The sequence below is a fragment of the Lepidochelys olivacea genome (assembly GCF_965140295.1).
Source record: "Lepidochelys olivacea isolate rLepOli2 genome assembly, chromosome: 1".
In the NCBI taxonomy this organism is placed as follows: domain Eukaryota; kingdom Metazoa; phylum Chordata; order Testudines; family Cheloniidae; genus Lepidochelys; species Lepidochelys olivacea.
Window position 1 is genome coordinate 103,114,357 of NC_140411.1, and position 974,159 is coordinate 104,088,515.

General features: G+C 41.8%; 2 protein-coding genes across 3 annotated transcripts; one reads left to right on the forward strand and one right to left on the reverse strand.

Moving 5' to 3' along the window:
- The first annotated feature begins 7,152 nt into the window (after positions 1 to 7,152).
- ITGBL1 (integrin subunit beta like 1) lies at positions 7,153 to 257,862 on the forward strand. Its single transcript, XM_084612105.1, has 11 exons — positions 7,153 to 7,368; positions 8,850 to 9,061; positions 124,009 to 124,155; positions 131,226 to 131,348; positions 136,818 to 136,958; positions 138,678 to 138,818; positions 143,661 to 143,807; positions 227,943 to 228,059; positions 246,182 to 246,328; positions 251,569 to 251,682; positions 253,184 to 257,862. The coding sequence occupies exons 1-11, from the start codon at positions 7,271 to 7,273 to the stop codon at positions 253,273 to 253,275; spliced, it is 1,479 nt and encodes a 492-aa protein (XP_084468231.1). The 5' UTR covers positions 7,153 to 7,270; the 3' UTR covers positions 253,276 to 257,862.
- FGF14 (fibroblast growth factor 14) lies at positions 257,498 to 870,297 on the reverse strand. 2 transcript variants are annotated; one of them, XM_084612114.1, is made up of 5 exons: positions 870,075 to 870,297; positions 395,462 to 395,572; positions 382,032 to 382,135; positions 263,992 to 264,190; positions 257,498 to 261,049 (listed from the first exon to the last, which is right to left on the reverse strand). In XM_084612114.1, exons 1-5 carry the CDS (start codon positions 870,280 to 870,282, stop codon positions 260,913 to 260,915), a joined length of 759 nt encoding a protein of 252 aa, XP_084468240.1. In that variant the 5' UTR covers positions 870,283 to 870,297; the 3' UTR covers positions 257,498 to 260,912. The 2 variants fall into 2 exon arrangements, with proteins under 2 accessions (XP_084468240.1, XP_084468241.1); XM_084612115.1 differs by lacking the exon at positions 870,075 to 870,297 and adding an exon at positions 445,319 to 445,961.
- Positions 870,298 to 974,159: the final 103,862 nt, after the last annotated feature.

Consider the following 974,159-nt stretch of genomic DNA (forward strand, 5'->3'; position numbering starts at 1 on the left):
TCTCCCACCATCTCCCACCACAGACCTCTAATCAGAGAACTAATAGACAATACTTTCAAGCTAAGGCTCATCCTCATGTTCAGCAGCATGCTTCTTTCTTGTCCCGTATCCTTATCCAAGACATTTCTTGTGTGGCTGACATTGATAGACCCGTTGACCTCCCTTTCAAATGGGTATCAGCTATAACAGTCTGTTCCACCTCCTCCCCTGTGACTGGCAACTGAGTTCTATTGCCTCTTTTTTTCTGTTCCCTCTGACAGCTCAGTCCAACTGCTCTGTTCACCCCTTCTCCTCAAATGGCTCAGTTATGAGTTCTCTGCTCCACTAAGTTCCTCTGATAATCTTCCCCTGAGATATAAACAAAAAATTAGGGACAACTTTAGCCATCTGTAATAAGCAATTTAAGGATTATCTACATGGGAACATCCAAGAAAGTTAATCCAAACTACCTAAAGGTGTGAATTTGAAGTGGATTAATTAAACCACATTAAACCCCTATGTGAACACACTAATTCAGAATCTAAGTAACATTTTTTTGGTTTATTTTAATACACTTCCAGAGTGAATTAAAATAAACTGAATTAAGGCCACTTTAATTCTAAATAACAGCATTCACACAGAGGTTTAATGTGGTTTAATTAAACCACCTCAAATTCACAAATTTAGTTAATTTGGATTAATTTTCCTGGCTGTTCCCATGTAGACAAGCCCTTAACCTCAGCAGTGACCACAAAAATTAAAATGCTTCACTCTTATTTATTCAGTAGCTGTAGCCATAAAGAATTTACAGAAAATACTGTGACAGGGTCAGGCCATATGGCTACAGGAGAGTAATAGAAGGCAGATATATTAGCTCCAGGCTAAGTAGGTGTTGGGAGGTGGCCATGGGGAAGTAGCCCAGGGAGTTGTAGCTGTCACACAGCTGTTCCAGGAGGCACTCTAGACAGCTGCATTCCACAAGGCCCTGGGCTGGAACCCGGAGTAGAGGGCGGGCCCGGGTTTCCCCCAAATCCTCCCAACTCCTGGTCAGACACAGGAGGAGTCGACCTGGACTGTGGGTTCAGAAAAATGGCCAAGCTGAGGGCTGCCGTGAAGCTCCAAGGTGAGCAAATCTGCCAATAAGCGCAAGACCCACCAAGGTAGAGGAGGAACTTTGTCACAATACATACTTTTGTTATTTAATCATGCAATTAAAAAAGTAATTGTGATTAATCACGCAATTATCACACTGTTAAACAATAATAGAATACCGTTTATTTAAATATTTTTGGATATTTTCTACATTTTCAAATGTATGGATTTCAATTACAACACAGAATACAAAACGTACAGTGCTCACTTTATTTATTTTTTTACAAATATTTGTACTGTAGTGCAATATCTTTATCATGAAAGTTGAACTTACAAATGTAGCATTATGTACAAAAAAAACTGCATTCAAAAATAAAACAATGTAAAATTTTAGAGCCTACAAGTCCACTCAGTCCTACTTCTGGTTCAGCCAATTGCTCAAACAAGTTTTTTTACATTTGCAGGAGATAATGCTGCCTGCTTCTTCTTTACAATGTCACCTGAAAGTAAGAACAGGCATTCACATAGCACTGTTGTAGCCAGCATCCCAAGATATTTACGTGCCACATGCATTAAAGATTCATATGTCTCTTTATGCTTCAGCCACCATTCCAGAGGGCATGTGTCCATGCTGATGATGGGTTCTGCTTGATAATAATCCAAAGCAGTGTGGACGGACGCACGTTCATTTTCATCATCTGTCAGATGCCACTAGCAGAAGGTTGATTTTCTTTTTTGGTAGTTTGGGTTCTGTAGTTTCCACATCGAAATGTTGCTCTTTTAACTCTTCTGAAAGTACCTTCCACACCTCCTCCCTCTCAGGTTTTGGAAGGCACTTCAGATTCTTAAACGTTGGGTCGAGTGCTGTAGCTATCTCTAGAAATCTCACATTGTTACCTTCTTTGTGTTTTGTCAAATCTGCAGTGAAAGTGTTGTTAAAACGTACATGTGCTGGCTCATCATCCAAGACTGCTAAAACATGGCAATATAGTAATGTGGGTAAAACAGCAGGAGATATGCAATTCTCCCCCAAGAAGTTCAGTCACAAATTTAATTAACACATTTTTTTTAATGAGCATCATCAGTACAGAAGCACATCCTCTGGAATGGTGGCCGAAGCATGAATGTTTAGCATATCTGGCATGTAAATACCTTGCAATGCCAGCAACAAAAGTGCAATGGAAGCCTGTTCTCACTTTCAAGTGACATTGTAAATAATAAATGAGCAGCATTATCTCCCATAAATGTAAACAGACTATTTTTTCTGAGTGATTGGCTGAACAAGAAGTAGGACTAAGTGGATTTGTAGGTTCTAAAGTTTTACATTGTTTTGTTTTTGAGTGCAGTTATGTAACAAAAAAAATCTGTTTGTAAATTGCACTTTCATGATAAAGGGATTACACTACAGTACTTGTGTGAGGTGATTTGAAACATACTATTTCTTTTGTTTATCATTTTTAGAGTGCAGATATTTATAATCAAAAATAATTATATAAAGTGAGCACTGTACACTTTGTAGTCTGTGTTGTAATTGAAATCAATATATTTTAAAATGTAGAAAAACATCCAAAACTATTTAATAAATTTCAGTTGGTATTCTATTGTTTAACAGTGTGAGTAAAATGGCAATTAATCACAATTAATGTTTTAATTCGCGATTAATGTTTTTGAGCTAATTGCATGAGTTAACTGTGATTAATCAACAGCCCTAGTTATTAGTATTATTTTTTACATTACCCAGAGGTTCCAACCAGTTTTGGGGCGGTATTGTGGTTGTGCTATTTTTGGGGTTGTATTGTGCTATACGGACAAATAATAACAGACACTCCTTGCCCCCAAAAAGTTTACAAGATTATGTCCTAATTCTCTTCTGCTTTGCAGCTGGCATAGTCACTTAGGCCCAGATCCTCCAAGGTATTTAGGCTCCTAACTTTCATTTATCTTTGAAGAGCTGGACCACAGAGCTAGATTCACACAGGGTCTTAAGTATCTAAGTACCTTTTAAAATATTTCTGGGAGCAGAGACTTCAACCTTATTTTCCCACAGCCCAGCTGAGTGCTATAAGCATTGGGCTATAGAATCAATCTCTCACTGCTTCTTGCTTGCTCGCTCGCTCTAGCATAATGACTACATTATTATTTATACTCAATGGAAGAGCTTCAACAGGGTCAGACAGAGATTTTCCCCAGTCCAGAATACCCAATAGCTTGGTGGTGAGATCATTCACCTCTGAGATAGGAGACCAGCATTAAAGTCTCCGCTCCAAATTAGATAGAGCAGGGATCTGAAAACAGGTCTCCCAGCTCCCAGGTGAATGCCCTGGTCCCTAAGTCTCTTTGTGTTTGTGACCTATAAGCCCTGTCCTTTCTTCTGCATTTCACTCCTGAGTAGCTTAAGCAGCTATTTGCTGGCTTATGAGGATCCCTTTCTTAGTCACCTCTGACTATGCAATACATGGGGTTCCTGGGAACCTAACTCAGGACTGAAAATTTCATAGGGAGGCAGGGCACGTAGGAGTTAGGTGTTAGTGAATCTAGTCCTTAGGCCCTGCTCCTGTGCTTAATTTTCCACACTGCAAGTAATACTGTTGACTTCAGTGGTATTACTCTCAGTGCATAAAATTAAGTATATGTGTAAGTATTCATAGGATTTGGGCCTAGGCCCTGAACCACAAAGGGACTTAATCCGTTAGAAAATCTCTGACTGGTTTTTGAATGTTATAGTTCTGGACGTCTGATTTGTGTCCATTTATTCTTTTACATAGAGAGTGTCCAGTTTGGCCAATGTACATGTCAGAGGGGCAAGAATTATAACATTCAAAAACCAGTCGGAGAACACTTCAATCTCTTTGGTCACTCGATTACAGACCTAAACGTGGCAATTCTTCAACAAAAAAACTTCAAAAACAGACTCCAACGAGAGACTGCTGAATTGGAATTAATTTGCAAACTGGATATAAGTAACTTAGGCTTGAATAAAGACTGGGAGTGGATGGGTCATTGCACAAAGTAAAACTATTTCCCCATGTTTATTCCTCCCCCCACCCCCCACTGTTCCTCAGACTTTCTTGTCAACTGCTGGAAATGGCCCACCTTGATTATCACTACAAAAGGTTCCCCCTCCCCACCCCGCTGTCCTGCTGGTAATAGCTCATCTTAAGTGATTACTCTCGTTACAGTGTGTATAGTAACACCCATTGTTTCATTTTCTCTATGTATATAAACCTCCCCCTGTATTTTCCACTGAATGCATCCGATGAAGTGAACTGTAGCTCACGAAAGCTTATGCTCAAATAAATTTGTTAGTCTCTAAGGTGCCACAAGTACTCCTTTTCTTTTTGCGAATACAGACTAACATGACTGCTACTCTGAAACCTGTCTTCCCCTTCTTTGTGAATCACTCTGGGTCTTAGGTGGGAGACTGGCATATGGACTCAGAGTGAGGCAGCAGTGGGCGTGCCCAGAGACAGAAACTTAGATACTGAGGGAGGTTTTACCTTGAAAACTTGAGTTCAGGTGCTTATAGCATTCAGCTTTGTAGCTCACAGTGGAGCCTAAAAATGGATCTGAGGCACCTAAACCCAGGACTTAGGAGTTGTCTGCACTTGTAATGCAGAGTAGGCTTTAAGGTAAATGAGAATCTGGCCCAGTTGTTCTACATTCTTTAAGACACCGTGTGCCATTTAACACAGATCTAGTGTATCTATGTCCACAAACCTCTCAGGCTCAGATCATAGCATTTATATGAAAAGAGCAAAGGCTAAAGAGCAGCAATGAAGCATCACATTTGGAATCAGAGATACGTACATATGAAAACAATTATAAAGCCAGTGCTCTAGGGTGTATGCACATTCTTGATACTCCACCCTCATGCTGTATAACTACAGTGTCTTCTCCAAATTTAAAATGTCCGGAGTCAAAGACTGCACACTAATTTATGTGAGGAGAATGGGGGAAGATTAAAAAAAAAGTGGGAGTGGTATGGTCACTGTATCAGGACAGTATTTTTTCCCAGATATAAGCCATAGATTACAGACTACATGAAGCTCTTGGACACACACATGCACGCACACACTTGGACGCACACACCCACCAAGCCAAAGGTTGCAGACTGCATGAAGCTATTGGACACACACACACACACAAACACACAAAATTTAGTGGGAGAGCTCAAGGTAAGTTAAGTGCCAAACGATGGAATGTCCATCATTTCAAATGTAATGTTTCCTATTCATTTTACCTGAACTCTGAATTTCCTGGGTTTCTAACAGTTGTATTTTGACAACTACAATGTTCTTGTAATTTTTTCCCCTTTCAAACTTGTTGCTTTTGTTTTTCTCCAAAACTACAAATTAACTTTTAAAAACTATTGAAGAAATATAGCACTTAGTTCTGCATTAAGGATGGGATTCAAAATAGAGGTCTCTGTCTATTTTTAAAGGCCCTGATCCTGCAATCAGTACTTAACTTTTTACCCATGAACAGGCTCATCAAGTGAGCAAGGTTAACACAAGTATAACTGCTTGCAGGATTTGGTCATAAAGATCATGTTCTCAGTCTTTCAGTGAGATCTGCACAAACCTGGGATCTCATTGCAGGATCAGGATCCATATTACCATCAGTAGACAGTCAATTTCAACATATAATGCTGTAAAATGAAGTAATAATGTGTTAAAACTTATTCCTTAACATAAGCTAAACATGTACAATTATGTAACGCATTTCTACAAGTGAGTGTCATATCTATATTGTTTCATGTCGATATGTGTCCTTTCGTTTCATAATTATTTTTAAAAAAGGTAACATAAATTACAATAGCAAACCTACAAAATAAGTTTAAGCAGTCAGTCTGGGGTTCCCTGGTAGAAAAATTATTTTGAGGAAGTAGGGGAAACAAGTATTGTTTCCAATAGGTACTGATTCTTTATAATTTTTATGGATATAAGGAGATCAGAGGGTGATTGTTGACTATTATGCAGGAGAGGTTTTCAACACATTGCATAGATTGGTAAAAGTATTCATCAGCATGAATGGCAAAAGTTTGGATTGTTTTTCTTTCATTTTTTAGGAATAATCACACTGTATATTGTCTGTACTGTACAGCTGCAGTTTTCTTTAAAAAAAAATCTTCAGTTAGAAAGAGTTGTTGAAAACCTTGGTCCACAAACTAGGAACTCGAATCAATAAAAGCTTTTAATGTCAATAGCATGATTTCTTGGTTCAAAAAATGGAATTGTATTATTGGGGGAAGAAAGAACATCTACTACAACACCCATATTCTACTAATGAATTTTCTTCTGTGGTGTAAGTTTTAAGTTTTTCTAATACCATTCAGGCTCAGGAATGTGTTGGGCAATTTGTGATTCTCCAGGACAATCAGAGGGATCAAAAACTGTTGAAACTTCTATGAAGTATAAAGAAATGTTATGGCCAGTCCTGCCAAGTCACACTCATTTGGAGGCAGACTCCCTCATTTTGGATTAATTTTATGGTATTTCCAAATATCTAACTCTTGGGGTGAAAGCCTGAGCTGAGTGTTTTAATGAGGCATTTTAAAAGCTAACTGATATTTTTGAAATTGCAGTCACTCAAACTGTCATAGCTTGACAGCCCTGAATGTCACACTGTAAAGTTTATAGCATGTAATGTTTGAGAACCAAGGGGAAAAATGTACCCACATAATTTTAGTTCATGCTAAAAGTGTAAAGCATTTACCTGACTGCTGGCAATACACTCAAATACAGTTGGAAAGTATTGTTAATGTCGTCTGCCAAAACTGACAAATGTACATTTCCCCAATCACATTACTAAGATTATCTCAAACATCTATTAATCAAAGTTAACTCAAATACACTTTCCTCAAATATTTATAGTGCTTGTATTTCAAGACTGAGACAGTTTGTTCAATCTGTGAACAGGACACTTTTTATGTCAAAATAAAACATCTGGCTGTACAACTGTTTCTAATTAATTTCCTGCCTAGACTGTGAGCATTGGGGTTTGGCACCAATCTTCCTCCCAGAGTGCTGCCCAAATCCAGCTTCCAGGCAGCTAATCAAAGGCACTTGCAGCACCGGGGGAAGCAGTGTTGAAGCCGGTTTTGGCCAGCTTGGGGTTTTGCAAGCCCAGTGGGTCTGTCTGTCCATGGGACTCTCGTAGAGAACATCAAACTTCCTCAGTCACTGCCTGCAATCTAAACATGTGTGCACAGGGGTTCCTCAAGTTGGTGCTGCTGCTGGCTGCTTCGCTTCTAACTCTGCTGCCTGCAAGTCTTCAAACTTTCTCCCTGGCCCTGCGGTAAGTTTGTCTTTTAGATTAATGGGTTTATTTAGCAGTTGCTTTATAGGCTGGACTTTAACTGGTAACAAGTTGCAACAAGCAACAAAAATCTAAAATCTTGTGTATACCATACAGGCAAGGATGGAGTATTTTCAACCTGTTGCTATTATCTGTTGAAAATTAGTCACATAATGTATAATACCCACACACATTGCGTATATATCTAATGCAAAGTTATGTGTGCACTATATTGTAGTTAGGATCACAAATGTGTATAGTATAAACTACATTGGATCACATAGTTTATGTAGAAAAGTATCTTTCATTATACATGCAAAACTTAAAACAGGTATCTATGGGGAAAAGCTAAAAGATAGCTTCTGCTGGATCCTGATGATTTTTGTACCCAACTCTCCAAATTCAACAGGCTAAATAGACAGTAAATCCAGCCACTCCTAGTGCACCAAACATCCTGGATCTGGTTACATCCTGGAGCAATGGCACAAATCCCCCCAAAACTGACCCACCAACAGCACACAACCTACCCACCAGATCTAGAACCTAGCTCCTGCTGGATTCAGCAAAATTTTGGCCTCAATGCACATAAATTCTAATGCCTGAGGACAAGTGCAGATGCTATTACTGCACCAATAAATCTGGACCTCCAAATCATCCTGGTCTAATGGTGCTGCCCATGCTTATATCTCACACCTGGGTCTGGATAGGCTTTTATCCCAACCCTCTACCCCAAAATCCTAATGCCACCACAGGCAACATGTTTAGATACCCCGATGCATCTTAAAAATCCAGACCCTGACGCACTCCAGTATGACAGAGCAGCAAAAATTCAGATTTGACATCTGGCTCCTGCTGGATCTTGCCAAATTTGAGCCATTAACCCATAAATTGTACCATTCAATTAAAGAACAACTTTTACTTCAGTTATTTAAATAAATAAATTAAACAAATCTGGACCCAACATATCCTGGTACAAGGAAGCGTCAAAAACCTTAATTTGGCATCTGTATCCTACTATTTTTTGGCTTCATGCCCTCCAGTTTTAATATCTCAAATCCACCAGAATAATCCAAATCCAAATGTAATCTATCATTTAACCGGGTATATCTACCAAATCTATCACAAATGTGTGATCCCAATGTAAGTTTGCAAAAGGGGTTCCCAGCCTTTTGCAAAATAATTAAAATTCAATGTAATATGTCCCAGTGGGTGACACACTGGATTAATAATAACCCAGCTGTTGATCCCCAGGCTCTCAAAGGGCAAAAATCATGGTGCTTTGAATTATTAGCCTCTGTGCTGCTATTATATGCTAAATAAATGGCTGTAAAACCGCAGGTAATACAAAAATAAAAGAGTTTTAAAGTAATGGGTAAATCCACTGCAACAGTAAGGATCTCTGTCCCAACTCTGATCTCATCCACTCTATGTAGGAGCACCTGACTTTGTCTGCAGCTCGTTGTCTTTGTTGTCCTCTGCAGGAGTGGCTCCCGCAGCGTCTCCTCATGTAGACTGTCCCGTGCTGAATCGGAACGCAGGTGTCATGTCCCAGGGGGAAAGTTGTGCAGTGGCAGAGGCCACTGTGACTGCGGTGTCTGCATCTGCCAAGTGACTGAGCCAGGCAAATACTACGGTCCACTGTGCGAATGCCACGAGTGGGTGTGTGAGACTTATGATGGCGAGACTTGTGCAGGTAAGGAAGCCACAGTATTCCGGGAGGCTTCCCCAGTGTGATGAGGCTGCTGCCCATTAGCTGGCATGCTCCTGGCATCTCTATGCACATCTTTGCCCGTAGGCAGGCTGATAGCTTCTCATACCAGTGGCAACTCTGTACACTACAACTACTGGTATGTTAGGGGACATAGCACAGTTCCATTTTTAGAGTGTAGACAGGACTGTAAATGTGTTTCTGGCCATGGCTTTTGTCTGTTCGCTGACACATCAAAGCTTTTAGTGGGGCTTGGGAACACAGTTAAGGGATCATGTCTCCCACAAATTATGTATGTTATAACTGGATCCCCTTGACTGGTTGTACCTGTAGCCTAGACAAGCCCATAGGAGGTTCCTCATGGTGGAGGCATTGCAAATCCATTTTGAGTCAGATAAATGAGCAGATCCTGCTTGTGTTACACATGTGAGTAGCTCTGTTACTTTCATTGGAACTACTTATGTGAGGAAGGAGAACACAATTTGAGCCCCCATGGAAACTTTCCCAGGGCCGCACAGAGGTTTTTGGCAGCGCGAGGCAAAATCTGAAACTGTGCCCTCCCTTCACTGTACCAAAAAACCAAGTGTACAGAAACAGGAAGGGGCAGGGTGGTTGGAGAGTGAGCATACCCTGCACTTACTCTACAGCAGCGGGTCCTGTCCTAATGGGCTGAGCCTGGCTCGCCACTCTGGGTGTTTCCACCTGGTGCATAGGATCACAGCACCACTTAGGTTTGCCCCGGCTGCCCCTCCTGACCAAGAGGCAGCCAGGCCACACCTGAGTGGCTCTGTGATCCTGTCACAACCACATTCGGTTTGGGGACCCTCTCAAACAGGGGCCCTGGGCAAACTGCCCCTTTTGTTGCCTCCCTGGGCAGCCCTGCCTTTACCTAGGGCTGTAAATTAGTTATGAGCACTGCTTCACTTGTTAGTTCTGCTTGCTTTCACCCTCCAGTGGATACAGAACAGCAACTTTGTAGTTGGGGAAAGACCACCATAAGAGTTACACCATGGCTGTGTACCCTAAAAATGCACCTGCTTTTATTATTAACCATCTGTATGTCTCTCTAAGTATACAAGTGACTTTACAAAATATGAACTAAGGCAGCATAGGCAAATTCTGCTTTTAGATACATGCACATTAATTCCATTGACTTCAATGGGAGACACATGCATATACATTTCTGACACATAATGTGGGCTCGTGATCATAGGAACATGCTCAAATGGTTTGCATCTAACTTTGTCACTTTTGCATCTTTCCAGCTGTCTTAGTTTAAGTTTCTGAACTGTTTTCATCAGATCGGGGAATTTTTTAGCAGCTGCAGAATAGGATGTGAGAAAAGAAGAGAAGGAATGAATGTTATCTCCTCATATTCCTAAGGGGATGCACCCTGATGATGCACCTTGATGAAAGAGGAGCCACAAGGGAAATACATTTCAAGTGTCCCTGCCTAAACATCTTAAGCAGCTTTGCATAAACGTGTCATCTTTTCAGGCCAAAATCCACAATTAGGTCAGTGGGAATGTTGCAGGAATTCTGTTAGTAACATGATAATACAAATGCATTCCAGCAGTGGGTTTGGCAAATTTTATAGGAAAAAAAAACTTATTTGAGCAACAGCGTAGTTAAGAATAAGAAGTCCAATAATAACATGAAAAGATCAAGAGTGGTGTTATAAGAAAAATATTTGTACTTGGCACCTGAGACACAAGTTTCATGGAGAATGTGCTTAATATGCACCCTGCTCAGCAGTGCAAGATTAGTTATGCAAGTAATTTAGGGGAGCACAGGTACATTTATTACGTGGTTTGTTCTCTCCAATCTAGATCTTCTGATGCATCTTTATGTTTAAAAAGCTGCAGCTTGGTATTGCAACATCACTAAATGTAGAAGTAGGGTGGTCATTTGGAATGAAAGTGAAAGTTACTCATATTTTAAGATTTCATTCCAAATCCAACTGCTCTAAAATTTTATTACTGTTGGCTTCCCCTTTGCCCCCCACCTTCTAATGCCACCATCAAGTAGCTGAGAGCTTCATTAGTGGTTTAGTTGGAAGGGGAGAACTGAGACTGAGATACTTCTAATAATAAAAATAATATTTAGCACTTACGTAGCACTTTACATGTTCAAACTTTAATTCATTAATCATCAGAAGACCTGACAGTGGCCTTTTCTAGTCTGAGCTGTGAGAACTGAGATATGAAACTATTTAATCGCAGTCCTCTGCCTTAATTGCAGTATAGATAGGACAAGAAAGGTGAAGGGCCTCATCTTCAGAGCTGCTGAATACCTACAGCTCCCGCTGACTTCATCTGGAGTTTAGGGTGCTCAGAACTTCTGAAAAGCATGCATGAAAGATTTGCTCAATGCCAAACAGCAAGTCAATGGCAGAGCCTTGATTATAATTCTGGATCTCTGGGTTTCCAGTAATGTTCTCAGTCCACTCGACTACACTGCATTTTTATCCAGTTAACTTTTTGTGTGGGTTTTAATAAAGATGTGATGCACACATGGTCTTTATTTCCAGTCCAAGTCACATGACATGGGGCAAGGTTGTATAAGTGTATAGCCCTGTCACTTGGCAGGTGTCAGTATATACTCACTCCAAAAGCTACTGTTACATCTTCTTTAAAAATAATCAAATGTAAATGAAACATAGTATGAATCAAAACCAATAACCAGAAACTAATGCATACTAATAGAGGTACTCTTTCCGGCTTAATTCAAATAGATCTATACCAACCTTGAACCAAAGATGATAAATACTCTCAAGTGTACTTCGTCTGTTCTGTCCTCTTCCTATAAAAGTTAAGGTCTCTCTGGATATGTCATAGTTTCTGCATTTGGGCCAAATGATGGAAACACAGTGTTGTGACTCTGACAGACACTCATTTGTTTCTCAGGATCTCATTCGGAGGATAATTTTGTTTTTAAAAATGATTGAAGATTGACTGCCACAGCTTTGAGGAAGCTCTCTTTGAGGAAGTGATGGATTTTTAAAAAGTACCATAATAGAAAGAGGAGGTGCACTGAACTCCTCGGTGCTTCAAAGGAATGGAATATGAATCTTGAAGTGATAGACCAGGGATCGGCAACCTTTGGCATGTGGCCCATCAGGGAAATCTGCTGGCAGGCCGGGATGGCTTGTTTACCTGCAGCGTCCGCAGGTTCGGCCGATCGTAGCTCCCACGGGCTGCAGATCACCATTCCAGGCCAATGGGGGCTGCGGGAAGTGGCAGCCACCACATCCCTTGGCCCTCGCTGCTTCCTGCAGCCTCCATTGGCCTGGAACGGCGAACCGCAGCCAGTGGGAGCTGCAGACTCTGCAGGTAAACAAATCGTCCCAGCCTGCCAGCGGATTTCCCTAACAGGCCGCATGCCAAAGGTTGCCAATCCCTGTGATAGACTAAGGTTTCAAATTAGACACTTGAATACTTTTGGGAAGTTTGTTTTTTCTCAGCTACTTTGAGAAATCTGGCTATATGAGGGTGAACTGACAACAGTCCTCTCCTGTCTGAGAGCAGATGATTGAATTACCACATGTGCCTCCAGGATGTGGTCCATAAAGGCCATAGACAGGCTGCCCTAAAGGAACTGCAGAATGGAAAAGGCGTAGATTGCCTTGTGGTTAGTGCTTCTGTTTGTGCCCAGCCTATGAAATGACTCCATGTAAATGAAATGTTTTGGATATGAGTTGTTTCCTAACTATGAGAAGACTGAAAAAAAGAGCCAGTTCTTCTCAACTGGCTTTGTTCAGCATTCATACTGTGAAGTTTAGGTGTTCAATTTCCTCCCTTGAGTGGACATTGTGTTAGCAGGTCCTTGAAGGGTAGTAGATGAAAGGACTGTCATGAATGATGTACAAGGAGGAGATGAAATTGGAATCAACTGTGTGCTTACTGCACCCCTGTTGGATTTTTTTCCCTTGAGTCCTCAGGAGGGCCGAATGTCCCTTTCAGAGGAATTCTCTGAGGTGAGATACAGAGGAAATAAACTATTGTAGTACCCCTTTTGCATGTCTGTTTCAGGGTTCCTTTGCTTCTTTCACAAAATTATTGCTGGAAGGAGCCTTAGGTGTGACCCTAACCAGATCCAAGCTGCTCTCCTAAGGGAAAGAGAGACTGAGGGGCAGAGGAGATTCCAATTTGCTTGCCTAGGACTCTCCACATCTGTATGATCACCTTGTCATTGTAAACAGAAAAGGGAATTGCCTGAGGAACTGAGCATGGGATGTAGTGCAGACGAGAAGCAGCAAGGGGCTCTGTTCCATTATTCTCTCTTTTATGGCCTTTTTGTGCTTCTTAGAGAGAGTATAGTGATGCCATAGTTGCTCTTGTTCCCTGTACTTCTTGCTGCCAGTGAGGCCTGCCTCTTTTATTGGTCTTGTATTTGACTGTGTGGCAGACCAGCTGCAGTTTCAGAGATGCTGCTCTGTTCTGGGCTACTTGGAAAGCCTGGCCTCTTCAGTTGGCTCCTCTCACACCAGCTACACCAAGGTGGGGCAGAAGAGGTAGGAGTTGTGTTGCAGCATTGAAGTTGCAACTGCGCTTGCAACATTAGTGATGTTCCTGTGTCTTCTGTCTTGTGCACCTGACCTGAGAGGCTCCTTGGCTGAGGGAGTGCGCTTTGCACTGTGGGAAGGGATGGGATAAGAGAATTAAATAGCAAAAGGCTGAATTAAAAAGCAAAGGGTTTGACTGCTAGAAAATAAGGATTTTTGGAGATGTGAGGTAGAGGCCTTCTTAGTTGCCTGCCTGTCTCCTCAGCAAAGGCAGAAACTTCTGTCATGGCAGTTGACAGCTACCAATGAGTGAGGGGACTTGACCTACAATATGTAGAAGAATTGTGCGTGTACCTTTCAAAGGAGAACCACTGTTCAGTGTAAAGGGAAGGGATTTCATGGAAGTAGGAATTTTACATTGGAAACATAGATACTGAAAGGAGTCTCTGCTTCCTAGCAAGAATTTTACAAGTTTAAGATTATTTCCATGTGGTGCTAAAACACTAACTGTGTTTATGACTGTTACCCTAAGATGTAGGTGCCAATTACATTACCTATCAAATTGTCTAATTTAACAAAAAAGGGTAATCAAGGTTGTGGTCCGCCCTAAAGGAATTTGCCAGAGTATCGCCAGGGTGCTTGTCTCTGACCTGCAGAGGGCTCCGCAAAGCAAGCTAGTCTTGCTAACTCCTGAAAGGACACGGATACAGCCTTCCGATCAAGGATAGACACACACGCAGAAATTCTTCAAAAACAGAAATAATATTTATTTAAAAGAGATAAAAAGTTACAGGAGATTTAGTAAAGGAAAAAAGAATGCATGAAACATAAGAAAATACAATAGAACTACATGCAGTAAAACAGCACCGCAAAATAAAAGGCACAGACTACATAGAATAACTTATCACATATAAAAAAATACAATAGTTTCAATGTAACATGCATATAGAGATCCCGCATATACAAAGGCTTTTAGTTCTAGTGATACAATTGATTACAATACGATTGTAATAAGTGAGGCTTCTATATACACATATGAGCACATTCACAATTTAAAACAATTGCTTAACATTAATACTTAACATTTAATATTTAATACGTTAATACCTAACATCAATTACCCACATTAATATTTACACTAACATCCTGTGAGGGCAGAGCTCGGGCAGTCACAAAATGGGCACGGGAGATCTCATTCAAACCACTAACATCTGGCTTTATTTACAACCAAAACCCATACATTCCTCAATAGTAAATCAAAGACTACACTTACTTCTACCATTCTTAAATCCCTCTGTATCGTTGGTATGGTCCTTCTGTTCTGTCAAGATTTACTGCTGCTTGTTTGGTGTTTGAGAGCAATGACTGCTACTAAGGAGAAAGCTGCCCTCTGGTGACAGAGATGGAAGCCCGTGCTGTCCAAAGGCTGCCGTCTTCTCCATTGCCTGGGTTGCTATGATAGCCATTACCAGGGCAACCTCAGGGTTCTGCTGCTGCTGCTTGGTAGATGCTTCTTAGGCAGCTGTTTAAAGATGTTTGATTCTTCTTCTCAGGTGTCTTGTAGCTCTGTTCTTCTTAGGAACCCCAAACCCACTACAAGTTCAGCCTAATGGGGGCTGCCCTTATATGCTGTGTGCACTCTCGAGGTTCGATCCTTTCAGCCAATCAGCTTTCAACTTTCTAGCTCCTCCTCGAGCCCTTCCCTTGTGAGGTTAGCTTTAAGCCCCTCCTAGTCACATGTACCTACATATGACCTATCATCCTTTTATGATATCATCTTTAAGCTCTGCCCCATGCCATCTTGGATGGTAGGGTTTTTTGCTGAGTCATTCCCCACAGGAAGTGGAAGTTCCTACTATCTCACAGGAAATTGAATTTCCTACTACTTCACACTGTGTCTCTCAGAAATGAAATCTTCCACTATCCTCTACCTATATCCACCATTTTGATTGGCCATGTTGGATTTTCTAAATTTAAACTATCATTAATTTCTACTTAATTAAAGCCTTTATCTTAAAACTAATTACTATTTTATGCAGCCCAAAGGGTCCTGATACTGTTACCACTCTAATTATTTCAATTTGGGGGAAGTGAATTTTATAGCATTTTTAACCCCCTTCCAAGATTTTTCTGCAAGGTGCTGCAAGGTATTTCAAAACAGCTAAAGCAAAATCTCTTCGTACATATCTTGCATCCTGTATTGCAGTTAAACACAAAAGGATTCATGGAACTAGGAAGACACATATACAGATCTAAAGTGGCACTGACCTTCTTATTGCCGCTTCAGAGCCTCATCTAGATTCTTCCTCTACTATCCACTTGTAGTTAACTGGTCACATCATAGTCACTCTCTCTTTGTGGTCAGTCTTTTTACTAGTCTATGTAATAGAATCCAACTTTTCTATACTGAAAGGAAGTTTCTGGTTAGCACAAGCCACTGTCACATGTACAGTACATGCTGTCAAGATATATTAGGCAAAACGTTTGTAGTTATGGTGATACATGCAAATAAATGGCAACAGTTTTGGCTTCATGTATCATATGAGCTCAGTGCTTTCTTACAAGAACACATTAAATCTGTGTTATGTGAAAAGACCAAATGGCATAGCCTTAATTTCTGCAGAGGATCGATTAGATTCCTATTTTTTCAGTAGTATTGTAGCACACAGAAATCTCAAATTGAATGAGATTTTGTTCATAATGAGTGAAGACATTTAGTTAATATGTATGTCTGTGATTAATGAAGATCACAAAGTTTAAATAAGCATGAATTCTTATGGCCAACTACAGTGGAAACACTGTAGATAATGCAATAAAATAGATCACAGAAGTTGTGTCCAGTGAATCATGAGGCAGCAAAATTTCTTATCACATGGAATATTACGCTACCATTACTTAAAATCTATTGTCTGAATTTACATCAGTATAAATAAGAACCAAATTTAGTCATGTGTAAACAGAAAAATGAATGTAATAACTTATTTTTTTCTATACTGGAGTGCTGTTCAGTAGGTGTAAATGAAATTATCATGAGTGCTGCAGGGGTGCCATTTAAGGAGGGCAGGGGGGCACCCGGCCCCCTGAGTTTCATACCACAGCAGAGCAGGGGTGCCATTTCAGATTTTGGTAGGTTTAACACACAACCCCCCACCCTCCTTAAATGACGCCCCTATGGGCTAGCTCCATGGCACAGCATGTCAGGCTCGTGCTGCCAGATCCTGTACCCATTCGCCAGGGAGTGGCACCAGCAGGGGCTGTGCTTTGCAGAGGGAGAGCTGATCACAGTGCTGCAGGTGTGGACGGCGGCTGGTGGGAAAGGCAGAAGGAAAATGGCTGCGTGGCTGGTTCCCAGTAAGCTATGTGCAGCTGCTGGAGGTTGGATACCGGCTGCTCTGAGTGCCTGTGGGGAGGGGGCACAAGGAGGAGGTGCAGGGGGCTAGGGCCATGAGGGAATGTAGGGCTTCGGGGAGAAGGGGCACAGGGCGGGTTGGGGGAGTGCAAGGGTGCAGGAGGGGCATGCAGCAGTTAGGGGAGAAGGGAAACATGAGCATCAGCACAGCTGCTAGGATGGTAAGGGATGCACAAGTTGGGCCAAATGTGCTAGGTGCTATATGGATCTGGCACTCATTGTGCTCAGCTCCATGGAACTGGGGAGTCCCAGGCTAGAATTCCAGCTGAGGGGTCTGGTGAAATAATGGCCCTGTCACTCTCAAATGGATTTCAGATTTCAGATTACAGTGGCCAGCTTTTATTTGACCCTGTTCTATTCTCTAACAACCCTTTCACGGCATTGAACAGCTCACTGGGCCCTGGGATGGTGCAGGAGTAACACAGGGAGGTACTACTCTGTTGTGACAGTCCCACAGCCTGTGGGAACCGCCATGTGTCACTGTGCTGCACACAACCACCTTGGAGAGCTTCACAGCTACGGTGGGTGCCTGTAGCCTGCACCAAAGCACAGGAACCTGATGCCTGAGCTAACAGAGAATCTCTGCTACCTGTTAGGGCCCATGACCGCCAGGGAAACCACAAGAGGTACATGGTGCAAATACACACCAGCCTGTTCATCACACACTTGCCTAGATAGACATAGCTTGCCCTCAGAACCAGCTGTTCAGATGTTACTTCTGACATCAGCGTAAAAAATCTCTGTGCACCAAATGCTTCCACCCCGTACCTTCCACAGTCTTTGCTTGGGCTTGTCTGATATGGGATCTGGGGACCTGTCGTTCCCAAATCCAGAATTCTCCCCCGAGAGTAACAGGCTTTTCAGTGACTGCAGCACCCCTGCCTCATATAGGATTTTATCTTGGCTATGGGGATTGAAATGGACTCCTTCCATTCCCAAAGCACAGGCTCCTCCCCTCCACCAACTGAGCTGAACAAGGGTATTAATAGTTTAATGGCAGGACACAGCCAAACAGTTCTGACTCCACCTCAAGGCTCAGGATTGGGAATATCTTGCTGTATTATCTCCTGGCTTTAATTGGTGTCTGTATATATAGTTTTCTTTCTTTATATAGGAATTAGATACAGTGCTCCTGTCAGCTAATTTCTAAGTTACTATCTGCAAAAAACCTAGAGTTTTCAGGTACCTAAATAGCCCACGGAATCACAGTGAAAGTTGCGCTCCCCTACCAAAATCTGAAATGGCACCTCTGAAGTGTTAAGCCAAATTAGCCACTGGCAAGAGCAGTTGCTGCTTCACTGAAAATCAATGGAGTTAAAATAGACAGGTGCAGATAACTTGCATTCAAGAGTTTAAAAAGATCTGGCTGAGGAGCTCACTCAACCATTAATGTTGCTTTTCAATAAGTCTTGGAGCACTGGGGAAGCTAATATTATGCTAATTTTTAAAAGGGTAAATGGGGATGCCCTGGGTAATTATAGCTCTGTCAGCCTGACATTGATCTGGGGTAAAATAATGGAACAGCTGATATGGGACTTGATTAATAAAGAATTAAAGGAAGGCAAGGTGTTTAAAGAAAATCAACCTGGGTTAATGCAAAATAGATCCTGTAAAATTAACTTGATTTTTTAATAAGATTATAAGTTTGGCTGATAAAGGTAATAGTGTTGATATGATATACTTAAACATCGCGAAGGAGTTTCACTAGGCACCACATGATATTTTTGTTAAAAAACTAGTATGATATAAAATTTAACACATTAAATGGATTAAAAACTGGCTAACTGATAGGTCTCAAAATGTAATTGTAAATGGGGAATCATCACTGAGAAGGTGTGTTTCGAACGGGATCCCACAGTGATTGGTTCTTGGCCCTGTTCTATTTAATGTTTTTATAAGCGACCTGGAAGAAAACATAAAATCATCACTGATAAAGTTTACACATGACACACAAAGTGGGGGAGTGGTAAGTAATGAAGAGGGCAGATCACTGATACAGAGTGATCTGGATTGCTTGCTAAACTGGGTTCAAGCAAACAATATGTGTTTTTTAATACTGCTAAATATAATTCATACATCTAGGAACAAAAAATGTAGGCCATACATACAGGACAAGGATTCTCTCCTGGGTAGCACTGAGTCTGAAAAAGATTTGGTGATTGTAGTGGATAACAACTGGATCGGTGCTTCCAGTGTAATGCTGTGGCCAAAAGAGCTAATCTGATCCTGGGGTGCATAAACGGGGGCATCTCTAGTAGGAGCAGAGAGATTATTTTACCTCTGTATTTGGCACTGTTGTAACTGCTGCTGGAATACTGTGTTCAGTTCTGGAGTCCACAATTCAAGAAGGATGTTGATAAATAGAGTGCATTCAGAGAAGAGGCACGAGAATGATTAAAGGATTAGAAAACATGTTTTAGAGTGATAGACTCAATGAGTTCAATCTATTTAGCTTAACAAAGAGGAAATTAAGGGGTGATTTGATTACAGTGTATAAGTACTTACATAGAGAACAAATATTTAATAATGGGCTCTTCAATCTAGCAGAGAAAGGTATAACATGATCAATGGCTGGAAGTTGAAGCTAGACAAATTCAGACTGGAAATAAGGTGTAAATGTTTAATGGTGAGAGATGGAGTCACCATCACTGACAATATTTAAATCACAATTGGATTTTTTTTAAAAATATAAGCTTTAGGAATAATTTTGGGGACATTCTATGGCTTGTGTGATGTGGAAGTTCAGACTAGATCATCACAATGATTCCTTCTGACCTTGGAATCTATGAATCTAGTAGTTGCATTGTGCCCATTTATGCCAGCAGTAGATTTGTCTCTTTCTCTATAGTTGTAGTCATTGTGACTAGAGTGAATAAATTCAATACCTTTTCTGAGGATGAATTAGCAAATTAAATTATGTTGCTTATAATAGACTTTAACATCTGCAAGTATTGGTATAGCCACATGCACGAATCAAAATTATAAAATTTATGAAATATGACATGAGAACTCCTCATTGTGAGCAGTTTACAAGAAGAACAAAAATCCATGTACTTATATTCAGAACTTAAGGATTTAGAGGAGCACTTAGAGGAGAGGAAAGTGATCAGGAACAGTCAGCATGGATTCACCAAGGGCAAGTCATGCCTGACTAATCTAATTGCCTTCTATGATGAGATTACTGGTTCTGTGGATGAAGGGAAAGCAGTGAATGTATTGTTTCTTGACTTTAGCAAAGCTTTTGACACGGTCTCCCACAGTATTCTTGCCAGCAAGTTAAAGAAGTATGGGCTGGATGAATGGACTGTAAGGTGGATAGAAAGCTGACTCGATCATCAGGCCCAATGGGTAGTGATCAAGGCTCCATGTCTAAGTGGCAGCCAGTATCAAGCGGAGTGCCCCAAGGGTTGGCCCTGGGGCTGGTTTTGTTCAATATCTTCATTAATGATCTGGAGGATGACGTGGATTGTACCCTCAGCAAGTTTGCAGAAGACACTAAACTGGGAGGAGAGGTATCATAGAATATCGGGGTTGGAAGGGACCTCAGGAGGTCATCTAGTCCAACCCCCTGCTCAAAGCAGGACCAATCCCCAATTTTTGCCCCGGATCCCTAAATGGCCTCACAACTCTGAGTTTAGCAGGCCAATGCTCAAACCACTGAGCTATCCCTCCCCCAGGTAGATACGCTGGAGCGTAGGGATAGGATACAGAGGGACCTAGACAAATTAGAGGATTGGGCCAAAAGAAATCTGATGAGGTTCAAGAAGGACAAGTGCAGAGTCCTGCACTTAGGATGGAAGAATCCAATGCACCACTACAGACTAGGGACCGAATGGCTAGGCAGCAGTTCTGCAGAGAAGGACCTAGGGGTTACAGCGAACGAAAAGCTGGATATGAGTCAACAGTGTGCCCTTGTTGCCAAGAAGGCCAATGGCATTTTGGGAAGTAGGGGCATTGCCAGCAGATCGAGGGACGTGATCGTTCCCCTCTATTCGACATTGGTGAGGCCTCATCTGGAGTATATGTCCAGTTTTGGGCCCCACGCTACAAGAAGGATATGAAAAAATTGGAAAGCATCCAGCGGAGGGCAACAAAAATTATTAGGGGACTGGAGCACATGACTTATAAGGAAAGGCTGAGGGAACTGGGATTGTTTAGTCTGCAGAAGAGAAGAATGAGGGGGGATTTGATAGGTGCTTTCAACTAGATGAAAGGGGGTTCCAAAGAGGATGGATCTAGACTGTTCTCAGTGGTAGTAGATGACAGAATGAGGAGTAATGGTCTCAAGTTACAGTGGGGGAGGTTTAGGTTGGATATTAGTAAAAACTTTTTCACTAGGAGGGTGGTGAAGCACTGGAATGGGTTACCCAGGGAGGTGGTGGAATCTCCTTCCTTTGAAGTTTTTACAGTCAGGCTTGACAAAGCCCTGGCTGGGATGATTTAGTTGGGGATTGGTCCTGGTTTGAGCAGGGGGTTGGACTAGATGAGCTCCTGAGGTCCCTTCCAACCCTGATATTCTAAGATTCTATGGTTTAGGAATAGTGGAAATTAAACTAAACAAACTAATGAATAATAAGAGATAGACAATGGACTTGATTATAAATATAAAAATAAATCTAGTTTAATTTGTTACGATATGTGTAGTTATGTATCTATACAAATATATATTAAATGGCAAAAAACCCTTTTAATGCAGAGTTAAGTTTGCTGGGTGGTATGTTGTCCCCTTGGAAGAACAGTGAGTTGAGCAAAACTCAAAACGTCTGAAAACCAGGAAATGCAGAGTTAAGGTTGTTGATGCATAATTCATAGGTAAGGCTGTGACTCTGTCACAGAAGTAATTGATTCTGTGGCTTTCCGGGACCTCCATGACTTCTGCAGCTGCAGTGGGCCCGGAGGGCCTCGGAGCAGCGGGCGGCAGTCAGTCCCTACCACAAGAGCAGGGGCCAGCGGTTGGCCCTAGGGGTCCCCCAGAGAAGTGGCGCCCCAGGAGCTGCTAAGTTTTAGTCAGGGGTATTTATAGTAAAAGTTATGGAGAAGTCATGATCCATGGATTTTTGTCCATGACTTTTACTAAAAATACCCATGACTAAATCTTAGCCTTATTCATAGGTGCATTAAAAGACAGTGTGATATTCATAAATGTACTCCAAGCACAACACAATTCCTAATAGCCCCCAAAACTTCAGGCCCAGGTACAGCACAATCCAACACACCATGTTACCATGGCTGATTATTAAAGTGGTCTTTCAAGACCTCCTTAAGCCACATAGCTCTGTCCTGAGCTCTTCTAAAGGCCCTTGTGTCTGGCTGCTTAAACTTGCTAGAGAGCTGCTCCACCTCTGCTCTCTGGCAGCAACTTCCCCCTCTTTGCCTCCTGATATTACGCAGAACACAACAGGCAGTTATAACCACTTGGATATTTTTCACACTGAGACCATCTTGTGAGTAAACATCCCTTCAGTCCAGCAGAAGCACAATCATCTATTATTCTGCACCTGCTGAACTGGTAGTTGAATTTTTCCTTGGGGCTGTCAAGGTGGCCGGTCTATAGCTTCATAAGCCAGGGGATCAAGGATTAGGTTGGGTCCCCAGAATCACTACTGGAATTTCAACATTGCCAATGGTAATCCGCTGGTCAGGAAAGAATGTCCCTGCTTGCAGCTTTGTGAACAATCTTGTGTTCTTAAAGATGTACACATCATCCATCTTCCTTGATCAACTCACACTGATAATGGTGAAGGGTCCCCAGTTATTCACCAACACTTGCATAAGCATAGAAAAATAGCCCTTTTTATTGATGTACTCTGTGGCAAAGTGGGATGGTGCCAAAATAAAGGTGTATATGCTGTCTATTGCCCCACCACAGTTCAGGAACTCCATTGCTGTACATCCATCAATGTCCTTCACATTGCTGAGAGTCACAGTCCTGTATAGATTAAATGATTAATGGCCCTAGACACTTGCATGACAATGTCCTCCACTGTGGATTTTCCAAGTGCAAAATGATTGCCCATTGACTAGTAGCAATCCAGCACTGCAAGTTTCCTCAGAGCAATTGCCACATGTTTCTCAATTGTTGGTGCAGCTTTCATTCTAGTACATATGCATGGGAAGGCTGAAGTGAGCTTGGCACAAAGAATCAGGAATGTGGCCTTTTGTGTCCAAAAGTTCTGCAGCCATTGCTTATTGCCCCAAACTGGCATTAAAATGTGATCCCACCGGTCAGTGCTCATTTCTTGGGCCCAGAAGCAGCACTCCATCATAGAATCATAGAATATCAGGGTTGGAAGGGACCTCAGGAGGTCATCTAGTCCAACCCCTTGCTCAAAAGCAGGACCCATCCCCAATTAAATCATCCCAGCCAAGGCTTTGTCAAGCCTGACCTTAAAAACTTCTAAGGAAGGAGATTCCGCCACCTCCCTAGGCAACGCATTCCAGTGTTTCACCACCCTCCTAGTGAAAAAGTTTTTCCTAATATCCAACCTAAACCTCCCCCACTGCAACTTGAGACCATTACTCCTTGTCCTGTCCTCTTCCACCACTGAGAATAGTCTAGAACTATCCTCTCTGGAACTACCTCTCAGGTAGTTGAAAGCAGCTATCAAATCCCCCCTCATTCATCTCTTCTGCAGACTAAACAATCCCAGTTCCCTCAGCCTCTCCTCATAAGTCATGTGTTCCAGACCCCTAATCATTTTTGTTGCCCTTCGCTGGACTCTTTCCAATTTATCCATATCCTTCTTGTAGTGTGGGGCCCAAAACTGGACACAGTACTCCAGATGAGGCCTCACCAATGTCGAATAGAGGGGGACGATCACATCCCTCGATCTGCTCGCTATGCCCCTACTTATACATCCCAAAATGCCATTGGCCTTCTTGGCAACAAGGGCACACTGCTGACTCATATCCAGCTTCTCGTCCACGTCACCCTTAGGTCCTTTTCCGCAGAACTGCTGCCTAGCCATTCGGTCCCTAGTCTGTAGCTGTGCATTTGGTTCTTCCGTGCTAAGTGCAGGACCCTGCACTTATCCTTATTGAACCTCATCAGATTTCTTTTGGCCCAATCCTCCAAGTTGTCTAGGTCCCTCTGTATCCTATCCCTGCCCTCCAGCGTATCTACCACTCCTCCCAGTTTAGTATCATCCGCAAATTTGCTGAGAGTGCAATCCACACCATCCTCCAGATCATTTATGAAGATATTGAACAAAACCGGCCCCAGGACCGACCCCTGGGGCACTCCACTTGACACCGGCTGCCAACTAGACATGGAGCCATTGATCACTACCCGTTGAGCCCGACAATCTAGCCAACTTTCTACCCACCTTATAGTGCATTCATCCAGCCCATACTTCTTTAACTTGCTGACAAGAATACTGTGGGAGACCGTGTCAAAAGCTTTGCTAAAGTCAAGATACAATACATCCACTGCTTTCCCTTCATCCACAGAACCAGTAATCTCATCATAGAAGGCGATCATCTGCAGCTGCATCTGCAGCTGCTCCATGAATGCCACCAACAACTCTTGAATTGTTTTTCTCTGTATCCCTCAGAAAATTGTCCTTCAAGAAATCCCCGTTCCCCATTGTTGCAGTATTTCCTGTGACTCTGCAAATGCCTGTGTTTGCAACGTTCATGACAATAGTGTAGAGCTCTGCAGGCTCCATACAAAAAAGGTGTGAAAATTATGGGATATGGATGGCATTATGGGATGGAGAAAGTTGCATGATGGGAAATTGAACCCTTGCTCCTTGTCACTCCTGAATGACATCTTTCCTCCCATCATGCACTGCAAATTTTCCCCAAAAGACAGTGTGCTGGCAGAGCCATCCCATCCATAGGATGCCCCGGGCCCCATGCTTTGAGGGGCCCCGCACTTCAGAACATGGGATCCAGGGCAGCCTGGTGGGTTAGCGGGGGGCCTGGTGCCAGTAGCAGCGAGCAACCCGGCCCTGGCTCACTCTGCCCTGCTGGCTCCCAGAATTGCTCGGGGGAGGGGGCGGAAGCCGGAAAGAGGCAGAGTGGGGACTTGGGGGAAGGGGTGGAATGGTGGCAGGGAGGGGTGGACTGGGCAGGAAGAGGGGGCGGGAAGAGGCGGGGTGGGGGCTTGGGGGAAAGGGTGGAGTGGGAGTGGGGTCTGGGCCAGAGGTGGGGGGTTGTCCCAGGCCCCACACCCCCCTAGGGATGGCCCTGTGTGCTGGGCAGTAGCAAACAGCACATTGAGATACCTACCCATGGTTCAACACACTGCATTGACATAAGCAATCCTGGTGAGTACACGTGGCACTGACAGAAGCAACCAAGCAATATATTAACTGTGGCAGCTTTACACCAATGTGACTTAGATTGGCCAAAGTTTGTTATATAGATATGGCCTAAGTGAGTGAGTGTAAACCAGCATCCAGAACCTCCTGAATTTTATAGTGCCAAGGGCCAGTGTGACTATGTCCATATTGAGGCACTGCTCCAAAATGAGCAACTTTTTCCCCCGCTCACATTTTTGTCCTTTAACAGTGTTTGATGGAATCCAGTTGGTGAGAGAGGATGAGTTGTAAAAGGAGGCAAAGACCTTGTACATTTCAAAAATGGTGGGGTGGCAGAATAGAAGTATGTGTATTATTGGGGTACACTGGGGCATTGCTGAAGAGGGTCAAGTTAAGAATGCATGGGGAACTTTAACTCTGCATTTCCTGGTTTTCAGAAGTTTGAGTTTTGCTTGACTCAGCATTCTGCAAGGGGACGATATAACACCAACAACCTTAACTCTGCATTAATGCAATTTTTTGCCATAGAATTTCCTAGTTTTTTAAAACAGCAAAATATATGTTGTTGATAGGAGTTAGTAGTCATTGAGGTAGTTGTCTATCATGTCCCACAGCCACAGTTAGCATACCAAGCCAATCACCCCTCTCCTCCCCCACATACAGGGTGGTTAGGGTGCACTGGCAGAACTGGGGGTGATATGGATCCCTCATCTGAGCCTCTAACCTCTCTCAGCTCCCCTACCATACATCCCTATAACCCCCCATTCCTCACTTCAGCCTCAACCCCCTCCCTATTCCCTGCACCTCCTAATACCTCTCCCCTCCCAAGAAGCATTCACATATCTTATTTTCACCCTTCAATAAAATTGCTGCGCATGATATGCAAATTGTAGCAACCTCCAGCCACTCAATTCTAAACTCCTTTTGCCTTAGGTGGGGCTTGAAATTAATTTATTCTTAGTTACATTAATGGAAGGGTGAGTTCACAGCAGCCAAGAGGTCTGTGATTCAGCCAGTCGTCTGTACCCCTCTCAGCTTATCAGTAGAAGGCAGCAGAAGGAAACCCTTTTTGGTGGGGCCTGCATCTCAAGAACCCCTTGGTTAAATGACCCCATCTTCTACAGCTACCCCACACCCGAATGAGGCACTCAAAGCAATCTGAGGCTTGATCTACACTAGTGACTAATGTCGGTATAACTATGTTGCTGAGATGGTGTGGAAAATCCATACCCCGGAGTGATGCAGTATGCTGACCTAACCCCCAGTGTAGACAGGAGGGCTTCTCCCTTCAATCGAGCTATGGCCTCTCATTGAAGTGGATTTCCTACGTTGATGGGAGAAGTCCTCTCATTGGCATAGGGAGCATCTCCAATGAAGAGCTACAGCAGTGCAGCTGCACTGATGGAGCATTTTAAGTGTAGACAAGCCTTAAGTACTTTCAGATTTTAAAGGACTTACAAAAGTGAAGTTTAAAGTATATAAAATGGCAGGAATGGAAACCTTCTAGCCATTTTCCTGTATCGGTGCAAGTTCATTATAAAAAATGTACATTTTCTTAAATACTGTTCTTGCTTTGGGTCCCCCAAAGATTTAGTGGGTGTCATGCACTACCTTGGATAAAACTTGACACCAATAGTTTGATTTCTAGCTCTGGACAAAAAAAGCCCCAAACACAGAATTATTTTAAAAATGGCAATTTTTAGGGGCTTATATCTCCAGAACCCCTGGCTCAAATGACTCCAACTATTAATGTTACCCTGCACCTTTCTGAGTTACCCCAAATTTCAAAGAAATCCAACTAAGCATGTCGATTTTAGAGGGCTTAGAATGGACAATCTTTAAACAGATGTTGTGATGCAACTTTAATTGGTGCTCCTGTGCCACTATATTTGTCCTCCCAAACTGGTAGTTGCCCATATGCTGACAACAAAGTCCACAATATCAACTTGTCTAGATAGCATTGTTATAATCCACATTATTCCTGAATGCACACAAATATCCTCAAATGGAAGCCATGCACATGTATTGAAAGGAGAATATACTGTAAGATTAAACTCAATAAATTTATGGAGGAGAGGGTATGATGGGATAACATGGTTTTGGTAATTAATTGATCTTTAAATATTCATGGTACATAGGCCCAATGGCCTGTGATGGGATGTTAGATGGGGTGGGATCTGAGTTATTACAGAGAATTCTTTCCTGGGTATCTGGCTGGTGAATCTTGCCCATATGCTCAGGGTTTAGCTGATTGCCATATTTGGGGTCGGGAAGGAATTTTCCTCCAGGGCAGATTGGAAGAGGCGGAGGTGATACAAGTACTAACTCTCACCAAGCAACACTTAGTAAGTGAAGGATATATTATACTATCTCATCTCCCCTTTTGTTCTATGTGTATGTGTATGCAATGCTGTGGGGAGGGTTATTATGAGTTGCAATGTCTTCAGCATGCCCACGACACCCAATTTATATTCCATATCTTTAATTGCTGTGTCAGTGAAATGACTTACTTGGCATATAATAGAGACTGTGGGGTGTATGGGAATAACTAGCTGAGATTCAGTACAAAATGGGCTAAGGTATGTTTGTAAGGTGGGGAGGAATAAGGTGGAGGAAGCAAATAGACACAGCCTTTGCCACAGTTATGTATGTCGTTGTCACCCTGACTTTGAATTGTTGCAGTGTCATTCTCCATGGGAACACATCTGGAAACTGCAGCTAGTGCCAAATACAACAGGCCGTATAGTGAGCACTGTTTCCGACAAGGAGCACACTGCACCGTTGCTCTGGGAACTTACTGGCTGTCAGTTGATTAGGGACAAAATTCAAGGAATTGGTTTTGACCTAAAAGATTTGGGTTAGGGATGTAAATATTGGTTGAAAAAGCTAACCAGTTAAACGATTAAAATTATATCGTTTAACCGATTAACCGTTAACCGAGGTCACTCTAGCCAGCCGGCGCGGGGCAGCCGGGGCTGGGGTCATGCTGACTCCTAGCATCATCAGCTCATGCACTATGTGGGAAAGAGAGGGGGGGCACTTTCTGACTGAGGGAGACCGGGAGTCTCTGCCTGGGTGGCTAGGATGAGCAGGAAGTGGAATGGGGTCCCTGCCAGGGTCCCTGCCATGCCAGTGGAATGGGGTCCCTGCCTGACTGGAATTGTGCCCCCCCCCTGAAATGTCTGAATTGGTGTAACTGCTGCAGACCTTTTAAAGCCAAGTGTTCAGAGCACTGTAATCGAGAAGGAGCACCTGCTTGGGCAGGAACAAAGCTTGCTGAGGGAAGCAGCTTATAAAAGCTCCCTGTTCTTAGTATGAGGGTGGAGCTGGTTGCCAGTGGACTCCCACGCATGAGAGGAACCAGGGGAAAGGTCATAGCATTGAGACCAGAACAGATGAGCGTTCCTATGCATCGGGCCTGCGCCTGGAGTCCAGTGCAGAAGCAGGGATTGGGTGCCACTGCACTACAGTTATTTTGCCTGATTGAACCTCTGCTGCATCCTGGGGGATATGGCAGGATTATCAAACCTAGGGGAGGGATAAAGAAATTGTTTGTTTCATTCAGGACTTCTGTTTGTGCCCATAAGGAGAAGACTTTTTTTGACTTTTACTAGAGGGTCCAAAGTACCAGAGCAATCTAATCACTTGCAATACATTGTTGTTGGAAGTTAAACTGAGGCACGGACAACTGGGGCACGGACACTACTGGACACCAGAGGCATATGGCTGCACCCTCACAGTCAGGTACTGACCTTTTGTATTATAGGAAGAAAGAATTGTATTTCTTATAAACAGTACTTCCTTCCAGAATGACTTTGTTCAGAAGCCTCATTTGCAGCAGGGTGTATGTACTAGGCTGCAGGTGGGAGGTGAATTGGCCACAGCACCTTCAGAATTTGAGTTCTCCCAAGAAGAACACAGCTTTAACAGACCTGCAGCTTAGCTGTATTTATTTCCCAGTGCCTCTCTCCCTTCTTGAATCACCACTAATGTCCAGAAAGCTCCTAAAACTGCTTATTTTCTATCTGCTGCTTGGCCATCTGAAGTAGCAGTGAGGCATATCAAAGGGCTTTGCTCCTGTCAGTGGCATCAGCAGAGGCAATCAGAACTTTCTGAGGTGTATCTGGGCCAGTGTATGAGAGAAATAAACAGCACTAGAAACTCTGATTACACTATTAGGGTATGTGGATTTGAAGGGAACTAAATAAATGACCGCAAACATTCTAAGGCTGGGCTAATGCTGCTGCCAAAGCAGCAACAGCAGACTCAGTACTGGGAATGCCACAGAGCTAACAGAGTAGCTGTGGTGGGAGGAAGAGAGCTGATCTGGGGTCCCTCCAGTCCCTGACCCTGCATGTGGCCCAGGGCTTATGGGATTACCACAATTCTGATGATGTAGTGTAGAGAGAAAGGGAAATGGGTCAGGTTCTGCACAACCCACCCTATGGACCTAGCACATGGCTCCAGCAGCTCACCTAGGATTGCCAAGTTTCTACTCACACCAAACCGAACACCCTTGCCCTGCCCCCACCCCACTTCTGATGCCCCACCCACCTCAGAGGCCCTGCCCCCTCTGAGGCCCCACCCCTCGCTCCCTCCATTGCCCCCACTCACTCGCTCATTTTCACCAGGCTGGCTCATGAGGTTGGGGTACAGGAGGGGGTGAAGGCTCCAGCTGGGGGTACAGGCTCCAGGGTGGGGCTAGGGATGACGCGTTTAGGGTGCAGGAGGGACTTTGGGCTGGGGAAGGGGGTTTGGGTGGGGGGGGTGAGGGCTCTGGCTGGGGGCGCAGGCTCTGGGGTGGGGCCAGGGATGAGGGCTGGGGCAGAGGGTTGGGGTGCAGGGGGTGAGGGCTCCGGCTTGGGTGTGGGCTAGAGGGTGGGGCCAGGGATTAGGGACTCAGGGCTGGAGCAGGGGGTTGGGTGCAGGAGATGTAGGGCTCCAGCTGGGGGTTTAAACTGCCGGCTTGTTTCATTTGCACAATGCAAACTGGATATTTGAGAAGACTAGGGTGGGCACTAATAGCTCTGTGGTGGCTGAAGGCACTAGCTTGTAGAAATGGATAGTGAGTGGCATTGGTCTGTTGCCAGAAGGGATATATGTCCACTAAGTTTTAAAGCATTCTGCCAGTGGTGATTATATGAACAAACAAAAAATGTACTTGGTTTTAACCTTTTCCAGTTGTGCACCTATCAGCTGCTTGACTCATCGTATAAGAGAATAGACATTGCTCTGTGATTTTTAAGTTAATACCAAAGCCCAAACCAAACAAAATACTCTACACGTATAAATAGTTTCTACCACACAAAATCTATTACTGTTTTACGCTCAGTCAAAAAGGGACCCCATTAAAAGTCCAGTTGCCTACCCACAGTAGGGCAGGCAAGCTCCCTACCCGGCTCTGTGTGGCTCCCGGGAAGCTGCCGGCATTTCCCTCTGACTCCTAGGCACAGGGGCGGCCCCTGCCCCAATCGCTGGCTCTGCAGTTCCCATTGGCCAGAAATCGCGGTCAGTAGGAGCTGCAGAGGCGGCACCTGCAGACGGGGCAGTGCGCGGAGGCACCTGGCCCCGCCTGAGCCTAGGAGCCAGAGGGAGATGCTGGCAGCTTCCTGGGAGCTGCCTGAGGTAAGCACCATCTGGAGCCCGCACTCCTCACCCCCTCCCGCACCCCAACCCCCTGCCCCAGCTTGGTGAAAATGAGTGAGTGAGCGAGGGTGGGAGAGAGCAAGTGACGGAGGGAGGGGGGATGGAGTGAGTTGGGGGCGGGGCCTCGGAGAAGGAATGGGGCAAGGGCGTGGCCTTGGGGAAGGGGTGGGCCAGGGAGCATGGCCTCAGGGAAGGAGTGGGCCGGGGGGCGGGGCAAGGTTGTTGGGTTTTCTGCAAATAGAAAGTTGACAAACCTAGCATAATGTGGGGCCAGGCCATGGCACTGTACAATAAGGCACAATAGCAATAAGTACATGTTAACAGTATAAGCTGTAAATTTTGCCCATTCTTTTTTTGTTATATTTGTTAACTTAAAAATGGCCGAAGCCCATTCTAATATAATTTTTTAAATGTTCCTTCAGGCTGGTAGCTTATGTGCCAAATTTCAGCCAGGAATGGAGTTTTTAGGACTGTTTTTAAACCTCAGAAAAAGAAGAAGTCTAGCTGGTGCTATTATAATATCTTGTAAACAGTGATCCAAAAAACACTCCTGCAAATGGTTATGCCACATAATTTAGCTCAGGATTAATGGGGAAAGCCTGCCCCCTCCTGCAGGAGTATGCAAGGCTTGAAAGGCAAGGGCATAACTGTGGTTGTGAGTGTGCTTAGGGAGGGGGCGGGGAAGAGGCATGGCTAGTCAGTCCATGAACTACTGGGATTTTCTGGTCAAGCACTCTGGGTTGGGGGTGTGTAACAGTGTTCATCCATTACAGCAGCCCAACACTTGAAAGAGCAGCTTGTGCCTTTCAACCCCTATGCACATCACCTGTACAAAGCCCACCTACCCTGGCTTTCATGGCTCCTGAGGCTTTCACCCTAAGAATCCATATAGAAGACGTCTGTGTTCAGGTAATTTTTAAAGTGCAGAAAAGACTGGCCATCATGCAAGAGTACAATTGGAGCCTTTTCTTCAGTCATAAGCTTGAAGCTCTTGTGCAAACACATTATAGAAGGAAATCCCTTATGACAATGTTTTATTAGTCAAATAAAGTCAGTTCTAATGCTGGTGCTGGTAAGGAGAATGAATAAAAACATAAAACTGAGTTGAGATGTGAGATTAGGATACTACATTGTGCATTTAAAAACTGGGACCTCTCGCACTTCCTCTTGAGAGAATTGTATTTCATCCTCATTTCAGTTTCAAGTCACAGATAAGCCACATCACAAACACAGCAAGCATAATGAAGCACTGTTTCTAGTTTGTGCTCAGGGAGAGGTTCAGGTGAGAGCTATCATTGAACCAAAATTGATTGTCACCTCCAGAGAGGGCAGTTTCTCTAGGTAGGAATTGAGGATATAGGAGCAATTCCATTTAAAGTTAACAATTCTCCAAATAGGCAGATTCATCCTGAAGTCAGCATTTGGAGAAATTCTCACATCATCCTAGTCAGTTGTTTTTCCATTGCTCATAACAACACAAAACCATCACATTTTCTGAGAAAGGTTGATGCTGCAAATACAATCTATAACTCAAGAGCATGACCTTTCAAACACAACCATCAATCACAGACTACATTGCTATTAATTACAAATGACATGTTGTCTTCTATGTTGTTGGAATCGTGAATTCAGATTCTGCCTGCAATAAAGTATATTAATCACAAAAGCATCCCTTTTTTCTGTTGTACATGTCTTCAGGGTATATGATATAAATAAGTGACTACAATTATTAGACAGACGTATATACATCTCAGTGAAGCTTTGCCTGTTTCCATAGGCTGCCAAGTTGCTATCGAGTCCAGTTTCCTTAAAAGGGATTTAAAAAACAAATTAATCCAATATCAAACTGGATAGACTGTCATACAACTTCTTAACAACTAGAAAAAGAAAAGTCATAATGTGTGACAAAACCAGGCTTTCCGTTACAATGAAAATAAAATACACTTGGCTATAACACATAACTCCTGCTTAAAGTGAAGTAGGTTAAGTAGGTGTTTTTATGTGTGGGAATTGCAATTTGCACAATGCAGTGCATATAAATCATCTCAGAATTTACATTCTATTTCATTGTGAAATTAAATGGAATATTGCCCTATCCAAGTTCTCTAGAAGCTCACTGGTAGTCTCTCACTAGCCTTCCTAAAAGATGCTGGCTACCAGCAGTCTGATGTTTAAAAAATGTTATTAGAATTTTATTTTACCAGTGACCCGCCAGTTTGCCCCTGAAGTTTTGCCCTTTGATATCGTCATTGAATGTATAGTCTTGATTTCATGCCTGCACTGGTGCTGAAACCACTACTGAGACAGAGGGAAAAGAAATGCATCTCTTATCTTGGGCTGATTTAGCCCCCAGAATGCGTCGTTAGGGAAACCCTCAGAGATTCCCTAACAATTATTGTGCCTTGGGTATGATAGACTTTATGGGCATTGTGATTGCAGGGGAATAGCCAAGGGCATAGGAATGTCCTAACCATGACTATTTCCTGCCCTGCCCAACCCACCCTGTAGGGTTCGGGGGGAACAAAACCACTTCTGCACATGCCAGAGAGCCTTTCCACTAGAGGTATTGTCAAGGGTAGGATGGCAGGCAGGAGGGCCTTGGGGCTGTTTTGTGCTGAATTTGTCAGTTCTACTAGTCAAAAGTGTCCATGGGGCTTCCCTGAATCCACCTCACAGCATTGCTAAATCCGTGACACTAACTTTAACCTGTTTTTCTTTCTTTTTTGGGGTGTGTGTGTCTGTCTCGTCCCTAACGTTCTCCTGCCCATCAAAGAATCACATCCCTTTTGTGCATTGGAGTGAGAGTCTACCCCCCTTCCCTGTTTATTTCTTGGGCATGGGGGAGGGTGCTATGTATGCCTGTCCTGGGGAAGGGAGGGCAAATGCTTCTCGGTATCAGGTACAGGGGAGGTAGACTACTTGCCTCCATCATTATGCAGGGGTTGTGGGGGAATGATCTTGTCTCCCCATTCCACCCCCCCCATCACTCTCAAACTTCCTATCTGCTGTAAAGGAACCTCAAGCTTCAATCTTTAGCTGCTGGGCGGCTGCCTCTTGCTGCTACTTTTGGTAGGGAACTCAGGGGAACTCCCTCTCATATGTCATAGTTGGGGTAGGACTTATTCTCTGAAACCCTAATTCTGTCCTTCTCTCAGAAATGCATTAAAAATTAAAACACATGTAGCATATCAGGCTAAAATGGACTTTAGTGAGGGTCAGGAAAAAGTGAGGGCAACAGTCTGTCTCTGAGGGATTGCCCCATTGATGTCATCAATGAACTTTTCAGTGAGCATGTTCTACTCCTGAAGGAATTCTGCATCACTGTGCGTGCACAGAATTCATGTCCCTTGCAGGTTTCTTTGCTTCCCTGCAGAACAATGTCTTCTGACGGAGAAGCAAAGGAAAAAGCACAAGAGCAGTCATGCGCTGATCCCTGGCTGCACAGGCAGGTTTGTTTGGGCACCCGGAGCAGCTGGTAGAGAAGTAAATCACCACCGGGAGAGAGTGGGCAGTCATGTGTGTGTGTATTTGTGTGTTTGTGTGTGAGAGAGAGAGATTGTCCCTCTCGCTCACTATTGCAGTACACTTTGCATGGAGGGGAAGGGCTTCGGGGTGTTTCTGAGGTGGTAAGCGTGTGGCAAGCTCTGTTCCCCTCAGAGCAGAATGTAGCAAGGCTTAGTGAATTGTTCCCATTGTCTTTGTGAATTCCCCAGGAGTATAAAACAGGTGTAAAAGTTTACACTTACATTGCCAGAGTGGCGTAAAGGACAGTATGGCCTTATAAATGCTTATGGTGCTTTAGTGATTAGAACTGGTCTAAATTTTTGGACTGAAAAAATTTCCTGTTAAAATGTGCTCCATGAACTGTTTGCTACTGACCTTTCTGGAGATGGTCAGTAGCCAATATAAATTGTGAGTTTGATTCCCCAGCCCTCACTTGCTCTTCAGTTGCCTGTGATGTAACACTGAGCACATGGCTGCATGTATCTGTTGACTAATAACTAGAAATAAAGGGTTAAACCTAGCTACATTACTATTAGACAAGAGAGTTTGGGGATTTCCTCTAATGCTCCCCACTCCTGTTCTCCATCGTACTGTAGTTTAAATAAATTACCCAAAAATTGAAACCAGAGTAATTATATTGCATTATTTTGACAAATAAAATATGCAGAATTTTAAAATATTTCACACATAATTTTTAATTTTTGGCGCAGAATTTCCCTAGGAGTAATGTTCAGATTTGTCACAGTCAGATGTCTGCTGAGAGGGAGGGATGTAGGCCCATGTATTCTGGCAGTCTGTGGAATTTGCTGCAGTGTTCAACTTGTGTTGCACAATTGTGTTCCAGAATCTAAGCTTTTGTTTATGACATCCTTGTTAATGTTAATTAAGGGCTTTCGTGATTGAAAAGAAAGCTTTTAAAATGTTAATGGTTGCAGTGTTGTCTTTCCGCTTCTAAATACCCCTCATGGCATGAACATCTCACTGGATTGTTGACTCTGAAACTTAAGGATGACAATTTAAATGCCAACATCCTTGGCTGTTTTACTGTTTTGAAGATATAAGCAGAAACAGTCAACTAATATACTTATCCTAAACCATCTCAGGTGCTCAAAGGCTCAAGCATCTCTACCCAGCCGCCAAAACCGGCAGTTTTCTTCCCGCTAACTCTTGTCAAGTTGTACAGTGCAGCTATGCATTGTCAATAGTAAATCTGTAAGATATCGAAAGCTGAAAGGGTGAAGACCAGTCAGAATTGAAATTTAAAATAAAAATATGTAACTCCTGGGGCTATTGTACTATGGATTGTATTATTCATGGGAAATAGTGTATTTTTGCATCTCTCCAACGGGGAGAAATCTGTTTCCCTGCTGTTCTACCATATATGAGGCACTGAGGCTTAGGAGTAGTTTCACTGCTGGCATAAACCATTCAATTTGTTAGCAGTGAATTTGTCTCTGTCTCTTTCCCATTCAGTGCCAAGTGCAGTTCTTATGTTCATACTCGCTGTATTTTTAAAACCTTTTGACTGTTCGTGAAAGATGTTTGTTTGACAGCCCCAGTGAAGAAATTCCCTAGCACAAACCAGATTGTAGCACAGGAGGTGACAAGGCAAAACTGGGTAGCCTCATGACAGCGTCTTACTTACACACCATGGAGTTTCTTCTTTATAAAAACCTAACATAATTTTCAGAGAAATTTCCGTTGCTGATTGATCTCTCATAGTACACTGGATATTGTGTGTGTGTGTGTGGGGGGGGTGTTACTAATTTTATTAGCATTTCTTTACTCTGGCAGTAGGTATAGCAAATGCAAAGATTGAAACATGCATTAGATGTAAAATATTACCCCTCAACCAAAAGAAATTAAACACTAAAATAGATGTGACTTGTATTGTACTCCAAAGATCCCTAATAATAGGAAGACATAATAGTCCATAGGGAATCATATTCATAAGGTCAAACTCTCAGGAGGAAAATGGTAGAACATGGTAGTGGCATGCTGAAACTACTATGTAAATGAGGGAGCAGGAGCAGAAACTACCATGGAGTACAGATGCTAACAAGAAAGGCGTATGCACAACCCCATGGAGCCTATGCATGCCCTTCTTTAGTTCTGTGCCACATTGGGTACATTTGACAGGTGAAATTCAGGAGGAGGAAAATGTGAAAGATACCAGAATCAGTTCAGAAAACACTTCAGTGTTGCACAAAATTATTCATGTTCTTTTCTGCTAAATACAGCACACATCAGAGACTAATAAATATTAAGGTAGAGTATTTGACCCTTTAGATGTCTGACAGTAATTGTAACTAAGCTTAAATATATACTTACTGGGCAAGGGCTGTCTTTATTTTTTATGTACTGTAATAGTATTGAGATCATTGTTGGTATTTGTGATAGGGGACACCCACCTCTCATGAACACCTCCTGTCAGTCAGGTACGAACCTGCACTCTCTCTCTCTCTCTTTCTGCTTGTGATGCCCCCTGTCAGCTGTTGCCCTTGTCAGGTAGCTCTTCAGTGGCTCAGCCATCTGGCTAAGTCACACAAAATCTAAAATGGATGACTATCACTCTGTCCTTGTTGGTGTCTGTGGCCCTGTCTCTGGGCTCGATTCTCAGCCTCTTCTAGGCTAGCTTCAAGTCCACCCTGCCCTGTTATATAGCAGTGTCCCCAGGGCTTCCTCCTGGGAGACTCTGTGTGCTCAGTGGTTCTCACTGACACAAGCTCTCCAATCGGGTCACTTCTCACATTCAGTCCCCTTCCAGGATGAGCAACAAAGTTCAACAAATGCTTGGCCTTCCCTACGGTCTTCAGCCCCATCCTTGAGCCCTTTAAATTCTAGCCCTTTTCTTAGGCTTCTTAACAACACTTGTCCTCTTCTCAGGGCTTTGGCCCCTCAGCCAGTTTCGGGGTAGGGGGGACCCGGGCCCACCTACTACTCCAGGTCCCAACCCAGGGACCCTACAAATAGCAGCCACATGCTGCTTCCTTTAATAATTATTATTGCTATTCCCTGGGCCACTTCTCACATAGCCTCTTCCGCTCAACCCTTACCTCAGGGCTGAAGTTCTTCCTCACGGAATGCCAATGTCACCAGAACCCAACTTCTGGTTCTCCCTTGAACTCCAGCAAGAAGCACCTTCCTTGCTCCTCTGGCCCTCACCAGCAATGGATCTGCTCAGCTCGGTTTAACGGGTACTGATGCGCTCTGATTGGTTACTTCCTTGCAGCCTCTCTGCGCAGGCCTGGAGGACCCACCTTCACTGCTCCTTTTCTGGGCAGGGTGTGATTGACTGCGAGGCCTCTAGGAGAGGCCTCAAAGAGCCTGGTACACCTCATCACAGCATTCAATAAGTAATAACATTAATCTGAGATGTTGTTGTATTAGTCATTCAAATATGGAAAATGCTTCAGGATTTGTGTAGTTCCTTAAAGTATTCTTAACTAACATTAAAAGGCTGAGCAACCAGACCCCTCACCCCCAGACTCTTGGTACCACCCAGGATCACTATAAACAAATTCAGAGGGACATAAGTGGGTTGGTGATACTAGTGGGTTGGTAAAACTTATTTGATTAAGCACTGAGAGATTGTAGCCAAAAAACTAGGCTATTAGTTTAGCCTCATTGTCTCCACCCACCCAATTATGAGTAGTACGGATGGCTGCCATGTTTCCCTGTCACTGGCTTTTTGTATATTGCCTGCATACCTGTAGGTTACACAGTGCTTAGGGTACGTTGCTGCTTCTCAAAACAGCAAAATCTCACAGTATGAAGCTTTTCTAAATGTCTATTATACTGTCATGAAAGAGGACCATGCTTGGTAGAATGGCCTCCTCCTCCCCCAGCAGCAGGCTACATTTAGGGTTGTCAGGTGTCCAGTTTTCAACTGGAATGCCCGGTTGAAAAGGGATCCCTGCAGCTGTGGTCAGCACAGCTGGCCAGACTGCTAAAAGTCCAGTTGGCTGCAGCAGGGCTAAGGCAGGCTCTGTCCCTGGCTCCATGTGGCTCCCAGGAGTGTCTGGCATGTCTCTCTGGCTCCTAGGCAGAGGGGCAGCCAGGGGGGCTTTCTGCGCTTCCCCCACCTGCAGGTGCTGATCTGAGTGCTGGCTCTGCAGCTCTCCAGTGGGAATTGCAGGGGCAGTGCCTGCGAGTGGGGGGCACCACATGGAGCCCCATGTCCGCCCCTCTGCCTGGGAGCCAGAGGGATATGCTGCCGCTTCTGGGGAGCTGTGCAGGCTTCCTCTGTCCCCAGGAAATGCCGGGGCTGCCTGAGGTCAGCACTGCCCAGAGCCCACACTCCGAATCCCCTCCAGTGCCCCAAGCGTCTGCCCCAGCTCAGAACCCCCTCCCACGCTCCAAACCCCTCGGCCCCAGCCTGGAGCCCCCTTCTGCACCCAAAATCCCTCATCCCTGGTCCCAACCCAGAGCCCACACCCCCAGCCCTCCCTCCCGTACCCCAAACCCCAGCCCGGAACCCACACCTCAAACCCGTCTCCCCCGCCCCACCCCAGAGCCCGCAGCCCCAGCCAGAGCCCTCACCCCCTTCCGCACCCCAAACTCCTGCCCCAGATTGGTGAAAATGAGGAATTGAGCGAGGGTGGGGGAGAGTGAGCGACAGAGGGAGTGGGATGGAGTGAGCAGATGGCAGGGCTTCAGAGAAGGGGTGGGGCAGGGATGAGGCGTCGGGGAAGAGGCGAGGCAAGTGTATTTGGTTTTCTGCAATTAGAAAGTTGGCAACCCTAGCTACGTTCCCTTTGCTGGTATGTTTTTATCTATGTCAGGGGTGGGGAACCTTTTTTCTGTCAGGGGCCATTGACCCACAGAAAAAATCAGTCACAGGCCACACACAGCCCCACGGGGTGGTAGCTTGGAGCTTCCCTTAGGCTCCGGGGTGGGGCCAGAAATGAGGGGTTCAGGGTGCAGGAGTGGGTGAGGGCTCTGGCTGGGGGTGTGGGCTCCGGGGTGTGGCTGGGGATGAAGGGTTTGGGGTGCAGGAGGGGGCTCTGGGCTGGGGCAGAGGGTTGGGGTGCAGGAGAAGGTTCGGAGTGCAGGAGTTTGGATGCGGGGGGGCGGGGGTCATGGGTGGGGCAAAGAGATGGGGTGTGGGCTTCGGCGGGACAGTGCTTACCTCAGGCTGCTCCCGGTCAGCAGTGCAATGGGGCTAAGGCAGGCTCCCTGCCTACCCTGGCTCTGTGCTGCTCCCTGAAGTGGCCGCCATGTCCGGCCCCTAGGCGGAAGAGCGATACAAGAACCGTATAGAATAGGATAGTATTAATAAGTCCAAGATGTTATAGACCTCAGTTTTTAGCTTGTCTCCTTTCAAATGCTATACATGATGCTCATGCACTCTCAGAGAGGCTGCTAGGATAGGGTAATCAACTCTTCTTGCCATATCTAGACCTTATAGGACCAAGATCCAAGGTCTCCTACATTGTTGTGCATTGAGTTAACATCCCTTGTTTTAAGTGGGCACAAATGTTCACTGGAAGCTTGACAATTTTAAACACTCTATTACTGTAATGTGTTGAAAGAACTCTTAGTAAAATGGAAATGTTTGGCTGTGTTTCTTTCCTAAACATAGGATTAAATTCTGTGCCATTTTAACTCCAATGAAGCCAGTGGAGTTATGCCAGCAAAGCATTGGGCCCACAATCTTTCCTTCCATTATTTGAATTAAATCTACACCTTTACACCTGTCAAAATTAAGACAGCAACATGCAGACCACATCGGTTGCTTGTAAATGATAATCAAAGTTTCACAGTTTAGAAATGCTTTTACTCTTGACTAAATTCTACTTGATTGACTATTCTTTTTTCATTCTACTTTAAACAGTTAAGAATTACTCAGCAGTAGTTTGACAGGACACTTACCAAAATAATTTTTCTTCAAACAGAGTTGAAGTGAAAAAAAAATTAGAGATTTGTGTGAAAGCATTCCAACAATTCAAAAATACAATTCTTTCAAAGCAAGTCATAGGTGCAGTGTTAAGCCAATAAGGGAATTGAATGTGCTGACAGGTAAATCCAAAGTTTTATTAAGTGACCTGTTCTATGGGAAGTCAGGATGATATTGAGAGATCAGAATTGGATGTGCAAGAGATTGTTCACAGCATTTTTCCCCTTCCACTTGAGTTATCTGGAGAACTTCTCATAAATCAGAACCATCCATCTTACATATCCATTAAAGAATTTTGTAACAGCCACATATCTGCTACACTCATACAAGTGCCGTAAGACATTTCATCTTCAGTAAATGCCCAGAGTACAGTGCAATCAGTCTACAGTTAATTCTTTGATACTTTGTCATATTACAGGATTTTTTTAATGGAGGTATTGCAGGGTGCAGTCCCAGATCATGCCTCCCCATGGTGTGATACTGCAGTCACTCCACCTCAGTTCCCCTCTTGGTTCTCTATCAACTTCCACATTGCCAAGAATTTTAAAGTGACATGCTTCCTCCTGGCATCTGATTTATTAAGCCCTTACAAAATAAACACTCAGTTCATTTGGCCCTTCCAGACTCAAACCCTTCCTTCTTCCCTCAGGGCTTTCCATTTCCCCTTGTTTAAGAGCTTCTGTCTCCAGGTCTCTCTTGACTCACTGCCCCCTCTGAGTAGGGGGAACTGTCAGTCCCACTCTGGACCCCTGGCCACTCTGGCCTTTTCCTAGCCATGGTCTTGGGGCTCAAACTCCTCCTGCCCTTTGGGTAGGGTCTCTACATCCCTCCTTCTTGGGACTATTCTGGAATCCTGGCAGGCTTCCTCAGCCCACCTTCATCCTGATTCTACTACAGAAGACAGGTTTCAGAGTAACAGCCATGTTAGTCTGTATTCGCAAAAAGAAAAGGAGTACTTGTGGCACCTTAGAGACTAACCAATTTATTTGAGCATAAGCTTTCGTGAGCTACAGCTCACTTCATCGGATGCATTCATCCGATGAAGTGTGCTGTAGCTCACGAAAGCTATGCTCAAATAAATTGGTTAGTCTCTAAGGTGCCACAAGTACTCCTTTTCTTTTTACTAAAGAAGAGTTTCCCTTGAGGTCTCTCTGAACTCTAGGCTCCAACTGTTGGAATTAAAAGCCCACTTACAACCCTCAGCAAGCATGACTTGTGTACCTGGACCCATTCCCAGCTTGGTCTGGTGAATCTTCCTGGAACTATTTGTTCTTAAAGACGCCTGTTTGTGTTAATTTTGGTGGAATAAATGGGCCCCTAAAGTCAAATGTGTTAACATGACTGTCACTGTACAATATTAACAGTTTTAAATGACGTTCAGGATTCCGAGTACAGACACTTGGTACTGCTCAGCCTGCTTAGTACCCTGGCAAACACATTAGGAAATTTATGCAAAAGGTTAGAAATTTATTGATTGAAACACACAAAAGGAGAAGAATCAAAACAAGGCAAAAAGCGTAGAAAGTGAAATTGAGTGATTATATACAACAAACTTAACCAAGTCCTATCAAAGTCTCTTTTTAAAGAGAGAGAATATTGGTTATAGTGTCTTATTCTGTCAAGCAGCCCTTGTTAGTGGGGAAGAAAGGAGTTAGTTCTATAGTTCAGTTTTGAGTCTGGATTGATAATCACTTTCCTGCTTTTTGACAAAACAGACAGCCACAGAAGGGAGAGAAGAGATAGGATAGTAAAATATGAGGGTAATACACCTTTTGTTGATGTTCTTAGGATATAGGCATAAGCTTTCGTGGGTAAAAAACTCACTTCTTCAGATGCACGCATGAAGAAGTGGGTTTTTTACCCACGAAAGCTTATGCCCAAGTAAATCTATTAGTCTTTAAGGTGCCACCGGACTCCTTGTTGTTTTTGTGGATACAGACTAACATGGCTACCCCCTGATACTTAGGATATAGGGTGGCTGGTCAGTCATGGACAGACACTTTGGGCTGGCAGGTCGGCCACAACTGCTGTTGCCCTGACGCCCAGCTTTCCACTCCAGTCAGGGCCATTATCTGGTTGGTCTGATCAGGACCCTCTCCTTCAGGACAAGCAGAGCTGGATGAGCCATCTCGTCTCACTGTGCTGGTGCCATGCCATGCAGTTAATTTCAAGATCAGATGAAAAGACAAGAAAGAGAGAGAGGACAGGAGAAAGATAATGGAGGATGGAGAGGGACACATGAGAGAGGGAAAAAGAGAACTAGATCTCACGTGTATAAGGCTGGGGGTCCTCACTGGTGTGGCAAAGGTGGTCAAGCATCCCCACTGGTGTGTCAATGTTTGGATGTCACAATAAAAATTCTTCTTCCATGGTAACAATAGTGGTGGTAACAGTTCATTTTCTTCTCCAAGTTCCTTTTGCAGGCCCCCCAAAGCAGGGCAATGGGCAGAATAGCCCAGCCTCTCATTATCGTGTTCACCAATTAAGTCTAATTTCTGAAGCACCAATTTTGGTCCATTGATTACTGGTCTTGTACTCCTCTTGTTTACCAGTCATAATCTTAACCCAGGCCTTGGGTGGTATCAGTAGATCCTCTCTGTTTAAATTAGTTCATGAATCTAGTGACAGTTCATGAATCTTTACCCATTTCCACCAGTTAGGCTCACAGTTAAAGCAGGCCTGCTAGGCCACAATTATTACAAGAGGCCTTAGAATAGGGTTGGATGGCCCCATGTCCCACTACCCTTAAAGGGGACAGACTGCCTTGTTACAAGATGCAAACACAATATATCTGTTGTGTGTCAATGACATTAATTATGGAGGTCTTGGTAGTGATTCCATGGTTAGGGTTGCAACCTAAAAAGCACTTGAAATGGGGCATAAATTCCTGTTTTTTCTCCCCAAAATTATGTGGCTAATCAGTGAAATTTCATACTGAGTTACTTTTATGCTCTTTGATTTTTCTGTGTAGCTCTTTTACTGTAGACTGGTATCCAGAGATGGACAGGAGTGGGAAATCCTGACAACTGTGCAACCAGCTCTCTGGACCGGTATTCTGGTTTAGTAAAGAAGATCCATTGTAATTCCATGGATTAGAGTGCTACTAGGATTGCCCACAGGCACTGCTTGAAAGTCACTGCTTTTACACTATTAAAATAATGTACATTCAACTCTTGCACTTATTTATGAAACCTGAGAAGCATAGTTAGCTACTCAAGAATTCATTTTTACCGTGTGGACCACATTTTCCAAAGGGCCTCAACCCAGTCTTTTAAGCAAAAGATGAAAAATAAGTGAGAGGCTCTCGGGACTTAGTTATCTATTTAAATAAAAATAAGTACATTTTCCTTATAGTTAGAAGAACACAGCTCATGCTCATAGATCTAGGTGATGGATTTACATGTGTAAAGAATTAAGAAACATTTTAAATTGCTCTGTGTGCAATGCTTTGCACTCCGTTTCCTACAGCTCCAACTGTTGGGGAGTATAGTTGATTGTGAACATATTTAGGCAACATTTTCACTATTATATTTTAAAATTTGCTTTGCACACTCAGTCAATCATTAACCTAACCGACACCTGTGGCTAAATGCATGAAACAGCAAAATACAAATCAAAAGTAAAAACTAATATAGGACAATGGAAATCATGACTAACGAACTCAAGAATGATAGAAAACCTTTATCCATGTTAGCTTCACTAGCACCTATTTATTCAAATAACAAATAACTTATTTCTGGAGTAAGACACGACTTTGTTCTGACTTTCTCCGTCCAAATGAATATAAAATGAATTGCCAAACCCTGATAATCTTGTGTTTCATCATATATTTGATAAAAGGGAAAAAGATACAGGGAGAAAGTGGTGTTACTTAGCTTGTAAAACATATAGACAGAGGACTGAAAGTGTAAGTGTTATAAACTGTAACTTAAGATCTGTAGGCCATAAAAACAGTTGAGAGGAAAAAATGTTTCTTATTTTATTAAACAACAATTTGGCCATGGCATCATTAAAATAAAAGTTTCAATTAGTGCGACAGTGGACTCCCTTTTTGATAAAGAACATATTTCTGGAGTGCACTAACAAGCACAAATTGGAGTTTTGTACAAGCAGTTGGGAGAGATGTGTGCTCATCTAGCTGCATAAGATTATGCCCACTGGGGTGGAATTATTCTCAGCTGCACTATGTGCTTCAGTGGCTCTTCTGAAAATAATTCTATTTCTTTGCATACGCAGTTTTGCAAAGCATTGCCTGTAAATGCACGTTTCTGAAGCGTACACTTTGAAAAAAATTACTATTTATTTATATTCGAGACTATCATTGCAACTTTATAGCATACCTTTTATGTATATTCTATGGAGGAATAGCTTCACCATCCCTGTATCCTAGAGTCACTCTGTATAGGATTGCTTTGGTGCACAGAAGACAAGCTACTTAAGAGCCAACAATTCACCTGTTACCTACTCAAAGCCTTTATAATCAAAAGTGGGAACCCTCCTTCTAAAAGTTCTAGGTTTCTTTCTGTAGGCACTATTTTTTCTGGCATTGCAATATATAAAAAATACTCTGTTTAAAGGATAAAACCCCCTAATCTTTTGTTAATGTTCTCAACTGTTTGAATTTTTAAGTCCTCTGTGTGACACATCAGAGCATTCATGGCCTCATGCCTCAGAACACACCCAAAGCATGCACTGATAGCCAAGAATTTCATATCCTGTTGTGGCTTATTGCTTCATTAGAAGCAGAATATAAATGTGTACAGGGAGCTTAATGTGGCTGTGGGAGTGAGATGAAGATGGGGGCCAGAGGGGCAGGAAACAAACCTGAGGAGTTAATACATGAAATTACAGGTGAAATGTATGAGAATGTATAGTGCTGCACAAAATGTTCTTGATCAAAGGAAAATGTACAAATGTTATTATAGCTGCATATGAAAAAAATAAAATAAAAGATAATCCATTTCATGACACTTCTTGCCTGATGATTTGTGCAGTATTTAAGCCAAGGAGGTAAGACCCTTTCCAGTTCTCAAGATCGGGGGTTCCCATACTGTGGAATACATACCACTGATGGTGTTTGAACTTGATGTTCCATTGATAAACTTCATGACAATTTATGAAGAAGGTGGAACATGAAACAATAAAGTTTGGGAACTGCTGCTCTGGACTACACACAAGGCAAGCAGTTGCTCTATGGAAAGGTGATAGGGAAATTTAAAAGACAAATGCCAAGGCTTGGTGGGGAAATACTAATGTCTTTCTAGCAATGCAATGAGGTGGGAAAGTTCTGCTCTGGACAACAGATGATCTAATAGTATTAGCATTTCTAGATAGGCTTTAACATTTTATTGTAATGAGCAGGAGCACGCACAGTAGTTCAACAGCTTTGCTGCTTGTCTGTCAACACCTTCTTCCAGTAGTGTTACAGCGGAATAGCACTTTGATTCACTTTGTGATGACATAGAATGAACTAGAAATGTAACTTTTAATGAAAAGCTTATATTCTGCAAAAAAGAGAAGCAGAAACTAGGACACACAAAATGAACAAAAGTATTCTAGCCTGGGGAGCACTTAATCATTTTCAAGCTGGGGAGGATCTGATCTGTCTCCCAGCTTTTACTTCTGAGGGAATCAGGTTCCTCTTAGTTTCCGGATACCTGGTTACTCAGAGGACCTTCAAAGGCAAAGGGGTGGCTTAGTGGCCTGAGCAGAATGTTTGAAGCAGCTAACCTCATAGGAATCAAGTTATTACAGGGATGACTCAGTCCTTCTGAGATAGGCAAATTGGGTTCTCTGTGTTTCTGAGGGGTTTGTATGATTATAACTTTTAAAAACAATAGTTTCTTTGGCTCTGTGTGGACTTTAAAAATCCCACAATCTTTTTAGGTAGGATAGGGGTTTGTCCTGGTGTCCTTTGAATACAATTTCCCCTCCTTCACGTCTTGTACAGTGTGCTGATTGCTAACTCCCACCCCAATAGTGTCTGCATTTTGCTAAGATCTACGAGAAATTTCTTTGGTGAAACAAGTACTAACAGAGTAAGTCCTGTTGATGATTTGTTTAAGTGTGGTTTATACAAGTGCATACAGCATGAGATTACTTTTTTTCTTTGCTGGAGACTATTGTAGTAAACAGAAACATTTTCACCGTGTTTTCTTATCCACCCTGCCTCTAACGAAATGGGGGTTTAAAATATTCTTTATTTGTTGATGACACATTACAATGTCTTGTACAGATATTTAACTCCATAGAATGATCTCAGATTTTCAGCAGGTAATTTCTATTAGTTTCCAAACACCTTACAGTAAAGCATGCTGCAGAGGGCGCTCTGTGTATTACAGTGTAAGACAGTGTATTACAACTAATACGTCAATATCAGTCCAAACCCTCAATTCCTTTTTTCTCTCTTAAATATATACCCTCATGTAATTACTGTGCTGGGAAATCTAATAGCTTGTGCTGTTTTGTCATTAATGGTAAATAATATACTTGTTTAAGTTAATAAATATTGGTTTATGAAATGTGATTCAGAGCTTTGCAGTGTACTGAATAAATTTTGGTGTTCTATCCATAAATCTGTTGTGAATTTCTAAGAACATTTGTAAGCATTTGAGTAGTGACATATAGTTCTCAGGGTTCCATAAACAGTGATATAACTTTAGATGAATCTATGAAGAATAATTACTTGACAGTAACATTGGTTTTGGAACAAAGCAGATGTCAGTAATGAAATACTGTTGCAGAAAAAAAAAGCAAATATCATTCTGGGATGTAATAGCAGTTGTGTTAGCTTCTACTCTGCAAGATGTAATTCTTCCATTCTACTCACCCCAGATGAGGGCTCAACTGGAGAAATGTGTCTGGTTCTGGGCGCCACACTTTGGGAAAGATGTGGAGAAATTAAAGAAAGTCCAGAGAAGAGCAACAAGAATGACTAAAGGTCTAGAAAACATGACCTATGAGGAATGATTGAAAACATTGGGTTTATGTAGTCTGGAGAAGAGAAGACTGAAGGGGACATGATAACAATCTTCATGTATGTAAAAGGTTATAAAGAGGAGGGTGATAAATTGTTCTCCTTATCCACTGAGGACAGGACAAGAAGCAATGGGCTTAAATTGCAGCAAAGGAAATTTAGGTTAGATATTAGTAAAAACTTCCTAAATGTAAGGGTAGTTAAGCAGTGGAACAAATTACCTAGGGAGGTTGTGGAATCTCCATTACTGGAGGTTTCTAAGAGCAGGTTAGACAAACACTTGTCAGTGATGGTCTAGATAATACTTAGTCCTGCCTCAGTGCAGGCGACTGGACAAGATGACCTGTGAAGGTCACTTCCAGTCCTCCATGTCTATGATTCTTTGAAATAGTACAAAGGTGTCTTAGGGCAGATTTTAGTATGAAGGGAAGGGGAGATGAGACAAGAAATATAGTAAATAGGCATAGATGAAGCTAGTAATAGCCATTGGAATCAACATTTGTATTGCATCATTACTTTGATTTCCTGCAAAACAATCTATTTAAAAAGCATATAAGTGGAGAAAATGCATTGACTGTAGTGAAATTAACATATATGAAAAGGGCTTAGGAATGTCCATTGGTTCTAGCAACAGAGGATACAAAGCCATTTCAGGCAGCAGAAGTGGCAGCATTTGGAACATTAATATCAGGAATATTAGCACAGGCTGTGGTGGGCAGCTCTTTCAAGCCCCTCATATGCTGATGGCAGCTGTCCATCTGTGGCATAATATCATGTACACTGCACATTAAGGCTTGCACTCTTCCCTTACATGGTCAAAAAAGGGAATCCCCATGCTCATCTTTGAAATCCCCATTCACATACATAATCTGCCAAAATCCAGCAGAGATCAGTTCTTTTACTTTGTGTTTTGCCAGAGTACCATATTGCTAGGGCACCTCTCCTCTTGAGCAGAAGATCCACCAGAGACCAAAAGAATGTGTACACATACATTTTAAAAAAGGCTGAATCAGAGCCTGTTTGCTATATACCTTTTGCTATACACACAGTAATCTATTTTTCTATATGGGTATGCTCCATAAAAATAAAAATTAGCATTCACAATATTGTGCCTAGGCAAGCAAGTTCAATGTGAAAATTGAGATACCCAACTGAGATACCCAACAATAATTTAATCAACATTGGATGACTTGTGAAAACAAATACAGAGCTGACAAGAACAGATTCCACCCCCTCAATGTATCACAGGCAGTAAGCCAAATGCCGCCTATGTGATGAGGTTGATAGTTTCAAAGGATACTCAAATACAGAAGTAGGCCACTAAAACAGCATTTAGTTCATCTGACTCACTGGAAAAAAGATAGAAAGCTTTAAAAATTGTATTGGACAAGATTGAAATCTTGGTATGGTGATAGGTTATAAAATCAAAAATTTCTTCAGCTGTTTTGCAAGTTGACGTTATTAAGAAGTATAGTAATTGTTATTACTTCACTATGTTAGTTCTTTTATAAAATGTGGTGTAGACACAAGAGCAGTAAAGAAAAATCTTATTTCAAGTTGTCTTTTAGGGAAGGGCTAGATATTAGGCTTCTTTTACCTAGTCTCCACCATGCAAAAGCAATAGCTTTTCCCCAGCCACCTTTCTTCCCTCCCTCTGTGTCTCTCACTCAGACTCTTAAGACTTCATGGCAGGTTCCAGCCCATCTCCCTCTTTCTTATTGGTATGTGCCAGCTAGTCAATTCAACTCTTCCTGTGTTTCCCCAATGAGATGTGGAATGAACTGTGAGGCACATCTGATGGAAAAACCCTAGACAGGTATGCAGTATGGAAAGATTGGTTGGCCCTAGGGCAGCAGGGAAATGGACTTTTGCTTAGTCCTGCAATAACATTTTGTTGAAAATAGAATAGCCTGAAGGACATAGTTTGTGAGTCGAAGCTTACAAAAGGGATACAGAGGAAGGAATGAACAAGAAAATTTCTCTCACTCAGACTTTAAAAGAGATTTCCATCTTGCTTTTTGGTTTGGGTTCATAGGTATATATTTTTTTACTACTATTGGGCCCAATCGTACAAAGTGCTGAAATAGGTAAAAAGGATACTTAGCACCTGACAGGATGTGATCAGCAAATGTAGGACTGTGCCAATAGTCCATAGTCCATGTTATATCTTTTCATTATATCAGGTTGGCTTATCATTAGGCATTGAAGGCCTGTTCTTCAGAGAGGCTCAAAAACCTTGGCTCCCATTGACTTCAGCTGGAGGTGAGTTTTCAGCACTTCTGAAAGTCAGGCTTTGGTCAAACTGTGTGCTGACTTACACCCTGTGCAATCCCAACTGCTTCACTGGAGATTCATGGTGTTTCCTAGTGGTTAGAACATGGGACTAGGAATTAGGAGATCTGGATTCTAGTCAACACTGCCACTGGCTCACTGTGTGACTTTGGACAAATCACTCGTCTTATCCTCTCTGTGCCTCAGCATCCTACCTGTAAAATGGAGATAATACTTATTAACCTTTTGTAAAGTTCTGTGAGATGTTTGATAGAAAAGAACTATAGAAGTGCTCAGTATCATAGGTACTTAATATTTCATTGCAGGATGTCAGAGTAAACTGAAAAGACAGACATCAATAATAATCTACTAGCAAGCAGTCAGAAAATCCCTCATAAATGACCTTTCACTCTGTTCATCTGGTACTGGGGGAGTAAACAGTTTGTCTGTGATTGCCTGTCTCACTTTTCTATTATAGTCTATTTGTTCTAGCTACCCTGTAATTACTACACTGGATCTGCTGAAATCATCCTCTGATTCACATTCTAACTATCTGCAAGAGTACAATTTAATTCTTCCTTGATATTTTATTGTATAGTTTATGTGAAGTGAGGCTCATGGCTCACTGTATAGTGTACTTTTCAATAGCACTGAGAGTTTTTTGTTTTAAAAAGTGTAAATCTGTGAGAGGTTTCACTCTGACAGCCTGGGAGACTGACTTCCTGGAGAGACAGGACCCTACTGGCATAGGCAGCATCAGTAGAAGCCTCCTCATACTGTCCCACCAATTTGCTCCACTCCTGGCCCAAAGGCATCATCTTCAGGGGGTGACAGGGTAATTTGATATCCTTATCCATTGTGACAGTTTAGGAATCCATGTGAACTTATGAATTCCAGCCTGACTTTTTGAACTCTCTATATAATTATACCCTTATGGTCTTTTACTGTATCCTTACATCATACCTCTTGGTTTAAGGAAGGGGAACTGACAGCTAGATGTCTACCCTTGAATGGGATTATACTAAGGACCATCAATAACTGAATAAACTTGCCTTAGCAGGACAATGGAAATTCCCTGGAACAAATATTGATTTGCTAATGAATTTTATTAGCGCCAACCCCCATCCCCCAATTCTGTGAGATAAAAGGGGTTGTGCATGTGAATGCAGCGTTCCTGAGGAATGAGGTACGATACTGGGACTCATGTCCAAACCCGTGCTTATCAGCAGGAGAACTTGTGCGTGGGTTATGCTCGAGCAGAGAGACCAAAATCAGAAAATAAGAGTAGGTAGAAGCAAGGGAGGTGAAGAAGAATCCTGGGCTCCCTGAAAGATATGAAACATAAAGGCCTCTCAGGAAGGGTGAGGAAACTGAGGCAGGGTATTGCATGCAGGTGTTTGTTGTTTTTCCATAGATCCGTATATCTCTTTTCTCTAAGAGCAAAGCGCATGTGTTCAGAAATTCCTTTTCAAAGTCTGTGTTACTTGCATGGGCACACAGCTCCCAAAGAGGGGAAAAGTAAACCACAGCTCAGTGGAACTCTGGGAGACATGGCAAGCCAGCACTATTTTCAGGGCCTAGGCACTTGGACCATAGGGTCCCCACTGCCAAAAGGGGTGTCAGACACTGCCTGCACCTGGATTGTGTGCCTAGAGGCCCAGAGACAGTGCCGCCTAAATTCTGCCCAGGCCAAAGGAGCCAAGAGTACATGGAGTCCAAAGATTGTGTCTGGTATAGCAGCCTCATAAGTGTTCACTAGTAGGAGCTTATGTAGTTTCTTTGTCTCTGTAAGGCACCTGACAAACAGTTGTGCTGTGGATATCTATCTGTACACCAAGAACTGGACTGAGTCCAGCAACTCCTGTTATCTAGGCCACTGAACAATAATTTGGGTCGCTATCTGCAACAGATTTAAACCAGTGATGTAAACATCAAAGGCTTTAGAGCCCATTTCCACTCTGAGCATTTCAATTCCTTTGGGAGCTGCTTATAGGTTTTTGCTGTATTTCCTCTTTTTTTTCCTCTCCCTAATATTTTGGTACAGAGTACTAACCTCACTTTAGCATTTTTGAAATTATGCTGTAATTTACTGCTAGGCTGAACTGACAGGCTGCTCTTTGGGATTTATGTGTACAGGAGTTTGGTCTAAAAATAACATACTAAAAGGTTAGCGGAAAAAATAGAGCAAAACCCTAACCAAAATCATTGCTTTTGCTTAGCTGTGGGGGGACGTAGAACTATCTTTTGTACCCACCGTATAATATTTTCCTAACTAGATAAGAATACTGTTTGAATACGACATTTTGAGTCAGTAGAGTGAGACAGACTGAATAATACATTTTCTGCACCATCCCTAGGGAAACGCACAATTCCCTAGTATTCCCAGAACCTGCTTCAGTCAAAATAAGAGAACATTTATTAGTGTATAAATAAAAATGAACCTCTTTATGTATTCCTGCATATCTGCTTTACAAATTCATTCTTTTGTAAATGTTGAATGAATGGTAGAGCTAATATAGGCTTTTTATAGTGTTTCTGGAAAATATGCATCATGGCTGGAAAGCATGAGTAAACAGCAATGAATTTTTACAGGGCTGAAACAGCATTTAGAGTTGCTAGGGAAACATTTCTCAGAGTAGCAGCCGTGTTAGTCTGTATTCGCAAAAAGAAAAGGAGGACTTGTGGCACCTTTTTGTTAGTCTCTAAGGTGCCACAAGTACTCCTGTTCTTTTAGGGAAAAATTGCTTTGCTTTCATTTTAATTATATATTTTTCTTGGCTTTCTCCCTTATAATAATAGGCATTGACATGATGTATACTCTCTTGTCCTCATCATTTTCAGTCTCTTCTCCTGAAGTACATATAAATTGAAATTCCCAGCACTGCTGACTTCTGCCTCGTTAGTTTCCTTTTGGAGACACTTTCTCCTTGCTTTCACAGAGCTGGGTGTCTTCATCAGACAACGGACTCCTCCATCGTGAATCTTGTCTGTGGTGCTAGGGTCCGGGCTACTGCAAGGAGTGGTACCTTATGCCTCTGTGCACGAACTTGTTCAAACAAAGACCATTTTATATATAAAAATGGAAAATGATGTACATTTTTTAGAAACCTGTTACTAAGTAACAAGTCTAATTCTTTTACAAGTTGATAATAAGAGATTAGAAACATTTAATATTTATTATAACCAGATAACTAGTATCCAACAGGATACAAGAAAGGAAATTTTATTAGTCATTTTATAATCTCACTTTAAGTGTAGTTGTGCTCTGAAAAGTAACTCTAAAGATGGCAGTGGGGGTTCTATGTTAATTACATTTCAATTATTTCTAGATCAACAGATAACAAATAGATAAAAGAAGCAACAGAGAGCAATCAATATAAATGATAAGTTATGGAACATAGAGCATTGATAAGTTCACAGAAAAAATCCACAGGTGGCAGGGCTGAGGACAATAAGAGGTTTTATAGTATATAAGAAACAAAAGAAATCCTAATAATACTATAGGCCCAGTATTAGATGGAGATGGTAAAATTGTTAATAACAATGCAGAAAAGGGAGAAGTTTCAATAAATATTTTTATTTAGTATTTGGAAAGAAGCAGGGTGTACTCATATCACATGAAGATGAGAAAGTACTTGCCACTCCATTGGTAACTAAGAAGGATGATAAATAGCATCTGCTAGGGATAAACATTTTTAAATCAACAGGCTCAGGTAACCTGTGTCCAAAAGTCCTGAAAGAGTTAGCTAATGGGGTCTCTGACCTGCTGATGTTAAATCTGAATAAATCTTAGTATAATGGAATAATCCCAGAAGATTAGAAAAAAAGTGTTAATGTCATGCAATATTCAAAAAGGAAATGTGGGATGACTTGGATAACTACAGGCCAGTTAGCCTGACATCAATCCTGGGCCAAATAATGGAAAAGCTCTTACAGGACTCAATCTATAAAGAATTAAAGGATGAGAAGACAATTAAGGCCAGTCAACATGGTGTTATGGAAAAAAGGCCTTGTCAAACAAACCTGATTTCATGTTTTGATAAAGTTTGAGTGATAAAGGTAACTACATATATGTAATCTGCATAGACTATTGTAATGTTGCTGTAGCCATGTTAGTCCCAGGATATTAGAGAGAGATAGTGAAAGAACTCTCTGTAACTTGAAAGTTTGTCTCTTTCACCAACAGAACATGGTCCAGTAAAAGATATTACCTCACCCACCTTATGTCTCTAGACTATTGTAAGATGTTTAACTTAGTACTGCATGACTTTCAGATTTTAAAATTTGCACAATACTATGTCAGTAAAGCACATGTTGAATGGATTAAGAATTGGAAAAGTGGCAGATCTCAAAGAATAGTTGTCAATGGGGAATCATTATTGAATGTGGGTATTTCTGGAAAGATTGGTACTAAGCCCCACTGCTCGTCAATGTTTTAATCAATGATATGGAAGTAAATATAAAATCTCTGCTGACTAAAATTTGCAAATGACACAAAGATTGGCAGACTGGAAAATAATGATGAGAACAGGGCAGTCAAGCAAAGCAGTCTGGATAGCTTGGCAAGCTAGGCCTTGTTTTTTTTTTTTAAAAAAATTAATATAGCCAAATGCAAAGTTATACATGTAGGAACAGGGAATGCAGGCTAGACCTACAGAATGGTGTACTGTATCCTGGAAAGCAGTGACTCTGAAGAGGACTTAGGGTTATAGAGGACAAGCAAGTCACCATGAACTTCCAATGTGATGTGAGGCGAAAAGGGATAATGCAATTCTTGGATGTATAAACAGGGGAGTAATTAGTAGTAGGGAAGTGATTTTACCTCTGTGTATGGCATTGGTCAGACAGATACTGAAATACTGTATCCAGTTCTGGTGCACACATTTTACAATGGATGTTGAAAAAAATGGTGAATGTGCAGAGAACAGCCACAAAAATGATTCAAGGGCTGGAGAAAATGCCCTATAATGAGAGACTGAAGGAGCTCATTTTGTTTAGCTGATCTGAAAGATGATCAAGAAGTGACTTGATTACAGTATATAAGTACCATCATGGGGAGAAATGCCAGATACTAAAGGGCTCTTTATTCTAGCAGAGAAAGAACATTACAATGAACATAGTGGATCAGCCAGTGGTCCGTCTAGCTCAGTATCCTGTCTCTGACAGTGGCCAGTGCCAGATGCTTAAGAGGGAATGAACAGAATAAAGCAATTTTGAGTGATCCAACCCCTGTCATCCAGTCCCTGTTTCTGGCAGTTGGACATTTAGGGACACTCGGAGCATGGGGTTGCATCCGTGACCATCCTGGTTAATAGCCACTGATGGACCTATCCTTCAAGAACTTATCTAATTCTTTTTTTGAACCCTGTTATATTTTTGGCCTTCAAAATGTTCTGTGGCAACCGGTTCCACAGATTGATTTTGCGTGTGTGAAGAAGTACTTCCTTGTGTTTGTTTTAAACTTGATGCCTATTAATTTAAATGGGTGATCCCTAGTTCTTGTTATGTGAAGGGCTAAATAGGACTTCACTAGTCACGTTCTCCACACCATTCATGATTTTAAAGACCTCTATCATATCCCACCTTAGTTGTCTGTTTTTTAAGATGAAGAGTCCCAGTCTTTTTAATCTCTCCTTATATGGAAGCTGTTCCATACCTCTAATCATTTTTGTTGCCTTTTTCTGTACCTTTTCCAATTCTAATATATCTTTTTTTGAAGTGGGACAATCAAAACTGCACACGGAATTCCAGGTGTGGGTGTATCATGGACTTATATAGCAGCATTGTGATATTTTCTGGCTTATTATCTATGCCTTTCCTAATGGCTCCTAATGCTCTGCTGGTATTTTTTTTTTTGACTGCCATTGCAATCTGAGTGGATGTTTTCAGAGAACTGTCCATGATGACTCCAAGAGCTCTTTCTTGAATCATAACAGCTAATTTGACTCCATTAAAGGCATAATTGTCAATTTCTGAAAGTTAAAAATAGACAAATTAGAAATAAGACACATTTTTTACAGCAAGGGTGATTAACCATTGGTGCAAAATATCAAAGGACGTAGTGGATTCTCCAACTCTTGATGTCTTTACATCAATTCTGGATGCCTTTCTGGAAGATATAGTTTAGTCAAACACATGTGATTGTACCCAATACAGGGGTAAATGGGTGAAATTCTATGGATTGTGTTATACAGGAGGTCAGATTAGATGGTCCCTTCTGCTCTTAATATCTGTGACTCTATTAAACATACTCAGTTTACAAGTAAAAAGTGTTTGTTTTTACTGTGCATCCTGCAAACTGAGCGTAAAACTGGGTTCTTTCATTTTCATGTGCCATCCTGGGAAATTTAAGTTATACTAGCCAAAATTAGGATCTCAGTGGCATTTGTACAACACCATTGTCTTCTAACTGTGACATCAGTGATATCTATAGAGCCCAATTGCCCTGATGGGTTTGCACAAGTGCATCTAATTTGAACCTTGTAAAGAATTCTGTTGATAGACAAGAGGAAATAGATTCAAGCTCAGTCTGAGCTGTGCTGTCTTTGAAGTATAAAAAGGAGTTAAAAAAAAAAAGAAACCCAGAAAAAAAAAGTACTTTTATTGCTAAGTTTTCATGTAGGTCCCCTCATCTGTACCCTAGAGTTCAGAGTGGGAAAGGAACCTTGACACATGGCCAATGTGTCAAACATCATAGGTAGGCCCTACCAAATTCACAGTCCATTTTGGTCAATTTCATGGCCGGAGGGTTTTTTAATTGGTCAATTTCATGATTTCAGATGTTTACATCTGAAATTTCATGGTGTGTAACCATGGGGGGGCCCAACCCAAAAGGGGATCATGGAGGGGTTGCAGGATTGTCACCCTCACTTCTATGCTGCCTTCAGAGCTGGCCACTGAACTTCTGCAGCGGGAGGAGTCTCCTGTAATTGGAGGTGAGTCTGATCTCCTCATGCTGCTGAGAGTGCCCCATCCATGGGTTCCTAGATGCTAGTCCTGGCTGGCAGGGGAGGGACAGGGCTTGCTCTTCCCCTGCATGGCCCCTCTGCGGGGGGAGATCAGATCCACCATCCAGTATCTCCGCCAACTGCAGGAAGCTCTGCAGCTGGAGGAGATTCCAGGAGGTGGAGGTGGTTCCGATCTTCCCTGTGCTGCTCCTAGCTGCTAGTCCTGGCCAGTGGTGATTAATGCAGGGGCCCACAGGGCCTGTGCCCAGTGGCCCCAGTGCCCCCTGGAAAATGGGTGCCCTGAGCAATTCCAGGGATGATGCAGCAGTGAGGGTGTACCACTGAGTGTGGCCGTGCAGGGAAAGGACAACTCCTCTTCCTCCCCATCCTGTCCCGGACTAGCAGCTAGGAGGTGCTCCCAGCAGCAGGGGGAGATCAGATTTCACAGGGAATGGCTTATTTCATGGTCCATGACTCGTTTTTCATGGTTGTGAAATTGATTGGGCCCCAACCATAGAAAGCAACATTTCCAGGGAGTGGCCTTCTGATATAGCAAAGTCTTAGGGACTATTGTGAGTACCTCAAAAAAGGAACTCTTAAAAAAAGTAACATTTGTAAATAATCAACATAGTAGCAAATGGGTTATTGTGCCTTATTGCTGTGCTTTCTCTGAATTCTTCAAAAATGTTATTGCCATTACAGGCTAAGAGGATGCAACTATATGGAATTTGCCTCTACTTTTAGCTGCAGATTGTCAATAGGTATTTGGTAAAATTTTTGTATTGGAAATCAGTTATGAAGATGCTGAACCACAGAATAGAAGAAAAAAAGTTGCGGGATTGAACATTTCTCTGAAACTGTAGAAAAGAAAAATTAGGCTTAGACTGAAAGCTTCAAAACAGAAAATAAATATGTGATAGAGTACCGTAAATACCATTACTTATTCATTTGCTTTTTAGTTATATATTTTAAGTAGTTTGATAAGGACAGTGAGTAAACTTTCTGATTTGGAGATGTGTTTAAATTAGTAATGAAGAACAATGCCATCTGACAGATTATGGAAGGATTTAGATAAATTAAATGGATGGGTTAATAGATGCTAAATTTCAGAGTAACAGCCGTGTTAGTCTGTATTCACAAAAAGAAAAGGAGTACTTGTGGCACCTTAGAGACTAACCAATTTATTTGAGCATAAGCTTTCGTGAGCTACAGCTCACTTCATCAGATGGTAAATGCTACTGACTCCAGATAAATGTGAAATATGCATAGGAGTAAAGAACAAAACCAAGGAATATCTGTTAACTGGAAGTGTGCTTCAGAATACTGACCAAGATAGAAATAAAGTGATGTATTACAGAAACAAAGCATTAAGCTATCTATTCAGCAACAGCAAAAACAGGAAACACAATCCTGAGATGCTTTTGCTCCTATAACTTAAAATAATCACTTTCTATGGCCCAGTTGCTCCCAAGTACAGGTCAGCCAGAGGGAGACAACTGCATTTTCAGCATTCTATACCAATGGCATCATCTCTTACCCAGGGTTTTCAGAACCCCCAACAGGGACAACTTAATTATTTCACTCCAGGTGGTGTAAAGAATAAATCAACAGGAACACAGCAATTCCATCTGATAAGATTCGTGCAAATAAGCATGCTCTATCTAAAACTGCAGTTTTATTAGATTTAAGCACACACAAACATAAGCAATAGGTTTAGAACATCCCAGATATTTACCTAACGTCTGGAACGGTATTGAGTAATTAACAGAAGGTTTGCAGTGGCCAGTCACTCACCCACCGGGGAGAAAAGGTGTCAGGAAAAACATCTCTCAAGATGGCTTCAGAGAACTAATACAAAATACACTCCGTTAGCTAATCTTTTATAACTAATTTCTACAAAACACATAGGTCAGACTGACCCCTACTCTATCATCACTTTTCTAACTTTCAATAAACTTTTAATATCAGAGGTATCTAGACTCAAGATTTTCCAACCGCCAAGGTTTTTAGTCTCAATTGTTTACATATTTGTCCCCTCCTCCCATTCTGATTCACAGAAACTGTACCTAGTTTTGACCTAGCTTCTGAAAATCTGTCTCCAAATTAACCCTTAACTATGTGGTGTTCTATTTAATTAATTCATGGTGACTGAATGCACATAATATGGTTGCAATTAGCTTGATCACATGCTGGGGTATACACACCTCTCAAATCCAGGGCAACACATCCACCCTTTCACTTTCTCATATTTAAGCTCTGCCTTAGTTGAGTTGTCATGGATATTTTCTTCAACAATGAGGACTACATATATTTAGATATATCTGTAGACATATCTATATATCTATATATCCGCAAAAAGAAAAGGAGTACTTGTGGCACCTTAGAGACTAAATATATATGTCAGTGATACTCAGACCTCAGTGGTCCAGGAGCCAAATTAGTGATTAACATTACCCAAAACAGCCAGAGTAGTGTGAGTTCATTGTTTCATTTACGATAGTACTATATAGTCATATTTAAACAGTATGATAGGGGAAATATTTAGTTTTCATATATGTATATGAAAACTAAATACTTAATATCAGTGATGAGCTGCCAAAATCTTAACAACGGGTTCCCTCCTCACCCCACGAGGGGGTCGTTGCCCACCCCAACCCCCCGGGACTCCTGCCCCATCCAACCCCCCCCATGTTCCTTGACACACACCCCCAGGACCCCTGCCCCATACCCCCCCCCCGCCCTGTCCCCTGACTGCCCCCAGAACCGGGCAGGAGGGTCTTGTGGGCCAGCATAGTGGGTGCCCACCCCAGCCCTAAGAGCCAGAGGCACCTGCCGGGGGGCGAGGTGGGGAGACCCGGTGGTGCTTACCTGGGGCAGCTCCCAGGAAGCATCCAGCAGGTCCCTCTGGCTCCTAGGGGCAGGGGAGCATAGCTGGGGGGGAGCAGGGGGAGCGGCTGCTTCCCCACTGATCACATCAAAAGTGGCGCCTTAGGTGCTGACTCTCTGGGTGCTCTGGGGCTGGAGCACGCACGGGGAAAATTTGGTGGGTGCAGAGCACCCACCGGCAGCTCCCTGCCCCGCGTCCGGCCCCAGCTCACCTCTGCCTCCTCCTCCTCCCCTGAACGCGCTGCCCCACTCTGCTTCTCTGCCCCCTCCCCTGGCTTCCCGAGAATCAGCTGTTCCGCGGGAAACAGGGGAGGACTGAGAAGCAGGCGGCGGCTTCACACTCAAGCCAAGGGTGGTGGAGATGAGCTGGGGCAGGGAGCGGTTCCCCTGCGCCCCCCCCTCCGGGTTACCTGCTGCGGTGCAGGCGGCCCTCCTCACTCTCCACCCCGCCCGAGCTCACCTCCGCTCTGCCTCCCTGGGCCTGAGTGGGAAGCTGCCGTTTGCTTCTCAGCCCGCCCCGGCTTCCCGCGTGAACAGCTGATTCGTGGGAAGCCTGGGGTGGGGGGTGGAGAAGCAGAGCGGGGCAGCGCGTTCAGGGGAGGAGGCGGAGGCGGAGCGGAGGTGAGCTGGGGCCGGGGTTGGGGCAGAGAGCTGCTGGTGTGTGCTCTGCACCCACCAAATTTTCCCCTTGGGTGCTCCAGGGCTGGAGCACCCATGGAGTCAGCGCCTAAGGCGCCACTTTTGGCCGGTTAAATTTAGAAGCCCTTTTAGAACCGGTTGTCCCTCGCGGAACAACCAGTTCTAAAAGGGCTTCTAAATTTAACAACCAGTTCTAGCGAACCGGTGCGAACCGGCTCCAGCTCACCACTGCTTAATTTACATAAAATAAACTATAATTGGTTAATAACATAGAAAAAGCATGTGAATTGGTTAATAACTTAGATTGGTTAATAATTAAATCACACTGTGTATTAACACCATGTGCTGCAAAGAGCTGCAGGAGACACATTAAAGAGCTCCTTGTGGCTCACGAGCCTCAGTCTGAGTGTCACTTGTAATATATGATCATTTAAAAAAAGAAGCATCCATAAGGAGCAAGTGCTCTGCTTCTAGTTCCGTTCTTCAGTCTAGCAGCAATTTTTGGTGTAATTGACACAAAATGGTCTATGAGCTTCCCATTTCAGGCCTTGCTTCTCAATCCATCCCTGACTTCCCCACAAAAACATACTAATCAAACTGAAATTTCACATGCAACATCTCATCCCAGGATAGAATCTTTCTGGTAAGGCAGTTGGCGGATGGGTGGGGATGCGAGGAGGGGAGAAATCATTCAACAAGGTTTAAAGATATGAGGCTAGAATCTTAGCTATGTTCAATGTGGACAAATCTTAGCTGGCCAGATCTGTTGGTTTTAATGCATTTGTCCCCTACGAGGAAGCTGTAGTGAGCCACTGAAGGGTTAATGGACCCAAAAGTTTGGTGTTATTTTTTAAAAAGTCTCTTCTCTAGAGTGCTATGATTTAGAAGCCTGTTTTAACACTAAACACTCCAAGTGCTATTTTGCAAAGTGTTATTACAACACTGATTTGCTTTGGAAAGCACTCCTCATAAGGCTTTCCGCAAGATGCCAACTGCTTGAATAAGATGTGTCAGGGCTCAGGACCTGCACAGTAGTGCCTTTCCCACAACACTGACTACAGAATAAAACTGGCTCATTATAATTTAGCTTGGCAGATTTGATATTTTCTTATAACATCAATGTATATTTATTTTTAAGCATTTTTTATCTTTTAAACTTTCATCATGATAGGAAATTATGGGGTGTGTGTCAGACAATGGGGTTGGGGAGGTTAGACAATAATTATTTATTAACAGTAAATATTGAGATGCAAAAAAACTGTTAAAACACAAATTGTCAACATCACACATCAAAATATACAAAGTAAATCTCCTTAAATAAAACTCTAATACATTCTCAAGCAGCATTTTTCTTACTTTGCCTATCTGTATATTGTCGTGATCATCCATGGAAATGCTTTTGTTCATCAGTTTGTGTATGTACAATGAAATCAATGTTTTCTGACCAATAAAAATCTAGTCCCTTGAAGCCTAATTATAACATTGAACAGAGTCCATTTCATTCTGCGGGTCAGCACTTGAGACCCCAAGCTACTACTGGTGTGATCCTTTTCATTTGCAAAGGCCTTAGTTCTAGGTTTTTTTAATTATTTAGATGTTGCTGTCGATGGGATTTAGGCTCCTAAGTGCCTAAATCACTTTTGAAAATGAATTTTAGTCTCCTAAATTAGTTAGGCATTGCAGTGCTGAGCATAGCAACACCTAAACACCTTTTAAAAATCTGGGCCTCAGAGATCATGATAAAAGGTGGTTGGTGGGGAGGGAAGGACAGAGATTGATTCAGATGAATAAGGAAGCAAGAGACAGAAAAGCGGAGAGAGATGTGACAGTTCAGGAGTTTGGTAACTGATCACAACCCTTTCATTTCGGAGTTACATACAGGTTGGTAGTGACCAACAATTCCTTGGCCAAGGGTGAAACAGGTATGACCTCTCCCCTCTCCTGCCTCATGGGCCCTTATGTCAAGCTGAGGTACAATAGCAGGACGGGGTGTAGATGTGTGTACTCTGTTTTTTATTGGGCTGTTTGGTGGATGAACAGAGGATTTCAGCCTCCAAGGTTGTTTGTACAGAATGTTTCATGGGAACTAAATTCACTTGATTGGTTTTAACAAAAAATATTCTATATAACTTTCATACCAAAGTTAGTAGTGGGCTACTCTCATTTAATAATTACAGTCGGCTACCAAACAGTAAGCTCTAGTAAAGGATTTTCTAAAGGGTTCAATCTGATCCTCAGGGACCTGTTTTCTTTTCTTCCAGTGGGAATATGTTAGGCCCTGATCCTGTATTAAGCTCAACGGGACTACTCACGTGTAAAGTTAAGCCTATATATAAGTGTTTGTCGTATCAAAGGCCTAAGTATTTGCATTAACAGAATATTAAGGAAAGATCCATCTCAATCACTTATTTGTTTCTCATATGTATTGATTAAAAATGAATACATATGTATTCTGAATAAATTCGAAAAATCACATTAGGTGGTTGGAATGTACTCTTGGGGGAGATTTTGAAGATTGCCTCAAAAGCCAAAGTGCTCCTAAATCCCAAAGGTGCTTTTGAATATCTTCCCTTTACATTTTCATTCTGTGAGTTTAAAAGTAAACTGCAAAGCTAAAATGAAAATTGTTACTCGTTATTTATACAGCTCTATCGGTGTGCATGGAAGTAGAGAGACAAATAAAAATGACAGGTTCCTGTCCCGAAGCTCTTAATTTATCTCAGCTTGTAACACAGCAAAGAATGAAAATAAAGTAAGTGTGGGAGGAGGGAGTGTAGAGGAATGAGCATTAGAACTGTGAAGGACTGAGGTGTTTGGTTTTACACACAGGTCTAGATAGTTCCTCTTTTAATCTGCATTTGTTAAAATTTGTAGACAGTGTTTAGACTGAGTGCTGCAGTTTTAGTCAGCAAAGGAAAGCTAAACCTCTGGAACTGAGTTTGAAGAAGGGAAATGAGGTTGAGTAGTGCATGGGATCTGGGAATACACGCCAGAGGCAGAGTGAGGAAAAAGTGCAGTCATTTGAAAATTAATTCCAGATTTATGTTCTTTATGCTCCTATTTACCAGGCTGGGTTATCTTCAGTGAACAAGGGAATGTAAGTGCTTTTCCAACAGTGGGAATAAGAATTTAAAATAACAAGAGTTAATACTTGTTGGTTTGCTGAATGCTTCCTACTGCTTGCCTAGTCAGGACATTCAGCACATAAATCTGGAACTCAGGGCCTGATCCCACAGATTATACTGACACAAATAGTCTTTTCATATGGATAGTGCCGGGGCTTCAATGCAACATTTTGCAGGCTTAGACCTTTAATTTAAATTTAATTTTGTTGTTTACCTTTTAATGCAGATCTTTCCTAAATTTTAAGAAATATATAGAAGCTAGTCATATAATTCCCTTGAACAGCAGTTGAAGTTGAGTGAATTCATCTTCCCACAGTGCTTTCAAAATGAAAGAGTTTATATTTCTTTTAAAATGTCGTCCATTCTGAGTAAATGTCTCCATCTTGGGTCTAATCCAAAGCCAACTGAATGGGCTATGTTCCATTGACTTTAATGGCTTTGGATCAGGAAATATGTAGCCAGCTGGTAGAATCTTGGTATAAGCAAGGAAATGGTCCTGCTATCATGGGGAATTTTCCTGGTTTCCGTATTACCCTGGTGGAATAGGATGGTGAAAGGTGGAAGGATCTGAGTCCCTGCCCGAGTTCCCTTTACTTGGATGCCTGCCTGATCTTGAGCACTCATCTTTCTCTCTCCCATGTGGTGGAGTCCTCATAACCTCAGTAAGGCTGGGTCCAAGATCATTGTGGAGCTTAACTCCCAGTCTTGTTGTGGATCACTCAGGATAGAGGTTAGGACATCCCCGCTCTCCTCAATGGCCATTTCCCTGACCCAGTGATCACTACATTGAGTACAAACCACATGCAATTTATTAAACAGCCACTGTAAACAAATAAGGGAAAAACTGAGAGGATTAAAGGATGAAGAAACCCCACACTATAGGCATGGGGAACACTGTAAACAATAATCTCGGTCACCGAAGGAATTTCACAGCCTATTCCTTACATGTCCTGGATGTTCTGCAATGATACCGCAGGTAAGACATCTGCTTTGGTGGTGGCTACACACCCTCAGGCTCCAGGTGGCAGGAGCCTTCTCCCCAGTATTGATCCTCCTGTCAGGTTCGTGCCTCCCTCCCCCAAGTCCAGTCTTTGTGATGTCTCTCTCCATTGGGCCCTCACTGCCCAGGATTCCCACCTCATTCTCTCTAGCTGCTCACCACGCTTGTCTCCAGTTTGCTTGTTGCATGGTGGCTCATCCGTTATCCTGGCTCTGGTCTTGTGCCTTCCCACTGTAGCTCAGTCCTGGCTTACCACTGGTGCAGTTGGTCTTCGCTGCGCCAGCTCCAGGCTGCTGCTCTGGCTTCTGCAATCTCCCTGGTTCTGCTCTGGGATCTAGTTCCCCAGCTCTGGGTGGCTGCTCGGGCTGCTGCACTCTCTCTGGCTCTGCCTTACTCTGCCCTGGTAGCCCCAGCTCAACTGGAGGACTGATCTTGGGCTCTCAACCCCCTTATTGGCCTGCTTATTGGCCGCTGTCAATCTAACTGACCTCTCCCTGTTGACTCTGGGGACTTGTCAGTCACAGGATCCTGACTCCTCTTTGGTATTGGGGAAGGGCTAATGAAAAAAACAAAAAACAAAAAAAGTTTCAATAAGAAGTCAACAGGCCTCTTACTTTTAAAAATGGATTTGTGTTGTAAGTGTTTGGTACTGAAACAGTACCAATGTATGCAACGAATAAGAAGTTTATGTATTTATTAAACATTAACTGTCAACTCTTTTTTTCCAGTATTTTTCTAAACTTAAAAAAACTTGTAGCATTTTACAAATATCCTTGCCAAAAATTGACAGTAATGTGGGCCCAAGATAACTTTTCCTAAATTAGATTTGAGCCATTAATTTTCTACTATAAATAGTATTGGCAGAAATTCACATGCCAAGCTCTGGGTGCATTCGTGTAGCAGGAGCAGCTGGCTCTTTGGCAGACTCTGCAGACAAATGTGTTGCCAACTTTGGAACGGCCTCTTGGTCTTTCACATAATTTGGTTTCTGCTGGCAGGCAGCTTTGTCTTCCTTAAAGCCATTTCTTGCAATTTTACTTTGACTTTAAAAAACTGACTTATTTTTGTCCATTTTAAATTGTGTTCTGAATAAAACTTTTACTGAGTTCTGTACAATGCCTTATTATAGTCAAAAGCAGGCTCTTTCTTCCACATCCACATTCAATTATTGGGTAATTCTAAGTGCTGATCTTAGAATCAGCCATTTGCTGATGTGTAATCTATGCGTACCGTACACGGGTGACAACATTTAATTTGTAAATTCAAGTAAACCATTAATTTTTGTGCAGGAAGCTGACTGTGAAATTGCGTTCAAAACAATATCCTTTATACTGCAGTTTCTTAAGCAAGAAACAGTGTCTGACTAGATCAACTATGGGCTCATTAAACTATTGTCTTATGCTTCGGCAATTACAAGAAGATTTAATTGCTCAGAGATAGTGTACTTAGTATTTCTAAAGAGGAGTTAGGGCAAATCAGCTGTCTTTGAGTATCATGTATTGTAACAAGTGTCCTCTATTTCACTTTAATTGTTCAGCCTGTTTTTGCCAGTATTATTCTGGATGGAATTTGTTTTGTACTTGCTTTTTAAACAGAGTGCATACTACATTTTGAAACCAGTGCCTGGAGATGTAAGCCCACCTCTTCCTATGATTAATAAATAATAGTTTCCACCTCTGTACAACCTGACTTCAACCTCAAGATGTCAAAACATTGTCATGAATAAATTACAATACCCCTGTCAGGTGGGTAAATATGAATTTAAGTACCTAACTTGAAGTATGAACATTTTGTTCTCAACCTTTCTATATCTCTGCTTCCCAGCCCATAACATTTGTATAATAATAATAATAATAATTAATAATAATAATTTATTCTTTGTACTACATCAGTGATTAGAGGCTCCAGTCAGGATTAAGGCCACGGTCTGCAAGTGCTGTACAAAAGCATAGTGTAGTCTTTCTCCTTCACAAAGGAATGGGAGAGGGAGAAGGGAAGAAGTGATAACCTCATGTGTTTACATAGACTAATTATGCATATAATTAGATGGTTTTGAGTCAGTTATTAAATATTTATATTCTGTTAGTGCCCAAAGGTCCCAATCAGGATTGGGTTTCCTTTGTGCTGGGTGCTGTACAAACAAGGATAATGAGACAGTCCCTCCCTGGAGGGTTTTACACAGTGGCAATGTTTGCACAGAATATAGCATGTACATTTTGAAATTGCAAGCACCAGGGTCCACCCAAAAAGGCTGCCAGATCTAAAAGTGCCCCTTCTAACAACATCTTTAAAGTACTGTTTGTCAGAACTAAAATGGCTTTGCAGGACAATAAATGACTGTGTGGGAAAGTCCTGAAAATGAAGTTGTGTATGAGGCTGTCCAGGAATAGGCACCCTGGGTAAAATCCTCGCCCCACTGAAGTCAATGGCAGAACTCAATGGACATCACCCTCCACATGTATTCTTAAATAATGAGAGAAAATTAATATACTGTTCATTTTTAGTATACTGTTTTCACTCGTGCGTTGCATATATCTTAACTTCTCTGTTGTTGACCTTATGACTGTGCTTTTATACATTATAGGTGTAGGTGAAGGTGGTAGCACTATGTATTATTAAGGTTTTTGCCATAGAGTGGCAGAAATTTTCCTTTTGGAAATAAAATATTTTAACTAAAAGGAAAGCAATTTACTGTAAATGAAATGTAAAAATTTGTTGTTGCCTGTATGATTGGCAAAACTGGCAAAAGGAAACATTAATATACACGCACACTTCTCAAAAAACTCGCACATCTTGGGAATTGATGATACTTTCCATTATCATCAATGGAAAAGTTATTTTGCCATTATCAAAAATGATTTTGCTTTTTATAGTAAGATGACTGCCATCGACCCGCAGCTCAGAAATGTCAGTTGTATCTGTATTCCTGGTGTGGAAATTCTTACCTTTTAAAACCTTTAATTTGCTGGGCTGCCTATGAGAAAATATATATAATTATCTTTTATAGAGCTAGAAAGTCTCTCTGCATTTAGGGTAATTTTTAACTTCTGTGCCTTCTCTGTCCACCCTGTGATTTCAATCTGGATGACTCACTACCCTGTATCTCTCTTCAAATAATGTCAGATTGTGCCCATTTGCATTGACTCTCATATAAATGCCATAACGCTCAAGTGCTGGAGACAGTGACAGACCGATGTCATTACAGGAATATCAGTCTTGTGGCCCACTGTGATATTTCTTCTGTCTGACATCATGTGTTCGGAGTATCATGTTTTGTCCGGGTTGTTTCTTTTTTTCTTTGCCTGGGGCCTTTTTCTCTGAGGTGTCTTACAACACAGAGCAGTGAATACATGTAAAATGTTATTGAGTGGGATTTTGAAAAGTGGATAAGGGAGGAAGGTGCCCAGTTTACTTTTAGTGAGCTAGGCACTTTTGAAAATGTCATCCGAACACTTACTGAAAGTCAGTGGGAGTTGGGTGCCCTTACTTGTTTTTGAAAATCACACCCCTTGAGTAATGTGATATACCCATGGCTTTATATTTGTACTTACAGTCACATTTTTCTTATATTATTGTGGTTTATATTTTTCCTTCATACAAAACAAAAATAATAAACACCTGAGTAACATAATCTAAAACCTTCCCATTGGGATCAACATTTAAATATCCTTCATATCCTCCATACATGCTATTAAAGAAGGTTATTTGGTCCAAATTAGCTTGCAAGGATAAAACTAGCCCAGCTGAGAGATATTAATCTTATTGGCAAGGCCTTTTGCTTGTGTCAAACTCATATGGCTAGGCTTGGTGTTAGTGGGATTCTATGGAGTTGGGATAGAAACTGCCCCACTTAGGGTTGCATTGGCTTCCGCTGCACTTGTTTCCCCTGCCTATCCCCAACTCTCTGCAATAGCCACTGCATTCATGCAATTATAGATCCAGTGCTGTTTCCACATTCCATCCCACCTGTGTCCTATCTCCACATGCACAGGGTACAGTGATCCTATGTGCGCCTGGGCTACATGGTGCACAGAATCCCAGACCCTTTATGTGAGGGCCCAAGATGATGATTTCACCATCATGAGGGCTGTGGAGGGTGGGATAGAATTTCCCTCTTCCCGCAGGTGGCAACGGTGGGATAACTCCTATACTTGTCCCGTGAATGAGCATGGTTCTTTAAATGAATCCCAATTTAGCTTTTTGAAGCCAATCAGCCTGTAAGACAAATCCAAATTAATCATTAAAAGATGACTTGTCTGATTATTTCTTAGTGTTGGCAACACTCCCATCTCTTTATGTGTATACATGAACTATACTGCTGTATTATTGAAATATCAATAGAAAGAAAGGCTATGTTAGAACCGGGACTGACATTTTCAGATCTGTGAAAGATCAAAGTAATCCTACATAGCTGCTTTTGAATGAAAGCCCATTTATTCCTAATACATTAGAGCAATTATTCAAGAACATTTTAACTATGCGAAAATACGTCCCCTGTGGTGCTGTCAAAATCACTGAGACCTTAGCTTAACTGCTTCAAAAAGTGCCTGCCAAACAACTGAGTGCAGCTTTAATTTACTTCTCTCACTTTTCAAAAATTGTAGACAAATACATTCATATTGCCTTAGGCTAATTTGTCTTCTTTTCCTAATGTGTCTGCCCCATTTTGGGCACAGGCACTTCAATATGAATGAATACTCCTGATGAATTAACACAGTTTATGCCAAAGTTGAGTACACTGAAAAGGACAGAACTGTGTAGCTCCAGTTTTTTGCTCAAATCAAATGGTAATTTGAGGCTAGCAGAAGTAGGTAAAAGCAGATTGTGTTCAGCATATCTCCTTCACATGAAGAGCTTGACACTTTAAGTGCAGTTCAGTTCTGGAAAATGACTATAAAATGTGATTTTGGGCTTCTGTATTTGTCTGCTAATGATTTTTTTACCACCGTCTGTGAGGAAATAGGGCAATCTCCTGCAATCTCCTGGATAACCTTTATTTAATTAAGTTAAATCTTATTGAATTAAGTTTAATACCTTTGGGGTCCATTGTATTAAAAATACAATTGTTTATTCATTATTGTGGAATTGTATGTAACCCCTCTAGGAGATGTGACTAATGTAAACCTTGAGAAATGTGAAGAACTTCAAAGGACTTTTTGAAACAACACGAACTTCTAAATTTAAGTGAGTTTCCCAGGAAACCTCTAGGAAGAGGGGAATATGCTAATGTAACTCCTTCAGTTAGGCAAGAAATTAGCCGTTTGAAGCTTCGCCCCACAGATGGTATCCATTGTCTGGGTGATTATCCAGTTTGGGGTCTTTGAAGAGACCATGAATAGGTAAAGCACTCACTTACAAATTATATGGGTTCTTGCTCTGAGAAAAGGCTGTTATGAACTTGAACCCACAAGAAAACCCTTGGATGGGGTATGAAAGACTGCTCACCTATCAGAACCCATGTTGGAGTTGGAGTGATGTCTGGTAAGCTTATTAGCATATGTGCAGGTTGTTTTATTGTTTTTAATGTATTTTCTCTGTAATGCTTTTACCCTAAGAATAATATGTGCTTGCTTAGAAAGAGCTGTATGGTCGATTAACTGTGATAATTACCCCGATAACCATTTCTGAAGAGAAGGCAAAAAAAGCCAGCTTAGGCAGCCTTTCTTTTGCTGGGAAAGCACAGTGTAGGCAGGGAGCTGTGCAGCTTGGAAATACCCTTGTCAGAAGGGAGAGAGATGCATATTTCTAGCCAGGAGAGGTAATGGCTGGGGACCCGGAAGCCTAAAGTGGGTGCCCTTGCTGGACCATAGAGGGGAATATAGATGCAGTTCCCCTAAACTGTGACACTATCTGCTCTTCATAGTTTGTATAGTTTGCATAGTCACCTCATTCTATAACTGATATATATACTTACAGGTCTTGAGCCTGATTTGCCTTTTTTAAAAAAACTTCATTTGCATGAGAGGGGTCTCTCCTGTGCCTAGTTATTGGATGGAGACCATTGAGATTTTCTGCTTTGAAAATAATGGCAGAACTCCTATTGCCCAAACTGTCCTCTTTCCCTACATGGTCATAATTTTTTTGAGAAATAAATTTTCAGCTTCTTGGGTCCTTTTGTCCTTCCAAGTAGAACTACATAATAAAGCTATTAGCCAGAGAGATGTGATAGCAAGACTATACAATACTATATTTTCTTCTATGACTGCCAAAGAGTCAACCAGAAATAACCTCCTCTGGTGTCAAGCAATTCTGGAACACATTACTCCATGCATCCCCTGACCTCAGTTCCATGAGGTCAATTTGCTATGTGTTGCAATTATTTGGGTGGAGTCTCAGGTCATGGCTATACTGGAAACTTCAAAGCGCTGTCGCGGGAGTGCTCCCACGGCAGCGCTTTGAAGTGTGAGTGTGGGAGAGAGCTCTCCCAGCGCTCCTGGTAATCCACCTTCACGAGGGGATTAGCTCCGAGTGCTGGGAGCCTGTTTACACTAGCGCTTTAAAGCGCTCTGATTTGCTGCACTCAGGAGGGTGATTTTTCACACCCCGGAGTCAGCAAGTTAGAGCGCTATAAAATGTAAGCGTAGCCAAGCCCTCAGACTACATAATCAGAAATGAAGCAGGTTTTGGTGGCTTTTTAAGAGGCATATGAGGGAATAAGAAATAGGGAGCAAGCACCACAACTGTGGAGCCCATGAAGCTTTCAGAACCAATAGAGGCATAGAACAGGGTGCTCAGAGGACTGGGTGGCCTAATGAAAGTGTGCCTGACTTCCTGCCCTTGCTTCCCTGGCAGAGGTGCTTCAGCTCTTAAGGAGGTAGGGGGACCTAGACCCTCCCTTTCCACTGGGTTGCAGCCCAGAGCCCTGGGTGAAGCAATGCTGCCAGGGTCCCACCAGCACAGAGTATAAATCCACTGCCCTGGGATTTACTTCCTACCTTTGTCTTGCATTTTGGGGCATGGCCCCTATAGACCAAACAGTCTGGTGTGGTTTGACTCAAGTAGCGCCCACTTGTGGACCTTTTGTAGTGTCCTGCCACGGCCTCAGGTCTCTCTGTGTTGGGTGGTGGCTGTAAGACTGGCAGGGCCTAAACCCACAATGTCTCTATAGTTAACTCACACAGTTCACTCAATGTGGCATGGTCCTTGGTCAGGGATGAAATAAATTTTCCCCAGTGGCTGTCTGGCTCCTAGTGATGCTCCACTCACGTAGGGAAGCAGCTGGCCCCTTTGCTAGACAGCCCAGAACTGAGCAATGTTCTCTCCTTTTCTTTTCCCTCCAGGCCTGGCATTGGCTGCAGGGATAGCGGGGCAGGGTTATCTGGGCCCATAGGCCTCTTTAAACCTTTTCATGCTTGTGTGAGGTTTCTCAGCTTCATCCCAAGACATTTTTTGGAGTTGAGAGAGTCCATTTAATGTATTTGTGTATAAGTAAGGGATCACTCTCTCAAGTCCAGTTTTTTTCTATGTGCTTCTGCAGTAAAATTATACTCATGTGCTTATTTATTTTGGGTACCTATCCTTCATCGTACACATCATATTCAAAATTATGTGTCACACCTAACCTTTTATGATGTGAGAAAACCACAGGTATTGGCTCCACAATGGGGAAAGGTCAGCCCCACAGTAGAACAGTCAGGAAAAGAAATTCAACTGAACTCTGGAAAGTTGCAAAGCTGATCAAGAGAATTCATGTAAATGAACTTTTCAGTGCTGCAACTAACAATTCTCCCCTTCAAATGTATGCAGAAGTGCTGCGATTGGTAAGAAAGTTAAAAATGTACCAAGAGCGGAATCTTGAGGAAATAACTTCTTCTTTGGTGATCTGGTCTCTTGCCAGTGCAGACTTAGGGAGAAACTCCTAGAGGATTTCTTTCCTCTCTTGATCACTGGCCATTGTTTAAGGCTTCTGTCCTATCAATAGTAATAATAATTATTAGCATTTAAAAAATTAGCAATACCATTGTTTACTAACATAGGACCTGCTCCTGCTTTCATTGACTTGAATGGGAGCAGGATTCAACCCATAGATAAAATACACCCTCAGCCACGAAGCTGTTTACAGTCTAAGTAAAACAAGGCAAACACAGGGCAAGATAGGTTTCAGAGTAGCAGCTGTGTTAGTCTGTATCTGCAAAAAGAAAAGGAGTACTTGTGGCATCTTAGAGACTAACCAATTTATTTGAGCATAAGCTTTGGTTAGTCTCTAAGGTGCCACAAGTACTCCTTTTCTTCTTACAGGGCAAGATACACATCCTTGTAAAAGTGTTACCTGTTTTCCACCTACTGAAAAGCCACAGAGGCGCAAACCATTAAAGCAAGGAGAGCACATACATACACACTCTCACTCAGTCTCTATTTCCCCACTAATATTTGTAAAATACAGTAGGTAGTACAGGATTTGAGACCATTTGGTAAAATAAAGCAGCATTGCTCTTCATAAATAATTCCTAGAGTCTATTTTAACTTCTCATTTTCCCCATTAGTCAAGACGCAATTAACATTTTTGTCTACGTGCTAATTTCTAGTTTAATAACAGTCTAATATCAGGTGATATTTCTCTGAGATGGGAACATACTGTGATATGATATTATTGTATTAGCATGATTATAAAGATAGTTGGGGGGAAATGCTTTACTATACGTTTCAATTCAGTATAATGATGAAGTAATACAATCTGGATTTCTAGTAGGCATGGAAATTTGTTTTCTATCAGGAATGTAACTGAGAACATAGAGGCATATATAAAACTGAATACTATATTTTATATCTTGGGAATCTATTTAGGAGAACTATTAAGTAGAGCTGGTTTAAAAATAAAAGTTCAAACATTCTACTGTTTTTGAAATTTCAAAAACTGATATTTTTTCAAAAATTAGAAAATGTTGCTTAGCTCTACTACGTGGGTTTGGAATGCTTTTCTGGATGCTTACCATCTGCCCCCTCCAGCCATCTCACCTCATTGTCTTCTAATTATCACCTAAGTGACACTCCAGTGCTGTCAGTGGTTTTGCATAGTAAACTGCACACTAGTAAAAACTTTTGATAATGCACAAGAAGGAACAGAAACCTTCCAGTTCACTCTTTATTTTTGTTCACTCAAGTCAGACAATAGAACTCTGAATGCACACAGGGAGTATGGAGCTGCTGGGTAAGAAGGCACTAATTTTACAGTCAATTTTCAGAGCAGAACCACACTTTTTAAGCCTCCTGTGTGGGAATGGCTTAATGTAAATTGTTCTCATGTCATAGGCTGAGTATTTATTACAAACATTTACAGGGGAACTTTTGTACAACAGCAAACTTTTAAATGAGAATACATGTAAAGTCAAAAAAGTACTTGGACATGATTTTTTGGCATTCACTTTGATATTGGGCTCTAGAGTGGCCATGTAAGGCGCCATAAGCTACCCCATCAGACAATTTCACTTATCCTATGACAGCATCTCACATCAGATCAACATAGTTCTTTGTCCACAGAGGGTTACTATTATTTATGATTGTGACAGTGGGCAACTGGCCAGTCTCTACAAGACCCTCCTGAAGAGACCCAAAGAGGCTGTGAAAATAAATGTAATTGTTCTCTGTTTTCCCTTTCTTTCTACACTGTCGCATCCTTTTTTACAGGAGCAAAATATTAGCTGTAGACCAGAAGCATGAGACAGATCTGGATTTTTTGACCCTTTATTAAATAGCATAGTTAGCAAGGTTATATTTCATTAACTACATGAACTAAAGCTCAAGATGGACAGAAGACTGGATGCTGTCAGCTGGGACTTGTATTCTGGACTACCACAACCATTTTTGTTACCATTTGACTAATGTTCAAATAATATGGAATTGCTCATAAAAAAGTGACAGTATGAGAAACTGCCAGATTTGATGTTTGCAGGTGAAAATATTGCCTGTGAGCATTAAGTTCCATTCCTTGCTCGTGAGGAGAGCTTGAAATAACGAGATGGCAAGTGTCTTCTTTTTTAGTATAACTGCCCAATTCTCCACCACCACCTACAATATTCTTTTTTAGAAGAAAAATTATTTGAGAATAAATGACAATCTCAATTGCAAATGCGTGAATTTGACTGCATTACATATTCAAAAAGATGCACCTGTGTTGCAATCTGCAGGCAATTGTCCACCTAAATGGTTTGTAATTGCATGTGCATACACTTTAATATTTCTAGCAGGTTGCTCGTAAGAGCACAGTAGCAGGTTGCGTGGACCCAGACGCTTACCATCTGTTTAAGCATGGAAATACATTTTCAACATAATTGGGCCACCCACGTTTAATCAAAGTACTTACACGTGTAAGTGATGATGGCTTATTTAAAAAGCACCATGTAGTGCTTTGTTTTTCATTTCTTACAAATGAAATTATTATAAAGTCTCCAAAGCAGGGGCTATGGGTGAAATCCTGGCCCCAGTGAAGCTAATGGGACTGTAGGCATTGACTCTAAAGGAATGAGGATTACATGCTAGTTTTTGGGGTGTTTGTACAGTGCCTGTTTCATGGGGGACCTCTTTCCTGACTTGGGCCTTTGGCTGCTACTGCAATAAAAATAATTATTATAAGAATAAAGGCAGGCTAGATCTGAAAAACATTTTCAAAATTTTGTTAATTTCTTTTGAATTAAAGCTTTGTGTTAAAAAGCACTGGACAAAGAACAGGTGAGAAACTGGGACAAAATGCAATACAACCAAATAGGAACAAGGGTTTTTTAAAAAATATAACACAGAATAATATAAAGCATTCAAAGATACTTTACTTCTCTACAGCAATTTCCAATCCATAAAATGTGGATCACAATATATACCTGCTGTTTTCCACAGGGATGTTGTGGGAGATAACTTAATTATCTTATTAAACACTTTGAAGATTAAACATTCTCTAGAATTGCAAAGTGTTGTTATGATGCAAGAAAATCACTTAGAGTGGCCTAGACTCATGCATGCAACTCCCATATCAAGGGAATGAAATGATTTATAGCTACAACAAACAGACCATATCCATGTCTAATCAGTTTAATAAATATTTATGTAAATAAATTTTTCTTAGAAAGAGAACCCCAAATTCAGCTTGTAGATCGAGCAAATGTAAACAGGCTTCTAACTTTTCCTAATGGTGTATAAATCCCAGCGACCTCATGTGTTTTCATTAGAGATAGAAATTCCCTGAAATTAGCAGGAGAAGAAGGCCACAGGGAGAGCAAGTATGCAGAGGACGCTACTCAATCGCTGGTAAAAGCTTCTCCACATTAATGCGAACTAGATGGGATGCTGCAATTATAGCATGCTACAGAGGTAGGGAGACACTACTGTACAGCATGCTCTCCTCTAACACTGGTGGATTTGTGGGTGGAAGTCCATGCCATTATTACTGCTGTTCAAATTGGCATTAATTTCCCATTGCTGCTTCTTTCAGTCCATCCACTTCAGAGAGAACAGAGTAAGTTTTGCAGACACAGGAAAGAAAGGTTTCAGAGTAACAGCCGTGTTAGTCTGTATTCGCAAAAAGAAAAGGAGGACTTGTGGCACCTTAGAGACTAACCAATTTATTAGAGCATAAGCTTTCGTGAGCTACAGCTCACTTCCTCAGATGCATATCGTGGAAACTGCAGCAGGCTTTATATATACACAGAGAATATGAAACAATACCTATTCCCACCCCACTGTCCTGCTGGTAATAGCTTATCTAAAGTGATTTCCAGCACAAATCCAGGTTTTCTCACCCTCCACCCCCCCACACAAATTCACTCTCCTGCTGGTGATAGCCCATCCAAAGTGACAACTCTTTACACAATGTGCATGACAATCAAGCTGGGCTATTTCCTGCACAAATCCAGGTTCTCACATCCCCCCCACCCCCATACACACACAAACTCACTCTCCTGCTGGTAATAGCTCATCCAAACTGACCACTCTTCAAGTTAAAATCCAAGTTAAACCAGAACATCTGGGGGGGGGCGGGTAGGAAAAAACAAGAGGAAACAGGCTACCTTGCATAATGACTTAGCCACTCCAAGTCTCTATTTAAGCCTAAATTAATAGTATCCAATTTGCAAATGAATTCCAATTCAGCAGTTTCTCGCTGGAGTCTGGATTTGAAGTTATTTTGTTTTAAGATAGCGACCTTCATGTCTGTGATCGCGTGACCAGAGAGATTGAAGTGTTCTCCGACTGGTTTATGAATGTTATAATTCTTGACATCTGATTTGTGTCCATTTATTCTTTTACGTAGAGACTGTCCAGTTTGACCAATGTACATGGCAGAGGGGCATTGCTGGCACATGATGGCATATATCACATTGGTGGATGTGCAGGTGAACGAGCCTCTGATAGTGTGGCTGATGTTATTAGGCCCTGTGATGGTGTCCCCTGAATAGATATGTGGGCACAGTTGGCAACGGGCTTTGTTGCAAGGATAAGTTCCTGGGTTAGTGGTTCTGTTGTGTGGTATGTGGTTGTTGGTGAGTATTTGCTTCAGGTTGCGGGGCTGTCTGTAGGCAAGGACAGGCCTGTCTCCCAAGATTTGTGAGAGTGTTGGGTCATCCTTTACCCTCTGATCCCACTGAGAGTTACCAAAAGCAACTACAGCATTTGCTCAAGAAACTTCCTGAAAAAGCACAAGATCAAATCCGCACAGACACACCCCTGGAACCCCGACCTGGGATATTCTATCTACTACCCAAGATCCATAAACCTGGAAATCCTGGGCACCCCATCATCTCAGGCATTGGCACCCTGACAGCAGGATTGTCTGGCTATGTAGACTCCCTCCTCAGGCCCTACGCTACCAGCACTCCCAGCTACCTTCGAGACACCACTGACTTCCTGAAGAAACTACAATCCATCGGTGATCTTCCTGATAACACCATCCTGGCCACTATGGATGTAGAAGCCCTCTACACCAACATTCCACACAAAGATGGACTACAAGCCGTCAAGAACACTATCCCCGATAATGTCACGGCTAACCTGGTGGCTGAACTTTGTGACTTTGTCCTTACCCATAACTACTTCACATTTGGGGACAATGTATACCTTCAGATCAGCGGCACTGCTATGGGTACCCGCATGGCCCCACAGTATGCCAACATTTTTATGGCTGATTTAGAACAACGCTTCCTCAGCTCTCGTCCCCTAAAGCCCCTACTCTACTTGCGCTATATTGATGACATCTTCATCATCTGGACCCATGGAAAAGAAGCCCTTGAGGAATTCCACCATGATTTCAACAATTTCCATCCCACCACCAACCTCAGCCTGGTCCAGTCCACACAAGAGATCCACTTCCTGGACACTACAGTGCTAATAAACAATGGTCACATAAACACCACCCTATACCGGAAACCTACTGACCGCTATTCCTACCTGCATGCCTCCAGCTTTCACCCTGACCACACCACACGATCCATCGTCTACAGCCAAGCTCTGCGATACAACCGCATTTGCTCCAACCCCTCAGACAGAGACAAACACCTACAAGATCTCTGTCAAGCTTTCTTACAACTACAATACCCACCTGCAGAAGTAAAGAAACAGATTGATAGAGCCAGAAGAGTTCCCAGAAGTTACCTACTACAGGACAGGCCTAACAAAGAAAATAACAGAACGCCACTAGCCGTCACCTTCAGCCCCCAACTAAAACCCCTCCAACGCATTATTAAGGATCTACAACCTATCCTAAAGGATGACCCAACACTCTCACAAATCTTGGGAGACAGGCCAGTCCTTGCCTACAGACAGCCCCGCAACCTGAAGCAAATACTCACCAACAACCACATACCACACAACAGAACCACTAACCCAGGAACTTATCCTTGCAACAAAGCCCGTTGCCAACTGTGCCCACATATCTATTCAGGGGACACCATCACAGGGCCTAATAACATCAGCCACACTATCAGAGGCTCGTTCACCTGCACATCCACCGATGTGATATATGCCATCATGTGCCAGCAATGCCCCTCTGCCATGTACATTGGTCAAACTGGACAGTCTCTACGTAAAAGAATAAATGGACACAAATCAGATGTCAAGAATTATAACATTCATAAACCAGTCGGAGAACACTTCAATCTCTCTGGTCACGCGATCACAGACATGAAGGTCGCTATCTTAAAACAAAATAACTTCAAATCCAGACTCCAGCGAGAAACTGCTGAATTGGAATTCATTTGCAAATTGGATACTATTAATTTAGGCTTAAATAGAGACTTGGAGTGGCTAAGTCATTATGCAAGGTAGCCTGTTTCCTCTTGTTTTTTCCTACCCCCCCCCCCCAGATGTTCTGGTTTAACTTGGATTTTAACTTGAAGAGTGGTCAGTTTGGATGAGCTATTACCAGCAGGAGAGTGAGTTTGTGTGTGTATGGGGGTGGGGGGGATGTGAGAACCTGGATTTGTGCAGGAAATAGCCCAGCTTGATTGTCATGCACATTGTGTAAAGAGTTGTCACTTTGGATGGGCTATCACCAGCAGGAGAGTGAATTTGTGTGGGGGGGTGGAGGGTGAGAAAACCTGGATTTGTGCTGGAAATCACTTTAGATAAGCTATTACCAGCAGGACAGTGGGGTGGGAATAGGTATTGTTTCATATTCTCTGTGTATATATAAAGCCTGCTGCAGTTTCCACGATATGCATCTGAGGAAGTGAGCTGTAGCTCACGAAAGCTTATGCTCTTATAAATTGGTTAGTCTCTAAGGTGCCACAAGTCCTCCTTTTCTTTTTACAGGAAAGAAAGTTAGTGACTCTTGACTGGAAGAGGATGGAGTCCAGAGAGCTGCAAGATGGATCAAGGCCCCCTCTTATGGATAAGCCAAGATCTATCTATAGGGCGAAATGCAATGATAGACACCAGAATATGACAGAATTGTATAAATATGCTGAAAATAGCCTCCCCCCAAAACTGGCAGAGTGCCCACCCCCCCCCCCCCCACAAACACACACACACCTCTTCAAAAGCATCCACCTGCAAAAACAAAATTCGGCGCCTATGCTCAGAGGTGCCACAATGAAGAAGGAAGGCTCTAGGGCCATATGACCAAATGATACTTCAGGAAAACAAACAAATGGTTAAATTCACATAAAAAAACCAAACCCAATAGATACAGTTTTATATTAATTGATCTTAATTTGTCAGCTGTACATTCTCTTTATGTATTACATATGAGACCCAAAACCATGAAAATGAAAAAAAAATATATTGAAATATATTTCTAAAGTTATTTGACTTATTTTAATTTCACTGTGTATCCTGTGATTATCATCAGATACTGCAACTGCACTGAAACATACTTTCATGGTAACTACAATTTTATTCTAGATTTTTAATGGCTAAGTATTTGTCAGTGTCTTTGGTTTGTTGTAACCTTGCAATGTTAAGTTCAAAGTAGAATTAAAGGGCAGTCTTGGGAGTTTTGCCATTGATTTAACTGGGATCAGGATTTCACCCAAGGCAAGCTACTCATGTAATATAAGTGGGTATGATGAAGATATATTATCAGTTGCATTGTACATTTTTCTAAATCTTTCTGGATTATAGGAGAAGATTGACATTGTGTATGAAACTGTAAAGGCAGTGACTCTTACGCTTCAGAGAAGGAAAACCTAGTTTTTTTAGGACTGCCTCAGTCAAGTCTTTTGATAACTTCAGTTTCTTGTTGTTTAGTGGCTAAATGCTGTACTTCAGTGATTATGTGGGAAGTCCATTATCTTCAGTTCACTTCAAGATCATGCAAACATTAACTTTGCCTGGATGTTTTGCCTCTAGAAAGGTTTCTGTGTGTAGTTCTTGTTCAGAGCTCCCTAAATGAGTTGTACACAGTGTAGCAGAAATGTCCTGTCCTGACCCTCTTTGCCAGAAGTAGTGAGAGGAAGATTGAAGATTCTGGCTAAGAAAATAGATTGGGAGAGGGGGTGAGGCAGCTATTATATTCCTACTCATAGTACAGTGAGAAAAACAGCTCCTACATAACTGTGAATAATGTTTCAACAGAAAGTCAGAGGCTACCGCAAAGACAGATGGTACAGTTCAAATGATCGGTTTCAGGAAGTGATTAATTATTGAAGGTTGAATTTGATTCAAAATGGGTTCCAACACAAAATGTGTATCCAGATTTGTACATCTAGCACTCCACAGTTTGGGGGCGTTCAACTGTAGAGGTTTGACTTGGCCCATTATCAAGATATAGACTATAAGATTTTCTTATTGGAGCTCTAGATTTGAGTTCTGATTTCAGATAGACCAAAACATTTGGATCCAGGCTTTGATGTGGCCACTATTTAAGAATTCTAGTGAAGAACAGTAGTGGCTTAAAGTTTTAAAAGTAATATTAGGGCTTTGAGTACAGAATTGATTTCTGTTAAATTGTGGGTCTGTATATGGAACTCACTATGAATCACTTTGAAAATAAGACCTTTTCTGCAATCATTAACAGTTAAAAATTACTAACTCTGTATGAGTGGTCTCCCACCTTTTTATGCCCAAGATCACTTTTTGAATTTAAGGGAAACCCAGGAGGTACCCTGTCCCTTCCCCAAGGTTCCGCCCCTTCCCCGAAGCCTGCCCCGCTGACTCCATCCCCTCTCTCTCCGTCACTCACTTTCCCCCACCCTCACTCACTTTCACTGGGCTGGGGCAGAGTGTTGGGGTTCAGGAGGGCGTGCGGGCTCTGGGCTGGGGCCGAGGGGTTTGTAGTGTGGGAGCGGGCTCCAGGCTGAGCCTGGAGCAGAGGGTTAGGGGTCAGGAGGGGGTGAAGGGTGCAAGCTGTGGGAGGGAGTTTGGGTGCAGGAGGGGGCTCTGGGCTGGGGCAAAGTATTGGGGTGCAAGAGGGGATGTGGGGTGCTGGCTCTGGGATGGGAGTCAGGGCTGGGGCTTTGGATGCAGGAGAGGGTTCGGGGCGCTGGCTCTGGGAGGGGGCTCAGGGCTGGGGAGTTGGGTGCAGACTCCTGCCAGGCGGCGCTTACAATGGGTGGCTCCCGGTCGGTGGTGCAGAGAGGCTAAGGCAGGCTTCCTGCCTGACCCAGCCCCACACTGCTCCCGGAAGGGGCCAATGTGCCCCTGTGGCCCGTGTGGGGAGGGCATGTGGCTCCATGCACTGTCCTTCTATGCCGGCACTGCCCCCTCAGCTCCCATTGGCCATAGTTCCCCATTCCTGGCTGTGGGGGTGGTGCAGTGTCCCGTCGCCCCTCCCCCCCTCACGGGGCCATGCTGTCTGCTTCTGGAGCAGGCAGGCAGCAAGCCTGTCTTAGTAGCAGCCCCGCTGCACCACTGGAGATCGCAATTGACTGGGAGAGTCTCCAGCATTGAGCAGTCGATTGTAATTGACTGGTTGGTGACCACTGCTCTATGTTTCCCTTACTTATTAACTTCCTTAATTTGCCTTATTACACAATTTAAAACGATTTATATTTCATTTTAAAAATTCAGCTTTCATTTTGATTTCAAATGCTCTTCAGATATATATAAAATATTAGAGAAGTTGATTATAAATTAATATAAGTAGTATATGTTCCCTTTCCCTCTTCTCCTTATACCTATTCCAACATGCATCTCACTTAAAGAATCCAGAGCTGCTGTGCTACAAAACTAAAATAGAGGCAGAGTAATTCCAAGTGGAGACAAAGTACATCCCAATCTAACAATCACTCAGGACTTGATTCAACTGGAAAAATCATGGAGCAGGTCCTCAAGGAATCAATTTTGAGGCATTTCAAGGAGAGGAAAGTGATCAGGAACAGTCAGCATGGATTCACCAAGGGCAAGTCATGCCTGACTAACCTAATTACCTTCTATGATGAAATAACTGGCTCTGTGGATGAGGGGAAAGAAGTGGACATGTTATTCCTTGACTTTAGCAAAGCTTTTGATACAGTCTCCCACAGTATTCTTGTCAGCAATTTAAAGAAGTATGGGCTGGATGAATGGACTATAAAGTGGATAGAAAGCTGGCTAGATCGTTGGGCCCAATGGGTAGTGATCAATGGCTCCATGTCTAGTTGGCAGCTGGTATCAAGCGGAGTGCCCCAAAGGTTGGTCCTGGGGCTGGTTTTGTTCAATATCTTCATTAATGATCTGGAGGATGGCGTGGATTGCACCCTCAGCAAGTTTGCAGATGACACTAAACTGGGAGGAGTGGTAAATACACTGGAGGATAGGGATAGGATACAGAGAGACCTAGATAAATTAGAGGATTGGGCCAAAAGAAATCTGATGAGGTTCAAGAAGGACAAGTGCAGAGTTATGCACTTAGGATGGAAGAATCCCATGTACTGCTACAGACTAGGGACCAAGTGGCTAGGCAGCAGAAAAGGACCTAAGAGTTACAGTGGACAAGAAGCTGGATATGAGTCAACAGTGTGCCCTTGTTGCCAAGAAGGCTAAAGGCATTTTGGGCTGTATAAGTAGGAGCATTGCCAGCAGATCGAGGGATGTGATCATTCTCCTCTATTCGGCCTTGGTGAGGCCTCATCTGAAGTACTGTGTCCAGTTTTGGGCCCCACACTACAAGAAGGATGGAAAAATTGGAAAGAGTCCAGCGGAAGGCAACAAAAATGATTAGGGGACTGGAGCACATGATTTATGAGGAAAGGCTGAGGGAATGGGATTATTTAATCTGCAGAAGAGAAGAGTGAGGGGGGATTTGATAGCCGCTTTCAACTACCTGAAAGGGGGTTCCAAAGAGGATGGAGCTAGACTGTTCTCCGTGGTAGCAGATGACAGAACAAGGAATAATAGTCTCAAGTTGCAGTGGGGTAGGTTTAGGTTGGATATTAGGAAAAACTTTTTCACTAGGTGGGTGACCTAGAATGGGTTACCTAGCACTGGAATGGGTTACCCGGGGAGGTGGTGGACTCTCCTTCCTTAGAGGTTTTTAAGGTCAGGCTTGACAAAGCCCTTGCTGGGATGATTCAGCTGGGGATTGGTCCTGCTTTGAGCAGGGGGTTGGACTAGATGACCTCCTGAGGTCCCTTCCAACCCTGACATTCTATATTCTAACTCCCAATGAAGTAGCTGGAAAGACATCTGGATTGAAATAATTGTGTCTCATTTGGGTATTTGGTAATCTTAATATAACTAAGGGCATTTTACACAAGGATGAAGTTCATAATGTATTTTATATTATGCTCATAAATATAGCACTGCAGACCTGTCAAAAGTACATGTGCTTTTGACAACTTTCCTGTCTTGGTTGTGCTGCTATTTTAACTCCAATAAGGGTATATTTTTCAGAATTTGCATCACATGTCATTACTTGGAATAGTATTGCATCATATAAATCTTTCAAAGTGTGTCAAAATTGTTCTAAAATTAGGTACACTTTGAGGATTTTTCCCAATAAAGGACTGTACCAGTAAAAAAAGATATTTCGAAGAACTGCTCCTAGACCATAACTATACCCAGGACTAGACACATTTTTATTTGTTGTTTTTTGCACTTCAGATATGGCTCATAAACTCGAATATCTGGTATCCTCTTCTGAAGCACCGATTAAAAGCATAGCCATTGGTGTTGCTGCTTCCATACCAGAATTATCCATTTGAAATTTCTAGGGAGGGAGAAAGGGAGCAGTGGTCCAAAGGAAGTCACAAAGAGAACTCAGAGAAGTTGCTGCACAAGACAGTGCAGTTTCACAATAGAAAATAGAGGTTGTAACTTTGTATAATATTGGAACCCTATATTTTATATTTTCCTGGAGACACCTGTATTTTCTAATGGAACTGTTGGGTAGCCTCCGATTTTTGAAGTTGAGAGCGATTAACACGTAGTTGTCGTTCAGTTTGTTAGCACCTGCACACCCGAGTGTGAAAGTGATTCATCTGATGAATGATGGGGGCATCCAAATTATGTTTGAGAGCCCGGATAGAACACCACAGGGGGAAGCTGCAAGAAATGAGAGGAAATTATGTGATTCATGAACAGCCATGGAAGACTGTGTGAAATGATTTGTTCAGTTTTGGTGTAAATCTGTTGTGTAATATTCCTGGGAATCTATATCTGGAGAATTTTTCTCCAGGGGCAAGAGCTTTATGATGAATGATTCTAAAAACTTCACAGCAAAGGGGAATGTTAGAGGGCTATCTGGGGATGATTCCACATATATTTGCTTGAACTGTTCTTTGGGGTGTGCTGAACATTTCTGATAGGATGAGAGTGTTTGTAACTCCAGTAAGACCAGCCAATATGCAGGTAACTTCTAGAAATCAGTACACCTAATTGCAAGACCTAGAGCAAGTGAGATCTTGGTTGATTCCTGCTTTGGAGAGAATGTCAGCAGCACGACAAGAGAAAGGAGAAAAGTGTCCAGCTTGCAGAACTCTTCTTCTATGCCTTGCTGTGCATGGACTTCACTGGCTAACAATCATGGGTCCAGGTGAAAGAGGTTAATAATAATAATGAGCACTTATATAGCACAAATTATAGAATACGTGTCCAGCATTATGAAATCATAACTTAATTCCTGATCCTACGTGGCTCTCACTGTAAGCACACCTCCCACTATTGAATTCAGATTCTGTGTGGATACAGGGGTCTGTCCATGAAGATCTCATTGCAAGATTGATGCCTTATTCAGGACTGATCAATGAACTGCTTCATATGCTGAGAAAATCATAGTTACTCTGCATGTAAGACCATGGATGGACAGTACTGTGTAGATATATGTTAAACTTTATATTTTATTATTTATGTGTACAATGGTTGCACTTTCAAAGTATCTTCTAGGTTACATGATAACCATTATATTTCTTAGCATATGCGCAATGTGCCTTAGGTGGCATGTGACCATGATTCATCACCGAATTTGGTCCGCTGGTTGGATCATTAGCTGCCCCAGCATGGCCCGGGTACTGACAGGGAGTGCTCCGTGAACACTGATCCATGTTTCCCACTTCTTCACATGGAGAATACTGATGGAACCAGTAATATTTCAATGTTGCTAACTCTTGCAATTTTTTGAGAGTCTCACAATATCTGATGTCTTTCTTAATGCCCCAGCTCCTGTAGTCATGTGATTATGTGAGAATAGCAGCTTTCATTTAAAAAAAAGGAAGTTTGTCAAGAAAAGCTGAAAAATGTGGACTCCACAGGCTCAAAAACCAGAAGGCAAATAAAAAGGACCCCAAATGTGGTAATGATTTTCCAGACAATCTCATTATGTTTTTCAGGCCTGACTCATGACTTTTGAATATAAGGGGTGGGGAATACCAATTTCCCCAAATGCAAGACTTTTTCAAGTGATGACAACTATATTCATCTGTTTCGTAAATTTATTATTCTATTGTATTATTGTTGCTGCTTTTTGCAATGCATCTATACTTAGGCAATGATTTTTTTGAAGTAACCTTCCCTTGAAAGTTGAAGCAATCAATAAAATCCCTTCTCCATACTCTAGCTTTAGTGATGGCCTTAAGTCTGCCCCTTCCGCAGCAACCTGCCCAACCTACATTTCTCGATATTCCTGCAAGTACACTTTGTGCTAAATTAAATATTTTAATTTAAAATGATATTTAAACAGTACAAAAGAGGAATTGTCTGAAACGAAGCATCTGAAAAACAAAAAGGAAAAACGTGCAGCTTTCTTGAGTTGTTCAGAGTGAGGTGTAACAGTCAGCTTCTTTTTTTATTAAGTAAATATTATACACTCTTTTCCATCAGACACCCATGGAGAGGATGAGAAGCAGATAACTGTATTAATTAAAGTTCAGTGTGGGAGATTTTACAACTGTGTTCATCATGCTTTTGTTTATTTTAATGTAAATGTCCAGCTGCAGAAGTTCTATAGAAACTTATGTTTTGGACTTCATTGATTAAAATAGAAATCTCATATAATAGATCTTACACATGATCCCCCAGCCCCCCAGCATTTAAATTAATGCAAACAGTGTTGGCAATTTCTAAATTTAGAAAATAAAGCACCTTTTCTGGCAAGATTGAATTCTAAATCCAATAGCTAACCTAGAAATCTCTGGGAGGTAAAATCTTGGCCCCACTGAAGTTAGTGGTATTTCACCTTAAGCATTTTACTGGATGTGTTAAATTTTAATACATTTATTTAAAATCTGTTGGGGTGTATTAATTTGTTAGAATAATGTTCATGAAGAAATTATATCTGGTTGTAAAGGGTAAAAATTTGACCATTCTTTACTCCAATTTGGTTCATAACCCTTTGTGCCTGCATCTTTGGACTAGTCTTCTGTTACGTTCTCTCCCCCAACCCCATTCCCTTAAAGGAGCCATTGACTATTTTCTTCCTTCTGGCAGGACAATGCCTCCCCACTCCTAGAACATTGTAAAGCTCCCTTTATTAAAGCCCTTTGGCTTGTGTTAACTCATTTTGCCTTTTCTGTTGGACTTATGTTTTATCTCTTAGTAGATTCTGAACATTAATGTTTGGTTGCCTCCATCCTTAATTTCCATGACTGGTTTTCTTCTTCAGATTATTAGCAGCATCTTGTGAAGCCACACTGGCCAATTCTTATTTTTCCATTCTTCGTTTCCAGAAGGATTGCACCTTAATTATGGTGTCTCTTAGAATTCCCCAGCTCTTTCCCACACTGATGAATTTTAATATTTTTCCCTTTGCTTTTTATTTATTGCATTTCTTCATTCCCCAAAATCATAGAACAATAGAATCATAGAGCTGGAAGGGACCTAGAGAGATCATCTAGTCCAGTCCCCTGCACTCATGGTAGGAATAAGCAGACAATCCCTGACTGTTTGTCTAACCTGCTCTTAAAAAATCTCCTATGATGGAGATTCCACAGCCTTTCTAGGCAATTTATTCAGTGTTTGACTACCCTGACAGTTAGGAAGTTTTTTCAGATGTCCAGCCTAAACCACCCTTGCTTCAATTTAAGTCCATTGCTTCTTATCTTATCCTCAGAGGTTAATGACAACAATTGTGACAACCTTTTATGTACTTGAAAACTGTTATCATGTCTCCTCTCAGTCTTCTTTTCTCCAGACGAAACAAACCCAGTTTTTAGAATCTTCCCTCAAAGGTCATGTTTTCCAGATCTTTAGTCCTTTCTTGTTGCTCTTTTCTGGACTTTTTCCAATTTGTTCACATCGTTCCTGAAATACAATGCCCAGAACTGGACACAATACTCCAGCGGAGGCCTCTAATCATCATGGAGTAGAGTGAAAGAATTACTTCTCATGTCTTCCTTACAACACTCCTGCTAATACCTCCAGAATGATGTTTGCTTTTTCTGCAACAGAGTTACACTGTTCACTCATATTTAGTTTGTGATCCACTATGACTCAGGCTCAGATTTTGTCATGGATATTTTTAGTAAAAGTCACGGACAGGTCACAGGCAATAAAGAAAAATTCACGGAAGCCTGTGACCTGTCCGTGACTTTTACTAAAAATATCCATGACAAAATGGAGAGCTCAGCTGCAGGGTCCCCACACCACCCCGAGAAGCTAAGCAGTCGTGGGGGCCGCTTGGAGCTCTGGGAATGGCGAACCGTGTCCACTGGGAGATTTGGGCTGCCGTGCAAATGTAAACAAAGTGTCTTGCGGCCCGCCAGCAGATTCCCCAGATGGACCGCGTGTGGCCCATGGGTCGCAGGTTGCCCACCACTGATCTAGACAGTATCTCACTAGTTTGTTTATGAGAAGGTCTTGTGAGACAGTATCAAAAGCCTAATAAAGTCAAGATATACCACATCTACTGCTTTCCCCTCTCCAGAAGGCTTGTTTCTCTGTCAGAGAAAGCTATTAGGTTGGTTTGCCACAATTTGTTCTTGACAAATCTGCTGATTGTTACTTATCTCCTTATTATCTTCTAGATGTTTGCAAATTGATTGCTTAATTATTTTCTCCATTATCTTTTTTGGGTGCTGAAGTTAAGTGGACTGGTCTGTAATTCCCAGGGGTGTCCTTATTTTCCTTTTTATAAATGTGCACTATATTTGCCCTTTCCCAGTCCTCTGGAGTCTCTCCTGTCTTCCATGACTTTTCAAAGATAATCTCTAATGGCTTAGATATCTCCTCAGTCAACTCCTTGAGTATTGTAGGATGTATTTCATCAGGCCCTGGTGACCTGAAGACATCTAACTTGTCTAAGTAATTTTTAACTTGTTCTTTCCCTATTTTAGCCTCCGATGCTACCTCATTTTCACTGGCATTTACTATGTTAGACATCCAATCACTACTAATCTTTTTGGTGAAAACTGAAATGAAAAAGTCATTTGGCACTTCTGCCATTTCCACATTTTTCTGTTATTGTTTTCTCCCTGACCCCCCATTGAATAAAAGGCCTATCCTGTCCTGGGTCTTCCTCTTGCTTCTAATGTATTTGTAGAATGTTTTCTTATTACCCTTTCTGTCTCTAGCTAGTTTAATCATGTTTTGTGCCTTGGCCTTTCTAATTTTGTCCCTACATACTTGTGTTATTTGTTTATATTCATCCATTGTAATTTACCTAGTTTCCACTTTTTGTAGGACTCTTTTTTGAGATTCAGATCATTGGAGATTTCCTGGTTAAGCCAAGGTTGTCTCCTGCCATGCTTCCTATCTTTCCTGTACAGTGGGATAGTTTGCTCTTGCTCCATTAATAATGTCTATTTGAAAAACTGCCAACTCTTTTGAACTGTTTTTTTCCCTGAGACTTGCTTTGCCTGGGATCTTATCTACTAACTCACTGAGTTTGCTAAAGTCTGCCTTCTTCCATTATCTTTATTGTGCTGTTTTTCCTCCTACCATTCCTTAGAATTGTGAACTCTATCATTTCGTTATCACCTTCACCCAAGCTGACTTCTACTTTCATATTATTAACCAGTTCCTCCCTATTTGTCAAAATCAAATCTAGAACAGCCTCTCCCCTAGTAGCTTTCTCCACCATCTGAAATAAAAAAAAAAAAATGTCTCCAATACCTTCCAAGGACTTGTTAGATAATCTGTGCCCTGCTGTGTTATTTTCCCAACAGATGTCTGGGTAGTTGAAGTCCCCTGTTACCACAAAGTCCTGTGCTTTGGATGATTTTGTTAGTTATTTTAAAAAGCCTCATCCACCTCTTCTTCCTGGTTACGTGGTCTGTTGTAGACCCCTACCATGTTTTTTACCCCTTTTATCCTTACCCAGAGATTTTCAACAAGTTTGTCTCATATTCCCATCTCAACCTCAGTCCCAGTGTATATGTTTTTAATATATAAGGCAACACCTCTTCTCTTTTTTCCCTGCCTGTCCTTCCTGAGCAAGCTGTACCCTTCTATACCAATGTTCCAGTTATGGGTATTATCACACCAAGTCTCTATGTTGCCAGCTGTGTCATAGTTGTGTTTAGTAATTAGCATTTCAAGTTTTTCCTGCTCACTAGGTTAGCCAGTCCGCATCCAAATATGCTCTTCCCCTTCCTTGATAGGTGAACCCCATCTCTGCTTAGCAATTCTTCTTCCAGGAACAGCATCCTGTGGTCAAGAAAGCCAAAGCCCTCCAACCAAAACTATCCTCACAGCCATAAATTCTAATATTCTAGAATCTAATTTCCTTGTACTTCTTAATTCTCCAATCCCATTCCGTATATTTCAAATTCAGATATCTTGTGGTTCCACATTTCCCTGTTGTCCTAAGATTCTCAGTAATTTTCTTTCCCTATCAGAAGTAGATCCAGGATGAACTCTCTGGTTCTGGATGAAAAATGAAGTTGTCTTCAACACAACTGAGGAACCTCATCTGATGAAACCTATGTTGATGTGTACATTTTAAACAAAAAGTACAAGGATAGATAAAAATCAAGCATGTGTACAAAACCTACAGCTTTGAATACAATGAGAGCTGGTGGAGGAATTTTTTACTCCCCTTCTCTTGGGCCAGATAACCTGTATGATAACTTACTGTTTTGCACTTCATTCCTCATACGCTCATCCAAAGAATTTCTCTGCCACTCTCTCAAATTTTTAGATTTGTATCATTGTGAACACTTTTGATAGGCAGTGCCACCCCTCCAACTTTTCTCCCCTTTCTGTCTTGCCTATCAGACTAATCTCTTCTATGTTGACATTCCATACCTGAGGGGAGTCCTACTTTGTTTCCCCACCTCATCATCTGAATATGTTGATAAGTATTTTATTTTTAACTTTTGAGGCTTAATTTTTCATATCAGAAATGGTCTTTTTCCTAAAATGTGGTGATTTGCTGATATTTAATCTACCTGCTTTTTTCTTTGAGTGATGCACTCCTCCCAAATCCACAACCGTTAAAAAAATTAAGGCATCATTCCATCTATACAGATACAGAAAACAATAGATATTATGTATAATGTACACCTAACATTACTTTCATTTAGATTTTTTATGTTCTTGGAAATCTTATTGCAAAACACATTCTGTGCAGCTCTTTCTACATGCTTGAAGGGATTTATGGATTGCTCCTGTGCAAAGTGTGCCAACCAACATAACACTTCAAGGTAATCTACAAATGTCTGGCAACCTAGCTAGTATTAATCCTAAAATGCTTTGAACACAGGTTGTCTCAAACATATTTCTATAATTAATGTAGGCTAATGCACTCCATCTACCACCTCCCCACCACCTTCTTTTAGAGGTCTGCAAAGCCCCAAACCCCACTGCTTCCATGTGACTGCCAGCTCCGTAGGGCATAGAAAATAAAGTATTAGGGCTTTATCCTGGGAGACACTGAGCGCCCTCAATGCCCCTTCATTTAAGTGGAAGTTGAAGAAGCTCACAGGCATTGCTGAACAATCCATGCAATCTGACATTTCTAAAATAAAACCTTTATTATAAATGTACAACACTGGGGATGAGGTACTTGGAAGTGGGACTTGGCTTTTCTCTAGAGAAAAGGTCCGGTGTTCACTTTTGTTCTACAGTATGTTGAGGCCTCAAAACTGAATGGGAGCTGGATCTAGATTTTGTGTGGACTGGAAAGAGTATTGGAAAAAATAATTTCCTTTAGAAATGCTCCTTAAAATGCTAGCCAACAGGTTAGCATTTAATAATGCTAATATAGTATTTTTTAAAAGAAAGATATTAAAAGTACTACTCACTATTATTTGATAGATTGAAATATGTGAATTGACATGTATCGTGGAGAAATAATATATTGTGGTGATGGGAAATCTACAGATAGTTAGAGGCATGCATTACAATGTATATTGTCTCTGCATGTTGGCTTTTAAGTCTTCTTAAGATATAGTATAAAATCAACTCTCTAATCTGGAATAAACCAGTGTCCCTATTAGCTCATTAAAATTAACATTTTTTTTTATTAAACACACCTCACACAGACAATTTGAATAGTACCTATAACAGACAGCACATTCGATTAATCATATTCAATTAAAGAATAACGGTTGCTGTATTTCACCACGGGCTAAATCAGTTTTCCCTCTTGGATTTTTATGTGGTAGTTATTTTCCAAAGATTCAAGATATGTACATTTTGTAGCTTTGATTGGCAACTGTAATATAAATTAGACCATGCTTGTTCACTAATTGCTCATGCAGGCAGGGAATATGTATTTGAAATAATGGCAAGAAAAGTAAACAGTTCTTCTCCTGAGTTGTTAATTCTAATCATCATAAAGCCCTTTTCCTGCGGGAAATTATATTCTTTCACACTGCATTTGGGAATCTCCTCTGCAGAGCCTACCTCAGCTCTTCCTGTGGCAGGACCTCCTCTCCATGACTGACAGATGCAACTCCTTTTGCCCCAGTGGATTTTCTCCATTTCTTTCAGTTTTCTTCCACAGATTTTTTTCTCATCTCTTTTCATGTTAGGGTGGAGACATTTTTTAATACTATTGACTCTCTTCTCTCTCTTGCTTTGCCCCTTTGTTTCTCCTTTCATTTATGTGCTCTGAATCTCTTCCTGTGGCCCTGTTTCTGCTCTCTTTGCTGTTCACCTTGTACCTTCAATCCATCCACTCCTACCTTTCTTCTCTTCCTACCTTCCCCAGTTTTATCTCTTGGTCTGTATCCTTCAACTTCCTTTCCCCCTTGCTTCTAGGTTTCTCACAAATGCTATATCCTCTCCCTTCTTTTGTCTGGTTCAGTTGGTGTTTCCACTTTGCCCAAAAAAGCTACCTTGAATTATTTGAGTTATTTCCTCTCCTATCCTGTTCCCTGGTCCCAGCCAGAACAAACTGATCACAGATTGTAAATCCTTAAGGAAAAATTATGTTACTTTATTTTTATTTTATGTTTTATCTCAAAGGAACATTTGTACAATAATTAACATCTTGTACAGTCATTTACTTTTATTTTCAGGTCTAAGTCTTCAAAGGCAGACTTATCCATATTTATAAGTTTCACAATGTTGACAGAGACTTGTTGACCTTTTCTAATATTTCTCTCAAATTGATCTGCTTCCTAGAACAAGTAACATATCCATAATAAGCAGCCATTATTAATTTCTTTGGTAATTGATTTTTCACAGAGTGGTAAAGCAGTGTTGTGTTGTAGATTCAAAAGCTTTGTGAAATAGGTCTTTGCCACCAGCAAACAGAATTTTGAATTGCTTCTTGCGTTTGACTCTAAATACAGTTTTAACAGTGAACAATTTTGTTCTTCTCATTCTTGACTAAATGTACAAAATTAACTTTTAGTTACATTTTTGTCTTTTCTTTAAAGCTTTATCAATAAACATTATTCTCTGACTTGCCATGGTCTCTTTAACTAGATGAGCTTGTTCTTATGGCATGCTTGAAAAGGTCTGAACAGCCAGTTGACCTGAAAAAATATGAGTTCAAAACAGATTGTGTCAAAATTCCTGTTAAGTGTCTCACAGAAAGTGAATAGTAATACTGCCTTGCTCTTATTCTTGCTTCCAGAACTTTCTCTATCATTGTCTAGCTAGGGCTTCAACCTAAAGGAATGTTTCAAATGTTTGACAATTAAGAGACAGCTCAGAGGGGAAACTGAAAAAAGGGCTTCTGTTTGTGCCAAGGCCAGGTAACATAGTCTGATTAAATCTCTGCCTTTTTATGTCATATTTCTTATTCATCCCTTCTCAACTATTTTGCATGGTGGGCTCTGAAATAGTCAACATCCTCAGCACAAATTCAAGTGAGCAGGAGCAACCCCAAGCAACCAAAGAAGCTCACATTTAAGTGGGACTCAGGGACACTACATAAATGATTAACCCTGGAGATGTCTCTTGCTCTTTCTTTCTCCTAACTGATTGTCTCTAATAGCTGAAGCTTTTGTGATACTGAGGTAGAGAATCTGTTCTCTTCTCTTCTCTTGGCAAACCTGAGAAAGCACCTCCCCACTCTAAAAGAAATATTGTTGGTAATGGCTCTTCATCCCCACAAATCTAGGCTAAAGCAGCCTTCCCTCTTATTTTTCTGGTTGAGGTTTGCCTTCTATTCTCATTGACTTCTCCATTTGAGGAGTAGTGGAGAGACTTCAATTTCATAGGCTTGGGAACTATCACATTTGGGGTGAAATCCTTCCTACTGAAGTCAACAGAAGTTTTGCCATTAACATCAATGGGGCTGGGATCTCAGCCCTAAATTCTGTTTTCACAGCTCTGCCACATGTTTATTGTATAATCTTGGACAAAACTTCGGTGCCTCAGTTTCCCTCACTGAAGAAAAGGAAATTAGTACTTAGGAATGAAATGCAGGATGCCCCATGTATCCACAATCACTTGAGTTTCTTCTTTACTGTGACTAGACTTGATCTAAAGCTAGTCAAGATGTACTCCTAATGATATTTTCACAATACTCAAAAAGCCTCTGGCTATCACGAACATTATATACTCTTCTAGACAATGAATGTCAGAGAGAGGTGGATAAGTGGATAAGTTCTTCCATACACTGGCTAGCAGAGAGATTGTAGCTGCCTCACAATGCATACAGGGCTGACGTCAGGTCCTTGACACTCTTGAAGTCCATCACTTCATGAAGCAAGCTGAGAGGAAGGCTTGTCCAGTGGTTAGAGCATTAGCTTCAGACATGGGAGAGCTGCGTTCAAGTCCTTGTTCCTCCATAGATTTCCTATCTGACTGTGGGCAAGCCATTTAGCTTCTCTGTCTCTCAGTTTTCCATCTGTAAAATGGAGATAATCTTATTAACCTACTTCATGGGTTTTATGGCTAAATATACTGTGAGGTGCTCAGATACTGTGGTAATGGGGGCCATATAAATAGCTAAAATAGAAAGACCTAGAGACACAAGCCAGTTCAAAACTTTGTGATGTACTTTGTACACTGCCAGTCATTAAAAATGTTGTTCAGTTGCTCAACCTTTTGAATTAAATTTTTCTATAATTCATTACTTATTAGCTCTGCACTTAAATGTACATCAAGGAGAATAACAACACAAAGGGACTGATTAGCTCAATTACACCGCCCACACCTAGATAGCGTCGTTTTAGACTGCAATTCTGAAACATGATGTTTTAGGAGACAATAAAACAATCTGTCCCCTTTCATCTATTATGGTCTCCTCGTTTAAGAGGCTTTTGTGCTTTTTTTTTTCAATCCAAGGAATAAAAATAGAGTTAATGTTGGTTTGCCATGCACTGCAACCTCTGATATCTTAAAACTGTATAATACATGTGCTGATTACTCTTTGTTTTAAAGCCTGGTAATCTTTGCATACCGTCACAGTTTGAGACTTGCTCCCACCTGCTAGCTATTTTCTCCCCATCTCTCTGGCGGAGTTGGGGTTTTTTTCCTGCTCTTCTCTAAGCTGTATTATTTATTTTGTGTCTCTGACATCAGTACATACTCTGTAAAGATGACAGATTTGTCTATCTGTTTCTATCTCTATGTCCTGTAATCTAATATTTTTATACCATGCTCCTCAGAGTGATGTGTGAATGCCTTCCATAAATTATCAATGTACAGTGTAAAGAATCTCCTGAGATCTAATGTGGTTTATTTCTTCTTTCCCAGTAAACATCTGGAGAGTTTTTTCGCCTTCTGTGTCCCCGCGTCTCCTTTTTTCATCTAGTTTCTTTTCCTTCCTTTGTTCATATTTTTTATTTTTATTGTGGGAAATAAGTACTTTACGTTTTTTCTGAAAGCAGTCAGATTTAGTGGTCATTCTCACCTCCTCTGTAAGAGTTACGTGGCTTTAGTTGAACTGCCAGTAAAACTTTGTTTGCCACTCTCATTAGTTTGACAGTTTCCTAGATCCTGGGAAAGTAGCTGTCCAGAGGAAAAAATGATGTTTTCTTAGTGTCTGGTCTAATGACATTGAAAGGACTTAAAGATGAGAACTGAGACCTTGAATTTGACTCTGGATTCTGTGAGGTGCCAAGGTAGCGAGCAGAATATTGGGATTCTGTGAATTGATGAGTATTCCTTATGGGACTATGGGTTACTGTGTTCTGACCTGTGTTCTGTGGCAGCCTTTTTAAGGATGGTGTACTCATTTTTAAATATAGTGAGTTGCAGTTGTCCAGCCTACAGGTCACAAAGACGTAGATTACACTGTAGGTAAACACATGCAATTAAATAGTCAGTATCAACAATTAAAATATGTCCCAATGTGCAAAGTGAATAATTTAATTAATGGAAAAATTGGACCTTCCTTAGAATAGGCTAAATTGGAGGTCTGTATCATGAAGTGGCAATGTTTGGATGTCTGTGAAACATGTTGTCATAAATATAAAGGGAAGGGTAACAACCTTCCTGTATACAGTACTATAAAATCCCTACTGGCCAGAGGCACAATATCCTTTTACATGTAAAGGGTTAAGAAGCTCAGGTAACCTAGCTGGCACCTGCCCAAAAAGACCAATAAGGGGACAATATACTTTCAAATCTGGGGGGGGGGGGGGAAAGGCTTTTGTTTGTCTGTTCTGTGTGCTTGCCAGAGAGAAATCAAGTAAGCAAGCAATCCAACTCCATTAGAATTAGTAAGTACTAGCAAGGAAATGCGTTAGTTTACTTTTGTTTTGGCTTGTGATGTTCTCTGTGGTGAGAGGAAGGTGTATTCCTGGTTTTGTTTTTGTAACTTTAAAGTTTTTGCCAAGAGGGATATCCTCTGTGTTTTAAATCTGATTGCCCTATGAGATTAGTTTCCCTTCCAATTTTACAGAGGTGCTTCTTTTACCTTTTTTCTTTCTAATAAAGTTCTGTTTCTTTTAAGAGCCTGGCTGATTTCTCTATTGTCCTAAGACCCAGGGGTTTGGGTCTGTGATCACTTTGTAACCAATTGGTTAGGATATTATTCTCAAGCCTCCCCAGAAAAGGGGGTGTAAGGGCTTTAGTGGATATTTTGGAGGAATAGGAACTCCAAGTGGTTCTTTCCCTGATTCTTTGTAAAATCACTTGGTAGTGGCAGCGTACCCTCCAAGGGCAAAAAGTTTGAGCCTTGAGGAAATTTTACCCTAATCTGGTAAAAATAAGTTTAGGGGGTCTTTCATGCGGGTCCCCACATCTGTACCCTAGAGTTCAGAGTGGGAAGGGAACCCATATTCTGAAAAAGAATATGCCCTATTTCATATTGTCTCCATAAACCTTTCAGTTGCACCATTTATTCTTTAAATAATACATCCTAAGTTATCCTGAGGTAGCGTCACACTGGTGATTTTCTACATATTCCAGGTACATCTCTTGCTTTTGAAATTAAAGAGAAGCTGATCCAAATCACTGGATTTTGAACATCCCCAGTCTTCAGTTATGTTCAAAATCTAGATCTGAATTTTGCAGCTTGAGACCATCTTTACTTGAAATAAATTTTCATTTTCTATATTTGACATTTGTGTCAAAAAATTAAATTGTATCCAAAAAATTAAAACAATAGACTTTTGGAGTTCACATCATTTTAGCCACATCTCAAAGGCACCACCCCATTCGAAAAAAACGGGCAGCCTCTTTTGAGAACATTTCCAGAATAAGAGGAGTGTTGCAGATGGCTTGGCAGTACTGTATGTATAAAGAAATGTACATCCTGTGCCATTCTTACACGCTATTTGCTTCTAGACAGAAATACCAGTCTTCTGTTGCTGAACTCTAAAATTCTCCAGAAGCTAAAACAAACTAACAAACAAATGTATGGTGTCATTTAAAAGAATCTTAGAGAAGTTTAAAAGTACACAAAGATTTATCGTTTCTGAAAACACAGAGAAAATATTAGACTGAAAGCAAACAGAAGGGTAAATTTAAATGTTCGAAGTGGCTTATAAGGACAGACTAAACATAATATCTAGCCACACAGTTGGGTAAAAAGAATAGCAAAAGTAAATGTTGGGAAACATATTTTTCTAAACTCTAGGCACTGCCAAACAGAGTGGGTAGTTTTGGACATGTTATTGCCTTACCCCTTTGGAATTATGTTTCTGGTTTAATCCAAGATCTCCCTTGGAATGTTTGGGTACACCACTATTGATGTGGCCTGGTCTGATTTTTCACACTAAGGCCTTATCTAACAACCTTTGTACCCATTTTTCAGCAGTAGGGCTATTGCTACTCTATACAGACCTCAAGTGTCTTTATACTGACCTAAAGTGTCACAAAAAACTACGGATACTAAAAACACCTGAGCACTTTGTAGGAAAGATAATGTATAAAACAAAACTTAATTGAGCAACTGCTTAGTTGATTACCCATACTACCTTTTTTGGGGTTCTTTTAATTTTGATTGCTTAACTAAAGACAAGGACTCAAGAGTTGAGCTTAGTTTTGTAAAGTTTTATTGACTACTGTATCTTTAACAACAGCACAAATAGTATAGGATATAAGAAGGCAAAAATGGTATTGGACTATGATTTGGCTAACACAAACTAGAAATGTGGCCGATATAACCATTCACATTTTCAAAATCAAATCACACAACCAGGGTGGGCAGGAATGGTGTCCCTAGCCTCTATTTGCCAGAAGCTGGGAAAGGGTAACAGAGGGATGGATCACTTTATGACTACCTGTTCTGTTCATTCCCTCTGGGGCACCTGGCATTGGCCACTGTCAGAAGACAGGATATTGGGCTAGATGGACCTTTGGTCTGACCCAGTAGGGCCATTATTATATTCTTGTATTCTAATAGGAAATAACACTTATACTCAATTACGATCTTGTGGAGGTGACTTTGTTTAGTTTTGATTGAGTCCCTCAGAATAGGGCCTCACTTGTGCCAATTGGTTATCAACTCTGCTGTTGCTAATGCAACAGAGGAAAAACAATCCCAAACTGGATCACAGTAATTACATGCCGATTCATCAAGGTCTCCTTCCCAATGGAGCTACAGTAGTCATCCCTTGTAACCTATTTCCCAGTGAATGATACTAGCCCCAGGACCTAACAGTCCGAACTACCTACAATAAACTCATACCTTTATGACAGACAGTATAGACTGAGTAAAGTTCAAAAAACTTGCACACTTGGTCTCATTATTATATCTGTATATACCTAGAACTTAAAAGGCAGTATGAAATCATTAATGACAGCAGACACTTGTACCATTTTCCACAGTCTTGTTTAACAAGCGTGACTTGTTCAGTCTTAAAGCTACGTTAGAACCTGTTACAAAACAAGCACACACACAGGAACTCTGTGACAATCTTTAGAACACATACCTCAGCATGTACGTTTCCTTTATAATTTGGTTCCAGTTTCAGGAAATGGTCAATTGACTGATTTGGGTTGTCATCCAAGAGGAAGTCTGTGGATTACTTATCACCAGATCTTTGCTCAGGTGTCAGCTTTCAGCTCAGTTGTCATTCACAGCAGGCTTGACACAGCACCACAGTTGGAGTAGTCTTTTCTAAGTGTGCTAGCGGGTAACCCGAATTGCTGGAAAATAGAAAGAGACAGTTAAAGGTACCTATCTGAGACAGGTACTTGGTGTCACCAGAAGGACTCCCAGGTGGCTGACCCAGGACCTCAGTCTTCTCCCTTCCAGGAGTCTTTGGGTTTCAGGAAGTGATGTGCTGAAGGGAACAGGGTGTTTTACCTATTTCTTCTGGGTGGTCCAACTTGGTTCCTCTTCTTGGAAGTGCTGGGGCAGACCAATCAGATGGTGACCCATACTTCTGCTGAAGATCCAAAATGTCCAACCAAAATGAGAGTTGTGCTTTCTCACAAGGCAATGAGCGAATGAGACATCAAATTTTGAGATATTGCAACTGGGACTGGAATTTTCCAGTATCTTTGTGCAGTACATCTTCCGTAAGACAAATTAGGTCATAAGTCTTGATCTTTGATCTTCCTGGCACAGCAACTGGTTTGCTGCGGTCAGTAACTTACCTCTGCAAGTCACTGTCCATGGGCCCCTTTGTAGTGCCTTCTTTCACCAACTTTGCAGTTATGCTTGCTCAAGCTGCAGTTTTCCAATCAAGGCTGTGATAGCTGCTGCAATGACCAGTTTAAAGTTCATATAATTTACACAAAGTATCTCCATATTCTTTGACACTCTTTAAACTTGCTTTAACAGTCTATTATACAGTGCAAAGTCACTGTACTTCTTCCTTTTATAACTTTAATATGAATACAACCCCTTTCTTTCCTAACAGGTTTGCCCACAAAGTAAACCCTGTCATTAAAGATTACAATATTTTGCCCAGAGCTGTATCTCTTATAATTGACTTCCCCTTTATACTCATTTTAATTATAATACTAGATTCCATGAAGGTCCCTATTTTACTACTGTATCTGACATATCCTATAATATCAATGCTTGATATACGTTGAATATGATTTTAATTTGTTTACTTATTCACAGATGGAGCGGGGAGGAGAAGTCTCTTTAGATGCACTGGGGATATACTCTTGCGCAACGCTACAGCAACTCTGAGTTTCCTCATGCTATTGAAGAAATCTAGTCATTTGGTCTTGGGTTTTTATTCTCTTAGTCCTCTGTTCTTTTTTTTCCAGAAGGCCTTCTTTCCTGGGCAATTCTTGAATAGTAATAACTAATAACTTTGGAGCTTTTGTTACCACAACCTGAGTATTACCTGCACTACACATATACCATTGGCTGCAAGAGTGCAGCAGTGCTCTTGCTGAAAATCGGGTACCAATTTTGTGTGGACACATCCTAGTGTGGAAAATTCAGAATTTCAACACAGCTAAGATATATGGACCATAAGTAATGTTCTAACTTTGCTGTGAACTAGGAGGTTGAAAAATATTATCACAATTTAAATTTGAGGAAACTTGTAGCATCTTTATGCTTTTTTGTTGAAAAGCTGCTGTGTGAGGCACCCACAGAGTTTATCTTAAATTATGTTCATTAACAAGCAGGAAGGACAATATGCAAGAACATCCTTTAACTTGCTATTTAGATAGTGGAACCATTAAATAAAACTGTTACTCATTCTAATACAATTATTTCCTCCTATAAAATAACTAACTTTACTTGGCACTAAGATTAATAAAGAAATAGTATATAATGCTATAACATTTCTTCACATACTGCATAGCAAATTTAATATTACATCGAATAGATGGTACATGTTGTAGTCTAAAATTATTTAACTAAAAGTAATCTCTACGATAGGTAGGTATGTATGCTCAATTGGATAGTATTTGTTTGAAAAAGTCCCTGGATGGTCTCTTCTTGACCCTTCAGATGTAATTCTTGACCCTGATGAACTGTGGAGTCTGTAGCCATTCTGGAATATCAGTAGTTCATTTTTTCTCCATCTCCCAATCCAAGGGAGAATTAGTATAAATCACTAGGTTTGTGTTGCATCCCAGTTGATGGTGGTGGTCTTGTAATAAAGGAGTCTGTGTGCAACAAGTTGGTTAGAATTAGGTATTGGCTCTGCCACATCTAGCTGATATAAATGTGTGTGCAAGATTTTGTCATCTTTGACCTTTGTTGCATGCAACTCTGGACAAAAGTGTGATATAAATGGTACCTAGGACTCAGTTTTGTTCTCCGTAGTACCGTCATCCCTAAATATATGCAGCAGGAATGTGGTCTACTAGCTTGTTTAACTTGCTTCTTATAAACAGATCCTAGAAGGTTTGGTTTTGGAATACAAGTAAAAAATGAAGGTTATATTGCTCCCTAAAAAATAAATTAAACAGATGCTGTGTGGAGCATTTCTGAATGAAAATAATAAGTAGGTCAATTTCTTTTCAAAGTGTCCTTTTCTGTTTTTTATAGATTGTAATCCTGTTTTTCACATTTGAACAAACTGTTCAGCCAAGTCATTGAAGATGGTTGTGGAAAACTGTGGTTACATGCATGATTCCATTTCACTTAATTAATTCCTGAAAATCTGATTCTGTAATATGTAGACTGTTACTGCTGATCTGCTCTGGGATACCAGTTCTTGCAAATATAATGCAGAGTAATTCAGGGTTATGTGCGGTTACTTGTATGACAGAAGACATACAAAATACCTCCTGCCATTTTGAATAGACATTGATTATAAGGTAATTTTGGACCTGGAAAGGGTCCATGAAATTCATTCTGTATTATGCACTGTCATGGTACATGTGGGCACTCCTATGGGTAGTATGGTACCTTGTCTGGTGTATTCTGCAAAACGTGATACACTACATTCTTTGGCTAACCTTCCAATTTGGCTATCAATGCTTGGCTTCCAAACTTGGATATTTTTTATTGACAAATCTTTCATTTTAGCCACCTATAGATGTCCTAAGTGCTGTCTTTCTGCACTGTTGGTTGTCGCATCCCAGTCATGACTATTTAAATGTGCCACAACCAGGCAACCATCATTAATAGCAAACGTATTGCTCTGACTATTCCCATTCTCTATACTTGTGCTCCCCTTCCATCCCATGTGCCTGTGCTACAAGAAAACTACTCCTAGTTGCCCTTTTCCACATCACACAGCTTACTGGTTACACCGGGAGTGGGAAAAAGTCCACTATATTTAGGCTGCCTACCACTTTCTCTGTTATAAAGGCCACTTGAGGAGCTTCTGTCTGAGAAGTTCTTACACCTTCATTGTTTGCAGCAGGTCTTTAATATTCAGCAAGAGAAATGCCCTAAAGCTAACAGAAATATTTTTTTCTTCATCCCATGAAATTCTGTCCAGCGTTGCTTAGATATAAACAGTTAAACTTGTCATTTCCTTTCTCTCATATATATTTCCCAGGACATTTTCTTGGCAGCCTACCAAAATAATAACTAAGAACATGAACATACAAAGTGCTGGGTTCATGCTGCTGCCGAAGCAGCAACAGGCACTGTACTGGGAACACCTGCTAACTACTAAACATGTGGAGGAGAGAGAGGGAGTCAAACTGCTCTCCCCTACTGAACCTTTCACATGGTCCCAGAGGTCTATTTACCCCCCACTCAGTGGGCACCACATGGATCAGGAGCTGCTCCTTCCATGGGGGAAGAAAAGACAGAGGGAGAATCAGATTGGGCTACCCCTATGCCAATCAATGCCATCACCTGACCCCAGTGATCCATCTCCCTTCCCCACCCCCCATGGGATAACATCCTGCTAATAGCTAATATTGCTAGCCCTGTACCTGCACGTGCTCAGGTGCTGAAGGTTCAGGGTTAAAACATTGCTGATGATGGATGAAGGGGGTGCTGTTATGGTTTTTCAACTTAAAAAAACTCTAGGAAATTACTTACGAAGACCTATGTTAAAACAAGGTCCTTTGGGTTGTAAAGGCAAAAACTCACAAGTTAGGAAATGACAGATGTATGGTTTCCTGTGCAACCTGAATTCAGCCACCTTGTACATACGCATTAGGATACAGCCTTAAACTGTATGATCACATAGTATTTTTCCAGGACCTTCCCTGCCTCATTCACTGCAAAGATTTGACACAGAGTGGAGCAGCATTTAGGTTGTATGGACCATTCTAAATCTGGCATTTGAAAACTTTTGAGTGCTTTGTTTTGCCATCTAAATAACATTTTTCTAACACAGGTTTTTTGTATGTAATATTAAATAAATCCACAAGTCTACACTGGAAGTTAATAGTCCATTATTTAGAGGTGCTCATAAAAGTCCATCTATATTTGAATGCCTTGCTGTTTTCAAATCAATTTTATATTAGTAAAATGACAGCTAGGGACACAAGGAGAAATTCATGGCCGGCTGAGTTAAAGACAATGAGAAGCGGTTTTTAAAGTATATTAGGACCAAAAAGAATCCTAACAATGGTACTGGTCAATTATTAGATGGAAATGGTGGAATTTTCAATGATAATGCAGAAAAGGCAGAAGTGTTAAATAAATATTTCTGTTCTGTATTTGGGAAACAACAGATGATGTAGTCATACCATATGATAACAATTTTCCACTTCCCCTAGTATCTCATGAGGCTGTTAAAGAACAGCTACTAAAGTTGGACATTTTAAAATCAGCAGGTCCAGATAACTTGCATCCAAGAGTTTTAAGAGCTGGCTGAATGGCTGATATGGGACTCGATTAATAAAGAATTAAAGGAGGGTAATATAATTAATTCCAATTAGCATGGGGTTTTGAAAAATAGATCCTTTCAAACTAACTGGATATTTTTTATGGGATTACTAGTTTGGTTGATAAAGTTGATAAACACTTGAAAGATATAAAATTTGGCACACTTTAAATAGATTAACAGCTGGCTAACTGATAAGACTTAAAAATTAATTGTAGATAGGGAATCATCATCAAACGAGTGTGTTTCTAGTGTGATCCTGCAGGGATTAGTTCTTGGCCCTACACTAATTAACATGTTTATCAATGATCTGGAAGAAAACATAAAACCACCACTAATAAAATTTGCAGATGACACAAAAATTGGGGGAGTGGTAAATAATAAAGAGAACAAGTCACTGATACAGAAGGATCTGGGTTGCTCGGTAAACTGAGTGCAAGCAAACAATATGCATTTTAATATGGCTAAATGTAAATGAACACAACTAGGAACAAATGATGTAGGCAATACTTATAGGATGGGGGACTCTATCCTGGGAAGCAGTGACTCTGAAAAAGATTTGGTCAGGTGGATATTCAGCTAAACATGAACTCTCTGAGCCAAAAAAATCAAATGCAATTCTTGGATGCATATACAGGGAATCTCGAGTAGGGGTAGAGAAGTTATTTTACCTCTGTTTTTGGAACTGGTTTAACCACTTCTGGAATAGTGTGTCCAGTTCTGGTGTCCACAATTCAAAAAAGATACTGATAAATTGGAGAGGGTTCAGAGAAGAGCCAGGAGAATGCTTAATGATTAGAAAACATGCCCTATAGTGATAGGCTGAAGGAGCTCAATCTGTTTAATTTAACAAAGAGAAGTTTAAGGAGTGACTTGCTTACAGTCTGTAAGTACCTACACGGGGAACAAATATTTAATAATGGGCTCTTCAATCTAGCAGAGAAAGGTATGACACAATCCAATGGCTGGAAGTTGAAGCTAGACAAATTCAGACTGGAAATAAGGTGTTCATTTTTAACAATGAGAATATTATTAATTTAATAATAAATAATAACAACTTACTAAAGGTTGTGCTGGATTCTCTGTCACTGACAATTTTAAAATCAAGAGTGGATGTTTTTCTAAAAGTTATGCTCTACGAATTATTTTGGGGAAGTTTTGTGGCCTGTGTTATACAGATTAGATGAGATGGTGACAATGGTCATTTCTGGCCTTGGAATCTATGATAATGAGCAGCGGGCAATTCAGGAATTTATTTTCTGGACAGCACATTGGGTGGTTTTTTTTCTCCCCCATGCACCTTACCCATCTGTTCTAAGGAATGGAGTGGGATAGGGGGCGAATAGAAGGCACACAGCAACTGCTTACTTCAGGATATCCACACTCAGGGTCTGAGTCGCCCATGAAGGGACACAAAGGGGATATTACACCTTTTAATCCCCTGAGTGAGTATATAATCCAAATCACTATGTATCCCCAAATATTCCCGTGGTATAAATGAATCTAAGGAATATCTTATGATTTGGGAGTATAAATTACTGTTATGTATTTTGGGAAAAACAGATAATTTTTAAAATTGATGCCTTTTTAATGCTTAGGGTCCTAATCTCCCCTTTAACCCAGGGTATCAAGAGAATCAAAGTGCAGTAAGAATACTGAAGGGGGTAAAAAAACCACAGAAGCAGGAAAGCAGAGCAGCCACAGAATTCTTCCCTAAGCCTTAAAAAGAAAAGGAGTACTTGTGGCACCTTAGAGACTCCTTTTCTTTTTGAGAATACAGACTAACACGGCTGTTACTCTGAAACCTTCCCTAAGCCTTGTAAGTCCTCAACAACACATCTTTATAAATAGGTACCTTAGAGCTCCAAGTGATACTGGAGTGTAGGGAATGTGTGTTGTGGCTGGCTAGATGGTGGGATGGAGTCAGGGAGTAGTTTAGGCAGGATGATCCAGTTACAGACATGCAGAATATTGAGCAACACCACCTGGAAATTAATGCCACGCTGAGTTGTATAAATTTTTGATCTGCAGCTTTTATCCTGCACTCATGAAGAAAGAGGTGATGCACAGCATCCAGACTGGAGAGCCAACCAGCTTCTTTCATTTGAGGCTCCACCCCTACACCCGCTGGAGCCCTGAGACACACCAGCCTTCACTGCGCAGCTGGAGAAGCCCCATCCCGCCTGCCTGAGACACCCTGGCCTCCCCGCAGCAGTGCTGGTCTGCCCACTCCAGCCATGCTGGCTGGTACTCACAGTGCTGGCCCCAGAACCAGGCCAAGTCACCAGCTGGCCCCAGCATCAGGCTGGCACCAGAGCTGCTCCAGGCCGCTACTGACCGTCGGTGGGCCCAGGCCAGAGTTGAGTGAGCCCCCACCAGCTTCAGGGTAGAGGGGGAGAAAGGGCTGGGCCTCGGGACAGAACATGGACGAGTCTGGGTTAGGGGAAGCCTAGCCCTCTGAGGCCATTCATCTCTTTGCCTCATAAGGCAGCAGTCTTAGGTTCTCTACACAGTGACAGATGTAAAGTTGTCCCCTTCCTTTCCCCCTTCTACAGGTTGCTTGATGAAAAGGGATTATTTGGGCCTAAGGGTGTAATTTATTTTTACTGTGTGGGAATATGTGTACACAATTGTCTGTGCAGCAAGAAAAGGTATACTAAAAAGTGATCTCCTCTGCCAAAAAAAAAAAAACATTTTAAAAGTAGCCTTGTCTGCTAAAAGAATTTCCTACTTCAAGCTGTTTAAAAATAACCTTTAAAAATTAGAAATCATTCATTAATAAGGTAAAAAAGATCTTTTACAGAACCATTGAATTGTTAACTCAAGCTTTGACTCTAAACTGTTTTGATGGATAAAGCTAATTTATCTCTGTCTTCCTGAGATATTTATGTCATCTGTCTAAACAGCATGAATCACATTTAAAATTGTATCAACTTGTGCCACCTCCAGTGTAAGAAACTGGAATTGAATCAATTTAGTGTAGCTTTCTGGATTCCTAGTCATTCAGAATATCCAATTGATTTTTATTACAGTTTAGTAACTTCACTTTAGAGAAGATTTGTATTCAAGTCCAGAGACAAAAAACAGAAATGTAACTTATTGACAGTATTTTCCAACTTGATTACATTTTATATCTTTTGAAATACAGGTACTGGAGGAAAAAAATAAGTGCTTTTGTATAAGTATAAAAAGCGTGTGTGTGTGTGTGAGAGAGAGAGAGAGAGAGAGAGAGATTTTTCCTTCTATTTCAGTTAGTTTTCAAATCCTATATTTGGTATTTCTTATTATGGGGATGCCAGAGTGGCTGCATAGTTATTGAGATTTGTAATTAAACCTCTTTGGGTTGTTTTAATGAAGAATTCAATGTATCTTCCCCAAATTTACAGAACATAGTAATTGGTGAGTAAAGATTTTCTGAGGATTTACAAATAAATCTGCTTAAATAGTTTGTGGGATAAAATCTAAAAGTACTTTAATAAGATTTTTGGGATTACTATTTCCTTTGTAGATTGTCTATCTGAACAACCACAGTTCCCAGAAAACCAAAAATTCTCATTCTCTCTGTTGAATAGGCTACATTTGAAGAAACTAAGATGTAACTAAGAAAAATTATTAGCAATATTGTCTCTAATTATTTTGATTATACTTAGGGCCAGGGTATTCTGAAGTAATGTTATTGTGACATCAGAAGTAATTCAACCAGTCATTGGCATTCTTCTCTAGTTCATTTGAATGTTGCAGTTGTATTGTTTATGCAGCTGCAGCAGGAGAAAGGGCAATACTGTGTGGAAATGGGCTCGAATTTCTAAAAGGCCAGTAGGCCTCAGATCATTTACAGTGCTATGTCTAATCCACATATATTTGTGTCTTCCATCTGTCATAACTAGAACTGGTCAAAATTTGGAATTTCTGTTCCATGGGAAATTCAGAAAATTTCAAAATTTGTTTTTATTCAGAATCTGAACAAAAAGGGGAAAAATTAAATTTCTTGTTAAATTAATTTTTGATTCAGTATTTTATTTCTGATCAATCAAAACATTTGTTTAGATTTTGAATGCATTTTAATTTCTTTATTTTAAATTATATTAAATTTGAATTTGTATCAGTTTTATTTGTTTTTCATTTTTATATCATATTTTATAAAATACAAAATAAAGTAAATTAGAAAACAAAACATTGTTTCAAAATCAAAATGTTACATTCCAGTAAGGATGAAACAGAATGTTTCAACCTTAATGACATGCTTCATCTTGATTTCTTTCAAAAAGAAATTTCAACGAAATCAGCACATTATCGTGAATATTTCAGTTCTGACAGATTAGAATTTTGTGATGGTGGACAAATGTTGTGTCAGAAAACATTCAACCAGCTCTAGTCATAACATAATTTTCTACATAACTTTTCCCCCCCAAAAAACCTGGGAAATCCATAAACTAAAACTCCCTTGTGAGACAAGTTTGCTATCCTATATGTTAACATTACTACCAAAAACACTTCAAACTCCCCCTCCCCAGGAAGTGAACGATTAGATCATCATTTAATCAATATCCAAGCAGAAATGTCAAATGTAATGCATGTTCACCCACAGAACAAATTCACTATACAACAAACAAAGCCCCAAAATCCAAACAAAAACAGAAAGTACAACCATATCTCTAACCACAGTGGTGATAGGTATAAGACTCCAGTGGGGAATGTGTGTGTCTTTCTGTTGTATGTATGTGTCATGAATATTGACTGGAGTCAAGGCTGCAGGTTCTTTATGTAGTTACATTGTTAGGACAATAGGAGATGAACTGAGAATCACTGGACATTCTTCCAATAAAAGGAACTGTCAGGTGTCATGTGTCAGAGTAACAGCCATGTTAGTCTGTATTCGCAAAAAGAAAAGGAGTACTTGTGGCACCTTAGAGACTAACCAATTTATTTGAGCATGAGCTTTCGTGAGCTACAGCTCACTTCATCGGATGCATGCCGTGGAAACTGTAGCAGACTTTATATATACACAGAGAATTTGTGTGGAATCTGTGACTGCATTCTAAGGAGAAGTTAGCTTTTGGCAGCAATGGGATTCAGCATTACAAGATTAGTTCCAATGTGGAAATATTGGGTAGCAAGAATACGTAGCAACCCCAAAGACTTCATAGCCTAGGAGGCCCATGGATCAGCTAACTGTGTACGCAAATCTGAGCTGCACTGAGCCCAGAACTTTGTTTGTCACATATGTGTAGTCACAACAGAGAAAATAAGGAAATTCTTGATACAATCACATTTGAAAAGTCAAAAAGGAACCATACCTTACCTATATCTAACATAATCCATTTTCCTTTTAACAAGAGACTTACTGCGGACAACTGCAACTTAAATACTTTCTTGAAACCTAGGGGACAAATTCTGCCTTTACAGACCCCCACTACTTTTTCTCTGTAGTAGTTTTTCAATTTGAGGTCTTCTATATTAGTAATATCTCTACTACATAGAGTTGACAACATTAGCAAAGCTTAATAAAATGTATTTCTGCTGTATACCCCAAAATAAAGAAACACAAGGCCATATTGTGTCCTGATGGGCACCTATTATGGTCAGTGGAGTTAAATAGGGGTCTAGTAGGACAGAATTTGTCCCATAGTTTTTAAGAAAGCATTTAAATTGCAGTGGTCTTCAATAAGTCTCTCGTTAAAAGGAAAATGGACAATGTCTGTTATAGGCAAGGTCTGGTGCCTTTTTGACTTTTCAGATGTGATTGTATCAAAAAATGGTGTAGTCTGTAACAATTTTATCTACATGTATTCCTTACTGAAGTCCAAAATGAATTATAACTATCAGTTTCCTCCCTTTGGATCATTCTCAATGTCCTCCTTCTAATTCAAATTCCACATGTTTTTTCTCACTCGAAAAATAGTCATGTATCAATACTCTCACACTTCAATCCTGGTTATTTATTTTTTCTAGATGTTTTTTAAAGTGGCTCTGTTGATCATGTCAATCCAGATTGACAGCCCTGGATAGTCAAGGTCTACTGAAAATGCTCGGCTTTGGCAGCCTCTGTGTATGCTTCAGCACTCTGTCCCACCAGAATATCTCAACCCCACTTTAAAATCTCCACTCCTAGGTGAGAGGGTAGTCCAGTCTCCATGCTCATCCAATCCTTGGTGCATCTGCTGTCGAAGTGCCAGCTGTGATGGGGGTTTTGAGTTGTGGACACCTGTCTGAAAAGGACTGGAATGCAACTACTAAATTTGGTATTTTGATATAGCCAAATGCAAGGTAATACACCTAGGAATAAGAATGCAGGTGATACCTACAGGATGGGAGACTGTGTCTTGGAAAGCAGTGACTCAGAGAAGGATTTGGGGATCTTCATTAGGACTGCATTTATGTCACGGAGGTCATGGAAGTCATGGAATCCGTGACTTCCAGAGACCTCCTTGACATTCTCTGCTTCAGCCCCAGGGGCTGCGGGACTCTGGAGCAGGCAGCCAGTGGGGCCCTGGCAGGGTTCCTGTGACAGGTGACAGACTCCTGAGGGAGCCCTCCTCAGGGTTCCAGCAACGGGTGACAGCCTCGCGCAAGGGGGGGAGGGAGATGCCTTGGGAAAGCAGCTGGGGGTGTCCCATTTTCTCTTTGGGAAATATGGTCACCCTGCAGCTCTCAGGCACTGTGGGCAGGCAGGGGTGGGTGGGGAGGAGAGAAGGGGGACTGCAGTTTCCAGGGGAAACTATGGAGCTGCAGCAGCAACAGTCACAGACAGGTCCTGGCTTCCATGAATTTTTGTTTATTGCCCGTGACTGTCCATTACTTTTACTAAAAATAACCATGACAAAACCTTAGCCTTAATCATCGTAGATAACTCAACATGAGTTCTCAGTGAATATTGTGGCAAAAAGGGCTAACTTGATCCTTGGATGTATAAAATGGAGATGTACAACATGGGGATGATCAAGTAGAAGTACGGATGTGATCTTATTTCTGTACACAACATTGGTAGGACTGCTACAAGAATACTGTGTCCAGTTCTGGCGTCCACACTTCAAGAAGGATGTGGAAATACTGGTGGAAATTTAAAGCTTATCAAAAAGGTGTGAGAGGTGAATTGATCACATCAGTCTTAGTTTTACTCAAGTTATTGGGCTCAGTGTAGGGGTAACTGGGTGAAATGTAATGGCCTTTGATATACAGGAGATCAAACTACATCACATTATATCACATTGATAACCGTGAGCATAATTAACCATTGGAACAATTTGCCAAATGTTGTGGTGGAGTCTCCATTACTTGCAGTTTTTTAATCAAGATAGGATGTTTTTCTAAAAGATGTGCTCTGGGAATTATTTTGGAAAAGTTCTATGGCCTGTGTTATACAGGAGATCAGACTAGATGATCACGATAGTCCCTCCTGGCCTTGGAATCTATGAATCTATGATCTACTGGTTGCTTCTGGCCTTAACCTCTATGAAACTATAAAATCCATCAGGAGGTGGTAGCAGATATCCATCAAGAGGTGGCAAGCATCAGTTGTCAAAACTGGTTACTGGGAGATGAAAGTTTCATTACCAATTTCCATTCTGGAGCCTATGTAAAGTTCTGTGCATAAAGTTCTGCATGCAAGGGTCTGCACATGCATACACACATTGAGTTTCTCATGTTTTACACTTATGGCAGTAGTAAGGAAAGTTGGCAAAGTATAGTGCTTGGTGTTTGGAAGCCAGATTTTGGATGCTCTTGCATGGTGTGCAGGTAAAAAGAGTGCGAAAGTGCAGGGAAACCTTTCTCTGCCTTTGGGCAACTGTATGGTGACAGCCAGAATCCTGGTGCTTGTGCTGCTTGAACCCCAGGTGCAGAGAGTTAGTGCACTCAGTGACATCACATGTCCCAGTAGGGCAAGACTGCATGGAGTGAAGGTGGTGCCATGGACCAATTCCTCTATTCACAGATTGAAATTCGTGGCTGGCACTTGGCAGTGCATCTTGTTCCTCCAAATAGGCAGTGGAAGAGCTGCTCCTGAGCATGCTCGGCCAAAGCACTGCAGGCAGAATATGTTCGGCCACTGCTGCCAGTGTGGTGCACTTCTGCAACCCTCTGTCAGGGAAGTGGCCATGTCAAGCCATAGCAGAACTCAAGCTGTGTATGCTTAAGCATATGAAAACTCTGTTCTGATATCTCAAGGTATGTCTATTCTGAAGGGAAAAAATGTGGCAGAGAGTCTCAGAGCTCAGGTCAAACAAGGAACTGATGAGAAAGTTGCTTCCCTTTCACTCCTGCCTCCAGCAAGCCATTGCTGTTGGTCCTGATTCCCCACCAGCCCCCAGCAGAGCTGGAGCAGTCTGGTTAGCAGGCTACCAATCCCATCTCCAGAGCCTTGGAGATGCCAAAGAGAGGAAGGAAGGTACTTCAGTCAAAGCCAAAAGAAATGTGGAATGCATCCGATGAAGTGAGCTGTAGCTCACAAAAGCTTATCCTCAAATAAATTTGTTAGTCTCTAAGGTGCCACAAGTCCTCCTTTTCTTTATGCTGGGAACAGGAACTCTGCTCTGTACTCTCGACTCGTTCTTTGCTGCAATCTGACTCCACACTTTGCTTAGAGAAGAAACATATATGAACCAGACCGGAAATGTGACAATTAGATGGCTCCTCACAGACACACACCCTTCTTATGCCTGAGGGCATGAATGTAAAATTGGACAGCCCTATTAACTCACTCCCCACTTACCAATATGTAGACCCTGGTGGCCCTCCCTTCCGAGAGCCACGTATCTGAGTCCCTTGTCTGCCAAGGTCTGAGAGGAGGGGTGAAGATCCTTGTGGCCCTGCCCAGCTTCCTTTCCCCAACAGGCCTGGGAAGGGTGGGGAAGTACCTGCTCCCCTTTCAGGTCTCAAGGAGAGGGGAAGTTTCTCATGGTCGTTCTCTCCACCACTCCTGCAAGCCTGAGGGGAGAGTGACGGACCCCAAAGCCCTCCCACACTTACAGGCCTGAGAAGGGCTATGAGGATCCCAGTTGCCCTGCCTGTGTTGAAGGGGGAGTGGGTATGCTCCCAGCAGCCCTGCCCCTGCAGCCTGGAGCAGAAGCTGAAGAGTAGCCCTGCAAAAAGGTCCCTGATTTTTGGGAAGAACTTCTTAGAGCAGGGGTAACATGAATTGATTTGGGAGGACATGTAGGTTGGTTGGAAATATGTTTCAATCTCATACTTCCCAATTTATTTTTATTGGTTTTATATTTATTGGTTTTAAAAATATTTTAAAAATACATTTATTTATCTATGTGTTTTAAAAAAATATATACATTTGCTGTAATTTAAAAAATACAGTCTGTGCAGTTGAAATAAAACCTTCAGTTCATGGTAACTATATTTTTAATACTCCCAAGCTAAATGTAAAATTATGCATTATTTGCTATTCTATCTCTACATACAGATGTAGCTGAGTCTTTTGGGATAAAAAGAGGATAATTAAAATCTCAATAGTGAAAACCATTCCTCCTTTATTTGCACTCATTTAAGGAAAATAAGTAAGACAATATATTATGCAAATTCTGATAGTTTTATCCTACAATGATGAAGTTTTGTTTCTACCAAATCTTGTACAATATTTTTAATGTCAGAAATATCCTCCAGAGGGCAACATTTTGACTTTTTTTTATCAGTAATTTGACTTTTTAGTGTGTTACTGTTTCTAAAGCTACTGATTTATAATATATTATGTGATCCAGATCTTCCCTCTGCTATTACTATAATAAAACAGCAAATACTGGATGTTTTCCCCTAAAACAAGCACTAAATGTTACCTACAATGTACAGCATTGATGTTAGCCTTAAGCAGTTTCTTAAAATAATATTATTTGGTAACAGCTAATATGGAACAAGGACTGCCTCTTCTAGAACAATGATCTTTTCAAGTGAAATAATTTTGTATAGCGGTATGTGATTAGGTGATTTTGAAATTGCTGCTATCAATCACACTGACCATAATTTATATAGAAACTAGCAAAGTATTTACTCCTTACAGCAATATGATGAATAAAAGGGATATCACTTGTAAGAAATACTAAATGATATAGTATATTGTGTGTATGCTTATATATGTGCATATGTATGTGCATATATGTGTGCGTATGAATGAATGTGTGTATAGAAATATATATAAAAACTATCATCATTTAACTTTTCTGTCATTTATCATAACAGTTTAAAATCTGATAACAAAATAACATTGGCAGTACTGATTTTTTAATTTGTTTTCTGAGGGCATATCTTAATATTTTTAGATTTGTTCTGACTGATTCTCCATTTGGAGCTTTATTGAATGGTATAGCACAGGGATGGGGAACCTTTTTTCTATCAGGGGCCACTGACCCACAGACAAAATCAGTCGCAGGCCACACACAGCCCCATGGGGGGACACGGAGGCTCGGGGCTTCCCCTAGGTTCCAGGGTGGGGCCAGAAATGAGGGGTTCAGGGTGCGGGAGGGGGCTCCACGGTGGGGCAGGAGCATGGGAGGAGATGAGGGCTCCGGCTGGGGGTGCGGGCTCTCAGGTGGGGCTGGGGATGAGGGGTTTGGGGTTCAGGAGGGGGCTCTGGCCTGGGGCCAAGGCATTTGGAGTACAGGGCAGGCGGTTGGGGTGCAGAAGGAGGTTTGGGGTGTGGGCTCCAGGAGGGAGTTTGGGTGTGGGAGGGGGTTCCAACCTGGGGCTGGGAGTTTGGGGCATCACTTAACTCAGGCGGCTCCCAGTCGGCAAAGCAGCAGGGCTCAGGCAGGCTCCCTGCCTGCCCTGCCTCCCTGCTGCTCCCAGAAGTGGCTGCCATGTTTGGCCCCGAAGTGGAGGGGCCAGGAACCTCTGAAAGGTGCGCATTGGCTGCACCTGCAGGCACCGCCCCTGCAACTCCTATTGGCCATGGTTCCCAGCCAATGGGAGCTGTGGAGCCGGTGCTTGGAGCGGGGGCAGCGCTTGGAACTTCCCTGATCACCCCTGCTCCTAGGGGCCGCAGGGACATGCCGGTCACTTCCAGGAGCAGCATGGAGCTGACTGGAGTTTTAATGACCTGGCAACCCCAGCTTCCCCCTGCAGTGGGGCGAGATGGTGCTCGCGGCTCCAGCCTTGGGGGCGGCGCCGAGGTCCAGGGTGACTTGCCATGGGCTGAATGAAATGAAACGGGTTGTAGGTTTCCCCACCCCTGGTATAGCGGAAAGAAGGTAATTCAGCTTCCATCCTGTTTAATCCTCAATGCCTCTGTTAATACTGCTAATAGAGTCAACAATTAATGCTATTTATAATGGTGGTTATTTATTGTTGTTGTTATTGCCCATCTGTTAGACACTGGGACTACTGTGTCGCTTGATATATACCACTGAGCTGTTTGAAGATATGAATTTCTAGTCCCTATCACTCCGTGCTGGCTTCAAGTGTCTGAATTCCCCTAATTTTAGGTGTCTTAAAATTAAAGGACTCCATATTTCAGGAACAAACCATCCTGGATTAATAATAATAATTAATAATATTAATTATTTATTGTAATAAAAAGACAGCCTTTTTTAACCAATCAATTTAATAATGTCACTTTCCTTTAGTGTTTTAGCCTGTTAAAATACATTTTGTATAGCTTTAGTGGAGAAAATTAAACTAAATAAATAAAATAAACTAAATAAATAAAACTAAAACATGGCTGAAAAGAAAAGGCAAAAGCTGCATTTCACCTGGCACAGCATAGGCCCACCCTGGAACAGCAAGAGATTGTGAGTCTTAGGCCTGGACTACACTACAGAGTAAGGTCGATGGAAGCCACCTTAAGTTGACCTGTTAATGTATTCGTCTACACTACTGGTCCTTTACGCTGACCCAAGTCACCTCTAATGTTGACTTCTGTATTCCATCTCCGCTAGAGGTGTAGCACTTAATTCGATTTTCATGGGTCGACAGCGAGGTAGTGCAGATGCAGCGTTGTGTAATTTGACTTAATTGGCCTCCCGTTGGTGTCCCACAATGTTCATCTGTGATCACTCTGGAGAATCGTTCTCAATTCTGCTGCACTGCAGCCAGGTATGTAGGAAACAGCACTTCCCCTGCTAAAGCCCCTGGAACTTTTGAATTCCCATTTCCTGTTTGATTAGCATTGGGAGCATGCCAGCACAGCTGATCATGGAGATTCCATGCCCCAAATGTGCTCCAGCCTGGTCTGCACAGGAGGTGGTGGATCTTATTGTTGTGTGGGAAGAAGATTCTATGCAGGCAGAGCTCTGATCCAGCAGAAGAAACGCTGACATCTATGCCAAGATTGCATTGGGTCATGGGGGAGAAGGGCTACAGGAGGGACACAGAGCAGTACCATGTGAAAATAGAAGAACTTTGCCAAGTGTACCAGAAGGCAAGGGAGGCAAACAGTCATTCTGGTTCTGACCCCCACAAGTGCCAGTTCTACAAAGAGCTCCATGTGATTCTCGGGGGTGACCCTACCAGTACTACCAAAAGCAACGTGGACACCTCTCAGATATGTGAGTCTAGGGACAACAAGGAGGACAATATGGTGGATGAGGAAAAGGAGGAGGAGAATGGGAGGCAGGCAAGCGGTGGATCCATTCTCCCTGAGAGCCAGGAAATATTTTTAACCTTGGAGCCCTGTGGGTCGCAGGATATCATGGTGGCTGACTGTGATGCCGGGGAAGACATGTCTGGTGAGTATAAAGTTCCAATCAAATTCCAGTTAAACTTTAGCGGGCACACACATTCAGTTTTATTGCAAGTTTACTATGAAGAAAAAGCGAGGTGCAGTAGGTCTCTACTTCCAAGAGGCCACTCCAGCTACTCAGAGGGTGGCCTGTGGAAAAGACTGTTTATGTAGACTGGGATAGCCCAGGAATCCTCCAGGGAGATCTCTAGAAAACTTTAATGGAGGTACTCTGCAATCCTTTGCAGAAGGTTTCTGGGGTGGAGAGCCTTATTTCTTCCACCATGGTAGGACACTTTCCCATGCAACTCCTGGATTCATTCTGCTGGCATCATTGCAGTACACAGCATAGCAGCATAAGAACCAAGTCTATACACAGACCTTGCAACATCTCATTCCTTTCCGCCTCTGTTATCCTCAGGAGACTGATATCATATAGGGCTGCCTAGAGGAAACAGTGGAAGTTTTCATTAAAAGTACTCGTACAACAAACAATAGAGCATGTAGACCCCCCCGCTCCCTCACCACCAAATTCTGGATTGCCAAACCACACTGCCACTAATGTGTCTTTAATGTGCTCAGCATGTAGTTCAGGTGGCTGATACAGGACTGAGGTGGGCTTCCTGTGTTTTTCTCCCACCCTTTTGGAGGCCCCCCATGTGAAATTCCAGAATTTGGGAGCGAAAAACGCTCCCCCCCCAATTCTTAAACAACAGCACAGCATTATTGCCTCATATTTGGCTGCTCAAAGAGAGCTACCTATCTATCTACCTCCATGCCTCACCCCAGCAGAAACTATTCTCCCTTTGCCTCACAGACATTATGGAGCTCACAGCAGGCAGCTATAACCATGGGGATGTTTTCTTCACTAAGGTCCAACCTTGTTAGTAAACTTCTCCAGTGCCCGTTTAAATGGCCAAAGGCACATTCAACCATCATTCTGCACTTTCTCAGTCTGTAGTTGAACCGTTCCTTACTGCTGTCCAGATGGCTGGAGTACAGCTTCATGAGCCATGGGAGCAAGGGGTAGGCTGGGTCCCACAGGATTACGATTGGCATCTCAACATCATCAGTGTTCATTTTGCAGTCTGGAAAGAAAGTTCCTGCTTGCAGCTTTCTGGAGTTCCTAAAGACTGGAGTTCCTAAAGATGCGTGGGTCATGCACCTTTTCCGACCATCCCATATTGATGTTGGTGAAAGGCCCCCTGTGACCTACCAGCGCTTGCAACACCATTGAAAAGTATCACTTTCAGTTTATGTACTCTTTGGCAGGGTGGTCTGGTGTCAAGATGGGGATATGCGTTCCCCAGTGCAGTAAGGGAACCCCATCGTGGTAAAACCATCCACTATGTCCTGCACATTTCCCAGACTCACTACCTTTCATAGCAGAAGTTGATTAATGGCCCTGCACACTTGGAGCACAGAAGCTCCCACTGTTGATCTACCTCAGTGATGGGCAACCTGCGGCCTGCAGGCTGCATGCGGCCCGTCAGGGTAATCCGCTGGCAGGCTGCAAGACACTGTTCTTCCAGTGGCCGCGGTTCGCTGTTCCAGGCCAATGGGTTCTCCCTGCGGCCCGCGCTGCTTCCCACAGCTCCCATTGCCTGGGAATGGCGGCCATGTCTGTGGACGGTCAATTTAAACACTGTCTCACAGCCTGCCAGCAGATTACCCTGACGGGATGAGTGTAGCCCGCGGGCTGCAGGTTGCCCACCACTGATTTACGTACTGCAAATTGATTCCCCACTGACCAGTAACTGTCATAATAATCAAAAAGTGACATCATAATCAAAAAGGCTGAGAAAGGAGGTGCTGTCGTCATCATGAATAGGTCGGAATATGAACAAGAGGCTGCTAGGCAGCTCTCCAACACCATTTTCTACAAGCCATTACCTTCTGATCCCACTGAGGGTTACCAAAAGAAACTACAGCATTTGCTCAAGAAACTCCCTGAAAAAGCACAAGAACAAATCCGCACAGACACACCACTAGAACCCCGACCAGGGGCATTCTATCTGCTACCCAAGATCCATAAACCTGGAAATCCTAGATGCCCCATCATCTCAGGCATTGGCACCCTGACAGCAGGATTGTCTGGCTATGTAGACTCCCTCCTCAGGCCCTACGCTACCAGCACTCCTAGCTACCTTCGAGACACCACTGACTTCCTGAAGAAACTACAGTCCATCGGTGATCTTCCTGAAAACACCATCCTGGCCACTAGGGATGTAGAAGCCCTCTACACCAACATTCCACACACAGACGGACTACAAGCCATCAGGAACAGTATCCCCGATAATGTCACAGCAAGCCTGGTGGCTGAACTTTGTGACTTTGTCCTCACCCATAACTATTTCGCATTTGGGGACAATGTATACCTTCAAATCAGCGGCACTGCTATGGGTACCCGCATGGCCCCACAGTATGCCAACATTTTTATGGCTGACTTAGAACAACGCTTCCTCAGCTCTTGTCCCTTAATGCCCCTACTCTACTTGTGCTATATTGATGACATCTTCATCATCTGGACCCATGGAAAAGAAGCCCTTGAGGAATTCCACCATGATTTCAACCATCCCACCATCAACCTCAGCCTGGACCAGTCCACACAAGAGATCCACTTCCTGGACACTACGGTGCTAATAAGCGATGGTCACATAAACACCACCCTATACCAGAAACCTACTGACTGCTATTCCTACCTACATGCCTCCAGCTTTCACCCAGACCACACCACACGATCCATCGTCTACAGCCAAGCTCTACGATACAACCGCATTTGCTCCAACCCCTCAGACAGAGACAAACACCTACAAGATCTCTATCAAGCATTCTTACAACTACAGTACCCACCTGCTGAAGTGAAGAAACAGATTGACAGAGCCAGAAGAGTACCCAGAAGTCACCTACTACAGGACAGGCCCAACAAAGAAAATAGCAGAATGCCACTAGCCATCACCTTCAGCCCCCAACTAAAACTTCTCCAACGCATCATCAAGGATCTACAACCTATCCTGAAGGACGACCCATCACTCTCACAAATCTTGGGAGACAGGCCAGTCCTTGCCTACAGACAGCCCCCCAACCTGAAGCAAATACTCACCAGCAACCACACACCACACAACAGAACCACTAACCCAGGAACCTATCCTTGCAATAAAGCCCGTTGCCAACTGTGTCCACATATCTATTCAGGGAACACTATCATAGGGCCTAATCACATCAGCCACACTATCAGAGGCTCATTCACCTGCACATCTATCAATGTGATATATTCCATCATGTGCCAGCAATGCCCCTATGCCATGTACATTGGTCAAACCGGACAGTCTCTACGTAAAAGAATAAATGGACACAAATCAGACGCCAAGAATTATAACATTCATAAACCAGTCGGAGAACACTTCAATCTCTCTGGTCACTCGATTACAGACCTAAAAGTCGCAATATTACAACAAAAAGACTTCAAAAACAGACTCCAACGAGAGACTGCTGAATTGGAATAATTTTCAAACTGGATACAATTAACTTAGGCTTGAATAGAGACTGGGAGTGGATGTGTCATTACACAAAGTAAAACTATTTCCCCATGTTTATTTCCCCCCCCCCACACACACTGTTTCTCAGACGTTCTTGTTAACTGCTGGAAATGGCCCACCTTGATTATCACTACAAAAGGTTTCCCCCCCACACTCTCCTGCTGGTAATAGCTCATCTTAAGTGATCACTCTCCTTACAGTGTGTATGATAACACCTATTTTTTCATGTTCTGTGTGTATATAAATGTCCTCACTGTATTTTCCACTGAATGCACCCGATGAAGTGAGCTGTGGCTCATGAAAGCTTATGCTCAAATAAATTGGTTAGTCTCTAAGGTGCCACAAGTACTCCTTTTCTTTTTGCGAATACAGATGAACACGGCTGCTACTCTGACACCTGTCTGGTGTTACAAGCTTCCATACAGCGATCGCCACTTGCTTCTCCACTGTCAGAGCAGCTCTCATTTTTGTGTTGCTGAACTGCAGGGCAGGGGAAAATTCTGCACAAAGTTCCTGGAAAGTGGCCTTAGGCATTCGAAAGTTGTGCAGCCACTGCTCGTCATCCCATACCTGCAAAATGATGCAGTCCCACCAGTCAGAGCTTGTTTCATGGGACCAGAAATGGCGCTCAACCATGTGCAGCTGCTCTGAGACTGCCAGCAGCGATTGTGAATTGTTTTTTTCAATGGTTTGCAGCAGGGCTGCTTGCAGGACATTGCGCAGCGGCCCCTATCTTGGCTCTGGAAATACTGCAGGAGAAGGTGCGAGGTGTTTGAGATGCTCCCAGCAAGAGTGCACAACTGAGCAGGCTCCATGCTTCTTCAGCTATGGCGTACACGTGGTGGTTTCAAAATAAGGCATGAAAACCACTGGGATGTTTGCCATTGATCTGAGGGAGGGAGGGCAGTGCATCATGGGAGGCCAATGCAATGTTCCCATTCTCCCCTGCGACAATGTTTTGGTCCCACGAAGCGTTGAACAAACTTCCCAAAACACACTGCGGCAAGTTGCACTTTGGGATAGCTACCCATGATGCACTGCTTTGTGCATCAGTGCCGGCACTGCTAGGGAGGACACACTCCACTGACACAACGAGCATGGTGTAGTCACGCACAATCGACTTAATTAATTCGGAGGCTTGAGGTCAAATTACATAAAGTCGACTTTATTTTGTAGTGTAGACATGCCCTCAGTCTCCCTCTCTGGCTGCTGCCAGGCGCATCACCAAATGTCTGACTCCTCTTACTCTGGTCTAGTTCACAGACTGGCGAACTGGCCCATAATAAACAGAAAAAGAGAGAGGCTAACTTAAGGACTTCACACTCAGATTTTTTTCACTTTTAAGAGCCATTATAAAAATATTTTCAAATGTTTGTTTTTCTAAAATTTCTGCATTCATTTCTGTTCTTTGGAAAGTTCCGGGTGAGCTATGTGGATAATGGATCTCCTGTTTGCTAACAATTCTGAAAAAGTAGGAAGAATAATTGCTTTTAGGTCAAACAAAATGGTTTGTTTAGATTTTGACCGTTTTAAAATGCTCATGATTGCTTTTTAATAAAATTTTAAGAAATTGGGAAAAGTCATTTTGAATTGAAAAATTTAAATGATTCATTTTGAACATGTGGCAGCAAAAAGGTTTGGTTTTTTTAATTGTCTTTGTTTTTTTAACTGCACCAATGTGGCAAAACCAACACAAATTAGTTACTGAATCTGAATTTTTTTGCTGGAAAAAAATTACAGACAATTTTGTTTTGCCCACCTCTTATCCTTATTGAACTCAATGGGAGTTTTGTCATTGACTTCATTGGGGCCAGTATTTCACACCTGGTATGTAACAGCAAAAATTTCAGAACATCTCTGTGCTATATTTGTGGCATCAACATTTAGAGCAGATTCTTCCCCTTGTTTTTAATTTGGTTTGGTGGGGGGTTAGATTTTTCTTTAGTCCAAAAATGGTTTGTTTTTTATCAGAAAGAACCAAAACTATTTTGTGAAAAATTGAGTCTTTTAAAATATCTTTTAAAAGATATTTATGGACATGGTCACTGAATTCTTTCATTTACTGAAAACCCAGTAAACTTTAAAATTTGATAATATTTTCAATACATTTTTGAAAAAGATATAGAAAAAATTAGAAATTTCAAAAAAGAACCACAAAAAATGGGTGAGTTTCAAAGACTGAGAAACTAAAACAACCTGTGAACTGGTGTGGATATTAGAACATCTCCTTTTGAAGTAACATGGAACAATGTTTTCTGAGGTACACTTGGGTCATTCTTGCATATTCTGATTTGCAAATGGATGAACCTGAGGACACTGCAGGTAAACAAACTGTCCCAGCCCGCCAGCAGATTTCCTTGATGGGCCACGTGCCAAAGGTTGCCGATCCCTGTTTTAGACTGTAAACTCTTGGGAATGAGGACTATATTTTTGTGTCCTGTTAGTGCTCAACAAATACAATAAATACAATAAATGAGACATGAATATACAAATACACTCTTCCAGTCTTACCCCTCTTACTCTGGTTTAGATCACAGACTGGCGAACTGGCCCACAATAAACAGAAAAAGAGAGAGGCTAACTTAAGGACTTCACACTCAGATTTTTTCACGTTTAAGTGTGATTATCAAAATATTTTCAATTGTTTGTTTTTCTAAAAGAGACATGCATATACATGTACAGTCACACTCTTAGGTTTTCTCCTTTGTGCACTAATGTATGTTGATTAGTGCCTATCTCTGATGACTGAGAGAGATCAGTGCTGCCAAACCAAGTAAGGGAGAGTATGCAGCAGTTGCCACTGAGTTGCTGTATTTTTTAGTTAAAGGAACAACAGCAAAAAAAAAGTATTTCTCCTTTTTATTGGAGCTTCTTTTCTTTACCAGCAGAGATTGAGCCAGTAAATCAGCAGGGAAGCTGGGATGGAAGAAGCCTTAGCTGCTGTCCAGAGTATTCTTTAAAATGGGGAAGAAAATGGCTTTTAGTTGTTTGTTTTATTTTGTTTTGGTTTAGCTGCACTAGGGCTTATCTTCCTTTACCAGTGCGGGTTATGCCATTAACCATCACTGAAGCAGGAAAATGTTATATAAATATTGCGTCCCCCACTCTCTTTCTTCTGGCATTCACATTTTTCATGTGCAAACAGAGATCATATGAACAAGTCATGAGACAAGTCTTTAGCAAAGTTTTTTTATTTATTTACTTGATTTATTTTTTTAGAAAGAACTGAATAATGATCTTCTTTAACATGTCCTTTAATTATTGAGCTGTGTCTCTGGACCACCGGAGACAGCAAATACAAAATGTATTTAATTAGCAAACAAACTGGTTTTACATCATGAAAGCAATTTATTTACAATAGCTTATTTAAATTCCACTATATCAGCAGAAGGTGTGTTGTACTTTAATGTTGTTTCTGACCGCAGACAAACTGGCATATTTAAAATCAACTGTGGTAAGATTTTATTGATGAGAAATTAAGTGACCCATTTAGAATGCTCACCTGCCAATTAGATAGATGCCCTTTGTGTACAACTGTTTGAAGCCATATGTTGTTCTTGATAGAATGGTTTACGAAAGATCATACATAGTCTAAAAGTGTAAAGAGGAAACTCGAAATTAACTGACTGTAATTTATGCTTAATGATTAATTTGGAATACAATGATTCAACTACATCATAAATGAACAGTGCAGTCAGTGATATAGTCAGAAATCTTTTAAGACATTTAAAGGATTTGTAAAAACCTATTGGACCTTGTGTAAAGAGAAAGTAGTCGAAATGACACACTTTGCTCATGGTTCATATGGATATTTTTGCCCTGAGAGACATTGCAAAAGACATGTAGTGTACAGATCTCCGCTGATATACACCATGCCATCTATTGATGGAAGAAGCAGTTGGATTGGTCCTTGAAGCTCTTGCAGTGCTAATCTACCAAGCAATGATATTCATGCTACTCATGAATATGCATCCCATTGTCTTTAAACATTATCACAAGCTCTCGCTATCATTTTATTGAGATAATAATGGTTAGCAATTAAAATACTAAAAAAAAAAGATTTTCAAGCTATAAATATTGTTTATGTACTAGTAGACTAATTCTGTAATCCCTTTTAAAAATAGCCATTCAGGACTATCAAAATAATGTACTCTGAAACTAAAGTTACATACATTTAAAATCTCTCTTCAAAATTAATTTAAACTTTTTCTAGCTTTTAGAAAAGAAGTCATGTTTATAATTGTGCAAAAGTGTCTTAAAGAGAATCTGTTAAGGATGTCAACTTTAAACTTTTTTGATGCAACTGTAGCTTTTTAAAAAAGGATATTAGAAAAGATGAGTTTGAATGATAACTGATTTTGACACTGTTTCCTTAAATTCCTAGGCCATGGAAAGTGTGACTGTGGGAAATGCAAATGTGATGAAGGCTGGTATGGTGATGCTTGTCAGTACCCAACTACTTGCAACCTTTCACGGAAGAAGAGCAATGAAATGTGTAAGAATTCTCAAGATATTATCTGTTCTAATGCAGGTAAGAGATTTTCCTTAATGGTTAAAATTCTTCCTGTGTTACCTTTTATATCACGATGACATGTGACATGGTTTAATTAAAACTTCACAGAATATGGTTTTAAAGATTGATTAGTATACTTAAAGAGACATGCTAAACTTCTGTGAAATTCTATTCGTCAGCATATGTGTGTGTAATGGGAGTCAGATAATACAATGAAAATAAGTCAGCAGGCTGAGTCTTTCCTTTGAAATTGACATGGACTCCAGCTGTTCTGAATGACTTCTTCATCCAGAAAAATCAATGGAAAAAATGTAACCTAAACTGTAGTATGCAGATTGCTAGACACGATATGCAACGCTCGTTTAAACTTTTTAGCAGGATTTATGTGAAAATATTTTTATGACTTTTAAATTACCTGTAAAGTGTACTCAAAATGCTTTCTTTAGAATTCTGGCTCATCCATAGCTATATTAAACTGATGAAGACTCCAGCTGTGCCAGATGTTTTACTCATCAAAAGGATGTGATAACAACATTAACACTGAGAGAGGGCTTAGATTTTTTTGTTTTGGTCGGATGCAAAGGAGGCATTTACAGACATCCTTTCTGGAAATTTATACAGAAGCTTTGACATTGATTATTAAATCTTACTATCCCAAAACATTTGCCAGCCAAAACCCTGGTACGAGCTGTTGTAACTCTTTTTATCCTTTGTTTAAGTTTTATGATTCGTGCTAACCTCAGTGGGAATTACCAAGTAAATAAACAGGGGAAGATACAACTGTCTTGAAGGTCCAGCTGCACAGCCTTAAAATTTTGGTGGACATTTGCAGGCAATCTGAACTGAAATCAGATTCTGCTGATTAACATTCACAAATCTCTATGTGAATCTGGCAGTGGGAGGAGTTACCAAGTTCACACTTTTGCCCAACATTGCCAGTATTTTAATTTACATTGAAGCCCATACACGTATGTAGCTTTATACTTACAGGATAGTTCTCTTACTCATTGTGTCATCTTGGCACTAAACTAATGACTAAGCACTGTCATTCCTTTGCTGGAGATAACGTAGACTGCAAAAAGAACAGGAGTACTTGTGGCATCTTAGAGACTAACAAATTTATTAGAGCATAAGCTTTCGTGGGCTACAGCCCACTTCATCGGATGCATAGAATGGAACATATATTAAGAAGATATATATATATTTATATATATACAGATAAATTGGAAGTTGCCATACAAACTGTGAGAGGCTAATTAGTTTAGATGAGCTATTATCAGCAGGAGAAAAAAACTTTTGTAGTGATAATCAAGATGGCCCATTTAGACAGTTGACAAGAAGGTGTGAGGATACTTAACTTAGGGAAATAGATTCAGTACCTGTAATGACCCAGCCACTCCCAGTCTCTATTCAAACCCAAGTTTATGGTATCTTGTTTGCATATTAATTCAAGCCCAGCAGTTTCTCATTGGAGTCTGTTTTTGAAGATTTTCTGTTGCAAAATTGCCACCCTTAAATCTTTTACTGAGTGGCCAGAGAGGTTGAAGTGTTCTCCAACCAGTTTTTGAATGTTATGATTCCTGATGTCAGATTTGTGTCCATTTATTCTTTTGCATCGAGACTGTCCGGTTTGGCCAATGTACATGGCAGAGGGGCATTGCTGACACATGATGGCATATATCACATTGGTAGATGTGCAGGTGAACGAGCCCCTGATGGCGTGGCTGATGTGATTAAGTCCTATGATGGTGTCACTTGAATAAATATGTGGACAGGCTTGGCAACGGGCTTTGTTGCAAGGATATGTTCCTGGATTAGTGTTTTTGTTGTGTGGTGTGTGGTTGCTGGAGACTGCAAAAAAAAAAAAAAATAGACCACAAAAGTACCAGGAATTATCTGAGTTGAATTTAATCCATTTTTGATATGATACTTGTTACTTGACTATAGGCAGGAGAGGAATTAAGGCAGGGCTGGTTGGTGAAGACTCAATCAGCTGCTTTAGGTTAAGACTGAGAGCTCAACTATAAAAAGGGAGGCAGTTTGTGTGGAGGCAAAGTTCTCATTAAAGACTAGGTTTTCTTGTAACCAGAGCTGGACTCTCTTTCCTTGTGCTTTTCTGTTTATACAAAAAACTTTAGTTTCCTCCACCTCCTTCAAGTGGTGCACCTTAAAACATGACAGTAAAACCCTGATTTGTGGAATTCTCTTTGGGAAAGATATCTGGTTACTGGACTTAGGTTTGTTCTATAGAGTCAGTTTATATTTTGTCATGTTTTGGTATTCTCTTCAATGCAGTAGTGAAACACTCTCTGACAGCTTGTCAGATATTGAGCTACTGATGGGCAAAGGGAAGTGTTGAACAATAGAGGGTCATTATCAAGTCTTACACCAGAAATGAGCCATGATCTAATGTGTCACAGAGAGAGAGAGAGAGAAAGAGAGAGAGAGAGAGAGAGAAACTACATAAAGTAACTGAGTTACCACTTTGGACAAGAGAAGGACCACATCTTGGCTATAAAGCTACATCCACACAGCTCCCTCTATGCTAAACATCATATAGACCCAGATTAGGGAACTGGAACACATGAGTTATGAGGAGAGGCTGAGGGAACTGGGGATGTTTAGTCTACGGAAGAGAAGAATGAGGGGGGGATTTGATAGCTGCTTTCAACTACCTGAAAGGGGGTTCCAAAGAGGATGGCTCTAGACTGTTCTCAGTGGTAGCAGATGACAGAACAAGGAGTAATAGTCTCAAGTTGCAGTGGGGGAGGTTTAGGTTGGATATTAGGAAAAAACTTTTTCACTAGGAGGGTGGTGAAACACTGGAATGGGTTACCTAGAGAGGTGGTGGAATCTCCTTCCTTAGATATTTTTAAGGTCAGGCTTGGCAAAGCCCTGGCTGGGATGATTTAATTGGGGATCGGTCCTGCTTTGAGCAGGGGGTTGGACTAGATGACCTCCTGAGGTCCCTTCCAACCCTGATATTCTATGATTCTATGATTCTATGATTACCAGAGGTGGCTCGAGCAATTGTGGAAACATAAAACATACACTCGTGTTTAAATTAGACACACAAATAACTCACGTATATGTGTAAATGTTAAGCAGAGCATTCTTCTGTGAGGTGTTCCAAGATCTGCACTGCCTACCTGTTTCTTTCTGGGTGGAGTTTAAAATACTGTTTTTGATAAAGATCTAAATGAGGGTCTGGCTCTCACCATAAGACTGTGATCAGCGGAAATGCATGAGCTGGAGCCCCTGCAGGGTAAAAGAGAGGATGCTGCTAGTAACATTTTCTCCATGAGGGCCTCTTTCCTTTTGAATTCACTCTCCCGCATCTCTTGGCTGGAGATGGCCTGAGTCTGTTCATTTCTGGGATTCACTGAAAAGCCCAACTAGTTGAGCAGCCATTTGAGGTGGCTGAGATTGGAATGGTTTGGAATAGGTTGTGGGATTTGAAGCAGGAATGTTTTTGTTTTGTAACGTCTTTTGTTTACCGGCGATGATTGGTGTTGTGTGGGTTTGGCCACTGGGCTGCTACTATCATTTTGTTTAGTTAAGGACTATGTTTTTAAATTATTGTCAGATTGCCTAGCACCTGGAACGGGTATCTGATATATGTGTGACACTGAAGTAACAAGTAAATCATCATGTATTTATTGCAAGTACTTGCCCAGTTAGGCACCAGGTCTTTCAAACAGGGAGTTGGCCTTCATTGCTTTATTCTTAGATTCTAGGGTTCAGATCTGAAGCAGAAAGAAATATATATATATATTTTCAAAAACACAAGCCTAGCATGATGATAGGAGCCCAACTGCCCAATGTATTTTCTATTAATGCATGCACACAATTGTACATAAAGCTGGTTGAATAACTTTTAATGAATTCATTTTCTGTCCTTTTCTGTTTGTGAATCATCTACTGAGAAATTGGAGTTTTCTTGAAGTTTTTCATTACCTAACAATGCTTGCTAAGTAACTTCAGCAAATAATTTTAGATCTGTAGTTTATTTGTAATCAAGTTCTTGTCATTGTTTTTAAATTTAAGTTGTTTAGCTTGGACATGTAGGTTGCATGGCAGGTTTCTATTCCCGATCTGAATGAGTGTGACAGTCAGTCTAGTTTCCATTGTAAATACAAATCTGAATTTAAAAATTGATATCTGCAATAGTATTAGGTATTATTAGCTTACATGTGCTGCTTTGGATACCAGGTTTTTATTCCAGTAATCTCATCTACTGAATTTTTGTGGAAAGCAACTACACAAGAGGCATGAACACAGCTGAAGCGAACTCCTAGATGACTTAGGAATGCAAATTGCTGATTTTCTTATGTTCATTCTGGTAGTGCCTAGGGCAGTGGTTCCCAAACTTGTTCCGCCGCTTGTGCAGGGAAAGCCCCTGGCGGGCCGGGCTGGTTTGTTTACCTACTGCGTCCGTAGGTTCGGCCGTTTGCGGCTCCCAGTGGCCGCGGTTTGCTGCTCCAGGCCAATGGGAGCTGCTGGAAGCGGCGCGGGCCAAGGGACGTACTGGCCGCCACTTTCAGCAGCTCCCATTGGCCTGAAGCAGCGAACCGCGGCCACTGGGAGCTGCGATCGGCCGAACCTGCGGACGCAGCCGGTAAACAAACCGGCCCAGCCCGCCAGGGGCTTTCCCTGCACAAGTGGCAGAACAAGTTTGGGAACCGCTGGCTTAGGGGCTAACCAAGAACAGGGTCCTACCGGGACAGGGAACGTACAAACATAGAATAAGATAAAGTCACTGTCCAAAAAAGCTTATAGTCTAAATACACGAATATGATTATTATTTTTATTATCATAGCACTTAGGAGCCTAGTCATAAACTAGGGTCCCATTATGCTAGGAATTGTACAAACACAGAACAAAAAGACAGTGTCTGCCCCAGCGAGCTTACAATTTAAGACAAGAGACAACAGATGGATGTATACAGACAGATAGGGGAGTACAAGGAGGCAATAAGACAGTATTGTCCAGCATGATGAGCTGTGGTCTCAATGCACCAGGAGGGAAAAGGCAAAGGATATAACATATGAGCAGAGTCCTCAGCATGATGATCAGCAGATGTTATGTTAGTTCCACAGGTTTTTGTTTTGTTTTGTTATTTAAGCCCTTTCAGACAATTTTTGCACTATTTGTCAAGCTGTATTGCTGTGTCAGCTTACAAATAACATGCATGTTAATAAATCTGTTCACTTTCAGTGGAACTATGTCCTACTTTATGAGATCCATCACAAACAGGGGAAATGTGTCTCTAGAAGTCTATGCTGTATGGAGGAAGACATAGTCTGGGTATATGAAGATATTATCATGGATGTAACCAGCAGTCCTTCAAATGCATTAACTAATCCAGAGTTTGAAGGTCCCCAGTCAATATCTGAAGGGGAAAAATGAGCCCTTTGTATACAGGTTGCAATGAAATAGTGAAAAATAGTGTTGGGCATTTGACCAGTTCAGAAATAATTGGCCAGCTGACCAGTCATATATAGGTCAAATGTTGTCAGAAAATGCAAAAAACAGTAAAATATTTTGAAGCACTAATTTATTAGAACAATAACATCAGTTAAAAAAAGACTTTATGGTCTCCACTATGCTTAGGCTTAGATACTTATGCCTAATTACAAAAACTAAGTTGCTTAAGTAAGTTATTTTAACTCAGAAAAATGCAAAACAATGAAATTAAGATCTAAAAAAATGAAAGAATGGCACCATGATGCCATCAAAAGATAGATTGCCATCTACATCAGGGTATTCTTGCTGCAATATTTTACAATATTTGACCATGACCAAATAATAGGCAATCAATTGACTGGTCATTTGACATTATTTGAACTGTCAATTGACCGGTTTGCCAAGCCTAGTGAAAACTACATTAATGGGTCAAGGAACCTTCCCTCGTAACCAAGGAATGTCTCAGAAAAGTTTAAGATCAGTGAGTGAGGGATCAATCCTTCAGTCTTATATCACATATCCCTGGAATGTACATCCTTGCAGAAAAAGCTCACAGTTCTATTAGACATTTCTAATTACATATTGGTAAAGTACTTACTGTTTGTTTCACATTTTCACTGCAATTAGCTAGTCAGTTGGCAAATTCAAGGTATTGCTGTGATAATTACTATCTAAAGTTGAGTCCTCTTCCCTGACATCTGAGCATGAGTTCTTACTGCAGGTGGTGCTCCCCCAAAATTAGTTCAGACTGATTTCTTGGGGTTTTCTCCATCTCACTACACTGGGACCACATTCTCTAAATTATGATTATGTAGGAGATTCATAGATACTAAGGTCAGAAGGGACCATTATGATCATCTAGTCCGACCTCCTGCACAACGCAGGCCACAGAATCTCACCCACCCACTTCTGCGAAAAACCTCTTACCTATGTCTGAGCTATTGAAGTCCTCAAATCATGGTTTAAAGACTTGAAGGAGCAGAGAATCCTCCAGCAAGCGACCCATGCCCCATGCTACAGAGGAAGGTGAAAAACCTCCAGGGCCTCTTCCAATCTGCCCTGGAGGAAAATTCCTTCCTGACCCCAAATATGGTGATCAGCTAAACTCTGAGCATATGGGCAATTAGGATGTTGTGGGACTCTCTAAATATACTGAGGGAATTCTTCCAATATTATTTCTAGGATCTCAATTATCATGTCATGCTTGTCTGTTGCCATATGGCCACTGAGCTGGACAAAGTCAGGTTCCATGAGAAACTGGCAGTATAGAATTCAGCGTTCTTCCTTCATGAGAGAAAGAGAATGTCTTCCACTGTTGCATTCATGTTGGTGGATTTCATGATATCTTTGGGGTAGCTGTTGACAGACAGCCCTGGAGGTGAATTTTACAGGGCTCTAGAGAAGTATGATACTTCTTGTTATGGTTCTTTATTCTTTGTAGAGTTAGACCAAAAAACATCTATTTACACTTCAGATGGACTCCCCTGACCCCCGGGTTATCTTAAGTTTTGAGTGAGCTCAGCAATAAGGTATATAAAACCACTGTTGGATTAATTAAAACAGCAACAAATACTCTTTCTATGAACTATAATCACGAGAGTGGTTTTTTTTAATGTTTACAGGCATATGTCAATGTGGCAGATGCAAGTGTGAGAATTCGGACGGGAATGGACTGATCTATGGTAAATTTTGTGAGTGTGATGACCGAGAATGCATAGATGATGAAACAGGAGAGATCTGTACAGGTAAGTGCATTATAAATAAGTACAATAAGAAGATCAGTCAAAGCTGGTTGAGACATGCAATAGAGTAATACAGTATTTCAGATTTTTACTTATTGGAATTATAAAATGACTTTATTGCATGCATGTATTGAGAGACAAAGAGATAAATAGCATGAATACCACTGTGAATGGTGAGTAAAAATTTCAAATGAGCAAGTGGCCTGAACAATAAGCTGTGGAACGTAGCAGCCCTGAGCCACTGTCTCCTTTTGTGAAGAGAAGCAGGAGCCATGGTGCATAGCACCACAAAGCTGCTAATTTTCTAACAAGTGAGGTACATGGAAGTGGATCTGTACGAGGGAAAGAGGGAGACACTGAGCTGATACACTAAAAATAGAGAAGTACAGTATTGAGACAAGTGGGATTAGAAATGAGTAACACACACCCACATACACAATCCCGATTCATCCCCATAATACTGCAATTTTATGTTGGTGAGTGTGTGTAAAATATGTATTACTATCTGTATTTAATCATGTGTGTATAAAGACCAAAATAATTTCTATTTGTTTAACTCTCCATGCTGCTCTTGGGAGAGAAAAGAACTTTAGCTGTACAGAATAAGTTGTTTTTTAAAATGATAGTAATATGACCCTCTAAAGAAACCATATCCTGGGAATGCTGGCCAAATTTATCAAATAATTGATCAAAGTAAAAGCTGGGGAGGGATATATGTCAGTGATTCAATATATATTTTATTTTACCAAGTGTGAAGAGAAAATGCCACACTTTATTACATTTGATAACATTTGACATTTTACAAAACCCCATTAAACTCTCCTGTTGCATTTTTCTGTGTATCCTTTCTCATCAGTGCAGTGTCTCATGATAAAGCTTTTTCCTATTCCCTACCCTTGTTTCATTCAGTGATGCCATAATCCAACTGGGGACTAGATTTATCTCTGTAAAACTCCAATTTTATGTTGATGTGCCTGTTGAATACTAGAAAAGATAGGATGCTACACTTAGTAGCGAGATATCCCTGTAGTTGTTGCAGTCACCCTTTTCACCTTTATTTTTATACAAAGTGGTGACGTTTGCATCACAAATCTCTTGTGGTACCTGACTCTCTTTCTAGCATTTAAGTAGCAGCTGATGACGATATAGTAATAGGCTGTCTTTCCTGCACTTGAGGATTTCCTCTGGGATGCCGTCTTTTCCAGGAGCCTTGTCACTGGATAGCAAATCAGTGGCCTTGCTTAGCTCTTCTACAGTGGGCTCCAGATCTAGCTCTGGCATGACCTGTAGAATTGGCATTTGGTCCAGTGATTCACTGGTGATGTTTCTTTTTTGTGTGTATAGCTCTGAACAGTGTTCAACCCAATGGGACAACTGCTTGCTTTTAGCTGTAATGATTTCACCACTGTGCGATTTGAGAGGGGCAACTTTGTTGACAGTGGTATCTAGAGCTTTCTTCAGGCCATCATACATGACTTTGAGATTTCCTGTGTCTGAGGCTGTCTGTGTATCTCTTCACAGAGCTTGATCCAGTAATGATTTGCACAGCATCTGCTTGCTCACTGCATCTTGGTTTTTGTATGTTGACGTCTCACTTTTTGGTGCTCTCTGTTGGCTTCTTCTTGTGTTCCAGATAGACTGTGTTCTTAATATTGATGTGAGGTAATAGTTCCACTTCATTTTCTTCAAACCAGTCCTTTTTTGATTGTCTCTTTCACCAAATGTAGCGAAAGCTGTTTCATGGATTGTTGTTCTTAAATCCTCCCAAAATTCCTCTGCCTTCTCTGGTAATGACTTCCCATGCATGCTAAGTTCAAAAGCCTGCACAAACTCCTGGCATTTCCTCTGTTTTTTTGGTATTAACAGCATTGATTTTGGGCTTGCTCCTAGGTTTTGCTCTATATAGTTTCTTGGCTGTAATCTTGACTTTGCTAATAATCAAGAAGTGTTCAGTGTCACAATCAGCGCTGTGAACGTGCAAGTGTTCTGTACTAAGTACTAGGTCTTTCCTCCTGACGATAACAAGGTCTAATTGGTGCCAGTGGCGTGATTGTGGATGTCGCCAGGACACTTTGTGGTGATCTTTTCCTGTAAAATATGAATTGGTAATGCACATTTGGTTTTGGGTGCAGAATTCAAGAAGTCATTGGCCGTTCTCATTCATCTTGCCAATGCCAAAATGTCCTAGGCAATCTGGCCATGAGTTGTTGTCTGCACCAACTCTTGCATTAAAGTCACCAAGAAAGAAAAGTTGCTCAGTTGATGGTATTCTTCTGATGACTTGATGCAAAGAGTTGTAAAATGTATCCTTCTCCTCAGGGCTAGATTTGAGTGTTGGTGCATAGGCACTAATGATGCTCACAGAGCTGATGGTTGTCTGAAGTCTAAGTGAAATGATACGCTCTGACTTATCAATTGGAGTTTCTAGGAGCTTTACTCACTTGTTTCTCAAAGCCAAACTGACACCGTGCAGAGGATTTTCTTTGCTGGTTTTACCTTGACAAAAGAAGGTGTAATTGGCCTCTTGGACAGAACCAGCATCTGCAAGTCTTGTTTCCTGGAGTGCTGCAATGTCAACATTGAGTTTGTTCAGCTCACAGTCTACCAAAGCTGACTTCCTTATGCTGCTTGTGAATTGTAGGTTGTCATTGTCTGTCAATTTTGGACACATGGTACTGACATTCCAGCTGCCAAGCCAGAAAGTTCTTGGTTTCTTATTTTTGTCAGGTGCAAGGTTTCTATCTGCCATTCAACTTTTGGTCTAGCCTCACACACCCCATGGGGAAGGCAGACTGTCGTGGGTCAGCATGTAACTGTCTGTGGGCAGCCCAGCTTTGTGGTGGGTGGTGGCTGACTAATGGAATGGAGTGATTGCTCCCACCATTGTCACTTCTGCTCCAAGATGCATGTTGTCCCAAAGATACAGCATCCTCTTCAGGACACAGCCCTCCGGCTATGTCACACTCTGTTCTCTCCCCTTTCCGGGGAAATGGCAGTCCACTGTTCAGCCACTTCCTCGATGGTGAGTGGCGGGGTGGGACCCAGGCCCACCCACTACTCTGGGTCCCGGCCCAGGAACCGTGTAGATGTCAGCCACATGCTGCATCCCCTACAACCCCACAGTCTACTTCCCTGGACCACTTCCCCGCAGCCCCAGCACCTTCTCCATCCTTGTCTCAGGGCCCTAGCATGTCAGCAATCAGCCAGGAGCTCACTCTCACTCCCCTGATCCTGCCCAGCACTGCTCTGTCCAAGATGCTAGCTGCCCTCTGCCTGCAAGTCCTCCTCCCTCCCTGAGCTCCAGGGAGTGACTGTCCTGCTCTGCCCTGCAGCTCTTCTTATATGGGCCTGCCTGGCCCTGATTGGCTGCTCCTCATAGCCCTCTCCAATTGGCTTTCTCCCTAGGGTCCTCTCCCATTGGCTGTCTGTTGTGCAGCCTCCCTAGGGTTCTATTAACCCTTTATGGACTAGTGTGGGGCAGAGGCCCCATCACAGGGGCATTAGCCATAGGGATTTCATATTCAGTTTCAACAAAGATACGGCCTGATTTTTAACATGGACCATATGATAGCTAACTAAATTCTGATCCTGCAATTTGTTGTTGTGTCCTCATAGAACAGCATTGTCTTCAGTCAGAAACCATAGATCCACTCCAAGATAATTGTAGATTAAATTATGTAGTTCATACTAGTTCTGGGTATCTATGAGTATGAGGGAGAAAAGAAGAGGTCAAAGGTGGTTGTTATCCTTCGTGGCCAAACATGATGCTGACAATGGTTTTACGTCTTGTGAGCATAGTTGTGGCTAAAAAGCCCACAACTATGAAAAAGAGTCTTTCCAAATAAAATGCTTAGGTAGTTTGATGCCAAGGAAGGGATTACAAATTATGCCTGCCAAGACTGCTGCTGTTTATGTCTCAGCCTCTGTGCCTCAACAGCCATAAGACAGTTAATAAAACTTTGCCCTGTCATCAGGACACACGCGTGACTTGTTTTCAATGGTGATGGTTTGTGTTGCGCCATCCACACTCGCTCGCCTATTCATCTGTGCTGTAGTGGCACACAGTCACAAGATGATTGGCAGGGGTGCAGTCTGTAGCCAATGATGTGGAATCGTTCCATGAGCCCTCTTTAGTCAAAGATAGAGATGGTCAAAAAATGTATAACAATTTAGTTCACAAATTTAGCTTCCTTTCTACCAGTGTGAAGAGTCTGCAAAAAATTGCCTAGTTCTCAAATGTATTTAGTTTTAGAAATTATTCACAGATTTGTTCGGAAATAATTCTTGATTGCTTTCATGAACAATTCATTGTGAATATTTGAAATGCAAAATTTGCTCTGGCTTGGTTAGTTACATAAGTCACACAGAACTGTTTCTTTTCCCTTATTGGTTGACAGCTGTGGAAATGTCATGTTTGACTGTAAAATTTACATTTCACAATTCAAAATGTGCACTGTTGATAGTAAATGAACATGAGATATTTGAGGACAGCAGCTGATCCAGTTCTTGCAGAGACTTCTGGGGCTGTTGAGTCTGACACTCAGGGTAAAGTGAGAAAGGACTTGATCCTGCAAGGTCCTGGCTCTGCTCACCAAAGCACTTAACTAAGTACTTAACTTTAAGTCCATGAAGAGTCCCACATGCTTAATGTTAACCACTTGGGTAGTCCCACTGAAGTCACTGCACTAGTCACCTGCTGAAAGTTAGGTGCTTTGGTGGATTAGGTCAGAGGGCTTAAGTAGAGTTAGTAGGATTAAGCCCCAAATGACCAAAGGCAGGACCTGTTCAGGATTTTGAAGGTGGGGGAGGGATATTAGGTGAATTTGTTAAAGGTTTGTTTTGATTCATGGAAGGGATTGATCTTCCAGCTAGCTCTTAATTTTTAAGAGCTGATTTGTCTCTGTCCATAATTTCCCTGTTTAAAACAGATGCAAACAAAAGCCATAGTCCTGCACGCTGCTCAGCACAGGTGGAGCCCTCCACTGGCACAGAACCCCATGGAGTGAATCTTGCAAGGGGCCGAGCTCCCTCAGCTCCTGTTGTTTAGAAGTTGCAAGCGCACAGTACCCTGCAGTTCATGACAGAGATTGAGCCACAGTAGTGTATTTAAAGTTGCTCTTAACTTTTTCTGTTACATTCACGATCTACTAAATTTACCCATCCATACTCAAGAAGTAAGTTTAATGACTGTTTAAAGAATAAGTTTAAATTTAATTTTATTATTATTGATTGATTTATGTATTGCAAATGAAGAACATTTGTAAAATAGGTTTATGGAGGTATATCAATATAACATAATTAATTGCTTTTGTAGAAATCTGATTTTATTCAGAAATAAAATCTGTCAGCTGCTTTGGTTGTGATCATAACACTGCAAGGATGAAGAGGAAAATTAGTAAAACTGGTTAGATTGTTAATGCTCTTTTAAAAACTTGTCTTTTTCTCACTGTATAAAATTTGCTTTGGGTTAAGGCCATGGAAAGTGTTACTGTGGAAACTGTTACTGTGAGGCTGGTTGGCATGGAGATAAATGTGAATTCCAGTGTGACATCACCCCATGGGAGATCAAGAAAAGATGCACATCTCCAGATGGCAAAATCTGCAGCAATAGAGGTGTGTCATTCACATATTTTATATGTGCATTTATTCTGCACTAGGACAAAGGTCATAATTTTTGGAAATAGTTTTTGGTTTTGCTCTCCTTTCACTTCTGGACATGAATCTTTAAAATTTGGCATCTGTGCATATATGTGTATACATAAACATACACTTATGTGTGCATGTATGAATATGTTTGTGTATATGCATACACATATTTCCTATTATATACATATATGTGTGAATATGTCTATGTAAAATATGTGTTTATAAGATGAAATTGACCCAAGAATGGGAAGCCCTTTTCACCTCTTGCTCCTACAATGAGGTTGCACTGGACGGGTAATGGGCAGATAACTCATCCTGAGTTCCCAAAACCCCTGAATATGGGCTATGAAAGAACAGTGGTCATTATTTCATCTCATAACCTGGAACAGCAGCCAAAGAGGGCCTGCTCATGGCCTTGGAAGATCAATTTTTTTAACTACATATAGTTCTTTGCACAAAGTCCAATCACGTGAATTTCATCCATAATTTCCATTTAATTTTGCCAATTTGGGAAGAAATAATGAAAAAAATGAGATTTGTATTCACCAGCTGCTATACTTGGCTTCAGTGAACAAATAGTTCAAAGTGAGAATGTTATTCCTTTGGCTGCAGTCCAGAACTATTACAGAAGAGCAAAAGTGCAAGTCTCAAAGATACCTTTCTTAAATATATCTCTACTGACAAAACCTGCTATAGTATGAGCACCTAATTAGCCTGAGAGCATTTAGAAAACTCTCTCATCTTAATTATGGGGAAATTGAAAGCTTGGCTCAAATACAGAAGTAATGTAGGCTCATTTAATGTTTGGGCTTTAACTATAAAAAAACTTGTGTAATACAGGAAACAATAAATGTAGAAACATTATGTGTCAAATTAGATGTTTTATTTGCACTGTAATAGTGATATCTTACCAAAGGGAATTTTAAGATGTCTTATCTAGCAAGCATTTCTTTATCCTTATACTGGAGCAGTGCAAATGAGTGTAACTGGTACCCTTAATAGCTGCAAACTTCTGCAGGATGCACAAGCAAACTACCTGCCCAATACTATTTCCAGAATTCGTTTTAACTTTCACGTATTTATGATTTTGTCCACATGAAACTTCAGGATACCTTGACTTTATAAAGCTATTTCCACTCATTTTATTAATGGGTTTTTGATCAATGTTCCCAATTTACATATTTTGATATATACTAAATATCTAGGGCAGCTGATGAAAAGTCACTCTAAAAATTTACTGTTTGGGGATTACACCATCATTAAATAATTTATCCACTCTAAGAGTTTAACATTCTCTTCACTGAATGAACAGTAAAAGTGTCCATAATATTGATTCATCCAGCCCAGTTCTCTTCAAATACATCATATTATTGTAGTGGAGAGTGCTGGTGGCTGCCAGCAAACTTGACTTTGAACTGTGGGCAATCACAGACCTCGCTGAAACTGATGGATGTACTAGATGACCTTCATTCAGACTAAATGGAAGAAGCAATTAAGCTCCTTTATGAAGTAAGATAGCTGGAGACAATGGAAGCCACTGCATACATTTTTAACTAATGAACATTGGAAATGGTGACCCTGTGCTCACAAAGCTTTTGTGAAGGCAAAATAGCAAGTTTCAGTTCCCACACTGATTCTTATTCATGCCCATTGGTAGGCCCATTTCTGCTCTGTTTTTTTTCTTAGGCACGTGTATATGTGGTGAATGCACATGCCATGACGTGGACCCAACTGGTGACTGGGGAGATATTCATGGAGATACCTGTGAGTGCGATGAAAGAAACTGCAAGGCAGTGTATGACAGATATTCTGATGACTTCTGTTCAGGTAAGGGGCATATGTAAATGTAAACAAGATGTCTGAATTTAATTTTGGAAGAAGGAATGTCCAGTTGGCTTGCTCTTACTCCTCATTCTGTTTCTTTAGTGTAATTTTTGCTCAGCTGACACTAGGGCTCAGACTCTAATTATTTTATCGGAAGTAGATAATTTTTTTCTAAATAAAAAACCATGCTATTTTGTGAAACATTTAAATGAAATGAAAAATCTTTCATCTTTATTTTTTCCACAAAACATACTTTTTGACCAGTTTTTCTAAATATGAACTAAGGAGCCCAACTGTAAGCACCCATTTGCGTTATGCTAAGTACATCGTGTTCAACATAGCACAAACTGAACAATTTGAAGAATGACTGAAGCTGTTAATTTTGGATATACTCTACCACACAGATTGAAACTTGCAAATGAAGACAGAGGGGGGAAAATAAAGGAAAAACTAAAAGAATCCACATTTGTTATAAATGCAAGGTGGCTGGTAGAACATAAAAAAGTGGTATGGTAGTGACTATAGCATCAGTACAGGAAATATGTGTTCTTATTAAATGCTGTTGATTCTACCCCTGAACTGTACCTTGCTGCCCCTCAGAATATTGGATCCAAGACACTCAAGATGCCATTCAAGAATGCAGGGTATAACAAGAAGGTCTTTTCTATTTGCTAAGATAAGAAAATAAAATGGGAAAAGATGAGAGCATTTCTGCAGAGCAGTCATCTAGAACTTTAGCTGTATGGGTGCTCAGCACATTATTTTAATTGTTGTTGAGAAAGATTAACATCTAACACAATCCTAGTTCATTTCTGGAGGTTCAAAAATTCTTCCTCAGCTACCAACATCCTCATGGTATGTTGAGTGAAAAAGAACTGATGCCCCAGCTTCCCAGTGACACTCGGTGGAACACTGGGGAAGATGATGTCTCTTCATTTTTATCCAACTACCATAAATACGATGAAATTAGCACTAAGCATGAGAAGGACTTTGACTAAAACATTGCATGCGTTTTGTGCACCAAGGCACTCTACAGAAGCACACATCTTGCAAAAGCAACTGAATGCATCTTCAAAGGGACTTGACAGATTAAAGTCTGACACTAATATTGCAGTGTTCTCTGGAAATCTGACTTGACCTAATTAAGAAAAAAAATTGGAACCACACAAGAACAAAATAATTTTTAAAAATAGCTTCTGAAAAGTTTATAGTCCCACTTCCCAGCATGATTGATCCCAAATCAAAAGATCATAGAAGGAGCCTAAAACAGTAAGAGGAGGCTGAAACTGAGATGATGAAATTAACCCTCAGGTCCTTTCTTCTCTACTAATGATAAATATGAAGATCCAGGTTTTTTAACCACAACTATGTTTGAAAAAGAATGTTGGGACTAGAACTGGTCAGGAAAGGAGAAAAAAAGATCTGTATTTCTGAAAATGTTTTATGACTTTTTTTCTTCCCACTTTTTTGGTTGAAATTTTGATCAGCTCTAAGTGTTTAACACATAAACAGAAAACAGGACAATTGAATTCAGGATATTGTCCATTTTTAAGACTTACCACTATCAGCATCAATTGAGTTTTACCACAGTGGGATTGATTTGATTGAACCTTTGTTATATTCCACTTGGAGAAAAAAGCAAATGATTTGTAAAAGTGTATCAGTAGCTAAGGTAAATACAAAAGAGGGTTATGCCTAACTAGATTACGGGTTTGCATTTGTGTTCTTATATTCAAGGCCTTGTTTACACAAATTGTGCAAACCCCTAGCTTAGACACAGTGCACCAATGTAAACTGACTTTCAGTAGTGTGACTTACCCCAGTTCAAACGAGGGTACTTTGCATCTGTGTAAGTCATTGCCAAAACCCATAATGTGGGAAAGCACTTAAAACATTCAAGCTGTAAATTCTGGACAATATATTTACTGTTTTATGTCTGCAGAAAAACAGCGCTTACAAAGTGAATCACAAAGCATATGTCCTATGTTTCATTTCAAAATGTTACTTTTTTAGGTTTTAACAAGTTTTTTTTCAGTGTTTTAGTACAAAATCTACGGGGGTTTATTTAGATTGGGGAAAATCCAGGCAAAATGTCAAACCTGATAGACAATAAAGGGAGCTGAGCTGGTTCAAAAGTTTCTCATGTTGTTCTGCTGCCTAATTGATAGAGGCAGGAAACCTTTCCTGTCCAGATTACTGGACTGGAATCATAGAAACACTGTTGCAGATAAGAATTTTACTCTGACTGAATGAAATGCCAACAGTCATTTCAAAGACTTTATACCATTGGAATTGGGAGCCCTGCTGCTAAGGCTTAACATCACAGAAGGGTAGCTCCCTTCAGAGATTTCACATTGCCTGGGGGTGATTGGCAATTTACAGTACTTCAAGTTGCCAACTGGATGTCCTCTTTTAAAGAGTTTAATGCTGTTTGGTATCTAACTGCATGATCTTCACTTAGAGGTATTCACATTGTCAAGGGACTGTCCTCCTTTAAAGATAATCATGTTAACATCCTGATATAGAAAGCAAAAACAAACAACAAAATGAGCCTTCCCATAGGAAAACATCCATATTCACGTATAGACTATGTGCTGCTGTCTTGTTCGCACATACACTGCTGTTTTATCAGGAGAGAGTCAATAAAGTGAATTAGCCTTTCAGAGATGCACATCTGGGTCACAGGGGCATATGGCCAATGCTCAGCCTGCCAGCAGGTGCACAAAAACAACAAGGGACCGAAGAGCGGCCTTTGGCATTTTTAAATGAAAAACAATTAACAAACATAAAGAAAAATCACCTCCTGTGCACCTGCAGAACAGCAGCTGGTCTGCTGGCCTTCCTGGAAGCTTAGGGAGCTCCGTGCCCCCCGCCTCCTCTAGTTTTCTGCATATGAACTAGTAAGTGCATAAATTTTAGACTTATAGTATTTGCAATTGTGAATATTTCAATGTAGTCAGACAGGATCTATAAAACATACGTGCTTATAGTTTGCAAGAAGAAAACCAGGATGGGACAGTGGACAAAAGAAGAGTGGGTTGGACTTAAAGCAGTGGGTGGTGACGGACTGAGGTTCTTGGGAGCAGAGCTGGCTAGGGAGCTGATCTAATGAAACAAGCATTTATGCCCTCTTTCAAACTTTACTCTGCTACTGAAGAAAGATTTTGCTGATTGTCACGGGGCTGCAGTGTGTAATGAGGGGCTTGCCCCCTTTTCAAATCATGACATCATATCAGACACAGGCCCACTGAGTCTCCTCTTCTTGCCAGAACATCAGGTCTCATGGCAAATAATCCTCTGTGCTGTACTACTTCTGGCTTCACTCCTGGGGGTGCGGGGGCAGCAGAACAGACAAACAGTCTGGAGCTCTTAGCCTCCTGGCTGGGGCTGACAATAAGAAGTCTGAGGCTTTGGTCCTTGGGGTGGGGCAGAGCAAACCAACAGTCTGTATCAATGATCCCCAGCGGTAACACCTAGTGGCAAGTGCAGGATGGGGGTAAGGGAACCTGGGCCTATCCTACTCCTCTGGGTTCTGACCCAGGGCCCTATGAAGCCAGTGATATCCTTATTGAGGATTCAAGTGTCAGCTCCCAGGTCACTTCCTACCTTTGAGTCTCCTGAGGGCTTGTCCTCCACGGGCAGCAGCTTGGTGTCTCTGTTGGCCTCCGTAGCTGGGGGCAGAGGTCCCCTGTACTACTATCATCTGCAGTCTGAGGAGCTGATGGTTCTTCAGCAGGAGACCGCTGCTCCCATCCATCCTCCTCTTCAGCCAGCCCCAACTGAACTGACCAGTTGCTATTTATCTGTTCCTTTTATCGGCAGCATGTGCAGCAGAGGCGAGAGGGCGTGACTCTGATGCTCAAGCTTTCTTCACCCAATGCTTAGAATATTTTGTTCTGTCAGGCATCTGCCCCTTTAAGTGATTGATGGAAGAACCTAGAGATCAAGTTAGAACTTTCTCTGCTGGATGTGCAGAGGAGATTTAATTGGATCTTCAGTCTTGGTCCCTTCCCTCCAGGCTTTCAGATAGCCCATGATGCTGACCAAAAATGAGTGGTTGATGTAGGCCAGGGCAAATTGTATTCAGCATTACATAATTTGCATGTCAGTTTTTTAAAGCAGAATATATCATAAAGTAGATCTACTTTTTGAAAATAATTATTTAAATATACTGTAGAAATGTGTGGTTTTGATAAGGGATGAAATGTTGAGTATGCCATGAACTTCATATTCTTTTTCTGTGTGACATGGTATATAATATTGCAATTGTCAGTAAATTGGAAGTTCAGAGTAAGGGTCTTGCACTGCAGTGTGATTTACAATGTGTTTGTATGTGCATTGTGGGTCATGATAGTGTTGAACTGAAAGTGAGTGCAGAACAGAAGGTGTGTGCTGGTAAGACAGAATTCTGACGGTAGTGAGATAAAGCATGGAGAGTGGTGTTGTGTTGAGTGTGAAAGTTGTCTTATGGTTGCCTTGTTGCTAAGGGTTTGTGTTGTTGTGAGAACATACATTTGAGTGTCTTTACCTCTTTGGTTAACAGTCTTGTGTATGAAGATTTATACTATAGATCAGATGCTACAGTATTTTCTAAGAAAGGAAAAATGATTCAATGGTCTAGAAACTATATAACACAAACAGCGTCGCATCCATTATTATTATCTACAGGAAATATTGATTTTTAGGTGCAATGACTTGATTACATTGAACCTCCTTCCATGGTAATTATTTAATAAAAATTGAGTTTTAGAAATTAGAGACTGTGCTTATTATCATTAGACTTTAATGTATCTATTGCCTTGATTGTGACTGACTTAGAAGACTTTAATTCTATTCACTGTAAAGGTCATGGACAGTGTAATTGTGGAAGATGTGATTGTAAAAAAGGATGGACTGGAAAGAAGTGTGAACATCCACGTTCTTGTCCATTGTCAGCTGTGGACAGCTCTAAGAAATGCCAAGGAAGCTCTAATTTACCTTGCTCCGGAAGAGGTAGGTGAAGTTTGTTAGGATCTTTGTCATGCCCTCATAATCTACTTTTGATTAAAATTTTTCTATTAATATATTTCTTGTTTTAAAGAGCTTGAACTTTCCTCGTTGTGCATGAGTCATGTCTGCATGATTTATATGGTAGGGTGAAGGGAGAATAGGAGAAAGAGTACCTGTTTTTTCTGGCATCTGCTGCATTATACTATATTTCATTTACTTCAGTGTGTTCAGTTTTTGTAGAGGAGATTTCAAGATCCCTGCTATTAGTTCTTTGGTGAGGATATATTTGGAGTATGGGCCTATTCTTGCACCCTCTGCTTGGAGAAAACTCCCACTGAATGAAAGTGCCATGTCCTCAGCTTGTGTAAATTGGTATAACTCTATTGACTTTGATAGACATACTCAGATATGCACCGGCAGAGGATCTGTCCCAGGGACTGCAGGATTGAGCCCTATATAACAGTTGTTCTTGATAGCCATTTTCTAATTGCCTGCTCACTTTTCAGTTGCCTTTTCAAAAGCTTTGACTAAAACCATTATTTATTAACAGACTTTTATAAAATTAAGTATGGAGTTTCAGGTATGCAGTTGGGACAATATAAACATAAATAACATGCAAGAGGGAAAAATCATCTGAAACAGAATGGATTCCATTCATTTTGACTTATCAGAATATGAAATACGATTCTGCTCTTGAGACTAGAATGGCAAATATGATATAGACTTTTTTTAGAATTGGTAATTGAAGTTGTTATGAAGTCTGCCCTCTATAGCATTTGCTGGAAAAGGACTAATGCTGTTTTTGAATTATTGCTCAAACCTTAAATGTCATTTAATTTATGATTGCTTCTTTCCCTAATACTGTCTGCAATAACCAGGGTCAAACAAAGGTCATAAACTATTCACCCAAGTTAGCAGTGCCACATTGACATTTGCCTATGTTTTTCTTTCACAAATGTATAGCTGTTAATAACAGTTCTTGTGCACAACTAGTTATCTTCTACAAGAACTAGGAATTATCAGCTGCTTTTTATCAGGCTAGGATGGCAGAATGTTGACCTTTTAGCAGAGAAATAGCTGTCACAAGAGGAAGTGCCTTTAGTCGTGCTGGAAAAAAATGTTTTCATTTGGCTGGGTGAGGAGCAGGGCCGGGTCCAGGCACCAGCATTCCAAGCAGGTGCTTGGGGTGGCAGTCAGAAAGGGGCGGCAGAGTTTCTGCGGCGGCGGCAATTCGGCGGCAGCTTCTCCATTCCACCGGCCGCTGTGGTAATTCGGCGGCAGCTTCTCTCTCCCCTGCCGTCTGTGGCGGCAATTTGGCGGTGACAGGTTTTTTCCACTGCTTGCGGTGGCAAAAACGGTAGAGCCGGCCCTGGTTAGGAGTTTTGAATATTACTAATATATTACACATGTGCAGTCAGTTAACAGAAGGAATGTCTATACTGCAATTAAAAACCCACAGCAGGCCCATGCCAGCTGACTTGAGGTCATAGGGCTGTTTAACTGTCGTGTAGACATTTGGGCTTGGGCTGAAGCTCAGGCTTTAGGACCCTATGTGATGGGAGGGTCCCAGAACTTGGGCCTATCATGACCTCAGTTTCCAGTCTGTAAACTGGGGATAATAATACTCCCCTATCTCACAGGGGTGTTGTGAGCATAAAAATCCATTAATGATTGATTGTGAGGTGCTCAGATACTGCACTGAAGAGGGGCATATAAGCATATAGATAGAATAGAATAGCAAGAAAGAACTAGATGCTAGAAGGTGCACGGGAATATGGAGCCTGTAAGGAGGTTTTATGGATGTAACCGTGGGATTGCCCATATCATGTGGTAAACTATTCCTGAAATTTAAACGTTATTTTGCTAGAGGACCTGCTCAAACATCTTTAATGTAGCAGAGCTGCTTTCCCAACCCCTTATTGGTATCAGTATGTGATTTAAAGGACACGGTTTTCTTGGAATGTGATACCTTACAAACAATTTAGTTTTTTGAGTAAATTTCTTCTTGAAACCGGGTTGAGTTTTAAGAATATTCAATTTTAATTTTTTGTTGATTTCTCAATCTGTCCCTTTTCAAACTGGATTTTTTTCTCTTGCTCCTGATATCATAGATATCCTGACTGGGATTTTCAATGGAATCAAAAAGAGTTAGGCACCCATTTCCCATTGAATTTCAATTGGACTGGGGCACCTAAATCCCTTAGGCACCTTTAAAAATCCTTGTCTTTGTTCATGGTGTCTGTACATTACTATTTTGGTCACTTCCTTGTAATGTTTCTCTCTTAGCTCGGATACAAGGAAAAAAGAATAAATGTGCACTGCAGTATGTAGGAAATTATGCATACAATATTATAATTTAATGAGAATTTTGTTTAGTAAAACAGTTTATCGCTGGGTTAGAAGAGGGGGCTGGGATTCAGGAGATGTAGCTGCTGTTTGTTACAGTGCCACTCACTGCGTGTCCTTGGAGAACCCACTCTCTGTGCCCCCTTTTCTCTGTTAGTCAGTGGGGATCATGATACTAAACCACTTGTTATAAAACACTTTCATATTTTTGGTAAGAGGTGCTAAATGAGGACAAAATATTATGGTTATTCTTAATACCACTTGTACTACATAGATAATTTACTCCTTAGCCATAACATGTAGAAAACAGGAAGCAGAAAATTGTAATTCATACCCCTTTCATCTTTTATATCAAATACTGATGTGTACTGAGAGTTTCAGGTGGAGAATGTTTAAACATGAGACATTTTGTCATGATGTTGGATTCCTAAGATTGTCCAACTACTTTCTAAGTGGTATTCTCATGATAAATATGAAATGTAAGTTAGAAATGTTTTATAATTCTTCACTTCAGTAATTGCCAAAGTAAACTCAGTTACTGGCTGAGGAGGCATTGAAGAAACATTCCATAAAAGCTTTGGCTGGCCACCTTGAGGTTTTAGCTTATTTTGCAAAACTTTCTGATTTGAAAATAAAAATCAGAAATCTTCCAGAAATTCAACTTTGAATTTTTAAAATCTTGTGTAAAGGACACACAAAGTATGGGCCAGCCCAAGAAAAAAAAGAAAGAAAGGGAAGGGAAGGAAATAAGCCTCTCATAACCCCATATAAAGAGAAAGTACATTGGCTTTACGTTACTTTGTCCGAGACTAATATTCTGCAGGTTTTTAAAAAAATATGTGTATTGTGTATCATCTGTATCATATCATTTTATTTATAGTAGCTGGAAAAAATGGGCAAAAATCATCCCTTCCACAAGAATTACCTATGTAAGGGAATATAAATGTTCCTTAGTGGGAGTGAGGCCACAGTCTCTTGTCATTGAGGGAAGATGCTTGTTTTCTCTTCTCGGTTTCCCTTCCTATAAAATTGGGATATTATATCTCACAGGGATTAAACCAATAACGTTTGTTGAAGTGTTTTGCAATCTTTGAATGAAAAGCAAATTCAAAGTCTTATGTCTTATTTATTATAGACAATTGTGATATGACTATGCCTATTACGACATGCTTTGGACCAGAGTTGTAGCCTAGGGGTGATTATCTGGGCTGCCATGTAGCTGCCCTGAATGTGATTCCTGTTGGTTGTCTCTCAGCTGTCAGTTTTTCAGTTAAGTGAGAAGGCTCCTCAGCTGGGGAAGGATGATTATCTGTTTGTCTTGGGAACAGCCCACACTGCTACAGCTTATATTGCAACACTCATTCATTTCAGGGAGATTTTTCCCTGGGAAATGGTAACTTGCAATGAGGGGTGGTGATCTTGGGCTCATGTGGATTTATTTGTAATCAATTAAACATAGACCATAAAACTCATCCAAGATTACTTTTATAACTCATTGCTAGTTGGATGATTCAGTGGGCCTATATATTTAGTATGTATATTAAAAAAACATGTTTACATACAGTGTAGGCGGCTTTATCAAAGGAGCTTTGATTTTGTTTTTTTAAATTCCAACAGGTCTACGTTTTGGGCTAAGCACGCACACACAAAAACACACACACACACACACAGACACCTTAGTTATAGCAAACTGCCATTTTTATTATTCAAACATAGTGCAAGTTATTTTCTTGAGTGAGCAGTAATAGAGAGGGCATCAACTGTACAAGATAAGAGAACTCAGCAGCGCTGAGGCATCTCATATGCCTGACACATTCATAATTTTCAGAATTTAAGCTTTTATTTAATTATAAGGATTCCTATCATCACAATAAGAGAATGAAAGAAAGAGAAAAAGAAGCACAATAAAAGAAAAACTTTTAAACATCTGGAGTAAATAAATCAGGATCTCCCTCTTTTTCCCTAAAGACACCAAGGAAGGAAAAAGGAGTTAAGAAGGAAAATTAATAAACCACAGTTTGATAATTAGACTCAGTAACACTGATGTACAATTAGATTGTAACATTTCAATCTGCCATGCTCTGTCCCAGGAGCAGACCAGGGAAAGAACTATGACTCTGAGTCACAGCTCCCTTCCAGGCTTCCCACTAACTCTAGGGGGAAGCAAACTGCTACTGGAGAACTGACTGGCATGTTGGGAGAGCAGACCAAAGACCACAATTATTCCTCACCCGTGTCAGTCCACTTCTTGCCTACTTCTGTAGATATGTGGGGGAGCAGCAACTCCATGATTCTCTCCCATCTGTGCTCTGACTTGTGATACAGATAACTTTTACTAAGGAGTAAAGGGACATTTCACACCCTCTACATCCTTGCATGCTACTGTAAGGGCAGGTCAAAATTTTGCCCTGGTAATTAGATATCCTCTCAGTTACATCAACCTGATTGTTTTCAACTCCAATAGTTCCTCTCAGATATAAAAGAAGAAAAAAAGCAAATGATAGTATTGGAATTTAGACTCACTAGCACTAACTTCTAAAACTCAGGTTTCAGAGTAGCAGCCGTGTTAGTCTGTATTCACAAAAAGGAAAGGAGTACTTGTGGCACCTTAGAGACTAACCAATTTATTTGAGCATAAGCTTTCGTGAGCTACAGCTCACTTCATCGGATGCATAATTAAAGTGGAAAATGCAGTGAGGATGTTTTTATACACACAGACCATGAAAAAAATGGGTGTTTATCACATCCTCACTGCATTTTCCACTTTAATTATGCAACCGATGAAGTGAGCTGTAGCTCACGAAAGCTTATGCTCAAATAAATTGGTTAGTCTCCAAGGTGCCACAAGTACTCCTTTTCTTTTTTCTAAAACTCAGTCTCTCAAATACCTCCCTTGCAGAGTTATGTCACAGAGGATTTAGTCTCTAGCTGGCCTTATTCACACAGACTCAGTAACACCTCTAATGTTTTATTCACAGTAGCATTTTTTTTATTTTTGGCAAAGTTTCTCAGTGCCAGGGTAATGCTTTTCATAATAAGAGGTTGCACTTTTAAAGAACATTATTGTACAAGGCAATCAGTGTCTGAGTTAAAGGAGAACACACTAAAAAATGAAACTCCACGTCGTAAGGAATGTCAGCACTAAAGGAGGCAGCTTATCCCTATCAGCTTTCTAGAACAAGACTAATGACTTTCATAACTTTATATTGGGGAGCACTCTGAGCTTCTCTCTAAGGTTAAAAACAAGTGTCAAAAATAATTTTAAAAACCTCACAGAAGAGAACTGAAAGCAATAAGGGAATTAGCTTATTTCTGAGGAAAGCAGAGGAGAGCTTCTTTATAATCTGTTTTCTCTAGTCAGTCATCGTGCATGAGGGCAACCATCCTGGTAGTCACCCAAAGACAAACACCTAAGCTTCCTCTTGATATTATCTTTTACTATTTTAATCCCTGTTCTGTAATTATGTTTATTTACTTTAAATGCGTGGTGAAAGAGGCTGTTTGTCTTTATAATTGCAAAAGTCTCCCTCTTGCCTTAATACTGAATTGGATGCCTGAAAAATTAGTTTTCTTATCCAGGAGTACAAAATAAAATAAAAAATAATTATACCAGTTACATTTTCAAAACCCATTTTCAAAAGTTGAAAATCAATGGAGATCAGGCACTCAGGTCACCTAGGAGCTCTTGGAAATTTTACCTGTGGATATTGTATAGAAAACAGTACAAATGCATTTTAATCTCTTATTTAAAAATTACCAGTTGACTGATTCAGTGGAAGAACAACAGTGCTCAGTGCAATATTAAAGATTACTCACAGTGAATTGAGGCAATGAATCAATCACAAGTGTAGCACTCAGCTTCCATAATGCATGGCATTAGCAGAATACAAACCCGCATATTCTGAAATCAAAGTTTAGGGTTAATGGTCAGTGAGTCATATAGTTTAAAGCTATGATGATATACTGTAGCAACTTTCCAGGGTAGGAACAACACCTACCACAATGAAGATCTGATCCTGATTGGGGCTTCTCAGTAGTAACATTGCATAAATATTAAATGCTAGTACCGCAAATAACAATAACAGTCTTTCACAACTCTGACACATGTATCACCAAAGGTTCAATTCATTTAAAATGTTCTGCAACTTCCAATGAGTTTTACAGGGCATATCATTTTCTGAATCATCTCCATACACAAAATGATATGAACAGATTTATACTACACTGGAAGCAGATGCAGTTATGGAATTGACTCTTTTGAGCTTTGAATAGGTGATCTGCATTGATGCTTGCAAGTATTGTTGCAAATGAGGCAAAGTGATTGCCACATGAAAATATAGGCTACATCCTCAGTTGGTGAAAGTCGAGAGTTGTAACACCATTGCAATCAGTGGAATTATGCTGATTTACACCAGTTGAGGATCTGGCTCAATGTATTTACAATTTTTTCCACAATTTGATCCATGCCGACAGTGATACAGAAATAGAAACTTATCACAGTATCACAGTAACGTAGTCAATTTAATATATTCAGCTTGATGGGATACAAATGTTTTTTATAACATCATAACATGTTTAACATTAAAAAACAAATTTATACATTTGGTGAAATTGTGGAGCTCTGCATAATATAGTTAATTTATGGGCATTTCTATGGCACTCATTCTTGTAGTGTCTGAACATGAATTAAATCTGACCATGCCTCTGTGAGGTAGGAAAGTACCATTATCCGGATTTTACAGACAGGAATAGAAAGAATAAATATCTTGCAAAAGTTCACAAAGAATAACTGTGGTAAGACCAGCGAGTTGAACCTCAATCACTTTGAACTCCCGTTCTGTGCCTGAACCATGGGATTTATTCTATTCTAAACCTACTTCTGCATTCAGATCCTTATTAAAGAATAAATAAAGGTAATGTTTGTACTTTTGCCCTCTTTGCTTGGGTATTACCAGATAAAACAAACAAAAATCCCAGACTAATAAAGTCTCAGGCTGTCAGTCCCGCAAGGTGGGGCTCAGGCTGTCAACCCCAGGCAGAAGGGCTTGGGCGAAAAGCAACACCAAGCAGCTTGGGCCAGCCCTGTGTGCGGCTGGCCCAAGATGACTGGTGTTGCTGATTACCCGGTGTCCCATTTTCAGTTTAGGTGAAATATGGTCACCCTAATATTACTGTGACATTCTATACCTTTGGGGAGCATCCTGGAACTCCCATATTCCTCATTTTTATATAATCATGATCTTGCATATAAAGCATGCCTTGTAAGATATTGGAGAAAGGTTCTGATCTGCTGAAAGTCATTTCTCTATCCATATATGTGTATCATTAACACATATGAAGTTATGAGAATTGTGTTGTATAGTGGTCACGAAAACATGTTGTAAGTTGGGGAATGAGACAGATATTAGCTCCCCAGAGGCAACAGCAAGGAAAGTAGCCAACAACCGGATGGGGTGTTAAACAACCCATCAACAGCCATTGTCCAGCAAGGGAGCAACAATTCAATGACTCACGGGCACGAGGTCACACCAGCGGAATTGCTCAACCTTGCCTGCCTGGAGACTCAGCAATTCCCCCAGACATGCCTGGACTTGTGCTCCCCAAGCACATGGGACTGAGGTTATAAAACAGTCACAGTGGCCACATGCAGGTGCCTTTCTCCTTCACCCACCTATGCTGCAAGAAACAAAGACACTGACAAGAAGACTGAAGACTCCAACAGACGATACTGGCCCAGATTTAAGGGACAAATCTGTATATTAAGGACTGCAATATCCAGTGGGGGTGAGAAAAACTGCTTACTCTAGATGCTGCCCAGTCTAATAGGGTTGAGAGTTTAGACTGCGTGTCTATATTTTATTTCTTTTGGTAACTAACTCTGACTTTTTGCCTATAACTTAATATCCCTTAAAATCTATTTTTATAGTCAATAAATTTGTTTAACTGTTTATCTTTACCAGTGAGTTTGCATGAAGTGTCTGGCAAATCTGCTCAGGTTTTGCAAAGGCTGGTGTATTTCCACTTTCCATTGATGACGTGGTGAACCAATTAATAAATGTGCACTACTCATCTTGAGCAGTGCAAGACGGTATATTCCTGAGGTACAGTGCTAGGAGTTGGGGGGATTTGGCTCTGATGCCTTTCTCTGTGTGATTCATGAGTGGCTCTGGGAGCATTCATTCAATCTTGCTGGCTGTGGGGCTCCACGCGCTGTTGTGCTGAGTGATAACAGCACCTGGAGGGGTTTGCTGCTGGGAAATAGCAAGGCATTGTGAAAGACAGCCCAGGCTGGAGAGAGTTAAGGGAGCACAGCGGACCCACAGTCCCAGGCTGCATCCCAGGGATCCCGTCACAATTACCTCACCTAACTTGTCCCTCTAATATCTTGGGACTGACATGCTTACAGCTACACTCTTCTTTCAACAGCTGGCTTCTGAACACAGTCTATTCTGTAATCTAGCCCTGATAAACTATTCTTAACTCATATCAGGCAGTTAAAATCAGTAGGAGACTCCACAATTGTTGTTTCCTAAATGTTGATTGTTCCATGATTACCAGTAGGTCTTGTGCCATGATTGGCTTTCTCATTTGCGCACACTGCTCAACAGTTAGCTGAACCATGGCGTCCTGTCAAAACCAGGCAGAGAGCTGCAGAGCACAATACAAAACATATGACAAAAACCAATATGTATTGTATTTGACACAGCTTTGATGTAAAAGAAAGTGTCAACACTTATTTGACATATGGCACAGATGTACAGTCTAAGTTTGGCATGGTACTGTGCACTTGTACACTATGGGTAACATTTTCAAAAGTGCCTAAACACAATTTGACTTAGGGGCTTTTGAAAAATCAGTACTGTATTAATACAGTATAATAGCCCACAGTCTTATGCTGGCATTATAGCCTCTGTAATCTGTGCTGTTTACATTTGAAAGAACATAGTTGGTACTCAAAAACTCAAGGCAAAGATTCGCATAAGTGGATGCTGCAAGTGCTATACTTGGAAGCAGACTTGCAATTTTGGAACATTTCCCTGTAGTGACTTGTTATAAATATCATAATTGCCATTACCTAATCAAAGAGTGGACTGACACTAATTTCTGTTAGACTGCCTTCTGAATCCTTGACTATTCTGTCTCTTCCATTTGATTTGATAGTGAGCTGAATATAGCTGTGGAATACTTCAACATCTTTGATGGATGGCGGGTGCTTGCAGTCTAGAAGAGGAGTATATTGTTGAGAATGCTTAATTAAAAACTGTATTTCATTGCAAGCCTCCCACAAGCTAAAAACATTGTTACACCAATGTTTTTAGCTCGTGGGAGGCTTGCAATGGAGTTTCTTTCCTTTTGCACAGAATGTGCTATAATGATTTAGGAGTACTTATGGCACCTTAGAGACTAACAAATGTATTTGAGCATAAGCTTTCAGCTTTCAGCATAGGCTGAAATTGTGGAAAAGCAGCACCACTTGCCCCATAACCTCAGCCATGCAGAACACAATGCCATCTACAGCCTCAGAAACAACTCTGACATCATAATCAAAAAGGCTGAGAAAGGAGGTGCTGTCGTCATCATGAATAGGTCAGAATATGAATGAGAGGCTGCTAGGCAGCTCTCTAACACCACATTCTACAGGCCATTACCCTCTGATCCCACTGAGGGTTACCAAAACAAACTACACCATCTGCTCAAGAAACTCCCTGAAAAAGCACAAGAACAAATCCGCACAGTCACACCCCTAGAATCCCGAGAAGGGGTATTCTATCTGCTACCCAAGATCCGTAAACCTGGAAGTCCTGGACGCCTCATCATCTCAGGCATTGGCACCCTGACAGCAGGATTGTTTGGCTATGTAGACTCCCTCCTCAGGCCCTACGCTACCAGCACTCACAGCTGTCTTCGAGACACCACTGACTTCCTGAGGAAACTACAATCAATCCGGTGATCTTCCAGAAAACACCATCCTAGCCACTATGGATGTAGAAGCCCTCTACACCAACACTGCACACACAGATGGACTACAAGCTGTCAGGAACAGTATCCCCTATAATGTCACGGCAAACCTGGTGACTGAACTTTGTGACTTTGTCCTCACCCACATTTTTGTCCTCTTTGTCCTCTTTGTCCTCTTTGTCCTCTTTGTCCTCACCCACTTTGTCCTCACCCCACACCCATATTTCACATTTGGGGACAATGTATACCTTCAAATCAGCGGCACTGCTATGGGTACCCGCATAGCCCCACAGTATGCCAACATTTTTATGGCGGACTTAGAACAACGTTTACTCAGCTCTTCTCCCCTAATGCCCCTACTCTAATTGCGCTACATTGATGACATCTTCATCATCTGGACCCATGGAAAAGAAGCTCTTGAGGAATTCCACCATGATTTCAACAATTTCCATTCCACCATCAACCTCAGCCTGGACCAGTCCACACAAGAGATCCACTTCCTGGACACTACAGTGCTAATAAGCGATGGTCACATAAACACCACCCTATATCAGAAACCTACTGACCGCTATACTTACCTACATGCCTCCAGCTTTCATCCAGACCATACCACACGATCCATTGTCTACAGCCAAGCTCTACAATACAACCCGTCAGACAGAGACAAACACCTACAAGAAGTCTATCAAGCATTCTTACAACTACAATATCCACCTGCTGAAGTGAAGAAACAGATTGACAGAGCCAGAAGAGTACCCAGAAGTCACCTACTACAGGACAGGCCCAACAAAGAAAGTAACAGAATGCCACTAGCCGTCACCTTCATCCCCAACTAAAACCTCTCCAGCGCATCATCAAGGATCTACAACCTGTCCTGAAGGACGATCCCTCACTCTCACAGATCTTGGGAGACAGGCCAGTCCTCGCTTACAGACAGCCCCCCAACCTGAAGCAAATACTCACCAGCAACCACACACCATACAACAAAAACACGAACCCAGGAACCTATCCTTGCAACAAAGCCTGTTGCCAATTCTGTCCACATATCTATTCAAGGGACGTCATCACAGGACCTAATCACATCAGCCACACTATCAGAGGCTCATTCACTTGCACATCTACCAATGTGATATATGCCATCATGTGCCAGCAATGCCCCTCTGTCATGTACATTGGCCAAACCAGACAGTCTCTATGCAAAAGAATAAATGGACACAAATCAGACATCAAGAATTATAACATTCAAAAACCAGTCAGAGAACACCTCAACCTCCCAGGACACTCAATTACAGACCTAAAAGTCGCAATTATTCAACAAAAAAAACTTCAAAAACAGACTCCAATGAGAAACTGCAGAACTGGAATTAATTTGCAAACTGGATACCATTAAATTAGGCTTGAATAAAGACTGGGAGTGGATGAGTCATTACACAAACTAAAAACTATTTCCCCATGCTAATTTCCCCCCTACTGTTACTCACATTTTCTTGTCAATTGTTTGAAATCGGCCATCCTGATTATCACTACAAACGTTTTTTTTCTCCTGCTGATAATAGGCCACCTTAATCGATTAGTCTCATTAGAGTTGGTATGGCAACCCTCATTTTTTCCATGTTCTCTGTATATATATATATATCTTCCTACTGTATTTTCCATTGCAGGCATCCGATGAAGTGGGCTTTAGCCCACAAAAGCTTATGCTCAAATAAATTTGTTAGGCTCTAAGGTGCCACAAGTCCTCCTCATACTTTTTGCTGATACAGACTTACACAGCTACCACTCTGAAAGCTATACTGATTTGTGAATGAGACTCTTACAAGTAGGACACTAACATGAGTGCTTCCTGTTGGAGAAGATCTCCCTAAGCTTAATTTAAAAAATAATAGTGCATTAAGTTTATATAAATGCTTGATCCTGCTTCGGCTCACTTAAGAAGCTCTACCTGGCTTGACGTCAGGATTTATAAACATAGAATCATAGAATCATAGAATATCAGGGTTGGAAGGGACCCCAGAAGGTCATCTAGTCCAACCCCCTGCTCGAAGCAGGACCAATTCCCAGTTAAATCATCCCAGCCAGGGCTTTGTCAAGCCTGACCTTAAAAACCTCTAAGGAAGGAGATTCTACCACCTCCCTAGGTAACGCATTCCAGTGTTTCACCACCCTCTTAGTGAAAAAGTTTTTCCTAATATCCAATCTAAACCTCCCCCACTGCAACTTGAGACCATTACTCCTCGTTCTGTCATCTGCTACCATTGAGAACAGTCTAGAGCCATCCTCTTTGGAACCCCCTTTCAGGTAGTTGAAAGCAGCTATCAAATCCCCCCTCATTCTTCTCTTCTGCAGGCTAAACAATCCCAGCTCCCTCAGCCTCTCCTCATAACTCATGTGTTCCAGTCCCCTAATAATTTTTGTTGCCCTTCGCTGGACTCTCTCCAATTTATCCACATCCTTCTTGAAGTGTGGGGCCCAAAACTGGACACAGTACTCCAGATGAGGCCTCACCAATGTCGAATAGAGGGGAACGATCACGTCCCTCGATCTGCTCGCTATGCCCCTACTTATACATCCCAAAATGCCATTGGTCTTCTTGGCAACAAGGGCACACTGCTGACTCATATCCAGCTTCTCGTCCACTGTCACCCCTAGGTCCTTTTCCGCAGAACTGCTGCCTAGCCATTCGGTCCCTAGTCTGTAGTTGTGCATTGGGTTCTTCCGTCCTAAGTGCAGGACCCTGCACTTATCCTTATTGAACCTCATCAGATTTCTTTTGGCCCAATCCTCCAATTTGTCTAGGTCCTTCTGTATCCTATCCCTCCCCTCCAGCGTATCTACCACTCCTCCCAGTTTAGTATCATCCGCAAATTTGCTGAGAGTGCAATCCACACCATCCTCCAGATCATTTATGAAGATATTGAACAAAACCGGCCCCAGGACCGACCCTTGGGGCACTCCACTTGATACCGGCTGCCAACTAGACATGGAGCCATTGATCACTACCCGTTGAGCCCGACAATCTAGCCAGCTTTCTACCCACCTTATAGTGCATTCATCCAGCCCATACTTCCTTAACTTGCTGACAAGAATACTGTGGGAGACCGTGTCAAAAGCTTTGCTAAAGTCAAGAAACAATACATCCTGAATAGTTTCAAAGATACAAGAGTGAAATAACCCTAAGACTGAAATATCCCTTAGGATAACAGGAAAAATTGCTCAAAGGTAGGTTTATGTGTAACCCTTGTGCCATTCCAGGTATTCAAATTAAAAGAGGCTTTACAGTAGTTTTAAGTGCTGTCCATCTGGTGGGTGGCTCACCTGATGAAGAAATGCCTGAGGTATTTTTGGTTGGCTCACATAGTACAAGGCATTCCAAAAGGAATGAAAAGCAAAAGGCAAAAAAACAAACAAAAAAAGAGCGAGTGAGTGTGTGCACAAACACATTGGCTAGATTCCAATTAATTACTGCAGCTTATGGAAAATAATAAATGTATTCAACATGATATAAAACTGTTTGGTTCTATTTTACATCTAAACAGGGGAAATAAAGGACCATTTTTTCAAAATTTGTTTCCACATGCACTTGTCTATTTTGTGGAATCAATTTGGTTAACAATTATATGAGGAAACTTGCATGTGCAAAAGCAAAGTTGGCAATTGGATGTGCACAGCTTAGTATTTTTAAGTGCAAGTATGATTTTGTACATGAAATTACCAGCACTGGAAAAATGAAGTCAGATCAGTCTGTTAAATCTACGTGCAAGGCAGTGCATATCTATGCAGTTGTCATCAAAAGGGGATGTAATGGATATACTACATATTATAACATTTTACCACATTATGAATAAAATGAATAGAGAATATTTGTGACCTGGAATGCCTGCTGGTGTTGTCCAAATATAAGTCCTTGTACTGAAGATCTTCTTACTTTATAGAACTAACCATCAGGTTTTCTAGAGCTTTATTGGCCATATCCTGCCCTGTAGTGTGTTGATGTGGCATTAAGAGAAGAAGTTATAGGAAGAACCTCTTCACTCCTTCCTCTTGTACAGCAGCAAGCAGGATACCTAACTTGCCCTGAAGGGGAGAGGTGTGGCCACACCAATCTCAGTGTCCCCTAGCCAGTTAGCACATATGCTGTGGCCTTTTCAGTGGAGCAGCCATGGGTGAATCACACCATGCATCCCTCCAGCATTCTAGGCCAGCAAGATTCTAGATGCAGCAGACACGCAGGGTAGTGACTCTTCTCCCATTCATAGCACTACCCAGAGCAGGATTTTACTCTATATCTTCATCTTCCTCCTGCTTAATCATTGCTTTGAAAAGGCATACTAATTTTCCTGCTTTCACTACCCCCAAACCATTTCTTATAATAACTTAATAGTTTCTTCTTAAGAGAGTCTGAGGTTTACCACTTCAACAAATTCTACGTCTAACTAACAAGCCAGAGAATTCCATCATGTAAATACAAAAAGAAAAGGAGTACTAGTGGCACCTTAGAGACTAACAAATTTATTTGAGCATAAGCTTTCATGAGCTACAGCTCCGGTGAAGCGCGCTGTAGCTCACGAAAGCTTATGCTCAAATAAATTTGTTAGTCTCTAAGGTGCCACTAGCTAGTACTCCTTTTCCTTTTGCGAATACAGACTAACATGGCTGCTACTCTGAAACCCATCATGTAAATGGTTCACCTTCCTTTATAACAATGGCAGCAAACATTCAGGAAAAGGTTCAGCTCCATCCCCGAATCTGATTTCGGTTAGCATGACTGAAGAACAATTAATAGATTCCTAAACTACAGCAATAACGGGAGCAGAGGTGTTAATCCTGAAGTCCTCACTAGAACAGGTGTGAAAATCAGGGCCGGATTAACCTTTCGTGAACTTGGTGCCAAACATATTTTTGGGGCCCCATTTAGTTGTTATGGGTTCCTTCTGAGTGTGAGGCTGGTGCGGTGATGCCATTGACACCATAGTATACCTGGTACTAAATCTCAGAGACATTTTTCATTTTGATCACACACCTCTGCAAGACTATCTGTATTGCCATACACAGCTTCCTCAGCCCCCAGGTTTTCTCAGTGAGCTGTACCCATGTGGGTTTACCAGTGTCCACAGTGAGCAGAACTTTCAAAGGGATCAGGGGAAATGCCCCACAGATTTATCTTCTTCCTCATTCGGACATTCTACAGCCATGTCTCCAGTATCACCCTATGTCCCCAGTCACTGTACGTGGTCCTGGCCTCAGCTCAATAAAGTTCCACAGCCAGCAGATATCTGATCAGTTCTGAGAAATCCCTCCCCAACCCCCATCCTGCCATTTGAGCAAACCACTTGCAAACACCATTTCCCAACCCTGGCTCAGTGAGCACTTAGTCCCCTGGGAGCCTGAAGTTACCAGCCTTTCTCCCTGTGCTCCCATCTACATGCTATTCCACTACCTGGTTACCAACACCTCTCCCCATGCTTGTTTCCCTTATACCTTGGACATGCTCCCCAGCCAACTGGTCCTATTCTCCCCCTGCAAGCCTGACCTGCTTCCTCTTTCTCAGCTCCCCTTGACATTCATTTCCTATTGATGACCTCTGTTCCTTGAGGTTAACTCCATAGAATCATAGAATATCAGGGTTGGAAGGGACCTCAGGAGGTCATCTAGTCCAAACCCCTGTTCAAAGCAGGACCGATCCCCAATTTTTGCCCCAGATCCCAAATGGCCCCCTCAAGGATTGAACTCACAACCCTGGGTTTAGCAGGCCAATGCTCAAACCACTGAGCTATCCCTCCCCCCTCCAGTTTCTTTATCTGTAACTTCTCTGGCTACAGCCATGGGGCCAATTGCCAGAGGCCAGCCTTAGACAGCTGCAGCTACAAGCTGCGGGAGGGGTGGCAATTCCAAGACTGAGCATGCTTGAACCTTGCAACAGCACTAGGAACTCTCATTCCTCAGCACTGGCCCTAGGAAGCTCTGCAGTTATGTGCTTCCCTATTCCAGAACATGGCTTTAAATACCTGAGATGCCCATCACCTGCAGCAAGGGCCCCCAATTCCCATGCACCTCTCATAGTCATGCAGAAGGTCCAGCCTGGATGATTTCAGAGTCTGGGGCACCAGGAGGTTCCCCATCCCTGAGCAGCAGCTCTGTAACAAGCTCACACCCCACCCCTCTGCTGTGGGACCAGGACCCTATGAAGACAGTGGAGTTACCCCGTGTATAACTAGTTCCACCCAAAGCCTGTTGAAGTCAGTGGGAGTCTTTTCATTGTCTTTAATGGGCTGTGTATAGAAGCAAAGGACCTCATTCTAGACTCTAGGAGCACAGTGCATCCTAAAACTATGCTGCACTGGTTTACTAGTGTAAACAGGAGGGTCTCACATTACCTAGTGAACAATTAACACCTCCTGCAGCACGTAACTGTTTCTGAGAGGCCTCTCACCCAATTACTAAATGTAAACCTGCTTAGCTTACAAGGTCTGAAAATAGCCAGTGGTATGGTTACAAAAGCAAGGCACGTCTGAATTCAGTAGGAATTTTGGATGTGCACAGAACACAGGACTGGTGCCTGAATGGTTATAGAACTGCAATAAAGTTCAGTTAGTGTGACTGGATGATATCTGGATCCAGATTGTAAGACTGTCTCCCATAATGAGGAAAAGTTGAGGTGTCTTTGCTGTTCTTTTGTTCCACTCTTCGTTTCTGTGAGGAACTTGCCAGTGCAATATTACTGTCATCTTCTTTTTAAACAAACAAACAAAACAAAATGGTAATGGTTGTTGAAAATAGCAATTCCAGTCCTACTTAGCACTGGGAAGATGCCAGCATTTGTTGCTCAATTTTATCCTACTTTTTCTACAGCAAATTACAGTGGATCAGTATTTGATCTGGGACAAATAAAGTAACAGATAGCAACCCAAATTGAACTTGAGCACTCATGAACTTTGAGGGTGTTCAAATCTGAAGGCAGGTGCTAGATTCCCTTTCTGAGTATTAGATAAATCTGGAAAGGAAAAGGCAATTTCTGCTTCCATGGCTCATAAGTGGAAATTGAGTCACATCCTCCCGTGTGCCTGATACTGTACCTAAAGCTGCCCAGGTCCTCTAGTACAGCCTTCCCTCCCTTCCTTATCATTTTAACTTCTCCTGGTGGGGTCCACATACCTCCCTTGCAAGGCTTCAGATAGAGGTGCATCATCCGTTCATTCCACCCAATTCCTTCTTTGGGAGCTGCCAGCCGAGGCCACCAGCATCCCTAATCCAGTCTGGGGTAGTCTTCTGAGTGTGATATCTGGGCCAAAGCCTTCTACTCCTTGTGCATACATGTTCCCCATTCACAGCACCACCCCCTTCTAGCAGCCAGTTCCCCATTCACAGCAAGCCTGGTGCATCAGGTCTCACCAGCCCTGGCAGCTTCCCCACTCCCTCGCCGTCCCATTCCTGTTGATAGCTGCCAGGGGAATGCTGGGAAATGTTGTTCCTTCCCTGCTCCAGGGCTGGATCTCCAGGCAGAGAGCGGACCAAGGAACTAAAGCTCCCGGGGTCCCTTGGGCTCTTGGCTCCTGGACTGGATTCCTGCAGGCAGAGGATGAGAGCTGGAGAGTCGTTGCCTTTGTCTAGGCACAGCGTGGGGGGTACAATGTATCAGGGCCCTGGTACAGTGTATTATACCCCAGGGAAGTGGGGTGACTGGCGATCTGCCCACCCTGGGGCTGGCTGGGCCTGCAGTGGGGGACGGGGGTAAGTGTTCTCTGGGGCTGGAAGCGGGGGACTGTGGTAACCAGGGTGCTGCTCCTCACTCTCAGGGCCTCTTGTAGCGCTGCAGGTGGGGAGGAAATGGGTGTTATCCCTTCTGAGTGTGGGCCCGGTGCCACAGAGCCATTGGCGCTGTGGTAAACCGAGGATTGCTGAAAATATTTGTTTAGGTTTTTTCCCTGTGAAAAATTTTGAGTTTTCATCAAACACCTAAAACTTGAAATTCAAAAAACATTAAGGATTCAGTCAGTATTTTTCAGGTTTTTTAGTGTTCTGACTACAAATCAGATTTTTTTTTCAAGGAAAGCAGACGCTTTCTTGAACATGTTAGTTTTAGTCAAAAGCCCAGTTTTCCATCAAAAAAAGGTTTTTTTGATCAGCCCTGGTTGTAGCAAATTTCAACCTGGTTAATTCTAATCTTTTCTAATTGCCTCAGAATTCCAGTTGGAGACGTTAATTACTTTCTCTCCTAAAAATTCTGCTATGTAGTGTTTCTGGTGCAAAATGACTTAGCCCATGTTCACTGCAAGTGTGGTTGCATTTCATTATAGAAAGCCCTAAATGCAAAGCACTTTGAGATCCTTTAGGATGAAAGGTGTTACCAAGTTAAGATAACTTTATTTTTAACTAATAGAAAAAATATTATTGGGTGTTAGTTTTAGTGATTTAGTTTAGTTTAATCCTAACATTGTAATTTGGTGTTACTTTTTACTAAGCGTGAAGGTAAAGAAATGTCAGAGATAGTGATTTAAAAAAGAAAAAATATGGAGAGGAGTGAGGAAAAGGAACAGACCAACATCAGAAAATAAATGGCAGCAAATCATCAAGACCAGTATTTATCTGAGAGCTCTGAAGAAATTAAAGTGTAAAGGAGTTGAGTTGCTTCCAAAAAATAAGTAATTTGTCTTTAAAAATATCCATTATGCAAGAGGATTGAAGTCTGACCAGAATTTTTCCACCTTTTAAAGGCTTGTCTTTCCCACTTTTATGCTGAGTAACATAATTTAACATCAATGTACAAACATTCCCCATTTACAAAGCTCCTGCAAGCACAAATTCTGGCATATGATTCTGACAGCAGAAAGTGACTTCAATCTCCTCTATTCCAGGGAGCCCAGAGGGAGTCATCACAGCCCAAAAATTAGGTGACACTGGCTAGGAAGATGATGTGGTCAGGATAGTTATGGGTTGTACTGACTCAGTACATCCTTCAATAACCTCTACTGGTGAGGCTCATAGAGCTGTAGCCACAAACTAAAATTGTCCCTCCCCTTTTCCTTCATGGAAAGCTAAAATAACATCACATTCAGGCTTCTGCTTTGGAGGATTAGGGTTTACACACCACAAAACTTACTGTAACAGAGAGCTTGCCCGTGGGCTGGAGAGCATAGAGCCAAGCCAGCCCTGATTACAGGATGAGCCACACCTGGGTTGAATCAGGTGATTCCTAAAAAGATCAGGAAATTGCAGTAAAAGGGGAAGTCCAGAAGACTGCAGTGAGCAGGGTCCAAAACCAGCAGGGTAAAAGCTAAAAAGCAGCACAGAGTGGGAGAAAGCTCTCCAGGCAGGGAGCTCTGGGAGAGACCCTGTTGAATCAGGGGACAGACTGTAAAGGCCAGCTAGGCCAAAGAAGGTATGAGTTTGTGCTTTGTATTATTTGGATTAATTGACAGAGATACTGAACGGGCTTTGGGCCTAGAGCACCTGTATGCACTGGTGGATTCAATAAATTGTTACCCTTGAGGGAACTGTTTGAATTATTGTGGAATTGAATCAGTTCTTAAAAGGGCCGTGAAGAGGAGAGTGGAAAATGAAGGCAGGATGCTGCCAGGGCATGCCGGATATGAGGAGGCAGCTGCCCATGCTGAATTCACTAACTTTAAAACAGTTGGGTTTTGGGTGGGGATTTTTTTAACTTGACTTTTGTTGGATACAGAATGGTTGTTTGTTTTATATATTTTTGTTTTGTGTTGTTGGTTTTTTTTTAATATATATAATGCGAAACTCAAATGATTGCTTTGGTTCCATATAGAGACCATTGTGGAAGTGCGTCTTCTATTATAAGTGCATACAAGTACTTTTTTTTTATGGTAAGAATGAACTAACTAACACTACTATATATATATATATATACACACGCACACATATATATAAGTTCGTATAGTAAGTTTGTATATACCTGCAATTCATGTTTAGGGAAACCTGAAGGATTCCCTTTATCTATCGTTCATACATGCCAATAACATCTTGTCCTGCTCTCTTGCAGCTTCTTTCTCATACTGCAGGCCTTGGTCTCACTCCTGATGATATTATTTTGCAGGTGGTCCAATAAAGTTACCCCTCTCACTGCCCTCAAAAATTTCATTTCAATGGCTTCAGGTCTTCTCAAGTGCTTCTCTTTGGTGACACATATCTCTGCTCCATAGAGATGAGCTGGTCTTATCATAGTTTTTTATAGTTGACCCTTAAGTAGTCTGGGCATCTGTTTTATTAGAAATCGCTCCACTTACCTTGTGCCAGACTTTTCCCGCTCTGAGCAGCCTTGTTTGCAGTTCTCTGTTGATTTCTCCATTTGCTGCTAACCAGCCCCCAATGTACTTAAACACAAAAAGCTGGTTTACGTGCTGGCCCTTAATGTTGATATTCATCTGCCTGGGTTCTGCACTAGTCACTCACATGACTTCAGTCTTTTCTTTACTCAGTTTCAGCCACAGTATGTTAGTTTTCTGTTCCAGTCATCAATTGCCTGAACCAAATCTTCCTCACTAACAGCCATCAGTACAATATCTTCTGCATAGATCAACTTTGCACCACCTTCCATTCAGATTTGCTTACTTAAAGAGTCCATCACAATATGAATAGTAATAGAAAAGGCACTGATCCCTGATGGAGCCCAACCTTCACCTCTAAAGCCTGTCTGCACTTTTGACATAGAACAATCATTCAAATCCATCGCCATCCGGACCAGGTCCTCCAGTTCCCAATAGTATCATAGCAGAGGCACCAACAATCACTAGGTACTTTGTTGAATGCTGTCTAATGATGAACAAACCATCTGTCGTCCCTTTTAGTTTTCTAAAACCAAACTTCTCCTTTCCTAAAGAGGCCTCCACTATTTGATGAATGTCATTATCTATTATTCACCAGGGATCACTCTGGTGAGAGGAATAGATATCTGTTATAATCCCCAACCAGTCCCTCATCGCCGACCCCACAATTTGCTTGCCTGGTTTTGACCTGCCCCGTTGCCAGTAGTCCCTGTGGAACAAATTCCAGACCGGGCAAGGTCTCTGTGCAGCCAACCAGTATTGCTGGGGCCTTCGTGACAGCCCTTTGTGCAGCTGCGGCACAACGCAGGTGATGATGAACAGTGTCGATGAATACCTGCTGACTAGGTTCAGCGGTGGCCTAGAAGAACTGCATCATGCCACTGAAGATGCCATCGCTTGGCTAGACAACTATGCACATGCTAAATAAATAAATGCATCTATTATTCTAACAGCTTTGTGCAGTGGGACAGCACTTAATTCCTTAGTACTTTGTATGTCACCTTTTTGTTTGTTTGTATATCAGTACTAGCATGGGCTTTCTCCATTCTTTTGGGATTTTATTCTCTTTACAAATTGAGCTCAGGACTTGCATGAGCCAAGTTTACACCAACCTCCCTCAAGGTTTTGATAACTTCCTCTATCACTTTGTTCAGGCCTGCTGTGTTTCCAGGTATCATTTTCAGCACTGAACCCTTCATTTCTGCCTCTGACAGATCATCGACATCTATAATTATTGGTTCACACAATGGTAGTGTAGCATCTAAAGAGTTCTCGTAGTTAAGTAGATCCTCATAGTATTCTCACCATTGGTTATGTACTGCATTTCTATAACAAACAGTTGGCCCCCTGCATCTTTATGATTGATTGTGTTCATTCCATCTTCCTTCCTTTTGTTTATCATCTGTACAAACATATCTTTTTGCCAAGCTGAGGGCAGTTGTTCAACTCCTTATACAGATCATCTAAAGCTAGGTTTCTCACCTTTCTGACTGCTTGCTTGGTGCCTCTGTAAGTGGCAACTGATTCTTCCAAAGGGTTATTTTCCATCACCTTTCTGGGTTCTCTCAGATTTCATACTGCTTTTTGCATTTCCTTGTTCCCACACTATTCTTCATGAGATAGTGGTCTACCCAGCTTAGTGCAGCCACAGCTTCTTGGATCAAGATGTTCTTAAACATACACAGATTGGAATAACGAAAGAGGAGTGTTGTATCTCTTGGTGCAAACCTTGTGACTGTCTACAGTCATGCTGTGCAGAGTCAATATCCTGATGCGGGTGTCACTGGTGAAAAGCTCATGCTCTGTCCATTTGCCAGTCGCGACCATTACCACCAAGAGCTTGTGTTGGGATGCAACCATTTCACTCATAGTAACCTTTCAATCCTTAACCATTTTCCTTTGGTTCATCCTGGTTAGCTACGAATCTATTTGTGTGCTTATGCCATCGCTTTGGTATGTGTAAAGATTACTTTCTCTTGTCTTAAATCAAGTGTTGTCAGTCACTCACTGATTGCCTCAACACATCAAGCAGTATGGCCTTCTCTGGATTCTGTGAGCTTAGTATCCACTCATAGCCTGATCAACTTGATCCTGTATCAGTGCTGAAATCTCCCCAGGTGAGCAGTAATTCCTCTGGTACAGCCATGTCTGCTAGTTTTTTCAGGTTCTGCTTAATCTCTTCATTCTCTTCCTCAGGTGTAGCCTATAGATATAGGTATTTGATAGGTGAGGCACAGGTATAAGTAATGTAGTGAGTCTACAAGCCTCAATGCCTATAATACAATAAGATCCAAACAAATGAAGGCAAAAGGCCCAAAAAGCCTTAGCATAAGTAGCAAACCAAGAGTAACTCTAGAAGATCACAAGATAAAATGCTATAATGATTGAACTGCCAGCAGGTAATCACAAGATGCTAGTTTACACCAGCTTGGGATATTTTTAGTTTAGGACTTCAGCAGATATCTGACCACAAGGATGCCATGGAACCTAATTGACCTAAGGATGCCATGGTAACCAGGGCCAATCAGAGGGGGAGCCAGGAGGGCCATTTGGCCTGGATCTCAAGCTCAAAGAGGGCCTAAAATTTAGACACTCGTGAAACTTATCAAATGCCAAAAAAAATAACAACTTGTTTTTATGCACATCCCTATCAGACCAAAATGTGCAACACACACTCTCAGCTTAGAGCTGCAAATTTTAAGCAAATAAGAGATGTGATTTGGTAAGACATAATTTTTTTGTTAACTGGTGTAGATTTTGTCATATTAAAGAGTTAAAAATATTCTCTGGACCTCTGAGAGGGCCTGATGGTAATTAATTGACTTAAGACTGAGGTAAAAAGATTAATAACTTATGGGAGAAGTAAGGTGAGGAACTACAAATAAGGAAAAAGGACGAAACCTGTACTGAATATCCATTACGCATAGTGGCATCAGTGTAACACATTATAGAAGTTGTATCCCAGCCTGTGTGATTTGAGAGGGAGAAAGGTAGCTCTTGAGAGATGCCAGGGTGAGAACCACTGGTGAGTGGGAAGATAACGCTTCAGATTGTTTTGCAAGGGATGGTGTAAATAGATGCAAAAAGAAAAGGAGTACTTGTGGCACCTTAGAGACTAACCAGTTTATTTGAGCATAAGCTGAAACCTGTAAATAGATGAGTGCTCAGCTCATTCTGTATTATCTCTACTTGCCTTGCTTGGTTAGAGAGTTTTGTGAATTTGCAAACTGTATTCATAAAATTAGTATAAATATTGTGTGATTTCCTAAGTGAGAATGTTACCGTACACACTGGGGCTCCCAACTAAACAGTAATTTTGATAATACAGGGCCTGATATTGGGACAAGACCATACCAAATTTCAGAGTGCTAATTGGGGAAACTAAATCAGTAATATCAATAGATCAGGCAACACAGGATCACCTTATTATGGGGTATATATTGATACCACTAATAATGCACCCTCCTTTGTTTGTATTTGGACAGTCATTCACCCTGCTGATTTCCTGAATAGTTTTACAAAGTTTGTTGCAAACAGCCATTATACACCATTTCTCCTTCCACTATTGCCTTCATGGTGTGTACACAGCCCAGATTCAGTTTTGTGGCTGAATTTCCTAACCATTTCCCTAAACATTTTAAAAGTATTTCTTTTAAAGAAACTGTCCTAATTTTTCTATCCTAATAGGGGTCTGAGTTCACCCATGCTGTGCTTGTTCTGTAAGTCTCCATTTGTCCAACACCTAGAATATTATCAGCCAGACTGTTTTTGCCATTCCTATTCAGAATTATTTTTGTGTGTGTTTAAGTTTAAGCTCTTCTTTATTGTCTGTCTGCAGCCTCTTCTGTCTGTCATCTAAATCAAACCATAGAGTACCAATAAAACAGGACATGATTAGCAAAGCTAATTACCTCTTATTAAATCATAAACTTTGTGAAATTTACCAGATTCCCACTTTTCTAGTTTTAATATTAAAAACTTAATGTGAAAAACCTCTCACAATCCAGAAGCAGTCTGAAAAAAGTAAATACTACATCAAAGAAGCTGCTGTATTAAAAATATTAAGAGGTGCTTAATCTAGCACAGGGATCAGCAACCTTTGGCATGCGGCCAATCAGGGAAATCTGCTGACTGGCCAGGACGGTTTGTTTACCTGCAGCATCCACAGGTTTGGCTGATCGCAGCTCCCACTGGCTGTGGTTCACCGTTCCAAGCCAATGGGAGCTACGGGAAGCAGTGAGGGCCGAGGGATGTGCTGACTGCCGCTTCCTGCAGTCCCCATTGGCCTGGAACGGCGAACTGTGGCCAGTGGGAGCTGCGGTTGGCCGAACCTGCGGAATCTGCAGGTAAACAAACCATCCTGGTCCACCAGCGGATTTCCCTGGCGGGCCACATGCCAGAGGTTGCTTATCCGTGGTCTAGCAGCTGAGATGCAAGGGGCAACAAGGACAAACAGACAGCAGCATTTATCCTCATTTGTCTTAAATATTATTATTGAATTTTTAAAGGTACAATATCAGACTATTTATTGCCCACATTAATAAAGACAGAAAACATCTAGCTTCAGATAAACTGCTTTGTATACAATCCTTCCCCTGTCATGTTGCATTAAGTTAAAGGAATTCCTTGTCACTTTAATCGCGCTTCATAAATCTGTCCCCGCTTGAGTTTCATAGATGGTTTCAGAATATCATTTTACACCAACTTTATACAGGAGAAAATGGCTATGCAAATAGCAAAGCAGTGGAGACTGAAGCCCTTAGATGTCAGCATCTACATTTAATTTGTTTTCTACATATACAGCTAATGTAATCTGTTTTCTTTCCTGGTCTACTCATACGTCCCACTGAACTGCATCTTTTGCCTCCTTTATGCACTCCAACTTTGTACCACCCGATCTGCATGGAACATCCTTTCAATTAATGTGTACTGCTGTTTGCTTGGCGCATATTACACAATTCAGAATGCTGTTAGGGTTATAATAATGCAAGAAGGACTGTATGAATATATATGGTCATGAGGTATATCCAGATACCAACCAGGTATGTTTTGCTGTAAGCAGACCTGGACCAAGTTGTCTGAGTTCACAAATAATTAACAAATAGAAAAACTGGAGAGGGGCCCAAAATAAATCCCTTGATATAAACAGCATTGACTTTGGGGAAGTCTCTGACACGGCTAGACTTCAAAAGCCATTTGCAGTGCATAAAGTGGTAACTTCACTGACCTACTCGCTTATGAACATTGCTACATATTCTTATGTGCCAGTAGATTTTTTTTTTTTTTTTTTTTTGCTTTTTATATTAACTAAATGTCTAAGAGGGCAGAAGTATTTCCATGGAAAATTCATATAATTTGATTTTTTTTAAGAAAAAATTTTGTTTCAGTTCATCATAAACACAATTATTTCAATTCCAAGCTAGTCAAATTGAAATGACAAATATATTTTGAGGGAAGGGGATTGACACCTTTTGCATGACATTTTCATAAGCAAACTAGGAAAATGCGATCTAAATGTAATTACCAAAAGGTGGATGCAAAACTGGTTGAAAGAAAATACTCAAGGAGTAATCAACGGTTTGCTGTCAGATTGGGGTGGGGGGTGGGGGAACATTTCTAGTGGGGTCCTACAGAGGTCTGTCCTGGGTCTGGTATTAATCAATATTTTCATTAATGACCTGGATAATGGAGTGGAGCATATGTTTGCAAAATTTGCGGATGACATTAAGCTGGGAGGGGTTGCAAGCACTTTGGAGGACAGGATTATAATTCAAAACAACCTTAACAAATTGGAGAATTGGTCTGAAATCAACAAGATGAAATTCAATAAAGACAAGTGTAAAATACGACACTTAAGATGGAAAAATCAAATGCACAACTACAAAATATGGAATAACTGGCAAGGCAGTCGTACTACTGATAAGGATGTGGGAGTTATGATGGAACACAAGTTGAATGAGTCAACCATGTGATCAAACTGCAAAAAAAGCTAGTTCCATTCTTGAGTGGATCAACAGGAGTGTTCAATGTAAGCCACTCTACTTGGCACTGATGAGACCTCAGCTGGAGTACACTGTCCAGTTCCGGGTGCTATACATTCAGAAATATGCAGAGAAATTGTGGAGAATCCAAAGAACAGCAACAAAAATGGTAAAAGCTTTAGAAAACCTGACCTGTGAGGAAAGATTGGGGGGAAAAAATGGAGAACTCTTAGTTCCAAGAAAAGAGACCTTATAAGTCTTCAAATATGGGTTTCAGAGTAACAGCCGTGTTAGTCTGTATTCGCAAAAAGAAAAGGAGTACTTGTGGCACCTTAGAGACTAACCAATTTATTTGAGCATGAGCTTTCGTGAGCTACAGCTCACTTCATCGGATGCATACTGTGGAAACTGCAGAAGACATTATATACACAGAGACTGTGAAACAATACCTCCTCCCACCCCACTCTCCTGCTGGTAATAGCTTATCTAAAGTGATCATCAAGTTGGGCCATTTCCAGCACAAATCCAGGTTTTATCACCCTCCACCCCCCCCCACACACACAAACTCACTCTCCTGCTGGTAATAGCTCATCCAAACTGACCACTCTCCTTACAATGTGCATGATAATCAAGGTAGGCCATTTCCAGCATAAATCCAAGTTTAACCAGAACGTCGGGGGGGGGGGGGGTGTAGGCTACCTTGTATAATGACTTAGTCACTCCCAGTCTCTATTTAAGCCTAAATTAATAGTATCCAATTTGCAAATGAATTCCAATACAGCAGTTTCTCGCTGGAGTCTGGATTTGAAGTTTTTTTGTTGTAAGATAGCAACCTTCATGTCTGTGATTACGTGACCAGAGAGATTGAAGTGGTCTCTGACTGGTTTATGAATGTTATAATTCTTGACATCTGATTTGTGTCCATTTATTCTTTTACGTAGAGATTGTCCAGTTTGACCAATGTACATGGCAGAGGGGCATTGCTGGCACATGATGGCATATATCACATTGGTGAATGTGCAGGTGAACGAGCCTCTGATAGTGTGGCTGATGTTATTAGGCCCTTTGATGCTGTCCCCTGAATAGATATGTGGGCACAGTTGGCAACGGGTTTTGTTGCAAGGATAGGTTCCTGGGTTAGTGGTTCTGTTGTGTAGTATGTGGTTGTTGGTGAGTATTTGCTTCAGGTTGGGGGGCTGTCTGTAGGCAAGGACTGGCCTGTCTCCCAAGATTTGTGAGAGTGTTGGGTCATCCTTCAGGATAGGTTGTAGATCCTTAATAATGCGTTGGAGGGGTTTTAGTTGGGGGCGGAAGGTGACGGCTAGTGGCATTCTGTTATTTTCTTTCTTAGGCCTGTCCTGTAGTAGGTGACTTCTGGGTACTCTTCTGGCTCTGTCAATCTGTTTCTTCACTTCCGCAGGTGGGTATTGTAGTTGTAAGAATGCTTGATAGAGATCTTGTAGATGTTTGTCTCTGAGGGGTTGGAGCAAATGCGGTTGTATCGTAGAGCTTGGCTGTAGACAATGGATCATGTGGTGTGGTCAGGGTGAAAGCTGGAGGCATGTAGGTAGGAATAGCGGTCAGTAGGTTTCCGGTATAGGGTGGTGTTTATGTGACCATTGTTTATTAGCACTGTAGTGTCCAGGAAGTGGATCTCTTGTGTGGACTGGACCAGGCTGAGGTTGATGGTGGGATATATTTTTATTCAATTCAACTTGTTTTTGGTCTGATACTTAAAACTTCTCACAGTAAACAGGAAATAACCTTTTTTTTTTTTCTTGCATCAATACGTGTGATCCAAGTGAGGCTGTTACTCTGAAGGCAACATTCACCTCAGTGGACAATACACTTTCGTTGGAAAATATTTACTAAATTTAGCATTAGCTTCATTTATTATTTCATATCTTTAGATGTGAAGATATTTGTCCATACCTTTCTGTGACCTCTGCTGCTGACTCACTAGCAACTTTAATATTAGGTGCCATTGATTTCAAACACTTGCATCATGATAATAAATATCAACTGTGGGTCATAATGTTCTCTCATATATGATCGATTGACTCCCATCATTGGCTTACACTCATCAGTGACATCTAACTAATTTTAGAGAGCTCACATTCTGGATCACAATATCACGGTATCTGCTTACCTCTTTGTGAAGATACAGATGAACAGTGATTGGATTATGAACCTCTAGTGACAGTTCTATAACATTTCAAGTGATCTGCTAAACCAAAACAGAAAAAAGGAGGAGATGATGAAGAGATAAATAATAAAAAGTGCAGATGAGGGGTTTTTTTTTGTATTGTAAATTTTAATAACTCATTGAAGAATGAGAGGTGGTGATGGCAACCAAACAAAAGAAAATAATGGAGCTGAAGAAAGACTACATTATATTTCACATATAAATGGATTCATTAAAATTAATTTTTCTAAGTTCTTAAAATAGATGCTTAACTATGAGCTGTTGCATCAAAGTAAATTTTCAAGAATTGGTGTCTTGTGGACCTACTTAGCATGGGGAAAGATTATTTAAATATTAATAATTCCTCACTTAGGTTAGCTCAGTGACTCCATGGGTAGCAAATACCAGGTTTGAGATCAAATTTGTGACTCTTGTTCTTTCAGGTAATGGTATTTGGGGCTGTCATGGAGATAATTTCCATTAGTCTTTGAGGTAGGGAGATTGTGTTGTACTAGCCTTCAGCCATACAACTATGAGTCGGGATACCATCAGATAAATGGGACAAGGCTTTTGTAAAGTCTGGGAGAGTTTAAATAGGCATGTGTTTGGGGGGGAAGGTGAGGGGGAATGCACCATGAGAGCCAATCTGCTAGCCTTGTCCCCCCAGCTAAAAGGAAAATGGGGAGGTACTAGCTGCTGTCATGCCAACCATGTGCTCTCATATCTTCTCTCCCCCTATCAGGCATTGTGTTACATCCCCTCCTGCCCTGTCAACATCCTCCTCCCCTGACCGGTCTGCAAGTGTGTGTGGGGCGGGGGAGATTCTTCAGCTCTTCTTTATTGCATATGTGTACAGCATCTGGTACAAGGGGTTCGGCTCTGGAATCAGAGGAGCATCTAGATGCTCGTGCAATACAAGTAATAATAACCAGTCAAACTAAAGCCCAAATTGTTCCAAATGAGATCTCACAATAAGTGACTTCATGAAAGCAGTGCTCGCTAGTATAGACCTGAATGGTGACTGCCATTTTCACTTGAATTCAAAACTGAATTTAGTTGGGTCTTGCTCTTGCTCTTTTGGAGTTCACTTTCTCTGAACCTCTGAGTGATTGAGTTTTACTTTCACAAAGACGGACAAAGTGAATTTTAAGCTTGCAAGCACAAGTATTTGCACCATAATTGGTGTATTTGGTATAAGCTAGGACATGGCTTGAGGTACTGTGCTGGAAGAGTTCCTCAAAATCCTCCCCAGAGTCCTAGCAATTAAATAAGCCAGACAAGGACCTGAATGCACCCTGTATATGAAATTATGCTGTCAATAACACATGCCACTAAATGCAATACACTTAATTTATTTAATAGGGACACTGCTTTGGGAATAGTGTTCCCAAAACCCAGAGGCAATTTAATGAGCCAGCCATGGATCTGAGCACACACTTCACAGCAAGGACCATGCATGCACAGTTGCTCTGTGTGACTGCCATAAGTGAAAATTAAACCTATTAATGTTAAAATTTATGAATACAACTTTTTAACTTTGCACCTGTCTAATAAATCCTACAGCACTCTAATTTTTCTAGAAATCGTGAACCAGAACAGATACGTTTTGTAAAGTGCCTTAGTCCTGCTCCTCTCTCTCTAAACTGCTTCCAATTTTTGGGAGATTAAAAATCCCCTGTAGTTTCCAATGAGCTATGCTCATCTAGTCAGGAAACAGAGAACACAATTTCTGACAGAACACAACTGGTCACAACTAAGCAACGGTGTTTTAATTACAAGTATCAGAGTATACCAAAGTGTTTGCACTCAGTCTATAGAGAAAAGAACTCTTCCGAAAAAGGGTCAGGTAAAATAACATAAATTGAAGGAAATCGTGATCTACTCATGAACTTTTGGTGAGCTGTAAACATGGCTAAATTCACTGAATAACCTATTTCTTGTGAAATATTTGCTCAACCCTGCTAGAAATGAAATTCTCCATAACCTATTACTAATTCCCAGAGATTCATTCTCTTTTACCTAGTCAGTGTCTGAGAGTTATCTGCAAATTTTCAAATATTTTTGGAAAATTTTCCCCCAAGATTAAATTATAATTGTTGGTATTCATGATCTAAACTAACATTTTTTCCTTCCCTATATCAGAATCTGAATTTTTTATTTTTAAAATGGTTTGGATTTTCTTGGGTTTACTCATTTTTGTCCAGTTCTATCCCACACAAACCCCAATGTAAGTGATTATTTTTTAAAAAAATATTATAAATTGTTTTCCTTCAAATCTCTTAATATTCACCTCTGCCACAATGCCTGAAAAACACTTTGATAGTGGCTAGACTGTGGGCATGCTGTGACTCTTGATTACAGTTCAAAACAGAAGTGTTTCATTATGACTTTGTCCTTCCCTTCTGTCTGTCTTTCTCCCTCGTTGTCTCTATCGTATGTTTTGATTATGAATTCTTTGAGGTAATGACTGTCTTCTTTAGTAAACTGCCTAGCACAGTGTCCATGCCCTGATCATGACCCCTAGATGCTAACACAAGATAAATAATTTTATAAACCTCAAATAATATGAAACCCAAGGTTTGACCCATCGTGAGGCTCAATCCAATAGACTTAAATTCAAAGCAGAAATTGAAAAGTATAGCCAATCAGCATATTATAACTATATATAACTAAAGATCTATCTATCTAAATTGTATAACCTTTTATTTCTTTGCTTTTGTGCATTTGAGTCTGTATGTAAATTTTCTATTTTTTTTATGCATAAGTATAGAAAAGGCATTGCGTAGAAGTGGGGGTAAATGCAGTTGCCAACGAAGAAGATTTTATATATCAGCAGCAGCTGAACATGAACCCTTGACTTAAATTTCAGGACAATATATTGCACATGAACCTTCATATGACAGGCTCTGTGCACAAGATTTATAGGCGACTCCCATTAACTTTCTCTGACAATCATTTTCTGATAAATTTTCTCCTATGATAAATAACTGCCAGATCCCACCTGAAATCCACTTTTTTTTTTTCACCAAAAAGATTTACTCAGTATACGCTTCTTTTCCAGATTTTATAGAGATCTTGATCAACAATGAATGGCTGGCTTGCCCAGAAAAAAATTCAGAAACAAATTATGAATTGAAGCCAAACCAAAACTGCAGAAAATATTCCAAGGCCCTTGTCAAGGCTGATTCCCCAACTCTGGCAGTTTGAGTGCAGAAGCTGGGGGCCCTGCAAGGATTCTAAAAATTAATACTGGCCACTCCAGTCTTATATTAAACTCCCCAGGTTACAGCTTTTCTCTGACCGTGGATGGGTAGATGCTGCCACCACCCAAGTGCAAAACCACTTTGAGAACCCAGGAAGGAGCACTTGGGAATTCCTTCCTGTGGGGTACCCTCAAGCCCCTTCACCCAGCTCCAGGGAAGAGCTGAGAAAGAGAAACAAAGGAAATCAGCTGTTGCCACCAGCTAATTAAACAACATATGCACAAACCTCTTAGGACACAAAAATCCAATTCCGTTCTAAATGGTAAGTTTTACTTAAAAAGCAAAAGGGAGAAAATACATCTGGGAACTTAAGCTATTGCTAGATTTTAAAAGAGCAAATACGAGGATTAAGCATCAAGAATAACTTTCTTGAGGTCCACCTTAAAGGTTACAAAGAAAACAAAAGCTTTTGGGATTAGCACAGGGGAGTCCACAAGCCATAAAGAAATAAAAGGAGATAAACCTGATCACGTCTTCCTAGACCTTCCCTGATCTTCTTACATTTCTGGGGTTTCAAATGAGTAGTTTCTAGGTATGATACTTAAGGTTTTTTTCATAGCAGGCCCCAAGCTTCTTAGAGCATAGTTGCAGCCCTGTCTGCCTTTCTCTGTAGAGCAACAACAGACAGATAAAAGGAGAGTCTTGTTTCAATTTTCAAAAGTTCTAGCCTTCCCATTGTCTCTTTTGGCCAGCTGCCCACTTACTTCCTTTTAGCTATGCATTGCAGTGAGACTTTTAACCCTTTACAGGTAAAGCAAGTAGAGAACAGCTACAAAGAGGGATTTTATGACTGGCTGGGTGCCCATAACAGGGAGCTACCTCCCCCACAACACCCTTCATTTATCACAGCCCTAGAAATGTTCTGAGAAATTTCACACCAAAAGACTTTCAGAGGAAAAACAGGGATTTTGTGCCCCATTTTTAAGCCCATTGTAGAATGCACCCCTAACTATGGAGGTACTATCTAGGCACTTGCATTATATTGTTTATCTATTCTAGTCTTTTATGTTTGTAAATTGCTATGTAACTGTTAAAAGAAAAGGAGGACTTGTGGCACCTTAGAGACAAACACATTTATTTGAGCATAAGCTTTCGTGAGCTACAGCTCACTTCATCGGATGCATTCAGTGGAAAATACAGTGAGGAGATTTATATACACACAACATGAAAAAATGGGTGTCATCATACACACTGTAAGGAGAGTGATCACTTAAGATGAGCTATTACCAGCAGGAGAGCGGGGGCGGGGAAAGAGAACCTTTTGTAGTGATAATCAAGGTGGGCCATTCCAGCAGTTAACAAGAACGTCTGGGGGACAGGGGGACGGGGAGGGGGAGGAGGGAATAAACATGGGGAAATAGTTTTACTTTGTATAATGACACATCCACTCCCAGTCTCTATTCAAGCCTAAGTTAATTGTATCCAGTTGGAAAATTAATTCCAATTCAGCAGTCTCTTGTTGGAGTCTGTTTTTGAAGTCTTTTTGTTGTAATATTGCGACTTTTAGGTCAGATCGAGTGTCCAGAGAGATTGAAGTGTTCTCCAACTGGTTTATGAATGTTATAATTCTTGACATCTGATTTGTGTCCATTTATTCTTTTATGTAGAGACTGTCCAGTTTGGCCAATGTACATGGCAGAGGGACATTGCTGGCACATGATGGCATATATCACATTGGTAGATGTGCAGGTGAACGAGCCTCTGATAGTGTGGCTGATGTGATTAGGCCCTATGATGGTGTCCCCTGAATAGATATGTGGACACAGTTGGCAACAGGCTTTGTTGCAAGGACAGGTTCCTGGGTTAGTGGTTCTGTTGTGTGGTGTGTGGTTGCTGGTGAGTATTTGCTTCAGGTTGGAGGGCTGTAACTGTTGATGTTGATGTACAACCCAGGAGAAGAATGACAGACCTTTTGAGTTGAGCTGTATTAGAAACCAATATTTGTCAAACTGAAAGGGCAACATTGTTAGGAATTTATAATATATTGCTCAAGACAGTATTGCAAGTGACAGTCAGACAATCGCAACTATGCCTAACTGCTTGTTAATGTCCCTATATATAAGGAACTGTGACTTGCCTCTCTTTAGTGGTGTTAAATCTAACCTTTGGTACTGTTTGAACACCACTACTTAAGATTTCTAATTTTTATGATGTTACCTATCACTTGAAGTCTTATGTCAAGACTGGATGTCAGTGTTAAATATATGCTTTGGTTCAACCAGGAGATTGGGCTTGATGCAGGAATTAATAGGTGAATTGTATGACCAATGTCATGCAGGAGGTTAGATTAAATTATCATAATAATGGTCCCTTCTGTCCTTAAAATGTATGAATCTGTACTCAGCTAGCAAGTAAATTTTCATTGTCCTCAATATCCAATATTAGTCTTGGCCTTTAAATTTCACCTCAGTTAGAATTATCCTCTTGGTGTTTTAGTTACTTATCTCAACAAATATCTATTGTATTAGTGTTCAGTATGTATTATACTTGGAAGGACACTGTTTTAGTTCTGAAATTTGACTAACCTTTATATAACTTTTTTCTGGGTCCTTCCCAAAAATCTCCCCAAAATAGTAGCCTTGAAAGGTTTTGTCATAGTTTCTATTTATTTCCCTGTTTCACAAATATATTACTGGGTTATAAAATCTCACTCTGGTCTTAAACTGAACTATTAAGCAATAAATAAATGCATTTACTTGTTTAGCTTATTTTCAAATAAATTCATTTCCTTTCTTAAAGTTGCTTTTTGTTTTTAGAAAATTTAAACACTTCCATTTTACAAACTAATTTGGCAAGTTGTTACCCATAACCATCAGATTAAGGGTTATTGGTATTTTTGAATATACTTTGAATATACTTTGAATGCACTGCCAGGGTGTTTCCTTTTGACTAGTTAATATTATTCTTGCAGAGTAAATATATTTTAATATATAGTCAATATATTCACTAGGCATGCTCTAAATGAGTATTTATTCAAAGATCTCGGATTACAATGGAGAAGTAGTGACTGGCTGTTCAGTTACCATACACTTTCCTGGCAGGCTTTGTCCACTTATCCATCTGCCTTTTTTCTTTTTCCTTCATTAGCTGTTGTTAAAATGAGTATATTTGCACTACCGAGACTATGCTGGCATATCCACACAGTATAGATGAAGTCAATACCTAAACAAGGGGTTTTTCTGTCACTGTAGGAACTCCACCTCCCCAAAAAAATTAGGGCTGGTCTACACTAGAAAGATAAGTAGACCCAGGTGTGTTACTCAGAGGGTGTGAAAAATTCACACCTCTGAGAGACATAGTTAAGCCGACCTAAGCCCCAGTCTAGACAACGCTAGGTTGATGAACGCTTCCATTGACTTAACTGCCACCTCTTGAGGAGGTGGATTTACAGCAGTGATGGAAGAACCCCTTCCGTCACCATAGTAAGTCTCTATACTGAAGTGCTGCAGCTGTGCCACTGTAACGGTTCCAGTGTAGACATATGCAGTGTCTACACCAACACTCACTCTGACTACATTGCCTTAAATGATACACCTCTTGTCAACATGGTTTTATGAGGTCTGTGTCGCAGGTGACTTAAGGCGGTGGAAGGAGCATTGCACTGTGTACACCTCCATATTTTGGTTGACGTAAGCTGCCTTATGTCGACTTCACTTTGTAGTGTAGACAAACGTATAGCCTTAGCTATGTTGAAAGAAGCCACCTTCTATCAGTATAGCTGTATTTACCCTGGGGTTTTTGTTTTCCTCCTGCTGCTGGGTCAAGGAAAACAAATGCATGGAAGAAAACCTTTGGGAGACAGGCAACTATATGACATGTATCTTCCTGTCTTGCTGCTGAAGTGCCACTTTCCCCTCTGTAGGAAGCTCACTTGCATAGAAGGAAAAATTGCCTGGCCAAGTAGGAGCCACAGAACAGCCTCTCTGAACAAAATGTTTTCTTTCACTGTGGATGAAAATCCATGCTAACGGGTTAGGTGAATGGATGGAACATTAAGTAGCCCTCCCTGGCCTATGACTACCATCAGAAGAGTCACACAGAACGTCCCATGACCATGTAGTCAGTAGTAGCATGGCCAGAATATTTAGTTGTGTGGTCATTGCTGTGTGTTTTGAGTGAGTCTGGTTATGGAAAGTGTGTGGGACCAGCAGAGCTGGGGACAGGGTTCCTTGTAGCGTTCCAGCCTCTGTTGACCCATTATTGGAGGTTTTTAAGAACAGGTTGGGCAAACACCTGTCAGGAATGGTCTAGGTATAACTGGTCCAGTCTCAGCGCACTGGGTTGAACTAGATGACCTCTCTAGGTCCTTCCAGCCCTACATGATTCTATGATTATTAAAATGTATAATGATAGTTATTAAATTTATTTTCTGTTGCTGAGTTTTATACTAAATGGGTCTTTATTTTCTTCGTAGTGATATCAGTCACTAAGGTTACTTCCACTGTATTGTTCTTAGTCTGTTCAGTAGCTTGCATAAATTTTCTGCTTAACTCTATAATGGCAGTCGTCTAATAACTGATATAAAATGTAAGGAGAACTTCTAGAGCGCACACTTACCAGTTAAAATCAATGTCTTAGTTTCCTTAAGTTACAATTCTGGTATCTGCTGGAATTTTGTGACTACTTCAAACTTATGTAGACTTGCACACTTACTTTGAACATTTTTCATAGACATTGCAAAGTGTCAGTGATGTATTCTTAGGGAGTCAAAGAAAAAAGCCAAACTCTACTGCAGCTACCATACCGTCTGTTTAAACTCTGTATCTAAAATGAAAGAGCAACAGTAATGATGATTTAGATGCATTTGATTCATCTCATTGAATAGACTGGTTTGTCCTGTGGAAGACTAAATTTCCTGTCTACCGAACACTTACCATTTATTCAAGACAAGTTTTACAGTATAAGCAAGGTATTTAGAAGGACAGGTCTTTTTTTATTTTACATACTTATATTTTCTTTAAGTGAATTATGTATTTTCCTTTCTGCCTTTAAAATTAATATTGATCTTTCTGAACAATAAATCCTATTGTTGACCTCAGCAAGTAATCTAACTGTAGCTTGAAGCATTCAAGTATAGGCTGCATACATGCTTTGCTTCCAGCATCATATTTAGTAAGAAACCTTTCCTGAAGTTACATACTGAGGCCGCTAAGAAAACAGAAATTTATTGCAAACTGCATATAATATTCACTCTGTTTTTAAATGAAACTGATGATCAGAAGTGCAAGATTAGCCCTGTGGAAATTGCCAGTTATGATTGAATAGGGATAATCCAGACATGAAGAAGGGGAGGGAAAAGATATCTAACCCTGCAAAAATGTCTTGGTTTTGAAAAGATGGAGATTGCATCTAAGCAGTAAAATCTTTCAACTCTTCCCAAATCTGTTACAGCCTGTACATGAGATCAGCACAAATTTGAGTTCAAGGTGCCCAGCACCCCACATGATAGAATCCAGTATAAGGAGCCAGTCCATTGTTTTATTATGAAGATCTATACAAAATATAGGGCCTGAGTCTTTTTTTTTTTTTTTTTTTTTTTTTACTTACACTGGGTTTAAACCAGTGTAACTCTCCACTGATTGCGGATTGACAGCAGCGTAAATGAGAAGAAAACAATATTTATAAATAATATCTAGTTCTTATAGCACTTTTCATCAGTGTTTCCCTTCTTCACCCACATTTGTAAGAACATGATAGGGGAAAAATTCTTCAGTGCCAACAATACACGTGCACATTCATAGGTTCCTGGAGTTTAAGGCCAGAAAGGCTATTAGAGCATCTAGTCTGAACTCCTGTGTATCACTGACCATCACACTTCACCCAGTTCCCCATACTGAACCAGTAACTTGTGTTTGATTAAAGCATATTTTGTTTTTTTGGCAAAAGCGTATCTTCTAGAAAGGCATCCAATCTTGACTTGAAGATATGAATAAATGGAGGATCCACCACTTCCCTTGGCAGTTTGTCCCAATAATGAATCACTCCCTCATTAACCAGTTACGAGGACCCATGGAAATTCTTTCCTCTACTTTCTTCTAGATTTTTTTTTAAAAATAAAGTATGCATACAGGTGCTATTGTCCTCAAATACTTAACTCCAAGAAGTATTGTGAGCATTAATGTGATCTATCGCACTGTTCATTATATGTGCTAATTATTTTTAATATTAAAGATAGTCTGGGCACCAGATGGATTAATGCTTCAGTTGTTGTGCAGCTTTGGCAGTCTGTATCAACTCAAATACTCTTATGTACTGTGAATTTTGTTTTCTTACTAGAAAAAGTGGGGGAAGTGTTTGTTTGCACAATTTCTCATGAGTGATAATTTATTTTACCAGAAGGGAAAATATTTGAATTCAGTGCTACATAGGAGAAAAAAAAGACAAATTCTGCTTGGATGGTGATAGTCTCTTTGTAGAGCATCACAGCTCTCAACATTGCATAACTCAGGTTAAACTAGAGTTTCATTCTATAGTTACTACAGATGTAAAGCTTTATATAATGGCTATCCAGGAAATAAGAGCCCCTCTCAAATATCAGACTTTCTTGAGCCCCAGCATTCGGAGAACCATTTCAGCATTATGACTGAATGCAGAAATACGTACCCAGGGAATCTAAACATTTAAACTTACCCAAGCCTGGTCTGTGCTACAAAGTTCGGTCAACATATATTGCCTTGCATCATCTTAGTTTTGCATATGTCAACACTCAAATTTGTCTGCTGCTGTGCTGCATCAGATATGAACAGAGGGCCTGGAGGGTGAACATTGTAGACTGTATGGTGAAGGAAAGAGAAGACAGGAGAAGCCCCAGGGCATAAATGGGGCTCATCTGGCAAAAAGATGCTGCAACCTCTTGTTGACTTACAGGCTCGCTTCTCTTTGCCGTCAATGGAGAACTCCATTTTAGCACCTCTCAACATTTCACATGGCATTGGAAGCTGCATACATACCACTCCAAACCAGGGGACAGTGAGGATAACCACAGCTTCACACACACTGACCGGTGAGAGCTTCAGTTCCTGTATGTGTAGGCAAAATGGACTGAAATGGACATGAATTTTCTTTCCCCTTAAGTTCTGTTCCACTAATTTATTTCAGAAGTTTTTATTGTATCTGTTTTTTAATTGCACATTTGTTTTTTGGCACCAGTTTTGGTACTCAATAAAATTCTATCTTTTTGGAAACTAATGCATCTGTATTACTTCACAGCATATGCTGCAGACTGCCAAGTGTTACTGAAAGCACCCATAACTTGTGATTGTACAGGGCAACGGAACTCATAGGAGCCATGGCAAATGGAACGTAATAATTATCAAGGTACAGCAAGAAATGCAAAATAGGTGCATTAACAGACAGGGTTATATTCATAAATGGACACCCAGTGGCACCCAGTTCCTCACAGCCTTCAAAACTTGAGGCATAGGGAGAGTGCAGTCCACTGCACCACATTACATTTCTGTGGCTGGCTGTTAAAGTGCTCTTCCAATGCCTCCCTCTGCCACATAACTCTGTTTGGAGCTCTTCAAATAGCCTGTACGCCTGGCTGTTTGAACTCAGCAGACAGCTGCTCCACTCCTCCTCATCCCAAATCTGCATTATGATACGATCCCACAAGTCAGGGCTCATTTCTCGGACCCAAAAGCGACTGTCCTGCAGCTGCTTCATGAACACGACCAAAAACCATCAATTGGTTTTTGCTATCTCCCACAGCCATCTTTCCTCCATTAAATAGTCATGTCCCCCTCTCCTGCAGTTGTTCTTGCAGCTCTGCAAATACCCGAGGATTGTTTTGTCCTCTGTTTGCAATGCTCATGACAGTACTGCAGGGCTGTATAGGCTCCATGCTTCAGAGATGGCAGACCATAAGAAATGCCAGGCAGTTGTGTGGGATCTTTTAAAAAGGTACAAATATTATGGGTTATGGATGGCTGTAACGATGCTGGTTCTGGTGGGACCCAACTGAGAGTGCCAATTCAGGACAAATTGCTTAAAGCAGGGCAGTTACAGCCCAAGGCTAGGGTTTTTCTACCTCTAAGGCAAACCAAACCAGCCAGACAGAGAGGACTTTGGTTTTACCCCACTGGCTAACCACAAGTCACACAAGCTATTCCCTTAGACACTCCAGTTTCCCAGTATCACCACCAATGCCACCCGTTATGGGGACAGATGGTTATGAAAACCAATACCCCAGTAAAAGAAAAAAGGTTCTCCTGATCCCCAAAGACCAAGCCCCAGACCCAGGTCAATATACAAATGAGATCTTACCCACAAATCACGCTGTTGTCAATCCTTTAGAATCTAAAACTAAAGGTTTGTTCATAAAAGGAAAAAGATATAGTTGAGAGCTAGAACTGGTTAAATTGAATCAGTTACATACAGTAATGGCAAAGTTCTTGGTTCAGGCTTGTAGCAGTGATGAAATAGACTGCAGGTTCAAATCGCGTCTCTGGAGTACATCCACAGCTGGGATGGGTCTTTCAGTCCTTGGTTCAAAGCTTCAGTGTAGCAAAGTCCCTCCAGAGGTATGAAGTAGGATTGAAGACAAGATGGAGGAGCTGCAGCAGCTTTTTATATTCTCTTGCCATGTGGTCTCTGCTTTCTTTGTTCCAAAGACAAGCTGTCCCATGACATGGCATGGAAAAACCTCAGAGTTCTGTCCATAGGCATGTCCCTGCATACCTTGCTGAGCCACAAGGCTTGTCTGCCTTCTCTCAGTGGGTCAGTTGTATAGCTGATGGTCCTTAATGGGCCATCAAGCAGGCTAGGTAGAGCTGACACCAACTTGTCTGGGGTGTCACCCAGAAGCATGGCATAAGTTTGAAATACAGACAGTATAGAGCCAATATTCATAACTTCAGCTATCACTATACACACATATAGACAGCATAATCATAACCAGCAAATCATAACCTTGTCTTAGACACCTCATTTGACCCCCTTTATATAAGATTTGCTGCCATTGCAGGACCTTGGTTGCAACAATGATCTATATGGTCCCAGATTATGTCAATAACATCACAATGGCATCATGTAATAAAGTTGAATGATGAGAACTTGACCTCTGGCGCCCAGTCACGCCACGTGACTCATTTCTGCCTCACCGTGCTTTGCCACAATTTCTGAAAAGTGCCAAGTGGTGTAATGGGAAGTTGCACACTGGTCTATCTACCCAGGGTTCACTCCCTGTGTATCGACACAGGCGCTCCTGGTGAGCACTTGCAGCACTGATGCAAAGAGCCAACTGTGCGCGCGCGCGCACACACACACACACACACACACACACACACACAAGTCATATACTAACTACAGGTTTCAGAGTAGCAGCCGTGTTAGTCTGTAAATAAATTTGTTAGTTTCTAAGGTGCCACAAGTCCTTCTCTTCTTTATACTAACTACAGTGGCTTCATGCAACCAGAGCTTACATTGACCAAAGTATGTACTATAGACTCTGTAAGCTTTGATTTTTTTTTTATTTTATTTTTTTTTTAAACCAATGCCTCTGTTCAAGCAAAGCTCAGATTTAAAGTAATTCTGAGGTGGCAGCTTTTTTTATACTCACCCCAGGTGTAAACGACTACATATGGTGCTTAGAGCTAATAAAATCTATAAAGATGTTACATTAAACTTACGTCTTGTCTTGACTAAAGGGAAAAGTCGATCTAAGCTACGCAATTTGAGTTACGTGAATAGCATAACTCAAATTGGCGTAGCTTAGATCTACTTACTGCGGGGTCCACACTATGCGATGACTCCCTTACTTTTCTCGATCCAGTGGAGTACAGGAGTCGATGGGAGAACTATCAGCAGTCGATTTAGCGGGTCTTCACTAGACCTGCTAAACCGACCACCGATGCATCGATCGCTGCAGCGTTAATCCTCCGGTAAGTGTAGACAAGCCCTAAGTATAAATGTGTTAACTTCTCTGGGCCTATATATTCTCTGAGGGAAGTAAATTGAATTTTATTTCCTTTTTCTCCTTTTCTATTTCATAGCCCAGGGATCAGCAACCTGTGGCAAACAGCCCACCTGAGTAAGCCACCTCACAGACCGGGCCAGTTTTGTTTACCTGCCATGTCCGCAAGTTCAGCCGATCACAGCTCCCACTGGCAATGGTTTGCCATTCCAGGCCAATGGGGTCTGCGGGAAGCGGCGGCCTGCACATCCCTCAACTTGCACAGCTTCCCACAGCCCCCATTGGCCTGGAGCAGTGAACTGCGGCCAGCAGGGGCTGCGATCAGCCAAACCTGCAGAATCAGCAGGTAAACAAACTGGCCTGGCCTGCCAGGGGGCTTACCCTGGTGCGCTGTGTGCCAAAAATTGCCGATCCCTCTCATAGCCCTTTAAAAATATTACTTTATTTTTAGAAAGCCTCCTGTGTTCCATGTCTTCTTCTATTCTGATAGATTTGCTCAGTGTTCCCTCAAACAATGTCTCCTGGTGTTGAGTCAGGCAGCATGAAAAAGAGATTGGAGGGGTCAGTTATACTGCTGTTGAACATATTGGGAAAACTCTCATGACACAAGTAATGGTCAATAGCAGAGGTATAATGGAACAACTGAAACTTATAAAAACTATTCTTACTCTTTTTGGCAGCAATATCTTTGTAACTAAAAACAAAATGGTGAGCAGATATTCAGACTGGTAGTGATTCAGGGAGTAGCACCTGTTCTCCTTTCCAAAAGGCTGAAGATTTTTGACTCGATATAAAACCAGGTATATCAGTCAAATGCTACATTTTGTTATTGGCAAGCAAGGCAGTGAATTTGGTGGAGAAATATATCACTGGATAATTTAGCAACTAATAGCTTTAAAATCATATTTACCTCCACTTACCTCAGTCTGTAATAAATGATTATGTTTAGAGTTTAATCAAATCATTCTAGTGCTTGTTTTCAGAGACATCAGATAGTAGGGGTAGGTTAGCTGAAAATTTATGACCATGGTATGGTGAACCATTTTAAATTCTCTTAATGTGTGAGAAGGGAGGCGTGGAGTGGGATGATAATGTTTGTAACAGTCTAAATGTGTAATATACTAGGAAATAAGGATGTTTTTATGTACTATATTTAACAACTGATTATGGTTTTTTTTCCAATTACTAATATTATGCTATTGCAGGGATGCCTACAGGCCCAAATCAAGGATCAGGACTGTGTTTTGCTAGCCACTGTGCACATATATAACAAAAGATGGTTCTTGCCCCTCCAAAAGACTTACATTCTAAGTAATGAGAGAGATGTCTATTGACAATGAATATTAGAAAAGGGGAGCAAATGTATTTCCTTGTTGCCCAGAATGTGTATTCTGCTGTTTTAATCAGTCTCATCTTCCATAATCTCTGTTGTTTTTTTACCCTCTACATGGGGTTTAACAAGCTGTACATTTTACAATTAAAGCCTGACATACCCCAGTCAGGGTAAATAATTAGGTAATAAGCATCTTCAAGGTGGGTGCTGGAAAAAAAAAAAGAATGTACTTGAGGAATTATTCAAAGCAGTCAGAGCCTAATCCAGGAGATGCTGAACACCATCTGCGTTAGGGAAGGGCTTACTCCTCTCTAAAGTGCTTAGCACCTCACTGGATCAAAGATGGGTGTTGACAAAATTATAAAATGTTTTAAAACCACAAAGGTGCACTAGATTGCTTTATATATTTTTATTTGTATATTTGAGTTTTTAAAGCTGCTAATATGAGCTATCAAGGGAGCTAGGACAAAAGTTGATAAAGTTCTGACTGTATTGACATTTCTATCAGGATGTCTTTTTGACCGCTTTTAAGACAACATCATTTAATCCTTAATTGGTGTCGTGGAAATATCCAAGAAGGTCAGAGCTGGGCAACCAAGCGCCTGTGTTGACTTAAGATTCCATCATGCTCATGTGGATGACTTTTATTCACAATTTGAAAGTTTCTGTTGGCTGCTTCAAGGAGGGGCATTGGGGATGGTGATGCAGGGTGAAAAAGAAGAGAATTCTCAAAAGATGTTATGTGTATTTCTTTAATCTAAAATATGTTTGTCAAATACTGATTATTTTAATCACAACTGAATTTCAGACCAGACCAGTTTTACTAGATCAAAATGGAGCACTGAGATTTAGTTAATAGATTTCAGTAAAGAAATTATACAGCATCGTTAATTCAAAACCTTTTAGAAGAGTGAACCTCTCATTCAAGTTCATAGCAATATCTGTCATTGTGGTTGCATGAGCATTTGCATTCTAGGGAGTCACTTAAAGCTGCTTACAACTTTTTTTTCAACGTACCTTAGGTCTGAAAATTGGAAAACTCATTTTCAACTCAAGCTTTTTTTTCTTTGTTACAGTAAAAATGTTTCAACCACTTTTGGGAATGAAATGGGTGGACAAGGAAATATACTTCTTCCATTATAGAAAGATATGGTGTCTTCCCCCCACATCTGTAACTCTTTGGTGGTAAAAATTTGAAATTTGCAGAGATTCCCTATATCACAGAGGTGAATTTCTGTGGTCTGGTGAAAAGTGGTTGTAACCTAAAGCGATAAACATTTTCTAAAAGGATTGTATGCATGGGTACTGAATTTTTAAATGTGGTCACTTACTTAAAATTCTGACATTTTACTGGGTTTGTGCATGTATGTATAACTTAGGAAAACTAGTAGGGAGCTCTGCCCTCCCATGAGTGAAGGTACATATGGAGGAGGGCCTGGTTTTGTAAGAAAGCTTTGGACACTTTCCTTTGAAGCATCTGGTGCTGACCACTATCAGAGATGAGATATTGGACTAGATGTACTACTACTTTGACCAATATGGCAATTCCTATATCATTCTGTTCTCTCTGTGTGTTGTGGAGAATGTAATGCTGTTTGTTAGAATCTGTGATGGATTTATTTGAACTAAAATCTGTAATATGAATATGACATGACAGATTGTACATCTTGATTTTTTGATTTCCAATTCATGTACAGTGTAGCAGCAAACTGTTTTCATTGTCATCTGTAGAAAAATGACACCTTGCACTGTTCTGTGTCATGAGAATGTACTCAAACTGTCTCATATGCTACTGTTCAAATAGCATCCAAATTCCTTCTCAGTATCTGTCTTCAATTTTTAAAATAACAAGATAAACAGGAAGCAAAAGATGCACATACATTCACCAGTCAGGCTGCTGGGCAAAGCAAATACACTCAGTCACAATAGAAAAGCTGAAGTTATGTCTACACTTCAGTTAGACACCTGCAGCTGGCCCATGCCAGCTGACTTAGGCTCACAGGACAAGGGCTGGAGCTTTTTAATTGTGGTGCAGGTGCTCGGTATCCAGCCCAAGCTCTGGGTCCCTCCAAACTTGCAGGATCCTAAAGCCTAAGCTCCAGCCTGAGCCCAAATGTCTACACCACAATTAAACAGTCTGTTATCCCAGGCTCCACAAGCCCAAATCAGCTGGCGCAGGCCAGCCATGGGTTTTTAATTGCAGTGTAGACATACCTTAGTGTTTACAAAAAAGCAAACTGTACTTTCCATGTGAAGTCCATGGTTACCCTCCCAGCTATTTCACATTCACCCTTCATATATTGTGACACTCGACACCTCGGGGGAGCACCCTGTAACCCCCATAGTCCTCATCTATATATAATTGTGATATTGCATATAAAGCATGCCATGTGCAGTATCAGGAGAAAGGTTATGGTCTGCTGAAACCTATTGTTCCATCTAAATATGTGTATCTTTAATGCATATAAAACTATAAGAATTGTGTTGTATGGCTTTCACTAAAATATGCTGGGGGTTTGGGAAGTGCCCAGGTACTAGATCTTCAGAGACAATGAAAAGGGAGGTAACCAACGCCTGGGTGGGTGCTGAACAGACATCACCAGCCATTGTCCTGCAAGAGAGCTACAATGCAATGACACATTTGCACAAGGCCACACCAGGGAAATTGCTCAACCTTGCCTGGTGACTCAGCAATGCCCACCAGACATGTCTGGATTTGTGTTCTCCAAGTACATGGACTAAGGTATAAAACAGAACACAGTGGCCCCAAGCTTGGCCTTTTCTCCTCCCCGCACCTACACTGCAACTAGCAACAAGGACACTCAAAAGACTGTAGACTCCAAGAGAGGAGACTGGCCCAAGTTTCAAGGGTGAAACCTATGTACTATGAACTGCAATATCCAGTGGGGTAAGAAAAACTGCTTAATCTAGATGCTGCCCAGTCTAATAGGGTTGAGAGTTTAGACTGCATGCTTATATTTTATTTTGGTAACTACTCTGACATTTTGCTTATTGTGATGGGTTGGGTCACAGAAACCCCTTTGGGACTGCCACCTGATGTGCTGAGACTATCTCTAAGCCCATTTTCCCTGGCAGCTTAGGACTTCAGTGCCCTGCCTGGTTGTGACAGACACACTAGCCTGCTACAAACAGACCTAGGTCTGAACCATGTCCCCCGAAAGCTGCAGGTTTAATTGAAAACAGCTTAAGAAGTGCTCCTGTCTCCAACATCCAGATACCCAGTTCCCAATGGGATCTAAACCCCAAATCAGTTTTACTCTCTATAAAGTTTCTACAGGGTGAACTCATAAATTGTTCGCCCTCTATAACACTGATAGGGAAATATGCACAGCTGTTTGCTCCCCTAGGTATTAATACTTGCTCTGGGTTAATTAATAAGTAAAAAGTGATTTTATTAAATATAAAAAGCAAGATTTAAGTGGTTCCAAGTAATAACAGACAGAACAAAGTAAATTACCAAGCAAAATAAAACAAAAACACACAAGTCTAAGCCTAATACAGTAAAAAACTAAATGCAGGTCAATCTCACCCTCAGAGATGTTCCAATAAGCTTCTTTTACAGATTGGACTTCCTCCTAGTCTGGGTCCAGCAATCACTCACACCCCTGTAGTTACTGTCCTTTGTTCCAGTTCCTTTCAGGCATTCTTTGGGGTGGAGGGGCTATCTCTTTAGCCAGTTGAAGACAAATTGGAGGGGTTTCCAGAGGCTTATATAGTCTTTCTCTTGTAGGTGGAAACCCCTCTCTCCACCTGTATAAAATCCCATCATAAGATGGAGGTTTGCGGTCACCTGGGCAAGTCACATGTCTATAAATGATTCAACTTTTTGCAGGCCGACACCATTCTTTTAAAATACAAGCATAGAGCCAACACTCATAACTTCAGATATAAAAATGATACATGCATACAAATAGGATGAATACATTCAGTAGAACATAACCTTTGCAAAGATGTTACATGTCATATCTATCATAAAACATATTTTAGTTATGTCATATTTACATTCATAAGCATATTTCTATAAAGCATTACGGGGTGCAATGTCACACCTATCACTTATAATCACTTAAAATCTATCTTTTGTAGTCAATAAACTTGTTTTACTGTTTATCTTTACCAGTGAGTTGGTCTGAAGTGTTTGGTAAATCTACTCAGGTTACAAAGGCTTGCTCCTCTTGAGCAGTGCAAGGCAATATATTCCTGAGGTACAAGGCTGGGAGCTGGGCAGGGCACGGTTGGCTGGTACCTTTTTCTGTGTGATTCATGAGTGGCTGTGGGAACATTCATGCAATCTAGCTGGGTGTGGGGCTCCACATGCAGTTGTGATAACAGCACCTGGAGGGGTTTGCTGCTTGTCAGTAGCAAAGTATTGTGAGAGACAGCCCAGGTTGGAGAGTTAAGGGGGCACAGCAGTCCCACAGTTCCAGGCAGCATCCCAGGGATCCCGTCACATATATATTAGTAATTAGGAGCCCAATGTCAATTTAATTCCCTTATTTCTCTCCAGTATTTTTTTTTGTTTGTGAAGTATTTTGTTTTTCATTTCTATAATACATTAGTGCAGTTTTATTTAGTTGTTAGATCATCCAGTTTTTGGAAAGTCAGTGTACACAACATGAAAAGAAATGAGTCATTCACCCATTTCCAGTCCTTTGTTTCTTTTGCTGATTGAAGGGTTCAATAAATTACTGTGGTTCGTAATGACTATAAAAGTTAAACACTATTTTTATCTATTCAGCTGTGTTTTAAATACAGCATTGGGATCTATCATTCTGTCATGGGCAGAGGCTTTGGAAACACTTGACAACTTATAATTTTTCCTCCTTCACATATTCATGAGAGGGAAAGATTATGCATGCATGCAAGCAATAACTTTACACATTAATTATTGAGTCAGATATCAGGAAGACTACAGCTCCATGAAAGACAGTTCATAGAAATACTTTGGAGAAGAAGAAAAGAGACGGAGAGCTCCAGGGCAAAAACCAGAGGGTTTAAGTAACAACAGATTATGTCATTGAGGGCTGTTTCCCCTTAATGCTAGATTAGGCATTGTGGAGTCTAGATTAGGCATTTTGCATAAACTCCTGACAACTGTCAGGGTTGGTGTATGGCTGCAGCTCCCCTGAGGGACCACAGAGGAAGTAAGTGTCAAAGGCATAATTTCTTGTTGGGCTATCAGTGTACATGGGTGGTGTATGCTTTATATCCATTAAGGTGGCACACCTCACTTCCCGCAGTGCATCAGCTTTGGCCCGGCCATTTCTCTACCCCTTCCTGGGCAGATGGGGCAAGGAGACAGCAGACTGCCATTTTGACTGGCTTTTGCACATGCCACACATGGTGGACAATGAGGTTCTTGCACTTTTTCCTCTCTCCTGTATGTCCGTCTTGCCTGCTTTACTTCTGCAATACTCTCATCCTTGTGCATGATAGGATGGGTTCAGGGCTGGCTAGGGGAACACATACTATATCAGTGGTTCTCAAACTTTTGTACTGGTGACCCTTTTCACATAGGAAGCTTCTGAGTGCGACCTCCCACACATAAATTAAAACCACTTTTTAATATATTTAACACCATTATAAATGCTGGAGGCAAAGCAGGGTTTGGGGTGGAGGCTGACAGCTCGCAACCTCCACTGTAATAACCTCACGACCCCTTGAGTGGTCCTGACCCGCAGTTTGAGAACCCCTGTACTATACAATGTATGCCCTCTGCTGGCTCATGCTGTTGACTGCAGCAAGTATGATGGCTATCTTTGGCCCCTGGCCATATTCCCTACTTGGAAAATCATACCCTCCTCCTCTCCCCTTACTTCAGATCATGGTGCTCTGGTGGCCCCTTCCAAGTGTTGTACAGAAATCATGCCCTCCTGCTGAGTGGATATGCTTGGAGAAGGAGGGGGAAGAAGCCTTCTAATAGCCCTTCATCTACATACTAGTGCGCCAAAGCAATACAATGCAGGATTTAGCCCATGATCTTGAGTTATCTATCTTAAACATAAGAGAGTCATCTTAAACACAAAACTCTATATTAATATAAACTTAGGGTAGATGCATCCCCATTAACCCTGTGGCTGAAAATTTTGACTGACTTTGAAGCGAGTCCAGAATGATGGTGGCCATAACCCTTAGTCCAGAATGATGGTGGCCATAATGGAGTCTTAAACATGGGGTGTCTCAAAATAAAAATGTAAAGGCTTAAACATAACCCCATGAAAGCATAAATATTCCATGCCGAGGCCTTTGAGATTTAACTCCTTTTACATTTGATGAATGAAAGTTATACTTCTTCATACACAGTATGATGATACTCATTCATACACACATACTGAAACACAATAGCAATGAAATATTTTTTCAATGGTGTGGAATGATGCCCAACAGTGTTGGGACCACAGTATGCCTTGGCACAAAGATGATTGGCTGGATAAAGGCCTATGCATAAGGGACTATATTGAGAGTGCTGTGGAAGCTTTAACTAAGAATTCTCTTGCTTTTGTAGATTTATTTCCCAATGGTATTATAATAAATATTTTGACAATTTTTAGGTAAATTTATTTTTTCTAGTAATAGACTTTTTTGTTTTTAGTTTGTCAGTGCAGCTTAGTCGCAATAGCCTTCCGATATTGCTTCATTTCTTTTTGACATCTACTATCTCTGCAGACTAGATATACATTGGCATCATTTTAACATTGTTTTGGTGTGATGACTCATCCCTGAAGAGTTGCATTGATGCTGGTTTGTTTCATCATAACATAATCTACAGACTTTAAATTACATCGCTGTATAACAAAGTTCTCAAGATGAAGTTCCTGTCAAGTAAGCACAGAAGAGTGTACTCTTTAAAAGATTTATAGCAGGTTCTTAACATTTAATAAACTCCAAAAATATTAGTTGACTTGCATAGCAATTGTATTCATCCATCTGTGCATCCATCCAGTCCATTCAATTTGCCCTGCCAGCTGTTGTGTACATGTAACACGTCTACTAGAGTTCCACCACTGGTTTCCTGTCTTTTAGCATTGATTTCTAGTTTTTAATCTGTGCTTTTCAAGCTCTCTGCTTTGTTGTGGTAGAGATCATAATCAGGCCACCTGTCGTCTTGTATTTTTTGTAGAGTATTTTAACGATGAGCCAAATCCTAAGTTACTTTCTCAGTCCAAAATTAAACAAACTCCACTGCATTCCTTAACACTATTGTGGTGTTTAGATGCTGCTTGTAATTATTAGAACTGGGAGCACTGGCTGTTGGGAGTCTGAAAGGACAGGAAGCGGGGGGGAGTTGAGGAGGTGGAGTGAGAGCTACTGAGGGTGCAGCAGCAGCTTGGTAAAGAGGGTTCCACTTTAAAAAAAACAAAGTTGAAGTTTGTTAGTACCTTGCCTGGTTGCTACAATATTTTGGCGATGAGGATGGATCTTCTGCCTCTGAACCCACCTGCACCCTTTCTGCAAAGCCCAGGTGAGCCTCCAGTTGCTTTTACTGCCTGGATCCATGTGTTTGAGACTTATCTGCTTGCAATCACTGCTACAGAGATTTCTGAAGTAAGAAAGCATGCTCTGCTAATCCACTGCCTTGGACCAGAAGGGCAGCATATATTTTACACTTTTCCTCTTGTAGATGATAATTATGAGACTATATTCACTACATTAAAGAACTATTTTGTGCAAAAAGTGAATGTAGTAGCTAATCGCTACAGATTTCGCCAGCGTGAGCAGAAAACAGGGGAGACTATAATGCACTATGTTGCTTCCCTGAGGCGTCTGATTGTCACTTGTGACTTTGGGAATATGGAAGATGAGATGATTAGAGACCAGCTCATTGAGAAAACAACCATGCTTCATGTAAGAGAACACTTACTTCTAGAACCACAACTTACATTAGAAAAAGCAATAACCATTGCTACTCAGATTGAGTCAGCTACAGCTGAAGCCAAAATAATGAGCATGGATACAGGAGGCACAGTCCAGGCTGTGACTCCTTTGCAGAAAAGTTCACTATCGCTGCAGACAAACAATTACAATAGGAAAACTAATGGAAAACCACCAAATCAGCAAATTCAAAATACAGTAAAAGCATGCTTTTGTTGTGGATCTCCACAACACCTTGCAAGCTACACAGGATGTCCGGCAAAAGTAGCTCAGTACAATCATTGCAAAACGATTAGGCATTTTGCTAAAGTATGTTGCAACAGCCAGTTCAATCAACAGGTGCATGCAGTTACAATACCAGATGTTACTGTGCTGAGCGTGGACAGAACAAATAAAGTGCACTGTAAACATTTCTGCTATACCCTCAGGCGAATCACACTCTATTCAGCTAATGTTGGACACTGGCTCAGCAGTATCTACACTACCTGATTCCATCTATTTGCATTACTTTAAAGATGTGCCTCTTACTGAACCCAAACTTCACTTGGTGTGCTATTTGAAAACCATATTCCAATACATGGCTGCCTGCCAGGAATAGTTACTTTTGGTGATTGCTGTGAAATTGCAGAGTTCTACATTGTCCACAAAGGCACTCCTGTCCTTGGCAGAGATTTATTGGCTGCTTTTAAATCTCAGGGTAGTTAATGGACGAATTGATCTTCCTCAGCAAAGCACTCTTGCGGTATACACACCAGTTTCAGCTGGGACCCAACCCCAGGTTGAGGAGAAACTTGGCTGTGCTTATGGGTTTCTGCATAAAGTTAAAATGCAGAATAATGTGATGCCTGTACGACAGAAGTTACGGTGCTTACCATTTTCAGTCAGGGAAGCTGTTTCAGAGGAACTTAGAAAACTTGTTCAAAAGGACATTACTGAAGAGATCGACACCTCGGAATGGGTTTCACCTATAGTAGTGATGCAGAAGAAGGGTGGTGGCATTTGCCTTGTGTGGACTTAAGGGAGCCAAATAAAGCGATTGTGATTGACAGCCATCCTCTTCCTCACATAGAAGAAGTATTTGCAGAACTCCGTGGAGCAAAGATGTTTTCTACTCTTGATTTGTAGGGCGCACATGTTATGCGCATGACCAGGTTATGTTATGACCAGGACATGTTATGCGCATGTCCAGGTTATGTTGCATGAAGATAGCAGAGACCTCATAGCATTTATTACACATGAGGGACTATTTCGTTTTAAACGTGTTCCATACGGTCTCGCATCTGCCCCAAGTGCCTTCCAAAAAATGGTGTAATTGATTCTGAAGAATCAACATGAAGTTCAGTGCTATCTGGATGATATTATCATGTTTGGAAATACTTCTGAGGAGTATGACAATAACCTGCAGTCTGTACTAAACTGCATCAACAAAGCAGGTCTCAAGCTCAGTAGGTCCAAATGCAAATTTAGACAAACTGAACTCTCCTTTCCGGGGCATACAATTTCACAGACTGGACTAAAACCTGATCCAGATCATATCCTGGCAATTTCAAATGCTCCTCCTCCAACAGATTTGGAAACCTTATGTTCCTTCTTGGGTCTTACCTCCTGGTATGCAAAATTCATTCCCAATTATGTTTCTGTCATTGAACCATTACGAGAATTACTATGGAGAAGTTCAACCTTAGTGTGGACAATGGATGCACAAGCTAGTTTCGAAAAGGTGAAAGACTTGATTGTACATAGTCCTGTACTTGCACTATTCACTCCTGCATTGCCCACAATTGTATCCACTGATACTTCTGATTATGGACTTGGGGCTGTTCTCACACAACTTCATGAGGACAACATAGAGAGGACTGTTGCATTTGCTTCAAGGTCACTAAGTAATGCTGAGAGGAAATATTCTACAGTCAAAAAAGAAGCAGTTGCTTGTGTCTGGGCTACTGAAAAATGGAGAATTTATCTGTGGGGCCTCACGTTCAAGTTGTGCACAGACCACAGCCCTTTGATGACGTTGCTCACCACGAAAGGACTGGGAAGAGCAGGATATCTTATTGCTAGATGGTCTGCAAGACTACTCTCTTTCAATTATGAGCAGGAATATAAGCCTGGAAACCAAAATGTGGTGGCTGATTGCCTTTCTCGCCTGCCTTTGCCTTTGCCTTTGCCCAGATGGATGAGGAAGTAGTAGTTGCACTTATTACAAGCACTCTTACTGCAATTACAAAAGAACAATTTCAAGCTGCTTGTTCAGCGTGTCTAATTCAACAAAAACTACGGGAATTTCTGACAAAGAGATGGCCCAGTAACCCTAAAAACCTTGACCCAGTTTTGCTGCCTTATTTTAGAGTTTGAGATGAACTTTCTTTGCTTGATGGCTGTGTGTTACAAGGTACACACCAGCTACTTGTGCCAGAAGAATTACAGTCAAAACTCATACACCCAGCACATGATACTCATCAAGGAATTGTCAGAACCAAAGAACGACTACAGGATCTATATTGGTGGCCAGGGATGGACTCTCAAACTGAACCTGTGTCACTTGCCAAATGCATGATAAGACAGCAGTGACATGTACCTCTCCATTACAGCCTGTTCCTCTTCCTGAATCTGCATGGGAAAAAGTGGTGATTGACATTGTAGGACCCTTTGATATTGCTCCAAGTGACTGCCATTATGCCATCACCTTAATAGACTATTTCAGTAAATGGCCTGAGGTAACGTTTACATCGCAAATCTCTTCTGCTACAGTAATTAAGTTCCTCTCTTCAGGTTTTTAGAAGGGAAGGTGTAACCCCAAAGAACTGGTTTCAGATAATGGAAGTCAATTTACTTCCCTGGAGTTTGAAACTTTTCTAGCAGAGAGGAACATTTTACACAGAAGGTCATCCCTATATTACCCTCGAGCCAATGGGGAAATCAAACGGTTTAACAGAAGTTTGAAAGAGTTTGCAAATGGCTAAACTGGAAGGGCGATTGTGGATAACCTTCACTACTGATTTCTTGCAAGCATACCGGACTACACGACATGCCACAACACAAAGATCACCCGCAGAGTTACTGCATGGGAAACAGATGAATACTAAACTGAACATTGCTGGATTGTTAAAGGCACGACCTGATGCCCCAACCGAGGATGATGTGAGAAAAACAGTTGAACAGAACCAAGCAAAGTCTAAAGCTTTCATAGACAAGTGGCGGGGTGCTAAGGAACCAAAGTTTCAGTGTGGTTCCTTCGTTAGAATACAAAAACCTGGAATTTTACACAAAGGGGACCATAAATTCACAGCTCCTCTTAAAATCATAGAGAAGAAGGGCCCTTACACCTATCGACTTTCTGATGGGTGGGTATGGAATGCTTCTTATCTTGCACCTGCCTATTCACCAAGAGGAGATTATGCCAACACCTAGTTTGCATTGGATGACTTCACCGTAGTATCAACACAACAAGACATTGCACTGGAACCGGGGCTTGAGAGACGGCCTGTCAGACCCAGATGACCACTTGTCTGGACTAGAGACTGTTATGTAGTATCTACAGTGTTTTCAGTGTAATATTTCTGCCAACAGTATAGTGTCTTTTTTCATATTTGTTCCTGTGGTTAGAACAACAATGTTTGTTTTTAACTGGGAGAGTTTCTTAAGAGAGGAGGGAATGTGGTGTTTAGATGCTGCTTGTAATTATTAGAACTGGGAGCACTGGCTGTTGGGAGTCTGAAAGGACAGGAAACAAGAAGGTGGGGGGGAAGTTGAGGAGGTGGAGTGAGAGCTACTGAGGGTGCAGCAGCAGCTTGGTAAAGAGGGTTCCACTTTAAAAATAAAGTTGAAGTTTGTTAGTACCTTGCCTGGTTGCTACAACAACTATAATCATTAGAAGCAACAGAAAACCACTAGCTAAGCCACATTTTGCATCCACAACAACCTCAACTTGCAAGCCTGACTTCTTGCTGATGCCTGACACTTGCTGATTCCTGAGCTCCACAGCAAATCCTCCTGCACTTTCAACATATAACAAGCCATAAAGCACACCTCCAATTCCTCACAAACTGACCTCTGACCTCAGATCAATGAAGCTAAATCACCACGACACATCTGTTTGTAGGTAAAGGCTATACACATAGTGGAAAAGTCCATCTTTTGGAGGTTAACTCTGAGCTCATACTTATTTTTAAGGTTAAGTGATTCTTAACCTTGTGGGTTTCAGTGTACTCACAGGGTGGGTACCCCAGCTCTTTTTTAATGTACATGCTCTTCTGTGTTTATATTAGAGAAGATGGATCAAAGAATGTGCCTTGCATGTGGAGACAAAGGTGGGAAGGTTTCTGATGGCCCATAGTTCCCGTGGAGGTTCATTCCACAGTCTTGGACTACTAAGAAAGCTCTCTCTCTCTCCTGCACAGATCAGCTTTGTCCTTGTGGTAGGAAGTTCCATAGTTCCTGAGCTGCAGAGCTCTAGGCTCTCTTAGGTATCCTGAGCCCAACCCTTGCGTGCTGTGAAGACAAAGACCTTGACTTTTATGTCATTGTTACTGTGAGCCTTTAGAGAAAGGAGCCAACAGAATTTGAGGCTCTCATGATTAAATAAACATTTTTTTAAAATGTTTTCTCTGAAAAGTTTAGTACATTTCTGAAGGAAAACTATTTTGAAAATTCAGTTGGTCTAGGAAGAGCTGTTATGTTAAATATGAATACTAATTTCAATTTAAGACTGAAAAAGAAGGAATTCAGTCCCATTTTAATGACTAAATCTCAATTCAAACTTAACTATAAAGTTTCTGACACCTTCACAAAAGAGCAACATTTAGTTAAAATTGTTAAGTATATTCTTTTAGATATTTGAAAGCCATTACTATGTTAATGGTGGTTGTCAAAATACACTTACCAGAATTAAACTTTAAAAAGTGCTACTCAGAATCAATAAAACAAAATATATTTTGTCATATTATTTTATATATTGGTAAACTTCATATTCTGTTAGCTAAAGTTCTATTGCATTTGCAGAATGGGCACATAGGATGCTCTCACTGCATATGTAAAAGAGTGCAGGAAGGAGAAGTTTTCAGTTCTATAAAACACTCAGTTTCCCAAAGCAACTTCTGCCATAATTTCTTCAAGGGTCAGAAAGTAGAAGATATAATTCCACATTATCATACATTTCTCGATCAGAAATTTTCTGAAAAATGACCCCCCACACACACATTTTTTCTGGTAGAGTAAGGACTAGGATGCTCTAATCAGTCTCTTTAATTTCCAAATTTTATGATTTTCTGGGTAATGAAAATACAGTGATTAGTAAATGCCATAATTTATCTGAAGGGAAAATGAGGAAAGTAATCTATTATTGTTAAGAGGGGAGGAAAAACACAAGCAGTGATTTTCTTACATAAGCACAACTTTAAATTATAGTTGCCACAAATATCAGCACTTCTATTGCTTTTATTCTGCCAGTGGCAGGTACTGGGTTCTCCACAGCAGGCTCCATGAACTGCTGCTCCCTGCCAACAAGGAGAAAAGCCCAGCTTGAAATGGTACTGCTGTGTTGCAACCCCACAGTAATACCCAATGCGTCTAGAACCCAGGCCTACAGAACTGCCAGGTAGTCACATGGCATTTTAGGAAGAGTAACAATGAGCCAAATCCTAAGTTACTTTCGTTTCTCAGTCCAAACTTAAACAAAACTCCACTACAGTCCTTAACACCATAATCACTAACCAGCTTGCGCTTCACTTCCCTTAACCCACTGTGGACACAACCCATGGGAAGTCTCTCCTCAAGGATTGGACAGGCAGCAGCTTCTTGGCTCCTGATTGGCTCCCCACCCTATATAAACCCAAGGGGCGGTACAGGAAATGTTCAGGCAACAGGCCTGATCTCCTGTAGCTGCCACTACTATTCCTATGTTTGAATTCCTGGCTTTGGCCTTGGCTTGATTTGGATTTTGCCTCCTGCCTTGGACTCTGACCCTTGGTATGGACCCTGGCCTGGAACCTGACTTTGAATTCCTCTGCTACTCCCAGACTTAGGTTCGCCCCTGCTCTGAGCCTTGGCCCAGACTGCCCTTATTGGGATCCTGACACCCGTGCACCAGGTCGCAACCCCACTCACTCAGTTGCCTAACTGCCCAACCGGCACACAGGGTCACAATGCAGGGGCACCATTTCAAGCCAGGCTGTTCTCATTGTTGGTTGGAAGCAGAGGCACATGGAGCCACCTGCAGAAAGGTCAGTCCCTGCCACCGACAGCAGCATCCAATGGTGGATGATGCTGAAATGAGCCCCCCCGCAGCCCAGCATGGCATGGAGCTGCAGTGCAAGGAAGGGGTGTAGAGAGGGGCAGCCTGTGACACTACTGGGGCAGGGGTGCCCAGTCTGTGTGCTCCAAGCTGTGATGGCAACTCCCTCCCAGGGTCAGGGGAGCAGGGCTGGATGTAGGGCAGAGGTGTGGTTTTCATGTGAGCATACCCAAACCACAACTTTTAATAAAGTGTGCCTGTACCTTTTGAACAAAAAATATTGCAGCTTTCTTCCAGCCTTAACTATAGCAGTGATTGCAAAACAATACCCTGCTTTCACACCTCCATCTAAATAAAACATTACAATGATGTATATTACATTGAGAAAATTGAATCATTTCCAGTGTTTGATAGTTTAAATGATTTTCTTTGATTGTGGGTGTTCATAATGAATAGTACAGTCTCAAATCCAAATGATGTCCCTGGGTACGAGGCTTAATATTTGATTTATCCGACTGATATTTAAAAGTCAAGCAGTCACTTAGCTTCCCATTGGCTAGGTCTACACAAGCTCATGTAGACAGGTAATTCCAATTGTCAATAGTAACATACTTACTAATTTGCCTACCTTTTAAAATGTGTACTACATGAATAACTTTTGTCTTGGTCTAAAACCACACATTTGGTTGGGGACAATCTGCCATAACGAATGGCTACAGATTCACACATTTTGAAGTATGGTTAGCAGGTCGCAGGTGCTCACTTGCTGCAGTGGTGAGCATACTAAAAAAAGCACCTCTAGATTAGAATAGAATATTTGTCTGTCAAACACAACACTTACTACTTTTTTTTCCCATCCATATTCATGGAGTATATGGATCTGAGGCCAGAATTTGGGAGGAGTTGCATGAGTTAGTGGTGAACAGCATCTTCACTAAGTGCGGAACCCCTACCTGCAACATGTCTACCTGCCAGTGCACCATTTACTGTTCCCGGGGAACTCAAGGCCAGTACTCTAGAGGTGATGATCTTCTACTCCCTTGAATTTGAACTATGTCTTTTCTCCTATCCTGCTGCTACCCCCAGTTCTTTGAAAAATTTGATTGGACAGAGCACTCAAATGGCCTGGACAGTTCTCCTTCTCAGATCTCCTATGTGTGTCAACCTGTGTGACCAGCATTCAGATTTCTTAACTGAAGAGAATGGCAGAGTCAGCTGTATGTTTGATGCGTCACCTGTCAATGAAGGTTGCCTTCCTCGTTGTCATCACCTCAGCCAGAAGGCTAGGTGAAGTTGGGGCCCTAATGGCAGAGCCACCATTCCCAGTAGTCTATAAAGACAAAGTCTTGCTACGACTACACCTGAAATTCATTGCTCAGGTAGTTTAATAGTTTCACGCAAATTAGATTATCCGCTTACCTGCATTCTTTCCAAAGCCCCATGCTCCCAGCCTAAAGAAGAGACTTCATTCCCTTGATGAAAGACAAACATTGACATTTTGCCTGCAGAGAACAAAACAGATCAAAAAGTCACCTAGACTGTTCTTTGCCATGGCTGAATGACTGACAGGACAAGCCATTTCCCCCCAAGGGAATCTCCAAATGGATCTCTGGTTGTATCCTACCTTATCAGTGGGCACAACTTCCTCCCCAACATGGGGTAAGGGCTCGCTCTATGAAAATCACAAGCAGCCTCAGTAGCATCACTTCAGGAGGTATCCCTGTTTGATTCTTGCAAGGCTTCAGCATGGAGTTCCAACATTAGTTCACAAGACATTATGCCTTGATCCAAGCCTCATATGCTGATTCTACCTTTGGGACAGCAGTTCTGCAAGCAGCCATATTGTCTGCATCCTCAGTCTCCTCCTTTCTGAGTGTTGCTTGTCAGTCACCCACAGTGGAATACACTCAAAGAAAGAGAAGTTACTTACCCCTTTGTAACTGGAGTTCTTTGAGTTGTGTGGTCCCTACCTGTATTCCACTGTCTATCCTCCTTCTCTGCTTTGAATCACACAGAGAAGGAACTGGAGAGGTGGTCAGTATGGACTGTTCCTTATGTCCTTGGCATGGAGCACGAGGAGAGCATGGGCTCAGGCATAGACTAACAGACACTACTTACAAGAACTCTCCAGTCTCAGGTACTTGGAGCACATGCATATCCACAATGGAATACAGAGAGAGAGACACATCTTGAAGAACTCCAGTTACAAAAGGGTAAGGAAATTCCCTTTTTGTGTGTGTGTGTGGAGAGAGGGTGCATGTGTATGCGTGCGTCTGACCTTAGGAAAAATACATGTTTCTTTTTGTTAATTGCAACTATAAAAAAGGCATTGAGAATAGCAGTTAGAAATTGGTGATGTGGTTATTGTTGGGATCTTGAGGCAGGACAGATGAATGAATCCTTTATTTCAGTACCAGAGCTGCTAATAAAGGTTTCACTGTGATCTGTCTGCCCTCAGACTTCTCATTCCTGAGGGGGAAGTCTCAATCTATCTCTTTTTGCTGTAAAGCGCTCTGCTCTGTCAGTCACCCGCAGCTGTTGCAGTTGCTGATCTCTTTCCTCTTCATAGCTTCTGAAATCCAAACTGTTCCTGTGCTAGGTGAATAGAACTGACCTCCCTGGCTTTCCCAGTGTGATGGATATACTGTAATTGCTAGAGCAGATGTGTCTTTTGCTGGGGAAGGAGCTATGGATTGATTTCTTTCTTAAATAAGTGTAAATACACTTTCTAATGTGTGCCCTTGTATGTATTTCGAGCCATGCATTTTCATGTTACTGATGAGATGATAAACATGTTTGCTGTTTATTTCGTAGGTAATGCTCCACTACTCCTTTCTCCTAACATCTGAATACAATATCCTGCCCTTTGCTGAGTTCTACAATTACCTCCCCCATCACTTATGCCCACCCCCCACCATTTTACATATTAAAAAAAGGAATTCTTGGTCATTAGTTTGTTGAATTATCTTCATCCTTCCTACTCCCTCAGTCACACAATCCTTATGTGCCAGCCCAAGCACTCCTATAGCTGCGGTTCACAGGGCACAATAAAGTAGTGTGTGACTTTACACAGATTAGAGTAGAAGTAAAGAAACTTTACTTTGCATAGCCATAATTCAAATCTTTTAAAATTATTTGTTGCATGAAGATTCTGCTCCTAGCAGTGCCCTGGCCATATTTTCTCCCACTTCATCTGCACAAAGTCATTTATGAACTACAGTGGCCTGTGACAGTGGTACTGAGAGATGGCACACTTGGGAGGCCACAGTATCAATAGCCAGGGAGAAAAGATCAACCTCTGGGAAAGCACAGCATAATAGCTAGGTGACTCAATTATGCCAGAGTATTCTCAGCGTGGACACAGGTATTCCCACCTGCTCATTTTCTATCGTCAGAAAGGACATCTTAGCAGGAGATGGAATTCATTTTGAAATGGAAAACCCAGGGTATGATAATGGGCAATTATTTATCCATCTCGAGTGCTCTCATGTGCTGGGCACCATAGGGTTCTGCTCTGTCCCTCTCCCCTTTGTTCAATGAGTATACGATGTTTCGAGGAGGGCTAATAGGGACAAAATGTGTGCAGTAGATGGATGATATTCAGATGCAGATGTCCATTACCACCAACCTGGCTGCTGAAGTGGAATGGATGACCTAGGGCCTGATTCTCATTTGCACTGATGCCATTTTACATCAATCTGGCAGTGTAATGTGACATTAGTGTCAATGGGAATCAGCACCTAGTGTCCAGAGATAATTCTGTTCTGGATGAGAGCTAGCTAGCTGAGGCTCAGTTTGAAAAAGACAGAGATTATGTAGTTTGCTTTGGGCAAGTAGCCAGTAAAATTGGTTAGAATAACAGCGCCACTAATTGGCGATGTGGAGGGATTATTTGTGAAGGGGGTCAGCAATTTAGGAGGTTTATAAGAGCCATGAGTGCTAGCTGATGCTTGAGTAGCAGTCATGTCAGAGAGCATGCTTATCCATCTGTGCTTAGTAAACTTGAGGTTTTGAGGCAGACTTCATTGTGCTTATCTAGCCCTTTGTCATCTTGAGATTAGACTACTTTAATGCAGTCTATTCTGAGCTACAATTCAGTAGCTCATATATTAGGCTGAGCTTTACATCAGGAGCACAAAATATATTGCTTCAATCGCTGCATTCCTTTTTGTCGGTGGCTTCTGGTTGGAAATTCAAGGTATTATTGACCTTTAAAGTGTTAAATGGTTTGAGCCTGGGTTATCAAAGAGGCTGCCTCTCTCCTTGTTCCACATTGCCACATTTGTGGTCAGTGGTGATACTTGTGCTGTAGAGATGCTTTTCTAGAGAAGAGGATGGAGCTGCCTTCAGGACACATTCCAGTAGGGCACCTGGAGCATGGACCATGCTTGGCTTTTCCTGGTTTACCAGAGTCTGGATTTGTTAAAATTCCAGACATATTTCAAAGCTAGTCTCTCTGTCAGCCATTTGAGGAGGGGAGGGATGGGACAAAGGAGTTGGTCAAGGTTATTTCTCTGTAAGGGATAGCTCTGGTTCTGATTGTGGGCACTGACAGGATTTAAGATGTTTAGTTTTATTCCTTGAGTCCCAGCTCCGCTGGTGAAGAGCAGATGGCTAGTTCTTCCTCATCAACAGATTAGACAAATTCACAGCAATGAGGGGGTTTCACTTTGGTGTGCTCCACCTGGCCAGTCTTTGTCCCCTTCCACAGCTCTCTGCAGTCTTTCTCTTACCTTACTGGTTAAACGTGTTGTACTGTAGCCTACTGTCTTTGGGGCAGTAAAGTTTGCCTTTTACTTGCAGGGATGATTTTTTTTTTTGTCCTGCAGTTCCATTTTTTCATAATAACATGTAACTCAATATATAATTAGGAGTTTGTTCTATAGATGGTACTGTTTGTACTGTCTTTGTCCTTCATTGAGATCACTGAGATGGTGGCTATCCTCCAATGTATTGGGCAAGGTAATAACTTCAGATGTACTTGCTTCCAAAATCAGAGGGGCAGAGATATTTTTCAAACTTTTTATAAAATTCTCCACTATACCCATCAGGTATTTTTAACAATTCAACAGTATCCTCTATTGTATATTTTGCTGATTTTTTCATAAATTGTATAGTATCTTTTACTTCTGAAATTTCTATAGAGGATTGAAACTTTTCTGTTTCTGCTTCATTTGACTTTGGAATGCTTCTGATTTATTCACAGATTTTGAAATTGTATTACTCTTACCTGACTCTTCCACTTCTTCTTTGAATAAGGTTTGGTAAAACATAGCCCTTGCTTCCAAAAATTTCTTTGTGACTGTGTATTTTAAAGTGTGCGTGTGTGTGTGTCCTTTAAACAGTGGTTCTCAACAGGGGTATGGGTATTGAATATTGTACACTGAAATGTAAATACAATATTTATATTACAATTGAATTATAATTATATGGTAAAAATGGGAAAGTAATGGTGTGCTGTGATATTTTTGTCTGATTTTGTAAGCAAGCAGTTTATAAGTGAGGTGAAACTTGGGGGTACACAAGACAAATAAGACTCCTGAAAGGGGTACAGTAGTCTGGAAAGGTTGAGAGCCACTGCCTTAAAACAACAGAACTGCAATTCAATTTGAATGGATTGGATTTATAATACATTTTATTTATACTTAATTTTGATCATTCCTTCTCAAAGACACAATGTCCCAGGTGGGTTTTCAAGTGGCTGAAGACTTTTCGGTGCCTGAATCCTCCATCTGCTGAAGGATTTTGTGCACATACGGGTGAATTTAAGGGTATGTTCCTGGAAAGATTGAAAGAGAAAAGACATTATATATCCCTAGATCTTTCTAGAATGCTTACACTGCACTTGCAGCATAGGAGGTTTTAGCAGGACCCAGATGAATGAGGAAAAAATGTAATTCAGCTTTGTCAATCCTTTGCTTCTGGTCATCATTTCTAGGCATCTCTTTCTCTCCCCACTCATAGATTTCCCTTTGGCCCTTTCCCCTTCTCATGCCCCTTGCGTGGGACTGACTTCCTTTTGACCTACAAAGGGTGTAGCTTCCCCAGCCATAGTTACTGACTCTCCTCTGTTTTTGAATGGGACTCTCTCCCAGGGAACAGTCAGGTGTGACTGCCAGAGGCATGGGGCCCAAACTGCATTTTAGATGGAGGCAGCTGGGTGGGGTACTTGTGTGCTGCTGCTGCTTTTTGTGGACCTATCCCTGGGACACAGATAGAGAAGCAAGTTCCCCAGGGGACTGATTTGCAAAATTCAGGGCAGTCCCAACCGAGGCAGGACTTTTGGAAGCGATGTATGATTTGTGTCTGGTGGAGTTCCTTCTCCCAGAGCAGTTGGGCCTCTGCAGGATGTCAGACTGCTGTTTTCAAAGCTGCTGTCAACTTTCATGCTGCCAGCAACCAGTTCAGAGCTAGTCTAAGGAGTTCAAGCTCCTTCTCATAACAATGGCTCTGCTTTTAAAAAAACAAAGCACAAAGCCCCACAGACACTGGTGTTCCAGATGATGTTTGTCATATCTGTAACAAAGATTTCCATTTCCTTCTGGGTTACTAGATACCTTGTTCAGGTGTTTTTTGAGGAGAAGCTTGACCCTATAGAATGATCAATAGAGTTCTTAGCAGGTTTTCTTTAACTCTCAACTGACAGTCTGATTAAAATTATTGCTCTCCAGTCCTCTTGTGTTCTGTACATCCAAGGAGACCTGCAACAAAGATTCGAGTAATGAGATTTGAAATCAAAAGAGGAAAAAACAAAACAAAGGAATGTAATTTTCAGATGATGTTTGCTTTCTAAAAGCAGGCTGATTGTGCCCTTTAATTCCTTCATTACACATTCCGTTCTCTTGAGAACACTACCTTTCAGAGTCAACCTTCTCAGCTACCAAAAAGAAGTGTTATCTCAAGAATGATTGTAGTTGGTGTAAAGCAATTGGGAGCTGTGGCTGGCAGTCCCCTTGTATTAGACAGGTTTCAGAGTAGCAGCCGTGGTCGTCTGTATCTGCAAAAAGAAAAGTACTTGTGGCACCTTAGAGACTAACACATTTATTTGAGCATAAGCTTCTGTGAGCTACAGCTCACTTCATTGGATTAATGCAGTGGAAAATACAGTGGGGAAATTTTATATACACAGAGAACATGAAACAATGTGTGTTACCATACACACTGTAACGAGAATGATCAGGTAAGGTGAGGTATTACCAGCAGGAGAGGGGAGAAACCCTCCCCCCACCCTTTTTTTGTAGTGATAATCAAGCTGGGCCATTTCCAGCAGTTGACAAGAACGTCTGAGGAACAGTGGGGGTGGGGGGAATAAACATGGGGAAATAGTTTTACTTTGTGTAATGATACATCCACTCCCAGTCTTTATTCAAGCCTAATGTAATGGTGTCCAGTTTGCAAATTAATTCCAATTCAGCAGTCTCTCGTTGGAGTCTGTTTTTGAAGTTTTTTTGTTGAAGTATTGCCACTTTTAGGTCTGTAATCGAGTGACCAGAGAGGTTGAAGTGTTCTCTGACTGGTTTTTGAATGTTATAATTCCTGACGTCTGATTTGTGTCCATTTATTCTTTTACATAGAGACTGTCCGGTTTGACCAATGTACATGGCAAAGGGGCATTGCTGGCACATGATGGCATATGTCACATTGGTAGATGTGCAGGTGAACGAGCCTCTGATGGTGTGGCTGATGTGATTAGGCCCTATGATGGTGTCCCCTGAATAGATATGTGGACACAGTTGGCAACGGGCTTTGTTGCAAGGATAGGTTCCTGGGTTAGTGTTTTTGTTGCGTGGTGTGTGGTTGCTGGTGAGTATTTGCTTCAGGTTGGGGGGCTGTCTGTAAGCAAGGACTGGCTGTCTCCCAAGATCTGTGAGAGCGATGGGTCGTCCTTCAGGATAAGTTGTAGATCCTTGATGATGCGCTGGAGAGGTTCTAGTTGGGGGCTGAAGGTGAAGGCTAGTGGCGGTGTGTTATTTTCTTTGTTGGGCCTGTCCTGTAGTAGGTGACTTCTAGGTACTCTTCTGGCTCTATCGATCTGTTTCTTCACTTCCGCAGGTGGGTATTGTAGTTGTAAGAATGCTTGATAGAGATCTTGTAGGTGTTTGTCTCTGTCTGAGGGGTTGGAGAAAATGCGGTTGTATCATAGAGCTTGGCTGTAGATGATGGATCATGTGGTGTGGTCTGGGTGTAGATGATGGATCTGTGGTGTGGTCTACATGGAGGCATGTAGGTAGGAATAGCGGTCAGTAGGTTTCCGGTATAGGGTGGTGTTTATGTGACCATCGCTTATTAGCACTGTAGTGTCCAGGAAGTGGATCTCTTGTGTGGACTGGACCAGGCTGAGGTTGATGGTGGGATGGAAATTGTTGAAATCATGGTGGAATTCCTCAAGGGCTTCTTTGCCATGGGTCCAGATGATGAAGATGTCATCCATGTAGCACAAGTAGAGTAGGGGCATTAGGGGACGAAAGCTGAGGAAGTGTTGTTCTAAGTCCTCCATAAAAATGTTGGCATACTGTGAGGCCATGAGGGTACCCATAGCAGTGCCGCTGATTTGAAGGTATACATTGTCCCCAAATGTGAAACAGTTATGGGTGAGGACAAAGTCACAAAGTTCAGCCACCAGGTTTGCCGTGACATTATCAGGGATACTGTTCCTGATGGCTTGTAGTCCATCTTTGTGTGGAATGTTGGTGTAGAGGGCTTCTACATCCATAGTGGCCAGGATGGTGTTATCAGGAAGATCACTGATCGATTGTAGTTTCCTCAGGAAGTCAGTGGTGTCCGAAGATAGCTGGTAGCTGGAGTGCTGGTAGCATAGGGCCTGAGGAGGGAGTCTACATTGCCAGACAATCCTGCTGTCAGGGTGCCAATGCCTGAGATGATGGGGCATCCAGGATTTCCAGGTTTATGGATCTTGGGTAGCAGATAGAATACCCCTTCTCGGGGTTCTAGGGGTATGTCTGTTCGGATTTGTTGTTGTGCTTTTTCAGGGAGTTTCTTGAGCAGATGGTGTAGTTTCTTTTGGTAACCCTCAGTGGGATCAGAGGGTAAAGGCTTGTAGAAAGTAGTGTTGGAGAGCTGCCTAGCAGCTTCTTGTTCATATTCTGAACTATTCATGATGACGACAGCACCTCCTTTGTCAGCCTTTTTGATTATGATGTCAGAGTTGTTTCTGAGGCTGTGGATGGCGTTGTGTTCTGCATGGCTGAGGTTATGGGGCAAGTGATGTGCTTTTCCACAATTTCAGCCTGTGCACGTCGGCGGAAGCACTCTATGTAGAAGTCCAGTCTGTTTCGACCTTCAGGAGGAGTCCACCCAGAATCTTTCTTTTTGTAGTGTTGGTAGGAAGGTCTCTGTGGGTTAGTATGCTGTTCTGAGGTGTGTTGGAAATATTCCTTGAGTCGGAGATGTCAAAAATAGGATTCTAGGTCACCACAGAACTGTATCATGTTCATGGGGAATGGAGGGGCAGAAGGAGAGGCCCCGAGACAGCCCGGCAGAAGAATCTGTCCTAAGAGTATAGCTGGATAGATTAACAATATTGCTGGGTGGGTTAAGGGAACCACTGTTGTGGCCCCTTGTGGCATGTAGTAGTTTAGATAGTTTAGTGTCCTTTTTCTTTTGTACAGAAGCAAAGTGTGTGTTGTAAATGACTTGTCTAGTTTTTGTAAAGTCCAGCCACAAGGAAGTTTGTGTGGAGGGTTGGTTTTTTATGAGAGTATCCAGTTTTGAGAGCTCATTCTTAATCTTTCCCTTTTGCTGTATAGAATGTTGATCAGGTGGTTCTGCAATTTCTTTGAGAGTGTGTGGCACAATCTGTCAGCATAGTCTGTGTGGTATGTAGATTTTAATGGATTTTTTACCTTCAGTCCTTTTGGTATGATGTCCATCTGTTTGCATTTGGAAAGGAAGATGATGTCTGTCTGTATCTGTAAGAGATTTTCATTAAATTGATGGATTTCCACTCCATACGGCTAAATTCAGTGCCTTGCATAATGACAGGTTTCAGAATAGTAGCTGTGTTAGTCTGTATCCGCAAAAAGAAAAGGAGTACTTGTGGCATCTTAGAGACTAACAAATTTATTTGAGGATAAGCTTTCGTGAGCTACGGCTCACTTCATTGGATGCATGCATACACACTGTAACGAGAGTGATCAGGTAAGCTGGTAATAGTTCACCTTTCCTGATCACTCTCATTACAGTGTGTATGGTAACACCCATTGTTTCATGTTCTTGGTGTATATAAAATTTCCCCACTGTATTTTCCATTCTATGCATCCAATGAAGTGAGCTGTAGCTCATGAAAGCTTATGCTCAAATAAATTTGTTAGTCTCTAAGGTGCCACAAGTCCTCCTTATATTAGACAGTGGTGTTACAGAAAGCCTGATAATGAGAGGTTAGTGCCTAATCTGGTGGGTTGGCTAAAAAAAAAAAATTGCTTAGAAATGGTGGTTAAAGGCATTTTAACTTGGAGCAAGTCAATAGAAATGATGTAGTTGCTAAGTAATGTCTTTCATTTCTGGAAAAAATCTTGTTGAGGTGAAAGTTAATCAATAAGGTAGATACACAGTGTGACATCATCTGTTGCCATGGTTTCTGAACTCAGCCATCTGTTATCAGCAACTAATATTGATGGTTGCTATGCAGTCAAATCATTGCATATTATTGTTTTGCCATTACACAGCTGTTTTAATCTTGGCTGTTACTTCAAAGATCAAACTGTCTAGTGGTTTAAACATTTTAATAGAAATCCTTGTATTACAACCCTAAAAAATCTTTAAAATCTACTGCCTAATGAACAACAAGCTTCAGCAGGAAATGAACAAGGTTAACATATTGGTGATTAAACTTCCACAAAGCAATTGACATTTTCTAGTAAATTAATCTGCAAATTAAATATCTCTGTGGAATTAGTGCTGTGACTCATTACATGGCACCGCGTGTAAGAAAAAGTGGGTAAGCAGTCAGTCCTCTGGGTGATAAAGGTAATCAAATGAATTAAACTTTAGGATGACTCGAGCAATCACAGTTTCTCCAACAATGTCCTGGTGTGTCATATATCTTCTTCTTGTTTTAAGCATCTAATAGCTTCCCCTGTGTTGTGCCGTTTTGTTATGTTTTCTCCTTTTCTTGAAAATATTTTTATGGAAGCTTATGTTAAATATCAGACATTTGGAATGACTGAAAAGGCAATGAGACGAATTTGTCTTGGTAGTTGTCAGCGTGAAGCAACAGTGTTTCAAATCATGTCCTTTAAATCAAATATAATGTTTATTTTTTCATATTTCTACTGAACAGACATTAATTTTAGTGGACGGCAGTGTGCTCTTTACTTGATTTATTGGCGTTACCTCATGGTGGCTTTTTCTTGTTACTTTCTGTTGTTGAAAGCATCTCAGAGGAAATGGTTATAGAAAGGAGACGCTCAGCAAGAGATGGTGGAGGTACTCTAGGGCACTGGTTTTCAAACTTTTTTCCCCTTGACCCAGCTGAAGAAAATTGTTGATGTCCGTGACCCAACATAATTATATCTTTTGACTAGTGTTTTCATAAAATCATAATATTGCAATACATTCCAGCTTAATCCACTTTACATAACTAACACTAGACACTAGCCTTAGTAAGCCTATGGTAAGGCGTGTGGGAGGTGGCCCAGTGTAGGGCAGAAGGTGGAGTGTGGGGGTGAGGGCTCTGTCTTGGGGTGAGGGCTCTAGGGTGGACCTGGGGGTGAGGGGTTCAGGGTGCAAGAGGGGGCTCAGGGCTGGGGCAGAGGGTTGGGATGCAGGGGTGAGGGCCGCGGGGTGGTGCTAGGGATGAGGGGTTCAGGATGCAGGAGGGGGCTCAGGGTTGGGGCAGAGGGTTGGGATGCAGGGGAGGGGGTGAGGGCTTTGGCTGGGGCTGCGGGCTCTCGGTGGGGTCAGAGATGAGGAGTTTGGGGTGCAGACAGGCTGCCGCAGGGATGGGGCCAGAGGACTCCCCCCAGGCCTTGCCCCGCTGGCAGCAGCTAGCTCCGGGGGAGGACCCCTCTCTCCCCACCAGCAGGCTGCACAGGAGCTCCGGAGCTGGGGGAGAAGCCCACAGCAGCCCTGCAAGCCCCAACTTGCTCCCTTCCCCAGTTCCCACCACCCCCTACCTCTCTCCTTTCCAGGTCCGCTGCCCTAGTGTGATGTCGGGGGGGAGGGAGCGGGGAAACAGAAAGTACCCATATGAGGAGGCATTCCTGGATAAGAAAAAGACTTCCCTGATAGAGAAGGCAGCTTGGTGTGGGGGAGAGAGAAAGAGAAGGAAGGCTTAATGGAAGAAATTCTCTATTACACCCTGGGGATTTGGCTCGATACCTGTCCTCCCTTTTTCTGCTTCTCAACCCACTCTCCTAATACCTCCCTTCTTCGCTGTCTCCACAGCTGTTTTCCCTATAACAGTGCCTTCTGTCTTTTTCTTCACAAATGTTTCCTTTGTGGGGTGGCTTCTACTAACACCTTCTCTCCTTGTTAGAGAAAAGTAATTGTCCCAGTGATGGTAACTGGCCGCAAATCTATAGTCATTGTGTTTGAAAGGGTATGTCCCAGAGCAGAAATTATAGAAGGGTTTAACTAGGAAAAGTAAAATGCATGACTAAAGGTCTGGTTTTTTTTAAGAACTATAGCTTGATTAATTCTTAAGTGTAGCTCAGTAGAAATTCGCTCTACTTGCTATATAACAACACAATTACAGCCTGTAAGAAGTCTTGCCTCAAAGCCCTGCTACTGAGAGCAGACAGATGGCGGAGGCGTGCAGTCTTGATGGTGATAGCAGATGTCAACAAGTTAACAATCTGAAAAGCAAAGTAACAGCACAGCAGTGGTTCTTCCACAAACTTTTTTTAAACATGGGAAAGATACAAATCAGCACCATTAATCAGCAAGAGCTGCAAAAGACTATCTGACGCTGAATCTGTTGAGTAGCAGTGAGTGGATTTGTGGCGAGAAGAAAAAGTTGTACTTCACTATTAGTCTGTCACAAAGGAAAAGAGTTTCTTTCCAGATGCTGTATGTCAACTGTGCAATTAAGCTTCCAGACACAGTCCCTGTATAAACTATTGCAGGGTGCTAGTCTCAAACCACTACTGTTAAGGTTGCATAACACTTTCTATCATAACTCCTAATTTTCACTAGCTTATAACTTTTTGAAAATCTCACCAGTTAGGCTCAAACATTCCTTTTGAGGTTCTTACCAACAGTAATTGTTTAGAATTCTGAGTAAAAGTGTAAGAGGTTTTTTGAGAGAGGCAGATTTAAAAAAAAATCCATTCTTCTTGTTATGAAATAAAGCAGATAAAAAAAAGGACACAAAAATTCCGTTCAGAAAAAAAGTCAGAGTCAAAGCCACCGAGGTTTAAACGTTTAAGTTTAGCATGGAAAATAGTTCTTGCTGAACTGAGCAGTGCACGGCTGCTGGGCCAGATTAGCTTTCCTGTGATCCCAGGGCTATTAGATTTTGTGGGGCCCCTGTATACAAGTCTTTTTCTTGGGAGGGAGTTTGGTGCAGGAGGGGGTTGGGGCAGGGGATTGGGGTGCAGGAGGGGGTGCGAAGAGGGGGATTCTGATCTGGGGCAGGGAGTTGGGGTGGAGGAGGGGTTGTGAGGTTCAGGCTCCAGCTGGGAGGCACATACCACATGTGGCTTCTGGCCGGTGGCACAGCAGGGCTCAGGCACGCTGCCTGCATGCCATGACCCCACGCCGCTCCAGGAAGCGGCCGGTTGCTGGCATGTCTCTGCGCCCCCCTGTGGGGGAGGGGGACAGTGTGTCTCTGTGCGCTGCCCGCAGCCACAAGGGCCACCCCCGCAGCTCCCTTTGGCCAGTTCCTGGCCAACGGCAGGAATGGTGCTGGCCAGCTGCAGGAATGGTGCTGGGTGAGGGGGTAGCGTGCGGAGCCACCTTCCCCACCTCCGCCAAGGTCTGCAGACACATGTTAACATCCAGCCGCTTCCGGAAGCAGCGTGGGGCCATGGCATCCGGGCAGCCCGCCTGAGCGCCCTGCTGCGACAAGGGACTTTTAGGAGCCCAGAGTTTGAGATCGCTACCTGTGATTTATTTTTGTGGAGGCCCCTGCTTGAGCCGGGGCCCTGGGCTGCAGCCCCTAAAGCCCCTGCCTTAATCCGGTCCTGTGAGCCTAAGTCATTTGACCCAGGGTCTGAGACTTAGTGCTGCAAGTTTTTCTTTGGAATGAAGACATACCTTAAGAGACACTCATATAAATGTGGCTACTTTCCTAAATATAGAAGCATCTACTCCACTGTTTATCATTGTCATGATGGCAGATCTCTGAGTACTTCCCAGATCAATCTCTGTCTAGATCTTTAAGGTGGTCAACTTAAGGGCTGTCCATCATTGACTATCTTTGGCACCCATGTGATCACCAGCTGCGTAGCAGCATTCCTTGGTACACATGCTGCAGAATTTGTTGGTGTTCCATTCTAATAATGTGTCTATACCAAGAAAGCTGCAAAAACTGAACCAGTGCTGGTGGGGGTGGTTGCTGGGTTTGACTTGGTACTATAGAAATAACATACTTTCTCTAGGCTTGTCATTGAATGTTCGGCTTGGATGACAACAGAAAGTGCTTCCATTAGAGTGGGTAACAAAAACATTTTGTACTCTTGAAATGCAAAGCAGGAAGAATGAGTGCTGTATTAAAAATCTGCGGCCAAAAAGTTACTCAGAATGTTGTGGAGTCTGGAAAGAATGCTTTAGATTTATTAAAGCAATTTTCATTTCATCTGAGGCTGTGTGATCCAAACAAGGTCTTATCAGGGGCATTTATATTCCTAGCTGGGCACTTCAGCTTTGGTATTCTTGAGGTAGTCATACTGCCAGTAACTTTTTATGAGTTGTTTTCAGGCATGTTTTCATTTTTCTGATTGATTTTAAAAAACAAGTGACTTCCTAATCAAAACTATAGTATGTAGTTATACCTCCTTCCCTACTACTCCAGGGGTCTTTGTTAGGGGATCTACATCCACTGAACTGTGCGAGAGGGTGTGTCTCTCTCTTCCATCCAAAAGGCGTCTTGTTGAAATGTACTGACTCGATTTACTCACTCATTGGAACTCTACATCATCTGCTGCTTTGATACGTCAGCCTTTGGGTAGTGCTTGGCTGAGGAGGGTTCTCAAATGACTTCCCTGGTTAGGGAGGTGAAGGAATTCCAAAAGTGTTGGAGGAGAATAGGGAAAACTCACAAAAGGAGAGGGTGCACAGAGGAGTGAGTTAAAGGACAGTAGAAAAGGGTAAATCCTTTACTTTTTTTAAGTCTTCTAAATATAATATTCATTTAACTAAGTAAAGAGCCACATTCCACAGTTGGACAAAAACTTAATAATTAGACTCCTGTCAGTGAATTTTTTATTCATAGTCCCCAGACTCTGACTCATAGGGTAATTTGGCCCTCCCCACAGAATAAGTTTGATACCCTGAGTCTATTTCTTACGTAGCCCTTCAGTATTTCTTTTTCCGAACATAATTTTCACTTTCTGTTTATGATGATAAAACGTCAATGCAGGATTTGACGCTCACATCTTTACTTTCTAATTTTGCACACTCATTTAAGAGGAGCTGGGTGTAGAGTTTGGTGTTTCCAAGTGTGCTACAGAAAAAAAAAATGTGCTCAGTGAATGAATTTTAAAAGGAGAGCAATCTTCTCTCCACCACCTCTTAAAAAATTAACCAACCTAATTTGCAATGCTGTGCACACGAGAGAATCCTTCTTGACCCTTGTAGCTATTGATCTGAGCCCTGAAACATCTTCTGTTTCCAGCTGAAAGGTGCTTGCTATAGGGGATAGGAAGGACCTTCTTCCCATGTGAAGCACTACATCGTTGATTAGGTGCATTATGGGGAGATTTCACTTTCCTTTGAGGCATGCTGTATGGGCCACTGCCAGAGTCAGGATACCAGGCCATTTATATGGTTTCATATAAGCATATGTGCCCATCATTGTAGCATCGAGCATAGCATAGATATCAGTGACAATCTGATATATTGTGATGAATATTATGTGCCTCATTCACACTGGAGGTGCAAGCAAGGACCTGCAAACCAGATTTGGAGATCTAATGTTCTTTACTGCAGGAGGGATTGTTCACACCCAAGAGCTGAATCACATTTTGCATGCAGCAGTTGAACTCCCCAGACTGAGCAGCTGGCACTGGTTGTGTGATCTGTTTTACCTTACCGACATAACGCAACTCACTGAATCTCAAACTACAGGGTGAAAATCCCTTAGTGTCACAAATCTTCAGGCACAGCAAAGCATTTGAAACAAACTGAACTCTGCTGAAGCATGTTCATGAAATATTTGCAAAATGGGAAAACTATGCCTTGTTCCAACATGCCAGGAGAGAGTACAGATGACATTGTTTACAAGATGCCGGCAGAAAGCTACCTCCCAGTTGTCCAGAATCTGCATAAAGAAATAAGTCCCAGTTTTTCATCTCTCAGATGAGATGAGCCAGACATTCAGCTGTTTAAAGAACCATTTTTGCTCAGTGTGGGGAAAATGTTGCTATGTTTTAAGCATCCTGAAGAGATAGAATTGAAAAGCAGGATTCAGTGAACACATTTAGCATGTTTTGCGCTTCTTTTTCCAGAAGTTCAGCAGCTGAACTTGTTATCTTTCACAAAGAAAAATAACAGTTCACGTCCATTTTGTGATTTATGCTGAATAAGTAAAAGCAGCAGGGCAAGATTTCTTCCTAGTATGTGGAAGAATGGTAGGAGGGAGCCATAATGTCTGCCTAGACCTAAGGGGTAGGAGGTTGTGACCTCCCAGGTAAAGGGACAATGACTTTAGTTTTTTTCCTTTGTTTGCAAGTGTAACCTACGCAGCGGAGAGGTAAGCTGTGTTACTTTACTTACCAGTTCTGCACTACAGAACTCTTCTATCTGACTTAAAAGTATTTGCACAGACCACTAATTCATATCCTTCTTGGGAGACTACAGCTGGATTTTCTATAGAAATCCTCCAAATACTAAAGTGAAAATTATAATAGGATTCACTTTCTTTTCTTCTTAGGAATCCAGTACTAGGCTTTACCATAAGCCAGTTACATGCACCCACAGTTACCAGTTTCCAGTTCCTCTTTACTGAATAACACTCCAAAGATAAACTGCTACAGCACAGCAGTTACAATGCTCCCTTGCTAGAGTAGCATCACTAACTAAAGATTTGTGTAATGCAGCCAATGAAGTGAGCTGTAGCTCACGAAAGCTTATGTTCAAATAAATTTGTTAGTCTCTAAGGTGCCACAAGTCCTCCTTTTCTTTTTAGAGATTTGTTGTCTTCCTTAAAATGAAATGAAGAATATAACATTATAGCAGCTCATCTTACTGGTTCATGGAAATAGCAAATTTTAATGCATTTTAGAAAATATTCATGTAAAGCAAATAATGAAGTTATAAATATGAGAGCTTGCAACCAGAAATTTGATTCTAAGCGTTATGGTCATCCAACCAGGAAACATGAACAGTAACATGCTCATATGAAAACTAACAATTAAAGCTTGAATATTGAATACTCATTATAATCTTTTTTGAACAATGTAGGGACCAAAACTTAATTTCTATGAATATCTATTAAATAATTGCAAAGAGTGAACAAACAGAGGCTTTTTTTTCATACATTCATTTGGGATGTACTATTAACTTGGCTTTAAATATTAATATATACTACTTTCTATACTTAGAGCTTTGGTATTTCAAAACAAACACACAATTTTTCTGTAAATAAGGAGAATGTAATCATGGTACTTTACAGCCCTCTGGGTTCTATTTATATTTGCAGCCAGATTCTGAGCAATTTACTGAGAACTCTAGAGTTTTCCTTGCCAATGGGAGGAGATAGACTTCTAGGAGGTGAGGCTTCATTTCAGTGCGACGTTCCAAATGTATACACTGCATTTTTTCTCTTTTCTGCGGGCCAAATTCTGAAGTAGTTCTTCAGCGTTCTACCCTTCTGCAAACTAAACTCCCATTCGCACAATAGAAGTACATCAGCAGTATTGACGACTCTAAATGTTCAAAAATCATGTCAGAATCAGGCCCCTCCAAGATCATGAGCATTAAAAAAGGTGCTTTTCTTCCTCCCCGTTACTTTGCTTTCAAGATTTCAGGGTGGACTCACATCACTTTAAAACTTTTCTCTAAGGGCCTGGCTACACTTGCAGGTGTAGAGCGCTTTGAGTTAAACCTGCCTTTGGAGAGCACAGTAGGGAAAGCGCCGCAGTCTGTCCACACAGACGGCTGCAAGTGCACTGGCACCTGCAGCGGCATTGAGAGAGGTACATTATGGGCAGCTATCCCACAGAGTACCTCTTCCCATTCTGTGGCGCTGTGGCTTCTGGGATGGGTGTGGGGCATTCTGGGCCCTGTCCCAATGCCCTGTGATGCATCGGTTCGCATCCCAGCAATCCTTGTGCTTCCATCCACATTTGGTGCCATCTTTCAACGTTTTTTGTATTGCGTGCTCGGTCTTCCCTTTCAGTCTGCGGGGATGGAGCCTGAACTGCTGAGGAGTATGCTGATGGGTTTCTCCAGCACATCACGTTTGGCAGTCGAGTTACTCCTCATGACTCCAAAGTGACAGTAAGGGCTCCGACAATGATATCGACTCTAGTAACGCATATGACATGAGTTTGCTTCTGGCATTCACAGACATGCTCACCACCGTGGAACGCCACTTTTGGGCTTGGGAAACAAGCACTGAGTGGTGGGATCACATTGTCATGGAAGTCTGGGATGATGAGCAGTGGCTGCAGAACTTTCGAATGAGGAAAGCCACTTTCATGGGACTGTGTGCTGAGCTTGCCCCCACCTTGCGGCGCAAGGACACGAGATTAATAGCTGCTCTGCCGGTGGAAAAGCGGGTGGCTATTGCAATCTGGAAGCTGGCAACTCCAGACAGCTACCAATTGGTCGCTAACCAGTTTGGTGTGTGAAAGTCGACTGTTGAAATCATGTTGATGCAAGTGTGTAGGGTCATTAATCGCATCCCGCTCAGAAGAACCATGACTCTGGGTAACGTGCATGACATTGTGGATAGCTTTGCACAAATGGGTTTCCCTAACTGCGGAGAGGTGATAGATGGCACACCGATTCCAATTCTGGCACCAGCCCACCTAGCCTCCGAGTACATTAATCCGAAGGGCTATTTCTCTATGGTTCTCCAGGCGATTGTGGATCACCGTGGGCATTTCATTGACATTAATGCAGGCTGGCCTGGAAAGGTGAATCTTTGAGAACACTGGCCTGTTCAGGAAGCTGCAAGCTTGGACTTTTCCCCAGACCAGAAGATCACTGTAGGGGAAGTTGAAATGCCCATTGTGATCCTTGGAGACCCCGCTTACCCTTTAATGCCGTGGCTCATGAAACCCTACACAGGGAGTGTCAAGGTTCCTTCCTGACTCTGAACTCTAGGGTACATATGTGGGGACCTGCATGAAAGACCCCCTAAGCTTATTCTTACCAGCTTAGGTTAAAAACTTCCCCAAGGTACAAGCTTTGCCTTGTCCTTGAACAGTATGTTGCCGCCACCACCAAGCATTTTAAACAAAGAACAGGGAAAGAGACTACTTGGAGATGTCTTCCCCCAAAATATCCCCCCTCAAGCCCTACACCCCCTTTCCTGGGGAAGGCTTGATAATAAGTCTCACCAATTGGTACAGGTGAACACAGACCCAGACCCTTGGATCTTAAGAACAATGAAAAATCAATAAGCTTCTTAAAAGAAGAATTTTAATTAAAGAAAAGATAAAAGGAGCACCTTTGTAAAATCAGGATGGTAAATACCTTACAGGGTAATCAGATTCAAAACACAGAGAATCCCTCTAGGCAAAACATTAAATTACAAAAAGACACAAAAACAGGAACATACATTCCCTCTAGCACAACTTATTTTACAAGCCACTAAACAAAAGAAAATATAACACATTTTCTAGCTAGATTACTTACTAACTTTCCAGGAGTTGTAAGGCTGCATTCCTGATCTGTTCCCAGCAAAAGCATCACACAGACAGCCCAAACCCTTTGTCCGTCCCATTCCCCCCCCCCTCCAGATCTGAAAGAATCTTGTCCCCTCATTGGCCATTTTGGGTCAGGTGTCAGCGGAGTTACCTTAGCTTCTTAACCATTTACAGGTGAAAGGATTTTGCCTCTGGCCAGGAGGGATTTTATAGCACTGTATACAGAAAGGGTGGTTACCCTTCCGTTTATTTTTATGACAGGGAGCCTTGAAAGCAGCAAGGAGCGGTTCAACAACAGGTTGAGCCGATGCAGAATAACTGTGGAGTGTACTTTTGGCCATTTAAAGGGCTGCTGGTGCTCTCTGTATAGGAAGCTGGACCTGGCTGATGGCAACATCCCCGCGGCTATATCTGCGTGCTGTACCCTCCATAACATTTGTGAAGGGAAGGGTGAACGATTCAATCAGGCATGGAACTCGGAGGTTCGACACCTGGAAAGATGTGCTGAGAGCACTCCACGCCTTGCTGAGAAAACAGGAAGGGGATTTTCGAAACTCCCAGAGATTTAAAGGGAGGATCTGATGGTTGGTCACCTGAGGGCAGGGCAGTAGAGTTCAAAATGATGACCAGAGTGGCTAGCACAGGCATTGTGGGACACTTCTAGAGGCCAATTGGAGCGTACTAACAGACCAGGGCGTCCATACTGGCGCCGCGGTGCTCCAGCGGGGGTGCACCAAAAGTTACTCCACTCGCCGAGGTGGAGTACCAAGAGCACTCTAGCTGTGGAGTCAGAGCACTCTATATGCCTTGCCAGTGTGGACAGGTAGGGTAGTGAGCTAGTGCGTCTGGGGTCCTTTAATGCGTTCTAATGCAGAAGTGTAGCCAAGCCCTAAAACCATAAAAGCTAGAAATTTACTTGTTATCTGGGAGTTAGGACCACCTGCTAGCACTGCAATGGCTTTAAAATCATGAAAGTGGATAAAACAGTGGAGTAAAAGCTGATAAGGAACCTCAGGACTTGTCTATGTGGAAGCAATCTTTAGCCCTGCTGAGAGCAAATGCTAGGGGCTAAATTGAGACAGGCTTTATCTTGCAGATCTGTTCAGGGAGGGAGTATGGAAGGAGCCTAGCCACTGGCAATACCTTCACAACGTCCTGTCATGATTGCTGTCCCAGCACTTGCAGGGTCTTCTCCTTTGGTAAACCCTGGGGTGAACAGTGCTCCAGTGATGGCAAGGAGCTGGGGCCGTGGTCCTACTCACACACTAGCCGGTAGAGTGAGCTGGCCGTACCAAGAGGTAGACTGCTGCTTTATCTTAAAGATATGACCCCTCTTCAAGGGACCATCTCCTATTTTACACCATCCTTAACGTACTATTCCTCCCCATAGCATGGTATGGTTCCACCGCAAGCGTGGCTTGGGCCAGAAGCTAATTCTGCCGTTTGGCTTCAAATGCTTTAGATAAAGCCAAATTAATCATTTCGTTTCTTGTTCTTTTATAAAATGCCTGAATTCACAATAAAATGCACAGAAAAAATGTGTGCTCCCTATGGAAAGGGAAAGGAGATATTTCTGAAGGAAGACAAATTTCTTTTATTTACTGTTCACTTTTACCTTGTTGCTCTATGTTCTGAACCTTTCTGGTGTTTTTGCAGGCAATAAAAGGACAGAAATCTGTTTTTCTACAAATTACGTAGTTCTAGCACACTGTTTTGAAATCAAAATTGCCTGTACGAAAAGAAGGTTCAATTACCTTCTGCAGGCAGCTAAAAATTGCTTCAAATTCATGATGCTAATGGTCACAGCGAATTGCGTGAGGGGGCAGATTTAATATCACACTGGGCACTACTCACTTTAGTTATTCTTTTTACAAGCACTGGCTGGACAATAGGAAATGAAAAAGTGTGTATAGTAAGTGGTGAGTAAAATTAAAAGGGCTAAATATTGGAAGTCCTTATTCAGTTTTCAGCTAGTACTTCCTCAGGTAAAACTCGTATTGATTACAGTGGGAGTTTTGTCTGAGTGAGGAAAGCAGGATTGTATAGAAATAACAAAAAGAATGACTGACTGTCAGTGCTTGGAAATATTAGGTTCCTAAGCTGGTAAATATGCCTGTGTAATTATCCTGGTATTCCTGGATCTCACATCATAATCAAAAACGCTGACAAAGGAGGTGCTGTTGTCATCATGAATAGGTCAGATTATGAACAAGAGGCTACTCGGCAGCTCTCCAACACCACTTTCTACAAGCCATTACCCTCTGATCCCACTGAGAGTTACCAAAAGAAACTACAGCATTTGCTCAAGAAACTCCCTGAAAAAGCACAAGATCAAATCCACACAGACACACCCCTGGAACCCCGACCTGGGATATTCTATCTACTACCCAAGATCCATAAACCTGGAAATCCTGGGCGCCCCATCATCTCAGGCATTGGCACCCTGACAGCAGGATTGCCTGGCTATGTAGACTCCCTCCTCAGGCCCTACGCTACCAGCACTTCCAGCTACCTTCGAGAAACCACTGACTTCCTGAGGAAACTACAATCCATCGGTGATCTTCCTGATAACACCATCCTAGCCACTATGGATGTAGAAGCCCTCTACACCAACATTCCACACAAAGATGGACTACAAGCCGTCAAGAACACTATCCCCGACAATGTCATGGCTAACCTGGTGGCTGGACTTTGTCCTCACCCATAACTATTTCACATTTGGGGACAATGTATACCTTCAAATCAGCGGCACTGCTATGGGTACCCTCATGGCCCCACACTATGCCAACATTTTTATGGCTGACTTAGAACAACGCTTCCTCAGCTCTTGTCCCCAACGCCCCTACTCTACTTGCGCTATATTGATGACATCTTCATCATCTGGACCCATGGAAAAGAAGCCCTTGAGGAATTCCACCATGATTTCAACAATTTCCATCCCACCATCAACCTCAGCCTGGTCCAGTCCACACAAGAGATCCACTTCCTGGACACTACAGTGCTAATAAGCGATGGTCACATAAACATCACCCTATACCGGAAACCTACTGACCGCTGTTCCTACCTACATGCCTCCAGCTTTCACCCTGACCACACCACACGATCCATTGTCTACAGCCAAGCTCTGCGGTACAACCGCATTTGCTCCAACCCCTCAGACAGAGACAAACACCTACAAGATCTCTATCAAGCATTCTTACAACTACAATACCCACCTGCGGAAGTGAAGAAACAGACTGATAGAGCCAGAAGAATTCCCAGAAGTCACCTACTACAGGACAGGCCTAACAAAGAAAATAACAGAACGCCACTAGCCGTCACCTTCAGCCCCCAACTAAAACCCCTCCAACGCATTATTAAGGATCAACAACCTATCCTGAAGGATGACCCAACACTCTCACAAATCTTGGGAGACAGGCCAGTCCTTGCCTACAGACAGCCCCACAACCTGAAGCGAATACTCACCAGCAACCACATACCACACAACAGAACCACTAACCCAGGAACCTATCCTTGCAACAAAGCCCGTTGCCAACTGTGCCCACATATCTATTCAGGGGACACCATCACAGGGCCTAATAACATCAGCCACACCATTAGAGGCTCGTTCACCTGCACATCCACCAATGTGATATATGCCATCATGTGCCAGCAATCCCCTCTGCCATGTACATTGGTCAAACTGGACAGTCTCTACTAAAAGAATAAATGGACACAAATCAGATGTCAAGAATTATAACATTCATAAACCACTCGGAGAACACTTCAACCTCTCTGGTCACGCGATTACAGACATGAAAGTTGCGATATTACAACAAAAAAACTTCAAATCCAGACTCCAGCGAGAGACTGTTGAATTGGAATTCATTTGCAAATTGGATACAATTAACTTAGGCTTGAATAGAGACTGGGAGTGGCTAAGTCATTATGCAAGGTAACCTATTTCCCCTTGTTTTTTCCTACCCGCCCCCCCAATCATTCTTGTTAAACCCTGGATTTGTGCTGGAAATGGCCCACCTTGATTATCATACACATTGTAAGGAGAGTGGTCACTTTAGATAAGCTATTACCAGCAGGAGATTGAGGTGGGGGGAGGTATTTTTTCATGCTTTGTGTGTATAAAAGGATCTTCTACACTTTCCACAGTATGCATCCGATGAAGTGAGCTGTAGCTCACGAAAGCTTATGCTGAAATAAATTGGTTAGTCTCTAAGGTGCCACAAGTACTCCTTTTCTTTGTACAGCTCAAAAAACATTGGCCACCCCTGTATAACAAAAGGCAAGGGAAGCCACTTGATATTAAACGTTTGGAGTCAAGTTGTTTCTCTTCAGCCTCACAAGGTGTAGTGCGTGCTTTCCTGGGTGAAAAGGTGCAGACTATTATAGTCCTCAAGTGTTTAATTGTTTCTATATGCCCTGGAATTTTAAAGAGAGTTTAGGATGTATTTGGTAGTAGCTTTTCCTCCATAATCAGGTTGCTATGGTAAACCTAGTATTCAAGTCAAAGAAAGAGTATGTAAGTAAAGTGCTGATCTCTTTTTGGTTTCATGTGAGCCTCTAATTACTCTCAAACGATTGAATTTGTACTGCATGTATGGTTATCACAATAAGAAGTAAGAGAATAAGGTCATAGAGAGTGTGCCTGCTGTTATTTCTGTGCAGGTGCGTTTGATAAATTAGTACTCTGGCTCGGATTATCTCACTCTGGGTTCTGAAAATGCTCTCTGCTGATTTTTCTGGGGAGGCATCTTTTATGTGGTGACCTGAAATTTAGTCCTCCTCAGCATGCTAGTCATCTGTCTTTCCTTTGGTCTGTCTATCTGAGGAATTGGCTGTCTTGAGGATTATTTATGTATTTGTTTGTTTATAAACGTGAAAATTGCTGGAGGTCACTTGAGTACACCCCGGTTGAGCAGAAAAAGAAAACATTCAAAACCTCAGGTCCAACGATCATTCCGGTTCTTTGAAATGTAAACTAAAAATTAAAATCAAGTCACTGCTCTAGCAACACAGCGCCATTTTTACTAATGTAGTCAAAAAGGTAGAAAGGAGTTACATTATATGACAAGATTCTGGAACTATTTGTAAAAGGAAAAAAAATGCATGAGTTAATTTGTGTAAGATTCTTATTTGTCACCACAATAAAAAGATTTTTTTTAAAATGTACCTTTTAAAACATTTCAAAATCACAGCCATACATATTTGAATCAACTCTTAACCTTGAAGAGTTCAAAATAGCTTTTGGTAAAATTTCCGTAAGGTACTTTTATTATGTCTACACAGCATTTTGGAGACAGCAGGTGTGACCCTCCCAGCCCAAGCTGAGAGAGTGAGCTAGCAGAGCTCATGCTCGTACTTTAAAAACAGCTCTATAGACAGTGCTTGGAAGTGGTGGCTCAGGCTCTGAAGCCTGGGGGTAGGGGAGTGGGAGGGTCTGTCTTCAACTTCAAGGTGCTGTCTATACAGCTATTTGTAGAGCACTAGTGTGAGCCCTGCTAGCTCAAGTCTGTCAACTTGAGCTGGGTTACTCACTCCTCCTGGCTCCATAATGCTATATAGACATAGCCTGAGTGATTTAGGAGACTGTGTCCCAAATTCAACAATGGTTTTTCAAGGAGACTTAGTCTAAGTGCCTAAGTCACTTTTGAAAATGGGATTAGCTTTGATTCAGGCTAGTGCTTTCTCTGGTTAAATTCTAAATGTCTTGCACATCCTAATAATTTTTGTCATTAGCACCCTTTTCCTGACATTTAATGTAACTTCTCAATCGCATTACATTATTCCTAGATATATACATTTGTAGCACCCTACAGTGTTATTGCATACAAAATACTACATTAGATGAACATTAAGGTTGCAAAGTCAAGCACTGAAAAATTAGGAAATGCCAGGATTAAGGTTGCCTTGCAATTATGTTTTATGAGTTTGTTTTTTTAAGAGCGGAAAAACTGGTCAAGTCGAGATTTCCAAATCAAATCCATTAGGAGATCCCATCCATTATGATAGTCTTTTCTTACATGGTCACATACTATATTTCCAGAGGCCCCTGCCTCAGTCAGTGCTCATGAGGTTATTGGGGAAGAGCATCTGTTGGAGCATGGCTGGCTCCATTATCCCTTCTAACTTTATGGAGTCCCAGTATAGCGAGGACTGGTGAGGCTGGAAGAATATTGCAGAGGTTGCATTTCACATTGCTGTGTCCTTCAAATCCAGATCCGCAGGTGCAGACTCACCTCCATTTAAGAAAGAGGATAGGTCATAGGAGCATTAATTCTTTACTTTCCTATTATTTGGAATTTGTACCAAAGTGTTCGAGTAATACTACTAGTATCCCATGCTAGAAAGCTTTCCTGGGCCACTCTGTAAATTACTTTTCTAGATGATTTCATTTTAATCGCATCCACATTTGGTGTTCATACCACACATACCAAATGTTTTGAATTAGTTTGGAGAGTTAATTACATAAGGAAACATATACCATAGTTCAGCTATGTAAAGGTAGGGGCTATCATGTGATAAAATTCCCATGAATACTGACCAGAATAAAATAATAAAGAAAATTAATGCCATTCCCACCAGCAACATGACATTATTTTGTTTTCAATAGTTTTCTTTCTTACAAGTGTTTACACTTCAGCTAACATAGACTGACTTGGGCTTTATGTTTTTGTAGGAGCAGAACATTCTGTTAAATCTGTTAAATCTTGATGATGCTGTGACCCTAACAACTGTGTTTTCTTACAGGGAATTGTGAATGTGGCCAGTGCACTTGTTTCCCTCCAGGAGATAACAGAGTTCATGGTAAAACCTGTGAATGTGATGATCGACAGTGTGAAGATATGGATGGCAATGTCTGTGGGGGTATGTATTCATTTCAATAAGCAATAATTCTGTATGAATTTGTGGCTTTCCCTGTTTCCCCGGATTTTGTTACAAAAGAGCATTAATGGAAACTATCCGCAGCAGTAGATTGTAGTACATCTATATCTTAAAAAGAAGAAACAACAACAATCCCACAAGCCTCTGAACTGAATATTTTAATTAAATATATCAAAATGTCTGTCTTTAACAGTGAGGCAGATCACATGTGCCCAATAATATTTTACACAGTGCTGAAGTTCTTACATAGATATCATCAAAATGTATCAGAAATCTGTGCAGATATTTAAAGGAAAACTATGGAGGAAATTATCTTATTTTCACTTTTTGACTTTGATTGAAGATTTACCAATGGTATCACATTTTTCTTTTTTGTATTTTTAAGTTAGCAATGCTCACCAATGTGTGAAATGGCTTTAACAGCTGATATTCAATGACCATTGTGTTTTAGTATCATCTGGTACACCTACAGCAATCCCACCATATTCAATGGCCCCACGAGCTCTCACAAAGTAACCAGCATTAGATTGGGCTGATATTTAGACCAGGGACCTGATTCAAGAAGCAGTGCTCTTCTCCCAATCAATATTGACCCAATGGCCCAGCACAGCATTAAGAGCCATTTTCCCAAAGAAGGCATCTTTTAAATTAGACATGAAAAATAGTGTCTCTACTGATCACTTTTGGTCATTTCATAAATAAATTAAAGATCCAATAGCATTCTTCATAAGAGTGGAAGTGTTAAATGCAGCTGATGGCCAGTACATTCTACCACCTGCCTACTTCACAATCCCTGCATAAGCTGAACTCGTCATGTGTACCCCTAAATAGTTTTGTAATGTGTAGTGTTGTTGTGCATCATTAACAGTTCACACACATGCCCACCAAAGTTCCTTCAGTGGTGTATAAAGTGATCATTGGTGTACCGGAAGGGACTTCGGGATTTTTGGGGATGAAAGGTACTATAGATCATTATCATTAATAGAAAAGGCTCAAATTATCAGCAACAGCAAGGAATCGGAATTTATTTCCTAAATCTTACAGAATCTAAGCACACTGCAGATTTCGTGCTATATCATAGCTACAAATAAATTATTTATTCTTATGTCATTGATAAGACAATGGAAACTCTGTCATTGATTTATTTTTCTGTCATGGAGAATAGTAGTATGCAGTACTTCAAATTCATTTGAGAGAGAGAGACAATATTTTAAAAGAAATTGTGATAATGTTGCTCTAAAGGTTGCTATTCTATTTGACTGATTTTTCTGAAATGACTCTGGTTTTAATAGTGATTAGTATGAACACAGACACATTTTAGGACATAGCTTTCTTATTTTCATGCATGAAAATTATATACAAAAATGTATGGAGGTTGGGGGTGATAGAAAATATTGGTGTGAAGGTGCTGATCTACAGAAAGTAGTTATTTGACAAAATTGTAGTGAAAATCTGGTTGTCAGTAAAAATAAATAAATAAATCAATTAAATAAAATAGCCTAAACAGGAGTTATTTAAATTAAGTAGCCACTCAATACAATATGCATCAAAAAGAAGTAATTTGAATGTCACCTGTTTGTGAAAGAAACGAGAAAGCAGCAGTTAAGAGAACGGAAAAGGTCAGTCTTATTGAATTCAATATATATATATATATCAAAAACAAAACTAAGCATCTTCTGATAATTAGAATACCCTGTCTATTCTTCATAATCAGCCAGTGTCTTGGTGATAATACTAAGTAAATTGAATGCCCTCAGAATTCATAGACAAACATTATCAATACTCCTCCTTACAGCTAACACAGCTACCATATTAACTTTTATCTTTGACTGGACAACTCTCTCATTAATTAATGGAGAACTCTCTCATTAATACTCATATGATGAAAGAAGAATAGTAATTGGACAGAGTCACCTGACCATTCTCGTGCAAGGGATTACATTAAATCTGTACTATTATCCAAACAAATCCTCATTTTCCCTTTTGGTCTAAATAGTTCTATGTAATGGGAGTGCCAAAGATTAATCCATTCATTAAATAATCCATGTTTTGACTTATTTTGACTGAAAGAAAAACAGGTAAGAATACAAAAGCTTATGAAAGTACAAACCCAATGTAAAGTTGAATCCAAATCTTAGCTCAACTTTTCTGGTTTTATTTGAACTGGTAACTTAATCATTAACATTTTGTCCCCAGATGAATAAGATTTACTGTTACGAGTCACTGGGAGTGTACTGAGAAATGATACAACTACATTCGCACCCTCCAATACATTGTTTTGTAATTACAGAAATTTCTCTTCTCCTGATATGGGTGGCCAGACCAAGATCTAAAGAATAACAAAATGTTATTTTCTGTCTAAAATAAGCTTTTTCTAGTTTCTGCTGCTCTTAATATAATTTTTATATCAGTGAAACAATCCAAGTGCCAAAAGCCTTCTCTGAATCTTTCTCTGAACTGCCCTTAGTTGGGATTCTGTAGCAGCATTCAGTGCGTAGAGGATTGTCCTATAAGTTTATCTGAAAGTACTTGGTTAGAACCTTACCAACAAAATCAAGTGTAATGCATTTGTACTCTCCTTGAGCCTGGTTTCCTAGTCTGCAATAGTTCTGTTTTCCTTGTTAGCCACTATGTGAGTTCAAGTTTCCTTTTTTAGACTTCACCAGCCACATTTAGCTCTTTCTGCTTATACTTCTTTATTTTTCTTTTATCTTATTCCTTCTCTGAGAATGAAAAGTCTCTTGGTCAACTTTGATCATTTCTGGAATGAGAGACCTGACATGTCCTAGCCCTGGTCTACACTAGGACTTTAGGTCGAATTTAGCAGCATTAAATCGATGTAAACCTGCACCCGTCCACACGATGAAGCCCTTTATTTCGACTTAAAGGGCTCTTAAAATCGATTTCCTTACTCCACCTCTGACAAGTGGATTAGCACTTAAATTGGCCTTGCTGGCTCGAATTTGGGGTACTGTGGACACAATTCGATGGTATTGGCCTCCGGGAGCTATCCCAGAGTGCTCCATTGTGACCGCTCTGGACAGCACTCTCAACTCAGATGCACTGGCCAGGTAGACAGGAAAAGAACCACGAACTTTTGAATCTCATTTCCTGTTTGGCCAGCGTGGCAAGCTGCAGGTGATCATGCAGGCTCATCAGCAGAGGTGACCATGATGGAGTCCCAGAATCGCAAAAGATCTCCAGCGCATGGACCAAACGGGAGGTACGGGATCTGATCGCTGTTTGGGGAGAGGAATCCGTGCTATCAGAACTCCGTTCCAGTTTTCGAAATGCCAAAACCTTTGTCAAAATCTCCCAGGGCATGAAGGACAGAGGCCATAACAGGGACCCGAAGCAGTGCTGCGTGAAACTGAAGGAGCTGAGGCAAGCCTACCAGAAAACCAGAGAGGCGAACGGCCGCTCCGGGTCAGAGCCCCAAACATGCCGCTTCTATGATGAGCTGCATGCCATTTTAGGGGGTTCAGCCACCACTACCCCAGCCGTGCTGTTTGACTCCTTCAATGGAGATGGAGGCAATACGGAAGCAGGTTTTGGGGACGAAGAAGATGATGATGATGAGGTTGTAGATAGCTCACAGCAAGCAAGCGGAGAAACCGGTTTTCCCGACAGCCAGGAACTGTTTCTCACCCTGGACCTGGAGCCAGTACCCCCCGAACCCACCCAAGGCTGCCTCCTGGACCCAGCAGGCGGAGAAGGGACCTCCGGTGAGTATACCTTTTAAAATACTATACATGTTTTAAAAGCAAGCATGTGAAAGGATTACTTTGCCCTGGCATTCGCGGTTCTCCTGGATGTACTCCCAAAGCCTTTGCAAAAGGTTTCTGGGGAGGGCAGCCTTATTGCGTCCTTCATGGTAGGACACTTTACCACTCCAGGCCAGTAACACGTACTGGGGAATCATTGTACAACAAAGCATTGCAGTGTATGTTTTCTGGCGTTCAAACAACATCCATTCTTTATCTGTCTGTGTTATCCTCAGGAGAGTGAGATATAATTCATGGTCACCTGGTTGAAATAGAGTGCTTTTCTTCAGGGGACACTCAGAGGAGCCTATTCCTGCTGGGCTGTTTGCCTGTGGCTAAACAGAAATGTTCCCCGCTGTTAGCCACAGGGAGGGGGGAAGGTTGAGGGGGTAGCCACGCGGTGGGGGGAGGCAAAATGTGACCTTGTAACAAAAGCACATGTGCTATGTATGTAATGTTAACAGCAAGGTTTACCCTGAAAGAGTGTAGCCACTGTTTTATAAAATGTGTCTTTTTAAATACCGCTGTCCCTTTTTTTTCTCCACCAGCTGCATGTGTTTCAATGATCACAGGATCTTCTCCTTCCCAGAAGCTAGTGAAGCTTAGAAAGAAAAAAAAAATGCACTCGCGATGAAATGTTCTCCGAGCTCATGCTGTCCTCCCACACTGACAGAGCACAGACGAATGCGTGGAGGCAAATAATGTCAGAGTGCACGAAAGCACAAAATGACCGGGAGGAGAGGTGACGGGCTGAAGAGAGTAAGTGGCGGGCTGAAGACAGGGCTGAAGCTCAAATGTGGTGGCAGCGTGATGAGAGGAGGCAGGATTCAATGCTGAGGCTGCTGGAGGACCAAACCAGTATGCTCCAGTGTATAGTTGAGCTGCAGCAAAGGCAGCTGGAGCACAGACTGCCACTACAGCCCCTGTGTAACCAACTGCCCTCCTCCCCAAGTTCCATAGCCTCCACACCCAGACACCCAAGAACGCGGTGGGGGGCCCTCCGGCCAACCAGCCACTCCACCACAGAGGATTGCCCAAAAAAAAGAAGGCTGGCATTCAATAAATTTTAAAGTTGTAAACTTTTAAAGTGCTGTGTGGCATTTTCCTTCCCTCCTCCACCACCCCTCCTGGGCTACCTTGGTAGTCATCCCCCTATTTGTGTGATGAATGAATAAAGAATGCATGAATGTGAAGCAACAATGACTTTATTGCCTCTGCAAGCGGTGATCGAAGGGAGGAGGGGAGGGTGGTTAGCTTACAGGGAAGTAGAGTGAACCAAGGGCGGGGGGTTTCATCAAGGAGAAACAAACAGAACTTTTACACCGTAGCCTGGCCAGTCATGAAACTGGTTTTCAAAGCTTCTCTGATGCGTACTGCGCCCTCCTGTGCTCTTCTAACAGCCCTGATATCTGGCTGCGCATAACCAGCAACCAGGCGATTTGCCTCAACCTCTCACCCTGCCATAAACGTCTCCCCCTTACTCTCACAGATATTGTGGAGCACACAGCAAGCAGTAATAACAATGGGAATATTGGTTTCGCTGAGGTCTAAGCGAGCCAGTAAACTGCGCCAGCGCGCCTTTAAACGTCCAAATGCACATTCTACCACCATTCTGCACTTGCTCAGCCTGTAGTTGAACAGCTCCTGACTACTGTCCAGGCTGCCTGTGTACGGCTTCATGAGCCATGGCATTAAGGGGTAGGCTGGGTCCCCAAGGATACATATAGGCATTTCAACATCCCCAACGGGTCTATTCCTGGTCTGGGAATAAAGTCCCTTCCTGCAGCTTTTGAAACAGACCAGAGTTCCTGAAGATGCGAGCGTGATGTACCTTTCCCGGCCATCCCACGTTGATGTTGGTGAAACGTCCCTTGTGATCCACCAGAGCTTGCAGCACTATCGAAAAGTACCCCTTGCGGTTTATGTACTCGGCGGCTTGGTGGTCCGGTGCCAAGATAGGGATATGGGTTCCGTCTATGGCCCCACCACAGTTAGGGAATCCCATTGCAGCAAAGCCATCCACTATGACCTGCACATTTCCCAGGGTCACTACCCTTGATATCAGCAGATCTTTGATTGTGTGGGCTACTTGCATCACAGCAGCCCCCACAGTAGATTTGCCCACTCCAAATTGATTCCCAACTGACCGGTAGCTGTCTGGCGTTGCAAGCTTCCACAGGGCTATCACCACTCGCTTCTCAACTGTGAGGGCTGTTCTCATCTTGGTATTCATGCGCCTCAGGGCAGGGGAAAGCAAGTCACAAAGTTCCATGAAAGTGCCCTTACGCATGAGAAAGTTTCGCAGCCACTGGGAATTGTCCCAGACCTGCAACACTATGCGGTCCCACCAGTCTGTGCTTGTTTCCCGAGCCCAGAATCGGCGTTCCACAGCATGAACCTGCCCCATTAGCACCATGATGCATGCATTGGCAGGGCCCATGCTTTCAGAGAAATCTGTGTCCATGTCCTGATCACTCACGTGACCACGCTGACGTCGCCTTCTCGCCCGGTATCGCTCTGCCAGGTTCTGGTGCTGCATATACTGCTGGATAATGCGTGTGGTGTTTAATGTGCTCCTAATTGCCAAAGTGAGCTGAGCGGCCTCCATGCTTGCCTTGGTATGGCGTCCGCACAGAAAAAAGGCACGGAACGATTGTCTGCCTTTGCTCTGACGGAGGGAGGGGCGATTGACGACACAGCTTACAGGGTTGGCTTCAGGGAGCTAAAATCAACAAAGGGGGTGGCTTTACATCAAGGAGTATTTCAGTCAGGACTTCACGGAGGGTTCCAATAAGAAATGGTGCACCTAAGTTATTGTTCTTATTGGAACAAGGAGGTTAGCCTGGCCTCTGATTGATACATGGCTAGATTTACCTCGCTGCACCTTCTCTGTGAGTGGCTGCAGTGTGACCTAGAGGAATGAGTCCCCTAGACAGGGGAGGAGGCAAATGAGTACAAAATAAATCTGGTCTATTTCTTGTTTTGATCCACTCCATCTATCTTTTACATCTTTGGCTGGCAGCAGACGGTGCAGAAGGACTGCATGCCATCCACATCTCATGGCTGCTCGGCAGAAGATGGTACAGTACGACAGCTAGCCATCCTCATCTCTTGCCTGCCTGGCAGAAGATGGTACAGTACGACTGCTAGCAATCCGTATTGCCTGCCTGCTCACCATAAGACGGTTCAATAGGACTGACTGCAGGACTAAAGAGAATGACCTGGTCAAGTCACTCCAAATTTAGTCCCTGCGCCCATGTCTGCCCAGGCGCTCCCAGCCGACGTGGCCAGGAGCACCTCGGACACGACGAGGACGGCTACCAGTCGTATTGTACTGTCTGCTGCCAGAAGGCAATGGGTTGCTGCTACTGTGTAGCAATGGCGTACCGCGTCTGCCAGCACCCAGGAGACATAGGGTGACGGTTACCTGAGCGGGCTCCATGCTTGCCGTGGTATGGCGTCTGCACAGGTAACTCAGGAATAAAGGCGCAAAACGATTGTCTGCCCTTGCTTTCACGGAGGGAGGGAGGGAACGGGTGCCTGACAATATGTACCCAGAACCACCCGCGACAATGTTTAACCCCATCAGAGTGCTCCATTGTGACTGCTCTGGACAGCACTCTCAGATGCATGATTGTTTGCCGTTGCTCTGATGCAGGGAGGGGCGACTGAGGACACGGCTTACAGGGTTGGCTTCAGGGAGCTAAAATCAACAAAGGGGATGGCTTTACATCAAGGAGTATTTCAGTCAGGACTTCACAGAGGGTTCCAATAAGAAATGGTGCACCTAAGTTATTGTTCTTATTGGAACAAGGAGGTTAGCTTGGCCTCTGATTGATACATGGCTAGATTTACCTCGCTGCACCTTCTCTGTGAGTGACTGCAGTGTGACCTAGAGGAATGAGTCCCCTAGACGGGGGAGGGGGGGAAGCAAATGAATACAAAACAAATCTGGTCTATTTCTTGTTTTGATCCACTCCATCTATCTTTTACATCTTTGGCTGGCAGCAGACGGTGCAGAAGGACTGCATGCCATCCACATCTCATGGCTGCTCGGCTACAGTACGACTGCTAGCCATCCTCATCTCTTGCCTGCCTGGCGGAAGATGGTACAGTACGACTGCTAGCAATCCGTATCGCCTGCCTGCTCACCATAAGACGGTTCAATAGGACTGACTGCAGGACTAAAGAGAATGACCTGGTCAAGTCACTCCAAATTTAGTCCCTGCGCCCATGTCTGCCCAGGCGCTCCCAGCCGACATGGCTAGGAGCACCTCAGACATGACGATGACGGCTACCAGTCGTATTGTACTGTCTGCTGCCACAAGGCAAGGGGTTGCTGCTACTGTGTAGCAATGGCGTACCATGTCTGTCAGCACCCAGGAGACATAGGGTGACAGTTACCTGAGCGGGCTCCATGCTTGCCGTGGTATGGCGTCTGCACAGGTAACTCAGGAATAAAGGTGCGAAACGATTATCTGCCCTTGCTTTCACGGAGGGAGGGAGGGAAGGAGGGCCTGACAATATGTACCCAGAACCACCCGCGACAATGTTTTAGCCCCATCAGGCATTGGGATCTCAACCCAGAATTCCAATGGGCAGCGGAGACTGCGGGAACTGTGGGATAGCTATCCACAGTGCAATGCTCCGGAAGTCGACTCTAGCCTCGGTACTGTGGAAGCACTCCGCCGAGTTAATGCACTTAATGCACTTAGAGCATTTTCTGTGGGGACACACACACTCGAATATATAAAACCGATTTCTAAAAAACCTACTTCTATAAATTTGACCTTATTCCGTAGTGTAGACATACCCCTAGAAGGGGCAGGATAGCACTTAATTTCAGCAGAGGGATCAGTGGGATTCTGGGAACCAGCAATACACCAGTGAAAGGCTGGAAGGAGATGGCAAAGTGGGGGTCTGCCACAGCTGTCTTATTGGCCATGACTTAATAGTAGGATTCAGAGTAACAGCCGTGTTAGTCTGTATCCGCAAAAAGAAAAGGAGGATTTGTGGCACCTTAGAGACTAACCAATTTATTAGAGCATAAGCTTTCATGTGGTAAGTTACTATTGAAATCAAGGCCGTCCCTACCCATATGCAAAGCACACAGCTCCGTAGGGCACCAGGAAATGTGGGGCACCACATTTCCCGGTGCCTTGTGCAGCTGCTCCAGCCCCTGCTTCGGCTCTTCCCCAGGCCCCTCGATCCTTCCCCGCCCCCACTCCCCTGAAGATTGCAGCCAGGCCCGACCCTGCACTCACCATGTGGTAAGTGGAGTGACCCGGCCCCAGCTTGCTCCACTCCCCTGGCTCCCAGCTGCGCAGCCGGCAAGTGCTGAGGGGCGCTTTCCCCCCAAGCCTGGGAGCCAGGGGAGCAGAGCAGCCTGGGGCTCCAGGCCCCGCCCCAGGCCACTGTGGGGGATGGGGGCTGGCCACTTTGTGCGGGAAGTGGAGTGACCCGGTCCCAGCCTGCTCCGCTCCCAGGCTTGGGGAGAGGGGGGAACCACGCCCCAGCACGCGGCTGGGAGCCAGGGGGGGTTAGCAGGTTGGGGCCGCATCACTCCACTTCCCACAGGAAGTGGCCATCCCCCCGCGGAGGCTTGGGGCCCCACACAGCCCCCCGCAGGAGGGCTGCGTAGGGCACCAAAATAGCTAGGGACGGCCTTGATTGAAATTCAACATTTCCCTTGGTTTTGTCCTTCCCTCTTGCAGTGTGCTGGCTAATGGTTTACATGCAGTTCCTTCTGCTGGTTGGATTGTCAGACATGCTCAAGTGTCTGCTATCAGGGGTTCAAATGGTTGGGGGCTGTATTTCTGGAGCAGATGGACACGAGCTCTGTCACTACTTCCTGCTTTAAGGGCTTGTCTAAACATAAAACACTTTAACTATACTGGAACAGTTAGAGCAGAACAACACCCCTAGGCCAGATGCAGTTACGCTGGTGTGAGTTTATGTCAGTATAGCTTAGTCCTGTGTGGGAAGAGATTAAACTGTCCTAGCATAAGGCACCAATATAACTACATCCACACTAGGGGGCTGTACAGCTGTAACTATTGTGATTAAATAACAAACAAAATACCCTGTCTGAAATAATTATACCGGCACAACAACTGTGTGTAGACCAGACCTAAGTTTGTATGGTGACAACTGAATTCCTGGGTAGCCCTGGATTCATTAATCTTTTCCTTGTTCCCCTTGTATTTTCTTTACAGGCCCTCAGCCTGAGTGTTAATGAACCAGTAAAATAGACCATATTATTTATATCCTAATTATAATCTAACTTTGACTGAAGAATTTATATTAATTTTTAAATAATATAAATTGGATATTAATGTATATTAATATTAGAATAATACATATTCATGGCATATTTTTAATAAGACATACAAATGTGTGTTTACCAGAATGGGCACTGTTTGAGTTCACCTACTCTGGTTTGATTTTATAGAAGAAATTCTCTGCAGAAACTCTATGCGCAGCCCCACGGCCCATTAGCTGATGAGCTCTGCTATTGCCCTCCCCCTTCAAAAGTTCAACCTTGTCTAGCATTTTTTTGGCCACATCATGACCTGGAGAGCCAAATATAAAGTAGTGCAGACACAGCTTGAGCTAGTGGAAAATGACCCTTTCCGGGAAACCAAATGCTTGCCAGGAGGAGGTGGCTTCTGGTGCTAATGAAGCCATAGGAGAACTTGTTTGGATAACTGTGAATGCGAGTGAACTCTTGGACAAGCTGGCTGTGAAAAATAAACAGTAGCCAAAATTAATTGATTTATTACTGTCTCCTTTATGAGATGTGGCAGAGAGGTGTCCATTACAGGTCCACCTATCTCTTTTTGTGAGCTGAGTTAATAGAATATTTAAAAGGGGGATTTAGAGGACCATGCTGTCTCTCTCCTCAGAGGCTGTAGTCACCCATTGCCTCAAAGGCAGAGATTCTTTAGCAATACAATAACTTATGCGGGGAATTCTCTTGTGTTGCAAATGGTTTCCTTTTGTGCAAGTCACTTGTACAGACACAGCAGCTGCAATCCAGGATTGTTTTTGGTTGACATCTAGATCAGGTGGCTGGAGTGGTGATTTTGAGTGACAACCATATGTCTTCACGGCAGAGTTAACTGGCATTATCTACACGTGAGTTACACCTCAACCACACGATGAAATAATAATATTCAAGCTGTTGTGTCCATACTAGCACTGTACTCACTTGTATATGGGTATGTCTTTCCTGCAGAGTTAGCCTGGATGAGTGGTACCCTGGTCTGAATACCCAGTGAGCCTAATGTGGGTGTGAACAGCCACACTGAAATGCACTATCCAAATTACTGCATCCTCACTGCTGCTGCACTCCCTCATTGGTGTCGCTATGGTGTCTGGGGGCATATCCCAGGGGGTTTTGTGCTGCAGTAAGCAGAGACACTCTGATTCCTTTCCAGTGAATTGTGGGAAAACTTGTCAGTCCTTCTTGGCATATGGGAGGAATTGTGGGAAGACACTGGAGGACTAGCAGTGTTGTAGAGTGGGCATGTTACCAGTGAACACATTTTAGCCAACTTGAGTTTAAAGCATCAAAATGCTCTAGTTGAGGGACTGGACTGGAATCGAGTCAGAGTCAACACTTAAATTATGACTCAAGTTAACTTTGCAGTGAAGACAAGCCCATAGTCATGGTAAATAATGCAGTGTGTTTGCAAAGGAGTTACAGATCAGCTGGGACAGTGTTTTGAGACAAAGCATTTGGCTAAGAATTTGAGTCTGGCTGTTCTACTGGAGTCCTGGAAATTCTGTACTGCAGCTGTTCTGCTCTTGACCTCTAATATCACTGTTCAGTAATTTACATCCTTGTAAATAAAAGAGTGGAACTTAGTCTATCTTGTGTCTGTGCCAACCCATATCTCTGCCAGTCAGAGTCTCACCCGTCCTGACCATCAGTCACGGCAATATTGGTGCATTCTGAAGGAGGTGTTTAGAGTTGTGTAGCCAATCTATGGAGAAGGCTACAGAGCTCTCTGAGGAAAATAGTTGGAGTCTCATACCAACTCCCAAACATAATTTCTAGGAGTGATAGTGTGCTGACACCCTGAATCCCAATGGTGTTGCTGGACAGGACAACCTCAACTTCATACCATAATTTATCAGTGGCAGGTGTATGCTAATATTGTTATATTATGTTTGTTCCTTAGGCAACACATGTTGCAGATGTTTGTCTTCATTTAAAGTCATGGGTTCACTCCCGCTCCCTCCTCTCCACTCACTTCCAACATTGGCTTCCTCCATTTCTGGTCCCGTGCCACTGATCACCTCTGAGGACTCCACAGATTTCTTTCACTACAAATGTTTCTTTACATTCACTGCTCCACTGCCTCCCATGTGAAGTACACTGAGACCAGGCTAACAAAGCAAATTGCTTATTTGTGATTTTAATTCCCTTCTTCAAACCTTTCCCCTTCCTGTGGTCTCCTCCCTCCCTTTTCAGGATCTCTCCAAATTCTTCAAGATCATCCCAGGCCACTGTGGCCTCCCTCTTCCCCGTTCTCAGCACCTTTTTCTTTATTCACCTGTCACTTAGAGAGAGAAAATGAGAACTCAGAGTAATCTCTCCATCTGTGCCTTTGTCCCCATCTCCTCCCACCTGCCAACCTTTTTGGTCCCTTCATCACTCACTCCCCCTCCTCTTTAATCTCCCCTATTCTAAGTACAAGAATGCTTTCATTTTCCTCATCCTCAAAAAGCCAACCCTTGACCCCAGCTGTCTCTCCACTAGGTCCCTCTTCCCCTTCCCCTTTAAACTCATATAATGAGCCATTTACAACTGATGCCCCTCCTCCTCCTTCATCCTCCAGACTGGCTTTCACCTCCTCCACTCCACTGAAACTGCTGCCCACAAAGTTTCAAGTAACTTCTTCCAGGTCACACCTCAGGGAACTTATTCCATTCATATCCTTCTTGCCCTCTCCACTGCCATTTATCACTTCACCCTCCTTGACATCATATCCTCCCTTGACACTTCGTTGGACTATTTTTTGGCTTGATTCTCTTACTATTTTTCTGATCTCTTTTGATGAATTCTATTCCCCAACAGTCCCACTCTAGGGGATCATATAGGGCCGTACCTTCAATCTCATTCTCTTCACCTGCATCATGTCCCTAAGTGCCCTTATGCACTCACAAAATGTCAACCATCATCTTTGTGCTGGCAACTCACAAGCCAGTCTCTTTTCTCTTCGTTTGTTCCTCCTCTGTTTAATCTTGCATCTCCGTCAGTTTCACTGACAGTTGTTGCTGGGATGTCTTGCTGAGCTCCTTATCCCCTGGCTTTTCTTCTTCTCTCCATTGCTCTGTTGACCTAGGCAATACCATAACCTAGGCAATCACTCTCAGGGGACATGTGATAATGTGGAAAGAATAATCATAGCGCTCCAGCTGCAGAGAATGGAAAGCTAAACCCTGTGACTGAACAGAATCTGTTAAAGTGAGAGCTGAGTGCTTCTGAGCATGAGGAAGGGAGACTCAGATTGTCATTCACATTTCTCATTTCAGCAAGCATCTAATCCTGAAATATCAAAGTGATTTGAATAAACATTGTCACTAGCGTTCTCTGACCAGCACAGATTGATTAATAGCTTGCTTTCCAGACCAGCTGCCCATGTGTCGGTAGGTAGACATAAGGGGAAGGATGTGATAAATGAGGGTATACATAACTGAGACCCTATTACCATGTTTCTGCATGATTAAAATGAGACACTTAAAATTCAGCAGTCCATCATCACAGTACCAGGAATAGAGCCATGATGCGTTCATTCAGACAGAAGTTGTAATAGGACCTGTCATGGATTCTGCAGCGCTCTTTTAATAGATACAGACTCCCATTCTAGGCTCTATGCCCTGGCACAAAGGCGCAACATGCTGGTCCCAGAAGAGGATGGCTAATGACAACTTTCCTGATATATGTAAGCTGCATTCTAGGAGCAGTTCTCTAATGTTCAGGTCCTGTCTGAGGATGGAGGTATCCTGGATCATGACTGGCTCTCCAGTTGCAGCAGAACACTAGTGCTCTTCTGCCCCTATTACTTATTATATTTTTTTTCAGCTCACGGATGCAGCATGATCAGCATTGGCTGGCCCACCTGGGTAGATTGATGATTATCCTGTACTTTATGCTGTCTTTCAGGGTTGGGGGCAAGCAGTGTTTATTAATAATAACAACAGTAAAGCAGTATATGATGAGACAGTAGTCCTAACTCCAGTATTGCCTCCTGTTCTTCATAAGGGACCAGGACTGGCTCCACTCGGAGCTTTGCTTACAGATGTCTCAGCAAATCAATTTCTGGAGGAAGCATCTAAAAGCCCTCCTGGCTTCTCTTTGTACTACCAATTGGTACAACTTGAGCTGTCTTGGACATCCTCACAAACTGGTCTAGGAAAAAACATGGTTGAGATCCCACTTCATCTGTGCCATTGGTGATGGCATGGGTCAGATGGAATAGACAAGTCAAAGCAGTGCCTCTACACCTGAGAATTGAGCTGGACGCAATATTTTGGCACTGTATTGCCAGCCCTCACCAAGGCTGTGTAGCCCCATAATGCTATTTGAGTGATGCTCAGCGGTCTGTACTTCAAACAGTGCATTGCCTATGGTAATGTGGTATTTAGCTTTGAGTCAAGTGAGACCACTGGCCTCCCATTTTGGAGTCAACCTTACCCTCAACTCCCAACCTCATTCTTTGGTTACCCCAGCACTGGTAGCATCAACAGCAATGGACCAACTCTTGGACTATCTAAAACAGCAGAATACATTGATAGGCCTGATCTTTTCAACCAACCAAATTGCTTTGATGGAGTCTCAGCTGTTTGCAGTGATCATGGCACATCAAAGTAGTGTTTTGACATGGAAGTTGGTAAGCACCAGCAGTGAAACAGATGCCGTGGGCAAGTCATATCCTTTACTCTTATCTCATACTTTAGTCGGTTTCTCTGATGCAGCTAGAATTGGTCTCAGGGCTTATGTTTTGGTGTAGCCTGCGCTGGAGGAGGCAGTGCAGCCAGTGTCAAGAGATGGTCCAGCAATGCAGACTGTGCCTTGAAACTCTAGGAGGCTCCTGGGCACAAGGTTGACCACTCTGCAGTGCTAGTAAATCACACCGGGAACTCCTTGTATTTCATGAATAAATATGAGTTTAAACTGTGGATCCTCTCCCCCAAATAGTAACAAGAGATTTAAAAAAACCCCAAAACTTAACAGTGGGTGTATGGAGACCTCCAGAACTCAAGTGTAACTATCCTGTGATGTCAAAGCTGCAGCATGAAGACAGCTCGCTCCTTCACTGATATTTGAAGGCTTGCATGGCTGCATGAATCTGAAGTTAATGTAGAAGTTTGAGGAGCTGCTGTATGCCAAAGGATACCTTTTGGGGAAAAAGACAGAGGCTAGTATCATGAAAGCCAATGTGATGAGTAGTACCCCTTGTGTTCTCACTGCTCCACCAAGATAGCATTGTCCTTTCTCCCACCGCTAATGATTAACATGTGGCAATCTGAAAGCAGCTATACATGGTGAAGTAAACTTCTTAAGAAAGAGAGCTTTCCACTTCAGGATTCTGTCGGGTATGTAGAAGGCAGAGAATGGCCCCATCAGCAAAATTATTGCACAAGTCCCATTAAAAAACAACAAAAAATCTTTCTAAACCAAACCAAAAGTTACGATACTTTTAACTGGATTTGTGCAGTAATTTTGCAGATGTGGTCATTCTCTGCTTTCTTTAAACCACAGAGAGGGCATTGAGATCAGTGTGAATCACACATTCACTCACTTGTGCTTGCAGGAGTACAAGTATTTGCACCTCTAAAAATAATTTTCCAGTATGCGAGTCCTATTCAATGTATTGAATAGTCAGTTCTTCAATATATGAAATATTTTAAAGATTTAATCCATATTTTACAAAAGAAAACAAAGTGAAAGAGGCAAAATACCCTTGGAGAAACTTGGCCATGATGAGAAAATATAGAAAATCATATGTTTTTACCCATATCCTTATGCAATCTAAACTATAGCAGTATATGGGAAAGTACAGATGGCTGCCATCCTTAGCCTTCTATGGTATGTAACACAAATCTCATTGTTACCCAACTTAAAATGGAAGCTAAAATGTTACAGGACTGCTTATTATTTATGGTTTACCAATATGTAGTGTTTTATATACATGTTAAATGTATAGAGACAACCGATATTTGTGAAGGCGAGTGCAGAGATAGACATGCATACCCACCATACCATGAAGCATGTAGGTATTGAGCATTTAATGTTTTACTCTTATTAGGATCCAAAATGAAGAAATAATCAATGAATGGTCTAGCAATTGTTACATCACTAGACTTCAAATATAGATCTGAATATCTCCATGTCTGTGAATAAGAACAGCTCAAAAACATCAATTAATACAGTAGTTGGATATCACTGAAGTGCTGAGGAATTCCATTTTACCTGGTTTGTATCTCCTTTGTGTCTGCCTCCCATGCTACTTCAAGATTTATTATGTTAAGCTGCATCGTTGCCTTGGGAGCTGTGCCCGAATTAGCAGCATAAATGTGTTGGTATGTCCCTCCTTTTCCCACAGCCCCACACTCTGCCAGAATGATCCTCATTCTAGTTCCCCTCTGCCCAGCCCACCAACACAATCAGCCCTAACCCCCTTCCTTTTCATTGCCTCTGCCCTTATAATAGTTATGTTATAATCCTTGCTTACAATGTACAGAGTCCATCTTCAAAACACTGAAAATGTATTCCCTGCTATGCAAAGGCAGGGAATCCAATGTATTCCCTGCTATGCAAAGGCAGGGAAGTCTCGAAATGTGAATATATTCAGTATAATGTACTAAGCTTTCAGCTTTGTGTCATTTCTTGCTTCTTTGCATATTTTCCATTTCTTTTGTCCTTTGTCATCATCTATCTGCTTTCAGGTTTTCCCATTTGTTGCTTCCTTTCCCTTTCTGGCTTGTGCTCTCAGTTTTCTATTCAACTGTCTGTCTCTCTCTGTTCCCCCTCCGCCCTGAACAAATCAAGCTTCCCAGTCTTGCGTCTCCCTTGTTTTCACACATATTCTGGTGTATTTCCCTCACTTGCCTGTCCTCTTTTATTGACCGGCCCTCATTTTCCATCCGTTCATTGTCCCCGTTTCCTCCCTATTTTGTTTCCCTGTTCCCTATTCTCCAGCCTTTTATCCTTTCTTCTGTCCCTCTCTTTTTCTTCCCCAGTATCCTTTGTACTGCTGTTTAATCAGCCACCTCCAATATATATATATATCCCGAGGGATCGCTAGTGGATTCCTGTTCTCCCTCGCACCCTCTTCTGCATGCCATCTGCCCTTAGGACGCCTTGCCTTAACTCCTGCAGTCAGGCCTAGCCACGCCTGTGAAAGGAATCCATTGTGACACCTCGCCATTTGCTCCTCATCTTTGTTATAAGAAGACAGCGTGAGGTGTCATGCAGTAGCACAAGCAGCAGCTGTCAGACTTCGCACTTGGATGCCTGTCACTGGTACTGATGGGGCTAGTGTGAGTTAACAGCTGGGGCTAGGACTGAGGACAAGACTATGCCCATTGCTCTCCTCAGGGGAGGGATTTTCAAAAGTTTGGAAAGAGACCAAAAATATTCCCAAGGCCTGTCCCCAAACTCCAGATTTCTGGCCTCCCTCACCTACCTCCTCTCCCTGACCAGCTACCATCCTACTCACTTGCTCCTAAGCAGGCAATCACGTAGTTATCTGCCTCACCACCTTCTCAGTTCCTACTCTTCCCTTTAAGAACTGTGGAACAGAGGTGCAGCTGCCTGTGATGGGCCCTGCACGTTCCCTGCCAGCCTTATCTGTTGATTCAGATGACTCTGCCAAATGTCCACCCCTTTCTGCCAGCCACTTATTTTGTTAATGCTGTACTGTGCTGTGGCATATGGATCATCCCATCCTAGAGAGAGAGAGAGAGAGCTCTGTGGTATGCCCAATGTGCTAGCTGGTATGGTGGGACAGGAGCCACAGGAAGCGGAGGAGGGCAAGGGCTCTTGCAAGGGAGAAGAGTTGGGGATAGGGAATTGAGAGGCCAGAGCCCAGCCATTCTTTACATTACCGGGTCACCTTGCTTAGCACAAGGCCAGGATAGCTGAAGACGATAATACTTCCTGTCTCGTAGGCCTGCTGTACCAGTACATTCTGACCCAGAATGAGCCCTGCCTCGGGGTTCAATTAGGCAATTCCATGCCGAGCTGCCTCAGTGTTTTCCTCAGCTAGAAATGTAGGTAATTTCTCCTGTCTGTGTAACATGCTTGCTCCCCTGCTGTCATTACAGGCCACGGCCTCTGTTCTTGCGGTCGATGCGTTTGCGAGGATGGATGGTTTGGACAGTTGTGTCAACACCCAAGAAAGTGCAACATGACAGAAGATGAGAGCAAAAGCTTTTGTGAATCAGCCAATGGCATATTGTGCTCGGGAAAGGGTAAGCAATGCATTGGTAGCTGAGCTACCTTACATCACTCTTCTGGAAGATTAAAATGTATGGACGTGGGTTACTGTTGTTTAATAACACTTTCTTCCAAAGTCACCCATTGTTAGAGGGCTGGTATAACTGGCTTTATAATGCATCTAACCTCGTTATCACACCCACTGTGTCAAACGCTCCCTACGTGCACATGCATTCAGCTGTTTTGCTCTCCAGTGCCATTTGCCAACAGCATGGGATTTCACAGAGCTGTTTTTGTCTGCATCTGTCTTGGGCAGTTGTATCCTATGAACTAAATTATGCTAGTTGATTGAGTGCTGCTGAGTGGCAGGGGCTGCCCGCGGCATGGCGGTGCTAATAAAGGAAAGCAGAGTGCCTCAAGTAGCACTGTGGGGTCCATGTTGAGCAGCAGCACTTGCTATGCCTGTCCAAAAGCCATGCGAGGGGAAAGCAAGGCCTTGGCAATACCCACAATCTCCCTAAGGCTTCTCCCCCCCCCCCCCTTTAAAAACATTTTAAAACATATTATCTGCACTGTTGTGTTTTTTCATATGAGTCCAGCTGTATAGATTTGGCCTAAAGAGAGAAATAATTATTAGATGCTTCTGAAATATAACTAAACTAAGCTCTTTCGGGGTATTCTCTCCCAGGCTTGGAACAATTTATTTCACTGGAAAGAGGATTTCTGGCTCGCTATGGTGTAAACCACCCACATAAAAATATCTCACACTCACACCTCCTCCCCGCCCCCCCAGCAGACCAATGTGGGAGACGAAACATGGGTCCAAGCCTACATCCTGCCTTCTTTGATGCTGGGGCTAGCAAAGGAGGGGGGGGCGGTAGGAGGCTGAACCAACCTCTGGCACAAGTTCCAGCAGCCACCACCAATTTATGCCAACTGGAATGGTCTCCTGGGGACGATGCTGCTGGCTCTGGAGTGCCGTACTTTCTGACCCCACGTGCTCCAGCCATGCCCCTGCTTCTTCCATAGCCTCCCCAGTGTGGACAAGGAGCAGCGGCAGCTGGTGTAAAGCTGGCTGCAGGGTTCCTCTGCATCAGGCAACTCCCTCGTTGCCTCTTTGTGGGAGTTTTAACTTGGTGCAAAAGGAATGTAACCAGGGCTAAAGAGCTGGCCCTCTCTCTTTAGGTAACGTAATGGGTCAGAATTCTGTTCTTGATTATTGTACCAGGCTCCCTTCACTGCTAGGGTGCCTCCTCCTGGCTGCTCTGAGGATTAGCTCCTCCCTTTTCTGTTGCTTGTTGGTGTACCCTGCTGCCCCATCTCTCTCTCTCTCTCTCTGCAACTCAGGGTGCACTCTCTTTGTGGCATGGCCCTCTGGCCAGCTCGCTGTGTGTTTTCCCCTTCCGGGAGTTATCAAAGTCTCTCCATCCAAAATAACAGTCTTCTCCCCCACTCTCCTGATGGTGCCACTTCCCCAGTGGCTGGTAGGGGAACCGGGGCCCACCTTCTACTCTGGGTTCCACCTCAGGGACTGTCCAATCATCAGCCAATGTCTGCAGCGTCTCAATTTGCTGCTCTTTCTTGGAGACCTTTCGTAGGCTTTCGCTCCACCACCTTCTGGGTAAACCCTGCCTTTAGGGCTAGATCCCTGGAGGTATCTACTCTCCCCTGGGTTTCCTTTCTTCCCACTCTACACCCAGAGAGTGGCTGCAGACTCCCTCACGGCAGTCCTGCTTTGTTACTGACTTCCTGGCTTTATACTAGCTGTGCCTGTTTCTTCTCAGAGGGGCTCCATCATCCCTCTGGGGTTACTTAGGCCACCTAATTCCCTTCAGTTGAGGCCTATTCATGTAATTGGCCCATTCCTAAGCTAGTGTGGGATAAACACCCCATCACAGTTATACTGTTTATTTTCCCATCAACAGGCCCAATACGACAGAAAATGAGGAAATTCCACCCACAGGCAAAATGTTGAAGAAGGAAATGACACAATTTCACCATTGTTTCGATCAAACAATGCTGTCTTTACCTTGAAACGTGTACAGGAGAGCAATGATCTTTGGGATTTACTCCATTTTAACCAAAGACTAAAATTCTTCTCTGCACAGATGTGGTCTCAGGGTAATTGTTATTATAAATAGTTAGAGGTGAACTGAAATGATTAAAACAAGCCAGCGAGCAATTTACGATCCTAAATAAGTATAAACAATTTTTTTGTAACTTTAAAGGCAAAATAATTGAACAGCTATTCATCATTGTAAAGATGGCAGAAAGCTGTCATTCCCAAGCCCCATCTCCTGCTCTGAGAACTCCTTAGCCAGACCCCACAATCTGACCCTGCAGCTTGAACTTTTTAGTTTGAGGCCAGATCTTCACATCTGGCCAAGCTGCATTTGGCACAGAACCAGGGGGTGGAAAGTCAAGATGGTATAAAGCCACCTTTGACCACCCTGATGCTGGGGCTGGTCAGGTATCTGTCTGGTCTCCCATGTAAGTTGGAGCAGCCTGAAGGTAAGTTATACGCAGTGGTCTATGACTAAAATTTTCAAATCCGATTGCCTAAACTAAGGCTACTAAATTGCTATTTAGGAAACAAGGGTGAAATATCTTTTCAAAAGCGTTTTTGATTTAAGAGCACAACTCCCACTGACAACTTGAAGTATGTCTACACATAAAATTTATACCACTTTAGCTATACTGGCATAGTTAAAACAGGACAATCCTGCTAATGTGGATGTAGTCATATCTGTATAAATATGCTTATACTGGTGCAGCTTATTCTTTTATGGGATGGGGAATAACTAAACTGGTATTGCCAGTAAAACTGTGTCCACATTAGGGCTTTTGCTGGTATAACTATATCAGTAAAAATACAATCAAAATAAAGTCACCCCCTCCCCCCATGGAAACAATTCTACTAGTAGGTAAGGCTTGTGAGTGTAGACCAGGCGGTAGGCACTTCTGAAAATCTCCCCCTGCATGCCTAAACATGAATTTGGGACCTTAACTTTAGGCATGCAGGTTTGTAAATATTGTCTGTAGCTAGAGTGAATGGCAGGGTCCAGAAGTCCTAATGTAAGGCCAAATGTTGAGCCAGTTCTCTGCATACCAGTGCTGCTGTTTGTGAAATAACTGGCTTGTCAATAGCCTATGCACTAGTGAGTACCTAGCTTCACAGCTACTAAATCTTCGCAGGAATTCTGGCCAACATTTTTCCAAAGTGACAACTGATTAGGGGAAGCCTCAGTGTTTGGATGTCAACTTGCGATACTAGTTTTCACAGGGTGACTGCTCAGTACTTTTTGAAAATGAGGCCCCTTTAACATACATCAAGCGTTACTAGTCACTTTTCAAAATCTTGGCTCGCCGCCTATAGTAAATATTCTTAACAGTGAAAACAGAAACACCCACCATGCTGCTGCTGCTTCAGAAATAGCTGGAGGGCAGCAGATGGTTGCTGTGACTATGCTGGACTCAGGTTAGTCAGTGAGACAAAAAGGATCTGGCCAGAATTACAGGAAAACTACCCTAACTAATTAGACTATTTTTAATTAAAGTGAGGAGGCTCCCAAGGCAGGAAAGAGATTTTGTAACATACTGATGCATTATGGAACCTGATTTATTTAAGGTTTCAGAGTAACAGCCGTGTTAGTCTGTATTCGCAGAAAGAAAAGGAGGACTAGTGGCACTTTAGAGACTAACCAATTTATTTGAGCATGAGCATCCGATGAAGTGAGCTGTAGCTCACGAAAGCTTATGCTCAAATAAATTGGTTAGTCTCTAAGGCGCCGCTAGTACTCCTTTTCTTTCTGATTTATTTAAGTTCCTTTTACATGTTACATGTATTGTATTGTCTACAAAATACCTTTAATGAGTCTTGGTTAGCTGTGAGTTACAATACTCTGCTTTCTTCTTAATGTTTCTTGCTAAAATTCACATCCTGTTTGGCTCTTCTTGGCATCAACAGGTGTAGCTGTTGGTGCTTTCTAGTTGATTTGGAAATAGAAACACCTGGCTTAAATCAATCTCAAATACATAATGAAATATAAGCTTGGCCAGTACAGTAATCTTTAAATTATCTTACTGTATGTGCTTTCCTCCATTGCCTCTTTGTGCACTGAAATATTTTACCCTCGGTTAAAAGTTAATGTTTCCCTATTTGCATAGTTTAATAGGCAGCATGTTAATAAACCATAGAGAAATTCATGCTAAAGTCTCTGTTCCCAAGTATAAGTCCTTTATTTGTATATTACAGTATGTTATAGTTTAAGACAACTTATCGCTACGCTAACGCAGTAAATTAACTCTGATCAACCTACAGTAATTCAGTGAATGTTACGTTTTTAAAGAGGGTCAGTACCTGTGCTACTTTGAAGTTTTTAATTAATAGGAATAGATTCAATTGATAAATAGTACAGGATTTGTTGTGGAGATTTTTCTGGGGAATGTTCAATTGATTTACGCAGCTCAAAATTTAAAGGAAAGTTTCCACTTCGAGTTTTGACTGTGGGCCTGAGCAAAAGCCCTCTGAACTTAATGGAAAGATGCAAATTTGACTGCAATGCGCTTTAGATCAGGCCCTGTATAGATTTCTGTGAATTAAATATCTTTGTCTAAGGTACATTGCACATTCTCTGGGGCTGGATCATCATGTGTTTCTCTGGTTTGTACAGCACTGAGCACGTTGATGGCTCCCTACTGTAATAAAGGAAAGCCTCTTGAAATGTGGGAAAGAGTGGGATTTTTAAAGTGTCCACATGACTTAGGAGCATATCCTATTGAAAGTGCCTCCTAAGGCACTTAGTCTTTTTGAAAATCCAACCCGTAGTGATCCAGAACAAATGGAAAGAAAAGGTCAGAGAGCAGCAAGGTGCTATTTGTGTGCCTTAAACAGTATGGGCCATTTTTCATCTCAATGCAATTTTATTGACTTCAATAAGGTTGGACCAGGCATGATTTTGATTCATCTAGCCACAAAGCAGAACAGCTCCTGGGAAGAGTAGCCTTGATTGTGATGCTCTGGAACAAAAGCAAAACTTCTAAATGTGAGTCCTGAATAAATAAAAGAAGCAAAATCAAGGCATTACATAGAACACCACTTCATACTCAGGCTGACCTGTAAAGGATCATTTTATTCAATAAGCTTTTAGCTTGATGATCTTCTTTTAGACAGTAGCTTGTCAGATGGCAATTTTGCATGGGTCTGAGATGTTATATCCCAGCCTGAAAAGTGCTGGTGCCCTATGATTGCAAGTAATAATCTTTGTGATTTCAGGTTCCTGTCACTGTGGAAAGTGCATCTGTTCATCCCAGGAATGGTACATTTCAGGGGAATTTTGTGAATGTGACGACAGAGACTGTGACAAACATGATGGTCTCATTTGCACAGGTGCAGTACTGTCTAATCCTTAATTGCTCTGAGAAGCAGACTGTGCATAAAGGCAAATTGAAGTTAGACAAAACCCAGCAAGTTCTCTTTGTTCATTGATGGAAAGGAGGAGCACTTTCCTATTAATAAAATCACTTTAGCTGTTAAGAGAGTGTTGCTTTGTGTTGTGATGAATAATCAATTTCACACTTTGCAAGGAAAATTGAAATCCAAAGCATGAATACCAATAATTAAATCACTTGTGAAATTCATCCAAAAAGTAAAATGCTTTTGTCTATCACCTGTTCCTGTACGGAAATGAACATGTATGAGAAGGTTGCGATTCAGTGGTTTCTGTTGCTATCACCATCTTTACTTCACTTTTTATGATGAATGTATGTAATGCATTTAGAAACCATTTAGTTTTAGAATCCTTGGTAATGCAGCAGGAGCAGGTGCTTATATTATGATGAGGGGAAGAGTCATGTTTTTTTCATAGACTTCCTTGGCATCAAGACAACTCTCACTGGGATGCTGAGATGCCTGACAGTCTTTTTTATGACATGTTGGATGCTGACTAAAGTCTTTTGCACCTATCTCAGGGTTTAGATGACAGATGCAAAGGGAAATGGGTAGACTGCCAACACTTGCTTTTAACAGAGAAGGGAGAAAAATCTAGTGACAAGCAGGAACGTGTGATCTGTTTGATTAACTTGCTATGTGTTCCATGATGACAATCGTAGAGGACAATCTCTGCATCTTTCCATCTAGAAAAATCTTTGCTTAGCAATGTTCTTCTATTAGCCGGTGGATACAGAGATGGCAAAAGACAGAACTATGTGTCTGCTTAAACAAAGAATAGGAGGAAGGGTATCAGAGCATGAAAGATGGAGTCGGGAGTTTCAGGTTCTATTCACAAATCTGCAACTAATTACTTGGCTGACTAAATTTCCAAAAGCATTCACTGTCTTTGAGTGGCCAACTTGAGATGCCTGGGGCCTGATTTTCCACCACTCCACTTGAGTTTGTCACCCACAAGTGATGGAGGGGTTTGAAAATATTGGTCTTAACCTCTCTGTGCCTCAGTTTTTCAATCTGAGACTATTTTTTGTCAAACACTCAGCTCCTCAGCTGAAAAAGGTGCTTTTCAATTTCAAAGGTTTATTCCTAATACTATTCTCTTTGCAACAGTTTAACTTCAGCTAAATAGTTCTAGTTTTTCCTTACATCTTGAAGTATAGTGGGAACACTAAGACAACATAGAAACAGCTTGGGTCCAAACCATGATGGCATAATTACAATAATTATTATTCTGCTGATGGAATTGCTGTAAAGATGCCATTAATTATTTGAAAATGTAGGGTTTTGGTGGCTGCTTAATCAAATGTAAAGTCCTCTCAACAAAAAAATATGTAAAGGGACAGTAAAAATGTTTTATTATGGCTCGTTTCTTCCTATAACAACACAGTTTAATGCAGTACATTTCAATTATGGTAATTATCTCCTGTTTGTTTTGTTCTAGGCAATGGTGTATGTAGCTGTGGAAACTGTGAATGCTGGGAAGGATGGAATGGGAATGCTTGTGAAATCTGGCTTGGCACAGAATACCCTTAATCATAACATGGAGCATCAAGGACTGAGGGGTTTGGTTTGGTTTTTTTAGGCTGCTAGAACAATTAAATGCAAGGCAAACCACATAGAACCACCACCAGAAATATTCAAATAGACCAATGTAAGTTTCTGTGTTTCATAACAACCAACTGCAGGTCTACTCCTGCTCCTATTAAATTAATTTGCCACACTCACATTGACTTCAGTGGGAGTGAGACTGGCCTTAGAAGTCTTAAGGTTGAATTCCTGGCTCCACTGAAGTGACACAAGAAAGCTTTATTGCATAGTTTAGCTTGTTGTCAAATCTCGACACCATTACATAACGAAATGGCATTCATATAAAAGAGTAGAGCTGGCTGGATATTTGTCAAAAAAGGTATCTGATGCCATTTCTGGTATCTGTCAAATACATTATTAGTTGGCTGGGTTTTTTTCCTTCCAATTCTGATTATTTCCCTGCTCCACTAACAAGAGAAGCTGTAAATTGCTCCTCAAAACTAATTATTTTAACTTTTGTCAGAGATCTGCAGTTGTATAACTGAGATCCAAATACCTAAACAACCCCAGAGAGTAGGCCAATGACCCAAATTATAAAACCAGACCCCATTGCTAGAACAGAACAATTAAAAAAAATAAATAAATCTTGATTTCTGTGGTTACAATATCATTAAGCTGGTTATCTAGTCTTCATACTACACTCTCAAATACATAACTTGTAGGATAAGATTTTTTAAAAAAAATCCAGATAAATGAGTTGCTATATTTAATAAATATCTTATAACTTGTATGTACTTTTACCATAGTGTTATGTATGTACACTTACCTAGTCGTCTTAAAAAGAAAAGCACATGAAAATGTATTAGGTAACTTTTAGGAGGCCAATTCTGTATGCTATTAGGACTCACTATTTCGGAACAGATTACACTGTCACACACGATATTCGCTGTATCTTATTACTTTTATAGAGGCTGGGAGTCCGACCGTCAACTGAATTAGAAAATCAGGGACATTGTACTGCACACTGCTGTCAATGAAAGATGTTCCAATGGTGGAAACAAAATAATTGAATTGCAGTTTTCAAACAGTAAATACAAACAGTGCAGGGGTATGAACAAAATTTTTATTTCTTATCAATGGTGAAATGCTGCTCAGTGGGAAATTCACATTGAATTATGAAAGATGCACAACTATCTTGGGACTTCCCTAAGTTATTTACATTTGAATCTTTTTTCCCTCCTACGTGTAGGTTTGGCAGCCCTTTAATTCTTCAGAGCGAAAAAAGACGTACATTTTCTTTTCAAAAGTGATTGACATTTTGATTAAATCACAAAACAAATCAAACTTTGATATTGTTATGTTGTGATGTAGGTGTCAAGTTTCAGGCTTTTAGTTTGATACAAGACTAAGAAATAAGGAACCTGTGTATCAACTGAAAAATGGGATTTCCATTATTACGCTAGAAATTTGTTTTCTTATAGAAAGGACATTGATTATTTAAATTGGAAAATACACCAGTACAGAACATGTAACAGTTATAGTGTGAAAACTTCAGGTGCGTGATGGAAAGGTTTTCAACAATCATTTCCCCCTCCCATTTAGCTTGCTCCTGCTCTGACCTCATTTTCTTTTTAAACATAAATGTGCAGCTTTTCAAAGCCCATGTTCTCAGGGAGGCGTAATCCAGTCACCTCTAAATGTCTGTGCATAACTTATTCATGGGAGTTCTGCACATTCACAGAGACAACTATACCCAAAAGCTGCTACTGCCTCTCCTTCGATAACCAAAATATCAGGCAGAGTTCTCAAATGTATTGATGTAGCATAAACAAACTTTGAAGTAAAACAAGTTTTGAAATCACATTTTATATTTTATGGTTGTAACCGTTAAACTGTACAGAGATTAGGTATTTCACTGTGTCACTTGAACATTTGCCAACACTGGTCTTTGACTGGTGAACATAAGCTTGTTTGTTTTATTTATATATAAATTAACACAGACCGGAAGTCTCTTATCGTAATAAATGTCTTACAGATGTGGGGTACTTCTGAGTCAAAGAAAGAGTAAAGGAAATCAAGCTTCATTATGTCTGCCATGTATGTACAGTACTTTGTACAGCTAACAAAGAAGAAAATCAATGTTGTTTAGATTGAATAGATACTTGGTATCATTTAAACAAACTAGCAAACAAAGATAAAAATACTGTATCTTAGCTATGATATTCAGGCAGCCATATTCCTAGACTGGAAAATGATTCTCTCTAAGGCCATAAATTGCTGGATATCTGTGTGTCATGTAATATTTGATGTATTTTATTTTACTGTGTGATTTTGACTGTTTTCCTTTTAAGTTTGTAAACTAAAAACATAGACGTGATTCTAATTTCTAGTAAGACAAACTTTTAAACACTTCCATAATAGGTTTGTTTTTTAATTTTCAGCTATTGGGGTGGATTAATATCGCCTTATTTAAAAAAAAATGTTTTAAAATTCTCTTTGACAAAGCTAGTGCCTGGAATTAAGTAAAATATAAAGTATCAAAGCAAAACTGTGCTATAAGCCATATAGTATTTACTAAGACTGCTCAAAATGTAATGGATATCTATTTTCTTTTCCATTTTTTGTTCTTTTTTTTGTGTGTGTGGCTTGAACAGCTTTTTTTCCCACACCGAGGAAACTGGTGATATGAGTCCCAGTATATCTTCTACGCAACTTATTCCCTTGCTTTAAAAATAAGACTTGAAGATAAATATTATTGTTCCATGTATGTGAAAATACTGTCTGCCTAAATTGTAAAAGTAAAAAGAGGTGCAAGGGAGTGAAAAATATTTCCCATCTAATTAACATACACTAATTATGTCACTGCTTCCAGGTCTTGGGCAAACAGTAATTACAGAAAGAGAAAGCTGGTTAGATAAGTGGGGAGTTTGATACTGAACACATATACAGTTCTCCATTCTTGTGATAAAAAGGGCACCATCTGAAAAGTGCTGAATACTACTTCTGAGCACTCTCAGCACTTTGCAGGATTGTGGCCACTCTATATAACTTCTTTTTGGGTTTCAGACATAAACTTGTTGTTCACTGTTTTGCTTGTATCCATGATTTAGCAAAGGGAAAGGATTACTGGGAGGGTAAATGGTCAAGCTCTCTTTCAGAGGCGTGTAGCTGAAGATTTGATCATGTACCCCCTGGCTTGGTGTTTTTGATGCACTGTCCTCCTTCTTCCTGGAATGGTGACTCACTTTACTTCTAAATTATATTTCGTACTGTAGTCCAGGGACAAATAAAACTAAGTTGAATATTTTTACGACTGGGCTCTAGAACAAAGATTTTATTACATTAAAAAAAATAAATCATAGGACTTGCATTAGACATCCTGAAAAAATCTTGAAATGTATTGCACAGATCACAAATTTATCCAAAGGAGCATTTAAACAAAACTATACTATGTCTAATTTTCCTACGTTTTCTAACCTGAATGGAGTTGAAAATTTCTACTTTGTACCACAGAACAGATGGATCAACAAGACACACCTTTAATACATGGGTCAATCTCTCTGTCTACTCGACTGATTGCTATAACATTACAGCAGCAGAGAATTTGTCCCTCTGTGTGTAAACAATTATGAGCTTTACAAGATTCTTTCAAGTAAATACACTGTGAAAGAAGGTTCTTTTGTGGGTTAATTTTGTTATACAAATCATATGGATGAAAAAATGACAATACATAAACATGTTGATTTGAGCGTTTCTTAAAGAATAGGAGAAGAAGCAAAAGAGGTGTTAAGTGAGCTACCAACCACTTGTGATATTTCTGGAGAAGCTACTGTAGTTTTTCATAAACATGACCAAGCTGGTAAGGGTTCATGTGAATCTATAAAACGCTTTTTAAGCCCAACTAAAATAGTGCTTTATTCAATTTGTACATAGCTACCAAGAACTGTGTGTGTATGCGTGACTGATATTTTGCCAAAATTGTTGCTGAAATAAAAATGAACTTTTTGTTTTGGAGGGAAAATGAAGAGATAGTGCCCATCTGCATTAACGTACCTGTGCATTAGTGAGATAGATAGTGAAGAGATTGGACCACTGTGCAAACCGCGCTCTCTGGGATTAAATAAAAAGAAAGGAAGGAGCACTACAAAACACAGCATGCAAATGTCTGGCATACTGTAGAGTCACATACATTGCTGTACATGGAAATACAAAACACAAAATCTGTAAATATAAATTAATTCATCAGGTTTACTATACAGTACTTTAGTAGTAACAGACAGTTGAAAATAGTTTTCACTTAACAGCAAAATTAATTGTAGAGGGAACAAAATGGCGAAGTCTTATCCTGGAGCAAGAGAGGTAATATATCAAGGAGCTAAAATTTTCTTTGGCATGGTAAAGGGGGAGAATTGAGTTTGCCAACCTAGCTACATGGTTTCACTATATTGTGGCCAGTGCAATGTTATTTTGCACATTCTGCTTGTTAGATAAAGTTGTTTTGTTTTCCAATATGCCTTCATATAAACATTTTATTCAATATGTTGCCTCTGTGTATACAACAAATGATAATAAACACAAACTGTACAATGCAAACCAACTCTTTGCATATATGTATGTAAATTTAGTAATACATACCAACAGTTCTTGATACGCATAGCCTACTACATGCAGTTCATCATTGTCATCCTCTTCCCATGCAACAGATGAGACAAGAGAAAAAATTAAAGGAGTGACCAAAGCACAAATAACAAAGACCTCTGTGCTCTATGTTTAAACAGACTTTAGAAGAAATTGTTTTAAGACATCCATTCACAGGATTAAACACCCTTACAGGCAACCCCTGTAAACAAAAATAAAACTGGTGATACATTTACAGTACATACTAGTCATGTACAAAAATAAATTCAGCCTTAATTGTAACTAGTCAACAGGTTGGCAGAGATAATAGCTGCCTGAGATGTCGGGTTTAAGGGTGACAATGGTGATGTATATGGCCTTGGGACACGGGTTCCAGAGAGCTGAAAGTCAAAGGCCCAGCTTGTGCTCTCTACATCCTCAGGGCACACCTCAGGCAGTTCTATGGCACTTTCTCACACTCTGGACCCTGCAGAGCCACCTCTGTGCAGTCCAGGGTCCAAACTGGGCAGGCTGGAGACTGAGTGGGACAGGGCAAGAATGCACATAGGCTCCCTCACGAGCCCTGTGAACATTAGACACAAAAGATAATGCAGCTTTTCCGCATAACCCCCTTCCCAATCCCAAGAGGCGCTACAGCAGAGGTGAGGGGGGCGGGGAGGTCATTGAGGCTCCAATGCCAGGACGCCATCAGAGAGCCGGGGCAGAGCTCTACTCTGGTAGTCCTGGTCTCCTACTGATCCACCAGGGGAGGCTTCATAGCCTTTTTTTTTGGCGGGGGGTGCACACAAGTCCCACCCCTCCTGGTGGGATGAGATGGGAGGTTCACCACAAGGGGTGTCTCATGGAAATTTTCTCCTTTAAAGCCACCAGAGGAGGGGATGAGCTGGGCCAAAAGTTACTTTATGCACATTTTGTCACAGCATTAACGTAGCTTTGTCTTTGTTTAAATACTTACAAAACAAACTTCACTTGATATGTTTCACTCGGCTCTTTAAAAAGACCCAAACTTTGTCTGTTTTACACGGTATCTAAACAAAGAACCTAAAACTGTCAAAAGACTCAGAGCAGCATTACAATAACCTATTTGAATAATATGTTGGGTTACTTATTAAAATGGAACCCCTCCCGTATGACAAAGCATGAAGAGTTAATGTAGACTGAATCAGTATGCAGCTAAACAGGCCAGCAATTTGAAACAACTGGTGGCCTGTCACAGAGCTCTGTGTAATACCATGAGAAAATTATTTTTTTCAGTAAATACAATTGCTCAAAAGGGAAGGATGAAGTTTGTCTCCCTTAAACATGATAACAGCAAGAGGCCAATAGAAGGTTGTCACACACAGTTTGCCAAAACTCAGGTACTTGTTGCCCTTTCTGAGAAGCAAATGCCTATTAAGCACACACAGAATAGCCTTATTTCAGTCTTTTGAAAGTATGCGACTAAATATTTGAAACTCATTACCTACAGTATTTAACACTACAATGGCATCTTTGTTGTACTGTCTAAAGCTTATTACCCATTTTATTTTTTTCTCAATTGGTTTCATGACAGTTAACTGACACCAGTGAAATGTCACCAATATTTTTCATGAAGCAATTGAACATGATCCAAGGACTCAATCTCATAATGGGTTTGATTTCCACTAGTTAGAATGTATAATATACAGAAAGCAAGGCAAGGCACCGTTTATCTAGCAACTCGGTGGGAACATCCTAAAAAGCTGGGTTAGAGGTATGGGTTACAGGGTGAAATACATAGGACTGGACTCTGCATGCTGAGCTAAACATTTTTTGTTAATGTTTTCTAATAGACCCAGTTTAAAAAAAATTAAAAGTATAATTTTAAATATATTTAAAGTATAATTTGTAACTACCCTTTGCATTGGTGCTGCTAAAAAGAACACAACATCATCCTTGCCCGTGCTTTGCTGAGGAAGAGTGGGAAACAGCCAAAATAATGATGGCATTAAATTCAGTTAATTAAAAACAGGAAAGGATTAGATCTGAACTGGATTTAGGTAGCGCAATTCTTGTTAGTCTTAATTATTGTTTTTCAAACAATGACGATTAGTAGGTGAAAAATGAGCCTTAATTCAGGCCTACAAGGCCTACAGAGTTCTTTGGACCCACTTTCCCAAAAATGAGTGGGTCTTGCTCGCTGGGCAAGGCAAATGTTACCATTACCAGTAAGCCTGTGATATGTATAAAACACACACACAAAAAGAAACTATAGGGAGATGTCAAACACTAGTCTCAAAAATTTTTCTACTGGTCGTGTTTGACACTTTTCCCACCACAATAATGCCAACCTCAGGAGCATGGTACCTGTTACTAAAGTGTATTCACATTTATCAATATTCTACGTCGGAGACAATGATCCTAGTCTTCATAGATATAATTCATAATAATAGGTTTTTGAAGGCTTCCTGATTCCCTGATTGCTTTCAGAACTAAGCCACCTGCAACATTTAAGTTTTAGAGAACCACAATCCCTGCAAAAGGTCACAGACAGTGGAGCAAGCAGCCTTGTAAAAAAAAGGGAAGAAGAGAAATCCATAACAGCACAGATTTACAGCGTCTAACTAGAAATTACTTGATATTATCTGTGTGCTACAAAATAGAACTTAAACACATGGATTTCGCTGAAACTGGACTCAAAAAGGGATTATGGGTAACTGTCAGCAGGCAAGGTATCAAGTGTACTTGTGAAGTATGTCATTCACATGAAGTGTCACAGTCACAGAAAAGATATTAAAAAGGCATTCCATATCTGGTAGGGCATTCCATGGTCTGAGTTTAGCTGGTTATCCAGGTGTCTTCTTGTTGTGGGAGGAGCTACATGTTGAGATTTATCCACTTGCAACAATTTAGTTCAGAAACAGCAAAGAGCAAGTATTCACTTGCCTCAAGCTGATCCACAGACACTGAAGTCGGAGAGTCCGGCAAGGATAAATTGCTCAACTGTACTCAGGGCTCAATAAGTCACAACACCTGTGAGGATCTGGCTATGTCGTCTTACTCTTGTTCACTGGTTTGCCTCCATTCATTATTGCAGATGCACTTGTGCTTTTACTTGGAGTTACCCCAGCCTTTGGCACTGTTTCTCCAACATCATGCAAGGACGGTTCTCGATACATGGCAACTAAAGGAAGAAGGGAAAAAAAAACTTCAGAAGGATTCATTTTCATAGATTCCAAGGCCAGAAGGGCCCTCTGTGACCTACTGTATAATACAGGCCATAGAACTTATAAAAATATGTTCTACAAATTATTTTGTGTATCATCCTTACGAGAACAAGTGTTTTAATCATCTCTCTGTTCCTTTTTGTGTGAAGGAGATTAGCTACTTTGAAAGGGACTATTTTAAGACACTAATATATTTTCCACACAATCCAAGTATCTCTATTCCTCCGTCACCCCTGATTTACATGCACAATAGGAAATTGTCCCTTTGTTTTTAAATGGATAATGTGACTTGTTTATAGAAGCTTCAGAAATGAAAAGCAATCGTTCTATCTCAATTTGTACAATATGGAAGAATGAGCTGTACAGCAAAACCCCTCGGGCTTTGTACAGTCTTATTACAAAATAGGTCAATAGTCAAAACTGAATTTTCCGATTACATTTTAAGGATTCTTGATATTTACTGGTGTTCCTCATTAAGTTATTTCTTTATCAAATGCCACGAGGATCTTATTTTCAGCGTCAAAAACTAGAACGACGATATTAGAATCAAGAACTTTTAACTTTCATGAAGGAAAATCATTTAGTCAATCATTATTTAAATTTTCAAATTCCTCTTACAGCCTGGTTAATAGGCGGCATTTATTTCCCCCCATAAATGGCTCACTGATGTATTCGCAAAAACTAAATCGTATAGAGCATTTATATAAAATTAAAACATGATGAGATTAGAGAAGACTTGGTGTTTATTCATCTATACTGGTGAAGTGTTTGGGATGGTTCCAGACAGCACACAGAACAGCCACTGTTCAGCTAGTATTCATTTCTTTCTTTTTTCCCTAAGATGTCTTGTAATACATGGCCAAGAAACATTCCATAGTCACTGATCTTTGCTGGAATTTTGAAATGCAGAAAACTCAAAACTAAATTATTAACTGAATTTATGGAAGAATTAAGAAGAGCACACTGGGATTCACTAGGGTCGTAACCATTTTAAATCACTTGAGGAAAATACACTTGTTCAGTTACAAAGTCCCTGCATTGAGCTGCCTTAATGATGAATACTGTTCGATAATTCAATTTCATTTTCCACATCGCTGAATCAGGTAATATTTTACTTACACATAACTTGGGGGTAGCATTTATTTATATCACACTGGTGTTAAAAAAGAGAAGTCAAGCAGTCAAAAGAATGAATCATCACACACAAAATCTTGAAAAAACCATGTGAGAGAACAATCCCTTCTTCCCTGGACTAATTAAAATAGGAGGCAGTAGCATCAAAGCACTGACCTTGATCTTCAATGTACAGAAGTTTCATAATAGATATGAAAGGCCCATAACATCATTAACTAATCAAGTCCTTAACTTGTTCTAACATTTGCAATGACATAATCTAAATCTTTTTATGGCTTTTGAAAGTTTGAAATTAAATTTCTTCTCGAGAGTACATAATGCTGGGGATGATCTATGTCTTTAGAGTGCACACCCATAATTGTTTTTAGGACACTTCTGTTTGCTGATTAATTAGGAACAGGATGAAATACCAATGTGACCTACAAAAATATGAAGGCAAGCACCATGAGATAGCAATATAAAATGAAAGAATTACATTGTATAGCTGTAGTCTTTGACGACGCTTCTGGGCAACATAAAATAAGCCTTACCTAAACCCTTTTGATAAAGAGTCTGACCGTACAAATATTAATTACTCTAATGGAAAAATCACATCTTCCCTAAGCTGTGTGTACTGCGACTGCTTTTTAAAAATATTCTGGCATTTTTCCCAATAAAAGTCTTAAAATACATAACTTTTAAGTTCATATATAGGGGTTAACACATATAGTGCAAGTCTTGTTGAAACACCGGGAAAGTTTTAAAGACCACTTGAACTGTGGAGCATAGGAAAAAAACAAATCAGTGTAAACTAAGATGTGATATTAAAGCCAGTCACCTAGGGCTGGTAAGACTCTCTTCCTTTATGTAATGAAAATCTAACACATTTAACACATGATTTAGATTTGAAATTCCTCAAAACCTTTCACACCTTGTAATTCTCGGATAACTGTAATGTTAAAAAACATGACACTGCTGACAAAATCATTACTCAGAAAGGTGTGGGGTTTCTTTTAAGACGTTAACTAATGAGACACTTTTCAGCATTACTCAGGTGATGAGCAACAATCTGGATCAAAGTGAATGAGATCTGGAGTGTAAATAGGACTGAACAACAAAAAAAGCCCGGGTGAAAAAGTCTTGTAGAATGAGTAGGACAAACAGACAATGGCACATTCAAGACAAAAAATTTAACACATTTTGCCAGATTATGCAGGATCATTTTAGTATATAAGGTTAGCATGACTTAAGGTATTATTTGTTGTTCCCCTTTCCTAACCTAGCAGAATAGCTGACATATACAAAGGTGCACCATACATCAGCTGACTCAATAGTGCAGTTTGATTTAGTCTATAATAAGGCCTTTGAGTTTTGTGTTGGAATGCTCTTAAATTGGAATGCTGACATTTCATCTCTTCCATTCAGAACTCCAATTTCCTTAAGTATACATTATTGTTCAGAGCCACTCATGCTGGTTCATGAAAGGAAGATTTTCTCACTGCACAGCACAATGCATTTTAACAATAGGTTTTCTTCTAATAAAATGACCTCTTAATCCCATGAAAGAGCATTTTACATATGCCCTTTCTAGGACACACTGTGGTGAAGCACAAAACACTCATGAATCCTAGCAATTTTCATATGGAATGGCCAGTGGGTGTGTGCCAAGTGCATTCTGAAATGATACCATAGGACCCATTCCCCCCTCCTTTTGTGGTATTACCATCTCAAAGAAAGAGATGTTTTAAAATTTCAGCATATCTGGCTGTGATGGTCCAAAGCTCACCTTCCAATGGCTTGGGTAGAAAATGAGCTGCTGGTTTTGTTTTCTTCACTCTGTTTCCTTTCATGACCTGCCCTTCCTTATTAAGCCCCAGGAACCAGGCCCTACCCGACTCTTGTTGTCTGTAGAGCATGGATGAGTAGATTACATAATAATTTTCATAAACCGACTCCTTAAACTTGCACTCCGGCGTAAAAAGTTCCTGTGGGAGAAAGCGTAAAAATTAGAGCATACCCTAAAGGAGCCATGGCTGGTGGTGAGAGTTTTTCCTTATTTTTCCCTCCAATAACGCACTGGGGTTAGTATGGGAGATGGTTGTGCAACTGAGCCCTTTAATTCTAATAGTTGTGGTGTCCATAGTCAATAAATAATGGTTTACAGGCTATGAAAAGTCTTATCTGTTAGGCATACAAGTAACATCCTTCTATCACTAACATTACTTTCCCAGCCATTTACAGAGTAGTACATTTGTACCAGCATGCAGAAACTATAAACGCATTTTCTATAAGAATCACAAACAAGATATAGGAAATCCCTTGGCTGCTGCTTCTCTTTTGCCACAGGACTCCAGGCTTCAATCAAGCCGTTCCAAGAATTTAAGAGGTAGCTGTCTGTGATGCCCTCCCTTCTTCTTTCAGCGATTCCAAGTCACAGACAAGGAGAAGCAAAGACAAAACAAAAGACAGGTTGAAGTGCTGGAGGAAATGACTATTAAACACTTGTGCCATTCAACATACTATTTGTATCATACTAGTCATTTTTCTAGGCTGCTGGAACAACAAAGGAAGATAATCAGGAAAGCCCAATGGAAGTTAGGAGCCAAAATACTGTACCTTTGAGGATCTGGGATGAAATGCCTACATAATACTGCCAATCACTTTCTTGAATATGCATGTCATTTCCTTTATTTAAATAAATAACACAACCCCACACACTGCCTCCCTCCCCAATATCCTGCTTCCCTATAAACCTAAACCACCAGAAAACACTACCATTTGTTTCTGTATTACAAACCAATACATTTAATCTTTGTCACCTGTTGCTCCCCTTCACCGAGGAAGAAAAAAGGATCTGAACCAGGCTTGGCTGAAAAATGCCGCTGAAGAGAACTTTGGGTGAGAGTTTTTTTTCTTTTTCTCCCCCCCCCCTCCTTTTTTTTGTTCTTTTGTTTTTAGGCATGAGGTTAACCTTTTAAGCTTAGGCTTTAGAAAGCATGTTATGATTTTGTTCTACACGTAACCTTTTGTTTCCAGTATTATTACTCACTATTACTTGAATAGCTATTCCTTGATAATAAATGTAGTCTTGTTTTCACTATCAATATATCTCAGTATGTTAGTGTTAAGCAAAGTCCTGGTCTCAAGTTGAATCTTGCACGCTGGTGTATACCCTTCCTTTGTGGATAGTAGCCTGGTACTTCTGTGAGTGGATAAGGGGCTGGACACTGCACTGTACTGGATACCTGTACAGACAGAGAGAGGCCTGTGGGGGGCTGGAAGGCAGTGCTTGTGCCAGATGTTGGTGGTTTCAGGCATGCTAAGGACTAGTAGTATTGAGGTGCCTCACAAATCTGGGCACCCCTAGAGAGTGTCACACATTCCTAACTAGGCTTTCAGGTATTCAGGTGATTGACAACTTTGTAACTAAATAGAAACTGCAAACTGCTTGGATTCCGGAGACCTGCATTCTATTCTCGACACTGACGCTCACTTGCTGTGTGGCCTTAGGCAAATCAGTGCCTTTTTAAAGCTCTTTGAGATCTTCAGAGGAATGCAAATGCAAAGTACAAATTGTTATTAATTTGTAGTATAGTGGCACATAGATGCCCTGGCCCCACGGTGCTAGGCACTGTACGCTCATGCATAACAAAGATACAGGCCCTGCCTTGAAGAGCTTGCCTGCACTCTACATGTAAGTCTATAGCCAACAGACAGTTTAAAGAAATGGTGGGGGTGGGGGAGGAGCACAAAGAAACAATCAGAAGATGCTGGTCAGCATGAAAAGTAGCAGTCATGGAAAAATCACCCGCCCAACCATTGCTGAGTTTTTTGTAGGCACCATGGTAGAAACGAGTTTTAGGAGGGATGTGAAGGAGGGCAATGGGCCAGTAGTGCAGCCCTTCCCAAGCATAGGTCTGGCACAGGAGAAAAGGTTAATGTCTTTATTGAATTTTTTTTTAAATGGGCAATCAAGTCAGACATCTTTTGTGGAATGAAGATGGGTTTCACATCTTGATACCATATGAGAGATTAAAAGGATAATGGGGAATAGACTGAGAAGGCCCTTAACAATGAAGACAAGTAGTTTGTATCTGATGCAGTCGAGTCAGTGGAGAGACACAAAGGAGCGTGTGACATGGTCAAAGTGGTGAGCCAGGAAAAGATCTTTCCACCAGCACATAAATGGACCAGGATAGGTTTTAGCAAGGCCAGAGAAGAGGATGTTGCAATAGTCTTTATTATAAAGGATTGGTCAACCTCCTGAACAACACCACCCTCACTAGCATCACCTACATCTGGTCTGGACAAAGCTTCAGTCTTTTTGCTCTCACCCAAGTTCAGACCTTGGTTATTCAGGGGGAAAGTAAAAACCACCTGGGCTGATATGAAAGAGAAATCTAGAGCTACATGCTAAGGGCATCATTGCTCAAATTGTCTCACTATCTCCCCTAGTGGCATCCTGCACATTAAACCAGAGGTGAGAGAATACACAGGACTCCACAGGAGAAAATGCTTGGTACAGTGAAGTAATGTGGTACATCTGTAGAAGAAAAGGGATGAATCATTCAGTAGCATTCTTATCTATCTTAGTGAGGTTCACTGACACCTCAACTGCTGGAAGGGTCATAGGACTAATTCAATAGTCCATCCCTAATCAGGAAAGCACTTAAGTACTTTGCTGAGCTGGTGCCTAAAAGAATCAGCATGGAGACACAACTTCTGAACAAGAAATCATGAACAAGTGAGAGAGGCAGAACTTCCATTCTGTGTCCAAAGCTGTCAGCCGGACTGTAAGATATTGAGGCAATAGGAAGATTCCCATAGATTCAGAACTGCCTTGGTGCTTCTCAATGACTTAATGACTTCACCCAAAAAGAGAGGGGTAGAGACAAAGCACTAACTGGTGAAACTGCCAACATTCAAAGCTTACGTCTTCAAGCAAGAGCCTAACTACCACTCCCTTGAGAGAAGCTGGCATCCTAGACTCCCATAGGGAATTGACCAGTCATCAGCAATGGACCCAGTACTTCCCTACTGGATTTTATTAGTCAGAGAACATTACAGATAATCCAACGTTTTTTTCTGCTGGTCAGGAGATCCTGGGTTAAACTACATAAGTAATCTGCCACATGGATATTGAAATTGCTTAGGATAACAAGCATTGGTGTCTATTTGGACAAATAATAATAAAACTTATTTCTTATATATTGTTTTTCATCAGTAGATTTCAAAAAGCTTCACAATCATTAACACATTTATCCTCACAACAGCCCTGTGAGGAAGGGAAGCATTATCCTCAGTGTACAGATGGGCGACTAAAGCACAGACTGGTTAAATGACCTGCCCAAAGTCACACACAGGAAGTCCATGGCAGAGCAGGGAATTGAAACCAGGCCTCTGATATCCTAGACCAGTGCCTTAACCACTGGACAATCCTCCCCTTTCCTGGGACAAAAGCCCAGGAAACTAAGACAGGAAATGCCAGGTCTAGAAGGGGTGTCAGGATACATTTAAACCACTGTCTTTTGTTAATTTTTACTCTTTTAAAAAGACCTGATGACATAAATACTTAAAGTACATAAAAGCTGCGACACTGGGTTAGCCCATAGTCCATGTTGCCCAGTCTCCAACAGTGGCCCATACCAGAGCTTCAGGAGAAGTGTACATAACAAGGCAATTATGGACTCATCCACCCGTCTTCCACTCCCAGCTTCTGGTAGTCAGAGATGTAGCATTGCCCCAAGCATGGGGTTGCATTTCTGATCATCCTTGCTAATAGCCATTGATGGACCTGTCCGCCATTAACTTCTCCAGTTCCTTTTTGACCCAGTTGTACATTGGTCAAGGCAATGAGTTCCACTGGTTAGTTCTGTGTTGTGTGGAAAAAGTACGTCTTCTTGTTTGTATTAAACCTGCTGCCTATTAATTTCATTGGGTGACCCTTGGGGTTTTTTATATTGTATCCCCTTTTTCCACACCATTCATGATTTTATAGAGCTCTGTGATAGCCCTCGCTTAGTCACCTCTTTTCTAAAATGCACAGTCCTAATATTTTAGTCTCTCCTCATATAGAAGCCCTTCCACACTCTTGGTAATCTTGGTTGCCCTTCTCTGAACCTTTCCCAGTGTCGCTATATCCTTTCTGACATTGGGAGAACAGAAGTGCATGTAGTATTCAAGGTGTGGGCACACCACGGATTTACATAGGGGCATTATGAAATTTTCTGTCTTATTTTCTATCCCTTTCCTAATAGTTCCTAACGTACTGTTAGCCTTTTTGACTGTTGCTACGCACTGACTGGATGTTTTCAGAGAACTATCCACAGTGACTCCAAGATCTCTTTCTTCAGCGGGAACAGCTAATTTGGAACCCATTATTGTATATGTATAGTTGGGATTATTTTTTCCAAGCCTTTTGCAAAGTGAGCTGCTTCCTGGTAACATGCAGGGCGAGCAGTAAAGTTTCCCACAGTGCTAGGGCTAGAGTGGGACTCTGGGATGTGGTTACTTTGACTCGGATCTCTGCACTGCAGTGTGGATGCCAGAGCCCTAGGTTTGAGCAAGAGTCAGAAAATTTTTAACATAGGGTTAGAATGCAGTGTAGAGGTTCAAGCCTAGGATTCCCTAACATGGGTCAGCTGACTCAAGTCCCAATAACCCTGGGCTTACATTGCAGTGCAGACATACCATAAGACAACAATAACAGGACTTATATGCATTATAGGCAATGTTTGCTTGTGCTACAGGGAAGAGATTTTTCACAGAAAACAGTAAGCAATCTGGACTGTCTCACTCAGCCACTTCTACTCAGGCAACCATGCTTCATCAGCTTGTAGATAACACCATGTTCTATGCTTGCAAAGGTCAGTACCAAGGAAAAATAGGTCAGCACTAAGTTCACAGGCCAAAAGGAAAGACAAAGGAAATATCTTCAGGAAAAAGCCACTAAGAGGAGGAGAAGGAAATCTCAATTAGGGTACATCTACCCTGCAAACCCAAAACAAAAAAAGACGCAGCAGGGAGTCCGAGTCCTGGTGTCAGACTCATAGACTTTAAGGCGAAATGGCTCACACTACAGGGCTAAAAATATCAGCGCAGACATTCAGGCCTGGGCTGGAGCCCAGGCGCCGAGATCACCCTACTCGCCAGATGTCAGAGTCCTGGTGGGAATGTCTACCCTACTAGTTTTTGCTCCGTAGCGTGAGCCTGGCAAGCCGAAGTCCATTGACACAGGCTCTGAGACTTGCTCCTGCAGGTTTTGTTTTTCTGTAGACTTACCATTACCCATCCGTTTAACAGTTCTAACTACAGTTAAGCCAAGTTGTACAAATTTAAATTAAACTCAGGGTTAGCCCTTCCAAGCGACAGCAGAATCTGTTACACAATCTTCTACAGCCATTTGCAGCCATTATTGTATACCTACTCTTCTGACAATGCCTTAAATAACATTAATTGCTGTGAAATGGGGCAAAGCATTACAAAAATGACTATACGAATTGTCAAACATTAAAGGGAGCCATTTCCCAGCTGTTCTGACTCTGCACCGTTAATGGGATTTCGGCGCGTGCTCATCTGTGTCACATTACAATTTCTGTGGGCTGAGGAAAATTGCACCTACATTTTGCAACTGAATTACCTTTACATTAATATTATTAGCCACTGCTGGGTGACATGACATAGTGTAGTGGATTACATGAAGGTATGCATATGGAGCCAAAGCAATGCAGGGACTATGGCACTGGGGGGTGAGGGGGAGTTGAAAAATATGACCAAGCTGGGGCAACCCCCAACCCCCAGCACACTCCTAGAGTGACTATATTCCCCAAAGGGAAAATGGGACAATGCGTGGAGCTGGTCCGAGCCGCTTGCCCAAGCCCTCCATCCTCCCCCGTGCGTGGGGCTGGCCCATTCCCTGCCCCCCTTTTCCACCCCTTGCACATAGGGCTGGCCCATGCCCTGCCTCCCTTCCAACCTGTAGGAGGAGAAGCAGCAGCCAAAGCAGGGACTTTTGCACATTCAGAGGATGCTCTACAGTTCTGACTGGACTTTCTCTTCCTTTTGCTGATTGGCTGTTTGCTCCAGCCAGGCCTGCTGATGGGGGGGAGGTGCAAAGGGGGTAACTACCCAGGGGCCCAGGTGATTTAAAAGGGCCTGGGAGCCCCCAGCCACCACAGTAGCGGTGGCAGGGAGCCCCAGGCCCTTTTAAATCTCCCAGGTGGGCCACAGGGCCCCTAGGCGCGTGAGACTGCTCCGGGGCCCACGCTTTGGGGGCTCCCGCGGGCCAGCATGATTGGCCAGCGCAGGCGGTGCTGGAAGTGATAGATTCGTCACTTCTGCCTCGGGCTCCGCCCCTTCAGGGACGGCCCTGGCCTGGAATTTCCTTTGGCGGGCCTGGCTCCAGCCCTCCCTCTTCCCCAAATTCCTCCACCTCAGCTTCAGTCTCCATCTTTCCCTACCCCACCTTCCTTCATGCTTAGCTGATTCCCTTCTAAGCAATACAATCCCTCCCTACACACACACACACTTTAAAAATATGGAACTAAGACTATGTCTATGCTACAAATTACTTCGAATTTGGAATAATCCACACCCCAGAGCGACGTAAATTACACTGACCTGCGCGCCGGTGTGAACAGCACTATGCCAGCGGGCAGCTTCTGCCGACCTAGCTACCTCCTCTTGCAGAGGTTGGAGTTATTAAGCTGACTGGAGGGCTCTCTCCAGTCGGCTTCGAGCACACCTGCGTCTGTGTGGCTGCAGCGTAGACATAGCCTGCCATGCCATTTGCTGCCATCACATTGCTCACTCTGTTTGTGTTATATCCCTTTCTCCATTGTGTGTCTGTCTTGTCTGTTTAGACTGTAAACTCTTTGGCAGCAGAAATCATCTATTTCTCTGTGTTTCTCCAGTGCCTGGCACGGTGGGGCCCCCATTCCTGGTTGGCCTGCAGACACAACCGCAATAAACATGATTAGCCTGCAAATAAATATTATTAGTTGCAGTAAGGAGTTTTGCTAATCTAGCAAGCCTTAACCATAAAGAGTAGCCCAACTTCAGGGGCATTTTGCAAGGTGGTATAAATTAGACACTCATAGCCCTACTTATACCCGCTAAGTGATGTGTGAATTTACGTAAGAGTCTAAGTTCATATAATTTACAAGGTGAGGGGCTAAAAGAAGGTGTAAGAATGTGCAAGTTCAAGTAAGGAGTGGCCTACTTTATCTTACATATTCTTACCTTTGTTAGTTGCTTTTCTTGCTACATCCCTCCTTCTGGTCCCTCAGTGCATAAATTACGCTAGTTTAAGAGTTAACACTCACTCAGTAGATATGAATCAAGATGTGTCTAAGTCACTGGCAAAAGAATCCTTCTGCCAATATAGCTTATGTCATTCGGGATCTGCTGGCAAAATAACTCCTTCTGTTGGTATAAGCTTCATCTCTACTAGAGGTTTGCTATCATACCTATACTGGCATAGCTATGCTGGCAAAGGATCTCTAGTGCAAGCCCAAAGATTGGTGTAATGTACCTATTTGGTTGGCTGGGAAAAGGTATACATTATATCAGTGTAGGATCCCTTGTGATTCATCTTAGTTTGACTACCTAATCAGACAAGCTGCTGATGGCCAATAGTCTTCAGTGGCGGGGGCCTTCACTCGCTCCGGGTCCTCGGCGGCATTTCGGCAGCGGGGGCCTTCAGTGCTGCCGAGGAACCGGAGCGCCCGGTGAGTACAAGGGGGTGGCACCTTTTTTTTATGTCCACTGTCCCTGTTCACTCCACCTAGCTATGCCACTGCCAGCAGTTAGTTACACATTTCAGAAGAAATCCAGGCATCCCTTGTGTCTGTTATTGTCTCTCTCTGCCTAACCTTTGGCTGCTGACCGTGAAGAGCTCTTATGGGTATTGGACACATCTCCCCCACTTCCTGTGACACACTGTCCATTTTCAGCTCCAGGGCATTCTTTGGGCTGGGGGCCAAGTCCCTACATTGTCCACCGTGCTTGGGGCCAGCTGAGCTCAGAAAAGCAAGCAATGCACCCTTTCCCCATGAGGCAGCTATATGCTGGATGACTGCTCCCTCCTCCTGAACTGGAGAAAACGTATACCCTTGAGAAGACCAGCTTCTACCCTTTAAAACCTTTAGTACCATGTGAGGTGACTCTTCCTTTGCCTGCTTCCTCACATGAGCACAGACCCCTGTCAGGTGACTTCATTGTCAAGATGTCCCCACTAAACCAGTTCTTCTGGGCAGGGACCAGTTCTGTCTAGAGTGACTAGATGTCCAACAACTGGGTACTTAAGAATCAATTGCCCTATATTGTTATTCTTTTGCCACCAGCTTTGGAATTCTCAATCCAGTATGGAGGTAAAAAGAGCATAGAGAAGGCAGAAGGTTACACATTCAAAATGGAGTTTTCAGCCTGACACAGACACATAGGGTTCATGATCTCACATAGAAATCAATAAATTGTACAGACATATTCCCCATTCATCAAAGATACTCATTAACTGTCCTAGATAGCAGCATATTGATCTTGGAGCAGTTTGATTCTATTTGCTAGCAACCTAAACCGAATGATAAGAGATGCACAATCAGACTTTAATTTTTTAAATTTACATCTGAGAAATGGTGGCTATATAAGAAAAGATGGTGGTTTCTGGGTTTTTTTTTTTTAATCTATAACACTTTAATACCAGGAGTCTAAATAAATCCTATTGCTTTTCAGCACAATTCAATATACAATACTGCATGCAAATACATTTTTGCAAACAGGCTTAGCTGTGGTGAGTGCATTTCACAGAAATCAATGAAGTTTTGTAGGAGATTAGTTCTAGTGTTGCCTGGCAATGAATTTACATCACCTATATTCCTGAGAAATTGACGAGAAAACAAGTTTAATGTATGTCAACCTGACATAAAACAAAACATTAACTGTGGACTTGAGTGGTTGATTTCAAAGATTAATTGAGCCAGAAAATATATCACTATGGAACTGTATGTGTAAAATTCTTGTAGGTATAGAATGAGGGTTAAAGAGAAACCACCGTTTCTAGTTCTGCACAGAGGGGTAAATCCAGACCCCTCTTCTTCAGTGGCAGAGGAAATACAAGCACAAATAGATATGTACTCCATATTCACATGTAGTCAAGGAAAGCTGTGCAAACACTTGGCTGCAAGGAGACAGTTTTTGCCTATGAAAAATTGCCTGATGTTATATAAAATATAAAAATGACGTGAAAATGGCAAATGTTTGGATTGCAAAATCCATTGAAAATACAAATCTTAACCAGATTAGCCAAAGTTGAGAACCATTTTGCACTGCCATGATAAATATATGCACCAAGCACGCTGCCCACAGACAAAGAAATGGAAGGAAGACTGGACGGTTCAGGAGGCAGGTAATAAGATTTAAAGTTTTTCACTCCTAGAACATTGGTATATATTTAACTCAAGTCAGTGACTGAAAGTTGGCACCTTCTGATATCTGCTTATGATCTGTGAAATTACTTTGATGGTCTCAGTCGCCTTTCCAAAGAACAGATACATCACAAAAGCCAGCCCCATAGTTGGGACTAAGTGACAATTCTTTTTTGCAGTGTCAGCCTAGAGACAAAGGACTGAATGGGTATTGAGTATGAAACACTGTGGAAAGCTTCTATTGCCTCTACCTGTAGAGTACTGGTTCTGTGAATAGCAGAATTCACTCCAAACTGGTCAAGACTGCATCTTTCACAAGGAGCAAATTCATGCATAACATTGTTTGCTTGTTTTAAATGACACTGTAATAATGTATAAGAAACTGCTCATGTATGACTGTAACATGTATCTACAGATTAATACATGAATCTTTCCTTCACAAAAGATAAATCAGACACCCTTGAGGTGTGCAGGGCTTTTCCCATAAATGATACTAACCATCTTTTACAAGAGGTATTAAAACCAATTGAATTAGTTTATCAATTTTCTTTATTTAAATAATTCATTACAAATAACTGTTTTTAAACAAAGCCTCAGTGAAAGGAAAATATTTCCCCAAAACAGTCAACAGAATAGGAGAGGGCACAGTCCTTGGTTATGCCTGATCAAAAATTTTCTTCCCAGAGATTTCAAGTTGTGTTTTTGCAGAAGTGATTGAACCCCCGTGGACATGAGGGGTTGTACAGGTCATACAGACCCAGATCATAGTTTTGTCAGGCCACTTATGCCCAGAACATTAGATACACCTGGGCTCCAGTCAGCAGACCTGACAGGGAGACAAATATGGCTTTTCATTGGGGCTCCCAGCCTTATTGGTGCTCAAATTTATGTCGATTTGTAATTACCCCAAACGGGATCGTGAGAGTTTAGCATACTCCAGCCATGCCCTCTCCCACACCGACACATCCCCTACACTAGAGGGTGAACATGTAAAACTGGCTATTCCCATTATATATGTAATTTATACCTGTTATAAGGTCCCTTTATACTACCAGAGAAGAACTCATACTACCATGAGTGTGCTTTGCAGCCATTGATTAATATGTTTCTAATAAAATACATTTAAAGAGCAATTATCAAACTTGTATGTACATCTGACTTAAGGATGCCAAGTGTGAAATCTGGACCATCAAATCTTTAAACAGACAGAAAGATTCCTCCAAAAATAAACAGGAATAATAAAGCTATAGTAGTGCACATATACAAGATGAATAAAACAACAGATTCATGCCATAAAGTTAAACTGACATGTAAACTTTCAGATTCAGTATTTTGCAAAGTATCAAGAGGACAGAGCAGATCATGATATTTGGGAGCTTTCACAGAGCTCTGGTAGACTGTCAATAACAAACTGTCATTCTAGGGGAATGTATGTAATAATCAACATGCTCAGAGATGGAGGAGAATCACAGGTTTTACATTTGCATGATGTTTTGTCAGCGTTCAGAAAATAAATTTTGCTCTTTGGGAAATCGATCAATAAATCAGTCAAAACTCTGTTCTGGGAGAATGTAGCAATTAAAATGATTCCACCAACAAGGATCAAAATCAGAGGCATCAGAGTGATGTTTTTGCTTCAGCCAGTCACAAATCTCAGGGAACAGATTTTTAGTCTCTTAGATATTGTGTGTGATTCACATCAACAGGGAAACTGATACTCAAAAAAAATCTTATTAACATTTTATATAGTGCTTTATGTCTTCAAAGCTCTGTACACAGATTAATTAATGACTCTCCCTGAAACCTCTCTGAAGAAATAAATTTTATCTCAAATTTAGAGATGGAAAGACCTGGGACAAAGAGGTTAAGGCCAACATTTTCAAAAGTGGCCCCTATCTTTTTTGTCACAATTTTATGAGATGACTGGGACCATATTGTTATGCTGAGGGTTACTGGTGACTTCATCAGACGAATGGAGTGAAAAATACAGTAAGCAGGTATAATATACAGCACATGAAAAGATGGGAGTTGCCTTACCAAGTGGGGAGTCAGTGCTAACGAGGCCAATTCAATCAGAGTGGATGTGGCCCATTCCCAACAGTTGACAAGAAGGTGTGAGTATGAACAGAGGGAAAATTACTTTTTGTAGTGACCCAGCTACTCACAGTCTTTATTCAGGCCCAATTCGATGGTATCAAGTTTGCAAATTAATTCCAGTTCTGCAGTTTCTCATTGAAGTCCGTTTTGGAAGTTTTTTTTGTTGAAGAATGGCCACTTTTAAGTCTGTTATTGAGTGTCCAGGGAGACTGAAGTGCTCGCCTACTGGTTTTTTAATGTTACAATTCCTGATGTCTGATTTATGTCCATTTATTCTTTTGCATAGAGAGGTCCGGTTTGGCCAACGTACATGGCTGGGGGCATTGCTGGCACATGATGGGATATATCACATTGGTGGATGTGCAGGTGAACGAGCCTCTGATGGTGTGGCTGATGTGGTTAGGTCCTATGATGGTGTCCCTTGAATAGCTATCGGACAGAGTTGGCAACAGGGTTTGTTGCAGGGATTGGTTCCTGAATTAGTGTTTTTGTTGTGCGGTAAGCATTTGCTTCAGGTTTGGGAGCTGTCTGTAAGGGAGAACTGGCCTGTCTCCCAAGGTCTGTGAGAGTGAGGGATCGTCCTCCAAGATAGGTTGTAGATCTTTGATGATGCGCTGGAGAGGTTTTAGTTGGGGGCCGAAGGTGATGGCTAGTGGCATTCTGTTACCTTCTTTGTTGAGCCTGTCCTGTAGTAGGTGATTTCTGAGTATGCTTCTGGCTCTGATTGCTGGGTGGGTGAAAAGAGCAGAGAGTCTGCAGGCACAGTAACGGATTCAGGAGTGGAAAGGGGAAGACAGAATGGTGGTCAGGGAAGAGGCTGAAGAAGCAGGAAGAAACAAGAGCAGAGAGGTAGATGGGGTGGAGCAACAGTTGCAGGACAAAGTTTCAGTGTGATGCACAGAGCCAAGAGAATTTAACGGCAAGGCAGTGAAAGGATACAAAAGGGAAAGGTAATGTGGTACCAGCAATGGGAAAGAAAGGCAATGGTCCAGATCATGTCCTGTGTGGAAATACCTGTGTAGAGGCCAGCAAACACTTGGATTCTCATTGCAGTTTCTTGTGAGTTTTTCTATCAGGGTGGGGTTTTCCCCCTTGAAGGGAACAGTGTGCTTGTGCCACAAATCCTGCAATCTCAGGGCTATACATGAGGAGGCCCTGCTCCTCTTCATCAGCTTTGATCGCTCCGTGGCTCTGCCCCATCTCCTGGGCAACATGGGTTTCTCTAGCTGCCGATTGGTCCTGCCCTTCCTTCCCCTTTAATATGATTCCCTGATGCAGAAGGGGACTCCACAGGGAAGTTAATACAGCCTCTGATTCCACTGGGTGGAAGAGATGTGGGGACAATGCAAGTCTTCTCATTTCCCAACTCTCCTCCCACCTTGCAGAACTCTGGGCCAAAGGACAATCCTGGGAAAAAAAGTAGTCTGTATGCTTAGCCAATGGTTAAGCTAGCACGGGAGTTTTGCAACTTGTGACTTCATCTTTCAGAGAGAATTCTGTATAAATTACTTTCCCTAATCTTTAAAGTGCATAGCACATTTATTATGATGATATTCAGTGAAACAGCATTCACTCCTACCCTTCATCTGATCAACTCATACTATGACAGCTATTTTAGAATTAGAAATAAGTTTTAAAAAGCATCCATGCTTACTGAGAGGCCGGGGGGTGAGTGGGGGGGAGACCCAGAAACTTATTTGATTTTTCCACCAATCACCGCCTCCTGGTATTGTAAGGATGAATATAGCACCAAGAATCCACTAGTAGGTATTTCATTTTCTGCTCTTATCAACAATAACAAAGAAGTGCAATATTTTAGAAAAAAATATCCTTCCTCTACCCACATAGTGTCTATCTCTTGCCTGACACTTAAAAGGCTCATGACTTTTACAACACCCACAGTCTGCATACCTCTTACTGAAGAGTTCTCTACTGTCTCCGTTTATATCTCTGAGAAACATAAGCTTGACTCAAATTTAATTTACACAGCATTACAAAAAAGGACAGAGATATAATTCTGAACTATTATTCCACTTAGAATATCAAAATAAAGACAAAAAACACTTAGGTTCCTAAATCCCTTACAGAGGGATTATAATTAACATTCTAATTACTCTGTCCTATATTTCAGTTTTACCAGAATTTTAAGGAAATGGATTAGACTGCAAATGTTGCATTGCAGACCTTAATTAGACTGCAAATGTTGCATTGATATGGACCAGTGCAATTCAGGTGAATAATTACTCAGGTATGTGGTTAAAATCTCACCATAAACCTATCAGTGAATACACAGTATGTTCCTCTTGGTATTCAAATCAGCGCAGTTACAAGGCACTAATTACCCAAAAGTGATTGCCTGGGTTTGGATCAAGTACTGCTTCATCAACTTTCAGCATCCTTTAGGGGGAATCGATAACACCAAAAGAGGGGGTAGAAAAGGGAAGCACTAAGGAGGAAACAGGTTTCTTAATTTTATCTGATGGAAGAAAGAGGATTAAAAAAAACAAGCAATGCCGCTACTTACACTTATTGGAAATATACATCCCTCCCAATTCATGTATATTTGTATCCATAAGAACATATGTCCATTGCATAGACTTCTGAGTGTCTGTGCCACAGATCAGTTAAAATAAATCAATTTAAAATCAATTACAAACTCCAACAACTGACCAAACATGCCCCCGAAAAGAACAAAGCTGCCATAATGCCACCACACTATAATAAGGACAACAACCCAACTGCCTAACTTAATTCTTCTCAGCCAGGCACTCCTTCACATCAGGGCTACCTCAGCCAAGAGTCTAAGTAAACAGATGGGCTTCAACCAAGCCCCGAAGAGCCACAAAGTCACTGGTGAAAAAACAAGGGAAGTAAGAGTCACAGACCTTCTACTAAGGGTCCATCTATAGTAGCGACTATACATGGTTACATGTGCGTTGTTGTCCCATAAACTGCCAATTGTTTGTACCTGAAAACCTGAAGCATGTTCCTAAAAGACGGAATAGTGCACAAAAGCTAGCATGCATGAGGGTGTGGATATGGACTCACCCCTGCTGTGGCATGGCCCCGTATCCATTCTACAATGCAGTGTGGACAGGGCTCAGGGCATATATCAGGGGAGGGATCTTAACAGTCCTCCAGAACCATTCCCAAAACGCATTAATCACTTTGCTGCCTGATCCTTACCCAAAGATATAAAGGTCCCTGACCCACACATTGCCAGCGATATTAGCCACTTCTGCTGAGCACTGCAGAACAGTTCTGTGCCAAAATCTGTTGTTCAGTACAGTACATGGTCCAAGAGCAGCCGTCTGGTCTCTGGAGCACTCACAGGTGCTGATCAGTGTGTGGTCAGAGTACACTGTCCTCCATGACTTTGCCCATGTCAGCGGGAACATTTGCCCAAAGAGCAGGAGCAGAACCACATCATCATCACACACTTGTTTCATGTCTCCACTACAATTGGGCAGAAGGGAGAAATGACCGGAAGCTGCATTGCCAAATGTGTGAAGGCGATGTGCAGTACCAGCATCACACAGCAAGGTGATTCCCAGAGTGTCTCCTGTGATGCACAGGCCTGTGGAATACTGCCCCTGAAATGGTAGTGCTAGGTCATGTACTGAGAGAAGGTAGTGTGGATGCGGGTATAAGCCTGTGTACAGCATATCCCCATACCTACTTCAACATATCTGGGCACTTGGCATGGGTACGGGATACATGTGCTAGCAATACATAGGCAAGTACCCAGGGAAGCATGCAAGGGTAGATGTAGCCTAAGAGTGCCTGCCTATTCAAATCCGTGAATATTCAAATCTATGGACATCTTCACTTCTGTGCAAACCTCCTGCTGATGTCAGTGGGAGATTCACAGTGCATTGTGGGGAGTCTGTAGTCCTGAATTTATACCACAGCCCATGGATCATAGTTAAACATGGACTTTTGTCCTCTTCTCCACACAATTTTGACAGCCCTGGCCTAAAAAGAGGAAGAGGTGACTATATATACTGATATCTAGGGCCTGATCCACAAAAGCACTTAGGCACTTAAACCCTAGATTTAGATGCCTAATTCCCAGGTTTAGGTTTTTACCAGAGTTGCCCATTACTTTGGGGTATGCTCATTTATTAGGGTTATTCTTCTGCGGGGGTAGTTCTGTAATTCTATCAATGTACTGCTTGTGTTTTCATACGGAGCTCTACTTCTCCCTTCTGCAAGTTCCCTCCCAATGGATCTATCCTGCAGGACCTAGGTTCCCCAGGGCTGGGTTCCTTCAGCCCCAGAATCAGATGAACACACACACATATTAACAGAGCGGGTCAATCAGGACTCCCAAGCTGACCCCTTATACATCCCTGGACTTAGCTGGCTGGTTCGAGCAGCACTTCCAAGCTGCCACCCTCCTATGCCACAGGTTCAGTATGTCCCTATGCCCACTTTCACGTTACAATTGTTCTGGTAGTAACCCATTTGATGAGTAAACCCCACAGGATTTTTGGGCACTACAGGGATCTTTAGCTTAGGTAAGAGGAGTGTTGCTGCAGAGTAAATGGGGAAGCGAAAAACACTAGGGGCAGGGGGAGCAACCAGCTTAACCATAAAAGTTATTTATTGTCAGGTAATAACCATACAAGAAGAGCCAAACAAACAAAACAGTTACAGTATTAAATCTAGCTTAAATTTTATTACAAAAGTCAGGTTTAGAAAACTATAACTGATCACACAAGTCAGGGTTAGAAAACTATACCTACAGTAGAGAAAAAAAATCAGAGAGAGAGAAGTGGGTTCTCACCACTCCATGAACCTTAAACTGGTCAGGGTTCCCAGGTGATGGTAGCTGAGGGTTTGGAGTGCTGGAGACAGGCAGAGCCCTGAGCACAATCAGTCAGGAGAAGAAGACCCAATGGAACTGATGCAGATTTTGGATCCAGGCATCAGAACACTTACTTGAGCATGGGTAGGGTTTTTGTAGAGAAACAACAATGGTTCAAGGGAGAACACTAGATTTGTTTATGGGTAAACTGATGGCTCAAGGGAGTATACCAAAGTTGCTTTGTTCCGGCTAGACAATAGGAACTGATCATTTCTGATTATGGGTGGTGTTCCTTCGAGGGAGTTCACAGTGCAATTATGGAGCTTCAGTATTTTGTATACCAATAAAGGATTTATTACTAGAAGTGGTCTGATAACTACTGAGCTGGGTGTGTGCAGGCATGGGTTCATTAACCTCTGGAGCATAGATCTCCCATCATGCAGTGCTCCCCTGCTTTTCTGATCCCAGAGTTCACTGCGGCTCTTGCCTTGGAATCTCTGTTCTCCATTCTGTATGCTAATGGGGATGCCCCCCTGTCCCATTTCCAATGCAAATGAGGTTAGAGGAGTTACCTTAATCCTGTCACCCTTGTCCGGAGGGGTTTAGGTGTGTCTTCCGCTGCCTTTTCATTGCTTTTTGTAAGTCTTTCTTCTGATCAGTTTTGGTTCAAGCAGAGGCTGGTGCGGTGGGTCCTTTGTGAGTCAGACAGGCTGGATACTGCACCCTGGTTCCCCAAGAACACAGCTGACAGGTAACAAGGTGCCACTGTGATCCACACAACTCCCATTGGAACCCTGCAGGTACTTAAACTCACTCAGTGCCTAAGTTTTCAGAGTAAAAGTTCCTGCCTCTGGACATGCACATTGCTGCCTCACACTAGGGATCCAGACGCCAATCTCCCACCTAAGCCCTAGAGTGATTCGCAAACTGGTGGAAGAGAGGCATTTCTCTGCCGAAATTGCATGTAGAGCCCAATCAGGTTGGTGTGCTCAGACGCCACCTTTGGGAGTGGGCCCCATTCAAAATCTGGCTGCTGCTGCCCACCTTATAACTTGTAGCCCTGTGGCTAGAGCATTCACCTGGGATATGGCAGAGCCAGGTTCAATTCCCCTTCTGCACGGGACAGGAGGAGAGGTAGGATTTGAACAGGGGTCTCCCATCTCTCAGAAGCATGCTCCGCCCACTGAGCTGTGGGATATTCTGATGGGGAGCTCCCTCAGTCGCTCCTGTTGATGCTGTTCCACTGTAGATAAATAATTAGAGAGTGATTGGAGGAGGGGACTGGACCCTGGTTCTGCACCTCCCAAGTGGGTGCCCTAACCACTGGATTATGTATATACTCAGGCAGCTAGCTTGTCTCATCGTTCGTGCCCCCATGGCCACATTGCTATTTTTAGCACACTAGCTCAATCAGAGCTAACACAGGTATATCTATCAGAGCTGAAAATTGCACTTCCAACTCCAGTGTAGACAAACCCTAAGATGTTGAGATTGGAATCAACAGAACTGTAGACTACCTCAACTCTGCCATGCATGCTTAGGTTGCATAACTTCTCTCTGCCTCAATTTCCCCATTTGTAAAATGCGGATCACCTCATAAACAGCACTGCAGTCCTTTGATGAAATTGCTAAAAATGGATAACTGCTCATATACATGTAGTCTTATTTCTTCAATAAATCTAAAATGTTAAATGAGAGCACAATGTTCAGTTGTAGTTAAATCCTTAGTTTAAACTTATTGTAGTACATTCTGACTTCCACATTGCCCTCCTTCAGATCCTCTCTTACAACTCGCTTATGCCTTGATGCCTACAAAAGTCTTGTTAGTGGTTAGTTAGTTGGTGTGCTGTGACCACTGCTTATCAGGGTCATCAGAATTGTCTCACTGTTACCAGGACCTGTCCATTTGTTGTGTCCATCTGTCATCTCTTGTCTTATACTTAGATCAATAGATTTTAGGGCCAGAACAGACCATAATAATAATCTATTCTGACCTCCTCCGTAACACAGACAATAGAGTTTCACCCAGTAATTCCTGCATCAAACCCACAACTTCTGGTTGAGCTAGACTAGAGCATATCTTTTAGTAAGACAGCCAGCATTGATTTAAAAACTTGAAATCAGAATCCACCACAAATGGTTAATTGCCCTTGCCATTCAAAATGTGTACCTTATTTCTAGGATTAATTTAACCAGCTTCCCCTGCCAGACATTGCTGGGGGTGAACAGAGGACAAAGAAACAGGGAAACAATATTCTATTTTACTTTTTAGTTCTAATAATTGTTTTTGTATGTGGTGCTAAAAGCTGAGCAAGTATAATGAAAGAATTATATGCTAGTATTTAGAATAAAGTCTTCTATATTATAATAGTATTAATATTTTCTTACCTGCTTAGAACCTCTACCATGAGTCTATTCTCAGTTCCTATGAGCAGGATGGCAAATTGATGGTGTATATTTCAAAGCTGACTAAAAGCACACTTGCATAATTTACAATCATGAATGTTTTATTTGTCTAAATAGAATATTTATTACTTTCATTTACAAAAGTACTTAATGAAACATAAAATGTTGTGAACAATTTATTTTATTAAAATGAAAGTCTAGAACATTCAATTACTGTTATGGATAGGCTAATTTGAATTCAATCACTGCTACTGGACATTATCTAATTCTTTCTGAAGCGAAGAAGCTACAAGTACTGAAATTACTTATAGAGCAGTATTGTTTTAGTGAAGATCAGAGAGCACCTACAGTATATTTTCTCATCTTACAATTTTATTTCTCTTTGAAACACAAGTTTTATAAGAAATGTCTGAAATCCAAATACCAAAAGGAGACCAAAATAGACTTGGGGTACAATTTTTTTCCTGCTTGTAAAAGGAATCTGTCAAATGCTCCTTCACACTTGAAATGCTACACACAATGATAACCTCATTTGTATAAGCCTTGCTCTGCATGAATAAGTTACCTATACACAAACCAACCTAATTTCCTTCTTTGAAAGGATTACTGGCTAGTAGATAGGGAAAACAGTAGACATGATATATCTTGATTTTAGTAAGGCTTTTGACACAGTCCCACATGACATGCTTATAAGCAAACTAGGGAAATGTGGTCTAGATGAAATTACTAGAAGGTGGTTGCACAACTGGTTTGAGACCGTATTCTAAGAGTACTAATCAGTGGTACCCTGTCAAACTGGGAGGATGTATCTAGTGCAGCCCTGCAGGGATCAGTCCTGGGTCCAATACTATTCAATATTTTAATTAATGGAGTGGAGAGTATATTTTTAAAATTTGCCGATAACACTAAGATAGGAGGAATTGCACGCACTTTGGATAACAGGATTAGAATTCAGGATGACCTCGACAATTTAGAGAATTGGTCTGAAATCAACAAGATGAAATTCGATAGGGAAAAAAAGCAAAGTACCACACTTAAGAAAAAAAAAATCAAATGCACAACTACAAAATGGGGAATAACTGGTGAGGTGGTATTGCTGCTGAAAACGACTTGGGGGTTATAGTGGATTGCAAATTAAATATGAGCCAAAATGTGATGCAGTTGTGGAAAAGACTAATATTATTCTGGGATATATTAATAGAAGTGTTCTACGTTAGACACCAGTCGTATCTGTCCCACTCTACTTAGCACTGGTGAGGTCTCAGCTGGAGTACCATGTTCAATTCTGGATGCCACACTTTAGGAAAGATTTGGATAAACTGGAAAGGGTCCAGAGGAGGACAACAAAAAGATATTTAAAAAAAAAAAGTCAGACCTATGAGGAAAGGTTACACAAACTGGGTATGTTTAGTCTTAGAAAAGAAGACAAAGGGAGAACCTCATAACAGTCTTCAAATATGTTAAGGGTGTTATAAAGACAACGGTGATCAATTGTTCTCCATATTCACTGCAGGTAGGACAAGCAGTAATTGGTTTATCTGAAGCAAGGAAAATTTGGTTAGATATTAGGAAAAACTTTTTTAACTATAAGGGTAGTTAAGCTCTGGCATAGACTTTGAAGGTCAGTTGTGGAATCCCCACCAAGGGAGGTTTTTAACAACGGGTTGGAGAAAACACCTGTCAGGGATGGTCTAGGTTTACTTAGTCCTGCCTCAACACAGAGGGATGCACTTGATCACTTCTTGAGGTCCGTTCCAGCCCTACATTTCTTTGATTCTATACATAATGTGTGCGACAGAGCATGGAACCAACTCAGCTGTTCCTTAATAAATCAGAGCTATTAAAGTGGTTGCTCCAAGACTAGAATCAGAAAGCACAGTAAAATCCTAAAGCCTCAGGTTTTAAATCTTAAAAGTCCCATTCTATAAGCCCATTCTTATAGTATTCATATTTTTGCTCTGTTCTGGCTTTCTTTATTTCATCAGGCAATGCAATTTTGTTCCTAAGTAAGAGATTTATCCCATTCCCACTGCAGTCAATGGCAAAAATTCAGCAGACTTCAATGGTTCCAGAACTGGGCATTAGCTCACCCAGCAAGTGCATGAATTTAAGCATGTGAATAGCCCCACTGAAATAAATGGGTCTACTTTCATGCATAACTCTATGGACATGCTTAAGTGCTTTGCTTGATCAGGGACTGTGCAGGTAGAGTTAGGGGAAAAGAGGACAAGCAAAAATAGAGATTCTTAAAACTTTCAAGGAATCCTGATACACTTCAGCAGTTTAGTTCCTTTAAATCTTAGAGATAAATTGTTCACATACATATTTAGATTTGAAGCCTTCTCTGATTGATTAGTAGGTATCATTAGACAAATGAATCACTGTGTCTAATCAGACGATACAAAATTAGTCATAAAATGAGTTTATAATTTGAACAAACTCTGAGTGCCATCATAAAAAGTTAATTAAGTTCTAGACTTCCTTCTTGATTTGGCAACAAGGGGCTTTTCCATTCCTTCATTTAGCCGAGAAAGAAAATCCCACAGGCTTCTAATACACATAATTTTATTGTATGTAGACACAATTAATACACCTTCAATTTTTTTCTTTTATTCGTGTCTGAATGCTACATTGCTGATATAAAAACCTTAAAGGGATACTATTAAATTAGCAAGAATATCAATACAGTTTCTTATCTGTATTACTAACACAACCTAAAATTATTGAAACTGATTGTTATTTTCACATGTTCTTAACCTGAATTTCTCTCTTTTAAGCCTATATTTATTTCTCACCACTTATACTGTTTATTTTTTGCACTTGGACAATGAAAATAGACTAGTAGTTTCCCTTTTGCTTATAATCTATTTCTGGCCAGTTCACTTTCAAGTTCTCATGCATAAACAAAATACTGTGATGTTTTGAGTTGCCAATCATGAAGGATAATGTCTTAGTCCAAGCAAACATCTGCTTACTTTGGGGGGTGGGGAGGAAGGAAAGGATGGGAGATTTAAAACAAAACTAGGCTTGTGGATCTAAATTACCTAAAAATTAGGTCAGTTTCTGCCCTCAGATATACATATACTCTTTCTGCTGACTTCACCCCAAGTGGTGTGGGCAGAATTTGGCCCAGCAGTCTTAAAAACATAAACATGGAAAGAAGTGAATTACTTTCCATTTTCTTTCTTTCTCTTTTAGAAAGAAAAAAAATGCAGACCTTATACTGTAAAACTGACTTCAAGATGTTCTAAACTTTCAGGTAAATAAGATATATTTACTGTAGAGATATGTTTGCAGAAGATTATAATTTAGAAGTGCTGCCTCAGAAGGGACAGTGTTGTGAGTGTGCAAATTTGGAGATGTGCCTTGGAGGTGGGGTTTGAGAACACCACATGGCTGTGGGCAGCAGTTTACCAGAGACACTCTCCAGTTTGTTTTATTCCTGTCTCATTCACTGGTTTGTTATTTAATGAACACCAAAGTTGTTACATTTACCTCATTGACCAAAACAGCTATGAGGTTTCTATAGATGCACACTACTCCACAGTATGTGCTTTTAAGAGTCATTTTGCTCTGTTAGGGTATATTTGGATATGTAAAAAATGTGCATAACTGTTATTCTTAGAGATGTGTTGCTCATGTCCATTCCAAGTAGGTGTATGGGCGCCATGTGCATAGTTGTTGGAAGGTTTTTTCCCCTAGCGGTACCAGTCAGGCTGGCTGTGGAGCCCCCTGGAGTCACGCCTTCATGGCGGTGTATATAGGTCCCTGCTGACCGGTGCCTCTTCAGTTCCTTCTTGCCAGATCCTCCGACAGAGGAGAGGCTGGTGGGTATTGGCATGGACATGAGCACCACGTCTTGAAGAACAACAGTTACGAGAGGTAGGTAACCGTTTTTCTTCTTCAAGTGCTTGCTCATGTTCATACCAAGTAGGTGACTCCCAAGCCTTACCTAAGAGGCAGGGTCTGAGTTCATGGAATCGCTGATTGTAGCAACGCTCTGCCAAATGCTGCATCATCTCTGGCCTGCTGTGTAATGGTGTAGTGTGACATAAAGGTGTGGATCGACAACCACGTTGCTGCCCTGCAAATGTCTTGAATAGGAACTTGTGCCAGGAATGCCTGTGCCCTTGTGAAGTGTGCTACCAGGGCAGGAATCTTTACCAAGTCATAACACGCCTGAATACAGGACATGATCCAAGAAGAGATCTTTTTGGGACGAGACTGGAAGCCCCTTTCTCTGCAATTGCAATGAAGAGTTGAGTTGAGTTTTGAAATGTCTTAATTCTTTTAAAGTAGAAGGCTAATGCTCGTTGCTCTTCTGACATCCAGTGAGTGAAGCATTCGTTCCCTGTTGCTAGTGTGCGGCTTATGAAAGAACACTGGGAGAAAAATGTCCTGGTTCGTGTGGAGAAAGGCAGGGTGCAATCATAACTGCACCTTGTCCTTATAGAAGACCGTGTATGGGGGCTCCGAAGTTAAGGCCTTAAGGTCAGACACCCTCCTGGCTGAAGTTATAGCCACCAAGAAAGTTAGTTACTTTCCACGAAAGGTAGAGGAGGGAGCATGTTGCTAAAAGCTGGAAAGGAGGTCCCATCACTCTAGAGAGCACCAGGTTGAGATCCCATGGGGGAATTGGCTGTCTTACTTGAGGGTACAGCCTCTCTAGGCCTTTGAGGAAGCGGCCCACCATTGGGTTCGCTTAAACAGAGTAACCAGCTGCACCAGGGTGGAAAACGGAGATAGCGGCCAGGTGCACCTTTACTGATGATATTGACAGACCTTGCTGTTTTGGACGCAGCCAATAGTCCAGGATAACGAGAATCGATGCCTGTAAGAATTGAGTGTCTTTTTGTAATGCCCAAATAGAGAATCTTTTCCACTTGACCAAATGGTGGATGGCTTTCTGCTACCAAGGAGGACCTCTCTAATAGGGTCTGAGCATATGAGCTCCAAAGGGTGTAGCCATGGAGTTTCCATGCCATGAGATGGAGAGACTGCAGAGTGGGATGCTGGAGTCGGCCGTGGTCCTGCGTGATCAAGTCTGGGACTAGGGGCAGGGTTATTGGCATGTCCAAGACATGTTTTTCAGAGAACATGAAAAAATGGGGGTTGCCATATCAACTCTAACTAGACTAATCGATTAAGGTGGGCTGTTATCAGCAGGAGAAAAAAAAAACTTTTGTAGTGATAATCAGGATGGCCCATTTCAAACAGTTGACAAGGTGTGAGTAACAGTAGGGGAAAATTTAGCATGGGGAAATAGTTTTTAGTTTGTGTAATGACTCATCCACTCCCAGTCTTTATTCAAGCCTAATATAATGGTGTCCAGTTTGCAAATTAATTCCAGTTCTGCAGTTTCTTGTTGGAGTCTGTTTTTGAAGTTTTTTTTGTTGAATAATTGCGACTTTTAGGTCTGTAATTGAGTGTCCAGGGAGGTTGAAGTGTTCTCCGACTGGTTTTTGAATGTTATAATTCTTGACGTCAATTTTGGGTGCATTTATTCTTTTGCGTAGAGACTGTCCGGTTTGGCCAGTGTACATGGTGGAAGGGCATTGCTGGCACATGATGGCATATATCGCATTGGTAGATGTGCAGGTGAACGAGCCTCTGATAGTGTGGCTGATGTGTTTAGATCCTATGGTGGTGTCTCTTGAATAGATATGTGGACAGACCCTTAGTAAGATGTTCCAATGGTTAATTGCCCTCACTGTTAAAAATTTGCATCTTATTTCTAGTCTGAATTTGTCTAGCTTCAGCTTTCAGCCATTGGATCTTGTTATATTTTTGCTGCTACACTGAGGAGCACATTATCAAATTCTCGGTACCTACGAAGATATCTGTCCACTAGGAACTAGAGACAAGCAGCTTGTTTTTGCATAAGCTGTATTGCCAACTCTAGGAATTTTCCTAGAAGTCTCATAATATTAGAAGTTGGTCTTCAAGCCCCAGCTCCTGGAGGCAAGTGGTTACTGGAAAATCTGAGTTTTAATTAAATAATAAGCTTCTGGCCTTCATGGTTATGGAGAAAAGCCTGAAAATGCAACCAAAACACTCAGAAACCACAAAACAAATAAAAAGGACCCAATATTTATTACTTTTGAAAAATCTTATGATTTTTGTGTAATAACTCATGATTTTTAAATGCTTGATCTTGACAATACTGTATACATCACCAAATGGCCACAACCTTCAGCCACCTCCAATTTAGGTTAGATTTGGATTAGTAATTTATAGCTGAAAGTCACTGGAGCCTATTACCAAACTCTCTAGAATGGAAACCCCTACTTAAATCTATGTGAAATTCTCAAGAAAATGATTAGTAAATTTCATCTTGAAGGGTATGCTTGTGTTCATTTTAAACAAAATGTGATTTAGAAGGTACGTATGCATAAAGAAGCGCGCTGTGGCTCACCACCCTAGGAACATTCTAGAAAAGGCCAAGGGAAGGGGGAGTGAGCTCAACATGTGGAGTGGAGAAGTATAAGCATGTGATGAACAAATCCAGGTATGGAAAGGTTAAATTTGATTGGCTAGAGGTTTGTGTTATGTAACTTGTTATGTAACTGCCATGTGGTATAAAATAGCAAAGGGAGGGGCTCCTTGCTGGAGCGATTCTGGCTGATTTTTGTACCGGGGGCGCTCCCTTTGTGCACAGTGAATAAAGTCTTGTTGAATTGAACTGAATAAAGTATCAAAGACCCTTGATTCTGCCCGGCATCTGACTCATTTGGTTATTATTGGGAACCACAAAATCCCAACAATCTCTGATTGATGGGCTAGTGATTCATCAAGAAACAATGCTGCAGCCAGCAAGAAATTTAAGCAAGATCTAACAATAACTGAAATTCAATCAAAAAAAATTCTAGTTGATACTAACTGAACTCATTAATGCAAATCATAACAAAAAAAATACAGAACGTTATAAGCATTTTTGTGGCAACACATATTATCAACATTTCTGCTAATGCTTCTTAGGAGAATCAGCATAAATCTAATTCTTCATCAACAAACAGCACATCACACCTTCTTTTTCATAAAACTTGTTGCCTGAATTCATTTTATAGCAAGAGAGTGAAATTTTTAGTATTTAAATAAGTAGTGACAATAGTAAATAAGTCATTTTCTGCACATCGCGCTTGGCTTTTTTTGGTTTGCATCAGATTCGTATTCAAGTTTTATAACTCCTACTTGCCATATTGTTACTTCCCTTTACAGTATCATCAGAAATACAATTAAGAGAAAATAATCTACTGTTCCATTTTCTAATCAGTTTCCAATTTTAAACAAACAACACATGGATAAAACAGGATAAACTCCAAGAATTATATCTGCTGAGCAAAATGTTACAACAATTTTGTTCTTTTTCTTTTAAATTCTGTATGGGTTACATAAACATTTATTACAATGTAGCACTCTGCTCCATTTCAATAATAAATAATACTTAGTACTAATGCTGTGTTTTTCATTCTTATATCACTAATTGGTAAGCATTACTATCCCCATTTTACTGCTGGGGGAGGGGGAACCCCATTGTGGGAGTTGAAGGGGATGTTTGACCCAAGTAGAGGATGACATGTTTCATCAGCTATTGACGTGCCCTGGGGCTGTAGACTTGGAAACCAGCCCTATCAACTCTATGGCAGAGATGCTTTCTAAAAACACTATTAAAGCTTTTAAGGATTTTATTTTGCACTGTTATCTGTCTGGTTTACTTTCTAGAATGTAATAATATTTACCAACAGAAAACCCACACCCTGAATTAAAAGCTTACACAGCTAATAATGAATATAGAAGAAAAATACCTCTCTTTTGTGTCAATCACTTCATTCCAGTCTCAGACATGGGGCTAGGTGGGAACAAACTGGAGGCCAATGGGTAGTGGAAAAGGCACCACATACAGGATTACTGAGCACAAAGAATTCTTCAGTCTCCCCAATCCTTCCCACAATCAAATAAGTCACTGCAGATCTCGCTGATTTGCAGATATGGGATGGGGAGCATGATCAGGATTTACCACTATCAGTAACATTTTCACTATACAAAGGAGTAACCTCAATATTTACTCACAGTAGGAGATCTGGTCCATTGTGGACCTTTACAATAATTTTCCAAAGTGGCAAAATGGTCTTGTTCCTAGGGAATTTACTCCACAGAGAGGCGAGCAAACCAGCTTAGCTTTCCTCAAGAGAAAAGGATGTGTGTGTGTGTGTGTGGGGGGGGTACTAAGAGAAGCAGTTTTCTGAAGGGTTGGGAGGGAGGCAGAGGCTGACATGAACTTCACTGATGTGGGCACATGGATGAAGAGTTCTGAGGTCAATAGTCTGGGTGAAGGGATGTATAGAGTGTATATTTGAATAAATAAAATAACTGTAGTTATTATGCAAATTCGACATTCTCAGCCAAACAGAGTACAGGGATTTGTCTAAAAGAGAAAACACACCATATGCAGTGCATCACTGAGCATTCTCATCCTTTTCCCGCAAAACCCTTACCCACGTACTTAACTTCAAGCACATGGGATCACACATGTGCTTAAGTGTTTTGCTGTATTGGGTCCAGATTGCTCAGCATCCTGTGGGATTGAGTTCCATAAGATTTACCACATGTATCAGTAACTGTAAAACCCTGTATTCTGGATACCATTCCTTTTCAGTGTAAAACATATTAATTCTACATGACTAACATAGTGTGTCATGTAAATTTGATTCCTCACTGGAATGCTTTGTTATTAGACAGCTACACTGTGTAAGTATAAAGATTCTACCTCTAGCTGATGCATTTAGAGATTGCTCAGATATCTAACTGTAGATAGACCAACTTAAAATGAGGATTAGTCAAAAAATGTTATCCAGTTTCTCAGACTTGCGATGAACCATTGCACTATTAGCAGGTTTCCACTGGTTGTAATAAAACTATTTCCCAAATTCAAAATGTGAAAATTAGCAGGATCAACACAGTGGTTAACACTGACTATAATAAGCTCTTCCTATTATGCAACTTTGGAAATGAAATTTACCAAACACATAATTGGTTAAAATCATCTATTTTGAAAGCCTTTTGATATTTCCCCTCCTATGCAGACAGTTTTAGTTAGGATGTAAAAATGATTACCTGATTGCTCAGTGACTCTCCGTACTGAACAATACATTCACGGAATTACTGGAGCAAAACATTTATATGCTGACACATTTTATGAGAAACTCGATACTCAAGTATGCTGAAAAAATAAAAACAAAATATGCCATTGTTGGACTTCTTTTCTTATGCTAATCTATGCCACTTAGATGACAAATGCAAAGCTGAAAGACTGACAGTTCTTATAAAAAAAATAAAATCTTGGGGTTCCCAGAAGTGTGGATTCACTCTTGCTGAGCTGCGGTCTGATGAATCATTCTCTAGCTGACTGAAGCTTTCAGCAGCAGAGGTGATAAGAACATGCCACAAATAAAATGTTTTGGCTGTGGGACCTTGCTCTAAATGATATTCTGCTAATCACAACACTTAGGGAATATGCATTAAATTTAATATTTTACTTATATGTTAATATCAGACACCTGTTGGGAGGCCCTGAACGTTGCCAGTTTCATTCAACAACATAATTGCAAATGTCACATTTCCTCAAACCAGATCTGCATCAGACAATTTTTCCTTCTTGTCATTTTTTCCTCACATGCCCCGAGGACTAGTTTCCTCCTAGTCAGTGACCTATATTATGGCAGACTTGCTGCCACAGCTGCAGAGAATACCTTTTGATGTAGTGTCAACCCTCCTCATACTGAGCTCTAGTCTCTGGCTGTTATTTCTCAAGCAACGTTTCTTGGAACTCTCCAGTCTCTCATGAAAGGATCCAAGTCTAAGATTCATATTGCCAGGGACAATTGCTCTTCTTCATTAAGAAAAGAAGTCAGTTGAATTTTATCAGTTTCGTCCGAAAGATGGCTCACTCACTTGTGTGTGTGCATGCACATGTGGAAAGAATTTTTCTTCCAATCCAGGGACTTACAGCAAAGAGGCAGGCATTCGACTGCCACCATTGTAATGTAGTGAGTAGGCCAGTGGATCAATGTAGGGGTCACTGGGAACCCTGCTTCTCCCGGAGAATGCCCACAGACACCCTACTTCATGTTGCCATGGAGACATGCACCTCTGAACTACATCCAGAGTGGCAGGGCATCTCCCTTTCTGACATCTCTGCAGCTTTTCTCCCCTGCAGCAGAAGAATGACTATTGCACTGTGCTCAGAACCTTCTACATATAAAGCATTTGGGCTGTGGGAAGGGCGGCCAGCACAACCCTCGGCCTGCGCCGCTTCTCGCAGCCCCCATTGGCCTGGAGCAGCGAACCGCGGCCAGTGGGAGCCGCGATCGGCTGAACCTGCGGACACGGCAGGTAAACAAACCGGCCCGGCTCGCCAGGAGCTTTCCCTGAACAAGCAGCAGACCGGCTTTGAGAACCACTGTGCTAGAATATTAAGATTAGGTCTCCACTCTCAAGATTATATTGGACCCATAAGTCCAAAAATAGAAAGGGCCGGATTCTCCACAATGTTACTCCAGTTTTACACTACTGTAAATCCACTGATTTCAGTGGATTCACACTGGTGTAAGATGGATTAATACAGCAGAGAATCAAGCCCAAAAAGTTTTACCATCCAGGCAAGGAATATTTCTGTATTTCTAAGGATACAGACCTTCACCTCATTATATATATATTAAAATGTTGCTGTCTGCTGTTTACAAAGTTTGACAATTTCTGTCTGAGAGAGTACTGCAAAATAAAGATTGTTAACACTGCTATATTGTAGATGAGGGTTCTCTGGACATCTTCTAAACTAATTAAAGATGCCAATCATTTTTTGAAAGGATATAAAAGCAGACTCCACAATGAACCACACAGTGATATTATCTTCAGTGTGTAAATTCTACAGTATATACACGTTTTCTGTACACAGTGTGACTGGATATAGGCCAGCAGTAATTGCTGTGACAACTTGCATTTGCCTGCTGAGATGTGACTGTGGTTTTCCCAATAAGACAGGATACAATGCCTATCATCCCTTTCTCCATATAGCCTTTGGAAAATTGGATTTCCAGGGTAAGAGCAGCGAGTGCACTGATATTTAACTGAAAATAAGGAACATGTAGGAGACAGTATTTTTAAACTATTTTTGTCTATAAAAATATGGTTTAAGAGGATCACTTTTTTGTGCTGTACATCCGAGTTTCTGCTTCAAATGGTATTACTATGAATGAAAAAGGACCTCAAGATTTGGCTCAATAACTATAAAGGTTCAAGCTGAACAAGTGATGAGTCTTAAGGTGGCAAGAACAAAGCCCTTTCAGAATGTATTTAAAACAGTAATTCACTTTTCTTAATTTATGTTTGGCACTCAAATATTACAGCAACGGGTATCCCACAAATACTTTACATAGATAGACAGGAAGGTATGACACAGCTGGTGTCAAAAGTCCTGTGAATTAGAAGCATTGCTGATGGTTAATATCCCTCCCCACCACATAAGAGTTGTAATGATAGTATAGAAAAGAATACTGTGTCTGCGTCCACTCATTTCTCACCTAGAAAGAAATTACCCATTCCTAGAATCCAAATCTGTCCTGACCTCTCAGAAGCTGTGACAAAACTAACAATCATGTTTCAGGTTAATCGTTCAAATGTTAGTTAACCTGAGAGGAAAGGTAGTGATGCAGTCTTCAGTCAAACAGGGTGAGTTAACTAAATAAAATGTGCAAGTTCCTGCTTGTTCCAGTTTACCAGTTCCAGATAATGTGTAAATAAATATATCAAACTATTATTCATTTGGCACAAGTCTAGATCGAAGACCTGTTTGGTATTGACTTGAGTTACCAAAACAGTGTCTCTGTGTGTGCGTAACCGGCGGGTTCTCTTATAAATTTAAAGAAACTGATTATCAAGAAGATATATTTTAATGAAACATCATTGACCCTAATTCTGCACTAGATCCTCATGGGCGGACCCCTTTGCTCAGGGGCACCCCATTAACTTCAGTAGGACTCTGCATGGATGCACGGGTCTGCCCATGCAGATCAAACTGCAGGATCAAGGCCAATATGCATTATAAAACCACAAAAAGAAAATAGTATCCTTTGGATTGTGACAGGTGAAATCCAAAAGAGGATTGGCTGATGTTTTAGAAGACAGATGTAACAGTCTTCAGTTAGCTCAGACACTCTGCTGCTATACTGTGCCCATCGCCATAGTAATGGGAGGTAGTTATTAGAGGCTAAGAGCAATTAGGTTTCAAGGAAACATAACATAACACTACTGTTTTTAACATTTTCCCCTAGGTAACCAACTTCATAGAAGAACATACCAGATCATCCCAAACATGGCATGTAATTATTAACATAACTGATTTTGTTTAACTCACTTGATATTAAAAGTTTTATTTAAGAAACCAAAAAGTGTCTGCAGTAGTTAATTTTTGGCAGGGGTGGGGAATATATTTGACATTTCAGAGAGAACAGAACTCATCAGACATTAGGCAGGTAAAAATGGAGTGAATGACAGTCTGGTTACTGGTTGTGGGTAAGGAGAGAGCCATATGGCATCTACTTCCAAGAGGCACCAGTAGAAACCTGATAGTACATTCAGTGAAATGACCTGAAGCTAACAGGTATCTTCTCAAAATCCCATTGTTCCTGATCCTGCCATGTTAGATGCAGCAAGTCAATAATTAAAATAGCACATTAGCAGAAAGAACAAAAAATTTATTTACAGAATTTCAGGATGTTAGGATCATATTTCTCTGCATTTTACTAATGTTTTTACCTGATTTCTAACACTACTGGAAACCAAAGAGAATCTCTCTGGTTGAGATATGAAATGTTAGTATTCTTATTCTTGAAACTGAACAACATTCTAACCTTTCATCAGCATTAGAAACAATAATAACTAACATGATCACTGTAGAAAGCCTCATTAAAGAAACAACAACCCCTATGAATAATTAAACACTACATTATACAATATTGCAGGAAATTCACATTGACAAATGTCTACTTTTTCAGAGATCCATAAAATTCTGTGACTTTATCATAACCTAAGTTCCTTAGGGGCACAGAATTTGTCTTCTTGTCTATAAAGCACCTAACAATTGATAATGGATACATTATAATTTAAAATACAGTAAATGGCTTCCAGGGATTGAGAACTGTTGACAGATTTGTATTCCTCACCAAAACATTAGGTAAATATTTATGTTTGTTTTTTCTCATCTGGTCTCTGTTCCTCTATTAACCCTTTCTATGCCACTCATTACATGTTCAAGGAATGCACGTTAGAAATGTGGATGCTTTCACCCCGATGTTAATCCAGGCTTATGGTAGTGTAACTCAGTGAACAATTATGTGTACAGAATCTTACATCTAGGCTTGTGTGCATAGTTACTGTGATTGAGCACCCAAATAAATATTTACACATACATTGTTTGCATATTTCTGAAAAACAATCCCACAATGCACAATATTCCACAGGTAGGGTAAAAGTGTCTATCTTCCTGCTTAATCAGAACTCCAAGGTATCTCCCCAGGCACTAAATGGCGTGGGCCTTTCCTTATCAATTAAGCTGTCTTCAATGTCCCACCACCATTGTTTCTCCTAAATTTCTTTTATGATGTTTAATCTAATGCCTGACCTTCTGTAAGGACTGTTATTTCACTTGACCTCGGTTATCATTTGTAATCTCTTTGCAAGCCTTTCATCACGGGGTACTTTTCTCTCCCTCCTACCTTCCAGTTATCACAGCCAGGAACTCAAGTTACCTCCACATTATTTCCCACTCCTTGCCTCCTATTACCACCACTCATAAACATCACACAGTTTTGCCACTGCTAATCCTTTACTTGGTCTTCATTTATCATTTCAATCTTTCCCAGCTTCAGTTACCACCATTAATTTGCTCATCTGTTGTTCTACTGTCTCTGGCCTCGTGTTACTGCCGTCAGTGTTTTGACGGTTTTACTATTATCACCATTAAATCTTCCTTTGTAAAACACTGTTATTTATAAATCTGAGAACGTTACAATAATAATACAGAACAAACGTAAGGGTAAAGCTCAGTTGTAGCCAAGAAGGCTCGTTCAGATATTCAGTAGTAATTTAATAGCCTAACAAAAAAATCATCTCAGTCAGTCCGCCCTTCAGGAGGGGTGAGGGGTCAGATGTTCTGGAACAAGAGCCTAAAGAAAGTAATTGACTTCTGGGCTAACTTCACATATTATAGTCCAAAACAGTTCAAATGCTATTTAACTGCTGTCTACCTACATTATTACTAGTTTAAAATAAATCCACCAACTAAATTCCACATGGTTAATTTTAACTGGACTTAGTTGAAAAGCAGAAAAAAAATATCCTCTAATCTGAAAGTAAGAGCAGTGGGGCCACAGTTCATCAATTCCCACTGATTAACATGGGAGCTAAGGGTGCTCACAATCTCACAGGATCAGGTTCAAGCTCTAGGAGAGTAATTAGATAGACACCATATAAATTACATATAACCTGGATATATATGCAGATATAGAATATTATGCATGCGTGCATGTATGTTTTCTCTTATATAATGTACTATATACACTATGTAGGATCAAACAGTGTCTGTGCTCAGCTGATATCAAATCGGTATATGCAGTGATTTAAAGCAGCTATGGATTTGGCACATAGCATCCCTATAATCAAAAACATTGTTGGTTTGCTTAAGAAGCACCTCTAACTAACGCAAACACAACACATAGACCACTCTGCCTTCTCACACTGTTTTAAGTCCAAATGTTAACTTGGAGCTCCGGAATAGGAGAATAGTTCAATGATAGACAGCTGCAGACTGAATAAACATATGAACAATTACGTGCAAAGAGAGGTAGCCGGAGATGGTATTGTCTGAGCGCATGTGGACATTTCTTTATATACTGTTGGTGAATAGCATGTATTTCTGGAGGCAGTCAGGTGAATTATGTTAATAAGATTGTTATTTGTGTGTATAAGAGCCAGTTCTAGGTCCCATTACTGGAGGAATAAGTGGGAATTTTGGGGCCCCCTCAAAGTCACTATTTTAAAAAAAAGAAAACAACTTTGCAGGAGTCCCAGGGTGTAGTAGGTCAGGCCCCCCTCTTGGTCCTCACCAGACCATGAATTGAGCTGCTTACTGAGTCCTTCCTCTGTTTGTGGCACACAAGGGATTATCTGAACAAAAAAACACCCAAACAAGTAGAGAGGGAGAATCAGAATCTGGTAGTTTTATCTCATAGTCCTACCTGCCTAGCAACTTCATATGGACCATGTTCCAAGGCCAGGAATTTTGACGTGGCTGAGGGAAGCAATAAAAGGACCCAGTCACCCAGGTAGAAATCCTGTAGTCTCGCCCCTACATAATAATTTTGTTTCTGTGCATGTTGGGCCTTTCTTAATGTGAAACATGATGAACACAGGTAGGTCCCTCCCGTCGTTCCCTTAATTGTAATACATACTGGGTTGCACTCAAGGCACTTAGATGCTCTTCCTTCCAGTCCTCTTGTAGCCAGTCCAGAATTCCCTGTTGGCAGCCACAAAGTAACTAGAAGGGAGAGAACCCCGTAGAGGCAGGCAGGTCCTCCCTTATGGCAAGCAGAAGCAGCAGGAGTAGTGCTTGGGGTCATCTCTAACAAAAGTGTCTCAGCATTCCCTTCAGAGTCTTATTTAATTCCACCACGAAGGTCATCTGTCTCCAGGTGGTACACCAAGGTTTTCAGGGACTTGACCTTCAGAAGGGAGTATAATTTGCACATCAGCTGGTCCCTTGATCCGTTTGGGATTTCCCCATGAAATACTCTCATGAGAACAGCTTCAGGAGCTCTGGGGCTATCGTCATAGCTTTTGCAGAGTGAAGGGGAACAGACTCCAGATACCTGGTCACATAATCAATGATCCCTGATATGTACTGGTGCCCAGATGCAGAGGAAATAGGGACCAAGGTGCCTTAGGAGTCCATTTGTTGCTGGACAGCTGGCACTTTGGGCAGAAGTAACAGTATTCTCTCATCTCCTGATGCATGAGTGGCCAGCAGAACTGGGTTAGTACCTCTGACATTGCCTTGTCTCTTCCCAAGTGTCCAGCACATTATTCCTGGCGTAATTCTGCACCTCTGTGCAATGCAGAATTTGCAGAAATTAATGTTGGATGATTTAATTGGGGATTGGTCCTGCTTTGAGCAGGGGGTTGGACTAGATGACCTCCTGAGGTCCCTTCCAACCCTGATATTCTATGATTCTATGAATGTGCACACAGAATTTCCTTCCCCCCCACCACAGAAATGGGCTGCAGTGCTTCTATCTGCCACTAGGGGCTCCTGGATCTGGCAGAGCCCAGCTTGCACATAGAAGACAACTGCGGGAGGGAGGGAGAGGGAGCTAGAGGGTTCCCGGCAGCCAGAGTTCCCAGCATGCTCTGAGGGAAGGAGAGGGCAGCATGCAGGACACTCTGTGCAAGCCTGGGACTGAGCATCAGGCTGTTTGTCCCTCTGGAGCCCTGGGCTCTGGAGGGGATGACGGGTGGGGTGTCTGGGCTGGGGGGCCAGAGAGGGTGTGCGGGTGTCTGGGCTTGGGAGGGGAACAGGTGTGGGTATCTGGGCAATGGGGGGCCCATGGCTGGGCTCTGGGAGGGAAGGGGTGTGGGTATCTTGCTGGAGGGGCCCCGCAGCTGGGCTCTGGGCAGGGGGAAGGGGGCAGAGAAACAGGAACTGGGTTGTCATAGGGGTTTCTTCAACTTTCTACTCCTGGCGGGAATTTTTGTTTGTGATTGTATTGTTGCAGACATATTGCTGACAGGCATTTTGAAATAAATTACCAAAATAATTGAAACTGGTATGATTATGTAGTGCTATTTTGACAAATAAAATTTGCAGAATTTTAAAATATTGTGTGCAGAATTTTTTAATTTTTTGGTGCAGAATGCCTCGAGGAGTAGCACAGGGATATCATGCATCAGCTGCAACGCTTCCCAACAGCACTTGTGTGGCACCAGCAGCTGATCCTGTTTTGTTGATCCCTTTCAATTCGATACAGGTGCTCTCTTTTAAGCACGAAGTGTGGATACGGCTGAACTCATTCTGTTACTTCCTCATTTACAGATGCAGTTGGTCATATGCATGGTTAAGTGTAGAGTCATTTCTCTGTTCCTACACAAAATGCCTGTCCCATAGGAGAGCTTCTAGGTCCAGACGGATTGCCTCTTCTTTCTCTGTGGGGGTCAGTGTCCATGTTGCTCAAGACTTTCCATCCGCAAGATCTTCAGGTTCCCCAAAGTTTACCAAGCTCTGTGGAACCTGCAGCAATGATCAACCTGGGTCCCTGTTTACTGGATGGACCTGTTTGTTAATGACTTGCCCAAAAAATTGCCAGTCCTGGCCTACGATTATTGTAGGCCAATTTTGTCCAGTGCTACTATCATCACCCCACTGTCAGTTATAAATGTTGGCTGGGGTACATTTGCACATCACCGCGTATACACTGCAGGTGGACTGAATTTTAGGGGTGTCATCATCTTCTATTAGGGAGGCCAGGACCACCATCCAAATACTGCCGGACTCAAGAGTCCTTGAACTCTTTCCTTGAACCATCACCAGCACCATCAACTTGGGGGAGTCCTTTCCTATGTGCGGGTTTCTGCAGTCCAGCCCTGGATATATTCACATTCCATAGAAGGGCGTTCTCTCTTTATGTGCCCCGTCTGCCCACAGGACAGCAAATTATCAGGTTGGCACTGCCTGTACCTCTCCTATGTGGGGGTGAACTTGGTCATGAAGCAGAGGCTAGACCTACGTCTACTTCAGTTGTTTGAGGTGCTTGGTGGTCCTACTGGCTGTGTTATGTCCCAGCCCGACCCTCTTTCTCCCCTAGACTACCCATGGTCTAAGGGGCAGTCTGACCATCTGGGAGGACATCTTTGGGGTTGGACCCCTCAGAGTGGATGTTACTCATTTGAGGTCACCCTCCTGGGTCTCTCTCCAGTCTGTCCCACGCACTGCCAAGACTTTGGTGGATTGCATCTCTAGTGACCCTTCGGCTTCTACATAGTCCTCCATTAACTGCACTGCATCTGACAATGTCCCAGGGCAGTGCTGTAATACCCATTCTTTGCCTTGTATTGGTAATATTTTTATAAATTGTTCTGTAACTATTGCCTCAGCCACTTAGACCCCTGACTATTCTTCCAGGTGGAGCCACTTTCAACAGCAGCATCCCCTCTCATGCTGCACCACTGTCCAGGCTCTGGCCCCTTTGAGGTAGATCTTGGATCTAAACCACTGGTGGTGGGTTTCCTCAGAAATGTCCAAATAGTCCAAAATGGCAAACTCTACTTGTTTATAGTCCTTAGCCTATAAGTCCATGTTATGGTAGGTTGCCTGCGCTGGACCTGTCAAATATGGGGCCAAAATCAAACCTCACTGTTCTGAGGGCCACTGAGATGCTAGTGCCACCCTCTCAAATGTCACAAAAAGGCCTCAGGATCATCATCATCAGGCTCCACCTTGGTTATCTTCACAGGCACTTTGGGCCAACCCTTCTGTGTAAATGTGACCCACTTAGACTTCCTGGGGACATAGGGACAGCACTATCTGTTGTATCATTTCCTTGTGAAACTGCTGCTGCTGTGTCATCAGTTCCCTCAGCAGCTGTTGCATGGTTTGAACTTGGTGTTGGGTAGTCCAATGCTGCACCAGCTGCTGCTGGAACTGCTATTGCTGTTCCATCTCTGCTAGCCATTTACACCACCCCTCCGGTTCCAGCTCAGAGCTGCTGAACTCTATCCCCTTCTGTGGTCTTAACAACAAAATAAAACAAAACAAAACAAAAAAACCCCTACACACCCTTGTATCAGGCATGGTTATGCCCACAGACTCCATTACTTGTTGTGGGTGCCTCCACCCCCAAGTCCCAACTAGACCACGATTTGAGAGTCATTCGCTATTTGTGGCACAGAAGGGATTCTCTAAACTAAACAAAGACACAAATGTCCTTTTCCCTCTCCTTCCTTTGAAATAGGGAAAATCCGAGTAAAAGAAAAAAGACAAGGCGGTCAGTCTCTTAGGCAGTCTTTTGGTCACCCCTTTGGAGTTTGGCTTGTCTGCTGATTATAGTGTCCCTGATCAGGGTTAGAGTCTGCCTGCAGCCCCTCCTTTTCATCATTCTGGCTTTATACCGGTGCTATGCAGTCTCAAGTGTGGCAAGGTCTGTGATCGTTGTCGTGGTTGTCTTCTTCTTTGCTGGTATGTCCCTGTAACCAGGAGTCTCGGAGGTACAGCAGTCTTTCCTTAGTCACCATCCCTTCCTGTAGCAGGCTTTCACTTCCTCCCTCCGCGCAGAGGAAGCCTTACAGGTGAGTTTGCTTAGAACTGGCTGAGCCCAGAAGAGCTTGTTACCCTCGTCTCTACTGGAGTGAGGGTGTGCCCCTCACAAGGGACTGGTTAGATCCGTGGAAAATCTTAGATTTTAAGAGTTCTAAAAAGTAAAATGTGGCTATTGTGTCAATCTTTAGCTATTAGTTATATTTCATGTAAAGGATGAAGACTCTGCAATCTGCTGCTGTTCCACTGCTTAACACTGGAGAACTTGGTACATATTTTGGCTTTTTGGACAATAAGTTGAAGTGCTTTGAAGATCATTGGCAGGGGGCAAATCTACATTCTAGATCTTGCCCCTCTGAACACATTAATGTATATTTTTGCATTCATATTGTACATATATAAACATACATATATTCATATTATACATATATAAACATATTATACATACGTATATATGTTATATACATAAAAGTATCATTTTTTTATATATGGCAAATATTTCTAAGGCCTTAGTAAGTATAATTTAGAAACAGATTTGTGAGCTAGAGCACGTTTCAAACATCTTTTCAACAAACTGATCTATAGCTCTAAGGTTGTAATTAAAAGCCATGTTTGACATCTGAATTTAACTGACACCCATATATATATGGCTTGATGCTAGTGTATACTGCCATTCTGGTTTGAATAAAGTTAATTGAAATGATTCCCTCAAAGGGAATTTTTTTGACAGAAGTGAGTAAACAGCTTGGATTCCAATCCCCTTCAGTCACTCTGATTATGTGCTATGGCAGATAGTGATTTTGAATCTAAACTGCCACTAAAGATCAAATCTCAAGGTTAAAAATAGGAGAGAAATGGATATTGGATGCTTCTCCCATGACAAAAAAAAGTGCATGCAGAATATTAATTTAGTTATATCTGAGCCAATCTGCAGAATGAGTAAGCAATGCTGGTGATAGTATTTATCCTCAAAGGTATAAAGGTGGCATGAAAACCTGACTGGTGACTAAACAGATTGCTTTCCTCAGGTGGCAAAACACAAAAAACCCACAAGACAACTAACCAAACATATCAAAAACCCAACACCACCAATGTTGATGGACTAAAGACCTGTGCTGAAGAGGGTTGGTTGAATCCTGATCATACTAGAGAAGGTTCAAACAAGAGTTCTTCATCCTGACATGGGCTGAACAGATTCCCTGCTCTTTCTGACAATGTCAGAACTGTATTGTTGCCCTGGAATCTTGACAGTCCTCATACCTACTAAGGGCTTCTCATTCACAAAAGGGCTTAACAGTGCATTAACACAGCTTTTTTCATTTAATTACCTTCATTTTTTATTAAACCAAAGGTGAAATATTGGTTGTAATGTTTGGGTGTATGAGCTGGGAGGAAGTCTTTACCTCAGCTCCAACTGAACTGGTTCAATATACAATGTTTTCTTTCCACTGTAGACAGGAACTTACCTGCACTGAGCTTGTCCTCCTTGTTCTGCACCAAAATTGAGTGCCTTCTACTCAGAAACTACGCATAAACCGCTATTGGCAGCAGGAACAATGAGTTCAGGGGCTTTGGGGTAATTTCCAAATAGAACTGTAGGACTGGAAGGGACCTCAAGAGATCATCTAGTCCAGTCCCCTGCCCTCATGCCATAGGAAGCACTGTATTTTGGGACAGAATTAGGAAGACATGCTGGATGCTTATGATTCCTATCTCTTATGTCTCAGGTGCCTCAATCATCCCAGAAAGGTGTGACAAAAATTAGAGATGCCCTGAAATAATTTATGAATATTGTATATCTATCTGGTCACTGGGATGTTTACTGTGTGAATATATTAATTTAATTTAATTTAATAGGCGGCTGTTTGAAAAAACAAGCAGGAAGAAAACAGAATAGCTCAAGATAAGCCACTTCCCCAGAAACATTTGAGGGGGTTAAGAGGAAAGACCAGAACTGTTAGCTTTGAAGTTTTTACCTCGTCCCTTGCCAATCTACAAAACCAGTTTTGTCCAGAAGGGCCAAAGGCCTGGAAGCCAGAAGATCAAAAAGACTGTAACAGTTTAAAAAAGGAACACTTTCTCAAGAGGGGGAAGTTGTTCGGGGGAGGACCAGACTAAGATGTCGGCACCTGTTGCGTGGTTAGTCTCTAAGGTGCCACAAGTACTCCTTTTCTTGAGACCTACCTAAGTTACCATCAAGGGATGGGAAGAGAGATGTGCATAGGATGTTTTTTTTAAAAAATCCTTTTTCTTTAAATGTTTTGTTCCTACTGTTAAAATAAACAATACTTTTTTTTGAGGAGGCTGCCTGGTCTCTGTATTCACCAATGGTCACAGACTCCTGAAGGGCAAAACCACAGACTACAAACCCAGTTGGACTTGCTGGGTAACTATAGTTGATTCACAGGGTAATGTAGCCAGAGGCTCAGTTCAGAATCAGGAGAAGCACATGATTCCACCCCAGGGAAGGTAAAATATGAGGCCTGGTGCACTCAGTGAAACCATAAAGGGGGGAGAGGTGCAGCTAGCCTGGTAATGATGACAGTCAGTTGGTACAACAGCAATAGATGATTCCAAAAGGTTTTGTCAAAAACAGCATATGCTGTACTCTTGCAAAGGCAAGCAACGCAATAAACTATTTCATGCAATCAGCACCCTTGTAATGGTTTTCTAAAGCCCTGATCTTGCAAGTTATCTTGCACAGATGCAGGAGTCTGCCTGCATTGAATAATCGGCCTGTGTTCACCTAGGCTACAGTCATACCACAAAAAGAAAAGGAGTACTTGTGGCACCTTGGAGACTAACACATTTATTTGAGCATAAGCTTTCGTGAGCTACAGCTCACTTCACGAAAGCTTATGCTCAAATAAATGTGTTAGTCTCTAAGGTGCCACAAGTACTCCTTTTCTTTTTGCGAATACTGACTAACACGACTACTACTCTGAAACCAGTCATATCACAGTGTCTTGGTTGTTCTAGCCTTTTTGGTTAACAGACATCTCTTAGGATAACCTTGGTTAAGCAGTTATTAAAATGGAACCATCAGAAATGAGAAGATATTAGACAAACTGTCAATTTTCACCCTTTACAAAAGATGTATTAAAATTAATTCAGAATTTGATTTTAAAGTTTGAACAAAGAAAAAAAAATCTATATTATCTCAATTATGATTGGTTCAAGAAACACAGTTATACTGGATTAATGCAGCTGATCTGAAGATCCAAGGAGACAACAAATTAAAAAAAATAAAATAGAATAATAAGGCAGGAATATATCAACTGTGTTTAGCAAGTAGCAGTTATTCACAACACTTCAGCAACTGCAAATCTTGCAGTGGATTTAGCAGTTCTCCCCAGCATACATATCTTAAACACCATATGCTGTGAAGTACTTTTTAAGAAACCTTCATGCAGACTTTATGTTAGAACACTTTTCATTAGACAGATGTCTCCATCTACAGCTGAAGTACTGGAGCAAGTTAGCCAACCTGTATTTTCTACTTTTGTTCTGACAATAAATCAGAAATAAGCTTTAAACTGGGCCTCCACAGAAGTGTATCTACATCACTGACCTTTAATTATCTGTGTCCTGCTTTTGGAATATAGCTATGCACAATGTACACTCTTGTTTTTACTCATCGAACGGAGAGCAGGAGGTAGCTCCAAAATCGCACAGGGTTAAACAACTAGGCATCTGGGGTTTAAAATAATATATTTTTCTCCAAACGCACACTTGCATAATCTCACAAAGGCTATTCTAAGCATGGGATTTGCCCCCAAACTATTTTGACATGTCATCTCAGACACTTTTGATGTTATGCAGTAAATGCTTCACTGCACGTGCAACTAAAACTGCTGTAACCACCATTTTCAGCCTGGGGGGGGGGAGCAGGGGGTTCAGAGTAAATCTTAGAATTCTTAGCCTTTTACTGAAGTATATTGTTCACATCAACCCTCAGTCAGGGTGGTCACACAGCATTAATTTCTGAAAGGTCAATGGGAGTTACATGTGCTAAAGCTTCTCTCTAGGTCTGACCCGTAATGGGTACCCTTCCCTAGCCTAATAGCACTTGGGATAGAATGAGGAATGGCAGCAAAAAAGTAGGCAGAAAGGTGAGGGAATAGGAACCTACTGTACTCTCACAGGGTAACTGTTAATGTTTCTTATTTCCTTAGTGGAAAAATAATTTGGCATTCCTTGAGTCCCATTTGAAATATCTGTGAACTGCTGGGAACCAATCCACATTTTGGTTCAAAATATGTTTGTTTCACATGGTATGTGATGAAGATGAAATCATCCTAACACATAAAACAACATTTCTTTAGAACTCTACTAGGTATGGTAATCCACCTAGTTTTAAATGTTTTGAATGGCATTTTTTAAAATAACTGGTCCCCTAACTCAACAGTTATGTACCAAATATACTACACATTTGAAACATTACACCCCTTCCCCAAATGCGTCTCCATTCAGTGACTGCATGATCCCCATGATGGAATCTGCAGGTCAAGAGATATATCATTCTTCATCCTCCATCAGGGAGTCAGCAGAGGCCCCATACTTCAGGCTTTTTCCTCTGGACTCCCACTGGCCAAAAAAAAGCATTGATATGGGACGAATATACAGTAGCTATTCTAGAGTCATTAGATAACTCTTGGAGCTGAAAGGAAGTATCATCTTTTACCTGGCAGAACCAGGGCTTTATAACAGAAAACGCTGCCTGGAATACATTTCCTGAAATGTTATTTGATATAGTAACCTCGACCACTGAAATAACCGACCACTGGATGTCACTGTTACTCCACACCAATAAAGCAAATACAACTCTGAGATCACCACTAGCCATGTGATGACTAACTGCCCAGTTCTAACTGCCTTGGCAAACAAGTAAATCTTTAAATATATAATGAATTTAGGCCAGGATCCACAAACAGATGTGATGCTGAGGATTGCAATGCTTAAATTTTAGGGGCTTGAAAAATCACAGAAACAACGACAGGTTTCAGAGTAGCAGCCGTGTTAGTCTACCTAGGTTCCCTGTACAATGAATGGGGAGAGATAGGATTCTTACCAAGCGACCTACAAAAGCCAGCATGCTAGGCAGGCAGTCATTTCTGCCTGCAATCTACAGCCAGGAACCCCTCTCATGGAGTCAGGAGGCTTAAGTGCCAAAGTCATTTCTTGCAAGAATGATTGATGCAAGCACCTAACTCCTCCTTTTGTGTTGAGGAGGTGGCACCCACTTTATAAAAGTTTTAGTTTGGTGGTTAGAGCACTTGCCAGGTTCATTCCTGATGATGGGGAGAAAGGATCTTAACAGGGGTCTCCTATATCTCAGGAGAGTGCTCCAATCACTGAACTATGAGATATTCTGATTTGTGGCTCCCCCAGTCTTTCCTGCTGAAGATGTTGCACTGTGGATAAATACTGAAAGAGTCATTGAGCCAGAAAGAGAGAATAACTTATGGTTAGGACACCCACCCAGGGGTTGGGAGACCCAGGATCCAGTCCCCCATTCCAATCACCCACCTCCTCCAGCCAGATTTTGAATGAGACCCAACCTGCTACACTGCTGTAGCATTTAAAATGTAGACAAACCCTAAGTAACAAACTTGGTCCTGCTCTGGGCAGGGGGTTGGATTAGATGACCTTCAGAGGTCTCTCCCAACTCTGATATTCTATGATTCTATGATTCTATGAAACTAAAGAGGACTGTAGGGCAGATTTAGATCCAATCCCCTTATTTTAAAAACACTATGTTAAAACTCAATGGCTTTTTTGGGGTGGGGCGGGGGGCTGGCAATTTCTCAAAAGTAGAAAAAAATACTTCACACTGCATCACATTAAAAAAACACAACAGTGTTTTTATTGATTTTTATTCAATGGATATCTAGTTCGGAAAAAATGCCATACAACTGGAAAAAAAGCCCAGGTAAAGTGTGAAGGTACACTAGACTGACAAGTTGTCAAAACACATTGAAAGCAGTGGACATAAACAATAACTAGCTATAGTAAAAAGTAGCCTTTTCACCAAACAAAGCCTTTTAACTAAATTTGCTACCGTCAGATGAGAGGAGTCAGAAAAAGAACAGACATTTACTGACTAGTGTTGTAGCCATGTTGGGCCCAGGATATGACAGAGCAAAGATGGGTGAGGTAATATCTTTAATTTATAGGACCAGCTTCTGTTGAAGGGAGATAGAGACAAGCTTTCCAGCTTCACAGAGCTCTTCTTTAGGTTTGGAAAAGGTAGTTAGAGTGTCCCAGCTAAATACTAGATGGGACAGATTGTTAAGCATGAAGGGGTGTTCTAAGAATCCATTCCTTTTCTGTTCCTGGCCAAAAAATAACACACAGATAGATAGAACCTTTGTTTCTCCCCCCCTCCGGCTTTGAAAGTATCTTGTCTCCTCATTGGTCATTTTGGTCAGGTGCCAGCGAGGTTATCCTAGCTTCTTAACCCTTTACAGGTGAAAGGGTTTTTCGTCTGGCCAGGAGGGATTTTAAAGATGTTTACCCTTCCCTTTATATTTATGACATGCCCCCCAAATCACAGCTAGGGTGAAACGCTGGCTGGGATTTCTTCCTGGAGCTCTAGGAGAAAACAGAGTTAATAAGACACATGCACCTCTAAATATACTACCAAGTATATAAAGACTAACAATATTTTCCACATCTCAAGGACAATTTTAACCAGTTGATGCTGGGAAACTTTCACAGGAGAGTGCATCAGCCACTTTGTTAGAAGCTCCTCAGATGTGCTGGATGTCGAAATCAAAATCTTGGAGAGCTACACTCCACCGAATAAGTTTTTTGTTATTTCCCATGGCGGTATGAAGCCACTGTAGCGCAGCATGGTCGGTTTGCAGGTGGAAACGCCATCCCCAAACATATGGGCGTAGCTTTTCCAGAGCGTAGACAATGGCGTAACATTCTTTTTCACTGACTGACCAGTTGCTTTCCCTCTCAGACAGCTTCTTGCTGAGAAACAATACAGGGTGGAATTCTTGATCCAGTCCTTCCTGCATTAAAACTGCTCCCACACCACGCTCGGACGCATCTGTAGTTACTAGGAACGGTTTCTCAAAGTCTGGGGCCCTTAGTACAGGGTCAGACATGAGTGTCGCTTTAAGCTGGTTAAAGGCCTTCTGACACTCTTCGGTCCACTGAACGGCATTTGGCTGTTTCTTTTTGGTTAGGTCTGTCAGTGGGGCAGCGATTTGGCTGTATTGTGGTACAAATCGCCTGTAATATCTGGCCAAGCCTAAGAAGGATTGGACCTGTTTCTTTGACTTTGGAACAGGCCACTTTTGGATAGCATCCACTTTGGCCTGTAGGGGGTTGATAGTTCCTTGACCCACCTGGTGTCCAAGGTAAGTCACTTGGTTTAAGCCTATTTGACACTTCTTAGCTTTAACAGTTAGTCCTGTCGCCCTTATGCGCTCAAAGACTTTTTGTAGATGTTCTGCCCAGGAATCTGAAAATATGGCCACATCGTCAAGGTAGGCGACTGCATATTGTCTTAATCCTGCTAGGAGACCATCTACAAGTCTTTGGAAGGTGGCGGGTGCATTCTGGAACCCGAAAGGGAGTACATTAAATTCATACAGCCCAACATGTGTGGTGAAGGCTGACCTTTCCTTGGCAGATTCATCTAGCGGTACCTGCCAGTACCCCTTGGTTAAGTCCAAGGTAGAGATGAACTGGGCCCATCCCAGTTTCTCTAATAGTTCATCTCTGCGTGGCATTGGATAGTTGTCTGGGCGAGCTACAGCATTTAGCTTACAGTAGTCCACGCAAAAACGTATCTCCCCATCTGGTTTGGGAACTAGAACCACTGGAGATGCCCATGCACTGCCAGAGGGGCGGATTACCCCCATCTGTAGCATATCCTGGATCTCCCTTTCTATAGCAGTTTTAGCTTGAGGAAACACCCGGTAAGGTTGGGCTTTAATTGGGTGAACATTACCTGTGTCAATGGAGTGGTATGCCTGTTCAGTCAGTCCTGGGGTGGCTGAGAACATCGGCGCATAGCTAGTGCACAGCTCCTTGATCCGCTGTCGCTGCATATGACCAAGGGTCATGGAGAGGTTCACCTCTTCCACACTACCAGCACTCAGTGTCATCTCCTCCCTGGGCTGTAAACTGACAAACCTTTAATTCTCTGGATCGATTAGAAGAGCTGAGAGGCGGTGGGTTGCTCCAGGCTGCTGTCCAAGCTCTCTGGAGGCTTTCATCTGCTTCCTGTTCGGTCTGGAACTGTTCTCTTGATGCTGGAGACATCAGTTCCTCATTGGATTGTGGACCCAGGCTTGGTCCCTCTGGAAGCGATGTAGGGGATGGGGCTGTTTCCGTTGACTGTGAACCACTCTCCGCTGGTGCACGATGTTGGGTTCAGGCTCCGGCTGAGCCTCTGGTGTAGGGTTATCGGCTGCTGCTGGTTCAGGTTTGGTGGGGCCCTCTGGTGTTGGGGTTGCAAGTACTGGATTCAGTGCTGGCAGTGGGTCTGGTGCTGGTTGTTCTGCTGGTTCCGGTTCTGGGACTGGCTCTGTCTGGGTCTCTGGGACTGGATCCACTACTGCTGTTGCAGACATTGGCCTGGGGTCTGGGTCCATCACCTCTGACCGGGTTCTGGTAGAAGTTTCTGGAACACAGCTAGGCATGACGGCTTGTTTAGCCTGGCTGCAGGTGACCATTCCCACCCTCTTGGCTAGCTTCACATGATTGGCCAAGTCTTCCCCCACAGCATGGGGATGGGATAATCATCATAGACTGCAAAAGTCCACGTTGCTGACCAGTGCTTGTACTGGACAGGCAACTTGGCTGTAGGCAAATTGAAAGAGTTGGACTTGAAGGGTTGAATTGTCACTTGGATCTCTAAGGTCCATTAAGGAAGCATGGATAGCTGACAATTGCGCTCCGGTGTCCCTCCACGCGGTGACCTTCTTCCCACCCACACTCACAGTTTCCCTCCGCTCCAAGGGTATCTGGGAGGTATCTGGGCCTGAGGACCTCTGGTGTGATTCCGGTGCAATGAACTGTAATCCGTTGGGGTTCTTGGGGCAGTTGGTTTTCACATGCCCCAGCTCGTTACATTTAAAACATCATCCAGCTGACAGATCACTGGGGTGAGGTGGGTTGCTGGAGAATGGTGTGGCAGGACAATAAGGTGTCTGGAGTATTCCTTGGTGTGTAGTTGGGGCCTTGGGCTAACCCCGGTAGTAGGGTGTGGTCTGAGGGTGTCCCTTCTGGTATCCACTCCAACTGCGACCAGGGTTGTTCCTCTCTCCTCCCTCCACCCATTTTGTTCCGGCTTGCTCCACCTCTCCAGCGGTCTGGGACTGCTCGTATTGATCAGCATAAGAAGCAAGACTTTCTGCTGAGTCCATTTCCTTATCCCATAAACACTGTTTTATTTCCTCCTTGGACATATTCAGGAATTGCTCCTGAGCTAACAAATCACACATTCCATTAAAGCTAGTGACACCCCTTCCTTGGACCCATTTATCTAACAGATCCTTCATCTGATTTAAATAAGCCACATTACTTAGTCCAGGCCCTCTCTTAAGGGTTTGAAATTTTACTCTGTATGTTTCAGATGTAATTTGAAATTGCTTTAAAACCAAATCCTTGAACTTATTATAGTCAGAAGCCTCATCAATAGGCATCTTACTGAATATGTCCAGAGCTCTTCCTGTCAATTTTGCGACCAATGTGGTCATCTTGTGAGCTTCAGGAATTTTGTGGAGAGTGCACAGTCTCTCAAAGGTGAGAAAATATTCAGCAATCTCACTGATTCATCACACTGTGGACATAGTCGCTCCCATTTGTGGATTGTTGGGGAAGGATTGTTAGGGTTATCTAGTAGATTCCGCTCAGCCCTTACCTTCTCCATCTCCAGTTCATGCTTCCTCTCTTTTTCCTTTTCATCCATTTCTTTTTCCTTTGCCTCCATAGCTCTCCTGTAAGCAGCCTCTTGGTTCTTTTCTACCTCCATAGCTGTCCTGTGGGCAGCCTCTCGGTTCTTTTCTGCCTCTATAGCTCTCTTGTGGGCAGCCTCTTCGTTTTTTTCTGCCTCTTTCACTGCCTCCATTTCTTTGTCCTTTGCCTCCATTTCTTTGTCCTTTGCCTCCATAGCTCTCCTGTGGGCAGCCTCTAGGGCTTTTTGTGCATCTTTTGCTGCCTCCAGTCTGGTTAACTCCAATTTGTGTTATGCCTTGGTTTCTGTTGTCTTAGCCTCTCTGTTTTTAACTAACTTTACACCCGAGAGTTAAAAAAAACAAAAAACTTGGCTTGTAAAATTTTGCTGTGCTGTAACCAGATACCTATGTTCTCTGATAGTGATTGTCAGCCTACAGAAAAATCCTTTAAAAAAAACTAACACCTTGGTCTCCAGGCAAATAGACAGAAAACCCCTCTAGTTGCTCTGAGGTAAAAAGCAACTTTAGGTCTGTGAAGACTTGTGAATTTCCCTACAGGAGGTTAACTACCCTGCCTTTAGGTAGAGAAAACTCCAGCTCACAAAAGATAATTCCCCTTTGTCTCTGCTCTGGCCCCCAAGCAGAGACCAAAAAAACCTCTAACTGCTTTCAGCTTAACACCTGCTTTTCAGCAGCCCAAAGGAAAACAAATATTTCCTTTTAAAAAATCTGTGCTTCTGGTTCAAAAAATCTCAAATTGATCTCAAAATGATTTCAAGTTAATCCCACCGCTAACACCATGTCAAGGTTCCTTCCCCACTCTGAACTCTGGGGTACAGATGTGGGAACCTGCATGAAAAACCCCCTAAGCTTATTTTTACCAGCTTAGGTTAAAACTTCCCCAAGGTACAAACTATTTTACCTTTTGCCCTTGGACTTTATTGCTGCCACCACCAAGCGTCTAAGAAATATATAACAGGGAAAGAGCCCACTTGGAAACGTCTTTCCCCCTAAAATCCTCCCCCAAACCCTACACCCCCTTTCCTGGGGAAGGCTTGATAAAATTCCTCACCAATTTGCATAGGTCAACACAGACCCAAACCCTTGGATCTTAAGAACAATGAAAAAACAATTACTTTCTTAAAAGAAGAATTTTAATTGAAGAAAAAGTAAAAGAATCACCTCTGTAAAATCAGGATGGTAAATACCTTACAGGGTAATCAGATTAAAAACATAGAGAATCCCTCTAGGCAAAACCTTAAGTTACAAAAAGACAGAAAAACAGGAATATAGATTCCATCCAGCACAACTTATCTTATCAGCCATTTAAACAAAACAGGATCTAATGCATATCTAACTAGATTACTTACTAAGTTCTAAGACTCCATTCCTTTTCTGTTCCTGGCCAAAAAAACAACAGACACATCGAGAGAACCTTTGTTTCTCCCCCTCTCCAGCTTTGAAAGTATCTTGTCTCCTCATTGGTCATTTTGGTTAGGTGCCAGCGAGGTTATCCTAGCTTCTTAACCCTTTACAGGTGAAAGGGTTTTTCATCTGGCCAGGAGGGATTTTAAAGATCTTTACCTTTCCCTTTATATTTATGAGAAGGGGTAACACATGTTAACTGCCCACTTCATTTTAAGTGGTTTCTTGCAACATGTGTGAACTCCCTTATGCTTAACAATCTGTCTCACTTTGTTTTTCGAAGAGACATTCTGGTTACTTTTTCCAGACCCGAAGAAGAGCTTTGTGAAGCTCAAAAGCTTGGATCTTTTCCACCAACAAAATCTGGTCCAATAAAAGATATTATCTCACCTACATTGTCTCTCTGATTTACTGAGTAGTCCATTGAACTTAACTTCTCTTTGAAGCCAGCAGACCCAGTACTTTGCAAAGCATTCACAGCGACTAACAATGGTATTCAGCATGGTCACAAACTACATAAGATTATAGCTGTGATTAATGATGTACTGCACTGCAGTTATTAATGAATTTGTTAAAACATTTGGCTCAATTCAACTCATGTAAGTGCAGTAATATATTTTAAAATATAGACAGTAACATGTGACACTATACAGGTTTGGAATTCGAAGCCGGACCTTGAATCTTTTATATTATGCCTCAATGGCAACAATAACATCTGTGAAGACAAGCTGTAGTTTTACTTGTTTGATTTTTTCACCCATCGTGTGAAATAGTAGTCAGCAATAGTGATGCTGCCATAAATGCCATTTTTAACTTTGACTGAAAGAAGCAGACCAAATATTGGAAGTTTCAAAAAACAGAAACCTCTGAAATGTCTTTCTATTGTCTTTAGACTGGTTTCAGAGTAGCAGCCGTGTTAGTCTGTATTCTCAAAAAGAAAAGGAGTACTTGTGGCACCTTAGAGACTAACAAATTTATTTGAGCATAAGCTTTCGTGAGCAACAGCTCACTTCATTGGATGCATTCAGTGGAAAATACAGTGGGGAGATTTATATTGTATGGTATTTATATTGTATTTATATTGTATATAAATCTCCCCACTGTATTTTCCACTGAATGCATCCGATGAAGTGAGCTGTAGCTCACGAAAGCTTATGCTCAAATAAATTTGTTAGTCTCTAAGGTGCCACAAGTACTCCTATTCTTTTTGTCTTTAGACGGTTATGACAATCCAGCTTATTCTTCAATGACAGAAACAGAAGAAAATAACTGGTTACTCTTAGACTTCATATTATAGATTACCAGGCAATGAAAGATATTGAAAGTCTATGGATGGCAGCTCAAGGCAATTCCCCATCCTTAGATAAGCCCTGGTCTGAAATTTCTTGCCTTTAATCTACTCTCTCTGGCTCTAAAGGATTCCTTCTTTGATGGATGGTTGTTAAGCAGCTCCTTGTACTGCCTGCCACACAGAAATTCTGACATTGAAATGGTATTTTCTCTGATGAACAGTAACAAAACAGGTTTCAGAGTAACAGCCGTGTTAGTCTGTATTTGCAAAAAGAAAAGGAGTACTTGTGGCACCTTAGAGACTAACCAATTTATTTGAGCATAAGCTTTCGTGAGCTACAGCTCACCTCATCGGATGCATACTGTGGTACAAGTTTTTTCACGCAGTTGATAGATTTCCACTCCATACGGCTAAATGCAGTGCCTTGCATAATGACAGGTTTCAGAGTAACAGCCGTGTTAGTCTGTATCTGCAAAAAGAAAAGGAGTACTTGTGGCACCTTAGAGACTAACAAGTCAGAGGCTTGTTCACCTGCTCATCTACCAATGTGATATATGCCATCATGTGCCAGCAATGCCCCTGTGCCGTGTACATTGGCCAAACCGGACAGTCTCTACGTAAAAGAATAAATGGACGCAAATCAGACGTCAGGAATTAAAACATTCAAAAACCAGTCGGAGAACACTTCAATCTCTCTGGTCACTCGATTACAGACCTAAAAGTGGCAATTCTTCAACAAAAAAACTTCAGAAACAGACTCCAAAGAGAGACTGCTGAATTGAAATTAATTTGCAAACTGGACACCATTACATTAGGCTTGAATAAAGACTGGAAGTGAATGTGTCATTACACAAAGTAAAACCATTTCCCCATGTTTATTCCCCGCCCCAAACTGTTCCTCACATGTTCTTGTCAACTGCTGGAAATGGCCCACCTTGATTATAACTACAAAAGGTTTTTTTTTCCCCCCTCTCCTGTGGGTAACACCTCACCTTACCTGATCAACTCATTACAGTGTGTATGGTAACACCCATTGTTTCATGTTCTCTGTGTATATAAAATCTCCCCACTGTATTTTCCACTGAATGCATCTGATGAAGTGAGCTGTAGCTCACAAAAGCTTATGCTCAAATAAATGTGTTAGTCTCTAAGGTGCCATAAGTCCTCCTTTTCTTTTTGTTTAGATGGTGTATTTGCAACTATATCACACACACACACACACACACACACACACAAATACACACAGAGGGAAACAGTTCCAATTATGAAAGTGGCAGGCTTACAAAACATTTAACTATTACATATAAGGCCTGATCCTGCAAACACTATTGAGCATAGTTGCTTATTACAATTAAGTTATTGGAACTACTCAAGTGAATAAAGATCTTCATGTCTAATTGTTTCTAAGATTGAGTTCCACAGGCTTGCACACGGAGACCATTACACCCACATGATGGAATAGGTGTTAGTGTCCACCCAGGAAGATCCTTTTGCTAGATCAAGGCCATTTTGTGTTACTCTACATTATTATTATTGTGATATTGACCATAGTACTGATTTGTTTGCTGTTTAAACAAATACAGCAAACCTGACAAAGAAATATAATACTAAAATAATAGAATAATAAAAAGAACTTCAGTGGATAAAGATTTAATACAATCCATTTTCAAAAAGATTTTTCTCTACAATAGAAATAACTTTTTATAGAATTATTATAAAAAACCACACATCTCCCGTTTATAGACCACATTTCATTATTTGTTTTAAATGATTGCAGAATGAATCTTTTGAAAAGGGTACTTCTGCCTTTTATTTGTCTGTGTATGGTTGCTCATTCAGAATTCTTGTTGTTCACTCTAATCTGTCTTTTAGACTCTCAGATTCCAGTTTACACAGAGCCTGAAAGACTAAAGGACAGAAAATTCATATCACTGTCTCCATGTTACAATGATGTGATGTTTCCGAAGCCTGCTTTCTCCCCCTGCAGGATTTCCATGAAGCTCATTCAGCAGAGAATGGGGTGCCTTGCAGGAGTTTTAGAGAAGGCAAGTACATGCAACATGAGAGGCATACTTGAGTGCTAGATCTGATCTCACTGTTTTTATAGTTAATATCTGCAGAAGGAATGCAGGGAGAGATGACGCCAGACAAAATTTGCGCTAATCTGCTCCTCAGATGTAAGAATTAGACCAGCGGTTCTCAAACTTCATTGCACCACGACCTCCTTTTGTCAACAAAATTACTACATGACCCCAGGTCGGGGGGAGGGGAGGGGGGGAGGGGAAGGGGAAGGGGAACTGGGGCTTCAGCTTCAGCCCTGGGTCCCAGCGAGTCTAATATTGGCCCTGTCGACCCCATTAAAATAGTGTTGCGACCCACAGTTTGAGAACTGCTGAACTGGACAATCAATTCCACAGTTAAAAGTAGCTCTGAAACCTGAATCATGTTATATTCCTCTAGTTAGTACCAACAGGCATATGTTGTGACCAATATTTTTGACTAAAACTACCCGGTGCACATTTATTTTGAAAAATTTCCATTTTGCCAATGACAGAATTTAAAGAACATTATTTTAAAATACTATTCCAGACTAGATCTGGCATATTCCTCATCATTTGACAAACTACTTATCATGCTCCTTTAATATTCTGATGCTAAGTCATAAACCAGTTTCACTTTGAGGCTAATCTTGAATTCGCTGTGCATTCAAATCTGCCCTAAAGTCAACAGACAATTTGGGTGTGTGAGGAATGCCAGACAAGTTCCTGTTTGGAACAAATGCGGGGATCTCACTTTGGTACAGTGTAAATGTAAAGCCCACCACAGACTCAACTTTCACAGAAGTCGAACCATACAAATAACTGCAATTTGTCACCAAATTAAACTCATAATAAATTCACAAAAAAATAAACCTGCTTTCAAATTCAAGACATATAAAATGTACAAACTCCTGTGGGGTCTTGTTGGCTGTTTGACAGCTAGGGAGACAATAAATGCTCAAGTGGGTCCCAGGCCCAAAGACACAGAAGCCAGATGACAGCTCTGAAACAAAGCTGCCAGGCAGGCATGACAGTAGTGCTCACTGAGCCAAAGACACCCCATTCTCAAGGGAATAAGGGTAGGCAATAGTGTAGGCTTCCTGAAATCATGCATAGTCACCCCCCACTTACATTGTGGGGGGGTTTCTGACTGAGCTCTCCAATTGATGGACCATTTATATCCGTCCGCAGGTTGCTCTGCAGGGGCTGCAGCAGCTCTATAGTCCCTGCTCAGGAGAGAGAGAGAGAGAAAAAACAGGATCCACCACCCATACATGGGTTCCTTCTCAACAAAAGTATCTTATAACTTGTAGATTTGACATGCAGTATACGTATGTGACTATGTGTGAACTGGTTGCCTGTATCTGATTTAGATTATAAAGTAATTAAGTCAGGAACATTGTCATCCATGCTTTGGACGGTTGTGCAGAGCTCAATATTACTGTTCAACAAGTCATAAATAAGGCTGCGGGTTTGTCATGGAGGTCACAGATTACGTGGCTTTCTGTGACCTCAGTGATTTCTGCGGCAGCCAGAGCGCCTGGCTCAGGCAGCCCCTGCACCAGTCACACTGGCCACTGTTGGGGCAGTCTCGGGCCACCAACTGCGGCCAATGGGAGCTGCAGGGGTGGTGCCTGCAGGCAGAGGCAGCGTGCAGAACTGCCTGGCCATGTCTCCGCCTAGCAGCTGAGCAAGGGGGATGTCGCTGCTTCCAGGGAGCCCCCAGGTAAGCGCTGCCCAGAGCCCGCCTCACCCCATCCCATGTCCCAACCACCTGCCCCCTCCCACATCCAAACTCTGCTGCTGGCGGGGAGGTGAGGAGCCAGGTAGGGAGCCTGCCAGGCCCGCCAACCCTCCCCCCCCCCCCGCCCACAGCACCAACAAGGTTCCCGGGCTGCCGCTGCCCTCCCCCACCTCCCCCGCACCAAGTTTTAGTCATGGGTATTTTTAGAAAAAGTCATGGACAAGTCATGGGCAGTAAACAAAAATTCACAGCCTATGACCTGTCCATAACTTTTACTAAAAATACCCGTGACTAAAACGAAGCCTTAGTCATAAATAATCATCACCATAATTTGGGGCCAAACTCGAGTTAACAGCCCACAAGTTTGTAGAACTGTTGAACATCATCCTCACACCAACATTCCAAATCCAATTTTAAACCTGATCTGGATCCAGATGGAAACAATGCCCCTCCTCTGATCCAATTACCCTTCATAAGCTTGTCATCCAGATATATGAGTGCCCGTTGAACTCTCTAGTTTGAAAATGAGAGGTATTCCAGCTAATTAAGTTCTGCAGCCAAAGATCTTCACTGTCATCAGTAAACCTAAGAGGGCTTTTTTTCCGCACTATTGAAAAATGTAATTTTTTCAAAGTGCTTGATCTCTTTGTATTGATGGGATTTGCAGTTTTAAATTTGATAGCTCCTATTATAGCTTAAACTGAACTGAAAAGCAGTTATGCTATATATTTGTTATTAACAGTGTCTTCTCTGGACACACTTGGGTCAGTCTCCTCTCATTCACGTGGGTGCAAATGCACTGAAGAATTGGAGGTTTTCTGGTGGAACCAGAGGTGAAAGTAAGCTGGTACGGTCACACAGCTGACTGTACCCGCAGGGCCGCTGATGGGAGGGGAGGGGGGCAAAAAGAGCAGCTTCCCCAGACCCAGAAATTTAAAAGGGCCTGAGGCCCCTGGGCCCTTTTAAATTGCTGGGCCCAGGGGCTCCCGGCCACTGCTACCAGTACCATGGATTTAAAGGGCCCGGGGCTCTCGGCCACTGCTACTGCTACTGCGCCAGTGGCTGGAGCCCCGGGCTCTTTAAATTGCCACCAGAGCCCCGGGACTCCCAGCTGCTGCTGCTACCCTAGGGCTCTGGAGGCCATTTAAAGGGCCCGGGGCTCCAGTTGCTGCCACGGTAGTGACAGCGACGGCTGGGAGCCCCAGGGCTCCGACAGCAATTTAAAGGGCCCAGGGCTCTCGGCTGCCGCTACTGCACCAGCAGCAATACTATCTCTCTATGATCTCTTGGGTGGCAGGCACATCTTCTTTCCTTCTCTTTCTTTTTTTCTTTTTTAACCCCTTTTTTCGCCCCAGCCCCATCCCTCCCACCTAAGGCCCCACCCCTTCCAGGGGCCCAGAGCCACCCCCTACACCTTGCTCAGGACCTCGGCCACCCTGCATACTGGTAAGTTCCTTAAGGTACTTTCACAAATTCAAATTTTGTTAATGTGGATAACATACCAGTTCAATGTCTAGTTAAGACAATTATATGATAAGGTATTTTCTTTACATTATGAAAGCTGTAGATATATATTCATCAATATACTATTTTGGTTTCAATTACTATCGTACCTGAGGTCTGGTCTACACTTTAAAAAGTCAGATTAACCTACTATGTTGCCCAAGGCTGTGAATAATTTCATGCCGAGCCCTGTAGTTAGATCGACCTAAGTCCCAGTGTAGATGCAGCTAGGTTGAGAAAAGGATTCTTCCATCAGTCTAGCTACTGCTTCTCAGAGGGGTGTTGAGGGAATGTAGGAAGCGTCTACACTGTGGCACTACGGTCGCACAGCTGTAGAGTCATAGCTGTGTGGCTGTTATGTAGACATACCCTAAGTGTCTCAGAAACTACTGAATTCATCCTCATCACACCTCCGAGAGATGGGGAGTATTATCATCCTCATTATAAAGATGGGAAACTGAGGCAAGGAGCGATTAAGTGATTTGCTCAACGTCACATATAATGCCTGTGGCAGAGCCAAGAATAGAGCTCAGCTCTTCTGACTCTTACTCCAGGGCCTTAATGACAAGACTATTTAGGAGTTTGTGATTAATTTATTCTAATCTTTTGATTAGCACATCTTAGAAATCTTATTATTCACTTTTCACAGAAGGAAGGTGTGTTACGACAATTTTTGTGTGTGTGTGTCATTGGCCAACTGATGGACACGCTTACCCTAAGAAACAGCTTTCAGGAACAATTAGGAAGATGTATTAGTACCTGTATTTTTTACCAATAATAATGCCATGCCTAATTTCTATTATTGTTCTATTGCAAAAATTATAAATAAGAAAAATAAATACTTTCCATTGTAGTGTTGCTGCACAGATACAATATTCTGAATGCTACCCTTTGACTCCTACCATGAGAGACTAAAGCTTTTTGACATGCAGAAATCTGTTTCTGGAAGCTATTTCACAAAGCACATCAACAAGACTTATCATCACACATTGTACCATGGAATCAGGAAACCTTTCAACAATTGACACCATACACACTGACAAATGCACTCTGAATAAAACTCCGTTCGAGCAGGCATGCACTATCTGGCTATCCCGGAAACCAGAGCAGCTCAAAGCTTTGCCAGCAACATACTGATGTGATAGTGGATTGATGTTTAAAAAAGAAAAATTCAGCCAAACATACTGTGGCAGATTATGTGAATTATTTTCACTAAGAAGAGAGGAGGTGCGACTACCTGAAACTTGTATTGTTTTTATCTTTTCCCGGTTCCCTGAGTTGATGAGTTTGCTCCCTATGCTTGGGTGGACCACAGAAGATGTTTAGTCGCAGAAGCTGCACTTAGTGCAATACGTTCCCCTCTGGCTCAACCAGGATAGAGGAGCCATTGGAACCTCTCCTGAGGGAAACAGTGCCACCCCACAGAACACTTCTTCCTTCCTGGAGAAGTTCCTCCAACAGAAATCAATGGATTTTGTGTTTTTTAAGGGGAGGAAGCTCTTGTGAGCAGCATACTCCTCTGCTGAGCTCACAGAGAGTTGGTCAGGTGTTAACACAAGTTTCAATCAGCATGAATACCTGTGGACGCTCACTTCCATGCCTGCTGCTGCATAGTGACTGGGGGTAGTAGCAGTGGAGGGAAGTCTATCAACCGGAGCGAAGCCAGCTGAGCAACAGCGGAAGCACTAATCATCTGTAGATTTCCTAAAATGTATTGAATGGAGAGCTCTTCAGCTTTTTTGAAGATCGGTTCATGAACTCTCACCTTAAATTGGGTCTATCAGCCCTTCAACTCCAGGAACTGGAGTCTCTTTCTGTCTCTTTGTTGCTTTCTCAGAGGCAGCCTGGTGCAGGGCAGTGGTTCCTCTGCTATCCCAGGCATTTCTGCCTCCCTCTCCCGTTTATAGCAGGGCTTTTTTTCCTCTATTGGTCACAGCTCTGGGTACCTGTCTCCATGATTGGCAGTTCGGGCAGTGGTGTGGGGGTGTGATCAAACTGATTGGCTATAGGCAAGGAAGACTCTCCTCTCCCTTCTGCCTATGCTCCCTTCTGCCTGGGCTCTGCAAACCCCATTACACAAGGGAATGGGGACAAACCAATGGGCTGAAAGGGGAAGGGGGACTGAAGGGAACTCAACTGCAATGGTGAAACAATAATACATATGGTTGCCAACTTTGGTTGGACATATTCCTCGAGGTTTCCTCAGATAACATAATCTTTAATTAAAGATTAGTCTTTAATTCCTGGAGACTCCAGGACAATCCTGGAGGGTTGGTAACAATCCCTTCCCTGCCTCCAGAGTTGCCCCAAACCTTTACCCTCCACCCAAGGTCTCTAATCCCAGCTTTGATGCACATAGAGCTGAGATGCTAGCCTGGTGGCATGCTGATTGGTGCTGCTCTGTCTGGGCCTCCAACCTGGTAGGGTTGCTGCTCCCCAGCTATTTGGCCTTCACTTGGGATACACACAAGCCTACGTCCAGAGTGCTTACCATCAGCCCCAGTCCAGCAGTGCACATCACAGTCCCACTCCCAGGCTCGCACACACATGCACCCCGGGCAACACAGTCCTTCCTCCTTCCACAGAGGCCCTCCCACACACACGCTATTCATGCCAAAATGGCACTCACCCTCCGCTTCTCCCAGTTGTCCTGGAATCCTCTGGCTTCTTGCCCCTCTAGGCCATTGATCCTCCAGGACTTGGCTGCTCACATTTAGGCTCCATTTGCTGGCTTATTCTAGTATTTAACAAGCAGCTATCCTTACCACTGTAACTTTGGGCTGTGCACAGCAAATGGAGATGCAATGTTTTGACCCTTAATACTAAAAGGTTCACTTCTTAGAGGCTAAAATCAGCAAAAAGGTTTTATTTATGTATTAGCTGCTGTGTTTGAGACCAGATTCTGACCTCCTTGCTCATATGGAATATTATTTCATGCATGATCTCACTGAATACCACAGTATCTATACAACTAGCAGGCTGGTGCTACTCCAGAGTATCTGGACTGGGAAGCAGTGGGAAGAAGCAGATGAAGCATTCCCGTGCTTCTCCCTCACAGGGTGTTTTGGATGCTGTGCAAGACACACTGGCCACACACTTGGCCACTTGCACCACCAGGCAAAGAGCTGCAGGCATAGGGTGCAGTCATAACCAAGAATGGTGGTGTTTTGAGCACCTTGTCCCTATAGCGTTTACACAGACTACTGCGTTGTCCTGGTTTCTTTAAGACTGGCCACCAAAAAGCTTCAGCAGAGCTGTTGGGAAAATGTCAATTTTGGGGTGGAAATTTATTATTAATTATTATTATTTCTGGTGATTTTTTTTCATTTTTTGAAAAAAAATTGAAAAGAGCACAATTTTTGAAAACTGTTCTCTCTCCCCCACTCCCTCCCCAAGAAAGGAAAATTTTGATCAACATGAATATTTTCATTTTGGTCAATATAACTTTGGTCAATAGAAATTATAATTTTCTATAAAAATATGTGAATGAAAAAAATTCAAGCAGCTCTCTCTACTAGCCAGCTGAACAGGTGAAAATGACAAGCTGGCTGCATGCATGTACACCTCAAGGATCACATCCACCAAGCAACCATACCAACATATCCACCACAACACATACCAACACATACCAACACTCTGCCCTCCCAGAGGGCTTCCCAGTGCCCCCCTTCCTTCCCATCTCCCGCTGTACATTTACTTGAGTCAATCTCCTGATGGCAAGGGGATGAGCTAAATGGGACAGAGTCAAATCCACAGAGTGGTGAAAGGGAGGGAATATGTGATTACTTGCTCGGAGAGAGTGAGGTCCTTTTCTCTCTAACTCTCCTGTGAACAGTGTTGTGATAATTGGACACATAAATTTACTTCAGTTGTGAGCTAAACTCTAAAAAGCACATGAAAATTCATAAAATGTCACAATAACCTCTATTTAAGGTCCTACTTAACTTGCAGTATTTTAGATTCCTCAATATTAGGCTTCTACCACAATTTTGACCACAGGAGCCCTGCCACGCACAGGGCTGACAGTGGGAGCCCTGGCTGCCGACACCAGGAGCCCCCGCTCTCAGACCTGGGTGGCCCACAGCAGGAGGCCCTGCTCTCAGCCCTGCGTTCCCGCTGTCAGCCCTGGACCCCTGCTCTCAGCCCCAGACTGGTGACAACAGGAGTCCCCACTCTCAGCCCCGGGAGGCTGATGGCAGAAAATCACAGAAAAGTAGTAATGGACTTTACCACCACAAATAATAAGATCCATTACTACTTTTTTGCAATTTTCCATGGCTTGTCCACAACTCAGTGGCCGTTTTTTGACAATCATCCCGCAATTCAAGTAGGGCCTTACCTATAATTACAAATGTTGATGGACAAAGGTATGAAAAGGAGATAGAAAGACTGAATTAGCCTAAACAAAAGGGCCTACTGATATGGCTCAAGGACTGTGCTGAAATCATGCCTGGGAAAACCAGGAGACGTGGAACCAGAAATTAATGAACCAAAATTGGCCTGTTGGATATTAGGCCTATTGGCAGACAAAATAATGAGGAGAACAGACAGAGCTACAGGTGTGAGCTTCACCATCATGGCTGCCCCTGCCGCCGTTTCCTGAGGCCCTGAGCCTTTGTCACGCTGATTATGAGAAATCCTGACCAGATTGGGCAAGAAAAGGATCCAGATGACGTGGCCACCCCTACCTGCTCCAGCTGAATCCTGAACACTCCTGAGATGAAAGGGGATTAGGCTTTAACAGCAGCAGCAGCAAATCCAGCCCATCTCAACCAAGGCTATGTCTACACTGCACTTTTGTTGTTAAAACTTTTCTAGTAAGGGGTGTGAAAAAAACACAGGTGTGGACAGCACTTTGTTGGCGGGAAATGCTCTCCCATTGACAAACCTATCGCCCCTCATTGGGGGTGGTTTTAATTTGTCGGCGGAAGAGCTCTCTTCTGCCAACAAAGAGCAGCTACACTCCGTGCCTTACAACACCAAGGCTTTAGCGGCACAGTGTAGACATAGCCTCTCTTATTCTCCTTTCCCCTAGAGGACAGTTATTACCATCTTTAATATCATCTAAGAGACTGTCAAACAAGGACGTTTTCCTTCTAGAACTCTCTCCAGCTAAAGGGAAAGGAAACAAGGGATATGGGTAAAATGAAAGCCTTACTTAATATTTTACATTTCAAATGCTTTAATTGGTTTTTCTTCTTCTCTGTATCCTTGATAAAAGGTTAAATGGATTTTAAATGGTGTGCTTGCCATGGTGCTAAGTAGGCTCTGTATCTGGTCTCTGTATACCAAGCCCCTGACCTTGTTTAGCATTCTTTAATGTTGGACAGTTAGTGGGTTATGGTAACACCTTTGACCCATATACTCCATCTAAATTTATACAACACCTTCCTGCTAGCTACCTAAATTTCCCCTGGAGGACTCCGACCTGCTGTGACAGATGTCAGTTTTAAAAACTTTGTAAACATCGCCATCATCTGCACAGAACAACTGCAGAGAGCAGGAAATCTGCATCAGGCCTCTATTGCTTTTATATCACTGGCTGCAGATATACAGCAAAGTCATTTGGGCCTTAAACGACCTAGTAGATTCACGGTTTTTTCCTATTTCCTATTCATTATTCCAGTTTCCATGTGGAATTAAATAAACTTTAATCTATGATTAGAAAATTACATAAAATATCAACCTTACAACACAACAAAGAAAGTGATTTTTACTTGCTGTAGCATGTGCGCGCACACATTTCAAAAGCCCTGGAGAAACTAGACACACCTGAAAGCTGAAAGAATGAATTCCCTGATTTTATCTGCAGGTTGGCATGGACAGAAACTAGATGGTAGCCATTTTTAGGTAATTCAACAAAAAAATGTTTTTAGACTATTGGCATATATGAGCAATAACACAACAGGTGTTTTCTCACCAGTCCATAAGCACAGACTTTGGTGTGCTGAGTCACAACAAATAGCTGAGGGCCTGAACATATCAGACTCTGAATACTGACTGACAAATGGACTCCCTGTTCTAGTCCTTTTCAGATTAAGCATATTTATTTATTAGGGAAAATCATTTATTAAGATGCAATTCATGGACCTCCCCAACATCTCAAATTCTGTCTCTCTCTCTTTCTCTAGCTTTCAAAAACTTCCTTAGCTGTATACCAAGGGACCAGTGAAAGATACTGCTTCCATCTGATACTGCTCTATTGGGGTGACAGGCCTACCAAAAAATGACAGGGAGAAAAGAGAGGACATTCTTTAATTCTTCAGGCTGCTCTCATCTGCTCTCTGCTGTTCTCTAGCACTTTCAGTGATGCATGAGCCGAGCCCAGTCCTCTAGAGTCTTCTCCTCTTCAAAGAACTCTTGTATTGCCAAGCTAAGTTGGATTAATTTAAAGACGTCCCTCCCTTCACAGCTCTGCTGCAAGATGCATCACAGTAGTAAGCAATGAAACAACAAAAGCATGACTTCTCAACTGTTTAAATTATGTAGATGCAAACAACATTTTAAACAAATGAAAGCTGTTTTTCAATGCTTATTACTGACTGTGCAGTAGAATCACATCAGTTTCAAAGGCTTCTGTTCCCCACACAGGACTAAACAGCCACCAGAATGCCCTTTGAAGAAGAACTACCACCAACGGAACAGGAAGATAGGCAGCTTGGGGGCCACGCTCAGACAATCCCAGAAGGACAATTGAGAAACAGAGGACATCTAAAAGGAGGAAAATCTAGGCTGACAACTACCTGACGAATTAAATTGTGAGCAGTTTCCCTCCCAGGAAGCTATCAGACTGAGTGACAGTGGTTGGAGTTCACATGGTATTGAGCTCAAACAGGGAACATCAGAGGAGAATTAAAGGAGAAGGCTTAGACTGACAGCAGCAGTAACATTTAGAAATTCTGTAAAAAAACCTTTTTAGCTCTGTGTTTGGCACTGGTGCAACCACTGCTAGAATACTGTGTACAGTTCTGACAATTCAAGACGATGATGAAAATTGCAGAGGGTTCAGAGAAGAGCCACGACAATGATAAAAGGTTTGGAAAATATGCCTGATAGTGATAGATTCAAAGAGCTCAATGTATTTAGCTTAACAAAGAGAAAGATAAGGGATGATCAAATGATCAAATCTGTAAGCACCTACATAGGGAACAAATATTTGATAATGGGCTCTTCAATCTAGCAGACAAAAGTATGAGATCAAATGGCTGGAAGTTGAAGCTGGACAAATTCAAACTGGAAATAAGGTGCAAATTATTTCATAGTGAGGGAAATTAATCGTTGGAATAATTTATCAACTTCTGTGGCAGATTTTTCATCACTGACAATTTTAAAAGTCAAGATTAGAAAAACAACCAAAGGAGATGCTCTAGTTCAAACAGGAATTATTTTGGGGAAGTTCTATGGCCTGTGTTATGCAGGAGGTCAGTGTGTTCCTTTCTGGCCTTAAAATTTATGAAGGCTTCCTTGTGTTACATAAAGTGGTTAAAAAAAAACAGCGCAACAAACAAACATGGCATGAGGTAGCACAAAAGAAAATAGTTAATTGTAAAATACAACACAGAACTCAGCATTTAGGCCCAATCCAACTCTCACTGACATCAAAGGCAAGACGCTATTGACTTCTATAGCTGGATTAAGCCTTTAGTACTCCATAGTAATTTTGATAAGTCATCTGCCATTTTAAATATATTAAGATACCATACAATACCTATACAGGGAAATGCTGAATTTGTAATAGTATCTCTTGTATATGTGTATTTACCCAGTGAAGAGGCTATATAGTCCCAATCTTTATGTTCACCGGGAGATAATTATCTGGATCATAGCTCTCATTCCAGTCATTTTATAATGTGCTATACCGAACTCCCAGATGCTGAAAGTTTTCTGGTAAAAACATGTACAAAATAAACAGCATCAGATTAAGCTACATTACAAATATTCAGCTCATCTCTGCATGATTCCTGGAGAGTTTAATAATGGGAAAATATGCAATTTTTATGTTTCATTAACCTTCTTATTCCCTCAGGCATAAGTGAACTTTACTCCATTGTATATTTAAGGGATAGAAAACTCACGGCTAAAGGGAAGTCTAATACAGATAGATACATTTTAAAAACATGAATACGTTTAGTATAGAGTGGTGTGGTACAAAGGGTTTAATATGCATGAGTTTGGGATGACTATGTTACTCACAACTGACCAACCCATGGATGAGTTATTTACATCACCTTAAAACAAATACTGCTAAAATGTTTGATATGTGGCACATGAGTTACAGAAAAACATTTTTAGAAATGTTTTAGAAAATTTAAAAATTTATTTTATTGGGACTATGTTTTGTATTTCTCTGCAAAGCCAGGTACCTTAGTTACCCTCTAACTGCACAGTATTCTCTAAATTTGATTTAAAATAGCTTATCCATATTTAAAAATGTCACAATATTAAAGTCCTTACAGGCTAACAGTGATTGTGGTGACTCGGTGATAATTTGGAACTCCCTTCTTTCCAGCAGTCAGTAGCCCTGCAGGGTTGCAACATAACAGGGTTTCAAAGGCATGGCATTTTAATATTCAGAAAAGTTACTGGTCCAGAAGTCACTCCTGGCTGTCCTAGAGCTGAGGCATGTTTTGAGGACAGCAACCATTTATTTGACACACCAAATCATATCTGTGAATGACTCTCCAAGCATATGTGAATGACTGGAGAAGAGGACCAGTGAAGCTCTAGTTTGCAAAGGGCCCTGCCCACAAAGCCCCTAGCTCGGGGAGACATCCAGCCCCACCCAATTGGCTGGGAAGCTCTGCTTACACTAGACAAAGGCGCAGGAAGTTGTCTGAGCAACTTTGGGAATCCTTGGTTGGCTGGTACTATGGACCTTGCCTACTTGCATGATCCCTGTCTTCCCACCTGTTCTTGCTCTCCTTATCCCAGACCCAATTGTTCTTGCTTTCTTGCCATGCTCCAGGTCCTTGCTTCTATCCCTGATGCCGACTCCAGCTACACCCTACCTCTTGGCTTGACTCCTTACTCTGTCTCCAGCTCTGACCTTTGGCTTGGCACCTGAATCTGACTCCAGCTCAGACCCTTGGCTTAACTCCTGAGATAGAATAGATAGAACTTAACCTGAGATAGAATACCCAAGTATTTTCCCAAAGAATCTCTTCTATGACTCTTTGGAGCATTGCTGTGTCATTATTGTAGGATGATTACTTTGTCTTCACTGACATTAGGTCTTCTCTAGAGCTGACCTTCACAGAAGGGCAATGAGGACTTTCTCAGTTTGGTACAGAGATACACTGCTCTGTGGTTTAAGGTCTTCTCTGATTTATTTGACTGACTCTTTTACAGGGCACATCTGGTTCTGGATAGTGATGTTTATGGTTTATTACAATTATAAATAAAGATACTGCTTGTACTTTAACCTTTCCACTCATTATTTTGCCATCTAAGATCCACTTAAGACCTTTGGCATACCTGCTTTTTCTATGCTGACAGTATGTGAAAGGATTTAAGATGAGAATTAATTGCACTGATATAAAGCTACTAAGAGACATGGCTGTGTGGGTTGCTCATTTGCCCCATGGGATAATATGCCAGAAAAACAGCAGCAGCACCAGCGTATCAATGAATCTAATGTTTCTGAAGCTTGACACATTATACCAGTAAAAGATATGGAACCCTGTAGTTCAGTCACAACACAGCATTGTTTTTAAATCAGATTTACAAGTAAAACAGAGTTGTATTTAGGGATAACTGATAGGGTTGCCAGTTTTTTTTCATCACATGACAATCGTTAATTAAAGATTAAGCTTTAATTCCTGGAGACTCCAGGACAGTCTTGGAAGGTTGGCAACCCTAATAACTGACAATGAAGAGACCACTATTGTAGTTTTGCTTTGAGGTCTGTTAAATAGTAGACAATTTAAAATCAATGCAGAAGAAAAAGAATATGCTTAAATGGCACTGAAAATTGTGACAACCTATGCAAAGCAAGTAAATTGGAGGTAAAGGTGAACGCTGATCTTTAAATTGTTCCTTGTGTCCAGATACTGACATTTCAAATCAATTGACATGAAGCTCCTTCAGTACCTACGGAATATGTGAAAAAGAAATTATTTTAATTTCAGTTTTGATACTTCAAGATTTTACCTGTTTGTCAGTCTTAATAGAGTCTTGGTTTTATGTTAATTTCTTTTGCTTTCTAATGGTAATTTATCAACTCCCTAACTCTCTCCATCCCAGATGTGTGGAAAATTGACTGGGGAGATCATTATAAATGTAAAGGAATTTTCAAACTGCAGATTATGCAACTATACACAGAAGGAGTCTAAGTAAGACAGATTGTTGCCCTGATAGACTGAAGTGGCTCCTTCCTAGTTCAAGGACTCCTGAACTGAGAAGCCATAATATTTTGAATCATTACAGCCAACTGTCAGTGTGGCTTCCCTGTATATGCACATTTACATCTTTAAAAATCCTTGTGAATTGTTGAACAAAACTTTGTTCAGTAGCTACTTTTTCTGAATCAAGTAACTATCATTTTACATTGTTTCTAAAATATTCACTAACCCACATAATTAACTAAAGGTCTACAAAATTGCTGTTTAAAATATCATGTAGAAGAAATGTATGAAAGCATGAAATTAGACTTTGTTTTTGTATTTTATAAGATCTTATATTGGGGGTTTTGTTTGTTTTCATAAGTGAGTTAAAACTACAGATGGGCTTGAACCAAAATCCCACATCCAAACATCAATGGTGTTTGAAGTGATGATGTGGTGGGCGAGGAATGTAATGTTTAACATATGAACCATGATCTCTATCACAGTAACAACTATGGGGGCTACTCAGCTCTTAAAGTGCATCCAGATTACACATGTCTAGGGAATCTAAACCTAGACAGTAAACAGTTCAAACTGCACCTTGAAGCCTTTAAACCATGATTTGAGGACTTTAGTAGCTCAGATCATTATAAATGTAAAGGAATTTTCAGACATAGGTCAGAGATTTATTGCAGGAGTGGGTGGGTGAGATTCGATGGCCTGCATTGTGCAGGAGGTCAGACTAGATGATCATAATGGTCCCTTCTGACCTTAATACCTATGAGTCTATAAGAGGGTGTCTCCAATGATGGTAAGATTTTTGTCTTGCACTGCAAGAGTGATGTCATCAGCATAAATGAACTTACACAAAGTTTTGTCAGGTAAATCACTAATGTACATATTGAATGGTAAAGGCACCAACACGAATCCTTGAGGTTGACTTGAATATGTGATTTGCTGACCTGCCTGCTCAATATTATGGACATGAGTTATGCTAGTTAAGAAATCTCAGAATGTAAGAATTCATTGTGGAGTACGGTGAATGAGCCTTTAAAAATGAACACAGCAGTTTTCCACCAATGTATTAGAAATGTCATAACAGAATAGTCTTTTATTTTCAGGTTGGAAGATTGCAACATTTGTACTTTTTGCATGGAATAATGAAAAAAGACAGTATTTACAATGTATATGTTGTATACTGTTACAGCTGAAAAATGTTGCCTTGTACACATTGAGGGATTTTGTAGCAAACCAAAGCTATCTTGAACACATTATGCTCTCATCTGTAGCTGAGGATCCCATGGGAAAATCTCCCTCCTATGGTTGGCACTATATAATATATAGACTAATAAGAGAGACTTCAAATTGCGTTTGACAGCTATACTTTACTCCTTGCTTCTCATAGGCAATTGTCTGTCCTTATCAAAATATCTGATTATTTAAACTGAATTTTGATCTGTCTTTTCTCTCCTGCTTTGTTGATTCAGTATTTGTACAGATTGGCTGGAACACAATGTTTCTGTCTGCTTTGACTTATTGCACTTTTGTTCCTTCAGATGTTTAGCTAGTAAAGTAACACATTATTCCAGTATATCATTAAAAATGTTGGATGAATGTACAGAAGGTCTGGGTGGGGGATGCCTCAAATTATTAAAATTTGTGAATATGTCAAGTCACATTATAGCAGAACACATGAAGAATCAGACTATGGCATCTCAAATAAAAAAAGGTAGCCTGCAGCCAGAGATATGAGCAAGTTATTATCTCTTATTCTTTTCGGCACAGCTGTAATGGGGACTGTGAAATTCTACAGTTATAAATTTTAACATAAATTACTGCATATACAAATGCTACAAGCTATAGCAAATATGCTTAATGAATATTCAAAACTGATGAACAGCCACCCATATAAGGGAAGAAATGGTTCAGTGTTCCATCAACCTGTACCAGTGGCAATTATCTCTCCGGTTTAGCTGAAACATGATTGTCTCTATTTCTTGTGATTAAAGAACAGTTTGCACACACAACCCAATATTATTTGTGCCTGTTATCTTCTATCTTTCTGATGGCAGAACTCACTAGTGGGTCAAACACTGGCAGGGTCAACTCTGTGGTACCTTAAGTGGGAGCAGAGAAATGACCAGGCCATAAACCCAGTATCCCACTCCAACCTTCTCATGATGCAACCCTGAAGGCACAAAGTGATATCGACTTTCCCAATTCATACCAAAGCAGATTATCTGAATATCTGTCAACATATTGATTTATAAACTATCTGAATGACAAGCTAATGAGAAAAAAGGAACTGGGACACAAACAGCTTTGAATGTTTATTTAAACAGAAAAATAAGTGCAAATTATCAAATGGAACCATTAAATATGGATACTAAAAGTAGAGATGGGCCCCAAATCTCAATATTTTACCCAGCCCTCTTCTCCTTGAACTTTGATGGTTTGTTTAAAATGGATCTAAAACCACACCCAGTTTCACTTTTGCCAGAACCAAAACCTGACTGACAACGTTCTGCAAAACCAAAACTAAACACATCAAAAGTTTGTCCCTTAGAAAAATGGAACAAAACCCAGTTTGTGATGTAGATAACATGAATCTGAACTATCCCAGCTTTTCCAAAATCAAAACCCAATAAATGAGGTTTTGCCAAACACAAATCCAAATACAGGCTCCAGGGCCAACCTCAAGTGGAAAACAAAAATTAGAAGAAATATGGACTTATGAAAGAGGATGTCTGCCTAAGTTCCATGTGAAAGCAGCATATTTTGGACCAAATATGTGGTGACATATGTACCTCGTGAAATATCTGAAAGCATTATTCTCAGATGTAGTATATTACAAAATAACTCACTCCACTGCTTTTAGACGTAGATTTACCTTCATTACTCACGTAGTTAGTGTTTTAATAACACTTTAATATATCATATTATATATTTAGATTTATTAGGAATGGGGGAAACTTTTGGGAAAGGGGGAGCGAATACAGGAAGGATGGGCTTCACCTAAATCAAAATGGAACCAGATTGCTGGCACTTAACATTAAAAAGGTCGTAGAGTAGTTTTTAAACTAAGGGCTGGGGGAAAGTCGACAGGTGCGGAGGAGCACCTGGTTCGGACAGATCCCTTAGGGAAGGATCTATTAATAGAGAATCTCTATATCCTAGTGAGGACAAGAGGATGGAAAATGATAAAATACAGGCAGGGTCTGATCAGAAACAGTCAAATAAAAAAGAGTCCCATTCAATTACATCATGTAATGCCAGACAGCTAAAAGGAGACAAGTTTTTAAAGTGCTTATATATCAATGGTAGAAGTCTAAATAATAAAATGGGTGAACTAGAGTGCCTTGTATTAAATGAGGATATTGATATAATAGGCATCACAGAAACTTGGTGAAGTGAGGCTAATCAATGGGATACAGTAATACCAGCGTACAAAATATATCAGAAGGAGAGAATATATCGTGCTGGTGGGGGAGTGGCATTATGTGTGAAAGAAAGCGTAGAATCAAATGAAGTAAAAATCATAAATGAATCAAACTGTACCATAGTATCTCTATGGATAGAAATTCCATGCTCTAATAATAGGAATATAGCGGTAGGGATATATTACCAACCACCTGACCAAGATGGTGATAGTGACTGTGGAATGCTCAGGGAGATTAGAGAGACTATTAAAATAAAAAAACTCAATAATAATAATGGGGGATTTCAATTATCCCCAGATTGACTGGGTACGTGTCACCACCTCAGGACGGGATGCAGAGATAAAGTTTCTTGACACCTTAAATGACTGCTTTTTGGAGCAGCTCGTCCTGGAATCTACCAGAGGAGTAGCAATTCTTGATCTAGTCCTAAGTGAAGCAAAGGATCTGGTCCAAGAGGTGAATATAGCTGGACCACTTGGTAATAGTGACCATAATATAATTAAATTTAATATCCCTGTGGCAATAAAAACATCACAGTGGCCCAACACTGTAGCATTTAATTTCAGAAAGGGGAACTACACAAAAATGAGGAGGTTCGTGAAACAGAAATTCAACGGTACAGTGCTAAAAGTGAAATCTCTGCAAGCTGCGTGGAAGCTTTTTAAAGACACCATAATAGAGGCTCAACTTAAATGTATACCCCAAATTAAAAAATATAGTAAGAGAACCAAAAAAGAGCGACCATGGCTAAATAACAAAGTAAAAGAAGCAGTGAGAGGCAAAAAGGCATCCTTTAAAAAGTGGAAAATAGAAAGGAGCATAAACACTGGCAAATTAAGTGTAAAAATACAATTAGGAAGGCCAAAAAAGAATTTGAGGAACAGTTAGCCAAAGACTAAGAAAGCAACAGCAAATTTTTTTTAAGTACATCAGAAGCAGGAAGCCTGCTAAACAACCAATGGCGCGACTGGATGATCGAGGTGCTAAAGGAGCAGTCAAGGACAATAAAGCCATTGCGGAGAAACTAAATGAATTCTTTGTATCGGTCTTCACGGCTGAGGATGTGAGGGAGATTCCCAAACCCGAGCCATTGTTTTTAGGTGACAGATCTGAGGAACTGTCCTAGATTGAGGTGTCATTAGAGGAGGTTTTGGAACAAATTGATAAATTAAACAGCAATAAGTCACCAGGACCAGATGGTATTCACCCAAGAGTACTACTAACTGTAGTCTATAACCAATCATTTAAATCAGCTTCTGTACCAGATGACTGGAGGATAGCTAATGTGATGCCAATTTTTAAAAAGGGCTCCAGAAGTGATCCCGGCAATTACAGGCCTGTAAGCCTGACTTCAGTACCGGTCAAACTGGTTGAAACTATAATAAAGAACAATATTGTCAGACATATAGATGAACATAATTTGTTGAGGAAGAGTCAATATGGTTTTAGTACAGGGAAATCATGCCTCACCAATCTACTAGAATTCTTTGAGGGGTTCAACAAGCATGCGGACCAAGGGGATCCAGTGGACATAGTGTACTTAGATTTTCAAAAAGCCTTTGACAAGGTCTCTCACCAAAGGCTCTTATGCAAAGTAAGCTGCCACGGGATAAGAGGGAAGGTGCTCTCATGGATTGATAACTGGTTAAAAGACAGGAAACAAAGGGTAGGTATAAATGGTCAGTTTTCAGAATGGAGAGAGGTAAATAGTGGGTGTCCCCCAGGGACCTGTTCTGGGACCAATCCTATTCAACATATTCATAAATGATCTGGAAAAAGGGGTAAACAGTGAGGTGGCAAAATCTGCTGATGATACAAGATTACTAAAGATAGTTAAGATCCAGGCAGACTGCAAAGAGCTACAAAAGGATCTCTCAAAACCGGGTGACTGGGCAACAAAATGGCAGATGAAATTTAATGCTGATAAATGCAAAGTAATGCACACTGGAAAGCATAACCCCAACTATACATATAAAATTATGGGGTCTAAACTAGCTGTTACCACTCAAGAAAGATCTTGGAGTCATTGTGGATAATTCCATGGTACGCCCACATCTTGAATACTGTGTGCAGATGTGGTCGTCCCATCTCAAAAAAGATATATTGGAATTGGAAAAGGTTCAGAAAAGGGCAACAAAAATTATTAGGGGTATGGAACGGCTTCCGTATAAGGAGAGATTAATAAGACTGGGTCTTTTCAGCTTGGAAAAGAGACGGTTGGAAAAGAGGGGAGATATGATTGAGGTCTATAAAATCATGACTGGTGTAGAGAAAGTAGATAAGGAAGTGTTATTCTCATAACACAGGAACTAGGGGTCACCAAATTAAATTAACAGGCAGGTTTAAAACAAATAAAAGGAAGTATTTCTTTACACAATGCACAGTCAACCTATGGAACTCCTTGCCAGAGGATGTTGTGAAGGCCAAGACCATAACAGGGTTAAAAAAGAACTAGATAAATTCATGGAGAATTGGTCCATCAGTGGCTATTAGCCAGGATGGGCAGGAATGATGTCCCTTGCCTCTGTTTGCCAGAAGCTCTGTGTACGACAGGGGATGGACCACTTGATAATTACCAGTTCTGTTCATTCCCTCTCGGGCACCTGGCACTGGCCAATGTTGGAAGACAGGATACTGGGATATATGGACCTTTGGTCTGACCCAGTAGGGCCATTCTTATGTTCTTATTAGACTAATACAAATCTGTCATGATTAAAATATTGAATCACTGAACCAAATATCTATGGGAGGGAAATGTCTTCATAATATAAATCCCAGACACATTTTTGCCAGGTGCCAAAGAGAAGAAGCAAACAGAAAATAACTGTTCTTATATGTTCATTTACACATCTCACTGCATCGTGAGATCAGTGAGATCAGCTTTACAAACACGTCAGTGCTTCAAGTCAAACACAACAAATCATTTTTATTACACTGATTTGCAAATTTTGCTCACTGAATTGCATGCTGGATTCAGCCTTTAGCCATTTGAAATGAATGTGATCACTACTAGTAATAATGGTTTCTTTCCACAACACAACACTCTCACTAACCCCTGAGCAACTCCAAGAGCCATTTCAGATACTTGAAGATAAATCTGTCTCCTTCACTGGAAAAACGAGGAGAAAAAGAGTTCAACACAATCAATGTTTGCAAAGACTGCTTAGTAAGTCAACGTTATCATGAAGATCCCAAATTGAGAATCAAAAGGACTTTTCTCTACCCAAAGGGCTCCCTGCAGTACATTGATTTCCATATGTACACAGAGCGAACATTGATTTTTAGATTAGTTTAAAAATAACTGTTCTACTTGTTCTGTAAGCTAGTGATTTTACTTTTGTGGATTAAGTCAATTCCTTACACATCCTATTTTTTATTTCAATTGTCAGCCAGTTTAAGATAAAACATTTCAGACTATATGGAGGGGGATACATTTTTAGGATAGTTTAACTTATTTTATTTTGATGCATTTGCTTCTGTGTGTGTAAAGAAAGAAATAGATGACAGATATGCTAATCAAAGTTCCATCTCAGTTCTTTTATTCCTTCCATTTTATGTTTTCAGCAGAAACTCTTTATTGTGTCAGAATGAGTGATATGAACTACTCACTGAAAACTAAATCAAGGTCATCAAAACTCATTTTATTTGTGGCTCTCATCCTTCAGGGTCAAAGACTTGACTAACAGTTTACTGCACTCAAATATCACACAATAAAAACACTAGTGATGTTACCAATTGGCAGTTTTTAGAAATATTAATACAGCATATGTTGAAACAGAGTCATAATTACTGAGCTGCAGTTGATATACATGCCTGTAAGGACACATGTCTATATATATAAACCGTTTGCACCACACACACACACACACACAGAGGTCACTCTTAAAAACTTGCCAACTACCTTAAATAACAAAGTAATGTTACATCAAAATTAAACGTATTTCCTATAGTAAATCAGTGAACAAAATCTATGTATCTAATATGCTTTATATATTTATTTAATGTAAAACAGTGACCACTGGCTGTGCATGTGTGGTTCCTCTGTGCTGAAGGAGGCATCATGAGCAAAAACACCTTTTCCATCCAGTTGTTATTGGTCCGAAAATTGTGTCTCATCTGTCTTGTCTACCTGCACTTCCAGGTGCAGATCTGGCCATCGAGACCCACACATTTGTGACTACTAGGTTTGACTTTGCAATTCATATCTAGGAATGAAGCAACATATCCTGAAAAATCCAGTACAAAATACAGCAGCCTGTCTACCTAGCATCACAGGGTTGCCATGAGTATATCACCATGCTGCTCTGTCTCTGTCCTGGCTCTCCTTTGATTAGAGAGTCCTGTTCAAGGTCTTTGTCTTGATAGTCAAAACCCTCCGGGATAGTGGCCTTAGCTACCTGAAAGACTACCTATTCCTTCACAACTGTGACTTCACACAACTGCTTCATTCCACCAGACTATTGACACTCTTGATCAAAAAGGAGCAATCTTTGAGTGTGGGAGGCACTGTACCTAAACTATGGTAGTCACTCTGCAAGAGAATTAGCCACTTTCAGAACTAAGTGCAAAGCACTCCAGCTTGGCTTGTCCCCAGTATCATCTTCACACAGACACTCACAATTTATAAATTAGTATAGCTCTAATTTCACTGTTGTAATATAAATAAACGATAGAAGCAATATTACAATCTGTGAGGGGAGATGGGGAGATTTCTATTTGTTAAATATGTGCGGGAGAGAAGTATGTTTTAAAAGTCATTTAATTAATTGCTCTGTACAGCAATCCACATCTATGGAACACTCAATGTTTCTGTAAAGATCAAGGGAAGCTTTTACGAGAATCGGTACAGTTTCAGATCCAGTCTATTAGATATGATTATAGATTTAGCACCATGTCTCCAGTGAAGTGCTGCTCCTGCTGAGCTTAAAGGGCACAGAAAATTCCTGGCCATAGCAGAAGGAAATAAACGAGCTCTCTAATGAAGAGCACAGATTAAGAGAATAGGTACAGGGACAGCTAAAGTTATGGCAGAATTGGGTAGCATCCACCATTAAACCAAACCCTCTTTCCATTATCTTTCCTCACTCTCCTCTCATATCATTATCACACTTGTCTCTCATCCAAACGTAGGCTCCAATCTCACAATACACAGCATAAATACAGAACCTCCTTGGAGCCCCACTGAATTTAGGGCTCTGCATGGGCTCACAGACTCCATCCTTGCAAAACAGATTGCAGAATCGGAGCCTTATTTTGTAAGCTCTGGGGGCCAGAACCAATGTCTCCCTATGTGTTTGTACAGCATGCACATATGGGTCCCTTAACCTGATTGCAGCTTTCGGGCATGACGACAATACAAAAAATAACTAACAATGACACCAATGTTGGGAAACAACAGGATCAGAGCGCAGGAGCATATTTTGTTTTTCAAATGGCACATCCTGAAAAGTACCATTCTTCTACTAAATTTTGATTCGACAGAGTGTAACTTGGTTCAAAATTAATCAAAATGAGTTTTTCCTACACATACAATTTAATCGTCGGAGAATCTAGATCTAAATGACCATGTGTAAAGCTGGGGATTAGAGGGGTAGGAGAAAGGTGCTCACCACAAATAAAATGAGAATCATAGGGCATGTAACCACACTGTGTTTTCTGAATGTCAGAAAGTTGCTTTCTCTTAGCACTTTTTGTGTGAGAGTCATGACCACCATTTTAACACAACATTAGCAAATACTATTGTAATATTTTTATTTACATTTACCTAATAGAGCCAAGTATTACTATGAAATTAAAACACTGCCAGTAAAGAAAAAAATTCTCTGTGAGAAAAATCATCTTCCTGTGACCTTGCAAACTTCCTCTGCTTACAGGTCTAGCCAGGACATTGTGGATATAGAAGAGGAAGTTACTCACCTTGTGCAGTAACGATAGTTCTTCATGATGCGTCTCCCTATTGGTGTTCCACTGCATTGCTGATGGGAGAACTTCGGTAGCAGCGTCCATTCGGCCTACACATACACTGTCCCCATCTCGTGCTCTGTCACAAGGCTAACCAGCACACACGCGCTAACGCCCCTCAGTTCTTTCTCTACCCCAGAGTCCTTGACAAGAACTCTGATGTAGAGGGGAGAGGGTCATGAAGCCCCCATTGGGACACACATCTCGAAGAGCCATCATTACTGCACAAGCTGAATAACTTTCTCTTCTTTGAATAGTATCCCTATGGGTGCTCCACTGTAGGTGACTCCCGAGTAGTACCCCCAAAGGGAGGCGGGGGCTTTGGTGTTGAGTCTGTTATGGATGACAATGCTGCAGAGCTAAAGATAGCATCACAAGCAAGGTCCCTAGTAATTGCATAGTATTCTGCCTGGATTCTATTGTTCTCCTATTCATCTTGCCGACATGATCACCACCAGGAAGGTTGTCTTCATAGACAGGTATGTGAGTGAACAAGTAGCCATGGGTTCAAAGGGTGGCCAAGTCAGGCTCATTAGTACAGTAATAGGTTTAGGTCTCATGTTGGGGTAGAATGTCTGGGTTGGGGGAAAAGGTTTACTATACCCCTGGAGAATCATTTTGTGGTTGGGTGTGAGAACACTGAGTATCCATTTACTTGTTCTTGGAAGGCTGCTATGGCTGCCTTGTGAGCTTTGAGTGAATTGAGAGATAGTTCTGATTTCTTGTCAGTCAGTATATAATCTAGGACCATTTGGAGAATAGCAGATGTCATGGAAATTTGTCTGGAATTACACAAGAGCAGAAACCTGGTTCACTTTTGCAGGTATGATGGGTAGCTGATTTTTTACTATGTAGTAACACTTCCTGTACCTCTTCAGAGCAGGATCTTTCTGAACCTTGGAACCATGAAGGAGATAGGCCTTGAGTCAGAGTATCCACAGATTGGGATGCAGAGTGCATCCTTCGTTCTATGACAGGAGGTATGGAATGGATTGGAAAGAGATTGACATCACATCGCCAGTTGTGACAGGTAAGGATACCAGATCTGTCTCTGCCAGGTAGGAGCAATCAGTATGACATTTGCTGTCTCTCTTTTTAGTTTTAACAGGACTTTCAGTAGGGGTGACAGGGGAAAGGCGTAGATAAGGTCCTTGTCCCACAGAAGAAGGAGAGCATCCCCCCAAGGAGTGTTGTCCTATTCCTGCCCTAGAGCAGTAGCGTGGACATTTCTTGTTCAGGTAAGTGGCAAACAGGTCTATAGTTGGTGTCCCACACCACCTGAATAGGCCATGTAGTACTGCTGAGTTTGTCTCCCATTCGTGGTCATGCGGGAACTTGAGACAGACTGTCCGCTATCAAGTTTTGTACTCCGGGAAGGTAGGCCGCTGACAGTGTGATGCGGTGGGAAATCTAGTGCTTCCGCAGAAAGAGAGGGTGATCTGGCACCTCCCTTCCAATTTATGTAGTACATACATGCTATGATGTCTGCCAAGACTCTTGTGTGTGTACCTTGATTAATGGAAGGAAGTGGGCGCAGGCACTCCTGACCGCTCTAAGTTTGAGGAGGTTGATGTGAAGAGACATCTCCGTGGATGACCACTCGCTCTGTGTCAAAAGATTGTTGAGAGGTACACCTCACCCTATGAGGGATGCATTGGTGGTGAGGAGTTTGGGGGAGTTTGTGAGAAAGGGATCCCTGTGCAGATATTTGCTGGATCTTTCCACCAGTCCAGGGAACATTTAACTTTGATGGGCAATGATAAAGGTTTGTCTAGTCTGTCTTTATTGGGCCCGTAGAGCGAGCTGAATCACATCTGGAGGCACCTCGCATGAAGTCTGGCACGGGATATCACAGATGTGCCTGCCAGTAAGTCCCAAATGTCTGGCTGATATTTGAGGGCTGATTTGTACCTGCCTCTCTGAGTGTGGCCAAAGTGTGGAACCTGTGCTGAGGCAGGAGAGTCCTCACCTGTAATGAGTCAAGATTGGCTCCTATGAACTCTGAGCACTGTACAGGGGTGAATGTTGATCTTTGGATGTTGATCTGTAGACCCAGTTCTGTGAACAGGGCTATAGTAGTTTGGTAACCTAGCAGACCTCACTGAAGGAGTGTGCTCTGAAGAGACAATCATCCAGATAGGGATAGATCATAATTCGCTGGGAGCTTAGGTGAGCTGCCACTACGAAGAGGACCTTGGAGAATACTCTCAGAGCTCATGAGAAGCCAAAGGGGAGTACTCTGTATTGGTAATGGTCCTGGCCCAGGGTAAATCTGAGAAATCAACTGTGGGAAGGTAAGATCGATATGTGGGAATATGCATCCTGCAGGTCAAGGGCCAAAAAACCAATCTCCCTGTTCCAATGCTGGAATAATCATTGCTAGAGTGACCATCTTGAATTTTTGAGCTTTAAAAAAACTTGCTGAGTGCTCTGAGGTCTAGTATGGGTCTCCAACCTCCCTTCCTCTCAGGTATTAGGAAATAACGAGAGTAAAAACCTTTGCCTCATAGATGTTGAGGTACAGGCTCTATGGTTCCTAGATGGAGAAGGGGATGTATTTCTTGTTGTAATAAACTCTCGTGAGAAGCGTCGCTGAAGAGGGACGGGGAAGAGCATTGGTGAGGGGAGGGAGGTGAAGAGGATGGAGTACCCATTGTTGATGATTTCCAGAACCCATCGGTCAAATGTTATTCATTCCCAGCTGTTGTGGAACAAAGTAAGGTGATACACAAATGGTTGTGATGGGTTGGTCAGCTGCAGTTGGTGTTGAGGGGAGTGGTCTGTCAGGACCCAGACCAAAATGTCAAAACTAATGTTTTGAAGTGGATGGTTGTGACAAGGAAGACTGGGGAACGATGGTTTATGTCTGGAAAATCCGTATTCTTTCCTTTGAGGCTCATAATAGCTTGGAGTTGGAAAACGTGGAGTGTGAGATTTATACTGAGATTGCAGATTAAATTTTCTTTTTTATTCAGGTGCATAAATTCCTAATGATTAGAGAGTGGCTACATCAGTCTTCTCGGCAAACAATTTGGTGCCTTCAATGGGAAGGTCCTCTACTGTAGTTTACACCTCCTTAGGAACCCAGATAGGTGCAACCAGAATGCTCACCATATAACCACTGCTGTAGAGGTGTACCGGGCCATTGTGTCGGCTGCATCATCCGCTGATCAGAGTGCTGTCTTGGCCACCAGTTGTCATTCATTAACAAAGGTCCAAAACTGTTCTTGGTGTGACTCTGGGAGCTGATCAATAAACGTGTTAAGCTTGGTGTAATTGACATAGTCATATTTTGCTCTCAGAGCTTGATAATTTGCAAATCTGAATTGCAGTGTGGCAGAGGAATAGGCCTTTCTCCCAAATAGGTTGAGGTGCTTTCAACCCCTATAATAGAGGCTGGACTTCATTTGATACTGGCAACCCCGGGAGTTTGCTGCGTCCACAGCAATGGAATTAGGGGGGTATGGGAAAAAGGAAATTCCATATCCTTAGCCATGACATAATATTTCTTATCAGCCCATTTGCAGGTAAACATGACCAATGCTGGGGTTTGCCATATAAGTTGGCTGGGTTCAGAAGGGCCTTGCTGCTGGGGAGATCTATTCTGGAGGAAGAGAAGGAATGCAAGATGTCTAAGAGTTTATGATGGGTGTCTTTCTGCCACCCTTTTAGCTAGATCTTGAAATAGCCTGAAGTTGGCTAGGAATGGCAGGAGAGGGCATCACTGCTTTGTCTGGGGAGGAAGAAGAAACGTTGATCTGTGGTGTAACTTCCTCCTCAACTCCATCCTCCTGTTCTTCTGTGATCTCCTCTGAATGTTTGGAGGATCTGGATGCCGGGCTGAGGGACAGTGCCTCAAGGGCTCACAGTGGGTCACACTGGATGCTCGGGAGGCATCGAGTCTGTATGCCGCTCAGGGATCCCAGTAGGGCCACTGGGGCAGTGGAAGAGGTCATAGTGGTGGTGCCCATGGTTGGCCGTTCCATGGTGTTTGAGGAACAGGCACAGGGTATGACTGAGGGGGCCCAGGTTGACAGTGGGCACTATAAAGAATGTGGGAGGAGTGGTCAGATGACCTCCTCCTGTTCGCTATCTGATTCACCACCGAAGAATGGAGGTGCATGAAACGGTGATGGTGAAGATTCCCATGTCTGAAGTAAACTTGGTACCAGAGCCCCAGTACCGAGCAAGGGAGACTCTTGAAGTAGCAGATGATATGGTAAGTTCTCTAGAGTGTCTGAATTCCTGTGGTGCCAACCTAATTGGTGCAGATGGGGCTTTCTCCAGGCAGCAGGTACAGTGGGAATGCTCATTTGCTACAGGGATTGCCTCCTTGGCTGAGAGGCACCTCTTAAAGCCCCGTGAACCAGGCATACCTGGGAAAGGGGAAAATAAAAAGTTTTTTAAGAAAGAGAAAATAAAGAAAGCTCTACAACTAAAAGAAAAAGGATTAACTATTGATGTGCTAAGGAAAAGATAATGGTCTGAAGAACGGACTGCTAATAGCTCCGTCTTTAGCGTGGGCAGTTGAGAAGAAACTGAGGGGGGTTCACCTGCGCACACTGGTTAACCTTGTGGCAGAGCATGAGGGAAGGACAGTGCATGTGCCGGCCAAATGGACACTGCTACCAAAGTTCTCCAATCAGCAGTGCTGGGATCAAGTGCACCTACAGTGGAGCACCCATAGGGATACTACTCGAAGACGAATGAGCCATTCCCTTAGAAGAGGTTGCAAGCAGCCTATTGTGTGCAGAAATAAAATTTAACTGTTGCTTCACATTGTGCAGCATCATGGTACAGTAAGTACATTGTATCCTCATAAGACAACTGTAGAAAATAATTCCATGTATGTACATTTAACTGGCATGTTGATAGCCAATATTAACTGGAAGCTGTATGTGTGCGTGCGCACATCTTTAAATAACTTCTCCCATCTTGTGCTCCATAAAAGGCATAAAAATACCCGGTGCATGTATTTCAGTTACTGCTGGGGTAAGCTTTCTCAACACATGAGTAGTTTTAACAGTACAGTACCTGTTCCTTGAAGATGCCTTGGATATTTATGGGGCATCATACTTCCATGGTAATTATCCAGCCTGAAAGATTCGTTTTGGATCAGCATTCTATTAACAATCTGATGAGCTAACTTATGTTTTGGACATGCAACTGTTGAGATACAAATGTTTTCAAATATAATTTGTCAAATATGAATGGAGAAAGGGATCAGTGTGCTGAACTGCTCGTAAACAGCTTAAATCTCTTTGTAATCTGACACTAATTACAATACAGACTTCTACCAAAAACCATCAAAACATTTGGCAGATTGTTGTGTTATGCTGCTTAATAGTAGGCTTATGTTAATCATTTAACATACTGAAGGTATGGCCATACACAGAGTGTATAACTATATCCTGCAAACAGAGCCCCATTCTGCTAAATGTACTGTGACAGGGCTGGGCCAGATGGCTACAGGAGAGTAATAGAAGGCAGATATATTAGCCCCAGGTTAAGTAGGTCCCTTTTCCCTGGGTAAGGTAACAGGGAAGGTTCCAGAACAATCAGGAACCTTCTGGAGACAATTAAGACAGACAGGCTGATTAGAACACCTGCAGCAAATCAAGAAGCTGCTAGAATCAATTAAGGCAGGCTAATCAGGGCACCTGGGTTTAAAAAGGAGCTCACTTCAGTTTGTGGTGTGTGTGTAAGGAGCTGTGAGCAAGAGGCGCTAGGAACTGAGAGTGAGAACGCATACTGTTGGAGGACTGAGGAATACAAGCACTATCAGACACCAGGAGGAAGGTCTTATGGTGAGGCTAAAGAAGGTGTTGGGAGGAGGCCATGGGGAAGTAGCCCAGGGAGTTGTAGCTGTCTCACAGCTGTTCCAGGAGGCACTCTAGACAGCTGCATTCCACAGGGCCCTGGGCTGGAACCCGGAGTAGAGGGCGGGCCCAGGTTCCCCCCAAACCTCCCAACTCCTGGTCAGATACAGAAGGAGTTGACCTGGACTGTGGATTCCTGAAAACGGCCAAACTGAGGGCTACTGTGAAGCTTCAAGGCGAGCAAATCTGCCAATAAGTGCAAGACCCACCAAGGTAGAGGAGGAACTTTGTCACAGTACTTTACAGTAACTCCTCGCTTAATGTTGTAGGTATGTTCCTGAAAAATGCGACTTTAAGCGAAACGATGTTAAGCGAATCCAATTTCCCCATAAGAATTAATGTAAATGGGAGGGGGGGGGGTTAGGTTCCAGGGAAATTTTTTTCACCAGACAAAAACTATATATATATATATATATACATACATATATATATACATATATATATATATATACACACACACACACAGTCTAAGTTTTAAACAAACAATGTAATACTGTACACAGCAATTATGATTGTGAAGGTTGGTTGAGGTGGTGAAGTTAGAGGGTGGAAGAGGGTGGGACATTTCCCAGGGAATGCCTTACTGCTAAATGATGAACTAGCATTCAGCTGAGCCCTCAAGGGTTAACACGTTGTTCGTGTAGCCTCAGACTCTATAAGACAGCACGAATGGAGGGAGGGGAGACAGCATGGCAGACAGACACAGAGAGACACACTCTGTGTGTGGGAGATAGAGAGAGATGCACACTGCCCCTTTAAGTACGCTGACACCACATTCAAAGTACATTGCCTTTAAAAAGATCAGGAAGTTGAGACAGCAGCTGCGGCCAGCTCTCTCCATCCTGAGCCCTGTTGTGTCTCCGCCCTGCTCTATATGGACAAGGGGTAAGCGGGGGGCAGGAGTAGGGGGGAGGGGACACCCTGACATTAGTCACCCTCTTCCCTCCCTCCCCTTCACAGCAAGCAGGAGGCTTCTGGGAGCAGCTCCAAGGCAGAGGGCAGGAGCAGCACATGGCAGTGTGGGGCGGGACAGCTGAACTGCCGGCAATTGGTAGCCTGCTGGGCAGCTGCCGCACAGGGAACTTAGGGGAGCGGGGAGCTGATAGGGGGCTGCCGGTCCACCCTGGTTCCAAGCCCTCACCAGCTAGCTGCAACAGGCTGCTCTTCCTGGACAAAGCAGGCGGCTGCCAAACGTTATAAAGGAGCATTGCGCAACTTTAAACGAGCATGTTCCCTAATTGATCAGCAACATAACAATGAAACAATGTTAACCAGGACGACTTTAAGTGAGGAGTTACTGTATTTAGTATGTTCTGACAAAACTTCTATGCATTTAGTAGAATCAATAACCTAAATAGCAGTAAACACTATCACAAAGGCATCTAGCACTGGAATGTTAAATTACGGCATATTTAGAACTATATGCAAGAAGACCAAATTCATACCCACAGTTGTTCAGTGGGAGCAACCATTACAGCTTGATTTTCAGGACTGTGGGCCTGATTCACCTCTTGCTAATGCCATTTATATACTTTAATGGAGTGACTACTGCTTCATACCTGTATAAGAGAAGAATTGGCTCCTGAATACTGCCCATTTTACACATCAGGCCAAGGTACAGTTTTTTGGGGGAGGAGAAGGATGTAAGAGGCTTTTGCGAGAAAAAAAAAATGAAACAGCTTTACATTGGCAGCACAGAATACTGGTCTGGTTAACTCTGGCCTTCCAGAAGGAATTTAAGATGTTGTATTGACCTTTAAAGCCCTAAATGGCTTGGATTCTAGTTACCTGAGAGATCCCTGCTCCCCCTGTGCCATACTAAAACTTCTGTGGTAAGCACAGGTGTTTGAAGTTGAATTCCCTCAGTACGGAACAGGGGGATATGCCAGCAAGGTATTCTCCATGTGGGCGTTTTGCCTCTGGAGTATGCTCCCTTGCTCTCTTTGGTTCACCAGAAACAGAGTTAGTAACTTTCACTTGGAAACTGCAAAGTTCATCTTTTTTTTCTTAAGCATATGGTGGGGGACATGACGAGTGGGCAGGGGTCCTTATTGGTATTAGTTAGCTATGGTGTGGGGACAGATCTAATTGTGTCTGAAGTAGCAGTTCAAGAGGGTTTAAGCAGTGCGAGGTGATCTTTTTCTAATTATTATTAATTTTAAGTCTTGTAAGGGCTGCCCAACACCTCTTATTATCTGTGGTTTTTAAAAGAAATAAATAAAAATGTACATATGAATAGGTAAATATGTGCAGTTATATACACATGCACACACAAATCTTTGTTAAATAACAGTCAAGACTGAAAGTGTTTCAGTGGAGTTCAGCTAACACCCCAAGCCCAATTCTCGTACAGATTATCTTGAAACTTCCTCATTTAGAGATATTCAAAAGAAACATTTAATGTATGGCACCATCAACAAATTAGTCACTAAGTCATCTACTTCAGCGATTTCATTTACTTATGAACTGCTCATGTCTTTGAGGTCGGACACTTGGAGAAAGAGACATAATGACCATGAAACTGAAGATGGGAATTTGTGTGGAAGAAAGGGTGGGAGGGGGATGAATTATGGAGGGATGGGACAGAATTATACTGTATTTAACATTTAAAAAAAAACCAAGCAAATAAATTCGTCATTAGTAAGACATGTGTTTATCACCATCCTGAGCACTTCAATGGGGCTGATTTATTGAGTAACACCTTACTCCAAAGAGTGAAAACAACACAACCTATCCCTTTGCTTGTGTATTACGTCCCCTTGCACCAATCTTCTTCTGTCTTTGTATGCTCATTGGGGTGATGACTGTGTCTTATCTGTGTTTAGAAAGCACACTGGATTACTAAATAAATAGAGCACACTGGTCAAAAATTAAGTTGCTAGGAAACTCCCACACTCATTTAAAAGATAAATGGTATACTCTAGATCAACCACAAATTACTGGGCTTAATCTGTGAAAGTCTGTGGCCTATATTTTGCAGAAAGTCAGGCTAGATTGTTCCCTTCTGTACTCAAAAATCTATTAATTTAAGGCAGATGAAAAGAGTGAGCAAGAAAGAGGGGAAAGAAATACTGCCTCCCTCTAAATAATCAGAACATGATGGGATGACAGGAAATGATCCTGAAGCAGGAGACCTACAGCTTCAGCTAAAAGTGATGGTCCAGATCTTGAGTTGGTATAAATTTGCATAGTTCCATTGACTTCAGTGAAATTACACCAGCTGAAGAGCTGCCTTACCATGTTGTATGAAGGACATGCATAAATACAAAATGGGGAATAACTGGCTAGGTGATAGTACTGTTGAAAAGTATCTGGGGTTTGTAGTGGATCACAAATTCAATCTGAGCCAACAATGTCATGCAGTTGCAAAAAAGACTAATATCATTCTGGGGTGTAGTAACAGGAGTGTCGTACGTTAAGACATGGGAGATAATTTTCCTGCTCTACTCAGAACTGGTAAAGCCTTAGCTGGAGTATTATGTCTAGCATGGCACCCAAAACTATACTTTGAAAAAGATGTGTACAAATAGAAAGAGTCCAGACGAGAGCAACAAAAATTATATGAGGTTTAGAAAACCTGACCTATGAAGAAATGTTATAAAAATTGGGCATGTTTAGTCTTAAGAAAAGAAGACTGAGGGGGGACCTGATAACAGTCTTCAGATATGTTAAGGGCTCCTATAAAGAGGATGGTGCTCAATTGGTCTCCGTTTCCATTGAAAGTAGGACAAGAAGTAATCATCTTAACATTCAGCAAGGGAGATTTTGGTTGACCTGCTTTGGGGACATCTATATCCCCCTGAGAAGTCCACTAAGAGTAGAAACAGTGCACCAATCAGCGTAACAGCTGGTCACTGCACCTTCTTTCCAGAGGAGAAAGGCCCCGGCTCAGCAGGGTAAGCTGCTTATGTACACATTACGTTACTCAAAGGCTAGAACATGCAAAACAAAAACATAACAGAAACCAATTTTGTGGCAACACTAACACGGTGTGTAATACGGTAGTGGATCTCAGTGTGCCAGCTGTTACAGTTCTTTGGCTCTTTAAAACGGAGCTGTAGTGGTGGGTCACATGCTTGCTTCTAGTCAGGTGGCCTAGGTGAAGTAGCCTATATGGTTTTGAGGGTCTTAGACAAAGGGGCAGACAGGAGAGACTCAGGGTTAGGGAGGATCTCGTAGGCTACTCCCCACACCTGTCAGGCAGAAAGCCTGAGTGGGAGACACCTGCAGGAGGCAAGGGGGGAAAACCACTGCTGGGGAGGCTGTGAAGCCCAGGAGACAAGGGCTAAGACATAATCCTGAGAGGTACTGAGAGTGCTTTGGGTTGTTGTTTTTGTATTGAATTTTGGGAATAAAAACAGTCCTCAGAAGAAAACTAGAGCTGTTCCATCATTCAGAACATGAAGTTCACCTTCTCTGCCCAGTGGATCGGCCCACCAAAGCACATATTGCCAATGAAAAAATGTGTACAGTGCTCAAAATCTGCAGCACTATGGCAATATCTGGAACAAGCCAGCAGCATGTAATTAGAGTGCTAGTGCCTTGCAAGTAGGGCACAAGTAAATTATTCTGACATGAGAGTCCAAGTTTTTCCTCATAAGTCAGAAGCACTGAATCCTGAATCCTCAGAAATTACCTCACTTCTTAAAGGCCCCTCCACTGTTAAACTTATTGGCATTCTCTGCACCTGATAGAATAAATGCAATATCCATGTGAAATCTTCAAAGAAGGAGGAAACAAGGCACCAGACACTGCACCATACTACTGACACTGTAGTCTTTTCTGTTTATAGAAGGGTATGCAAGCAATTTGAGTGAACAGAGAGAACCAAGTTCCTTGATCCTCTAAGTCTGACTTCAGTAAACCTCCTCATAGCCTTCAGGAAGTTATATAAACCAGGAAAGAAAGAAAGAATTAAAACACTTTGTACAGATGCTTATTCATTTATCTTTCTCAATAGGAAGTATTCAATAGATTCTAAATAGCAATTCAGAAATTATTGCCAGCTTCAAGACATTTATCGAGCTAATAAGATCATTCACATTCGTTGAATAAATCACCATGGGAAAGCACACCTAGCAGTGACTCAGAACCCTTTATCTATTCTAAGTGAGATCAAGCCCAACCATCAGAGTATTATTGTCCTTAATAGAAACCATGGCAACCGTTTACTAATTTTTCCAAACCAGTTCTGGTAAATGTATTTGAAAACACCACAGTTTTCAAATTTCTGATCAGCTGGCTATACAAGCAGGGACACACTGTCCAATCTCCTACTACCTTTTCTACTCCTCTGGGACTCACCTCATTTACTTTCTCTATAGTTCTCCATTGAGCCAGGAGGACTTACTCAGACAAGTACATTGTTTCTGACAGTCTAATGGATGCAAAAGTCACTGTTTCAGTCCTGATGGCTTGATTTTAAGTACAGCAGCCCGAATGTCAGTAAAAACCACCTATGATAATGAGATAAGGTGTTCCATTACTGTTAATCATTACTTATTGTTTGTATTGTCAAAAGAAAAGGAGTACTTGTGGCACTGTGAGCTACAGCTCACTTCATCCAATGTTAGTCTCTAAGGTGCCACAAGTCCTCCTTTTCTTTTTGCGAATACAGACTAACACAGCTGCTACTCTGAAGCCTGTTGGTATTGTGTTAGTGTCCAAAGGCCCTAATCCAAAACAGAACCTCGTTGTACAAATACATAGAAGATATCCCTGCCTGAAAAAGTTTACAACTCAGCAGCTAGATCCTGCAAATGGATCTCCTGGGTATATGCCTGCACCTACACAGAGCCGGATTCATGCCCACTTCCATGCAGAGCCCAATGGAAGTCAATGGGGCTCCGTGGGGACCCAGGGATGCAGCTGAGATGATCCATTTGCAGAACCTAGTCTTAAAATGACAGAAGACACAAGAGAGCATGACAAAGAAAGAGGGAAATGTGGAGGCAGGATGAAAGTAATAGTGACAGGAACATATGGTTATATGCATTAGCTATGTGATCAATTTGGGGGGCACATGGTATGTCCTGCCACATATATGATACAATGAGCAATGTATAAGAACAATTGTTGAGTTTACAAATATATATGAAAGATTGAAATGTGTGTTGCAAAGGAAACCTCCCCAGGCAATATTTACCTATAGTTTTAATCTAACAATATTCTTTCACAGAATTTTTAATTTGAATCTTGTATATTCAGTGAATTCATTTATCCAGAAACACACATTGTAATGAATGACTATATCTGTGGAAAAAATTGCTGTCAGATAACTGTCATTAAAAAAAATTAAACAAGGAAAATAAAATAACTGACCTTTCAATTTTTGTCTTGTTATAAAGCACAACACAAATGCTCAGATCTCTTAGTTATACTTATCCCTTTATTTATATCATAATAAAATGAAAATAATATAGCCAAAGAAACAAAAACAGAACATTAGTTGAAGAAATGTAATTTTCTCCAGTGACTTTTAAAACTAAAAATACTGTTGCATGTAGTTTTAATACTCTACAGCAGACTTTTAAATATAATAAATATACAAGAACATTTTCATTTTTCTAAGTTCTATCAAAGGAAATAATTTCTTCTGATTGATTCCACCTTTATATAAATAGATGCTCAAATTAGAAGAACCAAAAAGGAACAAAACATCATATTGAAAAAGAAAACATTCATACTGTCACTTTGAGTGACCAGTTCTCAAAAGTAATATCTCATTTTGTTCAAGCTGCAATCAGTATAGATGATGCATTTAATCAACTATTGAGTGGATTAAAAAAAAAATAAAGGGAAGTTAAAGGATGCATAGAATCTTATGGATATATTCTCTCAGTGACATATAGTATGCAGGATTTACACACTTATCTTCAATTAAGACTTGTGGGAATTAAGGTAAATGTAACATAAGCTCAGAGAAGAACAGAATCATGTGAGAGTCATGAAAATTGTAAAAAGAAAAGGAACCTTAGAGACTAACAAATTTATTTGAGCATAAGCTTTCGTGAGCTACAGCTCAAGTTTATGCTCAAATAAATTTGTTAGTCTCTAAGGTGCCACAAGTACTCCTTTTCTTTTTGTGGATACAGACTAACACGGCTGCTACTCTGAAACATGAAAATTGTAAACATTCTTGCAATGTTTTATTTAAATGTTAGAGAGAAAATAATAGGGATCAAGTCTCACATTTGCTGTTACACTCTCTGTATAAAGGACAAGAGATAGAGTCACCATAGGGACTACAAAAAGTACAAATGCACCATTTCAAAAACTCTGCTTCCTGAGAAGAAAAAGCTCTTTAATTTTCTAAACAATCAAAAAGGAAAATTTCTATAAGGTACTGAATTTGCAAATGAGATTTCCTATTGATATTGTAAAATTATATTCTATAGTTCAAATACCAAAATATCCTTACACTCTCTGCAGTGAGAGTACAATATAATTATTAATAGCTTTTGCGTAACATTTATCTCCAACAATGGATTTCATTCAGTATGCTTTACTCATGTACTTTGGGGCTGCTTCTAATTTCACAATAATCTTTCCAGCAATTTGAGTGTGTTGTTTATTTGGGGATGTGAATAGGGATGTTTGCTTTTAACCACTCAGAGAAAATTATCTGAGAGGCCATCAGTGAGGTGCATGCTAAACTCCTCCTTTGAAAACCAACTGGCAGATTTTATTATGCTCAAGGCTTAGGGTAACTCAGTGCATAGTCTCTTGGTCTTCTGCTGGCCAGCAGTAACAGATTGGAATTTGGTAACCTAGAATACAGGCTTTTCAAATAAAAGCTGAATGGATAAATTAACTTTCCCATTTTCTGAACTCCAGTTTATTCAGAGGTTTCGGATGGAAGGAGAGAAGCTATAAATATAGTCATTATGTGTGTGGCCTTGTACAGTGAGCAATAATTGGGAGTGTGAATGTTAGTAAAAATAAAATCAAAATCCAAAAGAAAAGTATTTCCTTCCAGAATAGATCATATCATTTGAAGTATAGGCAGTTTTTGGACCAGTTTCAGTTTGTCGTTCAATAGAACAATACTTATTGTATCGGATTCGTTTTGTTTTACCAGTGTATAACCTGTATAAGAGAAAAGTCAGGCCCAATAACTTTTTCTTCATTCCACTGATGTCTCTTAGACATAGTCTAAGAAACAGAATTTTCATGTTCTGGTTTTACTTCCAAAACAGCTTTGATTGCGAGGGATACAGTGGAAGGTGAGAACAAAAGATAAGAGCACAGGAGGTAGATGATGTGAAAATAAGTTCTTGTTGCAAGTTCTAGTAGTCATGTCCTAGCCTGGAACAAGCCATTACAGCAAGTAAGCACTGGAAATAAAAATATATTTGTATTTAATGTTGCTGTACAACTGCAGAGAGATGACATCAGTTCACCTGTAGGAATCCACACATCCACCCTCATGTATGAATGTCAACGTTCTCTCTGAACATGATCAGTTTAGTTAATATAATGTCATCAATATGAGCCACTTTCCCTACATGGACCTACAGCAGATGACTGTGCTTGCTCCATTCTAGCCAGAGTGCCTTAGTAAAAGTCCACTTTAAAGATGAATTATGATTTGGCTTGCACTGACTGATTGACATTAAGCATCATGACTAAAATAGAAGATATTGACTTCTGCCTGTGTGGAGACCCTGCTTGATACTATCACCACAGTAAAGTGTGTCCTATTTAAAAATAGATACTATAAAGATACATGATAATCCTTCAATGGTTCAACAGAAAGACAGTGTAGTCTAAATGAACTGAACTGAGAACCGAATGCTAGGACTTCTTAAATGTTAATCCCCATTCTGCAGCTCATTTATAGTATGGACTTGGGCAAATGGCTTATATCAAGATTTTCAAAACTGTTTACTGATTTTGATTGCCCAATGTACAACACTTTGATCCTGGTTCTTGGATGTGCTGAGCACCTGTAACTCCCAATGAAGTTACCCCAGGGATGGAATTGGTCCAACATGTTTTCAGCACAGTTAACAGTGCTGTAGTGAGGCATCAGTACAGCAGGATTGATGGCTGACTCAGTTATCTGATGCACTGAAGTGTGATTATATCTTCAGTTAATTCGATTTGTATAATTTATTAAGAAGGCCGGGGGGGGGGTAGGGGGAAGCCCATATTCCTGTTGGAAGAAATCATGACCCTTCTATAAATCCTCCGGAGATTAAGGTGTCCTGTAGGTGAAACCACAGGAGCAAAGTCTGTATAATTCTTATCAGAGTCAGGCTAAGTTTGCTGCTAGTCATCTTTCTTCTTATGTTAATGCCAGGGAATAATAAAATGGGTTTCATGAAAGCTCTAAGAGAAAGGTATTTTTACCTGTCAGATTGGAATTTCAGGATTTTCAAATGCAAAGCATTATGAAATCAGGGAAATTACGGAACCATGGTCTATAACTGTAAATAGAAAAAACACAAATTTCATTTAATTAATACAGTTGGTCTTTTTCCTTGGAAGGCCTACGCAGCATTCTGTTACAAAGATTATATGTTTTTTTCTACTTACAGACACAGAAGTCCTCTAAAACACTAATAGCTCTAACAGAAAAGTTCTCTGGGTTACTGAACTATAAAATCAATCAAAGCAAGTGTGAAATATTGCCACTGTAAGCGGCTCTAACCTCACATCATTTTGTCTGATGGACAATTTAAATGGGCCAAGGATACAAAGATTTTGGGACTACTTTTAAACATAAGATTCACAAATATGTTTAAAAGTAACATCTATGTTTTATGGAAGTCATCTTATATGCAGATTTTCAAACAGGAGAAAACGTGTAAGAATTATGTGGGGATGCTTCCAGATAATCAGAATGATTACTATGCTACAGTTTAATAACATTTCACTACTATTGATCACAATACTTTCAAAACAAATAAAAAGCACTATTTTCATGGTAATAAAACTCCCCCATGAATCAAACTTGCATCTTCCAGCAGTACAGACCCAGTGTGTATTAGCCAGCCAATGGCCTGACACAAGTGCCTCGTCTCACTGACAACAATATTCATCCACCAGTTTGGATGGGGATCAAACAATGTAGATCGTCACAAGTTCATTAGTATAACCCTATATTAAGATACAATAAGGACACCTGGAAGCAGGCCTATAATTCATATAGCTTCCTTACTGTACACGGAGCTTTAGAGGTTTAGGAAAACAAGGTCTCTATCCCAAGTAATTTAAATACAATGGACTGATCCTGATACATGGCAAGCACCCACAACTTCCATAGAAATCAGTGGAGACTATGGGTGCTCATTACCTTTCAGGTCCTGACCTTGAATTACACAAATTACACAATGAATAACAATACAAAGGAGAGAAAAGGCCAGTGAAGAGACAATAGTAAATAACACGAAGGAACTACAGCTTCTAGGGAATCACCACAATTATTTTCCAAAAGAAGCTTTGTTTTTTCTTGTCAATTTATTTTTTTTGGTTTAGTTTTGTGCAAACAGCGGACAGTAATCTAGACATTCATTTTTTTCAGGGAATGCTAAACTGAAAATGAATCATAGCAAGATCACTAAAACTATGGGAGACAGGTACTGTGATGATGAGCAGCTACTGGTAGCATTCCAGTTTTGGCCAAATATGTTTTGTTTCACATTAATTAATCAAATGGTTAAATAGAGGCAGCTGTTGTGTTATTTTGCTAAATGTTTGGGAGTTCCACCTGGAAAATCTCCAGTAACTATGCATTTGATAGAACCTATGGATAGCACACAGTTGGCTTGGCCATTACAGTCTCCTTTTTTCAAGAAATTGACTCTACAGGAGATATTAGTGCAAATAATTAGAATTAAATGTGCAATTTAAAAGAAAACACTGGAACAACATTCTGAATTTCAAGCAAAGGGTCAGCATTAACTTATATTGGCAATCTGTGTGGAGTTCACATTGAGACAAGGCTGTAGATAGTAGCAGTACCCTGGCAACATGCCTGATGCAGGCCCTCCTGACTCGCATGTGCAGTACTTACACAGCATATGTCATGACTAGAATGTTAGGTGTGTTGTTAGAAGGTGTTAGCTAACTTGTTCCAAACAATCACGGGGAGACTAAGTTTCAAAATAACCAGCTAGCATATGTTAAAGTCTACTCTGCTTTGCCAGACTAGCATTTTAGAATGTGATGATTAGAACAAGATAGCTAACATGTTCTAACACCACACTTTTATGCAAGTCAAGACAAACCCAACAGGACTTCTGCATGGTGCAGAGGAAAGGATTAGCATGCTGTAAATTTTTTCGCTACCTTCTCTGGTCACATCCACTGCCTTTCAATCCCATCTAGTTACAAAGTGAAAGGCTTCAGAGTAGCAGCCATGTTAGTCTGCATTCGCAAAAAGAAAAGGAGGACTTGTGGCACCTTAGAGACTAACAAATTTATTTGAGCACAAGCTTTCGTGAGCTACAGCATCCAATGAAGTGAGCTGTAGCTCACGAAAGCTTATGCTCAAATAAATTTGTTAGTCTCTAAGGTGCCACAAGTACTCCTTTTCTATTAAAGTGAAGGGCAGCACTTACCTGTGAGTCTCTCAATACTAGTATATTTTTTAAATTGCAGACTTTTATTTTAGGCCAAACATTCCTCCTGTCCTTTAAGCCAACCATGAGCAGAGCTCGTAAATGTGTTTGGCACAATAAATACATTCTTAACCAAAACTTTTTGGCATCATCGAAAGATCCACACTGACTTCCTCAAGGGCAGAAGCCCTGACAAGCTAAAGGATTAATCATGTAGACTACTGTGTTAAGAGCTGCTGATAGAGAAATATACAACTAAGTGCCTCAAATAAGGTAATTGATCTAAAAACCAATTAATATTTTTGTTTCACCCTTTAAGAAGAAATTATTTTAATATAAAAAGATACAGGTCATTAATACACTAACTTTAGATTCAGCCTACAATGTGACATTATTATCTCATGCCTTGGGCAACACTTAAAAGTAGGATGACCTTTATTGAATGGAAATAAGGGAAAACCACATGAAAAATAAGGGATAGTGCTTACATTTCCCTTAGCATATCATGTATTTTGCTCTCAAGTGCACATTTCTACACTCTTTGACTATACAATGAATTTATCATAAACTGCAATTCAATGTTTAAAATGGTCAAGAGATATCCCTTAAAATAAGAATTGGGTGGTCACCCTACATAAAAGGAAATGGGACTATTAATTCTTATTCATCAAAATGAAATTTTTTTGTCCAATTTTATTAATGCAATCCTTTCAACCATGAAAATTAATCTCTATGTGCCTTCAAAGACTGTTCTTCACTGTGATTGAGAAGATTGTGGCACAGATTTTTAAGTCTAAAGAAGGAAGAGGATTTAAAAAAAACCCACCTTGTCTTTATGTTGCTTAGTAAACACATGAGAAAATACAGGAAAACAGTGTTTAGTGAATTTGTAGCAACTTTTCAAACCATATATGATAACAATGAAGAGCTCAGGCCCAGATAATGGTGAAACCAATGGCATCATGACCAAAAGCCCTTAGTATCTTTTATTATTTCATTTTGTAGTTTCCCATAAAACCTTAGGTAATATGTTACAATGTTCAGGGACCCTTAAATCTTTATGGCCCCGGTTCAAGTACTCTTAATCTTGCCCATGAAATGATCATTATGATATCTGTAATCTGTTTTGTTACCCTTCTACTACTATTTCTTTACTGTAAAAGTGAAACCCAAACCAGCAATATTTTATATAGTCTCAATACTTTATAGTGTCTTTTTGAGAAATATTGGGAGATATTAGGCCCAATGGCAGCCTTACATGATAAATCAGCAATACAGATGACATCCTATTCTAGCAAAATTGGGGAACTTTTACTACCAGAACTGAGACAGAGAGAGAGAGTGGGTCATGAAAGTCAGATTTTACACATAGCTTCCCTACATCACTGCAAGCATAAAACTCCTCTAGGCCAAATCCTATCTCAGCCCAAGCATTCAGGGGAACGAATTAGTTAACTGAACCAGCTCAAGGTAAGAGAAATAGAAATAGACAGGGAAAAAAAGAGGGATAGAAATGGTCCTTCTTAATTGTGAACCTGAGGTTCTAGCACACAGCAAGCAGTTGTAAGGTGCACTTGTTTTCTCGTTATTCTGTTACTGTTTATATTCTGGGGAAGAAGGGGAAGGAGTTGGGGGGGTTCAGAGAAGTTACACTTGAGACGAAAACAGAGGGAAGATAAGTATCATCTAATGCAGTTTTATAACTAGGTTGATGATGGACGAGTGGCAAAAGTTGGCATGTTTAGCTCTCTAAGTAATACAGTGTACAAACAGATTTTTTACAAAAAGTTTCACAGATTAGTTCTGTACCATATTAATCACAAGGCCTGAGTCTACGATGTCACAATTTTAGAAGAACAGGTTTGCTGAGCAACAGAAGACAGAATTTTACTAATTGTAGTAAGAATTTTCGAAGAGGAAGGAAAGGGATTTACAATATTTTGAGGTGGGGGGAGTGAAGAGTGGGAATCAATGCTGTCTGTGTCACAAATTAGGGATTTTTTGTTTTGTTATTAAATAAATGAGAACCATAATTAGTAGGATCAGAAATGAGAAATTGAATTATTTTTTATTTTCAATCACATATAACTGATTATCCATGGCAGTTTCCACTTTGTGTTTTTAATTTTATCTGATAAAATGTGTGGCTAGGCAAAGCAGGACTTCAGTGGGCTACAATTTCACCTTTGGGATCTACTTCTGACTCTGCCATAGACTGTGTGTGAGAGCTGGGGTCACTTAACCTCTCCATTTAACAGGCTCCCCATCCGAAAAATGAAGGTGGCAATACTTGCTAACACCTTCAGGCACCTCACATGAGTTGTGAAGATAACTTAATTAGTTTTTGTAAAGCCCCTGGGGGTCCTCATATGGAAAGTGCTATGAAAGTGTAAATTAAGTCTGTGCCAGCATTTTAAATCAGAAGTTACTATTATGGCTCCTTAGTTGACATTACTTAGGCCCTGGTCCTCCAAACACCTATATGCATGAATACCCTCATTCATGTGAGTATTCCCAGTGGGACTACCCATGACAGTACGGTTATGCACATGGTTGTGAGCTTGGCACCTTTGTTAGTAGAACACAAGGTAAGCATTTTACCTAGCTTTCCCTAGAAATTCTGTTCCTCCTCAATACTTTAATGTTGATATTTAGAAATTACTTTTCAGAGAAAAATAAGTAAATAGATTCACTTATGTTTATCTAATCCTCCTTAAAATGAACAAGCCTTTATATTATATATTGATTTATTATTTATATTTTGACTTGGTATACCGATTTACATTATAAAAACAAGAAAATATGTCACCTTCATAGGGGCCTCTCCAGTGGATTCTGTTTTTCAGGTCATTCCAGTAACACAATGATATCAATTTGGCATTAACAGAAAGACAGTATTCACCATCTTTGGCATAAGATAGAGAAACCCCTGCTGTCTGCCAACGAAGGGAATTGAGTTAGAAACCTTTTTAAAAAACAAAAGCAAAACAACACAGCAGGCAATGAAATGCCAAATAAAATTCCTTTTCTACTGAGACAAAGGGAAAGAGTACTGGAGCACTTTAACAAATAGATTTTGACAAACAATAAAAAAAAACCCAGAGTGGGCATTTTTCAATAGCTTGTTGATCTGCTGAACGGAAGAAAGAAAAGATTATTTTATTTGAGTTTAAAAACCTATCAGAAACACCCCAAAAACAGTTTTAGCAAACATCTGAAGCCAATTCAAATGGAGAAAGTAGTATCCAGTTTGGTTGCATCAAATAACAGTAATATATAGTAGAAAATATAGGTTTCTAATGTTCTGTTTACACATTTGAGGAAGACATCATCATACAACTATTTTTACTCCTGAGGGAATTCTGCACCACTGCACTTGCGCAGAATTCATATGCCATGCAGAACCTTTTCCCCCCACAGAAAATACATTCTGCCGGAAAGGTGCTGCAGTTACTCCTTTTGCCCAGCAGGGGCCACTGTGGCACCAGAACAGAGAGAAGCCACTCCCAGGTGGGAGCAGTCCCAGCTGCAGATAAAGAAGAGAAAGAGGCTGCCTTCCTCACAGCACCCTGCCTGTGTGGCCAGATGAAGAGGCATAGGATATGGGGAGATGGGCAGCGTTGAGCACATGGGCCTTCTGGGGATCACAGACTGGGGTTCAGAAGGGCTAGTGGGGAGACAGACTTGGAGGGGCTGAATGGGAGTGGGGGCATAGGCCACATGCGGGAGGGGATGCTGGGATGGATGGGGCGGTGCAGGGACACATGGGGACAGGGGCAGATGTGCCTGACTGAATGAGAGAGGTTAGGGGTGAGCCAGGGTCTGCATGGTGGAAACTTCCTGACAATTCCTCCCCACCAAACCTCCCCCCTCCAAAAAAACCTGTTCCATATTTCTCCCACTCATACCGATAACCCTCCAAGTTTACACCCAGGCTCCTTCCCAGAAATTACTTCCTTCTCCCTCAGCTCTGCAGTTATCCCGGACTCCTCCAAACCTCTGCACTGCTTCTGAGGGGCGCGGGAAATACCTTGCTGTATTGCAGTTTCAATGAATTATTACTCAGAGTTCTGTATTTATACGCCTAGTAAGGAATCTAATTGTGAAAAAAACAGTTCCTAAATCTTTTTTGTTGTCTGTACTATTACAGACGTAGTTGCTGACAGGAATTTTGAAATAAATTACCAATATAATTGAAACTGGCGTGATTATATTGTGTTATTTTGACAAAAAATATGCACTATTTTAAAATATTGTGCGCAGAATTTTTAATTTTTTGGTGCCAAATTCCCCCAGAAGTATATTATGTAGCATGTTTGTATGCTCTTATGTTCAGAAACACCTCATCTTTGTCAAATAATACTATGGTAATTATTTTTAATGTAATCCAGATTTCTTTTCCAATTCAATTCTTACCGTAGTCTAAATAATTTGGATAGTTTGGGAAGTGTGGCAACATTAGTATCAGTTCATTCGCATAACAGGGAGGGTTTTAAATTTAAAATTGTGTTGTTTTTTTTAAAAAAGTATGGAATAACTTTGTACAAATGTATATTATTCTTGATATTTAAGGTAGTGATGCGTTTCTGTGATTTTTTTTTACTGCTGCTTTCTATAACTGCTACTAGAAAGCCAACATCCATTTTGGGTCGTGCCCCCCCCCCGCAAATTAACACAAATAAGGTAAAACAATGACTAGCTTTGGTAATTTTAGCACCATACCTTCCATTTGTAAGCAGAGCTCCCCACTGGTGTGACTGCGGAGCTCTGCTTAAAAGATGTCATTTTATGGACTTCAAACTACATTTTTCCCAGACAAGGCTAGAGTCCCTGGAATTTGCAACCCTCTGCTCAAATGCTTATGAAAAAAAGTGAGAGAAATTCACCCCAATATTTATTAGTTATTATTTATTAATTTAGATAATACCTTTCAGTTTACCTAGTACAGAGTCCAACTTGAAAGAAAGGGATTAAAAAGTATAGTTTTCTGCTAACAAATGAAGTTGCTGTTTCAAGCACAAAACCAACCAAACCAATCACTCGTTTCTTCTCCTATTAAGACTGATCAGAAACTAGAGTTGCTGTTGAGTAACTGTAATCTTGCACCATTTAGTCATCTTTTGCTTATTGGAAGAAGAAGAATTAAGGACTCTGAGTTGAACTTTTTGATTAAACTGCATACACATATATTTTCTTTCTTTAGGTCTCCTACAGGACAGGTACTTTGGCTACACAAAGTTCTGCCAAAGGGACATCTATTAATGTGGGCTCCTGTCCATGCAAAATACCTAATTTAAGTTAATGGGATTTATGAGGGTGCAGGGGTTTGTGCTAATGTATCTATTTACAGGATTAAGACTCCACACATTACTTTCTGGGTCATTTTTGGCATGTCAATAGAGTCAAATATTCCCCTTCATAGTCCCCCAAAACCTGTGATTTGCATGGAATGGCTTTAGGCAACTTTAACACTAACACTATCAATAATAAGTTGTGTTGGACTTCCTGCAAGATATCATATGACTCCACCCTGTCCCTCTCTCTAACTCCCCTGCCCTTCATCTATTCGTCATCTTCCTCATCCTCCTCCTCCTCTCTTTGATTACTAATCTTGTGAGTGAGGCACAATATCTCAGATGCAACTATTCTGAACTTCCTAGGTGGGAATCTGCCCTCCCCTCCCCCCCCATGTAGGTAACTGGGATGATTTGATCCATGGAAATTAGAAATAAATCAGATCTATTTTTTAGTCCACTCTTGATAATGCACAGGAGAGCGGATTTTGAATACCAGGATGGAAATACCATACATTTTTAAAAGACAAAATGAAAAATTGAGAATGTTTATAAGCAAGATCAGCTTTATATAGTATTCTGTTTCAAAGATGCTGCTACCCTCAGTGCACAGTACTCAGAGAAACTGCTTCGATTAATGCAAAAGGGGTGGCAGAAATGCCTCATTTGATGCTTTTGCAGCTGTCACTTTTGATGCCTGAAAGCCTGATGCTTTCATCTCCTGTGCGACTGGTGCCAATATACACCCGTGAAAGAAGAGACAAGGGCACACACTGGATCTTCAAATGTCAAGGAGAAAACAGTCAATCCCAGCCCCCGCCCAAGCAACCTAACTGTTGAAAAAGAGCATTAAAATACTTCCACTTGCTATGTCACTACAGCCTTGAAAAGAACTCACAAAAAAAGCAAAAGAAAAACAAACACAGTCTGTAAATTGGAACAAAATCTTACATGCTATTTATCTAGTAACAGGGAATATTGTAAGCCTGACATAGGAGAACTCTGGTGTGAAAGAGGTGAATGGATAGAGCAATTCTCCTCACAATGGTTTAAGAAAAAAAGGAATGGAAAGTGATGTTCACACTTGGTGATGAAAAAAAAGAATCCCCTTTGTGTCCAGTATATTACAGCCTAATCCAAATCCCAGTGGAAAGACTCCCACTGACTTCAGCAAAAGTTGCTTCATGCCCTTAGTGGGGAGAAGAGAATAATCCTTGTAAACATGTAGAATTACCCCTTGCAAGTGAGACTGGGGCCTTCTACAACAAATTCTGCAGTTTATACCTTCCTGAAGGTAACTATAATTTATGCTGACAATTCTTCAAAAATTTCTAAGACAAATTATATTTTACTTCTTTGGGCTGGCTTGTCTGTCCCCAATCTCCTTGAGTTATATATCCTCTCAGTCCCCTCCCCCGACACTTTCCCCTTGGGACTGTACCGGGTATTGTACATTCCCTGAAGTGCACAAAAGAGATCTAGGAGATAAATTACACAAGGCTGGTATTTTATTCTGATTGCCATAGAAAGCCCCTCTTTTTTTTTTTTTGTTCAAATTCCACAAAACTAGAACCATCCACAGCAGAAGTACAGCCATCATCAAACACTACTGTGCAATAGTAGTAGGGTAAACAGTTGCATAAATAGCAAATATTAAACTGATCACATTTTATGCTTCTACCATGTATTTAGCTTTTTTAAAAAATCCTTTAAGAATCAAGCCCTTCCCTTTTAGTACTCTCTTTCCTGGAGATCTGCAGTGTGCTCTGATTATAGCCTGTAGCCTGAATGGAGAAGTGACAGTGTCTAACTAGCTAGGGGATATCAGTCACAACACTGAAGTCAGATGCTGGCCAAAAGGACACAACAAACAGAATGAATCACGTGTTGGAAGTGTTGAGTATCTTTTTGTTTGGTACCAGTGGTATAAACCCCTTTCCCTATCTTTTTAAAATTCTGCAGCTGGTAGGCAACTCTGCAGTAAGTAAACAATTCCATGGCAAATTGGGCAATCACAGGGTTTTTTTGTAGAAACCCGAAGGCCTCGGATATTGTACAGCCAACAAAAATAAATAACAAAATCCTAATGTTTATTTTTATTTTGAAATCCTTTGTTTTCATTTTTGAGACTCAATTACACTAAAGATGTAGTGGCAAAGTAAGTAAAGTCAGTCCTAAAGACGCATTCACTACCATCCCATTAAGAAGCCAAGAATATCCACTATGTGGCATGCTAATTAGAAAAAAACATGTATAAGTGAGATCTCAATCCTCAGCTTTCTGTTATTTGCTGCAACTGCAGGGTTTTAGCACAGACCCTGCATATTGGTTCAATGGTCTGTGCTTTGCTATGTATTGATATCATGTCACTTTTCATTACAAAATTCATGGTGGTAAATGTATCACTAGGAAGGAATTTAGAATAGATTCTCCCATGCATTTACTACTGAATCCCAATATGACAGTGGAGTGAATCATCTTCTCCCCACTTCCTTACCCCCTTACATCAGATCGCTAGTATGACTACATGTGCTCTGCAGATTTCTGATCCCATTCAAAATGCCCTCAAGGAGAGTCATTATTTCCCCATGGCTGTATTTGTATTCAGCTGAAAAAATCAAGAACCCTTGTAAAGTCAAGGGAAATCAGTGAAGAGGGCTTCTGGTTCAACAGTGAATGGAATATACTGAATAAACGTTACTCTGTAAGCCTCAGTAGTTTAACCCTACAGAATGAGATTTTCCAGTGTGTTCTGTGTTAGTCCAACTCTGCTCCCATTGAAGTTACCACTCACTTCTATGGGAGCAGAAAATCCCCTCCTCAGAACACAATCTAATTTCCAGGGGCATAACACCTGAAAACCAAATCTTCTCTAAAGCAGTGGCTCTCAACCTTTCCAGACTACTGTACCCCTTTTAGGAGTCTGATTTGTATGATTTGTGTACCCCCAAGTTTCACCTCTCTTAAAAACTATTTGCTTACAAAATCAGACATAAAAATACAAGTGTGTCACAGCCACACTATTACTGAAAAATTGTGTACTTTCATTTTTACCATATAATTCTAAAATAAATCCATTGGAATAGAAATATTGTACTCACATTTCAGTGGCTAGTATATAGAGCAGTATAAACAAGTCATGGTCCGTAGGAAAGTTTAGTTTTGTACTGACTTCATTAGTGCTTTTTATGGAGCCCTTTGTAAAACTAGGCAAATAGCTAGATGAGCCGATGTATCCCTTAGAAGACTCTGCCTACTCCCAGTTGTACACATACCCTTGTTCTAAGGCACAGACATTGGGATTGGATGGGTTCTGCAGCTGAGGAAAAGATTCGGCCTAGGCACTTCTGAGAGGGACAATTCCTGACAAAGCCCTGGCTGGGATGATTTAACTGGGAATTGGTCCTGCTTCGAGCAGGGGGTTGGACTAGATGACCTTCAGGGGTCCCTTCCAACCCTGATATTCTATGATTCTATGATTCTATGAATTCACCAGCTGGTGGTGATGGTGGTTAGGATAACTACTGACAGCGGATGGCTACATCACAGTGTGGAGAATAAATATTTCTGACGTGGGAGGTTGCCAGCAGGGTGGTTGGGGGTTGAGGACGGAATGCTTTTGACATGAGGAACTGAGAGGGAGATGCTTGGTAGGGATTAGTACAGAAGAGCTTGGCTGCAAGCAAGGTCATGGTCAGGATGCTTGTTGTCAGAAGGGATTCTTAGACATCCAAAGTACTCCGGGGGGGAGGGAACTCTGCACAAAAATAATTAAAAATTCTGCAACTTTTATTTGTCAAAATAATGCCATATAATCACACCAGTTTCAATTGTTTTGGTAAGTTATTTAAACTACAACACAGAAAAAAGTCACAAGAACTATTCAGTGTAACATGAAAGTCAAGTTACAAAGACTTGGTAATTAATACCCTGCATTCCAGGGCTGCATTCCAAAGCAGGCCTGCGCTGTCGGGGAAGAGACGCTTGTACCCCCGCAGATTTCTTTTGAGTTTTTCTGCACAGGGAACACAGAAATATGCAGGCAATATGAATTCTGCGCCCCCCACATCGGCGCAGAATTCTGTCGGGAGTACATCCAAAACAACAACTACATAAAAAAAATTACAGATCAGTTCCAACATAACTTATTAAATTTTAAAAAACTACCAATATACATATTTTGCATCTTGCTGGCAAATTACACTGCTCAGGACCATTATTCCCCTTCACTCCCATCCCTACCATGCCCTGTTGTGCCTTATTTTACTGACATTGTATATTCCTTGGTGCAGGTCCCTTTGGTTTCTCTTTCAGAGAGAACACACTCCCATGGAGCTATCTACATACAACAATAATATTTGGAGATCTCATCTCTTAGGATGGACAGAGGCTGTGTTGTCAAAAGGCAGGGAGTTGGATTTTTCCCTCAGATTGTAGGTGTTACACACGGCTGGATAAAATGCTCTCTGTGGACCCTTTCTTTCTTTCTTTCTTTCTTTCTTTCTAATTAATGAAAGAGGTGCTAAAGTATTTCAGCAATGATGGATTTACAACTCTTACCCTTGTTTTTCTTTTTCCTCCTAGGGGTATGATTCTGCCACCTTACACACACACACACACACACACGCACACACACACACAAACACAGTATTCCTTTATAGTTTAATCCATGAGTTGTTGCATTGGTTTTATTGGAATTCTTTGCAGAGAAAGAGGGTAGCAACAGGCTCTCTATTAGTAAAAACTTTTAGTTGGGAAAATAAATGGGGCAGTGGCCTAAATTTTGATGGGATCAAGGTAAAAGGAAGGAAAAATCAAACTTCCAGCGTTTAGAATTTAAAAAATGAATAGAGAAGCTTTAACTTATCCACCTTACTTTTGATCATGTAAGTTATGCTCTGGAAGAGAGAGGGAGCAGTAAACTGCTTGTTAAATCACATTACTCATATTTTTCCTCTAGCCCTTTATTGGAAGATACACATACACAAAGTGTCAATGGATTTGAGCTGTGTATCTATTTTGAGATGATTTGACAATACGGGAGTGCAAAAAATCAAGTGAGACAATCACTTAATAGGCCCTCTCACCTAAATTAATGAGAACACTCATGTTCAGGAATATGTAGAGCACATCTGAAGACAGCAGCACAACCACTGAATTACATTATCCTTTCAATCAATTCTTTAATGCAACACTTCTGTATGCAATATATATATATATATATATATATATATATATATATTGATTTTTGCCTGACCATCAGGACCTATTCTGATGGTAGGAAAGGAAGTCAGGCAGCAGTGAAAATGCTGACTAAGAAATACTGGAATTGAACTAAATGGCTGTATAAGACTTACTTGGGATTTTTTTGCATGAGAAGTCGTAACAGGGAGCATTTTAGTTTTACTGCTGGGGAGGATGGTTAACTCAACTCCTCCTTGCCCCCCCTAAAACAAGCAATGGTCACATAGGGCACAATATAAGCAACTGCAGTGAAATTTAATTAAACAGACAGAACTGAATTAAATTTTTCAGCAGAAACTTTTGAGGGAGGGGCAAAAATGCAGATTCAGCAACACTGAAATGTTCTGCAAATTTGGGTGAGTTTCAAATTGTTCCTGTTGAAAAACCGCAAACAACAGTTTAAAAAGTCAAAATGTTCCGATTCTTCAGTACAAAACAAATTGTTGTTTCCAAATTTCCTTCAATTTATTAAAAATAAAGGAAAATGCTCAAAATCAAACCAAAACATTTTGTTTCAGGTCGAACAAAATGTTTCATTTGATTATTTTGTTTTTCAATAAGTTAAACAATATTTTTTTTCAAAACTGCCAGTGAACCAAAAATAATCAGTTATTCTTACAGCCTGTAATGGGCTGCACTCAGCTCTCACAGGCACCCCTTCTGATTGGGTGTGCCTGCAGTCTTTAAACAGTCCCAGCCCTGGGACTGGGCCGTACCCCCAGGGCTTCCTCCCTGGAGGTAATGGTTTCTCTCTCTTCATCTGTTCTGGCCCCACTCTCCAGCTGGGCCTCTTAACAGTTCAGTTCCCCTTCTGAGGATTTCTCTCTGTCCAATTGTAGGCCACTTCACCAGTGGCCTATTGTGGGGGATCCAGGCCCACCCACTACTCTGGGTCCCAGACCTGGGACCCTAAGAATAGCAGCCATATCCCTTTAACTAGACTGCTTTCAGTTCCCTGGGCCATTTCCCCATGGTCCCAGCCTTCACCGATGCTTCACACTTAGCTAACAGCTCTTCTGTGTTCAGGTCCAGCAGCCAGCCAGGAGTTCTTTCTTGCTGCCCTGTTCCTTCCAGCACTGAGCTGTCCATGGTGTTGAAGTTCCCTTTGGCCAGCCAGGAGCACCAGCTGTACTCTCTGGCTCCAGCAAGGAACTGCCTGTCTCTCTCTCTGCAGCTCCTTTTTATATGGCCTTCCTGGGCCCTAACTGGCTGCTCCCTGCAGCTTCTCTGATTTGGCTAGCCCTTTGCAGCCACTCTAGGCTGTTCAGAGGACTTAGCTCCTCTGCTCCTTTCCTGGGACAGGTGTGGGAGGCCTCCAGGAGGGGGCCTCCGGGCCTAGTCCATCCCATCACACTGCCCTAGAATATGCTGTTTTACAGCTGATCTGGGATGTTCTGTAGCCAGGAACCTGCACCAGGGTTTTCCACTGCACAGTTGTGATAAATCCAGGATGTATCTAGCCCTATAAGTATAGAGTAAATGACTTCTGCTTACTGAATGGATCTTCCCTACAGACTATCTAGCTCTGAGGAAATATGGCTCTCAGAACTGAAGGTTGAAGACATTATTTTTCTTCTAACCTCAAGATACAGTAGCCTTTTTGCCAAGAAGAGTTCTGAATGAGGCCAGTTACAAAGCTTTCCTCATTTCAGAAAGCTTGTGGATTACTTTTCAGTAATTACAGTTAAATTTGTTCATTAGAAAGATCATTTTTAGACATTTTATTTTAAAAACAGCATATATAACTAGTCCTTAAATTTATCATGATCATTTGTTGTGCAGTGTTTACAAATTAATGCACATCATGGGGAAGAGAGGCCGCAGTCTGGGCACCAAGAATCTTGTCCTGTTCCCATTTGTTTTAGTGGAGCTGAATTGTGCTATTGAAACATGGGCCCTGTGCTGTAAGGTACCCTCTAAAGTATATATTAATTAATTATTAGTTGCTGGTTTTTCCCTCAAAAGGCTGTGTGGTAGAGAAAGAGAATCACTGCTTACCTGAAGTGTGCTGAGTGATCTGTTGATAATTAATACTCAGTTTTTACCCAGCCAGTCCCAGTCTCCCACCCCAACTCCCAGTGCTAGTTCCCCTCTCCTGCCCCCCTCCTCCCAATCTCTAGACCAGAGATCAGCAACCTTTGGCATGCGGCCTACCGGGGTAAGCCCCCTGGCGGGCCGGGCCGGTTTGTTTACCTGCCACATCCGCAGGTTCGGCTGATCGCAGCTCCAGGCCAGGTCCACGCCGCTTCCTGCAGCCTCCATTGGCCTGGAGCGGCAAACCACGGCCAGCGGGAGCTGCGATCAGCAGAACCTGCGGACACGGTAGGTAAACAAACTGGCCTGGCCTGCCGGTTTACCGCTGGTGGGCCGAGGGCCAAAGGTTGCCAATCCCTTCTCTAGACACAGTTTCCCCTGCCCAAACTCCTTTTCCTTATCTACGCCCTTTGTCCCAGGACCAGCTCTTGTCCCCTCTCCATTTCTACTCTATGTTGCTTGGGCCCAGCAAGGGGAGCATAGACAGCACACAAACACACACAAACTCTCCATTTCCAGATCTTACTCCTGGATCCAGCCCCCGCCTGGCCCACAGCAGCCCGTAACTGCAATTGTAGGGAAAGTCCTGCTCCACCCCCCCAGCTCCAGCATGCTCTTTGTGGACAGAATCTCTGGAAATTTTATCTGTGATGCTCTAAGAAGTCTCTGCTGAGCATGTATGAACTATGATTTTTCAAAGGCTTATAACTTGGCCAAATTTTGGTGGATTTTCGCAGGGGCAGCAAAAGGCACATACCTGACATAAAGATCATACGCTGGGGCAAAGTATGGGGGCACTAGAGCTGCTCAAAGAAAATGCTGCCAGAATTTTTGACAAGGGAGGAAAAACAACAATTTTCCTATCCTCATTCTTGAAAATGGCTGAACCATTTTCACTGAAATTTTCCAAATATATATGTACAGCCTCAGGATGACAAATGGGATAGAAAATTGTATTCCAAATGGTTACTTTGGCAACCTTAATAATAAATGGCACTACCAGTCCTGACTATAACACATAATAATAATGGCTTTTCTGTGATGGCTCACACAATGCATTAAGGTAATGCCTTATTTAGGGCTAAAATTATTCCCTCCTATGCAACTGCAGAGAGCCCTCACCTACTTGAACCAGTTTAATTCTACACTGGGCAGGATTTTTGAATCCTAGATAGACTCCATCAGCAGTGTAGTTGAGGGTAAACAGAGCTTACCCATCTCTCATTTGGGGAATATGGGTTTTAGCTCAGGCTAGTTTACCAACTTATTTTTTTACTACTACAAACTGGTCCCCATGTCCACTGCACATCCCTCCCACTTCTAATTCAAATATTTGACCTTAAAAGAATAAAATTCTATATACCCGAAGATTTATCCACTTCCTTCCTAGGAAATATGATGCATTTCCCTATGCCTGAATATTACAATTATCCACAATTATCTAATAATAAATTAACAGGTAGCTACTTTTTTTTTGTAGCAAACTTTCAAAATGTATAAAATCTTTCATGAGATGCAATTATCATAGACTAAAGCCAAAATTTTCAAACTTCGGTGCTCAAAGTCAGACACATAGCCACATGGATTTAGCTCTGACAAATATGGTCACCTACACTCAAAATGTTTTGTGATGCTTCAAAAATTAATAGGAATTTTATTTTACTATTCATTTCTGCATGATAATGTTCAGTTTTTCTTAGGTAACAAAGAGATACCTTTCCCTAAAGCAGTTCTTCCATATGCCAGCACGGTTACTTCTACATGGAAGCATTTCCACAAAACAGAATTTAAAATTAAATCAAGATTCATTGTTTATTATTCATTGTTTAGTCTATCTCTACAGCTTTTGTAGATCTATGAAATAGATGTCTGAATAACTGAAACTACACTACATAAACAACTAATCCAGTTATGGGACGATGGTACAATTTCTTCTCTTTATTCTATTACCGTACCCCACCTTACACTTAACATTTGCCTCCTCTCCAGGAAAACTTGAGAGCATTCTTGGCCTTCCCTGCATTTTTAAAGATCAAATTTGTTACATAATAAAAAGAACATATTGTAAATCTATTTATCTATATACTGTAATGGCAGTTATCTTCAGTATATTCCTTGCTAATTCACCAGTGTGGAATTGGGACATTTACAGCTTTTCCCAAAAGTTCATCCAGGAAGCCGTATATTTTTGGTAACTATATTGTAGTATGTTAATATAGTATGTGAAAGCTTAAAGTCATACACTGAAAATTAGAAATTCTCTAATAAATGGAACCTAATAGGCTTGTAAATAGACAGTTTTTTGTATTTCTGTTATTGTTGACGTACAAAAACATGATAAGAAAGAGGCAGCAGAAGAGTACGTAATAAAAAGCAAGCTATCTAACATTTAGAAACATAAATAACCTAAACCCCCCAAAAGTAACCAGATGGAGAATAACTAAATGTCCAGAAAAGTGTAGGTGTTTTTATGTAATATGAGTAAAGGCCAAAGATACAGGAGGAGTAACATGAGAGAGAGAAGTGCATAAAATTTGACAGACCAGATTAAACCATTGGTCCATCAAGTAAGTGGCCAGCCTTCGGCATTGGCCATTACTCAATGCTTCAGAGGAAGGCAAAACCCCCACAAGGCACCCACTCAAATAAGAAATGCTATACACCGAGAAAATCATTCCTTCAACCCCTGTGGCAATCAGTTTACTCCCTGAAGCATGAGATTAGATTACCCTTATTTTAGCATGCATAACTACAAGTGTTATTTCTTGTCATAAAGTTATCCTGTCCTTTTAAAAATCCCAGTAGCTGACTCTATGACCTTGTGTGGCAGTGACTTCCATGCTGTGTGTGGAGGACGGGAGACCAAAAGGCATAGAAGAGGAGCAATTTTTCCCCTTGCTCTATCTGCGTAAATCCCAATAATCTTAAATAGAGGTATGTGCATGCAAGAAAAAGTCTGCAGAGATAGTGTGTATGAATGTAAGAGAGAGAGGTGGTGAATGAAGGAATGGAACCTAGTGTTTTCAAACAAACATGGTTAATAATTTATATACATCTGAAAGGGTATGTTAAGAATCTGGATTCAGTTAGGGATTCTGTGGACCTAAATAAATCAAACAAGGTGTGTGTACATGATATGAGTGTCCAGAAACACCTCACTGGAATTTCAGGGTCAAATTCTTCTCTCTTGTACACTGATCAAGTGGAACCCCATAAATGGCAGTGAGGTTGAACAGCTGCAAATGGGGGCAGAATCTGATCCACTGTAGTCATGCATGATGTGAAATATATTATCCTTTACACTATAATCTATCCCTCTGCTGTACACAAAGATTATTTCTTTGTGATTTCTTTTTTAAATGAACTTTAGTCCAAGGAGGAGCTACCATTGGCTGCCAGAGAAACTCAAGCTGGCAGGAGCCAGCACAAGCAGCATCCTCAGCAGAAACTCTGTAAGCTCTAAACTCCTTTCACTCCTCTCTCACCTCACTCCCGCTCTACTTGCCCTTCCCCTTCCCTCCTTCCTGCTTAGCCTCCACCCTAGTTCCCATCTGCATTTCCCTTCCTTCTTTGTTCGCTCTTCCTTCCTTTGTCTTTTCAGTTAGCCAATCCCATTCTAACAAAACTCCCAGAAAACGCAATAAGCATAACCCCCTGAAAAAGAACTGTCGTGCTAACATGTCATTTGCAAAACAGCACTCTGTTCACTGTGCATATGTTATATTCCTTTCCTCTACATTGTGTCTGCCATGGCTTTGCGGTAAGGACTGTCTCTTACTCTGTGTTTGCATAGCACCTAGTACAATGGGGCTTTGTTCATTAAATAATAGTGAAAGATGCTAAGACTGACAGCTTTGGATAATGAAATCCTTTATACTCACAGAATAGGTACAGAACAGAGAGAAGCAGTGTAATCTTCGCCCCATTCCCTACCAGCATGTTTCAACCATGAACTGGAGGGACCACCTCTGGCGTGAGCAGGTATTTTATCCTTCAAGCTGCTCAGTCCATAGACCCTACCATGGGATACCCAAGAAGAGTGCTAATTAGTATCCTGGGTAACATATTTTTGCTCTATTATATGTCCACTGAGAAATTACTGAGAAGACAACCACTGAGTAGGCATATAAAGCTCATAAGAGCAGAACCACCACCATAATGGGTCAGACTAATGGTCCATCTAGCCCTGTCTTCCAACAGTCGCCAGCACCTGACGATTCAGAGGGAATTAACAGAACAAGGCAATTATTGAGTGATCCATCCTTTGTCATCCATTCCCAGCTTCTGAGACTTAAGGACACTCAGAGCATGGAGTTGCATAATGTGTAACACGGCATATATGAGTAAACTTTCAGTGGGCACACAATAAAAGAAGACTGTGAAGAGGAGATCCACCAAAATAAAGGCCTTCAGCAGCTAACTCTTAAAAAAATTACTGGATGCAGAACATTGTTCAAAATGTACATATTTACACTCTTTCCAAAAATGTTACTACAAATTTAACTATTTTCCAGGAATTTGTAACAAGTGATTTTGTGTATTATGAATTTGCTAAACATGTTTTTACCTGATGACATCCATCTAGGACCTAGACAAATGAGAGGATTGGGCCAAAAGAAATCTGATTATGTTCAAGAAGGACAAGTGCAGAGTCCTGCACTTAGGTCGGAAGAATCCCATGTGCTGCTACAGACTAGGGACCGAATGGCTAGGCAGCAGTTCTGCGGAAAAGGACCTAGGGGTGACAGTGGATGAGAAGCTGGATATGAGTCAGCAGTGTGCCCTTGTTGCCAAGAAGGCCAATGGCATTTTGGGATGTATAAGTAGGGGCATAGCGAGCAGATCGAGGGACGTGATCGTTCCCCTCTATTCGACATTGGTGAGGCCTCATCTGGAGTACTGTGTCCAGTTTTGGGCCCCACACTACAAGAAGGATGTGGATAAATTGGAGAGAGTCCAGCGAAGGGCAACAAAAATTATTAGGGGTCTGGAACACATGACTTATGAGGAGAGGCTGAGGGAGCTGGGATTGTTTAGCCTGCAGAAGAGAAGAATGAGGGGAGATTTGATAGCTGCTTTCAACTACCTGAAAGGGGGTTCCAAAGAGGATGGCTCTAGACTGTTCTCAATGGTAGCAGATGACAGAACGAGGAGTAATGGTCTCAAGTTGCAGTGGGGGAGGTTTAGATTGGATATTAGGAAAAACTTTTTCACTAAGAGGGTGGTGAAACACTGGAATGTGTTACCTAGGGAGGTGGTAGAATCTCCTTCCTTAGAGGTTTTTAAGGTCAGGCTTGACAAAGCCCTGGCTGGGATGATTTAACTGGGAATTGGTCCTGCTTCGAGCAGGGGGTTGGACTAGATGACCTTCTGGGGTCCCTTCCAACCCTGATATTCTATGATTCTATGATTCTATGATCTAAAACACCTCCTAACTTTCATAAACAACAGTTTCTGAATGAAAATTGAATTTTTAAAGACGTAATTGTATACATCAAAGAAATGTATAAAGAAATGTATATCTATGCTGTCCATCACCCTAGTATCCAACTGTTTCCCATTATAAGTCCTTTTCAGGTTTGCAAAAGAGATGGAGGAAATCTGACACTGACTTAATGCATGTTTTATGTTTTACCTGGGTGCAGTTCCTGTATGTTACCAAGTACTGCCTTTTTAAAATGTAATATAAACTTTTATAGAATTTGAAAATAAAGACTCATATTGTTCCATAATTTGTGAAATGCCAATCATGAAGTTAATTAGATCAAGATTGGATTTGCTGTTTACCTACTTTCCCATTCTCTAAACTGTGCCAAACAAGCCCAAACATGTCAGTCTTATCTATATAGATTGTAAACTCACCAGGGCTGATTCTTTATACAATGACGAGCACAATGGGGCATGGATCTCAGTTGGGACCTTTGGGTAATACAATAATACAAATAATAACTGTGAAAAATATTATACTTGTAATATTTTGTCTCAGTGTCGTACTAATTTTTGAGGTTCTTCATCACTATTATTATTATTATTCCAAAGCACAAAGGATCTAAGGAACCAAAAGTATATTTTTTTTACTTTGATTTAGATACTATAGAAAATTATCTGTAGAATATTGATTACTCTCTGTCTCATTCTCTTCCACTGTGTGCTGTCTACAAACCTATGTCCTGGAGGCTGCAAATTGTTCTTTTCAGACATGTCAATTATGGGCACTTAAAGAAACAGTGGCAATTTCAGCACTGGAAAGCAGCTGAAATGTCAGAAGAAACCCTCCATGCCGAAGATTCTTCCTACTGAGAGTTGCTAGGCACTACTGATATGATAAAGTCACATGCTGATAACATGCACTGACATTTTCTCTAATTCCAGAAAGCTCCAGTATAGACTATTATCTTACAACCAGCAAAGTATTATACACATAGCTTTTGAGCAAATTAAAACTGTGTAATGTAACACAGATTAAATCAAATTCACACTTTACAAAAAGATCATTCTAGAGAGAAAAACATGGACCACCTTTGCTTTTGGAAATATGGTTGGTTTTATAAAAGCTTTTGTATTTCTAGTAATGTGTCTCTTTTATTCATTTTAATTTTCCTGCTAACATTCTCAGTTCCTGAAAAGGGGCTTGTCTATACAGGGCAGTTACTGTGCAGTAAGCCTGGGTGTGAATTTCAAGCGCACTAGCTACTTTGCACTAACTCCCTGCAGGAACACTTTTACTGTGCACTAAAGGTGCCCTCAGGCAGTTTAGCTTAGTACACCTCCAAACATAGTAAACCACTGTACACAAAGGCACTTTTAGTGTGCAGAAGAGTGTCCATATGGGGGTTAGTGCAAAGTGGCTAGTGCCTACAAGCAAGTGCAGACTAGCTACTAGGGGATTTTTTTCCCCATGTAGACAAGCCCTCAGTGTCTAGTCTAATCACTATCTTGGGCTGACCTGCAGCCTGAGATTAGAACCAATTCCATCTTTAGGCAATGGCCAGTCCTTGGCAGCTCACGGACACAGTGAAAGTCTAGTGTGCAGGTTACTGACCCCACTAAAAGTCCCTGGAATGAGTCATGATGACACTAACTATTGCCACTGATACTGTCCCTAAAGCATCCTTTCCCATTTTATTCATAGACCTACCTTCTTCCCCAATCACCTGCAATAGAGGAAATGGGGGAAAAGACTCAAGGGCTTGTGCCAGAAAACAAACAGATACAGACAAGCTCCAGATCTATGAATTCTTGTTTTCCTACACTCTGGCCATGGAAGAACCAAAGAAATCCCACCTTTCTCCCACTATAGCAGCCACTAAATAATGTCCTGCTGAACTATTCTAAACAGTGAATAACCTAAAATAACCACTTAACTCCGGAACCCAGTTCCCTGCAACAAACGTGCAGACTACTTCTTGGAGAATGTCACCTGAGGACATCCAAGATGGCTTGTCAGGACACCAAGAACCATAAAATGGACATAGGTTCAATAACACAATACAGTCCATTTCTGAATTGAGCCTATTCACATACCAGGAAATCCTAAAAGCACAACAGAAAAACTGAGCCACCCTCTTCAACTCTAACTTAACTTTTCTGAAAGAGAATTGAGCAACACAGATTTTCACTAATAGCAACATTTTTCACTTGTTCATTCACTACCCAAGGTAAAACTATTGTCCAAAATGCAACCCCAGATTTGAATGTGCAACATCCAATAAAGGCAGTGAGAATTGTGTGTGCATAACTATGAGCAAGATTTGGCCAAAATACAAAGGAAGTGTAATAAATGTCTCATTTATTACACACATTGCCATCTTCTTACTGCAGGCTTTGTGTATCCTTGCAGGTCTGGTGGGCTATCCAACAGCAGTATCCTTCTAACCAGTAATTTAGGGATCCGTTCTGCTCCTCTTGACTTTAATAATGTAAGATCTAGTCCCAGAACAAGTTTTAGATTTTTGAGTGTTTGAAGAAAGTGTACTCAGACTTAAAAGCAGCAATGTGAGCTGCTGGAAATTATAGTGCATTAGACTACAACCACCAGTCAGCAGAATGCTGCTGAATATCTCATTAGCCCATCACAGAGTCATGAGCCTTCAAAAAGAAAAGATAGAACAAAAAAGTATTTAGGGAACTTTAAACCACCGGGAAGTAGCAAGATTTTTGGGTTGGTAATACAGGATGTTCTTGTGTGGAAAAATCCTTTTTTTCCATGATAGAGAAGAATTCAGACTAAGATCACAACATTCTGTGAATCCATGAAACATCTCTCTCTCTCGCTCTCTCTCTGGTTTTGTTATGTATGTAAATATAATTTTTCAAGGTCAGTAACCTGTGTCTACAATCAGGAGATTGCCACTAAGTCCAGACACAGTACATTCTAACAGCACTAGACTTGTGCCACAAATCAAAAGAAACATAAGAAATGAAAAGTTCACTGGTTACTATGTTAAGGGATATATATAAGTTTCTAAATGCTTTTCCCAGTTTTTGAAGTAAGCCTCCTCCTGCTTTCCCCAAGCTGCAAACAATACTGTGTTCCAGTTGTTTATATCACACTCCTAGAGGGAATAAGGTGGTGGCGTCTCAAAGAAACATTTTCCCCTAAGGAATCCTCCAACGCTCTCTCAAAACTCTAAAGAATTTCCCCCCTTTTGACTTAGCAAATTTCAACTGGTGTGGAGTAGGAGTTTGATTTGTATAAGTATGCAAATGATAGACAGCAAATCTGAACTGCTGGAGAGGGTTCCGATTCCAGGTCTATCATTTAGTTAAATACTTACCTAAGCAGTAGTGAACCTCAAAAATACTGTTTTTTGTTTTGTTTTTTGTTTAAAAAGAAGGTCATTCTAAACCTATTTTAGCTTCCTCATCCTATGACCTCATGGCAGGTCAATAATTCTTCTAGTTGAGAAGGACTTGACATAAGTCCCTTCCAGTCAATGCTGCTGCTTACCTGATGAGAGGTGATGTGAAATAGTCTCACCACATTTCCCAAGTTAATCAAACCAAGCCTTCCCTCATGGCAACGTAGAGCACTATCACATAATCAGCAATTTGGCCCAGCTCATTTTTGCTTGTTTTCTATTTGTTTTATGCTATTTCAAATAATATATTTCCATCAAAGAAATATAGTTTCTAGTCCAACACTTTAATAACATATTTAGCCAGGATTTTTGTTAAGCTGAAACAAGAACTGCAGACACAACCATAACTTCACTTGCATGAGTACTGCTGCTATAATATAAAATATGACTTCTGTATATTGAGATCAGTAGGTGAAAAATATTGCCAAAAGAATGCAAAACTCACCAAGAAGATTGTAATACATATTGTTTGCTTCACAATTATGACAACAATATTCTTCCCCAGAGAGTGATATTTCACAGCTTCTGGGCACAGTATATCTTCATCTGGATCCGAGGGCAGATACACATATAAATCCCCTATCCACTGAAATCAGGACAAACTCTTTTTTCTAAAGCAGGTGCTCTCTTCCATGTTTTTATTTTTTATTTTCAAATTTATTAGTCTCTACTCTCAAAATATGTAATTCCTATTAATGAAAACACAATAATAATTCTTACCCCCAAAATATTAATATGAACTTTGGCATGGACATGAGTTTTTCCAATGATATATTTTTAAAATCACCATTCTTAAATCTTACTTTAGATTACCAAATATCACAAACTAACCGGTGGAACTCATTGCAATGGGATATTGTGATGGTAAAAGTATATCCGGATTCAGAAAAGAACTGGATAAATTCATGGAGGATAGGTCCATCAATGGCAATTAGCCTAGATGATCAGGGATGAAACCCCATGTTCAGGGAGGCCCTAAAGCTCTGATTACCAGAAGCCAGGAGTGAAGAAGGGGTGGATTGGTCCATAATTGCACTGAAGTATATACTCCCCCTAAAGTTCTAGAACAGAGCACTGTTGGAAACAGGATACTGGGCAAGATGGACCATGGTCTGACCCAGTATGGCAGCTCTTATGTTCTCATCTCTATGAAATAAAGAACAGTCATTTTCAGATAGTTTTTGGCATGTGTTAAACCTAAAGACTCTTCTACTGCATGCTGTATTATTTTCGTTTATCTTTGCAAATGATGTTTTCCATTTGATTTCATATTTACATGAAAAAAGAGTAAACAGTACTTTCCCAATACAATATGTATTGTTTCCCTTGCCTTACATAAGGAAGAGGGACAAACTGAGCCACTCTCCCTAAGGAATATCAATGGAATAGAAAATGGTAAAAAATAAAATAAATGCACACACAGTGGCATGCAAAAAGCAATTAATAAATGTTGTCAATAACAACAGAAATACCCATGTAAATCGTAAGTTCTGAAAATCCAATTAATATAGGGTATATAGTGGGCCAACCTACAAACCTTTACACATGCCCATGACTTTACTCATATGACTAGTGTTGTTTAAGTCAATGGGACTACTTATACAATGGGACGACTTATACACATACACAACTTTTATTAGCCAAGTGTTTTCAGGATTGGGTTCAAAGTTACTAAGATTTGGATTCTGCCATCTTTGCTCATGTTGATTAGTACCTTATGTAGCAATTAGTCACAGTGATTTCAGTGGGACTATTTTTGGAGTAATACATGAACAAAGGGTGACACAATCCGGCCACGTAGATTTCCCCATGCTCCATAATTACAGCCTAGCCATTAAACTGCTATATTTTCTGAAATGAACACATCGTCCGGAAACATTCTTTAGCGTTCACTAGGAAGGGGTGAGAGCACTGTGGCGTTACTGATGGGCAGAAGCATATTCATACTGCATTGTTACCACATGAAAAAAATAATCTCCATGACATGAATTCCATATACATGAAACCTTAAGGAAATGGGAGGCCAACAGTGCTCTAGTCTTCAATGCAGGGAGATATTACATGTTGTGTTATATTTTTCTGTGACACACTAAAGAAAATAAATCTTTCACATGACATTTGTTGGGGTATCCCAGAGACATACTATGATCAGACATTTTTCTTGGTGTTGACGTTCAACATTAGGAAACACTGTTTTCCTTCTAATTAACTTTTCAACGACAGTCACATATTTAAAAGAAATAGAATACTTTCCTTCAGGACATAGAAGCAAAATTTGCCTGATTTCCTCTCAAGGCACAGTGGAAACAAAGCATTATATTTTAACTCAGTGTGGACTGGAAAATCATCTGACATAAGAAATGTAAAGAGCATGAGATACAGTGTGAAAACAGCATCCACTACAGTGGGGAAAAAAATTCTTAAACACCTGGTTAATACTGTCATTAAGTTAATCCTATATAATACTGAGGCTCTTCACAGCTGTACCACCACCACATTTTGACTGATTAGAATTAACTTACTTGAAATATCTTAAGATATTTTATTTAGCAGCATTATTTTGCCTGAAGGAACTTTTTTAGCTTTGGCCATTTTGCAGGGCTGTATTATTTCATGCAATTCTTACCGAGCAATTTTTCAAAATCCTTCAAAATCATATGATAATATTTTTATTAATGAAAGTGATGTTTCAATTCTAATATTCCTAGCCATTAGGAAAAAAAAATAGTGATACACACAATGAAAATATATTGATATATAACAGGAATGTAAATTACATTACAGAAGTACCTTATTTTACTAAACATTAATCATTCAACTAACTTTGTAGCAAATTTTAGATCCTGAACAACATGCCAGTAATGAAGGCACTGCAGATTTACAGAAAAGTTCTAGAGTCTTTAACTGAAAATATAAACCCATCTGTAGTTTTACTAAACCATCCCACAGATTTCAGTAGCTAAATATATCCCTGTTATAGAATTCTACAGAATGTTTTTCAGAAAATTCTACAGCAAGGATATCATTTTCTGTTAAATTCTACAGGGTTTCAGAGCAATTTTTAGAGACTCTAAAAACATATTGATTTAATCTCTATTAATTTCTATAGGACTTATTGTAAGTGAGATATGTCTCATTATGGTACAGAGTTCTGTTCTGGATATGTGTGTCAAAAGAATTCAAAATATCCACAGCATGCTACTTACTGATGTGTAGAGGAAACCTTCTCCATTTAGGGCTATATACAACCCTGTCTTTACACCCTGGATAGCGACAACTCGTAGTCCCACTGGTATAAGGTTGAATAGTGCTGTAAATATAAACAGGATCTGTCACAGATGGGCACTGATAAATAGAGTATTTGAATAACCAAAATCAAGAACAAAGAACAACTGTTAATGCCTTCACAAAAAGCTCTGATTTCAATAAAATTTTAATTAAGAAAGCATTGCTACTGGTTAAGTTAGTATTTCAGCTTTATGTTGCAAACTTAATTGGCAATTATTCCTCTGTAGCATTTTAGTATTGGCACAATAGCTAGCAAATAAAAAGAATATCTCATAGGACTGCAAAGAGCACAATAGCATCACAATTTCAATGAATGGAAAATGCTGTAACCATATAGAGGGGGAGGGGATAGAAACAATCTCTAAGTATAACATTTTGGCATCTATTGGTTTCACGCAGAAAGTGAGAGTAACAATCAGATTATTTTGCAGAATGAAAATCTTTCCATTTTGCCCACAGTGATTTTTTTTTCCTTAAACACTTAAATGTTATTGTACTATGAAGCACCCCCAGTAAAACTGCTTTCAGCATCACTATGGCTCCAGAACTGAAAGTGCAATGGCTATTTTTGTTGAGAGCATCTTTGATATAAGCAATGGTACACAGACTCAGTATATGGGAAAGCACTTAGGCTTCTATGCAGAAAAGTAATCAAGCACAGATTTGAATGGAACTTAAGCACGCACATGTACATGAGCTGTCCTGAAAAAGTATGCTTTCCTAAACTGAGGCTTTAAAGAGAAACAGCTAACAACAGCTGTAGTAACAAAAGTACATAGATTTAACATAAAAAGACAGCAATAATGTTGATAAAAGGCTGAAAAGAAAACAATATAAAGGTGCAAGTAGGGGAAAAAAGAGTTCAAAAACCTCAAAACAAAATCCACAAAAACCAAGAGAAAAACAGTATGGCATTAATTTTATTGCCAACATTTAAGAGCCATCAGGATGGAGATGTTGTTTAATGATGACATAAATGAACAAGAAGGTTTAGAAACCTGTTGGCTGCAGTTCAAATTGCAAGTCCAAAATGGCAAGTTGCACTTGTGCTAAACTACATGGGAAAGATGGTAAATGCCATTTTATGACTCATGCCCAGCAAAACATGTGGCAGAGAAGATATCCTTGAAAAAGAGTTTAGTGTTCTGACTGACCATCCCTCTATTTAAAAATGAAATAAACAAGGTATATAGAATATTAGTTTTCAGGCAAGTGAGACATGGACCAACTTTTATTCCAAATTACACCAATAAGAATGCATACGTTTGCTGGCCTGGATTATGAGATAAGATGCAAACTGTGCATCACTCAGGGTCTGGGGAACAGCCCCTGAGCCAGAGCTCATGCTGGACAGCTTTTAAGCTCTGCATGATCTAGGAAGTGGGAGAGGTCCAGGCCCTTGGATGAAAAGCAAAGTACAACCTGTATGTATACTAAAGACACATAAGCCCATGGTACCAGCAAGTTAAGTCTCAGGAGGTAAAACTGTATTTCAAAACACCCACAAAAGGTGTGGTGGGTTATCCAGCATTTGAAAAGGAATGTCATATATATGACAAGAAAGTATGCTTCATGGTACAATCCCTAGCTAAGATCCCAGAATTCAAACCCACATCAGAAAAAGGGGATATGCATTCACAATCAACAAGGCAGACATGTAGCCTAGGTGCAAGAACTCCAGGTTGGTCAAGCAATGGCTACATAGATATAAAGGAGACAATATTGACTCAGAGGAAGCTAACCACATCTACATAAACGGAGTAGAGTATATCACCTGCTAGAATGATAATACCCTAAAATATTCTCTCAACATATATCAACAACATTATCAGGAATATGCTCCTGCAATAGAAGAATACATGAAATGTGATCCTGTTAAGAAGAAATATAGCGACAGTGAAAAAGTTGGAAGATGCTGTGATAAAGCAGCCTACTTCCTGCAGCTTCAGAATGAAAAGAAAGCGTATAAAAAAGAACTCCAGAAGGTACAGAAAACAAATTGATGGATTTATATAAAAGAGGTGCTACACAGAAAGTTATATCTAAGCCAAAAATTAGCATCAATATGTATTATTTGTATTGCTGTATCTCCCAAGGATCTCGGTCAGATGGGGGGAGGTCTTACTGGTCTCATTACCGTACAAACATACAGTAAATACATGTATCTAATCTAATCTGAAACAAGATACCATGAATGTGACAAAGACAAGGAAGGAAGGGAGATGGGGAGTGCAACAGGTAATGAAAAAAAAGGGATCATAGAAGTATCTAAGTTAGCTATTGCACAGTTTGATGGCTTCTGAAGGTTCCAAATCATCTGTAAGTTTTAAAATAATAAGTAATGTCAGTTATCCCCAACTGTCACACAGCAAAGACACCATTATTTGGATGGCTTTTTGTTAGGTGTCACAGCAAAATTGGGTCTTGGGTAGGGATCTGAAGAAGGAGAGACTTTGGAGGAGGATTAAGCCTTACAAAAGAATGTAAGGATATTATTCCATGGCTAAAGGGGTGCATGAAAAGAGCAAGGATGTATTCATGGAAGAAGCAAGCAAATGAGCATTCAAGACTGAGATCGGAAACTGTAGGAGGAAATCTGGATGTGCATTAACAGCATAATGTTGGTACAGTGCCTAACACAATGAGGGGGTCCTGGTCCATGACTAGGGCTCCTAGGTGCTACAGTAATACAAATAATAAATAACAACAATAACAGAGAGAAGAGGGCATACATATCCTGTCTTCTATTTCCGGTCATTAAGGGGCACCGGGTAAGAAATCAAACAACTTCATTAAAGAAAGATGCACAAAGACACAAAATATCCAGGAAAACTGTTAATAATAAATGACTCCACATCACAGAAGTCTCTTCAAAACTTTTGGAAAGCAAACTTCTGTTACAACATTTGAGAAAAAAGAAACAGGACCCGAGTCAGACAATGACAACCTATGAAGAAGGTTTGCAGCCTTGAAATAATTAGTGTTTTTATGCAAATGATGAGAAAACAAATTAGAGAGGTTTATGTTTATTAACCTCTAGTGGTTTAAAAAGCACTGAGAGAGAGATTTAATTATGTGTCTTTTTAAGGCCACCAAATTATAACCTTAGATCCTCAGCACTGAATGAATTAGACTAGTGCATGAGCTGTTAAAATGGAAAGGAGAATGCTGGAACTCTGCTAATAAAGAGCACTGAATCATAGAATCATAGAATATCAGGGTTAGGAGGGAGCTCAGGTCATCTAGTCCAACCCCCTGCTCAAAACAGGATCAATCCCCAACTAAATCACCCCAGACAGGGCTTTGTCAAGCCTGACCTTGAAAACTGCAAAGGAATGAAATTCCAGCCCCCTCCCAGGTAACCAATTCCAGTGCTTCACCACACTCCTAGTGAAAGTGTTTTTCCTAACATCCAACCTAACCCCCCCGCCACTGCAACTTGAGACCATTACTCCTTGTTCTGTCATCAGATATCACTGAGAACAGTCTAGATCCATCCTCTTTGGAACCCCCCTTCAGGTTCAGCAGCTATCAAATCCCCCCTCATTCTTCTCTTCTGCAGACTAAACAATCCCAGTTCCCTCAGCCTCTCCTCATAAGTCATGTGCTCCAGCTCCCGAATCATTTTTGTTGCCCTCCGCTAGACTCTTTCCATTTTTTCCACATCCTTCTTGTAGTGTGGGGCCCAAAACTGGACACAGTACTCCAGATGAGGCCTCACCAATGTTGAATAGAAGGGAACAATAACGTCCCTCGATCTGCTGGCAATGCCCTCCTTATATAGCCCAAAATGCTGTTAGCCTTCTTGGCAACAAGGGCACACTGTTGGCTCATATCCAGCTTCCTGTCCACTGTAATCCTTAGGTCCTTTTCTGCAGAACTGCTGCCTAGCGATTCGGTCCTTAGTCTGTAGCAGTGCATGGGATTCTTCCATCCTAAGTGCAGGACTCTGCACTTGTCCTTGTTGAACCTCATCAAATTTCTTTTGGCCCAATCCTCTAATTTTCTAGGTCCCTCTGCATCCTATCCCTACCCTCCAGTGTATCTACCACTCCTCCCAGTTTAGTGTCATCTGCAAACTTGCTGAGGGTGCAGTCCACGCCATCGTCCAGATCATTAATGAAGATACTGAACAAAACCGGCTCCAGGACCGACCCTTGGGGCATTCTGCTTGATACAGGCTGCCAACTAGACATGAAGCCATTGATCGCTACTCATTGAGCCTGACGATCTAGCCAGCCTTCTATCCACCTTATAGTCCATTCATCCAGCCCATACTTCTTTAACTTGCCGGCAAGAACACTGTGGGAGACTGTATCAAAAGCTTTGCTAAAGTCAAGGAAAAACACATCCACTGCTTTCCCCTCATCCCCAGGGCCAGTTATCTCATCATAGAAGGCAATTAGGTTAGTCAGGCATGACTTGCCCTTGGTGAATCCATGCTGACTGTTCCTAATCACTTTCCTCTCCTCTAAGTGCTTCAGAATTGATTCCTTGAGGACCTGCTCCATGATTTTTCCAGGGACTGAGGTGAGGCTGACTGGCCTGTAGTTCCCCGGATCCTCCTTCTTCCCTTTTTTAAAGATGGGCACTACATTAGCCTTTTTTCAGTCTTCCGGGACCTCCCCCAATCACCATGAGTTTTCAAAGATAATGGCCAATGGCTCTGCAATCACATCCGCCAACTCCTTAAGCACCATCGGATGCAGAGCATCCGGTCCCATGGACTTATGCACGTCCAGCTTTTCTAAATAGTCCCGAACCACTTCTTTCTTCACAGAGGGCTGGTCACCTCCTCCCCATACTGGTACACTGGTCCAGTACTTGAAAGTGTGCCTGGATTTCATCCCACAAGACAGTTCACACTCCATTGGGACAAAGAAGATTAGTCTGCATACAACTATTGATGAACATATAGCCAGCATAACTCTCTTTGGTGCACACTTCTCATTGATTTTAGCAAAACACTCTATAGCTCAGGCTCAGTATGTGATAGCCACATGCTCATAAGTTGGTCAAATAAAAATCAATTTCCTACAGAACCTGGTTCTGCAGTGCTCCTCAGTGCGGACTATTTCCATGCCAGCTTGCAACTTTCAATCTTCTAGCATTTCAGCTGTAACTCTATTAATCTCTCACTAAAGATTGAATTGAGCTCTATTTAGGCCCAGCTCATAGTAAGTAGGGTTGCCAACTTTCTAGTTGCACAAAACCCAACACCCCACCCCTTCCCCGGGGCCTTGCCCCTGCCCCAGGGCCTCGCCCCCTGCTCACTACATTCCCCCTCCCTCGGTGGCTTGCTCGCCCCCATCCTCACCTACTTTCACTGGGCTGGGGCAGGGGGTTGGGGTGTGGGAGGAGGTGAGGGCTCTAATTCGGGGTGCAAGCTTCAGGGTGAGGCCAGAAGCGAGGGATTCACGGTGTGGTAGGGGGCTCTGGGCTGGGGCAGGAAGTTTGGATGCGGGAGGGGGTGAGGGTTCCGGCTGGGGGTATGGGCTCTGGGATGGGGCTGGGGAGGAGAGGTTTGGGGTACAGAAGAGGCTCCAAGACGGGGGGTAGGGCAGAGGGATTTGAACTGCAGGAGAGGGCTGCAGGTTGAGACGGGGATTGGGGGGCAGGAAGGGTGAGGGTTCTGGGGTGGAACCAGGGATGAGGGGTTTAGGATGTGGGAGGGAGCTCTGGGCTGGGACAGAGGTGCAGGTGGGGGTGAGGGCTCTGGGCTGCAGGTGCAAGCTCTGGGCTGGGGCCGGGAATGAGGGGCTTAGGGTGCAGGAGGGTGCTATGGGTTTGGGAGGGTTTGGGGTGGGGGCTCGAGATTGGGGCTTACCTTGGGCGGCTCCCAGGCAGTGGCGCAGCCGGGGGGGAGGACTAAGGCAGGTTGTGGGCCTGTGCTGGCACCACACTGTGCACTCCCTGGAAGCAGCCAGCAGGTCCTGGCAGGGCGGGGGGGAGAGGAGGGGCAGGAGGCTCCAAGCAGGCACCCCCACCCCCCATTGGCTGGGAGTGCGGAGCCGGTGCTCAGGGCAAGGGCAGCACGTGGAGCCCCGTAGCCCCCCTGCCTAGGCGCTGGACCTGCTGGCCGCTTCCGGGGCGCAGCACGGTACCAGCCAGAACAGGTAGGGACTAGCCTGCCTTAGTGCCACAGCACTGCCGACTGGACTTTTAACGGTCCAGTCGGTGGTGCTGACCGGAGCCGCCAGGGTCTCTTTTCAACCGAGTGTTCCAGTCGAAAACCAGATACCTGATCACCCTAAGGGAGCTGTACAACCTGCCTTAGCGAAGCACAAAGCTTTCCAGTGTTTCTCAGCATAAACAGTTATCTGCATAGGGGGATGGAGGTGAAGCCACAGCTCTGCCTCCTCCCTACCCCTTCAAGACACAACGAGTCTGTCTGAGCAGTAGCTGCTAGCAAGGGAGCAGTTCTGTATTGCTCAGAGTTCAGAGGCTGCAATTCTGCATGGGTCTTACTGAGAACATTGGAGCACCCTCCTCCCATACTGCACACTTACATAAAGGCCAGAAAGAATTGTGGCTCTAAGTAAGACTTGAGAAGTGCAGACAATTAAACAGTCCAGTCACTTAAAGAGCCCTTCTGGCTCATAGACTGTGCATATGCCCCTTAACTAGGTACTCTTAATCCTTTTCATATTTTGTACGGCATCTTAACAGAGAGAACACCTCTTGGATTATCCCTGTCTCTTCCTACTTATGATTGCACAGTCTACCTTCCCTCACATTTGCAATCACATAACCGCACAGTGGCAACTCCAGCAATTGCTGACACATTTTTCTTAGAAAGTTTTGTAATATTCTCTAAGCTGTTTTAGAAACAGTGCATTGGCAACATTCAGATTTGGGTTTCGATGAGATCCAGGGTGATGTACACATAAACACACTCCACTATGTATGTGTGTGTGCATGAATATGTATATTATTTTACATTTATGTTTTATTTTATAAAATACACACACACACACACACCCCTGCATGGTTTGCTGCAGTAACTTGAAATTTGAAATCCCTGGAATTAGAGAGGTGCTTTCTGAAGTCTCCATGAAGGTCTGTTCGGATATGTCTGATTTATAAGATGCCCCATCAGTATTTTCCTCAGTACAGCTTGCTAAAGACAGGTTGCTAAAACTTGCGAACATCTGTCTGTTTTATACATGCACTGTCCCAGCACCATACATCATCATGCTACACAGTACAGAACCTCTGGTAGGACAGAGACAAAAGGACTCCACTTTTTCTTTGAGCTTATGGGACGAGACAAAAATGGCTCCTCCATCAAAATATATTTTGACTTTGGAAAAGGAACAGAGTAATGAGAAGGCAGGGAGAGTTTTTCAAAGCCACAAATGGCAGTCAGGAACCCAATTCCTGGCAATCAGAAATCCAATCCCCCCACTTATGGGTGTTAATAATTTTGTGCTCTTCACAACCCTTATTATTGAGCAAGCCCTTTCACCTGACCGAGATGTTACACAAGCTGGGATTAGAACCCAGCCCTCTAATGTGGCAGGCCTAAATCTCAGTCACTTAGCCCGGTCTCTCAGTCAAAGAATCTGCCACATCTACATATTCAGCCGTATCTAAGTTTATAGAACAGGCCTTTTAATGTGTATTAGAATTTGTTTTTTCTGTTAAAAAAAAACAACAACAAAAAAACCCTGGGAAATTATATATCATAAAACCTCCACCCATAACTAGGGCCCTATCAAATTCACAGTCCATTTTGGTCAATTTCATGGCCACAGGATTTTAAAAATAATAAATTTCATGGTTTCAGCTATTTAAATCTGAAATACCATGGTGTTGTAATTTTGGGGGTCGACCCAGAAAGGAGTTGAAGGAGGGGATAGCAAGGTTATTATAGAGGGGTTTGTGATACTACTACCCTTACTTCTGCACCACTGCTGGCGGCACACTGCCTTCAGAGCCGGGCGGCTGGAGAGTGGTGGCTGCTGGCCAGGAGCCCAGCTCTGAAGGCAGAGCCGCCACCAGCAGCAGTACAGAAGTAAGGATGGCCTGGTAGGGTACTGTCACCCTTACTCTGCGCTGCTGTCTGCAAAGCTGCGCCCTCAGTCAGCAACCGCCACTCTCTGGCCACCCAGCTGTAAAGGCAGCAGCTCAGAAGTAAGGGTGGCATGATATGGTATTGCCACCCTTACTTCTGTGCTGCTGCTGGCAGGGTGCTGCCTTCAGAGCTGGGCACCTGGCTAACAGCCGCTGCTCTCTGGCCACCCAGCTCTGAAGGCAGCGCAGAAGTAAGGGTGGCAATACCACAATTCCCCTAAAATAACCTTGTGACCCCCTGCAACTTGCTTTTGGGTTAGGACCCCCAGTTTGAGAAACTCTGGTCTCCCTAGTGAAATCTGTATATTATCAGGTAAAAACTCACAAAAGACCAGATTTCACAGTCCGTGACACGTTTTTCATGGCTGTGAATTTGGTAGGGCCCTACCCATAACCCTCTTAAAAGTGTATAACTCAAGTTGCAAAGCCAAGCACTCAAAAATTAGGAGCTGCCTGAATTAAGGCTGACTGTGCAATGTAATTCGTTCCCCTGCTCTTTAATGACATGATCACATACTATTTTTAACATGGGACCTGTGTCTCATTCAGTACACAGTACAGAGCTGCTCTGGGGATGAATCAGGGTTGTGTAGTGAAGGAGCCTGTTGTTTGTAAGATCCTTTCCTTAGCTGCAGAAGTTGGGAGGTGTATAGTAATGAGGCAGGGGTGCTGCAGGAAAAGAGAAAAAGGATGGTCTCATCTTGAAGGTGACTGAATGCCACCCTGGATAATTGTGTTCTATCCTTGCCTTTGTCACAGAATCCCGTTGATTCTGGGGAAGTCAGTGGTTTTTATTGTATTCTTGCATCATACTCTTTGTGGCAGAGACAGGGGGACTGGTACCTCAGTATCTGCCTCCAAGTGGGACAGTCAATGCGGATTATCAGCAACTGAATAAGTCTCATCCTAGCAGATCAATGGGATGGCTGCAACCTAGGTAAAATCAGGTTTTCAAGTCTGGATTCCAGGTGGGTAGTAATCAAGCTACAGACCACTTGTGGGGGGACCTTCACCACCTGAGGGGTGGAGTTTGAAGCTGACCAGGAGGGTTACGTGAGAGAGGGGACTAGAAATTATAAATGGACCAGGTTTGGAAAACATAACATTTTAAATGTCTCCAGGACCATAGTATAGAAATCTCCTCCATTACTTCTTCATGGTTTCTATATTAATCACATCATGTGTCAGATCCACTTTTCAAATTAACAGTGGTCTGCCCTGTGGAAAACAATTAAAAAACAAACTGTCCCAAAAGGAAGTTTACATCACACTAAATGATACTGGGAACATTTTTGGGGCCCACGTAGGTTAGAGGCTGGAGTTGGACAGCTAAACTAAATAGTACCACAGTGTTTGAATCTACAGTACTAGTCAGTGTTATTTCTGTACCAGCCTCAAGCCAGCTCAGAAACAGAGGGATACACCAACTGAGGAGAGAAGAAAAGGACAATATAATATAGGAGGAATATTAAAGAAACTAGCAGTATTGGAATAAAATCTATTTGGCATTCCCCGTGAAAGGTCAGCAAATAAAGGACTCAATGTACGAATGATGGTTTCAACAAATGGCCCCAATTTTATGATGAAAAATGGGAAAGCTCATTCTCCACCATTACCCAACAGATGGACTAGTCCATACCTCTTCAGCCAATGTTATTAACAGGTCCCAGGAGAGATGAGTACCCCAATGGAAAACAGCTCTGAACTGAAATCCACCAAATTCTGTTCAGTTCAGGCTCTTGGAGTATGCCCATCACCGCAGTACTGAGCACCTTCCAGAAGTGTATTAAGTGACATAGCTAGTATATATTACATGTGATCCCTTCTTTCTTACTTCCTCTCCCCAATCAGCCCTTCCTCGTGCAAAGAATTGGGTACAAAAAAGGGGTGCTTCTAATCTGTACTAAACGTAAAAAGGCCTCCTATGTAATTTACTGGTTACTGCATCGCCAGGCCCACTCATTCCTGATCCTATGCTCAGGTTTAAGATAAGCTGTGGCAGCAATATGTCCTATTATTGTTGAGGAATATTGCCCTTGTGAAACTGCAGGGTGGGATTTCAAAAGCACTCTGCATTAGTCTAACTCTGCTTCCATTGAAATCACTGGTAAAATTCCTATTGACTCCAATGGGAGAAGCATTAGACTAATATGAAGTATTTCTGAAAATCCCACCCATTATAAATAGCTAGAAGCTTTAATTTAAAAGACAACTTTTGGTGGGACTGTAATGGAAGCATTAGTTATGCACATACCCAAACTGAGTAACTACAAGATCTTCTTACAGTTACCCTTGTCCTACCTCACTACAGCACCCTGTATTGTTTGTTACTCCTATGCCTTGAGACATATCTAAAATTAGACTGTCAGCTTTTGCGGGGCAGAGATCATACTTTTTTATTTATTCTCTAGCTGCCTGGCACAAGTTTGGATGCTCTATAAATAATAAATAAGAAGCAGAAGATAAGGCTGTGTGACTCAACTTCTCACAATGCTTCTCTGTCAGGAACTCAAGGACGCCCCCTTTCATCCATCCCTCACTAGCCATTCCCCCGGATGCTCAACGGAAGCCAACTGCTGAGCCAAACCATGGGTTGGGGAAAATTATTTCCTGTCATTCAGGGCCAATCAGCTGTAGTGCACAGCATGCTGAAAAGCATGGCAGAGGCACTATAGTCCATGCCACCCTGCAACATTAACCCAACAGTGCTTTCATCAACCTCAATCCAAAACTATTCTCAAAAAGGACAGGAAGCTCCATTCTCCCTGTTGGTGACAAAAGTGCTTTCCCTCCCCACCTGACGATCAATGTATCCCTACGCCCCTCACGAGTTGGGGGCAGCTGTTAATCAAATAGGCAAGGTGTAAACTCAACAGTCAGAAGAATTCTCATCCCCACTCCAAATCAATCAGCAGCAAGATAAGGTAAGGATGAGGGTGAGGTTGAATGCTGAATACTTCTTCCACTTCTCACCCTTAGGGCCAGCCAAACCACATCCATCAGTAAGACTGGGGCTTGAATTCTCAAAATAAGGAGATTGTAAAATGAAGGGCAAATCAAAAGAGTAAAAGCTAGTTCATCCACGAGAAACATTCATGTTCTTTTTTTTTAAAAGGGGGAATAGCAAAAACAGAATTAGAGCATAGGAAAATGAAAGGAAACAAAACATACTCCAGACAAAGACTGGGGAAAAAAGACAAAGAACTAACATGAAGGACTGGCAACAGTGAGGAGACAGAGACTGATAGTTGTTTCTATATTCCTGAAAGTGCCCAAGTGGTGACACACATTATCTTTCTGATTTGCAAGATAGTGTTGGCATTGATATATTATTTATATGAAAAGTTTAAAGCGGCAATATATGCATTTGGCTGGTAACATTTTTAATACTATATTGCATTTGCCACTGATCCAGACATTGGGCCTGGTTCACACTGTGTTACTCATGTTTTACAATGGTGTAAATCCATTGATTTCAAAATGGCTACAGGATTAATGCAGTGCTGAATGGTGAATCATGCCCATTTTTTCCATAGCAAATAATGTTAAATTTGTGGGAAAACTCACAGCCTAATCTCTAACTCATGCAAATGTAAAATATAACAGGACCCACCATTATTTATCTTGAATATGAAATATCTTTATTTTGCACAGGCTGGTTTTGGACAAGAAAAATTATTCTGCATTTTGGAACTATGGGGGAGAATGAGAGAGCAGGCAGACAGATAGAGAAAGAGAAGAAAAAAACACTGAGGGAGAAAAGATGGGAGATTTTAAAAAGATGGCAACAGAGAAGAGAGGAAAGTAAGGGGTTGTGGCCTATATTTTCAAAGATTTCAAAGTCCACAATTAGGTTTCTAAGAAAGATTTATTTATTTAGATGTATTGTAACAATAAAAAGGACACCCCTGCACTACTGCCACTAGACGTCTCCCCAAATGAAGGCAGGGGAAGAGAAACAAAAAATCCCACACATCCTGCAGGCCTCATGCAAGCAAAATGCATTCCTATTGAAGGCAATGGGAATCTTGTTTCTGCACAGCTTGTGGTACTGGGCCAAAAGAGAAGGGGCATTAGAAATGGACGTACTTCAGTGGGAGAGAACAGAAAGACAGTTATGAAAAACACGGAGATGAGAAAGGAACACAGAGAAATAGGAGAGAGAACAGTGATATACACAGTAATTAGTTTGCTACAATCTGAAAAGTATAACAGTCAATAAAACAGTAACAATATCTGTGGATGAAATACATTAAGGACACATATTGTGTTAACAGCTGTAGTCTCAATAACAGAAGATCTAACAAAACAAAAACAGAGCCTGCATCTCCTGCAGCCTAATTTTAACCAGACATATATTAATGTATGAGTAATGAGTAAATAAATGTCTTATAAACAGAAAATAAAAATGAACCTCAGAAGTCTGCTGTGCTTTATGAAAATTATTAAAATTGAACCATTCGAGAGTGAGGGTAAGTTTGCTTACCCACCACTTGCAGCTCAAGTGGTAGAATATATATGCATTATCTGTATCAAAATGTTCAGCAATATTATACAGAAAGAAATAACACTGAAAAATGATCCATAAGAGATCTGAAAAGTGACACCAGTTTTGTTTCGATAGCTTTTCAAATTGTTTCCAGTTTTGCAGTCCCCGCACTTGCAGAAATCCTATTGAAGTCATTGGGAATCTTGTGGAATCAATCTCTTTAGCCCAATTCAGCCCAATTAGATACTTAAGCATATGCTTCAATGGGTCTAATAACATGCTTACAGTTATACATATGCTTAATTACACTGCCTTGGTTGTCAGAGTTCCAAAGATATTTTCTTTTATTCTTTTGTCTATATTTATTTTTCAAAGATAAAGGAAAATGTTGCTGATAAATGTTTTACGGTGGATTTTTGAAAGTGCTCAGTATTGGCCTAACTTTCCTCTCACTGATTTCAACTGGAATTTTATCATTGTCTTCAATGGGAGTCGAGTTAGACCAACGCTGATCACTTTTGAAAATCTGAAACTTAATGCCAGACACTAACAAAATGCATAATTGCTTCTTTCCTGGATACTTTTTCACACATGCAGTAGTGCTAAGGATTCTTTAAAAGGCATGCTAGTGTTTAATATATTTTAAGTTGACAGAATCTTTTTGCCAAAATACATCAAAATTCCTCAAAACCCATTAAAATAGTGTTTGCACGTATATATTTGAATGATTACATCTGCAATCTGTGTTTGAGATTAATACATTCTCCTAGAGCAGTCACTTACTAGAATTACTGCTGTCATCCTTGGTTCCATCGAGAGTTCCATCGGGGTGCATTTGCAAGTAGTAGCCTTGCCTGCAATATAACCTGGTCACTATACCCTTGAGCTGGGGATCTGAAAGACAAACATATTTTGTCACTAGCCTCAAAACTTTTTCCAAGAGTTATCCCTATTTCTCTCATTGTAGAAGGAAGACTGTCTCAGTAGTACTAAACAGGACAATATCTGTTGGAGATGAAGAAAGAAAATTTCTTCCATCAGAATTTTACTACACCAGTTTTAGGTCCTCTTTTCTCCTGTGAACATTCTTGATGGTAACTAACAGAGATAAAAAGAGCTGAACTAGTGTATGAGAAACTCTAGTTTAAACTACATTAGCCCCTACAAAGACATTTCAGATTGCAATTAAAAGTGATTTAAAGGAAAAAAATCATTTTTAAAAAACCTGTTCATATTTCATATAATTTAGATTTAAATTACTATACTTCACTGGTCACTCTTAGGGACACTCACATGAAAAAACTGCCTTTGTTGCTTAGAGTTCATCTGGTTTGTTTTTTTTCTTCATTTTATTCCCTACCTTAAGTGACACATTTTTTGTGTAATATTTAATAATAATTGAACGTGGAAGGTACCAAAGTGCTTTACAGACTAATAAACAAGTATCACTAAAAACCGCAGCTCTCAAAAACAGCCATGCCTACAGCAGGACATAAGAGTTCTTCACTAGCAACAGCATTTAGGAGGAGAACTGAAAAATATCTTACCCAGTTAAATGTGAAAGGGGAATTTTAAAAGGATAAGTGCATTCTCCCTAAATTGGAATTTGGCTAAGACACCAGAATTAACATCTCTGCTTTCATGAGAATTGCCACTGGACTGATTAAGGACCACAGAGCTTCAGCGCTATGCTTTGTCTCAAAGATGGTGCCTCATCATCACCCATAACACCTTGCTGGCAAATTAGTTCAATCCTCCGAGGGAAGAATGCCACCTTCCTGCAGAAGCTGAGTTTTACTTAAATGTCTATCATCAAAATACATACCAGGCCCAACTCTGCCTAACAAATTAGAAATGACTGGCAAGCAACCTGTGGGGATACAGCAATAATTTTGTGTTTATGACATCATGTTCATCTCCATAACGATTAACTAATATCAGAAAGATTTTATTAGAACTTCAGATGAGTAAGTAGTAGGATGAATAGATGAAATCTTAAGAAATACAGACCCTGTTTTCATGCAAATACTCTTATATTTGGGCCAGATTATGAACCCCTTACTCATACTGATGAACTGTTACTCTCATGAGTAATCCCATTGACGTCACTAGGATTACTTGTAATATGGATAAGGAGTTCAACAGCTTGGTCCTTAATGAACAAGGAGATTGAATATGGAAAATAGTGGCATATAAACAGAATTATTCCTAAATAGAATGTTTACAAAGTTTCCCAAAAGGTGTCAGCTAGTACTGATGATCTACATAAATGATTAACTTGTGAGGTTTTTTGCAATGTATTTGCTATTCATAAAATGTGTAACAAATCATTCTTTAAACAAACAGAACCATTTAAATTTACTTTTTCCATTTTACACTGTAAACTGTAAATATTTCAGAGGCTTTTATTATAAAGACTACAGTACAAAAATGTTCAAAGTATTATGAAATATAAGCAAATGTTCCTCATATTTGCCGTATTAGTCAGTCTTGCAAACCTGGCTTTTCATGAGTGACTCATAACTGTACTACTTGTATAAAGATTATTTATGTCAGCAAGGCTTGCAGAACCCTTACACAGGAATAGTTTGACAAGTCTTCTAAAAGTACTGGAGTATACGGTCTTCCTTGAACTACTATCTTAATCGACATAATCTGGATACTGAAAACCATTTTAATCACTCAAACAAACAAACAAACAAACAAACTCCCTGATCAGACTGGCACTACACATGTAACAATTTTATTTTTAGATGTGTTTCTAAATTGATAAGCTTAAAATTAATAAATCATTCTTAATAAATATCAAAACTGCCAAAATTGCAAGGATCAGTAAGGAAATATTTAAAGCTAACTTGTTTGACAAATTCATTAAGCATTTTAAGAGAAGGAAAAAAGGAGAAAATACAATGTTAGTAAAGATGTAGGTGGTTATGTCTATGCTCAAAGCTGAAATGAATGCAAATAAGCTTTCAGCTAAATGGAAAAGGTACCATTTTTAATTTAAAACAATCACTGTCTCCTAAGAAGGCTCAATTAAAGTCAATCATTATCAGAAAACGTTTACATCTAATGTGCTGATTGACAAAGTTGAAATTTAGAGTAGACCATCAAAATTACACTTTAATCATCTTTTTAAAAGCAATTTTCTTAGCTACTTAAAAAAATAAACTCAACTTGCTTTTTTTAAAAAAGAAAACAATTGTATTGTTGCTCTTTTATTTTAAACTACCTCTGGTTTATTAGCTATACAAAATTACACATGAGTGAAAATAGTCTTGTGAGTGAACACAAGTTAAGCCAGAATTTTGGGGTGGGGGCTTGTGTGCTACGTGGCAGTTCTTTTCCATTTAGCATTTTCTTGCCAAGACTCAAATACTGCAAAGTAATGGCAATAAGGCAGGCCACATTTTGTATTAGTAGTCTAGACATTGCATGTAGTGTGCATTAGTAGTCTAGAAATGCGTGAGTTGCATGAGTTGTGAATGCTTTCAGCTATCAAAGATGTATTCTAACCTGGCCAATTGTTACGTGAGCATGACTCCTTCATTTGAAGTTTCATTTTTAAAATTTTTGGAATTGATTTACATAAAACATATGCTTCCATTATGAAAAGTAGCTCTTATAAGACAGAGAAAATAATGGAAGAAAAAGGATATAAAACCTTCCTGTTACAATTGTCTGTAATATCAAAAAAATCCTTATTTTTCATTTTCCTTTTATCTATAGATTCTTAGGACCTCCTTCTCCCACTCCCTTCATGCTCCACAAGCTGAGGTGTCCTACAGAAAGTTTAATTTCAATTTTCCTGTTGGAAAATTAAGCCAAAAAGCTCTTTTCCCCTAGGAAACTTCAATTTCAGCAAACCTCTTTTCCAATAAGAAAATGTTTAGTTCAGAATATTTTTGATCAGCCCTAAATAGTAATACTCAGTACTTGTTTATTGTAACACTCTAGACCTTCAAAGCACTGTAGAAATATGAATTAAGTAGTTAAAGGAGTGCTCAAATGACTAAATTGCTCAATGAATTGGTAATGAGAAACAAAGCCTTTCATCTTTGTGTTATCAGCTCAGATAGTGACCAAGGTTATTGATATTTGAGGGTGTGTGAAATGATTTGTTAATATAGGTGGCCTTCCAGAACACAACTGAGACACACTGACACAGAAACCTACTACTGCCTGTATTATAGCTGTTCCGTGGCTAAACAGCAGACTTCATTCTCTAGGAGTTTCAATCTGGTACCTTCCACAAGCACTACAGACATTTAAAAGTATTAAAGAAAGTACAAGTCTGTTCAGCTTCAGAAAGTTTCAGAACCAGTCCCAAAGGGCCTTACAGCATATACAATTCATTGTTTTATGTTCTTTAAGAAGAAATAGTTGCCTAATAAGAATGGGATAAAGAGTACTGCTAAAGGACTGATGTTTATTACCTGTGCACACTCACATGAGATGTGTCAGGGTTAAAAAGGTTATACTATATCCCAGTAATATGATAGGCATCAGAATTCATGGACTAGTGGCTACAATTCATCATACTTCCTGTCCCCTCACTCCTCTGCCCTTTGCTCCCGCCTAAACTAAACACACACACAAAAAATATCCACCAAGACCAACCACAAAGAAATGTAGTCAATGAAACACACAAACAAAGAGGGTGAGGGCAGATGACCTTACCTCAGTACCTCAACTTCTGTAATTTTATCATGTCCTGTTTTATTTCTTTTTCTTAAAGCCCTCCGCCCTAGCGTCAGATGAGTACGTGAGAATTTCAGCTTACATTTAAATAAAAAAGTTTCTAGTCTTCATGACTGTGCAGAAAAACTTGAAAAGATTAATCCCAACAGCTATAAAAAAAAAAGTCCCAGAGGACACATTTAAAATATCTATTTTTAAAAATATGATTTTGGTGTCCTGTCTTATGATTTTTCAACACTTGCGACTGGTAATATTGTGACTCCCCCAACAAATGAGGGAATTATTCTGACTCTTCTTGGACATCTGTCAGTACTATCTTTGAAACTCAATGGCTTTTTAATTACTCAGCCACTTCATCTCAAAACTGTTACTTCTACCATGGCCCGTGTGACACCATAGGTGATTCTGCCACTTGGAGACTGGGTTTGATATTCTTCATTGTTAGTGATACTGATAGCAACACTCTTGGGGTCCTCACGAAAGAAAAGGCGAGTGTCCTCTTTGTTTTGGTTTGTTTTTTCACATCTTCTCTTCTTACAAGAGGGCTGACCGTCAGGTGCCACAAGTGTCAAACCCAGGCCACCAAGACTGTCAAGTGGGAGCGTTATTCTCTGTGCCACTGAGCTGCAAGGGCTAAAGAGAGAACTGCTGGTGAGAAGCTATACTTGCTGACTCAGCAGGGTCAGATGACTAACAGCAGACTGCTGATTGGACACTACCACGTAGAAGGCTTCTTATTCCTGTCCCATTCCTTGTCTGAGCAACTAGTTGCTAGGCCTGTTGCTGCTCAGACTTCTGAGACCAAGTCCCTGCTTCCTCACCTAGTTCTTGCTGCCACGCCTCATCCCTGCTCCTGCTTCCTCGCCCTGACCCACAGTTGCTGATTCTGGCTTGACCTTTGGTGTGACTTCTGCCTCTACCTCTGGTTTGACCCCTTAGCATAACTTCTGACTCCAACTCAGACTTAACTGTTGGCATGACTTCTGACTCTGACCCCAGATTGACTCCTGGAATGACCACAACCCTGACTCTACTCCTGGATCCAACAACTAGGTCAGACAGCCCATGGTATGAGCCCTGACAGCTTGCTCAGACCACCCTGGTCTCCTCATATTTGAACCCCTGGACTGAATATGGACTCTGCCAGGGCTCTTGCCCCACCATTGTTCCAGGGCCCTGAGAGAGCTCAGGAGCAGATCACTGCCCTTGAGACAGAAAACCAACAACTGAGGGACCCAAGTACAACAGCTTCAGACAGGAAATCATTCCTTGCAGGAGCAAACTACGGAACTCGTAGCAGTTGTGGGTAACCATTCTGCTTCTCTTAAGACACATGCTCGGTTGACCTGCCCCAGAGTTCCTTTGCTGGAGAGATATGATGATACCCTCAGTAAGTTTTGTGGGTTCATCATCAAGTGCAGGCTCCTGTTTATGCTCCAGCCTCAGAACTATGTCACAGATCAAGTTCAGGCGGGGCTGGCACTGAGCTTCCTTAACGGGAAGGCCTTGGTATGGGCCTTTCCCTTTTTAGAACAGAATCACTTGGTACTGACCAACTGGAACTCATTTATGCAATCCACACAGCAGAGACTGCCATATGAAAGCTCCAGCAAACCCTGTGGTCAACCCCTTCCTATGTCAGTCATGTTACCCGTCATCTCTGTGTTCTTGGGGAACCAAGATGCAGTATCCAGCCTGACTCACAAAAGACCTTCCCCTCCCCAGCCTCTGCTTGAACCAAAACCAATCAGAAGAAAGACTTACAAAAAGCAATGAAAAGGCAGTGGAAGACACACCTAAACCCCTTTGGACTAGGGTGACAGAATTAAGAAAACTCTCCTGGCCTCATTTTCATTGAAGATGGGACAGGAATGCATCCCCATTAGCATACAGAATGGAAAACAGAGCTTCTAAGGCAAGAACCACACGGAACTCTGGGACCAGAAAAGCAGGAAAGCACTGCATGATGGGGGATCCATGCTTCAGATGTTAATGAACCCATGCCTGCACACACCCAGCTCAGTAGTTATCAGACCACTTCTAGTAATAAATCCTTTATTGGTATACAAAATACTGAAGCTCCATAATTGCACTGTGAACTCCCTCGAAGGAACACCACCCATAATCAGAAATGATCAGTTCCTATTGTCTAGCCGGAACAAAACAACTTTGGTATACTCCCTTGAGCCATCAGTTTACCCATAAACAAATCTAGTGTTCTCCCTTGAACCATTGTTGTTTCCCTACAAAAACCCCTACCCATGCTCAAGTAAGTGTTCTGATACCTGGATCCAAAATCTGAATCCGTTCTATTGGGACTTCATCTTCTCCTGACTGATCATGCTGGGGGCTCTGCCTGTCTCCAGCACTCCAGACCCTCAGCTATCACCACCACCTGGGAACCTTGATTGATTCAAGTTTCACGGTGTGGTGAGAATGCAGCTCACTCTCTCTCTCTCTGTAGGTACAGCCTTCTAACCCTGACTTGTACGATCAGTTATAATTTTCCAAACCTGACTTTGATAATCAAATTTAAGTAAGATTTAATATTGTAACTGTTTTGTTTGTTTGGCTCCCTTGTATGGTTATTACCTGGCAATAAATAATTTTCATGCTTAAGCTGGTTGCTTCTCTCTCTCTCTTTCCCCCTTATGGGTGTTTTTTGGCTTCCCCATTTGCTCTGCAGCAATGCTTCTCATACCTAAGCTAAAGATCCCTGCAGCACCCCAAAATCCTGTGGGGTTTGCTCATTAAGTGGGTTACTACCAGAACAGTTGCAACGTGAATGTGGGTATATGGACGTGCTAACCTGGAGCATATGAGGGTGGCAGCTTGGAAGTGCTGCACGACCCAGCCTGCTGAATCCAGGGACATATAAGGGGTCAGCTTGGGAGTGCTGATTAACCTGGTCCTCTCAGATGCGCTCTGTTAATGTGTGTGTGTTTTCGTCTGATTCTGGGGCTGCAGGAACCCAGCCCTGGGGAACCTAGGTCCTGCAGGATAGCTCCATTGGGAGGGAACTTGCAGAAGTGAGAAGTAGAGCTCTGTATGAGAACACAAGTGACACAAGAAGTACATTGATAGAATTACAGACACCCCCCCAACCCCAGAAGAGTAACCCTAATAAATAAGTATACCCCAAAGTAACAGGCAAATCTGGTAACAGTCAGTTCAGACATTTGACTATAGATATTGCCTGGAATGATGCTCCACTCCTCCACTCATCAGTTTCACATTGGCCTTGGAGAAGAACTAAAAGATGAGCTGGCATGGGTGGATCCCACCACCAGTTTAGAAGCCTTCATGGACCTGTGCATCTGGATAGACACCAGGTTGCACAAACTGGAATGTAGGAGGAGCCTACCAATCTCCCTCACTTTACCTAAAGCTCCATCCTCAGGCCCAAGCAAGCTCGACCTCGATCGAGTCGATACCAGCTGACACTGGATGGCCCCACCTATCTCCTGAAGAACAAGAGAGCAGAGGACAGGAGAACTCCTGCTTCTATTATACAGGAATAGGGCATGCAGTATCGAGGTGTCCTCTCAAAACCCCTGCTTACCTGATGACAGGGAAGAGACTAACCCCACACCCAGTCAGGGACCCGAGCCTGGGTACCACCAGGGATAAACCTCAGGACTATGTTAACCCAGGAGTTCCCCATCCATCTCCACTTCTACAGATTCCTTTGCAATTGTGGATCCCGCAGGTAGAGTGATCCTTTCCCATACAGTAGGCCTTGACTGATTCAGGAGTAGGGGAAAATTTTATGGATTTTTCCATGGTCTGGGTCCTCAGTCTCCCAATACCGAATCCAAGGTTACCGAAGACCTGGTAGAAACAGTAGATCAGTCTCCACTGGCATCGAATCCAGATACATAGGAGACCACATGGAAGTGGTGATTGGGGAGTACCAGGAAGTCCTACAATTCAACCTTATTTCCTCCTTGCATTTTGCCCTGATTTTAGGGGAACCCTGGCTCATTTGTCATGAACCCCATATCCTATGGTCCCAACGTGCCATTACCTTTCCATTGAGCGTCTGTAGGGAGAATTGCCTTCTCATTCAAGAACTCAATATCCGAGAAGCCAAGCCAGAGGATTCCGCTCCAGTAACCCAGATGTTCCCCCACATAGTGGCAACCATGTCAGACCTACAAATGCATCCCTACATGATGGCCCACATCTTCCTGTGAAATACCAAGACTCCCACAAAATCTTCGAAAAAAGAGAAAGCAGACTCACTACCCCCGCATTGTGCTTACGATTGCCCCATTGACCGTCAGCCCAGAGCCAATGTTCCTTTCGGGCATATATATTCTATGTCTGAACTAGAGCTAGCAGCATTAAAGGAGTACCTCCAGGAAAACCAAAGGTTTTATCCACAGCTTTGCAGGAAACATGGCACTTTTTCTGAAGAAGAAAGATGGCTCTCAGACTCTGAGTAGACTACAGGGCACTGAACCAAATAATTATACATCAGTGATACTCAGACTGAGGCTTGTGAGCCGCAAGTGGCTCTTCAATGTGTCTCCTGTGGCTCTTTGCAGCACATGATATTAAAACATTGTGTGATCTAATTATTAACCAGTCTAAGTTAGTAACCAATTCACATGCTTTTACTATGTTGTTAACGAATTGTAGTTGATAAAATAATAATATTTGGTAAGTAATTTTGCAGAAGACACATTAAAGAGCCACTTTTTGGGGGGAGGGCGGGTTTCCATCCTGTAAGCAGACAGTTTATTCATGGACCCTCAGAAATATCTGCAACTCAGGATTAAGCTGAACCCTAGAGCATGAAAGACATCCAAGGGTTCATGGGATTTGCCAACTATTACAGGAGATTTACTCCAAACTTTTCAAAGGTCACAGCTCCTATAACTGCCATCCTCTAAAAACCATCAAGGTTTCATGGCCCCTGGAGTCCCACCAGGCCTTTGGACACCTGAAGCTAGCTTTCTCTTCTGTCCAGTCCTGGTCCACCCTAATCTTGACTAACCCTTTTTCCTTCAGGCTGACACCTCTAATGTTGCCATCAGGGCAATACTATCCCAAGAAACAGGGCACCAGCAAAAGATGCATCCATGTGCATATTTTTCACAAAAGCTCACCCCAGTCAAATGCAATTATGAAATAGAAAAAGGAGTTACTGGATTGTGGACTTGGCATCACTACCTTGAGGTGGCCAAACACCTCATCCTACTCTTAACTGACTATAATAATCTAGAATACCAATAATCTGCCTAGGTGCTGAAACAGGGGCAGTTGCATTGGGCCTTATTCTTCTTGAGATTCAATTTCACAATCATGTATTGTCCAGACAAGAAAAATGATAAAGCTGGGGTCTTCATACAAAAAGGAGAATACTATACAAAACTCACTCATGCCAAAGAGCCACCACCAAGCAAATTAAAACTATACCATGTCATTTGTGGGTCCGTAGTCACAGACTTCCTTACCATGCTTCCAGTTGCTTTCTCTAACGATCCATTCCTTAAACTCATAACTTCATCCAAGGAAGGTCTCCCCAGTACAACGATATGCCACTATTCTTAAGTCAATAATCTCCTTTACGTCAATGGCCATCTGTAAATCCTCAACAGTTCCACAAGGCTGGAAGTGCTGCCCATACACCATGATACCCCCGGGGAAGTCACTTTGGGCAATCCAAGACTGTGCATATTGTAGCCACCATCATTCTGGTGGCCACAAATGTGGGATGACATTTGGTCCTATGTCAAGCGCTGCGACACCTATGCTCGAACAAAACCTGCCTAGAGCAGGCCTTTCAGTCTCCTCATGTCATCAGAGACCCCTTCCCAGTCCTGGTCACACATAACCTTTGATTTTATAGCAGAACTACCCAAATCTGAAGGCTACAATACCACACAAACTGTTGTGGACCAGCTTATCAAAATGACCCATTTTGTACCATCCTTATGTCTCCCTACTGCAGAAACTATTGCACACCTTCTGGTTACATAGATCTTCTGCCTCCATGGCCTCCCTGACCACCTTACCATGACCATGGCTCCCAGTTGAGGTGTTTCATGTCTTAGATGTGTGACCCCCATGCATCCACCGCACAGCACGCTCAGATGGACGGCCAATCAGAATAGGTCAGCCAGGCACATGGCAAATACCTGTGCTGCTTCCTGAACAGCTGCCAAAACAATTGGGTTGAATTACTCCCACTTGCTGAATTTGCAACATGGAACACACCTCTATCTGATCCAGTCCCTTCTACTCCAACTATGGTTTTCATCCTCATTTCCACCCTTCTGTCCCTTTATCACAATGGTTCCTGCTACCTCTGATCTGGTACAGACCATTCAGGAAATGCAAGCCAACCTAAAGGAGCACCTGGAAGTAGCTAAGGTGGGTATACAAATATTCAAACCCCTTGGCTGGGACAAAATACTTTTTCGTGGCCTTCTTGGAGGAGGGAGGAGTGGAAGGAGGAGTTTGCCAAAGGGTTTTTGCTATTTTTAGGACCCCATAGTGTACTGGTAGCGCAACATGGGTGGGGGTCGAGGCCAAGAGCACACTGAACAGGGTTTCCACCTGTTCGGCCATCTCCTCCACTTCCAAGCAGGGCCTGATGTTCTTTGAAATTGCCCAGTGGGCTGGGGCTGGAGGGGCCTGCCACTGCCTCATCCGGGGACGAGGACAATGACTGGGTCACCGGGAGAGGCCCCGAGGGATCATCCCCTGTGGGGGAAGAGGGTTTTGAGGTGGGCCCTTGCTCCTCTACCCTGGCCTCCAAGTGCACCACATGTACTAAGCTTGGTGCCACCGATGCCATTGGTTGCTGCTATGAGGCAATGGCTGAGGAATGGATTGACTGGGACATTGACATCACAGACATGCTCCACGCACTCCAGTAGGGCCATTGCACCGGCCACTGGCCTTGCTGCCACGATGCCATCACGGAGGTCGACGCAGCCTCAGGTGCCCACCCACACCGGTGCTGTCGCGGCGAAGGGCTAAATTCCCTTTCCAAACTGGAGGAAGCACCTTCTGGTGACCATGGAGGGGCCGTCAAAGCTTGCATCTCATGGCTAACTGTCGCCACAGGAGACTGGTGCCTCAAGTAGGAGGATCGGTGCCAGAGGCAGGGAGATCGTTACCGTGACGCAGACTGTTCCCATTGTGGGGATCGGCGCTGAGGAGACAGCCAGCAGAGGATGATCGGTGCCGGTGATACGGTAACTGGTGCCTTCCTCTAGGCAACCCGCATCGAGAGAGCAGAGACCATGAGCATGGTGCCAGCTACGTAGGACGTTCCACAGAAGACAGAAACCTGGGGTGTGGAAACTGACAGCTCTGTCTCATCTCCAGAGATCGGCATCATTCGCCCACCCTCTGAGGGGTCTTTACAGCTGGCTTTCCCTCACCTGGAGCCTTGCCGTGACCAGCAACACATGGGGTGCCAGGGGCGCTGGAAGAGGCCTCTGCTCTCTGGGCACCAGGAAAGCCTGGGAAGGCATCGGCAATGCCACCAGTCTGGGTCCTCTACCGCTCCTTGGAGTTGGTGGCAGATCCCTCAGGAAGTTAGGGGATCCTACTGGGGGGCATCCCCATGTGGCTCTGGTGTGGGCTGTCAGCCCAAACTGGGTCCTTTGCCCTTCTTGTTTAGTGCCGGGGAGTCACTCTTCTTCAACCTCTTCTTAGGCACTAGTGCCCGGGAGTGGTGCAGGGTGGAGTCTGGTGCCACGGGTGTGCTGCACACCGAGGCTAAGGCACTCAGGGCAGAGTCCAGCCAGGAAGGCTCGGAAGCAGGAGGAGGGCAGCCTCCATGAGGAGGACCCTCAGACGGATGTCTCGCTCTTTCTGAGTTCTGGGATGAAAGTTCTTACAGATGCGACACTTCTCCTTCACATGTAATTCCCCCAAGCATTTGAGGCAGCTGCTATGGGGGTTACAGTCAAAGCAGGGCTTAAAACTGGGAGACCAGGGCATGCCCTGCCTGGGGTGAAGTCCCCACTGGGACTCTATCACTAACTATTCTCCTTAACAACTACTTATTAACTAACTACTGTAAACAAATTATTTACAAAGCCTTAAGGCTCAAAGAGTGAAATAGAAGAACTGCTAGCCTAACCACATGGGCGGTAAGAAGGAACTGAGTGGGCGTAGGACCGCTGGCGCCTAATGGGCATGGTACTCAAGAGGGTGCTACAGCCGACCATATGGGTACTGCTAAGGCAAAAATCTCTGACAGCTGCGCACGTGGGTGCACGCATATCTAGAATGGAATCAACATGAGCAAGCACTTGAAGAACTGCTGTTAACATCCCACCACCAGAAGCTACACGTGCTGACTCATCAGGGACAGATGACTAACAATAGATTGCTGATTGGCTTCCTGTTCCTGGCCCATTTCTCATCTGAGCAACTAGTCACTAGGCGTGTTGCTGCCCAGATTTCTAAGATCAGGTCCCTGCTTCCTTGCCTGGTTCCTGCTCCTCGTTCCTGATAACATGCCTCATCCTTGTTCTTTTTACCATGCCCTGTTCCTTGTTCCTGCTGCCTGCTTTCTCACCCTGACCCAGTTGCTGATTCTGGCTTTGACCCTTGGCGTGACTTCTGACTCTTGCCCTGGCTTTGAACCCTGCTGTCACCATGACCCCAACTCTACTCCTGACACCAAACACTAGTTCAGATAGCCCACATTACAGGCCCTGACACTGTTAGAGTGCTTATGATATATCACATTGATGGAGAGGATGTAGCTGTTACTTTAGCATGTGCTAGTCACTTTCTGTTTGAAAGTAACATTCTCTTCAATTTACAATAGGAAATGACTTCAGCATTCTTTTAATCTATTCTAGTTTCCTGGCCTGTAGTTCTTAAGCAACTTTAGGATCTACTGCTATAGGGTTAGGAAGCACGCTAAATGTTGGCACCAAAATTTTTGTCTTTCTTTCTTGCCGTACGTATCTGAATTGGTGAGCCCAATAAAGTAATGTAAAGTGTGCGTGATATTCTAACAATGCTAAACATGGATCCCTTTACTCCACTAGTTGTTTTTCTAATTGAGAACTTTGACATCTGTACTGATTTATCCACTAACCCATTAAACTATACATAGAAAGGGCATGTCTGAGTGCTTGAACTACTGAAGTGAGCTGCTGGTGAATTGCTCATCTTCTCATGATGTGATATTACGCTGTGTTATTACATTGCTTTACAAAGTGTTGTGCAACAACTCAAATTAAAGACTGAGTAGCAACTTACAAATTAGAGGTAACCTTTCCCATAAAATTCAAATTGATCTGCACCAAACTTGGGCTAAGGATCTCATAGGTTTCAAGGTTCTTTTGCATTCTGTTGCTAGCATTTCTTGCAGGTTTTGCTCTTGGATACCTTATTTTTGATGGCAGCATTCATGCCTGTCCAGAATAGAACATCTCAGGCTCTGTTCTTACACTTCTTAATACTCAGATGGACACTGTGGTAACATTTCTTATCTCATGCTCTGAAATATCATGACATAAGATTCTTTGTACAGAAACATATGCAACAATCATACCTCAAAAGTCCCCCCCCTTTTTTTTCAAATGTTCAGATGTGCCTGCATTTTTTTTCCTTCACCATCTATCTTGAATTATTCTTTCAAGCTGGGTCAGAAAGGGGCAGTACTTGACCTTTATTTCAAATGGTTCTTCCTGCATCTTATTGCTTTCACTCTTTATAGGCACTTTTGAAAGCATGTATAACATAAGAAGCTTTTTATTGGGCCTCTCTCACACACTTAGCACTTCTGCAATTTCATAATCATTTTCGGACATCTAGGCGGTACTATGCAACATGATTTCTGTAATATGGCTTCTAACTGTTTATGGTCTGCTTCTGCCTTGACTGATTTCTGCACACACACATAATCAAACCATTCACAGTTAAACACTCTTGACAGTATTTGTTTTTTCCAATCTGAACATTGTTCTATTGTGTGTTAGTCAATGTTTTGGAAGCATTTACCACTGGGTGATTGTTAGGATATAGATATTCAGGCCTGTCTGTAAAGGCCTGTACTTTAAGAATTTAGGCGTATTTTTATCACTTGGCTAGTTAGAGGTATAAAAAAAAGAATCAAAATCACTGTCTGCTGGTGTAAGGGCCTTCTCTTACTGTGACAGTCTGAGGCCCTGTTCTTAGGCTAAGGCCTTTGGCTAAACAGCAGAGGCAGCCATAGGCTGGGAAGCAAACAGTCACATCCTCACATTCCAAACTTGTCACACTGAAATAAGGTGCTATTCGGCTGTTGGGAATGCAGTCCTGTCCTGATAGTTCCTATCAGCTCCAGAGAAAGGGAAGTGCCTAGAAAATGTAAAAGAAAACTTAGTTTGATAGCATCCTGTCTGGCAAGAACTCACTTATCAATACTGGGATGTGAAATCCTTACTTCTGTATTGTCTTGCCATTATAGTTCCCACTTTGCTATTGTTTGTATAATCTCTGTCTGGTTCTGTGATTGTTCCTGTCTGCTGTATAATTAATTTTGCTGGGTGTAAACTAATTAAGGTGGTGGAATATAATTGGTTACATAATCATGTTACAATATGTTAGGATTGGTTAGTTAAATTTTAGTAGAATGATTGGTTAAGGTATAGCTAAGAATATTACTATATAAATTAGGGGCAAACAGGAAGTAAGTTGGGATTCGGAAATAAGGAAAAGGAACTTGTATTTAAGCTTGCTGGAAGTTCACCCCAATAAACATCGAATTGTTTGCACCTTCGGACTTCGGGTATTGTTGCTCTCTGTTCATGTGAGAAGGACCAGGGAAGTGGGAGAATCATAGAATCATAGAATCATAGAATATCAGGGTTGGAAGGGACCCCTGAAGGTCATCTAGTCCAACCCCCTGCTCGAAGCAGGACCATTGACTTCAATGGGGCAAAGATTTCACCCTGTGTTCTTTACTATGGCCCTGGTCCGAGAGTGAAGGAATAAGCTCTCTAACAGTGATCCTTTTGCAGACGGACATTTTGAAACCCATGTCAGCTTGCATTGACAAATTCTAGGATCTTTGCTAGTCTTTAAATATTTCAGTAGAAATGTTTCTGTGACAACTCTTTTTTTTAATTCCCAAAAGCTTTTATCTTGTCGAGTATGCTAGTGCTGTTCTGTGCTGTAGTGAATGGCACACTAACATTATGCTGTCTGTCATTATGAAGTTGGTCTTTTTTGGCCCAAATCAGCAGATTATCGGCAATTATTCTCATACCATCCGAACACTCAAAAATCCAGGATTTCATGCTTCAGTATGCATCAAGTGCTGAGACAATCCCAAACAAAATATGTATCTATGCAAAGGGAAGTTCAAGATGCCGAGTTTTGCACTTTTTGTAGACTTAGTGTGCATCCGTGACACAGAGACCCATCTGTAGTTTTCTACTCGTCGTCAGCATCTCTTGTCAGGCCAGACATACTCACTTCACCTCACATATTGATGTCATAATATTTATTTTAAAAGTGGCATGTAACACATTGTTTCAAGTCTAATAACACACTGGTCATTAATGTCACTGTGAAATGTTTGTAACACCTCTGTTGGTGAAATTATGGATACTCTCCGATATTATGCTCTGGAGACTATAAACAGACAAAGTTGACAAAATAGTTTTCTCTTACATAAAGAGGAAAGAAAATATGGTGGCAGACGCCTTGCCCAGGAAAGTGGGCACTGACCTGCTACCTCTGGGCAGCCAGTTGCTAGCCATCCTTCAGCTTTGTAAGACGGGAGCAGTGTGACCCTAACAGCATCCCAATGCAAAAGGGCTCACTAGTATAAGGAAATGAGTTACAGCTGGCCTGACCATTTCAGTGTACCCCAACTCCTTATAGTTATAATCTGTATCTAAAAGGTGTCATGCAATATGACACTGAAAAACTAATAACTCACTGATCATTACAAGGAGTATATCAAGCGTTACAGATATATATTGGGATGATGACTAAATTGTGTTTAAACCAGGCATATTGGGGGAGGTGGGTTGTGGTAAACGGATCTGCCCTAAACAAAGGAATATGTATTTGTTTCTCTGATCAGCCTGGTCGTCAGGCAAACAGTGAAGGTCCATTTACATGTTAGGTAAACAAAGTTATCAAGATAAAAAGCAGGGGAGGACACAGCTTTTAAAAGAGAAGAAAAACTTTATTTGGACTGTGAAGACAGAGGTTTGAACCTCAAGTGACAGGCAACTGAATCAAGTGATTGTATACAATATTACTGTATTATAAAAGTTTGTTGAGTGAGGTTTTTGATAAAAGCCTATGACACATTGGTGATTAATATAATCATAAAATGTAAGTTTTTAACACTAAATAAGGAATTGTGGGTATTCACTGATATTCGGTTTTACAGGCTGTGACCAAACAAAGGGAGAAAATAGGTCTCTCCCAGACAGGAGGGAACATCACAGCTATCTACCTGTCTCCAATGAAATTAAGCAAGTTATGACTAGAAACAATGGAAACTCCATTTACACAAAAATTAGCAGGGGGATGGGAGGCCCACAGGAAGGGAAGAACAGCATAAGGTTACCTTTCCGCTTTAAACAAGGTCACTGAACTTTGGAAGATATAAGTAAAGACAGAAGCCATCTTTGGCATCCATCACTAGATAGACAATGGGAACAGAGCTCTTGCAAGCTGAGAAAGGTGGGTCCTTCAGCCAAGGGGGAGGGGTTTGAAGTCTGTGGAAACTGAATATAGGCAAGAAACCTGCTTAAGCAAAGATCTTTCATTTAGGAAGACAAGGGAAACCAGTCCCTTGTGCTTCTGTGGAAAGTCCTAACTGAGAAAAACTCAGCCATGAATGGAAAAAAGATAGACTGGTAAGAAATCTACCTTGAACAAAGACAGTAGTTTGTTAAGTTAAGACTTAGCCACTAGAAAGCATAATTTGTTTTGTTTTACTTGTAACTTTCTATCTTCATTCCTTATTCTTGAACTCACTTAATCCTATGCATATTATGTTAATAAATTTGTTTTTATTTTTACTATAAACCAACTCAGTGCTATGTTTGAAGGGAAGGGTGTATTTATCCCAGAAAAATTAATAAGCTGTAATGTGCTTTTGTCTCTTGAAAGGAGTAAATAAACCTTATTATTTCTCTAAAATGGTCCAGAAGGCCACTAGAGATAGAATTACCCAAGCAAAGGGAAGCTACATCAAGGGAAACCAGAAGTTGCTGATGCAGCAGGGACACCATCAGCAACTATTAGAACAGCTCATGTGAAGAGCTGCCGAGATACCTGTTACTAGGTGTCTAGAGTCCTTGATGGCTTGAAAAAATACAGTTATTGGACTCAGGATATGAAAAACATCTGTTCCATGGAGAACACCCAATACTGAAAAGAGAAGAAAATTTGTACTGCAGGAGTTAAATTGGTGACTATTGATCATCAGCTATTGCAGACAACAGCAGTTTTCAATAGACAGTCTGTCCATTACAGATAGCCCTGACCTGGAGGACGTGAACTGTGCACCCTCCGATAATCCAGATCCAACTATGAGTGATGTCTCCATGACTGAAGATAGGACTTGAGTGGGCAGACTCATACAGAAATCTGTGTTCATGGCAGATTTCCTAGAAGTTACTGTTCAAATTTGTATTCAGCTAGAAGGGATCGGTGCTGTATATTTATCTTAGTTTTAAATTGTCTTGTATGTTGCTATGTTGTTGTATCTGATCTGGGGGGTTTAGCAGGAAGTCTTGTTCTGCCTTCGTGTCCTGGGGTTAGTACTTGGAATGGTCCAATAAATCCTTTGATTTCTATAACACAACTATTGCATTTTGAAGTCTAGACATGATCTCGCCGACTGTTCTGATGGGGTAATACTCGGATTTGATGGCCTTAGTCAATTTTTTCAGTCTATACACATCTTTAACTTATTATTTTAACCATACTGTTAACCCAGTCAGCTGGTGTCTGAATTTGCTCAAGAACATCTAATTTTACCATCTGGTCATGTTCAGTTTTTACTTTATGTGTCTCAGTGTTAACAGGACTTTATATAGTGTATGTGTTTTTAGTGGGACACTGGTTTCTATACCAACATGATATATTATCTAATTAATACACCCCAGGCCATTAAATAACTAATCAAATTGTCTATGAACATTTTTGTATCGTATTGAGAAGACAAGTTATACACCCTTTTGATTATTTGCATTTGCAAACTGTTCCTTCAACCCAAGCTCACAAAAGATTTCCCATTCCACTGTTTTATATTCTTATGAGTAGTATCTACCTTTATACAGACATGACAGTATTGCTGTGGTACATGGGTTCTTTTTGTACCTATTATATGAGACAGTCACTTACTTGTATTTGATTATGTTGCACTCGGCTCCAGTATTTATTGTGAAATCCACTTTTTGTTCATTTATTTCCAATGTCACTGGCTAATCTCTTGTACACCCTTACTCTGTAAACATTAAGAGACCCAACAAAGAATTGTGTTTCTGCACCATCATTACCATCAGCGCTTCAAGCTCTGTATTGATGAGATTAATTTTGCTTTTGTATTCTTTTGCAATTTGTACTGAAAATGCCACACTTTTGCAAAATGGCTGGTTTTGTTGCATGCATGACATCAAACCCCTTGTACTAGCATCTTTGCATTTATGTGATGATTGCTTCCATATTTATTGCAAACAAATCTGGTCTCTGCCATTTATTTTGTATTGTGTCTTTGTGTCTTTTTATGCATTTCTAATTAGGTGCACTCCACTTCTTGTAAAACACTCATTTTGGCAAGCACAATTTTCATTAGCTAACTATTGTTTGAAAATCAAGGTTGTCCCCCTCCACCCACAAGGTCCTTGCTTTCACCTGTCTCTCAATTATACCACAAATAGTTTTGCTTCTAATTAAATCTGTCTGTTAACAGTTCAAATTCACATGATTTTACTTTATTAGACAGGTCTGTAAGCTAATGATCAGTGGTGTAATTTCACAGCTAGTTTTTTTATTTAAAGAAATGTGCCATTCTCAAATTAATTCTTGCATGGATCAGTGTTCTTTAATTTCTGTTATTTAATTTGTCTACCAGATTGCATCCCTCTTCCTGTTCCTATTGGTCTGTATTTTAGTTCTTCAGTGCTCTGAGCCTGTCACATGTAGCACTGTGGCAGATTGCATACTCACTGATTTCTCTTCGATAGTACTAGCTTCCAGGATAATTTGCAACCTCTAGCAATCTATAGCTACCTCCTCCAGTTCTGTGTCATGTTCCCTTTCAGACTATGGTATTCAAGTACCTTTCTTTGTTCAATCTTCACTTGTTCAGTACCTAACTTATTATGACCCCATGTAATAAGAGTATGAGGCACAGGGATCCTGGGAAGAGTCTGGTCTTTATTTCCTGGCTACGGTCAGCTGACACTGATCAAGGTTATATAAAAGATACAACTATTATTTGGCAGAGGTCAGCATCCACTGACGCCAACAGCCTGCTACAAGTTGCATTCACTTTGTTGTTTCTCAAAATGTATGCACATGCACTGGTTTAACTTTTCCTTCTACAGTATTATCGTATAAATTGTACCAGCTTTACCATTCAGTTTTTAATTTGTGTTTGTTTTCTCTCTTATACACAGATAGAAAAAGTGTCCTGTTTATGATAACAAGATTCAGTCTACACGTTCCAATATGTTGGTTTGAAGTTCAGGATGAATACATTGCATCTATTTTTATGACTTTCTGTCCACTGAAACAACTGTTGTATTTTCATTCATCTAAATGACTGTTAATATAAAGCGATATAAAAATTCTAATAATACTCATAAAATATTTTGTGTTTCTCTTTAAGACATAGTGCAGTAGCATTTCTTGGGTCTTGGGTACATCTTCATTGTTTTGCAGTACTTCCCACCCAGCTTGCTTTCGGTGAAAGAGTAGCCTCAAATTTATTTCACTCACATCCAAAAAGTACTGAGACATCACAAGGTGAAAGACTATTACCATCTACCTATATGTATCAAATTTGACTAATGTGTGATCTTTTGAATCAGTAAATAGCTTTTAAGAATAAGATTTTCTCTGGAGCTGTCACTGAAAATGGAAAGTACAATAGGATGGAAATAAATGACCTTTTCAAATTTTAACTGCATACATTTCACATAATAGCTAACCGACTAAAGAATGAATTGAGTTGATTCTCTCTTCTCTGGAAAACTTCATTTTGAGAATAAAATGGTGAAACCTTTTGTATGTACAACCTAGATTATTTGTCTCCTTGCATATTGCACCACAAAGTAGAGCTATATTTGAATTCAGTCCATATTTCTTTCACAATTTCCCTTAGAATTTTAATTTGGAAAGCACCTGAAAAAAGCCGTAGATAATAAAGCATTCCAGATTATCAAAGCATGGCTCAGTGGAAAAAGAACAGCAGCTTAATTTGCAATGCTAAGTATTAAGTTTTGAACCACAGTCAATTTTCTATTGTTGTATACAGGAAGCTTCTTCTATAATGCAGAGTGCCAGGGGTCCTTAACTTGTTATTAAGTTAATTTACTCCTTGCCAGAATACATAAAAGCATATGAAATGAAGTATATTCTTTCTGTTTAGATATGCAGCAGCATCACTCTGAAATGCTGCTGCAACATTCATAGAATGTAGTCCATTATATTTACTCCTATTTCTTGTTAATGTCAATTGCACAAAATATTGAAAGAAACCATTTTCATTACTTTTGAGAAATTTTACATTTACTTCTATCGACTAGCAAAAACAGGGCAGACAAACAGAAAAATTGCACTGTCAATGAACTGACACAAAGGAAATTTTATCTGTTTCCAAAGTGATTAACTAGGAACTGCAATATATGTCACACCCAGACATCATGCAGCAAACAGGCTCAAAATACATTTTTATTTGGTGACGGGTCAAAAGGCTTTACTGATCTCCCATGCAGCAAGTTCCAGAAATCCAACAATAATCTTCATTTCCTTTTGCCACCACCATATAAAAAGCAGTCACTCAAGAAGTGTATTAGAATTTACAAAATACTCAAAAAAATATTATACCCCAAAGCTGTCATTTACACATTAGTTGGGGTGAGTGAATTGATTAATGCAGTTTAAAAACATAAAAAATCAAAAACATATTTGCCCACAGAATTACTGATCATATTGTCAGTCTATGGATTTGTTTAATGAAATAGCATTTTTACCATTTGTTCAATTTCACCTGAAGTCACAATTCACACAAAAATAAACTGATGGGTGTATACTTCTTTACACTTTTATTCTCTTGTAATAAAAAGTGTTTGATAATTTGAAAAGAAAAACAGAACTCAAAGGAAACATTTGCAAGGAACAAGAAAATTTATAAAACAGATTTGTGAATGCTTTTCATTTACTATAAAACATTGCCCTCTGTAACATGTTACAATATATATATTCATATGCTACAGTAGCATGTGGTGTCTAAAAAGCTTTTCTTTATATCTGATAGAGAATGTATACTATGTAAAACATGGGTTGGAATATTAACTTCAGAACTTAATAAATGTCATGTGTGTGTGTGTACACACACCCTCTCATCTGAGTATATAGTCATTTAGGTGACAACATTTAACCATTATGTTTCTGCATAAATCCTGACTGCCTTCACATACACAAATATATGGACACCCTCCAGATGGATAGATAGATCTGTTTACAAAGACATACAATGATGGGAACTCCACACACCAGTAAACACAAAGTGCATTTCAGCCCAAATCACGATGGAGTAGTATACCTGGAGATCATGAAGTGGGTTCCAGAATACACTCTAGGGACACCAGGTTAATGTGTAGTGATAATTCATTACCCCAAGGATTGTAAACACAGCCATTCTTTACATTTTTATTATTATTATTATTATTATTATTATTGTTATTTATTAAGAACCAGTAATCTCCTTGGTGTGGAATAAATCATGAAGACATGGTCTGGGCCCAAAGGACTTAGCTAAGCATTGTTAATATAAATTTAATTATGTTAAAATATAAAATAAAAAATGAATTTAACATTTTTATTTAACAAACTATTTGAGTAGAAATAAAGGAGTACATTGGCATGAATTCATATGTAGGGAATGGCAATATTTGGGTTAGAAATAATTATATAGCATAGTCCTATAAGTAAGTGTATATATGTTAACATTTGTAATTCTTTCATACTTTTTACTGCATTCCTTTGCTCTTTCTGAAAGGATTATAATTTTCATTTGGATTTCCTGTAAGGAGTGAAAGAAAAAAAGAGATGGTATCAGGGCTACAAGACTGGCAACGGGCCTCTTGAAGTCCTCCATTAACTTTTTTGGGGAATTAGAAAGCTAAATTATGGCAGATCCTGAAGTCCTAAGAAATAGGTTACTTACTAATAATGGAACTAGGAGATCAAATCAGACTGACTATATTTTAGTACCTCTAGTTCTTTGACATTTGCAAATGGGATGGCGGAGTTATTCTGGGGGGACTAACAAGGATCTAACTGGAGCGGTAACAGACTTTGATTTGTAATATGCTTTCTTACTGGTGATTGGTACTGTGCGTGTCCATTTGTGTAGCTGTACAACTTTGGGGGGTGGGGGTGGGGCGGATGGAGGAACGTGATCAGAAGAATGTGTTGCTGTTTTGCTTTTGTAAGGCAAAGTCCCCCTTGAGATCTCACTGTGAGAAAGAAACAGAGCCCATCCACACTCACTAAGGACTACAAATGCCTCATAAACCATGGTATCAAAGACAGCTGACTGACCCAATTGCCATTGACCAAGGAGGCTGGAACATCCAGATACTTTGAGAGTTGCCAATAGTTTTTCCACAACCTTAATCAAAAATGGAAGATTAGATACTAGTAAACACATGGATTTTGAGTGTCAGTGTCAGGAAATGTATTTTGAACAATGGCTGAGCTCTTACCACTTTCAAATCAAATGACACCCTATCTTCCTTAAAGGAGGCATCCTCTTGTCTACCATATGATAGCAGATGTTGGGGCCTTGCAGGACAGCTTCCAGTTAGACGAGAAATCAGTGATGCAGAGTCTGGGTTTATTCTTAGTGCAACTTGTTCATTCTGAACTCAGTATTGTCAACCCCAACCGTTCAAAAACCTTGAGTCTCATTCTCTGCACAACAAACTTTTTTTTATATAATAAAAGTTGGGTTCTTTTCCTTTGCTTTCTAGTTTCTGAGGTTTCTTAGGGATCACTTGGGACATATTTTCAAGTTGTTCTTTGCAACCACAATAGCTAGAAACTTACTCTGTATATAAGAGCAGAGATTTGCATGTGATCGCTTGACTCCAGGAGTTGAGGCTTTAAGAAAGCCATAAAATATTGAAAGAGACTCATGATAAAATTCTGAACACTGGCAACACTGGCACACCTGTCGTTCAACAGGGATGGCCACAAATCGCACACAGGTAGCCCCCTCTTTCAGGGATCTTAGTCTAAACATCAATGCAACTCTGTCTCAAGAACTGGCTCTAGTAAGGGAAATCAATGCAGAGAACTAAATCTCTTCCTACTATCTACTACTTCCCACACAAAAATTTAACAAAATAATAAACCAAAACAAAACACAACACCAACACATTTATCGAAAAGACTAAAAACTTGTTCTTATGCTAAGAAAAAGATAATGTGTAACAGCACCATCTGGTAACCAGAATTTTCTTCATGACTGGAAGGACTCACATCAGGAACAAGTGGAAACAGTCTGGGCTGATTAGGCTGTAAACCACATGCAACAAAATTCTCTCATTTGAATTTTATAGTGGAGGCACAGCCACATAAGGGGGGAAAAAATCTCAAAATCTTTATAATGCAAATGAGCAGCCTCAGACCCTGGCTCCCATTATAAGGGCAATAACTGCCTTCCTTATTGAATGTTATCTGTAAACTATGGTGACTTGTGAAGATGAAGCTAGGAGATACAGTACGTGGGGGCCACTTTACACACTCCGTGAAATAGAAAAGATTATATAAGCTTATCAAACCATCAACAGAGCGAGCTGTCAGAAATAACATAGTCTACCTCAGAGACCTCTGGAAGCATTTAGGTTCTGTTAGTCTCTGAGAACAGACCACAACAGGTCTCATTGCCATGACAGGAAAGATGGACATCAACTTCAAGAGGCAATGATTGGTCCAGAACAGAGGAATAACGTCTAACCCTCCAATCTCTAGGTATAGTCACCAAGCCCGATCAGCACAGTGCCTCCAATGACACAGCAGTGAGGAACTTTATCAGCTCATTCACGAATTTCGCAGAGCAGTGGGTTGATCTGTACATCAGTACCAGTTCCCACTTTACTTTGTCCCAGGATTCACATAACAAATTGACACATAATATCAGGTCTAGTTTTTGGCCAGATCTCTTAGACCAGTGGTTTTCAAAGCCGGTCCGCCACTTGTTCAGGGAAAGTCCCTGGCGCGCCGGACCGGTTTGTTTATCTGCCGCGTCCACAGGTTCAGCTGATCGTGGCTCCCACTGGCCACGGTTCGCCGCTCCAGACCAACGGGGGCTGCAGGAAGGGCAGCCAGCATATCCCTCGGCCCACGCCGCTTCCCGCAGCCCCCACCCTGAGCCTTTCAGATCCTTGGGTCCTACACCAGCCACCTAACCCAGAGACACTCACTCTCAAGTAGACACAGAGCTACCAAGGTCAGGGGGAAAGTAAGAGTCTACAAAATGCCACAGCCACTTGTGGGTCTACCATATCTGTGCCTATCCTCCATCCCTGTACAAATTAACCATTTGGGTATTTAAGTTAGGCACCCAAACCTATATTTAAGCAATCTGTTCTCAGAGGTTCAAAGTGTCCAGAGGCTCAACACCTGTGAAAGGCAGGTCAGCTATTTAGATGCCTAACTGTGGATTTAGGCACCCACATTGGAACATTTTTTCACATATATTTAATATTTGTACTGTATTGCACTACCAACCTCATCGATTTGCACTGTAGTAGTACCTAGAGGCCAGAGTCAGAAATCGGGGCTCCACTGTGGCAGACACCGTACTCGACATTCTGAATGAATGTGTTTCCAAAGAATAACTCATATCCTCCCATGAATACTGATATTAACACACATTAATTCCCACATTTTTCCTGCATATTTTTAAACAGACAAAGTATCTATTATGCAAACCTAGAACATTAAAGATAGTTTCATACTTCCCAATTATCCCCTGGACTTTCACTAGCAATTGCTGTCAGCGCCCAGTGACATCCCAATGACAGTACTGGAATTAGTGGGTGTTAGTGAGCAGCTGTAGGAACTGCTGCAAATTTAACACACTACTGGCTTCTTAATGACCAGTCTCAGACTGAATTTTCCCATCAGCTTTCTATAGCCTATCAACCTTCCCCTTCAACTTTCAAATGTAAAGTGAGGAGCAATATTACTCCTTTGGAGTTCAGTTCAGGATATACAGCTGCAAGCCCAAAGTACAGTGCTGAACTCAGACTGACACCCTTTTGACTGCCTTCTGATCAGCACAGTAGCACACTGGCATACTTAAAACACTGTGCTGACTCAACATAGTGTAAAAATCATTGTCTGGCCTATTTTCATTTTCATGGTTCATATTGTTCCTATTTGGATTGTTTCATGCACAATGCAAGAGTTATTCTACAAAACCAAAACTACAGATGTCGCTAATGCTCCAGCTATAATAGCGGAGATAAACCAACTATATAGTTTAACATTATATGTTTACTGAACCACACATATGTTTACCTCATAAGTAATGCAATTCAATGTTTATAAGAATAATGCATTGTATGAGACAGTAAAAGTGCTAACCCTGAAACAAAATTTCTCAGGCTTAAAACTGGTCGAAAAATAAGGTTTTCTTAACCTACAAACTCAACCAAAACAAAAATATCCTGGGCAGTAAATCCTGTGTTGCATATAAAGCCCATGTTTCTGTTTCAGAGGTTTTTGATAGAACATTGAAGATAGAGTTTCCAAGCACTTCATGTGCATTATAATAAGATTAGTTAATCTTGCTGAACAATCTTGGCATACTATCAGCCAAATTCTAGCTCGTGCTGGGAAAGAAGCATTAACCAACACACACACACACACTCCCCCTAGCCCCCTACAGAAACAAAAGGGAGCACATATGATCTGCAAAGCAACAAAAGCATGGGCCTGTAATTTGACTGTGAACAACATGAAGAAAGCTCTCCTATACAATGCGTTCTCTCCCTGAACAGAAATAAATTGTAGGAGGGTTGTGCATAGAGGCCATGGCTAGGCTGGAGTGACTATGCAAACATGCATGTAGACAAAGGCCCTTCTCCGTGCCATTTTTGCTCCTCTTTGAATTTTTTTATCAAAGGCCCTGCAGGGTAGGCTGTTCTTTATTTTCCTAAGAGAATATTGTTGCCCTGCAAAGCTGTGTGTGCGTGCACACAAGCCAGAATCTGGCTCTTTATATTCAGGGATCACTCCACCCATCACTAAATTACAGACATTTTCTAGAGCATCCACAACCTTGACACAGTATTTCAGCAAAGGAAGTGCTCTTCCTGGCTTTTTCTGTAATTTTTAAACCTAAGAGCAACAAAATCTTTCCTGATAAGGTAGGTTTTAGGGTTTTCCCCTGCAAGACTTTGCCTCGCCCCTCTGACTCAGATGGGCACAAAAAGCCTTTTATACTACTGGGTTCACACTAATGGGACCTGCTTGATTTGGCTGCCAGTCTGGGCAGTAGAATAGACCTGGATCTGTGTGTGCAGAATCCTAGAACCTGACAACAAACACTCTGCCTAATCTGAAATATAATTAAATGTTTAGGTGACCATAATGTTATCACCAACACCAAAATACCAGATGCCAGAGTTTATACCCCTACTTTCATTGAAGAGTTATGGACTCAGGGGAAAGACTGCCATCTACTGAGTTTCCAAACACAATTTCCTGCAACACCTAGGAGGGTCCAAATTCAAGAATAAACTAACTCTGATTAGCCTTTGAGATCTGACAAAATCACAGCACAAGGTAGTATTGGTATTTCTGGTTTGCACCTGTTTGCGTTTAGAATATAATCAGTTGGAGAAATAGTCTATCATTTTACCAACTAATACTTAATACCTTAATTATATGATCTTTTACTGCATTTTATGATTCAGATTTGAGTTGGGTCTGAGAGTTAACAGCAAGCAGCACCATCTACAAGTATGGCAAAGACCAACCTTTTTAAAAAAAATTTGTGAGGAGGAGATGTTACTCAGAAGTGCTAAAGCAAGTGGAAGGATTTTATTTTGTCTTCAGTGCTTAAAAAAAAGGGTGTGTTTTAACCACAGGATAAGTAATGTGCATTATCTAATGTAAAAACCCAGTGGAGACAAAGCACTGTAGTTTTACCACAAGGTAAACTAGGTGAGGTCAACCATGGGCAGGGGTATAGTTTTGACCTAGCCAACCACATCACAGTAAAAACTACTGGTGCCTTGTCTCCACTAGGATTTTACAGCAAATGACCATTGCAAGTTAATTATCTTACTGTAAAAACCCCACCTCTTGGCAATCAAGCTGTAACCACTGAAAGAACATAAATTCAGGGCTGTCACTGGACAAGTACCTAGTATTCAATGTGCACAACACAACTTCAGTGACATGTAATCTGCGTTTGAATTTGGCTCTTAATTGTGCAAAAGTTGCAGTCATTTACAACTCAAAAGCTTTGAGTATTTAATCAGGGAGGAAAAAAAGGGAAGGCGAGAAAGCCTGCTATTGTTAATATGGTAAATGGATGACAGCAAAAACCAGGCACTGCTTTTACAACAAAGAACAACCTTCTATCTGTGTAACTAACTGACATCTTATAAAATTAAAAACATTCACTGAAACCTATAGTACTTAGAGTAAGACCAACTTTACCTTATAATATTTAATTACAAACCATCTATGAGCAATTAAAAACCAAATAATTACCTATCCTAAGATGATATATTGGATAATACATGACAGGTAATGGATTTATATACACTATGTAAAATGCTATGTGCAATTACAAGGATATAATTCCATTGAAAAAATTTATTCATCTTATATATTTTGATGCTATCATTTGTTATTTTATACCATAAAAAGATCCAAGACCTTATTCATGAAATTACTTCAGTTTTATGGTAGTGTAATTTTATTGAAGTTAATCAAGCTACAGCAACATGAAACTGGAGTAACACAGTGATGAATCAGAACTGTAATGTGAAAAACCTGTTTAAATACCTAAACACCTAAAACAACTGAAACATGTATTGATGAAGCTAACAGTTTCAACTATGTTAGAAAAGATTATAATGATTAACATACTGTAAGACTAAAAATGAACACATTTAAGTCACTCTCAGCCTCCATTTTATGGTCAATTCTTAAAACTATACACTGATAATGGCATTTCCGATTATTCTACAAACAGAAAAATCATAACCCATAGGACTGATACCAGAATTATGAGTAAGTTGTACTACATGGTGACAGCTACATATTTTATACAGCAATTATTCTGTTAAAGGTTTCTGATGATCCAATACATGATCACAAGGAAGCTTGAGTATTTTCCTGAGCAAGTTCATTGAGAAGTCAGCCATAAGCAGTCTTCAAACTCCTGTATCCCCAGAAAATATCCTAGATCCCTTACAATCTACTGTTAGGCTAGGATATGGACAAAACAAAGCACTGGTGGCCCTGATAGATCTTTTGCTATCAACAGATAATGAGCAGACATATATTCTCAAGAATCCTGAATCTCTCCACACCTTTCAATATGATCATCTGTGAGAGATGGCTGAGGTTCAAAGAATGCATGAAAATAGTTTGTCTTTCCTCAAAGACCCCTGGAACACATCTTGAAGACTAGTGATAGGAAACTGCACCTCTACCAATGGATCCTTCACCTGTGGAGTTCCACAAGGCTAATTTTCTCCCAGATTGTATTTCATATTTATAGGCAGACATTAAGAGAAACTATGAGAGGTCATGAGCTCTGTGACAGATACAGCAGTTTCCTGAGATACCCATGAAAAGCCTTACTGAATTAAGCTGAAGTATCTTTGGAGTCCATTGTATTAAATGAAAAGGCTATGTAGTATTGTGGGCAAGGATTGTATGTAACCTATGGTTGCCAACTTCTAACTGCACAAAACTGAACACCTTTGCCCCACTCCCTGCCCTGAGGCTCCGCCCCTGCCCTGCCCCTTCTTCGAGGCCCCACCCCACTCATTCCATTGCATCTCCATTTCTGAAGAGAAAGCAAAGGGCAGACACTGGCAGTCTGGGTTGCTGGGAATATCACAGTGTAGGTGGGGAACTGTGCAGCCTGGAAAAACTTCAATCAAGAGGGAGAGCGAAGTGGGTCTTCACTCGAGAGGTGATAACTGAGGAGCCAGGAGCCTAGAGGGGGAGCCATTGACAAAGCACAGAGGGGAAATACAGATGCAATTACCCTGAACTGTGACTGACTCCACTACCAACAATAAACTGACTCTATCCTTCTGAATCTACATCACCACCACCGCCACAGGACTTCTAAATAGGCCAGTTTATGGCCAAAATTTCTAAGAGCTCGAAGCCACAGTGCAGTCCTGAGTAGTTGATACATGTTGCCAAAACAATCCATGAAACAGATATTTTTCTGGATTCCTTGCTGATATCGAGCTTCCACATCAGCAAGTTATAATGTTCTACCATCTCCAACTGGCTAAGAGACAGCATCCCAACCTCATGGATGATATCCAGGCCTCAGCAATCCATACCTTAGTCACCTGGTGTCTGGATTACAGCGGTGTAGTTTAGCTGCACTTCATAACATCTGCTTTGAGAAAACTGTAATTGGTACAGAACACAACAACTTGCTTCTTCAGCAACATGGGTTGCCATAAGCACACGATCATCCTTGTATTCTGCTCAATCTACTGACTCCCAATATAATATCTAACCGAGAACTGTCCTCACTTTCCAGGTGCCAAATGTTACCTCCATTTTTAACACAGTGCAAATACACCTATAACTTCAGATATTACAACCATAAAGAACAATTTACAACAAATTGCCACTGCATAACCGTTTTCTCTCTAAGGGCTATCTCACTCATTAGGATAGCACCAGATTGGTGCTACAGTACCAGCAACAGAAAATAAAATCTGAAAAGGAAGGGCATGCTCATCTCCACACACAGTGATTATTCCATCACAAATGTACGAAAAATAGTTACCCTAGTACAGGCCTTCATGGTATTCACTCACAATACAGGTCCCTAAATAATCCCAGATTAGGGTGAAACAGTCCAAGTAATCCTAGTGTACATTTCCTTCTCACACTTTGCAACCATCCCTTAAAATATTAATCTATGCTTCCATACAAAATCATAACTGGATTTTCCAGTTCATCAGAATTATTGTCCAACTTAATAAATTACTGTGCCTCAGCACCAAAAGCTTAGTGTATGGGGTGAAGACATTTGAAAGTGTAGCCTTGCCAGCAAAACAGCCCAAGCCTGGATGCTATCATACTATGACTCAGTTCCACAGAACATCCAATGGATCTTCCACAGGGGAACGATTTAAATTATATTTCAATCAAGCCTTGTGCCTCATGAGAAGAAGAGACATATAATTAGATCATTAATAGAAAACAACAATGCTTTCAATCAGTTCCAGCATTTTTCTGCAGCATGCTTTAACAATTTAATGAATTAGCATATCCTCTCCCCCAGAAAACTCAAAGCCAATGTTAATTTAAAAAGAGTCACCTCTTCTTTTCAAAGTCTACTAGTCCACTTAATCAATACTTCTTAAAAAGCAGACAGACCAGACAGGTCCTTGTTCAGCAATGGATTAAAATAAAAAAAATTGCTCTTCAAAGTGCTATTTTTAATATGGTGATTGACTATGCTTCATCATGGATTATGCCTATCAGTGTCGGCATATATAATATAAACCGGTATGCTAATATATACGGTGGTATCCATGAAATAAAGCATTTGTCATGCCTCAGTTACACTTCTGATCACTTCTTATTCTCTGCCAGGTCTATGGCTAATGTTTTAAACCTCTGTGCAACTTTCAAACAAACAAGGGGCTTTTGTATTTATTTTCTTAAATACCTGTCTGGTATGTTTTTCCCCATATGTAGAAGTTTCCACAAAGCTTACACAAGTCTAACATGCAGGATGGACAATATTCAGTTCTGGACCAACGACAGATTGAAAGTCCAATATCTTGTGATTTTCAGGTCTAGAAACAGGTGCTCTATCCCTTTCGAGAGAATTATCCTCCGCATTTCATAGTGCAATGTTTTTGTTTTATCCTCAGCAGATTGCAAGATATGACATTAAATTTGTAACATCATAAAGAAAAATTGTTTTAGCTAATTTCTAATTTTTTTAAAAATATATTAGGTATACATTTTCCTATCAGTCTATACTGTTGGATATATGATACTGAAGGGAGCCTGGTTTTACAGGTAGAAAAATATAAAAATTACTACTGATACTTCCCCTCCCCCCATTCTCTAAAATCAACTTTCCTTTAACAATTTTGACATACGCAGAATACATAGTGGTGTAGAGGACAGAATATATCTTAAAATGGAAAGAGATACAACCTCTCCATTCCATCAACAATATTTATGGGGGGAGGGGGTAGAGAGGTGTGGGCGGGGGAAGGTGGTGGAAGGGGTCTGTAAAAGCCTGAGAATCAAACGATGTTGTGAAAAAATGAAGGGCATCCATTACAAGTGTTTAGGGGCTTGCCAGTGTTCCCAACTCTTACCTCATATAGGATTCCACTAAACCCTATTGACAATACATGGGAGATGCTAAAATCTTAGGATACATGATTAACTTCATAGCTGTAACTCCCGAGGGTGCAGTTCCACCAGTGGTAGCAACAATGGAAGCTATAAAGTAGGCAAGGTTCAGGTATAGGTGTAGGTGTAGAGGACATGGTAGTAAAAAATTCCTGAGCCTTGACTACGCTAAAGTTTCCACTAGTGAAGCTACACAAGTGGTGTATTATAGTTATGAAGAGAGCTCGTGTAGCCAGGGCCAAAGAGACAGACTTCATCAATATTTAATGCATAGGAATATGTTGATTTCATAGTGTGAAGCGGAAAATCTGTCTCATCACAGTCAATTCAAACTTATGCTCCTGACAGTGCCACTTCTAATGTCCCAAAACTTGTTGGTTTTATAACCTCTGCTGTTCTTGCCACTGATGCACTCAGAAGAACAAGGGGCACCTTCTGAAACTTCATATACCAAGATGAGACTATATCTCACTTCTGAAAGAAATAACTGCTGGTACGCAAAAGAAATGGGCTCTTGCTGCTGTCAAGGTTCCTTCCCCACTCTGAACTCTAGGGTACAGATGTGGGGACCTGCATGAAAACCTCCTAAGCTTAGGTTAAAACTTCCCCAAGGTACAAACTATTTTACCTTTTGCCCTTGGACTTTATCACTGCCACCACCAAACGTCTAATACTGGTTACTGGGAAAGAGTCCATTTGGAAACATCTTTCCCCACAAAATCCTCCCAAATCTTACACCCCTTTTCCTGGGGAAGATTTGATAAAAATCCTCACCAATTTGCATAGGTGAACACAGACCCAAACCCTTGGATCTTAAGAACAATGAAAAACCATTCAGTTTCTTAAAAGAAGAATTTTAATAGAAGAAAAAGTAAAAAGAATCACCTCTGTAAAATCAGGATGGTAAATACTTTACAGGGTAATCAGATTCAAAACATAGAGAATCCCTCTAGGCAAAACTTTAAGTTACAAAAAGACACAAAAACAGGAATATCCATTCCATTCAGCACAGCTTATTTTCTCAGCCATTTAAAGGAATCAGAATCTAACGCATATCTAGCTAGATTACTTACTAAGTTTTAAGACTCCATTCCTGTTCTGTCCCCGGCAAAAACATCACACAGACAAAGAGAGAGAGGCTTTGTTTCTCCCTCCCCCCAGCTTTTGAAAGTATCTTGTCTCCTCATTGGTCATTTTGGTCAGGTGCCAGCAAGGTTATCCTAGCTTCTTAACCCTTTACAGGTGAAAGGGTTTTTCCTCTGGCCAGGAGGGATTTTAAAGGTGTTTACCCTTCCCTTTATATTTATGACAGCTGTAAAGTACAGGTCCATATTGGAACATTCCCAAAGTTTTTACAACTAATTTGCACAGAGCCACACAGAAATCTATGCACAAGCTAGCACTGGTAATCAGGGGTCCCTGCCTTCTAACCCCAAACTGTCTCTGTAGGAGAGTGAAATTAGTTCAAATTATGTTTCTGTTCTGAAGCTGTACAGTGGGATGCCATAACGCACATTGAGAAAAATAAACAAACAAAATAAACTTACTCATACTAGGGAGAAAGTGAAAGTTCAGAGTTGTTTTAGTTCGTTTTCAATAGACCTTTATTTTGTTTCTAATGAAATTTCAGTCTGCTTACAGTGAAGTATGACTGCTGTAAATTAGGTTCCACTGAGATAATCACCTAACTGATGTTAGGTACTGTATCATAAGGGAACTATCACTCCCCACAAACCTTCCTACTCAAGCTATAGGGGAAAATGTAAATAGCTGACTCCTGGTCTTACTAGTTTTTCTTTTCTGGGAGTAATCCACACGCTACAAGTATCACAGCTGCTAGACTTCCCTGAAATTCCATGGGGAAGAGGAGGAGATCTTTTGCAAAATAGTACCTCCTCCCATTAATGAAATTAGTCTTCAAAAATGATATTATGAAAACCAGTTCACTGATGTGTGTGCTTCATTGTGCTCTATGTCTGAGCATGTGTCTCAGTTAAGGAATATGATTAAAGTCACAGCCACGCTACAAGTTTCAATAATTTTTATAAAGTAAACAGGGCCATGCTGAGCTCCACTGTATTTGAAGAAAGTAAACTGTTTCCTGCACTGGATTGAATAAATGTCTGCATAAGAAAAATGTGATATATCAAGATGACATGCATGTCTATGTTCAAAGGAATTTTGTGCATAGGAGCAAGACGTCATTAGCCTTTCACATTTGAAGACATACTTTGAAATTCTGTTCAGAACACAACAATATGAAGTGGGGTGGCCTCAACTTAGTTCCTAATTAACATCTATCCATTCTAGTACACAATTTTAAAAATAGCTACATGTCAGTCTCTTCTCAAAAAATGACTATGTCTGAAAGTGCACAGGATAGTTTAGGACTACATCAAATGGACAAAGATGTGGTAAGTTGCTTGCCTACACTATACTGGACTCTGTTTAGTGTTGGTTTCCCATGTTCATGATCACCAGATTCTCCTCAAAATGTTTTAACCCTGATTTCCAACCAGAAATGGTATTGGCAGCCACTGAAAATCCCACAGCACTCTTATGTGCTTCTGACAAGAATTTCTCTTTAATAAGCAGGCCACAATATTCTGCACCAATTGCGGTTTCTGAGTGCTTTCAAGGTATAGCTCTATATAACATGCCTTCCAGCAAGCTACTCTTGAGATGGCATGGACATAGATAATTGTGGCCTGGTCCACATTACAGAGAGAACAGTGGCCTGGTCTACACTCTTCTTGCCAGATGCCAATGAAAGACTGCATTCTTGGCCACAGCAGTTACCTGGATATCCAGAAACATCCTTAGAATCTAATGTCACACCTACATTGCACATGTGTATTACAAATTGATCACACCCACTCAGTGGGGAGCGGGGTGCCAATATAAGATTCTTTCAATCCTTCTGGTTTTCTCCCTCAGCACTATCTGTCTTATCCGATTTAAGTTGAAGCCAAGTAGTCATCCAAGCCCAAACATCAGAGAGACATAGATTATTTATTTCACTGCTCTGGCTGGGGCAAATTGGATGAAGACTTATATTGGCTGATATCAACATACTGAATACATGGTAGTCCACGTCTTCTCATTAGCCTTCCCTTCAGCCTCATATATATTGAGAAGGAAGGAAAGGCAACAATATAAATCCCTGTGGTACCTACAGGAGAGTGTCCTTATGGTATAGGAACAAAAGCCCACAATTACATTTTGGGTTTTCTGAGAAAGTTAAGACTGGATTCATTCAAGGACAACTCTTTCCATCTCTGCTAGAGCTCCTAAGCAAGTCAACTAAATCTCATGATCAAAAAGTATCAAAAGGGGCTTTCAGATCTGAAAGAATCAACATGGACACATTTCTTTATCCACTGGTAGGAAGAAACCACCTAATGCAAACAGCACAGTTTCTATTTCATACCACGCCCACAACCTGAATGACCCCAGTCAAGAAAACCTTAGATCTCAACCTGAGAGTTCCCTACCATCACAATCTCTCAATAGCCTTCCCCAAAACTGGGAGATAAGGTGCCAATCAATAGTCACATTGTCAGTATCAGGAATTGGTTTATTGAGAAGTGGCCTCGCAACTGTTCAAGAACCACTGGTACACTGCCCCCTGTAGGGAAACAATGAAAAACATAAAAAGCAATGGACCCAGTACTTCTCTGCTTTCTTTCATCAGCTAGAAAGGACAAGGGTCCAATTCACAAGTAGCATGAAGCTACTCCAGCACCTCTCAAAGCTCAGTATGTGAAACAGGATAAAATTCAAACAACAAAGATTTAGAGTTTCTCCCCTAAAGCCACAGTTCTTTGTTTCCATGCCAGTAGACAGTGCAGTCCAAATCTGAGCAATTTTGTCTGAAAAGATAACATGAAAATTCTTCACAGGGAGAAAAACCTCAAGTCGATACCAAATGGACACATCCAGGATTCCCTGAGCTGTCAACGTATCAGACCCATTGTGCAAGACTTCGTAGATATTATGGTGGAAGTGAAAAAAAAGATTTCTTCACTTCTCACACAGTCCTGCCATATAATATTTTTTAAAAAAGCCTGAATGTCACAATGAATTGGACTCAGCATAAGACTTCCACCACCAGCACTTTAACTGTCCCCATTCTCGCTTCATCAGTTGCAGGCCATTTGTGAACTATTTGAGTATATAGACAAAGCACAAATACCTGTGCACAACTGCATACATTTAAGTGGAAATCATATCAACTTAACTGCCAAAGGTGGATGTGTATAAATTACTCAAGATTCAGAAATCAGCAGCACTGTATGTGCTTAGACATACAATACAATCCAAAAGAAATAGAAAACAGTTAAAAACTATTTTTTTGTCAAAACCTGTGTCGAATTCAAGGCTAGATGCACCTTTAACTCTTCTTGGTCTTGGAAGGCAGCCCCCACAGATGTTAGGGGCTGATGCTTTCACCTGTCGTGGGGTGGAATCCTGTGATTCTCTCCCTCTTAGACTGGGTCCCCTACGTACCATGATTACTCAGGAGGTTCGACTGGGTTCCATCAGGTGTTTTATTGCAGTGTAGATATACACAGAGTCACAGCTAAATACAAGGCGGAACAGATTGTTACGCATAGGAAGTTAACACATGTTGCACTAAACCAATTTAAGTGTAGTAGGCAATTAACACCTCTGCAGTCCTATGACAAAGGAAGGTTAGTGGATTACAAACTGTTGTAATGAGCCACAAATCCAGTGTCTTTACCGAGTCTATGATTTTTAGTGCCTAACGAAGTTGTGGACTTAAACTCCCAGGCTCATCTTTTGAATCTGCTGTGCAGGTTTCCTTCGAGGACAAGGACTGAGAGGTCAGACATGGAGTGATCTTTTGTGAAAAGCATCAGCCCCTGGGTGACATGGTGTTTGTCTTTTATCCCTTTTCTGGGTGAGTTCATTTGGGAGCATAGCGATTGTATCGTTTCACCCACATAGTTGCTATTGGGACATTCTGTGCACTAGACGAGGTACATCACATGTCGTAATAGGCATGTGTAGCACCCATGGATCTTGAAAGTGTGTTGTGTGGGGTGGGGTATTCAGGGGCGGCTCTACCAATGTTGCCGCCCCAAACAGTCGCCGCCAAATTTCCGCTGAATTGCCACCATGCCTGGAAAAGCAGTGGAGCTGCTGCCCAAAAGCCACCGTGGTGGGAAGAGCAGCGGAGGTGCCGCTGAATTGCCGCAGCGGGACACGGACGGCTGCCCCATTCTGAATGCCATCCCAAGCACCTGCTTGGAAAGCTAGTGCCTGGAGCCGGCCCTGGCGGTATTGATCATGGCAGCAGTGGGGATATGTCTGCAGATTTTGCATCTGTTGTTATGGCAGGGTCTGGTGCCACTTTGAGTTGATAGGTCCTGGTCTGTGGGAAGCTTGCTTCTGATAATGAGTTTGGCAAGGTTTGGGGGTTGTTTGAAGGGCAGAAGAGGGGGTTCAGGAAAGATTTCTTTCAGGATGTGGTCCCCATTGCACATGAGTTGTAATTGTTTAATGATACTACATACGGGTTTCAGTGTGAGGTGGTAGGTGACAACTAGGGGTGTGCAGTCAGTGGGTTTTCCCCCAATATTGAATCAGTTTCTGTCGGGGTATTTGGATGGCCCATACCACGATGTGATCATCTTCTCTGATAGAGTGTCCTTGTTCAGTGAATGTGGTTTTAAGTGTGCTAAGGTGTGTATCCCTCACTTTCTCTTCAAAGCATATTCTGTGGTATCTGAGTGGCAGTTGATAACAATTTTTTTGGTGTGTTTGGGGTGGTTACCGGACCTATGAAGGTAGGTGTGGTGATCCCTGAGTTTCTTGTATACAATTGTCTGTAGGGTTCCATTGTTGAAGCTGATCATCCAGTGTCTTGGATGTTGATTCTGGTGCAGGCATGTTCTAGAGAAAGTTTGATGAATGGCTGGTGGCTGCTGAAGTTGTGGTGGAAGTATATTTATTGTTAGTTCTGATGAATTAAAAGAGGAAAAGTAAAAAAAGAAAATAGAGCAATAAAATAACTTTTGCATTATATATTATATTTCCTAGTAATTGACATGTATTTACAATTGTAAACATGGAGACTTTTCTGAACTTCTACAAACAATAAAGAGATAATCCACTAGATAGGCTGAAGAGTTCATATAGATGTTCATATAGTAACTCACAGACATTAGTCAATAAGAACATAAGAATGGCCATATTGGGTTAGACCAAAGATCCATCTAGCCCAGTATCCTGTTTTCTGACAGTGGTCAATGCCAGGTGTTTCAGAAGGAATGAACAGAACAGGCAATCATCGAGTGATCCATCCCGTCGCCCATTCCCACTTCTGGCAAACAGAGGCTAGCAAAACTATCCCTTCCCATCCTCGTTAATAGCCATTGATGGACCTATCCTCCATGAATTTATCTAGTTCTTTTTTGAACCCTGTTATAGTCTTGGCCTTCACAATATGCTCTGGCAAGGAGTTCCACAGGTTGACTGTGTGTTGTGTGACCAAATACTTCCTTATGTTTGTTTTAAAACCTGCTGCCTATTAATTTCATTTGGTGACCCCTAGTTTGTGTGTTATGAGAAGGAGTAAATAACACTTCTTTCTTTACTTTCTCCACACTAGTCATGACGTTATAGAGCGCTATCATATCCCCCCTTAGTCACCTCTTTTCCAAGCTGAAAAGTCCCAGTCTTATTAATCTCTCCTCATATGGAAGCTGTTCCATACCCCAATCATTTCTGTTGCTCTTTTCTGTACCTTTACAATTCCACTATCTTGGAAAATGAGATAAATATCTGAACGGGTGTGTTTACAATTAGAGGTGGTCAAAATAGTTTATTTGCTGAAAAATACAGTTTGGGGTTGACTGAAATTATTCAGAGATTTGACCCATTCACAGAATGGTTTTGACCAAAAACAATTTTTTGGGGGGTGGGGAGAGGTTAAATTCCCATGGGGACCTAAACATCATTCAGAAAACCACCAGAAAGGCAGGTGGTAGCATCCCCATTATCCCCTATAGGCCCATGGCTATGACACTCACATGGAATGTGTAAGACTTGGGTTCAAAACCATAGTCTAATTATAGTCAGGATTTAAACACACATCTGCCACCTCCTAGAACAGTGTCCTAACCCCCAGGGTATGTGGTATTCTGGGGTGGGTCTCTCAGTCTCTCCTATTGAAATTGTTCCAATTCGCATAAATACTTAAATAGTCTTTGGGCTAGAGAGCAAGAATGACTAGATAACCTGATGGTTGGGGGGACAACAGTTGGGTTCCAGTCCCTGCTTCAGTTAATGATTATTTATATAAATTGGAACAGCAAGATCAGACACCAAATATCTCTGATGCATTGCTGTACTATAGGGAAAGCTTGTAACAACCCCTAAATTTAGGTTGCCTAACAACTTCCATTGTAAAAAAATCTGGTGACATTTTCTTGAGAAGCTCTTATATGTCTACTGTTTGCAGCAGGCATTTGGAATTCAGGAGTGGAAAAGCCCAACCAGGCTTGAGAAGTCCCTTTTCTCAGCTATGTTAAATGCTATTCAGGTTTAGCTGAGTTATAAACTGCTAAAAATCACCACTTTCCTTCTCCTGCTTGCATTCCTCAGGAAAATTATAGCACCATGTCTAAGTAATAATGGAACATGAATATTTTAAAGAGGTAGCCCCATGTCACTCCCAAAGCACCAACAACCACCTCTGCCACACTCACAGCGATACACTTTACACTGGCAATCTCTGGCAACTGATAAAACAACTGTAGCAGTGGTAGACTTTGCACCCTAATTAATTTTCTTTAAACTTAGGCTTTTGGTATGTGGCTATATATTATATACACAGTGAGAGAGACTGTATGTGTTTCAAAATACTACATTACACTATTATTTCACAAAGGAAAACATTTTACATTTTAAATAAATGTCGGGCTCTACCATTTATCTAATCTAATTATTGCAATTAAAGGGCCCAATCCTGATTTTTATGTACACCAGTGTAATTCCAATGATTTCAAAGGACCTACTCTTGACATACACCTGTAAATAGAGCCCTTGGAGGCCGAATGGGTAGCACATCCAATAGCACCTTTTAAGCTTCCTCTCCAGTTGGAGCACGCTCTGCAGGTCTGGAGGGGCAAGGATACCTGGACCCAGTACTGTCCTTTATTTCCTGTGAGCCCAGTGTGGGGTTTGTACACCCCATCACAACATTCAAGTGAGAGATTAAAATCACAGAGACTAAGGAAATTGTTAAAATACATCTGTTATAGAAAGGAGGGGGAAGTGTTCCCCACACACTAGCTGATTTGTTCCAATTGTGTTGGAGTGATTATGGAAAACCTATTAAAAAGCTGAAACAATACATATCAGGGTTATGTGGCTGCATGGTCACCATTTTACAAAACTAACCAAAACTTGATCCTGTACGCAGAAAGCCTTGTTGGTTGGGTTTTTGTGTTTTTCCTTTTTATATACCACATCCATTAAAATCTCATATCATGCTTGCTGCATCTACTTATTTCAGCCTTATTTTTGTTAGCTTTTGCTTTAAATACTTAACCACATGCTGAATTGCATGTTATTTGGGGCATCTTGATTTTCTGTAAAAATGGATGAATATGAAAACTTGCATTATAATTCAAGCAAATGCCAGAATTTTATTCAAGCCATGAAGAAGAGCATGGTCTAGTAGTTAGATCAGTGGATTGGAAGTCAAGACTAATGGGCTCTATTCTTCTCTGCTACTGATTTGCTGAGTAGCTTTGGCCAAGCTTCTTATGGCTAACTATCAAGTGACTAAGCACAGCTATGCTAATTCACGCCAGATGAGCATCTGGCCTAGGGGAGGATCTCCAGCTCCATGGAAAAAACTGTGGGAGGGAGGACATTCCAATAGAAAATCTAAGTTTTGACTCATTAGGTTTTCCTCTCATTTACCAAATAGGTAGGAAATCTAAACTCGCACATTCTGAAGGGAGAGTGGCTTGGAAACTTTACAGAGCCCTCAGGCGTTGCAGGAAAATCAGGTTACTGATTCACAGATTTTGGACTTACACTGCAGGGATCCAGACCCTTCTTGACTTTCCCATCTGCTTCCTCCATCGGAGCATGGAACGTTATATAGATTTGTATTGAGAAATCCACCTGGTTAACAAGAGCACAACTTGGGAAGAGCAAATGCTCAATTCCACCTCACTCACTTTTGACATGCAGACACGTTCCACTTCTCTCCACCCATATCAGTTCCACCTTCTGTTAAGCCTGCAGAGAAGCTCAGAAGGGCTTGTGGTAGGGGGAGGAAGTAGGTTATGGAGGTGCTGTTCTCTACCATGTGCCCTCTATTTCTGCTGGCTTTTGCTCCCCTCCACCTGTGCACGTGTAATGGAGGATCAAACAATAAATGCCTGTTTACTCACATGAAAAAATGGATGCTATACATCACAGGGGTAGTGTGTGTCTTAATGAATGTACAACCATTTTTGAAATGATATTTCGATATTTAAGTTCATGTACTGGTGTAATAGTTGCACACCCTGTCATCTATGGTAAGCTCAACTTCAGACAGAACTAAAAATCAGTAAGACGGGTACCCAGAAGTCACCTACTACAGAACAGGCCCAACATGGAAAATAACAGAGTATTACTGGCCATCACATACAGCTCCCAGCTAAAACCTCTCGACAGCATCATCAACGATCTACAACCTATCTTGGAAAACGATCGCCCACTCTCATAGGCCTTGGGAGGCAGGCCGGTCCTCACTTACAGACAGCCCCCCAACCTGAAGGAAATACTCACCAGCAACTACACACCACAGAAATACTAACCCAGGAACCAATCCTTGTAACAAATCCCGTTGCCTTCTCTGTCCCCATATCTACCGTAGCGACACCATCATAGGACCCAACCACACCAGCCACACCATCAGATGCTCATTCACCTGCACATCTACTAATGTGATATATGCCATCTTGTGCCAGCAATGCCCCTCTGCCATGTACATTGGCCAAACCAGACAGTCTCTACGTAAAAGGATAAATGGACACAAATCAGACATCAGGAATGGTAACATACAAAAGCCAGTGGGAGAACGCTTCGGTCTCCCTGGACACTCAATAACAGATTTTAAAGTAGCCATTCTTCAACAAAAAAAACTTCAAAAACAGACTTCAAACTGCTGAGCTACAATTCATTTGCAAACTTAACACCATCAATTTGGGCTTGAATAGGAACTGGGCATGGTTGAATCACTACAAAAGGGAGGAAGGATAGCTCAGTGGTTTGAGCATTGGCCTGCTAAACCCAGAGTTCTGAGTTCAATCTGTAAGGGGGCCACTTAGGGATCTAGGGCAAAAATTGCGGATTGGTCCTGCTTTGAGCAGGGGGTTGGACTAGATGACCTCCTGAGGTTCCTTCCAACCCTGAGATTCTATGAAAAGCAATTTTTCCTCTCTGTATTGACACCTCCTCAACAATTATTGGGAGTGGACCACATCCACACTGACCTAATTGGCCTTTAACATTGGTTCTCCACTTGAAAGGTAACTCCCTTCTCGTCATGTGCCAATATATATTTATGCCTGTTTCTGTAATTTTTACCCCATGCATCTGAAGAAGTGGGTTTTTTACCCACAAAAGTTTATGCCCAAATAAATCTGTTAGTCTTTAAGGTGCCACCGGACTCCTCATTATTTTTGTCAATACAGACTAACACAGCTACCCCTCTGATACTTCAGACAGAACTGGCATTACTCGGGAATCTAAGGCTATATCTACACCGGTGGTTTTCAACCTTTTTTCATTTCAGACCCCTAACAATGTTGAATGATGGTGCAGACCTCTTTGAAATCTTAGCTATAGTCTGCGGACCACCAGGGATCCATGGACCACAGGTTGAAAACCATTGGTCTACACTATGAAGCCCATGTCGGCATAGCCCCTCAGTGTAGATGCAGTCTGTACCAACAGAAGGAGTTTTTCTGTTGCTGTAGGAACACTGCCTCCCTGACTGGCATTAGCTACGTCAACAGAAGCCCCCTTCCATCAACATCATTGTATCCACACTGAAGGTCTTGTTGGCATAGATATGTCGGTCAGGGATGTGGGGGGTTTCATACCCGGGACCAACATAGCTATGCAGACATAGGCGTGGTCTACATTTAAAAGATCAGAAAAAAAGAGCAATAGCTCTTCTAGATTGTTCAGAAAGTCTTTTAGCTGATTTAGTGTGCCACCAAAGTAGACAATGTAAAACGTTTTATGTCAGTTACCCACCGCACAAAAGTTAAATGAAAAAATGCCAACCCTTTTTTTGTCTTTTGGATTACTTAATTTTTGAATATTATCTGGTGAGAGAGAACCAATTAACTACAAATTCCAAACATTCTGCAGTCCATCGTTTTTAAAATATAAGGCCTGAAAAATCATGACTCAAAAATGTGAACTTTCTTTGAGGCCCCATTTTTAATTCATAATAACTCAAATTGCTTAGCAGGTTTACTTCAAAATATTCAGAAAATTCAATCTCTACTCATAGGTTATGCGCTGTAAGTTTGGGAAGATATAATTTATTCTTCATGCAAAACAAAGAGGTTGAATCCTTTGTTTAAATGCAAAACAGAACCCAAAATTAGCTGTCATTGCTACAGCTCTTCCAATAATAAGTCAATAACAGTGTATAGTAAAATTTCCCTTAGCATCTCTATTAGCCAGATTCTTTTAAATTCTATAATAAACTTTAATAATTACCAGGCCTGGCATATTTTTAAAAAATTCCTTGAAATTTAGAGTCCTTAAAATGACTATTCATTTCATATTTCAGTATTTAGGCCAGTGAAGGAAGGCATAAGTTCACAATAAGAGAAGTAGATGTATGAAGGATTTTGTTTCCCAGGCAAGTGGACATTGCACAGACTTGAAGTGTCATCCAAGTCATGATCAAGCATAATGGTCACATGAAGTGTCTTTTTAACTAATGGGAAGCCTGAACTGGTACTCAACTGGATCCAGATTCTCTAAACTTCAGGAGAACTCAGAGAGAGTCAATCACCCACAATGTTGTATTTGTTACAAATGAAAAGTTAAATCAGCAGTTGTAGGGAGGAAGGAAGTGAAAGAGAATAAGAGTGTAAGGAAGAGGAAGGTATTTCAGAATGAGGTAATTCTGAAATCTCCTTTACTCCAACTGGACACTCAAGATTGCTGGTATAAATAGACATGTTCCAGCATACACGAAGTCAGAAGGAAGGAAAAGACAAGAAATATTACCACATACTGGCAATTTGCAGACAAAGGGAAAAAGGGATGCCAGCCAAATATAGATTTTTAAAACCTGAAGTAACCTTTGGGAAGGTCCAATGAAGTCTAAAATTTACTAATATTTATCAAACACACAATGCTAAAATGCTTCTATCTTATTTCTACTTTAACATAATATTTTAAGACTATATGATAATTATATTTGTCTTTTTGTTCCTGAGTTATATTACTAATATGAGATGTTTTGTAATCATATAAGATACTTGATCACTTGCACGTTAAATGGGCACAAAGAACACTGCCATCGTAAGTCAGGATTTAAAGCCCATTTTGATGTGAAACACTGCTGTAAATCCTTTATCATCTAATATTACATTACAGTTTTAAAGGAGGAATTAACTTTTTTCATTTCCTTCTCCTTTTAAAATTACATCCTTGACTCAGCACCATTGTTAGATCCACCAGAAACAGTTCAATACAAGGGACGTTATAATCCCTCCATACTCTCAACCAAGTTGTTTGCATTAATTCACATTCAACATAATCAGCTTTAATATAGTTTTGATACATACCAAAACCCCTTTTCAATACCACCCTTCTATTTAAAGAAGAGCTTCCCACTCTGTGGGAAATGTTTTGCCTCGGAAAGGCCCTGATACTCAATCTAAAACTAATTGTAGCAAAAATACATTTTAAAAAAGGAAAATGAACATACCTACATTGGAGCAACATATTTGTATGTTTTGTGTTTGCAATAATATTATAGATTTTCAATGGAATATTTAGCAGCATTTTAAAAGAAAAAAATGAAATTGATTTTATACATATTTTATTACAAAAACAGGCTTACAGTGCCTGTCACCTTGACAACTAGGCACTGCATTTAAAGAGATTTAAACACAGTTAAAAAAAAAATCAGTCAAACACTTGGCAAAATAAATGGGCCTTACAATGTATATGAAAGATTGCTAAATGTGCGTCTTAATGGGCGGACAAGAAGAATGAATTCCTAAGGTGAGACCCTCAGTTAGGAAAGCCAAGCCAGTTTGTACTAATTTAGGAACAGCAATAGCTTCCAAACTGATCTTCATTTCTTAGGAATTCTAGATACAAATGGAGTGTTCTGATTTGCAGGGAATGAAATAAATTAATTTTCATGTGTACACATGAATGGGTCTTGCTTTCAGCTCTACAAAAGCAAAAAAGACACTTCAGGTATTCCATTTCCTGAGAATTATTTTCCTTCTTAGGTTGTGAAGTCACTCCCCATCCGCTTCATCAACCCCATCTGATGTACACATTAATTGTCCCAAAAGGCACTCTTTCAAGTGATATACTGCTGTAGAACATTCACAAAAAATAAACCTAGAAGTCTAATAGTCATGTCTTAATAACTGAAATAAATATATTCTCTGAACATAGTGAGACAGAGACAATCTCACTGGTATTAGCATAAAAAATTAGAAGCCAAATCATTCCAAAATTGAGTAATATAAGTTGGTATTAATATACATATACACAGTATACATAACACACTTATTTTTTATACATTTGAAATGATGAATACTACACAATGGAACAATCTGAAGAGAACCTATTAACCAGACTACAACTTTGGGGACCAATAAAGGATATAGATTTATAGGTTAAAATATAGGTTAACTAGAAGCTAACAATGCAACAGGGACAAGTGGATGGTTTGAAATCACACACTTCATATGTAATGTAATTGCATAAACTAAGGCATAGGAATTTATTTTCTGCTTTTCATTGCATAGTCTCTGGTTATAGTCAGGTTTCACGCCCCATGAAGCCTTCAAAATTCATATCTGTCAGTCCTCTGTGTAATTGTTGTATTGCATTAACTGAATCTGGAGAATAAACAGAATTAAACTATCTTGTTCTCTAATCCAAAATGAAAAAGTTAGTATTGATACGTGTTTGGCATCAAAGCCAGGGCACAGATATTGGCTTCAAGAGTATGAGGAAATTAATGCCAGTGATTTCTTCAACACGTGGCAGTTAGAATAAATTAAAGCTATTATAATATTAAAACTAAACATCAAAGTTGTCTGATACATTATTGTGGTTTGTCCACACAATAGCTTATTAGGTAATTCTCCCATAGAAATCAATATCAACTACAGAACAAAGACACATTAATCAAAACAGTTGGGAAAAAATATCTGAAACAAAACCACAGTCACATCTGTCATTATGGCTTTTATACCAGTAAATGTAAATAAGAATGTTCACCTTTTCTCCCTCTGTATCTTTATAATATATACTACTACAGTATGTCCATAAAGGGATAACCCTGGGCAGAAAATGAAACACAACTATAGAGAAGCACCAATACAGTAGAGGATATCTAGCTTTTAATATATTATGTCTTCAAAATCACATAATTTGTTCACAGATCAGCACCAGCCACCCAAGAAGCAGTATCAACAGGCATTTTAGGAAAAAAGCAGTATCCCTCTCAGCTGATTTTTATTACTGTTTGCTGTCTATTAACTTCAAAGATATATGGACTTTTGTTTTCCATATATAGTATAACCTCTTTGCAAGAGTCGGAGTTACATTTTGTTTGGAGTAAGTGATGTACTCTAGATTTCACTATCAATAAATAACGAACAATTGTTGCATACTTCTACTCTGATATTATCATACATGATCAATCCAAGGAGCCCACTTGTCACATCTCTGGCTCATTTTTCACTCTTTGTTCTCATCACACTTTGTACATCATTTAGATAAGATTTATTTGTAAAATTCCCATTGCACACATCTGACAACAGATGTTTGGAAATTCATCACATTTTGCTCTTATCTCATGGTCTCAACAATAAGTTTCAATGAACAATATGATGACCGATAGCCATATATTCTGACGAATCAGACAAACAGGAATGGAACTTTCTTGATTTTCTGCTTCGTATAATGATCATTTAATCAATTAACAGAATGAACTGCCTATTTGTTTCACAATTACATATTCTAATTTTTTTCTATGCCACAAGATATGTAAGTGATTAAATTTACCCTCCACTTTCCACCCTTTATCTCTCCCCACTTTATCTACTTCTTGTATGTAACTTTGAATCCACAGGTACACCAGGCAACTTATGCATCATCACCACCACGGCACTCACATACAGAAAACTGATTATTTTTAGTATAACGTTTTACGGATGAATAATGAATTTGTGCTGTTAACATGAGGGACTGGATAAATATGCCTTTAAAAAGCTCTTAACGTTGACATAAACAAAGGGCCTGATCCTGCAACCTTCACTAACAAATATTCCCATTGAAACCAATAGTGCTAACATGAGTTAGAGTTTAGGTTATACTCCAATTTAGTTTAATTATGATCGGTTTCAGGAGCATTACTAAATACACTATGAAAAATCCATGATGTTGAATACAGAACTTTGCTGGAGGCATCTCTTAACTGTGGAAATGCTTGGCATCTAATGCTGTGAAGGGGTTATCATCCTCAAGTCTCACTGAATTCAATAAGAGTTTTGCCAGAATATGAAACTCAGAGCTGGCCAAAAATGATCTTTCAGTAAGTGAATGTATTAAAGGAAGCCCTAGTAAACTTGTTTCCATCAACCAACTATAAAAGATAAATTCCATAATCAATTATTATAAAACAGACAATCTATCTGGTAAAAGTCAATTATAGATCTATATTTAAGAAATTACTCAATCTAAAAATTAGTCTTACAAAGATGTTGTTATTAATACACACACACACACACACACACACACTACATGCTCAAAAAAGAAGTGTACAATAATTTTATGCAGCCTCCATGTTAACTTTTAAAGTATATTTCAGAAATCAGTTTTCAGAAATAAGAAGACAAGTTGTATACCACTTTGCAAATAATGGCAACATTTAGGTTGTATTCTACAATAATACAAGAAATCTGAGGTTATTGTATCTTTATTGCTTCTTTTCACTGGATTTGAGACAACTGAAGAATAAGAAATAATTCTGCTACAAATAATAAAGCCATACAAAATAAAATGTTTTAGATCCTATCAAAAGATGCTATTTTAAATATAATGTATGGAAAGAAAAGGAAAGATGGAACAGAACAGGTAAATTCTTATGTCTTAGTTTTTCATCAACTATAAAAATAGTTTACCAACAATTCTAACTCTCTAGACCAAATTAAAATGGAAGTATACTTCTTTCCACACACTATATAGACTAAATTACAGCACAGGATGGAAGAATCATTCTCTAATCTATTCAGAAAGAATTTGTTTTTTACTACAGTAAGTAATAGATACTGTAATATCTTTACTGATATTCTCCTTGCTTTTGAAGATGTTTATTTAAAATCTTCATCCTTTAAAAAATATCCCTGTGTTTTAAAGCTATTTGCCTTCTGGGCATAAGTATGTGATAAAGTAAAAACCAGTTCTAAATTCTGGAAGTATTACTCTTTAATTGGGCGATAAAATTAAGAAAAATTATAAATGTTCTTGTCTTTTTATATAGTTTTATCCTTTTGTTTACACTCTTTAAATACAAAGCATTGAAAAAATGCAATCATGCTACTAATGTAAATTTGGAGACCTCTATTTATTGAGTATGCTGTAATCTATGGGAAGAAATTATAATAATCCACAGATTGTATCCTTTATATTAGGGACCCTAACTTAATAAGCAGTTAAAATATATATGTATATAATTGCAGTATACACAGTATGTGATAGTATCCCTCATGGTCCTTAAACATGCTAGTATGATACACTTCCTACTCTCAGAATACTGGAAATGAAATGATTCTCGCCTACTTAACTATTAAGAATGGGAGTCTAGAATAGAGTGCCTATACGGTGTGTAAAATGAAGCACATAGCATAATGAAACGAACCATTAACGATAGTTTGCTGAGGTTGCTTTGTCAGACACCGATCATTTAGAAGCTGTACAAATCGTTGTACTATTTGTCCTTTTAAAAAAAGGTTAATAGGCTGTGGCTATGAGAGCCCTTATTATGTAGCCAGTAGTTATCAGCACCACGTAATGCACTTAACTCTATCACCACCTCAATTAAAAGATTGTTTTCACCCTTTATTGCCTTGTGAAAACTAAATCACGAAGTCGCTGTAGGCGTTGCTTTATTCTTCTGACTAGACTAGCGTTTGAGGAAACCTTTCTATACACATTACATCCTGAATAGTACAGGGCATTAACATACATCTGAACTACTGCTCGTCTGTTTCAATGCTGCCTATAAGGCGCTTTGTGAATGGGAGCGAAATACAAAAGACTTTGCATTACCCAGGAAGGCAACTAGTACAGGGGAAGTAAAGAGGAAACCACAGCTAAAGCCTCTTTGAGGGATACTACTAGACTCTATTTACTACAGCTAACACCTCGGGAAAGTGTTATTATGTGCCATAGTGCATTATATTACCAAGGAGGCGTATTCCTTGAGTAAGAAACTTCCCGGGCCAACAGCTGGATAGATCACACTGTGCCACCCGTTCTAGGAACTGTTGACTCTGCGATCTCCTCTCGCTAATGTGTACATGTCTGTGTGTATTTTCCACCCAAGGCACTAGATCACGCAGCTAGCGAGGGAACAGAAACGCCCGGAGATCAGGACGGGGGCAGGCACTAGCTGGGAGATTGCATGAGCCGCCAGCCCAGCAGAGAGTTTTCCGCGTGTACCGCGCCCAGCTGCTGGCCCGGCAGGGGCCCCGCTACAGGTTGTCCCCACTCCCGGACGGACAGACAGACAGACAGACAGAGACGGGGGCAGGCAGACACACACACACACACACACACCTTGGCGCCGCAACCTTCTCTTCTTCAGCCCGAAGATACGGACCTTGGAGAAAATATCCACCAGGTTGCCATTGCAGAGCCCCCGGTTCTTACTGGGGCTGCTCCGCCTCCTGCTGGCCGAGGGCCGGTCCCAGTGCTGCTCCCTCGCTTGCCGCTTCTGGCGGATCAAGCCGCTGGCGATGGCCGCGGCCATGGCTGCTCCCGGCAGGCGGCTCCCGGCTCACTGGCCGGCCGGAGCGGAGAGAGGGGCTGGGCGGGCGCTGGGGCTCAGCCGCGGCGGGGACCCATCCCCGGGCGCCACGGACAAGCGAGACCCTCCTCCGGCTCTTCCAGCCGCAACTGCACCCTGGGGGCACCCGCGGCTCGGCGCGGTCACCGCATGGGCCCCCCCCCCCGGTGCCACCTGCCCGGGCTCCGGCGCCGGGCGCTCCGCTCGGCCGGGCGCCCCTCAGCAGCCGGCTCCCATTGCTGCCGCCGCGGCTACAGCCGCCGCCTCCAGGCTCCTGCCAAGTGCTTCCGAAACCAGCATCTGGGGAGAGAGAGCGCGGCAACCGCAGCCGTGCCACCCCACCGCGAGTCCCTCCGCCCTTCCCCCAGCAGAGCCGGGGGCTGGTGCAATGGGGGGTTGTTTGTTTTTTGGGTGGTGGTGGGCGGGGGGGAGGGGGAATTGCTAGTTTCTAACGGATCCCCCAGCAGCCGCCGCCGCCGCCGCCTCTGCTCCCAGCTGGGGTTCCCCGATTGCAATGCGCGGCTCGCTCGCCGCTCTCCACAAACTCGCCGCTCTGCTTGGCGGGGCGAGGCGCTGCCCAGCCGGCCCAATCCCCGGCGCAACCAAAGCCCCGTGTGTGTGTGGGGGGGGGGGGGGGGGCTGGATCTGTGTCTCTCTCGCGCGCGCGCCAGCCCCTTCCCCCCACGCCCAGTCCCAAGCCGGCTGGCGCGGGGAGCGGCGGCTCCTCCGCTTCGTCCAGCCAGCTCAAAGTTGCGGGGATCTCTCTTCCCTTCCGGAGGCAGGCGCGTCATTTTTCAACGGTGACACGAGGAGGGAGGGGGAGCCCGCGAAAGGGGAGGCGAAAGAACGTGGTATAAAAAGACCCCTTCGCCTCTCTGCCGGCTGCAGCACAGACACAGTGTGAACGCGATAATCCGGAGGGAAGCTAGCGAGCAGGGTGACAGCAAATAACGGCCACACACACACACAGTACCAAACCCAACGTCCCCTCGTGCCTCCAGCAGCCTGGGCCAAAGCCGGGAAAGTTGGGCGTGTAGGAGGAAAGGGAAGGAAGGAGAAGTCAGCGAGCGTCCAATGTAAACGCTCACCCTCGCCCTCCTCTATACTGGACGCAGGGCTGCTTTAGGTGAACCGTGAATCCCCAGCCCCGTAGGGAGCGGTGGAAAGAGAGAGGAGCTTTCTGCTCCGGTGGGTGCACACAGATCGAGGGCTCCCAAGCCACACCCGAGTGGGGACCCATCATGATTTCCTTTTTCTCTCGCTAGTTGGAGTTCGGAAGTGAAAGCCCAAATATTCCAGACTGCCCATCAGGCACGGCCTGGAAGAGGTTGCTAGGCAAGCCGATTCCCGTCGTAAAAAAACCACTCGGCGGGTGAATGATTTAGAGCTGGGTGGACGGAAACATGCCTACGTATCTTAGGGAACCTTCCAACTAAAACCAACACACGCTCTTTGTCTCAGGGAGAAATAATACAACCAACATACTTTTAACCGAGAAGATAAACCAGCTGGTCTACAGGGCTTTATAACCACTGAGTGCTTCTTGTGCTGCGCCTACAAACACTTGTACGTGGGCGGCCGGTGGATGCATTGATCGCCCTCCTAATGGGCAATTATTCTTATTTGTATAAACTGATGTGTTCTCTGTTGGGCACTGACAATATGTACCAGGTACAGAAGATCCAAGAAGTTTTCCCCAAGGAGTTTACAATCTGAAGTAACTGAACAAATAAGACGACACAATGGGTTTCACAGTCATTATTATCCTCTTTTCTGTAAGCATGGATTTTGGACATCCCTGTCGGGTCTATTAACTTGTTGGTGGTCCATCTAACTCCTGTAGTGGTCAAACCTCAGAGGTACTGTACCGTGTACATAGTTAAATATATTTTATGCTCGGGTCTCCTTGTGTGTATCTCCACTGTATATACTTAAAAACTTGTTATTTTGCTAGTCCTCCTTTCAAATCGCTCTATTTCCCCTTCAGTTGCTATTCAACTCAAAAGACAGCTCTTTCCAATACCACGTTTTGAAGCTGAAACACTCCCTTGCAAGATATACCACTTCGCAATATAAAGCCTAACATGCTTAGTTATTTGAGCAGATAGTTCAGTTGCTCCAGTTTCGACCATTATTTCCCTAAATCCTTTAATCTACAAAGGACTATTTTCACATCGAGGGCAAAAGCTTATGGAAGCATCTCCCTTACACACATTTTATGTTAAAGCTAGAGCAAGGCGGAGTACACGCTCAATTAGATCTGGATAATACGTTTTAATTCTATTTTATTTCACAGTGGCTCTAAACAGATTCAGCTAAAGCATTCAGATTGGATTCTCTGTCTGGCGGTTTCAACAGTGCAACAATTTCCATACAATAGCTACAATTACCCTAACTAATGCAGTCAGAGGAGTTTTTAATTTGATTTTATTGTGGTAATTTTGCCTTCAACTTTCTGTTTTCACGCTATATAACCGACGTTACAAGACTACGTCCTTTCCTCAGATTCTTTGACGTCTGGGGGTGGGGGGTTAGTCCACATTGTCTTCTTAGAATGGAACCACGCCATCCTGCGACAGGACAATGAAACCAGACTAAGTGCTAAACTTCAACATTTGAAAAGTGGGGCGTTTCCCTTGCTGTTGGAAGTGCCAGGACCAAAAAAACAAAACAAAACAAAAAAGCCTCCCTCAAGAAAAGGATCGTGGTTGTTTATGTAAGTAGGGAAAACAGATGCTCTAGACGACGGAAAAAAGCAAGGACCCCCGACCCCCCACTACCATCTACCTTTAATTGCCACCGCGTTGCCTCGTGATTTAGCCAGACCTATTGCCTTAACAACTGCAATTCTGAGTGTATAGGATCCATATTCCCTTCACTGGAAGGACCTTTCTAAAACACTACATAATCGACAATCACAGCTCATTTTATCGACTCTCTTTCTCTTCACCAAAACTTGTTAAGATAAATTAAATTTGTCACTCTAAATCTGGGATATTTTGCTGTGGGGTGGGAAAAGGGAAAGTGTGTTTCCTACTCCAGAGATCAGACATAAAAAGCTCTCTGCTTGCATCTCAGAAATGCAGGGTAGTTGTTTACAGCTTTAGGTACACCAAAGAAAACTCAAGGGAGCCCTCTGCTGTCTTAACCTGTGATAAAATGTGTGCAATTCTAGTCAAGAGTGAAGGTTTTGCTAACAGATGGATTTTGGAAGTATAGACACATTGGTCGTCTTAAGGTCTACTAATTACATTGTGTTTAGGAGAAAACTTTAATTTTTGCTGTATTAAAAAAAACCCCTATTTTCTTTCTGATTAAGAAAAGTCTGGTTATCTAAACACACCAAGAAGGTGGGCAGTGCTAGATTTTCAATATTTCCTGTTTTCCCATCTATTCATTTCTAACTCCCAACCTACTGGTTTTCTAGGAACAGTTCTCAAATGTAAAAAAAAAAAAAATCAAAATCTGTAAATTATGTGTTTTGTTATGAGTGTTGTAAATTCCCACTCATTGTTTAAAATCTAGGTAAAAGGCTTCCTATATAATAGACTTAAAGTGCCTATAAATAGTGTCTCAAAACAAATTCATTTTGGGCTAGATGCATCTGGCTATGTAATAAAACAATGTCATACAGTTAACCATGTGAATTATTTCGAAGATTAACCTAATTCTAAAGTGTCCCCTTTAAGTGAGGAAACTGCTATTGGGTAAAGTAACAAACATATGCTAATTAATATTTTTTCTCTCCACATATTAACAAAACACTTTTATATCATGGGTTTCTTGTTTGATGATGTAGATTCCATATTGCCTTTGTACTCTAGCTTGAGGTTACCTAAAGCCTAAAGCCATTTTTTTTTAATTACAATGTACAAGCTTTAACAGCTACAATCTTTTCACCAGATGTTGGTATCCTTTCATATTGACATTACACTAGAAGGGATTACAGGCACCAGTTCAGGTCTTTGTAAAAGCTCACAGAGAATACACAGTTATTACTTTTATAGATCAATTTAATAAAGGCATCTGAGGAAAAGTTAGCTGTACAAAAGAGTGCTAGTAACCAGTGTTTCCAAAGGGAGAAACACCAAATTACAGATTGATAATAGCAGATGGTTTGGTTTCATGAGATCTAGTCATTTTTTTATTCAGTTTGCTTGCCAACAAAATGTACACTGAATGGTTTCTTGTCTTATTAAATAAACTGGAATCTGAAGTTGTAAACTATTTATAAATACACAATAATAATTATTTCAGGATTCGGAATCTAGATATGAATAGAAATTCTCCTAGACTATTAGGAGTTGAAGGTCATTTTATATATCATTGCAAAGACAATTTCTTCTAGATTTGCAATATGGTCCTCAGATTTAGCTTATGCCTCACTCACAATGTAAACAAATACATTATGCAATTAATATTGCTTTTTAAAAAATAAATTAACATTTTAACTTTTATAGCCAGATTCTACCAAGGTTACTTGCATTGAGTAATTCCATACCCCTCAAGTAGAAAGGAACTACTCCTGGAGTAAGGTGTTATTACTCAGTGTGAGTAAATGTGTCAGAATCTGGTCCATAGTAAGAAGTTATTGCACATCTCGGAGAAGATACCTTTGTAATGACATATGATCTCCCTGTCATCTCCTAATTCTGATGGATATGACCAAACTCAGTGGATCGGATTTAACTCAGGGTTCCATTGTCATGTGCCAGTCTCACCCCAGAGGCAGACAATTTGCCCTCAAACAGTGTCTCTGCTATGGGCTTCAACCACCTCTTCCAATGGGTTTCTATATAGCTGCCCACTGCAATTATATCAGCCCTTTCCTGATAAAAACCCTGGGGGGTGGGGGTGGGGGAGTAAGCAGTAGTAATCCAACTGAATTTGGATCCCTAGGGCCTGTCCCCTTTAGGAATCAAGCTGGAGCAGGGAGATATAATTTACACATGTCCAAAACATGCTTAAGAGAATCTGGCCCAATGCTTGTACTCTGCAGGGTTTTATGCATACCCCCCAAAAGGTTTATCAACATTAAAAAAGTAATATTTCATATGAATATACCTGTACGAACATATGAAGCTGAAGATTAGAAATCCCTTTGCAGACAGCTTATGTGCACCCTGTGGTGAGAATAAAAATAAAAATCTGGTTGTGCAATAAGGTTTAAATACATTTGAAATTACTTGTGTTGCAGGCATTCATGACTGCTCACCTGGAAATCAGTCTCCTTATGAGTTACTGTTATTTATCAGAAGATGATGATTTATGCTGCTGAGCATTTTAATTCTATATTTTGTTTGTGTACTATGACAGAAGAATGAAAGTATCAGAGATAAGAAACAAATTATTTTCTTCATTCAGACATTTCCAGTGTAACACAGAAAGTGAAAATGACAATTTAAAAACCTAAATTCACCAACACAAAGATCAGTGGATTAGAATCAAATTTAATAAGTGCAGACACTTCAGCATGTATAACTACACATTATTCACATTCCATCTATGTTGAAGACACCCACAATACAATCAAGGAGCCAAATTCATACTTGTTGAACTCCACTGACTTTAATGGAATTACCTCATGGATGAGTTTGGTCCAAGATGTTCGGATGTGCAGTATGAACACCAAACCCTGCTACACATTACTGTTTACACCGTAAAGGAAATGTTAAAAGAAATGTCTGACATTTTAATTAGTTTTATATATTTATATTTTTTCAAAATTAATATAATTCATAATTGCTATCAATGAGAGAAGGGGAGGAAGCGCATGAAAACAATACACATTAGTCAAGAGGGCCTGATCCAAAGGCCATCCAAGTCACAACAGTCTTCAGTGGGCTTTGTATCAGGCCCTGTTGAGTCACAGGTAATGTTGATTTCACACTCTCTTTCTCCCTCCCCCTCTCTTCTCTCATTGATAGTTTGTAAATTCAGTTTACACATTAAAAAAACACCTAGCTTAAAATAAAGTCCAAAAAAGAATTTTACAAAATTTAAAAGAAGAGCATGTCTACACCACACATTAAGCCTGGGCTCTGACTCAGGTGTAAGACCAAGCTCCCCCCCCTCCCCGCCCTTCCATCCATACACAAATCAGTCTGACTCGGGTCAGAAAGCACTTGGGGCCCAGGTTCTAGGACTTTTGTAGGGGGTTGAGTCAGAACCTAAGTCCCACTGTGATGCAGATCCAAGCCCAGCCATTTTGCAGTGTGGATGCAGCTCAAGCTGAAAACCTAAGTCACAAAGTCTACGTTGTGCAGTATGTACGCATTAGCACAGCTCTGAGACCTGGGTCCAGCAACTGTAAATCGAGGTTTACAATTCACTGTGGATGCTCAAGGGAAGCCCACAAGCCCAGGTTCCACGGACCCAGGTTTACAACGCAGCATGAACATGCCCAAAGAAACAAACAATTCTACAACAGGTTCATCCATCACACATTAGTGTACAAGATTCATAAACTTCATTAAAGATAAAATTCTCAAGGATGAAAAACATGTACTCTAAAAGGTCTTTAGGGTGGGCTGAAATTCTATAAGAGTTGGGTGCCCAGATTCTTTATCACTCCTTTACTATTACTATAGCAAAGAACATGTAAAATAGCACAAACATTTTATTTTACATAGACCACTTACAGAATGTTGAGTGTGGCTTTTTTCATTTCCTCACAGCTTTATTTACATTTTCTATATTTGTTACTGTAATAGGGCCTGATCCAGAGTCCACTGACGTTAACAGACATTGACTGCAATGGGCTTTGAATGCAGCCAATGTACATCCCAGATATATTTCTGAAATTTAACGCAGACCTAAAGCCAGGGATATTGGAGTGGGTAGTTGTAGAGTACATTACTGAAAATAAAGTCAAGAAGTAGTTCATTTGTTCCTTATTTTGTAAAATGTTCTTCACTGTGAGACTGACCCTGCAGTCCTCATTCAGGAACTGAAGTTAGGTAATAGTTTTACCTAAGTGAAGTCAATGGGAATGGGTCTATTGTAAGCAATTACTTGAGAGTTTAGATATACACATTTAAATTGACAAGTGAGTCTGTGAAATAAGACATAGAAGCTTTTGAACACATGTTGAGGTGGCAAAGGTCTGCAACTAATCTGGTTATGCTATTTCTCCAACCTGTTTTCTAAAGCCTACACAGTTTTGTCAACAAAAGTCAGGTTTGGTTGACAAAACAGTGGATGTGTCCACACAACAATACTCCTCCAGCCAATTTAACTCTCATGCTATGCTAACATCATAAAACAACCTTGATGAACGGCATAGAGCTTTTTGCAACAAAGCTAGAGACACGCAGTTTCAGCATAGACACTGCACTTGCTTGTGGCACCCTAACTGGCCTCCAGGAGGTGTCCCACAGTGCCCATCATGACCGCTCTGTTAAGCAGTTTCTACTCCATTGCCTCGCAGCCAGGTACACAGGCATGCACCTCTCCCCCTTTAAAGCCCCGGGGATTTTTGAAATTCCACTTCCTGTTTGCTCAGCATGGACAGCTCACATCGCATCTTCCCAGCTGACCATGCTGACTTTCCACAACAAACGCTCTCCTGCCTAGAGTACACCAGAGTTGCTGGATCTGCTGGGTTTGTGGGGAGAGGAGGCTGTGCAGTCACAACTCTGATCCAGCCATAGGAACTTTGACACCTATGAGCAAATTGCTCGTGGCATGAATGAGAAGGGGCATGAAAGGGACACGCAGCAGTGCTGGGCTAAGATCGAGGAGCTGAGGCGGGCGTACCAGAAGGCAAGGGCGGCCAACCATTGCTCTGATGCGGTGCCAAAAACACGCCGCTTCTACAAGGAGCTGCATGCCATCCTCAGCGGTGACCCCACCTCCACTGCCAAGAGTCCTGTGGATACTTTGGAGGGACAGGAGGCAGCAGCCAGCAGAGTCAACTCTGAGGATGAAGTGGTGGACAAGGAGGTCAAATTGAAGGAGGATGTGGGACAGGCAACAGGCTCGTCAGTGGTGTGGCAAGCCAGGACCTCTTTTTGGCTCCAGAGGGGTCTAGCAAATCCCAGCAGTCCAGCTCTGGCATGCCTGAAGCAGGAGAGGGGAGCTCTGGTTAGCACTCATTTTGCTTTGATAGTGCAGTTACATGAGGTTGAGGTGTCCTTTATTTTGTTACATGGTGCACATGGGAGAAGGGATTGAAATTAACAACACTAGGTACTGTTTGCATCTGCTTCACATTCCCCTGTGTAGCTATGCGGTGGAGGCCCTGCGGAAAAATTTGTTAATCACACTGAGATTTCCCAGGAATCCTCCAAAGAGATCTCTAGGAAATTTTCCTGCAGAAACTTTGCAATCCTCTGCTTAAAATTTCTTGGCAGAGCTGCTTTGTTTCTTCCCCCATTGTAGAAAACTTTGCCATGCCAATCAGCAATTACTTCTGAAGGAACCAAAGCAGCACACAGAGAGCAGCATACAGACCTGGTCGAAAGCCGCATGCATGCAGGAGATGCACCCTTGCATCTTCGGTTACCCTCAGTAGTGTGATTTCAGCTTTGATCACCTTCGCCTGTGAAAATGGTGCCAGTGTTCAGAATAGTGTTCAAAGGCACCTTTACGGATACCCCTCAGAAACCACGCAGACCCTTTGTCCCGTCTTGCATCCTCAGGCTGAAAACTCCATGTTGAGTGTTCTCACTGTGCTTGCCAAGGGAAAGTGGGAAAGAGGTGTATGTAACTTTTATGATTCAAGGCTGTGAGTGCACACAAAATACTAACTCTGTGTATTGTTTCTTTTGTTTATGCAGATGTGCCCTTGAGGGTCAGCTCCTACACACCAGCACAACACCGCCGTTAGATAAGGAGGCGAACGAGGAGGAGTAAGGACAACATGTTTTGCGAAGTACTGCAATCATCAGATGAGAGTGATAGCAAGCACAGAGTGTGGAGAGAGACAATAAACAAAAAACTAGAAATGGATAGCCAGGAGAAGAGACAGGGTCAGGAGTGGATAATAAAGCTCATGGAGGACCAAAGAGAGATGCTGAGGTCCCTGATTGCACTTCAGGCAGAATACAAGCATGCTTGACTCCCCCACCAGGCCATACAGAACTGTCTTCCTTGCCCTCTCCAAGCTCCTCCCACACATTCCTCTCACGTTCCTGGCCCATTGCAGTACCCCTTGCACTCCACGCCTTGGGACATTTTCCATAACAACAGCTAGACTTACACACATCTGTGAGATCCTCACTTCAGAGAGTGCTGCTCAGTGTCATGCCCCTTGTAAGAAATGTTAATGTCTGTACTGCTGTTTAATAGAAATTTTGGCTTGCAAAGACCGTGATTCTTTATTTGGGACCTACAAAGGATGGTTGCAACAGAAATTTATACATGGTGGCAGTCGGCACATTTGCAGACTACAATTAATGCTCAGGCAGAAATCATTACAAGGGTCATTCAGTGTGGTAAGTAAACAATGTCTGACTCATTTCATTACAGACACATTACTGAGGCTCATTGTTGAAATGCTGCTTCAAAGTCTCCCTGATTCAAATAGCCCCCAATGAGCTCATCTAATAGTGCTGGTGTCTGGCTGCTCAAAATCAGCTGCCAGGTAACCCACTTCAATGCTCCACCCCTGAGGAAATGTTTCCCCCTTGGCTTCACAAATGTTATGCAGAGCACAGCAGGCTGTTATGACCATGGGAATATTTTCCTCATTGAGGTCGAACCTCTGAAAAAGGCAGGACCAGTGACCCTTTAATCTGCCAAACACATTCTATGGTCATACTGCACCTGTTGAAGCGCTCTTTGCTGCTGTCAAGGTTTCTAGTGTATGGCTTCATGAGCCATGGGAGTAAGCGGGAGGCTGGGTCTCCCATCATCACCATGTGCATTTCCACATCTCCTATTGGAATCTTCTGGTCTCGAAAGAAAGTCCCTGCATGCAGCTTTCTATACAGGCCAGCGTTCCTAAACATGTGTGGTTTCAGAGTAGCAGCCATGAGTCATGCACCTTCCCTGACCTCCCCACGCTGATGTAAATGAAATGACCCCAGTGATCCACTAGTGCCATAGAGAAGTAGCCCTTTCTATTGATGTACTCCATCATAAGATGGTCTGGGGCCAAAATTGGAATATGCGTGCCATCTATTGCCCCACTGCTGTTAGGGAATCCCATTGCTGCAAAGCCATCCACTATGTCCTGCACATTGCCCACAGTCACAGTCCTTCGTAGTAGTAGGTGATTAATGGCCCTGCACACTTGCATCACCACAACCCCCATGGTGGACTTTCCAACTCCAAACTGATTCGCAACTGACCAGTAGCAATCTGGAGTTGCCAGCTTCCACACAGCGATCACCACACATCCACTGTTACGGCAGCTCTCATTTTGGTGTCATTGCGCTACAGGCTGGGGGCAAGCTCCACACAGAGCTCAAGAAACGTGGCTTTGCACATATGAAAGTTCTGCAGCCACTGCTCATCATCCCAGACCTACATCACAATCAGATCCCACCACTCAGTGTTTGTTTCCCAAGCCTAGTAGCGACGGTCCACCATGTGTAGCTGCTCTGTGAATGCCAATATCAATCTTGAATTGTTTCTTTCCATGCCACACAGCAGGACAGGCAGCACGGATTCCTGTTAAGGTTTACAGCTCATGAAATACTGCAGGATCAGCCGTGTTGTGTTCCTAACACTTATCACAGGACTAGTGAGCAGTGCAGGATCCATGCTTTCAGGCAGAGATGGGGGGCACAAAGTTTACAGGAGCATTTGAAAAATGGCATGAAATGTAGTCGGAAGCCCTTGGAATTATGGGACAGAGAAAACTGCATTATGTGGGGGTGATCCCTCCCCCATGATGCACTACGATCCACTCCCAGAACTCCTAGCAGAGGAAGGTGATGATCTGCACAATGGTGCACTGCTCTATCTGTGAGTGCCAGAGCACCAACTGTGTACGCACTCTGCCAACACAAGGAACGTGCACAAGTGATGTAATTACAGTGGCTTATGATCATCAACATAACTTAAATCAACTTGACTCTGGAGACATGGCCTAATACACTTTTAAATGATTGCACGTACTTTAGCCCATTCCCGCATAGGCATACAGGCATGTTTAATATTACTTACTGTGAACAGTCCCACTGAAGTCAGTAGAACTAATCAAAGGGCATATGTATTTGCAGGAGCCTGGCCTTTGCAGTTATATGTTAGTTCACCTTTAGAAGCAAGTCCTTCCCTTTGGTGTCTGTCCTTGAAACTATGGAAATCACAAGCTAAGATACAAAAACACAGAAACCTAAGAATTATCATACCAGAGGTCCAACTAGTCCAGTATCCTGTCTTCTGAAGTGGCCAGTACTATCTGCTTCAGGAGAAGGTGAAAGAAAGTCTACGAAACACAACCATCAGATAACCTGTACACAAGGAAAGTTTCTTCCAAACCTCTTTTAATTAGAGGTTGGCTTATGCCCTGGAGCATGAGAGTTTATATCACTTCTGAAACTCTTTGGTTACTTTTCATTTCTTACTATAATTTTGAATAATCATGTTACCCTTTTTAACATCTAACCCTTTTTAAAATGCCGCTAAACGATTTGCCTTAATTATATATTGTGGCAATTAGTTCCACAGACTAACTGTGTTTTGTCTGGAAAAGCATTTCCTTTTATTGGTTTTAAATTGCACTCTCAATTTCATTGAATGTCCCCTTGTTCTTATATTATGATAAAGGATTAAGAAGCTCCCAGAATAGATTCTCTATGCCATTCATTAATTCTGCATATCTTTATCATGTTACCTTTTATTCACCTATCTCTGAAATAAACAGCTCCAACCTTTTCAATCTTTCTTCATATAGGAGTCTTCCCAGGCTTCTAATCACCCTCAACTTTTGTCACTTTACCCTCTCTATTTCTGCTATAACTTATTGAGATGATGTGACCAGATTGGAACATTGGTACACTATTACCTAAAATAATGATTTCCATGAAGGCTTTCTGACCCCAACCTTAATTCCCAATTCACAGAGAGATAATTGAACAAAATGAAAAACCAGCACCAAACCACCTTAACTCTGCCCCCTAACAAAACACTCATAATAACTAAAGTATAACTGACATTTCTTTCACATAGTTTTTCCCTCACAATTATACTTAAAACTTTAATCACAAATTAGCACTTTTAAAAAATTTGCTGAAGTGGTTTTTGTTTTTTCAGGACATGATACACTTTACATTCACAAATTGGCACATGTGTTGTTTGATCTGCTTGTTCAAACACAGGGAAGAAAACAGTGAGGGTTTTTTAAAAAAACAACAACAGAAAACAATAATAAAATCATAGGTTTTAAATAGATCCCTTTTGTGGGAGCCTTTATGCAAAGATACACACTCAAGTTAGCATTTTTGTAAGCTGTCTTGTGTAAAGTTACTCAGTGGTCCCTCAAACTCCCCAGAACTACTCCACCTATTTCCATTCCCTTTCCCCCCCCCCCCCCCCCCACAGTTCAAATTCTCCCTGACTCCTTTCATTCATTGCTCAGTACTCCCTTCTCCCTTCCATGGCCATCTATCCACAATATCTCACCTCTCCCCACCATAGTCTCTAGAAGCTCCTTGCTGGGATCTACTCCCTCAGGAAGCCTAATGGTCTAGTTACTCCTCAAAGAGCCTAAATAGTCTTGCCAGGGACTAATAAGCCAACTAAGACTCATGGGGCTGTAGGAGAGGTCTCCAGAAAATGCCAGCTATCCAAGTTCCATCCCACCCACCTCCCACAATATTTCCCCAACCAAATGCCTTTTAACACCCCCGGGCTCTCTCCACATCCCCTGCAATATTCTTTCAACACCACTCTCATGCAACACTCAACCAATTTCTTGCCACCAACCAAAATGTTCCACCCACAATCACTCCATCAAATGACTCTGATCCCCACTTGCCCATTCTGCAAAACCACAGCCACCCCTACCTCTGCTTTGTTACCTATTCACCCCACCAAGGTCTATGGGAGACTTCAAGGGAGGCTCCACTCTGAAAAGGTTAAATAGGCTGGCAATTGCACTTTCTGGCTTTCATGGGGGCAGAGGTGTAGACCCCTTGCAGGTCCTCTGCTCCTGGACTCCAGCTATCAACAGTGACTTGCTGAAGTGTTAAGGACTTTTCTGAAACTACCAGGATTCTGGAGGGGATTGACAGAACTGGGTGAGTTGTGGGGCACTGAACCCAGGGAATCTGGAGGAGATAATGGAGGGGTAGGGAAAGGGAGAGAAAAGGGGAGTCATTGAGCTCAGGTATACATGCACTTTCAGCAAATGTATATCTGCTATGGTTGGATGGAGCAGGGCTCCCCCCATGGCAGACCTCACTTGAGGAAGTCCAGTGGACTGGAGAAACACAAAGACAGCCAGGGAGTAGGGTTGGCTGCAGAGTGGAGATGGGCGGTGCTAGAAAACATGGCTTGGCTGGAAAATGGAGACGGGCAGTGAAGAACATCTGAAGAACCCAGAGCTAGAGACTGCCTGAAACTCTGGGGAGCTGGCCTGGGCAGGAAGTGGGTTAAACAAACCAGCAGAAGTGGTCCAGGAAAAAATCTTTGCATGTCTGTTAAAGACAAATCTAACCCACTAGTTTTCATCCTGTTCCATACTTTTTACAACAGAAAAAAGTTTCAAGCCCCCCCTCCCATGTAGCCATAAAGAAAAGGAGAGTGGTCACGAATCCCCTGAATCTCCTTTCTGAGGAGATTATGCCTTCCAGGATAAGAATGCAGACCTTACCCAACACTCAGGCTTACACCAAACTATACACAGAGCTTTTCTTCCATGAGGCACAGTAGAAACCTGGTATTTTAATAAAAACAAAGAATAATAAAATAATTTAACAGAACATTTGTTCAATTACGGTAAAGGCTGCTAATTCGAGAGAAGATTAAACAGACAGCACAGAACAAATTAGAGCTGGCTAATAAATGGAAAAAATATGTAAAGTTTTTGGTTGTTTTTCATTAAGATTTCAAAAAGGTTGGTCGGCTTTAAAACAAATTCCTTAAAAATAATTAAAAAGCTGTGAAAATGCCAGGTCAGTCCCAGATTCTGCAAAGACTTACACACAGGTTTAACTTTACACACTTTGAGTAGTCCTACTGGAGACAGGGCTGGACAATGGTGAGGCAGAGACAATACAGACCTTCTTCTGCTCCCAGAAAAGTTAGTGGGAAAACTTCCTTTTGATTTTAATGGCACAGGATCAGAGCCTTCATGCCAGTGCTTTGGTCCATGCTCCTGAAGTCCCATGATGAAATCAGAATCTAAACTTTCATTTTAAAAATGTGCCATTTCTAGTCCACACACATCCACAGGCACCGACTTTCCAAAGTGCCGGAGGACGCTCAACCCCCAGCTCTGATCCAGGCCCCGCCCCCACTCCACCCTCATCCCACCTCTTCCCACCCTCATCCCCCCCCGCCCTGCCTCGTCCTACCTTCACCCACTCCTGCCCTGCCTCTTCCCACCCCTGCTCCACCCCCGCTCCGCTTCTTCCTGCCCAGTTCCGCCCCCCTCTCCCAAGCACACTGCAGCCTTGCTCCTTCCCCCTCGCTCCCAGCCTCCTGCACACTGCGAAACAGCTGTTTGCAGTGGGCGGGAGGCACAGGGAGAGAGGAGGAGGCACTGATCCGCGAGGCCTGCCGGAGGGTGGGAGGCACTGGGGGAGCTGATAGAGGGGCTGCCAGTGGGTGCTCAGCACCCACCATTTTTTCCCCATGGGTGGTCCAGCTCCGGAGCACCTACGGAGTCGGCGCCTATGCACACACATCATGCAAAGAAAATCTTAAAGATTAGGCACCTGTAAAAGAAAGTGAACAGATTTTCAAAAGTGCTGCAAATTCAAAACTACAATTAAGTCAGTCTTTGTTTCCCCCCTACCTAATCTAGCCAGGGCAGGATTTAGTCCACAATATTTACCTTCTTGGATTTCGCCTCAATTTTACAAACTGTGACAGAATTTTTGTTATTTTTCCAAGTAATTGAAAATCACTCTAAAATGGATTATTGCTCAAGTGTCAAATTTATTTTTATAAGCAACAATAAGGATACCTTGCCTCAGAGCAGAAATCTGGTCTTAATCCTACAATGAGCTTCCTCTAGAGTCAGAACAATTGGCAGAGCATGAAAATATGTAAACTCTTGTACATAGATTGACTAGTATTCTCAAGGGAAGGTTTTTCTAGTCACTATGAAATAGACAAAAAGATAAGAGAAATTGTAATGAATGTATTTGCATTCTCTAGCTCAGATTCATCACAAATCTGAGAGAAGAGCTAATAAAAGGAAGTTTCTTATGGAGTGATACATGTTGCTTCATAATTGCTAGTAAAACAGCACTGTACTGAACACTGGAATGGTGACAGGAAGATTCCCAAAACAATAACTGATCTGAGAGAAAAGAGATAGTCTCCTCTCAGCAGTGGCAGCAAGCCTTGCTGAAGTATATATTTCTAAACTACATGAAGAGATACCCACAAAATGTCAACCTCTCATATAAAGGAGTTAAGGGAAATATTTGCCAGTATATCTGTAAGGAATTGTTCTTTTTGGGACAATAGGAGAGAATACTTACTATGTCCTCAAAGTGTCCATTTTACATTCATAGGCATATTATTTTATCATATGTTTAGATACCCTTCATCCTTCATACCATTTAAAACAATGTGTAAATACATGAAATGTATGTGAGTTGCTAAGAAATGATAAAATCCAGGGAGATTCTAGGGAAGTGGATATTTTTTTAATTGAAATCCAGACTATACCACTGAATAAAAACAAGTAGTCTGTCTGCATGTCATAATATTCATACATTTCCAACTGGAGTTTTACATTTATATTTTCTGTAATAAGAAAAGGAGTACTTGTGGCACCTGAGAGACTAACCAATTTATTTGAGCATAAGCTTTCGTGAGCTTATGCTTATACCAGTATAGCAGCATAATTATACTGGTATATTAATGCCAGGAAGTTTCTCAGGGTATGTCTTCACTACCCGCCGCATCGGCGGGCAGCAATCGATCCAGTGGGGATCGATTTATCACGTCAAATTTAGTCGCGATAAATTGGTTAGTCTCTCAGGTGCCACAAGTACTCCTTTTCTTTTTGCGAATACAGACTAACACAGCTGTTACTCTGAAACCTGATTTTCTGTAATGTTAGTTTAATTCACTGAGAAAGGAAGATCAGCCTACTTTAGATGCTTAAGGAATCCAGGTCACACAAAGCCAGAGGTGTTTCCTCTTCTACATTCCAACATATGCTAATTAATTGTGTCTGGGAGAGTCATAGCCACCCATTTTAGCTCAAAAGAAAATGGGAAAAATCCAATTTCCTAGCTAGGGTGAGAAAACAAGTCACTGAGGCTATGTCTACATTACAGCCTATGTCGGCATAACTTATATCACTCAGGGGAGTGAATAAACCACCCTCCGAGCGACATAAGTTACACCGACCTAAGTGCTCATGTGCATAGTGCTATGTCAGTGTGAGAGCTTCTCTCACCGATATAGTTTCTGCCATTCACGGAGATGGCTTTTTTATGCCAACCAGAGAGCTCTCTCCTTTCAGCATAGAGCATCTTAACCAGATTTGCTGCAGCAGCACAGCTGCATCAGTACAGCTGGGCAGCAGCAGTGCTGTATGTATAGACATGGCCTTAGAATGTACACTTAATACACAGCTGACAAGATCAAAAGCCAGTGTTTGAAAAGGACATTTTTAAAGGAGTTTTCCACGGAGGCTGCATTAAAGCAAATGTGTGTGTGTGTATATATATATATAATGCCAAGGAAATTGCACTCTTTGTAACTGTGTCAGCTGCAAACAAAAGATAAGATACCTTTACTAAATGTACCCAGTAATCTTAACCTCAGGTCTTGTCTACACACAAAGTTGCACCAGTTTAACTAAAAGCATATTTAAAAAACTGATTTAGAGCTTATCTACATGTGGAATTAATCAGGGCATTAATAAATTAAACACATTTTAATCAATACATCACAGCACTGTGTGGAGACTTGGGGTTTGTCTACACTGAGCCCTGGTCTACACGGGGTGGTGGTGGGGGATCGATCTAAGTTACGCAACTTCACCTAGTGAATAACGTCGTTGAAGTCAACGTACTTATATCGACTTACCGTGGTGTCTTCACCGCGGTGAGTCGACTGCTGCCACTCCCCTGTCGACTATGCCTGCGCCTCTCACGGCGCTGGAGTACAGGAGTTGACGGGAGAGCGCTCGAGGATCGATTTATCGCGACTAAATTTGACGTGATAAATCGATCCCCACTGGATTGATTGCTGCCCACCGATGCGGCGGGTAGTGAAGACATACCCTGAGAAACTTCCTGGCATTAATATACCAGTATAATTATGCTGCTATACTGGTATAACTCCCCATGTGGACCCTCTCATTCCTAATAACTAACAGCAGGGAACATTTCTGTTTAGCCACAGGCAAACAGCCCAGCAGGAATGGGCTCCTCTGGGTGTCCCCTGAAGAAAAGCACTCTATTTCAACCAGGTGACCATGAATTATATCTCACTCTCCTGAGGATAACACAGACAGATAAAGAACGGATGTTGTTGGAATGCCAGCAAACATACACTGCAATGCTTTGTTGTACAATGATTCCCCAGTACGTGTTACTGGCCTGGAGTGGTAAAGTGTCCTACCATGAAGGACGCAATAAGGCTGCCCTCCCCAGAAACCTTTTGCAAAGGCTTTGGGAGTATATCCAGGAGAGCCGCGAATACCAGAGCAAAGTAATCCTTTCACATGCTTGCTTTTAAACCATGTATAGTATTTTAAAAGGTACACTCACCGGAGGTCCCTTCTCTGCCTGCTGGGTCCAGGAGGCAGCCTTGGGTGGGTTCGGGGGGTACTGGCTCCAGGTCCAGGGTGAGAAACAGTTCCTGGCTGTCGGGAAAACCGGTTTCTCCGCTTGCTTGCTGTGAGCTATCTACAACCTCCTCCTCATCATCATCATCTTCTTTGTCCCCAAAACCTGCTTCCGTATTGCCTCCATCTCCATTGAAGGAGTCAAACAACACGGCTGGGGTAGTGGTGGCTGAACCCCCTAAAATGGCATGCAGCTCATCATAGAAGCGGCATGTTTGGGGCTCTGACCCGGAGTGGCCGTTCGCCTCTCTGGTTTTCTGGTAGGCTTGCCTCAGCTCCTTCAGTTTCACGCGACACTACTTCGGGTCCCTGTTATGGCCTCTGTCCTTCATGCCCTGGGAGATTTTGACAAAGGTTTTGGCATTTCGAAAACTGGAACGGAGTTCTGATAGCACAGATTTCTCTCCCCATACAGCGATCAGATCCCGTACCTCCCGTTCGGTCCATGCTGGAGCTCTTTTGCGATTCTGGGACTCCATCATGGTCACCTCTGCTGATGAGCTCTGCATGGTCACCTGCAGCTTGCCACGCTGGCCAAACAGGAAATGAGATTCAAAAGTTCGCGGTTCTTTTCCTGTCTATCTGGTCAGTGCATCTGAGTTGAGAGTGCTGTCCAGAGCAGTCAAAATGGAGCACTCTGGGATAGCTCCCGGAGGCCAATACCGTCGAATTGTGTCCACAGTACCCCAAATTCGAGCTGGCAAGGCCGATTTAAGCGCTAATCCACTTGTCAGGGGTGGAGTAAGGAAATCGATTTTAAGAGCCCTTTAAGTCGAAATAAAGGGCTTCATTGTGTAGACGGGTGCAGGTTTACATTGATTTAATGCTGCTAAATTCGACCTAAAGTCTTAGTGTAGACCAGGGCTGAGGGTCTCTGTAAGTATGTTAATTGATTCTCACCTGAACATCACAAGGTGAGCAGGAAGGATAATTTATTTAAAGGCATAGACACAGAAAAAACACTGTCTGGCAGGATACAAGGGCAGGATGCTGTGCAGCTGACAAAAGGGTCAGAACACTGTTTTTTTCTGTGAATCATGCAATAAAATAATAGAAGAGAAAGCAATTGGGTAAGACTGCATTCTAACTTTGGAAAAGTGAATCTAGATATTTTTATTTAGACAATCATTTATATGTGTTTAAAATCCATCTCTTTCTATTTTCAAATAAACGTTGATTTACAAGTTATGTGGGTCTATGTTTCAAACATCCACAATATCCTTCCTTCTCTGAAGGAGAAAAGCACCTACACTCCTTGCTTGGAGGGACCAGCAAGGTGAATAGTTCTGGAACCTAGGCCATCTGCTCTTGTCTTGGTTCAAGGGCAAGGAATGAGGGACCCTCTCCCAGCAGTGTTGCAAATGTCAATGGCAGGGTGACATTGAGAGATATGGGGGAAATGCTGAGAGATGACGGAGGAACAACAAAGAGATGTGGCCCTGCAGATTGGCACAGTTCAAGGCAACTGTACCTGTCTTTCCCCTACATGGTCCACCAATGCTACCTACTCTAGGCTTCTGGCTTCTCAGCCATCACCTCTCTTGGATCCAGTGTTTCTCTTTCTCTCCTGACTGGGATTTTTCCAGGCTGCATAGTTCCCTGCCTACATTGTGATATTCTCAGTAATCCAGACTGACTAAATGGACGAGTGTCTGTGCTTTGCTTTTCTCTCTCCAGGAACAGACAAGTTAACACACAGCTCTTTATAAGCCAGTACATTTATTCTAAAGTGAAGGCATTACAGAGAAAACATAAAAACTATAAAGGTTCACATAGGCATGCTAAAAAGCTTACCAGAGGTCACCCAGCAGTCTTGTGGGCCCTCAGCAGGCCAAAGGCCTTCCAAACCTTCCCAGAAAAGATCGGGCCCCCCTTGGACAGAAGGTCCTGTCTGGTTGCTGTATCAGAAAGCAAGCCCTGAGTCAGTTTAAACTTGGGCTATTTATCTCAAAGCCCTTTCTTTATCTGTTGGACTCTGAACCAGATCCTCTGCAGGTGGTGCTACCTCTCTGAAGGTGTTATAACCTGAGTTAATTTGCCTAATCACCCCCATCCTCTTAATTTCTGGAAGAGCCATGGTTACCCTTCGCCATGAAATTACATACAATCCCTGGCCCACATGATACATAAACATAACAGTGTAAGATCTCCCAAAGATATTGCAGGAAAATGCCATCTCTGTCACATAGATGGTAACACAGCATATTTACCTACTTCACAGCTGTGCTTCCAGTAAGGCAATGTCTAAATTCTTGAATGCCGTAATGCAGGATCCAGCCTTTAATTAACAATAGTAAAGCACTTTCCACTAGCCCCATGTATAGTGTAGTGTATAGCTGCATCGTCCGAGGAACAGGTCAGAGGGCAGATTGTGTTTGGGGGTCAGATTTTTAAAGCTATGTAGGTGGCTAAATATGCAACTAGGCAATGAGCGGGGTTTACTAAAACACCTAGGTGCCCAAATACTTTTGAAAATCCCACTAAGTGCCTATTATCTGCATCTTTAGGAACCCAAATACCTTTACAAATCTGGCTCAGTTACACAGTCATCCTCCCCTGCCCTCGCCCACTACAGGGACACAGCTCAGTACCTGGGGCAATGTATGTGCCTTTTGCACACCAAGATCAGAAGAAGAGCTCTGTGTAAGCTCAAAAGCTTGTCTCTCTCACCAACAGAAGTTGATCCAATAAAAGATATTACCTCACCCACCCTGTCTTTCTAATTCCTTGGGACCAATTCAGCTACAACACTGCAAACAGTCTTGCACACCAGCACAGTTACACTGACATGCATTGGTGAAAGGGGGTGAAGCCAAGTCTCAACTCACTTGGATGGGAGGGGAAATAGCTGTTCTGCAAAGCTTGTTTCCTCCCCTCATGCTTCAATCCATAATGCAACAGGGCAGGGGAGTAAAGGGGTGCCTTATGGCCCCTTATAGTCCTTCATGGGTACACAGAATGGGCCCCAATCTGACCCTTCAAAATCTTTTCATACAGCAGTGCAACTAATGTTTAAATACTGTGGTGACTGTATATTTGGTTAAGTTTTCAAATATTCTGTCTTGTTCACTGATGGAACACTAGAGCTGGTCTTTAGTGATGGACTGATCCTGCAAGATTCTGAACGATTGGAGAAGGAGTTGGAAATATTTGTGCTCACTTCAAGGTGATGAAGTAAAATTGTGGTTACAATCTGAGCACTGTGTAAGAGGAAAGATCAGAAAGCCAGAGAGTCCATCACAACATGTAATGGGCAGTTGTTTGATGGATGCAACAGACACATTTCATTTGCTGGTTTCAGAGTAGCAGCCGTGTTAGTCTGTATTTGCAAAAAGAAAAGGAGTACTTGTGGCACTTTAGAGACTAACAAATTTATTTGAGCATAAGCTACAGCTCGCTTCATCGGGTGCATGCAGTGGAAAATACAGTGGGGAGATCTTATATACACAGATAACATGAAACAATGGGTGTTACCATACACACTGTAACAAGAGTGATCAGGTAAGGTAAGCTATTACCAGCAGCAGACTGGGGGGATTACCAGCAGCAGACTGGGGGGGAAGGGTGTGAAGCGGGGGAACCTTATGTAGTGATAATCAAGGTGGGCCAGTTCCAGCAGTTGACAAGAACGTGTGAGGAACAGTGGGGTGGGGAATAAACATGGGGAAATAGTTTTACTTTGTGTAATGACACATCCACTTCCAGTCTTTATTCAAGCCTAAGTTAATTGTATCCAGTTTGCAAATTAATTTCAATTCAGCAGTCTCTCGTTGGAGTCTGTTTTTGAAGTTTTTTTGTTGAAGAATTGCCACTTTTAGGTCTGTAATCGAGTGACCAAAGAGATTGAAGTGTTCTCCAACTGGTTTTTGAATGTTATAATTCTTGACGTCTTATTTGTGTCCATTTATTCTTTTACATAGAGACTGTCCAGTCTGGCCAATGTACATAGCAGAGGGGCATTGCTGGCACATGATGGCATATATCACATTGGTAGATGTGCAGGTGAACGAGCTTCTGATAGTGTGGCTGATGTGATTAGGTCCTATGATGGTGTCCCCTGAATAGATATGTGGACTGCTGGAAATGGCCCACCTTGATTATCACTACATAAGGTTCCTCCCCGCCCCCCTCCGGCTCTCCTGCTGGTAATAGCTCAACTTACCTGATCACTCTTGTTACAGTGTGTATGGTAACACCCATTGTTTCACGTTCTTTGTGTATATAAAATCTCCCCACTGTATTTTCCACTGCATGCATCCAATGAAGTGAGCTGTAGCTCACGAAAGCTTATGCTCAAATAAATTTGTTAGTCTCTAAGGTGACACAAGTACTCCTCTTCTTATTTCATTTGCTGACACTTTCAAAGCTTTGTTTATTTTTAAAACTTTTAGGAGCATTGGGGCAGATTCTAATCTATATATCTCCAAATTAGTAGATTTACACTGGTGGAACAGATTAGAATCTGTCCCATGGTCATTAATTGATGTGATATTGTGGGTTACACTGGCATTAATTAGAAGTGTGCATCCAAAGTGACAACACACTTGATTTGTAGCCCTTCTTCTGGCACCTTTGCAATACTCTGGCAGTGCAAAAAGGCCAGGAAACTGAAACCGGTCTTAACAGGGTAAGTAGGGATTCCTCTAGAACCTAGAGCTACACCGTCTACTCCTAGCTCCATTCCTTCCCCACAGCATTGAGCTCATGGCTGGAAATTCTTGCACTCTGGTGATGGCCCCAGGTTGCATGATGAGGCAATTGCCACACAACACAGGTTATAGCAATCCCAATGCTGCTCAAATTTACAAGAGCTGATCTTGTCTCCAGCTGCCTTCAGGATTGGGGGAGTTGAAAAGCAGTTTTTCATCACCTTTCTTCCCACCCTTGAGAACCAAAGTTAACTGATATATTTCCTAGGATCTGCATTTTGTGCTTTTCTTTGCTTTAAAGCTGACTACTTACTCCTACTGGGTGGTATAAAATGATGAGACAGATCAATATTTTAAGTCCCTTTCTTGCTTTAGAAATAACAAAGCTCCTTCCTTCGCTAAATCAGTAGATATTCAAAGGCATGATAAGACAAATACTTTTATGTATAGGAGCCTGTGAACAATTACATATTATTCCTTCAAAGTTTTTTCTTCACCTGCCCCCAATACTTTATTTGAATTTATATTATTTTCTGTGACGGAAAGCTCACATCTCTTTAGGTTTTCATTGCATCACCATGCTAATATATTGTGTTTGCCTGTTATTGCTTAGTGAAATCTATTACAAAGTCCATAAGAAATACAATTATTAAAATCAGTTCTTTGATCCTCTGCTTAGCTTCCCTTCCTCTGTAATCCCTTTACCAAGTCCTGAGCTGCATCAAAGCTAGCTGTAAATTTTAGCACCCCATTGCATTTTCCCATTTATATTTTTTGTCTGAATTGTAACACCAATTTCAATTATATTTCACATAGACTTTAGACTTTTTGGTAGAAATAACATTCACCACAAATAGCGTAGCTCATGCTGGAAGCTTTTGGAATTTTAACAATTAATACTATGTAGTGAACTTCTTGGTTGATATGTGAGATCTCCTGCTTGCTTTACTCACTACTCCTGTAAATAAGGAAAGCAAGATGTAGTCCACAGTATCTGTCCTGTGTTCTCTCTCAGTCTTGAAGATGTATCAGTATAAAAGTCCTGACCAATACAAGCATATTTAAAGTGTTAAAAATCAGCCCTGTGTTTTCTAAAAGTAAAGAGTACTCAGAGCAGGGGCTGTGTTTTACACTGACATATTGGTTACTAACCTTTATAATATTTACTATTACCAATGATAATAGCATGAATAAGCTTAGCTCAGTGACCTGATTTCTTACCATCATCCTACAAATCTAAATTAGAAAGTATTTGGTCATAAAGATCAATTGTTACTCATCACAATTGTTTGTGATGAGTAACACAGCTCCATAACTTATAGTGCAATTATCTGATTTGCCAGCAGTGGACACTGTTTCACTAGTTATCAACTAAGACATTGCAAGAAAGTCTGCCAGGCAAGTTGGCAAACTTCTGCTTTTACTTCTAAAATGGTGCAGGAGCCTGGATTACCTGTGCTGATCAAAACCTTGGAGAGATTCTGATTTTTTTTGAATTTGTACGTTATCAGACAATGTGAATTTGTTTTTTTATTATATACTGTCTTGTTCAGTATTTCTTCAGTATTTTCATTTTAAATCATAACACATAATGAGTTCAATACTGGCTGTGTGGCACAAAGTGAAAGGCCCCCTCAAAGAAGCATGGGTAGCTAGAGAAGCTGTAATTCTTACAAGTGTCTACTTTGTATTGCTTTTATAAAAATATTTATTACATTTGATGACGTGAACTAATGGGCTCTATCCTGCACATGTACACTAGCAGTCAGGACCAACACTGATCAGCCAATATGTTTCTTTCTTTCATAATGCCATTACTCAAAAGACAAACGGCACACTGTTCCCAGGTCACCCATCCTTTCAGGCCAGGCACCAGCAGGAAGAAGACAATCAGCTAGAAGAACATGTCTGTGAGGCATCTGGAGAGATCTGAGACAGGCAGGGAGCTGATGACAGAGGCCCGGATTCAGGAAAGCATCCCTATTCAAGCAAGCACTTCAGCATGTTTTGGTGCTTCCCTAAATCCGCCTAAGTGTACAAGTGGGTAAAGAGAGGAAGTGAATCAGCTATGACAAAGAGGGTGATTTTGGGGCACTCTACAATGTTTTGGAAGGATTAGCTAAGGATCAGCAATTGGTAGAGGGCTTTAATGCCTGCTGGGGGAAAAATGTGAACTGAAGAAGAGCACTGTAAGGGTTTCATCGCAGATTATATGAATTATCTTCTTAGGAAGTATTACAACATTTAAGGAAATCATCTTCTAATCTCAACATTCAAATAACACTTTAAGCTCCCCACATACATTTCCATTCCTCTATCGAGACTATTATATACATACAATGATCATTACATAGCATGTAATATTTTACTAGTATAATAGTCTGGCAAAAGTGACTGAAGAGTTCTCTCTGTATATCTTAAAGGTCTGACAAAAATGTGTGCAAAGGAGATATCCAAAAAGTCTGCTGTAATAATGCTTTCTCTATTCCAATAGATTTTTTAAATATCTATTTCACACATACTGTACCCTCGAAGTCTGACAAAGAGGTACTTTTTCAGTCATTTTGAACATTTTAAATTCCATTTCAACATTACATTGCATCATATTTTTGTTATCCTCTTCCATTTCACCCCATTTACACGCTTCAGTGTCTCCCTTTTCTCTTTGCATTCTTCCAACCTCCCCTCTGGTTTCTCTTCAGTCATGTTTATTTTTTTTTTAATTTAAAAACCCACCACTCTGTCTTCCTCTCACAAGTCCTCATCACTGTATTTTGAAACCAGCCTCTCCTTTATCTCCTTCTCTCAGCATTAAGGTGAGATCTACACTACAAAGCTATGTCAGTGAGAGGTGTGAAAAAAAAACGTATCCTGTAGCCAAAGTAGCTATGCTGGCAAACCCCACAGTGTAGATGCGACTATGCCAACAGAACAGTACTTCTGTTAACAAAGCTAATGTTCAGGAAGGTGGTGTTACCATGCCAGCAGAACTACTTCTGTCATCATTCACTGCATCTACACTAGGGGGCTCTCCTGTTATTCTTTTACCAGTTCAGCTCTACTGGAAAGGCATCTGTAGCATAATAGACAAGCTCTCCAAACTACCTGTGTACACTTGTGTGTATATATATATATGCACACACACACACTGATCTAAGTGGGTCTTAGATCTTTCACTATTTGAAAATCTGGCAGATACTTTAATAAAGCATTTGCCTGTCATCAATGAAGAACCACAGAGAAACACAAGAAGGAGCTGAGCAACCTGAAATAATAATGTTACTTTGTGAAATTCAAGCCACTTTAGTGCTTTAAAGTCAGCTGGGTACGGGCCGGTACTGGCGGCCACTTTTTACCAGTGCGCCATCCTGGCCCGTACCGGCTCACTTTCACCCCTGAGTATAACACTGTTGCAAAAAAAGCAAACATCACTCTGGTGTATATTAGCAGCTGTGTTGTAAGCAAGATACAAGAACTAATTCTTCCATTCTACTCCACGATGGTCAGGCCTCAGCTGGAGTATTGTGTCCAGTTCTGGGTGTCACATTTTAGGAAAGATGTGGACAAATTGGAGAAAGTCCAGAGGAGAGCAACAAAAATGATCAAAGGTCTAGAAAACATGATCTGTGAGGGAAGATTGAAAAAACTGGGTTTGGTTAGTCTGGAGAAGAGAAGGCTGCGAGGGGACATGATAACAGTTTTCAAGTACATAAAAGGTTGTTATAAGGAGCAGGGTGAAAAATTGATCTCGTTAACCTCTGAGGATAGGAAAAGAAGCAATGGGCTTAAATTGCAGCAAGGGAGGTTTAGGAAGGACATTAGGAAAACTTCCTGTCAGAGTATTTAAGCACTGGAACAAATTGCCTAGGGAGGTTGTGGAATCTCCATCATTGGAGGTTTTTAAGGAGAGGTTAGACAAACACCTCTTAGGAATGGTGTAAGTATTATGTAGTCCTGCCTTGAGTGCAGAGGACTGGATTAGATGACCTACTGAGGTCCCTTCCAGTCCTACACTTCTATGATTCCCCAGATTTAGTAATTTCTCCAGCTCCTGTTTTTGTTTCCTTAAAGAATACTGGATGCAATTCCCATGTGAAGTTGCTTTCAATCCATATTTTAAAACATGTGGGTTAGATTGTGGCATTTAACTACAGCTATGAAAATTCGACAGCCCTGAGAAGGGGAGGGTGTGTAGCTGCTCTACCCCAAGAAGCACTCCACAGGGATTGTGTGCAATGTCTCCTAAAGCTTCCTGGCATGAAGAGGGAGTTTGCATACTGAACTATCCTTTGGGATGGTGCCACCTGTCCTCTTGTGACTGACCAGCTCAGTGGGTCAGTTTGGGTGGGGGAGAAAAATGATCCCACCTCTTCCCTGCTACCCTTAGGGCTGCACATTTGGGTTGCAAAAAGGGAACAGTGCAGGATTGTCAAATCCCTGGCCATTTAGTTGGGAGGGTACAATGGGGCGGGAGGGGTGAAGGCTGCTTGTACACCCATGCTAGCGACCAGAGCAATCTGGTCCTGAAAGTTCAGAATACTCTATATAGCATACATCTGAGAGATATGTTGTCAACATAAATACATGTGCAGGAAAGGCTACAAGATTAAAACAGGGTTCCCATTCAGAAGATGGGCAGGGTAATCCAATAGCTCCATTCCACATCTACTGTCTATGATTGTCTGCCTGTATTTGTAGTTTCTTCTTCCCTCTTTGGCTGTTTTTCTTTTTCTTTTTTGTTTTTTGAAGGAGGGCCTGAAGGAAGTAGTGATCCTCAGGTCTAAGTAACTGCATATATGAAAGTCAGTGAGGAAATTCTTTTCAAGCGTTGTCAGTGCCTCTCAAACTATTCAAAAGAAAGAGCTATTACTAGCTTTCAACAATTATTATAGCAGTGCTTGAGTATTTTAAAACCAAGCAAGGAAATCCAAGATATTGCAGGTGATATAAAAATAGAAAAGCCTAGTTTACATTTCTTGGAGATTATTACGCTGTTTGAATTTTGTCACATACCTTGCAGTAACTAACAAGAGCACTAATTAAAAGATTATGTAGAGTAGTTTTAATATGCAGGTCTTAAAATGTTATGAATTATCAAGCATTACTGACTTTGACATATGGCTTAGGTGTCAGTATATATAAAATGTAACTTCACATGTTGCAACTAGCAATTTTTCCTGAGCATTTGGTGATGTTATGGCCTTCAGAATATCTCTTTATATGGATTTCATCTTTCTTCCTGTTGCACTTAGTTCAGGATTCTGATATACTAGAAACTCAAGGTTCTGAGCAGGTACAGTATATACCATATATTTGTTAAACAAACAACAGGTAAAAGCTAAGAGCAAACACTAGACAGTAAGAAGCCCATATGAACCAATAAAAATCTACATTTAAGTGACAATGACAAAACTTACCGAATCACAGGGTAAAAGAGTTTGCTGTGTAATTCATCAGTCATGTCTCTATAATAGATAATTTAGGTCTAAGGTTAACTTAAATAGACAATACTCATCAAATATTCACTTATCTCATCTTAGCCACTAATACGGTATAAATGGAATTTACTATTTCACAGATAAAAAGGACAAATTAGGGACAGTGGGGAACAGTTCAGCCATATTTAAAAAGCAAGTGTGATATCCTCAAATACAGGCATGTCTGAATTGGTTAAAGGACCCCATCCTTCAGTCCTAATTCAGGCAAAAGTCTTGTTGAAGATGGAAATTTTGCCTGTAGGATCGAGCTCTATAAACCCTGGGATACATGTCTAGAAATCCTAGTGTCAAACATGTGTAACTGCAGCATCACTGTAGATGCAGGTACGTGGGGTATGGAGTGTGTGCAGCTCTGCAGCATAGACTCTCAGAGGCTGGCTTGGCTAACATGTGCCCCTGGGCATGCAAAGTAAGACATGAGTGCACGTTGCTCTATAGATGTCATCTAAGTAGTCAAGAGAACTAAAATGTTATTAGGCTGTTTCGACACTACACTACTTTTTCTTCCAATTTAGTGTAACCTAATCCTCTTCAGAAGAAGTCTAGATGAAAGAGTGGTTAAAATGGCCTCCACAGATCTGCTAATACTCCCACCATTGCTACCATTGGTGCAGCTGCACTAGTGAGAATTTTTTTTAAAACAAGGCCCGCTGTCCACAGGTTTATGAACCCACACATGGAAACTCTGAATTAAGGAATGGGGAAACATATTTAATATGGTCACTCAAATGACTAATATCTTTTCATATAGTTAAGCTACGTTTTTTCCCTACGTTTCTTCTCCCAACCCTCATTCCCACCCCTAAACATATGCAATATTTTGGAGCAGATTTCTAAAGAAATAAGAGACACAAGAACTGATAGAAAAAAGTGATCAGAAATTATGAGAGAAGCAGAGTATTAACAGTTTTTCAACTCACTATCTTTGAAATAAGAAATAAAGGCTTTGTCTGCTATATTATATAGTTTTTGATTAACAGTAATGAAAAGTATTGTTTTGGCAACCACACATTCTTTACATACATAAAAGGCTAGGATCCTTTTTTCATAGAACTCCCACAGATCAATGTCAGGATATGGCTCTAATTTTTTTGTAATGTTTATATAGAGATCTGAGATGTTACAGAGTGAAAAGTACTGTTTAAGTGTAAGACATTTTCTATTAATGCAACAGAGACAGGCTGTGAATATAAGGCATATAGATTTTCAAAGTGTGTTCCCTAGTTCATACCAAGATCTATATTAAAATGCTATATAATTAAAATGCACTTGTCCTTTTTTGCAAGTACAGTGCTTCAGTCCTTTGTACGTAGCTGCGATAACTGTGTTAATCATAAAAGTATTTAATTATTAATTACAAAAAATATCCAGTAGAACTCAGAAATCTTCAGCAATAAAATGTGTTACACACAAAAGAGCACCAAACATTAGAACACAGAGTTAGGGATGTTACCTTCTTCTTCCTCCCCCATCCAACAGGCAAGCAATTTCATTTGCCAGTATGGCTTTGAATACTGTCTTCATGTCCGTGGCTCACAAAGTTACCTCTCTGCTCAACCACATCCAGACTAAAATCTTGACCTGTCTTTCTGACATGTTTTTGTGGATGTCTAGCCTCAAAATGAAACTTTATGTGGCCAAAACACAGCTGCTGATCTTTTCCCTGGAACTCTCTATTTTCCTCTGTTGCGGTGGACAATACCACTGTTCTCCCTGTCACTCGGATCCATAGTCCTAGCTTCAACTTTGAACTGACCCTCTCTTTCCCTCCTCTCCCACATCCAGTGAGTATAAATCTCGCCACTTCTTCCTGTATATCTCCACAATCAATGTTTCCTTTCTATCCACACTGCCAAAACTCTTGTCTAATCCCTCAGCATCTCGCACCTTTACTACTCTGAGCTCCTCTTCTCTAGCCTTGACGCCTGCAACCTCACTGCCCTTAAGCCCATTCAAAATGACTGCTAAAGTCTTCTTCCTGACTCAGTCTGTCATTCCTCTTTTACGTCCCTCCACTAGTTTCCCCCTCTTGGAGCTCAGATTTCTTGTCCTTACTTTCCACACCCTTCACAGTTTAGCTCGGCCTGGCCTATCTGACCTTTTATCTTAGCGCAAGGTAAACTGCCACCTTCACTCTGTTAATGATGCCAGCCTCGAGTACCCTGATTCTCTACTTCTCAACAACCATTTTCACACTCTATCTCATCCTGGTCCCTACAAGTGCGAAAAGCTCCCAATACAAATCCATAAGGCCCCCATCTTATCCTTCTTCGGGTCCTTTCTGAAAACTCACCCTTTTCTCCAATGCATGTAGTAAACTGCAACTTGACAATAAGTCAAGTGTCAAGTTGTGTTACTGCTCCTCAAAGGCCAAGAGTTGTGCACATCCTTTTTTATTCTTCACCTCACCTCAACCCATTTCTAATGTCTTGTCTTTTATATTTTAGCTCTTTAGAGCAAGGTCTGTCATTTTCAATATGTTTGTACAGCACAATGGGTCCCCGATCTCATTGGCCTCCAGGTACTTCCACAATACAAACGTTAATTAACAATTCTTTATAATTATAAGGTGGGGATAGGGAGAGACAGATCAGGAAAACAAAAAATAAATTTAAAGCTGTCTGAGAAGCACATTTTGAGTCTTTTGATTCTCCCTTAGTATTTGCTGCAATCATTGGGACATTCTTCTGTATGTTAAATGAAAGAAATAGTAATATTTCCTCCAGGTATGTATGTGAGAGTTAGAAAAGACAGAATAACCTGTTGCTACATTTCAAAATAATCTCTCTTCCGAGTACGCTAATGTAAATAAAAGGAAAGTAATGGTACATAGATTAAATAGAACCAAAATTAAGGGCCAACTTACTCAGAAATTTAGGAGTAAGGCATGTGAAATGTCAGCCTCCACCCCTCCACACACACTAACCACCTGGCCACAGAAACAACAGTGGCAGTCTTTACACTCCAAAAAATGGCATTAGTCTCTGGCACAGTTCTCTCAATAATTATATTAAAAATGTGTCCCTTCTCTTCTCTACAGCACGGATTCAATCCAAGACCCAAGACTGTTAACATTCCCCATGCTTTCAAAAGCCAGAGGTGCAAATAATCAAATATTTATTTCCCCTTGGATGAATGGAATGTATATTCCTGTTTTTGTGTCTTTTTGTAACTTAAGGTTTTGCCTAGAGGGATTCTCTATGTGTTGAATCTGATTACCCTGTAAGGTATTTACCATCATGATTTTACAGAGGTGATTCTTTTACTTTTTCTTCAATTAAAATTCTTCTTTTAAGAACCTGATTGCTTTTTCATTGTTCTTAAGATCCAAGGGTTTGGGTCTGTGTTCACCTATGCAAACTGGTGAGGATTTTTCTCAAGCCTTCCCCAGGAAAGGGGGTGTAGGGTTTGGGAGGATTTTGGGGGGAAAGACGTTTCCAAGCGGGCTCTTTCCCGGTTATATATTTGTTAGATGCTTGGTGGTGGCAGCAGTAAAGTCCAAGGGCAAAAGGTAAAATAGTTTGTACCTTGGGGAAGTTTTAAGCTGGTGAGAATAAGCTTCGGGGTTCTTTCATGCAGGTCCCCACATCTGTACCCTAGAGTTCAAAGTGGGGAAGGAACCTTGACATAGTGTGGGGCCCAAAACTGGACACAGTACTCCAGATGAGGCCTCACCAGTGTCGAATAGAGGGGAACGATCACGTCCCTCGATCTGCTGGCAATGCCCCTACTTATACATCCCAAAATGCCATTGGCCTTCTTGGCAACAAGGGCACACTGTTGACTCATATCCAGCTTCTTGTCCACTGTAACCCCTAGGTCCTTTTCTGCAGAACTGCTGCCTAGCCATTCGGTCCCTAGTCTGTAGCAGCGCATGGGATTCTTCCGACCTAAGTGCAGGACTCTGCACTTGTCCTTGTTGAACATCATCAGATTTCTTTTGGCCCAATCCTCTCATTTGTCTAGGTCCCTCTGTATCCTAACCCTACCCTCCAGCGTATCTACCTCTCCTCCCAGTTTAGTGTCACCTGCAAACTTGCTGAGGGTGCAATCCACACCATCCTCCAGATCATTTATGAAGATATTGAACAAAACCAGCCAGAGGACCGACCCCTGGGGCACTCCACTTGATACCGGATGCCAACTAGACATGGAGCTATTGATCACTACCCGTTGAGCCCGACAATCTAGCCAGCTTTCTATCCAGCTTTAATCCATTCATCCTTCCGTGGCCTTGCACCCCAGGCCTCCCCTGGGGCAATATCACACCAGGCCATTCCTACTTCTGCGCTGCTGCTGGCAGTGGTGCTGCCTTCAGAGCTGGGCACCCAGCCAGCAGCCACTGCTGTCCGGCCACCCAGCCAGTGCTTAATTTGTGCCAGGGCTGAGCTCCAGCATGTCTTTTATTACACATTAAGCACTAGGGCACCCCCTGACCACGGTGCCCTGGGCAGTCGCCCATGTTGCCCTCCTCTAAAGATGGACCTGAGGGTAGTGAAATAATATATTTTCACAATTGAAAGTGGTCAGTCCATCAGTTTCACTTTTCAGTGGAATACCAAAATTGAAAACAAACAGAATTAAATGTATGGAAATCTTTAACAGCAAACATGTCATTGGTAAAAATAAGGTGCTGGTAAGGAAATGTTTAATTAACGTATGATTTTATCCTGACAATATACTTTTAGCTTTCTTTGCCTCTGTGCTTCATAAAATGAAATATAGTTAGGCTTTTATGCATATCAGGGAATGGTACCAAAGTAGTGGTGTTTTGAAGCAAGATATTTAAAGTTTGGGAAATCATGTCATCTGTAAAGTCCCCAAATGTGATCCTGAGTATTGACAATCTTTCCTGGGAATTAGAATTTTTATTTACTTAGGACAAAATCAGACAAACAGTACATTTAAAACAGAAGGGAACATACAGTTCAGTATATTAAGTAAATTACAAACTCTGGGTTCAATTTGTGGTTCTCCCATGCCAGCTTTGGTGTTTTAAAGGAATGCTGAAGTCACCTTAACTAGCCACAAGGAAATGCCTCCAGTATAGGGGGTGTCATGACATGGCTGTACCTAGCTCTACATCAACCGCCCACAACTGTCCTTGACAGAGAGGGCATTCCTGGGGAAATGAGCTCTGGGTGGACTGCTCTCTGGCTGTTCACAGATGCCAGACAGTTCCTTGGCAGCTAGGGGCCAGAAAGGGCAGCTGTGACTGTTCTACACCAGGCCCAGAACAGGGGAGGGAAAGAGGTGGGATAAAGCCACCTTTGCCCCTCCCTAACCCTGGTTCTCCTACCAAGCTCTGGTCAGTTGAAACAATGACTTGTGCTCTCCATTCCCAAAGAAAACAGAGGGAATGTGGCTTTCATTAACATAATACATTTTATATTTTTAAAAGGTCATAAATCTGTAACCATCCTCCGCTGTGACTGTTGATTAAATTTGAGAAGCCTCCTTAAAGAGGGATTAATAAAAGCACTTAAATTTCACTCGTCACATCTATTTTAGCTAAATAATTCTTTGTTGAAACTGTTACCTTTCAGTCTTTCAGGATGATTCAGTCTTTAGAATATTCAGAAATGTGAGATTTAATACAGGATAATAATCTCTTGAAGGGCAATGAATAATGATTTTACTGAGTATCCTGAGCAACTGGAATGATGTATAATTGATTGAAGATTAAAAGTTCCCTTGTTTGATTAGGAAGTACTTTACCAATCTACTCAGTGAGCAATCTTGGTTTGTCAATGAACTGAAGAAGGTTATTCCTAATAGAGATGATGAAATCTACTCCCTTTCTCACTCTTCTTTGTATTCAATTCCTCTCTCTCTCTCTCTCTCTCTCTCTCATCCCCACACTACTTTCTCCTTACCTTTCCCTCCCCTTTACAGCTACATTTATATGATCCCCAATCCTCCCTCTCTCCTTCCTTCTTCGGAGTATAATCAGCTCTCTGGCTGGAGCTAGTGTATTCCATTGTTCATCCTGCCCCTATGCTCCCTACAATATTTCCCCATTCTTCTCACTGAACTTCCTCATATGATATTCCAAAATGCACTGGGTACCTCTGACCCTGCAACATATAATTTTAAGACACAGGGACTGACCCAACAGATATTGCTGACCAGTTGTGACCACAATGGAGCTTGAAAGTTAAAACAGAGCTTGAATCAAATATGTATGCTACGGAGAAGGGAGATGAAGTTAATTAACTAAACCAGTGGTTCTCAACCATGGGTCCGGCGCCCCCTTGGGGGGCCGCGATCATGTTCCAGGAGGTCCACCAAACATGGCCAGTGTTGGATTCACTGGGGCCCACGCAGAGATGAAAGTAAGCTGGTACTGTCTGGTACGGCGTACCAGCAAGAGCCAGTATGCCATGCCGGACCAGCTTCCCCAGCGATGATTTAAAGGGCATGGGGCTCCAGCGGCTGCAGGGAGCCCCAGGCCCTTTAAATCACTGCCGGAGCCTGGACGCTGCTACCCCAGGATAGCAGAGGCAGGGGTCCTGCAGAGATTTAAAGGGCCCAGAGCTCTACGGCGGCCGGAGCTCCAGGCCCTTCAATTCGCTCCTGAGCCCTGGGGCTCTCAGCCGCCTCTGCAGCTGGTAGCTCCGGGGTGATTTAAAGGCCCTGGGGCTCCCAGCCACAGCCGGAGCCCCGCCTCTTCCGGTCGAGGCCACACCTCTTCAGGTTGAGGCCACGCCCCCTCAGGACTCCGGCATACTGGTAAATCCTTTAAATTACTTTCACGCCTGGGCCCACAGCAGAAAGCCAAGCCCCACTGCATGGGGCTGAAGCCTGGGGCCCTGAGCCCTGCCACCCCGGGCTGAAGCCAAAGCCTGAGCAACTTAGCTTCGCAGGAGCCCTTGTGGCATGGGGCCCCAGGCAGCTGCCTTGCTTGCTACCCCATAATGCTGGCCCTGTCTTTTATATACAGTTGTTGTGGCATAGGTGGTGTCAAGGTTCCTTCCCCATTCTGATTCTAGGGCACAGATGGGGGGGGACCTGCATGAAAGACCCCCTAAGCTTATTCTTACCAGCTTAGGTTAAAACTTCCTCAAGGTACAAACTTTGCCTTGTCCTTGAACCCTTCTGCCACCACCAAGCATGTTAAACAAAGAACAGGGAAAGAGCCCACTTGGAGATGTGTTTCCACCAAAATATCCCCCCAAATCCTACACCCCCTTTCCTGGGGAAGGCTTGAGAAAAATCCTTACCAATTTGCATCGGTGAACACAGACCCAAACCCTTGGATCTTAAGAACAATGAAAAATCAATCAGGTTCTTAAAAGAAGAATTTTAATTAAAGAAAAAGTAAAAGAATCACCTCTGTAAAATCAGGATGGTAAATACCTTACAGGGTAATCAGATTCATAACATAGAGAATCCCTCTATAAGTTACAAAAAGACACAAAAACAGGAATATACATTCCATCCAGCACAACCTATTTTACCAGCCATTTAACAAAAGGAAATCTAATGCATTTCTAGCTAGATTACTTACTAATTTAACAGAAGTTCTGAGGAGTTCTGAACAGCATTTCTGATCTGTTCCCAGCAAAAGCATCACACAGACAGACAGACCCTTTGTCCCTCCCCCTGCCCAGCTTTGAAAGTATCTTGTCTCCTCATTGGTCATTTTGGTCAGGTGCCAGCGAGGTTATCTTAGCTTCTTAACACTTTATAGGTGAAGGGGTTTTGCCTCTGGCCAGGAGGGATTTTGTAGCACTGTATACAGAAAGGTGGTTACACTTCCCTTTATATTTATGACAGGTGGGCTGTGGAGTTTTTACAGCGTGTTCGCAGGGGGCCTCAGAAAGAAAAAGGTTGAGAACCCCTGAACTAAACCAAACCTTCTAAAACATTTAGTTCAGTGTTTGGGTTGAGGGGTTCAGTCTGGTTCTTATTTCGTAATCGCTAGTTTGCTCACCCCCTGTAGAGTTCCTGAGAACTGCATAGACAAGATCATCAAAGCCACACAGAGAATGAAAAATGGACATGACTTCCCAGCAAATTAGTCATATATATATATATATAATAAATCAATTGGAATATAAATATTGTACTTACATTTCAGTGTACAATATAGAATATAAAGGAGTATAAACAAGTCATTGTCTGTATGAAATTTTAGTTTATACTGATTTTGCTAGTGCTTTTTATGGAGCCTGTTGTAAAACGAGGCAAATAGCAAGATGAGTCGATGTATCCCCTGGAAGACCTCTGCGAACCCCCAGCAGTGAGTGTATTTGAGTAAATATTCATTATCCTGGGAGGTAATGTGTCCAATCCTTTGGGATTGGTAGAATATTCTTATATGATGAATAAGATTTTCAGTAACCCTCATCATATTTGACTTGGGTGTCTGGGTGGAGGCCTAAGGCTGGATTGCTTTAAAGGAACTGTGTTGTTGGTGCTGGGTAACTAGTAAGGTATTATAGAAGCTGTTTTGTGCTGGTTTGGTAAATCTAAGTATCAGAATATCCACCATCTTTGGGGATTGTCTGCCCCTTCTTTGCAGTTTACCCTAATTGAGTAACCTCAGTGTGGCTCCCCTGGGACTCTGGTCACACATACCAACAGTGACACGTGAGATTTAAACCATATTTAACACTACCAATGAATTACAACAGCATTACAAATGACACCTTCCAGGCACATATACCCTCTACAGTGCCTAACTCACACAACTGTAACCACTTAAATATGGCCTGCTATACTAATCTTAATGGTGATTTAATAGTGGTATAAATTACACATCAGGTGCAAATGGGAAAGTAGTGTAGTGAGGTAATTGGCTCCAATTTGTCATGAAAAACAACCTCTTTCAAAGGAGCTCTAGTGAGTCCACACCTGGAATACTTCATGCTGTGGTGGACACCTCAACACGAAAAATATACAGGCAAACATTTTCAGAAATAGGAGTCTAAAGTCCATATTTAGGCACCTGACGGTGGGATTTTCAAAAAGCATCTAGGGGCTTGTCTTGATAGTTAGTGCACTGTAAATCTACAGCACGCTACACACTAGCTATCCATGTGGACCCTGACACACACTGAAAGTTCTCTAGTGCACTTCACTTTACTCCACTTTAAATGGTAGGGAACTTTTAATATGTGCTAGCTTGGGTCCACATGGATAGTTACTGCACAACACATTAGTGTGCTGTAAATATATCCTCCAGCGTGCCGCACTCTGTTTGTCTACACGAGACCTAAGTAACTTAGGACTGGAGCTCAGTTTCCATTGGATCAACAGCTGTGCAATGTTGCTGTATTTTGTTACAGCACGTGCAATGTTTTGGCAGAGGTGATTGGGCAGCATTCATGTTGAAGCAATTCTTGTGTGTCTAAAGTTTACAAACAATTTTGGGATCCTTTACTATGAAAGAAATTACTGGTACAGAGGTATATGATGCTAGTATTCTATTACAAAGTATACACAAGTATTTAGAAATTTAAAAACCTAATTTAATGAATGAAAGATTTCCTTTTACCAAATATAAAGGGAAATATCTGTCACCGTGGCATATGCAGGATCTCTTTAAAAAGAGGCTTTGAAATATTCATTAAGGATGAATGAGTGCTTCACTGAACCTGTCCTCTTGGTCCATAGGAAGAGATTCACATTTTCTTAACAAGTAAGAATGTTTGCACATAAACATGGGTTTGATTTGTTCACTGAACAGTTTGCTCAATTATTTTGAATATTGGAATTGGATAATCAAATTGTCTGGGAAACTATGGACGTGGAATATTCATGAGTAAGAACAGCTTCCTAAATTTTGTGTTATTGTTTTTGAATGCTCTTTCATGATAGCTTATTATATAGCAATTATCATGACAGCACTTGCAGTTTATATATGCTGTAGTTTAAAAAGGGCCCAAATCTTGTCCTCATGGATATTAATGGCAAAACTTCCACTGATTTTGATGCAACCAGGATCAGGCCCAAAGTAACTAACCAGCCCAGTACTTTGAATTTATTACAGCTGCTTTTTAAAAAATACCTCTTTTGACCCGTGATACAGCATTTTCTTTACATAGCTTGTTTTGCTAGTCATTTCAGCATATTAGGAGCTCACCAATTTATCATGCCAACAAAGCATTTGAAGCAAATCTAGTGAAGTACACTGTGTTCCACAGTTTGTTTTTGTGATTTTCAATAAAGCATGTTCTGTAACTGAGTCCATAAAAATGGTGAGAAAACTGCATCCAAAGCTTTATATACTCTTCTAAGCATCTGTGCGACATACAAGATGGATTCAACAATAAGAAGATTCCCTAAACAAAATATCTTTGTTTCAAAAACTAGCTAGAGCTATTAATGACAATAATGTACTTAACTATTGGACGTCATGGATAGAAACCCAGGAAAGAAAGAAAGGAAACATATAGCTAAGGACATCATACTACACAACTAAATACAGTAAGTGCAGTTCTTAGATATGGGAAAGGAACACACAACACTCCCCAGGAGGTGGTGTGCAAAGGTGACTGTAAGCTACCTTTGCCCCACTGGAGCCTCACAAATTGAAGGATTGGAACAAAATTTGATTGGTTCTGTGGACTAAATTGCAGTTTGGCCACAAGTCCAAGATATGGGGCAGCGCATTACTGTGCTGCTCCAGGAGCAAACCATGAAACAGATTCTGAACCAGAGAGTCTCCATCTGTATCTCAACTCCCCACCTTCTCTGGAAAGAAGGGGAAAGGAGTGGGAGGTGTTCCCAGGCCTATACCTGGCACAGTGTATATTCCTTAGCACAGTTATGCTGCTCAGTGCATTGGGGCTTTGAGCCAAGGCTCTACCAGTCCCCATGCATACCTGCTTGCCCACGTGAGAAGAGGTATAGAGGCTTTGCAGAATCTTCTCCCTCCCTACTCACTGCTATCCATGATGTGGCTGGCTGGTGCAGGAGCATAAGGAGCACCTCACTCCTTTTACTTAGTGCTGCCAACTCTCCCAGTAACATTGCGAGTCCCACAATATTTGATGTTTTTCTTAAAGTGCCAACTCTTGGAGTCACATGGTTACATAAGATTCTCAACTTTTATTTAAAAAAAAAGTTTCTAGCCCCTATGGATGCAGGCAAAAGCCTGAAAACTCAAACCCTAAAGGCTCAAACATCTAAAAGCAAATAAACAGAACCCAATGCTTTTAAACCAATCTCATGATTTTTGAACACTTGGGGATAGCAACACTGGTTGGAAGTGCCAAGACTTTTGTCATTATGGGTACTACTTTATAAATATGGAGGGATAATGCCAGCTTTCTCTCCCTGGGGAGGGGGGGTTTGGAAATCCATGCAATATTTTATAAAGAGATAAATGTGCAATGAATTTCATTTAATTAGGCAAAATTGCAAAACGGCAAGATTGCTATTTCTGATTACTGTACTGGGATAAGTCATCTAAACAAACAACAAAAAAACTACCACTCTAGTTACTATTCCACTTAACTTTATTCACCTGTTTAATCTGTCATTACTTGGCATTTGGACACGCAGCCAAAATTTAAACATTTAAAAAGATGACAATGACCAGACCTCAGGATTTCATAGTCAAAACTGGAAAATATAGGAGTCATTCAAGAGAAGAGCCAGAAGCCAAATCCCTGATGTAAACAGCTCTGAAATTTGGGGAGGGGTGAAGGTATGGAACCCAAATAATTTCTTATGCTCTTTATGCTAAGCAAGCTGTTCCCCCTCCTATTTAGCTCTGACACTGAGTACCTTTCCCAGACCTGAAGAAGAGCTCTGTGTAGCTTAAAAGCTTGTCTCTCTCACTAGCAGAAGTTGGTCCAATAAAAGATATTACCTCCCCCACCTTGTCTCTCTAATATCCTGGAACTAACTTGCTGAAACAACACTGCAAACAAGGATTAATAGTAACAATTTTGTATACTGCTGTTCTGTTTTGGCATATTTGAAGCTTATTAGAAACTTGGTAATTGATATTAAAATGGCGCTACATAGTGACTGAGTACAGGGACAGCTGCAGTTTTGCCAAAAGTTAGCTTTTAAGTTTAGGAAGCTTCTGGTTGCAGCAGTTTTCATTTTCCACCTGGCATCAGTTGAACCTCCACCTTATTACATGAAGCTGAGCTATTATAAATTACCAAATACTGTCTTCTAAAGCTGCTGAATTAGCAAGTTCTGTTACAAGTGCAAAGCATGAGGAGTTTGGGTCTCGCTGTATATTTTTAATGTTATGCCCAGTGATGAGCTGCCAAAATCTGAAGAACCGGTTCCTTCACTGGCTCTGGGTCTTCGGCGGCACAGAGCGACCCGCCACCGAAGTGCCGCCAAAGACCCGGAGGGAGTGAAGGACCTGCCGCCGAAGTGCCGCTGAAGACCCGGAGAGAGTGACAGAGCTGCCGCTGAAGTGCCGACGAAGACCCGGAGCACCGCCGAGTGAGTAAAAAGGGATTCTCAAGGGAAGCCTCCCCAGCCGGGAGCTCACGCAGGCCAGACAGGACGGTCCTGTGGGCCAGATGTGGCCCACGGGCCAGAGTTTGCCCAACCCTTTAACAACCAGTTCTAAACCGGCTTCTAAATTTAACAGCCGGTTCGCATGAACCGGTGCGAACCGGTTCCAGCTCACCACTGGTCATGCCTATCATAAGCACAGCTTTCAGACAGAAGTATTTTCAACTATTTCTCAAAAATTCTCACTGAAGCAAATTTTCTTTCCCCAGTATAAATCACTACGAAGGACAACATTGCCATATTAGTAATATGTCATTTGTGATTAATGCTGCTGTTTCTGTGAAAGAAGGCATGTAAAAGGTATTTACTGACCTAACTCTAAAAAAGAGGAAAGATTTGTTTGCATTTTGTTTATGGCAATAATTAGAGTATAGGCCTGTGACGGGTGTACCAACCCTGCACCAGGCCGCTGGGGGCAGACCGATCATTGTGGGCCCAGGTGACTGCGTCCCCTTACCCCTGCTACGCATGCTCCAGGTGGAGAAGCCAGATAAAAGGAGGCAGCCCAGCTCAGTTGGGGCGGGTGATGGAAGAGGAAGGATGTACACTGCTGGTTCCTGAAGGGGTGCCTGCGATGCCCCTGGCGGTAGAGCCTCAAGACCTGGACTACGCTCCAGGTCACTCGCTGACTGCGGAGACTGCCAGGGAAACCAAGCTGCCGCCTGCTGAGGAGGCTGCTGCCTGCTCTATGCCCCAGCCCAGAGGGAAGTTAGGCCTGGGGGGAGGGATAGCTCAGTGGTTTGAGCATTGGCCTGCTAAACCCAGGGTTGTGAGTTCAATCCTTGAGGGGGCCATTTGGGATCAGGGCAAAAATTGGGGATTGGTCCTGCTCTGAGCAGGGGGTTGGACTAGATGACCTCCTGAGGTCCCTTCCAACCCTGGTATTCTATAGACTGTTTGTTTGGCCCCACCCAGGGGCTGCAGCCTGCTTGCTGCTTTGCCCTGCCCAGGGTGGCAATTCCCCAAGTGCCACTGCTGCCCTAGCCAGGAGGCTGCTGGGCTCTAGACTGTTTGCTTGCTTTGCCCTGCTCAGGGGTTGCAGCCTGATTGCTGCTTTGCCCTGCCTTGGGGGCTAATTCCCCAAGTGCTACTGCCTGCCGTAGACTGTTTGTTTGGCTTCCCAGGGGCTGCAGCCTGATTGCCGCTAAATACTATTGTCTGCCTCAGCCAGGAGGCTGCAGGGCTCCAAATTGGTTGTTTGTTTTGCTCCAGCCAGACTGTTTGTTTGTTTTGCCAGCTCAGAGACCACAGACTTATTATGTCGAGGGGGAGAGCTCTCTCCTGTCAGCTTGCAGCAACTACACGAGTACTCTTACAGTGGCACAGCTGTATCGATACAGCTGTGTTGCTGTAAGCTTGCTAGTGTAGACATGGCTTAAGAAATTAGATATAGGAATGGGTGCATAAGTGAGAGAGAGAGAGTAAAATGTTTTTTCTCCCAAATCAAAAATAGAATGGATGCTGAAATCCATCTGGATGTTACAAAAAACTGAAATGAGAAAAGGCAAACCACTCTCTGAGGTGATTTACCATTCTCACCAAAGAACTGCTTGCTAAATAACTCCAGTGATTTCACCACAGTGACTTGTTTGGAACATCAGACAGAGCTATGAAGAATAATGTGTTAATATATCACTTCTGATATGTGTTTCATGTTGGAATCCTTTTCTAGTCCTTTAAATTTGTGAACCAAATTTTTTCAAGCATGAAAAAGGGGCTTGTACTCCCTGAGGAATAAGTCCACGGCAAGTATGAAGCTCTAAAACTAACTCATCTTGAACCAGCAGAGTGTAAAAAAAGTGTTCTATTTTTTAAGGGGCACATATATATTTTAAATCATGCTCCCGTAACACAAAACAAGCTCCACCGATTTTCTTGAAACTTTCCAAATAAATTCAGCTTTGGGTTGAGGCCAAGCATAAGAAATGTCATACCCCAAAGATACGTTTTAAAGACAGTTATCATTACAACCAGCCTAATGTTTCTCAGAGTACCCAAGCCATTATCGCTACTCAGATACCTCCATAGCTGGAGGAGCTAATTGAATAAATGTCATGAAAACTACAGTGATAATTACAGTAGAAAATAATGGCTATGCATTTCTATTGTCTGGACTTTAAAAAAAAGATGACTTCTTCAAAGATGACGAGTTCAACTTTAGGAACTTTCCCACGAAAAAGTCCTTTACATGCTAATAAATTATTATCCTTGCTGTAGAATAGTATAGGATATTTTTAAAAAGAATCTACAGAAAGGAAATCATTCTCTATTACATTTTATAGATTTTAAAAGAAATTTCCAACAATACTCTTTCTCACTGCAGTCTTATGGCAAGAGGCAGTGGCTTACCCACCTAGTTATAAAGGTATTTATATGGCTCACAGCATCCAAGTGCCTCACAATCATGAATGGATTTATCCTTACAAAGCCCTACTCGGCGGGAAGGATGATCATAATTTACAGATGAGAAACAAAGTAGACAAAGAGACTTTTTCAAGGCCACATAGGAATTATGCGGCAGTGTCAGGAATTGTACCCAGGATTCCCAAGTCCCAGTCCAGTACCACTACAGCATATTTCTACCCTATTGATACAGGAACCACTTATCTCTCAGAGACTGTCACATTGACTCCCTATGAGGCTCTGAGAAGAGACAGGCTTCTATCACACTGGTTCAAGTTATCTTTCCAAATCAGGATAGGATAGTTCCATCAATGGCTATTAGCCAAGATGGTCCAGGATGAAACATCACGTTCTGGATGTCCCTAAGCCTCTGACTTCCAGATGCTGGGAGTAGACAGCAGGGGATGGATCTCTTGATAATTGTCCTGTTCTGTTCATTCCATTTAAAACACCTGGCACTGGCCACTGTTAGAAGACAGGATACTGGGCTAGATGGACATTCTTATCACTCAACTTGGTGCCGGTTTAACATTGCCTTCCATAGCATTAATAGAGACATGTTTATTTTTGCTTTATATTATAGGATCTTCTACTAATGTACAATTTCAAATAAAATATTTTATTACAACCTGAATGGAATATGTGAACTGTTTTATGGGGGCATTTATTGTCTTGATCAAGGATAGGCAACCTTTGGTACGCGGCCCATCAGGGTAAGCCCCATGGCAGGCTGGGCTGGTTTGTTTACCTGCCGTGTCCTCAGGTTCAGCCAATCGCAGCTTCCACTGGCTGCGATTCGCCGCTCCAGGCCAATGGGAGCTGTGGGAAGCGGCGCAGGCTGAAGGATGTGCTGGCCGCCACTTCCCACAGGCCCCATTGGCCCGGAATGGTGAACCGCGGCCAGTGGGAGCTACGATTGGCTGAACCTGTGGATGTGGCAGGTAAACAAACCAGCCCAGCCCACCAGGGGGCTTACCTTGGCAGGCCACGTGCCAAAGGTTGCCGATCCCTGGTCTTGATGCTCTCTGTGAAGGAGCAAAGTATGCTGAACTCTCACAAAATAGACAATAGACTAGGCCTGGTTCAAATTGTGATCTCTTTCCCCATAAGATTGAATTAATAGATAGATTGAAGACATAATAGATTGAATTGGTTTAAACCACATAAAAAAGCCCAGAGGAAGATCTTCAGAACACTGTCATTTCTTCTTTTCTTGCAGCCACAATGGGTATTTACATATAAAGCAGACTAATATCCCTAATGAAGCTGCTACTGTATAGACTATTATGGATGAAGAGACAAGCACAAACATTTCTACATAATGTGTTTGATAAGGGTTAAGTAATGCAGATGCATTTTTCACCTTATACAGACAAATACTCCACCCACCCCCCAAGAGATATAGTACATGACAGGAGTTGTTTTGGGAGTAAACATCAGTCATGCAATGTGAAGTTAAAAATTCAGTCTGCCTACAAGATAGCATTTGTGCTGTTGCCTAGGGCTATTCAAATTACCATTCACTCTCTCTGTCACATAATATTTAAGTCCTGGCTGAAACTGTGACCTCAGCAGAAGCAAACAGCACAGAGAATTTGAATATATGGCTTTAGACATTGGTCATCAGCCTCATCACCAAGAACAGGTAATCCATAAATAGACAGCATGAAGAATGGAACTTAAGACCTCCTGCTCCAAACCCCCCAAAAGACTAGATTCTTTAGCTAACAGAGCTTTGCAAGCTAATTAACCTTCAAATACTTTGTGAGCCAGCTACATTTTATTACCCTAGTTTTACAAACAGGGAACACCAGGTAGAGATTGACAGTGCTTTCAAAAGAGGTGGATTCTTTGGTTAGTGGGTGCTCAACTTGACATACCTAGGGATCTCAAACTGGGCAACCAAAATTAGTCAACACTTCTAAAAATGACAGCCTAAGTGATTTGCCTAAGACTATCACGGTAATAAGTGCTATAGCTGGGATAAAGATTCAGAAATTCCTGGTAACCAGTCCCTACTTTCCGTGCTACCTCCCTCTGCTTTTCATGAAACACAACTATCTACCAGCTGGCCATCAGCTGAGACAAAATGCATAAAATAAACTTGTTTACTGAAATGGGAAAGTTCAGCATATCACTTCGATCCTGCAGCAAATTTAGGGGGGAAAACACCCCACGCTTGACCTTTACAAAAAAAAACCTGCAAGTTTAAATTTGGCCTAAAATTAAGATTTTGCAAAAATATGGTTTTAGAAAACTTCAGATCAATAGAAACATTTTAATTAAATAAATATCCACTGGTAATAGTTTTCTTTGTAAGAAATAGTCCTGTGCTGTATTTGCAACACAAACATTGCATTATTATGCTAGTGCTTGAGATGTGAAAAATTAAATCGACTACAAACTGAATGAAAACAGAAGTCAAACTGGCCACCTTAATTTCATTGTGGAAGAAAACAGAAGTGCTGAAAAGTAATATAGTTTATTATAACCCTTAATCTTAATACTCCTGGGTGTTATTTGTAACACACAGTAGGTAAAAAAAGAGATGTAGAGACCGGTTTTAAATATTAGCACATGCAAAATTGCACATACTCCCCCCCACTCCTACCTTAGGGGTTTACCCCACTGAAATGCATATACAAATCTGATGTTTATATGCAAACATGGCTAGACGCCTAAATGGCCATGTGCATGAGCTATAACAACTCTATCAGTTTCAGAGTAGCAGCTGTGTTAGTCTGTATTCGCAAAAAGAAAAGGAGGACTTGTGGCACCTTAGAGACTAACCAATTTATTTGAGCATAAGCTTTCGTGAGCTACAGCTCACTTCATCGGATGCATTCAGTGGAAAATACAGTGGGGAGATTTTATATACACAGAGAACATGAAACAATGGGTGTTACCATACACACTGTAATGAGAGTGATCAGGGAAAGGTGAGCTATTACCAGCAGCAGAGTGGGGAGTGTGGGGGGAATGTGAAGGGGGGGAACCTTATGTAGTGATAATCAAGGTGGGCCAGTTCCAGCAGTTGCCAAGAACGTGTGAGGAACAGTAGCGGGGGGGAGGGGGGAATAAACATGGGGAAATAGTTTTGCTTTGTGTAATGACACATCCGCTCCCACTCTTTATTCAAGCCTAAGTTAATTGTATCCAGTTTGCAAATTAATTCCAATTCAGCAGTCTCTCGTTGGAGTCGTTCACCTGCACATCTACCAATGTGATATATACCATCATGTGCCAGCAATGCCCCTCTGCCATGTACATTGGCAAAACTGGACAGTCTCTACGTAAAAGAATAAATGGACACAAATCAGACGTCAAGAATTATAACATTCAAAAACCAGTCGGAGAACACTTCAATCTCTTTGGTCACTCGATTACAGGCCTAAAAGTGGAAATTCTTCAACAAAAAAACTTCAAAAACAGACTCCAACGAGAGACTGCTGAATTGAAATTAATTTGCAAACTGGATACAATTAACTTAGGCTTGAATAGAGACTGGGAGTGAATGTGTCATTACACAAAGTAAAACTATTTCCCCATGTTTATTCTCCCCCCCCCCCCGAACACACTGTTCCTCAGACGTTCTTGTCAACTGCTGGAAATGGCCCACCTTGATTATCACTACATAAGGTCCCCCTGTCCCACCCCCCTCGCCCCCCTGCTGGTAATAGCTCACCTTACCTGATCACTCTCATTACAGTGTGTATGGTAACACCCATTGTTTCATGTTCTCTGTGTATATAAAATCTCCCCACTGTATTTTCCACTGCATGTATCCGATGAAGTGAGCTGTAGGTCACGAAAGCTTATGCTCAGATAAATTTGTTAGTCTCTAAGGTGCCACAAGTACTCCAACTCTATCAGTGTTTCCTAAATGGTGGGTTGCATTCAGGAAGATTGTAGATGGGTCATGGGCCTGGTGCAGAAGGGAGACCTTGGGGGGTTGGAGAGGGAGCCCACCCCACACGCACCCCACAGTGGCAGTTCCCGTTCCACAGGGCTAGGCCAGGCTCCCTGCTCTAGGCATTGTAACCTACTCAAGTTTGGTCCAGCCATCTCTCTGTCATGAAGGAGGGGCAGCCAGGCCAAACCTGAGTAGTGCTGCGATCCCCTACATTGCCTGAATCAGAGAGTCAGGCGCAGACCCATGGGACAGGAGAGCTGTTGGGCTCACTCTCCAAACCACTGGGGTTTCCCCTATGCATTGGGACACGATTAGGGTTGTGGTGCTGGGGCGGAGGGTGGTGCAGTTGCAGGTGGTCGGTGCCCCCTCAGTGGGGCAAGGAGGCTGCAACAGCAAAGAAGAAGGTTGGGGGCCTATGATTTGGGCACCCCACCATGAATTTAGACCTTGGGTAGGTCACAAAAGAAATAAAATGGCATTTGTGGCTTGCCTTTGTAAACAAAAATTTGGGAACCGCTGCTCTATGTCATCCCTCCTCTGGTCAACAGCTCAGGCAGGCTCCCTTCTCAGGGTATGTCTGCATTGCAGGCAGGGGTGTGATTTGTAGACATAACGAAGCTTGCTTTAATCTAGCTATCTCACTGAAAATAGTGGCAAGGACCCAACAGGCACAGGTTTCAGCACAGGCTGTGCCAGCCCATCTCACCCTCTGGGTATGGCTGCTGCTTCCCACAGCTCCCATTGGCCGGGAACAGCGAACCGCAGCCACTGGGAGCTGCGGGCAGCCGTGCAAATGTAGACAAGCTGTTTGGTGGGCCGCCAACGGATTAGCCTGACAGGCCACGTGCGGCCCGTGAGCCACAGGTTGCCCACCACTGGCCTAGAGGCGGTTCTACTTTAATTCTGTAGCTATGGATTTAAAACATCTTGCTGAATGTTGTGAGTAGACTTAAGCTGAAAGACTGCACAGTATCTTAAACTAACACTTCTAGAACACATAATGAACTCTAGGCCTTTATAAATTTATCTCTCTTGCATCCTTACTAAAGGAAGAATGGGTGGCTATTACCAGATGTGAACAGCTGCATGGACTTGCAGGTTCTGTCAACATCTATGAGAGTTTCTGCTTGGATGGATGCCTATGCCTAAAGGAAAAAATGAGGGATGGAGAAAAAGAAGTGGACTGTCAACCAGCACCAGAGTTAATCTAATTCTTTCTTTTCTTTCACTCATTTGCTTTTATTTTGATCTGTCTGTTTCATTTCATAATTAATAGGTGTGATTTTGATAAATGGCTTGGATTAAGGAAGGTTATTCTAATTGAAGTGTGAGTAGATGACATCATTTGTGTTTTCAAACTCCATTACAGAATGAAAAACAAAATTGAGGTTCAACATCAAAATAAACGGTGTTTGGAGTACACTAAAAGCTGATATATCAGCCAACTATCATTTGGCAAACTAGCACAGCATGTCAGCTGGAGCACATTAGCTGTTCCCAGCGATCAGAACAGTACATAGAGAGAGTTGATTTCTTAGGCAGCTAAGATCCAAATACAGAACCAACATAGGTGCCAGTTATACTGCTAGAGTTCTGCAATTGTCCCTGAACAACAGATGAGGGCACTGTAAGCAAAAATAAATCCTTGAAATACAGTCAATGCAAATGCATTTAGAATAAGAGATTTTTTTTTAAAGGCATAATAAAAATATGCAAACTGGTATTTATGATTACCGAGAAGACAGTTGCTTCCAGTGGTGAGCTGGAGCCGGCTCTCACCATTTGAACTGGTTGTTAAATTTTGAAGCCGGTTTACAACCGGTTGTTAAAGGAGTGGGCAAACTCTGGCCTGCACCGGTTGTTAAAGGGGTGTGCAAACTCCAGCCCACATCTGGCCTCCGGGACCGCCTGAGCTCTCGGGTCTTCGGCGGCACTTCAGCAGTACGTCCTTCACTCGCTCTGGGTCTTCGGTGGCACATTGGCGGCAGGTCCTTCAGTGCCGCCGAAGACCCGGAGCGAGTTAGGAACGTGCTGCCGAAGTGCCACCGAAGACCCAGAGCAACTGACGGACCCGCCGCCAAAGTGCCGCCAAAGACCCAGAGCGACTGAAGGAACCGGTTCTTCAGTTTTTGGCAGCTCATCACTGGTTGCTCCCCTATTGAAAAACTGACTAAGCCAACAATAAGCAGCTAAGACATTTTCTTCAAACATTCTATCCCACTTCACTATTTCAATCTACAAGTCGATATATTTCACCCTAATAGATTTATATGCTATACAGACACACTTTATATAAAGACTACAGAAAGAGAAAGTCAAGTTTGTACAATTAAGTACTCATACATCGGGAACTGCCACAGCCAAGCTTGCTCGCACAACCTTAAATCTGCCCATATGTGCATATGCATCATAATATAGTTGTAAAGTATATGATCAGATACTATTTTTCAATCATCATGCACTTTTTTCCACAACATTTTCCCCCACACATTAATTCTTAAACTAATTTAACTTCCCAGTATCTATATTATTACTGGAGGATCTCAAACCGTTTTGCAGAGGAGAACAGTGTTGTCTAGAGAGTGTATATTTATGGTTTCTTCTTTAAATAGGCCTGTGATGTAGATGTACAACTATTTTGTGTTTTCATACCACCTGTCCTCAAAATGTCTCAAAGTCCAAATACTGGTTTCTTTCTTTCTTTCAAAATTGTCAAATCTATTTAAAATCTATTTAACTGTTTAGTGAGTGAGATTCTGGTACAGAATTTACAGTATTACTTTACTGATTTGAAATACAATTCTAATTGGGCAACTACATTGATTTTTCTATAAGTTAAAACTGTATGTTTCCAGGTTGAAAGTGTTATTACTAGATTCAATTAAATAATGGCCATATTAAGGCACTTCAATAAATGACGTGATTTCCAAAGGTGCTTAGCACCCAACTGCTCCCATTCAAGCCAATGTAAAGTGGCTGGGTACTTGAAAATCAAGTCACAGAGTACATGATTGAAAGCCTCCCATTAAGTGGGCTTTATATAGGGCCTTTATTTATGGGTTTAAATGTGGAGTTAAGCTAACTTTAGGCACCAGTTTTTGAAAATCTTGGCCACTATAATTTTCAGATAAATGACATTCATAGATCTTGACTGGTATATACACAGTAGAACACAATACTACAAGATGCTATGCACATATATAACATTTGAGAAAAATGGTTTATTATATTGTATTTGAGATAATTAAAGAATGTATCATAAAGCACACGCACAAATAGTAGGATTGCACATACAACCTCATGTTTAGCGTTTTCTCACCTCTGGGTCATTAACAGAGAAGCCACAAAGAAGCCCTAAGAATGTTAAGAAAACCAATAAATCAATGATGTTATGGAAAAGAGCATACAGCTCACACCATGCAAATTCCATAAATTGAAACAGTTTGGCTTATGCTCCGTGGGCAAACTGCCATCCTTGACCAGAGCACTAGAATGCTAGGCTACAGTCAGACCTCAGAATTTCAAGTGTTTAACACCGGATAACTCCCTATTAAAGTACTTGGCACTAGCTTAGTTTATGCTCATCTTGGCAGGTAAGAAGGAGACTTAGGGCTTGTCTACACTGGCACTTTACAGCGCTGAAACTTTCTCACTCATGGGGTGTGAAAAAACACCCCCCCGAGCGCAGCACGTTTTAGGGCTGTAAAGCACCAGTGTAGACAGCGCCCCAGCGCCGGGAGGTGGTTCGCTCTGCCGCAGCTGCACAAGTGCAGCGGCAGCGCTTTAACGTTGCCTGTGTAGACTAGCCCTAAGTTAGTTTCCTGTGTACACTGTGTTCCAATGAATGAGGACATACTGTAATATTGTAGCTGTATAAGCCTATTTACATCGAAGCTGAGAGGGTGAAATCCAGGCCCCATTCAAGTCAATGGCAAAACACGCATTGACTTCAGTGGGGCCCAGATTTCACGTCCGATGCATGCCTAAGTCAGTGATTTTGTGCTCATGCACGCACACCTGTTTGAGCACACACAACCCTGCCTTGTGTGCTCATCAGGGCTTATGTACCTACAACAGTAAAAATACGGAAAGGTACATGTGAACTTAAGAAAAATATGAGGGCCTTTAGATGCAGAGAACCTTGTAACACTGAATATGAGCAGCTTCTGAGAAGAAATGCACCAGTAGGCTGCTTCCCAAGGCACTGTACAACAGGTATAGGAGACATATTTTGCACAATGGTAATGGGATAAACTTTTACTCCTGGGAAACACACCATGGATTGTAATGCCCACACACAGCCAACAGAGCTTCAGTTAAGGCCTAGTTTTTAAAGAACTTACAGCAAACTGCACGGAACTCACTGGAGGATGAAGATCTGAGTCAAACTTGCTGGGGAAACTAAATGTAAGCGGGGGAATAGTCCCGCTATTGTGGGGAACTTTCCTGGCTTCTGCACTAGCCCGGTGAAGTGGGCTAGAGAAAGGATCTGAGTCCTCGCTCCTACTTCCTTTACCCAGTGGCCTCCCTGTCCTCGAGGACTCCCCTTCCACTCTCCTGTCTGGCAGAGTCCTCATAACCCCAAGGCTGGGCCCAGGATTCCTGGGGGGCTTGACCCCCAACCCTGCTGTGCTCACCTAGGACAGGGGCTAGGGTGTCCCCACTCTGGGGTACTCTCTCTGCACTAGGCACTTCTCTGACCCACTGACCATTACATACAATTTAAAGCAAATGCAAGTTATTTAATCAACAATTAATTTTAAAAAGAATAAGGAGAAATGGGAAAGGTTAAAGGAAACACCTCACCCCGCTCTGTGGCAGGGAACATCACAAACAGCATCTCTGGAATGTCAGGGCAGTTCACAGTTTGTTCCTTGGAAGTCCCAGGCCTCCTTCTCAGACCCTGGCTGTGCTGCAGGGATGCTGTGGGATGGACACTTGCTCTGGTGGTGGCCACATGCTCTCAGTCTCTAAGTGGTAGGACCCTTCTTCCCAGTGTCACCCCCGCCCTGTCGGGGTTACGATCCAAGCCTGGCCTGCAGAGCCTCTTGGCTGAGGCGTCTCCCTGTGCTGGGCCCGCTGCCCAGGGTCCCCCTTGCTATCCCCAGCTGCTCACTGCACCCAGCTCCAGACTGCTCCAGCCCCAGCTCCTCCACTCTGTCTCTGCTACTCTGCCTCCAGCTCCCTGGGCTGCTTCTTTGGCTCCTCCGCCTCTGGTTGCTACAGCTCTGCTCCCAGGACAGGTCTGCTCTGCAGGCTGCTTCTATGACTCTGCTCCCAGCACTGACCTGCTTCCTGGGCTGCTTTTCTGGACCCTCTGGCTCTGGTTGCTGCAGCTTTCTTCCCAGGGCAAGTCTGCTCTCTCTGAGCTGTGCCTCTGGCTTTGGGGCTGCAGCGCTGCTCCCAGGACAGGGTCTGCTCTCTCTGGGCTGCTTTTCTGGTCCCTCTGGATCTGGCACAGCTCCGCTCCGCAGCTTAGCTTGGGCCCCCGCTTTCTCCTTAGCTCGGCCCCACTCTGTCTGACCCAGGCAAATCCAGTTCATACAGAGGATGGGACCTCCCTGGCATCCTGACTCCCTGATTAGCCTGCCTACCCTGTCATTCAGGCTGACCTGGAGCATTGGCCTCTCCCCATTGTTCCTGGAGACTGTGTTTCCTGGTTTCCCATAGACCCTTCCCCTTTTAGTACTGGGAGCTAGCAACTAAAACACCCCCACTGAATGTTAGTAAGGGGGCAACAGTCCCCTGACATAAACATTTCAGAGTTGACGTTTAGATCCACTGAGCCATCCCCAACAGCAGAGCCTTAAAGCATTGCTTCTTCAGGTACCTTTTCTGTCTACAGAAAATTGTGTAAAACATTTCACCTCCCAGTGTGTGCAATCCCTTCTCTAGTTGTAAATCCTGAGAACTGAACTTTCTAACCCAGTCATTTTGTGCAGAGACAAGGTCAAAGAATTTGTTTCCCCATATAATGGGGAAAGGGAGTTTTAATCACTCTCTTCATTGTCGATAATGGCTAAACAGTTTTTGCCCAAACTTTAAGAAACCCCAAAATAAATAATAAATTCACATTTGGGCAGAGACAAAGGCTGGGAGATTCTAGTATGAAAGGTTAATGTTTCAGAAAATTAGGAGAAAGTGATAAGAGGGTCTTGTAACAAAAGCTATTATGTAATCTTAACTACAATGGGTCAGAGCTGAAGCTCCACCTTTTTATTATGGATGAAATCCTGGCCCCACTGAAGCCAATTGGAGTTTTTTTCCTTTACCTCAGTGTGACCAGGATTTCACCCCATATGTATTACTTACATACACAAATATATATATATATACACATATCCATCTACTTTCTAACTGCAATTCTTTAAAATAAATACCATACTCAACTATTAAATAAGGACAATTTAAAGAACACTTTGATGAGCAACATACACAACTTCAGTCATAGCAAAATTATCCAAGACTTCGAAGATGAAGTCATTTCATTTTATCTTAGTAAAGCTTGCATTTTAAACTAGAAAATTTTATAAAGCTTCATACAGGGAGTCTATATTTTCTTCCATCTCCACTCAGAAACAGAAATATTAGCAAGATGACTGGAAACATTTAATTCAGAAATATATTCCTAGCAAAAAATCAGTTCTAGAAAACGAAAAAAGACTCTGAATCGTACATTAGATTAAGTTAAACAAGTTGCTATGCACAGAACACGAGACGAGAGAGAACAGAAATGATGCATTAAATCAAGAGAAGAATTAGAAGAGCACTGGAAATCACCTAGTAAAGTAATATCTATTTCCAAAGGATTAACGTGGTAGCACCCAGTTTGTTGCTATAACTGATGTGTATATATTTGTATAAAAAAACTTACCCAGCAAAAGGTTGATTCTGAGTGAGTAAAACAAGCCCAAGCAGTGTACTGCAGAACATGTGACACCTACGATTAAATTCTTCAGGGGCCCCAGTCGATATCCATGCACAATGGGGGTTCTAGTCCATGATGACAATGCAAATAAATAATTAACAAAATCTAAGACTGATGGACAAACTTTTAGTTTAAACTCAACAAACACAAAGACATTCAGACTTTTAGTGGTAATTTTATAGAGCCCTATTTTAGTGTTACACTAGCAACATTATTTTGTCAAGGATGCAATTACACTTTCATCCTAAACCATTTTCATACTGATATTTAATATGAAACAAGTCTCTTACTGTCAAAATAAGTTTTAAAGATTCATAAAGAAACTCCTCCTTATGAGTAAATGGCAAAATAAGAAATCTCATATACTTGATATTGCTCTTGGTGACATATAATTTATTTCATGAAGGGCGCAAAACTCACAGCAGAAGGGAAGTCGGCTCTCCAGTTAGAGTTCAAAAGCTAGAGCTGATTAAAATACTATCCAATTTTTGTTAAAGGATTATAGCAATCATGAAAAGGAATGACAGAATATTTCATTTTATAATGCTTTTAATTTATTCTTCGAACCGGCAGAAACTGGTCAGATTTACACATGTCACTGTGCCTAAACAGTGTCATGGATGAAGCTCCTAGAAATGAATGGGTACTTCCGCTTCATCACAGAAGCCAAAGATTTGTGGATATTGTCTGAGACTGGCAGACCAGGTGTCTGCTCATGTCAAGGTCCCTATGTCTCAACTGAACACTGACAAATACGTAGCTAGAATCAGTCTGGCTCAGCTGTGTGTTAGTAACCTTACAATTGGTATAAGAATTATAATAATGTGTTTAATGTTTACACTTTATGAAATATTTGTGAGTTGCTGCATGCATTAATCGCACTTATAACATCTGTATCCCATATTGTAAGGTAATATTTGAACGGTTGTATTGTGAACATCTGTGGCTGTGTAAAGCACCAGACAGGAGAAAGACATTAATTAGCGTGAAGGGCTGATCTGCAACAGAAGGTGTTGTTCCCTTCCCAAAAGGAAAGGTCCATCAATACCAGATGGGCTATTGTGGGACATTGCAACTGGAATTTCCATCAACAAGAAGATAAAAGACTTGTCCTGCTCTCCTCCCCATGAAGATGCGTCATGCAAGTAGACTTTTCCCATCAGCTGAGTTTGCAGGTCAGAGCACGTGGCAGGAAGGGGATAAAAACCCCAAACAAAAGGAATTTGGTATCTTGATGCTGCTTGGACTCTGGGGGCCAAACTGTTTCTAGGCATAAAGCGAGAGATCCCCAGCTGCTTAGCCTGGCTTGGTCCTGAAGGACCTATAGAGCTTGCTGATAATAGAAGCTTTTGAAATTTAAGATTATAACTCATTTGAGTATCTATGTTTATCTGCTTTAACCTTGTACATACCTCTGATTTCAATTTCCTATTTAATAAATCTGTATATAATTTATTATAGGGTTGGCGAGAAGCATTTCTTTTGTGTGAGACCTAAGGTACAATTGATCTGGGATAAGTGACTGGTCCTTTGAGACTGGGAGTAACCTGAACACTGCTGTGATTCTTGGTGTAAGGGAACATCTATCAAAAAGGCATGCTCACCTGGGGGGCAAGATAGATTGGAGTCCGTGACTCCATGTTAGGCTATTATAGTGACTGAGGAGTTTACACTTGATAGTTGGTTGGTGAAATCTACATATAGAACTCACAACCAATTTGGGGTTTTTGCTCTGGTTCCTAAAAGTCAGCCCTGAGGTTGGTGCTCTTGCTTTTGAGTCACTTCAGACAGAGTTACCTTGTTAACAATGTGCCAATTAATGCCAAATGAGGTGGCATTGTTTGTCATATGGACACTTGATCACTGGGGTGTAGTCTAAGGCAACCATCTCATTTCACGCACGCATCATGCAGCCATCAAGTGGGCCACTTTTATTAAGTATTGGATTAGATTCATTCCTCTGACTTAGAAGGAAAAATCTTCAGAATCCAATTCCAATTTCCTGATCACTGAAGCCCCATCTAATATACTATTTGATTCAGCCAGACATGCATTTTGTTCATTTTGCTTGTGTTTGCAGGCCTGCATGACAGATAGCACAGTATTGTATTGACAGTGCTGTATTATACAGTATGAATATATGTATTGTTCCATTGCAAGAAGCAGTGGCAATCCTTGTACAACAATACATTTTACAAATTAAAATGAATGTAAGAAAAATGTGTTATTTTAATATGAGGCTACATTTTCAAAAATGTGTATATTATAATTAAGTGTGCATGCAAATGATTGTCCTCAAAAGTCACAAAATTTAAGACTAATGCAAATCTATGAGGAACAGCAAGGTGGGTAAGTTAATATCTTTTATTAGACCAACCTCTGTTGGTGAGACAGACAAGCTTTTGAGCCACACAGAGCTCTTCTTCAGGTCTGAGAAAGGCCCTCCAAGTATCACAGCAAAATGCAAGGTGGAACAGATTATTTAGCATAGGTGGTTAATACATATTGTAAGGGACCATTCAAGATAGAGTGACCCATTAACACCGCTGCGGTCATAGGACAAAAAAGGTGCAGGGGGGTGGTTAGTGGGTTACAGATAGAGAACCTGCATAGGTGAATTTTCAAAGTGGCCTTTGAAGGGATACGATAGATGGAAAGAGCTCAACAAAATCTTGTAGGAAAGTAGACCATATGTATTTTTCAATTTTGTTCCAATGGAAAGGGAGCCATTACATGTCTCATTAAAAGACCTTAAGCAATGGAAGCTGTTTACAACTTGAAAAGGAACCTATAACTGAGGGTACCCTGTGAAAGACACACTTCAAGTTCACAGAGGATCTGTGTAGCAGATACACTGCTGTCCATCTAGGGAGAGATGCACAAACTTAGACAACAACCTCCAGTGTGAAATCCTGGCCCACTGAAGTCAATGGGAGTTTTGCTATTGACTTCAATGAGGCCAGGATCTCACCCCCAGAATGAAAGTTTTTATTCCCCAATTTATCCCTACTGAAACACTAAGTCTTTGGCATACTTAGGTGAGATAGTGTGTAGTCTTAGCTACAAATATGTTTGGTACTTCTTATTTTTAATTTTATAGAAAATTAAGAGAAAAATAAAACTTGTTATTTAAGACGCTCCTGGTCTTGAACTGTACTTGGGATCTTTACTCTGTTCCGGTCGCAAAGTCACAGAAAAGAGACTACTCACTATTGGGAGAGATAGAAGAGGTAAAACATACCCAACCTGGAGCACTTGCTCAAAAAAATCTAACTAATTAAATTTTAGTATTATTAAATGCAGCAACCAAAACGTGACAGAAATAGAGAACAGAAGATTACAGAGCTACATTTGCTTTTCATTAGCAAGTGGAATATGTATTTAAATATGTTGTGTGTGTGTATACACACAAACATATATATTTAAAGGTTAAGAGCAAAACATTTTGATCCAGGAGAAAAAGGCAGCAAAGTTGCTAGCTTCTCAGTTTCAATCACAAAGAGGACGATATAGGTTGTTCCTTTGAGGACCTTTATGCAGTATAATTACATAAAGCTAAAGTTCTCATATAACATTTATAAAACCACAAATACCCACACCCTCTCAATATTGTAAGCTGATGTTATACAGATGGATAAGTGACGTAGATGCTGCAATAAAATACTGGTTTTTATAGGTGGCTGAGGTAGCTTCATAATAACACCTAATATACAGTGAATTAGAAAAACAATTTCAGATTTGATTCCTCATCGAAGGAATTTATTAAAGGAAGAGCAGAGATACATCTGAGAAGTATTTGAAAAGTCTCACATATAACACTGAATAGAAGAGGAACAGATACCCTGGGTTCTTTCAAACTTTCTTTATTTCACTACTTCTCTTTGGTGCTTTTATTCTGAAACTTGAGCTTCCTTTTAATTTGAGCTTGCCTAGTATTGAGCCTAAGCACCGAATTTATGTAATCTTTAATATTGCTGAAATGCAGAACTAATCTTCAGTGGTAAAACACTTTATGATTGGCGCATAAGTAGTCTGCATGGTTTCCTTAGGAGATTTTGCAAAACACCAAAATCTAATTAAATATGCTATGCTATGTATATTCATGAGAGATATACATGTCTGAGTATTGCAGTTCTTTGAACTGTATATATTTGTTTGGTTCATGTAGCAATGTCTGTAAGATATTTTAATTTTCAATGAAAAATATAAGAAATTAGAACTACAACTTCTGTTTTGTAGGAAAACTCTTTCTCTTTCTCTCTTCTTCTAGAGCAGTGATGGGCAACCTGTGGCCTGCGGGCCGCACGCGGCCCGTCAGGGTAATCCACTGGTGGGCTGCGAGACAGTGTTTACATTGACTGTCTGCAGGCATGGCTGCCCGCAGCTCCCAGTGGCTGCGGTTCACTGTTCCCGGCCAATGGCAACTGCAGGAAGTGGTGGCCAACATGTCCCTGGAGCCCACGCCGCTTCCTGCAGCCCCCATTGGCCGGAAATGGCAAACTGCAGCCACTGGGAGCTGCGAGCAGCCATGCAAATGTAAACAAACTGGTGACCTGACAGCGGATTACCCTGATGGGTCATGTGTGACCCGCGGGCTGTAGGTTGCCCACCACTGCACCACATGGTCAGGCTGGTGAGGAATGAAGGGAAGAAGATTTGGTCCCAATGGTAGGGGAAGGGATGCTACATTGCAACAATACCTTTGTAAATTGGTGGCCAACCTCCCTAGACCAGGAAAGAGCCAGTGCCCATGCCTAAGTCAGTTTCAGGCCTTTGCCCCGATGCACAAATTATAGTACAAAGTGCAAACACAAAACAAAACAATTGTCCTGACCAACAGAGGCTGCAGTCCCCACAGGCTTTTCCCTTGCCTCTCTCAGCCCCCAGAAAGGGGACACTGCCTTACCTTATGGTCATTGCTAGGTCACATGACAGGTAACTTTAACCCTTTCCTGGCTGTTTTATCATGTCATAGCCTTCCTTTACAACAAGAGGTAATGGATGACTGCTTCTGAGAGAAATCTTGTTCCCACCCTCCAGCCCAGGGTACCCTTCTGGAAAATTTCTGTAGAATTCATTAGGGGTGAAACAAATCGGGTTCTGTAAGAAGTACTTATAAAAACCTATACCATTTAAGAAGGGATGACATCCCTGTCCAGGCAGATAATGCACAGTGTCCAATGCTTACCAAACCAAAATATAGTCGCTTAACCATTACCCCATACTCCACCTCGCCCCTCTTCCAGTTTATTTCTTTTGTCAACCTGTTATGTCTCTTGTAACGATAAAGATATTCAGGGCAAAGTCTGTCTTTTTTCTTTTGTGTTTGTGTGGTATCTAGCACAATGGGATGCTGGATCCCTGACTAGGATCCTTAGAAACTACCATAATACAAACATCAATTATTATTAATCATAATTAATCCCTGTTATAGGATGTTTCAAAAATATTATAGAAAAAATGTCATGCTCTATTCAATTTTATAGGGAAAAAGGGCCAGGACAGGGTGAAAGAGAAAGGAAGAACAAGAGTGGGCAGAGAGCACATAGAAATAAGTATAGACAGACAGCCACTGTGCTCAGATTCCTGGGCAGCCAGCAAAAGGAAGTTGTGACAGGGTTCTGTCTATATACTACTTAACCATAGCGCATTCATTTTGAGAAGAAAAATCTATCCAAAAATTACTATTTTTCATAGAGCTGTTCCTTTAATAATGTAGCATAAATTAATGATACGACATATTTTAAATGTATTTCATTTTGAAAAGCTTCACATCCTGTTACTATAGTAACACTACTCACATCCTGAATGCATCTTCGTTAGCATCTCTTAATGTAGTAAAGCATCCATCACCATCTGGCATTGGCAGCTTTGTTGCTTGAGTGAAAATGCTACTGAATAATAAACACAAATGGCCTGCTTTTCAAAGAGGCTAAGCCTCCCCAGCTCCCATTGATTTCAGTTTCAGGTGCACACACTGAGTTGGAATCTCTGCAAGTCAAGTCACAGGACTCCAATGACTTAACCATTTTTAGGTGGACATCCTTCTTGCACAAAACCAATCCTATTCTCTGAGTTTCCAATTTGTCAATTCCCCAGCTGCCTTTAAGTATTCAGGGATTCTTTTTCAAACCCCTTAAAAGGGTGAAATTTGCCCCCCACCGCCTTTATTTGCATCAGACTTTGCATACACTAATTCAGCCGTAGCAAACAAATGGCAAAAGGTTATATTGTTAAAAAGACAGAAAAGTTTTATTGCCAAAGATATCACATGTGGGGATTGGGAAACTTTTGGCTTTCATTTTAGTTTGGGAGACAATTGCCCTAATGATGCACGAGATCACAGCCTCAATACACCAGATGGAAATAATGAAATCATAATTACTGCTCTACTTTCAATAAGATAAGGGCACTCAGCAGAAGGAGACAGACTGAGTGTTGCCCAATTCAGACCTCATCCCTGACAGTCTCAGTCTGGAGACAAGGATGAACTGGGCATCCTCAGTGGCAGGTGGGAGAAGATTTGAAAAAGTGTGTATCGATCATACCATGATATGATATAATGAATACAATGAAGATGAGCCAGACTGGACTTATGTGAAAATGAAAGAGTTACTCCGATCATCTGGATCCGTTCTACGTAGGCACCGAGTGATTGTTTTACTATCCCACAATCAATGGGTCAGATTATATAGCTGATGTATTTAGTTTACATAAAAAGTGCCCCCCATTTAAGAAGCCATTAACTTGGCGAAGTGTGTTTTGTCCTTCCAGCAGTTTTACTTTAGTTCATTCTGAAGATTCTGAAATGAAAATTTTTCTGAATGTTAATTTTACAGGAAAATTTCAACTTTTGTTCTGATTCAGGATAAGGAGATATTTTGAACTGACTCAGAATTTCCCCCAGAACAGCACTCTCAGTTTCAACCAGCGCTACTTTGACTGTCTGATCTTGAATTGAGAAGGTGTTCTGACATCACCACTAGAGAAAAGAAGTGGCTAATAAGTTACTGACATCACAGATTCATCTTGTCATATTTCCCTATCTGCCACTAAGACTTCTGCCTCTACACATAACACCACAACCATCACAATCAACAGAGTTTCACTCAAGGGTAAATTAAATCTAGGATCTAATAATTAAAAACAGTAAATTTACTAGTAATTTTTGTAAAGCAATAGACTTGCAAATTTGTTCAAGTGTCTCTGAGTCTATGTCGGTGTTTACCAAACTATCCATTCATGCCTTCCCTTAAATTCTGGGACAATTTCAAGAACGTGAATTCTGGTGTACCTATCCTACCTGCCTGAGCTTCACTCATGATATGATTGATACACACTTTTTCAAATCCTCTCCCACCCACCACTGAGGATGCCCAGTTCATCCTTGGCTCCAGACTGAGATTGTCAGGGATGAGGACTGAATTGGGCAACACTCAGTACATAGATAGAGAATATACCTAACAGTACAGAGCTCTCTAATCTAGCAGACAAAGGCATAACAAGAGCCAATGGCTGAAAGTTCAAACAAATACAAACTAGAAATAAGACACTTTTTTTAAAAAACTGTGAGGATAATTAACCATTGGAAAGTTGCCAAGGAAGGTGGTGGATTCCCTATCTTCTGAAGTCTTCAAAACAAGACTGGATGTCTATTGTCTAGGGATAAAATTTTCAAACGTGACTATGTGATTTAGGAGCCTAAGTCCCATTTTTAAAAGGCACTTGGGAGTTCAAGTTTCATTGAAAGTCAATGGGACTTAGGAGCTGTTGAAAACTGTACCCTTGTTGAACAAGGTGTTGGGCTTGATGTAGAATCACTGAGTGAAATTCTATGGTCTGTGTTATGCAGGAGGTCAGATTAGATTATCTTTAAGGCCCCTTCTGGCCTTATAAATATATGAATAATTCTAGATTGCGTCATTGTGTCTGAGAACGTTGATAACTCCCAGCTTGAAGGGCAGCTTGAAGAGTAGGGTTGCCATTTTTGGTTGGTTCTGTATTTCTGGAGGTTTCATCATGTGAAAAAATCTTTAATTAAAGATTCATCTTTAATTCCTGGAGACTCAAGGAGAATCCTGGAGGATTGGCAACGCAACTGAAGTCTCCTTTTATGGACTTGCAGGATTGAGCCAAATCTGGGAACTTCATTTTACAATGCCTGATCCCATGCCGCCAACCATAGTCATTCTGGCCAGTGCAACGGTCCTCAGTATACTATGCACATTTCACTGAAGTCTTCTTCCTGCTGTCAGCATGGTACAAAGAGGATTTAGCATGGGCCAAATCTGGCCCTGTATTAGGCGCACTTTATAAACAGACATCTATTATTATTTTTGTATTTGCTAAGTGAAAAAAGGCAATGTCTGATGGAGGTTTTGGTTGTAATGTGTCTTTATAACCATTCAGGCCTGACACACTGTTTAGTGGTACATTAAGAGTAGTTTTTATAAACAAAACTCACATTGCAGTTCTGGCTTTAGACAATTGTCCTGTCTGGCTGCCATACAAGCTGGTGCAAGACTCCTCCTCAGTGTCAGGCAACACACAGCTGCAGCTCCTTGCCTATGAGGGCTAGACAAGCCACAGCTTCCAACCAGCTGAGTCATCTGTCACTGCCAACTCAACTGTCTTCATGCAGACTGCTCACTCCCGCCCACCAGTTGCTATTGATTTCCCCATCACCCTTGAATAGTCAGAAAGCTGAGCTGAGATTTAAACGGTGGTTGCACTCTAAAAACTGACTATGTAAAATGGGCCCCTTTTAATCTAAAAGTCACACCTCCTGGCCTTTGGTGGTTAGTGAATCCATTTTAATAATGTCAGACTACATGAGCCAACAGTTCTCTGGGAGCGTGAACTGGATTCTTTTCTGACTCCAATTACCAAGAGAACTGTTAAAGTTTCAATTGTAGGACTACCCAACTGTCTTCACATTACACGCACAGACTGAAGTTGCACAGGTAACTATGGCCATCATATGAGAACAATAACGGCAGCATTTGGTGTGCAGAATCTTTACTGATAGTGATAATAGTGAGCCAGAAAATACCCAGCTTGACTCAGATCCCAGACTGAGTTCGCAGGGTTGACAGCCACTAAAAACATCTTTTAAACTAAGCACATTTAATATGGAAATCACTGAGACAATAAGGGCCTGATCCTGCAGGATTCCAAAATCCTTCAGTTCCTTCAAATTAGATTCCTTAAGGCTCATTGTCACCGGTAATAAAGATTTTATAGGTCCAATGCTGCCCTATGATTGATTTCAGTGAGAACCAAGAGTGCTCAGAATCTCTGAGGTCACCTTAAACAAGGACCCCCATAGTGTGATAATTGACTTACTTCTCAAAGTATAATTGTGCTTTAAATTGCAAGTGCTTTTTCCTATAATGCACCTTCATTTTTAAGATCATATGGATTAGATTCATAGCTCTTTTTAGTGGACACATTGTGGTCTCTTCTATTTAAAACACTTCCTTCCACCCTCCCTCTCCCCCTTGACATATTTTATAAAGAAAAAGAAAATTAAACAGGAAAAGTCAGAATTCAGAAAAAAAACAACGTTAAAATAACATGGACAAGACAGTCAATACACTAAAATCTACACATTTATTTGGATAAAAGATGTGAATAAAATAAATTAATGATGAGTTAAAAACAAGCTAAAACCTCAAACAAACAACCCCCCCCCACCATCTCTTATTCCCAAACCTCACACTTTGACCATATTTCCAGCTGTGAAAGGTTAAACAGAAGACCCTTCTGAGACCATCAACTCTGCTTATTATCTGGTATAGGTGTTGAGTGATGCAAGAGGCTCCCTACAAGGAATGATATTTACATACATTCCATATACAGTTTGGTCATGTTGGGTACTATTTTCACCTTGCTAATTATAAAACATTTAATCATCGCCCTAAAGCTACAACTAAGGTTATGGTACTTTCTGTCTGTCTTATTCCATCCTACACAGCAGTTTGAGGTACAAAGGATAACAAATTGTCTTCCGTATAAACAAGGAAACACAAAAATCAAATGCTGAGTGCCAGATAGGTCAGGCCACTGTAAGCATGCTGTTTCTGAGACATGGGTTGAGCCCATCACCTACGCACTGTTTCATTTCTATTGAAGAGAAATCTATGACACAGTTAAGATGCTATTTTCCTTCAAGACAGTCAAGAATAACTCAATTGAAATCAATGAAGTTCTACCTGTTTTTAAAATAATGGTCAGAGACAAGAATCAGGCTCTGTTAGTTTGGGATGCACTTCTCTGAGTATCTAGCATGGCTTTCTTCCTGCAGACACCCAAAGAGGTCCTAATATGTTGATGGTTTACCCTTTCTTGGACAGAAAGTTGTGAAGGTAATGCACTGCTCCCAAATTAACCTCTCTGCCATTTGACTATCAAGCCTAGAGCTAAGAGTTCTCTGTCTCTACAATTGCACAGTAGTGTTTTTAAAGGGCAGTGTGAAGGAATAAGGGATAGTATTATTTTGGGGTTAGGAGCCTGCAGCTTGCTGGCTAATTAGCTTCCCCCCTCCCTCTGCACCTGGGAAAAAGAAGGGCAACTTAATTGGCTGATCCTCATAAAAGGAGGAGCAGGAAATGGAAGAGGAGGCAGCAATACTGGCCAGAGGTTGGAGCAACTGCTGGGAAGAGCTGCTCCAAGACACAGAGGAACAGAAGGGAGATGGGGAAAGTCCTTTTTAGCACAAAGGGCTCTGAGGTAAGAGTCAGGAACATTGGGATGGTGAATTTGTGGGGTGAGAGACAGACTTGGGGGAAAGGACTAACTTGTACAGACTTTGTGGAAAAAGGCTGTGAAGCTTTGATCTTGTTTTCATTAAGAGGACTTGAAACAAAATCCACAGCAATTAATCAGATTGGAGACTACCCTGCCTAGATGGTGTGAGAGGGCCCTAGACAGTATTTCTCCAGGGAGGGAGCTGGATCTACAAGCACCAGGCTGGGTCCAACCCCTAAAGGGCACTACAAGGTAGGCCCAATCCTTCACAGACAGCCACCAGAGGAATCTTCCTCTCTCCCCGTTTATTAATTAGAATTATAAACCGCACAGAAAAGGAGAGGGGAAATGGAACTAATAAATCTATTAAGGCTAAAAGAAGAAACAGTTAGAAGTGGTTGAAAGCCACTATGCACTATATTCCCAGTAAAACAAAGATGACACTTATACAGGATAATTAAAATTATCAGTAGATAAAATTAGCTATAAGTACACCTCTGACAACCAAAAGTTGCATAAACACTATCTCTCATCCTGTCTTGTAACACTCAGCCTTCAGGTTTCTTTTCTAGATAATTTGGACTATTTCCCTCCTCTTGCTTATATGTTGAGAGGAGAATTTAGCAGTCAGGAGAGTCTAGTCCAAAAATTCTGGATACCTTAAATTTCAAAACTTAAATATCCACCCTCAAACCCCACTCTTTCAAGTAGTGACTTTCACTAGGTGGAATAGAAAAGTTTATAAAAATAGCACATGGTGATTTGTGCAATAACATATCTACATTTCCTCTTCTAATTCCCTGTTCATGTCCTGAGGAATTTTTTTTTAAACAGTAGTTTTAGTCTCAGCAGACCATCACATCACCCCCTCTCCTGACGAAAATTCAAATACATCACAATTTAGCATGCTGTGTCAATTGCTCTCTAAAGAAGATTCAGAGACACAGCTAGTATACCACAAGTATTTTGCAACATCCTTCTGACACAATACTCTCATGTTCCAATTGGACTAAGACCCCTTTATAGTGAAGCCACCCACACTTAAAATACCATTTATCTATATTGCTTATATACAGAAATGAACTGTAGCACTAAATGTTAGAGATGGTCACCATTTCCCTATAAGGTAAGGATTACTTTTGACACGTTAATGCTGGGAAATTGAGAGGGACAGATCTCTGTACCATTTGTGGAAAAGAACACTGCCAAACCTTCATGTCCTGATTTTTAGTTAAATGTCCAACCTTCACATCAAAGAGTAATAAATATAAGGATATAACACTTGCAGATTTACTCCAGAGTGAACATGTTTCCCCTAGGGACTGAGAAAATGTGATTTTTCTTGACTGCTTTGCAAACCCATGTGGTTTCCTTTTTAGCAGACAATTCTGTTGAACATTACAGTGTTATGTCTGTGCAGAAAAATTATTACAAAAAATAATGATACTGTTAAGAGCAGTGGAATAAAAGTAATTAACTTTTCTCTAAATGCCAGCAGGAAGAGTCATGGATATAAAACGGCTCGATCTTAATTAGCTCTCTATTATATTATTTCATATTTTTCTACAACACCGAGTCATTATCTAATTAAAATAGTTTTAGGGACTGATTTTCTAGTATGATGCGACAGCTTTGCTCCACACTGCAGTGTGTACTTGGCCTTAAGCCACCACAGCTGGCCCAGAAAGGTCATTCCATTGAAAGGATGATCTTCCGATGGTATAAGCTGGTGCAGGAGCACTTCCCTCTCCATGTTGATATGGCGGCAAGGAAAAAAGTGAGATTTGTGTCCTGGACACATCTATGTTATGTCAATCCATAAATTAGAGCAAACCTCAGGCTGGTCTATCCTACTACAATGGGTCCAGCCTTGAACAGCAGCAGCACCAGAATTGGATGAGTGAAAGGATGAGCTTTAAGCCAGATTTGCGCACACATGCTCCATATGGATCAGTTGGATGTCAGGATCTGGCCCTTAATAGTCAGTTTTCAATAGGAGTACAAGCTGGTTACTGACTGACTTTTTTTTTTTTAATTGTACTAGAGAAAGATTCTGTGTGTCATGGAAGAAGTAATACGCTTTTAGTTGGAAGTGTAATGTCAAACTTTGACATTACACTTTTGTAACTAAAATCTTATTACATTTGTTCCATAATTCATCAATGCAATATTGAATTTGAAAACATTATGACTTTCTGTAACTTATTCATGCAGCTGTACCACCTTGAGCCGTGATCTCATAAGCCAAGCCAGGTCAAGTCTCATCAATATTTTGATGGGAGGTCACCACGGAATACCTACTGAGTGACAGAAAGGGGTGATGATTCACTGGATGGCAAGCTTACTTCTAAGTTAGTAGTGAATCAATAACCCAGAACAGTACTGGAGGGGAAAACTGCTTCAGAAGACAGCATATTTCAGATCCAAGGTCTTGACCACATGTGGTCCCCATGGCACACTTTGCTAAGTGCCCAGGCTAAATTCCAATTTTTAATTATATTTTTGCTTACTTCATTTCACGTTGAAGTTTAAACCTGATAAGGTATTTTCCACTTTCTCTCCCCAACTATGATGCTGCCAATTTGTACCATTTTAATTAGGCGGTGACAGAGTAGTGAGCCTCATGGATCTAAATATAGATTAGAACATCTGCTGTGCGATGTGGGAAACTTTGGATGAACTGTCAGTTCAAACACTACACAGCAGTGTGCTGCACAATGCTGTTCTATTCTGAAAATAAACCACTGAAAAAATTGCATTGTGAGGTTCTGTGTTTATTGTATCTCAGTGGCTCCTGTATCACAATTTTCTCAGTTTATCAGTTAAAAAAGGGGAGGAGTTCCCCTGAACTTCCAGCCTGCAAGCAAACTGTAGTTTGTAAAGCTGGACTCCTTCTAGCCTATACATCATCACCACTAGTCAAGGGTTTGCAACCAGAGTTTAGGTCACAATTCTTCTTACATTACTTGAGCGGGAATAGAATCCAACTTGTTCTTTCATCGTTGTCTCAGCTATGCAGTGCCACCTGGTCATAAAAGTAACACTCTGATTGCATCCAGTAGTTTTGTTGAATAAAAAAGGTGATGATTTCCCCCCAGTTATTCTCTATCAAATGCAACTTTTTTACATTGTATAAAAGCTAAAAGGGAGGACTGAATGGCTCTGATCACTGGTAATGGGATTCAGACCTCTCTCATTTAGTTCACCCTTCAAATTCAGCTCAGCTAAGCAGTGACCAAGAGTCACTACCATCCGACATAACTTTGTTTGGTACATCATCTTTCATTCAAACTCTTCCCCAAAATACTTTACCAAATTAGACAATATGAGACCAGAAGGTAATGTTAGTATAAGTTACAGCAAACAGAAAGGTAAGACATTATATTATACCATCAATTATAAGGCTAATAAATAGGGAAAATTACATACCACTGTTTGTGGTTGTTGTAGTCCTTCCTCTTCTTCCTTCCTACAAAACAAGATTCCATACAGCAAGCGTTATAGCTCTACCTACTGGGAAGCAGGAGGCAAAAAGACTCTCAGCACAGAATGTATTTTTATATGGTAATATTCCACTCATTCCACCCTTAGTCATTGAAAAAGTAAGACACAAACTTTGCAGAATTAGGATGCATATCATTATGTATAAAGCCAGGATTATGTAAGAGGGGAAGCAGGGAAGAAGGTAAAATGGGAGAAGAGAGACTAAGACAAACACAATTACTAGTATGTAATTTTGCATTTTTGTATGCCCCCTCTTCTCCCATCCTACAAAACAAGAGTCCATACAGCAAGCAGATGTGGCAAAGAATGAAAATAAGGAGGTGCCTTCCTTTAAGTGGTACTCTTCAACCAAAATCATCTGTGTAAGAATGAAGCAGGCACCATATACCAGTCCTGCATATATCAGACGTTGCTGTCTAAATTCTGTTTGCCCAGGAGACTGAAGTGTCTCTAGTACACTGTCCAGAACAGAGACTGGTTACATTTTGGTAGGGATTATTGAGATAGTCTTCACTGCACCACGCAACGCTTGTTATAAAAAGCTGCTAAAATCTTATTTTTTTCATAGCAGCAAACAAAATTTTCTTAGAATTTCAAAGAGGCTTTGTCTGGGATAAAGAAAATTTGATAGCCCTCTTAAATCTAAATAACAATCCATGTCCAGTCTGGGTCTTGGGAAAAGGGATTTACATGAGAGTCTTACAACTTACGGGATGAAGTCCAGATGTAACTCAAACAACTTTGTCTGGAAATATCTGCAAATAAGTCACTTCAATAAACAGTGAACTCCATCTATGTATCTGCTAGCAGAGAAAGTGGCAACTAAATAAAAGCCACTTAAGTAGAAAGCAAATGAAAGCGCTCAAAATGAGGCCTGGAAGATACTTTCAAAAGAAGGCAGATGTGTGAAATAAAGAATATGGGATACTGGAGAGTGGAAATGGAAGTGCTGAGTTCAAGAGCCTTCTTGAATCCGGAGACCTTTTCTCAGGGAGAGAGGGAGGAGGAAAAAAAAAAAAAGAAGAAGAAATCAGGAGCTTATTGAAAAGAGTAATTAACAAGCAAGATCTTCTTCAGAGACTACCTGTTAACACAACTGCTCTAAACAAAGAAGCACAAAAACCAAAAATAGGCAAACTATAATGCCTGGCAATGGAAGATGACATGGCATTGGAGAAATATGATAGAATTACTATAAACCAACCAGTAAGGACAGATTAGGTTTTAGAGGTGTCCAAGTAGCACTATACCTAAAAGATTCCTCAAAATCTAATGAAACACATATTTGAATGGAGAGGACCACATACTTACCTCTGTTTAGAAACCAATTCCAAATCATAAGAACACTGACGTACAAGCACAGTTCTTCTACTAGTTTCCTTCTCAGAAAAAGACCGAAGAGGTAAGTAAGCCTAATAAAACCGTTAAAAGGGGAACCTTCAACTCCTCACTTATAACCGGGTCAAATGTCACAACAAGCCAAGGTCTAGAGAAGCAATTTCTTGACATTTAAAAAACTTGCCCCTTGGAACAGCTGGTTCTAGATCATATAACAGGAGAGGCTACTCTTAATAAAAATCCTAAATTACTCCCGGAAATAGCTGTTTACCATTATTATAGCGTGTGTGTGTGTAATATATAAAAATATTAACTATAATAAATAGGAACTATTTAGTAACTATGCCACTAACGAATAGTAATTAAGTTCAACAGCTTTGGGAGAGAGATTGTAGCAAGAGTTAGCAGTGAGACACTAAACTTTACAAAGGGGAATTAACAACCAAAAAAAGGCGAGGAAGGGGGGGCACAGAATGAAAATAACGACCCAACAGTCTAATGCAAGGAGTTAGACTCCTTGTGAAAGCTACTTAAGAATACTACAGCTAAGTCATACCTGTAAACAAAAAAACAAGCAGGAGGGCTAGGGAGAAAAGCAATACGGTTAAAAGGCAAGGTTCAAGACATTGTTTGAGGAAAAACAGATATCCCTTAGAAAATGGAAATTCAAGACCAGTAAAGATAATAGGAAGGAGAAAGCAAAACGTAATGGAAATGTGGCATGTTAAGAGGCAAGCTGAAGAGTACATAGCCCAATATATAGAGAAAAATCTAAGAAATGTATCAGAAGCAGGAAGGTAGCTGCAAGAGAATCAGTGTATCCTCTGGAGAAAGAGTATTTAAGTACATTGCAAACAAGCAAAATGATTTCTTTGCCTCAGTGTTCACTACAGGACATGCTGTGGAACAACTCTTTTCAGATAATATAGAGCAGTGAGGGGCAACCTGTGGCCCGTGGGCCACATACAGCCCATCAGGGTAATCTGATTGCGGGCCGCAAGACATTTTCCTGGCATTGACCATCCTCAGGCATGGCCCCCCGCAGCTCCCAGTGGCCACAGTTCGCTGTTCCCAGCCAATGGTAGCTGTGGGAAGCGGTAGCCAGCATGTCCCTGCGGCCTGCAGCTCCCATTGGCTGGGAATGACGAACCACAGCCACTGGGAGCTGCGGGGGGGCTGTGCCTAAGGATGGTCAATGCCAGGAAAATGTCTTGCGGCCCGCAATCAGATTACCCTGATGGGCCACAGGCTGTCCAGCACCGATATACAGGAATTACTTCCAAGGATTGAGATGTCGAGAGAGACTTGTTGAAATAAAATAATAAACTATGAAGTGACCAGTCACTAATTTAACTGAAGCCATTAGGGAAAAAGACCTGGACATCATTGTGACTAACTCAATGAAAATATTTGTGCAATGTTCAGGAGTGGTCAGAAAAGCAAACAAAATGTAGGGTTCCTAAACAAGAGGACAGAAAATATTGAAATTATTATACTATCATATACATCAGTGATACGCCCTTCCCTGGAATACTGTGTTTCATTCTAGTCATGCTCTCTCAAAAGGAATATAACATAAAGAAAGGAGGTTCAAAGGTGTAGGATGAAAATTATCAAGGCATGGGAAGACTTCTGTAAGAGAAGAGACTGAAAATTTCAAAACTGGTTTAGTTTTTACAGAAAGGAAATGATTAAGATATACTTTATAATAAATAGTACAGAGAAGGTAAATTTACCTTTTCTCATAATCCTAACACAAGGGGACATTCAATGAAAAGGAAAGGCAACAGATGTAAAACTGATCATGATTTTTAACAGAATCCATAATTAACCTGGGAAACTCATTGCTGCAAGTTACCCTGGAGGCCATGAGCTTAATAGGCTTTTTGTTTAAAATAGACATTTATCTGAATCATCAGAACACCCACAGTTACATTAGGATACTTAATATTAGCATATAATCCCCCAGGGGATAAACCAACAGCTAAGTGATGGAAATCAGAAAGAAACTCTCCTATGAGCAGGTTATTCCATAATTGTGCCCAGAAGGAGGTGCAAGAAACCCCACAGAAGCCCCTGGGACTGAGCACAGGCAAAGAGAATACTTGACCAGATGAAACACTGGGTTAGCAATCCCAGTGCTCCAAGTGACCAATGTGTAACACTTCTTGCTCATGTCCAGATATTGTTACTGAAGGTAGAAAATCTTTGCTCAGAAACTAGCCTGTAGCACCCTCGAAGCCAAAACAAAATAGATGGGGCTGTTGAAGGGAATGGACTGTGGAGCAGCAGATCCAGATGAAATGTGATTCTCCATGGAGAGGCATAACTTCTCTGCTTCTGGGTGAAGATGGCTGTTCATTGTACCCTCTTGACTGATAGCATAAGCTACAGCATCACAACTATCACATCCAACTGTATGACTACTATGTTCACTTGAAGATGAAATGCAGTACCTGTACAGGGTTCAATTTTTGTTCAAAATGCAAAATAGCATAATAGATGCAGGACACTGGAACAGGGTAGCCAGAGACAACTTGGGAAAGGGAATAACAGTTATCAACCTGGGCAGATGAAGGTCCCTGTTCACCTAATGCCCAGTCCTGCTCCCACTGAAGTCATTGCCAAAATTCCAGTTGTCTTCAACAAAGAGGATTGAGACAAAGAAGAGAGAAGGAAAATCTACCTCCCCTAAGAGGAAAGATCTCAAAGAAACTACAATGTAGCAGAGAATCTATATGTAAGAGACATCTCAAGTGCACTAAATGTGGAGAAAGCTTAATTTCGAGCTTAACTCTTATTAAATATCAAATACTTAAGACAGAAACCGTAGCATCCTGACTGCATCCAGGATCACACAGAGACAGAACAACCATTGAGAAGGGATTAAACACAAATTCTCCTTGTGACAGAAAAGAATTGATAGGTAAAATGAGAGGAAAAATACGCAAAGTCACAGGCAGACTAAGTCCTGATAAAAAAAGGAGTCCAAGTAAAGTAGAAAAATAAAATTGGTGGTGTGTGTATGTGTGTATAAATATATAAATAAAATCCTCTTCTGGCAAAGGAGGGTTGTCAGTCTTGCTAGGACTTAGTAAAGACTTTGGAGGCTGATGGCTGGCCAAAAAGAAGGGTCAGAATTTGCATTTTTGTAAGAACTTGAAAGAGAAAGTTTGATACTTCAGTACTAAATGTGTCTGTGATAGGGTGAGGGAAGTTATCCCCTACCAGCATGGATGCTGGAGTCACTGCGCACACAGAGGGGAGTGGAGAAACAACAGGGACAGGTCCATGCCATATGGGGACAGGTTCTTGAAAACCAGCAGAGACTGTGGGAAATCCAAATGTATATACAGGTCTATTTGCTTTGGGTGTAGGGACAAGGGTCATATCAAGAGGCACATGGAAAAGGAGGAGAGCCAGGAAAAAAGGCAAGGGACTGAGGCAAGGGAGAAAAGGAGAGCCAGAGGCCCATAAGGACCCCATAAGAAAGGTAGAGAAAGCCACGAGGCAGGTGAGACTGGGGGTGGGGAGGGGAGAGGAGAGAGTCCCTGTATTTCTCACCTTCTTCCCTGGAGTTCTAACAGTGAGATGAACCACAAAACAGGAGTGAGGGTGCTAGGGGATTCAGGGGAACAAGTGAACCAGCTGGCAGAAAAGACATTAGCTGCAGAGCATAAGAACAGCCATGCTGGGTCAGACCAAAGGTCCATCTAGCCTAGTATACTGTCTTTCAACAGTGGCCAATGCCAGGTGCTTCAGAGGGAATGAACAGAACAGGTAATCATCAAGTGATCGATGTCCTGTCACCCATTCCCAGCTTCTGGCAAACAGAGGCTAGGCCTTGCAAGGGGTCATGAGGGACCTAGAATCCCAGAGAGAAAAGTTTAGAAGTGGTACGGAGGAATGGGACAGGCTGAAGCTTATGGTCAGGGGCCTAAGACAAGAAAGGGATGACCTGAGAGTCCAGCTGCAGCACATGTGGGGTAGGTGATTTAGAGTAGAATACCTGCCCACCCCTGGGTTACAGTCTTGAGGGGAAGGGTGTGTGATGGGGTGGCCACGAACAGGGGTGTCGGCCTAATGTCACGGCTAACCTGGTGGCTGAACTTTGTGACTTTGTCCTTACCCATAACTACTTCACATTTGGGGACAATGTATACCTTCAGATCAGCGGCACTGCTATGGGTACCCGCATGGCCCCACAGTATGCCAACATTTTTATGGCTGATTTAGAACAACGCTTCCTCAGCTCTCGTCCCCTAAAGCCCCTACTCTACTTGCGCTATATTGATGACATCTTCATCATCTGGACCCATGGAAAAGAAGCCCTTGAGGAATTCCACCATGATTTCAACAATTTCCATCCCACCACCAACCTCAGCCTGGTCCAGTCCACACAAGAGATCCACTTCCTGGACACTACATTGCTAATAAACAATGGTCACATAAACACCACCCTATACCGGAAACCTACTGACCGCTATTCCTACCTGCATGCCTCCAGCTTTCACCCTGACCACACCACACGATCCATCGTCTACAGCCAAGCTCTGCGATACAACCGCATTTGCTCCAACCCCTCAGACAGAGACAAACACCTACAAGATCTCTGTCAAGCTTTCTTACAACTACAATACCCACCTGCAGAAGTAAAGAAACAGATTGATAGAGCCAGAAGAGTTCCCAGAAGTTACCTACTACAGGACAGGCCTAACAAAGAAAATAACAGAACGCCACTAGCCGTCACCTTCAGCCCCCAACTAAAACCCCTCCAACGCATTATTAAGGATCTACAACCTATCCTAAAGGATGACCCAACACTCTCACAAATCTTGGGAGACAGGCCAGTCCTTGCCTACAGACAGCCCCGCAACCTGAAGCAAATACTCACCAACAACCACATACCACACAACAGAACCACTAACCCAGGAACTTATCCTTGCAACAAAGCCCGTTGCCAACTGTGCCCACATATCTATTCAGGGGACACCATCACAGGGCCTAATAACATCAGCCACACTATCAGAGGCTCGTTCACCTGCACATCCACCAATGTGATATATGCCATCATGTGCCAGCAATGCCCCTCTGCCATGTACATTGGTCAAACTGGACAGTCTCTACGTAAAAGAATAAATGGACACAAATCAGATGTCAAGAATTGTAACATTCATAAACCAGTCGGAGAACACTTCAATCTCTCTGGTCACGCGATCACAGACATGAAGGTCGCTATCTTAAAACAAAAAAACTTCAAATCCAGACTCCAGCGAGAAACTGCTGAATTGGAATTCATTTGCAAATTGGATACTATTAATTTAGGCTTAAATAGAGACTTGGAGTGGCTAAGTCATTATGCAAGGTAGCCTGTTTCCTCTTGTTTTTTCCTACCCCCCCCCCCCAGATGTTCTGGTTTAACTTGGATTTTAACTTGAAGAGTGGTCAGTTTGGATGAGCTATTACCAGCAGGAGAGTGAGTTTGTGTGTGTATGGGGGTGGGGGGGATGTGAGAACCTGGATTTATGCAGGAAATAGCCCAGCTTGATTGTCATGCACATTGTGTAAAGAGTTGTCACTTTGGATGGGCTATCACCAGCAGGAGAGTGAATTTGTGTGGGGGGGTGGAGGGTGAGAAAACCTGGATTTGTGCTGGAAATCACTTTAGATAAGCTATTACCAGCAGGACAGTGGGGTGGGAATAGGTATTGTTTCATATTCTCTGTGTATATATAAAGCCTGCTGCAGTTTCCACGATATGCATCTGAGGAAGTGAGCTGTAGCTCACGAAAGCTTATGCTCTAATAAATTGGTTAGTCTCTAAGGTGCCACAAGTCCTCCTTTTCTTTTTGCGAATCCCCAGAGTGACCAGGAGAAGGCACCAGCACAACAGTGAGTGGAGCAGCCTGTGACAGTGGCCTAGACAGTCACATATTCTCACTCCCCTGAGGAGAATGGACTGCAAACTTGCTGAAATTATAGACAGACCCATCTAGTAAAGCAAAGAAAGAGCTGAACAGGTTATTTAATTACTATGAGGCAGGCAGAATTGATGAAATGTAGTCAGACAGAGGCACTATTTCCGCACAACTAACCTTTATGGGAGCAGATGATTCATTAGCATGCACTTCCTTCTGTTGGAAACCCAAACTAGAGCTGACATTTGGGGGTGGGGGGGAGAAGGAAGGAAGCTCTTAGATAAAAGTACACCTGAGGATTGCAGCATGGGACTGTATTTCTTGTTTCCAGGGCAATGGTAATGTTGACTCTGATGTCCCTGACCTGCTTGTGAAGTCTTTCCTGAAGAGATTACAGCCATTGACAGCAGCTTCTGATTTCTCACTCAAATTCCCTTTATTTCTACATATCTGATTTACCTTGGATATCCCAGTAGACCTAGCAGTCAGGCTACATCACAGATGATAGCAGCTTTCTGTCAAATACTTGATACCTGCCCAGATTAATCATAGTCAGGGCTGAATGCTACAAATACACAATCTGAAAAGAAGGCCAGGTTTATCTGCATAATTCTGCTAACATGACTACCAATTCTAAGGGCCACAAAAAAAATGTCACATTGCATCCACCTTACCTCCAACTGGACCCAATTCCTAAGGCATCCTGAGAAGACTTGCTGAAGGTGAGCGCCATATTGCTAAATTCAGGGGCTCCCATCTCAGATTTAGGCAATGGAAGCTCTATTTTTGGAGTTGCCAACATTCTGGATGTTCAAAATCACTAGAATTTTCACTAGGAAGTTCCTTCAGAACAAAGCTCCCTCACACAGAAATTACCTCCAGACCTATGTGAAATTGTCATCCAGGAGATCAGATCCTCAGGATCACTATTCCCCCTAACATGGGTCCCACAGGAATGAACAAGGAAGGTAGTTAGGAGCTCTGAACCAAAAGCAAGAGGGCAGGAACAGGAAGTCTCAGAGGAAAAGCGATGGATGGGCAGGGATGGTGTCCCTAGCCTCCGTTTGCCAGAAGCTGGGAATGGGTGACAGGGAATGGATCACTTGATGGTTACCTGTTCTGTTCATTCCCTCTGGGTCACCTGGCAGTGGCCACTGTCGGAAGACAGGATACTGGGCTAGATGGACGTTTGGTCTGACCCAGTATGTCCGTTCTTTTGTTCTTATGAACAGGAATTATTTGTCTGAAAGGGAACCAGAATTTCAGTCACTAGAAAGCCTGTTCTAAGGCTGGGGCATCATCCAGTTAGCAGGGAATGAAAGGGCACTGGGAGGTGCTACAATATAGGAGACCAAACAGTCGTAAAAGCTAAAAGGAGAGAGAGCCCAGTAGGCACATGCAGGAACATCTTTTTGCTATGGAGAGCATGGCATAAGTCAGAACATTAAAAAAATAGTCATGATCTTGTGGTGATGACAATGTGACAGATGAACCTCACACGGTGGCCTAAGTAAAAAAACCAGAAATTCCTTGTATAGAAACAGTGTGTGGGCTTCCTGAGCCTGGTATTTATAGTTGAATGGAGGGAAGAGGACAACCCAAGTTCCATGCCCTCAACTGAAGAGAAATGTACAAGGTAATAAAGGAAACTTGATTTCCCCAAGACCTATACTGTGAGGAAGGGAAAGAAAAGTGTGAGTGCAGACCTGCAGCTCCTGGAGGAGTTGGAGACAGCTACCAGATTTAGCTCTATGCACTAATTTACTGGGCTGTATCAGGGATTAAGCAACACGCACATTTTAACTACCCTAAAGAGAAGAGACCTTCAAGGGGCTGGAATGGCAGGAGGTTCCCAAAGATACAGGTCAACCTGTGACATGGGAGCCAGTATCAGCAGGGGATGTTTCAAAATTAATGTTTCCACCCCTCTAATTTAAGGGATTCTTTGCACTTTCTCACTCACCGACCCCGCAGCATGTATGTCCTCCTTTACGTCTTCCTTCTTTTGAGAAACAAACAGGCAAAATAGGATTAGTCACAAAACTGCAGAGAACTGAGAGACAAAAGGCAAGAACAGACTGAAGTAACATGGAGTCTGACTATTTATAGGTTTCAGAGTAGCAGCCGTGTTAGTCTGTATTCGCAAAAAGAAAAGGAGTACTTGTGGCACCTTAGAGACTAACCAATTTATCTGAGCATAAGCTTTCGTGAGTTACAGCTCACTTCATTGGATGCATTCCACCTCCTTGAATGACATTTTTTTGTTACTGCTACAATGCTTGCTGTATGAAATAATATTTTGTAGGAGAGGAGAGGAAGACGGATACAAAGGTAAAGTTTTAAAATGAGATTGACAAACAGAGAAAATGAAGTGAATGGGAAGGCTGTTTGGTTCCCTATCTATCCACCAAAGATACCTCATGGGCAGTGATACTGCAAACTTCCCCAATATCATCCAGATATATTTTCACTAGCTGGCGGGACTCCATCTAAGACAGAAAATGCAGTTTTGCTCTTCAGTCATTGACCTCTGTGCTGATGCTACCAACAAAAATTCAATTGACTGTCTATTGTGGTGGTAGCTTTTGTGATGTGAAATAAAATTGAAACTAACACATTTCATAGAGCACCCCTAAACAGCCTTCATGTGATCAGACCTATTTGTTCCCATTATCATGAGCCCAATTTTAACTAGTAACCAAGAGGTGAAGAAGACTCGGTATCCCATTATCAATCTCTTTTGCATCCTGACCTCTAGAGCCTATTGCTTTTACATGCAGATCTCCAGAAATGATTTTGCATTATCAAATCAGTGTTCTGCTACGAATCCAGGATTATATCAACATGTGCAAATGAACATTTTCTATAATGTTCAAAATGAGTATATCAAATATTGTAGACATAATAACAAGGGACCAAATTCATTGACGTTAGTGGAGTTACAGCCTGGATGAATTGGGCTCAAGGACTAAATTTACAGTGGCAAGGGTTACAATATGTGTATTTTACCATATCATGGAATGTATGTACTATATAGACATTTCACAGTTGCAATAAAAAGTGTACCGAATTATTTTGGACCCAACAATTTTAGTAGCTATCCAATTACTAAAATACACTTTGACATAAACAATAGTAAAGTTACTAGGTATATGCATATATGGCGGCATAATTAATAAGTATTTCTTAGAGCAATTGAAATAATCATCCATTGTTCTGCAAACTGGCATGGCCCAACTAACTATATTGTCTGTAAAAGGAAGTAATTTAATCAATGTCATTTATTTTCTTTTTGCTATTCTGTACTATTATAAAGCCAGTAAAGAATGGGGGCTAATTGCATCATAAACAGTCACATGTGGAAAAGATCACATTTCTTATTATCATGCTATCTGTGTGCTTGGTGCTTTAAAGAGAGGGAGCAAAACTCACCACGCCCATTCTAAAGAGTATATCTAGGTTAACTATGACATGACACTGATATTGGGTGGTGAGATGTGTGGAGTTTTACAAAAATAAGATTGTGCATATTCATAAAGCAGGCTTAACCAGGAAACGTCAAAATAAAGCTCTCTCAATAGATTTGTTTTATATGGCTACTTAATGAAAGAAACATGCTACAATGACCAATGGGAAAGAGATTAACTTTACTTGTCCGATTTTATGAGCATAATGATTGCCTTTTGTTGTAAGTCTGTACAGTGCCTAGCACTATGGGGTCCTTGTCTATGACTGGGGCTCCTAAGTGCTACCCCAACACACACAATTAATAAGAACTCACAGATTTCATTTTACAGTTTCTGCTATTGTGGACCTCCCTCTCATTTCTATGAAAAAGCACAAGTTGTTCTAAATTCTGCCTTAATGTAAAGGATTGTTATTTTCTTTTGTTAATATGCCATAGCACCCTTAAGTTAAGTTAATGTTTTTGTTTGAAAATACACAAAGTGTGAAATTCTTCCTAGAGCAAAGGCCCAACACAAAGCCCTCTGTACTGCTTGAGCCCCACGTAGGATAATGGCCAGTGAGAGAGACGAAAAAGGGAAAGCAGAACCAAGGCCTTTGTGGGAGGCCTTTTCTGTAAGGAGATATTTTAGTATATTTTAGTAATGTGCCACTTTTTCATTCTTCCTTCTCATTTGGATTTTTCTCTCCTTTCACTCCACTTCTGTTTCTTAAACTGTCCCGTGACATTATATAACACCCCCACACCCTAATATATACTGACAATCTTTGTAAATGTCAGTTTTTCTTCATGTGGCTCTCTGATTTCCACTGCGCCTACCTTTTTGTTAGGGCAGGCTATGCCAATTAGGAGATATAGCTAGTTTGGCTGGTGTGGTGTTTTGATGTTGCTTGTAATTATTAGAATTGGGAGCACTGGCTGTTGGGAGTCTGAAAGGACAGGAAACAGGAAGGAGGGGGGAGGAGTTGAAGAGGCTGAGGGAGAGCTACTGAGGGTACAGCAGCAGCTTGGAAAAGAGGTTTCCACTTTAAAAAATTAAGTCGTGTTGAAGTTTGTTAGTACCTTGTTAGTACCTTGCTACTACAACAGCTGGTTCTGGTGGTAAACAGTCTCAGTTCTACAGGGAAGTAGAGCTGTAGGCTGCTTATTTTGGGGGGTTGATTCAAGTTTCCTTTAATCATTCACTTGCACTCAAACTATTTTTTTACTCCAAAAACTCTCAAACACATGATGTTGTACCACAACGGTCTGGATTCAGGATTGTTATTTTCTACCCTCCCACTCTCTCTGCACACCAGACAATGTGTAACAGGCCTCTTTAACTTAAATATTTGTGGGTACATCCAGTTTACAAGCAGAAGTCTACACAATTACATTATTCCCAATCTTCTAAATAGTTGCTGCTCTTACCTAGACGTCTCCAGAAGGGAACTATAGACAAAAAAGAAACTTTTAGGCAGTTTTCAATGGAAGTTGGGGACCTACCAGCCATTTCTGCCTTTTAAAATATCCCCTTACTGTTTTTAAACAATTAAACAAAAACTACAACACTTGTAACAGCATGACTCACTTTTATAAGAGATCAGAGGGGTAGCCATGTTAGTCTGGATCTGTAAAAGCAGCAAAGAGTCCTGTGGCACCGTATAGACTAACAGACGTATTGGAGCATAAGCTTTCGTGGGTGAATACATGCATCTGACGAAGTGGGTATTCGCCCACGAAAGCTTATGCTCCAATACGTCTGTTAGTCTATACGGTGCCACAGGATTCTTTGCCGCTTTTGTAAGATACTATTTAATACTCAATCTACTATAAAATTGTAGTGGCTTTGGGCCAGATTTTGAAATCCTTGTTCACACCATTCTATTAGAGTGGAAGGAAAATGGATTCTAATATAGGCTGTTTCTGATTTCTTTGAAATAATAGTCACATTCCTACAGAGCAGTGAGCAGGGATACTAAAACACATATTCTGGATTTTAGATGCTGGACCAGATTGTGCTCACCAAGATAAATTCAGAATATACCATTAAAGAGTTACTAAAAGCAGAATGTGACCCACGGTAATTACCGAGTGTGCAAACAGAACAAAGTTCTTCCTTTGTGCAGCAAGAGATTAACCCAGATCATCTCTAATCCATTCAGGAAAATCCTTTCACCTGCTTGTCATTACTGGTTATATTACTTAGGCTCAGTCTCATTGTTTTGAGGAGTAGTCTCATTTCAAACCCATTACCTCATTTTCACAGCCCTTGATAGTAAATGGATTATGTAAAAAAGCCTTTCATATTAAATGATCCCCAGATGGAAAGGCTTAAAAAGCACAAAGTGGCTATAGGATTTCAGACCCCCCAATCCTGCCAATGCTGCAGATTCAAGTTGCCAGGCACACCAACGTGATAACCAGACAGAGTCTAAACTAACTGCTGCAGAGTCTAAACTAACTGCTGCAAAGTTGTTGGGAGAAGGAGAACTCAGACAAATGAATGCTTCATTTACATGATTCCTGATTCTCAGGAATATCACTCACACTCTTAGGACTATACATCTTGTGGAATTTCTACATTGTTAGAGAACCAGAAACAACTGTGGACACACGGTTGAAGGAAAAGGTCCAGGCAATATTTAAAAAAATATATAGACATATGTTTACTCCGGAGTGTTAAAAAGGAGGGAATAATATCACACCCACCTCACCCAGTCCCTAGTTTCTAAAGTGGTAGGACACTTGCCAGTCTGCTTCAGGGTCTGCACCCTCCCCTTCATAAACTTTCTGAGGGGGGAGAAGAGGAGAGACGTATTTTTCCATCTCCATTGCTAACCTGTCAACTAGAAAAAGCCCAATCACTTCAGCCCAGAGCCTCATTCAAATTCTTCCAAGTGGCGAATGTTCAGTCAGGCAGGGAGAATCCATTACTGAGTTCAGATGTCAAGGCCTCTGATACCATCCCGAGAACATGACTCGAATAGTCTGACCTTGAGAAGAACCCAGCTCTGGATTTAACACAGCATTCTATAGTCACTAGAGGGGAAAATCAACCCCTCTGAAAGTGAAACAGTCTCTTGCTGCCAAGCTACCATGAACCAGTAGCCATGGAGTGTAATTTTGCTTGGAAAAGAATGCAAGTTACACTTACATGTTTCTAAAATCATTGAGCCAAATCCTCAGCAATTGAGAAGAAATGCTCAGTGTCTTGAAGATTCAGGCTATGGAGATAAAACCAAGGCAAAGCACCACCAGTTCTAGTCAGAGTCTCAAAGGGCATAAAACTTTCCAAAGTAATTCAGCACATTGCCCAAAAGCAGAAACCCCACCCTAAAATCATTGCATTCTCAACTGTAAAAACAACGAGGAGTCCTTGTGGCACCTTAGAGACTAACACATTTATTTGGGCATAAGCTTTCATGGGCTAAAACTCACTTCATCAGATGCATGGAGTGAAAAATACACTCCATGCATCTGATGAAGTGGGTTTTAGCCCACAAAAGCTTATGCCCAAAAATATTTGTTAGTCTCTAAGGTGCCAAAAGAACTCTCGTTGTTTTTGCTGATACAGACTAACACGGCTACCACTCTGAAACTTCTCAACTGGGTGAGCCATGAAGATGCAGCAAGGCGGAAGAATGTTTAAAAACCAAAGGTTTGCCAGTTTATAAGTAAAGCGATGAAATAAAGAAAAACATGAGTAAAAAAATAAAACATTTATCAAACAATTGCAAGGAAACAAGAACCCAGACTGTAAGCCCTTCTTTCTATAAATAATCATTATACAAATAATCTCACTGATAACAGATGGATTACTCACAGGAGTTAGGATTTGCAGGATTAGAGACCTAGTTTATTATTTTCATAACACGCATATGCCACCCTGCCATTTTCTCCTCTCTTTTAATTCAGAAAATCGAGGCACACGATTGAAGCATGTTTAGAACTAAAGTTCTTTTATTACATACTACATCAGATGTAGTTTCTACCTCAAACACAGTATGTGTTTGGGTTTTTTACACTTGCGCAAAGATTTCATCAGGACGTTCATCAGAGGCACACTCATTCCAAATCATCATGAGTAACACTGAACTTGTAAGGACAATGAAAGCAAGTAGACTACAGACTGAAAGGTAGCACTAATTAATACTAAATTGTAAGCAGTTCTTTAGAAATGCCATTACATATTGAACTATTTTTTTAATTGAGTTGACAGTGATATTCTGCTGAATAACAAAAGAAAAAGTAATAATTTGTCAACACCATCTATTGTCAACCGATATACAGTTTAATGAATAGCAACGGACATCAGGCCACAATTCTAGCACACACTGTCTTGATTCAACCCTGTTGACAATGCAGTATATAATTTAGTTAAATTATTCATTCAAAATTTACCATCTTTCCCTCTAGAAAATATGAGACTTCCAAATTCCACCTTGTTAGCCATTTTTCACAATGTTCTTGATGAGATGAGATAAAACACTCCCAGTTTTTATGGTAGCACAGATTTAAATCCATTCATATTTGCTTACATTGCTTAGTAAATTCCTTGCTTACTAATACTCATTCTTGAACTTGTGTCTCTGAAATGGCTACAATTCCAGTTAAGAGACAGTATTTGAGACTGTGGCATGATGAACATGTGCAAAGTTCTCAGTCCAAAGGCAAAACGATTAGCTTATACATAGCCATCTGCAATCCAAGCAAGTATATGTGTTTGCCTACCTCTGCTTTGGCTTGCTTTACAATTTCTTCCTAGGCAACTATCTATGGATGGTGCATGATAGAAAAGTTGGCCATCTCAGCTGTTGTCAGATGGTGTAGCAGGACACCCTCCCACCTCAGGTGGCACCAAGGCACCTGCCAACTAATGGCAGCCTTCCCTTCTTAGGAGGGATGCTATTGATCAGTCCTTATGCTTTTAAGTGGGGTCAGGCAGGCAGGCGATAACCCATAGAAGGTGGTAACAGGCTGAAGCAGGCCTCTTCCTTCTCAACCTCAATCCTGTCACTAGCAGAAGCGTGTTGTACCCTTGGCAAGTCTCTCCTCACACTGTCATGCACATGGTCTTACTTTAAGTCCCCTCTTGTGCAAGGATGCTCATGCTTTGATGGCAAGGTTTGTACTTCTGTGTATGTAACCTGCAAAGTGAAGGCCCTGGCTAGAACTTGGAATTATGTAGGCCAGTAAGGTCCTTTAGTGAAAATAAGCTTATTAGGCTTTGGACATTTAGGCTGCTCTGGAATTGAGCATGGGCAGGGGGAGGGGAGAGGAGGCTGGTGATAGGTCGTCATAGAGGTTCACCTCCCTCCTTCATAGGTTCCCAGCTGCCAGAACGAGCCGTCCGTCAGGGGTACCTATTTTGTTGTCTTAAGTCATAAAGTTGCAGTCATTTGGCCAAATCTCATGGCCTTTGTTGTCTTCGTTGGCCTTTGCTGTTCACAATAAATAGTACAGGTAAAACTATTTATTGTTAATAATTAGTCAGAGAAGTGCTGATACTGCTACATTAAATATGAAATTTACTCATCCCAAAATTAATATTCAGGTGCACATGTATTGCAATTAGATTTGTTTCCAAAGCTCTAGTACTTAGATACATTTTGATAAATTGCAATTAAAAGTAGAACAAATGTAAATTGGCAAGTCTCTATTTGGGTACCAGGAATTTGCCAAAGAACATTAAAAGTAATACAGTATGCTACCTCTCAAGGAGAATCATCTATAAGGAAGAGATGAATAAATCGAACAAAAATTCAAACTCAGTTTTTGTCATTATTTTTAACTGTGGTGCCTCTCCTCTTTTCAGAGAAGATGGAGCTCTTATAGCAGCAAGAAGCATGACGATCAGATGCAGTTCTGGATCGAGATGAAAAGGGATCTATCATTAACTAAGAGGCACTTGACCCAACTCCCCTAGAACTTGTATATCTAAGGCTATGTCTACACAAGAAGCAGTACAGCAGCACAACTGTTCAATGTGGTGATTCACTACAGCTAAGGGGTGAGAACAACTGCTGTAGTTAATCCACCTCCCTGAGGGGCAGTAGCTAGGTCAACAGAAGAATTCTGTCTACACAGGAGTTAAGTCAGTGTAGCTGTGTCACTCAGGCATATGGATTTTTTACATACCTGAGTGGCATAGCTGAGTCAAATTAACAGTGGCCTAACCTACTGTAAACCTTTCGTACACAGTATAACTCCATGGAACTAACACAGCCCAAAAATAAAATTACAACACAGTAAATCAGCTGAAATAGTCCATGAAAGTAATTCACCATCCCTCCCTAAAACATGGTTAAGGGAACCAGTATGACTAAAACCTCTTTGGAAGATCTGAGCAGAATTTCCAAAGCTGATAGATGATTACAGCAGTTGGTCAGGTAACACAATATTTGTATTAATTACAAGAATATTGCAGATTTTAAATGGAAACCTGACTACTGGCCATGCATTGCTGAAGAAATCATTGAGTATTCACAAAAACTTGCTTTTCCCTAGATATGATTTAATAACAATTGTATGATCTGTAATGAATGCCTCTTTCTCAATTGGTGGGATGGAACCTATAGGTGTAAGATGTTCTGCATCGGCCAATCTACCTTAGTGTGAAAAGAAAAACAATGCATCTGTTTTTTTAGACTAGAGACTGGATTGCTCTCCTCTGTAGGATTATTCTAGGAATTAATCATTGAATTGATTTACCATGAACCACCATCTCTTGCCTTATTTATTAAGTGGAATCTGAAGAAACTGAAATCATCATAGAACACTTCACTACAGCTTCCTGTTTTCATACATATGAAGCTATTTTAACTACATGGACAAACGTATTATAGTTTAATGCAAAATCCAAATGTAGATGTTTGAGTGCAGTTTAACTCAAAATACTCAAGCCATGATGTGCCTATATTTACCATTATTGAAATAAAGATACAGGTATTATTCATGCACTGGGACTGGTCATAAAACAGGTTGCAAATGAAGACATGTCTTCAGTGGAGTATCAGGATGTGGCTGCCCACCAGAAAAATGGTGGAATAAAGGAGAAGAGAAATGGAAGGATTTTTCTCGTTCTAATGCAAAGAGTTTATTACAACACAAAGACATTAAAATAATTAATACACACACAAGCCCTACAAAATTCAAAGCAACATGTCACAAGAGTATCCTCAGCGTGGTAGTTGTTAGACACTAAATAGACAGAGAGATGAATTGCTCCTGTTTATCTGCCTGCTAGTGCTTTGGTTTGGCTTCCAGGAGCTTATTTTAGCTAACCATCTTCTAGTTTTGTGTCATTGTCTCTTCAGCTACCCTTACCGGGAGAAGAGGCTTCATTTAAGTGCCCCAGATTCTTTTGTTTCATAAGCATTCCCCTTCCCTTCTCTGATGCCAGAGTGATTAAAAAGCCTATGTTGACTTACTCTTCTCCCTGCAGAGCTAGCCTGCTCTGCACCATGCCCCAAGTCCTCCATTTAGGTTAGAGCAGTGAATTTCTCAAGACAAGCTTCCTGGTCTGCCTCCACCAACACTAGATAATCCCAATCTTTCAGTAATAGGGTAAAGAGGAGCTTTGAAACGCACACATTAGAATCTAGTCTTGGGCCCCTAACACCTGGTTACTGCCTGGAGTATTCTTTGACTGACTGGTAGCAAGGAATCATTTGTGTATGATTGGTTGGCATGTACAGCATAAGTCAAATAAACATGAAAGGACTCATAACTATTTTCCTACTTCTCCTGCTGCTGTTTCTCTTTTTACCTTCTTCACCAGTTTTTAATTTCTCCTCCCCACACTTGCTCTTCCCTGCCTCTTCTGCTCGCTGCTGTGGCTTTTCTATATAGCTCTGTAAGTTCTCTCTGCTGATCTCCCCTTCTTGCTTCTGCTGCTTCTTCATCTCCTCTTTTCGCTTCTCCAAAGCTCTTCTGCTGCAGTGACTCTTCGCAAAGTAAAGATTCCTGTCAATCTTATTAGTGGAACTAGTAATATTGAAATTATGTTTTTGTTGGGAAAGAATAGTGAAAGCTGGCAGATAAGATTCTCCTTTGAATACAGAGGTTTATGGCATTCCTGCAATGGTAGTTTAGGCCTGCTTGTGCTGTGCACTCTTGCAATCTATCAGTTTTGTAAGTATTTGCATCACTTCTTGTGACTATTATTTATACAAGAATCTTCTTGTATAATTCTGTATTTAAAAAAAAATGCCCACAGAAGTCGACAGGTACCCACTTTCTATATATCTTTTCAATTATTAAGTGTTCAAAAGCAAAGTAGTTTTGAAAAAAAGAATGCACCTTTGACCCCACTTGCTTGTCCAACTACCACCCTATTTCCAGTCTCCCCTTAATTTCTAAGCTTACTGAACACTCTGCCTACAGTCACCGCCTGGAATTCCTCTCCTCCAATTCCATGCTAAACCTCTCCAGTCTGGCTTCCACCTCTAGTACTCTGCTGACACTGCTCTTGCCAAAGTCTCTATTGATTTCCTTCCCACAAATCTCAGAACCAGTGCTCCATACTAATCCTCCTTGATTTATCAATCACCTTCGACATGGTCAACCATGTTCTTCATTACATCTTCTCCTCCTTTGGTTTCCATGACTGTCCTCTCCTGGTTCTGGTTTTCCAATTGCTCCTTTTCCCTTTACACCTTATCTCTGGGTCCTGGTCCATGATTGGGGCTCCTACACTCTGTTGTAAAAATGTAAATATTAATTATGGAAGATCCTCATTCTTCCTCATTCCTGCCTTTCTGTGTTGGTTCCACAGGGCTCTGTCCTTAGTCCTCTTCTCTTCTCCCTCTGCACCTTGTCTGTGGGTAATCTCATCTGCAAACACAAATTCAACTAAGCTGAAGACTCACATCTCTACCTCTTTACTCAATACATACCTCCTTCCATCCAAACTACAATCTCAACTTGTCTCTCTGACAATCCCTGGGGGACACTAACCATCAGTTCAAAATCAAAGAGGCTAAAACTGAGTTCTTAATTTTCCTCTCTGAGGCCCCCTCACCTCCTTTCTTGATCACTGTGGACACCACCACCATCCTGCCCATCACTCAGGCCAACAACATGGGTGTCGTCTGCTCCTTGAAATTCTTTAGCTTCTTACATCCAATCCCAGGGCGGATGTAGCCAATCGATTCAAAGGATGTGCTGTGAGGTCATTGCCCAGCCTTGGGCAGCTGGTGAGCAGATGAGGGGTGTTGGAGAGGGTCCAGGCCTGTGGGGTCACTGCCCTCTCTTTGAGGATGGGGGATGAGAAGGGGGCCAGAGAGGGCCCACATCTATGGCAGGCTCTGCCCTGTGCATGGCCAAGGGGCTGCTCCCAGTCTTGCCTCTGCCTGAGTTCCAGCCCTGCTGCTGTTGAGGGTGGTATTCCCAATTCCTGAACCCACTCCTACTTCTGGGCTCTCAGCCCAATGAGTTGCCTCAGGCCTGGCACAATGATGCCAGCGGTGACAAGATCTGGGTCCCATTGGTGTGGGCAAGTAACTTCCTGCATTATTGATGGTGGGTGTCAAACCTGAGTGGCACTGCAATCCTGAGATCAATGCCACTCACTCAAATTTGGCCTGGCCACCCCTTTGTCATGACAGAGGGGTAGTGAGGCCAAACCTGAGATGGGAGCCTGTGCAAGTGCACCAAGTGCATGCTGGTTGATCCAGGCCTGATTCTGTGACTGCAATTATACCCATGGAGTCCAGCTAGACAAGAGCCACCCTTGTCCGAGCCACGTCTAAATCTTGCCGATTCTTTCTGCACAACATGTCTAACACATGGGCTTTCCTATCCATCCACACAACTAAATATCTTGTCCAGGATCTCATCATCTCATGTCTCAATTGCTGCAACCATCCTTCTCTCTGCCCTTGATAAACATAATTTTGCATCTTCCCAACTTGTCACTTTAACCATGTCACCCCACTCTTTGTATCCCTCCACTGTCTCCCCTTTTTCTATTGAATCAAACATAAGCTGCTTGTCTTCACTTTCAAGGCCCTTCACAGCCTATTCCCACCCTTTCTACCGTGTCTCATTCACTTTCAATATACCAACAACCATCTCTAATTGGCCCATGATGCCAGCCTCCAATTGCCTTCTTGTTCAAACAAGCACTTTGTGCTGTCTCCCACACTTTCCTGATGCTTGGGAGGAGCTCCCCATACACATCCACAAATCTAACTCATGGTCTGCCTTCAAAACCCTACACTAAAACTCTCCATTGCTGTGATGCCTGTAAAAAACTTGAGAGCAGTTAGGCTGTTGGTGCACTGATACCACTGCCTATTACGATGACTGATATTGTCTCATTGTTTCCTTGTTATCCATGCCCTGCCCCCCCACTATCACTCTGTCTGCAACTACCTACTGTCTCTTGTGTTAGACTTAGATTATAAGCTCTTTGAGACAGGAGACTCTCTTTTTGTTCTGTATTTGTACAGGGCCCTAGCACAATGGGTTCCTGGTTCATGACTGGGCCTGCTAGGTACTATGGTAATACAAATTAATAATATAGTTTTGTGTGCAAGATAAACAGTGACAGGACCCCACATCTGAAGGTAGAATCTAGATGAAGGTGAGGCTCTATCCACATGGAACTCCTTGAAAAACTGGAATTTAAGATTGTAGATGCTCCAGTCTTGTGTTTTTGGACTGCTAACATACCACACTGATGACCCAGATAGTTTTCTTAAGTTAAACAGGGTTAGGCTTGATATGAGGTCCCAAAGGAACATTGAAGAACTTCAGGAAATGGTGCTGGTAGGTAGGTAGCATTCCTGTTGAGTCTGGAGAAATACCCTGGGCATGATATAGGGGACTATGCCCCTTAAAAATACAAATCACTCTTACAAATCCAAATGTTAAAAAGAAGATCCAGACCACCTGTAGTCATTAAGGTCCTACTGGCATTTTCACCACCGCCCAATTTGCAATGGAAACTGATGTCTTGACCAAATTTAAATTTGAATAGTTATTCTGTCCACTGAGATTCTCCTTTCAATTGGATACAGTATTCACTTCTTACCATATGTTGCTGTGTGTTGATAAACACTCACTGCGTTTCACTCCAGAAGTGGTGCCCTGTAATGGTGGTCTCTTTGATGAATGAAGGAATCCCTGTGTATATTATTCTGGTAAAAAACTGTGTAACACTTTCATTCTGAAGAATAAGAGGCTGTAAATAAATAAGTCATTATACTGTGTCCACACACTATAACACAATTGCACCGATCTGTGAAATTTTTACTGTACATGGAATCTAATCCATAGCATTTGATTTGTGTTAATGGAAAAATGTGTGAAATGGAAGGGGAGATAGAATTCTAAACAAATAACAGAAAAAAAACCCCATGAAGCTAATTATAACTGAGCAGTTTGTTCCAATTACTTAATGGAGCAGAGATCTGGAAAGAGTAGACAGAAGGCTATTATACTGTTATGGTTTGAGTTAAATCTTGGTATGGGTCAGATGTGATCACCCCCTTATATTCACCACTGTAATTAGGTAGCTAAAACAATAGCAGCACCACCCCAAAACGCAGCAACATGGAAGAGAGATTTCAAATGGAGGAACTAAGGCTTTGACTGGAGCAGCGGTTCTTAAATTGTGGGTCAGGAACCCAAAGTGGGTCATGACCCAGTTTCAATGGGGTCGTCAGGGCTGTCATTAGACTTGCTGGCACCCAGGACTGAAGTCAAAGGCCAAGCTCCACCACCCAGGGCCGAAGATCGTGGGCTTCGGCCCTGAGTGGTGGGGCTCAGGTTATAGGCCCACCGCCTGGGGCTGAAGACCTTTGGCCTTGGCGCTTCTGCCCAGGGTGGTGGAGCTCAGTCTTTGGTCCCCGCTCTTGGGGTTGTGTAGTAATTTTTGTTGTCAGAAGGGCGTCAAAATACAATGAAGTTTGAGAACCCCTGGACTGGAGGAACAGTTTTTGGCCTCTGTGTGTGTGCCTCTCAGGGTTCCTTCTCCACTCTGAACTCTAGGGTACAGATGTGGGGACCTGCATGAAAAACCCCCTAAGCTTATTTTTACCAGCTTAGGTTAAAACTTCCCCAAGGTACAAACTATTTTACCTTTTGCCCTTGGACTTTATTGCTGCCACCACCAAGCATCTAACAAATATATAACAGGGAAAGAGCCCGTTTGGAGAAATCTTTCCCCCCAAAATCCTCCCAAACCCTACACCCACTTTCCTGAGGAAGGCTTGAGAAAAATCCTCACCAATTTGCATAGGTCAACACAGACCCAAACCCTTGGATCTTCAGAAAAATGAAAAAGCAATCAGGTTCTTAAAAGAAGAATTTTAATTGAAGAAAAAGTAAAAGAATCACCTCTGTAAAATCGGGATGGTAAATACCTTACAGGGTAATCAGATTTGAAACATAGAGAATCCCTCTAGGCAAAACCTTAAGTTACAAAAAGACACACAGACAGGAATATTCATTCTATTCAGCACAACTTATTTTATCAGCCATTTAAACAAAACAGAATCTAATGCATATCTAGCTAGATTACTTACTAAGTTCAAAGACTCCATTCCTTTTCTGTTCCTGGCAAAAGCATCACACAGATAGAGAGAACTTTTGTTTCTCCCCCACTCCAGCTTTGAAAGTATCTTATCTCCTCATTGGTCATTTTGGTCAGATGCCAGCAAGGTTATCCTAGCTTCTTAACCCTTTACAGGTGAAAGGGTTTTTCCTCTGGCCAGGAGGGATTTTAAAGGTGTTTATCCTTCCCTTTATATTTATGACACGGAGGTGATTCTTTTACTTTTTCTTCAATTAAAATTCTTCTTTTAAGAACCTGATTGCTTTTTCATTGTTCTGAAGATCCAAGTGTTTGGGTCTGTGTTCATCTATGCAAATTGGTGAGGATTTTTCTCAAGCCTTCCTCAGGAAAGGGGGTGTAGTGCTTGGGAGGATTTTGGGGGGAAAGATGTTTCCAAGTGGGCTCTTTCCCTGTTATATATTTGTTAGACGCTTGGTGGTGGCAGCAATAAAGTCCAAGGGCAAAAGATATAATAGTTTGTACCTTGGGGAAGTTTTAACCTAAGCTGGTAAAAATAAGCTTAGGGGGTTTTTCATGCAGGTCCCCACATCTGTACCCTAGAGTTCAGAGTGGGGAAGGAACCTTGACAGTGCCAAAGAGAAACACAGGACAAGCTGAAGCACCAGAGAACAAGGAGAAGTGAGACAAAGAGAAGCAAAAGGAAAGGCAGACACTTAGCCTGAATGAGTTTGGTACTCTGAGCAAGGGAGTTGTCTCCCGTTTTAAGTTTTCCAGTGTTAGAAGAAGCAGGAGTTTGTTCATTTCTTGTAAATAAACAAGAGTCCATCAAAAAAAAACCTCCCACTCTATTGTTAATTTCTCCTCCCAACTGAAATAACCCAACCCATAGGGCCACAAACTCTGGCTAGGAGCTCAGCTCGAGAGGGGTAAGAACACCCTTTGAAAGATACCTTACAGAATGGAGAATTGGTAAACTTGAGAGCTCACTGGAATTATTTAAAAAAACAACAAGGAGTCCGGTGGTACATTAAAGACTATCAGATTTATTTGGATACAGACTAACACAGCTACTCCCTGATCCTTGAAATTATTTAGAAACTATTATTTAGTGAAAACAACTGCCCCAAAATATACCATGGATGTAATGCATTTTAAAAGTATTTCGTATTGTAGATTTTAAGTCAAATGTATATGTCATAATAATATGTTAATATTAAATCAAATGTATTTAAGAGAATAATCAATAATTCTTCTGACTAGCTGGTTCACATGCTTAGTATTACTGTAGGAGTTCCTGCAGCTGCTGTCCTCTTTATGACATGTGCTGATGTTATTCTTCATTTTACTATTATTTCAAATGCCAAATGTATTACAGTATTATAGTATTTCAGCAAACCAGTGAGATACACAGCTACTGCCATGAAAGCATTTCCACCACACACGAGTAGATAACAGTTTGTTTCTAAAAGAAGCAATTGAACCATGCACTGGGATCTTTTAATCTCACTTAGAAAAGTAATATTGAGGTACAGGTGAGATTACAGCTCCAAAGCTGCCAATATTACATTTACATTTTTGTTTAACTGCTGTGCTTGTCTCAGAGAGATGCAGTTATGAATACAGATATTAGATGAACAGGAAGCTGCTGAAATTATTTCATTGTTGTATAAGTCATTTTTTCTAGTTAACAATACTATTCAATTATGTTAAAATCCTGCAACTACTAGCAATGGACCTGCAACAATTCATAGCTACATTTTAACCTTGTAAAATGTGGTGGTTTCCAATTATTTTGTCCAGCGCATGGAAGAACCAGCTATGAAATTTTGGTCTGGTTTCAGATTATGAACAACCTTCTCTGACCAAAGTTTAGACATGTTCAGTTTTGGTTTGGAAACATATTAGATATGCAAGGCCAAATTTTTGAAGGCTCTCCCAAACTGATTACATATTTATTGTATGTATTTTGGTGGGATGACATAATACATTTTTGTACATTTGTTTATCAAAAATATGTTACAAAAATAAGATATTTCATCCTTGGATGTAAAATACATCATTTTGTCTTCCAGATTTTCATATTCTCTCTCTTTATAAAGAGGCATTATTTCCATGGGCCAGGCATTTTTACAACATGTTCTGACACACTTTACATCTAGGATATGATTATTTATATAGCACAATCTGCTACTCATTAATTCTATTCCAGGAAGATGAAGCATCTTCTATGGCCTACAGATCAGAAGTAAATTGCGATTCTCTTACCAAAGGACAGAAATAAAACCTACATGCAATCGAACTGTGAGATGCACAAAAGTCATGCATTTACATTACTGAAATTCATTGTCATGTCAAGCTTGTGCCAGAAGCAAACTTAAAATGCTGAAAATACCCTGACCAGCACAAAATTCCATTTATGGACACGGTCCAGCGAACATGCTTTTCCTGTTTTCATTCATTAGATGAATTAAAATCAACTGGATTTCCTGCTCATTAGTTATGCAGTCAATCCGATGTTGAGGAATAAGAAATCAAAACCTTTCTCTAGATATAAAACATTCTTTTCATGCATTTCCGAACCAGGAGGGAAAATCCAATAGTTTGAAACACAGTTTAGTTTATATCAATGGAAAAAGTCTGAGGCTTTATTTTACAGTGGATGGTTATCAGCATGCCATTACTCAGATGACATGTCTGTTCATTACATTGAAATGAAAGTGTTTTAAAACAATAATGGCCTCTGCGAGCGATCTACTAGGCGACAATCTGTAATACAGTTTGTCATTTAACTTTATTAAAAAAGCCATATAGTTAAAATGAAACGAAACAGTTTTATAAACTGGATTAAAATATCACCACTGTGCATGCTTTGTGTATATGATGCTACCCCTATTACTTGATCTTCCAAGTGAGACCCCAATTTGGAAGTTAAAGATCTGAGGTAGTATCTTCTAACGTGCCTGTGTAACTTAGGCACCCAACCTAACTCACTTTCAAAAAGGACACTCAGCCATGGAATCATAGAATCGTAGGACTGGAAAGGACCTTGACAAGTCATCTAGTCCAGTGCCCTGCACTCAAGGCAGGAGTAAGTATTATCTCCTCTCAGTCTTCTCGTCTCCAGACTAAACAAACTCAGTTTTTCCCTCTTCCCTAATAGGTCATATTTTCTAGACATTTAATCATTTTTGTTGCTCTTCTCTGGACTTTCTCCAATTTGTCCATATCTTCCCTGAAATATGGAACCTAGAACTGGATACAATAGTTTAGCTGAGGCCTAATCAGTGCTGAGCCCAGCAAAGCATAAAAATCTGGATATTGATTTGTAACATGTCAAACAATTAGGAAAAAAAACCTAAGTAGTAAGTGCGTCAGTGTTGGAGTTGAGAAAATAAGAGTAATGAGTTAGCATAAGCACAAAGGTTTTCTGTTCACTCTCTATTCTCTTCTTTGATCAATGCAGTTAACATTCCACTATTCTTTTATCCATTTCCTCTGGTACAGGATATCTTGGCTGGCTGGATCTGGACCAGTTTAGTACACATTCCTGCACCTCAAGAAGTTTTTTTGTATTGTCTTCCAGCTTTTCAAGCACAATTCACTGAGAGCAGATAGGCACTCTTCTGTTGTCGTCGTAAGGAAACACCAGGGTATGGAAGTGTGTCTGACTGGCAACTGGAAATCACTCTTCTGCCTCGTGCTTGGCCAACTTTGAGGATTGGGAAAAAATGAATGGAAGAGGTAGAGGCAGCAGGAATAGTAAGAGTTGCAAATGGTGCTGATGGAAGCAATTATGCCATGCCAATAAAAAGATGTCTGCATGGCATAACTACACTAGCCCAAAAAACTAGCCCTGATGTTGGTTAGACTGTACTCAGGCTTTTGCTAGTTTCTTGGAGACTGAGCTATTCTGATAGATACATGCAGTCACCATCAACCTATACCTAGCAAGTTCAGTCAGCCATCCTTGGAAGCAAGCACGGAATTCAACACTTGCTTATCTACCAATCTAGCAATGTTCTGAATCTTAGATTTTTGCCTTTGTGCAGAATGCATGGAATCAGATGGAAAAGTATTGCTCTATTTATTTTACAATAGGGCAAAAATTAATAGGCATATGTTGACAGCAGGATTTCACAAGATATTGTTTGGTGGAGATGTGTGTGTACGTCTGAGAGAAGCAGAAGAAACCATAAAGGAGTTGAGAGAGAAGCAACAGAAAGTCAAGGACACAGCCAGAATCAACACTGGGAATGTGGTTCTGAAAACAGCCTTCAGAGAGTGCTTTCGGGCTAAATGTTGGCTAGGAAAGTGCTTGGAACTGAGCAAAGAAATTGTTTCCTGTTGTTTGATTCCTGCTGTGATCAGAGAAACAGGATTTGATTTACATGTTCTTTAAATGAACAGGATTGCATCAAAAAACACCTGATTCCATCAACAATTTTTCCTCCTAACAAAAGAACATGGGAGACACTGCATTTTGGCTAACCACTCAGGTTAAAAAGAAGTAATGTTATGTTTAAGGTATACAAGTTAAATACACTATATTTTATCTGCATAAGCCTTTCAGAAGGGAGAAAACTTTTACAGGAGTTTAAATTAGTGTTGACATACAAATCATTCTGTACAACTGTGTGTAACAAAATAAGACAAAGAACATAATCTACAGGAGATGATTCACATCTTTACAGTGTATTCCTGTCAGACTCACACAGAGCAAACAGCTACCATATACCAAAGAAATACCAATCTTATTTAATCTTTTTATTACTGACCTCGGCACAAAAAGTGGGAGTGTGCTAATAAAGTTTGCGGATGACACAAAGCTGGGAGGTATTGCCAATTTATAGAAGGACCGGGAAATCATACAGGAAGATCTGGATGACCTTGTAAACTGGAGTAATAGTAATAGGATGAAATTTAATAGTGAGAAGTGCAAGGTTATGCATTTAGGGATTAATAACAAGAAATTTAGTCATAAGCTGGGGACCCATCAATTAGAAGTAACGGAGGAGGAGAAAGACCTTGGAGTATTGGTTGATCACAGGATGACTATGAGCCGCCAATGTGATATGGCCGTGAAAAAAGCTAATGCGGTCTTGGGATCCATTAGGCGAGGTATTTCCAGTAGAGATAAGGAGGTATTAGTACCATTATACAAGGCACTGGTGAGACGTCATCTGGAATATTGTGTGCAGTTCTGGTCTCCCATGTTTAAGAAGGATGAATTCAAACTGGAACAGGTACGGAGAAGGGCTACTAGGATGATCCGAGGAATGGAAAACTTGTCTTATGAAAGGAGACTCAAAGGAGCTTGGCTTGTTTATCCTAACCAAAAGAAGGCTGAGGGGAGATATGATTGCTCTCTATAAATATATCAGAGGGATAAATACCGGAGAGGGAGAGGAATTATTTAAGCTCAGTACCAATGCGGACACAAGAACAAATGGATATAAACTGGTCATTGGGAAGTTTAGACTTGAAATTAGACGAAGGTTTCTAACCATCAGAGGAGTGAAGTTTTGGAATAGTCTTCCAGGGGAAGCAGTAGGGGCAAAAGACCTATCTGGCTTTAAGATTAAACTCAATAAGTTTATGGAGGAGATGGTATGATGGGATAACATGATTTTGGCAAATTAATTGATCTTTAAATATTCATGGTAAATAGGCCCAATGGCCTGTGATGGGATGTTAGATGGGGTAGGATCTGAGTTACTACAGAAAATTATTTCCTGGGTATCTGGCTGGTGAATCTTGCCCATATGCTCAGGGTTTAGCTGATCGCCATATTTAGGGTCAGGAAGGAATTTTCCTACAGGGCAGATTGGAAGAGGCCCTGGGGGTTTTTCACCTTCCTCTGTAGCATGGGGCACAGGTCACTTGCTGGAGGATTCTCTGCTCCTTGAAGTCTTTAAACCACGATTTGAGGCCTTCAATAGCTCAGACATAGGTGAGAGGTTTTTCGCAGGAGTGGGTGGGTGAGGTTCTGTGGCCTGCGCTGTGCAGGAGGTCGGACTAGATGATCATAATGGTCCCTTCTGACCTTAATATCTATGAATTTATGAATCTATGAAATCACAATATTACCCATAAAAATCTATGGAGGAAGACAGATTACTTTGTAGGAAAAAAGGAATAAAACCAGAATATGATAGGAAACTATTGCATGCTACATCTTTTTCTAATGAAATGTCTCTATCATTGATTCAACATGTATAAGGTGAACTGAGAAAAAAAAAAAGAACTGTGGTAAAAAATATTTAATGGCAAAAATCTGAGTGCACCAAGTTAAACAAGTGCCAGCATGCCCTAAATTGTTTAATATTGGTACAATCAACAAAATAATGATGCCATAGTTAAGGTTACAACTACAGTTCCACCATAAACCCTGTTTCTAAACCCTTTCTCTCCACATCTGCTCTGTAACTTGGGCTAGAATGTTGTTTTGGCCAGGTGACTGCCAGATTTTCCCTGAAGGCAAAGATGTTTTTTCTACATAGCTTGAAGAGTTTTTGTTCAAATTGTTCTAAGTTAGAGTTCACCAAAAATACCAAATTAAAATTTTCTGATCAATGTCTAACATTACTTAGAGCTCCTCTCCTCAAAACTAGCTTGTTGTTACTCCTTCAAATGTTTCATGTACTACCTAGAAAAGTAGAGCACATGCTATATTTGAAGTTGTAAATACATACCGCTGTTAGCAATTGTTGTATCTTATTGTCATTGCGCATGCATGCACACATGCTGCCCTCTACCAGCTTGTTGTAGGTGAGAGCAGAGCTGAGCAGGAAATGGTTTTCCCATCCTGTGAAAGTTTGAGATTTTTAAAAAATTTTCTAATCCCAAATTAAGACAAACAGTCAAATCTTTAAAATTTTCACAAACTGATAATCTGATAACATTTTCAGATAGAAATTATCAAAATGTAACCTTATGACAGATCGAAAGTGTTTGTTTCAATTTTGACCTTTTACATTTTTTAAAATATAAATTAAGTAAAATTTCAAAAAGTCATTTAAGATCAAAAAAGGAAACTTTTCATTTAGCAAAATACCAAAACAAGATATTTCAATAATTTTGGGGTTTTTTTCAATTTTCTTTGAACTGGGAGATTTGTTGAAACTGACCTTTTCCTGTGAACAGTTTCGGTTTCAAGAAATTTCAGGGGGAAAATGTTTTGTTGGAAAACTCTTGACCAGCTCCAGTTTAGAGAGCATCATGATTCTTTTACTGCTTATGGCTAAAAATCGCCTCCTACTGCTCGAGCTAAAGAAGCCTATCCTTCTTGGTTGGAAGAATTCTATTGTGAGATTGGGTGTAGTTTCTGTACTGAATGTGTTGGCTCATCATCGCAGGGCAGTTCCCAGTAGTTTTTCTGCAAAGTATAGGGAAAAGTTGTCAAACTCCTTTTCACTGATAGTTCATCTCAAATCAAGGTTATTTTAAAGTGACATTTCACTGGGTTGCTTCGGCTCAGTATATGCCTTATAGCAGTGACACTCAGACTGAGGTTCGTGAGCTGCAAGGAGTCCTTTAATGTGTCTCCTGCTGCTCTTTGCAGCACATGTGGAAACAGTCTAAGTTATTAACCAGTGCTTTTACTGTTGTTAACCAATTGTCATTGATAAAATAATAATACTTGGTCAGGTTTCAGAGTGGCAGCCGTGTTAGTCTGTATTAGAAAAGAAGGACTTGTGGCACCTTACAGACTAACAAATTTATTAGAACATAAGCTTTCGTGAGCTACAGCTCACTTCATCGGATGCATGCAGTGGAAAATACAGTGGGGAGGTTTATATACATAGAGAACATGAAACAATGGGTGTTACCATACACACTGTAACCAGAGTGATCACTTAAGGTGAGCTATTACCAGCAGGAGAGCGGGGGGGAAGGGGGACCTTTTGTAGTGATAATCAAGGTGGGCCATTTCCAGCAGTTGAAAAGAACATCTGAGGAACAGTGGGGGTGTGGAGGGGGGGAATAAACATGGGGAAATAGTTTACTTTGTGTAATGACCCATCCACTCCCAGTCTCTATTCAAGCCTAAGTTAATTGTATCCAGACTGCAAATCCATGTTTATTCCCCCCCTCCACTCCCCACTGTTCCTCAGACGTTCTTGTCAACTGCTGGAAATGGTCCACCTTGATTATCACTACAAAAGGTTCCCCCCCCCCACGGCCCCCGCTCTCCTGCTGGTAATAGCTCACTTTAAGTGATCACTCTAGTTACAGTGTGTATGGTAACACCCATTGTTTCATGTTCTCTATGTATATAAATCTCTCCACTGTATTTTCCACTGAATGCATCCGATGAAGTGAACTGTAGCTCACGAAAGCTTATGCTCAAATAAATTTGTTAGTCTCTAAGGTGCCTTAAGTACTCCTTTTCTTTTTGTGAATACTTGGTCAGTCGTTCTGCTGTGAGAATAGTGTGTGTGTGTGTAAACTAAATATTTCCCATCATACTATTTGTATAGTACTATTGTAAATGAAACAATTAATTCACACTACTGTGGCTCTTTTGGGTAATGCTGATCACTAATTTGTCTCCTGAATCACTGAGGTCTGAATATCACTGCTTTACAGCATCCCCACCAGGAAAGAGACTGTGGAAAAGAGGGATCCTTGCTGAGTCACAAAGCTCTACGGGCAAATTCAAGAGAGATAGAGCCAAGACCAGAGAATTTGTAGCTCTCCAAAGCTCCACAGGGCACATCTTAATTTGTGTTGCTGGACCCACAATTCTAAAACTAATGACCGGTACAAGGTCTAACATCTCACATGACTTCAAAGCTACCACTCATAAGAGAGTTCTTCCAGGTCTCCAAAGCGATACACATCATTTTTCTCGCTGGCATTTAAGATATAAGACCTTATTCCATTACAAATGTTTACAGCCCTCTTCCAAACATTGCCTTCTCACAGATCCATTCATTACCTTAAAGATTTTTAAAAAGAGCTTCAATTGTTTCACCCTGTTACTTTCCATACGTTAGATAAATGATTTGAGCATTCTCTCACAGGGATGAATTCCTAGTCCCCTATAATCTCAGAGTCATTATTTTTAGAGATTTCAAAACGAAATAATAAAATGTGATTGCAGTAGCTTGACAGCTAAACAGGCTATTCTCATTTGCTACACTGGCTTGCAAATTGAGGAGACACATAAAGCTCTATATTCCTGACTTTGAAATGCCCAGGCACTTTTATGCAGCCTCATCAAATAATTCTCATAATGTTAAAATGCTGGTGTTAGTTCTGTAATCTCTTATATACTGGCTTTCTAAATCTATTACTGATGATAGCACAAAAGGAGGAATAACCCATTTCGGCTTTCACATCTCATGGAAAGTTTGCATGGCTAGAAGCTAGAAAACCCATCTTTTTACTGGTAAATGGACCGAGTTTAATATGGAGTCACAGAGATAAAATATGGATCCCCAACCTGCAGACACACAAGTAAAATTGATATACTTCACTGTCTGCGTACTTGAACAGAGGGCAGGGTATTTAAATAATACATAGAAAAGCATTGCTGAATCACATGAAAATATAAATCATGACTACCTGGCAAAATAGCCCAAGTAAACATAATAAAGACACTTAGAAAAAATACAATCACTAAAAGAAAGAACAGGAATAATTAATCTTGAACATACTTATGGTTAAATGGGATTTATTGTAATAAACAAAAAAGCAAGACATTTATTTACTTCGTGCAACGTTGTGACTCCTTCATTCTGTATGTACATACAGTTTAATCAATCAATAAAAAGTTGTTCTACCTAAACAGACCTGAAAAATCCAATTTCTTATTAACTTCCAAAGCTTTGGTCAAGGGGGTAAGATGGGCATTTGAGCTGGAGATTTGTAGTGAGCCATATTTCTAGAAAAAACATTCCCTTTATTTTGTTCTAAATTCTTTCTCAGTACAAGTTACAGAATTAAACAACTAGAAGTAATGCACAAAACCAAACTATCTATATGCAAAGGCAATGAGACCATCAGGCCTAACACACCTGAAACAGGTTTCAGAGGTTCAGCTGTATTAGTCTGTATCAGCAAAAACGAGGAGTACTTGTGGCACATTAGAGACTAACAAATTTATTTGGGCATAAGCATTTGTGGGCTAAAACCCACTTCATCAGATGCATGGAATGGAAAATACCGTACTTTTAAGTCTGTTATTGAGTGTCCCTGGACCCTCAACAACAGACTTAAAAGTGGCAAATCTTCAACAAAAAACTTCCAAAACAGACTCCGTTGAGAAACTGCAGAACTGGAATTAATTTGCAAACTGGACACCATCAAATTAAGCTTGAATAAAGACTGGGAGTGGATGGGTCACTACAAAAACTAATTTCCCCATGCTGTTACTCACACTTTCTTGTCCACTGTTTGAAATGGGCCACCCTGATTACGTTGACCTCATTACCACTACAAAAGTGATTTTTTCCTCCTGTTGATAATAGCCCACTTCCACTTTAATTGAATTGTCTCATTAGCACTGACCCACAACTTGGTAAGGCTCCCATGTTTTCATGTACTGTGTATATATATCTGCCTACTGTATTTTCCACTCCATGCATCTGATGAAGTCGGTATTAGCCCATGAAAGCTTATGTTAGTCTCCAAGGTGCAAAAAGTACTCCTTGTTACATCTAAAACAAGAATTATTGGTTTAGATGGGAAGATCAACATATTCATCAGAAGAGCTTCTCCTGGAAGTAAGGCAAATCCAGATCATCAGAGCAACAATCTATACATTATCTGAGAAATATTATTTTTGGGCAAAAGAAACATGAAAGAGCACATGGATGATACTGAAAAGAACATACATACAATATTGAAGAAGCCAGAAATCCAAAGAGTTGTATTCTTTGTTTAATGGGGTGGAAAAGGTAACAATGCATTGCTACACTAATTCAAGTCAAATGTATAGTACATACAGAAGACTTTTAGTCCTCTCATAGGAATTGATTTGATTGGCTTTCTGGAAAAGCAAGATCTGGTGCTTGACATAGAAGATCCATTTGAAGCCAAGCATTTTCAGTTCCCAAAGAAGGGCAAAAGAATAACCATGGTACTAAAAAAGTGTTCATTTTTGGGGTTTAAAAATAGAAAATATCATAGTTGCCAAATATAGAGATGGAAATGCTTTCCCCAGAAATAGAATGTGGGATGGTGCGACAAAATGGAAATTTTTTGTAATATTTTTATGAGGCCAAAGTGTGCACCAGTTTCCTCCTATCCTTTGCATAGCTACGCAGTTGTGTGGGGAGCGGGAGAGAGAAAGGATTAAGTTTGCTCTCAGGGCAGACTAAGACATAGGTGTGTGTGCTTGGATGGAATGAATAGAATCATTAAGGAACTGGCATAAATCGACCCAGATCAGCAAGAGGTCCACTGAGACAATGCAAGCTCCAGTGACTCATGGATCGACACTCTCAGCAGGGAAGCTGAGCAGAAACCCCAGTACAAAAACTAAGGACTGAGAGGTGTGAGGAAGGGGTATAAGTATGGGCTCTGGAAGAGGCTGGGAGCTCTCACTTGGGACAAAGGAAATCAGAAACCAAACCTGAAAATGGAATTCACTATAATTTAGCTGGTGAACTGTGAAAAAGAGAATGGCTATATTAGGTCAGACCAATGGTGCACCTAGCCCAGAATCTTGACTTCCGATAGTGGCCAGTGCCAGATGCTTCAAAAGGAATGAACAGAACAAGGCAATTATCAAGTGATCCATCCCCTGTCGTCCAGTCCCACCTTCTGGCAGTCAGAGATTTAGGGACACCCAGAACGTGGGGTTGCAACCCTGACCATCTTGGCTAATAGCCATGATGGACCTATCCTTGATGTAGTTATCTAATTCCTTTTTGAACTCAGTTATTATTTTGACCTTCATAACATCCTCTAGCAACGAGTTCCACGAGTTGACTGTGTGTTGTGTGAAGAACTACTTCCTTATGTTTGTTTTAAACGCGCTGCCTATTAATTTCATTGGGTGACCTGTGATATGGGCAAACACTTCCCTGTTCACGATATTATAGACCTCTACCATATTCCCCCTTAGTTGTCTTTTCTCAGCTGAACAGCCCAAGTCCTTTTAATCTCTCCTCATTTGGAAGCTGCCCCATACTCCAGTCATTTTTGTTGCCCTTCTCTGTACCTTTTCCAATTGAAATAGATTTTTTTGAGATGGGGGTGACCAGAATTCCATACCATAGTCAAGCTGTGGGCATACTATCGATTTATAATCAGTGGCATTATAATATTTTCTGTCTTATTATCTATCCCTTTCCTAATGGTTCCTAATATTTTATTAACTTTTTTGACTGCCACTGCACACTGAGCAGATGATTTCTATCCACAATGAATTCAAGTTCTCTATCTTGAGTTGTAACAGCTGTTATTTTGTAAGTATCATTGGAATTATATTTTCCAAAGTGCATTACTTTGCGCTTATCGACACTGAATGTAATCTGACATTTTGTTGCCCATTCACCCAGTTTTGGGAGATCCCGTTGTAACTTTTTGCTGTCAGCTTTGGACTTAACTATCATGAATAATTTTGTATTGTCTGCAAATTTTGCCACCTCACTGTTTACCCCCTTTCCCAGATTGTTTATGAATATATTGAACAGCACAGGATCCAATACAGATCCTTGGGGGACCTGCTATTTACTTCTTTCCATTGTGATAACTAACCATTTTTTCCTACCCTTTGTTTCCTACTTTTTAACTCCATGAGAGTTCCCTTTTATCCCATCACTGGTTACCTTGCTTAAGACCCTTTCCTGAGGGACCTTGTCAAAGGCTTTCTGAAAGTCCAAGTACACTGTATCAGCTCAGTCATCCTTGTCCACATGCTTGCTGACACCCTCAAAGAATTCTAATAGAGAGATGAGGCATGATTTCCCTTTACAAAACCTGTGTTGACTCTTCTCCAACATATTGTGTTTACCTATGTGTCTGATAATTCTGTTATTTACTAGTTTCAACCATTTTGCCTGATACTGAAGTTAGCCTTAGCAGCCTGTAGTTGCCAAGATTGCCTTTGGAGCCTTTTTTTAAAAAAAATCAGTGTTACACTACCTATCCACCAGTCACCTGGTACAGAGCGTGATTTAAGTCATAGGTTGCATAGTGACTTATTGCTGTTTAATTTATCAGTTTGTTTCAGAACCTCCTCTACTGACACCTCAATCTGGGACTGTTCCTCAGATTTGTAACCTAAAAAGAATGGTTTAGATGTGGGAATCTCTCTCACATCTTCTGCAGTGAAGACTGATGCAAAGAATTCATTTAATTTAGCTTCACTTCAACAGCCCTGTCTTCCCTGAATGCTCCTTCAGCACCTTTATCATCTAGGGCAGGTATCGGCAATCTTTGGCCCGCGGCCTGCCAAGATAAGCCCCCTGGCGGGCCAGGCCAGTTTGTTTACCTGCCGCGTCCACAGGTTTGGCTGACTGCAGCTCCCACTGGCCGCGGTTCACCGCTCCAGGCCAATGGGGGCTGTGGGAAGCGGCGCGGGCCAAGGGATGTGCTGGCCACCGGTTCCCACAGCTCCCATTGGCCTGGGATGGTGAACCGCGGCCAGTGGGAGCCGGGATCGGCCGAACCTGCGAATGTGACAGGTAAACAAACCAGCCCGACCCGATGGGGCTTACCCTGGCAGGCTGCGTGCCAAAGGTTGCCGATCCCTGTTCTAGTGCTCCCACTGATTGCGTAGCAGGCTTCCTGCTTCTGATGTAGTTAAAAAAATTGCTGTTTGTTTTTGTCTTTGCTCTGGAAATTCTTTTTTGGCCTGCCTAATTATACATGGAGTTTGACCAAGGACTTTAACCTTTATTTCTCTGTGCTAACCTAAGGATTTAGAATGCTGTGTTCCAGTTGACTAATAAGTCGTATTCCATTTTGAAAACACTTCTTGTGTAGTCACTGCAAATACTTGCTGGTGTGTATTTGTCTCTGAAGAATGTACAGCTCTCTACCAGGAGTCTATCTCAGTTGGACTCACTAAGTAGAGATCATGGCATGAAGCATGAGTGTTGGAAGCCAGAGGCTCAGACTAGGAGGTGGTGAGGCCATGTGTCCTACCTTTAAAGAAGAGTGGGGCTCCTTTGGCATCTGGAAAGACTAAAGGGGTTCCTCCAAGAAACTGTTTAAAAGCTGGGGTATAGCACTGATCCTGTAACAGATGGAAATGGCCAGGCTCCGTTTCCATCTGAAGGAGTTTTCCTCGAAGAAAAAGAGGGTCATCATCCTGTTAAGTACAGGGTGAGACAACACATGAGACCTAAATACATTTTCTGAGTGCTGGATTCAACTCATCAACTGGACAAAATTAAATCACAGGTCTTCTGGAATTCAGGCTATGAATCAGATTAAGTCTCTTGAAAATGTAATAGCAGAAATCTTTCTCTCTCCTCACGTATTTTGTCATCTCTTAATACCGTAGTCCTTCCGTCTGTATGCATTTTGTAAATGTTATGACAATTTTAATATTCATGGTTGGATAACACTTTAAATTATATTTGCTTGCTGATTTTACCTTCAATAGCTCTGTAATTTCAAGAGCAATGGAACTCTTAAGAGTCGGTAGGTGTTCCTCCTTAAAAGCTATTACAATTGCACAATGATCAAGGATTTTCCTATCTTTAATAATCTAATGTTATGTTTTCTTATCCCAACGTTTATGCATAGCAGAATTTGAGAGTAAATACTGACATTATGTCAAATCTCAATACAGAACTGTGCTTGGGGCTTTCTGGTTCTTCTAATCTCATGTGTGCACAAACATGATGTATGTACTTTTGCTACACAGATCAGAGCTAGCCTTTATTTTTTTTGTTTGTTTGTTGGTTTCCCCTATTACTAATATTACTATCATCCTTTTCTCTCCTGTCCACAACAGAAATGGACCTTAGACTTCGGTAGTTAGCTAAGTGACATGTCTAGGCTCATGTAGGTCCAGATTTTTAAAAAGAGCTGAGCATCCATAGCTGGGACCTGATTTTCAAGAATGCTTAGCTTCCATTGAAGCATCTAAATAAAGCAACCAGGTTTTCAGAAGTGCTCAGCATCCAGAAATTTCCACTGAGAACACTCATTTTGTACACCTTCTGAATGCCAAAAAAGTGAAATGTTTATTATTTACACTGTTTTCTCTAACCAACTTACCCCAGCATTTAAGTCACTATTATTAATGCCCACCGTGCAGTGTTTCAAAAAGCACCACTCCAAAATGAATCTGAATTTCTGTACACCATTTTGATTATCTACCTGTCCTATATACCGTTGGATTCTGAACATTTTCAGACAGTTAGTAAAAAATGCTTTGGTCAGTAGATTTTAAATATATATGAAAAAGAACAGTTTAATAAGCTTAAGTTTGTTTTCAGTTCTGTATTTTTATGTTTCAAAAGTTAACAAAAATGAAATTTTTATTTTAATCAAAAATAGTCTTTGAAATTTTGAGTTTTTATTCAAAAACTGAGCATTTTCAATTTGGGTATCTGATGAAAACCTGAAAGTTTGACAAACCTGACTTATTTGTAAAAATTGGTTTAACCAAAAAACAAACAATTTCCCATCAAATAAACATTTTGATAGAAAAATATTTGATCAGCTCGACTCTGAAAGTTATAGTTCCAAAATATTGTGAGCTGATTTCTCAGCATTTCATTCTAAACAAGAAAGATCTAACAATCATCTGCTTTCTTAAGATTTCTGCAATTTTGGCTGAAAATTTTGATCCCAGTCAAAACGGAAGAGAGACTCCCTTCCAATTTTATATTGGATCAAAACATGAATCTGTTGGTAAACCATACGTCCTCTGGATTCAAATCTGAAACTCCCCCCCCATTTCAAAATAGCCTAGATTTGGGGTTCAGTCTTTATTATTTACAATAGATTTAATTGGAAAATCTTACTCTGCTATGACAACCCTTTATTTCTTATTGCTGTTTCTACTTAACATACTTGTATTGCTGCTCCAGCAGAGAGAATTTGCATTTGGGAGTATTTCCTACTGGTTGCCCGGAAATATATTCAAATGGGTACAAAATGTGTCATTATTTTTGCTTTGAAATCACAGCATATAAGGTAATTTTAAAACACTTACAATTGTATTATCTGATCTTGGTACTGTTTCTTTTCAACCCTAAAAAAGTAGTCCGACTTGGTGCCCCGGGGATGTTCCAGTGGGGAGCAGAAATGGGTCATTTCTTTTGATGCAATATTGCTTGCTTACAAAGAATGTACAAAGTCCTGTGTTTTTGAATGCAGAAGGAATCAAACAACAGGAAACAGTTTCTTTTGCTCCAATGCGAAGAGCACTCTTCCACCTGCATCCCTGACCCAAAAATCTCTTCCCAGGTTTCTACCAGTCAGACACCATGTATGCTTTCAGCTGCTCCTTCTGGTTTTTTCTGTTGTTTTAAGTCATTCCCAGTTGTCTGTGTTCTGCCTTCCTCCTCCCCTCCCCACCCAAAAAAGAAAAGATACTTAGCAAAAAGCCCCTCCGCCCACACAATCCAAACTTCCTGGGCAGGCTCTATCAAGCCTTGTTTTAGGTGTGGCTCCTTAAGTGCCTCACATCATCAGTTTCAGTGAGGTTTTACCTCAACCATACCAAGGTTTAAGCCAGCTCATTACAGTAATATGCCATTAGTTTATAAAAGGCAGCTATGAAACTTTCATTGTAATGGTTCTCTTAACACGGGAAAAATGCATTAAAAGTGGTAGAGTTAAACCCTATTGTTAAATGCTAAAAAGAAAAAAAATAGAATGCACTTTATTGTGATGCAGTGGTGCACAGTCATTATGTTTTTGGTGAAAATGCATCATTGTTTTGATATACCGTGAACTATATCTACAATTCAACTAACCAGAATAAGACAATGTTCAATTTGTCCTCATTTGCTGGATTGTTTCAGTGTTATAAAATGCAGAGAATTATAATGTTTGTGTACATTTTATGGTACTTTTGCTTAGAAATTAACAGGGATATTTAGAAATCAAAATAAATAAAAAGTGATGACAAAGAAGAGTCAAGTCAGTGACATTGTCAATATTTCTATCCTGAAGTAATGTATGCACCAGTACAGTGTTAAAATTGAACACAATTGAGAGTAAACCATAACTTTGAGAGTTCAATAAATCTTTAGTTAGATAAGATTAATTCATTTTAATTATTTTAGCCATAAAAAACTGTGTCAAAAGCAGGTTCAGGGCATACTGAAAGTTTGCCAATGATGAATTTTAAATGGAGGGGTATGAAATCAGAATTATCTTGTCACATTAGTAACTGTTAGCTCACACACTGAATGCTTATTACTGTGTCTATATAAAAAGATACATACATTTAACTGTCACTTAATGGTGTACTAAGTAAGTCTGAAAATGTGCTATTGTTGATTTTATAGCACTACTCAATGCAAATATATATTGTAATGTGTTGTTATACTAATTTAAAATCTTATTGGATAGTGATCTTCTGTTTATTGCAGTATTAATGCCAAAAACACTGCAGCATAACCCTCCCATAGGAAGGCTGCGTTTTGTACTTATAATACTGTATGGAGCATGATGTTAATTTTAAAATGTGAGATGTAAATATAATTTGTAACTGAGCATACAATGAAAGCGGTACTTAAGAGCCTGTATTCAGCCACTTAGCAAAAGGCAAAATTTATTTAAATACATTACACAAGAGTTTTCTGTAGCAGTTGCTGAAAAACAGCCATTACTCCAAAAAAAGGAAAATTGATCCTTTCTTGCTCTGTAATGCTGAAGCTAAAAATCTAGGCCACATGCAAATAATGGGGAAAAAAGTGAAAAGGAGGACTACTTTAATCGTATTTTAATAATATATAATTTAGACCAGATAATGTGGCTTCTCATTTCAATTAGACATACCAAGAACAAATACACTCAGATTCAGTAAACAGCTTATATTTCAAAAAGAGCTACCATTTATTGCCTCTATCACCACAATCCAAGTACTACTGTTGATTAATGTTAATAAAGAATTCTCTAAAAAAAAACCTGGAAGACTGTCCAATAAATTTATATTCAGTTTCTCTTAAAGTATAAAGGATAATACTCATAGTTAAGGCTGCAAGTCTTTCACAGAGATCACAGAAGTCGTGGTTTTTGTGACTTCCTGGGACTTCTGCGTCTTCCGCAGCTGCAGCGGCTGATCCCAGGGCTGCTCACTTGTGTGAAATGCCTACAGTTGTTTCAAACAACATCTGAAACTATTGAAAGCGAAATGTTACTTTGTTCATTTGTCAGCATTTTAGGACTGATCCGAAGCCTGCAGATGTCAAAGAAAAGACTCAAGTGAACTTCAATGGGCTTTGGATCAGGATCTTTTTTCGTAGTAAACTTAACTGTTTTGCCAGAGTAGTCAGTTTCATCACACACACACACACACACACACACACACACACACACACACACACACACACACACACACACACACACAGCAATAGGAAAAAGAAAAAAAAAACCTCTTTATAAAATGGAAAATAAGACTTCAAAATCACTAAAGTTGGCAGGAGACCTTAGAAGCAGGTGTAGTGTCTGAAGCGACTTACTTTCATTTATTGGATTTTGAGGTGGTGTCCCTTTAAATTAATTTCTATATATTCACAGTCATCTGTTTGGGTAGTAAAGCAGTTTGACTAATTTTATGTATGTAATACCCAAGACATTGAGTCTGTGTCACAACATTTTTAGCTTAAAATTCTGTACTTGGCAGAAAAGATGCACAATTTCAAGAATTTAAGAGTACAACATGTGAGGAGCTCATCCTACAATTCAGAAATACAGGGAAAACATTTAAACCAATAAAAGAAACACACTCTAGAGACAGTTCCATTTTCAGTCCATTACATCTGTGTTTAAGTTGTTGATCATTCAGCAGGGAGGTGCGCCAGTCTTGTACAAATCCTCTACATGTCTTGGCTCAACTTCATTATGCATCCAGTTAAAAATGTCATGCATCCCCAGAATGCACTCATTAAGCAATGCGTTAATGCTAAATTATCTTTGTCTTGAAATATACCCTGCCTTTAGGCAGGGGGTTATTACTGCATTATAAATATGTACTAATTAGCATTACCACCACCGGAAAGCCTAAAATGATAAAAAGGCTAACTCACAAAAAGAGTATTTCTTCTCTCCTATCCAACTGTCAGTGTCTAATAGAGGCCATACAATAGAAGCCTGGGTATTTATCATAATTATTTATGCATATTCTCTCTCAAAGCTTTTCAGAGGCCATAGCTACTCAGTATAATTTCTACTGAGCTCTTACATGTTATTGGGAAAATAGGCACACTCGAAACTAGGAAAACATGGAAACTGTCTTCCCAGTCTCATAAGACTTTTGGGTACTTGATATCAGCACTTCTTGAATTTAAAATTAGAGGTGTTTATGCAACCTACTTCACATGGGAATACTAGCCCCTCATAACACATTCATGATTATCGCAACACAATAAGATTCCGTAAGACAGCTTATTGGTTTGGATTCATGACTCATTCTCTAGTCACATACAAATACCTGTGGACAATGATGTTGCATATCCATTACTGTGATACCATTAAGACCTATGACTTAGAACCACACATGGAGGGGACCCACCTCATGCAACGTCCTAGACCTGCAGAGAAGTTGAGGTAGCTGCCTCCATGGCATCATCTCCCCAGATAGATAAGATTTCACAGGCACAGTGAGGTTTCAGAGCTAGCTGAACCTCTGACACTTTCTCCGGTTTCCCAGAGTGTTCCCCCTCACATTTTCACTTCCTTTAGTGTTCAATACTGCAATTCGCTCACTTTCAGATCAGGCCCTGGGCTACAGGACTGCATGTATCAATCATTGCTTACCCAGCAGGTCTGACTGGATTCAGGTATCTGTGGTTCTTTCCTTTGGGAGTTTGTGAGCAGCAGCGAATACAAAGTATTGTTTAATCTTAACAGTAAGCACAAAATATAAGAAAAAGGATTTTTAAAACACAATCTCTACACACAGCTGTCTTACCTAGAGCCCTTACCCAATACCACTAATCTCGGGGGGATCTAGGTCTCAGTTTGATTACCTCCCCACTACCTCTAGTCTTGAGAGCCTGTTTTTAAATCCTGCCAAAAGTTCTTTGTTCTCTCAGCACAGATACTTCAACTTGCTGCTCAAAACCAGCCTAGTGAGGTCCATAGGGGATCAGAACCAGAACATTGAAGTGAATACTCTCGGATTGTCTCTCAAGTATATACCTGGGTGAAATTCCTCACCACCTTGCTGTTGAATTAACTCAATAGATGCAAACAGCAGACATCACAATAACACAATCAAGATACTGTAAAACCCTGTTACTACTATGAGACAAACAAACAGAATATGTAGTACTCAAATTATTTCAGGCAGCTTCAAATAAGTTCACAGGGTCCAGGGTCTGTTTGGGGGGACAAAGAAGACACAAGGGCCCTACATGAATGATGTTTGCCTCCTCCTGTAGATCCCTAGGGTTCTACAAGAGTTGTTCATCTCCTTGATGGAAATATCAGGGGAAGAAGTCAGCAAGAGGATTATGTGGACATTATCTCCCCACAGAGCCTTGTCCTACAGATTTTACTATTGGAGGAGATTATCTCAGTTTGTGTCAAATTCATATTATTAAAAATTCAGTAGGCTACTATCAATGCCATATGGAAAGCATCTATTAAACTGGCATCACTATCAATACCCATTTGTGACAACAACAGCACAATTGTCCCTTAGTAAATATAAAAATAGCTTTTCTGGGAAAAATATGTTACCAGTAATGAAATTACTTGGTGTGATTTAAATGAGAACATGAGTCTTCCTAAATACAATCATTATTTTTATATATATATAAAAGTATAAAAGTTCCCTTATTCACATCTGGGAGAAATAAGACTTCAATCTTCTATTTGACTGCTTCAACATTGGAGTCAAAATAGATAATAGCTACAATTTCAGCAACATCAGTCAGCCTCATTTGTTCTAAACCTTGTGTAAACAATAACGAAGAGAAGCAAAAAAATCGAAAGTTAGAAATAATCTCCTGTTCTTTGAAATCCTTTACGGGGGAAGCAGGAAGGACAGAGAAAGAGCACATCAAAAAGGATACATGAATACTGTGTTCATGTATGTGTAGGTTCTATCTGAAAACTAATTTTTTTAAATATAGATTGCTGATGAGCAATGGTAAAGACCCCCCTTTCCCATGCAAGATGATATTATCTGAACAGCAGCCTGCTATAATTATATTCAGAATGGTATTCAGATTTTGAGTTTACATACTGTCTCAGACACACCTTGTCTTTTGGCCATTCTCACTGCCCATGATGTAGCACTTCAAAGAGCAAATATAACTAATAACTTTCTTTTAGCTTCCAATATTTTAGGTCACTTGAATAAAAAAAATTTCTTTCCAAGGTTGTGCCATTTTGGATACTCTTCAATTGGCAAATAGGCTGACACATTTCTGAACTTTTTACCTAGTGCTACCCACTCAACCATTTAATGCAACTGGCAGCAACGACCAAAGAGTATGCTTGGTTTTCGAAACATGCACTGTGTATAGATTATTTATAGTTTTCCTTGTGTATGTTGTATGACACAGTCTGTCAACTAACACCAAAATATAGAAGCAACAGAATTAGCTCTGCCTGTAATTTGGAATCTATAGTATAAGGTTTCTGGTATGTGTTTTTAAAATGCATAGCCACAGAATAAAGAGGTGCAATAGCATCCTTCTCTCCAAACAGTTGTTTTCACCATAAAAATATGTATTTTTTCTGGTCTGTGTAAACATAGAACCCACATCTGGCTTCAATACTCAGCTGAGTTTTTCATGGTTGCTTCAGATGGATAGTCAATTAGGCACTTTTCCCTACTCCTATCCCTTAGCAGATTGCAGGGCAAGAGATGGGGGGTGGGGACAGGAAGCTGGGCTGCAGTGCAGGCAGTTCCACAGTAACTGCCAGTCAGTGGCAACCCTCCTTAGAGAACGTGTGATTTTTTGATTTGCAACATTTTTGTAAAGTGTTGGCTGGTGAGGGCCAAGAGCAGTCCATAAAGGGGACACTGGGTGGAAGCAGGCCTCTTCCTGAGCTACCCACTATATCACTGGACTTTGAAGTGACCGCATGGTAAAATTAATTTGTCTTTGATGCCTAGAATCACAACTTTAGGTGGTTTGTCCTGGCAGAACACATTAGGGGGAACAAAGTTAGTGGGCAGTGGTGACTGGTGCTCCTAATGCTGCCCATTTGGTACCAACTGGAAGAGAGCAAAAAGAGTGCATTGGGGTTTACAGGGATCCCCTGGGTCTGATAGCTATATAACAGTTTCCCAAATGCTGACAGGCAAGGACTCTACCGAGAGCCAGTAGCCTGCTGGTCATCATAATCACTGCAAAAATGTATGTACAGATAATATTTTAAAAGGTATGCATCCATACTGAAAATTATGTTTTTAAGTTAAGGCAGGTCAACAGGAGATGACACGCCAGGTTCCACCAGGCAGGAAGTAATAGACATTTTTCTTTGGTCATGTGTGTGTATAGACTGCTTCAAAATGGGGGCCTATTTACACTACTGAGCCTGATGCTAATGAAAAGATTGCAAAATCACTTGAGAGAAAGCGTGTAGAAAAAAACAAAACCAGCAGGGGTATCCTGTTAACAAGCAAAGACAACTGATGTGGGAGGGGAGATACACCCTGCATCCCTCACTGAGGAGATGAATGGTCAGCATCTTCTGGCTTCTGAAAGGAGTGTCACAGCCAACCTGACCGGAAAACACTGTAAGGACTTTGGGTGGGCTAAATTTTATTGGACAGGAAAAGTATATTGGTAATTAAGTCTAGGCCCTAGAATACATGTTATTATTTTATTTTGCATGTAACCGTGTTTCCAATACTTTTACTTGCTACTTCTCAAATTGCTATTCTTTATTGTATAAACTTACACTAGTTTTCCCTATAAACACATCTATGTGCTATGTGTTAAGTAGAGCAGAGACCTAAGGTGGATCTGGTAAGCTGAAGGACATTGTTCCTTTGGGAGCAACAAATCTGTAAATTTTGTGTGTCCAGTGGAACAGTGGCTGAAAACTCCAGAGGGAAAGTTGGAGGAACCGGGGGTTGGAGCGTGCTTATTGCTAACCTGCAGAGGGACAGCAGAACCTGCATAGGCTAAAAAGGGAGTGCTTGTGTTGTCTGTGACTGGTGAAGTCAGGGAGATGACACACAGCAGGCACAGATAAGACTTCCTCACACTAAGGGCAGGTGGTGGGAAGGTGCCTCAAAACCCTAGGTACTCTGAGGAAGCGTCACAACTCCAAATCCCAAAATAAACACCATCTTCAACAACAACCCCAAGTTAACAAAAGGTCTTTTGCCACTCTTGGGTTCAGTTTGCAGTTCTTCTCACTCTTATCAGAACACTGATTCCCCAAGCTATTCCCTGCTAGAAGTCCAAGTACAACATAAACTACAATGGTGTTGCCCCATCTGCTCTTCCCTTCAGTTCCCTGTTCTTCTTGCAGAACACTGGCCCCAGGACTGCCTCCCTGGAGCCGGGCTTCTTGTTCCAGAGTTTGGTTGTGGCTCAGCTCTCCAGCCACAGCCTAGCTCAATTAGTGTCCTTCACAGCCAGACCTTCCTCTGCTCCTTAGAAGGCCCACGTGTCTAACAGAACACCACCTAGCTCTGCCCCCTCTGGTTGGGAGACAGTCAGTCAATCCCCTACAAGTGGAGCATGTCTCTAATTCAGGTTTTTTTCCCCTTCTCTAGCAGATGATGCGGGAAGACCTTGTCACAAAGGCCTTGGAGACACCTGTTACACAGACAGGCCCAGGCACGTGTGTGTCCAACTATCTTCTCAATATTTCACGAAAGGAGGTTATGTGTGGTCTCTGTCATAAGCTAAGAACTAGCTGATGGTCATGGTTATTGTGAGATATGTATATAGGACACAATGTTAGAGTTATGTAAAATGTAGGGTATTATGTTCCAAACCTGTCACCTGACAAAGGGGCCACTGAGAACTAACCCAATCAATATGAGAACAACAGATATCCACAGAGAAAGCCTATGTTTACAGTCTGAATTAGATGTAGGCTGGAGATTTACAAAGACAAAGGAACACCAGCAGAGTTCGTGGAAAAGCACCCCACCCTGAGCTAAGAGACAATAGCTTCTGACTGTACAAAAGCAGTTGAAATGGCCCAAATGGTTATCCATTACAGAGGAAGGACTTCCATATGAGGAGAGATGAATAAGTCTGGGACTTTTCAGCTTGGAAGAGAGACGACTAAGGGGGGATATGATAGAAGTCTATAAAATCATGACTGGTGTGGAGAAAGGAAAATAAGGAATTGTTATTTATTCCTTCTCATAACACAAGAACTAGGGGTCACCAAATGAAATTAATAGATAGCAGGCTTAAAACAAACAAAAGGAAATATTTCTTCACACGATGCACAGTCAACCTGTGGAACTTCTTGCCAGAGGATGTTGTGAAGGCCAAGACCATAACAGGGTTCAAAAAAGAACTAGATAAGTTCATGGAGAATAGGTCTATCGATGGCTATTTGCCAGGATGGGCAGGGATGGTGTCCCTATCCTCTGTTTGCCAGAAGCTGGGAATGAGCAACATGGGAGGGATCACTTGATGATTACCTGTTCTCTTCATTCACTCTGGGGCACCTGGCATTGGCCACTGTTGGGAGATAGGATGTTGGGCTAGATGGACCTTTGGTCTACTCCAGTATGGCCGTTCTTATGCCAGTGGGAGTTCTCTCATGAAAGGTGGATCCCAGGTCTCTGAAATGGACAAGTGTTGCAAGAACTAACCCATAGGTGAGAACTACCTCATTAGACAGGAAAGGAACTTGGTATAGATCGTGTTTTACTTTTAACTGTAACCTTATGCTCCCAAATCCTTGAACTTGACTTTATTTTAAATATCTATCTTAAACTCTGTTAAATAAACTTAAATTTGGTTTTACTATAAACCTGTGTAGGTGCCTAGTGCTAAGGAGAGTGTTGAATTGAGGTGAAAGCAGTGAATTGGGGTGCACTATTTCCATAGAGGCAGCAGATTGGTGTCCAGGATAGGTGTCAAGAAGATAGGGGATTGGGCACTTGAGTGGAACAAAGGCAGATGTGTAAATTGCTTGCCTGCAGAGGGAAAGAGTGGGGCTCACAGGACCCAGAGTGGAGTACCTGTGTTGCTGGTGGCTGGGGAGAGTTTTGCTCGTGGGGCACAGACAGGGCTCCCTGTAAGGAGGTGGTATTGATACACCCGGACATGTTGGATAAACTGAAAATGATGTCACGGCATAGAGTAAATCTATGTATGCATCTTAGTCTTAGACTGGTCAGCTGAAAGGAAGGTGCACTTTGAGGGCATGATGATCAGTGAGCTGCCCACTGCAAGGCGAACTGGGCTGACATTGGCAATAATTGTACAATGAACTCTATGTGCTGCAATGTAAACCATGCCAACGAAGCTGTCCATGCCCCAAGTAAACTGTCTTCTGGAGTAAAAACCACCCCACTATCTTCACATAATTTACATATCTTATACCCCAATAGTTCATGCCCTAAGTGACAGCCGACATCCGGAGAAGGATTCTGGTTCATCTCCCCCAGTATGGGGTGATTTCAAATCAGTGGTTTCTGTACCTGGCTGCTCTAGAAATATCTAAGAACTTGACCAGATAATCAAAAGGTCCACTTTACAAGCAGCTTTCCCTACCAGACTGAAAAAGAAACCCTTAAGTATGGGCAGAGAGTGGCAAAGAAAACGAATTATGAGCAAAACTGCTGAGCCTCGTGTCAAACAAATATTTAGTACTAGATTTAAAAATAGGAAGGTAATTATCTTGGCTGAAAAACATGATTTAATATCCTTTAAATCACCTGTAAGTGTTTGGTAAATTCATACATTATTAGCTATTCATTGAAGTAGAAAGAGGAGAGAGGTTAAAAAAAAAATCACACACATCTGGGTCACATTCAGGGAAAGACAGGAGGGAGCAAGACCAGAGCATATGCTAAATAGCATGACCTGGATTTTTAAAATAGTATTAGGTGCTCATGTACCATGGTAAATGAGCAGTGTAAATACTTAGACACAGCCAGACTTTGATCCATTTCACCTGTTATACAGCACGATGTACAAATATAGCACTACAGAAATGATTAGCTACAGAGTAGTTTTCCAAACATATTGATAAAGGTAATTTTCTATGGTTAATGTGCACCAATGGAACCTAGAAGGCATCATGTCCAGCTGAGCCTGTATCATTGCAGTGGGTTGGCTCTTGCATATGGCCCTGAGGCACATTCTAAGATGCAGTCTGGGGAAATGACCTTCTAATTTTTGAGATCAAAACCTATTACTGGAAAAGAGACAAATTTCTCTTCTCAATTACTGTGAGGGTCTGTGGCAGCTGAGCCAGGAATGGCTGTGGTACTTCTAAAACTACTTGGAATTTTTATTATAGGATCTTCAAAGACTGTAAATTTTAATCAGAATTATAGTGTGAGATAGTAAGATGATAGTTTTCCAATCAATTATAAACTACATTAGCCGGAATACTTCTGGTATCAGTGGAAGGCTCTTTCTGAAGAGCTTCCTGATAATAAATTAATTGGCAATTTAATGAAGATTATATATTTAATTCCTTTATCATTCTCTTATCAATAACTTCTTTCAGTGCTTTTATAAATCCTCATAAAAGATGTTCCTATATAGAAAGTTACTTTGAAACTAACAATTATTGTGATCTTATTTGCCCCATTGAGCTGTCCTATGCTGGAAATACTTTTTTTAATATAGAAAATAAGCCAGTTTTTAGCATGCAAGACTTATTGTTTGGAAATAATTATAATTCTTTTTTCCCCAGACTTTCCCCTCAGTATTTTAAACTTTTGTACTAGTTCTATTTCTGAAACAAACTGAACACTCTAATAATCAAAATGGTTATGCCCATAGAATTCTGCCTCTAAAGTTGGGCATGAAAAAAAGTATAGAAAGATTGAAGATTTCCTATAGTGAGTGCAGGGATGGATCATCCTTAGCCATAGCTGTGGTCCCTGGACTGGGATGGAGGCCACAGAACCCACAGAATTGGATTGTATTTAAGAATCTGTGAGGCATCATCCATCAGAGAGTGCTGGGGTCTGCCACAGATGCGGGGGAGCAGGAGAGAGCAGTGAAGGGAGCACCAAGTACGACAAGCATGTTTGCAGAGGTGGGGCCTTCTTTGATTTTCATGTCATTTATTTTTCTGGGGGCTCTATTGCTGGATTTAGGGCCCTGTGACAAGACCCACAGCGGCCCCTCGCAGCGAGACCTGGCGTTATGGCTCTTCCCCCTCAGTTTTTCTACAACCAGTGTCAGCCGGCTCCAGCCCTAGAGGTGACTTGGCCTTCCAGCCACGCCACTTTAAAGCATTCAACACCTACCAGGGTCACCAAGTCCAAGTCCAACAAAAACACAAAGGAATCTTCAGCAGAGCTAGGCTCAACATCCAGCCCCCAGCTGCAATGGCCTGTCTCAATGCTGACTCACAGGCAGCGAGGCTCTGATCAACCCACTAATCTAGTCCAGGCCCAGCCTCTTACAAAAGGGGCTGTCCAACTGCAGTCCTCAGACAATCCTAGCTCTCAACCAGGCCTCTTGCCCTCAGCTCAGAGCTGTATGTCTGCTCTCCTTCCCAGCCAGCCCTGAAAAGTGACCCTCCTCAGCCTGGTGAAAATGAGCAAGTGAGTGAGGGTGGGGGAGAGCAAGTGACAGAGGGAGGGGGGTTGGAATGATCAGGGCAGAGCTTCAGAGAAGGGGCGGGGCAAGAGTTTTTGGTTTTCTTCAGTCAGAAAGTTGGCAACCCTTTCTGCTACACCTTAAAGGTGTAGCAGAACTGGGCTAAGTGAATGGAACAGACTGGCCCCAGGCCTCCTGGCTCTTAACGGGGTAGGCCAGCTTTTTACAGGCCCATTTTACTCTTAAACTATCCATGGTTGGAATGCCATGCAAGTTTCTTCTGGTTACATAGTTTTTACTGGTTCTGATATTGGCTACAGGTTCTGTTATTGCTATCATTATTTGACCCCCATTGGGCTAGGTTTTGTACAAACAGGGGGCAGTGAAGGGTGGGGAGATGGTCCCTCCCAAAGAGTTTAGCAATATTTCCCAATATATGTATAGGGAAATCTCTCTCGGACTGGTATGACTTTAAGCGTACCCACCACATAGCAATGCTTCTTAAAATAAGAGTACAAACATTGCATTTTCCTCCCTATTAACAGGAACATCTTCTGCAGTAGGGGAAAAATAACCTATTGAGTAGGTACACATTAATCTAATGCAGCCTGCCAAAGAATAGTTGACCTTTTAATCACAACAGCCACTACCAGATTATAAATCACACAAGTGATAATATCTCAGATGTTGGAGGCCACTCTCAGGTCTGCGGGTAGATTTACAAACGTTAGGGAGAGTTTAGGTACATAGAGACTCATGCATTACGGTGAGAACAAAGAACCTGAGTTCAGGTACATAGAGACTCATGCATTACGGGAGAACAAAGAACCTAATGAATGTGTCGTCAGCTTTGTGAGCAATAGTTAAGTCTATTAATGTTTACATTAGATAGTGTAAGTGCACACTTTACAAGAAATCTGAGCAGACAGTGTTCCTGACCCCCAAAAGTCTAAATTATTTAATCCTACACATAGACCCAAATTCATGGGAAAAGGAATGTCAGCCTTCTGCTTAAAAACTGTGCACAATGGCTGCAGAGACCATAAAGAATTAACATATGTGCTTTTGCAAAACCCCAGAAGCCAAACAGGGTTTTTATCAATAAATGAGGCTATTTGGGTAAATTTTTAGCAAGACAGAGGTGTTTAGGGCTTGATTTTACTGAAATGTATGCATGCACTGAACTTTACACTCAAGCAAATAGAACTCCCTGTGAAAACTTGTGTCAGAAATGAGGCTGGAGCCCAGACACTGAGGTGATGGATGCATTAGAAATGAGAGGGAAGTTGGCAGAGGAAATGGGAGAGAGTTGACTAACACACACACTTTTAAAAATGAGAATAGCAGCCCTGCTCCTAGAGGCATTCACCAGAATCTCTGAAAATTAGTCCATTACCATGGTAACCTAGCTAGTGCTGGCTTCTATACTGAAGACATTAAATCCCTTACAACATACATGGAAGGGAATAATTCACAACCGTGGAGCAGATGAGATACCCCCCTCCTGATTTTTCAGAAGTGGGAGAAGGAGGAGACTATCATGAACGTTACTTAAAGCTGTAGTAAATCCCAGACAAGTATGGGGAGAAAAAAAAAGAGGAAAAAAAACCAACAACAGAAGAGAGAGTTGCAGGAACCGTAATAGACCGTCTAAAAGAAGGCAAAGAGGAGACTGAAAGCTAGATCTTCATATTGCTGAAGTTTAATATTTGACAGAATATGAGAGTTACACCTGTCCAACCCCACTGCTTTCAATGGGCTTTCAGAAGTGCAACTGAAAACTCCTAAAACATTCTTTTGATGATGCTCAATAGAATTCAGTTCAATATATTTCAACAGTAAGGATAACAGGGAGTGTAAAAAGAAAAGGAGGACGTGTGGCACTTTAGGGACTAACCAATTTATTTGAGCTACAGCTCACGTATCTTATTTTTGCTAAAGTGAGCTTGGGACTCAATATAAACAGGCAAGCAGATCTGTTGAGAAAGAAGGTATCCTTTTAACAGTCACTCCTCAGAGAAGAAACCCAGACTTTTTAAAGGCTAGGGGCCTGGTAGACATCTGCATTTGTAAAGTATTCAGAAGCCACAGAGATGAGCAAAATGTAAATACCTACACAGACAGAAATATGGGTACAAACACCTATTTTTTCCAGTGTAAATAGTCTGTGCCTAATCTAAGTTCTGCTAATAAGATTCTCTAGTCCTTCTTAAGCAGGAGCCCTCAGCTCTCCTCTCTGGAGCTGAGTTGTGGATTAGCCAACTTCTCCCTCAGCTGAGGCCTTTTCCTTAACTAGTCTTCAATAGGCCAGCCTTTCCTTGCTGATGCATCCAGATGTATGTTCAACAATGAGGGAGGACATAGCATTTATGCTGGTCCCCTTCTGCCAACTTATGCCAATTGGTTGAGCGAGAGAGGAGCCTTGCCCTGCCTGCTCTGCAAGGCTTCTGGCCCCAGGACCTTATAGCAATGGGATTTCCTCCCTATTTCCCAGTATCTCCCAGGTCATTGTGTATATATATGTATATATATAATTAGCCCTTTCAAACTCTTAGAGCACCATACCACATGATGGATTGGGCTAACCATTAGGACCCGCTACTCTTAAAGGCAAACTACTGTCACAAGTATATTTCTAAATAAGTATCAACTAGGTTTTTCCATCATATTTTAATTGTAATTATACTATAGAGCTCTCCTCTGAGTACTTATGTTATACCTGTGTAAAGGAACTTCAGTACTCCTACCAGGCCACCTCTCCATTTCTGAAGGGATAAGTTTGAGGAGACATCCATCCTAAAATGATCACACACTCTTGGTTGGAAGAGTAGAGGGGAATTAAAAAGTCAAAAGACTAAAAAAATATGGTCTGATGACGTTTTTAAAATCTCATATTTTAGGCGCTCATTCATGATTTTCGATCGCTAGAAGTTGGTGATACTGATGTTCTTCTCCTGTTACAGAATTCCTTCTCTACCATAGTGTATATCAGAGAAAATTGAAACCATATTGGATTTAAAGTTCTTTTATTTTTTTCCTGTGTTTAAATTTGTTTCTGATTATTTCCATACAAACTAGATTGCCTGTGTGTCCACAATAATCAGGAATTTGTCTGTTTTTATAAAATTATGCAAATGTTGGCCACCACAAGGAAGTCACCGGATAGCTGAGCTGAGAAAACTGACATCAGGCTGGCAAGATGCATTTATGTCTCCAGGACCACACCCTATAAGTCATGTCACCTAGCTTCCCTCCTTTCTGCATGAGAATTTGAATCTGTTATCACTTCTATGTAGTTTCGCGCAAGTGGAGTTAATGATTTCCAGATTCTAAGCAGTGCTGTAAGAGGTGAACCACAGGCAGTTCAGCTACACTGCCATGATCTGCAGATGACTATTAATCTAAGGGACACAAGGTACATAGTAGATTTTAGCAGGTAATAGCTGGTCTAAAAGGGTGGGCTGAGAGATGAAAAACTGAAAGCAAATAATTCTGAAGAGAAAATTGAGCATAACAAAGAAACAGAGGTGGTGCATCAGAGGGCAAGAGCTAGGGAAAGAAGAGGAAAGAGGTTGTAGATTGTAGGATGAGGAAGAGGAAGAAAAAGAAAGACACAAGCATTGAAAATATAAAACCAGAAAATCTTGGGGAGGTGTACGTGAACAGACCAAAGGAGAACATTGTAGGGCTCACAGCAATCAAGTGTTTATTTTAAAAAAATAAACATGAGAGTCAGTGGTGCTTTTCCCACATTGGTATAATTTCAAGATCAGGGCCATACTTTGCACTTGTTTGGGGCCTTCCAGCCAAGGATCTCTGATCTTTACCAAAATATTTACATTAAATCCTACCACTGACAGAAAGAGCCAGACCAATTTTGAGCCAACCCAGAGCCCAAATTCCCAAACAATAGTTCACAATTTAAATTGGAGATGTAAATTCCAAGCATGTATGGTGGATATTTCTCAGTGTCCTACACAGTGGTAAAATTCTCAAAAAGTTAAATTTGTTTTCCACCACTGATGTGATACACTTTTAAAATCCTTAATTCCAGAATGATGGCTAACATTGTTATTCAGCTGTAGTAATACAATGTCTGTTTTTAACTTTGAACAGTGCTGTATTTAACACACACACACAAAGCTATAGAATGAAGTTACAAGTTGTTTCCCTTTTACATATTAGTCTCATTAATCACTCACTGTCACACATCTGAAGATGAGCGGCTGAAGTATTTCTTTGGTGAATAATTCACAGGAGAGAATGTTTTCCTCTTGAATAATGTAAATAAGAATTAGAAAGTGCAATGATCTGTAAACCAGGATGAGCAAACTTCAAATATAAGAGTCCTGAACCTGTAATTGCTCTTAGTTTGGGGAGTTCTTCAAACAAAGTGGGAGTTTCTCTACCCAGAGACAAAGCCCACTCGAGCTAATGGAGAAACTCATTCAACTGCAATGGGCTTTGATCAGGGCCACAGACTACTTACAGGTTTGAACCCAGAGCTTGCACACCCTAAGACCTCTGACTTAGTGCACTGTTAGCTTTCCCAAAATCAACTTACTAATGTTTTGAAGTATTTCCCAATAACATACACAATGGTATTGTAACTTTTTAATGTTGATGGGAGCTGCTGTCATGCACTGGAGGGAATTAGACGTGCTCTCTCTCTCACATACACTCAGGACACAATTAAAACCTTAACATTTACAATAATTAAAGTTAACATGGTATTTGCTGAATTCCCTATGTAAGTGTAGGCAACACCTCATGTACCATAGTAAAGGCAAAAACTATGGCATGGTAAAAAAAAAAAATCAAGCTTATAATGGTAGTCCACTATGTGTGTGCAGGTTGTGACCCAAGGCCCCTTGGTGCCAATGGGAATAGGGCACAAGAAGAGGGCACAGCATTTTACAGATATCTCCTGGGTCAGATTTATGCATAATAGCTCATCAAAGTGTGGCATGTGAGATCTCTACCGAGAGCCAGTAGCCCAGTGATCATCATTATCATGGCAAAATATATGTACAGATAATATTTAAGGAGTTATGTATCTATACTGAAAAGTATGCTCTTAAGGCCTTGAAGTCACCAGTAGGTGACATACCTCAGAAACATTCCTTAAAAGAAGGAGGTAATGGACATCTAGCTCTCTGTTTGGCAATTTGTATATTGTATGTCTCACCTGATGCCTATATGCTAAATAAGGCAGTTGTGAAATTAGAGATCCTGAAATCTACAAGATGAAACAAACAGCTGAAAGTGTCCTGTTTATGAATAAAGGGTGGGGCTGGGATATCTTAAAGGGGCAAAGAAACACACGGAATCCTTCACCGAGAGCAGAAACTGACAGTGTGTCTGTCTCCTGGAAGGATGGTCAAAGCCAACCTGGCTTAAGGCACTGCAAGGATTTTGGGTGAGCATTATTCTACAAGACATGAGAGTATCTAGTTAATTAAATCTAGGCTCTAGAATGTGTTACGACTTTATTTTATATATAGCCATATGTTTCCAACTCTTCTATTTACTATTACTTCAGTCTCTACACCTAGTTAACTAAACTTATACTTGATTTCACTATAAACATACCCAAGTTATATGAGTTAAGTGGAGCAGTGACCTAAGTGAAACTGGCAGCTAGGAAATGGTGTCTTTGGAAAGAGCGAATCTGTCAAAACTGAGCGTCCAGTGGACCAGGGGCTGGACACTCCAGGGAGATGCTCAGAGGGCTCAAGGGTTGGAGTGTGCCTATTGCTAACTTACAGAAAGACAGAGCGGGGCCTGTGAGGTGTAGAGGGGAGTGGTTTTATTGCCCATAGTCAGTGGAATTGGAGAGCTGACCCACCGTAGGTGGTAGTGAGGTGTCTCACAACCTGGGTATCCCCAGGAAGCATTGCACAGGTCTAAATAAGCATATCCAGACTAATATATCTAGACCACCCATGGATACACATAAGTATTTTAATGTTCTCCAGAGTCCTCACTAGCCAAATAAATGCCAGAGGAGGAATAGGATTTTGTCTCCAAAGGCAAAAACCACCTACAACTGCAGCCTGTATCTTCTGAAATAACAGTCTCCTTTAATTTAATCAACAGAGCCAACAAACCCTGGAGCAGGTCTAACACAAACACCCAGTTGAGGGTAGTGGTGTACACACACACACACACACACACACACACACACACAAGCATGCTACAAAGTAATGCACATTGGAAAACATAATCCCAACTACACATATAAAATGATGGGGTCTAAATTAGCTGTTACCACTCAAGAAAGAGATCTTGGCATCGTTGTGAATAGTTCTCTGAAAACATCCACTCAATGTGCAGTAGCAGTCAAAAAAGCGAACAGAATATTGGGTATTGTTAAGAAAGGGATTGATAATAAGATATAGCCTCATTATAAATTCATGGTACGCCCACATCTTGAATACTGTGTGCAGATGTAGTCGCCCCATCCCAAAAAAGATATATTGGAATTGGAAAAGGTTCAGAAAAGGGCAACAAAAATTATTAGGAGTATTGAACGGCTCCCAATAAGACTGGGACTTTTCAGCTTAGAAAAGAGATGACTAACGGAGAATATGATAGAGGTCTATAAAGTCATGACTAGTGCAGAGAAAGTAAATAAGGAATTTATTTAATCCTTCTCATAACACAAGAACCAGGGGTCACCAAACGAAATTAATAGGCAGCAGGTTTAAAACAAACCAAAGGAAGTATTTCTTCACACAACGCACAGTCAACCTGTGGAACTCTTTGCCAGAGGATGTTGTGAAGGCCAAGACTATAACAGAGTTCAAAAAAGAACGAGATAAATTCATGGAGGGTAGGTCCATTAATGGCTATTAGCCAGGATGGGCAGGGATGGTGTCCCTAGCCTCTGTTTGCCAGAAGCTGGGAATGGGCAACAGGGCATGGATCACTTGATGATTACCTGTTCTGTTCACTCCCTCTTGGGCATCTGGCATTGGCCACTGTCAGAAGACAGGATGCTGGGCTAGATGGACCTTTGGTCTGACCCAGTATAGTCATTCTTAAAGTCTTATGCAAAGACATCAGACCATATGTAGTATTAGGTAGAGATTACGGTCACTAATATTAAAGTGCTCTGTAAATAAAGTTAAAATTTAGCATGTTTGCTTCGAGGAATTACATGTAATTAGTTGTCAGTTGCTAAACGAATTGGGCCCTCTGTGACTTAAAAAAAAAGTATTAAGCCTCAATCCTGCAACTGGCCTTGCATATACATCTCTCTGTATTCACTGACTGGTTTTAATGAGGCTCTGTGAAGTACAGCTATGCATCTATACACCATAATTGGCAGGATTGGTGCCTAGTGAGAGCATTAAAACAACAATAATTGCACTCCTTAGGGATGAAATTCAGTCTTTCACCTCCTATTTGAGGCTGCCAATATTGATGTTAACTAGCACCAAATGTGACAGTGGTACGTAATATGGACACCACTTGAGGCTGGACTGATCAACTCATTTAACGTAAGTCACTGTACAGCCATCAGACAGATTCTGGGTGGATTTGAAACAGTTCTCTATACGTAAATTTGAGTTTATGTGCATATTATACAACTTAAATAAGGAAGATAATGACACTTATTGGACAGAAGTATACATATTGTGACAGGGTTGGGCCAGATGGCTATAGGAGAGTAATAGAAGGCAGATATATTAGCCCCAGGCTAAGTAGGTCCCTTTTCCCTGGGTAAGGTAACAGGGAAGGTTCCTTCTGGAGACAATTAAGACAGGCTGATTAGAACACCTGCAGCCAATCAAGAAGCTGCTAGAATCAATTAAGGCAGGCTAATCAGGGCACCTGGGTTTTAAAAAGGAGCTCACTTCAGTTTGTGGAGTGCGTGTGAGGAGCTGGGAGCAAGAGGCACTAGGAGCTAAGAGTGAGAATGCGGACTGTTGGAGGACTGAGGTGTACAAGCATTATCAGACACCAGGAGGAAGGTCCTATGGTGAGGATAAAGAAGGTGTTGGGAGGAGGCCATGGGGAAGTAGCCCAGGGAGTTGTAGCTGTCGCACAGCTGTTCCAGGAGGCACTCTAGACAGCTGCATTCCACAGGGCTGCATTCCAGGTTCCCCCCAAATCCTCCCAACTCCTGGTCAGACACAGGAGGAGTCGACCTGGACTGTGAATTCAGAAAAACGGCCAAGCTGAGGGCTGCCGTGAAGCTCCAAGGAGAGCAAATCCGCCAATAAGCGCAAGACCCACCAAGGCAGAGCAGGAACTTTGTCACAATATTTTAATATACAGGCTTTCAGACAAATAAATTCTCTCTTTAGAAGCAGGATATCTAATATCTGAATTAATTATCCTGCTACCATTCTGCTGACATACAACAGGAAGAGTTACATGAAATAACAGAATAAGTCTATATAAAATATTTCATTTTTCCTCTTTTTGTTAAGTTTGGAATTTGTAGCTATAAATCACACACCAGCTGAAGGTCATCAACTAACTTCCTCTAAGTTTTCTACAGAAAACAAAAATTAGAATGGCTGCTGTCAGCCCATAATTTAAGGGAGACGATTAAGGTGGAGCAAAATAAGAAGTTTTGATCTTCAAACCAGACAAATGCCAAGACATAGTTAATATGACCTGGGCACCTTAAATTCACATTGTGACAGTCCAGCAGCTAGTACCTTGCCAATTCCTAACTAAACCAGTTCTGTTCACCTTGTGGATTTTTCCCCCCCTTCTAAAATGCAGCTGTCAAAAGAATTCTCCATGGAGTGGCAGAAACCCACGAAGTATGACAGAAACAGAAATAATCAGAGTAACCCATGACACAGGTGGAAGCTCTGCTGTTGGGTGGGACCTGTGGCAGTGCATGACATCTGATTCAAAATGTTGTGCAGAAAGCATGAGAAAGAAGCCTCTGCATACTGCGAACCTCGCCTGCCACGTGTGCAGTCAAGCAAGAGATTCTCCTGGGAGGCATCAGCCCAAGGCTGGTCAATTATCCATTTACGGGGATGCAGTACAGGTTTTGGCACAGCATCTGTTTCATGTTCAGAAGCATTTTTCCCCCCAGAGAGCAATGAGTCCCATCTGTAGCAAAATGCATCATTACATACAGTTCTGCTTTCTTCCCTAAGAGGTACAGTACATGGCTGTTGCAATTCACATCAGCATACACAAGAGAAAACTGTTTTTCAAGTTGCAAGCTCGGAGTTATACGCTGCAGATTGGCATACTGTCATCAACAGGATAATTTCCTTTTCACCTCCCAGCTAAGACGCTTTCACGCGTAAAACAGGAGTGGACAATGAATCATATCATTTGCATTTTATACCCATTTTCAGGAAATCGGGGTCCCTTGACATTTCAGTTCAGGGCAATAACTAGTTTCTACATGTGCTAAACCAAGATGGTCTCCTGTACTTTGTTTCCACTAACATCTTATATGAGGCATATGCAAAACTATAATTTATTTGAGATGTTTACAACATTAAACATGGATTTCATCAGGCAGCACACAGTACTGAATAGTACAGCCATCCGAGAATGAGATGATTTCCAAAGAAAGCTACATTAAGCTTACTTTTGCAGAATAAATAATTCAATCTTCACGGTTTATATTTAAATATTTATACAAATAGACTAATTGTGACAAGCAGTGTGATTAAATTGTTAGGAAAAGGCACTGTGCATGAAATAAGACTTCATCCAGGAAGAGGGGCTATTTATATAGTTCAGCTAATTAGGCAAAATTACTGAAGCAATAGAGGTCAAGAAACGGAGCTCTATCAAAAATCTTACCCCTGTTCATCCAGAGCAGGTTTATTCTTCAATGCTTTTGCGTTCAGCAGCCAGTAGACCTAAATCTCTCTATTTGCCTCACATTCCTGCTTCCCCATGATGAAATATTTAAAATATTCACAGACTGATTATGCCCTGTAGCTTAATATTGTTTTCTCCATTTACGATTTTCTTTCACAACATGCTCACTAGACAAGCCCCCATTACAGAAAGTGAAATATTAAGGCCAGGTTTTTCCTTTATTCCAGGGACACTTTTCAAGAGATGACAAATCACAAGACTGCTTAGGAAACCCTGATCCTCACATTCTGTTCATAGGATAGACTCAGACTTTAAGGCCAGAAGGGACCATCATGATGATTTAGTCTAGGGATTGGCAACCTTTGGCATGCGGCCTGATAGGGGCTTACCCACGAAAAACCCACGTCTCTGCTAATCTGCCCTGGGGGGAAATACCTTCTCAACACCATATATGGTGTGATCAGTTAGAGCATGAGCATGTGGGTAAGACCCACCACCAGACACCTGGGAAAGAAACCTCTGGAGTAACTCACAGCCCTCTCCATCTAGTGTTCCATCTCTGGCCATTGCTAATAGCTGTCATGGATGGGTCATATACCACTGTAGGCAATTTCATCACAACATCCCTTCCATAATCTTATTAAGCTCAGACTTAAAACGAGCTAGGTTTTTTGCTTCCACTGCTCCTTTTACCTTGGAAGGCTGTGTAACGATGCTGGTTCTGGTGGGACCCAAATGAGAGTGCCAATTCAGGACAAATTGCTTAAAGCAGGGCAGTTACAGCCCAAGGCTGGGGTTTTTCCACCTCTAAGGCAAACCAAACCAGCCAGTCAGAGTGGACTTTGGTTTTACCCCACTGGCTAACCACAAGTCACACAAGCAATTCCCTTAGACACTCCAGTTTCCCAGTATCACCACCAATGCCACTCGTTATGGGGACAGATGGTTATGAAAACCAATACCCGAGTAAAAGAAAAAAGGTTCTCTCGATCCCAAAGGACCAAGCCCCAGATCCCAGTCAATATACAAATCAGATCTTACCCACAAATCACGCTGTTCCCAATCCTTTAGAATCTAAAATCTAAAGGTTTACTCATAAAAGGAAAAAGATAAAAATGAGAGCTAGAATTGGTTAAATGGCATTAATTACATACAGTAATGGCAAAGTTCTTGGTTCAGGCTTGTTGCAGTGATGGAATAAACTGCAGGTCCAAATCAAGTCTCTGGAGTACATCCACAGCTGGGATGGGTCACTCAGTCCTTGGTTCAAAGGTTCAGTGTAGCAAAGTTCCTCCAGAGGTAAAAAGCAGGATTGAAGACCAGATAGAGATGGGGCATCAGCCTTTTATGGTCTTTTCCAGGTATAAGAACACCTCTTTGTTCTTACTGTGGAAAATTACAGCAAAATGGAGTTTGGAGTCACATGGGCTCCCTGCATACTCTGCTGAGTCACAAGGCATATGGCCTTCTCTCAATGGGTCAGTTGTACAGTTGATGGTCCTCAATGGGCCATCAAGCAGGCTAGGCAGAGCTGACACCAACTTGTCTGGAGTGTTACCCAGAAGCATAGCGCAAGTTTGAAATACAGACAGTATAGAGCCAATATACATAACTGTAACTACAAAAATGATACATACATATAGACAGCATAATCATAACCAGCAAACCTCTCCACAGACCCCTTACCCGACAACCTTTATACAATATTTGCTGCAAATATATAACAGTGGTCGCAACAGTGATCTATACAGTTACAGATTATGTCAACATCACAGGCTGTTCCAGAACTTCACTCCTCTGATGGCTAGAAATCTTTGTCTAATTTCAAGCCTAAACTTATTGATGGCCAGTTTATATCCATTTGTTCCTGTGCCAAAATTGTCCCTTAAATAATTCCTCTCCTTCTCTGGTGCTTATCTCTCTGATGTATTTATAGATAGCAATCATATCTCCCCTCAGCCTTTGTTTAGTTAGGCTCAACAAGCCAAACTCCTTTAAGTCTCCTCTCATAAGGTAGGTTTTTCATTCTTCTGATCATCCTAGTAGCTTTTCTCTGTACCTGTTCCAGTTTGAATTCATCTTTCTTAAACATGATTTTCACATAGTATTCCAGATGAGATCCCACCAAAACCTTGTATAGTGGTAATAACATTTTCTTCTCTCTACTGGAAACACTCTGCCTAGGACTAGGACTGCATTAGCTTTTTTCATGGCCACATCCCATCGGCAAACATCTTGTGATTGACCAGTACACCCAGGTCTTTCTCCTTCTCTGTCATTTCCAACAGATACATCCCCAGCTTCTAGCAAAAACTGTTGTTGTTACGCACGCCCTTTCACTTTGCACTATTAAATGTCATCCCATTTCTATTACTCCAGTTTCCAAGATGGTCCAGATCTTCTTGTAAGATATTCTGGTCCTCTTCTGTGCTGGCAATACTTCCCAGCTTTGCATTGTCCACAAATTTTATGTGCACAGTCCCACTTCTGATGCCAAAGTAATTAACAAAAATGATCACAAGACTGATCCTTGAGGGACTCCACTAGTAATCTCTCTCCAGCCTGATCGTTCACCTGTTGTAGTCTCTCATGACCTGTTGTAGTCTCCCCTTTAACCAGCTCCTTACACATTTTCAGGGTTTTTTTAAAATCTAATTTAACTTATAGTTTCCCAAATGGACCTGTATGTCACAAGCCAGAAAGGTCAGTAGGATGAAACTCTGCTCACTCTGCAAGGGAAAAGCTAGTTCTAGCAAATGCTTATTTTTATAGATTATAACACTGCTTACCTTTAATTCTACATACTGCATTTTGTTGCTTTAATTGGAATTTGTTTATGTTCCACTTGTACAAATGATAATGGATTTTTAGGATAGCCATACTCATGAAAGGGCATACCAATTGTGAAAGATATACCCTGGAGTAGGTTGGTCACACTGAATTTACAGGCAGTGGATTCTGGTCTGGGAATGGAATTCAAGGTCAACAAGGACAGGGTACCGGGCATTGTCCTAGAGATCAGGAGCTCTATTCCTGGGAGCAGGGACTCTCTCCAAGGGTCTTGTTTTGCACTGAGTTCCCCACCTGGAGATTCTGAACCCTGCATACGGCAATTCTCTGGGAGCTGTGTCAGCAGTGGTGCAGAAATGACTTCAGAGAAAGGCTCAACCTCACCACCAGCAGCAGAGCCGAAGCCGATAGCTGCACATTAGAATGGGACCTGGTGGTGTAGACTTCTGTAGACTGGAACAGAGGGAGAAGAGCCACCCTCTGATGCTCTCCTGACTATCAGTGAGTCTTAGTAGAGCCAGCAGTGGCATTTCAGATGGGTGGGAATTGTTCTCTGCCTAAATTCTCACTTGTTGAGGTCCAGACAATAAATACTTGCAGCTGCCGTACTGACTATACTCCTGACACGCTGACTGGGTTTTGCTCATTTCTTTGTATGTAAATATATATGGTTATGTTTCTTTTGTTCCCCTTTCCACCAGATAGAAGGTATTTATGGTTCCATGTTTCCAAGGGCAGCTGAGTGCTTGCAAGTGGGGAAAAACCTCCTAGAAAAAGGTGACCAACGATGTTGTATTTTAAAGTAGCCAGATGGAGGAGTGTGGCTCTAGGTGGGGGCTCAAGCCACAGTTTTATTTATTTTAGATAAGGGCAACTACACAGAATGAATCTGACCCTTGTCGCTGCAATTGACAAAGAAGGTTAGATGTAATTGCATTCACATCAGATGAGTTACACTAGTGATGGATCTGGCTCAATCTGCACAAGTTATTCTTAAGTAAAAATGGTACACAGGTAAACTGACTGGCAGGCATGATAGTTTCTCTAAAGTCTGACAAGGAAGAAGAGTAAGATGAACAGTCAGGGGCAGCAAACTCCAGCTTTCCCCTGCAGATAATGTGCTTGCAAAGATCATGAAGATCCTGGCTTTGGATTGTGCCACAGCAGGTGTTGAAGTAGCCCCTTACAAATCCTACGGCGCTGCAGGTGGTAAGAGAAGGGCAAGCAGGTAAACCCATACACATAAACTCCCTGCTGATGCCCCGAACAGCCCCATGTGGACCTTAGGGGGGACAGTAGGAGCTGCTGCAGCTGTTGCTACTGCAAGGAGGTGAGGAGAGGATGGCAGCATCATGGACTCCACACCCAGGGAGGATGGAAGCGTTAGTGCGCGTATGGAATGTTCAGCCATTTGCATTTTTCAGGGGTTGGGGTGGGAGATGGCTGCTACGGACCCTCGCTTTCTCCCCTGTTACTTCGCTACCACCACCTTTAGCTCTCACAGTGCAGAAAGTGGCATAAACCACTACTCCGTCAGAGCGGGATGCTGCGGACAGCAACGGTACTATGTTTAGTTCCGGCTAGAGAGGCTGGCTCCCATCATTCAGCTGAAATGATGTCAAGGTTCCCCCCCCACTCTGAACTCTAGGGTACAGATGTGGGGACCTGCATGAAAAACCTCCTAAGCTTATCTTTACCAGCTTAGGTCAAAACTTCCCCAAGGTACAAAATATTCCACCCTTTGTCCTTGGATTGGCCGCTACCACCACCAGACTAATACTGGTTACTGGGGAAGAGCTGTTTGGACGCGTCTTTCCCCCCAAAATACTTCCCAAAACCTTGCACCCCACTTCCTGGACAAGGTTTGGTAAAAAGCCTCACCAATTTGCCTAGGTGACTACAGACCCAGACCCTTGGATCTTAAGAACAATGAACAATCCTCCCAACACTTGGAGGAGTACTTGTGGCACCTTAGAGACTAACCAATTTATTAGAGCATAAGCTTCCGTGAGCTACAGCTCACTTCATCAGATGCATATCGTGGAAACTGCAGCAGACTTTATATATACACAGAGAATATGAACCAATACCTCCTCCCACCCCACTGTCCTGCTGGTAATAGCTTATCTAAAGTGATCATTTTTCAAGTTTAAATCCAAGTTAAACTAGAACATCTGGCGGGGGGTAGGAAAAAACAAGAGGAAACAGGCTACCTTGCATAATGACTTAGCCACTCCAAGTCTCTCAGGAAATAGCCCAACTTGATTGTCATGCACATTGTGTAAAGAGTTGTCACTTTGGATGGGCTATCACCAGCAGGAGAGTGAATTTGTGTGGGGGGGTGGAGGGTGAGAAAACCTGGATTTGTGCTGGAAATGGCCCACCTGATGATCACTTTAGATAAGCTATTACCAGCAGGACAGTGGGGTGGGAGGAGGTATTGGTTCATATTCTCTGTGTATATATAAACTCTGCTGCAGTTTCCACGATATGCATCTGATGAAGTGAGCTGTAGCTCACGAAAGCTTATGCTCTAATAAATTGGTTAGTCTCTAAGGTGCCACAAGTACTCCTTTTCTTTAAGTCCATGAAGTGATTTCAGAAACAATTGTTTGTGATAAAGCAGTCTAGTATATAAAGCCGGCAGAAGTCATAATATGTCATGACTGAGCCTTGAACATATTACACAGCATATCTAATGCACCCCAGAGAGCATACAAATTTACCAAGGGACACAAAGTCCTCTTGCACCCTTAGGATCTCTTTCTCATCAAAACAACATGTGTTCTTAAAACTTGGAAAGTGATCTCACACTTGGGTTTATCGAGTTCATGGTATAGTAATGTTTTGTATGGATTACAGGTATCTATTTTACAGAGAGGATTTGTGCAGTCATTTTTCTTTTGAGAAGTTCCTACTAAGTCCTTGCTGAGGAAACCAGGAAAATGTATGCTCTTGTCATTTCAAGGAGAACTCAGCACTTTGATAATCATGTGCTAAAGCTGATGGTTGGGAGATATGAATTTTGTTTTGCATTCTGGATAGTTTTTTCCATCCCTTCTTCCGGAAAAAAACTCCAATTTTTTCCCACTGCAATGAAAGCAATATTGCTCAATGATACAGTCAATTAGGCCTAGATGACTAATAGGGCCAATTAAATGATCAAGGAAAAATGCCTAATGTGATCTCTATTGGATTCAATTAAATTCTCAGGTGGAAATAATGACCTATTTCATGTTCCTGTTTCCTAGTATTTTAAAGGTATTGAAAGGGGGAAGAGGGTGGAGGGCAATGTTTTAGATATTTCATTTGTTACAAAATTGCTTAGGTGCATATTAATATTAGCATCTATGTGACTGGTTTGTGACCACTGACACCTGTTAGTATTAAGAAAAGCATGAGCTAATTTCTGATATTGTCAGTGCTGTAGCTGAGACATAATATGTATAATTATTGTGATAATAATTTTCTCAGAAATCCACTGAGAAGCTGGGGCATGACTAAGCATGCAAATTCTTTCATTTTCAGCAGTGGTTCGTGTCAGTGACACTCACACAATATACTGTGAAATGATACATCATGGCTAATGGTATGAGACATGGTGCTGTAACTAAAAAAATGCTTATAATAGAAATCCCCATGGATTCCACAGATTCCATTTTGTTGAGCTCAGTTTATTCTAATGATACTGAACCTCCATCATAAAAGGTCTGGTCAAACAAGCATATGACTTGTCAGCCTCTGGACAGTCTCTGGCTGAACATTTTCACTATAGCAGAGGTTACGCAATGGTTGAGTGGTTCCTCTCCTGCAGCACTCTGATATTGATCAACAGGAAAAAGAATGTGTTAATAAATACCTAACTATTAGAGAAAATACTGTCCCCTCTGCTGGAGTCACTCTCACCTACTTCAGTAGATGGTCCATAAAAACCTTTTTCCAACACAATCAACTTCATTTGTGATGAAATGGTAATTTCAAAGGGACTATTTTCTTATTTCCCCCACATGCTAAATGTTTTCCTTATTTATTGGGAATGCTAGTGAGAGAGGAGATATTCTGACATGATATCACATTGCACAATGTGGCAGGCACCAGATCATACAAGGCAAAATTATCATGTTCAACTGAGACCATTATGAATATAAAATTTAATATCTTTTCTACTGTTTATTACTAAATAACTTGTATTTAATATTCAAATACTTTAAATTTAGGTAATTTTATTAACTTCAGTGGAGTAATAAGCAAAAGCATGAGGGTCCTGATTCTAATCACATGCAAGTTTTACAATGTATATTGGCCTTAATGGAGTTACGCCTGACTTACATCAGCATCTGACCAGAATCAGGCCTAGCTAGTACAGCACTTTATAGAGGCACAAACTCTTCATATAGAGCTGTTAATGGTAAATTCCAGCCGTGTATTTTCAAACTTTCAGGAGATTTTTGAATGCGCTTAAGGGATTTAGGAGGACAAGTCTTATTGAAAGTCAAAGTGATCTAGAAACTCAAGTCCCGTTACAGGCTTTTGAAAATCTCCACCATTAATGTTATAGAAGAAAGTAACATCTCAGTGTGTGGTGTTCATTTCTAAAATGATTGCCCTATCTGGGAAGTTGTGTTAGGGAATTTCAGACCTAACTGAAGAAAAAAGGTGACTAGAAAACAGGGCATCTATTTCTCCAACCGGCAAATCCAGCATGTAGTGTTTTACAACATGAATGGTATCAATTTAGGTCTTTGGATCCTCCTCATCATCATTATCAGGAGTACCACAGCTTGGTCCATCTATGCCATACATTCACAGTTTTGGCTGATGGCTAGTAGCAAAACTGCACACAGCAGAACCGCAGTTCTGCCTTAGCATTCCAGAAAGTAGCTACTGATGAGAGAAATGTTTTTAAGTTATACCTGAAAAGTTATTTTTATAAAAAAGAGTCTGAAGCAAGATGCTTTACTGCAGCCTGAGGGTATCTTCTATGACAGCAGATTGTTTGCTGTGGAAAGTAAACATAACATCTACAATGAAGATTGTTACTAAACACTTGATGGTGCAGCTTTGGGATTTGAGAAAGGACTGCTTGAAGTGACCAGTTACCATCTCCTGCTAGCAGTAATAGTCCATGCTGCTTTGTCCAACAATTACAGAATCATGGATCATTTTTTCAGAGTTGACACTTTATTTGCTTCAAGTAAGTAGCTGGCTACAGATTTGTATAAATAAAAAAACCTAATCTAAAACTAAACGGTTTATTCCTAGAGCAATGAAAATATTTGAGTAGCTGTTATACTGTTTATTTTTTTTAAAAGCAGTCTGTCCCACTTTTGATCATCACAGCATCCTAAGAGTTTAGATAGGAAGAAGCAACAGTCCCTTACTTCCATGCTCAGAGACTTTAAAAATAAAAGATGAAAATATACTTTAAAGACATAGCAATATAAAACCTAATACATTGGCAGACAGCAGATTATATATTTCACTGCAAGTGCTAAAAAAAATAAGCAATTATCATTCCAAATAAATACGAGACAACAAAGTGGGTTGTCACAATCATATCTGATAATTCTTGTCATTCATGTGAAATAAAACTTTATCAAGAATTTTACAGTTGGCGAAGATCAGTCTAAGATACTGAGATTTCTCAGGTCTATTTGATTTCAGTAGCATTCAATTTTGGGCTTTTAAGCAAGCTCAGAGATGAAGTGACAACAGGAATTACTATCTGTAAATTGTATTTCTCTGGATTGTTTCACATTAGTCCACACCTGATTGGATTTTGTCCACACCACAAATGGACAGGCAACATAGGCAATGAATTGGAGAGAATCGAAATGTATCAGAAACATTCTGCAGAAATCGCACACACTAGTCCAGTAAATTTCACTGTGCAGCTAACAGCTTCCTTAGCTGTTCTCAACTGTTTATGCAATGTGCATATATAAACTGATTGCTGGTGACAAGACAAAACCATTCCCAGAATATACCCTCAATGGATGTTTTTGGCTAGCTATTTTGGGAGAGATTTAATAAGGGCACAGTTCTCATTTTTTATTCCAATCCTAAACAATAAGTATGTGAGCATCTTCACACATTATTAGTTCCATTGATGTCAGTGGGACTAATGCCATGAATACCTGTTTGCCTACCTTGGTGCATATTTGGTTTGTATTCTTTTATGAATGTACATTCTGCACATTCATTTATCTATCTAGCTATATGTGCCTATCTGCAGTTCTGGGCACTCAAACCAAAGTTACCAAAATGCAAACACAGGATATAAATCATGCTCTATTAATACAGTCCAAAATCCTCCACTGAGGGCTTACTTTACTCATTTTTAAAATCAGCAGCATTACTTGATCTACAACAAATTGCATAAACTACTGCTCTGCCCATGCTCCTTGACCATCAGTGTCATTGTGAATGTTTAGTCCTCATCTTATGTATTGATTAGACCTTTCAGTTTTGTATCATTGGGCAATTTCATCCCCCAACTTCTCACTTCTCTTTCCTGGTCACTGATAAAGGTGCTGAACCAGAACCAGGTCAGACCTTATATTGATTCCTGTGTCACTCTGCTCGTCAAGTTATTTCATCCAGAATTGCTAACACTTACAAATATTTTCTATCCTCCACCGAAGCCAATGACTTTACCCCGTAGTTTGCTCCTTAAAATAAGCTGCCAACCATTTGTGATTAACCTTTTGGACAGTATTGTATTGGAAGCTTTCCTCATATCACAGTAAATTGTGTGGCTCTTTTTGTTTCTGCCAATTTAATCAGATGGGGAAATAGTGATTTGTCAGGATTATAATAAGAGAACTGTGGATTAGGCAGGAGAATGAATTTGTAGACCTGGGTTCTAATCCCAATTCTGTCCCTGGTGTGCTGAATGACCTTGGGCAAGTTATTTACCTCAATTTCCCTATAGTTATCTATTGCAAAGTGCCCTTCATGAATGGCCTTTAGCATATTTTTTCTGAGTTCAAATGGAATCACAACATGCTTACTGATTAGAAGGACACCATCAGCTAGGGACTGCTTATGTCCGAAGGGAACATACTGTTTAGGCATGAATTGCTTTTCCATCCAGAGTACAGAGTGTGACTCGTGGACTGCAGCATCTCATCCTTCACTGTAGGACTTTTTTGAGCTGTGGCCACATGTGAGGTGAAATGGGTCCTGAATATTTTACCATGTTGATGTGAATATCAATGTCAGATTCAGTTTCTGGATCCTTGGCTCTCTGAATTTCACCCTGGAGAGAGCATCTGCCATGATTAAACAATTTCCTAGAGTGAATTCGATGGTATAGTCATTTTAGAAGCTTCATTAGAAGTCTTTGAATTCTAGGCTGTGCCTTCCACAGGTCTCTCAGTAGATACGATGGGTGCAATGATGCAAAGCTGCAGATCGCTAATCAAATAATTTCTTAGGGTATGGCTACACTGCAATTAGATATCTGCGGCTGGCTCATGCCAGATGACTCGGGCTCATGGGGCTGCGGGACTGTTTAATTGCAGTGCAGACATTCAGGCTTGGCTTGCAGCCCAAGTTTGGGACCCTCCCACCTCGCAGGGTCCTAGAGCACAGACTCCAGCTCAAGCCCAAACATCTACAACACATTTAAACAGCCCCTTCTCCTGAGCCCCGTGAGCCCAGGGCAGCCAGAATGGGTCAGCCAGGGTTTTTTAATTGCAGTGTAGACATACCACTGGGGCCCAAAGTTTCCAGATTGGCTTTCATGCTTCAAGTCTGTGGTGTAATCCTCAATGCCTTCATGTTCCTTTTGTACTCTTGTATGTGAAAGGAATCTTTCCTAAGTTTCATTCTTTCTAGCAGTGCAGTAAGTCTCAGATTGTGCCAAGACCTTATCAGAAAATTCACTGTCCTTGGGGCAGAGCTGGAAGCTGTTATAAAGAGTTAGAACTTCCCAACTAGCTATGGTTAGTAGTAAGGCTACATTCCAGGATCCACTCAAGGAGCCTTCAGCTATTGCCATGATGTATAGCAAAAAACACTGTTTAAACCGCTTCTAGGATTCCCCATGTTCCTCACTGACCTGAGTTCTGGTGGTTGCTCTATGCTATTCTTTTCCTTTTTCTTTTCTTTTTTTTTGTCTGCATTGCAGAGGAGGTGGGTTTCTGAAGCAAGGAGGGGAGCTTCTCTGATCTGCTCTCTGGTATAATGGCTGATTGAAACGGTCCCTCTCTCCTTTACAGGCTGCCTTTAAATGTTTTCCAAACCGTGCTCTCCCCTCTGGCACCATGTGTTGCTTTGCTCCTTTATGAAGCACACGCTGTTTTCCACAGAAGATTTTTATTTAACACTTGAAATATAGCAGCTGAGAACTCCACTGTGTCCTGGCTCTGTGTTGCTTTCTGTTTCTGCAAGATGTCTGACTGCCAGTTCCTGGGTTTGAGACTCTTCTATGCATATGCATTAATTCATTGGCACACTCAGCACGGCTACTGTACTCTTTGTGTGAAATAGTCTTATTCGTTGTACGTAAGGAGACAAAACTTATCTTTTTTTAAAAACAACACAGAGGTAAGCAATAAAATATGAAATGGTAAGTACGCAGGGACATGACTGGTTTGGGCTTAACGAAGGAACGGGACAGGAATGAATGGTGATGCTGTACTGCTCCCCGTGTCTGCAAAGGTGCTCTGGGATGACACTATGAAGTTTAAGATCATGTGTTGCATTCTGTAACAAAAAGGCATAAATGTACATTACAACGACAATGTCCTCAGTATCATTACAGGATCCTCAATATCATTACAGGGTCCACCAAAAAGTACTTATAGTTCTAAATTTTATTGAGAAAACTGTAGAGGGGAACCCAAGGCTTAAAAAGAAAGAGCAAAAACTGATCCACCACCTCAGCTAGCTCCATTGTTAGCAGTGTCTGCAGAGCCCGACAACTTAATGGCCACAAAGATTGAGCTACCTTTTCAATCTTACAGATGGTTCCATCCAGAAAAACAAATGAGTGCAGAGAAGCTTACACAATGATTACCTATGCTCTTATGAGATTTCAGTCTCTGGCGTATTCATTCTGGCACGAACACTAAAAATTAAATCTCTTTCTAAAAAGAATTGAGTTAAAAATTTAAGAGCACATATTTTATACCAGGGATCGGCAACCTTTGGCACATGGCTCGTCAGGGAAATCCGCTGGCGGGCCGGGACAGTTTGTTTACCAGCAGGTTCTGCAGGTTCGGCCGATGGTAGCTCCCACTGGCTGCTGTTCGCTGTTACAGGCCAATTGGGGCTGTGGGAAGCGGCGGCCAGCACATCCGTCAGCCTGTGCCACAAAAACAAGCGGATTTCCCTGATGGGCTGTGTGCCAAAGTTGCCAATCCCTGTTTTGTACAAAGACATACTATATTCTGTAAAGGACAAAACATGCAGAGTCAGGAAATATAGTTTAAGTTGCACAGTACTTGAAAAACCTTTTTACATGTTGCTGATGACCAGTTGACTAAGACACTCAGCCCACAGAGCTGCATTTCCAGTACTTTCTATCTGCAGAAGTTGCAGATGGTAGAAGAGTAAGATGAATAAGAGTCAAAAGAAAGAGAGCTCATCACTAAGGCTAAGATTTTGTCATGGATATTTTTAGTAAAAGTCACAGACTGGTCACAGGCAATAAGCAGAAATTCACATAAGCCTGTGATCTGTCCCTGACTTTCACTAAACATATCCCTGACAAAATGGGGAGGGAGGAGAGTCCAGCACCAGCTACTGGGGCTCTTGAGTCCCTGCTGCTGTCTGCGAGGTCGCCTCCCTACTGGTGGCTCGGAGCTCCGAGGTACACCCCACTACACATAGCAGCTTGGCACCTGCTGTGGGTCCCCCCGCGGCGGCTGGGTGGCTGCGGAGTTTCTGGGGGTCCCCTGCCATCCCCAGCACCTGGGAAGCTGACAGCTCCAGCCCAGCTGCCCCAGGACTGAAGTGCAAAATGTCACGGAGGTCTCTGGAAGTCACGGATTCCGTGACTTCCGTGACATAATCATAGTCTTACTCATTACACAGCTATTTCGTTTCAAATGGTTTCAAACCTATGTCCTGATGTGATTAATCTTATAAAAAAAGTTTTAATATGAAATGTGTTTTCAGATTCCTCTTTCTCCTCTGGAACTTTTGCTAACTATTTGTAATAGGGTAAGCTGGTGAAAGTAGACAATTTGAATTTGCAATATACACTATGTAGCTAGCTTGAATCTGAGAAATACGTTCAGTTTCTTTTTAGTAAACTATATCCTATACAGCATATCAGCATTAGCAATTTGCCTGACTCCTATTTATATTGTTACTCCAAAGGGTTTAAAATCTTCTCCTCAGCTAACATGTTAAAATCTCCTATCATAAATTTTATCTCAGAACTAAGTGGAAGTAGTAAAGGTGTTTTGATGTCCACTTATAGTCTGGAGAATATTAACTTTTCAAGTCCTGAGAAAGTTAGTGCCAAATTAGAGATACAGTATTTGTTTTCACTGTGTGACGTGTAAAAGTGTCATGTTAATATTGTAACAAACATGTCTTTCTGGTAGCCACCTTTTTCCCCATTCACCAAACCACTCCTTAGTTAATTAAAACTGATAGTGAATCATACAAGATGCCCTTAAGATTTTTTGACCAAATGAATGAATTTGATCCTTTTATAGGGTTGGCAACTGATGCTGATTCTTCAACAGCTACATAAAAATAATTAATGTGTACTGGTTCAACATCACTTAATCTTTCCGTGACTTAATACATCTCTCCTCCAAAGCAAGATTATTCAGAATATTATAATGGTGACAGCTGCAGGAAACTGGGCTAGTCACGAGAAGTATCCAACAGATACTTTAATATTTCATTAACAAATACACAGAAAAAAAAAAGAACAAGAAGCAAGATGGTGCCACTAATAATACCACTCAGCACTAAACGCCTAGTCAGCCGAGGTTTGCAATGTACTAAATAAGCTGTTACTTAGCTAACCTTTATTTAAAAAATATGTAATAGTGCAAGTACAATTTGCTTTAGATTGAATTTTCAAGACTTAAAATTTCTATTTTTTCATCTCATCATCCAGAAGGAATTAAAGACCTTAATGGAATCACAGAACTAGAAGGGACCTTGAGAGGTCATCTAGTCCAGTGGTTCTCAAACTGGGGCCGCCGCTTGTTCAGGGAAAGCCCCTGGCGGGCCGGGCCAGTTTGTTTACCTGCCGCGTCCGCAGGTTTGGCCGATTGCGGCTCCCACTGGCTGCAGTTCACCACTCTAGGCCAATGGGGGCTGCAGGAAGGGCGGCCAGCACATCCCTCGGCCCGCATCACTTCCCGCAGCCCCCACTGGCCTAGAGCGGCAAACCACAGCCAGTGGGAGCCGCGATCGGCCGAACCTGCGGACGCGGCAGGTAAACAAACTGGCCCGGCCCACTAGGGGCTTTCCCTGAACAAGCGGCAGCCCTAGTTTGAGAACCACTGATCTAGTCCAGTCCCCTGCCCTTGTGGCAGGACTAATTATCTAGACCATTCTTGACAGGTGTTTGTCTAATCTGCTCTTAAAAATCTCCAATGATGGAGATTCCACAACCTCCTCAGGCAATTTATTCCAGTGCTTAACCACCCTGACAGTTAGGAAGTTTTTCCTAATGTCCAACCTAAATGTCCCTTGCTGCAATTTAAGCCCATTGCGTCTTGACCTATCCTCAGAGTTTAAGGAAAAAAAATCTTCCTCCTCCTTGTTACAACCTTTTACATACTTGGAAACTGTTAGTGTGTCCCCCCTCAGTCTTCTCTTTTCCAGACTAAACAAACCCAATTTTTTTTCAATCTTCCTGCATAGGTCTTGTTTTCTAGACCTTTAACAATTTTTCTTGCTCTTCTCTGGACTCTCTCCAATTTGTCCACATCCTTCCTGAAATGTGGCGCCCATAACTGGTCACAATACTCCAGTTGAGGCCTAATCAGAACGGAGTAGAGCAGAAGAATTACTTCTCATGTCTTGCTTACAACACTCCTGCTTATACATCCCAGAATGATGTTCGCTTTTTTTTGGCAACAGCATTAGACTGTTAACTCATATTTAGCTTGTGGTCCACTATGATCCCCAGAGCTCTTTCCACAGTATTTCTTCCTAGGCAGTCATTTCCCATTTTGTATGTGTGCAACTGAATGTTCCTTCCTAAATGGAGTACTTTGCATTTGTCCTTATTGAATTTCATCCTATTTACTTCAGACCATTTCTCCAGTTTGTCCAGATCATTTTGAATTTTAATCCTATCCTCCAAAGCACTTGCAACCCCTCCCAGCTTGGTATTGTCTGCAAACTTTATAAATATACTCTGTATGCCATTATCTAAATCACTGATGAAGATTATTGAAGAGAACTGGACCCAGAACTGATCCCTGCGGGACCCCAGTCTTTATGACCTTACAGCATGACTCTGAACCATTAATAACTACTCTCTGGGAATGGTTTTCCAATCAGTTTTGCACCCACCTTATAGTAGCTCCATCTAGTTTGCATTTCCCTAGTTTATTTATGAAAAGGTCATGCGGGACAGTATCAAAAGTTTTACTAAAATCAAGACACACCACCGCTTCCTCCTATCCACAAGGCTTGTTACCCTGTCAAAGAAACCTATCAGGTTGGTTTGACACGATTAGTTTTTGACAAATCCATGCTGACCATTACTTATCACCTTATCATCTTCTAGATGTTTGCAAAATTGATTGCTTAATTATTTGCTCCATTATCTTTCTGGATACAAAAGTTAAGCTGACTGGTCTAATTCCCTGGGTTGTCCTTATTTCCCTTTTTATAGATGGGCACTACATTTGCCCTTTTCCAGTCTTTTGTAATCTCTCCCGTCTTCCATGACTTCTCAAAGATAACCGCTAATGGCTCAGGTATCTCCTCAGTCAGCTCCTTGAGTATTCTAGGATGCATTTCATCAGGCCCTGGTGACTTGAAGACATCTAATATGTCCAAGTAATTTTTAATTTGTTCTTTCCCTAATTTAGCCTCTTCTGACTTTCACTGGCATTCACTACATTAGACGTCAAATCACAATCAGCCTTCTTGGTGAAAACCGAAACAAAGAAGTCATTAAGCGCTTCTGCCATTTCCACATTTTCTGTTATTATTTCCCTCTTCCCCCCTCTCCCATTAAGTAACGGACCTACCCTGTCCTTGGTCTTCCTCTTGCTTCTAATATATTTGTAGAATATTTTCTTGTTACCCTTTATGTCTCTAGCTAGTTTGATCTTGTTTTGTGCCTTGGCCTTTCTAATTTTGTCCCTACATACTTGTGTTATTTGTTTATATTCATCCTTTGTAATCTGACCGAGTTTCTACTTTTTGTAGGACTCTTTTTGTAATTTTTAGATCATTGAAGATTTCCTGGTTAAGCCTGGGTGGTCTCTTGCCATACTCCCTATCTTTCCTACACAGTGGGATAGTTTGCTCTTGTACCCTTAATAATGTCTCTTTGAAAAACTGCCAACTGCCAACTGTCTTCTATTGTTTTTCCCCTTAGGGATCTTACCTACCAACTCCCTGAGTTTGCTAAACTCTGCCTTCTTGAAATCCATTGTCTTTATTTTGCTGTTTTCCCTCCTACCATTCTTTAGAATCATGAACTCTATCATTTCATGATCACTTTCACCCAAGCTGCCTTCCACTTTCAAATTCTCAACCAGTTCTTTCCTATTTGTCAAAATCAAATCTAGAACAGCCTCTCCCCTGCTAGTTGTCTCCACCTGCATATTCACTGCTGCGGTCATACTGCCATGAGATTTAATTTTTCCTGTGTTTCTCATCCATCACATTTCAAGATTCTTGAAAGAAAATAATGCTTTTTTACTCTGATCTGTCTCATTGTTTCCTTTTGCTTACAATCCCTGACTGTTTGTTGTATCCAGCTGTTGTCTAATTCTTAGACAGAAATATCCTAAATGCAGGAACTCTCTTTTTGTTATGAGTTTGTAGAGTGCTTAGCCGGTGGAGACCTGGTCTCTCACTGAGGTCCCTAGACATTATTGTAATTCCAATAATTAATGCAAATAATTAAAACCAAACATCTCTATAAGAACAAAAAACTAACTAAATTTGGGATAATAGTGCAATAGTTATGCTGAAAAGAATCTATCATAGTAAATATTAAACATAATCTTCATAACCTTGAGCTTACTCCTGTACTCCTATGGATATTTTTATTTCATCCCTATACTCAGATAATTAGTGGAAACCCAAGGAATGATTATGTTAAGAATACCAAAATAATGACAAAGTTCACTTAAAAATCAACTGTTTAATTGCAAAACAAGGGGAGCTACTTTTTTCCAGCTACATATTACCACAACCATTTCCTCCTAATCTAGGGAGAATTCAGAGCTGACCTGACAGACAAGCGTTCAGAATACACACATCAATACTTGGAGGAGGGTAGGTAAATTCTCAAATGGAAAAAAGTTTCCCCAACAACACAGGGGGCCTTAAGGCATCTGTTTCTGCAGAACTGTAGCTTTCAGTTTTAAGAGTTTCTTGCCCTTAACATATGGGAGCTTCCCAACAGTAATTGATGTACTGGGGTTTAACCAAGTCTAGACAAACAGCTTTAGCCGCACTACTCATGATTTTCCCAAGAAGCAGCAGAGTAAAACTTATTTAGCTCTGCTCTCTTTCACTGATAGAATTTAGAATTATGACAGCAAGAATCATGTCACTTCACTCTGCTACTGCGTTGGAAGTCCAAGGAGCAGGGAGATAGGACTCTCCCACCTCTACACGCACCAGAAAAAAAGGGAGACTGGTGGAAGGATAGAGTGCTCAGTAAATAGGGTACTAGCTGAGGACCTGGCTTCAATTCAATGCTCTGACACAGACTTCTCATGTGACCTTAATATCATTTAGACTCTCTGTGCCTCAGTTCCCCAATCAGTAAAAGCGGAATAACAGTCCTTCCCAATCTTACAAAGGTGTTGTAAGCAAAAAAGATTATGAGGCACTTCATAATGGGAACAATATAAGTACCTAAGAAAGGAGAATCCCACCAGCAAGGTCTAAAGCGAATTGTTCATATTGATTTCTGGCTAGTCGAGTTTAGCTTTTATCTGACTAGTAGATGTAAAGTTTAAGTCCTATCCCAAGAGCTTCACTTTTTGTATTACTTCATAAAGCGCACAAGCTGTTCACAGACTATATATTATTACTGAATCTCTATTTTCCCCTACTCCATCCTATTCAACATTAGCTGCTGCAGTTGCCTTCTTTTAGGGAGTACCTCACTGCCTGTTGCTTTTCATATGGTTATTTTCTCCCCACAAGCTTAGCAACCATGAAAAACAAATTCCACAGCAAAGTAGTAACCAATATCCATCACAAATGACCTCCAATGGACATGATTCCATCACCTTTAACCATGAAAAATACTGTTTGGATTTCCAAGGCAAGGTAACACATCCGACAGCGTACACATGAAAGAAAACAGCACCAAGTATGGCTTTTCATGGTAGGTGCCGTTTTAAATGATTATACACAAATGTTTTTTCGCATTTACATTTCAGGAGTAGCTCTCAGGGCCATACTCAGCAGATACTGTTCTCACTGACAAGAACATATTAATGTTTTCAAACCCTAGTAAATTAGTGTTGTGCAGAATACGGCAGGGGGTGGCTAACTCATTCTGCAGAGAGGTCTGCATTGTTGTTAAATACACTGTGTGGGATGGGCTACAATGGTAAGGCCATATATTACCTTTGGATCTCCCACTGATGACAATGATCTGAGCTGTGTGCCCAACTGCATGCCTACATTATTTCAAAGTATGGAACTCAGCACCTATACAGGTGCTGTGAAACTATATTAGTGTGGGACACGTATCAAAATACTACATCTTAAATAGCACATTAAGTTTTTTTAAAAATGAATTTTAAGGAGACCTTGTGGGAAGATTTTCTGGGCTTCTGCTTTCATCAAGTAGGTGAATCTGCACATTGGCTGCTCCAAGCTTTTGTCAAAGATCACAAACACAGCTTTGAAAATGAAGCCTTTGAAAGCAAAAAGGAAATCTTTGTAACTGATCCTGTTTTGTGACAATATGTGAATGCTTTAAAAATATATAGCTACAAAATACCTGCTCAGAATTGTACCAACTGTAGATTGCCTTAACACACTGGTAGCTTTGTTTCATGCTGCATCAATCTGCTCCTCCACCTCATCACACCTCGTCACCACACTTTTCTGAATGCTGTAACTTCTGAGCAGGTGGTGACATTCATCCACAGTCTTCAGTAGGGGGAGGTGCAGAACTACACTTCCTCAGGGCACCTGGGGGATGTTTGTGCCTCAGGTGAAGTGTGCAAGTTGCCTACTTGTTGCAGTGCAGCCTGCTTTTCCTTCAGCCTCGCTCAGCTCTTCTGAGGAGGACAAGGACACGGCAAGCCTTTTCTTTTCCCCCTTTGGAACAAATAGCACCTCAGAGTGTCGGGGGGAAAAAGAGTCCCATTGTCTCTGCCAAGCATAGGGGCTGCTTATTAGCCCCAGGACTTTGTGTAGGGTCCACGGAGTGGGGAGGGATGCAAGGCTCAACCCTCCATTTTGAGCACCTCACTGCTGGCCCTGAGCCATGACAGCTCTACTACCTGGTGTACTTAGGTAAAGCATCTTTTTTAAAGGGAAAGGACATTGAAGGGGGGCAGTAATAATCAGTATTAATCTAGAAAATTAATAAACCAAACGCTGGAATAAAACACAACAATGTTTATAAGTTCTATTTATAGGGTACTCACAAACTGTAAGTAAAAAGTATATGTTAAAAGCTCTACTACGCTTTTAAGTACCAGTCTGTTTAATCAAAAATAAAATTGTCCAATCTGCTCAAAGCAGTTCTGTGTCAAGGTGATTAGACCGATTGAAAGTAAAACCTGTGAGGTACCAGAAACCCAAAAAAGGTGTACTGAACTCAGCTCCATCTTTATTGCCGTGCAACCAAATCCTGCTGCTCAGGCAAAATGACTAACCAGTTAAAGACCTTTTGGACAATGGCTCCACTGAAACAAAAAACTCCTGTGTATTATGCATGTTGTAGTCTAGAGGGCACTATAACAGCTTCAATACATTAAAAAACCAACCTTCAAGAAAGCATTTTTTGTGCACTGACTTTGACTTAATTAATGCTATTTTATGAAAAATGTTTCTAAAGCAGCGTGACGTTGTGTGGATAGCTGAGTCAATCCAGTTGCAGAAGATTACTGATACATCTATTAGTTAAGACAGTAACAATTCTAGAGCTATTAGCAGCTGGATCATTAAATGAATAATCCCTCCCCCCCGCATAACTCATTACACAATGAAATAACCTCAGCATCAGAAGAATGACACATCATAACCCTTTCCCAAGGTTCTTAAATAGAAAATCAATCCAGTAACATGAAAATTCAGATTTTGTATTAAATGCTGCATACATTCAATATATCCAGAAAGTGGTGGTTTCTAGTGAGCTATTTTTATTGGCTATCTTATAAACCTTAGATCAATCCTAAGTGCTGTCTCTACCTTTCTATATCGAAAATACAAAAACATTTTTTCCAAATTCAATTCTATATTACAAGTTTAAAGAGGCAGATCTTTTCCCTCCTCCCCTCCCACTCACAGAAGTTTTAGTAAAACTTGGTCTCTAGTATGCAAAATTCCTACGATTTCAATGAGTTAGATGCCCACAAACACTGATTGATTTAGACCTTCTAGATAAGTTAGAATGCTTTTGATCACAATTTGTGGGATGCATATGACAGAGAGGTACAATGGTCATTTAAAATTATGACAGGTTTCAGAGTAGCAGCCATGTTAGTCTGTATCCGCAAAAAGAAAAGGAGTACTTGTGGCACCTTAGAAACTAAGAAATTTATTTGAGCATAAGCTTTCGATGAAGCGAGGTGTAGCTCACGACAGCTTATGCTCAAATAAATTTGTTACTCTCTAAGGTGATACAAGTCCTCTTTTTCCTTAAGATTATGGCTCCCCAGCCTACTCATCATCCTACATCATTTAAATCTTGGTTAGAAATTATCATTTGGGCAGTGGGAAGTGTTCAGTTAGAGGTTAAAGAACAGGGTAAAATGCACTTGAGATGATGAAATAAACTCAAGAGACACTGCTTAAACAATTTACCTTTCCAATGCCATTACCTAGGTCTTTTAGAAGTTGGCTTTACACCCTGATAGCGATGTATACTTTGACATTAAGAATCTCAAGTAAAGAAGAATTCATCTTCATAATATGATAAAATACCAGTTATTTCTGGCAGCAGCTATTTCTGGCATAGATACTGGCTCACTCGCTGACAAAAGTCAAGGTGTTTTCTTTAAGCAAATCGTTTCTTTACAAGTGTGAAAATAAAAGGATGAGAGAGGCACCTTCTTTCTCCATTCCCAGAGCAAAATAGATTTAGACAACAAGCCACTCTTCTTCTGCAGCCTATTCTCATCAGAGATGTATTTTAGCTAGGTACAAAAAGAATCATCCACTTAAGAACATCAAACATGTACACAGTGGCCTTGGATCCTTTGGCACGAACACTTACAAACTATGGCCCATTGACGTAAATGAGAATCTTTCTACCAACAACAGTGGGTTGGGGATCAGGACCTACCGGCCTTATTCTGTCCTCAACACCATTTATTTCCCATGCATCTGAAGGGCATTACTACTTCCCACTCATATACTGACAGGCATCACTTTGTTACTAAAATGCAGCCAGATTTGGGGTAGCTGGGGAAGTGGGGGTTGGAGGAGTTATGCTTAGAATACTGAACAATGAAAGGAGGAGAAATTTTGGCCAAGACCAGTGAGATTTTTAGCAACTATGCAGCGAATGTAGATCCAAAGTCACCTAATTGAACGTCTTTTTGTGCAGTCAGCCTGTAACTAAGCATATCACTGGAGTGACCCACTGGACACACAAATCTTTTTTTTAAAGCATCTGCAGAGAGCTTAGATTTTAAATGCTAACAGAATAAAGTGGGAGATGACTGAAAACATTCTAACATCTGCATAAAAAATGGATATGTTGTTATGTAATCATTTCTTTTCTTTTTTATGTGAACACTCCAAAGATCTCACTCCAGAATGAAAGTTGATTGTAATTTATTTTTCCAAAACAGCAGAATTTAGACATTTATCTAGATATGTAATGATGGGGACCTCAACTTAATACAAAAGACAGAGTTGGAGATGTGTATGTCCTTAGATAATTATGACTACAAACGACAGCCTGTCACACTCACATTTGTTTTAACAGTACAAGCCATACTCTGTTTGTATTGTAGCTATCATCTAAATATACATAAGATAAACATTAATAAAATGGATAGTATTGTTTTATAGAGAGATCTCAAGAGTTTAAGGGAAACAGTCTTCCCTGAAATATGCAGCTCACTTGGGCCTTGATCCAAAGCTCATTAAATCAGTCTTTCCACTGACTTCAGTGAACTTTGGATCAGACCCTCCACATGAAATTATGTATAAATATTTACCAGAGATTATTTCACTTTAGCATTTTAGGGCCCAACTCTCCAAGAAATTACACTGGTGAAATTCCAGTGAATCATATCAATATAATTTAGAAAAGAATCAGGCATGCTGTTATCTAGTCAACGTGTCTCTATATGGAGAAAATGACATTAATAATAATGGGCTAACCCCTTGTGTGCGCCTAAAGTGTCGAAGAGCCTTCCTTCTCCCCAAGCTAGTAATGTCAGGAAAACTGTACTCCAAAAAGGCCTCTGGTTTCAAATTGCTTATTTATTATTATTGGAAATGGAGTCTGGTTTTTTAGGTTCCTTGTTTTCGTTGTGATAGTCATCTTATGTAGGGGAAAGGACAATATGACTTTGAAATACAATAGTCAAACAAACAAATAGTGAAAGCAATCCGACTGTAAACTGACTCGTCTGTTTCACTTGTGGTTCTAATGCAATCGCACAAAGGGAATAATGGTAGCGGTTTACTTAAATCCAAGAATAGATTTTCACTGATATTTTTAAGAGAGTCTATTTAAAAATCCCTCTGACAGGAGAGCCAAAATTAGGAGTCTAAAACTAACAGCATCCCTTTAAAATAGAAAGTTATGTTTGGAAAAAATATCCTCTAGCAGTATGGACGCTGTATGCCTACCACATTCCCTCCAGAGAAAAACAGAGTTTCAAGTAAAGAACAATGAAATCTTAATAGGAGGTAGATTACACTTCATCGGGTATTGTAACTATAAGGTTTTGCTGCATCTGAAGATCTGGCACAATTTTCCTTTTATTTTTAGATTACCTTCAGGCATGTTTATTGTCTATTGCAGGATATGCAAACACTGTGATATGAATAATGTTTATTCAAGATGATATTTCAGTTTGCTGATTTTAAAATATATGACTAGACAAAAACTCATATGCACCTCTCACCAGCTACAATGCTCCTATAAGGAAAGTATAGGTGCAGTCTTAATAAACAAAACTGGGATTAAACAATGTCTTATTTTACAGGTTTTTCATTTTCATAAAATCCATCATATTCTAATTAAACCAACCCTTTCAATCACATACTCTACAACTGTGATATCTTAAGTAATCTGTAATATAGTGACATAAGAAATGTTCATTTCAAATTCACCTAGGCATATATACATTGTTTCTGTATATCCATTTCATCTCAGATTTTTCCTTTTCTTTTTGAATAAAAAGCACCTTGGGTATCTGTATTAGACTGAGATACTTTACAAAATAAATTCTAGCTCAGCACAGAGGATAATTTATAATGTAGAGCCCACATTGTAGTCCTTATGTGCACCCGACAGAGACAGTAGGAGATGGGTGCCAAGACACTGTGGTTCAGAACTCTAATCAGAGGCGCTATTGCCTTAGCATAGTATGATTTTTTTTAATGTGAAAAATACTTGGAAGTGATGTAAAAAAACAAAATCTCGCAAGCAGAGTAAATTATGCATTGAGATATCCACAAAACATGCGTATGGAAATACAGTATTGTTCAGCCTCTTTATATTGTTTTAATCAAGAGATTTAGCTGATTATAGACATGGATTTATTGCATAGATTTTATTTTCTTATATAGAAATTCACTGAGCTGTAACACATCATAGAGGAGAGGCCCTAGAAACTAGTTTGCTGGTGGTAGTCTTGTAGGATTAGTGAACTCCATTGAGAAGTTCGCTGAGAGATCAGGGTAGTGCCTCTGGTCGGAGTTCTTACAGTAGGTGCCAACTCACACAAACAACACAGATTTAACGTGTCAAGTTATTTATTTGAAACTAGGCCTATTAGTTTCTGCACCCGGGAGAAATGAAAAGGGTGATACTCTACTAAAGCTGCTGGAAGTTGCAAGTATCAGTCAATACAAAATTCTCATTCTTTCAAAACTTACATTAAGAGTCTTACAGAAATGTTAGGGAGCTGTGGGGTTTTTTTTAATTTGTTGCCTTGTACCAAAATGGGACAAGGAAAACAACTGGCTCAAATGAGATTTTACAACTATTTTTTAAAGTCAGCAGGAGCAATGTATATATAAAGCACTTCCAGATTGAGCATTAATTCAGCCCAGAATATAAATTACATAAAAATGGTTACTAAAAATAGGGTTGTTTAATAGTATTTCATTTATATTCTAATAGTGCACTCAGAGCTCTCAGTGCTGCAAGGACACATGAGGAAAATATTGCCTTGCCTTAAATAGTTTACATGAAGGGGCATGACCTCTTAAAAAAGAAATATATTGCAATGATAAGTAGTATTCCTTTGATGCATGTCCTCAATTTCAGAAATCAGTCCTCTATTCCAACTCAAGAGATTGCCCCAACTTGATCTACAAAGTGGACTGGGATTGCAAATCGCATGCTAATATACATTGTCTACAATCGTGACATGTTGGCACAGCGCACTACTGGCAGCAATGGGTCCTAGTAGGTAAATAATTAAAATATAGAACCCCCCCAGCAACCTACTAGGCAGGAAGCCCAGTAACTGCAGCAGATAAAAACACATAGCTAATTATCAATTGAACGGAATTCTATCAAGGAAGAGAGCTGATGGGCCTAACATTTCTAAATGCTTCAGCATCAATGTGAGCACCAATGTCACCAGCTTTGCTGCAAACGTACTCGTAACCAGGTGATGTGGGACGAAACTTTATCAAGAATACTTTTGTTTAAGGTAGATTCAATGTCTACTGAAAAGCTTTCCAGTCACCAATCTGAAATTGGTCTAGAATGATAGAGTTTCCCACTGACGCCTCAAGAACAGTTGTGAAAATAATTTAAAAAATAGTTAACTAGTTTGCACACAAGTTTTATCTGATAATAGTTATCAGGTTCTAAGTGATTGGAGTGGTGTTCCCACACGCCCTATGTTTCTAGTAATAAGCCATTAAAGGGACACATACTATAAGAGTTAAATATTACTTCAAGAGATTACATAGTCATAATGCTCTGTCCCATAACATGACACCTCACTCTAATCCCAAAAGAAATTGGAAGTAGGCGATACAATTATCTCTGTCACTCTAGAAAGACCTCTTTGGTTGTCCTACAAATGATAGTGGGCTCAGAAGGATACTTAGCCGGCCTCCATTTTATATAACAAATGGCTTTGAGAGAGAGAGAGTGTATACAAAAACACACACACTATTATTTTATTAAAAAAAAAACAGAAGGAGGAAAAAACAGAATCTGCATTAGAAGAAGAGGGAGTCTCTGTGCTTAATGTTCCAGTCTCTCTTTTTTAGCTTACCCAAGTAGCACCAGCGCCTCTGTAGAGAAGCTTAAGGGAAAACACGTCTTGGTTGAAAAAAGTTGACATCCTGGAACCCACAAAATTTCCAAAGAGCTGTAATAGCTTTATAAAACTCGCCAGCCTCGCAAATAAGACTTGAATGAAAAACAACTGAAACCATTCCAGATGAGGTCTATCTGGAAAAAAGCAGATAACAACTGCAATCATTACCAAAGCTAACTGGCCGAGCATTAGAGATTTAAAATAAGAAAGTTGATTGTAGCTAAAAATACCTAAACTTTATTTCCAGACCTAATAAACCACAGCTGCATACCTGCCCCTCTGTGGCAAAAATATGATCTCACTGCCATCTTCATTATGCTTGTTTTGACAGATTATTGCAGAACTCTGATTCTTCAGTACCAGATCTATTCACAAGTATTTATAGGTTTCCTCCAACCCCTTATCCCCTCTTTTTCTCTAGCAGGGCAGGATCTCCAAAAGATGATTAACTAGTATAGAGAACATAGGCATACTTACAATGAATTACAGCCTTTTGTAGGTTGCTAACCTTATGGGTTCGTAGAGAGTTTCTCTGGTACGAACAAAAAAAAAAAGGAGTACGCGTGGCACCTTAGAGACTTACCAATTTATTTGAGCATAAGCTTTCGTGAGCTACAGCTCACTTCAAAGTAGCTCACGAAAGCTTATGCTCAAATAAATTGGTTAGTCTCTAAGGTGCCACACGTACTCCTTTTCTTTTTTTTTTGCGAATACAGACTAACACAGCTGTTACTCTGAAATCTGGTACTAACAGTTTTGCAAAGGAGCCATTGATCTTGTTGGGGGACGGGGCTAGTGAAGAACAAGTGATATTGAAATACTTGGGAAAGCATCTTCATTGAGTGATTAGTGAGGCACTTTTTGCAGCCATACAAGCTGAAAACACAAAAGAGGTGCTAAGAGGGTTTTGGTGAGTTTGTAATTAGCAGATCCCACTCCCAGATTCAGCTGCTGCATACTAAACAAGGCGCCACGATCAGAATCCAAATGCAAAGTAAAAAAGCTCCTAATAGCTGGAGTTTCAAAATAGTAGGAGAAAAACAATAGGAATGTAGCTTCCCACTATCAGATAATTTTCTACAAAGAAGACAGCATGCTCTATTTGCAGTCTTTTAGTCCAGAAGTTGACCTCACCTGGGCAGAGTTTCTAAACCAAAACTAAGGCTTTCCTGTCTCCATTGTCTGTCTTCCAGTAGCCAAAGTCATCTGCTGAAATGCAGTACAGTGACCAGTACATAAACCAGCACATAAACCAGTGTACAGATACAGTACATAAACCAGTCAGAGAACACTTCAATCTCTCTGGTCACACGATTACAGACATGAAAGTTGTGATATTACAACAAAAAAACTTCAAATCCAGACTCCAGCGAGAAACTGTTGAATTGGAATTCATTTGCAAATCTGATACAATTAACTTAGACTTGAATAGAGACTGGGAGTGGCTAAGTCATAATGCAAGGTAACCTATTTCCCTTGTTTTTTCCTCCCTTTCCCCCCCCCCCGACATTCTTGTTAAACCCTGGATTTGTGCTGGAAATGGCCCACCTTGATTATCATACACATTATAAGGAGAGTGATCACTTTAGATTAGCTATTAGCAGCAGGAGAGTGGGGTGGGAGGAGGTATTTTTTCATGCTTTGTGTATATATAAAAAGATCTTCTACACTTTCCACAGTATGCATCCGATGAAGTGAGCTGTAGCTCACGAAAGCTTATGCTCAAATAAATTGGTTAGTCTCTAAGGTGCCACAAGTACTCCTTTTCTTTTTGCGAATACAGACTAACACGGCTGTTACTCTGAAACCAGTACAGTGAGTAGCTGCCTTCAACACAACCCAACTCCTTATCTTATGTAGAGTCCAATCCCTATGTTTGGTCCATTTGATAGCAGAGAGACTGATGAAAAAAACCTTCTTTTCCTCCTTTCTGTTGGGTAATCGTTGCCAGCTACCCATATCTCCACTCACTCACAGCTAGCTCCCAATCAGGATGCCTGTGGATCCCTCCTTGCTTGGAAGAGAGGTGGTTTTTGCCCTCCCCATGCCAAACACTGCATGATATCAATACATCTAATAATAGATGCAAATAAACATGAGCATTTTTGTATTTCCTCTGTTGCATTCAAATTTCCCCAGTGATTTTTGTTAACCATAAATCAGGCAAATTGGCAAGATCATAAAATATAACACACACGATCCCATCATTAAAGTTGGCGGGCCCAATCTTTCTCCCCCCCCCCTTCTCTCACCTAAAGAGATGGCAACTTTCAAAGGGAGAGGCAAACCTAAATAAACTTCCTGCCCTTTTCTCAAGATCCTGGACACTTGCACACAAGCATTTAAAATACAACCATAAAAAGAAAATTTCTTGGTTTTAAGCAAAATGCAAGAAAATTAAAGTATAGCACGTGGGTGCCAAAACTTTCCAAACCAACTGATGTTATAAACAACAACAACTGATATAAATAGTGACTGAAATGTTCAATTTAAATGTAACAAAGAGAAAAGCAGTTCTACTCACCCAGAGCCACGGTGCATTCATGACAATATTGTCTGTGCAAATGGTTGTAACTTCATCGGTTGTGGGAAGAGCATATGGCCAACGTATGCAGAGGAGGCTGGCGGTTCAATCCCACAAAAACACATACTTTGGGTGATCTGCCAATGGCCAGGCTGCTCCAAAGAGAGGCTCCTTGCCTCCACTCTGCCACCCAAGGGTGTGCCTCCTTTGCCTTCCATGGACAGCACAACAATTGCAAAACACACACTGCTAAGGGCTCCTCCAGTAACAGGTGATCTACAGCATGGAGAGGAAGCACAGGAAATCATTTCAACTGTCTGCAGTAATTTAAGATGCTTCTCTCTCCATCCTGTGGCGCCTTCGCTGGCTTCCCAGTGGTTTGTATGAAGTGTGTAGAGAGGATCCCGTGTTGATATGGCAGTCTTGCCCTGGCCCATCCAAATCAGTGGAGTGAAGGTTGTGGGGCTTCCCTGAGGCTGGAGAAGGAATAACACTTCCAATACTGTAGAGGAAGCATTAACCATTTCTAGGCCCCCCAAAACCGGATTCAGTGAAAGCAGTTTTCTCTTAGTACCCATATGTGGAAGGAGCTTGGATGGACTCGTCTTGTCAAATACTAAATCCAATCATCAATATGTTGGAACAAAATTTGTTTTTCCTTTCAGAAACATTCAAACCCTGTATCTAATGTTCCACAATTATATAGCTCTACCTGGCATAAGTGATCAAAAGATGAGCAGCTTAGAAGCTAATGGTGCACAGCTCAGAAATTAGAACTCAAAATAGTCAGATTGACATCTGCTCAATCAGGCCACATATTATCAGACAGGGAGAACTGTGTATGTAGTGATCTGATCTGCACTGCATCCGGCCCTGTTGTGGTTTTAAACTCCTGGATGCAATATTTATAAGGATTTAATGGCATTGCCTGTCTTTTCACAGCAATCAGCGTATCTTAATTGACATAGCTTCGCTGCATAAAGTTCGTGACCCCTGTGATGCCCATGAGAAAACTGAATCCACTGCCAAGTATGGTAGTTCTCAAATTAGGGCTGCCGCTTGTCCAGGGAAAGCCCCTGGAGAGCCGGGCCAGTTTGTTTACCTGATGCGTCTGCAGGTTCGGCCGATTGGGGGCTGCGGGAAGGGCGGCCAGCACATCCCTCAGTCCGTGTCGCTTCCCGCAGCCCCCATTGGCCTGGAGTGGCGAACCGCGGCTAGTGGGAGCCGCAATCGGCCGAACCTGTGGACGTGGCAGGTAAACAAACCGGCCCGGCCTGCCAGGGGCTTTCCCTGAACAAGTGGCAGCCCTAGTTTGAGAACCACTGGCCTAGCACCAATATCTCTGAACATCAGTTAGCCGTGAAAGAGCTCGCCACTTTAAAACAAAACAAAAAAAAATAAAGACAAGACAATCACTTAAGAGTTGAGATTCAAGGACTATCCCATCTGACTAGAGAAGAATACCAGGCAAAATAACACCGTTCGTAAGAACTGAATAGATCTGACTGATGGAAAACAAGCAAATCATCAGCAAATCATCAGCAGCTTTGAGGCGGAATTTTTAAGTTTGCCAAAACTGTGCTCTTATCCAATGTTTAAAACTGAGTTGTGCTGTTATCCAATGTTATCCAATGTCTAAAACCAAAGAATATTTTACTGTTATGCTGCACGTGTTTACGAGTGTGCTAAATAGTAACAGAAGTGGCACGGTATGGTCATTAACACAACCTTCTTGTTGGTTTTTATGGCACGGAGTTTAAGGTGAAATACCTCTAACTCACAAAGAAATGAATGCACAGCCAGCAACACATCTCCAGGAGCCTTTTAATGTTTTTTTTTTTAATTATAGTAAAACCTCAAAAGGTGAAAAGTAATTTTAACTGAATGTATATATATGGGGAAACAGTTCATCAAAAACAGTTGAAAGTAATGAATGTAATAAATCTCATTGTCATAATAAAATTTCAAAGAAATGTAGCTGTGTTGCACACCTAAAATTTCCAGCTGTGTACATAATGGGACATTTTAGCAGTCACTACAAGTAGCACTTAACAGCTATAAAACTACTGCAAGTCTAAACAGTCAAAATCATAATACTTTTCACTTCTAGAGTGCATATTGTCCAAGAGACCCAGAGCACTTTTCCAACATAAATTTAGCCTCACGACAATCCTGTAAGAGCCCCAAACCACTGCTACCGAAACAGAAATAAAATTGAACTGCAAATGGGAGCACAAATAAAGGGAAGGGTTCCCATCTGTTTAAGCACAGAAAACACACATTCAATATACTTCACTGCTTAATTAAGCACCTAAGCTTGAAGTGATATATTTGGATGTGCAAGCAATTATGATTTACTTAAAAGCATTCCATGCTTTGTCCTCCATTTCCTAAAGATTGAATTACTGAAGGATCTGTTTGATACACCATTTGGAAATTTTTCTCATGTCCTTTTTTTTAGAAAAGTGACAGAATATGTCAAAATAAAAACAAACCCCCCAAATTAAGCATCATAGAATGAAAAAGCAGTAACATAATATCACATAGAACATTAAACATTACATCCCTAACAAACCATCCTTTATCTTACTTCGATCCACTAATAACAAGGGAACAATCAATCACTGCTAAGGCCCTTACTGATGACTAAGGGAGGATATGATACAGGTCTATAAAATCATGAATGGTGTGGAAAAAGTGAATGAAGAAGTGTAATTTACCATTTCACACAATACAAAAACTAGGGGTCACCTGATGCAATTAACAGGCAGCAGGTTTAATACAAACAAGAGGAAGTACTTTTTCACAAAATGCACAATTAATCTGTGGAACTAATTGCCATGAGATATTGCAATGGGCAAAAGTATAACTAGGTTAAAAAAAGAACTGGGTAAATTCCTGGAGGACAGGTCCATGAATGGCTATTAGCCAAGAGGGTCAGGGATGTAACCCCATGTTTGGGGCAACCTGCAGTCTCTGACTGCCATACGCCAGGAGGAAAAGACAAGGCTGGATCACTCCAACTGCCCTGTTTTGTACATGCCTCCTGAAGCTCTGGTACTGGTCACTGTCGGAAGTGAGAATAGTGGGCTAGATGGACAACTGGTGTGACCCAGTATGGCAGTTATGTTTTAATTAGAGGAGACATGAATATTTATGAGCAATCGGATTGAGCAGAAGTGGAGAGGAAAGACAGGCCTCGCTCACCCCCGTGGTGGACATCTGGAACCGATGGCAGGGATGTGCTTCTGGAGGAGCTGGGCCTTTTTATATTGTACCTCAGACACATACTTCAATAAGTCATGCTGGGCTGTATTAAAGGCCGGGGGTGGGGCTAATGAAGGCCTACTTTGGCTTCAAAGTGTACAGTACCACTACTCTCAGCACATTCGCTGAATGAAATGTTTTAAGTACTTTTACCTTTTCCCTCACATGTACTACTTCCCTTCTTCTGGAACTCCTGCAATACCATCAACCACTTATTTATGCACTCCACCTCTCATCCTCACTGACAACTGAACATCTTCCCCGGACTCCATGACTGTGACTACCTTCTCTATTCACACCATCTTCTCCTAAACTTAAAGTCTTTGGTATTGGCACTGGACTCTTCTACTCCCCCTCTGATTGATCACGGCTGTTCTTCCTTCTCCTCTTTTCTCATTGAAAAGCCACATACAAGATCAGAATATTCTTCCCCAACTCCCTCTGCGTGGCAGTCAACTATCATCCTGAAGAACCTGCCTCCAACATTTTCTCTGGCTTGGCTCTTCCCCCCCATCTTCTCCTTTGTAGGACTGGTAATCTTGTGGGGATGACTAAATTAGCTTTTTTCTTATACAGAACACAAATCCTGAAAGGAATACCTCCATGTTATAAACCTGGATATTGCACATTGAGAAATCCAGACCTTAAAAAAATTAATTAATTTCCACAGAGGCCATTAATCTAGTTTAACTCATCTCTGGAATAAAAAAAAATCCCTTTCAGCCGATACCCACATCCGAAGAGATACAAAGAGCTTCTGATCTATCTCTCTACAAATGAGTCCACCCACAGTTCCTTAGCAGGATCCATTAGACCATATTCTAAATGTAGCTCCTTGGCAAGTGTCCATTTGCAGGTGCTAAAGAAATTGCCATTGTATAATTCAAATAGAAGGAAATCTGAGCCTCATCCAACATGAGCCATCTGGCTAATCATGCTGTTTTTCTAATGTTGTATCACTCCCTCTGCATGGAGCATGTATGTGTTATATTCATAGTCCTCGGCCCATTTCTTGCACCTGCTGCTTAACTGTGATGACATTGGGAGTGGTCAATTTCATAGAAGCAGAAAAACAACCTATTTACCTTTCACTAGGAAGAATCTAAGGCCAGGTCTCCACTAACAAGTTTGGTCAACCCAGTGACATTGCTCAGGGGTGTGAAAAATCCACACCCTTGGGCAACAGAGTTAAGCCAACCTAGCTGCCGGTGTAGGCAACTCTAGCTACCACCTCTTGGGGAGGTAGACTAAGTACAATGACAGAAGAAACCATCCCACCACTTTAGTGAGTGTCTACCCTGAAGAACTACAGTGGTGCTGCTGTAGTGGTTTAAGGGTAGACAGACTTCCGTGCTTTTGCAAATTTAATCCGATCTATCGTTTATATACATGGATGACTCAGCCACCAAGGCAATGCAGCATTCTCTCGAGTGGAACACAGACTTTATAACCGCACAAACCAGCGCACTCACAGTTTAGGACAGGAAGCAAATATCCTAATCATTGGAACCATAGGGAGAATTTAAATAGCTAGGCAGAACATAATTACGCACCTTAGAATTTAGTCGGGATACTGGGGTTAATGCTCCTTGTGAGAAGTCCTATAGGATCTTTAATGTCCAAAATGGACAGAAATTAGGCTTTAAATATGAGGGGGAAAACAAACCCAGGACCCTAAGCACCATGATGAACCATTGATTTAATGCCCCACCTCCCAGCACAAGCAGGTAAAAGTAGATAGACACATATTTGCTCTGCTCAAGCTAGCATGCTAAAACTAGCCGGGGTAGCCAGGGTAGCAAGGGAGGAGGCTCAGGCTAGCTACATAATTAGGGAGTCTGCGTGGGTTTGTGCTTAGGTGGCAAGACCAAGCCGCCACCCATGCTACCCCCAGCCACACTGCTCGTTTTAGTGTACTAGCTCCACCAGAGCTAGGGCGACTGTCTACTCGTACAGGGCAGCACGCTCCCAGCTGCAGTTCGGATGTACTCTTGTCACCAACCCTGCTGCCTCACAACACTCTGCAATGTTCTTGAAAGTTGCCCATGTAAATATTGACTAACTCCAATCTTGCTTAGCTTGTGAAAACTGATGATCCCACAGACTGAGGTGGCAAGGCTGCAGGATGAATCAAGCTATGCCAAAGTATCAGATCAGTTGACTAGGAAGCTGGCCTTCCTCCTCAATATTTTATTTCAAATATGGAATCTATTATCCAGTTCATCTGTTCAGCAAAGTGAGAACCCACACCAGACTTTGGGTTGTGCCTCTTAAGAAATGGAGCACAGAAGCCACAAACCTTAACTGAGAGAGGGAATGCCTTTTTCGTATCTCCAGGATTCAGAACAGAGGCTGCTCTAACCTATGGTGGTTGCCCACAGCCTACAACTACAGCCAGAGTGCAAAGTGCTCCAACCACTCCCCTTCTAATCCCCACTTACCCCTCCATTAGGCTCAGGGGATGCATGGGGGCGATGGGGCACTGGAGGATTAGCAGTGCCATCCTGTCACTACCACTGTCCTGAGACCATTTCTCAGGGGCCAACAAAGCCAGTTTTGCAGCCTTTTCCACATACTGAATCTGCATAAAACTGCTTCTCTGAACCTGCATAAAACGATGATAGCTGAACCTTGAATCAACCCCTGCTCATCTCTAACATTCACCACTCCACCCCTTCCTGAAACAATAGGGCTATGGGATGGTTACACGTAATGCAGTACCACTGCATCAGATATCACTGTCATGATATTATGACTGTGATTCCTCCCCTCAGAGGGTAGCAGGTTTAGCTGTAATTCCAGTTTAATCCTGACACAGCCACTTCTGAAAGAAAAATTACTCTAGAAATAAGGAGCAGCATCTGCAACAGGCAGTTGTTGAGGCAGATTTGGACTGGCTGAAACTCTACAGCTGCTGGCAAGAATATAAACGGTGAGAACAGTACCTTGATGGGAACTGAAACTTTGGTAATGTTCAGGAATTTCAATAGAAAGATCTGTGAGTAAACTGGAAAGCTTTCTTTAACTTTTGATTACTAATCCATTTCAGGCTTATCACCTGTGATGTAAAAGTAAAGAACTAGGTGCTCAATTAGTGAAGCGCCTCTATTGACATATAAAAAGCAAGTGATGAATTATATGTGAAATGTTGGCACTCTTGAAATCGATGGGAGTTTGTCATTGACTCCAATAGGGCCAGGCTTTCACCCTGTGTGTTTATAAGTTCCTCCATTTGCCCTCACAAGTATCGACATTGCACATCCACAAACAGATCATAGTTTAAAATTCTCTATTATTATTTATTATTTGTATTACTACATGTTGGATCTGAAATACCTCAAATCCACTATACCTGTAGGTAGTGGGAACATACCTTCTACGTACTGTGCCTAGCAGTGGAAGAATCCACCATGGTAGTGGTTGTATGAACTGTAGAGATGTGTACTTTTTAAATCACTTATGCATGTTTGAAAATCCCACCCTAGATAAGCTTCTGTTTAAAATTTAATTAATTAAATAAAAAACGTGGCTAAATTTCAGCCAACGCCACAACATAAGCCTGGATCCTATAGTCTTTTCTCATAGAAATTGCCTGTTGACTTCAACAGTGTATGTAGGTGTTGGAAGATGAACGGACGCAATGGCTGCTCCTCTCCCATAACCATCTAACTTTTTACAAGACGCTTTTGTTTCTGTAAGTCAGACAGAAGCATAGAAATTATTTTTTTCTTCTCATCTGACAAATGCAGTTTTCCCCATAACTGTCAGGAAAGCTAATAAAACATGACTGACATTGCCACACAACATACTGTCAGCAGGATCCAACAGCCTGGGGCTTTATAAACATGGATTTCTTAAAAAAAAAAGAAAGAAAGAAAAAGAACAAGAAAAAAGGTAAATAGACCCTTCTGGGAGTATGCTCTGTAAGCTTGTTGTGGTTTATAACCAGGTCAGGTGTAAAAAAGTCAAGCCAAAATTTCCCATAAAATAATATACATAAAACACACCGTTTAGATTTTATTGGCCTATACGTATTTGAACTCAGCTACAACAGTTACTATACATGCCTAAATGAAACTAAAAAACTATTAGCTGAATGCTTTTGCAATGTCCTGGAAAAGCCCCATCAGAGGGCCAAATTCTGATAATGTAAATGGACACAGCTCCATTGCATTCAATGAGTTTCACCCTTTCGCATCAGCAGAGAATATGTTCCAAATTCTTGCCATGATTTTGGAACAGTCAAAGCAGAGAAAAACCGCAAATAATGAATTCCAAGTTTTACAGGTTTTATTCGAGACTTGGGATAAAATACATGGGAGTGGGCGTTAATTAATTTGAATTACAGTATATATCAGTCTAAGGTTGGATATATTCAATAAAATTGTTACCTCTTTACATGTATAGTGAGTTTGTGATTCTGATCCTTTAGGACCTAATTTTTTAGTGCTGTGCTCACTATAAACATGAAGCAGTGGGGAGGAAGAGACAGGGGCCAAGTGGAGTAGCAGCTGCTGGTCTGTCTATTAACCAATTCAGAACCCCCTGATTCCATTGATTTCTGACCTCAATATTTCACAATTAGTGAATTTTCAGCTCCTCAGGCCACTCCCACTGAAGCAATTTGTCTTTTAGTTCCCCCACCTATCAAAGTGGTTTATCTGGTTTTCTCACCTAGCACCACCATTTCACATCCTCCCACATCTCAGGATTTCATCCTCAACCCCCTTGTCTCATCCCAGTATTTAATTACCTGCTTTCCTCACACGTTTAGTTCTCTACCCTTGTATTTAACTAGCAATCCTCCTCCCACACTTGAAGGATTTAATTATCTATCCTGCCTATGCATTTCCTCCTGATTGGTGGGCCTTGCCCATGTAGCAAGGGAATGTGAAAGAGCCAATCAGGGCGGATCTCCTTAGAGATGAGGGGTTTCCCCCAGACCCATAGAACAGTCTGAAAACCCAGTCTATGCAGAGAAACCATAAAATTGACAAGGCTGTAGCTAGTCCTGACAGAAAGAACTTGAAGGCCATTCTGTTTGTTGCTTTGAATAACATGCAGATGCTGTTAGAGAATTAGTAGCACTATGTAACTGTGTCCTTGTTAATAAGTGTTAAGAATGGAAAATTCCTGTTATTGAAGAATTGCTTCAAAAGCCTTTCAAGTAGCAAGTCTTTCTCTGTGAAAGCAGAGATTTTTAAAAAATGAGATACCTTGACCTGCCTTGTTTGGATTAAAATGCAAACGAAGAAAAGAGAGAATCTTTAGACATTTTAATGTAGCTTAGTATGAAAATATCATGTGGCTATCAGAAAATGAAAAGCTTGGCAAACTCTAATGTTGGCCTGGTTTGCTGTTTGGCAATGAATGCTGGACCTGGACAGCTGACGATCCACAGTATGTCCTTTACCACACAACACCACATGCCCCTTGCTGCCACCCTCCTGAATTTGTCTTACCGAGACAAACGTTGACATTATTGTGACGTTTGTGTTCTCACTTCTCCATGCATCACCACCACAAAGCCCAAAATAAATTTGAGATGTTAATTGTCGTATCTGGGACGTGCAGAACGCAGCAACAACTATCAGGACTGCCAGACTGTCGTTCCAGTTTCAGGATGCGTGGCACTGCTTTTAAATTCAGAGGAAAAGCTAAATCTGAGAATGACTGAGGGTACAGATCCCGTCTAAGGATTGGCATGTAAATGGCTAAAAATCTCTCATGAGTACACTAACGAACAAAGAGGTCTCAGTTTATTGCCAGGGCATGCACTGAGCCCAACCATGAAGGAAATGAGGGTAAGGTCAGACAGTGAAATTACCCCATCATGGGGCACTGAAAGCAGTGCCCAAGGATGCTCATGACTGAGCTCTTAACATCCAGCAAATCACAGGAGTGCTCTGGACCTCACAGGACTAGCTCTAAGAGAGATGGAGTCAGCAAGGAACCAGACACCCCTTCCCCAAAAAGAAGGGCAGAACCCTGGCTTCAAAGATCCCTTTATAAACTATTCTTACAGGCATACGTTGGCAGAGGGTCCACGGACCATGCCTTTCAAGGGAGCTTTGGACACCGATGTTTGCAAAGGAGTCACTTATACTAAATCATGGTTCAGGGATCCAGGGGGAGGAGCTGCTGCCACACACAGCGGAAAAAAAGCTGATGGCCACAGACTTCCCAGGAATAGGGTCCCAGTTTCAGGTGGCGAATCAGCGATCCCCATCCAGGTGATTTCAGAGGGATGGAGTGAAATGGGGTGTGCTGACGAACTGGATATAGCCAATCCTGAAAGGCTGAGGGAGGGTCAACTCCTCAGCAGTTCTGTCCCTCGGTCACAGTACCGAGACTCATGGGACCCAGATTCAGGGGAGGAGTTCGAGGACAGTGACAATCAAGGGGTATCCAGATATGAATCACCCTCCAGCAGTATGTGCAGAGGACTGGAACCCTTGAAATACAGGGGAACCCAAAGGGAGTGCCCAGAAAGGCAGTTCATATAATCATGCCAGATATAGCTCCAGCTATGTGCAGGCAAAGGGCACGGGACACAGACCCCCAGCACGGGTTGGCAGACTAGCTGACTCTCTAGGTCCTCTCATGGTCAGAATGCTAGGGACCACATCTGGAGCAGGTAATCCCACATCAGAGGAAACAGCAGTTTTAACACGTATGGGGCTGGGACAAGCTACCACAGCAGGCCCCCTAGAACACAGGGGCATGGGATAGGCCAGCTTCCAATGACACCACCAGCCCCAAGTAGCAGTGCCTGATCATGTATGGGACCCGACAAACCACCAGAAGCACACTTACCGAAAGCAGTTAAAGCAAAGCAAAGATTTTGAGAGGGAAATACACTAAAATCTTCACCCTGCTTTTAGAGATGATGAGGATGCGGATGACAAAAAGAATATGGAAAGAACAAAAAACGAAAGGTGGCTAAGATCATAGATAATTGGACCTTGGCTTTTTACATATTGACAAGTATGATGTGAGAATGAAGCCCAGAGCAATGTATTCCCCATCTCAAATCTATAGGTCTTCTAGTGCGTGGTCATGTCACATACGGCACCAAGGCATCGTTGAGATGTGACAGTAATTTAGAAAGAGAGCTGGATGATGAGATTGTGCTATGGGGAAGGAAGGACTAGGATTTAGCCTGAATGCATGATCCTATACTTTTTTTTAAACAGATGGTAGGTTACCAGCACTGAAAACTTGGGTAAGAAGAGGAGATGGCAAATCGAATGCATGTTTCGATCTGAGTGAAGGAAAGAAGTGTTTTTGCTCCTTTTCTAGATGTGAGCATGCATGTGGGACGTGGGGGGGGGGAAGCCAGGAGTGCAAGTAGGGCAGTACCCTCTGGTACCCCGTACCTGCAAGAGATTTTTAGCCTGTATGGGGTACCAGAAAGATGTGGGACTAACCCGTCCCCACCACCAGAGCACACGGCTCAGGGAGCAGGGCTGCACTCTGGTCCTTAAAGGAGCAGAATGAGGCTAGGAAGGGCATTCGTTCTTTATGGTTTTAGCAGCACAATACATATGCTAACAAAATTAAACAAAGGCTTAGTTTAAATTTGTTAGCATACGTATTGTGCTGTTTTACATTGGTCAGGAGTCCTCGAGGGGAAGGGGTGGGAGGGACAGAAGGTGTTTAAATAAAATAGTGTTTTTTATTCTGTTTTTCCCCATCGGTCTGAATTATCTATGACATTCATACTGCATTACATCAAGTCCAAATCATTAGAGGAATGCTTTTGCTTGCACTGACCAGAGGATGTTTGGATTCTGATGTCAGCCCAGTTCTACAGCCTGACAGGAATCAGTGGTGTCTGTTCCCAGTGTAAACATAGAATTCTTCTTTGCAGCCAAACTAGTCTAACATGCATTTTGTTACTGGAACTGGAGCAGCAAAACAAAGAAAACAAAAGCCTCATTTTCCAGCTTTGTGGGTGAGAGAACTATAAGTGGAGATTATAATGCTGGACACTGATGGCCTTAAACCAGCTGCCTCAGGAATCTGCCAAGAACTTTGCTGAAAATATGTTTCTCATCTTAGCAACGGAGCTAATACATCTTATCACACATCTGCCCACCTTTATTCGAATGAAGCTCCTTCTGATCTGACAGCTCAGGCATTGTCAGTTTCCTCCAGAACAATTTACAAACTTGGAACCTAATCTGGTAAATGCTTAATCATTTGTGGACTGGTAAGACTTTCAGGATTCTGTTCCTATAAAGGAAGTTGAGTCCCCCATTGAAATACAATGTTTGGGTATAATACCATAAAGCAGTTTGGGTTACAGTTCTACTTAAAATTTGTCTTTTAATAAGTCATACATATGCTGAAATGGCTCCTCACCCAACTCCCATAGTCCATATAAACAGACTGACTACTACATACTTAGGGAGAAAGTGAGTAGTAGTCAAGCATGTTGATGTTTTTATATACAAAGGGGAGTGTCAGAGGGGACGTGGAAACAGCTTAGCAAGTGCTCCTATCTCCAACACCCAGATACCCAGTTCCCAATGGGGTCCAAACCCCAAATAAATGTGTTTTACTCTGTATAAAGTGTATACAGGGTAAACTCAAATTGTCCACCCTCTATAACACTGATAGAGAGGTATGCACAGCTGTTTGCTCCCCCAGATATTAATTACTTACTCTGGGTTAATGAATAACAATGATTTTATTAAGTATAACAAGTAGGATTTAAGTGGTTCCAAGTAATAACAGACACAACAAAGTAAGTTACCAAGCATAATAAAACAAAACACGCAAGTCTCAGCCTAATACATTAAGAAACAGATTACAGATGAATCTCACCCTTAGAGATGTTCCAATAAGCTTATTTCACAGACTAGACTCCTTCCTAGTCTGGGCCCAATACTTTTCCCTGATACAGTTCTTGTTAGCTCCAGCTCAGGTGGTAATTAGGGGCTTTCTCATGACTGGAACCTCCTTTGTTCTGTTCCACCCCCTTATATAGCTTTGGCACAAGGTGGGAATCTTTTGTCTCTCTGGGTCCCCACCCCTCCTTCAAACTGGAAAAGCACCAGCTTTAAGCACCATAGCCAGATTTAAGATGGATTCATGTCACCTGGTACTGGGTCACATATCCTATGAGACCCCAACCTTCATTCTGCCTGGTCTGACTCACAGGAAGGCTTGCAAGTAAACGGAGCCATTTACAACCAGTTGTCCTAGTTGATGGGAGCCATCAAGATTCCAAACCACCATTAATGGCCCACACTTTGCATAATTACAATAGGACCTCCGAGTTATAGTTCATATTTCTAGTTTCAGATACAAGAATGATACACTTATACAAATAGGATGACCACACTCAGTAGATTATAAGCTTTGTAATGGTACCTTACAGAGATCTTCTGCATGAAGCATATTCCAGTTACATTATATTCACACTCATTAGCATATTTTCATAAAATCATATGGAGTGCAATATCACAGCCCTGTAACCTGCACTGGAACCAATTAAATGCCTAGTACCTGAGAGCTGGTGAGGGCAACGTAGTGTGCCTCCCCCAAGGTATAATTTATAAAGTTTCAGCCTGTTGTTTAAACCCATCCCATATGTCTGTCAGTCATTCACCTGCTTGTCCTGGGCAATGACTTAGGAGGATTTTGGGTCAGACCCTAATACAGGAAGGATCTCCTTACTTAACTGTATTTTAACTTTGGGCAACTAGGTAACTGCAACAACTCAGGTGTCCTTAGATCCCATTTCGTCTTAAACCCATTTGAATGTAGCAGTTATTTGAACAGCAGAAGCAGTCTATTCTTTTATGTAGTAAATTCTTTAAAACTTCTCTTGCTAAGATGGATACAGAACTAAAACAAATCCATTCACCACATTTCTTTCAGTATAATAGATAATTATTTTTATCTGCCTTATACTACTTTTTTTCACCCAGTGTTGAAAACAATAGATATCTTGAAATACTGGATTAGTGAAAATTTAACAGCTTCCTGGAAAGCAATCTCAGAGACACAGTAACTTTCATGAATACAAATTTCTGCCTGATGCAGCTACCAACTTTTATGGTCATTTGCTTTCCTGGAACTGTATTCTGTAAAGCAATACGGTACTTTACTTAAATTTCATACTTTATGCAAACTCAGATTTTAAATGAAAGGTTTTGGGTGTAACATGAATTTAAAGTATGAAAATGTGCAGTTTATAAAATTAACAATGTCCATAAGTATATTGATAAGCATTTTAAATACCAAAAGAGAAAAATAGAATAAATAGAAATAAATTAGTGATAGTTTATTTAGTGCGGGGCGGGGGGAGCGCAACATCATAGTTCAGGTTGACACTAGCATACTGTTTAACAGATGATATTTCTGGGTCCTCTAAAATCCAAAAGCTTACTTGGACTGTCTTGAAAATTGTCATGCTTTGTGAAGGTCTAGGGTAAGGTTAGTGCTTCAATTTAGTGGTAGTTTGAGCAAGGTGATCTTGGCGGAATCACTGCAGAGAGGAGTCCAGAGCCGTAACTAGGGGATTTTAACGCCTGGGGTGAGCAAGCATATTTGCAATCCCTACCATTTTTTTCCTTTATTTCTCTGTCCCATTTTTGCCCCCTCAGCTTTGCACCCTGGACAGCTGCCCCACTCATCCCTACCCTCTGGAGGAGCCAGCCAAGGACTACAGTGGTTGGAACAGAAGCAGCCAAAGCAGGGACCTTTGCACATTCAGAGCACTTCGTACAGCTTTGACTGATCTTTCTCTGATCTCTGCTGATTGCTCCAACACTCCCTCATACCTTAGTTTCACTCCACACCTGCCCCTCTTCTCCCATTCACTGCCCTTCCTATGTAGCTTACTCCCTCTTAATTAAACCCACGAACCCTCTCCCCTCACCTCCCAAAAAATCATGGAACTATCATGCCATTTGCTGCCATCACATTGTTCACTCTGTTTGTGTGTTATACCCCTTCCTCCAGGCTGTGTCTTGAATATTTAGATTATAAGCTCTTTGGGGCAGGGACCATCTATTTCTCTGTGTATGTACTTTGCCTAGCACAATAGGCCCTCATTCTTGGTTGGCTCTTTGGCACTACCATAATAAACATAACTAATAATCCAAGACACAAGCCTCCTGAAAAAATCATGTCACAGCAACATGTAGCAATCCTTATAACTTTTTTTTTTTGCACATAAATGAGGCTCAAACTATAGCTCCAATTCTCTCCAATCACCCACTTTGGATAGATCTCAGCTAGCATCTGCATAAAATGATAGATAGATAGGTAAATAGATAGACAAAATAAGAAAAAATGACATCATATTACATGTACTATTTGAGCAAGTGGTCATATGATTAAAGACTATAATGCAGCACTTCTCAAATGCGGCCACAGACTCCTGGACTATGATTGAGGGGGTAAAGTAGCAGCCCCTCCCCTCCCTGTTGCTCCTGGATGTACCGCCTTGGTGTTGGTTGCTGGGGCCACCAGCAGGGGTTGGGCCCTGCCCCCCTCTGGAGACACCTGGGGCACAACACTGGAGGAGCAGGCAGCCCGTGATTTCCCCATCTTCCCAGGGGTGGTGGGGCTCAGGCTTTAGCCCTGGGGTGGCAAGCTCTAGCCAGGGGGCTTCGGGCTCCATCCCCAGGCTCCGGCTGCACAGTGGCAGGTCCCAGGCTCCAGCCACATGGCTCCAGGCTCCATCCCCAGGCCTGGTCCCCTGGCCATGGGTCTTCAGGCTCTGGCTGTGGGGCTTCAGGCTCCAGCCCCCTGCTGCTTCCTTGCCCCCCCACAACCCCACTGGCCCCTGCTGCCTCCCACAACCCTCCATCCGGGGCTTAATTTGTCCCTAGGCTTGCCAGGACTGAGTAAGTCTGCTGTGAAAAGTGATACATATATGTTTGTTAATATCACTTTTCACAAAAAAGACTTACTAGTTAGCAATAAATAAATTACAATGATTTGGACGTGTGTATGTGGATATTTATTTGTTTTTCCTAAAGCTAATTAAGTATTTTAGGGAAAAAGTGTGAGAGCAGCCAACAGCAAGAGTTGGTGGCCTCACTTTGAGGGCACCAAAAAAATATGTCCTGGGAATCCCTGCAAATTGCATGCATGAATGGGGCCCAGTTAAGGTTTCCTGGCTTTTGAGAGCTTCGTATTCAACCTTTAAAAAACTATGTTAAAGTTATTTTAAGAAATTTACTAGTTTATTATTTGTTATTCTGTGATGTCCAGAGAGACTCCTCCTCAAAGTTTTTTCCTGTTATGGCAAGTGCCCAGAAAATTGTCATTACTTGTCTCTGTCCATTTCTTCAAACCATGCTCCATCTTTTGTCTATTTTGTCAAAGCTGTTCTGCTACACTGTGCATGTGAACAGAACAATCTGTTATGGCTGATGCAAATTTAATACAATAATACGATCAGAACACCAAAACAACTGGATGCCCTCACCCACCTCCTTAAAACTAGACACAGACAACATCCTTTATAAGTAATTAATGATGGGAGACGAATTTGTCTCTGGCTTTGGCTTCTGCCTTTAGAATGAAGCCTTGTGAGCCTATGCTGTTCAATGCCTTACCTAGGGAGGTGGTAGAATCTCCTTCCTTAGAAGTTTTTAAGGTCAGGCTTGACAAAGCCCTGGATGGGATGATTTAATTGGGGATTGGTCCTGCTTTGAGCAGGGGGTTGGACTAGATGACCTCCTGAGGTCCCTTCCAACCCTGATATTCTATGATTCTATGATTCATGGACAGCACAAATGGCAGGATTTTCTTTTGGAACAAGTTCTCTGTTTCCAGGCCCCCAAGTCAAATAGGAGTACTTCAGGACAAATATTCTGTATCCTGAACTCCATCAGCAGCTCAGAGGACAAGTCCTGACCCCGCCGCGCAGTCCGAGTAACTGGACTACATGCTGAGGAGGTCTGCATGGGTTAAGAGGAAGATAAGGAAACCTTTTGACCCACTCCAGATCATGAATATCCGTATGGGCAAGGAAGGGCTGCAGGAGCAGTGGATCACTGGCTATGCCATGCTCCCACCTTATTTCACACACAGCAGTGGATTCTAGCAAGGGAGGAACATCGGAGTGGCAGAAGGATCTGTGGAGTGGTTCTTTTAACTCTTCATGGGCTGGGGTAGGTGGATAGGATTACACCGATCCATTGGACCTGCAGTTCTTCCATGTCCCTAAGGCAGCAATTCTCAAACTGTTTTAATGGGGTCACTGGGGCTGGCTTAGACTTGTTGGGGCCTGGGGCCAAAGTCCAAGCCTCATTACTGAGGGCCAAAGCTGAAGCCTGAGCCTTGCTGCCCGGGGCCAAAGCCAAAGCCCAAAGGCTTCAGGGTTCAGGTTACAGGTACTCTGCCTGAAGCTGAAGCCCTTGGACTTCCGCTTTGCCCCTCCCTCCCCCTCCGCCTGGGGTGGTGGGGGACTCGGACGAGCTCAGTCCCCCATTCCTGGGGTCATGTAGCAATTTTTGTTCTCAGAAGGGGGTCGCAGTGCAATGACGTTTTAGAACCCCTGTCCTAAGCATATGCCTACACTGCAACTGGAGCTGTGACTGCACCTTGGGTAAGCATTCCCGTGCTCGCTTTAATATAGCTAATGCAGCTACAAGTAAGTGAGGGTGCAGTGACACGGACTTCAGCATAGGCTGTCCAAGCACACCAGGACCCTGGGTACATATTTGCATTGCTAGCCTGCACTGAAGCCCATGTTACCAGGCCTTCACTATCATTTGTATCCATGCTAGTATAGGTAAAGCTAGTGTGGGTATGGCAGCCTGTGCTACCAGCACACCTCTGATTGCAGTGTAGACATCTCCTGAAAGGCTACTCACTGGCGTAAGAGGCCCTTGTGCAGCTGTGGTCCATAAGACTGCCCTGTGTCTTCATTCACTGGAACCACACTAGTTCCACTATTTTCAGGACCCTGCTAACCCACGGAGTGGGAGAGCGTATCCTTAAGGGTGGGAGATTTTCAAAAGTCCAAGTCACTCTGAAAGTCAGTAGGACTTATCCTCTTCAGTTTTTGGGGCTAGTCTACATTACCGTGCTACATCGGCGCAGCTGCACCACTGTAGTGCGTCTTGTCTGTAGTGCGTCTTCACTATGCCAATGGAAGAGTGCTCTCCTCTCAGCATAATTATTTGACCTCAATGAGAGGCAGAAGCTATGTCAGTGGGAGAGCATCTCCTGACGACATAGCATGGTGTAGACATCACTCTAAGTTGAAGTCACTTACGTCGCTCAGAGGGGTGGCTTTTTCGCATCCCTGAGCAAGGTAACTTACAACAATTTAAGCAGTAGTGTAGGCAAACCTTTAGGTGCTTTTGAATATCTCACCCTAAAGGCTTGATTGTCAGTTACACTAAGGCTCCTTGCACTGCTCTGTCTTCATAAAGCAGCCTTAAAATGAGCATCAAGGTAATTCATGACCACTTCATAGTGCCAGTGTGGTGCAGAGTGGCCCCAGCATAAACAAGACTCTGTCACTCGATATTTAGAGGTAATAACAGCAAATTCTACAGGAGAAAATTTGTGCTAATAATGGTATCGCCATTACTCTGCACAGAAGGTAACTCCAATAACCCCCATCTGCTTATCAAAGTCTTAACAATTCCCAATTTCACCTAGCATTTTGTTCTTCTTTTCACCTAGGCTGTTCCACATAACAATGAAGTGAAAAAAGCTGCTCTAGCCTATTGATTATAGCTATGTCACAGGGTATTCACTTGCTGTGGGTGCATCTCCTTCTAGCTGCTCTGGAGAATAGCTCTCCAGTTTCCCAGGGTCCTACTCTTTCTCTGGGTTCACTCCTTCGCTCTCTACTGCACAGAGAGTGGCTGTAGACTTCCTCACTGCCGCCATTTCTGTTATCGGCTTCCTGGCTTTATACTAGCCCAGTCCCCACCTACTCAGCTGAGCTCTATCTTCCAATCAGGGGTTTCTTCTCCAGCCTAAACCCCTCAAGTGTGACCTATCTCATTAATTGGTCCTTTCTCAGCTTCCTTAACCATTTCAGGTGTGAGGTAAACACCCCATCACATGCCACACAGATCAAACACAGGACCTTTCACACTAGAAGCACAGGCAAACTGAATGGGTCCCAGTACTGTGGGCATCCAAGCCATTGCAACCACTAGAGATGCGGACTACAACAAGGCGGTCAAAAAATTACAAGGGCAATGCAAATGAGAAGTCACAGGCCCAGTGATTTCCAAAACACACAAGGGAAAATATGTTACCATTGTGGATCTACCCAACACACTATGGACAAGACAGGCTATCCTGCAAAGAGAGCTTGGTGCAACCGCTGCAAAAAGATCAGACCTTTTGCTAAGATATGCTGAAGTGACCACCATAATCAACAACTACATGCAGTTGCTATTATGGTTTTGAGTGTGGGATGGAAGCAGCTCCACATGCATCGCAGATAAATAATGTGCACTGTTCATGTTTCTGCTACAGCAGGAGGGAAGCCCCAGGTGGTAGAACTAATGTCGGACACTGGCTCAGCAGTTTCTAGTTTACCTGAATTGATTTACCTGCAATAAGCTTCGTTCAATAAGTGGCACATGTCCAGTGTGCTACTTGATGAACCACATTCATGAGCTTGGTTGCTTAACCTGTAGCTGTGACTTTTGAGACATACATAGAATATGGAATCCTATATTCTGCATAAGGGTACTTCTATCCTAGGCAGAGATTTGTTTGCTGCACTAAACATGCAGGTAGTCAATGGACACATTGCTTCTAGCTCACCCTGCACTTCTACAGCTCAAACTCTACTCTCTGCTCTTAATGAGGAAAGTACAGAGGAGGCCTCTGGCTGTGCATCTGGACTTGTTCACAAAGTTGAACTTCAACTTAATGTGACACCCATACAACAGAAGTTGTGCCATCTTCCGTTCTCAGTCAGAATGCTATTTAACAAGAGTTAAAAAAATTAATACAGAATGGCATTATTGAAGAGATTGCATCATTTGAATGGGTCTCACTGATAGCGGCGACAAAGAATAGCACTGGAGGTATTCGTCTTTGAGTATACTTAAGGGATCCTAATAAAGCCATCGTAATTGACAGCCATCCATTCCCACACATAGAAGAAATATTTGAGGAACTTTGTGGCACAAAGATGTTTTCTACTCTTGATGTACAGAGTGCAGATCATCAAGTTATGCTACAAGAGGACAGCAGAGATCTCACAGCATTTATTATGCACGATGGACTATTCCATTTTAAATGTGTGACATACGGATTTGAATCAGCACCTAGCACTTTTCAAAGAGTGATGTCAGTGATTCTAAAGAACAAGCCCAGAGTTCAATATTATTTGGATGATACTATATTTGGGAAGGCTCCCAAGGAACATAAAAAACATCTTCACACAGTACTACACCACGTCCAAACACTAGGATTGAAACTGAAGTTGGACAAATGCCATTTCAGACAGAGTTATTTTTGGGACATATACTTTTGCAAACTTGACTGAATCTTGACCTGGACCATGTCATGGCAGTTACAAAAGTGGCACCTGTGAGATATTTACAAACCTTTACGTGCTTTCTTAGGTCTTACATCATGGTATGGCCAGGTTTATTACAAACTGTGCTTTCAGTCATGGAACTGTTATGAGCACTATTTGGGGGAAACTCGAGCTTGGCCTGGACGACTGTTGCACAAGTTAGTTAAAAAAAAATGAAAAATTTTATTGTAAACAGGTCAGCATTTACATTGTCTAACCCTGCGTTACCCACAATTGTGACTATGGATGCCTCCAACTGTGGACTGGGAGCAAGACTTACTCAAATCCATGATGACAACATGGAGAAGGCTGTTGCATTGGCTTCAATAACATTTACAGAAGCCGAGAGGAAGTATTCAACTGTTGAAAAGGAGACACTTGCATTTGGGCTTCAGAAAAATGGAGAACTTACCTTTGGGGCTGTATTTCCAAACTGTGTACAGATCACAACCCTTTGAGAACACTGTTAACATCTAAAGGACTTGGACGAGTCGGAAGCCAAATTGCTAGGTGGTCAGCAAGACTACTGTCTTTCACGTATGGCAGAATACAGGCTGGGAATTAAAAATGTGATGGCCTATTGATTGTCCTACCTGCCCTCGTCTTACATACAGACAGATGATGAAGTAGTATTTGCACTTATAACAGGCACTCTCGCAGACATTATACAAGAACAAAGCTGCTTGCTTTGCATACCTGATTCAACAAAAATTGCAGGAGCTGACAATGATGAAATGCCACACAACCCCAAATGCCTTGACCCAACTTTGCTACCTTTTCATAGATTCATAGATACTAAGGTCAGAAGGGACCATTATGATCATCTAGTCCGACCTCCTGCACAACGCAGGCCACAGAATCTCACCCACCACTCCTGCAAAAAACCTCTCACCTATGTCTGAGCTATTGAAGTCCTCAAATCGTGGTTTAAAGACTTCAAGGAGCAGAGAATCCTCCAGCAAGTGACCCGTGCCCCATGCTACAGAGGAAGGCGAAAAACCTCCAGGGCCTCTTCCAATCTGCCCTGGAGGAAAATTCCTTCCCGAACCCAAATATGGTGATCAGCTAAACCCTGAGCCACATACCCAGGAAAGAATTTTCTGTAGTAACTCAGATCCCACCCATGTAACATCCCATCACAGGCCATTGGGCCTATTTACCATGAATATTTAAAGATCAATTAATTACCAAAATCACCAAAGCAGAGATGTTTCAGACCATCCAACTGGTTCTGATGATTTTGCATTGCTACTGACAGTTCAGAATAACCGACAGGATATTGGGCCTGACAGACGTGCTATCAGAGTCTAATGGCTACCTGTATGGATTAGAGACTATGTTATGCAATTGTTTAAGAAAACAGGGATTAGTCCTCAGTTATAACTAGAATTTTAATTATAGTTACACAAGCATTTCCTCTTAGTTAGTTTTTAGTTGCTAATTACTTAATTACTGTTCATTAATATAGTAGAAAATTATTGCACTGTAACTGTTGTAAGATTGAGTTTGTTCTTAAGACAGGGAGAAATATGATGTTGCTACATCCAATATTGCATGCTGGGAATTGTAATCTTTGAATTTAGAAAAATAACAGGAAGTGTCAGTGCATCTGTGTGTGTCATGCTGGGACCAGGGATGACTGCTGCTGCATCTGCTTCTGGAGCTATAGGATTGTTGTGTTAATAAACATTGGAGGATTTCACCCTTTTTGGTCTCGGTCTCCGCTACTCAATACCGACATACACAGCCTGAGCTGCCACGGCCCCACTGCTATTTTAGTGCACTAGCTCAAGCAGAGCTGGCGTATGTCTGTTTACCCAGTGCTGGGAAGCACCATTCCAGCTGCTGTGTAGACATACCCTTAAGGTGTGTCTTCACAGCACAGTCAGCTCAAGTTAGCCCACTTGAGTTAACTGCGCTCGAGCTAGCCGAGCTCAAGTGAGAGCAACCACATTTCAAAATGCTGGAGTCACAGAGTGCTTTTATTAACAGCACCAAGTGAATGGATTAGCTGCTCAGGAGTTGCTGTAACTCAAGCTGTTGAATCCCCACAGCATTACTAGCTTGAGCATCAGCATCACTGAAGCTTCAACCCACCCTCTGACAGGCCAGCTAGTGGTGAAGATATACCCTTAGCTGCAGAGCCACAGCCCCTGCGTTCACTCAGCTCAGTCTAGCCTTAACTCCAAATTCATCTTCAGTGCTGGGGCTTAGTGGTGTGCATGTCATGCAGACCATCCTCTCTTTGCTCACTGCCGTGGAACCGCACCGGTTGCGATGCAGGGAGGACTCTCTGCACCCCCTGAGGGATGATCCTGGAACTCGGGACCTGATCCAGGGCCCATTTAAGTCAATGAAAAGACTCCCATTGGCTTCAGTGGGCTTTGGAAGAGGGCTGTAGTTCCAGAGCTGAACTAGGGTACTTCAGGCTTGGGAAGACTTCCAGGGAGTCCAACACAAAGAGAGCAACCATCCAGCATGGGAGCAGCATCCTCCACAGCACCACAGAGGCACAGTGGGCTCTCCTGAATGCCCTAGGCACCGTCGGTCTTGGCAAGTGAGCCACTCCACACCTGAATCTGTTAAATTGGCTCCAGAGCTGGAGTGGGAGCCCAAAGCCACGCAGCAGTTCATCCAGCCAAGTAATGATTGACAGTTCCTGGGTAATGGCAGCATCTCTCTCCCATTCCGTCTACCACAGTGTGCTGATGATGTTATCAGCTGAATGGAAAGTGTGCAGCACTATCCAGATAGGATTTCTACTACGTAGTCGGTGGCCGGCTACATCCCATATATCCCTGAACAGCGGCAAGTGTGGCATTTGCTGCGGCTTGGTGATCAGTTTATTGGCTGCATTCAGATGCCAGATGTTAGGTGACAGAATATCGGTTAGGCCTGGTAATCATATAAGTTTTGTTGGCTTCAATGTGCTTGTGATAAGTCTCATAGTATGATTAAGCTGTGTGTCTATTAGTCAAGTGTGGGCAGAGTTTGACCAAACTGAGGTACAGCTGAACAGGAGAGAGCAAGCCCCGAACTATTTTTTATTTGCACATTAGCTCCCCAGGTGGACCCTGATAGTTTGTTCAGGAGCCAGTTTCTTGATTTCTTGAGCTACTTTAGTGAGATGGTATTTATAGGTGAGTGTGAATCGCGTGCCAACTGCTGACCATTCAGAAATATGTTAAACTCAAGTTAGCTCTGGGCATGGCGGTAGTGGAAACCTATTGACACGGTCTTTGGTGTACTTGGTTTCAGTTTCCATTTCTTGCACTAATCACCTACAGCAGACACATTACTGATTGGGTTCTCTTAAACCTTCAGGCCAAGCAAATATAATGGGTGTATATGAACCACCTGGAGGTGTTCAGTAGGTCATTGGTGAATACATTAAATAAAGTTGGTGCCAGCACCAAGCCTCACAGAAGTCCATTCTTTTGGAATCTCCTGGGTGCTGATTTTGTGACTCAGAGTCACCTGAAAATGTCTACATTGGAGCATCAGCTCAGTTGCCATGGCAAACCAGATAGGAAAAACTCTTGACATCTTGTACAGCAGATCAGTGTGGCAGATGGTGTCATAGGCTGCTGGAAGGTCAAAAAAGACAGCTCTAATTTGCTTCTTAGAGATTTGGAACTGGCAAAACTAGCAATCCTGTCTTGACAAACCCTCAGATCTTATGTCAACAATGTAAATATGAAGTCCCAAATTTAGTGTACAAGTCTGTAATTTAACCTTAGGATTTCATATGCGGTGCTGCTTGAACTCTTGCAGTTTATGAAGTAATAACAGTCCCTTCAGTAAAATCACAGGCTTGCAGAGTTCTGCAATACATACAACATTCTCGTCTATAATACAGAATATAAAAGGCAATATACAGCAACTCTATATTTTTAAGCCAGCCACTACAGATACCTAGAGTACATAAGTGTTTACGCTTCATAATAGCTAAAGCTCAGATGAATCATGAAGTAGAAGTGTCACAGGGAGTAGAATTCCTCCCTTGAGGTGTGAACATCTCACTCCCAAAACAAATTCGGAGTCCCTCTCCCTTTTTGCGGGGTTCAAGCAGCCATGTACTATTGCCTCCTTAACTCGAGCCTGGTCCCCTCCCTACCAGTGCTTCCACTGTCCTTTTGTTCCTAGCAGACTAGTGAACCCAGTTGCACATGTTTTATAATCCTTTCCTTCCCTGTCTGTCTGTACATTCCTGCAGAGCTGACAGAGAAAAGGAAGGTTGAGCTGGGGCTGTCTCAGGAGGAGCTGAGGCCCATTTGCCTATGGGCCTCACAGACCCATTCAGTGGTGTCTCCATTTTCTTTTCTTATAGCTGCTTTTCTTTGTCACTGAGGTAACAAAGTCTGTTTCCTTTAGTCTTAGCTATATTCTCCATGCTACTAGCCACAAGCCACCTTTATATCAGCAACGAGCTGAAGCAATTTAAAAATGAAGAAGCAAGTGACTCATGTTCTCACTCATCCTCTGGGCAAACCCTTTATATTCCCTTAACTTAAAAGATCGTCATTTTGTCTTAGGAAATAAAGCCCTTGGAAATTAGCATTCCCTGTCTTCTGAGTTGCAGCATGAAGAACCAGGATTCTTGATAAAGTCTTAAAATACTTTGCCTTTGTGAATATGAATCTAGAAAACTGTAAAAAACTGTGAATGAACATTTACAACAAACTGTCAGCATCCTGCTGCGACACTCACACACAAACAGGAGGCAAGAGAGATAAAGAAAGGAGATGAATTTTTTTCATAGCAAACAGCTGTCTCTAACAGAAGAAACTAAAAAGAAAACAGTGTATGAAGAGGCCCAAAGCTGCATTCATTACCGTATTTTTAGATGCTTCCAGCACAATTTTGATAAACACTCTAAACTGTGTAAAAATGAGAGTGTCAGTGCAATTAAGTCTTTTTCTTGGTGCATCATCATCAATACACGTGCCTGCTGAGACTGTATTTTGGTCTGTTCAGTGCAGTTACCCTTTGATTAATGATTCAAGGCAATCAGTAGGGACCACGAACACCTGGGGATGCCACAGCAAGCAATACAGTGTCATCATTTAATTTCTTCTCTTGACCTACATTAGAGACTGAAGATGCATTAAATATTAAGGGCCAAATTCTAGCCTTGGTTAAGCACAAGCAATTTGCTTTGAAGTTGGTGTTATATATTAATAGCTCGGGACAAAATCTGGCGCTGAAATGCTACCTGGATGTTATCTTAAAATAGCACAAACAGGAACATCATATTGAGGCTTAAGCTTTCCTTTTAATGGGCGTAGCCCTCCGAGAGTTGCTACATCAGGTTATTCTATCCGTCTGGCTTTGGAGCATTAGATCTAGCAGTGTTGCTACTGGTTTAGCTAGTGAATGGCTAATATTAATGAGAGGCTCCATCACCCGCAGGGACTGATATGCTGTCCGCACTTTGCTCTCACACAAGGAAATGTAGAGGGGAAATCTAATGACTATCTTAGATGTCTATATACTAATACAAGAAGTATGGAGAATAAGCAGGAAGAATTAGAAATACTAGTGAATAATCACAAGTATGACATAATTGGCGTCACAGAGACTTGGTGGGATAATGGTTTAAGTGCTAGTGCAGACAGAGCTAAACAGTTTAAGAGCAGGTTAGATAAACACCCGTCAGGGGTGGTCTAGATAATACTTAGTTCTGCCTCAGTGCGGGGACTGGACTAGATCACCTATTGAGGTCCCTTCCAGTCCTACATTTCTATGATTCTTCTGACTGCAAGCAAGGGACTGAGTTCTGAACCAAACATGACAATGTCATACTGCTAGTCCATTGGGCCAGACATTAACTTTCATCATGAACTTTTCTTACTGAGTAGAACAAACGCTCACAATTGGTCAATTCAGTCCATAGTTTTGGAGTGCTCCTGGATACCTCAGTGACACTAAGCTCTCCAATACAATCATCCTTGATGAGTAATGCTTTCTACCACATACAATTGACTCGGATGCTCCATCCCATCCTGGCCTGGCCTTATTTATTCACACCTGGTCTCAGTTATTCACACTTCACCTCTTGGTTGGATGACAGCAATGCAATATACCTGGGCATGAAGACCTTAGCTCTTAGAAAAGTCCAACTAGGCCAGAAGGTTGCAGCATGTCTCCTCAGCAACAACAGGTTATGATGAGCATACCAGATCTGTCCTCTGCTCTCTACACTGGCTTTCCATAGAATGTCTAATCAAGTTCAAGGTCTTGGTCCTTATCTTGGCATCCAATATCCCGAACCAAGGGATATCTACAAGAGCCTAAATCTCCAGCATAAAGACTCTGGTCAACAATGGTACTCCTCAGATACAACAGAATTCTCTACAATAAGAGGAAAGCTTATCTGTGCAGGGGCTGGCCAAGACTGGAATGAACTTCCCCAGAAATAAGGGCCATTGCAAACCTCACTGCCTTCCACTCTTAGAGCTTGTACACACTAGCACTTACTTCAAGATAACTTATGTCATTCAGGAGTAGAGAAAAGCCACTCCCCTTAGTGATGTAAATTACACTGACCTAAGCACCAGAGTGGACAGCGCTAAGTTGGTGGAGAATGTCTCCCACTGACATAGCTACCGCTACTTGGGAAGGTGGACTAATTATGCCGATGGGAGAGAGCTCTCCCATTGGCATAGAGCATCTGCACATAGCTGTGCCGTTCTAGCATTGCTAATTGATTCTAGTGTAGGTTAGCCCTCAGTGTAAGGTTCATTCTTTGATCTGCCTTCTGTAACAAATATATAGCAACATGTGTGTGTAATTATTAAAAAAAAAAGTCCAAAACAAAACCCTTCACTGCACATACTTCTCCCTCTGGGGAGAATAAGAGAACATGTAGTTAGTCACAATGTTAGTCACCTTGCTTTATGTACTAAAGGAAAGTGCTCAGAAGCTATGGTGAGGAGTGTGTGGTATAAGAACCGACATAGAACGGAATAAGAATGCACAGATAGATTTGATCATCAATAGGACATGGTTTGAGTTTGTAACACTAGTTATCAGCTTAAGAAGTCTAAGCTAATGCCCTGGGCCGAACACTGTCAGGAAAGGAATATATGTACATACTATTGAAGTTAATGAGTGCCACTCCTGTGGCATTATACCTTATTTAGCAAAAGATACTCTTCAAAGTGTAAAAAAATTCCAGTACTTTACAAAGTGCTTTTGGAAAGCAGGGGTGAGCACTTAACTATGTCTCCATATGTAAACTACAGGTTTAACATGTTTGCTAAATTACTTTACTCTAAAATTGCTTGGGTTAGGTTTGGCTTGCCTGCACTAGCATATGATATACCCACTGTCAGCAGCACCACTGGGTGACAATGGTTTAAATCAGGGGTTCTCAATCTTTTTCTTTCTGAGGCTCCCTCCTCCGACGTTCCGTTAAAAAAGCCCACGGCCCACCTGTGCCACAACAACTGTTCTTCTGCGCAGATTAAAAGCCAGGCCTGGAGTGAGGGTGTAGCAAGCAGGACAATTGTCTAGGACCCCATGCCACAGGGGGCCGGTGAAGCTAAGTTGCTCGGGCTTCTGCCAAGGAGACATCTGACTGATATTACGAATAGGAATGCTGGGAACTGCAGCTTAGTTTCCTGTGGCTGAGTAACTAGGACATTGTTTCTATGCTGCCCACCAAAAGACCTTGTGGGATAACATTATTTAGCAGCACTCTCTAAAACCATCCCATTAAACAATAGAGAGAGAGGATAAAACACTCACCATTCAGCAACATGAGCCCCATTAGAAAACCTCTTTAGGGATCTGATTCTAAGTTCTGTGAAGTCAGTCGGAGTCTTTCCATTGACTTCACTGGGCTTTGGATCAGGCCCTAGTAGCTAAGATTGTTTAAGGATGCTGCCATAGCTACAAAAGATTAATTAAGCCACATTAAGCCACTCAATCCCCAGCTGAGAAGACAGAACACATACAAAAGACAAACCTAAACCTCAGCCAGACCATGCTTACTAAAAACAGGTAAGCCCCATAAGTGTTAATTTACCACACTTCTTTCCCTTCTCCCACACAGGGTTGCTGGTTTCTGAATAGTAACTTTCAGCTTTTTGCTTTTCCCCTGCCTATGGTACTAAAGACCCCAAACTTCAGATAAACTGTTTAAGCATCTGAACTTTGGGTTGCTTAACTGAATGGATTCCTTGCCAGGATCTTACAGCAACATTAACTTGTTTCATATGGCAGATAGAAATAGAAAAAAAAAATGCATGCTGTTTCTTGTTAGGAGTCAGACCTTCAGTGAAACGCAATTCAGGCTGATTACGTCACTGGAGCTATGCCAGTTGACAATCTGGCCCATAATCTTTTCTTTCATTTTTTAAAAAAAGTTGATGCTTTCTCTTATGAAAAAGTTTTCTACAGCATCCAAAGAGAAAAATTCATTCTACGCTCTGTGTGGCCATTTTTTGGATAATTTCCCTCCCTCAGCCAAACCTACAGAAATACTGAATATTGTACAGGCATGGCCTTGGACATGAGCATCAGACACCAACAAAACAAGGGAACACACAACAAACTAGAAACTAGACTTTCTCTCTAATCTGTTGGCATGGAGCCTCTCCTCTCTGGCTGATTTACATGCCTAGCTCCCTTTGAAGGCAGTTAATCATGCTCTATCTCACTAAAGCCTTGATTGGAGACAACATCCCTGTTAAGGAAAGCATTTAACTTTAAACATATACTTAATGGGACCTCCACCCCTACTGAAAATGGAACACATGCTTAAGTTCTGAATTGGTATCTTAGTGTGGGGTATGTGCACCCAAATACAGGTACAATGTGAAAAACCGGGGTCATCCTAGCATCCATTTAATCTCCAGACTGTTTTAGAAGAGTTCTACAATTCTATGTGGGAAAATGGTGACATGTAAATGTATTACACGTGGTGCTGAATAAATCTCCTCTTTAAATTTCCTTTATTCATCTTATTAAATCAATATAAAACATGAATTACTACAAACCTGTGACACACTGTCCCTCAAAGTAGCACCCTGGAACCCCCATATTCACCATGGTGATATGATTATGACATGTTTTTTACAAAATATACCTTGTGAGGTATCATTTTAAAAGCCTTGATCTGTTGAACAATAATAACCTGTTGGATTGTATGTGCTAGCATTGTATGTGAAGTTATGAAGTATTACTGTGTGTGTTACTGAAATATGTTGTATGGTTGGGAACACCCACAACCCGCCTTTCAGTTGTAACAAAGGAGTAGCCATCAATAACCAGACGGTATGAATGGCTCATCAACACACAATCCACTATCCTAGAGACTTTTCGGAAGAGGCATATACGCCTTGGGGGCGGACTAACCCATGTCACAGCAAAGATCTTTCCAGCAAGCTGGAAGAAAGTATAAAAGAGATGCAGGGACATCATTGCTTGGCCTCTCCTTTCCAAACTCAACACCTGGAAGAATATCTGGAGGACAAAGACTTTGAGCTGAGGGAGTTTGTTACCCGGCTGAAAGGGTGTCCAGTCTGTGTACTGAGGAACTGTAACCTGCTTGTAACATTTGAGAGGTGAGTAAAGCTCTTTGAGTCAACACTTGCTTAAATTAAAAGTTTAGGATTTAGAATGCGTGTTTACTTTTTATTTTCTTAAGGTAACTATCTGACCATTATGCCTACCACTTATAATCACTTAAAATCTATCTTTCTGTAGTTAATAGATCTGTTTTATATTTTACTTAAAACAGTGTGTTTTGGTTGAAGTGCTTGGGAAATCTCAGCTCAGTTTACAAAGGCTAGTGTGTGTCCGCTCCGAATTGAAGGGGTGTTGAACTATTTAATCAACCTGCACTGCCCAAGGGAGCCTTGAGCAGTGCAAGACTATACTGTCCTGGGGTGCAAGACTGGGGAGCTGAGGGGAATTGGTGGGAGCCTCTCTACTGTTGGTTCATGAGTGGCTGAGAGATCATTCATGTTACTCATTTGGGTTTGACCTTGTATGTGGATGTCTATATAATTGCAGTGCCTGTCAGAGGTTTGTAGCTTGACATCAGCATCACAGTGTGAGACGGTTGTTGCGTTTGGAAGGTTCAGCAGTCCCACTGTCCAGGTTGCACCCCAGAGACCCCATCACAAAGCGATAAACATTTTACCTTGTTTATTTCTGTAATTTTATTTGTCAAATTTAAAATTAGAAATGGATGAACCAGTCCAGATAAAATAGGACCAGATTTGAATGTTTCACTTGTATCATGGATAGTTTACTGCAAAGGAAAGATTAATTTGTGATGAGTAACAAATGAAGGGAAATTAGATTTATGCATTTGAAATAGAAATCAGAAAAATTAACATCCCATCTGGGTAATAGATGAGAAGAGAGACTGTCATCCAGTGAGCTAATCCAAACATTATCGTGTACTGACCTTTGCCATACCAGTTTTTCAGACCCCAAATAAGAGAGAGAAAGAACTAATTGTCTAGAGAATAGGGTGTTTTGTTGAAGAAGTGTTGTTATACAAAGCTGACAAGCTCAACCAAAGGTCAGGTCCCTGGGACAATCTTTCCAGTAACTTTTGGTATCCCTCTTCCACCCCTTGCAATAGACATTTTAGAGCCAGCCTTCAGATGCTTAAACAAAACAAATGTTAAGTAATTTATTGTAGGTTCTCTCTAATCTGTAATGCCTGTCAATGCTTCCATTGGTTTAAATTAAGCTGATTTGTCTCTCCATATATTTATGTATGCAGTGGTTACCACCGTGGTGTGATCTGAAATATTAATCTTTGATGCATTTAGAAAGAACTGAATTCTGATCCCAAAAGGAGGCAAAAAGATTAAAGTGACCATCAATGTACTGAATCAAAGGCATGGAGAAGGTTGCAGTATTGTCATCTTGGGCAGTGCCACACAATGGCAAAGGATTTCTGTGGTATAAGGTGACCATTACATAATCTAGTCCAAAGAATTATTCGCTGCTACATTCATCCAGAAGTCACAAAGCACATAAAAAAAAACCTATGTATGACCAGTGCTAAAAAATACAGGAGTAATTTCAGTTATTCAGACTTCCTTAGCAATAGGAAGGCATAGAACCTCTTTATCATTATTAACGGGACAACAGTCGTAGGGTGAATTCTCATGCAAGCTATTGAAAGTTTACTCTGTTGTGTTATTCTAGTGAAAAAACAACTTCGATTATATAGACTGTATTTGATCTAGAACCCATTCGTTTTGTTTATCGTGAACTGGACTGGAGTTACACAACTTTCCTTCAAGCACCATCTCTTCACTGTGGATGCTCACAGTTCCTTCTCTTGACAGGGTCAAATGCTGGCCATGCCATTCTGAACTGTGTTTTTTGCTGGAACTCCCCTGTTAACAATGCTTTCAGTTTTGGAAGAGCTGCTTTCTAGTGCTTTTAGCCAGAGGGACAAAGATCTATAATGAAGTCAGAATGATCACTAGGGGCAAAAGAAAACAAAAACAAAGCAACCCACTGTCCCCTCTCCCTCCCCCACTTTCAGCCAGCATCTCTTTCTCCTCTCTGCCCTGATCTTTTTCAACAAGATAAAGATTACTTTAAATGAGGCATATATAATGACAAGTGCCAGCTAGTTGTCCTAGAGACTTTCCCCAAAGGAAAGTAACTATTTGAAAAAAATGAGCCACTATTTTCTATGCTTTCCAAATGATTAAGTGTCTTGAAGACACACAGTTCACCAATACACAGTATTTTGCCTTTATACTATAAAGCAGTGAAAGGAGGATAGCAACACTAACTTCGGTTTTGGCTATTCATGTTAGATTTTACTGCTATATGAGACCCCTTTATTTCTGAAAACAGTGATCAGTTTGAAAGAAGGACAAAATTTCCAAAAGTAGGTGGATTTATTATAAGAAAGCTGGTACATACTTCTGAAATTAGAGATTTTCCCACGACTTTTAGTTCTGGGTTCAGTATTAGATTTCTATATGGATCTGGATCCTCTATTAGATTTCTATACCCTCCCCCACCCCTAAAAATTAGATCAGGAGAGATGAGGTTTGGCAATACATTCAACCCACGGTAGCAATATATACTGTAATGGCCCACTGGATAGGGTACTGGGCCAGCAATCAAATGAGCAGGATTTTATTTCCCACTTTTCCACTGATTCACTCATTATTTGGGGCTGGACAGAGTCAGGTTGGGCTCAGTTTTTACCTAAAAGTCGAATTTTGTGAAGTTACATAAACTAGGTTATAATGAAAGGATAAGAGAGCAGCAGGGAGGGCATCAGACCAGAACATTTAGAAATGTGGCACTTCAGAGTTATTTTATGCAGGAATAAAGATATTTCTTGTAAGAAATATGGTGCCTATAACCTTTTGTGATAATTATAATTTGAATCCATTCTTTGAAAACTAAAGCAATTCAAAATTTCATAACCATATGCTACTAATAATGAACATATATTCTTTCTTTCAATCAAACACTGAACTCTGAATAATACTTACAGAAATTAAGTGCATATATCCCAAGGAATACTATCACCCCCCACCAGAAAAGTAGATGAAGGCAATGTTGATAATATATGAAAATAACTTAGCAGTGTAATTAGAAAACACACACAGAAACAGGCAGGAATTTCAGAATTAATATTAAACTTACAAGAAATCCTACAATTTGAAAGTATGGAAATTTGGAAAGTCATAGCTGAGGTATCTAACCTATCTTAACTCCCAGCTGCCAACTCCACTTCTTTTGCCTTATATAGCTAGTTATGATATTTTTTTGGCTAAGACGTTTTTGTAAGAACTGTAAGAAGTCCACAACCTACCACTTACATTTTGAACAGCTACTGTACTTGGTTGATAACTGTATTTATATCTTCATTGTAGGCACTTGCTCTATATCCAATCTGGATCCATTACTAAAATGATATATTGAATCATACGGGAATACTCCTTCATAGCACATTGCAGGATGGGGCCCTGTAACAAGGTGGCTTGACCCATGGGCTGGAGAGCCAGGGGCTAAGCCAACCCTGATTACAGGATGAGCCCCACCTGACAGGAATCAGGTGATTCCAATATAAAAGGAGCAGGAAGCTGCAGTGAAGGAGAGAAAGCCCAGGAATGTGTGGCAGAGTCTGCAGAAAAGGAGGAAAGCTCTCTAGGCAGGGAGGATGAAGAGAAACCTTAGCTTCAGTGGAATTACGAATGGACTTCGTTTGGGTGGTTTGAGTTTTACAATTCATTTTATTTTAATGAACACAGTCCCCAAGGATGTGTATTTTTTGACCAAGAAAGAAGCCTGAAGTGAAGTTTATTTGAACAGTCCAAGATGAGAAACGAAAGCAGACTGCCTGTAGCATGACCCTAGGTCATGAGAGGTTGCGTGGGCAGCAACTGGCCCCATTACTGAACCTTACTGGGGGGGGGGGGGAATGTCTTCACTATACTATCTGTCTAATCAACAATTTATAAAGTGAGTTTTTCTGTCCCTCCCAGGCTGCTCCTCAGGCAGTGCAATAAATGCAATGCTCCTTGCTCAAGGTTCATGGCAGGCAAAGCCATGACTGAGCTGTAAAATAAGGGAAAACAAGCTTTAGCCTAGACTTTCTCCATGATGGGCTCTTCCTAGGGCTTCCCTCCAGAACTGTTGTCACAGAACTTAATTTCTTTTCCCCTGAGAAGTGTGCTCCAAATTCTTCACTGTCCTGAATGGAGCTAATTTAAAATCAGCCTTCTATCATGATTCAGCAATGATTCCTCTGCGCTTTCATTCAAGACCTTAGAACAAGATGTCTCAACAGAGGAGCCCTGCATCCCAGTTTAGGGGTATGGAGTCTGCCACAATATACATAGAGATTTTTTAAATAAGGATTACTGAACTCAGACAAGAGCTATGAAGCACATTTTTCTTAGTTTGCAAATCATTGGCTTCACTGATCATCAAGGATTTGCTTTCACTGTAGATGCACTGAAAGCAAGTCTGAGTACAATAAGGGACTTCCCAATGATTAACTGACTTATTTTTAATATTTTCCTCCAAAGCAGTCAGAGAAGGACACAGGCTCACATTATTGACTGAAATCTTGCAAAGTGTTAATTTTAAAAAAATAAAAAGAAAAGCAATGCAAAAAAACTTTGGACATAATTTATTTTGCTGGGGTTTTCGTATACCCATTATTAAAGAATATAGGCAAAACATTTTTATAAGAAAATTTGTGTGAAAATGTTGCAAATCTTTTAAATGATAATTTGCTAAATTTCATTAGAGATTAAAACCTGCTCCTGCTCCCACGAGGTCAATGGCAAAGCTCCTACTCACTTCAGTGGTGCAGAATCAGGCCCTGCAGTTTTACGACTGAGTCATAAACCCCTGGAAAATAAAGTGTAGTGAAAATGCTTATCTAATTTTAACAATGGTCTTGAGAATATACCACTAGAGCACTGTTATTTTTAAGACAAGAGAAGCAATAGTTACCAGCATGTCATTTGGGCAGTTGGCGAACTGCGTTATTTGCCAGTTTGCAAAAACACTGACCCTTGTTTGCTTTGCTTGGATTCATTGTGTGTTTGTTTCAACAAGGATGGAAAAATAAGTTATAGTAAATATCACATGGCTCTAGAGCACTGGTGGGCAACCTGTGACCCATGGGCCGTATGCGGCCCATCAGGGTAATCTGATTGAGGGCCACCAGACATTTTGCTGATGTTGGCTGTCTGCAGGCACGACCCCCTGCAGCTCCCAGTGGCCCTGGTTCGCCGTTCCTGGCCAATGGGAGCTGCGGGAAGCGACGCAGGCTGCAGGGACTTGCTGGCCGCCTCTTCCCGCAGCTCCCATTGGCTGGGAACGACAAACTGCAGCAACTGGGAGCTGTGCAGGGCCCTGCCTGCAGATGGTCAATGTCAGCAAAATGTCTCGCAGCCTGCAATCAGATTACCCTGATGGGCCACTTGCGGCACGTGGGCCACAGGTTGCCCACCACTGCTTTAGAGTCAACAAGAGGAGATTTTTATAACTAAAAAAACAGTTAATGCAGAGGATAACTTCAGTGATCAGTTGTGCCAGTTTGGGGTAATTTGTTGGCAAAATACACTAAAATAGGAATTGGAAAGACTTCACCTTACCCAACATCTTTACATAGCATATAACTCAATATAGCATATCGTTCAGATCCCTCATTCTGCACACTAATAGGATCTTTATTGGTGTCTACTTATCTAAGATTTAACCTTTGGTAACTGAGCAGGCTTTGGCAAGAGTGGTTTTGTGTTGGCTCCATGAGCAATGTTTCCCTGAAACAGTTTTTTCTCTCTTATTGCTAAAGGTTTCGAAAGTTTGAATCAAACATACCTCTTTAAATCAAAGGTTATAAATACTCAGTGCATAGTGCAACTGAACTAAACTAAAAAGAAAAGGAGGACTTGTGGCACCTTAGAGACTAACAAATTTATTTGAGCATCAAATGTCTCTAAGGTGCCACAAGTCCTCCTTTTCTTTTTGCGGATACAGACTAACACGGCTGCTACTCTCAAACCTGAACTAAATTAAGCAAATTCAAACTAAATGAACAATAGTTATGGGAAGTCTAGCTACATTAGCAAAGGTGGTATGCAAACTTTGAGCTTGTATGTCAGGTCCAGTGCACAAAAACAACAATATATCTGACAACAGCTATGAAGCTAGAAAGAATTTTGACAATAGCCAGTACAAGGAATATTTAGACCAATTTGATCTTTAAAAATCCAGTTCTGCAAGGCAGCAAGCCTCAACTCCCATTGAGTTAATTAGGAGCTAAGGGCTCTCACAGGAGTTGGGTGTCATTTTGAGATGAGACTCGCTACATGATTATAGCCTGAAAAAAATTAGGTATCACTTTTTGGTGAAAGTCCAAAGTACTGAAGTCAAGGATATGGGCAAAGGTCCCAGGTCTGTGAAGCGCTCAGCACTTCCTGAGCGTTACTGAGAACCGTCGCTGCCCACAGAACTACCATTATGACATGGGACTTACCTGGGTAATATTCCTGCATAAGAAAGTAAAGATGTCATTTTCTTCTTTCACATCTACTGTACCCACAAATGGGTTGGACATAAACAAATGCACAATCCCGTATGCTCGTATACTGGCTTCTCATTACCCCTTTATGATATAAGCCTTCAACCACCACTGCTTTAGGAGTGCCCAGAGTAAAGCTGCTGTGACAAATGTTTGCCTAGAGATGAATAATCAGTAGAATCATTTCTCTTTGATGATAAATTTTAAAGCGGAGAGTTTAATGTAAGTGGCATGTCTCATAGAAAAGATATCTATGGACACAGGTTAAGAATAGGTTGCCTATTCACAACACTTTATGTCAAGTCTGTTTAGAGTACTAATTTATATGCTAACATTAAATAAAGCCACTCTGAATGACAAATCAATTCTCCTTGCTGAAATAAAGAAAAGCATGCTGCTATAACAGTGGCCACTGGAGGCAGCAGGTACTCATTGCTGCAGCATCATGTGATGGGGGCATTAACCTTATGTAAGCCAGACCCACTGAGCCCAAGAAATAAAGTTCAGTCTCTTACCAGCATCCTTGTGAGTCACTTCTGTTACAGGTAAAGCTGAGAGGCCAATGATCTAGCTATGCTGTAATTAAAGCCGCAATATCCCTGTCTATTTGAGACATCTCTTCATTCCTTGTGTGCCACTTTGGTATGAGCAAAATTATTATTTATGTGGAATAATACCCAAAATGTTCTAGGTACATCACAAACCTATAGGACAGCACAGTCCCTGCTCCAAACAGTTAACCATCCAACAGATCATTGACTGAAATGAAGCTGCAGAGATGCAGTGGCCTTTGAGTGTGGAACATGATGAAAGATCATGGCCAAAAAAAAAAAAAAACCAATAGACAAGGGTTGGGGGATTGGGACAAAGGGATAAAACATTCAAGGGTTTAGCTTTGTTTTTTTTTGTGTGTGTAAGTACTAACAAGGATCCCGTACTCCCCATCTTTGCGCCCTTCTACCAGTCATCATTGGTTGGCTAATTTCAGCAGACACTCAAGGCAACACTTCCTTGGGTATATTCTCAGGGTAGCAAGGTTTTTTTCAGTGAGGGACCCTGAGCTCTGGAATTTGCTTCCCCAACTAGACTACCCCATCCAGAGTCTGTGGCCTTCAGGGCAATATGCAACACCCTTCTCTTTTCCCCAAGTCCTAAGAAGATTAATTATAGAGTGTTATTTAGTTTTAACAGCAGACCCTTCCAATGCAGACATTATTTAACAAGTTCTATGTCCTATTTTGAAATATTGTATAACACCCACAGACAGTCTGATGGGCACTTTTACAAATTAAAATGGTTATTGTGAATGTGTGGCTCTAATGATGTTTGGGTAAATTGAATACATCTTGATAACTAATCTCCAAAGTAAAAACAGATGTTTACCAAATTAAAGTCTTCACCTTTATTACAATATTTGTGGTATTCCCTATGCTTATAAAGGGAATTACCTCAAATACCACTGCAAATGTATCATTGTGGGAATAGAGGCCAGTTTTCAATGCCACCCACTGTACCTTGCTCCTTGTCTGAACTCCCCTGTTTGCTGCTCTCCTCCTGTCCACTGATCAGAGGGTTCACTGAGTCACAGCTTTTATGCCTGCCGGAGCTTCTGGACAACCACACATTATCAGCAATGAATCACAATACTCTGGATGCTCTCTCAGCCCCCAGACAGAGCTCCCAAAACAAACAAAGACAGCCCACAAGACAGCTCTTCTTTTCAGCCACTCATCCTTCCAGGTACAGTATTAGTAGTTGCATCTCCTTATCTCAGGTGAATCTGCCTGTTTGCTGTTTATTTTTTTTTTACTGGATTCATCAGTTCTCATCATGCATTCTATTTTTCTACTTTAGGATTATTTTGGGGGTCTGTAGAAGTTTTTATTCTCTTCAGGAAGCTGGTGCTCAGCTCTGCAGCAATTATTTCTTTCAAATAAAGGTTAAAGAACAATAGAAACCAAACTTTGAGAATTCACTGCAGAAGACAGAGTATGAGGGCAAAGAAATAACTGCCAATAGGAAACACACCTTTAACTTGAGGGGGGAACCACAACAGTTTTTATAAGAAGTCCTCACCCTTTCCCCTCACTTATTGCCAAATATCCTTCACCAAAAGGAGGGTATGACCTACACATTTAGTATTAGAACTAAACCAGAATTGAGCATGGAACCTGTATCAAATAACATAAAAAAAATGATCTGTCACAGAATTATTCTCAAGTTACACATACAGTCACACTAATCCAAAAATACATTGAGCGGAGAAAATATATATATATGTGATAAAGGTCAAAGAGAGTTATACCTGAAAGTATAATGTAAACCTCAAATACAAACATAGAAAAATATTATTCTTTGGCATTATAGGACCTGCAAGATAGATTTGACACTGATCCCAGGAAATATAAACAACCTTTCCCCTACTTTATGGTACCTCACCAGGCAGTCCAGAATAGAAATCTACTGAAAATGTCTAAGTAAAAATTGGCTGTTTGAATTCAACAATATTTGAGAGCTGTGAATTCACCATATAAGACTCTAGTGAGCAGTGTGGTCACAAACTTTATGACGAGATGATGTTTCAGCATTCGAATAGGAGATCCGGGAGGCACAACATCCCCAGAAACTGGTCAGCATATGGAGCCACTGTGCCAAACCTATCAGCACTACTTAATGTTTGAAAGCTATCCTAGCATTATCCATGGCAATTACATTAATTGCAATTCCTACCTAACCATGGTATTTATTCACTAACACGTTCAACATGACTGTGTTTGCTACAGAACGTAAAAAGAGATGTTCTTTGACTATAATTTTCCTTTACATTTCTACAGAAAAGTGGTGCCTGATCCCGAATGGTAATATCAGCGACTTCCTCCCTTATCACTGCAAATAACTTGACTGAGAGACCAAGTTCTGAGAACTCTCTGGAGACAGATATCTAATATTTTTGGCAGTCTCACAAACCATTCACTTTAACTCACTTTTTAAAGGGAGTTAGATCTTCCACTCAGAGTTCAAAAAACTGATTCAGATTAGTGTGCTGATGAGCATGACCTTGAATTCCCAGACCTTGTCAGTCAAATCTCACTATAGATCATTTTTAAAAATAAATTTTAAAAAATCATTGTTGCATAGCTTCTCTACTTTTATGGATATTTTTACTGAATGTAAGCATAAAAGAATCTACATTTTCCTCATTTTTACTGTTTACCTTTCTGTTTTAAAAATGTAATGTAAAATCCAGCTTTTTTTACAAAAGCCTGAATACAATGGCAAGGAGGAGTATGAAGAGGAGGAGGAGGAGGAGGAGAAAAAAAGAATAAAAACTCAAATCTAAGAAATAAAATCCTAGGATGGCATGTGCAGTGTCCAATTTAATGCTTACGGCCTAAATCCTGCCAACACTTAAGCACATGCTTAACTTTACCTTAAAATTAAGCATGTGAGTAGTCTCAATGAGACTTCTCACATGCTTAAAGTTAAATATATGTGTAAGCATTTGCAGGATTAAGTCCTAAAACCGAATCCCATGCCTAGGTACCACGGCAATTTATGTTCTATAAATAGGAAAATAGATAGCTTGCCATGTAACTTCTATTTTTCCCTGTAAATACCTCGTCAAATTAATTACAGAAAAGGTAAAATTGGAAAGATTTCAGTATTGACCACTGAAATAAAATGAAAATAGTTTTTCCCCATGTTGAAAAAAAAACAAAACAAAAACAAAAAAAACAGATTTGCCACATATAATGAGACTTGGCAGATTTCAATTTTTTTAAAAATAATTTTGATGGATAATATCAATGTTTATTGTAAGCATTCTTCTCTATTTTAATCAATTTAAATTTCCACAGTTGTGGGAAACTTTGGGGAGTCAAGTGATGGAGTGGTCCTTTTTGGTCTTTAACTATGAGTATAACAATAATTTAACAGTAGACACTGAAATTCAAAAATTTAAAACTAGAACTCTGTTAAAACACAGACAGTCTATATCACATGTAAAAATGTAAAAATTAAATACCCTTAAATAAAATGCTAATAAGTTCTCAAGCAGCATTTTTCTTGCTTTGCTTAAGGGTAATTTTTGATTATTATCAAAGGAAATATATGTGTTAGTTTGTGTGTGTATGGTGAAATCAATGTTTTCCAACATATTCCATTAAAAATCTAATGTTTCAAGCATACATGTAACACTTTCCTTTACAGAATTAATTCAGGGGCACACTCCTCCACAATTAAACCTTTCAAAGATCCTTGAGTAAAATACCCTTTCCTCTGGGTTACAAAATCTCACTTCAGCTTCCAAATTAACCTGTCATCCTTGAGTTTCTCCTATTCATGAATTCAACATCTACTTTCAGATTTGTTGGCTAACTGTCTCTTGCTTAAATTCCGGGACTGAACTGCAAACTACATTTTGTTTGCACTTACAGTTCCTATAATTGGTACATAAGAAAGGCCATACTGGGTCAAACCAACGGTCCATCTAGCCCAGTATCTTGTCTTCTGACAGTGGCCAATGCCAGGTGCTTCAGAGGGAATGAACAAAGTAGGCAATCACTGAGTGATACATCCCCTGTCGTCCGTCTAGCAATCAGAGGCTATGGACAGCCACAGCAAAGGGTTTCATCCCTGACCGTGTTGGCTAATAGTCATTGATGGACCTATCCTCCATGAAATTATATAGTTCTTTTTTAACCCTGCTATAGTTTTGGCCTTGACAACATTCCCTGGTAATGAGTTCCACAAATTGACTGCGCCACCGTGTGAAGAAGTACTTCCTTATGTTTGTTTTAAACCTGCTACCTATTAATCTCATTGGGTGATGCTTGGTTCTTGTGTTATGTGAAGGGATAAATAACATTTCCTTATTCACTTTCTCCACACCAGTCATGATTTTATAGACCTCTATCATATCCCCTCCTAATCGTCTCTTGTCCAAGCTGAAAAGTCCAAGTCTTTTTAATCTCTCCTAATATGGAAGCTGTTCCATACCCCTAATCATTTTTGTTGCCCATGGGTGGTGCATCACATAGGCTGGGGAAGGCTGTGCCTGGGGAAGGCTGTGCCTCCCCAAACTGCCCGGCATGGCCCTGCCCATGCTCTTCCCTGAAGCCCGGCTTGCCCTTCCCCCTTGGCCCCAGCCCAGGCATGCTGCTTCTCTTCAGGGAAGCAGCATGCTGGCACTGGGGCTAGGGCAGCTGGGACTTGGGGTGGCTAGGGCCTCCCAATGCTGGTGGGCCCCGTGCATGGGGGCTATGACACCCGGCACTTGGAGCAGGCTGGAGCTGCCTGCCCTGTGCTCAGGAGCTGGGGGGGTGGCACACACTGCGTGCCCAGCGCTCTGGGTTAGGGGGAGACTTGGCAGCCATGAGGAGGGGGGGCTCCAGCAAGGGAATGAGGACCGGTCCTCAGGTAGGGAGGCGGGGCCAGCAGGGGGCTAGCCTTCCCCAATCAGTGGGTCACCAGCCATCAATCTTGTTGCCCTTCTCTGTACCTTTTCCAGATCTAACATATCTTTTTTGAGATTGGGTGCCCGGAACTGCACACAATAAATAAATCCATTTTAAGAAATGAAGCCATTTAGACAGACAGCAAATGCCATGTTGAATGGCGGAAGATTGAAGTGAGATTCTTAAAAGAGGTCCTCAACCAATTGGCACTCAGGTCTGGCCTACACTTAAAATTTAGGTTAACATAGCTAGAGTGCTCAGAGGTCTGAAAAAAATCCACACCCCTGAGTGCTGTAGCGATGCCAACCAACTCCCCAGTGTAGACATAGCTACATCAATGGAAGAATGCTTCTGGAGGCGGTGCTCCTGCAGTAATGGAGAAACCCCTTCTGTTGTGGTAAACTGTTTCTACGCTGGAGTTATGCCAGCATAGCTACGGCACCGTATACTCCTTGTAGTGTAGATGTGGCCTTACTGAAAAGGAAAAGCTCAGCAAGGGCCAGCTATTGTAACCTTAATACTCTTTTAAACATGATACTCTACACATACTGTAGCCATATGCTACCAAATTGACTAACATTCAAAAGAGAAGGTAAAGGGAAAAGAAATGTTCTTGCCTGTTAATTCAGATGGAACAGACGTTCTGCTATAACTGTCCAAAAGAGTGGCACATTGGGATAAAAACAATATTGGAAACTAATCATTACATGGATGGAATGCATGGAAATCTGAGATCAGCACAAAAGATGTCTTAAGAGATTGCAAATGTTGGTGAGGAATTGTTCTTGCAGAGCCAGATCAGCTCATCTCCTAGTCATTAATCTGTTGCTCATGGGCAGTGGGTGAACCACGGGCTCCAGGAGGCTAGCCCCCTTCCCCTGCTGAAACCCAGAGCCCCTCCCGCCCCCTGCAACATGGCCAGCAGCCTCCCGCCCCCAGCCCTAGGCTGCCCGAGCACCTCCAATCCCGGATCGCCAGCTGTGGTGGCCCCAGCACCCCCAGTCCTGGAGCACAGGGCAGGTAGCCCAGTGCCTGCAGCCCTGGAGCACCAGGTGGTACAGCCCCAGCACCTGGGGCCCCCCAGTGCTGGGTGGCCACAGCCATCCCAAGTCCCGGCCACAGGCCAGCCCCCTTAGCCACAGCCCCAGCATGCTTCCTGGAAGAAGAGCAGCCTACCTGGGTGGGGCCATGGTGGGAAGAGGCAAGCAGGTGGAGGCCTCGGAGTGGAGCATGGATGGGGCTACGCAGGGCTGTTTGGGGAGGCATAGCCTCCCCCAGTCTACAATATGCACTGCCCATGCTGTTGTTGCTTATTGTGAGCTTTTAAAAACAACAACAACAAAATAGCTGTTCTACATGAAGAACTGGTATGTGTCTTCTCTTTGTATGCATTAATTCTGCCATGCATACATTTATAACCAACTTTTCCCCATCCATTTTACAGAGGATCATGTTAATTTTGATTGGCCAAAACTGCTGATAAATACAATTACATTGCAAAAAGTGACATTAAAAGGTCATTACGGTTGCAAAGTCAAGTATTCAAAAGTTGAGGAATGCCAGAATTCAGCCTCCTTGAGCATATGCACTATGATACCATCTTTAATGACACGATCAGAGAACCCTTGCCTCATTCAATGCCAGACACCCCAATGGCCCCTAGCTGCCCAGACAACCAACTGGATGGACAGTCATGTTCAGCCACTGTAGCCCTTAAATGCAACATGTTCAGAACAGATGGAATCTTCAGCAAGAGTGTTTGTCAAACTAACAAGTGTCTACTAAGAATGTCCTCTCCATGGATCACCACCTTGTAGTGGTGGAGAGGCTTGCGAGTCTCAGTGACCCCGAGAGCGATGCTGCCTGGAGTCATGTACTCCCTTAGGGCTAGCCATGGCAGAACGGTCAAGGGTGAGGTTCCAGAAAAAGTGTGATCCAAGAAGTCCCTAACAGCAGAACAGACAGAGGATACCTGCACAACGGAAGTGAAACTGTTGTGTAATGTTATGACTGTGGAGGTGGATGAAGGCTGCAGCAAACAGAGAATCTCCAATCGTCATGGTGCCCATGCCATCAAGTTCTCTATCTGTCAAGGATAGTGTGGTGACTGTTGTGCACCAGTCTCCCCACTTTAAAAGAAGTCCCACACAGGCATCCTTCCAGTTTTTTGGAAAAATAATATTGCACAAATCAAAAGTCCGGTGGCAATCGGCGAGTGGCGACGGGAACAGGACAGTGAAATCCGGAAGTTCCTAATTACAGACCGACACACAGGCAGTGGGTGTGTGATACAGTCGTCTTGCTCGAGGATTGAGGTGGGTTGAGCATCTCGGCAGCTGCACCCACGACTGAGCAGTCCTTTTTAGGATCCACTCTGCTCACTCCACATGGGGAGGGGGTTAGAAAAGGTACCCTAAAAATAGTCTTGCCTCTGTTTTTCCTGGCTGGATAGCCGCATCCAGCAGGATCACCACCTCAGCGATCAAAAATGTAAGAAACTCTTCAACTTTGAAACTTGAAACGTACGTATCCTGATGGACAACTCAAACAGTGACCAACCAGAGTGACGTAAAGCCTTTATTGCTCGTGAATTGAGTCGGTTTAACATCGATATTGCTGCTTTGTCCGAAACTAGAAGAGCTGATGAAGGACAGGTGAGGGAGGAGAAAGGAGCATACACCTATTTCTGGAAGGGAAAAATCTATAGATGAACCCCGATTGCATGGAGTGGACTTTGCTATAAAGAACAAGCTCGTAAGGTGCCTCTCTGAGGTACCAGTCGGCATCAATGAGCAGTTTATGACACTCTGATTGAGGCTCACCAAAAATCAACAGGCAACTATTATGAGCGCCTATGCACCAACACTGGATGCCGATGAGAATGTAAAGGAAGAGTTTTATTCTCAGTTGGAAACCATCTTATTGGAGACCCCTACAGAAGACAAAATCATCCTTTTGGGGGATTTCAATGCATGTGTGGGATGAGACTCAGACCTGTGGAAGGGAACAACCAGGAAAGAAGGAGTTGGCAAAAGCAATTCAAATGGAATTCTGCTCCTGACCAAGTGCACTGAACATGAACTTATTATTACGAACATTCTCTTCTGACAAAAGGAAAAGTTCAAAACATCTTGGAGACATCCACGGTCAAAACACTGGCATCTCCTCAACTATGTTATAGTTCGTGCTCGAGATCGTAGCAACATACTTCTCACAAGAGCAATGACAAGTGCTGATGACTGTTGGACTGATCATCGCCTTATTCAATCCACAATGAAAATTAAGATTGCTCCCAAATGGAGGCTGCAAAAGAAGCAGGTCAGGCGCAAGTTGAGGATTCAAGATTTAAAGGACCCTATTAAGCATGACCACTTCCAAGCAGTCTTAGAAGAAAAGCTCCCATCAGAGTTTCCGGAAGAAAATGAGGAACACTAGAGCCAGCTGAAAGCAGTAATCATCAATGCCTGTGAGGAAACCATAGGCTACCAAACCAGAAAACATAAGGACTGGTTTGTTGAGAATGATGCTGAAATTGAGCAACTCATTAATGAGAAGAGAATGGCATTTCGTGCTTGGCAGAATGACATAAATTGGAATATAAAGAGAGAAGCCCATGCCAAGGTGAGGGCAGAAGTCCAACATAAAACCAGAGAACTCAAGAACAAATGGTGGACTGACAAAATACAAGAACTCTAACATTTCGTGGATATCCACAATATATGTGGTTTCTTTAGTGCCACCAAGGCTTTTTTATGGTCCAATTTGCCATGGTATGAATCCTCTCTAAGGATGGAACCACACTCCTGAAACAACAAAGCCATCAATTCTTGCTGGAAAGAACATTTTGAAGATCTCCTTAACCGTAATTCTATGGTTGCAGATGAAGTCCTTGAGCAAATCCCTCAACGACCATTTAGGGATGAGCTTGGAGACCCTCCTAATTTGTCTGAGGTACACAATGCCACCAAGCAGATTAAGAACAACAAGGCAGCAGGTCTAGATGAAATAAACTCAGTGAAGAATCATATGGACTCTACATGAAGTCAAAGACCTGGAATAGTCTAGCTCTAATGCAGAATATTTTGATTGTGATATATACAAAGTCTGAATCAAAACCTTAAAAAGTTATTTAAAATGTATACAATATCATTTATTCAGAAAACAAAATTTCATCCCTTTTTCTATCTCACCTCATCAGCACTACTGTTTATCAGTACAGCCATTCAAGCTTTGGACTCACTGGTTTTATATGAGCAGGCTGGAAGATCTTACAACAATTTCAAAATCTCAGACAAGCTTGAATTTCAAAGCATATTCCTCCACATACACACACACGTCCCTGCCCCCCAAAATCTTGCAGGAGTAGATGAGGAGGCAGGGCCAGTCCAGGGGACTTCTGGAGGTTTGGGGGGTGAAGTGCCCATTTGAGAATACACTACAGATATGTGTAATAATAAAATACAATTTTCTGTTTTCCTTATCATCTAATCTACCAGCCTAACAATTTTCCACTTCAAAATTTCTAAACTCTTCAAGTCAGTTCTTTTAAGTCTATCTTTTGCTTTGCTTTTCATTTCAATGTCACTGTTCCCCACCATCACCTACTTGTTCTATGTATGGCTATCTATTATGCATAATGTATAAGGTGTTGGTTATTAGGAGATTACTATAGCCTCATGTTGAATCTATACAGCCATTTATGAAAGCAAGCAGTTGATCAATATGAATGTAATAATTATTGTATTATCTCAAATTGTTGTTTTTATGCATTTTTAATTACGTGTGGGTTTGCTGCTGTACTAAAGCCTTCCCAAACTTATCTATCCTTATGGCCTTCATTTGTCACATTTCCTTGCCTTGTGGTTTATCCTACAACCCAAGATGTAACAGTGTAACCTATATGAATTCTGCTGATCGTTTTGAAGAGTCTGGTCTGCCCAGAGTTAACTGAACCAGTCCAAATCATTATGGCTTAGAATGATTGTCTCTTTAGAACAGAGTTGACAGTGAGGGGTTCTGCATACCTACTCCAGAGAAAGAATTGCAGCTCAGGGTTCCATAGTTAACACCATAATGTGTTAAATAATATTTTCTGTGCAATTTATAAATAGGGTAGTAGAATAGCTTCACTTGCTTTCTGGATATGACACCAACACATTTTTATTTTGGGAGGAGGATGCTAGGCTGGGGGGCTTTATTTTGAAGCTGCTACCTCATTGCTTCGGTGTTGTAGCAGTGTTCTGAGCAATTCCAGGTGTCAGCATGTTTATGGTTTAATATTTTATTCAATATAGTTGTTTTTAATCCCTGGGTAGTCCTAGAGTGTTGAAGATACGATTGGGGTGGGGGGGGGGAATCAATATAAATAAAAAATGTTCTGGTTCTAGTTAAAACATTTCTTTCCCTACATGCTTTAATGAAAACACTTCCTTTTAGCTAATCTAATTTGAATCTGACTGCTCTGTTTGAGGAAATACTGCCTGTTACTATTTTTGAAGAGTATTACAAACCTGTCTTCAGATCAAAACGGGGGAGGTGAGGGGATTTCAGTGCGGACGTGGAGAGCATCCACATAACAGAAATTGTCTGGCACGGCCTGGGGGTAGACTGGGGAAGAGGCCCAGAGCAGCAGAGCAAGAACAGCTAATCCTTGACATCTGTGTTTCAACTTTCAAACAACAGAGTGCACAGATTAAGAGTGAGGGTTCATTCCTCACGCTGACAGGCTTCAATTGTAGGTTAATTTATTTACCATTTTCCCCACTACTGCTCACATGAGCAAGAGATTTTAGTTAGAAATAAGTAAAATGCTAAGTTCCTTACTAAAAATAGCTAAAACAAATCTTAACAGCCCAGGCTCCGATTCACTATTGCACTAGTGCCACGCTGCAGCTGCTAGACACAAAAAAGAGTCACAGGACAGGCATACTTCCCACCACCGGGGATACCTCCAGTGCTGAACGGTCTCCATTTGCTCTGAACTACCTCCACAGCAGCCCTGGGTGCAGGTGGCATTCTTGTGGGCACAGTAGAAGCATGTCTGGGTCGGGAGAGAGGAGGTGTTCTCAGGATGGTCCTGCACCCCAGCAATTCTGCATTCTTGGAATGACCTATACGTGGCATTGAAGCGGGGGTGTAATTTAGGGCAGCCTCCTGGTCGCCTTAGCCTTCAAAGGATGCCACACCAGCCCCCAGAGTTCCTGGATATGGAAGGTGCTCTTACATATTCTCTCTACTCCTTACCTGAAGCAATGCCAGCGTTACCTTTGATTTTACACAAAGCACTATGGGAATTGTTTAAAGAAACCAAAAGACATATTGAATATAATTTCTTTTCAGAAGGTGTTTTAGTGCCTTGACATAACTTGACAGCCTCTAAAAACGTGATTGCTTCATATATTTCAAAAGTCTAAACAACAAATTAACTAGAACCCTGAGTTGGATGTGGCACAGAGTGTGTAATTCTATGCAGCACTAGCTCCATTTGAAAGCTGAAGTCATTGTTCACTTAACATTTTTACACATATGAGTAAATAAGCCAATTCAAGATATTCTGCACCTTTTGTCTCACAGCTGTGCAGGTAACTCTCACTAATGTTAGTGGAAGCTATAGACATTCACTAATGGAAGATTGGACCTCAAAACCTCTTCCTAGTACCTTCAAGCACACACACTGTGCTTGACTATTCACCAAAGTAACACTATGTATACAGTACTAAACCTCTGGTATATCTACACATTTGTCGCTACTGGCTACATTAATCAATCTTTCCTATATTTATTCAAGTGCTAGGTAACTCAGAATGGAATCACCAACCCCTTATCTGAATCTTTTTGTTTCATGGGCCAGACTTGCTTCAGTAACTGGCCAGGAAATCGCAGTCACAATATTTTTTCCTTCTGAGTTGCAGGCAATAACCCTGTCATTGGAATAAAAGTTATATAACCATTGCTACTTTCCAGGTCTGAGACTCCAGAGGAAAGGTTTATATGAAATAAACAGTTCTGATTAAATATTCTAGATTCTTATCCATCAGCAGGAATATGAACAGCTTTCCAATAATTGAGAGATTTGGTTACTGCATGTTAACAAATAATTTGAGTGTATTTTAAAGAATCTTTACGATTAACAAAAACAGATCTTGAGAAAAATCTCGTTCACATTTCAGCAGAGGTGACAAAGATAAGCAAGGACAGTTACATGCCCCCCAATTCCCTCCTGTTTAATATTTACTACAAAGGTAATTAAAGTAGCCCACATCATAGACAAACTCATTGTTTTTAACAAGAAAAAGACATGCATATTTCAGAACACAATACTTTCTCAGCTGTTTGGAGTAACTTTGTAATGATGTTGCCATGCCAATAAAACTTTTATGCTACAACATATTAAATATATTTCATATTGGTCTATATCAGTGGTTCCCAAACTTGTTCCACCGCTTGTGCAGGAAAAGCCCCTGGCGGGCCAGGCCGGTTTGTTTACCTGCTGCGTCTGCAGGTTCGGCCAATCGTGGCTCCCAGTGGCCGCGGTTTGCTGCTCCAGGCCAATGGGAGCTGCTGGAAGCGGCGCGGGCCAAGGGACCTACTGGCCGCCACTTCCAGCAGCTCCCATTGGCCTGGAGCAGTGAACCGCGGCCAGTGGGAGCCACGTTCTCCGAACCTGTGGACACAGCAGGTAAACAAACCAGTGCGGCCCACCAAGGGCTTTCCTTGCACAAGCAGTGGAACAAGTTTGGGAACCACTGGTCTATACACAGTTGTTACAATTTTTCCTATATACTTCTGTCTTGTTTACAAGCAAGCTGTGCTTTGGACTTCTGTTAGTCCTTCTCATGTACAGCCCTTATGTGACAGTCACAGGCCTAGCTTCTTTCACCTCTCTCACTGGTGGCTCAGCCACTCAGACTGGACCTTAGCATGGCAGCCCTGTTTCTCAATCTCTTTAACATGACAGGCCCAATTGACTTTGGCACCTGAAACCCATTTTCCTCTGTGAGCCTGTGACAGCAGCTGATTCAAGTGACTCAAAAGCAGTTTCTTCAAAACAAAGGATTATTTATTCACCCAAAGGTACATAGCATGCAGAACAAAGAGATAAAACAAAAAAGGCCTATAGGCATATTTCCCCTTACATACAGCTTAAATTTTTCCTTGAAAGCTTTTTAGTAAATTCCATTCAACCCACTCACCTCCATCTCTGGGCTGCTTACTCAGTGTGTCTGTCAGCTTTTCCCCATTGGGCAGCTGCTGACAACCTACTCAACTCTCCTTCTTCTGTAGGCTCAGCATCTTTAAGGTTTGAGAATCCCCTTTGATCCTAGGCTCAGGTTTGGAAGAATAAATCTTAGCAGCAGAGCTATAGCCTGGTAGTGGGTGTTTCCCAATCAATAGCTTTCCCTTTGTTCCCTCAAGGACTCTTGATATTCTTTGAACTGTACCTTATTTTTGCCATTGTTTCATTTCCTGTTTGTTGCTTCCCTAACAGCCTCCTCTCATTTAACTCCTGTCAGCCAGGCAGGATAATATCAAACAGATAAACTGAGATGCATCTAATCTTCCTAAAAAAAAACAAAAAACTCAACACCCTCTTATTCTCCACAGTTTCCCATTAGTGTTACATTATTTAGTTATCTTAGTCAAAGACAAGTTTTTAAGCTGACCACATAGTCATGCTTAAAAACTTGTCTTTGACTAAGATAACTAAATAATGTTATATTTTAAAATATGTGAGCAGGTGCCTTTCCCAGCTTCTCTAAGAATCACATTGTTCAGAGTCCAAAATTAGTTTCTTTGTTGGGGTTTGGCTTTATTAATAAAGAAATTAACAATAACACACATCAATTCAAGGCTCTTCTCAAGATTCTAGAATTCCAACCTCAAGAGTGCTCAGCCCACACCGTAGAAATCTGAGAGAAAACTCCCTTATATCTAGAAGCCTTAGTGAGTCAGAAGAATACTTAAGTCTTTTCAGGGGAAACATTATCTGCTACAGAGTAAATTTTCCAGGCAAAAACTGCCAGTATGTTACAATGTGGCAGTAATGATCATGTGGTATATCACAGAATCATGTAGAAAACCCACATTTATGATGTACACCTGCACTCTGCATACTAATCCATCTCCACCAAGTGTATTTCAAAAATTCTCAACTTCTGACCTTCAAAAGCCACCCTTTCTTTTTACATCAAACTGCCGGATAGATGTTTCTTTCTCCCTCCAAATATGACCTTTTCCTTTCAAAATCTCTCTGGCCCAATGCTCAGCACAGGCAATACCAGTCTTGAAAAAGGGTCAAGTTTAGGGTCCAATATCTCACAACCCTGCAAGGTGAAAAGGGAGAACAATGGCATTTGAATGATCACGACATATTGGGCTTTAGATTTGTTCGTTTTCTGAAGTATAGAAAATCCGTTTAGGTCATGTTTAGAAGTTTTTATGATTTCCTCTGTTGGATTCAAGGTAACTAAGGCAGTTCATTTTACAGGTAAGGCTTACATCACTCCTGAAAGGCTGAACAAACAGGGTCATTTTTTTCCCCCCAATCTTTGGTGGCCATCTTTGGCCTCTCTTTCCTCTACTTTCTATAGAACTTGGCTTCCAGATTTAAAAGTATGTTTTCTCCAGTCTTTTAAAGAGACTCTTTTTGCCCAGATAAATTCTCTCAAGCAGATTACTCCCAGTTAATTTTCTCTATGTGGTAGGTCCAGAAAATGCTATCCAAATACCCTGTTTGGTTCAGCAGTCTGAAATCAGGGGAGACATTTAAAGAGACAGGATCCTGTGCTGTTGACTAAAACCTCCAGGATCTGTAGAGATGCCATACTTCTTATACACCTTTTATGCAGTCATTAATGTCCTATGACATACTGCCTGTTGGAGATAGAAATAAAGAAGTCCAGGACTGGGCAGTCACAGGCTGCAGCTACACAGTACCATTGGAAGTGTGTTACCTCATTTCTGTACATAGTTCTGGTCATAACAATGGGTTTATATTAACACCAGCCTGCTTCTCAGTAAGATATTGCATGGTACCCGGAAGTGCAATACATGTCCAGGCACACTGAATGTATTCATTATGTAGTTTAACCCTGTGCTGGTTTTAGTAAGGTTACGCACACACAGCCCATACTGTACTCCTCTACACTGTTGACTAGGGTGGAAACTAATTTAGGTTAAGTTTTCAGAGGATAGTTTGGTAATTCATTCTTTTTCTATAAACTGCTCAGTGAATCACTGTACAATGTACATGATCAAAAAGGTTAAACACGTGCAATACACCATTGGCACTGAGGATAAAACAGAACTGAAGTTATATATGAAAATATCCAGGAGAAAAATCTATTAACTTTGTATCCTAATAATTTATGACAGAAAGCATGTAAAAATTAACTAGGGGCACAAATATCAACTTAGTAGTCAATAAAGAAAAATGATGCTGGGGAGAAAAGAAAAAACTGTTAATGAAACAAGTGGAATGTACTCACAATTCTGTTTAACACAGTAAATTAGATACACAGTAAGTTAAACATCAGCTTGCAGCAGTACTGCAGAGAAGGGATATTCTGAGGTGCGATGGTTCTATCAAACTCTATGCCTCATCCTACCCAAAGAATATTGAATTGTATTTCTCCACAACTAGCAAACACCCATGGTGCTTGCAAGAAAACAAGGACAATATTTTCAGGTTATTGCTGCCAGCTATCAGCTTTCCTAACATATTGTGGCAACTGCCACTTTTTAAATTATTAAACACCTTGGAAGAAATAGTGACAAAGTTTGAGATGTTATAAGAAAGAGCACTAAAGCAATCCTACTATGCAAGCAATTCATTACTACAGTCTGCATTCACCTACCCTGTGCTGTAATTTAAAGATCAGTATACACTTAATGAAGTTAACTACCAGGGAAATGATATTACCCTTTACAAATAGCATAAATATTTAATGGGTCGAAAGTAAAATCCTTGTTAAGAGCAGTAGCTGCCAATAACTCCAATTAGGATAATGTTCACCTTTTAGATTTTTTTTGACAAATCCTTATTTTTGTAATCAACAATAATATTTCTCGGTATTTATATTGTGGTGTGGAGAAAGTGAATAAGGAAGTTTCAGAGTAGCAGCCGTGTTTGTCTGTATTTGCAAAAAGAAAAGGTGCCACTTGTACTCCTTAGAGACTAACCAATTTATTTGAGCATAAGCTTTCGTGAGCTACAGCTCACTTCATCGGATGTGTTATTTGTCCCTTCACATAACACAAGAACCAGGGGTCACCCAATGAAATTAATATGCAACAGGTTTAAAACAAACACACAGTCAATCCATGGAACTCGTTATCAGGGGCTGTTGTGAAGGCAAAAAGTATAACTGGGTTCAAAAGAGAATTAGATAAATTGATGGAGGAGGGGTCCATCAATGGCTATTATCCAAGATGGTCATGGATGCAACCCTACACTCTAGGTGTCACTAATCCTCTGTCAGAAGCTGGGACTGGACAACAGGGACTGGATCTCTCAAAAAATTGCCCTGTTCTGTTCATTTCCTCTGAAACATCTCACACTGGCCACTGTCAGAAGACAGGGTATTGGGCTAGAATGGATCACTGGCCTGATCCAGTGTGGCCATTCTTATGTTATCTTATACTTTTGTTCCCCTACCTCTCAGCATGTGGCAATGATAAATTAATTAATGTTTGTGAGGCACTCATGCTATTGTGATGAGTGCTCTAGCAAAGCCTACACAGAAATAACCCTGTAAGTTACCATTGCTGCTACTGGGGAAGCCATATTTATTTTAAAAATGTGTGACTCATGAGCAGTCAAGGGAAGTCACTCTATCCCTGATAAGCTTTCTTTTCTGATCTTAAGTGTCTTTCCCCACCAATCATCAATTTGCACTGTGAAACTTCGAGAGGAATACTCGTCTCAGACCTTTTGTCCCTAATTTTCCCACTACTCTTGCCATTGCTTCAGCTCTATTGGTAGCAAAAAGAGTGTGAATGCTAGTGTAGACAAGGGGCTGGCAACCACCAGTATTTTTATTACCACATCATTTAGACCTACCTGAGCAGGGGTAGGCAACACTATGCTACAACCACTGGTGACCACGTGATGCTTGTCTATACTAGCATTCATATCACTGGAATGAACCAGTCCTGACAATAGCGGGTAATTTTCAGCAAAAAAAAAAAATCTTGTGCAGATATTATTTTAGGATTTACCTCGATTAGCATTTAGAGTTATGTTAGCTAACATGTTTAAAAGTCTAGAGTAGACATTTCTAACACATGCAATGCCAGTCACATTAAATCTGGGGGAGAAGGGGCTCAATAAATCTGGGGGAGCTCAGGCAAACTCAACAGGTTTAGCATGTGTTAAAGATTACACTGCTTTGTCTGCACTAGGCTACTAACACATTCTAACAACAGCCTTTTAAATCCTAGTCTACACAAGGCATTAGTCACCATAGTAAAAATGATTTAGTATGGTGAAAGGTAGCAGATCTCTCCAGTGATAAGAAAGAAATGAGGAAGAAAGAGGCATTCCTTATAGCATTTGAGTAGGAGCATCCAGAACAGAATGGAGACATCCATCTCATCACTCCCACGGTACTGAACAGACAGTCTGAGCTTGATGGATCTTTTACGTCTTGAGCAACAAAGAATGGAGGCAGAAAAACAAATCTTTGATATGTTAACAGGCAACTCTTTTTTTCAGTGACTTACTCAGGGACAGGACTGACTGATGTTCTTGTCCATGATGTTCAGAGACTTACTTCAGCCGAAAGAATGACTACACCAAGCTCATCATGTTAGCAATCTTACAGCCCATTATTCCTCCCAAATAAGATGAGAAATGTGGCATGTTGTATTATGCATGCATATGTACTTAGGGCACAAGAGAGATATAGCAGCCTTATTTCTATGATGACAAACTTAGGAAGACTAGCCACCTTGTTTCATCACAAGCCCCATTACCAAGATGTAAGAGTAGGAGGGTGGAGCTTTGAAGATAGGTTGACCATCATAGATTCATAGATTCCAAGTCCTGAAGGGACCATTGTGATCAGCCAGTCTAACCTCATGTATAATAACAGGCCATAGAACTTCCCCAAAATAATTCATAGAGCAGATCTTTTTAGAAAAACATCCAATCTTGACTTTAAAACTGCTAGTAATGGAGAATCCACCATGACCCTTGGTAAATTGTACCAACGGTTAATTACTCTTACTGGTAAAAATTTACGCCTTATTTCCAGTTTGAATTTGACTAGTTTCAACTTCCAGCCATTGGATTATGTTATACCTTTCTCTACTAATTTGAAGAGCTTATTCTTAAACCTTTGTTTCCCATGTAGATACATACAGCCTGTAATCAAGTCACCCCTTAAACTTCTCTTTGATAAGGTAAACAGATTGAGCTCCTTGAGTCTATACTATAAGGTAGGTTTCTAATTCATTAATCATTCTTGTGGCTCTTCTCTGAACACTCTCCAATTTTTCAAACACCCTTTTTGAATTTTGGACACCAGAACTGGCCAATCTGCCCATCATATATTTTTTTCTTAATGAACAAATCCAGGTTTTCTCCCCATGGGTTTGTGTGGGGGGGGCGGGGAAGAGAACCTGGATTTGTGCTGGAAATGGCCCAACTTGATTATCATACGCATTGTAAGGAGAGTGATCACTTTAGATAAGCTATTACCAGCAGGAGAGTGGGGTCGGGGGAGAGAAAACCTTTTGCAGTGGTAAACACCCATTTTTTCATGGTTTGTGTGTATAAAAAGATCTTCTGTACTTTCCACAGTATGCATCCGATGAAGTGAGCTGTAGCTCATGAAAGCTTATGCTCAAATAAATTGGTTAGTCTCTAAGGTGCCACAAGTCCTCCTTTTCTTTTTGCGAATACCGACTAACATGGCTGTTACTCTGAAACCTGTCATTCAAATATTGTATAATATAACTTATTAGACAGGTTTTTGAATCTTTTGAAAAAGAGCAAAGTTTTTTTTTTAAATGGGTACCTAAAATTGGGCTGCTAAATCTTTATTTTAGCACCTAGATAAGTAGTCTTGCTTTCAAAAGTGACCTAATGCCTCTGACTGATTTAAATGGGAGCACTTTTGAGAGATATGTATGTCATAGATCAGAAGACCATTATGATCATCCAGTCTAACCTCCTGCATGACAGTCCACAGAATTTCTCCCAGTGATTCCTGCATTTACTTCAGCTACTTGTGGTTGAACTAAAGCATAGATAGATGTATCTAAAATCTGGTCTTTTATCTGCATGCCTAGGAGCCTAGCTTTAGGAACCCTGTTTTGAAAATATTGCTAAAGATCTACTGAATGCAACACTGTTCATTCTTCATAAAAATATAAAGTGAACTATAATAACAGAGAAAAGGTATTTTAAAAGATTTTACAGATTAAATCCTTAATATTATTCACTTAGGAGAATGACCATATTGCAATGTATTAATATGAATGTATGTAGAAGTGTAATACAGAAGGATTACTTATCACAAGGAAAAGTATGACAAAGTAAATATAGGGGAGTAAAACTTCCATGTATGTTCCATGAGAAATATATTATTCTATAAACACTAACATATGTTTAGTTGCTGAATCTTTGGCAACATAAATTTTCACCTTCCATTGAGAATGTCAAACATGCCTCATGCTAATCACTGGAATGAAAAATGAGGGGTTTTAACACTGTAGTGATTGTTTTGAATGACTGTTATGTTGGTGATTTTCCTCCTCCACCTCCCCACTTCTTTCTGTTTATGTAGGCTTAAGTGTTCATGAATTTGAGGGATTAATAGCACAAGCTAGAGGAAAGCAATGTGAAAACAGGTGCTGTACAAGCTCTTCAAAAACACCTCTCTCCAGATGTATATAATCACCGTATTCCAATCCTGGGCTTCTCTTGAGAAGAGATCATTAACAGTGGGTTGGTTTTGTCCAGATGAGACCAAGGTAACAACATTTTATCCCTCAAGAAGTGAGAGAAAGTGAACCTGGTGTGCTACAAATATCGCAGATGTCTGCAGGGCTGGGGGGAAATAATTGACTTTCCTCTCCTTCAAAAATGATGAGTGATGGCCTCAAGAGGCAGCTGGTGAAAGCTCCTGGGCTGGAGCAAGCCCTAGTATTGTTGGGCAGGCTGAGGTGAGCCTACTTCTCTTTCCCTTCCTGTATATTCCCTGGTTGGAAGACTTGGCTTGTTCAGACAAGCTGTTAATGGGGCAGGAGATTTTGGGTTACATTAGTTACTTGCAATAATTAGCTGTTTCCTGAAGAGCATAGTCCAGTTTCTTCATTCGCCCCCCACCCCCCAATCATTGTATGGCTGGCATTCTTCACCATCAAGCTCATTTTCACAACTAGGATTTACACCTCAGTTTCGAGGCGGAAGGCTAGTGGATTATCCCACTTGTGTCATTTAGACCAATGTTCCTCAATGACCAGTCCATGGACTGGCGCCAGTCCCTGAGATCTCTCTGACACCGTTTAGGGAGGTAGCAAGTTGGTTTCTGGTGTCAAAAAGGTTGAAAAACACTGATCTAGACATCATTAACAGACTCAGTTGAAATTGGAGATGGCCTGATCCAGAGTGCCAGATGCAAACACCCTTGGATTTTTCAGGAATTTCAAATCCGGATCTTGGGCCAGTGCGCTAGTTAAAACGTAAATATTTAGTTACTTGTATCTATATGTTTTCAGAAGCACCTACCCTAAACTCTAGGCATTTTTGCTAAGAATTAAAAACACAATAGCATAACAAAGCCAAAAACCAAAAACCTTCAAACAGAAAGGGGAAGTGCTACCCAGACGAACTATAATTTATATACAGCCATTTATAAAATCTGCCCTTTTCCCATCCCCTTGCCTCGATGCATGCCCCTTCACTTCCTGAACACAGCTCCAGATGCCTAAAATTATAGGAATAGCACAAGACCAACTGCATATACTGTAAAAAGAAAAGGAGTACTTGTGGCACCTTAGAGACTAACCAATTTATTTGAGCATAAACTTTCATGAGCTACAGCTCACTTCATCGGATGCATTCAGTGGAAATTGCAGAAGACATTATATACGCAGAGACCATGAAACAATACCTCCTCCCACCCCACTCTCCTGCTGGTAATAGCTTATCTAAAGTGATCACTCTCCTTACAATGTGTATGATAATCAAGTTGGGCCATTTCTCCCCCCCCCCCCCCCCACACACACACAAACTCACTCTCCTGCTGGTAATAGCCATCCAAAGTGACCACTCTCTTTACAATGTGTATGATAATCAAGGTGGGCCATTTCCAGCACAAGTAGTACTTTTAAAGAGAGCATTACCACACTCCCATTTACCTGCTCCAAAAGGTCAAGATGTGCAGATTGCAAAGCAACATGAAAAGCCAGTCAATGTTAACCTCAAATCCACCTCAAAATTAGCATTAGCCTCCCACCCCATACCTTCTATTTTGTGTGACAGCATCGTGAAATAAAGGTGAAATGGCCTCTGAAATTAGCTCTTTCAGGAGTACTTACCTCTAATGGAACTCTGTTCTTCTGAAAGCAAGTTAATGACCCTCTTGATGCCTATATTGAATACTCCTTTTCTCTTCTGAAATAGACAAATGTGCTTTTGCATACTAATGATAGCTCTCTTTTGACCTCAGCGGTTGTTTTTGTTACCATATTACCCTGTCTTCTGTTTTATAGCCTAGTATGGTTATTTAATGCTGGCTAGAGAAAAGCTTCCATCATGTGCAACTCTGGTTAAGGCGTGTTAACTATATTTTGTTTCAGGAAAATACATTCTAAAAAGTAGTTCTATCGAAAAGGGTATCAATTCAAGGAAAATTAACAAGCTTGAGATTTCCAGGTTGGCATTTGGGTGAGGAAGTTAATTACAAATAAGGCAAGATATGTAAAGTGTGTCATACATTGGTTCTAGGGTGACGAGACAGCAAATGTGAAAAATCGGGACAGGTGGTAGGGGGTAATAGGAGCTTATATAAGAAAAAGACCCAAAAATCGGGACTACCCCTATAAAATTGGGACATCTGATCCCCCCTAATTGGTTCCTATCATTACAGAATGCTACTCAGTGCACAAACACCATTTAACAATTAAGACAAACATAGCTTGGCATAACCTCATGTCTATATATTCTGCAAATATGACAACTAATAAAGATGAAAGTCATCCGTCATTACTAAATTTTCCCCCGTAAGTTCATGCATCACTTTGTCAGGTTATGAACAGATCTGGAGAGGGAAAAGAAAATGTGCTTAAAATTTCACACACACACACACCAAAACAGACTATTGTTACATCATTATTTCTTTTAACGTTTATTAAATCAGGGGCAATTCCTGTTTTTTGTGGTGGACCCTCCACCCAGGTGGCAAAAAAAAAAAAAAAAAGTATTACAAGTACCAAAATTATTAAAAATAGCTGACACTTCCATATACTCCTGGCTACCATCCTCCAGTAAGAGTTATGTCTAGGAAAGATAACTACTGGAAAGACTTTTCTTTACACAGGCCTTTTCTCCTGAAAACTAAAGTGAAAATTTAGTCCTGAAATTAGTTTAATGAGGAAAGTCTTCCCTCCATATGCCAAGTTCTCAGACTGCACATAATTCTAGTTAATTCTAACAAAAGGTGAAATTTTCACTGAAAAAATTCCTATTGTTTCCAATTTAAAAAAAAAATTCTGCCAGCTGTACAGTAGGTTGAAAAATTGGGTGTTGGAGCAGGGAGATTGATAAAAATGAATGTGTGACTGCTTTTAAAAATGTATTAAACATTAAGGCCTTGATCCTGCAAATGTCTATAATGGGACTACTCATATGCATAGGTGATGGGAGGATAAGGACCTAACATGCCCCATAAGGGCCAGACACATGGGTTATTACTCGTTTCCAATACCCTCCCTCCCTCTCCCACCCATGTGCTAAATGATAAACAAACACAAAGAGAAGAATGGTTCCTGCCCTGAAGAGTTTACACTCTTAAACAAAAAGTTAAAATATTTCCTGTTGAGCAAAGTAGCTGTTTGAGAATCCGCATGATTGTGCCACAGTAGCTAATGGATGCTAGATTTGTTCTCCTGACACAGCTCTGATTTAATATAAAGGAATGCCAGCTGTAGACAAACCTCACCATCCAGATCCTCTAAAATACCTGTGATCAGCAAGGAGTTAACTCTACCCATCTGTCAGGGTTCCATCCCCACTCTGAACGCTAGGGTACAGATGTGGGGACCCGCATGAAAAACCCCCTACGCTTATTTTTACCCTTAGGTTAAAAACTTTTCCAAGGCACAAATTTCGCCTTGTCCTTCAACAGTATGCTGCCACCACCAAGTGATTTAGACAAAGAACAGGGAAAGGACCACTTGGAGTTCCTATTTCTCCAAAATATCCCCCCAAGCCCTTCCACCCCCTTTCCTGGGGAGGCATGAGAATAAACAAGATGAGCACAAATCAGCCTTGGATTTTTAAGACACAAAAAACCCAATCAGATTCTTAAAAAACAGAACTTTATTAGAAGAACAAAAAAAAGATAAGAGAACAACTCTGTAAGATTAGAATGGGAGACAATCTTACAGGCAGTCAGATTCAAAACACAGAGAATCCCTCAAGGGAAAACCTTAAGTTACAAAAAGACACAAAACCAGAAACACACATTTCCTCCAGCACAGCAAATTTCACAAGCCAAAACAAAGCAAACCTAACGCATTTTCTAGCTAGATTACTTACTAACTTTACAGGAGTTGGAGGGCTTGCATCCTTGATCTGTCCCCGGCAAAGGTATCACACAGACAGAAGCCTTTTCCCCCCCACCAGATTTGAAAGTATCTTGTCCCCGCATTGGTCATTTTGGGTCAGGTGCCAGCCAGGTTACCTGAGCTTCTTAACCCTTTACAGGTAAAAGGACTTTGCCTCTGGCCTGGAGGGATTTTATAGCACTGCATACAGAAAGGTGGTTACCCTTCCCTTCATATTTATGACACCATCCTATGGTTAAACCCAGCATGTTAGTATCCATTCTGTCAACTTAGTACTAACCGAATTTTTAAAATAAGCAGGTGTTTTAAATGTTTTGCAAGTGACTCACAGACATGAAATTACATATCTTTGTTCCACAAAGATTAAATATTTTTTCATTAAAAAAACATTTCTGGCACACTGATCTGCTTTTAGTTCATTGGCTTTTGCTAAGATTAATGTCATTTAAAATAAAAACCATACAAGTTTGTTCTTGTCACAAGGTGGCTGGCCCCTTACGGAGAGATGACAAGCTTAACTCTGAGAAGCTTAACTCGCTGGTGAGAATGAAGATCATATGATGCGGGGGGTCAGGTGACCCAATCAGGCCTCCAGGAAGGCAGAGGCCTGGGGGAGAGGCTCATGTGGGAGTTGTGAACATTCCCTTTAGGGAGAGCAAGCTGAGGGTGCCAGAAGCCTGGAGAGAGATAGCTGGGTTGTGGAAGCAGCTGCAGGGGAGTCCTCCTGGGAGCAAGACCAGCTCTTGTAGGGAACAAAAGGACAGTTTGAACGGAACCCACCTTTGGGAGGGAGGGATGAGGACTCCTGATTCCAGGAGAGAGAGAGAGAAAAATTGAACTAAACTAAATCCAGCTCCAGGATGGACAGCTGGGGGCTCCGGATTCCGGGAAAGGAGAGAAACTGAGTAGACCCTGGGAAGAGCTGAAAAAACTGTAATCAGTTCAGAAAATCAGGAAGGCGGGGCACTGCCCAGTGTGAGACTAGGATTGAAGAGACTTACTTTGAGTTAGACAGGTAGTGTGGCAATTCAGTCTTGTGTGGAACAAGCAAATTTTATTAATATAATTGCTCTATCTGTTCAAAGTTAAAATACTATTGCAATTTTTCCATGCAGTTTTATTTCATGGACTAAGTTTTCACTATACTTAATGGACATATTTCAGTTTACTTCCAAGAGTTTACTTGTTAAGAAGATTTTAGACTTACCTAATATGCAGATGAGAAAACAGACCTCATGGATGGGCCCAAACCAAAATCTATTTAATTATAGGTTTCAGAGTAGCAGCTGTGTTAGTCTGTATTCACAAAAAGAAAAGGAGTACTTGTGGCACCTTAGAGACTAACCAATTTATTTGAGCATAAGCTTTCGTGAGTGTTAGCCTGGATCAACATATAAATAAATTGGTTAGTCTCTAAGGTGCCACTAGTACTCCTTTTCTTTTTACTTAATTATAATGACTATAACTATCTTTGGAAGAAAATAAATCACACAGCTTGCCTTTGAACTTTTCCTCCTGTTTAGTCTGGATTCCAGCACAAGTTCTTTTTATTTTAGTTTCAGTGTACAAGTAAACAAAAATGGAAATGACAGATAGAAGAATCCTTTAGATTGGTGATGTCATGGATGGAGCAGTGCTTTTTAACCAACACACACAACAGCAGGATGGATCTTAGACTTACCACCTGTCTGTTTTTTGGCAGGAAATCCGTTTTTTCATCTGCATTCCAGTGCTCATTTTACCACCAGTTTTCTGTTTCATCCAGTCAGCATGAGGTTTCCTCTCTCTTCTCTGCTTGAATCTTGTTGCCTGCTGCTTGGTCATTCTGGGCTAAATTCTTTGTGTAGCCTCACTGAATGTAATCTGATTGCATGGCTGTAAATCATGGCAGAACTTAACCCACTCAGAACGACATCTGCAGTTTCCTCCTGGTCTGTTCCTGCTGGACGGTGAGACTTGGGATTATGTTAGCCTGGATCAACATGCAATGTCACGTGACATAATTAGATGGGGAGAAAACTGATATGGGCAGATGGAAAAGATAAAATTGCTCCTTTTAGTCCAAATAAAAAACAGCGTCAGTTGGAGATACATCCAAACCAGAATCCACACCCTGTTGGTTTTGGGACGTGGTCAACTGCTAGAATTGAAGCCAGCATTGAATTTTGTGGCTCAGTCCTATTTACAATGCCAGACCAGTCTTTTGGTTAAAGTTGCACACAGATTAATATGATTTGTTGGGGAAGATGGATTTTATAAAGGGAAATCATGCATCACCAATTTACTAGAATTCTTTCAGGGGGATCAACAAGCATGTAGACAAGGGTGATCCAGTGGATATATCTTAAAATCCACTTAGATAAAATCCACTTAGATTTTCAGAAAGCCTTTGACCAAGTCCCTCACCAAAGGCTCTTAAGCAAAGTAAGGAGTCATGGGATAAGAGGGAAAGTTGTCTCATCGATCAATAACTAGTTAAAAGATAGGAAACAAAGGGTAGGAATAAATGGTCAGTTTTCAGAATGGAGAGAGGTAAATAGGGGGTCCCCCAGGGGTCTGTACTGCGACCAGTACTGTCCAACATATTCATAAATGATCTGGAAAAAGGGGGTAAACAGTGAGGTGGCAACATTTGCAGATAATACAAAACTACTCGAGATAGTTAAGTCCAAAGTTGACTGGAAAGAGTTACAAAGGGATCTTTCAAAAGTAGGTGACTGGGCCACAGAATGGCAGATGAAATTCAGTGTTTATAAATGTAATGCAATGAACACTGGAAAACATAATCCCAACTATACATATAAAATGATGGGGTAAATTAGCTGTTACCACTCAAGAAAGAGATCTTGTAGTCATTGTCTATAGTTCTCTGAAAATATCCACTCAATGTGCAGCGGCAGTCAAAAAAGCAACCAGAATGTTGGGCGTCATTAAGAAAAGGATAGCTAATACGAAAGAAAATATCACATTGCCTCCATATAAATCCGTGGTACGCCCACATCCTGAATATTGCATGCAGATGTGGTCGCCCCATTTCAAAAAAGATATATTTGGATTGTAAAGGTACAGAAAAGGGCAACAAAAGTGATTAGGGGTATGGAACAGCTTCCATATGAGGAGAGATTAATAAGACTGGGACTTTGCAGCTTGAAAAAGAGACGACTAAGGGGGGATATGATAGACATCTATAAAATCATGACTGGTGTGGAGAAACTAAATAAGCAAGTGTAATTTACTCCTTCTCATAACACCAGAACTAGGGGTCACCAAATGAAATTAATAGGCAGCAGGCTTAAAACAAACAAAAGGAAGTATTTCTTCACAAAACACCCATTCAACCTGTGGAACTCTTTGCCATAGGATGCTATGAAGGCCAAAACTATAGCAGTGTTCAAAAAATACCTAGATAAATTCATGAAGGATAGGTCCATCAATGGCTATTAGCCAGGATGGGCGGGGACGGGGTCCCGAGCCTCTGTTTACCAGAAGCTGGGAATGGGCGACAAGGGATGGATCACTGATAATGACCTGTTCTGTTCATTCCCTCTCAAGCACCCAGCATCGGCCATTGTGGAAGATAGAATACTGGGCTAGATGGATCTTTGGTCTGACCCAGTATGGCCATTCTTTTGTTCTTAAGCACTATTAATATGAACAAGGGCTTTTGACATTTTTCCCTGTTCAGCCATAATTATTCAAAATGCACCCATCTAAATAAACTAAAGTTAGATTTATGTTTAAAATCACATGTGGAAACAGCTTATGTTAGATTTCCAAACCTATCAGGGAGCCAGGGCCGGTGTTAGACTCATGGAGGCCCAGGGCAGAAACTAAGGAGTGCGTCCCCACCCCACCTTCCTTATCTGTTCACACATTGGATTTCTGTAACTTTTCTGAATCCAAAGCCTCAGCCACACCATGTGGGGCCCTGTGTGGCCTGTGGCCCCGGGCAATAGCCCTGCTTCCTACCCCGTAATGCCAACCCTGCACGGAGCTGTCTTAATGCCAACTAAAAGATAATGTCAAGCCTACTTGATGCCAAAAAAAAATGTAAATGAGTTTTCAGTTTTCAAGTTCATGTAATTACAGAATAATGGAAAATACAAAAGGGCCACCAATCCATCAGTGCCAACATGAACAAGTGATAGAAATCAGCATAATTGCTCCTCCTCAGTGAAATCAAACTGCTGCTGTAGGCCTACTGATTTTCTTATTACGTTTTCCTTTAAATTTAGTTATTTAGAGGGAGATTTCCAAAGGGCTAAAGGAGACTTTCAGAATGCCCAGTTCTGACTGACTTTATTCCTTTTAAAATCTCCTCCTTGTGATAGTAGTATTTTCATCCCATTCTAAATTTGGCAGATTGGTTATTAAGTCTTTTCAAAGCATGAAGCTCTCTGACTGTACTTACGTCTGCAGTAAAGTACCAGCACTCTATGTTTAAGTGACAATGAATCTACTCAGAAATCAGTTATGACTAGATTTCTTCAGGCAAACACCCAGATGGTCGTTGACGGATTTAACCTTACTGCTTTGCTTATCCTTGAGATAAGAATTGTCACTCTAAAAAAGTGTCACTTATGGGAAGAGTTTATAGCTAGTTATGGCAGGGAGCCTATGCACTCCCCAGAATATAAATCATTAGGAGTACACTGGACATTTTTTTAAAATTCCAAATAGCACTATGCCTGTTTTCTTCCTAAAGAGATTCTACTACCTTCTTGATGCTGCTTCTCCTGTTACTGATAAGGACTACTCAGCCACAGCATTATTTAGAATTCCTTAAACTCTGTATCAAAGGTTAGAACTATTCCTCATTGGTCAAAATGCATAAGATGAGCTATTGCCATTGTTTTAAAAGTTTCGGTGGTCCAATTAGGGAGCAGAAACAACACCATGTGACTTTGGTTAGCAATTGCACACTATGAATGGTGACTAGTGAAAGGGTGTAGTTCATGAACAACCCAGAGATTGAAATGCGTTCAAACACTGTTTAGGTAAAGTCTGTTTTCATGTAGAAAACAAAAACTAAACTTGTCATATAACTTACTCACAATGAGTAAGCTGATGTGTTACTGTTCAGAGTCCTACTTCTAATATCCTTGATTCTGTGTTCAAAATATGGCTTTTTTTTTTTAACGGTTTTGAGTGAGTTGCATTATTGACCAAGATATCAGACTGTCTGACAATAGCCATAGATCAAAATGGATGAAAAGGAAATACAGCAATTGCTAAATGAAGTGCACACTGCAATCAACAGCCTATATGCAGACAGTTCTCACAGTTAACTTCAGCTTTGTGTGCAACACACTTGCTTTGCCTTTATCCATTTTATAAAAAAAACAAGCTACATTCTAGGCAGAGTGTCAGGTAGAGGTCTAGGCAGCCTTTATAAACTATTTTATGTATGGTTTGATATCAGTTTTCTTGAATTCTCTCTCTCTTCTCTTATGAATTTTTAAAAAATCTTATCAGTGTTATCCAGTGTTAGGTTTCCAGTATAGGGTGGTGTTTATGTGACAAGAGCTGAGGAAGCGTTGTTCTAAGTCAGCCATAAAAATGTTGGCATACTGCGGGGCCATGCAGGTACCCATAGCAGTGCCGCTGATTTGAAGGTATACATTGTCCCCAAATGTGAAATAGTTATGGGTGAGGACAAAGTCACAAAGTTCAGACACCAGGTTTGCCGTGACATTATCGGGGATACTGTTTCTGAGGCTGTGGATGGCTCTTAGAAAACGCTTCCTCAGCTCTCGTCCCCTAATGCCCCTACTCTACTTGCGCTACATTGATGATATCTTCATCATGAAAAAGAAGCCCTTGAGGAATTCCACCATGATTTCAACAATTTCCATCCCACCATCAATCTCAGCCTCGACCAGTCCACACAAGAGATCCACTTCCTGGACACTATGGTGCTAATAAGCGATGGTCACATAAACACCACCCTATACCAGAAACGTGCTAACCGCTATTCCTACCTACATGCCTCCAGCTTTCATCCAGACCACACCACACGATCCATTGTCTACAGCCAAGCTCTACGATACAACCGCATTTGCTCCAACACCTCAGACAGAGACAAACACCTTCAAGATCTCTATCAAACATTCTTACAACTACAATACCCACCTGCTGAAGAGAAGAAACAAATTGACACAGCCAGAAGTCACCTACTACAGGACAGGCCCAACAAAGAAAAGAGCAGAACACCACTAGCCATCACCTTCAGCCCCCAACTAAAAACTCTCCAACGCATTATCAAGGATCTACAACCTATCCAGAAGGACGACCCATCACTCTCACAGATCTTGGGAGACAGGCCAGTCCTTGCTTACAGACAGCCCCCCAACCTGAAGCGAATACTCACCAGCAACCACATACCACGCAACAGAACCACTAACCCAGGAACCTATCCTTGCAACAAAGCCCGTTGCCAACTGTGTCCACATATCTATTCAGGGGACACCATCATAGGGCCTAATCACATCAGCCACACTATCAGAGGCTCGTTCACCTGTACATCTACCAATGTGATATATGCCATCATGTGCCAGCAATGCCCCTCTGCCATGTACATTGGTCAAACCGGACAGTCTCTATGTAAAAGAATAAATGGACACAAATCAGATGTCAAGAATTATAACATTCAAAAACCAGTCGGAGAACACTTCAATCTCTCTGGTCACTCGATTACAGACCTAAAAGTGGCAATACTTCAACAAAAAAACTTCAAAAACAGACTCCAACGAGAGACTGCTGAATTGGAATTAATTTGCAAACTGGATACAATTAACTTAGGCTTGAATAGAGACTGGGAGTGGATGGGTCATTACACAAAGTAAAACTATTTCCCCGTGTTTATCCCCCTGCAACCCCCACTGTTCCTCAGACGTTCTTGTCAACTGCTGGAAATGGTCCACCTTGATTATCACTACAAAAGGTTTTTTTTCCCCCCTGCTCTCCTGCTGGTAATAGTTCACCTTAAGTGATCACTCTGGTTACAGTGTGTATGGTAACACCCATTGTTTCATGTTCTCTATGTATATAAATCTCCCCACTGTATTTTCCACTGAATGCATCCGATAAAGTGAGCTGTCGCTCACGAAAGCTTATGCTCAAATAAATTTGTTCGTCTCTAAGTGCCACAAGTCCTCCTTCTCTTTATATGTGATGTAACTTCTCAGTAATTTTATCACTATATTTCATAATTTAAACTAATGCAATGATATTACTTAAATGTTATTTACATTTAAAATTTTAGTGTTAAAATATACTGAAGTAACTTAGGAATCTACACAATCTCATATGCATGGCTGAGTCTATAAATAGGGGCTACTGTTTTGGATCAACCTGAAACTTTTGTCTACTCACTCTTAAATTGACACATGCTGTTGCTGGGATAAGAGGCTGCAGCTTTCTCATTAGCTATAAAAATAGATAGGAAGCAGTGTGTGTGTGTGTGTTTGTGTGTGTGTGTGTGTGTGTTTGTGACAGAGACAGAGACAGAGAGGGGAAAATTGATTTGTGTCACTCTACTATTATCTTATTTCCATCATGTGGTTACTTAAATAAAGGTAAGCAAGACATTAGTCTTTCTTTAAAAGATCTATAATTAAAGCAGATTTTCTTTTGGATTTCTCTAATACACTAACATTTTATTCTATGATCTAAGTTATCTTTCTTGATTTAGCTGATCGAAACACTGGAATGCGTTACCTAGGGAGGTGGTAGAATCTCCTTCCTTAGAAGTTTTTAAGGTCAGGCTTGACAAAGCCCTGGCTGGGATGATTTAATTGGGGATTGGTCCTGCTTTGAGCAGGGGGTTGGACTAGAGGACCCCTGAGGTCCCTTCCAACCCTGATATTCTATGATTCTATGAATAGTAGATCCAAAAGTAGGCTAATCTCTATGGCCCTATCCTGCAAACACATAGTATGTGCTTAGTTTTACTAACGCAAGTATTTTTCTTGACTTCAATAGCACTGCATGTGTGATTAAGTATATGAATGTTAGGTTGGGGAAGCTACATTGTCATGTCTTACAACATAAGTCTTTTATGCTACATTGCTTTTTAAAAGTAAACATTTGTGGTTTAGTACTTGAATAGCCTGAGAGTAAGGGCAATTGCTTACCATTTTTAAAAATGTTGTTGAAGAGTGAAAGTCAAAGGCTAATAATAAAAAACAAAAATAGATTAAAGTAGATTTTTTCACATCAGAATATGAAAATGTACAAAAATATGAATTTATGCAGATTTTTTCTGAATTCTGTTAATAACATAGTGAACTATCTTCATTCACCACTAACACTGGTGACACTTCCAAAAATTCCCTAATATCTACATACTGTAAATTTAAAAAACGAATATAGAATGGTATCCTGACCTAAATTCATTCACTTTCTCCAGCCAACTCCCTTGTACGGATATTTCGCCAAGCTCCTACAGTAGAAGAAGGATATATGCCAAATTTGGCTTCAGCTGAACTTAGAGAAATTGCAACAATTCCAAACTTGTTTTCAGGACTCTGAAAAGACATACAAGTTGTTTACACTTAAGTCTTAGAAACAGAATGATAAAGTCACATTCATGTTTGTACAGATGATGTATACACAAGGAGTAGTTAAGATTATAGTGGATGGGAACCTGGGAGGCAGTGTCCATGAGATGGCCAAGTTCAGGATACTGACACAGGGAAGAAAAGAGAGCAGCAGAACACAGACCCTGGACTTCAGAAAAGCAGACTTTGACTCCCTCAGGGAACTGATGGGCAGGATCCCTGGGAGAATAATATGAGGGGGAAAGGAGTCCCAGAGAGCTGGTTTCTATTTTAAAGAATCCTTATTGAGGTTGCAGGAACAAACCATCCCAATGTGTAAAAAGCATAGAAAATATGGCAGGCAACCAGCTTGGCTTAACAGTGAAATCCTTGTTGATCTTAAACACAAAAAAGAAGCTTACAAGAAGTGGAAGATTGGACAAATGACCAGGGAGGAGTATAAAAATATTGCTCAGGCATGCAGGAGTGAAATCAGGAAGGCCAAATCACACTTGGAGTTGCAGCTAGCAAGAGATGTTAAGAGTAACAAGAAGGGTTTCTTCAGGTATGTTAGCAACAAGAAGAAGCCAAGGAAAGTGTGGGCCCCTTACTGAATGAGGGAGGCAACCTAGTGACAGAGAATGTGGAAAATGCTAATGTACTCAATGCTTTTTTTGCCTCTGTCTTCACGAACAAGGTCAGCTCCCAGACTGCTGCACTGGGCAGCACAGCATGGGGAGGAGGTGACCAGCCCTCTGTGGAGAAAGAAGTGGTTCAGGACTGTTTAGAAAAGCTGGATGAGCACAAGTCCATGGGACTGGATGCACTGCATCCAAGGGTGCTAAAGGAGTTGTCGGATGTGATTGCAGAGCCATTGGCCATTATCTTTGAAAATTCATGGTGATCGGGGGAGGTCCCAGATGACTGGAAAAACGCTAATGTGCCCTTCTTTAAAAAAGGGAAGAAGGAGGATCCTGGGAACTACAGGCCAGACAGCCTCACCTCAGTCCCTGGAAAAATCATGGAGCAAGTCCTCAAGGAATCAATTCTGAAGCACTTAGAGGAGAGGAAAGTGATCAGGAACAGTCAGCATGGATTCACCAAGGGCAAGTCATGCCTGAATAACCTAATTGCCTTCTATGACGAAATAATTGGCCCTGTGGATGAGGGGAAAGCAGTGGATGTGTTATTCCTTGACTTTAGCAAAGCTTTTGATACAGTCTTCCACAGTATACCTGTCAGCAAGTTAAAGAAGTATGGATTGGATGAATGGTCTATGAGATGGATAGAAGGCTGGCTAGATTGTTGGGCTCAACAGGAAGTGGTCAATGGCTTCATGTCTAGCTGGCAGCTGGTATCAAGCGGAATGTCCCAAGGGTTGGTCCTGGGGCTGGTTTTGTTCAATATCTTCATTAATGATCTGGAGGATGGCGTGGACTGCACCCTCAGCAAATTTGCAGATGACACTAAACTGGGAGGAGTGGTAGATATACTGGAGGGTAGAGATAGGATACAGAGGGACCTAGACAAATTAGAGGATTGGGCCAAAAGAAATCTGATGAGGTTCAACAAGGTTCAAGTGCTTATATACAAATGCACAAAGCCTTGGAAACAAGCAGGGAGAACTGGAGGTCCTGGTGATGTCAAGGAACTATGACGTGATCGGAATAACAGAGACTTGGTGGGATAACTCGCATGACTGGAGTACTGTCATGGATGGTTATAAACTGTTCAGGAAGGACAGGCAGGGCAGAAAAGGTGGGGGAGTAGCACTGTATGTAAGGGAGCAGTATGACTGCTCAGAGCTCCGGTACGAAACTGCAGAAAAACCTGAGTGTCTCTGGATTAAGTTTAGAAGTGTGTGCAACAAGAGTGATGTAGTGGTAGGAGTCTGCTATAGACCACCGGACCAGGGGGATGAGGTAGATGAGGCTTTCTTCCGGCAGCTCGCGGAAGCTACTAGATCGCATGCCCTGATTCTCATGGGTGACTTTAATTTTCCTGATATCTGCTGGGAGAGCAATACAGCGGTGCATAGACAATCCAGGAAGTTTTTGGAAAGCGTGGAGGACAATTTCCTGGCGCAAGTGCTAGAGGAGCCAACTGGGGGGGGGGGCGCTTTTCTTGACCTACTGCTCACAAACCGGGTAGAATTAGTGGGGGAAGCAAAAGTGGATGGGAATCTGGGAGGCAGTGACCATGAGTTGGTTGAGTTCAGGATCCTGACGCAGGGAAGAAAGGTAAGCAGCAGGATACGGACCCTGGACTTCAGGAAAGCAGACTTCGACTCCCTCAGGGAACGGATGGCCAGGATCCCCTGGGGGACTAACTTGAAGGGGAAAGGAGTCCAGGAGAGCTGGCTGTATTTCAAGGAATCCCTGTTGAGGTTACAGGAACAAACCATCCCGATGAGTCGAAAGAATAGTAAATATGGCAGGCGACCAGCTTGGCTTAATGGTGAAATCCTAGCGGATCTTAAACATAAAAAAGAAGCTTACAAGAAGTGGAAGGTTGGACATATGACCAGGGAAGAGTATAAAAATATTGCTCGGGCATGTAGGAATGATATCAGGAGGGCCAAATCGCACCTGGAGCTGCAGCTAGCCAGAGATGTCAAGAGTAACAAGAAGGGTTTCTTCAGGTATGTTGGCAACAAGAAGAAAGCCAAGGAATGTGTGGGCCCCTTACTGAATGAGGGAGGCAACCTAGTGACAGAGGATGTGAAAAAAGCTAATGTACTCAATGCTTTTTTTGCCTCTGTTTTCACTAACAAGGTCAGCTCCCAGACTGCTGCGCTGGGCATCACAAAATGGGGAAGAGATGGCCAGCCCTCTGTGGAGATAGAGGTGGTTAGGGACTATTTAGAAAAGCTGGACGTGCACAAGTCCATGGGGCCGGACGAGTTGCATCCGAGAGTGCTGAAGGAATTGGCGGCTGTGATTGCAGAGCCATTGGCCATTATCTTTGAAAACTTGTGGCGAACCGGGGAAGTCCCGGATGACTGGAAAAAGGCTAATGTAGTGCCAATCTTTAAAAAAGGGAAGAAGGAGGATCCTGGGAACTACAGGCCAGTCAGCCTCACCTCAGTCCCTGGAAAAATCATGGAGCAGGTCCTCAAAGAATCAATCCTGAAGCACTTGCATGAGAGGAAAGTGATCAGGAACAGCCAGCATTCACCAAGGGAAGGTCATGCCTGACTAATCTAATCGCCTTTTATGATGAGATTACTGGTTCTGTGGATGAAGGGAAAGCAGTGGATGTATTGTTTCTTGACTTTAGCAAAGCTTTTGACACGGTCTCCCATAGTATTCTTGTCAGCAAGTTAAGGAAGTATGGGCTGGATGAATGCACTATAAGGTGGGTAGAAAGCTGGCTAGATTGTCGGGCTCAACGGGTAGTGATCAATGGCTCCATGTCTAGTTGGCAGCCAGTATCAAGTGGAGTGCCCCAAGGGTCGGTCCTGGGGCCGGTTTTGTTCAATATCTTCATAAATGATCTGGAGGATGGTGTGGATTGCACTCTCAGCAAATTTGCGGATGATACTAAACTGGGAGGAGTGGTAGATATGCTGGAGGGGAGGGATAGGACACAGAAGGACCTAGACAAATTGGAGGATTGGGCCAAAAGGAATCTGATGAGGTTCAATAAGGATAAGTGCAGGGTCCTGCACTTAGGACGGAAGAACCCAATGCACAGCTACAGACTAGGGACCGAATGGCTAGGCAGCAGTTCTGCGGAAAAGTACCTAGGGGTGACAGTGGACGAGAAGCTGGATATGAGTCAGCAGTGTGCCCTTGTTGCCAAGAAGACCAATGGCATTTTGGGATGTATAAGTAGGGGCATAGCGAGCAGATCGAGGGACGTGATCGTTCCCCTCTATTCGACATTGGTGAGGCCTCATCTGGAGTACTGTGTCCAGTTTTGGGCCCCGCACTTCAAGAAGGATGTGGATAAATTGGAGAGAGTCCAGCAAAGGGCAACAAAAATGATTAGGGGACTGGAACACATGAGTTATGAGGAGAGGCTGAGGGAGCTGGGATTGTTTAGCCTGCAGAAGAGAAGAATGAGGGGGGATTTGATAGCTGCTTTCAACTACCTGAAAGGGGGTTCCAAAGAGGATGGCTCTAGACTGTTCTCAATGGTAGCAGATGACAGAACGAGGAATAATGGTCTCAAGTTGCAGTGGGGGAGGTTTAGATTGGATATTAGGAAAAACTTTTTCACTAAGAGGGTAGTGAAACACTGGAATGCGTTACCTAGGGAGGTGGTAGAATCTCCTTCCTTAGAGGTTTTTAAGGTCAGGCTTGACAAAGCCCTGGCTGGGATGATTTAACTGGGAATTGGTCCTGCTTTGAGCAGGGGGTTGGACTAGATGACCTTCTGGGGTCCCTTCCAACCCTGATATTCTATGATTCTAAGGACAAGTGCAGAGTCCTGCACTTAGGACGGAAGAATCCCATGTACTGCTACAGACTAGGGTCCGAATGACTAGGCAACAGTTCTGCACAAAAAGACCTAGGGGTTACAGTGGACGAGAAGCTGGATATGAGTCAACAGTGTGCCGTTGTTGCCAAGAAAGCTAACGGCATTTTGGGCTGTATAAGTAGGGGCATTGCCAGCAAATCGAGGGACAAGATCATTCCCCTCTATTCGGCATTGGTGAGGCCTCATCTGGAGTACTGTGTCTGGTTTTGGGCCCCACACTACAAGAAGGATGTGAAAAAATTGGAAAGAGTACAGTGGAGGATTAGGGGGCTGGAGCACATGACTTCTGAGGAGAGGCTGAGGGACCTGGGATTGTTTAGTCTGCAGAAGAGAAGAATGAGGGGGGATTTGATAGCCGCTTTCAACTACCTGAAGGGGGGGTTCCAAAGAGGATGGATCTAGACTGTTCTCAGTGGTACCAGATGATAGAACAAGGAGTAATGGTCTCAAGTTGCAGTGGGGGAGGTTTAGGTTGGATGTTAGGAAAAACTTTTTCACAAGGAGAGTGGTGAATCACTGGAATGGGTTACCTAAGGAGGTGGTCGAATCTCCTTCCTTTGCGGTTTTCAAGGTCAGGCTTGACAAAGCCCTGTCTGGGATGATTTAGTTGGGGATTGGTCCTGCTTTGAGCAGGGCATTGGACTAGATGACCTCCTGAGGTCCCTTCCAACCCTGATATTCTATGATTCTATGAATCTTAAACATTGAATTCTAATAATATTAAGATAATACATACGAACTATGTTAAAAGAACATTTTTAAGATTACAGAATCAAGTACTCCAGTGTTAAGAGATGCATTGATGTAATAAATAAATAAATTCAGATTTTTAAAATTTTAATATAGGTTTATTTTTAAAAAATAAAGCTATGTAAAATTAAATTTGAGCTTGACAACATATGTTAAAGCCTAAGATTACTATAATTTGTTAATCATTTACATTTAATACAAAAATAAGCATTACATGTTTGCTGACAAGTCTGAAAGAAAGACAAACCACTAAACTGGAAGAAGTCACTGGCTAAACACCTGGAACTAAAGTTTGCTGAAGTGCTAAACTAGCTTTTGACAGCAGTAGTCGCTTCTGCTGATGAAGAAAGAATATTTTCTTTATTTCAGTTTATTTAACTAGTTCAGTTCAATGATTAGTTCATTCAAAGTTAAGAAACCAACTGGGAGTTGAAAGAGGAGGAAAACTTGTTTTCCTCTCCCAATTTATGAATAATAACTACGTGTTAGAGGATGAGACCTACTAGTTCTAAACTCTGGAAGGACATGGTAACCAGAAGCAATTGGTTCAGTTCACTAACTGCAGACAATAGCACATTTGTTTAATAAACTAGTTAGTTTTAAATGGAAAACATGTTTTGATACAATTTTCTTATGTATCCAGCATATTTAAGGTAGATTTATTTACTTACAAAAATGCAGTTTTTGTGCATTTTTAATTGATTTTGAATTCCCATCTGTCAAGGTTCCTTCCCCACTCTGAACTCTAGGGTACAGATGTGGGGACATGCATAAAAACCTTCTAAGCTTACTTTTACCAGCTTAGGTTAAAACTTCCCCAAGGTACAAACTAATTTTACCCTTTGCCCTTGGACTTCCACCACCAAACTTTATCTGGGTTCCTGAAAAAACATAGTTTGGACACATCTTTCCCCCCCAAAATCCTACCAACCCTTACACCCCACTTCCTGGGGAAGGTTTGGTAAAAATCCTCACCAATTTGCATAGGTGACCACAGACCCAAACCCTTGGATCTTAGAACAATGAAAAAGCATTCAGTTTTCTTACAAGGAGACTTTTAATAGAAGTAAAAAAGAATCACTTCTGTAAAATCAGGATGGTGAATACCTTACAGGGTAATTACATTCAAAACATAGAGAATCCCTCTAGGTAAAACCTTAAGTTACAAAAAAGACACACAGACAGGAATATTCATTCTATTCAGCACAGCTATTTTCTCAGCCATTTAAAGAAATCATAATCTAACACATACCTAGCTAGATTACTTACTGAATTATAAGACTTCATTCCTGTTCTGTCTCCAGCAAAAGCATCACACAGATAGACACAGACCCTTTGTTTTTCTCCCTCCTCCCAGCTTTTGAAAGTATCTTGTCTCCTCATTGGTCATTTTGGTCAGGTGCCAGCGAGTTTACCTTTAGTTTCTTAACCCTTTACAGGTGAGAGGATTTTTCCTCTGGCCAGGAGGGATTTTAAAGGGGTTTACCCTTCCCTTTATATTTATGACACCATCCAAACAGAGCTTGACACAAACCCCAAGGGAAAAAAATCATTATCTACTAAATAGAAAATGGGGAATGATGCATTTCTTAACATAAATAAAAATGTAAAAATTACAAATCTGAATAAATGCAAGCTAAAATGTGTGTATATTGTGCACTCCTGGTGAGCACAAAAAGCAGCACCAAATTTAGTATGAAGGCTATATTTAGTTACAAATCAACCTGTTTTAATGGTTACCAACCAAAGAGACTCAGCCTTTCTTAGGAAAATAACTGAAGTACAAATGCAAAACAGGATTTAAATCAATGTTTCCTGTTTGCTGATTTCAATCATGATTAAATCAATTCAACACCAAACTCTCACAAGTCTCTACTGAGCATGTTTGAACTTTGATTTCCAGAGGCTCATAATTTAGCCAAAACTGGGCATATTTTCATGCAGTTGACAAAAGAGTGACACCCAAGGAAGGCATTGCCCACTCACCCCCTAAATTTCAAGCTCCAAAGGATGGAGATGCTAGAGGTTAACGCAATGCTTTTAAGAATTTTTTTAAGTGGGCAAAACAACATTTTTTCTAACTTCATTCTTAGAAGCAGCTGAACAGTTTTTGCTGAAACTTGCCAAAATAGTCATTTTGAGGAAGACAAATTGCCATGAAAAATTTCAGCACAAATGGTTAAAGTTTGGCTAAGTTATAAACAAGTTCTTGCAGTGGAAAGGGTAGGGCAACTTTAAAGGAATCACTACTTGTGTCTCTACAATTAGTACATACAAAAAATTAATTTGGTTGGACAGTTAAGGTTGCATCAAGACATACCTGAGCCACCCAAATATTGAAAGTATGAAAATAAGAAGAGAAAATAGGGGAAAAGGCCCAAGCACTGCTTGCCATTTTCATACCTTCAGCATAGTCAATAACATTCCATAAGGCATTTGCTTTCATCTCTAACAGATACTGAAAAGCAATGACAGGTTTCAGAGTAGCAGCAGTGTTAGTCTGTATTTGCAAAAAGAAAAGGAGTACTTGTGGCACCTTAGAGACTAACAAATTTATCTGAGCATAAGCTTTCGTGAGCTACAGCTCACTTCATCGAATGCATCCGATGAAGTGAGCTGTAGCTCACGAAAGCTTATGCTCAAATAAATTTGTTAGTTGCTGCGGGAAGTGGCGGCCAGTATGTCCCTTGGCCCGTGCCACTTCCCGCAGCCCCCATTGACTGGGCACAGTGAACCGTGGCTAGTGAGAGCTGCGATCGCCAAACCTGCGGACACGGCAGGTAAACAAACTAGCTGGACCCGCCAGGGGCTTTCCCTGCACAAGCAGCGTCCCAAGTTTGGGAAACACTGGCCTAATGCATTACCAAAGGGCATTTCAAAGGCTGGAACCCGAGCAAATCTTATATCTAACAACTTTTCTTTTTAAACTTAAATTATTTAGTTCTGTATTACAGATACCAAATGACAAGTAAAGCCCTAAGAGCATACACAATGTTAGTCAATACAAAAAATTAATCTATAATTATCAGTCTAAGGGAGCAGAAAGACGGTTTTAATTCTAACATCTCATCACCCCTAGAATCAGAAATTTATTTTATTTCTCTTTCTTGAAGATGGAGGCAGGGGAAAGCCAGATATATGATAGTGTTGAGACAATTCTAATGGAGCAAAATGATTCGGGGGAATTGCATGGAGAATTGCTTTTAGAATATATGTCTTCCACAGCAGCGATCACCACAGTGAGTGGCTGCTGTCATTAATATTTTATGATTAATAGCCTTTATGTAAAAACAAACAAATCCATATCTATGACTTACACACTGTGGTTCTGATTTTTAAAGCTACACTGTGGGAGGGAGAGAGGGAAACCACATTCCTGCATGAAGTGCCATCGAATTCAGGTCTGCCCATGTGGAGTAGCTTGCAGAATCAAAGCCTGGAAGCTTTTATGGTTATTATCAGAGTTTATATATCCGTAAGTCTTATGAAAAAAAGAAATTCCCAAATTCCCATTCTAAGCTTTATGGTACCAAAAGATGTATCTGTAAGGATGGTAAACTAGTAGATCATATATATTTTTAAAATTAGATGTGGTCATGATTTCCAGCTTCTAATAGATTTGTTTCAAATTTTAATGGTTCGCTTTTTCCTGAGATCAGGTGACAAAGTGTTTCAACTATATATACATATATAAATCTCACTGACAAAACTGCTGAACTCTTGTAAATGGGCCATAGATTTAAAGGGAGGCCATAACCTTGACAATTGCATTTACACTGGAATTCTTTGTATCTTCTATTATAAAAGGGAACAAATATTATAATTGGAAAAAAAGAGAGAAAAACTTTTCTAAAAGAATATTTTTAAAAAATGTATAGATGTTCTTTAAGGGTTTCTCTGTCAGAATCGTGATTTTGTCACCTTACATTTTTAAAATAATAATAAAAAAAATAAGTTGGCAGTCCCCAGCAGTCATATTCCTTCTCTTCCCATTCTCTATGCTTTACTATGGTTCAAATCCCAGAGGACCAGTTTTCTACTAACTCATCAAGTAATTGATGTCAGAATTCAAGACAGGATAGAGCCATATTCAAGACTTTGAGTTTGGCCTACATAAACCAGTTCTATTTTATCTGTTCAGAAATGAGTCATGTACATGAAACAGAGCCCTTAGATTGAATTACATAATGTCGTTTGCTTTATTTGCCAAGACAGAGGGTTAGTAATGCTAACATCTCTGGGGTATACTACTTTCCCCCATATAGACATAGAGAAAGCTGTTACATATCAGTACTTTAAGAAATCCCTCAACTGTATATCAGCCATCTAAAACTTCTTTTAATTTAGTTAGTTTGTATGCCAGTGTATTTGAAGTACAAGTAATACTTGAAGAGACAAACATTTATCAGTATATTTTTCATTTTCATCATATTTTGGCCCTGATCCTGCAACATGATCCATAGGGGTGAATCCTTATCGCCATACAATATTCTCAGTGACTTCACTGGGACTCTGCGTTGGCATAAGGATCCCCCTGGTTAGATTCCTTTGCAGGATCTCGATTTAATTTCATCTGAGTTTTAGTTCCAAACTTATATTTGGGGAAAACTCCAACAAAATATGTTATATAAAAAAATCTGCCTATTACAGAGAAACGAACAGCATGTTACCTTAATACATGAGACTGTAACCTAATACATTCCTATCAGAAGTGGAAAGGTACAAATATATAGTCATTTGAAGAAGAAAACAAGGACACATCCTTTAATTTACTATCTGGACTCAAGAACATGTGGTGGGAAACAGTAGAAAATGGCAGATATACTTCTCAAATGTAAGGACAGTGTCTCTTCAATAGTGACAGCTGGTACCTAGAAGTAGTAAAAGATTCCATTTTAAGATCATACAATCCAGATACTGAATTCCACATGGAAGCTAATTTATTTTAGATTATTCAGGTAATTTCATTTAAATGCCTTCCAGTGAGTGACCACATTCAAGAAACACCTATCATAAACATTTGCATTCTACCATTGAAATCTGCATAAAATACAGTTATTGCTGTCCGGCGGTGATGTAATTTAAATACAATGTATTCCCCAAGATTCTTAAACATTTCAAGTAACAATGCATGTAGTCAGTTAAGCTAGTTCTTAAACTTTTTCTATGTTATACCCTGTCCTGGCTTTGGACATACTCTATGCACCCTCTCTTTCCGTCAGCTCTCCATCCTTTTCTTTCACTTTATTGAGTAACATCCCATATTGCACTGAGAGATTTCCAACTTAATGTATTTTAAATAGGAGATGCAGTGTGCTGTTTTTATCATTTGTTACACATACATCTAACATACGTGAAACGTAACATGATTTGATGTAGACTCACTAAGCCCAGATGTTTACACTTTTAAAATTTCAAAAGTAGCAAATGACAACTGATATGAAAGGAATTTATTCTGTTTAACTCAATTAATCTGAACCTCTTCTACATTTTAGGAAAACCTTCCAACTGGTGATCTATTGTGAATTGTTTCTCCACCGCACATCAATAGACCCTAACCACTTGTAACTAATGGCAAAATAGCATGACCTCTGAATCATGGTCACTATCTCTACTTCTTTGTAACATCAGCTTTCCTTTCAGACAGAGACAATGAGGGAAGATGAGAGACAGGTTGCTGAAGGGAGTTTCTAAGAGGCAATTGCTCACTTCTGCCTGATGTTCAGGTTACAAAGAGAATCCACTTTTCTACATAAGTGCGCACCCAAAACAAAGAAGCTGGTTTCATTTCTTGAAGAGTATTAATTTGAGAAGACAGCTTTAGAAAAAGTGACCATTTGCTATGATTATTGGCATCTGTGCACCATACTCCACTTTCCTGTTGATGTTTCAGGCAACCACCATCATAAATACATCAGGTTTCAATTGATCAGGCTAATGTATTCTCAGGAAATTAAACTAATAGTGTCTCAATATCAAAATACTGTCTAGTAAGTCTTTTAGCAATGAGATACTGTTAAGTACCCTCCAATGGCCATATGCTAACACCGTGTTCCAACCACTAAGTATGTATCTATTAATGTTATCTATCCAAAGGGAATATCAGTAATGCTATTACGAGTTTGTTTTGAGTGTCCTTTCAAGTGCTGTGTTGACACCACTAATATCCGGCCAAGAAATATAAAGAAATTTTCTTCAGCCTTTTTATCTTGTACTGTTGATTAACACTCCTTGCTTGTAGGATGGGAATAAAAGTATAGAATAGATAGGCACATTATCGTGTCTTTCCTTCTACTTCAAAATTCTTCATCACATCCATATATGTGTGTGTGTGCAAGGCTTAATCTGATCCAATTACATATACAAATATAATTTAGTAATTTAAAATGTAACTATTTACAACTGCAAATACAGTATCCTGCTTAAATATCTCCAGGCTTTCTCCCACAGATTCTGAGAGGCTGTGTTGAAGCCATGCAACATCCAGTATCCCAATCATTTGATAAAGACACAGCCACGAACAGGACAGCAATGTAAACCTTGAACAAATGAGCTGTTTTCAATTCTATAAATGAATTGTGAATGGGTTTTTTCAACTATTTGCTATTCAAACCAACATCCACTTTTGCTCCTGCACCATGTGGCTGAACATCTGTGAAGAAAGTCACATGAGCATGCAGACTTCCTCCACTACTGATCTGTTCCTTCCCCTTCATTTCTGCCATCCTTTGGACCACGTATTACTTCTGCTCCATCATTAACTGTCACATGCACAATTTCAGACACCTATTCACCATCTTTGACTCCCTGCTATGGCCTTCCTCCAACAACAGCATCTTCCACTTCCAAGTAGGATCTTGATACTTTTTTTTTAAAAAAAGAAAGGATTGACAAGATGCACCATACCCTGCTCAGTATTTGTGACACTTTGTACCTCAAAGTAGCACCCTGGACCACCATAATCACTGCTGTGATATGGTTATGTTATGTTTTGCACAAAGCATGCCTTATGAGGTATCATTTAAAAAGTCTTGATCTGTTGAACATTAATATCCTGTTGAATTGTATGTGCTATCATCATATGTGAAGTTACAAAGCATTGTTATGTGTTTTTTACTGAAATATGTGGTATGTGGGAAATGCCTACAGCTGGCCTTTCAGTGGCAACAAAGAAGCAACTAACAAGATGGATTTACACCAGGACCAACCAGACATGTGTTGATGGCCCGTTAAGGGGAATCCACTCTCCTAGTGGTCATCCCAGAGACTCCTTGGAGGACACGTACACAATGCAGGCAGCCTATCTCACGTTACAGCAAGGATCTTTGTAGCACCTGGACAGAAAGTATACAGGAGAGTAGATGACATCACCATTTGGCCTCTCTCCTCCCCCAACTCAACACCTGAAAGGTCATTTGGAAGACAGACTTTGAACTAGGGAGATTGGGCCCAGGCGGAAAAGAGAATTCAGCCTGTGTATTAACAACTCTAAACTGCCTGGAACATCCAGTGGGGTGAGCAAAGCTGTTTGATTCAAACTTTGCTTAGTCTGTTAAAAGCTAGAGTTTACATTGCAATTTTAATTTTATTTGTGCACCAGCTTTGATCTCTATGCCTACCACTTAATATCGAGCTTTCTGTAGTTAAAAAATCTGTTTTATATTTTACTTAAAACAGTGTGGCTTTGGTTAAGGTGCTTAGAGAATCTCAGCTCAGGTTAACAAGGGCTGTTGCATGTCCACTACCCTTTGTTGGAGTGGCAAACTAATTAATGAGCTAGCACTGTCCAAGGGAGTCTTGAGCAAGGTAACAGGGTATATTTCGGGGCTACGAGGCTGGGAGCTGGGGAGATTTGCTGGTGTCTCTCTCTATATACAGTTCATGCTTAGAGAGCATTCATGCAACTCAGCTGGGTGTGTGTCTCCACATGTTGTTGGCTGAGTAATTGCCGCGGTAGAGGGTTTATTGCTTGTCACTGGCAAGGCACAGGGAGAGACAGCCCAGGCTGGAGAGGTAAGGGGGCACAGCAGTCCCACAGTTCCAGGTTGTACCCCCAGGATCCCATTATAGTATTGCCAGCCCCAAAAGTTCAAAAAGTATCATGCAAGTCCCCCAAATCATGAGATTGGCTTAACAATCATAAGACTTTTTTTTAAATATACACTTTGGGTTCTTTGTATTTGCCTGTTGGTTAGGGTGTATTTCAGGTCACATTTCTCAGCATTTCTCCACAACCATGAAGGCTTAGAAACATATTTTAAAAAAGAAAAAAATTAATGCTGAGATTCTGACATTCATGTGATGCCAGCAGCTGCATATTTAAGAAAAATAGCAATAGCAGGAGACTTGTGATAAAATTGCACCATTGTCACAACCTGATTTGGCTGGTCATAACCATAGGGATAGCCTAAATTCCTCCTTACCTGTAAGGGGTTAAGGAGCTCAAGTAACCTGGTTGGCACCTGATCAAAGGAACCAATGGGGACAAAAGTCAAATAGGGGCAGGCGTGGAAGGAAGAGAGGTTTTGTTTGGGGTTCTTTGTTTTTATGTGACGTTTGCTCTTGGGACTAAGAGGGACTGGACATCAAACCACGTTCTCCAAATCTTTCCGAATAAGTCTCTCATATTTCAAACTCGTAAGTAAAAGCCAGGCAAGGCGTATTCGTTTATCTTTGCTTTCCCAACTTGTGAATTTTCCCTTTGCTAGAGGGAGATTTATCCCTGTTTTGTTGTAACTTTGAAACTAAGGCTAGAGGGGGTTCCTCTGTGCTCTTTGAATTTTCTGATAACTCTGTAAGGCTAACTACCAGCCTAAGTTTACAGAGGTGATTCTTTTACCTTTTTCTCTTTAAATAAAATCCTTCTTTTTAAGAACCTGACTGATTTTTCCATTGTTCTAAGACCCAGGGGTTTGGGTCCCTTTGTAACCAACTGGTGAGGATATATGCTCAAGCCTTCCCCAGGAAAGGGGGTGTAGGCTTGGGGGAATATTTTTCAGGGAATAGGACTCCAAGTGGTCCTTTCCCTGATTGTTAAATCACTTGGTGGTAGCAGCGATCCCAAGGCAAGAAAGAAATCTGTGCCTTGGGGAAGTTTTATCCTAAGCTGGTAAGAATAAACTTAGGGGGTCTTTCATGTGGGTCCCCACATGTGTACCCCAGAGTTCAGAGTGGGGAAGGAATCCTGACAGCTCCCCTTTGTGGACTGACACCAGTCTGTTGTGTTTGGATCCAATTGCTGGATCCTACATGTTTCTAAGCCCACATGGGTCAGGGCAGTGACCGATCATTGTTCCTTGCCTTGAGTCTCTTGCTTTACCTAGATTGTGCCTTTGGTAATGGGTCTCTGCAGTCTGGCTGCTCAGACTCTGGAACCAGTGCCTCAGTTCCCTTTACACCTGCCCCAGTAGCTAATGCTGTGGAATCTCTTCTGTTTAATCTCTTCAGGGATACACCGCAGTGAAGCAAGAAACACATAAGATTTGTGCAGGAGTTCTAAAACTAACTTTTAGCCTCAAAGTATGCATCTGTTACTGATATTTAGATAAAAAATAAAAACCTATACCCTCTGCCCTTTGGGGCTGGGTTCACCTCGGATCCTGTGTTTGAGGTGGGCAGGCCCCTTCTGTAGTCCTTCTGATTCTTGGCAACGTTCAACCAGTGGGACAACAGAGGAGAGCAGCTCTTGCTCTTAAATAGAGTTTTTGTCCCCTCTATTATGTGACCTACTGACTAGTTTCAAATCCCTAGTCAGGTGGCTAAAGTCCTAGCACCTTAGAGACAAACTGGGAAAACTAGTTCCCCTGGGCTGCAGCCAGTGGCATCAATTCAGAGGTGCGGAGCATGTCCCCCTCCCCAAGGTTTTTGCACTTTCTCAAAGTTCCATAGGCCACGGAGCGGGTAGGGGGAGACGGGGACAGCCTGACCACTTTTAAGCAGTGGTCCCATACTAAACCAGTATGGCTGTTGCTGGAGCACTCCAGAGTGTCACTTCAGCTGTGTGGTTGCATCGCCACTGTAATTTGACCTGGCTAGCTCGCCCTACAGACAGACCAAATTTCAGAGAGTGTTGCTGCAACCTAGAGCACAGTGTCCCAGCACTACAAAAATTTGGCCCAGCCGCCCCTCTGTCCAGATGGAGGAGTGGCTGGACCAAATGTTGTTGAAACCTGGCACATGGGGAGTCTGTTCCTGTGGTGGTGCACAGGGGAGTTCATCAAGAACTCAACTCCTGGCAGCACCGGCTCATGCACTGTGTGGGTAAGAGTGAGGGGAGACTCCGTGGCTGAGGGAGATGCGGGTTCCCAATGGGTAGGGTGGCAGAGTTTGTGGAGCAAGGACTGGAATTCCTCCCCCCACCAGAAATATTTGAATTGGTGCCACTAGCTTCAGTCAGCCTATTCTAGGCGAACACATTTGAATGGAGGATCACAAGGTTGATGACTTTCCAATTGTTAGCCTGTCTACTCTGTGTAAGAGTTTTTTCCAAAACCTCCCGGATGTCTCAGCCCAAGATGGAGGCTACGGCGCAAAAGTGAAGGGTCCAGTACAGATTACAATCAAAATGGCATTCAAATGCTGCCATCCCACATGATTTTTTCCCCATGAATCACTAGATTCCTGAGAGGGCTGTAGCCACCCTCACCATGAGAGGAGAAACTCCAGCTCGGTCATGAATTTCATCCCTGCCTGGGGGAAATCCCCCTCTGATTGGCTGCCTTCCCCATTTGCCCACCTCCTAGGAAAGAACAGCCAATCGGAGATGCTGCAGGAAGCAAGCATCTTTCCTCTCTCCCCTCTGGAGCTGACACCATTCTTACAGGAGGAGAGCAGAAAGAGCACAGCAGCTCTTGGCAACCCTCCTCCCCTCCTGCTGCAGCCCTTTCAGGCCCAAGAAAAAGAGGCATGAAGAATCCCCTCTAGCTGCAAAAGGAATTGAGATGAGGCTGGGGTGCAGAATAGATGTGAGGGCAGAATTGATGGGGGCCTAAGGGAGTGGCAGATGTGGCAGCAGAACAGATGAGGGAGCTGGAGAATAGGTAGAACTCATATGAGGGCTCGGGAACAAAACTGATTTGGGTGTTTAGGAACAGGCAGATTCGGGTTGAGAGCTCCTTACTCATAAGAATATAAGAATAGCCATATAAAGTCAGAACAATGATTCATTTAGCCCAATATCTTGTATTTCAATAGTGCCTGGTGCCAGATGCTTCAGAGGGAGTGAACAGAACAGGACAATTTATTGAGTGATCCATCCCCTATTGACCAGTTCCAACTATTGGCAGTGAGAGATTTAAGGACATCCAGAGCATGGGGTTGTATCCCTCACCATCTTGGATAATAGCCATTGATGGACCTATCCTCAATAAACTTATCTAATTCTTTTTTGATCCCAGTTATACTTTTGGCCTTCACAACATCCCCTGATGACAAGTTCCACAAGTTGGTTGTGCATTGTGTGAAGAAGTACTTCTCTTTGTTTGTTTTAAATCTGTTGCCCATTGATTTAATTGGGTGACCCCTGGTTGGTGAGTTATGAAAAGGGATAAATAACACTTTCTTATTCACTTTCTCCACACCATTCATGATTTTATAGATCTCTATCATATTCCCCCCCCCCATTAGTCATCTCTTTTCCAAGCCGAACAGTCATAGTCTTTTAAATTTCTTCTCATATGGAAGCTGTTCCATACCCCTAATCGTTTTTGTTGACCTTCTCCGTACTTGTTCCAATTCCAACGTATCATTTTTGAGATGGTGCGACCAGAACCGCACACAGTATTCAAAGTCTGGATATACTATGGATTTACAGAGTTGCATTAAAATATATTCTCTCTTATTATTTATCCCTTTCCTAATAGTTTCTAACATTGTTAGCTTTTTGGACTGCTGCTGCACTTTGAGTGGATGTTTTCAGAGAACTAGCCACAATGACTCCAAGATCTCTTTCTTGAGTGGTAGCAGCTAATTTAGAGCCCAACATTTTATATGCATAATCAGGATTATGTTTTCCACTGTGCATTACATTACATTTATCAAAATTAAATTTCACCTTCATGTACCACAACCACCGGTTCCTCTCCAGGACTGCACATAAGCCTCTCTTGATGTCTCGGGAGGTCCACAACCTTTGTTACTTGCAGGCAATAAACCATGCCATTCTCCCGGTCATCACAAACCCAACTATATCAGGGGTCAGCCCGCTGCCAGTCTAGGGTTCCGTCTGCCAGCTCCTGCCAGCCAGGGTCCCAGCTTCCGGCCCCACTCAGCCTGTTGCCAGTCTGGGATCCCAGCCCTGCCCACATAGAGTGGGTACCTACTTTCTCCCTGGTTCTAGCCCATTCTCTTCCTCTCTCTCTGGACTGAGCTCAGGGTGGGAGTGCACTGAGCACAGGGCTGGGGGTGAAGGAGCAGGCTGGGGGTTGGGGTGTAGGGTCTGACCAGGAGCTACAGGAGGGGGCTCAGAGTTGGGGCAGGAGGTTTGGGTGTGGAGTACTTACCTGGGCAGCTCCCATGTGGTGCGAGGGGTGCAGGTAGGAATGGGGGAGGGGTGCAGGAGCTCCCGTTTGGTGCTCACAGTGGGGGTGAGAATGTGGGGGGTGCAAGAGTCAGAGCACGGGGTGTGGGGGGGCTGGGTATGTGAGGGGGTGCAGGAGTCAGGACAGGGGGCTAGGAGTGTTTGAGGAGGGTGCAGAAGTCAGGGCATGGGGGGGCTGGGTATGTGGGGCGCTGCTGGAATCAAGGCTGGGTCGTGGGGGGTGCAGGGGTCAGGGCAGAGGGCGTATGAGGGGCTGCAGGAGTCAGGGCATGGCGTGTGGGGGGCTGGGTATGTGTGGGGGGTGCTGGAGTCAGGGCTGGGGTCTGGGTGTGTGTGGGGAGGTGCAGGGGTCAGGGCTGGGGTTGTGGGGGGGTGCAGGGATCAGGGCAGGGGACTGGATGTGTGTGAGGGGGGTGCAGGGGTCAGGGCAGAGGGCTGGGGGTGTGGGCTTGGGGCATGGGGGTGCTCCCAGCCCCCTGCCCAGAGCAGCTCACAGCAGGGAGCTGGATGGGATATGCCCTGATTCCACCCCCATCCCCACAGCCCCGTCCCCACCTTTTCTCCGCTTCCTCCCTGGAGCAGCAAGCACGCTGCGGCTTCGCTTCTCCCCCTCCCTCGCAAGGGCCATCAGCTGATCGGCAGCAGGGAGGGAGAGGAGGGGCAGGAACCCAGCATGCTGGGGGAAGAGGCAGGGGAGGGGGGAGCTTGCCTGCCCTGCAGCAGCAGCTGGGAGGACCAAGCTTCTTCACCCTGCCCCCGCGTGGCGGGGGAGCGGAGAAGAGCGAGCCGGGGCGGGCAGGATTTTTAATGGCACGCTGCTGCCTGCCGGGGTCCCGGCCTGGGTTTGTCAGCGGGCTGAGCGGGGCTGGCGGCTGGGACCTGGCAGGCAGCAGCGTGCCATTAAAAATTGGCTCGCGTGCCGCCTTTGGTACGCGTGCCATAGGTTGCCGACTCCTGGTCTATATTTTTAATAATTGAATCCCCCATTACTGGTACCTGTCTCTTCCTAATAACTGGGTTCCCTCAGTGTGAGAGGTCACCATGACATCATCTGGAAGGAGGGTCCCAACTATGGGATCATTTCCCTCCACTCCAGCTTGATGGTCTCCTTCCTTGAGACTTTCATCCTCCTAAACAGCACGAGATTATCAGACTGGGTGTGGGCCACTCTGCTGTGTCCTGGAAAGTGTCATCTAGGTACTTCTGTCTCCCTTAGCTCCTCCAATTTAACCTCACTGGTCTCAAGAGCCCATATTCGGTCTCTGTGGGCCATGAATTGCTTGCAACCAATGCACATATCTGCCACCTGCCCACAAGGCAGGTAACCATACATGCTGCATTCTGTGCAATAAACTGAATAGCCCCCACTCTGCTGCTGGATTTCTGCCTGTATTATTTTTATTCATGCAGGATATTTTGGTTTTGGTCTCTATGGGTTTTTTTTCCCTTGGGGGTGTGGGATATTGGCCAAAGTTTAGAGAATGTTTATTAGGGTTAACTGGCTCTCATGCTCCCTCTCTAAACTCCCTTGCAAAAATCCCATTCGCTAGCTTCTCTGGTTGTTCACGAGCTAACTTTTTATACCCCTGTTCTCCCTGAGTTAGCCCCACCCCCTTGTCAAGGGATCCCAAAGGGATTAGGGATCAAAGGCTGGCAAACTAGAGCCTCATTAGGAAGCTCTCAGTCTTACCAAGCAGGGGGCTAGTCTCAGAATACAACCCGCCCCCCACCATCCAAACAGACCACACTATAAACTTCAATTAAGCAGGCATAGGGCAAGCAAGCACACAGCAACAAAGAAACTGACAGACAACAAGCTCACCCAAGGGACATATAGGTGCTCCCTCCTTCACCTGGAGAACTCCGTCACGAAACTCTCCCGTTTGCTGCTCCTGTTTGCTCGCTCCTCTATAAATTTGGGAGCACGGGCACCACTAATTGTCTCACAAACATTAGGGGTAGACGAAAGGAGTCCAAAAGCCAGGCCCCAAAATACACAATTGATATACATATACACACACATACATACATTCTCTCTCTCACACACACGCATATATGTACACATACAAACAGATATTGTGTGTGTGTGTGCATGTGTGCCTGTGTGTGTGAGAGAGATTTGGGGAGGGGCTGACTCATGATTTTTGAACCTTTGGGGCGGGTAATACTATGTTCACAAAAAAGAATGGAGTTTGCAGATTGATACAGATATATACTATTCCATCATAACTGTCTCCTTCCATTCTTCTGTATCAGCAGGAGTGTTGTAAGCAAGACACGAGAAGTAATTCTTCCACTCTACTCCGTGCTGATTAGGCCTCCGCTGGAGTATTGTGTCCAGTTCTGGGTGCCACATTTCAGGAAGGATGTGAACAAATTGGAGAGAGTCCAGAGAAGAGCAACAAAAATGATTAAAGGTTTAGAAAACATGACCTATGAGGGAAGATTGAAAAAGTTGGGTTTGTTTAGTCTGGAAAAGCGACGACTGAGAGGGGACAGAGTTTTCAATTATGTAAAAGGTTGTTACAAGGAGGAGGGAGAAAAATTGTTTTTCTTAATCTCTGAGGATAGGACAAGAAGCAATGGGCTTAAATTGCAGCAAGGGAGGTTTAGGTTGGATTTAGGAAAAACTTCCTATCTTTCAGGGTGGTTAAGCACTGGAATAAATTGCCTAGGAAGGTTGTGGAGTCTCCATCATTGGAGATTTTTAAGAGCAGGTTAGACAAACACCTGTCAGGGATCATCTACATAACACTTAGTCCGGCCACAAGTGCAGGGGCTGGACTAGATGACCTCTTGAGGTCCCTTCCAGTTCTATGATTTTCCCATAAACACCCTTTCCTCATCCCACTACTACTCCAAGCAGTGCTTCTGCATTCCAGCCCTTTCCTATAGCCACTATTTAAAAATAATTATTAAAAATCTGAAAGGTGTTCAAACTCATCTTTACAAAAAAAGTCCTTTAAGGTGTGTGCAGCACCAGCCAAGGCTCAATGGGTTTTGTTCTTTGACAGTAACTATTTACATAGATAAATCCAATTTTTCATCTAAGCTAAAGGACCTCTATCCCGGCAGTCAATACACATCAGAAGAATGGAGGCGTTGGCCAGCAGAGGCCTGAACAGATTTTTGAAATGTCTTAAACAATCCTGGCCATTTACTGCGAATGTGTGTGACAGAATGTGTGTATGTGCAAGAATGTTTTATGTATTTTTCCCCCAGCCACAGCTATTCCTAAAATAATGGATCAGTTTCAGAAAAGTGTTTATATTGTGTGTTTCTTGCTGGATATAAGCCAGAAAGCATTTCAAGGCTAAGCTGAAAGTCCTCCTTAAAATTACCTTTCCAGTTTTCCATAAAGCAATATTATCCATTATACTGCGATTTTACAAAGGGTAAGCCTCAAACAACAGCTTTGCATTCCAAGATTCAGACACACACACATTCCAAGATTCAGACACACACACACACACACACACACACACACACAGAGTTCCAATTGCTCTGTGGCTGAGGGATTTAATTCCTCCCCAGAGACATTGAATTATTTGCTAAGACTGCTTATTATCCTCTTAGGACTTTTGTCCCCAGCTGCGTGAGTCGAGTATAAATCAAAAACCACAGAAGAACCAATGCCTGTGGGTTTGGCCTGGAACTGGGCAGGTTTCTCAGCAGCTCTGCAACATAACAGGATTTCTACAGGAGGGTAATGATGCTCTCTCCTAAATACAAAGTCTCACATGTCCAACAGCTGCCTGTCAAATATAAAGTAATCTATTATCCTAACCAATTAGCTAGACTTGATATTTAAGTGTATATGCAATGGTTGTTAACTCCTTTTGAAGTTCCAAATTCAGATATTTCAATTGCTATTAGTTTAATATTTTACCACTTTTGGGATACTAATGTACTACATTGGCTATATACAAACTCAAAGAAGAATTAGAAGTAGCACTACATGGAGATACTGATCCCACGGATTTAACAAACTTGGTTGGAGGAATCTCATACCTAACATGTCACTGAAGTTGGGTAAAAAGCAGTAGATGACAGATGGAAAGGGAAGAAGAGGGGTTTGGGTGGTGTTTTATGTTAAAAAAGGAGATAATTTTGATGCTCTTTGAAGGGATTAAGGGATTTTACAAATATAAAAAATAAAAAGTACTAAAAAGAAAGCAGGCATAATTAATAAACGAGATGAGGGATTAATTTAACAATGTCTTAGTAACGGCTGAAATACCAAGCTCCTATTTTAAATCTTTCTTCATAAAGCTAAATAAAAGCTGTGTGGATAATTAGGAAGTAATGAACATCTTCTAAAATGAGCTACTGAGAAAGTAAAAGAATGCTTGGAATATTTGAGCACATATAAATTAGCTAGTTTAAATGAAATGCATCCCAGAATACAGTAATAATGGAGCCAATAGCTAATCAATTCACTGAACCAATGACCGTTGTTTTGGAAAAGGCATGGGCAACTAAATAGTGTTGGAAGATCAGAGAAAACTTCCTACCAATTCACAAAGAGAAAAAGAGGCAAAATTCATCAAATCCATTATTCATTCAGAACCACTCATGCAGCTCTATTATTTATGAATTTGACAATTAAAATAAGAAACACAGAAAAATTACACGAATGGAAAGACACCACACACAAAAGGCAACACTGGTACTGTCTCTCCAGGATAATTTGTGCGTGGGTGGAAGGATGCAGGTAATGTCCCATAAAGATCTTATTAAAATTTTTAAAGTGTCAAAGCAGAAGAGACCTTGCAACTGAGCGCTTCCACTACACATATTTCTGAGAAAATACTGAGAACAGTGATTATGCTCTGCGAGTTTTTCTTTTGTAAAAACAAAATCACTCTAGTTTTTAGGCAAATGTTTATTTGTATTTATTCGTTGTTCGGTGTCTGAGATATCTGAAGACATCCAAAGAAAAAGAAAATGACAACTGAAAATTACTGTTCCTGGTCACTTACAAAAAGCCCTCTCTCCTCCCTGAGGCAAAACCCGTTAGAAAAATGCACAGCAAGGGCAAGTCAGCCCATCCAGACAGTATTTGAGTACTATGTCTGCACATAGTGTTCAAAAAATCCAAAAAGTCTTGTTTCATTTAACTATAATATGATAGTAACTTTAATGCCAGACAAAGGCTGGTAAGATCAGGGTGAAATGAGTTGAAAATAAAAAGGGAAAAATGAACATTTAGTTTTTCATCACTGCCCTGAGTACTATAAATATTTTTAAAGAAAGCTGAGATTCTGATATTATCACATGGCTTCAGAAGCCAGGGATATAGGCATGTATCTATTGTGTACATGTCTTAACCCAGCCCTGGTGCATACACAGAGTATGATATTCTGCTGCTTCTGTAGCTAACAGTAAAAAACTCCTATCAGCATCAATTGGAATAGGATTGGGCCTCGAACTATCCATATTGTACATAACTTTTTTTCAGTACAACTTATTTTCTTCCAATATAGTCATCACATGTGATTTCGTGGACATTTAACTTGGGACGTTTGGAGGAGCACCAAAAGGGGATAATCTATAACTCAAAAGCCATTTGTTTCAAAATCTGGGGAAACATTCTACTTTGCTTCTGAAGTAAATCCAGCAATATTTATGCCAAGCCAATTTTCCAATCCAAAACTGTAGGCAGGCAAACCTAGGACTTGATCATAAAAGTTGATTCCAACTTTAGGCCTCTTCCTACATAACTTTGTGCCCGGGAGTAGTGCCATTGATTTTAAGGGTATGTCTACGTGGGGACAAAAACCCAGGGCTGGCCTGGCTCAGTTGACTCAGGCGCCTGGAGTTCAAGCTCCGGGGCTGAAAAATTGCTCTGCAGATGTTTGGGCTCAGGCTGGAGGCTAAGCACTGGGACCCTAGGTGAGAGGATAGTCCCAGAGCTCAGGCTCTAGCCCGAGCCCAACCGTCTACACAGCAATGTTTAGCCCCACAGCCAGAGCCCTGCGAGTCTGAGTCAGATAACCAAGGTCAGCTGTGGCCATGCCACAGAGCTTTTATCCCCGTGTGGTCATAGCCCTGTGTAGGTAATAAACCCTGTGCCACGCCAGTGAAGGACCTGGACTAGTTTCTCATTTACACTGGGGCCACATTACACAATTCTAAACAGTGCAAAGCAGGTGCAAATATAGTGTACTCCCACTTTAAGGCCCTTTTATACTGCCAGAGTGGTGTAAAGGGGCCTCAGGTTAAATGGAAACTGGCCAATTATTATATAAATGCCCTTTTTATTTTAATATGTGATGTTATGAGTCAGATCTTTCTTGTGAAAATCAGCCCACATATATAGGTGCCTAAATCCAGACCTACGAGCCTATCTCTAAACATCCAGTTTTAAAAAACTTGGCCAGGATGAATTACACAAAGTAAAAACTGAACATAAGGGCTACTGTGATCAAACAAAGGCTGTTCCCTGTTTTGTATGCAGATCTACGTGCTTGCAGACTTTAATGCAAATAAGACTTCATCTACTATATTTTGCTTCTTCATTAAAAATGAAAGTAAAAAAATTATCTACATTTTAGCACACATTTTCCCATAAATAGGGCACCTGCTAGAGTGATATTTTTGGAACTCGATGGTAATTATGTCTGTGCCAACACAAAAAAAAGAATAAAGCTCCAGTGCTCACTAGGAGAGGAAAATGATTTTTTGTGATAGTATTTTGGATGGAGTGGAGTGGATTGAGGGGGCGGAGGGGAGATATAGGGAGGGCAAAGAGGAGGAGGAGGAGGAAGCAGGTGTGAAAGTGAAAGATGACCAAAGTACAGACAGTAGTTTTTAATTGTAGAGATTGAGTGGAAGCGAGAGATTTTAGAGATATGAGAGAGTAACTTTTTTGGCAGGTGGGGGTTGGGGAAGTGGAGGGGTGAATTAATATTGTTTACCTTTTCCTTTGTCTTCTTTTAAGCTTGTTGTAAGTCCCTACCATGGACTCTCAAAGAAAATGTGATGTTTAAAAAGTGAAGCCAACATTTTCAAACATGGATTTTTAAACTTACATATCAACATATGGCAGCTGTCAGTCTCGAAAAAGATGGCATATGTGCCAAAGCAATTCAGTTACTGTGTCACGCTGCAGCATCGCGGGTAGCCAAGTCCAATTCTCAAGTGACAGTCTGTGCCACAGACAGTCCAGGCATATGGTGCAGGGCCAGAGGATAACCCTCCTCATTTGCCAGCTCTGGAGGCCTGCTGGGCTTTCTTCTTTGCTCTCCTCTTTCTCAACCACCTCTCTTCAGCCTCTAATGCCCCAGTGCAGCACAGTCCTCCATAGTAGTCTGTTGCTAGCTGCATCCTCCCACCTTGCTGGGTCAATATTGAAAGTTTTTGAGTCCCTCTTCAAAATGTTCTTGAACCTGAGCATAGATTAGCCCAGTAGCCTTGGAGCATCCACAAGTTTTTCATACAGGAGATCCTTTGGAATGCTCCCATCATCCGTCCAGTGCAGATGACCAAGCCAACAGAGACATCTGTGTTTGAAAACAGTGATTAGATTTGACAATTTTGCTTTCTCACTGGAACTTGGGTGTTTAGAACATGGTAGAAACAGCGGGAGTGGAAGGTGTTTAGCCTTCTTTTGTGCCTGCCATAGATAGTCCAGGTCTCACCTCCACATAGCCGTGTGCTCTGAATGCATGTCTGGTAGAACCACATCTTGGTGTTCAATGTTAGTTTCCTTTTATATCACAGGCTTTTGTCAATTGGTCTCTGTCATCACCATAGTCTTAAAGTTAGGCCCTTGAATAAAAGTGGCCTGTGTGGAAGTATAACATTGTATAAGTATAGCGTTGTATAAGGGGACATGCTGGATACATTGTACATGAGAGGGCATGCCAAAACATGTTACAAAGTATCTGAGGGAGCACATGTAGGGACAGTTAGCTTTTGAATGGAGAAGCAATTAAGATAGAGCCAACAAGTCTAAGAAGCAGGCATCAGAATGGAAGGTGTGAAGGGCAATTAGTTAAGTTAACTGGAAGCTGTTAAAAGAGATTGTTAAGGGTGGCAGGTAATTGAAGATACGTGACTGGTCTCAGGGATCTTGAAGGGTGGTGACTAAAATCTTTTTTCCTCTTTTGTCTGTAACTTTTCTGTAACTTGTTCTCCAAAAACTGTATAAATTAAGAGACAAAAGCCCCAAGCGGGGGGCTCACTTCTAAATGTATTAGCAGAGCAGCTTTGCTAATAAAACAGAGTGGTCTGATAAATTGTGAGTCTGAGTCAAACTTTGACACCTGATTTTCAGGTCCTCAGGCCCCACAACAACTCTAAAAGGCACTTGCTGCTCAGCACATATAGAAAGTCAGGCCCCTTATTTAGGTCCCTAAATTTAAGAATCCATGTTTGATCATTTTGGCCTTCTTTTCACATTTACCTGTAAAAGTAAAAAGTTTTGCTACTCCTTTTGTTTCCTACATATAGGTTTATTGCAGACGTTTAACTATTGCTTACTACTTTAATGCCTGTGTATGCTACTTTTACCTCTTTTAGCTTTTTTATGCAGAGGTCACTTTAGTCATTTCCACATTTGGTGATACAATGAAGTACAGAATTGTGTGAAGGCCACCGAATCCACAGTCAAGGAGTGATTAGTGCTTGTTTTGCATTTCATTAATCCAAAGGGCTACTCCCCCTAATCTAAAATGTTTCTGCAGATGAAAATTAACTAGAACTTATTTCTTACATAGACTATTTGAAATCTCGCTCCCCACTGTCTGTCTCTGATAAAATTCATTTATTTAATTCTCTGAACCCTAAGAAGGAAAATTAATCAAAATACATATTTGCAGTGTTGTTGTAGCCATGGTGGTCCCAGGATAGGAGACAAGGTAGGTGAGGTAATATCTTTTATTGGATCAACTTAAGATGGTTTTAGATACTTTTGACATGTTATGGGGAATTTAATATAACCAACTTAAATGGGTCCAGTAAAAGATATTACCTAACCTACCTTGTATCTCTTAATATACTTAGACAGAAACCCTTTCAATCCTATGATTTACTGACATGTTTATAAAGTGAAGTGTGTTTTAGAGTATTAAATACCCCATAACAAAAATAAGTTCTACAACTTCAAATAAACAGAATTTCTTTCAAGAAGAAAGGAAGAAAAGTCAGTTTTGTAAAAGACAGTAGATTTTAAAGAACCAAGTACAAACATAAACCATTGTATATTCACATTTTTAATCGTGAAAAGAAGAAAAAATATTTTGACTGTGCTTATTTCTTCCTGGAAATTATCAGTTTAAACAAGGCCCTATAAAAACTACTACATGCAATGACTGATGCATTTCATTCTTCAGATGACAGTCAGAAGATTTCAGCAAATGATGCAAAAAATGCCAGCTTGCAAGGCCTTAAGTTTGCTATTAATAACAGAGACAGCAAGTAAACGAATTTTGGAATATAATATAATTAATTGACAACCCTTAAAATATATATATACTTTATAAACATGTCAGTAAATCATAGGATTGAAAGGGTTTCTGTCTAAGTATTTTAAGAGATACAAGGTAGGTTAGGTAATATCTTTTACTGGACCCATTTAAGTTGGTTATATTAAATTCCCCATAACATGTCAAAAGTATCTAAAACCATCTTAAGTTGATCCAATAAAAGATATTACCTCACCTACCTTGTCTCCTATCCTGGGACCACCATGGCTACAACAACACTGCAAATAAGTATTTTGATTAATTTTCCTTCTTAGGGTTCAGAGAATTAAATAAATGAATTTTATCAGAGACAGACAGTGGGGAGTGAGATTTCAAATAGTCTATGTAAGAAATAAGTTCTAGTTAATTTTCATCTGCAAAAACATTTTAGATTAGGGGGAGTAGCCCTTTGGATTAATGAAATGCAAAGCAAGCACTAATCACTCCTTAACTGTGGATTCGGTGGCCTTCACACAATTCTGTACTTCATTGTATCACCAAATGTGGAAATGACTAAAGTGACCTCTGCATAAAATATATATATATATTTTAAGGGTTGTCAATCACAGTTAAGTCACGCAATTAACTAAAAAAATTAATAGCGATTAAAAAAATTAAGCGTGATTAATTGCACGATTAATCATGCTGTTAAACAGTAGATACCAATTGAAATCCATTAAATATTTTTCGATGTTTTTCTATATTTTCAAATATATCTATTTCAATTACAGTACAGAATACAAAGTGTATAGTGCTCACTTTATATTATTTTTATTACAAATATTTGCACTGTAAAAATGATAAAAGAAATCGTATTTTTTCAAGTCACCTCATACAAATACTGTAGTGTGATCTCTTTATCATGAAAGTGCAACTTACAAATGTAGATTTTTTTTTGTTACATAACTGAACTCGAAAACAAAGAATATAAAATTTTAGAGCCTACAAGTTCACTCAGTCCTACTTCTTGTTCCACCAATCACTAAGAGAAACAAGTTTGGTTACATTTACAGGGGATAATGCTGGCCGTTTCTTATTTACAGTGTCACCCGAAAGTGAGAACAAGCATTCGCATGGTACTTTTGTACCTGGCATTGGAAGGTATTTACATGCCAGATATGCTAAACATTTGCATGCCCCTTCGTGCTTTGGCCACCATTCCAGAGGACTTGCTTCCATGCTGATGATGCTTGTTAAAAAAATAATGCATTAATTACTTTGTGACTGAACTCCTTGGGGGAGAATTGTATGTCTCCTGCTCTGGTTCACCCATATTCTGCCATATATTTGATGTTATAGCCGTCTCAGATGATGACCCAGCACATGTTATTCGTTTTAAGAACACTTTTGCTGCAGATTTGACAAAACACAAAGAAGGTACCAATGTGAGATTTCTAAAGATAGCTACAGCACTCAACCCAAGGTTTAAGAATCTGAAGTGCCTTCCAAAATCTGAGATGGACGAGGTGTGGAGCATGTTTTCAAAAGTCTTAAAAGAGCAACACTCTGATGCGGAAACTACAGAACTCGAACCAGAAAATCAACCTTCTGCTCGTGGCATCTGACTCAGATGATGAAAATGAACATGCGTCAGTCTTCACTGCTTTGGATTGTTATCAAGCAGAACCTGCCATCAGCATGGACGCATGTCCTCTGGAATGGTGATTGAAGCATGAAGGGACATATGAATCTTTAGCGCATCTGACACATAAAAATCTTGCAATGCCAGCTACAACAGTGCCATGTGAATACTTGTTCTCACTTTCAGGTGACATTGTAAACAAGAAACGGGCAGCATTATCTCCTGCAAATGTAATCAATCTTGTTTCTCTTAGTTATTGGCTGAACAAAAAGTAGGACTGAGTGGACTCGTAGGCTCTAAAGTTTTCCATTGTTTTATTTTTGAATGCAGTTATTTTTGTATATAATTCTACATTTGTAAGTTCAACTTTCATTATAAAGAGATTGCACTACAGTACTTACATTAGGTGAATTGAAAAATGCTATTTATTTTGTTTTATACAGTGCAAATATTTGTAATAAAAATAAATATAAAGTGAGCACTGTACACTTTGTATTCTGTGTTGTAACTGAAATCAATATATTTGAAAATGTAGAAAACATCCAAATATTTAAAGAAATGGTATTTTATTATTGTTTAACAGTGCAATTAATCGTGCAATTAATCGTGATTAATTTTTTTAATCATGCAATTAATCGCTTGACAGCCCTTTATGTATATACTGTATATACACATGCACACACACACACAATCATAGATGCTTTATATATGATGGTCAAAATTGTTCGTCTGTAGTTAGGCACCTAGGCCAAGATTTTTGAGTTAACAAAAGCCTTACTTAGGTGCTTAAATGGGTGGCCTGGTTTTCAAAAGGAATGAGCACACAGCAGCTCCCCTTGAAGCCAATGCCTAAATTTGAATTAATTGCAGTGGTGCTGGAACAGTTTGTACCATGGGGGTGCTAAAGGCGGAAACAATGTATTTGGGTTGTTATAACTACTTCAAGCCAGCACCCTCAGCACCCTAGAATCATAGAATATCATGTTTGGAAGGGACCTCAGGAGGTCATCTAGTCCAACCCTCTGCTCAAAGCAGGACCGATCCCCAATTAAATCATCCCAGCCAGGGCTTTGTCAAGCCTGACCTTAAAAACTTCTAAGGAAGGAGATTCCACCACCTCCCTAGGTAACACATTCCAGTGCTTCACCACCCTCCTAGTGAAAAAGTTTTTCCTAATATCCAACCTAAATCTCCTCCACTGCAACTTGAGACCATTACTCCTTGTTTGGTCATCAGCTATCACTGAGAACAGTCTAGAGCCATCCTCTTTGGAACCCCCTTTCAGGTAGTTGAAAGCAGCTATCAAATCCCCCCTTATTCTTCTCTTCCCTAGACTAAACATCCCCAGTTCCCTCAGCCTCTCCTCATAAGTCATGTGTTCCAGTCCCCTAATCATTTTTGTGCCCTCCACTGGACTCTTTCCAATTTTTCCACATCCTTCTTGTAGTGTGGGGCCCAAAACTGGACACAGTCCTCCAGATGAGGCCTCACCTAGTTCCAGCACCTATAATTAATTGGCTAACTTTAAGAAAGCAAGTTTGAAAAGTTCTGGCCCACAGATATTACACATCAAAACTATCTATTCGATCATCGTGACTACATGAGGAAGGACCTTACTCTTACTATACTGCAAGCAACTTTAAGTGTGGTTCCTAGCTTGCACACCTATACTTGCGCTATGAGAGCTACAGCGAGAATAAACAATCATTAAGCTGCTGGTAGCATGGGCAACGGCGGCACCACTTAGTAGTGCCAATTACAATCCTGCCTGAACCCTGTGGTTACATATTCAAGACGGCGCAGCTTCTGCTCTTGCCACCGGTGGCTATACTACTATATATATCTCACTAGCCTTCATGAAACTAGTGTGAGTATGTGTATGCAAGCTGTGAATCACACTCCTAGCTGGTAGCAGAGATGTAGCCGTAGGTTACTGCAGAGTTGTGAGCAAACCCTCTGTCTGCAACTACTGATTTTGCTGGTGATAAAGGCCCAGAGCCCACAAAGACTCAGCACTTGCAAAAAAAGATTAGCAGGGTCAGAGCCTGAAACACTGGTTTTAGTAAGTGCTATTATATAGTACAGCCCAATATCCTCCAAAATGGATGAAACAAAATATTGCAAAGCCCATTATTATGATATATTCATCACCCTATACTAGGATGTAACCATGTCTTTCATATAATAATCTGTAATAAAGAAAATGGTACATGCTTGGATTTTTTTTCCTTTAAAAATCAATTAGAACACACTGACCTCCTAAAGTTTATACCATTTCTGCAAATCCTGCCCTCAGCTGCCACCAGTATGTTCACCAGCTAGTTTGCAAGCAAATAATTTGCAAGCAAAATAAAAATAAAGTGAAAGTGGGAAGAAATTAAATTCAACAATCCACAGAAAGCTTAGCACCATCTGCTCTGGGGTGCAGTCATGAAAAGCAGTAGAGGCCAGCCAAGAATTAATCATGAAACGTAAAACTCAGAACCCAATATATCCTATATCTGGTGTGAACAGGAGGGGGAGAAAGGGTGCTAATTCACAACCAGGTGAAAGGAAGATACTGCATAATGACAAAACAAGTCAGTATACATGGCTTGATGTAGCATGGTATTTATGCATACTCTTCATCTAGACCTATCACTACCGTAGCTATTACGTTATTACATATGCTTGTTGATCTTATATTTAATTTCAGAAACTATAACACTGAGCTGGTGAGAGTCAAGCAGCTAGTTTTGAAAAGAAGAAATCCAGTGCTCTATTTCCACTTGTACATGACAATAGACAAACAAATTGCAAGATTAATACACAAGTTGAACATATCTTGCCAATATGCATTATTGATCTGATTTGTGTAAGACTATGTGATGCTAGAAACATCAGTAAAATGCTACCTTAGAGGGAGGAAAAAGTCCAGACATCTGATGTTTCCACACAGAGGCCCTTAGTCTATAAGTATCTATTGTATGATTTGGAAGAAATGTGTAAGTGGAGGGCTGCTACTAAATGATTATGACAGAGGCTTCATTGAGAGTCATTTGACACCTTGACCAACTATAATTTCTTTAGGGGATGAAGAGAAGTTAATACAGTAAGATAATAAGTGGGGAATGAAAGGACCTAAGAAGACAAACAAAATGAAAAGCATACTTGAAGCACTGCTCAAACACACTTATTGAAAAGTATTTTATAGTATTAAGAAACGGTTGATTCAAACAGAAAAAGTTTGCTTAGTGGCCCCTACTGTCTCTGAAAGAATTCTGCCTCTAGTTAGATTTATGTATTTTGCTTTTGAATAAAGTCACCTTGTATCATCATGGCTTTCAATGATAAAGTGGATTAATAAATAAATAAAATAATAAAGTATAGTAGATTTAATGTAATAAGGAAGTGTCTGCAGCCTGAGAAATGATCCTTGGGATGTTGTTTGCAGTGTGTTGTAGCCATGTTGGTCCCAGGATCTGAGAAAGACAAGGTAGGTGAGGCAATATCTTTTACTGGACTAACTTCCTTCGGTGAAAGGGACAAGCTTTCAAGCTACATGGAGTTCCTCTTCAGGTCTGAGGGAATAAGCAGAGTGTCTGAGCTAAATACAAGTTGGGCCAGATTGTTATGCAGAATCAAAAAGAGTTGGTGTAAACCCATGGCATTCTGCAGAAACATGTTCTATTGTACTTCAGGAGAGACTGCATCTCTGCACACAACTGGGTCTCATGAGAAAGATCCCTGAAGAGGTATAGGGAGGTGTGTTGGGAGGCAGCATGGAGAGAAACTGAATCACATAACCCAGTTAAATGAATTAGGAGCCTAAACTGCATTTTCAAAAGTGGTTTAGGCACATTTCATTTATGGGAGTATGTGATGGGGAGGCAGCCCCTCACTGGCAGAAAAGGGGTTAATAGAGCCCTAGGGAGGCTGCACAGGAGGCAACCAATCAGGGAAGGGCTGAAGGGAGCAGCTAATCAGGGCCAAGCAGGCCTATATAAAAAGGGAGCTGCAGGGCAGAGAAAGGCTGTTCTCTGCTGGGAGCCCAGGGAGGAAGGATTGTGGTTCTGGAAGGCTGAGAGAACTGCCAGTACCCTGGACAAAGCAGTGCTGCTAGCAGGGACTGAGGGAGTGAGAGACAGCTTCTGGCTGGCTGCTGGGGTTTGTGGGCTGAGGCCCTGAGGCAAGGGCAAAGAGGATGCTGGGGCCATGATGAAGTGGCCAGACAAGTCCCTGCAATTGCCACTAAGGGAAGTGGCTGAACAGTGGACTGCAGGTCCTCCTGAAGGGGGGAGCACAGTGTGTGGCATGGCCAGAGGGCTGTGTCGCTGAAGAGGTCCTTGGAGAGACGTGGGTCCGAGAGCAGAAGTGATTGTGGTGAGGCACCACCTGAAGAGGGTGCACTAACACACAGAGCTAATTCCCAAGACAGCCAGAAGGAGGCACCAGAGTGGTGAGCAAACCCCATTACACACTGTGGAAAATGTGGGCACACGGTCACCCCTGAGATAAGGGGAGGAGAGAGGACTGTGGGAATGATTGCCCAGGTACAAGGGGGTTTGAGAGACTAAAGGAGAGATATTGAAGGTGGGGATTATGGATCCGGAGTATGCAGAGGTCTTCTTTGTAGAGGGTTCTTGCGCCATCCCAGGCTGGACCCCGCGGTCAGTACCCCAGCAGAAAGGGACTGACAGAGAGCAGGGAAAGCTTGAGACCCTGCTGCAGGAAATCCTGGTGAACCAAGAGAAGCAATGTGTGGTACAGTGGTACCTCCAGACTTATTTGGGACAGCAGGTTAAGCAAAGCAGACCCTGGACTATAAGGTGGACAGAAAGCTGGCTAGACTGTCAGGCTCAGCGTGTAGCAATCAACAGTTCGATGTCTAGTTGGCAGCCAGTATCAAGCAGAGTGCCCCAGGGATATGTCCTGGGCCAGTTTTGTTCAACAACTTTATTAATGATGTGGATGATGGGATGAATTGCACCCTCAGCAAGTTTGCAGATGACACTAAGATGGGGGGCGAGGTAGATATGCAGGAGGGTAGGGATAGGGTCCAGAGTGACCTAAACAAATTGGAGGATTGGGCCAAAAGAAATCTGATGAGGTTCAACAAGGACAAGTGCAGAGCCCTGCACTTAGGAAGGAAGAATCCTATGTACTGCTACAGGCTGAGGACCGACTGGCTAAGCAGCAGTTCTGCAGAAAAGGACTACAGTGGATGAGAAACTGGATATCGGTCACCAGTGTGCCCTTGTTGCCAAGAAGGCCAAGGGCATACTGGGGTGCATTAGTAGGAGCATTGCCAGCAGATCAAGGGAAGTGATTATTCCCCTCTATTCGGCACTGGTGAGGCCACACCTGGAGTATTGTTTCCAGTTTTGGTCCCCCCACTACAGAAGGGATGTGGACAAATTTTGAGAGAGTCCAGCGGAGGACAATGAAAATGATTAGGGGGCTGGGGCACATGACTTATGAGGAGAGGCTGAGGGAACTGGGGTTATTTAGTCTGCAGAAGAGAAGAGTGAGGGGGGATTTGATAGCAGCCTTCAACTACCTGAAGAGGGATTTCAAAGAGGATGGCGCTAGGCTGTTCTCAGTGGTGGCAGATGACAGAACAAGAAGCAATGGTCTCAAGTTGCAGTGGGTGAGGTCTAGGTTGGATATTAGGAAACACTATTTCACTAGGAAGGTGGTGAAGCACTGGAATGGGTTACCTAGGGGCGTGGTGGAATCTCCATCCTTAGAGGTTTTTAAGACCTGGCTTGATTTAGTTGATGTTGGTCCTGCTTTGAGCAGGGGATTGGACTAGATGACCCCCTGAGGTCTCTTCCGACCCTAATCTTCTATGATTCCATGGTAAAGCTCCTGTGGAGAGAGTTTAATAGAAGCTGGAGAGAGCATGAGGAGAAGCCAGGCTCCAGAGCCAGGATACCGGTGGCTGGGCTGACTGATTTTTATGCCTGTGAACAGCAAGGACTGGAAAAGAGATTGCCCCTACTGGGATTGGGGACTGAAGCCTCAACCAATGAGCGGGTATGCTGGGCCTGTGGGAAACAGGGGCACCTACAATGGGAATGCCCTTACATGAGTTGCAGAGTCAAGGCTAGCCCGGGAGAGGGGCTGAACCAGGGAAGGACAATGGGAGTCCCATGGCCAAGGAGGGGGAAAGGGTTTGCTTCCAGTGTCATATCAAAAGGCACTGCCCCCTTAGGAGAAGGTAGAAAAGGGTAGAAACCAGGAACCAGGGTAGGCTAGAGACTGTTAAGGTAGATGTGGCAGTGAGGACTAGAGACTGGGCAGAAAGCCATCTCCTATGCCCAGCAGGGGACATTAAGGAGTTGGTGGGTAAGATGGGGATGGGGAGAGGACCCAGGCAGACAAGGGAACCCACACCAAAGTAGAACAGGCTGCAGTAGGGACTCAGACCCTGGAGGAGAGGATGCTGGGGGATCCAGTGGGCCAGGTAAATGAGCTGCAGGAGAAGCTGGCAGCTGCTGAGGAGGCCCCACAAGTAGCTGAGGGGAACTTAAGAGTTTCAGAGGAACCAGGCCCAGAAAGAAAAAGAGGAGAAGAGAAATGTGTGTTTCCTGCTGGAAGGGGCAAAACAAGACAGAGATGACCTGCGAGTGCAGCTTAGACAGGTACAGGGAAGGAGGCATCCCTACCCCAAAGAGCTGCACTCTAAAGGAGGAGGATGTGTGATAGGGCAGCTGCCCCGCACTGGCAGAAAAGAGGTTAACAGAACCCTGAAGACGCTCACTAACATGCAGAGCTAATTCCAAAGAAAGCCAACAGCAGGCACTTCAGTGGTGCGCGAACCCCATTACAGAGTATCACAGATTATAAACATAAAGTCTTCAGCGTAACAAAACTGACAAACCCGCACTCCTATCTTGTTCTATATAATAAACAGACTTGACAAAAACTTCTTTCTATGGTATAAGGAGATGTCAGCACTGAACAGAACAGTTAGTTGTCCATGGATTTTTTTCAAATTCGTCTGAAATGGAAAGAACCTCTTTTTTCATACTCCCATTGATTATGTACTAATTCCTTTACAATATGGCCTGGCATCAAATGGGGGGAGAAGGGAAGAGGTGGTACCTTACCGAAGCTCTAGACATCACTACAGAGCAATGGTTCTGATAAAGCTATCAACGATGAAATAGTTAATGTAGCCTGGCATTACTGAGCACAAAACAACTTGCAGCAGTGACTCCAGCCCCTAAATTATCATCCATCTCTTATTAATCCTCTGCAAGATCAAGAAAATGGGACTGTATGCAGATGTATTAGGTTCCAGGGGCAGTGAAAGGTATACTTCCCTCTAATCTACCATCTGCAAAGCTACTTTACGGCCTCTGTTACAGCCTTTAGATTTAATAACCAATGAGACAGGAGCCACTGAGAATCTCAGTCACTGAGAGCGGGTGCTACTTAGGACCATTGAAAATGAGGCTGTCACTTTCTTTACAGTTCTAAAAATCTGTCTGTAAATGGAACAGTCAAAACATGCAGAAAAGAAAATCAGCTGTGGGAGATTTAGATGGGAAAAGTGAATTGAAAGAGTGAATATTGTTGCAAAGCAGACCGTTTTCCGCGGAAAGTGTTCCCTTATATTTAGAATTCATTGGCAGGACAATAAATGTTTTTAAAAATTCCCAGCACTCTAATCCTCCAGAGCCCTTCACTCAAGCAATACTCCCACTGAAATCAATGGAAGTTTTGCCTAAGCAGTTCAGGATTGGGCCCTATTAAATGGCACAAATATTGCTAGCCATAGCAAATGATGTAAAAGAGAACGAACTTTATTGTGAAAATTCATCTAATAATGAAAAACACCATGACACAGTTCCTTTGAGACTTTATTCCGTATTGTATTTTGTGAATGATTCCCCTCCACTGACTTCTAACAACATAGCACTGCATTTACCGGTTAAAAGAAATCTCATCAGCGTATTTGAGAGTCAGCACAATGACTGACTTTACTGAAGCATTTCAAAACAATAGCCAAGCATCACAGGGCAACACTAAAAGGCATCAACAGGTCATCAAAAAGATTAAGATTTTTGCTTTTAGTCATCTTGATATATTTTTTTCTTGAATCCAGCTGACCCTAGAAATAACCCCTACTGCATTTAAACATTTTCAAACAAATCTTAGTATAGCTGTACAATGTACGTTTATTTGAATATCGTGTTATGATTGCCCTAGTCTTTACTGAGTTTATACATGCCATTCATACAAGCCAATGTGATCCATCCCAGCACCACACCTCAGCCAAAGGAGACAGAGGAAAGTAAAACATGGTTCTCTTTAAGTCTCTGTGAGAAGATCCTGTTTGCATCCCAAGTGTTTACTGGAACATTGGACTTGTACATCAGGAGATTGTCTCAGATTTATGTTGTAGTCTTATGAAAGGTGTCAGCATGACATGTAGCCACAGAAAAGGCGATTCCTCACACTGCCCCCTAATGGGTCTCAAACTGGACCCCTTCTAGGCACGAGGGGATGGTTCATTCTCCACTATCCATTCAGACTTTGGCCTCTGTGAATACGCAGACAAATTTGTCAGTGTTGGATGTAGACACTTTTCCACTGAAAACTGGACTGAGAACACCACATTTCACATAAGACAATGAACAGCTATCAGATGGTATCAACTTTTGGTCACTACTAAGTTGTCTGAATCTGAACTGGTAAGCTACAGGGGAAAAGCTCTATAACCTGCTATCACTCCTCCTCAGCCAGCCAGCCTCCTCTTCTCCCCCCCCCCCCCCCAATAAAAAACCCTTACAATTTAAAACCTTTGACTGAAGACTAATGTGTTTTTCATGAAGTGGTGTTAATGCAACGCTGACAGATCCCGGAAGTCATCGGGTGGGAATGAACCTTGGACCTCTGGAGCTAAATGCATGAGCCTCTACTGCATGAGCTAAAAGCCACGTGCCTATTAGTGAAGGCTGTAGCAGACTCATCAGTTTCTAGGTGCCACTCAGGAGGGACAGAACACCACGCTCAGCAGGCATGGGTTACATTATGACAGTTTATGCCCTGTGATACTACTATCTCTACAAAATATTCAGAACCCCAGCAGGGCCACCTGATTCTTCTCTATCTCAATGGTTTTCCTCTATTAACCTAAATGTAGAGGGGCATTTCAGCAAACAGCCAGGTGTCCTTGCCACTACCAATTATTGGGATGGACTATCAATTTTATTTCTTGTTGCATTTAGCCATTTAGTAGGCCTTTACAGGAACTTAGCATAACTCAGGCAAACTGAGGAGGGAGGGGAAGGGGATAGCTATCCCATGAAGTGAGCTTGACGCTACACACCCTCTCTGACATGCTGGGGCAAATGTCTGTGAAAAACAGGAAGTCTGGATATATTTTAGGATTGTAGTTATGGGGAAATATAACTGCCAGACTAACAGCTCAAAACTGCTTGCTTAATTTTTTTTTTTTTTTAGTGACATGTTTTTGTAACTCCTGCTTTTGCCTAATGGTTAATGTTGTTTGGTCAGCTATATAACAGTTTTGATTGACATGTCTTTGTAACTTTTTGGGTATAAGAGGAGAATTGTGGTTTGGGTCAAGCGGATCGCTTCGTGGACACATCGAGAAGATCTCCAGGCACAGACAGAAGGCTGGCCACCGGAAATCTGTGGCTGAATCACCTGCATACTGCTCCAAACTCCTGAGGGGTAATTATTCATTTGGGGTGCTTTATAACCTATTGGATTTGTGTGTTCTTGAGACCAAACAAAGCAGTGACTGCGTAAAGGCATTCTAGTGGGAGGGTTGGAGACTAATAAAGTACTGGCTTTAAGTACTTTTGATTTGTTTGTGTCAGCCACATAGCAGACACAAGTGCTGCATCTCCCTGGGTCTGTCCTGATACCACCTCATGGACAGTGAGGTTACCGAGAGCTTTGGTTTCGGGGGAACCCTGGGTAACACTAAACACTGATATCTGGGAGATATGGGCATTTGGGAAGTGCCTACATAAAGAAGCAAATAAGCGACATTTCTATTCCCCTAATAAATAAATATATACATGTATAATTACAAATATCTCCATCAAAACAATAACTTAGCATGCTCTTCTTACTTTCCATAACTCAAGTGATGGTGCACTGTATATATTATGCAACAGAAGAAGCAAAACTATACGCCCTGTGACCATTAGTAAACCCGCAATACTTGCTGGGGGTGGAGGGGAGGGGAAACAGCTTAGTGTTAACTGATAACATCTCTCAAAGTTTTCCCAAGAAACTTTATTTATACACATACACAGCTGCGAAATGGCTTGGGTAAATGAATACATCTTTCTACAGGCCCAGTCCAGTTTTAAACAGAGTGCCTGCAAACATTCTCCAGTCTTCAGGGGGAAAATACAAGCAGAGGGAAACAATGCAGCATCTGCAGGTTGCATCACAGCAGCAAACCATTTGGAATGATTTAATAAACATTCAAACACATATCTGCATGTGTGAAAGTGGATATCTATTTCATTGTCTTCAGCTCCATGTCTCCACATTTACAGAATAAAAGACCTCTGCACCGTTAGCAGGCATTTTTTTAACCAGAGAGACATTACAGCAGAGGCAATCTTGCAGAGCAACTACGCTGCACCATCCTGTTACTATTATTTGTTCTCTCAGTATACTTCCTAAGACAGCCTACTGCACAGTGAACAAACAAAATCACGCCATTATCTTCAAAGCATGAAAATGATACTAAAGAGAAATACAATTCAAAGGATGACCTTTAGGTGCTATTATCTGCAATGCAGTAATTAACTTTATCTGCCATACACAAATGAGATGAATAGCAGCGTTTTGAAAAAAAATACCAGAAATCATTTTACAATACAGCCTCTTTTGTTTCCTTTATGGATCTGTACAACAAAAGAACGACAGCTAGCAACCCCTTGTCTGCGCAGTAAAGTGCTCGCTTGCATGTTGTGAAGTGTTAGAATGAATATTTTTGGCATTCGCTGCTGATAGAAGCTCGATACCAGCAGTGCTTCATTTAACATGCTATACGATATAATGAAACCAAACTTGAGGGGGAAAAAGACAGCTGTCACAGCAGTTTACATTTTTAGATACAAATAAAACAGATTAGAAACTTCAGATACCAAAAAATAAAATGTGAAACAAATTCTGCAAGCTTTTGGCCCAGTTCTGTTACTCTGAGCAGCACTTTACTTCAGGAATAGCCACACTGATTTCGGGAGGGAACTACTCACGGAGTAGGGATTAGTGGATGTTAGGGTGACAAGATTTGAGCTCTTAATCAATACACTGGGGCGGGCACCAGGCTTACCGGCAGCTGTCCCTGGTCAGGCTCTTGTGTTCAAGTGGCACGCATGCCCCTAGACAGCTGCGTGGAAGGGATGCGGGCAAGGCTGGGGGCAGTACAGCCATGCCGGAGGAGCTGCCAGTGGGCGGCACTGGCTCCTGGGAGCGGCAGCCCCTCATTCTGCTCCTCTCCCCACTGCGGTTCTTGGGAGAGCCCTGCGATTCCGCAGATACCGATTTATATCTGCAGATATCCGCATCTGCGGATATAAATTTTTACCCCTGCAGAGCTCTACTTGTCAGTTTTACTGATTAATCTCTTAACCTGTATAGTAGGTTGGTAACAAACACCCCTTAAAACTATACACAGAGGTTAATTTGTTACATTACACATTTTAATTTGCCAGTATCACATGGCATTAGACAAATTTCAGCTACTCCAGCACACTCCCATGGTAACAGGTGAATCAAATAGTGCACTGCACATTCCCAAGTAAATCAGCTGTTCTCTGCACTTTCACAATGTCATGATGTTAGATTTGCAATAACATAGCAATGATAAACCAGGTCAGTTCTCAGTTCTCTCTCATGACCCCTTTTGAAGGGAAGTTGTGGCTAGCTCTTTGAGATGCTCTGGGTAAATTAAGGCTTTTTACACATATTTGTAAAGCAGTGGAATTATTTTTAATTGAATGCCCCCAATCCTGTAGTGTGCTCTGTGCTGGCAGACTCCTAAATTCCCATGGAGCTCATTGCACGACTGGGATCGAAGTGATTATCTGTACATTAGGTCAATGATCCTTGTCAACACTTAATGGGCACTGATCACTCCAATATGTGTATCAGTATATTAACTAAGCCAATCACTGAAACATATTATAGCAAGATTCAAGGTTCACAAACCTGTAAAAAGATTACTGAGGTGTCAAACAAGAACAAAAAATGGAAGAAATATATTTGCTCCACCTTAAATAGACGATGCACGTTTCAAAGTGAACAGGTACCCACAGGACAGGAGCTAAAATTTTATCAACTTTACAGTTTTGGTTTTTTAATGCCCAGAATTGGATTTTTCATTCATGACTACATTTCTACAGCTGGGAAATCATCCAGAAACAAGAACACTCAAAACTTTCTAACACCGTGATTAAAAGTTGTGACCCCCAGAGTTAAAAGTAAAGTAGCAAAGTCCAGAATTTAGTGTTGCCAGCTCTTGACATTTTGTTGCGAGTTTCATGATATTTGGTCTTTCTCAAAGCCCTAGACTCAAGAGTCACGTGAATACACCAAAACCTCTGTGTCAAGCTATCTGGACTGGCTTACGAGTGTGAGTACCAGAGTATGAAGAAGCAGGGCACAAACCTCAAACTGGTTGCAAGTTTACACTTAGTTCTCACCAAACAAGTATCGAGTGTGAACTCCTCAGTCACTATACAGTCTTAACATGGAGTTGCAGACAGTCCTCTTGGGTATTCTGACCTATCTTGCTACCCAGGCAAGCTTGCCTTTGTGACAGATGGTGCCTTACAACAAAAATCACAACCATGTTCAGGGCACTGCCAATCCCAAAGAAGTAATCACATACCTCAGGTCAATTGCACCTCAGATCTCAAACCAAAGAAAACACTTGTAGCCAATCCGACAATAAACTAACTAAAGATTTATTAACTAAGAAAATGAAATGAGTTAAAGTATAAAGCAGGTAAACATGCACACACAAATAAGTTAGAGCATTAGGTTCCAAAAGGTCATAGAAGCTGCTGTAATATGCAAACTCTCTAAGTCCTCTAGGGCTAACCAGGCTAAACAGCTGGGGATCCCTTGATTATGCTTCACCTCTCTGAGTTCAAGAAATAGAGAGAGATCAATTTTCTTCTGCTCAGGGATTTTTATTCCCTTCCCCCTGAGTTCAAGCTCTCAGGATGAGTCCTCATGCACGTCTCCTCTTTATGGGAGTGGGGGGCAGCGATCAACAAATGATTTGTTCTTTGATGTTTCAGAATGGCTCTTTTGGTTTCAATGGATTTTCTTGTGTGCAGGACCGAGCATCTTCTGTACGAAGCCAGCATTTTACACTACTGAATCCTTCTTTCCTGCTTGATGAGTTACACAGCTACAGGGGCTTACAGTGCAAACACTCAATATAGCCTTATAACACGGGGTACAGATGTTACATGAGATTAATACATGCAGCATCCTACAAGCATTTCATAAAATCCAAACACATTTTTATAAATCTAATACCTATTTTAATAATACTAACAAACAGGTATGCATTCATCGGTGTTCAGTTTGGGCCCAGTGGCCTTGGAATGAGCAAGCACCGTATCTGCCAGCATCACACACAGCTTTAATTTTGTTTAAAGTAAATTTCTAGCCCCATGGTTATGGCAAAAAGTTTGAAAACATGAGCCATAAAGACTGAAAAGAAGGCAAATAAAAATAATTGCAAACATTTTTAAAGCCCAGAACTCTTAAACTAATCTCATGATTTTGCAGGGAGCTGACTCAGGATTTCAGAAAGCTTTGGGTTGCCAATACTGGTGCATACACACAAACAAACAATAAATAAAAATAAAAATAGTGAGCACTTTTATATCACTTAGCATCTACAGATCTTTAAGGACTTTACAAGGCAGGGTAATTAATCATTACTGCCCCCATTTTACAGATGGGGAGGCTCAGGCATAGACTGGATAAGGATCACAGTTTCAAAAATGCTCATTCATTGTGAGTACTCAATTTGAGATACCCAAGACTGGATTTTCAGAGGTTTTGGACACCCGCAACTCCCATTGAACTCCCTGGAGCCTCTTTAGTACAAGAGACAGGAAGCTGCCAGCAAGACATGCTTCACTGTAGGCTTTTAACATTGGGTATGTCTACACTGCAATCATGAGATGGGATTGCAGTACACAGACATCAAGCTAGATCAAAGCTAGTTTAAGTAACAATAGCAGTGAAACAGAGGCAGTAGAGGTGGTTGCTATTCGAGTATGTACCCAGGATCCTAGAGAGTTGGGGCTGGCCACTGCAGCTGCCCGTGTTGCAGCAGCTTCACGGTTTTTGTTACTTGAGCCAGCTTTGATGTAGTTCAGCTACATCAAACCTACTTCAGGTACATCTATATGTGTTGGTATCATACTTCCCGACTGCAGTGTAGACACACTTTTTGGAATTTCCTCCCCATATTGATCCAAAATACTCTAATTTGTTGGCCTTTCAGTACATGCTTCAAGCCGCATCTTTTCCCACAGACGCTTGGCTATTGAGGGATGCATACAATAAGTGCTTATGTTTGTGTTTTACAGGGTATTGGTCGATTAGTTATCACTGGCTGGTTATTTATTCTGGGGGAAGCTGTTGGTTTTATGTTGCTGCATCTTTAAAATTAAGTTATGTGCATGTACAGCCCTAGATAGTGCTTCTATTTTTCTTTGTGTTATAAAGCTAAGGACCAGATTTTGCCATCCTCGTGCCATTGAGTAGTACCTTTCTCCGCAAGTAGTGCCATTGGTTTGAAAGGGAATTTTCATGGAGTAAGATATTACTCTAGTAAGGAAGACAGAATATGGCCCTAAATAAACCAAATAAATACAGGGCATTCAAGGATTTAACGGGTATTAGTATGACAATCTGGTAGGGTGACCAGATGTCCCGATTTTATAGGGACAGTGACGATTTTTAGGTCTTTTTCTTACATAGGCTCCTATTACCCCCCACCCCCGTCCCGATTTTTCACACTTGCTCTCTGGTCACCCTAGGATCTTGGTAAATGATGCACTTTCTGAGAAACACATTTGATGCTGTACATTAGAAACAGTCGGGTTTTTCCTAGTTAATAGGGATGTGCTAATTACAATATATTTCCCCTGTCACTGCTGTGTCCTTATTAATGGGCCTCAGCTGTATTTTCTTTACTTCCCATTTAATTTGTTAGTTCAAGTTTATATTTTGCACTGTTTTAAATGAATCCATTGTGTAATTCTGTCACTTTCCCCCACCCCCCCCATCAGCATGTAGACACAAGGGTGATTGCCTAATTAAACAGCACTGCTACAGGAAGCAAATTAGCACCAAACCTCTTTAGATGAAAATTGCATAAAGAAATAATTAATCTGTTAACAAAGTAATAGAAGAAGTCAAAGGAAACAGCCTACAAACAAAGATGCATTACTGTGTGAATATGTCATCTTGTAGGGATATTGCTTTTAAAGGAAGTCTCATTTGAGACAAAACATTTTCTGCTTTCATAAGATAAACTTTACTCTGTTTTCAAATTGCTGTGAAGCAAGTCATGAGGAATTACCATTAAAAGCAAAGAGATTCTCTCTCTTTCTTGCTATTACCAAGACATGTATTATATACCAGTTGGATATTATTAATTTAGAGTATAGTTTTAGTTGCCTCTATAAAGCCTGATATTACTTTGGTAGTTTTTGTCAGCGGAAGTCTCCTACACCTAATCAGAATTGAAAGGGATAGTCATGTTGGCCCTTGGACTTTTCTGAGCTCAACCAATTATGACTACTATGTATTTTGTTATTATGGTACCACCCAAAAGTCCCAATCAGGATTGCAGGCACACTGTGATAAGCATTACTGTATACTATCACAAAGGTAGACTATGCCCCAAAGTGCTAAAACCTTACTTTTAACGCGATGCAATTAGTAAGTATGACAAAGAATAGGAGAGACGAGGAGGATGATAATAAAGATAGTGAAATTATCTAGTTTAGCAATTAAACATCTTGATGTCTTAAGTTATCAGAAAGCTTTTCTTATGAAATAAATAAAACCAGTTTTCTCTGACTGTCACACAACCTACCCATCATTGGCTGGATGGTTTCTTGTAGGCATCACAGATTAATTTAGAGGAAGCAACCCATGCTTAAGGGACAATGTCATTAAAAGCATTCCAAAGGTATAGACAGAAGACAAATACAGATGTATAGCTAGAAGAAAGATGTAGACAGAATGAGGACAGAAGGAAACATAGCTGATATCTACAGTACAGAGGCTTGGTTAAAGTTCATTTTTAATATAAATAACATACAGTTTTGTCAAAGGCAGATAGACACCTATTAACTAAAAATAGTTATAGGAGAGAAAAATAGGAAAGAATCCCATACATCCATTGAGAAAATAATACAGCAGGGCATAGATCATCCAAGACATTCTTAGAATGCATTGGAAAACAACTTTTTATTACAGAAGGTGGAGAAAGCGACTAGGGGATATGCTGTTCTCAATTTGATTCTGCCAAATAGGGAGGAACTGGTTGAGAATTTGAAGGTGGAAGGCAGCAGGGGTGAAAGTGATCATGAATTGATAGAATTCATGAATCTAAGGAATTGTAGGAGGGAAAACAGCAGAATAAATACAATGGGCATCAAGAAGGCAGATTTTAACAAACAAAGAATTTGTGTGTAAGATCCCATGGGAAGCAAGTCTAAACGAAAAAAGAGGTTGGCAAATTGTTAAGGGCACAAGAGCAAACTAACCCAATGCATAGGAAAGATAGGAAATATGGTAAGAGGCCAGCCTGGCTTAACTAGGAGATCTTCAATGACCTGAAACTCAAAAAAGAGTCATACACAAAATAGAAACTAGATCAAATTAACAAGGATGAAGATAAAAAAAAGAAACACCACAAACTTGTAAGGAAACATTAGAGAGGCCAAGACACAAAACGATATTAAACTAGCTAGGGATATAAAGAACAAGAAAACATTTTACAAATACATTAGAAACAAAAGGAAAACCAAGGACACAGTAGGCCCATTATTCAATGAGGAAGGAAAAAAAATAACAGAAAATGCAGAGTATTTTGTCCAGTTTCATGCACCACAATTCAGAAAAGATGTGGACAAACTGGAGAAAGTCCAGAGAAGAGCAATAAAAATAATTAGAGGTCTAGAAAACATAACCTGTGAGGAAATTTTGAGTTTGTTTAGTCTGGAGAAGAGAAGACTGAGGGGGGACATAACAGTCTTCATGTGAGTGAAAAGATTGCTATGAAGAGGAGGGTGATAAATTGTTCTCTTTATCCACTAAGGACAGGCCAAGAAACAATGGGCTTAAACTGCAGCATGGGAGGTTTAGGTTAGACATTAGGAAAAACTTCCTAACTGTAAAGTAGTTAAGCACTGGGGCAAAATTATCTGAGGAGGTTGTGGAATCTTTGGCACTGGAGATTTATAAGAACAGCTTTGACAAAAACCTGTCATGGATGGTCTAGACAATACTTAGTCCTGCTTTGGTTCAGGGGACTAGACTAGATACATTCCAATCCTAAGTGCCCATGATTCTAGATGGATAATGAAATATACTTTGATCTTGTTTTTTTTAATTTTTAATACCAATAAATGTCACAGGACCATAGCTAAAATTTTCAAAAGTGCTTAAGTTACTTAGGAGCCGAAGTCTATTTTCAAAAGTCACTTAGGCACATGAGGCCAGATTTTAAAAGGTATTTAGGTACCTAAGGATGCAAATAGGCACTTAGAGAGATTTTCACAAGCACTAGGCACCTAACTCCCATAGGGATTTAAAACCTGACACTTAAGCCTCATTGAAAGGCAATGGGACTCAGGAAGTTTTCAACATTTTCCCCCAGGGCTGGAAATGGCAACTTTTGGTGAAGATAGTCTGCAAAAACTTTCTAGGCACATTATTTCTGATAAACCTAGAAGTTTACAAAGACATGCAAACTGACAAAATCAAATGTATCTAAATGTTACATCATCATCAGGTCTGATCCTTGATGCTGACAAATCTTAGTGGAGATCTAAAATCAGTAACTAAGTTCAGCCTCTATATTAAAGCAAGTGCAGAAAGAAATATTTTGTGCTCATTAGTATGATATCAAGCCAGTTAAGGAGTATTGCTGTTGGGTTACTAATGAGCACACAAGAGAGTTCATCATTTGTTCTTCAGCAGGAAGTCCCATGCAATTTTCCTCTTAAGATGGTGGTGAGCCCTGAGGTTTACGATTAAAAAAAATTATACTTGTATAGTATTATCAAATTTTGGTGCACTTTTAAACACCCTCGTAAGGCAGGTAGGTGTTGTTATACCCGTTGTAAGAAAGTGTAAGCTAAAGCACAGAGAGATTACGTAACTACTCCAAGGTCACATAATAAGTCAGTGACAGAGCTTGGAATAAAATGGAAGAGTGCTGAATCCCAGCCACTGACTCTAACCACTAAACTATACTATATTATACATACATGAATTGTTTGGGCTCTCACAGGAATAGAGAGGACATCAGTACCCTTTCTAGGAAAAAGAGTTACATTTTACTCAGGACAGTTATATTCATGGAGAGGAAGAAATGGCAATGCAATTCAAGCAATGTCTTGCAGGATAGTGGCTCCTATGACTTATACAGTTGTCTCACTGAGCCATCCAATAACATATCATACTTCTCTTACTTTATCTTGGAGCTCCTGTTTCCGGTGCTTTGCACAGAACAGCACTCAAAACACACAAGGCTAATAATAATATCAGTGTAAGCAGAGTCAGGATGAGCTCCACCCTGACATCTGGTGGTGAGGTATGGCAAGTTGTGGAAAAGAACTTTAGGGGCTGATCTCATTTGCATAGGCACACCCACCCCGCCTAGCATGAGCCCATAGCTGCCCAAATGGTCACTTTGGCTGCTGTGGGATCCTCAGTGTCTCTGTTATTGGGGCAGGAAGAATAAATTGTTATTATCCTGATTATGTGAATCAAGGACAGTGGAACTGTACTTGGCATTTTGTTATGATGGAGGGACTCGCCATCAACTAAGTAGCACTCGCTAGGCAAGGGATATCGGTTCCAAAACTCTGTGAATTGGGAGAGGTTAGGGATAGGTATTAATACTTGGTGGTATGAGTCCCCTGGTGAGGGTCTTACATGCTAATTGTGCTTCCTCCTCTCTCCACTGTAGAATATCAGAGCTAATTTTGATTCCATTAGGAGTCTAATTACAGGCTGCTGAGCTGAATTCACTTTGGGCTAATGGTTTACCAGTACTGAGGCTCCCCTACTACAAGCTGAATTCGCCAAAGAGCTGAACTTATTAAGAGCTGAAATCACTGAGTGTTGTGTTAAGTAGTGGGGGAGCCTGAAGATGTATGGTGGAGCAGTTTGCGGGACGGTGAGCAGAGTGGCTTGCGGGACGGCTGGCAGAGCAGAGCATTGCAGTTTGCGGGATGGCGAGCAGAGCAGCTGGTGGAGCAGAGCAGTTTGTTGGCTGCCTAGAGCAGCTCATGGGGTGGTTGGCAGAGCAGAGCCCCATGGAGAGGTGGGGCCAGCAGCTTTGGATCATGTAAGGTGCCCCTTAAATCCTCTCCCCCATCTCCACCCAGGTTGGGAGATAAAACTCTGCAGATTAACTTTTGAACTCTGGGGCTGCCCTGACCAGGGACAGAGACTTTTGGGTCGTTGGACTTTTGGGACTTTGGGTGATTTGGGGTTGCTGGACTCAAGACCCAAAGGGAAAGGACATGCCCCAATTTGCTTGGGGTGGGTTTTTTGCTCATGGGTTGTGTTATGAATCCTGTTGGTGGTGTTTCCCCAACGTAATGCCACATTGTTTCTCTTTTATTAAAAGGCTTTTTGCTACACTCAGACTCTGTGCTTGCGAGAGGGGAAGTATTGCCTCTTGGAGGCGCCCAGCAGGGGTGGTATATATTTGTCCAGGTCACTGGGTGGGGGCTCGAGACGGTTTTGCATTGTGTTATTGGAATGGAACCCCTAGATACTGAACCCAGCACTTATTGCTGCCAACTCTGACAGGCAGAAGGGTTACACTAGTACTCAAATGTGGAGAAACAAAGAGCACAAATGCAGGAGATTAAATTAAATTGCAGGAGATTTGATAGTATCTTTTCACCATACACAGCTCTCCTGGGGACTGAATGCCAGACACTAATCTAATGAAATCCAAGATTCCCAGAAAAGCAAGTGTTCTGAGCAACTTCTATTAGTCATTTTCAGGTAGAAATTTCATCCATTTCCTAAATTACTATTATTATAAACGTAATCCTAGTGCTTAAATATGGTTCTAAAATATTCTACACTTGTTATTGCAAATACCTGTAAAAGGAGAGGAAATGTGAAATTAATTGCCAAAAGCTGTTCCGATGGCAACTGAAAAAGAAGATAGTAGATAGCCAGAAAGCAAAAACCTAGTGATCCATTTCTCAGTGAACTGAGTTGTTTTCCAAAATAGAAATGTTATCTGGTAATTATTTTTCTCCATATCTTTATACAAATAAAGAACAGTGGAGCTACAGCCTTTTGTATCACATAAAGGCAGCAGCAACCTATTACCTGTAATGAGTGTAGGTGCTCCCTAATGTTCTGTTCTTCTAGGAGGCTATTGTATCCTGTGGTCAACTGATGCTTCCAGAGCCGCATGTTAACTCTTACCTACATAGATTCCCAACCTGAATAACTTCAACAAGTTTTAAGCTTAACTAGTGAATGCTTATCAATGCCTTGGAAATGAAAAGGCACTATACAAGCGCCGAGGGTTATTAGCTTTAAGGAATATGTACTTGAGCATAAGATAGGAAAGTTTCAGTACAAACTGTAGTCCAGATTAAAACGTTTCCCACCAATTCTAGGGTGGTTTGTTCCAAATGGATGTGATTAAATGCATAAAAACAATTGCCATGGTATAAAAAATACAATATTTCTGCACCCTCACTTCAATCCAAAAACGAGTAAGCAATGACATGGTGTGATGGGGTGTTCACCCCACACGGGACTGGAAGGGGTTAAGGTGGCCAGGCAGCCAATTAACTCCACAGGCTGCACCTGGAGGAGGTGCTCGGCAGTAGGGACTGATTAATCAGACATGAGGCTCAGATGGATAGGAACTGGAGGGGCCTGTATAAAGCCAGGTAGCTGGCAACAGGAGAAGGCTGCAGGGAAGTAGGCTTCAGTCACTTCCTGGGAGGAAGGTGTATTCAGGGCTATCAATGGCAGTCCACGGTTACTTCCTGAGAGGAGGGAGTTGGAAGGCTGGTCATAGAGGCAGGAAGGTAGGATAAGAGCAGCAAGGAATGGGAGTGCAGACCTTGGCTGCTGATAAGAGGGCCCTGAGCTGGAACCCAGGGTAGAGGTTGGGCCTAGGTTCCCCTACCAGCCACTGGAGACGTAGCACAGACCAGGCAGATGTCAGTGGGCTGCCTGGGACAATTTGTTCTGGAAAGACCTCTCCCTGGAAGGGAAACCATGTAGTAACCTGGCCAGACGGCTGACTCACAAAGAAGAGAGTGCGGTTCTTGGAGCGAGAGGGGTCCGCAGGATGAGAGGACGATGAGGAGACACTGCCAGAGGAGGGTGCAATACCTGGCCAGAGCTAATCCCCAGGATGGCCAGGAGGAGGCGACACTAGCAGTGAGTGAACCCCATGGCACATGGAAATATCTAAGAGAAATCAAGGAAAGGAGTGAGCCCTATATGGGCATGACTTCCCTAAGAATCCAGTGATCAGGGACTATACCTGCAGAAACAAGAAGTGTGTCAAACTTATAACGCTGGGAGAAAGAACATAAAGGAGGACTTCAAAGCAAATTTACATAACTCCTCAGCTGATATATCATCTGTTCAACCCAAGAGGTTACAGCATGATAACTATGCAACGTGACAATTTTCCATATGTACGGGATTCCTGTCTACAGATCTGTATATAAAAATCTAGCTATCATGTTCTTCTCTCTGTTAACATGACTGACCACCCTTCCACAACAGAAAAATGTCATTCAGAGTAGCAGAAATCCTTACTGAGAACAATGTGATCCAATAGGTCCCTAGCATACGTAAATTCAATTATTCTGTCTATGCAGGGTCAGAATGGGGGACGGGGGGAAATTACTTGTACTTTTCAAAGTTCTGCCTACAAAATATGTTCCACCCATGTGAGTTGCCAGAATGAGATGCTGCTCACAATACATTATACAGATATTCAAAATATGGTTGTGTGTACTCTGATCTCCACTGGGCTTCTTGAGTTTACTTCCTTTTTGATTGGAGAAAATAAAGTGGTGGTTTCTCTCACGTCACCCACTTGTGGCAAAAAAGTTATATGTCACTCATAGTAAATTTTACAGATCTGTGATCCTCCCTCTACTTTATTATGAGGATGAAATACACTTAAATCATCATCAGTCATCTGAGTTAACACCTTACTGAGATGAAGGGGGAAGTTTGCTATTATTCCAGGCTCTCTGCAGATTCTTTTCTGCTTCAGAGACACTTGGCTCACATTTTTGAGGTTTTCTTTACAACTAAAGCACTTGAGACACTTCCTTTAAAAAATATGAAAACATATTCTGGAGAACGAGATAATAGCTTCAGAGGTACTGGTGCAGTGTATGGATATGCACCAGCTGTTTCCAAGCCCAGTATCTATGGTCAATAGTATTTCAGACCTCTGAGATCATCAGGCAGATACCACTTCCTTTCTAAGGTCTTGTCTTCACTAGGAAGAGAGATGTTGTCTTACCTCAGGTAAGCCAACAGGTAGTAACCAACACAAAGTAAAATTCTAATAAAGATATGGCAGTTTTAGTTTAAATATGTGTTAAGAAGTTGAGGTAAACCCTAAGACCCCCACAATTCTTTACCTTGACCCGATACCGTGTGAATGCTACAAACTGCCTTGTCTTCACTAGCATTTCATTTCATGTTAGTTACTACATGTTCGCTAACATGAGATGAGAACACACTTTTTTTCTCAGTGTGGACACACCCTTGGTAAGAATTTGGGAAAGGTTAGACAACTGACCTGGTTAGTAAGGATATGAAGATCACTGGGACAAAGGCAGGGATCATTACTTTCACCTTAATTTAGTGATGGAAAAGATTAGGAGAATAAGGCTACATAGTATCTGACCTTTCAGACTGCAGACATGACTATCCAAAAAGAACTTCCAGGATACAAAACAACAAAGAAACAATGAAGAGGGGGTTGAAAGGAGGTTCACAGAATTAAATTTAGACTCCAGTCGGTGCTGTATTTTGATACTGCTCAGAGGATTTCTAGCCAACCACTCCTAGAGTACAGCAGGACTGGGTAGGGAAACCAGAGCTTCCCTTTACGGCATGTCTGCACTACAAAGTGAAGGGGAGATGATAGCATGGTTAGGTATACCCACACTAACTTTAATCTCTAGTGCAGGTAACAATACTGAAGATGTGGTGGCACTTCAGCATGGGTTAACACAGCCAGGAATACACATCCAGGACCTCAGCAGGCTTGTACTCGGATTGCTAGCCCGCTCTTAAGTCTGTGCCACCACATCTTCACAATTATTGTTACCTGTGCTAGCTAGATTAAAGCTGGTGCAAATATGCCTACCCACAGTATAAGCACACCTTCATTTGCTGTATAGACATACCCTTAGAGTCACACTGCATGAGACCTGACAGACCTGAACTAGTTTAAGGTTCCCAATTCCATTTCTTAGAAATTTATTGGGGAGGGGAAAGGCTGGGAAGGGATGGAGATAAGGTGAGTGTAGGGTAGAGAGAGAGATGGCTTAAAGGGGGAAAAAGATAGTTTTAAGCTGCACACTCTGTTCCTGCTCGGCCCAAATGCCTTTTCATCAGCAGTTATTGGTCTAACAACTATTGTCAAGTCTGAGTTTCTACTGAAAAGCTAAATTAGGCACCCAAATTTAATTCCCAGTCAAAACAGTGTTCAGAGTTGTTGCTGGAGCACAAACTGCTGCTGAATGGGGCATTCAGGCTCATGGGAAACATGGGGTGGGATATTTGAGATTTCTAAGTCCAGAGAACCTAAAAGTGCATAGGGAATTAAATTAGTGTGACAACATATTCAAAATATTCAAGAGAATCTTGTTTAGAACTTGTCCTCACTTTTCTCTTATCCTTTTACTACTAGGAATGACTAATGGAAGGATGTATTGCATACAGTCCACAAAATTGCTTTTTTGAAAGACTGAAAAATGTAAATGAATGATCCAGACTCTAGGAAAAATATAGCACTCCAAGGTGTGTATTAGTGCACTGCTGGTGCATTTCTCAGTTGGTGGAACACACCCAAAGTGTGTCCCAATAGTTTAGCAACACACACCCTGGATGGCACATTGCAATAATAATACATAGCACTGAGTATTTTTGTACATTCAAAGCACTTTAAAGACATCCTCTAATTAATGATCACAACACACCAAAATGGGTAGGTAAGAGATAGGTAAATGTTCATTTCAGTTTAGGGGCCTTACTTCTGAAATCAGTCTAATAAAAAAGTATGTAGTATTCTGTCCTGATACCCAAGTGAAGTTATTCATTATTTTTACCCCTAACTTCTGAAATAAATGCCTTTCTTCCAAAAATGAGGTTCAAAATTGGCAGATAAAAGAAATCTTCAGGAAGAAGCAGACTTGTAAATTCAATTGCTTCTATGACCGTAAACAGAAAGGATTATGAGACTCCAGTTCTACTAGAATTGAGGAGCTGTTTTTGAAATCCGAGTGCATTGAAGGGAACGAGGGTGAGAAAGCAGGAGGTAGGATAGTGACAGGAGAAGTGATCGGAGAATTTCTTGCATGTGTTTTCTGCATACTTCCAAAGATGAGGTGGGGGGGATTCCATTGTTATACTACAAACTCTGGTGGTCTGAATAAAATTTAACGCAGACCAGACCCAGCCCTAGTATTGGTTTGCAAGACCAATATCAAATTGATGAAGATTTGCAGATCCAAAACCAATCTCTAATAGAGGATCTACCATGAGGAAATTACTTAATCCTAAACCTATACGTCAGGACTTGTCAGGGTCAGCAGAACGTTTCCTCAATATTCTGTAAGTACCTAGATAAAAATGGAGCACCAGAAAAAGTAGGGTTGCGAGCAATAATGATGTACCTGAAACTCAGTAGTTGATTCAATGTAAAAAAAAAAGGGGGGGGGAGGGGACGGGGGGCAAAATACTGGATGCTTTCCACCTCTCCAAGCGGTGCTAAGATCCAAACCTAACATCAAGACAGTGCTAATATTATACAAGCTTGCTGCACTGCACCAAACTCACAGAACATACTGCACTACTTAAAACACGACCACACTCCCTTCACAAGCAGACTGACACAAAAGGGACTCCTAAGTGATTTCTAACATTAAGCTACTCATCCATTGGAGAAATGCACTTGTTTAATCAGCTTAAAAAGGTAGAACATATTGCTGGGTTAGCCAATAATTGATATGTGCAGTGTAATACAATGGCATGTAAAACAAACAACCAAAATCACTGGGGGCAGGGGTTTCACCCATAGAAGCTGCTATGGCTGTTTTATGAGAAGAAACGTTTCCTTCCCTGCCTCATTCACTCTGGGCCCACAAATACTTTCTATTGTATAAGTAGGCTCATGGAGTTAAACACACGATCAGTGGGGGCAATAAATAGGATAAATGCCATGTTAACTTCAGGAACAGAATAAGCACTGAAATATTTATTGTACATCTATCAACTGCTGTACAATAATGAGAATTTAAATCTGCTTAATCCTAGATTAGAGCATTAGTTCTAGAACTAAGGGCAAAAACTTTTCCCAGCATAATCATAAGTTTTTTGCTTCTCCCATAAAACTAACAGTTATCAGTCAGTCCTATAGTGGGTCTAACTTTCAAGTCTTACTCAAGTATCTCATGCCCAGTGGGCCTACATATTGGCTGAGAATACAGAAAAATCAAACAAGTGTAAACATGTGTCGCACATATACCTTTCACAGTTTTCCAGCTACAGTGTCTTTGGATTATTCCCATCTAGCTCTTGAGGTGCCAATTTACCTGTATATTTGGACTTCATTAGCATCATCCTTAACCTGAGGGCAGTACAACTTCAGCCCAATGTTTGAATCTGATAGTGGCCTACAGCCCAAGATGCAGATTTAGCTAACTTACTTTGAGCATGTCTGCTCTGACTATCCAATATAAGGAAGGTCACTCACAAACCTTTAATACAATTTTTTTTTAAATGCCAGTTCCCTGTTTTCCTTAATAATTACTGTAGATCTGTCCGGAACCTGCAGATTGTCTCAGGAAGGGCACTGCGGAACATGCAGATCTGCTGGAAGCAATGCTACTTCCACAGACTACCATGTCCTTCATTTTAAGATTTAAAACCAATGCCAGATGCCAGGCCAGATCGTTCCCCCTTAGGTGCACTGAGGTAAGTGCCAGGGTCAGATAATTTTGTGCTATAAATTGGATAAGGGGCATGACCTAATTATAGCACATGTACATTTCCTGTGCCAGAAGTATCTCCAGTCATATTCCTCGCTGTGTCCCATATGGCCGACTTCTGTTCTCATTGCAACATGAAAACATTGCTTGGAATCCATACATCATCTCCAGAGAATTGTCCGATAGTTTAAGCTGTTCTGTGACTTCCACCAAATTGTCATCTTCTCAATCATCTGCATGAAAGCTGACATGTTTATATCTGAATGGGACATAAAATGAAGTTACCTAAATAGGTGATTTTTTTTTAAAGCCATAAATAATGTTTGTCAATGATTTCCCATGGCCATAAAAATAATGAGCACAATAAAACATGGGTTTCTTTTCTAATTTTAATGTCACACAACCATTTTCCTTCAGCTTATAAATACCTTCGGATATAGTAAATAATACTGGCAGTACTCCATAGACTCTTCCATAGCAATGAACTTGCACTGCCAAAAGCCCTTTCAGCTATTAGGGAATGGGAAGAATGTTTTTGTAGAGCTGAACACTGAGGACAACAATAGAATAGAACAGCGCAGATGACAAGACTAAATGAAAAGGGAGGGTATTGAGCTGAAAGGGAAGATAAAAGCAGGAGAAGGGGAGAAGAGAGGTGAGATAGAATGAGAAAGAGGGCCATGATTGTGTCACACTACAGCTGTAGCATGGAATTTGTAGGCCATAAATTTGTAGGAGGGCAGAAAAATCAAAAATCCATTATGTATCCTAAAACAGGGTATTTTTGGATTGAAAAGCGCATGGCTTACACAAGTTCCAGTCACATCATTCAGTTAGATAATTATAACCCCTTCCAAAGACCCGGTTTTACTAGAAAATGCTCGCTTGAGATGAGCTTTTGGCCTGAAATAGCTGTGGGCTTAAGTGGCTACACTGATACAGCCAGAATCCTGCTGTGCTCCAGAGATCCCTGACTGCATAACAGCCCCTTTGGGGAATGCTATAGCTCAGGAGTGGGCAAACCTTTTGGCCTAAGGGCCACATCTGGATATGAAAATTGTATGGCGGGCCACAAATGCTCGGTGAGGGAGCGGGACTCTGCGGGGTGTAGCATGGGGGGGCTCTATAAGGGATGTTACTGAGGTGGGGGGAGGAGGGATTCATGGGGTGTGGCACAGGGGGGCCTCTACAGGGGCGGTACCAGGCACCATCACGGGCGGAGGCACCCTAGCTGGGACGCGTGCAGCCCCTGGGCGGTTTCGAGACTCTCGAGGGTGGGGCCTTAGGAGACTGGGAGGGGACTGGGCATGCTGGCATGTAGTTGGGTGCTGCCGCATAGAGGCAGGGTTCCGATCCAGGAAACAACACTGTGAAGTCATGCCTGCACAGTGTGGCTCTGTGTGCCGGAAATGGTGCTCATCAAGGGAGTTGAGAGTCGGCGCCTGGGGAACACCGGGTGGGCGGAGCAGGGCAAGCCCCTGACCCCGCTACCCAGTGGGAGTTTGAGGACCAAATAAAAAGTCTGACAGGCCAGAAGCAGCCCGCAGGCTGTAGTTTGCCCACCCCTGCTATAGCGGAACAATATGCAGCAGCCTTAAAGCTACTCTACATTAGTCCCTGAGTCTAAACCAGTCCCCTGCAACCTGAGGATCAAGAAATCACAGCCACCTTTAGGGTCCCATGAGCAGCACCAGGCACTAAACAGCTGCTGCCAACCTCTCTCATATGTGGTAACAGAAATAAAACAAATTATACTTTTTTAAAATACAAAAAATTGCAAGAAAGGGAGAAGTACTTCCCCATCCACTATCGTCACCACTATTTTTTATCATTTGGCTCCCAGTCTCCTTCCACTGCCAGTTTATAGCCTTGGTCCAAATCGTCAAAGTAATAAATGGCTCAGGTCCCAGCTACTTAAGAATGCATCTCCATCTATTAACCCCTAGACAGTTGCACACCTCTGCAGACCACAAAGACAAGAACGAAGCACAGCAGAGACAGAGGCAATGCATTCTGAGTTGTGGGGATCTGGCTGTAGAATAAATTTCCAGTGGAAATTCACTGAATCCAGACTCTAACCACCTTTAGGAAACACTGCAAAACCTTTCTGTTTGATAGATTTTCCACATAACAAGAACAACATTTACACCATCCACTTCTTTCCTGCTCGCCCCAAAAAACCAAAACACTCCTATAGAGCTTTATATAACTTGAAAAGGCAAAAGTGACAGATATTCTGATGTCCTCTAGGCAATCTAGTGTATATGGAAGGCACTCATTCTACAGTGAAGGGCAGCAGTATTACATACTAGATAGCATATAGTAGCACCCAGGTATCCCAATCAGGGATAAAGGCCCTACAATGCGAGATGCTGTACAAACATGTAGTAAAAAAGACAACCCCTACCCTAAAGGGCTTTCATTCTAGGTTAACGACAAGATACAACCAGTAGATAAAATAAATGCACCAGAAATTTCCAGGGTTTCCATTATTAGTTATGGGTAAAACTTAAAAGAAAATAGCAGAAACATACTAGCCTTGAACACTGGGTCAATGGTTAGGGAACCAAAAGAGTATTGCCTAAAAGGTGCTGTGACAAAGCTGGCTACCGTCAGTGCGAGTATGGTTTGAGTCTAAATACGGAAGGTGTCTGAAGCCTAGTTACCAGGAAAAGGAAACCGTGAACGTGCTAGGTGCTGAGCAGTTTCCAGCATCAGTGAAGCCTTCAATTTCTTCTACTGTATATATGCAGTCAAGGGACTTACTGTCCCAGTCAGGCTCATGTAATGTCCTTGACATTATCACCAAAAATCTCTGTTTGCTATGGGACCAGAAATTGATGTGATACCACAAAGCATCCAAATGACTGGCCACTTTTAACACTGTTACGGCCTCATCGCTTCAATACAGATGCCAAAACAAGCCTGGCTTTTTAGTTTTCTATAGCCTGGACAGACAGCCTGTGGGCGCTGCATATAAAGGTACAATAACACAAAGCACATCTAGAAAAAAAGATGGCTGGTTATCCAAGAAGAGAGATATGAAACTGGAAAAGAAAAGACTTTTTGTAGTTTTCCATCATTTTTTAAATGAAGATAAAAATCTTTTAAACTGTGGTAAACTTTTTTGCATTTTTAAAAACAACGCTGAGTCACCAAAATGATATTGTAACCTCTTCTACAACCCTCCCCCCCCCCCCAGAAGAGTAACTAGAATGCGGACTACACGAAAGAGTTACTCCCTCTGCTGTTACCGTTATTACTAAGTTAACAAGAAACACTCACTAGTTATTACACTCAATTACTGTATTCAATAGTCAAATATTAAAGGGAAAATAACTTCAAAACATCCAAATGGTCTCTCAAAGTTCTTTTAATGGTAAATTGCTTTAAAAACAAAACAAAACATTGCTTATGGCCCTCACTCCCCCCTGTTTTTCTCCCTACCCCTTTCTCCTACCCTTCCTTTTTATAGCCTTCATCATCCTGCCCTCTTGCTTCTCCTACAGGTCAGAAAAGCTCTTGAGCATAAAATAGCTACAACAGATTTTGGTGTACACTGGACTGAATCCACAGCTGTGGCAGGCTCACATGCAGCTGAGGAGAGAGAAATGTGTATCTAAGCTTCTGAGAATCATTTCAGCTTCAAGCAACCTAAGGTTCATAGGAACCGCGGGGCTGGCTGATGGTCAGATGGAGTGCCATGTACACTGGCCCTGCCTCGCCCCTCCCTACCCTGACATGCTCTCTCTGCAGAGGAGATAGGGGAGAAAACAGTGGACATGGCAGCTTTATCCCTCCCCCACCCCCACCCCGAGGAATCTCCTGCATTCTGGGAATCTTTGGTACTCTTTAGGGATTCTCTCGGCATAACCAATATAGCTATACATTCCTGAGTGTTTCAGGAGACAAGAGTGTTGCTGGACTGTAGAATGGGTATGGGAAGGAGAGAGGAAGGAGGGAAATGAATTAAATATTACAATTATTTTGTGTTAAAGAAAGCTCTTCCAGAAGTTCCACAGTTCTGGTGCCCTCAGTCCTTCTCTTATGTATATTTTGGAGATTTTTTTTTCTTCATCTAAAGGGAAGGAGAAACCAAGGCAGCACCTCTGCTGGAAAACAGCTTGAAAATTCTGGGCACAGGAGCCAATCAGAGCAGAGTGATTTATAGAGCCAGAACAGAGAGATTTGCATGTTCCCCCATTATGATTAATGAAAATTAATGACACAAATCCTTATAATTCACTAGACTAATCATGGCTTTTAGCGAATCAGAGTTCAAGGATTTGCATTCTGTACTGTTACTGAAAAATAACTAGAGCTGGTTGAATAATAAAAATGTTAAGGAATCACTTTTTGTATGAATGAAAGTGGGAGGTTTGTGCCAATATTACTGGCTCTAGAATAACTGGATGGCTGCCAGATATTCCAGATGATGTGTCACGAAGCCGCAAAATGTCCTGCATTTTAGTATTAAAATGATTTAACACAAAATCTGTATTGAGTGTGTTGGTTATTATTATTATTATCATTCTCCTTTTTAAAAGAGTTTCAGTCATCCTATCAAGGAACATAAAAAACAACAAGATTTAGTTGTCCAGTCACACATTACAACCTCCATTCAACATGGCTCTGCAGGGGCAGCAGGTTCCCCCTGCCAGGCGCACTCTGCAAGATTAGAACCTAAAAAAACCACGTTTGCATAAACTCTTTGGCAAATACACAGACAGTGAAGATACTTACAAAAATCAGGATCTGCATGTAAACAATTAGCAAACAGGAAAAAAGAGAGATTTGCATTCAGTATTATTCATGATTAATTCAATCAACTCTATAATAACCATACAGTAACTATGTAAATCAGCAACACAAACCAATCAGAGTGCAGGAAATTACACAACTGGGAAAAAATTTTATAGCTATACAATCAATAATGGTACAGCATTGCTACACTCTAATTGACTGTGTCTATTCCATTTCAGGTTTCAGAGTAGCAGCCGTGTTAGTCTGTATCCGCAAAAAGAAAAGGAGGACTTGTGGCACCTTAGAGACTAACAGATTTATTTGAGCATAAGCTTTCATGAGCTACAGCTCATGCTCAAATAAATCTGTTAGTCTCTAAGGTGCCACAAGTCCTCCTTTTCTTTATTCCATTTCAGTAGAATATGCTATAATTTATACCAGAGACAGTTAAAAGATGCTTTAAAATATTTACCTCCCACTATGTAGCAAGCAGGTAAAGGCAACAGGGAAACTAACAATAGAGACAATACATACTGAATTTATTTCCTATTTTTCTGCATTTCATTTGTTCTCTTTTCTCTCTTCTTATGGGAGAAACAGAATAATCATAATTTTTCCCAATTCAGCTTGGGGTTTTTTTTAAATATCCCTTGAAATGGAACCTTTAGATAAATTGCAACAAGTCCAAACTGCAAATGTTTATCTTTCCCTCTGCACCGGAACACTGGAGCTCAGAGTGCAATCACTATGCCCTCTTCAAACACAACAGAATGAAAAACAGACAACCTTAGTGTGTGCAGCGTGCACAGAAGGTGAGAGGGTTTGTTTCATCTGTTTCAGCTATTATTCTGAGGCCTTGTCTGCAGCACTGAAGATTTGTTCCAATGACAGCCAAAGAGCGATCAGCAACGAGGTTAGCTACAGCAGTGCAACCCTTAGTGCAGACAAGCAAAACCACCATTTAAGCTGGTGGAGCTTAATCCCGTTTCAAACAAAGTAAATCCTACTGGAGCATATACTGGCTTTGCCTGTGTATGCTAGGGATTGTATTGCTGTAGCTGAAGGCTAATCAACAGTGGCTATAATTGGAGCAAAACTGCAGTGTACACATGGCCTAAGGATTATTATTACTACATCAGAAACAAGACCAATATAAGAAAGAGGTAAAATTTTCAAAGGTGTCTAAGTGAGTTAGGCTCCTCAGTCTCATTTTCAGTTGTTACTTATATGGTCAGGGACATATTTTAAAGGTATGTAAGTGTCTATTGATGCAGATAGGTGCTTTTGAAAATCCCAAAGGTGCACCAAGGTGTCTAACTCCCATGGATTTCAAAGGAATCATTGACAAGGCCCAGTATCTACACTAACCACTCATTCTATGGCAACTGCCCAAGAGGAACATGCCTACATTGAGAACAGATGATTCGCCACACTATTTTGCTGGAGTTTTTTGTACATTTCTGACAGGAGTGGAAAGATCTGCATCCCACAGTCTCTCTCCCCTCACCATGACCTGAATTTCTGTGCTGATAAATTCTTAGGTTCCCTTCTTTGATAAGCGGCAGGTGGTAATGTACTTTATCTCAACAACACTTGAAACTTAAGATATGTTTACATTTTGGTATGGATTTCATACAAGAAAAACCAAGCATATCAGCAAAATATCCAGTCAGAGATCTATCTCCCTTCTGGTAGCTGAATTAACTAGGGCTGTGTTATGATAGGATGGAAATTTGACCTTTATCTTGTTGCATTATTTATGGTCACACATTTGAAGTACATCAAAAGAGTTCTTTGGTTGTTACTAGTTCTTCATTTATAGATGCAATTTAATGCACAGTGGAAACTAGGAAGCATGGAAACTGTCATTTGTGTCTTCTCTTGAAATGAACTATATTTTATTATTCAAAAAATCTGTTAGTTTCCTCCGCTCTATTAGTTCTAGGAACTCCTACCATAAGTTCCTATTGTAAATCAGGATAAGATAAATCCTGATTTTTCTAAACAGTTTATAGTACATATTTTACATGTGTGTCCATGCATCATATGTTGTTTTTGTGTTCAAATCCTGCAACAGGGAACCAAACTGCAGTAGAGAAAAAGGGAACCTCTTGCCTTCCTCTGAGTCTTTGAAATGATAGAAAAGCTTAGCATTTCCAAGAATGATGCAAAAGCAGATTGCTATTATAGGGAATAATTTATGTATTGTTACATGAATTCTAAAGTATATTCTAATTCCACTCATTGCGCAAGTTGGACAAGATTCCTCAAGCTTCATTTTTCCCCCCCTCTAGTTTGCCTTATGGGTGAGAGTTTGCACAATTGTCATTATGTACCATAAGCAAGTCTGCTCCACTAGGTTTATACTGGCGGGGGGGCGGGGGGGAGGGCGGATCTCAAAGGACAGTGAAACTGTCTGCAATGCAGGGGCAGATTTACCATTGAACACACCGTGTGGTGGCATGGGGCCCCCAACAACAGGGGGGGCCCAAAATGCAGCAGCGTAGCAGAGCTAAGGCAGGCAAGCTGCCTGCATGCCGTGGCCAGTGGCCCAGTGCCAGCCCCGGAAGCACCCTGCTGCTGACACATCCCCACCCCGGACAGTACACGGAGACCCACTGCCCCTCTCCCCCCAAGGGGCACACAGAGACATGCCAGCAGCAGGGCTAAGACGGCTCCCTGCCCGTTCTACCTCTCTCCCTCCGGTCCTCTGCTGGGAGTGGCCAGTGTGTCCCTGCGGCCCCTGGGGGATGGGGGTGAGGATGCCTCCGTGTGTTGCCCCTGCCCTGAGTGCCAACTCCGCAGCTCCAAATTGGTTGGGAACTGCAGCCAATGAGAGCTGTGGAGGCGGCACCTGTGGGCAGTGGCACACGGAGACCCCCTGCCCCTCCCCCCCACCTAGCAGCTGCTGCTGGAGGGATGTATGTGCCGGTCGCTTCGGGAACTGCGCCGCCTGAGGAAAGCACCACCTCCCTGCCCCTCTCCTGTACCCCAACCCCCCGCCCCACCCAGAGACTGCACCTAAACTTCCTCCCAGAGCCCACACCCCCACCCCCTCCCACACCCCAACCACCTGCCCCAGCCCAGAGCCCACACCCCTCACCCCTCCCACACCCCAACCACCTGCCCCAGCCCAGAGCCTGCACTCTGTACCCAAACTTCCTCCCAGAGCCTTCATCCCTCACAACCTCTTGCACCCTAATCCCCTGCCCCAATCAAGGTACCTCACTTTATTTTCATTCACTTCCTATTACTTATAGTATAGGAGGAGGATGAAGAAAAAAAGAATGAAAAACGGGGGGAAATAAGAGAGAATGTTCTTTTTTCTTGGCCGGGTCCCGGGGCCGGGGTTGGGGGGGCGGGGCAGGCGAAAATGAAGCTGTCCACAGGGCCCCACTAACTCTAAATCCGCCACTGCTACAATGGCCTCTTTGACACACTGTTTTCCCTTCTTTCTAGTTGATAATGAAGCATTTCCCAACACTTCTTAAACTGGTAACAATCTCAGTAGAGCAGCAAAACTGTATGCCTGAAGACTTTCCATTTTATAATATACATTTTATTAGCATTGAAAAATGTGGTCTCTTTTCCTTTGCCAAAGTGATCTCTCTCAGACAAAATGAGAAGATGTTCCAGTGTCATTTTAAAAATTATTGCTGATATTACATCAGCACTCAACACATTCTCAAGGGACAAAGAAATACTGTGGAAAGTTGTCATATGTCAGCTGGAGACTTTTTACAATGCATTAGTCACTAGTCCCAAGACTACCTGAAATTCTGAGCCTTCATTGGAACACATCCCCAGCAATCCATTCCATGTCACCAGAAGCCACAGAGTGGATGACAAACTTGGACATCAATCTTTAATGTTGCCTTTTAAGGAACCGTAAGAGGGAAGAAGATAACATTGACATAACTGTAGGGACCTATTACCATGCCCTTCACTCCCAGTTGGGTACCATGATTTGTTTGGAAGGCTTGTAACCACAGTTTTAAAAAAAGTTTTATATAACATTTTAAAAGGTACATTGTTCAATACACAGTTAAATGAAGGGTCACATTTCACATAAGAGTGAATAACAATATCATTAGGGGAGGAGGAAAAGAAAAGCATTTAAAACCACGAAAAACCTCAAGAAAACCTTACCTTAGGACAATAAAAGACAAGATATAGAAATATTTTCTTTAAATATATGGCTAACTGGATATATAATTCCAAAATTTACCATTGATAACACTTCAAAAATTAAGAGGTTGTCTAACAGTATCTAATTTTGAGATCTTTAAAAGTTTATTCAAACTCACATTGCTAATTTCTAGCCAGAAGTGGTGTTTGTTACAAATATTCATAGATTCCATGGCCAGAAGGGACCATTGTGGTCATCTAGTCTGAATAACACAGGCCATAGAACTTCCCCTGTTTACACATCCATATTTGCCGAGTCCTGCCTTTTGATGCATTTGCTTGGACCCCTGTGCCTTCATGGGGCTCCATGTGTGCACAGAGGTCCCTCTGCATGGAGACCCCATTGCACAACTGGGGTCACTGTTAGTATTTTCAATAGTTTCATACTAGGTAAAATTGAAGTACTGGTGAGCTGAACAACAGCTTCTGTACCTGACTCACTATTTTCTTCAAAAGTCAGTTTACTAGACAGAAAAGACTTAGCTTTGTCAAAATTTAAGAAAAAAATTGTTCTTCTCATCTTTACTATGGTGAGGTTTGGAAGAGAACAAAAAGTGAGGACTTAAAACCTAAATCAGCAAATAAACTAACCTTTTTGTTTACCAAAATATTTTAAAAGGTTTTTTTTTACTTTTGCAACAAATAGATTGCCCACACAAAAAGAGAATTCATGCATGTGCTGGGCCTTGCTGAATGCAGTTGCAATACGCTCATTAGGATTATAAAACAGGTTAGCTATTTGAAGGGTGGATTTGAGTCCCAGAAGGAGTACAATCGTCTTAGTGAGTCATGGATGGAAGTGCAGCTGCAAGCGTAGATGGTTCATGGATCCACTGATGGCAGTAGCCCTTTAAGGACAGAAGGGGAAGTCTTTGAGGCCAGGTTACCTCATTCCAGGGATTCTGGGGCTCCTGGGATTCTCTGACAGAAACCCAGGGAATGACAAAGGCAGAAAGAAAGTAGTCCCAGGGTAACAGATGGTGTCTGAAAACCACAAGCTATTGTTCCTTTTAGAATACAAGAGCATTGTAATTTAGGACAAAGCAGGGCTCTCCTCTCTCAACCAACCAGGAAAAATTCTGGAGAGGAGGAAGGCAGCATCTAATCTGCCTCTTGCTTCTTAACACCAGGAGATACTGGTAAGAAGAGGAGTGCTGGTTATCATCTCCCAAGCTAGGGAGAATGAGACTGAATTGTTTTGACTCTGTTGCCAAACTGCAGAGGATGAGCATTGGGAAAATTGCACCGAAATAGAGATGCTTGGGGAGACAGTGATGTTCTGTTGTGAAGGGTTTTGTTTCAAGCTTTGTTTATTTGAGATGCTTTGCAGTCAGTCTGGACAGAGCTGGGTGGAAGCAACTTCAAGGGCCAGCTGCCTTAGGGTCTCAGCATGATTCAATGGCTTTGATGATGAGAATTGATGTCTTCTGTAAATCTCTCAGGAGCTGATGGCTGTTCTCCACTGAGGACAGTGAGAGTACTATAGCCTCTCATGCTCCCTTGGACCGGAACAGGGGTCCGCTGAAGCTGGTGTATGGTGGCCATCGGGCTATAAATCCTACACAGACACTCCCTGACGTCTCTCTTCTTTTTTATATATAAAATGGGTTATATTTATAGTATATAATTTTCAAAATATTCAGCTAATTAAAATGAAGTAGCTTTCACTAGGGAGAGACTACTGATCTGGCTTCTGTGATGATAAAATTACCCTTCCTCCAAATGAATGAAATCAAATTAAATACAGACCAGAACAGATTAGTTGATGGAGCTCTGTTTCTTAAAGTACTTTACTTCTTTTTTGCAATGTAAACAATGTAGTCAGTGAAAGTAGCTGGCTCCATCAAATGCTACCTTGATAGCTGTGATCCACACAGCTTATTGTATTTACAGCCATAGGCTTCAAATGTAGAACTGTGTTTCCAATCTAAGATTAACTCACTACAACAACACTTTCTGTAATCCTCACTTCTGAACTATGCAGAGCTGGGAGGGGGGTAGGAGTGGGGACGAAGGGTGCCAGTAATCTGTCAAATGGAAATGGATATTTAAGTGCTATAAATGAAATAAGTCTTGACCTATTTGGTTATTATAATTGCAATTATCTGACTTGCAATAGGCAAAAGGCAACATGCAGCAGCTCATCTAGAACTCTCTTATGGTAGAGAAACTTGTTCTATTCTTAAATGCTAGGGTAGCCAATACGGGGTTACCATATGTCCAGGTTTTCCCAGACATTGCCTCTTTTTTGATCCTCTGCTCTCTATTTGGGCCATTTTTTCAAACACGAGACAAGGTTTTTGCGGAACAGACATGCAACTCAGAAACAGCCCTGAAAGGTCCGCTTCCCGATTGGTCCCTCCCCGCATTTGATTGATCCGTTGCAGCTGCCAGATCCCACCCACCCAGGCTCCAGCCCTGCCGAGGGGGAGAGCCCCACAGGGAGGCGCTGAATGATGGGCTGTCACTGCGTCCCAGGTCTCCGCCAGCCACCCTATCACCATGACAGGGAGAGACACTGCTCCCCACACCTCAAGAGTGAGGCTCCAGATTACCTCCCCAATACCTCCCCCCAGGGAAAGAACCATATGCCACTGGAAAGAACAAGAGCAATTTTTAAAGCAAAGAGAAGGAGATCTGCTCTGTCTTATTTTTTTCTTTTTCCCCTGGGACCTTCTATAAAATAAATCAAATAAATCAAATAAATCACCTACCAGGTCACTGTAACATTACCTCTTTATTACCACTTTTCTACCCTCTTTCTAGGTTTCCTGTGCTCCTCCATTTTTCCAGTCTCATTTATATCTACTAACATTGCTAATTAAACATTTCAGACACCCAGTTAAGTAACCCACCAAAGAGCAATCATGAACATAAAGTCAATAATGTGACAATTAACCTATTGTGTTAATGTTGGTTACCTACATGACATTTCTATCCTTCTGGTATGCTAAGAATTCTTGTTTGTAGTCATTGTTATGGCACCTGAATTCATTCATTTCTTAAAACAAAGTATATTAGAAATGTTTTAGAGATGAGTTTTTAAAAATGTTAGGCATTATGTTTAGTACCCCTCTCTCTGTAAAGTCAGTGCCTATTTATTCTGAGTTCAACTGTACACGGCTAAGAGGCAGCCACAAAAGCTTTTTAAAGTGGCCTAAAATAGCTAATCTGTACATTAAAATATCACAGTATTAAAGTTCGATGTCTTGGGACTTTTCAGAGATACATGCAAGTGCTGCATGTCCCACTGGAATGCTTCCATTTCTATCCCTGGAGAGATTTAATCTCGGACCTTAACTCTGTCACTGATCTTGTTTTGAATATTGTTTGTAAACACAGCAGGTCAAGTTATTTCAAGAGGGGGTGTGCAGAGGGAAAATTCCACATTTTGACAAAGGGTAAATAATTTCTGGCAGGCTGACAGTTAAGTGCCAACTAAGTGAATCTGCTCAAAGGTTTAGTGAGTCAGTACTTCTAGCAGACATGGATTAGTGGGCAGATGAGATGGTCAAAAGTGCATAAATACAATTCATCACATGCTTCTGACAACTATCACATGGTTAACACATCCACACATGTGGTACATCTACAGATGTTTACTTACGCACTCTCACACAATTACATATAACTCTATCATCAGGGCTGCTATTCAGTGGGTTACTTAAATGAGCATCTGATGGTTAGTTACAAGTGGTGGTAGAAAGAAATGAGACAGAGAGAAAATGGAGGAACACAGGAAGAAATTCAGCACATGAAAGATAGAAAGAAAAAGGGTAGAAATGAGATAAGTATACTGAAGAGGAGAAAGATATTGGCATACTGGTTAATCACTCAGGATGACTCTGAGCCACCGATGTAATGCAGCTGTGAAAAAGGCTAATGCAGTCCTAGGATATATCAGGCTAGGTATTTCCAGTAGAAATAGGGAAGTTTCATTACCATTATATGAGGCTTGGTGAGACCTCATTTGGAATACCGTGTGCAGTTCTGGTCTCCCGTGCTTAAGAAAGAAGAACTGAAACCGGATCAGGTGTAGAGATGGGCTACTAGAATGATCTGAGGAATGGAAAATCTATTTTAACCCAAGAGGGGACTTAAGGAGCTTGGTTTGTTGAGCATAACCAAAGGCTGAGGGGAGATATGACTGCCCTCTATAAATACACCAGAGGGATAAACAACAGGGAGGGAGAGGAGTTATTTAAGTTAAGGGCCAATGTTATCACAAGAACAAATGGATATAAGCTACCCATCAACAAATTTAAACTTGAAATTACACAAAGGTTTGTAACTGTTAGAGGAGGGAAGGTCTGGAACAGCCTTCCAAAGGCAGCAGTGGAGGCAAAAAAAACCTAACTGGTTTCAAGACTGAGCTTGATAAGTTTATAGAGGGGATCATATGATGAGACCACCTACAATGGCATGTAGCCAATATGTAACTGCTAGCAGCAAATATCACCAATGGCCAGAGATAGGGACACTAGCTGGGGAAGCCTCTGACTTATTACACAGAATTTCTCAGGTGTCTGGCTGGTGAGTCTCACCCACATGCTCAGGGTCTAATTGATCACCGTATTTGGGGTTGAAATGGAATTTTCCCCCAGGTCAAATTGGCAGAGACCCTGAGGGTTTTTTGCCTTCTTTTGCAGCATGGGGCCAGGTCACTTGCAAGTTTAAAGGGGAGTAAATGGTGGATTCTTTGTAACTTGAAGTCTTTAAAAGAGAGCTGGGCAACCTCTGGGCCATCAGGGTAATCCAGTGGCAGGCTGCGAGATAGTTTGTTTACATTGACAGTCTGCAGGCACAGCTGCTCCCAGCTCCCAGTGGCTGTGGTTTGCCATTCCCGGCCAGTGGGACCTGCCGCCGCATGTGCAGGAGGTCTGAGCAGATGATCATGATGGTCCCTTCTGGCCTTAGGAGTCTATTTATGTAGTATATATTGCATTCAGAAAAGCGACCAGACCTCTGATGCAAGAATAGAATTGAACTATGCTGTCTCAAAGACTGTTCCATTTCTCAGTAATACTGTCATGAGTTGGATGAAACCTTATTATTGATGGAGTTAAAACCTCGTTTCAACTAATATGTGAATGCACAATTACAACTATCTTAAGTGAAGAAACACTTATGGGGCCACACCTAAAACACGGCCTACAAGAGTTTGCTCAAAAACTAGTAGCACAAAGACAGAGGGACTTTTTTTCCTGAGTATTGTCAAAGGTGAAGTGTGGAGAGAGAGAGAGAGAGAGAGAGAGAACAAAACACACAGAAACTGATAACAGACAAGAACAGAGAGAAAGGCAGAGGAAAAAAGCAAGAAACCCAAGTGGAATCTGGTGAGCACAGTCTGAACCTGGAAAAAACTAGAGAGAGAACTTTTGGGTGTAATGTTGACTAAAGAGACTTGGGGCTGCAAGCTAAGAAACTGCTCATTTGTTTTGGTTTCTCCTGTGTTTGGAGAAGCAGGACTTTGAATATTCTTTGTAAACAAACAAGATTGCATCAAAAGAGAATACCAGACTACCACCAATTTCTCCTAACTGGAACATTCCCATGACCCCGAACTTTGACTAGTCACTCGGGTCAAAAAGGTGCAACAATATACTACACCTTAATGCGCTGAACTAACAGGAAACCTCATTCAGGCCCTGCTCAAACCCAGAGGAAGCTAGACAACCACAAGGATAAGGACAGTGGGGTTAAAAAAGAAAAGAGAAGGGGATTATAACTACTTGAATTGCCATTTTGTTAGTTTGGGTTTTTAAAATGCTTAACAACAATTAATACAGTAGTACCTCAGAGTTACAAACACCAGAGTAACAAACTGACCAATCAACCACACACCTCATTTGGAACCAGAAGTACACAATAAGGCAGTGGGAAAGACCAAAAAAACTCAATTATAGTACAGTACTGTGTTAAATGTAAACTACTAAAAAACTAAAGGGAAAATTTTAAAATAAGATTTGTCAAGGTAAGGAAACTGTTTCTGTGCTTTTTTCATTTAAATTAAGATGGTTAAAAGCAGCATTTTTCTTCTGCATAGTAAAGTTTCAAAGTTGTAAAGTCAATGTTTGGTTGTAAACTTTTGAAACAACCAACTTAATGTTTTGTTCATAGTTACAAATGACCTCCATTCCCGAGGTGTTCATAACTCTGAGGTTCTACTGTAATAATAATAAATAAATAATAATAACATTAGGCTTATGAAGTGATATACTACTAATTGACAACACAGATAGGCTAGACCAAATCTGCAGCTTACGCCCATCTCCAAATAATTATACAATGCTTATTTGAATTTCTAATAATGGAAACAGAAATCTGTGTAATTATACACAGAATCTCACACACTAGAAAAACAAAACAAAACAATTCAATTTATCTAACAATTAAATCATTCAAAATGCAACCTCTCCCAGTGAGAAATGAAGTCACAATAAGTAATACTGACCTTTATGATGATATGGAATAGCCTTGTCAACTATGAAGGCTAAAGAAATACCATGTGATTTTGACCACAGTAACAATCCACTCTCACCCAGTGCAAACCTTGAAATGCATTACATAAAGCAGCATGAGCATTTTTGCAGACAAACTGGGCACAGCTTGGACAATATTTTTCACTGACACAAAAATTTCAAACAAATAACTATGTTCACCAAAACAGCTCACTCTTTAAAGTTTTTTCTTTTAAAGAAAATACTGCACACAGCACTCGATGCAATCCTATTTTGGCTCAAGCCCCGGGGGTTGAGGACAACTGTGCTAAATTATGTCATGTCCTGAGGCATTACATCAGATAATAGTTTTGTGTAACAGAGCTATGCAATAACAAATTGAGAAGCCCTTTAAAAAAAAAGCAGCAGATCCAATGAGTAGGAAGCAGAATTATTCTTCCTGACTCCTAGGTACATAAAAGATGGTCCCTGTCTCATTTACTGGGCTAACTGCACCTTTAACTTCTCTAAGTCTCTTTGAGTGCAGGCTTCAGATCATCTCCTTTGTCAGGGCAGGATCATGTAACCCTCTCACTCCTACATCAGACCTTGGGCAGAAGTCCCCTGCAATCAACCGCGACTCCCTCAGCAGGTTTGACTTAGCTTCAGTACCTACACTTTTCTTCCTTCCAGGAGCAATAGTCACCAGGGCCGACTCTAGACCAAATGGCCCACTGCGCGAGAAGCATCTTCGGCGCCCCTCCCCTCCATTTGTTAAATCTTAGAATACCTCATTTTTTATTGCATTTGTAGCCCATTTCATGACTTTGATGCATGATTTGCATGCATGATTTATCTAGGGTTGCCAGGCGTCTGGTTTTCAACCGGAACACCCAGTCGAAAAGGGACCCTGGCGAGTCCTATCAGCACCACTGACCGGGCCGTTAAAAGTTTGATCGGCGGAGCAGCAGGGCTAACACAGGCTCCCTACCTGCCCTGGCTCTGCGCAGCTCCCCGGAAGCAGCCAGCATGTCTGGTCCCTAGGCACAGGGGCAATCAGGGAAGCTCCACGTTCTGCCCCTGCCTTCAATGCTGGCTCTGCAGCTCCACTGGCCCTGGTTCCTGGCCAATGGGAGCTGTGGGGGTGGCACCTGCGGGCACAGGCAGCGTGCACCATGCAGAGCCACCTGGCCATCCCTCCGCCTAGGGCCCAAACATGAGGTAAGCACCACCCAGCCAAAATCCACACCCCAAAGCCCCTGCTCCAGGTTGGAACCCCCTCCCACACCTTAACTCCCTCCCAAACCCAGCACCCTGAACCTCCTGCCCCAGGTTGGAACCCCATCCTACACCCAAACTCCCTCCCAGATCCCGCACCTCCTCCTGCACCCCACCCCCATACCGCAGCCCTGAGCCCCCTCCCGGTGCCCACACCCCCTCTTACTCCCCAACCTCCTATCCCAGCCCTGAGCCCCCTCCCACACTCCAAACCCCTCATCTCCGGCCCCACCACAGAGCCCACACACCCAGCTGGAGCCTGCACCCTCTCCCACACCTCAACCCCCTGCCCAAGCCCTGAGCCCACTCCCACACCCCAAACCCTGCACCCCCAGCCCCACCCCAGAGCCCGCACCCCCCGTCGGAGCCCTCACCCGCTCCTGCACCCCAACTCCCTGCCCCAGCGCAGTGAAAGCGAGTGAGGGTGGGGGAGAGTGATGGAGGGAGGGGGCTGGAGTAAGTGAGGTGGGACCACAGAGAAGAGGCAGGGGTGGGCCCTCAGAAAAGGGGTGGGGTGAGGGTGTTCGGTTTTGTGCAATTAGAAAGTTGGCAACCTTAGATTTATCCCGGTCATATAAGATGATAAATTTGCATGCTAGGATCTGTACATTTGTATTTATTCATGCCCTATATAAGCAAATAATTTCATTTCCTCTCAGTTTATAGAAACTTTTTATTTTTAAGAATAACTGAAATGTACTAACATCAAGAAATTGAACCGTGCACCAACCTTGGGTGGACCAATATTAAACATTGTTACAGTAGGTTACAGCCTTAGAATGTTAACCTTAATCCTTTAATTCAAAAGGTCGCTTTTCACGCCTTTGCCCTCATGAAGTGAAACACAATGCCAGGGAGATCCAAAGACTGGCCAATGGCATTTGCAAGCAAAATAAAATAGCAAGTGATGTCAGTCTTTCATCAGCCATCATAGATATGTTTTAATGAGCCTGAGCTTCAAAAAGATGCATTCACCACTTGCGACTGGCAGAATCCTCAAAGCTATCCATACATTAGGAAAAGTGTCCTTCAGATCTGCATTATGAATGAATTGGCGAACTTGGAGTGGAGAGTGCTTCTCGTGTTGCAAGATGCGGCCGTTATTGTCCAATTTGACATAGAGGTCTTTATCACTGACATTCAAACATTCCCTATGTGTCAGCATCTGGCAAAGGTCTGTATAATTGTTCAAGAATGTTTTCCTGTCTGCTATCAGTTTACTAACATACAAAAAACCCAGGTCTTTTCGTGGTGCTTCATTTGTCCAAATCTTTCTTCAATGGACACTTCAGCAGTGTCAATGAGCAACCAAAAAAACTCCCTCTTGAATTTTTCTTCCAAGCTTCCCATCTCTGCTCTCGTAACAAAACTGTCTCTTCTTCTGATGATTACTAGTTTCCTAAGTTCTCCACCATGTCTTTGACAGCAGAGATGGCATCTTCAAATCCATTGTGTCTGTAAGCCACCACAAAAGTAATGCAGTTTCTCAAAGTAGCAGTGGTCGTGATGTCCATCAACTGAGTTTGTAATGTCTTGTTTATAACATTTACTTGGAACAGGATATTGTGCCAAATCAGAGTTGAGACCAGAAATTTGAAGTCGGTTTGCCAGGTTTTGTGTGTCGTGGCAGATTCTGGCCTTGGCTTTACTTGACTCCTCCCATTCCATCGGGGCACTGTGACACTCTGTACTTGAAAGCAGTACCCTGGAACCCCCATATTCATGCCGTCATATAATTATGATATATTTCATACAAAGCATTCCATGTAAGATATCATATAAAAGGTCATGATCTGCTGAAACCTGTTGTTCTGCCCAAATATATATCTATAAAATTACTGTGCATGAAGTTATGAGATTTTTCTGTATGGTTATTACTGCAATATGTTGTAAGTTTGCTAGTGACATACAAAGAAGACAAACCACTCCCAGGAGGGTACTCAGCAATCATTAAGCACCACACAATGGGGACTGCTCAACTCTGTGATGCAGCAAAGCACACCAGGACATGTTTAGGCAAGTGTCATCTTGGCACATGGACATAAAATAGAGAAAAGTAGCAGCATGCCTTTGCCTTTGTCCTCCCCCACCTACGCTGAAAGCAACAAGAATGCTGAGAAGATGAAAACTTCAACTGAGGAGACTGGTCCAGATTTAAGAGGAAAACCTGTGTACTATGAATTGTAACATCTAGTAGGGTGAGAAAATTGCTGATCTAAATACTGCCTAGTGTAATAAGGTTTAAGATTTAGATTGTTCATTTATCTTTTATTTTCTTTGGTAACTGTCTCGGACCTTTTATGCCTACCACTTATAATCACTTAAAATCTATCTTTCTGTAATTAATAAATTTGTTTTATACTTTACCTAAAACAGTGTGGTTTGGCTGAAGTGCTTGCGAAATCTCAGCTCAGGTTGCAAATGCTGGTGCATGATCTCTCCACACTGAAAGAGAGGTGAACTGGGAAATAATCTTACACTGGTCAGGCTTCTGATCAGGGCAAAATGGTACAGCTCTGGGGTGCAAGGCTGGGGAGATGCAGGGAACTGGCTGGTGCTTTTCTCTGTGTGATTCGGGGGGGAGGGATAGCTCAGTGGTTTGAGCATTGGCCTGCTAAACCCAGGGTTGTGAGTTCAATCTTTGAAGGGGCCATTTAGGGATCAGGGGCAATAACTGGGGATTGGTCCTGCTTTGAGCAGGGGGTTGGACTAGATGACCTCCTGAGGTCCCGTCCAACCCTGATATTCTATGATTCTATGATTCATGAGTGGCTTTGGAAGCATTCATACAATCTACCTGGGTCTAGGGCTCCACATGCTGTTGTGCTGAGTGGTAACAGCGCCTAGAGGGTTTTGCTAAATGTCACTAGCAAAGCACTGTGAGAGAGCCCAGGCTGAAGAGTTAACGGGGCACAGCAATACCCTATTTCCAGACTGCACCTTGGGGATCCCATCAGTCACTTAGTCCCTCACTGGCCTTACGCTGTCAATGTGGCTCTCCCAATGTCACTTAGAAGCTTCACAGTCAGATTTGTAACATTGTCCATGAGGATCTGGAGGATGGTGTGGATTGTACTCTTAGCAAATTTGCGGATGATACTAAACTGGGAGGAGTGGTTGATACACTGGAGGGCAGGGATAGGATACAGAGGGACCTAGACAAATTGGAGGATTGGGCCAAAAGAAATCTGATGAGGTTCAATAAGGATAAGTGCAGAGTCCTGCACTTAGAATGGAAGAACCCAATGCACAGCTACAGACTAGGGACCGAATGGCTAGGCAGCAGTTCTGCGGAAAAGGACCTAGGGGTGACAGTGGACGAGAAGCTGGATATGAGTCAGCAGTGTGCCCTTGTTGCCAAGAAGGCCAATGGCATTTTGGGGTGTATAAGTAGGGGCACAGCGAGCAGATCGAGGGACATGATCGTTCCCCTCTATTCGACATTGGTGAGGCCTCATCTGGAGTAGTGTGTCCAGTTTTGGGCCCCACACTACAAGAAGGATGTGGATAAATTGGAGAGAGTCCAGCGAAGGGCAACAAAAATGATTAGGGGTCTGGAACACATGACTTATGAGGAGAGGCTGAGGGAACTGGGATTGTTTAGTCTGCAGAAGAGAAGAATGAGAGGGGATTTGATAGCTGCTTTCAACTACCTTGAGAGGTGGTTCCAGAGAGGATGGTTCTAGACTATTCTCAGTGGTAGAAGAGGACAGGACAAGGAGTAATGGTTTCAAGTTGCAGTGGGGGAGGTTTAGGTTGGATATTAGGAAAAACTTCTTCACTAGGAGGGTGGTGAAACACTGGAATGCGTTACCTGGGGAGGTGGTAGAATCTCCTTCCTTAGAAGTTTTTAAGGTCAGGCTTGACAAAGCCCTGGCTGGGATTTAATTGGGGATTGGTCCTGTTTTGAGCAGGGGGTTGGACTAGATGACCTCCTGAGGTCCCTTCCAACCCTGATATTCTATTCTATGATTCTATGATCTTCCACCTGATAGTTGATGTTGAAAACAGGAGGTATATCCTTTGCAGTACTCCAAAGAGAGATACTGAATCTAAAGTAGATGACGCTGCATCAGACACACCCAGGCTGAGGGAATGGCAGCCACCAGGCACAAAGAAAGCACTTGGATTTTCAGCACAAAGATCCTTGTCTGGACGCCACTGTTTCTCCCCTATGTTTGCACTGTTGTTGTAGCCTTGGCTGTGGCAGTCCTGAAGCTTTATTATATTCTCATTCAAAACATTCATAAACAGTTCTGCTAGGCCTCTTCCAGTAGAGTATCCACAGATTGGAACCAGATAAAGTGTTCCTTTACTTGGATACAGTCATCATCAACAAAACTTACTGTAAATGACATCTTTTCACTGTGACTAATATCAGGAGTGCAGTTGATTATTATGGCACAGTACTTCATTTTGCTGAGCTGCATCAATATGTTATCAAGCACCTTACTTACCATAAGGTCAATCAATTTGTTTTGAATTGTTTTGCTGCAACAATGGTCCATAGTTTCTTTATGAACTACTTGACATAGGTGCTTAGGCATGACATCATTGTATTTCCTAAGGAGCTCTAACAGACCGAGGAAATTACCATTATGTTCAGTGAACAATTTATCCAAAGAGCCCCGGAAAGCAAAATTATTCTTTGCAAGAAAGAGGGTAATTGAGATCAGACACTCAGGCATGTTACTTGAATGCTGGGTTTCTACATTAATAATGCGCTGGTTTTCTGCATCTATGCATTTATTCAGCTTTAGCCTAGACTCTACCTCCATCCATTTGGAGTAGGCCACAAAATGGCCATGTGACTTTTCATGTTGCTTCAGAGCATCAGCTAAGACATTCCAGTAATTGTACCCGGAAAGTACAAGCAATGATTTGGCATTCTTGTCAAATATTTTGCAACAAAACCAGAACGCTTTGTCAGCTGATTTTGAGTAAACTAGCCAACGCTGATTCAGTTTCTCACAATTCTCGAGCACTCTTTCACAGTTTGACTTTGAGAAGTGTCACTTCTGCTCATTTACTGGAAACATCATATCCTCAATTTTGCCTTGCCCATTCAAAATTGTACTATATATATAGTCCTTTTAACTATTTAGTCTCCCTTTCATCTCTAGGCATATATATATATATATATATATAAAGCAGAGTTTAGGATTGCCAGCCATCAAGCAGAATCTGATGTATCGATTTGTGGTTGCAATTTTTCTCACTGCTGTTTCTGTCATCATGCGAGGCTGATTCTTCTTTATTGTTTCTCTCCTTTTCATGTGAGCCACATTCTTCTTTATCATCACTCTCCTTCATACTACCAGAAAAACTGGACAATTCTTCATCACTTTTCTCACATTTCCATTCCTTATCTTCAGGTAAATCTGCTAATTCCTTAGTAATTTCTTCTGAACTGGGACGATCACTACTGCCTAAAGTCTGGTCTGTGTTGTTCTGTTTCAGATATTTTCCCATCAGATTTGCTCCTTGCTGCAAACTAGATTGTAATTGAGCTTTTCACTTCCTATACTGAGCTCCTGAAGACTTACTCGGGAGCATCTTTTATTTTCTCCAAGGGAAAACAGACAATATTAGGGAGAGCAAAAGTCTATATTCCGCAGTCTTAGAAAGTCATCAAACATTACGTGTTATGCATGGCAAAAGAAGTAACAGTATTTCTTTTATATTGTTGCATAGATAGAGGTTCAATAGATATCGCTGGCATCCTGTTAAATATGTCCTTATTAGTCACTACTTACACTCTTCAAGTCTTAAAACACAAGAACACCTTCAGAATTACACAATAAAGTTCACAATATCACAGCTGGGCTCTCATTTCGTTCTTATCTTTCACTGACTGACTGGCAACACCCGCCCATTAAATACCTGCGAGGGAATGGCTGACAACACCCTAGGAGGTTCAAAGAAAGTCTGGAAGGTTCCACAAGATTCTACAAACATCCAGAACATTCTAAGAGGCTAGTGGAAAATGAATCCACATACAGAATACCTGAAACATTTTATTTCAAACACTGTATTTTCCCTTTTGTCATTAACAACAAAAACAGCAACCTGAACCTGGCACACACATACACCAAGCCTAGAACCCCAGGCAATCACCTGACCCTAAATCCAGTCCTGATGGTCAATGTATTAACCACAGGTCAAACAGCCTTCTTAAAGCAGAGCATCATTTTATTTACAACCAATGCATTTCAGAGAAAACAGATATGAGGACAACAGACCTATACGCTTGCCTGACTTTCCCTGAGTTTTACCATTCCCTGGAAGCTGGGAAAGCCCCAGCTGCCTTCAGGACACTCCCACAAGACCCTGTGCCTCTCTTCCATCTCAGTCTGTTCTCACCAGGAACACTCACAACTCACTTCTTCTTTCCCTCCAGAGAGTCCTTTTAACTATTTCGTCTCCCTTTCATCTCTAGGCATCCAGCCTTGGCAAGACAGCTATAACCTGTTTGGAGTACAGAAGTAGGCCATAGGCTTGGAATTGCCCCCCAGCTGTTTGTTGGGAAGCTGCTAATCTACAGCTATTGTGTTGCTTGCCTGCTTGTTTTTCCAACAGCCTCCTAATAAGCTACATCAATTCATTCATTCAGAACAGTCTGATAACCTTCCATAGTGATACATTAACTTCACTTCACTGATGAGGTCACATACAGTATTTACAGAATTATTACATAGAAATATTCTTATATTATTACATAGCAGCTCCACATCCACCACAGTCCCCCTCTTCAGCATGATTCATGCAGGAAAGTGACTTTAGGCCTTAGGTTTGTAGGAACTCTCATGAACTGCAGAGCCACAGCAAGCTGGATAAAGGGGACTGGACTTGGTACAGGGAGTTATGCTGCACAGGAGGTAAACAGTTCATTTAGCTAAACTCTCATTTCCTTGAGCTGCTCCACAATTCCCTGTAGAGCTGTTCCTTTCTCCTCTGGGTCTTGCAAAGCTGGTCAGTCTTTTCCTGGTACAGGGTCTATCTTCTGCATAGCCAGCATCGCTAGACTGCAGAGATTTGGGCACCCTGGAAAGTCATGGGTACACTGGCACAAAAAGAGGTTTCACAACTGAACTGAGTCCATGGAGTAGACCAGGGAAGCTCTACCCCAAGTTATTGCTTGGTTTATGGTAAAAGCCCTGTAACCCACACTCTAAGCAATTAAAAGTCTGGTACATGAGAGCTGGTGAGGACAATGTAGTGCCCCTCCCCAAGGTATAATTAATAAAGTTGCAGTCTGCTGTCTAAACCCATCCCACGTGTCTTTCAATCATTTGCCTGCTTGTCTTGGTCAATGCACAACAGAAAATTACATTCTGGGTGCCCTCCAAGAGCACACAGCTTGGATTTGTCCTTCATCCACCTGCAGTACATGCTTCTTCCAGTAAGCAAACGCTGCATATCATCTTCAAAAATGAAGTCTATGATATTAATTTGTAGTAACCGGAACAATTTGGTGACCCATTACTTGAACAAATGTTTTGATGGTGGTGTTATTTACCAACTCTTATGATACTACACAAACCAGATTCTTTTCATTCAAGTTCACCATGATGGATCAGATTCTGTGCTGAGATACAGCACAGAAGCCAAGGCCCAGGGAGCACAAGGGCAGTGCTGGCTTTAATTACCTTTGCACCCTCTAGACTTTGAGTGCCTGAAAGGGGCTGACATGGCCCTCAGCATAACTGAGGCTGGTTTAAAGTTATGGCAGCCTCCATGGTGCTGCCTATGGCTTCTACCATAAGCCACAATGGCTTTAGTGGCATATGCCATAGCTTTGCATCTCCACTCCTCAGATCTTCCTCTGGAATACCCTTATGTTGGGGACCAGTGGGGGCAGTGTAAGGCTATAGAGGCCCAATGCACTGCACTGGTGTAATTTTCCCACAGCCCCTTATGGACTATTTATGGCTGTTAATACCACTGCCCCAAAGGGCAGAATCTGATCAATGTGGAGATGTACATTTCACTCACTTACCATACAAGGAACAAAAACTTTTAACTATACACATCCATACATAATATCAGAAAACAGTAAATCCTATAAACCTGTATTAGGTTTCATGGCCATTTTTAGACCAATAAAATTAAAATACTCATATGATCCTAATGCAAGAGAGCTAGTCAATTGATGAGAAAAACAAGAAAGTTGCATTGGCTTCAAAGGAGAAAGATGAGAGAGAAAATAAAAATAAAGTAACTCATTTGGATATGTGCAATATTTTGTCTTCAGCATGGTTTCCTTTGTAGAAATGATATATAATAAAATAAAATAAAATCCCAGAATCCACACACACAAAAATGGACATTTGCACTTTCTTGTACTGGAGTTTGTATAGAGGGAAGTGAGGTGCTAACAATCTAGCACATGCACTTTCAAAAATGTTCCCTCATGTTTTGACTCATTAACAATGGCCCCATTAACAATCTGGAATATCAAATTTAGTTAGAAGCATCACATGACCAAAGAGATAATGACAAACGGGAGAGAATACAGAGAACAGCAAAAATGGTCATACTGTTAGATAGATTGATTCAGGAATAAAGATTAAATAGACTTAAATATGTATAGCCAGATTATACAATGTGAAAGGGAATATGACAACAGTCTACAGGTATTTGATCAGGTGGATACAAATTGATAACTTTAAAAATAAATAAAATACATTAAAAATTAGATTTTTAAATTTAAATTAATATAGGTTTATTTTTTAAAAATATACATATTTAAAATTAAATTTGAAATTCTTAATTTATGTTAAGGCCTGAATTTATTATAATCTACTACAATCATTTAAATTAAACACAAAAATAATATTAAGTAGTAATTGTGCCAATTTTTTCTTCAATCTTTTAAAACACTGTACAGTACTCAGTAGCATATGTTGTAGAGAACAATCTTTCATTGTCATGGAAATGTGCTGATAATCCAATGGGTCTTTCCATCCTTACATTCTATATTTCTGTGATAGTTGTGTGTGATGGGACTGCCTTCTTTTGATAGATGGCTGTTCACAATTTGGGAAAGACAGAATTGCTGATCTTGTTCAGTAGCACATTTGCTCTTACTTTTACTGTTTCCCAATGACCCTTTGATATCAGAAATTACATTGTTTACCGCATATACTGACAAACAAACATATAGCTTTCTTTTAACAAGCGGGCTTAGGCCAAAGAACTGTATATGCTGTTCTATATCTAACAAATCCCCAGATGAGTTTTCTGTTAATTCATGCTGACTGAGTCAATACAAAACCATTGCCTAACTGAACAACTACCAATTTAATCACTGAGGGAAAATGAGCTTCATTATGTATGCTACTGAGGGCCAAATCCTGTGCCACTAAGCTGAGCAAGGATATGCAGAAATAATGTTTGGTATGTTCTTATCACAGGGCAGCCTCAACTGGAGCACCCCCTTGAAACAGGCTAAGTCATGATAGGCATGCCTGACTCCGTTTCCCCTTTCAGAGTCCTCAGAAACTTCAGGCAAGCCTATCCTCTAGTCCAGGTTTGCTACCACAACATAGTTCAAATAGTCCCCCACAAAAGTCCCAGATATAGTCCATTTCCCACCCCCGGAAATCATTAAAACTCAAGAAATCTCATCCCTTGATGCTCCAATTACCACACACTGGTGCCTTTGGCCAGAACCAGATTCTCTATCAGTCCTCTTCTGTCCCTCTACCAGGACAACAACTCCAGCCCTTCCAAATGGAGTGCAACCCCATCCTTCACAGCAGGAACTCCCACAGCCTCTCTGCTGGGAGATCATCTCTACTAGGGGAGCATTCCTCACTCTCCCTGTCCTCTGACTGTTCCTTCAGGTCCAGCTCTCCAGCCCTGGAGATGTCAGTAGGAAGTTCCTCCACTGCTCCCCTCCTTCAGCTCTCTGGCTTAAAGCCAGCAGGCAATTCCATCTGCGGCTTCCTGGCGTTTAACCAACCCTGGCTCTCTGACTTGGGGATGCAACCTAGCAAACCCCTCTCTTGCTGCTCACCTTCCTTCAGCCATCCCCAGGGAACTATGCAGTGTCCAGGCTCCAGCAACTCTCATTTCCTGACCTTCTCCTGACTGACCAGCCAGCTTTGACTCACAGAGTCTCTCCTTGACCTTTGATAGCCCTCACGTGCTACCCCATCCCTTTTATTAGCCAAAGAGGTAGCACCTATTCTGGCACAGGGGAGCCAGACCTGCATTTGCAGGGGCCAACCACCTGTGCCAGTCCTCTGCTGCAGAAATCTTACATGCCGGTAACCAGTTCCCCTGATTCGCCATGGTGACACATGCTGCTTTTCTGACAGAAGCACGTATTTCCATGACTACTGCTTGTCACTGGGATACTGAATATACTCCCAAAATGTCACCCCTTATGGGAAAAAAAGGGCATGGGCTGGCAAGGATGCATGAGCCATCCTTCTCTCCAATACCATGTGGAGAGATCCTGACATACTGCTTTTGTGTAGAAAGACAGAAAAGGTTCTTGTCACAGGATGCGCCGCTCACTGCCAGTCTGGCACCTCTTCCGGGTCACTCTGGGGATTAGCTCTCAAGTCCAATGCCCCCGTCCACAGTTTGCACACCATCACTCCGATCTCTCCCTCTCTGGTCTGCAGCTCCTCTTGCTCCAGGACTCTCAAATGTCTCCTTCATGACTTAGGCTAGGTCATTCATCATTCCCGTTTCCGGGATAGAGTCCATCAGCAGTCCTAGGCAGTCTTACCATCATTGCCTCAATTCTAGGCCAGTGACCGTCAGCTCAGCTGTTCTGGGCTTCGTCTCTCAGCCCTCACTGCTCCTTCCCTGGACGGCTTCCTACCACTCTGGTTCCCTTTCTCTCTCTGGGTGTACCAGCTCCAAGAGCCCTCCTCCTAAGGAGTAACTGTAAACCATCTCCGTGCAGCCCCCAAACACTCCTTCCTCTTCCCAGGGAGTGACTGCCCTTTCTCAGCAGCAGCCCAGTCTGTAGCCCTACCTAGCTTTATAAGTCCCGTCTGTTCCTGCACAGGTGAGGCTCTGTCTAAATAGCTGCCTCCATCCTAAAGCTCCCCAGTCTGCAGCCTCATTAGCTGATTGAGTTAGTGTGGGGAGCTCACCCATCACAGTTCTCTATGTCCTTTTCCCAGCTTCCATACCAACACGGCACTGAACAAAGCAGGATATAGCAATCATGGCGGATTAACTTACCTATATTAGCAGCTCAAAGCACACCATTTTTTAAAATCATTTTACTGAACTGCTTAAGTAACTAGTCCTGAACAGATGGCCTAGATACAGACTCCTGTAACTGTATTGACTGCCTCACATATCAATGAGTGATCAGGCCTGTACCTCATCTTTTGATCTCCTGTCAGCCAGAGCAAAGAAGCAAAAATTAATCAGCAATTCTCTTCTAAATGCTGCGTGTATGCCCCAGTTATTTCATAAAATACAAAATAACATGGTGACTGTTTGGTAATCCACCAGATAAAAAAGGTCCCTTCACACAATTGATGTTAATATAAGAAAGAGTAAGTTAATGTTTCTGAAAGGCCATTTTGTCAGTGATTATAATCTTGGTGTTGTTGTAATGCCAAAGCAGTAGCAAAGTCCAACAGAACAGTATTTACTTGCTTCTGGACACGTTATGTCTTTTTTGTGAACGTATCACAATACTCGTTGGAATGATGACAAGTACTATTTACTTATTCAGTGATTACAGTACAGAAAATCAGTGATCATGCTAGATACTTTTGCAGCAAATATGTTGATTTACTACCTTCTGGTAGCTAAAGAGGATTATATTTGTTGTCTCATGCTTCTTACTTTTTGAAGACATGCACAATATTAGAAAAGCGTGTACACTCACCACCTTACAAAACTGAAGTGAAAGCCCAGCTATTCCATTCATTATGTATGGCAAATGTCAGCCAATATGTAGAGTGATAATACAAACCTAGCGTTGTCAGCAATCCAGCAGGATTTCATTTGTGTTCAGGGCCCAACTCCAAGAAGAAATGTATTAAATACATGGATGTCCAGGCATAGGACTGCTGGTGCTGTTAACGGAAACAACTGACTTTCCTGATCCTGATCCTGACATGCGGTCACTCATATGTTCAACATTCAGTTGGGATTATAACCTGCAGTACCATATTTTTTCCAAGCCTTTCTCTAGGAGAATCTGTAACCTTCTGCTGTGACACAATTACTTTTTTGCTCACCATCAGCGTCGATTAGCAGTAGCTTTTTAAAAAGAAATCAGTTTCATTTGAATTTGAGTTTTCCCTTAACGGGACTAAATGTGGTAGAAGTTTTAGAGCAATCACATTATTAATATAGAGGAAGATGTTTCTCCAGTATCACCTAATGGATAGCCACTTCCAAACTAAGCTTCCAAACCTGCTGCTACAGCTCTAGCGTTGCTCAAATTACTGATTTTTACCTCCAATATCCTGTAAGCGGAAAAGTAACTAACTTGGGTGGTTTGGAATTGGTTAGAACTCAGCCTCAGATTAAGGGTGGCTTTTCTTGCCTGCATATGAATGTTTTCTCCAAAGCCTTCATGAGTATTGATTTTAAATTCCTTTACCCAGACCTATCCTCCTGAACCCATACACATCCAGCCACATCGTCAGCTGTTGAAAATCAGCATAATTCTATTGACAGCAATGGAGCTATGCTAATTTATGGACACTTGTACTTAAGATTTGATTTCTTTGATGTAAAACTTGGACATAAAAGATTTTATGCACAGTTGTTCTTGTACAGACGTAAGGTTGTTGAGGTATTATGGCACATATAAAGGGTCCTTGAGGGATGAGTCGTTGGTGCAGAAAGAAAAAGAAAATTCAATTTGGAAAGGTGTAAGAATATTCTGCATGTCTGGTGGAAGATAATCTAACAGAACCATTTAATAATAATACTTTGCCTTTCATCAGAGGGTCTACTATGCTTTACAGAGACGGGAAAGTAGATCTGTTTTACAGATGAGGAAACAGATACAAAAGTATTTAATGATTTGCTTAAAGTCACACAATGAACCAAAGAAGAAAAATGAAGGTAGCACAGGGTGGATAAAAATTAATGATTTAAAAAATTGTTTTAATTTAAATTAAAGTGTATTCTCCTTTTTAAAAATTAACTGATCTAAAAGTAAATTTAAAATTGTGATACCCTGTATTAAGGTCTAAACTTAATATAATCTATTCAAATAATTTACATTAAAAATGATGATATTCAAGCAGTCTGTGTTTCCTGACAAGGTTTTAAAGAAAGTCAAACAAATGAGGTGGTGAAAGTCATTGGCTAAGCATCTGGAACCAGAGTTTGTTAAAGTACTAAACCAGCTTTTGACAGCAGTAGCCTCTTCTGCAGGTGCCGAGAGAATATTTTCTTCATTTCAACTTACTCATCTACTTCACTTCAGTGCCTAGCTCCTTCAAAGTTGAGAAATTGATTGGGAGTTAAAAAAGCAGGAAAGCTTGTTTTCTTCTTCCAGGCTATTAATGAAAAATGAAGTATGAGGATGAGATCTTCTAGTTCTAAAATCTTGAACGACATGGTGACCAGAACCAATCACTTCAATTCTCTAACTACAGATAATGCATCTGTTAAATAAATCAGTTTTAAATGCAAAACAGTTTTAATAAACTTATTTTCCCCTCTCCTAAACACATTTAAGGTAGTTTTAAACTCATACAAATAAAATGTTTTTGTGCATTTAATTGAATTTTGATTTCCATCTAAGTATACCTTGACACAAATCACAAGTAAAAAATTAATCATCTAGTAAATAAGAAATGAGTCACTCACCATTTTCTAATAGAAATAACATTGTAAAAAATAAGAATCTGAATAAATGTGTTTTAACCTATACAATTGCCTCAATAAATTCACATAGATATAGTGTTTCCTCCTGGTTAGCAAAAAGCAGTAGCAAATTTAGCATAAAGACTATATTTAGTTGCAAATCAACCTGTTTTAATGGTTACCAAGCACTGAGAATCAACCTTTCTCTAGGAAAAGAACTAAAAAGTACAAATGCAAACCAAGATTAAAAGCAATTATTTAAATCAAGGTTTTCTGCTTGATGATTTAAATCATGATTAAAACTAATGATTTAAATCACGTTGATTTAAATCAATCCACCCTGAGATAGAATGAGAAATAGAGCCCGTTGAATAGTGGTGCAGGCAGGAGCATTGCCTGGAGGTTAGGGTAGACTAGGTGAACCTCCAAGCCTGCTGAGAGGATTATTTGACATCCTATTAAGCTAGCTGTTAACCTTCTGTCCTTCCTTCTTCCCTTTGGGCTAGTCTGTGACTCAGACTATGTCCCCATACAAGAGAGTGTGAGTATGTCTACTGCAATCACAGAGTACGATTGTAGCTCTGTAGACATAACTGAGTTTGCTTTAATCTAGTTTGCCAACGTACCGGAGCAGTGAACCCCCAGCAAATTGGGCTCTACAAGCCTGCTCAGAACCCTAGGTAATTTCTTGGGTGGCTAGCCCAGGATGAAGCCCATGCTGCTGTGCTTTCACTGCTCACTGCTAACTAGATTGTAGCACAAACTGCAATTACACCTGGTGATTGCAGTCTAGACATACCCTTGTTGAAAGGAGGAATCCCCCTGACATCCCAATGAGGGCCCTACATCTACATGAATCTGGGCATACAGGAGTAAGCAGGTGATGTGTGCCCATGTAGTCTCTTCCTCAATAAAGTGAGAAGGGAGGGGTGAGGAAAAGACATCTGCCAGGGTAAAATGTGGACCACACGGCAGCTGTGCCCCCTTAATTCTCCAGTCTGGTGTGCAGTGTGCCGTGCTTTGTTGTCTGAGCTGCCACTCTGTCCATTCACCCCAGCCTCTAGCATGCAAGCCACCCTCGGACATATACCTTAGTGCTATGCCCAGCCACTCTTAAATTATATATAGGGTGACACCCGCACAACTCTAGTCCCAGTTTTGAACTCCAAAAATGTGCCGTCTTGTTCCATTCAGTTACTTACTGAGAGGTACAAGTTAATAAAGTCTGTCATTTTAACAAAGAGAATGATCACACACCAGCCATTGTAACCTGAGTAGATTCCCCAAACCGTTCAGTCAAAAACACACTGGTTTAGCTAAAACATTAACTACAGAAAAAAAAATTTAAATGATTATAAGTGGTATCGGTATAGAAGATCAGAATTGGTTACAAAAACAAATAAAAGATAAAAGCAGCAAGCTGTTTCCTAAACTTTACTAAGGCTAATAATTCTAAGAACAAAACAAGTTGTCTCACCAGAAGAAGCAATACATTTCACAAAGTGACTTCTTACAGCCTGGGACCTTCCCTTCCCCCATACTCCACAGTTCAAAGATGTCTCCTTTTGTCTTCCAGAGTATCTTATTTCCTTGTGTAGAGATGGGGAAGGAGAGGAGGTCCAGTGATAATGTCACTGTCTCTTATTTATACTCTCCTCATTGCTTTCAGGAATTCTCCCCCACTGGGATGCAGACAATGAGTGTGTGGTATACCTCAGATTCCCAGTATGTCTCAGGTGAACTGCAAATTTCTTGTTCACATCCTTTGTATATGTAAGGCTTGACATGTAAGGTTTGTTTACTGTCCTTTTGTTACTCTGAGGGGCTGGGCTGTGGGCATCCCCCAGACTCACAACACATGTCAGTAACAAACATACTGCAAAATCTCATAACTACATATATGACGATACACACATCTTAATAGGTTATGACTTTTCAAATGATACTTCACAAGGAATATTTTGTACAAAACATAACATAATCATATAAAAGTGGTGAATGTGAGGGTGTTATTTTGAGGTGCAGTATGTCACGCTTGGCTCCACCCCCTATTTGACAAGCCAGCACTGTTGTAATTTGCTGTTAATTGAATGTAATCTAGGCTAAAGAAGGAAGCAAGGCTGGAACTGTGAATCAGAGGGATGTCCGAGCCATAATACTTCCTGTGGCAACTCCTGCTCACGGCTGTGCCTAAAGTCAAAATATTACCCTTCACACCTTCAACTTGAGGTTTGTTGTTCTTCTTTAAGGTTTTCCACTTTTCTTTTCCCTTATCTTTCTCGTTGATTTTGGACTGGCCCCTTTTCTTTTTCTCTTCATTTACACAAAGGCTCCTAACCAGCACTCTGGCAGTGTATAAGGGCCTTAAAGTGGGTATAAATATAATTCATGTAAGTACTTCAATAGGATTAATCGTGTGGTTAAAGTTAAGCATGTGCTTTAGAGTATTTTGCTGCATCAAGGCCAGAATGCTCAGCATCTTGCAGAATCAAGACAAGAAAGAGCAACTGGGAAACCCTCTAGATTCATGTTTAATGAGGCCAGCATTTTTAAATATTAGTGGTAAGCATTAATTCTGTGCACGTTGAGAAAATGCACCCATGTGGTATTTTTTCCCAGCTGTTCATAAATTCCCAATTAGTTTGATCTAACGTGGCCCCTGAGCTCCTTTCCTCCTGCCTCCTAAATGGAGATATCTGAGCCTGAAAATATCATATTTGGTTTGGTTTAGAGGAACATCATTGCTAAAGAGATTCAATGCTGATTTAAAGAATATTCCTAGAGTTACTGTTGTGATAATTCATGCCTAATCTTTCTTTGGCTGTGACATTCATCATAAAATAGTTAAGTGTTTTAAAAAAACATTCTCTGCCTTGTATTTTTTCTAAGCTGTCAGAAACAGAATATGGAGAGCTTTTAAACCGATTATATAACTTGCAGAAAGATCCATTCCATTCTTAGTCATCAGTAAAATTATTAAGATAGCAGTTGCAATCTACACACCCTTTTTTACTTTTAGCATAAAAGCGGGAATGAAATTTATCAGTGATCAAATACAATGTCTTCTCTGTATGAATAAATTATCCCATGGTTATAACTTACAAAATGTTCCCATCTCTATTAATTCCAAAAGCATCAAGTCATTTGGATGACAGTCTGCTACAAAATGATCGGAACTGTCAGGACACTTCAATGACTTATTGAACAAAGATTCTTCCAATCTTTCAGTAGCTCGGAATAGCAGCACATGAGGGGGAGAAAAAACTCTCAGCACCCTGGTCAAATATATTTCAGCATTAATTGTCACTGTGTAATAAATTAGTGTTTGTTCTTAGTAGGAAAACAACGTTAATATGGAGTGAGCTCAACAATGACAATTGAAGGGACAATTATGATCATTTGACATCTTTTTTCAAAAACTGTCCAAACACTGGACAAAATAATTTCTTAATTTCCAATTAACTATCAGTAGTTTTTTCTTAGTAGAGCTGAATTTAGGTAATGTGTTAATTAACAAAGCTCTCCTAGTCTTTCTTCCTGTGTTTATATATCAAAGAATGTGGACTTAGGGTATATTTACCATCAACCCAGACTAAATATGGATTGCTCACATTTCACCTGATCCTTAAATATTTTTCTGTTTGTATCCCAATCTTCTCCTCCCCACCCCCACCTCACTGAATGTCTCCCACTCCAGCTGGTGGGAGCCCTACACACTGTAAAGATTTACAGAAGTTTATACAAAGGATTGACAAGGGAAGGAGTAACCTAACTGCTTCTCAGCCTCCTATACAGTTGGATTGTGATTAATAGGTATATAAATAATTCTAAAAGATTTTTTCCATCTAGTTTTATGTAGAATGGTTTTTAGTTCTATTTTAGTGATTATAAAGGCTGTTTAAAGCTTTTAAATTGTCGCTTAAAAGGGGCTGCACTACTTTTTTCAGAAAGATTATTTATTAAAGTAAAATTACATTTTCTTAAACAATGAGGAAAGTTAAAAATGTTAAAAAAATAAATACTGGCTTTTCCAGAACAACAACTTCTTCCTCAACTTCAGGCAATAGTAACTTCAAGCAATTTTGCTTTAAGCTGAGTTAACACAGCTCCAGCTGAAGCATCTGGCCCCTAGAAAGATATGAAACTTTAGAGTTTGTAGCATTCCCAGTCCTGTTTCAGGAACATCCTGCTGGCATTATGGTTATTGCATTGCACTAACCCAGGTTCCATTTCCAACTTATATAGCTACATGGCAACGCAGGACACTGAAGTCAACAGAACGATGCTGATTTTTACCAGTTAAGGACATAGGATGATGACTCGTTTGTTTTTTTAAAACCTTTCTCTAACTATATCATTAACCATATAAATGTCCAACCCTTTTTTGAATCCTACTAAGTTCTAGGCTTCAATGATATTCTGGTGGTAATGCATTCTATAGGCTAATTTTACACTGTCCGAAGAAGTATTTTAATGTTTTAAATGATCTAATCTTCAATTTAATTGAACATCCATTAGTTCGTGTTTTATGAGAAAGGGTAGATAAAAGTGCCCAATCTACCTTCTCAATACATTCATTTTGTGTCACTTTGTGTTATCCTGTTCATCTGCTCTCCAAAGTGAACAGTCACAATCTTTTTAATCTTTCTTCATACGGAAGATTTTCCATGCCTCTAATATTCTTGTCACTCAGTCTGTTTTCTAGTTTTTAAAATGCACATATTATTAACCTCCAGGCATGTGGAACAAAAGAACAAAACGCCTCAAGCAACTAGTATTAGATCCGACAAAGCATGGAACACCACCAATTGGACCAACACCCCAATTCCAGAGCTAAGAGCTCTCAGCTGATGATTCATTGCCCCTTTCCCCCAGATAAACAAGTCTGGGAATCATCTTGACCATCCTGGCTGACATCAATGGATGGGGTAACACACAGAGAGAGTGTTGGCCTCCAATACACAAGATGCAAACTATAAAAGATCCTTGACTGCTCTCCACTGATCTCTGTAGGCAATGTACAAGCACTGGTGAGGCACTGAAGAGGGAATCTCATCCAGCCTCTCTCTTCTGGAAGTAAGACTGATGCAATGGATAGCTGGAGGAAATATTTTGTACGGGATTGGGGAGCAAATCACACACACACTCTGCACAGACACAGTTCCCTTCATTTTAACATTAAATGTTAACAAATTGAACAATAAGAAACAAAGCAGAAGATGGGTTAAGGCACAGTCAAATTAACTCTATTGTCTTTGACCTTATGCTCCACAACACACCTGACCACATGTGCTTATCAAATTATAACCTGCACGAACTCTGACAAGTGTTCCCTGTGCAATTCTTGGAAGCAGATGACATGAACTTTTCGATCCAGCACCACACAGGTGCAGGTATCTGCCCACATGGATCTGATTGCAGCCATGAATAGTATTTTGACTTGTTTTCTACCATTAGTAATCACAACCAGTATATTTTTGTCAGTTTCTTCGTTATAACATAGTAGGAAAAAATGAGCATGTATATAGTCTTGTTTCTGTTAAAGGGTTCCTTACCAAAGCCAGGTTTTCCTTGTCTCAGTAAGTTGACTGGTAGAGCTGCAATAATGTCTTCGTTTACTCATCAGCATGAAAAGATGACTGAAATTAGTGTTAGAAGTTATCTGAGACTATTTGACAATTGCACAAGTTATTATATTTAATTTTCCAAGCTTCCACCTTTGTGCTCTAAATTCTTCCCATTTTTTCTTCTGCTTTGTCATTTTCCTTAAGTGGTGCTCTAGCTCTGAACCATCACATAATTAACTCTCAGCCACTTTTCTCTGAATCAACCCCAACTTTTTCTCCTCCTAATCAAACATTGTCCAAACAAAACACAAAAAGAGGAGCTGCCCATCTCAATACTCACTACATGTGCAAAATCCTACTTTTAGAACTAAGAGACATGAACATAGGGGCAGAGAGTCCCAGCCTCACAGATGGTCCAGGAGAAATTCTGTGCATGGTATGGGGACTCAAAGTAGGCTATACGGCGGCACACTCTGGAGCTCCACCCACCCTCCAGCATGCACAAGATTCCCATTGCAGAAGCCAGCAGGCCAAAACCTCTTGGTGTATGGTGTACCCATGCACATGTTGGCTAAGCTCACTTCTAACAGTGAATTAGGAGAATACCCTACCCTGCTTCTGCATTCATATGCTAGGAGAAGGGGGACAGATTGTTTCCTAGATTCCCCATACAACAAAGGATTCGCTTATAGGTTTCTTGAAAAGAAAAAAGAAAAGATTCAAGCAAGCACAGAAGTAAGTCCTTATATCTGAAGAGTGACCTGCTGATAATTATCGGTGAATCCATTTTTGAAAAATAATCTTTTGGCAAGAGAATTAAGACAGGGAATTTGGTGTGATATTTAACTAATTTGATGGACCAAGGCCTGCACGAATGCTGGCCATTTATTTTTATAAAGGATATTATGTAAGTTCACAAAATCATCCTGTGACGAAAAGCACACAAAACAAATGACGACAACTGTACTGTGCTCACTGTTAACAGCAAACCTGATAAAGTAGAGACAGCGATGTATTTGGATTTCATTTTTGTGACTATTCCAGGGATAATATATCAGAAGAAATCATAATTCCTCAAAAATCTCTTTATATTAAGCTATTGGGAGCATTAACTGAATTCTGGTAGCTCCCACAAATACTAGGCACTGTCCACACATGCAGGGAAAACAAATTCAATAAAATACAAACTCTCTGAATATTATTTAAAAATAACTGATTCTTTTTTTTCTAATTTAGTAATAGATGAAAAGTACGATTTTCACAAATTCCCCAGTGTTGTACTAAGTCTGTTCCCATTGGAGTCAATAGGAGATTTACTTTTGAAATTTCTACCCTAAAGATTCATTCCCAAAATATCCCAGCTCAGCCAAGACTAATCCGCATTGTTAAACTCCAGTCTAAAAAAAGCCTCCTTTATGCATGTGTCTGTCCCCAGTTTAAAAATCAAATTTGCGTCTCAAAGCAAAAAGGACGCTTGTGACTGAACCCTACAAACTTTATGTACATGCTTAAGTGTCTGCAGGATCGAAGCCTGGCAATAGAATACTCCTTGTGCTGTTCTGTAGATGGACTGGATGACCTATTAGGGGTCTTTCGTATCCTTAGCTTTTTTGATTCTCTGAGTTAGGCTGTTTCCATATAATACAAGAGTACAAAATCTCTCGTTTCTGACATAAATACTAAGTCTAATCAGTTGTCTCTACAGCAAACATCCTAGGACCAAGTTAGTACAAAAAAAGTCAGTCGCAGATTCCATTTTTGCTTCCGACCGACACTTCCTTCACAAATCATAGTCAAGGTGCTAGAAAGCCATACGAGTGGAATGGTATGCATTATTCCCATTCTTCAGAGAAGTTCTCATTTTCCCACATTATTGGACCTTGCTGACCTATGCCACAAATTACTACAGGTAGATTCATCCAAAAAGGGTGAGAGAAGAGACAAAGAACTAATGGTCTGGTATTTCAAAGTATGGAGCACACAAATTTAGTACTGAAGTCAATGGAATTCATGGGTTCTCAGTTTTGGATGTCAACTAGAGTGTACAACAAGATAGGGTTCCCCAGCAGTCAGGTTCTGTGTAGAAGACATATTTTCAGGCTCTCTATGATTAATGTAGGCCACAGCTTTGTTTATTGTTTGAATTGTGGCAATAGTATGTAACCCACACACCTCCTCCACACACCTCCTGGGTGTGGGGTTCTGTCCCATCTAGTGGCACTGAGACCACTTAGAGAGAGAGTTAAAAGGGGTCTGCTCTACAGCCTTAGCTAACAGCTAGTTGGCTTTTAGCTCATGCGATAGCGGTTCATATACTAAACACCAGAGGCCCCAGGTTCAATCCTGCCCACCAACGACCGGGGTCTGTCAGTGTTACAAGTACAAAAGACCAGTTAGGATCAGGACCATGTTGTGCTAAGTGGCCTAGGAAGGCTTAAAATATAATTTAAGACAAAACATGACAAATTACTGTGGTAAATTATGGGGGGAGAGATAAAAGGAGGATGATTAAACCAATAATAAGCTCATGCAGTTGCATGTATAACTTGATGAAGTGGTTATTGGAAATGAAATTCTAAGCATTGACATCACCTACAAAACCAAGAGCCAGGATGAGCAAATGACCAGTCCTGGTTTTCCATCAAAGATATACGTGTTAAAATGTTAAAATTCCTTCCAAAACACAACTAGCTTTCAGCAGCAAGAGGTAAAGTGTAATTATGATGCTCATGAGCAAACTGTGAATAGGTTATCCTTAAAGGAGAAATGCAGGGTGTGTGAAGGTGAAAAACAAAGGAATAGCATCCCATCAGTTAAAATTAGGGCTGTCAAGCAATTAAAACAATTAATTGTGATTTATCATGCAATTAAAAAAATTAATCATGATTAATCACGCTGTTAAACAATAATAGAATAACCATTTATTTAAATATTTTTCAATGTTTTCTACATTTTTAAATATATTGATTTCAATTACAACACAGAATGCAAAGTGTACAGTGCTCACTTTATATTTATTTTTATTACAAATATTTGAACTGTAAAAAATGAGAGTATTTTTCAATTTACCTAATACAAGTACTGTAATGCAATCTCTTTCTCATGAAAGTTACAATTACAAATGTAGAATTATGTAAAAAATAATCTGCATTCAAAAATAAAACCATGTAAAACTTAAGAGCCTACAAGTTCATTCAGTCCTACTTCTTGTTCAGCCAATAATGAAGAGAAACAAGTTGTTTACATTTGCGGAAGATAATGCTGCCCATTTCTTAATTACAATGTCACCTGAAAGTGAGAACAGGCATTACATGGCACTGTTGTAGCCAGCGTCACAAGATAATTACATGCCAGATGTGCTAAAGATTCATATGTCTCTTGATGCTTCAACCACCATTCCAGAGGACATGCGTCCATGTTGATGATGGGTTCTGCTTGATAATGATCCAAAGCAGTGCAGACCGATGCATATTCATTTTCATTATCTGAGTCAGCCACCAGCAGAAGGTTGATTTTCTTTTTTGGTGGTTTGGGTTCTGTAGTTTCTGCATCAGTGTTGCTCTTTAAGATTTCTGCAAGCATGCTCCACACCTCGTCCCTCTCAGATTTTGGAAGGCACTTCAGATTCTTAAATCTTTGGTTGAGTGCTATAGCTGTCTTTAGAAATCTCACATTGGTATCTTCTTTGCATTTTGTCAAATTTGCAGTGAAAGTGTTCTTAAAACAAACAATATGTGCTGGGTCATCATCCGAGACTGGTATAACATGAAATATATGGCAAAATGCAGGTAAAACAGAGCAGGAGACAGACAATTCTCCCCCAAGAAGTTCAGTCACAAATTTAATTAATGCTTTATTTTTTAATGAGCATTGTCAGCATGGAAGCATTTCCTCTGGAATGATGGCCAAAGCATGAAGAAGCATATGAATCTTTAGCACAACTGGCACTTAAATATCTTGTGACGCCAGCAATAACAGTGCCATGCGAATGCCTATTCTCACGTTCAGGTGACATTGTAATTAAGAAGTGAGCAGCATTATCTCCTGTAAATGTAGACTAACTTGTTTCTCTTAGCAGTTGGTGGAACAAGAAGTAGGACTGAGTGAACTTATAGGCTTCTAAGTTTTACATTGTTTTGTTTTTGTGTGCAGTGATGTAACCAAAAAAAACCCCTACATTTGTAAGTTGCACTTTCATGACAAAGATATAGCACTACAGTACTTGTATGAGGTGAACTGAGAAATACTATTTCTTTTATTTATCATTTTTACAGTGCAAATATTTGTAATAAAAAATAATATAAAGTGAGCAGTGTACACTTTGTATTCTGTACTGTAATTGAAATAGATATATTTGAAAATGTAGAAAAACATCCAAAAATATTTAATAAATTTCAATTGGTATTCTATTGTTTAACAGTGCAATTAATTGCGATTAATTTTTTTCGAGTTTATCACATGAGTTAACTGTGATTAATCAACAGCCCTAGTTAAAATTGCAAGACGCATACACTTAGAAAAGGGGCGGGAATATAAACCCAGAAAGTATCTATTTGTTGTGAAAGGTCCTAATAACAATCTTAATCACATCATTTTGAATGTATTAACAAAGACGTACAGACTCTTATGTCCCCTTCAAACCTCCTTCATAAAAGTAAATAGAAATCAACATCTGCTCTCCTGTCAATGCTAACGGAAAAGATGGGCTCAAACCCAAATCCCAAATACATGTACCCTCAAATTTTAATGGGGGCTTTGAAATCCAGATATGAATTTTGCTGCTTGGACCAACCTCTGGATCGAAGTTGGCAAAACATCAAATAAACTCAGCAAAATGATGTGACAACACGTCTCTTGAAAACTACATTTTGTTTTCAGATGTTGCCTTTGCCAATGTTCAGGCAAGTTTCTAATTAACACCTTTTTCCTGGCTATCCAAAACCAGCTTATTTTGTATTTCCCAGTGGAAAATTCTAAATAACTGGCCATCTTTCGTCTTACAGCAGCTTAATATTGTATGAATTCATAAGGGCCTCTTGTTAAACTAGGACATGTACTGAGAATTTTGAGGAGAAAAGGAGTTGCAAGCAATGCATCTTTGAAGGAATGAAAGGAAAATATTACTTGAAAGAAGGAAAAACATACTGTACTTTCGCAAATCAGCAGGCAGAGGAAACTGCTGCGGGGTTGGGGTTTTTTTAAGTGAGATCTATACAAGGCCAGCAAAACCATACTGAATTGGGAACCTCATATTCAATGACAAACTTGAGAAAAGAAGTGGCAATTCAAATATGGGATAAAGGGACCTAATAAACGTGATTGGATTTTAATGCAGCTATACCTGTCTAAACATTCATTAGTGATGAAGCAATATAATACTTACAAAAGCTGCTGCTGCATGCATCTGTGTGTCTAAAAACCATGCAAGTAATTCAACTTGGCAGCAATCACTTTTCATGCGAGTGGTGAGGCTATTCAGAAAGGCTGTTAAAATACTACTGGGAACATCTACGAAAATCAGTATCAGCATAGGGCTAAAACAACGAAGTTTCTAGCAAAGCAAATATAATTCACCAAATCCATCCATAGTGATAACTGCTTTGCTTCTCTATGTTGTCAGTCAGGTTGAAAATACAAGTTTATCATTAATGGAGAGAATTTTCAGAAGTCATGGAGCATTACTGTAGTAAATCACTGAGTTGTTTCTTTCCACCAAAAATGCAAGGGCTTAGCAGACCCTTCTGCATGTAGGAAAAACATAGAGCAGCCTGCTAAGGTATTTATTTCCTTGTATCAGTATGTTTGGGGACAAAAAAAGGGGGGGGGGAGGAAGTTACATAAGAGATATGTGGTCACCCAAAGAAAGATTCAACAAGCATACATATTTCAATATTAAAGAGAATCAGACCATTAAAAAAATCCACAACCACCTCCAGTTATTAAAGTTTGATTTTAAGTCAAAATGTGATGGGATAGTCAAAACTATTGGTTCTCAAACTTTTGTGCTGGTGACCCCTTTCATACAGCAAGCCTCTGAGTGCAACCCCCCTTATAAATTAAAAACACCTTTTTATATATTTAACACCATTATAAATACTGGCGGCAACATGGGGTTTGGGGTGGAGGCTGACAGCTCGTGACGCCCATGTAATAACCTTGCGACCCCCTGAGGGGTCCTGACCCCCCGTTTGAGAACCCCTGGTCAAAACTGATCTGCAGTTAAGAATTCAGTTACTGGGCAGCTGTGCTATTGACCACAAGCATTCCTATCCCCATGCAATAAGAAAAAAATATAGGATAAAAGGACCCAGATCCATCTCCTCCAATGTCTGGACTTGAGTTCATGTCTTCATCACTCTTCTTTCTGCATCCTACGGAGGGCCAGGGGTTACATAGTGCCTTATAACAGCAATTCAGGAAACAAAGCTCTTGCTTAACAATTGAGAGGAGAAACTTCCTGACTATGAGAGACTTGGGATAATATTTTCAAAAGTGACTAGCCATTTTAAATGCTCAGTTTCAGAAAAAACTTAAAGGAGTCTGGATTTCAGGCTGTGGGTCCTCAGTCACCTAAAATTTGGGCCACTTAAGATGCCTAGTCACTTCGGAAAATCGTGGCCTTGTTTCTTTTGTGTTTTCAGTGGAAGTCTAAATATCTAAATACTTTCTGCTTACATCAGCGTAACATAGCATGAACCCATAAGGACCTCTTGTTAAACTGGGACATGTTCTGAGTATTCTGAGAGAGGGAAAGAATTGCAATGAATGTTAAAAGAAATGAAAGGAAAAATTTCCTTGAAAGAAGGAAAAAAGCACCATGTGTTCACAAATCAGCAGGCAGAGGAAGCTGATAAATATGTTTAGTTTGGTTTTAGTGAGTTCTGTTCAGGGCCAGCAAAAACTATTCTGAATTCTGGACTGCATTTTCAATTACAAAACCTGAGAAAAGACATCACCCAGGAATGCTGGAAATACAAAGGTTCACAGATGTATCGAGTTTAAGGCCAGAAGAGACCATTAGATCATATAGTCTGACCTCATGTATAACACGGGCCATTACATTTCATTCGGTTACCTCTGTACTGAGACGTACAATTTGTGTTTAGCTAAAGCATCTCTTCCAGAAAGGCATCTAGTCTTGACTTGGAGACATCAGGAGATGGAGTATCCATCACTTCCTTGGGAGTTTTTGTTCCAGTAGTTAATCATCCTCTCCGCGACAAACTTATGCTTTATTTCCAATTTGTATTTATCTGGATTCAGCTTTCAGACACTGCTTCTTATGCATTTCTCCACCAGAGTAAAGAGCCTTTTAGTACCCAGTATTTTTCCCTCATGAAGGTACTTAGACACTGGAGGCAAGTCACCTCGCAATTTTTTTATAACCTGAACAGATTGAGCTCCTTAAGTCTCTTCACTGTAGGGCATTTTCTCCAACCTTAAAATCCTTTTTGTGGCTCTTTTCTGTACCCTTTAATTGGTCAACATCTTTCTGAAAATGCGGACATCAGAACTGTCCACAGCATTGGTCTCCCCAATGCCAGCTGCAGACATAAAATCTCCTCCCTTTTTGCTCCTTCCCTCGATATTTACTTCCAGATGATTGACGAAAATGTTGAATCGCATCAGCACTAGCACCTAATGTGCGGAACCCCACGGGAAACACCCCAATGCAATTTTGGTTTCCCCACTGACAACTACTTTTTTAGACAGTTCTTGATCCACTTAATGTGTGATTTAATTATATTGCATAATGGTATTTTGGAGTCAGAATGCAGTGCTAAGTCAAATGCCTTACAAAAGCTTAAGTACATTAGAGTTACGGTAGTTATCTTTATCAACCAAACTTGTAATCACCTCTAAGAATGAAATCAGGTTTGTTTGACAAGTTCTGTTTGCTATAAACCCATGTTGACTGGTATTAATTATGTTCCCACCCATGAATTCTTTATCAACTGAATCCCATATTAACTTTTTCATTATTTCACCTGGGACTGATGCCAGGTTATCTAGGCTATTGTTACCCAGGTCATCTCACTTGTTCTTTCTGAATATTAGCACAACATTAGCATTCTTCCAATCTTCTGGAATTTCCTAAGTATTTCAAGATCTTCTCAGCCAGCTGTTTTATGGATCTTGGATTTAAGTTATTCAGGCCTCTTGATTTAAAATGGTTTATGCCTAGCAGATGTTGATTATCATCCTCCTTGGTTACTAATTGACTAGAAAGTACTTCATCATCTCCATGTTATATGTTTACACTATCCTGCTTCTATCCAAATACAGGTCAGACATATTCATTGAACACGTCTGTCTATTCTGCATCATTAAAAAAATTACCATCTCACTGCTAGGATTTCTTTTGTTACTAACAGGTTTTATTCTTATTGTCCTTAGCACTGCCAACCGTAATGTCTTTAGCTTCCCCTACTTTCTACACTTAATAATTTCTAATTTATATTGATTTCTATCTATTTCCCCTTTTTTCATTTGTTATACATTGCTTTTTTTTTTTCTAATTTTTGCCTTTACTTCACCAATGAACCAGGATGTGCTTTTAGCCAAAGTTGTTCTCTTTCTTGATTGTGGAATCATGGTTATTGACCATTAATTAACTTTTCTTTAAGAACTCCCAACTTTCATTCATATTTTTCCACGTAGTCAACTTCTGCTCATAATTTTCCATAGCTTTAGGAAATTAGCTCTTTTGAAGCACTAAATTATATATGTTACTGTTTGGCACTGTCCTCTGTTTGCCCATATTGAATTTAATCAGGTCATGATCATTAGTCCCTAGGCAACCATTACGTTCCAGTCCACTGAAAAAGGAGCTACCTTATGTTGGGTGCAATGCTGTATGTGTTTCAAGATTCTCATCTATAATTTCTAGAAACTCCAGTGATGTTTTATTGCTGGCTGCATGAGACCTCCAGCAAGTCTCCCAAATTGAAGTTCCCCATATACACCACAATTTTTCCTTCCACATGTTACAGGTATATTTGTATCCAGTAAAGGGTAGGATGGAAGTTATAACATGAACTGAAGGAGGACCAGGTTGAGATCAAAGATAAATTCTGGAAAGCTACAGGGTGCCAGACAGGGTGCTTATTTAAATTAAAATAGGCACATGGTCAACAATAAAAATTGTAGATGTCTATGTGCCAGTGTAAGAAGTTTAAAAGCATATATAGCTGAACTAGAGTGCCTGGCTATGCAAGGACCTTGACATAATAGATATTACCAAAACATGGTAGGATGACAAAAAAAACACAATGGGATACTGTAATACCTAGCTATAAACTATACAGATTAGATCACTGAGGTGGGCGAGTAGCACTGTACCTTAAAAAATGCAATAGAAACCAATGAGGTAATAACATTTTTGAGTGAAGCGGCCCATAGAGTAAGATCTGTACATACACAATTCCCAAGTCATAAATAAACAAATGCCCTAGTAGGGTTATTCCAGAAGCCAACTGACCAAGAAAAGGAGACTGAGTGAACAGTGTTGAGGAGATCAAAGAAGCAGCAATTTCTCAAACAATTTCTCAACACCTTAAATGATGGCGTCTTGGAACTAGCTGTAAAACATGCAACCAGAGAAGCTGTTCTCAGCTTCAACCTTTGGAGTTGGTAGAAGTAGTGACTACAGTTGAGCCACTAATTAAACAGTGAACACAAACACAATTATATTCAGCATCCTCCTGGAAGTAATCATACCAAAAAGTAACACTATGACAATAATCTGTACAAATGGGGATTTCAACTAAAGCGAGGAAGCTAATCAAAAAGATACAAATGTCTAAAAAGGTGAGAAAAATTAAAATTCTGAGATTCAGGATGGAGTCTATTTAAGTATACCAGTATAGAGTCACAGAAGATATGTACGCCACACTGCTGCCAACTCTCTCAACTTTATCATCACTCTCACAATATTTGGTTTTTGTTTTGTTTTTTTAAGACCTGCTTCTGGAAGCATGTGATCATCAGAGAATTTCAGTTTGCATTAAAAAAGAAAAAAAAAGATTAAGTTTCTAGCCCTCGTGGTTACTGAAGGAAGCCTGAAAACATGACCCAAGTAAAGGTTTAAAAAGCAGAAAGCAAATAACAAAACCACCCACTTTTTAAATAAAAATCTCATGATTTTTAAGTTAATCATGTGGGTGGGGGTTGTTGTTTGAGTTAGGTCTGGGTCTTTTGTTGGGGGGAGGGAGATAGGGCCTGACTCATGATTTTTGATCACTTGGTGTTGGTAATACTGAGAACCTTAAATAAAAAGGTATGCAGGAAGGAAAAAAACCATAAAAAAACATAGTATGTATAAAGGGCAATGGCTGACCTGCCATTCAAGCAAAAGATGTTCTTCAGAAAATGGGAACTCCATCTTAGTTAAACCAATGGAAAGGAACTATGGCAGATAAAATGTGTGATGGAAAAAGACCTAGACATCCTTGTGAACAGTTCAATGAAAACTTCTGCACAGTAAACAGTGAGTCCAAAAAAAAAAAAAAAAGCTAACGAAATGTTGCAGTGTATAAGACACTGATTCGGAAATATAGGGAGTGTTATGCCATTATAGAACTCAATGGTACATACACCCTTATCTGGAATATTATTTTTAATTCTCAGAAAGGATGTAGTATAGAGACAATATAGAGATAAAAGATTAAAAAACAGAGGTATAGAAAGATTATCACATGAACTAAGTGAAAACATTAAAACTGTTTAATTTAGAGAGGAGACTAACAAAGGCAGACACAATGGAAGTATATAAAATTATAAATGGTACAAAGCTGGTAAAGCTCACACTCCTAGTCAGTCTTTCATACTTACAGGAACAAAGGAATATTCCATCAAACTGAGTGGTCACAAATTTAAAAGTAATAAAAGAAAATAGTTTTGACACAATATATAATTAACCCAGAGAACTCACTGTTACTGGATACATGGCGGCCAAACGCTTGGTATTATTCAAAATAGGGAGTGTTCACTTGTACAGCTAATGATAATATCCATAGTTATATTAGACAGAATTAAAAAAATTAAATGGAATATAAACTGTCATACAATCAGGGCATAAGCCAAACACAAACTAACATTGTAAGAAGAAACGTTCCCTATGGGCAAGTTCTTTGATAACTGTCTACGATGGAATATGTCTTCTATTGTCTTCTGAAGCTTCTCAGACTGGCCACTCTCAGAGACAGGGCTATTAATATTATTTATTATTTGTATTATTGTAACAACTTAGCAACCCTAGTCATGGACCGAGCCTCTTGTCTTAGGTGCTGTACAAAAATGTAATACAAAAAGACATACCCTGCCCCCCAAAAGTTTACAGTCTAAATATAACACAAGAGACAGATGGATACAGAAAGACAGGAGAGTACAAAGAAACAATGAGACAATGTTGGTCATATGATAGGCTATGGTCTCAGCACACTAGCAGCCTTGCAGTTCTCACATTTATTTTTAGGCATCACAGCAAAGGAGCATTTTGAGGAGGTTTTTAAGGGAGGACAATGAGTTCATTTTGTGGATGTTTATGGGAAGCTCCTCCCAAGTATGGGGGCGGCCTGGGAGAAAGCTGGAAGGTGCTTGTTTGAAAATGTAATAAAGTGGGTGATAGAGGCTGGAACCATGGCCTGACTGGAGGCAGGAGTTAAACAGAGGGGTGACATGGTCAAAGCAACAGATTCAGAAAAGGATATTTAAAGCAGCATTCTGAATGGCTTTGAGCAGAGCAAGATTGCATTTGTCAAGGCCAGAGAAAATGATGTTGTAGCAATCAAGATGTGAGATGACAAGAGCGTGGACAGGAGTTTTAGCTATGTGGATGGATAAGAAATGCCGTATCTTAGAGATGTTATGCAGAAAAAAAAAATCTGTAAGATGTAGACATACCCTGAATGTAAGGACTTAGAGGGAGGTCTGAGTCAAAGACAACATCCAAGTTATGGGCCTGAGTGACAGTTAGAATGGTGATCAAGAAAGGAAGTAGTGGGGAGGACTTGAAGGGGGTGAGGGGAGATTAGGAACTCTGTTTCATGTTGAGTTTGAGCTGATGGCTAGACAGCCTTGTGGAGATGTCAGAGAAGTAGGGTGAGATTTTTGTTTGGACAGGAAGAGACAGGTCTGGAGCAGAGAGGTAGATCTATGAATTGCCAGCAGAAAGATAGCAGTTGAATTTGTGCTTTCGGATTAGATTATTCAGATGGACCACAGCTCTGATCTGGTATGGCAATTTCTATGTTCTCATAGAGAAGCAGAAAACATCTTAGATCTGAGGTTTCCAGTTTACATGAATGTTGTGGTGGACCATAACTAAACAGAACATCTGGAGCGTTTATCCAAACTTATACTGCATGGGAAAAAAGTTATTCAGATATGGAAACTGGAAAATAGCCAAAAAAATACCAAAAAGGGGTCTGGAAACCAGAATTTGCCCCTCAAATTACAAAGCCAGTGATATCAAACACAGTAACTGCATTCACACCAGATGCAAAAAGCTCACTATTTAACTGAAAATACCCATTTAGATGGTAATAAAGTGTCCACAGAGACTCTTTTCCAGAAAATATGACCCTTAAGTGTATAGTAGCATTTCAGTGATTCATATTCTAAGGGCCTTTCCAAATTGTAGCCCATGATTCTTTTTGTTCCACATGTTGTGAAAACAAGGGTCCAACTTCTTTGTCATAGCCATTTTCTCTTGTTTAATTAAACAGCACTTAATATAGATCACTTATTTATTTTCATTTATTTAAAATGCTCCCCTCCAACATTCTGGGCTCCTGTACAAAATGATGGTAATAATAATAATTTTAAAAACGCCAACACCCTAGTTGGACTAATATCCAAATCTAAAAATCTTCCCAAACCACAGCAAACTCATATCTGCCCATAATGAAATCCACTCAAATTCCTGAAATCATAATTCATACACAGGGGCATGAGGCTAGAATAGCAACATGATACGTGCTAGAACGTCACGTCCCAAAAATTGAGAGTTTATATACAAGAAGACCTCTGTAGTCTTGCTCAGCAGGGCAATATCATTTAAAATTTCACCTGGGATCTACTGAACACTTGCTGGTCTCAAAGCTGAAAATTTAATTACTGCTCCAAGAAACCAACCCATGGCACTACATATATTGCACTGGTGCAATAGTCTTTAGGAAATAGCAAAATTTGAGAATATGACATTTTCAAGATCTGCTAAGCTTTTCTGATATAACTCAGTGTGGCAGCCTTTCACAGCACTGCACATTGACCAAAATAGTTCAAAAAGTTAGTACCATTTGTCCTCAATTCCTTGAAAAGTCTCTCTCGAGAAACAGTCACTTTAGATAATGAGGTCTGATGAAATGGCCTACTTAATAATTATAGACCATCTTGCTCTGAAGGCCCTCTTAGAGACTGCATGGAAGAACATATGATCCAGATCCAAACCTCTTGGCTCCAGCCCATAGCTAATCCATATTTTTCCTAAGGAAATATGTACTGTATTTATGTACTGTATATATGTTCTTTTCTTTTAGGATTGTCTAATAATATACTATGAGATTTCATGAACACCTACATATAGATTTTGATTTTTTTTCTTGTCATATTTTAGGTCACAAATGTATATTTTAGCCCATTCTACAATGTTGTGGGTGACATTTTAATACATCTGCACTACTTCATTCCACATTCTAGTGCAGCATTTCTCAAACTGGGGTCCATGGATCCCTAGGAGTCTGCAAGGTACTCCAGGGGGTCTGCGGGCCCTGCTGATCAACTCAGCTTCTCCCCCTCCCTCCCAGCACCTCCTCCATGTTGGGCAACAGCTGGGAGGGAAGGGGAGGACTGGGGACATGGCACGCTCAGGGAGGAAAGAGGAGGGGCAAGGGTGGAGCAGTGGTGGGAAGAGGTGGTGTGGGACCTGGGGGGGAAGGGGTGGAGTGGGGGCGGGGCCTTGGCCTGAGCAGGGAGCTTGGGGGTCCATGATTTTAAATCAAAATGAGGGTCCTCGGGTTGCTAAAGTTTGAGAACTGCTGTTCTAGTGGTATGCATCCCACAATGAGTCAGCAAGCTGAGCCCAAAGCGTATTGGGTGTTGTAACTGAAGGCTCCACCAGGTGGTGTTTCTAGGAAATAAAGCTTATAGTGTTGCCTTGAAATTTTGAGCCTCAGTGCAGTAAAGTCAGTATTTCATTTTTAAGACTCACCTGAAACCAATTTACAAGGCGACAAAAAGGTAATGCAGCCCTGAAACTTCAGTTCCACCTCAGAGAACAACCTGTGCTGTTGACTTATCACCTCGTTTCACACAGATACACAGGAGTACAGTTCAGTTAGCACAATGTCCCTTCACTTAGGCAATACGAATTACATTTCCACTTACACAGCAGTTACTCGGGATTATTTTTAGAACTTTCGGCAAAATGATTTTACTACCAGCCATTAAGTCAGAACAGAAAGAGAGAAAGAAATTGGAGTGATGATGAACTCTCTGACAAAGGGTGGAAGGAGAACAGGTTGCATCTCCATGAGCACGATCCAAAATGTTTTGCTGACAAGGCTCAAATGTAATTTGATTTAGGAAGAGCAGCTTTTCTCACATTTTACAGACCTACCTTACTCACATTTTACAGAACTAGCAAGGAATTTTAAATGTACTGAGAGGCAAATCCTGCCTCCTTGTCCACATTTGCAGAGGTACCCCGCCCCCCGTAGGCAGAACCAATGCTGGGACAGGGTTTGGGCAGGCTATGCAGTTGGTACTCAACTCTGCAATGGTTCCCTGTGAACCAGTCTACAGGGGCCAAAGGATGGAGGAGCAGAGATCCTATTGTAGATCCTCCCATCTTCCCCTTACCACCCAGCCATGCCACAGCTTGGATGGAGGATTCTTTTCCACATGCATACCTCCCCTACCCCTGCCGCTCGGAACTACCTATCTTCCAGTCCAGCTGTTGTGGCTGGGTGCTGGTGTGAGGATGGGGGCCTGGATGTGTTGCTGAAATGCCACAGCAACTTCCATGAGGTAATCTCAACTACTTTCAGTTATTCTGTTTAAAGCGGGATTTCTTCCAACAGCCCTGGGTCCCAGACTCAACCTTTCCTTATGGAAAAGTTGTAGAAAATTTAAGAAGGGATATGGACATTTTTTTCCAGAACAAGCCTCTGACTTCTACTGAAGTTATGGGGACTGAGCACTTTTGAAAATCAGGCCCTAAACCTATGGGATTATGTACATATTAAATAGCAATAATAATGAATAGATACCTTTTCTTCCGAAACAGGTGGTGAGGTAATATTTTTATTGTACCAACTTCTGTTGGCGAGAGAGATACGGCTACGACTACATTGCATACAACATCCTTTCTACAAGCTTTTTGAACTACAGAGAGAATTCTAGCAGAGTCCTTAGTTTTATATTAAATTCCAGGGAAATGTCAAAAAACCTGTAGAAACATTATCATTTTCTCAGAAGTTACATAGGACTTTGCCATAAGGGTTATCTAAGTCTTTAAAAAGGGTTATCTAAGCCTTTACTTTCCCTTCCTGTAATTACAAAATTTCCTAGCCAAATTCCTCTAAACAGAAATATCCATAACCCTGCTCCACTTGCTAAAAGCAACTGCCTCCAGCCTGATCCACTTTCTCCCTCCCTCCCGATAGCTCTCACTTAAATTGTAAAATGGGGATAACAATCTTAACCTCCTATGTAAAGCACCTGGAGATCAACAGATGAAAAAGCCCTATATAAGGGCTAGGTATTATTATATCATTGGCTTTGATCCCTTTCTTTAATATGACTAATGATATTTATAGTTTATAAAACATGCAAAGTGTGCTCGGTACTTTAGACCGCAAATGAGAAAAATACCCTGCCCTTAGGATCTTACCATTTAATTATAAATGTGGCACACAATGAGTAAGTGTAACAAACATGGGGAATCTAGGAGGAGGGGAGGAAACGGGAGAAACAAGAGGACAAAGATAACGAGAAGATTATATTGTTAGATTCGTGTGCATTTCTTGATGGCTCTACTCTGTCAATTATTTTAATGCGAATTTCCTTCTTCCTCTTCACTCTCACAGAGTATCGTGGGCCTTTAGGAGTGAGCTGAATGAGGAGAGGCAGAGTTTGATGGACTGCAGAGAGTCTTCCATGGATAAGAAGCAGCATGGAAGTAGGTGTAAACATGGAAGTGGGAGGGGGGACACAAAGGGGACATTAAGACTGACATCGCTGGCAGCGCAAAGGGGGCCATGCTCAGAAATTAGATTGAGATGTAGGCTGGGATGGCGCTGGGACTGGAATCTGCTAATAGAAAGACTGAAGAGAGCACTGATATTGTTAGAATGATGGGTAAGGAAGATGACTTGAGCAAATGTATTTTCAATAAACTACAGGGGAGTGATATGGGTGTCAAGGAGGCCAGAGAGGAAGAGGTTGCACTAGGTGCAGGGACTGTCGTTATAATGCATAGTACAATAGAGTCCTGACCTGGTTGAGGCCTTAGGGGTATAACTTACTATTATTAGTCAAGAGGGAGATGACCAGGGCAGAAATCAGGGATTGAGAGGAAGGATTAGATTTCCAAAGATTTATACAGGAAGTACTAGATTCCGCAGAAATCTCTCCTTTCTTGCTGCACCCCTCCAGAGAATTTCCCCCCACATTTAATAATTGTTCCTAGTCATACTCAAGTGGTCACACATATATGCTTATTATTTTGCCTCTTTGTTTGAAAGACAGGAAGTTTGGATTCCTACCCACCACTTTGTCACATCACATAATTATTTTACCTCTTGGCCAAAATATCACTGTTCAGACTTCCTAGAGCCAAGCTGCAGGCTGTCCTCACATTCTAATTTTAACTCTTCAATACGCTTTCGTACAGACTCTCTGACTGGAGGGAGAATTTTTAAAATAGGCTATTCAGAGAGAGTGTGCAATAGATTGGCTTGGCAGTGTTTGCCTCAAATACCCCACCACATTTGCAGCTGTTAATTCCGTATGGTGATTGATAAATGGGTTCTGCTAACTCAGGAGTTCTGCTAACTCTAACCTAAAGGGGGTAGGAGTAGTTCTCTGGAGAAAGATGATCATGTGCTGAGTAATCCTGAGGAAGAATCCTAGAAGCGCCAAGCCTGGGGAGATGGTCTGAGCTGAACTTTTTTGTATTATTATTATTTTCTGTGTTAATAAAACTAGATCCTAAGACTTATGTATGAATGGCACCTCCTCATGCAGACTTTTATATATTTAATCAAAGCTTAAAAACCTCTCTTTCCCCCTCTTTCAGGTAACTGTATAGAGATTTCACTAAGAGTGTGGTAGGTAATTTTCTTTCCCCTGTAAATTAAATTTAGCCTTCAGTTATGAGCCAGCCTTACTGATAGATACTTTGTATCACTTTCAGGTCCAGACTGCTCACCACGTTTACCTTCCAACTGATTCCAGTAAATGTTATAAGAGCTATCGAATAAACAGACCTGAAAAAACACAAAACATTAGCTTGCTAGAATGCATCTTATCCATCTGTATCCATTTCCTCTATGCAAGAAAACACACAACTGAAACTTAAGTTTATTTCTATGTCTTCAGGACTGAATAATAAAACTAATAATAATAATAATAATAGTTAAATAATAAGAGGAGCAGGAAAAGACTATATCATTCAAACGAAAGTCCAATAATTTGCTATTATTTAGCTATGAAGATGTGTAGCCAAATTCTGCTTTCAGATGTACCTATTTAAACCAACTGAAGACAAAAGCATAGGATGAGAATTCATGACCCCAAGAAGAAACAGAAATGTTACTATTAGATCAAATAGGATGGGTCTGTCCTGGGGATAATGTGAGTCTTACGTCACTGTACAAATAACTAATAATAATTTCCTGAGATTGATTATACTGGAAATATGAGCAAGACTTTGCATAAATAGGCTGAAATAAACTTTTAGTACTTTTGAGGAAAATGCTGCAACTGTCTGATATGTTTATATAAACTGAGAAATGAATTCTCATTGTGCTGCATCAGTTCCTTTACTGATCATGAAGTCTCTGGCAAGGACAGATTGAAAGTTATTTTGCAAAACCAATAATGTTTATAGGTTAAAGTGAGTTTATTTTTTTGTCCTGTGCAAGCTTTTCTCTTCATACGTGCAATGTGCTCGCTGAAGCAAGATAGAACTTCACTGTCCATCTTGGGAAACCTCTTGACTAATAAGCAATATCCTGGGTCTTCAGGCTCAAAGATGCTATTCTTCAGGCAGCTCCTTTATCTCTCTGTTGTCATCTTTTCCATCTCTCAATTCACTCTGGCTATCCACCCCAAAAATATCCCCTTCCCAAAGACAGTTGAATCCATTCCCTACATTTTTACCATGATTTATTTCCCTTCAAACCTGTAAAATACATAATTTCTTCAATGATATGCACAAGAAAAGATAATCTATTGAAAAACTGCTTGACTACCTATTTGGAACTTAACCAATCTGTGCTTGCAAGAGACTAGAAGACATATGCCTTCTCCACACCACAGGAAGAGTAATTCCCAATGACTTGAGGATAGGGCTTTAGTTTATTGTCAGTTTGTCTATCAAGTGTGATAATTAAGGAGGACTATTACACACTCTCTCTCTCTCTCTCTCTCTCTCTCTCACACACACACACACACACAAAGTGTTGTCATACATTGTAAAATGTTCTCAGAGAATGCTTCCCCTTTAAACATTACGGACAGGTGGTAGCGACTCCAGGTTAAAGCTTAGAGACCAGTTTCCATATCAAAGCCTTATTTTGGTGCCCTACCTCCCACCTAACTTTGGCTTGAAAAAATTCATTTGACCTGAAAATTACCAGACCTAATTTAAAGACTAAAGGAGAATGTTTCTTGCAAGTCTGAAGAAAGTTAAATTTGTTTTGTAATTCTAAAAGGTTACCCAGATTTAAAAGTTAGACTTATATGTGATGTTTATCTCTTGTAATTCCAAAATGGCTGACTGTTATGCCTTCAAACTTTCCAGAGTTTATTCTGAGAACTCATGTATTGACTGTAATTAAGACAAGTTAACAATATTTATTGTGGGTAGTTTGGGGTCCAGTCCTGCAGTCATTGATTTCAATGAGTTCTTATCCCAGTTGTCCACTGATGTCTATGGGAGATGTTTAGACAAGGGGTTTTCAACCTTTTTCCATGTGTGGACTCTTAAAATTTTGAATGGAGGTGCAGACCCCTTTGGAAATCTCAGACATAGTCTGTGGACCCTCAGGGCTATATGGACCACATTAACATCAGTAGGAGTTGGACTGGGCACTATATTTTTAATGTGATTGTGTTGACTAGTTGCATTTTATTAAAAGCTTGAGAGTCTTTCTACATGTAACAGCTAATGGAATTATTCTAAAAGTTAGCGAATACCCAATGTATTTAATTATTAATTTACCAATAAGAAATAAAAATGAAAGGTAATAAAAAAAACCTTGGGAAAGGCCATAAAACATTGTTCCAGAAATCAGACAATGTTGCTAAGTATAACAACGTACCATTATTTACATAACCCAACCACTTAAAAGTACAGAAGTGAATAGTTAAGGGCATCATATATCTTACACTGTCACATAATAAAACTAATATATGTATTGCTTTATATTATAGCAGTAATGTACCACCACAACTCAACCACCCTTTGCCTCAAAATAAATACCATTCTCATATCAATAACCTCAGAATATGAACACAAAACAAAGCCCTAATGAAAAAGAACAGTAAACATGTATATGCATCAGTGGTTTGTGTTGATCAGCTCCAAGTGCAAGTTTATCCACAAACATAATTTTAAATAGTTAACATTCTCAAGAAACAACACTTGTTAATACTTTGCCAAAAGATTCTACTTCCAATTAATAAGTATATTAACTGATCCTACTTCACAGTATCCCTCAAAAGAAAATATTGAAATAAATACATAAAACAATCCATGGCACAAAATAAAGGTTATTACGTAGTGATGCAATATGCACACATGTGTACTGGTATATGGCCATGCTAACCATCATATAAACTGTGACACTGATTCATACAACATTCCTCCCTACCCTACATGCCAGCAAAATATGAAAAGGGCAACATCATCATACCTTCCTCCTAAGCCCAAGTTCATGGTAGAAATAGCTTCCTGACTTTTTGGTTACAGACTTGCTCAGCAGAGTAGGCTATGTTCACACTACTGTGTTTTCTAAGGCACTTTTTGTTTCTTGAACCAAAGAAGAACATAAAAGCGTTTTCAGAGATCAGAAGGAAAATATTTTAAAATATATAAATGACAGGTCCATCAGTTTTGACAGTATTCTTTCAAACTATATGGAATTAAATTGCCATCTGGATTGAACAAGAAAGAAAGAAAGAAAGAAAGAAAGAAAGAAAGACTTTTGGAAACAGGAAGAAAATCAAAACTAAATACAGAATCCACATTCTGAGTTCTACCAGAAGAGTCTACTTTCTTTCTAACATATCATGGTTATCATCAAGATAATAAGAACACAGCGCAGAGCAGCACAAAACATCTTTTAAATAAGGATAAAATACTTTATTATAATAAAAAAATCTGGGCTTCATTGTTTCCTCTGCCAGCTGCCAAGAGATCTGCACTTGTCCTTTTGCCATTTTGAATTATCTGACTGATCTTCTCTCCATACCATCCCCACATATTTATTGCCAAGTGTTTTTCCTTGGCTATTTAATGTTAAACATCAAGCTATTTCCATGCATCAGGGGATGGTAGCCAGTGCCATGCAGCATCATGTAGACCACATTTCATGCGAGCATTTAAATCATTGCTGAGGCAGCCACTCAATTATTTGAATGCATGCCCCCCATTTCCCAAACACACACAGCTTTCACACTTCAAACTGAGGAAGAGGCACGGCTGACTTGAGGTGATCATGTAAATGCTCCTATCAAAGAAAAACACTGGTGCTCGGCATGATGGAAATTAGATGAATTATGGCCAGCTGATGTTATCACTACATTTTTATTCATTCCCAGGAAGGATGACTTAAGGGCCACTGACTTGCACTGTGAGCTTTTCAAATTGACTGTCAACAATATTTCCATTAACATTACTAACAAACAATACATATTATAGAAAAACAGCAACAACGATGCTAACCAACCTTCCTCACAGCAAGGAGGGGTTCAAAACTTGATCAGAAAAGCCAGGTGGAGCTTACACAGAGGGAAACATGGCACCACAGACTGAGTGCACCCCTTCCTAATCACTATACTCCCTCCTCCAGTATACAGTCTAGTCTACTTAAACATGGAGTGACAGGGGCTTGGGTGGCCTAGTGGTTAGATTGCTGGGCTCAGCCCCTCCTGGGCTGAGTAGTCTCAGTCTTTAAGGCCAGGGTCCTGTCTATACCAACCCGTGAACAGAGGGGTTGGTGTCCTTCCCGGTGGGGAGTCGGAACCTGCTGCCCTGGGTTACTTCCTAGGAATCTGTTCAGTTTGGGGCATGGCCCCTCTAGTCCAATCTATCGGTGGATTGCTGCCCAGAGGGTTCCTTCTTGAGTATGGAGTAATGCTTTGCTACAGTCCCAGGTCCTTTGGGGTGAGGCAGATGCAAGCTTGGTCCCACAATGTCTCTGGGGCCGCTCAGTCAGTTACCTCTGGTACTGGGGTTTGTAGGCAGTCTCCCCTTGTCTGAGGAGCCAGTGCTTGCTTCCAGGTGGCTGCCCTAGTTGGCAGGCTGCTGCCCTGTCTGTTCAGGCAGGAACACAGGGAGTTGCTGCTTCTTCGCCAGTCAGCTCTGTGGCTGAGACAGCTCCTTTCTTTTCTCCCCCATCCAAGCCTGGCATTAGCCACAGGTATAGGAGGGCAGCGCTAACTGAACCCAAAAGTTTTCTTTAACTCTTGCTGTGCCAGCTGGCAGTTTCTCTGCTTCATCACACACAGGTATCATTTCATTCTCATTGGTTTAATAATCAAAGTATTATCAAGCCCTTTGTGCTCTGGGGCATGCCAACCGCAACTCCACTTCCTGAGCAGTTTACAGACAGCTGTTGTTAGCTGGAAGCTGATGGCAGCCTGGACACTAATCTGGCCATACTGCTTACTTTGTGCCCTTATGCACATGTTTTACCTTGAAGAGGACCACTGAACCCAATATTACTAGCGCCATCAAGAACAAAGGCCTGTATCTATTTGTCACATGTAGGAAAGTCACAGCAGCTGACAAGTTCCTTCAGGAGATCTGGAGCTCCACAGCTACTCCTGTACCAGAGGCAAAGCACAAGTCCTAGAGCCACAATTCACACTCTGTACCATGAATACAGGTCCTGATGAATAAGCCTTCCCAACAATGCCAGCACCGATATCTATCCTGCTGCATGTTCCATTGGTAGGTCCACTGCGAGCCAGTTGCCAGTAGCTCCCCACTAGCATTTAAAGCATTTAAAGAAGGATTTGTTGCTGGTCCAAGCAGCAGTAATTTACCATGCACCAGAAATTGCCATGTTAGGAAAGGAAAAATGCTCTGAAGAATAGCTATTTCATTCCACCTACCTCAGGACAGAGACACGTGCTGGTTGGGTGCAGCTCAGCTCATATATTGCAGCCGCAAAGGGGCTGGAGGCAGCTACCTAACGGAAAGGATACTAATGTGAAACTGCCCTTCCTGCTCTGTGCAGTCCCCAGGCCCCTTTCCTCTGTTTTCTTATTATTTCATTTCCTTGCACACCTCCAGAGGGTGCACATAGCCCAAGGGGTGGAACTGATTAGTAACTGTTGTGTTGTTTTGCTGACTGTTTAATTACATTTGTGTTGGCAATGTCAGGGGTGCTTGAGTCAGGCAGAGTTGCCCCTTTTTACTTTTGTACAAACCTAAAGAAAATAAATGAATAAGTAATAGCTTTTTCTGTTTGCTTTCTTTAATTATTTCCTAAAATCACTTTACCTAATGAGCTTCTAGTTGTTACTTCTTTGAGAAGGTAAGTGTGAGAAATCAAGGGCTTCAAAGTTACAGATTTACTTTTACAATCTATGCCTTATATCCTGACCTCTCTTCTAAGAGCAGACACATAACCAGCCAAGATGCTGGACAGGCAACATTCAGCAATCAGAAAAGAAAGCAAATGGAAACATTTTACACATTACTTCTTTTTTTCTTATTCTGATCTGACTTGTCTTCAACACTTAGACACTGCCCTAGGGTTTCAAAAGTTCTTTATCCAACACTTTCCCGCATACACTTAAAGGGTATCTTTTTGCTGAATTCAGAACCAATACCTTATACTCCCAACAGATAGTGGGAATGAGAGTTTTACTTTCTGTCCTTAGCTGGAAAAGGCTTTGGGGCAACACTTTTAATAATGGCCAAAGCAATGCAGATTAATGGGCTATTAAGTGAACAAGTAAATCGTCGCATTCTTCTGTGAACCCAGCTCAATATTTTCATATCATTTAAAATTTCTCTCTCTCTTCTACATTTTTTGGTTTCTGAAGCACACTGTTCACCTTCCAGTCTATGTCCACATGTTGAGGTTTGCCACTTTAAAAAAAAGTGTGCCAGCACACTGACAATGTTGTGACAGTGGAGACTAACTTTTAAGTCTCGACATGTCCTAGAATGACATCAGAAAGCGTAGTGCTGAGAATGAGGGTGCAGCCAGTTCAAACGTATCACCAAGAACTCCATGGTACAACATTAGCCATAGACTTAGAGCTAAGAGAGCAGGTTACTATAGCTGCATGACAGTGTCCCCTTTTTACAAAAGCTCTTCAGTAAATAGCATTATACAGTGAGGCTGAATTTTTTTAAAAAATTGGTGCCTAAACTCAGGTTCCTAAGTCAACAGGAAAAAGCCTTGTAAAGGCACACATTCACCAGCAGTATCGCCTAGGGATCAGGCTGGGGTGTGGCAGGTTGTCTTCCTCCTGGGCATTTATTTTTCTTACTGTACATTCTCCACATGGGGGTCCGTTCTTTTAGAAGCTCAGCCCTCCAGCTGGGTCACATATTCAAGGCCACCCTTTTGGGGAATACATAATGAGTCCAATGACATGGAAATCTTCAGAAGTCAGCAAGACGCTTCAGGGCTTCTCCCCCTTGGGTTGGGTTCTGAGGATCTTCCCGTCCTTTGCAGGCATGGTCAGGTCAGTACCTCCAAGCCTCAGGCAGGAAGAGCTCCTGGGTACTCCTTCCCAAAAGCTCGGAGCACAAGTCTGCTCCCTTCTACTGTCTACATACCTGTGAGCTTCTTTCTTCCCGTTTTAAGCTCCACTTCTGGCATTTGCAAGCTTTGCAGGTGTAGTAGGGCAAGGCCACCTAAGCCCAAAGCTGCTCCTTAACCCCTTCTTCTCCAGTGTGAGATTTGTATACCTTATCACAGGACTCAATAAGTGGGCTGATTTTTAAGAGTGCTGAGCACCCATGGCTCCTACTGACTTCAAAGTTTTCTATGTTCATTGTTGACAACTCTTGGGTCATCAACACTTAGGTCTTGTCTATACTGGCAAGTTTCTGCGCAGTAAAGCAGCTTTCTGCGCTGTAACTCCCGAGGTGTACACGCTGCCAAGCCACTTAGTGCACAGAAACGGCGCAGTTGCAGCACTCTGAAAAAACCACCCCGACAAGAGGCGTAGAGCTTTCTGCGCCGGAGCTGCAGCGCTGCGGTGCCAATGTAGACACCCTGGCGATTACAGCGCTGCAAATGGCCTCCAGAAAGTGTCCCACAATGCTTGTTCTCACCTCTCTGGTCATCGGTTTGAACTGCACTGTCCTGCCCTCAGGTGACCAACCGTCATCCCCACCCCGTACATTCCTTTGCAAATTTGCAAGTCCCATTCCTGTTTGCAATGGTCTCAGTGCATCCTTCCAAGTGGCCAGGCCTGCTCCATGCACCAGGCAATCCCCCGCTTGGAGCAATGTCGAGCTGCTGGACCTCATCAGTGTTTGAGGAGAGGAGGCTATGCAGTCCCAACTGTGCTCCAGCCATAGGAATTATGATACCTAAGGACAGATTTCACGATGCATGATAGAAAGGGGCCATGACCGGGACACATTGCAGTACAGGGTCAAAGTGAAGGAGCTGCGGAACACCTACCAAGGCGTGGGAGGCAAACTGCCGCTCCGGTGCTGCACCCACGAGCTGCCGGTTCTACAAAGAGCTGGACACAATACTCGGTGGTGACCAATGTTCCCTCTCATTTTTGACAGGCCGTGTGCACGAAAAATTTCTTCTGTGCAAATTGTTGTGCTTCTGTGCAAATTTCTGTGCGTGCGGTATTTCACCGTGTGTGTGTGGGGTTTAGGACCTGTATGCGCACGCACATGCGCACAGCTTAGAGGGAACAGTGGTGGTGACCCCCACCTCCACTGCAAAAGTCCCTTGGATACTTCGTTGGCTCGTGTGCCAGTCAAGAGTGGACTGAGCCAGGAGGAGGAAATCTTGGACAAAGAGCAGGAGGGGGACCCAGAGACAGAGGATGACTCGGAGGCCAGAGATGCATGCAGCCAGGAGCTCTTCTCTACCCCAGAGGAGCCTAGCCAGTCACAGCAGTCGGGTCTTGGCCAAGTGCAAACAGGAGAGGAGGCCCCTGGTAAGTGGATCTGATTCTGGGAATTGCTGAAGCTAGTTGTTGGGAGCAGGAGGGTTGCAGAAAGCAGGCTTGTCTCCCACCGCATGCCTAGTCTGAACAGTGGAACAGGCTGTTGATAGACTCCCTCACTACACGGGAATCTCCCTCAGAGATTTCCAGGAAACTCTAATGGAGATACTGGGCAATCTGCTGCCACAGGTTCCTCGGCAGAGCTGCTTTGTTTCTTGCCCCATTAATGGTAACTTTCCCACGCCACTGTGCCATCACGGCAGGGGAGAGGGAGGGGGAGGGAACGGGAACTGGACCATTGCTACACACAGGCAAGCTGCATAGGGGCCAGGGTGGAAGCCACAGGCTTGGAGAAGACCCTCCCTTGATTCCCTGGTCACCCTCAGTAGTGAGATATCTTCCATAATGATCACATCCTGTGGAAAGAGTGGAGACAGGAATGATTATCAGGCCCCTCCTACAGCCCTGGCTCTCCCCAAGAGCCACGTGCCCCGTGTACAGCAGGGTCCGGGAAGAGTGATTTACCCTGCCCCTGCGGCTACTCACCATTTTGGGGGTCTTGTGGCTCATGTGCGCTTGCCTGGGGTCAGCCAGTTAGTGACAAGCGTGTGAGTACTGGCTGTGTTTTAAAGCACTGAATCAATGTTGTGTGTGTTGAAAATAATACTGTTTCTGTCAAATGTTGCATTTAAACTTCACAGAGATGACCTTGAGAGCCCAGCCTCCCTTTTTGTTATTGGTGACAGAACAGCAGTACAGAATTAGAAAGCAACCATGAAGAACAAAGGAGGACTTTCTCCATGAGGTTATGATGCACTCTGCCACCGAGAAACAGGAATTGAAGGAGTGGTGGGACAGCGAGAAGGGGGACCGAAAGGAGAACATGGCACATCAGAAAGAAACCACAGAGCATCTCTTAAACGTTATGGAGCACCAAGTGGACATGCTCCACGCGATACTATCTGTTCAAACTGAGCAGCTCTGCGGCTGCCCTCCCCTGCAGCCGCTGTCGCAGAACTCTTTCCCATGCACGCCCCACACACCGCCAACATACTGTTATCAACCTCCTGGCTCCAGTCGATACCCGCAGCATTCCACTCCTCCCTCCTCACAGTCCAGCACTGAGGACTACCACTACCCACTGCACTCAACACCCATCCCTCCGTAGTTGGGTCCTTCTGAAGTACAGCACCTACTGCATTGTACTCCAAAGGAGAAGGTTGGGTATGATCCCTGGACATACACAAATCTGTAGCTGTTGCAGGACAAAGAGGATGGATCTAGACTGTTCTCAGTGGTAGCAGATGACAGAACAAGGAGTAATGGTCTCAAGTTGCAGTGGGAGAGGTTTAGGTTGGATATTAGGAAAAACTTTTTCACTAGGAGGGTGGTGAAACTGGAATGCATTACCTAGGGAGGTGGTGGAATCTCCTTCCTTAGAAGTTTTTACGGTCAAGCTTGAGAAACACCTGGCTGGGATGATTTAGTTCGGGATTGGTTCTGCTTTGAGCAGGGGGTTGGACTAGATGACCTCCTGAGGTCCCTTCCAACCCTGATATTCTATGATTCTATGACTCCTCCCTCTCTTGAGACCTTCCCTTCCCCCATCCCTCATCCTCCTCCCTGCTGATGAAATTTTTCGTTTGACTCTTTCCTCCGGTTGTTGTCATTTAATAAAAGAATTATGTTGGTTTGAAAGCAATCTTTATTCTGTTAAGTGAAAGCAAAAAGAGCACTTCAAAGCAACATACAATTATGTTAAGCCCCCTTCTTGCATCATGTTCACCAATCACCTCCTAGCATTACAAGCACTGCAATCCCAAGTATAGCAACAAATATTAGTGCCTTTCAGCTTCAAATTGCTGCCTCAAGGCATCCCTGATCCTTATGGTTCCACGCTATGCCTCTCTAATAGCCCTGGTCTCTGGCTGTTCAAACTCAGCCTCCAGGCGCTGAGCCTCTGCAGTCCAGCCCTGAGTGAAGCTTTCACCCTTCCCTTCACAAATATTATAGAGTGTACAGCACTAGGAATATTGTCATCGGCCATATACAGCTTCCCACACAGGCATTGCCAGTGGGTTTTAAAGAGCCAAATGCACACTCAACAGTCATTCTGCACTTGCTTAGCCTGTTGTTGAACCACTCCTTGCTGCTGTCAAGTTGCCCCGCGTATGGTTTCAAAAGCCACTGCATTGAGGGGTAGGCGGGGTCTCCTAGAATCACAGTGGGCATTTCAACTTCCCCTACGGTGATCTTCTGGTCCGGGAAGAAAGCCCCGGCTTCTTGAACAGGCCAGTGTTCCGAAAGATGCGTGCATCATCCAACTTTCCAAACCAGCCTGCGTTAATGTCTGTGAAATGCCCACAGTGATCCACAAGCGCCTGGAGAACCATTGAGAAATACCCCTTGTGATTAATGTACTCAGTGGCTAGGTGGTCTGGTGCCAGAACTGGAATATTTGTGCCTATTGCCCCTCGGCAGTTAGGGAAGCCCATTTGTGCAAAGCCATCCACAATGTCATGCACGTTGCCCAGAGTCACGGTCTTTTGGAGCAGGATGCAATTAATACCCCTGCACACTTCCATTAACACGACTCCAACGGTCGACTTTCCCACTCTGAACTGGTTAGCGACCGATCGGTAGCGCTCTGCAGTAGCCAGCTTCCACAATGAAATTGCCACGTTCTTCTCCAACAACAAGGCAGCCCTTGTTCTTGTGTCCTTGCGCCGCAGGGCTGGGTCGAGCTCAGCACACAGTCCCATGAGAGTGGCTTTCCTCATGCGAAAGTTCTGCAGCCACCGCTCGTCATCCCAGACGTGCATCACGATGGGATCCCCCTACTCAGTGCTTGTTTCCCTGAGCCCAAAAGCGGTGTTCCACGGTGGCCAGCACCTCTAGGAATGCTACATGCACTCTCGTGACGTAGCTACTGCACGTGGCGAGATCAATGTTGAATTCTCTTGCCTTTGTAGTTTAAGGAATAACTCCACTGCCACTCGTGACAGTGTTGGTCAGAGTGAGCAGCATACTGGTCAACAGTGCGTGATCCATTCTTGCAGACCAAAAGAGGCAGGGCACGCAGTACACAAACTGTTGAAAGATGGCGCCAAATGCGGACAGAAGCACAGGGATTGCTGGGATGCGAAGCAATTTATCATGGGGCATTGGGACTGGACCCAGGATGCCCAGTGACCCCCTCCGCCTTCCCACAAGTCTTAGTGGCAAAAGAGAAAGAGGTGCTCTATGAATAGCGCTGCAAGTGCCGAAAGTGTGAACACGCAATTGAGCAGGCAGCTGTCAGTGTGAACACACCCCAGCTGTTTTCCTTCTGCGCTCTCTGAGCGGCGCTGTAACTGCCGGCGCTGTAACTTTGCCAGTGTAGATGTACCGTAAAAAATCAGACCACTGATTTAGGTGTCTAAATATGAACTCAACTTGCATGCCAAATTTCATGTCAATGGAAATTATTGCCCACCCCTTAGGCATACACAGCATACACGGCTATGTAGGGCACCTGAAAATTTGGGGCACCCCTTGGTCTCAGTGTCCTCCCTCCCACCTCTTCCTCTCCCTGTTCTGACCCTTCCTGTAGGCTCCCACCACAATTGGCTGCTGCAGCCTGGTGAGTCTTCCTCTGGAGGGAGGAAGTACTAGTACTTAAAAGTGAAAAAAGCCTTACAGCCTGCCAGACCTATTAGCACAACACTGAAACAGTTAAAGAGCCATTCAAGTGGTAATGAAACCATTTAACAGGCATTTGCCAACCCCCAGGTATATACCATCAGTTTCTGAATTTACTGACAAAAACAGTTGTGCATTACTGTAATATTTACTCTGAACATGCTAGTCTACAGGATCTTAGTTTAAAATTTGCTTTAAAAATATTTCATTAGTGTGTTGCTGAAGATTATAAAAATCACATCTCTAAAAAATCCTTGCACAGATTTTTAGATGCACAATCTGAGTATTCATCTTTTTAGGGAAAATTTTAACATGAAGCAGTTATGCCAACCGAACCAAGGTTAGACCAATGAAGGTTGCTGCAAAGTTTCTGAACAAGAGAGGTAGGATGAAAGAATGTTTGTTTATGGTGCAGGGCGTGAATTAAGGGGGAGACCTGCAATCCTGCATTATTGGACCAGATGTTCTGAGAAAGAGAAGGAGACACACTGTCTCCACTCCCTGTTTCTGTTTCATGTATGTTCTTAACTCCTCGTCTTCTGTGTGACAACTGGATTGATAAGAAAGTTGGGGAGGCATAACGACTTGCTAGAAGCTATATACAATAGGGGATAGGTATGCATGCATGATAAAGGACCTTTAACTAACAAAGGGAAAGGGGTTTGGGCTATTTCATTAATACTCTGTGACGCGACGGACCTGTCTATAAAAACCTATTAGTTTTGCCTAAGAGGTAGCTGGTTCTCTTTGGAGACGGGCTGCTCTCTATTGTTGTGTGCACTCTTCAACAAAGAGCTCCGTTGTCTCTAATACTCAGAGATTGGAAGGGAATCTCTGGAACCACTGGTTTAACTAAATCCAAAATGAAAAATCTGTGTCAGGTTCAATGGCCAGCCTTCACCACTCATTTGTCCCCGACTAAAGATTGGCCAGCCTGCGGAACGTTTTCCACAGACAGGATGGATTCCTTAAGAGATATTTTGGTCGATCTTAGACCGGGACAAATGGATTATCTGTTTGTATGGTATAATTATAAGCCAAAAGAAGGATGTGTGGCCTTTGAAGCTGTTTGTATGGAAGAATCTAAATCTCCCCGGCCCTACGCCCCAGAAACTCGGACAGAAGAAGATGAGCATATCCCGACGGGAGTACCACAGAGGCAGAGCCAATGAACAAAGGGGGAGGATGGGAAGACAGGGGAGAAGAGGGGCTATGTCCAAAGAGGGGGCCCTTCTGATTCATTGGGAGAAATCATTGGAACTTTCAGGGGACCCTTTGGTTCTGGGTCCCCTGCAACTGCAAAACTCCTCCAAGCTCCTTTGCGGGCTTACCCTGTTCCACAAGTTAGCGGGCAGACTCAAATGGTGCTTACCCACGCTCCATTTACAACTGCAGATTTATTAAATTGGCAGCGTTCTATGCTGCACCTTCGGGATAACCCCGAATAGGTAGAGAGAATGTTCCGAACTATTTTCTCTATCCACCTACCAACATGGGCAGATGTAAATCAACTGATGGACACCCTTCTAACCGAGGATGAACGTCAGAAAGTCAAAGAAAAAGCTGCAGCATTTCACCAAACTCAGCAAGCTTGGGGAGCTATGTCCATCGCTGAGCCTAATTGGGATCCAAACACAGCTGGGGGAAGAGAAGGATTGAGTCAATACCGACAAGCTATACTGCATGGGCTAAGGGCAGCGGGGCAGGCTACCCCAAATTGGAGTAAGGTTACGGCATGCGTACAACTCCCTAATGAACACCCCTCCAATTTTTGTACCCGATTAACCAACGAAGTGAGGAAACATAGCAACCTAGACTTAGAATCAGACTCTGGAAAGGAAATGATCAAGATGGCACAGTGTGCAGAGGACATTCCAAAGAGGTTTAGGAATATCCGGATGGAATGCAAGGAAAAAGCCTACCTGAAGTAGTTAGTATCGCAACCCGAGTCTATAATGGGAGGGAAGAAAAGAGGGAAAAGGAGAAAAGGAAGGAAAAACTAAAAGATATGAAGGATCAAGTGTCGCTGTTGGCAGTGGCCATGTCGGGAGGCAGAGGAAGGGGTCGCGGGTGGAATCATGGTTCCCGGGGAGGACTCCCTGGAAGGGGAAGGGGCGGATTCGTTAGAGGACGAGGGGGGCACGGAAGTGGAGGTGGCATGGATGCGGGATGCAATGGGTGCCATTACTGTGGTGAGGAAGGACACTGGAAGCGAGAATGTCTCCATAGGCAAAAGTCTGACTATAGGCCTGAGATAGTAGGTTAATTCTCGGTAGACCATGAATGAAGGGAGGTGCCGCTCCCCTGGGGCCCTGAGGTTTATGAGGCCGGAATGATACAATTTAAATGTGATGCTCGATTTCCAGTGGTCCCCTAAAAATAGGACAAGAAACTTATGAATTATTAGTGGACACGGGGGCCACACATTCAGCTATACCTAAGGGGGCGGCACCAAAGAGTGAAGTGGAAAAATATGTAATGGGAGTCACTGGAAAACCTGAACGACATTATATGTCTAACAATTGTATGGCCACTCTCGGTCCTCTTTCTTTCTGTTCAGCACTCCTTCTTATTAATGAATGGTCCGGTGAACCTACTGGGAAGGGACTTGTTATGTAAATTGCATGCCCAAATATCCTGTACTCCTGAAAGCATTTCCCTTCGCTTCCCAATGGAAAAAGTTTATCTACTAACACAATTGGCCGGCAGCTATGATGAAATACTTCCCCTCCGAGTCCAGAATGAAGTTAATCCTATTGTGTGGGGAGGAAAACATGATGTGGAGCTGGTGAAATCTGCCTTGCCTCTAAATCCAGTGATAAAGAGCAACAGGTCTCCACCTGCCCAGAGACAATATCCTCTTAAAATTGAGGCCATACAGGGACTTGAGCCCATTGTGCAGGATGTTAAGAACAAAGCAATTTTAGTGCCATGTGTCTCTCCTTGTAATACTCCCATTCTGGCTGTAAAAAAACCACAGCTCGGCTCTGACGGAAAACCTGTATATATAATGGTGCAGGATTTAAGACTCATCAATCAGTATGTAATCCCAGAACATCCTGTGGTGCCAAACCCGAGTACTATTTTGTTAATGGTGCCGCCTGGAGCGGAATGGTTTACATGTATGGACTTAACAAATGCTTTTTTCTCGGTACCAGTGGCCCCAGAAGAACAATACCTTTTTGCATTTACTTGGGGGGTCCCGGATACAGCGGAAAAAAGAAATAAAGGGATTGGATCCCTGGGACAACTCACTTGGACTAGAATGCCTCAGGGTTATGTGGAAGCATCGGGGATGTTTGCCAGGGTTTTAGCCGAAGATTTAAAGGATGTCCAGTTGCCAGCTTGTTCTACTTTGGTGACTTATGTTGATGACATTCTGATAGCTTCAAGGACTCGAGAGGATAATGAGCTGGACTCTGTTTATTTGCTCTATCAATTGTCACTCAAAGGACATAAGGTCAGTCCCACTAAGCTGCAGTGGGCTCGACAGGAGGTAAAATACCTTGGGTATACGCTGGGTCCTGGAATATGTAGTTTGGATTCCAAATGGATAGAAACCATCGTAAATATTCCATTTCCCACTACTAAGCGGGGTATGCAGGGCTTTATAGGTATGATTGGGTTTTGTCACCCTTGGATTATGTCAGCCGGGCAATGGCTGAAACCCTTGCATGACCTGACTAAAGAGGAGGCTGAGGAGCCCCTGCGTCCTAACCCTGAGCAGAGAGAACCCTTTAAAGTATTGAAAGAATCCCTTGTTCGAGCTCCTGCATTGGGACTGCCGAACTATAGTAAGCCGTTTGACTTGTATGTACATGAGGTAAAAGGAGTAGCCTCTGGAGTACTAACGCAGTCATTTGGAAGTGCCCCTAGACCTGTGGCATATCTTTCAGGACAATTGGATCCAGTAGCTAAAGGTCACCCAGGCTGCCTCAGAAATGTGGCAGCGGCTGCATTATTGGTAGAAAAGGCTCAAGAAATTGTTTTGGGACACCCTTTAACAGTGCACACCCCTCACGCTGTTGCAAGTTTGTTAAATTCTCGGCAGCACAAACTTAACGAATCAAAGACTGTCCAGATATGAGGTGACTCTGTTAATGACCCATGGAATTACCTTGAAGAGATGTGCAAATTTAAATCCTGCTTCTTTGTTACCCCATATTGATGGTCAGGAGACCGTGCATGACTGCTTGCAAGTCCTGGATCAGGTATCCACTCCACGACCTGATCTTACTGACGTTCCCCTATCAAACCGGGAATTAGAGTTGTTTGTAGATGGATCTGCCTTTGTACGAAATGCAGTCCGACATTCTGGGTATGCAGTCACTGATGGACATACGGTATTAATAGGGAAACCACTGTCACTGGGAACAAGCGCTCAGTTGGCTGAGTTACAAGCTTTAACAGCTGCCTGTTGGTATGCTAGAGGGAAAAGAGTCAATATTTATTCGGACTCTAAGTACGCTTTCGGTGTGTGTCATGCCACTGGAGCCATCTGGAGGGAAAGAGGTTTCATTACGTCTTCAGGGGCACAAATTGCTCATGGTAAAGAGATAGCTGAACTATTGCAAGCTATTCAAGCCCCTAAAGAAATTGCAGCTATTCACTGCAGGGCTCATACCAAAAACACTGATCCTGTATCAGTAGGTAACAGCTTGGCTGATGAGGCTGCTAGAACTGCTGCCTTACAAAGTACCCAACTAGATTTACGATCACCCCTTTTAACCTGGCAACAGCAAGCCCCAGATGATGAGAAAAAGATCTGGGAGAAATAGGGAGCTAAGCCCAATTCGACAGGAATTTGGGAATGTGATGGTCGATTTGTTTTACCTAAAAGTCAACAGGGGGAAGTGATGGAACAGATCCATAAAAACACGCACTTGGGAGCAAATAAAATGGCCCAGATTATTTTAAGGCAGTTTGTTTCCCCAGGACTTCATGAAGTAGCCAGAAGGATAGTAGAAAAGTATGCTCTGTGCCAGCAATGTAATCCAAGAGGTGTAAGTAAGCAAGCACCACCTGGGGGGCGCAGGTGGGCTCATAGACCTATGCAACATGTACAGATTGATTTTACTGATTTACCTCCCTCTGAAGGAAAACGACATTTATTAGTCATAATAGACCAGCTCACAGGATGGGTGGAAGCCTATCCCACCGCTCGAGCGACTGCAACTACTGTATGTAAGATATTATTTAACGAAATAATACCAAGGTTTGGCCCCCCTGAAGTAATTGACTCAGACCAAGGTACTCACTTTACCGCAAAGATTTGTAGCGAACTTACCAAGGCGGTAGGAACAAAATGGGCCTTTCACACTCCTTGTATCCCCAGAGTTCAGGCCAGGTGGAGCGGATGAACGGAACTCTAAAAAATCTTTTGACAAAATTATGCCGGGAACTCAATATGAGATGGACCAAAGTCCTTCCTCTAGCTCTTTATACCATTCGAACAACTCCGAGTGCCAGAATTAAACTGGCACCTTATGAAATCCTGTTTGGACATGTACCCCCGACCTCCGCTCTTTTGATATCAGTTCCCACTGATACTGATATGACCAGAGCGACAGAGACTTATGTGAAAGAATTGCAGAGACATCTAGAGACATTGCAGCAATACTCTGCACACTCCCAGTCTTTACCTTTGTGGGAAGCTGTTCATTCTTTTTTTACCAGGTGATCCTGTGTGAGTAAAAGCATATAAGAAGACTCCGCTTCAACCGCAGTGGCTAGGACCCTTTGAAACTCTTCTGGTGAGCCCTACTGCTATCCGAGTGAAGGAGCTATCCACTTGGATCCATCATACCAGAATCAAGAGGAGCACCGCTAGGGAATCTGACCTGGAAAAAGGTTCCCCAGAAGCAGACGGCGTCGGACTTGGAGGGAACTGAGCACGTTCACCCCGCCGTGAACCGGGTGAATCAGAAGCAGACGACATTTGTGTTCAAGACCAATGGAGAGCCACCCCTTTGGGCGATCTGAAGCTCTGACTGCAGCTGAACAAACTTGAGTGGTGTCCTATCTGGCAGGGATGGCCCCGGGTTTTAGCATGGGTTCTTGTGTTTGTAATCTGCTTGTTATTTGTTATTTTTCTTTTTTGGTGGTACGAGGAGTAGAAACTATAGAATCACATAGTTCTAACAAATTTATATGCCTTGCCCATGAAATGAAAGCTCATATGCCAGCCCTACAAAATACTTCATGCTGGGTGTGCTCATTAATGCCAGCCGATAGCCAAAAGGGTCTTCCGATGATCCCTATTCCCCTTAGTGCAATGAATATGACCTGGACCCCATCCTGGAAGGATTCTTCAGGCAATTTAAATATTACCTGGGCTGATACCGGCATCTTTTAAAGCAGGTATCTAATATTTTGGAAACGAGTTGGTCAATGGTGCCTTTTAAAAGAAGGGAAAATAGCTTTAGGTAATAGTGAATGCAAAGCTTACTTTAACGGCAGTCATTTTGGGAGTAAGAGAGGTCCTAATATCACTCTCCTGGATAGGGCAACTTCTTAGAGGTTGCGTGGCACAGTTTCACAGGTAACAAGTGCAGCTTACATGGGGAAGAACGTTTCCTGTATCAAGCTCAGAAATTGGTGGAACATTACGTTATAAATTGCACACTTGAGTATAACTTGACAACTCATACTATGTGCTTATGTTCCTCTAATGCCTCTACGACTAAATTCTCCCTCCTCCCATCTTGGACCGGATGGTACAGACGTATTAATAATACCTGGTCCAAAGTCACTCCTACCTTCTTTGGAGTATACTGGCTGTGTGGTAATAAGGCATACCTAGCCCTCCCTCCTTCATAGAGTGGCTCCTGCTATTTGGCTTGGTTAGAACCACCTGTAGTATATCGCGCACAACTTCCTAAAGGGAAAATCAGAAATGTAAGAGGGGCTGAGGAAGACATTAAGGACTCTCGTCCCCTTACTTGGCGTGCCCTAAACGATTGGACAGGTGCTTGTGCGGGATTCGTCTTCGCCTGTGGAGCCACTTGGCGCATTGGAGAAGGAGTCATGAGACTTCAAGGAGTGTTGGAGGTAATGGCAAATACTACTGCCGAGGCCTTGATAAATTTAGCAACTGAGCAAAAGAAACTAAGGCAGATGGTTCTCCAGAACCGCTTGGTGCTAGATATTTTGCTGGCCTCTCAGGGAGGAACATGTGTGTTAATCGGGCAGGATTGCTGTGTATATGTTCCAGATGTTTATAACGCCACCTGGGAAACCACCTTATACAAGTTGCAAAAGACCATGGAGGAGAGCAGGTTGACTCATGGTGGAGAAATTTGTTCAATTGGATTCCAGATATAGGTGGCTGGCTACATAACCTGCTTAGCAGTGCTGTTGTAATTATTTGTGGTTTAATAGTTTTATATGTTATGTTAAGATGTGGCTGTTGGATGGGTACTAAGTTGTGTCCTACCAACTAGTGGATATTTCCAACTCACCACTTACAGTGGCCAGTGTGTCCCAAGAGTTCCCCACGGCACTCTGGGGACAAAGGGGGGACTGTTAAGGAAAATTTTAACATGAAGCAGTTATGCCAACCGAACCAAAGTTAGACCAATGAAGGTTGCTGGGAAAGTTCCTGCACGAGATAGGTAGGAAGAAAGAATGCTTGTTTATGGTGCAGGGAGTGAATTAAGGGGGAGACCTGCATTCCTGCATTATCGGACCAGATGTTCTGAGAAAGAGAAGGAGACACACTGTCTCCACTCCCTGTTTCTGTTTCATGTATGTTCTTAACTCCTCATCTCCTGTGTGACAACTGGATTGATAAGAAAGTTAGGGAGGCATAACGACTTGCTAGAAGCTATATACAATAGGGGATAGGTATGCATGCATGATAAAGGACCTTTAACTGACAAAGGGGTGGGGGTTTGGGCTATATCATGAATAATCTGTGACGCGAGGGACCTGTCTATAAAAACCTATTAGTTTTGCCTAAGAGGTAGCTGGTTCTCTTTGGAGACGGGCTGCTCTCTATTGTTGTGTGCACTCTTCAATAAAGAGCTTATGCTTGGACTTTGCTGGTGTCGCCTGTCTCTCTGCAGTCAGACAACGAACCGTGCCATCTGGGGTTCGAGTCCCCGACAATCTTTAGCCTTAAATGCTTGGATCTTCAGACATACAGTTTTTTAAATAAATCCTTCAAAAGACCCCCTCTCCCTATTATCTAAAATACACTGAGAGCCCAGGCTGCTGTCAGGCATAGGGGCACCAGTTTAATAATACTGCATAGAGCCCTATAAAGCCCAAGGACAGCCCTCTTGCCCACCAAAATATTAAAAAGCTTTACAATAAAAATGCTGAAAAATTCCTAACAATTAAAAAAAAAAGCATGTTGCTAGATCACATTGTATTCTCATACTCAGTTAATTTCAGTACATTCCAAAATGATTCATTGGTTTCTGTTTGCACATATACAAGAAGATGTTAGGAGACAACAGAATATCAAACAGGAGTTGTTTTTGAAAATGCTAATACAGTTTCTGTGCAAATTATTTCCTACAGGCAAAACTACGTCCTCTCCTCCATGGCCACAGAAAGCCCCAGAGGCTGATAACAATGTGGCCCTGCTGTAGCTGGGAATAAGGGTCAGAATTTCTGGAGCTTGTACAAACCATTCATAGCCGCTGCACATGACCATTCAATGGGATTTAAGAGGCAAGTGAAGGGTGGGACTGAGGACTCCCACACAGACACTAAGTTCCTTGTTAGCAGATCCAGTTACAGGATCAGGGACTAGGTTTTGGATGCCCCAATCAAAGACACACTGAGTTTGGTCAGTCTTGATCAAGGGTTGCCTACATTCCAGAAGTCTTAGTTAAGGATTACCTGGGTTTACAACCATCTTGAATAACAGATAAACTGGTTTGGGTCAGTTAGGTTAAGGAAGGCTGCATTTAGCAGGCATCTGGTCAAGGAATTTACAAGCTCCACTGGCAATTGTTATTCTTCTTTTTCTTTAGGAAACAAAAAGACACAATGAAAAAATTAGCATTAATTCAACAATAAGGTGTGAAATCTAATACTCAAAGTCAGAAAATGCAGTGAAGGTTGAACACACATTTTAAACTATAAGCACAAGAAGGATGATTTCAAAATGCTCTCTCAACTTTCACTGTACCTTTCCGAACTTCTGAGCACTTGATTTCTTATCCTTAATGATACATTAATTCTGGCTGTTTCGACTGAATGTAGCCACAGGATTTTTAATGACAGGTTTCAGAGTAGCAGCCATGTTAGTCTGTATACGCAAAAAGAAAAGGAGTACTTGTGGCACCTTAGAGACTAACAAATTTATTTGAGCATAAGCTTTCGTGAGCTACAGCTCACTTCATCGGATGCATTCAGTGGAAAATACAGTGGGGAGATTTATATACATAGAGAACATGAAACAATGGGTGTTACCATACACAGTGTAATGAGAGTGATCACTTAAGGTGAGATATTACTAGCAGGAGAGTGGCGGGGGAGGGGGTTCTTTTGTAGTGATAATCAAGGTGGGCCATTTCCAGCAGTTGACAAGAACATCTGAGGAACAGTGGGGGGTGCAGGGTGGAAGAAACATGGGGAAATAGTTTTACTTTGTGTAATGACGCATCCACTCCCAGACTCTATTCAAGCCTAAGTCAATTGTATCCAGTTTGCAAATTAATTACAATTCAGCAGTCTCTCATTGGAGTCTGTTTTTGAAGTTTTTTGTTGAAGAATTGCTCCAAGCCCTCAGACAGAGACAAACACCTACAAGATCTCTATCAAGCATTCTTACAACTACTATACCCACCTGCTGAAGTGAAGAAACAGATTGACAGAGCCAGAAGAGTACCCAGAAGTCACCTACTACAGGACAGGCCTAACAAAGAAAAGAACAGAATGCCACTAGCCACCTTCAGCCCCCAACTAAAACCTCTCCAACGCATCATCAAGGATCTACAACCTATCCTGAAGGATGACCCATCACTCTCACAGATCTTGGGAGACAGGCCAGTCCTTGCTTACAGACAGCCCCCCAACCTGAAGCAAATACTCACCAGCAACCACACACCACACCACAGAACCACTAACCCAAGAACCTATCCTTGCAACAAAGCCCGTTGACAACTGTGTCCACATATCTACTCAGGGGACACCATTATAGGGCCTAATCACATCAGCCACACTATCAGAGGCTCGTTCACCTGCACATCCACCAATGTGATATATGCCATCATGTGCCAGCAATGCCCCTCTGCCATGTACATTGGTCAAACCGGACAGTCTCTACGTAAAAGAATAAATGGACACAAATCAGATGTCAAGAATTATAACATTCATAAACCAGTCAGAGAACACTTCTATCTCTCTGGTCACTCGATTACAGACTTAAAAGTGGCAATTCTTCAACACAAAAGCTTCAAAAACAGACTCCAATGAGAGACTGCTGAATTGGAATTAATTTGCTAACTGGATACAATTAACTTAGGCTTGAATAAAGACTGGGAGTGGATGTGTCATTACACAAAGTACAACTATTTCCCCTTGTTTATTTCCCCTCCTACTGTTCTTGTAAAGTGCTGGAAATGGCCCACCTTGGTTATCACTACAAAAGGTTCCCCCCCCCCCACACTCTCCTGCTGGGAATATCTCACCTTAAGTGATCACTCTCGTTACAGTGTGTATGGTAACACCCATTGTTTCATGTTCTCTATGTATATAAATCTTCCCACTCTATTTTCCACTGAATGCATCCGATGAAGTGAGCTGTAGCTCATGAAAGCTTATGCTCAAATAAATTTGTTAGTCTCTAAGGTGCCACAAGTACTCCTTTTCTTTTAGGATTTTTAATAAAGTTTGTATTTTAATAAAGCAACTGGATTGTAAAGTTGTCCAGTGTAAAAAAGTTCCAAAGCAAACAACATAAGATTTCTATTTCAAATACTAGTTTCCCATGCCACTTGCCACAGTTTAAAAATTACTTGTTTTTTTCTCATGAATGAAGTGTTCCAGAGTTTCAGTGACTCAGGTGACTTATTACAGCCATGTACTCACTTGGCCAATGACACAGATGTAGTGACAGTGAAGTTATATGGCATGTAATTTTTTCTCAGAAATTATGACATTAAAATTGTAGTAGTTGCAGTGATTTACTGGAGAAGAACAGGGACCTCAAGGCCAGAGGAAGGATCTGCCATAGGACAGTCCAAATTCAGAATTCTTAATTCCATCCATTTTGCCATTCTAGCAAATCAATTTCATATTTTCTCAGTAGTTTTTATTCTATGGCTTCTTCCATTCTTTTTGTGCTGTTCCAGTGGCACACAGTAGGAGAACCTGGTTACAAAGCATGGGGAGTTCTCAGATGACATAGCCAGTTTCTACAGTAGTCTCTCCTGCAGCCCAGACTATAGAGGGTGTAACATAAATCTGTCACCTCAGGGAGGTGGCCTGAACAGAGTGTAATACATTTCAGCTCCCACCAGCTGGTTGATAGCCATTGCTAGCTGATGGAGCTTAAAGTAGCTCCTAAGAACTGGGGTGGTCAAAACACAGGCCTGAGAATCAAGGAACTGCAACCAGCTCCCTAAGGGACTGTCCTCCCTCAATGAACTCACCAGAGACTGGATGCAACAGAGAATCTGGGCCCTGAAGTCCACAAAGTCTCTAACAATTCTTCCCTGTTTTGCAAATTGTTACTCTATTTGGGAAAAAAAAAAGTTACTGTTCTAGTGTAGTTGTAGGTAAAGTAATGCCAGAGCTGGCCTTCCTCCCTCTTGCCCTCATAGATCTCAATGGTAAGAGTCAGAAGTGGCAAACACAGGCAGATGTAGACAGTCTCCAGAACATGAAATTTTTGCATGTCTGCATCCTAATGGTTGAAGAAGCAAAGTTATCTCAGCCAGGGCCAGTTTCAGCGTTTTTGCCGTCCCAAGCGGCAAAACAAAACAAAACAAAAAACCTTGCCGCCGAACACAGACGCAGAGTGATGGTGCGGCCGCCAAACTGCCACCGGTGACCAAAGAAGAGTCGTGTCCCCGCTGCCGAATTGCCACCGAGAGTGAAACACGCTGTGACAGAGCGGCCGCCGAATTCCCGCCACTGCCAAGGGCGGATTGCCGTCCAGAGCCGGACCTCCTGCTGCCCCTTTACATTTGCCGCCCCAGGCACCTGCTTGGTTCACTGGTGCCTATAGCTGGCCCTGATCTCAGCTCTCTTCTTGCATCGGAGCTACTAAAACCAGACCCCACTAAACTACTCTGGACCACGAATCAGCTTCTGCTCAACCCCAAAACCAAGCATCTCCCACTGTGCACACCTATCAGTCTACTTCTCAGAGACAATCATGCCAAGATGGCCTCTCAGGAAATCAAGAACCATGTAATGAACTAGAACCCATGACACAACATGACTCCTTTCACTTCTCCACACAGCAGGCAGTCCAAGAAACAAACACAATACAGAAAACCAAGCCACCATCTGTGACTCGGACTCAAGCCCTTCCTAACTTAAAAGGGTCAAGAGCATCTGCAATGCTTATTAGCTGAGGGCAAATCTCTTTTGAAGAGGGAAATTTAATGCCCCACCCCACCCCCATGCACACAAACATACAGAACATGGCATAACCCAACCAGATTTTAAATAACTACTTGTCACACCTTGTCACAACTAACATCTCTAACTGCTGGAATATCCTATTCCTAATCCTCCAGCACTATCTCTTCCCCATCCTCCACAGCATTAGTGAAAGAGAGGCAAAATGCCAGCAAAATGCAGATGACACCCAGTTCTGCCTTCACATTAGACACAACAGCATAATCTCCCATCTTGGCTCAGATCAACTGGACGAAGAGCAGTTGACGGAAGTTGAATCCTGGTGACAAAGGATGACGCTGATAGGGGAAGGAAGCACTTTGACTCCTCTATACCCTCCAGAGAGGGTATTTGCCCTGAGATCATCAAAACAGTTTGCAGCCCTGACGTTCACCTGTACTCTTCACTGCTTCCGGACATCCAAACAAACAGTCACGGCTATATAAAAAGCATCTCTTCATCATAGGCCTGTTAGAAGACTGGATCCACTGGTGTCAGATTCAGATTTAGCCAGGGCTGGATTAAGGCATGCGGAGTCTAGGCACATGACTAGGGCCCGTTTTTACATGGGACCCAACATGAGCTCAGGCTTGTCTGGCTCAGGTACAGGTGCAGGACCCAGCCCCACATCAGCGGTGAGGAGCAGCAGCACTGGATGCCCTAGTGCCCACTCAGGTTTGGCCTCACCTGCCCTCTGTCATGATGGGGGCAGGGGGGCTAGGGTTTCCAGGTCTCCAGTTTTCGACTGGAACGCCCCGGTGAAAAGACACCCTGGCGGCTCCAGTCAGCACCCCCAACAAGGCCGTTAAAAGTCTGGCTGGCAGTAATGCAAGGCAGGCTAGTCCCTATCTGTCCTGGCACCATGCCGCGCTGCAGGAGTGGCCTGGGGGGCGACGGGACTCCGCACACTGCCCCCGCCCCGAGCATCAGCTCCGCACTTCCACTGGCTGGGAACCACGGCCAATGGGAGTTGGGGGGCGGTGCTTCTGGGAGAGAAAAGCGCACGGAGCCTGCTGGCCCCTCCACCTGCCACTTCCGGGGCGCGGTGTGGTGCCAGGACAAGTAGGGACTAGCCTGCCTTAGCCCCGCAGTGCCGTTGACCAGGAGCTGCCCAAGGTAAGCTCCCAACCCAACCCCCTGTCCTCCCCCAACCTGGAGTCCCCTCCTGCACCCCAAACCCCTCAGCCCTAGCCCCACCCCAGAGCCTATACCCCCAGCCCAGAGCCCATACCCCCTTCTGCACTCCATCTCCCTGCCCTAGCCCAGAGCCCTCTCCCACACCCTGGCTCCACACATTTCTGGCTCCACCTGGAGCCCACAGCCCCAGTTAGAGCCTCACCTCCTCCCAAACCCCAACCCCCTGCCCCAGCCCACTGAAAATGAGTGAGGGTGGGGAGAGCTAGACACCAAGGGAGGGAGAATGTAGCTTCGCCACCGTCATCCCAGTGTTGGATGCAGAGCTGCAGGGAACCACCTGGGAAAGTGGCAGGAGCGTTTGCCTACGACCCAGTGATGGGTTAATCTGGCCCTGGACTCAGTTATAGTGAGGCACATATTTATGACAAGTTTAATTTTCTGTACCTACATGTGACACCATCAACCCTAAAAAAGCTTCAGTTCCTTCAGAAGCTGAGAGTTCCTGATGCAATACTCTGCTCTCTTTGCTGGATCCCTAAATCAAACTCAAGGTATCAGTCCTCATCTTCAAAGTCCTCTATGAGTCTGGTCATTCTTCATCATCATGTGACCTACCAAAACAGCTGTAGCAATGGAACAGTCTGTGAAATTTCAGTGTCAGTGAAATTCATGCGGGCAGGAGACAGAGCTTTCCTAGAAGAGACTAAATGACAACACATCTCGCAGCCTTCACAGCAAAATGCAAAACCCTTTTCTTTGGCTTGCCTTCTCTCAGTAACTGAACATTTAAAGAAAAAAACCCACCAAGTCTACTTCCTGCTGAATGGAAATAAGAAGAGTGTGGGGGGAAAATATCTTCGAGGCATATATTTGATGAGATGAGAATCATGCCGGACACAAGATAGATGGAATGTGTAAATGTACAGCAGAGCAAGGGCAGAGCCGAGCCAAACCAAGAGAGTGGTTTGGCTCCACAAACTGAACCACGAAGGTGAGTCATTTAAGCTGATTACATACAAATTCAAAAGAAATACGCAATGTGATAAACAGATTTTTAAGACTGGCAGAAAATAATGCCAGAAAAAAATTATTTTTGGCTTTGCTGATCTTCATTCATGGACACAGCAAAGTCAAGGCCAGGCACTCAGCTCAAGCCAGCCTAGCCTTCTTTGGCTTGCTTTCCCTAGGTTCCAGTAAATGTACACATCACACTTATCACATCTAGAGTCAGAACTTCAAGCAGGAAAGCAAATTATATTCTTATAGGTGTTCTACTTTTTCATAAAGTATAGTATTAGGAATGAAGCTACAGCCACAAAAATAACATTTTCTCAAAATCAAAGGCTGTTGATTAGCTTCATTTTAAACTAAAGCAATCACCACAAGCAGGCCAGCATTCCAAGTACAATCTTCAGACTGTCCTTCTCAGTTATGTCAAAGAAAAGAAAAAAAACTGCTGCTGTACAGAAAACATCTAGTTTTGTCTTGTGATCACCAAAGCTCAGTGTATGGATGGAAAATCCCTTCATTCTTCGAAAGCCGATGACAGATTAAAGATTACACACACATATACAAAACTACATTCCTGGTTTACTTGACACATTATCTCATTTCTATGTAAAATATGAAGGAGGAAAAATACATTTTAAACAACACATGTAGGTGGTTTAGAGGCTCTTATATAAATTGTCTATTTTGCTATCATATTTGTCCAAACAGTGGTTGGCATTACCACTTTGGCATTCTACCAAACTAGCCAGCCAGCCAACGGTGGGTTTTATAGTAAAAATGTCACAAGTTGGCCTTTCAGCACACCCTGAGTATTCAGATACTTGGAGGGATTCCCATAGATAAGAAGTATTTAGAATGCAGCCCAAATCTATTTGTTAAGAACACTTAGGACCAAATTCTGTTCTCAGTTACATCCTGGGCAACCTCACAGGAAATTAATGCTTCTGCACCTGGCTAATTGCTGGTCATTTTCTTAACAGCAAGCATTGACTCATCAACAATTTGGTGGCTGATCTTTCTTTCCAATCACTGGGGAAGAGGAAGACACATGAAGTACACCAGTCTTTAGCTTCTTTCAGAAGTAAAGGAATAAATGATAGACACAAAAGCTTGCAAGTGGGTAAAGGAAAGGGGGTTGGAATTTGCATGAATAATAAATATTGATGAGAAATGCTATTTATAGTATACAGGTGTGAATAGAAATCAAAGTTGCCAGTGGCAAAGCTCAGATTTAAACAGATGGTAACAATTTCTGAAAAGCAGCAGCAGCTGCAAAGAGAAGCCCAATAAAGGGAAGAGATGGGGTCCACCTGACCAAGAAGGAGAAGAGCATCTTTGCACACCTACTGACCAAGCTAGTGAGGAGGGCTTTAAACCTGGTTCAAAGGGGGCAGATGACATAAGCCAATAGGTATGCCAAAAAGGCTACCTTAACAGAGGACTAGATATTTGGGGGACAGGGGAGGAGGGACATGGGAAATTACAATAGGGTCACAGGAGCAACAACTGGGGGGAAATCTACTCAACATCTCGGATGTCTAGATACAAATGCAAGGAGTGTGGGGAATAAACATGAATAACTGGAAGTATTAGTTCTTAAGATAAATTATGACTTAATTGGCATCACCTAGATTTGTTTGGATAAATCTCATTAGTGGAATACTGGTATAGAGGAGTATAGCTTGTTCAGGATGGATAGGCAGGGTAAAATGGAGGAGGTATTGCCTTATGCATCAAAAATATATACATTTGCTCTGAGGTCCAGAAGGAGGTGAGAGGAAGATCATTTGAAAGTCCCTTGGTAAAGTGAGAAAGGGTAAACGTAGGGGTGATGTCATGGTAGAGGTCTACTACAAGAAAATATGCTATTCCTATGATACAGTGGTTCTTGTTTGTACTTTATTGACCTGTGGCAATTTCACTACTGTAAATGGCATAGTGAAGAGTATTTAAAAGCAGAGGAGTGATATGCACACAACAAAATTAATCTGTGACTTTTGCAGCATTGCATGACCTTAAAGCAATGCAGTCAAAGTAACTGCAATGCACCCTATAGCTGCTGTACGTGTCAATGAGCTATTAGAATGCCTCGACTTTGAAAAGAGAGATATCAAGAGTGTAAGCTGTGTCTCCGCCAAAGACAACAGGATAGACATGGGACACTTAATATCCGTGCAAATTTACACATCAGTTTTCAATTCTGCCTTCTGATTCTTGTTAAGACTGCTTACATCTTGCAAATGTTAGCATTTGTGTGTCCTAAATTAGACATGATAGACAAAACTTTAATCAATTACAATATATATGACAGGTTTCAGAGTAGCAGCTATGTTAGTCTGTATTCGCAAAAAGAAAAGGAGTACTTGTGGCACCTTAGAGACTAACAAATTTATTTGAGCATAAGCTTTCGTGAGCTACAGCTCACTTCATCGGATGCATTCAGTGGAAAATACAGTGGGGAGATTTATACACATAGAGAACATGAAACAATGGGTGTTACCATACACACTGTAACGAGAGTGATCACTTAAGGTGAGCTATTACCAGCAGGAGAGCGGGGGCGGGGGGGGAGGGGAACCTTTTGTAGTGATAATCAAGGTGGGCCATTTCCAGCAGTTGACAAGAAGTCTGAGGAACAGGGGGGGTGGGAGAAATAAACATGGGGAAATAGTTTTACTTTGTGTAATGACCCATCCACTCCCAGTCTCTATTCAAGCCTAAGGTAATTGTATCCAGTTTGCAAATTAATTCCAATTCAGCAGTCTCTCGTTGGAGTCTGTTTCTGAAGTTTTTTTGTTGAAGAATTGCCACTTTTAGGTTTGTAATCGAGTGACCAAAGAGATTGAAGTGTTCTCCAACTGGGTTTTGAATGTTATAATTCTTGACGTCTGATTTGTGTCCATTTATTCTTATATAATGCTCTAGCTATGAGTTTACCTTGTATAAACAAAGCATATACAAAGCAATTTCATTCTTTCAGAGATCATGACATTTATAAATTACTCTAATAAAAAATGAGATGAGGGTAGCTAAAAGGCCTACATGGGCACATTTGATTCCAAAACGAGATCCATAACTCATAATCCGGTATTGGGCATGTGGATACCAACATAATACAATTATTTCTTAAACGACTATGGCTTTCTAATATCAACACTGACTTCTGTCATGCTTCCTCTTGTATCTTTAGTCATAGAAATTTCTCATATCAGTATCTGTAGAAGCTTTTTCCACTGAATGCATCCGAAGAAGTGAGCTGTAGCTCACGAAAGCTCATGCTCAAATAAATTGGTTAGTCTCTAAGGTGCCACAAGTCCTCCTTTTCTTTTTGTAGAAGCCGAGTTCACCAACAAAAAAAATGATGACCCTAAGGTATTGTTCCTCCTGCTCAACCAATGAACATGGCTTTGAGCCACAACTTATTTCACAGCTGTTGTAAAATTTTATGTTTACTGTAGTGTAGCGTGAAGTCAGGAAGCTAAAGTCTTCAGAACAAAGAGAAAAATTGTCTCCTCAAACAGTCGTATTAATAAATTATGATTGTTTATTTATATTAGAGTAGCACTCAGAGACCCAAATCAAGATCAGAGTCTCATGGCTAGAGGCATTGTACAAACATGTATGAAGACATAGTCTCTGCCCCAAGCTTACAGTTTAATTTAAGTCAAAAAACAACAAACAGAGGTGAAGAGGAGAGAGGATGAGGGTACAGCAATGGGAATATGTGGTTACATAGACTGAGTGCACATTTAAGATAAATCAACTTTTTGAACTCTATTACAATCAATCAATAATCCCTACTGGCCTATCCGTGGTCACATAGTTATTTACAATATGCATCATAGCAAAAGTGGGTGTTAAGGAAGGACTTGAAAGAGGACAGGGTAGTGTCCCATGTAGAAAGGCAGAAAGAGTGAGTGGGAGGGCAGACAAATAAGGGATTGAGGCTGACACAACTGGCAGTTCAGAGGAGACAGAGGATGAGGCAACAAGATACAAGAAAGGATAAAGCTAGAACATAAAGCTAGGCACCTTCAATGCCTTTTTACAGAAGCACGTATTAATGCCTCTAATTGTCTCTCTCCTCCTAGACTTTGTATTTACAGTACAAAGAACCTTGCTTTTAAGGATCTCAAAGCATTTGCCAAATTTGTTACATCTCATGATATCACTGTGGAATAGGTATTATTATCCCCATTTTACAGGAAGGTTAAGAGCCCAGTCCTACAAGATGCTGAGCACCTCCTGTGAGCAAGCAGCAGCTGAGTGACTCAACACCGTGCAAGATACCCAAGATCAGGCAATGAGTGAGTGACAAAGCTGGAAAGAACTCAGGCATCCTCATACCCAATCCCCTGCTCTAACCACTAGACAAACTCCATCCCTACAAAGGGCCACACTATGACTGACCTTTAGGGGGTTCATGGAAGGAGGGTGCAAAAAGCCCCCCATTTTGCCTAACCCCACTTAGTGTGGGAACTGCTCCCTCTGTGCACCTCTGTCCCTGGGACACACTTCACCTCAAAGGAGGAAAAGAGGAGGCTGGGCTACGACCCTATCCCTTCCCATGCAACAAGGAAGCAACTTGTACACCAGGAAGATTGGGAAAGATCCCCCTCTGTGTTCCCTTTGGAATAACACAGTTCCAGTGGGCCTTAGCAGCTTGATTCTGAATGCCACACAAATGCTTCTGAACTAAGAGACTACATCGCCTCATTCACTGGCAGGCCCAGTTTCAGGGCAGAGGCGGGGTCACTGGCCGAACTAACAGAAGCTCCTGAGGCCACACCTTTGCCCTTCCACTTTAGCCAGCAACATGTTTTCAGCTGTTGCTTTGTCAAAAATCCTTGTCTACAATGAAATGCCAGTGGCTCCTCCTGCTGAGGAGAATAAAACACATGGAGCCTGGGGGCAGAGAAGGGAGACTGCTAATCTCTCCAGCCTAAGGGCACAGGGAACTGTGACAGCAGAAACCTTGGGACGGCAGAGCAAGGAAGCCAGCACCCTTTCCTCCTCCCCTGTCTTTCAAAATATTCCTGTTTCAACAAAGAAAACCCCTATCTCCAGTAAACCTGAGGACACATGACAGACCCAGGGGCCACTAGACTTAGCTAAATCTAAACTGGTTTATTTCCATCATATATAGCCCAAAAAAACCTTGGAGGATTTTATTCTGATTCATACAACACACTTAGCATGTTAGTAGCACCTCTTAAACATCCTTTTCAGCTACTGACACAAAAGGGAATATAAAAAAACGTTAATTTAATATAATAAAATTAAGGTTTTGATTGTAACCCACCAAAGCGGGTAAATTTAATATCAAAATTCTACCTACCTATTCCTTGTATGTACTCCCATAGTATCCGAGTGCCTCACAAATATACATTTATGCTTATAACACCCCTGTGAGGATGGGAAGTACTATTATCCTCATGTTACAGATGGGGAATAGAGAAACTAAGTGTCTTTCCGAAAGTCACACAGGAAGTCTGTGGAGAAGCAGGGAATTACAGTCAGGTCTCCAGAGTCGCCCTGACTACTGGACCATCCCGCCTCTCAACAATGCAAGTTTTAAAGATGAAAATTGAAAACAAGTTGTATCATTTTCCACATTTGACGTTAATAGCACATCAGGTTGGTGGCATTAATTCACTTGTTTCACCTGCATGTTCCAGGGGCCTCCTAACAGTTGGATTTACTGCAATACTTAGGCCTTGCCTACACTAAAGGGGAAAATCAATCTAAGCTATTGTAATTTGAGGTACGTGAATCGTGTAACTCAAATCTACGTAGCTTAGATCTACTTACCGTGGGGTCCACACCATGCAACATCGACGGGACACACTCTCCTGTCAGCTCCCCTTACTCTTCTCAACAGGGCCGTCCTTAGGCATACGCAGCATACGCGGCTGTGTAGGGCACCTGAAAATTTGGGGCACCCCTGTGTTTTAGTGTCCACCCTCCCGCCTCTTCCTATCCCTGTTCTGACCCTTCCTGAAGGCTCCCACAACTAGCTGCTGCAGCCTGGTGACTCTTACTCTGGAGGGGACCTAGTAACTTAAAAGTGAAAAAGCCTTCCAGCCTGCCAGACACTATACTGCACAATACTGAAACTGTTAAAGAGCAATTCAAGTGGTAATGAAACCATTTAACAGACACTTGCCGACCCCCAGGTATATACTGTCAGTTTCTGAATTTACTGACAAAAACAGTTGTGCATTACTGTAATATTTACTCAGAACATGTTAGTCTATAGGACCTTAGTTTAAAATTTTTCATTAGTGTGTTGCTGAAGATGATAAAAATCACATCTCTAAAAAATCCTTCAAGAGAGCCTTTAAAGGGACAACACCCCTTTCCTGCCAGATAGCTGGACAAACGACCCTTTCTTTACTTTTGACTATTTGATTAACTAGTTTTAAGAGAACCATCTAGCAAAATCAGTCCCTTAGTAAGATATCAAATCCTTTGTTATGCCCAAAATCGTTGGAAACATATTTTTTAAAGTTGGTGAAATTTCATAAACGTGTTTATTGTTATGGAGATCACACAAAGTAAATTAGTGTCCCCTTTTTCCAAAAGCAATGAACATTGTTATGAACACACTAACCTCTGTGACTAATTAACTTAAAATAATGTCTTTGTTTCAGTGAGTTAAATATGTAATAATCTGGAATGATTACTTTATGAAGGCTTAAGAGTACATTTAAAATATAAAATCAGCTTAGAAATATGGATTAAGAAAATGTAAAACAGAGAAGAGCTGCATCATGTATTCCATAATATTTAATGTTGTAGTCAGCACAACAGCTGACTTTCCCTTACTACAAAGTTTTTGCAAATAAATCTCTGACAAACTTGAGGGTATATCAAAAAACCCATGACTGACATTTTTCATTCCCAAATTTAGTGCTTTTAATTAGGTACCTTCTGCATGTCCAGTCTTCACCTTCTGGCATCCAATGGAAAATATATTCCATTGTCTTTTGAAAATACCACTCTTCTGTAATTTTTTTCTAATGTCATTTGCTTCCTTCGGGTTCAGGGAATAGGCTGGAAGGGGGTGAGCAGGGAGGGGGAGGGAAGAGAGGATGGAGACAGTGGGGAGAGGGTGGGGCCTGGGCAGAGTGGGGGCGGGTCCTGGGGCAGAGTAGGGGTAGAGTATGGGCGGGGCCACAGGTGGGCTCGGGAGCTAGTGCCCCCCCAACCCCCGCAAGCAGCAGCTTCACCCACCACCCATGACAGAAGATAAGAGTGGGTCAGCTCCTGCACACCCAGCGCGTGCTGCAGTCTCCTTAGGCAGGGCATGTATTCACAGAGCCGAATACGTCAGCGCCAGGCATTTTGCGTGAGGGAGAGGGTACAGGGCTCTCTATGGGGAATTGTGATTCTCTGCCGCTGTGAGGTGGGCTGGGCGGCGGTGATTTTTGTGGTTTATATTTAGGACACTTGGATTAAAGAAACACAATGATATAATCAGGCTCCCTGAAAGCAGAACTGTTCTCAAATGTTAAGCACCAAAGCGTTAGAGTCAGATCAGAGGTACAGAAGATAATTGTTTTGGTGTTTGACTTGGGAGAAAGATACAGCAGCTGCTATATTTCAGAAATAGCTATATATAAAAATAAGCCCTGAGATACTCAAAATTTCCTCCCTTTAGTATATGAAACAAATTCCAAGGTTTAGAAATGCCAAGGAAACTTTTTGCTATTAGATCATACTTAAATTGGCAATAGCAGTAAGCTTCAAGAACTTAGTGAACAGGCATCACGAAAGGACACTCTAAATACTGTCAACATGTCAGGTATCAATTGTAGCGTGTAATATGTCACATTGCAATTACACCTAATTATATATTTAAACATCCTCTACATTTCCTAGTGCCAAATCTGACTTCCTCTTCTTAGTTATCTTCTGTGAATGAATCAATCATTCTACAACACTCAGTCTGAAGGGTTGACTCTATAAAGGAAACCAACAGACTTTATTTAACCAACTATAATGCAGAAAACATCAAGTTAAGTTCTCAAGCTGTTTTACTAACAAGACTGATAGATAACCAACCCCTTCTAGCAGTATGCCAATAATGAGGATTTTCTGATTTGACTTACAGTATATTAGATGGTTTTATTATTAAAACTATGAACAGCTAATCTTCAAACCAAGCGGTGGTGATCAAACTGATTGCATTAGACTTTGTACTCCATCTCCCTTTTCCAAACACAAGAAATACTAGTGGCACACTTTTTTTTTAAATCCCCTTCAATTTATCTTGCCATTCCTCATTCCCAAGACACAAAGCACACTATTGCAAGGTTCCGAGTGCTGGGAGTTGCTGAGCACCCTGGTTTCACTGAAGTCAGTGGAAGTTCAGGGCATTCAGCCCCTTGCAAGATGAGGCCCACGTTCCCTGCCCTCCATGAACGAATCATTCAGGCAAAAAGTCCTGATACCTTGAGTTCATTTCCACAGGGAATTCACACAATCTCCTCATCGTAGCTAGTGCACTGAAAATATTTGTGTCAATAACAAAGTGATAGCAATTTGGGAAATATTATGAATCTACAACTCATTATGGAAATCATTTGTGCTAACCTTTTCCTTGTGTAAGCGGGGGAATAGTCCCGCTATTGTGAGGAACTTTCCTGGCTTCTGCATTACCCCGGTGAAGTGGGCTAGAGAAAGGATCTGAGTCCTCGCTCCCACTTCCTTTACCCAGTGGCCTCCCTGCCCTTGAGGACTCACCTTCCACTCTCCTGTCTGGCAGAGTCCTCATAACCCTAACAAGGCTGGGCCCAGGATTCCTGGGGGGCTTGACCCCCAACCCTGCTGTGCTCACCTAGGACAGGGGCTAGGGTGTCCCCACTCTGGGGTACTCTCTCTGCACTGGGCACTTCTCTGATCCACTGACCATTACATACAAGTTACAAGTTATTTAATCAACAATTCATTTTAAAAAGAATAAGGAAAAATGGGAAAGGTTAAAGGAAACATATCAACCCGCTCTGTGGCAGGGAACATCACGAACAGTGTCTCTGGAATGTCAGGGCAGTTCACAGTCTGTTCCTTGTAAGTCCCAGGTCTTCTTCTCAGGCCCTGGTCGTGCTGCAGGGATGCTGTGGGTTGGACACTTGCTCTGGTGGTGGCCACACGCTCTCAGGCTCTAAGTGGTAGGACCCTTCTTCCCAATGTCGCTCCCGCCCTGTTGGGGTTACGATCCAAGCCTGGCCTGCAGAGCCTCTTGGCTGAGGCGTCTCCCTGTGCTGGGCCCAGTGCCCAGGGTCCCCCTCGGTCTCCCCAGCTGCTCACCGCACCCAGCTCCGGACTGCTCCAGCCCCAGCTCCACCACTCTGTCTCTGCTGCTCTGCCTCCAGCTCCCTGGGCTGCTTCTCTGGCCCCTCTGCCTCTGGTTGCTGCAGCTCTGCTCCCAGGACAGGTCTGCTCTGCAGGCTGCTTCTGTCACTCTGCTCCCAGCAGTGACTTGCTTCGTGGGCTGCTTTTCTGGACCCTCTGGCTCTGGTTTCTGCAGCTTTCTTCCCAGGGCAAGTCTGCTCTCTCTGGGCTGTGCCTCTGGCTTTGAGGCTGCAGCTCTGCTCCCAGGACAGGGTCTGCTCTCTCTGGATCTGGCACAGCTCTGCTCCCCAGCTCAGCTTGGGCCCCTGCTTTCTCCTTAGCTGGGCCCCACTCTGTCTGACCCAGGCAATTCCAGCTCACTGGGAGGACGGGACCTCCCTGGCCTCCTGACTCCCTAATTAGCCTGCCTGCCCTGTCAATCAGGCTGACCTGCAGCATTGGCCTCTTCCCATTGTTCCTAGAGACTGTCAGTCTCAGGGTCCTGATTCCCCATCGACCCTTCCCCCTTTTTGTACTGGGAGCTAGCAACTAAAACACCCCCACTGAATGTTAGTAAGGAGGCAAAAGTCCCCTTACACTTGCAACCACTGAGTCTGATTCAAAGCACACTAAAATCTCTGAGAATTTCTCCATTAGCATACTGGGCTATGACTCAGACCCTCTCTATACTTAACTCTATTCAAATCACTGTTTGGATATATTACTTACCAGATGTTATATTGATTGAGATTAACTTTAACCTTTATGCTCTCTTCTATCATTTCTATTTGCCAGAGAGTAAGTAATAAATGCACCACTAATAGCCTTTCTAGATCTATCTATCTATCCCAGGACTGTAATCATATTTTGTTTTCTTGTTAAACTTATAAAGTAATCATGACTACTGAGCATCATTTATATTAGAGCCAGAGAGGCTGCTGAAATTTGCAGCACTGTTCTGGTAAATTTGAAGGGGTCTTGCTATCAGGAGTCCCTCCTCACAGGCAGCCTAGATTTTGAAACGATTCAATCTGTGTATCATCATATTTAATTGGAGCCTCACGTGAGCACATCATCATGTACTCACAAGTACTAAGCTATAGCTCTATCTGCGTCAGTTAGCATCAATATTATCCGAACATAGGCCTGGCAGGTGCCAATTGCGAGACAAAGTGTAGAGATACATTCACCAAACTGTCAGCTATATATGAAACCTTGCAAAAGTTAAGGCTAGGAAATATGCTGAATCTTGCTGAATGCTAACTGTGCTGAATCTTATATGTGAGTAAGAAAAATAAAACAAGATGTACACATATTTAAGCTGACACTTACGTTTATCGTGTGCCACTATGTGACAAGAGAAAAGCACTAATACAAAATATTTGACATTCTGGTAAATGCATAAGACAATCCACTGAAAGATATGGCTGAGTCATATAATGAAGACTGAGATGTTTCATATAATTTGGCATATTTATGGTACATTTAGGGGAACTGAACCAGAGTGTGTACTTCTACACTCTAACTGAGCATACAAGCACATCTGTGAAGAACAGGCAACCAGGGAAATTACCCTGAGCTACATAAAAAATAACCAAATAAAAATCCAGCTGATAATTAAATGCAGCACACAAAAAAAGTTCCTGAGTTTAGAAGTGTCATATTAATTTCAAGAAAAGTTATTCTGTTTTCTCTTCTTTGTCCCTAATAAACAAGTGTATTGTCAGCTTTGGTTCTTATTTACTCATTCAATGCTTTATACAGTACCTATGATATCGCACAACCAGGGCACGAAACATGGAGTGCTTGAGAGTATGACCATATACATATGCACAACAGAACTCTGAAAGCAGAGTGAGGACCTGCCTCCTTATCTTTATTTGAAACAAATGTGCAGGTTGAAATCTGTTCAATGAGTAAATAATCCCCAAAAAGGCCCAATAACTATTAGATAAGAAAAAGTTTCTCATAAAAATATGGTCTTAAAGCCTTAATGTAAGCAGCCAGATCCAGTGGCACAAAGGGACTGGAAAGCTGCCCTAATATAGCAACTGAGGATTCCTCCAGAATAGGGGAATCCTTTGCTGGCATATAGAGCTGATGTAACCAATTCAACTCCACCCCATTGCACCCTCAAAGTGTAGAGGGTGTGCTGGGAACAGGGGAGTACACAGCCAGAGAGTGCTGCTGCACTCCTGAAATACCTGTCTGGCAAAATGGCCCCTCACAGTTCGTTGCCAGCCGGCAGAATTTAGAGCAGACCTGAGGTTGGTCTAAATGAGCGGTTCTCAAACTGTGGTTCGGGACCCCAAAGTGGGTCGTGACTCCGTTTTAATGGGGTTGCCAGGGCTGGCGTTAGACTTGCTGGGGTCTGGGGCCAGAGCCCGAGCCGCACCACAAAGGGCCGAATTCCAAGCCACATTGCCTGGGGTGAAAGCCGAAGACTGAGGGCTCCATCCCTGCGTGGCAAGGCTTAGGTGACGGGCACTCCTACCCGCTTGGGACTGAAGCCCTTGGGCTTCGACTTTGCCTGTCCCCTTCCCCCCCCACACACACACACACAAAATGGAGGGACTCAGGCTTGGGATTTGCCCCCCTGGGGCGGCAGGGCTCCAGCAGGCTCAGGCTTCAGTCCCTCCTTCGGGGGCTGTGTAGTCATTTTTGTTCCCAGAAGGGGGCCATGGTGTAATGAAGTTTGAGAACCCCTGGGTCTAAGTCATGCTGGGGGCCAAACCAGCCTCTCACCGCATGATAGCTATACGGTGTCTCTAATATGAATTACACTTATTGTCCTCACTCCCTCAGCTGTGGCAACTGAAGTTTTGGTGCAGCTGAGGATCTGCCCAAATCTGAAGTACCGAGCTGACTGTAATGTAAGGAGAAGGGGAATGCTTTAACTCACCAAAGTTACATGTTTATTTCATAAAATTCTGCTGCAAAGTTTATAGATTCAGGTTAGTAAAATCAATATTAGTCGTGTCTTTGAACCTGGTCCTCTCGGCATCACTTCACAACAACAACTGCCCCTCCTCACATAATAATGTCTGCAGGATTGGTCCCTTAATTATCATTTTTAAGGCCCAATTCTTCCCTCAGTTACATGGTAAACAAAGTCAACGGAAGGTAAACCTCAGTTACTGAGGGTAGAATATGTCTCTTACTTACCAAATAAAAATATAATACCCTACAATAGACAAAACAGAAAATGTTCAACTAACGTAAGAACAAGTAATACTTTTATATAAACTGTATGATCTAAGAATCTATAGTAAACTTAATCTAGCTATGTAACATTAATTATGTCCAATAAATTAGGCAAAAGGAGTCTAGAGTAGTACTTTAGGTCAATTCACATCCCAGCTAAAATGCAAGTGACGATAGGAAGTATGCTGCTAACAGTTTTTATAAGGGGACTGCAGAGCCCACAAGCTAAGGCATTATCAGTTAACCTGCTTCTTCAGTGCCAGAAAAACCAAGAGCTTGATTCTTATTTCATTTATGTCAGTTTTCCACTATTGTAACTCCATTGACTTACCTCTGATTTTCCTGGCATGCAACATGACAATAGCCCGGGACTTTGAGAGGAACAGATGCTTTCCAAACCCCCATGGGGGCACATCTGTTTTGATGATTGCTTATTTTCATGTTATTATTATTTGTGTAATATGGTAGTGCCCCAGTGAGGGATTGAGGCTCCATTGTGCTAGGCACTGTATGCCTATAAAACAAAAAAACAGTCACTGCCCCAAAGAGCTTACAGTCAAAGTTACCTTTAACAAAAACACAACACTGTTGCACAGGGCATGTGCAACAATAATTCAAGTAAAAACAGGGATTTCAGTCTCTACTTAAGGGAGCTTTTACTTAAGAAAGCCTTATGCAACGGTAACCCCTCTCGTCAGTGTTCAGCTCTAACTGCGTGAACAAGAAAATGTTATAGAAAGAGCACTTGAATTATAACTGCATTCATTTCTATCCAAACAGCAGGTGCACATAATGTAAATTCAATAAAGCTCACACTTCTTTTTCAATTCTTACCAGATATGAATAGCTAATCTGTAAACTCACCTTTTAATTGCACCACTTGACACGTCAAACAGAATAAAGTATAGTGTGCAAAGGCACCGGTACGTAATCACACTGTATATAATTATAAAGAATTTTCTGTCAGCATACATATTCATGTACATGTGTAAAACGCATCTTCTGTTATCCCCCAAGAGGATTTTCTTGTTGTGATCAGGAAAAGTGATATATTTTGGCAGCACAAAAACACCAGATGACATTTATTTGTTTAGGGAAGAAAAAATGCTCTGGTGATACTATAGAGACAGGGGCATGGTAAAAAAACGTGAGCAGAATAGAATTAAGCTGGGTGATTCACTCATATCAATCACAAACAGTGGTCACTTCAGCATGTATTTCTTGCTGCCCAGTCGGCTACTGCATCTCCCTTCCCTGACACTGTATTTGGTTGCAACTCTGTGAAATGTTTGACTTCGTTTTCCTTCTCTGTTTTTTACATGGAGTACTCTATTTCATTGTCACTGCTAATTCTATAGAATGGTGATCAATGGTGGTCATCAAGCATATAAAAGTATGACTGGATTGTCCACACCACCAAATTCACTTTGTGTAAGCAGTGCAAAGTGAAATTAAGCCAGCCAGTGAAACCCCCCTGGAGAATTTCCTGTGTGTTAAGGGAATCTCCAGCCAGTATAGCAGCTATATCACTCCCTGCACCTGCTCTGCCAACCACCTCTGCTGGCGCTGCGCGGCATACGGAGGTGCTAGGGGTTTGTCCAGGGTGGGATGGAGAGGCAGGGGGTACGGCAGAGCAAGTCTATGCTGCGCCTGATTCTCTGTTGGTGGAAGTTCTGCCAACAGCATAACCTAGAGCTGTTCAATCCACAGCTTACGGGGACTACTGGATTCCTTTCTGATGGTAAATTCTTACACAGAACCATCCAAGAGTAACACTTTCTGTCATCTCCAGTTGGCTAGGGGACGCCGGCCCATCCTTGTGAACGATACCTTTTTATTCACACCTTCATCACCTCTTGGGTGGACTATGGCAATACACTATACAGAGACACGAAGCTTCAGTACTTCAAAAATTCCAACTAGTATAGAACGCTACAGCGTGTCTCCTCAGCCACACAGGCTACCACAAATTAAATATGAGTCAACAGTGTAACACTGTTGCAAAAAAAGCAAATATCATTCTGGGCTGTATTAGCAGGAGTATTGTAAGCAAGACACGAGAAGTAATTCTGCTCTACTCCACGCTGATTAGGCCTCAAGTGGAGAATTGTGTCCAGTTCTGGGTGCCACATTTCAGGAAAGATGTGGACAAATTGGAGAAAGTCCAGAGAAGAGCAATAAAAATGATTAAAGGTCTAGAAAACCTTCTGTCATAAATATAAAGGGAAGGGTAAACCCCTTTGAAATCCCTCCTGGCCAGGGGAAAGCTCCTCTCACCTGTAAAGGGTTAAGAAGCTAACGGTAACCTCGCTGGCACCTGACCAAAATGACCAATGAGGAGACAAGATACTTTCAAAAGCTGGGAGGAGGGAGAGAAACAAAGGGTCTGTGTCTGTCTGTAGTCGTCTTGGCCGGGGACAGAACAGGAATGGAGTCTTAGAACTTTTAGTAAGTAATCTAGCTAGGTATGTGTTAGATTATGATTTCTTTAAATGGCTGAGAAAAGAATTGTGCTGAATAGAATAACTATTTCTGTCTGTGTATCTTTTTTGTAACTTAAGGTTTTGCCTAGAGGAGTTCTCTATGTTTTTGAATCTAATTATCCTGTAAGATATCTACCATCCTGATTTTACAGGGGGGATTTCTTTATTTCTATTTACTTCTATTTTTTATTAAAAGTCTTCTTGTAAAACACTGAATGCTTTTTCATTATTTTCAGATCCAAGGGTTTGGGTCTGTGGTCACCTATGCAAATTGGTGAGGCTTTTTATCCAACATTTCCCAGGAAAGGGGGAGTGCAAGTGTTGGGAGGATTGTTCATTGTTCTTAAGATCCAAGGGTCTGGGTCTGTAGTCACCTAGGCAAATTGGTGAGGCTTTTTACCAAACCTTGTCCAGGAAGTGGGGTGCAAGGTTTTGGGAAGTATTTTGGGGGGAAGGACGCGTCCAAACAGCTCTTCCCCAGTAACCAGTATTAGTTTGGTGGTGGTAGCGGCCAGTCCAAGGATAACGGGGGTAATATTTTGTACCGTGGGGAAGTTTTGACCTAAGCTGGTAAAGATAAGCTTAGGAGGTTTTTCATGCAGGTCCCCACATCTGTACCCTAGAGTTCAGAGTGGGGGAGGAACCGTGACATGGTGGCACAGTGGTGGGATTAACCTGAAATCATTTTGAGATCCAGTTGAGATTTTTTGAACTAGAAATACAGATTTTAAAAAGAAATTTTTAGGAAGTCCAGAAAGCAGCTTTGAAACTGAAAGCAGCTTGGTTTCTCTCTGCTTTGTGGCCAAGCAGAGACAAAAGGGGATTATCTTGTGAATTGCAGGTTTTCTTTGCCTGGAGGCAGGGTACTTAACTCCTGCAGGGAAATTCACAGTCTTCCAACACAGAGGTTTTTTTTTTCTTTTCTTCCTAAAAGTAAATAGGGGGTGTGTGCTCTACCCATTTGCCTGGAGACAAAAGTGGCAGGGTTTTTTTTAGGATTTTGATTTTTTTTTTGTTTTACAAGGAGCACAGGTTTGAAAAGAAATTTTTTTTTCTTTGGGCTGGGTAAGCAGGTTTCCAAGTAGTTGGAGGTTTTTTGCTTTAATTTGGGCCCAGAGCAGAGACAAGGGAATTGTCTTTTTCTGTAGGCTGACAATCACTATCAGAGAATAGGTATTCTATTCCAGCACAGCAAAATTTTACAGCCAAGTTTTGTTTGTTTATTTCTAAACCTCGGGTGTAAAGTTAGTTAAAAACAGAGAGGTTAGAATGGCCAAATCCTCGGCTCGACTACAGCTGGAATTAGCCAAATTTCAGGCTGAGGAAAAACAAAGGGAACATGAAAGACAGATAGAACTCATGCGGCTGGAGAAGGAGGTACAGGAGGCTGCCCACAAGAGGGAAATGGAGGCAAGGAAGCATGTGGAGGAGATGGAGAGGATAAAGGCCCAGCAGAATATACCAACAAACCCTAGCAATCCTTCTCCAGGTACCACTTCCCATCCCAGAAAGTTCCCCACCTACAAGGCAGGTGATGATACTGAAAACTTCTTAGAAAACTTCGAAAGGGCCTGCCTTGGGTACAACATCTCTACTGACCAATACATGGTAGAGCTGAGGCCGCAGCTCAGTGGACCCTTAGCTGAGGTGGCAGCTGAAATGCCTAAAGAACATATGAACAAGTATGAACTGTTTAAATCCAAGGCGAGAGTCAGAATGGGGATAACACCCGAGCAGTCTCGTCGGAGGTTCCGAGCCCTAAGGTGGAAACCAGACATGTCATTTACCCGACATGCCTACCACATTGTGAAACATTGGGATGCCTGGATATCAGGAGCAAGTGTTGAATCTCCAGTAAATTTGCCCTTCCTAATGCAAATGGAACAATTCTTAGAGGGTGTTCCTGAGGAAATAGAAAGATACATCCTAGATGGGAAACCCAAAACTGTAATCGAGGCAGGAGAGATTGGAGCCAGATGGGTGGAGGTGGCAGAGAAGAAGAAAACTGGTCGCAGTTGGAGCGGAGACCAGAAGGGACCACCCCAGACCACACCCTATTACCGGGGGCCGCCCAAAGCCCCACCTACCTCCCAAAGAACCCTCCAGACCCCTTATCGTCCCACCACCCCGTTCTCCAGCAACCCACCTCGCCCCGGTGACCCGTCAGCTGGACGATGTTTTAAATGTAACGAGCTGGGGCATGTAAAGGCCAACTGCCCCAAGAACCCCAACAGATTACAGTTCATTGCACCGGAATCACACCAGAGGTCCACAGGCCCAGATACCTCCCAGATACCCTTGGAGCGGAGGGAAACTGTGAGTGTGGGCGGGAAGAAGGTCACCGCGTGGAGGGACACCGGAGCACAAGTGTCAGCTATCCATGCTTCCTTAGTGGACCCCAATTTAATCAACCCAGAGATCCAAGTGACGATTCAACCCTTCAAGTCCAACTCTTTCAATTTGCCTACAGCCAAGTTGCCTGTCCAGTACAAGGGCTGGTCAGGAATGTGGACTTTTGCAGTCTATGATGATTATCCCATCCCCATGCTGTTGGGGGAAGACTTGGCCAATCACGTGAAGCAGGCCAAGAGGGTGGGAACGGTCACCCGCAGCCAGGCTAAACAAGCCGTGGGGCCTAGCTCTGTTCCGGAAACTTCTATCAGGGCCCGGTCAGAGGTGATGGACCCGGACCCCAGGCCAATGTCTGCAACAGCAGTAGTGGATCCAGTCCCAGAGACCCAGACGGAACCAGTCCCAGAACCGGAACCAGCCAAACAACCAACACCAGACCCCGTGCCAGCACTGAATCCAGTACTTGCAACCTCAACACCAGAGGGCCCCACCGAACCTGAACTGGCAGCAGCCGATAACCCTACACAAGAGGCTCAGCCGGAGCCTGAATCCCAACATAGTGCACCAGCGGAGAGCGGTTCACAGTCAACAGAAACAGCTCCATCCCCTATATCGCTTCCAGAGGGACCAAGCCTATGTCCCCAACCCAATGAGGAACTGATGTCTCCAGCATCAAGGGAACAGTTCCAGACCGAACAGGAAGCAGATGAAAGCCTCCAGAGAGCGTGGACGGCGGCACGGAGCAACCCACCGCCTCTCAGCTCTTCTAATCGATCCAGGTTTGTTGTAGAAAGAGGACTTTTATACAAGGAAACTCTTTCTGGGGGACACCAGGAAGACTGGCATCCTCAGAGACAGTTGGTAGTTCCAACTAAATACCGGGCCAAGCTCTTGAGCTTAGCCCATGATCACCCTAGTGGCCATGCTGGGGTGAACAGGACCAAAGACCGTTTGGGGGGGTCATTCCACTGGGAGGGAATGGGCAAGGATGTTTCTACCTATGTCCAGTCTTGTGAGGTGTGCCAAAGAGTGGGAAAACCCCAAGACCAGGTCAAAGCTCCTCTCCAGCCACTCCCCATCATTGAAGTTCCATTTCAGCGAGTAGCTGTGGATATTCTGGGTCCTTTTCCGAAAAAGACACCCAGAGGAAAGCAGTACATACTGACTTTCATGGATTTTGCCACCCGATGGCCGGAAGCAGTAGCTCTAAGCAACACCAGGGCTAAAAGTGTGTGCCAGGCACTAGCAGACATTTTTGCCAGGGTAGGTTGGCCCTCCGACATCCTCACAGATGCAGGGACTAATTTCCTGGCAGGAACTATGAAAAACCTTTGGGAAGCTCATGGGGTAAATCACTTGGTTGCCACTCCTTACCATCATCAAACAAATGGCATGGTGGAGAAGTTTAATGGAACTTTGGGGGCCATGATACGTAAATTCGTAAATGAGCACTCCAATGATTGGGACCTAGTATTGCAGCAGTTGCTCTTTGCCTACAGAGCTGTACCACATCCCAGTTTAGGGTTTTCCCCATTTGAACTTGTATATGGCCGTGAGGTTAAGGGGCCATTGCAGTTGGTGAAGCAGCAATGGGAGGGATTTACACCTTCTCCAGGAACTAACATTCTGGACTTTGTAACCAACCTACAAAACACCCTCCGAACCTCTTTAGCCCTTGCTAGAGAAAACTTACAGGATGCTCAAAAAGAGCAAAAAGCCTGGTATGATAAACATGCCAGAGAGCGTTCCTTCAAAGTAGGAGACCAGGTCATGGTCTTAAAGGCGCTCCAGGCCCATAAAATGGAAGCATCGTGGGAAGGGCCATTCGTGGTCCAGGAGCGCCTGGGAGCTGTTAATTATCTCATAGCATTCCCCACCTCCAACCGAAAGCCTAAGGTGTATCATATTAATTCTCTAAAGCCCTTTTATTCCAGAGAATTAAAGGTTTGTCAGTTTACAGCCCAGGGAGGAGACGACGCTGAGTGGCCTGAAGATGTCTATTACGAAGGGAAATGTGCTGGTGGTGTGGAAGAGGTGAACCTCTCCATGACCCTTGGGCGTATGCAGCGACAGCAGATCCAGGAGCTGTGCACTAGCTACGCGCCAACGTTCTCAGCCACCCCAGGACTGACTGAACGGGCATACCACTCCATTGACACAGGTAATGCTCACCCAATCAGGGTCCACCCTTACCGGGTGTCTCCTCAAGCTAAAACTGCTATAGAACGGGAGATCCAGGATATGTTACAGATGGGTGTAATCTGCCCCTCTGAAAGTGCATGGGCATCTCCAGTGGTTCTAGTTCCCAAACCAGATGGGGAAATACGTTTTTGCGTGGACTACCGTAAGCTAAATGCTGTAACTCGCCCAGACAACTATCCAATGCCACGCACTGATGAACTATTAGAGAAACTGAGACGGGCCCAGTTCATCTCTACCTTGGACTTAACCAATGGGTACTGGCAGGTACCGCTAGATGAATCTGCCAAGGAAAGGTCAGCCTTCATCACACATCTCGGGCTGTATGAATTTAATGTACTCCCTTTCGGGCTGCGAAATGCACCCGCCAGTTTCCAAAGACTTGTAGATGGTCTCCTAGCGGGATTAGGAGAATATGCAGTCGCCTACCTTGACGATGTGGCCATATTTTCGGATTCCTGGGCAGACCACCTGGAACATCTACAAAAAGTCCTTGAGCGCATAAGGGAGGCAGGACTAACTGTTAAGGCTAAGAAGTGTCAAATAGGCCTAAACAGAGTGACTTACCTTGGACACCAGGTGGGTCAAGGAACTATCAGCCCCCTACAGGCCAAAGTGGATGCTATCCAAAAGTGGCCTGTCCCAAAGTCAAAGAAACAGGTTCAATCCTTCTTAGGCTTGGCCGGTTATTACAGACGATTTGTACCGCACTACAGCCAAATCGCTGCCCCACTGACAGACCTAACCAAAAAGAAACAGCCAAATGCTGTTCAGTGGACCGGAAAGTGTCAGAAGGCCTTTAACAAGCTTAAAGCGACACTCATGTCTGACCCTGTACTAAGGGCCCCAGACTTTGACAAACCGTTCCTAGTAACCACAGATGCATCCGAGCGTGGTGTGGGAGCAGTTTTAATGCAGAAAGGACCTGATCAAGAATTCCACCCTGTAGTGTTTCTCAGCAAAAAACTGTCTGAGAGGGAAAGCAACTGGTCAGTCACTGAAAAAGAATGTTATGCCATTGTCTACGCTCTGGAAAAGCTATGCCCATATGTTTGGGGACGGCGTTTCCACCTGCAAACCGACCATGCTGCACTAAAGTGGCTTCACACCGTCAAAGAAACTAACAAAAAACTTCTTCGGTGGAGTTTAGCTCTCCAAGATTTTGATTTCGACATCCAACACATCTCAGGAGCTTCTAACAAAGTGGCTGATGCACTCTCCCGTGAAAGTTTCCCAGAATCAACTGGTTAAAATCGTCTTTGAGATGTGGAAAATATTGTTAGTCTTTATGTACTTGGTAGTATATTTAGAGATGCATGTGTCTTATTAACTCTGTTTTCCTAGAGCTCCAGGAAGAAATCCCAGCCAGTGTTTCACCCTAGCTGAGATTTGGGGGGCGTGTCATAAATATAAAGGGAAGGGTAAACCCCTTTGAAATCCCTCCTGGCCAGGGGAAAGCTCCTCTCACCTGTAAAGGGTTAAGAAGCTAACGGTAACCTCGCTGGCACCTGACCAAAATGACCAATGAGGAGACAAGATACTTTCAAAAGCTGGGAGGAGGGAGAGAAACAAAGGGTCTGTGTCTGTCTGTAGTCGTCTTGGCCGGGGACAGAACAGGAATGGAGTCTTAGAACTTTTAGTAAGTAATCTAGCTAGGTATGTGTTAGATTATGATTTCTTTAAATGGCTGAGAAAAGAATTGTGCTGAATAGAATAACTATTTCTGTCTGTGTATCTTTTTTGTAACTTAAGGTTTTGCCTAGAGGAGTTCTCTATGTTTTTGAATCTAATTACCCTGTAAGATATCTACCATCCTGATTTTACAGGGGGGATTTCTTTATTTCTATTTACTTCTATTTTTTATTAAAAGTCTTCTTGTAAAACACTGAATGCTTTTTCATTATTTTCAGATCCAAGGGTTTGGGTCTGTGGTCACCTATGCAAATTGGTGAGGCTTTTTATCCAACATTTCCCAGGAAAGGGGGAGTGCAAGTGTTGGGAGGATTGTTCATTGTTCTTAAGATCCAAGGGTCTGGGTCTGTAGTCACCTAGGCAAATTGGTGAGGCTTTTTACCAAACCTTGTCCAGGAAGTGTGGTGCAAGGTTTTGGGAAGTATTTTGGGGGGAAGGACGCGTCCAAACAGCTCTTCCCCAGTAACCAGTATTAGTTTGGTGGTGGTAGCGGCCAGTCCAAGGATAACGGGGGTAATATTTTGTACCTTGGGGAAGTTTTGACCTAAGCTGGTAAAGATAAGCTTAGGAGGTTTTTCATGCAGGTCCCCACATCTGTACCCTAGAGTTCAGAGTGGGGGAGGAACCGTGACACCTTCTATGAGAGAAGATTGAAAAAATTGGGTTTGTTTAGTCTGGAGAAGAGAAGACTGAGAGGGGACATGAGAACAGTTTTCAAGTACATAAAAGATTGTTACAAGGAGGAGGGAGAAAAATTGTTCTTCTTAACTGCTGAGAATAGGACAAGCAGCAATGGGCTTAAATTACAGCAAGGGAGGCTTAGGTTGGACATTTGGAAAAACTTCCTGTCCGGGTCGTTAAGCACTGGAATAAATTGCCAAGGGAGGTTGTGGAATCTCCATCATTGGAGATTTTTAAGAGCAGGTTAGACAAACACCTGTCAAAGGTGGTCTAGATCAGGGATCAGCAACCTTTGGCACGCAGCCCACCAAGGTAAGCCCCCTGGCGGGCCAAGCCTGTTTGTTTACCTGCTGTGTCCACAGGTTCAGTTGATCGCAGCTCCCACTGGCCGCAGTTTGCCACTCCAGGCCAATTGCGACAGCGGGAAGCAGAGCAGGATGTGATGGCTGCCGCTTCCCGCAGCCCCCATTGGCCTGAAGCGGCGAACTGCAGCCAGTGGGAGCCGCAATCGGCCAAACCTGTGGATGCGGCAGGTAAACAAACTGGTCCGGCCCGCTAGCGGGCTTACCCTGGTGGGCCGCGTGCCAAAAGGTTGTGATCCTTGGTCTAGATAATAGTTTGACCTGTCATGAGTGCAGGGGACGGGACTAGATAACCTCTCGAAGTCCCTTCCAGTCCTATGATTCTATGAAATATATCACACTTGTCATCAGCCTGTCCTCCACTCTCTATACTGACTTATCAAATCAAGTTCAAGTTCTTCGTTCTTATCTTTAAAGCGTTCCATGACCTCGCATGAGGGTATCTAAAAAAACACCTAAAGCTCTGGGATGAAGACCTGCCTCAACAACTTTGCTCCTTCGGCACATTGGTAAAGTCTGTCCCTGTGAGCCCTCCTTCTCCACTGCACCAGAGCTTTGTTTTGCACAGGCACAGTGGAGAACAGAGCCCAAGTGTCATCACCCCATGGTGAAGCCATGGTATTGGTTCAGGGGATGTTGTATACACCATAACTGCTTCTTACATAGCATATTCATGCCGTTACATATGGGAAGGCTAGACTTCTCATGGTCAAATAAGGGAGACAGAGGTACAGTATTCACTTAATTACAGGTTTCAGAGTAACAGCCGCGTTAGTCTGTATTCGCAAAAAGAAAAGGAGTACTTGTGGCACCTTAGAGACTAACCAATTTATTTGAGCATGAGCTTTCGTGAGCTACAGCTCACTTCATCGGATGCATACCGTGGAAACTGCAGCAGACTTTATATACACACAGAGATCATAAAACAATACTTCCTCCCACCCCACTGTCCTGCTGGTAATAGCTTATCTAAAGTGATCATCCTGATCAACCTGATCAACCTGATGATCACTTTAGATAAGCTATTACCAGCAGGACAGTGGGGTGGGAGGAGGTATTGTTTCATATTCTCTGTGTGTATATAAAGTCTGCTGCAGTTTCCACGGTATGCATCCGATGAAGAGAGCTGTAGCTCACGAAAGCTCATGCTCAAATAAATTGGTTAGTCTCTAAGGTGCCACAAGTACTCCTTTTCTTTTCACTTAATTACAGTAGAAGTTAAATTTTTAGCATACCCTGTAAGACACTAAAAAACTAGTAGCATCTCCCCATCTCTTAGTAAAGATTTACCAGTGAATGTTGCAGTAACATTATGTTTTTGAAGTACATTAGAATGCATTTACTAGTATACAATGAAGAATTACAAACATTTAAAATTAAACATTTAACAAAATAAACTACTTTTTGTAATGCACTATCTTTGCTATTTAATGTATGATCACTTAATCACTAATTGACAAAATAAAGTAATTTGCAATGGGCTTCCCAAACAGATTTGAGGGATTGGTACAGATTGCTCACAATATATTCCCTGTGAGAACTACTTTGTGTATTTACCGTTCAAAATTTGAGCTATTTTGATAGGACATAGAGTCAAATGTTTCTGTTGCTGCTTGGATGAGCATTTCTCATCTACTGTTGGGAGTGGACTACATCCACCCTGATGGAATTGGCCCTGTCAGCACTGGTTCTCCACTTGTGAGGTAACTCCCTTCTCTTCATGTGTCAGTATATTTATGTCTGCATCTGTAATTTTCACTCCATGCATCTGAAGAAGTGGGGTTTTTTACCCACGAAAGCTTATGCTCAAATAAATTTGTTAGTCTTTAAGTTGCCACCAGACTCCTGGTCATTTCTCATCCAGTTTGTGATGTACATAGTCATGACTATGAATTTGAATTTTGCTTTCTATTAATATTCTTTAATAGTTGTTGAAATCATATTGTTTTGGTGAACATTCCTGCCAGTGACCTTATTCCTAGACAAAAGCAAATATGAAAGTGGTATAAACATAGTCAAACTGAATTTGTTTTAAAAAAAACCCCATAGATTTGTTCACAATTTTCAACAGTTTTACCCAGTTTTGTTCCTAGTAACTAGCGCAAATCAATGAGCTTATATACTTTACTTGAAATATGAACACATTCTAAAGAACAAAACACTGCATTTACCATGAAATTGAGATCTTTCTGCTTCTCTACCCTTTGCATAAAAGAAACACATGGGCCATAGCCTCTTAAGTTTCAAATCCTGAAAGTCCATTCAACTTTGATAATTTCATAATACATAAATAATCCACTTGGTATCAATCAGTTTTTAAATTCTGCTCTTGAAGAGCTTTATAAAGCCTCTAGAAAACCTCCAGTAGCAGAGCCTGTTCTCTAGATCAGTGCTACTCAAAGTGGTGGTCCGCGGACCAAGCCATTGGCTGCCAGTCTGCACGCACATTGGAAAAAAAATTGCCGGTCCCCCATATCAGATAGTTTGAGAAGCACTGCTCTAGATCACTGTAATTTTTAATGCCTATGATCTCTTACCCATGTGATCTAGTAAAAGGTCACAAATTACCACCTCTCTTTTTTGTTTCCATTTCTAATTCAAAATAAAAGTCAGCATCTTATTACAGTATTAAGATTTAGAGTTTAACCTTTTTTTAAAAAGGTTGAAATAAATGATCAACTGTTAGGCTATGCACATTATATTTATGATACGTCATGATTATATTCCACTCTTGGTTTCCTGACACAAAGAATCAAGTGATATTCTTTACTTAAAATTAGGACTTAAATGCTTTCTTGCCCAGGGAATTACATACCAAGAACAAATCTCACCATTTCAGTTATAGCATGTGATAACAATCTCCTGCAAAGCTAAACGAGCTAAAATAAAAGGCTGTTCTCTCCTGGGTTGAAATTCTGTGCTGCACCTCCTGAAGAAACAGCACAGAAGGGGCAGCCCCAAAGCGAGGACAAAGGTAGCTGTAAGTCAAGGGTCAGAATCTCCGAATCTCCTGTACTACATCCCCTCCAGGGCTTACAAGGGGGAGCATAAGATTGCTTATAATGACCTACTGCACTGCATTCATGAAGGGAATTCTCCCTCTGCCCCTTGCAGCACAGGCCCAGCCCCCCAACTCCCTCCACACTGTTACAATGGCATATACAATCAGGCCTTGGCTTTTATTAGTCTCCTGATAGCCTAGAACTCAGTATGAATTTTTCCTTGAGACTTGATAACAGTGACATATCTGTGATTTCCAAAAGGCTAGTTTTAAGAAGATATATCATTAAAAGTACGCAAAGAGTAAAATAATAAACAGAAATTAAGTCAATGGGCCTGATTCTCCAGTAACTATGGCCTTGTGCAATTCACATCTCTGCAAAGAGGATGTAAAACACTGCCGATGGGAGAAGTACACAGAGAAATCTGATTTGGTAGTGCTTTATGCCAATATTGCACAGGTGTAAACGACCCCACAAAGTGCCAGCCCAACACATCTCAAATTTGTTTGCCAACTAGTTCTCGCTCCTGTCTATTTACAGGCTACTGAAGTCAAACGCTTTCTTCACTTCAATCACTTTTGCTTAATCTCCACAACTTGTTGGTTCCCCACTGCCGGTCTAGGGTTTCAAATCTGCCAGCAAACCAAATGGGAAAAAGCAATGAAATAAATGAGTCAATTAAGCTTTGTTTCCAAGTTAACATTTTGCACTAACCAAAGTGTCAGTTCTGTCCAAACTCCTGAACAGACTGATTTCCACTGGGAGACACTGACCTCCATTCATCAAAACTTACTACCTTAAAACTATTGCTAAATAATATTAACTAATTAAAATCTATTACCTTCAGCAGAGCTATATAAATACAAAAATTGTCTCTTAACGAAAATCAAGGAACATGAACTCCAACGTATCCGCCTTTTAAGTATAATAAAGTTCTGCACTGGGTGGTTGATATCAATTGACTAATACCTGCTGGGAGTAATTAAGTATTCTGTCAAAAAGCTGATTAAACAAGGCATTATATTAATAAAAGGGTTATGTCTAAAGAACTTGAACAGCGTAGAAGTGGTGAAAACCACTCTAACACCCTTTGTATATCTTCATTCTCACTGTTCGTTTTCTTCCTCATCACAAACCTTAAAGTCCTTCTAAACATTTTTGCCCTACTTGCATTATTGCCAACCTTGAAAGTTCAAAAATTATGAGAGAAACCAAAATAATCATGAGACTGGCTTAAAAATCTTTTTGGTCTGTTTTCTGATGTTTCTGCTCTTAGGGGGAATTGTCTCTTTTGTGTTTGAGCATGAAATCCTGACACCAAAGGCACCAAAAAAATACACACACACAAAACTGGGAGAGCTCCTACTTTTTGCTTCCGTTAATAGGTCCTTCCCTAACACCAACATCCCTTCCCCAGCCACTGATCTCACCTCCATCCTTCTGCCCTTCTTTCTGCAGGCCCACCCTCTAGCAGACAACACCTCATAAGAACAGAAGAACAGCCATAATGGGTCAGACCAATGGTCCATCTAGCCCAATATCCTGTCTTCTGACATTGACCAGTGCCAGGTGCTTAAGAGGGAATGAACAGAACAGGATAATCATCAAGTGATCCATTCCCCGTTGTCCACTCCAAGTATTCAGAGGCATAGGGACATCCAGAGCATGGGGACGCATCCCAGACCATATCCGCTAATAGCCATCGATGGATCTATCCTCCATTAACTTATCTCATTCTTTTCTAAACCCATACTTTTGGCCCTCACAACATCCCCCAGCAACTAGCTCCACAGTTGATTGTGCATTGTGGGAAGAAGTACTTCCTTCTGTTTGTTTTAAACGTGATGCTTCTTAATTTCATTGGATGACCACGGATCGGTGTGTTATGTGAAGGGATAAATAACACATCCCTATTCACTTTCTCCATACCAGTCACGATTTTATAGACCTCTATCATATCTCTGAGTCATGTTTTCTGAGCAGAAGAGGCCCAGTCTTTTCAATCTCTCCTCATATGGAAGCTGTTCCACCCCTACTCATTTTTGTTGCCCTTCTCTGTACCTTTTTTTAATTTTAATATATCTTTTTTGAGATTGGGCAAGCAGAACTACATGCAGTATTCAAGGTGTGGGTGTACCATGGATTTATATAGTAGCATTATGATATATATTGTCTTATTTTCTTTTTTGACTGTCACTGCACATTGAGCAGATATTTTCGAAGACCTGTCCACAAAGACTCCAAGATCTCTATCTTGAGTGGTAACAGTTAATTTAGACCCCCATCTTTTTACTAATGCTGGGCACTGCCCCTGGTCAGCTCCCAACCCTGGATACAGTTCCCTGGTCAGCTACTTCCCTCAACCTTAGATACTGGCCTGCCCAGCTCTAGCCTTTGCTCATACCCAGTTCTTCCACCTCTCAGAACACTGCCCCAGGCTCCTGATCAGCCCTTTCCTCTCTATCCCCTAGTGAGTGTCCCTCCTAGCTCCTTCTTCTTTTGTCCCACCCCAGATACTGACCCTGCCCAATTCTGGGAGCTTGCAGCCAGGTTAGGACTGATCCCATGCAAGCTAGGGGGCAGGGAGAGACACCCACACTCCTAGGATCTCTTCACACTCACCTTTGCTTCTCTCACCCCAACTTAGTGCTGGATAGAAGGAGGGGATGGGTAGGAGCTACACCCTAGCAGGCTGTGATTCCCATACGGGGCTCAGGACAGGGGTTCTCACAAAAAATTTTTTGTTGGCCTCAGAGAGCGGCCACCAACTCTTACTGACAATTTTTCAAAAAAACTTAATTAACTTTAAGAAAAACAAATAAATATGCACTAATACCTGTCCAAATCATTGTACTTTATTTGTATAGGGGTGTTGTTGTTATTATTGAGTTTGCAAAAAACAACAATGTACAGTTGTCCCTATACTTTACTGGACCTAAACAGAATAGAAACATAAATAAGGTGTTTTGCATTTTCTTGTCTTTTTTGTTGTTGTTGTTTGTTTTGCTTTTTTTGGTTTCTGTTTGTTTTTTGTTTTTTTTTTGTTTTTTGATAGAATTGATAGCTAGTGAGTCTGTGAAAAGTGGTATTTGTATGTGTGTTAATATCACTTTTCACAGCAGCAAACTTGTTACCTAGCTGGGAGGCAATGAAAAGTGATATTAACACACATACAAATATCACTTTTCACAGCAGCAAACTTGTTACCTAGCTGGGAGGCAATGAAAAGTGATATTAACACACATACAAATATCACTTTTCACAGCAGAAAGAAAAGGAGTACTTGTGGCACCTTAGAGACTAACCAATTTATTTGAGCATAAGCTTTCGTGAGCTACAGCTCACTTCATCGGATGCAGCATCCGATGAAGTGAGCTGCAGCTCACGAAAGCTTATGCTCAAATAAATTGGTTAGTCTCTAAGGTGCCACACGTACTCCTTTTCTTTTTGCGAATACAGACTAAAACGGCTGCTACTCTGAAACTTTTCACAGCAGACCTACTCAGGCCCAGCAAACCGGGGGACAAATTAAGCCTTGGATGAAGAGGTGGGTAGGGAGGCATTGGGGTGATGGGGTGGATGGGTCAGGGGTCGGGGAAGGCAGTGGGGGCCAGAGGCGATGAGGAGGCTGGTGAGCCTGAAGCCCAATGGCCACAGCCTTCCGCCATGTGGCTGAAGCTTGCCATCTGCCACCCCAGGGCTGAAGCCAGAAGCCTGAGCCCCACTGCCCGCAGGAAGGTGGAAACTCACACTGGCTGTCTGCTCCTCCAGAGGTTGTGGCTCCAGAGGGGTGCAGGGCCCAACCCCTACTTGCAGACCCAGGGGACGGGCCAATGCTTTGCCCCCCACCCCCATCACCATCCAGGTGGCTGTGGCCACAAGAAAAGCCTCTGGTGGCCACAAGAAAAGCCTCTGGTGGCCACATTTGAGAAAAGCTGGCTCAGGCAGCACAAACAAGGGAGCAGAGCTTCATACTGCAGGACAGAGCAAGCAGAGCAGCTCCCCTGCTGGTAGCAACTGGACCTGTAATCCAAAGCAATCTCTGTGCAGCGGCAGCGACCTCTGGTTGCTGCAGCCAGAGCTGAAGCATTAGTTAGAGCTGAGGCAGTAATGCCAAGCTGTCAGAAATGCCTCCGATAAGCCAATCTTCATGCCGCCTAATTGCGGCACTCACAAAAATATCACGAGAGTTGGCAACCTTGTTTAATTTGCATGCATATCTTATCAGCTATATCTTCAGAATAAGGAGATAATATTGTAAAGCTATTCAGTTCCATAAGTATGGGCTGAATTTTGACACAGGCTAAAATTCCACCCCACAAAAAATAGATGTCACCCACGTGGTTTTATACCGTAGCACTTTTTTAAAAAGTCTAAAGAGAAGGAAAGCAGTAGTGGGGAGAAGAAAGTGGTTTGCTGAACTCATCTTTGTTTCTGCACAGGAGCAGAGAGTAGAGCAAGAAACATAGCTACAAGCCTGTTGTCCCCCTTCCCTACAAAAAAAACCCCTGTAGCTATCATAGTTCAGTGTGGAAGCCACCATTAATGGCAATTCTACATACTTCAAAATGTCCTCAGCCCCACAACTGAGCCAATGGATCCTTATGTGTGGGAAGGCAGCAGGCATTTGCTTGCAATTGCAAACTTCGATTATATGTGGCTGCTGTAGCCAGGGAACCTCTTGTCTCTATGGTTGGATCACAACCCTCAACTAGCTGCACTAGACACTCCCCATCAATCCTCCGAGTGCGAGTGGGATCCACTGGCTCCTTGGACTCCTCTGAGCAGTGGGCACTGTCCAGGGCTCTCTACTCGGCAATCCCATCCAGAACTCTGATTTTCAACCTTTGACTCACCCTCCCATCTCTTTTTTTGACATCCACTAGACACAAACTTACACCCACCGACCTATCCAAACACCCCGTAGATGCACTCCTACGTCCCTAGCACCTGCCTACTCCAATCACAGCTGCCACATTTTGTGCAGATCCATGTTCCAGCCAAGGCCATTGTTTAGGTCAATATGTGTTGACCTCAAGCTGAAATTTATGGTGATATGCAAATATTTTTTTAAAATATAAATTTGCTCAATTCGCATAAAATGTCACACATGAAAATCAGTATGAAAAACTGTATATACATTCTAAAACAAAGGTAAGTGAACATTCTGCTGAAACTTTTATAACTGTGATGCAGAGGTTATAAATTTTATTTTCCATAGATATGCATTGTGTAAGCAGAATGAAATATATATGGGAAGGACTGCACTGACAATTTAACTACTGAACTGACTGGTTAATTTTTTTAAAAGTGTTTCCAAAATTCTTTGTTTTTGTTAAGTGTGAATGTTTGAATACTAACAGTGTTAGGCAGCTATTAGTAATATCTCATATTGTTTTCTCACCAGTTTAAATGCAGTGCCCTGAGCCTGATTCTGTGTAATGCTTTCCAAAGAGTCCCAAAAAGACAGAACTCAGTTTTGTACTCCAGAAGAGTTAAACTGAAATGCATGAAGAGGAGTGTAATAGCAGAAGACATGATTTGCCTCGATATCCTGATACATGGGGCACACGCAAAAACCAACTGTCGCTAAAAAACCAAGTTCTACAAGACAATCCTGCATTAGATGCACAGAAAGTAGTGAATAAAAGCCATTTCACAGAAGTGTCAGAAATAAAACACAGCAGTTCCTGTCATAAAACACCAGGATTTTTTCACTCATTGGGGTAACCCAATGGACTTGTGGTTTCATTTTCCTTTTCTAGCTGTAAGTAATGTGGCCACGCCAGCTCAAAAAATATAGCGTATAGTTCACCCCAAAGAGTGTATATATTTTGTCCCTACTAATATCTGTATGTAAAGAGAGAAAACAAGAAATAGAATGATAGAAAAAACGAGCAGGGAACAAATACTTTTGCAAAGCGGTGACATGTTGTTTTCTTGGGCAGTGCAACAGGACATCTGATTCTGCTTCCTTTTGTCATGCTAGCATATGGTAACTACTCAGACGTGAGTGGCATTACCAATCATTCCTCTTATTAAACTAATCAGTTTACTTTAACAACTAGGAGGAGAAGATAGAAAGCTGCAGAAGTTATTCCCCTATCCATCCTCCTTCATCTGTTGTTAAATACTTATCATTCAAATCTTGAAACAGCTGCCATTATTATCTGTAGAAAAACTATGTCTACTGGTGACCAGGCATTATAGAAGACTTAACACATTAATGGAGTCCCTTACCTGATGGCTAGATCCACTGCAATCTGTACCTCCTATGCATTACTGAAATGAAATTAAAACCAGTAGGTACCCTCTGTGGCCATAGACAGCTCTACCAATTAGCCTCAATTGGACGCTTCCTCTAGCAGAGACAGTGACAATTGCGCTAAAACTCTTCTTAGTTAGAAGTCATTCTTTGCAAATTTTACAAATACCTACGTTGAATGTCTTCTAAAGAACTGGAAACTTTGCGTTAAAGATAGCATCTGTCTCTCTCTCTCTCTCAGAGTGAGAAGTGTGCAAAATTACTGTGCTGTCATACTCTCAGTGAAGCTGGTGGGGCTTCATATATTTAAGGTTGCTTGACACATCCTATTATTTTTAGATGCTTTTAACTTTGCCAAATTTTAACCTTTTAAAAGCTGAAATTTTTCATGCTGGATGTCTGCCTCAGGCTGGATTTTTCTGGGAAAATTTCAACTAAGTAGGTCCAGCCATTTCTGAGAACAAGTTCAGGGACAAACATGTTGTTCTGCACATATTAAAAAAAAATGTAAAAGGTTTTATTGAAGAACTCTAGGACATCTATGCTTTGGAGTTGGGAGTTGCTATTTGGCAGAGTCTGGTCCTGGTGTCAGGGTTGTGGCTCTTGCCATTCCCAGGGAAATTCACTCAAATTTAGCCAAGTTATGATAGTTAATGACGGAAAGGATAGTTTTGTGACTAATGCACAGGGAAGAGAGTCAGGACACTGTGATTCTGTTCCCAGCAAGCTCGTATATGACTTCAGGCAAGTCACTTAGCCCCTCTGTGCCATCTGTAAAAGAAATACTCCCTTGTGTGCCACACTTCAAAAAATTTTTGTAGGCTGAACAATGTTGCAAACTGGAGCTTCCAGATATGTAGCATGCAGTGATGTACCGTGTTCTTGTACACTGCCAAAGAGAAGCCCTTTTTTCTGATTATGCCCCGCTCTTTCAGAGCATTCAAAAGATTACTGTATAATCAAACTACATTATGCCTGAATTTGAAGAAAAGAGAAGAACAACAATGAGAATAAGATGCATTTGACAACTTTATAACAATTGTGCTTTCAGTCCCATAGTACTTTCCATTCAAGAATTTCCAAGTACATTGAACATATCAATGAATTATGCCAACAACATTTTTTTTATTTAAATTCCTACAGTAACAAAATATTCTGGAGTACTTTTCTACTTTTAAGAAAAATCTAAGTAATGTACTTGTTTCTAATATTGTTACGCTGCAGTTTTTCAAAGGCCCCAGTCACCAGCAAATCTCCCTAGCATCACTGATTTTAAATAAACTGCAGCAATTTACACAAGCTGAGAGTCTGGCCCAGCGTGTTTGGAACTCATGGCCATAATATAGATGTAGTTTGGCTGCTTTGGCCCATGTGGCTGGTGGAATCTTGCCACAGAGCCAGCTAGCCCTAGGAGAAAGTATATAGGGGATCCTACAATGGTGTAGGAGTCACAATGATAGCTCTGTGCTACCTCCCCTCCTGCTGCTTATGTGACGGGATTGGGGCCAGAGGAAATGGAGCCTGGGAGCGATGCTCCTACTTTGCTCTTATCCCTCATTGCTATTTCAACCCATTGGGGTCACTGGCAAGCAGCATCTCGAAACTGAGCCAGGAGACTTGACGGCAGGTGCAGTATCAAGGAAAAGTAAAGGTGAGCTTTATGTCCACTCACGACCTGCACTTCACAGCCACAGACCAGGATTTGGTGCCATATTTCTAGAAGGAACAATTTACCAGCTCAGTTTCAGTTTCCACGCTTTTAGGAAGTGTAACAACCTAAATTCTGTGACTGACAGGAAGTAGTTCTCAGTTTCCCCAACCTTTCTGCTGACTGATTCAGTTTCATTAAAGTATAAACAGCAGGAGCTCCTTCTGAATCTTAGTGCCTAAGCTACAAATGTTATCATTCAAGCCTCTGAATAACAATATGCTGCTAATAGTACATTTTCTCAATGCTGTGGAAATCTGCTTCTGCTCTTGAAAATCACTTATGTTAACAAACTGCATATCATTCAGAGCTTGAGATCTAATTTGGAAGATTAAAACCCCAACATCATTAGTTATCTTCTTGCACCTGAAGTAGTAGCCATTAGAAAGTCAACATTTGCCAGAGAGATTATAAATAATTTACCTGCAAATGGTTAATCTTGCTGCACCCTATTACACAGTATACTAGATGGCCTCCAACATGCCCCACCCAACTCTGCTGGCTAATGCAGAAGGTGAACAGAGACACGACCATGACTCTATCCTAATCCTAGCACCACTGGTCTTAATCTTCATATGCCCACAGCACAAGAAACACGTCTGTGCCTAGCCTTAAGAACATGGGGACTGGTGGGGGTGGAAAGAGCTAGGCACTATCTCATCCTTGATATACCAAGTGCAGAGCTAGGCATAATCTAGCCCTTGACATGCCAAGTGAACAATATAATTTCATGTTAGATTATTGTGATTTCATTTTGTTTTGTTTTTTAAATGGCCTCTGGGACATTCAGCCCACATTTGTAGTGCTACATTTTAATGAAAAAAGAAAAGATCCAGATAATTCAGAGGAATGACATGAGAACTAGATAACACAATAATATCCCTTACTATTGCCTCGTATGTGGCAGACTTTAAATATAAAGCAGCAGGTTTCTTGGTTTTCTGAGATAGAAAACCATGACCACCTGGAATTCTAATTTCATTTTGTGGTGACATTATTTCTACATAATTTTTGTGCATAAAAAGATTTTCTGAGAGACCACGTTCCATATTTGGTTACACAAGTGAAGATGCATTTGACAAAGAATTTAGTGCCCCTCCTCTTGTAGTTTCTATGAACTCTTTATTTAATGAAAGAAAACAATTAGTACGTATGAAACACACAAAAAAAGTCCACCTCCTCTGTATCTCTGGAGCATTATGTTAAACAAACAGCAAAAGTAACAATACAAAGAAAAAATGTTATTCATGACTAAGGTTAGCTCCAGTGAACAATAAATCAGTACTAATTTAAAAGGACATTGGCAAGGTAAAAACATTTTTCCTACCAGAGTTAATCTGACCACTTTAAATTACTGAAATTAGAAAAGTTTTTAAAACCCTACTTCACTTTTCATTATTTATGCTGCTCATTAACCTTTTGCTTTTCACTCAGTTTGGACAATCACTCTAGACTAGCCACTTTCCCTTTTGTTTCTAGTTAATTACCTTTACTGAATCTCATGCAAATACAAACTTCCAGTTCTGAGAGAGGTGCCTAACTGCAGATAGAGTTTTTTTGCACTAGAGTTAGCCCACTGGGCAGTCCTGAGCTGGAAATTTTAGACTGCTAGCATAAGAGGTCACAACTCCACCGAAGACAACAGAATTGCACCTGCTTGCACACGTGGTGAATTTGGCCCAACAAATACAGTGGCTCTGCACATTTTGGATGCAAACTTGCATGTAGGCAATATTTTCTTTGTAGTTATAATATATTTCCCTCACATATTGTATCAGTTCACACAGGAGCTTGCATTTCACTATGTGCTAAATTTCATCTTTGCATCCACAATCCCTTCAAAGCTACTGCGCGAGATTTGATTAGGTGGCACAGAATTTACAATATGCAGTTCTGTATGCACATGCTGTATTGTGAGTCAGTTAATGTAGTAAAAACAGCTCTTATCTAAGCTTTGAGGTACAGTAATAGCTAGGAACAGTCCAAACCTGTATAAATAGAGGAAAAACAATCTGAACAGCTCTCATTCCAATTTCTAAGAAACTGCCGGGAGAGAGGGGGAGTGAAGGAATGTGCAAAAATATTATTTTCCCTTTACTAAAGAAAAAATAAACTAATTCTATCTCTTGTAAAAATTATTAATTTGAAGTACAGTAGCTGCCTAAACTGAACTTGCTTTTTTACTGTTTAAAAACATACCTTTTAAAGATAGCAAAAGGTTACAAACATCAGATGGATTAATATAGAGAGACAGATAGATATATGGTCTGATCCTACTCCCATTGACTCAATGGAAGTTTTGCAAGATTGAACGCATTGTTAAAGCTATTGAGATTCTAAAGTAGATCTAAAAAATAATAATAGTATAAGCAGTGTCACGATGAGCTCCACCCTGACATCTGGTGGTGAGGTGTGGCAAGTTGTGGAAAAGAACTTCAGGGGCCGATCTCATTTGCATAGGCACACCCACCCCGCCTAGAATGAGGCCATAGCTGCCCAAATGGTCACTTTGGCTGCTGTGGGATCCCCAGCGTCTCTGTTATTGGGGCAGGAAGAATAAATTGTTATTACCCTGATTATGGGAATTGTGCTTGGAACTGTACTTGGCCTTTTGTTATGATGGAGGGACTCACCATCAACTAAGTTGCACTCGCTAGGCAAGGGTCATGGGTTCCAAAACTCTGTGAATGGAGAGAGGCTGGTGACAAGTATTAATACTTGGTGGCATGGGCCCCCTTTACATGCTAATTGCGCTTTCTCCTCTCTCCACTGAGGCATATCAGAGCTAATTTTGATTCCATTAGGAGTCTAGTTACAGGCTGCTGAGCTCACTTTGGGCTAATGGTGCACCAGCACTGAGGCTCCCCTACTACAAGCTGAATTCACCAAAGAGCTGAACTAACTAAGAGCTGAAATCACTGAGCATTGTGTTAAGTAGTGGAGGAGCCCGAAGATATATTGTGGAGCAGTTTGCGGGACGGCTGGAGTGTCTTGTGGAGCGGCTGGTGAAGCAGTTCGTGGGACGGCGGGAGCTGCTTGTGGGCTACAGAGCGGAGCCGAGCAAAGCAGTTTGTGGGGCGGCTGGTGGAGCGGAGTGGAGCGAAGCCTATGGGCGTGAAGCTGTGGGGCGGTCAGCTTCAGATCATGTAAGGTGCCCCTTACCTCTCTCTCTCCCCCCACCCCCATCTCCACCCAGGTTGGGAGGTAAAGCTCTGAAGATAAACTTTCGAACTCTGGGGCTGCCCTGACCAGGGACAGTGACTTTTGGGACTTTGGGTGATTTGGGGTTGCTGGACTCAAGAACCAAAGGGAAAGGGCATGCCCCAATTTGCTTGGGGTAGGTTTTTGCTCATTGGTTGTGTTACGAATCCTGTTGGTGGTGTTTCCCCAACATAATGCCACATTGTTTCTCTCTGTTATTAAAAGGCTTTTTGCTACACTCAGACTATGTGCTTGCGAGAGGGGAAGTATTGCCTCTTGGAGGCGCCCAGTGGGGGTGGTATATATTTGTCCCAGGTCACTGGGTGGGGGCTTGAGCCAGTTTGCATTGTGTTATTGGAATGGATCCCCTAGATATTGAACCCGGCCCTTGTTGCTGCCAACTCTGACGGGCAGAAGGGTTACAATAGTATTCAAGAAAGTGGGTGGTTGTATTACACACGGAGACCAAATAGTCAAATTTCACATTATCTACATTCTTTTATTTATTGGATGAATACCATCTATTCAAACCAACACAGGAGACTTTATTTCAGAGCCTGATCCTTAGCCGATTGAAGTCAATGAGTGTCTTTCCATTCACTTCAATGGACTTGGGATCGGAATTTGTGTTTTTATTTAAACCTGGTACCTTGAAGATTGTGATATGACCTACTAACAGTAGAATGAGAACCTGAAAATGTCAACATCAGCATCAAGGCTGTAATATGGTGTCAAGGTTCCTCCCCCAATCTGAACTCTAGGGTACAGATGTGGGGACCTGCATGAAAAACCTCCTAAGCTTATCTTTACCAGCTTAGGTCAAAACTTCCCCAAGGTACAAAATATTACCCCCGTTATCCTTGGAATGGCCGCTACCACCACCAAACTAATACTGGTTACTGGGGAAGAGCTGTTTGGACGCGTCCTTCCCCCCAAAATACTTCCCAAAACCTTGCACCCCACTTCCTGGACAAGGTTTGGTAAAAAAGCCTCACCAATTTGCCTAGGTGACTACAGACCCAGACCCTTGGATCTTAAGAACAATGAACAATCCTCCCAACACTTGCACCCCCCCTTTCCTGGGAAATGTTGGATAAAAAGCCTCACCAATTTGCATAGGTGACCACAGACCCAAACCCTTGGATCTGAGAACAATGAAAAAGCATTCAGTGTTTTACAAGAAGACTTTTAATAAAAAATAGAAGTAAATAGAAATAAAGAAATCCCCCCTGTAAAATCAGGATGGTATATATCTTACAGGGTAATTAGATTCAAAAACATAGAGAACCCCTCTAGGCAAAACCTTAAGTTACAAAAAAGATACACAGACAGAAATAGTTATTCTATTCAGCACAATTCTTTTCTCAGCCATTTAAAGAAATCATAATCTAACACATACCTAGCTAGATTACTTACTAAAAGTTCTAAGACTCCATTCCTGTTCTGTCCCTGGCCAAGACGACTACCGACAGACACACAAACCCCTTTGTTTCTCTCCCTCCTCCCAGCTTTTGAAAGTATCTTGTCTCCTCATTGGTCATTTTGGTCAGGTGCCAGCGAGGTTACCTTTAGCTTCTTAACCCTTTACAGGTGAGAGGAGCTTTCCCCTGGCCAGGAGGGATTTCAAAGGGTTTTACCCTTCCCTTTATATTTATGACACGCCCCCCAAATCTCAGCTAGGGTGAAACACTGGCTGGGATTTCTTCCTGGAGCTCTAGGAAAACAGAGTTAATAAGACACATGCATCTCTAAATATACTACCAAGTACATAAAGACTAACAATATTTTCCACATCTCAAGGACGATTTTAACCAGTTGATTCTGGGAAACTTTCACGGGAGAGTGCATCAGCCACTTTGTTAGAAGCTCCTGAGATGTGTTGGATGTCGAAATCAAAATCTTGGAGAGCTAAACTCCACCGAAGAAGTTTTCTGTTAGTTTCTTTGACGGTGTGAAGCCACTTTAGTGCAGCATGGTCGGTTTGCAGGTGGAAACGCCGTCCCCAAACATATGGGCGTAGCTTTTCCAGAGCGTAGACAATGGCATAACATTCTTTTTCAGTGACTGACCAGTTGCTTTCCCTCTCAGACAGTTTTTTGCTGAGAAACACTACAGGGTGGAATTCTTGATCAGGTCCTTTCTGCATTAAAACTGCTCCCACACCACGCTCGGATGCATCTGTGGTTACTAGGAACGGTTTGTCAAAGTCTGGGGCCCTTAGTACAGGGTCAGACATGAGTGTCGCTTTAAGCTTGTTAAAGGCCTTCTGACACTTTCCGGTCCACTGAACAGCATTTGGCTGTTTCTTTTTGGTTAGGTCTGTCAGTGGGGCAGCGATTTGGCTGTAGTGCGGTACAAATTGTCTGTAATAACCGGCCAAGCCTAAGAAGGATTGAACCTGTTTCTTTGACTTTGGGACAGGCCACTTTTGGATAGCATCCACTTTGGCCTGTAGGGGGCTGATAGTTCCTTGACCCACCTGGTGTCCAAGGTAAGTCACTCGGTTTAGGCCTATTTGACACTTCTTAGCCTTAACAGTTAGTCCTGCCTCCCTTATGCGCTCAAGGACTTTTTGTAGATGTTCCAGGTGGTCTGCCCAGGAATCCGAAAATATGGCCACATCGTCAAGGTAGGCGACTGCATATTCTCCTAATCCCGCTAGGAGACCATCTACAAGTCTTTGGAAAGTGGCGGGTGCATTTCGCAGCCCGAAAGGGAGTACATTAAATTCATACAGCCCGAGATGTGTGATGAAGGCTGACCTTTCCTTGGCAGATTCATCTAGCGGTACCTGCCAGTACCCCTTGGTTAAGTCCAAGGTAGAGATGAACTGGGCCCTTCCCAGTTTCTCTAATAGTTCATCTGTGCGTGGCATGGGATAGTTGTCTGGGCGAGTTACAGCATTTAGCTTACGGTAGTCCACGCAAAAACGTATTTCCCCATCTGGTTTGGGAACTAGAACCACTGGAGATGCCCATGCACTTTCAGAGGGGCGGATTACACCCATCTGTAACATATCCTGGATCTCCCGTTCTATAGCAGTTTTAGCTTGAGGAGACACCCGGTAAGGTTGGACCCTAATTGGGTGAGCATTACCTGTGTCAATGGAGTGGTATGCCCGTTCAGTCAGTCCTGGGGTGGCTGAGAACGTTGGCGCGTAGCTAGTGCACAGCTCCTGGATCTGCTGTCGCTGCATACGCCCAAGGGTCATGGAGAGGTTCACCTCTTCCACACCACCAGCACATTTCCCTTCGTAGTAGACACCTTCAGGCCACTCAGCGTCGTCTCCTCCCTGGGCTGTAAACTGACAAACCTTTAATTCTCTGGAATAAAAGGGCTTTAGAGAATTAATATGATACACCTTAGGCTTTCGGTTGGAGGTGGGGAATGCTATGAGATAATTAACAGCTCCCAGGCGCTCCTGGACCACGAATGGCCCTTCCCACGATGCTTCCATTTTATGGGCCTGGAGCGCCTTTAAGACCATGACCTGGTCTCCTACTTGGAAGGAACGCTCTCTGGCGTGTTTATCATACCAGGCTTTTTGCTCTTTTTGAGCATCCTGTAAGTTTTCTCTAGCAAGGGCTAAAGAGGTTCGGAGGGTGTTTTGTAGGTTGGTTACAAAGTCCAGAATGTTAGTTCCTGGAGAAGGTGTAAATCCCTCCCATTGCTGCTTTACCAACTGCAATGGCCCCTTAACCTCACGGCCATATACAAGTTCAAATGGAGAAAACCCTAAACTGGGATGTGGTACAGCTCTGTAGGCAAAGAGTAACTGCTGCAATACTAGGTCCCAATCATTGGAGTGCTCATTTACGAATTTACGTATCATGGCCCCCAAAGTTCCATTAAACTTCTCCACCATGCCATTTGTTTGATGATGGTAAGGAGTGGCAACCAAGTGATTTACCCCATGAGCTTCCCAAAGGTTTTTCATAGTTCCTGCCAGGAAATTAGTCCCTGCATCTGTGAGGATGTCGGAGGGCCAACCTACCCTGGCAAAAATGTCTGCTAGTGCCTGGCACACACTTTTAGCCCTGGTGTTGCTTAGAGCTACTGCTTCCGGCCATCGGGTGGCAAAATCCATGAAAGTCAGTATGTACTGCCTTCCTCTGGGTGTCTTTTTCGGAAAAGGACCCAGAATATCCACAGCTACTCGCTGAAATGGAACTTCAATGATGGGGAGTGGCTGGAGAGGAGCTTTGACCTGGTCTTGGGGTTTTCCCACTCTTTGGCACACCTCACAAGACTGGACATAGGTAGAAACATCCTTGCCCATTCCCTCCCAGTGGAATGACCCCCCCAAACGGTCTTTGGTCCTGTTCACCCCAGCATGGCCACTAGGGTGATCATGGGCTAAGCTCAAGAGCTTGGCCCGGTATTTAGTTGGAACTACCAACTGTCTCTGAGGATGCCAGTCTTCCTGGTGTCCCCCAGAAAGAGTTTCCTTGTATAAAAGTCCTCTTTCTACAACAAACCTGGATCTATTAGAAGAGCTGAGAGGCGGTGGGTTGCTCCGTGCCGCCGTCCAAGCTCTCTGGAGGCTTTCATCTGCTTCTTGTTCGGTCTGGAACTGTTCCCTTGATGCTGGAGACATCAGTTCCTCATGGGATTGTGGACCTAGGCTTGGTCCCTCTGGAAGCGATATAGGGGATGGAGCTGTTTCTGTTGACTGTGAACCGCTCTCCGCTGGTGCACTATGTTGGGATTCAGGCTCCGGCTGAGCCTCTTGTGTAGGGTTATCGGCTGCTGCCAGTTCAGGTTCGGTGGGGCCCTCTGGTGTTGAGGTTGCAAGTACTGGATTCAGTGCTGGCACGGGGTCTGGTGTTGGTTGTTTGGCTGGTTCCGGTTCTGGGACTGGTTCCGTCTGGGTCTCTGGGACTGGATCCACTACTGCTGTTGCAGACATTGGCCTGGGGTCCAGGTCCATCACCTCTGACTGGGTCCTGATAGAAGTTTCCGGAACAGAGCTAGGCCTCACGGCTTGTTTAGCCTGGTTGCGGGTGACCATTCCCACCCTCTTGGCCTGCTTCACATGATTGGCCAAGTCTTCCCCCAACAGCATGGGGATGGGATAATCATCATAGACTGCAAAAGTCCACATTCCTGACCAGCCCTTGTACTGGACAGGCAACTTGGCTGTAGGCAAATTGAAAGAGTTGGACTTGAAGGGTTGAATCGTCACTTGGATCTCTGGGTTGATTAAATTGGGGTCCACTAAGGAAGCATGGATAGCTGACACTTGTGCTCCGGTGTCCCTCCACGCGGTGACCTTCTTCCCACCCACACTCACAGTTTCCCTCCGCTCCAAGGGTATCTGGGAGGTATCTGGGCCTGTGGACCTCTGGTGTGATTCCGGTGCAATGAACTGTAATCTGTTGGGGTTCTTGGGGCAGTTGGCCTTTACATGCCCCAGCTCGTTACATTTAAAACATCGTCCAGCTGACGGGTCACCGGGGCGAGGAGGGTTGCTGGAGAACGGGGTGGTGGGACGATAAGGGGTCTGGAGGGTTCTTTGGGAGGTAGGTGGGGCTTTGGGCGGCCCCCGGTAATAGGGTGTGGTCTGGGGTGGTCCCTTCTGGTCTCCGCTCCAACTGCGACCAGTTTTCTTCTTCTCTGCCACCTCCACCCATCTGGCTCCAATCTCTCCTGCCTCAATTACAGTTTTGGGTTTCCCATCTAGGATGTATCTTTCTATTTCCTCAGGAACACCCTCTAAGAATTGTTCCATTTGCATTAGGAAGGGCAAATTTACTGGAGATTCACCACTTGCTCCTGATATCCAGGCATCCCAATGTTTTACAATGTGGTAGGCATGTCGGGTAAATGACATGTCTGGTTTCCACCTTAGGGCTCTGAACCTCCGACGAGACTGCTCGGGTGTTATCCCCATTCTGACTCTCGCCTTGGATTTAAACAGTTCATACTTGTTCATGTGTTCTTTAGGCATTTCAGCTGCCACTTCAGCTAAGGGTCCACTGAGCTGCGGCCTCAGCTCTACCATGTATTGGTCAGTAGAGATGTTGTACCCAAGGCAGGCCCTTTCGAAGTTTTCTAAGAAGGCCTCAGTATCATCACCTGCCTTGTAGGTGGGGAACTTTCTGGGATGGGAAGTGGTACCTGGAGAAGGATTGCTAGGGTTTGTTGGTATATTCTGCTGGGCCTTTATCCTCTCCATCTCCTCCACATGCTTCCTTGCCTCCATTTCCCTCTTGTGGGCAGCCTCCTGTACCTCCTTCTCCAGCCGCATGAGTTCTATCTGTCTTTCATGTTCCCTTTGTTTTTCCTCAGCCTGCAATTTGGCTAATTCCAGCTGTAGTCGAGCTGAGGATTTGGCCATTCTAACCTCTCTGTTTTTAACTAACTTTACACCCGAGGTTTAGAAATAAACAAACAAAACTTGGCTGTAAAATTTTGCTGTGCTGGAATAGAATACCTATTCTCTGATAGTGATTGTCAGCCTACAGAAAAAGACAATTCCCTTGTCTCTGCTCTGGGCCCAAATTAAAGCAAAAAACCTCCAACTACTTGGAAAACTGCTTACCCAGCCCAAAGAAAAAAAAAATTTCTTTTCAAACCTGTGCTCCTTGTAAAACAAAAAAAAAAAAATCAAAATCCTAAAAAAAAACCCTGCCACTTTTGTCTCCAGGCAAATGGGTAGAGCACACACCCCCTATTTACTTTTAGGAAGAAAAGAAAAAAAAAAAAACCTCTGGGTTGGAAGACTGTGAATTTCCCTGCAGGAGTTAAGTACCCTGCCTCCAGGCAAGAAAACCTGCAATTCACAAGATAATCCCCTTTTGTCTCTGCTTGGCCACAAAGCAGAGAGAAACCAAGCTGCTTTCAGTTTCAAAGCTGCCTTCTGGACTTCCTAAAAATTCCTTTTTAAAATCTGTATTTCTAGTTCAAAAAATCTCAACTGGATCTCAAAATGATTTCAGGTTAATCCCACCACTGTGCCACCATGTCAAGGTTCCTCCCCCAATCTGAACTCTAGGGTACAGATGTGGGGACCTGCATGAAAAACCTCCTAAGCTTATCTTTACCAGCTTAGGTCAAAACTTCCCCAAGGTACAAAATATTACCCCCGTTATCCTTGGAATGGCCGCTACCACCACCAAACTAATACTGGTTACTGGGGAAGAGCTGTTTGGACGCGTCCTTCCCCCCAAAATACTTCCCAAAACCTTGCACCCCACTTCCTGGACAAGGTTTGGTAAAAAAGCCTCACCAATTTGCCTAGGTGACTACAGACCCAGACCCTTGGATCTTAAGAACAATGAACAATCCTCCCAACACTTGCACCCCCCCTTTCCTGGGAAATGTTGGATAAAAAGCCTCACCAATTTGCATAGGTGACCACAGACCCAAACCCTTGGATCTGAGAACAATGAAAAAGCATTCAGTGTTTTACAAGAAGACTTTTAATAAAAAATAGAAGTAAATAGAAATAAAGAAATCCCCCCTGTAAAATCAGGATGGTATATATCTTACAGGGTAATTAGATTCAAAAACATAGAGAACCCCTCTAGGCAAAACCTTAAGTTACAAAAAAGATACACAGACAGAAATAGTTATTCTATTCAGCACAATTCTTTTCTCAGCCATTTAAAGAAATCATAATCTAACACATACCTAGCTAGATTACTTACTAAAAGTTCTAAGACTCCATTCCTGTTCTGTCCCTGGCCAAGACGACTACCGACAGACACACAAACCCCTTTGTTTCTCTCCCTCCTCCCAGCTTTTGAAAGTATCTTGTCTCCTCATTGGTCATTTTGGTCAGGTGCCAGCGAGGTTACCTTTAGCTTCTTAACCCTTTACAGGTGAGAGGAGCTTTCCCCTGGCCAGGAGGGATTTCAAAGGGTTTTACCCTTCCCTTTATATTTATGACATATGGTTAGGATGTAAATTATCACAAAAAGGTTTTGAAATTAAAGGTGACCTGCAAAGGTAAAGAACCAGATTCTAGTGCAGATATGTGACGCAAGTTCACCCTCCCCCTGATATTCAGCCGTAAAAGCAGTCCTGCAGGTCTTCTTTCAGCTTCTATACTATCCACTGCACCCAGGACCAACTGGCTGGCAGTCCTAGATGACCCCCTTGCATACACTGTGGTGATACCACCAGAAACAGAGCAGAAGCCAACTGGCCAACATGGGAGTGGGTGCTGCAGGACTTAAGAGAATCAAAATAGAGATCAGTATAGAAGTAATAATGTACTAGCTGTCTCTAAGAATCTGGGGGCATACAGTGAATATTGGAAGCTCCTGGAATACTGTATTTTACTTTAGTAGGTCACCTTTAATGTTCCACTGATAAGTACATAACTTAAGGCTAAAGTTCCAACCTTTCTAGCTGCAGATTCAGTACTACAGTTGGGCACTGATTTACACAGTGAAGGCGACCTCTGCTGCAAGTCTAAGCACATCATATTTTGTTCTTTGAATGAAAACCTAGAAAGCGTCTCTATAATACAGCTAAACCTATGGAAATACTTCTCATTTTTGGTCACCTATGGATTTGGGTTACTCTTAATATGATCTAAAAACTTCAAAAACTCTGAAGCAGGATCCTGAGTATACTTACAGGGGAATCAATTGGTGGATCTATGTAATGATAGACATACTAGCTCCATTCTCTCCCCCATCTATCCTCTTCACCCCTCCTCCCAACATAAATCCCCACTGCACAGTGGGGCACAGGAGCAGAGCTCTGCAAAATGTTGTGCTCAACCTAAGCAAGTTTTAGAAATCCTGCCCTTCCCTCCTATTACTAGTATTCACCCTTTTTTTGTTCTGAGAAGTGCCCTCTGCACCCCTCAGGAAGAAGGACAGGATTTACCCCCCCACCCCAAGTAAACTCAAGTGACAGTTCCAGCCTGCTTCACCTGCTTCCAACCTGCTTCACATTACAAAATAGTGTCACCATGCTTAACCTTGGATCTGAAGAGTGTCAAGTGCTGCATTCCACATTATGAATATATAGCATCGTAGGTGTGAATGTCACTTCCTCTTCCCCCCTCCCCCCCCACTTCTTCTGTTCTGGTTGAGGTGGGAAGCAGAAGAAAGACTGCCACTACTCTCTGGGTTTGGGACCACAGAGAAGTCCTTCCTAAAGCTGTTGGGAAGGAAAGAGAAGCTTGAAATGCTACAGATGCCCACCATTTGGACAGCAGATCTGGGCTTCCAGCAGCCTTGTGTAGTACACACAACTGCAGGGGGTGATGAGAAGGCCATGCCTCCGATCCCAGGTTGGAGAGGGAAGGATATTTTAGAAGGTAGGCTAACTCCTGTCATAGTGAAACTCTGCTTCTAGTGAATTTTAGTTGTGTGGGAGAGTGGACAGAAGTATAAAACACCACCTCAATACAAGTGGATTCTACCGTGTGCTGTTCTTTGTGTTCAGGTGGTAAGGTAGGGATGTATACAAGTCACAATTCCATTTCACAGTAAAGGTGGGGAGTTCTTTTTTAATTAGAATAATAAATAATCTCTAATTAGATAGCTATGTATCGAGGGGCAGCAAAAATTTGACTCGTTACCCATATTAAACTGTTATGAATAGAACGGTCTCCTTTAACAGAACTCTGGGAGAAAATGTAGATACTATAGCTTATTTCTTCAAAATAGTGTAATAACAGCTTCTCCAACTCTAAAACTATGGTCTTTCTTTTTCTGTTACTCAAGAGTAGAAGCTGAATACTGATACAAAATGAACTTGTAAAAACTTTAGCTATATCCTTTCATTGTAAAAGAATTTCCTCTTGATGTACAGATGTGCTCCAGGAGCTGCCAGGGCAAATATCAAGTTTTAGTCACAGCTGATTTCTAGCCCAAAGGCAATTGTTAATGTAGGGTTCACCACTAGTCTAAATAGACTGTCTATAATGGGATCCCACAAGCTCTTCTGAAAACATTGTATTGGCACCTGACCCACTATATCTCAATGAGCTGTATGAGAGTTTTCAGAAACACTCTGGCTTCTTGAAAGAGAACAGAAAGAACTGTCTGTTAAGTACAACAGAGCCCCTGCTTCTAACTGCTCCTTTAACTCAAAGACAGAGAATTCAAAGCCAGACTTTTATGTTCTATTCCTGCAGTCTCTCACTTCGTAGTTAATTCAAAAGTGTGTTTTGAAGTCCATTGGTGTAAGTACGATATATAACCCCTTAATATGATGCAGCACACACAGCAACAGCCAATCCTCTAGCTTCTGTGGCCTTTCAAAAGAATTAAATCTCTAAACTTACATAACTAAAAAAATTTTTTACTAAAAATTAATATTCTGGGGGCTGCTTTTTGGAACAGTACTTTTAACATGAGCACGCCACAGATTTCTACAACAACAATCAGATCTTTCTGTGCTAGGTAAGAAAAATAATTGTCACAGGACACTTGTAAGAGATTTAGGATACCATTACTGCAGACGCTTTAAGCAAGAAATTGTTGATGCCGCTTACAGCAGAAAAGAAGGGAGTAGATGGATTACTTACTAATTTGCATAAGCAAGGCACTGAAACGGTTGCAATTTCTTTTCTTTTAACATTTCTTGATTAAAGTGATTATGAAAGAAACGTCCTAGAGATTCCTGCTACATCTAGCAAGACTTTGATTTTACTTAATCCTACACTTGAGTCCACTAGCACATACTCCTGTGTGAATGGATACCAATATAGGATCAGGGCCACAGACAGTACACTGAAAGGGAAAGTCTATTTTATACCATTCTATCTAGCCAAGGATTACAAATATTTTGAAAAGTCTTATTGTGCTTTCCCAGTTCCTCACCAATGGCACTGAGACTTCTGAAATCTATTCGCATACCATCCAGACCTTTTCTGATTTCCATTGAGGTGTAATACACAATATAGCAGAAGAAAATAAATGTGCAGAAATTTCTATTTAAGAGAAGAAGCCTAATCCTCTTTGAGAGGGAAAACCAAGAGAAACACACTTGTGCCCCATGGAGAAATGCCATAGTTCATTCACTACTTGTTCTATATTGTTCCAGGATTTCTGTGGTTTTATATTAGTGCATTATACATTAATGCCCTGGAGTGAGAGTGGTGGAAGAACTGTTTGTTTTGTAAACTAATCACTATTGAAGGGACTGAATTGAAAAGAGAATGGAGCTCAGACTGCCCCAAAACCTGCCCCAGCAGTTGTGGATTAGCACAGATCCAATTTATCTATAGATCCTTGCTCTTCTAAGGACAAGGCCCTCTGATCCATCCGGGTACTCACTGCTGGAGAAAAATGGAGCCAGGAGGCAGAGGGGCTGGGGATTTGGGTTACGAGTAAGGCCTCAGTCTGTCTGCCTCTTCTCTTTCATTTTACCACACTACTGTGTTTTGTCGCATAGGGCATGATCTGATATACTCTGTACCCTTGTGATAAATTCATACCTAAGAGGCAGTAAACATACAGGATGGCAAAGCACTGCAGGCTAACCCTTAAGTAACTAGACCAACCAGAAAAATTAAATCTGAAGCAACATTTATGCATTTCTGAAAGGAGAAAAGACAAATCCCCATCCCTCCTAGTATCTAGAGATGGCAGGTAGACTCAGCATGATCCCTGATGGTCCTAAGAGGCCCCTTTTCTCTGGTGCCTTTGCCTCTTCAATCTAAAACTGAGGTCTTCCAATGTAAGGCTGCTAGCACGGACCTTTCCAAAAGATGAATTAAAGCTGGCTCTCTTGGCTAGCAAGCCAGAAAGGCAGCTACTGTAAGTACTAGCCAAACTATAAACTCTCTCTCTCTCTCTGTGAAGCCAAACCTGAGAGGGATTGCCTAAAAAGGAAAAACCCAATCGAGAATTTTTGAGGTCTTTGGGAGAACCCCAGAGTAGTCTGTCTGGACCCCCTTGGAGTTACTGACACCCATTTGAGCCCACACTTTGGGGCAGTTACTAGGGTCATTGTGTTAGTGTGATACGGACTTAAATAACAGCTGCCAAGTGACCTAGTAAATTGAGAAGTGTTTATATTGGAAGTCTTACTTGTATATTACTAAAAGTAGTTTACTGGACTAGATGGTTTCATTTGTTTTTAAACCTACAGAGTGGTTAGTCATGTTATTAGTGGTTTCAGTAGCCCTAGATCTGTGTAATATACTCACATGCCAAATCCAATACCCCTACTGTGCTCTATTTTAAGACAGCACAAATCTATGTGCCATGACCATAGTTTATCACAATTCCTCTTACTGCAATTATTCAAAGATACAAAACAAGAAACATCTTTTCTGGTTAATTGCAGCCTCCTTCTTTGCCCCAGATTAAATATTGATACTTTGTTCTTTCAAATCTATAATTTGAAAATGAATGGTTGTGCTAAGGGTTTGTCCAGGCATTTGTGAAAGAAAATAAACAAACAATGTTTAAATTCAACCATTCAGAGTGGTTCATATTGAGTTCACTGATCAATGTAGCCTCTCCACCCTAGGAGAAAAATATTAAGAGATTTCCATCCACATGCTGAATTTTTCCAAAATTAAAACAAACAAGACAATCAGGACTACTTTGTTATTTCTGATTTTCATTAAAAATGGGTGAAATTCATTTTAGTATAGTAGGCCACTCTATGTAAGCTCTTTGATGTGAGCACAGTAATTTATTACATGTTTGTACAGCATCTAGTGCAGTGAGGTCCAACTTGGTTGTGGCCTTTAGATACTACCACAATATAAATGTTAAATAATAAGAATGAATCTTTCCAAACCACTTGGTGCTTTAAAAATGTGTAGAAGTATCCGTCTGGGAAATTTATCCTGTATAAACTAAAATATTATCTAAATTCCTCTAGTGTCAAACCCTTCTATATCTTTTAGCATCAGGTCTCACGCAACAGGTCAACTCTCACCTGAAATATTATATTTTGTAAAAATAATTTATACAAAGCCTAAATCCAATAGAAATATATATTCACAGTACATTTAAGAGTTCCAGTGTAAACTATATTTCCAAAGAAACAAAACATTTCCCTGCAGCATTTGCAACCCAAATCCTGTAGCATTGTGATAGTGTATGAGCACCTTAGTTTCTTTAAAAAAAAAAAGTGAAACTTACTAGTATATTTTCATTTTCCAACATGGGAGTAATGCATGTGTGATGCTGGGTAGGCCAGGTGCCAGCTCTTGCCAAGGCTGCAAGCATGAGCTAAGAACTGACAAACTCATAGCTGGAGACCAGATTGGTTCACTTACATGTTAGTGCTGTTCCATGTTGTAGTACTTTTAAGACTGTATTTAGTGTTTAGACTCTATAAAATGTTTGTAAATTGCTGCATCCATTAATCTTATCTGTAATGTCTGTGTTTTGATTTATAACTTTGAAAATGTTTGCTCTAAACTTGTGAACAAAGATGGGAACGGTGTTTCCTCACACCTGTCTAGAAGAACTATCAAAATTAGATGGGCCATCAAGGAACACCACAATTCAAAGGATTGGTTAATGGCCCTATCGCATCTTAGAAATGCTACGTGCAAGGAAGCTCGTCCTATGGACTTGGAGGCTGAATGAAGGAAATAAAACAAAGACACAGGAAAATTTTCCATCTCTTTGCTGTCTGAACTTTTACAGGGCCAGAAAACACCACTGAAGCCAGAGATCCCCAGGGGTCTGCCCTGAAAGACACTTTGAATTGACAGACTACTACTACACTCTTAGGATTTAGATTGCAACTCATGTGTGTCTACTGCTGCTTGCTATAACCTGTAAATAACTCTTATTTGTTTTTCCTAGATAATAAGCCTTTTGATAGTTTAGTACAGAATTGGTTATAGGCATTGACTTTGATGTAAGATCTAGGATACCACTTGATCTGAGACTGGAAGCAACCTGAATATTTTATGATTTTTGGTATAGGTGGCCATTTATCATGAAGTCCAGCTCACCCGGGTGGCAAAATAGACTGGAGAAGATAAGGGGACTGTCTGTGACTCTATGGTGAAACTGTTAGTGATCCAGGAGTTCACATTTGTAACTGATTTGGTAAAATCTAAATTATAGAACAGATCACCAGTTTGGGGGTTTTGCTGTGAGGCAAGTACGCATGGTCGTGAGCCACTCCAGACAGTGAGACAGCATGTATGCAGTACACAGCATAAATAGTTTTTAAAAATCCTTCACAATTAGTTATCTTTGTTGTTAACAATAATACTGGTAAGGAAACCAGTTCTAAAAATATGTATTTACCATAAAAGGTCAGGCCTATTTGCTCTTCTGTTGGACAGTAGCTTGAAGAGCTTCTAAACTCAGCTCCCTTCAGAACAGTATGTTCTTCTCTAACCTTCCTAAGTTACTGTACATCCCTTGCATCCCTTTATTATTTAGTTTACCATTCCTTTTGTCTCCTCGCTTTCATTTCCCTCAGAGAATAAGAAGGAGAGAACATGCCACACTAGAATCATAAAATATCAGGGTTGGAAGGGACCTCAGGAGGTCATCTAGTCCAACCCCCTGCTCAAAGCAGGACCAACTAAATAATCCCAGCCAGGGATTTGTCAAGCCTGATCTTAAAAACCTCAAAGGAAGGAGATTCCACCACCTCCCTAGGTAACGCATTCCAGTGCTTCACCACCCTCCTAGTGAAAAAGTTTTTCCTAATATCCAACCTAAACCTCTCCCACTGCAACTTGAGACCATTACTCCTTGTTCTGCCATCTTCTACCACTGAGAACAGTCTAGATCCATCCTCTTTGGAACCCCCTTTCAGGTAGTTGAAAGCAGCTATCAAATCCCCCCTCATTCTTCTCTTCTGCAGACTAAACAATCCCAGTTCCCTCACTCTCCTCATAAGTCATGTGTTCCAGTCCCCTAATCATTTTTGTTGCCCTCCGCTGGACGCTTTCCAATTTTTCCACATCCTTCTTGTAGTGTGGGGCCCAAAACTGGACACAGTACTCCAGATGAGGCCTCACCAATGTTGAATAGAGGGGAACAATTACGTCCCTCAATCTGCAGGCAATGCCCTTACTTATACAGCCCAAAATGCCATTGGCTTTCTTGGCAAAAGGGCACACTGTTCACTCACATCCAGCTTCTTGTCCACTGTAACCCCTAGGTCCTTTTCTGCAGGACTGCTGCCTAGTGATTCGGTCCCTAGTCTGTGGCAGTGCATGGGATTCTTCTGTCCTAAGTAAATTATTCCAATTTGAGCCATACAGGACTTGAAAAAATCCCTCTACTCTTTTAGCAGAGCATTTTGCAGCTTTATCCATTATTTACAAAAAATTGTGTTAGCCGTTTCAACTTCATCCAGCTCTACCCCAAAATTCTTCTCCTATATGTGATTTGTCATGGGGCGCACCACTCACTGTCAGACTGGCACCGCCTCCTGGTATTCTGGGGATTAGCTTGAGGCTGACACACACACTCACCCCATCCACAGTTTGCACACCATCACTCTGTCTCTGCTGTCCTCCTGCGGCTCCTCCTGCAGTCTCAGGAACCAGTATCCTCTTCGCGGCTCAGTCCTCTGGCCGTGTCACTGTCCATGTTCCCCCCCTTCCAGGGAAGGTTTAACTCAATAGTCCTAGGCACTCTTCCCGCTCACTGCCTCAGTGCCACTTACCCAGTGGCTGGTAGGGGAACCCGGGCCCACTCTCTTCTCCAGGTTCTAACCCAGGGACCCTCTGCTCAGCAGCCTCGGCCTTCTCTCTCTCTCTCTCTCTCTCTCTCTCTCTCGCCTCACTGCTCTATCTGTGGGCTACTTCCGACCACTGATTCTCCTTTTCTTTCTGGGTCTACCACTTCCCCAAAAACTCCTACCTCTTCCCAGGGAGTGACTACAGTCCGAAGTCTCCACTGACTCCTCCCTTTCTCTGGGAGTGTCTGCCTTTTCCACCTATTCCTGTCCAGCTAACCCCCATTAATTAGCTGCCTAATTGGTCGATTGGCCCATCTGACCTGCATTAAAACCTGCAGGGTGAAAGTGGGGTAGTCACCCCATCACATGACTACAGAGGAGCATTATGTTCTTTCCTTGATTTTCGTACTCATCTTCTACCCCAGTGGTTCCCAAACTTGTTCCGCCGCTTGTGCAGGGAAAGCCCCTGATGGGACGGGACGGTATGTTGACCTGCCGTGTCCGCAGGTTTGGCCGATCGCGGCTCCCAGAGGCCGCGGTTCGCTGCTCCAGGCCAATGGAAGCTGCTGGAAGCGGTGGCCAGTATGTCCCATGGCCCGCACCGCTTCCAGCAGCCCCCATTGGCCTGGAGCAGCGAACCGCGGCCACTGGGAGCCACGATCGGCCGACCCTGTGGACGCGGCAGGTAAACAAACCAGCCCGGCCCGCCAGGGGCTTTCCCTGCACAAGTTTGGGAACCACTGTTCTATCCCAATCTTCTTGTGTCACCATCCTCTATCCCAAATTGCTTCCACTAACAGGCACAGTGTTCAGCAGCCAAGCCAGTTCTCCATCCAGTTAGCTAGCCACTGAAGTGAATGGCAAAACACCCACTGACTGCAGTGAGTGTTCCCTTTCTCAGCATATTTACTCACCTTGCACATTAGTGTTTTTCCCTACAATACATCAAAACATTCCTAACCTGGTGTGTAGAACCTACATTCTACTTCCATCTGCATCATTGGTAAAAAGGAACAAAACTGCTGGCTCCCCCTTAGTGCCTTCTGGGAGCTGGTCTATCTGGGATGTAATGTTCCCAACCCAGCATTCAGGAGGCAATGAAATTCAAATCACGATTGTCCAGTGAAGCCCCAGACACGCATCTGCATGTCCTCGGGACTGGTTTGATTTCCCTCATTGTCCGTAGACGCGTGCAGCATAGTATACATTTTTTACCACGCTACACCATATTTATGTGGACATCCTCAGGAATGCCACCAAAGTGTATTTTCTTCACTGTTATATGGCATTTTGATTCTTGAGATTGACGTTTTTGCTGTCAGTGCGCTAAATAAGCCAACATTTTCTAATGTACGTTCACGCCAACTGAATGTCTTCATCCAGGAAACACTACATCCTCTATTGCCCACAAATCATAGGATTTATCCCCCTTTCAGGCCAATAATCCTCCACCTGTACCATCCCATATAAACTATGAAGAAAGCCAAAATTAAAAAGAATTGGGAAGATAATATCAGATGCAGCTAGTCAGTTCTCACTATCACACACATACCCTCTGACTTCTTGCCCAGTTAAACTCAGTAGCACACATGGACGCACCGCAGAATTTTACTGCAGACAGACACAGTGGTCCAAGTTATGGTCTGTTACACTTGTTTAACTCCACTGATGCCACTGGGATTGAATATCCAGAATTAAGCCCTCCATAAAAATGTGGGACTTTAATACATAAAGCATACATCTCTATAAGACTTTGTTTTTTTTCCCTCTTATTTACCAATCACACAAACAGTTCCCACTCACCACCTAGCAATCCAGTCCAAACTACAGAGAAAAATCTAAATGGTTATAGGTTCAAAAGAAGAGCCAAAAGAACTGTTTGATTTGTAAAGCTATTCTCGCAGGCATTTCTTTGTGGGGAGCATGGAGGAGAGCTCAGGACTGAGAGGCAACCAAGACACCAGCAAACTTTGGAACTGCAGACTCATGCAACCCTGTGCTCGCGGTTGAAGAGAAGGAAGAAAGCTGCTAGGTTTGGGTGAAAAGATCTTGTCTTTACAGCAGCTGGGAAAAAGTGTCAAAGGGGCATGAAGCTTTGGGGTGCCTCCCCCCAATTTTAATGGATCTGAGCTGCAGATAGCGACAATTTGCTCTTGCTCAGAATGAACAGATTTCAACAGAAACTGAAAAACAGATCATAGCCTAATCAAAAAGTCTTTCATAAGAGATTAGCATACAAATATTTTAAAAAGCTACTACAAACACGCTGTAAGTAGACAGGGATTCAAACCGCAAAATCCAGATCCTTATTCTAAACACCTTAAAGTTCAGGGACATTCAGTTGGGAGATCACTTGGTTTGACCAATGATAAAGACAGAGAATCTGCCAAGTTCAGATTTCTTACACCCCAATACTAAGGGCCATTAGGATCGCAGGTTTTGGTTCAGGCCCATCTCAAGTTGTCAGAAGGAACATGAGTTAATTATAACAATACTGTTAATGTAACCCTTATTAAGATCCTCTTTGGTATAGCTCTGTACTTTCTTTAATACCGCTTATCATAACGAATGCATTGAATTCCTAGAAGTTTCCCTATTCCTTAGATAAGCCCTATACCCTAGTCTTTCCTCGTGTCTTCTACTGTAACTTGCACTAAGTTTTCTACTATTAGTTAATATTTGCTTTAGTCAAGGTCAATGAATTTATTAACTCAGAAAAAAAGGAATGAATTTGTGAAAGTTACCAACAACCAATAATATTGTGTGATATTTCACTAATGCCAGATAGAAATGGAAACATTCATTTGCGTATTCCATCATATAATGTTGAAATGCAGTGGGCATAAATGGGACATGCTTAAGAAAATACATTTACTCAAGAACCATAACCATGTGCTGGCAAGCTTAAAAATTTAACATTTTCAATTCAAAATCTCATTAAAGTACAATGGAATTCTTCAGTATTTCCTTTTCCAGCATGACTTCTACCAAGAAATCTGTATGTAAACAGAAGCCTTTGCCCTTATAAGCAGCCTCTTCCTTCTGCTTGATCCATCCCCTAATCCAGGGTGTTTTATGTGACTTTGGGTCTCAATTTTACAAACCTTTGCACACACAAATAGTCCCCCCTACAATATGCCCCAAAGGCAAAGGAACTAGGGGTCAGGGGAACAGTTTGCAGGAGATGATGCCATCTAATCATACAGATCTTGAGGATCCTCTAGATTCCTCTAGATCTGTGGAAGTAGTAATAGTCTGCATACATGGATGGTCTCCCTTCCTCAGGGTCCCATGGCTGCAGTAGCAGCCATTCTGCTGCTGGCTAGGTCCCTCTGGATTACCCTCAATAGACCGTCAGTGAGTTAATCATACAGCTTCAGGCTGTATTTACTCCCAGTCAGGGTGAAATCCAGGTCCCACTGAGGGTTTTCCATTGATCTCAGTGGGACCAGTGTTTCACCTCAGATCTCCATACAGGGGGACTGTACATCTGGAAGGGTTCATTCCTTCCTCCTGTCACCCAAACCCTGAGAAGCCCCAAGTCCTCAATGGGAAGGTGAAGAGAGTGGGGTTTGCAAAAAGTCAGGTGTCCTAATGCCTTGGTATCTGCAGCAGCCCAAAGATGCAGAAGGCTCCCTGGAGGAAACATCCTTTGCCTCTGAATGGACATGGAGATATCTGTCCCTGGAGGGCCCTCTGCACACGTACCTTATCTGTGCAGTCCTTTGTACCACACAGCATTTTACGGGATGGGTATTCTTTCAAACTGTAAAACTTCACAAAGGCAAGTTGATATTTGATTTCATTATGATTTTTCACAAAACAGATGAGTCTAACATTGTACCAACTCACATAAATATAGGCCTTCCTGGACTCTACTTAGAACAAAATTTTCTTACAGGATTACAGCTAACCTGTATTGCTATCTCATAGCAAACCAAAAACAATTCCAACAAGGTTAAAATGTTTAACCTTGGAACTATTTTAGTGTCAGGTGGGACCTATTTAATTTTAACACCACAAATTAATTAAGCCAAATAATTTCCAAGAGATTACTTTTCATATGCAAATATTAAAATAGCTCAATAAAATTCCTCATACATTTTCCAATTAAAATTAAAGTAATTAGGGAAAAAGTCAAAATAATAACGTATGGCTGTTAAAATCATGCCGTCAATTTCCATCACCAGTTGTCTGTCATTTACTGCTATTCCACAGCACTATTCCATTCTATCTTAAGAGTCCGTTAATTAAAATTATGATACATGTCCAACTCAGTGTGTTGACTAAACAAGTCTGCTGAATTTTATTACAGAAAGCCTTTTTATTCTGAGTTCTCAAGAAATTTTTCACATCTGCAACTGCTTGCATTAAATATCAGCTATCTAGGCAATCAATACTTTTAATGTGATATGTTAAAAGGAATATAAAAACAAGATTCTGTTTGTTTATATATATACTAAAAGGCTTTCACTTAATGACTCTTGGAAGGTTTCACTCCAAAGTGAAGGTTCTCTTCTGAGGCAGGTGTTTCTGTGCTGGATAATGGCACTGACTTTTTTTACTGTGAATATTGTATTTACCTTTGGTGCAGAGTAGTTTAAAGAAAATACGCTACGTTCCCACATTTTGTTCGCTGTAGACTCAGGCCTACAAGATGCCCAGCACCCTCAACTCCCATTGGGTTTAGGATGCTCAGCATCTCCAGGAACGGCTCAGTACTGTGCTGAATCCAGTTCTACAGCACCATAAATTAGTTTTTAAAATCCAGCACCTCAGCACATGATCAGAGATAAAAATATGGGCCACCCACTCATTTTGTCATTTCTCACTCCTTCACTTGTTCTAACACTCAAATCACACTCCTCATGAGGAGCAGACATGCTCTGAACTAAATCTAAAGGGCCCAATCCTGCAAACCTTATTTCCAAGCATACTACCTTACTACTACACACAGTCCCTTCTTGAGGTAAGTGGCACTGCAGTTATAAGAACTACACTCTGGTTTGTAGGTTTTGGTCCATTAGTGGTTGAATCCCTACGCTAGATCGTAACCTCCCCCATTTTTACCCATAGATGAGAAAAAAGGAAACAAAACATTAAAGTTAACGTAAATTTTGCTATCAGATAATACTATTGGTCCATCAAGCCTGGTAACTTGCCTCTGGAGATCTAATAATTCAGAAGAAGCTATAAAAAACAGTGGAATTGCACAATGTTCAGCCACTGTTTGGTATCTTTAAAGAGAGGGAAACTGAAACATAGGGAAGTTAAATGACTCGTCCAAAAGTCACGGTGGAAGTCACTGACAGAACCAAGTATGGAACCAGGTCTCTAGTTTCCTAGATGACAAGACAGTCCTCGTCTAAACCCTCTTCTAGTAGGCTTCATACCCACAACCTCTGAATTTGCTGACGGTTCTAGAGAGCCAACGTAGTCTATTTCGGCACAGTCATCTCTTTAATCCAGCCACATTATTTGACCTGACAACTTGCTGCAACACTTCATTCTCCAAGTTGAGCAAGTACATGAAAACTACAGAACATATTACTTTTGGGGGGGGGGGAAGGGCAGAAAATGTTATTACTTTTTTTTAAAAGGTAAATGAAGTCTTTCTGAAAATCTCTCCACTTCAAATAACTTCTCTTTTTTTCAGGTTATATTTTTAACAGACATTTACTGGATCTTTGTCAATGGCCAGATCCTGAATTTCGTACTCAACCTTTACTCAGATCTGAAGTCAATAGCAGTTTTGCCCCCAAACCGATGAACCTAGCATGCTTATAGATAAGTAAATGAAATATCATCCTCAAATGAAAACTGCATAATTACAAAATTAAACCCAATAATGTCCGTACATACATTTTGCATATTTTCCCTAGGTCCAAATGATTCTTTTAAACATTAATTCATTTACAAATGGCATATCATTAACTGACATTGAACTAAGTGTAAGCATATGTATCATGGAGGAAGATTCATGAGGAATACATTTCACCCTTTAACAAGTGCAATATGCAAGTTACTTTGATCAGAGAAGAATTAAATTTGTATAAATTCAGAAAACATATTCCATGGAGAGCAAAAGCTTCAGTGGGTGAGATACATGTAAACAGGCCATTTTACATCTGAGTGCTCTTGGAGAAAAAACGTGCTGTGCACCTAAAATCAATATTGAATCTGTATTCTATAGTATTAACACTGAAAAGCAGCATTGACTGTAATGTGAAAGAAACACCATGGGCCCATTCCTGCAGTCCTTAACAGGCAAAACACCCTTTGGTTTCTAGTGGGTGGTTTGTTTTTTATGAGTAAGGGGGCTGCAGCATCTGACCCAACTTAATTATAACTCAAACAATGACACACAATGGGCCTGTAAAATGCAGAGCCTAAGTCTGTGTTTTAAACAGTTCCATTTTTGCATGGTTACATTTATAAACTTCTTTAGAACAACAATCAATCATTTCTTTTGTGTGGGGGGAGGAGAATGAAGAAAGAGGTTATCAAGGGATTGTCTGGAGATCCCATTTTTTAAATATTGGGATAGGATTCCACATTTGCAGTTGGCATTTTCTTCCTTTTACATGGATATTGGCTTGAGAATGGTCCTGGATTGACACTAATGGAAACTAAATTTCTGTATCCACAAAATATTTACAGTCTATATAAAACAAAAATGCCAGCTCCCCCACAGCAATATCTCTTGAATTTAACTTGGAAAGAAGCCTCTCAATAGGAAGGAACAGAGAAGAACATTTAATACATTCTCTCTCTGCTGAGACAGAGAACAAGGGTGGCAAACATGATAGTGGTTTCTGTGATGGAAGCCCCTGTCCATTAGGAAATGGACTGAAACAACCAACTCATCTCCCATAGACAACCAAACAGTTGTCATATGGTACAAATTTCAGGCACTGACAGTCTCAATTAAATTTGAACCAAAAGCCTAGAGGTTAGAAAAATGTCCCATTACCAATCCTTCAAACCTTAAAATAAGTACATAATCAATACATTCCCTAACCAAACATATGCACAGTTAGGGCCTGATCCATAGCCCACTGAAGTCAATGTTCTCAAAGAAGGCCTTGATTCGCCATTACCCTACACCTTGTGTAGTCATTTCCACCATATTAGAATGGTAGCATTTTACATCCAGTTTGCCTAGGGGGAACTGACTACACAAGCTGCAGGATAGTAGAGAATGGGGCCTTGTGAATCTAAAAAGATTGTAATGTTTACATTATTGACAGAACACAGAAATTTCAGTTAACTTGTATTACTAAAATTCAAAAAGCTAAAAAGGAAAATTCTTTCCAATTGTAAGTAAAAACAAGTCAAATGAGTTCTACAATTTTCTCTCCTTACAAGAAATGTGAAGTAGATAACAGTCATGCAATTTTAGGAAACAGAGACAGTTCTTCTTCCCAGGATCCATAATTTGAAACACAAATGTTCTTTAGCCTTCCATGTCCCATTAGAGATAAACTAAAACTTCCTGACCTGATATGAACATGACTTGTATAACTCTCTAGACCAGCAGCCCTTTGCTTTATTAATGTTGGCTTTCTCTGAAGTAATGCCTTGTGTCAATAACTATGGAAGAGCTGGCTTCAGAATTCACTAAGAAATAATAGAAACTGGGACAGAGCATGTGGGTCCTGATCAGGAGAAGGCTGGGAGATGGATTTCACAAGGGAGAAGTTACAATAAGAGTGGGAAAAGAAAGGAGTATCTGAAAATGTGCAGTCCCTGCTGCATTTTCTGAAACAGAGCTTCTCTTTAATAGTCTAAAGAGTGACAAACATGCTTCATAACAATCAGTGGATCTTAATTGCTCAAACACCCACCAGTGCATTTTATTCAGCACACAGCACTCCATACAGAACTGTTATCATTCACCCTTCAAACCCAACCCTTTATTAAAAGTTTACATCTGAGTCAATGCGATGACAGGCAGAGAAGTCCACGCTTTGCAATGTGGCGGATTCTCATACAACGTGCAAGTAGGGATGGGCTCCGAATGAGTATATCATGTGTGAGTAAGGAAGAGAGTGGTGCATGTGCCACATAGGGAGATCAGAGTAAAGGCAAAGAAGAGCACGGGAACAAACATGGGAGGGCTGGTCTGTTGCAAAGACAGAGGAAAAAATAGTTTACACCCAGAACAATGCAGTAATCAGTTTCCAGTAAGCAGTATTACTTACCAAAATATCAGCTAATCTAATCAAGAAGATTAGTGTTTATTAGTCTCTCCAAATAGCCAATGATTGTTTAATTTTACTCTGGAAAGGGATTTTAGAGTGGAGGCATATGCTTTGGTTTTAGTTTAAGTCTCTGTTGCTGTATTTATGTCATAAAAGAATGAAAAGTACTTAGATCTTGTTGGATCAATAATTAGAGTCAGAGACCACAACATCAGAAGACATGACTGAATGGATAATACATATTTTGGTGCTCAGTTTGATGCTTGTTTTATTTAATCACAACACAAATAACTGCTAGAACATAGCATAAATACCTTGTAAATTTCTGATATTAACCTCAAGAGCTTACAAAATAAAATACACTTATCACATGTAACATTCTTACAAAGGTTGCAAATTCAGCTACAGACTAGTAGGCCGTAGAATGTGACTTTAAAACTTGGTAGAAGAAGTGATCTAATATCTGAACTGCTGTGGTACATCAGACACTGATAAAGAAATTCACTGTAGTAATGCCACTCCCTGCACACTGCCAAGTAGTTCTGTTAGAATCATAACCTATTTATCTTCTCTGAGTCATAATAACAAACAGTGGTGAATGATCAGTCTTTTTCTCTTGGGCTTATTACAATTAGGAGAGGAGGGGAGTTTGGCAACATTTCACCTCAATCATTAGGAACAGTGAACCTTGGTATCACAATCTCCCAACACATTTTAAAGACTTTATCTGGAGCAAGAAAAGAAGTAAAAAAGCTTACCATGTCCCTGTAACAAAATGATTATAGAAACAAGGAAAAGGGACAGCAAGGTTTGGAAAGCAAAATGGCTTGAAATACAGTAGTAAAGTACACATTAGCAAGGTTTGAAACCCCTAGTTTGGATTGTATCATTAACAGAATAAGGTTCAAGCAACTGACACCTGTTGATGTTGTTCTTGGCCACACTTTGAATTATTCCATCACCTCCCTGTCCAATGTTTCAGCATTCCCAAACTAGAATGTGAATTGCTATATAATGTTGTGTCATTTGGGACGTTCCTAAACAAACCAAAAACCAAAAGTCTCTGATATATTTTCCACAATACAGGGAAAGAGGGGCCACGTGTAATAGACCGCTTTTAAACGAGGAGCGAGGGGAAGCAAGTGCTTCAGATGAGCGCTTCTCAGGTCACTAAGCTCCGCAAAGAGACTATTATTAACCCATCTTCTCCCCACTAAAGAGAAGATGCAACACATTGGCACCTAGGAGGTCTAGGCAACTCCATTAGCTCTATGCAAACTGAAGCGTCTAGAAACAAGCCCAGGCACACTTCCGTCTTTGAAAGGGTCAGGAAGCCATTGGGGGAAAACTGGCCTGAAAGGCGCATTTCTTGTACTTGCGGGGTTAGCCCAAAACGTTCATTCCCCGCCTGTCTTAGGGCGAGCAGGTCTCTTGCTCTGCCCTGCCACCTTAACCGTAGTGCCACGTTTGAAGATTAGAGGCCAAGGGGTCGGGGGAGGTTAGATCAACTTCTCCGTGGCCACGGAAGGCATCTGCTTGGGGGCTGCACGGGCAGGGAGGGGAATGGGGCGAGCCGGCTGCTTTGCGTTCGCCGCCCGGGAAATCCATGGGGGGGGCTGGTGCTGCTGCACGCTTTGGAAGTTCCCCGCGCCAGGGGGGAGGCTCGCGCACTGCAGTGCGTGGAAGCGGGGGGCGGGGGCGGGGGGGGGGAGCTGGCACTTTCCGGAAGGCTCAGCGGTCCCCTCACTAGCAATGCTCCGGCGGGCTGGGGCACTTGGGCCTCTTTGGTATGCTGAGAGGGAACTGCTCCTTGCTGCAGCAGCAAAACTGCGGGGGGGGGGCACCAGCCCAAGCTGGCAACCCGCCTGGGCGCCGATCTGGGTCTCTTTGCCCTGCTTCGAGCTGGGCCCCCGCTGCCTGCGCCGAGGCCGCTGCTTGTTGATGTTAGGGTGTCAGGGAGGCAGCGGGAGCTTATGATCTACTACACTGCAGTGCCAGCGTCTGGAGCTGCCGCGGCAGGGCAGCCAGCCCCGCTCACACCCGCCCGCCTCCCCAGCAGCGCGCACACACACACACACACACACACACCCCCACGCACACACACACCCACCCCTCCGGGCTCCGCGCCGCTCGCGCTCCCCAGGGATTGCAGGCACAGCCCGCCACCCCAGGAAAGCAAGCGCAATCACGGCCCCGCTCCTGCAAACACAAGCCCCGGGCTCTCGCTCCCTTCCCGCGGCTGGTATTTCCCCGCAAGGCTGCCTCTCCCGGAGACGGGGACTTAGCCTCCCCCGCCCTGCCGGCCGACGGAAAGCACTGAGAAGGCGGAGCGGGGAAGTGCCCCCTTTGGGCTGAGAGCGGGCTGCCCAAAGCACCTGCATTTGCCTTCCTTATGTAATGCACTGCAAGTTTCCCCGTTGGCGCCTGTTTGAATGGAAGCCCGTGGTCATCACACTGGAGCGGAGGGAACAGACCCAGGGACGGGGGGCTCACCAAGGAGACGCGAAGCAAAGAAATACACAGCCAATAAAAGCACCCCAGCCTGTGCTGCTGCTGGTGGGCCGGCCTACTTTGGCTTAGTTTCCCTCGAGGCACAAGAAAGTGCCCCCTGGTCTGTGCCCCACAAGGGGGGGGGAGGGAGCGCTAGGGCAGCATGTGCGCTTTGGGGGTTGTATTTCACTCGGGAAAGGCGATCCTGGGTGGGAATATTGTACAAGCTAATCAGAAAGTCTTGGGCAGGACCCGAGTGGCATAGCCCCTGCACAGGAACTAACCGCAGGCAGGGGACCTCGTACCAGCCAAGAGCCCCTGAGCTCTCTTCTTCAAACTAGCTGCACCTGAGGGGGAGGGTTGGTCGACCATGGCAATCTTTCCTCTTCGGTGAAATGGGCGACAATATAAAACTTTCCTTCTCTCTGGACATACCCCTCCCCCCCCCCCCCCCAACCAAGAGAAGCAGACTGGGTTTGCATCGTCGCCGGAGCTAATCTAAAACTGATCCTTCATACACATATTCACATGCATGTCCGTACTGGCCTCGTTATATTTCCCTTTCTCCCCTCCGCAGGGTTGCAGAGCTACCTCAATGAGCCAACAGACAGGATAGCATCAAAGGAAAACAATGCGATGCAATGTATTGCTTACCAGTTGAGTTCTTGTTTTTCTTAAGACTCTTGCCACAAAGACACTGCAGCATATGCGATCCTTTGCTGAAAATGTTCCAAAGAAACCACATTGATTTGGGCGAAAAGCAATCCAGCAGCTTATACACCCTGAGAAAGAAGAGATCCTTGCGGTTGCATAATAATAAGCTGGGATCAGTTCTCCTGAAGAGGGGCACCAATTTTACCATAGAAAAAATAATTATATTCCGATCTTCTCCCAGTTTTTTTTCCTCACGTGGTTTATTTCTTTGAGACTTCTCAATCGATGCTTTTTGCAGCCAGCTTATCCCCCTAGATCAACACTGGATTATTACCAAAAGCGTGAAAAAGAAATCCTTTTTCAGCATAAAGCCAAACGAAAAGTAAGGTAAAGAAATCCCTGCTGAGGCCAATAACTAAACAGAGACAAAAGATACCCAAAGAGAAAACCATAGCCTGTTACTTGATTGCTATGAGGATGGGTGGATCTGCAGAACAAAAGCCAAGACAGGATTCATCCTACTGAAAGACTGCCATTGTGCTGCCCCTAGGAGAGAAAAAAACACACAACCAGTACGACCACCCAGATCAAGTCTGATTGATGAAGATGTATACTCCTCTCTTAGAGTGTTGATTTTACCATCAAATCCCAGTGATCTGTGTAATCTTATTGCACCTGCGGGTCTCAATCACCCTGCAGAACAGATGCAAATCTAGCCCTTAGCAAGATCACAGTACGTGGAGAGAGAGACAGATCTCTTTCCTTCCTCTCACTCTCCCTGCTTCCAACACCCGTGTGCATTTGGAACAGATCCCTCCCTGGATTTCGCTCCTGAGCCTTGGATGTGAGTTACAGGCATTAGATAGAGTAGGAGGAGTTGAAATTTGCATTGAAAGACTGGCTTTCCATGACGTAGCCACGTGCTTCCAGGCCTGTCACCAGTGAGATGCTTCAGCCAGCCCAGGGAAGGCAGTGTCACTGCAGTCTCTGCCTGCCCTCCTCCTTTCCTCGTCCCCCGTTCCCCCCCTCCACCCCCCCCCATCTGTCTGGGCTTCCTTGCCCTTGCTGCAGCTTAAAATAATGGTCACACTCTGCCACTTTTACACCTGGGTGAAGTGAAACCCATCCCTGAGCCAGGGAGGAAAAGAAACTGGGTTCCCTTCTGAGTAGAGAGAGGCAGGCTCCTGTCTGCAGACCCTTGTCACTTAAGGGGATGGCAGAGGAAAGACCTCAGTCCAGAAGCTCAACTCAGGGAAAGGGGGCCCTTTCCATAGTCAACTTCCTTTGGTCAGGCTCAGCCTCAGATTTCTTTTTGCCAGGCCTGTAAAAATTTTACCACAAACTCCCTTCTGCCCATACCTTCCTCAAAATTAATGACTCCTCTCCCCACCCTATCTTCCTATCTCCCCCAAACACAACCCTGCACCCCCACCAACCCTGACTTTTGTCCACCACTGCATTAACGTGCATTAATAACAGGGCAACTCTGTGCTCCTGAAAACCAGGAATGTCTCTGTTTTCAGAGTCTGTCTCTCTGGGTTTTGTGTCAAACGGTGTTTTGTAAACCCCAGTAGACTGTAACCCTTTGGGGGCAGTCCTTTAGCTGTATGTTTGTACAGCACCTCAATGCTGCAAATAAATACAATACCAACAATGACCTCAATACACTGGCGACCTGAACTAACAGAGGTCTAGGTGAATGCATATGCTCCTCAGCTAACACCCCTAGGTTTGTCAGACAGTAATGTTGCAACCAGCCCCTCATGAAGCTCTGCTGAGGGAAGTGTGCCTGTCAGCACTGCAACTGGACCTGTGTATGGCAACAGTGGCTACTGACTCAGACTGGAAGTTGATGTCCATGCTTCTCAACCTCACCTTTGCTGCAGCACTATATGGGTATTGGAGGAGTCAAAGGTTAGAGGAGATGTGATACAGAGAATGAGTAAGTGTGGAAGACTGAGAATGAGGCAGAGATATGAGGTCAGAATGAAAGTGAAGGGACAAATGTATAGGCAATATGAGAGGGGAATGGAGAGCTTTTCTCTCCTCTCCTCCACCCAGCTCCAACCCTCTACCAAAGTCCTCCTTTTCCAGGACAAGAGCCCAGGTTTTCATATTGAATATCACTCTATAAATGAACCATTTAATTTTCTTTTTAACCACAAAAACTGTCTTCATCTAGTAAATCACTCTAAATATTTTTATCAATTCAAACCCAGGCAGTTCAGTGTTTCTGCTGAATTTGTGGGTGTTACCACTGGTCAAATAGGCACAATAGTAACTTCTGTAAAATGTGTGTGCTGGGACTTTGGGTCCTGTTCCTCCCCCTCCCCCCTCCCCCCCCGCCACACCCGACTCTTGCTGCTTGTGTTGGGGTCTGCTTGTGGTTGTCAATGTTTAGGAAAGTTTTGCAATAGATATTTGGCCAAATAAGCTAGGGTTCTGGGGGCTAACTGTTCCCCAGACCCAGATCCTCAAAAGGTATCTGGGCACCTAAATACCTTTGAGGTTCTGGGCCATAGTCACTAGAATGCTTTAGGTTCATTCTGGTGAGATTTTGGATCTATATAGAATTGTACAAATATTAATTATTTAGTTGTTGCTGTCACATCTCTTCTGAGAGATATTTAAATATTATTATCCCTATTTTACAGATGCGGAAAGTGAGACATAGAGTTAACGGCCAGCATTTTCAGAAGTGATTGTATAAAATTAGGCACCTAAATCCACATCTCTAGATACTTGTGCCTAAGAACATAAGAACAGCCATACTAGGTCAGACCAAAGGTCCATCTAGCCCGGTATCCTGTCTTCCGACAGTGGCCAATGCCAGGTGCCCCAGAGGGAATGAACAGATGAGGTAATCATCAAGTGATCTAAATGCCTAACTCTAGGCACCAAAGTTTGAAAAAGTTGACTGGTGCAATTCAACAAAGGTCACTGAGGGAGTCAGTGTGAGGAGCTGGGTTTATTCCTTTGTTCAGTCCCCTAAACTAATGATCCTCCTTGTGTCCAGAGGTCACGCTATTGTTCAGCAGAGGCGCTGGCTCAACCACAGGCTAGTAGGGAGTTCGTGACAACCCTAGTACCATCAGTGGTAGCCCAGGCAGCACTGCCCCCTATACATGTGAAACTGATCTGGAGTCTTCTGACTTGGACCACAAAGGCCAGCACTACATGGCAGTGAGTGGACTTTGAATAACCTATGATCTATACAAAAGAGCACTGACAAGCTTTCAATCCAAATGACTGGTTTGCATTAGTTACATTTTCAAAGCTACCTTCCCAAGGAAATGAGCTAGTACTTACCTCCTTTTCTTTTAATGAACTCTGACATTCTCCTTTACTTTTCTTGATTCCACAAATTACAGGAGACTGTGGCTGTAAAACCGCAAAGACTGACTCTGACAGGGGCATCTGCGATCGGATGTGTCCATTGGCATGGGGGTGGGGCCGAAGACAGAGACACCATCTCTGGTAGGAAGAGAAATACATGGTCAGTCACCCTTTGCCTCAGGTGACTTCATGTCTAGGCTGAGCAGTGAAGCAAGAGAAACCTATCTGAGGAAATCATCCTCCTCTGGGAGGGAATGAGAGAGAACTTGCCCAGAGTCTCCTTACTCAGACTTGAGGTCAATGAAAGGTTTGCCTGAGTCAGGACTTGAGGATTTGAGCCACAGTGTGTAAGTAAAAGAGATCTCCCTTTCTCGAATGAAAAGTGTATAATTTAAAAAAAAGAAAATCAAGCATATATGTACATGTGACATATGTTTTCCTAATTCTAAATGATCTTTAAACAATTCATTTATAAATGGCCCTATCATTAACTGACATTGACCTAGGTGTAAGTATTTTAGCACAGTAGGGAGATTCACGAGCAAGAATACATTTTGCCCTTTAACAAGTGTGATATGCAATTTAATTTAATCAAACCAGGATTAGGCAAAGAGGGAAAGTGAGAGAGAGAGAGAGGGAGAGAGAGACTCATCCCAGTCTCTGAGGAGAGTGGGAAAAGCAACAGCCGTTTGTAGCCCCAATCTCTTAGATAGGGAGAAACAATCCTCCACCCATAGGGTTCTCCCAGGTGAGAAACCAACAGGCAATAGAGTCCCAGGGTGAGATTTTGGTGGGCAGATCCCTTCCCCATATATTCTAGTTCCAGCTACCACTTGGGGAAAAAAGACAAGCCATCAATGAGGGACTCCAATTTCCCAGGCAGGGACAAAAAGCTTCCTCTTATCCCCATGGATCCCATGTCTTGGATTGGGGAGGAGAAAAGAGAAAGCTTTGCCGAGGGAACCCTTTTTCATGACAGAGTGTAAAAGACAAAGCTCCACCCAGGGTCTCCATCTTCTAGACAAGAGTGAGAAAGAGAGATTCCCCTCCTAGAGATTTTATCTTGCAGGCAGAGGAGGGAAAAGAATCATCTGAGGACCCATCTTCTTGGGTGGGGAGGGCAAGGATAATTCCATAAATCAGGCAGATAAAGACAAAATTATGTCCTGGAATCCCATCAAGAAAAAGAGAGCCCCCTTTCCACCAAGACTCAGAACAGCCATACAGAACAAGCATGGCTTGTTTCTTCATAGAGCAGCAGGACTGAGGTGATGGCCAAAACAACATCTCTACCCTACCATTCCTGTCTACGCTGCAGCAATGAGACAGACAAGACTGACTGTGAGTATTTAGATTGTGGAGTCGTTGGGACAGGGACTATGTTTCCCTCTATAATCTGTACAATGTCAAGCATATGGGAAGTATTAAATTACTAACTAAATGCATGCTGAAAGCAGCTGCCCTCTGCCATACTAACGGGAACTGATCAGAAGCTGCTTGGCTCTAAGACTCTCTCTTCTTCATCTTAGCCTCTTCCAATCTGAAAAATTCAGATATGCCATAAAAGGGTGGTTGTAAGGCTAACTTCATTGGACCCAATTCTCCACCACATTTCAGGGGAGATTGTCTATGCCATATTCATGGACAGAACATGAGAAACAAGAGCAGTGCAGATAAAAATGTCCAGCAGCTTTGGAAATGGTTGTCAGCCCATCCCAAACAGGAAGAGGGAATAACCCGTCATCCCTCTGCAGAGTTTGTGGGAAAAACCTAGCAACCCCTCTTATCTCTCTGCAGAGTTTGTGTCCAGGCACTCCCACTGAAGGGATGAGGTGGATGGGTTTGATCACAGGAACAGTCGTACAGGTTGAGAACACATTGGTCTATCTAAGTAGCCAAGTTTTGGGGGACTGTGTGAAATTTCTCTCACAAGAAAGGGAGGGAAATGAGCCCCCCTACATCTCTGGGAGTAAATGTGAACAGGAGAGAACCTTTCTCCAAATGCACTCCCAGGAAGCAGGTACTGGGTGAGTCCCTGACCATACACACTTCTGTTGGGAGTTTCCAGGGAGTCACGTGAGGAATCTATCATCCATAACATCCTTGACACCAGAATGAAGTGGAGTACCCTTTGGTACCTGTAAGTTGGTGCAGCCCTCCTCGAAGTTTGGTCTACTAAATTCTTCTCCACACTAAGAAAAAAAGGGGGAATTAACAGTTCTCAATGTGCCCTGGCCCTCAAGCAAGACAGGGCTGTGAACAGTCTGGACTCTGGGCCACAACAAGGTAGAGCGATAGTAGTTTATTCGCCTGGCCATTAAGGAGGGCAGAGCAGCAAACAGTCAAGGCTCTGGCCTGCAGTCAGGCAGAGCTGTAGCACCAGTCCAGTCTATGAGGCCCAGGTAAGGGAGAGCGTCACGCAGTCTACGGGGCCCACGTAGAGAGTCCCAAGGAGCGCAGGTCTCCTGGCCTGAGGAGGGGGAGTACTGCCACCCCAGGGGTGGGGTGGCTGGGGCGACATGGGCCCACCCAACTCCACTGCATCCCAGCCCAGGGCCCTAACAGTGACGGAGTGGTCCACCACTGGGTCAGTGGGGATCTGCCCACAACATGCTGACCCTGTACCAGGCCAGCTGTCAACCAGACTGCTGCCTGGGCTGCTTCCTACTCTCCCCCTCGGGTGTACCCATGTCCAGAAGGCATCCTCAGTCTCCCCAGGGTACACTGCCAAGGGTAGCGGCAGCAGTTCCTCAGCATCGGCAGTGGCAGGGCTCTCTGGAAACTCAGACTGGTCTCCGGGGCAGTAATGGTTTTCCTTGGTGTCCCACTCCAGCAGCAGGGAAAGAGCATCTGTCTCCTTCAGCGGCTCCCTCACTGAGCTGCCGTGCCAGCCTTTTATACTTCCCCTTCCTGTTCCGCTCCTCTGCTTCCGGCATGTGGGGCGTGGCCCTCCTGGCTCCACCAGGCAGCTTGCGGTGTTCCCTCCGCATCTGAGGGAGGCCGTGCTTCCTTGCTACAGTATCCCATCAGTTGGGAGGGAGATAGCTCCAAGGAACATTCCTGTGAACCTGCTGACAACATCCATGCTCCAGAACCCATGAAGGCCTCCATAGAGTCCAGCCTGGGAAGCCTGGTCCTGTGAGGTCCTGGGAGCATCCTAAGTGTGTGGAGGGGGTATTATGCAATGATCCATGAGTCCTCAAGCCGGATCCATGAGCTCTCGGGCCACTGCTGCATCCACAATACCACCACCACCCGACAGGCCTGCTAATGTCTGGAGAATAGAGAACTCTACAGCCTTACATGCCACTAAAGGTAACATCCCCAGGGACCCGACTGGAGCTCTGGAGCCCCTGATTGCTCTGAGTACACTATTTAAACCAGAAAGACACAGGAAGTTGTCTATACAACAAGGTGGATCCTGGTTTGTTGCTGCTATAGATTCTGCCATCTACTACCTGACTCCTAGACTCATCCCCGATCCTTGACTTCAGTCCCACCTTGTTCCCAGCTCCTGCCCTCAGCCTCGCTCAGTCCTTGAACCCTGTCGCCTCGGTTCCTGACTGCTTCAGCTCCAATGCTAGGCTCCGACTCCTTGGATTTTGACTCTGTGCTGGCCCTTGGCTACGGCTCCTGTTTCCTGTCTGACCCCAGGCTTGACTCCAGCTCTGACCACTGGGACTGACTGCCCCAGCCCCAGTCAAGACATCAAGCAGCTTCAGGGAGTGACTGGGGCAGTTCTGTGGCGGTGCTGGGGGGCAGCTGAGTAGGGGTAGTTGAGTGTGTGGGGAGGTGCTGGGACAATTTTGGGGCACAGAGGCAGTGGGTGTGGGTGTGTGTGAGCAGGTGGAGTCCTTCCCTCTCCACACTGCTTCTAGGCTGCTGCTGCATGATTGACAACCCCAGGAGAGAGAGCCAGTGAGAGGGGATGCAGAAAGGCCACGTGGCTCCCTGCAGCCCCCGGTGCCTGGGAGGAGCAATGGCAAGAGGAATCTCAGCTGCAGCCTCTCCAGAGCCCAGTGGGGTTACACGAGAATTCAGCGGGGCTATAGGAAAGTGCTGCAGGCATGAGTGTTACATGAAGAGGTGTGATACTTGGCAGCCCTGCTCGTCCATTCTGTGTTTGACTGGGACCAGTAATAGATGCTTTAGAGGAGGTGCCAGAGTCCTTTTACTGGACAATACTATGACTTGTGTTGCTGTAGCACCTATGAACCCCGTTGTGCTAGGTGCGATAAAAACACACAACAATGACTATTCCTAGAATACTTCTGCCCTTAGGAGAAGTTATTTTCTTAACCTCCAAAATGCTGCCATGCTGGGACAACCCACAACCAATTGTGGGTGCAGGGGGAGATATTCAAAGGCACAAACGGCATTTAGGTGCCTGGCTCCCATTGACTGTCAAGGGGAATCAAGTGCCCGTTGTGTCTTTGAACATCTCCCCTGAAATGTGGTGGAGAATCAGGTCCAACAAATTTAACCTTACAAAGCACTTTCAGGTAGGTATTATCCCCACTTTTAAGATGGGGCATGTGTGTATGGAAACTGAAGCACAGATAAATGAATGGGTTTGCCCAAGGTCACAGCTCTTTTAGTTCTATCCCAGTGCTTTAGCCACAAACTCATTCCCTCCCTAGGAAACTGGAAAATGCCTTGCTTCTAGATCTCAAAAGTTCAAAGCTTGGGCCAGTTAACAACAGCACTACAGCTGATCAGTCAGTGTGATGATAGATAAAGGGAGATGCGGTCCTAGAGGTAGCTGGGTCCCACACTACGTAGGGCTTTGCAGTTATACCCCGTGATGGGTTGGATCACAGAAACCCCCTGGGAGCTGCCACCTGATGTGCCAAGAGTATTTCTGCTCCTGCTTTCCTGCCCTGCCAGCTTAGGACTTCAGTGTCCTGCCTGGTTTGAGCCAGACCCGCTAGTCTGCTGCAAACCCAGACCCAAGTCTGAACCACATCCCCTAACAGCTATAGGCTTAACTGAAAGCAGCTTACAGAAATGTTCCTGTCTTTAACACTCAGATGCCCAACTCCCAGTGGGGCCCAAACCCTGAATAAATCTGTTTTACCCTGTATAATGCTAATACAGGATAAACTCATAAATTGTTTGCCCTCTATAACACTGATAGAGAGGTGCGCACAGCTGTTTGCCCTCCCCCCCCCCCAGGTATTAATACATACTCTGGGTTAATTAATAACTAAAAATGTATTTTATTAAATACAGAAAGTAGGATTCAAGTGGTTCTAAGTAGTAGAAGATAGAACAAAGTGAATTACCAAGCAAAATAAAATAAAACACTCTAAATAAAACAAGTCTAAGTCTAGTACATTAATAAAAACTGAATACAGGTAAAATCCCACTCTTAGAGATGTTTCAATAAGTTTCTTTCATAGACCAGACACCTTTCTAGACTGGGCACAATCCTTTCCCCAGTACAGCCCTTGTTCCAGCACATGTGGTAGCTAGGGGATTTCTCATGATGGCTGACTCCCTTGTTCTGTTCCACCCCCTTATATGGCTTTGTCACAAGGCGGGAATCTTTTGTCTATCTGGGTCCCTGTCCAGCCCCAAATGGAAAAGCACCAGGTTTAAGATGGATTTCAGTACCAGGTGACATGGTCACATTTCCTGTGAGACCCCAAGCCTTCATTCCTCCCAGCCTGACTCACAGGAAGTCCTACCTACCAGGAGAGCCATCCACATGCAATTGTCCTGGAAGATTCCAAACCATCACTAATGGCCCACACTTTGCATAACTACTATAGGCCCTCAGAGTTATATTTCATATTTCTTAGTTTCAGATACAAGAGTGATACATTTATACAAATAGGATGACCACGCTCAGTAGATTATACGATTTGTAATGATATCTTACAAAAGACCTTTTGCATGAAGCATATTTTAGTTACATTATATTCACACTCATCAGCATACTTTTATAAGATCATATAGAGTATGTCACAACCCCAAACCTTGAAATCTGTACTGAGGCAGGTGGAAAGCCCGTTGGTCTGATTGTCCCCTGCCTTTCCTTCTGTGTTGACATTTATGCCTTTAGAAAGTGGGTGAAAATGCTACCATTATGATTTGATAGCATTTTACACCCACTTGGTAGCAGTGTAAATAATGACACAAGATGTAAGATAGAAGAGAATCAGGGTCAGGATGTACAAACAGAGGTGCAATAGGTTCACACTGTTACCTTTGAGATTTAATAATCCATCCTGCCACCAAAGACAAGAGTTTACTCTAAAGTGAAGGGGTCACTATTTGAGGGAAATGCTAAGCTTCCAAAGGCATGTTGCCAGCCCAATACAAAATGAAAACTGACCGCAGTATAAATAATTCAGAACTATTTGAATACTATGTCCCAGACTTAGGGCTGTGTCTGAGCTGCACTTGGTGTAATCAGGAGAGGTGGACAAAGATAGCTTTACAGTACCCATACATTCTCCTCTTCCCCCACATACTTTGATCTTGGGATTAGCTGGGGCTGCTCGGGTTTCTGGCATAAAACCAAGGAGTCTCAAGATTGCTTTAATTTATGCCAAACTGTCCATGGGGCCATGGGGCCATTAAGGCAGTTGGATAATGCTAGTACAGGGGTGGGCAAACTTTTTGGCCCGAGGGCCACATCGGGGTTGCGAAACGGTATGGAGGGCTGGGTAGGGAAGGCTGTGCCTCATCAAACAGCCTGGCCCCTACCCCCTATCCGTCCCTTCCCACTTTCCACCCCCTGACTGCCCCCCTCAGAATCCCCAACCCATCCAACCCCCCCCCCTGCACCTTCTCCCCTGACCACCCCATCGTGGGACCCCCCCGCCCCTAACCAACCCCCAGGACACCACCCCCATCCAACCCCCCCTGCTCCCTGTCCCCTGACTGCCCCATCCCCTATCCAAGCCCCCTCCCCTGACAGGCCCCCCAGGACCCCTGACCCATCCAACCCCCCCCCACTCCTTGTCCCCTGATGCCCTCTCCCTGGACCCCCATCCCTAACTGCCCCCCCAGGACCCCATCCCCTATCCAACCCCCCCTGCTCCCTGTCCTGCCCCCTCCTGGGACCCCCCGACCCCCCAGGACGCCACCCCCATTCAACCCCCCTCCGCTCCCTGTCTCCTGACGCCCCCCCCAACCACCACCCCATCAAACAGCTCCCTGTCCCCTGACTGCCCCCCGGGATCTCCTGCCCCTTATCCAACCTCCCTGCTCGCCCCACTCCCTTACCAGGCTGCTCAGAGCGGCAGGACAGGCTTATTGGAAAGCCTGGGAGGTGGGCAGGTGCAAGCCACGCTGCCCGCACGGCGACGTAACTGCAGAGGAGGGGGGACAGCAGGGGAGGGGCCAGGGCTAGCCTCCCCGGCCGGGAGCTCAGGGGCCGGGCAGGACAGTCCCGCGGGCCGAGTGTGGCCCGCGAGCGTAGTTTGCCCACCTCTGTGCTAGTACATAAGCATAGAGGTCTATAGTGGTTCTTATGCCACCCCTCCTCCTGGCTCCTGGTGTAGGGTTATGCATACTAGAAAAGATCTCATACTGGAATAATCCTCCATCAACTGTCTGAGATAGCATTGCAACTGTTTTGCACCATCAGAATACTACGAAGAAGCCATAGCAAGGCCTATCACCTAGGCCAAATTTGAGATAATCTTGATCACTTTTACACACATACAAGATAGAACTATAGGCATTATGGCAAAAGACATTTATGTTTAAACAGAACTGGTCCTGGCAGTGAATTTTCAAAAATAGATTGCATCCCTTTCCTCTGACCTCAAAAAATGGAAGTTTAAATAAAGTGCAAGAACATCTATGAAAAAGCAGAGGGTACTATTTGAGGAATATAAAAAAAATCAAAGAAGCAAGATCATTACAATTAAGATAAAACAAATACTGTAGAAGAAACACTTCAAGGACTTAAGGGCTGTGCCACTGAAGGAGCAATTAACGGCGAGTCTAAGCAAATATTGCAGATTTTAGGACAGTGTAGAAAAATAGCTTAAGTTGTCTAGGTGATGCAATGATTTGGCATCAGTAGTTGCTTGATTTAATTTCAGATATGTGTAAGTAACTGCAATGAAGATTGACTAGTGAAACTAGTCTAGGTCTTAAAGGGCAAAACATTTCTGTGAGATCTCTTGTGGCTAAATTAAAGTGTCAGTGAAGGACAGTGAAACGTTTCAAGTGGTTTAAGTAAAGCAAAATCATTCTGCCTCAATGGAGTTTCTGAGATGCTATGGTCTTTTATGTTTGTACAAAACTTACATAAGTTGTCTCAGCTTATATTTATTTTACTATGAAAGATTAAAAGAAATTAAATTATTATGGCAATAGGATACAATTGTTTTTTGCAATATGACCTGGACAACAGGAACAATAAGTCTGGAATAGCCTAGGAATTGAAGAGTTAACCTACATCAATGAAGATATAGATAAAGCACAGTATTGCACACTTCAGGTTATAATGCAGTAATGAAAGATAAGAAATATTTTGCACTGAGTCAGAATACAATTGATAAAGATGACAATGATTCTGATTCTGAAAAAATTAGTAGAAGTACAATAGTGACAAGCTTGAACACATGTCTGCAGCCTGTTTATGTCTGCCTGGGTGCCACTTAGCATAGCAGACTGCCATAGAGCAACAGCTGCCTCCGATAAAGTGGCAGGTGCAAAAGGTGGTGGAGTGGGATGCCAGGCTACTTAAATCAACAACAGTGGAAAGTGTACAGTGCATAGAACAGGGGGTAGTAGTGAAATACCAGAAAACATAGGTGAGACCTTCATGCTAAATGGATGTGGGGGGGGGAGAACCCAAAGAAACTATTATGTGACTTTTGATGAGAAATGAAAGGGGAAAAAACTGATCCACTCCAACAGCAGGAACGGACAGGCAGGAGAGAACCAGTTCAGCTAGTTCTCTTTCTTCTGTTCATGCTTCCTGGCTCCTACCAGGCAGTTGCTCCTGACCCCAGGCCTTAGCCCAACAGGTAGCTGATATCACTTGAACCAAACAAGCTTCTCTGATTGATTTTTTTTACTCTGCTAACATCACCTATGATCTTTCTATTCACTACCTCACTCTCCCCAGTTGAATATGCATCACACTCTTCTCCATACCCTCTTTCCTTTTCCCAATCTCTTCTCCCTTTCCCCTCTTTTGTGCTCATTAATCCATCCTTTCCCTCTTCTATGGCCAGAAACTTTGGGTATGTCTACACTACGAAATAAGGTCGATTTTATAGAAGTCGATTTTTAGAAATTGATTTTATACAGTAGTTTGTGTATGTCCCCACTAAGTGCATTAAGTCAGCGGAGTGGGTCCTCAATACCGTGTCTAGCACCGACTTATGGAGTGGTGCACTGTGGGTAGCTATCCCACAGTTTCCGCAGTCTCTGCTGCCTATTAGAATTCTGGGTTAAGCTCCCAATGCCTGATGGGGCAAAAACATTGTCAAGGGTGGCTTTGGGTACATGTCGTAAGTTGCCCCTCCCTCCCTCTGTGAAAGCAACGGCAGACCATCATTTCGCGCCTTTTTTCCTGGTTACCCATGCAGATGCCGTACCATGGCAAGCATGGAGCCCGCTCAGCTCACTGCTGCTGTTGTGAGCATTGTAAACACCTCACGCATTATCCTGGAATATGTGCAGAACTGGGCTGAGATGCCACCACGAGGACAATTGTGATGAGGACATGGACACAGACGTTCCTGAAAGCACGGGCAGTGGCAATTGGGACATCATGGCAGCAGTGGGGCTGGTTGATACAGTGGAACGCCAATTCTGGGCCTGGCAAACAAGCACAGACTGGTGGGACTGCATAGTATTGCAGGTATGAGATGATTCACAGTGGCTGCGAAACTTTCACATGCGTAAGGTCACTTTCCTTGAACTTTGTGAGTTGCTTTCCCCTGAAGCGTAGGAATACCAAGATGAGAGCTGCCCTGAAAGTTGAGAAGCGAGTGGCGATAGCCCTGTGGAAGCTTGCAATACCTGACTGCTACCAGTCAGTTGGGAATCAATTTGGAGTGGGCAAGTCTCCTGTGGGGTCTGCTGTGATCCAAGTAGCCAATACAATCACTGACGTTCTGCTATCAAGGGTAGTGACTCTGGGAAACATGCAGGTCATACTGGATGGCTTTGCTGCAATGGGGTTCCCTAACTGTGGCGGGGCAATAGATGGAACGCATATATCTATCTTGGCACCAGACCAATTCACAGCAGACAGCACATGTGCTTTAGGTACAAGGTCGCGTTTTGCCTTTTATATTGAGTGCCTGCTGGTATGGTGACACATCTCACACAGCTGGGCAACAGAATTCGGTTTCCAGGCAGCCATGGTAAGCCTTTTGGTACAGGGGCTTGGCTTCTTCTGCCTTCATAACATGTGGGAGTGGTTTCAAACTGTAGTGCCATCCTTTCCCATAGCAAGCAATGCCGGCTGGGTTTCACATTTAAAAGGAGGGGCTGCGGTTTTCGGGTGGTTGTGCAGCACACACCTCCCTCCACCCCACTGCATGGCTATTCTCTGGGATGATCCCTTTTAGCCAAGCGCAAACAACCCAGCATGAACGGGGTCCTCTTACTGTTCCCTTACAAAAAATTCCCCTATTTCAATAAGTGACGATGAATGATATCACTCTCCTGAGGCTAACACAGAAAGATAAAGACCCAATGTTGCTTGAATGCGACCAAAACCCAGGACCATTCGCTGCCATGCTTTGTGCTGCAATGATTCCAGACTACTTGCTACTGGCTGGGCATGGTAAAGTGTCCTACCGTGGAGGACAAAATAAAGCAGCCCTCCCCAGAAACCTTCTGCAAAGGCTTTCAGAATACCTCCAGGAGAGCTTCATGGAGATGTCCCTGGAGGAGTCCCGCTCCATCCCCAGACACGTTAACAGACTTTTCCAGTAGCTGTACCGGCCGCGAATGCATCCCAATTCTTCAGGGCAAATCAAACATTAAACACTATTGCTTTTAAACCCTGTACTGTAGTTACAAATGTGCACTCACCAGAGCTGCCTCCTCCAGCTTCAGGGTCGGGGATCCCGCCTTGGGAGGCTATTGGCTCCAGGGTGATGAAAAGGTCCTGGCTGCTGGAGAGAATAGATTCACCGCTTGCCTGCTGCACATTCTCCTCCTCCTCTTCCTCATCCACAAAATCCTCCTCCCTGTTGCATGAGACTCCCCCCTTGCAGGTGTCCACAGACAGTGGTGGGGTAGTGGTAGGGTCCCTCCCTAAAATGCCATGCAGCTGATCATAGAAGCGGCATGTTTGGGGCTCTACCCAGAGTGACCGTTTGCCTCCTTTGTCTTTTGGTAGGCTTGCCTCAGCTCCTTAACTTTCATGCGATACTGCTGTGTTTCCCTGTTGTAGCTTCTCTCCACCATGCCCGGTGCGATTTTGGCCTATATATTAGCATTTCTTCTTTTTGATCGGAGTACAGCCTGCACAGATTCTTCTCCCCATACAGCAATCAGATCCAGTGTCTCCCTTTCGATCCATGCTGGAGCTCGTTTGCGATTCTGGGGGTCTGCATGATCACCTGTGCTGCTGAGCTCGCCACGCTGACCAAACAGGAAATGAAATTCAAAATTTCCTGGGGCTTTTACTGTGTACCTGGCTAGTGCATCAGAGTTCAAAGTGCTGTCCAGAGCGGTCATATTGGAGCACTCTGGGATAGCACCCAGAGGCCAATACCATTGAATTGTCTCTGCACTACCCCAAATTCGACCTAGCAAGGTCGATTTTAGCGCTACTGCCCTCGCCAGGGAGGAGTACAGAAGTTGATTTTAAGAGCCCTGTCGGTTGACGGAATGGGGTTGGTTGTGTAGACACATTCATTTTAAAATCGACCTAACGTGGCTAAATTCGATCTAACCCCGTAGTGTAGACCAGGGCTTTTTGTCTCCTCCCCAAATTACAATATTCACAGGGCCCTGTTCTCTCTTCCTCATGGAGGTTCATTTTCTCCATACAACTGCTCATGCTCCAGGAGACATGTTGCCAGATGCAGAGTATCCCTGGAAGGGCCCATTCCAGGAAAGTTCCCCACTGTGGGGGGCAGGGGGAAGCCATACCAGCTACTGAAAATTCTCTGCAGTAATTTCCACAGCTTTGTCCTGCAAGCTGGGAAGGGAAAATCCAGTGGAGCTTATCTGGCCCCACATCAGCTTTCCTGGCCCCAGGCCTCACTGAGCTCTGAGGTGCTTCCATAGGGTTTAGGAGAAGAGAAAGAAACATATAAGACCCAGACCCTGAAAGGAATTTAGACACCTAACTACTTTTGGAAACAATGTGAGTTTAGTGCCTAAATACCTTCGAGGACCTGGGCCTAAGCTCCTAATACTAAGCTTTTTGGGACAGGGGCCGTGTCTCTTTGTCTATCAAACATCATGTATATTTCTGGTGGTATAGAATAATCATAATTATGACAGAATAGTCAAGAAACTAACAATTTTATTGTGGTACAAGTGGTGAATGTAACTCAAGACCATAGTGAGAAAACTGAATACCCAAAGCATTGTTCTGTTGAGAGCTATTTTCACACCAAATTTCATCTATCACTCATTTTGGTGATAGTGCTGATAAAAAATATTACAAATATCCTTTGTAAGGTGAAAGCTTTATTTATTTTTATTTTCATCTTACTCAAAAAGGGCTAAACTCCTTTTTTTTCCCCCTCTCTCTCTCAATTCCCAGCAATCCAAAAAAAACCCAACAACGAAAAACATCTTTGGGCATCTCTCACAGGCACAGAGGCAGTGGCATACCCTGACACAAATCTTTACAGCATACATTCCATACAACAAAGGAAGAGCTTGTCTTTAGGCTCAGTTATGTTCATATTAATAGAGGAGTGCCAGTGACAACAATTATACTTAGCACTTAAATTTATCATCATAATTAATCTAGAAAGGATGCATATAAATAAAAAACATATGAGCTGAAATTGTCAAACTTGAGTGCATGAAGTTAAACACCTACATCCACACATGTGGTGTAGGAGTAAGAGGTCTGCTTATACCTATTTAGTTAAATTGGAAGTGGGATACTGTGATGGGAGGTTCACCCCATGCTTGCCCTCCAGGGGGTTAATGTAGGCTAAGTAGGGGGCCAGTTAACCAGAGAAGCTACAGTTGAGGGGAACCTGATGACTTAAATAATCCCCTAACTGAATAATAAGGAAGCTCAGCTGAGGAGGAAGGAACTGTGCTGGGTTTATAAAGACAGGAAGTTGGAAGTAGAGAAGGGGCTGCAGGGAAGTAGTCTGTAGTTACTCCCTCAAGAAGGGAGGTATGTTTGGTAGCTAGAGTGACAAAGCAACCTACAATTACTCTATGGAAGAAGGGAGTTTTAAGGCTGGCAAACCTGGGGGAGAGCAGAATGTAAGGAAAGGTTCAGGGAAAAGGCAGTAAGGTCTAGAATGGAACAGACCTTGGATGCTGATTAGAGGGTCCCTGAGCTGGAACCTGGAGCAGAGATCAGGGCTTGGTTCCCCTGCCAGGTAGTGGGGAAGAGTACAAGCTGGGCAGTGAATGGGAAGTCTGCCTGAGCCTCTTGGTAAGAAAAGATGTTGATAACCTGAGAAAAGGAGGATTCATGTGACTTGTCAGGAGGACTGAGCCACAAATAGAGCATCTTACTCTCTGAGTCCCAGAAAGAGAAGGCAGGGCATGTGGTGAGAGCTGGAAAGGAAGCGTTGACTGTGGAATCAGCTCATCCACAGCAGTAGCAGTGAGCAGACCCTATGACAGATCTGCCCACATTGCCCATAAATCATATTAACTCCTACCAATAGAGAGTTTTGGGGGGTAACAAACCAGCCTATATTGGTTTTAAAATCCAGAGAGCTCTTGATGGGAGACAATTTGAGTGTGGATGCATGGCAGTTTCCACAGATATAAAGCGAGTTATAGTGGTCCTACTTCCAAAATATAGTAGGGCTGTTGATTAATTGGAGTTGACTCATGCAATTAACTCAAAAAATTAATTGCATGGTTAAACAACAGAATGCAAATTGAAATTTATTAAATATTTTGATGATTTCTACATTTTCAAATATATCAATTTCAATTACAACACAAATACAAAGTGTACAGTGCTCACTTTATATTTTTATTGCAAATATTTGCACTGTAAAAATGATAAACAAAAGAAATAGCATTTTTCAGTTCACCTCATACAAGTACAGTAGTGCAATCTCTTTGTCATGAAAGTGCAATTTACTAATGTAATTTTTGTTACATAACTGCACTCAAAAAGCAAAACAATGTAAAACTTTAGAGCCTACGAGTCCACTCAGTCCTAATTCTTGTTCAGCCAGTCATGAAGAGAAAGAAGTTTGTTTACATTTATGGGAGATAATGCTGCCCATTTCTTAATTACAATGTCACCTGAAAGAGAGAACAGCACCTGTTGTAACTGGTGTCGCAAGATATTTATGTGCCAGATGCGCTAAAGATTCATATGCCTCTTTGTGCTTCGGCTATCGTTCCAGAGGACATGCGTCCATGCTGATGTCGCTCATTTTAAAAAAATGCACTAATTAAATTTGTGACTGAATTCCTTGGGGGAGAATTGTATGTCTCCTGCTCTGTTTTACCCGTATTCTGCCATATATTTCATGTTATAGCAGTCTCGGATGATGATCCAGCACATGTTGTTCATTTTAAGAACACTTTCACTGCAAATTTGACAAAATGCAAAGAAGATACCAATGTGAGATTTCTAAAGATAGCTACAGCACTCGACCCAAGGTTTAAGAATCTGAAGTGCTTTCCAAAATCTGAGAGGGAATGAGGTGTGGAGCATGCTTTCAGAAGTCTTAAAAGAGCATCACTCAGAACCTGAACTATAAAAAAAGAAAATCAACCTTCTGCTGGTGGCATCTGACTCAGATGATGGAAATGAATATACATTGGTCCCCACTGCTTCAGATCGTTATTGAGCAGAATCCGTCATCAGCATGGATGCATGTCCTCTGGAATGGTGGTTGAAGAATTAAGGGACATATGAATCCTTAGAACATCTGGCATGTAAATATCTTGTGACGCCAGCTACAACAGTGCCATACATAACGCTGGCTCTCACTTCCTAGTGACATTGTAAACAAGAAACAGGCAGCATTGTCTTCTGCAAATGTAAACAAACTTGTTTGTCTTAGTGATTGGCTGAACAAAAGTAGGACTGATTGGACTTGTAGGCTCGAACATTTTATATTGTTTTATTTTTGAATGCAGGGTTATTTTGTACATAATTCTACATTTGTAAGTTCAACTTTCATGATAAAGAGATTGCACTACTGTACTTGTATTAGGTGAATTGAAAAATACTATTTCTTTTTTTTTTTTACAGTGCAAATATTTGTAATCAAAAATAAATGTAAAGTGAGCACTGTACATTTTGTATTCTGTATTGCAATAGAAATCAATATATTTGAAAATGTATAAAATATCCAAAAATATTTAAATAAATGGTATTCTATTGTTTAACAGCGTGATTAACCGCTCAATTAATTTTTTTAATGGCACGATTAATCACAATTAATTTTTTAAATTGCTTGACAGTCCTAAAATATAGATAAGACCTCCATAAATGAGTGATTTTCAGAGGTGCTAGCACTCACAACTCTCATTGATGCTCATGGAAACTGCAGGGGGTCAGGACCTTTGAAAATCAGGCCATTTATTTAGATTTCCACGTCACTGTAATTATCTGTTGCAAGTCCCCAACTCTGAACTCTTTGACCAAGGCCTCAATCTGGTGAGCTAAAGAACCAGCAACATCATCTCAAGCAGCATAAAGGCATCTGTATGCAGATGTTCACAATGGTGTTTGGCAATTCTCCACTTAATACCTTTCCTTTTGGGAATTGTTTTTTTTCCCCAAGAATGTGATCTCATGCAGGGGTGCTGGAACAATTTTTATAGAGAGGATGCTGAGAGCCACTGAACCAAACTGTAAACTTTAAACCACTTCAAGCCAAGAGCTGCTGCAGCATCACCACCCCAAACCCCTTGTTCCAGGACCTAAGATCTCATGTAGTGTTTTGCTTTCTGATATTGGCAGCTTACTCTCTGGATGTTTTTGGTTTTTCAAAGCTCTTTTCTTCCTGTTGTTATCATCATCATTTCTTAATGATTGGCTTGGCACTGTACAAACATACAGGGAGACATGGGGCTTGATTTTTCTACTTGCCTTACCCTTTGAGCTTCACATTTCTCTGATTTACACATCTACAAAGAGCCAAAAGTGAGTGTGTAAGTGGAGAATCTGGATTTAGTAGTGTATTACACCCAATTTGCACGGGTGTAAGTGACTATACAAGGTGCAGCCCAATGGAAAACCAGGGTCTTTAGGAAGAGTATTCTTTTTCTATTCTGTTTCCAGGTTTCAAAGTAGTACACAAAGGGACTGCTTCTCATTTACACCACTCTAGCGGTGTAAAATGGACCTTAAACTGGGATTACACTTACACCAACTAGAAGGGTATGTCTATATAGCAGACACTGTGCATGGGCTAGCCTACCTAAGCCAGCTTGAATCCAGCTAGCATGGGTAACAGTAGCAGTGAAGATGGTGCAATGCGGGCTTCAGCACAGGCTAGCAAGTCGAGTATGTACCATGGGTCCGTACCAGGTGTGTACTACCTGTGCTGAAGCTCACGGTGTGCTGTCTTCACTATTATTACCTGCTCTACCTGGATTCAGGCAAGCACGGGTAAGCTATCCCATGCACAGCATCTGCTATTTAGACATACCCTCAAGTCCCTTTAGACTACCAGAGCACTGCAAAGAGGGAAGAGCTAAAGGAGAATCAGACCCCAACTCTCTAGTCTTCATTAGCATAATCTTTTGCAAGCCAGGCATAGAATAATGTATGTGGAACAGCAACGGATTTTGCTTTTTTACACCAATGTAAATTAGCAACTCCTCTGAGGTCAGTGGAATTAGCGGAATGTAAAACCAATGTGAGAGCAGACACAGGACCTTAGCTTGGAATCAAAGGGATTGAATTATAAAGTTGTAAGGGATCTATATTGTAATGATTCTTCTGTCTGCAGGTTTCTTTCTTTTTTTCAGGTCTAATTCTAAAGGATGTTCATGCAGGACAGAAATGTCTCCTAGAATGTACTCTCTTAGCAGGCAACAAATTCTGTAGAACAGAGCTTTCTATCTGAAGGGACATTTAAGAAGATTCATTACAACTTGCTGACTTTTTTCACATTCTCCCCTAGTCCTATTGATTCAGTTCAGTTCTGACCTGGACAATTCACAAAGCCTTTCATAGGCAGGAACTGAATGGTGTCAATTTATGAGTAAAAAGAAAAGGAGTACTTGTGGCACCTTAGAGACTAACCCATTTATTTGAGCATAAGCTTTCATGAGCTACAGCTCACTTTATCAGATGCATTCAGTGGAAAATACAGTGGGAAGATTGATATACATAGAGAACATGAAACAATGGATGTTACCATACACACTGTAATGAGAGTGATCACTTAAGGTGAGCTATTACCAGCAGGAGAGCAGGGGGAGGGGGAGAACCTTTTGTAGTGATAATCAAGGTGGGCCATTTCCAGCAATTGACAAGAATGTCTGAGGAACGGGGGTGGGGTGGGGTGAATAAACATGGGGAAATAGTTTTACTTTGTGTAATGACCCAACCACTAAGTGATGGGTCATTTGCTCCGACCCCTCAGACAGAGACAAACACCAACAAGATCTCTATCAAGCATTCTTACAAGTACAATACCCACCTGCTGAAGTGAAGAAACAGACTGACAGAGCCAGAAGAGTACCCAGAAGTCACCTACTACAGGACAGGCCCAACAAAGAAAAGAACAGAACGCCACTAGCCATCACCTTCAGCCCCCAACTAAAACCTCTCCAACGCATCATCAAGGATCTACAACCTATCCTGAAGGACGACCCATCACTCTCACGGATCTTGGGAGACAGGCCAGTCCTTGCTTACAGACAGCCACCCAACCTGAAGCAAATACTCACCAGCAACCACACACAACACCACAGAACCACTAACCCAGGAACCTATCCTTGCAACAAAGCCTGTTGCCAACTGTGTCCACATATCGATTCAGGGAACACCATCATAGGGCCTAATCACATCAGCCACACTATCAGAGGCTCGTTCACCTGCACATCTACCAATGTGATATATGCCATCATGTGCCAGCAATGCCCATCTGCCATGTACATTGGTCAAACTGGACAGTCTCTACGTAAAAGAATAAATGGACACAAATCAGACGTCAAGAATTATAACGTTCAAAAACCAGTTGGAGAACACTTCAATCTCTCTGGTCACTCGATTACAGACCTAAAAGTGGCAATTCTTCAACAAAAAAAACTTCAAAAACAGACTCCAACGAGATACTGTTGAATTGGAATTAATTTGCAAACTGGATACAATTACCTTAGGCTTGAATAGAGACTGGGAGTGGATGGGTCATTACACAAAGTAAAACTATTTCCCCATGTTTATCCCCCCACCCCACCTCCCACTGTTCCTCAGACGTTCTTGTCAACTGCTGGAAATGGCCCACCTTGATTATCACTACAAAAGGTCGTCCCCGCCCCCCCCGTTAGGGGGCTTATTCCTGCACCCACTTACTTCCCTGGTCCTTCTCGCATGAACAGAGAGCAACAATACCCAAAGTCCAAAGGTGCAAACAATTCGATGTTTATTGGGGTGAACTTCCAGCAAGCATGATTCCAGTTTCCTTCCTTAGTATCCTCCTTCCCAGCTCTGACACCATAGAGCTTTACACCTGTGTCCCTGTTCCCATTCCTGCCCTTAGCCAAACATGATTCCAATTTCCTTACTCCCATTCCCTGTTCCCATTTCCCCCTTTAGCAAAACATGATTCCAATTTCCCCATTCCCTGTTCCCATCTCCCCCACCCACACACACACCCCTTCCTGATTGACTGCAGACTATATAGTAAAACTTGAGTTCTGCTTTGCTATACCTTAACCAATCATTTTCCTGAAATTTAACTAACCAATCCTAACATATTGTAACATGATTATGTAACCAATTATATCCCACCACCTTAATTAGTTTACACCCAGCAAAATTAATTATACAGCAGACAGGAACAATCACAGAACCAGACAGAGATTATGCAGACAAACAATAGCAAAGTGCGAACTATAATGACAAGACAATACAGAAGTGAGGATTTCACATCCCAGCTATTGATAAGTGAGTTCTTGCCAGACAGGATGCTATCAAACTAAGTTTCCTTTTATATTTTCTAGGCACTTCCCTTTCTTTGGAGGTGACAGGCATTATCAGGACAGGATTGTATTCCTAACAGCCCAATAGCACCTTATTTCAATGTGACTAGTTTGGAATGTGAAGATGTGACCGTTCACTTCCCAGTTTATGGCTGCCTCTGCTGCTTAGCCAAAGGCCTTAGCCTAAGCACAGGGCCTGAAACTGTCACAGTAAGAGAAGGCCCTTACACCAGCAGACAGTGATTTTGATTCTTTCTTTTGTACCTCTATAACTATCCAAGTGATAAGAATACACCTAAATTCTTAGAGTATAGGTCTTTACAGACAGGCCTGAATATCTATATCCTAACATGCCCCCTCCCCCCACTCTCCTGCTGGTAATAGCTCACCTTAAGTGATCACTCTCATTACAGTGTGTATGGTAACACCCATTGTTTCATGCTCTCTATGTATATAAATCTCCCCACTGTATTTTCCACTGAATGCATCCGATGAAGTGAGCTGTAGCTCATGAAAGCTTATGCTCAAATAAATGTGTTAGTCTCTAAGGTGCCACAAGTCCTTCTTTTCTTTTTGCGAATACAGACTAACACAGCTGCTACTCTGAAATTTATGAGTAGCTACTCTTGTTATGCTGGAATTCATTTCAATTAAAAACTTTAGTTTGGGCTTGGAACTTGGGTCCCAGGGACAGCAAGCTAGTGTTTTTTAAATTAGAACACACAGTCATCTGCATTGACACTACACAGGAAAGAATGCATGCTGTCACTTATTCATTCATTAAATGAAAAAATATGTACATCTTCATTTGAACTTGCAGCTTCTATTACATGTAATGACTGGCCTTGCATAAGGGAACTGCAGTCATTAAATGAGGATGGGGTTACTAAATGAGAATGGCTTCCAGACAAAGATATACAGGGCCAAATTCTGTTTTCATCTCCATGGTGTTAATCTGGAGTAACTGTAAAGTCAGTGGAGTTACTCTGACTCAGAGAGGTAAATGAGAGCACAGTGTGTCCCACACTGATGGTCTATTTTCTCTCTAGACAAACAAAAGCCATAACCTTTTTATATTTACTTTTAAAATCTATGCTCAGGTTTAGTGTTTGGTGTATTGCCAAGAGTTAGCTTTCTTTTAACTCTGTGGTAAAAGAGGGGACACTGAAGGATTAGAAAAAAGAATTAAAACATTTTGTTTAACTCTTAACAATATGAAGTCAGATCTGCAACAGTGAAATCAGTTTTTTTAATAAGTTTAATCAAAATAACTATGTTTTAGCCTACTGGAAGTTGCAGTAGAATGTATAATACTTCAGTTAGGACTTTTCTACACAGAGTGCTATTCAGGAACAGCTCTTCCTGAATAACTCCATGTGTGGACATTCTTATTTTGGAATAAGGGTGCCTTGTTCATGTTTAGCTTAATGTATTGTTGGTTTCCACTGGCTTCAACCAGGGGATGAGGAACCCAACAATATGGTGGTCAATTGGAACCACTTGAAAATTGTTAATTTAAATTTCCACTAGGGGTATAACTTATTAACTCCCTTTGTGTCACTAAATCCCATTTTGTTTTGGGATTGTTATTTGTTATGTTGTGTCTATTGCTAGGGCACGATCCATCAGCCTTCCTTGGAAGGCTGTAGGTGCTGCCTCCACAGCAAGCCAACCTATTCAGGAGGAAAATCAGATGCTAGGTAGGGCCAAAACGAATATGGTGGGCCTGAGGCAGCATTTCCTTCTTTCCCATGCCCCACAAAAGGCTAAATATACTCCTTTTTGTCATTGTCCCTTTACAGAAGCAGAGGACATCACCACTCCTCATTTTTAAAAGGTCACTGTCAATCTAGATAGGGTAAATTTAATCAAAGTCTAATAAAGCTGCTTTCTGGAAAGGGCACCTGCCACTGAGATCTCTCCTTTTTAGAACTGAGTTTACCTAATTTACTTTGTTACTTTTCTGTCCCCTGCTGCTGTGTGACTCTCACACACAGACGGTAGGCAGAGAAGTGCAGGGATCCCTCAGAGTGTGTTAGGGAACATGCATGTGAAACTCAGGACATTTTGTTGTGCATGCATAACACAAGAACTAGGGGTCACCAAATGAAATTAATATGCAGCAGGTTTAAAACAAACCAGTGGAAATATTTCTTCACACAATGCACAGTCAACCTGTGGAACTCTTTGCCAAAAGATGTTGTAAAGGCCAAGACTATAACAGGGTTCAAAAAAGAATGAGATAAATTCATGGAGGATAGCTCCATCAATGGCTATTAGACAGGATGGGCAGAGATGGGGTCCCTAGCCTCTGTTTGCCAGAAGCTGGGATTGGGCAACAGGGCATGGATCACTTGATGATTCCCTGTTCTGTTCATTCCCTCTGGGGCATCTGGCATGGGTGCCCCAGAGGGAATAAACAGAATAATAACGGATAGACAGGATAATAATGGATAGATTGACCTTTGGTCTGACCCAGTATCGCCATTCTTATGCATATCACTGTCAGGCAATCCCTACCCTCCCATTCTCTGCTTCCTCTCCTGCCTGGCTTCATGAAGAAGATAGGGATAAGGAAGGAGACAGTGAGATCTAAGGTCCTTCGTTCCTTCTGAGCGTCTTCAGGCCTTGTGTAGGTGTCCCGGGAAGTGAAGAACTCCAGTTTTCCGCCAGACCCTGGAGCAACCAGAGAAGTAAGGAACCAAGGCTCATTGACCCTTCCACCACCTTGGCCAGCTTCTCCTGCTTCCACAGGCCCTTGTTGGTATGCCAGGGAGTGAAGGTCCCCCCAGTGCTGCTTTGGCTTTGCTAGTGCTCCTCATTCCAGTGTAGGAATCTGGAGAATGAAAACTGCTGCTTACATTCACCTAAGGTAGAGCTGTTATCCACTGCTGCTTTCCCTAGTTCCATGAAGGGGATCTAGGGTAGAAGACACTTTCCTGGATGCTTCCCTGGCTCCTACAGAGGTTGTGAAGAGGGGTAAAACATCCTCCACTCTGTTCCTCCAGTCTATTTCTGGGCTACTGTGGGGGCCTTAACATTTTTAGGACACTTTTAAAGGAAACACTGACAAATTAATCATTTTAGTAACTGATATTTACCTACTAGCAACATGTAGCTAAGCTCCAAAACACTGGCAGCAGCTCTAGTGCTCTCAGTGTTAAACCCTTTCAGTGCTTGGACAAGCCTTACAGAGGAGAGCAGGAAAGTGATGTCATCATTATACCCTAGGGGACTAGGAGTGAAACTGCCCACACTCTACTGTCAAATGCCAACTGAATGAGAAAATAATTTCTCTCATATCTTTCACTTTTGGTAGCCTAAGCCAGAGGTTCTGCAACTGCTACTCCATAGAGCACTTGGTAGTGCTCTGCAGAAAGCTAGCTCGACTGTGGTGATGTCTCCATTTCTTGTTTTCAGCTGCTAAATTGCATCCAAAGAAGCCAAATATGCACTACATACTTTCCTAATGATATTTTTTTTATATAATTGCTGTTGTTGCCAGAGGGATGTTATATAATTGCAAAGAGGCAGCAAGCTGGCTGATGTGATCATGTCCAGGAGTCACTCTCTCAAAATATGCAGGCTCTGACAGGCTTCCCAGAGTGCAACCTGGACTGTGGGACCACTGAGCCCTCTGTCCCACCATCACTCTCACATAGTGATGCTGTTGCCAAACCTCTGACAGGCGCTGCACTTGCACAGACTCCACAGTCAGGGACACCAAGCTGAGTTACATGAATGCTTCTCCCAGCCATTCATGAACCAACAGCAGAGAGGCTCCAGCCAGTTCCCCAGCCTTGCACCCCAAAACTGTACTGTCTTGCCCTAGTCAGAAACCTGAGCGGTGTAAGTTCATTACCCAGTCTGCCCCTCCCTCAATGTGGTGAGGACAAACACTGGCCATTGTAAATGGAGTTGAGATTTCCCAAGCACTTCAACAAAACACACTGTTTTAGGTAAAAAATAAAACACTAACTACAGAAATATTTTAAGTGATTATAAGTAGTAAGTGTAGAGATCAGAGTTGGTTACCTAAGAAATAAAAAGTAAATTCACAGTCTAAGTTCTATAAACTAAACAGGATTTGAATCAAGCAGTTTCTTACCTTGATAGGTGATACAAACTGGTCACAGATCTTCAATACACAGGCTGGAACTGCCTGCCAGCCTGGGACCACCCTCCCCCAGTTCAAAGTCTTTGTCCTCCAGACATGATTCCAGGTGTTGCGTTTTGGGGGGAATGAGACTAAGTCATGATGTCACTTCCCCTCTTCTATAGTTTCTTCCAGCTTTCTGGAAAGATCTTTTGCTTGTGATGTGGGGGTCCAACCCCATTGGTCAAGCAGTCTCCATTGTCTACATGCTCTCTCCGAGAAGTCTTCTGGGATGGCTTCTGGGAAAGTGGATTCCCTTTAATGATCCATCAGAACCTCTGGCTACTCCACTGTTGTACCTGAAAGGCTGGTTGTAGGTCTTCCCATCCTCACAATAGATTTGAGTAACACACACATAACAAAACTTCGTAACTCTACATACAATGATAGCACATACAATCCAACAGGATATTAATGTTCAACAGACCAAGACTTTTAAAATGAAACCTCACAAGGCATACTTTGTACAACACATCATAATTATATGACAGTGGTGAATATGGGAGTTCCAGGGTGCTTCTTTGAGGTACAGAGTGTCACACAGGGCTTGAAAAATTTCCCAACACCCAGTAGCCCAATGATTGAATCTTCTTGACAGTCTGAAATACATCCAAATGGCAAGTTGTAGTTTGGGAAGGCTCACACCTCCTAGTGCCAGTCTCCTGCTCTTTGGGTATTCCCACTTTACATCCCTTGCTGCTTAGGTCTGAAGTCCCCAGTCCCTAGGTAGCTTAAATCTGCACCCCACTTTAATGCTGTCTCTCCACTATATACATACAACTAAAACTGGGCCTACCACACAATGAACTTAGTGTTGTCCCTCTGCACACAATAAATGAATGCTGAACAGTCCCACACACAACAAACAAACATTCAGCCTCCCCTTGCACCATATAAATCAATTCAGATCTTGCCTCTTTGCAGGCATTGTTTTTTGTTATTTCTGGCTACCCACCTTGTGCTCCTAGCTGCTTCTCCTTTTCGACCTGGGCCCTTTGCTCTTTTCCCATTATTAAAAGAACTGACATTTCTGCTCCTCTCTCCATCTCAGCTTTAGTCTCCTATCTGGTCTCTCTCAATTGTTTGAGAAGAGTAGTGGTTCCAGAGACTTCATTCCCTCTCCACCTGAAAAATAACTAGTGGCGTTTGGGTTGCTCAGCTCCTTCTCCTCCCACCTCGAACACGACCAGCAGGCCTGGGCTTCTTCCCTCCCGCCACCCATTCGATTAAGAGAGCAGTGATCCTCAAGCCATGATGCTCTTTGTTTTCTCCTCCCATCTTGAGAAGGAGCAAGTGGTACCATGAGTCCTCTTCAACTGAATAAAAATTTGTACTGTGCTTGATCAAGTCCTGAAAATGTGGCTCACCCTATGAAAAAGTCTGGAAACCCCTGCTCTATAGTGTTCCTTATAATAATGTGTAAAATACAAGGAGGAATGTTATCTGAGTCAACAGTGTTGTCTGGGAAAGTGACCAACGTCTCAATCCTGCAATGTGCTCTGTTGTGTGGGCTGACCCCTGCCTCTGTTTGGAGTCTCATGGACTTCCATGGGGCTTAGCACAGGGATCCACTAGCATGGAATTCATTGTGCAACTAGGACCTAAATGTGTGTGAGGAGAAAGTGGCACCTTCTTACTCAATAGATCTGCCCCCAGTATGTATTCAGAGTCCTGAAAGGACATCTGTGACAAATGTAGCTTTTTACTCCTGTTAGCAATGGAGGTTCAGCGCAGCGATAAGTGAACTGGATTCTATCCTGATTATTCTATTAGAAGCTGAATTCTTAACAAAATTCCAATATAAGGTCAAAATCACCATTATTCAAGCCAGAAATATAGCTTGACTTCCAGAGCTCAGGTGGAGTTTGCATGGCTGGCAGTTAGAAGAAGGGTATTTTTACTTGTAAACTGATCACATGTGATATAAAATGTGAGAAACATGACATCAGTTTTACAGGATCGCTGATCAGAGCATAGCCCTACTATACCATATGGCCCATAAAATAAGATTACTCAATACATTTTAAAAGCTAAAAAAGCAATTTAGTGCCAAGAAGAATGTGCAGTTACCCTGAAACTGTGACCTGTATTCCCCCTCCATGGTCCCTTGTGGGCATTAACTTAAGGTTTCTGGCTCCCAGCTGTCATCTTTTAGGCAGGGACCTATATCCCTGTCCCTCCCTCCTGACAGAAGTTTTAAGGATGCACAGATCCCTGTGATATCCCCAGCAAGCCAGGCTACCTAAAGGCCAGTTCCTGTGCTCTGCTTTCTTTCTGAGGGCTATGAACAGTGTATTGCCCACAGTGATAAGTTTCCACACAGCTCTTTCTAGATAAGCACACTTATTCTTAAGGTAAAAGCCCAACAGAAAATATGTTAAAAAAAAATTGATAAAAGTTCCTATATGCATACTAAAAGCTCACCAGAGGTCACCCATCAGTTTAATAGGGCCTAGTGGGCCAAAGTCTTTCCAATCCTTCTGCAAGAGTTGGGGCCCTGTGACAGAAGGTCCCGTTCACTTGCTGGATCAGAAAGAAAGTGTTAAGTCAGTTTCAATACAGCCTTTTTATGCCAAAAGACCTTTCTTCACTGGTTTCTGGAAAAATCCCAGTTTACACCAGCATCTGTAACCTTTCTGGCTGTGCACCACCTCTCGGGAGGTATTGCAACCTGAGTGATTCAACTATAATCATCCCCCCACTATTGTTGGTTCCTAGAAGAGCTCAGGTAACTCATGCGGAGTTATATGCAATCCCTGACCCACAGTGATACATAAACTTAATACAATATGGTCCCCCAGAGATATGACATGTGGTTGCAATATCTGATTTTAAGAAAGTTATAAAAAAAAATTAATTTTGTGACCAAACAGAATAATAGACTCATACCCCTAAGAAGCACCACGGACTGAAGAAGAACAGGAGAATGCCTTAAAAATCTTATGATTACGAAACAATTACCATAAAATAACTTGATCGGAGGAGAATTAAGTCAAAATTAGCATAGATTGCCAGTTACAAATTTAAACTCAATAGGCTGACAAATATTATATAGATCACATATTAAAGTTTATCTGTACAATTTAATTGATTGGTCCTAATGGATTAATACTTGGAAGGATTTGTTTTTGTTAATTACACAAGTCATCCAGTGACAAACACTCACTCCAAAATTCGCAAAGATCTTGAAGCCCGCTCCTGAAGCCCCTTCTCACATGCAAGTTACAAGATTGGACCCAGTGAAGTATTTTAGGATGCCCAAGTTTGATTGGTATGAATCTTTTCTGCAGCAATATTACACTATCTGGACTGATTTCTTCAAACTATTATAACCATTCTACCTTCAGAATAAATTAAATTATTTTCATACTATGATACAGTTGCTTTTAACATTTTATTTAAGTTAAATTCCATAGAAGCATTTTCTGGTCAAGTTGTAGCTCCCCTTAAATATTTCTTAACAGCATATAGTGAGTGATGTCACTACTTGGGAATTGGGCTGGGACTGACTCATGAGATATATATATATATAAAGGACTATTTTATCTTTGAATTAGATTCCTATTTTCAGATGTACTCGGTAGCCATAGGAGGAGCTGGGTAGGGTTGGTCCCAAGTAATGCAGGTTTATATATAGGCTTTCTGAAATAAGACTTGATATTTACAGAAAGAATCAACTTCCAATATGATCACATTATTCACTGGTCTCATAAAAGATAAAACACTCAGCTCATTCCCAGGTGACAAGCACCTGGGAACAAGTCAGCCCAGAGGGAGGCTGCTGTCAGCACAAGTCAATTGCAACCCCCTCTTCCACCAAGTACTTACTTAAAATAGCCACACTGGTCTGACCAATCATATCCTGTTCAATTCTCTGTCTTATAAGCACTCTTTCTTTAACAGAGCTGGTTAAAAATCACTATGCTTTTTCCACAGCATTTTTTTAATTTCCTGATGATTTTTTTTGTATTTTGTATTCTGATGAAAGACAGGGCCCAAAGTGTTTTTATTCTCAAAATCCACATTTTTGCTTTCCCTCTCCCGCCTCAGTGCTATCCCATCTTTTTCAAGTAGAAAAAAAGGTGAAAAGGGGGAGAGGAGGCAGGAAGGATGAAAGACTAAAACCCAAACCTTTCAGTTAAGGGTTTTTCCATTGAAACCTGAAAAACTGACAGAAAGAGTTTCTCCAAAAATTATAATTTTTGGGGGGAAGGCCATTTTTCCTTGAAAAATGTATTATGGGAAAATTTGGTTAAAATAATTCAAGACTAGAGCTGGCCAATCTCTTGGTAGTAAAGTGACACTCACTGGTGAGAAGTTCCCTGAGTCACCCCAACAACATTTTTATGTTGTTGTTTTTTAAAGTACATCTGTTTCTAGCTGCTGAAGTGTATTAAAAGACATTTATTACTTTTTACCTCTATACTCTCTCACACACACACTCTTTACACTGGGTGGTAAAGGACCAAGGCTTACATGGCCTGTTTTAATTAGCCCAAGGAAAGTGCTAGCTTTGTTTTGCAGATTGAGTTAACAACCAGTATAATACCACAACCATATTCTTCACTGTTCCGAATCATTACTATAGTTCTTCTTTCTAAGGGAGAATGACATCGCTGGCTCAAGTTGCAGCAGAATGTCTCCTCAGCAACCAAGGCGACTCAAACACATCACACCTTTGCTTTGCCAACATTGTTGGCTCCTCGTGCTGTGTTACACAGTGTACTCACCCCCCAGAGTACTCCCCTCACATCAAGGTGTGATGTTACAAAGATTCTTCCTCTTTAGCAACCCCTGTGTACTGGTTCCACAATGGTCTGCCACCTCCACGGCCCAGCCCTCTGGCCAGCTCAGCTCTCAGTCCAATCTCCTTTTGGGGATAAAATAAATTAAACCTTAACTCAAACAAGCCACCTAGGCATTAAAGTCCATAATATACACACTAGTCCTTTAGAGACCTAAGGCCAATGTCATGAAGGTTAGACCCGGACTGGCCCAGCTTACTTTCCTCCTCTATCCTAGTTTCACCCAGAAATGGCCCCTACTAGAAGCAGCCAGCCCTTTTATTCTGGACTGCCAGGCTCTGATTGGCCTCTGCCTGCTCCCAACCCTTCTAGGTGCCACAGAACCAACTCTCATTGGTTCTGCTCAGAGGCAGATTTACAGTAAAACACAGGATGCCCTGGCACGGGCCCTCCAAGGACAGGGGGCCCCAGGGCCGGGTAGCTGCCAGGGCAGAAGCTTCGTCCTGCCAGCTCCTGGGGCTCCTGCTGCAGGGATGTGTGAGGGGGGTGCAGGAGTCAGGAAGGGCAGAGGGTTGGGTGTGGGGGGGTGCAGGAGTCAGGGCTGGGGGTGTGTGAGGGGGGTGCCGCACCCACCAGCAGCCAAGCTCTCCCCTTCCCCCACCTCTTTCCCACCCCTCCCCTGAGTGTGCCGTGTTCTTGCCCCTCCCCCACCCCTCCCTCTCCCTCTCCCTCTGCCTCCCAGCACTTCCCCCGCCATCAAACAGCTGTTTGCCAGCACTCAGGTCTCTCCGGGAGGGAGGGGGAGGAGCAGGGCCACAGCGCTGTCAGGGGCGGGGCCTTGGAGAAGGGGGTGGAATAGGGGCAGTGCGGAGCAAAGGCGGGGCCCCTGCACTCCCCCTACTCATATAACTTCTCCCCATCCCCCTGCTGTGAGCCGCTCAGGGCAGGGGGCTGGGAGCACCCCCACAACCCCAGCCCACACCCCCAGCCCTGACTCCTGCACCCCCCCTCAACATCTCCAGCCCCCTGCCCTCTCTGACTCCTGCACCTCCCGGCCTACATCACCACCTGCACCCCTTGCACCAAACGGGACCTGCCCTAGGTAAGCACTCCACACCCCAACCCCTTGCCCCAGCCCTGAGCCCCCTCCCGCACCCTAATTCTTGTCCACACCCTGCACCCCAACCCCCAGCCTGCCCCTGCACCCTGACTCCCTCCCAGACCCTGCACTTCCAGCCCTGAGCCCCCTCAAACACCCTAAGTCCTGGCCAGACCCTGCACCCCAACACTTTTTTACATTTTTTTCATAAAGCGCTCTTATCCCAAGTGCTTTACAATTGTTAGCTAACAGTACAAACAATATTTGGAAAGAGCATTATGTGGTCAGCCATTCTCAAGTGGTCTGTGGAAAAATAAGTTAGACTACAAAAACAGTCAAGGTACCTCACTTTATTTTCATTTACTTCCTACTACTTATAGGAGGAGGATGAAGAAAAAAAGAATGAAAAATGCGGGGTGGGGGCAGAAATAAGAGAGAATGTTCTTTTTCTTGGCTGGGTCCCAAGGAGGGGCTCCAAAAATGAAGCTGAGCACAGGGCCTCACTAACTCTAAATCTGCCACTGGTTCTACTGCAGACCTTTGTAGGCATCCCCTGGAGGTCTGAACTCACTGCTCTTCCTTTCCAGCAGGGCACCGTCTTAGAAATAGGCTGTGTCAAGGTGGTGGGGCCTCCACCAGGGGCAGCAAACGCCTGCTACACCCCATCACATCCTGATTCACTTCAGAACAGACTTCAAAGTACTGGTGCTATTCTATACGGCACCGAACATTTAACCTAGATGTTCTTCCAAGATAACTATGCTGCACTTGGATTGGTCAAGGGTTTGTCTAGCAGGCACTGGAAATAGAGCATACCTAGGCAGCAAGACCCTGACTATGAAATGCCACCCTAGAAAATATCAGAGCCCAAGTGTTTATATCAAGGTGCAAAACCATATTTAAAATTCAGCTTTACACCCCCCCCCCCCCCAGAAACAAGCTTCTTAAAAATAAAATCTTACAGTCAGTCACACTTCTCTGCTCTGGAATAACAGAGTGTAAAACAGCTCTCTGTTTCGGGTTAATGTGTGCTTCAGTTTTGTTTGGTATTTAAATATTGAGGTATTTAAATATTAGGTATTTGAATATATAAAATATTGAGGTATTTAAATATTAAAAGCTAATGACAGTATAGATAGATATGCAACTATACTCTAAATTGATAGTAAAATTTCAAGGAGGCAATCTGATAAACTAGTAGATAACTAATCAATACTAAGATAAGTCCCTAGCTAACTTGGAGGTTGCATTTAAACTCTCATGAAACTGTACAGCACTGCACTTCCCTGTGCAAGATTAAAGTTTCCAGAGAACCATCTGAGTTTTATTTAATGAGAGATTGAACCTATAGTTTAGTCAGCCGAGAACCTTATCAGAAAAACAACAAAAACAAAATTAGGGTTGTAAAGAACATAGAAAACCAAACAAGATTCTATGGAGTTTTCTGAAAAATGGATCTCTATGGTCCTCAAGGAAGATCTGGAAAATAATCAGATACTTACTGCAAGGGAAGAAAAAAATATTGAGACAGGGAACCAAGGAAGAACATTCATTTCTAAAGTTTGTGATATCTGTATCTGTCTGTGTAGATATTTATATCATACTCTCCAATTCATCACCACTGCATGGGCAATAAGCTATGTGACGTTTAAAGAACATGCAGTTCTTCTTCTGGTGTTGTCAAATCAGTAGTGCAAGCAAAGTGAAGGGAATATTTCCTGATTAAGAACAAAATGTCTAGCCACTGACTGTAAAATAGCTGTCTAGATCTTATGGGACAGAATTTTAGGTCAGAATTCACCAAGAGGACCCAAATAGCCTGTGGGGAAAAATGAGCAGTTGTGCTTGCAAAGTTGGTGACTGTATTAAATGGACAACTAGGCATGGACACAGAGATTTTCCAAAGGCAAAAATGTCAGTTAAGTGTTTAATTCCCCCTGGATTCCCATGAAAGTTAGGCCCCTAACTTGTGCCATTGAAAGGCTCCCCTACAATTAATTAAATTTAGGAGCACAAATAATTATTTTTTCTCTTTCAAGGGTGAGTTCTCTTTATGAAGCACTTTCATGGTGATGGTGGGTGCAGCTCACCTACACCATCTGTGCCTGCTAACAAATCCATGTCTGATGACTGGCTCATAAGAGTTGCCCCTCACAACAAGGTAGTTTCCTTTTCAAACCTCTTGGTCTGAGACTAAATGAAGAAAAATCTTTGGTTCCAAACAAGGTTCTAATCTTCATAGAGGTTAATCAGTTTTCAATTAAGTTTGAAGTTAATAGGTTTGGGTTCAGTTGAATATGGGCCTACAAATAACTTGAATGCAGCTCTCTTTGAAAGTTTCTGAACCATTTAGAAAATCAATTCTTGGCTCTTCTTGGTCTGTTCTGCACAAGGATGGCTGTTGCACAGATTCCTTGGACCTCTCAGTAGTACAGCAGTTCACATATCTAGTTTTAATTTCTTTGTAGAGCACTTTAACTCGATGGGGATTTAGGCCACGTAATCTGAAAGAAACTCACTGTAGGGATAAGAACAGACATCACATCATTTAGGCCTAAATCTTTCCCTCAGTTTTCACTGGATTATGCTTCAGAGATACTAAATTATTTTTACTGCATGATCACCCAGATGAGCAGTGAGCAGTGAGACCGTGGCATTCTTTGCTCCAACTACCAAAGGAGCACCATCTGCTGTGATACCTGCACATTTGACAAATCCAAACTCAGAGATTTCTCATATTCCAAAAAACTCTGGAGAAGGTAAAGGCCCTTTGTTTGGCCTTGAGTTAGCACCAGCATGACAAGCTATTCTTCCTTTATTATTTTAATATTCCACAAAGAAAAACACAGATCTGAATCCCTCCAGCTGTACTCCACCTTGACACACACAAAAGTCCACTCCCTTCTTCTGTACTGTGCCTCGCTGCCACTCAGAGGCCTCTGCTCCCGCAGCAGCTTCTAGGAGAGCAGAGGCCTTCCGTGGTAGCTGCAAACAAAAAATTCCAGTGTTCTGCTACCTGCATACACACCCTGCTTCCCTCCTCTAGTTCACTTTGATGGCAGCCGGGAAAAAAAATTACAATTTTAATATTGTAAAATTTAATATTTCTGTATCCCAATTCTATTGATGCAGACCATATGGGATCAGCTCCCGGTGCATGCAAATTTAGAAAAGAGGCCATCAACGACATTAAAGGAAGGCTTTTCACTTTTTCAGCCACTGACTCAGTCCCCCTTCACTCTGGCTCTGACCTACCTTAGTCAGCTTCCTGCCTCTGAAGAAGCATGTCCATGTTGGAAGCTGCTCTGACAGGGTCTGGCTTGCTTATTCCCTTTATATGGCGGCCTGACCACCTTCTTCACCGCATACTTATGCGCACACTTCTTCCTTGAGCAGCTTTGCTAATTCTTCCTAAATTTGGAGCTTGTTTTTCTGATTTTTGTTTTGCCACATGTACACAAGGAAGTGTTCAGAGTGTAAAGCCTCCTGGGGCCCAAACTGCTCTAGCCTGCCTCATGCTGCAAGGAGTTCACCTCTCTGGGCAACACCTGTGATGTGGTGCAGTCTGTGATGGTTACTATGCCTATTGACTCCATCGGGAATCCAATCACCATGGACACCAATGAGGAGCAATAGCCCATCATCTCACAGTTGCTGGAGGGACCACGGTGCCCCAATGACATGAGCCAAATCAAAGGCAAGGAAGAGCACTTTAACTCCAAGAATTGCAGCCTGGATGGATGGGGCTTTCATTGTCTCCATTCAGAGCTTAAATACAGATGCATCACCTTCCCCTATCCCTAAAAACAAAATAAGCCAGAACCAAAGAAAAACAGGTAGCATTCCCAAATCTCTTCCCTCCCTTATCTTTTCATCTGGGTTCCTTCACACAGCACCAGGTTATAATCGATACCATACCATATTTCCTCTCCTCCCAGACAGCTGGACCCAGAAAAGAGGGTAGTTCCATGGACTTCCCCAAGGAGTGTTCCTAATAAAGATAGGGACTGGGATTATAAATTGCACCACAGGACTTCCTCATTAAAAATTCTATCCAGGGTGGAAACAGAAGAGAGGGAGAGCTTCCACACTTTCCAGTGTGACAGAAATGCAGAGAAATCACTGTTGCTATAACTGTCATTAAGAAAGGGGTGAATTGGTATTCCAAGTCTCCAAAAACCAATCTGGCCAATAGGCAGCATAAGGTATCCAGTAATGTGCAAGAAGCCTGGTTAGCTGCTCACAGGGGGAGTCTGGCAGTGCTGTCCTGCAAAATATATTCCACTCTTCCCCTGGAGTCAACCTCTTCTGCAAGGGAGGAGTAGACCAAAAAAACCCAACCAAACAAAAAAAAACCCAGAAGCCATCCTCCAGAGAGCCTATGACCCGTTGGCTACTCAACCGGGATTGCTATATATGCCTCTCATATTTCTAGACCTTAGAGGACAAAATGGGTACCAAGTGCAACACCAAATTCTCCCCACTTCTCTTCTTCTAAGACTACTTACTTCAGCTTTGCTACAGTCCTTTTGCTCCCCTTTCAAAGTAGTCTATCTGGGTTTCAGGCCAAACAACATCCCTGCCTAGAGTATTCTACCCAGGCTTTCTCTAACACTTCTTTCAAAGCCCTTCCCAAGTTCGTTCCCAGGCCTTTTGCATGGAGAAAACGGTATTGCCTATCCCAAACGTTCAAAAATCATGAGTCAGACCCCCCAGAATCATGTGACTGGTCAAAAAATGAGATTGTTTTTATTTAAAAAAAGTCAGAGTATTTCTATCATTTGATTTTTTAACTCCCCCTGGCTCTGTTTGTCAGTGTGTGACAACACTCCCAAATTAATAGAGTCAGGTTATTTTGCTCCTCACTGTAGGAGCTCATGCTGGCTGCCTGATGGTGTAGAGCTTCTAGCTTCTCCCCAAAATCCCAAATTCGAATATCTGCCCTATGTTCCCCACCCCCGCATCTTCCCACCCCCTAGCCCAGCTGTTAATTATTACACCACAGTCCCTGTGTGATAGAATAAGTCCTCTAGGAAGTATAGTGATGCCACATTTCCTCTGCACCCTTCATGCACGCTTCAGTTTTTGGTAACACGCTGCCTGCTGGGGCAAAAACAAGGAAGCCCAAGACAGGGCAGTCACAGGCTATACAGTGTAGCAGGGATAACAAACCTCAATTTTTGTATATAGTGATGTTCATAATAAAGGGTTTATCGTGACACCCTTCTGCTCATCAGTAAGATATTACTTGGTAGTGTGCTGGAATATCCAGTGAGTGGTAACGTTGAAATGGCTACTACTGCAAGTAACTCCCACCCCCACCAGCCCTGAGAACCAGGGGGAAATGCTAAATATGCCTGGAAAATGTTCAAACAGCAATTTGAGCTGTATATGAAAGGCACAGGAGCAATTAAACTGGAGAATGAGCAAAAAGATTGCTTTTCATTTAACAATGGCAGGCACAGAGGCCTGCATAAAGGTCTACAATGCATTCCATACATTGGAAAGAGGAAAGTTTTGCAAAAATAATTAAAATGTTTGAGGATCATTGTGTCCCTAAGAAGAAATGTTGGTTTTGAAAGTTCTGTTCCGGATGACAACACAGAATGCAGTAGGCACAATAGAGGAGTTTGTCACAGACATAAAACTAAAGTTTGCTGTCCTGTTAACATGGAATATTAAAAGACTCACTCATTAAAGACAAGCTTGTCTTGGGGTGTAACAATATAAGAAAGGTCTGAACGGTTACTAAGGGAGAGGGGTCTGACATTAGAAAGGGCAGTATGTATATGCCAAGCAGCAGAGCAAATAGAAACACAAACAAAAAGACTAGAAAAAGACACAGAGTTCATGACAGTGACTACACGGAAAGCAGGAAAACAATGCTAGTGATGTGGCTACTAGCATGAGTATAGGAAATGCCCGGCACTCAAGTAAATATGTAGAAACTGTAATAATCCCAACCATTACGCTAAAATGTGCAGAGAATGCAGGAAAGTGTACGTGTTAAGTGCAGAAAGGGATTCCGCAAGTGAAGAGAAAGAGCTGTTCTTAAGCACAATAATGGAAGAGGCAGAAAACTCAAGAGACAGTCTAATCAAAATGCGCACAAATGGCATTTATGTGACACACAAAATAGACACTAGGGCACAAGTAAATGTAATAACAGAAACTGAAATAGAGAGAGGTAGGAAGCACACAAAAGTAGATGAATCAGAAGTATCTGTGAATGACTGTAATGGAGGACCAATTCCAGTATTGGGAGAGTACACATTGACACTTAAATATAATGGGTCACACAAGAGTTTGTGGTGGTACACATCAGTCTTGGGCCTACACATGTGTGAGGTGCTTGCTCTTGTTCAGAGGATGTATGCCATAGAAAGATAAGACAGAACCAGATAGGAAAGTGTTAGTAGCATTGTAGGAAGATGTATTCACAGGAAATGGGAGCCTCTCAGTAACATACAACAGGGTTCTCAAACTTTTTCTCTCTGAGCTCCCCTCCCCCTCCCACCCTCAACATGCTAGAAAAACTCCATGGCCCATCTCTGCCATACCAGCTGTGTTTCTGCATATAAAAGCTAGGGCCAGTGTTAGGGGGTAGTAAGCAGGGCAATTACCCCGTGTCCCACACCACTTAGCTGAAAAGCTAAATTGCTCAGGCTTTAGCCTCAGGCCTGGGCTTCAGCCCCATGTAGGGGGGCTTCAGCTTTCTGCCCTGGGCCCAAGCAAATCTAATGCTGGCCCTGCTTGGCCGCCCCCCTGACACCTGCTCGTGGCCCCCCCGACACCTGCTCGGGCCCCTGGTTGAGAACTACTGACATACAAGATACACTTAAAAGAAGATACACAACCTGTGGTACATGATTCTCAGAAAGTTCCATAAGCCTTAAGAAAGAAGCCAGAAAAAGAGCTGCAAAACATGATAGCAAATGCTATCATTCAGAGAACAGAAGAACCAACAGATTGGGGTCACTCCTTAGTAATTGGAGAGGGAAAAAAGGAGGGAGGGACTATGGCTGTGTATAGACCCTAAGGAGTTGAACAAAAACATAATAGGAGAACACTTCCACTTGTCCACAGGAAGCAAACTATTGTCTGAGATGGCAGGAGCCAGATTCTTCAGCAAATTAGATGCATCAATGGAATTTTGGCAGATCCCCTTGGACAGTGTGAGCTCCAAGATCTGGATATTCAATACACTATTTGGCAGACACTGTTTCCTTAGACTGCTGTTTGGAATATGTTCAGCTCCAGAAGAATTTCATCATACATGGGGCAGCACCATCATTGAACATCAGGAATGACTGAGGAGAGTACTGGAAATTGTGAGAGATAATAACCTTAAACTGAATGAAACCAAATGTCAATTTCAAACAAACAATGCAAACAACATATTTAGGTGAGAGACTGATCTCAAAGGGAATCTTGCTTGATGAATCAAAGATTTAGGCAATGCTGAACATGCTGAGACCTGATGATAAAAAGGGAATTCAAGGGCTGTTGATTTATGTCAGCAAGTTCATGCCTAACTATACAGCTTGCATAACTCACCTAAGGCATCTCCTCCACAAGGTCACTGAATGGGCATAGATGCCAGAGCATGAAATATTTCAATGATCTAAAGCACATTCTGACATCAGCTCCAATGCTGCAATTTTTTGACCCATTGAAAGACATAAGATTCTCCACAGATGCCTCAAAAGATGGACTTGGAGCAGTCCTATTACAGCACCATGGAACTGATTGGTTGCCAGTTCCAGATGCATCTCTGTGGCTGTCATAGCTCTAGAAGATGTACGTTCATACTGAAAAAGAAACCCTCGATCTGGCGTATGGACAACCAAGATTTCATGACTTTCTCTGTGGTCATAGCTTCAAAGCAGAAACTGATCACACACAACTGATTGCAATACACAAAAAGGAACTTAAACAAGAACCAACAAGGATACAGCAACTATTTTTGAAAATACATATGTAGGATGGTGTGATGCACAGCCAGAAAGGATTAAGCAGCTTGCAGGTTAGTTGACCCAGAGTCAACTTTGGAGACATGTTAGATAGGCTAGAACTTTGAAATGCAAACCTATATTGGTAGAAATTAAAGGTGATACTAATTGTATGTGTTTTCTTATATCTTGTGTAGTGAATACCAATGTAATCAAACAGTCCCTGTCTATGCTGTATTCTGTTAATTCAGAGATCAAAAGGACATCTTAACATTTAAAGGAAATGCATCCGATGAAGTGAGCTATAGCTCACAAAAGCTTATGCTCAAATAAATTTGTTAGTCTCTAAGGTGCCACAAGTACTCCTTTTCTTTTTGCGAATACAGACTAACACGGCTGCCTCTCTGAAACCTGTAAACATAGGATATCGCTGTATTCATCTCTCTTTGAAATGTATAGCAAATCATCTGTGAATGGTGGAAAACCAGGAATTGCTTTATGTTAATCTGTGGAGATAATTACCTGTGGTGCTTAGGAAATGGGTCCACTTCAAAGTCTCCATGAGTGCCTATTGTTTGCCCAAGGACTCCAAGCTGTCAAAAGTAAGCCTGAAACTGTATAAAAGACCTTTGGGTCCCAATCCTTTTTTATTTCAGATCTGCTTGAGGTTTCATGCAGGGGAAGCCTAAGCCATAAGGACTCAGATCCCAGTTCTGACTGGACCACCCTGAATATAAACATTGGACTATAACCTCTGAACTGATTCTGAAGGAACTCTTTGCAACTACAAAGGTCACCATCTCTACTATGAATCTGAATGTCAAGAATTGTACTCATGTCTATATGTATATTGATCTTTTAACCAATGCTATCTTTTCTTTTTTTAATAAATTTTAATATAGTTAATAAGAATTGTCTGTAAGCATGTATTTGGGTAAGTTCTGGAATATTCATTAACCTGGGAGGTAATGTGTCCGATCCTTTGGGATTGGTAGAACTTTTGTATATGATTAATAAGATTTTCAGTAATCCTCATCATATTTGACTTGGGTGTTTGGGTGGAGGCCTGAGGCTGGGTTACTTTAAGGTGATTGTATTGTTGGCTTCTGGGTAACAAGTGAGGTATTATAGAAGCTGTTTTATGCTGGCTTGGTAAATCTAAGTATCAGAATATCCACCAGCTTTGGGGATTGTCTGCCCCATTCTTTGCAGTTCACCCTAATTGAATGCCCGCAGTTGGCTCCCCTGGGACTCCGTTTACAGATGGGATCCTGGAGTTCCAACCTGGAAGCTACTTAATAATGGCAGACACACTCACAATGCACAGCCTGATTATCTGGAACAAGCACTAAATATACATGTGAACATGAAAGAAGTGTCATGTGCTATATCTCTAGGCATGTGGGATGAACTGGAGACAAACAGCTAAAGATGAAATGCTGCAATTAGTGATACAAGTGAGAAGTAAAGGGGTGTGGGGGAGAAACCCAACTCTTTCCACCTGCCAGTTACACTATAAAAAGAAGCTTTCAGTGATCTCAGGAGTGCTTTTGTGAAGGGAACCCTTCCTGTACTCTCTAGATGCAGTCTGTGGTTTCTGGTGACACACTTCCTGCTGGGCCAGAAACAAAGCAGCCCAGTAGCACAGGGCAGTTGCATGATGCAGCTACAAAGAGTAGCAGAACATTGGATACCTCATTTCTATAAATAGTTCCTTTCATAATAAAGGGTTTATCTTGACATCTGCTCATAAGTAAGATACTGCAATCCCCACATAAATTAATGATGCATCCTGCAGCCCTGGCTCTTCCACATACCATACCCTCTCCCTGCCTCCTCTTGCAGCTTAAAAGGCTCTTCATCCCCCTCTCCCAAGCCTGAGGACAGTTGCAGCAAGGTACTTTCTCACCCTTCCCAGGCCTACTGTTCCATGGACAGAGGAGGAAGGAGCAAAGAGAGAGAGATCCATTGTTCACGGGAAGAGAGGTGGGATGAGGGAGCTGCTGGGTTATTCCTGTTCCCTCCTCCCCCATATCCTACCCAAAGACAGCTCTCCGATTGTGAGGGGATCGGGGAGAGAACGATTGAGGAAGTGGGACAGGCAGCCAATCAGAGGGGGTTTTCTCCCAGGCAGGGCTGAAATTCACAAGAGGTTTGGAGTTTCTTGCATCACCACCATCACAAGACTGACTCAGTTCCAGCTCAAATCATGCTACATGTGATGAAATTGTGAGAGCTGGCAACAGGGAGAGAACAGTTGCTCCTGTCTCCTTCCAAATCTCATTTTCTGTCAGGAAAGATGCAGAGCAGGTCTTGCTCCTTTCCCAGTCTTCCTTTCTGTGAAGAAATGGATCTGCTTATATACAGCCACACTTTCCAGCATTCCTGTCTGTGAGGCCCACAATGACACCAATGACATTCTATATGAAGAGCCACCTTTGATAACAAAAGCAGGAAATATTTTTGATTGCTGTACAATTTTTACTTTCTTTTAAAATAATTTATTATAAGTTCTTCAGGATAGGGACCATCTTTTTCTTATATGGTTATTTAGGGCCTAGCATAATGGGGATGAGCCCGCTAGGTGCTAACGCACTACAAATAATAATTTTCTCAGATTTCCTTAGATTGACTATTCATTCTCCCCACTTTTGTTTATTTTTTGGAAAACAAACAGAGCCTGTGGACGTTTGCGTCAATTTGATATTGATGTTAGGTCAGGCTGCAGGTTTTGATATTTATCATTTGTTCAGTGAAATGGAACTTTTTAAAGACAGTTAATAAATCACTCTGTCACTTGAAAAGAGAACCAAAGTAAACAGAATGTAAGTGGTATAAAGACTTTTAGAAATATACTATGCATATACTATGACTCATGAAAACAGAGTAGACAGTATTTTCAATCAGTCTCCTGCAATCCACTTCAGCCCTGCCCTGTGATATTTACTGTTTGTGGATTCAACATCAAGCATGAAATGTATATGCATAGGGTCACTTACCAGGATTATCTGGGTATATCTCACTTAATCATTTTCCCTGCCATTGCAGGAGGGATTGAGCACTGGTGCACCTCAGTAGCCTCATATTCTGTGCCTGTGGCACATAATAACCTAGTCTTCTGTGGACTGCAATACTTTGGTCTCATTTTGGTTGATGGGTTTAGTGTGCCAGTACTTGGTGCTGCTGGTGGCCCAGGCTATGCAACAGATCAGACTAGGTGATCTAGTGGTCCCTTCTGGCCTTCAGTGGTATGACACCAAGCTAAAAGTGGCTCCTAGTTCTTGCAGGTCTCTCAGGGTAAAGCCAGTGAATTGTAATGGAATTTTCTGCAGGATCTGCAGGTCCTCTCTGCAGGATTATGCTGTAAAAGGTATGTCTATGTTACAGTCACTGCTGGAGCCAAAATTACTTTCTCAACAGTGGACTTACACCAGCAATTAATATGGCCTGCATTGTCCATCCGTTCATTTTTGCCAAACTGAAACTTCCAGTCATTTTGTTAATTGACCGTTTGACTTGGGCATTTGACCAGGTGAGTAAAACTACAAATCATTAAGTTACTGGACTGATAATATGTGAAAAGACAGAAAGCTTCTGTCTGAAAAGACTTTTTTATAAAATAAATAGTCATATTAGTGCATAATGAATCATATAACAGAGCTGTTAGTTAGAAGTAAGTCAAAACCAGGACATTGAATCCAAAACCTTTCAACTTTAGGGTAGTTAGAATAGAATCCCTGGATCTGAGCCCTATTTTTTTGGATCCAAACACAATTGGTGCCTACTTTTTTGGTTCCAATTAGGATGAAGCCAAAAAGTCATGAGAAGAAGAGACCTTGTGAGATTTTCTGCAGTCAAAATGGGTATTTCGGGCCAATATCTTGCATGGACTACTCACAAGATTTCTGCACCATAAAATCTGAACCTGAACCATATTGCTAACTAGAGCTCAAACCCAAACACCAACCTTTAGCCTAAACCATATCCAGTCCAGACCTGGATGTGATCACTGTGTAGCTGTCTTATCTCTGCTATTAATATAACTATATGACATAGCCGTGTTATTGTGAAGGCTTTGGAAAGTTGGTTTAACATCTCTAATAGGTTGATTCTACTTAGTTCTAATACATGCAAAGATTGTTTCATGAGAGAAGCTATTCAGTGTGACTCTACCATCAATGGCCAAGATTCTTATAATCACACCCCTCATGAGCCAGAAGAGATACAAAGTCAACATATGTAAATATTTCAGAATGAACCTGGAATGTCACTCTCATCTCAATTATTAATTAAGCAATCACATAGCATTTACTGCTATTGGACATTATATCTTTTGTATTTGACAGCATGCAATAAGGACTAACACGTTTTATTCATTTGATTGTTTAATTCAGTGAGTATCATAGAATCATAGATATGTAGGACTAAAAGGCATCTCAAGAAGTCATCTAGTTCAGCCCTCTGCACTGAGCAAGAGAAAGTATACCTACACCGTCCCTAACAGGTGTTTGTCTAACCTGTTCTTCAAAACCTGCAATGATGGGGATTCTAAATCTTCCATAAGAAGTCTGTTCCAGAGCTTAACTATTCTTATAGTTAGAAAGATTTTTCTAATATTTAAGTCTCCCTTGCTGCAGATTAAGCCACTTACTTCTTGTCCTACTTTCAGTGGTCATGGAGACCAACTGATCATCCTCCTCCTATAACATCCCTTAATACATGTGAAGGCTGTTATCAAGTCCCCCACCACACACACATACTCAATCTTCTTTTCTCAAGACTAAATGCCTTTTAACCTTTCTTCAGAAGTCAAGTTTTCTAAACCTTTTATCATTTTTGTTAGTCTTTCTCCTTGGACTCACTCCAATTTGTCCACATCCTTCTTAAAGAGTGGTTCACAAAACTAGACAATGCTCTAGCTGAAGCCTCACCAGTGCCAAGTAGAACAGAGCAATTACTACCCACTTCTTACTTAAAACACTCCTGTTGCTATACCTGTGACACAGCATGCCCCTTCCACCAACACAGACCGCACTAAGACCTTCTTGCTTGGAAACCCCCCTGTATAATTTATTTACAGTGTTTTAATCCTTCCACCAATGCACAAAAGCATCTCCGCACCTCTACAAGCTATTTTTCAATCTTCTCTCCCCTTCTCCAAAAGGGGAGAGGAGGACAAGGTGTCTCCACTCAGTGGTCCTCCTTTGTCAGGCTCTTCTAGTCTCTGGAACTACCCCCCTCCTCTGGCTTCCATGTTAATGGGCTAATTGGGTCACTGACTCACCAGCCCCAATCTGGTCTGGTAACCACGTACCCCTCTGTCCAATTAGGCCTTCTCCAAGGGAACCTAACTGGTACTAACAGCGACCAGAGTGCTGGCTCAAGTGCTAGCCCTCAGCACTCTGTCACAACAACACCTCAGAATTACATTAACCGTTTTTGCAGTTGCATGATGTTGACTCATATTCAACTTATGATCCACTATAACCCCCAATTATGCATTTGATTTTTCCTTCCTAAGTGTAAGCAGAGTCTGAATGAGCTCTCCTCTGACATCTAGTGATGAGCTGTGGAAAAGGATTTCAGGAGCTGATCTCGTTTGCGTAGGCACACCCATCCTGTCTAGGTGCTCAGCATGATGGGATTGTTTCCCAAATGATCACTTTTGGCTGGTGTTGGATCCCCAGTCTCCCTGTTTGGGGCAGGAGTAATAAAGGATTGTTATCCTTGTGTGAATCGAGGGCAGCAGAACTGTACTTGGCATATCCTGATGGAGGGACTCAACCTCAACTAAATGGTACTTGCTAGGCAGGGGACATGGTTTCCAAAGCCCAGTGAGTTGAGGGAAAGTGGGGATATGTATTTGTGGTGGTCTTGCTCTGCTTAAAGGTTGTAGAGGTCATTTGATCCTTCCTCTCTCCACTGTGTAATAAAAGAGCTAATTAGGCTCAATTGATAGTCTTGTTACATGCTATAGAGCTGAAATCAGTAATACCTAGGTCTAAGTATTAGATGTGTTTTGGGATAGTGTCTCTGATGCAAGAGATTGCCCAGTGTGCGCTGTCAGTGAGGTTCCCCCTCTAACAGCTGAAATCACTGAAAGCTGTGTTAAGTGGTGGACAATGAAGACATCTTGAAAGTTGGCCAGCTGGGCAGCTGGTGGAGAGGTGTGGGAATCGGGCAGCTGGCAGATAGAGGTGGTGAGTGAGTGCTTGAGCAGTGGAGTAAGCACAGTGTCTCCTTACCACCACTCTCCACCCAGCATGGGAGGTGAACTCTACAGATGCACCTCTGAACTCTGGGTTTGCATGGACTATGGACAGCAACTGTGAGTGGGGTGCACAGAAGGGACGGGCACATTAAAGGGACTTTTGGGTTGCTGGACTTAAGAACCTGAGGGGGAAAAGATACTGAACCCGGCCCTTGTTGTTGCCAACTCTGACTGACAGATGTGTTTCATAAGTACTCTGCATTTGTCTTTATTGAATATCTTGATCAGTTCAGACCAATTCTCCAATTCTGTCAAGATCATTTCTGAATTCTATTCCTGCCATCCAAAGTGCTTGCAACCTGCTCCAGCTTGTTGTCATCCACAAATTTTATAAGCATAGTTTCCACTCCATTATCCAAGTCATTAATGAAAATGTTGAGTTGTACTGGACCCAGGACAGACCCACCATGGGACCCTACTAGATACATTCTCCCAGTTTGACAGGAAATGTGCATCTGGTCAAAGTATTTTATCCAGAGCCTAATTTTCATGTCTTCATTTTCAGTCATTTTACAAAAAAACTGTTATTTTGTAAAGTGCCCAATTGAAATGGGAATTTCACAACACGATTAGAAGTTTTGCGTTTGACAGAATGACTATTTTGACAATTATACAGTCTCTTACACAAGCAGTCTACAGGGTAATGGGGTGATATAAAAGATCAGAGCACTATTTTGGATATAGCATTGTTATTTCTACTGCTCTGGCATCAGTACTCGATACTTCCAGCAATGAGACATTATGGCATTTTTAAAAGCCTGGGTAAAAACAAAAATACATATATAAAATGCAAAAAGTGATTAATTGTGAATAGCTTTCACTGTTACTGAAAAATAAGCACCTTAGCCAGGAGCAAAACAAGTGGGGGAAACAAGCTGAGGTTTTATGAATAGAACATTTATTGATCTGTTGGGGGGTATGTGTGTTCCATATCGTAGAAGATAGTACTGGAGAAGAATGTAAACTATTAAACCCTGATTCCCATTGACATGATGGCCCTTTTACACTGCTCTGGCAGAGTAAAAAGGCTTTAAAGTGAGACCAAATTACATTTATGTCTCCCTTATGGTCATTTTACATTGCCAGAGTGATATAAAGAGGCCTTAGTATAAGTAAGAATCAGACCCTTATATATACACTGCCATAGTTATGTATGGTGCTTTATAGGCAAATAGATCCACAAGGCAAATAGGTCCTTGCCCTGGTGAGTTTACAAGTAATGGGCCAAATCCTGTCCACTTTACTCACATAAGTAGTCCCACTGCTTTTGGAGGTCCTAGTCCTGTGAGTAAATTAACAAGAATTTGCTTCAAATCACATTGAACTTCATTCAGAGGACTCTGTCAGTGATGAAACACTGAGATCCTGATCCTACAAACACTTAAACGTGTACTTAAGAACACACAAATGCAGTAACAGTGACATCAATAGGACTACTCATGTCACATGTGTAAAGCTAAGCATGGGTATAAGTGACTGCAGGATTTCAGCCCAAGATTAGGATCCCAGCTAAAAGTGCGGTTTTTTAAATGCTCTCCCTTCTCCCCATTTTTGTGTGGGAACTATTAGATTTAAAAATCAGGGTTGCAGGGTTGATTTTAATTTAAATCTCAGCCCCTCAGCTAGGTAACCCAACAAGCAAAAGCACTGGGTATGTTACCTACATGTGTACATCTCACCACTCCTTTTACATCTGCGTCTGTTCCATTCTTTGGAAGGGATAGAAAACCTCATGCTTCAGGTCTTAAACCAGGCTCTAACTATGGGAGATTAGAATGAGACCTAATGTGGGATGCAGATTATCCCACTTCTATCTGCTGTTAGGTTCTTTCACCTTCCTCTGCAGCCCCTGATGCTGACCAATGTTGGAGACAGGATACTACACGAGAGAGGCCTTGGGTCTGATCCGGTCTGGCATGTCCTATGTTCCTGCTGGCTGGGGATTGAAGCTGACATCAATCCTGCTTTCTGAACATTTTGGAGGGCAGGATTCTTGTCAATTTTAATATTCTGCTGGATCAAAAGGAAGGTAGAGGTCAGAAGAACAGAGAGACGATGTAACAAGGAAATGCATCCATGATCTCAACAAAGTCAGGCATTTATTGCTGGAGGGAAGGAGCGGAAAGCCACAGCTAACCCCTTAAATTGTAGGATCTCCTATAATGGAGTCACAGGTTCAGATTTATCTAAATCTAAGATCAGGTGTTGTATCAGTTAGGCATAAGAAGCTCTAAGCTATGTAACCATGTGATCTTATTTTCATTACCCTCATCCTTTCTCTCCCCTTTCTCTCCTGTTGTGTATCACACTCATTTGATAAGTCTCATCTAGGGTGATCACATGTCCTAATTTCAGGGGCAATCCCGATAGTTGGGGCTTTGTCTTATACAGGTGCCTATTATGCCCCAGCCCATCCTGATTTTTCACACTTGCTTTCAGGTCTCCCTAGTATCATCTCAAATTAGAAGATAGGTTTTTCTGGGCAGGGACTGTCTTTTTCTATGTGCTTGTATAACATCCATCTGTACAATGGAACCCAAATCCTAAATGGATTGCAATATACATAACTCAATGCTAATAATAATAATACATTAATTATGTAAACACAAAGCTTTAACTGAGCTTTCAAAAACATTCTGTAACTATGAATTAACGTTGTGTGTTCATTCTACTTTTCATCTCGTTTCAAACCTGTGCATCCCATTGGATGTGTTCTCCACCCCAACAAATTTTATCTAGAAGTTATGTCATTTGTTTTGAGGGTAGGAGTGATAGAGTTAGTACAAGTTGCTAATATTAATATTAGTGCTAGCTGCTCGTATTATCCTTTTTCAAAGATGAGAAGCCTTTTTTTGCCCTTAAAAACCAGAGCTTCTTTAATCTCAGCCTATTAACCACCCCAGACACACTTCTCAGGACTCTGCCAGCCCTTGTTTTGCCTTGCAGCGTAACATTTGTTGAACCCCGCTTCCCAAACTTCCCAGAAGCATCCTCCTATGGTGTCCAGTCCTTGTCACTGGACACACTCACAGTAATTACCAATTTTGCTGCCTCCAAAGACATACTTGGTTCAACTGAGAAGGCATACTCTACTTCAGGGATCTGCAACCTTTGGCACGCGGCCCGTCAGGGAAATCCGCTGGCCGGCCGGGATGGTTTGTTTACCTGCAGCATCCGCAGGTTCGGCCGATGGCAGTTCCCACTGACCGCGGTTCGCCATTCCAAGCCAATGGGGGCTGCGGGAAGCAGCAGCGAGCACATCCCTCGGTTTGCGTCGCTTCCCGGAGCCCGGTTGGCCTGGAACGGTGAAGCATGGCCAGTGTTTTTAGCTTGAAATGCACTGAAGTACACAAATGGAAGCAAAATTTAAAACACTTTCCCTTTTCTGTATTTTTATAGCTATGACATGAATTATTTAACTCGGTTAGATAAAATGGAAGAACAAGGGGAATGTAATGGGTTCACCTGCTGTTTAGTGCTAGTGCTAATCATTGAAGAGGCACGAAGACCTCTCTTGAAAGGAAACCGTACTCTGTGCATTCTCTTTGGAGGCCGGTGTATCGTACAAGTATGAGGCTTAGTAAATGTGGCTGTAATCTGCACATTTGCTCAACATGTTGTCCTGAAGCAAAAGTGTTTGGGGGGAGCAGTTCTCCCCTCCAGTAAGGCTGCTTTGTGCTGCCTAGCCAGATCAAACCATCCCCACAGTCCATATGATCAGCCACAGTATGATTCTTGTGTAGCAGTATCTTTGGATGGTGCCCAGCGCCATGGTGATGCCTACACCAACCCTACCCAGCCACCAGTGCAAGAAGTGTGAGTCAGTGTGGTATGGTGGGGTGGGCTCCTCACACTAGCCTTGAAAGAGCTAAACTAGGCCAAGTAGGCCCAATCGACCAATTAAGCTGCAAACAGGAGATTTAGGCTGTGTGCAGGGTGCTAATTAGAAGGAAGTTCACCTGTGGGGGAGCAGGCAGGGCTTCTTTTCTAGTCAGCCTCTGATAAAATATTCCCTAAATATTACAGTTTAGGATTTTGTCCGTTCTCTTTCTAGCATGAATTTAATTATTTACCAGACAGAAAACTCCCTGACTATAACTGTGTCAGCAGTTGAACACTGATGACATATAGGAAAAACCTCAGTACATGTACCCCCACTTATTGCCAGCTCCAGACACAAGGCTAGGAAGCATCAAATCTTGGCATGCCTGATGCAGAAGAATATACTAGTACAGAGCGTGAGCATCTTTCCCAGACTGAAATGCCCTCCCAAGGCCTTTGCTAAATTCTTCCACAACCAGACTCTCTAACGTGTACCTAGGGTTTTTTTTGTTGTTTAGCTATGGGATGGAGAATCAGATTGGGACTCTGTACAGTGAGTAAAACTTACTCTCCAGACAAGAGTAAGCCCAGTCACTTGCTCACAGTGAAAGTTCCAAACCTGTGTCAGCACATTGGGCCTCATCCTTCACCACGCAAGTCTGTGGGAGTTTTGACAAAGACTTCAGTGGGTGCAGGACCAACCCCCAATGACAAGATGTGACAGCTTTCTTTTTTTTAAAAATAGCAACACAATTTTATTTTAAATATTAGTGGCTTAAAATATTTTACAAGTAGGTGAGGTGATTAGAACACTTCAAATTGCCATTGCCGTTTAAAAGGTTCTTGGAGTTAACCAGGCTGATGAATATTTTAATTAAAGTCAGAGGAGGGTGGTGGGGAGAGAAAAAAGAAACACCAAAGCATATAAGAGGACTATTTGGGGAGTCACAAAATACAAATGTCAAAATCCTTTTTCATGAAGCAGTGTGTGATGAACACATCTTTGCTGAATCTCTGCTGCTCCCTTTTAATCTCCACCAAAGATTTTTTTCAATGAAGGAAAGCGTATAGTAGCACTATTATTCAGAGGCTGAGTCTCTGCTTCATCCTTCTCTCTCACTGGTGTAAATCAGGAGTGTTAAAGAAAGTGGTTGTTATAGTGTATTTTTGTATTGTGGTGGTGCCTTAGTCATTGACCAAGGTACTGCACATACAACAAAAAGTTGGTTGAATTGCATTAGTGGACATCTGGTATGAAAAATAAATCAGGCTTTGTTTCCCCCCTTCCACCTTGAAATGTAGAATTTAAAGGATAGCATGGTGCTGCAGTGTTTGGGTTACAAACACAGCAGAAGAATGTTTACTTGTATTTAAAAATATTTTGTAATGTGAAAAAGAAATTATTCATAAAAACAATTCGGTTGGTCCTACATTTCTGAAAAACTGAAATATAAAAACAAATTTCGCCTGACATTGTTACTTTTAAATAGCTCTTGTAGAACCAAGTTCATGATTCCTCTTTTCTGTTGATATATCAGTAGTTTACCTGCTGTACAGGGAGGGATCAGTCCAGCTCCCACAGGCTGGGCCAATAGATATATAAAGTGATATTACTTATTAAATAAATAATACATAATCAATAAATTATAATATACCATGGAATCAATGGACGTGAAGGAGGAGAGAATGGAAAGGACAGGGCAACATGGACATATCATATCAACCAGGGCAGAGGGTGGAGGACAAAGTGCAGCTTCAGATGTAGTATTAGAAGGGGCGTTCCAGGTTTCAAAGACTGCAAGGAGATGAGTGGAGTGACATCTGAAGATAGGGTGACCACATATCCCGTTTTGGCCAGGACAGTCACCTTTTTAAGCCCCATCCTGGACGTCCTGATTTTTTTTTTTTTTCAAAAATGGCATTTGTCCCATTTGCTTTTGCCAACTGCTGATCAGTTGGCAAAAGCAAATGGAACAAATGCCCAGTTTTGCCAAAAGTGGGATGCACCCAGCTGGAGTGTGTGGAGGAACTTTTGCGGGGGGCTGCAAGGTGCCGGGTGGCGCGGGACTCAGGCGGTCAGCCACGGGTGGTATCTAGTTTTTACTTTGGGAAAATATGGTCACCCTAGCTCCGGGATTGGCATGCAGCCCATCAGGGAATTCTGCTGTCAGGCTGGGACAGTTTGTTTACCTGCAGCGTCTGCAGGTTCGGCTGATCGCAGCTCCCGCTGGCTGCAGTTCGCTGCTCCAGGCCAATGGGGGCTGCGGGAACCTGCGTGGGCCGAGGGATGTGCCGGCTGCCACTTCCCGCAGCCCCCATTGGCCTGGAACAGAGCACCGCGGCCAGTGGGAGCTGTGATCTACTGAACCTGCGGACGCTGCAGGTAAACAAACCATCCTGGCCTGCCAGTGGATTTCCCTGATGGGCCATGTGCCAAAGGTTGCTGATCCCTGCCCTAGCTGACGAAAGTATGAACTGTGATGAGGTGTGTGTGTGCGGGGAGTGGGGGGAGGCTTTTTTGAGGGATCTACATATGTTGTCATGTATAATCTTTTTATTTACATTTTTACATGATTTTTCATGTGTAATTCTCTGGCTTCTACTACAATATAAAATATTTTTTTAAAAGTACTGTGGTCAGTGGTGGTTTTTTTAAATGCAGATTTTGAGATGTCATCAATATGTACCATATCATAATGAATTTACAAGAACTTCGTTTGAAGATTACCATCCATCTCCCAGGCTGCCTGCAATCACTGTGGTTAGTTTGCAGTTAATTGAAATAAAAATCAAAGTTAATTAAGATGAGAGTATAAATGATGAATTTATTCTCCATTAATGAAGCAGGGCTTTAGCAAAACAAGTAAGTAATAGAATTTCTGGGGGGAAATAAAACAGTCAATCTCCTATGATTTTTATGCTGACACATACAGGTATGTGACAACTATTCTCCCAATACATCCAGATACATTAATGCATAATTTTCTGCTAGAAAGGTGTCACTGGCACATTTGGATTGACTACTCCTACTAACTAATGCAGAAAGCCAAATCTTCTGGGTAAGATAAGCTTATAAATAGATGCATAAAATTCCAGCTTGTAGCTCCCTTTAAATTATACACAGGTTTTCAGGCAGAAAAGGCTTCTGTCACGTTCACATACAGTTTGCAGCTCAGGAAGATACAGGGGCATCTGGAAGTTGTTGAAAGAGATGAAACCATTTTTGTCTCTTCATTCCCAGCCAGTGTTTGTAAAGGTCTGAGACTGACCAAAATATCAGGATGATTATCACTGATATCACCATATGCTTGTACCACAAACTATATTGTCATTGGTAGATGCAAAGATGATGTGTTGCTTTTTGGTGTTCAATTTAAAAAGCATATGTTAGCTGGGTGTGATTGCTTCTATATTCCTATGCTTTGCTTTACTTTACTGAACAGATAGGCTTAAAATTTTGATCATCAGTTTCAGACACACAATGAAATTATATTTCTTCACAGCCCTCTCACTGCTTAGGTTTCTGAGTAGGAACAGCCTTACATTTCCTGCCCTCTCAGAATGACACACTGCGGGGAGCAACATCAGAGAAGTTACAACATGAAGCAATTACATTCTCCCACTTTCCCTGTGGTGGTTGCTGGGTATTTGGCATGTCTAGGTTCCCATGTGTTAATTGCTATAGTTTTTTAATGTAATATTAAAGACAACAAAGTTTAAAAGAACATTCAGGTTAAGAAGTTAGGCATGCAAAAGTTAGGAAATGCCAGAATTCAAATTGCCTGTAACACCTTAATTTGGCCTCTTTGCATTTGGCTATACATATGATAGTCTCTAATTACATGGTCACATGCTATTTTCCCCCCACAGGATACCTGCCTCATTCAGTGAATGGGTTGCTATTCAATATTTCTTTTTATCTTCCTCATCCAATGTGTGGGCCTAGGCCTAAGCCTTAATGCGTACCAGCCAAGCCCTGCACCGAATACAGAATTATTAAATTTCTTCCCGGGTGTTTCTATGGTGGTTTCATCATAATATCTTAGTGCTTTATGAACATTAATACACTTATCTTCACAACAACCCTCTGAGATTAGGTGGTATTGCTACCCCCCTTTTACGGATGGAAAACTGAGGCATAGAGAGGTTAAGGCCAAAATTGTTAGAATTGTGACAAAGAGGGAGTGATTAAGTCTCTCAGCCCAGCTGGTGTCTGGACTTCAGGCAGAGCCAGTGGAGTGGGCAATGTCTATGCTATTACTTTTAATGTTGAATCTGAATTAAAAAATAGGTATAGTGGTTATTGGTGGCCACTCCAGCTACACAGAGGGTGCTCTTCGAAAAAAGACTGATTATGTGCATGGGGATGGCCCTGAAGTCCTCCAGGGAGATCTCTAGGAAGCTTTCATGGAAGTACTCTGCAATCATTTGCAGAAGGTTTCTGGGGAGGGCTGCCTTATTTCGTCCTCCACAGTAGGACACTTTCCCACGCCCCTCCAGTATTAACTCTTCTGGCATCAGTGCGGCACACAGCACTGCAGCATAAGGACCAAGTCTGTCCCCAGACACTTGCAGCATCTGCTCCCTTTCTGCCTCCCTCAGGAGAATGATCGCGCATATGATCTCCTAGAGGAAACGGAGGAAGTTTCAAATGCTAGTACTTAAACCACAAGCAATTTGACAATTAATCCATCCTGGTTTGGTGAATTCTGGGTCACACAGCCACGCCTTCTCAAGCGTGCCCTGGTTGTGGCTGGAAGGGGTCACCGCATATTGCAAGCAGCATTTAAAAAATAAGAGGGTGCTTCCTGTTTGTCTCCCTTCTTCCTCAACCTGGCGCCACTTCTGTAACAATCAAACCATTTGTGGGGCTTCACACTGGTGCCTGTCCTCAAGCACCATCCAGGTTGCAAGAGGAAAGGGGGGCTTTTCTGAGCTTGGAACCGCTGATCCCAAGGATGTCTTCACAAAAGCTGCAGTACATGATCTCTCGCCCATGCCTCATGGCCTTACTCACCATGGCTGGAGCAGCAGACCAACTCTTGCAGTAGCCAGCAGTTGTGATTATGTTGTGGCTTGCAGGGAAGTGCATTGAGGGGTGTTCTGCTGCAACCTATGCTGAACCTGCTGCCATTGTCGCCAAGTTCCACATCCTCCTCTCCCAGACGTCCTAGAATGTGGGGTGGGGGATATCAGGTATCCCTTGCACTCAACTCCAGGGGAGGCTACAAGGACCAGAAGGTGCCCATTCCCAGACCTTTGATTGTTATTGCAGTGCAGTTGTAAGAAAGCTGTCCTTGTTTCTCCCCGTCCCCAGTGTTATCAGCCCTTTTGCCCCAGGTTATCTTACTTTTCTTTGCTGTCTGTGTGTTTGTGAGCATAATAAAACTTAATGGATTGAGGGGAAAAGGCTCCTTATTCATTCAGCACACTGGTTAGTGAGGGGTGGAGTTTACAGGGAAGTACATGCAATGAAGGGGACAGCTTGGTAAGGAACAACACACATAAGTGTCAGGTTTCAGAGTAACGGCCGTGTTAGTCTGTATTCGCAAAAAGAAAAGGAGTACTTGTGGCACCTTAGAGACTAACCAATTTATTTGAGCATGAGCTTTCGTGAGCTACAGCTCACTTCATCGGATGCATGCTCATCCTCAAATAAAGCTCATGCTCAAATAAATTGGTTAGTCTCTAAGGTGCCACAAGTACTCCTTTTCTTTTAGCTTATCTAAAGTGATCATCAAGTTGGGCCATTTCCAGCACAAATCCAGGTTTTCTCACCCTCCGCCCCCACCCCCCACACACACACAAACTCACTCTCCTGCTGGTAATAGCTTATCCAAAGTGACCACTCTCCTCACAATGTGTATGAAAATTAAGGTGGGCCATTTCCAGCACAAATACAGGTTTTCTCACCCCCCCACCCCCTTTTTTTTTTTTTCAAAAAAACACACACACAAAAACTCACTCTCCTGCTGGTAATAGCTTATCCAAAGCGACCACTCTCCCTACAATGTGCATGATAATCAAAGTGGGCCATTTCCAGCACAAATCCAGGTTTTCTCACCCCTCCCACCCCCATACACACACAAACTCACTCTCCTGCTGGCAATAGCTCATCCAAACTGACCACTCTCCTTACAATGTGCATGATAATCAAGGTGGGCCATTTCCAGCATAAATCCAAGTTTAACCAGAACGTCGTGGGGGGGGGGTAGAAAAAAACAAGGGGAAATAGGCTACCTTGCATAATGACTTAGCCACTCCCAGTCTCTATTTAAGCCTAAATTAATAGTATCCAATACACGTAAGTGTAACATTACTGTCGGTCATTGCTGAAACTAGTCTTCAAAGCCTCATGGAGACGCAGAGCCTCTCAATGTGCTCTTCTTATTGCCCTGTTGTCTCTGGCTGCTCAAAATAGACTGCCAGGTGATCTGCCTCAATCCCCCCACCCCACTGGAAACTTTTTTCCCTTTGTTTCACAGATATTATTGCGCACACAGCACGCATCAACAACAATGGGGATATTGCTTTCACTGAGGTCTGACCTAGTAAGTAAACAACACCAGCGGCCTTTTAAATGTCCAAAGCCACATTCCACCACCATTCTGCACTTACTCAGCCAATGGTTGAACCAGTCCTTACTGCTGTCCAGGCTGCCTGTGTATGACTTCATGAGTCATGGGAGCAAGGGGTAGACTGGGTCTCCCAGGATCACGACTGGCATTTCAACATTACCAATGGGTATTTTTCAGTCTGGAAAGAAAGTCCCTGCTTGGAGCTTTCTGAACAGACTGGCATTCCTAAAGATATGCGCGTCATGCACCTTTCCCAACCATCCCACATTGATGTTGGTGAAACAGCCCCTGTGATCCACCAGATCTTGCAACGCCATTGAGAAGTACCCCTTTTGGTTTATTTATTCTTTGGCAAGGTGGTCTGGTGCCAAAACAGGGATATATGTTCTGTCTATCGTCCCACGGTAGTTAGGGAATCCCATCGTGGCAAAAGCTATCCACTATGTCCTGCACGTTTCCCAGAGTCACTACCCTTCTTAGCAGAACTCTATTGATTGCCCTGGCAATTTGGATCACAACAGACCCCACAGTAGATTTACCCACTCCAAATTGATTCCCCACTGACCAATAGCAGTTTGGCATTGCAAGCTTCCACAGAGCTATCACCACTCGCTTCTCAACTGTCAGAGCTGCTCTCATTTTACTATTGCTGTGCTTCAGGGCTGGGGAAAGCTCTTCACACAGTTCCATGAAAGTGACCTTATGCATTCGAAAGTTCTGCAGCCACTTCTCATCATCCCATAGCTGCACAATGATGTGGTCCCACCAGTCAGTGCTTGTTTCCCGGGCCCAGAAGCAGTGCTCTGCCATGTCAAGGTGATGCACAACTGTCGCCAGTATCTGCAAATTGCTCCGCTCCATGGCTTCCAGCAGGGCTGCTTGTGTGGCATCTGTTCTGCGCAGCAGCTCCTGCTTCGGCTGAAAGAAAAGGAGGACTTGTGGCACCTTAGAGACTAACAAATTTATTTGAGCATAAGCTTTCATGAGCTACAGCTCACTTATAAGGTGCAAGGTGTTTGTAATGCTCACAACAACGGTGTACAGCTGAGCGGGGTCCATGTTTGCCGTGCTATGGCATCTGCGCAGGTAACCCAGGCTTGGGAAAAAGGCTTGATTTCTTTGCTGTTGATTTCAGGGAGGTAGGGAGGGAGGTAGGTAAGTGCATCATGGGAGGCTAATGCCATGTTCCCATAACCACCCGCGCAAATGTTTTGGTCCCAGGAGGCATTGCAAGCCCAACCCAGCATTCCACTCAGCTCCATGCACTGTGGAATAGCTACCCACGGTGCAGCATTCTGTGTGCTGATGCAAGCCCTTGCTATGCAAGCCGATGCAGTCCACCAACCCAAGGAGCATAGAGTGGTCACACAAGATCCACTTGCTTAAATCAAAGGCTCAATGTCGACTTACATAAAATCGACCTAACTTTGTAGTGTAGACATGCCCTCAATCTCAGAAATGGCTGAATCATTTTAGTTGAAACTTGTATATCAGCCAGAGAAACACATCCATTAAATTTTGACAAAGTTATAAACTAAATAGTGTCTTTTAATAGGAAATATCAGGCAAAGTTAACTATACAGGGTGTTTCCAGCTCTACCTTGATATTTTGACGCAAGTCTATAACCAAGAAAATGTTGGTATGAAAATATTTGGAGAGATTACAGGATAAATATTTTTCCCTATTTGGCCCTGCATGTTAATGGTCTGCTACCCTACTGGAAATTAAACCCCTCATATCTTAGCTATTATCTCTTACAGCTAGGTTTTTATCCCAAATAAAAGCTCCTTTTTAGTGGACTCATCTGACTGTGTACCAGTTGCCTGGCACTTGCTCACTGATCTGTCAGGAGTACAGCTGATACCATGTAGGTGCAGCTCACTGAGCCCTGAGAGGACTCGGGGAGCAGTGCTTTCCTACTTCATCCTTGATAGATCCCTTTTGTTCAACACTAAGAGTGGCACTTACAGAATTTAAAGGGAGTTGTGATCATCTCCCCTTACCCAATTCAAGGGTAATTGCAAAGTGAAGCACAACGGAGGAAAGAAAACTGGAGAAAAATTAGGGAAATCCCATCTGTTCCACCCAAAACTCCTCTTTTAGCTTTAGTTGCTTTAAGCAAAGTGATACCTGATGTCTAATTTTTATCTTTTGAGAGCAGCCAAACAATTATCCATGTCCTAAAACAAATTCTAACTTGATATCACCAACCTATAGACCCATATTAACAGGGGCCAAAAAATTCGCCCAACACCTGCTGGCCTGAGGATTAATCCTGGGCTAACACGGGTGAAAAATACCCATGCTGCCATTCCCCTCCCTGACCACTGCTGTGTAAAGGGGAAGAAGAGTTTTGTGTGTTGTCTATAACTGTAACATTGTCAAATTTCTATTTAAAATGCTTTTTAAAATGTAACCCTCTGTGTGTATGTGTGTGTGTGTGTGCTCATACAACTTCTCTAACTTAATCCATCAGTCTCTCTCTTCCACCCATCTCTAAATCCTAACATAAGATGAAGGACCCCAATAGCCAAGGACCATACCAAGTGAGATGCAAAGTATCCTCAATTCTACCAGGTTGCGGTGCTGTCCCTGGGCCCTCTTAGAGGACTCCATTTTTTGCAATCTCTGACATGTAAGAAGCTGAAAAAATGTGACTCCTCTGACTGTTGGAAGGGAGAAGGAACACTCTGTTTCCACTTACCCCACCTTCCATGCTGGAGCCTTCAATCTCTTGCAAGGGGCGAGATCTCTGACAATCTAGCTCTCCCCCATCCTAGTTCTGGATCTTCTTCTGGCATAGATAGCTCCAAGGTCTGCCGCTGCTGCTCAGAGCTTTCCCAAGCTTAAACAGAGTGACACTGGCCTGATTCTTGTCAGCTTCATAGCTGCCCAGAGGGATCCCAATATTTGTAATGAAAAATGTCAAGAATCTAATCAGTTTTCACATTGCTGGAGCTTGGGAAAGCTCTCAACAGCAGCGAAAGCAATGGGAGCTGTTTGCCCTAGGCTCAAGGAAGACACCACTGCATCAGTGACTCTTGGCTTCCATTTGGTAGTATTTTCTTTTAAATTATAAGGGCTAATCTATTTTAATAAAGCTTAGATTCTGCAGAATTTAATGGCACTTGCCTGGAAATGTCTCTTACATATCATAGGGGAATTCATTTTTCTAAGCCTCACATATTTAGTATGTGCCATCTTCCACATAGCAGGTGGCTGATTCAGCAATAAATTGAGCTTTCTCTTGCCTTTTTGTGACCAGCAAAGCATTCAGTAGCTCTGATTACACCTGTAACCAATGTAATCAAGTGTAGTAATAATGATTATTAATAATGCAGCATTAAAATAGCACTTTTCTTATGATCATCTCAATCTATTTCATGAATGAATGAGATCTCTCAACATTCCTGTGAAGCAAGTAAGAATTGTCATGCCTATTTTATGGGTGGGGAAAATGAGACACAAAGAGGTTAAATGACTTGCCTAGGGTCATGTGGCAGAACCTGCAATTCTGCTCCCAGTTGCCTGTAAATACATGAAAAGTGGTATTCATGTTTGAAATATCTCAACTAGATTGATATGAACTTTACAAAATTCCATCTAGCCTATTTCTGCGATTTAGTCCTTCCTCTGTTGATTCATTCCTGCTTGCCCAATTTCTGTGGGCATAGCCAAGGGCGGCTTTCCAATGTTCATCCATTTACTGCAAAGAATTGAAATTAATGAATGAATATCTATAGCAGCCTGTGCTGAAGTGTGTGTCCCTGGAAAATGGATGCATTTTCTCTCCTGCATTCTGTGTGTGAGTGTGTCTGTGTTTGTGTGTGTGTGTGGTTAAAAAAATTTAAAAATTAGCACATGCTGGACACAGCGAAGCAAGTCTGCTTTATCTGAAGTAGGTTGTATATACCTGAGACAGCAGCATCTCTGTACTTAACCTAAAAAACCCTATTTTACTGCAACACCATTAATTGATTCATTTTATTCCATTGCTGATAAAGGTACAAGCTGATATTCTTATCTTCTCTGCTTTACTGATATTGCACTATATTTATTAATGAATTGTCACATGTTCCTGCCTTGTCTTTTTGCTAAACCAAGTGCCACTAAAATGTCTTTGCATTTGGGCTTAGTAGTCACATACGGTAACTGCATGTTTAGTAGAATTCTGGCTGTTTCTGCTTCAATCTCCATGTTAAACCCCTTTATTGAAAACCATTGCTTCCAGGGAAAACAGCTCATAGTAGAACTAAGAGTGATTAAAAAAGAGTTGTCCTACTTTCTTATCATCCCATCCTATCTTTGCCAGATATAACGAGCTCTCAGAGTCTGAAGAATCAAGCGGGGTAAGAGGGGGAAGAGAGAAAAGAAGCAAAGAGAAGGAGCAATGGGAGCAATCTTCGCATTCCAACATGTGAGAACAGGCTGATGATCACTTCCAACATCCTCCAAAATATCCCATGTGTACCTCATGGACATGCTTCTGCTGACTGTGAGCCATATGATCTTTATGTACAAGTCACAGTGCTAACATTAAAGACAACTAAATCACTGTTAGCAATAAAATCCTCTTGCAACTGTCCATTCAAATCAATAGATTCTGTTCCGCAAACCTCACTGTTGGCACTGAAATTTCCACAGATCATTGTGGGAATATAGTTACTAGAGCCCTGTTAGCCAGCGATTTCCTTTGGGAATTACCCAGTACCACAACAAGGTGGAGATCATCTTTGCTTCTAGCAGGAACCTTGCTAAGTTTGACCTTGTGCAGTCATCTGCAGTACACATCACTGAACCTGTAAGATCTACTCCAACAACAATTTGTGAACAAGAGTCTGATGTTCAACCTCCTGAAGCATAGAAAATAGATAATTTAGTATGGAAATAATCTTTGTCCCCTACCTGAATGTCCTCACTGTTCAGAAATTGGAAAACCAAATCAGGGCTGAAATGATCACTTTGTTTTAAAAGGTGTGTAAAAAAATTACTGAAGAAACTGAAGGCTTTGATAATCTTAGGAGGGTAGAGTGAGTGAAGAAGCTTGTATACCCAGTAGTGCCTCCACATTAACCTATTTACTTTAGTGAATCTCTCTCCCTTTGGGAACCTTGCTCGAAGGAACATACAGACTTGGCCATACTAAGGAAAATTACAGAAAAGACCATGCAACAGTATCAATCACAAAGCAAACACATAAATGCATACACTGATGGTTTGACAGACAAATCCTTCAAGAATGGTAGTTGTCGTGTGTTGTGATGATGAGACCTACAACCTAACCTGGTTGTACCCCTAACCTGAGCTCAATTGTAAAAGTATGTGAAAGTTCAGAAGATGTTTCAATAACCATGAAAATATGTCAAGTTGACAGAGAAAGAGTTTATAAACACCTTTAATTCTTTAGGTCTTTAAGATCAATATCCACTTAGTCAGCTGAATGGACAGCCTGGGCTCAGCCATAGTCTCTTTGAGTCTCTTGAGCCTGGATCTCCTACAGGAGACCCCACTCCTGGGTAATCTCGCTGTTCCTGGAAGGAGTTCAGCGCACTCCCAGGGTCCTTTCCGAGTCCAACTACATCTAGCCCCTGGCAGTGCTCCTCAGAGCACATCGCCTCCAGATCCCCTCACCCATAGCAGGCTTGTAGTGTCACTGTGTGCCCACACAAGGGAGTGGGGAAAGGAAAGGCTGGGCTCCCCTTCCTACTAGAGATCCCTAGCAGTCCCGAGCAGCTTCTCCCCCGGGACAAGCTCCCCCCACTGTGGCAAGTTTCACTTTTTACAGCTCCCCTTCTTCAGGCACAGCATGTCCTGTAGCTGTGCCTAATTGGTGCTGCCTGAGCACAGGAATGCTCATTAGCCTTTTTATCAGTGGGATGGGGCTGGGGGTGGTGTCCCATCACAATCCATACAGCAGGTGGCTTCAGCCAGTGCCCAAATAGACAACGTACAAGAAAGAGCATTGGTTTGGAATGTAGCCACTCAAATTGTATGGCTGAAATGAATAGCTTCTCATTGGAGTGCAAGAAATACACAGAGTAGAAATAGAGGTGACAATTGTGATATTTGTTGACCCACGGGTGGCAATCCTCATGTGACCCTGAGAGCCCCTCAGTGCCAACTGGCAAAGGGTTCATTGTCATGTAACAAACTCCTATCAGGTCTGACAAACTCACTACACCTAACACATTGCCATCATAGTATTTATCTATAAAAATGTCATGTGAGGTATCGAAGGAAAGCTTATATCATATTGGTGGTCACAGGCATTGTGAGGTGTTAGTCAAGAAGTTGTATGTATGTACTAAAAGTATGTTTAAACTTTGTAGCCAGGCAGGGTTGATAAACAAGGTTCTCCCTCACAAATAAACGTTGATTTACCTGTATGCCTAGATCTCTGACATAAGTTAAACAGGATACACCAAATACAATAGGAGTTCATTTGCATCTGTGGTAAACAGGAAGAACAAGGTAACAGGAGGGTGAGAAAGCAGCATGGCATCAGCACACCAAAGAACATGCAGCAGGGAACACTTCAAAACGATACATTTCAAAGGTTTGCTGAACTGTAAGGAGGAGGAAAAATGAACCCCTTAGTTATCCATCTCTGAGGGAGCAAAAAGGGCAGCAGTTTTTGCATCCATGAAAACCAGATTCTGGCTCTGTGGGCTGGTGATGCTAAGATGTTGCTTTAGCTGAGAAACTTTCCTTGGACAAAGATTTTCACCTGTTATAAGTTAAGAGGAGTCTCTAAGAGTGTGTTATACTTCCGGTTTATTTGTAACTATTGTTGTTTCCATTATTGTTACTCACTTGAATCTGAATCTCTCTTCTTTATTCTCTCTTTACTATCAAGTCATCTCAGTGCTGTGATATTAAGTAGCGCAGGGATCGGCAACCTTTGGCACGTGGCCCATCAGGGAAATCTGCTGGTGGGCTGGGATGATTTGTTTACCTGCAGTGTCTACAGGTTCTGCCGATCGCAGCTCCCACTGGTCGCAGTTCGCCGTTCCAAGCCAATGGGGGCTGCGGGAAGTGGCGTGGGCCGAGGGATGTGCTGGCCGCTGCTTCCCGCAGCCCCCATTGGCCTGGAATGGTGAACCTTGGCCAGTGGAAGTTGCGATCGGCCAAACCTTCAGACGCTGCAGGTAAACAAACCATCCTGGCTGAAGTGGGGTTCAACAAATGTTACACTGCAAGGCAAAACAAGGGCTGGCAGAGTCCTGAGAAGTTTGTCTGGGGTGGCTAATAGGCTGGGATGAAGGGGAGCTGTCATCCAGTTTAGCACCAGCAAGTCTCTACCTAAGGTAGGAGGAGTAACATGGTAACCTAGAGTTCTGAACTCCCTAAGCAAGTATCACACATTAAAGAAACCAGATCAAGCCCTTATAAAGGACCCTGTAAGAGTTTAATTCATTCTCAAACCTCCTGGCCTGACTATTGTGAACAAGACAACAACAATCAAGTGCTGGACCAAACAAGGAAGGACTGAATGGGAAGAGGCAGTATTGAATAAAGATAACAGAAAAAAACTAATTTGCTAGCACAGAGGTGGGCAAACTATGGCCCACGGGCCACATCCGTCTTGCAGGACCGTCCTGCCCGACCCCTGAACTCCCGGCCGGGGATGCTAGCCCCTGGCCCCGTCCCCTGCTTCCTCCCCTCCCCCGCAGCCATTCCACCATGCAGACAGCGGTCTGGGCAGTGGGGCTGCACGCTCATGCAGGGTAGCGTGTCTGGCTCCAGCTGGGCAGTGGGCTCCAGACATACTGCTCTTGAGAGGCATGGTAAGAGGGCTGGGGGGTTGGATAAGGGGCAGGGAGTCCCAGTGGGCAGTCAGGGGACAGGGAGAAGGGGGCGGTTGGATAGGGCAGAGGTTTGGTAGAGCAGAGGATGGGAACAGGGGGGATTGGATAGAGGGTGGGGTCCCGGGGGGCCTGTCAGGGGGTGTGGGGTTGGATAGGGGACTGGGAACAGGGGAGGTTGGATAGGAGGTGGGGTCCTGTCAGGGGACAGGGGTATGGATAGGAGCCGGGGAAGTCAGGTGACAGGGAGCGGGGGGGTTGGATAGGGAGTGGAGTCCCAGGGGGTGGTTAGGGGTGGGGGGTCCCAGGAGGGGGAGTCAGGGGACAAGGAGCAAGGGATTTGGATGGGTCAGGGATTCTGAGGGGGGCAGTCAGGGGGTGGGAAGTGGGAGGATACAACTAGTCCTTCTAACATAGCTGACCTGTCCTGATTTTCTTCAGGAATTTGTGTGAAACCCATGTACTTTAAGGCTTACATGATTCTACTTGATGATATGTTACCACTGTTATTCAGATTTAAAAATTTTATTAAAGTTAATGTTTAAAATCAAATTTACACTAGTTAAGGGGGAAGGTACTGTACATCTGGGGTTGGGCTTGGGTTATGGGGGATTGAAAGTATCGGTTACAAGATTCATGAGGTACATACATATCACATAACCAGCATAAGTCCAAATTGGGGTGTGGGAGTTTTGAAAGTGTCAGTGTATAAGTGGGTTTGGGTACGCCACCCATGGAATGTATTAAGAGTCCAAGTCAGTATTGATGTAGAGAATAAGCACATGGGTCAGGTGTGTCCCTTGGTTCATCAGGGAAGGAAATGGGTTATTTCCCTGGTTGGTGTTCTTGGTTACTCGACCTGGTACTGTCGGTATCCTGTGATGTGTTCCATGTAGATGTCTCTGGACCACCTGATGGTGTTGGACACTGTGAGCTGTCTCATGAGCCGGGCATAACATCGACCAACTCTGCACACTCTCATTACTGGCTCGTTGTGGGGGTCCCATGCACCCAGGGCTCCTTAAATCCTTTATTTATCCTATTTGTAAGCAGTCAGAATGAGCTCTACCCTGACATCTGGTGGTGAGCTGTGGAAAAGGACTTCAGGGGCTGATCTCATTTGCATGGGCACACCCACACTACTTAGCATGATGGACTGGCTGCCCAAATGGTCACTTTGGCTGCTGTGGGATCCCCAGTCTCTTTGTTATTGGGTCAGGAGTAATAAAGGGTTGTTATCCTGGTTATGTGAATCAAGGACAGTAGAACTGTACTTGCATTTTATGATGGAGGGACTCGCCCTCAACTAAACAGCACTCACTAGGCAAGGGACATGGGTTCCAAAACCCAGTGAATTGAGATGCAGGCATTTTCTGAGGGCCCAAAACACTACTTTAGTCTCTCCACTGTGTAATAACAGCTAATTTTGGCTCCATTAGGAGTTTTGTTACAGGCTGTAGAGCTGAAATCACTAATACCTAGGTCTAAGCATTAGATCTACTTTGGGCTAGTGGTACACCAGCATTGAGGTTCCCCTCTTACCAGCTAATAATCACTGAGAGCTGTGTTAAAGGGGGGGGGGCTGAAGACAAGTTGGTGAGTGGATGGTAGGAGCAGGTGGCTGGCAGAGAGGTGCAGCTGGTGATGAAGACTGCAGCAGAACCCCGTAGAGAGGTGTGGTACTTGGCCATTGACCTGGGCAGCAGAGCATGTAAGATGACCCCCATACCTCCTTCCACTTCCACTCAGGCTGGGAAGTAAACTCTGCAGATGAACTTCTGAACTATGGGGGGCTGCACTGACCAAGGGCAGAAACTGTGTGTGGGGGGGTGACTATTGGGTTACTGGACTTAGGACCCTGAGGGGAAAAGGACACTGCCAAACTTACTTGGGGGCGGGTCTTTTGCTCATTGTTGGTGTTATGAATCCTGTTGGTGGTGTTTCCCCAACATAATGCTGCATTGTTTCCCTCCTTCCCTCTAACAGGCTTTTGCTACACTCAGACTCTGTGCTTGCGAGAGGGGAAGTATTGCCTCTTAGAGGCACCCAGGGGGGTGGTATGTAATTGTCCCAGGTCACTGGGTTGGGGCTCGAGCCGGTTTTGCATTGTGATATTGAAACGGAACCCCTAGGTACTGAACCCGGCCCTTGTTGCTGCCCGCTCTGACGGGCAGAAGGGTTACATGTTGATATGCCTTTTGGTCTCCTTTTGTCACTGTCCTGTGTGATGGTGCATGCATGCCCCACACTGGTACTGCAGGGGTTAACTCCTCTCTTTGGGCTGAGGAGGCCACACCCCTTCAACCCTGCTTGGCATGCTCCATAGAATCATAGAATCATAGAATATCAGGGTTGGAAGGGACCCCTGAAGGTCATCTAGTCCAACCGCCTGCTCGAAGCAGGACCAATTCCTAGTTAAATCATCCCAGCCAGGGCTTTGTCAAGCCTGACCTTAAAAACCTCTAAGGAAGGAGATTCTACCACCTCCCTAGGTAACGCATTCCAGTGTTTCACCACCCTCTTAGTGAAAAAGTTTTTCCTAATATCCAATCTAAACCTCCCCCACTGCAACTTGAGACCATTACTCCTCGTTCTGTCATCTGCTACCATTGAGAACAGTCTAGAGCCATCCTCTTTGGAACCCCCTTTCAGGTAGCTGAAAGCAGCTATCAAATCCCCCCTCATTCTTCTCTTCTGCAGGCTAAACAATCCCAGCTCCCTCAGCCTCTCCTCATAGGTCATGTGTTCTAGACCCCTAATCATTTTTGTTGCCCTTCACTGGACTCTCTCCAATTTATCCACATCCTTCTTGTAGTGTGGGGCCCAAAACTGGACACAGTACTCCAGCTGAGGCCTCACCAATGTCGAATAGAGGGGAACAATCATGTCCCTTGATCTGCTCGCTATGCCCCTACTTATACATCCCAAAATGCCATTGGCCTTCTTGGCAACAAGGGCACACTGCTGACTCATATCCAGCTTCTCGTCCACTGTCACCCCTAGGTCCTTTTCCGCAGAACTGCTGCCTAGCCATTCGGTCCCTAGTCTGTAGCGGTGCATTGGATTCTTCCATCCTAAGTGCAGGACCCAGCTGGAGACCAACTATAAAAAGGAGCAACCAAGCAGCTCAGGGCTGACCAGTGGAGAGGAAGGTGTGCTGTAGGCTCCTGCGGAAGGACCATTGGCACTTCAGGATGCAGAGGCCAGCCAGATGGTGTTGACCCGTGAACCCCAGAGTCTGGGTGCCCCAGAAATAGGAGTGACCGTGGGAATCCTGAGATGGCACACCATGGAGAAACAAGTAGGAAGTGATCCAGGGAAACTTTGTGTGGAATCAGTTATAGAACCAGAGACTAGCTCAGTGTGTTTCAGCAGGATCCCCACTGAGCTGGTGGTGGGCAACCCCACCACTGATAGGGCGATGAGTTGGGACCTGGTAGGGAGGGCCCGGGTCCACCCACCCTGGCTGCTGCCCACTGGGGGAGGGGAGGCAGCTCATCTCACCAATCCTATTGACTCAGGCTGCTAGGCCACACAGCTCTGAAAAGAAGGGCAGCTCCATTGACTCCGTCCCCTAGGCCACCAAGCCCTGAATGCAAGGGCAGCCATTGACTTTGGCTGTTAGGCCACCTTATAGACTCTGGCCATTAGGCCACGCAGTCCCACACCTGAGGGCAGCCATATTGACTTTGGGCCACACTACGATGAGACCCAGAGCAGTCGCGCAGACTTGCCAGTGGACTGTAACAACCCTTACCCCATCCCTAAAGGGGATGGAGCGCACACGCCCCGCGACAGCCTGCCATGATGGATTTCCAGCTAATTAGAGTAGGTGACATTCCATTTCCTCTATTCAGTTTGTGTGGTATCTCATGTGCTAGATATGGTCAGAAGCATTCAAGTGATTACTCAAAGACCTAGCTTTTGATCATTGGCTTTTGGGAATGATGCCCTCTTTGGGAAACATGTCTGATGACAATTATGTTTCTCCTGTGGTACTGATCAGGAACAAATTGGCAATAACACATTTTATTTATATAGTACGTAACTGCTCAAGCAAACTACAAGCAAACCATAAAATCCTACTAATATCATTTAAATCAGGATGGAATATCCTCTTTTGTACAATTTCAGACACTTGGCAAGATTGTGGCTTAGCCTTTGCTGACCCAGTCTGATGTGTAGACAGCAATCAACACTCTAAACTACATTATTGTAATGCATAACATTCTCTTAGAAAGATCTCTGTACAAGTGCCAATGCAGAATGCCACAGGTTAGTATTTTCTCACTCATGTTAGTTTTTCAGTCCATTAGTCCTGTTTTAGAGACACTGGGAATTTCACCCACTCATGACAGAGGTTGTTTATTGAATCTTGTGTCATTTATAAATGTGCTGTGCTGATTTTTAAAACCGTGTTCTATATTAGCCTAGTGTAACCTGCTAACTTTTTGCCCAAATACTTGCCTAAAAGTTACCTTGGAACTAGCTGTATTGTTTATTTTTTAAACTCGTTTGAATTATATGGTAAAATTTGTTGGAATCTATAGGTTTTGCTGTGGTATTGTGTTCCTCTCATCTGGAACTGGTGCCCACTGAGATTTGTATTGTTAATTCCATTTGTGCTTATAAATTTAGACTTCAACTTTATTTGTTGTCCTTGGCTTTTGCTGAATGAACTAAATTTGTGGTTTTGTATTCTTTATGTGTAATTTTCCTTGAGACACTCTGTGAAAATCACTATGTAAGCACAACTTCTCACATGGTATTATTAAGTATTCTCCCTTAAGATGTAAGAGTTCAAGAACTGTATAATTAATTTAGTTATAAATATTTTTGGTTAAAAATTGATGTGTCATGAAAGAAAGAGCTTATGTAGCTCACCAGTTCCCAAGGAATTTAAGGCAAACACAAACAGAATGAGACCGGTTTGTTTTTTTCAAGAGATGCATATTCAAATCAATTTTTTTAACTGAATCAAAAATTGTTCCTACTTATAACAATATTGTTTCAGAGCTACTACATTTCATTTCCTATCCCTGGATTCCTAACAAGGACAACTTTTCATAGCCTGATCACCAAATTAAAGAACAGGTAATCATTCCATCCAGAGTGATGCTATTATGCACTGTCTCTCTGCAGCTCACCTCAGAGTTAGAGTGAGTGACTCTCCAAATCAACCATTAGAAAATGTTGTGGTTGACTATCTAATATGTATTTTAGCAAATTTTGAACATCTACAACTGCATTTTGCATTTAATAGGTTTTTATTGCAACGGTTGTATTTTATGGAGAGAAATATACATTTTTGTCCACACTATAGTCTTATGTAAGTTACCTTTATGAACTGTACTGAGAGCTTATTTTCACATGGCCAAGGCCAAATTTTGCCCTTAGATGCACACTTCCATTGACTTTGTTAGTAGAGACAGATGCATATAGAATTTGACCTAATTTCAGCATGCTTTAGGCTACACTCACTCAAAAGATGCACTTTAACAAAACCTTTTACATTGTCTTCCTTAATAAATATTAGAATGGAATCCAAACACTACTGAAATTTAGGGAAGTCTGAAATCTAAACCTGGATCCGAACTTCACAAAATGGAAACTATCTATGAAAAGTCTCTCAGTTTGGGGACATTTTGAGATTGGGATCCAGATGAATACATACAAAGGAAATAAATATATAGGTTTTAAATTACTGCAAGTTTTATAATCAATTATATTTATTATTACTTTCGTGTCAACTATAACCAAATATTATGCAACTAAATCTCTTGATTAAATTGATATCACTCTCCTGAAGTGTCTCAGACTACTCACATACTTAAAATTAAGCATGTGTTTCCTGTTTTACTGGATTAAGGATTTTGGCATAAATACCGAGCAAATATGCTAATCCCACACTCCCAAATCACCTCTCAGGTGCCAAAAGCCCCAGCTGTCCCAGCTGCCGAAACAATCAGCTTCCCCTTACAACTTCCACAATGTTGTCTATAGAAAACTCTGTAGCCTACTTGAGAACTGAAAATGTTGGACAGCATAAGATAACTTGAATGGAATATCAAAATATATAACACAGGCGCTATGATACTGCTTGTGTTTATTTTCTTATTTAATTCATTATAATCTACTATTTTTTAATGTATGTAAAGCTGCCTCAGAATTTCTAGTCGCACAAGAGTGCTGCAGGATCATTTCACAGAATTTTGGTCCAGCCTTCCTCAGCATACACTTGCTCTTAGTGAATGCCGTGCTCTGTAAACATTTCCCAGTAACACTATTCTGACACACCCTCACTTTTGGCTCTGTGTCCTGGCACTCAGAACTTCCCTAGCTCAAAGATCTAAAACTTTGGTTCCCGCAGAGGATGTTCCATGCACAGGAACATATCTGGCCCAATTTGTGCTCCAACCGCCAGTTTGTTTCTTATCAAATTCAGTGAAGTCCTCCTGGTTCTGTCTGACCAGCTTTTCTGAAACACTGATATAAGAGAGCATTTCCCTCCCCCACTTTTTTTTCTGCCCTGGTCACTCTCATTCCATCAGGCTATCTTCTGACTTCCCTGCTGCTCTAACCTTCCTTCTCTGTCTGTTCTCCATTCTGTCATTTCCACAGTCAGCACTCTGCTGGCATTTCCCGGGGAGCTAGTCTCAGTTCCTTTATTTATTTTCTTTACATTCCTGCCCCCTGTGTGACTTCACTTACTCCCATAGTCTCTGTTAACAGTTAGATACTGATGGCTCTTAAAAACTTACATTTGTCAGGGACCACCAGGCTTAAACCCTGGTGTACAGCACCCTTAGGTGCTAGTAAGTGCCAACCTGCCACCCACTGAGGGGCTAATGGTTACTAGGGCAGAAGCTGAACCCTGACAGAGGACTCCAGTCCTGAAACTTGATTGGCAGAATTCTGGAGGGTCCTGATTGGTCCACAACTTCTATATAAACACAGCATAGGAAGAGGAATTTGTCCATCCAACTGGGATCCACCGTGCTCTGGATTGTATGCCTTGTGCTTCCCACTCCCATGGCTTGACTCCTGGGTGTCCAACTTGTGGTTCTGATCTCTGGTTTGTCTCTTGCCTCTGACTTCTTGGTACCTTGACCTGGCCTGACTGTTTACCCATTCATGATTCTGCTCTCAGGTTTGTCTCCTGCTACTAATCTCCTGGTATCCTGTCCCGGTTGATTCTGGGCTCCCATCCTGTGACTGTGGACCTTGGCTCTGAGCACTAGGTCTGGCTGCCCATGACCTAGCTGTGACAACATTTCCTCCTCTGTCCAGGCACTCATTTTTGTGTGTTTTCCAACAATTTTCTCTGGTTTAGTGCACCTCAGATTCAACATGTCATATGGAGCTTTTCTTCTTTCTTCCTATAAATTCTGTCCTTTCCCTTTTTGTCATCACAGCTGACAATTCAACTGTCCTCTTGGCCAAACAATCTTCCATCCTTGTTGTCCCTTGATTCCTTCTTATCCTTTCCTGGGAAAATGTTCTACTTCTTCCTTTATAACATTTCTAAATCCATCCCCACGATGGATGGTGATCGTAAGGATTCCTTGTAACAACAATAAGTACAAAACTTGGATGGCAGTGGTTTGTGGTGCCCTTCTTAAAAAGCGTTGAATATTGAAGAGCTGACTCATTCCTGACCCCTGTGGGGTTTGTATATCCCACCACACCATTCCAATATCTCAAACTTCTCCACTCCACAATAATCCAAAAAGGGGAGGGAAGGGGAGGCAGAGAGTAATATGCAGTGTGATGGAACCTTTGGAATCTTCTTGTTGGATTGCTATGGGGTAGGGAGGTTGGGGACAGAGGAGGCTATACTTTTATATTTGAGTATGATATAGTTTAATGAAAACTGTAGCACCTGCACAAGATGCTACCTTCATCTGGTATGTTGTACATCTATATCCCTGAAAATAAGAAGGGTTTTGTTTAGTTTTTTTTTAAAGGTCAAAAACATTCAGCTCTGGACATGGCTTTAATCTCTCTCTCAGGTCTTGTATTTGAGACTTTATTGAGGCTATTTAGAAATATTTGTTTTAGCTATAAATGACAGTGCAAATATCTGTGAAAGCACTCACATCACAAAACAGCTGAGAACTACAGAGAGATTGTATAGCCTAGTGGATTGGGCTGGGTGACCTTGGACAAGTCACTTCCCACCATGTGCCTCCATTCCCCACCTGTAAAACAGGAATAATGATGCTCACCTCCTTTCCAAAGAGCTTTTGAGATCCATTGATGAAAAGTGTGATATGATAGCTAGGTATTTATTATTATGGGATACTTTAAACAAAGTATCTGTTTTGTTCTACTCACTTAACAATGATAGTCTGATTATGCTACTTGTCTGTGAACTGCACTTTTTATCCTAATTGTCTTTTGAGATTCTGCATGGGTTACAGAGGACAGAACGGACCTATTAATTGTTGCATGTGTCAATTTTAATGGAGTTACATTTTTATATGAAACAGGTTGAACAATTAAGTTTCACATAGAAATCCTTTGCACTTCCATTGACTTCCAAGTCTCACTGCAAATAATGGCATTGGTCTCATGGAATCAATATTCTTTCTGGCATGGGCATGCCTAGAACCTTTTCTAAGAGAGCAATAGAAAGCATTAGTTACTTATTGCTTTCCATTGACAGGGGTTGCTATTCTGAATTTGCTAGTCTCTGACTTTGAAGGATTCCTAGCACAATACGGATAGGCTGGCCATTTTACTGTTTATCTTTAGATTCACAGAATGACAAATTTTTGAGTGTGGAAAGATTTGTTAGATCATCTGTCAGCTCATCCTGCTTCCAATGTCAGTTTCTTCCCTACAGAACACTTTGTAGTGTTTGTCTTGTCTAGTTTCAGATTGAATAATTTTTTGCTTTAAATTGTGGAAAAGCAGCATCACTTGCCCCATAACCTCAGCCGTGCAGAACACAATGCCATCCACAGCCTCAGAAACAACTCTGACATCATAATCAAAAAGGCTGACAAAGGAGGTGCTTTTGTCATCATGAATAGGTCGGAATATGAACAAGAGGCTGCTCGGCAGCTCTCCAATACCACTTTCTACAAGCCATTACCCTCTGATCCAACTGAGGGTTACCAAAAGAAACTACAGCATTTGCTCAAGAAACTCCCTGAAAAAGCACAAGAACAAAGCCGCACAGACACATCCCTGGAACCCCGACCTGGGGTATTCTATCTGCTACCCAAGATCCATAAACCTGGAAATCCTGGGCGCCCCATCATCTCAGGCATTGGCACCCTGACAGCAGGATTGTCTGGCTATGTAGACTCCCTCCTCAGGCCCTATGCTACCAGCACTCCCAGCTATCTTTGAGACACCACTGACTTCCTGAGGAAACTACAATCCATTGGTGATCTTCCTGAAAACACCATCCTGGCCACTATGAATGTAGAAGCCCTCTACACCAACATTCCACACAAAGACAGACTACAAGCCGTCAGGAACACTATCCCCGGTTATTGTCACGGCAAATCTGGTGGCTGAACTTTGTGACTTTGTCCTCACCCATAACTATTTCGCATTTGGAGACAATGTATACCTTCAAATCAGTGGCACTGCTATGGGTACCCGCATGGCCCCACAGTATGCCAACATTTTTATGGCTGACTTAGAACAACACTTCCTCAGCTCTCGTCCCCTAATGCCCCTACTCTACTTGCGCTATATTGATGACATCTTCATCATCTGGACCCATGGAAAAGAAGCCCTTGAGGAATTCCACCTCTGAGATACTGCTGAATTGGAATTAATTTGCAAATTGGATACAATTAACTTAGGCTTGAATAGAGACTGGGAGTGGCTGAGTCATTATACTAAGTAAAACAATTTCCCTTTGTTTATTCCTCCCCCCCCCCCCCCGCCCACTGTTCTTCAGACGTTCTTGTTAACTCCTGGAAATGTGCTGGAAATGGCCCACCTTGATTATCACTTCAAAAGGTTTTCTCTCCCCCAACCCCACTCTCCTGCTGGTAATAGCTCATCTTGAGTGATCACTCTCCTTACAATGTATATTTTTTCATGGTCTGTGTGTATATAAATCTCCTCACTGTATTTTCCACTTTATGCATCCGATGAAGTGAGCTGTAGCTCACGAAAGCTTATGCTCAAATAAATTGGTTAGTCTCTAAGGTGCCACAAGTCCTCCTTTTCTTTTTGCGAATACAGACTAACATGGCTGCTACTCTGAAACCTACGAAAATAACACCTCACATCTGTCTGGTGCAATTTGACAGGGAAATATTTGAAGTTCTCTGTGTTCAGACTCATTGAAGTTATACTGTGGAGTCCAGCAAAAATGAGAACTGAAAGAGGAGAACTAAGTAGTGAAATTAGAGTTTACAACATTCTGGTCGAGAGGCCAGATTTTTGGTTTACTGAGCTGTGCATGGTGCAGCTTAGGAAGGGAAATTTTGGCTTTAGGCCAACTTTATCACCCTCAAACCTAAGTCTGTTTAGCCACGAGCCTAGGCTCTGGTTTAAAGTAAAGCTATGGTGTACACAAAAACCTGGCCACATTCCTTGCAGACAGGGATGGCGGCAAGGGGTAGCAGCCCCCCTCCAAAAACATTTCCCGCTACGCTACCCCTTCCACTGCCCCTCCTGACCGGAAAAGTAGAAGTAGCAGAGGCAGATTGTTTCCTTACTATAGTGTGTGAGCTATGACAGTGGAAGTGATTACTGAAATACAAGCAAGTAGTTCCTTACCACAGAGAGCCGGGAAATTGCTCTGAAATGAACAGTGTACATAAAGGACACACAGAGCAGAAGTGAGATTCAAACCAATGACTATCCTGTGTCCCTGCTTGGTTTCAGAATATCCCCAAAGTTTATGTGGCTGCAATGAACAGTCAGTCTCTCTCTTACTTAATCTGTCTCCTGCTCCCTCCCACCCTGCCTGCACTCCAGCAAGCAGGAGCCAGCAAAGGTAGCTGGGAAGGAGGCTGCTCCCAGCCAGGCCAGACTCCCTAGCTGCCTGGACAGGGACAGGCCTGGATGAGTCTTTGTTCAGGGTGGTTCAGTCCTTTCCCACATGATCTCATCCCCCTGCAGGGTTGGGCTATGGGCTGGTTCCTCCCCCTCCCCACCTTCCTGCTGCATGGATTTAACCAGAAATGGGAAGCTAGATTGGGATGTCTGGCCTAGACTAGTCCAAAAGAGTAGCCTGCCAGAGGGGCATGGCCTGGGCCCCCACCTGTGAATCCCATCTGTTTCTGAATACAAGTAGCTTAAAAAAAATTCTTTAAAAATGTCAAGCAAATGATCATTGACCATTTCAGAAGTTTTCAGCAAACAAAATGCATTAAAGAAAAGCAAGTATTCTGAAATTTGACAGCTCTTGCCCTCAATTTCAGAAATAGGCTAAATTTTGGAAAAATTCATAGGAGAATGCTCTACCAGTATTACCTCCTGACTCTGATCTTATATAATGACAAAGAAGAGTGTAGAATAGAAGAATTGGAAGCAGAACATTCAGCATCAGATTTTTCATCAGATGAGGAGGTGGAAGGAAAGGACTGGGCAATACGGTATCGTGAATGGAAAGTGAAAGAGAATGTAACTATTAATAAAGTAAGCCCCGCAAGTAACATTCTACCAGGGCCAAGTGATATTGCACAAATTGTATCTGATGGCCCAAAACAACCACAGCTAAGGTCTTGTCCTCAAACAAAATACAAGAATGAGTGGAGAAGTTTCAGAAGGGTGGCTCGGTTTATATCCATGGCTCAAATATATCAAAATAATGAATGCAGTTTACTTCTTTCTGTGTAGATTTTTTTCAGCATCCACTGCTGTAGAAAAATCTGTGTTTACTGGTAGTGTCTTTAGCAACTGGAAAAACTATGGAAAAGGATCCAGAAGTTCCAACAGCTTGAAAATAGAATCCCTGGCACTGTCAAGTGGTATGGGCTTCATTCAAAGATATTTAGTCTTTCTGTTTGGTCCCAAATCACTGGTGCATATTTTGCTTTAGTGCAAGAGAACCGCATGTATATCGAAGTTATGGCAAATGTCACTGCAGTCCAGGGGATTGCTGAAAGAGGAAAAGATGAGCAAAAACAGCGACAACGAGGGCAAATTCCTGGAGCTTCTGACTCTAATAGCCAAATACAATGGCATGGTAAGAAAAAAATTGAAAGTGGACCATGCAATGCAAAATATACCCATTCCTCAATACAAAATGAAATCACTCACATTATCAGAAATGGTGGTTGAATGCATAAGCCAAGAAGTGAAAAGCTAATGATTTCTCTATAATGGCTGATGAAACTAAAGACATTAGCAAAGTAGAACAAGTGTCAGTAGTGCTGAGATTATTCGCATGGCACCATCTATGAAGCATTTCTTGGTTTCCATCTTGCTGAGTCACTTGATGTAAAGTCTCCTTCATGCTAAGGAGGATAATAAATTACCTTCAGAATGTGAAGAACACATTGTCACAGTGTGGTACTGATGTACAAAACTGTATTGCCAGACCTATAGTGGTGCCAAAGTTATGAGTGAAAAACTTAATGATGTGCAAGCTCTCTTAAGGGAAGAATTACCTCACGCATTGTGTGCTCACTGTTTTGGTCTCAGGCTCAATTTGGTTATTGTGGATGTATGCAAATGAAACGAACATACACGGAATTTTTTTCACTATCCTGGAGAAATTTCTCTCTGGATCAGCAACACATGCTAAGTTCATAGCCATTCAAAAGAAAGGACAACCCAAAAATAAAGTCTCAGAATTTGACGAAGCTTTAGGACAAGTTTCTGCTTGTAATGCTGTGAAAAAGATGTCATCCATTCTTGTGACACTCGCTTTACTATCTTGAGACATCAAGAGCTAACAGAGCAGTGGGTGCATGAGGTGTTAGTTCAGTATTAGACTTTGAATTTATTGTCCTCTTTTGCATGTTCACAAATTCCTCAACTGCTTAAAGTTATATTTGACTCTTGCAAACTGTTGAGCATGACTTGTCTCAGATGTGCTTATCTTTGGACATCCTAATCAGTGAAATTCTGAACATGAGCGATTCAGAAGAGGTGTTTGATTAAAACATGGAATTAAGCCATTACCATAGCTTCAGAAAATGACTTGAAGCTGCCTGAAGTTCAGGGAATACAGTCATTGCCTAAAAAACTCCAGGAATACATTTTTGACTTAAGCATCAAGTGCAGAACAGCCCTCTTAGATAAGGGAGACTTCAGGAAATGTACCTTTTTTCCAGCGCTTGATCAAATAACTGGAGAACTTCAAAGAATTCTGAAAATAAATCTGTTCTTCTTGTTGTCAATTGCTGTAAACCAAAGTATGAAAATACTTTCTTTACTTTCTAAAATTAAAAACCTGTCACAGAACACTATGGCTGTGATGTAGACAGTGTGGAGACTGAGGTAAAACTCTTGCCAAAAGTAACTGAATGCTATGAAGAAGAGAGAACAGAAGTCCAAGATTGACAGTTTGCTGCGCCTGATAATTTTTTTTGTTAAATACAAACTTGCCTTCCACAAACTACACAAAGTGAGTGTGTGTGTCTGTGATTGGTGTGAAGTGCTGCATGTACAAGAACATTCTCATGCCTTTGACAGGTGAAATTACCTGAGGAACAGAATTGCAAATGACCAGTTAAGGAACTTGGCTATTGAAAAATCTTTATCTTCTACTCTGAATAATATTGGGGCACGATACCTTACTGGAGTGAAGTGACAACTGCCAACCTGTGCTCAGCACTCTTGCAGTGATTGACTAGTGATGGTATCTATCTTTTTAGAAATCAACAAATTACCTACAATCTGGAACCAAATGGCAGGTTTAACTTTAAATTTTAAAAAGGCAAATCAAGGGACAAGGTAGACTAATGGAATAATAGTCTGAACTTCAATCTCAGGCCTAAATCACAAATTAAATTACTTTGGCAGGTTCAGCCAGGCCTAGTTTGTCCTTGTCCAGCACATAACTTACTCTGAATGTCAGTCTCTGCTCAAGGTGAGTACAACACAGATATCAGGTCAGGTGTGCAATTCCTATGGAAGCTTACAAAATGTGTGACATATGTATATTAGAGGTAGGAACTTATTTACTTACTGTCTGTCCTTTCTAATTAGCTCTTCCCCAATTATAGACTTTAGAAACACATCTAGCAAGTGTCTAACTTGTAGATATATATATACAATTCTGAGATGATAGATAACATTTAATTCTGAACAATACAGAGTTCAGTCGTGTACTCTGCAACAAGTCTCTATATGAGATGGTCCTTTGGCATTTGATCTTTTAAAAACAGTCTTTCTGCCTTGGAGGAAAACCTATCGCTCATTTTAGCTGGTGAGAATTTTGTCACTATGCAAAGGTACCTGAATGCTTTATTTCATGTTTGCAGAGCAGTCCCTAGGAGAGGATGTGCTCTGATCTTCTGAGACAGCAATGTCTGTTATAGATCAGGTTGGAAAGAACAAAAGGAAAGCAACATGCTGCTACAGTACTTTACCATGTAGGGCTGTTTCAAGTTTCTGTAAAACACAACTGGTACCAAACATTGAATTCCAGCTGTCCGGTTATAGAATTTACAGATGCAAGAGGTTCTGATTTAGCTTTTCATAATTAAAAATATTAATAGCTGCCCAAAATTTGTTTTAAGACATGCAATTTTGTAACATCTAAACTATCAAAGACTTGATGCCTTAGGGAACTGATGTCCGATCTAAGTACTCAAATTTGATTCACAGAAAATTTATTATAGATGGAGCTGATAGCATATCTACTGTAAAGAGGATTTTTACTGACAGCTTTTCTGAGACAATGTTACCATCCCTGTATGATAAGGATATTAAAAGATGCACATCAAATGATATAACCTTTGTAGCATATTGGAAGCTTTATGATCCAAACTTATATCTCCAAGTTTTTCCAGGAACAGTCAAGAAACATTCCTTTCCCATACATCCCTCTATTCTTTTCTTTGCCTCTACACAAAAACTCTCTCTCTCTCTTTCTGGTTTCTTTTCCCCAGCAAGATGCCCCCCAGCATCATTTCCTGCCCCCCCCCAACAAATCTCTGCTTCCTCCCTAAACCTCCTCACTTTTCTCAACCATTTTTTCCTCTATGCCACACCCCACATTTCTTCATTCCTCTCACTGTGTCTCCAACCTCCCTCAAACACCTTCTCAGTTCTCTCTCTTGAATGCACCCCACAGGTGACAGGTTTTGCTTCCCTCACCTCTATCAAGGGTGGAACCACTCTCAGACTGTATGTCTGGGTTGCAGCCTTCCTTGTTTCCCAATTATGTAAACATGACAAGCCCAGTTATTTGTGGCATCTGCAAGAAATTTCTCTCTGTGAGCCTGTGACCAGCCATCGATTAAAGTGACTCAAAACAGTTTTGTCAGAAATACACATTTATTCCCTCCAAAATACACAGCAATCAGTGAAAAGAGTTAAAACAAGAGCCTATTTGCATCTGGTCTTAACTAAATGTTATTCTGTCCTTGCAAATTTAGATAGGTTCTGCTCAATCCAGACACCCCATCTCTGAGCTGGGAGAGAAACTGTATTGCTGAATTTTTTCCCCTCTGCCAATGGCTCACCTTGAGCAGCGTCTGGCAACTCCCCCTTCCCAGGGTGGATAAAAAACAAATGATTTTTAAAAATATTTATATTAAAAAAATCAAATTTGATTAATTTCATTTGGATTAGTTATTAAATTACTCATTTTTAAAAATAAACCTATTTAAAATTAAATTTGTAATTGACAGCCTTTTTTCGGGCTGAAACTTACTACACTCTATTAACATCATTAGTTTAAATAAAAAATATTAAGTGGTACATGTTTGCTGCTGAACTTTTAAAGAGAGTGAGACTGCTGAACTGGCTAACCACCTGGAACCAGAGTCTGAAGTGCTATCGCAGTTCTTTTCTAGAAGCTTCTTCCGCAGGTGCAGAGAGAACACTTTCTTCAGTTGAACTAGTTCCGTTCAATAACCAGCTCATTCAAAGTTAAGAAACCAATGGGAACAAGAAAGCTTGTTTTCCTCTTTCAATCTATGAATAAAATTAAGGTGTGAGAGGATGAGATCTGCTAGTTCTAAAATTTTGAGGGACAGGCTGACCAGAAACAGTCAGTTAGAATCACTAACTACAGATAAGACTTCCTTTACTTAATAAATGAGTTAGTTTTAAATGCAAAACATGTTTTGATAAACTTTTCAATAAATATTTTTTCTTATGTACTGATCACATTTAAGATAGGTTTATTTAACTAAAACTTTAAAATACTCTATACCTTTAACTGAATTTTAATTTCCATCCAAATAGAGCTTGACATAAATCACAAGTAAAATATCATTCACCATTTTCTAACACACAAAATAAAAAATAAATGGAGGAAAAATCTAAGAAATCCTTCGTCTGGGGCTCTGAGCATCTCTTGTCTCCTCTGGTTCTATTTTTAAGACTGTAAACTCCTCAGGGCAGAACCTGTCTCTATAACTGTTTTGTGCAGTGCCAAACAGTGTAAATGGGAGATGTGACTAGTCAGCACTTCAAAAAACCAACCAATTGGATTTAGGTAGCTAACTTTAAGCACTCAGATTTGAAAATGTTGATCTTTATGCAGACTATGGTACCTTTTCCCTCCTCCATCATTGCTCTACATTAATTGCTACAACATTTAAGGAACAAGAAATGTAAAACAAGTTTGGTTAAAATAAGATACAGAAGAGATTAAAGGGTTAGATTGAAATGACTAAGAATATATACAAATGATGGGGGGGAAATCATTGCTTGGCTGAGACACTCAAAACCTGATAAATGGCAAGTAGATTCTTATATTACTATTAACTTTCGTCCTATCAGATACTGAGCATCCTCAACCTCCACAGTCAGGAATGAGCACTTTGTATGCTATAATAGGTCATAAAATCAAATTCAATATCATTCTCTTTGTAAAGATAACATCTGGTGTTTCAAGACTGAGAAATCTGTTCACTATAGAATGCATCTTTTTCTCAGTGTCCAATAATTAAAAGGCTTTAAATGTCCCATGTACTTGAATAAGGAGGGATATTGGTTTTACAACTCTTCAGAGATGAGGACTTATCCTGCAAAGAACCATTTATGTAATATAGTTAAAAATCATTTTGGTGTACTAATTAAATGTAAATCCCCAGGGGGTCTAGTTCACTGGTCTGAAAGATGCAATAAAAATATCTGGGATTATTGTTGTTTACTATACAGAACCACCTTGGGGAGAAGATAAGGAAAAAAGCCTTGTCTCATTGATAAACCAGAGAGAGTTATCTGCACACAGATCGGGAAGTTCCCTCATTCTCCTAACTAAGCTGATGGCCAGTTGAAAGGTTGTTTTAAGAGTCAACCCATAAGATTGTATCCACCTGATGGAGATTAGAAAATAACTGACCAATAGCAGTTAGCCTTAAGGAGGGGGTGATGTAACAGAAATTTTTCGTATAATCCCACCTCCACTTGCTGATATAACTTATGCCCAGTTTGTGAATGGCATTATGGGACATTGGAGAATGGAGATATAAGAAGGAATGGCTCTCTGACCTTCTTTGTATAGTTGTTACTCACTGCAGTTAAGAAACCAGAGCCTGAAATTCAGGTGTCTGAGGGTTACAGGCAGGGAATGAATATTGCAAAGTGTATTATAATGATAGTTGCAATGAGAATGCTCAGCCAGTAATTTGTACAATAAAAGTGAGACCTCTCTTTGTGTGCATTGTCTGGCTTATTCAGGAGTCCACTAACCTATCAGTCTGATTCCAACAAATGTTTCTTGAAGTAATATTCACTATTTTGTTTTAAATACAGCAAGGCTATAAGATTAATATTTACATTACTATTAAACAATTTGATCTGCTGGTGGAAACTGGGTTTTTTAATGGATTCTTGGCCGGCAATACAATAAGACAGCAAATCAGCTTTCCTACTGATATCTGGATCAGACTAGATCAGGGGTTCCCAAACTTGGTTTGCAGCTTGTTCAGGGTAAACCCCTGGCGGGCTGTGAGATGCTTTGTTTACCTGAGGGTCCACAGGTATGGCCGCTCGCAGCTCCCAGTGGCCGCGGTTCACCGTTCCCGGCCAACGGGAACTGCGGGAAGCGGTGGCTCGGCCTGCGCTGCTTCCCGCAGTTGGTCGGGAACAGCGAACCATGGCCACTGGGAGCTGCGAGCGGCCATACCTGTGGACCCTCAGGTAAACAAAGCATCTCACGGCCCGCCAGGGGTTTACCCTGAACAAGCCGCAAACCAAGTTTGGGAACCCCTGGACTAGATCAGGCATATTGTGGCATATATAGTGATTGAGAGGAGAGAATTAGACACAGAACGTGGAAAAAAAAACAGACTAAAAAGAAGGGAGTCATTGGATCATAATACTGGTTCCTATAAATGAGATAACATCCTGAAGTAAAAAGCAATAACTTCTATAGAGAGTTGCTACCAAAGGAACAAAGGCAGACTGATGTGGAACGTGTATAAAGTTTCTATTTAAGGACAAATTAAATGCGGTGAGGAAACTGTGTGAAGAGGCTTCCACAGTAGTTTAAAACACTGAAAAAGAGAGGAAGGAAGAACAACTGGATCATGCACTTACTTCCTTTTTGGGGGGTGGGGTGAGGTGAAGAGCACTATTCTCTACTGTTTTTTTTATTTCTTAATCTAGTATTCTTCTTACAGACACCCTCACCTTGGCAGCTATCTGAATCTTGTAGTGTGTTGTCTGCACTCTCCCTAATATTCTACAGCACTTACAGCAAACATCTCAGTTTCAGAGTAAGAGCCGTGTTAGTCTGTATTCGCAAAAAGAAAAGGAGGACTTGTGGCACCTTAGAGGCTGACTAATTTATTTGAGCATAAGCTTTCGTGAGCTACAGCTCACTTCATCGGATGCATACTGTGGAAAACATCATCTCCTGGCTAGGCACATTTCAGTTCTAACAGCTAGTAGATACACATTTACTCTTTAGAAACTTAAGTAATATGGGGTTTTAAAATAAATTGAAGTAATTACCTCTTCTTGTACTGGTATTTTATATCCTGATTTTTAAGCAAGTTACCTAAATGTTTATATGATTTTTCTTAGCACCAGAAAAAAGGGTTTATTTCCTTTCAACTGAAGCAATTCCACAAATTTGACATGAATTCACAAAGTGTTTCAGTCAACCTGCAGCTGCGTGTTTCAGTGGGAAAAAAGTTTAGTCTAAACTTTTTGCCCAGCTCTGGCACTAGCATAACATAAATCTAAACTACCCACATCTTTCACTGTTACACTGCTCTTGTAAGAAGCTACACTTCAGATGAATGACCCTCCAGCTCTATTTACGACCGTAGAGCAACAGTCACACCTAGTGGCCAGATCAGTTAATCATTAGTGGGACTGCCTGCGGCCAATCTGCAGGATATTTTGTACCCTGCACGTCACAGTCTATTCTTTCCTGTTTGAACTGCATAGTCAGAATTTTAATAAGTTTTTAAATCACCATCCAAGCATACTGAATCTGTAAATGTGCCTGAATGTCAGTTTGTAATGCTGAATATTAGGCCAAAAAATGGGACACCATAGAAAAAATGCAAAGGGCATTTAAAGTATTGCATGCTTGATGAGAAAGCAAAGGGTTTGTACAATATGATGATGACTTTTGCAGATATATTAGAAGAGGATGAGAGGTAAGAATGTGGAATATTTCAGACAGCTGTTTAAAAGAGTACAAAAGACTATCTGGAGAAGAGGATATTGCAAATAAGACTGCTAAGAAGAGACTAAAAGTGGAGAGAAAGGAAAGAGTTGCTGAAAAATATAGCAGTGTTTTTGAGACACTGCAGTAGGTGATACAAATATTTTAGGTGGTTGTGAACCAAGCTAAATGGGATGTATAGAAGATATTCAAGAGGATAAAGTGTTGGGAGCTTTTATGTAACTATAAGTGAAAGCGGTATATTATTTGGTATACCATATATTTGGTAATGCCATACAGTTGGACTCTTTAAAAATTACTTTTGAGCATACTGTAGTATTTAGGCCAAATTCCTTTTCCAGGCACCTAGCCAGAATAACTTGGCCTGGTGCTGGGGAACTCTGCAAGGAACAAGGAGGAAGAATCCTTCCCCTGGATCAGAGTTGCACCACAGAAGTTACTCCAAACTAATAGCTGATGTAACATCTGCAGTCCAAGCAACACCCCCCCCCCCGCAAGTAGAGTGGGAGTGGGGAGAAAGGGCTATAACGGGGTGGGCAAACTTTTTGGCCTGAGGGCCGCATCGGGTTTCAGAAATTGTATGGAGGGCTGGTTAGGGGAGGCTGTGCAACCCCAAACAGACAGGTGTGGCCTGCCCCCCACACTTCTTGCCCCCTGACGCCCCCCCTCCCTGGGACTCCTGCCCCATCCACCACCTGACCGCCCCTGGAACCCCCACCCCTGACTGCCACCCACTGCCCCTATCCAACCCCTCCTCTCATTCCTGACTGTCCCCCAGGACCTCTGCTGCGTCCAACCACCCCTTCCCCCTGTCCCCTGACTTCCCCCAGAACCCCTGCCCCTGACTGCCCCCCGCCACCCCATCCAACCCCCCCTCTCCTTCCTGACTGCCCCCCGGGACTCCTGCCCCCATTCAACCCCCTATTCCCCGCCCTCTGACCGCCCTGACCCCTATCCACACCCCCGCCCCCTGACCACCACCCCGAACTCCCCTGCCCTCTATCCAGCCCCGCCCCCCCGGCTCCCTGGCCCGTTACTGCGCTGCCTGGAGCACCGGTGGCTGGCGGCGCTGCAGCCCTGCCGCCGCACAGCACAGAGCACCCGGTCCAGCCGGGCTCTGCAGCTGCGCAGCCCCAGGAGGTCACAGCCCCGCCGCCCAGAGCATTGCACCAGCGGTGCAGTGAGCTGAGGCTGTGGGAAGGGGCGGAGGGAGAGCAGGGGATGGGCCAGGGGCTAGCTTCCTGGGCCAGGAGCTCAGGGGCTGGGCAGGAGGGTCCCACGGGCCAGATGTGGCCCATGGGCCGTAGTTTGCCCACTTCTGAGCTGGAAGGTCTGAGCAGCAGACACTCTGGCCCCTTACATGCGGTGCTGGGGCTACTGGATTGCCATAAATGTGGATCTCACGGTCCCTCTGTTGACCTGAACCCAGCTTGCCGCCATTGCTGCCCTCCACACAGCACTACTCAGCCTGGCACACAGAACCACTCTGCAGTGCATGGAGGTGTTGAGTTCCCTCTCTTGATACCCTGTACAGCCTCAGCAAGAGACTGAAGGGATGTGAAGGCTTTGCACGGCCCTCCACATCAGCATGATTTTCATTCCTCTTGTGCACCTTTGTGCTATATTCCAGAGGGGGCTTCCTTCCCCACATTTGCTCTGCCCTGGACAAGCTAGCCAGAAGTGCTGCAGATGGAGGATCCATGGCTATGCAGATCCATGGGCTGTCTCTCCCCTAGAAGGGGAAATGCACCAGTCATGCAGGGGCTGAGAGTAGATTTGTTTCCCACAAACACTCTGGGCAGATGATTTGGCCCAAGTACAAGTGCTTTGCTAGTTCACTTTCGCGAGTACAGTATTGGGTACCATGAACCGCAGTGACTGTAGCTGGTGGGTGTGAAATGAACTCTTCATTTAACATAACTGTAAGGATAAGTTATCACATGCTCCCATCTAAATCCATTATGTACATCCACACAGGAGTTGTGGACTGAATGGGTAAAGGGCTTTGCTGAGCACTGTTTGGGCAAGGGTATGTGTATCTGTGAATGGAGAATACAGATAACTACAGAGTGACACAGACAGCCTGAAGGAGCAACTGAAAACATGATGTATATGACCCTGGAAGAAACCTGCGGCGAGGTTTTCGGCACGGGGGTGCAAGCTGAAAAGTGTGTTTTTTAGGTGCAGTGAACAAAAGATGCTGTTTCCTGCTATTTCATTCCTTCTGTTCAGAGAAACAACTTGGTACATAAACAAAACCACATCAACGAAATACCTGAGTATCTCCAATTTTGCCTTCTACCTACAACAACCTACTAGATCCCAAATTTTTGGCTAGCCACTCAGCTTACAAGGACTACTCTTGCTTTTGGGCTGTGAAGTGCTTCTATATTAGTGTGTAGCTTAGTATACAGCGATCACATTGTCTAGCTATGTCAAAAAGAAATATATCTAGATCCTATGGGAGCACTAAAATGATCCACAATAGGAATACGAGGCTCAATCCAAAGCCCATTTAAATCAGCGTCTTTCCACTGGTTTCTATGAACTTTAGATCAGGCCCAAAGTTTGTGGATATTAATATGCTGAATGAGGTTTTAGAACAAGTTAAATGAAAAACATTACTAGGAAACAGACCGCTTTGGGATTAGGGGTTTCTTTTCCAGGCAAAGAACAAGGAGAGCTATTCTGAATCACAGTGTTTCTAATAACAAAATCAGTGTAACAATGCATTGTGACAAGCAAATTTAGCTTTGCAGCTCTGCAACAATGGGAGCCTAAAAGGTTGGTTGGTTGGTTGGTTTGTTTGTTTGTTCATTTATTTATGTACTCTCAAGGATTACATGGGGCTCCTTATCTGTTCCCTTAAATAGAGCAGCAGTGAAAAAATATCCTTGCTAGCTCTTTTAAAGAGTCTTGATTTAGACAAACAGTATTTTTTTAAGACTTGCATTGAATTTTATTTACATAACAATGAGATGCAAGTGAATTTGCCCCGCAGTGACACAGTGCCTGATATTCTGTTTGGTTTGGTGCTAGAAGTAGCAGCAGAAGACACTTTCAAAGATTTAGGCACATGACACTTTCTTCAATGTATTGCAAGCTCTCAACTCCCACTTAAGTCAATTATTTGTCCAGTGCCACAACTGAACATGATGCTTTACAAACTAAAGATACAGGGCCTGATTCCCCATTTCCCTGCACTTTCTACGGACATTTACACTGGAGGAAAGTGAGTGATTTGGTAGCATTTTGCTCCTTCTTTACAGTGATGTAAATGACTACACTAGGTGTAGGGCAATGAAGAATCAGTCCAGTGTCCCCAACTTAAAGAGTCTATGAACTGTGAGCTTGCATCATTTTATGCAAGGGGGCAGGTTGCCTTGACTTCAACAAGTACAGGTTTGGCCTTGAACTGAGACATATTATACAGGGAGAGACCACAACAGAGGGCAGTAGGTAATGTAAAAGAGGACAAGCAAATAACAGATCAGTGGTAGGTGAAGGCACTCAGCCGCACCCCAACAGGTATTTAGCAGTTTTAATACCTTGCTATTAGTAGTATTTGTTTCTAGTATATTATACTGCATCCATAAAAATTAAAGATAGTAAAATAGCAGGGATGCCTTATCGTGAGTGGGCATGTCTGAAAATTCTTACAGAATCATCAGCACTCTCAGAGGTCAGCACTAGCGCTGCTGTCACAACACTTTTCTTGAGTTCCACTATTACACATGCCTGTTTACAAACCATAGTTTAGCTTTATCTTTCAAAGAATGACATCAGGTGGAATGCTGCATAGAATAGCTGAAAGAACAAATTGCTTCACTTTCAGTAGACAAGCACATTTTTTCACCTAACTTGACAAAATGACAGACAGTTAGTTGATAGGTGGTGAAGATCGAGAGAGCGTTGTTTCTGCTTCTCAATTATTCTGCATTCAGTCAGCATGCAGGTGATGCCTTGCTATTCTCTCTTCAAATCAGACAGATTTATCTTTGACTTAAACTTTCAGGCTGTGTCCTTTAGTGAATGAATAGAGCCGTAAGATCAAAGTGGTGAGATCAAAGCAAACTCTAAAATACGGAAGCCAGGGAACGATAATCCTATTCTATCTCTCATTCATCTCTTCACACCATTAAGGGGAAAATCACTTCAGGATTGAATGTTTGCTGCCCTCAAGAGGGGAATTTTAACATATGTTGTCTCATGAGCCCAACTATTGAGAGTAAGAGGTTGTTTTGCACTAAAGGTGTAGATTTTAATCTTAGATCATAATGAGATTCTGTAAATGCTGAATTATCATATATAAATGAAGTTAAAAACAATTTAATTCAGCTTTAAAATATATTATTCTGACCATGATCAAATGTGCTGATTGTGGTTTCAAAACAAAGTATTTCCCAAAATGATCAGATGAATGAACAGAATGGTCTGCATAGCAGCATGACTTGGATGGATGTTCAAAAAGAAGGTGAAATCCCAATGCATAGAAGACGGTGTTTTCTCATCTTAGTAGTCAACCTCTTGGAGGTTAAAATGTGGACTGTTATTTTAAATTAATTGTTAAACTCTTACAATATAAAACAAAAAAATTGAAAGGTTGACAAGCTGGATGGCTTGTCAAAAAGTCACTTTCAGTCTTGACTTTCAGCATTTTTCAAGAATGGCAGAGATATCATAGGATACACACAGTAAGCCAAAAGATTTATTAAGAGATGGTATGCACTTTAAATAAAAATTATAGTGTAGCAAAGAATGTATTTTAAAACAAATAGATATTCAGAGTGAACACATCACAAGCATTTTTAGAAGAGGAGAGTGTGCAAGCATGTCACATGTCATTCTCATAGGAATTTCCTAAGCAGATAGAGCACTATTCACAAAGTACAGGTGGCAAAACCAGGAATTTTGGATAGCTATTCCCCTACTTCCCCAATAATAGCTTTCTATGATACCCCACTTAAAACGATTTGTTGGGGGATCCACTACTCCAAATAGGAAATGATTTTCTGGCAATGCAAACCTATAGAAATCTTATTCATCAAAGGCCTGATGTATAAACCTGTGTGGTGTTACAAAGTGTACAGTGTTCTCAGCACCTTGTGGGAGATGCTCAGCAGCATGCTGTAAAATCTTATCCCAACTGGTAGAAGTGGTAATGTTTCTGAAACATCCTTTTGCTGGAGCTCCTTCAGTGGCTTTAAAAGTCATTCTGAAATTCCTATTTAACTAGCTATTTGTCTTCCCTATGAGGCATGACTACACTTAGGTCCACTATAGCTCAGCTATAAATTTGGTATTAGAAGAGCAGCCCAAAAGTCATTTTTCAGGAACTAATTCAGGAAAAGCATCCAAGTTGTTTCAGGTTAAATTCCAGAGGTCACTCAAACCATACCTGTCTCCTTTAGTTGTTAGAGGTTCTTGCAGTCTTAGAATGTTCAAAATTGTAAGTTCGAGGCTCACATATTACACATTTATGAAGGACAACCCCTCTTTGCCTCCTGCTACCTCTCTTTACATTTTATTTAGTTTGAGTAGGTAGTGCACTCCTTGGGAAAACCTCAGGTGAGGGAGAATTTCTGTGCTTCCCTTCTTCCCCCAAAGAAGAAACAGGTGTTTTGGCCCCTAATCCAGCAAATCCCTAAAGTTTAAATCTTGGAACCCTGAAGCTCTCCTCTGTTGGCTGTCAGCATGACATTCAATGTTTGGATTTGCCCCATTACAAGAACTGGTTTGAGCTAGGAATTTGAAACTGTCTCCAAAACTGAATGTGGATTTTTGGTTTGGATCCATCTCTAATAAAAGCAATTTGCAGAAGTTACTGTAACAATCGTTATAGCCAAATATGCAGATTCTTTCGTAGCTTCACTACCTTCTTTACTGATTGCATATGTAGTTCCATGAGCCTCAAATTTTTAAGTGCATGAAACATTTCTAAAGTTAAGGTTCGAGATCTCACAGGCAACGTTAGAATTAGAAAGGAGGAATATTTATACTTTTCTGTTCCCAACCTAAAAGAAACAGATGCTTTAGAGTTTGAGTGGGATGTTGTTAGAAGTTGTCTCGAACAATTTATATGGATGTATGATCAACAGAGTTTAGCACAAATAAAATAGAATTACTATACTCACAACCTATTCATTGATTTTTTAAAAAAAAAAATCAGAATACAGATGTTATAAAAGGATTGTGCTCTTATAGAAAATAGTTACTAGCAATTTTCAAAACGCAATCACACTATAAAACAGAATATAAACTCTAGGTAGAGTTGACTGGATTGGTAATCTTTTAATAGACCAATGTTCTACCAAGCAATGATCCAAGTGCGGGACATAGGCTTGACTATTTGTTCTAAAGTCAGCAGAAAATGGAAAACGTGGAGAAGCTGGCCACTCAGCACTAGAAGTAGGGAGTACATCAGATTTTTCTGCAGTGACCTCTATGCCCATTTAGGAACAGTATTATAGAGGTCCCAATAGATCTGCTCACTGTCGTCCTCCTCATTTCATCTATGTTCTTAAGTGGCACCTATCACTGTTGTTTCTGAACATCCTCCAGTTAGAAAACTGAGCCAGGAGACTAACATCTTCATCTATCAACTGGGGTTTCTCTCTGTTCTGACTGAGATTTTCAAAGGAGCCGAAGGGAGTTAACAGCCCTAAATCCTTTATGCTCCTTTGAAAAATCTGTCTTATTTCCCACCTCCAAGGGAAAAATTACAGCTATTTGGGAAAGTACTGACTAAGATTTATTTCATTAAAATCAAGACTGCTCTCAGAAAGGGATCAGTTTTAACACCTCTCCCAATTCAAACATTGTTAAAAAAAAGTTTCAAAATTGTCAATGACTTTTTTTTAAATTAAAAGTTGTTTTTGTTTGAAATTTAATTTACAATAAATAAAGAGTTGCTTCATTTCAATTTCAGACAGTTTTAAAAACTATTTTTATTATTGGTTCTCAACATTTGAAATTGACTTTTCATTCCTATTTGGGATGGGAAAAAAATGTGAAATCTCAAACTCTCGTGGGACGAGAAGACTGAAGAAATGCAATTTGCCATTGGAACACAATGGGGTGAGGTATGTGGACATTCTTAGTTCCTGAGTGAGATTGTTCCAGTTGGGCATTAGTCTATGAGAAAGCCATGTATGCTGCACAAGTTATCTTAAATTTGTGGTAAACATGGGAAGCGCCTGAACTGCCGGCTGGGGGAGGCTAGCCCCCAGTCCCGCCCCTTCCTCCCAAGGCCCCATCCCTTCCACGCCTTCCCCACTGCCAGAACCCAGAGCCCCCCAATGTGGCCACCAGTCCCCGCCTTAGGCTAGCACCCCCAGCCCTGCAGTGCCAGGAGGGAGGGCGGTGTGGCTGCAGCTCCAGAGCACCGGGAGGGTGGATGGTGCAGCCCTAGCCTCCCCAGCCCCAGAGCGCTGGGAAGGCGGGTGTCATGGCCCCAGCCTGAACCGGGCCACCGCACAAGGGGAGCCGCAGAGTGGGATGCAGGAGGGGACCTGAGGGTAGCGCATGGGCAGGGCCACGCCTGGCTGTTTGGAGAGGCACAGCCTCCCCCAGTCTATGATACCTGCCACCCATGGGTTTAGATAATTTTAAAGTGTTAAAAGACCATCTCTCTTCACACCACACACATTTACCAACCACCTTGGCTGCCACTCACAGCTTTGATCCTCCGGAAAAATAGAATTGGGGGCTGACACCTGACATTTAATGTGATAATGTAGATAGGGTCAGCAGAGCATCCATCAGGTGGTCTAAATATACTTATGCACCCTGCATCAGCACAGCAGGGGATGGACTAGATGAATTGTTGAGGTCACCTTCAGCCTGTGGCTGAAGAGACAAACTACTGAATTCTGTAGTAGTTGCAGTTATCTAAGGTGTAATTCTTTCAAGCCCAAACAAATTGCATTGCCACGGTCCAAACAGGAGATGGCAGAAGCATGTAGCATAGCCAGGTCATCATCCACAAAGATGAGACCATCTCCTCCAGAGCAGTGATTGTAAAAGGAGTTTCTTACAGATAATGTTAAATGACAGAATAGTAACGAGGAGTCCAGAAGAACTCCTACACTGTGAACATGCAAACTCAACTGGAGGGAGCTACGCTGTGGCATCAAGGTCTTCAAAGTGTTTATCACTTCCTACAAACATAATCTCTCTTATAGAACATAACTTCTGCCACCTCCCCTTCATTCACATGTTGATCTCAGCTAGACACTAGGGTAATTTGGGGACCATGGTGTTAATATAGCTCATAAACTACACATCAAGTTGTGTGTCATCTATTTATCTTGGCATTTGAAGCCCACACATTCTCACCATTTCTCCTAGCAGCTAAATGCATACACTATAGAGGTAGGTGACAATATAAAGTGTATACATCATAGAACCAGGCAAGAGAGTTTGATCTTTGCCCTTCTCCACAAGGGAAGGGCTTGGTGACAGAGGTCCAAATTCTCATGGCTACCCTCTGGGTGCAGTCCTGTAGGAGAGAGTCAAATCTTTTTAGAGGATTTCCTTGGACCCCTACCACCGAAGGCAGGGTAGCAAAAGCCTGTAATTAGTAGAGTGGATCTGGCCAACATTTTTTTTAATCAACAAGTTAATAACATTAAAAGTGGCTTTTCATGAAAAGCTAACATTTTAGCTTAAAATTTTGTTCCAGTGAACTGTCTGGTTTTTCACTCAAAAATGGAAACAGGTTTTCGTTATTTTGGGGGTTATTTCAGTTAAAAATAGATTGATTTAAAAAGTTTTCAAGAGGTGAGGTTTTTTCCTGGTTTTGGTCTCAGTATTTTGTTGAAGAAAACCAAAACATTTGAGCTCGAAATTTGGACAAAAATTAAAAAGTCATTTTTTAATATCACACAATTTTTTTTTTACAAGCCAGGAAAACAAGAATGGACATTAAGGGCCAGATCTTTAAAGATATTTATATGTCTAGTAAGATTTACAAAAGCAGCTAGGGGCCTAAAACTCACTGATTTCAACAGGAGCGAGGCACCTTGATACTTCTGAAATCCCATTAGGCACTTAAATACTCTTAAAAATCTGGCCCTAACCCCTTATCCACTGGTAGCAAGAAATCATTTATCTGCGGCCCCAAGGGTGTGTCTGTTCAGTATTCTGGCCTGAAACCAGACTGCAAAGGCTCTGGGATATTAGCTGTGTGTAGGTATGTTGTACATTTTGTTAGTTTCTTGATTAAACTGGCTCAGGAACAGGAGATTAGATACTGGACAGCAGCTAACTACATTTGTAACATTCAGGGAAGGTTTCTACAGAGTATGTCAAAACTCCTTAAAATGTGAAGATAGGTTCCTTTTCCAATGAAGTGTAACCAGTCTGAACCAGAAGCTATTACTCATAGCTTATCTTTACCAATCACAAAGGGCAGAAGTCTGATTTTCAGGTGGTGAGTCATGTCTTCCTAGGTGTGTCCAATAATTTCTGTAACATGAACTGGTTGCATCTGAGGAATCCAGGTGGCCTGGTTTTGGGTCTCTTCATGGAACTCAATACCATGCATCTGAATGCAAATTATCTTCTTAATGAGGAACACATGGTGCTGGGTTCCGCTGTGTACTGCAGGCTCTCCAGGCTGGTGATGCAATTCACCACACAGAATTCCTCTTCTGAGTGTCCTGGGAATAAAGTGATAAACAAGGAGATGGGAGAAAGATTGTTAGGCCTTAGTCAGCCCAAGGACACCCTGTAAGTATTTTAGTTTGTGTGTCTTTGAACTTAGAGAAAGAAAATTTAAAACAACCAACATTAATAAAAAAATATTTGTCACAAATGTTACTTTGGAGGAAATTACATATACTGCCCTAAAAGGAGACCTGGGACTGGGTCTCACTTCCAGTCTCTTGCTCAAGCTATCAATTCAAAAGTACCCAATGACCTTCCTTATCTTTCAGCAACAATGATTTTTTTTAAGCATCATTGTTGAGAAAGTCTTTAAATTGAGATATGAATGGTTCTGGATATAGCAAACAAGAATGTAGTCTAACACCAATTGCTGGGCCTCAAGTGTCTGTGAATAGAGAATGACATGCACTAATGAACCTTGGCTTCAGATACGCTTGTGGGAGTTATGTAGGAGAATAACAAAAGCCAGCTGACTATTAATCGTGCTATTCTGTATTTCATGAGGGATGAATCTGAAAAAAAAACCCAATCCCAGATAAATAACTTAATTAAGACAAAGAAGGCAAAGAATATATTGTACTTAAAAGAATACCAATAGCAGAATTTTGTTCTCAAAAAGCAAATATTGCCTTATATTAAGAAATATTGCCAGAGGAGCCACTCACTTTGGGTCAAATTCTGATACTTTACTCCCAAATGATTCCATTAAAATCAGTAGGACTAGATGGTCTCATACTTCATAGCTCTGAGCTTACTGCACACAACAAGATGGTCTTCTTGCATCCTCCATTCCCCCCACAATATTCCTGTGTGTCACCCTACCATCTTCCTCTATTTCAGGGTCCCTGCAACTCCCCAAATCAACCCCTGCCAGAGGTTCTGTATGTACCCCCATTCCCTCTTCTTCCTACCCAGGGTCCCCCATTCTCCCTCCCACATGACAGGGGATCTGTGTGCAGTCCCTTGCCCCTATACCCCTATTCCCCATGCTAGGATCCCCCCAATCTCTTCCTCTACCAGGATTCTGTGTGCCCCATTACCCCATACCTATACCTGAGTCCCCTATTGCCTATTCCCTCCCTTATTCCCTCCCCTCCCCCGCATTATTATTTGTCTGGGAGATATGTCATTCAGGGTGTCAACATACTAAACTCTATAGGGAAGATGAGCTGGGATATTTTTATGCTGAAAGGCTTTAATGGAGTGGAAACTGAACTTTACTGCACAGTAAAATTAGATATTATTGAAAGAAACACAGACACCAAGGGAATGGGTTAACTATGGCCATTGTAATAAAATCAACCAAGTTAAGGATTTGTACAATTTTAAAAAAGCTGGTTGATAGGGTTGCCAGGCATTCAGTTAAAAGGGACCCTGGTGGCTCCAGTCAGCACTGCTGACTGGACTGCTAAAAGTACGGTCGGTGGCGCAGTGGGGCTGGCAGGTTCCTTGCCTGCCCTAGTTCCGTGCAGCTCCCGGAAGCGGCAGCATGTCTGGCTCCTAGGGGCCGAGGTACAAGGGCGGCCACAGGGGATCTGCATGCTGCCTCTGCCCTAAGCGCCGGCTCTGCAGTTCCCATTGGCCAGGAACCATGGCCAATGGGAGCTGCGGGGGCGGCGCCTGCGGGCAGCGCACAGAGCCCCCTAGCTGCCTCTCCGCCTAGGAACCGGAGGCAGGACATGCTGCCACTTCCAGGAGTCACGCAGAGCCAGAGCAGGCTTTATTCCCGCTGCGCCGCAGACTCGGAGCCACCGGGTAAGTGCCGCCCTCCCGGAGCCTGCACCCTGAACCACCTCCCGCACCCCAAACCCCTGCCCCAGCCCAGAGCCCCCTTCTTCACCCTAAACCCCTCATCGCCCACCATGGAGCCTTCACCCCCTTCTGCACCCCACCCCATGCCCCAGCGTGGTGAAAGTGAGTGAGGTTGGGAGAGAGTGCAGCAATGGAGGAAGGGAGGATAGAGTTACTGGGAGCGTGGCCTCGGAGAAGGGGTGGGCCAGGGTGGGGCCTTCGGGAAGGGGTGGGGTAGGGCAAGAGTGTTCAGTTTTGTGCGATTAGAAAGTTGGCAACCCTGCTGGTTGAGGTCATCAAACGACAACTCTACTCCTCAAGAATAGCTGAGGGGATCATATTGTTGCCGGCGCCCAGTGCCGAGAGGCTGAACAACAGCTTGAGTGGTTTGTTACCCGGTGTGCTACACCCAATAATTATAACGGGGTGGAGAAGCAGAAAAGTTTATTTGAAGCTTTAAAAAGGTATAGGGAGATTTGAATTTTAAATTTTGTATATAGAGCAGGAAGTTATATAGGCTTTTATATATATATATATTTTTAGTATATTTATTTAATAGCAAGCTGCTTTAAGTATTTATATAGCTAGCTAATTTAGTTTTTAGCTAGTTTTTTGTATTATTTGTTAAATTATATATAAAGCTGTTTTATTTAGCATTGCTTTTTTATATTTGCTTTGTGTGGCTTTGCTTAGTTTTAGGCAGTTTGACTTTGCAACATATTGTTGCAGATTTTTAGTATAATTGCTGTGTGTGCCTTCAGGCGGGGGGGCCAAGGACACTTGGGCCTAGTACGCAGAGCTGCTGCGAGTGCCTTCAGGCGGGAGTGGGGGGGCCAAGGACACCTGGGCCTAGTGCAAGGGGGCTTTATTGACACTCGTGGTCTTTTATTTTTTTGAGTTATTTAGTGGCCATGCCCTAGTGTCCCCAACAACTCCCCTCTTTCAGAACACTTAACAACCTTGGCTTTGAGTTTTTTTACTTGGGCTATTTATTTTTTTATAATAGGATTTTGCATAAGTACTTTGTGATAGCCCTGAAGAGAATGACTTATTAACTTTTGCAAAAGGGCCCTAACATATGATACTGCACAGCATAATACCACTAATACAAGCAATATAGGAAAGAGAAGTTTTAATAACAGGCTAAATAAACCATTAAGCCAAGACGACAAACCCCCGCCTGAAAACAAGGTTTGCAACCAATTGTTTTTTGGGGCAGTATAGGCAACCTGTGCTTTGGCTCGGGCATGGGCCTTAGCCTGTACTATTTTTTTATAGATTTTATAATTGCTATTATTTATATATATATAACATTGGGACCCAACGAGGGCACAAACCCCTTTTTGGGATGCCAAGAGATAGTTTAAAGCCAGCCTGTTTTGGAGGGAAAACGTTCTGAGCTGCTGTATTTTTCTATTTAATGTTTTTATTGCTGATTTTAAATTATTAACTGAGTTTTTTAATTTTAAGGCTATTTTTTTAAGTAACATTTGCAGCCTTATAGTATAGCGGCCTATGCATGCCATGGCTGGCCCGGTAAACAGTGGCGCTATTTTTAGTATAGAGCACCCTACAAGCTTTTCAGTTGTGAGGGGATTTTTTATACTGCTTTTTAATGCTGTAGTTAGTTGCCGCAGGTTTTTTTTTTTGTGACTTAACAGAGGTGTTTGGGGCATTTTTAATTTTTATTTTTTTTTTGGGCAGTGTGGCAGTTATTGACAGATGAGGAACTTTATGAACTATATAACAGCTATTTGTTTAGTTGGCTGGCAGCACCTTGTAAGCCTTTTGGCTACATACAAAATAGTGACCCTGTAGAGCCCAGTAAGGACTGTTTTTAAGGGGATTTCTGGGATATTTAAGGCTGCTTTGGCTGCTTTTTTAAACAATTTATATGCCCCTAAGGGGGCATTTTATTTTTTTGATTGGGTATAAGTGGGGGCGTTTTTAATTGTGCCGTTTAAATTACATTTGCCATAGGGACCACTACAAACCCACCATTGGCTTGCTACATTGGAGATATTAACTGGACGTCAAGTTATATTTTCAAACCTTTTTTTTTGTGGTAAGAGTATTTGTAAGAGTTTTTTTAAAAGGGGAGGAACTATTACACCCATACTGTTGGCCTTCCCTTTTGGTTTTTATTTAATACCTATTAGCCCATTGTGTAAATAACACAGGAGCTTTTTTTTACAGGACGCTTATAGTGATTAGATTGGTTTTAGGTAAAACATAACATTTTTTTAGTGAGTACTGCAACTGAATACTTTTGGTTTTGATAGGTGGCTTGCTGTAAAGAGGTTTTATTTTAGAACGGCGAGTCCTGTTTTTTTTGCTTTTTGGTGGCGGCTAATTCTGCTAGGGTTAAGGGCAGCATGTTAAGGGGCATTCCCGTTTTGGGGGACAGTGGAGTTGGAGCACACACCCAGCAATCAGTCTGGTTTGTTAAAGTAGCAACATGGTGCGCAAGCGAAACAAAGGAGTTATGCTTTTAATATGCACAGTTTGGAAATACCGATACAGAGAATAATAATGTTACCCAATTAATTATTACCAAAGTTTTTTTAACTCAGGGTTTTTAGTACCTGGGTGGGCCCATTTTACCATTAAGGTGCCCGCTATTTGTGTTTTTTAAATAGTATCTTTAGCCCGAGATTGTTACTAGATGAGGAGTTAGCAGGTTGGACGGTCCACTGTTCTGCTGACGAGGGGGCGGGTACTGCCTTTAGACGAGAGCGATGGATTTAGTTTTTGTGTTTTTTGATTTTTGCTGCTGTATGGGAGATTAGCAGGATGGTATAGGGTTTTTTTTATTTTTTTTGGAGAGGCTTGGTTTTTTAGGTGCGAACAAGCACAGAGTCACCGGGCTGTAAGGAGTGGATGGGAGAGTCCAAGGGGAGAGGCTGGGAATTTTTGGTATACCTGTGAAGAGACAAGAGAACAGCAGACAGGGAACACATATACTGTGACAAAAAACCATTATTTAACTTTTATTTTTTTGACAGAACCGGGGTGCTATTTATAGGCCATGCCCTTTTAAACATAATTTTAAAGGGACTGAGCCCTAATTTACACTTTGGGAGAACGCGGATACGGAGTAGGACAAGGGGCAAAGCATCAGGCCATTGCAGTGCGGCTTTTTGGCACACTTTTGAGAGATGCCGTTTAAGGGTCTGATTGGTACGTTTTATTACACCACTGGCTTGCGGTCTCCAGGGCGTATGGAGTTTTCAGGGGATCTGTAAGGCATGTGAGATGCTTTGAATGATTTTTTATGTGAAGTGTGTTTTATTGTTTAATTTTATTTACAGGGGGAGTTCAAAGCGAGGAATGATTTTTTTAACAAACTTGAGGGCCACTGTTTTGGCAGTGCAATTACGGCATGGGAAGGCTTTTGGCCATTCGCTGAACCGATTTACTATAACAAGGAGATATTTGAACTCTTGGGTCCAGGGAAACTTAGTAAAGTCTATTTGCCACACTTGTCCAGGGCCCGGAGTGGGTTTTAGGGCAGCTGGTGGCACAGGATGTCCCGGTTGGGGGTTATTTTTTTGGCAGACTAAGCAGTCTGCTTGTATCTGGGCAGCCAGGGGTCGGAGTCCGGAAGTGATAAAGTATTTTTTTATTAGTTGGATAAGTGCTTTTTTGCCAGCATGAGTGGTTTGATGTAGTTTTTGCAGCACTGGCTGGATTAGGCCCTTTGGTAAGAGGACCTTTCTTTTTGGGGAATGGAGCCATTTTTTTTTTCCCCGGAGACTGAGTTTGTTAGTTAGCTGTTTTTTTGGGTTTTTTTAGAGTACTGAGGGGTTGGAAGCTTCCCTACTGATGGGATAAGGGCATGTATATGGGCATGAGGGGATGGCAGGGTGGCAGCATGCTTAGCCTTTTTATTTGCCCGGGCGTTACCTCTGGCCACATTTTGATTTTTTTTTTTGATGGGCTTTATAGTGTACCACCGCCACTTCCGAGGGGAGTTGTACAGCTTTTAGGAGCCGGAGGATTTGGGGCCCATACTTGACTGGGGAGCCTTGGGCTGTCAGCATTTTTTTTTTTTTTTTTTGCTTTTATAGGCCAGCATGAGCATGCAGCACACCAAAAGCATACTTTGAATTAGTAAAAATGTTGACTCGCTTTTTTTTTGACAGTTTAAGTGCACGGGTTAGGGCTATTAGTTTGGCAAGCTGGGCAGAGGTCCCAGCAGGCAAACCTTTAGCTTTTACAGTGTCATGGAGCGTTACAACAGCATAACCCACTTTTTTTTGTTCATTTATTACAGTACTGCTATTATTAGTGTACCACTTATAATTTGCATTTGGGAGGGGTACATTTTTTAAATTTGGACGGCTGGAGTACTGGACATTTATGATTTTTGAACAGTTATGTTTTTGTTTTTTTGTTTTTGGCAAGAGAGTGGCTGGGTTAAGGGAGGGGCAAGGCTGTAGGGTGACTTCAGAGTTTTTTAACAGCTTAGCCTGGTATTGAGCAATCCGAGCCTGGGTGAGCCAAAGCCCTTTTTTTGCATTTAATAAGGCTCAGACCATATGGGGAGTATAGATTTGCATAACCCTTTTTAATGTTAGCTTTTTTGCTTTTTTAAGCACTCGGGCAGTAGCTGCGACCGCTCGTAAACATGCCGGCCAACCTTTTGCAACCTGATCCAATTGCTTAGAAAAATAAGCCACGGGCCGTTTTCATGCTCCTGACAGCTGTGTAAGCACTTTTACGGCCACCCCCCTTTGTTTATGTACATACAACTGAAATGGCTTAGAGAGATTCGGCAGGTTCAGAGCTGGGGCTTTCATTAATTTTTTTTTTAGGATTTTAAATGCTTTATTAGCTTTTGGGGTTCAATAGAAGGGGTATTGATTTGCTTTTTTTACACAGTTGTACAGGGGTTTAGCCCACAGTTTAAACTTTGGGATTTATATTTTGCAAAAGCTTGCCATACCCAGAAATGCCCTGAGCCGCTTACAATTACTTGGAGAGGAACTTGACAGATAGCTTTTTTTTTGTTTGTTTGTTTGAATGCTGATGCTTTTTTTGCCTTAGCTGTAACCTGATTTTTTTTTACTTTAGAAAACAGAGTTTTTAGGAGGATATTACAGTTGTTTTAATTCGGCTTGTGACTACTGAGGCACCCTTTAAAGACTGAAATAAACCTGCTTGGGTTCGTTGAGAATTTTCCAGCCTGTGTTTTAAAAGCTGCTAAGTTTATTGGATTGATGGCACATGGGTGTAAACTTGCATAGTGGTAGCCTGACGTCTGTCTGCCCCTGGGCAAGCCACAACAGTCTCAGTAAGCAAAGGATAGAGTCCCACCGAGGGGGCAATTTTTGTAACCCGAGGCATTTTACCCTTATACGGTGGGGGAGTGGGGGCCGAAGGGGACACCAGCTCTGCCATTACAGTGGGGGTGGGGGTCTGGGGACTAATATTAGCTACTACCGAACCAGTTGGAGTTAAATTACAACTTTGCAGAATTACAGCTTTGTTTTATTTTTTAAAGCTATAAACGCTTGTGCATACAAATATTTATTTTATTTATTTATTTATTGATAAAACAAAACTAATTGGAGGATTGTGTTGTAATTAATTGACATTTTTGGTGGCCACCACTTCTGGTCCTTTAGTTGATATTGAGGCCAGTCAACTGTACAGAATTGTTTTAATTGGCTTTTAGTTATTGGATTTGCACCAAATACCTTTCAGTTTGCTAGAATGCACTTTAGGGGCGTACACTGTGCCCTAACCTCTGAGCTCTGTCCCTGTCCCATACCTACAGGGTAACTCTGGGCGTCCCCAGGTTCCAACAGAGCATACAATCCGGATTTTAAAAGGTTCCTACCTTATCCAAGGGACCGGTTCTTTACCGTGGCCTGCAGCTGCTTTTCCCCCATGTCTAAGGGACCGGTTTTTTACCGCCGTCCACAACTGCTTCTTTACTATATGAGTGCGTTGCACCATTGTGCCCTCCGGGGTCGATCAAATCGCGTCTCCTCTGAGGCCCCCGATGAACTCACCGGTGCGCGCTGGGCATCGGTTTTTGCCGCAATTTTTGACCTTCAGGAAGGGTCCGGGCAAGGCTAAATTGCAGCCTTGTCGCCCACCCAGGGACGCCAAAAGCTGTTGCCAGCACCCAGTGCCGAGAGGCTGAACAACAGCTTGAGTGGTTCGTTACCCGGTGTGCTACACCCAATAATTACAACGGGGTGGACAAGCAGAAAAGTTTATTTGAAGCTTTAAATAGGTACAGGGAGATTTGAATTTTAAATTTTGTACATAGAGCAGGAAGTTATATAGGCTTTTATATATATATATATTTTAGCATATTTATTTAATAGCAAGCTGCTTTAAGTATTTATATAGCCAGCCAATTTAGTGTTTAGCTAGTTTTTTGGTTTTTTGTATTATTTGTTAAACTATATATAAAGCTGTTTTATTTAGCATTGCTTTTTTATATTTGCTTTGTGTGGCTTTGCTTAGTTTTAGGCAGTTTGACTTTGCAACATACTGTTGCAGATTTTTAGTATAATTGCTGTGTGTGCCTTCAGGCGGGGGGGCCAAGGACACTTGGGCCTAGTACGCAGAGCTGCTGCGAGTGCCTTCATGTGGGGGGGGGGGGCAAGGACACCTGGGCCTAGTGCAAGGGGGCTTTATTGACACTCTGGTCTTTTATTTTTTTGAGTTATTTAGTGGCCATGCCCTAGTGTCCCCAACAATATCTAAACTTCAAAATTAAAAACTATTTTCACTTTTGAATGCAAGCCAAGGAGGGGTCTGACTCAAAAGAGGAAGTGCAATACTGCACCTTCTATTCTTTTGGATAGATATAAGTTTTAAGTACTTCCTTTTGGGTTTGCTTCATTGCCTGTGTCATAAATATAAAGGGAAGAGTAACCACCTTTCTGTGTACAGTGCTATAAAATCCCTGCTGGCCAGAGGCAAAATCCTTTCATCTGTAAAGGGTTAAGAAGCTAAGGTAACCCACTGGCACCTGACCCAAAATGGCCAACGAGGGGACAAGATTCTTTCAAATCTGGAGTTGTGGGGGGGGGCAAAGGGTTTGGGCTATCTGTGTGATGCTTTTGCTGGGAACAGATCAGGAATGCAGCCTTACAATTCCTGTAAAGTTAGTAAGTAATCTAGCTAGAAAATGAGTTAGATTTTCTCTTGCTTAATGGCTTGTAAAAGAAACTGTGCTGGAGGGAATGTATATTCCTGTTTTTGTGTCTTTTTGTAACTTAATTTCCACAGCTCTGAGCATTGTGGCTAGGTTGACTTAAGTGTTAGATGTAGACCAGGCTTAAGTATGCCAAATAGTTAAATCCACAGCAAGTTGGGAAGAACGTTAGATTACAAACAAAGCGACTAGCAAACTGCTGAGGTCTTAGATATACCGTCTGCACCAAGTCCATATGTCAGTCTATTCTGAGAGTCCATCCCAAAGGAGGAACTGAAGGCTTTTAAACAAAACCAGTACATTGGTTTTCGGTTTCTTAAGGACATTCACAGTATTACTGAAAATGTTCAGAGGCACTAACAGAGGAAACACTTATCCACCCAGTTACTTATAATGAAAAACATAATGATCAACAAGATACTGGGTCCACGTAGAGGATCCACCTCAACCAGTGGCGGATTCGTCACAGGGCCTGTGCCCAGGGTCCCTGGCCAACTGGGGCACCCCTGTGCCCCGACCTACTCTGCCTGCCTGTGCTCCTGTTGGGGAGTGGGGTCGGGGCTAGGGTTGAGAACTTTCTAATTGCATTAACCCAAACACCCTTGCCCCCCTGCCTGCCCTGCCCTTCCCCAAGACTCCGCTCCTTCTCTGACCC

Bases quoted from the DNA above. Each gene is read 5' to 3' on its own strand.
- ITGBL1 (XM_084612105.1), top strand. From the start codon at position 7,271: ATGTGTGCACAGGGGTTCCTCAAGTTGGTGCTGCTGCTGGCTGCTTCG. The intron at 124,156-131,225 runs GTAAGAGATTTT...TAATGTTTACAG, and splicing joins TATTATCTGTTCTAATGCAG to GCATATGTCAATGTGGCAGA. The intron at 136,959-138,677 runs GTGTGTCATTCA...TTTTTTTCTTAG, and splicing joins CAAAATCTGCAGCAATAGAG to GCACGTGTATATGTGGTGAA.
- FGF14 (XM_084612114.1), bottom strand. From the start codon at position 870,282: ATGGTAAAATTGGTGCCCCTCTTCAGGAGAACTGATCCCAGCTTATTA. The intron at 382,136-395,461 runs GTAAGTGACTGC...TTATATTTACAG, and splicing joins GGATGACAGCAGTAATTCTA to CACTATTCAACCTTATACCA. The intron at 261,050-263,991 runs GTGAGCTTTGGA...TTCTTCCTTTAG, and splicing joins TCTACCCAAGCCATTGGAAG to TTGCCATGTATCGAGAACCG.